The sequence below is a fragment of the Staurois parvus genome, unplaced genomic scaffold (assembly GCF_062004578.1).
Source record: "Staurois parvus isolate SC_StPar_1 unplaced genomic scaffold, SC_StPar_1.0 ptg001805l, whole genome shotgun sequence".
In the NCBI taxonomy this organism is placed as follows: Eukaryota; Metazoa; Chordata; class Amphibia; order Anura; family Ranidae; genus Staurois; species Staurois parvus.
The window spans coordinates 1-1,146,076 of NW_028319601.1; the positions used below are offsets into that span (position 1 = coordinate 1).

The following is a 1,146,076-nucleotide window of genomic DNA, read 5'->3' on the forward strand; positions in this document are numbered from 1 at the left end:
CCCGGCATTCCTACCTGCTGATGTGAGCACTTCCCTATAACGCCTTTAATATCCCCCTCGCCAAAGCTATCGGTGATGCCCATGGTGTTCTGTTGATTGTAATATTTTGCCTTTGTCTACTATTGCCACTGTAATACTCAAGCAGAATTCAATATCCTTGCCTCTGCTGTACAAATAACTCTAAATATTACCTTTAGGTATTTTGTTCTGCTTGTTGAAAGTACTATTAAAATATTCAATAAAGTTTTTGTGAAACAAATATATTATGTTTTGAGCTTCAGTCAGAAAAGAGACAGAATATGCCCTTTAGGATCTGGATTTCAAAAGCCATGCCTTTAAAGCCAGTGATTGAGAAGTGGGTTGGAAAAAGAGAGCCTTATGACTGGTAGTCTGCCCTGTTTTGAAAGAGACCAAGGCTTGTTTGCCAGGAATCTGTGTACCAATTTCTTTTGGGCCCATTTGGGGCAATGAGGATCACCGGGACATGTTCGTCCTCTATCTTGTTGAATAATCAAGGAAGAATCCTCATAGAAGGCAATGCATACACCAGTCTAATTTTAGACCAAGGAATTACCTGGGCTTCCACTCCAGGGATCCAAGGATCCCTGGACCTTGTCGAATACATGTTGAGTTTTTGTTGAGTCTGGAGACTATGTTGTCCACATCTTGTGTTCCCCATTTCTGATAGAGGATTAGGAAGATCTCTGTCTGTAGAGCCCAAGCCTCTGAGTCCCTTAAGGCAAGCAGGCATACCGGTAGGAACTCTAGTGGGTGGGTGTTGCCCCCAGGCTTATACACAATGCTATAGTGCCTAGCCACCACGCCGGGGCAGGTGCAAACTGAACAAGCAAACAGGTACTTGTGGTTGGCAGACAGAGATAACGTGAGTGAGATGAAATTTGCATTATCTTCTCCTGTCTACTTCTCATTCTTCAATATCTTTTTCAAAGAAGTTGGTTCAGACTCCTGAATAGATTCAGGTAGTGGAGAGGCAGAAAAGCACTTCTGAGCCCTGAAGACCACAGGTTCTAGAAGTGCAGAGTCTTCAAATGAAATCCAACATAGCTGCAATGAAATCTACCTTACCCTAGGTTCACACCTAAGTGTTTTCTGCAACATTTTGCAGAAACGCAGAACAGTCCATTTAACATGATTTCCTATAGGACACATTCACATCTCCGCATTTTCACCTGGTGCGTTTTTTGGAAAGGGTCAGGGACTTTTTGAATGCAAAAAGTTGAATTTTTGGTTCTATAGACTTCAATGGAAATGCTGTCGTAAAAAGCATGTGGTGTGTTTTAAATCTGCCTAGCAACAAGGAAAAAAATGCATTAAAAAATGCAGGTGCAAAAACGCAACGCAAATGCAGGAATGGCTCAAACACAAACTGCATAGGTGTGAACCTAGCCTTAGTCAAATAGGTTGTCTGTTAGGCTTTTTAGAGGGAGCTAGAATTAGAGGAACAGAGTTATGTCAGTGTAAGTCCTTGCTCGAATGCCAGGGAAAAAATATTGCCCTGGTGTTTTGCTGCTTTTCCTCAGTGCCGCTTGCTCTGGAGGCACTTGTACATGCTCGTTCCCGAGACCTGCAAATGGGTCTCCAGGGCCTATGTGGCATAGGAATGGACCGTGACCCTGGACCTGTATAATACCCTGAGGCTAACCACACATGTTGCATCACATGGCCTGAACAAATCATTACAGACCAGCCCCGATGCTGTGGGATCCGGGTATGGTTCCCCTGATGTACATTGAAGATAATCAATCCAGAAACTGCCAGGGGGGCCTGAAGCAACAATCAGTTGGATCTTCATAGAAGTATCAGTCAAAGTAGTGAAGAAAAATAAAAAAGAATTGTTTAGAAACTTCTCCATAAGAGAAGAGGTTCATCATCTAAGGACATCTAAAGCAGTTAGTGGGGTTATATATATGACTACATGTCTTGTGTCCTGTAATTTACAATTAAGACATAAAAGATTGCAATTACCATCATTTTAAGCTTCAGGGTCGTGTAGAAAAAATATTGTAAATATAATGCCTAGGTCAGAGTTTACTTTTCACAGCTCAATTTCACTATCCATTTGAAGATAATACCCAAGTCAGCGTTTATTATTACCCCTGGGTGATTTGCCTCTTCCTGTAGGATCCCACCTCAGACACATACACTGTTTTTTCCCCTGTATCCCTCCTCCAGCATACACACACACTTACTGGTCTTGTTCTTGTAATATCTCACCTCCAGGACCTACAAATATTGGTCTTTCCCTTTTAATATCCAACACAAACACATAGGTTCTTCCCCCTGTATCCCTCCTCCAGCACACCCACACATTGATCTTTGCCCTGTAATATCCCACCTCCAGCACACAAAAATTAGTCATTCCCCCATATCCCACCTACAGCAAATGCACAGATTGGTCATTTCCTTGTATCCCTCCTCCAGCGCAGACTTTCTCTACTTTATCCTCCAGAGAGTTCTTAGTCTGCAGTCATAGTCATACCACACAAATTGCATATTGAACACTGTCCATGTCATCCACCACAGACATGCACTGAGCTCAGACACATAATCTGGAGGTTCTACACTCAACTGACTTCAGCATCAGTCTCTGCTCTTCCCCTTCTCTGCAGAAGTAAGTTTCTCAATGCTTCTCAATAAATGTAGATTGTATGAAGTCCAAGATTGTGTGTGTTAGTATACGCATTGGGCTTTCCTCTGTATCCTGCCCCCAGCAAATGCCAATCACACCCAGTATCTATATCAGCAATGAGATGCCCTTTCAATACACAGAGCTCTCTATTCAGTTTCATATCCGAAGAGTACGGGCATTAACCCACTGGTGACCAGTCTGTAGTGTATGTATATTAAATTCTCAGCGATCTGTCTGCAGTGTATGCAGTCATCTTAAGAGCATGTACATCCACCCTCTAGTGCCAAATACAGCACCTTGAAAAAGTATTCATACCCCTTGAAATTTTCCACATTTTGTCATGGTACAACCAATAATGTAAATGTATTTTACTGGGATTTTATGATGATAGACCAACACAGTGGCACATAATTATGAAGTGGAAGGAAAATGATAAATGGTTTTCAAAATATTTTACAAATAAATATCTGAAAAGTGTGGTGTGCATTTGTATTCAACCCCCTTTACTCTGATACCCCTAGCTAAATTTTAGTGGAACCAATTGCCTTCAGAAATCACCTAATTAGTTGATAGAGTCCACCTGTGTGTGATTTAATCTCAATATAAATACAGCTGTTCTGTGAAGCCCTCAGAGGTTTGTTATAGAAAATTAGTGAACAAACAACATCATGAAAGCCAAGCAACACACCAGACAGATCAGGGATAAGGCTGTGGAGAAGTTTAAAACAGGGTGAGGTTATGCAAAAATATCCCAAGCTTTGAACATCTCACAAAGCACTATACTAGATGGTGGTAATAACGTCCAAATATGACGTAGAAAGTGCAGTTGTGACAAATAAAGAAATATATAAATATAAAGTCCAAAATCTGTATAAAGTGAATTCCATGACTCCAGTCACTGGAAGCTAATGTATATTGCACTAACCAGAAAGCGCAATAAATCGCACATTTGAGCATATCAAACCACTCCTGGTCATCTGGATCCGAAAGGATAACTCAGAGGATCATCTGGCACACGTTAGCACATCAGGTGATCAGCAGACTATTACTCTTCAGTTCCAGGAACATCACATCCGATGGTATGGACCAGTCATAGGTATAAAGTGATAGTAGCAAGAATCCACCACCATCACTTAGGCGAAACCTCCTCCTCTTCGTATTCCCTCATCGAGCTCCTGAATGGTAATAGCCAGGTAAACCGTAACCCCAAACACGACAACGTAGATGGTCCACAAAAACAGGCGAATTCGGATGGCTCAGTGAGCCCCACCTGCTTTTGTGGACCATCTACGCCGTCCTGTGCGGGGTTACGGTTTGACAGAGCTTGAGCTCTTTTGCAAAGAAGAATGGGCAAGAATTTCACTCTCTAGATGTGCAAAGCTGGAAAAGACATACCCAAAAAGACTTGCAGCTGTCATTGCAGTGAAGGGTGGTTCTACAAAGTATTGACTCGGGGGCTGAATACAAATGCACAGATATTTATTTGTAAACAATTTTGAAAACCATTTATCATTTTACTTCCACTTCACAATTATGTGCCACTTTGTGTTGGTCTATCACATAGAATCCCAATTAAATATATTTACGTTTTTGATTGTAACATAACAATATGTAGAAAAGTTCAAGAGGTATGAATACTTTTTCAAGACACTGTATTTAGTTTGTGTCATTAAGCCCTCAGTGACCTATCCCCAGCAGAAAAGCATTAACACCTTTACACCCAGTCCCCAGCTCAGGTGTATTAACGCCTCAGTGTTGTGTCCCGGCAATTTATGATAACCCCTCATTACCATTCCTCAACTCTCAATTCCTCAGCACTTATCTTTAGACAGATATTTTTACATAAGCACCCAGCTTATGTAAGTTAACCACTCAGCATCCAATGTGTGTGCTCTAACCTCACAAAACCTGTTCTTTTGCTTATGTGAAGTAATCCCTCAGCTGCCAGTACCCAGTGCATGTGCTCTTACCCCTCAGTTGCCAGTCACAGTACATGAATGGTTATGTGTAATTCCTGGGAGGGAGAAGGCTATAGAGCTGTATACAGCCACCTTCAACCAGAGTGGATCAGCCCATAGTGCAAAAGTCTCTCCAAATAGGGCAATTTTTTTCTCTCAGATATTACATACGCTTTACATTTACATACCTAACTCTGTTCAGGAACAGGTACAATTTTGCTTATATGCAAATACGCCTTTCAGTGAGGGCTTGCCGTGGAAAGCACTAGTGTAATCCAGCGCTATGTCATCCATTGAGTGGGCTGTGTACAGTATGTGTAAAAGCAATCACTGACAGACACACAGTGCTCCATTCTGTGTGATCTCTTTTGTCAATATCAGTACTAGTCTCTGAAGTGGTCCCCGCTGCAACTCCCGAATTAGTCTCCCTTCTAGCCGCGTTGTCAGAGGAGGACACCATCATTCATTTTGGGGAGTCGTGCATTTTATTTAGAGAACAGTGCATGCAACATTTAAACACCCCAGAGTGGGTACACACTGAACTACAAGGTAAACAGGAATACAGTCAGGACCCACAGAAGAAAAATCAATACAGTCAAACTTACTTGAATGCACTGACTTTTTCCTTTAGTTTTTGTGCAGTGACTTCTTCTAACATGAAGAACTTTGAAGTAAAGGCATCAACATGACCTATACAAGAAGGGAAAAACATTCAGGTTTCTAGGTTTAAATAACATCTTACAATGAACGTGCAGGCAATACAAAATGTTGTTGTTTTCAACATCCCTCATATTTCCAAGTGCTTCATCCAGCCTCATATTTATTCTTGAGTGTTGCCAGACTAAACAGTGTATTCAACAATTTCAGCTTCACAAGGCACAGCCCAAGTCACAATGGCTTGCCTTACATGCTGCACCAGAAAGAACCATTAGGGGCTAAAAACACATTTGGCTTTTTTAGCCCTTATTTTAAAATGCTTATTCAACAATTTGTTTTCCCATTTTTATCCGTAAAAGTGGACCTAAACTTAAGTGTAGATTTGCCATGTTATAGAAAGCATTGAGAAATGTTAGTTGTGCCTAAGCAGTACTCTAACAAATGGAACTTTTGTTCACAATTTCTCCTATAAAACAGAAGTGAGCTTCTTAGTATGTGAGGCAGTAGGGCCTCCAAGAATCTGAAGAATGTGGCCAAGTCAACACCTCAAATATACATTCTTCTATTGCTCTGTTATTCAGTCCTGATGCCCACTTTTGGTGGTTTTGGCTGTGCACACAGGTCAGCATGGGCACCCTGACCAGTCTGCAGCTACAGAGCCCCAAACGCAATAAGCTGCAATGACACCTATGGGACTCAGCATTCGCTTTTTCTGCAATTTGGCTACAGTAGCTCTTCTACTGTATTGGACTACACAAACCAGCCTTTGCTCCCCATGTGCATAACTGAGCCTTGGATGCCCAATGACCCTGTTGTGGCTCACTGGTTTTCCTTCCTTGGACCATTTTTGGTAGGTCCTGACCACTGCAGACCGGGAACATTCCACAAACACTCTGAACCATTTGTCTAGCCTTTACAATTTGGTCCTTGTCAAAGTTGCTCCAATCAACTTCAGGGACAACATGATCTTTTGCTGGCTAATATAGCCTGCCCACTTTCAGGTGCCATTGGAATTAGATGTTATTTACTTTACCTCTCAGTGGTCATTATGTCATGGCTCATTGGTGTATGTACAGTGTGAATTTAATGCTGCTTCTGACTGCTATTCTCAAGATATTTGGAGTAAACTTTGGTGATATTACTACTGTGCTTCACAATGTTCTTCTTGCTGGACGGCATTGACATATGGAAGCAAATTCATGTCTTTGCTAAGATGGCTGCCCCCACACAGAGACAGTGCAGAACAAGGCACGGTAAGTCAGTAATGAGAGAATATCAGCTACAAAAAGACCACAGGCAATACTGGAAACTACAGGTTTGTCCTCTACCTGCCCTTTTTGGGAATAGCTTTGAAAGTTCAGTTCCTCTCTAAAGCAGTCAACATTTGCTTCAGTTGCGTATTACTTATAAAAACCCTAAAATGTATTTTTAAATAGTACTGCAATCTCTCTTTATACACTATATTGCCAAAAGTATTGGGACACCTCTCTAAATCATTGGATTCAGGTATTCCAATCACCTTCGTGGCCACAGGTGTAATAAAATCAAGCACCAAGGCAGGCATAATGCTTGGGTCACTCTGAGGAGCTCAGTGAATTCAAACGTGGTACCGTGATAGGTTGCCACCTGTGCACTAAGTCTATCCATAAAATTTCCTTGCTACTAAATATTTCATGGTCAACTGTTAGTGGTATTATAACAAAGTGGGAGCGGGGTCAGCGCATGCTGAAGCGAACACTGCATATAAGTCACCAACTGTCTGCAGAGGCAATAGCTATAGAACCTAGCTATGGTCTTCAGTTTAACACAACAGTGTGTACAGAGCTTCATGGAATGGGTTTCCATGACCGAGCAGCTGCATCCAAACCTTACATTACCAAGTGCAATGCAAAGCGTCGGACGCAGTGGTGTAGAGCAATGACATTTAGAGCAGTGGAGATGTGTTCTCTGGAGTGATGAATCAGGCTTCTCTGTCTGGCAATCTGATGGACGTGTCTGGGTTTGGCGGCTGCCAGGAAAATGGTACTTGCCTAACTGCATTGTGCCAAATGTAAAGTTTGGTGGAGGGGTGGGGTTTTTTGTCAGGCGTTGGTCTTGGCCCCTTAATTCCAGTGAAGGGAGTTCTTAAGACGTCAGCATACCAAGACATTTTGTACAATTTCATGCCCCCAACTGTTTTTTCCAACATGACTGCGCACCAGACCAAAGCAAGGTCCATAAAAACATGGATGAGCAAGTTTGGGGTGGAGGAACTTCACTGGCCTGCACAGAGTCCTGACCTCAACCCAACAGAACACCTTGGGATGAATTAGAGCAGAGACTGCGCACCAGGCCTCCTCGTCTGACATCAGTGCCTGGTCTCACAAATGCGCTTCTGGAAGAATAGTAAAACATTCCCATAGACACACTCCTAAACCTTGTGGACAGCCTTCTCAGAAGAATTGAAGCTGTTATAGCTGCAAAGGGTGGGCCAACTCAATATTGAACCCTACCGACTAAGACCAGGATGCCATTAAAGTTCATGTGCATGTAAAGGCAGGCGTTCCCAATACTTTTGGCAATATAGTGTATCTGCTTCCTGTAATCTCATGTACAGTAGGACTGGGAGAACAATGGGCACCACTGTAATCCTATCAGGCTCTACCCACAGGCATTAACAACCCCCAAAACACATGCCCAGGCAGGGAGAGCCGTAATGCCATTTGTGCTGGCATGCTGCCATTTGTTCTGACAAATTACTAGGCTGTCATTTACAAAATCTGTCCCAAACGCGTCCCTGAAATCATCCATAGAACCCACAACTCACTACTGGGCAGTCACATTCACAGTATCTTCAATTCTTGAAGACTTTTACTGGCAGAGGCCAGGTCCACAGACATCCGAGGAGGGTGAAAAGAGGTAGGTGATAGAAGGGGGTTGTGAATAATTGTTGGGTAAAGGGGTATTAAGGATGCCAGGGGCTCCTGTGGTCTCACAACTCTATATTCAATACATGTCACATAACCGCATGCCACAGCACATGACATTCTCATTCAGTATTCGGTATACTTTCTTGTCTTCTCTCTCCTCTTACGTCATGTGCAGCCTGTGTGGTACTATTAGAGCTAGCATAGCCTGCAAGTTAAGAAAGAGCCCCAGGTGTTCCACCTCTGTACGATAGTCATCCCCTCACTTTCACAGACAACCTCATCATGTATTACAGTACCCAAGTAGTGTTATGTTATAATGTAATTTTTGGTGTCTGAGGACATTGGGGAGCTGTGCAGAAGAAGCTTGCCCACACAGTTACAGCAGGACCCTGAATTCCTAAAGGTACAGGGTTTGTGGCTGATCTGCAGCCTGAAGTTTACGCATTAGGGCCAGTCTGAGTTTTAGGGTTTATGCATTGGGGCTGATCTGAGATTTGACATGCATGCATTGGGGATGGTCAGAGGTCTGAAATGTATGCATTAAGGATGGTCAGAGGACTGAAATGCATGCATTGGGGGTGGTCAGTGGTCTACCGTGCATGCATTGGGGGTGGCCAGAGGTCTACCGTGCATGCATTGGGGGTGGTCAGAGGTCTACCGTGCATGCATTGGGGGTGGTCAGAGGTCTACCGTGCATGCATTGGGGGTGGTCAGAGGTCTACCGTGCATGCATTGGGGGTGGTCAGAGGTCTACCGTGCATGCATTGGGGGTGGTCAGAGGTCTACCGTGCATGCATTGGGGGTGGTCAGAGGTCTACCGTGCATGCATTGGAGGTGGTCAGAGGTCTACCGTGCATGCATTGGAGGTGGTCAGAGGTCTTAAGCGCATGCATTGGGGATGATCAGAGACTGAAGAGCATATATTGGGCCTGAACGTATTTTGTATGTGTATCAATTTTTCCATTCATTGTGCTGCTAATGGCAAGTTAAACTCATTCATTAGTATATAACAATTAATGAGTTTAACTTGCCATTAGCAGTAAAACTATAACTGCAAAAATGTAAAACAACCTAAGACTACAATGTGCTACAATATTTAATGTGAAAAAGGTTGCATAGCCCTACTCCACCACTTTGGACAATCTTGGTAGTCCAGTACAGAGAGCTAGGTGATAAGAACAGAGCACAGAATCTGCTGTTGCTCCTTCACCCTTCAATAACAGACTAGGACAGGCTATTGACAATGTATTTAACTGCACTGAAGAACAGTGGAAGCAATGTCAAGTGGAAAGGATCCATTCCTCCTTAGAACCCAATGACTAGCTAAGTGCTGGGCCTCTGCATCACATGGCACTAGTTGGTTTGTTGATTGAAAAGAAAGAGGTGACAGATCGTGGAAAATGCTTCAAGGTGTAATCTAGGTTTATTTATAGCATTGAAAGGTCTCAGGTATAAGAGGAAAGGAAGGTGGAATTGTTGACCACACTACACAGAAGTGGCAGAGCATGTCTTCGTTTGGAGAGCAACTCTATCTTTAATCTAACAAGCAGGGCCCTGTGATCCTTCCTCTGTTAAATTAAATTGTAATTATACTGTCTGCCCTTATGTCGTAAAGTGCTGCGTAAACTGTTGGTGATACATAAATCCTGTATAATAATAATAATATACAGACAGGGACACAATAAAATGAGCTTTCAGAAAGTGATTCCCCCTTCATCAGCTTGCCCAATACAACAAAACTGACAGCTACTTTGAATTTTCTAGGCCGTCACAAATTGCTGTAAAGAAAACTAATAATGTTTATCCCTGAGATACATTATTTCTTGACAGGACACCCACTTGGGCTGCATCACTACAGAGCATCATAAATAGGTATCGAATGTGGTTTTTACTAGTGTAAAGTCAGTACTTACTGAGTGTAATTTCAGCTATAATCTTACAAACATAACATGTACATTACATGCAGAAAACCAGGCACACCTTCTATAAAAATATCAGGGCAGCACTGCTGGAGGAGTAAAGAGGATGCCAGTGCAGTGTTCAGGAAAGGTGTGGCTTCCTCTCATAAGACCCTGACATTTTCTAAAGACAGGCCCTCAAACACACCTGTACCTCCATGTGAAGAAGGCTATGCGCAAGTTCCCTGGAAAAGTGCAGAATTTATATTATCATTTGTACAAACTTATATAATGATGTATTAAATTGTATTGTTTACAACTTAAATAAACGGATAAAGCTTGGTTTTAGTCCTTACCAAGTAAGTATAACTTTTTACAAATCAGTCACATATTTGCATCTTCATATTGGCATGCTTATGTATTAAAATCTGCTTTTAGCTACATATTAATCACATGTTACAATGGACTTTTTAAAGATTTTATTCTATTCTAAGCAGAAATATTTTTAAGTTTCTACATTGGTCCAGCTTGAACCAATGTACAGTTGTGTTCAAAATAATAGCAGTGTGTTGAAAAAAGTGATTAAAGCTCAAAATCCTTCTAATAGCTTTTATTTCCATACACACAAATGCATTGGGAACACTACACATTCTATTCCAAATCAAAACATGAAGAAAAATATATCAAATGTGTGTTGTTCCTCTAAAAAAATTGGAGAAAAGTGAATATTAGACTGTTCAAAAAAATAGCAGTGTTTGTATTCTTCTTTACAAACTCAAACATTCACTATATAAACTGAAAAATGTTTGAAGATTTTGCTTTCCTTTGAATCACTTAATATTTAGTTGTATAAGCACTGTTTCTGAGAACTGCTGTACATCTGTGTTGCATGGAGTCAACCAACTTCTGGCACCTGTGAACAGGTATTCCAGCCCAGGATGATTGGACTACATTCCACAGTTCTTCTCTATTTCTTGGTTTTGCCTCAAAAACTGCATTTTTGATGTCACCCCACAAGTTTTCTATTGGATTAAAATCCGGGGATTGGGCTGGCCACTCCATAATGTCAATCTTGTTGGTCTGGAACCAAGATGTTGCACGTTTACTGGTGTGTTTGGGGTTGTTGTCTTGTTGGAACACCCATTTCAAGGGCATTTCCTCTTCAGCATAAGGCAGCATGACCTCTTCAAGTATTCTGATGTATTCAAACTGATCCATGATCCCTGGTATGCGATAAATAGGCCCAACACCGTAGTATGAGAAACATCCCCGTATCATGATGCTTGCGCAACCATGCTTCACTGTCTTCACAGTGTATTGTGGCTTGAATTCAGTGTTTGGGGGTCGTCTGACAAACTGTCTCCAGCCACTAGAACCAAAAAGAACAATCTTACTTTCATCAGTCCACGAAATGTTGCGCCATTTCTCTGTAGGCCAGTCAATGTGCTCTTTGGCAAATTGTAACCTCTTCAGCACGTCTTTTTTTCAACATTGGGACTTTGTGGGGGCTTCTTGCAGATAGCTTGGCTTCACATAGGCATCTTCTAATTGTAACAGTACTCACAGGTAACTTTAGACCTTCTTTGATCCTCCTGGAGCTGATTGTTGGCTGAGTCCTTGCCATTTTGGCTATTCTATCCATTTGAATGGTAGTTTTTCGCTTTCTTCCACATCTTTCAGGTTTTGGTTGCCATTTTAAAGCATTTGCGATCATTTTAGCTGAGCAGCATATCATTTTCTGCACTTCTTTATATGTTTTCCCCTCTCCAATCAACTTTTTAATCAAGGTACGCTGTTCTTCTGAACAATTTCTGGAACGACCCATTTTCTTCAGAATTTCAGAGAGAAATGCACTGTAACCAGCATGTACAACATTTGCTGCCTTCCTTCCTTAAATAAGTGCAATAATTGCTACCTGTTTTTCAAAGAATGAATGACCTCACTAATAGAACTCCACACTGCTATTATTTTGAACATGCCTCTTTCAATTAGTGATTCAATGATACAGAATCAGCAGCATGCATGTCATGACTGTTGGGTCTGTTGGATTTCTATTACTCTACTACACCTGCTAGTAAATTATTTGCCATGTAGAAATATAATTTCTACCAAAAACAGTGATTGATCAGGTTAGTGATGTCTGACTGCTATTATTTTGAACACAACTGTAATTATGGATATACCATACTTGTGAGATCATCGAGGAAGTTGTAAATCATTGTAATAGGCACTACTAGTACAGTGATCTCTGCTAGGTTCTGAGTCCTGTGCCAAGTGGCTGCCTTACTGCTTACTGAACATAGGAAGATATTTGCTTGGCACAGGAGGCATTCTAAGAACACGTTGCAATTTCTCAGTGAATGCAATGCATTCTCTAAATGGACCAGGTAGAGATCATAACATCACAACATTGCTTCTCCACCACATCCAATCAGTAAATGCTTTACATTCATTGAGAAAATGCAAAGCACTATCTGAATGGTGCCCATTCCAAGCAAGCAACCTCCAGTGTTCACAGTGCAGCAAGGCACCTGTTTGGCATGGGACATGAAAGCACGTGGAGATCATTGTAGTAGCGGTGCACACTACAGTGATTTCCAGCTTCCAGGGGGATTGACTAGTTATGGTATATGCATTGTTACAGTGCTTTACATTGGACCAATGTAACTAAATAAAAATATGCATACCTGGAATTCATCTTTAAGTACACATTTGTAATATAATTGCAACAACTACTTAACAATTTTGACACGACTCATGTTTTAACTTGTTTGATGTTCTGGTTTTTCATTACTGTATAACTCATACAAATTTGAAAATTGCCCCCTCTAATGATCAGTATATCAGGGAATGTGGTTACAAATCCACTTAAAGCCAAAGAGTCATTAAAGTGTCACTAAACCCCCAACAATAAAACCTTCCAGTACATTCAGTGTTACATGCTTATCATACTCACTCAGGCATTAAATATTTTGTGTTCTGTATTTTGATCCTGCTGCTGCCTGCACTTCCCTCCTGTGTCCCGGATCCAGCTGCAGATTCTGTAAACCGGCTCTTAGCAAGCAAGTGTGCATGCTTTGCTTCCTGTGAGTTTCAACGCAAGGCTTTTCCTCCCTGATCCTATCTGTGCAGGTCAAGTGACTATGCAGTCGCACACGTACACAGAAGATAAATTACAGCCCACTCCCTCCATCCTCCATGCCCACTAAGTAGCAAATTACACTGGGGTGGGATATTAAATCTTGATTGATGGAGGCACCGCCTCCTTGTAAAACAATGTATATTGACATGTGATTTCACATTTATATTAGTTATGATGTTTTAAAACATACCTGTGTTATTAAAGGAGAAGTACAGCCAAAGTTGTACTTCTCCTGTGGATCACAGGAGTGCAGTTCTGCACTCCTTTGACCTGTTTATCGCTCAGCTGGTCCAGGCTGGGAAAAGATGCCGACTTTAAAGTCAGGATGCACTCCTGACTTTAAAGCCTGAGCCAGCCACTCCCTCCCCCTCTACAGCCCAGCACTCCAATAAGCGCGGGGGTGGTGGGGCAGACAGAGGTGACTGACAGTCGCCGCTCTCTGCTTATAGCAGTGGTAAGAGCTCAGCGATCATGTGATCGCTGAGTTCTCTCACTTTGAGCTGGTGGGGGACCGATGCTGCATCCACCTAGGCGAGTATAACTTGGGAAAAAAAAAGAAAATCTCACCTTCTCTTTTAAATGTGTATTTTGATTCAGTATTATGACAGTTGCTTTTCTTTCTTTTGCTTTTTGGTGGCCATGTGATCACCACAGAGCCAATCAGATCTGTGCAGACACAGGGTCATAGATCAGGCCTCCTCTGCTGAAGTATAGAACACGTTACAGAGGATTAGAAGCTCCTTCTAGGATGTTTCCCTGCACTTGACCAAGATAATAGGAAGTGTCACATACGCCGATACAAAAAAGGTACTTAACGGTTTTATTTTTTTTTTAAAACTACAATGGCATACTTAGAATACATAAATTATTAGAATGAATAAAGCAAGTGAAATTGTCTGGATTTAGTATCACTTTAAAGTTTTGGATAGAATTGGGAAGTTTTAAAACCTCTGCAAGGTTTTAAATTATAGCTATATTTATTGTAGATTTCCTTACACTTATGTACTCACATACTGTATGTCACTTGGACAAGAAGCGTGGGGAAGTTGGGACACAAAGTTCTCATATGAAAGATGTTCTTCCCTTCTCCACTCTACTAAAGAAAAATAATGTATGATTTTCTGTCACTGTGTCATAGAGAGTTCCCCAAATTTCCTGCTCTACAGACACAGTAATGATGTGGAGGTAGATAGGAAAAATCACCGTGTGCAGCAGAAGGGGTGGGGTGGGGAGCGTAGTTTTGCACAGAAGTGTCAGCTTTGTGGCCACTTTTTTTTTTTACTTGCCAAGGTTGTTTTCAAAAATGTATATTTATAACTCTAGGTAAGCAAATACTTAACTCACCAAGCATGCCTACAAACTCAATACACTGGGCTAAGGTCAATATTTTGGATTGGCATTTGAAAAAAAAAAAAGATTTCTGAGAAAAGCACAATTCAGCAATCGGAACATCTCTTACAAGCAAGGCGTTTCCCTTTGTTGTAGCTCTATTCTGTCCCTACCGCCCACTCACATGGTTTTCCCTGATGTCATCTTCTCCTAAACTCAATCCCTCAAAGCTAAATTCCAGTTAGGATAATTTCTGACTCAGCACCATCATTAGAATCATTCTGAGCACAAATTATAATACCACAAAGTAGCTGAATATTAAAATCAATATATAATAGACTCCAGCATATTTAATGAGGTAGCACAAAGTGCAACAATAGTGTGCAAGGCGCAGTAACCTATATCTACCACATTTCATTTACTGGATTCAGATCAGTGAAGGAGGAATCTTAATTGTTTACTATAAGCCACCCACCCTGGCATCACTATTCCTTTTTCTAAACAAAAAATGTGTACTCTGTACAGTCACATCAATAAACTTCTAGGATATAACCATTGGAATGCAAGCAAAGGAATGCAGTAATCCAAAGGCATTGCACACTTTAAAATGTTTTGACTACGTAGTAGCGTAGTTATATTCCCTGTGTTGTTTGCCTTACCTTGTAATGATGGGCTCATGTGTTGTGGCTGCATCAGCATCCCTATGTCCATGTATTCATTCACCTAGCCTGTCCCTAGAGTTAAGCAGCTTCGTGCTCCAGGTCACACAGCCTCCAGTGCATGCATGGCCATTTTCTCTTGCATCAGAAATGTGCAAGTGCTAATCGATGAAAAGACATCTCTTCCAGTGTTAAACAAATGTGATGAAAAATCCTCCTGCGCTTAAATGGAGTCCTGCCCTCAAAGCTGCTGACACTAACCTTATACCCAATAAGTGAATGAAACAATTAAATAAACAGTGTAGCACTAACAGAACTAAAAATAAGTGAACAAGTGATTGAAATACATAAATAGACTTAATACATGCTAAACAGTCCCCTTGTTATGCACACCGGGGAGATTTACATAAATAAATCAATAAATAGTGTCATACGTGAATTCCCTCTCATAGGGAATATCCAGTGCACATAGTGAAATAAAACACCATAATTCAATACTGTGAAAAACACACAATAGTGCACATCAACTGTCACCACGTTACCGGAAGTTCCTCCCCGCGTACCGACGCGTTGCGTCACGTTGACCCTCAGGAAGTCACGTGCTAAACGTGACGCAGCGCGTCGGTACGCGGGGAGGAACTTCCGGTAACGTGGTTACATCATTTCCGGCGTGGGGGCCATATTGGATCACCTTATTTCAGATACCCATGCAGTACAGCCATAGCATGTGGTAAAAAAGCTGGAGATAAGACGTTTGAAATGTGAGTGCATTACTTTTTAAATTAAATACTTATTCAATAAACCGGTTACACTATGGAGGGTCTCTGCTTGTATTTTATTATGACCCTGGGAGGAGCTGGCTGCTAGTTTGGTGAAGGCTGGAGACGCTTACCATCAGTGAAGGGAATCCTGAGAGGAGTCTGTTCTTACAGGATCGGTTGATCCCTAAAGCGAGCTGGCCCTGTTGGGGTCTAAGTAAGGCGGTGAGGGGGCATTTCGGATATTGGAGGATGGGCACTTGTGAATCACGTACACAGCACGATTGATTAAGAGAGTGAAGTGGGAGGACCACTATAAGCATCGTGGATTTTGGAATTTTTGAACTAATTATTGGCTCACAGTTGATGTGCACTATTGTGTGTTTTTTCACAGTATTGAATTATGGTGTTTTATTTCACTATGTGCACTGGATATTCTCTATGAGAGGGAATGCAGGTATGACACTATTTATTGATTTATGTAAATCTCCCTGGTGTGCATAACAAGGGGACTGTTTAGCATGTATTAAGTTTATTTATGTATTTCAATCACTTGTTCACTTATTTTTAGTTTTGTTAGCGCTACACTGTTTATTTAATTCTTCCAGTGTTAAGCTCTCCTTAACTGCTCTGCCTGTTTCAAATATAATTATTATTTAGCTCTCAGCTGCAGAGCACTAGACTAAGCGATCTAGGGGTTGAGGGATACATAGTTTCTTCACAGGAAATGTTAATTCTCAGACTACAGACGAAGATCATGTGTTAACCTGTACAATGCCATGCCACACGCCTCATCTTACTAAACAAACAGAAACTTCTGAGACTGGAATGTGAAGATTTTCTCTACTACAGACTGTGTGTACAGGCCATCAAATGACACCATGAAACTACATGATCTGTACAAATCTTATGTAGGTGAAAAACACAAGGTGCAGTTAGAAAGATTTATAATGCCTTTATAAATATGATAAAACCTACTGCGAAGGCCACATATCTATGGATCACAAATATTATTTTTATTTGAAGAGGTTAACATAGGTAAAGATATTGGAGTTGATTTACTAAAGGCAAATATACTGTGCACTGCAAGTGCACGTGCTCCAGAGCTTAGTAAATGAGGTAAAGCTTCACTTTGCATAGAATACCCAATCACATGCAAGGAAAATAGAAAACAGCATTTTTGCTTGCACATGATTGGACGATAGAAGTCAGCAGAGTTTCCCTTCATTTCAGAGCTTCCCCTCAGATCTAGAGCAACTGCATTTGCAGTGCACAGACTATTTGCCTTTAGTAAATTAACCCCATTGTAAGTGTATGGATAAAGCTGTGCATTACAGAGGAAATCTTTGCTAAAAGATGCAATCACACCCTGTGGTTTAATATCTTCTAGAAAGAAGATGACACAAGACATTGTGGTTTCTGCAGTGACATACCAGTTCACAGTACCTTAGAGGATGACACAGTTCAGAGGACAGATAAAGTTCACGGAGTTGCTGTACAAGTCTTCAGCTACTACCTAGCATACTTGGCTAGATTTCTCTCCTTCAGTCTGTGGTCTGAACTACAAAAAAAAAAAAATCAAGATTCCTCCCATCCATGCAGCCGTTGAATACCTGAACATTAACTGCAGCTGCCAGGATACAGTCACTGTTCAGCCAACAGTTTACTTTCCAGCTCAGTCAATTTTTCAATAGAGTTTTGTTGAACCAACAGCGACACCCAAACTTCAAATTAAGCAATTAAGAAATTGGATGAAATTTTAGCAATGTATGGCCAGCTTTACTCTATATTTGCATTGACCCTTTCAAGAGAAAAACAGCAACAGCGCAGCTGTGGATACCAGGGGGATATCCTACACAGCTGCACATGCTGTGGTCTCAGTGACTCAGCTGGAAAAAAAAGGGAACATTACATCAGCCAGATGCACAATGATCAGACACAAAAGTACACCACCATAGGCTCAGTTATCAATATATACACATACAGTGCTTTTATTGACAGTCTCTCTCTTCAGACAATAGGAAGAAGGGTCAGCTGCACACCGGAGGATAGATGAATATAGCATGTATTTATTAATCCATAGGACACACAAAACACCAGGACATGAATACAGGACCTGTTAACAGTCGTGTATTCATGTCGTGGTGTTTTGTGTGTCCTATGGATCAATAAATACACACTATATTCATCTATCCTCTGGTGTGCGGCTGACCCTTTTTCCTATTGCATCATGTGTGGTGGCAAGCCAGAGCCTGCACCTGTTGTGGATTGATCTGAATTGTTTGTCTGAGAGGTATACCTCTGTTTTTTTATTTCTCTCTTCAGACACTCAGGATTTTCGGCAAATGCCACATTTTTTGCAGCTGTTGCAAAAACAGATTAGTTGCTTTTTTATAATTATGCCAAAAAATGTAGTCAATGGACAGAAGTTAAAATAATAAATATAACAAACACAGTCTAACCATAAGGAAACTTAGCAAATATAGCAGAAGGTAAACATTGTAAACGGATATTCTATACTCTTAAATTTTGATATAGATACACTATATTATGTATAGTGAAATCTGCTATTTTATCACGGTTTCTAAACCTGTGTGGCCCAAAGACATGGCTCTATTTTACTTCTTTCTGCTCTCCTAAACAAACAAGAGACACAATCTACCTTTTTGTCTTAATGTGGTATGATTTGTGAATTTTTCAGAAATGTACAGTAAAGCTTTAAACATATCATTTAGATATCATGTAAGTAACATTTTCTGTAAAATTCAGTTATGCTATCCATCTTAGCTAATTAATGTGGTAAAGGCAGCACACACTGCAAATGACAGAACGGACAGCTACGTGAAGGAGCCACAGGGAGGGCCATTTCCATGACAATTTCAAAACAAAACATATACTTCCCTTCAAAAGAGGAAATGAAGTACCCATACAGGATGAGGGAGCGATACACTGACTCACACTGACTACTCCAACATACACATTTTTCTATGTATACTATTTTCCACAGCATATATGTCTTATCACTAAGCAAAGAGGTCAAATATGCTCTGAAGGAGAAATGAAACAAGTGATCCTCACTACACCAGCCTTGCACACCATTACTGCTCCAAAGAAGTCAGCTGCAGATGTTTTCCCTTGTGTGTACACAGTTTGTTTTCAAAATCAGTCTTTCTAAGCTGTGATCTTGGCTCCTAGCCTTGGCACATGACATCCCCTACTGTATCATTACACTTCCTTACACCACACTTACTGTATCATCACACTATAACTAAAGGCAGAACTTTATAGTTTTGGACAGAATGATGATGATTACAAAACGTAATAGGTCTTTAATGCTGTCTGCGCCCCGTTAAGGACATTCACCCTCTTTATTTGTCCTGTTTACCATCATCATCAAAAGTGAAAGTTAAGGAAAATCCCACATTTTGGGCTGTCCCCAGAAAAAGTAATAGAGGGGAAATCTTCCAACGGGGGCCCTTGTTCTTGTAGGGATTCTCTTAATATGCAGGGATTTCGCTCACTTTCTGTTTGGCTATGGGACAGGAAGTGAAGGGAAATCTCCCCAATGGGACACAGATGGCAAAAAAAAAAAATCTGACAGGGGTTAGAACTCTTCCTTATTCTATGTTAAATGAAAAAAAAAAGTTTTTTTTTGCTATAGTTTTATTTTAAATTCCTAGCTATTTCAGATGCTGCTAGTCTGGACTCAAAGTGTGTTCCAGATATGGCACCAAGGACCTGAAAAGTCACGTCACCTACATGCATACGGTGGATTGCATCCAACCCCGAGACTGTCATATGAAATGTCAAAATAGCATGACAGTACAGCCAACTACCAGAAGTTTTATCATGGCACTGAAAGACCTGTCTATTCAGAGCCAGTATAATGGCTACTTAAAGAGAAAGAGGCTCCCTCCTCTGGATGTTGGATGTAGTAAACTGTATGTGTGAATCTGATGATGTGCCTTAGCACGAAAGGCCTTAGGAGGAGCTGACAGCATGTGACGCCTCTCCCGCCGAGGACCACGAGAAGGTCCGGCGGCCATCTTGCCTTAGATCAGTACAGCCACTGTGCTCTTTCTATCATTGGATATTGCACTGTCACTACTGACCAAGTACATTTTTATGATTTACACTAAATAAAGTCCAGGAAATACTACACTATTGGTACTTTCTTCTCTTTGGCCCCAATTTGAGGGGCTGATTCACACTTACAGTTTACTACATCCAACATCCAGAGGAGGGAGCCTCTTGCTCAGGCGGTTTACCCATATCCTAAAGGAGTCCTCTGAGTCCTGCTGATTACTGCTTGATGACAACACCTCCATGAGGGATTCTGCACCCAACATGACTATTGATGGATATTATATGCGCATTTCCTATGCGCAGTCGGTGAGTGCGCATTTCTATCATACCCTCTGTCACAAGCCATTTGGAATATTTACAGCTGTGCAAGCAGCAGTTTGGAGTTGCACACACACACATATATATATATATACATATATATATATATATATATATATATATATAGTCATATATATATTCATTTCTGCACAAACTTCTGTGAACGAACGTTTTTATATGTTGATCCTTTTAGCGCTGCACTTTATTATTTTATTTGTCAAAACGCGAGGCTTTTGCGATTCCCTCTAGTGTTCTAGCTGCTTATACATTTATTTTATGAGCGCTCGCTTTTTCTTATTTAAACCTTCCACTGCAGCAGGGGTTAATAGAAATGAGGGAGCTGTGACAGGCACTCATCCAGAGAGCCTGACTATGCCTGCCCTTTCTGCTCAACTCCTCCATTCATAAAAGCCATACTACAGCGTCTATGAATGAAAAATTATCTGTGATTGGAGGAGGGAGGATCTTTCAATCATCTGAACGTTCTCCATGCATAGATCATGTTTCATTGATAGCAGCTGTAGTACTGCCTGTATGAATAACGGGGCAGGGTGGAAAGGGTGGGCATAGTCAGGCACTCTTGATGACTGCCTATCACAGCTCCCTCAGGTCTATTAATCCCTGCTGCACTGAAAGATTAAGGCAGCAGGGGTAGAGGTTGAGTAGATGGAGGATGATTTCAGGCAATAGAGGAGCAAACAGCACAAGGACACACATTACTTGCAGGCAGCACAGGACATGTCTTGCTAGCTGCAAATTTTTTTTTTTGTTTTGTTTTACTAAACTAATGCTGCCCATAGATAGATTGGAATTCAGCTGGTTCAGCAGGGACCATGACTATGCCCTCTCAAAGGGACTTTTGGAAAACGTTTGTCAATCAGCAGCTTGCAATGGCACAGTGGGAAGGATTTGTCCTTCCAGTTCATATGTGTGGATGGGGGAATCCATTTGGTTTTTTTTAATCAGCCTGCTGGCTCATTGAAAAAAAAAATGAACCATGTTTGGCCAGCCTAAGGCTTCAAAATTATTTTGTACCTTGTACTTAGTGATACAAAACAACAAAAAAGCATTCCACTCATAATTATGTTGAATCTTAAAGTGGAGGTCCACCCAAAAGGGGAAGTTCCACTTTAAGGACTGCTCCCCCGCTCCCCATTAAGGATTGGCACCTTTGGGGGGCGGGGGGAGGGGGGAAGCAGGTATCCGAATTTAAAAGGTACCCGCTCCCACTTCAGGTCCGATCAGCGGAAGGTGTCCTCCCTCCCTCCCTCCCTGTAGTTTTTTGGGACACGTGACAGGTCCCAGAAGACTAGAGGACCATTCATGAAGCGCAGCGCTACTGGGTGCCCACACTAAAGATGCCGGCCTACTGGAATATAGGACGGCCGGTGAAACGGGCTGCGGGGGACACACCGCAAGAGAGAGGGACAGGTTAGTGGCTGTTTTTTAAAAGTCAGCATCTACAGTTTTTGTAGCTGCTGACTTATTTTTTGACAGGGTGAGTGGAACTCCACTTTACGGTTTAACTCCATTACAATGGTACATGAGAACGTATTAAAAAAAAAACAAAACAGTTTTGGGGTACACACATGGATAAAACATAAAATTTACTCAAGGACTATGTCATAAATGACATTGTATCTGCCAATAACACAACATAAATCACAACAGTCTACCACTGCAAAAGTAATATTAATTCATGTGTCAGGCTCCATTAGATACTACATATCCGTGCTCAGGTATGCCAGTGTTCAGGTGGGACATATCTGTGCTGGGCAGCTGTATATGACTTTCCGCACAGGGTTCTTTCCCCAGCCCCATTCAGCTGTCAGCCAGGAGATTACCCAGTGGAAAGCTAAATGTAAACAAAAGGTGTAGACCAGGGGTGTCCACAATCCTTTTACTTTCCTGTGTCATATTAGAAGAAGAGGAAATGTCTTGGGCCACACATAAAAACACATTGACAATAAGGATAGGGAGCTTAAGAAGACACAAGGCCACTCAATGAAACTGGAGAAGTGGTTCAACCTTAAACTGCGTAGGGGGTTCTTTACTGTTCAAGCGGTAAGAATGTGGAACTCCCTCCCACAATCAGTGGTGTCATCAGGAAGTGTCAATAGTTTCAAAAACTCTTAGATGGGCATCTTAGCAAATGCAACACACAGGGATAAAGGAAATGGTACTGGCATAAACACACAAGCACACACACATACACACAACACAGGTTGAATGGGAAGGACCGGTGTGTTTATTAAACCTTACCAACTATGTAACTATGATAGCTGACGAGCAGAAAACAATTGGGCAGATCAGAAGTTAACGATCATTGATATAGATAATGTACCTATCTGAGTAATAAAACTTTTGCCCTTCATGTGCTTCATCCTGAAAAATAGTTGCACACAAATACAGGTGCTAACAAAAACTGATGACATGAATAAGGAGTGATTGTGAAGAGTGGGATTTTTTTCTTTGGGAAGATTAAACTTATCCCCCCTAAAAAATTTTAATTATGTGCACAATTTTGTGTTGGGCTTAATTCATAGCCATTTTGGGCCGCAAGTTGGACACCCCTGGTGTAGGGGATACTGTTCAGCAGCCTGACAGAATTCCCCGCCTTTAATTTTAAGATTGGATATTATTTTTAAATGCATGGTGTGACAGTACGAGGTTCTGTCACTGAGTAAGTGGTCAGCAAAAGAACACAGGGTTTGAACTCAAAAGGACACAGGGTTTGAACTCAAAAGGACACAGGGTTTGAACTCAAAAGGACACAGGGTTTGAACTTTTGCTGAGTGCAGGACTAGGGAGCAGATGTTCTGATTGGAGAAAACTGGTTTTGCAGCTTTCTCCAGGTTTTGGTAGTCCTGGATGGGGCTCCCTACTTTGGAGATTCCATAGTGCCTTGGGCAGGAATCTCCAACCCAGTGTCCGGGTTTTGTGGAGTAACAGCACGGTGTGCCCAGGTGCACACGGCACTTATAATGGAGGTTTAGGAATACCTCAGGGCTCCACCCAAGAGAGAGAGAGAGAAGGTCTCCCACAAGAGTCACAGAGGCTACAGGTGGCAGCCGGAGTATGAATGTCTGCAAGAGACAGTTAACGGCAAGAGGAGCTGTGTGTGTCCAAGTTAATGGCCTGAAGAGCTGTGTGCGTCCAAGTTAACAGCCTGAGGACTTGGCCAGAGGAGTCGTGTGCGTCTGAGAAGCTCTAAGCTGTGCGCCTGAAAGAGCTGGAGGTCAGAAGGACCAGTATCTATAACAGCAGTGCTGCTGAAGAGTAGCCAGGTGGGCTAGTATTTTCATTTGGACTGTATTTTACTGGAGAAAAACCCCTGCATGGGAAACCTTATGTTTGACTTTTGTTTTGCCTTTCCTTTTTAATAAAAGTGGGCTACCAAGCCCTGAAAGTAGTTCCTGACTGATGTGAACTCACTTGAAAACGAATCTACCACGAAGCTAAACATCCCCAAATATTACAATGAAAAAAGGGCAGTTAATCTGATCCCATTTGGAAAAGAAAACAATTGGGACATACTTTCGGAACAGACTTTTAAGTGTCTTAAAGCGGAGCTCCACCCAGAGGGGAAAGTTCCGCTTTAAGGGCTTGTCACCAGCTCCCTGTTAAGGATTGGCATCTTTGGGGAGCGGGTACCCGATTTTGAAAGGTACCCGCTCTCACTTCTGCTCTGACCAGGTAGGTGATCGGAAGCGGAAGCCGCAAGCTGTCACAGCCGGGTGCCCACACTTAAGATGCTGGCGCTGGGGATAGAGGATAGCCATGTTGGGGTGTCTGAGGTCCAATATCTATGACATCGGGTAGGAATTGGGAAGCAAAGACCGGCACTGGCAAAGGTGGAAGCGGTAGCAAATTGGCCCACTCCCCAAACCAAGACTAAGGTCCTTGCCTTCTTAGGCACTGCAGGGTACTACCGTAAATTCATCCCCAACTACAGTGCCATTGCTAAACCCCTAACTGATCTGACCCAGAAGAATCTGCCCCGACAGGTTGTGCGGTCCCCAGAGTGTGAAACGGCTTTCCAAAAGCTCAAACATGATCTGATCCATGCTCCCGCTTTGGCTGCTCCTGACCTTTCCAACCGGTTTTGTGTTCACACCGATGCCTCCACCTTTGGATTGGGCACTGTTCTGAGCCAAATCAGGGACGACAGGAACGACCATCCAGTGGCCTACCTAAGTAGAAAGTTGTTACCCCGGGAGGTGGCCTACGCTGCTGTGGAGTAAGAGTGTCTTGCCTTGGTATGGGCCCTCAAGAAATTGCAGCCCTACCTGTACTCAACCTGCACTGTACTCACCGATCACAACCCCCTGGTATGGCTAAACCAGGTCTCTGGGGTCAATGGTCGTCTGCTGCGGTGGAGGTTGGCCCTCCAACCCTATAACTTTACAATCCAGTACCGATCGGGGAAGCAAAACGCCAACACGGATGGGTTGTCCCAGCAAGCCGAGTTGGAGAAGTAACCCTCTGAACCGACCAGCCCCAAGCGGACCCGTTTGAAGTTCTCGCCGGGTGTTACACAACGGGGGAGCCTTGTAACGAACCGTCCCTTTTTTCATAACATTTTGCCCTTTCTGTTCTGGTTTTATCCCCTTTGTAAAGCAGTATATGTTTCACAGACATTCTACACTGTTTGTTTAGGGAAATGTGACCTTGTAGTCTTTCACTTCTAATAGAGTTCCTACTGTATTGTTGTATTGTAGGGTTTGTTGTGGGTGGGGAAAACCCAGTGCCAGGCTGTCTGGTGAAGGTGGGGGGTGACGTTGTATATACTGAGCTGTGTTTAATAAAGAGTCATTCATTTTCACCCTACACGAAGTTCCGACTCGTGGTTTGGGAGAGCAGGGAAGGGAGTGTTTTTAGCTATAATACCTGCCTTGAGAGAGTGCTGAAAGACTTGCCGGAAAAGGGGACCATTGGGTGAGACGCACTGCTCCACACGAGGAAGCCCAAGCGGAACGGTTCCGCCACATTTACAACCTATAAAGTGTTTTGAAACTTACTGTGCGTAATAATTTGGAACAGTGCATTGTAAGTTTGTTATGTTTAAAAAAATACTGTTATCATTAGGAGGTTTGTTTAATAAAATTTGAATTGTACTCTTAATAGTTGATAACATGAGAATTATGCTGACTGTTATTTACATAAATAATTTAGGTAAATGAGAAAAATATAATTTGCATAATAATTTGGAACAGGGTGTACAAGAGCCCTAACTCAACATTTTTTTAAACAGATCATTTTTATTGTACTTTTGCGGGTTTTGCAATTTGTAACATCCAAGCCCAGACATTCAACACAACCCAGTCAGGTTCTACAAATACGTATCTGATATATCACAGAAAATCAGAAAATGCAAAACAAAGTATGTGACCTGAACTTTCATTAAAAAATTGTACCATGCTAAACAAACTTGGGTGGCCTTTTCATATCACTGACATCAGCTTTCTTTATTTAGCATTTGGGAGGATAACTATCTTCATCTCTGACAATATATATCATGTATTACGTCCTCCATTTATGACAGCAACCTATGTAGCTCAAGGGACAAGTGTCTATAACAGGTTGTATTAAAGGCTAAAGATGTACATCCGTAACATGAACCATGTTTCAGCAGCCTCCCACCCCGCAGATCACTGCACTCATAGATCACTGACACTTTCTCCAGCTTTCTAACTGAAAGCTGGAGGATGTGTCTGCTGGAGCCTGACACTGCACCCATGATCCACAGATTGCAGGTGCAATGCATAGCAGGCTCCTGTGGGGAAAAAATAATAAATGCACATTTGTTTCCTGCAAAAATATGTGCATTATTTTCCCTTAAAGGTGAACTTGGCTTTATCGCCTACAGCAACAGAAGATTATCACTGGGGGTTGGGGAGTGGGGTTTTGGGAGAGCAGGGGACTAAAGGTTTCAACTAAGAGGAGCCACCAGCACAAGGGATATGTCTCATACAACATACGTACTGTCCCTTGTGCTGACTTTAAAAAAAGTAACTAAACTTTGGCTTTAATTAGTCCAGTTACTTGATGTCCAGCTTCCCACCATTAAAAGCAAGTGTTCCAAAACCATGTATAATTGTAAATAGTTTACTCACCCACATAAAGTGTACAATTAGAGTGTACTAGGCTTTCAGTCCACAGCCGGCAGCTCTCGCTATCGGTCAGGGACTCCACCCCATAACAATACTGGTAATCCATCTTGGTGAGCACAAAGACAGGAGTTTGCTAAGAGAGAAACAGAAAACCTAAATCACCAAAAACCTAATGAGGGATTAAAACACAGAATAAAAAGTAGCAGCAAAAAAACTAACAAACGTGTTGCTGTTGGCCATAGCGTATTCTACTTAATTAACATTACAGTGTTAAACCTTCAGACACACTTTAGCACTGGTGACCTAACATTCCCAAACAGAAAAAGGAATAATCCTGAAAAACAAGTTGGATTTGAGTCTATAATTTGTCACAGCTTATATTAAGTTCTCGGTTTTTAAAAGCACTTTCTGCATTTGATTTAATCACTTAAGGAGTATGCAGATTCTTTATATTTTAACCACATGCCGCCCAGCCACTGTAGAAACACGTTGGTAGGGCGGCACGGCTGGGCAAAACCACGTTTTAAAACGTGTATTTGAAAAACAGGTAGGGGGCGTGCGCAAGGCGCGCCACCGCCCTACCTGTCCCGCCGATCATGGCCGCGGATGTCAGTCGCCGGGTCACAGTCGGTCGTTACCAGCTGTGTCCCGCCGATTAGTGGCAATCACTCACAGAGAGCAGGGCTGCAGTAGCTCTGCTCTCTGTCAGTTCCCTATCAGCTCCTGACATGCTGAGCCAGAGAGAAGAGTTTCTCTCTCCCGATCAGCTGTCCCCGTGCAGTACACACCTCCGCCCCCTAGTAAAACACTCCCCTCACACAGTTAACCCTTTCAGTAAATAAAAAAGTTAACCCCTTCCTCCCCAGTGCCATTAGTACAGTGTCAGTGTTTTTTTTTTTTTAACTGATCACTGTATTGGTGTCACTGGGGATGTCAATGACCCCAAGTCAGTTCCCCCCCTCCCGTGTCAGAATGTCCGCCGCAGTCCTGCCATAAGTCGCTGATCGCCGCCATTATTAGTATAAAAAAAAATCCCAGTATTTTTCCTGCCATTTGTAAACGCTATAACGTTCACGTAAACCAATTAATTTACACGTATTGGGTTTTTGTTTAGCAAAGACATGTCGCAGAATACATTTTGGCTGAAATTTATGACGAAATTAGATTTTTTAATTTTTGTAGCAAAAAGTCCAAAATATTGTTTTTTTTTCTCAAAATAATCCTGAAAAACAAGTTGGATTTGAGTCTATAATTTGTCACAGCTTATATTAAGTTCTCGGTTTTTAAAAGCACTTTCTGCATTTGATTTAATCACTTAAGGAGTATGCAGATTCTTTATATTTTAACCACATGCCGCCCAGCCACTGTAGAAACACGTTGGTAGGGCGGCACGGCTGGGCAAAACCACGTTTTAAAACGTGTATTTGAAAAACAGGTAGGGGGCGTGCGCAAGGCGCGCCACCGCCCTACCTGTCCCGCCGATCATGGCCGCGGATGTCAGTCGCCGGGTCACAGTCGGTCGTTACCAGCTGTGTCCCGCCGATTAGTGGCAATCACTCACAGAGAGCAGGGCTGCAGTAGCTCTGCTCTCTGTCAGTTCCCTATCAGCTCCTGACATGCTGAGCCAGAGAGAAGAGTTTCTCTCTCCCGATCAGCTGTCCCCGTGCAGTACACACCTCCGCCCCCTAGTAAAACACTCCCCTCACACAGTTAACCCTTTCAGTAAATAAAAAAGTTAACCCCTTCCTCCCCAGTGCCATTAGTACAGTGTCAGTGTTTTTTTTTTTTTTAACTGATCACTGTATTGGTGTCACTGGGGATGTCAATGACCCCAAGTCAGTTCCCCCCCTCCCGTGTCAGAATGTCCGCCACAGTCCTGCCATAAGTCGCTGATCGCCGCCATTATTAGTATAAAAAAAAATCCCAGTATTTTTCCTGCCATTTGTAAACGCTATAACGTTCACGTAAACCAATTAATTTACACGTATTGGGTTTTTGTTTAGCAAAGACATGTCGCAGAATACATTTTGGCTGAAATTTATGACGAAATTAGATTTTTTAATTTTTGTAGCAAAAAGTCCAAAATATTGTTTTTTTTTCTCAAAATTGTCAGCCTTTTTTTTTTTATAGGGCAAAAAATTAAAAATGCACAGCGATCAAATACCACCGAAAGAAAGCTCTATTTGTGTGGAAAAAAAGGACATAAATTTCATTTATGCACAGTATCGCATGACCGCACAATTGTCCGTTAAACTAGTGCAGCGCTGTATAGCAAAAAAATGGCGTAAATTGCAGTATCTATACCAGGGGTGGGCAAACTTTTTGACTTGAGGGCCGCAATGGGTTCATATATTGGACCCGGGGGCCGGACCAAGAGTAGATGAATGATGTGTATGTGTCATCCATAGTAAGTATAGTAATATTCCCCCATAGTAAGCATAGTAATTAATCCCCCATATAGTAATTCATCCCCCATAGTAATTCATCCCCCATATAGTAATTCGTCCCCCATATAGTAATTCGTCCCCCATATAGTAATTCGTCCCCCATATAGTAATTCGTCCCCCATATAGCAATTCATCCCCCATATAGTAATTCATCCCCCACATAGTAATTCATCCTTCATATTAATTCATCCCCCATATAGTAATTCATCCCCCATATAGTAAGTCCCCCATATAGTAATTCATTCCCCATATAGTAAGTCCCCCATATAGTAAGTCCCCCATATAGTAATTCATTCCCCATATAGTAAGTCCCCCATATAGTAATTCATTCCCCATATAGTAAGTCCCCCATATAGTAATTCATTCCCCATATAGTAAGTCCTCCATATAGTAATTCATTCCCCATATAGTAAGTCCCCCCTATAGTAATTCATCCCCCATATAGTAAGTCCCCCCTATAGTAATTCATCCCCCATATAGTAATTCATCCCCCATATAGTAAGTCCCCCATATAGTAATTCATTCCCCATATAGTAAGTCCCCCATATAGTAATTCATTCCCCATATAGTAAGTCCTCCATATAGTAATTCATTCCCCATATAGTAAGTCCTCCATATAGTAATTCATTCCCCATATAGTAAGTCCCCCATATAGTAATTCATTCCCCATATAGTAATTCATCCCCCATATAGTAAGTCCCCCATATAGTAATTCATTCCCCATATAGTAAGTCCCCCATATAGTAATTCATTCCCCATATAGTAAGTCCCCCATATAGTAAGTCCTCCATATAGTAATTCATTCCCCATATAGTAAGTCCCCCATATAGTAAGTCCCCCATATAGTAAGTCCCCCATATAGTAATTCATTCCCCATATAGTAAGTCCTCCATATAGTAATTCATTCCCCATATAGTAAGTCCCCCATATAGTAAGTCCCCCATATAGTAATTCATTCCCCATATAGTAAGTCCCCCATATAGTAATTCATCCCCCATATAGTAAGTCCCCCATATAGTAAGTCCCCCATATAGTAAGTCCCCCCTGTGTCAATTCACTTACCTTTGCTCCACGCGTTCCTCTCGTATTCCCGCGCCGTTCTGGTCTTCAGGGAGGACTGTGAGAGAAGAGTTCGTCACGCTGCCCCGCCTACATCCAGGCTGCCCCGCCTACATCGTGACAGCTGCAGAGTCCTGACGCCCGAGAGGAGGGAGGGGGCGGCCATCCGAGAGGGGGGGCGGCCATCCGAGAGGAGGGGAGGGGAGAGGAGGAGAAGAGGCCGCCCGCCCGCCCGCCCGAGAGGAGGGAGGGGAGCGGGCGCCCCGCACGCATCTAAGTTTGTAAAGAGCCGCGGCTTGCCGACCACTGGCCTTGCGGGAGCATAGCTCCGCGGGCCGGATTAAAAGGTCCGCCGGGCCGTATACGGCCCGCGGGCCGTAGTTTGCCCATTGCTGATCTATACCATAGTTTGTAGACGCTATAACTTTCACACAAAGCAATCAATATACACTTATTGGGATTTTTTTACCAAAAACATGTAGCAGAATACATTTTTGCCTAAATTTATAACTAACTTTGAGTTTACTATATATTTTTTATAGCTGAAAGTAAAAAATATTGTTTTTCTTCAAAATTTTTGGTCTTTTCTTGTTTATAGCGTGAAAAATAAAAAGCGCACAGGTGATCAAATACCACCGAAAGAAAGCTCTATTTGTGTGAAAAAAAGGACGTAAATTTCGTTTGGGTGCAGAATTGCATGACCGTGCAATTATCAGTTGAATTAGTGCAGCGCCGAGTAGCAAAAAGAGGCCTGGTCATTAAGGGGGGTAAATCCTCAGGAGGGCAAGTGGTTAATTCTTGACTAGGTTCCAGTTTATGTTGGTGCCATGACCGATGCCCAAGGTTTTCTGTTTCACAGTGACTTCTCTTTCAGCAACCTATGGAGCCACCCTTGCATGCAGGGACTATAGTTGTGAACTTATACCAGGGTTTATCAACCTTTTTACCTTGGAGGAACCCTTGGAAAGAAGCGTGAGATCTCAGGGAACCTCTGAAAAATTTTTTTGATCTACAGCTCACAGAACATTGGTATGATTAGCGAGCTGCTGATATAACAATTGTTTTTATAAAGGCTTTAAATACTAGAATATTAAATACTCACATATTAAAACTCACCTTTTTAACCGCTTCCCAACTGCCCAATAGCAGAACTACTGCTACAGGGCGGCAGGGCTGCACAAAATCACGTATATATATATGTGATTTTGTATTTCCAGGTAGGGAGCGTGCACGCTGCCATTCGCAGCTACAGCTGTCGATCACCGGGTCACGGCCAGAGCTTCCCTGCTGGCACCCGGCGATCACCGAGCAACACTGTCAAGGGAGAGGTCTGTATGTAAACAACACAGATCTCTCCCGTCAGCATCAGCATGCTGCTTTGTATTGCTCTGCATAGCAAAGCAATACAAAACAGTGTGCTTACATAGTAAAGCACACACAGACAACATAGTAAAACAACACACAGTTAACCCTTTGATCGCCCCAGATGTTAACCCCTTCCTGGCCAGTGTGATTAGTACAGTGTCAGTGCTTTTTATTAGCATTGATCACTGTATTAGTGTCACTGTGGATGTAGTTGGCAATTAGTCAATTTCCCCCAGCAGTGTCAGAATACCCGCCGCAGTCCCGCTATAAGTCGCTGATCGCTGCCATTACTAGTATAAAAAAAAAAATACATTCCAGTATATATACCGCCATTTGTAGATGCTATAATTTCCATGTAAACCAATTTACACGTATTGGAATATTGTCGGTCTTTTTTTGTTGCACAAAATGGCCTGGTCAGGAAGGGGGGTAAATCCTCTGGAGAGCAAGTGGTTAACATGAAACTTGTGTTTGCTTTTTACTGCACAGAGATCAGCAGGTTACATTACATGGGGGGCACAGCAGGGCACATTACTAAGAAGCAGCGGGGCACACATGGAGGTACAGCAGGTCACACATTACATAGGGGCACACCAGGTCACACATTACATGTGGGACATAGCAGAGCACACTTTAAATGGGGCTACACAGCAGAGCACACTTTAAATGAGGGGCACAGCAGGGCGCACATTACATGAGGGGCACAGCAGGGCGCACATTACATGAGGGGCACAGAAGGGTGCACAATACATGAGGGCACAGCAGGGCACACAATACGTGAGGGGCACAGCAGGGCACACAATACGTGAGGGGCACAGCAGGGCACACAATACGTGAGGGGCACAGCAGGGCGCACAATACGTGAGGGGCACAGCAGGGCGCACAATACATGAGGGGCACAGCAGGGCGCACAATGCATGAGGGGCACAGCAGGGCGCACAATACATGAGGGGCACAGCAGGGCGCACAATACATGAGGGGCACAGCAGGGCGCACAATACATGAGGGGCACACAATACATGAGGGGCACAGCAGGGCGCACAATACATGTGGGACATAGCAGAGCACACTTTAAATGGGGCTGCATAGCAGGGTGCACTTTATATGAGGGGCACAGCAGGGTGCACTTTACATGAGGGGCACAGCAGGGTGCACATTACATGAGGGGCACAGTAGGGCGCACAATACATGAGGGGCACAGCAGGGCGCACAATACATGAGGGGCACAGCAGGGCGCACAATACATGAGGGGCGCACAATACATGAGGGGCACAGCAGGGCGCACAATACGTGAGGGGCACAGCAGGGCGCACAATACGTGAGGGGCACAGCAGGAAGGGGGGTAAATCCTCTGGAGAGCAAGTGGTTAACATGAAACTTGTGTTTGCTTTTTACTGCACAGAGATCAGCAGGTTACATTACATGGGGGGCACAGCAGGGCACATTACTAAGAAGCAGCGGGGCACACATGGAGGTACAGCAGGTCACACATTACATGTGGGACATAGCAGAGCACACTTTAAATGGGGCTACACAGCAGAGCACACTTTAAATGAGGGGCACAGCAGGGCGCACATTACATGAGGGGCACAGCAGGGCGCACATTACATGAGGGGCACAGCAGGGCGCACATTACATGAGGGGCACAGAAGGGTGCACAATACATGAGGGCACAGCAGGGCACACAATACGTGAGGGGCACAGCAGGGCACACAATACGTGAGGGGCACAGCAGGGCACACAATACGTGAGGGGCACAGCAGGGCGCACAATACGTGAGGGGCACAGCAGAGCGCACAATACATGAGGGGCACAGCAGGGCGCACAATACATGAGGGGCACACCAGGTCACACATTACATGTGGGACATAGCAGAGCACACTTTAAATGGGGCTGCACAGCAGGGTGCACAATACATGAGGGGCACAGCAGGGCGCACAATACATGAGGGGCACAGCAGGGTGCACAATACATGAGGGGCACAGCAGGGCGCACAATACATGAGGGGCACAGCAGGGCGCACAATACATGAGGGGCACAGCAGGGCGCACAATACATGAGGGGCACAGCAGGGCGCACAATACATGAGGGGCACAGCAGGGCGCACAATACATGAGGGGCACACAATACATGAGGGGCACACAATACATGAGGGGCACACAATACATGAGGGGCACAGCAGGGCGCACAATACATGTGGGACATAGCAGAGCACACTTTAAATGGGGCTGCATAGCAGGGTGCACTTTATATGAGGGGCACAGCAGGGTGCACTTTACATGAGGGGCACAGCAGGGCGCACAATACATGAGGGGCACAGTAGGGCGCACAATACATGAGGGGCACAGCAGGGCGCACAATACATGAGGGGCACAGCAGGGCGCACAATACATGAGGGGCACAGCAGGGCGCACAATACATGAGGGGCGCACAATACATGAGGGGCACAGCAGGGCGCACAGTACGTGAGGGGCACAGCAGGGCGCACAGTACGTGAGGGGCACAGCAGGGCGCACAGTACGTGAGGGGCACAGCAGGGCGCACAATACGTGAGGGGCACAGCAGTGCGCACAATACGTGAGGGGCACAGCAGGGCGCACAAAACGTGAGGGGCACAGCAGGGCGCACAATACGTGAGGGGCACAGCAGGGCGCACAATACGTGAGGGGCACAGCAGGGCGCACAATACGTGAGGGGCACAGCAGGGCGCACAATACGTGAGGGGCACAGCAGGGCGCACAATACGTGAGGGGCACAGCAGGGCGCACAATACGTGAGGGGCACAGCAGGGCGCACAATACGTGAGGGGCACAGCAGGGCGCACAATACGTGAGGGGCACAGCAGGGCGCACAATACGTGAGGGGCACAGCAGGGCGCACAATACGTGAGGGGCACAACAGGGCGCACAATACGTGAGGGGCACAGCAGGGCGCACAATACGTGAGGGGCACAGCAGGGCGCACAATACGTGAGGGGCACAGCAGGGCGCACAATACGTGAGGGGCACAGCAGGGCGCACAATACGTGAGGGGCACAGCAGGGCGCACAATACGTGAGGGGCACAGCAGGGCTCACAATACATGAGGGGCACAGCAGGGCGCACATTTCATAGGGGTCACAGCAGGGCGCACATTTCATAGGGGTCACAGCAGGGCACACATTACATAGGGGTCACAGCAGGGCACACATTACATAGGGGTCACAGCAGGGCACACATTACATAGGGATCACAGCAGGGCACACATTTCATAGGGGTCACAGCAGGGCACACATTACATAGGGATCACAGCAGGGCACACATTTCATAGGGGTCACAGCAGGGCACACATTACATGAGGGGCACAGCAGGGCGCACAATACATGAGGGGCACAGCAGGGCGCACATTTCATAGGGGTCACAGCAGGGCACACATTACATAGGGGTCACAGCAGGGCACACATTACATAGGGATCACAGCAGGGCACACATTTCATAGGGGTCACAGCAGGGCACACATTACATGAGGGGCACAGCAGGGCGCACAATACATGAGGGGCACAGCAGGGCACACATTACATAGGGGTCACAGCAGGGCACACATTACATAGGGGTCACAGCAGGGCACACATTACATAGGGGTCACAGCAGGGCACACATTACATAGGGATCACAGCAGGGCACACATTTCATAGGGGTCACAGCAGGGCACACATTACATGAGGGGCACAGCAGGGCGCACAATACATGAGGGGCACAGCAGGGCGCACATTTCATAGGGGTCACAGCAGGGCACACATTACATAGGGATCACAGCAGGGCACACATTTCATAGGGGTCACAGCAGGGCACACATTACATGAGGGCACAGCAGGGCACACATTACATGAGGGCACAGCAGGGCAGGCATTACATGGAGGGCGCACATTACATTGGGGTTTCCATCTCATTCAGAGGTGCAGGAGTCCTGTTGTGGTACGCTGTTCCCCGCCCACCCTCAACTCTCGTCCATCCCATGTGATGTCACATACAAGCACCTGGGATAGACAGGAATGGAGAAGGAACAGCAGACAGACTTGCTGCTTCTGTGCAGTTCTGCGTGCAGGGAAAAGAATAGGAATGCATTCGCTAAGTTGGGATGCAATTTACCCATCATATGCCTGCAACTGATGGCTAGATCACACGGAAACCCCTGGGGACTTCTCATGGAACCAACACATATTGAGAAATCCTAATCTATACACTGTGTGCATCAACAGAAACACCTAGGGGTCAGCTCACGAATGTTTAATTGCATGATATATTTGTGTTTTAAACACAATATCTCGTGATACGTAAACTGTGAGTTTATTATCTGTAAATACCTCAAATGCAGTAAAGATCCAAAAAAAAAATTACATTAAAGTGAATTCACTGAAAAAAAAATAGTTTGTTAACTACCTTGTAGTCTATCCACTCACTGTTTATCGAATGCATTAATTAAGAGATGAAACATTTGGCAGCGGTACGCCAACCACTGCTATATGTGATAGTTTCAGGTCAGCAATGCCGACAGGTGCCAGCTCTCTGACAACCAGCACCCCTGAGCTGGAACTTTCAAAATCAGCAGTGGTAGGAATACCACTGCTAGATGTTTCACTTCCCGCGGCAACCAAAACGTCCAGTCTGTAGTAAAATAACATGTAAAATAATGTGTTAAATACCCAAAATAAAAAAATGAATGCATGCGATATTTATCCATTTCCCCTGGGTAGACATTGTATTACGTCCTGGGAAGGAAGTGGTTATATCGGGATGATGCCTGCACTTGTAGGCATCATACTGGTATCAAAATTTTCCACCAGCGTTTCCCTATAAAGCAGAAGTGATTCGACTGGCTGTTCTGTTCTGAGGGTGCGGAAGGGGTTCCCCCCCTCCCGCCACTCTTTCCCAGGCTCTCCCATCCAATCAGGGAGTCTGGGACCACTGTGACCAGTGGCAATGGCTCTACCATACAGAGACAGAGAAACTGATGTTGTTCCTCCCTCTCTGTGACCCCAGAAGCTGGAAACAATATGCAAAATGAACAGAGTTACCCTATTCCCAATGTTAAATATAATCTAAACAATCCCTACCATATCAAATTACTGTAAACATACAGTGGATATAAAAAGTCTACACACCCGTTAAAATGTCAGGACTTTGTGATGTAAAAAAATTAGACAAAGATAAATCATTTCAGAACTTTTTGCACCTTTAATGTGACCTATAAACTGTACAACTCAATTGAAAAACAAATTGAAATCTTTTAGGGGGGGAGTAAACATAAAAAACTAAAATAATGTGGTTGCATAACTGTGCACACGCTCTTATAACTGAGGATGTAGCTGTGTTCAGAATTAAGCAATCACATAAATTATGTTAAATAGGAGTCAGTACACACCTGCCATCAGTTAAAGTGCCTCTGATTCACCCTAAATAAAGTTCAGCTGTTCTAGTAGGCCTTTCCTGACATTTTCTTAGTCACATCCTACAGCAAAAGCCATGGTCCACAGAGAGTTTCCAAAGCATCAGAAGGATCTCATTGTTAAAAGATATCAGTCAGGAGAGGGGTATCAAAGAATTTCCAAGGCATTAGAAATACCACGGAACACAGTGAAGACAGTCATCATCAAGTGAAGAAAATATGGCGCAACAGTGACATTACCAAGAACTGGACCTCACTCCAAAATTGATGAAAAGACGAGAAGAAAACTGGTCTGGGGAGCTGCCAAGAGGCCTACAGTAACATTAAAGGAGATGCAGGAATATCTGGCAAGTACTGGCTGTGTGGCTTCATATGTTTGTGGGGTAGAGTGGCAAGACAGAAGCCTTTTCTAACGAAGAAAAACATCCAAGCCCAGCTAAATTTGGTCTGGTGAAACCAAGGTTGAACTTTTTGGCCATAATTTCAAAAGATATGTTTGGCGCAAACACAACACATCATCAAAAGAACACCATACCCACAGTGAAGCATGGTGGTGGTGAAGCATGCTTTGGGGCTGTTTTTCCTCAGCTGGAACAAGGGCCTTAGTCAAGGTAGAGGGAATTATGAACAGTTCCAAATACCAGTCAATATTGGCACAATACATTCAGGCTTCTGCTAGAAAGCTGAACATGAAGATGAACATCTTTCAGCATGACAATGGCCCAAAGAATACATACAAATCAACAAAGGAATGGCTTCACCAGAAGAGGATTAAAGTTTTGGAATGCCCCAGCCAGAGCTCAGACCTGAATCTAATCAAAAATCTGTGGGGGTCATCTGAAGAGGGTTGTGCACAGGAGATGCCCTCACAATCTGATAGCTTTAGAGTGTTTTTGCAGGGAAGAGTGAGCAAATATTTCCAAGTCAAGATGCACCATGCTGATAGACTCATACCCCCAAAAAGGCTGAGTGCTGTAATAAAATCAAAAGACGCTTCAACAAGGTATTAGTTTAAGGGTGTGCACACTTATGCAACCATATTTTAGTTTTTTATTTTTACTTCTCTCCACCTAAAAGATTTCAGTTTGTTGTTCAACTGAGTTGTACAGTGTATAGGTTACTTTAAAAGGTGGAAAAAGTTCTGAAATGATTTATCTTTGCAGCACAGTGGCTAAATGGTTAGCACTTCCGCCTGGCAGCACTAGGGTCGTTGGTTCGAATCCCAGCCATGGCACCTCCTGCCTGGAGTTTGCATGTGCTCCCTGTGCATATGTGGGTTTCTTCCGGGTACTCCGGTTTCCTCTCACACTCCAAAGACATGCTGGCAGGTGAATTAGCTCCTGTCTAAATTGGCCCTAGTATGTGTATGTATGAATGTGAGTTAGGGACCTTAGATTGTACGCCCCTTGAGGGTTAGGGACTGATGTGAATGTACAATATATATGTAAAGCGTTGTGTAAACTGATGGCGCTAAATAAGTACCTGAAATAAATAATAAATGTTTGTCTTGTTTGTTTACATCACAGAAACTTGACATTTTAACAGGGGTGTATAGACTTTTTATATCCACTGTACATATATCAATATGTGCAAAAAGAAAAAAAAAAATCTAAAAAAATACTTCATGCAATAAAAATACAATAATAAGGTGCCACATGCAATGTGCGAACACACAAATTCATATAAAGTTCATGTAATAATGATCCAGTAATGTGTAATATCTACAAACAAATAAAGAATGTGTACGTGTTTGTAATGTCCACCATAAAAATACATTTATCCATACTTCTTCTTAATGTTCTAGATACTAGATAAACTTACCAGAGCTCAATGCTGGTAATATTATAAACCAGCTAATAGCGTGTTACACTCTGGAAGTAAAGATCTGCAGGTTAACAATCCCCTTCTCAAGAGACCTCTCAGAAAAGATCATTCACTATAGTTCAATAAGAAGAGGGGAGCTCCCATAGCGTAAAACCATTTAAAATCTTTTACTGCGTAAAAACAATTAGAAAACTAACATTTACATTCGTCATTCGACTTCGTGATGGTATAGCAGGGATTGTTTAGCTTACATGTAAGTTTGGGAGTAGGGTAGTGCTTGATGATAGGTCCCTTCCTTTTTTTTTTTTTTTTTTACCTGTTACTCAGTTTCCTGTATAACATTTTCTTTTTTTTCAGAAACTGGAAACAGCTAGGATTTTGTCACCTCCGGTTTTGGCTCTTTGTTTACCTGGCCGTTCGTGGCCAGGAAAGCAGCCGGTCAGACTGATCTGTGTCTAATCGGCTGCATTGGAGGCCAGAGGAAAGATCTGCGGTCTAATAGACCCCAGATCTCTCTATAAAGAGGACATGTCATGGCCCATGCTATCACAAGGTATGTTATTCATCGCTTGTGAAAACAAAAAAGTTGAGAAAAAAAAAAGGAAAACATTTAAAGACACAGTGTAGAAAAAGTTTTATATAAAAAAAAATAAAAACAATAAAAAAGGTCTGACAACTGACACATACCATCACAAGGTCACGGCGTACACAGATGACCTGCTTTTTTATATCACAGATCCAATGACCTCCCTATCAGTCCTATTATTGGAATTACATACCTATGGAGAGCTGTCAAATTTTAAAGTGAATCTGCAAAAATTAAAAGCACTCAATGTCACTCTCGCACCCAGGGCCCTCAATAACCTCAGTGGCAATTTCCCCTTCTACTGGGCCTCTCAAGCCATCCAATACTTGGGTACTAAAATCCCTTCTAATCTTCAACTCCATTTTTCCAATTACACTTCCAGCCGTTAATGTCCACCATAACCACTGATCTAGAGAAATGGCATTACTTGGCTGTCTCCTGCTCTGGCTGGTGGAATTTTCCCAAGATGAATATTGTGCCATGTCTACTATACCTTCTGCAGGCTCTCCCCATTAAAATACCGCAAAAAGTATTTCTGGGCGCTCAGGGCAGCCTTCATTAAATATGTCTGACAAAGAAGATCGTCCAACTCAAAAGATCCAAGCTTCGAGGGGGTGTAGGCCTTCCGGATCCTGCCCTACATTGCACCACAGGGCACATGGCTCATGTAATTGACTGGTGCAAGCGCTCCTCTTACAAGCTCTGGGTCTCCCTGGAACAGGACTTCGTATCTTTCCCTCTGGCCGGACTTCCCTGGTCTAACGCCCTACTTTCCAGCATTCATCACTCACCCCTTGATAGAATCGATGCTACTTGAACTTAGTCGGTACTTTAAATTAGCCTAGTTTTCCCTCCCCACTGACGCCCATTATCGGTCACCTAGATTTTGCTCCAGGGTACACTGACAACGTCTTCCAAGGAGGACAATTGCCGCTTCCGATCACAGTGGAAGTGAGAGGGTGTACATGTCAAAATTGTGTACCCGCTCCCCAAATATGCCAATTTCTCATGAGGAGTGAGGAACCGGTACTTAAAGCCAAACTTCCACTTCTAAGTGGAGCGCCTCTTTAACCCCTATATTATCCTGTCGCTAAAACCACAATCTGTAAGTAGACTTCCTTATGATTAATGATGGTGTGATACACTGTAATAACAAGTTGAATAATTAAATTTCTGTGGGTAGCAGCAGACAGCCCCAGAGATTCTTGTGGAAATATGCTAATGGAAGGTTCATATAGATTAAGCCAATCACTACTGTTTTCCATAAAATAGAGCACGTGCAGAAGAGCATGCATGGCTAGGCCATATTAATTAACATGCCAGTGGAACACACATGTATACAATTTTTAAGTGGTTAGGGCAACCGACTACCTGTGTCTAAAAGTAGCTTTCCCCTGATTTATCAGTGCCAAAAGGTATAACAATGTATTGAATATTAGCTTTGTGCTTTTGTTCTAGCTTTATATATTTCATAGCAGTGAAAAAATACCGGGGTTACTTCTGTCCAGTAAGTAGAGACAACCCACCTTTTTAGTCACTTTTTCAGCATTTCGGCACCTTGCTGTAAGATTAGTATGAACAGTGCTCTGAAGCAGCAGGAGGATGTCATCTAGATTGAAGAGTTTGTATACAAGGTTCTCAGTGGGTTGCACTGTGTACTCATTCTCATTCTCTTTCAACGCCAAGAGATCATTAGACAGCAAAACTAAAAGGAAAAGACTCTTGTTAGATATATATAAAGTAGCATAGCAAATGGGAAAACTGCAAAAGCCAGTTAGGCAGAGACATTAGGAAAAGGTTTATTTGGTCAGATATGGCCATGGAGAAGACCATACATGACAATGTGGATGCTAACTACTTGCACCAGCAGTTACAAAAAAAAAAAAAAAAATGCAAACACACGTGCAAGTTTTAGAGAACTTATATATGTACTGGAACTGAAAGACTCACCTGCCATGGCATATATAACACGGGGCTGCTACTCAATAGAACATTAAGTCCTGGTTCACACAAGTGCATTTTTGGATTTGATAAGTCTGGATTTACATGACAAGTAAAATTGAATGTGTTTCTATTGATCATTCAGATACATGCGGTACAGTCACATTGTGTTTTTGAGAAAGGGTCCTGCATGAGTTTGGCATACTGAAGTCTATAGATTTGAATGGAAACAATCATAATACAATGCATTTGTCATTGCTTTTCCTTGGCACAGGGTTTAGTGTAGTGTGCATAGAGAGTGTAAAATCGTATTAAAAACGCATTGCTGTTCAAACAAAAACACATCTAATTTGCAATGCTCAATCGCACTCCAAATCTCGGCGATTTTAAACCACATATGTGTAAACCTAGGCTAACTAGGCGGAACTAAATCTATCGATTTAACAGTTTAAAAAAAGTTACATTCCGCACATGCTGGGAATGTAACAGTCACACTTGTGCTCTCAACAAAACTGTCAAACCATTAAGTAGATGGTAGCATAACTAGTCATATGTGCAGCATCATGGCAGCTGGAGATCAAATAGAGGCTAAGATGATAGTTTCCTTGGCTGAAAAGGATAGGAGGGTTTATTTCCACTTTAATATAATAATTTCTGTGGCTACTCACACATTTTACAGAATGGCTGTAGAGGTTTACAAACAGCCAGGCCAAAGATTCAAAAAAGTTTATCTCAGTCTCCCCAGTTGTAATCCATGGTGATGGTAGCTGATATAAAGTGGAACTCTAACAGAATTTTTTTCTACTTTTGGTTGGCGTGAGAAAGAGTTAAAAGCTCTGCTGTTTGTGTCCTTGTTTCAGAGTTTCGCTTTTACTTTCTGTCCTGGTGACCATGGCTACTAAAATAGAAAGTGAGAGGAAATCAAAAATTCCACATCTGTCACTGGACCAGGAACTTAGGGAACATCTCCCAATAGAGAGCACCTGCTCAAGTGACAATTGTTAAAATAAAATTTCTTCCCACTTTTTGGGAATTTCCTCCCACTTCTTGAAGTGTTTCTGGGATAGAAAATAAGTTAGAATCAGGAATAAAATAATGACACGGGTTCTAACCTTTCCAATTCAAATGCTGTAAATATAACATCCATATTCTGGCAAGATATTGGTGAAGAAATGAGAAACACAGGGGTGATAAAACCTACATTTTTCATTACTCCTGGAGTGATCAGCAGTTTCATTTCTCTCCTGTGATGAATCAGTAACCAAACTGACTGCAGGCTGGCGGCGTGCTGGGTTTTGAGACAGTTGTTCATTCTTCCCTGCATTTGCTGTGCTTGTGTGCTCCATCTTTTTTGTCCCAGGCTTCAGAAGCTGTGTTTGCATTTTCAGAATCTGCCCCAGTGGGTCAACATCACTTGAAATCTTCCGAGATTTCTTTTTGGGTGGCTGTTGCAGTATTTGTGCAGGTGAGGAAGTGGTAGCCTTGCTCACTAAAGAAGGGCTCTCCCCAATGCTTTTGTTTAAGTCATCATCAATCACAAGTCTGTCCTCGTCAGAATCACTGTAAGTCTCACTGCTGGTGAAGGACTGGATAATTTGTGGTTTACAGCTCGTTTCAGACATGTGCCAGCCGCTCTTTTCTTGTTCAATTCTCTCTGAATCAAGACCTTAAAAAGAAAAAGCATAAGGTCTGATGTATTAATATGTTTTTATCAAGAAACAGAGTCGCTTCCTCAAGTCATCCATCAGACTCAAATCTACACTGAAAGTTTCAAGCTAAATGGCAGCTCTGGGGAAACACACTGATGCTGAGAAATCCATGGTATCATTATTGTATTAGAGACATTGTAAATTAATTATAAAGTTAATAAATCTTGATTACCTAGCTTAACTTGGTGTATGTTTTTTATAGCCTCTTTCTTCTCATCTAGCTGGGAGTAGGTAGGAGGCTGTGTTAAGAAATCTGGAGACTTGTTATCAGACTGCGCAGCATCTGACTTATCAACTTTCATGGATCCAAATGTTTCCAGTTCTGTCACATCGCTCTCAAAATCTACTTCCTTGCTATCATATGCAGGTTTCCTATTTGCATACATTCTGTCAGCCTGAAAGAGTAACAAGAACAAATGTGGTGAATACATAGAGTTCAGCTTCATCTAAACTATTAAAGGACAAGTTCATTTTTAGTGAAAAACAGAATTTCAACAAAATCTTCATTTGTAATACTTTGTACTAAAATCGTAATTTTAGTGTCATTATAAGCAGAACAAATTACAGAATAAAAGGTATACTTTTAATCTACACTAACACAAATTATTTAAAAACAAATTGATCAAAGCAGAAAAATGAGCACAATCTTTTTGGGCATAGAATGCATATAAAATATATTATCACCAAATAAATCCTTGTTTGTCCTAGACAAAAAAAAAAAAAAAGAGTGGAAATGTAAAAAATAATCTAGTCCATAGGAGTATACAGGTGTGAGCATTGAACTGATTCAAGCAGCTTTTCTCAAGCAGGGTGTGTTTATATGTGTACGTACAGTTGTGACCAAAATTATTCAACCCCCACTGAAATTGAGTGTTTTGGCCAGTTTGACATTGCTTTTGATCATTCAGTCATCTTGCTTACATTTACATTAAAGAGGCACTTGTAGGTCAGACAAATATAACATAACAGTTATAATGAAATAACCACAAATGTCTTTTCTGTGCTCACAGCATTATCAGTTTTATTCAACCCCCAAGTGACATTCAATCTTAGTACTTAGTACAGCATCCTTTTACAGTTATAACAGCTTTTAAACGTGAAGCATAGCTTGACACAAGTGTCTTGCAGCGATCTACGGGTATCTTCGCCCATTCTTCATGGGCAAAGGCCTCCAGTTCAGTCACATTCTTAGGCTTGCGCACTGCAACTGCTTTCTTTAAGTCCCACCAGAGGTTCTCAATCGGATTTAAGTCTGGTGACTGCGATGGCCACTCCAAAATGTTCCAGCCTTTCCTCTGCAACCATGCTCTAGTGGACTTGGAGGTATGCTTGGGATCATTGTCCTGTTGAAAGGTCCAACGTCTCCCAAGCCTCAGGTGTGTGACGGACTGCATCACGTTTCCATCCAATATCTCCTGGTACTGAAGAGAATTCATGGTACCTTGCACACGCTGAAGCTTCCCTGTACCTGCAGAAGCAAAACAGCCCCAAAGCATGATTGACCCTCCACCATGCTTCACAGTAGGCAAGGTGTTCTTTTCATCATAGGCCTTGTTCTTCCTCCTCCAAACATAGCGTTGATCCATGGGCCCAAACAGTTCTAATTTTGTTTCATCAGTCCACAGAACACTATCCCACAACTTTTGTGGTTTGTCCACATGGCTTTTGGCATACTGCAGTCGACTCTTCTTATTCTTTGGAGACAGCAAGGGGGTACGCCTGGGAGTTCTGGCACGGAGGCCTTCATTACGCAGTGTGCGTCTTATTGTCTGGGCTGAAACTTCTGTACCCACATCTGACAAATCTTTTCTCAGTTCCTCAGCAGTCACACGGGGACTTCTCTCCACTCTACGCTTCAGGTAGCGCACAGCAGTCGAAGTCAGCATCTTCTTTCTGCCACGACCAGGTAGCGTTTCAACAGTGCCCTTTGCCTTGAATTTGCGAATGATGCTTCCTAAGGTGTCTCTTGGTATGTTTAACATCTTTGCAATCTTCTTATAGCCATTGCCCTTCCTGTGAAGAGAAATCACCTCTTCTCTTGTCTTCCTGGACCATTCTCTTGCCTTCACCATGTTTGTAACCACACCAGTAAATGTCTAGAAGGAGCTGAGTATCACAGTCATTTTAAAGCTGCCTAATTGGTGCTTATTATGCTTGATTGCTGCTCGGTGACATCCACAGGTGTTTTCAATACCTGATGGAAAGCACCTGTATGAACCTCTGTTCTTCAGAGTGGTAGTCTTTAAGGGGTTGAATAATTGTGGCAATGAAGAAACCACATAAGAACCATTTACTACTGTATTACATAAACAATTGATGTCATTTTAGTTGCATTTGGGTAGTTACAACGTCCTTGTAGGATTTGATTCTGAATACAATTCCAAATGTACACTATAGTCCCTAAACCCCTTTACAGCATTGGGGGTTGAATAATTTTGGTCACAACTGTATATATGTATGTGTGTGTTTTTATGCCTGTGTATGTATGTACGCAAGTATGTGAATGTGCATTTATATGTGTATGTTTGTATGCCTATGTATGTGTTTATTTGTGTATGTACGTAGAGTTGTGCCCAAGCGTTTGCATACCCTGGCAGAAATTGTGCAATTTTGAATTTTAAATTGAAAATATGACTGATCATGATAAAAAACTGTCTTTTATTTAAGGATAGTGATCATATGAAACCATTTATTATATTATAGTTGTTTGGCTTCTATTTAAATCATAATGATAACAGAAATCACCCAAATACAGCGAGGAACGGAAGTATTTGAACACCCTGCGATTTTGCAAGTTCTCCCACTTAGAAATCGTGGAGGGGTCTGAAATTCACATTGTAGGTGCATTCCCACTCTGAGAGACAGAATTAAAAAAAAAAAAATTCAGGGAATCATATTGTATGATTTTTAACCACTTCCTGTCTGGACACTTTTACTTCCTTCCTGTCCAGGGCAATTTTCAGCTTTCAGCGCTATCACACTTTGAATGACAATTGCGCAGTCATGCAACACTGTACCCATATGAATTACCATTTTTTTTTAGACAAATAAAGCTTTATTTTGGTGGTATTTATTCACCGCTGGGATTTTAATTTTTTTTGCTATGTAAAATTTTGAAAAAAATTGTTTTTCTTATAAAATTTTGAAAATAAATAATCTTTCATCATAAATCTTGGCCAAAATGTATTCCGTTATCTTTTTAGTAAAGAAAAAAAAAATAAGCCAAAATTAGTTTATAACCAAAAATTATAATTTTTAAACATTTTTTTGTTTTTATATTAGTATTTTTTTTTTTTTTTTTACATACTGTCACCCTAGCAGTACAGTGTCACCATGGTGACACTGTACTACTTGTGAGGGGTGATGAAGATTTTTTTTTTTTTTTACAGTGATTGCTTTTACACCCATATAGGATGTAAAAGCAATCATTTCTCTTTCTCTCTGTCTGCATTCTTGCAGCCATTGAGAACTACTGAGTGAGCTGTGATTGGTCACAGCTTGTCACATGGTACAAGGCTGTTGTAAATAGCCTCGTACCATGTGACCTCTGTGATCATTCACAGAATTCACACATAGTAAGCAATGATGTCACAAGTGACCTCAGGTGCCACAGGTAACCTCAGGAGAAATACAGGCTGCTTTGGAAAAAGGTGTGTTTTTTGTTTTTTAACCACTTCCCGTCCGGCCCATGTATATAAACGGCCGGACAGTGGCAGTGCAGGGGCGGGTGGCAGTTTATAAACAGCCTCCCCGCCCCCTGCTTGTGCGCGCTCCCCGGGAGGGCGCAGCACCGCAGTCCAGTGCCCGCTGTATCCTCCGTACACAGTGGAACACCGATCGTTGTACAGGACCTCTGTGTGAGGTCCCGATCATGTGATCACTAATTGGCCAATCAGTGATGACATGCAGAGTAGTAAGCAAGATGTCACTTGTGAAATCATTGCTTACTATGTGTGAAATCTGTGAATGATCACAGAGGTCACATGGTACAAGGCTATTCACAACAGCCTTGTACCATGTGACAAGCTGTGACCAATCACAGCTCACACAGTATTTCTCAATGGCTGCAAGAATGCAGCCAGAGAGAAGGAGAAACGATTGCTTTTACACCCATAAAGGCTGTAAAAGCAATCAGTGTAAAAAAAAAAATATATCTTCATAACTCCCCACAAGTAGTACAGTGTCATTATGGTGACACTATACTGCTAGGGTGACAGTATGTTAAAAAAAAAAAAAGTAAAACATTTTTTTTAACAATTATAATAATTTTTGGTTATAAACTAATTTGGGTTTTTATTTTTTGCTAAAATGATAACTGAATACATTTTGGCCAAGATTTATGAAGAAAGATTATTTATTTGCAAAATTTTACAAGAAACACTTTTTCAAAATGTTTTTACTTTTTCATTTATATAACAAAAAAACCCAAAATGGTGAATAAATACCACCAAAATAAAGTTTTGTCTAAAAAAAATGCTAAAAAATTCATACGGGTACAGTGTCGCATGACCGCGCAGTTGTCAAAGTGTGATAGTGCTGAAAGCTGAAAATTGGCCTGGACAGGAAGGGGGTAAAAGTGTCCGGCCTTGAAGTGGTTTAGGAGCACAATACAACAAATACTTGAACAAAAATGAACTGTATAGTCAAGTTACCAGAAGCCTTTACTGCGCCATGCCACAAAAAAGCATGGTTACAATATGCCTGACAACACCTTGACACTCCTCACCGGGCTTTTTTGTGGCATTGCACAGACACAGCAGCTCTGGTCACCCCTCCCTTGTTCATTCTCAGAAGTCTTTGCATTCAGTGAATGAGTTCACTCAATACAAAGTGCTCTGGTGTCAACGTTGTCCTTGCCTTAAACTGGCTGTCCTCACTAAACCAAAACCAGCAGGGGGCCTGGGACTCCCCAGTTTTGAACTGTAGCATTGCGTGTCTCTGCCTAACCGAGTGGATGACTGGTTTTACCACAGACCAGATAAAAGATTGAGACAATTCGAGCAGCACCTTTCCCACTTCCTTGGATTCCTTATTTACACTGTCCTCCATTTTCTCTCCTTTTTTAGCTCAACCTCTCTTTTCTCTTTGGGACAGTTTTGTTTTATCATGTGGCCTAACTCATAGACCAGCTCCGTTAAAACCTATGTTTTATAATCCTCTCTTTGGACTGGAAGCTCACACCACTACAATACAAGTTCCGTCCTGAACAGAATGGCCTCAATTATGCCACTTCCTCCCTGACTATACAGTTTATAAGACTCATTCTGCCTTCCAACTGCCTCCTCTCGCAGTTGTCACTGGTTCTCCTGATCCAATTAGCAGCCTTTCTCCAGAAATACCGAATGGATCCTATACAATTTTTTTATGTATTTCCCTAGAAAAGCTCCTCTCCCAGGATACCTCCCCTGACCATACTGTTTCCCAGCTTTACGGCATATTGAGAGAGGGAACCACTGCAAATCCCCTTTTCATCGCAATGTGAAAAAATCTGTTGGGCACTCAACTCTTCATCGACCACTGGAGGAAATGCTTCATTTTTACACATAAGCTTTCAATGTCCTCATATTTTCAGGACAAAAAGTTACAAGATAGTATCTTCATGGTACAGAACCCCAGCAGATATAAATTGCATGTTCCCCTCCACCCCCAACATATGCTGGAGGTGCACAGAGGAAGTGGGTTCCCATTTACACATATGGTGAGGATGTCAGAAAGTTTTTCCCTTGAACACATCAATGTGCATCACTTATATTCAACTGATAGGTTATAAAAAAAAAATATCCCAAGGGTTGAACATCTCATGGAGTACTGTACAATCCATCATCTGAAAATGGAAAGAGTATGGCAGAACTGCAAATCTGCCAAGACATGGCTGCCCACCTAAACGGACAAGCAAGAAGAGCATTAATCAGAGAAGCAGCCAAGAGGCCCATGGTAACTGGAGGAGCTGCAGAGATCCGAAGCTCAGGTGGGAGAATCTATTAGTCGTGCACTCCACAAATCTGGGTTTAGGGAAGGGTGGCAAGAAGAAAGCCATTGTTGAAAGAAAGCCATAAAAAGTCCCGTCTGCAGTTTGCAAGAAGCCATGTGGGGGACACAGCAAACGTGGAAGAAGGTGCTCTGGTCAGGTGAAACCAAATTGAACTTTTTGGTCTAAAAGCAAAATGTTATGTGTGGCGGGAAACGAACACTGCACATCCCCACCGTGAAACATGGTGGTGGCAGCATCATGTTGTGGGTTTGCTTTTCTTCAGCAGGGACAGGGAAGCTGGTCAGAGTTAATGGGAAGCTGGATGGAGCCACATACAGGGCAATCTTAGAAGAAAACCTGTTAAAGTCTGCAAAAGACTTGAGACTGGGGCAGAGGTTCACCTTCCAGCAGAACAACAGCCCTAAACATACAGCCAGAGCTACAATAGAATGGTTTAGATCAAAGCATATTCATGTGTCAGAATGGCTCAGTCAAAGTCCAGACCTAAATCCAATTGAGAATCTGTGGCCAGACTTGAAAATTGCTGTTCACAGATGCTGTCCATCCATTTTGACAGAGCTTGAGTTTTTTTTGCAGAGAAGAATGGGCAAAAATGTTCACTCTCTAGATGTGCAAAGCTGGTAGAGACATACCCAAAAAGTCTTGCACCTGTAATTGCAGCGAAAGGTGGTTCTACAAAGTATTGACTCAGGGGGGCTGAATACAAATGCACGCCACACTTTCCAGATATTTGTATAAAAATTTTGAAAACCATTTATCATTTTCCTTCCACTTCACAATTATGTGCCACTTTGTGTTGGTCTATCACATAAAATACATTTATGTTTTTGGTTGTAACATGACAAAATGTGGAAAATTTCAAGGGGTGTGAATACTCTTTCAAGGAACTGTATTTTGCAATAACTTTTCCAGCTATCAGAACTCCTGATCACTTCTGAGTGTCCTGAAGCCTGTAAAACTCCTGATTCTGATAGAGCTCCCATTTTCTTGAGCTGCTATTTCTGGATTTCTTTAAACCCCTCTCTACCCCTTTTTTCTCTCTTTGTTTTGTTTACAAACGATTTTATTATATGACAGACTGTAAAACAACAGTACATTTACAAATGATATAGTAGAAACCTTTTTTCTCTCTTTCTTGGTATTTTAGGTTAATGTTTTCTTCTGCTCTCTTTCTAAGGCCAAGGCCTTATAGACTGTGGAGGCCCATAACTGCCAGTTAAAAGGGGAGAATGGGGTTTGTTTTTCCCTCCCAAATTATACTTACCTAGGTGGATGCAGTATCGATCTGATCCTGGATCTGTCTCTCGCTGGCTCTAAGGGTGAGAACTCAGCGATGACCACTGATCGCTGAGTTCTCACAGCTGCTCTGAGCAGAGAGGGGTGACTGTCAATCACCACTGTCTGATCTGCCCCCTTGCGCTCACTGGAGTGCTGGAATGTGGTGGGAAAGGGAGTGGCTGGCTCAGGCTCTCAGTGGTTCACCGAGAGGCTGAGCCACATGTTGCTCCCAACTCTGGGGTGGATCCTGACTTCAAAGTCCGGCTGCTTCCACAGCCTGGACCAGCTGAGTGACTTCAGCCCGCTGTCAGCTGAAAATGGTTCACAGGAGTGCAAAGAGCTTTGGCTGAACTTCTGCTTTAAGATATGTTGCTTGTGCTCACAATGTCTCAGAATGTTCTTTATGGTTGTACAATTAACCATTAGCCGCCCGGCCAATGGCCGTTTGGCGGCTTCAAAAATGTCTCTGCACTCCGGGTGCACGCCATTTGGCGTGCTCCCGCACATGCGCAGTTTGCACTAATGCAGAGCGGCGCAGCAGTGCGATCTGTCACCGGCCGTGCACCTCGGACACGGCCGATGACAGATCCGAGTACCGGCTCCCGTTGCTGGTATTATGTGACCTGCTGTGACCAATCACAGCAGGTCACATGACAGTTGTATACAATGGATGGCTTCATTCATGATGCCATCCATTGTAAACTAGTGCCTAGCTGTGAATGGTCACAGCTAATCACATGCACATGTCATGTGATTAGCTGTGACCAAATCACAGCTAAGCACAAAAAAAAAAAAAAGCTGAATAAATCGATTTCATTCAGGTAAATGCTTGCTTATAGCAAAGTAATTCTTTGCTATAAGCAAATTGTGTAAAAAAAAAAAAAAAAAAATACTGATCACTTCCCCAAAGTAGTACAATGTTACTATGGTAACATTGTACTACTTTGGTCATAGTAAAATATGAAAAAAAAATCTTAAAAAAATCAAAAAAAAATGTAATAAAAAATATATATATTTTTTTTTTCCATACTGTCACCAGTCAGTGTCCCTGTTCACCGCCATGCCAGTTATATGACGACGCTGTACTGCACTGGTGACAGTATGTAAAAAAAAAATAGTGAAAATAATTTTTTTAATTTTTTAATTTTCCAAAAAATTATGACAAAAAAATACAACTTCAAAAAACTTGCCATGCCTCTTATGAAGTACGTGTCAGGGCAGGGGCTGAGGAACGGACAGGCAGGCCTAACAATGTAACGCACTGGCTGATGACAACCACCACCCACAGACCGAAGTCCCTCAGGGCGCGGAGTCTAAGTCCCAGGCTGCCCGTCACCAGGGCCCCTGATGGTGGGGATGGACTTGACGCAGCCAGGAACCAGGTCGCGGCCCCCGAGACACCTCAGCTGCGGTAATGGCCGCCGCCAATGGCGTGTAGCTGGTGGAAGAGACAAAAGAGTAGTCAGACAAGCCGGGTCAACAACAACAGGACAAAACAGTACAGGACAGCAGACGAGAATCACAGGTCACGAGCCGGGTTCAGCAACGGAGAGTCAGATCAAAGGAGAATACAAAGAATAGTCGAGTACAGGCCGAATCAGATACCAGGAGAGTCACGAGAGTCAGAACAGAGTAATAGCAACACAAAGACACAAGACACAAGTGCAAAGAGCATGTGCGGGCCACAGGCTTATATGTCATCAGCCACACCCCTCTGGGGGATGGACCACAGAGACCTGAAGGCATAAAAGGATTCCCACCATGCACAGCAGAATCCAAGATGGACGCCAGCACATGGAGTAACATAACCTCAGGGAAAAGGTAGGACCTTGACAGTACCTCCTCCTCAAGGGCCCCTCCCCCTCCGCGGCTCAACAAAAGGCTTCTGAGGAAAGCGGGTATGAAAAGCGCGGAGGAGGGCAGGAGCATGGACATCCGCGGAAGGAACCCAGGAACGCTCCTCGGGGCCATAACCGCGCCAATAAACCAGGAACTGTAATCGACCGCGCACCAATCGAGAGTCCAGGATCCGGCTCACCTCATACTCCTCATGACCGTCAACCCGGACAGGACGGGGCCGAGGCAGAGAGGTAGTGAAGCGATTGCAGACCAGAGGTTTCAACAGGGATACATGAAAGACATTGGAGATCCGCATCCCAGGCGGAAGGGCAAGGGCATAGGCCACTGGATTCACTTTGCGGAGAATGCGGAAAGGACCGACAAAACGGGGAGCTAGTTTGGGTGTGGGCACCCGAAGATTAAGGTTGCGAGTAGACAACCACACCCGATCGCCGACCTGGTATGAAGGAGCGGGCAACCTTCTGCGATCAGCCTGGAACTTCTGGCGCTGAGCTGAGTCCCTCAAGGCCCTCTGGATCTGCCCCCATGAAGAACGCAGGGCAGCAAGATGGTTCTCCACAGCCGGAATGTCCTGTGGTGAGAACCTCTCAGGTAATACCGCAGGTTGGAACCCATAGTTGGCCATGAAGGGAGACATCCCGGAGGAGGAGTTGACCGCCGAGTTCCTGGCAAACTCTGCCCAAGGCAGGAGATCGGCCCAATCGTCCTGATGGTCTGAAATATAACACCGAAGGAATTGTTCTAAGGCCTGATTGGAACGCTCCGCAGCCCCATTGGACTGCGGGTGGTAGGCTGAAGAAAAGGAGAGACTAATACCCAACTGGGAGCAGGAGGCGCACCAGAATCTGGACACGAACTGACTCCCGCGGTCCGAGACAATCACCTTGGGCAACCCATGCAGGCAAAAAATCTCCCTGGAAAAGACCGTGGCCAGTTCTTGCGCTGTGGGTAATTTCCTGAGTGGAATGCAATGGCACATCTTGGAAAACCGATCGACGATCATGAGGATGACCGTATGACCCCGAGACACCGGGAGGTCTACAATGAAGTCCATACACAGATGTGACCAAGGACGCTCCCCATTGGGAATGGGTTGCAGAAGACCCAAAGGGAGATGCCGTGGAGACTTATTCTGGGCACTGATCGAACATGCCGCTACATAAGAGGCAATGTCGGCACGGAGGGTTGGCCACCAGAATAAGCGAGAGACGACCCAACACAGCTGGTTCTTCCCCGGATGCCCGGCAGTTTTGGCGTTATGGTAGGTACGCAGCAGGCGGGTGCGCAATCCCTCGGGTACGAAACATCTACCCTCCGGGAGGAGCATCGGTTTGAGCCGCCAAAATCTGCTCCCCAAGAGGAGAGGTCAGACTGGTGCGAATGGCAGCCAGGATCTGATCTGGAGGTATAAGTGAGATTGGCTCAGAGTCTTCCCTGGACAACTCAGAGTATTGCCGTGATAACGCATCAGCCCTGACATTCTTGGAACCAGGCAAATATGAAACCACATAGTTGAAGCGTGACAAGAACAGAGCCCATCTGGCCTGGCGGGGTGTCAATCTCTTGGCCTCCGAAAGATAAGTCAGGTTCTTGTGATCGGTAAGAATGAGGACCGGAACCGCGGAACCCTCGAGCAGGTGCCTCCATTCCTTGAGAGCCAGAATGATGACCAACAACTCCTGATCTCCAATCTGGTAGTTGCACTCTGCAGAGGAAAGCTTCCTGGAGTAGAACCCGCAGGGAAGTAGGGGTCCATCGGGCGACCGACGCTGAGACAGGAGAGCGCCTACTCCCGTCTCGGAAGCATCAACCTCGAGGACGAAGGGCAACCCAGGATTGGGATGCGAAAGAATCGGAGCCGAAGCAAAGGCGGCTTTCAGAGCCTCGAAAGCTACGATGGCCTCGGATGGCCACTCGTGAGGGTTACTCCCCTTCTTGGTTAGGTCAGAGAGAGGCTTTGCCAATGTGGAGAAGTTCCTGATGAACTTCCGATAGTAGTTGGCAAAACCCAGAAAGCGCTGATTGGGCCGAAGACCATTGGGACGAGGCCACTGCAGAACCGCCGCAACCTTCTGAGGGTCCATGGAAAATCCCTCCGCGGAAATTATGTAGCCCAAAAAGGCAACTTGGGATCGATGGAACTCGCACTTCTCGAGTTTACAAAAGAGTCCGTTCTCACGCAATCGTTGCAGCACCTGCTTGACATCCTGGACATGGGACTCCATGGAGGTAGAGTAAACCAAGATGTCATCCAGGTAAACCACTACGCACTGCTGCAACAAATCACGAAGGACATAGTTTATGAATTCCTGAAAAACCGCGGGCGCGTTACACAATCCGAAGGGCATCACCAGGTATTCGTAGTGCCCGGTTCTGGTGTTAAACGCGGTCTTCCACTCATCCCCCTGTCTGATCCGTACGAGGTTGTACGCCGCCCTAAGGTCGAGTTTGGTAAAGACTGTTGCTCCCTTAAGGCGGTCGAACAACTCAGAAATCAAAGGAATTGGATATGCATTTTTAATGGTAATCCGATTGAGACCCCTATAATCGATGCAGGGCCTCAATTCCCCACCTTTCTTATTTATGAAAAAAAACCTGCTCCTGCTGGAGAAGTAGACTTACGAATGTGCCCCCGGGAAAGCGCATCCACAACGTACTCCTCCATGGCCTTATTCTCCGCAACCGAGAGAGGATACACCCTGCCACGCGGAGGAGTGGCTCCGGGTTGCAAGGATATGGCACAGTCGTAAGAACGATGCGGCGGTAAGGTACCAGCGCGTACCTTATCAAACACGTCCCGGTACTCCCCATAGTCAGTGGGCAACGCAGAGTCCGAGGAGGCACACAATACCTTAACCGGCCCCCGGATGCACCCGGCCCCACACTGTGGAGACCATGAGAGAATCTCGGCTGTTTGCCAATTGAAGGTTGGATTGTGCCTCTGGAGCCAGGGATACCCCAAAACCACCGAATAGTGTGGGGAAGAAATCACCTGAAAACAGGCCAACTCCCTATGAACAGCCCCAATGGCTACCTCTATCGGCAGAGACTCGTGGGTAACCTGTGGCGGTTGCAGGGGCCTGCCATCTATTGCTTCGAGAACCAATGGGGTAGCCCAAGCCTGCAGGGGAATGGAGTGCTGTGCAGCAAACGAGCTGTCCAAGAACAACCCACCGGCCCCAGAGTCTACCAACGCCTGGGCCGTCACCGAGCCCTCCGTCCACGAAAGGACCACGGTGATCAGTGGCTTCTCCTTGCGGAACGCCGGGGACGAGGAAACTCCACCCAAGATCTGTCCCCGACATGATCTCAGGTGCGAGCGTTTCCCGGACGGACCGGACAAGACTGCCGAAAGTGCCCACCGAGGCCACAGTACAGGCAGCGACCCTCCTGACGCCGAGCGGCCCGCTCTCCCTCGGAGAGGCGAGCAAACCCCAGCTGCATGGGTTCCCCACCAGACAAGCTATCCCCAGGAGGCGTGGGAGGAGAGGGAGGAACGGGCGGGACAGAAAACGCAGGTGCCAGTCGATTGGAAGGCCTCCGCAGGCGTTCGTTGAGTGAAGGCCTCTCCCTGAGCCTGGTGTCAATCAGGATCAGGAAAGAGATGAGCTCCTCCAACACCACAGGCAGTTCCTTAGCTGCAATCTCGTCCTTCAATGTGTCAGAAAGACCATGGGAAAACGCAGCCACCAGAGCCTCATTGTTCCAACCGACCTCTGCCGCCAGGGTACGAAACTCTATAGCGTACTCGGCCACGGTCCGTGAACCCTGATGCATGGTCATGAGCAGCTTGGCTGCCGAGGCGGAACGAGCCGGTACTTCGAATACCCTACGGAAGGCATCGACAAAACCGTAAAAATCTTGAATCACCGGGTCGTTCCTCTCCCATAAGAGATTTGCCCAGGCCAAGGCCTTGTCTGAGAGTAGTGAAATTAGGAACCCCACCTTTGACCTCTCAGACGGAAAGGCGTGAGGTATTAATTCAAAATAAATACCCACCTGGTTGAGGAACCCACGACACTGACTTGGCTCACCCCCAAAGCGCTGTGGAAGAGGGGCAGAACCAGTCATACCTCTGGGCGCCGCTGATGCAGCCGTCGAGGTGGTGGACGCAATAGGCGGAGAAGCAGCGGGAGAGACCACCGGAGTGACTACCGGCCTAATAGCACCAGGAGCAAGGTGTGCAGTGCGTGCAAGCAGCGTTTGCAACGCCTGAGCGAACTGATCCAACAGGTGATCCTGTTGATCGAGTCTGGCGACTACCATTGGGAGCAAAAGGCGTGCCTGCACCATCAGGGTTCATGGCACTTGTGTAATGTCAGGGCAGGGGCCGAGGAACGGACAGGCAGGCCTAACAATGTAACGCACTGGCTGACGACAACCACCACCCACAGACCGAAGTCCCTCAGGGCGTGGAGTCTAAGTCCCAGGCTGCCCTTCACCAGGGCCCCTGATGGTGGGGATGGACTTGACGCAGCCAGGAACGAGGTCGCGGCCCCCGAGACACCTCAGCTGCAGTAATGGCCGCCGCCAATGGCGTGTAGCTGGTGGAAGAGACAAAAGAGTAGTCAGACAAGCCGGGTCAACAACAACAGGACAAAACAGTACAGGACAGCAGACGAGAATCACAGGTCACGAGCCGGGTTCAGCAACGGAGAGTCAGATCAAAGGAGAATACAAAGAATAGTCGAGTACAGGCCGAATCAGATACCAGGAGAGTCACGAGAGTCAGAACAGAGTAATAGCAACACAAAGACACAAGAGCAAAGAGCATGTGCGGGCCACAGGCTTATATGTCATCAGCCACACCCCTCTGGGGGATGGACCACAGAGACCTGAAGGCATAAAAGGATTCCCACCATGCACAGCAGAATCCAAGATGGACGCCAGCACATGGAGTAACATAACCTCAGGGAAAAGGTAGGACCTTGACAGTACGTCAGACTGTCTACTCTGCAAAAAGGGGTCATTTGGGGATATCTGTACTATTCTGACATTCTTTGACCTCAAGAAATTAGATTGGCTGTCAGTACTTCAGGATTGATAAATATTCAGATATATACCATAGTTTGTGAACTCTATAACTTTCCTACAAACTAAAAAATACATCCTAATTTGGGTTATTTTCACCAAAGACATGTAGCAGAATACATCTCGGCCTAAATTTATGAAGAACAATTATTTATTTGTAAACTTTTATAACAGAAATAAAGAAAAATGTGTTTTTTTTTTCAAAATTTTTGGTCTTTTTTTGTTAATTTAGCAAAAAATAAAAACCCCAGCGGTGATTAAATACCACCAAAAGAAAGCTCTAGTTGTGTGAAGAAAATGATAAAATTTTAGTTTGGGTACAATGTTGTATGACCACGCAATTGTCATTCAAAGTGTGAGAGCGCTGAAACCTGAAAAATGGCCTGGGCAGGAAGGTGTAAAATTGCCCGGTATTGAAACGGTTAAACCATCTATATATTTTAAACTTAATATTTTATACTTGTTGCAATGCTTACTGTACCTTGGAAATTTTTCTTCCAATTTCCTGAGTAAAGACTTATTGGATCAGACATGCAGAGTTCAGCAAAACTATTTCATTGATAATTATAAGCGCAATACAAAATGTTTAGCTATACTGCAATTTTTTATAATCCTAGATTGTAAGCTCGAAAGAGCAGGGCCCTTGAACCCCTCGTGTACTGTTTTGTTACTGTATTGTCTCATGTTCTGTCCCCAACTATAATGTACAGCGCTGAGCAAACCTTTTGGCGCTATATAAATACTGTATAATAATAATAATAATCATCGCATGACATCCAGGCTGACAGTGCTGCTTCTATATAAAACATGTGCCACCTAGTGGTGTCTAATTGATAAAGCATCACTGGGGTCTGGATGTCCAGCACAAACATGTCTGTTACACTTTGAGGCCTTGTTCACACTGGTATTTAGTTTGTGTTTCCAAGAGAGTAAACAGCTTCAGTATAAACGGTCATTGGTCAGTATGACTGTTTTTGATGAAGTGCAAACCCAAAAATTTACATCCAGCCTTCTGGCTGCAGTATACCATGCCATTCCACTAACTTACAATGCTTCTGCTAGTGCTTCCTTTTACCAAAAAGATCATTTGTAAGCCCACTGAATTGCCATTCCATGTAACTGGAGTGCTGGATGCAAATATATATGCATACAAACTGCAGAAAAATGTGTTTTCTGCAATGTGTTGGGTACAGATTTGTGGTCATAGGGCAAGAACTATTAGAGACAAAGAAGGTTCATACCTTAAAGGGTTAGCTCACCTTTTCAGAAAAAAAAAAAAAAGGTAAACAGTGGAGTTGACCAGAAATAGATGATTCCTACAGCAAAAAGAAACTGACAAAGATTCTAACACTTCACCTTTCTTAATTAAAAAAAGTGTCCACACGGGATAGAATTTCCATAACTTTGTGTCCCTGATTAACCTCTCCTCCATTGACTTTGGACAGGAAGTGTAAGGAAATTTCCTCAGTGAAGAAACAGGCAGGAATATAACCCACACAGAGGTTCTAACTTTTCCGCAGTCCTGAAACTCCCAAAAAAACTTTTGGATAGAGATGGACTTTACTTTGTTCAATCAGCCTGTCTGTGACAAGCACAATCCTTTCCTATAGTGGGACACAATACAAGCTCCTATAGTCCCCTTTACCACCAATGACTGTTAATGCTGTCTTACAAAGAGCACCAGAATTTTTTTTTTGTTGTTGTTTTGAGTGGAGTGGAGAAGGATTAAGAACCGCTGTCAGACTTTATTGTTGCATGTGTCAACAGCAGTTTCCCCCTCTTTCCTTCCCCGGAAACACAACAGTAAAGGGGTTATTTACTACAGATGGAGAGTAAAAAATCTGGTGCAGCTCTTCAAAGAAACCAATCAGCTTTCAGGTTTTATTGTCAAAGCTTAATTGAACAAGCTGAAGTTAGAATATGATTGGTTACCACACACAGCTGCACCAGATTCTGAGTGCTCCAGTTTTGGTAAATCGCCCTCTAAGGGAGCAAAAATGAGATTTGACAGCTGACTCCTGCAACAAGCCTTGGAGCTCAACATATATCGTGTTTATACAAGAAGTGTCACTCACATTTCTCTACAGAAACCCAATGTCATAAGTAAGTGGTCTCCAAACTGCGGTCCATGGGCTGGACGTAGCACTTTTTTTGCTTTTATTTGGCCCTTGGGACACTTTCCCTCCCATTGATAAGAGGCACTATTCCTTCCTCTGACACCAACAACTGGGTATTATGCCTCCCAATGATAGGGCATAGCATCTTCCTCTGACCTCATCGATGGGGCACTATTCCTCCTACTAATACCAATGATGGGGGACTATTCCTCCACCTACTAACTACAGGGATGTTATGAAGCATTATCTACTCCCACTGTCCACAGTCTGGCCCATCTAAAGTCTGAAGGACAGTAAACTGGCCCTGTGCTTAGAAAATCTGGAGAACCTTGTCATAAGTTAGTACAAACTGAAGAGACGTAGAACAGTTATCCGCTATAAGCAGACCTACAGTTTTGTTTACCATCTTGAATTTGCACTCTTTTGCTCCATTAAATAAATATATACACACACATATATATATATATATATATATATATATATATATATATATATATATATATACATACATACATACACACACACATACATACACCTAGTTTGATAAGTGCGATAATATACATGTTGGTCATGTCAGAAATCCTGTCAACTGATTTTCCTGTGCTCCCTGCTTATGCTGCACTCTGTCAATTACTGTACATTGTTCACAGTTCTTGCTGAGAACTACACAGCCCCTTCCCTCTATGTTATGGGGAAAAGGAGAGGGGTAGATTTCTGTAGGAACGGTCTGGATTTCTGTAGTCCTGTCCTAGGGTGTTGTTGTTTCTCCATAGACACATTACAGTGAGTGAGCACTGTCACCCTGGGAGAGGATGCATGTTACTGGCAGGATCGCCAGGAAAAACTCAAAGGAAAAAGCCAGAAAAAGAACACTAATGCAACCACAACATCTAAGAGTTGGTAAGCTGAAACTATATACATTCTCCTGGGTTTAGACAGTCGTTAAATAATTAGTACCAATAAATAAATAATTTGCGCTAGTAAATGTGTATAAAAAGAAATCATCAAATCATAAGTCCAGAAAAAAATATATATATGCCAATACCACAAAAAAAATATAAAAACTTTTAAGTGCAAAAAACTTTTGTGCAAAAAAAGTGTCTAAATATGAGAAATTTCACCAAAAAACCTTGATAATATAATGGCAGATCATCCATAAATATATCTTCAGAAACGGAAACTCTGCAACACACCGATCCTCATCGATCGAAATAACAGGATGAAAAACTTTATGGATGATCTGCCATTATATTATCAAGGTTTTTTGGTGAAATTTCTCATATTTAGACACTTTTTTTGCACAAAAGTTTTTTGCACTTAAAAGTTTTTATATTTTTTTTGTGGTATTGGCATATATATATTTTTTTTCTGGACTTATGATTTGATGATTTCTTTTTATACACATTTACTAGCGCAAATTATTTATTTATTGGTACACTTTATATATGGTGATTTTTTGCAGCTGGTACACTATTAGTAAGTTATATAATTTTGACCATAGGCGCTATTATTAATTTTTCTTATCGTTAAATAATTAGGCCTGATTGGTTGCTATTGGCAATTGTTGGCAAACATTACAAAATTTGTTGCTATATGCACACACATGGAGGTAACAGCACATAGTGTAGTTGTCATTTCAGTCACTGGGATAGCGCAGCACCGTTTATTGTTTGTACGAGGGGCATTGAAGTCAAACCGGGACTTTTCAGTTTATATAATAAAGAACAAATTTCAAGGAGTGAAAACTGCATTTATTTTTTCTACATACTCCCCTGCTACATTTATATACTTATCTCATCGTTTAACTAATGCCTGGAAAGCTTCGGCATAGAAAGATTTGTCAGTATGCCTGAACCATCCTAGGACAGCCTGCTTCACCTTGCCATCATTGTGTTCACTGTTCCCACGGAAAGATTTGTCTCTTGTGAAATTTCATGAAAGGTTATGCATCAATTATCCAGGATTAGGCGCTCCTCGTGCTGAATGTTCACAGGAGTGACTGCTGTGGGCTGGGAACCACCTAGGCTGGAAATGTTACTGATGGACATACGGCCATCTGTGAAATGTTTACACCCTTCAAATGTCTTACTGCAGCTGAACGTCCCATCACTGTACTGTGCTTGAAGTCTTCTGTAGATATCTGCGGGTTTTACGCCTTCGTTCGCAAAAAACTTCATCACCATACGCTGCTCCATGCACACAGAAACACCGTTGTCTGCTATCATGACTAACTTCTTTGGACTGGCCTGTGACATGTGTGCCACCTATTAGTGACAGGGCACACTTACTACTGCGTGTAGTACTGCCAGACTAGCATGTAAGATTAAAAGTCCCGGTTTGACTTGACCACCCCTCAAAGTTTCAGTAGTCATTGTGGGAACACAATAGGTGTTAGCAGTTGCCATGTTTATTTAATATTTTGGGGGTTTTTTTTGGTAGCACACAAGTTAATTTTTTCTTTATTAATTGTTGCACTATTGCGGCAATTTCCACAATTTAACTCCAGCATAAATTATCAGAATAAACAAAGCATACTCACATGCCTTTCCTCCTCCCCCCTGTCCAGAGACACAGCTTCTAAAACCACTTGAGTATTCTTTAACATAAATTGGTCCAAAATGACCTCATGAAATATTTGGCTCTTTTCCCTTGTGCTGAGCACCTTCTTGGGGAGGGGAGAATCCAAATACACCACTCTTGAGGGCTTGTCATCTGATGAGAATGAGAATTGAGAGCAGTTTCATTTCAGAACTCCTGCAGATGTTAAATACACATTTCAGCTTCTGGAATGGATGAAGAGACCTCACTGCACACACTCAGTTTTCATGAATATCCAAAATACTTATCAACAAAACAAGTCCTCATAATTGTACTCCTTCGGAAATATGGCTTTATGCATTTTAACACACTTTTGCAAATATTTCCCTTGATCTTGTAGATATTTGGGCTCAAATTTGTGCCTTAGCGTATTTGTGTGGACTCTATAAAAATTTGTTTATTCAGCAGAAAACTTAGTTAGCCAAAGACTGTCTGACCTCAAAGTGCCATGTCAAAAATGTTCCTGCTTTTCCACTACTATCTGCTGCCATGCATCTGTTGTTATATACTCAAAACGTTCACAGTGGTACTGTGAGGTTCTAGGCAGTTGTACCAGAAAGCTTCAGTATGCTATTTCCTGTTGTATTTATTTGAAACATATTTTCACTAAACAATTTTTCCAATTGTTTCCCAACAGCCCTGAGTTCTATTCTCTGGCATCATTTTCCATTCTCTAGTACTTTAGCCATGTTCTCCTAAGTCCCTAGGTTCTATTATCTGGCAATATTTCCTATTGACCCTCAACTACCCCAGGTTATATTCTCTAGAACGCTTTCCCATGGTTCCTTAAACCATCCCAAGTTCTATTCACTAGCAGTATTACCCATGATCCCCCCATAGCCCCAGGTTCTATTGTCTTCCACTATGTCCTATGGTCTCTCCACAGTCCCAGGTTTTATTCTATGCCAATATTTCCCATGATCCCCAAGGGTTCCAAATTCTATTTTCTTGCTCCATTTTCCATTGTCTTTCAACCACCCCAGATTCTATTTTCTGCCACTATTTCCCATAGTCACCATCAACCCCAGATTCTATTCTCTGCCACGGTTTCCTATGGTGTCCAAAAGAACTGGGTTCTATTCTCGGACTCCTTTTCTTATGGTCTCCCAACCCCCGAGGTTCCGTTCTCTGGCATTATTTCCCATGGTGTCCCACAAATCCCAGGTTTTATTCCCTGGCATTATTTCCTTGTTGTCACCCATCACCCCCAGCTTCTATCCTTTGCCACTAATTCCAATGATTCCTCAAGCTGGGTACAGACTATCAGATTTTTTTCGTTTAATTCAGCAAGCTGAACGAAAAAACAAAAAAAAAAAACCTATAGAACTCAGGAGGAGCTTGCTGTACTATCTGATGTTAGTACAGTGATCTCCCGCTGAGCTATTGGCTGCCAGCACTAATTTGATACCGATCCAATGCTGGTTTCTCTACATGCCCATTCAACAGAAGACAGACGTTTGGCCAACTTCTGTCGCACAGGCAAGTGTACACATGGGTCGAATGTTGGGCGGTTTCTATTGAACCGGAAAAAACATGGAAAATGCACAATCTAGGCTAGTCATCTCACCTATGCTATTAATTGTCTCCACACGAACAGGAATCTCCCACTGTTCACTGTATACAGGTCCATGATTATTAAGCAGAGTGTACAAAGCCTGCACAGTAAGCACAACCTGCGGATAGTACTTTGAAACCAGTTTAGAAATGTTGGGATCTGAGGTCACACCCTGTTGAGGAACAGTAAACAGTTATTAGTATCAGAACCAGTTTTAAATTCACCACAGGTTACAATTTTACGGTAAGATCTACCAACAACTATGTAGTGCAAGAGTCTGCTTGACTGGATACACATTGATTGCATGATTTACGTTGGTCCTAATATTAGAGTTTTGGCAAATCTAACGGAGATTGTGCAGTCATATTGTAACGTTATGGACCAGCTCTCACCACATGCAGTCCCATGCGTTTTTTCTTCTGCATCAAAAACGCATGTAAAATAGGTAAAATAGGGTTTTAATTGCACAGTTCACACCACAGTTTCAGGGTGTTCCAGTTACAGAAAATAGGTAGAATACACCAGACCCCAGTATGGTGAAAAAAAAAAAAACAGGAAAAAAGCATCTGGAACGCATCAAAAACGTGGTAAACACGCAACGGAATACATCAAAAATGCAAATGCAGAAACGCATCTCGAACATATCTGAAATGCGTTTTTGTGGTGTGAACCAGCTTGAAAGGTAATCTTTATAAAAAGAGCTACCTAGAACACTTCAAAATCTACACACATTTGTAGAAAATGTTTGCCCTATACCAAGTGCAGCAATTGTATTTGTAATATTAAAACTAAGCTTTAGTGAACTTTAGTAGAAAAATGTTCACATATTATATTCTTCAATATTCACAAAAAGACATATATCCATTATGGGGAGTAAGGGTGTAGTTTGGATAGGTTGACTAATATACAGTGCGTAGCCAACAAGCTCGGGTTAGATCTTTTGTCCCCCTCTACAGTTTAAGTATGAGTATATATAGTATATTGGGTTCAGAAGTTTATTGACTCTTTTTTTCTTATTATTTCTTGTTTTCTCTTTTTCTTTTCTGAATTTTCTCCTTTTTTCATCCCTTTTTTTTCCTTTATATAGAATTGGTATTTTTTCTGCCCTCACACCACATATTTTTACAATGAATTGGTCCTTCCTCAAGTGAGTGAAAATGGTCAATTTAATAAGGAAAATTTCAGGGATAAAGATAGGACTAGATCCAGAAGTGTGCTTGTTACATAGTACAGAGATACCAGTGAATACATATAAAGATTGGGGTATATGGTACTATGTGAATGCAGCAAAGGGCCTAATACCTAAATTCTGGCACAGTCCAGAGGTGCCGGGAGAAAAGGATTGGGTAGAGAGAGTAAATCAGATCAGTAAGATGGAGAAGTTGTATTATAGCCAAGAAGACAAAATGGAGATCTACATTAGGAGATGGAATGGGAAGAATTTGTACATCAAATGAATATATGTGAAGCAATGGAAAGTGATAAATGAAGTTTCTTTTTTTTTTGATCTTTAGGAAAGGATGTAAGAGAGAAATGCAGAGTGGGAGGGTGGAGGGAGGGTAGGAAATAGGGGTAGAGGGAAGGGAAATAAGGGGGGGAAAATAGAAGGAGATAAGAATTTTATAAGATATATGAGAGTGTTGAAGAAATGTATTATCTTCTTTATTTATTTTTCTCTTTTTATATGTATTTATGAATATGAAAAATTAATAAATATTTGAATTAAAAAAAAAAAAAAGTGAGTGACTGTGGTTCTTCGTTGTTGTGACAGTGGCTATGTTGTGAATTTTGAAAAAACAGATATATATCAGATCACCCTGAGGAAGTAAGCTTTTGACCTGCAAAACACATCAGAACTATTTACATGAAGGAGTTCTATACATTACATTCTCCTTATGACTTTATATGCAATCTTGAAGCTATTTATATCAAGTTTGATGGTTGCATTGTCACAACATGCAATGGTATATGTGTTTTAAGAGAGCCTGTTTTTGTACTACAATCATGTTTTTTTTTAATATTGTACAATAAAGTTATGAAATTTATAACACTTTTATATTTAGTTGTTGGTATGGTACCCAAAAAGTCCAGGTAGCTTTTCTAGTTCGGGCTTTTGCATATTTCAGTGTCTTTATACATGCCTCCTGTGTTTAGACTCAATTTGTTTAGCCAGCTACAATGAGGTCGGCTAGTTCTGAATGGGCATCCATGGACATCCTCCCACAACCACGCCCCCCACCACCTATCAGTGCTCATCAGTGATGCCTGTCAGTGCCGCCTAAATCGGAGCACATCACTGAAGGGAAAAATCACTTAATTTACAAAACTTTATAACAGAAACTAAAAGGAAAACCTTTTTTTTTCTTCAAAATTTTGGGTCTTTTTTTGTTTAGCAAAAAATAAAAACCCTAGTGGTGATTAAATACCACCAAAAGAAAACTATTTGTCACAAAAAAATTATAAAAATTTTGTTTGGGTACAGTGTTGCATGAGCGTTCAATTGTCATTCAAATTGCGACAGTGCGGAAGGCTGAAAATTGTCCTGGGCAAGAAGGGAGTGAAAGTGCCCGGTAGGCAAATGGTTAAAAAAGAATTCAAGTTACTAAGAAAAGAAAAATGTTTTGTTCAAATTATCTCCAAAAGGACCTGACAGCTATTACGTAAAACTAATTTGCAAAATAATTCAAGCCCTATCCGCTGAGTTTAAATTTTAAAGTTTAAAAACAAAAACATTTCCCCTGTATGTAATTTAAGATAATGAATCTATCCATTGCAAATGTCAAAACATTCTACAAGAAAAAAATTAAAATTAAACAAATAAATAAAACATTATCACTAAAATGAAATTGTACCTTATGCAGACGCCCAGCCTTTCTCACTGGGGACACGGTTCGGGAAACTTTTTTGTATGACTTTGAGAGAACAATATCATCTGTTGGAAATTTGACTTTCACAAAGTTTACTGATCCCTGGAAAAAAACAAATGTTTATCAGTCAATAAAACAAGCAAGCATTTTAGTTGCTGGTACCTACATGTAGCTTCAGATTTCTGAATACCTTGCAGCCCAGAGCCCTAGAACTCTTAGCCACGGTTTACGCCAGTGTGACTTGTCAAGCAGTTTCACAGTTTCAAGTCGCACCCTATTGTCGAAAATAGAACCATTCAAATCGGTGGGACTCCAACTTTTGCAGTGCCGCACAGATTTGAAGATAAGAGTCCTGCACCATTTATTGCGATTTCAGGAGCAACTTGAATCTGTGCATGAAGTCTCACAGATGTCTGCCAAGTCACACTGATATGTGACATTGAAATTGTGCAACTTCAAGTGAAGTCGCATGATTTCAAGGTCAGATCCAGTGTGAACCAGGGCTTAAAGTTGCGTTAAAGAGCTCCCCTCCTGCCCCTCACCATTAGTCTCTAAATGTCATACATGAGCACACTGACCACTATTGCAGAGTTGGAAGTGTGTAGTTTTCTGAGCCCTGGGTAATATTTTCTTTTACAATGTTTTTACTGGGATTTCAACAGTGAAATATTACAGATATCCAGTTGGAGAGTCTATCTGGCACAAGAGCATGAAGACAAACATGACACTTTTTAATATTTAAAGGTTAAGTTCACCTTTTGTAACATGTTACATCCAAACTCAAGGTATAACATGTTACAGATGCACTGGCCTCCGATCCCCCATTTTGACAGCTAGCAGGGGATCTTCTACCCCTGGTGGATGTCACAATCTGGATAAAACACAGCGCTGCAGAGCTCTGCCTGCCTGGCCACATCATTCATTCACAATATTCTGGGAATGGGAAAACCACAAGTTCTGACAGTCTTTGCAGCTGTCGGCTTGTAGTTCTCAATGAACTACCAAAGCGCTTTTGATCACTCTAGGTAGTTCACTGAGTTTCCTGTAAGACTGTAACTGCTTGCCCGTATTGGAGGTATGGGCAGACAACTACACAGACCGTCTGCAGGAACGTGGCATTACACCCACAATCTACTGATCGCGAGTGCAATGCTTTACAGGCACCTAACAAAAATATAAAAGCATATTTTTTTACCCTATAAAAATGTGCATTTATTATGCACTTATAAGTTTTTTTATTTTAAGTGATAAAGCATCTGAAGGAGAAATAATAAAGGCCAAGGAATACTAGTGTGGGATTACTCTCAAAAGCATAAAATAGAGGATATATGTATGAAATGTTAACACCAATAGTGTACAAAACCTTTTAAAGAGCTGTGTACCAATCATGGCATTCTCAATACTACATGTGATTATACATGATGCACGATGCCAATCCTTGACGTACCTTATTTGAATAGATTGTAGAGACCTGAACTCATGCAGGGTCTCACGTATACGAAAGAGCATGATATAAAGAACTGATGCTGTGGGGTATGGAATTAGACTGTAAGAGATAATTTCAGAGAGAAGGAGAATAGTGGGGAAAGGGGGCTCAAATAGAAAGTTGAAGGAAAAAAAAAAAAAAGAAGAAAGAAGGAAAGAAGGTTGGGAGGGATAGAACAAAAAAGGGGAAAGTGAATTTGGAGAAGGGAAAAAAATGTAAGATGGGAGGAAAGAAAGGGAGGGGGGAGGAGAGGCGAGGGCAGCAGCACATACATTTTCAAAGGAAGTGCTTCACTAGGTTTTGCGTAATCTATCCATGGGTCCAAACTCTCAAAAACTATTGCGAGATATCAAAATATATATAAAAAAAAAAATTAAACCAACAACTGTGGGATGTATGGTATGGGCTTGTTTAGTAGAGCTTCGCAAGGGTCCTTTTCTAGATTATGACTGAGCACTGAATAATTTAGGTTACAGACCTAGGGCAGGATTATCAGATATGTGGCATTGTGCCTTGACATTGCCTAAAAACAGTTTGAGGAGTAATTAGGAATGTATTTACTTATACAGAATAGAGTAATGTACACCTGAAGAGAATAGGTTAAAATATTTCTAAAGCTAATATGTTGGTGGAGCTTTTGGAAGCGGGTGTGATTCTATTGTTGTGGTCAGACCTGGGGCATGTGAGTATGTGCAGCCTCTATTTTCAAAATTTGTAGGTAAAAGTGGTGTACCACGCTTATTGAGTAAGGAAGAGATAAAGTTGCAAAATTACCTGTAATGAAAGGTAATTGTATTGGGTGCTTTGTGGGTTTCTTAAAAGGATTGAAATATCTTAAATGACAGTAAATGATCAGAGAAACCTATAAATATCCATCTAAAGTTGCTATGGGATTTCATTCCTGTAGGGGGACAATTAGCCACCTGATGATGCCTAGCAAGGGCAGGTAGGATGAAAGAAGCCCTTGAAGTACTAATGCAGGCCATAGATGGGGAGAAAAACTGCAGATTTTTCTTTTAAAAAACGAAAAATCGGTTGTTCAAGTGGCCGACGTTACCATCAATGGTAAAAAAAAAATCGGCCGATTTTCTACCCGTCTAGAGCCGGCAAAAAGTGTCCCTGCAGAGAGCTCTGCTATTTCTTTGACAGTTCTCTGACAGTTCCTTGACATTTATAGAAGTTGCAACAATGTATCTATTTGTTTCCATTTAGGATACAGATGTTTTTATTCGGAAACAAATAGATACAATGTTTCAACCGCTGTAAATGTGAAGGAACTGTCAGAGAACTGTCAGAAATAGCGGAGCTCTCTGCAGACACTTTTTGCTGGACTGGAATTCTTCTTATTTTCATCCTACTTCTTCATCCTCATCCTCCTCTTCTTCTTCTTCATCCTCATCCTCCTCTTCATCCTCCTCATCCTCCTCTTCTTCTTCATCCTCCTCATCCTCTCTTCTTCTTCTTCATCCTCCTCATCCTCTTCTTCATCCTCCTCATCCTCTTCTTCTTCTTCATCCTCCTCATCCTCTTCTTCATCCTCCTCATCCTCTTCTTCATCCTCCTCATCCTCTTCTTCATCCTCCTCATCCTCTTCTTCATCCTCCTCATCCTCTTCTTCTTCTTCATCCTCCTCATCCTCTTCTTCTTCTTCATCCTCCTCTTCTTCTTCATCCTCATCCTCCTCTTCTTCTTCATCCTCATCCTCCTCTTCTTCTTCATCCTCCTCCTCCTCTTCTTCTTCTTCATCCTCATCCTCCTCTTCTTCTTCATCCTCATCCTCCTCTTCTTCTTCATCCTCATCCTCCTCTTCTTCCTCATCCTCCTCTTCTTCCTCATCCTCATCCTCTTCCTCATCCTCCTCTTCTTCCTCATCCTCTTCTTCTTCCTCATCCTCTTCTTCTTCCTCATCCTCTTCTTCTTCCTCATCCTCTTCTTCATCGTCTTCCTCTTCTTCTTTTTCTTCTTTTTGTCTTCCTCTTGCAGGTCACTGCTCATGCGCAGATTTTTTATCGGTAAAAAATCGGCCGATTTGCCCACTAATTGCCGCGAAAATCGGCCGATCGGCAAAATCGGCCGATTTTTTTCCAACTTTACCGAAAAAAAAAAAAACGGCCAAAATACCGAAAAACGGCCGACCAAATCGCCCACTAACGATCCGAAAATCGGCCGATTTTATTTTCGGCCGAAAAATCGGCCGATTTTCGACCCATCTATGGCCTGCATTAGTGTAGCACCAAACTGCTAGGGATTGTTACAGGACAGAGTTTAGTTGAGTGGGTTGCAGACTGGGAGGCAGGAAGGTGCTATATGTACTGCTTTGTAGTAATTTGCTAAGATAGGGATCCCCAAGTCACCTTTAAGTTTATGATGACATAACATAGTTAAAATAACTTTGAGTCCTGAGGGGCCCATTTGCATTGTTTTATATTGAAGACAGCAAGAATGTTAGGATCTGCTACCAGTAATATTCTTTTACAAATAATTTTATTATAGAATAGATAGGAGCAGCGAATCAGTCAAAAACAGATACATTGACGAACAGGAATAAAACATACAAGGTATTCGATGAATATTACAAAATACGTACTGATGGAGAGACATAGAAACAAACAGCATACTTAAGTGCCGAGTACAGAAAGAGGAGAAAAAAAAAAAGAGTGGAGAAAACGATAAGTTGCAAAAATGGGAAACGTTTATAGACCAATGAGAATATAAACTCTAAGGAACAGTTGTCACTATATCAGCATATAGAAAGCGGAGATGATATGAGATGGAACCTCTGAATAAAAATGGGCATTCCACATGCAGGGCTCCCGATGGAGTCCAGAGAGGGAGGGGGGAGAGAGGGAGGGACGGTGGGGGGGAGAGAGGGAGGGTGGGAGAGAGAGAGGGGGAGGGAGGGTGGGAGAGAGAGAGGGGGAGGGAGGGTGGGAGAGAGAGAGGGGGAGGGAGGGTGAGGGGGAGGGAGGGTGGGAGAGAGGGAGGGTGGGGGAAAGAGAGGGAGGGAGGGTGGGGGAGAGAGAGGGAGGGACGGTGGGGGAGAGAGAGGGAGGGAGGGTGGGGGAGAGAGAGGGAGGGAGGGTGGGGGAGAGAGAGGGAGGGAGGGTGGGGGAGAGAGAGGGAGGGAGGGTGGGAGGGAGGGTGGGGGAGAGAGAGGGAGGGAGGGTGGGAGGGAGGGTGGGGGAGAGAGAGGGAGGGAGGGTGGGAGGGAGGGTGGGGGAGGGAGAGGGAGGGAGGGTGGGGGAGGGAGAGGGAGGGAGGGTGGGGGAGGGAGAGGGAGGGAGGGGGGAGGGGAGAGGGGAGGGAGAGGGAGGAAGGGGGGAGGGGGAGAGAGAGGGGAGAGGGGGGAAGGGGAAAGAGAGAGGGGGGGGAGGGGAAAGAGAGAGAGGGGGGAAGGGGAAAGAGAGAGAGGGGGGAAGGGGAAAGAGAGAGAGGGGGGAAGGGGAAAGAGAGAGAGGGGGGAAGGGGAAAGAGAGAGAGGGGGGAAGGGGAAAGAGAGAGAGGGGGGAAGGGGAAAGAGAGAGAGGGGGGAAGGGGAAAGAGAGAGAGGGGGGAAGGGGAAAGAGAGAGGGGGGGGGAAGGGGAAAGAGAGAGAGGGGGGAAGGGGAAAGAGAGAGAGGGGGGAAGGGGAAAGAGAGAGAGGGGGGAAGGGGAAAGAGAGAGAGGGGGGAAGGGGAAAGAGAGAGAGGGGGAAGGGGAAAGAGAGAGAGGGGGAAGGGGAAAGAGAGGGGGAAGGGGAAAGAGAGGGGGGAAGGGGAAAGAGAGGGGGGGGGGAGGAGAGAGAGAGAGAGAGGGGGGAGGGGGAGAGAGAGAGAGGGAAGGGGAAGAAGACAGAGAGAGGGAAGGGGAAGAAGACAGAGAGAGGGTAGGGGGAAGGAAGAGAGAAACAATAAAGAGATAAATGAGAAATAAGAGAGTGAGAATGAGAATGAGAAATAAAAGAATTAGGGAGGGATGGAGAGACAAAGGAGAAGGTAGAGAAAGGTAGAAAGTGTGAGAGAGTAAAGCAAACCACAGACAGATCAAAATTTGGCCCAGTTCAGCAGGAATCGTATGAATTGCGATCCATGTATGAGCAGGCTGGTCACTCAGTTGACTTCAGTACAACCAGCATGTCAGGTTTTGTTTCATTCAATTATTTCCGGCGGCTATAGCGCTTGCAGTGATCATTGTATTCAGACGGCTGGGAAACCTCCCACTGTCAGAATACAAAAACTCTGTGGGAGGGATTCAGTGTTGATAGGGGAATTGAGCAATTTTCTGGGTTGCAGGAAAAAAAAAATTGTTTAATGTATGACCTGCCTAAGGGTTTGTGGCTGCTCATCACTCACAGACATGGCACATCTACACTACAGATCTGCCTAAAAGTGGAACTTCACACTCTCAATCAACATGGACTATTTTTAACCCTTGTGCTGCTAGCATTAGTAAATAGATAGGAAAGTATATTACTTTTTTTAAATTTATTTATTTACATTTCTTTAGTTACTTCCTGGTTTCCATGCCAAGCAAATGATTTCATACATCCCAGCAGTCTTCAAGAGGGGAGGGAGGGTTCTTAGCTCATGCCTCAGCTAAGGGCAGATGAATTTCATGAAGTGATACATGATTCATTGGCCCTTACTCAGGATGGCCACTTCCAGAAATGCCAGGGGGTATTTTTCTAAAGTGATTTCTCAGCAAAACAAAGCATGGAGACATGGATGAGGGAGCTTAGAATATAAGAAAATAATTAAAAAAAGCATTTTTGATTTGTGGTGCCCAGATACAGAGCAATTCCACTTAAACCTGGCCATACATGGTTAGTTGTTTTTTTTATTTTTTTCAGCTAGTGGGTAAAACCATCATATTCTTCCATCCACACAAATCTGCCGGGACAGTGTTTTTTTTCGACAGCGGCTGATTAATTATTTTTCAACAAGCCACTTCAGCAGAAGTGGATTAAACAACCAACTCCTGTCAAGTAGGGGAGCCCAAACACTGACGGAAATTTGGCCAGTCCAGCAGGGATTCAATTATGGCCAGCAACAGGATAACAAGTGTGACAACTTACCAGCAACAAGATCATTATTGCAGGGAATATCACCCATCTACACAGGTTGCTTCCTCACTGGCTGTATAAGAAAGACAGTACTATCTGGCTGGGGAGTCACATTCTACAATGTTTTCTCTTTGCTGCAAAGCAATACTATCATGTCACTGGCGAGTTGTCACAAGCCACATTATTGCAAATATATTGTCCTTACAATGAATGTGCAAGAAAACATTCATCCATACAGGACTGTGAAAGACACACTCTCCACACAACCCTTTCAAAGACACAGCCATTCATTGACATGATACAGTTTACAGCTCTTAATCTAAAGCCACAGGCAGCTCACAGTGAATGAACAAGCTTGTTCTGTGACAGCTTAAGTGATCCTGGTTTGGCAACTCTGATTCCTGGTATACTCCTCTTACTTCCCTGATATGTACTTCTAATACTAGTGTTCCCCTTCCACCCTCCAGATGATAGAGCTCAATCTCCATCCACCTTTTTATGTGACAAGTAAATGTGTAAAAGGAAAGAGCAAAGCAGCGTGAGATACTACATACACAAACACCCAACCATGTTCAGGCACTGTGCTCCTCTGCCGATCTTTCCCAGGACAGTGTTCCATCAGGAAACTTGAAAGGAGTAATAGGATTGAGAGTTCTGTTACCCAGGGAGGGCATAGCATCTGGGAGAAAAGACTCAGCCCTAGTTCACACTGATGCAGTGTGATTTCTATGTGTTTTCAAGTGCGATTTCAGGAGCAGTTGTTGTGCTACTTTGCCTCAATTCTGATGCAATTTCTGTTCCGGCTAATTTTGTGACATTAGAAAAATGTGTCTCTCACACTGAAATCACATTGCATTTGAACACCTATGCGTTTTTACGGCTGTTTCCATTTCAAAAATTTATTGCACCAGACACGCACAGGACCCTTTTGAAAATTGCATTGTGTTTGGAATGCGTAGGTGTGAACAACCTCCATAGAAAGCCATGTTATCTCCCTTGATATGCTAATCTATGCATTCTGGAACACAGAACCGGATCAGATTTGCATCAGTGTGAACCAGGGCTCAAGCTGAAGCTTACTACTGCCTGCAGCTCCAAGGTGCTCTCACATATCTCAGAAGGGAGTGAAGACACACAGAGAGGACCCTGCAACCTTATCTTTACCTCGGTTCAGCCTGACATTCACATGGATTGTACTAGTTGATTGCTGTGAGCTGTAGTAATGTGTTGGTGCTCAGTAGGAAAATGAGTCTTCTTTGAACACAGTCTGCTCCCCAATGTCATCTCAATCATGACATCCTAAGCCAATATTGAATTGGCTTGCTGTTGAATTGCAAATAACCATCTTCAGCCAAATAACTTTTCACCATCTAATTAGATTTAAGGGTAAAAGGCTGTGCAAGATGTTTTTCATCATTACAGGAGTAAGCACTAAATTGAAACCCAAAACCTAAAAAAGAACTGTGTAAGCAGGACACCTGTACAGAAATGTGGGTCTGCAGACCTAAAACATTATTTTTAATTATAAATGAAGTTCCACATAAAATGTCAGAGAATAGACAGGGTTATTTACTTCTGTGGAGGATTGCAATTATCTTGAAGATAGCAATGGTACAAATAATTGCTTACTTTGTGTATGTTGTGCAAAAAAAGCAGTCTGAAAGCAGTGTGAAATGATACAGAAAGAGCTCAGACAAATGAGGTTGGTCTCAGCTGTCCAAGTGCAGCTTGACCGCCTTTGCCAGCACAATTAAAGGCTGGAATCACCTGACAATCAGGAATTAAGGTGTAAAGAGTGTGGCCCTCTAAAGGATTATTCACACAGGTTATGTGTATTTTCTGCATGGAGCACAGTTTTTTGCTGGCAGAGCTAGCTGAAGTTTCTCTATAAAATATGCACCTAAAGTATTCACAATTAGGCACGTTTAGATGGGCACAGCTCAAGACACGTACACATCTTCTGATAGCCTTATTTACATGTATATACACGCTGCTAACACATCTCATATTTTCATTTTTAGACCCAGCTATGTATGGCACCATTGATTCATAAAGTGCTGAATTTTAAATGCATATAAAACTATATGTAAGTAAAATGCAAACTTTAGCTTGTTTGCTCTAGGTTTGGGTGATTGTGTCATTCAAACTGTGTGTATGTGGACATGTACATCAAGTTCCAGGTGTTCTGCTAGCCATTTAGTGGTAATCTCTCACACTTAAAAATATTTAGGGATGAAATGATAGGACTGGTTGTGTTTATTACCATTTTAAGAAGACACTTCTCCAGATTCAGTGACAAGTCAGGAATAAACTTCCCTCCCAGGATGCTTGTCATATCATGGACAACATAGAGTTCAGGGTAATCTTTTACATAAGCTTGGCAGGACCTTATCATTTCCTGAAAATAAGCAAGAATACATTTATGTAAAATCTGTAAACAGCATTACATAATTATAAACTGTAACTAGACACATTGTTCAATTGGTGTCTATGCACTTAAAGTGTTACGAAACACACAATAGTAAAATCAATCTGTATATGCAGTAAAGCATGTTTGTTATACTCACTGTGGTATTTAACGGGTTAATCCTCTGCATTGTGTAAAAAGGCTGTTTGATTCTTTGTTTTCTGATCCTCCCCTTCTTCCACAGTCCCCAATCCATCAGGAGGTACAGAGCCCTAGGAGGGAGTGGGGTTTGCTTTTTTTTGGGGGGGAGTTAGGGTGCATGTGATTGGCACAGAGACAATCAGCGCTGTCCATACAGATGATCAGGGATCCTACAGCCTCATATGACACTCAGAGGATAATTAAAACTACTCCTACAAGCTTTAACCAGTGCTCTACCATACACTAATAGAATCACAAGACTGCTATGTACTGCTAATGAGAAAAGGTATTTAGAAGTTAATATTTACAAAAATAATTGCACTTCCATGTTCTGTGTACTGTGGGAGACCAGATATAGTGAATGGAGGGACCTGAGTTTAGTAACACTTTAGAAATTCAATTTATTCACTTCCTATTAAATTATTAACATAGTATTTCACATGCATTATTTTGTGTCTAGCCAACCTGAACAACATTTATATTTTAAACCAGACAACACAGTTTAAGTCTTTAATATTAATATACATATTACATAATCTAAACAATGTGTATTTATTCACAAGTGTTGTGTTTTTATGACCCATGAGCTCTTTACCCCTTTGTACTCTTTTTTTTTTTTCTCGCTTTGCAGATTAAATTATTGTTTGCATAAGCAGAACTGCAAGCTGCTGGCATCTTTACTTACCTGGCACCAGGTAAGAAAGGATTCCTTATGTGAAAAATTTGCTGGCACCACCAGCAAATGGAGGATAAGTATATGCAGCACAGGTTTTGGAGCAAGTTCAAGTAATTCTGCGCCCAGACTATGCACACTAAAGTATTTACATATTCAGAACAAGAAGTAAAAACAATTTAAAACAAACCCACATCCAACCATGTAGCTACATACATTGTGGCAAAACTAGGCTTCAAATCTCACAACAGAGGCACTGAATCTCTTTTCATAATGCTTTCTTTTGTACCAGAATCAAATCTAAAAAACTGAAATTGAAGCACCACACCACTGGTAAGAGGTCCAGATACAAATGTATTCCAATAAAAGTCAGGGGATAATTCAAATTAGTATCCAACGTGTTTTAGGGGTCCAAGAGCAGTCTCTTCAGACTATACAGCTGCTAAACCAGCTGCTGACAAGGCCTGTGCTTGCAATCATACTGGAAAAAAAAAAAAAAAAAAAACACATAAAAAAGGTCCAGATCACTTCTAGTCTATTCACAATTTTGTTAATCATGCCCAGATGACCCTCAAAACGTGCTGGATACTTTTTGGATTGATCCCTTGCCTTCTACTGGAATAAATATGTATTTGGACCTCCTAGCAATGGTGTAGCACACCAATTTCAGTTTTTGTTACACTACACTAAGTCAAGGAGACTGTGGATATCCTCTGGGGTGTAGACGCTGCCTGTCCAAAAACCAGATCATTTACATCAGCATCACTTTAATCTAATAATACCAGTGAGATAACCCTAAGAGTCCAACGCTTTTTCTTTTTCTTTTCCTCAACAGAGTCTAATCTTGGCAGCCTACTAGCCCTCTAATTTAAAACACATATTAGGTGTTTCTAAGCTGTTAGAAACTGACAGGAAATTAGTCTTTGCTGTGATCTGTCTGAGGACTGCTGAGAACAAATTATTTCACATTACATGCTGCTAGAGGTCAGTGATGGCTTATTTTAAAGCTTTTTATGGCTTAAAGTGGTTCTAAAGGAAAAAGTTTGTTTTTATCTTAATACATTCTCTGCAACAAGCTGAAAAACCTTCCAATGCGTGTTTCCCCACAAACACTTACTTGAAATCATTATCGACCCAGCGCTGTCCCCACCAGCAGCTCTGCTCTCCTTTCTTGCTGCATGCACAGGCTGTACCACTGGCTCCCACTGCTGTCAGTCAAAACCTATGAAGAGGGAGCATGGGGTGGGGCTGAGCAGCACTGTGTGTGTCAATGAACACAGACAGCCCGGCTTGCGATTGAGCCTGCACAATTGCCCCCATAGCAAGCAGCTTGCTATGGGAGAACTCGGAGATAAAGAATAGCAGACAGCACCGGTGGGGGACTGCAGAAAAGGAGGTTCAGGACCGCTAAGTGTAAAACCAAGTGCACTTTTAGAAAACTTGGATGTACAATACACAGGCTTACCTTGAAATGTAAATTATAATTTAAAAAAAAAAAAAACAGCCACGTTGTAGTGTATGTTCAGCCGAAACACTTTTTTAAGTTTAAGATTTGGGAGTTTTAGAGTAGAGTAGAGAAGAGAAGAGTTAGAACCCCTGTCAAACTTTTACTGCTATCCTGGACTCGGTAAGAGAGATTTGCCCTCACTCCATGTCCTGCTGATGTTATACCAGAAGGAAAGTAAGGTAATTCTCTGACAGCGACACAGAAACAGATCTAAAACAAAATGACAAAATTATGAAAATTATGGAGGATGCCAACCTCTTTAGGAAAAAATTGGTTGCCTGGATGTTTGCTGACTTCAAGACTTTGAGTCACCAACTAAGAATAAGTATACAGCAAGGGAAATCGGAGCTCCCCTTTTATATAAACGCTCTGGGTCTGTAACACAATAAGCCTCGATCCTCCTCTTCTGTGCTTAACATCCGGTATTGCGATGGTTAATAGTTCTGCAAGTGAAGCAGAAGCTGCAGTGAACAAGCTTCTGATGGGGACCCACCACCTCCTCCTCCATTGGAAAAAGTTGTTTCCCAGTGTACACTGTATATAACACAATCTCTAAATGGGGGGAGAATCTGATAAGCCACAGGATTCTCTCCACCATTCACAGATTGAGTTACATACAGTGCATAGTATGATACAACTTATCCCAATGAAGGAAGAGGGACAGGCCCCCCATCAGGGCTATTAACCTCCACTGTGCCAATAGTTCAGCAGAAGGAAGAGCACTGGGCATCCCTGCTGAGAAGATTCTACAGGATCCAGCTGCCTGCACAATGTGGGACATACTTCACAACAGGTAAGTTAGGTCACTAAAGCTATAGGGATTTTTTTTTTTTTTTTTAACTTCAGCTTTAAAAAAGTCTTACTTTACGCATGTATTGTTTCAAAAGAAAAACATTTCTTCATACAGTGTATTGTGATGGAGTCTGCTGAGCTGTTCTTTTACAAAAGGTCTAATTTAGATGGAGCTGAATTCTTAAACAGTCAGCAGTTACCTGGGTTACATGTTATTCCTGGGCTGTGTCTATTCAGGTTTTCCTTTTTACTGGATTGGTGAAAAGCAAGCAAGTTAGTAGCAGGGTACTTACCTGAATGTATCTTGTGGCATCTGCGCACAGCACATTGTAATCCTCAGCACAGCTGCGTGCTGCGTTCTGGAGAAATTTCTGGAACTCCATATGTTCACTGCTCAACTTTAATTTCAAGAACTAAATGGAGTGGAAAAGTGAAGGCATGTAAAGAAGAATATATGCATTTCAAAGACTAGATACTATTTTTAAAGAAAGCATTAACAATCAAAATCTGAGTATCCGGCCAAACTAAATTACCGGTAGCTCTCATTCTCAGGTTTACATTTTTTCCTAAGTTTATTTCAAATAATGTATTGATAACTAGAAAGCTACCACAACAATTTATGTGATCTGTGTAAATTCATGTGATACACTGTACCTCAAAATGTTTGTATTCCTTCAGCTGCAATATATTGAGATTATTCTTTTTCTTGTTAATGAATTTAATCATCAGTTTCACATAGGTATCCTGCTCCAGAGTAGTGAGTGAGGAGTAATGAGGGTATGGTACACGTGGTTCTGGAAAGGGTGGAACGCTCTTTGTAGGAGGTGGAGCAACAGAAGACGGGCTATCAGTGACAGGAGACTGAAGAGCTTCTGACATGGAAGGTGTAGGATCAGATTCTGCAGATTTGGGTCTGGAAAAAAATAATAGGAGAAACTAAAAAACAAGTTAAAGCAATGTATTTATACAAGGAAGGTAACAGAATTTCTGTTTGGGATGCACAATATGTTGTCTGTACTTATTAACCCTGGTCTGCCCTGACATATACCCGGTACCTCCACCAGGGTTTAAGCTTTCCCACTTTATACTAAAGAAAAGGAATGTGGCTCGAGTTTTACTTTACAGTTTTGGCAAAGAACAAAAAGCATGTTTTCAATAGAAAACTGGTATGCCACGTCCAACAACAAATATAGCCAGTAGGGAATGTTTTGAGCCAAGATGAGCTCTGTCCTTGCTGGCACACCTAGTGGTTTGTCATGCAAGAAGACCTGGTGGAGCCTTGAGTCACAACGATTATACCCAAATACATTACTCTGGAAACCTTGCAGAGATAACATTTTTTGACAAAATTAATTCCTTTACTCCCCCCCAAAAACCCTAGGTATTGTAAAGAATGTGTTAGAATGGGGTTCCCTTGCTGAATGTTACTATTTTGCTCTTTCAATCATATTATTTATAGTAATTTTATTTTTAAAATGTACAAAATAGGTGAAGTTCACAGTTTAGTACATTGCTTATCTACAGGAAACATCTCTGTCTCCTCACCATCAAGTAATATCACTACTAATGATTTTATAAAGTAAATTACGCACCTCTGATTACTGAATAAAAAGCTGGTGCATTGTATGGGGTCCGAAAAGAGCGTTCAGCAGTTTCCTTTTTTCACAGTAAGACAATGAACAGCTAAAACACTCACAAACAGGGATTCAGAATTATGCTAAGATTTCTCATTATGGCCCACAGTAGCAAAAAGTGAAGTGACTTGAGCCACAAAGAAAGGATAGGACATCAGGAGCACTTTGCACTAGACACTTCACAGCTCTCTTTCTAGATAGGTGGAGATGCCTGTCATAAGGCCAAAGCAGGGAATCTAGCACATTAAATTATCATGGACAATAGAAAGATGCTGACTCAGGGGCTTCAGCTGTAATGAACAGCATACAAAAGACTTACTATTATAGAACGGTGTTTTGAAATAGTAACGGATGTAGAAGGAAATGGACAGCACAGATCACTAAACCTTATATTTAAGAAATCTACATATTATATATTTATATAAACTATTATTCCTGCGCCAACAGATTCCCACAGGTTCTATACTGCTGCTGTGCACTGTGCAAAAAACACAAACCACAATAAATAATGAGCAAACCAGCGCAAACATAGACCTCTACACACCATCAATACATAAAGTGCATCATAATAAAAAAAATAAAGAAAATAATATTAATAAAAATCAATAAAAATTAATAATAAAAGTCCACAGAAAACACCAAAAGATTTTTTTGTCCGTGAAATATATATATATATCAAGTGAAAAAATATCAAGTGAAAAAATATTTATTAATCAAGTGACTTTCTTCTTTTCTCTGTATAGCTGCTGCTATATCCTGAGCTGGGATGTGAGAGTCCTGAGGAGGAAAAAACAGTGTTCATTACTGGTCTGGAAGATGCTGGTTTTAAATAAACATGCCTTTTGAAAGAGAAATAAATGTGAGTGGTAATAATTCTTAGTTTGAATATTGATTTTAAGTGGCAATATTACACTATGTAAGTTTTTTTCTCCCTGGTTGAACGGTGGAGCCTATTTGTATCGTTGAAGATCCCTTTAGAGTGAACAGCAAAGAGGGTATTAGGATCCCTTAAATTCCTAAAAAGTGTCCCATTCACCTAAATCTGGTGAGTGTATTTGATGTTGGTTTCACGGGTGGAAGGTGAAAGTTCTTTTTGGTGTATTTGAAGAGTCTTTGGGAAAGAAGAAAGTCACTTGATTAATAAATATTTTTTCACTTGATATATATATATATATATATATATTTCACAGACAAAAAAATCTTTTTGGTGTTTTCTGTGGACTTTTATTATTAATTTTTTATTGATTTTTATTAATATTAATTTTATTATTTTTTTTTATTATGATGCACTTTATGTATTGATGGTGTGTAGAGGTCTATGTTTGCGCTGGTTTACATATTATATATTTAACTTTGGTGAGCAAGTTCTTGAGCCAGATGGATGATAGTGTCAAGCTGTGATGTAAGAACAATGTATTATGTAACATCCTGGTCAGGTCACCGTATTGGAAAAGTGTTATATAAATCTGACGAAACCTAGTATGTACGTGTAATCTGACATGGGACTGTTATTTACATTCTTAAGTTAAAGTGAACCTGTACCCAGATTATGTACACTTTAGGCTAGGTTCACATATGTGCGCTCTGTGAGCTGCAGTTTGCTCAGGCATGGCAACTCATTCATTTGAATGGGCTGCCGTGCCTCCTGAAACACAGGGAGAAGGTCCCTGCACCATTTTTGGAATCGCAGCCAACACAGGAACTGCAAGTACAGTGCGATTCCCAGTTCATATGTGATTTCCAGTGTGGGCAACGTGCTATTAGGATTAATGGCACCCGCCCGCATACCTTGTGTTTCACTGTGAGGGTGGTTGCAGCTGGGGGAACAAGTGCAGTTCCCGCAGCAGCAATCGCCGACACAGGTGTGGACCTAGCCTAAAGGTTTACATATTTTGAACAAGCGTGAAAAGCCGCATTAAATCCATGTTTACGTGTGCAGCTTTCAGGCTTCAGACAATACTCAATAAGAGGAATCATTATTGTCCTGAGCCTGTTCATGCCTGAGCAATGCACTTCCATTCACTTAGAAAAAGGAGCAAGAGCTTTTTGGTAGTGACATTTTGGCCCCATAAACGTTAATGGGATTGCATGAAAAACATGAAAATGCAGACACACAAGTGTGAATCTAGCCTTATATCTGTACTTATAAGGACTAGTTCACATAGGCACAGAGGCCCATACAGTGAGCAGAAGGGCTACGCTTATGTGCCCAAATGTACTGTAAAGATGCAGGCAGCATGCTGTTAAAAATCAATGACAGGCTGACAGACACAGCAAATTTGAGTGTTTCGTACAGGAACAGATGCACATCCCTGGACAATAACAGCCATGTATCCATGCCTTTATGGATGTAAAAGCTAGCATGTGTAAGGTCTCAGCTGCTGTGTTTGTCAGCCTGTCATTTATTTTGAACAGGCCACTGGCTGTGGCTCTATGCAACACCTACAGTTGTGACCAAAATTATTCAACCCCCACTGAAATTGAGTGTTTTGGCCAGTTTGACATTGCTTTTGATCATTCAGTCATCTTGCTTACATTTACATTAAAGAGGCACTTGTAGGTCAGACAAATATAACATAACAGTTATAATGAAATAACCACAAATGTCTTTTCTGTGCTCACAGCATTATCAGTTTTATTCAACCCCCAAGTGACATTCAATCTTAGTACTTAGTACAGCATCCTTTTACAGTTATAACAGCTTTTAAACGTGAAGCATAGCTTGACACAAGTGTCTTGCAGCGATCTACGGGTATCTTCGCCCATTCTTCATGGGCAAAGGCCTCCAGTTCAGTCACATTCTTAGGCTTGCGCACTGCAACTGCTTTCTTTAAGTCCCACCAGAGGTTCTCAATCGGATTTAAGTCTGGTGACTGCGATGGCCACTCCAAAATGTTCCAGCCTTTCCTCTGCAACCATGCTCTAGTGGACTTGGAGGTATGCTTGGGATCATTGTCCTGTTGAAAGGTCCAACGTCTCCCAAGCCTCAGGTGTGTGACGGACTGCATCACGTTTCCATCCAATATCTCCTGGTACTGAAGAGAATTCATGGTACCTTGCACACGCTGAAGCTTCCCTGTACCTGCAGAAGCAAAACAGCCCCAAAGCATGATTGACCCTCCACCATGCTTCACAGTAGGCAAGGTGTTCTTTTCATCATAGGCCTTGTTCTTCCTCCTCCAAACATAGCGTTGATCCATGGGCCCAAACAGTTCTAATTTTGTTTCATCAGTCCACAGAACACTATCCCACAACTTTTGTGGTTTGTCCACATGGCTTTTGGCATACTGCAGTCGACTCTTCTTATTCTTTGGAGACAGCAAGGGGGTACGCCTGGGAGTTCTGGCACGGAGGCCTTCATTACGCAGTGTGCGTCTTATTGTCTGGGCTGAAACTTCTGTACCCACATCTGACAAATCTTTTCTCAGTTCCTCAGCAGTCACACGGGGACTTCTCTCCACTCTACGCTTCAGGTAGCGCACAGCAGTCGAAGTCAGCATCTTCTTTCTGCCACGACCAGGTAGCGTTTCAACAGTGCCCTTTGCCTTGAATTTGCGAATGATGCTTCCTAAGGTGTCTCTTGGTATGTTTAACATCTTTGCAATCTTCTTATAGCCATTGCCCTTCCTGTGAAGAGAAATCACCTCTTCTCTTGTCTTCCTGGACCATTCTCTTGCCTTCACCATGTTTGTAACCACACCAGTAAATGTCTAGAAGGAGCTGAGTATCACAGTCATTTTAAAGCTGCCTAATTGGTGCTTATTATGCTTGATTGCTGCTCGGTGACATCCACAGGTGTTTTCAATACCTGATGGAAAGCACCTGTATGAACCTCTGTTCTTCAGAGTGGTAGTCTTTAAGGGGTTGAATAATTGTGGCAATGAAGAAACCACATAAGAACCATTTACTACTGTATTACATAAACAATTGATGTCATTTTAGTTGCATTTGGGTAGTTACAACGTCCTTGTAGGATTTGATTCTGAATACAATTCCAAATGTACACTATAGTCCCTAAACCCCTTTACAGCATTGGGGGTTGAATAATTTTGGTCACAACTGTATGCTTCCCAGGCACATAAAACATGTCCCTTGTACGGGACTCTGTTTTTCTGTGAAAGTGTCCTAAGCATTGTTAAACTACATGCACATGGGCACATTTGGTCATACAGCGTAAAGACACTGCATATATCTGGTGCAAGGGATGTCCTTAAGCTGCCCATAGACATGAATGAGGGAAGGCAGCTGTACGCAGCTATGCATCACTATTTGTGTATAGTAGTGCATGTGCACAGACTTAACACACCAAACAAAATCTGCATTCAATGCATTATGTTGGCCAGCTGTACACAGCTCTAGAACATCCCAGGGACCAGAAAAACAAAGCGTCTTCCTTTTCTTTTAGTGGTAGCTCTTCTTTAAAGTGTATCTTAACAAAAAAAAAAATAATATATTGCAGATTACCAATTCTTAAGTGTTGTGGCTGAATTAATTTTCTGTTTTTCCTGGCGATCCAGTTATTAACACACTTCGCACTTCCTGTCTAAAGGTGGTTCGTCTATCTATGGAGGAGCAATGGAAACACCCTTGGACAGCAGCACTGTCTGGAGCAGGTAGTGTTAGATGGACTAACAAATTAAAGGCTTACTTCACCTAACACTTCATTTTAAGGAGTCACAGAAACAGTTTTTCTCCATATGAGATAAATATTTTAACTACATTAATAAAAGCAGACTATTGTAAGACTCCTGTCAATGTTAAATGGTTTGTCTCAAACCTCTGATTTCCACTTTTGCAGCACAGCTTGGTCTCTTAACCGTTTTTTTTTTTTAAACAAGCAAACTCTTTATTAAAGAGAAGAATACATGTAGTCACATCATACATACAATGTAAACGGAGACAAAGTAGTGGCATGCCATGGGCAAGTAAAAGAACACTAACAAAGATCAGCTAACATAGCTCCTCTACCACAGGGACACATATACGTAACAAGGAAAGGGCAAAAAAACAGACTGCAATCACACATCATCCTCCACAACACACGTGGATGTGGAGTCAAGCCACTTCTTCCAAATTTTATGATAGATACTTAACAGGGCATCCTCTATGCATATAAATAACCTTCTTACCCGTGTTTCCCCGAAAAGAAGACACTGTTTTATTTTTTTTTTTGGCTCAAAAAAACACACTAAGTCTTATTTTCAGGATAGATCTTATTTTTTAAATGTCCAGGTGTGGACAGGGGGTGCAGAAGTAGGCTGCAGGCAGTTGTGGATGAGAATTACTATAGAGAGGGCTGACAGTTGTGAGCTGCAGTCAGGTGTTGTAGGGGTGACTTGACAGGTGAGTTTCAGACAGGGTGCAGGGGTGAGTTGCAGACGTAGGATGCAGAGGCGAGCTGTGGCAGGGAGGTGCAGAGGTGAGTTGCAACTCAGCTCACCTCTGCACCCCCCCAGCCGCAGCTCACCTATGCACCCTGTCTTCAACTCACCTGACTCAACTTACCTCTGCAACACCTGACTGCAGCTCACCTTTGCACATCCCCGCCCTCCCCCGCCCTCATATGGTTAGCTAGCTTTGAAAAACACAGCTGTCAGCAGCCGGCCCCTCTCTATAGTAACTCCCGTTTCAGGTCCTATCTTCCCACACAGTGCACCAAGCGCACTTACTCACCGCTCCACCTCTTCCCCACTGGCCGGCGATCACCCCTGGGGCATCGGCTTCCATGCATTAGGCTGCAGGAGGAGATGCCCCACCCCTAAACACGCTGCATACTGCACCCACAGATATCTGTTCCTTCCCTATCCCACAGTGAGTACAGAGGTAGGGAGGTTCTGTGGGAGCGGATGGTGCTGTCACATCAGCCGTGCTTCTGTGTTTATAAGAGACAGTAAATATGGGTGTGTGCAGGGCCAGTGTCGGAGGTGGTGGAATGGCGTTCCACCATGATCCGGATGAAAAAAAAGCCCTGATCACAACTAGGTCTTATTTTTGGTGTAGGTGTTAGACTTTAGCAATTCCCAAAAATAGTACTAGGTCTTATTTTTGGGGTAGGTCTTATTTTAGGGGAAACAGGGTATATGGTAGTGTATTATTTATTGCAGCGATCCACTGTGGAAATATAGGTGGCAGTGCTCGAAGCCAAGTACAGGCAATCAATAATCTGGCCATAAAGAGGGTTTCTTGTAAGAAAATAGTTTGAAATTTGTCGGTTTCTGAACTAAGGAGAAGACCAAGTAAGCATTGCTTAGGGCATAATGTAAGAGGGGAGCCCATTTTATCATGAAGGAACCAAACCACCTGAATCCAGTAACCCTGGATAAGAGGACAAGACCATATGAGATGAAAAAATGTGCCATCGGAAACCCCACATCTAAGACAGAGTAGACTGTATTGGGGTCTGTGTCTAGATAACAAATAGGCATTAAATAGGTTCTATGTAGTATGTATAGCTGGGTGAGGTGATGCGACACTTTCGGAGGCCAATTTGCTTGAGGACAATACCTCTTCCCACAGCTCATCATCCAGCTCCCCAACGTCCACCTACCATCGTGTTTTAAGTCGATATACCAATGTCGATGCAAAGGGCAGAAGAAGGGCATTGTAAAATGCGGATGTAAGTTTTTTGGACTCTGTACCCAGAATCACATCCATAAGGCACATGGAGTCCAGCTGCGGGATGGAGTCACCAAATTGAGCATGGAGCACGTGACGAAGCTGGAGATAGCAGAAGCGCATAAAGTTGGGGAGGTCAAATTCCGACTTAAGATCTTGAAAGGGCTTCATACCAGCACTGGTGAACACCTGAGAAACATACAAAATCCCTCTATTGATCCAGAGATGAAATTCGGGAACGGTAAGCAATTCAGGGAGGTCCAGGTTGTCCCACAATGGGGTGTGGGCATGTATGCAGGGAACCTGCAACTTACTGGAGGCCATCGACCAGCTCTCCCAGTGGTGGTACAGCAATCCTCTGCGGCCACCCATAATTGAGGGGTCCCTCATGCCCTTTAGTAAAAGTTGAAAGGGGTGAGTAGCCCAAGAGAAGGCTGGAACACACATCAAGGCAAGATATCGGTCTTTATCCCCTTTGCCTAAGTGGAAAAAATGAGACAATTGGGCAACTAAGTAATAGAGGCTAAAATCTGGAAGCGCTGCCCCCCCCCCAGGTGCGTGGGATTTATTAAGAGCACGCCAAGACAGTTTATGTCTCATATTGCCTCACGCAATAGAGCTGAACATTGAATCAAGGGATTTAAAAATGCGCAACAATAAATATACCAGTGCATGACAAAAGAATATAAAGAAGTTTAGGTAGGAGCACCATCAAATTAATACGCCCCATAACCCCTAAAGGAAGATGAGCCCAGGCCTGTAATTTGGATTTCAGCACAGGGTACAGAAGTTCCAGGTTAAGTCGAAGATAATCCTTGGCTACGCGAGAAACCACAATCCTAAGATAAGTAATAGTGTTGACTCTAAATAGAGGGAGATAGGCCTGTTCTTCAGTAGGAGCACCAATGTCCAGATGGAGAATCTGGAACTTCCCCCAGTTTATTCTGAGAGCGGAAAAGCATCCAATAGTGGTCTATGAGGTCAAGAGTGGCCCTAAGAGCATATCATCTGTATATACAGTAAGCTCACCATTTTGCTAAGTTGACCAGAGCACAGACCTTGAATATCGGTGTGCATTCAAAGAGCTATGGCTAGGGGTTCCACCACCAGAGCATACAACAAGGGGGAAAGAGGACATCCCTGGTGCGTGCCTCTGGAAAAAGGAAAGGAATCAGACGCCCGCCAACCAGAACCCTGGCTGTAGGAGCATGATAAAGTAATCAGAGCCATTTAAGGAATTTGGGCCCAAATCCAAAACATTCCGAGTCGAAAGCCTTAGCAGCATCAAGTGAAACAACAACTCTGGAACCCATATGGTCATGGGATGCCTGCAGGTTCATAAAGAGCCTCTGTAGATTAAATGTCGTGTTTTTGGCTAGCATGAACCCGACCTGATCCAGGTGTATTAAATGTAAAATTATTTTGTTTAAGGGCAGGGCCAGGGTCTTAGCCAAGATCTTAATATTGAGTTGGAAGAGAGAGATGGGGCGGTATGACTCAGGAAGTAGGGGATCCTTACTGGGTTTAGGTATAAGAACTATTAATGCTTCTCCCATAGATTGAGGAAAAGAGGCTTTATAGATATGTTGGTACAATTTGTGTAGATGAGGGATAAGAGTGTCCTGGAAATAGGTGCAAAACTCCAATGGGAGTCCATCAGAAACTGGTGCTTTAGAGGGGGATAAGTGGGCTATGGCTTCAGTTATATCTTCGATGGAGATGGGGGCTTCCAATTTAGCAGTTTGACAGGGGGTAAGGGGAGGAAAAGGCATGGTTTGTAGAAAATTGAGAAGCTCAGTGTGAGAGCAAGTAACCGTGGAAGAATGAAGTGCAGAAAAGAAGTTGCGAAACTCCCTTGCCACTAGGTCTGTATCAGTGATATGGGTACCAGAGGCATCGAGCAGGGAAATCACAGTAGGGGGCCTAAGATCCAGATGTGCCAAGTATGCCAATAAGCGACCAGCTCATTCCCCACGTTCAAATATTCTCTATCTACTGAAAAAGATGTTTTGTTTGGCCTTCTCAAAAAGCAGGTGATTAACCAGCCGAGCCTGTAGTTTCATTAAGGATGTGGCCTCAGTTGAGGGGTTTTCCTGAAAAAGAGTGTTCTAAGTCTAGCAATCATTCCTCCGCCAGTTGCATAACCAGTCTGGATGTAGTCTTGTACCTAGAGATGTGGGATGCCAAAATGCTGCGGGCATGTGATTTAAAGGAGTCCCATACAATCCTGTAGTCGGCCGCCCCTCGTTATTGGTAAAGAAGAAGTCCCAATTGGTCTGCATGCCCTCCAAATCAGGAAGAACAGTCAACCAAAAGGGGTTCAGTTTCCACATATACATAGATAGGAAAGAGGATTGTCGAAGTGTCAGCCAATATGGGGAGTGGTCAGATAACACCCTAGGGGCAAAACCCGCCGCCTCCAAATTAGGCAAAAGTGATTTGGATACAAATATAAAATCTATGCGGGACATAGTAGAGTGGGAAGTGGAAAAGCAGGAGTAAGCTTTAATTGTGGGGTGCAGGTATCTCCAGGTGTCCACCAGTGCAAATTCTGTCAAAGGTTTACCAAATCTAGTAATTGAGATGGGGTATGGGCAGGGGGGTTGTAGTCCAATCTATCAAGACTGGGGTCTATAATCATATTAAAATCCCCCAATCACATTGTAGGAACTGTGGGGTGCTGTGCAATAAACACCAAGCCTTCAGTTAACACTGCAAACTGAAAGGTGGGGGGGATATAGTAGACCAATATCAACATTTCTATATTATTAAGGATTGCATGTAAAAAAAGAAACCTACCCTGAGGAGTGCAAAGTTAGGAGCTGAAAACAGATTGTCTTAGCAATTAGTATGGCAACACCTCGGGAGTTAGAGGTGTAAGGGGCTTGATAAAGCCACCCAATCCAGGGCTTTTTAAGGGCCAATTGGAGCTGGCCGGTGATATAGGTGTCCACAAGGACTGCCATGTCAACTTTCAGAGATTTTAAATGGGACAATACAGCAGTGCATTTAGGCTGTGCCTTCATGCCACGGACATTCCACGTCAAAAATTTGAGATTAACCATGACGAAATGGAAGACAGAGATGCATGCATACGGATCCACAAGAGCAGGCCACATATTAAAATAATATCACAGTGAAACATATAACCAAGAGGAGCAATCCGTATCCAAAAATCTAGAGCCATTATGGAGTACAATTTATCGCCCGTGAGTGGTAAGAGGAGCCACAAACTTTTCGTATAGAGGAGCTATAAAATTATCAGTGGGCAACATAACATTCTTCTTCTCGAGCTTGCAAACACAATACAATACTAACATGAACAAACTAAACAGGGAACAGAATAAATGATACACTCTGGACCAGCATGGAGATGACAGTAGGAGGTACTGATGACAGACGAAGTGCCACATTCCAGCTGGCCAGGGAAACCTTGCATAAGGTAAAATATAAAAAAAGGAACCCAAACCCATCTAAAAACAGACCTTGCAGAAAAAAACAGCAAAGCTAGGGAAACAGTGAGGGAGGTTCAATTACTAAAGGAGCGAACAACCCGCTGAGAAGTGGGTCACGGCCCAGAGTGTAAGATGCCCAAGTGGAAGGGAAAATAAAATGGAATAAAATTAGTAGAAAAGACAGAAAAGAAGGATAAGCGGAGGGGGGAGGGAGGGAAGGAGAAGGGCAGAAAAGGAGAAGGGACTGTAGAAAAGAATTAAATAAATAACTGAAGAGAAGAGAGCAGGTGAAGAGGATAGTACAGGAAATAAAATCAATGGACATCTGGGTGGGAGAGGCCCGAGACTCACAAGTAGGACAAAATTAAGGGGATTAGGAGCTGAGACCAGGAGGACAAATGGAGAGGAAAAAAATAAGAAAAGAAAATTGCAGGTGCAGCGTGATACACTCATGAGTCCCTGGAGTGGGAAGAAATGGAGCACAGTTCCAATAGATATCCCAGGAGATCAGGCCAGTGCAGGACCCGATGCCGCTCATTGATCCAGCCAGGTCAGTACCGATTCTGGATCTTCAAAAAAGTGGACCTTGTCATCACCCATAACACGAAGTCTGGAAGGGAATAGCATAGCGTGGGAAATATGATGGATCCGTAGTTGTCGGTTGGCTTCCACAAATTGCGTGCAGCATTTTTGCACCTCAGCCGAGAAGTCGGGAAACACCACAATCCTGATACTCTGGAAGGGAATGCTTACCTTTTTCCCTGATGAGGCGAAGGATGGTGTCACGATCACGGTAGTTCAGGAACTTGGCAATAAATGTACGTGGTGGTGCACCTTTTGGCGGAGGCCCAGAGGCCAGTGGTTGGGCCCACTTCACCACAAAGGTGGGGGAGAACGCTGTCTTGCCATAGGTAGTGGTAAGCAGTGATTCCAGGAAAGTAACTGGATCCGAGCCCTCTGCACCCTCGGGTAGACCAACAAATCTTAGATTGCACCTCTGAAGTCTATTTTTCATGTCGTCTTGCTTTTGCAGCACAGCGTGTAATTGGTGTTGCAGGCATTCAGTGGTAACCTGTAATGGCAGCAGGTCATCCTCCACATGGCTAAGGTGCACCCCCGCCTCCATGACCCACTCCCAGAGCTTTTGTAAGTCTTGCCGAATAAGAGATATATCAAACTTTACCTCTTCAATTTTGCAAGTTAGAGTGCTCTGGCCTCCAACACCTTGTTAGTATCAGCATTCACAGGTTCACCTGCAGAGGAAGCAACGGTGCCATCATCCCCCGTATTGTCTCTCTTTATGCGTAGGCAACTTTTTCCGTTGGGGACATGGTACGGGAGGGTAGAAGAGAGGCTAGCGGGCGTAACAGGTATAAGAGAGAGCAGGACATTGTGCAGGATCAGCAGAAACGGACGGAGCTCACAAAAATGCACCCTACGCCATGCTGCTCTAGCCCACGCCCCCCTCTTAACCTGTGTTTGATCGCATAATACATATAACGTCAAAGTGGTCTTTCTTCACCGGCGCCACATATAAGCTCTCTTTTGTACTGAAAGCTGTCACCAAAAGTGACATTTGGGAAATGGCTCCTGATCATGTGATCACTGTGATTAGTAGGGATGCACGAATACCTTTTTTTTTTTCCTTTAAAATCGGCGAGTATGAGTACTGATACATTTGGTGAAGTACTCACTGTTACCAAGTACCAATACTTTTACAAAATGATTGGGTGCAAACCGCACTGCAAAGAATACCATGGAGTGCAATTCCTGTCCAACTCACATGCAGTTTCTCCATAGCTCCTGTGTGAACCCAGGCTTGTCATAGTGATTTCAGCCTGGGTTTACACAGGAAAGGTGGCAGAAACCACATGCAATTCGGACAGGAATCTCACCGCATTCCTCTTCAACTTGCAATGCCTATCTTTGCAGTGCGATTTGCACCCATTCATTTTGTATGGACGCAAATTGCACCGCAAATTATCGGTTTTAGGTATTGGGAGCATTTTCACAAGTATGAGAACCCGAGAGAATACTCAGTATCGGAACCGATACTGGTATGGGTGCATTCCTAGTGATCAGCCCATCACAGTGATTACTACTTTGAAAACCCAAGTTCTATTTCTTCTCTGTGCTCTGTGCAATGGTTTTGCACAGAGCAGCCTTGGTCCTTCTCTTCTTGGGTCCCCCACTGGCGCACCTGGCTCCTCCTCCCTACTGAGTGCCCACCATAGGAAGCTGCTTCCTGTGGGAACTCGTGTGGGCTTGCTTCCGAGCTGCGCTGTTTGCGTCTTCTCAAGACACACAGCCTGGCTCGGCCTTGCCTAGAGATGGGAAAGCCTGGAGAAAAAAAAAAAAATGAAAAACTGGGGGAAGGACACCAGAAACAAAATTGTAGACCTGCACCAGGCTGGGAAAACTGAATTTGCAATAGGCAAGCAGATTGGTGTGAACACATCAACTGTGGGAGCAATAATTAGAAAATGGAAGACATACAAGACCACTGATAATCTCCCTAGATCTGGGGCTCCATGCAAGATCTCACCCCGTGGGGTCAAAATGATCACAAGAACGGTGAGAAAAAATCCCAGGAGCACATAGAAGGACCTAGTGAATGACCTGCAGAGAGCTGGGACCAATGTAACAAAGGCTACCATCGGTAACACACTAAGCCGCCAGGGACTCAGATCCTGCAGTGCCAGACGTGTCCCCCTGCTTAAGCCAGTACATGTCCGGGCCCATCTGAAGTTTGCTAGAGAGCATTTGGATGATCCAGAAGAGGATTGGGAGAATGCCATATGGTCAGATGAAACCAAAATAGAACTGTTTGGTAGAAACACAACTCGTCGTGTTTGGAGGAGAGAGAATGCTGAGTTGCATCCAAAGAACACCATACCTACTGTGAAGCATGAGGGTGGCAATAGCATGCTTTGGGGCTGTTTTCCGCAAAGGGACCAGGACGACTGATCCATGTACAGGACAAAATGAATGGGGCCATGTATCGTGAGATTTTGAGTGCAAACCTCCTTCCATCAGCAAGGGCATTGAAGATGAAACGTGGCTGGGTCTTCCAACATGACAATGATCCCAAACATACCGCCCGGGGAACGAAGGAGTGGCTTTGTAAGAAGCATTTCAAGGTTCTGGAGTGGCCTAGCCAGTCTCCAGATCTCAACCCCATAGAAAACCTTTGGAGGGAGTTGAAAGTCTGTGTTGCCCAGCGACAGCCCCAAAACATCACTGCTCTAGAGGAGATCTGCATGGAGGAATGGGCCAACATACCAGCAACAGTGTGTGCCAACCTTGTGAAGACTTACAGGAAATGTTTGACCTCTGTCATTGCCAACAAAGGATATATAACAAAGTATTGAGATGAACTTTTGATATTGACCAAATACTTATTTTCCACCATAATTTGCAAATAAATTCTTTCCAAATCAGCCAATGTGATTGTCTGGATTTTTTTTCTCATTTTGTCTCTCATAGTTGAGGTCTACCTATGATGCCAATTACAGGCCTCTCTCATCTTTTTAAGTGGGAGAACTTGCACAATTGGTGGCTGACTAAATACTTTTTTTCCCCACTGTATATACACACACATATACACAGTTAGGTCCATATATATTTGGACACAGGCACAATTTTAGTTTTTTTTTCAGGTATTTACCAAAACATATTCAGGCTATAATTATATAATGGATATGGGCTGAAAGTGCACACTCTCAGGTTTAATTTGAGGGTATGTATATCCAAATTGGAGGAAGGGTTTAGGAATTACAGTTCTTAAGAGTAGCCACCCCCCCTTTTTCAAGGGACCAAAAGAATTTGGACAGTTGAATCAAAAGCTGTTTCATGGCCAGGTCAGGGCTACTCCTTCGTTATTTCTTCATAAATTAAGCAGGTAAAAGGTCTGGAGTTGATTCTAAGTGTGGTATTTGCATTTGGAATCTATTGCTGTGAACCTACATCATGCATTCAAAGGAGCTGTTCATGCAAGTGAAACAGGCCATTGTAAGGCTTCAAGTGGCCAAATCAACAGTTTGGTACATTCTGAGGAAAGAAGAACGCACTGATGAGCTCAGCAACATAAAAAGGCATGGACCTCCACAGAAGAAAACAGTGGTAGATGATCACAGGATCCTCTCTATTGTAAAGAAAAAACAATTCACAACATCCAGACAAGTGAAGGACACTCTCCAGGAGGTGGGCATATCATTGTCAAAGTCTACAATTAAGAGAAGACTTCACAAGAGCAAATACAGAGGGTTCACCACAAGGTGCAAACCATTCATAAGCCTGAAGAATAGAAAAGCCAGTATAGACTTTGCCAAAAAACATCTAAAAAAGCCAGACCAGTTCTGGAAAAGCATTCTTTGGACAGATGAAACTAAGAGTAATCTGTACCAGAATGACTGGAAGAAAAAAAATGTGGAAAAGGCTTGGAACAGCTCATGATCCAAAGCACACGTCATCTGTAAAACCTATAAATACCACCAAAATAAAGCTTTATCGGTCTAAAAAAAATGCCAAAAAATTCATATGGGTAGTCTTCCATGACCGCGCAATTGTCATTCAAAGTGCGATAGCGTTGAAAGCTGAAAATTGGCCTGGACAAGAAGGGGGTAAAAGTGTCCGGACTCGAAGTGGTTAAACTAAGTAATGGGTTCTGGGAAGTGGAATAAAAAAAGTTTTGTTTTTTTTTAAACATAAAAGATAAACCTTTTGTTTTGGAGAGGCTGTGGAAGGGTTAGAGACTGCCAGCGTTTATTGTCTGGGTCCCTATGGCCTCCTTCACAAGGGGCAGGAAAAACAAATGAGTACAGATGCGTCCGGTCTAGTTCTGCACACATCTGCATGCAGAATTATTAAACTTAACTGGACCATTCAGACAGGCCATGCAGATCCTGCATTTTTACCACATGTATGCATGCAAGCATCTGTAAATGCATCTAAAAGCATTAAAACGCAATGGATATAACAATGTTTAAACTGATCTGTTTTTATGCCAGCAGGAAAAGCTTGGCCTTGTAGAAACACACATACCTGTGTAAATGAGGCTCATCTTGTCTGCCACAAGGACACAGATAAATAAAAACATCATTTTCGGCAAAGTGGGGAGGTGTTGGAACCTCTGACAATGTTTTTATTTTTTTTTTTATCAGTCACAACTTTAATGCCTGTTTCTTGTACAGGTGACACAGGACAGAAATAAAAACTGAAAGAAATGTTCATTCTTCCCCATTCTATTTTGGTGTTAGGCAATAAAGAGAAGTCTATAAACAGCAGCAAATCACCTGTCCCCAAATGAATTTGCGAATGTGTTTAATTACCTTGTTTTAGGTCAAAGAAGGTCTGGGAAAATTTGCAGAAGCCAGGTAGCCAAATACTGCTAACACACAGAGTGCTTCTAGATTTGTACAATGTACATTAAAGCGGAACTTCACTCTCAATCAACATGGACTATTTCTAATCCTTATACTGCTAGCATTAGTAAATAGATATAAAAACATATTATAGTTACTTGGTTTAACCTTTTTTGTTTGCATTCCTTCATTTACTTACTGGTTTCTATGCCTAGGCAAATGATGTCATATATCCCAGGTGTCTTTAGAAGGGGAGGGAGGATTCTCAGCTCAGCCAACGCCTGGGCTAAGGACATATGAATTCCAGGAAGTAACTGCTACATTAATCATCTGTCCTTACTCAAGATGGCCACTGCCAGAAATGCCAGGAGGTGTTTTTCAAAATGATTTCTCCACAAAATAAAGCATGGAGACATGGATGGGTGGAGGAGTTTGTTTTGAATTGTATATCATTTTTGGTTTGGGATGCAATGGAGTTCCACTTTAAAGTGTATTTATGATCAAAAATGAAAATCATATATTAATTTCTACACTGGATTTCAATTCTTTCCATCCTACTCCTATTTCACCTACTCCGCTTACTTAGTGAAGATCACCATACATTTAATTTTGTGACACATATTTACTATGCCCTGTGAATATGCACTGCCATGTCACACATTTCAGTCTGCCTTTTGAAATAGAGGTGATAATGAAGAGTTTCAGAAGTCAGTACAGGGATCACAGCTTACAAGCAGCAAGGTACGCAATACTTAAAAATGAACCAAAGGAATGAACAAAGAAGGAGCTGCAAAACATGTAGGGAATACAGGAAAGAGATAGCCAGCAGACAGACAGCACTCACAACATGAAAGGAGATTTATCAAGTAAACTTGTCAAAGGTAACTATTGTTTGCATGGTTATTACAATGCTGATGTTATAAAATTAAAGTGTATGCTGTGATTACAGATCTCCTTTAATTTGTCCTCCAATGAAAGTGACACCACAGTTTATTTGAAACTGAAGACAAATAGAATCCACAATGACTAATTAGATATCAATGTTTGTTGATTGGGTTTCTTGTAGTTGTATTGAATTATAAAGTTCATTTACTATACTTCATAGCACTTTACACTACAAACACAGTCTTTTTTATGTTAAAGTGAGCAAAGCAGGAGAGATGGCTGTGACCACTGTATGCACCAAAGATCTGATGGCTGAGACATATACAATACATTATTAAAAGTAATTACAGCAATTAGCTAAACATAAAAAATAATTCAAGGTGGAACTTTACTCAGAAAATTAAGTTCTGCTAGATCACTTCAGGCTGGCCCCTTTCACAGGTATAACTATGTAATAAATTAAAAATAAGTGTATGTCTCACCCTGCTATGCACATGCTCAGTTGCTCTCCATTTTTAGGCACTGCTGAATTTGTAAAGACCGATCTGCTGATAGCCTTAACACGGAATCAAACCCTCCTATTCTTTACAGACAAGGAAGCTGCATCTGTTTGATCTGCAACTGCCATGATGCTGTACATGTGATCAGTTATGACACCAGCCATCTGATGGTATGACAGTTTGGTTGACAGCAATCCTGACATTCCAGGAATTCAACTGTTTTTTGAAAAAATTAAATCAATGGGTTTAGTTCCTTTTTATGAGTTACTGCTGTTCAGGGGCTCTGGGCTTCAGCAAAATGGCAGCCTCCAGCAAGAAGAAGTAGAAAATGATGGAGACAATTTACGACACATACTAATTTGGTAACATAATTTTTAATGTGGAATGTATGTTATTTGCTAAAGAACATTATTATTTATCAAGCTGTTATAGCATATACATGTTATATGCACAGACAAAAAAAAATACTTTACTTGTTACAGAGAAGTAAAAGTTCGGCAACAGTGGGACCAAGAGAATATGTTTCATAAGACTCTCGGGTGAAAAAACTACTTCTGCCATTGCATGGTTCAATATCCCTGTAAAGAGAAAGAAAACATTTCAAACTGATATACAGAAGACTGAAGTCAGACAGTGTGACTAGGAGTGCATTAGCTGTGAGAGTTATTACTGGCAGTCCTAATATTCTACCAGATATGTCAGTGCTATTTTCTTTCACAAATGGTCTCCCATCTTCTGAATCTATGGTGTGTGAAGTATGGCAGTAATTGATCCCTGACAATATAACAAGGGGAAGCCACAGATTATGTGATTTTCTTTCCTTTTACCACGGGTTGCAGGAAAGAAAACGGCTCAATTCCCCTATCAACACAGTCGGCATTGATAGGGGAATCCCTCCTGTAGAGCCATTATGTTTTCCCAGCAAAGTGGGGAAGAACACAGTGATTACTGCTAGAGGCTCTAGCTATAGTATGTAAAAATCTGACATGTTGGTTGTACCCAAGTTGATCGCTGGATCATCTTGGGTACAATTAGCCTTGCCCATAGATGGATTGAACCTCAGCTAGTCCCTGCAGAACTGGCATAGATTTGAACCCTCTATGAATGGCTTACAGGGTCATTCTCAGACAAATAGGTAATAATCTTTCCGAATGAAGTTTCTGCAGTTATAATTAAAGGCTGACTATTAATATTACAGAATGCAGTACATCTGATCATGGCTGGTTCTCCTTAACCACTTTGTGTCCGAGGCAATTTCTGTAATTTTTCACACACAATAAAGTGACAACTAAACAATACCCTTATTCTCCAAATATAATCCATTGACATCTACTACTTAATGGCAATGAAATCTCTTTTTTATATAATTGTGTTTTTCTGCCTCATTGGAACATCCTCTGTAAGCTCCCAAACCTCTTCTTTTCACTTTCACTTCCATATGTTGAAAATAAGCAGTGCACGTTGTTTTCGGTAATGTAATCCCATAGTTCTTATTCCATCTGAGGAGTGGGCAAAAGAGGGTGGCTACCTTCTTACATACAGTGAATCTATGGAGAACGAACATGGCCACCCTCTAAAAGGAAGTGGGACACAGCCCCACTGCATGGGAAAATAAAAGTTTTGACCGGAGTTCTGCTTTAATAAACAATATTAACAATCTACTAAAAGTAGTACATTTCCAGGGGCAATTTTATGAATAAGTTAACCACTTTTACCCCCTTAATGACCAGGGCATTTTTTGCTATTCAGCTACTTTTGTTACTTTAACTGACAATGGTGCAGTTGTGCAGCAATGTACCCAAATGAATTTAAATCATTACTTCACACAAATAGAGTTTTCTTTTGTTGGTATTTAATCACCACTGTGGTTTTTTTTAATATATAAATTAAAAAATAATGAAAATTTTAAAAAAAGACTGTACATGCTTGGAAACGAAAGAATACATTACAATACATCATTTCCAAAGTTGTATTCAATCGTACAAGAATTTGTGTAACTTTAGTAACCTCTTTATTTTAGAAATAAGACTAGCATACAAAAAAACCCAAAACAGACGGCCATTTGTCCGATAGTCTCATTGTGTGTACAGGACATAACACCGCACTAGAGGGAGATAGTTCAGTAAATGAATGCACACAGAAATGTTATGGAACTATGAAAACCTTGTAGTGTGCTTTCATTCACAGAGCCATCTCCCTCTGGTGACATGTTACCATCCCTGAGCTCAGGGCAGAACATTTCCACACGGATACATTGTAGACTTTTATCTTCCTGGTCAGTGCAGAGTTCCCCTCGTTGGTATTTTCTACATTGCTAAAACACAGACTGCCTACTGCCAGGTGATACATACCCAATGTCTGTGTTCTTTAGTGAACTGACTTATGATTTATCTTTTTTTTGCAGTATTTACCTCACATTTGATATTTTACTTTGATGAATTGACTCTTATTATCTCATGTGATGTTTCTGAAAAATGAGCCATGTGACCTTCATATTGCAAGCGGAATCTTCTAGTGAATTGACCCCAAAGTCTGGGGAAAAAACTGAAGCCCTAAGCAGAAGGTTACATCCTCTGCATGCATTTTATACAAGGAGAACTGTATGGATTCCCTTTAACAAACTTCAACTGTACTTACATTTTCTGCTTGATATCCCTGCAATGTCTCACAGATACCTGTGACACCTGACAGTAAATTCCACTTCATACTGCTTCCTGTGATGGGGTGACAACACTGCTCTGAATTCTGAGCACTAATGTCACTCCCAGGTAGGCTGTGCACTACAGTCAGATGAGAAGACACTGTGGGCTCTGGCTATCAACCAGGGGCGGACTGACAACTCATGGGGCCCCTGTGGATATAGGGGATCATGGGGCCCCTGTGTCCTTGCCCAAACTCAAAAAAGCCTATGAAAAAGGTACCAGGGGCATCTCATGGGGCCCCCTACTGACCCCGGGCCCTTGGGCAGTGCCCGAGTTTCTAAATGGTCAGTCCGCCCCTGCTATCAACATGATCAATGATGATTCATAAGACTGTAGCCTGTCAATGAGTACCTGGCCACACCTAGACTTGCCCATTGCTTTCTGGATTAGCAGTACTGTCTCTTTTATTGAAATCCTCCCACTGTGTGCTAAAGTGTCTGGGAGGGGTAGCATGTGAGACACAAATGAAAGAGGATTTGGCTTAGTCAAAGAAGTTTTTTGGTTACATTATATGGCCTATGCATCACACAGTAAATGGATAGGGTAATTGTTTAGACATACAGGGGCCTTTAGTTGTACTTTAACCACAAGCCTACAGGGCACTTATACCCCCTTCCTGCCCAGGCCAATTTCCAGCTTTCAGCGCTGTCACACTTTGGATGACAATTGCGCGGTCATGCAACATTGTACCCATATGAAATTTTTATCATTTTTTTGAGACAGATAGAGCTTTCTTTTGGTGGTATTTAATCACCTCTGGGATTTTTATTTTTTCTTAAACAAACCAAAAACCACTGAAAATTTTGAAAAAAAATGTTTTTTCTTAGTTTTTGTTATACAATTTTGTAAATAAGTGATTTTTCTCCTTCACTGATGTGCGCTAATGAGGCTGCAGTGATAGACACTGATAGGCTGCACTGATGGACACTGATAAGTGGCACTGATGAGGAGGCACTGGTAGGTTGCACTGATGGGCATTGACAGGCATCACTGATGGGCACTGAAAGGAAGCACTGATACATGACACTGATAGGCGGCACTGGCTGGCACGAATGATTGGCATTGATAGGTGGCACTGACTGGCACTGATGGGTGACATTGAAAGGCAGCTCAGAAGGGCACTGATATGTGGCATCGATGTGCACTGGTATGCACTGATATGTGGCATTGATGTGGCACTGATGAGCACTGACTGCTGGCACTGATGGACACTGACAGGTGGCACTTCTGGGGCCACACTGATCATCAGTGCCCTGATGATCAGTGTACATGTCCCCGCGAGGCTCAGGGAGCGTGCAGCGCGGCGAGAATAGAAGGACGTCCTATGACGTCCTATCAGAACGAGAGAACCACCTTGCGCCCGTCATTGTACTATATGGTGGGCGGAAGGTGGTTAAAGTGTTACTAAACCCAGGATCCTGCATTCACTATATCTGGTCTCCCACAGTACACAGAACATGGAAATGCAATTGTTTTAGTAAATATAAACTGCTAAATACCTTTTCTCATCAGCAGTTAGAACAGTCTTGTGACTTCAGCAGAGTACTGGTTAAAGCCTGCAGGAGGAGTTTTGTTTCTGCTTTAGGAGGATGCAAAACCCCTGACCTGTGTCTAGATAGTGATGATTGGCCCTGTGCTGATCACTTGCACTCTCCCAAGAAAACAAAAACAGAGCATGTGAATGTGGCTAAGGGTTCAGTCTATCTTATCAGGAGATAAGACTTGGACATTAGAACAAGAGGAGGATCAGAGAAGACAGGATCAAACAGCATTTTTACACAATGCAGAGGATTAACCCCTTAGGTTCCACAGTGAGTATAACAAGCATGCTTTACTGCATATACAGACTGATTTTACTGTTGTGGGTTTAGTATCACTTTAAGTTTCACATTTGACTGGATTGTATTTTTAACATTATGCTTGCTTTAAAGCAGGGGTGGGCAACTCTGGCCCTCCAGCTGTTGTAGAACTACAAGTCCCATGCGGCATTGAAAAACTGACAGTTACAAGCATGACTCCCAAAGGCAGAGGCATGATGGGACTTGTAGTTCACCAACAGCTGGAGGGCCACAGTTGCCCACCCCTGCTTTAAAGGATAAGTTCACCTTTAAAACAAAAACAATAAATAAATACACATTTTTTGCAAGGTAAAAACGTGTATTTACTATTTTTTTTCAGGAGCCTGGAAAGCATTGCAGCAGCAATCAGCAGATCACTGATGCCATACAGGTCTCCTGCAAACTGTCAGTGTAATCTGTCTGCCTGTACATGGTACAGGCAGGCAGTTGCACACTGACAGGAAGAATCAATGAACTACCAAGGCTCAATGCTTAACAACAGCCGGCAGCTGCAAAAGATGTCGTTACTTTTAGCTGATTGATTCACAGAACTCTGTGAATGAATGATGTGGCCGTGTGGGTGGAGCCCTGCACAGCCATGCTCTGTCCAAAGAGTGACAGTTTGTACGGGGATCTTCTCTCCGTACAGCTGTCTCAGGGGAAATCAGTGAGCGGCTGTAGCAGTGGGAACATGTAACGTTCCCAAAGGTGAACTTATCCTTTAACAACACATAAGAAAATGCCTTAAATTATAGCAAACTTTAAACCTGGGGATTGCCATCCAAAGACAAACGAAACCAGCGCTCAAATCTTCATGCAGACTAAAAGGAATTCAGAATGCCAAACGAAGAGGTGCTGCCCTTCAAAGATCGGGAAATCTGGACACTGATGAACAAAAGCAGACAAGGGCACTCTCATCGTGCATTACCGTGGTACACCACGTATTTATTGTGTAGACAAATAGATGTATACTCACAAACAAAGCTAGCTCTGAGGAAGGGGGTTCGTCTCCCGAAACGTGTCAGTTATCCCTATTAAGGGCACAGCATTATATTGACTGTCCTTGCGGACTACATAGTTTGCTTTTAATTTCCTTTGGTTTGTGAGTGTACATCTATTTGTCTACACAATAAATACGTGGTGTACCACGGTAATGCACGATGAGAGTGCGCCCTTGTCTGCTTTTGTTCATCTGGGATTACCATAGTCATTCAATTCTGATGATGCCAGTTGCCTTACCAGTATGCTGACCCCCGGTTTCAGTAAGTTTGAGCCAATGACCTGAAACAAGCATGCACATCTGTAAACACACACATCATTATTTGCATGCTGGTTCCAAGTAATGAACACAAAGTAATGAAACAAAAGGGTTAAGAAGAAAACTGCCGGTCTGCCTTCACCCTACCGCCCCTGCCTTACGGTGCTGGAGATGAAACTAGGAGGGACCAGGGGAGCTATGGGGAGGTCGGACAAGGGGAAAGACGTCCATGCCCAGAGTTTTTAGCCCAAGGTTTAGATCAAAAGTGGAAGTTTATTCCATAAATGATCAATAGGCAAATGATAGGCCTAAAAAGAGGGGGAGGGGGGTGGGGGGGAGGGGAAACGCTGGGGGGGTGGGTAAGTGGAGAGGAGGGGTATTTTTCCTGCAAAAAAAAAAAAAAAGACATAAAAGCAAGTGAGAAGGGAGAAGAAGGGGAAGAGAAGATTTATGGAAGATGGAAGAGATTCAGTTTATAACATATAACGTAAATGGGTTGAACTCCCCTGGGAAGAGATTTAGACTGTTTAAAGAATTACATCATAGAGCAGCCTCAGTAATATTCTTACAGGAGACACATCTTGAGATAGAATCAAATGTTAGGCTGAGGTCCAGAAATCACCCAACATGGTATTATGCAGATTCCCCGGTCAAGAGAGCGAAGGGTGTTGCAATAGGTATGGCAAAGAATACTAGGTTTGAGCTGGAAGATAGAATGACAGACCCAGAGGGGAGATTTTTGTTCTTAAAGGGAAAACTACAGGAGATCGAATGTACACTGGCCAATATTTATTGTCCTAATAAAAGCCCAGAGATATATCTGAAAAAAGTGCTGAGGAAGTTGATGGACTTCAAAAAAGGTCGTTTGATTCTCGCTGGGGATTTTAATTTCTGTATGGATCCACAAAAGGATGCTACCTCCCATGTACAGAGAGAAGGAAGTAGGGCCCTGAAACTCTTGAAGAAAGAACTACATACAGTCATGGCCGAAATTGTTGGCACCCTTGATATTTTTCCTGAAAATCATGTATTTCTCACGAAACGTATTGCATTAACACATGTTTTGCTATACACATGTTTATTCCCTTTGTGTGTATTGGGACAAAACAAAAAAAGGGAGGAAAGAAAGCAAATTCGACATAATGTCACACAAACCTCCAAAAATGGGCTGGACAAAAGTATTGGCACCCTTTCACAACTGCGGATAAATAAGAATGTTACAAGCATGTGATGCTCCTGTAAACTCACCTGGGGCAAGTAACAGGTGTGGGCAATATAGAAATCACACCTGAAAGCAGATAAAAAGGAGAGACGTTCACTTAACCTTTGCATTGTGTGTCTGTCTGTGCCACACTAAGCATGGACAACAGAAAGAGGAGACGAGAACTGTCTGAGGACCTGAGAACCAAAATTGTGGCAAAATATCAACAATCTCAAGGTTACAAGTCCATCTCCAGAGAACTAGATTTGCCTTTGTCCACAGTGCGCAACATTATCAAGAAGTTTGCAACCCATGGCACTGTAGCTAATCTCCCTGGTCGTGGACGGATGAGGAAAATTGATGAAAGATTGCAACGCAGAATAGTCCGGATGGTGGATAAGCAGCCCCAAACATGTTCCAAAGACATTCAAGCTGTCCTGCAGGCTCAGGGAGCATCAGTGTCAGCGCGAACTATCCGTCGACATTTAAATGAAATGAAACGCTATGGCAGGAGACCCAGGAGGACCCCACTGCTGACACAGAGACATAAAAAAGCAAGACTACAGTTTGCCAAAATGTACTTGAGTAAGCCAAAAGCCTTCTGGGAAAACGTCTTGTGGACAGATGAGACCAAGATAGAGCTTTTCGGTAAAGCACATCATTCTACTGTTTACCGAAAACGGAATGAGGCCTACAAAGAACAAAACACAGTACCTACGGTAAAATATGGTGGAGGTTCAATGATGTTTTGGGGTTGTTTTGCTGCCTCTGGCACTGGGTGCCTTGACTGTGTGCAAGGCATCATGAAATCTGAGGATTACCAAAGGATTTTGGGTCGCACTGTAGGGCCCAGTGTCAGAAAGCTGGGTTTGCGTCCAAGATCCTGGGTCTTCCAGCAGGACAATGACCCCAAACATACGTCAAAAAGCACTCAGAAATGGATGGCAAAGAAGCGCTGGAGAGTTCTGAAGTGGCCAGCAATGAGCCCAGATCTAAATCCCATTGAACACCTGTGGAGAGATCTTAAAATTGCTGTTGGGAAAAGGTGTCCTTCCAATAAGAGAGACCTGGAGCTGTTTGCAAAGGAAGAGTGGTCCAAAATTCCGGGTGAGAGGTGTCAGAAGCTTATTGATGGTTATAGGAAGCGACTGATTTCAGTTATGTTTTCCAAAGGGTGTGCAACCAAATATTAAGTTAAGGGTGCCAATACTTTTGTCCAGCCCATTTTTGGGGTTTTGTGTGACATTATGTCATATTTGCTTTTCTGCCTCTGTTTTATATTTGTTCCAATACATACAAAGGGAATAAACATGTGTATAGCAAAACATGTGTTAATGCAATACCTTTTTTGTGTGAAATACTTGATTTTCAGGAAAAATATCAAGGGTGCCAACAATTTCGGCCATGACTGTATAAGTCAATTGGTAGATGCCTGGAGAATTACACACATGCAAGATAGAGATTATACCTTTTTTTCAAACATGCATAAGAGGTATTCAAGATTAGACCACATATTAATAGAACATCAATTAATTGACCACCTAGTTCAAGTTGAAATAGAGACAATCTCTCTATCGGATCACGCCCCAGTTATAATGAAATTGGAATGGGGGAAGGGGAAAACAGGAGGGCTGGGCTGGAAACTGAATGAGACACTATTAGTAGAAAAGGAAATAGCCCAGAAAATAGGGGAAGAGATTGAACGGTATTTCAAGGAAAACGAGACAGGTGATGTGTCCATAGCTACAGTGTGGGAATCTCATAAGGCATACATAAGAGGAATATTGATAGCGATTGGGGCAAGAAAGAAAAAAGAAAGAAGAGAGAAAATGAGTAGGCTCTTAGAAGAAATAAGTATACTAGAACAACAACACAAGAATAGAATAATAAAAGAAATAGAGTTGAAGTTAAAAAAAAAGAAAGAAGAATTGGAAGGTGTAATAGAAGAGGAGAGGAGAAAAGCATATAACAGGGTTTTGAGCGAGAGATATAGATGGGGAGAAAGATCGGGAAAATATTTGATGAGGGCCCTGAGGAAAAAGAAAAATAGAAATTATATAGAAAAAATAAAAGATGTTAAGGGGAATCTGAAACACTCAAATAGAGAAATCACCAAAGTTTTTATGGAATATTATAGAGATCTGTATAATATAAATCCCCTGCGGGAATCAGAAAATATAGAAAGTGAGAGGAATCAAAAGAGAAAGAAATATCTAGAGAAGGCTGGGTTACAAAAATTAAGCGAAGTCCAATTGAACTCCCTTGATGCAGATATCTCACAAGATGAAATAAAACTAGCTTTGAAGGGCACAGCGTCTGGGAAAAGCCCAGGACCAGATGGTTATACTGTGAGATATTATAAAAAATATAGTGAAATCTTAGTACCAAAACTTAGAAAATATATGAATGCATTAGGTGGAGTGATGGAAGTAAGAAAAGAATCGCTACAAGCTCAAATGGTGCTTATTCAAAAAGAGGGAAAAGATGCTACACAGTGTTCGAACTATAGACCTATTTCATTATTAAACACTGACACTAAGCTATATGCAAAGGTCTTGGCAAATAGATTGAAAGAGCTAATGCCGGAATGGATACATCAGGACCAGGTGGGTTTTGTTCCCGGGAGGGAAGGTAGAGATAATGGGTTACGATCATTGATGCTGATCCAAAAAAGTAAAAAGGGAAAAGAACCGGTGGTACTACTCTCTATAGACGCTGAAAAAGCGTTTGATAGAGTGAACTGGAGTTTCATGATGGATACGTTGGAAGTCATGGGAATTGGGCCCAGGATGAGAGAGTGGATAGGAAAGTTGTATAGATACCCCTCTGCAGTAGTTGTGGTGAACGGGGAGAGGTCAGAACCCATTGAGATGTCAAACGGTACAAGACAAGGATGTCCACTATCCCCATTGTTGTATGTTATATCATTAGAATCACTGCTATCAACAATAAGGTTAAACGGAGATATAAAGGGAATCCAGATAGGGGACACGGAACATAAAGTCGCCGCTTTTGCTGACGACTTGTTGTTCTACGTGGGAAACCCCAGGATAACACTCCCAAACCTAATGAAGATATTAAAGGAATATGGAGAATTGTCAAATTTAAAGATTAATCCAACAAAAACGGAGATTCTAAATATAAATATTTCAAAAAATGAAAAAGAAAAAATACAAAAGGAATTTCCCTTTAAATGGAAAGATAGAGATATAAAATACTTAGGAGTAAATCTCACAGCTTCATATAAACACCTTTATAAATTAAACTATATTTCACTGATTAATGAAATCAGAGAGGAGCTAAAAATATTGCAGGAGGGAACTCCGACATGGATAGGCCGTATTAACCTGGTAAAAATGATAATAGTACCAAAAATCATATATAGATATCAAATGATACCAATTAAACTCCCAGAGATCTTTTTTAAGTTAATTAAGAAACTGATAACAAAATACATATGGAGGAATAAAAAACCAAGATTGTCATATGAGTTGTTGAGTAGGAGGAAAGAAAGAGGTGGTTTAGGGCTTCCAGATTTTAAAAGATACTACAAAGCTGTAGTATTGGCAAGAACTATAGACTGGATACAGAACCATAAAAAAAGTTGGGTGAGAATAGAGAATGAACTTAGTGGAACAGATTTGGGTAAGGTGATATGGGTTCCAACACAGTATAGGGGCCTAAATGATAATGTAAATACATACACTTTGAATGTTTTAAAAATTTGGGATAATTTACACAAAAGTATGAAATGGTCTTTTAATTCAACACTGATTTCACTAAAAAACACTGAGTTTTTCCCCCCTGGTAGAGAAGAAATAGGAGGAAGGTGGTTTAAAAAGGAAGAGGTTCAATTAAGAGATATTTTGGTGGGGGATAAAATAGGATCATTTGGGGAATTGAAAAAAAAAGAGGGTGAGATTTTCACTAAATTAGACAAGTGGCGGTATTTTCAATTGAGGAGTTTTGTTGGAAGTTTACCAAAACCTTTAAGGACAAGAGACAACTGGAACTTGTTTGAAAAGGTTTTGGGTACACAAGGTGATGGGAAACACGGGATTGCTAAGGTATATAAAATACTCACCGAACTAGATATAAACACAAAGCCAACATATATAACAAAATGGGAAATTGATATGGGAAGCGTGATAGATGAGGAGAAGCAGAGGAGAATATATAGATTAACCCACGAAAACATTTCTATGAGAGAAGTAGAGATGAACTATAAGTGTTTGACAAGATGGCACATTACACCAAATGTTGAAAATAAGATGTGTAAAGAGAGTTCACCGTGGTGTTGGAGGGGATGTGGTGAAATAGGTACAACATATCACATATGGTGGGGTTGCCCAAAAATTCAGGTATTCTGGAAGACAATAATCCATTTGATAAGAAAAATAACAGAAATAGACATTGGAGTAGACCCAGAAGTGTGTATTTTGCATAACATGGACATATCAGCCAATAAATATAAAAAATCAGGGATATGGTGCTACATTAATGCTGCAAAAGCTCTGATACCCAGGTTTTGGAAGCAAACAGAGGTACCGAAGGAAGAAGACTGGATAGAAGGGGTTGAGCAGATTAAAAAGATGGAAAGGTTGTGCCATGTCCAGGAAGATAGGATGGAGATTTATAATAGGAAATGGGAGAATTGGGAAAAAGCTAAGTTATATATGAAATATAGGAAAGATTAAAGAAAGTAATAGGAAAACTGCACTTGCTGAGATAAAATGATGTAGAGAAAAGGAAAAGCAGGAAGATGGGATTTGGGTGAGGGTGGAGGAGGGGGGAGGGGGGGATTTTGGAATAAAGTAAATAAAGTAGAAATGATGGATACTATAGTGTATAAATATATATATATGTTTGTATATCATGATGTTGAAAAGTATTTAAAATGAAAATCAATAAATATTTAAATTATAAAAAAAAAAGAAGAAAACTGCCATACTACCAGATGTGTCAGAATGTAGCTTGATTAGAACTGCTCAGAGTTCTGGCATTGTGGTAGCAACTGCAAGCTAACTGTCTTTTTGTGTAAAACAGCTCAGCCAAGGGGTGCCCGTAAATGAACAATACTGTAAAGAAATCTCTTGTTTAACCATTTCAAGTCCGGACACTTTCACCCCCTTCCTGTCCAGGCCAATTTTCAGCTTTCAGTGCTATCACACTTAGAATGACAATTGCGCGGTCATGCAACACTGTACCCATATTAATTTTTTTGTATTTTTTTGAGACAGATAAAACTTTATTTTGGTGGTATTTATTCACCACTTGGATTTTTATATTTTTGTTATATAAATGAAAAGGTCCAAACATTTTGAAAAAAAAAAAAGTGTTTTTCTTAGAAAGTTTTGCAAATAAATAACCTATGTCACCATAATGACACTGTACTACTTGTGGGGGGTGATGAAGATTTTTTTTTTTATATGGATTGCTTTTACACCCATAAAGGCCATAAAAGCAATCATTTCTCCTCTCTGGCTGCATTCTTGCAGCCATTGGGAAATACTGTGAGAGCTGTGATTGGCCACAGCTTGTTACATGGTACAAGGCTGTTGCGAATAGCCTTGTACCATGTGATCTCTATGATCATTCACAGATTTCACAAGTAGTAAGCAATGATGTCAGGAAGTGACATCTTGCTTACTACTATTCATGTGATCACTGATTGGCCAATCAGTGAGCACATGATCAGGACTTCACATAGAGGTACCGTAAAGCGGTCGGCCACAGCGGGCACTGGATAGTGGTGCCGTACGCTCCCAGGGAGCGTGCACAGGCAGTGAATACAGAGGCCATTTATAAATGGCCACCCGCTCCTGCACTGTATGGTAGCATACCGGTCCTCAGATGTGGTGGCTGCATTCGTTTTTCTACTCTTTCTCCTTTACTTTCATCTAGCCAGTAAGTCTATTATTTGGTCTGCCTTCCTTTAACAGACCAAGCTGTCCAGCAAAATTAGAGGGATGATGAAAATAATTTAACACTTGCAGGGGTGCTTACAGTGGCCAGCTTTTATTTAAAGTGTAAACCCAGGACCCTCTATTCACTATATCTGGTCTCCCACAGTACAAAGAACATGGAAATGCAATTATATTAGTCAATATAAACTGCTAAATACCTTTTCTCATCAGCAGTTAGAGCAGTCTTGTGACTTCTATCAGTGTCCAGAAGAGCACTGGTTAAAGCTTGTAGGAGTTTTCTTTCTGCTCTAGGAGGATGTAAAACCCCTAACCTCTGTCTGACCAGTGCTGATTGGCCCTGTGCTGATCACATGCATTCTCCCAAGGAAACAAAAAAAACCTCTCTAGCAATATACACCAAACTGAGCGTATGCAGAGTGTCTCCACGATATGTCTTATCAGGAGACAAGAGAGGGACACTGGAAGAAGGGGAGGATCAGAGAAGTCAGGATCGAACAGCATTTTTAAACAATGCAGAGGATTAACCCCACAGGTTCCACACTGAGTATAATAAGCATGCTTTACTGCATATACAGACTGATTTTATGTTGTGGGTTTATTAAACAAAATAAAACTGTTGCTGTAACTGCTCAAAAAGTGTTACCTGGAGTTTATCCTTTATTTGTTGGTCAAGTCTATTTAAATCTGCTATTAAAATCTGCTAATACATCTAACACTACTTTCTCCCCAGACTGACAATGCTTCTGTCTAATGGTGTCTCTGTTACCCTTCTATCCAAAATAGGAATGCCCCAAGACAGGAAGTGTGTTACTGGCCGGATAACCTAGTGAAAATAAAGGAAATAAAAATAGAGAAAACTAATGCAGATACCACATCAAAGGACTGGTAAGTGGCAATATATTCCGTATTACATACATCATGGTACTTTCCCCGAAAAGTGAAGTCTCGCTGGTTTGCTCCCACCCCCCAGCCTGTAACGGAGTTGCAAATTTTTTTTTTTCTGGGGGGGGGGGGGAGGTAAGTACTGATTTTAACTGGTACCTGCTCTCACTTCTGCAATCCTCACCTAGAAAAGGATTGCACTGCTTGCCCCACCCCCTCCTGAGATACATCACATGTGCAGGACCTTTCACAAAGCACCGCACTAGCTTGCCCATTTGCAGTGGAGAGTCCGATGCGGTTTCTCAGGAAGCCACAGCTGACTACCATAACCAAGATGGCAGCGCCGCAGACCTACAGCAGTAAGAAGAGCCAGCTGTGCTAAGACAGTGCTGGACCCCAGGCACTGGTAAGTACCTGATTTTTAAAAGTCAGCAGCTACAGTATTTGTAAAACTAACATTAAAAGAAAAAAAAAGTTCCTCTATAAATTGCATACCTGTATGCTATATTGGTAGCCCCTAAAGCATGTCCAAAAAAATCCTAATAGCAGCCCCCCCACCACACTTCACAGTTGGGACACTGGCCCAGCACTCAGCATCACATGATCATATCACTGTTCTTAGTCACCTTGCCTACAGACCATGCGTGCACAGGGCCCACTCTCTCCTTAGAGCAGCAGTAGCTGAGCTCAGCATTTGAATAGGATCTCATTCACTCCTGTAATGCTATGGGGTGTGTGTCTGCACATATCTCCCCCCCCCCACCTAATATTTATTTCCAACATTTTATAAGAGAAACTAAGAAAAACATTTTTTTCCAAATTTTTGGTATTTTTTGTTAGATAGCAAAAAATTAAAAACCAGCGCTCATTAAATACCACTAAAAGAAAGCTCTAGTCGTATCAAAATATGCTATAACTTGAATTTGCCTACAGTGTTGCATTGTTGCCAGTTAAAGTAGTGCAGTGCTGAACTGCAAAAAAAAAAAATGTCCTGGTCATGAAGGAGGCAAAGCCATCCGGAGGTCATGTGGTTATATTGTGACTGACCTCCCACCTGATGGTGGCAGTATATTTCTGGGGTCAATGTCTCTTTGCAGAGCCAGCTGCACAGTACCAATGGGGGGGGGGGGATTCTCCTCACTGACCACCAATGTAAGGGGTACAAAAAGTCAGTGTTAGCAGACCTGAAAATGTATTCCAGGTTCCTCTGGGGTGGACAGGTTGGGAAAGGCTGATCTGAGCTGTGGTGAGGGGTCCACTGATTGGAAATAGCAAGGCAGCCTGGCCAGGGTAGTATGAATGGGCCCGAGGGTGCCTCTACATGTCAGGTGAGTGTAGTAAGTAATGCAGAGCCATAACCACCAGCAGTGTGCTCGGTGCAGCCAGAACACACCTCTGACCACGGGCAGCCTTCTCCTCCTCCTGTCTGCTCTGTATTCATTACACTACGAGCCCGGCTCCCGCCATAGTAACCACGACTGCCCACACTTACCACTTCAACTCTCCAGCCTCCTCCATCACTGCTTCCAATGTGCGGCTCACAACACCTACGTCATCACAGCGAGACAACCACCGACAGCTGACACATTCTATTCACTTCCTGGTCTATAGCTGAAGAGCTACAGCGACATCTAGAGCACAAATTGCTAACTGCACATGTGTCCGCTATTCTGGACACCACTACAGTCATCCCTTCATCTAATATATTTCTTTTTATTGCCCTATTTAGTAGTATATTTCTTTTCACCCCTTGACCTAGTATTATATTTCTTTTTATTCCCTGATCTGGTATTATATTCCTCTTTATTCTTTGATCTAGTATAATCTCTCTTTTTATTCCTTGATCTAGTATTACATTTATTTTTATTCCTTGATCTAGTATTATGTTTATTTTTATGCCTTGATCTACTATTATATTTATTTTTATTCCTTGATCTAGTATTATGTTTTTATGTATGCCTTGATCTACTATTATATTTGTTTTTATTCCTTCTTATAGTACTATATTATTATTATTATACAGTATTTATATAGCACCAAAGGGTTTGCTCAGCGCTGTACAATAGCAAGGGGGACAGAACATGAGACAAGACAGTAACAATACAATACATGAGGGCCCTGCTCTTTGGAGCTTACAATCTAGGAGGGAGGGGAAGGTGGCACAGGAGGAGATGGCTGTGGGGGATGTAGTGGCGGGAGGAGTGGAGGAGGTTAGTTGTTAGGTGAGGTCGGGTGTTAGGTGAGGTTGGGGTAGGCATCCCTGAAGAGGAGGGTTTTCAGGGTGCGCCTGAAGGTGAGGAGGGGAGGCGACAGTCTGATGGATTGGGGTAGGGAGTTCCAAAGGATGGGGGAAGTCCTGGAGAAGTCCTGCAATTGGGTGTGGGAGGAGGAGACCAGGGAGCTAGAGAGTAGGAGGTCCTGTGAGGAGCGGAGGGCACGGGTAGGGTAGTATTTGCGTATCAGGTCAGTTATGTAGTTTGGGGCGACGTTGTGAATGGCTTTGTAGGTCAGAGTTAGCAGTTTGAATTTGATGCGTTGGGCAATCAGGAGCCAATGAAGGGATTGGCAGAGGGGAGAGGCAGATGTGGAGCGGTTGGTGAGGTGGATGAGTCTAGCTGCTGAGTTTAGGATCAACTGGAGTGGGGATAGCGTTCATTTGGGTAGGCCAGTGAGAAGGGAATTGCAATAGTCCAGGCGTGAGATGATGAGGGAGTGTACGAGTTGTTTGGTGGTGTCTGGGGTAAAGAATGTGCGTATCTTGGAGATGTTGCAGAGGTGGAGCCTGCAAGATCTAGATAGCAGTTGGATGTGGGGTAGGAAGGAGAGGTGGGAGAGCAGGGTGACACCCAGGACTTTGGCGTGTGGGGTGGGAGAGATGGTGGCGTTGTTAGTAGTGATGGAGAAGATGGGGAGTGGGCACGGGGTGGGGGGAAGACCAGGAGCTCGGTTTATTTTTATTTATTTTATATTTATTTTTATTCCTCAATCTAGTATTATGTTTATTTATATACCTTGATCTACTATTATATTTATTCCTTGTTTTAGTATTATGTTTATTTGTATACCTTGATCTACTATTATAATCTAATAGATTGTAAGCTCGAAAGAGTAGGGCCCTCTTACCCCTTGTGTACTGTTTGATGTTACTGTTCTGTTTCATGTATTGTCCCCCCTCTATTGTACAGCGCTGAGCAAACCCTTTGGCGCTATATAAACTCGATAAATAAATAAATAAATATTTATTTTTATTCCTCAATCTAGTATTATGTTTATTTGTATACCTTGATCTACTATTATATTTATTTTTATTCCTCAATCTAGTATTATGTTTATTTTTATGCCTTGATCTACTATTATATTTATTTTTATGCCTTGATCGATTTATTATATTTATTTTTATTCCTCGATCTAGTATTATGTTTATTTGTATGCCTTGATCTACTATTATATTTATTTTTATTCCTTCTTATAGTATTATGTTTATTTTTATGCCTTGATCTACTATTATATTTATTTTTATTCCTTCTTATAGTATTATGTTTATTTATATGCCTTGATCAACTACTATAATATATTTTTTTATTCCTTGATCTAGTATTATATTTATTTATATTCTAAACAACGAGAACATTTCCTTGAAAAGTGAACAGTCTGTTTGACTTTAGTATATCAGCTCCAAAAGGTCCTGTATAGAAACTAATTTTGTGTTACGTGTAAATTGTAGTTACATTTTATTAGGGAGATTATATCTCTGTGGGGGATTGATACCCTCACAGGATGCGATTACAACATAAATTGGTGTTGTTTAGTAGCAGGGCTATGCTGACTGCTGGGAGCAATTTTTTTAGTTTTCTTTTTTTTTTTATCTAAGGGGGAGGCTGTACCCTTCCCACAGCTAGCTTGAGGATACACTAGTATTGAAATGTTGTATTATATCTTTGTATAGGAAAGATGGTTTATAGAGATGGTCATTCTTAGTAGTGATTTTCGATGAATACACTTTTGACTCATAATCACCTGTTTCTTCAGAACACAATTTATTGTGCACAAGAAGCCTTTTGTTGATCTGACAGATGAAGCTTTATTTAAACCTGTCTGGTTTCTTCAAGAAAACCTGTCATGAGAACAAAATCATGACTTGCATCCCTGATCTGTCCTTCTGAAAATGCTAGTTCCCTGTTTGCCATACTAACACCATGGCTTCAATACTCTTCACTGACCTGAAACAAGAATGCAGATAGGACCTTTCCTGATCTGTATTTACAGTCCGTGTATTGGTCTCTGGTTTACCCTAGATTAGGTTGGCAGCAGGGGTCTGAGGAGGTAAAGTGGTGTCAGTGGTTTGGTGTTAATCTTGTGAGTTGGTTGGGATATGGTGGCAGAATGTGATTACAATGGCATATTCCTGGTATACTTGTTGCATTCACGTTTGTGTTATTAGATTTTTAAACTCTACCCATTTGATAAAGTGCAGTTGTTAAAGTCTTCGGTTCATAAATATACTACATTCATACACATAGGTGGATAAAGAGCTGAGTTAGAAGTTTTTGACCACTAGAAGTTTCATGCCATAAAAATGATATATCTTTCCATTTACATAGGAATGTATGAGGATAACAGTGGAAGCTCATGTGCAATGCAGAGCTTAGCCTATCACTGCTTTCCCATTGCTAGAGGTCCTCAAGACAGATGAGGACTGGAAACCTTTGACCTTGCAAGAGGGGTGAGGAAAGCAAAACTAAGCAGTCCTTCCATGGTAGGGACAGATTTGTTGTGAACTACAGAAGCTGTACCATGGAACACGTCATGATGTCTCACTGACAGGTGGGCATGCTGAAAGGTGCTTGTTCCTAAAGGACAAGGGTAATGACAATTTGCCTTTTTTCACATCTTCTAGCACCAGCTTGACTTGCAGCCCTTGCAGTCATATAACATCTCAGAATTGTGAATGAAGACTTTCCTCTGGTAGATGTTATGTCCGAAGGTCAGAACGGGGAGCAGGTAGCAATATAACAGCCAGCACATATCACAGACTGCAGGTCCCACTCTGATTAACATCTTAATATTGAAGGTTCTCCACCATGGGTCATTAATCCAACATATTAACAGTGGCGGGGGGGGGGGGAGGAATACCCCCATGTTCTTCAACCCAGTCATCACTTGCTTCAAGGTGTAATCACTGTGGAAAAATGTAGTCAGAAGGTCAGAGGGGAATCTATCCAAAAATGTGGCTCTAAATAAAGCATAAAAATAAGAGTGTGTAGTTTTGTCATCTCATATTATAAAAGACCACAACTAGGACACTTGTGCATGCTGACATTTTCAATATACTTGAACTATGGTGCACTTCATGGAGCTTAAATTAGAAGTCATTGGCATAACTGGTGGACTGACAATTTTGTACTTCAACAAGTATTTATTTATTTATTTTATCCAGGCTTTAATTTTTTATGGCCATTATAATGACTTGTATAAGTACTGTAAGGTCAATGATCTCTAATTTGGCATATGACAGACTGTGAACCTCAGTTAAAAACAATGACCTGTGTGCATTTAATTGTCAGTAGCAATCAGTGTTGGGATAATGAAAAACATGAGCAAAATAACCTGTGCACTGATTTAGAATGATACCTCAGCGCACATGCATTGCAACACACTGCAACACACCATAATGCATTACCGTGTATTGTTGGTGCACTGCACCAGAAAAAATTGCTGCATGTCCACTTTTGTGTTTTTTCCTGTGCATTCACAGCTCATTCAAAATGAATGGGCTTCCCACTTGCCCTCCTGAGGATTTACCCCCCCTTCCTGACCAGGCCATTTTTTGAGTTACAGCACTGCGTTACTTTAACTGATAATTGCGCAGTCATGTAATGCTGTACCCAAATGATTCTCACTAATTGAGCTTTCTTTTGGTGGTATTTGATCGCCTGTGTGTTTTTTATTTTTTGCGCTATAAAAAAGAACGACAATTTAAAAAAAAACAAAAAAACCCAATATTTTTGTCTTTTTGCTATTAAACATGTCCAGTAAAAAATTTAAAAAATCTAATTTTGTCATAAATTTAGTCCAAAATGTATTCTGCTACATGTCTTTACTAAAAAAAAAATCCCAATATGTGTAAATTAATTGGTTTACGTGAAAGGTATAGCAGTTACAAATGGCGGTATAGATACTGGAATTTTTTTATTTTTACTAGTAGTGATGGCAATCAGCGACTTATAGCAGGACTGCGGGACTGCGGCAGGCATGCTGACACTGGGGGTGAATTGACTTGGCATCACTGAGATCCCCAGTGACATCAATACAATGATCAGTGCTAAAAAAAAAGCACTGACACTGTACTACTAAGGGCACTGGGCAGGAAGGGGTTAACGAGGGGCGATCAAAGGGTTAACTGTGTGCTGTTTTACTTCTGTCTGTGTCCGTGTGCTTCACTGTAATCACACTGCTTTGGATGGCTGGGCTGTGCACAACCATCCAAAGCAGTGTGTACGAGCTGACAGGGAGGAGAACTGTATTGTTTACATACAGTTCTCCTCCCCACCAGAGATGCTCGGCAATCACCGGCCAGGACCCAGTGATTGACAGCCCGACTGTTGTTCCTGGGGATGGCCAGAGCTGTGAAAGTGAGTGTCTTGCTCTCTTTTGCCAAGGGGGGTTTTAATGGAAGGCTCTTTCGGGTGGCAGGGGTGTTGTTGGTCACTGTCAGGCTCTCTCCGCGGGAAGGGGTCTGGTGTTGGTTGGTGTCAGGCTTTCTCTGTTGGGGAGGGGGGGTGTTCGATTTTTGTGTTGCCTAGGGCAGCGCAAAACATAAATACACCACTGGGTCAAATTAGTAAGTAGCAAGCAAAGGGAAGAGGGGGAGCCCTCAAATTTTAGATTAATACATGTAATTCAATTTAAGAGACGTATGGAATGTCAATTGGAGGATCATGGGCTAGGAGTCTAAGTAGATACCATAGAGTATGTTGAAAGCATTACATGATATAGATTGTTGCGTTTCTACGAAGAAGGTTTGAATTAAATATTCCCAAATGTTGAAGACATTTTAAAACCTATAATTCCTTATGTAGGGAGGCCTCCACCCATTCCATGTTAAGAATAATTTAGTTCTAAATAAATAAATAGTAGGGGGTTCTGGGTAGATCCGTTGATGTAGAATAGTTTTGTGAGCCAGAAGGGATATAATAATAAGCAATTGCTTGCAGCCCCTTGAGATTTTAATGCCTGGGAAATTAATTAGGCCAAAAAGAGCCCATTCGGGAGTTCGGGGTAAGTACTTTACCAGGGATTTGGTAGCATAATGCACTACAGGGTTCCAAAAACATTTACTCTGGGGCACAACCAAAAAGCATGGAACAGGTCCGCATCTAATTGTCCACATTTCAAGCAGCAAGAGAAGGTGCTTAGGCCCATAAGGTAGGAAAGATGCGGAGACATACAGTATACGAGTGATGGAAAAGTCGAAGAATCATTGTGGCTTTGATCGTGCACCGAGACAAACGCAGCAATTTTAGAAGGGCATCAACCGAAAGCTGGGGGAAATTCTTGGTCCATTTGTTAAGATGAGTCATTGAGGGGGAATAGTCCTGTGGCTGTCTGAAAAAATTGTATAGAATGGAAATTACGATATTATTTTAGAAAACAATTCATACAGAACCACTACTTAATGGCTCTGTAATCTTTTTTTCATTAAATTGTTTCTTACTGTGTTTTTCTAGCTCCTTGTAACATCCTCTGTAAGCTCTTGAACCTCTCCTTTTCCTCTCATTTCTGTTTTTTTTTAAACAAACAGTGTGGTTGTTTGCTGCTCCATGCACACTACAGATCCCATAATCCATAGTCTCCAGTTCACCTCGGGATTGAGAAAGACAGGATGGTTATGCTCCTACTTATAGGGGACCATGGGGAACGGATGTTGGAAATACCCATTTGCTGGCATTTCTGGCTTCTGTTGTGTGTTCTAGATCTGCAGCAAACATGCAGCCAGTGAAGTTAGAATTCCTGATCTGGATACTTGTTGCAGGACAGTGACTCAGAATGCAATGATGCCACTGGATCAGCATGACAGCCAAGCAAGGGGCATTTTTAAGAGAGGACAGAAATAGCAGCCTACATATGCAATATGGTGCGGACTTCATTAAGATGTACAAAATGGCATTTTTTATATTGATGTTACTATTAACTGTTGTTCTCTTTTTCTTTTGTATTCACCTTTCATTTGATCACTTCACCTGTTATTATATATAAGTAATGAAGAGGTGGCAAACATCAGAGTTGTAAGAAGTTGCTGATTAGTGTGAGTCTTTATCTGGCCTCCAGATAGTAAAGTGGCTTTAAACCCAAAAAACAAACATATTCTGCAGCTTACCGATTTTTACATGTGGTGTTTGCACTAGTTTTTTTTATTTCTTTCCTTTATTATATCCTGGTGATCCGACCAGCAAGTCTGTTATTTTTCAGCTTCTTTTAACAGACCAAACTGTCCAGAAATATTGACAGAAGGTGGAAACAAACTGACAGGTGTGCTTAAAATTATAATCTTTCAGTCATTTATTTAAAAGCTTTATTCGAAAAGGAAAAAATCCTGTTGTTGTAACTGCTTAAAAAAGTGTTATCTGGAATGCAAACACCCCCCCCCCATACCCACAGTTAATACAGAGGAAGGCAAAACAAAGACCCAATAAAGCATGATTCAATTTGCTCTATTGGGGGGAAAAAATCCTTCCTGATCCCTTAAGAGGCAATTAGATATTCCCTGGATCAACGTTACCTATAAAAATTATAATCCAATTATATTGTGTACATTTAGGAAAGAATCCAGGCCTTTCTTAAAACAATCTACTGAGCTGGCAAGAACCAGCTCGTGAGGGAGTCTATTCCCCATTTTCACAGCTGTTACTGTAAAGAAGCCTTTCCGTATTTGTAATTTAAATCTCTTTTCCTCCAGAAGTAAAGAGTGCCCCGAAGAAGCAAACACATGAGTATTTTCACTGCACATTTTAGCAATTTCTCAACAGCAACATATCTGCCAATGTAGCACAGCCTTACAGTTCACAATTAAGAGAAATTTGCAACTGAATACGGTTATATAACTACTAATAAAAGCCTCATTGTAATAATTAGCAAATTTGTCAAGTGTGAACAGACGGAACTGCTAAATGAAAACATACAAGTTTTGAATTTCTATTTATGCAATCAAATAATTAAAACTAGGCACCAACATAACGTTTGGCAAATGTTGATTATTTCCTTCTGTATGGTTTACCAGAAGGATGAACAAAGCTTGTTGTGTCACAAGGATTGAAGACATTTAATGTATAACTAAAGGCAAACATTTTTTTTTTTTTTTTTAAATTTGGACAGAGTGAAGATGGATTAGAACACTTATTATGTTTTTATTGCTATCTGTGCCCCCATTAAGATTTATCCTCTCTATTTGTCCTCTTTACAGTCATCAGTGAAAGGGAAAACCACATTTTGAGTTGACCTCAGAGAAGTAATAGAGGGGAAATCTTAAAATGGGGACACTAGTTCTGGTGACCTGGGGGGACCAATGAGATTTCCTTAATTTGCGGGGATTTCCCCTCACTTCCTGTTTTGGCTATGAGACAGAAAGAAAAGGTAAATCACTCCCATGGGACACAGATGGAAAAAAAACAAACCAAAAAAAAAAAAAAAACACCTTACAGGGATTATAATCTTCACTTACTCTATCGAAAATGAAAACGTTGCCTATATCAACCAGGGATCTTCAAGAGGTTGAGCAATTTCTACCTTTCAGACAAGTTCCTACTGACACCAATGAATTTTTTTTAGGTATCTGCAAGTGGGTAATTCTTCCCAATGACCACAAGTGTAAGGAACAATTTTTCCCACTGACTATCACACTACTGTATCATGAGTTGCAAATATAGTAATTTTCATCAGGGGTTCATTGAGACCAGAAAGTTATTTCAAGGGTTCCTTTGTGTTGAAAAGGTTGAAAAAGGCTGCTTTAGGCAAAAATAACTGCTGCCCCTAACAATCAACCTGTACAAGAATAGTAAGGACATTTGACTGGTTGCTATGGGTAGAAACTTTTTGTAAATCACTAAAACGTTTGCTCTATAAATAGTCAGGACAAGAGGATTCACTATAAAATAACACGCACACTCAGAGTTCAGATCCTGATTAAATTTATTGCAGAATAATTTACAGTTTGATTGTATTTAGAGAATACCCTGGACTCAGTGTCTGATACAGATACTTGCCAGATAGGTGCAGATTTTCTATATATATATATTTATAAATATATATTTATATGTATATATTCAGCCAAAAATGAACAGACCCAAAAAGCCGGGGTTGTATTTTTGTTCATAAAATATATACTGTAAGCTAGCACCACACAAGAAAAACACAAAGAATTAACAAGATCAGGCTCAATCAAGCCTTAAACAGATAAAATATACTAAAAAGTAATTTTAAACAGCATATAGTGATAATAATACCCCCTTTCATCGTCAAAGATGCCCGCAGTGGTTTGCTAGCATCCTTCGTACAGAGTCAAACAAGTATATAGTGTCACTGAGTAGAAACATATCATTTGTAGATACAAAGAGCCAGCATATAGCCAAGTACAGAATGCACATAGAACCAATAAACGGCATGTCTGATATGCTTTCCAGCAGCTGAGAGATTTGCTTTATGGTATTTAAAATACATATATGTATAATCCTATTATTCTATACAAATTGGCATTTCAATGGTAAAACTGTATATACGGCAATATGCCTTTGTGTACTACAAAAAGGATGCACACAAGTCTGTATCTTGTCATTTGGTCACTTATCTCTTCAGTGGTAAAAGGTCAGGATTAGGCTGGAGCTTAATCCCAATAAATACGAAATCATAAAATTGTTTCTTGAAGAAAATAAATATATTTGTAAAAACCAAATCCTAAATTGTTAAGCCAAAATATGGTCTGTCTTAAATGAATTCAGTATTTCAAACATTGCATCAATCTCAAATGGAGGGTTTTCCCTTCCCGATAAAGTCTAGTGGTCTAGACTACAGTAAAGTTTAGTAGCTTAGTCTTTAAATCTGAACTACTATTGTCTTTGCCTTGTGGATTCCTTCTGTCTATATACTGGTGCTTGCAAAAATCTTACTGGCACAAGTCAACTATACATCAATGTATTTTCCAAGATACATTTTCTCCAAAGATACCAGATCTAGAACATAACAGGTATTCGGTTAATTGTTTTGCCTTTATATTAAATGCCTTTAATCAAGCATTTTAGATCCCTAACTCTCCAACCATTCTAAAATGTACGTCTTGGAATTTGAAAGCCTAGTACCTTAACCAAGGGCCAGTAATTCTCAACTAAAGAAGAGAGTTTCAAGCATTCTAAAGTCTACAAAACAATCATTTTAGAAAAACGTTACATGTTTAATCACTGACAGAGCAGTTATTAAATGAAGATTTTGGTCTATGTCCGTTCTTGTTCATAATGTTTATATTACCAGTCATTCCAAGTATTTTTTTCCTCATTTTAAGATATCAATACCATATATTAAAAAAAGTATTTTAAATGAACACATTATATATGATTTGTGCAATAAAAATTGTTCTGATTGGCTTTTGTCTTTATTGTGTGTCAACCAATAATGTCAATTTTCTTTATCATTTTTCTTGAAGAAAACATATAATAATAGAGGAACAATATATTTTGTATAACTTTACAATAGTTGTTACAAAAGACAAAAGGTGATCTTATACTGATAGAAACAGAAAAAAAGCAGAACAAATTTGAACATGCCATTGTATTTTCAAAAGACAAATGTAGATTTATTGCTTTAACATTCAGTTCTTTATGGCTGGATAACCTCTCAAAGTGGATTATATTAACCATTTTTAAAAGAAGATACATTTTTAGACATGAAATTATTTTGCTTAATAATACAAATGGCAACAAGAAACGTGGAAGGCTGAACAATAAAATTACAATAACACTGGTAATACATCTCAGTGGCCTTTCAGGAGGGTGCTTTATTTAATTCAGAAGGTGGAAACGTGACAAAAAAAATAAAATAAATAAAAATGACAGAAACTGTTATTAGCACAGAGTATTGCCAAACACTGGTGAACTGTCTAAAAGTGAAAGCAGGTTTAATAACTATAATTGAATCATCTTAGATACCTAAGTCACCTAATAACAATACTAAAGCTTTACTGACCTCCCCAGAGTCAGTGAGGTTGATTTAGTAAAGGCAAATAGACTGTGCACTTTGCAAGTGCAGTTGCCCTCTGCAAGGGTATCTGCTTCTGAGTTTAGTAAATGAGGGGAAGCTCCGCTGGCTTCCATCATCCAATCACATGAAAGCAAAAATGCTGTTTGCTTTTTAATTTTCTTTGTACGTGATTGTGTATTCTTTGTAAGGTGAAGCATCACTTTATTTACCAAGCTCTGGAGAAAATGCCCTTGCAGCATGCTACTGCGCTTTTAATGTGCACAGTCTATTTGCCTTTAGTAAATCAACCCCATTATGTCCTACTAAAAATGTGACCAGCAAAGCAGCATGTAGGTAACAATCCAGATATTTATTTAATCAAATAGCTTGTATGAACTTATATTTATTTATTCTGAAAGAACTTGAGATGCTGTGACATTTAAGTGAAGTGCTATGTAGCTTAGTGCAAAAATGACAATAACAAACCTTTGACAATTCCATGCCAATAAAACTGCCACTTGCTATGTACAGAAGGCATCTCCAACTTTCCATAGAGTGCCCCAAAATGTGGAGTTCTCTGGTATACGACCACTTTCCATGGTCTTCCGCCACCTTTCAAGTCTGTAGATTAACGAGACCGCTCATTACCATGACCTGTGGGCCAATGGCAGACATCTCATAGGTGTCTTCTCACCACAAAAAAAAAAAAAAAAAAATAAAAACCTTTAAACATTTTACTTTATTACTTTTATTGAATATACCTAAACCTATAAAAACAGCTACGATGTATGTAAACTATTTAAATGCCCAGTTAGTAACCTTTTTGCTGCTTCCAGACCCTTTAACTGGATCAAAATGTCAGGAGGCAGGCATTCTGATCATGTGTCTTCTGTGATTGGCTGTCACAGCAGTCACATGATTGGAAAGCTCTCGATCGCAATTATACATTGAGAGCTTTCGTTACATGTTAGTTGTGCTGGGAGCCTGCTCTCAGTGCAGTAAAGTTTACAAATAGACGCATATATGCGGTCACTCAGCATTAAAGCCCACTCCATGAGTGTGCCATGTTGGCGGGAAAAGGTTTATGTGACCCTTGCTGGTGATTGGTCAACAATGGGGTTTAAGAGGGCCTTTGGCACAGCTAGCAATCAGGAGTTGGCTACTATTTTCATATTAGAATGCCCCAGATTGCAAGGCTCCAAGGGTGCCCTATATAATAAAGAGGAACTTTAGGCCAAAAATAAAAAGGGCGAACAGGTAGGAATTTGAATTCAGAAGAGACATGTTTTTTCTCTTCTGCAATAAAATTATTTACCTGCCTGTCCGCCCTTGTATAGTGAGCAGCGTGAAGCCAGAAGAGAGCCAGAAGCTGGCCACCCAAAGATGTCAGCGGCCAGGCGAGGAGCTCCAGGATGCAGCATCACTAGAGCCAAGGTGGGTATGGTTCCGCTTTAAGACAAGGTGTGTGGGCACCTGGAGGTTACTGCCCTATACAATTTGCAAATTGCAGTTTTATTGTGTTACAATTGCTGAATGTTACTTTTTAAGCAGTGATGGACAAAGTGCCTCTTTAGGGCACTGCTCATTGAATAGCTCGTCTAACTTTTAGCAACCTTCCTTCACCTATTATATATAGTTCATGTTAATGAGTAGAGAATTCACCAACCACCGAGTCAAATGTGCAAGTCAGCAGGTGCTTTTAAGTAACTTGTGCTTTCACTGATAATGATAGGTCCACTGGCTAAATGCTCATACTTTGGGTACTCTTGAGTATTTTAGTGCATTTTCCAAGCAGGTCAAAATGCATCTATGTAAGAAGATCCATTGTTTTAGGTGGGACACATTACACCAACAATTGCATTGAGGTGCGTATTATAAAAGATTTTGCCAGCTGTAATTATTCTGAAAGCATTTTCCCAGTGGCATTAGTACACTGGGACCCGTTTAACATGCAGTTGCCTAGTGTAAACAATGCCTTATCAAAAATATTTTCCAAAGAACTTTAAAGTGGTCCTTTAACTCAAATTCTAATAAGAGTTCTAGCACAATTAGGTAAAGCCTATCAAGAGTTTATCACGTAGTCTTCAGTCATATGCCCCCCATTCCTGTCCCTATTGCCAAGAAGCAGAGTCTAGGAACAGGAGGAGCAGTAATAACTTGCCACTTCTAATATGGCAGCCTCACAGTCACAATGGATAGCAGATGGATAACAAAGTGAACCTGAGCAAAAGATCAGTTGTAAAATGTCCCATGTTATATAATGCACAAATGACAACTAAGGTTTCCCAAGTCCAGGTCTGCTTCAACGAGACCTGTTAAGATAGAAATACTAGCAATACCATTGTAGATTTAGTTATTTAAGTGAAAGCTTCAGGGTTCTCATCCTGCTCCCTGTTTCACAACCTAGTAAGAACAAGTAAACAGGATAGGGATCCAGACTTTACTGACCTCAAACAAACCTGTAGCTATTGAAGCCTTGTGAGCCAATGATCTGCAGCTTGCATCTTGAAAAGCCAAGTAAATGGCAGCTTCCCTATTACTACTCTCAAAAGCCACCTTTTAATCTGTTTTGTTACTTAACCCTTTTATACATTAACAGTCTCTAATATAGGGCTAATTACATACATGTATTGCCTGTTCTTTACAAAAGTGATTTCTAACAGATTCAGCAGTCTCACCCAGTTTGTTTTGTATATTATTAGGTAAAACAATTACACTCAGTTGTATCTAAAAGTGTCATTTACAGGTCAAACCACTAATGAATTTTTGTCATTATATTGCAGTTTGTCAATACAACTCTGAATGTCCCTATGAATGAACCCATAGCTTTTACATTTTTAAAGGGGACCCAACATCTTTTCATTACCATTTCTACAGTCAGTGAATGCACACACATTACTTACAAGCTTCAGCTGTCTTAGACTTACTGTGTTGATTTACTAAAGGAATGATTTACTCATGGAGGTCAGTGAAGCCGTATGTACTTCCATCATTCAACAACGAGTAAAGAAAATTCAAAATTTCTAAAAAAAAAAAGTTCCTATGCCCCCAAGTCGGGCAACACAAGTTTACCTGGCAAAGTGCAAAATATATATTCTTTTAGAAATTCCCCCACTGACTGACTAGTGAATTCTATTATGATTGGAAACAGGGATTTAGACATAGCAAGGACTGAGTGCCTATAATGTTGAAGGTAGACAGCATGCCTATAATAGCAAATACTGTTAAATCTGCCAGTGTATGGAGACTATACATAACTAAGATACCCAAAAACAAGCGTTATACCAGATCAAGTGGTGATCCCCAACAGAATATAGATGCCCCCAACCAACCTCAGTGATGGGGAACACGAGGACTGACTGATCTGTTCCTCGGACTACTATTTCATCCCACAAAGGCTGCTTGCGTGGTTTCCATTGAGATAGACATGTCAGGGTCTTTAAAAGGGGGAAAAAAAAAAAAAATCTTCCAGCATTTGCACATCTAGACATCATCCAATGTCTAATTACATACACCTTTGTGGAATCCTTTAGCCATATAACCTAGAAAGGTCTTTAAAAATTGTGATACATATGTGTGCCTGTACTTTGGGGAAAAGAGTGAAAATCCATATATATATATATATATATATATATATATATATATATATCTACTGATAATAAAAGAGCTGTGCGCTTCAATACACTCTTTCTTTCCTACCTCTCCTTCCCCTAGAATTTTTAGTAAGCCTACAAACCAGTTCTTTACTGTATGGTTTGCCAGGTGCTGCAAAGTATTTGATTGAAAACTGTAACCCTGCATATGCACTGCGGCCTCCATTCCCTTTTAATAGAAAGCTGACCGATACCCTGACAGATAAGTTCTCTATTGATAGGATTGGAGGGCTTGCCAGACTCTGAAGACATCAGTTAAGGCTGTGTTGCGCCAGACAAGCCAAAAAGTGGGTAGCTCAGGACAGCAGGATCATAGGTAAGCATAATCTATGCTGGCATTGCAGGGGAAGGGGAGGACAAAAAAGGATAAGAGCATTAAATGTAAAAATATCTATTAAGACATGCCTCTCAATAGCTCAACAGTTTATAATAATAGACAGATTATGGCAAATGGAGGAATTACAAGCAGGATGAGCAATTCATACTAAAAAAAAAAGTACCTGCAACAACTGAAGTACCAAAAGGAATTTCTATTTTTTTTAAGGTTTATTTATTTAATTTATTTAACGTCTGAATCAAAGCAAATAACAACCAATTCTATATATTTACACAAGAGACATTGGCAGAGATCACCTATCGGTGAACATGATGTAAAGAATAGTAGTCAATACATAAACAGCCACTTAATCCAGTAGTACCATGGATTGAAGACTGCAGTAAGGAAAAACACTGTATATTACTGGGGTCCCCCAACTTCTCCTTAAGTTCTATTTTATAGGTGAACTTTTGTGTTTAGTTAACATGAATATCTGCCTGCAAAAAAAAAAAAAAAAAGGGGTGGGCTGAATTTGTGAAGACTGCCAGAACAGAACACTAAACCAGACCAGACAATGTCCAGAGTAGAGCGATCAGTGGTCTAACAAAGGATACATGACATATTTCCCTTTGCTGAAAGTTTAATTGCAGGATTCCATGACTGCCCCTTTCTGGCAGCATCTCCAATGTGACAGCCTAACGAGATGGATGAGTAATTCCCTGAGGGAGCAAGGTATATTTATATATTTTACAGATTCTATATACATATTGCACATTAGAAGGAGTGGGGGGAAAGTGCAAACCAAATGGTAATTATTACACAATTACAGAAAGATTCCTGGAATGTTCTAAAGCAATTAGAATTCTAAAAAAAAAACATACAAAATGCTAAATGAACATGCAGCAGCTTATAAGGATGAGATTTCTAAACACATCTGGATGGATGGGATACTGTGTGCAGATACACACCCAGCTCAGAAACAATTTACCTACAAGGGAATAAACCCAAAAAAACACATTCTGGGTCTGGCATTAACCACTGGAATTAAGGTAGAATTCAGTCAACCCATAATGTCCTATAACGGTAGACAAGGTGGAGCTTCCTTTATTAAATCCCTCCTTTATTAAATTTGAAAAGTATTTTTGTATTTTAAAGACTAAAATCAAGCACATGGTGCTTGCATGCAAAAGTGTTTGAATTTGCACATTCATAGATACCCTATGTTTGTTATAATCTGTCTGTTACAGCAGTAGGCACAGTGAAGGGGCTGTGAACCAAACACATAACCTTTTAGCTAGTGAACAATGTCAATCATCATTTGAAAAAAATGTTACCTAAATATTACTTTGTAGTGAAAAGCTGAAGATCTCTGACTACTATAGTAAAGGAAAAAGGAGGAGAAGGCAGAGAGTGCACTGTTTCTCACTGCTACACTATGGGGGAGATCTACTAAAACTGGAGCACTCAGAATCTGGAGCAGCTGTGCATGGTAGCCAATCAGCTTCTAATTTCAGCTTGTTCGATTAAGGTTTGGCAATGAAACCTGGAAGCTGATTGGTTTCTATGAAGAGTTGCACCAGATTTTTGCACTCCAGTTTTAGTAAATAACCCTCAGTGCCACCTCCTCTGTACTACTATTACCTCTTTGCAGTAGTAGTAATACATTTGGGAATGTGGCGATCAAGGCATATAATACTGCCAATAAATGTAGCAAAACAGGGCAATTATCACATAGTGAAGAAGTCCTAATCCCCTTCATATGTATTACACAGGTAGGCTGACTTTAACAGAGGTTGAGACGTTTGCAGTGCAGTGCAGTGCAAGCACAAACAGGTATGTTTGGGTCTATAGGCCATGTAAAAATATTTTATTAACATCCTGTTTAGGTTCTGAAAATTAAGTTTTCTTCTTCAAGCAAGGTTGAAAAATGTGTATGTGTGTGTGTGTGTGCGTGTGCGTGTGCGTGTGCGCGTGTGTGTGTGTGTGTGCGTGCGTGCGTGCGCACACAAAATTAAAACACCATCTACAGCTGGTGCCCCATCCTCTCACTGCTGCATATTCATCCTCGCATTACAACCTAAAAAAAAAAAAAAAAAAAACCTGCAGCTTTACAAATGTCTGTATACAACTAAGATATTTGAGCTATGGCACATTTAAGAAAATGAAACACTTTTTTTTTTTTGCTTTTTTTTTTTTTTTTTACCAGAGACAGAGTTCTTGAAAATACAAAGCTTACCTTTGATTTTTTTTTTGATTCCTTATAAAATTTGTACAATAATCGTTTTGTTTGTAACATTTTTTTCACATTACAAAAATCTGTTTTATCATTGTGACCACTAAACAAATCACATTTTTTTTATTGCAGGAATAGTTCAAGTGCCTTTAAATATTTATATAAGGGATAAAAAAATAGACTTTTTTAATTAATATGCTTTTTAAAGTGGTCCAAACATTGTATTAAATATTGTAATTATATCCATTACCCACTTTAATTATCATTAACACTTAAAGCAGCCAAAAACATACACACAAACACACACCTGTAATAGTTGATTGAACATAGCTATTTGGGATTGTACAACAAAGCAATCAACACAGATGCCATTTATATACTGTGTATATATATATATATATATATATATATATATATATATATATATATATATATATATCCCCGTTTTGTGTGATTGTGTCACCAAGAGAATAAAATTGAATGAACAACTTTTTTAAATTTTTGTTTTGATCAGTCCTGTAATATAGATGTCTAACCAAGGTGAAGCTGTAGCAATATAGCTCCACTGGGACCCAAGAACCAGGGCTCTATACATTTCTACAAAAATCCACTATGTTGATGTCATTTTTAACACAACCGGGGAATACTACTTAACCAGCTTTAGCTTTGTGCAACTGGTGGTTCCCCATCGTATACTAAGTAACAGCACCTATATATTCAGCTCATTATAATATATACAATAGACATGGGGTGCTACGTCTTATACGTTCAGTATAGGCACCTACAGCCAAACCTTCTTCCTCTGCCCAGTCTATTATCTTACAAAACACGAGAACACTTATGGGGGGGGGGGGGGGTACTAGAACAGCAGTCCATGTCAAATCTTCCTCTCTTCCTGCAGGATAGATAGGTGCAAGCAAAATGCAATGCAAATTACATACTTTCAGCTTCCACATTTCAAGTGTCTCGAAAATAAAAAGTCAGCACTATGTCACAATTAGAGGGGAAGATTTACTAAAAATGCATAGAAACCAATCAGTTTCCAGGTTTTATTGTAAACGTTTAAAGGCAAGGTTCAACTTTATGAACATGTAACATGTTCAGCATGCATTCCCCCCCCCCATGACAGCAGGCAGGGGACGCTCTCCCCGCACCAACTGCCACAATAAGAAAATAGCATTGGAGCTCCACCCACACAGCGGCATCATTCATTCAAAGTTTCCTGTGAATGAACAGCCTACAAGTACCATCATTCATTGCGGCAGATGACTTGTAGTTCTCAATGAACTACGAGGGTGCTGGTGATTGTTCTTGTAGTTTATAGATGCAGTGTTAATTTTGATTTCCTTTTTTTGTCATAGTGATGACTAAGATGCCATTTAGTTTCAGACACAATTTTGTCTGAATTGTTTTAGTCTACTTTTAGTTAACTAAATATAGTATGATTTTAGTTGGCTAAATATACAGTAGATTTAGTCAAAGAAAACTGAATGGGTTTAGTTGAAGTGGTTGAAAGGAAAAAAAAAAAAAATAATAAACAACAAATATGCCTATACTTACCTGCTCTGTGCAATAGAATTGATCGGCCCCAATAGAGAGGCCCCAATCCTCCTCTTCTCGGGTCCCCTGTCAACACTCCTGGCTACTCCTCTCTTTCTGGTGCACCCAACAGGAAACCAGTTCCCATGGGGGCACTCATGAGGGCTCACTCCCGAGAGGCTTTAGAACCACTTTAAAGTGTAATACTTTAGTTAAGCAGTTCCCTAGATTTTCCAATCTTATTATATATTCCTGAAGTAAATATCTATTAACCTGTTATTACTTATGCTATTAACCACTTGTTATCCGTCCTATATTAGAAGTACTGCTACAGGGCAGCACAGCTGCACAAAATCACTTATGTATACACACACATGTGATTTGCATTTGCGGGTACCTGCACTGGTATTAGCGGCTGGGGATGTCAATCATCGGCAAAGCTGAGAGGGGAGAGATCTGTGTGTAAACAACACAGGTCTCTCTCCTGTCAGCATGGACATGCTGCTTTGTATCTCTCTGTACAGCAGAAAGATACAAAGCAGCATGTCTCCCATGCAAAACAGCACACAGTTAACCCTTTGATTGCCCCAGATGTTAACCCCTTCCTGCCCAGTGTCATTAGTACAGTGTCAGTGGTTTTTATTAACACTGATCACCGTTTTAGTGTCACTGGGGATTTCAGTGGCAGTTAGTCAGTTCCCACCCAGTGTCAGAATGCCCGCCACAGTCCCGATATAAGTCGCTCATCGCCGCCATTACTAGTATAAAAAAAAAAGTAAACAATTCCAGTATATACACCGCCATTTGTAGACTTTCACGTAAACAAATTAATATACAATTATTGGAATTTTTTTTAGCAAAGACATGGAGCAGAATACATTTTGGCCTAAATTTAATGAAGAAATTACAATTTTTTATTGGACATGTTTTATAGCAAAAAGTCAAAAATATTGTTTGTTTTTTTCAAAATTGTCAGTCTTTTGTTTATAGCGCAAAAAATAAAAACCGCAGAGGTGATCAAATACCACCGAAAGAAAATTTATGTACAGCGTTGCATGACTGCACAACGGTCAGTTAAAGTAATACAGTGTCGAATTGAAAAAAATGGTCTGGTCAGGAAGGGAGATAAAACCTCTATAGGGCAAGTGGTTAAGGTTTGAACAAACAATAGACACAGATTTAAGTCCAAAGAAATTAGTTGTGATTGGATCTCCTCACAATTCTTTCCTCCCTAACATTTTAGTCTAGTTTTAGTCAGTTGACGAAAATGTCAATAGATTTTTGTTACAGTCTTAGTCACCATAACTTATTTTTTCAGTGACTAACACTAGACTAAAACTAAATAAAAACTGTTATTGACTAAAACCAAATGGCAAAAAATTATTAGTTGACTAAATTAACACTTTATTGATCTTCCTGCTGTCAAGTAACTATCTACCTGTACAGGAAGTATGGGCAGACAGCTATCCTGAGAGTCTGCAGGAGCCTGGCATTGCACCTATGATCTGCAGATTGTGAGTGCAATGCTCTGCAGGCTACTTTAAAAAAAAAAAAAAAAAATAGAATTCCTTTTTTTTACCTACAAAACTAAAAATAATTTTTTTTAAATGTACATTTATTATTTTTTTCAAAAGGTGAACCTATCCTTTAGCTGAACAAACTGAAGTTTGAAGCTGATTGGCTACAATGCACAACTGCACCAGATTCTGAGCGCTCCAGTTTAATGCCAGCCATACATGCGTCGTAATTCGACTGATTTTTCGTCCGAAGAATAATCGGCAGATTTTTGCTCTGTTAGTGGATCAATGTCACTGGCCGATTTTCGCGATTCCTCCCCTTTTCGGTGGTCAGGCATATTGGAAAATTTGTGAAAAACTACCGATTTTCAACTCAATGATGGTCAAATCATATGATCGTTTTTCCGAAAAGAATAAGCACATGACCCGAGACCTGGAAGGAACAGAAGTTTCACCTGTTATATGGAGTGAACTTTATGACTTGGTCGGCCGATTTTCGAAATCATTGATGGCACCATTGGATTACCGAGCGAACAACATTTTTGATTTTCGGACGAAAAATCATTCAGAATTCGACCCATGTATGGCCTGCATTACCAAATCTCCTCCAGAGGTTTTTAGGAGTACTGAATTTCCCCTTTAGGAGGGAAGGAGACAGCCACCTGGAAATCCCATAACTTGTAAAGGATGATGAGCAGCATTAGCACAGCATGGCTGCCAAAGGCTGTGGCAATGGTTTCAAGGAAAGTGAGAGAAGTAATATTAAAAAAAACTGCACAAGGCCACAGAACCTTAGGCTGCAATTTTAGAAGGTCAGATATAGCCCCTCAAGGATCGCAGGCCTGGCAGCACTTGCTTCTACAACTCCAGCTGTTACTATAGCAATGAGAAACGACTGCACAGCAGTTCTTTCGAAGATTCGCAGTGATATGATATGTGGCAATTATCACGGGCTAATGCAGGAGGCTTTACTCCAGAGAAGGCAATGAATACCTAAAGACCAGCAAATTGTGTCCCATCATTTTGCTTTTGTTTACCCAACATTTTATATATCTTATGCTTTTGTGCTGCAGCATCTTGGGGCACTATAAGAAGAGTATATAAAAGGTATCTAAAGATTATTACAACAGGACGCAGTATGATGTTGGGGTTGCAGGAGGGACTAAAGCAGACAGCGGAGGACACATTATCTGACACCCCTAGAAGTATCAGATAACAGAAGTGCACAGAGCAATATTTCAACACACCAACTGCCAGAAAGTGGAGTACGCCTCTTCTTTTTCATGTTTCTCTGAGGAAGTGACAAGGTCACTTTAATATTCTGTCACTCAGAATCATCAGCTTAAATTTTAGATGACTTATTTTTGTTACAGTATAATGAGAGAGCCTCCTGGATATAAATTTCAAAGACAAAAGGAACATACAAGAACATGTACTTGTGACAGTAGAAGACCCGATCTAATAAAAGAGTATGATGCTGTAAGACGCCTGGTGACACAATGTGACAAAAGGACAATGGCGAATGTGCTTTGTCTATTCCGCTGCAGTACACCACACACCAATTATTCTTGTATGCCTCCAAACAAGCAGCTGACTTTCTCCGTTCTCATTGACACAGGAGTTATTTTAACCCTGTTCAGTACCAGATTTATGGAAACGGTAAAGCAACTACCTGGACCAACCTCATCCCTCCCCCATCTCTCACAAAACATCAGCAGCAACAACCACCCCGACACCCACTTAATAATCTATTGCTTTTACACTAAGTCTCAAATTCCTGATGTGTACATCAAAATACATTAAAAAACAAACATAAAACACATTTCACTAAACAAATGGAAAAAGAGCAGTAGGAATTAATAAAAAGGTGCAAACAAAAACAAAAAGGTGCCACACGGAAACAGACCAGAATAAGTCTACAGCTGGGCCCTACGCTTTAAACAATATCTCTGTAGCCATATAAAGGTTCATGCCCACGTACCCTGTAATACATATATATTTATATATAAATATTATTTTGCTTGTATTGCTAGAGACATTAGACGTCTCATGGTTAAAATGCAGGTGTGGTTCTTTCTCACCAGCCTGCCCTGCAGTTGGTCCTTAAATTTTCTCCTTTACCTCTTGTAAACAATAACCCTGGGGGGGTGAGAGGTCAAGGACAAATGTCTGTGCATGTCACCACTCTCCTCCTGCACCCAGGTTTGCGTAAAGTGTCTTGGTTCCTCTATCCCATGTATACATGCACACGTGTGCACGGCTGGATTCTTATGAAGCGGTTGCTTGTTCCAGGTATGAACAGTAAAGCAGGCTGTTCTATCCCTCCAGTTGCATGGCTGGCTCATATTCAGAGGTAAAGAGTTCCTTGTAGAGGGGAGGGAAGTGGTGTCTCACAATGTCTGGATATATTGCTTTAAACGCCATGAGTTTCTCCGTGTGACGACTACACAACGCACGTAGCGTGGAGACTTTGCATATTAACTAAAATATAAAAACAAGGACTTGCATTATAAAGTAAATTCAAACAATACAGAGACAGAAACATGAATAGTCCCAGTAATTGTTCAAATAGCTACATATGACCCTATATATGACCAGCTAATGCAGATAGACTAGTGGCCTGGTTATGTGGCAAACCTGATGAATAGCATTTGTGTTGTCAGGTACCTATGTTGGATGAAAAGATTGAAACAAAAACCCTAACCTAAAAAGCTAATGGGGCTTTAAAAGGTACCATACCGTACCAGTACAAATAAAGTAAAACATGAAAGCAGTAGATAAAAATTAAACCCTTTTATTAGGTTAAAAAACCACCCATCGGTGGAAAAGGTTTAGTCAGACATAGATACAAAAGGCACATAGTCAGACATGGACACAGAAAGGCATATCATTAAAATCAGCAAGGTGTGGCTATAGTAGGTGAGGGTTGATGCCCAAGACGTAAGGAACGTCACAGGCATCGGCGAACTACAGCCACTAACTTAGAGCAAGATAGACTCAACTGTACAGATAGTATATGGAATCGTAAATGGTTATCAGATGAAATATATACATATACAGCCAAAAACGCCCAACCATATGTTTTGTGGGATAAAACACACATCTTCAGGGAAGTGGGTTTTATCCCACGAAACGCGTTGGAATCTATAACGCAAAGCATTTTTCATGGTTTCAAGTGGATACTGTATTACCAGTTTCATCAACATCTATTATGTCCTATGGTTGGGCGTTTTTTCTCTGTATATGTATATATTTCCACTGATAACCATTTACCATTCCATATACTATCAGTGGAAATATATACATATGCAGACAAAAAATGCCCAACCATAGGACATAATAGATGTTGATGAAACTGGTAATACAGTATCCACTTGAAACCATGAAAAATGCTTTGCGTTATAGATTCCAATGCGTTTCGTGGGATAAAACCCACTTCTTCAGGGAAAGAGGGCAAAGTTTGCCCTCTTTCCCTGAAGAAGTGGGTTTTATCCCACGAAACGTATGGTTGGGCGTTTTTTGTCTGTATATGTATATATTTCAACTGATAACTATTTACCATTCCATATACTATCTGTACAGTTGAGTCTATCTTGCTCTAAGTTAGTGGCTGTAGTTCGCCAATGCCGATGCCCGTGACGTTCCTTACATCTTGGGCATCGACCCTCGCCTACTATAGCCACACCTTGCTGATTTTAATTATATGCCTTTCTGTGTCTATGTCTGACTATATACCTTTTGTATCTATGTCTGACTAAACTTTTTCCACCGATGGGTGGTTTTTTAACCTAATAAAAAGGGTTTAATTTTTATCTATTGCTTTCATGTTTTTACTTTATTTGTACTGGTACGGTAAGGTACCTTTATAGCCCCATTAGCTTTTTAGGTTAGGGTTTTTGTTTCAATTATTTCACTAGGGGTGTGGTACCAGTAAAACCGTTACACAAGGATTGGGAGAGTTATTTTTTTTCTTCTCCACCTCCCACTTTCCCCTTATCCATTGTTGGATGAAAAGACCTGGGCTGGAGTTAATACAATATGGACACTTTTTGAGAGATAACCTGTACGACTAAGGCTTTTTTTTTCTTTTTTTTTACTTGTGGTCAGGAAGGCAACAAAAATATGAGGATGAGCTGTGGTTTTATTGCCCCGACCAAAAGCAGCCAGATGAAGTTATACACATGCAAATTCCGCAATGCAAAAATTATCCCCCTGTTGCATACTGCTACTGAACATGACCCACTTGGTAATCCCAATCAAAAAGCCTGTTCAATTCTCAAAGAAACAAAACAAATAAAAAAAAAAAAAACGCAGGCATTCAGGAGGAAGCAGTATTTCCTCCTGAATAACTGTCAATGTTTCAGCATATTTAAAGTGTTACTAAACCCCAACAATAAAATCAGTCTGTATATGTAGAAAAGCATGCTTGGTATAACTAATGTGGAACTGAAGGGATTTATCCTCCACGTTGTGTAAAAAGGCGGTTTGATCTTGTCTTCTCTGATCCTCCCCTTTTTCTACTGTCCCCAATCCATTTGCTGATAGAACAGAGCCTTAGGGGCAAGCTGTGCATGCTCAGATTGGCGTGTTTTGCTGTAGTGTTTTTTTTTTTTTCTTGGAAGAGTGCATGTGACCAGCACAGGGCCAATCAGCACTGCCTAGACAGAGGGTCAGGGGTCCTGCAGCCTCATAGGACAATCAGGGGAGAATTAAAACTTCTCCTACAAGCTTTTACCAGTGCTCTGCTTGACATTGATAGAAGTCACAAGACTGCTATATACTGCTGTTGAGAAAAGCAGTTTAAATTATCTAAAATAATTGCATTTCCATGTTCTGTGTACTGTGGGAGACTAGATATAGGGAATGCAGGGTCCTGGGTTTAAAAACACTTTAATAAAAAATATTTCAGGAGGACCGAAGTGCAGTACTTGCAGTACCCACTCTTGTCCCAGTCTGAAGTGAATTCTGTTTAGTTGCTATGGGTTGGTGTTTACTGAATAAGCCTGCTGAAGGATGTGACCTTACCTTGGTTAGAATTCCATCATCACGATGGTTCTTTTGAAGAACATGCTGCAGTGTGAGCTGGATTTTCTGCTGGAGTTTCTCAATCTTCAGTTTCTCCTGTAGCCATGACCGATCTTAGAAAAGTGGGATCATGAAAAAAAAAAGTTAATATTTGGCATAGAGAATGGAATAAAATGTACCACTGTCCAGCCCTCAACCATGTGGCTATGGCAATGACAAGGACAAAAATGTGTTATTCAAGTAATAAACACTTCAAGGTGCCTGTACATTGATTCTCTGTAATGTCCATTTGTAGTCATTTTTTATTTGTCACATTAGGATTAGAAGTGTTAGCACAGACTGAATAAATAGCTGTGACCAAAGAAATCTGCTGCAATTTCTGTAAATCAAGAGTAAGAAGTATGGACAAAGCTTTACTGGCTATACTTCTCATGGGTCACAGGAGTGCACTTACTTTTGTTCTCCTGTTACTCAGAATGAAATAATAGAAAGCCATTGTCCACTATCAGCTGATGTCACAAAGCTGCTCCAGGCTCTGGCAGGATCCCAACCATATTGTCAGGACCCACCCAGCTTCCTGGCTGACAGCTGGCTCCATCTCCAAGTGCATGGCTGAGCATACAGGTAAAATAAATAAAAATTATATATATATATATATATATATATATATATATATATATATATATATATAATTTTTTTTTTGTTAACCCCCAAACTTCTCCTATGAAAGTAGTTTGCTAGGGGCAGCTTGTAAATATAGGAATTGAGCACCTCTTCATGCTCCCTACATTGCATCCACTACAGGCTAGTACTCCATTGTTTCAATGCAATGAATTGTGCTACTTATCATTTTCATCTAATCTGAACATAACATAAACCCATTATCATTTCTGAACGACTGTATTGCACATATGTGCATGAATTAAAAAGCAATGGGCTTTGTGCTTTGCTGGGTAGACAGAGACACTGCATGGCTTACAAAGATGACCTATATTAATAGAGCAGCATGGCACAGACACAATGTTTCTCAAGGTGTGATTCAAGGAACTATTTGGATGTCAGCAGTGCCCTCCAGCTTTAGAGACTTTGGCATAAATGTTAAACAGGTGATACTAAGACATTGGGAAAGACAGAAAACAATTAATTCAGTCCAAACTTTACAGCCAGCAGTTTAGACATCTGAATTTAAAGTGACACTAAACTCTGTTAAAAAAAAAACAAAAACCAACCTTTTTTAAATACACAAATAGATTAGGTTCATTTTATTAAAAAAAAAAAAAAAATGCACATTTTTGACAGGTAAAAAATGTTTTATTTTTTTTTTTTTATTGGCAGCCTGTAAATCATTGCATCTGCAATCAGCAGATCATGGATCCAATGTCAGTCTCTTACAGACTGGCAGTACACAGTCTACCCATACGTCTGATACAGGCAGGCAGTTACTGCAGTCTAGGAAGCTCAATGGACTATGAGAGCGCTCACCATGAACCTCCCAGTTCACTGAGAACTACAAACAATCAGCCACAAAGGCTGACGTTACTTGTAGGCATCCATTAACAGGAAACTGTGAATGAAATCGCTGTGTGGGCGGAGCCCCACACAGCAGAATTTTTTTTTTAAATTGTGACAGCGGGTGTGGGGAGAAGATCCCCACCCACTTTTACAGGAAGGGGGAGGAGGTTGCAGCTGCTGGAACACGTTACATGTTCCATCCTAAAAACAGATAACATGTTTCAAAAGGTGAACTATCCTTTAACTGAAAAAACTGCCTTCTATTGCTTTCAGCCTCCACCAAATTCTCCCCCCCCCCATTCTAATCCAATTTTCCTTTAGAGGTTGGATATGTCCATTCTCCATGAGCCTCCCTCTCTTACAGTGCGCATGACCACTACTAATGACCATTTCTAACAAACAGAAGAGAGGGGAAGAAGGAGAGGTTTGAGAGCTCACAGGGGATTTTACAAGAAGACAGAAAAACACTACAGACTACACGGTCATTAAGCAGTGGATGTGTATGGTTTATTTTTGAAAAAAAATCAATATCTTTTCGTGTCACTATAATGCAGGACATAGACGGTTGGTTTATCGGCCAAATTTTCATACGAAAGAATAATCGGCCGATATTCGCACCGTTAGTTAGCTGATTTTCATGGTTCCTCCTCATTTCTTTTATCGGTCATGCTGGAAAATTTACGAAAAACTGACAATTTTCGTAAGCATTGGTGGCAACAGAACGACCGATTTTTAGTTTTTCGGCCGAAAAACGAACTGTCTATAGCCTGCATAACCCTACTGCTGTCCAAGTTCTATGCACTGTGTTCTGTAAGGTATTAACATCCTCATCCACATCCTCACCTCCTGACATGAGCACAAAGGCAGAAAATAGAGCGATCTCATCCTCCGTCAAATGCAGAGAACACAAGCTTTTACCAAATTCGAATACAAAGCTCATGAAATCTTCACAACCTAAAAAAAAATAGACAACAATAAACACAAATCCACACAAACAAAAAAAACAATATACCAAACAGGGTTGCACTTATGATTTATGCTGTGAACAGATTTAGTATAGGAAAACCTCAAGGCCCCTTGCTTCATAATTTACTGTGACATTTGTGTGCAAGGGGCCAAAAACTGTGTAAACACCAAAGTAATGTCTATATGCGTACATAGGGGAGTAAAGGTGTGTAAGTATTCAGAGAAGTATAGACGAGTAAAACTCTTCTTCATTGCCAGTATTGTGGCCCCTTGCACATGGGCATCACAAGTTTCTGAGTAAACATCAGTAAATTATGACACTTGTGTGCAAGGACCTAAACGAGTAAACACACAAGTAAATGACTGCACTCAAATGTAACATTTTTGATTTTTGTTTTACTTCTCTGTACTCATCGCATTATGACTGATCTTTACTCACCTGCAGTGGCGGACTGACCATTTGGAAACGCGGGCCCGGGGTCAGTAGGGGGCCCCATGAGATGCCCCTGTACCTTTTACATAGGCTTTTTTGAGTTTGGGCAAGGACACAGGGGCCCCATGATCCCCTATTGCCCGGGGGCCCCATGAGTTGTCAGTCTGCCCCTGCTCACCTGTGTGCAATGTCCCATGGACAACAATGCATTTCATTTCAGATCAGTAAAAAAAGTATTTTTACTCCTGTGTGCAACAGGCCTAACAGTAGACCACTCTTATTTGCTAAATTTTGAACTATTAAATAAATATTAAAGTATTTACTACAGTGCCTTGAAAAAGTATTCATACCCCGGAAAATGATCAAAGCTTAGGATATTTTTTTTATACCGTAACCCTGCTTTAAACTTCTCTACAACTTTATCCCTGACCTGTCTGGTGTGTTCCTTGGCCTTCATGATGCTGTTTGCTCACTATTGTTCTCTAACAAACCTCTGTGGACTTCACAAAATAGCTGTATTTATACTGAGATTAAATCACACACAGGTGGATTCTAATTACTAATTAGGTGACTTCTGAAGGCAATTGGTTCCACTAGATTTTAGTTAGGGGTAGCAGAGTAAAGGGAGCTGAATACAAATGCATGCCACTTTATTCAGATATGTATTTGTAAGAAATTTTTAAAACCATTTATCATTTTCCTTCCACTTCACAATTATGTGCCACTTTGTGTTGGTCTATCACATAAAATCCCAATAAAATACATTTACGTTTTTGGTTGTAACATGACAAAATTTGGAAAATTTCAAGGGGTATGAATACTTTGAGGCACTGTATATAAATTTAGGTGCACAAAACTCTGTTGATTCTGTCAGAAATCCTGTGAGCTGATCCAATCCTGTTTTCTCTGACCATACTGACATTAATCAATTAGCACAGTTCCCAGCCTTTTCTGCTACAAAACAATCTCCCCGTGTTAAGGCGACAACTCTGTTCTTTAATAAATACAGCGGTGTGAGTGAGCGTTGTCACCCTAGGACAGGAAGTGTGTTACTGGCAAAATCACGAGGTGAAAAAGGAAGAAAAAAGAGCCTAGAAAGAAAACAAATAGAACCTCAGCTAAATTACCCTCTGTTACCTGGACAGATTGGGAATTTTTTGTCAGAAGTGTACTGCTGTTTTCCCCCCACTGGACAGTCTCCCCCCTCATATCCCGTCCCAGTGTGTATAGTCACCATAACGGGTGGAACATTTCTCCAACAAAATACATTTTTAGTGTGCATGTGGGAGGGGTAGCTCACCTGTCAGAATGTTTATTGGTGCTGGCTTCCTGGCTGGGGCAATTTTCATCAATTCCTGTCTCAGGGATTGTTTGTGAACAGGACAGGAAGTGAGTGGAAATCTCTTTACTGGGGATACATCAGCAAAAATATGAAAAGGCTTCTAAAGCCTTAGGCTACGTTCACACTAGCCTTGTGTGCAGGCGGCAGAGAGGCGTTTGAGAAGCGTTTTTACCGCTTCCCAAACGCCTCTGCCAATTCTGCACATTACAGCAGATGGTGCTGTTCTAACGGGAGCATTTGCGTCGCGTTGCGGCAAAACGGACGCCTCTGGTCGAGTCAGGAGGCTTTGAAGCCTCCTATTCTCGTCTATGGTGCTGCTCCACAAACGCCTGGCCGGCAATTGCTGTGCGGTTGCAACGCGTTTGCGGGGCGTTTGCGGAGCGGTAACACCACTCAAACTGCATTATAGGCATTTGTGGGGCGTTATTAACGCTCGGCAAACGCCTAGCAACCGCCCCTAAACCGCGCATGCGGCGTTTGCGGGGCGTTTGCGGAGCGTTAAAAACGCTCCGCAAACGCCGGACCAACGCTTGCCAAATGCTATAGGGGCGTTTGGCAAGCGTTGGCAAAACAGCCTAGTGTGAACGAGCCCTTAAGGTTTTTTTTTACCTTAATGCCTTCACTGCATGGAGGTAAAAAAACAAAAAACAAAACGTCTGTGTCCAGGATCGGGGGGGGGGGGGGGGGGGGAAACCTAGACATGGAAGTTTTTTTTTTTTTGCTGCTGTCAATCAAATCCTACGACAAGGGAACAGGGGATGAGGCAAAGCTTGGGAGCGAGCCTGCACGAGTACCCCCCCTTAGCAAGTGGCTTGCTTGAGGGGTTACTCGGAAGTAGCAGGAGCCAGGAGCACCAGTGGGGGACCTCAGAAGAGGAGGATCGAAGTTACTCTGTACAAAACCATTGCACAGAGCAGGTAAGTAGAACATGTTTGTTATTTTAACAAAAAAATAAAGGTTTAAAATCACTTTTTAATCATTAATCGTTAATCATTAAAGGTTAAAGGTTAATCATTCCAAGTTCAATCAAAAACAAAGAGAAATTGCTTGGAATTACACTTAAAGAGTTTTAATACCAAAAGTATTTGAAATAAATGTGTGGCCGCAGTCCTTGGCTGTGAGGTTTTTTTTTTACTTCTTACATTGAGAATTTGTTGCATGCTCCATTCTACCTTGAATAGCTAATACAAAGCTGAAAGGCTCACTGGCATACATGACACGGGACATATACCACTGTGCATTATGAAATACTTGCCAAGTGACTTGAAGACTTCTATGCCTGCATATTTGCCATCAAAATATACGGTGTTGTTTTGTGAATCAAAGGCACGACACATTCGGATGAAAACAACTTCTAAGGAACCTGTAGGAGTAGAATACACATGATACACATTGTAATATAGACTGGATTAAAGTGACAACATATTGAATAAACACTTGAAGTCCAGGGCAATTGTTTAATTTTACACGCATGTTAAAATCTACCTAATCTATCCAATCAATTTGTATCCGATCAGGCAGGCCATTGCACTACATAGTTCTGGATAGATTTAAAGGAGGTTGTACAATCAGATGTGATATGTGTGATGAGCGTTAAACTTTAAGCCTTATGAACAGTGCAAGAATTTAAGTGCAGTAACCCATAGCAACCAGTCAGAAATAACTTCACTGTATGCTAGAAGTTCATAAGACCCTTAAACTATTTTCCAAATTACAGTTCATCCACAGATTAAAACAAAAAACCACAAATTAACCTTTGTATTCATTAACACACTGCTAAATGTATTATTAATTTTGACTAGTGTAATTCCCTGATTTTGACTTGGTGTCGGCCTCGTACAATCCACTGTACAGTAAAGCTTAGGCTGGGAAAAATAGCACCTGCAGCCAATTAGTTGTGCTACAGTACTTATGTACTAACAAGGGATAAGTTGATAGGAGTAAAGAGCATAGTGACCGTGAGATGAGCTCAACAGTTTGCTGCTTCTCTTTCACTGTCCAGTTACAGTAAGGGGAGAAGACCTGTAAGGGTTATATACCTTCAGAAGAAAAATCAGGTCTTTTTTCCAGGCAGATAGAGCTTAGCGAATCTCGGGACTGGTTAGATAAACATACAAATCTTTTGGTAGGAAAAGGTGCTCCCTAGATACATTTTATCTTTGGATTTAACCATTTTCTTGGAGATTTAATGCTGTAAATCATTACTTAGCCCTCATGCACACTGGACATTTTGATAACGCTGGTAACATTAGCTGTGTAAAGTCACGTTAAAAATGTGAGTTTTTCAGCTTTGTTTAGCGTTTTTACATTAGCGTTTAGCGGGGTTTTATCGTGTTTAGCGGTTTTTACCCATGTGTGCAGTTCTTAAGGTTTTTTTTGTCAAAACCGTGTTTAGCAGTGTTTTCCCACATGTGTGTTTTTTTAGCCTTTTATTGGTCAAAAAAAGTCCAAAAACGCCGGTTTACTGCGTTTTTCAGCGTTAGAGCATTTTTCTAGCCAAAAAACGTTGATTACAGTCTATGTGTACATGGACACATAGGATAACATGCTGGGGGGGGGGGGGGGTTTACTGGCTGCAGAAAAAAATGTCAAAAGTTAAAAACAGCCGCTGTAAAAACATCCAGTGTGCATGAGGACTAAAACAGTATGCATTTCAAATGTAAACATTCTGTACACTTCAGCTGTTGATTTCACTTTTTAAACTTCATCTTTGTGTTTACCTGCTTTTAGCAACACTATCTGATCATTCTGACAAAGCTCCATGAACCCATCAATGCGTTTGGCAAATTCCACCACATACTGAATGGCCTCTGTTATTTTCACTGCACAAAGCTGCCACATCACTTCTCGTTGCTGTAAAGGAAAAGCAAAAAGAAATTTACAACTCAGAAGTCTTCCCCACAGAGAAGAGTTAGGGTTTCAAACCAGAATGTAATACTTTACTCTAAAAGGGGCAGCAACATTACAATCAAAGCCCAACTCCAGGTACAAGAAAAATGACCCTTGCAGTGGTAATGCCAAGTCTAGGCGTCCAGACTAAAGGAGTAGTACGGACTTCACTCCTCACACCTGTTGACTTCCTCTCTAAAGTGAGCCGGCACGGTTGCTTACCTGCATCCACATACAATGCAAGATTAATTGTCCTGCACTGTACGTGTTGATGTTCAGAGCCCACCCAAAAAGTCAGGACAGAGAAAGGAAAGAGGATGCCACTTGTGCCTGGCGGAGAGAGGAAAAAGTAAAGTTATACTGCCTCTTCCTCCACCTCTTGGACTTGACAAAATGTAACGCTTGCAGTGAGGTGGGGATCCCAACTGAATGGGTTTTTGTTATATCTCCATCCTGCAGTTGGGCTTTAAACTATGGTCTGACAACTGTATATAATCCTGCAAATGACAAGAAAGTAACCAGATTGCTACACATAGATTAACTTTAAAACAATATATTGTAATAGACCATTCAAATGACCTAATTTTGTCAATTCTCCCACACTGGTCAAAAATACAACAACCACCTGACCTAAGGGATTGCCCAGCAAAGCTCCTGCACAGAACAAAGGCTGTAGTTTTAAAGAAACAGTGTTACCTTGCCCAGAGCAAAGTGAAAGTGTCTTAGCGAAGCTCTCCTTTCCCAGATATTTACAGCATTCTCCCAACAGCAGTGCAGCAGCCACTAAAATCCCCAGTGTCGGCTGAGGTGTGGTGATGAGGGAGTAATGACATTCTTCCCTCTGTCATGTGTGTTTGGGCCTTGGGACTGGCTACTAGACCTGACCACTGTCACATTGGGGGGAAACGACATGCTTTCTCCTACCCGAAAATACTAGGTATTGTCGCCAAGTGTGACATAGGTAAAAGACGGCAGGGAATTGCTGGCTGGCAAGGTATTAGTGGGTCAGAAAAGGCCCCTAGTAAGAATATTATCACTTTGCCTAAAGAAAAGAGTCTCTTTAACACCAACACTGCAGCATATGATCCTTTAACTACAGCAGAGCAAATCAAATATTTCATGTGCCTTTGTTTTGGGTGAACTATAGTGGTTTTGGATTGATTTTATTTTAGTTTATACTGTACATTGGAATTTTCTGCACAACCTGTTTTACAATTAATCATTTATATATGAAAAATCTCCCAGAGCACTATGGTGTATCTAAAAACAAACAGTGCAGCTTGCTTTGCAGCCGATTTTGTCTGATAGAAACTTCAAGCTGAACCCTCCTGTAAGGTAGGAGTCATTTTGATGCACTGAGTAGGAGTCACTGTGGATACAAGGTCCATACTACATTCATTTCAACACAAACCTTGTAGAGAGCCATTTCCACTGAGGTGAATAGAGTTCAGGCTATGCATGCACCAGGGACAAGGTGTAGGGTGAGAATATTTTAGGCTGCAATGTGAACATTATTGGTGAGCTGCATTTTAGGAAAGTTTATTCTATTACAAAACCACTGGGGAACACACCCTGAGAATTTTGAGAGCATTAAAATTCCAGGTAACATTTTTTCGAAAGAGTAGCCTTTAATACAAAAATGCAGCTTTGGCCGCAATACTCACCCCTGCAGTAGCTCATTTCCACCAGTAGATCTCAGTCTTCCAGGAGGAATGATGCCTAGAGTCATTCATCTTGGAACGCTGGATATCCTGTGAGTGTAGGGTGTCATGGACACCATGGTGCCCCGTGCTAACAAACAATGATACAGAGTGATGGTGATATCATCACTGCCCTCTGCATCACTGATGTCTGCCCAGTTCTGGGGCAGATCTGAAGAGTGAGAAGCATAACCAGACAGTGTTTAGAACTTGCTCTGAACAGGGACTCATGCAAGCTTCAAACTTTCTGAGCTTTGACAAATGGATGAACATTATGAAATCGGCGAACTTATTCTGCGACCCCATAATTGGGAATGTGGAGAGCCCGACAATTCACTCACTTTCTTTGTTCCTTGCCCTTTTAAAGACAACATACACTATTTAGGGAATTCTGTGGAGATAGAGGCACAGTCATAAAGACCCTCTCTATGTCCTACCAAATACTAATGAGAATACATTCCCAGCAAGAGCCAAGATTTCTGTCCAAATGGGAGAGGGACTTAAATATTACGTTCTCAGATACTCAAAGATTACATTTTATTTTTGTGCACAAAGCCTCAATTAGTAGTAAGTACCAAGATATTACTTATACAATCCTGAGACGGTGGTACAGGACCCTTAACAGACTTTTCGCTCAACAAAGTGGCCATTACTGGAGATGTAAGGCGCACAAAGGTATGCTTTTGCACATATTTTGGTAATTTTCTGCTATCTGCCCATTCTGGTGACAGGTCCTTCAAATAATGTAACAACTTAGAGACATCTCTCTTACTGCCAACCCAACCAGTCCTTTTAAATCTCACAGCTTTTTTCTAGAAAACGCTACCGCAAATGATTACTTGTACATGTCCTAAATTCTGCAAGGGCTCATGTCTTAAGTAGGTGGATACAACAGTTTCCAGCCATACATGGATTGAAATTTGGCATGGCACAATTTGATCCATGTATAGGCAAAACTGATTGTACCCAAGTTGATCCATTGATCAACTCTATATGTAAAAAATCTAACAGGCTGGTTGTACCAATTACTGCCAGTAGCTCTAGCCACTAGCAGTAATCATTGTGTTCTGCCAGCTTGAAAGGCTCCCCGTGACATTCCCTCATCAACACTGACTGTGTTGATAGGGAAATAAAGCAATTTTAAATCAATTCATCTATGGCTTACTTAACAGTGGTTTGCCATATAAATTCTGTATAATAAAAATAATTTACAGTGTTTGAAGAACCTTACAGCTGCCCTGGGGGATAAGTCTTAGGAATACATGGCAAGATAGTTTGTCTAAGGCACTTTCTCAGACACCCTCTTTGATCCCTTCCTTCCTAGCCCCTTTTTAGAACTTTCTTTCCATTTCATTCTTTCCTTCGCCCTCATTATTCCTTCCCTCCATCCCTAGATCTAAGAATATAGAAAATTGGTGAGCTTTGGACTTGTACATGTAGATGATGCTATGTCCCTTCCAGGGGAACAGAATGTGATATTTGATACATTCTATAACATGTTTTAATGTGTACCAATCTATGTTTATTGCATGTTCAGCACTATGAAGATCTACTTTGATAGTCAAGTAAAAATAATTTGTCATTATGTCAAGTCCTGATGTAAACTGAAAAAAAAAAAAAAAAAGCATAAAATGCAGCAAGCCAGGAAAGGGAGGGGGAGAACAGGAACAGGAATTTGGAGGGATGAAATGCTGGGGTTCAACACGGGGGTGCGGAAGAGGGGGCTTGATAGTGAATGAGATATGACCTCAGCTACACAAGGAGTGCCTTGTTCAGTATGTCTACAGACCCACAGACTTGGGGAGGGATAATTGACAATAAATGGGTAGCAGAAAGTGTAGCCTGTGCATGTAAGGCTCAGATATGAGTTCCTCATGTACAGTGTATGTATAATCATACATGGACAACAGAAATTCTAAATGCTCAATACACATTGATAAACATATTATTTCCTTAAGATGATGTCTTTTTTTTTTTTATATGTATATCTAATAAAACATGGAAAATACTGCTCCTACAGACATAAAAAGGCAATGCTTGAAAACATAAGTTCAATGTGGAAATAAAAACCTTTTCTCTGGCAGAATGATATTTCCAGGATGGCACAAACCCTCCTGTATCTACAAAGGATATTCTGAACTGGCACACTACTTGGAAGCCAATACCTCAATCTGACACTACCAGTGTACTCAAGGGGAGTTATTCTAGGTTATAATGAATGCTTTCATTCACTGCTTTCTTTATCTCCCTTCCTCTGCCCTATTCCCTAGCTTCTCTATGTACTGGATTTTCTTTACATGTTTCCATTATGAAAAATGGGAACAAAACTACAGTAAGTATTAATGTGCAGTAATTCAGCATACAACACTATAAAAACCCAACGCATATGTTATATGAAATAGCAAATGCATTACAGATTATCAAAATGATCAGCTTTGTTTCAATCACAAAACAAGCTCATTTGTGTAATAATGCAAAGCAATAATATCTGCCCATTAATATTTAGCTACAATCAGAAGAATAAAATCTCACATCATAAAAAATAAACAGTAAATAGATTTTTGGTTTATTTTTAATTACACCAGAACTCATAAATTCCTGAATGACACAATGATTCGACACCTGTTGCATGTCTGGGATTCAGGTCTGCACAAATGTAGCAGTTATCAGGACAATTTTTACCTTGCTCTGATAGTTTTCAATCTCTTCCTGCAGAAAGGTCTGCCATGTTATCTGCTGGAGCTCTTCACGTAAATACTGGCAGGTTTCCATATGGGATTTGGAGATGTTCTGAGCAAGATGTTCTGTAGATAAGAAATAATAGTAATCAAAATGTCAAACTGCAGACACTGCTTTCTGTAAATGAATGGGTTAAATGCCAAATCAATTAAACTTGCACTTGAACGTGAAAGTCCCAAGGATAACGTAAAAGTCCCAAGGATAAAGTGAACGTGAAAGTCCCAAGGATAACGTGAACGTGAAAGTCCCAAGGATAACGTGAACGTGAAAGTCCCAAGGATAAAGTGAACGTGAAAGTCCCAAGGATAAAGTGAACGTGAAAGTCCCAAGGATAACGTGAACGTGAAAGTCCCAAGGATAACGTGAACGTGAAAGTCCCAAGGATAACGTGAACGTGAAAGTCCCAAGGATAACGTGAACGTGAAAGTCCCAAGGATAAAGTGAACGTGAAAGTCCCAAGGATAAAGTGAACGTGAAAGTCCCAAGGAAAAAGTGAACGTGAAAGTCGCAAGGATAAAGTGAACGTGAAAGTCCCAAGGAAAAAGTGAACGTGAAAGTCCCAAGGATAAAGTGAACGTGAAAGTCGCAAGGAAAAAGTGAACAAGAAAGTCCCAAGGAAAAAGTGAACGTGAAAGTCCCAAGGAAAAAGTGAACGTGAAAGTCCCAAGGAAAAAGTAAACGTGAAAGTCCCAAGGAAAAAGTGAACGTGAAAGTCCCAAGGAAAAAGTGAACGTGAAAGTCGCAAGGATAAAGTGAACGTGAAAGTCGCAAGGATAAAGTGAACGTGAAAGGTCCATGGATAAAGTGAACGTGAAAGGTCCAAGGATAAAGTGAACGTGAAAGGTCCAAGGATAAAGTGATCTTGTACTCCTTTTAAACTTCAGAGTGAACTCCTGCCTAAAGGTCATGTCACTTTGCTGACTCTTTCTACCAAATCATTATGATTTAAAGTGGTTCTAAAGGCAGAAGGTTTTTAACATTAATGCAGTCTCTGCATCAAAGTAATAAACCTTCTGTGATTAGCTCCCAGCCTGCCCACCCCCTCCCCCTCAACCCCCAAATACTTACCTGAGTCCAAACTTGATCCAGCGCTGTGCTTGAGAGCAGCAGCGCACTCTATCTCCTCACTAGACAGTAGGTGTGGGGTAGGGCCGAGCCACGCTGTATGTGTCAAAAGACGCACACATCCCAGCTCAAGATTGAGCCTGCACTAGTGTCCCCATATCAAGCAGCTTGCTATGGGGGCACTTGGAAGGGAGAAAGAGCCAGGAGTGCCACAGGGAGACCCCAGAAGAGAAGGATTGGGGCGGTTCTGTGTAAAACCGCTGCACAAAGCAGGAGAGTATGGAGTCTTATTTTTTTTTAAGTGTACCTTTACAATCACTTTAACTCACGTTATCTTATGATAATGCATTTTTGTTGCATTAGCCATTTGGATATTTCGCTCTATGGTTGCTCTACTGCTAGCAATTACAAGTGCACAGAGTTTCAGCCAATGGGGAAGTGACATTCATTAGGCAAAGTGGCAGCTGTATTTCAATGATTCTGCCCCTGGGAGGTGTAGAGTGACTGGCAGACTGATCACTGTGATATGGCTCTAAGAGCAGACATCCCAAGATGCCTGACATCCAGAAAAGCCGATTCTCTGCCCTTCTCTAATTTGGCTTCACTTGGTTATTGGGCCTGGACTTTCCCGACTTCAATATTAAAGCCTAACTAAAAACTCTCAAAATACCTTCACACCTCCCAGTCCACCAGGCTAGACAGCCACCGTCATCTTCTCCCCGGCCACTTCTGGGTGCCAGGTTTTTGGCCTCTTGATTAGCTGGTAGGTGAATGACGTCATCTTTGCACATGTCAGTCATTCCGGCACAGCCAGAGTGTGCCAGGAATGCATGCTGAGCTGTGCAAGGCTGTGAACAGGCAGGTAAGTGTTTGTTCTTGCAGAAGAGATATAGCACATAAGGAGATGCCTGCTTGCAGTTTTCACTGGTTAAGTTTAGTTCCACTTTAAGCCCTATCAACTGCCATTTTACTTTTTGGAAACATTGCTTCAGTGGCCAGTGAATGCATTAAAATGAAACTAAAAAAACGGGAAAAACAAAAATCTATGAGCACAGACTAGTTATCACAGAAGTGACATGTTATGTCTATTCTGCAATAAAAACTTACTTGCCTGTTTGCTGTCTTCTTTACAATATACACTGAGCTGTGTTTGCAAAAGCCCAGAATACATCCTCAGCATGGTGCCTATGTGGCGGGATAAATTAACTCCTGCACATGCTTTATGTCATCCTGTGCTGGCCACTCAAAACAGCCCAAATCCTGGCACCTCGAAGAAGCCGGGGAGAAGACGCTGGGGAGAGACCTTGTAGTCGTGGAATTGTTGGAGGTATTTGCAGCTTTATTTCTACTATATCACTTCACAGGGGTATAGTGGCTGGTGGGGCAAGACCAGGAAGTAAGGAATATCAGGCCCCAGTAAGTAAAGAGCAATTGAACCACAAAAGATGATTTTCTAGATATTAGCATCAAACACATTGTTCTATCTTCTCTCAGACAGGGGTCTTCCCTTTACACTGTGACTTCATGTGGGACTGTACAAAAATACTGACAGCGCAATGATGATTTTATGGCAAGTATAAGCAAAATGTCATAGATAAGTTTCCAGGCATAAACAGAGGTTTGAAGAATCAAAAGAAAAATCTTGCAAACTCATTTATAATGAAAGAAAAATCTAGCAAACTAATTAAAAAAAAATTGCTGTCGGATCTAAACTGAAGATACTTAATCATACGGTTACAACTTTATGGAAAGCCATGACATTGGTTTTTTTAGTCTTCTGGCCACAACTACATAGATCACTTTTATTCATTTATTTATAATTTGGAACCAGTTGTTGGTGTATTTTATGCCATTGCTAAATGTGACTGATATATCACAGATCAGCCTATTCATCTATCTATCTATAGAAAGGAAAAGTCAACCAAACCTCAGCTGCTCATTCGTGGCTTTTCTCTTTTCTATGTACAGGCAGAATTTATTTTCACATTATTCTTCATAAATGTTCAGTAATATATGTATGAAGGTGAGCTGCCAAATGTCCAGACTCTTGACAATTCTAATCAAACCAATTACAAAAGCAGATAGTGTTCCAGCAATGCTATTTTTTTTTCTTTCACCACATTGTCATCCTAAATATAATTTCCACTCTTGACAGCATCCAAGGCACAAGGCCAATAACAGGGCTAGAGAATACAGTTTAAAACATGATGACATTTCAGATATAGGCATCAATCCAACAGTTATTTTCCATGCAACTTACCAAGTTCTGCCATAGATATAGTTGGGGATGCTTCTCCATTAGTAAATGAGCAGTATGGGAAGAAGGACGAGGCAGGTGTATAGTCTGGTTCAGGTTTGATACCATTGACATCCAACCCAGACTGATCTGGGGATGGCTGGATATCTAGGTAGAAGCTGCTCACCGCTGACTCTGTTTTGCCTTCATCAGGCGTGTGCCCTTCCATATATCCTCCCAGGTCATCTCTCAGATCTGTGAGCCCATTGGGGGTCAGACCATATCCCGCTGGAGTTAGTGGCTCTGCCTCCCCTGGCTGCTGCTGGTGATCCCGCTGCTGCTGCATGCGATGTTTCTGCACTTCCGCATATAAGCTGTCCCTCTGCTTTTTAGACATGCGGCCAAACTTTACAGCTGGAGGGAGGTAAAAAGCAATAAAGATGAGCAAAAAATGGAAAGTTGAGTCTTGAGTAACACACAAAAAGCTTTTAACATTCCTTTTAGAACATTCTTTTTTTACAAAATGCCCACTATTGTATTGATCAACTTCCAGCATCGAAGTATGTACTACAGAAAGTATGCAACATCACCAGTGCATTCTAGTTCTAAAATATTTTCAATATAGTGTTGTCCATTTATTTTCTTTCCTTATCGATTTTATGTCTAAAATACAAAATACTGTAATATTTTTTCTTTTTTAGTTTACAGGCGTACCTCGGTTTACGAACGCCTCAGTTAATGTAATTTTCAGTTTACAAATGAGAATCCATTGAAAATAATGACTCGGTTTACAAAAATTTTTTCTCAATACGAACGGATTAATTGGTTTTCAATGCATTTACAAACTTTTTTTTAATCATGTCCCTGTACAGTATTTATGCCTTTAAAGTGCACTTTATAGTTTTGAACAGCTAAATCTTTTTTGGACTTTTTTCTGACCTCCGGAACAGATTAATTTGTTTTCAATGCATTCCTATGGGAAACCGCATTTCGGTTTTTGAATTTTTTGCAATACTAAAAGTCCCACAGAACGCATTAAATTCATAAACCGAGGTACACCTGTACTTTATTTGCCCCAGAAAAAAAATGGATTAAATACCAAGATTCAACCCTACAGACTTCAACAGAGCTAGGTGAAAAGTTTTGGATTTTTAACATTTTGAGGATATTCCATGACCATGAATCGAACCCGAGGAGATTTCACTAACCCCTCGTTAGAGTATTGCCCTGTCCCTACTAACTGTGGCAAGCAAAGACAAAATGTTACAGAAACTAATTAACACCAATGTAAGGGATCTGGAAAATGATCATATCGCTTACAAAGGTGTATGCATTCACATGAGCTCTGGGCAGTACCGTCTCCTGAACAGAACCTCGGTGAATTGGCCTCGAGAGCGCATTCTTCACAGTAATAGCTTTCTTTAATTACAGACATAGCAAGAACTGTGATGTACTGCTACAGCCTATAACAACCAGTAGAATTGTAGCTGTTAATTGACTGATTATTGCCAGAACAAGAACATTTCTAAAAAGCAGCTACAAGTTGCTGCACATAATTAATCTTCCCACCATGCTTTTAAAACCTTTTACTCTGATGGCAATAAATACAATTTCCAGGAGCAATAAAGATGCTGTGTCTGCTTGGAAGCTCTCAATCAGTACTGGACATATCCCAGTCGCTGTAGTAACATTGGCTGGTTACAGGAAAACAACCTTCCTGCTCGTGTGGATCACACTGTAAACACTGAGAACATTGGGCAGACTACTGTTACAGAACACACTGCCATCTTTGTGCGCCCAATGAAGGGCTGCTTGCAGTAGTGTGTAGTGAGTAACAGAAACTGAAGATAGGACATTAAGGGGATGGAGAGGGAGGAAGCACAGTGGCTAATTGGTTATCACTTCCGCCTGGCAGTACTGGGGTTGTTGGTTCGAATCCCAGCCACGGCACCACCTGTCTGGAGTTTGCATGTTCTCCCTGTGCCTGCGTGGGTTTCCTCCGGGTACTCCGGTTTCCTCACACACTACAAAGACATGCTGGTAGGCGAACTGACTCCTGTCTAAATTGTCCCTAGTATGTGTATGTATGAATGTGAGTTAGGGACTTTAGATTGTAAGCTCCTTGAGGGTCAGGGACTGATGTGAATGTACAATATATGTGTAAAGCACTACGTAAATTGACAGCGCTATAAAAGTACCTGAAATAAATAATCTGGTGCAGGCAAATGCACTGCCTTTGCAACTTTTGTTTGGGGTGTCATTAACTTTGCACTGACAGCACTGCAGATCACATGGGCAGTGTGATTTAAATGCAGTCTGGGAAACAGGCATGGAATGTGAGTTTCCAGCACTGTGTTCTAGTGTGAACGGGCCCTTAAAGACATGGATTTTTTTCATAGTTACATTGATCCAGCTTAGAAGTGTGGATATGAAATAACTTTCAGACCACTGTGGAAGCAAAGAATCAATGTAGTAGTCACCTCCACTACAGTGATCAACACTGTCAGGAAGACAGCAGCAATCACTGTAACATCAGCAACTATTACATTGATTCTCTGCTTCCACAGATGTGTAAATTGACAGCGCAACCTGAATAAAATAAAATAAATAAAGACACATACAATCATGTGGAAGAGGGACAAGTCTAGTAAAATGTGGAGGAAATGAGCCTGGAGTTGTACACGCTGCTAGTCTACTGCAGTCTTTAGCTAATCTTCTAGTAGTTGTAGTAATTGGTCAAGCATACCGTACGAGCCACTGCTGGCAGAACTTGCTGGGATTAAAATTTAAAATATTCTTTAGGAGATTAAAGGCCAAGTTCACCTTTAAGGAAAAAAAATAACAAATGCACATATTTCTGCAATATAAAATATGTGCATTTATTATTTTTCCTACAGGAGACCACAAAGCATTGCACCTGTAATCAGTAGATTGCAGGGGTAATGTCAGACTCCTACACACTCCAACTTTCTGCCTGTACCTCCTTTCAGTTAGGAATCAGCTCACTCGTAGTCCACAGAGATCTAAAGACATCTGCTGCGGTGGCAGATGGGACTTGTAGTTTATTCATTCAGAGCTTTCTTAGAATGAATGACACGGCAATGTGGGTGGCGCTCTGGGGGTGGAAAGCAGGTGATTCGGAACATGTTACATACTCTAGAGATGTAACATGTTCCTAAAAGTGAATGTATCCTTTAAAGTGGGTGTAAAGGCTCAAGGTTTTTAAACTTCATACATCCTATGAAGGGGAGACAGAGGAGGAGGGGCTGAGCCACAGTTCTGCTTGTGAATGGACACACAGAGCAGTAGCTCGAGAGCGACCCTGCTTTGGTGCCCCCATAGCAAGCTGTTTGCTCTGGGGGCAGTCAGAAGGAGGGAGGGGCAGGAGTGCTGTCGGGTGACCCGAGAAGAGGAAGATCAGGGCTGCTCTGTTTAAAACCACTACACAGAGCAGGTAAGTATGACATGTTTGTTATTTTTTCTTAATGCTGTTAACATCACTTTAACGTTTATCGACATGGGCCGGACAGGAGTGCTGCCGAAGCGGGTGGATGTTTCTAAATGTCCCCCCGCATCCATTGCCTATATGCAATCCCTGGGAGCGCGTGGCACTGAGATTGGTGCCCGCTGTGTCCGGAGGAGACACCAGAACACAGATCATTGTACGGGACCTCTGTGTGAGGTCTTGATTCATGTGATCACTGATTGGCCAATCAGTGATCACATGAACAGTAGTAAAGAAGCTGTCACTTCCTGACATCTTTGTTTACTACTTGTGAAATATGTGAATGATCACAGAGGTCACGTGGTACAAGGCTATTCACAACAGCATTGTACCATGTGACAAACTGTGACCAATCACAGCTCACACAGTATTTCTGAATGGCTGCAGGAATGCAGCCAGAGAGAAGGAGAAATGATTGCTTTTACAGTCTTTATGGGTGTAAAAGTAATCAATGTAAAAAAAGAAAAGAAAAAATCTTCATCACCCCCCACAAGTAGTACAGTGTCACAATGGTGACACCGTACTGCTAGGGTAGCAGTATATTAATAAATAAATAATATAAAAAAATAAAAAGTAAAAATGTAAAACGTGTTTTTAAAAATTATAACTTTAGTTTATAAACTAATTTGGGGTTTTTTGTTTTTTTTCTACTAAAAAGATAAATACATTTTGGCCAAGATTTATGAAGAAATATTATTTATTTGCAAACTTTTATAAGAAAAATACTTTTTTTAAAAAAAAATTGAACTTTCATTTATATAGCAAACAAATTAAAAATCCAATGGTGAATAAATACCACCAAAATAAAGTTTTATCTGTCTCAAAAAAATGCGAACACATTTATATGGGTACAGTGTTGCATGACCACGTAATTGTCATTCAAAGTGTGATAGCACTGAAAGCTGAAAATTGGCCTGGACTGGATGGGGGTGAAAGTGTTCCGACTTGAAGTGGTTAAAGAGAAGGTTTTAAGAAGAGAAATTAATAAGCCGCCATTGCCAACCTCCTTCTGAAAATGTTAGTTGCCTGGCTGTCTCTAGCTTGAATACTTTTGTAGTCACCACCTCAATCAAATATGAACCATTAAAGGCAGAGCAAAGACAGAGCTCCTGACTTGATTGTATTTTTCCAAGCCACTAGATTTACTGCCTTCACTGATCAATATGACCGTCAGGCAGCTAAAACTTTTAGAAGAAAGATCAGCAATGGCAGCCTCCATATTTTCAGAATCACAATATACTAGGTAGCAGGACAGAGTGAAATGTAACATAAGTAAATGAGAACACTTGCATCATTGACTATATGCATCGTCCAGACGTGGGCAGCTGAAGACTTACACTGTGTGTGGGATGGCATTATGTATGACATACACTGTGCTGGTGTGTTACAGTGGACAAGCTCCTGAGATTTTCAGTTGATTTAAAAAAGCAAATTGTGCTTCCTTGTATTAGACAGTGAACAGAAGTGACGGCTAGAGCCCCAGGCTGTGCTGTGTGTATAGCTGGTTCTTCCAGTCACTAGACTGGATATGAAGAGTTATGTATTGCTGTGCAAGAGTTGGGTTAGCTACAAACATTAAAATTTCAATAAATCAATAGATTCTCCAATTCAGCGTAGATGGAGGAATGTTCTTGCAGCCACTGCTCCCATGGCTGTCAGAATACCTGACAAAGTGACATGAATGGCTGCAGTCAAAGTCTGTACTTTCCACCAGTCTCCTTAAAATTTCAGACAGCAGTTTTTAAAGCCTAGTCGTGGAAACAGGGCCACTCACTGCTTGTATTTTGGCTGATTCACCAGGAATCAGGAAAAACTGAGCCCTGTATGGCCAGATTTCTCTCCTTTAGTCCTCCATTGAAGCTAAACAGTGTCAATGGATTAATCTCCCCTACTGGCTATTGTACTCAGTCAACCACTGTTTGAATGCCTGAACAGGGACTGCATCTGAGAGGATGCAGTCACTCCTCGACAAACATTTTTCCACCCAGCCCCACCCCCTTTGATTTTTTTTTTTTAATCAAACTGGTCAAACTGATTGATGCCAACAGGGCCACCACAGCTCAAATTGCGAATGATTCAGTAGGAATCAGCTGAAATCTGAACCATGTATTGCCAGTAAAGTAAAGTACAGCCAAAGCTCTTTGAGTATGGATCACAGGAGTGCAGTTCGTTGTGCACTCCTGTAACCTGTTTTCAGCTGACAGCAGGGGTGGGGGGGATCAAAGCAGAGACTTATAGCCACCAGCTCTTTGCTCAAGGAGCACTGAGCGATCAATGGATTTTGATCGCTCAGATTTCGGTCTTAGAGCTGGCAGGGGATGGATGCAGCATTAAAAAAAAAAAAAATTCTGCAACTTCTCTTTTAAAGATGCTGGACCGAGACTCGCTACCTACTGAGTCACTAACCTGGCATACAAGCATTTATCAGTCACACTTACAGGAAATCTTGTTCAGGTAATACCACTTTATATGCTACCAGCTGTCACCCATCCCACACTATCAGTGCCATTCCCTATGGTGAATTTACGCGAGCTTGATGTAACTGCTCTACAGAACAGGCTTTTCAGAGGGAATGTATAAACATCATATCACGTTTATCTGATAGGGGTTATGATAGGGATGGTATATTGCAAGGGTTGAACAGAGCCAGATCTAGGAACAGAAAGGATCTTTTATAATCAAAAATGTGATAAAATTAAATATAATAAAATATATAAATTAACCACAAATAATAGAGCTACCCTTAAACATAAATAAATAAATCCACCACCAAATATGTGCATTAATTATTAAATGGCGTTGTTGCGATCACGTGATCCGGACACATGGGTTGGCGTGCATGGTGACATCACTGGTTAACCACGCCCTAACGCGCTTCGTCATACGACTTCGTCCGGATCACGTGATCGCAACAACTCCATCTTGGTTGCAGGCAGGCTGGTGAGACGCTGCTGATAGAGCTGGATGCTCTTATGTGTTAAAGATTGTAACAAATGCTTGAATTTTCTGACTCAATGTGAGTGCGATTTTATGGGGGGGGTATTTGAATAAAATTTTCTACATACGTTATTGCACTATGGCGAGTATTTTTTATTCTACCTACATGTACTATATGGAGTTGTTTGGATATCTCTAAGCTGGAGCTAAGCTGCGGAGTGTTGGATAAACAAAGATATGCTGGTTATTCACCAGCTTTTGGTGAGTGTGCAATTTGATGGGGTGTTAAAGCACTGGAGTTTGCACTGGTGATGGAAGACTTCATAGCTTCATTTACTGAGGATCATATGCAATATTGATGTGTGGACTTTACTGAATGGACTCTATGAGGACTCTTTATTTCTTTATTTATTATTTAATAATTAATGCACATATTTGGTGGTGGATTTATTTATTTATTTATGTTTAAGGGTAGCGCTATTATTTATGGTTAATTTTTATATTTTATTATATTTAATTTTATCACATTTTTTATTACAATTTACAGCAGGTTGATAGCAGCAGCTCCCATCTTAATATATTATGGTATCTTGTTTGAACCCATAGGCGCGATGATTTGAATCTTGTGGTGTTTGAGAGAGAGCAAGACAGGCACCTTTCAGAATTTTTATATATATATAAAAAGTTTACTAATATTTCCCTAGAAAGGATCTTTTGAATGATACGGTAAAAAAAAAAAGAAGCGTCATCATGATGACAATGGTCTGGTTACTGTCGTCAGCACTTATTTGAAAGAATATCATCGAATAATAAGGATTATTAAAAAGAATTTACCTATCCTATATGCAGATAAGAGTTTGCATACAGTATTACAAAAAGGTTGTCATTTTTCCAGACGACAGACACCAAGTTTAGGAACTCATTTGTCACCTAGCCTTTTTCTTTCTTCCTCTACGAGCTCTCAACCCACCTGAATAACTCACACAGACAATTATCCCGGTAAATAAGAAAACTTGCAGATATTGCCATTTAACTGTAATAGGGAAATCCTTCTCTTCTTTGACATCTGGGGAAGAGTTTCCCATACAACACTATATAAAACTGTGGCACTAGTTTTGTGTATCTATTGCAAACTACAGTATGTAGGGTGTACCACACGTTTCTTATGAACCGGAATTGGAAAGCACTTCTGTGACACTAATAATCTTAATACCAAGCACATTTTGAATGTGTCCAATCATTTTTAGGGATTGTCACGGAGGTGATCTGTCAGATTTCAGGTTCGGAGTCTCAATGTTTCAGAGGGGGAGATAAGGAGAGGAGGCTCCTCAACAGAGAGGCTTGGTGGATTTTTAAAATGACAGACTAGATACCCTCAAGGGTTAAATGTGAGATGGAATCTGGAAATACATTTGCATTAGAGGTTTCTCTGACATTTTGTGGTTATACAAGTTGGTTATTGTTTAAAGCAGAGTTCCACTAACACTGTAAAAAAATAAAAGTCAGCAGCTACAAAAAAACTGTAGCTGCTGACTTTTAAAAGACAGCCACTCACCTGCCCGATGATTCCACGGTGCCCTTCCTGCAGCCCGTTTCACTGGCCGTCCTGTGTTCCAGGCGCCAGCATCTTTAGTGTGGGCACCCAGCTGTGACAGCTTGCGGCTTCGCAGCTGTGTGCCCACTGCGCATGCGCAAAAAGTGCTGCGCTTCCTGAATGGCCCCGTAGCCTTCTGGGATCTGTCACGTGTCCCAGAAGTCTACAGGGAGGGAGGGGGGGAAGAACATCTTCCACTTCTGATCGCCTAGTGGGAACGGTACCTGTCAATTTCGGGTACCCGCTCCCCAAAGATGCCAATCCTTAATGGGGAGCAGGGGACCAATCTTTAAAGCAGAACTTCCCCTTTTGGGTGGAACTTCGCTTAAGGATATTTTTTTCTCCCTCTCTGCCCTCTGAGTTACATATATAATGTAATATTTTCTTTTTTAAATGTATTGATATGTATGAACTTGTTTATTCAATGTCTGCTTATTATGGTGGCTCAGACATGATATGGGCTGTCCATCTCAGCTGTTGCCATTTTCCATCACTATTTGCTTAATTGGCCAATTAGTGGGTGGAGCTTGTCCTACCCACCATATATATGCATTCTCTATGTTACTGTATAGGTTATGACGAAGGCTTGCTAAGCCGAAACGCATCAACCTTTGTACCTGGGATGTTTTTACTGTGGTTGGTTTAATAAAATGAAGATTTTAAATCAGTAGCGGTAGTGCGGATTGATTTCATTCATACAAGCATGCCACCAGTGAATCTGGAAAAAAGTCCCATGCTGCATACTTGTTACAGGGCAATAAACTACTATACTATGGCTACATCTCCTGCATTTGTGAGCTTTCTTGATGGAGCTGTTGTCCATGCCTGGATAGGAGAAGGTGCCTGAGAGGTGACGAAGACTACACACAAGAGGTTTTATTTCTATGACATGCTTGTTTGCTAGGCAGAGGGTAGCATTATTTTATGGTGAGTGTTTAGTGCATTCGGTGGCATTGGCATTTCCACCGAGAAAGGCTAATTTTTCATTTTGGATCTATAGGTGCAGAATTGATTTTCTGCACTGATGTGGACAGACTTTACGGTTTATGGACTTTTGTAAAAATCGATTTATTGTTTCTTATTGTTTATAACATTGTTTGTATATCACATATAGAGGTATTTGTGAGTGTTCTTTTTTTATAATTTTTGTTCTCATGTTGCATTGTATAATTATTTAGTTTTGGGTGCTGCAAATATTTCTTTTTATATATCTGTATGGGGTTTGTATATTTATCTGGTTTTGCAGGGAGCCTGCCCAGACCATAGTGCAGACTTTATACTTACATTGCTTCTTGTTACAGGGCAATGACTGGCTAAGCAGTGACCCAGAATTAGGAAGACGACCCTGCAGCCTGCCCCCACAAATCACGAATGGCAGCTCCCATATGTCTTGCAGGTTCCTTCAAGGTACGTTAGTTAATACTTGGAATGTCATGGGCAACATCTTGTTATAATGTGCACAGTACAGGTATGTGATGTGAATAGATTACGCTTAAAGTGATAGTAAAAGGCTCAGTTTTTTTTTTGTTTTTGTTTTTTTTTTAATTAAATAACAAACATGTACTATTCATCTGCTCTGTGCAATGGTTTGCACAGAGCAGCTCCAATCCCCTTCTTCTCGGGTCCCCTGCCGGCACTCCTGGACCTTCCTCCCCTGCTGAGGGCCCCAAAGCAAGCTGCTTACTATGGAAGCACTTGTGCATGCTCACTCCTGTGGCTCGCTCTGTGTGTCCATTGACACACAGAGAGGGCCACAGCCCCACTCCCCTCCCTTCTCACTGGCTGTGATTGATAGCAGCAGGAGCCAATGGCTCCCAGAAAAACAGCTCCCGATTTTATAGCTAGATTGAGATGGGGTTTAGGTAAGTATATGGGGGTGCTTGGGGAGGGGGTGGGGAGCAGAACACAGGTTTTCTACCTTCATGCATATGAAGGTAACGCATGACGGTAAAAAACCTTCAGCCCTTACAACCACTTTAAGGTAGATATAGTTTGATGCTGAAGTATTAGGAGGGCAGAACATGAACGCTACTTAGAGATGGAACAAGACAAAAGGTCCATGCAATATTTGAGTACCAAGTGTGTCTAGCAATATTTCATGTACTTTAAATATATGCTAATCATTCTGATTATGCTGCTTAGTATACTTACGAGTGCATAGTTGCAAGAGACATAATTGCTCGTTAAAGCGGACCTTCACTTTCTTCCACTACTTCCCTCCACTCTACCCCTCCTCCTCCACTAAGTAAGTATCAAGCCAGGTTTATTTTTTTGTTTTTGTCCAGCCCCACTTTCCCATGCACATCATTCGCCTTAGGCAAATAACATACACACTGCTTGCTGTTCCTCCTGGAATATGCATGTGACATACCCCAGGAGACATAGCCATCCATAGAGAAAAGGAAGAACCAGGAAGAGCTGGCAGGCCTCTCGATGACGTCAGAAAGAACATGTCGGCGCGGACACGGCTGTGATCAGGCGTGAGATGATCTCAGTGGGACAATGCTGGATCCGCTGAATGGGTGAGAATCTGAAATCTGCAGATACCACCTTAAGGTAAAAAAATAAAAACTAAAACAAAAAAAAAAAAAACAAACAAACACAGGGGGTGGGTTGGGTACAGAGCCACTTTTTTTACTTCTATTTTTTGGCTCAGTCTCCTAACTTTCCTGTCTATTTGGTTTTGTAATAGGACACCTCCAGGTATAGATCTCGGGGTTTCATGGGCCACAAATGTGTATTTAGACAGATCAAATATCAACCTTGCACTGATAGTATTGCAGTAAACCTTCATGATGATTTACAATTGAAATCGTATTTTTAGTTTAGATAGCAATGGAACCTATGCTGAGAAAATACAGGGAGGATTAAATTTTGGAGCTGCTTCTAAAAATGCCAGTTGTCTGGCAGCCTTGGGTCTTAAGACTTTTAGTCATGGACCTGGAACAAGCATGCAGACCGGAAGTCAGTGAAGTCAGAACGCTAGATCTGCATATTTATTTCAGGTTAGTAACTCAGAATGGATGGACTTTTGTCTTTTTTCAGCCAGACTAACTATGTAAGAAAGAACTTAAGCTATTTGACCAGCAGGACAGTGAAGGAACTAGAAAAGGGAATCTATGGGAATCAATGGCTGATTCCTTACTTCTTGGTACAAATTTCCAAGCACTTCAGACAAAAGCTATTTGGGGGTTTGACTACAGTTTGATAGGAATCTATGGGAGGCGAGAAGCCTTTGTTACTGGACAGAAGAGCTGCAATCACACAGAGATTTCTGATGGCTCTAATAAAGTTTCAGTTTTCACATCCAACTATGTAAGATGTTTAATTACTGAGGTTGTGGAATAAAGAAGAAACATAAAAGAGTGGTTCTTACCATCACGTGACATGCCCACAGCGAGGCATTTCTGCAGCCGACAGTGCTGACAGCGGTTCCTACTCGTCCTGTCGATCAAACAATTCTTTTGCCGTGGACAGGAATATGTAGCGTTACTCTGCTGGCTGCGTCTGAAGAAACCCTGTGAACAAAGCAGAATGTTAAAAAGTGTACATGCTAAAAAAATTTTAAACTAAAAATATTCACATGCATATTGTTAATACAATTATGATGCTGGGCCTCATGACTGTAAGTGTCTGAAAGGCCTGTTCCCATTACCCATAACATCATTTTCACTTATTCCTCTTTACTGTACCGCAAATATTGGTGGTGCTACTGCTGAATGCTGGAGAAAAAGGAATACGAGTCATCCTCCAGACTGCTTTGACCATGAAAGCCAATGTTTAAAAGGCAGGTTTGCCCTCTGCATTTTTGACAATAAAACCCCTTATTTTACAGGGAATTCCCATTATTTTACAGGGAATTCCAATTATTAAGACAAGTTTTCCCTCTTCTTTTTGGTCCTCCTCAATTTAAAGCAATGGCAGGACTATCACCTGCATCAGGACTAATACCCATTCCCATCAAACGATAATTATTATTTGTTGTTGTTTAAACATGGAAACCTATTTTCAAAGCTTTGCAATGTAGAGCTCCTTCTGAAAATGTGAATTGTCCATCTCTCTTTGGGCTTACCATTTTGGGTCACTTACCTAGAATAAGCACACAAATCAAAAAAGTCAGAATTCCTGATCTGCATACTTATTCCAAGTTGGCAGCTCAAAGTACTGAGGACACAGTGGGGTTTACTTACTAAAGCTGAAGAATGCCAAAATCAGGCTCACTTCTGCATAGAAACCAAATAGCTTCTAACCTCAGCTTGTTCAATTAAGCTTTGGCAATAAAACCTGGAAGTGGATTGGTCTCTATCCAGAAGTGAGCCAGATATTGTGCTCTCCAGCTTTAGTAAATAAACCCCAGTATCAAAAGGACAGGTAACGTATTTGGCATCAGGGCTATATTATTATAAGGCACTGTTCTGTGAGAGGAGCAATAACACACTTCACCACCATCTCTGTCTCCACCCTACCCAGACACTTAAATTCCAATACAACAATTCTAAAATTCCAATACAAGACTAAAAAAAAAAAAAAAAAAAAAAAAAAAAACACACACCACGTGCCATTTACATGTTATCCCCATAAAGTTCCCATATAAGTATTGATCAATGAAGACCGCAGCTGAAGTGTTTAGTAGGATAGAACCATTAAGTTATAACTCCGGGTTATACAAAATATTGTCTTAATACAAGAGGCATGTGTATTTTTACTTAAATCATGGGGTCTATTTATTTAAAATTTGTTGGACAAACATGACAATCATTTGTCCATCCTTGATTAATATGGTCATATTTTTCTTAATACAGTGATTTCCTATGGCCATCAGCTTCATCTAGTTTCCATAATGCAGTATTCATTCTGATGGAGGCATTTAAAAAAAAAAAAAAACACCACTAGATAAAGATGATGAACATAAGGAATCACCTGCCCTGTGCAATGGTTTTGCACAGAGCATCCCCAATCCTCTTCTTTTTGGGTCCCCTGCCATTGGTCCTGGGCCCCTCCTCCCTGCCAAGTGCCCCCCAATAGCAAGCCTCGTGGTTTCGGGGCACTCATTCCCGAGCCACCCTCCTGTGAATGGACATTCTTCATGCACATACAGAGTGCAGTTCAGCCCCACCCCCCACTCTCTCCTCATTGGTTCACTGGCTGTGATTGACAACAGCAGGAATCAATGGATTCCGCTGCTGTGTGAGCCAATGAAGAGAGAGAGGGACCTGAAAGAGACTCCGCTCTCATGCACATTGCTCAATTGAGATGGGGCTCAAGTAAGTATAAGGTGGGGCTGGGGGATGGGGGAGCTGCACCCAGAAGGTTTTTTACCTTAAAGCAGGACTCCAGTCTCTGGTGAAAAAAAATAAAAGTCAGCAGCTACAAAAACAGTAGCTGCAGATTTTTTTAAAAACAGCCACTCACCTATCCTAGAATCTAGCGGTGTAATCACCACAGCCGGGTTCAGTGGCTGTCCTGTGTCCCCAGCACAGTCATCTTAAGTGTGGCCACCTGACTGTGACAGCTTGCGGCTTCATGCGCGACCATAGCTGCACTTTGTGAATGGTCCCGTAGTCCTTCAGCAGCAGAAGTGGGAGCAGGTACCTGTCAAAATCGGGTGCCCGCTCCCCAAAGGTGCCAATCCTTAACAGGGAGTGGGGGACGAGGCCTTAAAGCAGAACTTCCCCTTTTGGGTGGAGCTCCACTTTAATGAAATTTGAACCACATTAGGAAAAATATGTCCAGAATTCATTAAGGATAACTGAAAGCTTGTTATATTCATCCAGCAAACTTTTTTTTTTCTATAACTAGCCTCCTTAGTGTTTGAGTATTTTTCTGGAATTTGTGCAGTAATCTAGAGTGAAACTTGGCCTCTTTGCAGGAGTTTCCTGCCAATCCCTGAGCCCCCTCCTCTAGGTGTTTGCAGGTAGTCTGTATTAGATGGAGTTGCTAGGTCCCTCCCACAGCTCTGCTTTCTGCACAGGTAATGCACAGCACAGTGATGGTATCACTAATACTTACAGTTAAGTCCATACATATTTGGACACGGGCACAATTTTCATACTTTTGGCTCTGTATGCCACCAGAGTGAATTAAAACAAAACAATCCAAATGAATTTGAAGCGCAGACTTTCAGCTTTAATTCAAGGGGTTGAACATAAATATCAAGTACAAATTTTAGGAACTACAACCATTTTTTACACACAGTCCTTCCATTTTCAGGGGCTCAAATGTAATTGGACAATTGAATCGAATCATAAATAAAATGTTCATTTTTAATATTTTGTTGAGAATCCTTTACTGGCAATGACCGCCTGAAGTCTGGAACCCATGGACAGTACCATAGACTGGGTTTCCTCCTTTCTGATGCTTTGCCAGGCTCTAACTGCAGCTGTCTTCAGTTGTTCTTTGTTTGTGGGTCTTTCTGCCTTTAGTTTTGCCTTCAGCAAGTGACATGCATGCTCAATTGAGTTGAGATCAAGTGACTGACTCGGCCATTGCAGAATATTCCACTTCTTTTCCTTCAAAAGCTCCTGGGTTCCTTTTGCAGTGTGTGTTTTGGATCATTATCCATCTGTACTGTGAAGCGCTGTCCAATCAACTCTGCTACATTTGGCTGAATCTGGGCTGACAGTATATCTCTAAACACTGCAGAATTCATCCAGCTGCTTCGGTCTTCTGTTACATCATCAATAAACACCAAAAAAACAGTGCCATTGGAAGTCATGCATGCCCATGCCATCACACTGCCTCCACCATGGTTTACAGATGACGTTGTGTGCTTTGGATCATGAGCTATTCCAAGCCTTCTGCACAATTTTTTCTTCCCATCATTCTGGTACAAATTAATCTTAGTTTCATCCGTCCAAAGAATGATTTTCCAAAATTGGTCTGGCTTTTTAGATGTTTTTTTGGCAAAGTCTATTCTGGCTTTTCTATTCTTCAGGCATATGAATGGTTTGCACCTTGTGGTGAACCCTCTGTATTTGCTCTTGTGAAGTCTTCTCTTGATTGTAGACTTTAACAATGATACGCCCACCTCCTGGAGAGTGTCCTTCACTTGTCTGAATGTTGGGAATGGGTTTTTCTTTATCATAGAGAGGATCCTGCGATCATCCACCACTGCTGTCTTCTGTGGACGTCCATGCCTTTTTATGTTGCTGAGCTCACCAGTACTTTCTTCTTTCCTCAGAATGTACCAAACTGTTGATTTGGCCACTCCTAATGTTGCTGCGATCTCTCTGATGCATTTGTTTTGTTTTTGAAGCCTTACAATGGTCTGTTTCACTTGCACGGACAGCTCCTTTGAGTGCATGATGTAGGTTCACAACAATAGATTCAAAATGCAAATACCACACTTAGAATCAACTCCAGACCTGTTAGCTGCTTAATTGAATAAGATATAATGAAGGAGTAGCCCACACCTGGCCATGAAACAGCTTTTGATTCAATTGTCCAAATACTTTCAGTCCCTTGAAAAAGGGGGGGTGGCTACTATTAAGAGCTGTAATTCAGAAACCTTTCCTCCAATTTGGATGTACATACAAATTAAACCTAAGAGTGTGCACTTTCAGCCCATATCCATTATATAACTATAGCTTTTTATGTTTTGGTAAATACCTGAAAAAACTAAAATTGTGCCTGCATCCAAATATATATGGACCTAACTGAATATAGTCAATATCTGAATTTGTATAAGCTATTGAAGAATATAATGAGATGAAAGTTTTTGTGCCCGGAGTTTAGCTTTAAAAACAGCACTGCACATTTCATACCCAGTGTTACACATCACAGCAAACAGCAATGTCTTTTAATACTTCAAATACTCTAAAATAAACAAAAAATCCTCGTTTAATTGTTGACGCAACAAACCCCCATGCACATAAAATGACCAGTTTCTCTGTACAGCTGGATATTTTACCTAGAATTCTGTCGAGGGTGTCTTTCGAAATGAATTTCTGTAGTCATCCTACCTCCTCCTTCTGTGTGCGTTCAGTCCCACAAACCCAACTGAGAACACAAGGCCTGGATAAATCTGGCCAGTCTGTAGTCTTCTGACAATTCCTGCCTAATGAATAGATTTCCTCAATTCATTACCATACCCATTTTTACTCCTTTATACACATATGTCTTAATTAGCTGCTCATTGGCTGTTTAATTACAAGGAAGCAGCTGCCAGCTGCCAGCCTCCCTGTACCAGCGGCCATGCTGAGAAGACTCCGCTCTGGTGGGTGACAAGGAGACTCTCTGAAAGCTCGGTGATTTATGGCTGGCTGTGGCAGGATCCTCTGGCTCATTAATCTCTCAAATAGGACCAACAATTAAAATGTAGGCCTTTTTCTGACGGGTTTCCTCACTTCGGATGACCACGAGGACTAGGCATGTCCTCGGTGGATACGCACACAGACAAAGTTCAGAATGAGAGACTTCTGAAGGTATAGATCATTCTTGTCAGCCAGAGTGTCCTGTGAATATGTATATGTCAATAATGGATGATGATTAGAGGATAAGCAATTTATTCAGTCAATGAAAACAACTATTCCTGCTGAGAGGCTAGCCAGACTAAGCACGAAAACGGCAACATTTCCCACGAAGGCTTTACATCTGTTGTCAAACACACTAGGAGCCATAACAACTGTCCCAAACATAACAAGGGCATGCTTTCTAAATACTTGATGCTTAATATTAGCAACGTGTCAATGCTGCAAAATAAATAAATGCATCAATACTGATTAATGTATAAAAATGTGCAATAATTTTTTTTTATGAGCCTGCAAAGCATTGAAAACATGACCAGTGGATTTAATGCACAGGCTCCTGTAGACGATTCCACCTGCTCCAAGGTATGAACTTTTGGCTATAAAGCTGGAGGAAGTGACAATGGACTATGAGTGCGTTGATCACTGAAGTTATGTTCCAATGATAGCTACAAGATCCTCTGCCTTGAGGGAAGATGGGACTTGTAGTCTAATTATTCTGTTTCAATGTTTTTATTAAAGCTTAAAATACAAACAGAAAAATACAGCCATAGACCTGTGATGGTAAATCTAGGACTTCAAACGTAGAAGAGCCACAGTTAAGAAAAAACGTCCAGTAGTGGTGCACATGGTATAGCAAACTCTTAAAGGTCAAATTAGACCAGCAAAAAAAAAAAAATTTAACCACCAAAAGAGTGGGCACACCAATTCCAAGGGTGTGGGTCAAGTAAGCTAAAACCTGGTATCTGTTCCATTCTGGTCCAGAGGTTGGCAGATAAAAAGCTAATGGGGTGCTACACGACTCTTCATAAATCATAAAGAGAACACTGTCCTATCAAAAGGGAGAGAAGATAATAAAAAGGGAACAGAAAAAGGAACAGAAAAAGGAAAAGAAAAAGAAGGGGGGTAAAGGGAGTAAGAAAGAAGGAACTAGGAGAGTGGTACAATCCACCCATGCACCAAACCCACCTACCCTAGTACAAATTGATTAAGATGGGGTTTGTATGTAACTAAATCAAGGGTTCCAGAACAACTTTGTAGAGGTATCACGTAAGATGCTAACCATCTTCTCGTTGATCATTATCAACTAGAGTTTACATTTCATCAATGTTAAGTCCACCATTAGGCTTTTCCAGGCAGTCGCAATGGCAATTGTAGCCACTAGGAACATAAAGTATATTAAGGTCTGAGTAGATCTGGAAACTCCATCTATGTGTTCATTAACCTCCTTAGAGGTATTCCCGAGTGTAGCTCGGGGTAAAATTTCTACACCAAAAGCGGTAACCCCGAGCTACACTTGGGCTTACCATGCGGCGTTGCTCTGGGGGTCCCTGCAGCACTTACCTTGTCCTTAGCTCCCACGATGTGTCCCCTGCAGCGTCCCTGGCCATCTCCTCCGGCCGATGCCGGCATCCAGCTTCTGTGTTCCGGTCCCTGTGACGTCGGGACGTACGGGCGCCGGAAACGGCGGGAAATTTGAATTTTTTCAAAAATGTCATTTTTGCTGTCATTGCTATTTCAATGCATTTCACATACATTTTGTCCCTACTGCTTTGTCCTGTGCCCTGCCTGCATTTTGAATGTTCTTTCTGCCTGGAAACTTAGAAAAGTCCATGGCGTCCAAAAAGCGTCCCTTTACATCAAAAACGGTTTTAGAACAGCGATAGTAAATCAGAACCACTTGCAGAATTGAGTGATAACGATTCGTGGGGAAATTCGTCATCAGACACTGAAAACAATTTTGCGACTTTGATCAGCGATGTGCGAATTTGCCTCTGTATTTCAAATTTCAGTGTTTTTGGTTTGATTATATTATTGAATTAAATTTATTATTATATTATTATTTGTTATGATTATTTATTAAATTATAATTTATGATTTCGTGTTTCAAATTTTAACATATCCGGAATGTTTACTAGACACTTGTTCGTACTGATTTCAGTGAGTTATTCCTAAAAATTATAGCCTACAATAAAAAACTACATATTTCCATGCAAAAAAATGGTACCGCTTTCAGCACAAAAAAAAAAATCGGAAAGAATCATACCGCCAAGGAGGTCAAGCAGCGGAACGCTGGGGTTTTTAATAACATTAATCATGGTGACTGTAGAGATCAGGTAGTGAACTAGACTTTGACCATGTTTTATAGACTTTTCTTTTAAACCTGTGTCCAGGACCTTTCAATTTTTACTCGCCCCTACAGAACTCGTTAAAAACTCAACTGATTAAATAATTTGGGGAAAAGCTTATACAAAAAATATAAATCTGAACAGAGGTCTTTCTGTAACAAGTAAATTTTAACACCATTAAAATGGGATAAACTGTATAACCCAGCAGAACTTCACTCTCTCAATCAACATGGACTATTTCTAATCCTTATGCTGCTAGTATTAGAAAATAGATAGAGAAGTATTTCATAACCTTTTTTTGCATTCCTTCATTTACTTCCTGGTTTCTATGCCTAGGCAGATGATGTCATACATCTCAGGAGTCTTCAGGAGGAGGAAAGGGTCTCATTTCAGCCAATGCCTGAGCTAAGAACAGATGGATTTCAGGAAGTAGCTGATACATGAATCATCTGCCCTTATTCAAGATGACCACTGCCAGAAATGCCAGGAGGGTTTTTTTTTAATGATTTCTCAGCAAAATAAAGAATGGAGACATGGATGGATGGATGAGTTTGTTTTGAACTTGAATCGAAAATGAACTATATAGCATTTCTGGTTTGTGGTATTCAGGTGCAGTGTAGTTCCACTTTAACTAGAATCCCTTTTCTGTTTGGGTCTCCTTTGCATTGCAAGTGCCCCCCACACTTAAATGTAGAATTATAAATTTAAACTACTGTCATCTGCTGGTGAAAAATGGAATGGTTGTAAACATGGCAATCTCTACTGTAAGTTTTACCCCAAAATAGCAAAAGTTAACCAAGAAAAGTATTTTTCTTTTGGATGCCAAAGAACTGGAGCAGCAGTCTTGCAAGTACATAATCTTGGTGCTAAGAACGTTCAACACAAAAAAATTACTGTAAGCAATTTACAATTACATTAACCTTGCCACACGCTCACAGTACTTTTACTGCAAGCAGACGGCACAGACAGGCTTGGCAACGTATTGGTACATTGCTGAGTATATGAGCATGGGTGAGGCCCCTGGGGCAAGTAGCAGTGCTATCCCGTGACCGCTGTGTCTGGTGGACACAACAAATCATGGTGCTCAGTACTCAGCCGCTGTGAGCAGCCAGGGTATCGTGTGATCGTTATGACCAATAATTACAATGTAAAGCAGAATCACAGCATTTGAGCGACTTTGACAAGGACCAAATTGTAATGGATAGATGACTGGGTCAGAGCAACTCCAAAAATGCAGCTCTTGTGGAAGGTTCCCAGTCTGCAGTGGTCAGGACCTACCAAAGTGGTCCAAGAAAAGCAAATAGGAGGACACGCAACAGGGTCGTGAGCAACCAAGGCTCACTGATGCACATGTGGAGTGAAGACTGCCCTGTGTAGCCCAATCCAACAGAAGAGCTACTGTAGCTCAATTTGCATAAAACGTTAATGCTGGTTGTGAATGACAGGTGTCAGAACATACAGTGCATCACAGTTTGTTACATACGGGGCTGAGTAGCCACAAATCCTTCAGGATGTCCATGCTGACCCATGTCCACAGCCAAAAGTGCCTACAATGGGCACGTGAGCAGAACACTTCTGCAAGTCTCAATCCAACTGAGCATCTGTAGGGTGTGCTGGAAAACAAATCCAATCCATGGAGGCCAAACAGGACTTAAAAGGATCTGCTACTGATGGCTTAATGCCAGATACCACAGAATACCTTCAGAAGTCTAGTAGCATCCATGCCTCAATAGGCCAGGGCTGCTTTGGTGGCAAAAGAGGACCTACCCAATACTAGGTGTCTGGTTATGTTATAAACAAAATGGCAACCACCCCAAATTGTAACTGGCCTATGCAACAAGGAGCACATGGAAGGGCAATGTGTGTCATACAATAACAAAAATTCCCAGCTCACTTACCAACCAGCCTATAACAAATTATCCCAATGTTTCACATTAAAACAAGGGGTTTTGTTTGCACACATTTGCAAATATAAGTTGCAGAGGCCACTTCACAGCATCCCAGTTTATCTGCAGCCCCAACTCTATACATTCTGAGAGCCTCCAAAGTTGGAACACATATAATAATGTACAGATTGAGTGCAAGCACTTTGGACCCGGTGACATAACCCTCCCCTTTATCCAGAACAAAGATAAAAAGGTTTTGCCATTAGTTCTACTTTAAGTTCAGACAGGGGATTATAGATGGCTTATCCACGGGTTCCTCTTTTTTTCATCCTGTTGGATGCAAGCTAATTTTTCATGGTAGCATCAACATTTGCAAATTATGTACCTACATTTCCACATCTAATGCTAATTATCCAAAACAGATAACTCCCTGTGAGTAATCAGGTAGCTCATGTTCCCCAAGGATTTTATAACCTTGCCTCCTGTTTATTTATTTTTCTAACAGCTCGAACCTATTAAATAATTACAAAATACCGATACCAATGTGTTTGGTCATGAGGTAATATCACAAGCTGTTTATTATCAGCAGCAGCAGCAGAACCATATGAGAATGTGCAGCTCAAAAGAGGAATGCCAATCTAGTCACAATGGAAAAGCCAAAACTGTGGAACAGACTCTCACTAAAGAGAATGAGATTATGCGATTCATTATAAACCAAGACTTCCACCATATGTCCTACAGATGTTCACAGAAAGGGAAGCCTGCTTTCCCTATTACTTGCAATCTATAAAAGGAAAAAGTACCAATTATAATAAGAAAACTGTCATGTAACTTTTTTTTTACATTTACATTTTCATAATTATTTTATTATGAAATGTTTGGTAACTATATTAAGTAAGACTCTCGCATTACACTGATCTGTCTAGTAAGATAACTCCTGTTGCCTCTGTAAGAAACAGTTCTCAAGGTCTATGTCACACTTTCCTTTTCTGCTGTATTAGGTTGCAGAGTCAGTAATATCTAAACAGAGTACTGCTGAAATATCTTCCTACACATCTCCCATGTTTCCATTTGACTGACAGAAGCCTGCTCGGGCTATCAGTATGAAGAAGCCTTCCATAAGTCAAAGCTGCGGTCCCTCTTCTGATGGTAGAATGAGAGGAGTGGGCAGATACAGTGCTCCGAAAACACGTCCGCTTCAGACCACTGCCACAAATTCAACTTTTTAACTTTACTTTTTGAAACTCTTGCATGTGCATTTTTCCATAATGTATGATAATCAAAGGCTGTGAAATAGAACTGTGCACATTATACTTCCTACCTATGTATCTCTGTTTTGTCTTTATGGACTCTTGAAGTACTCCTATGTATCCACTATGAAATATCCAAACATTATCTGCCATAAAATCCATTTGGAAAATGCAAACAGTGATGCCGCTACAGCTGTCGGTAGCAATGTTGGCTCATTCAACTGCGCTTTATGCATGCCACGACACTTAGGCCCCTTTACAAGGGTGGCCTGCACTTACATCCACCTATATCTGGTCAGGTCATTAAAAGAAGACTTGGAAGCAAATATTTTGCATTCAGTCCAATGGACTCGGATGTGGGCACATATAGGCAGATATAAGTCCACTTACATCCAGCTGCACATAGGGATGCATCAAAGTTCGGTTTTGATCTGTGTAAACTTGTGCAGTGATATTATAAAACGAGACTGAAAGGAGCAGGGTGCCACAGAATCAGCACATTTAGGTAACACCTCTCAACATATATAATCTCAATACTGTAGTTTCCCTTTGGGTATTACACATAACCATTATTGCCTTTGTGCTGCAAAAGCCCTGTGTAGATTAAAGACCCAAATATATGATACATGACTGTTCATGTCATCTAAGTAGGTTGTCAAGAGTAAATAAATGTACCACAGTCATGAATACCAACATGTGATATTTTCTGAAACTGTATTAAATTTAAAAAAGTGTGAGTTCTGCTGAGCCCACCAAAGATCAGAGTGATTCACAGTGACAGTGCTGACCAATCAGAATTGAGGAAAGGGAGATGAGCAGGGATTTCAAATCCCTGGACTGCTGGACGGGCTTCGTGGGCACGGACATCTCAGCATCCCCGAAGTCCATTGCAACGGGGGCCAGGTTGGGGCTGGTTGGATTGGGGACTGTGTATGGTGTTGTATTCACAGTTACAGAAATAATTGTAAAGGTGAACTTTCTTTTTAATCAGGAATAAAGTTTATTCAAGCAGAGTCAAAATGTTATAGAACATATACTGTAAGTTATGTGAACTAATAATTTAATATACTTGTGTATGCAAACCAACTTAACTCTACAAGTCAAGTCCTACTGAGACTTATCAAGATACCTGCTAGTGAAAGTAGAAGCTGTGTTGGGCTGTATAATGAGGGGCATCTGCAATTAATAATGTACAAAAGACTATGGGTGATATTTAACAAGCAAATAAATGCCACAAGGAGATCAGGCTGCCTATATTTTAGCAAAGTCTCTGTGGCAGTTTTACAGCATATTTTCGACTCCATCACCTGTAATTCCTAGTAGCCAACTGCATAAGATTTACAAAATTCTGAGACATATTTAGTATTGAAGGCAAGAGAGATCACGACTCTAAGCAGACACATTATTAAGAAGTGATCAGGGTCAGGCTTCATTCTGTCGCACTGCTTCTTTCTTTAGAGCATGGGTGTCAAACTGGCGGCCCTCCAGCTGTGGCCAAGCTACAAGTCCCATGAGGCATTTCAAGATTGACAGTTACAAGCATGACTCCCAAAGACAGCGGCACGATGGGATTTGTAGTTTCGCAATAGCTGGAGGGCCGTCAGTTTGACACCCCTGCTAAAGCAACATAAGAAGGAATTTATGACCAAACTACAACCTTGTAGTAAATCTCACACAATCTGTCTCATCTCTCCTGTTTAGCATTTCTTTGCTGTATGATGAAATTGATAAATGTCCCCCTCTGTGCTTGACAATTGAGTCAACACAAAGTTTTTAATAAACAGAAAATGCCCTTTAGTGACCCATGAGAACACTCACCTTCAGCCAGATTAAAATGCTCCTTAAAGTGGTTGTAAAGTCAGAAGGTTTTTTACCTTCATGCATTCAAAGCATGAAGGTAAAACATCTGAGTGCAGCTTCTTCCCCAGCCCCCACCTTATACTCACCTGAGCCCGATCCCAGTGATGTGCAAAAAAGATGAGACTCTCTCAGCTCTCTCACATCTCATTGGCTTAGAGACCGCAGCAGGAGTCACTGGCTCCCACTGCTGTGAATCATAACCAGTGAGGAGGTAGTGGGGCCAAGCCACGCTCTGTGAGCCTTATGGTGGGTACTCTGTGGGGGGGGGGGGGGGGGGGAGGGTTAGACCAGGCGCACTAGTAAGGAACCCGAGAAGAAGAGGATCGGGGCTGGTCTGTGCAAATCCATTGCACAAGGAGGTATGACAAGTTTTTAATTTTTTTTAAAATTACAAACGAACCTTTAGAATCACTTTAACTGATCTTGATGATTGCTCGTAAGGAGAGGGAATAGGTCACTTAAAGAGTAGCTCCACTTTTGTTTTTAAGAATAAAAAAAAAAATCAATCACCTCTGGGTGATCTATGTACAAGGTAAGGATTTTAAAATATACTTTGTTGCAGATTCCTACCCATTTCTGCTCTGAAGAAAAAGCGGTTAAATTATGTCAATGTGCAAAGTGAATCTAAATGAAAGCTTATATTATTCAACTGATGTACTTTCAGTGTTACAACGAGGAAACTGCAGGGGCTGCATCCCTTTGGAAGTGATTAACCATTTTAGGGAGTATCTCACCTAAAATTTAATTTTTGTGTGAGAGGATACCTAAACCTAATTTAAGGTAGACATTCAGTGAGCCAATCACACAAGCAGGAAATTACATTTCTGGGAAAGTTCTGTACACCAGAACACCTCCAGGTTGAATTAAATGTTTACAGAAAACTACATCACTGCAGACTAAAAAAGGAAAAGCAATTTTAATAACATTATATATATATATATATATATATATATATATATATATATATATATATATATATATATATACACATATACATATATGCATATATATATACATAATTTATTTATTGTTTATTTCTTTTTTTTTTTTAATTTGGTATTTTTTTTTTATTTTCTCAACGACTGTTTTTTATTTAACAAAATGTACATGTTACAACAGACGCATCAGGAATATGGAATGTTGGAGTAACATATTCTTTAATGTCTTATCTGAAATACACTACAACACATGGACAGCTAAAAAAACATCAAACTACTCCCTCAGCTAAAAAAAGAGGCTGATTTTAATCAAAGAGTTAGGAAATGATTAACATCACAGACATCCAACTCCTAGCAGGGAAAAACATCAGCTACTGAAACATTTGTGTTTACCAGACAGGTAATCAGAGCCAGCACAGCCAAGAATCCAAGTTAGAAGAAACAACATACCATAGGTCCTAGAGAGGAGAACCCAGTTGCAATCAAACTAAAATTTCACTCCACCCTATGCCAATTTCAGAGGTTCTTAACAGGAACTACTGACTGGCCTCTTTTATAATGTTAGATTAGGGCATTTGTTTCATACCCATTTCAAGTCCTGCTTTCTCCATTTTGGTGCCTCACCTCTGCTGCTGTAGGTCTCAACCTACCATTGCCATTCTCCAAAATTAAACACTCCAGCAAGGGAAAGTGAGCCCCTGGGCAATGACCATGGAAGCTGCAATATCTAGTCACCAGAACCCCCCAGAAGCGTAAAGAAAAAAAAGTTTTATATACATACACATATATATATAAAAAACATGCTGGATGGTGATGCAATTTTCCATTAAGAAACTGAAACAGTTTTGGTTTGACTAACACAAGAAATGAAAGGTCAGCTACAGGAGTTTATAAAAGACAAATTCTCAAAAGCGGATGCTTTTCGATAATGTCTTCTAATTTTCCATAGCAATCATTTCGACAAACCAAAAAAATTTGACAAATGTAAATTAAGATGTGCAACGTACTCCCATCACAATCCCACCTTAGATTTGCATTAGCTTCTGCTTTTCTAGTTATTTCTACTCCATATTCTTTTCTGTGTAGATTTTAAATTGTTACAAATGAAAGCATTCTAAATTCTTCTGATGGTCTATTCCAGGGGTCTCCAAACAAGGGGCCAGTTTACTGTCCTTGAGACTTTAGGAGGGATGGACTATGGCCAGCTGGAGTAGAAAATGTCCTGATATCAGAGGGATTAAACAGTTCTTCATCTTTGGTGTCAGTGGGAGAAATAGTGCCTCCATCGTTGTGAGGAATAGTGCCCATCATTGGTGTCAGTGGCAGCAACAGTGCCCATCATTGGTGTCAGTGGCAGGAATAGTGCCCCATCATTGATGTCAGTGGGAGAAATAGTGCCTCATTGTTAGTGTCAGTGGCAGGAACTATGACCCACTGTTGCTGACAGTGGGGTGAATAATGGCCCAGGGGCAAAATAAAAGCAAGAAAAGGGCCACATATGGCCCCTGGGCTGCAATTGGAGACCACTGGTCTATTCCATCATGTAAACTAGTTGGCAGAAAAAAAAAAAAAAAACTTGTTCCTCTTCATTAGGGGTCTCCAAATATTCTAAACAAAGGGCCAGTTTACTGTCATTCAAACTTTAGGGGGGCCAGACTATGGCCTGCGGAAGTAGAAAACGTCCTGGTGTCAGTGTCCATAAACAATGCCCCATATTTCGTATTAGTTGGAGGAATAGTGCCCCATCGTTGGTGGCAGTGGGAGGAATAGTGCCCCATCATTGGTGGCAGTGGGAGGAATAGTGCCCCATCATTGGTGGCAGTGGGAGAAATAGTGCCCCATCATTGGTGGCAGTGGGAGGAATAGTGCCCCATCATTGGTGGCAGTGGGAGGAATAGTGCCCCATCACTGGTGGCAGTGGGAGGAATAGTGCCCCATCATTGGTGGCAGTGGGAGGAATAGTGCCCCATCACTGGTGGCAGTGGGAGGAATAGTGCCCCATTATTGGTGCAGTGGGAGGAATAGTGCCCCATTATTGGTGCAGTGGGAGGAATAGTGCCCCATTACTGGTGGCAGTGGGAGGAATAGTGCCCCATTATTGGTGCAGTGGGAGGAATAGTGCCCCATTACTGGCGGCAGTGGGAGGAATAGTGCCCCACTATTGGTGCAGCGGGAGGAACTATGTCTCACTGTTGCTGACAGTAGAGGGGAATAATGTCCCAAGGGCCGGATAAAATCAAGTAAAGGGCTATATCTGCTCCCTGGGCTGCAGTTTGGAAACCACTAATATTCATCATCACATACTTCATCATTACATATTATAATACTGGAGCACAGTGGGAAAGTGCAAAAAATCTGTATGGGTATTAAAATGTATTTTTTCTTTTCCCCTTCTGCTTTTGCAATCATTTACCCCTTACGGACCAGAGCAATTTTTTTTCAATTTATCTATGGGCTAACTGATTTTGCAAAAGTTTGTCATTATGCATAATACATATATTGATATGAGTGATCATATATTAAATTATAACTAAAGGCAAACTTTTTTTAGTTTTGGATAGAGTGGAGATGTTCTACTTTCATATATATAATACAATATAACAATGACATATACTGCATATACATTTTTATTTGGCCAAATAAAGCAAATAAAAACTAAAAAAAAAAAAAAAAAAACACACAAATATTTAAGGATTGGTAAGTTGCAATATATTACATTTTTGTGTAAGATGCAAAATATCACATTTTTGTTTTGGGGGTTTATACCACTTTAATGGGCAAGAAAGAGAAAGGCATCAGGGTGGATCCCAACATTATTGTCAGGATCCTTCCACAGCATTGAATGGCTCTTTGACATCGGCTGTCAGCTCATTCTGGGTCACAGGACAGTACAAGTAAGTGCACTCCTGTGACCCACAAGAGAATTATGGCCAAAAAAGCTTTGACCATACACCTGTCTTAAGGGAATAATTATGGGTTCATAGTAGTAAAACAGTTTAACAGAAAATGTTCCCGAGGATGCCATTGCTTTTGTTTTATTCTGAAAATGATGTCTGTTGGTCATACTGAGCATCTGGCTTTTATAATAAAAGTCCCTAACCAAGAAAAGTACATAAGTCTTATTACAATCCTGAATAATAATAATTACTGTATTCTGAATTTTTTGATATATTTATGTGTGTTCTAAGTCATTGACTTCACAAAAGTGCATTGATCAGTGTTTTAGCACAGTTGTAAAATGCAAATCCACGGAAGGACATCTGAAAAACAATAATTTCCAATGTGTCCTATTCACATCATGACGCTGTACATGCATGTCAACGGACGTCAAAATGTATATCTACGGACATTAATATGTATGTCAACGGACATCAACCCATGTTAAAATGGAACTAAAATGGATGGAAATGTACATCCATCCATTTAGCACAAGTCAGTGTGAATTGGCACTTATTATAATGATGCCACAGGGTAAGCTGAACAGTGAGACAAATAACATTTAAAGAAAATGGTCGGCAATGGCAAAAGACTGTGCACACGTGTTGGTACTCAGGGGGTGATTTACTAAAACTGGAGAGTGCAAAATCTGGTGCAGCTGTAGATGGTAGCCAATCAGCTCTAAACTTCAGCTTGTTCAATTAGGCTTTGACAAATGAGTAGCTCTGCACAGAAACCAACTGGCTTCCAAGCTTACGATTTTGTACTCTCCAGTTTTAGTAAATCAACCCCTCAGAGTCCGCCAGGTCTTGTGAATGGCTTTATGAAATCTAAGTGGGGTGAAAAAAGATGTTACCATAACAAAAAACAGCATAGTAGATTGGAAAACAATTAGTTCTAGAACTCCAGCAAGTCAAACATCACAAACAAGAAGCAAGGTTGGGTTAGCCAAGGATCCCAAACCTAAATTTACCATAGTCATCAACGGGAACACACACAACTAGCAGATGAAAATAGCTGCTCACCTAGAGTCAGAACTTTTTTTTTTTTTTATTGGCAGACTAGAGGGGAGATTAATACACAAAGGTTGATCGGTACTTGAACAGTAAAGATTTGCCATGTTATGCAGAATATCTAGCTTGAGATGATTGTAGCCATCTTAGTGAGCTTGTGCCAGAAACAATTGAGTACTGTCCTTGATACCTTTTTATATGCACCAACATACAATCTTTCAGGACCGGCTTTCAGGGTGTGCCCCCTTCTTTTGAACTAAGAATGATAATTCTATTTGACACAAAAGATAATGGTCTAAATCATAGTTTCTCAACTAGGGTTCCTCCAGAGGTTGCTAGGAATTCTTTGAGCAATGAGCAATTTTTGCCTCTCCGATAAGTTCACACTGATACCATTGATCCCCCCACCCTCCCATGTGAATGTATATCCCCTACTCATTCACCATAAAATTGTAAAAAGTGAGCAAAAAAAAACAAACAAAAAAGAAAAGTTTTTGACCACTCCTTTATTTAAAAAAAAAAAAAAAAAAAGCAAAAAAAAAAAAAACATCCCCCAACATCAATCATGATGAACGCAGCTGACATCGACCCGAAACAAAACAAAACAAAAAAAAAAAAGGACCGCTAGCCTACAGGGCACATATACCCCCTTCCTGCCCAGGCCAATTTCCAGCTTTCAGCGCTGTCACACTTTGAATGACAATTGCGCGGTCATGCATCACTGTACCCATATGAAATTTTTATCATTTTTTTGAGACAGATAGAGCTTTCTTTTGGTGGTATTTAATCACCTCTGGGATTTTTATTTTTTCTTAAACAAACCAAAAACCACTGAAAATTTTGAAAAAAAAAAACATTTTTTTTCCTTCGTTTTTGTTATACAATTTTGTAAATAAGTGATTTTTCTCCTTCACTGATGTGCGCTAATGAGGCTGCAGTGATGGGCACTGATGGACACTGATAGGTGGCACTGGTAGGTTGCACTGATGGGCACTGAAAGGCAGCACTGATACATGACACTGATATATGGCACTGTTAGGCAGCACTGACTGGCACTGATAGGCGGCACTGACTGGCACTGATGGGCGACATTGAAAGGCAGCTCAGATGGGCACTGATATGTGGCATTGATGTGCACTGGTATGCACTGATATGTGGCACTGACTGCTGGCACTTCTGGGGCCAGACTGATCATCAGGGCACACTGATCATCAGTGTCCTGATGATCAGTGTACATGTCCCCTCCGCGGAAAGCCGATTACCGGCTCTCCTCTCGAGCTGTCAGCGTGACAGCTTGGAAGGACGTCATATGACGTCCTATCAGAACGAGAGAACCACCTTGCACCCGTCATTGTACTATACGGCGGGTGGAAGGTGGTTAAATAACAAAGGGGTGGGGGCCACTCGTTGACATTACTGCTGAGGAGATCACCGTTGAATCTGCTTCAGGGTACATTTATTTTTTTGTTTTTTAATAAAAGACTTGTCAAAAACTGGTATGTTTCTCACTTTTTACACTTTTTTGGTGAACGAGCAGGGGTACCCCATACTCCTTCACATGGGGATTGGGGGGGGGGGGCGGGATCTGGGGGCACCCTTGTTAAAAGGAGGCTTCCAGATTCCAATATGCCCTTGGCCCGCAGACCCCCATAACCACCGCCCAGGGTTGTGGGGAGAGTCCCCACCCTAAAGCCCCCCCATGTTGGGAGCATGTGGCCTGGTATGATTCAGGAGGGATCCTTTTCTGATCTGCTGGGCTGCATGATTGGATAAGGGTCTGGTATGGATTTGGGAAGGGGGGGGGGCACACAGTTTAATTTTGGCGTGTGTTTTTTTCCCTTGAAAAAAAAAGACTTACCCTTTAAAGGAGAGGTGATCAATGGCAGCCCCAATACTTTTCTCATGACAAAGTCACTTTAAAAAATGAGCAGGTCTGTGTTGCATAGAAAAACCATGTATGAGAAGCAGATAGCAGCCTATTCAACAAAAGAAACTTGGACATATAAAATTGTTACTACAGACTGTCATCTGCTAAGATGCCTGAATTGAGAATTGCAACATGGTATACAACAGAATATTACAACCGAGTGGGGATAAAGGGAAAAAAAAAAAAAAGATGCAAAATGTCTTTTTTTCATAATGCACCAAATTAGTGAAAAAATATGAAAGGAATGAAAAAAAACTCCAACACCCGCCCCTGAAAACTTGTCCTACTACAAAACTATCATTATCGTCCTCTGGCTATGCTGTCAACAGTGTTTCCCTTGGCGATGAAACTAGATTTCATTGACAGACTGCTGGGTATTAGAAACTGTGTCAAACAAAGCACATATCACCTGCCTTTTACTATGAGATTGCACACCAAAGAGGACATACAAGAATATAAAACCAAGGTAACTGCTGCAGCAGCCATAATCTAAATCCAATATGGAGGACCCTTTACAAATGTCAAGCTAAACCCAGCAACATATGAATGTTTTTCATCCAAATAACATCATGTAAATTTAGTAAGTAAGGAGTCTGCAGACACCTATATACTGAACTTGAATTTCATATGCTGAACTTGTGATAAGCTTTGTTAGATCATCGTGCTTTAATAAGAAGAATGTGATCCCATTTCGCCATATACTGTACCTTGCAACCCTCGCAGGTGATGACCCCGTAATGGATCCCTGATGATTTGTCTCCACAGATTTTGCACGGAATTATTTCGATTTGAGCTGCAGAATGAGAGGAGAGAGCAGAGTTAATTACCTAACATTTTAATAGATGAACAAGATGAACCCATGCTAAATATTCCAGGCAGAGATGCAAACCCGCTCCCCTTAGGGCTCCCATCTAAAATTATAGTTGCTCATTATCTGAAGGCTTTTGGGTAATTAAAATGGGTCAGACAAGGTGCCAAAGATCTAGAACATATATTTGTGCACATACTGTATATCAGGCTTTACTTAGTGATAAAAGATTCTATTTTTGAATGGTATGTAGAGGAAAAGGCAATCGAGATGAGAACGTCACCTTGTCTGACAGCCCTTAAAAGAAAAATAAGGTAGAGCAATTGCAGTACAATTAGTTTTCCTTAATGATATCCAACAGCACCACACCTATCAAGGAAAGCAAACATGATGGGCTATATATGCTGCTACAGAAGAAGTACACAAAATGAACATCCAACCATCATGGAAGGTAGGCTCCAGAAAGAGAAAAGAGTTCATGCCACCTCTCTTTGTGGTGTTAGGTCTTTTGCTAGTCAATTTGCTAGTTGAGAGAGATGAAGGAAGACTGAAGGACGCCTACATTTTTAAAGATTTACAAATCAGAAACAACTGCTTCAATTAGTAAATTCCTACAAACATTTACAACGCTTAAGAGAACAACACGTCCATTGACATAAGTTACATAATTACATCGTATGGTTACATCATTAACTAGGTTGAAGAAGACAAGTCCATCAAGTTCAGCTCAATCAAAATCCAGTTTGGTTCCAGTAGAAGGCAAAGCCAACCCTCTGGGCAACCATGACTAATGTTTCTCCAGAGAGGAGAAAAAATTCCATTCTGACAGATGCAGTCAAAGCAGTTCCCTGAATTGCCCATATCCTAGAGATTTCATATATATATATCAATTATGATTATAGATGCCAGTAGTTGAAAGAAGCCATGACAAACCTAAATATACAGTAGTGATTTCACAGCCTTTCAATACAGATAAATCCTTTGGATATTGATGAGAACATTACCCTTCCTTTTTATGGAATTAAAGCCCAGATGAACGGACAGCTAAATTCATGCCAAGTGCATCAAAACAAGTTTAACATTTTACAGTTCATTTTCATTAGAAAGTAGTAATAACTTGAGTAGAAAAGCCTGTTCCCTGCCAGCACTTTGTAGTGAAGATGCCTTGCTTTGTGTGGAAGCAGTGGTCTCTCTTTTAATCTCAAATTTCCCCTCAGCTAAAGAAGAGCTAAAGCTCTCCAATCTATGAACTTTAGTATAAAAACTTTGCTGATTGCAGAGCTAAAGGTTTGACTAAACAGGGAGCATGTTGGACCTCAGCAGAAACATCACCATTTCCACAGAGAGAACAAGTGTCCTTCTCTACAGCATGCTTACAGGGAACAGGCTTTTCTACTCAGGCTGTGGCTAATTTCTAAAGAAAAGAAATACTCTGAACATTTTTTTTCTTGTTCAATCTATTTATCGATTTTAGACTAGTTATAACAGATGTATAACCACATTTCCATACAATAGGTGTATAGCCAAGGTGACATCCAGACAGCAGTGACATAAAACATATATGTCAGTACACAAAAGGATGCAGTAAAAAGCCATCAGTGGTTCTAAAGATTGATACAGAAACATACAGGATGGCATTGCGCCTCATGAACATAACGAAATAGGCAAAAAATGTAGCAAAAAACACAGTGGTTGCATTCAGAGTAAGAGTGGAATGCATGTAACATTCACACATTAAATTCAGAGATTATATACATGTGGATGGGAGCAGGAAGTAAAACTGAAAAAGGAGGAAAAGAATAGAGAAAAGGATAGAGTGTAAGAAATTGGGGTTCCAATAGGGAGTCGTCGATACCCAGTGAGAGGAAATTATCCACCCACGGTTGCCAAATTTTGAGTTGCTTGGGGATCCTATCCTGAATAGTTTCTTCAATTTTTCTATGTATCATAGCTTGAGTGACTGTTTCTGGTAGAATGCATAATGTCGGGGTCTTCCAAGCCTGTGCAATTGTTTGTTTAGCTGCTGTCATAAGATGGGGTAACAATCGCATCTGAGCTCTAGTGAGATCCATAGTGTTGTGGTTTAGTAATGCAAGGATGTGATCTGGTTCAAGGGGCTTTGAACATTATTTTTTAGCTGCACCCGGAATTTATTTAGTGGATTTAAACTGAAACTTTAGTTGGGATTTAACGTTCCCTTACGTTTTGCAGTCCTTTGACTAAAAATTTTTATTTATCCTGGGATATTTTATTTTTAAGAAGGTCATCTCTAAATGCCCCCATTTTCCAAAATGATTTCTTTTTCTGAGCTTTCACAATAAAACCTAACCTCTTCACGCCTAAGGGTAAAACAAATCTTAAAGCCTAAGTAAATTTTACAACTTTGACATATGCTAATAAAACCGTACATATCATCACAACTACTTTGTACATCCAGGTGGATTATACCTTGCTTTTTTTTTCAGGACAATTTGGGCTTTCATTTGGTGGTAAATGGTTATGGATATCTCCTGATATTTTTTTATTATCAAAGGAAAACTGGCCCAAAATAGTAAAAGAAAAATATATATTTTTTAATTTAGCTGTGTGTTTCTTGTTACTACCATAACCTACCACCAAAGAACAACCCAAAATAAAATTTTCCAGCTCTTGACGATCAGGTTTTTTTTTTTTTAACCTAAAACACACTGACACGAATACCAATTTAAAAAATAAAAAATTTAAAATCCAGACCTTTGACCTTGACCCAAACACTAACCCTGGCACTGAACTAGATCAAACCTTGATCTAGGTATTTTTTCTTTTCTTAATATTTATTTAGTTTTTTTTTCTCTGCAGGAAGATAGAGAGATACAATGTATGCTCCATTCAGAGAGAAAAAAAAAATCCCAAGGGGGGCAGGCTTCACAGTGACTGATCACTCTAATAGCCAATCAGAGGCTATCACATCAATCATGTGACCTGGAATCGAGAGTCCCGGGTCACGATCCTTAGAACGGGACCCAGGGCTCTCAGTGACACCCTGGTCCTTGTGCTAGGAGGGCGCTGTGCGGCGCGCTCCCAGCACAAAGACAGATACACAAATATGCGGCCCCATGGAAAAAAAAGTCCAGTTCTGTGAGGACACATATTAGTGTGATGTTGGCGGGAAGGGGTTAATATCTCTTTAATTCATTTATTTCTACACCTTTGAGAAATCTCCAAATCTCTACTGACCTATTGTAGGAACAATTTGTATGGTGACAGATGTAAGCAGGGTACCCCAGGGTTTTAACCTGGGATCTATTCTACTTGTTCATAAATGATAGAGGTGGAATAAATGGTTTGCTGATGACACAAATCTAAGTAGGGCGATAACTTCACAACAGGATATAGCAGCTTTACAAGAAGACCTAGAGAAAATAGAGTGGTGGGCTGCTAAATGGTAGGTGAGGTTTAATGTTGAAAAATGTAAAGTAATGCTTGTGGGAGCCAAGAATATGAATGCAAGTTACTTGCTACGAGGGAGCCTCTGGGGCAACTGAGAATGGTAGATCACAGACCCAACAATAGCATGCAATGGCAAACTGTTGCAAGTTCTGGTTCAGCCACAGCTTGAGTATGCCATCCAGTTTTGGTCACCGGTCCTCAGGAAGGATTGTCCTTGAACCAGAGATAGTTCAGAGAAAGGCAACAAAGCCAATAAGGGGGATAGAGGACCCTGTACACAAGGCCCGGAAATCATCTGAAACTGATTGGTTTGGCAAGAAGCGGCTGACTTTACAGCGTGTGCAGTTGTTTATTTTGCAGAAGCTGGCATCATGACTGGCTTCTGTAGAACAGGCTTCTGGAAAACTGGTATCCGATCAATGGTTGCAGCCAATACCTTGTTGGGCTCGGAAGTCCCCTCTACACAGAATTAGTTATGAGGAACGACTACAAATACAAAACTTAATCTCCCTGGAGAAGAAATGCTTAAGAGGGGATATGACTGTGATATATCTTTAAATGGGAACTCTATCATTGGGAGGAGAAAATATAACCCTTGAATGAGAAATGGTTCAATCTTAAAGTGTTACTAAACCACAGCAGTAAAATCAGTTTGCATATGCAGTAAAGCATGCTTGTTATACTCGCTGCGGAACCAGAGGGGTTAATTCTCTGCACTGTGTAAAAAGACTGTTTGATACTCTCTTCTCTGATCCTCCCCTTCTTTCATTGTCCCCTAAATATCTCCTGATAGAACATATGTTTGGAGTCACTCTGCACATGCTCAGTTTAGTGTGTATTGCTAGTGAGGTTTTTTTTCTTGAGAGAGTGCATTAGATCAACACAGGGCCAATCAGCACTGTCCAGACAGATGTCAGGGGTCCCGCATCCTCCTAAAGAAGAAAGAAAACTCCTTCTATAAGCTATAACCCAGGAGTACTCAAACTTTTTAAACAGGGGGCCAGGTCACAGACCTTCACACTGTTGGGGGGCCGGACTATAGTTTGAAAAAAAAATACAAACAAATTTATTTAACATATTTAAAATGCACTGTACACTAATACACTGGACACCGCAATGCACTGTACACTAACGCACTGGACACTGCAATGCACGGAACACTGTAACCCACTGGACACCGCAATGCACTGTACACTGTAATGCACTGTACTCTGTAACACACTGGACACTGTAATGCACTGTACTCTGTAACGCACTGGACACCGAAATGCACTGGACACTGCAAAGCACTGTACTGTGATACACTGGACACTGCAATGCACTGTATCTGGTGCGCTCTCCTCCTCTCCTGTTGCTCCTCTGGCTGCAGCAGGTGAAATCCGGGGCTCCCTGGCTGCCACTTGCTGGGTCCTTGCGGCCGAGGACCCAGAGAGCAGCTTAGCTATTTGCCGGCCGGTGCATTTTTGTTTTTTCTGGCGGGCCGGATAAAAGTCTTTGGCAGGCCATATGCGGCCCATAGTAAGAGGACACCTGCTTTAACCAGTGCTCGGATGGACACTGATAGAAGTCACAAGACTGCTCCAGCTGCTGATGAGAAAAGATACTTAGCAGTTTATATTTACTAAAATATTTATATTTCCATCTTCTTTGTACTGTGGGAGACCAGATATAATGAATGCAGGGTCCTGGGTTTAGTAACACTTTAAGTTAAGTAAGGGGTTCTTTAGTGGTACAGGGATGTTGAATTCCCATCTCCTGGGTAAGTAGTTTTTTTTTTTTTTACCTTCAGCCCTGCTGCGGGCAAACAGCAGGGCTCATCTGTCAGGTGGAAGCATTCTGACGGCAGCGCACACAGTGCCAACCTCTCCACCCCCGTGTGAAGCTTCCCCCACCCACTGTCTCCCGAGCTCTGCTTGCCCATGTGCGGGCCTGGGACTGGCTCACCGCCGGCGGTTAGAGGGGAGGGAGGAGAGTGGACACATCCGCTCCCCTCCCCTTCTTGTCCTGACCTGGAAGTGACGTTATGATGTCACTTCCAGGTCCCCGTTGAAAGATTCCCTGCAATTGAGGCCGGGAAAGAATGTAATGCAGTGCGATGTGCACTGCACTACATTCAGGGGAGCACAGGGGAGACATCCAGGGTCTTTCAGACCTTTGATGTTTCAATAAAGAGACCCTGTCACCAAAAAATCATCACGTAGGGGACATTGTCCCCTATGTGTGAAAAAAATAAATAAGTAAAAAAGTTTTTTGGTTTTTTTTAATTGTAAAAAAATGAAAGTTACACCAAAGCACATAACATCCCCCCTCCAAAAAATATTGAGTGCCCCCCCCCCCCACATATACGCACGTACAAACATAAAAGCACACACAGGGGCGCCTACACATGAAAATGTTGATTGCAATACACGTTATATATTGCCGCCCACACCAGAATGAGATCGATAATTCTAGCCCCAGACCTCCTCCGTAACACTATACTGATGACCTAGAAGGGGCTTTAAAAGTGTCACCTATAGAAAATATAGGATACTGAAGTTCTTCGCCATTTCACGAGTGCACGCAAATTTAAAGTTTGACAAGTTGGATATCTATTTACTCGCTGCAACCTCATCTTTTATATTTTACAAAAAATAGGGTAATTTATTGCTTTTTGTGACATAAAATTAACTAACTTGTATTTTTTGCTGAAATTTTGTGGTAATATCATGCGATATAAAAAATTGGAATTGCCACTATTTTATTCTCTAGGGTCTGTGACTTCAGAAAATATATCATGTTTTGGGGTTTTGTGCAACCTTCAGGGCTAAAATGATTTTTTTCACTCTTGTGCATAAAATGCAAAAACAGCTCTGGCAGCGAAAGGGATAAAGGATAAGCCTGACACTCCCCTTTTCTGAATAGCACCCAATCACTGCTCATTACACTGAAAGGTCTCTCCCCACCCTGTTAGACCCCGAGTGCGGTGCTAGAGACAGGCAGGGAGGGAAGGAGGAGATAAACAGCGCAATGTTAAAAATATTAAACGTCGCCATAAAACCCTTTTTGTTTTTAAAACATTATTATTATTATTATTACCTCCTAATATCACCTCCAATTTCAAAACATTTTTTTTTTTATCTGGACAAGTAGATTTTCATGAGGGACAAGTAGATTGGGACACCGATTTAGTCCCTTGGACAACTAGTTTTTTCAAAAATTTCCACACCCCTGTGGGAGGCAGAATAAGGATGTGCAACTCCCTTCCACAATTGGTGGGGTCAGTGGGGAATGTGGATAAATTTAACAAACTATGACAAGTTTCTCAGCAAATACATGTACAAAGTTATTGAAAATGGAAATTACACACAAACACACACACGTTGAACTTGATGGACTGGTGTCTTTCTTCAACCTTACCAACTATGTAACTATATGTAGGCTAAAAGAGCTTGAAAACAATGGCAAAATATTAAGCATGCCTAGAAAGATTATCATTAGGTCAATGACAGAGCATTTAGTACAGATTTAGTGCTATTCCGAATACTATTCTAGAGAGTATAGGAAAGAAATGAAAGAAAATATTTTTTTTTTATTGTTTCAGGTTTACGATCATTTATCATTGGACGGGAACTGCAAAAATCTGCATAAATATAATTTCTCATCATACCTATGGGCTGTTTCCCAGTGGACCCTATTTGCACAAACTCTAATCAGTCTTGACCATGGCTTCATCATCACCAATATGTAATCTGTGATAACAGTGACACTGCTCGCGATGATGGAATCTCCACAGCGATGATGAATGCGCTCTTTACTGTGATGCTGACAATCTGCACACTGATATTAATCACACCGCTCTCTATGATCATACACAGTTACATTGGTAATGAACACAGCCATTTGTATAATGATATGAGCAGCTATAGACACTTTATAAATGAAGATGCTGCAGTATATCAAATTATGGCACAAAGTGTAAGGATAATGAATGTACAAGGATAAAAATAAAGTAATAGTTAATCTTGAGAAGCAGAGAAAAACTCTGAATGATGGAGCTATAGATAGTCATTAAGAATAGTAGTGATGGGTGTATTTAGGTGGATTATGGGGGCCTAGAAACCCCCCCAGGGCTCTCCTCTGCTTCCCTGACTCTCCAATCAACAGTGATAGTGTCACTGAGAATTTAAGCTGAAACATCAACACCAAGCATCTCCACTTCCATAATAAATCTCCCCCCTTTCATCTACAATAATGCATAATAAAAGGGAAAATGGTTTTGCTTTGTGTCAAATGACAGAAGTACAGGGGCCTCAACACTTTCACTCCAAGTAGCACTCTGCAAAGAAAGCAACAGAGTTTCGGTGGACCTTTCTATACTATTCTGCCAATTTCCCCAACGACAAAAGAGGACGCACTTTTTCCTCTAATCAGGTGAATTTGCCCAGTGAGGGGTGGGAGATACTTTTTATACACGCAGAAGGACAGAATGAGATGGGCATCTTACTTATGACAAGTCTCCTTTTCCATGCAAGCCTGTTGACAGAGCTCAGTACCTCAAGATGAAATGTACACATGAATAAGAGCAGTCCAATAACTCACAATGTTCTGGGAACCAAATGTCATTCGTAACAAAAGTTTTAGACATAAACATAGAATGAAAGAAAAGGAAAAGGAAAAACAAAGAAAAAAAAAAAAAAAGGAATGGAGGATACAATATATCAATTTAAAACTTAGAAAAAAAACTAAAATAAAAAAAACTAAAAACAAAACATCTATTAAGGGTCCTTTCACATGGGGTCCGCTCAGCAGGGAGACCATGAACACATTCCTAACATTTTGTACCAATTCAGTTGTTTGCTGCATTTTGACACCTTTCCGGATCCATATGGGAGGCCCGGATGAAAACAGACTTGTGTCTCATTACATCAGGCTACCTCTGATCCATCATGTTAAGTCTGGAAAACTGGAAAGGATGAAGCCCTTTTCCATTTCTTTTTCTGGGTCTGAATGGAGTCGGAGGTAAGTAGCTATAAACAGACGCATGTCCATTTACAGTACATCTGCTTGCCCGTAGACTTACATGGGGCTTCTGATTAGGGTTGTCTGAAAAAAAACAGATCTGATCTGAAAGCTTAAAAGGATCCTAAACTTTTTCCCTTCCAGCTGATGTTTATAATTACTGTATATTGTTTCTTCCAGTGGATTTGTCCATTCTTTAGCAGGTTTCTCTTTCCATTGTAGATGTACTTTGGGCCCCCCATTTCATTCTTTACGTATATTGGTAGATTTCATCAAAAACAATGTCTCTGTAAATGAATTAAGTGTTGGCAACAGTTCCTGATTTTTTTTTTTTTTTTATCCCTCACCTACAAAACTATAAAGAACCTCTCTTTTAGTGATGTTAGATTGTGTTCTTTTTTATTTATGTTTTCGAACTTCAACAGTAAAATTTATAAAGGAGTTTGATGTAAAATACAAAAAAAGTAGATCCATTCCTCACAAGAGAGCACCCTTACCACACTTATACAGGTATATGCACTTGGAACACAATGACAGAACACCAGCCTACCAGAATGTTTTTTTGGATTGGAAGCATGAGACACCTCAAATCTGAAAAAACATATTTTGAATGCTTTGAGGCTTTTTTGTTATCCATTAAACTAACTTGGTGGCATGTTATCAAAACTGGTGCCAAAACCTATAAAACTAATTATTCCATTTTAGGCCTCATGCACACTGCAGCTTAAAAATGCTGCTTCTTTGAGGTTTTGAGCATTTTTCTTCTCTCTGCCTGTGAACACCCCTCCATGTCCATGCACATTATAGGAGGTTTCAGAAGTTTAGTGGCAGGGGAGTTTAAAGGCAGAAAAAAAATGTTCCTTTTTAAAATATTTTTATTTTTTTTTTTACAGGCAGAAAAAAAATTGTGCGTTCAGGAGAGGAGCTTATCAGCAATAAAAAAAATGCTCAAAAATGCCAAAAAAGTGCACTAGCACACACTAGCATTAGGCACATTAACATGCGTTCCCACATTAATGCATTCTAATGGCCAAAATTCTGGCTAAAAGAATGCATTACCATCAGATGCAGGAATGTGCATGCAAAAACACGGCTTTTTATAGCGTTTTTGATGCTGAAAACTCCTATAGGGGGAAAAAACTATTATTAAGCTTTCAGTGTGCATGAGACCTTAAGGAGAAGGGCCAATAAAAAGAATCCCATGTAATAGAATTACCTGGGAAAAGACAGTTATTTCAGTGACAATAACTTTGGCTGGGTCTGATCATAAAAAAAAACCCAAAACACTTTATTAAATGCATTGAATTGCAAATTCACAAAAAATGACTATGTCAAAAATGTCATTTTTATTAAATGCATGAAATAGCAAATTTACAAAAGTATTTTTTATGATCAGACCCAGCCAAAGTTATTGTCACTGAAATAACTGTCTTTTCCCAGGTAATTCTATTACATGGGACTCTTTTTCTTTGTGTTTTGGTTATGGTGACAACACCCATTGGGCGAGTGGCGACATGGATTATTTTCATATTTCTTTAGGCCTTATGCTCTCTGTTCTTCCATCTATGGAGAATAAAGAGGGGGGGGGGGGGTTTGCCGCAATGTTGGTCTTGTCACTGGAAAAAGTCATGTTAGGCTTGTTGATGGGATTAGATATGGATTTTTAAAGAATACATCATTACATACATAAAAGTTCAATAAAACTAAACTCTACAGTTCATAGTATACCTAATTCTGAATTGGAAAGTTGCATCTGTCAGTGATGATATAAGATCTAAAGCATACTTTCAAAGAAACCTCATTACGGACATACACTTAAGCAAATGCTTCAGGAACGTGGTTTAAACAAGGGCATAGTAGTAAGGCACCACCGTTACTACTGCATATATTAAAATAAATTATATATATATATATATATATATATATATATATATATATATATATATATATATATATTTTTTTTTTTTTTTTTATTACGTATACCTCCTTACATTTAAACTCTCATATGAGGAGCTCCATAATATCCACCAGTGATACACTTCTTAGACCTACCCAACTACATGTTAGCTACAGACTTTTAGATCATCCTTACTACACATGAGGAAAATGTCACCCATTCTTTGTAAGCTCTACCCCAAGTTTTTTAGGTAAGGACTTTAGCAAAAAAATAGAGAAGACAATGGACTTACGTAACTATAGCATGCCAATCACCTTCAGATTGCCATTTCAGCAGTACAATGTTCAAAATGAAACAAGGTCTGATTGGTTGAAAAGGCTACAAGAAAATTTCTTGTTAGCACACTTCACATGTAAGCCTATGGTAAGCTTGCCTACAGCAGAAAGGTATGTGTGTGTGGGGGGGGGGGGGGGATTGGGGGTTATACCAAACAAGGACTGCTCATAGGCAGTGATGTGTTCTTTTTCTGCCTAGTGTCCTACTCCTGTAGGTGGCAATATAATCCTATGGTCAAGAACAGTAGAGCTGTGTATGTCAACAAACCTACGGGGTCCTCAGGGTTAGACAGAGAATACATATGATGCAAAGCAAACACATTATAGACATGAAAGAGTAACATACAATTAAAAAGGTCTCTAGCTTTCATTAACACTTTCATCACTAGCCCTTCATTCTCCAAAAAATAGAGATGGCATAAATCTTTACAACTAGGATATTACAAATATATTACAGGGTATTCAAAAAATATGAGAAGGCATAATACATGTCTCAGATAAAGGTGAACATCTGGTGAATGCCATAGATTTTGGTCACTACCTACTGAGAGCAATTAAATATAGGAATAAAACATGGTCACTTAGCAAACGTGAAGGTCAGTAAATAGGATGAAGTTGTGTTTACTCCAATAAATATCCAATGATGTGCTAGAAAAATCCAAAGTAATGCAGGTTCACCTTATTTACCAGCATTTACGCTGCAAAGTGCTATAGGCAATTTACTTTGCTAGGTGAACACCTACAGCCACTTTAGTAAAGCAACCAAAATAGGTGGCATTAGGTAAAAAAATAAGATTTAACGGATTATACCCAGGTTTCTCATCATGCTAATTACAGATTTGAGAGACTTGAGACAATTTATGAGTTAATAAAAAAACTGACTACTAATGAGATCCCCGAGTGTCAGCTCCTGGGTCTGCACATTTGCTGTGGCCATTACAAGGGGGTTCAACTCTTCTTGTAGTACATTTTAGTTTATATTAATGAAAACATATCAGAAGGTGTTGTAATTAGTGGTGCACTGAAATGAAAATTCTTGGACCAAACCTGAAAATTCAGGATGCATTTGGCTGAAAAACAAAACCGAAATGGACAGTTTTTAAAAAGAATATTTTCTTTTATATATAATTGTATTATATACGACTGTTTAATAAATATCATGAATATGAACTTATTTTCAGCACCTTTCGCCAATAGGCTGCTTTCACACGAAGCAGTTTTTGCAGAGCTTTTGCGTTAAAAAAAGAGAAAAAAAGGCACAAGAAAACCTCAAGAAAAATGCATCCCTTTAAATTCAATGTATGTCTTCACACTGGTCAGTTGCACTTCCCTTCCGGTGTTAAAAAATTTTGCTTACTGCATTTTTGGTGCATATATTTGAGGCAAAAAAAAAAAAAACGGAATGCAAAAAGCACTCTAAAAACAGACAAAACACAAACTACAATGATGTGAACCAGGCCAGAAATGTATTCAAAATGCATCGTGTTGCGTTTTTCATGTGTTTTGTGTTTTTAATCTGCCCAGCAAAAACTTGGCCAAAAAAAACAAAAAACAAACGAACATTCAAAAAAAGCAAAGCAAAAAACACGCATGCAAAAAAGCAAAAAACACACTACAAAATGGACAAAATGCAAACTGCACTGGTGTGAACCAGGCCTGAAATGCACTGAAAACCCATGAAAAACTCACACGTGTGGAGTTTTGATGCGTTTTTATGAATCACTATGAAAAAAAGCACCCTACACATGGCAAAATCGTGACAAAATCACGCGTTTTCGGCAGCCATTATCGGCACCTTTTTTCCTATTGGCAGAACGCCAATAACATTATTTGTGGCCGATACATTTTGGCCACTGATATATTTGTGCATCCCTAGCTCTAATGTATGAAGTTGCGTGAAAACAGCCAAAACGCCCAGCTGGATGGGAATACATACAAGAGGGACGTTGCTATTGGTCTATCTAAGATATACAAGAAGCCTAGCTGGCTAGAAGTTTAACTAAAATATCTATTTTGGATAAGCTGACCCTTTAAATGATAACTTTGAAACTATTAGTGACACGTATCAAATTTCCCAAGGTTCAGAAATACTATGAGGAGTACAGCATGTTCACTTTGCAAATTTAAAGCTGAAGTTTAGGTACAGCAATTTTTACATTGGACATACCTGTGGGATTCCCAAAAAAGCTGGAACCTACTATAGATGCACCACTACAGTGGTCTTCAGGGTCCTGTCCCAAGCAGCTGCCTTGCTCACTTGGCATGGCCATCATTCAGGGAACACTTTACACTTTCTCAATGAACGAGGTGCTTGAACTCTCTTCTTCGACAAGGTGGAGGGGATGGGTAGGACATAAAGATCTCCAACTTGTCCAATGAGAAGATGCAAAGGTGTTCCCTGAATGGTGCCTGTGCCGAGTAGGTGACCTCCTGTATTAAATTAGGCAGTAGGACAGCTGCTCAGAATGGAAGCTAGCAGCAATCAGTGCAGTAGCAGTGCCCACTACAATGATTTCCAGCTTTCATGGGAATCCCACAGGTATGGCGCATACATACCTACACTGGTCCAGTATCTTTAGTTGTACAGGATTGGATGGTAGAGGTCAGCAGAGCTTCACACCATTTACTAAGCTAAATGAAAATTTCCTTGTAAAGTGACCGAAACAATTGAGTACTGCCCGTGATACTTTTTTTATTTGCACTAACAAACAATTTTGAGGACACGCTTTCGGGGTATGTCCCCTTCTTTAAAGGTCCCAGCAGTACTATTACAAAGTTTTAGCAGAATGTTAGAAGAGATGTGGGGGATGAGAAAAAAAAAAAAAAAAAAAAAAGCAGAAAGAAACAGCCTAGCAAAAGTAAAGCAAAGCAAAAGCAAAGACTGGGTGGGGGGGAACAACACTCACAGAGGGAGTCATAAAAACATTGGATAATGATTGAGGAATCCCTAGTTCAAGTTAAGGCCCTTATCTCTTGTATCAAATAGAATTATCATTCTTAGTTCAAAAATTTTTCTTTCCTGAATGAATTTGAAATTTCGTTTAAGAACCAAAACACAGAGGTCCTCTACAACGTGATCCGGTTGCGCAAAATGGTGTCCCACAGGTGCGCAAAAGCCATCCTCTCCATGCCCCCCGATGGCACGTCTGCGCAAATCCATCCCCGCCCGCAACCCCCGCCCTGCCTCGCCAACACCAGATCCCCCGCCACTTCCTCCGCACTCACCCCCCCCCCCCCCCCCCCCGTCTTTGCTTTTGCTTTGCTGTGTCTTATCTCTAGTCTAACCCTAGGCTTCTGTTTCTTTCTGCCTTTTTTTTTTTCTCATCCCCCACATCTCTTCTAACATTCTGCTAAAACTTTGTAATAGTACTTCTGGGACCTTGAAGAAAATTGTATGTTAGTGCAAATAAAAAAAGTATCACGGACAGTACTCAATTGTTTCTGTCACAAATGCACTAATACGGCTACAATCACCTTTTGCAAAGTGAAAATTCACTGCAATGTGAACAGCCTATTTGGCCTAGTAAATCAACTCCTATACTGTACATCAATACAGTATTACATGTCTGCACACCGATAACACAGGTGAGGATAAATTAAGTATGTTAAAGAAGTCCACAGTCCTGATATAAATTACAGCACTGCAATAAATCTTCCTTCAAATCCGACCGTGCACGATGGCAAAGTTGGGATGACCTTCCTGTTGTAGAAAAGGTTAAATGATGCTTGTGAAACTATTTGGTACGTGACCGTTTGCAGTTTCAAAACATTTAAAAAGCATACCTGCCTAATTTGTATGGACAGAGAGAAAAAGTGTAGTTGTGGCATCTGTAGTCATGGCATCTTGCAACAATTCCAAAAACAAAAACATGAAAAAGGAAGAGCAATAGATTCACTTTTCCAACGAACCAGCATATATGAACCTGGCTAGCACAAAAAGGCAACAGCCACTATTAGAATTTTTTCTACAAATTGCTGATTACTTCAAGCACACAGAAATGTATAAAACACACACACACACACACACACACACACACACACACACACACACACACACACACACACACACTAGAAAAGAACCCCCCTTTAAAATAATCACATTTTGTTGCTTTGTGGCCTGAAACTAAGACAGACACAGTTTTTGTTTTATCCAACTGTATTTACTCAGTGCAACCTATAACATCCAAGAGAAACATATAACACCAACATGTCAGAAAACTATTTTTAAAAATTCAAAAACGTTATTTGGAAAAAAGGATCACCCCTCCCTCCTAAAAATGACTTGTAAACTCAGTCAGGTGTAGCTCATCACCTACTCAATGGCGCACAAAGTCATTTGACTTTCAACTATGATCAGCTGTGGTCATTTTGATTAGTTCAACATGGAGAGATTTCCTGGAGCATTTCAGTCCCGGTAGTGCAGCTAAAGCAAACAAGCAACTATGGGTGGCAAGGCACTGTCAAAAGATTTCCGAGATAAAAACTGTGGACAGGCACAAGTCAGGAGATGGATATAAAAAATTTTCAAAGGCTTTATCAATGCCTAGAAACACAGTGAAGCCCATTATTAAGAAGTGGAAGGTATCTGGTACAACACAGACCCTCCCTGGATCAGGACGTCGCTGCAAACCAGATGAAAGAGCCAGGAGGAAACTGGTCAGAGATTTTCACTTGGATGTTATACAACTGAAATCAAACAAAAACGGTCTGTCTTCATTTCAGGTTGCAAAGCAACAAAATGTGATTAATTTAAAGGGGGATGATTATTTTCTATACTTACTGTATTATTTATATATACACACTGTATATGTGCCTTATAGATTATTTCTTACAATGATATTAAAGGCTTTGGTTTTTTTTTTTTTAAATAATAAACATGTTATACTTTAAACGTTGTGGTTTTGCACAGATCAGCCCCAATCCTCCTCTTCTTGGTGCTCCAGACAAAGAGCTGCAGCCCCACCCTCTGCTCTCTGCTCATTGTCTGTGATTGACAGCAGTGGGGGGAGAAAGGAGGAGGAGGGAGAGAGAAGAGGAGAAGAGAGGAGGAGGGAGAGAGAGGGGGGAGAGAGAAGGAGAGAGAGGGGGGAGAGAGAAGGAGAGAGAGGGGGGGGAGAGAGAAGGAGAGAGAGAAGGAGAGAGAGAAGGAGAGAGAGAAGGAGAGAGAGAAGGGGAGAGAGAAGGGGAGAGAGAGAGAGAGAAGGAGAGAGAGGGGGGAGAGAGAGAAGGAGAGAGAGGGGGGAGAGAGGAAAGAGAGAGGAAAGAGAGAGGAGAGAGAGGGGAGAGAGAGAGGGGAGAGGGGGGGGAGAGAGAGGAGAGAGGGGGGGAGAGAGAGAGAGGAGAGAGGGGGGGAGAGAGAGAGAGGAGAGAGGGGGGAGAGAGAGAGAGGAGAGAGGGGGGAGAGAGAGAGGAGAGAGGGGGGAGAGAGAGAGAAGGAGAGAGAGAGAGAAGGAGAGAGGGGGGGAGAGAGAGAAGGGGAGAGAGGGGGGGAGAGAGAGAAGGGGAGAGAGGGGGGGGAGAGAGAGAAGGGGAGAGGGGGGGGAGAGAGAGAGAAGGAGAGAGGGGAGAGAGAGAAGGAGAGAGGGGAGAGAGAGAGAAGGAGAGGGGGAGAGAGAGAGAAGGAGAGGGGGAGAGAGAGAGAAGGAGAGGGGGAGAGAGAGAGAAGGAGAGGGGGGAGAGAAGGGGGGGAGAGAGAGAAGGGGAGAGAGAGAGAAGGCGAGAGGGAAGGGGGAGGGAGAGAGGGGGAGAGAGAGAGAGAGAGGAGAGAGAGAGAGAGAGAGAGAGGGGGAGAGAGGAGAGAGAGAGGAGAGAGAGAGGAGAGAGAGAGGAGAGAGAGAGGAGGGAGAGAGGAGAGAGAGAGGAGGGAGAGAGGGCGAGAGAGGGCGAGAGAGGGCGAGAGAGGGCGAGACAGGGCGAGACAGGGCGAGACAGGGCGAGACAGGGCGAGACAGGGCGAGAGAGGGCGAGAGGGAGGGGGAGAGAAGGCGAGAGGGAGAGAGGGAGAGAAGGCGAGAGGGAGAGAGGGAGAGAGGGAGAGCGAGAGAGAAGGCGAGAGGGAGAGAGAGGGAGAGAGAGAGAGCGAGAGAGGGAGAGAGAGCAGAATGGGAGAGAGAGGAGAGAGAGAGGAGCGAGGGAGGAGAGAGAGGGGAGAGAGAGAAGGCGAGAGAGAGAAGGAGAGAAAGAGAGAGAGAGAGAGAGAGAAGGGAGAGAGAGGGGAGAGAGAGAGGGGGGAGAGGGAGAGATTTGCTAGCGCTTAAACATACCCTGTGGTCTGCCCAAACTTCATTCCCAGCTAGAAGATACATTTCTGCAGTCAACGGACCAGGACTGACAACCAACAAAACATTATATGGCAGTAAACACTAGTATTTGTGGACTTTAAAAGGGAGTGCATAGTAATGGTCTTCATATTTTCTTTATTGAGGCCAGGACTAAAATAAATAAAATACATTTTATTTTTTTAGACAGCTATATATGAACTATCGCCCATTAGTTTTCTATCCAGCCAGCAGGTGGAGCTCTAGATTTTCTTTCCCCATATGAAGCAGAGTATTATTCTCAGCTATGATGAAAGTTGCCCATCAAATTAAAGTGAACCTGTGTCCAGATCATACACACTTACGTATTTGCATACTCTGAACAGCTGGTAAAACCACGTACCTTACCCTTTAGCCACCCCCTCCCCAAGTAGATCTACCTTGCCCTTCCCCACCCCCATCACTATACCCATATAGATTGCAGTCTGAGGCCCATGGTATGGTTTACATCCCTCCATAGGCTTCCTGATACATCAGCACCTGCACAGTTTGGCCCCATGTACTTCTATGGGTCTGGTAAATGGATAGGCTGCTATCCAAAAGTGATATTTAAAGGATCAAACAAGTGTGCAGTAGAAGTAGATGGAGAGATGAGGGACGGCCTGGTTTCAAGCTATGTCAGTCTGGGCACAGATGCACTTTCATGACTCATAACAGCAGTGACATATCACTTACCAGGTGACCTACTTCCAGAATTTTAATATCAGACAAATGGGGCTTCAGAAAGCAACCTCTCTGCTGTGCTGTCTCTTCAGCTAACCAATGGTGCCTTCAGAAGCCTTTATTTTTATATTTTGTAAAGTGTTACTATACCCACAACAGTAAAATCAGTCTGTATATGCAGTAAAGCATGCTTGTTATACTTACTGTGGAACTTAAAGGGGGTTATCCTCTGCATTGTGTAAAAAGGCTGTTTGATCCTGTCTTCTTTAATCCACCCCCTTCTTCCACATTCCCCATTTCATCTCCTGACAGAACACAGCCTCGGGGACACTGCACCTGCTCAGTTTGGTGTGTGCTGCTAGGGTTTTTCCTTTTTTTGTGAGAGTACATGTGATCAGTACAGAGCCAATCAGCACTGTCCAGACAGAGGTAAGGGGTTATGTAATCTCATAGGGCAGTGAGAGCAGAATGAAAACACCTCCTATAAGTTTTAACCAGTGCTCTGCTGGACACTAATAGAAGTCTTAAGGCTGCTCTAACTGCTGATGAGAAAAGGTATTTAGAAGTTTATATTTACTAAAATAATTGCACTTATATGTTCTGTGTACTTTGGGAGACCAGATATAGTGAATGCAGGGTCCTGGGTTAAGTAACACTTTAAGAGTTCATAATGTCTACATTCAGCATTTTTATCTAGTAAAAAAGCTTGGTGATGAGAAATCTAATCCCATGTGTTAACACTGTCAGAATAATGTGGTAATATTGCTTGTTACTTGTATTGTAGAAGCAACATCGCAGTCTGAATATTGGCCCTTTGTGGTTTTCTCTAGAATGCTTCAGAACGAACCAATAAAACATACTGCTGCATACAAGGTGCCTTTAGGGCCTATTCACACTAGGTACTGCATGTGAATCGCATGGGAACGCACTGTGTGTTCCTGTTTGATTCACATGCAGTTCTGCAACCCTATCATATGGTAATTTTGTACTATGTGATCTGGGGGGCAGCACAGGGGCTAAAAGGTTAGCACTTTCACCTGGCAGTACTAGGGTCTTTGATTCAAATCCCAGCCACGGCACCTCCTGCCTGGAGTTTGCATGTTCTCCCTGTGCTTGCGTGGGTGTCCTCCGGGTACTCCGGTTTCCTCCCACACTCCAAAGACATGCTGGTAGGTTAACTGGCTCCTGTCTAAATTGGCCCTAGTATGTGTATGTATGATTCTAAGTTAAGGACCTTAGATTGTACACCCCTTGAGGGTTAGGGACTGATGTGAATGTACAATATATGTGTAAAGCGCTACATAAATTGACAGCGCTATATAAGTACCTGAAATAAATAATCTGGTGCAGGCAAATGCACTGCCTTTGCGACTTTTGTTTGGGGTGTCATTAACTTTGCATTGACAGCACTGCAGATCGCAGGGGCAGTGTGATTTAAATGAAGTGTGGGAAACAGGCATGGAATGTGAGTTTCCAGCACCGTGTTCTAGTGTGAATGGGCCCTTAAAGACATGGATTTTTTTCATAGTTACATTGATCCAGCTTAGAAGTGTGGATATGAAATAACTTTGAGACCACTGTGGAAGCAAAGAATCAATGTAGTAGTCACCTCCACTACAGTGATCACCACTGTCAGGAAGACAGCGGCAATCACTGTAACATCAGCAACTATTACATTGATTCTCTGCTTCCACAGCGGTCTAAACGTTACGGCATATGCATACTTCTAAGCTGGATCAATGTAACTATGTAATATTATTATTATTATTATTATACAGTATTTATATAGCGCCAAAGGGTATGCTCAGCGCTGTACAGTAGCAAGGGGGACAGAACATGAGACAAGACAGTAACAAAACAGTACACAAGGGGTTCAAGGGCCCTGCTCTTTCGAGCTTACAATCTAGGAGGGAGGGGAAGGTGATACAGGAGGAGATGGCTGTGGGGGATGGAGTGGTGGGAGGAGTGGAGGAGGTTGTTAGGTGAGGTTGGGGTAGGCTTCCCTGAAGAGGAGGGTTTTCAGGGTGCGCCTGAAGGTGAGGAGGGTGGGTGACAGTCTGATGGATTGGGGTAGGGAGTTCCAGAGGATGGAAGAAGTCCTAGAGAAGTCCTGCAATCGGGCGTGGGAGGAGGAGACCAGGGAGCTAGAGAGTAGGAGGTCCTGAGAGGAGCGGAGGGCATGGGTAGGGTAGTATTTGGGTATCAGGTCAGTTATGTAGTTTGGGGCGGCGTTGGGAATTGCTTTGTAGGTCAGGGTTAGCAGTTTGAATTTGATGCGTTGGGCAATCGGGAGCCAGTGAAGGGATTGGCAGAGGGGGGAGGCAGATGTGGAGCGGTTGGTGAGGTGGATGAGTCTAGCCGCTGAGTTTAGGATCGACTGGAGTGGGGATAGCGTTCGTTTGGGTAGGCCAGTGAGAAGAAAATTGCAATAGTCCAGGAGTGAGATGATGAGGGGGTGTACGAGTTGTTTGGTGGTGTCTGGGGTGAGGAATGTGCGTATCTAGGAAATGCATGCCCTCAGATCAGCTTTAAGGTGCATGCTCTTACCTCTGCACTTGTTCCTGTGCTGCCGGGATCCACTGTCCCCATGTCAGCTTTAATTTCCTTGGACAGTAAACCTGCACAAGGCTAGGTAAGCTTCCATACCCAACTGATGGTAAAACCACTATGGCACGGAGCACAACATTACACCTGGAAATAAAAAGGTCTTTGCAGAACTTGGGCGGCAGATCCCAGCAACAGGGGAGCAATCTGGATATAATAGCAGGCTCCTCAGGGTTCCCATAATGCAGTAGAGCGCTTAGTTTGTCCATCTACCCCCCCCCCCCCACCTACAGGTTTCCTTTAATAGTAGGCATGTTACTGCTTGTACTGGTGTGCATATAATGTGCTTTTACAAAAAATTTCAAGGTTGTGCATGTAAACTTCCCTTCCATGTTACTATATTAAGCACACGCTAAGACAATTTAATGGCAGACAATCTAGTTTATCAAGTAAACCTGGTTTAGTGAATAAATTCATCGCATAACCTGAGTTTTAAAGTGAACTGAACAAAATATTTCCTAACTGAAGTTATTTAAGGACATTACCAACAAGGACCAACAACTGTTCTACACTGTATATCTAAATTATTAGCAACATATTTTGATACCAATATAAAGTATAACAGAAAGCAATCTAAACTAGGCCATTAATCAACCATACATCAATACATCCCAATACTCAACAATTTTAATAAATGCCTGCAGTGTTTTTTTTCCCCCATTCAGCAAACCCTGTATTCCTGACATCCCCAACAAAAAGTACAGTCCCATCCTGAAACGTTTTACAGTCTATACTGCCGTCAGAGTGGTTGTAAATCCCAGTGAAGTGACTGGCCTCAGGGGATACAGAGATGAAACTAATCCTCCTATATAAGTTCTACCTGTCTATCTGTAGTCTTATCTTCTCTACTTCTGTTCAAAGTGCAGAATTTATATAGGGTGTCTGAGAATTCAGAAGAAAGGGGGCAGGAAGCTGAAATTACATACTGGAGAGCTCTGCGAGCTGATTGGAGGGAAGAGACACACCCCCTCCACACAGTCCACAGGAACACAGCTGAGGCTGTCAATCTGCTGGAGGTTCCTCCCCTGTCATCATTTTTCTCTTGGTGTCCCCGAAACGTTTCAGAAGTGACTCATGCTTATAGCAAAGGAACAAGGTAGCAGGCAGTAATGACACTTAAGAGCTCTGGACTGAGACAAGTACACACTATACAGGGATATGCTTTGTTCAGATTGCAAGTTTACAACCACTTCAAAGAACACAAACTGGTCAAGGACCCACCTAAGCCTGCAAATGGACAATAGAAATTGCAGCAGTACACTGATAAGATCATTCCTCTGCTCTACATTCTTGTTTGGTGCTGCAAATCAACAGAACCCTCTGTGGTCCAGAGTGCTTCCCCCAGTCCAAAAGGCTATATACTGTGGTGGTGGGGGGAATTTACTCAAACTGGAGCAGCCAGAATCAGAAGAAGCAGTTCATAGCAACCAATCATCTTCTATCTTTGGTTTGTTCAGTTAAGCTTTGGAAATGAAAGATAGACGTTGACTGGTTGCCCTGCACACCTGTTCCAGATTCTGGCTGCTGCAGTTCTAGTAAAGTCCTCTTACTGTGTAGGAATATATCAAGTCAATAACAAGAGTATCCATGGCAGTTTTATTTAATAATAATAATAAAAAAAAAAGATATATTATTATTATTATTAATATTATTATTAATAATAATAATAATAATAATAATAATATTTTACTGACTGCAAAACGGATTTACATGGCATTTTTTAAAGTTTATAAATACCCAAACTACTGACATTTTACTTAAAGTGGTACTAAAGTGCCGCTGTCACGAATTGAGTAGGCAGGTTCTTTATTACGAAAATTGAAATGCATTGTTTCTTTGGCTATTAAATACACCTCCAGCATGTGAACTGAGCTGTGCATTGCAGGCTCGGCCCCTTTGTTTTAGGACTACTTTTCACGGATCGCAAGATCGCCGCCACCAACATGCGACAATCTCACGATCGCGACGTCCAATATGTCCCGATCGCAACGTCAGACCCAGACCTTCTCACCAAACTCGTGACTGAAGGACTGGCCGATTTAAAACCACTATGTGACGTGCGTAACAATGCCACACCCAGCTGTACCCTGCACAACGATTATCCAGCTAATGGACAACCGATCAATGTGCAGTCAGCCTGAGCGATTGTTACTGGGTCGGGTTAATTACGCAACTAACCCTTTCACACTGCCACCACCTCCTTTTTGATCAGAGAAAGAGGAAACTCGCAATATCGCTATAACACTATAATAATTGAAATAACTGTCCGCATAACCCGGTCATTGACACAGGCCGTTTATACAGAGAGTTAAACAAACAGTAGCGTCTCTTTAAAGGCAGGGATTTGTAAAATTACAATAAAGACTTATAGAAACAGTTGAACACTTTCAGAAAGAGAGATTTATTACTAAAAGGGTCAAACAGGTGCAATAAAAATATTTACAGGGAAGATGTAACTAAGATATATATATATATATATATATATATATATAGATATATATATATATATATAGATATATATATATATATATATATATATATATATATATATACACATATACACACACATATACAGGAAACCGCATAGCCCAGCAAAGAGATAACAGAAAGAAGTTAAAGGGTTAAGTTGCTTGCCAGTAAGCCTTTGATGTAAGCAGATCCAAGTTTTTTTTTTTTTAGAGCAGAATGGTGCTTTGATCTCCCGCTGTTACGATGGAAAAATGGGAGATGTCTCTAACTTAACTACTTAGTTCTGCTAGCCTGTTTTTAAAATGTCCTGGCGGGGGGGGGTGGCTCTGAGTAACTGAACAATACTCTGTTTAGGGAGGGATCGTCAGGTGGAACCCTAAATTGGAACCAACATCTTTCATAATTCATATTCTGGTCTATAACCTCTCAGCTGCACGAGCGACAATCTACCCGCGGGTATATTATTATGCAGACAAGTCTGAGGATTATTTAAATATGAATTATGATGTTATGTGTTTCAGGGTTCACAAGTTCTATGTTTTGGCTCCCCTGATGGTCCGAGAGAATTTGAATGACCCATCAAAACTGTTCGCCTGCTCCTCGCCAATCTGACGGGATGTCTGGTTTTTATGTAAGTCTCTCATATTCCAAGATATGAGACATAGTGGAAAACTAGATTTGAGAAGTGTTTGACTAATTCTGTCAAATACGCTGAGCTAGGTTTTAGGAGGTTAAAAACTCTTTCAATTCCTGGGAGAGCTGCCTTATCTCCTTACGAGGTGTGAGATTACACAGGTTCTTGGACAGAGAGACTCTGGCTCTCTGGGAAAAGCTGCCCTTATCTTGGCTTAGTTGAGAAAGGCTACAACTTCCACAGACCGCTGGGCACCGAACTAGGGATGCCTTGCCCTGCCATTGACCCATAACCAGTACACACACCTCTTTCACTGTGCCTCTCAGGAAGGGAGGGGGGGGGGGGGGGGGAGGATAAGGAGGAAGATGAAGATGCCTACAAAAATGGTTGCACCGCGCCCATCTCTGATGCGCACGTTTGCGACACTGACTAATGCGCATGCGCAGGAGTGACATTGTATTGCCCAGACCAATGAAGATGGCTGAAAACAGGCACCCAGAGGAAGATGTAGACACCCACGAGGGACAGAGACCAATTGTCAGGGAATAGGAAGATCGCTGCAGCGATCGAATCTGCACATGCGTAGAATCCTGACAAAACGTACAGGCAGGAGGGCACTAGGACCCAGGCGCGCCTGTCACAAATGACGGCGCTGGGCAAGCACTAGGACCCAGGAGCGCCTGTCAGTAGTCAGGGGGGCTATTTAAACCCGGCTCTTGCAATGCTCAAGTGCCTTATGGTCTTATCTGTGTTCCTGAGTTCCTGTGAGTAGATTGTTTGTTGCCGACCCTGCCTGATCCTGATTTGCTGTCCGTCTCCTGCTCTGATCCCTGGCTTTGTCTGACCATTCTCCTGCTTAACCCCATACATTCTGACCTCCTGTTGACGAACCCGGCTTGTGACCGGTTTATCTCTCTGCCTGCTGATTCTGTACTACACCGCCACCACTGTTACCGACCCGGCCTGCCCGATGCTGCTTCAGTTACCTCCTCACATCAGACTCTTACCCGCTATACACCTTCAACGGTGCCTCTACCACAGCTGGGTGAACCCAGGGGCCGCAACCTGGTCTCGGCCTGCTCCAAGTCCATCCCCACCATCAAAGGCTCTGGTGAACAAGCAGCGTCTTGGGGGATTCCGGTCTGTGGAGTGCTAGAGGCTACCGCTGCAGGATCCCTGACACCAATGAAGAAAGTTTAGCTCTGCTTTAAGCTTTAGTGTTGACGTAATATTAAGTCAGTCTTCTTAAAAATACAGCTCTCATTAAATACATAGTAACGGGCCTTATTCAAGCATTTCCAGTGACAATGCCTTGTCCCTGTCTTCCTATTGCTCTCCTGTGTTTCCTCCTGGTCCAGTGTAGAATACAACAGCTGCAGGGACAATCGATTACACCGACATGGTGCACCACTGTCACTGTCAGGAAACCTGCCCTAAGTAGTCACATACAGACACTACTGGAGGCACGATGACAGGAAATGGCTAGAGGATATATATAATACAAAACAAGATCAAAATAGGTGGGGAAAAAAAAGAAATAAAACAACACAGACACAGTTACGATACACAGTAGTAAACTAAATATCATCCAGTTTGGCCCAGCTAAATGAGTCTTAAAGTGGTAGTAAACTATAATAAAGCTTTAAATTAATAAATTATACTAAAGATTACCTGTAGGTAAAATGAATGTATGTTAAGCTTGCACCGTTTAGGAGATATTCTGTCTTTTCTTTAGAGCTGGTAAATGCACTCCGATGGACAGGCATACCTGTGCCATGCCTTCAAAGTACTGTGCGTCATGGCCCGGGACTCCCACGCACGCACACATGCACACACACGGGAGTGACATCATCACAGCCCGGCCTGTCAGATGGCCGCAGCTCGCGAACCTGCAAGGAAGACCGGGTGAAGATGGCAGTGACAGTGCGCTGCTGGAGGGCTTCATTTTAAAATAAGTTTTACATAATGTGCTAGTTTGCAATCCATACTAGCACATTAGGATATTACCTTGCAGGGGACCTTTTTTTTTCCTGCGGTTAACTACCGCTTTAATATCTAGGAGTCACTCCTTTTTTTTTTTTTTTTTTTAACTAAAACCCTTAGTTCCTCTTCTCTTCTCTGTTGTCCCTCTTTTTGGTCTAATGTATGATTTACAGGAATAGTGTTACTTATTGCAATAGTTTCTTACACACACACACAAATAAATAAATACAAATATCTTTCTTTTTCTCCCTTTCTTATTATTCATTGTCTGTGCAACTGGGAGTGTGGCAGGGTGTATGTCTTTTACCTGTATGCATTGTACTTGTGCTGAAAAGATGTCCCTCTTTCTCATCTCAGAAAAATTGGAAGGTATGAAAGATGTCACCACAGCCTCAGATGACCTACGTCTCTGCATTTTGATTTGTATAGTCAAGCAGAAGGTGCAATTGCCATGGTCTGTAAAGTCACCACTAAACAATGTTATTTATATTCAGGTAGATTTAAAAAAAAAAAAAAAAAAGACAAAAAAGGAAGCACATTTTGGTGGACCATTTATAACCATGATAACGGATAAATGTAGGGCAGCACAGTGGCTAAATGGTTAGCACTTCTGCCTGGCAGCACTAGGGTCGTTGGTTCGAATCCCAACCACGGCACCACCTGCCTGGAGTTTGCATATTCTCCCTGTGTCTGCGTGGGTTTCCTCCGAGTACTCCGGTTTCCTCCCACACTCCAAAGACCTGCTGGTAGGCGAGTTGGCTCCTATCTAAATTGGCCCTAGTATGTGTATGAATGTGAGTTAGGGACCTTAGATTGAACACCCCTTGAGGGTTAGGGACTGATGTGAATGTACTATATATATGTAAAGTGCTGTGTAAATTGACAGCGCTATATAAGTACTTGTAATAAATAAATGTGGAATAGACTCCCTCAAGAGTTGGTTTTGGCCAGCTCAGTGGTTTGCTTCAAAAAAGGCCTGGATTGTTTCTTAGATACACAGAATATAACTGGATACTAACATTTATAGGTAAAGTTGATCCACGGAATATCCGATTCCCTCTCGGGGGATCAGGAAGGAATTTTTTTCCCAGCAGGAGCAAATTGGATCATGGTTTGCTGGGTTTTTTTTGCCTTCCTCTGGATCAACTGTGGGTATAGGATTATAATTTTTTTTTCTATGGTTGAACTGGATGGACTTTTGTCTTTTTTCAGCCAGACTAAAGATGTAACTATAACATTACATCACATAGGCAATGCATTTTCTTTGGTGACAGAATACCAACATGGCAGATTTCTGCAAATGTCACTTGATGGGAAAGGTGATGTCATTGCTGCAGCAATGATCGAGATATCATTTTGTATTGCTGGCAATTCCCATTAATATAAAAGTAATCCTAGCAGCTAAGAAGCCACTGGATTACTTTTACAGGTGACAGTGTAGATCCCACATGCATAGGTAAACGAAGATCACACCACACATGTGAGGTATCACCACGAACGTCAGAGCAAGGGAAATAATTTTAGCACTGGACCTCCGCTGTAACTCTAAGCTGATAACCTGAGATAAGCTCTTAAAGTGTAGACTACGGAGATTTGCAGTTGCATTTTGCATTGATTTTTTTGTGATTTATAGTTATCCGCAGTGCCACAATAAAAGTGGCTATACTTTTATTGTTGTTGCAATTTTCCTTCTTATGCTTAGTAGAAATTCGTCCCATTTAACTGGACTTGTTCTGGAATGCTTGCTTAGACTTTATTACAGAACAGGTCCAGCTGAATGTAACCAACTACCTCTAGCTACAAAAATGGCAAGAGTTGCTCAAAACTTCAAAGCTGCCTGTGTCAACACAAAGTTGCACTATTACACCTCAATTACAGACTGTGAAGCTGTGTTTGATTAACAAAGGTGTTAGAGCAGACTTGCAATCCTCTCTGCTCTGAACATATGCTTATCGCCGTGTCTGATGAAGTACTGTTGAAAGGAGCCTGAAGTCTAGAGAGGAACAACGCAGGCCAGACTTGGCAGCCTACATAACAATGCCTCCTTTACAGAACAGTAAGACATTAATAAGGTTTGTTGCATTTAAAAAAAAAATAATAACCTACCTGATATTTTGGTATACATAGGCCATCATACAGGACCTTGTGTCAACAGTATGAAAGGTGTGATGCTTTGATTGCATAATGAAGGACGCAAATTGCTGTATAAGAACACTAGGTTCGTATGAATTTATTATGTTGTATGTACTGCACACATAATTATACAGTATGTGTGAAATACAAAACAGGCAGAGAACACCTTACATAACACTGCTATTCCCAGCAACTCACTGCACGCCTGTTACATCACAATCCCGGAGAAAAGAAACCCTCTATGTTGTGTAGTTTAGAAAAGTGAAAACAAAAATGAGATCGGCATGAAACTTTGGCTCGGATCATTCACATGTACCGCAGCACTTGCCTTTCCTTTAAAAAGCCATCTATATTGCCGCCTCACCGCCTGATTAAACCCTGATTTAACCCTGATTAAACCCTGTAAATGCTGCATCACAATCAAGTGCATTAAAAAGGTGCAGCACCATAGATTTGAATGGGTCACATTCAATCACGCCAACCAAATTCAACACATATGGGCAGAAAATCAGCCCGCATTTACATCTGTCTGTGTTTCATCACCGGCTTCTGTCAAACAGGAATGCTAGAAAACCAGCATTTGACCCGCATCCAATCAGCACTAGCAGCCAATGGCTACGAGTGATGATCAGTGTGTTCTGGGAGAAGGGGAAAGGGTGAAGGGGAGTCCCCCTCTCAGAATACAATAGCACAGCAGGGGAGATCGCCACACCACCATTTGTATTAGTACGGTGATCTATCGGTTCTCTTTTTGTTCATTCTGCTGGGTTGAATGAAGAAAAAAAAAATGGATTGTGTGTACCCAGCCTTATACCTTGTTCACACACTCATTTTTTTTTAGTTCAACCCAGAAGAATGAATACTAAATGTTGTTAGTGTAGCAATCTCTCCTGCTGTGCCTTTGTGTTCCGGTAGGGGGACTGCCTGACCCCCCCAAACACATTGATTAGCACTCGCAGCCATCAGCTGTGAGCACTGATCAGATGCCAATTTTCCAGCATGTCCCTTTTGACAGCTCTACACATGGCCTGAATGTTGACCCCTTCCTGCTGAACTGGCTGATATTTGGACCATGTGTTCACAACTTCAGGCTGTGCTGTCTGGCACCTGGGACAAAAAACCTTAACAAATTTTAAAGGAGAAGAACAGCCAAAGCTTGTTTGGCTGTACTTCACCTTTTAATGACAGAAGTGCCATTTGTTCTGTACTCAGCCGGTCAAGGCTAGGGAAAGATCCCGACTTGAAAGTCAGGATCCACCTAGATGCCTGGACTGGCACTTGGCTCTGCCTCCCAATGCTCTGCTGAGAGCCCAAACCAGCCGCTCCCACCCCCACCACAGCTCAGCACTGCAGTAAGTGCGGGGGGGGGGGGGGCGAGGGCAGAGAAGAGAAAAGTGACTGACAGTCACCAGCTCTCTGCTCACGGAGAACTGATCAGCGGTGTTTGATCACTCAGTTCTCAGTCTTGTTGGTGGGGATAGATGCAGCACCAGGCCGATTAAGCATCCACCTAGGCAAGTATGATTTCTAAGAAAAACAAACAAAAAACTTATTTTTTAAAAAAATCCTTTGCCAGGGGAACAGTTTACATACTGTATATATGTAATTGCATAGATAGATATTTGCCTAGAATTAAAATATCACTGTGACAGTCCCCCCCTACTTCATTTTTTTAGTACATTGTCTAATGGAAGACAGCCTGGTAGGGCACTAGTTTTTAAGCTACCAATACATACACCCCACAAGTACCGATCCAAAGAATTCATCATAACAATTGAGAAGCCCATTTAATAAATCAGTGATATGACCATAGCTAGGCTGTTTAAAAAGAAAAAAAAAATTCACATTAGAGCGCTTAAAGCAGTATTAAACACAACAATTTAAAACAACCAATCCTTAAATATGTGGCTGCATTAGTTTTTTAATGCTTTTTTTTTTCTCTTTTATTTCATCTGGTGATCTCCACTTTGGATGGAGCAACAGAGGCACATTTAGACAGCAGTAATGTCAGTTTGGGGAGAGGGTAGTGTAAAGCAGGCCATGTGCGATTTCATTTTTTATTCATTCAACCGGTGGGTTGAACAAAAAAATATAATAACAGATTCCCCCATCCGATGTGGATGGAGGAATCACTTCCACTAGGCTACTGTATTCTGCCAGCAGGGAGCCTTCTCCGTTGGCAGAATACAATGATCAGTGTTACCGGCTATAGCCAGAGGCACTGATCATTTAGAGAAAGCCCAACAGGCTGATTGTACACAAGTCAGATGATACATAGATGGACTACCAGCTAGCTCATGCATGGATCAAATTTTGATCCAGGTATGACCAGCTTTAGATGCACTATTAGGTGGACTTGAGTAACAAATTAAACCCAAACTCCAACGAACACCTAATAAGCAGTTACACAACAGTTTTTTCCCCATTTGGAATAAAAGGTTGTACATTCATAAATAAAAGATGACCACTCTAAGCATCCCTGCTAGTGGTAGACCGAGCCAGCCAAACAATGCAGGGTGGAGCAAACATTTTGCAGGCTGTACATCTATCTATCTATCTAAATGTTAAATCAATGTGATGTGATCTTTAGCTACAACTGAAGAGGAAGTAAGTGGGAAGATTTCAGGATACATTTGATTAAAAGGTTTAGAAAAGTCATCCTTTTTGGTATCATATGTGGTTATAGTATAATGCTCAAAGCCCTCCTTTCGTCATTCAAGTAAAGGTTTGCATTTTTCCCCTTGAGCACAGGGGAGGAGAATTTATCAAAACTGGAGCAGCCAGAATCTAAAGCAGTTGTGAATGGAAACCAATCAGCTAAAAGCTTTAATTTTCAAAGTTTAAGGGAAGCAGCTGAAGACAGAAGCTGATTGGTTGCCAAGCACAGCCGCTGCTTCAGTTTTGATTAATATGCCTCTCCCCCTCTTAAGCCGGCCATATAGGTTTTGAATCTTGTCCTGTTCAGCAGATCTATGGGCAAGCTGATTGTACCCAAGTCGATCCATCGATTTTTACATGCAATTATTGCCAGCAGCTATAGCCGCTAGCAATACTCACTTTGTTTCCCAAAAGGGACAGCTCCACCCGCCAAGAGAACTTAACAGCTCTGCATGAGGGATTCCCCCATCAATACCGACTGTGCTGACGGAGAAATTGAGAGATTCCATCCCGTGGTGGAAGGAAATAAAATTGCATCATCTATAGCCTGCTTTACCCTTTAAATACATGTCATTTTAATTTTTCATGTTTATAAAGGAAAATAAACACCTTAAAAAAAAAAAAAAGTCTATAACTTTCACCCAGGATTTACACAAATTTCCAACTGAATGCAGATGGCAAAAATTTGTGAATCATGGGTGACCAAAATTTTTTTTCATTTAAAAGTCTACAAGGGTGTTGGATTTAATTTATAAAATAGAAAACAAGGCCACTGGTGTCCATTCCCTCCATTGATGGTAATTTATGTGACCAGTGCCCAAGTGTTGGTCGGACTCTCAAGGGAGAGCACTGTACAAATTGCTTTAAAAAATTTATTTTAGCACTTTTTTTCCATTTATTTTTGGAGACGTGTAAGGGTAATTGGAGGGTTCGAAAATGTAAGGGGGTGTTAATAAAAATCGAATTAGTCATATGTAACCTAAAATGTATTCATGATAATATAATCCTTTAAGTTACTGAAACACCAAGAAAAGACTATTCAGCTCCACTATATCGGCTTTCAGGCTGTACTTGAGAGATCTGTTTGGACTATAACCTTATGGGCTGACAAGAAAGATATCTGGTATCAGACTGTACATGAACATCACGTAAGCAACATCAATTTTTACTCTGTATGTAAAAGGATATCAGTTTGCACTAACCATGGATGACACTGAAGAAAAGATTCATAGATGTATGTGAATTATATACATTATCCCCCCACCCCCTTCTTAAACTCTACAAGATCAACCAAGATGTAGCCACACCAGAAAATAGGCATCAATACATTCCAAACTTTTATATAGTTAATTTCCTGTCATCTAGGTCACACATATTGATAACAAAAGACATGTAGGACGTCTCTATGCCTGACTTGTACACATTTTTACACGCCTAGATCTGAGACGGCACTGTCACCAACAACCGCAGGTTTCACACTAATGACTGGGAGCCATTTAGCATGGGTCCCAATCGTGATCATGATAACAGCCAATTGGGTGATCATATAAGGTCTGTTTATAAACAAAGCTGTCCTCTTGGCTCTGGATACTGGCTATGCATGCAGAGAGGCACAATGATAGTTGCATAGTGTGGCATTTTCTTTAAAACATTTAAAGAAGATGCCACACTATGCATTTGTAAGCTTGAAATAAAAAACAGAAGCACGCAGTTTATTAAAATGGTATATCAAATAAAAGCCTTATATGCCTTTATAAAAAACACAAAGTAAATTTATTTTGGAAGGCTAGTTATTGTCACACTAACCAAGATATACCGAATATGTGTTGGCAAATTTAACCTGGTCATCTAGGTTTTAACAACCTCAGGTCATGATAGGACTTGAAAAAAGTATCCTCAGACTCAAATCTATATACCATGAGGGAAACATGGAGGGTTCAATTACTGGGTTCTTTTTGAAGATGCTAGCTACATGGCTTTTATGTTGTCCTTCTTGCTTCTTATAAATTAACTGAACACGTGTAGACATCTGACTTTCCTGATCTGTATAACTGTTCTTGGTCAAAATTACCAGACACCTAGCATTTTTGTGAAACTTCAGCAATGGCAGCTCCTATAGTTTTCTTCTGAAAGGTTCACATTAAATCTGAAGTTTTATATATATATATATATATATATATATATATATATATAAAAATAAAAATACCTACTCATTTAACAGTAATAAAGGATGTCCCATGTTGTGCAGGCAGCTGGATCCTGCCGGCAGCTCTTCTCTGCAGGGATGCCCCGTCCTCTTCCTGTCTCTGAACTTCCAGCACTGCAATGGTTAACAGTTTTGGGTCTTCAGACAGAACAGCAGTATAGATGATCCGAAATGGAAAATCCCTCCCTCCTTCATTGACTTTTGATTGCGTTGTTTGTAACAAGATCGGTGAATGGAGGCAAGAATCCTGTCACTTATCAGATCACCCACTCCATTCACAGTTCGTGTTACAAGCAGTGTAATCAATGAAACATCATTCATCAAATGGAGGAAGATCAGAGAGGAAGGAGAGGGTGTGTCCCCAGCAGACCATATGTATTGGTTTAGATGGAAACAAGTTTAGAGACAGGAAGAGGACGGGGCATCCCTGCAGTGAGGTATTCTCCAGAATTCAGTCTCCTGTGCAATGTGGGATATACTTCAGTTACAAGTGATGTGACTATAGCTATAGAGTTTTTTTTTTCTTTTATTTAGATAAACTTCAGCTTTAGGCTTTGTTTAAACTTGCGGTTGAGCCGCGCTTTTGCAGCCCGACAACTGCCCTGCCTTAAGCTGCAATAGACAGCTGATGGGGATGTTTACATGCCGCAGCCATAATGCTTTGCTTGATGCCCGCGGCAAAGTTCACCCGACATGCAGCAAATGGCGGATGGCAAGCTCACTGAACACACACTCAAGTAAATGAGGAAGCGCTGCAAATGCTCTGAAACCATGTGCAAAATATTCAGTTGTGGCTCCAATGTGAGCAAAAATGGGGTTAAAACAAATGGGTAGGCAGCATCACAATGCTTCCTGATCGCCTGTCAGTAGCCTTTGGAGCGCGATCCAAACATGAATCGGGCTTCAGAGGCAAGGGAGATTTAGATGCATGTCTAAATCTACCCTAAATTAAAACAACCTCAGTTACTACTGTAGTTCAGTGTCAGTGATAATTCTGAAGCTCATGACTGAACCCTGAAGAAAGTATGCATATATTCCAAGTCTGAGTAGATGTGTTAGCCAAGTGCTGACAGCCTAACCTGTAAGCCACAACACTGAGGCTAGCAGCTCTCACTATTGCAAAATGAAACCAGATGACCACAATAAAGTGCAGCTAGCAGGATGCCTGCAAAGATAAAGAGTTAGCAGGAAAATAAACTCAACAACTGAAGTGATTGAGATGCTTGCCAGGGGTCCAAAAATAGGTTTTCTAATAAGTAGACATGAACATCCCACTTCAGCATGATGATGATGATGCTGATGTATGAGCATGAATTACGGTCAATAAAAACCATATCAAAATGATTAGTAGATCTTCAGCTGCAGTTATATGCGGTTCTCAACTGTCCTGTAAAAGTGGAGCTTGGCTCCAAAGCCTCTCTATTGGTCAGTAAGGCTGCCCGTCCAATAAAAGGGTCCATTACATTGGGAGGAAGGAAATGGGAAAGAACAACCTTTAGCGTTACAGAAGAAATCAAGATTTACATAAAGGTTCAACTTCTCAGAGTTATGGATTTACTTACAGTTTTGAATGTGTGCCTCGCTGATGGAAACCTCTTCTCATGCAATTTGTTACTTTATATTCACTTGGAATTGCCTAGGTTTGTGACAGGCAGATCTGAATTATCCACAAGTCATCCTGAGCAGTAGCCTAGGGCCTGACATCAACAGTCATGCTATTGCAGTAAACCAGTGAGAACGCACCTACATATCCAATTGGTGGTTAATGGGGATGACGTGCCAGTATAGATTTCGGTAGCTTCTCTGTGCATTTTGTAATACTTATAAATGTCAATCACTGGGATTAAGGGGGGGGGGGGGTTGCAAAGCTTCTACCTCTCCTAGGGCTCCATTCTAACGTAATCCCTCCCTATCAAAAGGGTTACATTGCCATTAAATGTTTTACAAGTTTCTATTATTTTTAGATCATTCCCAAACCCATGACTCTACTCTAGATTGGCTCCTTTCATACCACATGAACAACCAGGGTACTGGCTATCACCGCTCATCTCCACTCTCCATCAAAAGTATGGAAAATATAAGCTGCACTCTAGAACTCAGCCCTTCTCTCTTTGTTTAATTTGTCAAAAAAAGACTGCATACATTGAGGTCTCCACTCAAAACCAACCTTCCTTGACACGTTTCACCACTGCTGGCTAGTTCACAAGGATAAAAAGGGAGTTTGCGCTTCATTTTGTTACTATAATAGCTAGAGAAGTTTGTAGATTAGCTTATTTGCAAGCTTTTAAAAAGTGTAGATCTACAACAAAGCCAACATTGATTGTAAAATTATATGGATAATAAATGTGATTTCTCTAGCATGTTAGAATCCAATCCAGACATGTGGGGGGAGTTTGAAACTGAAGGGGGTACTTTAGACTGGATCAATGAAGAAGAATACAGAAATAGCCACCACATCATTTGAGAGTCCTAGATGTATACATTTATTTCCTCTTCAAATATAATTCAACATGTTTTGTGGCTTTGAAATGCCCCTTCATCAGGGTTTTAAATGATAAAATGGGGGTGGATAACATAGGACCATCTCTAACTCTGACCTGGAACAAATATGAAGATCAGGAAAGTCAAATAAATCAGGAGGGTCATCCTGACATGATTAATAAAATGTGTATTTTTCATTTAATCTATTTTAAATAATATAAAGGCTGATATAACTATAATACATAATTTTCTGACAAGCATACACCTGCTCTAGCTAGATTTACCTCTCCCTTTTTATCTGAGGGATTTAACTAGGGTGTGTATATAATTTACATATGAATGTCCATGCATATAAACATATATCATTAGAGAAATATGTTCATATTTTATTACTTACATAACTAGAGAGACATAATTTTATTAAGTAACCTTTCTACAACAGTATAAGACAGCCAAAACCCAAAGTACACTGGTTATTATATTTTGATTTACCATCAAAAAATAAATAAATAAATGGAGTAGCAAAACCTTTAGGACCAGTTTATACTGTGTCGTAATACAAGCACTACAACACACTAAAAACGTGTAAACACATAGTCCTAATGTAAAAAAAAATAAATATAAAAAAAAATAATTATATATTATATATATATATATATATATACACATACATACACACAGTATATGTGTGTTCACTTCAGATCACTGCACGGAGGGGCATGATTTATCCTGTCTGGTTTTCTCTCTGTTCTAAAGCACTGTGAGGAATAGTATAATAGTGCACCGTAATGCATTAAAAAGTACATTAAACAAACGAAATGCTGCCACATAGTTGTGAATGGGCCCTAGAATTTAGAGAAGTCACAAACTTGAACAATTCAAACATAGCAAAAAAAGTTAAAAAAACAAAACAAAAAAAACCACATTAACAGAGGTTAATCCATGAAAAGTGCACGATGAAATGATCAGGAGGTTTAGAGACATGTTAGAATATTAACGTTAGGAAAAATATGTAGGCTGCTACCACCTACCTCCTAAAATTTTGGTTTTCAGTATTTAAAATCACTAACATGGAATAAGTTCGCAATAAGCTAAATCAGACTTAAACATGGAAGAAAAGCCTAACTCCTATTTTTAAGCACACTCCAGTCATGTGATCCTGCAGCTCTGGGACCACTGTGTCAGTGAGTGGCTGCTGCAGGGGAGAAGTGTGCAGACTACGTCTGGCCTATGGAAGCCTTTGATAAGATCATGGCTCTGGAAATTCACAGCCATTGTCAAGAGATCCCTTACAGAGCAGATCATGTGAACACTTCACTTTAAAGTAAAGCCAGAGGGTCAACAAGATAGCCAGACAACTAGCATTTGTAGAAAGAAAAAACAGTAGCAACAGCCCGATTGTTCTTTAGGAAAAGATCACTGTGACGGGAATCACTTTTGGTGGGAGGCCCAAGGAACCCAACTCACTTTGGAGAGGTGGGGAGACCCCTGTCTCAGCTCCCCATATCCCTCTTATGTGTAAATCACGCTGTGCCTGTTAGGGGTACAGGGTGATCTGTCCTAATATTGTGTGGGTTTTGTCTCAGATTGTGTAGACATGTTTAGGAGATAGGTGTGGGTTGTTGATTGTTTAATACTATGTGGCTGCATCCCATTGTTCTATTGTTTGTCTGGCTTGGGAGCAAATTATTATGGGATGTATGTGTTTATGTGTTTTAGCGAAGTGGGGGGGGGGGGGGTTCTCCAGCAGCCCTCCCTCCTGATGGGACTGTCTGATGGTGTGAAGTTTGAATACCTGTGTGTCTCTTGTTACTAAATGTAGATTGCCCCACCCTGTGTCATTATGCAGGGAGGGGGGATTGTCCCCTGAGTGTATGTATCTGTGTTCAAATAAGCTAGTCTACCTCCTGGTTTACTTCAAGACTGGTGTCGTCTAGTCTTGTATGGTCGGCTGTGGTGTGCTGTCGGTGTTGGGACGGAGAAGCGGTAGTCTAACAGAAGTACTCATGTGCAGTCTGGGTCGGTTCCATTACAATCAGAATAGGTCATCTGCACACCTGTTCTGGGTCAGTGACTAGACTCACTAGTGACATAGCGGGTCTAGGGTGCTGCAACAGGAGAAGCAGACATTTGTCATACCTGGAAGTATCAGATGCTGAACATTCTTCAGCCAGGGTAACAGCTCTGCAAGGCAGTGAAGCAATCAGCAGTGCAGTGTGCGAGTATTATCTTTTTACAGGGTACTTTTTTTTCCTGCAAGTTAGGCGAGGACCACTGAATCAGCATGCGAGCCAAGGAACTAGCATTTTCTATAAAAAGACCAGAAAGAGCAGCCTTCATGTTTCCTTTAGTACACGTTCCCTATAATGTGCAGGATAAACATTTCAAAAGCCCAATCAACAAGTGAAATCAGTTGGTTAACTCCCAGTGCCATCTAGGAAACGACTATTGTCCTAAAGTCCACCAAATTCACCTTCAATGCCACAAGTTCTTCTAAGCAGTCTGACGCATTTTAAATCAAAAGACATATTACATGGACTTGAGCAATCGCATCGCTTTAATTGTATAAATCACCAATATATAACCTGTATAGGTCCCCAAACTGTTTTGGTTAAAGAAAATCTTTTTTTGCAGCAATATAGAATATTAAAATATTTTCAGCTCCCAGTTCAGCTTATAGCAACACATTTAAAAACTTTTTACACGAGCTGTAATTGTTTTCAGCCCATCAGGTCACCCGGGCACCTCTACCGGAATGCCTGGTTTGTTTGGTGACCCCCCACTGTCATCAAGAAATGCTGCTTCGTCGCCAATTGCCGCCTAGCCTGAAGTTGGCAATAAAGGAGCCACAGCACACCAATAAGCTTGACACTCTGCTTATGTCACCTCTGAAGATGCTTGTTGACAGCACTTTACAATGAGTATGACCCTGGTTGGCTCAGAGTACCATTCTTTTCTTGCCAGTCTGCTGAGCAATGAATTACAAGAGGCTAAAATCTGGATACATCCAAACAGGTGCAGTCACACAAGGAGTGACTTGCTTTTATTAATTTAGCAGACTTTTTGGAGTGGCATATTGAGAAGCAGCAATAAAACAGGCCTAGACAAGTATCACCCAGAACTAGGAGTCCCCTTTAAAAACCTAGGAACCAGCACTACATAGACTGCATACAGGCAAGTTACCACACAGTTTAGTCCTCATGCACACTGGACATTTTTACAGCGGCTGTTTTTGGCTTTTAACATTTTTTTCTACAGCCAGTAAACTCCCCAGCATGTTATCCTATGTGTCCATGCACACATACACTGTAATCAACATTTTTTGGCAGGGACGTTTTTTGGCTGGGAAAAAAAAAACCAGGATTAGTGGGTTTCTAGAGGTTTTTAGCTGTAAACATGCTCTAGTGTTGAGAAACTCAGCTAAACCAGCATTTTTAGACTTTTGACTAAAAAAAAACCCAAAACTTTTTTTGGGTCAAAAAAGACGCAAACGCGAAAAAACTGCTAAATGCAAATACAAAAACGCAAAAACAATTTACACAGCTAACGTTACCAGCGTTATTGAAACGTCCAGTGTGCGTGGAGCCTAAAAAGGTGAACATTTGTTCTGTTAATTTTGAATAGACTTACTAATTACATTAACGATAAAAATACAGAACAGACGATTACTTTGCCAATAGAACAACTTTACATTAGAAAGAACAATAAAATAGAATGTGCCAAATGTTCCCAAGGCTTGCTTGGTTGTACTCGAACTCATCCCTCACAATGCAGACAAGTCAGAGTCTTTAAGAAGGGAGAATGAGTACTTGGGCATAATAATACAGGCATTGCCTAAGTGAAGGCAGGTGCTAAAATGCCAGGATTATTGTCAGGTAAAGCTGGCACTGTCCGAGTACATAGCCACTAAGATGACTGTATTGACAGCGAGTGTTGCATAAGACAGATTGAGCTAAGTCACACACCGGCAGGACTTAGCTCAGACTGTTTCATGTAACACTCACTGTCAATACAGTCATCTTAGTGGCTATGTACTCGCACAGTGCCAGCTTTACTCAATAGCTTTGGCATTTCAAACACCTGCCGCCCCACCAGGGCTGCCATTAGAGATTGCGAGGCCCCATATAGCCTACCTGACAGGCTTGGGCCTGGACTCTTCCCCCTATCCACCTTTGTTTAATTCCAGTTGGGACATTGAGAAAGCAAGTAATGGTAAAAGTAGCTCATGTGGACCGAGGCAAGAATAAAACACTTGTAAGTAGCCTGGAAAAGGGTTAAAGCCTCTGCCAGCCAGAAAATGGAATCCAGAGAAGAATAGAATAAAGCTGCCAGTACAAATATAGGAATAAAAGCATAGGAAGCTGTACAAAACGTAATACTGGAACGGGGTACAATCGTTCACATTTTTTTTTTTTGCGAAACAAAAAAGGAACCTATACCCCTCTTTGATTTATAGAGAAAACCCCTATTCTTCATAAATTAATTTTGTGACCCTAGAGAAGGGACCTATTGTCAAAGGCTAAACCCATTTTTGTAAACTTTTTTCTAAAAACTGGATTTTGTAGCTGGGAGGAAATCTCTTATAAGTAGTATTTGTACTCTTTGGTTGTTTATTTAGTAAATGTTTGTGAAGTATGAGTTGTGCCCCATGGTAAATGGGTAAATGTTGGATATTATGGGAACAGGGGGTTGTCATCACATTGCAAATGTGAATATTTGTGTCTGCAGGCTGTAAGGATTGCAGATGACTACACAAGCCATCATTTTTTTTTCAAAATAGGGGGAAATGTAATGCATACTGCAAAAGAATTTCCTATACAGAGCAAGATATAGCAGAATGAGGAAAGACTGACTTTACAACGGAGAGCTCGCTTGGCGAGTATGAAGAGCAAATGGGGCTGCTACATGGCACTGGTAGCATCTAGACAAGTGTCTCTCAACCTTTAAGTCAAGGCACCCTTCAAAATTATTAACAATCTTGAGGCACCCCATTCTAAAAAAGGTAAAAAAACTACACTTTTAGCTTTACAAATCACAACTGCATCCACCATGTAAGACACCCAACATTAGGGGCAATTTTTTTCCTTCAAAGCAAATACACTTTGTGGCTTTTTGTACAGCAATTTGGATCCACCTGCTGCCTTGTACACAATTTGTGGGCTATTTGTACAATTGTAAGGCCAAGGCATCCCTGAAGAAACCAGAAGGCACCCCACTTGAAAAAGGATGATCTAGACCAGCCTTTCTCAACCAGGGTACCCAGGCACCCTGGGGTGCCTTGACATTTCTTCACTTGTATACAAACCAGTGGGTGGAACAAGACTGCCTTTTAGTTACACAAAACCACAGGTTTTCATTGTGCACCATTACGACCTTCTATCCGCCGGCATTCTGACAACCAATGACATCATCAGTTGATAAGGAGGATGTCAGCTGCCTGCACACCATCCTAGTTTGACCCTCCCCCGCCCCTCTTCATCAGTGCTGGGATCACATTAGCTCAGTGATGGAGAAAAACTGAGGGAGAAGAGAAACATTGGAATACTAGTCAGTACCAATGTGCAAAAGTGTATTTGCTTTGGAAGAATAAATCACCTCTAATGTTGGTTGTCCTACATGTGTGGATGTTGTTGAGTTATATAAAACGATTAGAATAGTTTCTCACATTTTAGACGGAACTGTCCATAATTTTAAAGGGTGCCTTGACGGAAAAAAGGTTGAGAAACACTGGTCTAGACAGCCGCTATGCCACGTCAATTGGAGAATACACAGCAGCCACGCCTTGTGAAACTTTTTCATGCCAACCACAGGCAGCCCCTGTTCTCAATGGCCCCATGGCCAGAGAGTTCTTTTTGTTCATTCACAATGTTGACTGTATATTCTCCAGTCCTGCAATAAGGCAAAACCACTGTGTAGCATTGCAAAGGAGTATGCAGGGCCTCCCCTATAGGTGTGTAGGTTAGCTCACCCCTATAGGCGTGTAGGGCAGCCCATTAACTTCAATGCGTGAGAAACACAAAACAGAAGTCCCCAACCCTTTTCTAAAAAAACAGGCACACCAAGCCATTTAGTGCATGTATTTTCAGATGCATGGGAGTACCATTACAATTAATGGCATTGCCACATGTTTCTCAGCGTGTTGGGAAAACGTGCACATTCCAACAAAGACCTCAACCTAGATTAATATAACCTGTAAAATTACTTAAAACTGGTGACAATGCCCTGCATCAGAAGGGCTCTCATATTCGTTTAGTGTATATTGCTAGAGATGTTTTTGTTTTTTTTCTTGGGAGAGTGCATGTGATCAACACAGGGCCAATCAGCACTGTCCAGACAGAGGTCAGGGGTTTTGCATCCTGCTGGAGCAGAAAGAAAACTCCTCCTACAAGCTTTAACCAGTGCTCTGCTGGACACTGATAGAAGTCACAAGACTGCTCTAACTGCTGATGAGAAAAGATATTTAGTAGTTTCTATTTACTAAAATAATTGCATTTCCATGTTCTGTGTACTGTGGGAGACCAGATATAGTGAATGGAGGGTCCTGGGTTTAATAACACTTTAAGCCTTGCTACTATGTATCGTTTGTATGTATATATGAAAAAGGGGGGGCAGCTATATTTGCTCATTACATCAAAAAAAAAAAAAAAACCTTTGGTAAACTGCTAACCCTGTTACCAACAAGCCACCACATCACAGCCCCAGCTGCCATTTCTTTATATCCGCAAATGCTGCTGATATAACAAGTCTTTCACCTGCAGTACATGAACTGGATAGAGTGCTTCAGAGGGGTTTTATTGATCTTTACATGTGAATCATCAGAGAGTGGGTGTTGTGCTTCAAAACAAGGAATTCTTAAAAGTGGCTGTAAAGGCTGAAGGTTTTATTACTTTCATGCATTTTATGTATGAAGGTAAAAAACCATTCTGTGTGCGGTTCCCCCCCACATACTCTCCTGAGCCTCATCACAATCCAGCGATACATACGGGAGCCTTGGCTGTCCTGGATCTCTCTCTCCTCATTGGATGAAGCCATTGGCTCCCACTGCTGTCAATCGCAGTCAGTACACAAATAAGGAGATAGAGAGTGAGGGAGGCGCTCTGTGCCTTATGGATGCATAGAGTGGGGCTTGGGAGCGAGCGCGCACTAGTGCCCCCATAGCAAACAGCTATTGAGGGAAATCGTCAAGAGGGAGCACTGGCAGAGGGACCATAGAAAACCATTACACAGAGCTGGTATATATATATATATATATATATATATATATACACACATACATATATACATACACACACACACACACACACACACACATACACATATATATATATACACACACACACACACACACACACACATACATATAACAGGTTTGTTATTTGAAAAAAGAAAAAAAAAAAAACACAATACAAACAAAAAACGCAAAGCTTTAATATCACTTTAATGTTTGAACTAAGAACAAAAAAAAAAAAAAAAATCTTAATGACCTTAAATAAAACAATGCCGAAGATGGTAAAATGGTAAACTGTTTAACATTCCCCATACTGATTACTTCCCTTCTTAAAAAGGTCTTCTATAAGTTCTGTCAGTCAACTTGGTAAAATTTTGGTCTGAAAATGCCATGCACAGAAATACAGTACAGAATCTGCAATTTCGGTTTTTACTTCCTAACAAAAGGCAACAATTACATTGAGACCAGATCGGATCTCTTAGGGCCATGTCACACCAGCAACTTTCTAGCAGATAATTGTTGCAGCTAAAGATCGTTGTCCTTATTTTTCCAGCAATTTGTAACTGGTTACAGCGTTGCTGGTGTAGGTGGCTGAAAAACACTGGTCTACACTAGTACAAATCATGAGCATTCCACGATCTCTGGGAGCTGCACTGGATATTATTACTAGAGCTGGTGACTGAACAGATTTTAGCATTTATGTATAACCACAAGGACTGAGATACAAAACACTGGACACTGACACAGAAATCTTCTACTGACTCCATTCAAACCACAAATGCTAGAGAGAACAATTCTTCAAGCAGTATTAAACCCAAAAGCAAACATTTATTGTATTGCAGCTTACCAATTCTTAGAAGGGATGGCTGTACTAGTTTTCTATCATATGCTGGCCTGGCCAGCAAGTCAGTTTTTCAAAAGAACAAATTGTTTTGCAGTTGTAGTTGTTAGAGAGTTGAGACAAACCATTTACCAATGGCAGAGGTTCTTGCAATGATCAGCTTTTATTAATGTAAAACCTTTATCTCAAAAAGAAAAAAAAAAAACCTGTTGCTGTAACCGATTAAAAAGTTTAAGCAGGAGTTTGGCTTCAATTTGTTAGTGCATCTAAATCTGCTAGTACATCTAATGCTCCCCTCCATCCAGACTGACAATACTGCTGTCCAAAAGGTGTCTCAGTTGCACCTTCATCCAGAGTGGGGGCACTTTAGTACAAGAACATTGCTACTGACCAAATCACCAGGTGAAAACAGGAGGGGGGGAAAAAAAAAAAAAAAAAAAAAAAAAAGCAGAAAAAAAAATACTAACGCAGCCAGCAAATCTAATGATAGGTAAGCTGCAATACATTAAATTTTTGTGTTTGGGTTTAACACTTTCAGCTGCTACAAAACGGCTATGACACATTCTTTACTATACAGCCAAATATACTATTTCATAGTATTCGTGAACTACTTATATAAGATGAGGATCACAGGCATGCAGGTAAAACTATAAATTAGGAAAGCACAATGACCATGGTTCCTGGCAAACAACTGCTTAATCACCAGTGTCTTCATACTGAGTAGAAGGTTACATTAACCCAATAAAATTAATTCATTATTCTACAAAAGAACTTGGATGTGATGGATGCAACAAAAGTAACTACAGTACTGCAAGAACCACAGAGCCACAAATTCTATATATGCACGAACTTAAAATCTAAAAACAGCACCTATTTTACAGGCAATTCATTGAGCCCCAGAGATGTGTATCTTGCTTGATAAGACTGATTTCTGAATTCTATACTGTTTATCCCTGAATGTCGAGTTGCCAGCTCATCCCAGAATGACTCAACTGAGCCACAAAACCTGTAAAATTTAGATGTGTCGGAACAGAAGGGATGAGCTGGCAATTCTACTGTAACCCCACGCAAAAACAGATAACGTGGTTAAAAAAAAAAAAAAAAAAAAAAAAAAGAGAAATACACACACTTTTTTTTTTTTTTTTTTTTTTTTTTTTAAACTTATTGTACATTTTATATATGATCATGTTATTGCTTTCAGCAATCTATTCACTGGTCTCATTCACTTTTTCATCCATGTTTCTTGTTTGTGACACATTTTGAACTACAATTACCATTTCTGCAACTGGTGGTCAGAAGGAAATGAAAGGCCCACTATCACAAAACAATGCAAACGAATTATGGAGTGCAGTAAGTACATGATGTGATAGTATTCTGTATTTTCATTCTTTGTTTCATTCTAACTGCATGACTTTTATGTACTAAAATGTTATCATGTGTTCATTTTTTAAAATATATATACACACACACACACACACACACACACACACACACATACATACATACACACACACACACCCCTTTATAGATATCTTAATGCATATTTACATGCAGATCAAGCTGTCCATCAAAAGCAACATTGATAGAGAAAAAAAAAACTGGAGGAATTAACTTGCCATGGTGTACATGATCAGTAGTAGCAACTGTTGGTCAGCATGGTCTGCATATAAATTGTAGAAAATATGCATAGAAGTTATCTGAAATAAGAAAAACAAAACAAACAAAAACACACATATACTGAATAAGATCATTACACATATTGCCCAGGTATGGCTAGCAGAATAGAATATCTTTGTAGCAGTAGTCCTCTGCATGGGGTTCCAGTTTGAAAAGCCAACAGACAGTCCTTGACAGAAGAAAAGTCATGGTTCTACACTGTAACTAGATTAAAATTCTTAGATGCAAAAAAAAAAAAAAAAAAAAAACCCGCATAAAAATCATACACTATTTAAAATGAGCCCACCAAGTCTCTGTACTTAGCATTTAAAAGCAATAAAAGTTGCATAATAAAAACATTATGTAGACATTATGGAAACTTACATTTCTTTTCTTTTCAGTTTATTTTTTTTTTAAGTTTCCATTAGATCAAACATTTAAAACCATATACTGAAATGTATGCGTTCCATCTCAAACTAAAACACATTTTTTTTAAAAATGGAAGGGCTAAGAAACAAGATAATTATCTCTGGTTACTGTTGTCACAAGAATTTATAAAGCTTGGCTGTCATTCTAACTGGGTTTTTTTCATTGACAGCGATTGGGTGGCTGAGCCAAATTTTATATCACTACTTTATACATTCCACCTAAATAAAACCCCTTAAGTGAAAAACTTCTATATGTACTCCTGATTACATAGATGTTTAAATAGGTAGGATTAAAAAAAGGGAAGAGAAGGGGGATTTTGAACTTGAGTTTTATCCATCTATATATCTATCTATCTATCCATCCTTTTTATGCTACCACTGTCGAAGCTTGCAAAGATTCTAACTGCAGTAGGAAATACAGGACAGAGCTATCCCTAGAAATCGAATATAAAATTGTATTGAATGAGATCTAAGAAAAAGCAGAGAAGACTGGGCCATACTATTGGTGCCAAGATTACACAAGATAACCCAACTCTATTTTGCATAGTTCCTGATTGATATGGCAGATCCAGTCTCACAATTCCAAAAAATAGAATTTGAATTGGTGTATAAAGTCTGGAAAGAAAGCACATCACCTAGAACCTGCGCACAAAATAATCCAACTTTGTAATTTTACGCATTTGTGAAGCTCCAAGAAACACTGCAGCCTTTTTACAAAAATACAAAAACAGCATCTACACCATTACTTTTCACCACATGAGCTTACAACCTTACATCACTGCCCCAGTTATATTAACAAACTAGGGTAAAGGTACCCATTTTTTCTGATTGTGGAAAGAACCCATAGCACCCAGGAGGACCCTAAAATGGTTAGGTAATGCCTCTTGTTGGAACCAAAGCCTAGACCTCTGCACAGCATGTTAAGGGTACAAAACGGATTGGCTACAATGAAACCCTACTACTGACACAAAATATTACAGGTTTTTTTTTCTTTTTTTAAAACGTACACTGTATGTTTACTTACCCTGGAAATGTGCATAGCGGTGGACCATTACAAATAGAGACGCAAATTGTGAAAGACAAATCGCATTGAAAAATGTTACATTTTTCAGGCGACTCCTGCCCATAGACAGTCAAATCATTGCACAGCTCGGGGATGTCTGCCTAGTTTAGAAGCTAGGAAGCAAATTCAGGCCTTTTCATGTTATCAATACCCCAACTATGCACACCTACTACAAAATAAAAACATTCACTGAGAACAACAGAACATAAAATGTTGGGTACCCGTTATAACTAGTCACACTGGCCACTTGGCCTCTGGGATTCACCCAGCAAAAGCTAAACTCTCCCAACTGTCTAAACTTTAAAAACTAGTAACCATGAACTAATACCATGAAAGTATATGACGTGGTGGGTCTCACATAACACCAATTATATATTATTTACTTTTATGAAGAAAAAAAAAAACCACAACAACAATAGATAAAATGTGGTAAGTTTATAGAATAAAAATATATGACCGGTGTAATACAGGACTTAGAAAAAGGTTTTGCTAAAAATAAGATAGTGAAGTACTGAAACTGGTAAAACCATTGAAACAAATACAATTTCTAAATGTTGCATTTTTGACAAAGTTGCACTGCCTTTGTAACTAAACCACAAATCCTCTGCTATGCAGGTCTGCCAGACCAAAAATGAATGGCAATGGGATCTGAGCAGTGTAAAAATAAGTTACTTTCCCCAGATTTGTCTCCTAATTGCGTTCTCTCTTTATGGAGTTCTCAAAAGTGTGCTTCAAATATTTGCTTACAGCATCACATCATTTACAGGCTTGTATTTGCGCATTTCGGTCATAATCTTCCAGGTAAGGATATTATTATTTTGTTTCCAATGTCACATCTTAACCCCAAAAATTGTTGCAGTTTTAACTATTATCTAAAATAAAACTTCTATTTAAGGCATTATTTAATGAAAACCATGAACACATTTTGTCTTTATCAAAGTGTTCCAGTTTCATGTACTGGAGGTGTCTTCTTGAATACATGTGAACAAATAGATAGGTCAAGCAGATGCAACAAGTAGCTCTTGCCTGTTGTGAAATGAGTCCCGTTGCTATACCGCAGAGAGCGCAACAAAACACTTACATTGTTGGTTTGAAAAAAAGCCATGTCCATGGAGTTTAGCCAAAAGTCTTCAACAGTATTCCTTATACTAGATCACTTTTACTTTTGCTGTTTAGTTACTTTTCTCCAATGTGGATTGTTGACACTGAATGCAATATTAAAAGCTGTTCTATATATTATTTCTTTCTTTCTGGTACTTATATGGCGCCGTCAATTTACGCAGCGCTTTACATATATATTGTACATTCACATCAGTCCCTAACCCTCAAGGGGCGTACAATCTAAGGTCCCTAATTTACATTCATACATACACATACTAGGGCCAATTTAGATAGGACCCAATTAACCTACCAGCATGTCTTTGGAGTGTGGGAGGAAACCGGAGTACCCGGAGGAAACCCACGCGGGCACAGGGAGAACATGTAAACTCCAGGCAGGTGGTGCCGTGGCTGGGATTTGAACCAACGACCCTAGTACTGCCAGGCGGAAGTGCTAACCATTTAGCCACTGTGCTGCCCATATATATCAAAGCACAATCAAGGCAGTAAAGTCTGGCATATGATTAGGATCATGCATTGTAATTAGTAAAAAAAAAATTAAATTTAAAAAAAAAGGGAATGGGACATAGGGGGAGATTTATTAAAACTGGTACACTCAGAATCTGGTGCTGCTATACATGGTAGCCAAGCAGCTTCTATCTACAGTTTGTTCAATTAAGATTTAGCAAAAAAACCTGGAAGCCGATTGGTTTCCATGCAGAGCTGCACCAGATTTTGCACTCTCCAGTTTTAGTAAATCAATCCCATAGTGTGAAAACTGGACTGTATCCAGTGGTGACGGTGCCATTAAATTAGTAAAAAAAAAAAAAAGAAAAAAAAAAACCCCCACACACCACAACAGGAAAGTTAAATAACGACTAGCAGAGTCAGGAAATGGATTAATTGTTCTAAAATGGAAATTCTTGGCAAAACACAAATACGGCACGCATCTTCTTGGTAACATTGACCTATTGCCATTTTGAATGCTTCTGAAAAGGACAAAACCTCCTAATGCAGTCTTTTAAGTAATGAAATTATCATCGCTCGCACACTCATTTTAAAACACAAAGCTTACAAGCCGTCAGAAGCCACTACGCCTATTGAGGCCTATTTGTAAATGTACTGCTAGATAGTGTGAGCCAGAAGGAAGTCAAAAAGAAAACTAGATATAGTCAATGTAAAGGATATAAAGAAGTGACTGATATATATAAAAAAAAAAAAAGAAAAAAAAAGGGAAGGTCACAGAAACAAAGTAAGCAGCATAAGTTCAAAGAAACATCAAAATATTGGAGAAAAGTCATATGAACTGATGCTTCAGGTTTCTTGCATGACACCGTCTATGGCACACATCATCAATAGTTTCTTTTAGCTTTAACAAGCTCTATACAGGTAAATCTGATTTATTGGGCCACATGTCAAAACTCAGAATTGTACAGGATGCCCTGAACTTGTACAGAGATTGATGGGTTACTTATGTCCAATGCATATAAAAAACACCCGACCTGCAACTTTGACACGAAAAGACTACAACTTGCACTTGTATGTTAAAACAGGAAATCGTATAGAATACTTTTGAGCCACAAATACCAACAAAGTTTTGAATAGAAAAAAAAAACAGAGCGTAAATAATTTCCTTTTTGCTATTTTTTTTGACAGCCGTATTAAAAATCGAATTAAAAAATCCCAGTCATCATCTATGAATGATCAACATTTAAAAAATGCTACTAGTTAGGAGGTGCATGTGGGTGTACAGCCGCAGTCAATTTAGGAAACAATTTTCAAATTTTCTAGATCTGTATGAAGTGATTTTATTTTTTATTTTCAGACCTGAAACATAAGCAATCAGACAATAGAGATTTTTCAGTTTCACTAAGTGCTGAATAATCCCCGTAAGCAAACATGACATATGAAACAACCGTATAGTCACAAATTCGAAGAGCTCCCAGGGGACTTGTACAATCTGATCTCTTTAGCCCTTGCTGTTAAAGGGCCAAAAGAAAAGCAGTAACTTATACAATGAAAAGACTATGAATTAAAGAAAGCGTTTATCATCTATGTACACAGAGTGCAGAAAAGAAGGGTCTGTTACATATGCCATATACTGATCCAAGCTAAGTTCAGCTGTCACTTGATCATACAGTAGAGCCTTAACGTAGCAAGGAAGGATCAGCAGAATGTCATGTATCAGCTTGTTTATATTGCATAATATACTTCCCATATGGTATGCCTGGAATCAAGCATATGCCACTCACTTATCTCCCTAAAAGCTTTCTAGATTTTCTAAATTTAAATGCACCTCCCTGGCGCTGCAACCTGTGCGCTATATATATGATCGCTCTAAAGCAAGACGTTAAAAAACGCAAGTTGGATGTTACAGAGGGCCGTGTAAGAGGTCCTCTTAGACAAGCCTATGGAGGGATGGCCAGTTGTACCTTCCCATCACATCCAGTGGAAATGCTGTCATAACTTTCATTAACTGTGCTTACTGTCAATATCCATTACCAACTCCATCCTCCATGAAAAGGCAACGCATGTCACGTCATATTTATATAACGACCTACTAGCTAACTATAAACCACCGCAGCCTTCCTTCTCTTCAAGGCTGGAATTGTTATGAAAATAAAAGTATTGTTACAACAAGACCAAACATCACAAATAGAAATCGAATATTCTACGACATCCGCTACTTTATACTGCATTGTATTATATACCCTGCTTAGAGGTCCCCCAACAAATAACTCTTTCCAGCAATACACACGGGGCAGGACGCAGACAACCAATATTAGTCTGATCTTCATAAAGGGGGGAAAAAAAAATTGCTAACAGCAGCTAGAGATCAGCACACGGAAAAGATCCTCATTAAGATATGAAGGAATCTATAATTAGCAGGCTTATTGTGGTAATAATGGTGGTGGTGTATAAACACTCAGGCAGACGCATACAACCACAAATATCCTTCACTTGCACGCCGGCCGAGGCCAATGGCCTAAGGAGCACTTCAGTCCTGCGTGGCCTTTAACGCAGCGTCGCTTTACGTCTCACATGAAATTTTTTGCTTTTCTACAGGAACATTGAATTCCACTTCATCAGCAGTTTGAGTTTATCTATGTTAACAATTTTCCTGTGGCTTTGAGGGCTGGCATACGATTTCATCAGAAGACATGATATGTTCATGGCTGGGCCCAGGATTTCAGGCACTTAGAAGACGCATGAGATATGCATGGCTGCCTATGGAGGCAATGTTAATGAGTGAATGAGGGTAAAGCACAATGGAACACCCCAATAAGATAGGGAGGTGTGTGTGTGGATTACTCTACTAGTGGCTCTGGGAGCACTAACATATCACAATGATACATTGTACTATACACGACTAATGGGGAGAGGTCCCCTTTATGCCGCAAGCAGAATATCGCACCTACTGCAATGATATATTGTACTATACACCAATAATGGGGAGAGGTCCCCTTTATGCCGCACGCAGAACATCGCACCTACTGCAATGATACATTGTACTATACACCAATAATGGTAAGAGGTCCCCTTTATGCCAAACGCAGAACCTCGCACCTACTGCAATGATACATTGTACTATACACCAATAATGGGGAGAGGTCCCCTTTATGCCGCACGCAGAACATCGCACCTACTGCAATGATACATTGTACTATACACCAATAATGGTAAGAGGTCCCCTTTATGCCAAACGCAGAACTTCGCACCTACTGCAATGATACATTGTACTATACACCAATAATGGAGAGAGGTCCCCTTCATGCCGCACGCAGAACATCGCACCTACTGCAATGATACATTGTACTATACACCAATAATGGGGAGAGGTCCCCTTTATGCCGCACGCAGAACATCGCACCTACTGCAATGATATATTGTACTATACACCAATAATGCGGAGAGGTCCCCTTTATGCCGCACGCAGAACATCGCACCTACTGCAATGATACATTGTACTATACACGACTAATGGTGAGAGGTCCCCTTTATGCCAAACGCAGAACCTCGCACCTACTGCAATGATACATTGTACTATACACGACTAATGGTGAGAGGTCCCCTTCATGCCGCACGCAGAACATCGCACCTACTGCAATGATAAATTGTACTATACAAGACTAATGGGGAGAGGTCCCCTTTATGCCAAACGCAGAACCTCGCACCTACTGCAATGATACTTTGTACTATACATGACTAATGGTGAGAGGTCCCCTTTATGCCATATTCAGGTCCTCCCGCCTATTGAAATGACACATTGTACTATACATGAATATAAAGTATAAGATCCCTTTTATGCCACAGGCAAAACCTCACACCTACTGCAATGATATATTGTACTATATACAAAGAATGAGAGGTCCCCTTTATGCCGCATGCAGGACCTCACACCTACTGCAATGATACATTGTACTACATACAAATAATAGTATGAGGTCCCCTTTATGCTGCATGGTGGACCTTTCACAGATAGAAATGATATATTGTACAATATACAAAGAATAGTGAGAGGTCCCCTTTATGCTGCATATCTAAGTGTACAAGGCTCTGTAGAACTGTCATCAAACATTCTAAACTTCACACAGACCGATCAGACAAATGATCCCAGACACAACTACCACTCACACCAGAAAGAACTGCCAAGTAGTCAGACAGGAGTCCAATCTACCCACTGTTCTAAGATGTGAGCAGAGAGTAGCATCTAATAACACCCCCACCCCCCCACACACATTATGAATGACCTGCAGAAGGTAGTATATCATAACCCCCCCCCCATGGATGACCTGCAGAAGGTAGTATATAATAATCCCCCCCCCCCCCATGGATGACCTGCAGAAGGTAGTATATAATAATCCCCCCCCCCCCCCATGGATGACCTGCAGAAGGTAGTATATCATACCCCACCACTAGGGATGACAGGTAGTATATCACCCCCCCCCCCCACTAGGGATGACATGCAGTAGGTAGTATATCATAACCCCCCCACTATGGATGACCTGCAGAAGGTAGCATCTAATAACCCCCAACTATGGATGACCTGCAGAGGGTAGCATCTAATAACCCCCCCCCCCACTATGGATGACCTGCAGTAGTAGTATATCATAACCCCCCACTATAGATGACCTGCAGAGGATAGCATCTAATAACCCCCACTATGGATGACCTGCAGTAGGTAGTATATCATAACCCCCCACTATGGATGACCTGCAGAGGGTAGCATCTAATAATCCCCCAACTATAGATGACCTGCAGAAGGTAGTATAGCATACCCCCCCCCCCCATGGATGACCTGCAGAAGGTAGTATAGCATAACCCCCCCCCCCCATGGATGACCTGTAGAAGGTAGTATATCATAACCCCCCCCCCCCCCCCCACACACACACACACACACACACACACACACACACACACACACACACACACACACACACACACACACACACACACACACACACACTATGGATGACCTGCAGGTAACTGGACACAATAAAGGAAACCTTCAGCACATGGAGGCTGCCACTGCTTCTCTCTCCTTCTGGAGAGCATCCCTGTCAGTGTGGTCCAATAGCTGAGTAAGTGGCCTGGAACAAGCATGTACATCATCTGTTCTGGCTTCACTGGCTGCATGCTTGTTCCAGATTCATGACTCAGACAAAGCAATGGCAGCCTCCATATTGCTCAGTGCAGATTTTTCCTTTTAATACACAGTAAGGGCTCATTAAGGACGTTGAAGCACATGTCACCCCTCTGAAAAGTGACCTGTGAATTGATCAGTTTTCATAGAGAGGTTAACAGACAGCAGGGGGAGACAGGTCACCCCTCAGCGCCGGGGTTCACCCTGAAAAGCCCACAACAATGTTTGCAGAACATCCCTATTCACGTGAATGGTTTGGTGGTGGTCCTGTCTGCCAAACACTACACGGGGTAGAATTCTTGCCATTGTGCAGAATGTTGTGGCTTCACCATGTGTACAACCTCCAAGAGTCTTCAGCTCCCCACAGACATCACAATCTGATTGTACAATCGCCTTCTACCAACAATTATGTAATGCAAGGGCCTAAGTGACTGGAGACAGACGGATTGGACAGCTCAGGTAGGTCCTCGGATTTCATAGTTTTAGTAAAACTGACTGTATGGTGAGATTGTAATGAATGGTGATCCCTGAGCTCACCATCCACTATACAATCGGATTGTCCATTTGTTGGTCAATTGTAGATTTAGATCTACCAACAACTATGCCATGTAAGTGACTGGACACCAATTGAATGGATGTCTAGGTAGGTCCTGCTATGACACAGGATTGGTACATTTAAAAGACATTGTATTATCAAACTGTAGTTTGCACAGCCGCTCTTCGTCTGACCATACACCATGCAATCGGATTGTACAATTTCCTTCAGCATTACCAAAACAATGTGATATGAGGACAAACCTACACAATATATTCAACTTGTTTCCAACCACTCAGGCCCTTAAGTTACAGAGCAGTTGGTAGATCTAAAGCAGATAGTACAATCAGATTGTAGTGTGTATGGTCAGCTTTAGATTCACCAAAACGATGTAATATGAAGGTAACTCGAATCCCCCCAATCAATGTGAAAGCAATCAGACAGGCTCCTGTACTGCACAGTTGTTGGTAGATGAGAAGGAGATTGTACGATCGGATTGTACCGTGTGTGACGTGCCATGTATAGAGGGATGACCGGTCCGGGATCACCCACAATCGGTCATTCCTCCCGGAGACTCTTCTCCTCTCCGGGGAGCCATGATCGAACTTCCCGGCACTGATTTCCTTCTTCCCGATCCCGGAGGTCCGCCCTCCACTCCTACCTGCTGTCAGTGTCATGTACCCCGACTCAGCCCGTCCGATCCCCCCGGCTCCTCTCACCTTTCATGGCCGCGATCACATAATACATGGTCGTCCCTCTGTGCCCGATCCCCCCTCACAGTCCTCAGCTCTCCGCTGCCAGCTTCGCTCTGCCGCATCCCCCGCCCGGAGCTGCCATATGAGAGTCCATGTGACCCTTCGCCTGTACGCCCCGAATCTGACAGCGGCCCCGCCCCAGCCAGCCCCCAACGGCCAATCGGAGATGGGGGAGAGGGCGCCGGGACACACCCCTCACAGGCTCATCCCGCCTTACACGTGGCCTCCTTGTGACAGCGGCGAAGATGAAGGGAGGTGGAGGAGAAGGGGGCGGTGCTCCGGGGGGAGGGGCCTGCCACTGACAGATGACACACGCCGCCGATACCTGTGTGTGCCGGAGAGACAGACCGGAGGAGCCTAGACAGCAACAATGGCAACATGCTTAGCAGCGGGAGCGTCTCACCATCCGATCTGGATTCCAGAAGCCCTGCAGCATCCTACTACTACAGTATACACCAGCGGTCTCCAAAGTGCGGCCCGGGGGACAGATGTGGCCCCTTCCTTGCCTTTATCTGGCCCTTGGGCGCTATTCCTCCTACTGACACCAACGATGGGGCACTATTCCTCCCACTGACACCAACGATGGGGCACTATTCCTCCTACTGACACCAACGATGGGGCACTATTCCTCCCACTGACACCAACGATGGGGCACTATTCCTCCTACTGACACAAACGATGAAGCATTCCACCCACTGATACCAATGCTTGCGCACTATTTCCCCCACTGATCCCAACGAGGGGGCACTATTCCTTCCACTGATCCCAGTGATGGGGCACTATTCCTCCCACTGATACCAACAAGCGGGCACTATTCCTTCCACTGATCCCAACGATGGGGCACTATTCCTTCCACTGACACCAACAAGGGGGCACTATTCCTTCCACTGATACCAACAATGGGGCACTATTCCTTCCACTGATCCCAACGATGGGGCACTATTCCTCCCACTGAAACCAATGATCGGGCACTATTCCTCCCACTGACACCAATGATCGGGCCCTATTCCTCCCACTGACACCAATGATGGGGCACTATTCCTCCCCACTGACACCAATGATGGGGCACTATTTCTCCCACTGATACCAACGAGGGGGCACTATTCCTTCCACTGATCCCAGTGATGGGGCACTATTCCTTCCACTGATACCAACAAGCGGGCACTATTCCTTCCACTGATCCCAACGATGGGGCACTATTCCTTCCACTGATACCAACAAGAGGGCACTATTCCTCCCACTAATACCAACGATGGGGCACTATTCCTCCCACTAATACCAACGATGGGGCACTATTCCTCCAACTGACACCAACGATGGGGCACTATTCCTCCCACTGATACCAATGATGGGGCACTATTCCTCTCACTGATACCAATGATGGGGCACTATTCCTCCCACTAATACCAACGATGGGGCACTATTCCTCCCACTAATACCAACGATGGGGCACTATTCCTCCAACTGACACCAACGATGGGGCACTATTCCTCCCACTAATACCAATGATGGGGCACTATTCCTCCCACTAATACCAACGATGGGGCACTATTCCTCCAACTGACACCAACGATGGGGCACTATTCCTTCCACTGATCCAAAGGATGGGGAACTATTCCTTCCACTAATACCAATGACGGGGCACTATTCCTCCCACTGACACCAATGATCGGGCACTATTCCTCCCACTGACGCCAATGTTCGGGCACTATTCCTCCCACTGACGCCAATGATCGGGCACTATTCCTCCCACTGACGCCAATGATCGGGCACTATTCCTCCCACTAATACCAACGATGGGGCACTATTCCTCCCACTAATACCAACGATGGGGCACTATTCCTCCAACTGACACCAACGATGGGGCACTATTCCTCCCACTAATACCAATGATGGGGCACTATTCCTCTCACTGATACCAATGATGGGGCACTATTCCTCCCACTAATACCAACGATGGGGCACTATTCCTCCCACTAATACCAACGATGGGGCACTATTCCTCCAACTGACACCAACGATGGGGCACTATTCCTCCCACTAATGACCTATAAAGCCATTCACAACACTGCCCCTAACTACCTCACCGACCTGATTCCCAGGTACCACCCTACCCGTACCCTTCGCTCTTCACAGGACCTCCTTCTATCTTGCTCCCTGGTCTCCTCCTCCCACGCACGACTGCAAGACTTCTCCAGGTCCTCCCCCATCCTCTGGAACTCACTACCCCAACCCATCAGACTGTCACCTTCCCTCCTCACCTTCAGGCGCTCCCTGAAAACCCACCTCTTCAGGGAAGCCTACCCCACCCTCACCTAACAGCCGCTGCCCTTCCCTCCTCCTTCCACTCCATCCCCCACAGCCATTTCCTCCTGTACCTCTACCCCCTCCCTCCTAGATTGTAAGCTCGAAAGAGTAGGGCCCTCTTACCCCTTGTGTGCTGTTTGATGTTACTGTACTGTTTCATGTATTGTCCCCCCTCTATTGTACAGCGCTGAGCAAACCCTTTGGCGCTATATAAACTCGATAAATAAATAAATAAATAATAACTAATACCAATGATGGGGCACTATTCCTCCCACTAATACCAACGATGGGGCACTATACCTCCAACTGACACCAACGATGGGGCACTATTCCTTCCACTGATCCAAAGGATGGGGAACTATTCCTTCCACTAATACCAATGACGGGGCACTATTCCTCCCACTGACGCCAATGATCGGGCACTATTCCTCCCACTGACGCCAATGATCGGGCACTATTCCTCCCACTGACGCCAATGATCGGGCACTATTCCTCCCACTGACGCCAATGATCGGGCACTATTCCTCCCACTGACGCCAATGATCGGGCACTATTCCTCCCACTGACGCCAATGATCGGGCACTATTCCTCCCACTGACGCCAATGATCGGGCACTATTCCTCCCACTAATACCAATGATGGGGCACTATTCCTCCCACTGATACCAATAATTGGGCACTATTCCTCCCACTGACACTAATGATGGGGCACTATTCCTCCCCACTGACACCAATGATGGGGCACTATTCCTCCCACTGATACCAATAATTGGGCACTATTCCTCCCACTGATACCAATGGTGGGGCATTGTTTGCCTTTTCTACTCACAAGACTGAAGGACAATAAACTGACCCTTTCTTTAGAAAGTTTGGAGACCCCTGGTATACACCACGATGTCCTGATTGGGGTGTTCAGTCCAGGCAGAATCAACTAACACTGTCATCTGCAGACCATGGCCAAGGAAGGAACTCTCACTCTTCCTGCTGCATTCTTACATCAACCGATGAAAAACAACAGTCCATTTAGTTCAACCAATAGAAAAAAGTAAAAATAAATGGAGAATTCTGCCGGCAGAGTGAGACTTCCATAATGGCCAGGAGAAGATCCCATGACAGCCAATGGGAGCATGGCAAAGTGCGCCCCCTAGAGCTGGGACAGAGGACAGGGCTGGGTCGGGACCAGGGATCACCAATACTAGAGATGTACAGAGCTCACTACAGTCTGCTATCTCTCCCATCTATTGTCCCTGCTAAATCATGTCCCGAATACAGAGAAGGCAAAAAGAGTTTGAAACAAACAAAAAAAAACATATTGTTTCTTTATTTTATACAGTGGGGATCGAAAGTTTTGGCACCCCAGCTAAAAATTTGTATTAATGTGCATAAAGAAGCCAAGGAAAGATGGAAAAATCTCCAAAAGGCATCAAATTACAGATTAGACATTCTTATAATACGTCAACAAAAGTTAGATTTTATTTCCATCATTTACACTTTCAAAATAACAGAAAACAAAAAAATGGCGTCTGCAAAAGTTTGGGCACCCTGCAGAGTTAATATCTTGTACTGCCCCCTTTGGCAAGTATCACAGCTTGTAAACGCTTTTTGTAGCCAGCCAAGAGTCTTTCAATTCTTGTTTGAGGTATCTTTGCCCATTCTTCCTTACAAAAGTCTTCCAGTTCTTTGAGATTTCTGGGGTGTCTGTCATGCACTGCTCTTTTAAGGTCTATCCATAGATTTTCAATTATGTTGAGGTCAGGAGATTGTGAAGGCCATGGCAAAACCTTCAGTTTACACCTCTTGATGTAATCCCCCGTGGATTTCGTGGTGTGTTTAGGATCATTATCCATTTGTAGAAGCCATCCTCTCTTTAACTTCAGCTTTTTCACAGATGGCATCAAGTTACCATCCAAAATTTGCTGAAATTTTATTGAATCCGTTTTTCCTTTTACTCGTGAGATGTTCCCTGTGCCACTGGCTGCAACACAACCCCAAAGCATGATTGATCCAACCCCATGCTTAACAGTTGGACAGAGGTTCCTTTCATTAAATTCTGTGCCCCTTCTTCTCTAAACGTACCTTTGCTCATTCCGGCCAAAAGGTTCAATTTTAACCTCATCGGTCCACAGAACTTGTTTCCAAAATGCATCAGGCTTGTCTATATGTTCATTTGCAAAGTTCAAACGATGATTTTTGTGGTGAGGACGTAGAAGAGGTTTTCTTCTGATGACTCTTCCATGAAGACCATATTTGTACAAGTATCTCTTTATAGTGGAATAGTGTACCACAACTCCAGTGTCTGCCAGATCTTTCTGGAGGGATCGTGCAGTCAAACGTGGGTTTTGAATTGTTTTTCTCACAATGCTGCGAGCTGTTCTGTCTGATATTTTTCTTGGTCTTCCAGATCTTACTTTAACTTCCACTGTTCCTGATGACTGCCATTTCTTAATTACATTCCGAACAGAGGATATTGACATCTGAAAATGCTTTGCTATCTTCTTATAGCCTTCTCCAGCTTTGTGAGCGTCAACTATTTTCAGTTTCAGTTTTCTAGACAACTGCTTAGAAGAACCCATGGTGCTGATTGTTGGGGCAAGGTCAGAGTCTGGGCATTTAAAACCTTTGAGATTAACATCACCTGGTCTTCCCAGACGATGATTGAGAACAATCCATGACACTGGCAGGTCTCAGCTTTGCAAAGGGGGCAGTGCATGCTATAAATTCTGCAGGGTGCCCAAACTTTTGCAGACGCCATTTTTTTGTTTTCTGTTATTTTGAAAGTGTAAATGATGGAAATAAAATCTAACTTTTGTTGACATATTATAAGAATTTCTAATCTGTAATTTGATGCCTTTTGGAGATTTTTCCATCTTTCCTTGGCTTCTTTATGCACATTAATACAAATTTTTAGCTGGGGTGCCCAAACTTTCGATCCCCACTGTATATGTGTCATTACACAAACAATTGAACAAAATTAACAAAAACATTCATTTTTCTTGCAGATGTGTTTGTACTGCGCTTAAAAACTGCATCTGGTGTAAATGAGCCCTGATTAACCCTTTCTACTGTTCATGTAAAATTATTATTACAGTGAGCCTAGTGCTTTCCAGGCAGGGGAGGACTGACAATTTGGAAACTCAAGGGCCTGGGGTCAGTAGGGGGCCCCATGAGATGCCCCTGGTACCTTTTTCATAGGCTTTTTTGAGTTTGGGTAAGGACACAGGGGCCCCATGATCCCCTATTGCCCAGGGGCCCCATGAGTTGTCAGTCTGCCCGTTTCCAGGTGCACTAAAAAAAATTAGAGCGGCTGCATTTTTCACACCAGAACACACATGAACATGTGCAAACGCACCGCAAACACGCAGGAATGGACGCAAATTCATGTAAACTCAACTCAGTAAAAATATACATTGCAGAAGATCAGGGGTGTGGAGCTCAATTTCATCGCAGGCCACATCAGCATTATGGTTTCCCTCAAAGGGCCAGTTGTATCTGTAAGACTAGATATCCAGATCACCCCCCCCATTACATCAGATGTCAAGACTCCTCCCTTATATCACAGTGCACCCCCTTACCTTGTACTGCTACTGGGAAGAAGCTGGAAAACAGAAAGTGCAGGGTCTGGAGGAGGACTGGAGTCCACTGCCAGAGTCTGCTGAATGCTGAGACCAGGAGAGGTGGAGATGAGGGGGTGCTGTGGCTGCACGGAGAGGCAAAGGATCTGTAGGAGGAGTTCTGTTCTCTCTGCTGCCAACTGCTGAAATGGAGGAATCGGAGATGAGCTTCTTTGTGGTTGCATGGAGAAGCAAAGAATCTGTAGGAGGAGGTCTGTCCTCCTCTCTGCTGCTGACTGCTGAGATGGGGGAATTAGAGATGAGCTCCTCTGTGGATGCATGGAGAAGCAAAGGATCTGTAGGAGGAGGTCTGTCCTCCTCTCTGCTGCCGACTGCTGAGATGCAGGAAGCAGAGGTGAGCTCCTCCGTGTTTGCATGGAGAAACACAGGATCTGTAGGAGGAGGTCTGTCCTCCTCTCTGCTGCCGATTGCTGAAATGGGGGAATCAGAGATGAGCTCCTCTGTGGTTGCATGCAGAAGCACAGGATCTGTAGGAGGAGGTATCTCCTCCTCTCTGCTGCCAACTGCTGAGACGGGGGAAGCAGAGGTGAGCTCCTCTGTGGTTGCATGGAGAAGCACAGGATCTGTAGGAGGAGTTCTGTCCTCCTTTCTGCTGCTGATTACTGAGATGGGGGAAGCAGAGATGAGCCTCTCCACAGCTGCACAGAGAGGCGCAGGAGCTGTAGAAAGAGGTCTGCCTCCTCTCTGCTTGCAACTGCTAAGACAAGGTTGGGGTGGGGACAAGACAGCTGCAGGAGAGGTGCGAGGGCCACATGAAATAGTTTGAGGGTCCAGATTCGGCTTGCAGTACTTGTGTTTGACACGTGCAAAAATATTTTTAAAATATTTTTCACACAATCAGCGCCACCAGCTATAGCCGACAGAGCTGAGCAGTTTGTTTTGATGGAGGGGAAGCCTCCCTACTGTCAGAATACCTTCTCTCAGCGGGAGGATTCCCCCATCCACATCAAGTTTGTGGATGGGGGAATTGGGTCATTTTTTTCGTTCAACCTGCTGTGCTGTGGTATAAATGAGCCCTGACAGTCATTTATTAGTGAACGCTGTTATAGTAGATTCCAGTAGATTCTAGTGGTCTTTATTCATAAATGAATGCAGAGCAGGACTGAGCTGTCACACTGACCTACAGATGACAGCTCTCCCTGTCTAATCAGTGGAGCTCTGCTGTCTGACAACCAATGTCTGCTCTCTGTTTATCATGAGTGGTGTCAGTGCTCCTGGCAGAGAGTTGGCACCTCTGTCACACTAGCAGCAAATTCCACTGATTAGGCTGCTTTCACACGGATCTGTTTTTTTCTGCTTTTGCATTAAAAAAAGCAGAAGAAAATTGTGTAACCATGTATTCCTATGGAACTCTTCACACTGATCCGTCTGATGCAGTTTTTAAAATCCTGCTTGTTGCATTTTTTGTGCAAGTTTGGTGTATAAATACCGCACCAAAAACACACCTCCCCATTGAAATCAATAAAAAATGCAGCAAAAACGCATCAAATATGCAGCCACGTTGTGTTTTTGGTGTGGTTGTTCAGTTACGACCTGTACAAAACACACCGCATATTCGTTTTTGCCACATTTTTGCTACGGATCAGTGTGAAAATAGCCTTACACTAGAAGTAATTAGGTGTAATCTGCGGGACTGAGCTGTCAGATTGACGTCATCAGGCTCAATTCAAGAGATTGATGGGAAATAAGGAGGCCGAAGAGACTTATGTCCCAGCTATGCCTTCCCTACCCCTCTTTACCAGCATGGCACAATAGGCCATGCTAGTCTCATCCTGGTCCTGGGTAAATAAAACAGACCTTCACTCAAAGATGAAAGTGACACCAATCCTTCCCCCCATCCTCCGTTTTTCCTAACACTTTTTTTTTTATGGGGAATGGGTAAATGTTTTGACAGGTATCAGTTCCCACTTCCTCAACTCTTGCCTAGGTGAGAATGACATCTGCTTGGGACCGCCCCCCTGCCCATGCTCCATCCACACCTTCAGCTTCCTGGGATACATCACATATCCCAAAAGGCTGCACGACCAGTCCCACAGCGCTGCTTTATCCCATGTGGAAAGCCATCTGTAATTCCTCAGGAAGTCTTGAGAACTTGCCGCAAACAGTGGGTTTTAAGATGAACTGGAAGTAATAATATCCAGAATTATAATTACTAAAGGACAAGAGCAATATTTTGATCACTTACACCCCGGTCACACCAAACCCGACTTTGAAATTGTGCGACTTACAGTGAAGTTGCATGATTTCAAAGTCGGATGACATGCCGATTTCAGGTGCGATTTGCAAGACATCTGACACAGATGTCTATGCAAATCGCACCAAAAGTAGTGCATGTACTACTTTAGAAATCGGCGCGGCTCTGACCAAGTCAGAACTGCACCAATATGACCGCTCTAACTGCTGACAATAGGGTGCCACTTGGCATGCGATTTGAAAATCGCATGCCATTTGTCATCCAGTGTGATCGGGGACTTAGGCCCCTTTCACATGTGAGGTCCAATCAGGTCCACCTGTCAGTTTTTCAGGTGGACCTGATTGGAAGCTCTATGTAAGTCCATAGACAGGCAGATGTTACCGCACATGTGTCCATTTACATCCAAGCACCTCTGAGTCCATCCAGGTCAAAAGAAAGGAAAAGGTTTGCATCCTTTCCTGTTTTCTTCTGACCTAAACATAATGGATCAGAGATTGTCTGATGTGAACAGATGCAAGTCCGTTTTTATGTGGATGCCCATGAATCCAATATGGATCCGGAAAGCTCCTGCAGCAAAATACCAAATGTTCATGGATGATGCCAAAGTGACATCCGTTCCATTCTGCTTTGTTTCAGTAGGAGATTTGTTCGGGGACCCCCTGCTAATCAGACCAGACACAGCCCATCTGAAAAGGACCTGATCACTGGGGAAAGAAGGTGGGTTGTGGATCTGAACCCAACACTTGGCTTTTGCTTAATGACCAAAGAGAAAAGCAAAAGTGTCAGGTAGTCAGAAGGCTCCACCACACACTACTTTTATTGAAAGATTCCTAAGTCGGTCACACATGAATCCAAACTAGGCAGGACCAGCCAAGATCTGATCTATGTATTTGTAGGCTGATTGTACCCAAGTCAATCCATCAGTTGACTTGGGTATAACCAGGCTGTTGGATTTCTCTGCATGCGATTACTGCCAGCTGCTATAGCCATTAGCAGTAAACATTGTGTTCTGCTAGCCAGGAAGGCTCCCACGCCCCCCACAGTAGCGTCGTGGGAGGGATTCCCCGAACAACAATTGGCCAAAATTGTTGTTACACACATTTCAGATATAATTCACAAAACATAGGCGTGGGATAACACGTAATTTATTGGTTCATATCAACACTGACTGTGTTGATGGGAGAATTGAGTGATGGAAAGAAAGTAGATTCATCTATGGTTTGCCTTAAAATACAGGAGAAAACATTGTGAAGTTCTGCAGTGTGAAGGTAGCAGTATCTGTTCAGCTTTTCAATAGGGCCCAAAGTCAGATATGAATGGATTACCCCCTAGTAGTGCAAGATCTTCCTCTGCAACAAAGTCTCAGTTCAATGGTAAGCTTGCCAAGCTGTTTCTAAGACTCATGACTCATAGATTAAGGGTCCTTTCACACAGAGCGGACCCGTTTAGCGGATGCACTTGATCAGCGGGGGGATCTCTCTGCTGATCCCCACTGAGCAAGCGGATGACAGCTCTGTGTCTGCTCTGCTGCTGCAGAGCAGACACAGAGCTGCTCGCTCTCCTCAATAGGAGATCGGATGAAAACGAACTGCCTGTTCGTTTTCATCTGACCAGATGGACAGAAGGGGAATTAGATCCCCACATGTCCCTTTTTGGCAGATCGGATGTCGACAGTAAATGGACACATGGAGGTTCTGATCGGGTCTGCTACAGATACTGCTACCTTCACACTGCAGAACTTCACAATGCTTTCTCCTGTATTTTAAGGCAAATCATAGATGAATCTACTTTCTTTCCATCACTCAATTTTCCCATCAACACAGTCAGTGTTCATGTGAACCAATAAAACCGCCTGTCCGTTTTCATCCGACCCGACGGACCGAAGGGGAATTGGATCCCCATCCGTCCCTTTTTGGCAGATCGGATGTCGGCGGGTGTAAATGGACACAAATGTCCATTTACACCCGCCGCTCCATAGAGAAGAATGGCGGTTCTGATCAGGTCCGCCTGAAAAACGGGCAGGCGGACCCGATTAGAGCATCCATGTGAAAAAGTCCTTACTAAAACTGGAGAGTGCAAAATCTGGTATGGCTGTGCATGGTAGCCAATCAGCCAATCAACTTCAGCTTTTTCAGTTAAGCTTTGACAAAAACCTGGAAGCTGATTGGTTTCTATGCAGAGCTGCACCAGATTTTGCACTCTCCAATTTTAGTAAATCAACCCCATGCTGTCCAGTTCACTGTGCAGAGCAGTTTGTAGAACTGTCGTAGGTTGAACTGGTTCCCCTCACATTTTTGAGCCTCTCATGCTGCAATCAGGCACTTCAATGGTGCATTCTGTTGACCTGTAAAGGACCCGCACTGGCAAAAGCTGTCTGATTGTGTTGTGTTCATCTGTCTTGCTGGGGCATTCTGCCAGAGCCGTGTCCTGTGTGTTATTCATTAACAAAGGGCACACATCTTTACATTTACATGTGCAAAGTTTGCCCAGCTACTTGCAGACCTGGTCACCACAGTCATACATGCAGACTGCAGCCTCACGTGGTGGTCATTGGTCAACACTGCTCCTCAAGTTCCCCTATAGTCTTCCTCAAACCACACTTAAAGGGCATGCTCATTTTTTTTCCATCATCCACTGAGTATTCCCATGACTTCAAAATAAATGAAAGGTATAACAGACCAAACTGCACAGTGCATATCAGCCCTCCGAAAGCAATTGCTTTCCTGTGGCCCGATGACGGCCTCCAAAGTCTGACAGTGCCTGACACTGGGGGCCCATCAATTATCATTGCTCTTCCTGTCAGGCCCTCCTGTTGGGGAAACACCTGACAGCTGGGAAGATGGCTGCCTGAATTCATGTTGTTGGATGTACTTTGCCATGGAACATTTGCGTTGTGATATATCGCATGTGATTCGCACAGGAACCGCACCGCATTCCTGTGCAATTCACATGCGAATTGTGTGCGATGCGATTGGAGCCATACATTTTGTATGGCTCTAATCGCACTGCATCCACACCAAAAGCGTGCAGGACCCTTTTTTTGGTCCGCACTAGAATTGGATCGCATAGGTATTCACACCTATGCGATACGATTCTGCACATCGCACCGCATTTTGCGGACCACTTTCGGGGTGTTGTTAACATACACGCCCGCAGCGGTTTGCATGAACAGGGTGCAATTTTGATGCGATACGGAATTCACACAGAAAACGCTGCAAATTCCACACCGCATCAGTGTGAACCAGGGCTCAGAGTTACATGGGACCTCAAACACACAACTAAAATGATTAGAGATTGATTGCTATGAGTAGAAATTGATCACAGCACAGATTGAACAACTGGCTCCTTATGAGGAAAGCCACATAAGTACCATAGAGATAGAGTGACAATCAACTGCACATGATTGGAGCATTATGTGATCATATAAAGATAATTACTAATAAATGTTACCTGTGTAATGTTACTTCCATTGCTAGCAATTTTTGTAGCATGACATGAAACTCCTCAGTGTGGCCCAACACAGCCTACTATTGCATGCAATTCAGTTTATTTACTAACCCACAGATGAGATAAGCTTTAATTATCTAAACGAAAAGCCGCCACACCACTGGGTCATGATCACCAAACCACCATGTCTTGATCACTGCCAAACCAGTGAGTCCTGATCACAGCCATACCACAGGGTCCTGATCACCACCACACCAGCAGCTCCTGATCACTGCCACACCAGTGGGTCCTGATCACCGCCATACCAGCAGGTCCTGATCACCGCCACACCAGCGGGTCCTGATCACCGCCACACCAGCGGGTCCTGATCACCGCCACACCAGCGGGTCCTGATCGCCGCCCCACCAGTGGGTCCTGATCACTGCCACACCAGCAGGTCATGATCACCACCACACCAGCAGGTCCTGATCACCGCCACACCAGCAGGTCCTTATCACCGCCACACCAGCAGGTCCTGATCACCGCCACACCAGCGGGTCCTGATCACCATACCAGTGGTATATACATCATGGTTTGTGGACTTTAAAACGTTCACACAGACTAAACAATATACACTGATTTGGGTTATTACTACCAAAAACATTTTGGCCTAAATTTGTGACGAAAGTATATTTATTTGCAAAATGTAATAACAAAAACTAAGAAAAAAATGTTTTTTTTCAAAAATTTACGTCTTTTTTTGTTTATTTAGCAAAAAAATAAAAAACCCAGTGGTGATTAAATACCACCAAAAGAAAGCTCTATTTGTGTGAAAAGAATGATAAAAATTAGTTTGGATAAAGTGTTGTATGCCTGAGTAATTGTCATTGAAAGTGTGAGAGTGCTGAAAGCTGAAAATTGGCCTGGACTGGAACGGGGTTAAGTATCCAGACTTGAAGTGGTTAATTGAACAAGCTGAAGTTAAAAGCTGATTGGTTACCATGCACAGCTGCACCAGATTCTGAGTGCTCCAGTTTTAGTAAATCTCCCCCCATCCTCCTGTATGGAAGAAGTAGACGGAGTGTGTGACACTAGTTTCCAGCACAGAATGACGACACTCTTCTATTCTATATGCTTATCTCAATGCTTGTAAAATTTGATGAGTGAAAAAAAAGCAATATCGAGGCCTAAACTAGAGAGTTCAGCTTCAAGTCAAGTTTACTGATGTTTAAAATAACGCAAATCATTATCTGAAATTGCAACGTGCTGGCCAGGCAAAGACTGGTGTAAAAGGTAAACTAGTGTATAGCACATTATGATGACAGCACCAGTAGACATACCAGCAAGCATTGGAATGGTACTGTTAAGTTTTAGCAAAAAGTACATTAGTCCACCCTACCCAGTTCTCATCCCAAACTAACCTGGAACCTAGCTGTTTACTCAGAGGCTAAGTACATCTTTTCTAGAAAATATCCGATGCAGTCCATGGACCCCAGTAGATATTAAAAAAAACTGTTCAGCTTTGTAAAATTGGCATTTTATTGTCATACCTAAAGGACATTTGGGCCACTATGGAACTCCAGCTGAAAAAAGCCCAGTTAGCGATCCCCATGTCCTGGATTGTTGCTAGGATGTGAAAACTGATGGATGCTCACTTCCAACATTACAGGAGCAAAAAACAATAGCTTTTACACCCTATCAACAAGGCAGGTTGTGGGGATTGCTAATTTTTTCGGCCAGGCTTCCAAAGGGGTCCAACCGGCCTACAGGTGTGACAATACATATATTGAAGTGTTTTAAAACTTCCCCAGGTTTTTTTTCTATATTAGTTGGAGCCCCTTGACTGCAAAGACTATGTCCTGGAAAAGGTGAACATAGCCTTTAATTCAGCATGACAGCCACATGTTTATCCCCTTGCAGCCAAGATCTTCAGTGGTGCTCGTCTGCTCAGTGAATTCTCACAGACATGAGTATCTCCAGTCTCAGAGGATGGCCATATACAAGTCTATGCAGGGGCGCACTGACAACTCATGGGGCCCCCGGGCAATAGGGGATCATGGGGCCCCTGTGTCCTTGGCCAAACTCAAAAAAGCCTATGAAAAAGGTACCAGGGGCATCTCATGGGGCTCCCTACTGACCCCGGGCCCTCGGGCAGTGCCCGAGTTTCCAAATGGTCAGTCCGCCCCTGAGTCTATGACTATGGGCTCACTGCACAGGTGCTGCAAGTTCTGGTTTGGAGGGGATAAACACACCAGTAGACCTCAATATCACACTCAAGTATGGGGGGGGGGTTCTAGGAAAGCACAGGTTAGCAGACTAGAAAGAATAGACTAGTGCACATTTTCTAAGTTGGTAAGAGTTCACCAACGCTGTTTTCAATATACCCTGAGTTTCTGATGCTCAGATCATGGTCTTCCACTGTTTCAAAAGTAGATTTTTTTTGATTGGCACTCCAGGGAGTTACTTTAAAAGGGGTCCTTCACCATAGTATGTTTAGATGCAACAATTGCACACATTGTAGACTAGAAAAGTGTGTTTTACGGATCACACAATACATTGAATTAAAAAAAGTGGGACCATTTTCACAACTGTACAGTGTCCAGGGGTGTATTTACCACAAGGCAAACAAGGCATTTGTCTAGGGTGGCATTTTTCAGGGGGGGCAGCACCGCCCCTTGGAAAAAGGGACATTTGCAGCATGGGTACTAGGTGGGAGCCAAAAGAAGCTGCGGACTACTTGATGGGGTGTATACAGAGCCTGACTCTCGTTCCCAGGGAAGTCCAGAGATGTGAAGGTGAGTGACTTTTTCTCTGGGGAGGGGGGATGTGTGTGTTAGTGGAAGGCTCTCTCGGGTGGGGGCAGGGATGTTGTTGATCAATGTTAGGCTCTCTCTGCTGGGGGGGGGGGGTCCGATTTTTGTGTTGCCTAGGGCAGCACAAAACGTAAATACACCACAGACAGTGTAATTGAAACCAATTACAGTAAGGCTAGATAAACACAGAATAAATATTGTGAATAATATCAAACAGATGACAAATTATATTAATGTAAAGTAAGTGTAAAGTTTTGTAAGTGTAAAGTATTGCCTTCCAAAATTCTAAATGACTCAGAGGGTTAAAAAATTAGGTTCAGATCCCTAATTGTGTTTTTTTAATGATATTGTGTAGCTGTGAACATGGTATCACTTTTTGATACAATGTATTTTGTGATCCCTAAGTAATTTTTTTATGTAACTTGTTTGAATATAAGGATTTGGTTGGATTTACAGTAACTGCTTGAGAAAAGATCTCCTAACTTCCAACGATATTAAACCATATGATTACATTAAAGAGAAGTACAATGCGCCTTCACAGGAATTTTTTTCGTTACACACAACTTAGGCACTATGTAAATATGCTTCTGTCCAGGCCCAGATTGGGACAAATAATTGGACCAGGCATTTGGTACTGAGAAGCCCTAAGTCCGGGGACCCTTTCCTCAGGAACCGGTCCCAAGAGCGACCTTTGTGACCCTGGTTGTTCTGCCACTAGTGTCAGTAGGTTTTTATTTTTGTTTAATTCTTTACAATTTTTTTTTTTTTACTTTTTTTGTAGAGAGAGAAAGAAGGAGAGAGAGAGAGAGAGAGCGAAAGAAACAAAAGAAAAAGAGAAAGAAAGAAGGAAGGAAAGAAAGAAAAAGAAAGAAAGAAAGAAGAGGGGGGAGAGAAGACACAAGACTGGCGGGGAGTGTGGGCAGGATAGACACAAGAGGAGAGGGCAGAAGGAGGAGGGGCAGAGCCAGCTTACTCTCTCTTCTCCCATCTGTGGTGGTGGTGGTGGGGGGGGACGGGACTGTCAGCACTGGGGACAGAATATGCTGACAGATGCTCCGCAGCAGCTGCAGGGAGGGGGGAACTTGGCGGCAGCGCTGCAGGAGATGAGGGGGCAGCCATGGGGGGAGCATACAGGAGCCCATGGCATGCAGGACAATGGATAGGAGGGGCAGCCAGGCGGTACATAGAGGAACCGGATCGTGCATTTCTCGGTTCCTCTATGTGCCACCCGGCCGGAAAATGCCTGGAGTGCCCTATGGCCAGTCCAGGCCTGCTTCTGTCACACCAGAATACTCCAAAAAATCTTATGTGGTTTGAACAGTAGTCAGTCACTCTCATTCTCCTGGCCTTATTTCTATTTTACATGCCTCTCTAAACTCTTCCAAAATCAGCCAAAAATCAAAATATATATTAAGTTGGGAGGAAGAACTGGGCACTGTCATTTTGGAGAAGGACTGGATGAATATTTGCTATATATTAGCTCTAGGAACATATTAGCCCTGGAAAACCCCTCTTTGTTTTAGGGACTGTAGACAGAAGGGAACAATGGATAGGGAGGCTGGCCATGCGGCACATACAGGAACTGAGAAATGCACGGTCTGTTTCCTCTGTGTGCCACCCGGCCGTCCCTCCTAAACATCGTTCCCTTCTGTTTACAGTCCCTAAAACAAAGAGGAGGTGCCCGTGAACACATTTGGATATGCAGGAGGAGGTTAAGTACCGCTGCATTAATCCTTTATAGGAGTTTTCCAGGGCTAATATGTTCCTAGAGCTAATATATAACAAATATTAATTAAGGCTTAATGCAGTAGTACTTAAACCCCTCCTGCATATCCAAATGTGTTTCCGGGCACCTCCTCTTTGTTTTAGGGACTGTAGACAGAAGGGAACGATGGTACACATATTGTAGACATGTCCAAGAGTACAGAAGCTGTGGATTAGAGCTTACACACTGATAAATGGGGTCCTTCATTGCAATCTATAAAAAGATCCAGTTGAGGTCTTGTTGAAAAACAGTTAAACTAATTGGCTTCATCTTCAGTGCTATCAAACAAGCAAGCACACACTCTTGGAAGTCTCCCTCATTGAACTTTCAGGGAGCCAAGACTCGTTTAGATGGCTCGATGTTTAAAGAAAAATTGACAGCCTCGGTGGAGGATAAACCCTATCTGTTCCTGAAACTTTGGATCCCATGGAGAGATTACTTACAAACTAATCATAGGGTGTTATATCTCTGATTGTTACCTCACAGTTATGGAATGATGGGGGAACAGGTGTTAGGGAAAAGGAAACTAAACCTCCTCCCACTTTGATGTAGCAACCCTAGGGCTCCATTTCCATCTACCTTTCCCTATGTTTCCTTACCGCCACTTCTGTTTCCCCTTCAGCCCCCCCTCCCAGCATTGGATCCAAAAAAAGACCTTGGGACCTTATTTTGTTCACACCCTTCCCTCCTGGGCAATCTTTTTAGTTCAGTAAACATGCATTTTGACAATTTTTTTTCTGTGTGTGAACCTCCACTACTTTTTCCTTTCTTTTTTATGATACATTACATTGAAAACTTATCTAATAGATTTACCATATCCTAACTTCTTCATTGAGAGGCTACCCAGTTAGAATTTCTTGCAATACACATGCATGATCTATTTGACGGGCCTGTACCTTTTTTAACTTTCCCTCTAAAACTATGGGCTTCTGAATTCCATTATGTCATGAATTTTATATATACATGTACTAGTTTACGATTGTAATTTTGTATTGTGAATTTAATAAAAATGTATTGAACTAGAGATAGGATTTTCTAGATTAAAATAGCAATTGCTGCTTATAAACTGTTCTAATAAAGTACTGTTAAAGTATCCCCCTGGAGTGCTGATCAATTTCTACTACTTTAGTATACCTTTTACTGTACGTTTTACAAGAGCTAATATTAATGCTAAAAGTATATCTCAGCATTACACCTTAACCATACATTGGCAATTGCTAGTGAATGCCCACACTAAACTGTTGTATCTCTCAGAGACCATGGTACTGATCCATAGTCCTCCTACTTGGTATGTCTCATTTTCCTTGTTGTATATCACATTACAGAGATTGCAGCAAGAACACCACAGTTAGGACTGAGAATTATCTTGCTGCTGCATGAAGAGTAAGGCTCTGTGGCAGGAAAGCGGTCATAGTGTGAAGCTCCATTGGAACTATACAGTATTTCCACAGGAAAATCCAGTATCTATCTCTAACCAACATATCATTCATATCAGTACAATGTGGACTGTCCCTGTAAAGCAAAAAAAATGTAATTTGACTTCACTTCACCAGGATCTAAATGAGTGTGCCACCTCCGAGCCAGGTTCTTGATCCAAGAAGTAGAGACCTTTGAACCTGGATGATTCCTGAACAGATATGGTGACATTCTTCTGGACAGAAAACCAGATGAAGGCATTTTCGGGGGAAACTGTGAAATTTGTGAGCGGTAATATATACAGTACTCCCAAGTGTCCACTATTAATATTATTAAAATATTAAAAAACTAAAAATTAATAGTTATGTTTTGGGGTAGGTGTTGATGGGTTAAATCAACCACTGAATGTTTATGTTTATTGAGTTCATGGGCATGTTTTTTTTGTATTCCCTTGTGTCCCATTGAGGATATTTCCCTTCACTTCCTGTCCCATAGTAAAAACAAGAAGTGAGAGGAAATCTCTCCAAAGTGAGGGAATCCCACCGGGTCACCAGAATTAGTGTTCACATAGGAGGATTTCTCCACTACTAGTGTTCTGATGTCCCTCTCTACTCTATCCAAAACTAAAAAAAGGCCTTTAGAGACACTTTAAGTGACTGATAATCAGTTGATAAATGTAAACTTTGCTTCTAGTTCTGAATGCTGTGATGCGCTGCCATGCATTTTGCAGCAGATACAAACCAGGGGTGGAAGGATCGAAGGAAACTTGAAACAATTCCACCAGTGCATGGAAGGTTGTGCAGCTCTAGAACAAGGCTGGGGAAGCCTGATTGATATTGTGAAGTGAAGCAAAAAGAAAGAGCGCACCAACCTTGCACATTACCTCAGTAAATCTGTGATTTTATTAAATAAATTATATATACTCACAAACAAGAGCTCTGATGAAGAAGGGTCCCTCTGTAAGGGACCGCCCGGCGGTACTACTAGCACTCCACTGAATAGGCGTCCCCAGCGCACGGAGTCTAAGTCCCAGGGTGCTTGTTCACCAGGGCCCCTGATGGTGGGGATGGACTTGGAGCTCCCTGAGACCAGGTCGTGACTACTGGGTGCGTCCGTCAGTGGTAGTAGTATGCGCAAGGGGCTCCCACGGGGAAGAGTCTGATGTGAGGAGGTCAGAAGACCCCACTGCACGGGATGGATGGATGGATGAGCAAGGTCAGACGGGCCGGGTCGGTAATAGAGAGGGCGGCAAGGTACAAGGCAGCGGGCATAGAATGGTCGGGTCACACGCCAGGTCAGCAACAGCAGGTCAAATCCAATAGGGGGCATTCAGGAGAGAGGTCAGGCAAAGCAAGGGTCAGAATAGGAGAAAACAGCAAGGTCAGGTACAATCCGGGTCAATAACTTACAGGGTACAGGTTCACAGGTTCACAGGATGCAGGAAAGACCAGAAGGCACTGAATGACAGCTCAGGGCCATTTAAATATCCCGCCCTGCGCTGCCATTGGTGCCCAGCGGGCGGCTGCGGCTTCTACTGCGCATGCGCGAACTCGAACGCCGCGGCCGGCCCGGACCTAGTGCCCGTGTCCCTGCACAGGGCGGTGCACTGCGCCTGCGCCGGGACCATCGCGGCAGGGATCGGGGAGATCCCTGACATTGCCCCCCCCCTACGGGCAGCCTCCGGATGCCCACCCGATCTCTCCACCACGGGTGATCGCGAAAGAACCTCCGGACAAGTCTGGGTGCATGGACATTATGGGCTGGTTCCCAAGAATTGTCCTCAGGACCATAGCCCTTCCATTTGATAAGGAATTGGGTCTGGCCTCCCCTCCTTCGACACTTCAGGATTGTTTCAACCTCAAACTCTTCTTCTCCTTCGACCGTTACCGCTTCCGGGGGTCTAGATTCCCGGTCAGGGAAGGCATCTGGGACCACTGGCTTCAGCAGGGACACATGAAAGACCGGGTGGATCTTGAGCGTGTCAGGGAGGGCGAGTTCGTAGGCTACTTCGTTAACCATCCGTTTAATGCAGAAGGGGCCTATAAATTTGGGTCCCAATTTCTTTGACGGGCAAAGCATCTTTAGATTGGACGTCGCCAGCCAAACCTTCTCCCCAGGCCGCAATACCAGATCTCCTCTCCGTTTCCTGTTGAATGCTTTCCTGTAGTCTTCCTGGGCCCGACTGATGGCCACTTGAAGCTTCTTATTGTTTGCAGCGAAGAACGTTACCACATCTCGTGTTGCTGGTACTGGGCATTCCGACACCAAATCCGGGAGGAAGACTGGGTGAAAGCCATAGTTGGCAAAGAACGGGGACTGCCCTGTTGCTGAGTGGCGGGCGTTGTTATACGCAAATTCCGCTAAAGGAAGAAGTGGCAGCCAGTCATCTTGAGTAAACGAGGTATAGCATCTTAAGTATTGCTCCAAGGTCTGATTGGTCCTTTCGGTTTGACCGTTCGTTTGAGGGTGGAACGCAGAGGAGAGAGATAATTTGATGTCCAGGGCTTTGCACAGTGCCCTCCAGAATCTGGACGTGAACTGGACCCCTCGGTCCGAGACAATGTCTTCGGGGACCCCATGCAACCTGACTACCTCACGAATGAAGACTCGCGCGGTCTCGGCCGCCGAGGGGGTTTTCTTCAACGGGATGAAGTGGGCCATCTTGGACAAGCAGTCCATGACTACCAGGATTGCCGTGTGGTCTCGGGATGGCGGAAGCTCGACTATAAAGTCTAGTGAGATCTTTTGCCAAGGCCGTTCAGGAATAGGTAAGGGTCGCAGCAGACCCCAAACCTTGTTTCTTGATGGCTTGTTCTTCTGGCAGGTGACACAGGACCTGACATAGCCCTTACAATCCTTAGCCATGTCTGGCCACCAGAATGAGCGTCGGAGAAGTTCCAGGGTCTTTTCTGGGCCAAAGTGCCCCGCCATTGGGTGGTCGTGGCAATGCCCCAAGACCAAGGTTCGGGCTTCTTCCGGCACCACAATTCGGTCTTCCCTCCATAGGAGTCCCCCCTTGTTCCGGAGCGGCCCTCCGCCTGGGGTAGAGAAGTTTGTGGATGCCTCCATTAGCCTGGAACGAAGGTCCGACTGAAGGACCAAGAAGTTACCCGAGGACAGGATGGTGTCAGGTACTGGGGTCTCCTTGGCGTCTTCGTACATCCGTGATAACGCATCCGGCTTAGTGTTCTTTGATCCCGGCCGGTACGTAATGTGGAAGTTGAATCTCGAAAAGAATAGTGCCCATCTCGCCTGTCGCGGGCGTAGACGCTTGGCGGTTCTCAGATACTCTAGGTTCTTGTGGTCAGTAAATATTAAGATGGGGTGCACCGCACCTTCCAGCAGGTACCTCCATTCCTCTAACGCCGTTTTGATCGCTAGTAGCTCTCGATCACCGATATCATAGTTCCTCTCCGCTGGGGTCAGCTTCCGTGAGAAGAACGCTACAGGGTGGAGCAATTCCTTGGTGCCTTTTCGTTGGGAGAGGATGGAGCCTACCGCATTCTCCGATGCATCTACCTCCAAGATATAGGGCAGAGCGGCGTCTGGGTGACCCAAAATGGGTGCCGAAGTGAACAGCTTCTTTAAGACTTCGAAAGCTCCCTGCGCTTCTGGTGTCCATCTGAATCGGGTTCCCAGCTTGGTTAGCTGAGTAATGGGGGAGACCAGACCCGAGAAGTTCTTGATGAACTTCCGGTAAAAATTTGCAAAGCCGATGAATCGCTGGACGCCTTTCCTGTCTGTGGGTTCAGGCCAATCCAGTATTGCAGCGACCTTCTGGGGATCCATCGCGACCCCCGCGGTGGAGATAATCAGGCCCAAGAAGGCAATGCTGGATTGTTCAAAACAACATTTTTCTGCCTTGGCGTACAACCCATGCTGCCGCAACCGCCCCAATACTTTTGCTACATGTATTCTGTGTTCCCCCAAAGACGGGGAGAAAATCAGAATGTCGTCTAAATAAACGATCACAAAGACATCCAGAAAGTCCCTAAAAATATCATTTACAAAGTGTTGAAAAGTGGCCGGAGCATTGCACAACCCGAACGGCATGACCAGATATTCAAAATGACCGAAGCGGGTGCGGAAGGCCGTCTTCCACTCGTCCCCCTCCCTTATGCGAATCAAGTTGTACGCCCCCCTCAGATCCAGCTTGGTAAAAACCACTGCTGACTTTAAACTTTGGAACAGCTCAGGTACTAACGGTAGTGGGTAACGGTTTTTTATCGTGACCCTGTTCAATTCCCTGTAATCGATACATGGCCTTAAGGTTTTGTCCTTCTTTTCAACAAAGAAGATTCCCGCCCCCGCCGGTGAGGTGGAGTGGCGGATGAACCCCTTCTGGAGGCTGTCCTCGATATATTCCTTTAGGGCCCCCAATTCGGGCTCTGAAAGGGGGAAGATTCGCCCAAAAGGAATTTCTGAGCCGGGTAACAGGTCAATGGGGCAGTCATAAGGGCGGTGGGGGGGTAGAGTATCAGCTCCCCGTTTGCTGAACACATCTAGAAACCCATGGTAGACCGCAGGGATTACTTGTTTTAATTCAGCTTCCCCCTCAGAGCACAGGAGGATTTGGGGGGCCCCCGGGCCCGAAGTGCGGCAGTATATCCGACAGTATGGGGAAGGGAACGTGATTACTCCGGTCTCCCAGTCAATCTGGGGGTTATGGGCCCGTAACCATGGGAGCCCCAGAATGACTGGGAAGAGGGGTGAAGCTATAGCATCCAGGCGGAGGAATTCCTGGTGCTGGCCGGCAATGACAGTGGTGATGGAGGGGGTTTCCTGGTTCACTACCCCCGATTTTATTCGGGAACCGTCGGCCAAATAAATATTGAACCCCTTCTGTTTCAATTGAAGGGGAATACCCTGCTGGTGAGCAAAATTAATATCCACGAAGCAGCTGCATGCCCCAGAGTCAATTATGGCCGATACTTCCACGGTCCTTTCTGGAAGCTGAAAGGAAAGGGGTACCACTAAGTATTGGGATGGACCAACATTGCCAATGGATAAGGAAGAAGAGGTGCACTTACTCAGTTTCTGCGGGCAGGAACGCGCCATATGACCAGCTTCGCCACACTAGAGGCACAGGTTCTGGGATCGTCTGCGCAGATGTTCCTCTGGGGATAGTTTAGGCCGTGCCAGGCCGAGCTGCATGGGTTCGGGGTTGTCTCCAGGTGGCCGGTTTTGGATGATTGGCCTAGGTGTTTGACTGGGACCCTGAAATGATCCCCAGGGATTTCCATGACCCTGGCCGGACCTCTCAAACCTGCGTTCCCGCAGTCTACGGTCAATTTTAATGGTCAGAGCTATTAAGTCCTCTAAAGTCTCAGGTACCTCCACCCGGGCGAGCTCGTCTTTCAGGCCATCTGATAGGCCAATACGGAACTGATGCAGGAGTGCGAACTCGTTCCAGCGAGTATCCCCCATCCACCGCCTAAATTCAGCTGCGTACTCCTCCGCCGCTCGGCGGCCTTGCCGGAGCGTGTACAGAGTAGCTTCAGCAGAAGCTGCCCGCTGCGGGTCATCATAAAGGATGGCCATAGCATCAAAAAAACTGTCAACCGAACTGAGGTGAGGGTCGTTTTTTCCCCGTAATCGATGGGCCCAGCCTTGGGGTTCACCCTGCAGGAGGGAGATGACGAACCCCACCTTCACGGATTCAGTCACGAAGGTTCGGGGTTGTAGCTCAAAATAGAGGAGGCAGGACTCGCGGAATGATCTGAAACGTGTGCGGTCCCCGTGGAAACGTTCCGGTAAGGGTACTCGGGGGTCGGCCGCTGGGAGTGGTGCGGATGCCCCAGACACCAGCACAGGGGCTGCTACAGCTGGAGATGTGGGAACCGCGGCCTGTGGGGCGGCAGCGGATATAGTGCAGGTCTGGAATTGAGTTTCAATCCGCTGACATCTATCCTGCAGGGCCGATACAGTCTGTGTCAAATTGGACAGGTGCCTGCAGATCTCCTCCAGCGGCGAGGGACCTCCTCTAGACTCAGTCATGGCCTTCTGGTACTGTAAGGGACCGCCCGGCGGTACTACTAGCACTCCACTGAATAGGCGTCCCCAGCGCACGGAGTCTAAGTCCCAGGGTGCTTGTTCACCAGGGCCCCTGATGGTGGGGATGGACTTGGAGCTCCCTGAGACCAGGTCGTGACTACTGGGTTCGTCCGTCAGTGGTAGTAGTATGCGCAAGGGGCTCCCACGGGGAAGAGTCTGATGTGAGGAGGTCAGAAGACCCCACTGCACGGGATGGATGGATGGATGAGCAAGGTCAGACGGGCCGGGTCGGTAATAGAGAGGGCGGCAAGGTACAAGGCAGCGGGCATAGAATGGTCGGGTCACACGCCAGGTCAGCAACAGCAGGTCAAATCCAATAGGGGGCATTCAGGAGAGAGGTCAGGCAAAGCAAGGGTCAGAATAGGAGAAAACAGCAAGGTCAGGTACAATCCGGGTCAATAACTTACAGGGTACAGGTTCACAGGTTCACAGGATGCAGGAAAGACCAGAAGGCACTGAATGACAGCTCAGGGCCATTTAAATATCCCGCCCTGCGCTGCCATTGGTGCCCAGCGGGCGGCCGCGGCTTCTACTGCGCATGCGCGAACTCGAACGCCGCGGCCGGCCCGGACCTAGTGCCCGTGTCCCTGCACAGGGCGGTGCACTGTGCCTGCGCCGGGACCATCGCGGCAGGGATCGGGGAGATCCCTGACACCCTCTTTGAAACGCATCAGCCTCACTTTCAGAGTCTACCCTTGTGACATGACTCACACTGGCTCTACACCCCCTAGTTAGTTTGAGGACCTGTAATGCTTGTTATACTTTCTTGTTTGTGAGTATATATAATTTATTTAATAAAATCACAGATTTACTGACGTAATGTGCAAGGTTGGTGCGCTCTTTCTTTTTGCTTCACTTCTCAATGCATTTTGCAGCTACTCTACTGTGTGTTGGGTGACACTGACAATGAAGTTTGAGTGCCATTGACAATGAATGGCAGAGCAATCCATCAAATATATAGGATCGTGTTGATGTGCGTTGGTGTACCATCTACTTGAGTGTTAATCAGTTAATCAATGGGTTCTTCTGGATGGCAGCAGTGCTCACATGACCAGTAAGCCGAGGCCTGCAGCTGGTCTAAGCTTGGGCAGGTATTTCTTATATTGGGTTTGTAATTGGAGGGTTGGTTTAAATCTGCTTTAAAATTATATTAGATACTACCTAAATTGATATTTTACCTTTAGAGTAACTTTACTCTATTTGATGGAATGAGGGTGCAGCTATTGTTGACGGTGGGCTGGTATTCTTTCCTCACCACTTAGTGTACCCCTGACTTCCATAGTCATGCATCTAACAAACATAGGGCACCTAACCTGTATACATGGTAGTGAAGCTTCATTGAGGATGAGAGCTCCAAAGCTTTAAAAGCCAGCATTTTTAGATTGTAATATTAATTATTTAATTTAATTTGACAGTATTGTCAGTTTTAAATATTAGAGGTTTATTATACACATTATGATTTCTACATATTAACTGGCAATCGTATTATCCTGTGATTGGATAGAAATAACATAGATCCTTATGGTCTGTTAAGGTTATGTTTGTTTTACAAATTTTATTGCCTCAATAAAGATATTGATATCTAAAACATGTAAGCAATGGAAGCTCCCATCTTTTTCCTCATAGGTTCCCTTTACCATTTAAAAAATAATTTATAAACATTCACCAATATAAAAAATATTAATTTCAATTTCTTTTAAATACTAGACTATTAAATCACCAGTCTTGCACTTTCTTCCAACTCCACTAGTGTTATGACTGGACCCTGAGTTATTGCACTACATTACTCTTCTACGTCCATGCAAGTATGTAAAGCCATAATTACATGGTAGACTGTATATAGGATCCAGGCAAAGAGAAAATATTCACTGACATCATTTAATTTGGACTTTTTCCTGTCTGTTTTAGTGGAAAATATTTAAGTGTTATAGAAAATGCTGATATCAATGGTAATAAATGACACACTGTGTCTCCAGGATTTTTCCATTTTTTATAGTCTATATTATAGTATTATAGTTTTTTTTACAGTCTACAGCATAAATTAGAGTGGATGCACTCCAATGTAATTTATTACATCTGATATACAGAACCCCACGGTAGGGATGTCTATGGTATGGTAAGAGGTGAAACGCCACAGTCACAGTAGTAAAGATAATGATTACGTTTACCCAAAATGAAAATTAAGTATTGAAAGAACAAAGATGTCTTAAAGCACACAATGTCTGCTTGCAGCTTTGTGGGGCTGTAACTGCAACAATTATGCGATGATATATTGGATACCTATAACCTCAGACAATTTAATTTTTACATTAAAAGCAGTCAAGCTAGCCACACTGAATTTGCTATTCTTTACTAATGCTAATACAAAACAGGCAGTATGGGAACACAAGTCGATAAACTTACACCCTGGAGGTAGTATATTATATTGAATCTCAACCTACACAACACTTCTAGTGTCCAGCCAAACTGTAGATGGATCTAAGCGTATTCTCACAAGATTTAACTATAATTTTCTTCTTTGTCCAGAAGCCCCAGAAACATATGGGGGTTGGTTTACTAAAGGAATAGAGGCTGTTTACCTAACAAAGGGAAAATTCCCTTAGCTTAGTATAAAAGGTTAAAGGAGAAGTTGGGGTACGTAAAAAAATAAACATTTATACTCAGTCCAATTCTGCGTCTGTCCCCTGCCTTTGCACTGAGAACTGAGTGAATAAAAAACAGTCCGCTCCGCTCTGAGCAATTAGCTGTGACTGTCAGTCACCGGCTCTCTGCTCTGCCCCCCCAGTGCTCACTGGAGTGCCAGGCTGTGGAAGGGGTGGGAGCGGCTGGCTCAGGGTCTCAAGAGCTCTCTCAGAAGCTGAGCCATCTGCCAGGCCATGTATCTGGGTAGATCCCGACCATATGGTCAGCATCTTTTCAGAGCCTGGATCAGCTGAGTGACATCAGCTGACAGCGGGCTTTAGCCCGTTGTCGGCTGAAAACGGATGCCCAGGAGAAGTACAACCAAAATAGCTTTAGCTATACTTCTCCATTAACTTCAGCCACCCAGTCATGTGCATAAAGTTTTTTTTATCCTAATCTTCTTTCCTGGCACATAACTGGATATCCACAGTGTATGTAGTTTCATTTTCTTTATTAAATTAGGAAAACATTCACTTTTCAAAGTCAATTTGTACTTTGTTAAAATAGACCTGAACTCAAATAAAAGTTTTGTTTTGGTACAGGGTACATTTAAAAACAGTATTTGTGGCTCAGCCATACCCTGAAAACTATATATTTTGCCTTGAATCCCTGCTGAAAACAGCAGTGTATTTCCTGTGTATAGGCATTCTTGTGCCTACAGACTCACTGCAGTATGCAATATATGCAGTGTCGTATCTTCTAAGACTCTGCTGCCTCTGACTGCTAGTCCCAAGAGATTTGTAGTGAGATTTGGCAATAGTAATAATTTTTTACTAACTGTTCTCCTTGCTAGAGAGGAAGCTGTACCTGAGAATCCTGCAGTGCAAGGATCTCCCTGCTTCTTTTTCATTTATTCTGTGAATTTGTGGTTTTCTCATCCTGCTTGAAAATTATTTCAGCAATCTTTTGATCACCAGTTATTGGCGGGCAGCTCTGATATGAGGAAGCAAAGACCTGCCTCTACCACAATGGCCACCTCAAAGCACAGACACAGTGGGGGTTATTTACTAAAACTGGAGAGTGCTAAATCTAGTGCAACTCTGAGTGCTCCAGTTTTGGTAAATCCCCCCAGTGCAGAACAAGGTATGGTAAGTCAGTAATGAGGAAAAGATCTACTGCATGGAGAATATGGCAATTCTGGTGACTATTCCCTTGTCTTCTGTTTCCCTTTTTCTACCATGCTTTCCCAGTTCAGATCTTCTTTAAGTGAATATTCCCTCACCTTTAATGAGCGCAAGCAGGTGATACAATACAGAATCACCTTGTGTGTCCTCCTCAAGTCCATATAAAGAGTGATTTCAGTAGAAGTATAAAGGTACCAGTGACTGGGCATAATTAATATTTATTCATATATATCATACCATTAAGACTGTTGGTAATATTTGTCATTTGCATATTGGTATTTTATATACATTCTTGTTAACCACAACTGTGCATGTGATTTAAGAACTAGCACCCTTCCAACAAGATGTTTGAACTGCAAAGTGGTAGATGCAAGAAGTTACACAACATTGGGCACTTCATCTCCATGTCTATCAAAGTAAGGCTTCATTAATTCAAACTGTTGTGTTGGGAAAAGCTAGGATAAGATGACAGTGCAATTGAGGCTGATTTCTGACAAAAGCATCAGTTATTTATTTTTAAATTATCTATGTTTCTTGTATGGATAAGTGACAAGAACAGTAGACCTGTTGCCAGGGCTATTAATTCTGGCACATACTGAACATTCATTTTCTCTATTAAAGCCTTGTCAGGTGATACTCCCATGAATCTGTTACAAACTGCCTTTAAAAATGTCTACACTGACCTATTTTGTTAATGATCCCCATGTTTTTTCAATTCAATGAAGTCTTTAGAAACACAAATAGTCAAACTTATTTAAAAATTTTCCCTCTAGCATTCCAAAAGGAGCCAACAGCTTCTCTGGAGACACAATTCTTAGCCAATAGGATCTACCCTACCTAAACGCCCAGAGGCAGTTGGCTTTAAACAGAAATTTTACAAACATTTTGGCACCCTTCTATCTTCTTTAACTTTTTCATTTCAGTCTAGTCAGAATACCCTTTACTTATGTAGCCAGGTGCTGGGATACAACGATATGGAGATGGAGACATTGCCCTTTATTTTTCTCTCCCTCTACTAAGATACTAATGTTATGCTGTAATAATCCTCCTCCAGCCAGCAGGGGGAGAACTAAAGCCAAGCAAGTCCTTAGAACTCTATGCAGAGCACCGAGAATCTTGGGAGCTGTGGCTTCAGATGACAGTACACTGCAGATCCCAATGAGCACTATGCATTAGGAGGAGTGGAGAGAGGATTTTTATTAAACTGCCCGGGAAAGAGCTTCCTCTTGGCACTGAGAGAGTTAGAGTAAGAGCATCTCTGTGTGAATATTTGCCTGCTACCTGGAGACCATAGCAGCAGAGATATAAGCCTGAGACTGGGAGTGCCCACATTTTAGCACCTGCCGGACTCACCCACTCACCCTCTGCTTCCCATTGCTGATCATCAGAGACTACCTTCTAGCATCCCGGAAACTGGCGAGAGAGCTATTATATCACTGCTGATACTGCTAGCAGGGACTGAGCCACTAAGAGCAGGACACCGAGTGTACCCAATCCATACTGAACCCATACTGTATCGCACTTATTCCAAACCTAGACTGCACCTATACCAGCTTTATACTTCCTTATACCAAACCTTTACTGCATCTAAACCACATCTATCTAGCACCTGTGCCGAGACTATACTTCACCTATTCTGTAGCTATACTGCATGCAGGTTAACTGGGATTGTCATTAAGTGCACCAACACTCTTAAAGGGCCCAAATGATAGCTGGCAGAAGAACACTTCAAAGGACTGCCCCTCTCATAATAATTATTCATCAAGCTACCGTCCTCCTTTGCTCCTTTGCTTTTAGACAGTGCATATGCAGTTGGTCTAGGACTAGCATTACTGCCATAAATGCATTCTGGCAGCATAGTGTCAGTATTTGGTAGATTACACTTTACTACTGCTCACTGCCGCACTTGAGGTGGACTTGTTACAGCTTATGCTGATCTGTCATCTTATACCTAGTCCTTACTGTTAATCACTTTGTATGCTAAACTGTGTTACTACCATTGTTAATCCATTTTATGCTTGCCTAATTACCAACCATATTGGGTGACAATATAGTAAGCTTAAAGCTAAAGAAACTGTTCTTGTGTAAAAACTCAAATATGAATAATGTGTAACATAAGTTACAAAAAGCAGCAGCTCTACTATATGATATTTGTCATAGTGAACCTATAATTTTTGTTTCAATTGTTTTTATTACAACATTTTCCAAGAAAAGAGCAAAGCATAATATGTGCATAGGTGTTCAGATTGCACCGTTCACAAAGGTACTGTGGTACATACAAAAAAGAGGCACAAAGACATAGTTGGACACAAGCCCTTACCTCTTCCAGGAGAGAAACCTGGAGATATCTAAATAAATGTAGGAAGAATCAAAGCTCTGAAAACACAATTAGGACTATTCTTAATTACATACAAATCAACAATGAATTAACAGTGAATTAAGAGTTAGCAAAGCAAAGCAAGTGGTCATCCCGTCCAGTCCCAATGAAGCTGTGGACTCACCCAGGTCCCTTCGGGTCAAACCAAGCTATTGATACCATTTGAAACCTCCCCCCATTGAAACCCATGGAGGCCGTGGCACCATCAGACTTAATCATAGAAAAGAGAAAAAAATAACACCACAATGCAATGCTGTGGTTAGCAGGTAACAGTAGGTGTCAAGGAACAGAGCCAATGATCGTCAATAGTCAGAATAATAATTTTCTTGGGGTAATCAAGGCAGCTATGGATAAAGAACATAAAAGGGAGAAGAAAAAAAAAAGAGGAAAGAGGAAAAAGAAAGGGGGAAAAAAAGAGAAATGAGAAGGGGAGGAGGGGATGGGAAGGAAGGGAAGGGGCATGGAACAAACAGAAAAGGGGAAGAAGGAAAAGGGGAGAGGAAGAAGAGTGAAGTCAGAATAAGAAGAAGAAAACCAATCCAGCACACACCAGCCCAGGGGTCAGTCCCATTCTTCGGGACCTGTAGGAAAGTGAACCATGTGGGTCCATATTTTGTCAAATAGGGTTTGTTTGTCCCGCAGAGTGAACCTATAATTTCAATATATCAAGCTGTGCTGAAAAACAATTACCCCCAATTATTTTTTACTGCATTCATATACTTAATAATTATTAATAATTATCATTTTAATAATTATTATTTATTTAATAATTATTTAATAATTATTATTAATAATAATCAAATGTGCATAATAAATATGCATAACAATAAATGTGCATAATAAACATAAATATTAATATTATAAGTTATAAAGAGTCCACATGTTGTGAAATCCACTTTTTTAAGTGCTCATGACAAAGTCACAGCATCAGAGTGAATGTCCATCACTGATGAAAGTAGAAGATCAGTGTATGAAGACTGCCACCTCAATAGTAAAAAATGCAAGCTTACAAGCTGCAAATGACCTTCTACTTAAAGACAGGTCACAAAGGACTCACAAATACCAACTGTATTGGGGATCACCACACAACTGTAAATATTCCCCAAGGGAAACATGTATCCTTTTAACGATACTCTGCATATCACCATCCCATCAATGCTTATATAGAAATATGGGAACAAACGCTCCAATAGTGTAAAACCTTATTACATCATTTATTTAGAATTAAAAATGCACTTGATTTAACATATTAAAAATTGCACAATTCAAATCTCTACTTGTTGGCAAATTACAGCAAACTGCCGGCATTTCCGGGAATGTAGGAACGCAATGACGTCAGCATGCATGCGGCTCCACCCTACGCATTTCATTATATGTGACATCGTCCTGTGGCCTGGATGACATCATGGATGATGAAATGCATATGGTGGAGATGATGTCATCACATTCCCGGAAATGCAGGCGATTTGCTGTAATTTGCCGGCGTGGATTTCACAACTTGTGGACTCTTTACAACGTATGATATTAATATTTATATGTCTATGTATACAGTAAAAAAAATTTGTGACTAATTTTTTTTTCAGCGCAGCTTGATATATTGAAAATATAGTAAGTTTGCCTTTACTGCCTGGTTTGATGCTTGTTTTCTTTGATATTGGCTACTATTGGGTGATTTTCTTGTGATATTGTATGAGGGGCTGAGGTATTTTGGAAGAAGTTGAAACAAAGAACAGAGGTCCCACCCTAATCAGTGATATATATGGGAGCAGCGTTACACTTAGCTAAGTTTTAAAAGCCCCATATTTTTGGCTAAACATAACTACATCCAGGGCTTGTTCTTTCAGAGAATAGTTGCAGCTATGCCCCTCTTCTGAGTCGCACCTTGTCTCCACCCTTACCCACCCCCAAGTACTGTCCCTTGGTTCCACCCCCTACCAACCTTCCAGTACTGCCCATTTTAGAGAATATAGAAACAAGTATCATTTTGTGGTGCTATGTAATTTGTTAATGATAACAAGAAAGGCAGTAAATTAGATTTCCTGCAGCCAGGAACAATAGACCCCTCCCAGCAAAATTAGACCCCTGCAGCAATTTACCCCCACAGCAATAATAGATCTACCCAAGCAACAATAGACCCCTGCCAGCAACAACAAATCTCCCAGTAGCCAGGTTAAAAAGACCCCCGTCTCAACAGTAGATCTCTATCAGCAGCAAAAATAGATCCCCACCAGCATCAACATACCGTATTTGCCGGCGTATAAGACGACTGGGCGTATAAGACGACCCCCCTACTTTTCCTGCTAAAATGTAGTGTTTGGGCTATACTCGCCGTATAAGACTACCCCTCTTCCAATGCACACCAGTGGGAGGAATAGTGCCCCATCATTGATGTCAGTGGGAGGAATAGTGCCCCATCATTGGTATCGGTGGGAGGAATAGTGCCCCATCATTGGTATCAGTGGAAGGAATAGTGCCCCATCATTGGTATCAGTGGGAAGAATAGTGCCCCATCATTGATGTCAGTGGGAGGAATAGTGCCCCATCATTGGTGTCAGTGGCAGGAATAGTGCCCCATCATTGGCATTAGTGGCAGGAATAGTGCCCTATCATTAGTATCAGTGGAGGAATAGTGCTCCATCATTGGTGTCAGTGGGAGGAATAGTGCCCCATCATTGGTATCAGTGGCAGGAATAGTGCCCCATCATTGGTGTCAGTGGGAGGAATAGTGCCCCATCATTGGTGTCAGTGGGAGGAATGGTGTCCCATCATTGGTGTCAGTGAGGGGTGGAATAGTGCCCCATCATTGGTGTCAGTGGGGGGTGGAATAGTGCCCCATCGTTGGTGTCAGTGGGGGGGGGAATAGTGCCCCATCGTTGGTGTCAGTGGGAGGGAGGAATAGTGCCCCATCGTTGGTGTCAGTGGGAGGAATAGTGCCCCATCGTTGGTATCAGTGGGAGGAATAGTGCCCCATCATTGGTATCAGTGACACCAATGATGGGGCACTATTCCTCCCACTGAGACTTGCTGACCCTGTTCTCGTATGGTGCTGCTGCAGCCAGCATATGTGGTTGCAGCAGCACCTCTACACAGAACACTTACCTGCTGCTCCGGCACTCAATTTTTGCGGGGCCGCTGGCTCCGCCCCCTCACCGGTGATTGGCCGCCTGTGTGCCTTTCCTGAGCTACAGTTCTGGCGGCCAATCACCGGTGAGGAGGCGGAGCCGAGCAGCCGCACGAACATCCAGTGGCCGAACTGAAGGAGACGCCGCGCTTCCTGGACCGGATCGTCGTGGGACTGGATCCAGGTAAGAGACATCAGCCCCTGCAAACCCCTGTACTTAATGCCGCAGCCCCCCTAACATGTGTACCGGCGTATAAGACGACCCCCGACTTTTGAGAAGATTTTCAAGGGTCAAAAAGTCGTCTTATACGCCGGCAAATACGGTACCTCCCAGGCAAACAGTAGCCCCCCCCGCTGCAACAATTAATGCTCCCCAATTACAGTAGATCCCCCAGCAGTAAGCATCAGTAGACTCTCCAGTACACCCCAGCACCCCTTGCCATTACATACATTCAGTGCATTCCCACAGAAAAAAAGTCCTGACTACATCTGTTCTAACCTGGATTGTTAGATTCAGCACAGGTACATCTCAGCACATAACAGCTAAAGTGGAACGAAAAGTGGTTGTAATAGCTCAAAGTTATTTTACCTTCATGCATTCTATGCATGAAGGTAAAAAAAACCTTCTGTGTGCAGCAGCCCCTCCTAAAACTTACCTGAGCCCCATCGTAATCCAGGGATGTACAGAAGAGCCTCAACTCTCCGGGGACTCTCCCTCCTCATTAGCTGAGACAGCAGCAGAAGCCATTGGCTCCCGCTGCTGTCAATCACAACCAGTGTGCTAATGAGAATGAGGGGGCGGGGCCGAGCCGTGACTCTGTGTGTGAATGGACATGCAGAGCAGCGGCTTGGGAGTAAGTCTGCTTGGGTGCCTCCATAGCAAGCTGCTTGCTCTGGGGGCACTCGGCAGGAGGGAGAGGCAGGAGCGCCGGCAGGGGACCTGAGAAAAAGAGGATCGGGGCTGCTCTGTGCAAAACCACTTAGATCCCCTGGAGAGGGATGTTTTTGTTTTGTTTTTGTTTTTTTTAATATTGCCTTTATTATCACTTTAAGTCTCTAATTAAAAAAACTGCAAGCAGGTAGGCTCTTTATTGCAGAACATGCAAAAAAATTACCTGTCTGCTTGCAGTCTTCCTTAGAATTTATACTAAGCTGCACATCTCAGTTTAAATTCTTACACAGATCCTGTATGCTGGGATAACTGAGCTAATGAGTATGCGCAGAAGTTACATCATCCTGCATCAGTCAATAAAGATAGTCACATCCCTGCATCCGAAACAAGCCAGGTAGAAGATGCTAGGGCTAGCAAGGGATCTTAGACTGTGGAAAGAGATGTAAGTATTGTGGATTTTAGTTCCACTTTAAGTTTAATCACCAATAATATGGGCAACAATAAAAACATTTAGGAATTAAACAAGCATTAGAGTTGATCCAAAAAAAAAAATCATCACAAGAAATCTTGAGGTATAAATGATTGGCAAAGAGTCAACATAGAGGCACTTATTCATTGATGGTAGTCCAGTTTCATATTAATGCAGCTGATAGTATGTATGATGCTATATTCAGATGAAACCAGCAGCCTTAAGCAGTACTTGTACATCCAAGTGATAACGATGAAAAGAATGCCCATAGGGGTATAAATGAAAATCTTTCACACAACACAGATTAATGTGTACAAATGTTGCATGCATATCACTATGTCCCGATGAGACAAGCAAAACCAGCCGGGATATTTGCATAAATCCTGCGCAAAACTAATACAATAAACTGGAACAATGCAGAGTCAAATGTGTAACTCACTCAAAAACATATACAACTCACTGGGGTTGATTCACTAAAGCCGGAGAGTTGAAAGTCTGGTGCAGCTGTGCATGGTAGCCAATCAGCTTCTAAAGCTGGAATTACATGGGTCGAATTCTGAAAACATTTTCTTTGGAAAATCTTTTCTAAGAATTTTTTGTTTGAATTTCGCACCTTTAATGGTCAACAGAAACGAACGATTTATGTGCAACCATTGAATTTGAGTCATCGGGCATGCTGGAAATTGTTTGAAAAAGGAACAAATTTCTTATCAATGATGGGAGAATCATGCAAGAAATATAATTGACAAAGAAACAAGCATGAGCTGTAACCTGGAAAGAAAAGAAAATTTTGGGCCACGAAAATGCTTTTCTGTAGCAACATGTGAAATTGAAAGCTTGGTTGGTCAAATTTCAAAATCAATGGTGGCACCATTTGTTTACAAAACATACAAAATTTCCTATTTTCTATAGAAAATTTATTCGGAATTTGACACATGTATGCCCTGCATTACTTCAGCTTGTTCAATTAAGCTTTGTTTTTTTTTTCTTATCTCTCCTACCAAAATTCCTTTTATATCTATATTATTCCTTATGGTGACCAGGAGAGATAATACATATAACAATGGAGACAGAAGGCATCCCTGTCTTGTTCCATTCTGCATCTCAATATATTCTGACAATTCCCCATTTACCATAGTTCAATTAAGCTTTGGAAGCAATGGAGGCTGATTGTTTTTTAATGCAGATTTTGCACTCTCCAGTTTTAGTAAATCAACCCCACTGAGTAGTATGTTCTTGAGTGGGTTACTCAGTGTTACTCTTAGGTTCTTTGACTTAGTAATATACCAATCGTGAACAGAAAAATACCTGTTGATCTGTCAGTAAAGTACTCAGCTCCTAAGTCCTGTTGTGGTCTGACAATATACTGAATTTTTGCGGATCAAGTGGTTTCATCTTGCTAAACTACTGAACCACTTCCACTGTTTATATCTAGAGAATAGGACCTGACTTGTAGTTCTAAGATGAGAACTGTGAAGCCCACAAAAAGTATTTGAGGTAACACAAAAATAGCAAATAGCACAAGGCACAGGCCAGTCCTGAATTTCTGTCAAAGCCACCAGGTATTTATTTTGACTTATAAAATTAATCTAACACAATAGGTGAATTTACTAAAACAGGAGCACACAGAATCTGGTGCAGAAGTGCACAGTAAGCAATCAGCTTTAAATTTCAGCTTGTTCGATTAAGTTTTGACAAAAAATCTAGAAGCTGATTGGTTTCTATGCAGAGCTGCAACAGATTCTGTGTGTTCCAGTTTTAGTAAACTTCCCCCAATGTTTTCAATGGTAAATTTATCAGATCAAAAAGGAGCAAGAAAAAATAAGTTAATAGGGTTCATGTACTTTTTTCCACACAAGATTTATCCAATTTTCAACAAAGATTCAAACTTTTTTCATGTGTGAAACCTGGATGAAAGTTGTGCAAATTTTCTGTGTAAATATTTATAAACAGACCCCTAAGTGTTGAGGGTTATTTTTAGGTATAATGCTAAAGTACACAAAAATGCATAAAAAATTGTTAATTAAATGTTTCTCCCTCTTCGCTCTGATCTGCCCTGCATATCATTTTTGATAAATTGCTTTCAAAATATAGTTTGAATTTTTTCTGTTTTTCTATATGGTGCCATGATCAGGAAGCTTTGCTTCTCTGTAATATGAAGGGTTCAACAATGGTGCCGAATCCACTGTAGCTGTGGCATCATCCTGTCAGCATCTATAGTTGCCAGGGTTGTCGAGGAATTGTGGGCCAGGAGAAGAGTTCCTGCCCACCAGCTGCAGGGAGAGAGAGAATGAGCTGGAGTGCTGGAGTCATGTGAGCACATGATTTTTTTAGAAAATGTATACAATCAGATCAAAGGAGAGCATCATTTAAAAGACAAGTTCACCTTTGGAACATGTTACATGTTCCACCTGTATTTAAGGTGGAACATGTAACATGTTTTAGCCCCCTGCCTGCCTCTTCTCCCCATATTCCCCCCCTCCCCATGACAGCGGGAATGAGATTTTTTCCCTGCACCCACTGTCACAATTTAAAAACAGTGCAGCTGTGCAGGGCTCCACCCACATGTCTGTGTCATTCATTCACAGTGTTCAAAGCTTGCAGTTCTCAATGAACTGAGAGGACGCTGGTGAGTGCTCTCATAGTCCATTGATTTTTTAATTCAGTAACTGCCTGCATGTGCAAGGTAGGGGCAGACAATCTTGGCATTGCACCTGTGATCTGCTGCTTGCAGGTGCAATGTTTTATAGGCTGCAATGTAAAAAAAAATAAATACACATTTTTTTTAACCTGCAAAAATGTTACCTGCATTTATTTATTTTTTTCAATAAAAAAAGTGAAAAGTGAACTTATCCTCTAACAAATGAATAATTGTAATGCCTTTTCTTCTACTTTAAGGGATTACATTTTTAGAGTAATTTTCTGATTTTGAAAGAACATTTGCATGAGGATTTGTATGAATATTTGTACATAAATTCTCAATTTATTCAATGACTTGGCGAATGTCATTCATAAGTACTTCAAAATGTTGTTTGTCTTTAACATTCAATTTTGGAATGAATGGACCTTCCCAAAACAAAAACCACATACTCTGTTAGAAATTAATTTCTCTGAATAACAATTTTCCATCCTGCGGCTTTGAAAACGGTTGAAAACGAACTTGGGTGTGACCCCACTAACAATCAGAGGATCAAAGGAATTTTCTTAAAGTGAACGTTTCTGAACAAAATCCTACTAGCGTATGGTCAGCTTTAGATCAGTTTGGCCTTGAAAAAAAAGCCAGAGACAACACCATTTTTCTGTAGATGTTGAAAAAGCATCTGACAAGATAAATTGGATTTTTTTAAGCTATTGTTTACTGCAGATGGCCTAGATTATCCTAAGAGTCCGAACAAAATGTCTGGCCTTACGCATCACTCAACTTCAAAAGTCACCAATAATGACATTCTGTTCCCTAAATTCTAAATGTACAACAGCTCAAGAAAAGGGTTGTTTCCTATATGCACTAACTTGTGTAGTTGATATATCTTATTATTTATTTTTATTTATTTCACGTACTTATATAGCACCATCAAGTTACGCAGCGCTTTACATATATATATTGTATATTCACATCAGTCCCTAACCCTCAAGGGGTGTACAATCTAAGGTCCCTAACTGCCATTCATACATACACATACTAGGGCCAATTTAGACAGGAACCAATTAACCTACCAGCATGTCTTTGGAGTGTGGGAGGAAATTGGAGTACCCAGAGGAAACCCACTAAGGCACAGGGAGAACATGCAAACTCCAGGCAGGTGGTGCTGTGGCTGGGATTCTAACCAATAACCCTAGTACTGCAAGGAGGAAGTGCTAACCATTTAACCTCTATGCTGCCCATTATTATTATGGCTCATCCCAGTAACCTGAGTATAAAATAAAACTCAACAATATTAAATCATAGTGTTTCCTGACCTTTTTTATTCATCTATGCAATCTAACCTTTAAGTGTACATACCATCTGGTACATGGAATAACTTTAGAGTGAATTGCTGTAATAATGCAAATATTGCAAAGCTCAATATTTCACTCTAAGAAACAGAAAGCCACCACAAATCTATGGGAAATGATCATGTTGTTGGTGCTTCCGGCAGTCAAGTATCTGGACACTTACTGTATACACCTTTGAAACTAGTTCTCATTGCATTGTCTCTGTGTATAACTATTACTTCATTTACAGTATTAGCTGTCCACTTTTTCCATCACAGACTAAACCTAAGAACAAAAATCTAATGTACTGCACCTTACCCGACCTTAGATTTGGAGCATGGATTCACTTTTGTTTTTCAAACAAAGTACATATTCTTCAGGTATAGAAATGACCTGTTGATCTTTCCAAAAATCCAAACTTCCAGTAAACCGAATTCTCAAACAATATTATCTGCCTTATAAACTGAAAACTACAAATACCCCTGAATCCCATGTAATGGAGATGAGCAGAGGAGAGCAAGAGAGCAGCCTAAGGTGACAATGCTGCTTCTCCAAAGACACAGTGGGGTGTTGTCACCCTAGGTTAGAAAGTGTGACATTGGCAGGGTCATCAGATGAAAATAAAAGAAAAAAGTCTGAAAAAAAGCATCAACTGCATGTAAAGACTAGCAAGCTGCATTTTACATGAGTTAATCAATTTTATTAAACTTGTACATAGTCAACTATGTCCACTTTCTCTTCCTAATCTCACAGAAATACCAACCTTCAAGACCTCCCATTATTGGAATAACAATTACTCCAAGAGCTCAGGTCAGTTCCACTATGAAAAGCCAAATGATTTATTCAAATTCAAGATAACATTTTCTAACTAAAAATGGTTATACACTTTAAGATTTCTCTTGCTCCCCCTTGCAGGCTGAATCAGAGAAATTTATGAATTTGCCCTTCCATGGTAAGAAGCTTGGATGGAGGAAACTCCACAGTTGGTTATTGTATTTTGATAGCCGTGGCTGTCAGATTACCCAGACAGTAGCTGCATCTGATTGGATGCAGCCGCTGTTCAGCAAACATTTTTCCACTCATTTCTTTGGATTTTCAGATCAAAGGACGCTGGGCAGTAGGGTATATCCAAGGCCATCCACAGCTTGAATTTCAACTTGTTCGAACCAGCTGAAAGTTGGTCTATGTTAGTCCAGCTTAGGTTTCCCATGTATGCCATTGGTTTCAAAAATGTTTTCCTTGAATGGGATGAGGTAGTCACCAAAGTATCTATATTATGCTGATCCCATGATCCCTGGTTTCAATAATCCAGCATATTTACTGATGTATGTTCCTTAAAAATACTTAACTTTGTCATCTGAATGGGTGCTGCAGTGCTATGCATTTGGTTCCTCTTCAGCTCCATCAGGTATGTGACTATTTGTTTAAAAAGTGATATTTCCCAAGCAGAAGATTGCGGTGTATATAGTTCTCTGCGTTTGTGGGACTGTCAGTTGTTGTAGACATGAGAAGAGTGAAGAGTGAAGAGTGAAGAAGTGACTGTTATGTTACTGTCTATCATAATGGATTGATCTTGTGCTTTCTTGGTTTACATTGTCTAGCTGCAGATTGCCTTTTATAGCATGGTGTAGAAATTTCATATTAAACTATCCTAAACTCTTGACAAGTCACTTGCCTATGATTCCTGGAACATACAGTTTTTGTTATCAATAAGAAATTGTTGAGACAATTTCAGGCACAAGAGCTTCTACCCAGGCCACTGGTTCTCCCAGACCATTCCTACCATAGCAGAATTCATTAGCAAGGTAATACGATTATGAAAATGGAAGTTATAATGTTAGACAATTATAACAAACAGGAAGGTTTTTTAAGGTTTTCTAACCTTCACCCCCTTGCTCTTATTTTGCCCATTTCCCTGCCTCTCTCCTTTTGATCTATCATTATAATTCACAGTACCTTTTTCTGCTTTGAGTAACAAAATACTGCTCCTGAGCAGTCTAGCCTAAGTATAAAGCAGAAAAAACTCCCCAAAGGAAGAGTTCCGCTTTAACACTTAACCCCTCCCTGCACCCGGAAAAAGCCAGATGAAGATGACCAAGGACCAATATAGCAATGCGGAACCCACTGTGTGGCAACTGAATAACATATCGCAGTGGAATAATATGGGGTTCACGGCTTTGAAGAGCATTACAGTACTGCAGGTAAGTCGGAAAAAATAGGGGGTGGGGTGAACTGAGTAGCGCTTAGTTCTACTAGGAGAACTAAGGGTGTTCCATACATAAAAAAAGGTTTTTGAAACACTGACAAACAAATGATTAAAAAATGCATGAACAGTGGTTGTCTTCATGTCAAAAGGATCAAGAGATCCAGAGACAGTTTAAAGCTTAACTTGAGGATCCCCCCTTTATGCCCCCACCCCCCATCCCTCGGAGTCCCTTTTTTCTTAAAGTATTCTTGCCAGTCATATGAAATCATCCCCAGCTTTTTCTCCTTCAGCTGGTGGATGGTCATCCTTCCAGCACTGAGTGGCACTCATGTATTGACATGTGAGCTCTGCTAAGAACTGGAGTACTGTGAGCCCAGCCTGGGTGATGATGCAACCCCTAGAGGGGCATGAGCACAACAGGCTGGGCTCATAGCCAATGGGCAGAATGACAGAGTATTTTTCTGCCCTGAAGTGGACTTCTGGCACTAGGCCAAAGAGGAAGTGCCGAAAGCTCTAGATTGTGGAAAGGGTATGTGGACATTGGCAATATTTTTTTGTCATAGGGAGGGAATCTGGGCCCATAAAAAGAAAAATGTGAGGGGAGTTCTACTTTACATTGAATGCCAATCTAGACTTTTCTTATAAAAGTAAAATCTAACCCTTTCCTACCTCCCAAGCTTTCTTATTAGTCAGTGAAGTCACCGAACACATTAAATCAATTATGACCCTCAAGGGGTAGGCCGAGGCAGGCTATGTTTCACTTTATACAGCAAAAGTCAATATTTATATATCACTATTAGTTTATATCACCAACTTCTCAATAGAAATTTCACAGGTATGTACCAGGTTTACTTTAACCACTTCCTGTCCGGCCCATGTAGATAAATGGCCGGACGGGAGCGCTGCTGATGCGGGTGGACGTTTCTAAACAACCTCCCGCATCCATTGCCTCCCTGGGAGCGCGCGGCACTACGATCTGTGTGAGGTCCCGATTCATGTGATCACTGATTGGCCAATCAATGATTACATGATTAGTAGTAAACAAGATGTCACTTCCGGATATCTTTGCTTACTACTTGTGAAATCTATGAATGATCACAGAGGTCACATGGTACAAGGCTATTCACAACAGCCTTGTACCATGTGACAAGCTGTGACCAACCACAGCTCTGACAGTATTTCTCAATGGCTGCAGAAATGCAGCCAGAGAAGAGAAAGTATTGCTTTTACAGCCCTTATGGGTATAAAAGCAATCAGTGTAAAAAAAGAAAAAAAATCTTCAACACCCCCCACAAGTAGTACAGTGTCACTATGGTGACACTCTACTGCTAGTGTTATGGTATGTTAACAAAAAAACATAAATAATAATATAAAAAAATTTGGAACATTTTTTGGGAATTTTTCATTTATATTGCAAAAACATAAAAATCCCAGTGGTGAATAAATACCACCAAAATAAAGTTTTATCTGTCTCAAAAAAATGCTAAAAAATTCATATGGGTACAGTGTTGCATGACCGCGCAATTGTCATTCAAAGTGTGATAGCACTGAAAGCTGAAAATTGGCCCGGACTGGAAGGGGGTGAAAATGCCTGGACTTGAAGTGGTTAAGCTGATATCTTTCACATGTACTGTATATCTAAAAACATAAAGGAAATATAGCTTCTTGACCAAAATCTGAAACCCTACAGTTGCACAACCACATTAACATCGTTATTTAACCTTCTGCATTGTTCTTTTTAAACACTATAACCATAATTATGTGTTTTGTATGTGAATAAAATACATAATTTTTGTTGTATGTTTTAGTTTATTTGAACCTTTATAAATATATATATATATATATATATTGCACGCACACACAGTGAATGCAATGTCCTTAATAAGTGACTGTTGTAGTTCAGTATAGGCCATCATCATTTTTTTTTTTTTTTAATCCAAACTAATAGTATGCTGTTAATTTGCCTCACTATGTCACACTGCTCGTAGGGTAGTTAATTCCGAGGGACTTCTATTTTCTGACTGTGATGCTGTTCCTGAATTGTGTGAAAGACTCCACTGGTCTCCCATTCGGCAGACAAGCTAAAGGACACAGCTTTGGCTGGCAGATAACTGTCCCTGCAGACACACTCACAATACACCTTCGAGCTGGCTGTGTCCTTGTCACAAGGTCACCTATTCCCCCTCTATCTATAATAGCTATTAATCCCTTTACAGCATGCATGCCGTCACCTTTGTAGAGAAGGAAAGAGACCCATGCAGATGTGCCAGCTTCTCCACTGACACCTGTCATCAAGGTGTGACAGAGAAAACAAGGTTAGAAAAGCATCCTTTCCATAGGAAACAAAACAAAACATCTAGCGATGTGTTAATATTAAAGTCTGAGAAATAAATGATGTTCTGGAATCCAGAATCTGGATGTCTGCAGGCAGTATAGTGGTTGATCGCACGTGGACAGTTTGTTTCTCTCTCTCTGATGACTGTGCCCAATACCTTTGTAGATAATAACATAAGTAGAGTTATGGGTATTTAAAGTAGAACTTGGTTGTGTCTGATAAAGTGGAAAAAAAGTTATTTTGCCTGCTTTTATTATTATAAGAATTTCAATCAGATCTCTGATTGTGTCCTGATTGCAGAGATTCCCTTAACTACCTGATTCTGTGATAATGATTACCAGGACAGGAAATGAAGGGAATATTCATAATAGGATTGCAAACAACAATAAAAACACTTCACAGGGTCTAAACCCCAAATCTGTATAAAGCTACAAAAATGTCACTTTAACTACCGTAACGCCAAGAACTGCATAGAGTAAGGAATGTATTATATAACTGTCAGGACTACAGTAATGGAATATTGGAAATAATTACTACTGTCATTATTATTATTATGTACACATTTTACAATGAACATAATACTAACTAGTCTGTAATCATGCATGTTCTTGTAATAAATATATTAATTATATATGTATATATATATATATATATATATATATATATATATATATATATATACACACACACACACTATATTGCCAAAAGTATTGGGACACCCACCTGTGCAATAAGTCCATCCGTGAAATTTCCAGTGAATTGCAAAGCATGTGATGCAGTGGTGTAAAGCACGCCACCACTGGACTCTAGAGAGACGCGTTCTCTAGAGTGACGAATCATGCTTCTCTGTCTGGCAATCCGATGGACATGTCTGGGTTTGCAGTTGCTAGGAGAATGGTACTTGCCTGACTGCATTGTGCCAATTGTAAAGTTTGGTGGAGGGGGGATTACAATGTGGAGTTATTTTTCAAGCGTTGGGCTTGGCCCCTTAGTTCCAGTGAAGGGAACTCTTAAGGCGTCAGCATACCAATACATTTTGCACAATTTCATGCTTCCAACTTTTTGGGAACAGTTTGGGGATGGCCCCTTCCTTTTCCAACATAACTGCGCACCAGTGCACAAAGCAAGGTCCATAAAGATATGGATGAGCGAGTTTGGGGTGGAGGAACTTGACTGGCCTGCACAGAGTCCTGACCTCAACCCAATAGATCACTTTTGGGATGAATTATTTATTTATTATTATTTATTTATTTCAGGTACTTTTGTCAATTTTTGCATATATATTGTACATTCACATCAGTCCCTAACCCTCAAGGGGTGTACAGTCTAAGGTCCTTAACTTACATTCATACATACATACATACATACTAGGGACAACTTAGACAGGAGCCAATTAACCTAGCAGCATGTCTTTGGAGTGTGGGAGGAAACCAGAGCACCCGGAGGAAACCCACGCAGGAGAACATGCAAACTCCAGGCAGCAGGTGCTGTGGCTGGGATTCGAACCAACGACCCTAGTACTGCCAGGCAGAAGTGCTAACCATTTAGTCACTGTGCTGACCGTAATTAGAGCAGAGACTGCGAGCCAGGCCTTCTTATCTGACATCAGTGCCTGACCGCACAAATGCGCTTCTGGAAGAATGGTCAAACATTCCCATAGACACACTCCTAAACCTTGTGGACAGCCTTCCCTGAAGAGTTGAAGCTGTTAGAGCTTCAAAGGGTAGATCACCCCAATATTGAACTCTATGGACTAAGACAGCGATGCCATTAAAGTTCAAGTGCATGAAAAGGCAGGCGTCCCAATACTTTTGGCAATATAGTGTACATATATATATATATATATATATATATATATATATATATATATATATATATGTGTGTGTGACGGGATGACTTTTGGGGGTGGGGGGACCCCTGTATCAGCTCCTCATGTTCCTCTTATGTGTAGGCACCCTGTGCCTGTTAGGGGTGCAGGGTGATCTGTCCTAATATTGTGTGTCTTGGTTTGATGGGGTGTGGGGGTTGTTCATTGTTTAATGCCATGTGGCTGTCCCATTGTTCTATTGTGTGTCTGGCTTGGGAGCAAACTATTATGGGTTTTATGTGTTTGTGTATTGGCTTGGTGGGGGGTGTCTGCTGATGTCTCTGGTTGCTAGATTTGGTTTGCCACGCCCTGCGTCCATATGCAAGGAAGTGGGTTGTTCCCTTGAATGTATATATCTTGTGTTTGTGTTAAAATAAAGCAGTTGACTTCCTGTCTTAAGAAGAGTCTGGTCCTGTCTTATTCCCTGTATGGTCAGGGTGGTGTCCGGGAATCTGTGTTCGGACAGAGAAGCGAGAGTATAACGGAAATACCCAAGTGCGGTCTGGGTTCGGTTCCGTGACATTGGTGGCAGCAGTGGGATTGTGCTTCCAAGCTGTGAACACGTCCAAACCCCCACCGGGATTCAAGATCAGGAAAGGAGATGTCAGTCACCCTAGTGGAGATATGGACCTGGCATCAGAGTTCCCAGGGCTGCTGCAGACTGTTCTTGCAACAAACCCCAGGACTGTGTCTACGGATCAGTACCTGGAGCTCAGGCAGCGGATTTGGGAGGTGCTTTGGAGAGGAGCCCTCCAGACTGCTGGTATGGACAAAGCCAAGTGCTATCCAATGCCAGGGGAAAGGGCCAGGGACCATCGGAAGTTACGGATGCCATTCCTGGGAGAGCGACCCCAGGAGCATTGGGTGACTGAGTTGGACAGGCTGGTCCAGCAGCAGATTCAACTGGACAACAGATATTGGGCTTTGCAATGGTACGCAGAGAAGGAATATTTAGGGGTGTCAACAGAGTGCTATCCTGAGGGACATGACTTTGGTGGGCCTGGATTGCTGTGGGAGAGCCTTACAGATCATTTTGTGTTTGGCGATAAAGGAGAACCTACCCTGGAGGAGTTACGAGAAGGCATAGAGGCTATGTTCTGTCTCACAGGGGTCTCAGTGCTTGAACCAGATGTGGAATACCTGCTGAAGAACGAACTGCATCTGGAAAGGGCATACAGGCAACTGCTAAAACATGTTTGGCAGCATGCCCAAGAATCAGCAATGGAAATTCCAGAGACTGGGGATTTGATAGACTTCTCTGCTGAGGAAGAACCAGCAGAAAAGCTGGCAACAGAGCCAAACATTAATGAACTCTGCCCAGCACTGGTAACATCTTCTGAGTTCCACGGACAGGAGATGGTGAACCCCTATCCCCAGACACCAGTTTCAGAGACTGGGGACTTGATTGACTTTTCTGCTGAGAAGGAACCAGCCGGCACGCCCCCCGCAGAAGAGCTGGCATCAGGGCATGGCGTGGTTGACCTCTGCCCACAACAATCAGCACCGCAGAAGCTACAGGAAGAGGATGCAATCGGCACCTCACAACGGCAGCTTGAGCTGATGTCCGTGGATGGGACTTCGGTCTCCACTGCCACAACCCCAGAAAAGGGTCTGGCATTGGGACAAGAGGATGTCAGCCTTACTTTGCAAACACTGGGGGAGGTCCATCAAGTCAAAGTGGAGGAGACTACAGTCGCCACCTGGATACCCCAGGGATGCTGGGCAGTTGGCCCAGATCCCCAACAGCATGACGGAGTCGGCCCAGCCACCCTGTCTTCTCCCCAGTGGCTGAGAGGACTTCAGGGAGAAGGACCAGTCCGTACTTCTCCCCAGCGGCGGGTATGTTCTACGGGAGAGGCAGAGGTTGGCTGGGTGAGTAATGCGGGACAATTTGGGGTACTGTGTGGGTGCTGGCATTGGGGGAATGGGAGTACAGACTAACTTCCGAGTCCATCCGTCTGGGATTTACTCCTGCGTTAGTCTCCTGCCAAAAGGGGAGATATGTGACGGGAGTAACTTTTGGGGGTGGGGGGACCCCTGTATCAGCTCCTCATGTTCCTCTTATGTGTAGGCACCCTGTGCCTGTTAGGGGTGCAGGGTGATCTGTCCTAATATTGTGTGTCTTGGTTTGGTGGGGTGTGCCAGGTGCCAATCCAGACTCTGAGGTGGATCCTGACATTAAAGTCAGGATTTCCCTAGTCTGGACCAGATGAATGACGTCAGCCGACAGTGGGCTTCAGCCTGCTGTCAGCTGAAAACGATTCAAAAGAGTGCAGAACAAACTGCACTCCTGTGATCCACAAGAGAAGTACAGCCAAAATAGCTTTGGCTGTACTTCTCCTTTAAGGTCATACTTTCTTTGACTTCTTGTACAGAGGCTGGGGCTACTTCCAGACCTTAGCTATCATTTGTTTGGCTGCACACTTTGTTGGTGTTTTGATAGGAAGGAGCCAGTATGTTGAATCAGATGTATATGGCACCATGTTTAAAAATTAAAAGCATTCGATCACACCGATCTTGATATGATAAAATGCTTTTAAGGGCAGAAAAGGGATGTGGGGTCTTATGGACCCCAGATCTCTCCATAAAGAGTACCTGTCACATGCCGATTACTGTCACAAGGGATGTTTGCATTCCTTGTTACAGGAAAAAAAGTGATAAAAAAAAGTAAGCAACACTGTAAAATTTATTATTTTTTTAAATTTATTTATTAAAAAAAAAACATTTAAATTGCCCCTGTTTGCCCGTGCTCGTGAGCAAAAATGCGAACGCATGCATCGGTCCCGTACGCACCCAAACAGCTATCGTCCCAAACATATGAGCTATCACCATGAACGTCAGATCATGGGCAGTAATTCTAGCACCAGACCTCCTCTGTAAATCTAAAGTGGTAACCTGTAAAGGGTTTTAAAGTGTCACCTAGTAAAATTTACATCATTTGTTGCCATTCCACGGGCACATGCAATTTTAAAGAGTGACATGTTTGGTATCTATTTACTCAGTGTGACATCATCTTTTTATACTTTACTGAAAAAAGGTTACGTATTATGTTTTTTTGCATTAAAATTCCAAAAAGTGTACTTTTTCCATAAAATGGCATTTGAAAAGCAGCAGCGCAAATACTGTGTGACATAAAAAATTGCAAAACCCACTAATTTATTCTCTAGAGTTTCTGCTTTAAAAATATATTTTGTTTGGGGGTTCTAAGACGTTTTCTAGCAAAAGTACTGATAATTACATGTACATCCCCTAGATTGTAAGCGCTAACAAGCAGGGCCCTCTGTTTCCTCTTGTACCAAATTGTATTGTAACTGTAATGTCTACCTTCATTTTGTAAAGCGATGCGCAGACTGTTGTCGCTATATAAATCCTGTATAATAATAATAATCATAATAATAATCCCAGCTCTTGTTGCATCAATAGCCACTTGAAGGCCTGGTCTTCAAGTGGCTATTGATGCAACAAGAGCTGGAATCTATGTAACATATTTCCATCCAAACAATAATCAGAAGTGTATATTTATACATTTTTAGTCACTGTATAGTAAACTTTAAATGTTAAAATATAACAAAATTACAGCTCCAATAAAATTCCAGCACAGGTGAAATGTTTATATGTAATTAAACATACAAATAGTGAATGAAGGGCAACAGTCTTTCCTTTTGGACAGTCCAAGTCTTACAGCTTTCATACAATAGAGTGGAATGCTCAGCTGAAAGATTGAACAGAAACACCAAGCACAATGGCATTGTGCAGAACTTCCTTTAATAAAGTGTTAAAATCCAAATAACTGTCTTTACAAACAAATGTGTGAACATTTTCCATATTTGAGCTATGGAACTTTAAATCAAAAGCTTTACAGGTAAACTTTTATGGTAACCTAGCTTCAGCTACTATCTTTAGTAACAGTAATAACAGCAATATATATAAAAAAAAATACACAAATGACAAACAAAACAATTATAAAGAAACATAAAACACCTATAGAACAAAACAACAATTAAAAATATTGTCATTGGGTTTTAGATATTGTTTTATACATTTATTCACTGTTATGTGTATTTATTTACTTTTTGGTTTATTGCCACTATGGGGTTTAATTATTAAAGCTGGAGCGTGCAAAATCAGGCTCACTTCTGCATAGAAACCAATCAGCTTCCATGTTTTACTGCCAAAACTAAATTGAACAAGCTGACGTTAGAAGCTAATTGGTTTCTATGCAGAAATGAGCCTGATTTTGCACTCCCCAGCTTTAGTAAATATACCCCATAGTGGCAATAAACCTAAAAAGTAAATAAATACACATAACAATGAATAAATGTATAAAACAATATTTAAAACCCTATAATATTATTAAATAATTATCTACTATATCATTCAACTTGCTGTAATGATTTTACTGTACATAACTCTAAACTTTCATTTAGACCATTTGGCAAGAAGGTACCTAGCTGAAAGGTCCTAAAGGTTTCTTTATGACACCATTTTTTTTATATCTATCATTGTCGCTTGATATTTGTGAGAGTCTGAATTCCAAACTCTTTTAGGTCTACAATACCCCCTACATAAAACTGCTTAAAAGATGTACAGTAGCCACTGACAACAATAAAAATAAATATTCAGAGTTTGTAAGAGGACAGATTTACAAAAACTGGAAGCAAAAGGATACCTCCCAACTTTCTGAGATGGGAATGAGGGACACCTACTAGCAAAAGTATGTAGGCATATGACACGCACCCTGCCACACCCCCTTAAAGGAGAATTGTAAAAAAAAAATGTTAGGTTAAACCGACAAGTGTATTTTTACCACTACTATTCCTTTATATTGGCTTTTAAAATTTACACATGCAACTGGAAGAAAGGGTTAGCACTGTGAAACACTTTATGATAGCTAAGTAGTGCCTTTTTTATACAGCAATATAGATCAGACGAAAATGAGGTACAAATGAGGAGGAACGGGGGACAAAGAGACTTTGTTCTGAATAAGGGACAGTCCCTCGAAATCAGGGACATTTGAGAGCTATGCAAAACTAATGCAGATTCCTTTGGCCATCCCCAGTATATATGAAAGATTTCAACACGTTCAAATTGAAACATCCTAATAAAACATTACGGCTCCACGCACACTAGCGTTTTTTTAAGCTCCTAGAAGCTGTTATTAGCTTTTTTTTCTGCTCCTAGAAGTTAAATAGTGTTCTCCTATGTGTCCATGCACACTACTTTAGGCTATTAGCATTTTTTGAGTTCCAGCATCTAGGAGCAGAGTTTTATAAGTTTTTGTAGCGTTTTTCCAGCAGAAAAAAAAGCTAAACGCTACTAAGACACTTCTAACAGCTTTTTTTTCCTCTACATGTACTGTAAAAACGCTAATAAAAGCTAATGCTCCTAAACGTTACTAAATGCTTCTGAATGCTACTAAAATGCTACTAAAACCGCTATTGCCAGCGTTTTTTGTCCAGCATTTTTTCCAGTGGTTTTTGAGTTTAAAAAAAATGTTAGTGTGCATGGAGCCTACAAATGTAGAAAATACTTATCACAACAATGAAGATAATTAATCCCGCTTGAGTATTTTGTAAATACATTTTGGTTTTCCTGGGCAGGACAGTTTTAAACCACAGGTATTAGTGAGCAGTCAGATGTACATGCACAATGTCTCCTGGGCCAGATTATAACCTAAAGAGGAGTGCTTATTGCAGTCATTGGAGTGCTGCTGTTTTGGGCAATGAAGCAAGTCAGACTCTCAGCCCCAGCACTTAGAAAACAATAGCGACTGGGCAGAGTTTTTAACCTACCCAATAGCTTTATTCCCTAAGAACACTCATTAGTATTTGAAGTAGATTAGGCTGTCATTGTGTACTGGAATTATTAATACCCTTTACTCTTGAAAGGTCCTTGCTTGGGATGAATGGATATCATTGTTAAGGTGTATATAAACCAGAAAAACAAATGTTTATTATATTGCAGTTTACCAATTCTTAGCTGTAATGGCTGTAATAATTTCCTTTATTTCTACCTGGTGATCCAGTCAGTAGGTGTGTTATTTTTCCACTGCCTTTACCAGATCAAACTGTCTAATAAAAGTGGCAGTTAGAGTATTGAGACAAACCATTTAACACTGCCAGGAGTGTTTACAATGATCGGCTTTTATTCATTTATGTAAAACCTTTCTCCCAAAAGGAAAACAAACTGTTGCTGTAACTGCTTTAAAAAGTGTTAGCTGGAGTTCAGATTTAGTTTGTTGGTCAGGTCAATCCAAATCTGCTAGTACATCTAACACCACACTCTCCCCAGATTGACAATGCTTCTATCCAAAGAAGTCTCCATTGTTCCTCCATCCAGAATGGAGACACCCCTAAGACAAAAAAGTGTTACATCTGTTACATCACCAGGTGAAAATAATTTAAAAGAAAAGTAAAGTAGAAAAAAAAAAGAAAACAAATGCAACTACCGCAATTAAGAATTGGTAAACTGCAATATATTAAAAAAGTAGAGCCAAAGCTTTTCTGACCTTACTTCTATGGATCACAGGAGTGCACTTCATTCTGCACTCCTGTGATCCATTTTCAGAGGACAGCAGGCTAAAGTTCCTTGTCGACTGACATCACTGAGCCAGTCCAGACTCTAGAGAGATTCCGACTTTAATGTCAGGATCCACCCAGATGCCTGAACCGGCAGCTGGCTCAGCCTCTCAGCGAACTGCTGAAAGCCTCATCCAGTTGCTCCCGTCTCCTCCTGCGAGCGCTGAAGGGGCAGAGCAGAGAGCCGAAAGACTGATAGTCACCATCTCTCTGATCACTGAAGACCAAAAACCAAGTAATCTGCGCTCTTTGGTTGGTCTGCTCTCGATTTTAGAGGCAGAAGGGGACAGATGCAACATCAGAGTGATGCAGCATCCACCTTGGTGAGTGTGTATGTTTACTCTTTTAAATTCCCAAACTTCCATTTTAAATTTCTGTATTTGAGTGTAACACTTTGAAGTGTAACTAAAGGCAAACTTTTTTTTCTTAATTTTGGTTAGATTGGGGGAAACACTGGTCAGTTTTTATTGCTGTCTGTGCCCATTAGAGAGATTCACCCTCTCTATTCATCTTTACAGTTATCACTGAAAGTGAAAGCATAAAAATCCCAAATTTTGGGTTGATATAAGAACAGTAATAGAGAGGAAATCTTCCACTGAGGACACTAGTTCGGATGACCCTGGTCACAATCCAGGATTTCATCACTTTGGAGGGATTTCCTCTCACTCCCTGTTTTGGCTATGAGACAGAAAGTAAAGAGAAATCTCACCAATAGGTCATAGATGGCAAAAAATGGAGTTATAACCCTCCCTTGCTCTACCCACAATGGAAAAAAAAAGGTTTTACCTTTAGCTATACATTAAGGTACATACAAATATGTGCTGCCCTACAGATATTATGTTGTCCACCCTCTGGCCCAAAAATATTTTGAAACTGTCATCTAACACCCTAAATACCGTATGTTAGTGTATTGATTTAGGTATAGCTTGTTTAATCATATTATGATATATATATACAGTCATGGCCGAAATTGTTGGCACCCTTGATATTTCTCCAGGAAATCATGTATTTCTCACGAAACGTATTGCATTAACACATGTTTTGCTATACACATGTTTATTCCCTTTGTGTGTATTGGGACAAAACAAAAAAAGGGAGGAAAGAAAGCAAATTCGACATAATGTCACACAAACCTCCAAAAATGGGCTGGACAAAAGTATTGGCACCCTTTCACAACTGCGGATAAATAAGAATGTTACAAGCATGTGATGCTCCTGTAAACTCACCTGGGGCAAGTAACAGGTGTGGGCAATATAGAAATCACACCTGAAAGCAGATAAAAAGGAGAGACGTTCACTTAACCTTTGCATTGTGTGTCTGTCTGTGCCACACTAAGCATGGACAACAGAAAGAGGAGACGAGAACTGTCTGAGGACCTGAGAACCAAAATTGTGGCAAAATATCAACAATCTCAAGGTTACAAGTCCATCTCCAGAGAACTAGATTTGCCTTTGTCCACAGTGCGCAACATTATCAAGAAGTTTGCAACCCATGGCACTGTAGCTAATCTCCCTGGTCGTGGACGGATGAGGAAAATTGATGAAAGATTGCAACGCAGAATAGTCCGGATGGTGGATAAGCAGCCCCAAACATGTTCCAAAGACATTCAAGCTGTCCTGCAGGCTCAGGGAGCATCAGTGTCAGCGCGAACTATCCGTCGACATTTAAATGAAATTAAACGCTATGGCAGGAGACCCAGGAGGACCCCACTGCTGACACAGAGACATAAAAAAGCAAGACTACAGTTTGCCAAAATGTACTTGAGTAAGCCAAAAGCCTTCTGGGAAAACGTCTTGTGGACAGATGAGACCAAGATAGAGCTTTTCGGTAAAGCACATCATTCTACTGTTTACCGAAAACGGAATGAGGCCTACAAAGAACAAAACACAGTACCTACGGTAAAATATGGTGGAGGTTCAATGATGTTTTGGGGTTGTTTTGCTGCCTCTGGCACTGGGTGCCTTGACTGTGTGCAAGGCATCATGAAATCTGAGGATTACCAAAGGATTTTGGGTCGCACTGTAGGGCCCAGTGTCAGAAAGCTGGGTTTGCGTCCAAGATCCTGGGTCTTCCAGCAGGACAATGACCCCAAACATACGTCAAAAAGCACTCAGAAATGGATGGCAAAGAAGCGCTGGAGAGTTCTGAAGTGGCCAGCAATGAGCCCAGATCTAAATCCCATTGAACACCTGTGGAGAGATCTTAAAATTGCTGTTGGGAAAAGGTGTCCTTCCAATAAGAGAGACCTGGAGCTGTTTGCAAAGGAAGAGTGGTCCAAAATTCCGGGTGAGAGGTGTCAGAAGCTTATTGATGGTTATAGGAAGCGACTGATTTCAGTTATGTTTTCCAAAGGGTGTGCAACCAAATATTAAGTTAAGGGTGCCAATACTTTTGTCCAGCCCATTTTTGGGGTTTTGTGTGACATTATGTCATATTTGCTTTTCTGCCTCTGTTTTATATTTGTTCCAATACATACAAAGGGAATAAACATGTGTATAGCAAAACATGTGTTAATGCAATACCTTTTTTGTGTGAAATACTTGATTTTCAGGAAAAATATCAAGGGTGCCAACAATTTCGGCCATGACTGTATATATATATATATATATATATATATATTCCTAAAAATGTTTTTTTTAGGGTAAAAAGACAACAGAAGAGTGTAAGTCTTTGTCAAATAGCCTATTGTTACCTTGAGATGAGCTCCTATGCCAGGGGAATGAAGTGCACAATGAGACACGATTCAATACTAGTTTGTTTGTCCACAAGCCTTGTCCAGGATTACATTATGAAAGATTTATATTTGCCTCCATATCCATGGATTTACTTATTTTGCCTAAGGCTAACCCTTGAGCTAGGGTGCAGGGGTCAGAGGTCCCCTGTAGTCTGCCCTGTCAATTGCTGGACTTTACAAACTCTCCCAGATTCTGAGTGTATGACAGTATGAAAAAGCAGAATTCCGTAGGAGGAATATAAAAACCCTAAAGGGCTCTGCTTTATATTATTGTTGAGCGCATTCAGTGGCTGGGTACAATGTATGAAGTAAGATAGAGTACAGTATGTATTTATACTAGTCTTCATTGAAAATCAAGAAATAAAAAAAGAACAATATAGGAATCTATTTCAACCAAAATAGGACTTGATCATGATTGACATAACCTATTACCACACTTCACAAAAACAGCAGACAAGATATCCCAGCTTCTGGTTTGTATATCCAGCCTGTCCTAAAAGAAACAGATCAGAGTACATTGACTCCAATGTCAGTCCTTCACTGTGCAATCCCCAGGTACATGATTTGTATAATATATACTCCACACTGTTCCACTGTAAACTCCAGTGTAAACTGTGTTATACATAATATACTCCACACTGCTCCACTGGATAAACTGTGCTATACATGATATACTCCACACTGCTCCACTGGATAAACTGTGCTATACATGATACAGTCCACACTGCTCCATTGTATGAACTGTGTTATACATGATATACTCCACATTGCTCCTCTGTGTAAACTGTACTATAGATGATATACTCCACACTGCTACTCTGTATAAACTGTTCTATACATGATATAATCCACACTGCTCCTCTGTGTAAATTGTGCTATACATCATATACTTCACACTGCTCCTCTATATAAACTGTGTTATACATGATATACTCCACATTGCTCCTCTGTGTAAACTGTGCTATACATGATATACTCCACACTGCTCCTCTGTATAAACTGTGCTATTGTCAGGGCAGGAGCCGAGGAACGGACAGGCAGGCCTAACAATGTAACGCACTGGCTGACGACAACCACTACCCACAGACCGGAGTCCCTCAGGGCGCGGAGTCTAAGTCCCAGGCTGCCCTTCACCAGGGCCCCTGATGGTGGGGATGGACTTGACGCAGCCAGGAACCAGGTCGCGGCCCCCGAGACACCTCAGCTGCGGTAATGGCCGCCGCCAATGGCGTGTAGCTGGTGGAAGAAACCAAAGAGTAGTCAGACAAGCCGGGGTCAACAACAACAGGACAAAACAGTACAGGACAGCAGACGAGAATCACAGGTCACAAGCCGGGTTCAGCAACAGAGGATCAGATCAAAGGAGAATACAAAGAATAGTCAAGTCACAAGCCGAATCAGAATACCAGGAGAGTCACGAGAGTCAGAACAGAGTAATAGTAGCACAAAGACACAAGTGCAAAGAGCATGTGCGGGCCACAGGCTTATATGTCATCAGCCATGCCCCTCTGGGGGGTGGACCTCAGAGACCTGAAGGCATAAAAAGGACTCCCATCATGCACAGCAGAATCCAAGATGGACGCCAGCACATGGAGTAACATAACCTCAGGGAAAAGGTAGGACTTTGACAGTACCTCCTCCTCAAGGGCCCCTCCCCCTCCGCGGCTCAACAAAAGGTTTCTGAGGAAAGCGGGTATGAAAAGCGCGGAGGAGGGCAGGAGCATGGACATCCGCGGAAGGAACCCAGGAACGCTCCTCAGGACCATAACCACGCCAATGAACCAGGAACTGTAATCGACCGCGCACCAATCGAGAGTCCAGGATCCGGCTCACCTCATACTCCTCATGACCGTCAACCCGGACAGGACGGGGCCGAGGCAGAGAGGTAGTGAAGCGATTGCAGATCAGAGGTTTCAACAGGGAAACATGAAAGATATTGGAGATCCGCATCCCAGACGGAAGGGCAAGGGCATAGGCCACCGGATTCACTTTGCGGAGAATGCGGAAAGGACCGACAAAACGGGGAGCTAGTTTGGGTGTGGGCACCCGAAGATTGAGGTTGCGAGTAGACAACCACACCCGATCGCCGACCTGGTATGAAGGAGCGGGCAACCGTCTGTGATCAGCCTGTAACTTTTGGCGCTGAGCTGAGTCCCTCAAGGCCCTCTGGATCTGCCCCCATGAAGAACGCAGGGCAGCAAGATGGTTCTCCACAGCCGGAATGTCCTGTGGTGAGAACCTCTCAGGTAATAATGCGGGTTGGAACCCATAGTTGGCCATGAAGGGCGACATCCCGGAGGAGGAGTTGACCGCCGAGTTCCTGGCAAACTCTGCCCAAGGCAGGAGATCGGCCCAATCGTCCTGATGGTCTGAAATATAACATCGAAGGAATTGTTCTAAGGCCTGATTGGAACGCTCCGCAGCCCCATTGGACTGCGGGTGGTAGGCTGAGGAAAAGGAGAGACTAATACCCAACTGGGAGCAGAAGGCGCGCCAGAATCTGGACACAAACTGACTCCCGCGGTCCGAGACAATCACCTTAGGCAACCCATGCAGGCGAAAAATCTCCCTGGAAAAGACCGTGGCCAGTTCTTGCGCTGTGGGTAATTTCCTGAGTGGAATCCAATGGCACATCTTTGAAAACCGATCGACGATCATGAGGATGACCGTATGACCCCGAGACACCGGGAGGTCTACAATAAAGTCCATCCCTAGATGTGCCCAAGGACGCTCCCCATTGGGAATGGGTTGCAGAAGACCCAAAGGGAGATGCCGTGGAGACTTATTCTGGGCACAGATCGAACATGCCGCTACATAAGAGGCAATGTTGGCACGGAGGGCTGGCCACCAGAATAAGCGAGAGATGACCCAACACAGCTGGTTCTTCCCCGGATGCCCGGCAGTTTTGGCGTTATGGTAGGTACGCAGCAGGCGGGTGCGCAATCCCTCGGGTACAAAACATCTACCCTCCGGCCTCCCGGGGGGAGCATCAGATTGGGCCGCCAAAATCTGCTCCCCAAGAGGAGAGGTCAGACTGGTGCGAATGGCAGCCAGGATCTGATCTGGAGGAATAACCGAGATTGGCTCAGAGTCTTCCCTGGACAACTCAGAGTATTGCCGTGATAACGCATCAGCCCTGACATTCTTGGAACCAGGCAAATATGAAACCACATAGTTGAAGCGTGACAAGAACAGAGCCCATCTGGCCTGGCGGGGTGTCAATCTTTTGGCCTCCGAAAGATATGTCAGGTTCTTATGATCGGTAAGAATGAGGACCGGAACCGCGGAGCCCTCGAGCAGGTGCCTCCATTCCTTGAGAGCCAGAATGATTGCCAACAACTCCCGATCTCCAATCTGGTAGTTGCACTCTGCAGAGGAAAGCTTCCTGGAGTAGAACCCACAGGGAAGTAGGGGTCCATCGGGCGACCGACGTTGAGACAGGAGAGCGCCTACTCCCGTCTCGGATGCATCAACCTCAAGGACAAAGGTCAATCCAGGATTGGGATGAGACAGTATCGGAGCCGACGCGAAGGCGGATTTCAGAGCCTCGAACGCTACGATGGCCTCGGGTGGCCACTCGTGAGGATTACTGCCCTTCTTGGTTAGGTCTGAGAGAGGCTTTGCCAGCGTGGAGAAGTTCCGGATGAACTTCCGATAGTAGTTGGCAAAACCCAAAAAGCACTGAATGGGCCGAAGACCATTGGGACGAGGCCACTGCAGAACCGCCGAAACCTTCTGAGGGTCCATGGAGAATCCCTCCGCAGAAATGATGTAGCCTAAAAAGGCAACTTGGGATCGATGGAATTCGCACTTCTCCAGTTTACAAAAAAGTTCGTTCTCACTTAATCGTTGCAGCACCTGCTTGACATCCTGGATATGGGACTCCATGGAGGCAGAGTAAACCAGGATGTCATCCAAGTAAACTACCACGCACTGCTGCAACAAATCACGAAGGACATCGTTTATGAATTCCTGAAAAACTGCGGGCGCGTTACACAACCCGAAGGGCATCACTAGGTATTCGTAGTGACCGGTTCTGGTGTTAAACGCGGTCTTCCACTCATCCCCCTGTTTGATCCGTACGAGTTTGTACGCCGCCCTAAGGTCAAGTTTGGTAAAGACTGTTGCCCCCTTAAGGCGGTCGAATAACTCAGTAATCAAGGGAATCGGGTAGGCATTCTTAGTGGTGATTTGATTAAGACCCCTATAATCGATGCAAGGCCTCAATTCACCACCCTTCTTCTTTACAAAGAAAAAGCCCGCTCCTGCTGGGGAAGTAGACTTACAAATGTGCCCCCGGGAAAGCGCATCCGCAACGTATTCCTCCATGGCCTTATTCTCCGCAACCGAGAGAGGATACACCCTGCCACGCGGAGGAGTGGCACCGGGTTGCAAGGATATAGCGCAGTCGTAAGGACGATGAGCAGGTAAGACACCAGCGCGTACCTTATCAAACACGTCCTGGTACTCCCCATAATCAGAGGGCAACGCAGAGTCCGAGGAGGCACACAACACCTTAACCGGCCCACGGATGCACCCGGCCCCACACTGTGGAGACCACGAGAGAATCTCGGCTGTTTGCCAATTGAAGGTTGGATTGTGCATCTGGAGCCAGGGATACCCCAAAACCACCGAATAGTGCGGAGAAGAAATCACCTGGAAACAGGCCAACTCCCTGTGAACAGCCCCAATAGCTACTTCCACTGGCACAGTCTCGTGGGTAACCTGCGGTGGTTGCAGGGGCCTGCCATCTATCGCCTCGAGAACCAATGGGGTAACTCGAGCCTGCAGGGGAATGGAGTGCTGGGCAGCAAACGAGCTGTCCATAAACAACCCGCTGGCCCCAGAATCTACCAACGCCTGGGCCGTCACCGAGCCCTCCGCCCAAGAGAGGACAACGGTGATCAGTGGCTTATCTCTGTGGAACGCCGGGGACGAGGAGACTCCACCCAAGATCTGTCCCCGACAGGATCTCAGGTGCGAGCGTTTCCCGGACGGACCGGACAGGACTGCCGAAAGTGCCCACCAAGACCACAGTACAGGCAGCGACCCTCCCGACGCCGAGCGGCCCGCTCCCCCTCGGAAAGGCGAGCAAACCCCAGCTGCATGGGCTCACCACCAGACAATCCATCCCCAGGAGGCGTGGGAGGAGAGGGAGGAACGGGTGGGACAGAAAACGCAGGTGCCAGTCGATTGGAAGGCCTCCGCAGGCGTTCCTTGAGTGAAGGCCTCTCCCTGAGCCTGGTGTCAATCAGGATCAGGAAAGAGATGAGCTCCTCCAACACCACAGGCAGTTCCTTGGCTGCAATCTCGTCCTTCAGTGTGTCAGAAAGACCATGGGAAAACGCAGCCACCAGAGCCTCATTGTTCCAACCGACCTCTGCCGCCAGGGTACGAAACTCTATGGCGTACTCGACCACGGTCCGTGAACCCTGATGCATGGTCATGAGCAGCTTGGCCGCCGAGGCGGAACGAGCCGGTACGTCGAATACCCTACGGAAGGCATCGACAAAACCGGAAAAACCTTGAATCACCGGGTCGTTCCTCTCCCATAAGGGATTTGCCCAGGCCAAGGCCTTGTCTGAGAGTAGTGAAATTAGGAACCCAACCTTTGACCTCTCAGACGGGAAGGCGTGGGGTATTAATTCAAAATAAATACCCACCTGGTTGAGGAACCCACGACACTGACTCGGCTCACCCCCAAAGCGCTGTGGAAGAGGGGCAGAGCCAGTCATACCTCTGGGTGCCGCTGATGCAGCCACCGAGGTGGTGGACGCAATAGGCGGAGAAGCAGCGGGAGAGACCACCGGAGTGACTACCGGCCTAATAGCACCAGGAGCAAGCAGAGTTTGCAACGCCTGAGCGAACTGATCCAACAGGTGATCCTGTTGATCGAGTCTGGCGACTAGCGTTGGGAGCGAAGGCGTGCCTGCACCGTCAGGGTTCATGGCACTTGTGTAATGTCAGGGCAGGAGCCGAGGAACGGACAGGCAGGCCTAACAATGTAACGCACTGGCTGACGACAACCACTACCCACAGACCGGAGTCCCTCAGGGCGCGGAGTCTAAGTCCCAGGCTGCCCTTCGCCAGGGCCCCTGATGGTGGGGATGGACTTGACGCAGCCAGGAACCAGGTCGCGGCCCCCGAGACACCTCAGCTGCGGTAATGGCCGCCGCCAATGGCGTGTAGCTGGTGGAAGAAACCAAAGAGTAGTCAGACAAGCCGGGGTCAACAACAACAGGACAAAACAGTACAGGACAGCAGACGAGAATCACAGGTCACAAGCCGGGTTCAGCAACAGAGGGTCAGATCAAAGGAGAATACAAAGAATAGTCAAGTCACAAGCCGAATCAGATACCAGGAGAGTCAGAACAGAGTAATAGTAACACAAAGACACAAGTGCAAAGAGCATGTGCGGGCCACAGGCTTATATGTCATCAGCCACGCCCCTCTGGGGGGTGGACCTCAGAGACCTGAAGGCATAAAAAGGACTCCCATCATGCACAGCAGAATCCAAGATGGGGGCCAGCACATGGAGTAACATAACCTCAGGGAAAAGGTAGGACCTTGACAGCTATACATGATAAACTCCACACTGCTCCTCTATATAAACTGTGCTATACATGATATACTCCACACTGCTCCTCTGTATAAACTGTGCTATACATGATATACTTAACACTGCTCTGCTGTATAAACTGTGCTATACTTGATAACTATATACTCAATACTGCTCTGCTGAATACCTTTCTGTAGATACGAACTTGGCTTTATACGCTCTGCTGTATATTATATATTGTTCAGCTTTACATACTGAAATTTATACATTCCTGACTGCGGTACTGCATTCTGTCCTTGTTCTGTCTCTCCAATCTAAGCATTGATAGTGTGATCTCTGTAACTTACAGTTGTGATGAGATAGCGATAACTTCAACCTCAGTTGGATACCACAGTCAGTGACTCAATCGATAAGACATCTTGTAGATCTTGTGAAGTTTATTCCATAAACTGAGAGAATCTTACAACAATGAACATTCGATAGGTCAAAAGATCATAATGTTTCCTGCTCCATGCCATGAGGCTAGAGCTGCAATGCATTTCTGGGAAAGGGGGAGGGCTATCTATACAGCATTAACTAAACCAAAGGAAAGGGAGGAGCAGAAACAAAATATAGAAACTCTTAAAGGCATATGACAGTCAATATGACAGTCATGAGAAACATGACAGTCCTGTACATAAGAGCTTGGCTGTATACGTTCTTCTGTATGTTATATATTGTTTAGCTGTATACACTGAGCTGAATGTGCTCCACTCTATGCACCATACTGATCAGAAGTATAAGCTACAGCATGTCCAATAGATTTAGAGGGTACTTCTGATTTTTCTAAGTAGTTCATCAAAAGAATTCTACAGTTTAGCACACACCTGATATATGACCTTATACTGTATATTAAATAAAAGGACACATAAAGGGGCAAGACACTTCTTGACTGCTATATTTGAAAGTCCTTCTATATGTCTTTTCCTTTATGCAGCCTATTAGGATGATAGCACTTCAAGATTTGAGTAAGTAAATATATCTCCTATATTCCACATAGTTTTTTTTATAAAAGACAGAAATCATTATGCACAAGGACAAAACTTCTTTGTCAATTCAAAGCGTAGTTTACATCCAGCCTGATCCAAACTCATCTGTGCTGGAAGACATTTTCTTTGTTCTTTATACACTGGAGGTTTGGGTTGCTTCCCTCCTGTATTCATATCACATCAACTATGCAGAAAAACTTCTGACATTAAATTCAGTCCTTTCACTTCTTATAACCTGACCTAAACAAATTAGAGTTCATTTCCATTCTGGGATGAATATGTTTTTTTTTCAGTAAAATATAATCTACTTATTAGGAAAAATAAATACTTGAAGAAGTAGGGCCAACGCTATTTTGGGCCTATTTCTCCTATGGATCACAGGAGTATAGTTCATTCTGCATTCCTGTGACCTGTTTTCAGCCAATAGCAGGCTAAGGTCATGTTGTCACTCAGCCGATCCAGACTCTGGAGGGATCCAGACTTTATAGTCAGGATCCACCCAGATGCCTGGACCGGCAGCTGGCTCAGCCTCTCAGCGAGTCTGATAAAGCTGCTCCCGACCCCTCCACAGCCCAGCACTTCAGTGAGCACTGGAGGGGCAGAGCAGAGAGAGATGGTGACTGAGCATTCAGTGGTGTTTGATTGCTCAGTACTTGGTGTAGAGGTAGTGGGGGATAGCTCAAGCTGGGATCAGTGCTGCAACCATCTAGGTGAGTATAGCTGCTTGTTTTTTTTTCAATTACAATACTTCTCTTTTAATATGTTTCCCTATTCATTAAAGTTGTCATATACTGGCTGACCTTTGTAGAAGCTAGCACTGATTTATGCACTGTTAGGACGACATTTGGCCCATGTGGGGATAACTAGACAGTGGTCACTGTATGACTAGATGCAGATTGTTCCTTGAGCTTTGAGTTATTGAGGCTAATTTACTAAAGGAGCTGAGACTCTTCACTCAATACATTGAGTGAATAGCTAATCAGGAAAAAGGCAAATTCCTGTTCACATTACAACTAGGCAAATACTATTTTCAAAGATACATTTTTGATACCTATACAAATGTTGTAGAGCTGGCACTTCCAGGTGTCTTTCAGGTCTGTTCTTCTGTGGAGCACCCTGGGAACTCAGCATTTTGAGTACACTGATGTGCAGCTTCCATGATCGCCAGCACTGCTTTCACCACATGCACCTTTCTATGACTAATAAGGATGCCCATCAGGGACAGGAATAAGATGCAAAAGGTGAGCGAGCTCTGTGACCACCAGCCACCAATGTCTATCCTCATCACAACTTGCTGCAAACATTGGTTGTATTGCATTCAAATTACTGTGTCCAAAATATGTTGCATCTCACATACTTGTGTGCATAAAGTAACTATTCAGAAAATGGGGCTACTTGGGCTAGGTTAGTATTAGGGTCTGGAATTTTTTTCATTCAACCAGTGGGTTAAACAAAAAAACTGAACCACTTTCCCCATCCCCTTCTTTAAAATACCCAGATCAGCTCTGCAGCCTATAGCCTTCAGTGCTGATTGAGTGGCTTTTTTTCTATCAGTAGATCAACTTCTGTTCAACCACAATGGCCATACATGGATAATAATGTGTCTGGTCCCTGCTCAAACAGCTGAATTTTGATCCATGTATGGCCAGCTTGGGTCAAGGTTATGGTTTTGAAGTGGAGGTTAAAGCCTGGTACACATGGTAAGTTTTTTTTGTTCAACCCAGCAGGCTGCAGGAAAAAAAATGGACAGGTCACCATACTAACTATGAGATGTTAGTGTGGAGAGTCAGCATGCTAGCCAAGCACTGATAAGTCAGCAATGGGATCCTTCACAAATAGGACTTAACCTAAAGCTGGCCATAAGCGGGTCATTTTTTTTCCTGATTCCCCTATCCACACATTCAATGTGAATTTGGGAATCCTCCTCACTGTGTCTTTTCATTCCAACAGGGGTACCCCAAACCATCAGAATACACTGAGCAGAGCTGCAGCCTATTGGCTGCATGTGTCAATCAAGGAAAAATTTACCAACAGGCCAGTTCTTGATACATCAATCAACAGATCAACTTCTCATGAACAGAAATGGTCATACATGGCCTGAAATTTGGCTAGTTTTTGCTGAACAGATTTTAATGTATATAAAGCCAGCTTAATACTTAAAACACTAAAGACTTATAGTTCTGCACTCTACCAGTGCAAAAACCTTGGTGTTAAAAACAGCTATTCTGGCATATCAGATAATAATATACTATATTGCCAAAAGTATTGGGACACCCCTCCAAATCATTGGATTCAGGTGTTCCAATCACCTCCATGGCCACAGGTGTATAAAATCAAGCATCTAGGCATGCAGATTGCTTCTACAAACATTTGTGAAAGAATGGGTCGCTTTCAGGAGCTCAGAGAATTCAAGCGTGACTGGTTGCAACCTGTGCAATAAGTCCATGCGTGAAATTTCCTTGCTTCTAAATATTCCACAATCAACTGATAGTGGTATTAAAACAAAGTGGAAGCAACTGTGAACAACTGCAACTCAGCCATGAAGTGGTAGGTCACTTAAAATGACAAAGCAGAGTCAGCACTTGCTGAAGCACACAGTGTGCAGAAGTCGCCAACTGTCTGCAGAGTCAATAGGTAAAGACCTCCAAACTTCATGTGGCCTTTAGCTTAAGATTAGCACAACAACAGAGAGAGCTTCATAGAATGGGTTTCCATGGCCGAGCAGCTGCATCCAAGCCTTACATCACCAAGTGCAATGCAAAGCTTCGGATTCAGTGGTATAAAGCATGTCGCCACTGGACTCTAGAGCAGTGGAAGACGGTACTTACCTGACTGCACTGTGCCAAGTGTAAGTTTTAGTGGAGGGGGGATTATGGTGTGGGATTGTTTTTGGCCCCTTACTTCCAGTGAAAGGAACTCTTAAAGCATGACTGCACACCAGTGCACAAAGCAAGGTCCATAAAGACATAGATGAGTGAGTTTGGGGAGGAGGAACTTGATTGGTCCTGATCTCAACCCGATGGACATATCTAGGTTTGCAGTTGCTAGGAGAGTGGTACTTGCCTGATTGTGCCAAGTGTAAAGTTTGGTGGAGGGGAGATTATGGTGTGGGGTTCTTTTTCAGGGGTCGGGCTTGGCCCCTTAGTTCCAGTGAGGGAACTCTTAAGGTGTCAGCATACCAAGACATTTTGCACAATTTCATGCTTCCAACTTTGTGGGAAGATTTTGGGGATGGCCCCTTCCTGTTCCAACATGACTGCATACCAGTGCACAAAGCAAGGTCCATAAAGACATGGATGAGTGAGTTTGGGGTGGAGGAACTTGACTGGCCTGCACAGAGTCCTGACCTCAACCCGATAGAATACCTTTGTAATGAATTAGAGCGGAGATTGTGAGCCAGGACTTCTGGTCCGACATCAGTGCCTGACCTCGCAAATGCGCTTCTGAAAGAATGGTCAAACATTCCCATAGACACACTCCTAAACCTTGTGGACAGCTTTCCCAGGAGAGTTGAAGCTGTTATAGCTGCTAAAGCTGGGCCAACTCAATACTGAACCCTATGGACTAAGACTGGGATGCAATTAAAGTTCATGTGCATGGAAAGGCAGGCGTTGCAATACTTTTGGCAATAAAGTGTATTTACCAAAGGAGAATCTGTCAGCGTGGCTATGCAGGGCAAAGAGACAGAGTCTTTGCAAGAGGCATCCCTCTACCCCTAAGTTCACCTTAACTCCGCTCCATTGCAGCTCCTTGCTCCTCCACAGTTGTGTTAGTGAATGGGTGAGTATATAGGGGTCTGGGGTGACCTTGTCTTGTGTATCTTCAGATTAGCAGGGTTTAAAAACAAACTCAGCTAGAATGGTGCTTGCTTTGACTACTTGCAATCACAAATCCTTGTCAATGTTTCATGTTTCGAACTGTATCTCATTTAAAGCTGACCTTGACCATGCAGGGCAAATTTTCTTTGCAAAAGGATATTTACTCACCTTACCTGCACTCCATTGCAGCTAATTGATCCTCCACAGTTGGTGCTAGAATCAGCTGTCAGCGAATGGGAGTATATGGGATTTGGGGATGCCCTTTGTAGAGACAGAGTCATCTTGCCCTGTGTCTCTTTAAGTTAGTGGAATTCAAATAAAAACTGAGCTTGGGAGACCCTTGCTTTGTCTACTGGCATTCACAAATCCTTAATAACTTCTCATCTTTTGAACTGTATCTCATATAAATCTGAATTTAAAGTGTTCCTAAACCCAGGATCCTGCATTCACTATATCTGGTCTCCCCCAGTACGCAGAACATGGAAATGCAATTATTTAAGTAAATATAAACTGCTAAATACCTTTTCTCTACATCAGTTATAGCAGTCTTGTGGCTTCTATCAGTGTCCACCAGGGCACTGGTTAAAGCTTGTCGGAGGAGTTTTCATTCTCTGACTGTCCGGAGGCTGCAAAACCCCTGACCCTCTGTCTGGACAGTGCTGATTGGCCCTGTGCTCATTACATACGCACTCCCAAGAATTAAAACTCTCTAGCCATACAAACCAAACTGAGCATGTGCAGCTTTCCCCCAAGGCTTTGTTCTATCAGTAGATGGATTTGGGACAGTAGAAGGGGAGAATCAGAGCAGGCAGGATCAAACAGCCTTTTTACACAATGTGGAGGATTAACCCCTTAGGTTCCACATTGACTGATTTTACTGTTGTGGGTTTAGTAACACTTTAAAGTTATCTTAGCCCAAGAACAAAAAAAAAAATTTAATTTCATGTCCTGTAAAGGACATATTTTACAAAGAGAAGCCCCATCATATCTCAAACACTGTCTAATTGATCACAAGCCATCTATGGAAAGACCTAAGTACCCCCATTTTACACAGTAAACTGTGAATATATTCACCCCTCTTTGTGTATTACTGTATGTCTTTCAAAAGGAGTAATCATAAAGCCACTTACTGGCCAAATGAATAGATTTTTACTGGCACGTCTTGCCACTTATTCCTGCCAAAATACAGTAGTCTTCCACTGTAATATTTGTCACCAAGATTTTTAATGCATGCAAATTTATCATACAAACAACATCTACTTAATCAAACACCACCAAATCAGCACAGGCCACACTAAAAGATGTGGCATTTCCCACCATAAAGACCACACAAAAATCTACATAATTATAGAAAGCCGGTACCGAGCTTATTACTCTTCAGCCTGGGTGCAGCAGCAGAATAATTCAGTCAGAGCAGCTCATTATTTCAGCAGAAGAAAGGCAGGGACGACCTTTCTGAGCGAGCTGAGAATCCCCCATGGAGGACTGTGGGATCAGTTCGAGCCATGTGTAGGAAGGACCTCCCAGGGAGAATGATCGATGGGGGTTGTCCAACTTTCTCATTTCATATACCTCTGATATTACATTTAGGGCAACTCTGCAGGGCGGCAGATCCAAGGTATCAGTGACATTATAAGTATTCTAAAAACTGAAAGAATAAGTTTCTCCAGACTGATAATAACACACAGCCAAGCTGCTATATGGAGCTTGCAGTTTACAACCTGCTACCCCAATATTGTGCATGTACTGTATGTACAAATTTATAACCAGTTGTCACTTATGTGCTATTTTTAAAAAACATTTTTATAGCTTTTTTATTTGCTTTTTCGGAAGTCCCATGTAATGTAAAAATAAATGTTTTATAATAATGTGGAATTATTATCAACTAACAACTTAAAGCGAAGTTCCGGGCTTTAAAGAAAAAAAAAATCAAAAGTCAGCAGTTACAAATACTGTAGCTGCTGACTTTTAATATTAGGACACATATGCAGGGGACTGACCATTTGGAAACTCGGGCACTGTCCGAGGGCCCAGAGTCAGTAGGGGGCCCCATGAGATGCCCCTGGTACCTTTTTCATAGGCTTTTTTGAGTTTGGGCAAGGACACACGGGCCCCATGATCCCCTATTGCCTGGGGCCCCATGAGTTGTCAGTCCGCCCCTGCTTATATGTATAGGTGTCCAACGATGTCTGCACCTGAGACGATTTCTTTAATCAATTTTGGATGCAGGAGCCGGCATATTAACTAAGGGAACTGGCAGTGAAGGCTTCCGGCTTCACAGACAGTTTTCTACTACGCATGCGCGAGTGGCGCTGTGCTTTGTGATTGGTTCTGCAGTCTTCTGGGAACTGTGATGTGTCCCAGAAGGCTGAGGGGGGGGGGAGGAGGGGCTGGAGATTGCAGTGGTGAATTCAGCCTGTCAAAGCAAGGTACCCACTCCCCCCAAGAAAGTGTCAAATGTGGCAGTTGAGAGGGGGAGGATGCCAACAAGCAGAACTCCCCCTTTTGGGTGGAGTTCCACTTTAAACCTATGGTGACAATCTTGGAGTAGCAGGGCAGGAAAATGTACTATTCTATAATAAAACCCCATCTTGGCTTTCAACTGGGCCCATTGTGTGACCAAAAGGCCAAGAAATTTGGTTACATGATTTGTCATAAAAAGTATTGATCCTCATGTTCAGAGATCATGTGAGCATTTGCCTAGGCTTGTGGTCACATGACTGGCGATGGGACACCAGAAAAGTGTTTAAAGCAATATCAAAATGTAATATATTGCATCTTACCAGTCATTAGATGTGCTGGCTGTATTAGTTTTCTTTTTTAGGCATTTTTCCCTCTGTTTTCACTTGGTGATATGGTCAGTAACACATCTACTGTATTACGATCATGTAACATTGTACCCATATGAAATTTCTATATTTTTTTTAAACAAATACAGCTTTCTTTTGGTGGTATTTACTTGCCACTGGATATTTTCTTTTTTTGCGCTATAAACAAAAAAAGAGCAAAAATTTTGAAAAAAAAAGTTTTTCTTTGTTTCTTTTATAAAATTTTGCAAACAGGTAATTTTTCTCCATCACTGATGTGCATTGATGAGGCTGCACTGATAGGCAGCACTGATGGGCACTGATGAGGTGGTACGGATAGGCAGCACTGATAGGAGGCACTGATAGATGGCATTGATAGGTGGCACTGATGATGCTGCACTGATAGGCAGCACTGATAGGCAGCACTGATGGGCAAAGGTGGGTGGCACTGATGAGGTGGCACGGATAGGCAGCCCTGATAGGAGGCACTGATAGGTGGCATTGATAGGCAGCACTGATGATGCGGCATTGATGGGCAGCACTGATGATGCTGCACTGATGGGCGGCACTGATGGGCACTAATGGATGGCACTGATGGGCAGCACTTCTGGGCGGCACTTCTGGGCAGCACTGATAGGCAGCACTGATGGGCACAGGTGGGTGGCACTGCAGGACACAGGTGGGTGGCACTGATGGGCACATGTGGGTGGCACTGATGGGCACAGGTGGGTGGCACTGATCATCAGGGCACGGACCACCAGTGCCCTAACGATCAGTGCCGATCCCTTCATTGACAATTGCCGGTTCTCGGCAACTGTATTTACCCGGAGATCTGCTATGTCATTGGACACAGCTGATCACGTGGTAAAAGGCCGCCATGATTGGCCGTTTACTGTATCACTGGCAGCACCGGGTGTGTGCCGCTGGGGGTGCGTAGGGGTGTGTGTTCTGGAATGACGTCCATGGATGTTGTCCCAGGATTACACAACCGCGCTGTAGCCGTCTTTCAGCTGGTTAAACTGAGAAACAGTACCAATGTAAAAAAAATGGTAATTTGGAAATTGATGGCAGCAACAGTTTGGACAAGGCAACAAAAAGCTGGCTGGTAAGTGGGTTAATTGGAAAGAGGTCAGTAACATGATTGAGAGTCAGAGGGTCTCAGAAGTAAAGGTGGGCAGAGGTTCACCATTCTGTGAAAAGCTGCATCTAAAAATGGTTGAACAATTTCAGAATAATGTTCCTCAATGTAAAATTGTAAAATATACAGTGTCTACAGTACATAAGATAATCAAAAGATAATCAAAAGAAATTGGAGAAATCTCTGTGCGCAAAGAGACAATGCCGAAGTGCAATATTGCATGCCTGTGATCTTCACTTCCATTAAAAATAAGCATGATTCTGTGATGGACATCATTGCATGGGCACAGGACTACTTCCAAAAATCATTGTCTATGAAAAGTCCGCCGGGCCATCCAATAAGGCAAGGTAAAGCTCTATCATGCAAAGAAGAAGCCATGTCTGAACATGATCCAGAAAAGCTGCCATCTTCTCTGGACCAAAGCTCATTTGGTAGGGTCTGTTGCAAAGCAGAAAACTGTTTTGTAATCAGGCAAATCAAAATTTGACATTCTTTTTGGCAATGATGAGCATTGCATCCTCTGGACTAAAGAGGAGGGAGATCTTCTGGCTTGTGATCGGAGCTCAGTTCAAAAGCCTGCATCTCTGATGGTATGAGGGAACATTAGTGCATATGGAATGGGCAGCTTGCCCACCTAGAAAGGCATCATCAATGCTAAAAGATATATCCAGGTTTTAGTCGCAGTGTAAGCTTCCATCTTCTTTTTCAAGGAAGGCCTTGCATATTTCAGCAGGACAATGCTAAGCCCCATAATGCATCTAGGGCAACAGCATGGCTTTCTAGTCAAAGACCACCAACTGAAAATATTAGGCACCTCTGTAAACAAAACATACAACAAAGAAGACCCAGGGTTGTTGAGCAGTTAGAATCCTATATAAAGCAAGAATGGGACAACTTCCTCCCAAAACTCCAGCAACTGGTCTTCTCAGTTCTCAGACGGTCACAGAGTTAAATGAAGAGGGGATGCTACACTGTGGTAAACTGTCCCAACTTTTTTTTAGACATGTTGCTGCCATCAATTTCAAAATGTCCTTATTTTGTTTCTTATAATTTTCTCAGTTTAAACATTTGATATGTTTTTTGTTTTCTATTGTTATTCAAATATGAATTTATGAGATTTGCAAATCATTGCATTCTGTTTGTATGTAGATTTTACACAGTATCTCAACTTTTTTTGGAATTAGGGTTGTAAAAGCTGATTATTCCACACACCAATGTCAGTAGTAAATTTTTTTTTTAAGGCACAGGTGTCAAAGACAAGGCCCGCGGGCCGAATCCGGCCCTCCAGGCCATTTCATGTGGCCCTTGCACCTCTCCTGCAGATACCCCCTTGTCTCCTCCCCCACCTTGTCTCAGCAGTCAGAAGCAGAGAGGAGAATAGAACTCCTCTGCCAAATCCTGCACCTCTCAGTGCAGCTGCAGCACCCCCTCATCTCTGCCTCCCCTGATCTCAGCATTCAGCAGACTCTGGTAACTGACTCCACTCCTCCTCTGATCCTCCTCCAGACCCTTTCTGACGTCTAGCTCTGCCCCCAAAGGGGGTGCACGGTGATGTTAGGGAGGGTGTGGGATTCTTGACATCTGATATAATGGGGGTTGGGGTGCTCTGGACATTTAGTCTTAAAGATACAACTGGCCCAAGTACAACCATAATGCTGGTTCGGCCCGCAATAAAATGGAGTTTGACACCCCTGTTCTAAGGCCTCATATACACTGCGGCGATTCTAAACGTCTTTCTCCTGGGTAGATTTTTCACGTTTAGGCCTGTTAAGATCCGTTCAGGTGCATCAAACATTTTAACATTAGCAATATTAATTTATTCTGGCCATTGAAATGAATGCTCAATAGCTTTACACGGGTTTAGACGCATCAAGCTTTTTTTGCGTCAATACGTTCCTCTGGCAGATGCAATGTCCTGGGGTTTTTCTGCCTCAAAACACCTAGAAATGCCACGGATACATAGGCTAACACAGAGAAGCATTTAGAGGCAGAAAGAAAAAACATCAAATGCCCTTAAAAGCGACATTTTTAACTCCTAGTGTGCATGAGGCTTCACTGATACATTATTTTTTCAAATTCTTTATTTTTGAAGACAGCAGTTTCCAACCGTAGAATACATGGCAGTAAAGCAAATGTATTACAATCATATTACAAAAGGCATCCACAATTCTGGCTAGCACAGTTAGCTAAACGGTGAGCACATCCACCTTGCAGTAGTAGGGTCGTTGGTTCAAATACCAGCCACAGCACCACCTGCCTGGAGTTTGCATGTTCTCCCTGTGCCTGTGTGGGTTTCCTCCCACACCCCATAGACATGCTGGTAGGTGAATTGTATTCTGTCTAAATTGACCCTAGTATGTGTATGTATGAATGTAAGTTAGGGACCTTAGATTGTACACCCCTTGAGAGTTAGGGACTGATGTGAATGTACAATATATATGTAAAGCAATGTGTAAATTGACGGCACCATATAAGTACCGTACCTGAAATAAATAAATTCTGTAACATAGGTGTAGTCAGACATCCTAGAACTTACAAGAGGACCCTGAAAATATCCAGATTACCCAGAAACTGGGGCTACTGCAGGTTGTAAACATTGCACAGAATAAACACTGTGGAGAATACTGCTGTTCAGGTTTTCTTTTATCTGAGAAGAAGAAGTAAGTTACGTGGGGAGAGGAAAAGGGAGGAAAGAAGAAGAAAAGGGGGGTGGTTGAAGGGTGGTTGGGGGGAGGAAGGGGAGGGTCTTACTGATACATTTACAGGACAGCTTGGTCTGATGAAAATCAACAGAATTACTGGCCAGATCACCAGATGAAAATAAAGGAAAGAAAGCCTAAAATGCAGCCATCACACCTAAGATTTGGAAAGCTGCACTGTACAGTAAGAAATGTTTGCTGTGGGTTTATTACCGCCTTAAGCATTTTTGTTACCTTTAATTTATCTGCCCAATCAATACGAACATTTAAGCATCATTTTTGTGATATACTTGACAGTGCCGGTATTTTTGAAAAAGAAGATGTGTGCAGTACATTTGTGTGTGTTATCCACTTGGAACTACAGTATCCAACGTCCGGTACTGACAGAGCAAACATTACTGTTAATCCTGTGGATCTTTTTATTGACTTATCTGTACAGCTCTAATATTTATTTATTTCTGGTAAATGTTATTAAATGGGATTTTTTTTAGCAAATCCAACAACGCATCACTGGAATAGATGTATATAGACATGAGGTGGCTGCAAAGAGGTTACAGGAGATCAGCAACACTGAGCTGCAAGAAAGGATTAAACATGGGAAAACAAATGTTTTTATGTAAGCAAAACCGATTGTTTATGAGTGACACACAGTGCTTTAGGAAGAAAAGAATCATAGAGTTTACACATACTTTCAGGGTGCCCTCCTGTTTAAAGCCCAGTTGAACTCTGAATTTGAAATCTGCTAAATATATTCCAGGTACATCAAAACAAAGGTATTCAGTGTCTTTCAGACTGTTTTTTTCTAAAGCAGCTATAGACTAAGGCTCCATGTACACGGGACACTTCTGAACGATGGAAACTGACTGCTGGAAAACGTAAGTTAAAAAACGTCTGTTTAGCCGCGTTTGTATACCGTGTTTATGAGCGTTTATGAGCGTTTGCGTTTAGAAGCGTTTTGTACAGATAACCTCAGGAGACCTTCCAAAATGCCCAGAATGCACTGAACAGTCAAAAATTAACTATTTCAGAGAGTTTAAGAAAAATAGAGATTGCAAAAGCAGATAGAACAGTATTTGTTGAGATTAGTTTTGGTGTTTGGATGTGTTCCAGCTCATTTCTGTGCAGAAATTATTGCAGCAGTGTCTAACATATTTTCTTTCATGCGAAACCTCAAAGTATGGTGTACCAGGTCCATTTGAGTACCGGGAAAAAGCTTTGCATGCATTTTTCATGATGAAAAAAGGCTCTGGACAGCATCTGGAAATGGAAGAATTTAAAAAAATTTCCAAATGCAAACTCTTATAAACGCGGCTAGCCACGTTTACACACGTTTACAAGCGTTTGAAACGCAATAAAATCTACTCCTAAACGTGAGTTTTGTGTGTTCAAAAAAACGACTGTAAACTCAACTGCCTGTAAACGACATAGTGTACATGGACACATAGGAAAACATTAAGGAGAGTTCAGGGGCTGCTGAAAAAAAATGCAGAAAAACTCCTAAATGTGAGTTTATCAGCTGCAGTGTACATGAGCCTAGGAAGAAAAGGCTGCCCCTTACCAGCAGCTGGGAGAGGGGCCCATACTCTTTGTGGGGAAGCAGTGGTCTCTCTGTTGCAGTTGAGTGTTAGACCTATACAATGTGAATGGGGCCTAAGACTCTGCACACTTTTTGGTTTTGAATCATCTGGAATGTAGTTAGCTACTTTAGCCCGGGTTCACACTGATGCGGTGCGGAATTTGTAGCGTTTTGTGTGCGAATTCCGCACCGCATCAGAATCACACCCCGTTCATGTGAACCGCGTCGGGTGTGTATGTTAAGTTAGCAACACCCCAAAATCGAACCGCAAAATGCAGAATCGGATCGCATAGGTGTGAATACTTATGCGATCCGATTCTAGTGCGGACCAAAAAAAGGGTCCTGCACTTTATTGGTGCGGCTGCAGTGCGATTTAAGCCATACAAAATGTATGGCTCCAATCGCACTACACAAAATTCACATGCGATTTGCACAGGAATGCGGTGCGGTTCCTGTGCGAATCACATGTGATGTACCGCACTGCATATGTTTGAACCCAGCCTTAAACTGAAGCTTCATACAAAACTATATGTAAGATTACAAAATATTCAAGCATTCAGGCTATTTACTGCAGAAGAGACAAGCAATGTCTTTCTAGCATAAATAAATAAATCTACTGGCCTGCTCGCAATGTTCTGTTTACATCAATGGCAAGGTCCAGGATGACTGTCTTCTGCGCATGTGCAGGAGCTGCGCCATCCTTTGTTGGCAAATCAAGGCGAACAAAGACCTGTACCCAGAAGAAGCCGGGGAGAAGATGCTGTCACTGGCGAGGGACCTGTGGACTTAGTTCACACCTATGGAGTTTGCTTTTTGTCCGTTTTGCAGTGCTTTTCGCAGTTCATTTTGCGTTTTTCTACACATTTTTGATGCGTTCTTACTGCATTTTGTGTTTTGTTCAGCTCTTTTTTTTGTTGTTGTTAAAAGCAGAATTTTTTCTTCTGATGGGCAGAATAAAAGTTTAAAACACGGCAAAAACGCAACAAAAACACACTACCATGTATTTCAGCAGATTCTCCATTGAACTCTTTTGTAGCAAAAACGCTGCTTTTTGCTCTTAAAAAAAGTCCCTGACCCTTTCCAAAAACGCAGCAGCTCAAAAAAGCATAGATGTGAGCATGTTTCATAGGAAACCATGTTAAATGGACTGTAGTGCATTTCTGCAAAAAGCACTAAAAAACGCACTGGTGTCATTGAGGAAGTAGGGATCATGAGTCAGTTCCACTTTAAATCAGGCTTTAAATTACAGCACCTTTCATCTGCTCAGTGTGAAACTTTGGTTTGTGCATGTAACTCTTATTACTTAACTCTGAATATGTTTTTTAGCTATTATTTAGGCTATTTTATAAGTGGCCAAAAATTGGAATGAAGAGTCAGATGACCATTAGCTCAGTGGCATGCACAATAGAGGAAGTCAGATGATGAATGCACCTGTCCTGCCATGTGTACACAATGAGGCTGATTTACTATAAGATATGAGAATGTTCTCGAATCACATTGGGGTAAATTTACTAAAGGCAAATAGGCTTTTCAAAATGTGGCCCTTCGTGAAGGTGGTGCAGTTTCACTTTGCAAAGAATACCCAATAACATGCAAGGAAAAACAAAAAAAAATTTGCACATGATCAGATGATGGAAGTCAGGAGAACTTCACCTCATTTACTAAGCTCTGGGGAAAATTCCCTTACAAAGTGCAACGTCCCTTTCAAAATAAACAGTCTTTTTGCCTTTATCAAATCAGCCCCATTATATGAAGAATCACTTCAATTATTTAGTTACATCCAAATGAAATATGTAAACAGGGATTTGTTTTTTTAATATGATTGGATAATTAAAGCAAACGTTCATACAAACTAATGTGAAAACAGTAATTCCTTCAAATATTTATTTCAGTTGCAGAACTGACCAAACGTTTATAAGACAAACATTTAGGCTAGGTTCACACTATGAAGCGCACAGGAATTTGCACTGCATTCCTGTACAATTCACATGTGATTCAGTGCGGTGCGATTTGAGCCTATTCATTTAAATGGGCTCAAATTCACTGCATCAATGTAGAGCATGTACTACTTTTAGAAATGCACTGCGACTGGATCACATGGTAGTTTTTTACCATGTGATCCAGTGCAGGCAAACACACTGCATCTGCAACCTGTGTTTGTGGTGTTGTTATCATTGCACTGACACCCACTGCAGACCACAAGGGCAGTGTGTTTAAGGCTCCGTTCACACCAATGCGTTTTTTAGTGTTTTTTGCAGAAATGCGCTACAGTCCATTTAACATGGTTTCCTATGCAATATGTTCACATCTATGCTTTTTTGAGCGGCTGCGTTTTTGGAAAGAGTAAGAATGCAAGTGTACAATCCAAAACTCACACGTTTCTGCAATAAAAATGGCTGTGTGTATAAGTGGGTGCTCCAGCGACCATCGGCTGGAAAGGAGCAGAATCAGCAAGGGAGGATATCACCTGCACACTGAGGATCACCAATATGGACCCAAATGTTTTAATGAATGATCACATAGTTACAGCAAGGCAACGTTTCGGAGTCCCGCAGGACCCCTTCATCAGGAATGTGACCGAATGTGCACATGTGCAGGCATAGCATGCCTGATGAAGGAGTCCTGCGAGACTCCGAAACATTGCCTTGCTGTAACTATGACCGTTCATTAAAACATTTGAACCCATATTGATGATCCTCAGTGTGCAGGTGACATTCTCCCTTTGGAAAGGGTCAGGGACTTTTTTAAAAGCAAAAAGCAGCATTTTTGCTACAGTAGAGTTCAATGGAGAATCTGCTGAAATGCATGGTAGTGCGTTTTTGCCATATTTTGCATGTGGCAAAAACATGTGTAGAAAAACGCAAAATGAACTGGCAAAAGCACTGCAAAACAGACAAAAAGCAAACTGCATAGGTGTGAATGGAGCCTTAACCTCTACACGCTGGTGTCTCCAGGCCCTTTAAGGGGTTTCAGATGCCTGGAGGCAGGGTGGGGTTTTAGGGTGATGTTACCACCGTGATTCACTGTCACAGCGGTCATATGGACAGAAAAAGTCCCTGCGCTACTTAATCATAAAGTGAGTGAACCATCAGCATAAAAAACATATAAATAGTGTGCAAAGGGAACAACCCATATAAAATAGCTATACCAGCAAGTGTGAAAGCAACAATAAGTGTAACAAGTGACAACAAGGATAAAATGTGACTGAAAAATGGCAATTAAAATATATGCACTAAAATCATCAAATAAAAAAGTGATCAGTGTATAAATAAGTGCATGAAGAATTGGAAACATATCATTTTTATTACTATTATTATTGTTTATTATTATCCTGTATAAATCCTATATAATAGTATAATGGCAAAAAAAATGTGACATAGTCCCAAAAAAACACAAAAAACTGTGAATCTTCAGCACAAGCCGTGAAACATCAGTGACCCCAACAAACAGGCAATCCTTCACCAGCTAGCGTGTGTGCTCACCTTCCAACTGGGACACGCAAGGGGTCACAAAGCATAAACACAGACCGATGATCTCAGACTGGATGGATCTCAGTGGTGAAACAAACGAGGGCTCCTCTCCATGGCATATACATCAAGCAGTAACACTGATGTCCTTAAAGGTGTAAAACTTCAAATCTCTTCCTCCTCCAATATCCTCACAAGAAAGGATCAGAAAAAGCTCCCATAGTAAGTTAAATACTTTATTAAAGAACACAAAGAAAACCTACTCACATGTATAAAACAGGTCTGCAGACCCAAAAGGCAATAACTGTATCAAACAGTACAGGGTGTATGAGTTTGGGAGTACCAAGATGTTGGCTGCTGTCCGTACCGGAATGACGTCACCACGCTTCTCTTCCCTTTTCAGAAAATATGCGGCCGCTAGCCATCAAGGCCCAGCCCCCAAGAGGACACATATTTGCATATGGTCGGCGTCAAGGGGTTAAACATGGTGGGGAAACAAGCATGGATCACAGGTTTAAAGAACAGTGTCCTAGTGTCAGGGGTGTATTTATCACAAGGCAAACAAGGCATTTGCCTAGGGTGGCATTTTTCAGGGGGGGGGGCAGCACCTCCCCCTGGAAGAAGGGATGGAAGAAGGGACACGCACGCCACAGGAACCAGTTGGGATCTGAGACGGGTTGCTGCTGATTGATGGTGTATGCAGAGCCCGACTCTCGTTCGCTGGGATGTCCGGAGCTGTGAGGGTGTCTTTCTCTCTGTTGCTGGGGGGTGGTAGTGGAAAGGTCTATCGGGTGGAGGGCGGGGGGTGTTGTTGGTCAATGTCTGGCTCTCTCCATAGGAGGAGGAAGAGGGGGGGGGGGTGTTGGTTGGTGTCCGTGGGGGCAGCCAATTTTTGTGTTGCCTAGGGCAGCACAAAACCTAAATACACCCCTGCCTAGTGTGAACCAGGACTTCTGCTTACTATGATGTACTAGAACAGAGGAAACATAATGCGTCATTGTAGAAATCTACATTTTAATGGATTTTCAAAATCCATATATCTGATTCCAGAAGAAGAACCCAACTAGAAATGTGGCTAATAAGGAGGTGGGGACTTACAGAGGCTGGAATGTTTGTATGATTTTATGCCATAAGCGAGGCTGCAGATTGGCATTTAGTATACAGCTGTTTTCTTCTTCTCACTATATGGAGTGAATGTATTTCTATTGTAGCTATGGGTGTAACAAAAACTGTTTTCACAGCACATTCTATTTTTGGTTTATTGGCCCCTTGAGTTGGACAGGAGATTAAATACCTGAGCTGCAGTTTTGGACTCATAGAACATGCTATAATAAAGACTATGGTTTGAATGAATGTGCTGTTGAGTAAGGTACCTTTAAAACCCTTTAACACTGGTGGCTGGGGATGGGGGGGTAAAAACAGGCAGCTGAGCTACAGAATTCTAACATTACAGCCTCACAGGGCTGTACACATGACATGAGTGTCAGGTTTCCATTCGCAAAAAAAGTCCTTCCTGTCGAGGTGATGGTGCACAACATGGGTGAGGTTGGGAAGATTCGGGGTCTTGAGAAGGACAGATGGCGGCCCGGAGCCTGGACAAAGGCGTGGAGGAATGTCGGGTCCCCGTAGCTGCTGGCTGTCAGTCTCTAGGGGCGTGGCTTCTCTTTCTGTCCTCTCACATCCGCTAGATTTTTGTAAAATCAGATTTTTCTGAGGCTGCATGCATGGGATAAATGTTTCATTGTTTCTTAGCCTGAGGGGGTGATTAGGTGACAGACAGGTTTAAGATGTAATATAAAGATAATAATATTATTACACTTTGATTAGTTCTGTTTTGTTTTTTTCCGGCAAAAAAAACGTTTGTTTTCTTTGCTGAAATAAGCTGTTTTTGTTCAATTATATATATTTATATTTTATTTATTCTGTATATATGTAAATATGTTTTTTATTATGTTGTTTGTTTGTAAGATTTTTAATAAACAAAAATTTACCCATGACATGGCTGCAGCAATTTTAACTTTTGACCGCCAGCACAATCTGTCAAACTCACCCACTGAGATCAATAGGAGTGCGCTGCAACTGGAAGCCAAGCGCTTGCCTTGTATTTACAGTGCAGTCCTGCAATACAAAACTGGATTTCGACAAATAAAAAAAAAATATGACGTCAGGAGGCACCTGCTAGCCACTGCTATACTGTCCTTTGAAAAGCGATCCACCACAGATTCCTTTTTTTCATAGGGTGGTAAGCGTTACTGTCTGTCTAAGGGCTCATGTACACTGCAGCTGATAAACTCATGTTTAGGAGCTGTTCAGCATTTTTTTTCAGCAGCCCCTGAACTCACCCTAATGTTTTCCTATGTGGCCATGCACACATCTTCGTTTACAGTCGTTTACAGGCATTTGAGTTTACAATTGTTTTTTTGAACGTACCAAACTTGTGTTCAGCAGTCGATTTAATCAGCGTTTCAAACGCAATATGCTTGTAAACGCGGCAAATCGCGTTTATAAGCTTTTGTGTTTGATTTTTTTTTTTTAACTCTTCCAATTCCCAAATCCTGTCCAGAGCCTTTTTTTATCATGAAAAATGCATGCAAAGCGTTTTCAAGGTGCTCAGATGGACAAAACACTTAACACAGGATGTTCCTATCAAGCTTGTCACACATTGTAATGACCAATTCACACCTCAGACCTCTCCCACCCTTGGAAACAAAAGATATGTTAATGACCATTCACACCTCAAATTCCTCATGAAGACCCCCTGCCAGGTGGCCTTAATAACTCACTCCACCAGACACCTTTCCCACCCTTGGAAACAAAAGAAATGTTAATGAGCAACTCACACCTAATTATCTCAACACATACTGCTGTCTCTGCTTCTACTCTCTGTATTTCTCTGAAACAGTCTGAAATAGTTAATAATTTACCACTTTTCAGTGCATTCTGGGCATTTGGGAGGTTCTCCGGTGCTTATCTTTAAAAAAACACTTCTAAACGCAAACACACAAAAACGCGTTATGCAAACAAAGCTAAACAGACGTTTTTTAACCTACGTTTTCCAGCAGTCAGTTTCCATCATTCAGAAGTGTCCCGTGTACATTAGGCCTAAAAGAGCCCTTACACAATCCCACATTTCCTCAACAACTAGCACCAATGCAGAGTCACCAATGAAAGGTAGGTGTACTAGTAGTAGAAAAACTGGGTCATTAATTTGTGAGTGTCTGTCTGAGAGTGCCTGATTCATTTCTGTGGCACGGATCCAGTACATCTGAATAGAGGAAGGGTGTAGCAGTGTGGAGATCTTACATAAGGCACTCTTACAAAGCTGGCAGCAGAACACAACTTTACATGGGCAGCTTTGCAACCTGCAAATAGTGCCTGCGTGGACTTATTCCTCAGTTGCTGTGCAGAAAATGAAAGGAGGTGATCGCTCTGTATCATGTGTATGGCATGTGGAAACTATTGCAAAACAAATACCAATCGTGAGCATCAATCAAAGCATATTGTTAGTTTCAATATGATCTCTAGATAAGATCACACCGTATATTCCTAAAATGACTATTTGTCCCAGGTTGCAGTTCTGCAGTGTGCATCTTAAGCACTAAAATTTTCCAGCTTACCAATGCTTAAATCTGATGGTGACATCCGTTTTTTTTTTAATCTTTTTATCTTCTTTTTATCTTTTATATTCACCTAGTGATCTGTCCAGTAACACACTTCCTGTCTTACCCTAGGTTCACACCTATGCGTTTTCCGCAGCGTTTTGCATTACAGTTCATTTAACATGATTTCCTATGGGACAGGTTCACATCTCCGCATTTTCACCCGGTGCGTTTTTTGGAAAGGGTCATGGACTTTTTTCAATGCAAAAAGTTGCATTTTTGGTTCTATAGACTTCAATGGAAATGCTGCAGAAAAGCATGTAGTGCGTTTTTGCGTTTTAAATTTGCCTAGCAAGAAGAAGAAAAAAAACACGGCAAAAGCGCATGTGCAAAAAACACAAAACGCACTGCAGAAACGGATCAAACGCAAACTTCATAGGTGTGAACCTAGCCTTAGGGTGTCTCCACTGTGGGAGGAGAAGGTTTGGAGACATCTTTGGACAGAAGCATTGTCAGTCTGGGAAGATGGTAGTGTTAGACAGGCCATAGACGATGCAATTTTCGTTCCTGCAACTATGGGTTGCAGGAAAGAAAATTGCTCGATTCCCCCATCGGCACAGTGAGTGTTGATGGGGGAATCCTTCCCACAGAGCTATTGTGCTCTCCTTGTGGGGGAACTGTCCCTGCTAGGAGAACACAGTGATTATTGCTAGTATTTATAGCTGCTGGCAATAATCGCATGTAAAATCCCACATGCTGGTTTTACCCAAGTTGTAAAACAATCGAATTGGGTACAATCAGTCTGCCCATAGATGGTTTAAACCTCGACTTTCCCTGCTGAACAGACTAAGATTCATACCATCTTTATATGCACTAGCAGTCCTATATGGACTTGACTAGTTAAACCCAAACTCCAGCTAAAGCTTTTTTTAAGAATTTGCATCAACAGTTTTATTCTCCTTTTGGGTTAAAGGTTTTACATAAACGGATAAAAGCTGACAATTGTAAGCACCCCTGTCAGTTTTAAATATTTTGTCTCAGCCCTGAAACTGCCCCTTTTGCTGGACACTGTTACCCTAGGATCAAACTTGTGTTTCCCGCAGAAAAAAAGGGGAATGCACTATTTTCAAAATGCAGCCGCAGTGAAATTGCATGGTGCTTTTGACCATGTAATTTCCCTGCAGTTCCCACACCTGCAAATGCATTGTGGGTTGAGATGCCTGGGAGTGCAATTAAGAATGAATGACAGCCATAATGTACAGTAAAATGTACATAACAGTAAAATCAGTCTGTTTATGCAGTAAAGCATGCTTGTTATGCTCACTGTGGAACTAAGGGGTTAATCCTCTGCATTGTGTAAAAAGGTCATTTGATCCTGGCTGCTCAGTTCCTCCCCTTGTTCAAACGTTCACCTCTTATCTCCTGATAAGACAGACTAAACCGTGGGCATTTTGCACATGTTCAGTTTGGTGTGTATTGCTAGAGAGTTTTTTTTTTTTTTTCTTGGGAGAGTGTATATGATCAACACAGGGCCAATCAGCACTGGTCAGACAGAGGTCAGGGGTTTTGTATCCTCATAGAAGAGAATGAAAACTCCTCCTACAAGCTTTAACCAGTGTTCAGATGGACACTGCTAGAAGTCACAAGACTGCTCTAACTTCTGATGAGAAAAGGTATTTAGCAGTTTATATTTACTAAAATAATTGCATTTCCACATTCTGTGTACTGTGGGAGACCAGATATAGTGAATGCAGGGTCCTGGGTTTAGTAACACTTTAACTGCAGTACAATTTGAAAAACAGACTTACTGGCCGGATCACCAGGTAATAATCAAGGAAAATAGCCCAAAAGAATAAAACTAATGCAGCCACCACATTTGAGGATCATGGTGAAATTCAATACATTTTTGCTTTTGGGTTTAATACCACTTTAACTTTTGCCACACAACTGGTGGCTAGGCAGCTGTCTCCATACAAGAGGGTTCATGGTCTCATACAATACAATTTTATACAGAAGACTTTTATTCATTTATTTTTAATTCCATGAGATATGAATGGTTAATGATGAGTCTGGCAGCAGTAAACTGGTTTCAGAGAAGACGCCCTGTTTGGGGAAGGCTGCAGGATCCCATAGATACATTATTATCATTATCATGACTCAAAATGCTGGATATAAATGTGCCAACTGAAAAATACATAGGAAGACGGTATGTAACCCTCATGTACATATTTGGCTTTTCAAGTGCTCTGTTGTCTTACTACACGCCTGGGACACAATCCATCCTAGCCAAATATTTGTTAAAAAATCTAGGTGAATTGTACAGTTTTTTTATCATCCGCAAAATAAAAAAAATACCAATAAAGGCAAAGTAAGGATATGGTAAAACTACACACAAGGAACAAGATTAGAAAGCTGCGGTACCCATTTTTAGTACATCCCCCTATATACTGTATATATGAGAATTCCTACTAACCTCCATCACCCTCCCAGCCAGGTGCCCACTTCCCTGCTACGGACCTCTATTAAGGCACCCTGATCCCTTTAGCTGAACTCCATCTTATATCCATATAAGAAAAATACAATTTACTTCAGATCATTTGCTTGCAGCAAAAATATAGGATTATAATTGCAAACCACCTCTAGGATTCGCAGGTGACTTTCAATAATAAAGTGATCCTCCTTTACTAATAAATGGCAAGCAACACGCAAAACTAGTTAGGTTTTCTCCAGTTTTTTTAGAGTGATGCTTGAGTATTTATATGGCATTTATCAATAAAATATCACCCACTGGTAGCACTCTAAAGTTAGCTGAATGTGAAGATTCTGTTGATCATTGCTTGCCAGTGACTTCAAGCATGTGAGATTCTCAGAAATTCATAGAAAATTTTGTAGGATTTTTCCAAAAACTATTTTCATGTTTCCTAGAGCTACCTCTCACCTGTCTGTCTCCTATCTCTTGTGCATTGTCTTTGGTCTAAGCCTTGTGGCTACAGACATGCAGGAGGGGTATCCTAATTCAAAGACCACAGCAATTCCTATTGTTGTGTATGGCTGGTCACTTGGCTTTATACAGTCACCGGCCACTTTATTAGGCGCACCTTGCCAGTACCGGGTTGGACCCCCTTTTGCCTTCAGAACTGCCTTCTTCATAGCATAGATTCAACAAGGTGTTGGAAACATTCCTCAGAGATTTTGGTCCATATTGACATGAGTTACTGTTGCCTTTCTATCATCTTGACCCAGTCTGCCCATTCTCCTCTGACCTCTGACATCAGCAAAGCATTTTGTCCACACAACTGCGGCTAAGTGGATATTTTCTCCTTTTCGGACCGTTCTCTGCAAACCCTAGATATGGTTGTGCATGAAAATCCCAGAAGATTCTTAGATTGTAAGCTCCAGGGAGCAGGTCCCTCCTATCCCTCTTGTATTGAACTGTATTGTTGCTGTATTGTCTCCCTTTATATTGTAAAGTGCTGAGCAAACTGTTGGCTCTATATAAATCCTGTATAATAATAATAACTAGAAAAGCTACAATTTCTGGGGAAATTGAGTGAAGTGTTCTTGCCTCCACCAGTAGTCTACAACTCACACTCTAGCTTCTGTCACTCTGCTGTCTGCTCACACACCTGGGTTCCTATGGCAACTCACTCTACAGCAAGGGCAGAGAAGAGCGGTGAAAAACAAACTGCTCCAACTTGCTCACTTCACTGCCATCTTCAAATGGTTGTAGTTTAAAAATTATAAATCCTACACCGAAGAGCTTTATATTGTGAGGATCACAAGACCCAGACCTACATTTTGATGCATAGTATGTCTCCGAAATATGAAAAATGAAGGCACAGTCGCAGTTTAGATATTTCCCTTCAAATTTGAGGTGGCTAGAGTGGAGTTTCAATGAATGTCAATGGGCGGCGTGAGTTGCAAACAAATGGTCATATTGTGAAAACTATCAAGACTATGGCTTAGCCGTGGACATTTTTAGTGGCAGCAGGGATAGCTGAACGTTTTGATATAAGATTTGTGTAGGTGGGCTTGAAAATGACGGAGTGATGGCAGTTTAGAAATCATGTACTGATTTTTCAGCTCACACTCTAGCTTTTGTCAGCTCCCACTCTAGTTTTGAACATTCCACCATTCATTCCTATGGGACCAAATTCACCACAAAAATGCTGATATTTCGTGAACCATTCGGCGTAACGTTCCACAAAGTAACAGCACACCAATCAGGAACAATCCACACATTTATTACTGTCTATGTAGTGTAAAAACTGTGGGAGGAGTTAGGGTGATAAATTTGGCTATAATAATAAGAATATATATGTGAGATAACAGTAAGTGGTCTTGCCATGTAAGAACACTTAATGATAATAATAATAAGAAGAAGAAGATCAGCAGTTTTTGAAATAAAAGACCAGCCCAACTGGCACCAACAACCATGCCACATTCAAAGTCACTTAAAGCCCCTTTCTTTCCCATTCTGATGCTCGGTTTGAAGTTCATCAAGTCATCTTCACCACGTCTAGATGCCTAAATGCATTGGGTTGCTGCCATGTGATTGGCTGATTAGAATTTGTGTTACCAAACAATTGAACAGGTGTACCTAATAAAGTGGCCGGTGAGTGTATGTACTTAGTAAAGAACCAAAGAAGCAGTAAGAAGAGGCTATGTTAAGTTTTTATGATTTAATGAACATTTATTTCAAGTTCAATAAGTGTAAGTTTAGCATTTTCTTTTGCTATTGCATAGAATATTTTGCTTTTGATATTTAAACGTGTTATTAAATTACTCACAGTGGGTAATCAGAAAGAAACATACAATACATGAATGTGAGCAGCTTAAACAACATTGCCGTTGAACCAGGTTTGGTGATATCTGATGTATAGTAAAAAAAAGTAAAAACTATATAAAAGACAATGGTCTCTTTAAAGGAAAGATGTGATGGGAGCTGCCATTACTGACATTTTTCAGAAAATTATAGTTATTATTATTATACAGGATTTATATAGTGCCAACAGTTTGTGCAGTGTTTTACAAAATAAGGGAGACAGTACAATTACAATACTTTTCAGTACAGAAGGAATAGGAGGGCCCTGCTTGTGGAGCTTACAATCTAAAGGAAGGGGGAGGTGATACAAAAGGTGATGATCTGATGGAGGTGGCTCAAGTACAGTTCTTAGGTTTAGGTGGAGGTGGGGTAGGCTTCCATGAATAAGTGAGTTTTCAAAGATTGCCTAAAGGCAGATATGGTGGGGGCTGAGGGTTCCAGAGGATGGGAGAGGCTCTGGAGAAGTCCTGGAGTTGAGCATGGGAGGCGGTGACAAGGGAGCTAGAGAGGAAGATATCATGGGAGGAGCAAAGCGGGCGACTTGGATGATATCTGCAGATGAGGTCAGTGATGTAGCTAAGGGCAGTGTTGTAGATGGCTTTCTATGTTGAGGTTAGTATTTTGAATTTTATATGTTGGGCTAGTGGAAGGCAGTGAAGGGATTGGCAGGGAGGGTCAGCAGTCGCTGATCGGTTGGAAAGGTGTATGAGTCTAGCAGCAGCATTCAGAATACACTGATTGCCTGGCATTCATTCTGATCCCTTGATTTCTGTGCTTTCAGTGTCACTGACCTGGAACATACAGGGGGTTGGACAAAAAAATTGAAACATAATTTGCAGGTGTGAAAGTGACAACATGTTTCACATTGAAAACAAAAGTGATGGAACATGCTTTTCCTTCCGCTGTGTGATGAGACACCTAGCTAACAGGTGGAAAGCCTCACTTTCATCATTCACTGGGTGCGATAATATACTGTATGTCTTTAAAAATACAAATCTACATTTTTGGAATGCATTTACAAATATATATAAAAATATATGTTAAAATGACTTTTTTATATGTTAAAAAAAATCTGAAGAATATATTTAAATATATATATTTTTAAAAATATATATTTTTTTAAATATATTCTTCAGATTTTTTTAACATACAAAATAGTCATTTTAACATTTATTTTTACATATATTTGTAAATGCATTCCAAAAATGTAGATTTGTATTTTTAAAGACATACAGTATATTTGAAATGTATTTTTTAAAATATTTTTTCATATATTTTGTAATAAAAACGCATTTCAACATGCAGTATGTGTATATATATATATATATATATATATTTATTGAAATATATTTTGAAATATATTGAATATGGGCAAAATTGTAGTATTTCAAATATATGGCAATATATTTGGGAAGAATATTTTTAAAACATACCGTATTTTTCGCTCCATAAGACGCACTTTTTTCCCCCCAAAAAAAGGGGGAAAATGTCAGTGCGTCTTATGGAGCGAATATAAATCAGCCAGTCCGGTATTTTTGCGGCCACCATGTCAGAATACCGGGCCGGCCGCTCAGCTGTTCTCTCCTGCAGGGCCTTACCTGTTCCTCACTACAGCGCTGCACAGTCTTCCCGCGCTGGCTTCTGTGACAGCCGGGTGCCCACTGCGCATGTGCTGCGCTGCGCTTTGTGAATGATCCGGTGTCTTCTGGGACACATGAAAGGTCCCAGAAGGCGCCGGGCCATTCACAAAGTGCAGCGCTTCTCGCACATGCGCAGTGGGCACCCGGCTGTCACAGAAGCCGGCCCGGGAAGAAGAGGGAAGGCAACTCCGCGGAAGTGGGAGCGGGTACCTGTCAAATTCAGGTACCCGCTCCCCCTCCCTCCCCAAAGTTCCGCAGTCTGTGGTCATTCCCTTCACTGTCTGCAGTCTCTGGTCATTCCCTTCACTGTCTGCAGTCTCTGGTCATTCCCTGCACTGTCTGCAGTCTCTGGTCATTCCCTGCACTGTCTGCAGTCTCTGGTCATTCCCTACACTGTCCGCAGTCTCTGGTCATCCCCTACACTGTCCGCAGTCTCTGGTCATCCCCTACACTGTCCGCAGTCTCTGGTCATCCCCTGCACTGTCCGCAGTCTCTGGTCATCCCCTGCACTGTGTCCGCAGTCTCTGGTCATCCCCTGCACTGTGTCCGCAGTCTCTGGTCATCTCCTGCACTGTGTCCGCAGTCTCTGGTCATCTCCTGCACTGTGTCCGCAGTCTCTGGTCATCTCCTGCACTGTGTCCACAGTCTCTGGTCATCTCCTGCACTGTGTCCGCAGTCTCTGGTCATCTCCTGTACTGTGTCCGCAGTCTCTGGTCATCCCCTGCACTGTGTCCGCAGTCTCTGGTCATCCCCTGTACTTTGTCCGCAGTCTCTGGTCATCTCCTGCACTGTGTCTGCAGTCTCTGGTCCATCTCCTGTACTATGTCCGCAGTCTCTGGTCATCTCCTGCACTGTGTCCGCAGTCTCTGGTCATCTCCTGCACTGTGTCCGCAGTCTCTGGTCATCTCCTGCACTGTGTCCGCAGTCTCTGGTCATCTCCTGCACTGTGTCCGCAGTCTCTGGTCATCTCCTGCACTGTGTCCGCAGTCTCTGGTCATCTCCTGCACTTTGTCCGCAGTCTCTGGTCATCTCCTGTACTGTGTCCGCAGTCTCTGGTCATCCCCTGTACTGTGTCTGCAGTCCATTGGTTCAGAATATTTTTTTTTTCTTGTTTTTCACGTCTAAAACCTAGGTGCATCTTATGGTCAGGTGCGTCTTATGGAGCGAAAAATACGGTATTTCAAATATATTTTTCTTCCACGTGAGTAACGCTCAAGCACCAAATGCGCCTAGCGTTAAAGCATCTTTACACAAGTTTAAACGCATCGAACATCTTTTCTGCTAACATGCTGCTGCTCCAGGACGCACTGGCAGTGGTTTTGTTCTCTGCCTCTAAACTCCTCGAAATGCTTACGTGTGCATGGACATTAGACATGCAGGGGTGTCAGGGCTCCCAGGTGTGACCAGAGGTGTGTGACTGACGCAGGGAAACGCAGACTTCAGATATGTGATAAACAATATAATTTATTAACACTAACCATACAAACATAAACGCAGTGCAATACTAAAACATAATACAGTGCAAACAAACCAAACCAACCACCCACAGTACATACAAGCAAGCGTCGTCAGGCAGGCCGGGTCAATATCAATAGGGCAGGTAGGTACAGGGGGAGCAAGCGGAGATGGATCGGGGTCACAGGCCAGGTTCAGCAGGTAGCTAGCAGCGTAGTACAGAGGGTCAGGCAGAGGGATGGTCAGGGTCACAAGCCAGGGATCAGAACAGGTAGCAAGTAGCGTGGTACAGAGGGTCAGGCAGAGGGATGGTCAGGAGCGAGCCGGGATCAGAGCAGGAGAAGTCAGCAGCGGTTCAGATCAGGCAGGGTCAGCAAAGGAACAGAAACAGGATGCAGGACAGATACAGGGCCCAGGACAAACACAACACCAAGGCAGAGTCTGCAAGTCTGGCCATCCCTTAAATACACCAGTATCATCAGTTCCAGGTGTTAGCTGGCTGAAAGGTTGAGTCTCTGATTGCTGGTAGCACCCGCTGGCCAGCCCTGGTACTGCAGATCAAAAGGCAGGTGAGTCCCACCATTGCTGGCCAGTCCATTCCTGACAAGGGGTGTTTAGAGGCCAAGAAACAGAAGCATTATAAATGTCCAGTGTATATGCGGCCTTAACCAACTCAATGTGAGAACTACTATTAGAGACAGCTGTCATTAAGCCAGACATGTAGATGTCCTCGTTTTGTGTAACGTGATTACTCATCATCACCTGCATGTAAGTCACAGAGGATGTCATTTTGCATGGGAACCTCCCTGTACTTTATGAAAAGAAAATTCCATATACGGTAACTCATTTTTAATGCTTCCATTCATGGGCTGATTTGATATTGGATATGGGGAAGAAAAACATCCCCTGCAAGATTGATATCCACTATGATACAAAAAAAAAAAGACATGAAAATAAAACTATAAGATGGCTGTATGTTCTGAGATGGCAACTGGCAATTGTTGCTCCTATTGACCCCACATGATCAGCCAATGAGATTATCATCCACGGTCAGGGCCGTGGATAAGTGATGCCACCTGTCCTCCTGTACAGGGCCCAGGTCAGCAAGGGGCCCAGGCAGCTGGGTGAATCAAATGTGGGCAGGGAGGGTGATTGGCACGATGGGGGCAATTACTGGAACCAATCCTCTGTGTGGCTAAAAGCTGGCTTCTTCTATTTTCCCTCCCACTGGCTCTCAGCTGCTGCAGAGGGAACCATACAGGGGATTGGTTCCAATAATTGCCCCCACCCCTGCTGCACCCATCACCCTCCCTGTGCACCATAGGCCCCCCTGTGTGCCCCCACCCCTGCAATGCTACTGGCTTCCCTCCTCTCCAGCAGCTGAAAGCACACAGTAGGATCCTTCAGGATAGAGACTGGGGGAAAGGTCCAGTAAATATGTCACATTTACCAGCCCCTTCCTTTCCTGAATGAACACAATGAGTGATCAGTTCCAATCACTCACTGTGTTCATTTATAACTGAAGCATAGTAAACTGTTTTTTTTGCCCTGTCAGATTGGCTGTATGGGGCCATGTGGTTTCTAACATCAGCCCTGTCCACAGCCAACATGGTTTCTTAGTGATTAGAACTGACGTCTGTTTGGGTCACCAAGAAAACTTTTTACACTTGGTTTGCATTGTTTTCCCCATGGCTTTTCATTTTGGTGCTATGGTTTTCTATCAAAACCACTTGTACTGTAGATCAATTGACCTCATGTATCTCTATGAATGTGATAAGGAGGTAAGCCTGTAAGACCCACTGGGGCAGTGGTTGAATTTTTCCTGTACCTATGTTTATGTGGAAAGCCTTGCAAAATATATTGATGTTATGTTCATTCATGAATGCATAATCCAGCAGGTATGATGTTTGGCCAAGCAGTTCTTGTTCAGTCCTGGCAAATCTAAAGCTGCCCATACATGGATCATTAGTTCATTAGGGCCCATACAAATTTTGATCCATGTTTGGCCACCAATTAACTTTTGTTCAACCACCCTTTTGGTATTTTTTCGCTTGATCAGCAGTGCAGACTACAGTGCCGATTTGTATACACTGACAGTGGGGGAGTCTCCCCACTGTCAGAATACAATGCCACTTTGGAGAGAATTCCTGTATCTATATTGAGTGTGTGGATGGGTGAGTTTTTTGCTCAACCTGCTGGTTGAATTAAAAAAAAAAGACCCATGTATGGCCCACGTAAATATATGTAAACCCAACATCGCATATTCCTCATATGTGCCTGCTGTACCATGTACTTGTATAGAAAAGTATACTGTTCTCTTTGTATTGCTTCCTTTGTGTGAAATCCCTGGTGTTCCTACCAGTTCCTCTACTTTCCTACTAAACTTTGACCATTCTAGGCATGATAGCACAGCATGGTCAGTTTTCTAGCTGTGCTGGGAATTCAGCCCGCTCTCCTTCAATGATCAGATTGGGTGCTGACACCCCCCTCCCCAGCCTTTCATTCAGAAGATCAGTGTACTGCTGTTTCTCCTCCCCTAGCTCTTTTGCAGCTGAGAACAGAGGGAATGTGATCACTTATAAAAACGGGGAAAAAGTATTTATAATGCTTTTTATATATCTATACACAAATGTTTTGTCTTTCATTTCTATTTTAACCTGAATGGGTTGTTTTAGAAGGCGATGTTTTACAATCACTTTAAGACACCTGGATGCATTGCAATCAAGGAAATTGCAAATACTGGGAAAGCCACAGTTGTAATGACCATTTGCAGAATACAAAGCCAGATTTGGTCATCTGAACACATAAGCCACACTCTATTGACTGTTCAGTATGGGAAATGCATCTACTTTCAGCCATTCAACCACACCACGCCACCCCGACAATCCTTATGCAAAGAAAGTAGGGATAAGTCAGTCAGGCTTCTTATTACGTGTCAAAAAAGAGAGTCTGCTCTGGGTCGCCGCGCATGGGTGACATCATCGGAGTGCGACTATCAGGCTGTGAGTGAAGCAGAGCTCTGTCATTCTTTATATCACTACCTAAGGATTTACGACATTTGGATTGATCACCGACCGGTTCAGGGGAGGTCCATTTCAAGGAATGCCCATATAGAGCCCAGTCGCAATGGATGTCATTTGGCTATATATCTAGTGGAAAGTGTTCGCTCTCCAATCTAAGCATTGAAAGTGTGATCTCTGTAACTTACAATTGCGATGAGATAGCAATAACTCCAATCTTAGTTGAATAACACAGGCAGTGACTCAACCCAGATGACACCTTGTAGATCTTGTGAAGTTTATTCCATAAACTGAGAGAATCTTACAACAATGAACATTGGATAGGTCAAAAGATCATAATGTGATCTGCTTCATGACATGAGACTTGAAGCTGAAATGCATTACTGGGAAGGGGGTGGGCTATCTATACAGCATTACTAAACCAAAGGAAAGGGAGGAGCAGAGACAAAATACAAAGAACGCTTAAAGGCATATGACAGTCATGTGAAACATGACAGAAAGGATACATCTCTTGGAGGGATTTCTACAGAGCCTGTTTATTTCTTGCTTCTGGTGAGTGCCTAGTGGTGGAGGACTGTCACAAATGTACCCTTCACAAATGTCACTTCACACCGTTCAGCACCATTGATTCACACATTATTGCTGGACATTGCACTTTTTTCTTTTGACTTCATTTATTAGTTATGATATTAGTTATTAGTTTACATATTTGTTTTGTTCACATAAATCAATATTAGCGCTGCACCTTTGTATATTTGCTTCTTATTATCTCACCTACCTTCCGCAGCATACTCCTGCCACCTCCACCTTACATCGAAACTATATACTGGTGGCAGATGCCGAGATAAGTCATTTGTCTCTAACATTCACATTGTTGTGCTTGCTTACATGAGATTCAAACCTCGCCTTGTCCCAGTGAAGTTTTGTAGAGTGCATTGATGCTATGCAGAACAAGAGGCACCTGTAGGCATGTGAGTATTTTCACACCTCAAACACAAACTATTCCTATTGTGCTGCAAATGCTGGGTATTATTGTTTCCATCAAACAAAAGCCTTGCCATCTATAGATGCATAGTAATATTATTTCTTGCTGGCTTTTGTCTGCACTGTTGGGACATGTCAGTTCAGTAATGCTCCAAACCAAAGTTTTGATACTGCGAAAACACATTGTTTATTTTACTGGGTAAAATAATTACTATGTATAAGAAAAAAAGAGACCCAGCCCTGTGATGTGTATATAAAAACAGTTTCTCTAGAATAGATATTGCTTATATATGTTGTGCCAGCTAGCCAAACAGAACAAATTTGTTTGATTTGTCAAATAGAATTTATTTCAGATACTATGTACCTTGAGCAAATCTTTTACCTATGCTTGTATATTTTGTACAAGAGGATACCCACTATAATGTGCTGTCCTCTCAAAGCAGAATTGCAGAAAAGGCCATTACAAGACTTGTCTAGTAATCTTTTGACTCCGCTCAGAACAATTTCTAGGCGATGATCTTATGATCAGTGTTATTTGTATTTCAGCTGTTGTTTAAAACAGTGTTAACCACTTGCCTACCGGGCACTTATACCCGCTTTGTGCCCAGGACAAGTTTCAGCTTTCAGAACTATTGCACTTTGAATGACAATTGCGCGGTCATGCAACAATGTACCCAAATGAAATTTGTATCTTTTTTCACACAAATAGAGCTTTCTTTTGGTAGTATTTAATCATCGCTGGGTGTTTTATTTTTTGCACTATAACCAAAAAAAGAGCAAAAAATTTGAAAAAAAAAGTTTTCTTTGTTTCTATTATAAAATTTTGCAAACAGGTAATTTTTCTCCTTCACTGATTTGCATTGATGAGGCTGCACTGATAGGCAGCACTGATGGGAACTGATAGGCAGCACTGATGGGCACTGATAGGCGGCACGGATAGGCAGCACTGATGAAGTAGCACGGATAGGCAGCACTGATGGGCACTGATAGGCAGCACTGATGGGCACTGATAGGCGGCACGGATAGGCAGCACTGATGAAGTAGCACGGATAGGCAGCACTGATGGGCACTGATAGGCAGCACTGATGGGCACTGATAGGCGGCACTGATGAGCTGGCACTGATGAGGCAGCGTTGATGATGCTGCACGGATATGCAACAATGATGGGTACTGATAGGCGGCACAGATAGGCGGCACTAATGGGCATATGACACCCTCCCAGGACTGGACAACCGCGCTTTAGCCATCAATCGACTATTACATGGTTGGCAAGTGGTTAAACCCCAAACCAAAAATGTATTATATTGCAGCTTATCAGTTCTTAGATATGGTAGCTGCATTAGTTTTCTTTTTTTGTTTTTTTAGCTCTGTTTTTACCTGGTATTCTGGCCAGTAACACACACTGATGAAGGAGCACAAAGGGCAGCTTTGGACAGCAGCATTGTCTGGGGGGAGGGGAGTGTTAAAGGATAAGTTCACCTTTTGACCAAAAATAATAAATTCCCATTTTCTTGCAAGTTAAAAAAATTGTGTATTTATTATTTTTGTTTGCAAGCGCCTGTAAAGCATTGCAGCAGGAATCAGCAGATCGCTGGTGCCCATATAGGATGTACGGGAAAGCAAATATACTGGGAAAACCACAGTTGTAATAACCATTTGCATAATACACAGCCAGATTTGGTCATCTGACCACAGCATCCACACTCTATTGACTGTTCAGTGTGGGAAATGCATCTACTTGCTCCATTGCACCATCGTAGTTCATTGAGAACTACAACCTGACAGCCTCTAAGGCTGTCGGGACTTGTAGCTCATTCATTCACAGAACACTGTGAATGAATGACGTGGCCGTGTAGGCAGAGTCCTGCACAGATGCTCTGTTTTTGCTTGTACAGGGAACTTCTCCCCATACTTCTGTCACAAGTAGGGGGCAGCAGGCAGCAGCTGCAGCATTGGCAACATGTCACATGTTCCACCCATCCTTTAAATGTACTAGCAGATTTAGATACACTCACACATTGAAGCTAAACTCCAGCTAGTACTGTATAAGCAGTTACAGCAACAGTTTTCTTTTCTTTTGGGACAAAGGTTTTACATAAATGGATATTCCACTGTTTCTTTTCCTACATTACTGCTCTTCACCTGCCATTCTTCTCTTAGTTTCTTGTGGTTTGTGTTCTGGGGGTACGATGGCTTGCACACAACTACATTTTTTCAAGATCAACATGTTTAATTTGAGCTCAAGGTTTTCTTATCATGTTGTACATGATGCTTTTTATGCATGTCAATGCACATTCTCTGTTACATGTGATGGATTCATGTATGTGCTTGTCCATTGTACCCCATGAAAACTGTTTAATAAAACTATATTCTTTCAAAAAAAAATTTTTTTACATATATAAATAAAAGCTGATCATTGTTAACACCATGTCAATGGTAAATGGTTTGTTTCCACACTCTAACTGATACATTTGCAGAGCACCTTGTTCTGTGAAAAAAACATAGACTTACTGGCTGAATTACCAGGTGAAAATAAAGGAAAGAACGCCTACAAAAGAAAACTAATACAGCCACCACATCTAAGAATTGGTAAGCTGCAATATAATAAATGGTTGCTTTTGGGTTTAATACCGCTTTAAATAAAGTACGAAAAAAAGTGCCTGACACACTATGGAAACTTAGAAACTTACAGAGAAGTATAAATATGTTAATGCAAGAGGTATCCACATTAAAAAAAAATAATCAAAAAAGAGAGTCAAAGTACACCAAGCCAAGCCTAAAATTGTTAAGTCAATTTGTGCTTTTTTTTTCATTCAAGCCATATTTAATGGCTTCCATATTGAATGGAATAACATAGGAAAAGTAATTTTGAAAGGCATAAACATTCCTTGTGCTTATGCATCATGACTACCAAACTGGGCCACTGTGGATAGACAATTTAAAACTGGATTAACTGGTTACTGTTTTACAATGCCAAGTTTGTTGTAGAACCAAATTACAGTTGGCTAGGTTTCAGTACTGAAAATGGAAAAAAACACATCTGTGGCGATTGAATTAACCTTTCCCTGTGTAACCTGTGTTTTTTTTTCACTCATCAAAACAGGTCATAGGGACATCACAGAGGGTTTTCTTTCCAATGTTTTTTATTAGATGTCAAAGGTAAAGTACAGAACAAGAGAGCCCAAACAAATACTGATGAGCAGTACACAAGAGTGGGTAACAATCAAATAGGTTAGATTGTGTGATTTGAGCACGGAAATCAGTATGCTTGTAAAAGAAAAAAAAACATATTAGAGACTATATGAAATGATATATTGAACCCAAGTAGCCATAAAAGCTGGAAGCTATTGGTCTGCTATGGCACACACATTCTACTGAATAAGCTAAGATCATACTGGTCCATAGGGGCCATTCCATCCAAGTACACCATAATTTATGCTCTGACTCATTAAAGATATATTTTGTCCATCATAGCATAATGTAGAGTCTGAACTGGTCCAGTCAAACCAACCCCCCTCTAGGGAAAGGTTTCCTATGCCTTTGCTTATCCCGGGAAACAACCCTTTGCTCCATGGGTAGGGGCACAGGAGCTAAGAGTTGCTCTCAAAAAGAGAAGGATAGAAAAGAGAAAGTACAGTGTAAAAAAAGAAGGAATACAAGGGAAACACACAACTGCCAGTCCTCTCCGCTGGTAAATAGAAGACATCATAGAGAAGCATTAGGCCTTCCCCGCAATGTACATGAGCCAGAGCTCCTAAGTCCACTCAAATATTTTCATTTTATAGTTCAAGATTTCAGAGAGTTTCTTGTTAATCATGATCTAGGATAATTTAGCTTTGAGTAAATCAAACAAAATGATAGGGGATAGGTTTTCAGAAATATAATTTTTGTGGTTAAAATACTGCTGCTGGTGGGTTTTTATGAAGTGTTGGAAACCATAGTGGCTCAATAATTTATTTATTTCAGGCTTTACATATATATATTGCATTCACATCAGTGAATGCAATATATACCCTATATACCCTATATACCCTCAAGGGGTGTACAATCTAAGGTCCCTGACTCACATTCATACATACACATACTAATAATCAATAAGCACAGAGCCTTGTTAAGTATCCTCTCTCTGGATAGGTAGTGGAATATGCATTCTGGACTTCATGCAATCCATCAGCACTGCAATAGATATCTGAGTCCATTTTGCAGAATGGCATAAATTACCCCTTACCACCATTATTGAACAAAACACCTTTAGAGAACACTTTCTCAGCTCAGCTCTGTGGTAGTGTTTGGTAATGAAAGTTGAACTATAACTGGGAGCTTACACTCCCCATAGAAACCCCACACTCAATCTCCAAATGCCATGAACCAAAATAACTTAAACAATAAATAGTGCTACATGCAGTCAAACACCAATATGGAAATACTGTTTCTGTGCCACCGAATCTTTCCAAAGTGCTTCACCTCCTGTGTCACCACAATGCACTCACCCAAGATCCATCTTATAGGCCCTCTTATTTAAAAGAAAAGGTCATAAAGCGCTGTTTCCCCAGATGCTCTCCAACTGCTGTTCCTCACTTTTTCTCCAATAATTACTTGTCCTATGTACCCGATGTCTCTCTATCAATGTCACCCAAGGACCACAAAGATAGAATCTCTTATTGTGCAGTATTTAATGAAGACTTGGCAATAAGAAAAACCTGACATTTACAAAATGTGGTACCCAATATCTTGGAACCAATATCTCGGCACAATACACTTAGCGTCTGTGCACCGCCATTCCACTTCCTGGACCTCGGCATACATTCCAAATACCGGAAACTGAAAGTGACGTAGGGATATGGCCAGACATAGCAACTGTAAGCAGGCTCTACATGCTTTGCCATGTGGCATCCTCAGGAAGCATCCTGTTTGGTAACAGTTACTGTTAACCCATCCACCATCCAGAACATGTGAAAACATGGACATCTTTGGGAAGTACCATTTGCATATAGCCCTTTCATTTCCAGTGTTTAGTGCATCATGGATGTCTGAATGTGATTTCACAATATCAAAGTTCTATGAACATGTGAAGTCAACGAGTTAACAGAAATATTCTGTATTGGTCTGGATTACATCATACAATAACAATGGTCCTTCTATGACTTGACATTGAATACTGTATACAACACAAATTCTAGGACTGCAGATGGGGAGGTAAAAAACATGGTTGCAGGGAATGTAAATGCTGTTGTACCCAACACATGTATAGGCTGCCCCTAAAATTGTACAGACAGGCTTCTATGCCAGTTACATCCTATATGTCACAAACAGGATAACACGTTGAGATCTCTTATACCAATTCTCATTACTTTTTTCTTCCAGAGTTGTTGATGGAGGAGTCAGTTTGCTTTTGTCATTCCTCACATTTTTCTGTGTAATATGAAGTACCGGTATATTTGAAGGTCCTTTAATAAAGGAAGGATGTCCTACCTTACTAGTGTATGTAAATGAACCTGAGAAATTTGAGATATAGCTAAGTAGCTATAGGTGAAATATACATGTAGCATTAAGGCCCAGGTGATGGTCATGTCCTTTAAGTAATTACAAGAGGGTGGGACATTAAGTGACAAGCCATTTGGCTAGGTGTATAATAAAATATGGTTGCCCTTGATTTACACATAACACATCAGATAGTTTCCAGGGAGGAATGAGCAGGGGAATTTTAGGAGGTGTGAAAACAAGCAGCAAGATATTCTTAGCTCTTTATGAAACAGTCTAATTTATCTGTTACATAATGTACTTTTCAAACCGGTCCAACCAGATGCAATTAATATGTTTATTGTTACTTTACCAAACTCACCTACCTGCGCCTTTGTTGTTTCATGCAGAAATCCCTGGAGGATTTAAAGGCTTATTTTAAAACATGCCTTCATGTCTACATGACATTCACTTTGCTTGGCTAGTTGGAAATTTCTAAGTGTATATGAAAGCCAACTTCTTGCTGCTGTAGGCTATATCCAATGTATGTTTAGAGCTCAACTGGAGAACCAGAGATTCTGAATTTAGAAGTACTATGCTGTGCATACATACTGCATTATTCCATGTTTACTGGCAGTATTACAGCATTTACCCTACAACATGACATTCATCAAGTGGATCTTATTACTAAAACTTCAGGAGTGCAGCATTGCTGCAACAGGCTATCCTGGCTGTCTAAACAAAAGAACATTGTGAAGATAAAACGCTTTTGATTCTTTTTTGTCACTGCAATTTTTTTTATATGAAAAAACAAAGTTCTTTAGTTTTTCCATAGCTATAAAACATAAAAGAAAGAAGGTAAGTACAGAACAAAAATGCAAGCAAAGTAAAGTGACTTACTGTACATGAAGGAATTTATTACGTGTGGTCATTATGTTGGTTGGCCTAGGTATGTTTAAAGTGGTTCTGAAGTCTAACAGTTTTTTACCTTAATGCATTTCCTGCATTAAGATAAAAAAATCCCCACTAACTGTTACCCCTACGCCCCACCCTCCAAACACTATACATTAGGCTCCTGCTACTGTTAGTCAAATCCTGTGATAAGCGTGACCGAGCCACACTGTGTGTCTATGAATGCACACAGCCTGGCTTGATAGCATACCTGCATGGGTGCCAACAAAAGAACACCGCTTGCTATGGGGGCACCTGCAGGAAGAATGAGCAGTCAGTGCCAGCTGGAGACTTCAAAAGAGGAAGTAATGGACTGCTCTGCACAATAACACTGCGAAAAGCAGGTGCTGCAACTATAACCTTTTTTTTATTTAGAAAAAAAAATGGGCTTTAATATAATTTTAAATATATTTCCATCTTAACCCTGTAGTTTAGGATAGCAATTTGAAGTGTTTTAATATAATTAGAAGGGTACAGTTGGCTTATGAACTCTCAGTCAGCTCTGAGCAAAAGCGGTGACTCCCCATCACCACTCTCTGCTCTGCCCTTCCAGTGCTCACTGGAGCACCAGGCTGGAGAGGGGGTGGGAGCAACTGGCTCAGGCTTTCAGCAGCATGCTGAGAGGTGGAACCAACTGTCAATCAGGCAGCTGAGTGGATCCCAACATTAATATCAAGATCCTTTCAGAGCCTGGAGCAGCTCTATGATGTCAGTTAACAGTGGGCTTTAGTCCGTTGGCTGATTCTGGGTCACAGGAGAGCACAAATAAGTGTACTTCTGTGATCCACAAAAACAAAAAAGCTTTACTTCTCTTTTAACCAATCATGTGCAGTTGTTTAATAGGCATTCAAAATTAGAAATTAAATATTAGTTGTCCACTCTAAAAAGTACTTTCTTCAAGTAACCTGTTCATAACTAAAGCAGGTGGAGCCATGAATAGAATTCACCTTATCTACCCTTAGGCATATTGTGGGAGGTTGTGGAGCCATTGCTGTCCTATTGCTTTCCTGACCTTTAAAGTGTCCTAATTACTAATGATTCCAGGTGGGGACCTTGGAGAAGAAGATATAACATACCTGTGAGACCTATTTTTGGTTTAGGGGAGCAGCAAAGGTAAAAAAACTTGGTTAATGCTATGAAAAACTTCTTGTCAGTAGCTAATCAGCTCAGGGCATCTCCAGACCATATATGCAAATAAGATCCCCCTGTCCTGACATGCATATAAGGCATAGTTGTGATTCCCCCCAGAAAAACTATACATTCTTGAGGAGGTCCAGTAAACTGTTTAGTAGGAATAGCTGTGTGAGTATCAAGAAGAGGGATATTGACATTTCAGGAACCCAGCACTGCTCACCTATCAGCTGTCTTTGTACCTATTTTTCATGATGATGGTAAGAGATTGTAAAACCTGATGAGCACAGTGGTGTGGAGTTTGTAACAAGACCATTTTTTACATTTATGAGTGAGCCTTTGCTGATTGTTAGGAGCATGACATAGCTGAAGATATCTAAAACAGTACATGGAAGGAAGTACTTATTCTGAAGTTACTGAAAGGATTTTAATGTAGCAGCATGATATAATTATAATAAACACCAATACCAGCTTTTTTCATAATGCAAAGACTCTCAGGTCAAGCAGTTCATATGTGTTGTCCCATAGAGGGGTATTTTAATTGAAGCCCTGATAATTATGGATTAGTTTCATATGGGCCCATGTTTTATAATTCAAATTGAGAGTAGGAAGTTGGGTATATTTAAGAAAAACACCAGTTTATAGAGTTGAAATATCAGCCTGTGCATGAATAAGCAATAGGCTTAGTCTTTAATTAGGGTCATACATTTAAGACAATTGCCACCTACCTTACTAACTTCTCAGGTGAAAAGCCATATCCAAAAGGTGTAAATATTCCACATAGTCCCCCAGATAGATCTCCCAGGGAAGATCACACCAGAAGGTTTATTAGTATGTGTGGTCCCAAATTACAATAACCAGCAGGGAAGAGGGTAGTGAGGTGATGAGGAAAAATACTTGACCACAAAGTCATGAATACTGGTTAGTCACCTCAACCAAGTCTCATAAACTTCAAGGTGTTGCACTGGGTTATGAGTGAAGGAAAGTGTACTATAACACAAGTTGCTATGTAGGTCACTGTCACTGCTTGGAAGGATCTTGCTCCTTTGCTGTATAACAAAGCAGAAAGGTAATAGCAGGAAGAAGGTTATTTTTTGAGCCTGCCATGGGATTTTTTCAATGTGATCAAGCCAAGAAAAGCAAGCAGGGGAAAGGTCAAATAATGCATTTCTCTTTTGAGAGACACTCTGGGTTTAGGGGTGCATAGTATTGAGTAGAGAATATGCAAAATCCTCAAAATGCATTTGATATCCAGAAATGTGGCTCTTTATTTATGTACTGTACTTCAGAGAAAAGAAATCAGGAAAGATTAAACATTTTTAGGTATTAATTGTTAGGTGAAGATTATTTTCTGATTAGTCTGGCTAGTCTCAAAATGATATATTTATCTTGGTGGTTGAGCAGTTTAATTAAGACGGGTCTGGGAGGATTTCACAGTAGGAGTGGTCAGCCCAGTACTGGGGGCCTTTTCACCTGCAAACTTCACTCAGAGATGTTCACTATCAAATGTCAATACATCCAGCAGGATATGTACAATCTGCCTGCTCAGGTATAACAATACATCTGAGGTTGATGTGTCTCAAGTCTATTTTCCTGATTTATCATTTTCAAAGCATAGGAATTCATCTTTGGTCTAAGTAGGACTACATCTTGTTGCAATTTGGAAAACATGTTAATACATTAATTGCCCTTGTTGACTGCCAACTCTGCTTCAGCTAGAGTGGAGTCAGTCTGGACAGACTTGGTAGAATGGGCAGGGAAAGTGTCAGGATGTGCAGACTCACTAATAGTACACCCATTCACCCCTTCAGCCTGTTCCTCCCATTCCCAAGGGTCATGTCCAATAGCATTAAGAAAGTGTTTGTAGGGGGTACTCTGGTATTTTTCTAGTCCTTGCTGGAGTTGGACATCAACATTACCAGTAGGTAGGTGGGCAGGTTCATATACAGGCGGAAGCCTGAAGACTGGATCTAAAGTAGCGGTGGCAGATGGAAAAACAGAAGTAACAGCAGGAGCTACAGTCTAAGCACCAGGCTACATAGATGTTTGGCCCCCTGGACAATGACCCTTCTGAAAAAATCATACATAAATATGTGTACATATGCAAAGAGTAAATCAAATCCTCTTTAATTAAATGAGATATACAGTATGAATATAATTATTAATCAAGCACAGTGCAGCACATACACACTAGACCTATGAATTTAAAGTGTTACTGTTGCAAAATTAAAATTGAGAAAAAATAAGATTCCCCAGTAAAGAAGCGACATTATACTTACCTGTCCTGTTACCTGCGCCCCTGATCTTCACTCTCTTCAAGAGCTAAGATAAACATGATGCAAAATCCTCTTTGTTTGACACACTTCCAGGAGTGTCGTTTTTTATGTTCCCCCTGAGTCAGCTCCCTGATTCCTATCATGGCCATATTTAGACATCACGGTGACCTAGGCACACCTGAATAAATAAACCCTATTTAACAATTACTGCCTTCTGTGTTATTAGTTTACTATTTTAGTAAAAACAGCAGCATTGTGTTTGGTTTATATGCAGAACTATTTCTCAGCTGCAACACTACACAGAAGAAAGCAGAGATAGTATCATGCTTATTTAACAATAAACAGCCTTTTACTTCTCAGACAGGGGCAGACTGACAACTCATGGGGCCCCCGGGCAATAGGGGATCATGGGGACCCTGTGTCCTTGCCCAAACTCAAAAAACCCTATGAAAAAGGTACCAGGGGCATCTCATGGGGCCCTCTACTGGCCTCGGGCTCTCTGGCAGTGCCCGAGTTTCCAAATGTTCAGTCCGCCCCGTTCTCAGATTATCCTCTACACCCCCTTTCCCCTACAGTTTTATTACTAAATTTGGGCCAGAAACATTAACAGGTGGGTAGAAATAAGGAAGCTATTTTGGAAAATTGTGCATTTTGAGGCTTGATGCTGTCCCCTCTAATTCTGATGATGAAGGCAATACCGCATGATTGTCATTATAGTAAATACAGTCCTACTTCTTATATGTACTGGATGCTCTAACAGCAAGAGCTGCCTACCATAATTCTTGCCTCTAGTCTGTACATTTTTTAGTTTTTCCTTACCTTTCCATAATGTAGATCTTTCTTTTGCACTTCTTCATAATTGAAGATGAATTAAAAATCCAACATGGAATAAAGCACACTCTTATAATAGCTAGAGTAGATGTGCAAACATGCATAACAGAAACATAGGAGGTGATGTACAAAGTTGGAGATTGTAAAATCTGGTTCAACTCTGCAGAGAAACCAATCAGCTTCCAGGTTTTATTGCCAAAGCTGAAGTTAGAAGCTGACTGGCTACCATGCACATCCACACCGGATTCTAAGTGAACCAGTTTTAGTCAATCTACCCCATAAGGCCTTTTCTAAAGAAATGTGTGTGTGCTGTGACACAAAGCTAGTTGGACAACCAAGGCATACTGTCATAGTATTTACAAGTGCATGCAATGTTCGCAGAGATGTGCACAAATACATTTGCATACATATGGCTAGTTTACTTTCATTATGGACTGTTAAGAAGCACACACTTCAAATTCTCCACCATGCCGAAAAATGTATTGTCATTGTTTATTTCCTAATACTTACCTACCTGGTTATCGCTAGTGAATTATGAATTAGTTGAGTCAATTGGGAATACTCAATACAGTATTCATGCTGGGATATTAGTAGCACAATTACTTATTACCATGTAAAAGAAAAAAAACCGGTGCTATAAAATTACTCTCGTACACAAACTGCAAACTTGACATCACTTACAACTTTCTTTTTCTCTTGTTGCATAATCTTTTGCCAACAATATGCACTTCTATCATCCTTCCTCAGTTATACCCGTTTTTTTCAAAACCAAAGAAATGCAGTATATATATCCTGGAGAGTTGATTTGCTGCATTGAACACTAGGGCATCTAAGTAGGTGTGTTCTCCAAAGGATGATATTGCCCTGAGAAATGGCACACTGCACAGAAATATCAGGAGGCTGGCCTGTGGGCACAGTTAGTATATCGAGTCTATGGGTACCCCAAAGGCAATAAGCAATTAAAAGTTACAGCATGGGACAAGACCCGTTAATACAGATATTGCATTAGGAAATTGTAGCAGGATTTTTTGGCTAAACTGCTCTATAAAACATATTTTATTTGAAAGCAGAGTTAGTGATTTTTGATCAAATATATTTATGAATGTGTTTGCAACACTGGCTGTCTATTTCAGAAGACACACACACATACCTTTAGCAATCCTTCGTTTTTTTTATTTTATCACAGTGGGCAATGTCTCAAGTATCTGGCGTATCCTCCTATAAAGCAGCACATAAGCACTAACAATCAATGAAAATAATATTCACACAGGATGAATTTGAATGGGCATGGGTCACTTTACTTATTCCACTACACTACAGCCCTTGGAGGACATTGTTCTCCCATGGGTTTCTTTCTTTCTTTCTTTCTTTCTTTCTTTCTTTCTTTCAACAATAACTTTCATTTACTCAAGGATATGGTATTAAGACAGGTAGGGGCAGAACTGTCAGCTTCATATTTCATCCAGTATTGTGTTTCTCTATCAGCAACATTTTTATCTTCAGCACCAAATAACCCCAGTAGTACGGTATGTCTACCCAATGTCAATACATTTACATTTAGCTGCATATTTCTCCCCTTACAGTGCTGCAGCATATATGCTGTATTTCCAGGAGAATATGTACCACCCCATTAATACATTTCTTCCCAAGCGGTATGCCCCTATTACTTTCCTCTAGAAATACTCCCATCAACTTACCTCTTTCATCAATAGGGTCCATCTCCTGTACTGTACGGAACTTTGCCATAGGTCCCGCTGTCTGGCCACCACATTAACCAGTCTAAAAAGGGAATATATAATGCATCTTCTAATACTACAGGGATTTAGCTAATTATCTACCTGGAGGGACTCCAAAGGACTCAGGAGCGACACACCATAATGCAAACCTAAGGTGTGCTGTAATGTAATTGTGGCTATTAAATTAAAAAACACTGGTGCACCATGTGGACAGAAGAACAGCATGGGGAAGGGGCAACATTTAGTGCTTGCAATATTCATTTGTCAAATAGAAACCCCTGCACACCCTGATGATCACAAAAGATGCTTGAAATGGTTGAATATCTTGCAAATATCATGCCATACACTGTATACCCAGCAATAAATTACATACTAATGTCTCTGTTTACACTCACTTCATAAGAAAACACCTACTGTAACAAATGTGAGGATCAGCCGTTGATTGACACCTAGTGCCTAAAGTTTATTATGTGTTCAATGGTTTTGCACAACTTTCACTACATTTCATATACTGTGAGGCCGTACCATCTTCCTTATTGACTTTGAGGGTTATAAGTGCCAGGTTTGCCAAATACAGCAACACCAACTACAGTACTTCAATTACAAATCTACTGTATATATAAGTCCAGCTTTCTGAGACCTACTTCCATTCATTCTTAAACAGAAAGCTTCACATAGCAACACATCCAGGACTAAGAGGCCCATACTACTCTAGCAGCCTGTCGCTTGTGTGGTATTAAATAGGAACACTAAGACATTCTTTTATGGTTTTACAGTATTGTGTTTGACTTTATTTAGGGATGAGTGGGGTCACGCAGGAGAGGTGGCAGCAAAAAAAAAGATATGTAGAAAATTACACTACAATTCTGCCAGTATTAGGGTCTACTGAAATAGTTTTGGCTGCTTCAAAATAACAAATGATGTAGCTAACTTCTGGAGAGAAAGGTTGCCTCGGTAATATAAGTGGATTATCTTTTGAACTGTAAAACTGCAAGATAAGAATTCCCATTTTTTCCAACATATTACAATAGAAACTATATAGATAGCATTGACTGTTTTTGAAAAAGTTGGCATTAACTGGTTCCTGAGGAGCAATGAGTTCTTCACTGGAATATACCGAGACTACACTCCCACTCCACATGGTCACCAAAACCTTTGTTCATGGTCTTGTCCTGAGTATTAGGGCAACATTGGTAAACAGGAAGAGAAACTTTGGGTAGGATCAAACCCTGTACTACTTTAACATGCAAATTTCATCAGTTTAAAGTAATAAATGAGAAAGATTTAAAATATTATTTATTTTTCCATAAAATGCTTTCATAAATGTTCCCTGAATTTTTAATAGACTTCTTAGATCAATAGAGGCAGACTGTTTCAGAGGCCTGCCAACAAAATGGCAAGTAAAGTTATTGGGGTGACACTAATATGCTCCTGAAAATTGCTCTTTTTTTGGTGAAATATTCACAATTTCTAGATGCTGTTAAGACGACAAAGCTTGGTGTGCTACAATTTGTGGCAGGGGTAGCTTAAAAATCCGGGTTTTGGAGTAAGTAGCGTGGATTAAGCAGCAACAAAAATGGATTGTGTTTGCAAAATATATTTATCGTAAAATCCTGACAATTTTTTTTACTAAGGTTATTTTTTTTACTAAGTTGGCATTTTTTTTAGAATTAAGGGGTTAATAAAGTACTAGCCCCCTTGTAATAGTGGTACAGAGTATATAGAATGAAGAGAATTCAATATTTCATAAGCATAAAAAAAGGTATAAAATATACGATCCATATCACAGAAGACAATTATAGATCCAATGCTTACCACATTCATCTAAATTGGTTGTACAAACTCACTCCATCATTGCTGGTAAAAGATGGTTCCTTTCCCATCAACCATTTCACAAGGACCAGTGCACGTCCTCAAACAGAAGGATCTCCGACTCTCCTCTAATATAGATTAATATGCCGCGGGATCTGAGCACCTTGGGGAATGTTTACACATATAATGTGATTATTTCTTTTCCCCCATATCACCCAATTTGGCAAATTCCTCCATTCTGCATACTTAAATATTGCAAAAATACAACTCTGTTCATCTGTTCATATTCATGAACACAATAAAAAGGATACATAATGAAAATAAATAATACTAATAAATAGATGTATAAACAGCCTTAACTCAAATATTTTATAATAATATAGAATGTACCAATTAAACCAAATGTGCACAATACTGCAGTAAGACATTGTCCTTGCACTTTGGAACACAAACTCATCTATCTCTTGCACACAATGCTGTCCTCGGAGAACTCGTAATGGAGAGGTAATCGAAGGCCCCTCGGGTTATCATCCTTAATAGGCTGGGAAATTCCAGCCCTCAGGACAGACAATAGATACATATTGTCTTTTGATATTAAATAAATATATTCTTGTTTATAACATAGCTTGTGTACAAATCTACAATATTTAAATTCAGGTTTATAACATTTATACATATTGAATACTAGTCTTATAAAGCACAACAACAATTCAGCAAATATTTAGGTATTTTGTCTTAAACAATAAGATGACCCGACAGCTCACACCAATGTTCTTGATCAGGACATATGGTATATATTAATATACCTTTGATCCCCCCCTTTATCTACATTCTGTATTCTTGACTTGTTTTAATAAAATAATCAATAAAGTCCGATTTAAAAGAAAACACCAGGGAAAGATATCAGTCTTATGACATTCCATCTCCAGGACAACAATTACTGTAATTATTTGAAATAAGTGAATATAATCCTAATAAAAAGTAATACAAATATGAATTTAGCATATCAGTTTACACTATGCCAATTCACTAAATATTTTAACATATACCACTATATATAAATACTTGAGGATTTCCAAAAAAATTGCTACATGCTGTCTAAATCAGACTTTACTGTATAGTCCTGCATTGCCTGTGTGAGTGAGACCCTCATTACACTGTTGCTTTCACTTCGGTGTATTGGCATGAAGTAGGGATCCCACCCACCAAGTTTCCTGGTGGTGGGGTGGAGCCCATGGGCTGTACAAGATGTGTTTGGAGTAAACAGCTATTGGATAATAACAGAATTGTAACTTCTGCACTGTCCGTATGTGCTAGGAAATACTAACATGAATCTTTAAGTGGCTGCTGCTGGCATGGGCATGTGTTCCCACTACTATAAAACAAAGTGTTACTAAACCCAGGACACTGCATTCACTCTATATGATCTCCCACAGTACACACAACATGGAAATGCATTTATTTTAGTAAAAAAAAAAAACTGATAAATAGCTTTTCTAACCAGCAGCTAGCACAGTCTTGTGACTTCTATCAATGCTCAGCAGAGCACTGGTTAAAGCTTGTAGAAGGAGCTTTCTTTCTGCTCTAGGAGGATGCAGAACCCCTGACCTCTGTCTGGACAGTGTTGATTGGTCCTGTGCTGATCACATGCACTCTCCCAAGAAAAAAAACTTCTGAAGCAATACACACCAAACTGAGCATGTGCAGATTGTCTCCACACGATATGTCTTATCAGGAGATAAGAGGGGGACACTGGAAGGGAAGGATCAGAGAAGTCAGGATCAATCAGCCTTTTTACACAATGCAGAGGATTAATACCTTAGATTCCACAGTGAGTATATCAAGCACGCCGCCACTGGACGCTAGTGCAGTGGAGACGTGTTCTCTGGAGTGACAAATCACCCTTCTCTGTCTGACAATCTGATAGATGTGTGGGGGTTTGGCGATTGCTAGCAGAACGGTACTTGCCTGACTGCATTGTGCCAAGTGTGAAGTTTGGTGGAGGGGAGATTATGGTGTGGAGCTTTTTTCAGAGGTTGGGCTTGGCCCCTTAGTTTCAGTGAAGGGAACTATTAAGATGTCAGCATACCAAGATATTTTGGACAATTTCATGACCCCTTCCTGTTCCAACATGACTGCGCACCAGTGCACAAAGCAAGGTCCATAAAGACATGGATGAGCAAGTTTGGGGTGGAGGAACTTGACTGGCTGCACAGAATCCTGACCTCAACCCAATAGAACACCTTTGGGATGAATTAAAGGGGAGACTGCGAGCCAGGCCTTCTTATCCAACATCAGTGTCTGACCTCACAAATGTGTTTCTGGAAAAATGGTCAAACATTCCCATAGACACTAAACCTTGTGGACAGCCTTCCCAGAAGAGTTGAAGCTGTTATAGCTGCAAAGGGTGGGCCAACTCAATATACTGAACCCTACGGACTACGAATGGGATGCCATTAAAGCTTATACAGATGAAACTAAAAAAATTTGAATATCGTGCAAAAGTTCATTTATTTCAGTAATGCAACTTAAAAGGGTGAAACTAATATATGAGATAGACTCATTACATGCAAAGCAAGATAGATCAAGCTGTGATTTGTCATAACTGTGATGTCTATGGCTTGCAGCTCATGAAAACCCCAAATCCACAATCTCAGAAAATTAGAATATTGTGAAAAGGTGCAATATTCTAGGCTCAAAGTGTCCCACTCTAATCAGCTAATTAAGCCATAACACCTGCAAAGGGTTCCTGAGCCTTTAAATGGTCTCTCAGTCTGGTTCAGTAGGAATCACAATCATGGGAAAGACTGCTGACCTGACAGTTGTGCAGAAAACCATCATTGACACCCTCCATAAGGAGGGAAAGCCTCAAAAGGTAATTGCAAAAGAAGTTGGATGTTCCCAAAGTGCTGTATCAAAGCACATTAATAGAAAATTATGTGGAAGGGAAAAGTGTGGAAGACAAAGGTGCATAAGCAGCAGGGATGACCGCAGCCTGGAGAGGATTGTCAGGAAAAGGTCATTCAAAAGTGTTGGGGACTTTCACAAGGAGTGGACTGAGGCTGGAGTCAGTGCATCAAGCGCCACCACACACAGACGGATCCTGGACATGGGCTTCAAATGTTGTATTCCTCTTGTCAAGCCGCTCCTGAACAACAAACAACGTCAGAAGCGTCTTACCTGGGCTAAAGAATAACAGACCTGGTCTGTTGCTCAGTGGTCCAAAGTCCTCTTTTCTGATGAGAGCAACTTTTGCATCTCATTTGGAAACCAAGGACCCAGAGTATGGAGGAAGAATGGAGAGGCACACACTGCAAGATGCTTGAAGTCCAGTGTGAAGTTTCCACAGTCTGCGTTGATTTGGGGAGCCATGTCATCTGCTGGTGTTGGTCCACTGTGCTTCATTAAGTCCAGGGTCAACGCAGCCGTCTACCAGGAGATTTTGGAGCACTTCATGTTTCCTTCCGCAGACGAGCTTTATGGGGATGCTGACTTCATTTTCCAGCAGGACTTGGCACCTGCCCACACTGCCAAATGCACCAAAACCGTGGCAAAATGACCGTGGGATCACTGTGCTTGATTGGCCAGCAAACTCGCCTGACCTGAACCCCATAGACAATCTATGGGGCATTGCCAAGAGAAAGATGAGAGACATGAAACCGAACAATGCAGAAGAGCTGAAGGCCGCTATTGAAGCATCATGGTCTTCCATAACACCTCAGCAGTGCCACAGGCTGATAACTTCCATGCCATGCCGCATTGAGGCAGTAATTGCTGCAAAAGTGGCCCAAACCAAGTACTGAGTACATATGCATGCTTATACTTTTCAGAGGTCCAATATTGTTCTATGTACAATCCTTGTTTTATTGATTGCATGTAATATTCTAATTTTCTGAGATTGTGGATTTGGGATTTTCATGAGCTGTAAACCATAATCATCACAATTATGACAAATCACGGCTTGAACTATCTTGCTTTGCATGTAATGAGTCTATCTCATATATTAGTTTCACCTTTTAAGTTGCATTACTGAAATAAATGAACTTTTGCACGATATTCTAATTTTTCGAGTTTCACCTGTATGTGTGTAAAGGCAGGTGTTCCAATACTTTTTACAATATAGTGTATATGTGCACCTTGTGATGTAAATGATTCTTAACTAATAACATAAGGTGCAGTTGTTCCCTCTACCTACCACTCATCCCGCCATGCTTTTGATTGCCCACCTGGTTTTACTTTGCCACTTTCTCCACATTCAAAAGTTAAGCCCTGTCTATTGATAGCAGTCCCAAATATCACTTTTAATGGCCATTGAACCACTCTCTTGTTGGAGAGGGAGGATTTAGGTGAGTAAATAGGATGGTGTCAGCATATCTAACTGTCCTCAAATGTCATTTAGACACAACTACTGTGTAGCGCTGCAAAGCTGGAATCAGAGCCTACATATAGAAGGAACAAATAAGGCTGCCCCAAGCAAATATACAGTCAGGTCCATAAATATTGGGACATCGACACAATTCTAACATTTTTGGCCCTATATACCACCACAATGGATTTGAAATGAAAAGAACAAGATGTGCTTTAACTGCAGACTGTCAGCTTTAATTTGAGGGTATTTACATCCAAATCAGGTGAACGGTGTAGGAATTACAACAGTTTGCATATGTGCCTCCCACTTATTAAGGAACCAAAAGTAATGGGACAGAATAATAATCATAAATCAAACTTTCACTTTTTAATACTTGGTTGCAAATCCTTTGCAGTCAATTACAGCCTGAAGTCTGGAATGCATAGACATCACCAGACGCTGGGTTTCATCCCTGGTGATGCTCTGCCAGGCCTCTACTGCAACTGTCTTCAGTTCCTGCTTGTTCTTGGGGCATTTTCCCTTAAGTTTTGTCTTCAGCAAGTGAAATGCATGCTCAATCGGATTCACGTCAGGTGATTGACTTGGCCATTGCATAACATTCCACTTCTTTCCCTTAAAAAACTCTTTGGTTGCTTTTGCAGTATGCTTTGGGTCATTGTCCATCTGCACTGTGAAGCGGCGTCCAATGAGTTCTGAAGCATTTGGCTGAATATGAGCAGATAATATTTAGAGATGAGCGAATTATTCAAAAATTCGATTCGGCTGATTTGCCGAATTTGAGGAAGAAATTCGATTCGATGCGAATTAATTCGCTACGAATTTAACTTATTAAAAGGGTTTCTAGGCTTCAGAGAGCCTTTAAATTAGTGCAGAACACTGTACCTTTAATTTAAATGCCCTTGGAGATGAGGAAGGACAAGGAGAAGGATGAGAAGAAGGAGAAGGATGAGAAGAAGGAGAAGGAGAAGGATGAGAAGAAGGAGAAGGAGAAGGATGAGAAGAAGGAGAAGGATGAGAAGAAGGAGAAGGAGAAGGAGAAGGATGAGAAGAAGGAGAAGGATGAGAAGATGGAGAAGGAGAAGGATGAGAAGAAGGAGAAGGAGAAGGATGAGAAGAAGGAGAAGGATGAGAAGAAGGAGAAGGAGAAGGATGAGAAGAAGGAGAAGGATGAGAAGAAGGAGAAGGATGAGAAGAAGGAGAAGGAGAAGGATGAGAAGAAGGAGAAGGATGAGAAGAAGAAGAAGGAGAAGGAGAAGAATGAGAAGAAGGAGAAGGATGAGAAGAAGGAGAAGGATGAGAAGAAGGAGAAGGATGAGAAGAAGGATGAGAAGAAGGATGAGAAGAAGGAGAAGGATGAGAAGAAGAAGGATGAGAAGAAGGAGAAGGATGAGAAGAAGGAGAAGGATGAGAAGAAGAAGGATGAGAAGAAGAAGAAGGATGAGAAGAAGAAGAAGGATGAGAAGAAGGAGAAGGATGAGAAGAAGGAGAAGGATGAGAAGAAGAAGGAGAAGGACGAGAAGAAGGATGAGAAGAAGGAGAAGGATGAGAAGAAGGAGAAGGAGAAGGAGAAGGATGAGAAGATGGAGAAGGATGAGAAGAAGGAGAAGGATGAGAAGAAGGAGAAGGAGAAGGATGAGAAGAAGGAGAAGGATGAGAAGAAGGAGAAGGAGAAGGATGAGAAGAAGGAGAAGGATGAGAAGAAGGAGAAGGATGAGAAGGATGAGAAGAAGGAGAAGGATGAGAAGAAGGAGAAGGATGAGAAGAAGGAGAAGGATGAGAAGAAGGATGAGAAGAAGGAGAAGGATGAGAAGGAGAAGGATGAGAAGAAGGAGAAGGAAACAAATCGATACAATGTTTCAACCGCTGTATGGAGGGAATGTCACAGAACTGTCAGAAATAGCGGAGCTCTGCAGATACACTTAGCGGAGCTCTGCAGATAGATACAGCGGTTGAAACATAGGCTATGTTTCAACCGCTATATGGAGTGAATGTCAGAGAACTGTCAGAAATAGGCTATTTCTGACAGTTCTGTGACATTCCCTCCATACAGCGGTTGAAACATTGTATCTATTTGTTTCCATAAATGGAAACAAATAGATACAATGTTTCAACCGCTGTATGGAGGGAATGTCACAGAACTGTCAGAAATAGCGGAGCTCTGCAGATACACTTAGCGGAGCTCTGCAGATACACTTTTTGCCGGCTTGGAATTCTTCTTATTTTCATCCTACTTCTTCTTCTTCTTCTTCTTCATCCTCATCCTCTTCTTCTTCTTCTGAGGATGAGGATGAAGAAGAAGAAGAAGTAGGATGAAAATAAGAAGAATTCCAAGCCGGCAAAAAGTGTATCTGCAGAGCTCCTCTAAGTGTATCTGCAGAATAGAGGAGCTCTGCAGATACACTTTTTGCCGGCTTGGAATTCTTCTTATTTTCATCCTACTTCTTCTTCTTCTTCATCCTCAGAAGAAGAAGAAGAGGATGAGGATGAAGAGGAAGAAGAAGAAGAAGTAGGATGAAAATAAGAAGAATTCCAAGCCGGCAAAAAGTGTATCTGCAGAGCTCCTCTAAGTGTATCTGCAGAATAGAGGAGCTCTGCAGATACACTTTTTGCCGGCTTGGAATTCTTCTTATTTTCATCCTACTTCTTCTTCTTCTTCTTCATCCTCATCCTCAGAAGAAGAAGAAGAGGATGAGGATGAAGAGGAAGAAGAAGAAGAAGAAGAAGTAGGATGAAAATAAGAAGAATTCCAAGCCGGCAAAAAGTGTATCTGCAGAGCTCCTCTATTCTAGAGATACACTTAGAGGAGCTCTGCAGATACACTTTTTGCCGGCTTGGAATTCTTCTTATTTTCATCCTACTTCTTCTTCTTCTTCATCCTCATCCTCTTCTTCTTCTTCTGAGGATGAGGATGAAGAAGAAGTAGGATGAAAATAAGAATAATTCCAAACCGGCAAAAAGTGTATCTGCAGAGCTCCTCTATTTCTGACAGTTCTCTGACTTTCACATTTACAGCGGTTGAAACATTGTATCTGTTTCCGAATAAAAACATCTGTATCCTAAATGGAAACAAATAGATACAATGTTTCAACCGCTGTACATGTGAAGGAACTATCAGAGAACTGTCAGAAATAGCGGAGCTCTCTGCAGGGACACTTTTGCCGGCTGATCGGGAAAATTTTTTTCCTGAAATTCGAATCGAATTCCACTTCGCCTGGTTCGATTCGCTCATCTCTAATAATATTGCCCGAAACACTTCAGAATTCATCCTGCTGCTTTTGTCAGCAGTCACATCATCAATAAATACAAGAGAACCAGTTCCATTGGCAGCCATACATGCCCACGCCATGACACTACCACCACCATGCTTCACTGATGAGGTGGTATGCTTAGGATCATGAGCAGTTCCTTTCCTTCTCCATACTCTCTCTTCCCATCACTCTGGTACAAGTTGATCTTGGTCTCATCTGTCCATAGAATGTTGTTCCAGAACTGTGAAGGCTTTTTTAGATGTCGTTTGGCAAACTCTAATCTGGCCTTCCTGTTTTTGAGGCTCACCAATGGTTTACATCTTGTGGTGAACCTTCTGTATTCACTCTGGTGAAGTCTTCTCTTGATTATTGACTTTGACACACATACACCTACCTCCTGGAGAGTGTTCTTGATCTGGCCAACTGTTGTGAAGGTTGTTTTCTTCACCAGGGAAAGAATTCTTCGGTCTTCCACCACAGTTGTTTTCCGTGGTCTTTCGGGTCTTTTGGTGTTGCTGAGCTCACCGGTGCGTTCCTTCTTTTTAAGAATGTTCCAAACAGTTGTTTTGGCCACGCCTAATGTTTTTGCTATCTCTCTGATGGGTTTGTTTTGTTTTTTCAGCCTAATGATGGCTTGCTTCACTGATAGTGACAGCTCTTTGGATCTCATCTTGAGAGTTGACAGCAACAGATTCCAAATGCAAATAGCACACTTGAAATGAACTCTGGACCTTTTATCTGCTCATTATAATTGGGATAATGAGGAAATAACACACACCTGGCCATGGAACGGCTGAGAAGCCAATTGTCCCATTACTTTTGGTCCCTTAATAAGTGGGAGGCACATATGCAAACTGTTGTAATTCCTACACCGTTCACCTCATTTGAATGTAAATACCCTCAAATTAAAGCTGACAGTCTGCAGTTAAAGCACATCTTGTTCATTTCATTTCAAATCCATTGTGGTGGTGTATAGAGCCAAAAATGTTAGAATTGTGTCGATGTCCCAATATTTATGGACCTGACTGTATAATTACAAACTATACAAAGAAATAAACTTTTAAAATACATTGATATGATTGTTTGTATTAACATATTAATCTAAAAAAGAAAAAACTAAAAAGCCAGCAGTTTCCCTTTAAAGGTCTCAAAGGAATTTCCTCGCAACATAAAAGCTCAGAAACACAAGCCAAGTGCTAGGCTTTAAATAATGAAACTCCAAGTTGCATTATAAATGATTTATTACAACACGCAAGATGAAGATGGAAACAAGGGGAATTTAAATCTTAGTGTATATGTGTGTGTATATTAAAAGGGTGCACTGGATGTATGATCCTAGTGCTTAGCAAGCAGTCCCTAGATGATCAGACCTAAAAGGTGTTTAGAGGCAAATAACTCCAACACATCCACTGATAGTTCTCAGGTAGACAAATCCACTCAGAAGAGTACTGACAGCTCAACCTGCCTTGGAATAAAAATGCACATGGAGCTCATGTGTACTACATCTTACTGTCTTTCACAATTCTGACTCCTTATGTCACTTTTTTACATTAGACAAAGCTGGAGCCACTAATAATCAAAAACATATTTAAAAAGAAATGACAATTTTACTGCCTAATTGCAGGCTAGTAAATAGTCATTGAGACTACACAAAGAAACAATGTTTTTTTTATTTGATGAGACAGCAGTTGCCCACAAGAACCACGCCTTCTCCTAACCACACAAGTGAAGAGTTGTATCAGTTCATAAGACCTCCATGTAATCAACACACTATGGCTCCACGGGCAGTGAGACAATGGCAGGAAGTGGCCACACACAGGATCTTGCACTATATCACCTACTCACCACAGCTGTCATGCAGCCAATAGGTAAGCTGGAAAGTGTAACCTGTGTTGAAAGCAAAGTGTTTTTCATATGAGATCTAGGTATGCATGCAACAAGTGGACTCCAAAGAGTAATTAATGAGGCACCTAACAAGGACTACAAATAGAGTTTGGCAAGAAAAATGAAAACATTATTTAAAGTTCTGTTGGTTACTTCTCCCTAGCCAAGATATATTAAATCACTCAATAATAGGTTAGCAAGACAAGTAGAGGTGATGAATAAAACTCAACATTAAAACAAGATGCAATCTTCACTAAACAAATACTCCATTATGTAGCGCTTTTATGCAAAAGGAGATCCCTGTGGTGTTTGCAGACAAACCAAGCGATGTAACCTCTACTGCTTTTGCTCAAATATTTACTGTAACTCACCAGAACTTCCAACCTCTATAAATATTATAAAGTCAGTATACCCATAAAACTCCAGGAGATAGGATTAGCCAGGACAATCTTGCACCCTTCATGAACGGAACCACCAGCTTAGCAAGCTGACAAGTCCACCTGTTGGACTGCAATTGTCCTAGGAAGTCACCCCAGTCCTTGCACAGTATGATCTAATTTTATCTTCACAATAAACCGGCCTGGTCTCTCTTTATGAAATTCTGTCGACTAAAGCTGCACACGTGTGTGCATGGAGTCTGTACAATTTTATTCTCTTTTATGAAATAAGATCCTGTAATTTTAATTTCTTGATTAAAAACCTAGCTGGTCTTTCAACTGTGGCATTCTAAAGGGCTTAAATATTGTACATGTAGTCACTACAATATTTTGTTGCCTTTTTCGATGATGATAAATATATTGTGTTACTATTTATTTATCTTAAAATTGCCTCTCTTGTAATGTGGGAAAGTGCATAAATAAATGCTGTGCTGTGCTGACTGGGGTGTGTCTTGTTCAATATGTGGCCTAGCACGAGCGCTTAAAGTCATTGTAATATTTTGGAAATGTTTTTAGTGAAATAAATGCACTCAATTGTTTATTTACTGATTGAAAACTGGCTGGTGGCTGCCTTCTTTAAAAAGCTGTCTACTGTAGTGAAAGTACTTAAGTACTGTACATGTAGTTACTACAATATTTTGGTGGATTTTTCAGTTGAAAAAATACAGTCTAATGTTGATTTTTTTTTTTAAGCTGGCTGGTGTCTCTTCTGTTAAAAATGGGACCTAGTAACACCGCTTAAATACTGTGTATGGAGTCAGTACAATAGTCTGCTTGCTTTTTGGGGCAATAATTACACTGTAACAATGACTTCTTGACTACAACTTGCATGGCATCTCCTTTTCAAAATATAACCAAGTAAAAGTTCCTAAATACTGTGTATGGAATCAGTACAATATTTTGCTGCTTTCCTCCTATAAATCTGCAGCCTTGTAAAAACTGATCTGATAACGTGCATGGAGTCAGTATAATATTTATGGCTACTGTCTTCAAAATATTTTTTTTTCATGATAAACATGCCTGATCTCTCCCTGTTAAATTGCAGCCTCATAAATCTGCTTATGTACTGTGCATTGACTGTACAAAATTACTACAATGTTTCTTTGTAAAATATTGCATTGTAATTTTGATTTATATATGATAAAATTGTTATTTCTTTGTGATAAAACCTGCCTGGCCTTTTCCTCTTAAATTGCATCCTAATAAAGTTACTTACAGTGTTCATTGAGTCTGTACACTATTTCTGGCTCTTTATCTTTGAAATAATACATTCAAATTTGTATTCACAATAAAACTCTCATTGGCTTTCCCTCTTAAACTGTGGCCTAATAACTTTGCTAATGCACTGTGCATCAACTACACAATATTTCCAATTACTGTATTTTCAGTAAAATAATATTCTCTAACTATAATTTATTAAAAAAATATGCCTCATCTTTCCCTTTGAAATAACAGGCTATTAAAGCTGCTAACAAACTGTGCATCAACAGTACAATACTTCTGGCTGTTTTCTGTAAAATACAATTTTTTAACCATGTCAGCCCCAAGTCTATTTGGACACTTCTCATCTACATGTAAAAATCAGCACTTTTACTTAACAAGCCTAACAAGCCTTTTTGCATTGTTACATTTGCTATTTTGGACTTCAGAATCCTTTGTAATACATCTGTGTGCATTTAAAATATCTTGCCTCATATGATAAAGGTCTTTTTTGTATGCCTTTTTGAAACTTTATAAACACAATGAACTACAAAAATCAGCAAATTTGCTAGAAAATTACTTACAACCCCTAAACATTATATATATATTTTTTACACAGAGGCCCTAGAGAATAAAATGGTGGGTGTTACAGGGTATTTGCATAACGGTTTTTAAAATGCAATTTAAGAAAAAAAAATTACTTTCATAAATTGTAATGCACAGAGACACAATATAATTCCCAGTTCTTTGGTAAAATATAAAAGATGTTGCGCTAAATAAAAGGATACCCAACATCATACAGGCACACGCTCATGGAATGGAGACAGACTATGGTACTTAATCTCCATAAGCGACGCTTTAAAAGCCTTTTCAGGTTACCAGTTTAGAGTTACACAGGAGGTTTTGTGCTATAATTATTGCTCTCACTCTGACGTTTGTGGTGATACCTCACATGTTTAGTGTGATCGCCGTTTATGTATGCATGTGGGAGCCTTTGCACACGAGTGAGCACATATTATTTATTTATTTTTACACTGTCTCTTTTTTTTTCTTTTTTTTTAATCACTTCTATTGCAATCACAAGGGATGAACAATATCCCTTGTGATAGCATGTGCAGTGACAGATTCTCTTTAGAGCTGGGGTCTATTAGACTTCAGATCTTTCCTTTGCCCTTAAAAGCATCAGAACAAACCCAGGTCGATTTGATCTGATGCTTTCCCAATACAGTAATGGCTTGCTTACTTCCTGGCAAAATCAGAAGTGACAAAATACTCATTGCTTCCGGATTCTTATACCAAAGAGATTATCGGGGACGTTCCAGTCCTTGATCATTTCTATGGTAAGCCAGCAGAACCACCCCCTCACCTTCAGGCATCATCCTGGTATAACCACTTCGACCTCTTGACATTTTGATACGTCATGGAGGCTGAAGTGGTTAAATTCAATACTTGATCCAAGATTTTAATGTGATGACATCAGTATGAAAAAATATTTTCATCGATCTACTTTTAAATTCTGTTGTATGTGTTAATTATTATTTCCAGTTCTGTTTCATTGGGTTCCAAAAGTTAAACTTGGAACTCCTTTAAAAAGTCAGTGTCCACCTTTTCCATTGTGCTATTAATACCTTCTGAATTTTCAAAAGAGGATGGAAATGCAGTTGAGGCCAAAGGGAAAAGTTGTTTTACATCAGAGGGCCATGTGCAACTAACGCTAAGAGAAATCTTTGCTGCTATCAACGCCTCTGTGAGGCCAGTTTGCTGATGGCCTTATTTTGTCTGGAATCTGTAAAAAAATACATTTTTAAAAGTATATAAATTAAAAAAAATTAAAAGTGATACTTTGGAGCACACCGCTGTTGTGCAGTGTGCAAGTGTGCAGTAAAGTGCTACATTCAAAAGGCAGCTTTGCCTGTTTTAGCAACAAGTATAAAACCAAGGCCACCTTGTGGGAGGGCCAGTCACCATTAGGTGCGGCAAAGAGGTTCTTTGTTGTGCTTGCACAGAGCGGATCAGTGGAACCCCCCATCCATGGAAACCACCATAAAATTTACTTCCCATCACCAGCACCACAACCCTACTCCTCCCACCACTATCCCGAAAGTACTCTTCCTCACCACCAGCACTTCAGCTTTTTTTCTCCTCTGTACAGCCAGCACCCTGACTCTCCTTCCTGTACTCTTTTTCTGCCCCCTTCCACCTCTAACTCACAGGAATGGAGGCTGTAGAGAAAAGATCCTACTGTACCTGTGACAGCAGGAAGTCCTCCTCTTTCTCTTACTGCTGTGCCTTCCTGGTCTGTTACAATTCTGATGGTGTTTCTGTTGGAGCACACACTGTGTAGTGTGTCACCAATAAACGACTTGTTGCAGATTATCATTCTGGGAGCTTCTTCAAATGGTGACAAGATGTTGCATGGGTCCTGAATCAGGAGCCATTGAGGTGGTGAAAAGAACCCCAGATGTCCAGAGCCTGTCCTCATGCCACATTCACACAGATATATATTCATAGCTTGCAGCTTGTGCAGCTACTGCAGTGTGGCCAATGTTGAATTTTGGTGCAAGGGCATATCGCATAGAAGGCGGATGACAGGTAGCTTGTGTTGCCGCAGCATTTCAGCCAGGAAAACGCTAGCTCGGTTTGACTGCCTAAAGTAACTGCACAATCTTCTAGCCTGCCACAGGACATCCTGGAAGCCAAGGTATGCAACCAGAAAACACTGCAACAACAGGTTCAGCACGTCTGGAAAAAAAGAAATTTGATCTCCAAACACAGAAAGGTTTCTTCACAGTAAGAGCTGTGAAAATGTGGAAAAGACTCCCTCAAGAGTTGGTTCTGGCCAGCTCAGTGGATTTTTTTTTTAAAAGGCCTGGATTCTTTCTTGGATACACAGAATATAACTGGTTACTAACATTTATAGGTAAATTTGATCCAGGGAATATCCGATTGCCTCTCGAGGGATCAGGAAGGAATTTTTTCCCCATGCAGGAGCAAATTGGATCATGCTTTGCTGAGTTTTTTGCCTTCCTCTTGATCAACTGTGGGTGCAGGATTATAACTTTTTTTTTTTTTATGGTTGAACTGGATGGACTTTTGTCTTTTTTCTGCCAGACTAACTATGTAACTATGTGCCAGATCCACTGATGGACAAGTAACATAAGATGGACAACATGTCACAAATGACTTGGCTTGATACAAGCTGGATTGGGGTCAGCCACCTCTCAGCTGCAAGTGAAGAACTGCCCTTGTACAATGTGGCTCTTGTCCCCTAGGCATTACGGCTGCAAAACTGTTTTTTTCATTTTGGATAGAGTAAGGGAGGGTTATAATCCCTGTCAGCCCAATTGGGGAGATTTCCCTTTACTTCCTGACTAATAGCCAAAATAGAAGTTGAGAGGAAGTCGAACCAAATTGTGGGAATCCTGGTGTGTCACCAGGGTCACCAGTACTAGTGTCCCATTGAAAGATTTTCCCTTTATTATTGTTTTGATCTAAACCCAAAATTTCAGATTTTCTTTTACTTTCAGTTTCAACGATAATGGTAAAGAGGACAAATAAAGAGGGTGAATCTCCCTAATGGAGGCCTAAACGGCAATAAAACTGAAAGGTGTTCTTTTTCATCAATTGTTTATTAAAACTTTTCAATAAAGTACAAAGCCATGGAAAAAGAAATAGATAGGTGTTCTAATCCCTCTTCATGGTATCCAAAAATGTTGTGCCTTTAGTTATACCTTTAGCTTTTTTTAAGAGTTACATTTCCTATAGCTGTCATTTGTGTTACAGCTTCTACTGCCACCAGTCAATTACCGCTTGTTACAGCTTGATTTAAAAAAATCAGTTGTCACATACAAAACTACCTCAGAAAGCCATTATTTTTCTTATGACACAGATTGGGGTTCTGCTGCTTCTGTTTAAACCAAGCAATAGTTAAAAAGTAAAACAATATATATTATACATGAAAAATACTGTATGTTCTATAAAAACACAAGCAGACTGTGGCGTTTTCCCATGTCATCATTAAAGTCGCATATAGAGGAGGACCCTCTCCCTGCTAAATGGCATATTTTAGAAATGTATTTTTGCATTGGTACGCGTCCTCCTGCCCCCCCCCCCACCACCCTGCCAGGGCAGTGCCCAACTCCTCATATCCGTAGTTTGACAATCTTTTGCAAATAGCCTTGAAAATTGCCAGAGAGTTGATTTTTAACCACTTGCCCTTCTGAGGATTTACCCCCCTTAATGACCAGGCCTCTTTTTTGCTACTCGGCGCTGCACTAATTCAACTGATAATTGTGCGGTCATGCAATGCTGCACCCAAACAAAATTTACGTCCTTTTTTTCACACAAATAGAGCTTTCTTTCGGTGGTATTTGATCACCTGTGCGCTTTTTATTTTTCACGCTATAAACAAAAAAAGACCAAACATTTTGAAGAAAAACAATATTTTTTAATTGCAGCTATAAAAAATATATAGTAAACTCGTAGTTAGTTATAAATTTAGGCCAAAATGTATTCTACTACATGTTTTTGGTAAAAAAAAAAAGTGTATATTGATTGCTTTGTGTGAAAGTTATAGCATCTACAACCCATGTTATAGATACTGCAATTTACGCCATTTTTTTGCTATACAGCGCTGCGCTAGTTTAATGGACAATTGTGCGGTCATGCAATACGGTACATAAATGAAATTTACCTCCTTTTTTTCCCCACAAATTGAGCTTACTTTCAATGGTATTAGATTGCCTGTGCGTTTTTTATTTTTTGCGCTATAACAAAAAAAAGGCTGACAATTTTGAGGAAAAAATACAATATTTTGGACTTTTTGCTATAAAACATGTGCAGTAAAAATAAATTAAAAAATCTAATTTAATCATAAATTTCTGCCAAAATGTATTCTGCGACATGTCTTTGCTAAAAAAAACCCAATACGTGTAAATTAATTGGTTTACGTGAAAGTTATAGCATTTACAAATGGCGGGAAAGATACTGGGATTTTAAATTTTTTTTTATACTAATAATGGCGGCGATCAGCAACTTATGGCGGCAATCAGTGACTTACGGCGGGACTGCGGGACTACGGCGGATATTCTGACACTGGGGGGGAACTGACTTGGGGTCACTGACATCCCCAGTGACACCAATACAGTGATCAGGGCAAGAAAAAAACACTGACACTGTACTAATGGCACTGGGGAGGAAGGGGTTAACTTTATTATTCAGTGAAAGGGTTAACTGTTTGAGGGGAGTGTTTTACTAGGGGGTGGGGGTGTGTACTGCACGGAGACACACTTATCCGGACAGATAAACTCTTCTGTCCCGATCAGCATGTCAGGAGCTGTCAGGGAACTGACAGAAAGCACAGCTACTGCAGCTGTTCTCTCTGTCAGTGATTGCCGCTAATCGCCGGGACACAGCCGGTAACGACCGGCTGTGACCCGGCGACTGACATCCCGGCGACTGACATCCCGCGGCCGTGATCTGCGGGACAGGTAGGGCTTGGTTTTGCCCAGCCGTGCCGCCCTGCCGCCGTATTTCTACAGTGGCTGGGCAGCATGTGGTTAATATTAACCACTTCCTGTCCGGACACTTTTACCCCCTTCCTGTCCAGGCCCATTTTCAGCTTTCGGCGCTCTCACATTGTGAATGACAATTACTCAGGCATACAACACTGTATCTAAATGAAATTATTATCATTTTTTTCAAACAAATAGAGCTTTAATTTGGTGGTATTTAATCATCACTGGGGTTTTTATTTTTTGCTAGAAAAAAGAAAAAAGACTGAAAATTTTGAAAAAAAAACATGTTTTTCTTAGTATTTGATACTAAATTTTGCAAATAAATATACTTTCTTCATAAATTTAGGCCAAAATCCATTGTGCTACATTTTCTTGGTAGACATAACCCAAATCAGTGTGTATTATTTAGTCTTTGTGAAAGTTATAGAGTCCACAGACCACGGTATATATATTTGATATATTTGAAAATGTATCAATCCTGATGCACGGACTACCTATATAATTTCTTGGGGCCCTAAAATGCCAGGACAGTACAAATACCCCCCAAACGACCCCTTTTTGGAAAGTAGACAGTCTGAGGTAATTAATGAGAGGCATGGGGAGTTTTTTGAAGTTGTCATTTTTTGCCAATTTTTTAAGGAAATGATGAAAGTAAAAAAAATTCTTTTTTTTTTTCCCACAAAGTTGTCATTTAACAAGTTCTTTCTCTCACACGGCATAGGCATACTTGCAATTACACCCCAAAACACATTCTGCTACTCATCCTGAGTATGGCGATACCACATGTGTAAAACTTTTTCACAGCCTAACCACATAGAAGGGCCCCACATCCAATAAGCACCCTTAGGCGTTCTAGGGGCAAAAATTACACATCTAATTTCTTGACTGTCTATCACAGTTTTGGAGGTCCTGGAGCACCAGGACAATTGAATTACCCACAAAATGACCCCATTTTCGAAAGAAAACACCTCAAGGTATGTTTTAAGAGGCATGGGGAGTCCTCTGAAGACTTCATTTTTTGCCACGTTTTTGGAAAATGTGAAAAGAAAATGAAAATGTATTTTTTTTTACGCAAAGTTGTCAATCTATGAGATATTTCTATTACACAGCATAGGCATACTTAAAATGATACCTCAAAACGCATTCTTTAACTCCTGCTGAATATGGCGATACCAAATGTGTGAGACTTTTTCACAGTCTGGCCACATAGAGGGGTTCCACATCCAATAAGCACCTGTTAGCGTTCTAAGGGCAAAAATTACACATCTAATTTCTTGACTACCTATTGCCGTTTTGGAGGTCCTGGAGCATCAGGGCAATGGAATTATCCACAAAATGACCCCATTTTGGAAAGCAAACACCCCAAGGTATGTTTTAAGAGGCATGCAGAGTCTTCTGAAGACTTCATTTTTTGCCACAAGTTTTTGGAAAATGCGAAAAGAAAATGAAAATGTATTTTTTTCTACACAAAGTTGTCAATCTATGAGATATTTCTAATACACTGCATAGGCATACTTAAAATTACACCCCAAAACACATTCTCTAACTCTTCCTGAATATGGTGATACCAAATGTGTGAGACTTTTTCACAGTCTGGCCACATAGAGGGGTTCCACATCCAATAAGCACCTGTTAGCGTTCTAAGGGCAAAGATCGCACATCTAATTTCTTAACTACCTATTGCTGTTTTGGAGGTCCTGGAGCATCAGGACAATGGAATTATCCATAAAAAGACCCCATTTTGGAAAGCAAACACCCCAAGGTATGTTTTAAGTTCTCAGTCACTCTCATCTGTCATACTCAGAATTTGAAATGCCTCCTCGCTTGTATATGATCTTTTGGCCATATTTTTGACACTGATCAGGACCCACTGGTATGGCAGTGATCAGGATGGTGTTGCAGTGAGGGACAGATATCTGGCTGCAGTTGGTTCACACTAGTCACTGTTGGGCAAAAATCAGAGATACAGTGAGGTGGCTGGCAATGTTTTGTGAGTGTGTGTAAACTCTGTGCAAAGGCTGAAAATTACTCACAGTTAGCTGTACTGGATCTCTCTCCTCACAGACGATGGCAGTGAACAGGATCCACTGGTGTGGCAGAGATCAGGGACACTTTATGAACAGGCACACTGTAAGGTGATCAGGGACACTGATTGGGCCACTGTATGGTGATCAGGGACACTTCTGGGCCACTGCGGTGATCAGGGACACTGCTGGGCCACTTGTGTGGCGATCAGGGACACTGTGGCAATCAGGGACACTGTGGCGATCAGGGACACTGCTGGACCACTTGTGCGGCGACCATGGACACTGCTGGGCCACTGCGATGATCAGGACACTGCTGGGCCACTTGTGTGGCGATCAGAAACACTGCTGGGCAACTGCGGTGATCAGGGACACTGCGGTGATCAGGGGCACTGCTGGACCACTTGTCCGGCGATCAGGGACACTGCTGGCCACTTGTGTGGTGATCAGGGACACTGCTGGGCCACTTGTGTGTTGATCTGGGCCACTGCGGCAATCAGGGACACTGCGGTGATCAGGGACACTGCTGGACCACTTGTGCAGCAATCGGGGACACTGCGGTGATCAGGGACACTGCTGGGACACTGCGGCGATCAGGGACACTGCTGGGCCACTTGTGTGGTGATCAGGAACACTGCTGGGCCAATGTGGGGATCAGGGACACTGCTGGGCCAATTGTGTGGTGATCAGGAACACTGCTGGGCCAATGCGGTGATCAGGGACACTGCTGGGCCACTTGTGTGGTGATCAGGAACACTGCTGGGCCAATGCAGTGATCAGGGACACTGCTGGGCCACTTGTGTGGTGGTCAGGGACACTGCTGGGCCACTGCGGCAACCAGGGCCACTGCGGCGATCAGGGACACTGCTGGACCACTTGTGCGGCAATCAGGGACACTGCGGTGATCAGGGACACTGCTGGGCCACTGTGGTGATCAGGGACACTGCTGGACCACTTGTGCGGCAATCGGGGACAATGCTGGGTTACTTGTGCGGCGATCAGGGACACTGCTGGGCCACTTGTGTGGCGATCAGGGCCACTGCTGGGCCACTGCGGCAATCAGGGACACTGCGGCAATCAGGGACACTGCTGGACCACTTGTGCGGCAATCAGGGACACTGTGGCGATCAGGAACACTGCTGGACCACTTGTGCGCCAATCAGGGACACTGCGGTGATCAGGGACACTGCTGGGCCACTGCGGCGATCAGGGACACTGCTGGACCACTTGTGCGGCAATCAGGGACACTGCGGTGATCAGGGACACTGCTGGGCCACTGCGGCAATCAGGGACACTTCTGGGCCACTTGTGTGACGATCAGGGACACTGCTTGGCCACTGCGGCGATCAGGGATACTGTGACGATCAGGGACACTGTGGCGATCAGGAACACTGCTGGGCCACTATGTGGTGATCAGGGACACTGACAATCAGGGACACTGCTGGGCCACTTGTTGGGCAATCAGGGCCACTTGTGGGCAATCAGGGCCACTTGTGGGCGATCAGGACCACTTGTGGGTGATCAGGGCCACTTGGGGCAATCAGGGCCACTTGGGGCAATCAGGGACACTTGTGGGGGCGATCAGGGACACTTGTGGGGGCGATCAGGGCCACTTGTTGGGGCAATCAGGGCCACTTGTTGGGGCAATCAGGGCCACTTATTGGGGTGATCAGGGACACGTGGGGCAATCAGGGCCACTTTAGGGGCGATCAGGGCCACTTTAGGGGCGATCAGGGACACTTTAGGGGCGATCAGGTGTCACTGAGGTGGAGAGCAGTTAGGTACAACCCTCTTCTTCGCTGTTTCTCCTCTCACAGACAACTCCGTGAGAGGAGAAGGAGGCGGAAGCCGCACCATGCGGCTTTTGTTTATACTTAAGCTGTGTCCTTATTGGACACAGCTGATCACATGGTACGGGACCGATTTCATTGGTCCCATACCATGTCACATAATCCACCGTGTCCGTCGGACTCGGCGATCATCGGGCTCGCGGGTGCGCGCTCTAGGAGCCGCGCACGAGCCTCAGATACAAGGTGCCGTTTAGAGACGGCAACCCGCTCCTGTAGGTGTCCCGTCCTGCCGTTTATAAACAGCGGCCGGACGGGAAGTGGTTAACCTACCCCCTCCCGCCCATAGACTTCAGTGGGGTTCAGATTTAAGTTTGCAATTATTGGACTTCTAAGGGTTTGATAATGGGCCTGCAAACAGAACCCACGCATATTTGCTTATTCCTAATTCTGGGTGAAGAGCTGGAAAATATACAAGAGTTTGTGTACATGCACACCAATATTTTATATTTCAATATTTTTATTGAGAAATAAACATATTAAAACAAGATGGCTAACAATAAAAGAAAAGAAAAAAAAAAGAAAGGGCCCACCAACAAAATGGAACCAGATTCAGAATCATAAACATAATACTGGTAGGTAAAAAAAAAAAAAAAAAAAAAAAAAAAAAAGAAATTTAGCAGATAATAGCATTACAATGCACATGAAAAAAGTCAAAGCCATCAAAATATACAAGTTTCAAAGATCAATAAACAACAATTATAGCAAAATAGACCAAAAATAACAAAGAAAAATAAAAATGTTTAACAAATAGTAGGAAAAGAGAAAAAAAGAGGAAAAATAGAGAAAGGAGGGGGGGGGGGGGGGGGGTCAGCTGCCAGACACTCACGATACAGTAATATAAGCAATCCAAGGATCCTAAGTCCTCTCAAATCTGGACACATCATCAGAGACGATACTCGTCAGTTTATCATTAACCATTATCCAGTTCAGTTTTTGTTTCACCCTATCCAGCGGGATCAAAGATTGCTTCCAACTCCTAGCTATAGTAATGCGAGCCGCCAATAAGATATATACAATTAGTTTAATCGATCTTTTGGGAACATCAGAGGGTAGTATATTAAACAAGGCTACTTCCGGCGATCTACGGATATTAATTCCTGTCACTGAGTAAAGAAAATTAAATATGCGGATCCAGAACCTACTCACGACTGGGCATTTCCACCAGACATGGAACATAGTACCCTCTTGACCACAGCGTCGGAAACAGGCAGAAGAAACGGAAGGATACATAATGGCTAGGCGAGCAGGGACCAAATACCACCGAAGTAGCGTCTTGTAATTAGATTCAACAAGATCAGTGTTAATCGAAATCTTCGATAAGGCATGGGCCGCCGTCCGCCAGGTATCCAAATCCAATGAACTATTTAAATCCCGTTCCCATAAAGTCATGTAAGACAATTTTGTTAGAGGATCAACCAACAAAGCATAAACAATGGACAAGCGACCCCGCATTACCCCACTCGCCCCACAGGAGACCTCGAGGGAAGTAAGCGCACAAGGTTCTGTGAGTAGTCTAAGTTTGCTATCAATAAAAGAGCGAAGTTGATGGTAACGAAATATCTCTCCACGAGGCATCCCACAAAAATTCACAAAATACTGACGAGACCGAGGGCGAACCCCATCTAAATAATCACCAATACGTAGCAAACCCTTATTAATCCACCATTGGAACCCCGCGAAAGACAAACCCGGAACAAACTCAGGATTACCAAACACCGGAGCCAACGGAGTATGCGGAGAGAAAAAAGGTTTACGAGCTCGCCATCTATCCCACACTGACAATGAATAAGATAGAGTAGGACACAAAATAGGAGGGCGCAATCTATTGGGAAGCCACATGAGAGTACCAATAGCATATGGACGGCACGAAAGAGCCTCAATCCCAACCCATTGGGGGACATATCCCCTGGCCGTAGTACAAGATAATTGTGCTATTTGGGCCGCCTGAAAATATGCGAAAAGATTAGGGAGTCCCAAACCACCATGCCTCTTCAAAGAAAACAAGGTAGATTTGTTCAGCCTAGGGCGCTTTCCCCTCCAAACAAATCTGGAGACTGCAGCCTGCAGGAAGACTAGTTCTCGTTTGGGAATCAAAATTGGTAACGTCCTAAAATAGTATAATAATCTAGGTAGGAAGGTCATTTTAATAGAATTAATTCTACCGAACCAGGAAAGAGAAAGATCCTGCCAGGCTAATAAGTCATTCTTAAGTCGCTTGAAAAGCGGGATATAGTTGGCCTGGTATAGCGTCGATACAGATTTCGTAAGAAGAATCCCCAGATAGGGGAGAGAACCAGGAGCCCACTGAAAAGCAAAGTTTTCCCGGCAGTAGCGAACCTCTGAATCGGGTAAAGAGATATTCAAAGCAACAGTTTTAGAGGAGTTGAGCGTAAGACCGGAGACCTCAGAAAAACGATGAAACAGATGGAAGAAACCAGGTAGAGACGTTCGAGGATCAGATATATACATAAGAACATCATCGGCAAATAGGGCACATTTATGAACCCTTTGACCACAGATAACACCCGATATAGAGGAATCAGCGCGAATAGCAATCGCAAGAGGTTCCATCGCCAATGCAAAGAGCAACGGAGAAAGAGGACATCCCTGTCTAGTTCCTCGCTCTATCGAAAAAGGAACTGATTTATGTCCACGAATGGATACCTGAGCTGACGGGGTAGAATAGAGGGCCCGCAACAACGTCGTAAAATAAGGGCCAAACCCAAACCTGTCCAACGTTTTAAACAAATAATCCCAGGACAGACTGTCGAATGCCTTCTGAATATCCAGTGACAGTAGAAAAACATCCCTTTGCGACGATCCATCCCAATTGGACTGCACAGCTGACAGCAAAGCTATAGTCCGCCTAATTTGGTCCGATGTTTGTCGACCACTTATGAATGCTGATTGGTCATCATGAATGTATAAGGCCAAGAAGTTATGGAGCCGTAAGGCCAGGATTTTAGTAAGAATCTTTAAATCACAATTAATTAAAGAAATAGGCCGGTAATTGGAGACCATAGCGGCATCCTTGAAAGGCTTGGGAATGACACTAATGAATGCCTTATTTTCCTCTGGGAGAACCACACCCCCCTCCCGCAAATAATTAAAGTACAGGGCCATATGGGGTATCAGAATGTCCGGGAAAGCTTTATAGTAAGTATTAGGAAGACCATCCGGTCCCGGGGCCTTGTGAGAGGCCAGGGATTTCACCGCATTCCCAACCTCTTCACAGGAGATAGGTTGTTCCATTAGCTCCCTATGTGCCTCCTGGAGGGGGGAAAAGGAGATAGACTCCAAAAAAGCCTCCAGAGAGGAAGAAGAACAGCCCCCCGTGGGCGAACTATAAAGCTGAGAGTAAAAAGACTGAAATTTGTGGAGGATCTTACCCGGGTCCTGGGATAACGAACCATTGTCCAGTCTGAGCTTGGGGAGGGCCGTCTGGGAGTGTCTAGGAGTCAGCTTGCGTGCCAACAAGGTGCCAGGTCTGTCCCTCCACGTAAAGAATTTATGATTAGACCAACGAAGTTGTTTATCCGCAGTGGTAGTAAGACATAAATTAAGTTCCAGTCGGGCCTGGTCAAGTTTAAGTAACAAATCAGAACTGGGATGATGTTTATGTTGAGCAACCAGGTCAATATATAACTGAGTTTTAGTAGCAAGTAGGTCAGTTCGGGCTTTTTTTAAACGAGAAGAGAGTTGAATAATATAGCCCCTGACTGAGGCCTTATGAGCTGCCCAATTAATCGCCGGGTTCGTGTCCTCTGCTTTATTAAAATCAAAAAACATTTGTAGGTGCGATGAAATTTCCCGACAATGAGATGGATTACCCAAAATAGAGTCATTAAGACGCCAATGAAAAGCCGTCTTACCAAGAGTCTCGGACGAAAAGGTGATAGAAACTGGGTCGTGGTCAGACCAGGGCGTGGAAAAGATTTTAGCAGTGACAAGTTTGGGGAGTGAATATGTATGAAGAAAAATATGGTCAATGCGAGAATAACTATCATGAGCCCTGGAGTAGTGGGAGTAGTCTCGGGAAGTAGGATTAGCCTCCCTCCATGCATCAATAAGATCATAGCGATATAAAAGTTGAGCCAATTTACGGCTCCGTCTAGAAGGAGGTTGAAGCGTGGCGGTTTGGGAACGATCCAGAGTCTGATCCAATGCTAAATTAGAGTCACCAGCTAGAATAACGTCACCCTCAAATTCTCCTACCAGAGTACTTAGCAAAGATTGGAAAAATTCAACCTGATTGGTATTGGGGGTATAATAAATTATAAAAGTGATAAGGTCGCCTCCCAAGTGGCCTTTCACCAAAAGATATCTCCCCTCCTTGTCCCGGATAATTTTAGAGTCAACAAAGGACACTCGACGAGAAAAGCAAAGGGCCACCCCCCGCTTTTTCTCTGTGGCATTAGCAAAAAAGCAGAGAGGGTAATTTTTATGAATATAACGTGGAGAGAAGGAGGGTGGAAAATGAGTCTCCTGTAAGGCAACTATATCCGCCCCAAGGGAGTAGTATGAGCTGAAAGCCTGTATACGTTTGGATGGGGAATTGAACCCCTGAACATTATGAGAAAGGAAGCGAATTTCTCCGCTAGTGGACCGTATGGAAGACATGACAAATAATTATGGAACTAAGCAGAATAAAGACCCCTCGTTCCTTAAAAGTAAGAAGATCCCTATGAGTCCCTAAATGTCGCCAGCTGACCCCCCAAAAAATCAGAAAACAACAAAAAGAAAAAAGACAGAAAAAAACAGAAAAAAGAAAAGAGAACATTCGGATCACAAAAGTCCAAATGCCAAGTGACCGCGGTACACAAAACAGTATCAGAAAATGAAGGAAACAATGTACCAGGAAATACAGAGCAATAGCCCTGCGGTGGAATAGGTCTGCCCAGAGAAACATTCCCGGGGAAGAGTCTTCCAATCAGGGAGAGCGCAAAGACACTCTCCGGCACTAACAGCAGTTACAACCCAATAACAATAAATCAAACGCACAGTGCATTAAACAAAAAAACAAAGCAATTAGAGCCACTGAAATGATATTCAGCAAACAAATGTAATTAACATCCTAAGTCCCACCCCCAGCCCATCCCCCCAAACCAATATAACAACAGCGGCCAATGCTCCGAAGAGCCACAGAAAGGCCGCCATCAACGAACATATTCCAGCGAAAAGTCCCCAAAAGAACACAAAAGTTCAAGAAGTCCACCCGGGCGGATTCCGGGACCCCTTCTTCTTAGACGATGGAGTAGTCCACAAAGGCTGGAGCGGCGGAGGTCGAGAAGCCGATCCCGTGGGAGAATGGGACGTCGGACTGCGAGATATAATACCCAGCTGAAGCAGCAACTCCTCGCCATCCTGGAATGTAGTAAACCCATAGGACTTTCCATTAAGAGTGAACTGCAGACGAAAAGGGTAGGCCCAACGATATTTAATGCCCTTTTGAACCAAGTGAGAAAGAAGTGGCTTGAGGGAGCGCCGCCTCTGGATAGTGGCCGACGAAACATCAGCAAAGATTTGTACCTTGTGCCCTGCAAGCTCTATATCCGGATTCTCCCTGCCAAACCGCATAACCGCTTCCTTAACCTGAAAAAAATGAGGCTTGACGATGATATCTCTAGGAGGCCCCCCTTGCCGGGGGGGGATCAATGCCCGGTGAATGCGATCAATCTCAAGATGAAGATCATCAATCGCAGGCATAGCGGACCGCATGAGGGTATGTGCGCAGCTAGTAAGCTCCTTAACCGACTCAGGAAGACCTCGAATGCGAAAATTGTATCGCCTAGCCCGATTCTCCAGGTCATCAATTTTAGAATACGCCTCCTCCAGGCGATCTTGCAAGTCGGTGATCATGTTAGAATTTTGGGAGATACTTTGGACTGTCGCATCAACTTTAGCCTCAATACAGTCTAAACGGTGGCCCAAGGCCTGAAAATCCTGCTTTAAATCCGCCGCCAATTTTGAGGTAGCTCTGTCTAATTCGCGTTGCAGCAAATCTGCGAATCGAGCTATCAAAGTCGCATCACAAGAGTATAGAGGCGGGTCAGGAGGAATCGTTGGCGAGGAAGCCGGGCTGTCATCAGCGGGATCTGGACCGCTATGCTGGCTTGAAAAAATGGCAGCTATGTCGCTGCTCAAGGGCGAGGATGCAGGGGAGTCACGGCTCAATGGACAGGCCGAAGCCTGGGACTCTAGTGGCACAGGGCTGGAGGATGACTGGGGGGGCTGCAGGAAGTCACTCACCCCACCTAGCGATGCTGCTGTAGTCCTCCCTGGCCCAGCGTGGGACGAGGAGCCCATCTTCTCTCTCCGAGGGAGAGGTGCTGCTGTAGGAGAGGCAGAGGAGACCCCATGAGCCGCGGGCGCCGATCCGGCCGCCATCTTGGTCCTCCCAGTCCCCGCAGGGAGCCGCAGCTGGGAGCCTCCACGGCTCTTAATCGCCGACTTGCCGGGCATATTGACAGGTGCCCGAGATCCGGAGATAGGCAGGGGGGGGCCCCGGGGGTGAAGCGGCACTATGCCCTTTTATGGGCTGCTGTCAGTGCCGGAGATGTGCGGAGCTAATGCCGGGACATCCGATCCCGGCGGCCGCGCATGCGCACTGCACACCAATATTTTAATCTTCATCATCATTTCTAAAAAAATAAACATTGTGCAGATTGAATGTTTTCCATTGAGAACAACAGTTCTTTGTGCAATTTCTGGAAGCAGACAGGAGATACAGTCATGGTCAAAAATATTGGCACTCCTGCATTTCTGTCAGATAATGCACCACTTCACCCAGAAAATTTTTGCAATTACAAATGTTTAGGCATTCTCGTGTTTATTTCTTTTGTTTATATTGTATGACACAAAAAAAGTGGAGAAACAAAAAGCCAAATCTGACACATTCACACAAAACCCCAAAAATGTACTGGACAAAATTACTGACACCCTAAATTTAATATTTGGTAGCACACCCCTTGGAAACAATAACTGGAATCAATCGCTTCCTGTAACCATCAATGAGTTTCTTACACCTCTCTAATGGAATTTTGGAGCACTCTTCTTTTGCCAACTGCACCAGGTCTCTCAGATTATAATATTTCCTTTTCCCAACTGCTGTTTTGAAATCTCTCCACAGGTGCTTTATGGGATTGAGATCTGGACTCATTGCTGGCCAGTTCAGTATTCTCCAGCACTTTGTCTTAAACCATTTCTGGGTGCTTTTTGACATGCGCTTTGAATCATTGTCCTGCTGTAAGACCCATGGCCTTTGACAGAGACCCAACTTTCTGACACTGGGCTCTACATTGCACCCAAGAATTCTTTGGAAGTCTTCAGATTTATAATGCCGTACACATGGTCAAGACATCCGGTGCCTGAGGCAGCAAAGCAACCCAAAAACATCAGTGAACTTCCATCATGTTTGACTGTAGGGACTGTATTCTTTTCTTTAAAGGCCTCATTTTTTTCCCCCTGAAAAAGGGCTTTACCAAAAAGCTGTAATTTTGTTTTCGTCTGTCCACAGCACATTCTCCCAAAAGGATTTTGGGTTCCTCAGGTAAGTTTTGGCTTTTTTATGTTTCTGTGTCAGCAGTGGGGTCCTCCAGGGTCTCCTACCATAGCGTCCCTTTTCATTCAGATTATAACATATAGTGCGAGCTGAAACAGTTTTACCCTGTGCCCGAAGGTCAGCTTGAATTTGTCTGGAAGTTTATCGAGGTTCTTTTTCTACCCGTCGAACAATCCTTTGTTGCAATCTTTTATCAAGTTTTTCTCTTTCGTTTACGTACAGGGAGATTAGCTACAGTGCCTTGGGCTGTAAACTTCTTCACAATGCTGCGCATAGTGGACACAGGAACATTAAGATCTGTTAACTGATACAGGTGAATTTAATTAAAAATTACAGGAGCATCACAAACTTGAAATGCAACTATTTCTTACAATTTTGAGAAGGTACCAATAATTTTGTCCAGTCCATTTTTGTGGTTTTGCATGGAATGTGTCAGATTTGGCTTTTTATTTCTCTACTGTTTTGTGTCATACCAATGCAAACAAGTGTTTCCAAGTAGGGGCCACGCTCGCCCTACCTGCGCCGCCATTCGCATCTATGTGGCTGTCAATCACCGGGTCCCACCCAGTGATTACCGAGGATCTCCAACGGGGAGAAGAGCTGCTTTGTTTACTAACAGACCTCCTCCCTGTCGGCTCGGGCACACTGCTCTGGCCATCCAGAGCAGTGTGCTTACAGTGAAGCACTAACAGACCGCCCCCCAGTAAAACACTTCCAGCACACAGTTAACCCTTTGATCACCCCTCATGTTAACCCTTTCCTGGGCAGTGCCATTAATACGATGTCAGTGCTTTTTTTTAGCACTGATCACTATATTGGTATCACTGGGTTTGTCAGTGACACCAATTCAGTTCCTCCCAGTGTCAAAACGCCTGCCACAGCCCGCTATAAGTCACTGAGTGCCACCATTACTAGTAAAAAAAAATTCCAGTATATATATTGCCATTTGTAAACGCTATAACTTTCATTTAACCAATTAATTTACACATATTGGGATTTTTTTTTAGCAAAGACAAGTAGCAGAAAACATTTTGGCCTAAATTTATGACAAAATTTGCTTTTCTAAATTTTTTACTGGACACGTTTAATAGCAAAAAGTCAAAAATATTGTTTTTTTTCTCAAAATTATAGCGCAAAAAATAAAAAATGCACACGCGATCAAATACCACCGAAAGAAAGCTCAATTCGTGGGAAAAAAAGGATGTAAATTTCAGTTGGGTGCAGTGTTGCATGACAGCGCAATTATCAGTAACTCAGCGTATTAACGCAAAAAATGGCCAGGTCAGGAAGGGGGGTAAATCCTCAGGAGGGAATGTGTTTAATGAACAATGAACAAATTGTAGCATGTATTATAAAATGTTATAGGCCTCATAATGCAAAGGCCAATGTGCCTTGTATCTATGGATAGATAGATAGATAGATAGATAGATAGATAGATAGATAGATAGATAGATTTTTTTTTTGGGGGGGTGGGGGGTTGGATTCCAAACCAACTCCAGCATCCACAGCTTTACCACCTAAGGTCCTAGGTCTGTGCACCTACTGCTTAGCTTATACAGTTGTATTTTTCCTTTATGCTAAGCTGTAGAAATGGGGATATAAGAAATATGTGGGTAATCCAGCCCTCCAGCATCTACCCATAGCTTAAACAGCAGCTTTAGGAGGACTAATGTTTTAAAGAGAAAATACAAGAGCATTCAGTGAGCTTCTATTTAAATTAAATTTGCAGTAATTATCATGAACAACCTTTGATGCGACTTTCACATTTTTACATACATAGACATCCATATTTTTGTTATTACACTAAATACCACTAGAGGAAGTAAATGCCCAATTACAATCCCTTTGACCTCCTTGTTAAAGGAAACCTGTTCTGATTAATTATGGAGACTGTCATTGCAGCCTTCTCGTTCTGGAAATACTAGTAATCCTGTCCCACATGTTCATTAAATATAAAGTATTGGCCTACCACTGCCACTTCTCTATTAAGTCTAGAAGAAAAGAAGAACCAAAATGGTATAATCCCAAAATGGGATTTTGAAGGCACCACACAAGTTCATGATTAAAATCACAAAATGTATTTTATATGCAACGATGTTCTAAAATTCATATCTCTTTACACATTTGTTAAAAGATTTGTCCATCCTCAGGTTGATTTACACAACATTAAAATATTACAGCTGTATTCAACTTATCAGTATGACTGTGTACACAAAAAAAGCAGTCCACAAACTTGACAATGTCCCTCATGTTGATGCACCTAAGTTGTAGACCTGGAACAACTATACACAAGGGGAGATCTGACTTCACTCTTCACTCTGGCTTTCTGCAGCTGCTTACTTGTTCTGGGTCTGAGTTTCTCAAAGTAAAAAAGCCAGGTAACTAGCATTCTGAGAAGCAGATCAGCAATGACAGTTTCCAGATTTCTCTCAGTAAAGGTTTCCCTTAAAGTGATTCAGGTTTGGAATTTTATTAGAGATTTAACCTCCTGTAAACAAAGAAAAGGAAAACAAACCTCTCTGTCAGCACCTGTGGTAGTGAGCCCTTGTAGATACTCAAGTTGAGGTTCCTCAGGGCATGGAGTCTAAGCCCCAGCCTGCTTCTTCACCAGAGCCCCTGTCAGAGCCTGGAATCGAACCTGGGCCTTCTGCGGTGGGAGATGGTGTTTCTTCTCGCTGAGCCACCTGGAATGCTGGACAGCTCACTTGACAATTCTTTGGATGATCCTGCCTTTGCCCTGTTTTGTCTTGAACCTTGAACTCCTTGCTCCTCCCATGAACTTCCTATAAAAGCCATGTCTCTGCACTTCCTGGTTGCCAGATTATTGTGCCTTACTAGCCAATATCCCGCTTACTGTTCCTGCTGCCGTCTTCCTCTACGTTACCGACCTTTCGCTTGCTACGGACTACGATTCTGCCTCATCCTATCTACTACCATTGGTGACCGACCCTTGGCTTGTGACTGACTCCGCTTCTGTTTGATCCCTGAACTGTTTGATCCGCTTTTGGTTTCCAGCCTACTCATTCCCTGGTGGGGTGATCCTGAGATCTGCGACCTGGCATTCACACGCAGCCAAATCCATCTCCACCATTAGGAGCTCTGGGGAAGACCGCTGGATGCTTAGATCCTGCACCTCAGGTGAGCCTGCGTCATTCCCAGGGTGGGCCGCTGGTGTACCAATCCTGCTGGTTTCAGGTAAGCCTTACAACTGCTGTAGCAACTGGTCTCTGAACCTGACCCAGATCGTGACAGCCCCTAATGGTGGGGATGGACTTGCAGCAAGCTGGGACCAGGTCGTGGCCCCCAGGTATGCCCAGCTGAGGATGAGGAAACCGCTCGCAGGAGCAGAGTACAATGGGAGGAGACAAACGGAAATCCGATAGACTAGCCGAGGTCAGGACAGGCGGAAAACTAGCACAGTCAGAGAACGACGCTGGGGTCGGTACCAAAGTAGTCAATGAAGCACGCAGGCAATAGCAACACACAGAAGCTCAGACAACTAGGAAGTTGCTCAGGCAAAGAGGCCTAGACTGAGCATGTCTTATATAGGCAGGCAAACTAGGAGGCGGGCCAGGAAGTGATGTAAGGGAAGGAAATAAAACCCAGAGAACAGCAGACGATGCCCATAGGTGAGCACAGACAAACACACATGAAGGGATCAGGAACAGCATTGCAGCAAGGAGGTAAGAATACACAACCAAGAAACTGCAGGCTAACTTGCGACACTCTCTGGTGGGAGGTAAGTTGAAACTTTGTCACTTATAGAGCTCTGAGCATGACTACTATCTGACACTTCTGGGTGTGTCGGATAGCATGTTCCCCAGCTGGGCACTATGGTTCCTCCCCATGACGCCAACATTTCTACCATGTCCTTGTTTAAAATTAAACAAATATATATTATTATACATTGAAAAGATGATGATTACATCTAAGTGATCTTTTTTCACATACAGCACATATTTGGAAATACTAAAACAATTCTACATTTACATTAAAGCCTACCAGTTCTGTTCTCAGAAAAAAACAGGGGAACATTTATTTGAAGTAGAAAGGAACACACTTTCATCCATAGCTACTCTATTATTTAAAAAATCCCCACTGACCTTTTGGCATCCACTGTTCCAACAATCTAGTCTATACTTGCAAAAAAATATTGTGTACTACTAATCTTGAATTAAATTGAAAAAAGTTCAGTTTACTTTAATATATGCCTCATCTCTGGGCTCGATATGTTTATATCGGTTACGAGTTCTAGTGTAAGACCTTGTACTGGTTCGCGGCATGCTGCTGCACAGTATATATTTTACCTGGTCTCCAGAAGTGAGCATACACCAAAGGTGAGGTCTGCCCAATTATCACAAGAATATGCCATTTCTGTTTAACCTCTCTGTTGCCTGAAGAATTAAGAATCACCTCAAATTGGCACAGCCGCCTGCAAGACTCTGCACTTCCTTCTCAAGGACAACCAAGGGAGAACTTGCAGCTTTATTATAGAATCATTTTTAATAAGCCTTTTTAAAGCCGCTGAGAGAAAGGGAAAGTAATTTGGCAGTTGGAAAAAGCTCCGTGAGGGATCCCAAGGCTGCCCAGTTAAGACATTTATGAAGCAATACTTTTGGGACCTCTACTGCTATTTTCCTGGGCCTCAGGGGGGGATGGAAGAACGAAGCTTAGATTCAGAAAGTACTCTGGAGGGATCTGATTATTTCTGCTTGCTATTAGCCACACTCCATGTGAGCTGAAATTATACGGGCAGGGAATTATTACCCAGCCTGTCTAGCAGTGCCAAATCTAAAATGTAAGAGCAAGCCCAAAATGGCAAAAATAGGAAGGAAGGGAGAGCTTGTTTCTCCTGCTGCGCTGTAAATGGTTTCACAATAAGTTGACTGCAGTGGGGGAACAGTTGAGCCAGCTTGATTTTCTAATCCCTACCTGCTGGAAAACTCAGGTGTATTGTATGAGCTTTTCTTTTTTCACTTTTACCTTAATATATTATGCAATGTGATATGTAACAGAAGGTTATACAATATATGCGAACAAATCAGATCTTATCAAGTACTATGTTCTGCCATCAAGCAAAAACGTGCATTGTTATGCACTCAACTGACTTACAGAGTCAAACCAGAACTAAAATAATAATGTTCAAATAAATAATATCAACAGCTATACTCACAATAATACAAATGCCCCCATGAATAATATGTGTGCTATTCTAGCACTTTAATAAATAGAAAGGTTAGAAATCTACATTTTTTGATTGTGTTTTTAAAGTTAGTGTATATCTCAAAATGTTTTTTTTGTTTTGTATAGAATAGGAAAGGGTTAAAAGCCATTTAAATTTTTTGTTATCTGTGTCCCATCATTCTTTCGTGTTGTTGCAGCAGGAAGTGAGAAAAAATCTCTACTATGTGAGGGGATTCCTCCTCTTAGACCTCATTCACACTTGAGCGTTTTTATCCTCATTTTCCTGACTATGCCTGATGATGCCAAATCCCATTCTTTCTAATTGTGCCTGTTCACAGGCCACCATACGCTCTACCCTCAACAAAGTATATGAGTTTTTTTTGCTTAACATAGTCGGTTTTTGGTGCGATAGAATTCAACAGGAACATTTTGGTGTGCCTGTTTTTGCCTAAAGAATTCCTCTCCTCCTATAGAATTGCTCACTTCACTTAGCCATTCCCAGGATACAAAGTCCTGAAGCTTGATATATGTGTTTAAAACGCTTGCAGTAAAAAACGCCTAAGAAAAAGGTCTCCTGTGCCTTACGGGGGTGAAAAAAGGTTAGGCAGGTGGCCCCATTGGAAGATTCACACTCACCTCCTCCTGGTGGCAAGTGTGAAATTCTGGAATCCCTATTATTTTCTGTCTCAGTGACAATGGTCACCTGGAGAACTAGAGAGACTGAATCTCCCCAATTGTGACAAAAACAGCAATACAAATTTGACAGAGGGTCTAAAGGCTTTGGCTATTCATGCACTTTACCTAGGCAAAGAAAAACTGCTTTTGCAAAAATTTATATAAAAAATCAATCAATTATGTCACAAGTCATTAATTTGTGTTATTAAAAATGACTTCATTCATTTACTATCTGAGGCCAGAAATAATTTTTTTAAACAAAGAAAAACTGAAATGTTGTTTCCTTGGAACCATTTGTACATGGAACAGAATTGTACTCTGTGATTGCTCACTTGATTTTCTTCCTTCTTGTCCTACCTGTTTTACTTTTGTTACAACACTGGGACTGATCATGTAAGTATAAAAGGCAGATGCTCCCGCTTAGACAGGAGGAAGGGATTGGAATACATGGGTCTTTATCCACAAGGCAGGAAATCTGCTATAATCCTTGCAATGTACACTGCTCAAAAAATTAAAGAAACACTTTTTATGCAGAGTAGAGCATCAAGTCAATTAAATTCCTGGGATATTGATCTGGTCAGTTAAGTAGCAGAGGGGGTAGTTAGTCTCAGCTGCTTTGATGTTAATTAAATTAACAACAGGTGCACTAGATGGGCATCAATGAGACAACCACCAAAAACAGGAATGGATTTACAGGTGGAGGCCACTGACATTTTTTTCCCTACTCATGTTTTCTGACTGTTTTTCACTAGTTTTGCATTTGGCTAGGGTCAGTGTCACTACTGGTAGCATGAGGCAATACCTGGACCCTACAGAGTTTGCACAGTCAGTCCAACTCCTCCAGGATGGCATCAGTACATGCCATTTGCAGAAGGTTTGCTGTGTCTCCCAGCACAGTCTCAAGAGCATGGAGGAGATTCCAGGAGACAGGCAGTTACTGTAGGAGAGCTGGGTAGGGCTGTAGAAGGTCCATCAGCAGGAGGAACAGGATGAGCACTGCCAGATCCCTAAAAAATGACCTCCAGCAGGCCACTGGTGTGAATGTCTCTGACCAAAAAAATCAGAAGCAGACTTCATGAGGGTGGCCTGAGGGCCCGACATCCTCTAGTGAGCCCTGTGCTCACTGCCTGGCACCATAGAGATCGACTGACATTTGCCAATGAACACGAGAATTAGCAGGTCCACCACTGGCGCCCTGTGCTTTTCACAGATGAGAGCAAATTCACCCTGAGCACATGTGTCAGACGTGAAAGGATCTGGATAAGCCATGGAGGACGTTATGCTGCCTGTAACATTGTTCAGCATGACCATTTTGGTGGTCAAACTTATTTCTAGGTGGTATAGAGACATTTCCAAAAAAAAAAAAAAAAAAAAAAAAAAAATATATATATATATATATATATATATATATATATATATATATATACACACACACACACACACACACACACACACACAGTTGTGTTCAAAATAATAGCAGTCAGACATCACTAACCTGATCAATCACTGTGTTTGGTAGAAATGATATTTCTACATGGCAAATAATTTACTAGCAGGTGTAGTAGAGTAATAGAAATAAAACAGACCCAACAGTCATGACATGCATGCTGCTGATTATGTGTAATTGAATCACTAATTGAAAGGGGCATGTTCAAAATAATAGCAGTATGGAGTTCTATTAGTGAGGTCATTCATTCTTTAAAAAACAGGTGGCGATTATTGCCCTTATTTAAGGAAGGAAGGCAGCAAATTTTGTACATGCTGGTTACAGTGCATTTCTCTCTGAAATTCTCAGGAAAATGGGTTGTTCCAGACATTGTTCAGAAGAACAGCGTACCTTGATTGAAAAGTTGATTGGAGAGGGGAAAACATATAAAGAAGTGCAGAAAATGATAGGCTGCTCAGCTAAAATGATCGCAAATGCTTTAAAACGGCAACCAAAACCTGAAAGACGTGGAAGAAAGCGAAAAACTACCATTCGAATGGATAGAAGACTAGCCAAAATGGCAAGGACTCCGCCAACAATCAGCTCCAGGAATATCAAAGAAGGTCTAAAGTTACCTGTGAGTACTGTTACAATTAGAAGACACCTATGTGAAGCCAAGCTATCTGCAAGAAGCCCCCGCAAAGTCCCACTGTTGAAAAAAAGACGTGCTGAAGAGGTTACAATTTGCCAAAGAGCACATTGACTGGCCTAAAGAGAAATGGCGCAACATTTTGTGGACTGATGAAAGTAAGATTGTTCTTTTTGGGTCTAGTGGCCAGAGACAGTTTGTCAGACGACCCCCAAACACTGAATTCAACCACAGTACACTGTGAAGACAGTGAAGCATGGTTGCTAAAGCATCATGATATGGGGATGTTTCTCCTACTACGGTGTTGGGCCTATTTATTGCATACCAGGGATCATGGATCAGTTTGAATACATCAGAATACTTGAAGAGGTCATGCTGCCTTATGCTGAAGAGGAAATGCCCTTGAAATGGGTGTTCCAACAAGACAACGACCCCAAACACACCAGTAAACGTGCAACATCTCTGTTCCAGACCAACAAGATTGACATTATGGAGTGGCCAGCCCAATCCCCGGATCTTAATCCAATAGAAAACAGGTATTCCAGCCCAGGATGATTGGACGACATTCCACAGTTCTTCTCTATTTCTTGGTTTTGCCTTAGAAACTGCATTTTTGATGTCACCCCACAAGTGTTCTATTGGATTAAGATCCGGGGATTGGGCTGGCCACTCCATAACGTCAATCTTGTTGGTCTGGAACCAAGATGTTGCACGTTTACTGATGTGTTTGGGGTCGTTGTCTTGTTGGAACACCCATTTCAAGGGCATTTCCTCTTCAGCATAAGGCAGCATGAGCTCTTCAAGTATTCTGATGTATTCAAACTGATCCATGATCCCTGGTATGCGATAAATAGGCCCAACACCATAGTATAAGAAACATCCCAATATCATGATGCTTGCGCAAACATGCTTCACTGTCTTCACAGTGTACTGTGGCTTGAATTCAGTGTTTGGGGGTCGTCTGACAAACTGTCTCCGGCCACTAGACCCAAAAAGAACAATCTCACTTTCATCAGTCCACAAAATGTTGCGCCATTTCTCTTTAGGCCAGTCAATGTGCTCTTTGGCAAATTGTAACCTCTTCAGCACGTCTTTTTTTCAACAGTGGGACTTTGCGGGGGCTTCTTGCAGATAGCTTGGCTTCACATAGGCGTCTTCTAATTGTAACAGTACTCACAGGTAACTTTACACCTTCTTTGATCTTCCTGGAGCTGATTGTTGGCTGAGTCCTTGCCATTTTGGCTATACTTCTATCCATTCGAATGGTAGTTTTTCGCCTTCTTCCACGTCTTTCAGGTTTTGGTTGCCATTTTAAAGCATTTGCGATCATTTTAGCTGAGCAGCCTATCATTTTCTGCACTTCTTTATATGTTTTCCCCTCTCCAATCAACTTTTTAATCAAGGTACGCTGTTCTTCTGAACAATTTCTGGAACGACCCATTTTCCTGAATTTCAGAGAGAAATGCACTGTAACCAGCATGTACAACATTTGCTGCCTTCCTTCCTTAAATAAGGGCAATAATTGCCACCTGTTTTTCAAAGAATGAATGACCTCACTAATAGAACTCCACACTGCTATTATTTTGAACATGCCCCTTTCAATTAGTGATTCAATTACACAGAATCAGCAGCATGCATGTCATGACTGTTGGGTCTGTTGGATTTCTATTACTCTACTACACCTGTTAGTAAATTATTTGCCATGTAGAAATAGCATTTCTACCAAAAACAGTGATTGATCAGGTTAGCGATGTCTGACTACTATTATTTTGAACACAACTGTAGATATATATATATATATATATACATACACAGTATGTTAATGCTAATGTTCATGTACAGTCTAATATACATAGACAAAAAGTGACTGCATTATTCACTAAATATTCACTGCAAGTAAAAATTCTTTGTACGTGTGTTTTAAAGTGGCTTTTCACCCTCCCCCTATTTTTTTTTACCCCTGCTTATCGGGTTGTGGGTTTTGCACAGTTCAGATTTTCACACGCCCAGATGATCCAGCATTGTCCTGCTGAGATCCTCTTCTCTTCTGCCACTGCTTTGGTCCCACACCTCCATGTTTTTGTGTGACGTCATCAGGAGGCTGCTGGCTCTTCTGGGCTCAGCCCAGTGAGCCTCTAGATGACACGCTGTTAGGCCCGCCCCCTTTTGTGAATTATTGCGAATTACAGATTATGCCTCATGGGATATGTAATATGCATATCCCATCAGGGCACAGGCAGCACAGTAGTGGGGTGATGCACAACTCTTTTCTTTAAAAAAAAAGTAAACAAACAAAAAAGTGATATTAGTGGAGTGGAGTGGAGTGGAGAAGGGGTGGAGAGGAGGGAAGATCCACTTCAAATTTTATGAAATTATTAAATACCTGTGAATGTTTGGTAAATTCACTGCTTTATAAAGATTCCAAATCAACAATTGATGCCTTACTGAAAAGCTTGCAGACTAGGTGACTAAACTTTTATAAAATGAACGTTCTGGTGAAAATAGATCATATACTGAAGATGTATAGGCAAAGCCTTATTACTTTCTACTCCATAGCAGGAAAGGCAAATGGTAAGTAATGGTAAGAGGTGTTGGGAATAAATTAGATCAATTCAGAAAGATTATCAAACAGGTTATCACTAGCTGCTGCCTGATGAAAATTATAAAATGTTATTAAGTGTCTATTAAAAGTAGGAAGTGTTATGAGTATGACAATAGTTAAAGCTCAATTTCATGTGAAAATACCAATTCTACATTTATACAAAATTGAAAAGTTGGAATTGAACATTTTCATAAAAAAAATTAAAATGAGGTAAAATAACTCCTGCATCATTTTGAAATGACCCTTTTATACTCTTTATTCCGGATCTAATGAAGTGTGATGAACAGCTCAGACTGGCCTGTGGTATAGACCCAACCAAGAAGGAGATTTTCATATCTGTTTTGCAAAACCAGGTGTTTTATCTGCAAAAACATAATTGTTTTCTTTTTCAAAGTTCTGCCTAAGAATATTTGAAACTAATCTGTTGTAAATGTCCCTACTATGGGACCTGCATATTGATCAAGTATGTTCACAGTGTATAGGTCTGAATTTTACCCACTTTACAAATCTTTAAAAACCTATATTTTAGGTCATATGTGCAGATTACTGTTAATTTAACAGCAGAGACTGAAAATGTAAAGATGGTTAAATACATTTAAAAAAAGCATATTAGTCATAGTATGCATGGTGCTAAAAAGAATAGTAGAGGTTTTTCCATAGTGACCTTTGAACTTTGTGTTAAAGAGAACCCAATGCAAAAACATTTTTGTATAGAATAGGTAATTAATAAAACACCTGTCTCTTTTTGTGCAATCTGTGCCCTACTGGGGAGATTTTAACTTCCTGTCCTGCAGACACATCTGGAAGTGAGATAATATCTCTCCAAATGGCAACCCCTCTTAGACAGTTGGCACAAGTGTTCTGGAACATTGACCCTCTATTCTGTTCCACGGACAATTCAAAACAGTGGATTTTCCTTTCGGTTCCAATGACAATGAAAACCAGGACAAATGGGGAGGGTGAATCATCCTCGAGGACACAGACAACAATTCAAATTCTTAAAGGGGTCCTAACTTCACCCCACTCTATCCAAAACACAAAAATGTTTTGGCTTTAGATAGACTTTGAAAGAGGATTATAAAAAAGCAAAGGGTAACCAAGGCCAAAACTGGGGGCCCCAGGCACCACAGACAGGAGTAGAGACAGCGGCATCGCTACTCCTGTCAGCCCAGTGGTGGGAGCAAAGGGAAGAGAGTCGGGAGGAGGGGCAGGCTTTCCATAGTTGCCTACAGTCCTGCTTGTTTGCTGTTTGTCCCTGGATGTTTTCAACTTGGTCTCCATCCCAGAAATAGAGTGAGCCTCCTTACTTAAATGTACAGTCTGTTATAGCCACTAGCTTCTTCCCCTTTACCTCTGTTCTTCCAGTGGTTGGCTCTGCATGGAGGACACAGCTGCTGGGGAGAGGGGTGGGGAATCTTTCCCTGCAAGGGAGAGAGAAGCATGAGCCTGCAAGGAAGGAAGAGCTGAGATGGCTGCTATCTGGACTGGAACACAATGTAGTTCTGGAGAATCCAGTGTGGTCACAGACTTCTCTACAGGTTTGATCTGATTTCTTGTCAACATGTAAGTGTCTGTAAATGGTAGTGCAGTGATAAAGACTGCAGATATCTGAGTCTGTCATTGAGTCATTAGAACTTTAGGTTTTCTAAGTGAGATGTCATACTTTCATGATGATGTGAATGAAGATGTGAAAAGTCCATATGCACTGTGAATGTGCATTAATATTTATTTATTGGTAATATAAACGTGGATATTTACTTGGGTTCAGTCCATCGTGAATGCTGCTGCCAGACTCATCTACCTTACCAACTGTTCAGTATCTACCCTGTTTCCCCTAAAATAAGACCTACCCTGAAAGTAAGACCTACTGCTATTTTTGGGAATTGCTAAAGTATAAGACCTATCCCGAAAATAAGACCTAGTTTTGATCAGGGATTTTTTTCAGCCGGAACGCCATTCCGCCACTTCCGGCACTGGCCCTGCGCACACCCATATCTACTGTCTCTTATAAACACAGAAGCGTGGCTGAAGTGACAGCACCATCCGCTCCCACAGAACCTCCCTACCTCTGTACTCACTGTGGGATAGGGAAGGAACAGATATCTGTGGGTGCAGTATGCAGCTTGTTTAGGGGTGGGGCATCTCCTCCTGCAGCCTAATGCATGGAAGCCGATGCCCCAGGGGTGATCACAGGCCAGTGGGGAAGAGGCAGAGCGGTGAGTAAGTGCGCTTGGTGCAATGTGTGGGACGATAGGACCCAAAACGGGAGTTACTATAGAGAGGGGCCGGCTGCTGACAGCTGTGTTTTGCAAAGCTAGCTAACCATATGAGGAGGAGGGGGGGATGTGCAAAGGTGAGCTGCAGTCAGGTGTTGCAGAGGTAAATTGAGTCAGGTGAGATGCAGACAGGGTGCATAGGTGAGCTGCGGCTGGAGGGGTGCAGAGGTGAGCTGAGTTGCAACCCACCTTTGCACCCCCCAGCCCTGCTCAGCTCTGCACCCCCTGGCCATGGCCACAGCTCATCTCTGCACCCCCCAGCCACTGCTCACCTCTGCATTCCCCTGTCTGCAACTCACCCCTGCACCCTGTCTGTGGCTCATATCTGCACCCTGTCTGAACCTCACCTGTCAAGTCTCCCCTGCAACACCTGACTGCAGCTCACAACTGTCATCAGCCGACCCTCTCCATAGAGCTCACCTCTGTACCCTCTGTCCACACCTGGACATTTAAAAAATAAGACCTACCCCGAAAATAGGACCTAGTGTGTTTTTTTTAGCCCAAAAAAATATAAGACAGTGTCTTATTTTCGGGGAAACACGGTAATACCCCTCTCTGTCAATCCCTCCACTGGCTTCCACTCACCCAACGAATAACATTCAAAGTACTAACAACAACTTACAAAGCCATCCACAACTCTCCCCCCAGCTACATCACTAACCTGGTCTCAAAATATCAACCAAAGTGCTCTCTTCGGTCCTCCCAAGACCTTCTTCTCTCTAGTTCCCGTGTCATCACCTTCTCCCATGCTCGCCTCCAGGATTTCTCTCGAGTGTCTCCCATCCAGTGAAACTCCCTACCACAATCTGTCCAACTATCTTCTAATCTATCTTCCTTTAGATGATACCTGAAAACCCTTTTCTTAAAGAAGCCTATCCTGCTTCTAAATAATACACTGCGTGTTTACTTTCTCCATCAGCTCATCCCCCACAGCTATTACCATTTGTATCGCTTAACCCTCCCTCTTAGATTGGAAGCTCTAAGGAGCAGGGCCCCCTGATTTCTTTTGTACCAAATTGTATAGTAGCTGTAATGTCTGCTCTCATTTTGTAAAGCGCTGTTGGCACAAACTGTTGGCGCTCTATCCTGTATTATAATAATAATAATAATATAGTTTATAATAGCTATAATCAATTCAAATATCCACATGTTCACATTACCATTAAATAAATATAAAAGCACATTCACAGTGCATATGGACTTTAGCAACTTTCCACATCTTCATATGTATTATGAGGATATCTCCAATAGCAACCTAATGTCCTAATGACAATAATAACACATACATGCACTAGCATGCCCTGAATCCCTGGTGGTTGCCCCAGGTCCTTGGTGCTGCAAGCACCGACACCACAGCAGCATCTCACCCCGCCACTTGCCACCTGTCTCGACAGGCCCTTCCACATGCGGTGGAATCCGCTTTGCTCAGCAGGGGATCTGTCCATGGATCCCCTGCTGTCTGTTTATACAGAGTGGACGCGGACACAGCCCACTCTGCTCTATGGGCAGCTGGGACTAAAAAGTAATAAAAAAATAAAATAATGAAAATAACAAACTACTGACACCGTCCACTGCCCTACTGACACCAACTTCTGGCCTACTGACACTGTCCTCTTTGGGATGGGGGGGGGGGGGGGTGGACGCTGAACTAAGCCTTTGCCTCAGGTGAAAGAATGTCTAACTTCACCACTAGGTAACATTCATGGACAGTGACAGCTGCAAGGCATGGTGGATCTAAAGGCTGGATTGTGATACTAAATAGATCATGGAAGCAGACTGTGCTATTTATTCATAAACACATTACTGGTTTAAGTGTATGCCAATGCAACATATAGGCATCTCTGCAATACTTGCACGATTCTTCTTGTCTTCTTGCTTTATCTCTTTGCACATGTTGCAAATGACTGTCTATAAAACAACTGTTGATGTGCCAAAAATACAGCGTGCTTCTATCACCTTCTTTGACATGAAAACAGAGTGTATTTTAATTTCTGAATTCCAAAGCATGTGGTATCAGTCCTGATTACTTCAATTCTGATAGAATACAAAAACATAGACCTTGTCTCATCCCCTCTCCCTTACGTATCTTTATGACCCCTCCTTGTACATAGGCAGAGAGAACATGAAGTTATTAGCCCATTAGATTTCCAGCAAAATCAACAAGTATTTTTTGTACTTATTAATCATAAACAACAAAACACTTTCAATAATACATTTAGCAAAATAAAATGGAGCACATGAGAGAAGAATATTGTTAGGGTTTACAACTATATGTTTTAAAACTAGAAACTGATAGTTGAAGATCTTACTATACAGATATATAGACCATGAGATGTTTAAATACACAGGCACAAAACAAATTCTATTCCCATAGCAAAGTGCTATAATCCACAGCTGGCATACACCTAAGTAAACTGTTTTATTTTTTATAATAAATAGCAGTTGTGTACAGCCACCCTCCCACTTAGAGTTCTGCCTTCATCCCAAGGGCTTGTCATTGCTACTTACATGTGTGCGTCTTCTTAGTTATGGACAAACCTAGGAGTAAAAAAATGGAAATTTTGATTAAAAAAAACTCTAATATGTTCAAACATATTAAACTTGATATACCATTAGTATAGCAGCTATAGCTGCATGCATTGGTACAGTGGAAATAAGTATTTGATCCCCTGCTGATTTTGAATGTTTGCCAACTCACAAAGAAATGATCAGTCTATAAATTGAATGGTAGGTGTCTTTTATACAGGTAACAAAATGGTGGAAACATTCTGCTTTGGTGGTGTTTTTCTGCTAAGGGACAGGACAACTGCACCGCATCAAAGGGACAATGGACGGGGCAATGTACCATCAAATCTTGGGTGAGAACCTTCTTCCCTCAGCCAGGGTATTGAAAATGGGTCGTGGATGGGTGTTCCAGCATGACAATGACCCAAAACACATGGCCAAGCCAACAAAGGAGTGGCTCAAGAAGAAGCACATTAAGGTCCTGGAATGGCCTAGCCAGTCTCCAGACCTTAATCCGATTGAAAATCTGTGGAGGGAGCTGAAAGTTTGAGTTGCCAAACGTCAGCAACCAAACCTTAATGACTTGGAGAGGATCTGCCAAGAGGAGTGGGCCAGAATCCCTCCTGAGATGTGTACAAACCTGGTGGCCAACTACAGGAAACGTTTGAGCTCTGTGATTGCCAACAGGGGATTTGCCACCAAGTACTAAGTCATGTTTTGTGAAGGGGATCAAATACTTATTTCCCTCATGAACATGCAAATCAGATGCATAATTTGTTAGACATGCATTTCTTTTGAATTTTTTTGTTGCTATTCTGTCTCTCAGTGTTACAATACACCTACCATTAAATTTTTAGACCGATCATTTCTTTTTTGAGTGGGCAAGCATTCAAAATCAGTAGGGGGTCAAATACGTATTTCCTTCACAGTATGGTATGGTATGATATGTATATATATATATATATATATATATATATATACCATGGTTTGTAGATGTTGTAGCTCTCACATATACCAATTATTATATACTTATTGTTTATATAATAAAAAATAAAAACCTCAGTGGTGATCACATACCACCAAAAGAAATCTATTTGTGTAAAAATAGGATATAAATTTAATTTGCGTACAGTGTTGCATGAGCGCGCAATTGCCAGGTAAAGTAGCACAGTGAAGAATTACAAAAAATACTCTAGTCATGAAGGGGGGGACCTTAAATAAAATTTTACTTTCTTCTTCTATTTTTGCTTGAAACTGAGACAGCCACTTATGTTGCCTTATCTACCCATCTCACAAGTCTCTAACGCAAGTACAATTGTTAAGAAGTTTAGCTGTTTAAAAAAAAAGTCTTAACTCTGTTGTATTTTTGGGCTGTAAACCTTGACTGTTCTTATCATCTTAAAAATAGATCTTTAGGCCCAGTTCACACTTATGCAAATCTGATGCGTTTTTGATGCCGTCGATTTGCATGTCAAATGAAAAATAATGGTTTCCTATGAAGGCTGTTTTCATAGATGCAGTGTGATTCTGGTTAAATTTAAAAAAAAGTTCAGTGTGGTGCGGTGCGATTTTAGGCTCTGTGGCTTGTGAGAATTGCATCTGAAAAGCACAAATCGCACTGCACTGGCACTCCAAATCGCATGTTAAAACCTCACATCTGTGTGAACCCAGTGTTACAAGGCATTTCATCCTGCATTAAAAATGTCCTCAAGTATGGTGAAAAAGTCTACAAGTCGCACAACAATCCTTCCCAAAAGAATCAATTGGTTTGGAGTCGGGATGGCTATGCACACAATTCAAAAAGAATAAACGTGCAGTTCCCAGAGAACACAGGATACAAAATGTCAGCAAGGTTTCAATATCAGGATGTATAAACACCGATCTTACACCTCTGTGTAGCAGACAGGGAAGGTCAGCAACTATAGAACCAGAAAGAAAACAAGAACACCTGGACCTGGAATTCCAAAATGTATTATAAAGTGCTAAAATATACTCACAGGGGTGTGAAATAAAAGTGCGTATCTGGCGGCTCAGGTTGGTGAACTCTTTTGTTTTCTTTCACATTTTTAATATGCTTAGTAATACGCAATTGAAAAAAAAGCATGTTTTACCTCCCTGCTAGTGTTGCACATTTCAGTTATTGCTGTTATTGGACAAACATTTAAATAATGGAATGTAAGTGAATTCAGCATAGCTTCTACAGAGTCAGTAATACCTGATGACAAATCTTCTAAGATTGTGTAAATGAGAAGAAGGGGCCAAAAGTAGCTCCAAGGCAGGAGCAGAGTAACTTGGCAGTAGGATGTCCTTGTGTAGGACAATGGCTCCATTAATGATAATCAACGTCTGCTACTTCAAGTGCTTTGTGTAATTTCAGAGTTCGGCTTCTCAAATTGTTAATGGAGTTGTAATGTCCACCAAAAGGCATAAATAACAGGTTGGGGGGCAAGGGCAAGGGATGATCGACACACACATTTTTACCTGTTCAATACACTAGTTTTTGTACTAAGCAGCAAACTACCATTTTAAATCATTCATTGCAATCAAGTTTTACAATTCTAAGTAAATATGCATTTTCTTTTATTTTAATTTAAATGACTGTGTCTACCAGTATTCATTATTTTCAAAACAAAAAATCTTTTTATCCAATATATCTTTTAATATATTTACAAGATACTGTGCTTTAACTCCACATTAAACCAACTAAATGTCTGCTTTTCTCACTAAACATAGCAATTCATTTTATCTATCTATCTATCTATCTATCTATCTATCTATCACTTTTGCACTTGGCATTGTTTACACTGTGATCTTTGTGATTAGTCACAGCAATCGCATGGTACAGGACCAATCACAGCTATCACAGTAGAACTGAATAGCCGGAGAGTATCACAATAGATTGCTTATACAGCCATCATAGCTATTTAAGCGATTGCAGTGTAAAAAAAAAACAATCACCCCCTCCCCAGAGCAGTACAGTGTCACTATGGTGACACTGCACTGCTCTGGTGACAGTATGTAAAGAAAATGATAAAAATTACACCACTGTCATATTATACATATAGTATCACTATGGTGCTGTGGCAGTGATCAAGTACAATGGCTGGCTGCTCTGATACTGCAGGTCAGTGCTGCCAGTAATTGTCTTTGATTACCACCACAGCAGTACAATGTTACCAGGCCGTACCAGTCACAGTGTTTTTAATCACCCCTGTACCATTCACAGTGTCCCTGATCACCGCCATACCAGTCACAGTGTCCCTGGTCACTGCCACACCAGTCCCAGTGTCCCAAATCACCACAACACCAGTCACAGTGTCCCTGATCACCGCCACACCACTCACAGTGTCACTGATCACTGTCAAACCAGTCGCAGCATCCCTGATCACCACCATACCAGTCACAGTGTCACTGATCACTGTCAAACCAGTCGCAGTGTCCCTGATCACCACCATACCAGTCACAGTGTCTCTGATCACCACCATACCACTCAGTGTCTCTGATCACCACCATACCAGTCGCAGTGTCCCTGTCACCACCACACCACTCACAATGTCACTGATCACTGTCACACCAGTCAGTGTCCCTGATCACTGCCATACCATACCAGTCCTAGTGTTTCTGATCACTGCCATACCAGTCCTAGTGTTCCTGATCACTGCCATACTAGTCCTAGTGTTCCTTATCACTGCCATACTAGTTCTAGTGTTCCTGATCACCGCCACACCAGGCATAGTTTCCCCATAAGGAATTATTATTATTATACATTATTTATATAGCGCCAAAAGGTTTGCTCAGCGCTGTACATTATAGTGGGGGACAGTACATGAGACAATACAGTAACAAGACAAAACACGAGGGGTTCGAGGGCCCTACACTTTCGAGCTTACACATGTGATGCTGTCTGAGCATTTGACAGGCATTGAGGAGGTGTTGTATTGCCTCCTCAACACCTGCATTTATGCATTGGACCCCACACAAGCACCCCCATTCACTTGAATGGGTTGAGATTGGCAGGCATACAGTTTGTATAATTCCTGCCACAGCTGCAAATCAAATCATTGCAGCCATCGCATATGTACACACCATATCCTTTCCACATTTTCCTTTCCACATCCTTTCCACATTTTCTAAATCTTGTGGCAAAAAAATTAAGACTTCAAAAGATTCACCATGCCTCCTCAAAAAACACCTTGGAATATTTAATCTTCACAATGTGGTCATTTTGTGAGTGTTTCTACTGCCCTGGTGCTCCAGGGCCTCCAAACATGTGATAGGTAGGAAATTAGATGCATAATTTATGCCCCTGGGAAGCCTGAAGATGCTTCATGGATTTTGGGCCTCCCTATGTGGTTTGGCTGTTAAAGTCTCACATATGTGGTATCGCCACACTCAAGAAAAGTATTGGAATGTGATTTGGGGTGTCAATCTAAGTATGCCTACCATGTGTAGTATCTTATTAATTGACAACTTTGTGTAAAAAATACATTTTTATTTTCATTCTGCATATTCCAAAAATGTTAGGCAAAAAAATGAAGTCTTCAAAAGACTCACCATACCTCTTAGGCAATACCTTGAGGTGTTTGCTTTCCAAACTGTGTCTATTTTGTGGATGTTTCCACTGTTCTGGTGCTTCAAGGCCTCCAAAAATGTGGCAGGTAGTCAAGAAATTAGGTGTGTGTTTTATGCCCCTGGAATGCCTTAACTACCTGCCGACTGCAGATAGTCGAATGACGGTTGCACTGCGGCCGGCCAGTTCTGGGTGGACGTCATATGACGTCCTCCCAGAACGCGCTCTCCTGCGCGCCCCCGGGGGCGCGCACCCGGCGATCTCCGTGATCGCTGTGTCCTACGGACACAGCTGATCACCTGACGTGGTAAAAGGCCAATCACAGTGGCCTTTTACCACGTGATCAGCCGTGTCCAATGACACGCTGATCACCGGGAAATGCAAATGCCGGTCCTCGGCTGCACTTTCCTCACGCTGTCAGAGCGTGAGGAAAGTGCTGCCGAAAACCGGCAGTTGTCGGAGCGGGGATCGGCACCGATCATCAGGATCACTGATCATCAGTGCCCTGATGATCGGTGCCCAGCAGTGCCACACACAAGTTCCGCCCACCTGTGTCCAGCAGTGCGCTCACCTGTGCCCAGCAATGCACCTACCTGTGCCCAGCAGTGCCACCCACCTGTGCCCACCCACCTGTGCCCAGCAGTGCCACCCACCTGTGCCCAGTAGTGCCACCCACCAGTGCCACCCACCTGTGCCCACCAGTGCCACCCACCTGTGCCCACCAGTTCCACCCACCTGTGCCCACCAGTGCCACCCATCAGTGCAGCCCAGCAGTGCTGCCAGTCAGTGCCCAGCGGTTGCGCCAGTCAGTGCCGCCAGTCAGTGCCCAGCAGTGATGTCATTGCCACCTATCAGTGCTGTCTATCAGTACCCATTATCAGTGTCACCTATCAGTGCCACCAATCAGTGCCGCATATCAGTGCCACCTATCCGTGACACCTCATTAGTGCTGCCTATCAGTGCAGCCTATCCGTGCCACCCCATTAGTGCCGCCTATCAGTGCCGCCTATCAGTGCTGCCTATCAGTGCCCATCAGTGCCGCCTATCAGTGCCCATCAGTGCTGCCTCATCAACGCACATCAGTGAAGGAGAAAAATTACCTGTTTGAAAAATTTTATAATAGAAACAAAGAAACTTTTTTTTTTTTTCAAATTTTTTGCACTTTTTTTGCTTATAGCACAAAAAGTAAAGTGCCCAGCAGCGATTAAATACCACCAAAAGAAAGCTCTATTTGTGAGAAAAAAATGATAAAAATTTCATATGGGTACAATCTTGCATGACCGCGCAATTGTCATTCAAAGTGCGACAGCGCTGAAAGCTGAAAATTGGCCTGGTACATAAGGGGGTATAAGTGCCCGGTAGGCAAGTGGTTAAGATGCTCCTTGGATTTTGGGCCACTCTATGTGGCTAGGCTGTGAAAATGTCTCACACATGTGGTATCTCAATCATTAGTAGTGTGTTTGGGGTGTAATTTTAAGTATGCATATTATGTGTGGTAAAAATATCTTATTAACCACTTGCCCTCCAGAGGATTTACCCCCCTTCCTGACCAGGCCATTTTTTGCGATACGGCGCTGAGCTACTTTACCTGACAATTGTGCGGTCATACAACGCTGTACATAAATTAAATTTATGTCCTTTTTTTCCAACAAATGGGGCATTCTTACGGTGATATTTGTTTCTTTTATTTTTTGCACTATAAACAAAAAAAGACCTACAATTTTTTTTTTAATACTAGTAATGGCGGCAATCAGCGACTTATAGTTGGACTTCGGGACTGTGGCGGGCATTCTGACATTGGGGGGAACTGACTGTCACTGACATCCCCACTGACACTAATACAATGATCAGTGTTAATAAAAAATACTGACACTGTACTAATGACACTGGGCTGGAAGGGGTTAACATCTGGGGTGGTCAAAGGGTTAACTGTGTGCTGTTTTACTATTTTGTCTGTGTGTGCTTTACTGTGTAAGCTCACTGTTTTGTATTGCTCTGCTATGCAGAGCAATACAAAGCAGTGTGCTGGTGCTGACAGGGGAAAGATCTTGTTTAAATACAGACCTCTCCTCTGTAAGTGTTCCTTGGAAATCACTGGGTCCTGGTGGGAATCTCCATCCAGGACCTGGTAGTCGACAGCTGTAGCCACCAATGGCGGCATGGGTAGGGAATCATGTGCGCCCCCTACCCAGAAATACAAAATCACGTATATATACCGTCAGGAAGCGGTTAATTGATAATTTATGTTATATATATATATATATTCATTTCCTTTCCTCCATTTTCCAAAAACCTGTAGCAAAAAAATTACAATTTTCAAAAGACTCCCTATGCCTTTCAGAATATACCTTGGGGTGTTCACTTTCCAAAATGAGGTCATTTTGAGGCTGTTTCTCCTGTCCTGGCACTTTAGGGACTTATGAAATATGATAGGTTGTCAGAAATTAAACAAGTAATTTATGCTCCCTGAAAGCCCAAAGGTGCTCCTTGATTTTTGAGCCCCTCCATGCATCTAGACTGTGAAAAAGTCTCACACATGTTGTATTTCCATACACAGGAGGCATAGCAGAATATTTTGGGGTGTAATTGTAAGTATGCTTATGCTGTGTGCAATAAATCTTTTGCAAATCTTTTGAAGAGGCTTCCATCTAGCCACTCTGCCATAAAGCCTAGATCGGTGGAGGGTTGCAGTGATGGTTGTCCTTCTGGAACTTTATCCCATCTCCACACAAGATCTCTGGAGCTCAGTCAGAGTAATCATCAGGTACTTGGTCACCTCTCAGTAATTACTAAGTCCCTTCTCCCTCAATTGCTCACTTTGGTCGGGCGACCAGCGCTTGGAGGAGTCCTGTTGTGTCGAACTTCTTTCATTTGAGAATTATGGAGTCCACTGTGATCTTGGGAACCTTTGGTGCAGCACACAAGTAGCCTTCCCCAGATATATGCCTTGCAAAAATCCTGTTCCTGAGCTCTGCAGGCAGTCCTTTTTGACCTCATGGCTTTTGCTCTGATACAGTATGCATTGTCAGCTTTAAGGCCTTTTATAGAGAGGTGTGTTCCTTTCCAAATCATATCCAACCAATTTATGTTTACCACAGATGGACTCCAATCAAGGTGTAGAAACATCTCAACAATGATAAAGAGAAATGGGGGTACCTGAGCTAAAATTTCAAGTGTTGTTGAAAAGGGTCTGATACTTTGTCCAATGTGATATTTCATTTTTGTATTTTTAATAAATGTGCTAACATTTCTAAAATTTTGTTTTTACTTTGTCATTCACTTTGTCATTTTTGAATTTACCTGCAGCATCAGGTTGCAACATAAAAAGGGGGTCTGAAAACTTCCTGAATGCACTGTACATGCTTGTGCCCCGTCAAAACATTGAAATAAAATCTTCACTGTGCATTCACCTTTCAAAACTCATGAGTGTCGCTCTCTCTTTGGCTATATGTACTACAGGCTTTGTTTCTATTATTCAACATTTCCAGTCTTTTTTCCTTTATACAGCAAAAAGTTAAAAACTCAGTGGTGATTAAATACCGCCAAAAGAATTCTGTCTGAAAAAATGACAGAACATTCATTTGGGTACAATTTTGTATGAGTAAATGTCATTCAAAGTGTGACAGTGCTGAAACCTGAAAAATGGCCTGGACTGGAAGGGGGTGGAATAGGCCAGACTTGAAGTGGGTATTGTTACTATAAATGCCATGTCTCTATGAAAGCAATGTACCACCTGTGTAGATAAACATTTACTTCAGTAGTTGTTGATCATGAAGGGCTGAGTGGATGTAGTTAAATACAGTATATATATTTACCAGGAGGGAACCTACAAATCTGTACATGTAATATGTTTATGAAAGGGTCATATAGCAAGCATATAAGAATATGAAAGTTACAGTAAACATGGCTTTAAAGCACGTATATCACTTTCATTTTGACCATTATTACTGTTAGTAATGTTGTTTAAGCCACAGGAAAACCTAAAACCAGCCTGCTAGAGAAAAGGCACGTAAAGTAGGTACCTAAACCTGGCTACTAGAGACCCGACAACTACAAGCATACACCTGAAAACCTAGCACTTAGAGACCTATCATCTAAAAGAAGACTCCTAAATATCTGAAATTTAAATGTAGCACCTAGAGACGTGACCCTTAGAAGCCTGACACCTAAAAGGATTGCCTGACATTTAAAATTAGGCAACTATGAACCTGCCACCTAAAAGTAGTCAATAAAAGATCTGAAAAAGGCAAATAGAGACCTTGAAATGAAAGCCCTGAAACCTAAAACAAGGCACGTAAAGACCTAAAACCTAAAAGCAAGCACCAAGAGATTTGGCACCTAAAAGAAGACACTTGTTCTGCCCATACTTTAACTTCACATGCACATTGTACACTTTGCCTTGGAAGTTTGCGCTGGCTCAATGTTGCTTTAAAGGGAATGTGTAGCAGTTTTGCATATTTTGTTCTTTATTTATTTATAATGGCCAGGTATAAAACAAATGTTTAAAAATGTTTTATTCAGATAAATATGAAATATTGCATGTACATTTTTCATATTTTATTTTAAGCCAGCAGTTAGAGCTTTTGTTTCCTTTTTGCATGTTAACCTTGAAAACCTACCTACTTTCCTAAAAAATACTTGTTTACCTAGCATAATAACTCAAGTTATTATGTACAAATAAGGGAATTAGTAAGAGCAGAAACCTGTTTCCTTTACTCTTACAGTGTACAGATAGCTCCATCTAAAGTATGTTTTTAGAGAGATAGTCTAAAGGCAACGAGCTTCTCCGGAGCTTCCACTTTATAAAAAATCACAATCCTCTTTGAATCCAGTTTAATTGGTACACACTGCATTAAATTCTGATATTTAGACTATATAATACATAAAAATATAAATCATCAGTTTAAAATTGTATATATGTAAAATTTTTAAAAATAATGGTTTGCCCAAAACTGTTACAGGTTCCTTCTAAATTAAACATTATTAAAATAACTCAAACATTTTACTCGCTGAAAAAAAGGCTGTTTTTTAATTTTATGCTAAATATTTAGAACATTAAACAGCCATAGTATAAATAGTTGTTTCTACACCAAGCAGTTTTCATTGTTACAGAAGATCCATGGGGATTATGATCACCAGGGATCAAGTTGCTGAGCAAGCAAGGAGTTTAGGTAAAGTGCATTGGGTACTGCACAGTGCTTTAGTGAGTATTGAATAGCAATGAGAAAAGTACCTGAAATTTGTATATTTTTGGCTTGGGAGGTATGGTCTGTACATCATTGACCGCTCAGAGTCATCTTACTTGGTTATAGAAAATATGCAGTAATAGACACGCGGCCCCTACCTCACATTGTTGTTACTCAGTAGCTCTATTTTGGCAGTGGAATACAGATACCAGTTTTATAAAAAAAATATTTTAATACAATAGATTATTGCAAAATGCCTATAAAACATTCATAAATAAAAAGGGGCAAAAAGGAGGTTAACATGCAAACCTGTTGTCCTAGGTAACCACCTTTAATTTCCAGACAAATGTGATTCCTCCATACTGCCATCTGAAGTAGAGAGGGGTCAAACATACATGGGGTGCTCTAAAATATCCAGATTAGAACTCTAATTAAATTTTGTACTGTGTGAGGCCATTTTCTCCAATTTGCAGTGTTATGCAGTAACAATGGTAGAATGAAAGTAAGTGAGCATTAACTCTGTAACACTTTTAAGATTTGTTTTATAGAAAGTGGTTTGGAATAATTCAGTCTGAGGACATCCTTGGAATTACACAACATTCTGAAACCGCAGGGTAAATATTATTAAACATTGTTGTCTGACTGTTCCTACTGGGGGTATTTTTCTAATATTTAAAAGCGCTCCTTAGCGAATATGTACTGCAGTCATTCTCTATCTGGCAGAGGTCTTGTTATCATCATAAACTGAGAGGTTTTCCTGTAAGCCATCACTTTATGGCATCTTAACTATGACAGTAAAATATGACCGCTAGCAGCCCTGTCACCCTCCGTATGAGCCACACTCCCCTCCCTCTATGTGACTTTCAGATGCGCAGAATCTCCTTCAGCCATCGCGTTCCACTAATGGGAACAATTCATTTAACCTGTGCTAGATATATAGTTCAACACCATTGTAATGTACAGAGCATTGAAAAAGGTGCAATTAATCGTGTTCTTCTTTCCTGATTGATGCAGAGAAAAGGATCCACAGACATATATATGTATAAAGTAGTTTCCAGACACAGAAAGGTCCTTCCAGTAAATTACCATCATTAAAACAGGCCCATTATCTTAACCCTACACAGACACTAGACTAACATCCTGGCAGACTAAGAGTGGGAAATCAGTCATGCTATACTGCACCTCTCAACTGTTAATTTAATTTAAATTCAGCTATATATGTTCAAGTATGCATAACAATAAACACATCAAACACATTATAACTGGATTTATAATCCAGTGCAATAAAGCTTGACGTAGATATAAGCAATAGTTGGCCAACAAGCGACCTGACTTTTTCAAGATTGTCTATCCTCGTAAATATTCCTACCCATTTGATAGACTTTTCCCTGAGAAGTGTCACCTTCAGATGTGTAAAGTGGTCTAAACATATCAGTGGATATCCCAATTGTCTGCTTATTCTCATTAAATAGTTAGGAATAGTTTATGGACATTGAATGTTTATAGGTATCTTAAATTACAGAAACATTACTAAGTATGCATATCACTGGAATCTCAGTTAGGGAGGTCTTCCCTGCCTCTGTGATGGCTGTGACAGGCCTCACTTGATTGTATGACATGCAATTGCATTACTTGACTCAGGATGCATTCTCTGTCAGGGCCAGCAACATTTACATAGAGCAGCCTTTTTTTTAACACAGAAAACCTCTGAAATAACTTTCAATTCTCGGGGAACCTCTGCCAATAATTACTGTATCTACAGTTCACATTAGTATGGTGGTCAGTAGGAAAAATTCTTATTACACCAATGGTCAGTTGGAAGAATATGTCTTACACTGGAGGTCAGTGGGAAAATTCTTATTACACTGTTGGTCAGTGGGAAGCATGTGTCTTACACTGGTGGTCAGTGGGAAGAATGCTACTCACACTTGTGGTTAGTGGCAAAAATGCTTCTTACACTGGTGGTCAGTGGGAAGATTGCACCCTTACAGATAGTTGAAAAGATCATTGGCATCAGTGGTTTCTTATCTGAGAGGCTGAAAATTGCTCAGTTGCTCATAGCAAGCTCTAAGGCAACCCAGGGGTTCTGGGGACCTAGGTTGAAAAAGGCTAATACAGAGCCTATAGGCACAGAACTGGGTGCCTTAAAATAGAACTAAAGGCAAAACTTTTTTTTTTTTTATTTTGGATAGAGTAATTAGAAGTTATAACTCCTGTCAGTTTTTTCCATCTGTGTAAAATTAGAGAGATTTCAATTTGCTTGCTGTCCCATAGCCAAAACAGGAAATGGAACAAAATCCCTCCAAAGTGAAGGAATCCTTGGATGTCACCATGGTCAGCAGAATTAGTGTTCCCATTATTATTATTATTATACAGTATTTATAAAGCGCCAATAGTTCACTCAGCGCTGTACATTCCATTAGAAGATTTCCCCTAATAGTGTTCTGGAGACAACCAAAACTTTCATCACTAAGCCTTCACAACACAAAATGGAATGACAAAGATGCATTCTATGCCTCCATCATCCCCAAACACAATACAATTCAACCATTATGGCTCTAAATCACCATATATGCAGCTTAATTCCATCTATATCCCAGTAATGAAGGATTAACAACACAGTATGTTACCATGAGATTATATTTTAGCTCACTGTTATAAAGTTCCTCTTTTGTATGGATATATGTGTAAATTCTTCTATGTTCTTTAATTTATCAACATGTGTGGAAACAATTACTAATTACTGTGTGTACATGCAATTGTGTTTCTTTCCTTTCAATAAAAACTGCTGAACAAAAAAGAAATACAATTAGGTGCTGCTGCACACTGTGCACATCTGCACTTACCATTATCTCTTATTCTCCCCGCAAAGTCTGTAAAATACCTGTTGAGCCTCTCAGGGAAGTCCGCCTAATGCAACTTCCTCTGATGGTGTGGTAACAATGCTGCACTGCTCCTGATTTAAGAACACAGCTGCCATTGTGCCTGCTTGCCCTACAGTGGGATTGAAAAATTCTTCAGGTGGTGTAGCTATCAGCATTTTTACTACTGATTCATAAGCCTGTAGCATGTCAATCAATTCCTAGCCACACCTAGTCCTGCTCACTGCTTCTTGATTGACAGCTGTGCGTCTGTCAAAGTATCTTGGAGTAGGAGCATGAAAGACACAAATACAGCAGGATTTGGTGCAGTCATTTAGAAGCCTGCGCATCATAGAGTAAGCAGATTTGTAACCTACGTATACCCTCAGGGGCCTATAGTTGTACTTTAAAGTGTCCAAAATACAAGGTTTTTATCTGATGTAGATCTCCTAGAGAAGTGCCCATTTACGCACTATGGTCAGATTCATGCGCAGACCTCTGTCCTTCCACTTCGCACAATTCCCTACGTGGACAAGCCCAAGGATTATACTTTGCGCAAACAGGCCACACTTGATGCAGCAATGACAGCTGGCAAAGGGATTTGCAATCAGGTGAGAGGCTCTCTACTGTCAGAACATTCATGGAGACAGCAAGGCTGAAGCAAAATAACACTTAACCTGCGCATAAGACCCAGCTACTGTGGAGAATGCCTCCTTGATTACTACTAGAGTACTTGGGCCCTCTAGCTCTTGTGTTTGCACAGGTTTCATTTTTCTGCAATGTATACATGTTTTTTTTGTCATCCTGAACCTGTTTTACCTTATTGCATCTAACTTTGCACTTGTTTAGTAAACTACAAGTTACAGTTACTATTAAATCTATTGATGTTGTCAACTTCACTAGATCCCTTCAGCTAGTTGCTATTGTTTCCCTGAAGATAAGACCAGAGAGTTAAGCCCATTCAGCAGGGACTGACCAAAATTTGATCAATCTATGAGCAGGCTAATTGTACCCAAGTCAATCCATCAATCAGTTTGGGTACAACCAGCCTGTTGTATTTCCAGCATACGATTACTGCCTGGGGCTATAGCCGCTAGCAGTAATCATTGTAGTCCTCCACCGGGACAACACAATGGGGTTGATTTACTAAAGCAAGACAGTGCAACGTCTGGTGCAGCTGTGTATGGTACCCAATTAGCTTCTAACTTCAGCCTGTTCAATTAAGCTTTGACATTCAAACCTGGAAGCTGATTGGCTTCTCTTCAGAACTGCACCAGATTTTGCACTCTCCAGCTAAGACCCATTGCACACGAACATTCCGATTGGGTCCGTCTGTCCATTTTTCAGGTGGACCCAATCAGGACCTCCATTCTCCTGTATGGAGCGGCGGGTGTCACTTACATTCAATCCAATCCAATCCAATCTGCCAAAAACAGACAGATGAAGATCCATGCTCATTCTGTCCAGCAAATCGGATCAGATGGCAGTTGGGTGTAAACGGACAGGCAGTCCATTTACATCCAACTGCCCTTAGAGGAGATTGGGCTGTATTCGTGTCCGTTCTGCATAAGTGGAGTGGACACGGATCTGTTGACCACTGAGGATCCTGCTGAGGTAGTGGATCGCAGGCAGAGTCTGCCCCGTGTGAAAACGACCTCAGTAAATCAAACCCAGAAGATCTGCGGGAGACATTCCTGCGTGTTTACAAAAACGCAGGCAGTAGATAGTTGTGAAGCCAGGCACCGCAGACAAGCCATTGACTATACGATTTTCTTTCCTGCAACCATGGGTTGCAGGAAAGAAAATCGCTCGATTCCCCCATCAACACAGTCAGTGTTGATGGGAGAATCAAGTGATTGTCTTTCCTGCAACCCATGGTTGCAGGAAAGAAAATTGCATAATCTATGTCTTGTCTACAATGCCCGGCTTCACAACTATCTATTGCCTGCGCTGATGTAATAAAGCATGCTTAGGCGATCAAGTAAATGGCTAGTTTTCTTTTCTGTTGTTGAAGCACATTGTTACAATGAACTAGAAAGGGGGGAGAGATGTATATAAACAATTAGATTAATACAAAATAAACAATGCAATCATGTTTAAAAAAAAAATTATATATATATATATATATATATACACACATACACACTATATATATATATATATATATATATATATTTAGATATACATACAGTTGTGTCAAAATAATAGCAGTGTGTTGAAAAAAGTGAATAAAGCTCAAAATCCTTCTAATAGCTTTTATTTCCATACACACAAATGCATTGGGAACACTACACATTCTATTCCAAATCAAAACATGAAGAAAAATATATCAAATTTGTGCTGTTCCTCTAAAACAATTGAAGAAAAGTGAATATTAGACTGTTCGCAAAAATAGCAGTGTTTGTATTCTTCTTTACAAACTCAAACATTCACTATATAAACTGAAAAATGTTTGAAGATTTTGCTTTCCTTTGAATCACTTAATTAATATTTAGTTGTATAAGCACTGTTTCTGAGAACTGCTGTACATCTGTGTTGCATGGAGTCAACCAACTTCTGGCACCTGTGAACAGGTATTCCAGCCCAGGATGATTGGACTACATTCCACAGTTCTTCTCTATTTCTTGGTTTTGCCTCAGAAACGGCATTTTGGATGTCACCCCACAAGTTTTCTATTGGATTAAGATCCGGGGATTGGGCTGGCCACTCCACAACGTCAATCTTGTTGGTCTGGAACCAAGTTGTTGCACGTTTACTGGTGCGTTTGGGGTTGTTGTCTTGTTGGAACACCCATTTCAAGGGCATTTCCTCTTCAGCATAAGGCAGCATGACCTCTTCAAGTATTCTGATGTATTCAAACTGATCCATGATCCCTGGTATGCGATAAATAGGCCCAACACCGTAGTATGAGAAACATCCCCATATCATGATGCTTGCGGAACCATGCTTCACTGTCTTCACAGTGTACTGTGGCTTGAATTCAGTGTTTGGGGGTCGTCTGACAAACTGTATCCGGCCACTAGACCCAAAAAGAACAATCTCACTTTCATCAGTCCACGAAATGTTGCACCATTTCTCTTTAGGCCAGTCAATGTGCTCTTTGGCAAATTGTAACCTCTTCAGCACATGTCTTTTTTTCAACAGTGGGACTTTGTGGGGGCTTCTTGCAGATAGCTTCGCTTCACATAGGCGTCTTCTAATTGTACCAGTACTCACAGGTAACTTTAGACCTTCTTTGATCCTCCTGGAGCTGATTGTTGGCTGAGTCCTTGCCATTTTGGCTATTCTTCTATCCATTTGAATGGTAGTTTTTCACTTTCTTCCACGTCTTTCAGGTTTTGGTTGCCATTTTAAAGCATTTGCAATCATTTTAGCTGAGCAGCATATCATTTTCTGCACTTCTTTATATGTTTTACCCTCTCCAATCAACTTTTTAATCAAGGTACGCTGTTCTTCTGAACAATGTCTGGAACGACCCATTTTCCTCAGAATTTCAGAGAAATGCACTGTAACCAGCATGTACATTTGCTGCCTTCCTTCCTTAAATAAGGGCAATAATTGCCACCTGTTTTTCAAAGAATGAATGACCTCACTAATAGAACTCCACACTGCTATTATTTTGAACATGCCCCTTTCAATTAGTGATTCAATTACAAAGAATCACCAGGAAGCATGCATGTCATGACTGTTGGGTCTGTTGGATTTCTATTACTCTACTACACCTGCTAGTAAATTATTTGCCATGTAGAAATAGCATTTCTACCAAAAACAGTGAGATCAGGTTAGTGATGTCTGACTGCTATTATTTTGAACACAACTTTATATATATATGTGTATATATATATATATATATATATATATAGTGGGAACTAGCATCACGGGTAGAGCTTTTGAAGCACACAGCCACTCACTTTTCTTCTTTTTAATGGCTGTTTTTGCCCAATTTTATTTCAAAGAATGTTCCTCACAATACAGGTATATATATTTGCTCATTATGAGGGACCAGAGTTTACTTAACACTGAAATAAACTGAAGATAAATTACTTGTCACGCATCAGTTTTCCTCCCCAGGAATAGTACTACAGAAGCCCTGATGGTATCACTGGACTAGTCTGTAATGTTCAACCATTGCAATTAGCTCACAGCATGTACAATGTCCCTGTAAAAGAAACAAAGTAGACACTATACTCTGTTGTGCTGATCCTTTAATGTACTCCTCTGTAATACTGCACTTAGATCTTACAAATGGTTTTTTAAGTGGTTTAACACAACAAAAGCATACACATCACAAAGGATTACATATTGAGCATTTACAATATTTTTAGTGTATGAACCCAAACACCAGATACATCATGTTGTACCTCTAATTAATAGTTGCCATTTCACGGAGGCAGAAGTCTTTTTCTTTTATAGCATGGTCCAGATAAAAGATGGTGTTTTAACTTAGAGAAATGACCAGAGCAAAGCTTGAGTTTATGGCTCAGTAAAGCTTCTCTCTTCTGTTTGTTAGTCCTTGTAAACCTTGCCGCATGTGATATAGTGTGGACCAGGGACCATGCAGAGAATGGCCTTTCTCTGTGTATTACACACTGCACACCATTCGATTTTTTTTTCCAGCTCATGCAACATTTTATTTTTTCTTATTATCTATTTACCCAGCGTAATTTGAGAATTTTTCTTTTGATTTGAAAAAGCTATTTACAAACAGGGTGCCAATGTAGCAACACTCTGAAAAGGTGTACTAAAATAGGCTAGGTAGGCTAGATTCTATGTCTACTGAATAAACTTAATGATCAAAGCAAGTCTATCAGGTCTAGCATCTCTTTTCAGTTCCTACACGGAGTGTTACATCACCAACTGTTTTCTCCATAGGCACAAAGCAGTGTCATTTATGCCAAGCTGAAGGAGGGAAGCATAAATGTGGATTCTGAGCACCCTCTGGTGAGATCACAGAGGGCATTTATGAATGCTTATGTGGAGGTTTAACAGGCTCACATTGAATTCAGCCAGACAATAGGCAAGTGCTGTCATAGCCGAGTAGATGCGTTTTGTGCAAAACAAGTTGTACAGTGTCTTTAAATAACGTGCTCTATAGCCTCAATGGAATAAAATCTTCTTTTGCTGTGTGCTCTCCGAAACACATCTGCAATTGTTCAATATTCTTTAACTTCTCAAAGAATAATTATGGACTAATTAAAATCTGTATATTTGTTTTAAAATGAGGAGCTAATGAATTAGCTAAATATAACCAATTAACATGTTGATCTTGCAGATTTCGTGATTTCCATGAGAACCGTATAGTGTATAGTCCACTGCCTGATACGCTCAGTTACATACAGCTAAGATGTGACTCTTGCATCAGGAAAGCTGAACTTTCTTTCTTTGTTCAGGTCTACTCAGTTATGACATCCTGGGAAAGAAGGGTCACACATGAGACCAAAGATTTGCGCTTCTCCATGTTGGCTAGATATTAAAGGGACAGTGTTAGAAGCTAGAACAGTAAGCCACCTAATCATTTCTAATATCACTCAAGCTCTATCACTCAGGAGATATCTGAGCTTCTGTTACTGGGTCTGCAGTTCTTCTGTGGCCCTTGTAAATATGGGTATCACTCTGGATGATGTTTTTGTTAATTTTGTTTAATGGAGAATGCAACAGATGCTGTAACAGAAAAAGGTGGGTAAGAACTCACAAACCCCCAAATGGACAGCAACAGTCAGGAATGATGGCAGGGAGATCTCGCTATTAGAATCTAGGAGATTTAAAAAGCTGAGACTGACTCAGGCACAACAGGATCTACCTAAAACTAAAATCCTATATGGGTGGAGTAATTCTTTAGGGATGTGTCCCTTGATAAATGTGGGTCCCAATCCCTCAACATTGTTTTTATTTTTTTATATTATAGAGAATGCAACAGGACATGCTGGGACATGCAAAGGTGGTCAGGAACTCACAAAACTCTAGATGGACAGTGTTCTGCCTCCAGCGGGGAAATTCAGTGTTGTCCTGACTGTAGTAATAAATGTGGCCACTAGATGGAGCCCAGAATAAATTTACTGTTTTTCAGAAACTAGACACTGTTTAGCCTAATGAAAAAACTCTTTCGCTCTAAGAAAAGGAAGTCACAAAACTCTAGATGGACAGAAAAGGTCAGAAATTATGACGGAGATCTTACTGTTGGAATCATGAAAGACATATAAGAAGCTAGAGCCTAACTCAGGCCCACCAGTGTCTACCGAAACCTAAAACCCTATTTGGGTGGAGAAATCCTTTAAGACATTTAAAGACACAGAAAGGTAATTTGCTTTAAGACAAAACCTCTCAAGATGCAAAATGGCTCCTAGCAGATTTAATTATGAATCAAAGTCATCTGTTTTAAACCCCAAAGTATATACTATGCAGTTTCAATGGTCCTTCTACAAGCTGAGATAAGGATAGAATAAATGTATCATCCCTCCAATGACTAAGGTCTTATCTCATCTTACAAATGTGCTCGAAGCATATGCGAGTGCTTTATTCAAAAATCGGTACATAAATGTGTACAGCCGCTTCCTCTCATTCATGTCAATGGGCGGCTGTACCCTGCAACAGTGGGTTCTGGGAAGACATTACACGGGGTCTACACACTGTATAGTCCCTGTATGGCTGTGTGCATGAAGCCTATAAAAAAAAGCATATCTGAACTAACTGAACTAAAAACACAAAATTAATAATATATATACATGAGTGTATCCACAAATATATAACCACATACATATACACACACTGGGTTGATTTACTAAAGGCAAATAAGCTGTTTAAACTTTGCTGACATTTAGCATCCGATCGTGTGCAAACAAAGCTGCTGTCTTTTTTTGCGTTTTCCTTGCATGTGATTGGATATTACAACATATTTGCAAAATGAATTTTGACCACATACACTTGCAAAGTGAGCAGCCTATTTGCCTTTAGTAAATCAATCTGTTTTCAAAGAGCTATGTCACAGTTAAAATGCTGCTGTGTGCCCCCATGTATCTTGACTTTAATACCTTTCTCTGTGCCCTATTACAAACTCTTCTAACTTACCCACCTCTCTCTCAGTTCAGAATTCTTTTAGTCTCTTTTATTGCTGTCAATTACAAAATTAAACATTCTAACTTCCTAAATTGTCTGTAATTCGGTTTCACCACATATTTCCTTACCCTTTTGCAGATACCTGACCAGTCAGCTCTCTGTACATGCCCCATCTCCTCTACTCTATTCACTTTTTTACATTCTTGCCTTGAAGTGAACCTTTATTTGAAAAATAAAAATGAATGAACAGGCAGACTTTTTATTACAGAAAATACATAATTATGTCTCTTCTTTAATAAAGGATTCTAACCAATCTTAATGAGGGGACCAATGAACCCTTGTGTTGCATTATCCTGGCATAGGCAATCAAAATGGTCAAAGATCGTGATCATAGACGAAGACCGGGCAAGAGGTCAAGAAAGCTGGTAGATGTTGTATCAATGGAGGGGAGGGGAGTATAGTTCCTCAGTTCCTCTTTAAAGACTTTTCTGGAAGTCTTTCCACACGCCTCTAGGTATTCCTGAACACTTCAAATGCAACCCTAAATCTTGACAATCCAGACATGCATATATTTTGGACCCTATATTCCTTTCTGCCACTAACCCACTACTGCATTCTCTTCCACTAACTTACAAGTAAGAGTGAAGGGAATTAGTATCTGTTGACTCACTTCCCAACCATACCAATAACTACTATCCCTCAACTTACTCTTGACACTTAAAGGTACCCACAACTGGATGTGCAGGATCAGTATCTGCAACTTTACTCAAAATTCACTTCAATGCCTTCTTGTTACCAGTTCATTTCACTTTACAATGAGACTGTTATATCGTATTATTGGACCAGTGTAACTTTTATGAGACTACCATGTTACTGAAGACCTCAGGTGGCATTCTGCATGATCTGCAGGTACATGTAAGTTCAACCTGATTTGCAGGCAAAGGAGTGTATTATAGAACAGAAATATTCTCAAACCAGTTGAACCTGGGAACAGGTGAAGCTGGATGTAAAACAAACTCTGAGATGGCACTGATGGTCCCCAAAAAATGGGATAATTTGAACGTTTTACAGCATTTGCAGGATCCGGGATTTTTACATAACCGCAAGTTGCTAACGCTCAGTAAGGATTTAGGCAAAACAGAGCAAAATATCAGTTTTAAAGTGGGTTAGCAAGGTAGCTAGCTCTGCGATGTAATTTTTTTAAAAATCCAGAGACCAAATAGGTGAATAAAGTTTGAAGGAGGGTAAGTCCTTATCAGACATGAGTATTTATAGTGTTATTTTTGTATACGTTTTTAGGACATATTTTACATTTAAATAAAATGTTGTTCTAACTTTATCCAAAAGACTTGGCTGATATCTTATATTCTCATATTAATGAAGAAAGATTACATTAAGATGTAAATGAATGTACTGTATCTATTTATCATGTTTTTCTTGAAGGTGAGGAAGCAGTTATTATGTGGCTACACACTGAAAGTTGCTAAAAACTGCCATGTTACAAGAATCCTCAATGCAACCAGAAGACTCCTGCCATAATGCTGCCATGTTACAAGAAATTGCAATTTAAGGCTTGCACAATAATGGACGGGCAGGATAGCAGCTAACTGGCAACTGATATGCTTCAAGGCATTTAGTGTAGCTATGTCTTCTAACCTGTGTTGTCACCTTCACAACAGACTTCTAGGATTACACTGCTGCCTCAGGGCAGAAGCCATACAAGCCACTTGCCTATGGGCTGCATGTTGGCCTTAGGCAGGCCATTGATGATGCATAGAGCACCTGTAGAGAGATCTCAAAACAGAAGTTGGGAAAAGGAACCCTTCCAATCTGAGAGACCTGGAGAAGTTGGCGAAAGAAGAGTGGTCCAAAATTCCAGTAGACAGATGTAAGAAACTTATTGATGGTTACAGGAAGCAATTGATTTCAATTATTTTTTCCAAGCGGTATGCTACCAAATATTACATTGAGGGTGCCAATAATTTTGTCCAGTCCATTTTTGGGGTTTTGTGTGGAATGTGTCAGATTTAGCTTTTTGTTTCTCCACTTTTTTGTGTCATACCAATACAGACAAAAGAAATAAACATGAGAATGCCTAAATATTTGTAATTGCATAGTTTTCTGGGCAAAGTGGTGCATTATCTAACAAAAATGCAAGGGAGCCAATGACTGTAGATGGATCGAAATCCGTCCCATTCAGCAGGGATTGGCCACATTTCGATCCATCTATGGACGGCTTTAGACACTATGTGGCCCTGACTACCCTTAACAATAACCTTTTCATTTTGATCATGTTGCCCTTAATACTTTGAGTCCCTAACCCAGAACAATAATCACATAAAAGTGTTTTACTTTTTTCTGACCTTCCTTATCTGCATAATTGGTCTGGGTCAATTGAGAAGGTATTCAAGCCAGAGTCATCATAACAGCCAAGTCACTAGCGTTTTCAGAAGGAGAAACTATAGTTTTCTCAGAAAATATTTAAGTTTTCAATTACCTGTGGCTCAAAGCATGTGGCTCACTTTATAAACCAAAGTAACTGTCTTCAATACTGTCCTTTTAATGCATTACTTTCCTTTCAAACAACAGCCACTGGTAGCTAAGAACCCAAAATAAAACTCGACAGGATCCATTATATTTTTAGGTGCCCTCTCTATTTTCTCTACTTTTTACACTACATTAAGCCCATATCACAGGGTGAGAGAATGCTTCACTACTAACTCTCTATGGGGAATTATGAACCTGTGGGTAGATCAGTTATGTCTTGACAGTAATTATAATAATGTAAAACTATATTTTAATTTTAAATGTATGGGTGGAGCCACAGATAATCTTGAAAAAGATGTTTTGATCACCCGTGGGAGTAACATGAAATATTTATTAAAAAAAAAAAAAAAAAAGAACCATTCGGGACACCCTAGTAGTATCCTAAGCAGCTAATGCATGTAATAGATCAATCAAGCCAAATTTGTATAACATAACAGTGAAAGAATGTACAGTGTCTATAGATAGCGTCCCTTAAAGAGATACTGTCATTTAGAGCAGAGTGACAGTAGCTTTTGAAAATCCACACCCCCAGCAGGGTATAATAATCACCAATCCACACTTCCTTGTGATGTACCCACCTTCGAGGTCAACCCTGAGTTAACCTATACAGGTGGATAATGTCAATGCTCCACCCATGTGATAGCGTTGGGGTCTTGTGATTGGCTGCTCAGGCCAGAACACTAGGGCAGGTCACATGCTCCCATATGCCTGGAAGATCACATCTGTTGTAAAAGTGAAGCAGGGCTCCAACAGAAAGAAGGTGAGGGGAAATGAGTATACCTTGCACAGTCTGGCATGGCCACCCTGTGTTTTTAAAGCGAAGCTCCACCCAAAAGGGGACATTGCGCTTTAAGGACTGCTCCCCTGCTCCCCATTAAGGATTGGCAGCTTTGGGGGGCGAATTTGACAGGTACCCGCTACCACTTCCGGTCCGATCACCTAGGCGATCAAAAATGGAGGGTGTCCTCCCTCTCTTCCGGTAGTCTTTTGGAACACGTGACAGGTCCCAGAGGACTACAGGACCATTCATGAAGCGCAGCGCTACTCGCGCATGCGCAGTGGGTGCTCAGCTGTGAAGCCACAAGCTATCACAGCCAAGTGCCCACACTGAACATCCCGGCCTCCTGGAATACAGGACGGCAGGTGAAACGGACTGCAGGGGACACACCACGGAACTGAGGCACAGGTAAGTGGCTTTTAGTTTTTGACAGGGTGAGTGGAACTCCGCTTTAAGCTGGTCACACTCATTGAAATCTGAATCTACAATCTCCTTTAATTAAGTTATATGGAGCAATGGTCTATGTGACTGGACATAAACTGAATAGATTGACAAGGGACATAAACTGAATAGATTGACAAGGGACATAAACTGAATAGATTGACAAGGGACATCACTCTATGTGGTTGTTGGTGAATCTAAAGGAGACTGTGCAATCAGATAGCAACTTGTGCGGAAGGCTTTAGACCATTTATACCAGGGGTGGGCAAACTTTTTGACTTGAGGGCCGCAAAGGGTTCATATATTGGACCCGGGGGCCGGACCAAGAGTAGATGAATGATGTGTATGTGTCATCCATAGTAAGTATAGTAATATTCCCCCATAGTAAGCATAGTAATTAATCCCCCATATAGTAATTCATCCCCCATAGTAATTCATCCCCCATATAGTAATTCATCCCTCATATAGTAATTCACCCCCATATAGTAATTCATCCCCCATAGAAATTCATCCCCCATAGTAATTCATCCCCCATATAGTAATTCATCCCCCATAGTAATTCATCCCCCATAGTAATTCATCCCCCATATAGTAATTCATCCCCCATAGTAATTCATCCCCCCTATAGTAATTCATCCCCATATAGTAATTCATCCCCATATAGTAATTCATCCCCCATATAGTAATTCATCCCCCATAGTAATTCATCCCCCATATAGTAATTCATCCCCCATAGTAATTCATCCCCCATATAGTAATTCATCCCCCCTATAGTAATTCATCCCCCATATTAATTCATCCCCCATATTAAGTCCCCAAGTCCCCCCTGTGTCAATTCACTTACCTTTGCTCCGTGCGTTCCTCTCGCCGTGTTCCCGCGCCGTTCCGGTGTAGCATGAAAATCTGTCTCCTATGAGGATCTGTCCCCCTCGACGTATCTGCGCATGTGCCAGTTTCAGGCATTAGCAGCCGATCGGCGATCTCCGGCACATGCACAGATACGTCGAGGAGGACAGATCCTCATAGGAGACAGATTTTCATGCTACACCGGTCTTCAGGGCGGACTGTGAGAGGAGCCTAGTGGGAGCCTAGCTCCGCGGGCCGGATTAAAAGGTCCGCCGGGCCGTATATGGCCCGTGGGCCGTAGTTTGCCCATTGCTGATTTATACTGTGCCACTCCCTATGACCAAAGATCTTTGTGGCTACAGAACTCTACTTCTTTTTTAAAACTATCCAGCCAGGGGCGGACTGACCATTTGGAAACTTGGGCACTGCCCGAGGGCCCGGGGTCAGTAGGGGGACCCATGAGATGCCCCTGGTACCTTTTTCATAGGCTTTTTTGAGTTTGGGCAAGGACACAGAGGCCCCATGATCCCCTATTGCCAGGGGGCCCCATGAGTTGTCAGTCCGCCCCTGTATCCAGCTAAACATGATCTATTTTAATTTTAAATAAAATACACAGTTATGTATTCTTCCTTGGCACATTAATTTCAGTTCCTAAAAAAATGAACAGAGATAGATGGATTGCTAATTAAACCCACAAATATAGCTTAAACAAAAAAAACAGGGTTAACTGCTAAAAACCCTTCTAAATGGAAACTGTGATACATTAATTGTGTTTCAGTTCATCCCCCAAGGGGATCAGAGAAATTATCGAGGAGGGAACAGAAGGAAATTAAACAGCAGAAAAGCAAGTAAAAGGGCATTTATAAAAAGGGAGCGATCCTCTGTAGTAACACACTAATTATACAGGTAACTTTACTATGAAACTTTTACAGAAACTTCAATGTCTCAGTCACGGGGGATCCGGAAATCTGCCAGGAATGCTGGGTAAAGGAAAGACTCTCTATATGCTGCCTTAACATTTTAAAAAATGCAGGCAGCATTATCATTATAAAAGGAATTTTATTGCGGTACTAATAAACATTACAAAGATTGCATTACAATAAGAAAATCAGTGAAAAGATCATTTCAAGTGAAAACTTTGTTTTTGTAGCAAAAAGAATTCTCCAGGTTGATTACATTAAACTTTACCAAAGTTCTTCAGCTTCTTTTTCTATTGACATCCTTTGGATTCGCTTCACATTTGATGTACTCTTGTAATGCATTTCAATAAAAACGAAAATTTTAGTGCAGGTTATAGCTGGGGGGATGTCTTTATTTTGACCTCAAGCTTTGAACAGACTTCATGGAAAGGCACTGAGACAGATTTAGGAGTGTGGGTTATGAATGCGATGCAATCCAGCATACAGACTCAATACCGCTGCTAAGTTTCCAAAGAAGAAAATCTTCCGACAGTTTTAGAAAATGTTAAGCTGAAACTGAACAATAACTTTTACCAACTTTTGAGGTTTGCTTTAAAATGTTACTTAACCCGGGACTCTGCATCCACTATATCTGGTCTCCCACAGTGCACAGAAATGTAATTATTTTAGTAAATATAAGCTGCTAAATACCTTTTCTCATCAAAAGTTAGAGTAGTCTTGTGGCTTCTATCAGTGTTCAGCCAAGCAGTAGCTAAAGCTTGTAGGAGGAGTTTTCTTTCTGCTGTAGGAGGATGCAAGAACCCTCTGACCTCTGTCTGAGCAGCGCTGATTGGCCCTGTGCTGATCACATGCACTCTAACCAAAAAAAAAAAACATCTCTAGCAATACACACCAAACTGAGAGTGTGAAAAATGCCTATGGTTCAGTCTGTCTTATACGGAGATAAGAGGTGGTCCCTTGAAAAAGGGAAGGAACAGAGAAGAAAGGATCAAATGGCCTTTTCACACAATGCAGAGGATTAACCCCTTAGGTACCACAGTGAGTATAACAAGCATGCTTTACTGCATATACAGACTGCTTTTACTGTTGTGGGTTTATTAACACTTTAATGTTCACTAATCAATAAGCACAAGTTTCCACGCACAAATTAAGATGCCATAGGGTAGCCCAGCTCCAGTCAAACCTGTGTCCAACCAGAGTTGGGAATCTTTATTGGGATATTTTGTTGTCTCTTTCCACTTCGTCTCCCAGGAATGCCTTTATACACATGGGGAGGTCTGTTTAAAAAAGATGCATAGCTATTCGCCCATCAAAACAGCATTTATGTTTTCTGTGTGAATAACCCAGATGCTGTAAGAATGGGGCAAATCTTAGTGTTCTAGGATATTTTCTCTTCTGGTCAAATGTTCTTAGGCTGAGATCACTCAAAGTAAAAATGCCTCATTTTTTTTTAAAACCCCCCATAACGTCTTGCAGGTTCTGCATATTATTATTATTATTTTTATTATACAGGATTTTGTAGCGCCAACAGTTTGCTCAGCACTTTACACTATAACGGGATCCGGTACTGTCCTGCAGAATACCATTCACTTCTGCCAGTCACATGCCATCTTTTTGTGTGATATCATTGGGAGGCTGCCAACTCTTCCGGGCTCAGTCAGCAGGTGTCCCAATACAGTGCCCACCCTTTATCAATGAAGGACTATGCCTCCTGGAATACATGATGTGCATATCCCAGGAGGCACAGGGAGCACAGTGCATGTCATTCACCCAGGCCAGAGATGTGCACAGGAGAAGGGGAGGAGGAAGTGTTTTCACAAAAAAAGTAAAGAAATAAAAATAAGTGCAATATTTCTGTAGAGGAGGGGAGGAGAGGAAGGAACGTAAATCAGAGGGTAAAAATACGCTTTAACATCATTGTACACAAAACTACTGGAAAATCAACACCGTCCCCTTCACCTCTCCTTGATCTCATTAAACCAAGTGGAGTTTATCCCTGGGATAGAGTCCTGGATAACACCTTGAAGGCCTTAAATCTCCAGTAATCTCATGGCATGGACATGGCTTCTACGTTTCATTGGGCACACAGAAGGTGTTCGACAGGGTGACCTGGGACCAGGGCTGCTGTTAGAAACCACGTGGCCACTTACAGCCAACCTGACAGGGCCCCCCCCAAAACCACAGGGCCCCATACAGCCAACCTGACAGGGCCCCCCCAAAACCACAGGGCCCCATACAGCCAACCTAACAGGGCCCCCATCACCACCAAAAAAAACACAGTTTACTATGGTTCAGTTATAAATGAACACAGTGAGTGATCAGTACCGATCACTCCCTGTGTTCATTCAGGAATGGAAGAGCCTGTTAAATTACTGTAACTGATCCCCTGTATGTCTCTCTCTGCAGCAGCTGAAAGCTAGCCGGTGGGGGTGGGGGGTATGAGAAGAACACAGCTTTCAGCTGCTGCAGAGAGAGCCATACAGGGGATTGGTTCCAGTAATTGCTCCGCTCACCCTTCCTGCCCTCATCCAATTCCCCCAGCTGCCTGGTCCCCCTTGCAGGCCTGGGCCCTGTACAGGAGGACTGGTGGTACCCCCTTATCCACGGCTCTGCCTGGGACTATGTGCAGGCAGTTCTCAAATCTATTTGTCTCCAAGCCTAAATGTAGGCGTGAATTTGTGCGCCTGCTGTGGGGGGGGAGGGGCGCTCGGCAGGGGGAAGGAGCCAGGCGAGCTGGTGGGAGACACCAGAATAAGAGGATTGGGGCTACTCTGCACAAAACCTTTACACAGAGTAGGTAAGTATACCATGTTTGTTATTTAAAAAAATATATTTTACAATCACTTTAAAGTCTTGCTGAACGCTTTGTAAATGCTTCCCCTGTATATGATGTAGGAGGGAAGGGCCTTTAAGGGGCCTGCAGTGCCATAGAGACAGACAGACATAGTGATCTATACACTGAAGCTTGCAAGTTATAACCTGTGTGAACAAGGCTTTAAGATTGCTAGCATGGGGTAAAAACAAACCATAAGCCAACTCTGATGGCAGCCTATTCCTTTCTTCTAGTACCCTAAGGGTGGCTGCTTACTCTGTACTATATCTTAAATAGTTCTTTTAGCTCCTGGTTCTGCCAAAATCATAGGCGTCAGTTATCTTATAGTATAAACAAAATGTGAATAAATATCATGTATAGATTCTGATCTATCATTTTAATAAAAAAAAAAAATAAATTTACATAGTAATTTTGCTTCTTTTCCCAGGTTAAACAATAACAGTTCCGTAGCGGGATGGTCTTTAAGAGCATTATTGCACTGCACATGATTCATGACCTTATAATAAAACATGCACATCATCCAGTAAGTGAAAACAGGTAAATGATATCTCCACAAAACCTTTACATTTAAAGCAGATCTAAGCTCAACTGCCAAAACATCATATAAGCTATAAAATGTTCAGGTAACTACACATAGATAATGCTTATAGCAATCCTATCAGGAAGTGTCTTGTTCAGGCACTTCCAGTTAAGGAATGACAACTTTTTTTCAATGGCTCTTCTGTGTTGTCAGCCTCTCACAATCACTACTAGTGCTAACAACAAATGGCCATGGTGACACTCACTGAGCAGGATTGGTACTTGGGCGGTCTTAATACATGTGGCTCTGCCTCTTGACTGCACTTTGCATTGACTCAGCATCCCAAAGGAGTCCAGTGGCCATCTTTTTGGCTTTGTGTTTCATCCATCACATCTGTTTTTTTCTCCTACTAGCGGACAACAAGGCTGCAAGTTTTACAGAAGAGACTCCACATGCCAGAGCCAGCTGCTGACCGTGGTGATATATAAAAAACGCAATTTCTTATATACCCTGTGAGTTGCTAACTTACATGAACCTAATACTGCCTGTAGTTTACTGCACTTCGTCTGGCACCCCCTGGTGTGTCTTCTTGGCTCTACAGGTTGACCATCAGCTCACCAGTGTGTCTGCTTGTATCAAGATGTTCTGCTATGCTGGAGATTACCACCAGGGGCCCTAACTTATTGTTAAGTGACTTCTTTTAACTTTTTGTCTAAGTTGCCAGTTGCCTTCCAATCCAATAAATATGTTTTATATTACACTTAAATTGTGCCCCCTCCTTTCTCTGTCTGTTCACCTAGAGCCACATCAGTCTCTAAGGAGACACTGCTTCACGTGTCTGATGCTAGAAAGAAGTTGCCTTGGATGTTCCAATTGGACTTTTGGACTTTGTTAAACTTATTATATCATCAGTATACATACAACACTCCTTGTGCCAGATACCTCCCATCATCTCATAGTCCCCCTATCCACTACCTTAAGTCCCCCTTTTATATTAGAGTCCCTCTATCACATCAGAGACAGTCGCCATCGCATTAAAGTATGCCCTTCACATTAGAGTCAGCCCTTGTCACATTAGAGTTCACCAACACATCAGTGCCCCTTTCACATCAGAGTCAGCCCCCGTCACATTAGCACCCCTTTTATATCAGAATCCCCCCTTCACCTCAGAGGCACTCTCCATCAAATTATAGCTCCCCCTTCACATCTGAGTCAGCCCCTATCATATTAGAGTCTCCCCCTTTACTTAAAATCCCCCCCACCATCACATCAGAGTAAGGCTGGCCATACATGGGTCGATTTTCGAATGATTTTTCATTCGAAAATCAGACCTAAGAATAATCGGCAGATTTTCGTTTTGTTATTGGGGCAATGGCACCGGACGATTTTTGTGGTTCCTCCTCATTTCGTTTATCGGGCATGCTGGAAAATTCGTGAAAAAGGACTGATTTTCTAAATCATTGGTGGCACCATCGGATTACAGAACGAACAATGTTTTCGATTTTCGATCACAAAAACATTTGGAATTTGACCCATGTATAGCCTGCTTTAGCTTCCATCACATTAAAGCTCTCCTTCACAGCAGAGCCCTCACAGATAGTCCTACTTTTACATGTTTAATGTAGCTGCAACATCATGACAGATTGAGAGAGGCAGAGTAGGTCTAGAAGTCCACCCCGGATCAACATCATCCATTTGCATGGTGTGGACAGGCAGGCCACCAGCACCATGGCAATGAATGATGCCATGCAAACTGGTCGGCCCCTTATTATGGAACCTAATGATGTGGTGCGGTGGATAGGGGCAGGGAACTGAGCAGGCTATACTAACTCAACATTGCCAAGGCTGTGCAGTGCCCCTGGCTCCTCATGTTCCGGATGCTGACCTCACTAGTCCAAAAGGGCAGCATTCTCTTAGGTCTGGCCCTGTCCACAGAACTATTTGATATTGGCATGATGACACCACACGTGTCAACAGCAAAGAGAACACCAGACCCTAGATATCTGAGGTTTAAAGTGGAATTCCAGCCGTTTTTGTGTTTATTGAAAGTCAGCAGCTACAAAAACTATAGCTGCTGACTTTTAATAAACACACACTAACCTGTCCCAGAGTCCATCGATGTGCTCACCTGCGCCATCCATTCTCCTCTTCTCTCCTCCACGCTGTTGGCATCTCTACTGTTAACACCAGACTGTGACAGCTTGCGGCTTCATAACCTGGTGCCCACTGCGCATGCGCAAGTTGCACTGGGCTTCCTAATTGGTCCAGCAGTCTTCTGGGATCTGTGAAAGTTCCCAGGAGACTGAGGGAGAAGGGGGCCAAACTTCTAGCTCACTTCGCCGTGCAAAGTGAGCCGAAAGTGGGAGCAGGTCCCTGTCAAAAAAAGGTAACCGCTCCACTCTCCCCCCTAAAAGGTGCCAAATGTGGCAGTGGAGGGGGAGAGGAGGCAAATAAGTGGAGCTTCCATTTTTCAGTGGAAATAGGATAGCCACCAGCAACTCTCAGATTAGGTGTCGATGATTAGAACCTCCTCAGATTCTAATTTCATCTGTATGAATTGGGGTAAATATAGTAGTGTACTTACTTGACAAGACAAATGTGTATTTTCTCTAATTTAGATCATGAAATCAAAAACGCATGTCAACTTTATGTCATTTGTTCAAATATATCGCTTTTATATGTAGACATTATTTAATACAAAATCTAATGTTTACCTGTTCAAATATTTTTTAAAAAATGCACCAGTTTCCATGGGGTGTACATACTTTTTCTCATGACTACAAGTTGTTAGCTAAACAAAGATAAAAGAAGTTTACAAATGAACATCTGCAGGCACAACTGTATCTTCCCCATGTCACCTCTTCCATCTGGTATCATGTTGTAAAATGATAATAGGCTCTGCAACTCATTGTTCTATAAGAGTTCACGGACCAATAGCTTTCACATTCATGTTTTTTGGGCAATTAGAAGCATTAAAGGTCTACAAAAGCAAAGATAGGCAAGTCTTTGCCAGGTACCAGCTCTTCGCAGGAATACAGGTATCTGCATCTTACCTCACCATGGGTCAAACTTTCTATATCCAAAAGGGAATTGATGATAACTAAGCCTTAAAAACGTAACCAAAGAGCAAAGAGTGAAAAAGGCAGTGCAGACATTAAAGCAGGAGATAGTTAATGCAGACATGTCTGATCCATTTATTTTTCATGAGCATTTTACAGCTCAATATAATACTCTAGCTCTGGAGATTTTTATTATTCCCTTTCATGCTGAATCTCCTGTGAGAAAATTACAAGGATTAACCAGAGGCTGCAATATTGAACACAGTAATCTTCAATGTACTCATATATACAGTACACTGGTTTGCTATGCACACTTCTCTGTTTTGCAAAGTGTTCTATCTTACAGATACTGCTCTGCCAGTAATATACATTGCCTTGTCCAGCTATATAGAAAGGTTTGTCAATCCAAAGAGTCATTTGGAGTTCTCCGCGAATGACTTCTAACAATGGATTCTTCAGCCAAGCCATTTATATAGGTTTAACTTTACTGAAGCAATTGTTGAACGCGGAACTCTCGGTATGGATTCTATTGCATAGTTAACCTGGTCCAGCTTGGACCAATGAAGGCATGCAAGCATATGCCATATCTGTGGGACCACTGTGGAAGTTAAACTAGTTGTAAACCTCTCATGAAATATGAACAAAGCGTATCCCTCTATAGTATGTACTTGTCTCAATCCAGAGCACTAAGGGCTCGTTCACACTTGACTTTATTTCTAACTCTTGCCAAACGCCCCTATAGCATTTGACAGGCGTTAGGGAAGCATTTTTAATGCTCCTCAAACGCTCCCCAAATGCCCTATGCGCGGTTTTGAGGCAGTTGATAGGCGTTTGCCAAGCGTTAAAACCGCACCACAAATGCCTATAATGAAGTTAAATGGTATTAAAGTTCCGCAACTGCCTCGGAACCATGTCGCAAACGCACCGCAAATGCCTGCCAGGCGTTTGAGGAGCAGCACCATAGACTTGAATGGGAGGCTTCAGCTCCTGACTCGACACGAGGCAACAGTTTTGCCTCGACGCAACACAATGCTAACGCTTCAGTGTGAACAGCACTATGTGCTGCCATGTGCAGAATTTTCATAGGTGTTTGAGAAGCGTTAAAAACACTTCCCAAAAGCCTGTCTGACGCCTGCTGACAAAGCTAGTGTGAACGTAGCCTGAGTGTCATTTCTGTCTGCTGCTTCCTTCCTCTGCTATCAGCATGAATCACATTTTTTTATATGTTTTTCTGAGACAAGAGAAAAATGGTGACAGGGAAAGGCATAGCTTGTGATTGACAGTCTCAGCTCTGTTCCTATGTGATGTGGAATGTGTTCCTTTCCTCCAATCAGTTCTCAGAGCTTTACTCACTGATTTAAATTTAGCTCCCCACCCCTTGCTTTTTGCAGCTGCGAGAGTCTATGTAAATTCTGTACTTTGAATGGATGTAGAGGACAGATGGCTGTAAATAAACAGGTACAACCGATGTAGAAATGATTGGATCCAATCATTTCCCCCTGATGAAGTCACGTGACCCTGTGACGCAACGCGTAGGGGAGGGGCTCTGACCTCACGACGTTGCATCGGAGAGGCTCGGTGATTCCAGTGCAGACGGAGGCAGGCAGCGAGACAGAGGCAGAGGCAGAGTATTACTCACTCACTGACTGATATCACCTATGCTGTCCTGGATCACATAAGAGCCATATACCGCTGTGTAATACCGCAACTGGCAGTAATAAATTTCCTTTACACAAAAGGATAAGGCACCATGGTCTTTTTTCTTCTTTCTTTCAATTGACCCACATTCCCCATGCTGGTGAAAGGAGGACCTGAGAAGGAGGTGACCCCAGGAGGGGAATTAGGAGATTCCTAGGGAGCTGGTCAAAATACCCATTTATGAGCAGCTGCACAAGGAGAAAGAGGAGAGTACAGGAGGATCCCTATAGATCCACACCCATCTTTTGGAACATCTTACATAAGAGTATCATCCCATCAATCCTGGAAGGATTAAAAGCTTATTTGCCTGAATTTATTTAGGCAAATACTAAGGTGAGCGCATAGGGAGACCACTAAGCACCCGGCGAGAGGGAATAAGGAATTCACCTGCACATTGCACTTATTTGAAAGACTTTTTATTTTATTTTATGAACTTTATTGATTGCACTTGCACATTTATGTATGCTTTTGCACAATATAGATGGAGTGATCACATTAGATCAGAGTGGCACAGATTTAGGATTTTATTTATCTTAGTTTCATCCTTTTACAGTCACATTTAATTAAGGATTTTTTGATTGATTGATATCAGTCACACAAATGAAGGTTTTTGATTTATTTATATTTAAATTTATCTATTTTTAATTGATTTACCAGTCATAGTGATTCACAATTGATCTATCATTATTTATTATTTATTATTGATTATTTTTATTCACTAGTCACAGTGATTTATGTATTGTTTCAGATATCAATTCATGTACCCCAAGGATTAAGTTATATATATAAGTAAATAGGAGCGCCGGCACTATAAATTTATTTATAATATCAAATTTGTGTTGTTCCTCTAAAAAAGTTGAAGAAAAGTGAATATTAGACTGTTCAAAAAAATAGCAGTGTTTGTATTCAGTGTTTGGGGTCGTTGTCTTGTTGGAACACCCATTTCAAGGGCATTTCCTCTTCAGCATAAGGCAGCATGACCTCTTCAAGTATTCTGATGTATTCAAACTGATCCATGATCCCTGGTATGCGATAAATAGGCCCAACACCATAGTATGAGAAACATCCCCATATCATGATGCTTGCGCAACCATGCTTCACTGTCTTCACAGTGTACTGTGGCTTGATTTCAGTGTTTGAGGGTCGTCTGACAAACTGTCTCCGCCCACTAGACCCAAAAAGAACAATCTTACTTTCATCAGTCCACAAAATGTTGCGCCATTTCTCTTTAGGCCAGTCAATGTGCTCTTTGGCAAATTGTAACCTCTTCGGCACGCCTTTTTTTCAACAGTGGGACTTTGCGGGGGCTTCTTGCAGATAGCTTGGCTTCACATAGGCATCTTCTAATTGTAACAGTACTCACAGGGAACTTTAGACCTTCTTTGATCTTCCTGGAGCTGATTGTTGGCCGAGTCCTTGCCATTTTGGCTATTCTTCTATCCATTCGATTGGTAGTTTTTCGCTTTCTTCCACGTCTTTCAGGTTTTGGTTGCCATTTTAAAGCATTTGCGATCATTTTAGCTGAGCAGCCTATCATTTTCTGCACTTCTTTATATGTTTTCCCCTCTCCAATCAACTTTTTAATCAAGGTACACTGTTCTTCTGAACAATGTCTGGAACGACCCATTTTCCTCAGAATTTCAGAGAGAAATGCACTGTAACCAGCATGTACAACATTTGCTGCCTTCCTTCCTTAAATAAGGGCAATAATTGCCACCTGTTTTTCAAAGAATGAATGACCTCACTAATAGAACTCCACACTGCTATTATTTTGAACATGCCCCTTTCAATTAGTGATTCCATTACACAGAATCAGCAACATGCATGTCATGACTGTTGGGTCTGTTGGATTTTTATTACTCTACTACACCTGCTAGTAAATTATTTGCCATGTAGAAATATAATTTCTAGCAAAAACAGTGACTGATCAGGTTAGTGATGTCTGACTGCTATTATTTTGAACACAACTGTATATATATGTAAAGTTCTGTGTAAATTAACGGCGCTATATAAGTACCTGTAATAAATACATAAATTCCCATCTGTGCAGCCTCATCAACACACATCAATGAAGGAGAAAATATACCTGTTTGCAAAATGTTATAATAGAAACAAAGAAAAACTCTTTTTTTAAATTTTGTGCTCTTTTTTCATTTACAGTATAGTGCAAAAAATAAACCTAATGGCGGTTAAACACTACCAAAAAAAAACTGTATTTGTGTGTAAAAAAATGATAAAAATTTCATATGAGTACAGTGTTGCATGACTGCGCAATTGTCATTCAAAGTGCAACAGCACTGAAAGCTGAATATTGGCCTGGGTAGGAAGGGGGTAAAAGTGCCCAGTAGGCAAGTGGTTAAGGATCACTGTAGAGTTTGTTGCTACTACAGTGATTGCGGCTGTCTTCTGGGTATCGGGCTGCATGCATGATGGGGGTGGGGTGCGTAAGGGGGGTGGGGTGCGGGGGTTGATGACCATTTGCTCTGCATGGGTGGGTATCGGGAGGCTCTGCTACACAGTGACCACAAGGGAAACTTGCTCTGCATCAGAAAGACATAAAATGTCCTGTATGTCCCTGTTCTTGAAATGACTCTTTTGTCAGTGAAGAAGCTCACCAAACAAGGCAATGTGGTGACCTTCCAAGGTGACAGTTGTGCCATCACAAAAGGGGATATCTTACTAGCAAAGGCTAAAATTACAGATGAACTGTATCAGCTGAACTGCAACGAGGCAGTTAATTCTGCTCAGGAGGAAAAAACAATCAAACTATATTCACACATGGCATTGATGACTTAGACACAAAAAGTCCTGACATGATAAAGTTTCCTGTGTCCTGGTTTTATTGATTCCAATAGCTTTTTTAGATATGCATGGCCAAGTATGGACTTATACTGACTATGTTTTTATACATATATTGACTATATCTGCTGGGTGTATACTATAAGGGACTGTCTATATCTTCTGAGTGCCTTCTATAAGGGCCTGTCTTTATCTTCTGTGCGTATAGTATTGAGGACTATGTCTTTTGTGTATATACTACTGTAGAAGCGACTGTCTATAACTTCCAAGTGTATACTATAAGTGACTGCCTTTATCTTCTGTGTGCATACCATAGGGGACTGCTTATATGATCTGTGTGTATACTATAAGGTACTGCTTATATCTTCTGTGTGTATACTATAAGGTACTGCTTATATCTTCTGTGTGTATACCATAGGGGACTGCTTATATCTTCTGTGTGTATACTATAAGGTACTGCTTATATCATCTGTGTGTATACTATAAGGTACTGCTTATATCTTCTGTGTGTATACTATAAGGTACTGCTTATATCATCTGTGTGTATACTATAAGGTACTGCTTATATCATCTGTGTGTATACTATAAGGTACTGCTTATATCTTCTGTGTGTATACTATAAGGTACTGCTTATATCATCTGTGTGTATACTATAAGGTACTGCTTATATCATCTGTGTGTATACTATAAGGTACTGCTTATATCATCTGTGTGTATACTATAAGGTACTGCTTATATCATCTGTGTGTATACTATAAGGTACTGCTTATATCTTCTGTGTGTATACTATAAGGTACTGCTTATATCTTCTGTGTGTATACTATAAGGTACTGCTTATATCTTCTGTGTGTATACCATAGGGGACTGCGTATATTTCCTATGTTTATACCATAGGGGTCTGCCTATATCTTCTGTGTGTATACCATAGGCGACTGCTTACATCTTCTGTGTGTATACTATAAGGGACTGCCTATATCTTCTGTGTGTATACCATAGGGGACTACTTATATCTTCTGTGTGTATACTATAGGGGACTGCCTATATCTTCTGTGTGCATACCATAGGGGACTGCCTATATCATCTGTGTGCATACTATAGGGGACTACTTATATCTTCTGTGTGCATTCCATAGGGGACTGCCTATATCTTCTGTGTGCATACCATAAGGGACTGCTTATATCTTCTGTGTGTATACCATAGGGGACTGCCTATATATTCTGTGTGTATACCATAGGGGACTGCTTATATCTTCTGTGTGTATACTATAGGGGACTAGTTATATCTTCTGTGTGTATACCACAGGGGACTGCTTATATCTTCTGTATGTATACCATAGGGGACTGCTTATATCTTCTGTGTGTATACTATAGGTGACTAGTTATATCTTCTGTGTGTATACTATAGGGGACTGCTTATATCTTCTGTGTGTATACCATAGGGGACTGCCTATATCTTCTGTGTGCATACCATAGGAGACTGCTTATATGTTCTGTGTTTATACCATAGGGGACTGCCTATATATTCTGTGTGTATACTATAGAGGACTGCTTGTATATTCTGTGTGTATACTATAGGGGACTGCTTGTATATTCTGTGTGTATACTATAGGGGACTGCCTATATCTTCTGTGTGCATACCATTGGGGACTGCCTAAATCTTCTGTGTGCATACCATAGGGGACTGCTTATATGTTCTGTGTGTATACCATAGGGGACTGCCTATATATTCTGTGTGTATACCATAGGGGACTGCTTATATATTCTGTGTGTATACTATAGGGGACTGCTTATATCTTCTGTGTGTATACCATAGGGGACTGCTTATATCTTCTGTGTGTATACTATAGGAGACTGCTTATATCTTCTGTGTGTATACTATAGGAGACTGCCTATATCTTCTGTGTGTATACTATGAGTGACTGGCTAAAGCTAGGTACGTTCCAAGCTAATTTTAAGGAAAATTGATTTACCAGGTTATTCACTGTACTTTTGGCCAAATGAAATCATCAGCTTTGGGACTAAAGCACAATTAACTTCTCATGTCATGCTCAGAACACTTACTTTGTTTGCCTAGCACATTTTGATCCAAACCTCATCCTGTAGTCTCAAATATTACAGACAGCAAGAACGGCAAGATCAAGGCTGAACAAGCACATTTCCAACATCTAAGGAACAACAAATCCCAGCTTACAATGCCCAGATGAATGCATTTTTTAGAAGAAACTGGGAATGGTGGTTTTGCCTTAGTTGGAGACGCAGGTTGCTCTGGTCTAGACACTGAGATCACAAATACAGAAGCAGCCAACCATATTGCTCTGGTCAGCAAAGCCACTGACACTCCTATCCAGTGGACCACAGGCTTTCATGGCCAGTCAAGATTTATTTGATTTGGAAGGTTTTTAGAGGGCTCTTAAGCCATTGCAAACATTGTTTAACTTTACTTCAGCTGTGTTTCCATTCAAATCTTCCGATGATAAATGGCTTGGGCTACCAGGAGTAAGACATCTCTTACAAAATCTTCCTTGCGTGAGGCAGAAAAAAAAATCCCATACTTTCTCTTTGCGCATAAGAGAAACAGGTTTCCTGTTGCACAAAAAGAAACCTCAAGCAAAGTTTGTGCTTACCTGGCTCTGGTTTCCTGAGCTCAGGCAAGTGTATCTCTCACTTAACATGTACTGGGGATGTCAAGCTCAACACCATCAAAGGGTCTTACATCACACATCTTTCAAATGCGAACCATGCCTCACACTCTCAGAACTTTTAACTCATTCAGAGCCCTTTAATGGCTTTCTGAAATGCAGGGGCAATATAGAAATTCATCAAATAAATTTATAGAAAATTAAATAAAGGGAAAAAATGTTATAAAAAGTTTCTTAAAATGTAAATCTTCTACAGATCACTTGTTTGACATTGTCAGGGGTTTTTAAAATTTAGATTTTACATAGATAAATACAAACTATTTTACACAGATACTTCGCCTGGCTGCTTTTACTCTCCTTTGTCCACACGTTAAAGCCATTTCATATAGCTGTATCATTTTGGCTCTGACTGTTTTGCTCAGGAATGTCAGTTTTCTGAAGTCACACAAAATACCTGCTAAAAACCAGTGCTAAAGTTGGATCTCTAAATTGGATAATTGATTATTAGTGTCAACCAAATTTAGCTCGGTAGTGGATGTATTTGGTTATATTTTTTTACACTGTCCATTTACTTAGCAATTACTATTGAGTACTATAAGTTCTATTTTTTCCCAATAGGGAATACTTATCCATATAAGAGTAAGTATATGTGTCTGTGCAGGAAATGTGCCACTGCTAACAGTTGTATTGACATCTTCATACACATTGGAAGTCTTCATTTATGCACAAAGATCTCTGCCATTCTCAGCATAACATCCATATCCATACAGAACAAGTTGACTCCCTGTGTGTCTGTGAAGGATATGCGCCATCGCTACTAGCTGTAATGATATCGTCTTGCACACTAAAAGGTTCGACATGTACAACACAATCTCTGCTGTACTCAAAATACTCAATAGAGGAATACATATGATATGTCAAGGGTTCTAGACTTCTAGACTTCCTTTACTACTGTCACAAGGCTTGCATGTCTGGCCCTTTTTGGGACCATCATGTTTTTAGATCCTGACACAGAGATTATGTGGTGTCAAGATCACCTGTCAGAAGTGACTAATGCAGATAGTAGAGGGAGGAAAGGGGAGACAAAAATCAAACCTGATGCTTTGAATTGAGGCTAATACACACTATAGAGGGTTATGCTTTGTTCACTTTTTAAATTTCAGAGGTTTAAAACCAACTTACAAGCTGACCTCAATGCACTGTTTAATTGGGCAAATGTGACAAATTAGGTTTAATATTGATAAATGTAAGGTTATGCATTTGGGGGCTAAGAATATGCATGCATCATACATATTAGGGGGGGGGGGGGGGTACAACTGGGGGAATCAATAGTGAAGAAGGATCTGGGGGTTCTGGTAGATCACAAGCTTAATAATGGCATGCAACGCCAAGCTGTGGTTTCTAAAGTGAGCAAAATCCTCTCTTGTATAAGAAGAGGTATAGACTCCAGAGAGAGAGATATCATATTACCCCGGTACAAATCATTAGTAAGACCTCATCTGGAATATGCAGTTCAGTTTTGGGCACCAATTCACAAAAAGAACATTGGGGAACTGCAGAAAGTACAGAGAAGGGCAACCAAACTGATAAGAGGCATGGAGGAGCTCAGCTATGAGGAAGGATTAGAGGAACTGAATTTATTCTCTCTTGAGAAGAGATTAAGGGGGGATATGATCAACATGTATAAATACATCAGTGGTTCATGTAGTGAACTCGGTGTAGAGTTATTCACCCTGAGGTCATCACAGAGGACAAGGGGGCACACTTTACATCTGGAGGAAAAGAGATTTAATCCCCAAACACAGAAAAGTTTCTTCACAGTAAGAGCTATAAAATTGTGGAATAGACTCCCTCAAGAGTTGGTTCTGGCCAGCTCAGTGGATTGCTTTAAAAAAGGCCTGGGATCTTTCCTAGATACACAGAATATAACTGGATACTAACATTTATAGGTAAAGTTGATCCAGGGAATATCCGATTGCATCTCAGGGGATCAGGAAGGAATTTTTTCCCCTGCAGAAGCAAATTGGGTCATGCTTTGTCAGGTTTTTTTTCCTTCCTCTGGATCAATGGTGGGTATAGGATTATAACTTTTTTTTTTAGGTTGAATTGGATGGACTTTTGTATTTTTTTCAGCTGGACTAACTATGTAACTATGTGAACTACTTTAAAGCGGAGATCCGCTCACGCTGTCAAAAAATAAAAGTCAGCAGCTACAAAATCTGTAGCTGCTGACTTTTAAAAAACAGCCACAGACCCTTTTCACCAGCCATCCTGTATTCCCGGAGGCCGGCATCTTCAGTGTGGGCACCCGGCTGTGATAGATTGCGGCTTCAAAGCCGTGCACCCACTGCGCATGCGCGAGTAGCGCTGCGCTTCATGAATGGTCCTGTAGTCTTCTGGGACCTGTCACGTGTCCCAAAAGACTACAGGGAGGAAGAACAACTTCTGTTTCTGATCAGACCGGAAGTGGGAGCGGGTACCTGTCAAATTTGGGTACCCGTTCCCCCCTGTCCCCAAAGGTGCCAATCCTTAATGGGGAGCAGGGGAACAGTCCTTGCAGAACTTCCCCTTTAAGCTGACCTAAAATGTGCAATATATATTTACCCACAATGCAATTCAACAGTGCTCCTCTAACAGCAAATAAATAAAATAATTTTAGTGTCTTTTGTTAACCCTCAGTTCTTTTCCTAATTACATCTCTGCAAGTGACTGCATAGCAGGTTCCTATCATTCTTGGGAAATCATCAGTTTATTACTCAGTAGCTCCTCTCTTGAATCTATACCAAAATCCTCACTCAATTTTCCATATTACATCAGCCTAAAATGTCTCCCAACATCTAAACAGTCTTCCACCGGCCTCTCCCTTCTCTCTCCTCCCAACCACTAAACCGGAACAAAATTAGCATGACAGAAATTAATAACCGTTTTCCATCCCCACAATCCTCCACACTCAGAACAGTGTGTGTGGATGCCTCATTCTTAGAATTCAGATGCAGCACAAACTGATTACATAATGTCGTCTGCATTATAGGACCAGCAAGGGATCAGATTGAGTTCATACTCCAGCCTCTCCCTCTCCCCTCTTGCTCACTGTGTGTCTTTTCTGAAAGTACTACAAAATTGGGTCACTGGAACAGCGCAAGAGGGGACCTCGCCAGAAAGAACATAACAGAATAATTAACCCATACATGCAAAAAGTAGACAATCGTTTCCTTCAACACTTTTTTTTGCTAGGACAAATTTGTCACAACTGTTAACCTGGCCACACATGAGACCTCAATGTTGTGTGCTTTTGACAAATTCTGTGTTGTCACATGCTTGAATATTAAAATTAAAATGTTTATTAAGTATATGAACCAACTGAATTATTTAACATTTACACTCCTAACCCATATGAAACCAACACATTAAAAAGCCCATGAGCTAACCATACTGTTCACACTGTGCAGAAACATGATATTGTATTTTTCATGTTTCCCAGAGTTTAAAAGAAAAGTGGGCCCATTATTAAAATCCATGCAAATGAATTTCTTGTCATGAATAAAAAATGCTTCCCCTGAGCCTCATCATCTGATCTAAAGCCTAGTAAAAATCATATGTTCGCTAGCTATCAGGAGTACTGTGCGGATTCCACATCATTACATCGAAGAGTCTTTTGTTTTCAGTACCATAGACCATGTCTAGAAGATTTGCAGTGAGATAATATGATTAGCAAGGTTCAAGCATTGTGCAGCACTACAAAGCACATAGTAGAGCCTGTACATATACTGAACAAATATGAGTGCCTAGGTGTGTGTACTGCATATAATTATTATGAACTACAACACACAGAAATGAGGACATTAAAAATGAATACTTGCTATAAAGATTATTTACATTGAGGGCTGGTTCACATCATGCCTGAATCTGAACCGAACAGGACTGCGCTGTGCGTACCTGTGTGATTCAAACCACATGCAAAATGCATTACATTTGCGATCTGCAGCGGGTGTCAATAAAAAGTTAGTGACACCCCAAATGCAGGTCGCAAACATAGTGCGTTTTTCTGTACCGGATCGCATGCTACTTTTGTACCATGTGATCCAGTTGCAGTGCATATTAAAAAGTAGTGCATGTACTACTGTTGGTGCAGTGGCATTTCAGCCCATTCAAAATTAATGGGCTGAAATTGCCCTGCACAGAAGCACATGTGAATCGAACATGAACAAACAGAGCGTTCCTGTGCGATTCAGATGCAGGCATGGTGTGATCTAGCCCTTAAGGCAGGTCCACACCAGGACCGTTGTGTTGTGTTGGGCAGCATTGCCTAATGAAGACACAATGGGGGAGATTTACTAAAACTGGAACACTCAGAATCTGGTGCAGTTTCGCATAGTAGCCAATCAGCTTGTAACTTAAGCTTTGACAATAAAAGCTGGAAGCTGACTGGTCTATGTGCAGAGCTGCACCAGATTTTGTATTCTCCAGTTTAAGTAAATCCCCCCTCAATTTAAAGAAAAGGAAAAACCTTGCTTGAATGGGGCATGTTCTTGCCATTTTGCTGCATTGGTGTGCGCTGTGATAAAATGATGCAGGTATCGCAGTGCATCGCATGTCACCCCAGTTTGTGACACTTCAAATAAAGTTACAAAAAACTGAAGTGTGATGCACTGTAATAACGCATTGCACCACTCCACACTGCCCCCGCACAGAGCACCGCAGCGGCAGCGCCTTGGAGCTTAGTGCAGATGTGAATCAGCAATCTATTTTATGTGTATATCTTAAAGTACTTTAAAAAGATTATAGTTCAAGTGGTTGGGTGAAACAAATAATACATATAGTCCATTACCCAAAATTGTCATTAGAATGGATCAATGTGTTTAAAATATGGGATTGTTTCACATTGCATGAATTTGATGAGCAACTAAAGTAATGAAAGGCTTGCAATTACATGGTTTAGTCTGATCCCAGACTGAGATTTCTAATCCTGGTAAGAAACTAGAAGGTAACACCCAATTAGTTTGTATAGACAGAACCTCTACTCTTCATTTTTTCAGATTTAAATGTTAGCCCCACATATTATAAGTCATGGCAATAAATGTTATCGTCAACCATCCACATGTCTGCAAAACCATCGGACAGCAAATACGACAGATCGCAGCAGATTCTCTACATTTGTCACTACTACACCAGTACTTTTGGTTTGTATACAAATAAAACAATTGTGTAGTCTTCCGTAATGTTATTTTTTTCCTATATTATTTATTTATTTCAGGTACTTATATAGCGCCATCAATTTACGCAGTGCTTTACCTATATATTGTACATTCACATCAGTCCCTAACCCTCAAGAGGCATACAATCTAAGGTATATATAAAAAGGTAATACATTTATTGAACAAAAACTTAGTCTCAACATTCCAGTAAGGAAATGTACACGTTAGCCAACAGATATGACAAAAAAATACCACTGATAAAACACACAAATACTCTTCTATAAATATATATATACTGTATTTACTACATTCCCCCCTCTTAGATTGTAAGCTCTAATGAACAGGGCCTTCCAGTTCCTCTTGCATTGAATTGTAGTGTAACTGTACTGTCTGCCTTTGCTTTGCAAAGTATTGCACAAACTGTTGATGCTATACAAGCCCCGGTTCACATATATGTGAATTGGATGCGTTTTCAACTGCATCCAATTAACATGACATGTAAACCAAAAGGGTTTTCTATGGAGCTGGTTCACATATGTGAGGGTCGGCTAGGGTGCGATTTCTAAGAGAGTCCGGTACGATTTTCCTGGTTGAGGTGCGATTTCTAATGTCATACACTTTAACAATTCGTACCTGAACCACTGAATGAAGTTGCACCGGACAGGGCTTGAAAACGTGCTACAAACCGGCCCCGCACATGTGAATCCATACTAAATCCTATATAATAATAATATTATGAATAATAATTAATATTTTATGGAACAGTTGTAGGCATCAGAAAAATGTAAATTCCCCAGAAAGTTTGTATCTGTAAAAGAAGAGTGCAAAATAATTACCTTTGATCTAACCTGTCACTCCATTCCTGAAGAGTTGTCCTCTGAAGTCAGCTGGGAAACCAACGATTCTGGGAGTGTTGATCTCCTGTGTCCCCAACTCTCATTAGTTTCAATGACCTCCACACAGGATACAGTAGTGCTATGTCGGTTGGTGGGAGAAATCTGTCTCCCGCTGCCTCTGCACTGAGAACTGAGCAATCAAAGACTACTGATCGCTCTGAGCCGTGAATGTCTTCAGTCACCAGCTCTCTGCTCTGCCCCTCCAGCACTCACTGGAGCACTGGGCTGTGGAAGGGGTGGAAGCGGCTGGCTCAGTCTCCCAGCGGCAAAGCTGAGAGCCTGAGCCAGCTGCCAGTCCAGGTATCTGGGTGGATCAGATCTTTCCCCAGCCTAGACCAGCTTTAGCCCATTGTCGGCTGAAAACGGGTCACTGGAATGCAGAACAAACTACACGCCTGTGATCCATAGGAGAAGTATAGCCAAAAAAACTTTGGCCCTACTTATCTTTTAAGAGTTTAAGTTTGGTGAAATTACCCACTCAACCCCAATCACAAACACACGTCATTCCATGTCCGCAGCAGGTCTCTGGGATACAGAAGCCAAAATCAGAGTGTAATCACTCATTCTTTTGTTAGCTGCATTCAAAAATAAAGTGTAGAATAGGTAGGTAAATGGTTAATCCTTTCCTTGTTTTTGGATTTAGGAGACGTTCTCCTTTAAAATAAAGCATTGCATGTTTCGGTATTACATTATACTAACAGATTTGGTTGGGTTTGCTCAAAATTCATTATTCATTTATGAAAAATCTTCTTAATTATTTATTTTATCATTAAGCACATTTGCTAGTTATCTTACTTTTGTAAACATGTTTTTTTTTAAAGGACAAGTCCTGGGTATAGGTAAAAAGTCCCTAGCCCCCTCTCTCTACTAAGCTAACCCCCGCACCCTCACCCAAGGGCTCTCTTCTGTCTGATGGTGGTGGCCCTCTGTGGTGATTATATCCTTTGCTCAAAGCACTACCTTCCCATAGATTTGAATGGGCCATATACCCATACTGTTGGAGCACTGGAGAGAAGTATAGTAACTGGACACTTGGTGTGTGTGTGTATGGTGGGGGGGGGGGGGGGGAGCTGGAGTTTTTTTTTAACTTAACCTGAATTTGTCCTTTAAAGCTTTAGTCAATCTAAAATGTTTTTTTCTCAGCAAATGTGTAAAGTCCGGATGGATACATAGAAATATCTCAAGGCCTCTGGTGGTGATATATCTGAACCAAGAATCCTATCCAATCCCCATGGAATGTGTGGATGTTGATTGTCCAAGAACAGCATGGCAGATGTAAAGGTTGTAGAACCACCCTGTTCTAGTTACCACCAACAATGAGATTATGTAACTAGTACAAAGTAGTTCTACAACTTTCACATCTCTCATCCTGTTTTGGGACAATCAATATCTACACAATCAATAATTATTAAATTAAATGATGTTTAAATTTGCCATAATATTTAGTTACTGCATGTCATTGGTTTTTACAATTTTACAATCATGTAATTGCCATCAGTGGCCTACTAGACAGGAATAGTGGAATCTACCCTATAAATGTGTCAATGTACTTAAGCTAACCAGTTACAAATTGAAGCAATCATAAAACAATGGGAGTAGGGAATTGTGTGCACTTGCCCAGACTGACTGATGATAGACTAAGCTGTAATTATATAGTCACACAGGTCAGCCATATTTGTTCATAACATATGTATTTTTGCTCTGCTACCTTTTTAGTCAGTCTGCTGAGCATAACCCTAAATCGATCTCAAACTGATCGCAAATGCAAGCCAGTTTTATGCTAATGAGGTTACAAAGGGCAGTCCCTCCTTGATCCCTGTAAATGAAAGGAGTGGCAAGGGAGTGAAGGAAAGGTAAGTATGTGCTTCTTAGGAGCAGAGGGGGGGGGGGCATTTAAAAAAAACCTGTACAGGCCAAGTACAAGTTTGGTGTTAGCTTGAACTCAACTTACCCCCCCCCCCCCAAAAAAAAAAATCCTATCTAAACCCAGAACATTTCTTTATGTTTGGATAGGGTAGGAAAAGGGTAGAACCCCTGTTAGGGTTTACTGCCATCCAAGTCTCTGTTAAAGAACGTTCTCCTCACTTGCAGTCCTGGGGACAACGTTTTACCAGACAGAATCAGAAGGAATCTCTCCAATAGAGCCCCCAGTGGCAATAAAACCTGACCGGACTTCTGATCCTTATCCCATCATATCCAAAACTAAGAAAAAAAGGTTGTGATACAGGTTAAAGTAGAAGTCCAGTCAAAAACTAAAATCTAAGCTTTAAACCTATAATCCAACCTTAAACCTGCTCTGACCCCCATTCTGAGCCCTATACTAACTACCCTGTAGTAGAAATATGTCTATATTTACCTATTCCATGGGCGCTCAGGTCACCGACAATGGCTGTCCCTCCTCTACACTGCAGCCAGTGCTGGAAGCCAATCATGTGACTGGACCAAGGAATAGGTAACTATAGGTAATATATAAACTGTGGCCCTTTGGTTGCCTTTATCTGGCCCTTGGAGCATTATTCTTGCTACTGACACCAACAATGGGGCATAATTCCTTCTACTGACAACAAAAATGGGGCACTATTCCTTTCACTGACACCAACTATTTCTCCCCCTAATGCCAAATATAGGGAATTGCTTACACCTAAGGGGCACAGTCCGGCCCCCTCAAAGTCTGAAGGACAGTAAACTGGCCCTCTCTTTAGAAAATTTGGAGACTCCTGCTGTACAGAGTAGTTAGTATGGGGCTTAAATGGGGGTGGGAGCATGTTTAAGCTTAGATTTTGATTGGACATCTACTACCCCAGATGTGTTGAAACTGCATTGAGCAGCCTTTCCCAGCATAGCCCAATGTATAGATAAGGCAAATTTTCTTGCTGTCTATTGTGTCAATTCATGCTAACGCATCACACATCACACTGTCCTTCACGCAGGCCACACCAGAGGCCACACGGTGCAGGTCTTGTACGAACAAGCCCTTAATATTAAAACTTAACCCAATAACCTAACACTGAGCCAACTTTAAACAAAAGCCTAACACTGCACACTAATCCCACATTCCTTCAAAGCTCACCTACCCAACAAGACCTCCGACTCCTCCAACAACTGAAACTCCAAGGTGACAGTGGCAAAAGCTAGTGATCTATATAAAATAGGTAAATTAAGTAACGTGCAGCTATTGCATTCCATCAACCAACATTACTAAACCATTCCTTGGATACAGGAGGCATAGACGGGGCAAGAATGATGGCAAGAAACACATGAAAAAAGGAAGGACATGACAGTCAAAAAGGGCTAAAAATATCAGAAGTGCAAAAATTGCATGCAAAAAAGCATCTTCTATAAATCAAATGTTGGTTATTTTTAGAAGACTGCTATTGACATGGTTTAGGTCAGGTCAAAGAAATCTGAATAACCGTTTACTGTTAAGGGATCTGGAGCTGCTATGAATAGAGAATTATTCCTGTATAAAGCCTGTAATACAAGGGTTAAATGCCCATGTCTTTTCTTTAGCTAAATCCCAGTCTCTGTTTTCCTCTAATTAATCGCCTCACTCCTCATCTTTGAAGAAGCCGTCACAATTACTAGTATATGTGCTTTGTCAGCTATAACCTACACTGGGAATATTCTCTTTCTGACAACCTATGAAACGCAAAGCATGTCACATCTCCCCTCCGCATTCTGCTTCTTCATACCATAGCAAATGTATTTTTTTCTTTTCTGCAAGACTGGCACATTTTGTAGAATAAGCTCAGGCTCTGACCAATACAAGTGCACAATAAACCTGTTGACTTAACTGACGTGAGAAGATGAAAGCAAGCAGAACATGTGTACCAGCTAAATACTAGGCTTAGCATAAAAACTGATAAAGAGTAACACACTAATCCTACACAGCACTTATTTTTCGTTTAAGAAAAGCGAAAGAAGCAAACGCTGTTGCCAAACAAATGCCATGTGTGTTGATAAAAATGTCACAAAATTACTGGCAACATTTGCAAATAATATATATCATTCTGAAAGAATAGGCACCATTTATCTTGCACCTGTTTCAAGCAATAGTTTGGACATATGTGTCATTTATTAGAATTGTCACTCATTTTTTTTAATAGATGTAGTGATCAACTGAAAGGCAAGCAAGGGAAGATGCTGCAGATGAAAATATATAATCTGCATAAAAGAGTAATTACATAAAAGAATACTCACCACAAACATAAAACTAGAGAACTACAGGGCATGAGACAATAATAGCAAGAGGCTGGGGACCTCAAGTCAAATTAACGGGCAGGGATTTGCTGGGGATTTTACCAAGGTTCTGGTGGGAATTGTACCCAATGGCATCCAGTTAAGACTACAGTAAATTTAGTAATTTGTAAAGGATTGAGACTAAGTGCTACTACATACTATTTGTATAACTTATACCAGTGGTCTCTAAACTGTGGCCCTTTGTTTGCTTTTATCTGGCCCTTGGAGCACTATTTCATCAGCTGTCACCAATGATGGAGCACCATTCCCCCTACTGACACCATCAATGGGGCACTATTCTTCTCATTGATATCAACAATGGGGCACTGTTCCTCCCATTAAAACCAATGATGGGCCACTGATGTTGGGGCATTTTCTACTCCCACTGGCCACAGTCCAGCCCCCTAATGAAGGGCCGTAAACTGGCTCTTTGCTTCCAAAGTTTGGAGACCCCTGGCTTATACCATATGGAGACATTTGTTTCATCTCTGCAATGACTGATCACTACACAATGATTAATTGCTAATCATTGCAACAGCCTAACTAGGCTACTAAAAACAAAAATGAGCTGCAACTGTATCCCAAGTCTGTTGCAAATTTTTTTTGGAAAGACTTTAAAGTGCATCAAAAAAAAATGGAGCACAACTCCACAATCAGTGCAGGTTTGCCCATCTTTTATCCCATCCTGCAAGTACAGGACAATTCCTGTTGATCTGCCGTAAATACAGTCAGCTCCTAAATAGTGTTGTGGGCTGGCAACACACAGACCTGCCCAACTTTCTTTTACTAAACTACCGTACTCAGGCTATCCCCCTAGATAAGCCATACACAGGTATATTTTTCCCTTTCAGCCTGAGTCACTTGATTCCTCCATCCTTACTAAACTGCATAGATGGGAGATTCTTCCCTGCTGACTATTGTATTCTGGCTGTCAGAATACCTGAACAGTGACTACATTTGATTGGCTGAAGTCATCATTTTACCAAACATTTTCCACTCACTGCCTTTGATTCTCAGATTGAGGTTTGTCAATCTGTGTGGTGTGGACAGAATCACCCATGGCTTGAATTTCATTTAATTTCAATTCAGAAGAAATTGGCTTTAATTCTAGCCATGTATAGCTAGCACTATCCTTTTCTCCACAACACAGGCACTAATCATTCAGTAGTTCCAAAATAAGAACTAGGAGGACTCTTCTTGAAGATAACAAAGAACGTGTGGACGAGGACAAGGGACAGCTCTGAATATATGACATTATTATTATTCAGGATTTATACAGCACCAACAGTTTGAGCACTGCTTTACAACAGACAGTACAGTTACAATACAATTCAATACAAGAGGAATCAGAGGTCCTGCTCGTTAGAGCTTACAATCTAAAAGATATGTGATCAAAGAAGTGTTTTTTGCACTTATTAAACAGATATAACAACACAATTCAATGGTTTATTTAACACACCAAAAGGAGAAAATAGGAGAAGTTCATTGTTAGGGTTCACATACACCTTATCAAATTTATTTTTGCTTCCAAAGACCCAAGACATTAGGATAGAACATTTTTTTCCCCAAACCTAACTTGATCTCAAATGAATGACTGCCAAGTTAAATACAGATTGTAATATTTAGGGAACTGTCCCTTTCAATCATCTTTGAAATGAGTCAATGATATGATATTACATGAGATTTTTGACAGATAAGCCTAACTGAGATTATATTTTACAAAATTGTGTTTATTCAGCATCTGTGCCTTAGTAAATGTGAGTCCAAATTGCACAATAACTTCTACCTCCCCCAAAACAGCCTAGATACTGGTAATTGTTAATTGACAAGATTTTTCATAATGTATTTTTAGGATGTGTACATTTAACCATACACATTTTTATGATATTACTAGAACAATATCTTTATTGGTTTAATTGTGATTGCTACCATCACACCTTGCATTTGTTGTGTGAATGTGTGCTAATAAAGAAATAAAACTGTACTCAAGATCTTCAGATATCACAAAATGAAATAGTAGTATAACTAAAGGATTAAAATATAAAGTACCATACTGCTATAGAAGTACCGTACTGCATTAGGTGCATGTGTCTCATCCTTTAACATTTAGTTTTAAAAGTCTTGGGAAAATGTTGGATCAATGTTCAATGTACAGCAGCAGAACATTGGCACTTCTCAGTCCAGTGTATAACTACTGCTACTTCTACATGTTTTATAGTTTTGTGGTTGCCTATTTAATGCTGACAGTAGCTCAGCTAGAATTGGCATGCAGCTCAAATGACTTAATGACAGCTCATATTATAAAACTTTCAAAGTGCTTTAAAGTGCCCCTTTCCCTTCTCTAAAAAAAATCCAAGCAGCTGTACCCGTGTCCATCTGCTGGGTGATATGATTCCTCCTGGTGGCCACTACGTCATTGAAAGACTCAAGGGCAGTTTGGGGGAACCATAGTGTCCAGCAGGGGAAACGCTGCCTGGAACACACCTGGACATTTTTGATAGAAGCCATGCTGCTAGCTCTGCAACAGAGTGAAGAATAGACTATTTTTCTGGAATATTATTCATCCTATTTTATTGCAGGGTTCAACTGCCTGGATTTTCTTTAGAGAAGTTAAAGGCGTGCTTTAACACTCTAAAGAAAAAAAAAACAAGCACAGGCTTGTACCTAGAAAATCCAAAGACTTGTTTTTGTTAGTACTGATATGAATTAGATTTTTTTTGCTGACTTTTGAATTCATGGAGCCCCTTCATTACTAAAGTGTGAGACCACAAACACCTCCCATCAGGCATACAGAGCTCATCAACCCTCGCTGGGCTTGTTTCCTTTGGTTAACACACTCCGCTGTCCTATCTATACCAGTAAACACTGATATTGCATAACATGGGGTATTCAAAGGTAGAGTAGAGACCCACTTACTTACACACAAACAAAAAAAAAAAACTTCCTATAAAATAGAACATAACAGAGTTGAAGGGATTGTATCAAATCTTTACCTTGCTTACCTTACCGTATCCGAGAGTGAGTCATTGTAAGGTCAGCACATACTGAGCAACAGTTAATCTAGGGCAGCCAGGCTACTATATAAAAAAAATCTTTAGAACCAAAAAGGTCACAAGTTCCTGGCTGTATCTGTCAGATCACTTATGATACAATCATAGATATGCAAAAAGCCAAAGCATGAAAGGGAAGGTGATAGCAGAGATTTAAAACACACAGGCACAAACAATAAAAAGGCTCTTCGCTTTTCTTCACATAATATGTATTACCCATGCAAACAGGAATTGACAATGAACAGCGTAATCTTGACATTCCAAAAGATATCGAACCATGTGTGTGATTATACACAGCTGTACTATTACTTATCTCAGCCTTTTTCATCCAGGGTGCCTTCTGGGATATTCAGGGGAGCCTTGGCAAATGTCTAACAATTGCCCCAAAATGATGTACAAGGCAGCAGGTGGATCAAGCCTGCTTTTTTTGTTACCCAAAGCCACAAGTTTCATTGTCTAAAAAAACTATTTTAAAATACTGTACATTCCTATAAAGTGACCTGATCACACAAGTAAAAGGTATCAAGTCAGCAAATACTTGTAGAGAAGAAACAAAATACTTACCTGCCTGCACCGCTGAACTCCTGTCCATTGCTGAGAAATGGTCCCCCTAAGTACATTGGGAAACCAACACTTCTGGAAGTGTCAATGTCTTGAGTCTTCCCGGGTTCTAACGTTCTCCTACTTATGACCTCCATATCTCTGTAGCACACATACATTTATTATTTATTTATTATTTACCGAGTTTCTTGTCTTCCCCCCAGCCCGGACACCACCCCCCATTGACTTCTCCATCACATCCAACAACGCCACCATCAAACCTGTCCCGCAGGCCAGAGTACTTGGTGTCATTCTGGACTCCAACCTATCCTTCCAGCCCCAAGTCCAATCTTTAACAAACTCGTGCAGACTCCACCTCCGCAACATCGCCAAAATACGCACATTACTAACCCCAGAAAACACTAAACAGCTCATCCACTCCCTCATCATATCACGACTCGACTACTGCAACTCCCTCCTTACTGGCCTGCCTCGCCGCTGGCTATCCCCGCTTCAGTCGATCCTGAATACGGCTGCCAGACTCATTCACCTTTCCAACCGCTCCGTTTCCGCCACCCCCCTCTGCCAATCCCTCCACTGGCTTCCGATTGCGCAACAGATCAAATTCAAAATCCTAACGCTGACGTACAAAGCTGTCCACCATACTGCCCCGAACTACATCACCGACCTAATATCCAAGTACCGCCCAGCATGCACACTCCGCTCCTCACAAGACCTCCTTCTCTCTAGTTCCCTGGTCTCCTCCTCCCATGCCCGCCTCCAGGACTTCTCCAGGGTGTCACCCATCCTCTGGAACTCCCTGCCCCAACCCATCAGATTATCACCTACTCTCCTCTCCTTTAGGCGCACCCTGAAAACCCATCTCTTTAGGGAAGCCTACCCCACCCCTGCTAACTTGCCGACCTCCTCCACTCTTCCTACCACTCCGTCCCCCGCAGCTATCTCCTCCTGTACCATCATCCCCTCCCTCCTAGATTGTAAGCTCGAAAGAGCATGGCCCTCGATCCACTCATGTTTTGCATTGTATTGGTATTGTTCTGTCACATGTTCTGTCCCCCTTTGTAATGTACAGCGCTGAGCGAACTATTGGCGCTTTATAAATACTGTATAATAATAATTTTATTTATTATAGGTACTTATATAGCACCATCAATTCAGGCAGCGCTTCACATTGTATACATTTACATTAGTCCCTGCCCTGAAGGAGCTAACAATCTAAGGTCCCTGCCTGCTCTCGTCACTCAGCTGGTCCAGACTCTGAAAAGATTCCGATTTTTTAGTCAGGATCCTCCCAGATCTAAGTCTCCTGCCCCCTCCACAGCCAGGCACTCCAGTGAGACAGAGCAGAGAGCTGGGCTTTGATTGCTCAGTTCTCAGTCTTAGAGGTGGTGGTGACAGCTGCAGCTTGGATTGCTTCTGCCCCCTTCTAGGTGAGTATGTGTGTTTGGTTTATTTAATTCCATACTTATTTTTTAAGGCTTCCAGTCTCTGCCAGCGGTAAGTAAGGAACAAGCACATCTAGAGGGATCCGATTATTTTACTGCACCCAATTAGTACTGTTTTTGGGGAAGTATTAAGCAGGGTATACACGTTCATTTTTTTTTTTTGTTCAACCAGCAAGAACTCCCCCCTGCAGAATCCACTGATCAGCGCTTGCAGCCATTGACCAATTAGCATGACCATTCGACAGAAGCCGGTTTGTTAGAAGTTGAAAAGACAGCAGTGCAAATGGACCAAGTTTTTCAGTCCACATATACCGTGCTTTAGGCTAAACAGACTATATATTTGACTACCTTCATTAAGGTCAACAAAAAAAGTTTTGTTCAGTTAGAGTGGACCCTTAAAAACAGTCTGCAACAAGCTCAGTATAAAAAATGTAAGGATGCCATTAATTAAAACATTTTTTAAAGTCTTACCACTGGTTCACATATGTGCGGCTGTGCAGGCCGCGATTTGCGCATGGACTCCCGTGCCCCGAGACTCGCATGGAGGAAGTCCCTGCACTACTTGGGAAATCACAGCCCGCACGGGAACCGAGGTTCCCAGTATGGTTGCGATTTCCAGTTAGAATTAATGGCACCCACCTGCGGGTCCCGCATTCCTCTGTGTGGCGGTGCGGCTGCAGGTGTTTGTGAGGGTCCCGCATTCCTCTGTGTGGGTGATGCGGCTGCAGGTATTTGTGTGGGTCCCGCATTCCTCTGTGTGGGCGGTGCGGCTGCAGGTATTTGTGTGGGTCCCGCAGCGGCACCACCCGCACAGATGTCAACCAAGCCTTATGGTTGCTTCATAGTCTAAAATTAGAGAGTGAGAATGCATATCCTTTCTACTGGTTGCAGCCATCTTACTCTTATCAGAGAGAGAGACTGATTACTCAAGAAGGTTGTATTATTGTATTATGTCCACCTTCACTACAACAAATGACACCTCAGTTATATATAGCATTGGTGTCTACATAATTCTGGGTCCAATGTTACTTGGCAGGACCAGCAACATGGTGCCAATGATCATTTCAGCTTATTGTAAAGGTGAATTTCTGCCTGCCATCCTTCCCACTGACCCCCGTTGGAGTTCCCTGAGACCTGAAAGTTATTTCACAGGTTCCTCTGGGGTACAGAGGTTAAGAAAGGCTGGTCTAGGCCCCTGGGGAATTCTCAGGAAACAGCCACACATGGTAAATTAATGTCCATAAGTGCGCAGAATTTATTCTTTGCACACAACACACAACCTTTGATATACATATATGTATACTGTTGTTCTTAAATGGCCACTCCACCCCAAAACCTATATTTCAGTTTTAGAAGATTCTGTAAAGTTAAATGATTCTTAGATCTCTCAGAGTTCCTTACAAAGACGAAGACACAAAACTTCCAGGAAGACAGGAACAGAGACAGGAATTATGGCAGGGAGCTCTCGTTGTCAAAGTATGCAAGATTTATGTGCAGTCAGGACTGACTCAGCCCACCAGGTTCCACTTATAATGAAAATCTCACTTTTGGGTGAACTGACCCTATAATCCATCTCCTAAAGATAGCAACACAGAACTGGGCTTATGCTCACTGTGACTGATCCTTAGGAGGCACACGACTTTCATCACTGATACATGAGATCTGTTACAGTGTAATGATGATTAGAGAATGCAGATTATTTATGCAGATTAATTATGGAGATCAGTCTCAGATTAGGTTTATCCTTGTAGACAAAGACAAGGAAAAGAGGACAGGTATCACTACATGGTAATGTAAAATATATCCACAAAACAGGCCTGCATTGATTAACTATGAAATAGGAGCCAGTAAAAAATAAGTTTAAATAATATAATAATCATGTTAAAATAATAGAATTAACAAAATATAAAAGGAAAAGTAAGGAAAATATTTTATAGCAAACTTTTTCTACTCTAGGTGAACAAAACGTTTTTTGTTGACCTGGATAAAGGTAGTCAAATATATAGTCACATCACAGTCCCCTTTGATATCAGAGACTCTTATATATATGAGCACCCCCTTACATCAGAGCACCCTTTCACATCAGAGTCTCCCCCTCACATCAGAGCCCCCCTTCACATCAGAGCCTCTCCCTCACATCAGAGCCCCCCTTTATATCAGAGAGCCCCTCACATCAAAGGCCTCCTATTAGACTATACAATTTACTACTAGTAAAGAAAAACTTAGCTAAGGACTAATTGTATCTTAAAATAAAATAAATCATATGTTTTCAAATAAAAAAAAGTATCTACATGTCAGTTTGGCCTCGTTCACACAGTTGGCCTGTGCAGAGCCGTGTTTGCCCACACAGGAATGCATAGATGTTCCGTGCATTCCCAGGCAGGCAGTCCCATTGATGTCTATTGGAATACCGAGGCTGCATGAACACAGCCGCTGTGTCCCAATATGACATCTGTGCGAGTATGTGTTCAGGTGTCCCCAAATGTATTCTGAGTGAATCTGGGAACACATCTGCACCCAAACGGATGTTATATTCAGACAAAAACGCTGTGTCGGTGCAACCACTATGTCCCAATAGAAATCAATAAGAGTGCCTGCACGGAGATACACGAAACATCTGCAGATAAACGCGGCCCTGCTTGGGCCTGTGGTATTGGTTGCTGTGTGTGAACGAGACCTTAGTGTGGAACAATTGGAAGTCGACCTGAATTTAAAAAGGGAAAATGTGTTATGTTATACTAAACATTAGGGATGCACCGATACCATTTTTTATCGGCAATTACGAGTACCAATACGCTCGGTCAAGTACTCGCCGATACCAAGTACTGATGCTTTGCGGTGCGATTTGCGTTAATGGACACAAATTGCACTGCAAAGAATAACATACAATTTGAACAGGAATGTGATTCCTATCAAAATCGCATGCAGTTTCCCCACTGCTCCTGTGTGAACCCAGACTTGTCATAGCCCGAGTTCACACAGGAGCGGTGCGGGGAACCTCCCTGCAGGCATCCCATGCTTAGTGTCAGTGGTAGGAGAGGACAGAAAGTGGTGGGGATTTGAAATCCCCACCGCTTTCATTCCTCTCCTTGCAGTGATGACAGTTTGACAGTGATGACAGTTTGGGCTAGACGTCATCTGATTGGTCTGACCAATCAGATGCCATCTAGCCCAAACTGTCATCACTGCAAGGAGAATAAAGCGATGGGGATTTCAAATCCCTGCCACTTTCTCTCCCCTCCTACCACTGAATGCACAGAACAACCTTCCCTCGCACTGGCATACGCCGTAGTATGCCCATGTGAACGAGGCATAAGGGCTCATTAGAACTGTCCTCTGTGCTGAGCCACCTTTTGCTGTGGATGTCTGTCTTCAGATCTGTGCATCCACTTCTGTCCACATGTCAAATGTTGACATTTCTATGGGCTGCCCTCATGCTGCTCCAAGTTGGATGCACAGGCTGCAAAAGAGGCTCAGCGTAGAGAACGGGTCTCAGATCCCGTCTGAATGAGGCCTACTCCAGACTATAACCAGAAAAATAAATCATTTCCCTTTAGAGGTATAATGATACTTGACTGTCAATTTATTCTCTCCCATTACTAGAAAAGAAGGTTAAACTGCTAATTAGTTATATTTAATAATCCTCATTTTAATTAGATTCATAATAGACTATTTTCCTAACTATGATGGGATTATACTTTCCATCAGTTTACAGCAGTGAGAATAAAGACCGGTTACTATTTGGATGGTGTGGTTTATTGCAGTCTGAACTGCGTAAAATGTCAGTTACAGAATACTTGACCTTACCAGTCACATCTTCAGATTACTTGAACTACAGCACCACTTAAGATCCTCCATCTCAGAACATTAAACTCTGGAAACACTAACAAAAAGCCTACAGCTGGCTATATACAAGAGTTTTGAACATTTGTATGAATATCCGTATGAACATTCTTATGGAAATTCTTTGCACATTCGATGACGGACGATGGGCGAATGTTATTTAAAACAACAGAAATATTTCTTTTGCTTTTAAAGTGATACTAAAGTTTTTTTTTCTCTGTGCAACAATATTGCAAAGAAGGGTCCCTCACCTCCTTTTCTGGCAGTTCCCTGCTGGTGCTGTCTCTTTCTCCCTATTTCTAGAGCCTCCTTAACAAACCGGGTGCTACGAAGGCTATGTGCATCCATAGAAATCCTGATCACCTCCCCAGAGTAGTACAGTGTTAGTGCAATCTGGCACCCGCTGTGTCCACCGTACACAGCAGATGACTGATCAATGTACCGGCCCGCTGCCGCAACCATGTGATCACAGTGACCAATCACAGCAAATCACATGACAAATTTAAACAATGAATGGCTTCAATTCATGCTATTGACTATGTACAATTGTTCTGCTACCTGTGATTGGTCACAGTGATTATTAAGTACAGACAGGGCCAATCACAGCCCATCTGCACCATGTGATTAGCTGCGGCCAATCACAGCTAATCACAACAATATACATCGAATTAACCCATTTCATTCAGTAAAAATGCTTCCTTATAGCAGTGAAATTCACTGCTATAAGCAATCAGTGTGAAAAAAAAATCATGATCACCTCCCCAGAGTAGTACAGTGTTACTATGATAACACTGTATTGCTCTGGGCACAGTATGTTAAAATACAATGAAAAAAAGAAGAAAAGAAAAATATATTTAAAAGAATTGAAAAAAATGAATAACATTTTTTTTTTTAGCATACTATCACCAGTTAGTGTCCTTGCTCACCGCCATACCAGTTATGGCGGTGACAGTATGTAAAAAAAGTTAAAAAAGCACATTTTTAAAATTTATTTTCCAAAAAATTGTGACAAAAAATTACAACTTCAAAAAACTTGCCATGCCTCTTACTAAATACCTTGGACTGTCTACTTTCCAAAAAGGGGTCATTTGGGGAATATTTTACTGTTCTTCCATTTTAGGGCTTCAAGAAATGAGAAAGGCCAACAGTACATCAGGATTGATGGATTTTCAGATACAGTATATACCATAGTTTGTGGACTCTTTATGGACTAAATAATATACACTGATTTGAGTTATTTTCACTAAAGAAATGTAGCAGAATACATTTTGGTGTAAATTTATGAAGAAAGATTATTTATTTGCAAAAGTTTATACCAGAAACATACGAAAATGTGTTTTTGCTTTTCAATGGCTTTTTTTCATTTATTTAGCAAAAAATAAAAATCCCAAAAGAAAGTTTTAACTGTGTGGAAATTTGTTTTTTTTAAATTTCATAAAGGTACAGTGTTGCATGACCAGACAACTGACATTCAAAGTGAGACAGCGCTGAAAGCTGAAAATTGGCCTGGGCAGGAAGGGGGTAAAAGTGCCGGATATTGAAGTGGTTAACATTTGTTTTTGGAATTAACGTATATTCCTGAACGAAAACCACATACTCTGTTAGAAAAATTTTTTGTTCAAGAATGATTTTCCATCCTGTCCCCTGAATTTTTTTAACTGGGCAAATGTTGAAAATGCTTCAAAATTTTGTTTGCTTTCAACAATCAACTTGAACTTGGAATGAATGTAATTTCCTGAACGAAAACCACGTACACTGTTAGAAATTTGTTCATTCAAGAAAAAATATTCCATCCTGCTACATTACTTGGCACTGTACTGTATAGCCAGCTTAAGTATGAATGGACTTTAGAGCTTCTCTTGTTGTTTAGCAACATAAGTAATATCTGGCACATCATTCTGTCTGTGCCCTACAGTCTAAGTCATTGTCACCTTGTCTCAGATTTCACGTGATCAAGAGAGTTTCTTTTATAATGATGAAAACAACACTGCAGAGAAAAGAAAAAATATACAGATAGTGCCATGCAGTAATATATGCAATCAAATTATGTCCCACTCCTAGTGACAATATATAGTGATATCCTCCAGGAAAAATTAAAAAAAATGACATAACCCCCCCCCCCCCCAAAAAAAAAAAATTTGATGTGTGTGCCTTTTTAACAAAATGTAATAAACTGAGTCCCAATTGGAAAATAAAAGTTCATATAATATCCACATAATTCCTGTGGCAGTGTCTTTCAAAATATGTGTTATTCCTAAAGTCTCTCTTCACGTTTTTGTGATTCACCATTCACAGTGCAATCCCACCTCTAATATTCCAATGCTCCCATCTGGTCTTATAACCTAACAGGAATATTATGTCTTATGTGCTTTCCTCTTTAAGGAAGGTTGCCTATACCAGGAGATACTGCAGAGAATAGGTTGGACTCAGGGATGTGATCTTTCTGCAATATCATCCAATTAACATGCTGATCCTACAAAGGAAATCAGCGCTGAGAGAAGAATGACCTCCTTTTGAAAATGATTGTTGCCTGGCTGTCTGTGGCCTCAATGGTTTGAGACACCGACTTTGAAAAAGTATGCTACAACTCCTGATCTGCATACCCGCTTTGGGTCAGTTACTTGGAAGGTACTGAAGAGGCTAAGACAGCATGACAGCCAGGCAACAGGCATTTTTTGAATGTAAAGTTATTCATAGCTCCCAATGGACCCTAATTTCGAGGGACTGTCCCTCATTCAGAACAAAGTCCCTCTGTCCTTCTTTCCTCCTCATTTGTTCCTCATTTTGGCCTGATCGATATAGGTGTATATAAAACGCATTACTTATCTATCAAAAAGTTTTCCCAGTTTTCTAAATTGCTGCATTTGTAAATTCCAAAAGCCAATATAAAGGAACAGTAGTGGTAAAAAAGCACTTGTGGGTTTAACCAATTATTTTTTTTGGACAATTCTCCATTAAGAGGGGCGTGGTAGGTGGTGTGTCTTATACCTACATACTCTTGCCAATAGGTTTCCCTCATTCCCATCTCAGAAAGTTGGGAGGTATGGTTACATTGTAGTTATGTTAGCTCCCATATTTCCTCAATGCAAGTTTCTTTTTAAGTATTTTCAAACCCCAACAATAAACTTCTCTTATTTGCTTACTTTCGGTTTGTTTAATATACTAATAATCATTACAGTAATGATCCCTATGTTTTTTATGGGATATCAGAGCAGTTTTGGTCCATTAGGGCTTATTCACACTTATGTGGTTACCACTATGAAGGGTAATTTATGTACCATGGTGTGTTGTGGTGCCACTCTTTTTAAATTACATCCCAATGCATTAATACCGTAGTGGGCAATGTAAGGGCAATGTATGGACATGGTCTAAGACCATCTTTCTCACCCATTTTACCCTGGAGGAACCACTGAATTACTTCTCAGGACTCAGTAGAATCCCTCTGCTAAAAATTATTATATCCACAGCTCATTGCACATTTTATAATTGGTAGTTGTGATTGGGATAGTGCTTCTCTTAGACTGAGGTCAAGGAAAGTATTACTTTACATTGGTGTCAGTATAAAATATTGGAAATCAAAGGGAAGGTCTGTCTTTAAATTAGTGGTCAGTAGGAGTGTCCCTCTTACAGTGGTGGCCATTGCAAAAGATGTCCTATTACATTGGGGGTCAGGGTTGTCTCCTGCTGAGTGTTGCCAGTACTGGAAGTATTATAAAAGTACCGTTTCGTAGAGGAACATGTGCAATCTTTGGAAGAATTCCAGTGCTCTACAAAACCCTGGTTGAGAAAGCCTCTTCTAATATTTCTTCTAATGTTTGTATTAATATTTTTGAAAACTCATTCTGGCAGGTCCTTTTCTACTCTTACGGTATATCTGTTTTACTACCTATTTTATTTGGAGTACTACACACTGGAACGTAAATACAAAAAAACCTTCAAAATTCTATCACCTTTTCTACACCAATATTATTACTGCTGCTCACACTGTGGGCTTGATTCACTAAAGACAAATGCACACTGTGCACTGCAAGTGCAGTTGCCCCAGAGCTTAGTAAATAGAATATTTGCCTTTAGTAAATCAACCCCTATGTGCTCCCACATATACTGTATTAGTGAACTACAACATTTAAAACCAGTGCTGTGCAGTATTTATGCCTAGCTCATACAGTGCTGCAAATAATAAAATGTAAAAAAAATAGAAACAATAAAAAATAAAATAGTGAGAGATAAATAAATGGATACTATCAGTCTACCAAAATTGTGTTTCAGTGTCCATTATCTTTCAATATGCAATATTCCTCCTATTATTATTAAATACCACAAAAAATTGGTGTCAGTATCCGTTTTTCATCAATATGCAATATTCCTCTTCTTATAATTCCACACACTGTGTCCACTTGATTCTATCCCAACACCAGTTCCACCATACACGGTGTAATCCCATCACCCTCAATCTAATGCTCTCACCTTATTCCATGGCCTAAGAATATTAGGTCTCGTGTGCCTTCCCTTTTAGGTGGGGTGACTACTACAACAACTGGTCTTCCCCTTATGGGCTCCTGGTTCTCTCAATCCATCTCCATCCAGGTATATCCGCAGGTATGAACAAGTAGGTGCTACGCTCAGAGATAATCCCCACGGAGGTGGAATGTTGGTGCTCTGGCTCTGTGTCTTCCCAGCACAGATGAAACTGAATAATGAGGATTGGTTTAACCACCGCTCATCTTCCCAAATAGTAAACTTTATTGAACGAGTAAAATGTGTATTTAACCTCTTGGCGCCGGCCAAACGCAAATGTGCGGCCTCCCGGTGTCTGGGCCTAGACGCCGAGCGGCCACACATTTGCGTTCTATTAAAAAAAAACCATATGTGCTGAGAGCGCGCGCCCTGCTCGCTCCCAGCACACATGTCCGGTACTCACGGAAAGGTCCCGATCTCCTCTTTCGATCGGGAACTTTCCCGATCATGTGACCATCGTGACGGTGTGTCATGGCGGTCACATGACCCTAAACCCCGCCCCACCTCCAGGCTTCTGAAACCCTTAAAGGGCCAGGAGGCGCCGGCGCCAAGGGGTTAAAATGGCTTACTTGTTATAGCTATGACTAAGGCTTATTGCCGAAATGAGTAAGCCATTTTATATGCACATTTTACTCATTCAATAAAGTTTACTATTCAGGAAGACGAGTGGCGACTATACCAATTCTCACTATTCATATCCGCAGGTAAGTGAATACCAGAAGCTCAAATAGAGCAAATATTTGCATAGCTCTCTGCTTCAATATCGCAATTTTATTAAAATCAGTTTACTAAAATCCACTCACATTATAAAGTGCGCTTGTACTGGTGCACTAAAGAATATGCCTATACAGTACATGTATATGTTGCCACCTAAATGAAGGATAACAATAACAGGGATGCAAATCTATAGGTAGCACATAAAGCAGGTCATGCATCCCAGAATGTTTGGGGTCAATCTTCACCATATTCACATGCATCGGGCATTCTACAACACACTATGGATTTGCTGCCATGCATCATCTGGGGGATGGCTCAGAGAACCAAAAAAAGAAAGCCAGCTTCTTGATGATGTCAGAAAAGAAGATGTCTGTACAGGACCCAGAGTGCTGAAAGGGAGCAGAGGAGGACAACAGACAACTGTGGATTCGCTGGTAAGTGTTTTTATTAAAGTGGTAGTAAACTCTCTTCTGCTAGTTTTACCTACAGGTAAGGTTTTAATAAAGCTTACCTGTAGGTAAAATGAATATCTGCTAAACGTGCACCGTGTAGGAGATATTCCAGTGAGCGGCAGCCGGTGACATCACTGGCACATGCGCTTTTAGAATACATCATATTCATGCTGTTAAAAAATGAAATACTTGTGAGCTACTATGGTGTTGTGGTGTTATCACTAATATACAGTGCATAAATAAAATCGATTTTATTGTGGTTCGCTGACACTAGTGCACATACTCATATACTGTGTTAATATACTAATAAATAAAATTTAAATTTGTTTCACGTTCCAAATAATTACTTAAGTGAATTAAAATATATTTAATCATGCTATTTTTTGTGTCATATTTACTATTTGATAATTTGAATATTTTATTTTTTCTTTGTGTTTTTTTGGATCACTAGTATTAACACTGCTAATCATTTTATATGATTAATTTTATATATATATATATATATATATATATATATATATATATATATATAGCATGATTAAATATATTTGAATTCACTTAAGTAATTATTTGGAGCATGATACACATTTTAATTTTATTTATTAGTATACTCATGCCGTTGCTTCAAAGCTCTGTGCCATAGTTGTGACTCCCACGCACATGTGCAGGAGTGACATCATCATGGCTCTGCCTTTCAAGAGGCTGGAGCTCACAAACCTGGAAGGAAAACCTGATGGAGATGGAAGCCCTGTCAGCGGTGACAGCTTCCCACTTGTTTTAAAGTAAGTCTCTTATATTATTTAATACTATACAGGGTTTATATAACAGTTTACACAACACTTTACAACATAAAGGTAGATAATAAAATTGCAACAACATTTAATACAGTAGGAAACAGAGGGCCCTGCTTGTTAAGGCTTACAATCTAAAAGGGAGGGTCAAGAGATAGATAAAGGTAATAACTGTAGGGGATGAGCTGAGAAAATAAAAGTACACTTATTAAGTGGAGGCAGGATAGGCCTCTCTGAAGAAAAGGGTTTTCAGGGATCATCTAAACATGGACAGAGTAGGAGATAGTTGGACAGATTGTGGTAGGAAGTTCCAGAGGATGAGAGAGGCTTAGGAAAAGTACTGGAGGCGATCATGGGAGGAGGTGACAGGGCAGATAGACAGCAGGAGGTCTTGGGAGAAACGAAGAGAACAATTAGGTTGGTATTTTGAGAATAGGTTAGTGATGTAGCTGATGGCAAAGCTATGGATGGCTTTCTAAGTTGTTAATATTTTGAATTTAAATTAATGGGTGAATGGAAGTCAGTGGAGGGATTGGCACAGAGGCGTAACAGACACTGAGCGATTGCTAAGGTGAATGAGCCTGGCAGCAGCATTCATGATGGACTAAAGGGGGGATAGCCTATGTAGAAGTAAGCCAGTGAGGAGGGAGCTACAGTAGTCAAGGCAAGAGATGACCAGGGACTGGACTAGGAGCTTTGTGGTGTCATTGGTTACGAAGGGGCATATTTCAGAGATGTTGCGGAGGTTGAGGCGGCAGGCTTTGGACACTGATTGGATCTGGGCCGAGTTCAGAGTCCAGGATTATACCAAGCACCTTGGCATTCAAGGACGGACTGATAGTTGAGCCGTCGATCTTGACAGAGAAGTCAGGGAAAGGGGCACATATGAGAGGAAATATTAAGAGCTCAGTTTTGGGTAGATTGAATTTGAGGAAGTGATGTGACATCCAGTCCGTTAGTAAATTAGCAATGTGTACAAAGATTGATCGAGTGAGCTGTGGGGTAGAGAGATAGATTTGGGTGTCACCAACGTAGAAATGGTATTGCAAGCCATGGGAGGCTATTAACTGACCCAGGGAGGAGCTGTAGATCGAGAATAGCATAGGTCCACCAGAACCTTGGGGGACCCCGAAAGAGAAAGGAAGAGGAGAAGAGGAAGTAGTGTAGTAAATGACACTGAGGTTGCATGGGGATAGGTAGAATGAGAATCAGCGAAGAGTACAGTCAAGAAGACCAAACAAGGTTTTTTGAGGAGGAGGGAGTGGTCCACCATGTCAAAGGCAGCAGAGAGGTCCAGCAGTAGGAGTACAGAATAATGTCAATATTGTCTTGCAGAGAGATTTTTTTTTTCAATGGGGAAAGTATACAACCATTTAAAGGAAAACTCAGCCATGTATTGTCCCCCCCTATTGTACAGCGCTGAGCAAACCCTTTGGCGCTATATAAACTCGTAGTAATAATAATAATAATAATAAGGTGAGAAGGGTACAAAAAAACAATTTATATGGGGGAGTGAAGTTCCTCTTTAAATTTCAGGTGAATTATTCAGTAATCACAACCAATTCATAATTCTGATTAATGATCATTCTTGTATATGCTAATTTAACGTAAAAATATACACTCGAAGCATCATAAGGAAATGTTCAAAAGTTTCACATATATCAGTGTTTCCTCTTTCAAAAAAATCTATTATTATCAACCAGATTATGTAATAGTTTAAACCCAGCTGTGAGATTCGGTCATAAAGGTGCACGATCTCGGGAATGGTTACAAAGCCACACATACTGCACATGTAATTATTGTCTGACCTTTGCACAGCCGGTATGTGCCGAACCTCCAGAGTGCACCAGAAAAAAGGATGCTCTGATAAGCTGGAAGACAGAGAACTATGCACCACAGAGCCAAGGTGAAAGGTTCACTCTCATGTTTATTAACTCATCTGTGATGGAGATACACAAATGAAAGACTAGACCCTCTGGTACATCACAGCGCTGATGCCCAGGTATGTCAGGGCATTGGGTACATGCATGTAGCTAAATGACGCAATTAAACTGAATTATGATCTTTAACAGCATGTCCTTCTTTTATTAAACTGCAATAGAATGTAAATTTCTGCCCACAGAGAACTTTTCTCTCTATCTAAAATACTTCCAGAAAGGTGATAAAGGCAATTCTCATTCCTACATCTTTCACGTGTTCATTATGGAAGACACAGCTTTTGAGAAAAAAAAGAGGCAGCTTAATGCAGAAAGCCTTACTGTGGTTGATTTGGGTTACAGTCAATGCCAGTGCTCTGAGCCACTGGTAATAAGCCCCCCAAAAATTAAACTTTGAACCTTTCAATCCTTAAATGTGGTGACTGCATTTGTTTCTTTTTTAGACTTACCTTCATCTTGATGATGCAGCCAGTAACACATTTACTCTTAGTCTAGGAGGTTCACACCTATGCGTTTTCTGCTGCATTTTGCAGTCCATTTAACACGATTTCCGATGGCACAGGTTCACATCTCTGCGTTTTCACCCAATGTGTTTTTTGGAAAGGGTCGGGGTCTTTTTAAAATGCAAAACATTGCATTTTTTACTATAGACTTCAATGGAGACGCTGCAGAAAAGCATGTAGTGCGTTTTTATGTGTTCTTGGTGCGTTTTTGCATTTTATTCTGCCGGCAACAAGTTGAAAGAAAAACGCAAAACGCATCAAAAATGCTGCAAAACATAGCAAAAATGCATGTGCAAAAACGCAAAGTGCACCGCAAAAAGCACTTCAGAAATGCATCAAATGCAAACTGCATAGGTGTGACCCTAGCCTTAGGGTGCCTCCACCTTTGTAAGAACTAGCAATGGAGACACTTTTGGACAGCAGCATTGTCAATGTGGTGAGAGGGTAGTGTTAGATGCACAAGCAGATTTAGATAGATTGACTAACAATTTAAAGACAAACTCGTGCTAACACTTTTAGCCACATTCATACTGATGCGGGAAATGCAGCAATTCCTGTGCATTTTCTGCACTGCATAGCAAGTGTTCATGCGATATGCCGCAGGTGTCAATTAAAAGTTAATGACAGGGCAAAAGCAGGTCGCAAAATGCAGTGCATTTGTCTGAAACAGATCACATGGGTATGAACACCCATGCAATTCAGTTCCAGACAAACAAAAAAAAGCTGCCTGCACCTTTTTCATATGGATACAGAGCATTTTGAGCCATTCAAAATGAATAGGCTTAAATGGCACCGTAGAGAACTGCATGTGATTTGCACAGGAATGCAGTGCGAATCCCGTGCAAATCACATGCGGGGTGACAGTGTGAACCATGTGACAGTGTAAACCTAAGCAGTTAAAGTGTTACTAAACCCACAACAGTAAAATCAGTCTGTATATGCAATAAAGCATGTTTGTTATACTCACTGTGGAACCTAAGGGGTTAATCCTCTGCATTGTGTAAAAACACTGTTTAATCCTGACTTCTCTGATCCTCCCCTTCTTCGAGTGTCCCCATCTTATCTCCTGATAAGACATATCGTGTGGAGTCACTCTGCACATGCTCAGTTTGGTGTGTATTGCTAGAGAGGGTTTTTTTTTCTTGGAAGAGTGCATGTGATCAGCACAGGGCCAATCAGCACTGTCCAGACAGAGGTCAGGGGTCCTGCATCCTAGAGCAAAATGAAAACTCCTCCTACAAGCTTTAACCAGTGCTCAGCTGGACACTGATAGAAGTCACTGATAGAAGAGTGCTATAACTGCTGATGAGAAAATAAGATATTTAGCAGTTTATATTTACTAAAATAATTGCATTTCCATGTTGCGTTTACTGTGGGAGTCCAGAAACGCAGGGTCCTGGTTTACTATCACTTTAAAGCAACATGTTTTTTTTTCATTTTGGGATAAAGGTTTTATATAAATGAATAAATGCTGACTATTGTAAGCACTCCTTTCAGTGGTAAATGGTATGTCTCAAAACTCTAACTGCCGCTTTTGCTGGATGGCTTGGTCTGGTAAAGGAAGTAGTAAAATAACAGACTTACTGGCCACATCACCAAGTGAAAATAAAGGAAAAAAGCCTAAAAAGAAGATTAATGCAGCCCCACTTTATGAATTGGTAAACTGCATTAAAAGGCAAATTTTTAAAAAAAATTTTGGATAAAGTGGAGAGGGATTAGAATATTTGTCAGTTATTATTGTTGTCTGTGTCCCTGTTTCACCCTGTATATTTGTCCTGTTTACCATTATCATTGAAAGTAAAAGAAAACCCCAAATTTTGGGTTGTCCTTAGAAAAATAATAGAGGGGAAATCTTCCAATAGGGACACTAGTTCTGGTGACCTGGGGATCCCCAAGGAATTCCCTTAACCACTTTAAGTCTGGACACTTTTACCCCCTTCCTGTCCAGGCCAATTTTCTGCTTTCAGTGCTGTCACACTGTAGCCATATGAATTTTTTAGCATTTTTGTTTTGAGACAGATAAAGCTTTATTTTGGTGGTATTTATTCACCACTGTGATTTTTATTTCATTTTTTTTGCTATATAAATGAAAAAGTCCAAAAATTTTGAAAAAAAGTGTTTTTCTTATAAAATTTAGCAAATACATAATCTTTCTTCATAAGTCTTGGCTAAAATGTATTTAGCTATCTTTTTAGTAATACAAAAACCCAAATTAGTTTATAACCAAAAATTATAATTTTTCTAATTTTTTTTTACATTTTTATTTTAATTTTTTATATTATTAATTATGTTTTTTTGTTTTTTTTGTTACATATTGTCACCCTAGCAGTACAGTGTCACTATAGTGACACTGTACTACTTGTATTGGCTGATGAAAATTTAATTATTTATTTATTTATTTTACACTGATTGCTTTTATACCCATAAAGGCTGTAAAAGCAATTGTTTCTCCTACTCTCTGACTGTATTCTTGCAGCCATTGAGAAATACTGTGAGAGCTGTGATTGGTCACAGCTTGTCACATGGTAGAAGGCTGTTGTGAATAGCCTTGTACCATGTGATCTCTATGATAATTCACAGTTTTCACTAGTAGTAAGGAATGATGTCAGAAGTGACATCTTGTTTGCTGTACGGGACCTCTGTGTGAGGTCCCGATCATGTGGTCACTGATTGGCGAATCAGTGATCACATGAATAGTAGCAATCGGTGTTCCTCTGGACACAGCGGGCACCGGATCGTGGTGCCACACGCTCCCAGGGAGCGTGCACAGGCTGAAAATGCGGTAGCTGTTTTTGAACGCCAACCTGCTCCTGCACTGCTCCCATCCAGCCGTTTATGTACATGGGCCAGGCGGGAAGTGGTTAATTTGCAAGGATTTCCTCTCACTTCCTGTCTGGCTATGAAACAGGAAGTGAATAGAAATCTGTGCAAAGGGCCACAGACGGAGAAAAAAAACAATCTGACTGGGGTTATAACCCTCCCTTACTCTATCCAAAATGAAATGAAAAAAAAAGTCTGTGCCTATAGTCCTACTTTAACACTTCCTTAAATAAAGAGCAATAACACAGGCAGCCCTAATGCTGGATGAGTCTCCAACAAGTAAAAATGCAGTGATTAAAAAGCAGATAACAAAAAGTTATTTACGCAAGAGTCCCAAAGCTGCTACGACAACATATAAGCTTTGACAATATACAACAAGAAAGAAAAGTACAATCACAAAAAGAATCAGTTCACATGGAAATACTTGTTTGGGTCATCAGATTATTTCTTTCTCTTCAACCCGGAGATAATTTTAGCTCACTAGTTCTGTGGAACTGCCCAGTTATGAAGCAATTGAATTAAATGATCAGACTAATTCTGTGAAATAAGTAGGCGATTTGACTTTACTGTGACGTCAGCTGGAGGCCTCAAACTTTCCCAAGTCCATGGATGAGTCAACACGACTGTCATACTGAACCTGTCCAGAGAAGGGGTGAACAGTGACAAACTCTTCATCTCTCACACAGCAACTTCAGCTAACTCCTCAACTGCCAAACAAAAATAAAACTACGTGGTTCTTCGCAGCACGTACCCAGGCAATTTGCCACATCAGTCAGCTTTTAGCTAGCCCCCATAAACACAGGAACTGGTTGTGCACACTGAACAATATTACATTGTTGTGCACACTGCTGGACACCAGTATCAGAATCCCCAATGACAATAAATTGAGTAAAATGAAATAATAATAATGTTACAAAGTAAGGCCAAGAAAAAATAACATTTGCTTTTTGACATGTTCTTTTTTATAAAAAAAAAGAAACAAAAAAAACTAGAGCAAAATTGTAAATTCAATTGCAGCTAAAGATTTAACTTTTTCAAAAATAAACATAGCGGAGGCTATATACAGCACTGTTTTCCGGGTGTGAGCCGAGACCTTCCTGTCTCAGACCTGGAACACAATAGAGTCTGTCTGAGAGCCATATAGCCACTCATAGAAAGAGATGTATTCTATTTATGAATACAAAACTTCCTCTGATTGGCTGAGCCAGAAAACTCAGAGACAGGAAGGTCTCAGCTCGCACCCAGAACACAGTGCTGTTTATCTGCAGTCTTCTCTTCTCTACAGCCATTCAAAGTCCAGAATGTATAAAGCTTGTCTGAGCCTTAAAAAAACATGGGGCGGAGAGCTGAAATTACACACTGCAGAACTCAGTAAGGAGAGCTCTGAGAGCTGATTGGAGAGAAAGGACACATCCTCCTTCACACAGCACTGGGGCTGTCAATCACAGGCACAGTGTACTCATCCTCTCCTCCCCCTTCTCTAACAAAGTTGGTGTTTTTCTTTTTCCTGGGAGCAGGTATCAGCAGGAACAGGAACACACTACCACTTTCACAATTCACGCCTAGGCACCCCACCCCCTGCAACCTCCTGGGACATGTCACATGACACCAGTCTAACAGCACAGAGTGATCTTGTACATGTGCAGTGGGGAGTATCAGGAAGTCACAGCCAGCTCTCACATCCAAGATGGCGTTGGGCATCCAAAGCCAGGCAGGGAATCAGCTCCACTGAAGACAGCACTGGACACCTGGACTGGTAAATACCAGTTTGTCACAAGTCAGCAGCAGTATGTAACTGCTAAGTTTTAATTTTCTTTAAAAAGTTTTGAAATTCCTCTTGAAAGAGGAATTTCACACTCCCTTCTATTTTTCCCCCCCTTATCTTTTTTGCTGAGTTATCTTCAATAAAACATACTCACATCCCAATGAATCCAACGGTGCTCTGTAGGGATCTACCATTCCACTGCTTTTCACCCAGGATCCTGCAGCACCATCTTCATCTTTGATATAATCAGGTGGCAGCTGTCTCTTTTGAAGTCTTGCAGATGATGTGCATGCATTATGGTGAGTCATTGGGGAGGGTGGCCGGAAGGACCACGAAGAGACAGCTGGACCCCAATGACACTCTGTGGAGTATGCAGAGGCCTCCTGGGATGCATGATGTAAGCATGGGTTGCTGATCCGCTTGGGTGAGAATCAAAGAAGTACAGGGATGCATTCCATCAAAAAAATTGAAAAAAATATTTCAAAAATGTAAATTGTGAGATAGTAGGGGGATAAAAGTAAAATACTGGAAAGTGGGTGGGGATAGTGAAGATTCGCTTGGACTTCTTATCCTTTAGACACAACACAAAGCGCGAGGGTATCTCTTTGAATCCCAGCTCTAGGCAAATAAAATAAATATCCCTTGCAGTGGGGCTGTGCCCCCACTGCAAGGGTTAACTGTTCATTTATGTCTAGGGGAACAATAAAAGGAGGTATACTTATCTGTTTCTCAGCTACTCCCCACAGCTAGACTGGTCCTCACAGCTTCTACACCCTCACACTCCACCACTCTAGAGTCCTGATGTCATCAGGATCAGAACAGGGTGCAAAGCCTTGTTCTGGAACTGAGGATGCCAAGGGACAGTCTACCGCTAGACATATCCATATCCTCATCCCTAGACAAAATGAATACGCCTGAAGTTGGACTTTAACGTTAATGAAACATTCTCTTCAATGAATGTCATAGGAGCAAATGTCCCTATTGGAAGTTTCCCCCATCTATTCCTGTTCTCATGACTCAAATTTTTTGATTTTCCACATTTCCAATCTGGGTGTCAATGGTCACCTGGAGAAAAATAGAGGGTGGATCTCCCCAGTGATTACACAGACAGTATTAGAATTTGCATGGCATTCAGAATATATGGCACCGTATTGCACCAACATGTGTTACTGTGCACCATGGTGTGAACAGGTCCATATACAAAGATTGAACAGATACGATCAGTTTTTAAGTAGCATATTATATAATACTCTGCTCTGCACTACTGACTTGCTGGTTTATTACAGCAACACACATATCCGTGATCTATGAACACACATATCCGTGATCTATGAACACACATACAGTATCTACTTTATGAGATAAAAGTAGATGTTGTTGGCTGTCCTCTTAAATGACATTTGTTTTACCCTGAAAGGAATGAATGTGTCACTTCACTGCATTCTGTTCTTTTAGAAGTCATGAATGGTTAAAACATGTAACTACCCTAATTGAGAAATGATTTTTAATAAGCCTGGCACAGCAACATCTTCCCCTCAGTAGAAGGAACAATGGTATCTTGTGGCAGTTCATTACCAATTCCTTTTGTTGCCTCAGTTGTTTTAAGACTGTGAAATTAGTGCTGGCAGAGTGTAGGGAGAGGGACTCCTCAGAGGAATCGCAGCCACTTATGCTCTGCGTAAAACAAATCTTGGCCCAGACATACTAAACGGTGCAGGAGCTTCCCCACATTCTCAGCATGCAGAGTCACAACTGCTAGAAAGATACTTCTCACCAAAAATGTAGTTAGTTAACCTTAATGGGGCTATTTCTTTAACTAATGCCCAAATATTTGACATAAAACGCGGGAAGGATTTGACTCTGTTATATCTAATTATTTTGTGTTAAGGTTATTCCTCCCTCCCCCCTTCTGGCTCATTTGTTCTGCATATCTGACCACATAAAGACCATACATATTTTAATGCTGGAAGTGGGCACCCCTAATAATACATTACACTTTCTGTATATTGGCTAGAGCAAAATGCAATATCCAATTTAACCGATCAGATTAAAATGTACTTTGGTTTCTCCTGGGTGAAGACAATGAGAAGCCAAGTGAGGTTAAACTCTGGGATTCCTTTGCCACTTAATAATTGTTTATTTTAAACACAAATTGGAAATATATACTAAAAAAAGATACAAATAAAGAAAAAATGTAAAAACTTTTAAAACATCTAAAGTGAAACACATTATAGTCTCCCTTGAAGAGTTAGTCCTTTCCGATATACCTGGTTTCTACAGATTTTACAGGACAGCCTCTGATGTCATTGGTCATCTGTCATCATGGTAGTAATGAGGGAGATCTACTAAAACTGAAGCACTCAGAATCTGATGCAGACGTACATGGTAGCCAATTAGCTTCTAACTTCAGCTTGCTCAGTTAAGCTTTGACAATAAAATCTGGAAGATGATTGGTTTCTATGCCGAGCTGCACCAGATTTTGCACTCTCCAGTTTTAGCAAATCTCCCCCATAATGTTGATTATTTTCACTTATTCAGAAAGGATAGGAAATGTGGAAAGTTTCCATGGTATTGCAATCAATTTTTATGCATAGCAAAAATCTTATACAATTTTCTGAATCATTTGTAAATGCTGGGAAAGGAAATATACATTAGCTTAGAACGTGGATACCTCAGAACAGAATGGTCTTACCACAAAAAAAAAACAAAATAAAAGTTATCTATTACTTTGTTACCCAATTTGTTCAATCTGAAGTATAACATGTACGATAATGATATTGCATATATATCTTTAGATCTGTAGAGCAAATTGCATAGTATATATATGGGAGAGGACGCCTAGTTTGCCTGTGCTTCCAGTAGGCAAACTAGGTGGCTGCACAGGGTGCACTGCTACCTAGGGGTGCCTGGGCGAAGCGCAGGCCGGCACTTTCTTTGTGTGGGACACTGCCATGTCATGAATGATCCTTTAGCTGAGAGGAGGGGCAGCAGAAGGGAGGACGAAAGGACAGAGGAAGATGCCAGGTGTCTGGGGCCAGTGTAGCAGCTGAGCTGCCGCTCCTTCAAGTGTTCCTCTCAGACTCAGTCCCTTACAGCAAGCCAGCTGGTGGCTGCTGATCACTGTGGAGTTCCAAACCTTCTCTTCCCATTCATCAGTGGAGGCAGAGCTATACCTGCAGAGGAAGGTAATGTCTGACTCTGATGTCTCATGTCTTTGTGAGTGTGACCTAGCAGGCCGCACATCCATCACATATGCATTGTGTCTGTGAGTGGTGACATAGTCACGATCCCACAGCTTGCTCATCTAGTACCTGCTGGTACTGCTGTGTCAGTGTTGGTGGTTGTGTGGGATCTGTCACTGTGTGGGATTGCTCAGTTCAGCTGCCTGCTGTCACAGTGTTTTATCTCCCCCCACCCCTTGCCCGGGGAATTCCAACTTGGGATCTGTCAGAGTGTGGATCCATCATCCGCCACTGTCACCCTGCCACTGCCAGCCACAGATACAGTCCACCTCTGACACTGATTCTGTCTTTATTATTGGTGCTGGTGGCATTTTATGGCACTTATTTTTGCAAATTAAATGAAATTTAGCTATTTCATGTTTTGTTGATTTAATATTTTCTACTGTTTTAAATTTTTTCTTTTTTTTAGAGGGGGGCAAGTAGCTGGTTTTGCCTAGGGTGCAAAATAGTCTAGCACCGGCCCTGTTTCCACCCCTCATCATTAAGGCAAGGGTTGTCTGCCCTCCATTTCCCTTAGCAATTCCATGAAGGAATAGGGTTTCACATTGAAAAGTATGTCAAAGAATAAAAACTGGTATACTAGGGCTACTAATGTCATAGAATCATGAATATCTTACTGCCTATTAGTGGCACTCTGTGGCTGTATGTAATTAAAATCCATTTTTTAGGTATGGTGGAATAGAACTCGTGGTAAATATAAAACCCACCAATTATTCCAGCTATGTATTAATTAAAAATAAACGTAATTATAAAAGCTCTAAGTATATTTACCTACAATCTAGGTATATTTTAACTTTCAATACCATCTTGCACACTAGAAGTCAGACTAAGAGTGGGAGTGGCAGCAGTGGCAGATGACGAGGGAGCAGAATGGCAGACTTTGGACAGTGGTGTCACCTTTGTAGATTTACAGTACATTTTGATTGGGCTGTATGAATCACATAACTAGAGAATTATGAATATTTTCACAGGTAAAGGAATGTACATATAACTATTTAACTGAAAGTATGCTTTACATTTTTGTTGAAGTAGTGCAGCGACTTCTGTAAGGGTCCATTTTACATATGTTGAAGATATGTAACTCTATAGCTGTTCCATTTGGATCATTTGAATGTAATTCAGCCTTGATTCAGCCTAAGTTACATTACATAAAAAGATTTAGTGAACATCAAAATAGAAAAAAAGAAATTGGCAATAAAAAACTGGAGCCCTGCACTGGATAACCCCTGGGCTGGATTTCCCAACAGGCACTATAGGCATGTGCCTACAGGTGCCCTTCCTAGAGCGGCACCTGTCTGACTGATCATGGGATGATCATGTAGCAACCCTAATCATCTACATGAGCTGGGAAAGGAACGGGTACGAACGAAAGCTGCCTAATAACTATGCACACCTTGACAAAGGATGTTGTTCTCCTTAGGCCACACCCTCCCTCATTACACAAATACACATCACCTGCTTAAATCCAGTAAGCATTCAAGTTTATACAGCTTGGAGTTGGACAATATGCAAAAAAATGATGATTTGGTAAAAAAAACTCACTTAATAATTGTACAAACAGTGTATATCTCGTTGCTTCTGACTCTGTCTGGTTGTCTCTGACAACTTTATGACCTGGCCCTTGCTGTCTGCTAGCCTTAACTTCTAAGTTTCACTGCTTTTCAACATAAAACTCCTATAGAAGAAGTGAAGACCTAGAATCTGGGAAAAGCAGTGGGAAAGGTGATTTCTGGGGACATTGTGCACACCAGCTGTGTACAGTAAACTTCCACTTTGCCATATTGCAAGGAAGTGACATTTGAATTTTTAGACAGTTTTAGAAAACTACAGTGACTGCAAATTGAAATGGAAAGGTCACTTTTAGTGCCATTAAATTAAACAATGGCTTATGTAACAATTATATATATTATTTTTTAGGGAAAGTGGAGTTCACTTTTAGCAACTGTTAAGATATCAAAGATAGGGTGCCAATATAATAGTACTTTCCACTAGGGAGATGGGTGGAGGTAGAACCCCCAGCAATCAAGTACCCAGATAACAGGCAATATGGAAATCCAGGAGAGTTAGCAGACTCACCTTCATCGTGAGAAGGATGAGTAATGCAGTAATATGGTTAGCTCTGCAACGTAAGAAGCTGAGCCTGTATATGTAATATGCAAATAAGAATTTCCCCACTTACAAAACATTTTATAATGATATGCTATAGACTCAAAGTTTGGAAAAACATTAATACAAGTAAAAACACTATCCAAAACCAGGGTGGATTTGATTTAAATCAAACTGATTTAAATCACGATTTAAATCACTAGTCAGTAAGGCTTGATTTAAATCCTAGTTTTCTACATAGACTAATTCTTGCTGGTATAACTTTAATATGCAAGTAGATGAAGATTTTTAGAATAACAACTTTTCATATTAGTTTTTTTATCCCCAGTTTAATAGGTTAATCATTCATATTTGGACAACTTTTCTGTTGTACTTAGGAAGGAGAAAAAAAATCATTACCTTAATAATAACAATTTAAATAGATTTATTCATCTGAAACAATAACATTACAGCATATGTTATTTGCTTAAACAAACATCCATGTTTAACTAATTTGGCTAAACAAAATATATATATTTTAAGAAACTTAGACTGTCAGCCCCTTCCTCCTCACACTTAGCTTCACTTTCTTCTTGTGCAGATCTATTCCACTCCAAACAATCAGAAAAATATTGTTTCTATTCTATTCACTGAACTTCTTGAAACTTAGCACTGAAGGGGTTGATTCTGTATTCATAGGTTTGTAGAAGTTAGGATTAAGGTCTTTTTCTTAACTCTGTTCATGTTATAACATTTTTGCTGTGAAGAAGAGGCATGTGATCTCCACTGAGTCAAATTCAGTTTTGAGAATTGCAAAAGTAAATCAAGCATCTGTGATAATATCTTGTAGGCAGAGAAACTGCCCAATAATCTTACAAAAACCTCTGGAAGAGCATGACATTGTGAATGAATTAATGGAATTTATTTACCAAACAAATTAAACAAATACAGCCTTATTCTACATAATTAAAAAACTAATCTTTATTTCATGATGGAATAACCTTTGGATGGTAATATATTTTCCTCAAAAAGCATTTTATTTAAAGAAATCTGATTTAAATAAAAAAAATCCGATTTATATAAAAATATCCGATTTTTTTGATTTTTTAAAAAAAATCATTGATTTTTATCCACCCTGTCCAAAACTAAGAATACATGTATTTGGGGTTCCGTTAGAGGAAATGGGGGGAACTCTCCATCAACATCACAGGCAAAAATAAAAATGCTTTCCTTTAGTAGAATAAGGGAAAACTAGAACCTATGGCGGATTTTTATTTTTGTATTTTTGTCACTTTCTGTATGTGACGGTAAATCACTCCAAGAGAGCTCTGGATAGCAGTGAAAACCTTACAGGAGTTCTAATCCTGCCCTATTCTATCCTAAAGTAAAAGCATGTAAAAAATAAATATGAAGTGAGTGCAAAGAAGTGAATGAGCAGCTAGCAAAAAGTGGCAAACCCCCTACCTCCACTACATAAACAGAAAAAATAAAATTGCAGTGCTAATAGATAAACAAAAAGCAAATGTGTGAATATTATTCATTATCATAAAGTCCAAAATTGCAGTGTCCAACAGGTTCATTTGTAAGAATGCACACATAGGAGCCCATACTACAGTGGAGGTCATCGGGTCATTTCCCTATTTTCCTGCAGTAGATGGATACATCCTTGGGAGGGATTTCTATAAAGAGACTGTTTGCTTCTTGCTTCTGGTGAGTGCATAGCGGTGCAGGATTGTCTCAGAAGTCACTTTACATCGTTGGTCACTATTGATTCACACAGCATTACTGGACACTTTATATTGCTGGTCACTATTGATGCACACTGTATTGCTGGACACTGCAATATTGGACTTTATGATAGTGAATAATATTCACACATTTGTTTCTAGTTTATCTATTAGCGCTACACTTTTGTTTTTTAAACTAGCATGCTTGATTTACACACTCAATAAATAAAATAAGTTTCATTACATTTCTCTTCTATATGCAGTATATATCTGAAACATCAAGAAGATTAAATACTATTTCTAAGGTTTGGGGCATTACCCTAAATATCTTCATTATTAAAAAGCTACTTAAATATAGGAGTAATATCAGTTAAAGGCTCAAAAATACACTGCTTAGCCATTAAGGTAAGGTAAATACTCATAAACACGCTTCACTATATAATATATAATCCCCATTTCCTTTTTTACTACTGGAAGATTTTTCCACCAGTACCAACTCCTTCTGTTTCTGACCCTCAACTGCTCTTATACACCCAACCACTTCCTCTCCATTGCCAGATATGACTGCTAGCTTAACCTACCATCTCCACCTCTAGACTTGATACCTCCATGCTCCAACTCCCCACTCACACCTTTCCCTCTCCAGCCTCCAACATTGTCCCTCATGTCTTCCCTTTGCTGGATACCTCTACTACAACTCTCACATATGTTCCCCCTCCATCACTGTCACATACTCCTTCTCCTTACTGTCATGGAAATTTTGTATTGTTGGTCGAACTTTAAATGTGTCATATATGAGTGTTATTCATATGTCTCTCGTGTGGCTTAATTAAAGCTCTGAAGGCTGCAATTGGGCCATGCGCATGTACAATGAATGTATTACAGTACTCAGCTCGGTAATGGATGAGATGGCGGATCTGCGCTTATAGACCGGCGTGTATACCACCACGGCATTCGATGCGAATGCCGCTGGCAGTAGACCGCGGGCCTGTATCCACATATCAGCAGCATAGTACCACATGGGCTTCATAACGCAAGGCGCCAAGCGGTGTGAACTCCGCGTGTAGGCTTATGCATATCTTACAACCCATTACTGACCTGAACTGTATCTTGGATGGATGTGTTTTAATAAAGATCGTATCGGGCCCATCCAGGTACAGACTGATATTTCTAGGGGATGCTTTTACAGAGAATGGACATACTGCTAGGAGCTGGGAAATATGACCTCAGATGGCTCATGGGGGGGAAGGGGAGGAAGTCTGCTGACCTCAGAAGGCTCATGGGGGAGGACCAGTGATAGATAATAGGAAAGGCTATGCTCCAATCGGAATGTACATCCTGTGTATAGGCACTCCCCATTGCATTGTTCGGTGGGAGGGGATTGACTTTATTCATGTGGGGGGCATGTGTGTATTTTTAATAAAACCAGGGGCTGAGTCTGAAACCGGCCCTTATGTGAATTGCAACACCATCCTGAGAGTGTCGTTTGATCATTCTAGGGTAACGGAGCTCCATCACCTACATCTCAACAGAAGCTAAAAGTAGTTGGATGGGCAGGAATCGTGTAGTTTAGCTGCAGTCGTGGTAAGCGAGATTCGCACAGCTTTATGGGGGATTTCTGCGCATCCAACTGCGAGTACTCACAGTAAGGAGAAATTCGTTAAAGCGAATTTCCAAGACAGTTTGGCGAGCCTGGTGGATACTAACGCGTATTCTTGCATAGCTAACCAAGTACGAGGGGGGAATAAGTCATCATGAATTAGCAAAAAGTATGCCGGCACATTTCAGGTCTCTCTGCCATTAAGAGGATCGCTTTTTGCACATTCGTGTGGCTGATTTCGCTCTCGGTTAGCTAACAAGAATTACCGCTTAGCAAGGACCTAGTTTTTTGTCCTAAACTCTTGATTTGTGGGTGAAAGACAAGGGTTTGTCTCTGCGGAGAGCAGCAGAGGGGTGGGTTTGGTTGGCTGGATTTGGTCAAGTTTAAAAATCTTCCAACCAAAAATTAAACGGGTATATGTTTTAGTGGGTAAAAGTTGTTGCATGTTTAGGTAAGTATTTGCGGGTTGTAGGTACTGTGGTGATTGCTCTACCCCCCTCCACGTGAGGTCATTATTACAGTGCTGAAAGGTTTAGGTTAATTGTTAACTGCTGTAAGATCTTTGTGTGTATGTAGTCTGTGCAGTGTTTTGTGGTACTACTGCTCCCAGCAAGCATGCAGCAGGGGGTCCTTTCTGTTACATGTGCATGTTAGTGTGATATGTTGGTGTTTTATGTCTGTTCTGTGATTGTGCCAAATTGTGTTGTATGTGTGCTGCATATTGTTGTGTAATTGTCCAGTGTATGTTCTGTCCAAAAGTCTGTTTTATGTAAGAGGTTAGAGGCAATTTTGAGGCTAGTTGATACCATGTGCTTCCCTGTGGGGGGCCATTCTAGTATCTACCATGTGCTCCTCTGTGGGGGGTCATTTTCTTGACTAACCACATGTACTCCTTTTGTTTGGTGGCCATTTTGTTGGCTACCATGTGCTTTCCCTGTTGGTGGCCATTTTGTTGAATACCACATGTGCAGTAATCTCTATGCAATGTGTATGCAGCTTTCTATATGCATTGGACCCATATTGTGTTTTTAATCCAAATTTTTTACAGTTTAAGTTGTTTGCTTTTAGCTTTAAATTTGCGTATTGCCAGCCAATTTAAAGTATGTTAAGCGAGTTTTCCCCTCACGTGTTCCACATTTAGTGAGCGCGGTGAAGTCTGGGTTTTTGCACATAAGATTTCTTGTATAGTGATTATGTTTTTCTTGTGTTTTTCTTGTTAAAAGTAGTTCCTTATTGTAAAGCGGGTTTGTTTTAAAGCTGCTGCGTTGCGTGTTTCGCATCCAGCAGACTTTTTGTGTAAACGGTTTTAGGTGGTTGCAGCGAAGATTGCGTGTGTAGCGCAGATCGTTTAGCGGTGCTGGTATGAGTGATTTTTGCGTCAGCAACAAGGTTACTTTTGGCGCAGTTTTTCGGTTTACCTCTGTGTAATTGTTTTACTGTGAAATGTCCCGTGTTTTTCATAAGGATCCACTTTGTCCTTTTTAACGGTTTTTCAGGTTGAAAAGGGGGTTTTCTGTGTGTATTAGGAAAGTTTCTTCTTTACACAAATTTCCTAAAGGTCAGTTAGCAGGTTTCCGGGCAACCAGTAACCCCTAAGTAACATCCAAGAACCCCTCTTTTTGTTTTGACTTGTGTTAGCTACTGTGTGAAGGGAGAGAAAAGCCACTTTCATCATTGTGCGGTGTGGCCTGCCAAACACAGTGGGTGATGAGAACCACATAAATTGCGCTGTGCGAGTGGGCGGTCCAGGGAAGTATAACACTTAGCCTGGTTACCACAAACACTTCGGGTGGTCAGGATCACATAAATTGCGCTGTGGGAGTGGGAGGTGTGCTCTCAGTCTGACCGCCACTTGATGCGCTTCGGGTGATCGATAAGTATCACATAAATTACGCTGTGCTGGGAAAGTGGTGGAATCAGGCCTCTCGGTAGGATTCCACCGAGTGCTCCAGGGGGTAAACAGGTACCCGGACGCGGGATATATACCAGTGACTAGTCACGATGGGCAGTAGTCAGTCCATGAAGAGAGAGGGGGAACCAGCCCTCTTCAGGGTAAGGACAGCTGCACAACTGATGAAGGTGAGTTTGGGGGGGAAGTCTACAGAACCCCTCAAAAGGTGGAATAAATGGTCGAAGGGTACCAGATGGGAAATTCCCCAGGAAGGTACATTTGACGCATGGAGGTGGGAAAAATTCATCTCTGAATTTGAACCACGGATGCAGGCGTCAGAACTAGAGATCGCACAGCTATGGCTTCACAGGTCAATCCAATTAGGGAAGCAGGGCATACATAAACTGGTGTCTGTCCGGAAGAACCAGGTGATGTATACCTGGCCTCCAGAGGGAATAAAACAGGAGGATCCAGTGTCAGAGGTGGAGGAAGCTCTTTCAGGGCTGACTCTACTAAGGCAGGCAGGATCAGGGTCTGCTGGGGTTCCTGAACAACCAACAGTGGCTGAGATAAGTATAACTGCACCTGTCTCTTCTGTTAGTGGCGTCACTCTTGACGTACCTTCCGTGTCTTCTGTATCTATGCCTCAGCCTCTACCTCTACCTCTCCCTTCTCCCTGCTTCACCCCAGCTCCTTCTGTTTCCAACTATGAAGTCTTCTCAACAACCGATTTGCAGACTATCTGTGAATCAAGGGGAATTGACATCCGGTTAAGAAACAGGGCGGATTGCATCAAAGCGCTACGAACCACTGATCAGACCCCTGCCCCCCAGCTATACCCTGATCTGAGGGACCTCAAACCTGAAGGTGCAGTAAGCGAGGTGGTTAATCTAAGCCCACCGATGAAGCTGGGCCAGCCCTTGCACTCTTCCCGGACCGAGGCCTATCCAGTCAGGGTGCAGCAATTTGAAGGTCCTCCCAATGCACAGGGGGAACGGACTTTAGGGGAACGGGTAGTTTGGCATGTCCCCTTCACCCCGGCAGAGATCCGCACTATTCTGGCTGAGCTCCCGGACTATCGAGTCAATCCGAGAGGATTTGCTCGAATGTTTGGACAAAACCAGTTCAGCTATGGTATGAGTGGGTCAGATTGTGCACAGATCCTGCGGGCGAAGGTGGGCATGGAAGTGGCCAGTACAGTGATTGCAGGGTGCTCTATAACCACGCATGAGGAGATGACTTCAGGGGGCAAAGAGTTCTGTACACAGCTAAAGGCAAAGCTTCCAGAAATGTATGGTGCTACATGATGAAGCTCACCCAGGGTCCTAATGAGGAAAGCGCCTGCTTCTGGCGCCGTCTCAAGCAGACGGCACTGGATGCGGATCTGGAAGTTGGACCTGATGCTCCAACTGAAGGGGTAAAGGTGACCGCGACGCACATTCTGTTGCGAGCCAAATTTTTGGAAGGCATCGATACTAAAATTCGGGAAAGGCTGGTTCTGGCCCGACCCGAATATAATGAGATGTCTATCCCTGCTATCCTTTCCACTCTTGCGGCAATAGAGAGGGAAATGGATAGAAGAAAACAGGACAAGGCCAAAGTTCTTATGTCCCAGACCCCACACGAAAAACCAAGGGATCTGGGTCACAGGAAGGATAGGCCCCCACCCAGGTGCTTCCAGTGCCGCCCTACGGGGCACATGAGGAGGAGCTGTCCCCAATTACCTAAAGGTCGGTGGCAGTTCATTCCTGATGAGTCCTCTGCCCCTGTGACCACCATGGTAAGTAACCCCTATGAATTCTCATAGGAAGTTGACAAATCGGTGTCGGCCCAGATCCACCTTTTTCTAGAGGAATTAAAATATCCCCTCCCTTGCCTCACCGACACCAGTGCAGCAAGAATGGTCTTGCGAAAACAGGACATCCAAGGCAAGGTACCCCTCTCAGGGGAAAGCCCTCCTAACCCCTACTAACCTCACTATCAAACGATGCACTGTTCTTAACCCAGCTTCTCTTCTTCCTGTGTTGGAAGATGAGAAGGGGGGGGGAGGACAGCAACGATAGTGCTGAATTTTGCAACACGACTAACAATACTAACACCTCTTCTGCTAACATGTCTTCTTTGTCCACTACTTCCAAAGGACACGACTGCATTTCTTTGGTGGAACTGGAGTCAGTGGCGACACACCCCATATCACCCCGAGAGTAGCGGTAAGGTTGAACGTCTTCCGATACCCAAAAACCTTGGCCTGAGTGTCCCCCCATTGCCCCCTATTCCATCCGGAATGCCCCTCGGCAACCACATGGGTTGTCACCCTACGAGGTGTTGTTTGGGGGACCTCCCAAAACAGGGTTGTACTTTCCTCAACAGTTGTCGTCTTTGCATTCACAGCTTACAGGTTATGTGCAATCTCTGCAACGGGAGCTGCAGAAGATACACCACTGGGTTCGTAAATCGCTCCCGGATCCAAATGCAATAACAGGTGTTCTTTCTATTGAGCCAGGTGATTGGGTCGTCCTAAAGAAACATCAAAGAACCGGACTCGAGCCACGGTTCACCGGACCATACCAAGTCCAGCTGACGACACCTACCTCACTCAAGCTCGAGGGACGAGACAACTGGGTGCACGCAAGCCACTGCAAGAAGCTTTTCAGCTACACCAGAGAATGAGGGGTGTCATTTTCCTTTTTCTTTTTGTTTGTATGTCTTACATGTGTGTGAACGGAGGAAAAGACGGCAGATATCCCAACCTTTTATTTAAAATGCACCTGCGTTTAGCCAGAACCGCCAACAAAACCAACTGTTGGGTATGCTCTAAGCCCCCACCCAGTCATCACATGTCCGCAATGGCCGCTGTTCATGCCCTATATGACATCCGCGTCGGCATGAAAAAGCAAGGGACCCCTGGTCAGCCCCCACGTAGACATTTGTCGGTAGAACTTAATGACACATTTTTAGCAGGTAACATCAGTTTTAGCATCAATATTAGCTCTAGCTCCTGTAGGACCCTCGTCAGTCCATTATGGGTAACTGGACAGCTAGGCAGCCCTCAGGTGTGCTTTAACATCAGCTTATTATCTTTTAGCCGCCAAAGGGGGGTTCTGTGAGTTCGTCGGAGAGGATTGTTGTACTTGGATAGAAGACACCGATGACAAGGTCCAGGCCCATATGGACAAAGTTAGTGAACTACAGGGAAAAGCTAGAGCTATAGCTAGTGAGGGTTGGAATCCGTTCAAGGGTTTGGGAGGATTGGGAGATTTCCTGTTCTCCATCGGATCTTGGTTGAAGGAAGTGGGAGTGTATGTCCTGATGCTTCTCTTTTTCATCTGCCTTTTATATGCCGCGTTGAGATGTTCCTGTTGCCTCATCGACCGTGTAAGCCAAGCTCGGGCAGACGACCACATCTCCATGCCCGCTCCTGGGATCCCACTCCAACCACTGATCGGAGGAAGACCTCACCAACCAACCACCTTCTCTACAGATTACGTCCTGGCTTCCCTCTAATTTATCTCTCTGAAGACCACATTCTCCAAGACCTTCAAGCAAGCTTCAAGCCTCATCATGGTTTGTGTCTGCGATTTGGAAAACTGTCTGGGTCGAGACCAGCCTTGTGTGGCCCCGTCTGCAGGGGCAATTTGAGAATCTATTGCTGGATCTCCCCAGACCACCGTGGGATCACAAGCCTTATTCATACCACAAGTCTGTTTGTGGTTTTTGCAAGAGCCTTCCTGTAGTGAAGGTTCCAACGCTCTTGAGGATCATTGCTTCAATCAAGCCTGTTTGCGTCGAGTCTGCGTCGGGTCTTGTTGTTTCAGGTACCCCGTGGAGCTTTATTCTCAGGGACAACTACAGGAACTCTTTGAGGTTTGAGACTACACCCATCAAGCTGAAGAAGATCAAGAAGGGACACGAGGAGAATATGATAAAACAGGAGGGAATGTCATGGAAATTTTGTATTGCTGGTCGAACTTTAAATGTGTCATATATGAGTGTTATTCATATGTCTCTCGTGTGGCTTAATTAAAGCTCTGAAGGCTGCAATTGGGCCATGCGCATGTACAATGAATGTATTACAGTACTCAGCTCGGTAATGGATGAGATGGCGGATCTGCGCTTATAGACCGGCGTGTATACCACCACGGCATTCGATGCGAATGCCGCTGGCAGTAGACCGCGGGCCTGTATCCACATATCAGCAGCATAGTACCACATGGGCTTCATAACGCAAGGCGCCAAGCGGTGTGAACTCCGCGTGTAGGCTTATGCATATCTTACAACCCATTACTGACCTGAACTGTATCTTGGATGGATGTGTTTTAATAAAGATCGTATCGGGCCCATCCAGGTACAGACTGATATTTCTAGGGGATGCTTTTACAGAGAATGGACATACTGCTAGGAGCTGGGAAATATGACCTCAGATGGCTCATGGGGGGGAAGGGGAGGAAGTCTGCTGACCTCAGAAGGCTCATGGGGGAGGACCAGTGATAGATAATAGGAAAGGCTATGCTCCAATCGGAATGTACATCCTGTGTATAGGCACTCCCCATTGCATTGTTCGGTGGGAGGGGATTGACTTTATTCATGTGAGGGGCATGTGTGTATTTTTAATAAAACCAGGGGCTGAGTCTGAAACCGGCCCTTATGTGAATTGCAACACCATCCTGAGAGTGTCGTTTGATCATTCTAGGGTAACGGAGCTCCATCACCTACATCTCAACAGAAGCTAAAAGTAGTTGGATGGGCAGGAATCGTGTAGTTTAGCTGCAGTCGTGGTAAGCGAGATTCGCACAGCTTTATGGGGGATTTCTGCGCATCCAACTGCGAGTACTCATGGTAAGGAGAAATTCGTTAAAGCGAATTTCCAAGACATCACATGCCACCTCTACTTCAACTCCATGCTCACATACATCCAAGGGTGCACTGGACAGAGAGGCATTTGATGAGCACAGGGGTACCAAAACAACATTTAGAAGCATTATGGCCCCTAAGATGTTCATCTTCTTGGACAACGTGCTCCTTCACTACTATACATTCCTCCCCAGCCACATTCCCAGCTCCAACATACATCCCTCCTTCCACCGCCATACATCCCTCCCCAGGCACATCGCTCTGTGCTGACCCATTGACTAATGTCGTTCCCTGGCATGCTCAGCTCACCCATTACCCCCACCCCTCACTGCTGTTTTACAACCTATATTAACAACCTCCTAACCAAACACCTCTCCTCAGTAATCTCCAAAATGTATCCCTCACATCTTTACAGCTCACTGGCCTGTTCTGGAATTGGCACACGTTTACTAATTTAAGCATAATGTCACAAAAAAGTTAAAATGAGACATCACTCAATTCTATTCCCATCTCCGATATCAGCAGGTTGGAGTAGGATACAACACCAAGTATTTTACACAATATTTCCACACTTTCTACACTCTGTGGATGGATATCTGTGGACATGCCTTATTAAGTGTTCTTGCATGGCAAGACCACTTACTGTTATCTCACATATATATTCTTATTATTATAGCCAAATTTACCACCCTAACTCCTCCCACAGTTTTTACACTACATAGACAGTAATATACCGAAACGTGCGGATTGTTCCCGATTGGTGTGATATTACTTTGTGGAACGTTTCGCCAAATGGTTCACAAAATATCGGCATTTTTATGGTGAAATTGGTCCCATAGGAATGAATGGTGGAATGTTCAAAACTAGAGTGGGAGCTGACAAAAGCTAGAGTGTGAGCTGAAAAATCAGGACATGATTTCTAAACTGCCATCACTCCCTCATCTTCAAGCCCACCTACACAAATCCTATATCAAAACATTCAGCTATCTCTGCTGCCACTAAAAATGTCCACAGCTAAGCCATAGTCCTGATAGTTTTCACAATATGACCATTTGTTTGCAACTCACGCCACCCATTGACATTCATTGAAACTCCACTCTAGCCACCTCAAATTTGAAGGGCAATTTCTAAACTGCGACTGTGCCTTCATTTTTAATATTTCAGAGACATACTATGCATCAAAATGTAGGTCTGGGTCTTGTGATTCTCACAATATAAAGCTCTTCACTGTAGGATTTACAGTTTTTAAAACTACGCCCATTTGAAGACGCTAGTGAAGTGAGCAATTTGGAGCAGTTTGTTTTTAATCGCTCTTCTCTGCTCTATTTGAAATCTAATTTTTAATTAGTGACAGTTTGGCCGGCTTCTGGTTAAAGGTTTGTAAATAAGTTTTCTACAGTAGAGAGTATTTGTGGTGATAATGCTGCTAATGTTTTTATAAATGTAGGTTTTAATGTAACTGTGAAGCACTTTGGACAACAACATTGCAATTAAATGTGCTATATAAATAATTATATTTGAAATGCATTTCTCACTCTATCAAGCTTGCCATGTGCACTTTTTAAATTTGGTCAATCAATTGGTTAGTGTAATATTTACTATCTTTACTCACTCCAAACACTCCACACAGTTACTCTGCCCACTCCATAAAGTTACTCTGCCCAGTCCAACCTTTTCACAGTTACTCCAGCCACTCCAACCACACAACAGTTACTCCAGCCACTCCAACCACACAACACTTACTCAAGCCACTCCACCCAGTTATTCCACCCACTCCAGTTGTAGGCTACTGGTGGAGGCAAGAATACTTCACACAATTTCCCCAGAAACTGTAGATTTTCAACTTGGAATCCACAATTCTGGTAATCCATATTCGCCTTAAGTAGTGAACACCTGGATATCCTTCCACAAGTGAAGCCATGATTTCCATGAGCACTGAAACTGTATTCAAAGCCTAAACAGCAGGGAATAGTGAGATGCTTAATATTCAAATGACCCACAGTGTGCATCTGTTATCTATCTGCATGTCAATGAGATCTGACAACTCTTGAAAACTGCATTTTCAACAGAAAGAATTTCAGCAAAATATACGGTTATTAAAACACTTTAGCTCCACATCTCTGTGGCTGGGAAACTGGAGAAGATCTGCATGAATATATATAGTCAGCAACCACCTAGTCCAAGCAATTTCAAGGAAGAAAATGAAAATTCAAGTTAAGCCCTGGAATTCAGAATGCTGATTGCACTAGTAGACACTATTGGTCTAGAATGTATTTTACATTTAAAGTACAAAGAAAATTGTTTCCTTTATGTGCATTAAAAGGTATCTAAACACAAGAATGAAAATTTAATATGATGGAGCTTACCATATCTTAGATGTGGTGGCTATAGTCATTTTTTAAAGCTAAGTAGATACTGTATTCTGCAGGTAAAGAAAAATACTTGTAGATACTGCGTGAAATCAAGCTTCCTTGTAAATTCCTATGCAATAAACTGAGACCTCAGACAACATCATAAGCCTTTCCAGTCCTCTACAGAACACCTTCCCCCTATGTAATAGCGATGATATGAGGCTCGAATCTCAGAGTGACAATGCTACTACTCTATAGATAAAATATGCAGAAAATGAGCGTTGTCACCCTAGGACCGAAAGTGTTTTACTGGTAGGATCAACAGATGAAAACTGAATGGAAAAATTCTGAATAAAAGGAAAACTGGTGAGTTACAGTACATTACATTTTTGTTCTTGGGTTTAGATACGTTTTAATAATTTATGTTTAAGTTTTAATAATTTTATGAGAGCACTAGAACCATTAAAAACCAAACCAAAATCCATTAAAAACCAAAACAGAAATGTGTTCCTCAGGTATAAATGAACATTAGGGATGGCCATATGAATGCGCTCAAAGAGATGGTGAGAAGAACAGTTATTTTCATAGTTTGCTCTTATATTTTAATCTTTGTTCATTAAATAGAGAACATGGTTCCACATATTTAAGTGTCCACAAGCTACGCAAGAGCACTAATGATCATTAATACACCAAACAAAATGGGTCTATAGTAACCCGAAACAAGGAATGAAGTGACAAGAATGATACAAGAGTTGAAGAAGAGTATGTGAAAGAGTTCAAAAACACAGTGAGGAAGAAAAAGAGTAGGCATAAGAAGGGGGTATTCAGAACACAGGGAGGATAGAAAAGAGAAAAAAGAACGGACTAAATAAGGAACAGAGCTCCCAGTCTCCTCCAAATCTCCAAATTCCTTTTTTCTTTTTTTTTTTGCTGCTGTGATCGGACTTCCTGTTAGAAGGTGGCTACATTTGTTCTCCATGATCCCACTGTAAGGAATGTAGACACCCTCTCTAAGTCACCTCTGAGGAGGACAAAGGAATATGAACTATGGTCTGTGCACTGCTTGCTGTTAACAAATGGAAGAAAAGAGGGAAAATGAGAGGTTCAAGAGTTCACAAACGACTTTACAAGGAGGCAGGAAAACACAGAAAGTATTTCATGAAAAATAAATTACAGAGCAATTAAGTAGTAAATGTGTATGAATTATTTTTGAAGAATAAGGATATTGTTTAGTGTCTCTTTAAAGTACATAGTGTAAAATGTACGGAACATCTGCAGTTTGCCTAGTAAACATAAATTCTAAACTGAAAATTTAGTTGCAAGGTCTAATGCAAGATTGTGGTTGCTTCACACTCTTAAAGTAGCTCTAAACCTAGCCACTAAACTCCTATCTAAGCTTTAACATGTTAATGTAATTTCACATTTTGTTTAAAATCTATTCAAATCTACAACTATAAGTAAAAGAATATCTGGTGATCCTGCCATGTAAAAAATGCAGTTGTTAATGGCACACAAAATATTGACAAACCAAGGGGTGGATTTACTAAACGCAAATGCACTTGCACTCATTTTTCCCAGAGCTTAGTAAATGTGTAAAGCTCTGATGATGTCTGTCATCCAATCATGTTCAAGCAAAAATTATTTTTTTCCAATTTTCCTTGCACCTGCCTGTGTGCTAACAATTGTCCCTCTTCATCATTTCAGAAAGTTGGGAGGTAAGTATGTTATCACTATACCAAGGTGTGCTGATGAAGATCCTATGAAGATAACTTTTCTGTGATACACAACAATGCCACACAGTGCAACTTCTCCTAGCAATAAAAATGGCTCCTGTTTGCTTAGACCTCAGCTTGGCCCTTTAACTGAGTGCCTTCCTACATCTCCACTCCTTTTTGTACACACAATTACAAATACTGTGGTAGTTTCATTTGTGTGATCAATATCTAGTTATAAACTCAACGTCCTCTCACTCTCACAGTTAATTTCAGGTGGATTAAAAGTGTGTGAAAATATTAGGTTAATGACGTGCACCCCCTTTTATGTGGTCAAACTGGCAATTACCTCATCGTATGAGACACGTACAAAACTAGGGGACAAAGGACAATGTGTTTCCCCAAGTGCTTTTTGGTTGTATCTTTTGTGGGATCACACTTATCAAAGTGACATATGAAAGTAAGATGTGATTTTTTTTTATTTTTACCAATTGCATGTAACAATGAAACAGAAAGTAAAACAGCAAGTCATATGTGATGTATACCAAAACTATGCAGAGAGTCCCAACAAAAACTTATTAAATGCACTGTATCTCTTATAAAAAGAAACGTATCACGTTTAGAAAATCCTCATGTTAAAAGTTAAAGTTAAAAGCAGGCAAATATGAGCTTACAGCTGGAGCTTTGGTACTCACATAAACCCTGCATCAGTCTGTTAGTAAGTTACGTGCATACACTTAAAATGGATGTCTAACTAAAACTTTAGATTTAATTCTGGATAGATTAGAGAAGGGTTAGAAACGATGTCAGGTTTTCAATGCTATCTGGTTCCCCACTGGGAAGATCCACCCTCCCTATTTATCCTGGTAATTATTGTCAAGAGGAAAGCAAGTTATGGAAAAAATCCAAAATTATATGATTGGCAACTGAACAGGAATCAAAGGGAAAGTACGGGGCACCCATTCTGTTGAAAAACTGTAATGTTTTTTATTTACCTAAGTCCCCGGTCACACTGGATGTGAAATGGCATGCGATTTGCATGCCATGCGACTTGCAAATCGCATGCCAAGTCACTCCCTATTGTCCGCAATTACAGTGGTCATATCGGTGCGGCTTGGTTCTGACTTGGTTGGAGCCGCACCAATTTCTAAAGTAGTACATGCACTACTTTTGGTGTGATTTGCATAGATATCTGTCAGATGTCCTGCAAATTGCACCTGAAATCGGCATGTCATCAGGGTTTGGTGTGACCAGGGTGTTAAAGTGTTACTAAACCTACAACAGTAAAATCAGTCTGTATATGCAGTGAAGCATTCTTGTTATACTAACTGTGGAACCCAAGGGGTTAATCCTACGCAAAGTGTAAAAACGCTGTTTGATCCTGGCTTCTCTGATCTTCCCTTCTTCTACTGTGCCCATTTCAGAGCCTTGGGGGCAAGCTGCTCAGTTGATCTGTATTGCTAGAGAGTTTTTTTTTTCTTGGGAAAATGCATGTGATCAGTACAGGGCCAATCAGCAATGTCTAGACAGAGGTCAGGGGTCCTGCATCTTCCTAGAGCAGAATGAAAACTCCTCTTACAAGCACGCGCTGCCCTACCTGCACCACCATTGGCGGCAACAGATGTCAATCACTCTGTCCCAGCCGGAGATTCCTCGCTGGCACCCAGCGATCCCTGATTAACACTGACAGGGGAGAGACCTGTGTGTAAATTTTTTAGTGGATATCTTTTTTAGCAAAAAGTCAAAAATATTGTTTTTTTTCAAAATGGTCAGTCTTTTTTTGTTTATAGTGCAAAAAATAAAAACGCACAGGTGATCAAATACCACCAAAAGAAAGCTCTATTTGTGGGAAAACAAAGACATAAATTTAATTTATGTACAGTGTTGCATAACCGCACAATTGTCAGTTAAAAGTAATGCAGCACCATATTGCAAAAAATGGCCTGGTCAGGAAAGGGGGTAAATCGTCTGGAGGGCAAGTGGTTAAAGTACATATACACTATATTGCCAAAAGTATTGGGACACCCCTCCAAATCATTGGATTCAGGCGTTCCAATCACCTCCATGGCCACAGATGCATAAAATCAAGCACCTAGGCATGCAGACTGCTTCTGCAAACATTTGTGAAAGAATGGGTCGCTCTCAGAAGCTCAGTGAATTCAAGCGTGGTACCATGATAGGTTGCCACCTGTGCAATAAGCCCATCTGTGAAATTTCCTTGCTACTAAATATTCCACAATCAGCTATTAGTGGTATTATAACAAGGTGGAAGCAGCTGAGAACAACAGTAACTCAGCCACGAAACGGTAGGCCGCGTAAAATGACAGAGCGGGGTCAGCGCATGCTGAAGCGCACAGTGTGCAGAAGTCACCAACTGTCTGCAGAGTCAATAGCTAAAGACCTCCAAACTTCGTGTGGCCTTCAGATTAGCACAAGAACAGTGCGTAGAGAGCTTCATGAAATGTATTTCCATGGCTGAGCAGCTGCATCCAAGCCTTACATCACCAAGTGCAATGCAAAGCATCGAATGCAGTGGTGTAAAGCATGCCACCACTGGACTCTAGATAGTGGAGACGTGTTCTCTGGAGTGATGCATCATGCTTCTCTGTCTGGCAATCCGATGGACATGTCTGGATTTGGTGGCTGCCAGGAGAACATACTTGCCTGACTGCATTGTGCCAAGTGTAAAGTTTGGTTGACGGGGGGTTATGGAGTCCGGACCTCTACCCGACAGAATACCTCTGGGATGAATTAGAGCAGAGACTGCACCAGGCCTTCTCGTCCAACATCAGTGCCGGACCTCACAAATGCGCTTCTGGAAGAATGTCTACATTCCCGTAGACACACTCCTAAACCTTGTGGACAGCCTTTCCAGAAGAGCTGAAGCTGTTATAGCTGCAAAGGATGGGCCAACTCAATATTGTACCCTACGGACTAAGACTGGGATGCCATTAAAGTTCATATGTGTGTAAAGGCAGGCAACCCAATACTTTTGGCAATATAGTGTATCTTTGGTTCATAATTTTCCTGAGCACATTTAAACCTCAGTTTCTTTATTTGTACAAGTAGAACCTTGGATTCACAATATCCAGGTTGCACCAGACCGCTGTTCTGCTGAAACATCCCAAGGATGCCCCATTGCAGAGTGCAAGTTAAAAGCTACACCAATATAAGGGCCTGTGTCAACGGGCTTTGTTGGCATTGGATGGGTTTTGCATTCCTATACAAAACTCTATAGGAATGCAAGCCTGCTTGAAGAAGGTCAAATGCAGATTAGACATCTATCTGATGTCAAACTGCCATCAAACACAAGCCCAGGCCCTAAAGTTGGCTGTGCATGTCTAGGACCATCCTTATGGCAATCAGTAAAGCTGAGATTGAAAGCTGAAGTAGCTATTTGACAAAGATGCCTACCACAGAGACTATAACTTTTTCAGTTTTGACATACCAAGCTTTGTTACCAACCCCCATCCCGTGTAGCATTGTTTCTGATTCCCTATCCCAGGAATCCTATGTTGGCATACAGTCATAAAGAAAATTAAAGTCATAGTAAATTGGACAATGATATGGAATAAGCCCCAGGGTATATTAAGCGTTTACCTCTAGTATAACTCTTGCCTGTTAATGGGTTATTAAAGCATTAATGCTTGAAATGGCAGAAATGGGGTTAAATAGCACCACAGCTTTTCTGAAATAAAAATACTAATGACAACAGCCATTTTTTAACAAGCCCCACAAATTGTTTTATTCCATCAATTACTTTCCAAAGCAGAACACGCCAGAGGGTTCCACTGCAAGGTACATGATGAAGGAATAAAATAAAGCTAATTAGTAAAAAGGAAAAAAAAAAGTACATACACAGATATTTTGGTCTCACTGAATGAAGCAGTTCCCTTTCTCTATTATATATTTCCAACCTAGCAAAGATGGATTAGAGGAAATGTCCCCAGCCTGCAGTGTACATCATTACACAGCCGATACAGAGTGAATCCCTACCCCGAGTTCCCCAGGGGAGCATGTAAAAATGGTTCTGCCCTTCCCCCTTCGCCTCTGCTGATTTATACTGTACCAAGGAATGCCGCCCTTTGGAAGAATAATCTTTGGCAGCTGTAATGTGGGTGAAGATATAGACGGAGTGTAAGGGCCTCTCGCACCCTGCTTCTCTGGATATTGATGGACCTCTCACTAAGGAGCGAGGAGCAGGATTCACACTATCTATAACCCAATGCGTGTCATCTCCAGAGAAGGAAGTAAAGCTGTTCGGACTGTCCGGAGATAAATCTGTGCAGAGAACTAGGCTTGGCGCTCCTGGGAGTCACATGTGGAGCAGGAAGACATAGACTTAGAACTAAGAAAGTATTGGCAACAGCTACAGCGGGAACAAGTGCAGGATTCAAGAAGACATATCAAAGACACTAAGCCAAACACAATAAAAAAAAGGCACTCTAATGTCTAAGGGACATAAAATCTGTCTTGAGCCATAACAAAAACTGTAAGACGTCTAAAGCCAACAATGCACCGTGAAAGCGGTTTACTTGCCATTCAAATAACTGCTGCTTAGTTGTCATGATAAACAGGTTTACAGTTTTGTAAACATATGTTGTATATTACTTGTATTTTTTACAAAGCTACAAAATGAAAGTGGTATTAAACCCAAAAACAAACATTTATTATATTGCAGCTTTGATTTCCTTTTTTTTAGGTTTTTTTCCTTTATTTGCACCTGCTGATCCTAACAGTAAGTCTGTTATTTTCTCAAATTCCTGTAACAGACCAAGCTATCTAGCAAAATTGGCAGTTACAGGGTTGAGACAAACCATTTAACTCTTACGAAGATGGTTACATCTCTGCTTAAAAATTGTTAGCTGGAGTTTGGTTTCAGTTTGGTAGTCAAGTTCTAAATCTGCTGGTGCATCTAACACTCCGCTCTCCCCTTAATGACAATATTACTGTCGAAGGGTGGCTCACTTGCTCTTCCATCCATAGTGTAGACACCCTAGAACAGAAATGTGCTTATTTACTAAAGCTGGAGAGTATAAAATCAGGCTCACTTCTGCATATAAACCAATCAGCTTCCAGGTTTTCTTGCCAAAACGTAATTGAACAAGCTGAGGTTAGAAGCCGATTGGTTTCTGTGCAGAAGTAAGACTGATTTTCCACTTTCCAGCTTTAGTATATAAACTCCAAAGTGTCCATCAAATAAAGAAAAAAAGCCTACAAAAGAAAACAAATGGAGCCATCACATTTAAGGATTGGTTAGCTGCAATATATTACTTTTTTGATTTTGTGTTTAATACCACTTTAGGATGCGGTGGGTATCTCACATCTGTCCTCATGAATTAGTAGAGTAAATCATCTACTATAGCAGGTGTCATGCCTGCCTTTCTGACCACTTGTCACATCGTACATTTCTTACAATCAGGAAATCTGTCAAAGGTTGCCTAGTTTACATGATTTTTACTGAATGTCTTCTATGAAAAAAGATTTTCTAAATATTATTGTGTCATACTTAGTGACTTATCAGTTTGCCTCACAGGTTACATCAAGGCTGAACAAATCCGTATTGGTAAATTGTCCTGGAAAAGTATGCTGGCAACCACTGTTTTGAGTCCAGGGCTGGGCGACTGGTATAGCTAATTACTATAAAGCTGTACTGTAGGAAAACAACTAAATACACAGCTGAAATAGATATATAGGAGCTATCTTATCCACCAAAGGATTTGTATTTCAGTTGACCCAGTTCTAATATTTTACACAGCCCTGCCAGACAGCACAGCAAGCCTGGTGTCCTGACTTTTTCCAGCTGATGAACATGATTCATGTCCTCCCTTTCCTGTTGTCCAGGGTGGTCCTCAATTCACATACTCAGTTGCCCAGTGAATCCAGCGCTATGTGCCCTGTCCTGTGCCCCCAGCTCTGTTCCTGCAATCACTGGGTGCCAGGTACCTCTTTCTGTTTCAGGAAGCCGGTCCCCTGATGAAGAGCACAGGGCCTACCCTCTTCCAACTACTGTGAATAGAAAGTGAAGCATCCTGGGATAGGCGACATACTTATTTCAGGGGGCACAGAGGAGATGTCATTCCATTCTCGCCTAGGTGAGAATGGTGGCCAATGGAGGGAGGTGTTGGGGGTCAGGATGACCAAAAAATAAACAAAAAAAGGTAGACCAAGGAAAAAAACAGAATTTTATACAGTATGTGTGTATGGGGTCGAAGCAATGATGCCCAGTGCATTGAGGAGGTGAAGGTCCACTTTAGCAAACCTTCCTGTTCCCAGCCTGTGAGTAGTCAGCGAAGAAGCTGGAACAGACTGATGAGGTCACCTCTCTGCTCTTTTCTCTTGTCACATGTAAATGCATGACACCTGATTTGTACCAAGTGCTGCCCTTCCTTCTCTCAGTCTGAGCACTGCTATGAAGGGGATTAGAAGAGGCTGAAATCTAATTAACTCAGGTATCTATGCATGTTGCATTTGCTGGCAATTGAAAACCCAACCCCAGGAAAAATGTAAATACTGCATTGTGGCTCAGGGATCCTCCTCAGTCTTGATCCCTTCTTCTCCCTCATTTTGGCACAGCTAGCAAGGGATCATCTCCCCTCCGCTAGCAGTCACAATTTTAACAGCTAGCCTACAGAGCACCTTTACCCCCTTCCTGCCCAGGGCAATTTTCAGCGTTCAGCGCTGTCACACTTTGAATGACAATTGCGCGGTCATGCAACACTGTACCCATATGACATTTTTATAAATTTTTTGTGACAGATAGAGCTTTATTTTGGTGGTATTTATTCACCTCTGGGGTTTTTTCCTTAAAAAAAAAACAAAAACCACTGAAAATTTTGAAAAAAAAAAAAGTTTTTTCTTAGTTTTTGGTATAACATTTTGTAAATAAGTGATTTTTCTCCTTCACTGATGTGCGCAAATGAGGCTGCAGTGATGGGTACTGATAGGCTGCACTGATGGACACTGATAGGTGGCACTGATGAGGAGGCACTGGTAGGTGGCACTGATGGGCATTGACATGCATCAATGATGGGAACTGAAAGGCAGCACTCATATATGCCACTGATAGGCAGCACTGACTGGCACTGATAGGCGACACTGAATGGCACTGTTAGGTGGCACTGATAGGTGGCACTGATTGGCAGCACTGATAGGTGGCACTGACTGGCATTGATAGGTGGCACTAATGGGTGACACTGAAAGGCAGCTCAGATGGGCACTGATATGTGGCATTTATGTGCACTGTTAGGCACTGAAATGTGGCACTGGCAGGTGGCATGGATGAGCACTGACAGCTGGCACTGATAGACACTGACAGGTGGCACTGCTGGGGCTACACAGATCATCAGGGCATACTGATCATCAGTGCTCTGATGATCTGTGTACATGTCCCCACCGAGGAATGCCGACTACCGGCTCTCCTCTCCTCACGAGCTGTCAGCGTGACAGCTCGAGAGGAGAGAAATGCCGATAACCGGCATTTCCATGTTTACATGTGATCAGCTGTGATTGGACACAGCTGATCACATGACTGAGCCAACATCTTCGGCTCTTTCCGTGGATCGGTGATCCGCTGTGTCCAAGGGACACAGCGCACCGCCGATCGCCTCGCTGTGCGGTCTTGGAGTTGCGCATGCGTGGTTAGAATGGGAGGATGTCATATGACGTCCTCCCAGAATGAGAGAATGCCTTGTGCCCATCATTGTACTATATGGCGGGCGGGAGGCGGTTAAAAAAACGTGGCCCAGCCGCGTGACTCATTCACAGTATTCTGTGAATGGGAAAACTACACATTCCAACAGCTTTTGTGGTTATCGGCTTGTAGTTCTCAATGAACTACCATCCTACTATGGAGCGCTGTAATAGTTAATTGATTCTTCCTGTCAGAGTGTATCTGCTTGCCAATACGAGGTATGAGCACACAGATACATTGACAGGTCTGCAGGAGTCTAGCATGGCACAGGTGGTCTGCTGATCGCTGGTGCAATGCATTATAGGTTCCCAAGTAAAAAAAAATTGTAAATGCACATTTTTTACCTCCAAAAAATGTGTATTTATTATTTTTTTGTAAAAAGGTGAACTTATAATTTAATAAGCCATCCTGAAGTGTAATGGATCAAAATCACAGTTTCCTCTATGAGCTAATTTCCTGCTCTGGGGACCAGACATTACCACCTGCTGGTTATCTTCTTGGGCACTGGTCCCCTTCCCCGTGAGTTCTGCCTCTGGAACCAATGAGAAAGGACTGGAAATGTTGCATCCACCAATAGGACATATGCACATCATGTAGGCAGTGATGTGGCCACCCAAAGAAGGACCACAGTAAGTAAACAGAAGAAGAGAGGGTCACCATGTGACTGTAAAATGGGCATTTGGACTGCATAGTTTTTTTTCCATACCAGCGGTTGTTTAGAGGGGGGAGGGGGGGGGGGTTGCTAAAGTCCTAGAGTTGGGATTTAAAGGAATGTGTAACTTTGTTGTTTAAAGTTCCACTTTAGGCCTCATGCACACTGGACATTTTTTAAGACGCTGTTAGGGGCATTTAGCATTTTTTAGTCTGCCTCTAAACGGCCCTTCATGTTAGCCATTGGGGTTGATTTACTAAAACTGGAGAGTGCAAAATCTGATGCAGCCCTGCCTAGCAACCAATCAGCTTCTAGCTGTTTTTTTTTTGTCAAAGCTTAATTGAACAAGCTAAAGTGAGAAGCTGACTGCCTACCATGCACGGCTGCACCAGATTTTGCACTCTCCAGTTTTAGTAAATCAACCCGTGTGTCCATGCACACATAGGCATTTAGGGGAGTCTAGAAGCAGGGGAAGAGGCAGAATAAAATCCCACTGCGTGTCCAGGAGTAACAGTTAACAAGCATCGGTGCATTTAGTGCTTGAGCATTAATTCATTTTAATGGCAAGAATAATAACATTCTGGCCAATGAAATGAATTCATGCCCAAGAACTTTGCGTGCCTAAACACATTATGTGCGTTTACAAGCTTCAAGCATTTTTTTCTGCCAAAACACTGCTAACAGGAGAAAAGGAGTCTAGAAGAGATGACCAAATGTCCAATGTGCATGAGGCTTACAGTAATCACAGGCAGGGGTGTATTTACCACAAGGCATTTGCCTAGGGCAGCATTTTTCAGGGGGGCAGCAGCATTTTTCAAAGGGACAGTGCTGTCTCCCGAAAGTAGGAAAGGAAGAAAGGACACATGCATCACAGGGACCAGGTGGGATCTAGAAAGGCTGCGGGCTGCTTGATGGTGTATGCAGAGCCTGACTCTTGTTCCCGGGGATGTTCGGATCTGTGAAGGTGAGTGTCTTATCTCTTGCCAGGGTGGGGGGTTGACAGTGTATGGGGGGCAGTGGTAGTGGAAGGCTCTCTAGGGTGAGGGTGGGTGGGGGCTGGGGTGTTGTTGGTCAATGTCAGGCTCCCTTTGTGGGGTGTTGGTTGGTGTCGGGGTCTCTCTGAGCCAATTTTTGTGTTGCCTAGGGCAGCACAAAATCTAAATACACCACTGATCACAGGGAATAGTCAAGTTACATCTCGGCTGCTATAAACTCCAGGACTTGATCCACTGCTGGATTCTATGGAGGAAGAGAGGGTTCTGCAAATATCAGTGTTGGCAGGAAATGGCCGGATTGCCTTGTACTGTACATTAGGAAGTGCAGGAAGAGGGATCAGAGCAGTGCCCAGGAGGTGAGGGGGATGGGTGACCCCTCAATTAAAGTTTTTCTAAATAAAGATTTTACAAAAAATAATAAATAAGCAAAACATGAGAACAAAAATATGTAAAAAAATTAAAATGACCAAAATCATTAGGTTTTGCTAAAATAAAAATGATCTAGTGGCCAGCGGCCCTGGTATCAGTCAGGTATTTATTTCCTCTCAAAGAGATTTCAGTATTCCTCCTGAAAATGCCTTCATTGGTCTTCTTTCCTTGCAAGGCCAGCGCTTCATGCACATGAGTCTTTTCATGTACATTTAAGCAGAGGTAAACCTAATATAAGTTGAATGCCAGTTAAAGAGATGGGTCACTAACAAGTACTGTAAACACAGAGGGGCAGCTGTACATGGCAACCAATCAGCTTCCATCTTCAGCAGTTAAAAGAGAAGTATGGACATTTCCCCCCCCCAATTATACTTACCTAGGTGGATGCAGTATTGGTCTCATGCCGCATCTGTTCCCCACCGACTCTAACGGTGAGAACTCAGCAATCACAAGACCCTTGATCACTGAGTTCTCACAGCCGCTCTGAGCAGAGAGCGGGACTGTCAGTCACCACTGTCTGCTCTGCCCCCCCCCCCAGAGCTCAAGGGGCGCTGGGCTGTGGAGGGGGAGGGAGCGGCTGGCTCATGCTCTCAGCGGCTCGCTGAGAGGCTAAGCCAGGTGGCGCTCCAGACTCTGGGGTGGATCAGTCGGGATCTTGCCCCAGCCTGGACCGGCTGAGTGACGTCATCCGATAAGCTGAAAACGGGTCACATGAGTGCAGAATGAACTTCACTACTGGGATCCATAGAAGTACAACCAAAAGAGCTTAGACTGTACTTCTCCTTTAAGCATTAAAAATTACAGACACAAGTTAATTGGTTGCTATACACCACTGTTCCAGATTCTGTCTGCTCTGGTTTTGATAAATTCAGCTCAATGGCCTTTACATGGTCAAAGGGACAATACAGGTTAAAAAAAACCTCAATTCAACCTGAACACAGCTTGCATTATTTCTGGTCATGGTCTATAGGGTTTTCTTCTCTGTGGCCATATGGACAGCATGCGATTTTACAATAGACGTTAATGACCCCTCATCTGACATTCAGCTGAGGTTAGACAAGTCTCAGTTAAACTATATACCACAAGTCAGCCACATGGGAAACGCCTTAGAGCACAAGTCCTCAAAAAGCCGTGAAGGTAGTGTGCAATCAAGATTCAGAGGTTTAGAATCAGTGAATGTGGTCCAGGCTCAGCCACACTGTGATAACTGGACAATGGACATCCTGCACAGTGTTAACAGAATACTGACCAGAGGTTTCTACTGAAAACAATGTAGTATCAGATGTACTGATCATAAGGAAAATGCATTGTCTGCTGATATTGCTTTAGTTCTAAGAGCCTGTTCAGATATACTCTGCTCCGTGTTCCCAAGGCAATGGTTTTCACTTACCAGAAGAGAGACAGAGGACACAATCCAGCTACATAGATAACTGCACTGAGTCTTTTCAGATGAGCGGTATATTGGAGCCTGCGTGCAACAGGCCTTGAAGAAGAGTAAAAATCACATTATGCTACACTTTTTCCTGACACTTTTCTGCAGTCCATGTTATGTCATATCATAGCTCATGAGTACAGATCATTCATCAGCACAGAGGGAACTACTAACCCTCCAAGCTGCCCTCCCCTGACCTTAGATGGTCCCTGTTTTGTGAGTAAAAATGCAAAAAAAAAGGGAAAGCTGAGTTCCTCCTTGATTTTCCTTGCTAGTATTTACTTATTGAAGAAAAAGTGTACAAACGGGGGAATTCAATAAAGCACTCCCGACAGTTTTCTGGCGCTCTAAAAGGCCTGCACCAGTTTCAGAAATACCTACCACCCATTTCAGTAGCCTTGCCGACATGTGCAGCAGATTCCTGTATTGCTTAATAGCGCCAATTTTACAAAGTGGGGCTATTAATGCAGCAAATTCAAACATAATTACCTCCAGTTTAACAATAACTAAACTGGAGGTAATTAAGACTAGGCCTAACTTGGAGTACAGAGAGAGGCAGAGTGCCTGTCCCTGTACACAGTTTAGCAGAGCACTATCTTCCTGTCACTGATTGTTAAGAATGCCTCCTAGCAACCAGTGACGCTGCAGCGAGTGGAGTCTGATGGGGGAGCTACTAAATTCTCTCAATCGACGTTAACTATTTTTAACCCTAAGGCCCCATATACATGGGACACTTCTGAATGATGGAAACCGACTGCTGGAAAACATAGGTTAAAAAAGGTCTGTTTAGCCGCGTTTGCATAATGCATTTATGTCTGTTTAAGCACGTTTGCGTTTAGAAGCGTTTTTTAAAGATAAGCGCAAGAGAACCTCCCAAATGCCCAGAATGCACTGAAAAGTGGTAAATTATTAACTATTTCAGACTGTTTCAGAGGAATACAGAGAGTAGAAGCAGAGACAGAAGTATGTGTTGAGATTAGCTTAGGTGTGATTTGCTCATTAACATTTCTTTTGTTTCCAAGGGTGGGACAGGTGTCTGGGGAAGTGAGTCATTAAGGTCACCTGAAAGGGGGTCTTAATGTCCATTCACACCTCAAATTCCTCATGAACATATCTTTTGTTTTCAAGGGTGGGAGAGGTCTAAGGTGTAAATTGGTCATTCCAATGTGTGACAAGCTTGGTAGGAACATCCTGTTTTCAGTGTTTTGTTCATCTGAGTACCTTGAAAATGCTTTGCATGCATTTTTCATGATGAAAAAAGGCTCTGGACAGCATCGGGAACTGCAAGAGTTAAAAAAAATTTCAGACGCAAACGCTTATAAATGCGATTTGCTGCGTTTAGCCACGTTTAGGTGTGTTTTTTTGCGCTTAAAACGCTGAAAAAATCGACTGCTGAATGCAAGTTTTCTTGCGCTTAAAACGCTGAAAAAACGACTGTAAACTCAAATGCCTGTAAACAACTGTAAACGAAGATGTGTACATGGACACATAGGAAAACATTAGGGTGAGTTCAGGGGCTGCTGAAAAAAATGCTGAACAGCTCCCAAACGTGAGTTTATCAGCTGCAGTGTACATGAGCCCTTATGCTGCTAGCATTAGTAAATAGACAGCAAGGTGATTTACTTGTTTTAACGTTTTTTTTACATTTCTTTGGTTGCTTCCTGATTTCTGGCCTAGGCCAAAATGATCCCATACATTCCAGGAGTCTTTATGGGCATTTTATTTTGTTTTTCATCAGAAGGAGGAGGAGCTTTCTCAGATAAGCACACCCACCTGCCTGCATGCCTGAGCTGAGGGCAGATGAATTCCAGGAAGTAAATGTCACATGAATCATCTGCCCTTACTCAAGATGGCTTGTTATCATTCCTTAAAACCCAATAAATACAAAGTCATAACAGAGATAACAATGAAGGAGCATGGGACTGCTGTATGATCCTAGCCAGACATACATAATTACAAGTGAAACCAGAATTTATAAATGTTCAATTGGATGATGTTAGGATGTGCTTATAGCAGCAAAACACTATTGATACTGTAAATGGTATGTGTACAGATGTTTGTTTTATCAAAAAAGGTCTTCCTATCGCACCGCATCAGCATCACACACCGTTTATGCGAACCGCTGCGGGTGTGTATGTTAACAACTCCCCGAAAAGCGGTCTGCAAAACGCAGTGCGATGTGCAGAATCGGATCGCATAGGTGTGAATACCTAAGCGATCCAATTCTAGTGCGGACCCGAAAAAGGGTCCTGCATGGTTTTGGAGCAGGTGCGGTGCAATTAGAGCCATACAAAATGTATGGCTCCAATCACACCGCACACAAATCGCATGAGATTTGCCCAGGAATGTGGTGCGGTTCCTGCAAATCACATGTGATATACCGCACCACATATATGTGAACCCAGGTTCAGGCTGAAAACAGCTGGCAGCTGTCATTTTGAGACTTTCAACGTTCCTATTAAAATAGTATTACGCTCTAAACTTTTTTAGATAAACATATTAAGCACAATAAAGTAAACCTTCCTCATAAAACTGTTAGAACTCTTACATCAGCACTTGCGCTTTACAACATACATTGCTGGTTGCTCCTGCTCACCCAGTGCTGCTTCCCTATATATGTTTAATCTCTCTTAAATATTTTTTTCCCAAAAAATACAGAACAGCATCATAGGAAAGATACACACATTGTAGAATGTCAACTATAGGGTGTTTTTCGAATTGAGAGTAGCTATTCACTATTTATATAGAAGGGGCAGCACTTTACAAAATTCAGAAAGCAGAATTTACATACAGTAAGCACTGCAAGAGCTCATTGCCATTTTAGGTCTAGGAAACTTACTAAAGAAGATTTACTTACCCGGTCCTCTGCTCCTCTGCGCTGCTAGACTGGTCCCTATAGCCTGCACTTCAGCAGACATCATCAACACCAATGCAGGGTTCATAGACCTGAATTAGTAGTAATGACACCAAGGGCCAGTACGCCACCGAAGCAAGGGGGAGCGTCATCTGCCTAGGATGCAGAGGATCTGGTAAGTTCAATTGCTTCTCCTCTCTCCTAGACTAAATGAGCAGCTAACCCCTGCAGTGCTGGCACAGCTCCACTGCAAGAGATCATTTTCAAATTTCCCAGAGTTGGCTTTTAAGAGTGTCTTCTAAATAAATTGTTGTAAAACAGTATGTGTAAGTGTGGTCATCATATGACAAAACTAAAATATATATATAAATGTTAATGTATGAACAAGACAGATCAATTAAAGATGAGTCATCACTATCAAAACCATGTAAGTAGTTACATTGGAATGTTATGTTTGGTACTAATTGATAGTACATTCAGACTTTATCACCTCTCCGCTGAACTTCATATATCAAACACAAGGTGGCACTATGTGCAACACAAAGATGATCTTTTGCAAGTATAAAATGCTTTTTCCACAGATTGCTATTAGAAGTTTAGGGAAGAAAAAAACAAAACCAAAAAACACCACTCATTACACCGTAACCTGCATAAGAACTAAACATGTCAACATCAATACTCTAGGAACTGAGAGGGGTGATGTACAAAGTGTTCTTTAAGAATAATGTATTATAAACGGTGTAGAGCAGAAAGGATCCCTGAGCACACTACAAAAATACAATCAATAAGCTATAAAAAAATGTTAAGTTTAAAATATAAATAAATAAAACAGGTCAAGACTACATAGAAGAGTACAGATATACATCTTTTGGGCATCTGGGAGTTCACTTTATCACTTTCAGCCTTCCGAATTTAGGACGGCTTGTAACCATTCACTATTTATTGTGTTTCCATCACTGACCTTTTCCCTCGGTCAGCACTCTTCCTGATTGGTTCTCACTATCAATTTACACCAGTCTTTATAAGGCATTATTTAGATGTCCCTTTCAGACATCTGGGAGCACATTTACACCTTACGATAATAAGGGAGGTTTTTAATCACATTTCCATTGTACACTATATCACCCTGACCATTTTTCCTGGTCAGTCTGTGTTTTTTTCTTCTTTCTTTTTGTTTCTTTGGTTTTGTAGTACTACATATGTGTGGTTCAATATTTTCACTTGTTTCAACCATTACTGGGTTACACTGTTTATTATGATTCATATATGTGGATGATGTCATAGAATAGAATGGGATAGCACTACACTATTTTGTTTTGAATATACAGTCTTGTCCGGTAATTTTTAGAACTCTCTATATTTATTCTATATTTTGTATAGATTATTGATTAAAAAACTGTTTTTTTAGTTATTTATGCACCATACTGAAATATTCCTTCCTCTTCACTGTACCTTGGGCCATTTGCACAGGGAAGGTTGGAAAGTGCACAAAGTGGTACAAACATTTTAGGGCACTATTTGCCCTGGGATGAACAGAAGCAATCTGCATTCTGAACATTCATTCATGGGCACATATTAGTATCACAGTTTCACAGTTTGGCGCACAGTTTCATCAATTTTCTTGAAAAATCGATGGATAATCAACACACGTGTTATTTCTTCTACTACTTCATAAAGACTGATTCAACTGGTCTGCAACTCAGGCGAGTTAGAACATGTTAGAACATGCTCGAGTGTGAATGGCTATGTGACTTACCATCATAATGCAACTTGGTGCACTGTCCAGCCTTGTTCAGCCGTAGCAGCTTTTAGCCTCTCATACAGTTTATTAGGCTGCCGGCAACGCGCTGGATGGTGAACCTCTGCATTCTGACTGCACGTAAATGTTGAAATCTCATGCACAGGGAATAAAGGCCCAGACCTTATAGCTTGGTTTCTGAGCTGGCGCACGGTTTCATCAATTTTTAGTGAGTGTCTTGTGTAAGAGGTGTGGCAAAAAATATCAAATACCTTTGCATTCTTCAAAAGATCAGCTGAAATTTGAAGACAGCATTTTTTCTGATCTTCTGTCAAGATTGGAGGCACCAGAAATCTTTCTCATTCCCAAATCCTCCATTAGAATCTGTCGCACTGTTTCCCTGTTCATGTGCAACTCTTCTACCATCATCTGCGCATTCAATCTTTGATACGAAATTTCACACTCTGTCCACATTTGCATCCATCCTTTGCATTTTGAGCTGCCAACTTCTTGCATCATCATGAACATCTTCCAGTCCCTCCTTAAACTACCAATGCCATTCAAAAACACTTGATTTCTTCATGGAATGTTCACCATAAACATGAGCTAAAGTTTCACTCGCACTTCTGCCACTTTTCCTGAAAAATTGAAGGATAATCAACACACGTGTTATTTCTACTACCTCATAAAGACTGGTCTGCAACCCAGGAGAGTTAGAACATGTTAGAACACACTCGAGTGTGAATGGCTATATGACTCACCATCATAGTGCTACGCCAAGGGCATTCTGGGAATAAAATTGTCACACCTCGTACATACCATTTATCAATTTTTTACAAACAAATATCTGAAAAGTGTGGCTTACATTTGTATTCCACCCTCCTGAATCAATACTTTGTAGAACTACACAAACCAAAAAAATCACAGTGCTACCCAATCTACCAAATGAGCTAAAATCTTATAAAGTAATACAAAAAATATTTATTTGTTGCTCATATTCACTGCAATGTGTTCCCACACCAATACACTCAACAACTCTAAAAAAGTGCAGAGCAACAAATGTAAATGCAAAATAAATTTGTTGCACTGCACTACTTTGTAGAACCACCTTTCGCTGAAATTACATCTGCAAGACTTTTTGGGTTCGTCTCTACCAGCTTTGCACATCTAGAGAGTTAAATTTTTGCCCATTCGTCTTTGCAAAATAGCTCAAGCTCTGTCAGATTGGATGAAGAGTGTCTGTGAACAGGAATTTTCAAATCTTGCCACAGATTCTCGATTGGATTTAGGTCTGGACTTTGACTGGGCCATTCTAACACATTAATATGCTTTGATCTAAACCATTCCATTGTAGCTCTGGCTGTATGTTTAGGGTCGTAGTCCGGCTGGAAGGTGAACCTCCACCCCAGTCTCAAGTCTTTTGCAGACTCTAACAGGTTTTCTTCAAAGATTGCCCTGTATTTGGCTCCATCCATCTTCCCGTCAACTCTGAGCAGGTTCCCCGTCCCTGCTGAAGAAAAGCATCCCCACAACATGATGCTGCCATGACCATGGTTCACGGTGGAAATGGTGTGTTCAGGGTGATGTGCAGTGTTAGTTTTTTTCACCACACATAGTGCTTTGCTTTTAGGCCAACAAGTTCAATTTTGGTCTCATCTGGCCAGATAAGCTTCCTCCACATGTTTGCTGTGTCCCCACATGGCTTTTCGCAAACTGCAAATGGGACTTATATTTTTCTTTTAACCATGGCTTTCTTCTTGCCAGTCTTCCATAAATGCCAGATTTTTGGAGTGCACGACTAATAGTTGTCCTGTGGACAGATTCTTCTACTTGAGCTATGGATCTCTGCAGCTCCTCCAGAGTTACCATGGGCCTCTTGGCTGCTTCTCTGATTAATGCTCTCCTTGTCCGGCCTGTCAGTTTAGGTGGACGGCCATGTCTTGGTAGGTTTGCAGTTGTGCCATAGGCTTTCTGTTTTCGGATGATGGATTGAACAGTGCTCTGCGAGATGTTCAACACTTGGGATTTTTTTTTTATAACCTAACCCTGCTTTAAACTTCTCCACAACTTTATCCATGACCTGTCTGGTGCATTCCTTGGCCTTCATGATACTGTTTGTTCACTAATGTTCTCTAACAAACCTCTGAGGGCTTCACAGAACAACTGTATTTATACTGAGATTAAATTACACACAGGTGGACTCTCTTTACTAATTAGGTGGAATCTGAAGGCAATTGGTTCCACTAGATTTTTGTTAAGGGTATCAGAGTAAAAGGGGCTGAATACAAATGGACGCCACACTTTTCAGATATTTATTTGTAAACCATTTAACATTTTCCTTCCACTTCACAATTATGTGCCACTTTGTGTTGGTCTACCACATAAAATCCCAATAAATCACATTTACGTTTTTGTTTGTAACATGACAAAATGTGGAAAATTTCAAGGGGTATGAAATCTTTTTCAAGGCACTGCATATCAATCAAGTTATGAAAAGGCCATTAGAGTTAGAATAAAATCTTTTAAATATGGTTCTACTTTTCGATACAGATGCTTTTATATGGCTGTACACTGTTATATATAGCCAAAACATTTTACTGTTTAATCAACAGAATATGCAGTTATGAGGACAACACTTCCCGCAGGCATCTGTAGCACTGGTGCTGCATATGATAATATTTTTATAGTTAACCTACTCTAAGTCCTTATCCACCCCGGAGTGTGAGCATTTTCATGCAATTTTGGAATGTTTTTAATTTTTCTTCAAGCTTTAGGTGATTTTGTTTTGGCCCACGAAAATCAGTATTATCTGTGATATCATGTCATCATCTTGATTGTATCTGCTTCCTGGTCATTCTGGGAGGTGTTGTGGTCTTTTGTGCTATTGGAGCTCTTGAGCCATGTCCGCTTTGCCAATTTCTTCCCAGGCCCTCTGCTGCTTGCCATGGTTCTTGTAATTGGGATCACTGCAGCTGTAGGGATTCTTTTGGACTTTCAGCAGGCATATGAAAATTTCCACATCCAGCATGTGTCCAGGGAATGAAGTCATCCTGCACCAGCCAATCAAGACAGCAGAAGACCCAACCGAAAGAAACTGAGAAGATGCCAGTGTTGGTGAGGGATCTCGTGGGTGTCGTTCTGTTGGAGCAGAGGTGAATACTCTTGCCTTTATTTTACTGCATACTATTGAAGGCAGATCTGAAAACAGAATTGCATCATAAAGGCTGCTAATCAGTTCTACCCAACAAGTTTTAGGTGGCTATCAAAGGGTTACCATGACTCCGAAATATTTGCATATCTTAGAATCACACATATCAGGTAAGGATCTGAAAAAGTCTATAGTCAGCTTTGATTTTTATGAAAGGATAAAGCCTAATCTCATGGAATAATCAGGGATTCTGGAATTGAGACCCATATGCAGAGCAGTCACATCAAGTGGTCATGGTCAGTGCTGCTTTCACCATATTTTTCAAGAAAACACTGTTGTTTTGGGTGGACTTTGAAATCCCAGGGAGCACTGATTACATATAAACCACCTGCTTATTGAAATCCTGTTGCACTTTTAGAGATATAACAGCCCTCTTAGTGTATAAGTAAAGTTTTTGGAGTCCATATAGTTCTAAAAGTTCCTAAGATGCAGAAAGGGTAAAATAAATAACATGCCTGTATGGCTTTCTCAAATCCTAGAAACTTGGCATCCCTTGACTCCCTATAGACGTGAAAGTGATTTGCCACTGCTTGGTGCCGTCCATATAGACAGTACATGATTTTCAGTACTAATGGGAAAATGTAGTCCTTTAGATACTGGATTGACAGAATCCATACTCTTCGTCTCTTCAAAGCTTTCATTTATATGCCAACAAATTATTACATTTGTTGTGGACTTACACCTTGGCAATACAGATCCATTGACATTAATGAGACCACATGACAATCTGACTACAAAGATTTCCAGGTGTCGGGCCTGGCTAAGCCATGTCTCTCTGTGTGTGAGAGGATGAAGGGAGGAATCTCTGTCACTTTGAGCCTACTCAAATATTGAAGCAATAGAATATGCTCATAATATGGAATGCAGACTGTATTGTGGACCATAAACTGCCTAGTCATCTCTATTAATTAATTACTTTAAAGAGACTGTGTAGTTTGTAGTCTTGTAAAGATGAACTATTATATATTAACATATTGCATTCTCTTTTAGAGCCAGCAGGTAGAGCTTTAGACTCCTCTTCACACAATTTTCTCTACCTAATTGTAGCCTTGTCAGGGCTCCGGGTATGACCAGAGGTGTGTGGACTGACACAGGGAAACGCAGGCTTCAGATATGGTATAAACAATATGATTTATTAAGACTAACAATACAAAACGCAGTGCAAAACTAAACATAAACACAGTGCAAACAAACCAAACCACCTACAGATAACAATACATACAATGCAAGAGTCGTCAGGCAGGCCGGGTCAGTAGCAAACGGGCAACCGGAGTACCAGGAACAGGCGGGAGAGTGGTCGGGGTCACAAGCTGGGTTCAGTAACTCACGGACAGCGCGGTGCAGAGGGTCAGGCAGAGAATGGTCAGGGTAACAAGCCAGGGATCAAACAGGAGAAGTCAGCAGAGGTCAGGATCAGGCAGGGTCGGCAACAAGTCAGGCAGAAACAGGAACAGGAACACAGGATACAAGATACAGGGGCCCATGGAAAAACACACACCAAGGCCCTGACTGTGAGTTTGGCCATTCCTTAAATACTACCCCTGCAATCAGCTTCAGGTGTTTGGCTGATTGCAGGGGTGAGTCTCTGATTGCTGAGAGCACTCGCTGGCCAGCCCTGGTACTGCAGCCCACAAGGCAGGTGAGTCCCACCATTATTGGCAAGTCCATTCCTGACAAGCCTGTTGAAAAAAATAAGCTTGTTGCTACCAAGCTCCATAGCTCAAACTGCAGTTTATACACACACAAAGCCACAAGGATATTGCCACTGCTCTGCTGTCATTTTAGCAAATCATTAGCATTTTGGTAATCCCATTCAAGTGCCGTCTGTTCATCTATAAAGCCAAAGAGATATCTTTCCACTCCCAGCCACTTCTGTTCCAATGTCCCACACTCCTTCCACTTCTATTCGAACTCCATGCTCACAAAAATCCAAGTGTGGATTAGGCAGGGAACCATGAGACGACCCAAACCCCCCCCCCCCCCCTTCTATCTGCAGAATTTCAGATTACCATGGACATTGCAGACCTCAAATCAGAGGAACCTGCAGGGACTAACATGTCCTTACATGACCTGCAAGCACTGCATTGAGTAAAGGAGATCCCCACTACTGCCCCCTCTGAAGTACTCTGGAAGACCTGGTGTAATATAGAGCAAACAAAATAAGTCAGTAGTGGGAGCCTCCTCTTCCCTGCACTCTCCTTACATACATCCCTCTCTGGCCACCTTGCCCCCCTTTCTCTGCTGACTTACATCCCTTTTAAGCCACTTCGGTCCCCACCCCCACTGATATACAATCCTCCCCAGCCACCTCACCCCCTCCTCCTTGGCCACTGGCTCCCCCAACAAAATACATCCCTTTCACAGCCACCTCACATCCCCTTTCCCTGTTAACATACATCCATCCTCAGCTACCTCATCCCAATCTCCCCGGTGATATTCATCTCCACACAGCCATTTAACCTTCCCCTACCACCCACAACATACATCCCTTTTTGGCCACCTATACATTCTCTCTCTTCCCCAGCCACCTCCTCTATTGACATGCATGTTTCCCCAGCCACCTTGCCTCCCCTTCCCACTCACCCCTCTGCCCTTATAGCACATGCCTGCCTTCCCCTCCTTGACATTCATCCTCCCTTTACTTCTATAAATGACCCAATCACTGTCCGCCAACCCTAACCTTTATCAACTCTATTTCTCCTTCCATCACAGCTGACCTCCCCCCACCAGTCTGCATTCCCCACCCAATTACAGGCCAATGCTACCTTAATCATGACTCTCTGCACTCTGCCAAGGTATATTCATTCTCCCAGTAACAGCTCACTACTGTACGACAACCTATATTAACCCGCTCCTAACCAAACACCTCTCCTCGGCAACCTTCAACAACTATCCTTTATGTCTTTTAACCCTCTGGCCTGTTATGGAATGGAAGATGCACAACACTGACCACTGTTGAATGTATTAAACCCAAATGGTTATGTGACACAATGGAAGAAAAAGTAATATAAGATATTAACTATGCATGTATTAAAAATCTTGCACCTATATTGGGATGCAACATGCATGTACAGATAAATTATTATTTGCTGCTAAGTAAGCAAAAGCACAGTGTAGAGCTGACATAAACAATCTAGAACCTGCTTTGGCTTTTTTAAACTCATGCTGCCACTGCCAAGCGATCAATGATTTTCTAGGGACTTTTATTTAAATCGTCAACATTAGAGAAGAAAACATCATAATGCTCGAAGCAACCACCCTTGTTCATTTTTGAAATTTGTAACATTATTCTAGACTCTAACAAACTATACCAATCATGACGGTTTAAAGGGCCACTTCATCTAAACTGCTAAATTTATATAAACTGGTTTAAGCAAAAGAAATTTTCGTAACAGTCATTTTGCTTTGGTTTACATTTACGTGTGTATGTACGTATGATATGCTGTATATACACTTGTCCTTAACCCAGTGAGTGTCCAAACACTCTTTATATTGACGGTAGTGCGAATTACTTATTTGAAAGGACACTAGAGGAGGAGCATACTTATTTCCTATGATAGTCTGTACCATCTAGTGGCCATAATGCAGTAATTTCACCATTCTTGCATTCTTAATCTGCAGAACATAGTGTGAGATCATTCAAAATTGCCCCAATTCACACAGAATAAATGTACATACAGTTTTGATGTCTGAACTGCTATTTAGAGTTTTTTAAATATACCCCACAAAGAAAACCTGTCTTTACATTAACATTACTGGACTGATATAGGCACGGAAAAGTAGGCAGCTAGTGTTGTACACAGTTATGCAAATGAAAAATTCAGCTGTAAATGTTGGGGGTCTAGCAAGCCCTTCTCCTCTCTTACTTCTTATAATATTTGTCTGGCATAGGAGGGGGAAGATGGGTTCCATCAAACCCCCTCTCCTAATTATTATCATTGATGCCTTGTATGGGAGGGGAAAGATGGCAGGTTAGATTAGCTTATTTGACTGTCCTGGCTTTGGGGGTTCTTAGAAGCACTGAAAACTCTCTAAAAGGTACATAAAGACATTTCTAGACACTCATTTCTTAGTCCCGTCAGCAGCTTAGTGACATTAAATTTGAAGTCCCTCCCCCCACAAACAATACCTTTACCACCTTAAAGTGTTACTAAACCCAAGACCTTGCATTCACTCTATCTGGTCTCCCACAGTACACACTACAGGGAAATGCAATTATTTTGGCAAATATAAACTGCTAAATACTTTTCTCATCAGCAGTTAGAGCAGTCTTGTGACTTCTATCAGTGTCCAGCTGAGCACTGGTTAAAGTTTGTAGGAGGAGTATTCTTTCTTCTGTAGGAGGATGCAGAACCCCTGACTCCTGTCTGGACAGTGCTGATTGGCCCTGTGCTGATCCCATGCACTCTCCCAAGAAAAAAACCTCTCTAGCAATATACACTAAACCGAGCATGTGCAGAGTCTCCACACGATATGTCTTATCAGGAGATAAGAGGGTAACACTGAAAGAAGGGGAGGATCAGAGAGGACAGGATCAAACAGCCTTTTTACACAATGTGGAGGATTAACCCCTTAGGTTCCACAGTGAGTATATCAAGCATGCTTTACTGCATATACAGACTGATTTTACTGTTCTGGGTTTAGTAACACTTTAAGCTAATCATCACAGCAATTAAAAAAATAATCTAAATGGGTCAAATACTTACCTACATCCATGGGGTTTGCAGAGCAGGAGGGTTCTTCTTTGGGTGTCCACACTGCTGCCTAGTGACATGAACATGTTCCATTGGCTATTTATCAGCAGGGCCCTAACAGGTCCTGAAATGCCAGCAGCAGCATGGTGACAACACAACAATGGATGATAACAAGACAAGACTGGGCAGCTGCAGGCCCGGACTCTGCTGGTGGATTACTGGTCTTCACTTCCAATAGAGAAGCCATTGTGGCTCACATGATGAGTGAGTAAAAGGCCAAAACGTTGTGAATTGTTGGGACTGACTTGGGATGTATTTGCATATGTACGTGGAGAAAACAGAAGCACTTTAAATATACAATGAATATACAAACAATATGCTTTGTGGTGCTCAAGCAGAGAAAATACATATCAAAGGAGAGGGCAATATAATAAAGAAAGAAAATTGATCAAAAAATATTACATACAAACATATGCACATGTGCTTTGTGAAATACAAGGGAGAGATAATCCTGTGACTAGACAGAAATTTGCTGTTACTATGAATGGGTGATGCAGCCGACTCACATAACCTGCTGACTTTTTTGGAAGAGGTGGAGTTTGGTCTTCTGACGCTGGTGGTCTCTTCTCTTTGTGGAGGGTATGCCATCTTTCAGATGGTGGGTTTTCCCTGTCTGTGGCCAGGACACAACTTTGGTATAGTGAGAGACTCTCTGTGCCCTAGATCTATATTTACTGCTCCTCCTATATCTAATTCTATGAGTGTATTTTACACTGGTTTTATTAATAAACGTATGTGATTTACTTCACTATGGAGCATTTTGTGCTGCATTTGTATTTGTACTTTAAACATATGGCCACATCAACATTGAATCCAAATCTTTTACTTATAACAATTCAGAGAATTCCAGCCCTGGTTTTACTAACCGGGTAACATCGAGATCATCTTAAATGGTTTGCCTTTTTTTTTTTTAAATTATAAAACCGTTTTATTGATTTCTTTGATTTTAATTATTAACAGACATTAAAGCCATTTTTTTGCATATGAAAAGAGAGTTCAAATAGTTGCCTTGTTTTTTTGTTTAGAGTCCTGAGCCTGACAGAAGGTAAAAATTTGCCGTGCTGGGTGGGCCGATTGTCCCTTCTGCTGTGGAATGCCATGTTCCGCACATGGAATGTACATAGAGACTCTACGCTTTAAGCACCCCTGTGTCAACATCAGTACTTTTCTCCTGTCCCCCCGGCCTGGAGCTGTCACAGTGCAGGGATGTATAAATCATGTTTAGGTTATTCCCCTGACAATGACACTAAAAAAAGCCTTTTTCGTAAAGTAGTGGGTTACCTGTCAGCTGAACCCAGCAGGTAACATGACAAATTACAGCCAATAAAACAACATTTTTCAAACGCTGACACCAACCTCTAATTTATCTCTTCAATAAATGGGCTGCGCTGCGACGGGGTAACAGATATATCTGCAGGCACTTATTAACAAACTGCAAATGAATTTGCATTATTAATTTTTAATGAAATAACTTCTTTTCGACTTGGCAGTTTCTTTATCAGCAGTCAGGATTCTGCAGCATTATTTATTAAAAATATTCAATTTATTTTTAATGCTGTGTTATAATTGTTTGTTGAACTGGCAAATAAAGAGAGAGGGTAAATCACTTGTTTAAAAGCAGGATACTTAAAGGGAATCTAACCCATTAGCAAATCTTTATATTGTTTTTTGCAATTTTATGGTTTTTTTTTTTATTTTGCTAATATGGGCTATTGTGAGCATTATTGTTACTATTCGAGTGCAAACTGTCAGAAATGACTTCTTGACTGACACAGATATTAGTAAGTTTAAGTAACCAATAAAACAAGAGAAAGATGAGTAGGGAGAAATATCCTTAAAAAATTTAAAAAGAAAGGGTATAAAATTACACAAAACACACCGGCCAAATGATCACCTAGTAATATGCCTACTAATCATATAGAAATACACTTTTATATTGCATGAATGAGAATGTCTGTGCTCTGCAGTCACTCCTGGGACCATTCTCACCCCAATGGAATAATAGTCTATCACTCAGGATAATCAAAAGTAGCTCATAGACGGCTTTCTGAAGCTTGTTACTTTCCTATAGACATCAAACCGGGATTGGATGAGCAGGCAGCATCCAGCTGCCAATAAATATTTTGTACAAAACATCTTTACATAGGTTTGCATGTTCAGATCAGCTGAATGTGCATGTTTTTGCCTATGGAAGGTGGAGAACTGCTAGCCACCCACTGTGTAAAAGTCATAGGTATCCATTGACATAATCAGGGCATTTTTTTCTTAACCATGACCCCCCAAAACCCCCCTTACATATCCACCCTTCAAACTGCATCAAATAGTGAGTGTGGTCAAATTTCACTAACAGTGGAAGGATCTTAAAAGGGTAATTAATACCAGGAGTGGATTAAGCACAGAGTGCAGAGTTAGGGGGGTTCAGGGGTGCACTACATGCAGAATTCGGGGGTGCACTATGTACATAGTACAGAGTTCAGCCTTCTTCCAAAGCTGCTTACCTTTGAATCCCCCAACCACATCTCACTTGCACCCCAGCTCTGACCTCTGCATTCAACCCCCCTCTACTGCCACCATCTTCTCCCACCCCTCCTTATAAGCTCCACCATCTTCCACATGTCCTACTTTTGTTGTATTGAGCTGAAGCAGCCAGCTGGCTCTAGTTCCTCCCCACATACTGTAGGTGGCTCCACCATTCTCACTTGCACGGAAATCATTTAGTGGGGGTGTCGGCAACAGCATTGCCCCCAGGCACCTGCATCTTCCTTGTCCCATTCTGCACTAAGTGGGAGCCGCTCAGGAGATCAGATCTATGGGATATATTGGGAGACAAGCTGTCACTTGTAAACACAGAAGCAGGACTACTGTGTTTACAAATGATAGTGGTGAGCAGTGAGCAACGGGCCTGAGCCAGAGGTGGTGGAGTTCCAGCTGAAAAAAGCCCTGGACATAGTAATCATAACTTTAGTCTATTGTATTTAGTAAGATCAGGCAGCAATTATCTTTTTACAGGTACCTTACAGTATGTCTGAGCTGATCAATTGTACCTACGTATTCAGCAGCGTACTGACCAGTGCAGGATCAACAACATTTGAGAGAGAGAAAAGTTATATTTATAGTTTTCCTCTCAATGAGTTTATGAATAAATGCCTGACATGGCACAATATGAAACAATATTATCATTTTCAGAAAAGCTTTGCCTTTTATTATTAAAAGCCGTTTTAATTGTTACTTGCCATGTAAGTATGACTGGTTCATTAGGTTGACTGGATGCCACAGTTTCATTGGAGTTTTTGTTCACGACCCTTGGGTGTCTATTCTCCCCTCCCTTCCCTTCCACTCTTTGGCCCTGCTCTCTTTTTCCTCTCTCTGATAGTTACTGTTCTCCATCGGGTAGCATTTTATGGAATCATCTTTCTTGCTATTCTGTATATACCTCTATATTGTTATATTGATACTATCTGCTGTGTCCCACCTCTGCAATTGTGATTCTTGAAAACCTTTATTGAATGAGAAAAATGCAGTCTTTGTGCACCAAGAACATGATCTGGCCTAGTCTGGGATGGTGTCATCAGTCTTCTGCAGGCAGGAAGAAGCATTGTCACTTTGTAGCAAATTGAAAGAAAAGACTGCAGAATGACAATTATGAACATAACTAAGAACTGCACAGGCAATGGGATTTACATGACTGCATCATCTCTTAGCCAGCATCTTAGTCCATAGATACTGACCCTGGATGATGCCTGGACAAAGATGGCACCATCCTTTTGGAGCACAAAAGCAAATGAAGGTTTGCCTGGGGGAGCACTGTGAACACTGAGAGTGGTAATAAATTCCCGGATAGTGTTACACTTACACATTACTAAGCATACATGCACTCACCATCAAAAAATACATCTGATGCTAATTCCACTGTAAATGGGTCTTGGTTAAAGTGGTACGGTCAAGGTCATTAATGTTTCCCCAAGTAAAACAAAAAAATCACTAAACGCTGTAACGTGAATGGTTACATTATTAAAATAATCTGCTTAATATTTGTAAAAGTGCCACAAGTGCTGATAAAGTGACTAGTCAAGTTTCTACAACCCCATTACCATCATCACCTGCCAGGTTTCACGCAATAATCAATAATGTTATGTGACTATGTTTCTCCACCACTACAATACTTTCTACTCATTATACATGTAGCTTACAGAAAATGGCCATTAAAATGCTAACTTATTGGCCTGGAAACTGATAGTTTAAAGTATGTGTCCTGCCCAAAAAATTTTAGTCAGTTTTTTATAGAGGAAAGAAGTTAGAGTTCCCGTCAGGTTTGCTCGGAGCTCCAGACATGAAGTGAAGGGTAACTCTCCAACAGCAACACAGACAAATAAATATTCTTCTCTTCAGTAGAGTAGGGGAAGGCTAGAGCCCCTGTCAGATGTTTGTCTGTGTCCATGCCACACTTTATTTCAGGTGAAACCGTTGTAAATCTGTCTGAGACCTCTTTCAGATGTGCGTCCATGAAAAGGTGCCCTATTAAATTGGAGCCGAATGGATGTCACTTTTGTGACATTTGTGTCCATTCATTTTTTTTTTAACACTAGTTTGTGAATAGACACAAATGGACCCATGTCAGGTCTATGGACTGACCACTGATCCATCATATTTATATTCAAATAAAATGGAAAAAGACGCAAATATTTTCCTTTTTTTTTTACCCAGACAGAGTTGGGGGTAATCAGATATAAACGGATGAATTTTTACTTACATCCACCTGCTCAAAGACTAAATTGCGTTTCCAATAAAATCTGCCTTAGAAAAAGGACAGAGCTAAAAAAACACTCGTGTGAAAGTACCCCACAGAGCTCTGGATAGCAGTAAAAACCACAACAAGAGTTCTGAAGCTTCTCCACTCTATTCACATCTAGTAAAGATGGTTTTTTTGGCTTCACATACACCCATGTGCAAAGATGGATAAAATGGTTAGAGGCCAAATAAAAAGTACTTTGGTGCAGATTACACTTGTACCCAGAGATCACCCATTATCTGTGTCTTTAAAATCCAAAGTAGAAAAAAAAGCTGGTTTAGAAAATAAATACTAATGTATTTAACATGTATTAATAAAAATGTCAAAATGAAATAACATTGCAAAACAGCCCAGCTCCATTAAGTTAAAGATTGTAAGTTCACCTTTAGCCAGATTTTCCAAAAATACCCCATTGCTATTCCATATCTTCTGAATAGTACATACCAATCCCATAGGGGAATTTTTGGAAGGTGAACTTACACTTTAAATATTTTTTTACATTTAAATTTTAGTTGAAATAAAACAGTTTTTTTTTTCATTTTATACGATATATACTGCATTAAAAGGACAAGACAGATTTGCCATACTTTGCTTGCCATGGCCAGTGACGATGTGCTGGGCAATTAACTTTGCAATTCACAAATAATTCCATCAGCGAATGATCTAAGAATTATTTGAGTCCCCATGATAATTTTTTTTTAAATAAGGCAAATATGCGAGTGTGATTGCTATGATCTGACTCAACTTGGCTTCAAATTTGGATGATCATATGCACCATATTTGTGCATTACAAAAGAAAAGAAAACATTGAAGAATATTTAACTAAGCTTTGAAAGTTACATGCTTATTGTGGCACATCAAACTGATCAGCTTGCGTCTGGTGACCGTGCTAGCGGATGAAGTGTGTGACTCTAGTGTAGCAACAAACGGCTTGTTCTTGTAATATATACAAGCAGTAGAATATCGCTATGGGATTTTTTTTTTCTGTGGTTTTATCCTGATACGGTGCAGCCTGTCAGCTTCAACACGTAATTGGCTATCCCTATAGAAGAGGAGAAAAGGTTTGTGGTCCCCAAGCTGAATAGACTGAGTGACACAGAATGTAATTATCTGACTGGTTACAGTGCATTTCCATTAAAATCACACACTACTTTTAATGCTGCACACAAACAAAAAGCCTCTAAGTAGAAAAACTGCAGGAACAGTATGCACAACAACAGCAGGACTGGATGGAACTATATAATAGTTCAAAATAGCTCAAAATATTTATACATGATAGATTCATGTCCCATAATCATTATTTTTAGTTCTCTTTGCTGAAAATAATGAAATATGGCTATTAAAGAAAGTTATAGTTAAGTAAATGGGGACTTATAAGTAAGACATTATTTTTCAGCAATTAAGTACAACAATTTTACCTCCTGGAAGTCATAATAGTCACATTTTTCTTGGAATTTGCAGAAGGGTTGGTAACTGACAAAATGTGTGTAGTTTGACCAGCTATGGTTTGTGAGTGATACTAAAGCTGAACTCCAGGAAATCAGGCACTTTCTAAATATATCAGGCAATTCTGGGGGATGAGTGTATAACAAGCACCACATCCAATAAATTGATTTGTACAGGCATTTGAGGCAATAGGACTTTTAACGGTGGTCAAGAATCCACTTCAAACACAAGAATACAATTATACAATTTTGGTATTTAAACCATATTATTATAACCAATGTGCAGTTAAAAACATCACATTTTGTTAATAGGAATACTGACAATCTCTAAATATAGTGTACTATGTTTTTTTTAATTTCTCCTATAGAATTGTTACGCCTCCCTCTCTTCTGAAGAAATGGGTTAGCTCCTGTGAAACACGTAGAGATTTGCAGAACCTCCCCTTGGACACTCCATTAGTATATACATAAATTTAATGTACCATCTACATTGGATTTTAAGATCGACTGTTCTGATTGTATCCTTAAAGTGTGTATACACAACAGTAAGGGTAGATGTAGATGTGCACCTAAATCTCCCTTTCCTCTAAAGCTTGATCTAAGTTTGGATCACATTCAGAGGCTACTGACAGGTGGCAAGCAAGTGATATTCACACAAATGCGGTTGCCCTGACAATAATCATTGCAAAAACTTTTTGTGATAAAGTCGGAAGTGACGAAACGCATCAAGGAAGTGACGTCAGACGTAGACGTAAAAACCGGACGTTGCGGAGCGGCCATCTTGACTGAGATTTTTCATTTACTAATTGACATTTTACAGAGGATTCATTTTTTCCCTATAAAGGAGGAGTAAAAAGTTTTTTCTAAATGTTTTTATTGTAAGCATGACTTTATTAAATCCCTTTGAATGGGATATACTACACCATAAAGATTTTGTTTTGACCCTCATTATGCTACCACATGGAGAGTGAACTGAGCAGGGGTGGTCGGATGAGAAGAGCTTTTTTCACACTTAAGAAAGTGCTTAATCTGCTAAGGTGCATGGTGTGTAAGGTGACGGGGAGTGTATTTCACATTTACACGTGTACCATGAATATTAGGGAAGCACCTTTTTGTATCCAAAAGGATATTGCACTATTATTGGTTTTCTTTGAAGAAATATTAAAGAAAGAAAAAGACGGATTCGAGCACGGTTTTTGGAGTATATGAAATTGAGAGCTAGAGACAAGTTTTGATAGGGAAAGGGTGTTTTATACAGCCATTTAGATTTGGACACTAAGTGGGGTGACACGTCAGTAACCACAGGGTGATTATATGATATTTTGTATATTTGTGTGGGATAATGCACTATATTGAGTTTTCTTTTTTTGAGGTTTTCACGGATTAAAAGAAATATCTTCATGAAGGCGATTAAATCTGGGAGCACGTATATAATTTTTTTTGACGATATCACAGACGCTGAAAGATTATTATACTGAAGCAAGCGATATGATGCCTGTTTTGACTTCATTTTTGCTGAGAAACATGCCACAACCATGCACATTGCATGTGGTTGTGGGTTGTTTGTGGCCCTATTTGCTTGAGTGTGCAGTGTTCAGCAGGCTTACTACCCACCAATCACTACATGTCGGGTAAACCTTTCGGTGGGCACGAAGTGAAGTATTACGACTGTGGCATGTAAAGACCCCTGTTTGCTGCTCACTGCAGCTTAAATGGGGAGTAGTTGACTTGATTTGACTCAACCACACATTTTTTGAAGGGAGATGGTCAGTATTCCTGTTAACAAAATGTGATACCTAGGAAGGTTTTTATCTGCCCATTTCTATTATCATAGTTTAAATTAAAAAATTTTATAATTTTATTGTGTTTGAACTGAACCCTTGAGTACCATTAAAAGTCCCATTGCCTCAAATACCTGTATATTCTCTAAATGTGCTGGCTTACTATGGGTTAAGTACAATTAGGTGCATGCTACTATGTGGACTATCTCTTTAATTTGCAATTTACACTTTTCCTGAGTGCCAAGAGAACAGCTACTCCTATACTTCCAGAACTCTGATGCTGGGCCTTCATGACTCAACTCCTACAGCTACAAAGTCTTGTGAAGGCGATCTGCCCGCTTCTCCCCTCTTCTTGCCCAATCATGAAACACTTTGTATTATGTGAACCCATTCACAAATACTTCTATGAATGGACAGTAGAGGGGACGGGTGGGCAAAGCAGCTGCTGTGTGAGAAAGATGCATTACTCCTGTTAGAGAGCCATGAGTATAGTGATACTCCCGGTGCTCAGTAAAATTGTCAACTGTAAATAAAAAAAATAAGAACACAAGGTTGGATGTACTTCATTGAGCCTAACCCACAGTAAACAAGCATATTTTAGATGTCTGTTTTAAAATGTGTACCTCTAACCTTTGTTAAATCTCTTAATAAAAGTGTGAAAAAAATCACCCTGTAAGGCAAAAATGTTAGACAACATAGTCACTCTGCCTAGGTGAGGGTGAACTCATCCTCCTTCCAGTGTGATCTAGGGATTATGTAAAGGGTAAGGTAAGTGAGCGCAAACAGACAGGGTGAGCAGCTAACATACAGGGTAATCCTCAGTACCTTAAACGTGAAATAATAATGATCTAGGGATTGTAGAGTATCCAAAATCCAGCCCTGTGCTGCAGTGTCTTCTCATAAAATTAGGAGCACTCAATGTTTTCTAGGATCCTTTTGCAGAAGGATGATGCCACCCCCTGCACCACAGAAGTTGAAGAAAAGGTAGTATAATATCAAACTTTTGTGTAGGGGAACACATTTAATAAAGAGACCTTGCATGCAGTGTAAAGCCTGTTTTCAAGCTAATCTCTGAGTATGTACTGTCTAAATACAAGGGTCTGCATTCTTTTTTGAATCTTCATGCGTTTTTTGTGCTTTCATATTTGTGCATTTATTCAATAGATACCTCTGTGCAGGAGCATCCTGTATTAAGACCAGTCACTGCTGCTCTCTCTCCTTCATCAGGATGACTGGACTGTTATTGAGCCCCTGTAGATTTTTTCAGGCAGCCTTTAGTTTGTAGACCTGGTTGGAGTTTAGCTTGAAGTCTAACTATTGAGTGATATATTTATCACTTTTAAAACATTGAAGAGCATTGTTCAGGCAGGCAATAATATAATTGTGGAACACTGCCAACATATATCAACACGTGAGTATAAAAAATCTTGAATAACTGAATGGATTTCCCTTAAAGGGATGAGTCACGCCCTACCACAATCTCATTTCCTTAATAAATCAAGAAAAAATGGGATATTTGTACTTAATGTAAAATCCATTTCTTTGAGATCATTGAAGAACATAGGAATTCAGACTGGCAGGTTATACTCCCTCCTTCAGGAGAATCTGCCAAAAAAAATATTGTGGCCAGCCCAGGATAATTGCTCTTACTCCCAGCATACCTGAGTTTTGTGTTAAAGCAGTACCGAGAGCATAATCATAGACACAAAGGGGTGGGAATTGTGTCCCTTAATGATCTCTAAGAAATGGATTTTATGGTAAGTACAAAAACCCTGTTTTCTTACTCATTAATTGAGGAACACAGGAATTCAGGACATGCAAAAACAGTCCAAGTGAGAGGTCGGCAACCGCAACATTAACACACTGTCCAAAAAAAAAAAACAACAGAATTGAGGACTGCTTGCAGCTAAAAGAACTACCAGAAGAACTCTACACTCACAACTGGCATCTGAATTTCAAAGACCTCAACATCCTCTTGATAAAAAACAGTGTGACTTAACAGGAAAGTGTGGAACCCAATCCTTGAGATCATAAGCTCTGATGATGGTTTGTCTGAGTCAACAAGAAATAGTGGAATAAGAATAAGGTTTCCCTTTACAGGATCCTCAGAAACGACAAAAAGTGAACCAGTCTTTCTAATGGAAGCAGTGGCTGTGAGACTGACATGCACAACACAAACAACATCCAATAATGGAGGAAGATCTCAGAAACTGATGGCAAAAAGAACACAACCCTGTACGTGAGAGAGGAGAGGACAATATCCCTGGTTGGTTTAAAGGGCGGTTTTCAGAGAACCAAGATAACCAAGGTAAGATCCCAATGAGTCACAGGGGAGCATACAGGAGAACCTGCATGGGAGATACCCTGCACAAAAGTCCTGATCAAAAAATCAGAAGCCAGAAGTCTCTGGATCAAGGATGCAAGTGCAATCTTGTTGGTGCTCAAGGCCAAATGCTGATCCAAACACACCTGTTAAAAGGGCAGAATTAGTTCCATAGAAAAATTCCTGGGGTAAAAGATTTTGTCTTGCATCAAGAAAAGCTTTCCTCACATGTGGGTTGATAAACCCTCTGGGAAGTAGATTTCCTAGATTTTAGCATTTTGTCCCTCAATGACAAGAAAAAAAAACAAATACTGCAACTGCAAAGTAGCCCACGGGTGGAAGGAAAAAATACTGATCGATTCCCCCATCAACACAGTCAATGTTGATGGGGGAATCCCTCATGCAGTGCTATTGTGTTCTAGTGGCAGGGAGCCTTCCCTGCTAGCAGAATACAATGATTGCTGCTGGGGCTATAGCCACTGACAGTGATCACGTGAATAAAAAAACTGACAGGCTGGTTGTACTGAAGTCAATCAATGGATCAACGTCTGTACAACCAGCCTGCCCATAGGTGGATTGAATCTCGAGTGGTCCCTGCAGAACTGGCCAAGATCCGAACCATCTATGGCTGGCTTTACTAGCTAAAAAAGAAGACTGTCAGGTGATTGGATGTAAAGTGGTCATGAAACTTTTATTTTTGCAATCACGAAAGTAATAAGGTGCAACAAACTCATTAAAATTTACAGTTTTCTTGTCCAAGAAAAGATAAGCAATGATTATACATAAAGAATAAAATAAGTGAAATGAAAGAAATCTTGATTGCTTTAAAAAAGGGCCAAAAAGAATTTATCCTGAACTCCCTAAAAAAATTGAGCCCATCAGCACCGGGGTGGATATAATTAATGTATAACTTGTGCTAAGTCACATGTCTTCTTTAAAGAGGATAATCTTAACTTAGATACTGTAAATGAAAAAGTGGAAGCATTTGGAAACCATAAATCCTAAACAAGGAACTAAAATTCCTAAGAGAATCAAAACTTGATCTTTCTTCCCCAGTTTCATAAATTGTAAGCCTGCATTTTCAACTATATAAAAATACACATTTTTATTCTCTCATACTCTTTGGAGAAACTTACACATTTCTTTAGATACAAATGTCTGTTTGATGTACAAAGGTGGGCCCACTCGTTTTATCATTGCCCCCAGTCCACTTTTGCCCTAAAGCGGCCCCGAAAGCCACAGTGACTTGAATGGTGAATAAAAACTCTCTTGACCTAAAAATGAATGCATCAAAGCAGGTAAAAAAAAAAACAACTGAAGCTTTAGTGCAACAATGAGGAGTATTATTAAAAAAAGAATGTAGCAAAGAATTGTGAAGTCGTTTTGTAACTGATAGTAGTTTGCCAGGCAAAGCAGAAACAACACTAAGTAATACATGACAGAGATGAAAAAGGGAACAGCAGAAATCAGGTAATAATAGAGAAGCAGCACAAATATACTGATCAATATCAAGAAGTACAATGATTTTGTATTCATACCTGAACTCTTCTATAGAAGGAAATAAGCTGGAAAGGAGATCTCATGAGAGCAGCATAAGATATATGAATATTTGTAAGAATCTGACCTGTGGGAATCTAGCTCCAGAGGGAAAGGATTAAAGTGCTACACTGGCTGTCATGGGGAAACTTACAAGCCGGCCATATAAAAAACATTGCAAAGCCATAGTCCCAATGGGCTTCTCCTATCTAGCTGCACATCACTTAATGATCAAGGAGAAATAAATGTCAGAATAAAACTCTTCTAACTCATTCACAAATGTGCTCTAAGACAATCCTGAGATTTTGTCTCTGTCTCATTACACAAGCATTCCATATACAACTCAGAAAAGGTTGTTCACAAAAATATAAAAAGAGATCTGTCCCCACTCTCCCAACCTGTTTCTGCCTAACTGAGGAAGGATTTCAATTTAGACAGCTGTCAAGTTTTCGAGATTTACCCTTCTGTTCTGACAACCAGGGCCGGTACAAGAGGGTTGACAGGAGGGGTGGCTGCCCCAGGTTCTAGTATAATGTAAGGTGGAAGGGGCACCGCATGGAGAGTTTCTGCAGCTACAAACTGACAGGAGTAGTGACTACAGCATCACTACTCCTGTCATCTCAGCACGGCAAGTCATAAGCCAACCCCAGAGGACAGATGAGAGCCTCTCTCTCCCCTCCAGCTCATCCTCCCGCCGCTGATCGCTCCTGCATCAAAATTGTCAGATTGGGACTGTGCAGGGTAAGCTGACCCTGTAAACTCCCGATCTGAGAGCAGGTATCCCTGAGCCACTCTCCCATACCCCTGCAGGTGTGGCAGGTCAAGCACCTCTGCCCACCAGGAGAAAGTGTTAAAAGTCTGCTGGCCCTAGGCTCCTCCTCAACTCTGGTGTGCCAAGACGAGGAGGAGCCTGGGGGGAAGGGCATCAGACAGCCACTGCCATGCTGAATCTGAGGTCTGTGTGTTTAAAGGAAGGGAGAATTGTACTGTGGACATGATGGGGGGGTGCAAAGTAAGAAACGGGATGAGAGTGTGCTAGGAGGGTAGACAGATATGAGGATTAGTGCTAGGTGGGAAGTTTTGGTGGGTATGAAAATGTGCTAGAGGGGGATCGAGGAGGGGGGAATTTGTGCATGGGGGTGATGGGGGTGCTAGGAAGGGTGATTTGAGGCAATACGTGCTGGGAGGGGGAATGAATTGTGCTAAGAGGGGAAATTTGGGGGGGGGGGGGAGATGTGCTAGGAGGGAAAATTTGCAGAGGGGGATATTTACTGTGAGTAGAAATTTGTTTTTGGGGGGATTTGTGTTGTGGGGAGGATTTATGCTCATGAGAAAATTTGGGGAGGATTACTGCTAGGAGGATATGGAGGGAAGGGGCTTTGTGCTAGGAAGGGAAATTTTTTTGGGGGGAATTTGTATTTGGGAGAGGAGTTTCAGGGGTATTTGTGCTCAGGAGCAGGATTTGCTCATGCAATGCTCATGGGGATATTTGGAGGGGGGTTGTGCTAGGAGGGGGCATGGGGGGAGGGGTGGAAATTTGTGCTGGAAGAGCATTTGTGCTAAGAGAGAAATTTTGAGAGGTAGAGGATTTGTGGTAGGAGGCAGGGGAGTGTTTGTTTAGGGAAAAGTTTGGCTTGCAAAGGGAATATATGCTTAGGGGGTCAGTGTGCAGAGTAGTGCTTTTTTTTTTTAAGAGGGGGGGGTGTTGCTGACACATAATACTCATATATCTTGGGGGGGCGCAGTGTGGCATCTTCGCCCTGGGTGCTAGATAACCTCATCCAGGCACTGCTGACAACTGTAACATTTTAGATTTATTGTATAAGTAGGTAATAGAGCGCTGGGAACATATAAGTGAAGCAGCTAGCATAAAAGGTAACCTTGGGACCCAGATAGAAACATAGAAATAAAATATGCAGCGCTTTTAAAATTGAATATGAACAAGCAGAAAATCAGAACATGAACAGCATAACTGCATGACAAACTCAGTCCATATTGCATGGTGCGATAAAGTGATAGGTGCAATTGTCCCAATAATCCATGTTCAGAGAAATTCGTGACTCTTGTGATCTCGTGATTTGTACAAAAAATGCACTAACCAGATAGCGCAATAAATGCGCATGGAGCAATTAAGACCCGCTCCTGGTGCTCTGGACTTGTAATATTAGGAGGATGTCATCTGCAGGTTTGGCCACCAGATGTCATCAATCCAGGTATATTGGTAAGTCATCCACCAGAGAGATCATCAGCGGGGGAGGGGGTGATCATACATCATTCCCAAATAGGCGTAACCTTCAAAAACGGGCTCCCATACAATAGATGAGACCCAGAGAAGCCTCTGATAGTGTAGTATGTCTTTAATAGGTAAAACTTACACCAAGTACAATTGAAGGAAAAACTTACATCAAAGCAAAGTCTGGCCACCAGGGCGTCAGTCAGGATGTGAGGAAGTGTTTTCACACGAAACGCGTTAGGGAGGTGCCCCTGACCTTTGTATCCATACCACAAGGCCATCCTGACTGACGCCCTGGTGGCCAGACTTTGCTTTGATGTAAGTTTTTCCTTCAATTGTACTTGGTGTAAGTTTTACCTATTAAAGACATACTACACTATCAGAGGCTTCTCTGGGTCTCATCTATTGTATGGGAGCCCGTTTTTGAAGGTTACGCCTATTTGTGAATGATGTATGATCACCCCCTCCCCCGCTGATGATCTCTCTGGTGGATGACTTACCAATATACCTGGATTGATGACATCTGGTGGCCAAACCTGCAGATGACATCCTCCTAATATTACAAGTCCAGAGCACCAGGAGCGGGTCTTAATTGCTCCATGCGCATTTATTGCGCTATCTGGTTAGTGCATTTTTTGTACAAATCACGAGATCACAAGAGTCACGAATTTCTCTGAACATGGATTATTGGGACAATTGCACCTATCACTTTATCGCACCATGCAATATGGACTGAGTTTGTCATGCAGTTATGCTGTTCATGTTCTGATTTTCTGCTTGTTCATATTCAATTTTAAAAGCGCTGCATATTTTACTTCTATATTTTAGATTTATTATTTAGATTTATCCTTAATTACTGTCGACAAAGGTCACAGGACAGAAATACCCCAACTCGGACATACAACAATGAAAAAACTCACCAAAGTTTTAATTCTCTCCAACTCCTAACCAAAACTAGAATTGTTTTTTTTTTTTCTGATCCTCAAATGAAAGGACAATGCTGGCCATATTCCATACACTTTAGAACAGGGTTTCACAACCAGGGTTCCTCCAGAAGTTGCTAGGGGTTCCTTGAGCAACAAGCAATATCCGCCTCTCAGATAGGTTCCCGCTGACACCGTTTTTCTTTTAGCCATCTATAAGGCGGTAATTCATCTCAATGACCACAAGTGGAAGGAACATTTTTCCCACTGACCATCACACGAATGTATCATGAGCTGTAGATACAGTCATTTTTAGCAGGGGTTCCCCGAGATCAAAAAGTCATTTTAAGGTTTCCTCTGTGTTGAAAAGGTTGAGAAAGGCTGCTTTAGAAGATCAATGTTTAATTTCTATAATATCAAAGAATTTAAATTATAACAGTGTAGTGTATGGAGTACAATTCAACAGATAACACCTCCCCAGCGGAAAAAGAACTGTACTCAGTTTTTTTTAAACTTATGGCCACAATTATTCTTGACTGTAAATTAACTGGTAGGTGTAGTGCAACAACTTCCAGTCTACACCTGTTTGTAAGATATAACTGTTTATAAATGTAAGTGGAGATAAAACAATTACTGGATTGGTAAACATCTCAAAATCATCCTATTTGTATAATATTATCTGAGACCATGGACAAAGTCACTGCTAAGCTATATCTTCCAGTTCTGGCTTGGATTTGTATGATTTTAATATTTTCTGCTTTAGAAATGATGCCATAGAACTTTCCAACTGAGCTAACTTCTGGGTGATAATCACAATATAATTAACACACTGGGATGTTCACTTACAGGCCTGACATGCAAATGTGCTATTTCCAGAAGCCCTTGCTCAGGGGGTTTATTTCTATAAATTTACCAAGAAGCATTTCCTGGACTTTCCTTATCTGTATTTTGTACTTTAGTGAAATCATTCCTCGTAGACTTTACACGATGACCAGAACTACCATGCTGTTGAGATCCAGAGGATGAAACACTACTTTCCAAGAGTATGTCTCCTGGATTAGTAAAGTTCACAAGATTGCTTTAAATTACTGGTAAGTGGACAAGACTATTTATTTCCCAGTGAACATTTCCTGACGTCTCCCAATATGTAATATGTAATCGACTAGCAATCTCATGCTAAATATGAGCATTTGATTGTAAGGTAGCTTACAGACGTCATTATCAGAAGGTACCAGGGCAGAAGCAGCCCAGTATCCCAAATAATTTAAAAAAAATGTATTATTCAGTATTAAAATAAACCTGTTATTATATTCATTTATAACTATGGGGGTTGCCATTGTTGAACTCATTCCTATAATGACAATTGCTTGGCTGTTACTCCAAACCACTGGTTCCAATGCTGTCTGAGCCACTGACCAGATACAAGCATGCAGATCTGAAAAGCAGGAAGTCACACATAGTACATACTCTGAGGCTCAGAGGCTTAACATATTGCATACGGGGCTGTCAGAAATAGTTGCCTCTTTGTATCTCAATTACAGATTTCTTTTACCTATCAGTTCTTTAAAATTAAGTCTTTTTTGTTTATTAATTTCTGCAAGTTTACCATAGCTTTAACACAACACAAGCAGAAGAAAAGGGTGCATGCAGGAAACCACCGTCTGAGAACTTGAAATGATGCATTCATTGGGCATGTGTCCAAGTTACTGAAACACATCTTGCTCAGATAAATTTTCTGTTTGGATAATCACTTAGCTGTAGACCACTTTAAGTTGGCAGGAGTAAACTGCACACATGATGGTCTGTGGTAAAATATAAAACACTCAAATATTCAATTTAAGTAATTTAAAATGAAAGGCAATTTATGGTAGTATAGGAGTATTAAGAAAAAAACAAGGCAACAAGATCAGTTAATCCATAACAGGTAATGGTACCCAACAAAGTAAAATTTAAGGTACTATATCTAAAGCCATTTTTTTATTTGGGAAACAGCATGAGAAGTTTAAAACATCTGACAGGTTTGGGGTTTTTTTTTGCCATCTCTGGGTTTGCTTTTCTAAAACTGGAGAGTGAAAAATCTGGCGCAGCTGTGCATGGTAGCCAATCAGCCTTTAACTTCAGCTTGTTCAATTAAACTTTGACAAAAAAAAACTGGAAGCTGATGGGGTTTCTCTGCAGACCTGCACCAGTTTTTGCACTCTCCATTTTTAGTAAATCTCTTCTGTCTCATTAGGGAGACTTTCCTTTACTTTCTGTCCTATAGACCCAACAGAAAATGAGAACATATCTCACTTGCTGTTGACCTCTCTAATCTTGTTCTGACGGAAACTCAAAATTTCGTATTTACCCTAATTTTCATTCCTGTTCACATTATTAATGAATACAGTTAGAGAAACTAAATCTATCTTGCAAGGACACAGACAGCAATAAAAATCGAAATTCTAAAAAAAAAAATTGTCTTTAGTTACTTTAGGGCTTATTCACAGGAGTAAGCTGTTACTGATGTGCTGATCCTGGAGCATCACACTATATATATTTTTTTTTCCTTTTTTTGTTACAAGTGACATTTCTTTCAGTTCTGTTAGTGGCAGTGTGGTGTGAAGCAGTAGACTGTGTCATATCATGTTGAGCTGAAAAAAAAAACCTAATGGTGATGTGCACCAGTCTCATAAGGAAACAAAGTTTTTTGCTCTGTCTTCCAATAGCACTGCAATGGGCAAAACTGTGAGGTAAACAAGCACTTAAACAATTTTTTTTTAAATTCAATACAACCATCTAGGTAGGATTGTAGTCTCTTATCACATAGTTCTACGCCGTAAACCTCCATCTCACTATGTTGTGGTTGACTCAGGAAGAAAGTGGTGCCCAGAACCAGGTAAAACTGGATTAAAGTTTTACAGCCACAAGATTCAGTGCCATCCAGATTACATAAATACTAGAACTATGTGGAAGCCAGGTGCACTAAATGAATGCCAGCTGATAGTTTCACAATGAGTAGAAGTGAAGGGAAGTGGAGGTGTGAGCCACTGTCCTGTATAATTGCACTGCAAATGTTTTGTGCACGTTATTATGGTCTGTGGTGAGAACTCATGACTTGTTTTCTAAGAAAACCAGGTTTACCTTTCAGTCTCACTCCCAACCCTCATGTTTTTTTTTTTCATGAAGTATTTATAAATACTGAAAGACTCGGTGCAATCTGTAGAAAATGGGTTTCTCTGCAGGATTGGTGTTAAGCTGGCCATTTACAAATTCTAAAAAATTGTCATTATGAAATTCTGGAAAATTATTCATCAGAGCATTCCATCTTGCCATCAATGAGCCAACTTATTTCGTCTGAAAGCCCTTTAAAATGAAATCCAGACATGCTACTTGAAAGGACTCTCAGCTGTATTGAACAGGTTTCTTTTGTACCTAGACCATGCGCATTGAAATATGTACAATAAAACCATAGAATTTTGTTTGTGCAAGAAACAACTTCCATCTTGCTCTTTCGAATTTTCTCATCACTACAGTTAAACATGACTGTCAATTTGACCCCACTAACCATTAGAAAATCAAAAAATGAACGTTTTGAAAAATTTATAATTCTACTAGTATATGACCAGCTTTACTCTTTGCGATAGAATTAGGAGTGTGGCAATCAACAAAGAACTTAAGTTTCTAGCCAAGCAAAAGGAAGTCTGGACTGACTCATACCTTCCCTGAGACTCCTACAGCAGTAAGAAAATGCACAGATGATGATGATGGTGATAATAATGACTACTTTTAATTAGACAAATAACAAGTGTGATGCCCCAGGTGATTTACACAATATTTATGGAAGCGAGAACATTTTTAAGTAGTCCTAAATGCACAATTCTTTTCTTTAAATAAAAAAGATGTTATAATTACCTGCAAGGTACCTGAAAGGTATTGCACAGGTACAGTGCTTTCAAAAAGTATTCATACCCCTTGAAACTTTCCACATTTTGTCATGTTACAACCAAAAATGTATTTTATTGGGATTTTATATGATAGACCAACACAAAGTGGCACATAATTGTGAAGTGGAAGGAAAATGATAAATGATTTTCAAACTTTGACAAATGAATATCTGAAAAGTGTGGTGTGCATTTGTATTCAGCCCCCTTTACTCTAATACCCCTAACTAAAATCTAGCAGAACCAATTGCCTTCAGAGGTCACCTAATTAGTAAACAGAGTCCACCTGTGTGTAATTTAATCTCAGTAGAAATACAGCTGTTCTGTGAAGCCCTTAGAGGTTTGTTAGAGAACATTAGTGAAGAAACAGCATCATGAAGGCCAAGGAACACACCAGACAGGTAAGGGATGAAGTTGTGGGGAAGTTTAAAGCAGGGTTAGGTTATAAAAAAATATCCCAAGCTTTGAACATCTCATGGAGCCAATCCCAATAAAATACATTTACATTTTTGGTCGTAACATGACAATAGGTGAAAGATTTCAAGAGGTATGAATACTTTTTCAAGGCACTGTAAGTATTGCATTTTCCTTTCCTCCTCTTCTCTGTGCTAAGCAGGCACCCGTGTGGACATGCTTCTGAGCTGGGCTGTGTGCATTCATGGACATACACAGCGTGACTCGAACACGCCTTCTAGCCCTTCCTCATAGGATTTCACTGACAGCAGTAATGGCTGCTCAAGAGAGAATGCAAGGAATGCATTAAGGAAAAAAATTGAATTTAGAACCACCTTAAATGAACAATAAAACATAAAATAGGATTTTATGTGATAAGTGATAGGTCCAAAAACATTATGAAATCTGGTAAGTATCAAGATGGTTACATCCAATAAAGTACAATAAGAATATACAGTATTTCCCTTCTCAACAATTGCAGTAAACTAGAATTTGACCTACAAGAATATAAATGGAAAGAATGTTTCGTTATTGCTTCAGCAGACATTGCAGGTGAGCTGATCTTCTATCTGGCTCAGATGCTCCCGCAGAGTCCTGGAATATTCTAATTATATCCCAAATGCAGCCTCTTTGTTCGGTACAAGGTGTCTCCTTACTGCATCTCCTTGTCTGGAGAGAACAGACTCGTACAGACAGGACGGTGTGACCTGGCAAGGCTGGTCTCCAAAGTAGATCTGTAACAGCTTGTAAAACTTGGTTCACCTTTATTTCTTTTCCCCTGAAGATACCCAGGTATCGGTCTACAAAGGCACCTTTGGGCTTCTCATACCATGAACACTTATGTTTTCCTTTATTCCTGGGTAGCTGCTGTAGAACTTCTAGGGAAAATCAAAGGTTTAAAACTTGAATTTGTGTAGTTCCCTGCAAACTTCACTAATTCTCAGTACTGGAATGTAAAATCCTATTACTTGCGTTATGCATATATCATTCACAGGTCTGTCTTACCGTCTGAACTACACACATTAATGATGAACTCCAGGAAGATATAAATGGAACAAATGAACCGGGATCTGTATTTATTAACACAATAATAAATACACATTTTTTAAATGCAAGCGGTTTAAGTACCTGATTTTGGCCTGGTGTGAGTCTCTCGCAATCTCCTACACTGCAGAGCCCAGACTTTGAGAGGAAGAGGTCAGTTTTACTGCAGAGCTCATGTGCTAATAAGGGACATGCTGATAGGATGAGAGAGCAGACTGACAAAGAGATGAGCTCATCAGTTTGCTGTTTCTTCTCTCACTGTCCACTAGCTATCTGAGGGTGGTACTTAAAGTGTTACTAAACCCACAACAGTAAAATCAGTCTGTATATGCAGTAAAGCATGCTTGTTATACTCACTGCGGAACCTAAGGGATTAATTCTCTGCATTGTGTAAAATCGCAGTTTGATCCTGACTTCTCTGATCCTCCCCTCCTTCCAGTGTCCTCCTCTTTTCTCCTGATAAGAAATATCATGTGGAGTCACTCTGAAAATGCTGCTTGATGTGTATTGCTAGAGAGTTTTTTTTTATTGGGACAGTGCATGTGATTAGCACAGGGCCAATCAGCACTGTCCAGACAGAGGTCAGGGGTCCTGCAACCTCCAAGAGCAAAATGAAAACTCCTCCTACAAGCTTTAACACGTACTTGGCTGGACACTGATAGAAGTCACAAGACTGCTCTAACTGCTGATGAGAAAAGGTATTTAGAAGTTTATATTTACTAAAATAATTGCATTTCCATGTTCTGTGTACTCTGGGAGGCCAGATATAGTGAATGCAGGATCCTGGGTATAGTAATACTTTAAATGCAGGAGAGAAAAATCATGTTCCTGTCAAATCTCAGAAAAAACTATACATTCCCTTTATAAAAGTATAGTAGTAGTATGAGATTATAAACACATTACAGCTTTCCCTACATCTAATTAGCATCTGTCATTTGATCAAATATTTAAAAGTGCCACGGTGAGCTCATCCATCCATTGGGTACGCTATGTTTGTAGAATTAGAGAGCTGGAAGAAATGCCCATTTTCGTGGACCGCCAGAACTTACAAATAGTATTATACATGTAAAAATAAACGTACTTATTCAAAACCTACACAGAACTGTAGTAAATAAAAAGATCATTTCTCCCTGTTCCTGCTGCTTTTTTAGATCAATTACCCTTATACATACCTTAGATCAAGGAATTTTCTGTCCAGTTCTCCCTGTACCATTGGTAGGTGATCTTCACTAATCCAGACAGTGGGACTGAGGTTATGCCAGAGCTGCTCTCTGTTGTTTTACACTTTGAGCCCAAGCTGACGTGGTGATGCACCCCCAGGGAGTGTGTTCAAGACATTCTGGGCTCACAGGAAACCGGCTGAATGACACTGGCTGTTGAACAAACCCAAAGATAATGGAGTTGGACCTCAGAGCAGGGAATCTGCGGTGGACAATGCCGTAAAAGAATACCGCATTTTTGTTTTCTTGCACAGCTGTGATACATATTGAAAAAAAAAAGTGGAGGCTAGATGAAAGATTGAACTCTAACTACATTCATTTTTTTGGCATAGCTTTACTATTTTTTGGCTCATGTCTCTGCAAATTAAACAGGGGTGGTGAAGCTGGTTCAATGGCCACTAAACAAGTTTTTCTTAGCAGAGAGGGTATATACAACGCTCACTTGCTAAACCACATAGCTGTGCAGTATAGCAGAGATATATATATATACTGTGTATGTAGATATTTGGCTGGAATTCCATTTTATATTTTACTAAAAAATGTTATATTGTACACCAGGCAAAATACAAGCACCTGCCGGCCCCATATATTTTTTAAGCATGCTATACAATTATTTAATACAACCACATTTGTTTATTCTGTTGTGCAATATACTCCACATCATTATATACACTGGGGCCATCTTCTGGCCCCAACACAGCAGAGAAGCAGATGGATATAAAAGCAAGCAGTATGTGGCCTGCTGAGGATCCTCATGTATAAAGTATTTATGGGTTTTGCTCCTAGCAGCTCCTGGAGTAGAAGCTTCCCAGAACAATTCATCACTGAGTGCAGAGTATAACATCAGTGTAAGTTGGATTAGCAGCTGCTCCAATCAGGCCCAGTGTCTGTGCCCTAAAGAAATGTCGAGCTGTCAAGAAAACGCGTTAATGGCCAAATGTTTTTTACAACCCTATGAAATCCCATCCATCACATTTTTTATTCATATATGTTCATCTAAAGTCATTTTAGTTTGATTTAACAGTATAGTAGTTTATCCACTTTACGTTACATTATAAATGTATCTATACTAATGATAAAAATAACATCAACAACAACATTATTTCAGATTTTACCTGAGATTACAAAGGGAAAAAAGAAAGTACAAGTTTCACCATAATAAAAGTATCTTACCCACTGCCCCCTGGGCCCTTTTTACATGTTTGTTAAAAAGTTATTTGTTCTGACTCCCACCAAGGCCAGATAAATGCACTTTAATAACATACCCCAAGTCACTTTCTCTTGCCTTCCTGAGCACAGTTTCAAGATAATATCTATACATTAGCTGAACACATTCCTTAGAAAGAGAGGTACACCACCCTCAAGGGTCTCAAGGGTGTAATTTAGTATATTTTACAAAGTGGGAGAACAAACTATACTGAATGGCTCCATTTACATGTCCACTAGGTATGTCTTCTGGTGGACATGGCCTGAATGTTGTATTCAGTATTTGGGCCACAGCTGCCCACTGATCTGCATCACTAATCTGATCTCAGCCAATAGGAATAAAAATAAAAGAATGCAGTGAAGGTGTCATTATATCCTTGCTATTATTATTATTTTAATTTGAGTTTCTTTCCCAGAGGACCCAAAGCATTTAGGAGGTGAGGCAGCCATCTTGGGCAAACTCAGTTGAGCTAATTAGCCTACCAGCATGTCTTTAGACATGCTGGTAGGTTCATTATTGCTACGTACAAGCTCTGTAGATCAGACTTTTGGAGATAATATTGATTTTTTTAAACATACTTTTCACAGTTCCCATCTAGGGATTGCTAGAGAGCTGTGATATGAGAGATGGAGCAGAAAACAGTTTATAGCAGCCTCTATGGACAGGTAGATAGGGGAAGACGAGGAATGGCATAGTCACTTTTAATCACTGAATAGTTTCTTTTATCTCTCGGGGACTCTTGGTGAGATCTTAGCACTTGAGTTCCTATGTTTGCACACCCGCTCTGTCCATTATCAGACTCCCTGTTGTATATTTTATTTATTTTATATTATGGAGACTATATTAGAAGAGCTGGAACATCCAGAACTTACAGGTTAACAGGAACAGTCAAGAATTATGGCAGGAAGATCCTCCTGTTGGACTATTCAAGATGTATTATTATTATTATTATTATTATAATACAGTATTTATATAGCGCCAAAGGGTATGCTCAGCACTGTACAGTAGCAGGGGGGACAGAACATGAGACAAGACAGTAACAATACAATACACGAGGGGTTTGAGGGCCCTGCTCTTTCGAGCTTACAATCTAGGAGGGAGGGGAAGGTGGTACAGGAGGAAATGGCTGTGGTGGTAGGAGTGGAGGAGGTTAGTTGTTAGGTGAGGTCAGGTGTTAGGTGAGGTTGGGTAGGCGTCTCTGAAGAGGAGGGTTTTCAGGGTGCGCCTGAAGGTGAGGAGGGTAGGTGACAGTCTGATGGATTGGGGGAGGGAGTTCCAGAGGATGGGGGAAGTCCTAGAGAAGTCCTGCAATCGGGCGTGGGAGGAGACCAGCGAGCTAGAGAGTAGGAGGTCCAGTGAGGAGCGGAGGGCACGGGTAGGGTAGTATTTGGGTATCAGGTCAGTTATGTAGTTTGGGGCGGCGTTGTGAATGGCTTTGTAGGTCAGAGTTAGCAGTTTGAATTTGATGCGTTGGGCAATCGAGAGCCAATGAAGGGATTGGCAGAGGGGGGAGGCAGATGTGGAGCGGTTGGTGAGGTGGATGAGTCTAGCCGCGGAGTTTAGGATTGACTGGAGTGGGGATAGCGTTCGTTTGGGTAGGCCAGTGGGAAGGGAATTGTAATAGTCCAGGTGAGATGATGAGGGAGTGTACGAGTTGTTTGGTGGTGTCTGGGGTGAGATGTAAAATCAGTCAGGTTCTGAATGAGCCCAAAAGGCTTCACCTCTATCTAAAGCAGCACATTTTGATAGACTGAAACTTTAAGGCCTTGTTCACACCATACGTGCAGAAAAACTGATGGAAACAAAAGCACAGATTTCACTTGCAGAGACTTCCGTTTTCATCAGTTTTCATGCACGCTTCAATGAGTTTTATACATGTTGCAGATTCCTGCACAGAAAACAACTGCGTGTGATACTAGTAATGTGGTGTGAACAGGGCACATAGAGAACAATTGATTTTGTTGTGCCCTTGCAGACAACGTGCAGAACAAATGATATCTCTGCACCATGGTGTGAATGAGCCTTAAGGCTGCATTCACACCTGAGCGATTTTCGGCTTAAAGCTTGTAGCTCTAAAATGCTCAAAAAGCCAAATCCCCTGTTCACATGAGCGTTCTGTCGCCTGAAGCAAATGCCTGCTGCTCAGAAAAGTACACAAGCTTCTTTTTTTAGCAGATTACAAGCATTTTTAGCTCTACAGACTTCAATAGAAACGCCTGAAAATGTGTGACTTGAGCGTTTTGAAAGCGTTTTGTTGTGCGTTTTCTGCTAAAAAAGCAGCTCTCCACTGCTAATTTCCTCCCCCTCTTTACCCTCTAGTGCTTTCTATTGGCTAAACAAACATGCCTGAAGCTGGAAAACGGTTGTAATACTCTTCTAAAACGCTTGTAATATCCTTCTAACAATGCTCAAAAACTCAAATAAAAATGCCAGTAAATCACTCTGCTCAGGTGTGAATGCAGCCTAAGGGTTAGGTGTAGTATAGCAAAGAGGGTGAAAAGTTATGTTTTTAATGCCCACTGTAGCACACAATGGGGTTGATTTACTAAAACTGGAGAGTGCAAAATCTGGTGCAGCTCTGCATATAAACCAATCAGCTGATTGCCTGCAATGCACATCTGCACCAGATTTTGCACACTCCAGTTTTAGTAAATCAACCCCAATGCTTTCGTATTCTTACAAATTAAATTTGACATATCTTGTGAACAAAGCTATAGCAGACAATCATAATCCGCAAATTTGGAGGTGGAGAGTGGTCCATACTGTGTGCTTTATCCATTACATGCTTTTAAGCTCACTTTGGTTTGTGAGTATTACCTTTGTAATGTACATCTGTTAATAAAGTGTGGAAAGATAATGCGCTAGGAGTGTACGCCTTTTCTGTTTTATGATGTTTTACTTTTGCACTGGACTGCATCTGGTGTGAACCAGCCCTTAATCATTACAGTATTCGTCCAAAAAAATTTGAGTGGCCAAGACCACGCATGCATGGAAACAAAAGAATACATACGAAAACAATTCAATACATTACGTCACTGCCGAAGTTCTGTCATATGAGAATTTTTGTAACTTTAGTAACCTCTTTATTTTCTATAAGAGACTAGCATGCAAATAAAAAAAGGATGATCAGTCATCCGATATTCTCATTATATGCACATAGCTTTAGTGTTATGGGCAAATAAAAGTTAGCGAATTTATTTTGGGGGAGCAGGGTTACCGTAAGTATAATGGCTCATTTTAAATGATGATTAAGTGTTATATTTCATGAGATAGGTGGGTTAGAGTCAGGGGCTGACTGACAACTCATGGGGCCCCCGGGCAATAGGGGATCATGGGGCCCCTGTGTCCTTGCCCAAACTCAAAAAAGCCTATGAAAAAGGTACCAGGGGCATCTCATGGGGCCCCCTACTGACCCCGGGCCCTCGGGCAGTGCCCGAGTTTCCAAATGGTCAGTCCGCCCCTGGTTAGAGTGGTGCTTTAGTGTAGTGAATACTTTTATTATTGCTAGCACTGTTAGCACTGATGAAATGATCACTGCAGGTGGAACCAATTGCTAATACATGGAGTAAGGTTTGGTAAGGAAAAAATGCAAATTAATTATACACGCTAAATCTAAAAAAAAAAAAATTTACTACTACAATACACAATCTAATTTCCATATTCATAGAGATGGCCTTACTACACAGATGTCCAGAACAGATATACATAATTTCCTCCGCAGTGGCCCTCCAAGAAATGATCCCATGTTCAGGATGCCCCAGACAGGCTCGCTGTGATTTGTAATGAGCATCTTGGCAAAAAGAGGTACATATTGTTCTAATTGGTCGGGGAGTTTTTCATCTATGCTGGAAGCCTTTTCTTATGTAAAAGGTTAGCAGAGTGGTGTTGTCAGTCATATGAGATGGCCTGCAGGAGAGGTCCTATCCCCAGGGACATGCCTGTCAAAAAGCAGATACGTCTGTGTTCACAGCGATGCCCCTAAGAGATTGTGTTGAACCTCACCTAGTGACCAATTAATAGAAGATACACGTCACCTCTAGATATCAAGTGCACAACTGGGCATTGTTATTCTGTAAAAGTACAAGTATAACAAAGATGTTATGGAGAAGACAGTGTGCTGTAATTCTGTCACCTCTATCAAAGACTTTTTCTTCTTGTAGAAGAGCTTGCAGTCTAACCTCTAGCTTGTCAGCCTGGCTTTTACACAAACTGCTGCAAGTTAATAAGGATCATCAATCTCTCTGCTCTTCCTCTGAAGCAGCACTACAGGGAAAAGTATCACACAAAAAAGTTCAATAACTAAAACTGCTAGTTAACTCCTATCTTGTACCAGTCTGGCTTCAGCACAGTCAATGCTGATTGGCTGGACTTTGCTACTTGCATTGGTTATGTAATAAGACGGCCAATGATCTGTCTTCCAATTTACTGTGACTGTCCAACAATCACATTAAAAATTTCTAAAAATGTATACGTTATGTTTTCCTATTGTTTTAGGCATGTCTTACTATGTACTATGTATTGTGCTGCATTGCTATATACTGTACAATGGACTCATGATAGTAGCATATTCTTAGGTACTTTGTATATATTCATTTGCATTAAAGTAGAACTAAAGGCAAACCCATTTTGGATTATAACCCCTATCAGTTTTTTGGGGGTTTTTTTGCCATCTGTGTCCCTACTGGAAGATTTCCCCTCATTTGCTGTTCTGGTTTCAACCAAAAATTTGGGATTTTCTTTTACGTTCACTTTTGATAACAGTAAACAGGACAAGCGGAGAGAGTGAATCTCCCTAGTGGGGGCACAGACCGCAATAAAAGCTGATATGTGTTCTAATCCTTCTGCACTCTATCCAAAACTGGCTTTAGTTACACTTTAAGGCTCGGTTCACACTTGGGATCTGCCTTGTGAGACCCCAAGTCGCATGACATATGAAATCCCATGTTAGTCAATGGCAGCTGTCTTAATTAGCACTACCGAAGTCGCTCTGACTTTAGAAAAGGTTCCTGTACTACTTCAACACAACTTCTATGCAACTTCTGCCCATAGACTTTAAAGGAAGTCTGATCCTCATCTAAACTGATGTGATTTGGCTCCAACATTACAGAAAGATTACCCAGGCAAAGTCGCATGGCATACATCAAAGTCGTACTCAAGTCACATCAAGTCACCAGGAAGTCGCCTGTCAAAGTTGCACTGTAAGTCGTTGCAGTAGTGTGAACCAAGCCTAAATGCACATAAAACTTCAGGTGTGCTAGTCCTGCCTCTCTCTGTATTGTAGTTGTTGTGGGGGTGAATGGAGTTGCACCCTCTCAAGGGAACTGTTTAGCACCCTGTATTTCGCTTCTCTGTTCTTTCCTTTTTTGTTATATATGAGGTGTACCAGAGATATTTTCATTCACAGTGATGGAAATACAGCCCTGCCTGAAACAATGACAGATGTGGATGAAGAAAGATAGGATTTTGGGTCTAAAAGAGACAGTCCTTTCAAATAGACAATCAGGAACTATCATACAGGATAAGCTGTGATTTTGTAGGATTGCTGCTGAATGCACTTAGCATTTAGGTCTAAATTAATCTATGCTACTTTATTCCTTCTCCAAAGACCACACAGCAATAAAGGAAAAGGCAACAGTAAAAACCTGACAGATTCTCCAACACGTCCCCACTAAAAACTATAGGCAAAAATACTTCCTTTAGTTCCAATGGTCCGATGCCCACGAGATCTCTCACCAGCACTGGCATCTCCACCTTGATTGGCTGTTTTGGGATGACGTCACTCCGTGTATGTGCAGGAGTGCAGTCATCTTGGTACACAGGCAATGCCGGGATGTAAACTGAGCAGTGCATATGCAGCTACTAAACATTCTAAATGGGATCACAGGCAGGTAAGTGTGTTTTATTGCAGAAGAGACATTATTGCATGTTTCTTCTGCAATAAAGAGCCTACCTGTTCACATTTTTTTGTTATCTAACTTTAGTTCCATTTTAAGTTCTGTTTCATTTTGAGATCCTATACAACACAAAATCTTCTTTTATTGTATTGATAACGCATTCCAATGAGTTTAGTCCAGATTTAAAGAGGAACTTCAACCTTGCTATCAAAAATAAAAATGTTAAATACTAAAACTTGTCCCTGTATAAAAGTAAGAAGAATACATACCTACTACTCCATGCAGTTCAGCGCTGTCTTGTCTGCTGGGAACACTGCTCTTCTCTGCTCCGCCATCTTGAATTGAGACCTGGCACGTACAGACACACTGCAGGGATGTTTGCAAGGTTTGTGGGACCTCGCAGATCTCCATGGCATGGCAGACCCCCTGTGCTTGCAGAGACATGCTGCAGCCCATGATAATAAACTGGCAGAGACCCCCCCCCCCCCAATACTGTTTCTGCACATGTGCAAGATCTTGCAAGCAGATTACTGATGCAGAAAGCTTAGCAGACAGTCCATGAGGCCATGTGCATGCGCAGAAATGCTGCAAAGGATCCTGGAGTGACTCATAGCGTTCCTGTGCATGCGCATTGTCTGGATGAGAATGAAGGACTTGATTTTGGGGGGAAAAAAGTGTTTGCTTCAAATCTTTTTTTTTTTTTTACATTTTTGTATACAATTGTGTTAAAGAGAAAGGAGAGGAAGCAGCAAAGAGGGGAAGGGGCCAAGGTCTGCTTTAAGATGTCAATAAACAGAGAGATTTTGGCTGATTTACTAAAGGCAATAGGCTGTACACTTTGCATGGGAATTTGTATTTCATTTTCCCCAGAGCTTCTCCAGGTAAAACTCCAAATTTCCATCATCCAATCACATGCAAGAAAAAATACAGTTTTTTTTTTATTTCTTGCATGAGCTTGAATATTCTTTGCAAAGTGAAATTTCACCTCAATAACTAAGTTCTGGGGAAAATTCCCTTGAAAGGTGAACAACCTTTTGATAATCTAAGTTTGGAATGAAAATGAATGTAATGACTGACCAATGTCTGCTCAGATATCAAATGGAAGAGACAGAAGCTAAACATTGACTGCCTCAGGGTCATGGCTTTCTTCAAATACACACTGGCCATGTCACAACAGACTGTAAAGTGGGTACTGTACTTCTCTTGACTTTTCACAGATCTTTAGCCCTGGTTCACACTGATACGGTGCAGAATTTGCAGTGTTTTCTGTGCGAATTCTGCACCGCATCAAAATCGCACCCCGTTCCTGCGAACCGCTGCGGGTGTGTATGCTAAGTTAACAACACCCCAAAATCGGTCTGCAAAACATGGTGCGATGTGCAGAATCAGATCGCATAGGTGTGAATACTTATGCGTTCTGATTCTAGTGTGGACCAAAAAAAGGGTCCTGCACGGTTTTGGTGCGGGTGCGATTAGAGGCATACAAAATCTATGGCTCCAATCGCACCGCACACAAATCGCATGTGATTTGCACAGGAATGCAGTGCAGTTCCTGTACAAATCACATGCAATTTACCGTACCGCATATATGTGAACCCAGGCTCACTGTATTGCTTATATAAGTGAGCTCATTAGTGTTTATTCTCTGATGCCAGGGTATTAGGGATTTAAATAACCGCTGAATGAGTTTATAGGGCGGCACAGTGGCTTAGTGGTTAGCACGTCTGCCTTGCAGTAAATGGGTCATGGGTTCGATTCCCGACCATGGCGCCTCCTGCATGGAGTTTGCAAGTTCTCCATTGTGCTGCATTCTGGTTTCCTCCCACACTCCAAAGACATGCTGGTAAGTTAATTGGATCCTGTCTAAATTGGCCCTAATATGTATATGTATGAATGTGAGTTAGGGACCTTAGATTGTACACCCTTTGAGGGTTAGGGACTGATGTGAATGTTCAATATATATATGTGTGTAAAGCGCTGCGTAAATTGACAGCTCTATATAAGTACTTGAAATAAATAAAAATAGAACTGAGAACTGTAACTGTTATTGCTCTGTAGTATTAATACAAAACACTGACCTTTCACCTTTCTGCATGTACAGTGTAATATGGTATTTCAGTGTGATACACTGAGGCCGATTCCCAATGTCCATAGTCACATAAGACTGCTCTTCCTGTAGACATGAGCCTTACATCACATTTTAGGACAAGAGCTCCTCCTTATGGCCAAAGTAATGAAACTATTCTTTTATGAACTACCAGAAGAATGTACAGGCCTATTAACAAACAGAACTTTTTGAAAACAGAGAGAAAACATAAAATCTTTTTTTGTAGATTTTATTCTTAATTTCAACCTTTGCTCTTATTTATAGAATGCAAAACACTTTTTTCTGTTTAATTTCACTACTTCTGTAAAGCCAAACTTTTGTTTTTATTTTAAAGGAGGGAAGTGTTCAAACCCCTATGAAGTTATTTTTGTTGCCTGTGTCCTGCTGGGAAGATTTCCCTTCACATCCTGTTCTAGAGACTTAACAGAAAATTAGAAAAATACATTTGGAATTCCTATCTAACACTGCATTCACTCTTGAGCTAAGTGTGTTTGAACATTTTGCAGGATCTTTTGGATTGCTTATACAGGTGTACTAGGTGAAAGAAGTGTGATATGTGCTTATTCTTCATATGTGTTCCAGCAATTTTCAGGCATTTCCATTGAAGTCTATTGGGCCAAAGAACACTTGAAGCTCAAAAGAAGCTCAAGTACTTTTTCGAGGTACAAGCTTCAAGAGAGACTATGCTCAGGTGTGAACAGGCACAAATGAAAACCATGAGAATTTGGAGGCGGACATTGTGGTGCTACAAAACACACAAGTTTGAAAGGGGCCTTAGAGACCTGTTACAGAAAGAGGTGGCCCCATTGAAGGATTTTTCCTCACCTCTTACCCTGATGACAGCTCAAATAGTTTGTAGATTAAGTGATACCTTTTCTTTATTTTAATTTAACTCAGGTTGCAAGCTTTCAAGACCTTTTAGGTTCCTTTCTCAGGTTTTATACACTTCTGGTTCTGAGATTGACATATTTATACACAGAGTTACATACAACTATTTGTTCTCAACACACTTCAGTAGCAACAGTTATTTTAAAGGTTTAAACTGGCCATACACACATAGGGGTTGATTTACTAAAGCTGGAGAGTGCCAAACCTGGTGCAGCTGTGTATGGTAGCCAGTCAGCTTCTAACTTCAGCTTGTTCAATTAAGCTTTGACAAGAAAACCTGGAAGCCGATTGGTTTCTAGGCAGAGCTGCACCAGACTTGGTACAGTCCAGTTTTAGTAATTAACCCCATAGATTTCTTTTGTTCAGTCATTCAGACTTCTACATCCATGATAAACAGTGTGGATGAAGGAATTTCCGGTGCTGGCTATTGTATTATGACAGCCAGCACCTGCAGCTGAATACCTGAACAGTGACTTCAGCTGATTGGTTGCAGTCATTATTCAACTGACAGTTTTACTGCAGGGCTCCCTCAATCTTTAGGTCGAAGTTTGTCAAGACAGGTGTGCCAGCAGGGACACCCACAGATTTAATGAAATGGCTAACTTTGAGGTATACGGATAGAGATTAGAGCTTAGAAGTGTTGCTGGGGTAAATTACAGGAGATAAGAACTCCATTTCCTCACTTCCTCTTCCTACGATACCCTGTTATTAGAAATGTAAGCAATTTAAACATTGTAGACACACACAAAAAAAAAAAAGACATAGGTTTTAACTCACTCTAACCAAAATTTAAAATGTTTTTCTTGGATTTGAGTGTACTTTTTAATGTTTAGAAATAAACATATGTGATCGATGGAGAAAAGAAAAAAAGATCTAAAAGGGTAGAGTTGAGAAATTAATAATGACTATCCTAAACAGATATTTTCTTAACAAGAAAAGTTGCCGAAAGTTAAATTGTAAAGTTACTTGCCAACATTTCTAAGAATAGCTAAAAATTACATATTTGACTAAATATAGAAAATGTGAATAATTTCTCTATGCTGCAAATTACATAATTACCATTATTTCATTTAGTCCAAAAATGCACTTTGTTTGCCAGCGGTATTTTCTTTAAACTAGTAAAGAATATCTTGGCATGACTTTGGCAAACCAAATGATACAAAGAGGCTCAGTTAAGTGCCATATGACTTTGTCCCCAGATCTTTCTATGCAGAGAAGAACATCTGCTTTCTATTTATCAGGTATTGTTCTTGGCTGTCAGAGTTTCACTGTTCCAATCTGACCTCTCAGCAAATATTTGGACAATGGAACTGTTTTACAGAACAGGTTGGGGGGAGGGGTGTACTTCCAGATCACAGCAGGGCTGCTGATGAAACAGACCAATTTTTGATTTTGGATTTATGGAGATTCAGAACCCTTGACAAAAAAAGGTCCATGTTTTACTGATACGTAGTTCTGATGACTTTCATTTTATTCCATTGAAAGATATTTAATCACTGTTGAGTGGACACAGTGTTGTATTTGGGGTTTGAACACTGTACAATTCATCAGAAGGGACAAAAACCATGAAGGACAATCTGCATTTACAATAAATAATGTTAATCCACATATCTGGTGACTCAATGGCAATAATTTAATTTTTTCCTTAAAATGGAGCTAACATTAACATATATATATATATACAGTTGTGTTCAAAATAATAGCAGTCAGACATCACTAACCTGATCAATCACTGTTTATGGTAGAAATTATATTTCTACATGGAAAAAATTTACTAGCAGGTGTAGTAGAGTAATAGAAATCCAACAGACCCAACAGTCATGACATGCATGCTGCTGATTCTGTATCATTGAATCACTAATTGAAAGGGGCATGTTCAAAATAATAGCAGTGTGGAGTTCTATTAGTGAGGTCATTCATTCTTTGAAAAACAGGTGGCAATTATTGCCCTTATTTAAGGAAGGAAGGCAGCAAATGTTGTACATGCTGGTTACAGTGCATTTCTCTCTGAAATTCTCAGGAAAATGGGTCATTCCAGACATTGTTCAGAAGAACAGCGTACCTTGATTAAAAAGTTGATTGGAAAGGGGAAAACATATAAAGAAGTGCAGAAAATGATAGGCTGCTCAGCTAAATTGATCACAAATGCTTTAAAATGGCAACCAAAACCTGAAAGACGTGGAAGAAAGAGAAAAACTACCATTCGAATGGATAGAAGAATAGCCAAAATGGCAAGGACTTCGCCAACAATCAGCTCCAGGAAGATCAAAGAAGGTGTAAAGTTACCTGTGAGTACTGTTACAATTAGAAGACGCCTATGTGAAGCCAAGCTATCTGCAAGAAGCCCCCGCAAAGTCCCACTGTTGAAAAAAAGACGTGCTGAAGAGGTTACAATTTGCCAAAGAGCACATTGACTGGCCTAAAGAGAAATGGCGCAACATTTTGTGGACTGATGAAAGTAAGATTGTTCTTTTTGGGTCTAGTGGCCGGAGACCGTTTGTCAGACGACCCCAAAACACTGAATTCAAGCCACAGTACACTGTGAAGACAGTAAAGCATGGTTGCACAAGCATCATGATATGGGGATGTTTCTCATACTACGGTGTTGGGCCTATTTATCGCATACCAGGGATCATGGATCAGTTTGAATACATCAGAATACTTGAAGAGGTCATGCTGCCTTATGCCGACGAGGAAATGCCCTTGAAATGGGTGTTCCAACAAGACAACGACCTCAAACACACCAGTAAACGTGCAACATCTTGGTTCCAGACCAACAAGATTGACGTTATGGGGTGGCCAGCCCAATCCCTGGATCTTAATCCAATAGAAAACTTGTGGGGTGATATCAAAATTGCAGTTTCTGAGGCAAAACCAAGAAATAGAGAAGAACTGTGGAATGTTGTCCAATCATCCTGGGCTGGAATACCTGTTCACAGGTGCCAGAAGTTGGATGACTCCATGCAACACAGATGTACAGCAGTTCTCAGAAACAGTGCTTATACAACGAAATATTAATTAAGTGATTCAAAGGAAAGCAAAATCTTCAAACATTTTTCAGTTTATATAGTGAATGTTTGAGTTTGTAAAGAAGAATACAAACACTGCTATTTTTTTGAACAGTCTAATATTCACTTTTCTTCACTTTTTTTAGAGGAACAACACAAATTTGATATATTTTTCTTCATGTTTTGATTTGGAATAGAAAGTGTAGTGTTCCCAATGCATTTGTATGTATGGAAATAAAAGCTATTAGAAGGATTTTGAACTTTATTCACTTTTTTCAACACAATGCTATTATTTTGAACACAACTGTATATATATATATATATATATATATATATATATATATATTTTTTTTTTTTTTTTTTTTTTTTTTTTTTTCATAGTAGGCACATTTTTAGTAAAAGAAAATTATTATTGGGTAACCTGTCTTCTATTAATTGCTTTCGGCTCATTCCCAACCCAATCCTAGCATCTGTCAAATGACAAGAATGAAGATAGATGCCAAGATAATGTAACATCATCAGTAGCTGTCCAATGGGGAAGATGTTGGACCCAAAAGAAGAACAGGAGAAAATGTAAGTGGCCATAGATGGAGTGACAAAGGGGAGTCTGGACCGCATATCTCTGGAGGACAAAACTCTAGAGAGTAAGTGCACCATAAAGTACAAGTATGCCGTACTTGTGGGGATATTTCCTTCCTTCCTCTGTCTGTTACCAGAAAGTGAGGAACATCTTCCCAAATAGTGACCCAGACAGTAATAAATATATGCCATAGGTTTTAATCCTTCCCCACTCTATTCAAACTTAATCCAAAAGGTTAAAAGTAGTTATCAATAGGAACAGGGGTGAACATAGCATTTTGTAGACTGCAGATGCACAATGGCCCTTTGGGACTAAATTGCCCATATCTACTGGACTTGGGTCAGAATGGTGCTGGGAACTCCTCCTACTGTCAAGCAGAACTGCATACTGCTCACTTCTAGGGCAGGCGAAAAACTGCAGTCATTCTTCATGATTCTTATGGTTTGCTATATCGAAGTGGAGTCAGGTAGCAAGCACCTTCATCACTCCATACTTATGGGCACTAAGACATTGCTGACTTCTCCTTCTAAATATGCTAGAACCCTGGTTGTCAGATTGATCCAATGGGTTTTACACTCCCTGAGGCACACACCCTGAATAACTATGCAGATAAAGAGTTTTGAGTTCTTCTGATGATCTAATCTGCATGCATGTTCCAGGTTAGTAACTCAGATGGTTCAGCCAGACACGTATTCTTAAAAGGAGGGTTTCCATATTTCTCTCAATCTCTCTCAACCTTGGTTTCCTTTAAAGGGAATGTAAAGCCTTTTGTATATATTTTTTATTTACTATGGTCAGGGCTAAGAAATAAAATTAAATACGGTATGTACATGAACGAGAGCATCCACCCTTCAGACAGCTCTGTACCACATTTTAATCAGTGACAGACAGTCTGAAAGGAAATAGCTTTTTGGAATTTTGTATCATGGGTGTAAACTGTATTACATTTCTCTTTCTATAGAAAAAGATGTGTGTTTGTAGTAATAAACAATTAACATTTATAAGCTTTGAAAAAAAAAAATAAAATGATCTCAACACCATTTAAATGCAGGCTTCCTCATTTTATCAGTAGGTGCTGAAGCATCTAAGTTGTACCTAGTACAAAATCAGCTGTTGTAGGTTAATTAAATATCATGCAAGTTAATAAAGCAGTTAATATGTTATCAGCAGTTAATGTACATTAATGGAGGCAGAAGATCCATTAGATATACTTGATTTGAAGTATCATACAAAAGCATAAATATGGCAGTAGAGAAAACCCTTCTCTATTCTATCCAAGACAAAGTAAATGCCTTTGCATACACTTTGAGGTATTTTTTAAACCAAATCAATAACATTTCATATAAGATTTAACATGGTAATGTATCTAAAAAGTCATTAAACGAATACCTTGTGGTCCTGCATTCAAGGTCCTGACTTCAAGCACCAATAACATTTGTCCTTCCAGCTTTTATAGTTTAGCTGTAGCTGAATACGAGATTGGATAATGTGTGCACACAGAATTAAAACTGCTCATTGCCTACAAGTGTAATTCACACTGTGTTATTATCTTTCAGGTGGTGTTTTGTACTGTTTAAAGCAGAACTTAACTGTATCTGAGCACCACAAACTGAAAACACTACTTAATTCATGTTTAATATTAAAAGCAAAATCACCGATCTATACATTTCTTCGCGCTTTACTTTGTTGGGAAATCATTTTTCAAAAACACCCTGCTAGCATTTCTAGCCATGGCCACCTTGAGTGAGGGTAGATGATTCAAGCAGCATTTACTTCCTGGAGTCAATCTGCTTTTAGCTCAGACATGAGGTTGTGCTTAGCCAAGAAAGCCAATCCTCCCCTTCTCCAGATGAAAGAAAAAAAAGCATGTATGTCATTAGTTTGGCCTGAGCCAGAAACCAGGAAGCAACTGAAGAATTGTAAAGAAAAAGTTTAAAAACAAGTAAATCTACTATGGGGTTGATTTACTGAAACCATCAAAATCTGCATAGAAACCAATCAGCTTCCAGTTTTTGTTTTTTTTTGTTTTGTCAAAGCTTAATTGAACAAGCTTCACTTAGAAGTGGGTTGTCTACCAAGCATAGTTGCACTAGATTTTGCACTCTCCAGTTTTAGTAAATCCACCCCTATACCTTCCTATCTATTTACTAAGACTAGGCTATGGATTAAAAATACCTAATTTTGATTGAGAGAGCTTAGTTCCACTTTAAAGTCACATTTACATTACTGTACTGCTGAATTTAACATCTGGGGAGCACGAGATACTAAAAAGTGGATCTCTAGCTAAAACATATTGTAACTTACAAAGTACAGTTTAGTTGATATATAAGAAGTACAGCCAGAATAATTTTGTTTAGACTGCCAGATGAATTTGTTTCAGACTGGACAACAGAAGAATGAACCTCTGCAGATGAATGAAAAGAAGGAACACTTGTACTACCTCCTTGGGTTCTAGCAAACAGAAGTATTTTCTACCTGTTCAGTGTTGCGCTCCAACTAAATCTTGTTTCAATAGATTTTTATTGAAAGAATTTTACATAACCAAAGTACAAAGTTTTAGATATACTTCAGTCGCATAAGAATACACATCTTGACATAGGGTGCAGAACAAGGATACAGGTATAAGTGCATCAGGGTCCAACTAACTCTTAAATGGTACACATGTGCTTGGTCCAACCATTGAATAATGGTCATCTTGGCTTCATCTGCTTAGCTTTAGGTGGTGAGAATCATTATTCCGTATATCCGAGCTTGGCACAAGTGTCCCATTTCAGAAGATGCTGAAGCACAACACAGTGCTGGTACTGGGTCACACTTTGGGGGATCACAGTAAATCACCTCACCCCATTCATAACATCCAATGGAGAGAATTCATCTATTGCTCGGCCAAGTAGATCATCTGTGCTGTCACCTTTTGCATTGAGTATCATTCATAAAATGTTCACCCAGAGGCGACAGATACAAAGTGTGACACTGCTCAGCCGTATCTGGCAAAGAACAATTCCTTTCATCCCAAATCAACGACAGAGACACGGGACTTGTTTAATGGCCGCCCACTCCTCTTGGATTTAGATTACAAGGCTTTACATGTAAGAGTTTGAAACGAAACGTATTAACCTTTCACTCAAAGGTTCCCACAGACGGTCTGGAAGAACAGAGTGATCCCTGGAGTGACGCTTCTGCCGCAGAATACTTCAAAGACCTGGATTCGCCGTCTGTCTCCGCCGGTAGGAGAGAAGATGGTCTGATCTTTCAGACAGAAATCAGAGGAGAGAGAGGGGGAGAGCACCCTTCATAATACATGATTTCCATCTCTAACACTGCTTCACTTCCCAGAATCCACTGCATGAATCGCACTTATCACATTAGGTACCACGGTTCACTGAGCCTCTTACTGAGGAACATGCTGGGGGTTTTATGGTATGCAAAAAATAAATGTAATGCAGTCATGTGGCATCTGAACGTTTTTATTGAAGGGAGGATTTAAATGGACCACAACTATAATTGTTCATTTAGTGAAATTAAGGCCAGAAAAGAATAGTATAGAGAAGCAATCGTATTGAATTAGGAGATACTAAAATGTAATCGAGTGTACACTCTGTTTTGATTTCTTGGTTGGGGACAAATTACATTGCAAAAGCTTAGAAACTGATTTCTAAATTTGGCTTGTCAACATTTCTGTGTGTTGTATTCCATTGTGACATAACAGGCTAATCATCCAAAGTCCTTTACTAGGATCCAATAGCTCTACAGGTCTAATCTCTAACATTATAGCCTCTCCATTCAGTACATAGGGTCCATGTACAAAGGAAACAGTTTTCCTGCGAGAAAGTTTTACAATGAAAGTCATTTGTAATTGCTGCAGAAGCAGTATGACACTTTTGAAAACTTAAATGGGCATTCTTCAAAGGATTTCTTTGATTAAGGAAATTGTGTATATCTGCAGTATTGTAATGGAGCACAAAATCATTTTATTCAATAGACTTTTGGAGATTTTTGTTATCTTGAAGGTCAAACATGTTATTCCAAAAATAAACAAATAAATAAATAAAACCTACAAATACTTGTGTAGAGCAGCCGCACACTGGCTTTGCATTTGTAAAATAGATTTATAATTAGGTTTCTCTGCTCCCTAGTGTACAGAAACACATATTTTCCTTAAAAGCAACATGCCGTTAATTAGCAAGTGTTCCTTGGCTGTAACACATTAGGTCCTTGGTAAAAAAGAATCTGTAGTTTTGTGGGTCTCATTTCACTACTCATAGTTATTGGACAAAGAGTAAGCGGAAGCAATTATTGGGAAAAAAAAGAAAAACAATTAATGTTCTTCTAGTCACTGTAGGCTTTTCCGTGCCCGGTTTTCAGAGAGCAATAAACTGCAGTCCCATGATCAATGAATTTGGCAGTTAAAGGAAGTCTTTGTAGAGAGAAACGCTCACTGCAGATGGCCGCTGCTAACCTTACCGGTGGAATATGTCTGGCTGGTGTGCTGACCCCTCTGGATGCAATTGTAGCGCTACCCCCGAAGGAGCCACTGGAAATTGCTCAGGTTCTTTTCCCAGTATATTGGTCTGCAGTGAGGCACACTTTCACAGCCACTTATTGCCTCAAAAAGCAGTCTAGGGGTGTTATTTTTGTTGTTTTTATTTTTGGAGTAACTGGGATAGTTTTGAGGGAAATGAATTGAATCTGCAGGCAAAGACCCCAAAGCTCTGTATTTCAGGGCATATATACCAACTCCCAGCAGCCTTCATGGCCACCCTCCCTGGAGTTGGCCAGGGCAGTATAAATATTCATACTGCTATTTGCATTGCTCCACACCTATGTTTCAGAGGCTGCTACTGCTCTGAAACACTGAGTAGACCTAGCTAATCACACGCAGCTGCACTGATTACAGTGAGCACAACTAAATTTACCTAACACAACAATTACAGCCACAACGAGACAAGATAAATTTGCCTTGCAAACAAAAATACAGTTCCCTGGATCTATTCTGACTTTACTTGATGTTTACTTGTTCCAGGTCAGTGATTAAATGTAGTTTTTTTAACAAATAAAACAAAAACATAGTTCTGGCTGTACAACTGTAAAAGCACAGTATTACTGTCCCGCAGCCTCCCACCTAAAGACTAAACAATAGGCGGAGGAGGCTGTTCACATGCCATGGCTAGATGCTTTATGCCATGGCAAATGTATTGAAAAATAAGGAGTTGACAGGCAAATAGAGAGAGGGATGAGAATGCATATCAGGTTGTTGCTTCTGTCTGTGCTCCCATTAGGGACATTCACCTGCTCTATTTGTCCATTATCAACTAGAGTAAAGGCGAAAAAAATCCAAAATTTTGGGTTGCCACAAAAACAGCAATAGAGGGAAAATGAGGATACTAGTTCTGGTGACCCTTGTGGCAACCAGGGATTCCATCATTTGAGAGGGATTTCCTGTCGCTTCCTGTTTTGACTATGGGACAGGAAGTGAAATCACCCCAATGGGACACAGACGGCGTTCCCCAAGCTCGGTATGAATCTAGGGAGAGGGAGTGGGTGGGTAGGCTTGGTAAATCATGAAAGATTTGGTGACCCACACCCAATTTACCCAACTGTACAAAAAAGTGGCAACCACCCATACCAGCATGCCTGGAAGCACTGGATGCCTTCAGTTGCCATTCTGCTCTTGCTGGGTGTCATGTGTATTCCTATGCCTTTAAGGAGGAGTGGGCTCTCTCTAGGAACACAAGCCCATAATCTATCCACTGCAATATGTGCTCCAATGCGGGAGACTCTGAAATGTCTCGTGTTTGTGATGTGTGTTGCCTTTCCATGTGCATCTTATTGCAAAGGCCATTTATAGGCTGGGGTGGTTGAAACCTTTTTGTACTTTTCCTAACTTACCAAGCCTACCTTCCCACTCCCTCTTCCCAGATGCATAATGAGCTAGATGGGACAGCTGCAGCCTCTACTGTTTGTTAACATGCAGTGTTGAAAGTCTTCAGCGACCTAGCCCAGGCTGCACATTACAGCCCAATAAACATCTATGAAGCCACTTTCCAATTTAATCTATGGGGCTGCAAATGTGCAGGCACAACTAAGATCAAGGGGAAAAAGTAGGCTAGGCACAGAAGGAGAGCTAAAAGGATAAGCGCACTTTGCTCTAAAACCATTAACTCTCGCTTTTCTCTAATGACATTAAATACCCACAATGTTCCTGATAGCAAGTACCCTCAGGATGCCTAGGCTGGGAGCTAGGGAACAGTTTTTAAATATACTTTTTAATTTCAAATAATAATGTGAATTGGTAATGCGAACACATGCCTTATTAATTAATGTAAGTGTGAATGGTAATGAAAAGTCCACTTTATGAACATCTAAGATAAACTTTGTATACCAATATGTAAAAATTGGATTGCTAGCCATTTGGTTTTACAAATCTGGGTAGCAGCACAACACTGCACATATGTGAAATACATCCTTTTGTCTACAATCTTTCACAACAGAATGGGCCCGCAAGGTAGTCCTTCTGGCAGCAATAGGATTAGAGAGGAGGAAGCACAATCCCTATTCCCTGTTTTCACTGATACACAGACAGATTGTTCTGTTTGATTTGATCCTTGCAGTGTCTGGGATACCAGGCTGTTCATTTCCTGCATATGCCTTGTTCAGTGAAACAGCAAAACTGCCAAGAACTGAAAGCCAAGTGAGAAACTCAACTCGCTAATGAGATGGGGCCTGGCGGCAGCACATCCTCTCTTTCTATCGTTCTCATGCAGGTTTTCTCTCTCCAAAACTCACCAATTCTTACAGTTCCTGTCCCCATATATATCTCTGTACTCTCTCCAATTCTCAGCATCTCACTCCTCATGTCAGCCCCTTCTCCGTTCATCCCAACCCTCCTCGTATCTCTTATTAACATGATTCTTATCCTCTTGTGTCAGATAAAGAGAACAAAACTATGTCTGTCCCAAGGGGGACAACAACTGTTAGCCATATGAAAGTCAACATTGATCCACAAAGCAGACACAACAGCCTCCAACTCTCAGTAGGCCTCAATTATCAAACAGATAGATGGACTGCCTTAAAGTGGTTGTAAAGGTTTTTTAACATCATGCATTCTATGCATATAGGTAAAAAATCTTCTGTGTGCAGCAACCCCCCCCCCAGTCCTTTCAATACTTACCTGAGCCTCTTCGCAATCCAGCAATGTGCACAACAGCCTTGGTTTTCACGGGTCTCTGCCTACTCATTGGCTGAGACAGCAAGCAGGAGCCATTGGCTCCCGCTGCTGTCAATCACAGCCAGTCAGCTAATGAGGAAAAAGAGGGGGCGGGTCCGAGCTCCCGCTCCGTGTGTGAATGGACACACGTAGCAGCGGCTCAGGAACACGCCTGCTCAAGTGCTCAACAAGCTGCTTGCTATGGGCGCACCCGACAGAAAGGAGGAGCCAGGAGTGCCGCCAGGGGACCCAAGAAGAGGAGGATCCGGGCTGCTCTTTGCAAAACCACTGAACAAAGCAGGTAAATATAAGGGCTCATGACACTGCAGCTGATAAACTCACGTTTAGGAGCTGTTCAGCGTTTTTTCAGCAGCCCCTGAACTCACCCTAATGTTTTCCTATGTGTCCATGTACACATCTTCGTTTACAGTAGTTTACAGGCATTTGAGTTTAAAGTCGTTTTTTTGAACGCAGAAAACTTGCGTTCAGCAGTCGATTTTATCAGCGTTTCAAATGCAAAACGCTTGTAAACACGGCTAAACACGTTTAAACGTTAATTTTTTTTAACTCTTCCAGTTCCCAATGCTGTCCAGAGCCTTTTTTCATCATGAAAATTGCATGCAAAGCGTTTTCAAGGTACTCAGATGGACAAAACACTGAGCACAGGATGTTCCTACCAAGCTCCTCACACATTGTAATGACCAATTCACACCTCAGACTTCTCCCACCCTTGGAAACAAAAGATATGTTAATGACCATTCACACCTCAAATTCCTCATGAAGACCCCCTGCCAGGTGACCTTAATGACTCACTCCACCAGACACCTTTCCCACCCTTGGAAACAAAAGAAATGTTAATGAGCAACTCACACCTAATTATCTCAACACATACTTCTGTCTCTGCTTCTACTCTCTGTATTTCTCTGAAACAGTCTGAAATATTTAATAATTTACCACTTTTCAGTGCATTCTGGGTATTTGGGAGGTTCTCCTGTGCTTATCTTTAAAAAAACGCTTCTAAGCGCAAAAGCACATAAACACGCATAAATGCGTTATGCAAATGCGGCTAAACAGACGTTTTTTTAACCTGGGTTTTCCAGCAGTCAGTTTCCATCGTTCAGAAGTGTCTCGTGTACATGGAACCTAACATGTCTGTTATTTTACAAAAAAAAAAATTAACCTATAGTATCACTTTAAGCCAGCCATACATGGATCGAAATTCGCCCACTACAGCAGGGACCACCTGAATTTTGATCCATGTATGGGCAGGCTGGTTGTACAGAAGTCAATCTACCAATCGACTTCTGTACAACCAGCCTGTTGGAAAATTTCCACACGATCAACGCCAGCGGCTATAGCCAGCAGTGCTGATCAGTATATTCTTATGATGAGGAATACAATACCTTAGTGACAGTGATTCCCCCATCTACATTGGGTATGTGGATAGGGGAATCGAGTCATTATTTTTCTTTAAACCCGCTGGTTGAATGAAAAAAAAAAAAAGACTAATGTATGGACTGCCTAGCCAGTCTGTGTTGCCCACATCATCCAAAGTCTTCCTTTATTTTTCCAACTGCATTATAGAAAGCTTAAGAAGAATCTGTCCAGTTGCTCTGTAGACACAATGGGGTTGATTTACTAAAGGCAAATAGACTGTGCACTTTGTGAGCTAAAGCTTCACTTTACAAAGAATACCCAATCACATGCAAGGAAAATTGCTTTTTTTGCTTGCACATGATGGGATGATTGAAGTCAGCAAAGCTTCTGCTTCATTTACTAAGCTCTTGGGCAACTGTTCTTGTAGAGTGCAACTGCACTTTGTAAAGTGCACAGTCTATTTGCCTTGCCCCTATGACGTTTGAGACCTTTCTTCCCCAAGAGCCACTGTAATGGATTGCTGTTGTCCTTTATCGGGCAAGAGTCATTGTCATAAATGAGGCTCAGCATTTACAGGCTGCACATGTAAACTGTGCTCTAACTGAGCACATCAAGATTTAGCGTGCTTTCCAAATTAAAGTTCTGATTTATGCTAAACCACTCAGGCCTTGTTCACACAAGCAGCCATGAGGAGTTAAAATCTGGCAGTTGAGCTTTAGTTTTACCACCACCCTGACTGCTCGCTTGAACAAGGGCATACAGCTGCTTAGCAGAGAAATAATAGATAGAATCAGCACTCTGCGGAATTGTGAGCAGCTGGCACTTAAGGTCAATCTGCCAAACCCTTTCAAATATTATATGTAACTAGTGTAGCACTCAAAAATAACTGTGAATAAAGTGAACTGATATACATTACACAGGTAAACCATTAAAAAATCAAAAGTAGCAACATGACATATAACCAAAAGTATTCCAGGGACCAACAAATTTGCAATAATCATTAAGGTGCAAAGTGATGAATTGGTTTAAAAAAAACAACAAAATATAGAAAAGTTCAAATAAATGATTGTTTCTCCTTTAAGAGCATCCAGGTGATAGGTGATCAAAGTATGTTTTTTCTAATTCCCACCGTGAGCACCACCACCAGCACAACGCACTCACCAGAGAGAATGGCTGCGCATATTATAGGCAACTCCACATCTCCATGATATCAGGTAGGAAGATGACCCTCTGCCGATCGGGTCTGATGGACCATTATTATCCAGAGCCAACAGATGGATATTCGTGGCTGTATGGAATAATGTTCACCAGCAGATACCAAATAAAAGTGCATAGTGTAGCGGGGCGGACTGACAACTCATGGGGCCCCCGGGCAAGAGGGGATCATGGGGCCCCTGTGTCCTGGCCCACACCCAAAAAAGCCTATGAAAAAGCCAATGAAAGGTACCAGGGGCATCTCATGGGGCCCCCTACTGACCCTCGGGCAGTGCCCGAGTGCTTAAATGGTCAGTCTGCCCCTGTAGTGTAGTATTTTATTTCATTATGTTTGCACCAGCACAAAGCTACAAATAAAGCATTCAAACAAACTCACAATGATGGACGCCACATCCAGGACCATGCGGCGGTGTGACGTCAGCACTCTCAGCTCCACCCAACATGTTTCGCGCTCTAGCGCATCCTCAAGGATCCTCAGCCACTTAGGGCATCAAAGCTGTGGCATAAATTAAACAGCACATTGCTCTCAGCGGGCGGCACCACTGCTAAACACGACCCATTGAAGTCAATAGAGGTGCACACATTGCAGCCTGGTGGAATTGCAGCATTCTACGGGGTAAGAGGTGGCATATCACCTCCTCACTGTCTGTCAAACACCTCTAGAAAGCAAACCACTGCAGATCATTTTTCAGGGGAGCAGCTATGTTTGTCACTTTTCACCAAGCATTTTATCCTCAAAATGTTGCACCACCGCAATGTAACCGCATGCGCTGCATGCAGCTGCAGGGTGGTTGCGTTGTGGCCCTATTCACTTAAATGAGTCAAGCTCAGTGGTAGTGCCACCTGCTGAAAGCCCTGAGCACCTGCATACGCTTGTTCAGCTGGGTGTCGGTAAAACTGTGGCTCAACCACCTAATTTTACCTCCCTCTAGCTGTTCGTGTGAATGAAGCTTTAGGCACAGATTTAATTTATTTATTACAGGTGCTTATATAGTGCCATCAATTTGCACAGCACTTTACATATATATTGTACATTCACATCAGTACGTAGCACTCAAGGGGTGTACAATCTGAGGTCCCTAACTTATATCCATACATACACATACTAGGGCCGATTTAGACAGGATCCAATTAACCTACCAGCATGTCTTTGGAGTGTCGGAGGAAACCCGGAGTACTCTGAGGGAAAACCACACAGGCACAGGGAGAACATGCAAACTCCAGGCAGGTGGTGCTGCAGTTGGGATTCGAACCAACAACCCTAGTGCTGCCACACGGAAGTGCTAACCATTTAGCCACTGTGCTGCCCAATTTACACAGCCATTTTTACAGAATCATTGCAAATCATCATCTTGTTAACACAATACCGCTTTAACTAAAGTTGAAACTGTTCAATAAAGTTTAATATAACCTTAAAGTGGAAAGACGTCCTCATATGTATGTATTACATACCTAGATGTTGTCAACTTAGCTTCTATTCAAAATTTGCAATTGATGTGGTGTTGCACATGTGAGCAGCTATGACACCAGCATTTCAGAGCTGGAAAGCTCAGCTGAGAGCTGACATAAGCACACTGGCATTAGTGACAATTATCACCAGAGACATGCCTAAAAGCGGTATTATTTTGTAGTTTACCAATCCTTAGATATGATAGCTGGGTTAGTTATTTTAACAGAACAAGCTGTCCAGCAAAAGTAGCGGGAAGTAAGTTAGAATGTTGAGACAAACCATTTACCACTGACAGGGGTGCTTTCAATGCCCAGCTTTTATTCAATTATGTCAGTTTCCATTTGGAGAGGAAAAATACTGTTGCGGTCACTGTTAAAAAAAAAAGTGTTAGCTGAGGTTTGGTTTCAATTTGTTTGTCAAGTCCTTCTAAATCTGCTACTAGATATCACACTCCCCTCTCCCCAGGTGGACAATGCTGCTGCCCAAAGGTGTCTCTGTTGTTCCTCCATGCAGTGTGGAGACCACTTAAAGTGTTACTAAACCCAAGACCCTACATGCACTATATCTGGTTTCCCACAGTACACAAAACTAAAATTACTGCAATTATTTTAGTAAATATAAACTGCTAAATACGTTTTCTCATCGGCAGTATATAGCAGTCTTGTGACTTCTATCAGTGTCCAGCAGAGCACTGGTTAAAGCTTGTAGGAGGAGTTTTCATTTTGCTCTGACTGTCCTATAAGGCTGCATAACCCCTAACCCTCTGTCTCGACAGTGCTAATTGGCCCTGTGCTGATCACATGCACCTTTCCATAGAAAAAAAAAAGACTCTCTAGCAATACACACTAAACTGAGCATGTGCAGAGTGACTCCTTGAACTCTGTACTATTAGCAGATGTATTGGTTGCAGTAGAAAGGGAGGATCAGAGAAGACAGGATCAAACAGCATTTTTACACAATGCGGAGGATTAACCCCTTGGGTTCCACAGTGAGTATAACAAGCATGCTTTACTGCATATACAGATTGATTTTAATGTTGTAGGTTTAGTAACACTTTAAGATAGGAAGTGTGTTAACAGCCAGATCACCAGGTGAAAATAAAGGGAAAAAATAAAACAGATTACACTTAAGATTTTCCTGTTGAATTAAAGCGGAGTTCCTCTCAATAGCGGAAAATCCGCTTATTTGCCTCCTCCCCCTCTCCACTGCCATATTTGGCACCTTTTGGAGGGGAGTGGATACCTGTTTTTGACAGGTACCCGCTCCTACTTCCGGCTCGGTTGGCCGCTGCGAAGTGAGCCAGAAGTTCGTCCCCCTCCTCCCTCCCGTAATTTCTTGGGAACTTTCACAGGTCCCAGAAGACTGCCGGATCAATTAGGAGGCATAGCGCGAGGCACGCATGCGCAGTGGGCACCCGGTTGTAAAGCCCCAAGCTGTCACAGTCTGGTGCCCACAGTTGAGACGCCGGCGCTGTGGAGGAGAGAAGGGGAGAAGGGATGGCGCGGGTGAGAACATCGCTGGACCCTGGGACAGGTGAGTGTGTTTATGAAAAGTCTGCAGCTACAGTTTTTGCAGTTGCTGACTTTTAATAAACACAAAACCGTCTGGAACTCCGCTTTAAACAGAAAGTTTCAACCATCAATATTGTTCTGTGAAAAATATAATTTCTGCATCTGCACCTGTGAAGGAAATAGCTGATATAATATTAAAGGAAAGGTGTATTTAAAGTTACAGAACATTATATTCCCTTTAAGAACCTTCGCCTGTTCTAAATAAACCCTCTTTTGGAATTGGAAATGAGATTAATTCATTATTACTGTTACAAATTTGGCGTCACGAGCAGGATGCGCGAACAGATGCAATCGCCAAGCAGCTCAGAGACACCCTCGGCTTCCAGCCTAAGCTGTCCCCTGCTAATGCCAGCTGGAGTACTAGCACCGCAAATCACGAACTATGATTGTTATGACATAGCACTGAGTGATTGGGCTGAAAGATTGCAGGGCGCAAATTGCGTATACTGTGTGCTGCAGGAGCTTCAGGTGAGATGGCTTTAAATACTCTAACAGCACGAGCACCTGTGTCGCTGATCTTTTATACTGTGACTTTACTGCAGGCTCCATTGGCAGAAGAATGCTTTCAAAAGTTCTACAAATGCATAGATGAAAGGTCTTTTCTCTACATTTTCTAAAAATAATTTTCAGTTACATAGTTAGTCTGGCTGAAAAAAAGACAAAAGTCCATCCAGTTCAACCATATAAAAAATACCCACAGTTGATCCAGAGGAAGGCAAAAAAACCCCAGCAAAGCATGATCTAAATTGCTCCTGCAGGGGAAAAAACTTCCTTCCTGATCCCCCGATAGGCAATCGGATATTCCCTGGATCAACTTTACCTATAAATGTTAGTATCCAGTTATATTCTGTGTATCTAAGAAAGAATCCAGGACTTTTTTAAAGCAATCCACTGAGCTGGCCAGAACCAACTCTTGAGGGAGTCTATTCCACATTGTCACAGCTCTTACTGTGAGGAAACCTTTCCTTGTTTGGAGATTAAATTTCTTTTCCTCCAGACGTAAAGTGTGCCTCCTTGTCCTCTGCGATGACCTCAGGGTGAATAACTCTACACCGAGTTCACTACATGAACCACTGATGTATTTATACATGTTGATCATATCCCCCCTTAATCTCCTCTTCTCAAGAGAGAATACATTCAGTTCCTCTAATCTTTCCTCATAGCTGAGCTCCTCCATGCCTCTTATCAGTTTGGTTGCCCTTCTCTGTACTTTCTCCAGTTCCCCAATGTTCTTTTTGTGAATTGGTGCCCAAAACTGAACTGCATATTCCAGATGAGGTATTACTAATGATTTGTACAGGGGTAATATGATATCTCTCTCTGGAGTCTATACCTCTTTTAATACAAGAGAGGATTTTACTCACTTTAGAAACCGCAGCTTGGCATTGCATGCCATTATTAAGCTTGTGATCTACCAGAACTCCCAGATCCTTCTCCACCATTGATTCCCCCAATTGTACCCCCCCAGTATGTATGATGCATGCATATTCTTAGCCCCCAAGTGCATCACCTTACATTTATCAACATTAAACCTCATTTGCCACATAGTTGCCCAATTAAACAGTGCATTGAGGTGCCTCACTTACTATACTCTCTGGCTACACCTGTATCTCCCAGTCACAATTGTTAGGCCTCATTTACACTTGCAGTTGGGGATAGTAAAACATGCAGCTGAGCTGCATTTTTATCACCACCATATAACTTCCCTTAAGGCCTCATGCACAATGAATATTTATAACATGGCCATTAGGGGTATCTGGCTTTTTTTCTGCCTCTAAATGCCCCTGCATTTTAGCCTATGTGTCCGTGCACAAATAGCAGTTTAAAGGAGTTTAGAAGCAGAACAAAAACGCACAGTCAGAGCATACAGGAGCAGCGACGTTTTAGCAGAAAAAAAACACTTGATGCGTGTAAACTCATCTAAACGCAGATTTAACGCTTGAGCGTGAATTCATTTCAATGGCCAGAAGAAATTTTTATTCTGGCTGGTGAAATAAATGACCACCTACGAGATTGACGTGCCTAAATACGTTACACGTGTTTACAAGTGTCAAGCACTTTTTTTTGCCAAAACGCTGCTCACAGAAAGAAAGGCATTTAGGAGAGATCAGCCAACATCCAGTGTATAAGGCCTTAAAATGATACTGAAGGTTAAGAATTTTTGTTTTAAAAATCACAAGTATGTCATACTTCTGTGCATTGGTTTTGCACCTCTTCTCGGTCACCCACCGATGCTCCTGGCTCCCCCCCCCCCCCGCTGAGTACCCTCGAGAGCACACTGCTTACTCTGGGGGCCCTGCAATTGACAGCAACAGGAGTCAATGACTCCCACTGCTGTGTCTCTCCAATGAGGAGGGAGAGGCCTGGGTGAGCCGCTACTCTGGTGTACACCACTGGATCGAGATCGAGCTAAGTAAAGTATTAGGGGGGCTGGGGGGGAACTGCACACTGCAAGTATTTTACCTTCATGCGTAGAATGCATGAAGGTAAAAAAATCTTCAGCCTTTAGAACAGTGGTTTCCAAACTGTGGCCCAGGGGCCAGATGTGGCCCTTTGCTTGCCTTTATCTGGCCCTTGGTGGACTATTCCACCAAATGACCCCACTGCTGGAGCACCATTTCCCCTACTGACACCATCAATGCGGCACTGTTCTTCACACTGATATCAACAATGGGGCACTATTCCTCCTCTTAAAACCAATGTTGGGGCACTGGTTTCGGGATATGTTTTACTCTCAATGGCTCCCCCTAAAGCTCGAAGGACGGCAAACTGGCCCTTTGCTTAGAAAGTTTCAAGACCCCTGCTTTAGAAGCACCTTAAGCTGCCAAGTCAGTGAATTATAATTCGCTGATCGCTACCATTACTTATACAAAATAAATAAATAAATAAAAATTCCAGTATATATACTGCCATTTATAAACACTATAACTTTCATGCAAACAAATTAATATACACTGGGATTTTTTCACTTCAATCTTGTCACTGCTGCACTTCAATCTTGTCACTGCTGCACTTCAATCTTGTCACTGCTGCACCTGCAGTCTAGTCACTGCTGCACTTCAATCTTGTCACTGCTGCTCTCGCAGTCTAGTCACTGCTGCTCTCGCAGTCTAGTCACTGCTGCACTTCAATCTTGTCACTGCTGCACCTGCAGTCTAGTCACTGCTGCACTTCAATCTTGTCACTTCTGCACCTGCAGCCTAGTCACTGCTGCTCTCGCAGTCTAGTCACTGCTGCTCTCGCAGTCTAGTCACTGCTGCTCTCGCAGTCTAGTCACTGCTGCTCTCGCAGTCTAGTCACTGCTGCTCTCGCAGTCTAGTCACTGCTGCTCTCGCAGTCTAGTCACTGCTGCTCTCGCAGTCTAGTCACTGCTGCTCTCGCAGTCTAGTCACTGCTGCACTTCAATCTTGTCACTGCTGCTCTCGCAGTCTAGTCACTGCTGCTCTCGCAGTCTAGTCACTGCTGCTCTCGCAGTCTAGTCACTGCTGCTCTCGCAGTCTAGTCACTGCTGCACTTCAATCTTGTCACTGCTGCTCTCGCAGTCTAGTCACTGCTGCTCTCGCAGTCTAGTCACTGCTGCACTTCAATCTTGTAACCTCTGCTCCCGCAGTCTAGTCATTGCTGCACCTGCAGTCTAGTCACTGCTGCACTTCAATCTTGTCACTGCTGCACCTGCAGTCTAGTCACTGCTGCACTTCAATCTTGTCACCGCTGCACCCACAGTCTAGTCACTGCTGCACTTCAATCTTGTCACTGCTGCACCCACAGTCTAGTCACTGCTGCACTTAAATCTGGTCACCGCTGCACCCACAGTCTAGTCACTGCTGCACTTCAATCTTGTCTCCTCTGCTCCCGCAGTCTAGTCACTGGTGCACTTGCAACCTATGTCTCTGCAGCAGCCACTGCCTCAGTCTCTGTTGCAGTCTTGAATCTCCACAAGGCCATCTTTGCACCTATGGGTTCCAGCCTCTCTCCTGCTTCCAGCCAATTACCGCTTCATGCCTCTCTCTAGTTCCTTAATACCTGACCCCTTCCTTCACTCACATCACTAAGTATTTGTTGAATTACATGGGGGAAGCCTGCAGCTAAGCCAACACCTTTGTGAGGGGTCTCTGGTGAAACCCCAGCTAACCCTAAGATTCTACTCTCAGAAAAAACAGTCACACAGAAGAGCTGGGCCATCATCTCGGGCTGTGACAACGAAAGATGTGATAACTAAAGATAATTTCAGCCTCTGTCATTTGCTTTAATGACACATTCAGGGGATGGTTTTCACTTCTATATACTTGTTTGAAACAATAAGCTAAGTCATTTTTAGTATTTGTGAATTTACGGTCATGTGGTCAAAAAGGGACATCTAAAGAAAAGCCAAACACAGCATGGCTGTGTGAAGCAAAAGGTTTCTAGACTTCTAACACAAATCTACAAAAAACTAGGGGTTAACTTCTCAATTTAAAATAGTGGAAGGAGTCATGTGAATCATTCTTTTATGTCCCTGTGGGACGTTTACAGGGTCATTTATTTCAACTCAGTAAATTTAGACTGCATACATGCCACATATCCGTGATTCTGTATGCATACTTGAGTGCAAATCAGGGTAAAATGTCGTATTTCCTGTAAAATATTATAATAACAGTAACTTGGACACATGCAATAAAAATTGCATAACTTACATAAAGCTGCTAGCTGTTCCTTTCACACCCAACCAATGGCACACCTATCTAGTTAGTGTTCTTGTTCGTTCTTGCTAAATTGGTGAAATGTATCATTTATTCTGTATGTCATGTTAATGCCTGCAAGATCTTCAATTTAACAGAAAATCAAAACATAATGTACTTTAGATATCATTTCATGGCTTTCATGAAAATGAACATGGATGTAGAATCGAGCATACCAGTTTTGATTTGCTTTGTTTGCTGAACAAGAGGTCACAATTGACCAGTGCTGTATTTCCTGGGAGTTACCGTCATTTTTTTATATCCGTGGGTGCTTCCATTCAGCTACGTATTTACAGAATTTACTTTTTGTTAGTATTTACCAAATATTTTTACAGCTCCATATTCATTTGTTTACTATCAAAATTATTTTATTTCCTGAAGCAAAATAGCACACTGAAAATCTTAGCTTACCCTACTGACCGGTATAGATCTGCCGTCTCGATTGTATTATTTCTTGGGACATCTAGGTGAATATGGGATTTGCCAGTTAGTGGTTTTGTGCTTGTTTACATATAAACACAGAAAATATATCCATTTAGCTGACTGCTGTCTATCGCTATGCAATCCATCTCCAGCCAATGCTTTTTATTTCATTTGAAAGTGGAACTTTCCTCGCCAACATCTAAAGCCCACCAACACCCCTGCATGCAGATCCCTATAGATCAGCAAGTTGTATAATCAAATATTATTTTTTCTTTTATTATTATTATTATTATTATTATTATAATACAGGATTTATATAGCGCCACCAGTTTGCTCAACGCTTTACAATATAACAGGAGACAATACAGCAACAATACAGTTCAATACAAGAGGGTTAGGAGGGCCCTGCTCCTTGGAGCCTACAATCTAAGAGGGAGGGGCTAGTGGTACAAAAGATAATAACTGTGGGGGATGGACTCGTAGGAGGAATAGAAGATTCCATTATTAGCTGAAGGCAGGATAGGCTTCCCTGAAGAGATAGGTTTTCAGAGATCGCCTAAAAGTGAGTAGAGTCGGCGATAGTCTGGTAAATTGGGGTAGAGAGTTCCAGAGGATGGGGGAGGCTCTGGATAGGGATAGCAGGGATAGGTTTGACCATCTGTGGGTTTTTTTGCCGACTCTTTACCCATTGGGATTTCTTCTCACTTCTTTATTTTCTTGGTGTCAATAGGGTCAAATGTATACTTCTTACCCCCTCCCCTACCAAGGCCAGCTGTCTTGTGTTGCCACTGTAATGGTTTACATAAGGCAAAAACATTTTTAAATATTGAACAGGAAAGGGAAAGATCAAGACCCCTGTCAAGTCTACTGCTGTCTGTTTCCCCACTGGGGCGATTCACTCTCTCTATTTGTTCTGAAATCCAAAATTGTACAGTTATCACAGAACAAGAGGTAAGGGTAAATCTTCCAATGGGGATACCAGCTCCCCATTTATGGAAAGATTTCCTCTTACTTCTTGTTACTTCCCTAGGACAGAAATCAAAAAGAAATCTCCCTTTACATCCTGTGGCAGACAGCCGCCCTTGGCCAAAGTCAGCAATGCAGATTCCACTTCTGTGTGTCAGAAGCCACGATTAAAAAATTCCCCAACAAATATACAGATGGCAGTAAACTCACTTTTTCTGGCACAGTAGGTAAGGTTAACACTTTATTTTGCTTTCCTGCCTGGGGTGATTTCCTCCCATATCCTATTGCAGTGATGGATGGCATAGAGAACAGTGGGTAAGAGCAAATTTAACTAAAGGAGAAACAAACAGCAATGCAATCTTTACAGAGGTTTTAGTAATTTCCCAATCTATCCATAACTTCATATAAGTTTTGTTGTTCTTTAAGCACAAGGTCCTGTTAAACAAAGCCTCACAAAATTCAGTTCTGGGAGAAGAAGGGTATGTACGAGGCGTGCATGATGAAAAGTGGTAAACAAAGACTGCAAATGACTCGTATGCAGAAAAAGGAAACATTTCACACCCTGCACAGTTCCCAAGACCTTCCTCCATGCATGATCATGTATCCATTGCCAGTGCAACTCAATGTACAGTGTTAATCCTATAATGACTTCACTAGTAGTGTGCCTCTGCTTGCCTCTATTCTCCACCATTTTTTGCCAAATATTGGCTACATCTACATATTGGTTACACATTGGCACCTCTGTGCCCAACTATGACTACAACTCTCACCATTTTCTCACTTCACCTAAATGTTCGTGCGTAGTACCCTCCTAGTTAGAGGCTGCTAGGTACATTTAGTTTAGTTACTCTGTAAGCAGTGGAGCAGTGGTTGATTGTGTAGGGCTGCTTTTTGACTCACATGCTGCTGCTCTGTTTCTTCCCCTTGTCTTCTTGAGATATCTAGAACACAGTGGGAGAAAGGACAAAGACTGCAACCTGAATATTTGTAAAACTCTAGCCAATCCCTGGGGAGATGTGTCCAGAAGGTGGGGAGAGAGCCCATAAGTAGTCTGAGACCTGAACAGCAGGAGCACTGTTCCTGTGTCCTGTTCTGCAGGAGGAGACCCCTGTTGAGGGGCTCTGCTCCCTGGGGCAAAAGTCTGGGAGGAAGCTTGCCTGAAGACACCAAGGCCCCAGCCCAAGGATCCAGTTGGGTCAGGAGAAAGCTCACAGGTGAGAGCCACTAAGAAGTAGCTATGAGAGAGAGCCTAAGTTGTCCAGAGGTGGTAAGAGTCTACAAATCCCCCACTAGGAAAAGCCCAGTGGATATTGGCAGAAGGGAACCGATGATCCTGTGGCCTATTGAGCACAGGACCCTAATACTGCAAACTGTGACAGTGTGTTGCTTTAAACTCTGGAAGGAGAACAGGTCACAGTGAGCTTAGAGATCCAGTGGGACATTTTTTGTACAAGTACAGCCAGCAGTTTGTGCAAGCAAGGTTAGCAGTTTGTACAGAGCAACCAGAAGTTGAACAGTCCTCAAGTTGTAGAGTTTTACAGTTTCTGGGTATCGCATCCTCCCTATCCCTATGCAAGTTCATTGCTCCCCAATAAAAACACAAGAAGAAACCTCTAGACTGATTTTTGAGAAAGAAGAATGCCGAAAAATGCTGTGTGCCTGGCTGTGTTTGTTCTGAGGGGGAAACAGAACTCAAATTCACCAGCAGCTCTTTTGGGGGTGTACTACACATGTTCCTGTATATTCCCAAGTGCTTCACAATCTTGATTTCAAAGGAGTTTGATAACATGCAAAGAATAGCAACAGTTTGGCAAAGATTCTGGCACTGGAATATTTGCAGTGCAACTCGTATGCTTTCATTTTGTAGTTGTTAATGTAACGGAACCGACCCAGACTGCACTTGAGTACTTCCGTTAAAATACCGCTTCCCCGTCCAAACACAGACAACAGACACCACAGCCGACCATACAAGACTCTTTTATTTGAACATAGATACAAGATATATACACTCAGGGGACAGTCCCCCCTCCCTGTATAATGACACAGGGCGGGGCAATCTACATTTAGTTACAAGAGACACACAGGTATTCAAACTTCACACCAGCAGACAGTCCCATCAGGAGGGAGGGCTGCTGGAGACCCGCCCCCCCACTAAGCTAATACACATAAACAGGGTTATTTACACATAAGAGGGATATGGGGAGCTGAGACAGGGGTCTCCCCACCTCCCCAAAGTGAGCTAGGTTCCATGGGCCCCCACCCAAAGTGACTCCCATCACCGTTAAGGCTGGGTGTACAAGGTTCCATAAGTGGTTGTCTGCCCTGGCAGTACTGGGTTCACTGAAGCTGGAGTGCCTCCCTGCCTACTGCTTATAGGGTGCACTGAAGTATAGAAACAGCAATCTCACTTTTTGCACTTGCTGCTTTGTTGAGTGCAGTAGAACAGCTCCTCAATGGCTGTTCTGTTGAGATTCTTTACACTGTGCTCAGTAAAACAGACATGCACATCCCAACACAAGTGGGGGATATACATTTGGTATAGTAAATCTGATGTACAGTAGCCTATAGAAGTAAACTGCTATGTACAAGGTTGCCACCACATCCCTTTAAAATGCAATCCATACCATGAATTAAACAGAACCTAATTCATATTGTCAGGTTTTAAAGGGATAATGGGGTAAACCTAGCTTTGTAGCAAGTGAAGGGATTCTTTGCAGCTGTGCAAATACAGTAAAGCATACACACATAGACACTACAGGCCTAAAGTTGTGTTAAACCCAAAAACAAAACATTTATTATATTGCAGTTTACCAATTCTTAGATGCGGTGGCTGCGTTAGTTTTCTTTTTTAGGATTCTTTCATCTGGTGATCCTGCAAGAAAATCTGTTATTTTTCAACTTCCTTTAACAGACAAACCCCTGCTAGTTAGAGAGTTGAGACAAACCATTTAACACTCACAGAGGTGCTTACAATGGTGTCAGCTCTTATTCATTTATGTAAAACCTTTATCCCAAAGGGGAAAAAAGAAAGCTGTAACTGCTTATAAACTGTTAGCTGAAGTTTGGCTTTAAAGTGTTACTAAACCCACAACAGTAAAATCAGTCTGTATATGCAGTAAAGCATGCTTGTTATACTCACTGTGGAACCTAAGGGGTTAATCCTCTGCATTAAATAAAAAGGCTGTTTAATCATGTCATATCTAATCTCGACCTTCTTTTACTGTCTCCAATCCATCTGCTGATAACACAGAGCTCACGGAGTTACTCTGCACATGCTCAGTTTGGTGTGTATTTCTAGATAATTTTTTTTTCTTTGGAAGGGTGCATGTGAAGAGCACAGGGCCAATCAGCGCTGTCCAGACAGAGAATAAGGGGTTATACAGCCTCATAGGACAGTCAGAACAGAATGAAAATACCTCCTTCAAGATTAACGAGTGCTCGGCCGGACACTGGTAGAAGTCACAAGACTGCTATATACTGCTGATGAGAAAAGGGATTTAACAGTTTATATTTACTAAAATAATTGCATTTCCATGTTCTGTTTACTGTGGGAGACCGAATATAGTGAATGCAAGATCCTGGGTTTAGTAACACTTTAATTTTTTTGTCAAGTCTATGCAAATCTGCTAGTGCATCTAACACTACCCTCTGCCCAGATTGACATTGCTGCTGTCCAAAGGTGTCTCTGTTGCTCCTCCATCCAGAGTGGAGACACCCTAAGACAAGACGTTTGTTACTGGCTGGATCACCAAGTAAAAATAAAAGTAAAAAAACCTTAAAAAAAACAAAAACGAATGCAGCCACCATAGAATGCTAAGCTGCAGTAAATAACAATTTTATTTCGGGGCTTGATACCAGTTTAAAGCTCAACTCTGGGATGGACAAAAAAAACCCCTCTGGCAGTGGGCTCCCCTGCATTGCAAGGGTTAAGTGCTCATTAAGTCTAAGGGATAGAGAAAGGTGTTATTACTTATCTTAAAGCTTGCCCTGGCAGGCTCCAGTGCTCTCCTCTTCTCCCTGATGCTGGGTGGTCCCTCACGTCATCGTGCAGAATGCAGGGCTATTAACCCTGCATTGAATGTGGAGGCGGATGCATGACTATGGGTCTGGAGGACCTTACAGAGGAGGATGGCGCAGTTGCAAGAATGGAGGAAGCCTACAGGAGCGAGGAGTAAGGTAAGTTTTACTCTTTATTCCCGTATTCCTAAACCTAAGGAGCAGTTAACCCTTGCAGTGCGTATGTGTGGATGGGGGGGGGGGGGGCAAGGGGGCACTGCAAGTGTAATTGTCTTCTTGTTCCAGGAGTTGGGCTTTAGTTCAACAAAAACTTCTTAGGCTCCATGTACACTGCAGCTGATAAACTCACGTTTAGGAGCTTTTCTATGTTTTTTTTCAGCAGCCCCTGAACTCTCCCTAATGTTTTCCTATGTGTCCATGTACACATTGTCGTTTACAGTTGTTTACATGCCGTTGAGTTTACAGTTGTTTACATGCCATTGAGTTTACAGTTGTTTACATGCCGTTGAGTTTACAGTTGTTTTTTTAACGTACCAAACTTGCGTTCAGGAGTAGATTTTATCAGCGTTTCAAACGTCAAATACTTGTAAACGCAGCTAACCATGTTTATAAGCGTTTGGAAATTTTTTTAACTCTTCCATTTCCAGATGCTGTCCAGAGCCTGTTTGCATCATCAAAAATGCATGCAAAGCATTTTCTCGGTACTCAAATGGACCTGGTACACCATACTTTGAGGTTTTGCATGAAAGAAAATATGTTAGACACTGCTGCAATAATTTCTGCACAGAAATGAGCTGGAACACATCCAAACACCACAAAAAAAAAAGACAGCTAATCTCAACAATACTGCTGTCTCTGCTTCTGCTCTCTCTATTTCTCTCAAAATGTCTGAAATAGTTAATTTTTTACTGTTTTTCAGTGCATTTTGGAAGGTCTCCTAAGGTTATCTTTAAAAAAACGCTTCTAAACACAAACACTCATAAACACAGTATGCAAACGCAGCTAAACAGATGTTTTTTAACCTACGTTTTCCAGCAGTCAGTTTATATCATTCAGAAGTGTCCCGTGTACATGGAGCCTTATACTGTATCTAAACCCAAACACTGTTGCTTCACATGCTACTGTAAGGGAACACGTTTCTTTTTCAGTATCCTGCGATTAACTAAATCATGATAGCAAGGTGTATCCTCAGAAACTTCCTGCTCAAGGGTAACAGTGTTAACCCTTTCCTGTGCACTCCTGAGTTGGACTACAAGCGGCCTCAACAACCCAGTACACTGACTGCTTCTACTATAGTCGCTACAGTAAAATTGTGACATTCAGCTGCTTCCTATGTCTACAAGACTGACATATCGCAGGGACAAAATACAAGAACAAAGTAATAAGGAGAGTGTATTCTTTAAAAAAAAATGTATTTTATAGTGAGAGCTTAGTTAAATTGTATTTTCAAATTCCTAAAATTAATCTTAAAGCTGAACTCTGAGCATAAACAATTACAACAGTTTTGTGTGCAATCCCAGCTATTACCGCATGAAAGTAGCTGTGTCATCATCACTGTGCTGTGCATAACTTGTGCAGAAAGAAGAGCTGTGGGAGGGGCCCAGCAGGACCACCCAATGCAGGCTGTCTGCAGAAAACTAGGGGGGCGGATACATGACCGGTCCTCCCACACAAGGGGAGAGAGCAGTAGTGATGGGTCTTTATTACAGGAAGACACAGTTACACACTGGATTATTGCACAGACCTGGAAGAAATACACAAAGCACCCCAATATTTAAGAATACACATGTCACTTGTATTTAGACAATATTTCTTTACCTGGAATTCAGCTTTAAGTGACATTAAACTTAGTAAAGTGCTGCTTTAAGGCACCTCCAGGTCCTACATATCTCTTTAGCTTTCCTATCAGGGTCCAATTCATGGTCACACAATGCCTAGATCAGTGTATTTCTGCAAGTACAGCCAAGTGTTTACGCTCAGCTGTGGCCTCTCATCATCAACAAATCAATTACAGGCTTAGAGACACAGCAGTTGTCCCCATGTATTCACACATGGAGTTATTATTTGTGGTGAGGGACAGAGGAGCGCCCCCAAACACGTGTACAGAGAAGCTCATCTGTCTTTAGCCACATGTGATTGCTCTTTGAGCGCTTACATGTGAACAACTGCAGACAGTGTCAGCCTGTCATTGACTTGTACAGGTTTTCTGTCTGCAGAGGATCTGGCCATACCTATGGCAGATAAACTCTGATTTGGGAGGTGTAAGACCATGTGCAGGAGACCTTAAAGTAAAATTCCAGGCTATGACTATCTACTCGTAGTTCTGCTGCCATATTTCTTCTAAGTCCTATTCTAATTAGTCTGTAGAAGGAAGATACTTATACTTACCTATTCACAGAGCGCTCTGGTTAGATGGGAGCAACTCAATGCATTTAGGCATGTAGAAGTGATGAAGACGACTTGCTGAACTTCAAATTGAGCATTAGAATGAGGAAGAAAGGGGATTTAAGTGACTTTGAACATAGCATAGTTGTTGGTGCCAGACAGGCTGTTCTGAGTATTTCAAAAACTGCTGATCTACTGGGGTTTTCATACACAACCATCTCTAGGGTTTACAGAAAATGTACAGAAAAAGAGAAAATATTCAGTGAGCGGCAGTTGTGTGGGCGAAAATGCCTTGTTGATGTCAGAGGTCAAGGGAGAATGGGCAGACTGGTTTGAGATGATAGAAAGGCAACAGTAATTCAAATAACCAATCAATACAACCATGTTATGCAGAATACCATCTCTGAACGCACAAGTCGAACCTTGAAGCAGATGGGCTATAGCAACAGAAGACCACACTGGGTGCCACTCCTGTCAGCTAAGAACATGAAACAGAGGCTACAATTCGCACCAAAATTGAACAACAGAAGATTAGAAAAATGTTGCCTGGTCTGATGAGTCTCGATTTCAGCTGCGACATTCAGATGGTAGGGTCAGAATTTGGTGTAAACAACATGAAAACATGGATCCATCCTGCTTTGTACCAACGGTTCAGGATGGTGGTGTAATGGTGTGGGGGATATTTTTGTGGCACACTTCGGGCCTCCTAGTACCAATTGACCATTGTTTAAATGCAACAGCCTACCTGAGTATTGTTACTGATCATGTCCATCCCTTTATGACTACAGTGTACCCATCTTCTGATGGCTACTTCCAGCAGGATAATGCACCATGTCACAAATCTCAAATCATCTCAAACTGGTTTCTTGAACATGACAATGAGTACTCCAATGGCCTCCACAGTCACCAGATCTCAATCCAATAGAGCCCCTTTGGGATGTGGTGGAACGGGATATTCACATCATGGAATGCAAATCTGCAGTAACTGCGTGATGCTATCATGTCAATATGGACCAAAATCTCTGAGGAATGTTTCCAACACCTTGTCTAATCTATGCCATGAAGAACTAATGCACTTCTGCAGGCAAAAGGGGGTCCAACCTGGTACTAGCAAGGTGTACCTAATAAAGTGGCCAGTGAGTGTATATTCCATTGTTTACAGACACAAACCAATCAATATACACTTATTGGGGTTTTTTTTTTTTACCAAAAGTGTAAAGCAGAATACATTTTGACCTAAATTTATGAAGAAATTTAATAAAAAATAAATTGAATATGTTTTATAGCAGAAAGTAAAAAATATTCTTTTTTTTCAAAATTGTCTTTTTTTTAGTTTATAGTGCAAAGAGTAACAAAACAAGTGGCGATCACATACATCATACAATAGAACAAAGTTCTATTTGTGAGAAAAAAATTATATAAATTTCAGTACAGTACTGCATGACGGAGCAATTGTCAATTAAAGTAATACAGTGAGGTATAGCAAAAAATGGCCTGGTCAAGAAGAGAGTAAAATCTTCTGGATGGCAAGTGGTTAACCACTTGCCGCCCTGCCACTGTAGAAAAACGGCGGCAGGGCGGCACGGGCAGGCAAAACCACGTTTTAAAACGTGTGTTTTGTAAACAGATAGGGGGCGTGCCGCCACCCTATCTGTCCCGCCGATCACCGCCACGGATGTCAGTCGCCGGGTCACAGCCGGTCTTTACCGGCTGTTTCCCGGCGATTGGCGGCAAACAGTGACAGAGAGCACAGCTGCAGTAGCTGTGCTGTCTGTCACTTCCCTGACAGCTCGAGGACGAGCTGATCGAGAAAGAAGAGTTTCTCTCTCTCGATCAGCGGTGTCCCCTGCAGTACACCCCCCCGCCCCCTAGTAAAACACTCCCCCTCACACAGATAACCCTTCCCTGCAAAATAAAGTTAACCCCTTCCTCCCCAGTGCCATTAGTACAGTGTCAGTGTTTTTTTTTTTTTTGCACTGATCACTGTATTAATGTTTTTGGGGATGTCAGTGACCCCAAGTCAGTACCCCCCAATGTCAGAATGTCCGCCGCAGTCCCGCCATAAGTCGCTGGTCGCTGCCATAAGTCACTGATCACCGCCATAATTCGCTGATCGCCGCCATTATTAGTATAAAAAAAAACCCTAAAAATCCCAGTATCGTTCCCGCCATTTGTAAACGCTATAACTTTCACGTAAACCAATTAATTTACACGTATTTGGTTTTTTTTGTTAGCAAAGACATGTCGCAGAATGCATTTTGGCAGAAATTTATGACTAAATTTGATTTGTGCATTTTTTTTTACTGGACTTGTTTTATAGCAAAAAGTCCAAAATATAGTTTTTTTTTCCTCAAAATTGTCAGGCTTTTTTTTTTATAGCGCAAAAAATAAAAACCGCACAGGCGATCAAATACCACCAAAAGAAAGCTCAATTTGTGGGGAAAAAAAGGATGTATATTTCATTTATGTACCGTATTGCATGACCGCGCAATTGTCCGTTAAACTAGCGCAGTGCTGTATAGCAGAAAAATGGCGTAAATTGCAGTATTTATACCATAGTTTGTAGACACTATAACTTCCACACAAAGCAATCAATATACACTCATTGGGATTTTTTTTACCAAAAACATGTAGCAGAATACATTTTGGTCTAAATTTATAACCAACTTTGAGTTTACTATATATTTTTTATAGCTGAAAGTAAAAAATATCGTTTTTCTTCAAAAGTTTTGGCATTTTTTTGTTTATAGCGTGAAAAATAAAAAGCGCACAGATGATCAAATACCACCAAAAGAAAGCTCTATTTGTGTGAAAAAAAGGACGTAAATTTCGTTTGGGTGCAGCATTGCATGACCGCGCAATTATCAGTTGAATTAGTGCAGCGCCGAGTAGCAAAAAGAGGCCTGGTCATTAAGGGGGGTAAATCCTCAGGAGGGCAAGTGGTTAAAGAAGTGAGACAACCCTCAAAGACTTTCATCCTAAAACCCAAAGAAGGGCCTGCATTCTGGCATCTTTAACACCATTGCTGCATAGAAACCCAACGCTATTAATAATATTCTCTCTCTAACACAAAACCACGTTTTTGTACTGTACAACCAGGCTCCTTTTAAATCCTACTGTATAACCTCTTGAGTCGATCTGTATAACTAATCTTATACTCCGTGAAAGAGCAAGCAAGAACCTTTTTGTAGGATATCTGGAAATTCTGAGTACAGAGCAACTGCAACGTTAATAGCACACTGAGTGATGAAAATGAATCTGCTTTTATCAAAATGCCAGCTGTCTTGACTTTAATATATTCTACCTTAATAAGGGAGCAGTGTCCCCTGCCTACACAGACAGGTACTCACGCTAAAAAAAAAAATTGCCAATTTTAGGAAAAAATAATAGGCACAGCTCCCTGGGAAACTGTATGAGGTTTAACATTTCCATGCTGCAAAACTCTGGAAGCAGACTTTTCTTCAGCGATAAGCTGATAACCTCTGTTTGTGTGAAGTTATGGAAAACGAAAAATTTTTTGCGCACATCCGGACTATAAATTGCTGAATAAACAAAAATTCTTTTTTATAATGCAAGAGAGTCACTGGGGATAAAAACATTCCTGAAGGCAAGAATCATGAATCTAAATGTTTTGTTCTTTAAGCCAGCGAGTGCGATTGTGTTTTCAGGGACATTTTACTGCCGTTCAGCAATTGTTGCGGGAAATGAAGACATAGTAAGGAAACAAAGGATGGGTCATTTAATACCAGTAGATGGGGATGGGACGCTCACGTGCCTAGTAGACACCATGGTATCTGTAATCCTGAAGGTTGCGTCTTGTTAGGGTCTGCTTCCAGACACATCAGTACATCAATCATTGAATGGGTTATTATGGCAGATGGTCTTTGCTCTCATGAGATCCTGACAAGAAGAACTCATGGGAGAATCGGAGCACATGTTTGAAAGTCACCGATGTACAGCGTTGTGAAATATGGGTGTCTGGTTGATAACCATATTAACATAAAACAAGCTCTAACAGGGCATAATTGTATATGAAGCAATACTTCTGGTCCTGAAAGAAAACTGATTTGTGTAATGCATATTTGCCAATGTAACACACATGATTGTTTTGAACAAATTGGAATGTGATATAAATAAGCATGCACTCCTCCAAAATGTGTGCACATCCTACACCATGAAGACATCTGTCCCAAGCAAGACGCCCCCTACAGAAACACATGCGTTCAGATGCATTTAGCCCACAATGTCCAAGCTAAGCACATATTGTCTATACGCAAGAGTCATGTGTATTCTTACTTGAATCTTGGTCCTTACTTATTCCAGATCTATGCAGTAACCCAGGGGTCCTCAAACTTTTTAACAGGGGGCCAGTTCACTGTCCCTCAGACCGTTGGAGGGCCGGACTATAGTTAAAAAAAAAAAACTATGAACAAATGCTGACACAGTACAAGAGATGACCAGAGACTGCGGACATAGTACATGAGATTACCAGAGACTGCGGACATACAACGGCGGCTGGAATACTGGGCCGACCGCTCCATAAGACGCACAGACATTTCCCCCCAAGTGTGTCTTATGGAGCGAAATAGTGCCCCATCATTGGTGTCAGTGGGAGGAATAGGGCCCCATTATTAGTGTCAGTGGAAGGAATAGTGCCCCATCATTAGTGTCAGTGAGAGGAATAGTGCCCCATCATTGGTGTCAGTGGGAAGAAACGTGCACCATCATTGGTGTCAATGGGAAGAAACGTGCACCATCATTGGTGTCAGTGGGAGGATTAGTGCCCCATCATTGGTGTCAGTGGGAGGAATAGTGCCCCATTATTAGTGTCAGTGGGGGGAGGAATAGTGCCCCATCATTGGTGTCAGTGTGGGGGGGGGGATAGTGTCCCGTCATTGGTGTCAGTGGGGGAAGGGGATAGTGTCCCAACATTGGTGTCAGTGGGAGGAATAGTGTCCCATCATTGGTGTCAGTGGGAGGAATAGTGTCCCATCATTGGTGTCAGTGGGAAGAATAGTGCCCCATCTTTGGTGTCAGTGGGAGGAATAGTACGTCATTGGTGTCACTGGGGGGGAATAGTGCCCCGTCATTCACGTCAGTGGGGGGGGGATAGTGTCCCAACATTAGAGTCAGTGGGAGGAATAGTACCCCATCATTGGTGTCAGTGGGGGAAGGAATAGTGTTCCATCGTTAGTGTCAGTGGGGGGAGGAACAGTGCCCCATCATTTGTGTCAGTGGGAGGAATAATGCCCCATCATCAGTGTCAGTGACACCAATGATGGGGCACTATTCCTCCATCTGACACCAATGATACTTAACTTGCTGACCCCTGTTCAAGCATGGTGCTGCTGCAGCCAGCATACCTGGTTGCAGCAGCACCATCTGCACGGCACGCTTACCTGTCAGCTGTCCTTCTTCACTCCGGCCTCTCCCTCACTCGATGTTGGCGGGGCCCCTCGGCTCCGCCTCCTCACAGGTGATTGGCCGCCTGTGTGCCTTTCCTGAGCTACAGTTCTGGTGCCCAATCACCGGTGAGGAGGCGGAGCCGAGCGGCAGCGCAAACATCGAGTGAGGGAGTGGCCGGAGTGAACGAAGGAGCAGCGCTTCCTGGACTGGATCGTCGTGGGACTGGCACACGGAGCCAGGTAAGATACAGCAGCCCCCTGCCCGCCTCTGTACTTAGTGTCCCTTCTTTCGCGGCAAATACGCCCCTGCCGGCGGGCCGGATAGATGTCATCGGCAGGCCGCATGTGGCCCGCGGACCGTAGTTTGAGGACCCCTGCATTAACCTTTAGTGAAACAACTCATTAAGACCGAACTCCAGGAATTATTTATTACAGGCATTTATATAGCGGCAAAAATTTTCAGAGCACTTTATAATATTGCACATTCACATCAGTTGATGCCCTCAAGAAGCTTACAATTTAAGGTCTCTAAGCCCTGGTTTACACTGATGCTATTTTGGATGCATTCCAGGCTACTTGGAATCTCATGACATGTTAAATAGAATGATTTTCTATGGAGGGCGTTCACATACAGTGGGGAAAATAATTATTTGATCTCCTGCATATTTTGTAAGTTTGCCCACTTACAAAAAAAATAAGGGTCTATAATTGTTATAATAGGTGTATTTTAAATGTTCGAGACAGAATATCAACCAAAAATCCAGAAAAACACATGGTACAAATATTATAAATTGAGTTGCAGTTCAGTGAGTAAAATAAGTATTTGATCCCCTACCAACCAGCAATAATTCTGGCTCCCACAAACTGGCTATGTGCTTATGTGGTACACAGATTAGTCCTTTCAGTTTAAGAAGATGCTCCTAACGACAAGTTGTTATGTGTATAAAAGACACCTGTCCACAGAATCTCTTACATTAATTCAAACCTCACCACCATGGGCAAGACTAAAGAGCTGTCAAATGATGTCAGGGACAGGATTGTAGACCTGTACAATGCTGGAATGGGCTACAAGACTATCAGCAAGAAGCTTGGTGAGAGAGAGAGACAGCTGTTGGAGTGATTATTCGCAAATGGAAGAAATACAAAATAACCATCAATTGCCCTCGGTCTGGAGCTCCATGCAAGATTTTGCCTCATGGGGTAAGGATGATCATAAGAAAAGTGAGGGCACAGCCCAGAACTACACAGGAGGAGCATGTGAATGATATCAAGGCAGCTAGAACCACAGTCACCAAACAAACCATTGGTAACACAAAATGCCACCATGGATTGAAATCCTGCAGCAGCTGCAAGGTCCCCCTCCTCAAGAAGGCATATGCACAGGCCCGACTGAGGTTTGCCAATGAACATCTAAATGATTCAGAGAAGGATTGGGAGAAAGTGCTGTGGTCAGATGAGACCAAAATCAAGCTCTTTGTCATTAACTCGACTCGCCATGTGAAAACATCATGCTTTGGGGCTGTTTCTCTGCTAAAGGTACAGGTAGATTTTGCCGCATTGGGGGGCAAATGGACAGGGCCATATATTGTAAAATCTTGGATGAGAACCTTCTTCCCTCAGCCAGAACACTGAAGATGGGTCGTTGATGGGTCTTCCAGCATAACAATGACTCAAAACATACCACCAAGGCAACAAAGCAGTGGCTCAAGAAGAAGCACATTAAGGTCATGGAGTGGCCTAGCCAGTCTCCAAACCTTAACCCTATAGAAAATTTATGGAGTGGGTGCTGAAACTTCAAGTTGCCAAGCAACAGCCAAGAAACCTTAAGGATTTAGAGAAGATCTGTAAAGAAGAGTGGACCAAAATCCCTCCTGAGATGTGAGCAAACCTGGTAACCAACTACAAAAAACGTCCTACCTCTGTACTTGCCAACAAGAGTTTCTCCACCAAATACTAAGTCAGGTTTTGCTTAGGGATCAAATACTTATTTTACTTACTGAACTGCAACTCAATTTATAACTTTTGTATCATGTGTTTTTTTTCTGGAGTTTTGGTTGATATTGTCTCTATCATTTAAAATACACCTATGATAAAAATTATAGACCCTTAATTTCTTTGTAAGTGGGCAAATGTAAAAAATCTGCAGGGGATCAAATAATAATTTCCCCACTGTATATGCAGTTCATACAATTTTAAAAAGGGTTCATGTGTGTTTGGAGTAGTGCGATGTGATGTAGAGCTCCATACAGTAGAAAGTTGTAAACCACATTTGAAATGCTTATCTGTTCAAATACAATGATTCCAGTGCATTTTTTGCAAGTCTCTTCTGTATTAAATCATGATTGCAGGTGTATCCAAATCGCATTAAAAACACATTGCAACCTCAGCTGAACCGCATCTGAATCACACTGGAGGTGTTCTTTGAATCGCACTAGAAAATTGAATAAACTTACACCGCATCAGCAGAGACTTGTACCTAGCCTTACTCACATTCATAAACACACATACCAGGGTCTTTGAAGTGTGGGAGGAAACCAGAGTACTAAAAGGAAACCCAGGCAGGCACAGGGAGAGTATGTAAACTCCAGGCAGGTAGAGCCATGGTTGGGATTCAAACCAATGACCCTAGTGTTGCAAGGTAGCAGAATCAACCACTTAGCCACTGTGCTGCCCATTATCATGTTTGAATACTTATGTAGGTCCAGCCTGGTTCAATAAAGGCAGCAATATATATGATATCCAGAGGGACACTGAAGATGCTGAAAATCACTGTAGCTGTCCACGCTACATAGAGTGATAGCTGAGATCCTCCAGGTAGGCCGCTGCTCCAGCAGCTGCCCCTCTGCACAATGGCCTGCATGGCATTGTATTTTCAATGAATATAAGGTGTTCACTGGACTAATAAACTTCCAGCAGAGGTAGTGAGCCAGTCAACAGTAAATGGCTTCAAATATGCTTGAGACCAACATACATCTATACTCAGAGCAAAAATGTAACAAATATTAAAGAAAAATATAAAAACAAAAAAAGGGGGAGACTCAATGAACCACTCAGACTTTTTTCTGCCATAATTTTTCTGTTTCTATGACTAAGTGGAGATTGTGATGCCATCTGCCCCTCCTCTCTATCTCATCCAGTCAGAAAATGCCTTGTGTATTAAAGTGGCACTATACTCGCCTCCACTTTATAGGTGTCTAGTCGCTCCCTCACCTTGACATATTCTCTCTGGGCTTCTTCTTCCAGGTCTAGATCTTTGGTCGTTTTGCTTGGCTGTCCCGAGATGACACCTGCACAGTAGTTCATTCATCTAGGCAGATGTTGAAATTGTACACTACTCAGTGCATTTTCATTTAATTAAAGTTACTGTATACTTTAAAGAAAATACAAGGTGTTCTCTGAATGGTAGCAGTGCGAAGCGAGCGATTACCTGTGTTCAATGTGCAGAGAAGTCACTGAAGGAGTGCCCATAAGATCAAGGCTATCTCTGTATGTAGCATGAACCACTACAGCAGGGGTGTCCAAACTTTTTTCAAAGAGGGCCAGATTGGATGAAGTGAACATGGTGGAGGGCCGAACATTTTTCCAAACATTCTTTGAACCATTACAATTAAATGCAAATAAATTATTTTATGCCAAGTTACCGTTTTTTTCGCCATATAAGACGCACCTGACCATAAGACGCACCTAGGTTTTAGAGGCAGAAAACAGGAATGGACTGCAGACACAGTACAGGAGATGACCAGAGACTGCGGACAGCACAGGGATGACCAGAGACTGCGGACAGCACAGGGATGACCAGAGACTGCGGACAGCACAGGGATGACCAGAGACTGCGGACAGCACAGGGATGACCAGAGACTGCGGACAGCACAGGGATGACCAGAGACTGCGGACAGCACAGGGATGACCAGAGACTGCGGACAGCACAGGGATGACCAGAGACTGCGGACAGTACAGATGACAGCTGACCTTTGGGGAGGTGGGGAGCGGGTACCTGAATTTGACAGGTACCCGCTCTTACTTCCGCAGTTGTTCTTTGATCTTACCTGTTCCTCGATCCATCCGTGCGCGGTCTTCCCGGCTTCTGTAATGGCGCTCGGCATGACAGCCGGGTGCCCAGTGCGCATGAGCGAGAAGCACTTGCGCTTTGTGATTGGTCCGGCGGCTTCTGGGATCTGTCATGTGTCCCAGGTACCGCCTTACCATTCACAAAAAGCACCGCTTCTTGCGCATGCGCACTTGGCACCCAGCTGTCATGCCCAGCGCCCACACTATAGAAGCCGGGAAGACAGCGCGCCGCTGGATAGAGGAACAGGTAAGGTCCCGCTGCAGAGCTGAGCGGCCGGCCCGGTATTCTGACACGGCCGCGGTGGAAATACCGGACCGGCCGCTCCATATTCGCTCCATAAGACACACTGACATGGAGGGCCGTATTAAACCGACCCTCGGGCCGTAAATGGCCCGCGGGCCGGACTTTGGACATGCCTGCACTACAGTGATTTTCAGCACCCCCAGGGGTCCTTCATTATCAGATGAATACTTACATCCAGCCAGGCTGGACCAATGTAGGTTTGCAAAAAAGATAATACCTGGATTTCCGCTTTAACTGTGCAGAAGCTTCCTGTAATTAAGACCAGTCACTGGTTCTCTGTCCTTGTGCAGGGTGACTAGTCTTGTATTGACCCCCTGCAGTTTTTGCAGACCGCCTGTAGTAAGATGACCTGCTGGGTCCCCTACGCCTCTCTGCTCTCTGAACAGAACATGTGCAGCATAGTGATGATGTTACTGCTACAGAAACTAATATCTGGGTTTGCAAAGACACACAAAAATAATTAAGATTTGTTGTGGCAATAGAAGAATATGCATATTGGAAAATTTTTGTGCCTTACATTTCACTTTCAGGTTGAGATGTCACAATGCATTTGTTAAGTTTTTAAATGTGATACATTTGACTAGTAGTTGTTAGTAATAAATTACATTTGTTTGTCTTCTACTGTATATAAGGTTATTGTGGTATAAACATATAACATACATGCCAAATACATTCCAAATGCTTGATCTGAACCAGCCACAATAAAAAAAAACTGGATAGGACAGTCTACGTTTAGAAGAAAAGCAAAGTCATGCAAAGGAAATGCCACTGAAATCCAAAGTCAAGGCTACCTTGCAAGGTTCAGTTCAAATTTCAGCCATTGTTGTCAAGACCCTTTCTGATTGGAGTACGGTTTATTTATTTATTTTCAATAACATAAGATTGAAGACAAAATACTTTCCGAACACCCATGTATTCAGATCTTCGTGCTTTACATAATGCGTTCCATAAATGCAAACCCTGTAAATGAATAACCCACTGGGGACAACACCGAATAATAAAAGGATCTATCGTTTTTTGAAGGGTAACCTTAACTTACAACACTTATGGTCCAATATTGACACACAGGTAATTCCACACATGTAACCCCCTCATCATCCCCAATCAACTATTAGCAAGGCTTACAGTGGCTAAGTGGTTAGCACTTCTACCTGGCAGCACTAGGGTTGTTGATTTGAATCCCAACCACATTACTACCTCCCTGTGCCTGCATGGGTTGTCTCTGGGTACTCTGGCTTCCTCCCACACTCCAAAGACATGCTGGTGGATTAATTGGCTCCGGTCTAACATGGCCCTAGTATGTGTATGTATGAAAGTTAGTTAGGGACATCAAATTGTATGCTCATTGAGGGTTAGGGACTGATGTGAATGTACAATATAAATGTAAAATGCTGTGTAAATTGACAGCGCTATATAAGTACCTGTAATAAATAAAAATAAAAGCACCTCTGTGGCAGCTCTTGGTACTACAATATTGTTCCCATAAGACACAAGCCTAGCTCTGAAACTAGCCTACAAGAGCTTGAAAACTCATTGCTTTTCAATCTGAAAGTGACTGCTATTGTGAGTTTAGAAAAAGGCAAAACCCCACCAAAAAGTGTGTTCTGGATGGAACTCATAGCACACACTCCTAGCTGAGAAACTTACTGCTTTCCACCAATTTCTGAGAGCAACTGCTATGGTGAGTTGAAAAAAGGCAAAAACCAACAAGATGTGGATTCCCATAGGAAGCCATAGGACACAGGCCTGGCTCGGAAATGTATTGCTTTCAAGCAATATTTGCCAGCAACAGCTATGGTGAGTTGCAAAGAATGCAAAAAGCCACCAAGAGGTGGGTTCCCAGAGGAACCATTAGGAAACGGGCCTGATGCAGAAAATTAACTGCTTTCAACCAATGGCCAAGAACAACAAGGATGAGTTGGGAAAAAGACAAAAACTCCCCAAGAAGTGGGTTTCCATCCATAGGAGCCCGTAGGAAGCAGGCCTAGCTCGGAAACTTATTGCTTTTAACCAGTATCCGATAGTGAAAGCTATGGTGAGTTGAGAATAAGGCAACAGGCCAATAGGTAAAGTGTTTTATTGTTACCTGTCTCTATAACTGGCAAATATTAAAATATACCAAATAAAATTTAGCAATCCAGGTCAGAGTTCAGTGCCCCCCCACCCAGGTCACCTACTGTGCTGTAGCCATGAACACAGAATGCTGCGCCTGTACAGTTCCGTGCATCTTACATAAAATATGCAATCTACGTGATATGAAATATTAATTCCTCACTGTTTCATTCTTGCAGACTTGCACAAGAAAGAAATGTGATAATTTCATGAATAAAGGGGAAGCCTCCTGCCATTCCCTGCCATTTTGCTGATCTGGGATATGGCTCCCTGTAAATCAAAAGAGCATATTGCGAGGCTGGTTTCTAAAAAAAAAAGAGAAGGGCAGAAAATATGTGTGACATGCAAGGTGACCAGTAAGAATTTGGCTGTCATTTTCTAGCACAGTTTAGTGAATTAGCCATCTAATTTGTTGTTATGGGCAACACAGATAAACATTTCCTTCAGAATTAATCCACCAAGCAATACATGAGCTAAAAGGTCGGTTTTGCTAATTGCATGATCCAATGTGTCTTTTGTTCATTTTTAGCTTTATAAAAAATAAATACTAAGACAAAATGAAATGTTTCATATTCAAGCAGATGTAGGATGCAAATGATTATCATAATTAGTGTTACTGCACCTTTACACATCTCCATTCCAATGCTAATAAATTAGAAGCAAGGGAAATAAACATATACAAAAATCTCATTTATTTCTGCAGGTAACTGCCTGAGCAGAGAGATCCAGATTCACTGAGAGCTGCTCTACAGTACATGTGTAACAGGATAGGACGGGACACTTCTATTTTTAGGGTTGTCCTAAGGGGATTTTGGCACCGGGAAAATGACGCTCTGAGCAACTAGTTAAACGTGAGGCTTTTCTGGCGGGCACCTTGGAGGAGAGAGATAATTATACCCACTGCAATTTCTAATAATGGGATTACATAATGGCAGACCAGGTCAAAAACATATATACTTTTTAATAGCTGCTAACCTTTCTCTGTATTTTGAGGGGCACAGAAATGTCACAGTGTGTAATCATCTTTCCTGCACAAACTCCAACTCAATTTAACATAGTTACCTTATTACATTGTGTTTAAATGGCGCCTGCTCATTGCCAGAAATAATGAATTTCACTGGATCATCTTCTAACACAATATAAAACCACAATGGAAAGGTGGCTTTGGGAACTGAGGATGAGGATGATAGCCATAATAAAGTACAAATGGGATGTTAGCAGATTGGGATCCACCCCTTTAAAGACCAGCAGAGCCCTGACAAGTCATACCGCCAATTTTCAATATATTACTGTGTACTGTAACACCCCTAGCATACGCCCCCTGGTTTGAGTTTACCTGTAATTTATACATTTCTAATTACATTCTAACAGAACCGACCCAGTCTGAGCTAGGGTACTTCCATTATAATACCGCTTCCCCATCCGAACACCGACCACAGACACCACAGCCAACCAAACAAGACTAGATGACACCAGTCTGTCTGAACATGGAACTCTTTATTTGAAACTCAAACTAGCTTTTTATACACTCAGGGGAAAATCCCCCCTCCCTGCATAATGACACAGGGCAGGGCAATCTACACTTAGCAACAAGAGACACACAGGTATTCAGACTTCACATCAGCAGACAGTCCCATCACAAGGGAGGGCTGCTGGAGACACCCCCTCCCCCACTAAGCTAATACACATAAACACATACATCCCATAATAGTTTTCTCCCAAGCAAGACACAGAACAGAACAATGGGATGGAACCACATGGCATTAAACAATCAACAACCCACCCACCCCAATATTAGGACAGATCCCCTGTACCTATAACAGGCACAGGGTGACTTACACATAATAGGGATATGGGGAGCTGATACAGGGGTCTCCCCACTTCTCTAAAGTGAGCTGGGTTCCATGGGAGCCCCACCCAAAGTGACTCCCGTCACATACATTATTACCCATTTCCCACAATTTTTATAGGACTCAACATTAACACTATTTAGCCGCTAGTAGTGTACATATATTATGGTGGCAACCTACATCTGTGTAAGACGATGTCATTCCAGTGTCCACTGTGCTTTCAGAACTATTCCAGCTGTGCCCCTATATAATAATGACCACCTACAGCTCTGTTCTCTTTTTTCTAGGTTGTTGGGAGGTGTAGAGGAAATAAGAGTGCAAACTGCAATATGCAAACTGTTGTAATTCCTACACCGTTCACCTGATTTGGATGTAAATACCCTCAAATTAAAGCTGACAGTCTGCAGTTAAAGCACATCTTGTTCATTTCATTTCAAATCTATTGTGGTGGTCTATAGAGCCAAAAATGTTAGAATTGTGTCGATGTTCCAATATTTATGGACCTGACTGTATGTGATTTAGAAACCTTAGATTGTAACCTCGTTGGGGGCAGGGACTGATGTGAAAGAACAACATAAGTAAAGCATTGCCTAAAATGCCAGTGCCATATAAATGCCTGTAAAAATAAAATGGGTAATTGGTTGCGTAGGAGTTATGTGCGTCTAACACCATTCAAACCAGCAGTTTAAGCCCTGATGAATGGGGTACCATATAGCCCCTGGAACATGTTGACTTGTTCTTTCAAATCCTATGATGAAATAAATACATTTGGCCATTAATATTTACTGCAGTGCATTTTTTTGTCAATGGCCCCTTATATTAAAGAGTGAAAATCACTTTCCCCGAACCACTGGAGAAGGAGAACTGCGTGGAGTTAAGCAGCGGATAAACCTAATGCCACTAGACAGCAGAGAATTAGTCAAAGTATTTATAGTGTGTACATGGCTAGGTTCAAGAAGGTGCAGCACTCAACATGCAGAACTGGAAGGAAGAGAATCATCAACATCAGAAACTGTTAAAACATATCAAAACCCATAAACAAAAAATTTATACATTGCAGCTCACCAATTCCTAGATGTAATGGCTGCATTAGTTTTCTTTTTTAGACTTTATTTCCTTTATTTTCATCTGGTGATCTGGCCAGTAGCACACTTCCAGTTTAGGGTGCTTACACTCACTCATACACTTCATCTATGGAGGATCAGCGTAGCCACCTTTGGACAGCAGTCTGTGGAGAGGGAAGTGTAAAGAAGAGCATACATGCTGAGAATTCCCCCGTTTCCTAATGAAACTGCCGAAATTCAGGCCATGATGTTAGCACTCTTCTGACAGCTTTTGATCTGAAAATCAAATTACAAGGCAGATAACTGCAGTACAATCTTGAACTATTTCCAATCTGATGCAGCCACTGTTCAGATATTCTGACAGCCATGTGTTCTGGCTGTCAGAGTACAAACGTCGGCAGGAGGGTGTGTTTTGTTGCTTCTGTCTTCTTAAACTGTTTATAAATTAATAAAAACATTGAAATACAAAAAAAAAAAAAAAGTTGGCAGGAGCGATGCATCTATTCATGCCATTTAGCATGCATGGAGGAATCAATAGATTTCTCTTATTCAGCCTGGGAGGCTGAACAAGCCGAATCCTACAATGTACGGCTAGCTTTAGATGGATCACTGAATTTAGTTTGACTTTACATCTGGCCAGCAATCCACTTCATGTCTTAGGGAGGCTCCTCTATGTATGGATGAACAACAGAGACACCCTTGGACAGCAGCATTTTCTGGAGAGGGTAGTGTTAGATGGACTAGCAGATTTAGATGGACTTTACAAATGTGACTACCAAATTAATGACAAATGTCAGCTAACACTTTATAAGCAGGTACAGAAACAGTTTGTGTTTCCTTTTGGGATAAAGATTTTAATTAAATTACTAAAACCTGACCATTGTACGCACCCTGTCAGTGTTGGAATTAACCCTCTAACTGCCACTTTTGCTGAACAGCTTGGTCTGCTAAATGAAGTATATTTTCAGCTGGAAGAATTGTCAGGAAAAAAGAAAAAGAAACCTAATGCAGCCACCAACATCCCCACTGTGGATGAAGGAGCAATCAAAACACCTCTGCACAGCGGCATAGTCAGTCTGCAGGGAGAGGAGTGTGTTAAATTAAAAGATTTAGATGGATTTGACTAACAAATTAAACCTGAACTCCAGTTAACACTTTTTAAGCAGTTAAAGCAGTATTTTCTCATTTGAGATAAAGGTTTTACATAAATGAATAACAGGTGACCATTGTAAACACTGCTGTCAATAAATGTTTTTTTTCTCAACTTTCTAACTGCCACTTTTGCTGGATAGCTTGCTCTGGTAAAAGAAATTGAAAAATAACAGACTTAATAGCTGGATCACCAGTTGAAAATAAAAGAAAAAACATAAAACAAATACAACAAATGCAGCCATCACATTGCAAGCTGCAAAATAATACTTTTTTTGATTTTGGGTTTAATATTGCTTAAAACACTACCAACACTATACTGTCTCTTTAAAAGAAGTGTCTTCAGGCGATCGACTGTGATTTTTTTCAGCCACCTACAAATTGTGCTTATCAGTGGTTTACAGTGCATCACAAATTATAACTTATGTAATAGAGTAATCAAACAGAAAAAAGGAAAGTGTTTTCATAACTACAGCAGGCAATGACACAGAACAATGAGAAAAGCATCATTTTAGATCCAAACTGCCGAGCACAATTGAGAAGTTTCATAACATGTTCATACCACGCTGGCAATGACGCACAGACCTGCTATCCTTTTACCAATACAGACAAACAGTATTCTCCGATCCCTGCATCCCTTAAACATGTGCTGACCACAGGAGGTCACCATTGTTACATAAACATTACTGGAAGAGTACATTACATTTATCCCTCCATTGAGAAAAGCTTAGCTGTTGTAACAATTGTAATTATACAGTGTTTTCAGTTACAAATTACTCAGATCCCACACTCAGTAAGTCAGTGGAGGCGTGATGTTAACAGCCAACCAAAGTCATTATTTAGGCCTTGCTGCAGAGATGACATTTGTTATATGACTACACACTATAACACAGGAAAACCGAAAAAATGACATTGCCCCCATAATTCCACAGCCAAACAGCCTGTATGTAGTGGTTTATATCTTAGGCAAGTCATCACAAGGCAGCAATCTTGAGGAATCTATGTTTTCTTCATTGTAGATTACATGGCGGCCATATTACAATGGGCAAGTCAGGGATGGTCCTCGATTTAACCTAAAGGTGTCTCTCACATGGACTCACAATGGAGACAGGTCCCTCTCCATGTTGTATATTCCTCATATATATTACAACAAGGCCCGTGTTTTATTTTAATATATTATAAGGCCTTGTTTGCACAGGGCGTTCAATACTGTACGCCGGTGCAAGGCCGTGTTTTCCCACACGGGGTGCACAAGTGTTCCATACATCCCCATGCAGGAAGTCTCTTTGATTCTATTGGTGCACAGCAAATGCACAGACAATACCAATGTATCCCAATATGACATCCATGTAGGTGCAGGTGTGTGCGGGTCTGTGACAGCTTAAAGTAAACCTATAAGCAATACAAATGCCAAGCTAGGCCACAGTTGCAGAGAAGGCACCTCCACTCTTCCACGCTATCATTATAGAGAGTGCTTCTTGCCTTGACCATCATGGCCTTCTTAAAAAATTCTAACTGTACCCCATGCACTTCCCTCAACACCGTGCCCAGAGCAGGTGCCCCTTGCCCTCCCCTCCCTGCCGTGACTGTATTTCTATGTATGGGGCAAATGTGTACATTTCCTCAAAAAATGTAACGAGGTCCCATCACTTGCACATGAAGGGAACTTTTTTATGTCCTATGCAAACACTGACTTTGTGAAAGTCAATATTTGCATGAAATGTTGGGATGTCAAATCTAAACACACAATCTAAAGGTAACATGTATGATTATTGCTGATAAATATGTACACCTATTTTTGGTTATATTTCTATCACCCCATCAGACACATAACTATTATATATTTATGTGAATGTACAGTATAGAAAGTGCTGCGGAAATTGTTGGCAAAGTGTATTCATCTGCAATAAGTAAACAATGGACCTTGTTGATCCCCCCTTTTTTCTTTCACATCTTCTACGCTCTCCCAATCCCTTTCCATAGTTTTACTCTCTGCCTCTACCTTTCTTTCAACCCAGCCACCTTAGTCCTCTCCCCATTCATTTACCCTATGTTCCCTTCCGGATCTAACAAAATCTCCATGCACTGCTTGCAGAGAACCTTTTGGGCATGCTATACTTATAGCCATGCTCGGGTAATCAGAGGCCTTCATGCAAAATCAGAATCAGTGTTAGTACTCTATTGATATGTACCTATTACTGTATGTACCTGAATGCGTTGTTGAGTTCAGGGATTTTGTATTGCTCTTGCAACATGGTCATTGTTGTATATTTAATTATTGGTAAGAGGAGATTAAGGGGGAATATGATCTCCATGTATAAATACATCAGTGGTTCATATAGTGAACTCGGTGTAGAGCTATTCACCCTGAGGTCATCACAGAGGACAAGGGGGCACTCTTTATGTCTGGAGGAAATTTAATCTCCAAACACGGAAAGGTTTCTTCACAGTGAGAGCTGTGAAAATGTGGAATAGACTCTCTCAAGAGTTGGTTCTGGCCAGCTCAGTGGATTGCTTCAAAAAAGGCCTGGATTCTTTCTTAGATACACAGAATATAACTGGATACTAATATTTATAGGTAAGATTGATCCAGGGAATATCTGATTGCCTCTCGGTGGATCAGGAAGGAATTTTTTTCCCAGCAGGAGCAAATTGGATCATGCTTTGCTGGTTTTTTTTGCCTTCCCTTGAATCAACTGTGGATATGGGATTATAAAACTTTTTATTTTTTCTTTATGGTTGAACTGGATGGACTTTTGTCTTTTTTCAGCCAGACTAACTATGTAACTATGTAGCTACCTTGTATGTACCGTGATCATAAATAAAGACTATAATTAGACCTTGTGATAAAATAAAAAATGAGACTCATCATTACGCACCTTAATGGCAACAGAGGAGAAGTCATGCCATTTGAAAAACGGATTGAGCTGTAAGGGACAAAATAGAAATCTACCACCAGTTCTTTCTCCATGTTAAAGTGTGTGCATGGACAATCACTAGGAGTTTGTGTTTTCAGCTCCTCAAGGGTCATCTGACAGTAGAACTACCAGAAATTGGAAAGATGGCCCGAAGGCGCCACTGAAGATAGACAGGTTTTCCTGAATAGTAGCGGCTGCTAGTCACCCAAGCACGGTCTCAATCACACCAACATTTAAGGCTCAGTTTAGGGGATGTCTTTTTAGGGTTTATTGCTGAAGAACTTTAACAGGAGAGGGGTTTAGGGTCGCTGGATACTCCAAGCAATCAGTAATCACAGTAGAAGAACAAACTTCTCTCTAACCTTCCCAAGAACAGTTATTCTGAGGGTAGCAAGGTATGGCTAAGATGTCGTCTGCCCTGCAACAGCAGTCTATAAAGCAACGCCTGGCAACTGGTTCCCCTCTGGCACATGCCCTACTATCAGTTCCAGTGAAGTCTTTACTCACAGGGTCCTGGGAGTTGTCCGCCACCCAGCAGCCTAAGGTTAGTCCTCCGAAGGAAATAAGGATCCCTCTTTCAGTCCAGCACTTGGAGACAGTGCTCTTCAGCAAGGGTACTTCTTTGACAATTCTTTTCAGACCTTAAGACCAACAACTGCCAAGGCCCAAGCAGCAATCTCTTGTCTTTGGCTATCTTCCAGGGGCAAAAGATTGGAACCCTCGCTAATGAGGAAAGAACCATCTACTCTTGCTTCCTGTACATTTATCACCTCTCCAACCACCTTCTGGATACCCCCTTCCAGGCATTGGCTAGGGTATGATAAATTTTCAATTTATCATTTGAATCTCACTCCCTATGCTCTGGCAGCTTCTTCCAGAGGCAGGTAGAAGCAATCAAACTCTCAGCCCAGGAATCCTGACCAGATCCAACTAATTAACAACCACTCCACTCACAACAGTGGAGCCAAAAATTAAATTTACCTAGCAGCCCAACGAGGAGGGCACTACAAAAGTATGCAATGGCAGGCTTTGTATTTATCTCAAGACAGATGTACTTTAAGCTAAACCTATAACAAAATCTATGTTTTCTGTCTAAGGGCTCCTTTACATTTGCAGCCGACATTGCTACCCCTATGAAAAGTGATCCATGATGGTCAATGATGATCATATTTACTATTACATAAAATCATAGATTGTGTACCACTATATGTGGAGCTGTAAAAAAAAGGTATGGACCTTATGTGGAGGACGCATACTCACAAAGTATTTGTACCCTGCAGTGCTTTCTCATAAAACTCATGATATCCCAAGAGTACAGGAAAGCCATAGACACATATGGATTCTTCCAATATAATGGTGAAGCAAGCCAGATGTCAGCAATAGGGACAGTAGTAAAGACTAATTTGCACAATGTGGGAGTTGATTTCACCCTTGTCATTGAATAGGTTACTCTTTGGAGGGAGGGGACGGGGAGGGGGGCTACACTGTTTTTGATCCTAAACAAACCCCCACAAATTAGGATTGCATATCTATGGGGTATATCAAAATTGTTCTCAAAACAAACAGTCTGTGTGCCATAGGTAATGCACTGAAGTGTCCATTGTATATTATCGAATGATCAATAAGCCTCACAAAGTCTAGAAATGTGATGTCAGGAGGTAAAGATCAACGAATAAATGAAAATGTATCTATATCTTTTAGTTCTGAATAGAGTAGGGAAGGATTAGAATTCCTGTCAGGTTTTTATGCCATCAGGCTCCGTCGGAGAGATTTCATCACTTCCTGTTTGATAGGAAGTGGGGGGGAAATTTCTCTAAGGACTCATGTTTCCAGGTGTTCTTTTCAAATGTCTTGAATGGAAAGTGCAGCGCATAAGAAGAAAAGGCTGTATCTGTCCTGCCTTGCCTACAAACGCACTTCAAAAGATATGCTGCGACTAAAGAGAAACAGTGCATCACAAGCAGGTCTCTGAACTGCCATGTGTACTGCTCAGTTAAAGTAAATGTGATTTTTCTGACCTGAATTTGGCGTGCATTCCAAATGCCCAATTACATGAGAGAAAAGTAAAAATGAACCAAAGAGGGCACAACAGCTTAGTGCATTATCCCACAAATGTATTGAAAATTCAATGTAAAAACCACTCACAAGTTAGGAGTAAAAAGCACTCATCAACCAGTCGTCTGTGGCTCAGTACTCATAGACTCAGAAGTCTGCAAAACATAGGGGGGACTTCACCAGGGTCCCTGCAAACTGATGCATTAAAAAAGGAATCTCCTTCAACAATTGAAATCATTTTACTTATCTGATCCTCTGCTTCCTGGCAGATGGCACTCCCTCATGCTCTGGCAATGGACTGTACCATGGCGTCATCACTTCCAATGCAGGGCTATGGATCCTGCTTTGGTCTTGATGATGTCAAGACCCTAGACCGCTAGAGCACGGAAAAGACACCAGGGTGGACCGGTCAGTCTGTGGGGAGGAGTGGAGGATCAGGTAAGTGAATCATCTTTTATTGTTCCCCTAGACATAAATGAGTAATTAAATCTTGCAATCCATGCACAGCCCCATTGTAATTTTTAAGTTGCCTGGAGTTGAGCTTTAAGCAACAGAGTATTAGAACCCTGTAAGCTTTTTATTATTGCCTGTTTCCCTCACTTCCTGTCTGGTAAAAGTTTGTCTCCAGAACAGAATGAGAGTAAATCCCTATTACACAGCCCCAGATACCAGTAAATGTTGAGGGGGGTGTCTAACCTTCTAAACGTAAAAAAAAAGACATTGTGGCTATAGATACTCTTTAACCACCTGCCTTACTGAGCACTTTTACCCCCTTGTTGCTCAGGCCAGTTTTCAGCTTTCAGCACTGTTGCACTATGAATGCAACATTGTATCCAAACAAAGTTGTTATAATTTTTTTGAGACAGATAGAGCTTTCTTTTGTTGGTATTTAATCACCAGTGGGTTTTTTTATTTTTTGCTAAACAAACTAAAAAAAGACTAATAAAAGACTGAAAATTTTGACAAAACAAGTTTCTTAGTTTCTGTTATAAATTTTAGTAAATAGGTAATTTTTCTCATTCACTGATGTGCACTAATGAGGCTGCAGTGATGGGCACTGATAGGCGGCACTGATGAGGAGGCACTGGTAGGTGGCACTGATGGGCATTGACATGCATCATTTGTGGGCATTGACAGGCAACACTGATGGGCACTGAAAGGCAGCACTCATATATGGCACTAATAGGCGGCACTGATTGGAACTGTTAGACAGCACTGATTGGCACTGATAGGCAGCACTGATAGGCGGCACTGACGGGCACTGATAGGCGGCACTGACTTGCACTGATAGGCGGCACTGACTCTCACTGATAGGCGGCACCAGGGGCGGACTGACCAGTCTGTCACTCGGGCACTGCCCAAGAGCCCGGGGTCAGTAGGGGGCCCCATCAAATGCCCCTGGTACCTTTTTTATAGGCTTCTTTTAGTGTGGGCAAGGACACTGGGGCCCCATGATCCCTTATTGCCCGGGGGCCCCATGAGTTGTCAGTCCACCCCTGGTTGGCACTGAAAGGCAGCTCTGATGGGCACTGATATGTGGCATTGATGTGCACTGGTAGACACTTATATATGGCATTGATGTTCACTGATGGGCACTGGTATGTGGCATTGATGGGCACTGACAGGTGGCATTGATGGGGCTGCACTGATCATCAGGGAACTGATGTCCCCTCTGAGGAATACCAATTACCGGCTCTCCTCCCCTCACGCACTGTCAGCGTGGGGAGAGGACTGCCAATAACCGACATTTCCTTGTTTACATGTGATCGCTATGATTGGACACAGCTGATCACATAACAGAGTCAACATCATTGGCTCTTTACTCTGATCGGTGATCCACTGTGTCCAAGGGACACAGCGCACCACCGGCTGCCACGCTGCGCGCCCCCAGGAATGCGCATGCACAGTTAAGAGTGGGAGGACGTCATGCGCAGTTAGACTGGGAGGATGTCATATGATGTCATCCCAGAACGAGAGAACCATCGCCTGTCAATCATTTCCTTATATGGCGGGTAGGAGGCGGTTAAAGGATAAGTTCACCTTTGGAACATGTTACATGTTCCACCCATTTTCCAACCTAAAATTTGAAACCAGCGGGGCCATGTGGGGCTCCGCCCACGCAGCTGCGTCATTCATTCACAGTTTCCTGTGAATGGAGTGATTACAAGTATGGACAGCCATTGCGGCTCAAGACACATAGTTCTTAATGAATTACGAGGGTGCTGGTGAGCACTCTCAAAGCCCACTGATCATCCTGCTCTCACGTAACAGCCGGCCTGTATGAGATATAGGCACACAGCTATCCTGAGAGTTTGCGGGCGCCTGAGAGTGCACCTGTGATCTGCTGATCATAGGTGCAATGCTCTGCAGGCTCCTTAGAAAGAAAATAATAAATGCACATTTTTTACCTGTAAAAAATGTGCATTCATTATTTTTTTCAAAAGGTGAACTTATCTTTTAACCGCTTCCCGACCGCCCTATAGCAGACATACTGCTACAGGGCGGCACAGGTGCGCAAAATCATGTGTATATATACTTGATTTTGCATTTCTGGGTAGGGGGCGCGCGCACGCCCTACTCACGCCACCATTCATGGCTGCGGCTGTCAATCATCAAATCCCAGCCGGTGATTACTCGCCGACACTCGGTGATTGCCAAGCATCTCCAACGGGGAGGAGAACTGTGCGTAAACAAAACAGTTCTCCCTGTCAGCTCCTGTACACTGCTTTGGATGGCTGTGCACACAGCAAATAGTGAAACAGCACACAGTTAACCCTTTGATCGCCCCTCATGTTAACCCCTTCCTGCCTAGTGACATTAGTACAGTGTCAGTGCTTTTTTTTAGCACTGATCACTGTATTGGTATCACTGCGGATGTCAGTGACACCAAGTCAGTTCCCCCCCACTGTCAGAATGTCCCGCAGTCCCGCTATAAGTCATTGATCGCTGCCATTACTAGTAAAAACTTAAAATAATTTTAAAAATCCCAGTATATATACCGAAATTTGTAAATGCTATAACTTTCAAGTAAACCAATTTATTTACACATATTGGGATTTTTTTTAGCAAAGACATGTAGCAGAAAACATGCACAGGTGATCAAATACCACCAAAAGAAACCTAAAAGAAAAGGACATAAATTTCATTTGGGTACAGCATTGCATGACCACACAATTGTCTTGTCAGGTAAAATAACGCAGCGTTTTAACGCAAAAAATGGACTGATCAGGAAGGGGGGTAAATGCTCAGGAGGGCAAGTGGTTAAGAAAATGAATGACTGTCAGCTGTGCAATAGGACAAATTCCCCAATAGAATGTAAGCTAAAAAGTTATGCAAAAGCATTTCAAACTGAAATAATTCCTTTTCCTGATTTTGTCACTGAATACAATAATATATAGTTAACCAAAAGTGGAAAAGTCTTTGGATGTCATCAGTGCGGAAATTAATGAGGCTGCTTTCTTCGCTGCAGCTCCAATGTGTTAATGTTGTTTACTCTTTAGTTTTTTTAATATGTAGTTCTTTTCTTTACATCCATGTGAAATGGTAATGTCAGACATGAATAGAGCACCGGGCTGAGAAGAGAGAAAGGAAGACTGTGTGATTCAGGATGCTAAAAAGAGGAAGGTTTGCTGCTCATAGGACGTTGTGCTTTGACAAGCTGACAGTAGGAATATTTTTTCAGAACCTGTGCTTTCATTTATAATTCATCCTGTTGGAAAGGCTTTAATGTTTTTTCTCACCAACTCACACTGCAGTTTCAGCAAATATAAAGCACTTAGCCATTGTGCACTGTCTCTTTCATTAAATGTACAATCCAGTCAAAGTTGAAAACTAAGCCTTGAAATGCATACAAGGAGAACAACCTACCTGATTTTACACTCAGGTATTGATGAAGTGCCAAATAAGACCCTTCTTCTTGGAGCCTAGAGCCCAGAGGCTACATAATTACCCTCATCTCACATCCTGGCCATCTATAATGCATCTGGTTATTTGTATCGCTCATGGCATGCTCTACCTACCTCCTTGTGAGTATTATCTCTACTACCCTCAGACCCCAGACTCTTCCTGGCACCCATTCACACCCCACTGTACTTCATATGGTGCCTTCCATCATTCAGGGAATACACCCCACAACCCCAGAAGAGTACAGTAGGACAGTAGAATCTTTCTTTGCGTGTAGAGAAACAACTATGGCCATTTTTCTTCAGTACAGTTGCAATGTACGAGGTGGTATCAAAAACTTTCAAGACTAGTTTTGTAACATGCCAACAGATGGCAGCACAAGGCTGCACACACAGTCACAGGGAGCACTGGCCAGTGTGCCAAAAGACATTGTCCTGTGTACCTTGGGAGCTGTGCAGCGGGTTCTATTCTAACCACGCACATTACCACATCTGCTATTTTATTATGGACAGCAAGTTAGAACAAAGAGCAAACATTAAATTCTGCGTGAAACTGGGCAAATGTACGAGGTGGTATCAAAAAGTTTCAAGACTAGTTTTGTAACATGCCAACAGATGGCAGCACAAGGCTGCACACACAGTCACAGGGAGCACCGACCAGTGTGCCAAAAGACATTGTCCTGTGTACATCGGGAGCTGTGCAACGGGTTCTATTCTAACCACGCGCATTACCACATCTGCTATTTTATTATAGACAGAAAAAGAGCAAAGAGCAAACATAAACTTCTGCGTGAAACTGGGCAAATCTGCCACAGAGACGTTTGACATGATTCAGCAAGTTTACAACAATCATGCAATGAGTAGTTCAAGGTGTTTTCAGTGACACCCGTGCTTCAAAAGTGGAAGAACATCACTGGAAGATGACGAGAAATCAGGAAGACCTGTAACGAGCTAAACCCCCCCCCCCCAAATTTCGAAAACCATTCAGCAACTTGTGCATGATGATCGCTTGAGAACAATCCACAACATTGCTGCCATTGTTGGTGTGTCATACGGAACAGTCCAGGCAATCCTCACGTGTGATTTGAACATGCATTGTGTTTCTGCCAAGTTCGTCCCCAGGCTGCTGACCCATGAGCAGAAGGAACTCCATCTGCCAAGAACTCCGTCAGTGTGCTTTGGATGACCCGTCATGTCAAGGATCATTACTGGTGATGAAACTTGGGTGTACAGGTTTCACGCAGAATTTCATGTTTGCTCATTGTGCTAACTTGCTGTCCATGATGAAATAGCAGACAAGGTAATGCATGTAGTCAGAATAGCACCAGTTGCACAGCTCCCGATGTACACAGGATGAGGTCTTTTGGCACACTGACTTATGAAAGTCGTGCTCCCTGTGTCTCTACATGCAGCCTTGTACTGCCATCTGTTGGCGTGTTACAAAACTATCATCAAAACTTTTTTATACCATCTTGTACATTGCATAGCAGCAATTATATTTACTAGTCCAGAGCAGATTTTTCTTTAAAGTGATACTAAATCCATTTTGTTTAAATGTTAGTTCAGGGAGTCCATATTTACGTAAAAAGTATAGTCTTCTTTCTTAAAGTGGTTGTAAACCCTTATTTATACCCAGCTAAGTGACTGTCCTCAGGTTATACACAGAAATTAAACAAATTGTCCTGCATAAGTTGTACCTGTTTATCTTCTTTTCTACAGTTGTTCAAAGTGCAAAAATTATACAGCTTATCTGAGCTTCCAGAAAGCAGGGGGCAGGGATCTGAAGTTACACTCAGTGAGAGCTGATTATAGTGAAGGCACCCCCCCCTCTTCACACAGCAACAGGAACAGAGCTGAGGCTACCCATCACAGGCTGTGTGTTGAAGCAACCTCCACTGTCACCTTTTTTCTCTTGGTGTCAGGAAAACTAGTCAGAAGTGATTCATACAGATAGCCGAGGAATGAGGCAGCAGACAGACATGACACTTAGTGCTCTGGAGTGAGACAACTACACGCTATAAAGGGATACACTTTGTTCATATTGTTTCATTATTCATATCAGAGGTTTGCAACAACTTTAAAGTGACACTAAACAATATGACAATGTCAGAGGTTTACAACCACGAAACGAAAAAAAAAAAAAATCCATACGCATTCACTACAATCTATTTTTCATTAATATGTTTCTGCCTTCTTGTAAATTCCTCTGTGAACATACAAACCCTTGTTTAGGATTTGTAGTGGGCATAGCGTAGTTTCATAGTCCACAGTCCATAGTGCTCAAGAGTGAACAAGCAAGGGTGGCTACATTCCTACATACAGTGGGTCCATAGAGACCAAATGTAGCCACCCTCTAACAGGAAGCCGAATTACAGCAGCAAACATTGAAATGTGGAGATCTGGAGGAGGCTGAGAGCCACAGAAGGTACTTTGTTGAGTTAAAAATACATACTCAAATAGATTTGTTTAGTTTCATTTATGGAATCACCCTTCATGGCTGCCGCGACCCCACTTCCTGTTTGCAGGTGTCTCCTTTTCCTAGCCGGCTGCAAAGGAGACAATACATGTGCGCTTCCTGACCAGGGCTGTGTGTGTCCACGGAAACACAGGGCGCCCAGCAAGCAATGCTCCTGCACCCTTCTCCCGGCTCCTGACAGACAGCTTCAGGAGCCAATCACACACCTACCCTCACCTCTCCTCTTCAACCAAGGAGTTCAGAGAAAAAGTGTAGATCATGGAGGAGCCAGCATCAGTGACAAGGACAGCAGGAAAATGAAGGGGTTTGCACCTATACTAAGGCATTTGTTTTACCTTCACATTGTGAAAGTGTTACAGTAAACAATGCTAAGCCTTTAGTACTAATGTAATGCAAACTGCATGACTTACCTTGAAAATGTGTTCTAAAGAGATGATTTTTTTAACTTGCTAATTAAAAGGTTTGATGCAAAATCATTTTTTTTGGTTCCTCTTCTGTGACGTCTGTTTTTGTGTTACTGCAACACTTGTCTTCACACAGGCATGATACAATGGCATGATACAGGCATGATACAATGGCATGATACAGGCATGATACAATGGCATGATACAGGCATGATACAATGGCATGATACAGGCATGATACAATGGCTGTCATTGCAAAAGGAGACAATGTATACTCTCTATGACAGCAACAGCTGGGCAGAGGACCAGACATTCCATGACGGATGTGCAAACTTACAATAATGTGTCTAATTTTCTGGAAACAACTGAAGAAAAATCGTTTCTGTAAGAAAAGAATCCTGGTGACTGGTAAATATCGTGAGACTTTGCTTTGGGATTCTATTTTCGTTGGGTCAGTTTCAGGGGCGTATTTACCGCAAGGCAAACAAGGCATTTGCCTAGGGTGGCATTTTTCAGGGGGGCAGCGGCATCTTTTAGGAGGGCAGTGCCGCCCCCGAAAGATGGAATGGAAGAAGGGACACACGCAGTGTGGGGACCAGGTGGAATCTGAGAGAGGCTGCAGGCTGCTTGATGGTGCATACAGAGCCTGACTCTTGTTCCCCGGGATGTCAGGAGCTGTGAAGGTGATTGTCTTCTCACTCACCAGGGGAAGGGAGGGTTGCCAGTGTATGGGGGGCGATGGCAGTTGAAGGCTATCTCGGGTGGGGGCCTGTGGTGTTGTTGGTCAATATCAGGCTCTCTTTGTGGGGGAGGGGGGGTGTTGGTCAGTGTCAGGGTCTCTCCATGGGGGAGGGGGGTTGTTGGTTGGTGTCAGGGTCTCTTCATGGTGGAGGGGGGGTGTTGGTCAGTGTCAAGGTCTCTTTGTGGGGGAGGGGGGTGTTGGTCGGTGTCAGGGTCTCTCCATGGGGGAGGGGGGTTGTTGGTCGGTGTCAGGGTCTCTCCATGGTGGAGGGGGGGAGGTGTTGGTCAGTGTCAAGGCCTCTTTGTGGGGGAGGGGGGTGTTAGTCAATGTCAGGGTCTCTCCATGGGGGAGGGGGGTTGTTGGTCAGAGTCAGGGTCTCTCCATGGGGGAGGGGGGTTGTTGGTCGGTGTCAGTGTTTCTCCATGGCGGAAGGGGGGTGTTGGTCAGTGTCAAGGTCTCTCCATGGGGGAGGGGGGTGTTGGTCGGTGTCAGGGTCTCTCCATGGGGGAGAGGGGTTGTTGGTCGGTGTCAGGGTCTCTCCATGGCAGAGGAGGGGTGTTGGTCAGTGTCAAGGTCTCTTTGTGGGGGAGGGGGGTGTTGGTCAATGTCAGGGCCTCTCCATGGGGGAGGGGGGTTGTTGGTTGGTGTCAGGGTCTCTCCATGGCGGAGGGGGGGGGGTGTTGGTCAGTGTCAAGGTCTCTTTGTGGGGGAGGGGGGGTGTTGGTCGGTGTCAGGGCCTATCTGTGGGGGCGGGGGGGAGGCGATTTTTGTGTTGCATAGGGCAGCACGGAACCTAAATACATCACTGGTCAGTATATGTATGAAGTAGGAATACTCATGAAACACAAATACAGTAATGAAAAAAAACCACATTCGGTAACTATAGTTTTTGAACCAACTGACATGCCTGATTTCCCAACCAGCTATATTTTCGATGATAAAGGTGCGATCTACTATTTAGTAATTTCTTGCACCTATATACTCCCTTAATGAATCTTACCAATTTTTACATTTCTGTCTATTGAATTAGTGACAAGCTTGTCATTTATTGGGGGTATTAAACACCAAACCAAAAACTTCACCCACTGATCTGGCCAGTAAGTCAGTTATTTGTCAGCTTTCTTTAACAGACCAATTTGTGAAGCAAAAGTGGCAGTTAGAAGGATGTCTTTTCTTTTTTTAAGCTTTTTTTTTCTTTTTTTCACCTGGTGACCCAGCCAGTAAGTCAGTTATTTGTCAGCTTTCTTTAACAGACCAATTTGTCCAGCAAACGTGGCAGTTAGAAGGATGAGACAAACTATTTAACACTGACAGGGGTGCTTACATTGATTAGTTTTTATTCATTTATGTGAAACATTTATCCCAAAAAGAAAAGAAACTGTTGCAGTAACTGCTTATAATGCTAGCTTTAAAGTGATATTAACCACTTGCCTACTGAGCACTTATACCCCCTTCATGCCCAGGCCAATATTCAGCTTTCAGCACTGTCGCACTATGAATGACAATTGCGCGGTCATGCAACAATGTACCCATATGAAATTTTTAGCATTTTTTTCACACAAACAGAGCTTTCTTTTGGTGATATTTACTCACCGCTGGGAGTTTTATTTTTTGCACTATAAACAAAAAAATGCAAAACGTGAAAAAAAAAGTTTTTCTTTGTTTCTATTATAAACGTTTGCAAACAGGTAATTTTTTTCCTTCACTGCTTCACTGATGTGCATTGATGAGGCTGAACTGATAGGCAGCACTGATAGGTGGCACTGATGAGCTGGCACTGACTGAGGGTGCTGACAGGCGGCACTGCTGGGGACTGATGGGTGGCACTGCTGGGCAGCACTGATGGGTGGCACTGCTGGGTACAGGTGGATGGCACTACTAGGCACAGGTGGTCGGCACTGCTGGGCACTTGTGGGCAGCACTGCTGAGCACAGGTTGGCGCACCTGATCATCAGTGCCCTGATGTTCGGTGCCAATCCGTCCTCTGACAATTGCAGTACTTTCCTCATGCTGTGACAACATGAGGAAAGTGCAGCCAATAACCGGCAACTGCATTTACCCACTGATCTGCTGTGTATTTGGACACAGCTGATCACATGGTAAAAGGCCGCTGTGATTGGCCTTTTACGACATCACGTGATCAGCTGTGTTCGTAGGACACGGCGATCATGGAGATTGCCGGGTGCGTGCGGGAGGGCACGTTCTGGGAGGACATCATATGACGCCCTCCCAGAACTGGACAAACACGCTGTAGCCGTCATTCGGCTATAGCGTGGTCGGCAAGTGGTTAAAGGCAATTAAAAAAAAAATTCTTACTTACCTGTTCTGTCCAGTGGTTTTGCACAGCACAGCCCCAATGCTCCTCTTCTTGGGGTCCCTTCCAGCGCTCCTGGCCCCCTCCCTCCTGCCAAGTGCCTCCAGAGCAAGCAGCATGCTATGGGGGCACCCAAGCAGACTTGCTCCCAAGCCACTGCTCTGCATGTCCATTCACACACAGATCCGTGGCTCTGCCCTGCCCCCTCTCTCTCACCACTGGCTCACTGGCTGTGACTGACAGCACAGAAGAGTCCCCGGAGAGCTGGAGCTCGTGCACACTGATGGATCGCGATGGGGCTCAGGTAAGTATTAGGGAGTCTGGGGGAGCTGCTGCACTAAGTGGGCTTTTTTACCTTCATGCATAGAATGCATAGACTCACCAAATGCTGATTTTATGACTTCAAGCTGGCTCACAATCAGCGCCCCACTGATCGCGCATGAGACCAGGGAGTGGGGGCCAAAGTTCAGTGGAAGTGAAAGTGGGTACCTGCTAGAAACAGGTACTCACACCAAGAAAAAAAATGTTTACATTAATGGCAGAGGAGGGAGGGAAGAGGAAGATGAATGGAATTTCCGATTTTAGGTGAAGTTCTGCTGTAATACATCACTTAATGCATTTTTAAATGCAAGCAGTGTAAGCAGCTAATGCTGACCTGGCTTCGGACTCTTGCAGCCCCTGTACAGCAGGGCTGGACTTGAGAAGAATTAGCAGCTGAAGGAGCCAATCACTGTGCTGCTTCTCTTCTCATTGTCCAGTAACAGGCTGGGATCAATCCACCATGACCAGGACTTAGATGAAGTGGGCTGAATGATCCCTGATAGTCAAACAAAGGCAAACGGCAGAAAAAAAAAGGACTACAGGAATTTCTGAACTGAAGCCTGCTATCAAGCTGGACCTGCATTTAAAGTATTTTCACAGATATTGACTTGGAAAAGGTATGCACATCAGGAGTTCTGTCTAGGTGAGTGACTCAGCAGGAAGCATGTTGGACCTCTGCAGAGAGACCACTGCTTCCACACAGTTTTGTTCAATTTTTTATTCCTTCTGTGTTTAGCACTACTTTTATACATGTTTGCACCTCGTTCACTAAAATACCTGCAGAGTTTTGAGAAAAACTAATTCATAACAATTTATAAAGATGAATAGCTTAAAGCAGAACTCCAGGCAAAAACTTCTTTACACGTTGCTGATTTCCTACTTTCACTGAATATGTCATCCTTCTGGTTCACTCAGTAACTACTGAAAATAGCATATTCATTTTCATATCAAAATGTTAATTTGCTTTGGTTTCCTGTTTGCAAGACCGATGGCTGTTTTGCCTTCTTTTCCCCCAGCCACTGGTCTTGGCATATCCCTTCTGCAGTACTTTCTCCAGGAAGCTGTTCAGCCCACTTGCCGTGGTGTGAGGACCGAGAATCTCAGACACATTCACATGTACAGGCATAGTGTACCCGCCCACATTCAAAGCAATTCCCTGTGGATGATGGGAACTGTAGTTTCCTTTTACTGCAGAGAGAGAGGAGAGGATATGATGTAATCCCTGCTGTTACACCTCCTCCTTGGCAGAGCAGATACTGTTATCTTTTGAATTACAGAGCAGAGATGAGGTTATGAAAATTCAATTAGACTTTTCTCCTAAATTATAAGTCTTTGCAAAATTTTATTAACTGTTCAATGTTTTGTGTAGAGGGGGTGGGGTGTACTAATGGGTGATTTGTTTGCCTATCATGGAGTTCCTTTTTAAGCTCTATTACTCCCAACCCTCATACCTCCCTGCTTGTTCCATACAGAACCATACAGAATTTCAGTTGGGCAGAAACAGCCACAAAAACAACAGCTATTGCTGTGCTCTCTTTACAAAACAAAGATTGCGCTGCAAAACCAGTGGCATGGGTGTAATAAATATTTTTTCTAAAACAAATATTTCATATTGCATGATTCCACAATGGAAACTCAAATCAGTCAGAATTTAAAATCTGCATAGGAATACAATTTTATGGCGCAAATAGCTTGATATGTTTAATTTGTTTACCTGCTCCTCTGATTCACAGATGCCAGAAATGCAGCAATTTTCATATTTAACATGGTCCCACAAAGAACTATTTTCAGAGCAACAGAATTCATATTTATTAGACTGTACAAATGGCTGACCTAGCTGAACAGATCTGTCCATTTCACTTGTACAGAACAGCTGAAATGTGTGCACAAATGTATTCATTTAAAACATGTTTGAAAGCTCCTTTCAGGATCTTTTTTTTTAATTCAAGATTTGATATACAAAAGCTTTTCTGCAGGAACAGTGAAGTAAATAGCTTGAATGGTAGAAAAAAAAAAAAAGAAAAAACACCACTAACAAATCTGTATATGGTATGTACTGAAATATAACATCTGCCCAGCAGAATATTGGGTAATAAAAAGCAAATTAAAAGGTTATGGGAAACTATGACCCATCCCCTCCCTTCACATCCAAGAATTCACCCTAGTCAATAAGTCATAGCAACACCAGTATTGGTCGTATTTAAATGGATTCTCAAAGAATGCTATTCCAAGCCTTTATCAATCAGAAGATCAGGTGAATCCATAGTATCTTCTCAGCTGTGTGACTATTGGTGAAAACTCAGGGACTGGGCTTATCTTGCCAGATTTAGTCATATTAACGCATGGTATACCAAGAAAGTTGACCTTTCTGCTATACTATATGGTGGTCATTGAGTCTCTGTTTCCAACCATCACTGTAGGAGCATCTGATTTAAAGTATTCATAAATAACTAGCAAACAACCCTTTCTAATGTGGAGCACAAAAAAAAAACTTTTTGGATAATAAAAGGTAACATCAATGAGGATCCAGGCAAGCTGAGGTACCTGAGAAAATGACTTCAGGTTGTGCTTTAAAATTAAAGGATGAGTTGCTTCACAGTGCCTGTGCAGAGGTCTTGGAGGGATTACTTTAACCACTTGCCCTCCAGAGGATTTACCCCCCTTCCTGACCAGGCCATTTTTTTGCGATACGGTGCTGCGTTACTTTAACTGACAATTGCACGGTCATTAAATGCTGCACCCAAATGAAGTTTAAGTCCTTTTTTTCCCCACAAATGGAGCTTTCTTTTGGTGATATTTGATTGTTTTTTTATTTTTTGTGCTATAAACAAAAAAACAGACAATTTGGAAAAAAAAAAAAGTATTTTTTACTTTTTTTGCTATGAAACCAGTAAAAAAATGTTTAAAATCTGCATTGTTTATTCTGTACATGTATTCTGCTACATGTCTTTGCTAAAAAATATCACAATACGTGTAAATTAATTGGTTTATGTGAAAGTTATGGTGTCTACAAATGGCGGTATATATACTGGAATTTTTTTTTTATACTAGTAATGGCGGCGATCTGTAACTTATAGTGGGACTGCATTCTGACACAGGAGGGGAGCTGACTAACTGTCACTGACATTCCCAGTGACACTAATACAGTGATCAGTACTAGAAAAAACACTGACACTGTACTAATGACACTGGGCAGGAAGGGTATCACATCTGGGACAATGAAAGGGTTATCTGTGTGCTTTGTGTGTTTTACTGTGTGTGCTGTGTATGTGTTTTACTAGGGAGGCATCCTGTTTTGTATTGCTCTGTCTTTGCACTCTAAAAAATAACTCAAGCGACCTGTTAACACCACTTAATTAAATGTGTATTTCCAAGATAAAAATCCTAATTTATTGGTTTAAATAAACTTTTTCATTTAAAAACCTACTTTCATGAGTTGTGTTGAAATGACAATGTTGGAAATTACATCAACTTAATATTGTGTGTCATGTACAGTTACATTTTTGCATTCATTGTTGTACAATGAAATTTAAGTTAAGGTACCTTAATAAATTTGACTTGGTAACTTAATTTTGCTCTACATTGAGAGCTGCATTGCAAGTCTCCACCCCCATTCACTTAACACAAATCAAGTCTCAGTTGTTTCAGAAACTGTTCCTTGAACTTGATGGACTGAAAGCCAGTGCTAAAGTAATGAGTCTCAAGTACAGTACTCTCTGAAGAATGTATGTGTTCCATAGCACAGTCATACTCAGATGACATTTTTCACTTTTATTTCAGTTCACAAAATGGTTGTCGCAGGGTAATGCGGAAAGAATATAGCAAATTGTAAGAAAGCTCACAAAATATCAACTTTCAATATCCTCCAATAGCTTCACTATATTGCCACAATTTGTTGCACAATATAGCAAAGGTCTTGTAGAGAAACAGTTTCTGCACCAGACAGACAATATTAAAAAAATCTTAATGCAAAGTGCTTACTCATTCATCAGTACAACTTTAAGGATTTGATTTTGGTGTGCAAAAAATGTCAATTGTTTAACAATTGGATTGTTGGTCCTTGGTTCACACAATGAAGTGCATGTGAATCACAAAGGAACTGCAACACATTCCTGTGCAATTCACATGTGGTTCAGTGTAATGCAATTTGAGCCCATTCATTTTGAATGAGCTCAAATCACACCACATCGCACCAAAGACATCCATGCACCAATTTTTGAACCACAGTGCAACCAGATTGCATGTTTTGTTTTGTACCATGCAATCTGGTGCCGGCAAATGCACTGTGTTTGCAACACTGACATCCACTGCAGACTGCAAGGGTAGTGCGATTTGAATGCGGTGTGCGAAATGCAGACAGATTGCGGGGTTTCTGCAACACATTCTAGTGTAAGCCTAAACTGATTAATTCATTTTTGAAAGCTAGTATAAAAAAAACAAAGCTAAAAACTAATACAGAAAATCAATTTGGATCAATTTGATTTTTAACTGCTTTTTAACTTTAAAAAAACTTGCTCATAATTGTAGCAATTAAGTAGACGTGACTTGAAGGTTTCTTATAAAAACTGGAAAAATATTTGAATTAACTTAATATGTTTAAGTACTCAACTTAAAAACATGTGTTTATAATGCCAGTAATTAAGCTGGCGGTAAATAAAAATGCATTCATTTCTATCAGAAAAGCTAATTACCTCAATGCAATGTAGTTTGTTGCTTCAACTTCATTTCACCAGACATTGTCATAACTTAAAAAGCTTGATGCAAACTGTTGCGTTAATTTTTTTTGTTGAGCCAAAACATTATTTTTTAGAGTGTGCAATACAAAGCAGCATGCTGAAGCTGACAGGGGAGAGATCTGTATTGTTTACATACAGACTTCTCCCCAGTCAGTGATACTCGGCGATCACCGGGTGCCAGCAGGGCATCTCTATCCGGGACCCCGTGATTGACAGCTGTAGCCACCAATGGTGGCACAGGTAGGACACATGCGCACCCCCTACCCGGAAATACAAAATCACGTATATATACACGTGATTTTGCACAGCCCTGCCAACCTATAGCGTGTTTGTGCTATACGGTGGCGGGGAAGCGGTTAAAGCATATTTACTACTTGTTATGAGTATATACACAGATTTAAATGTCCATAGCCTAGCCCACACAGTGTCAGCTAGTGTCAGATTGCCCGCACAACTATCACAGTCCTGCTATAATTCGCTGAACACAGCGATTACTAGTATAAATGCATAAATAAATACAAATTCCAGTATATGTACCATAATTTATAGATGCTATAACGTTCACACAAACCAATTATATAGCTTTCTGAATAACTCAGATGTCTTTGCTAGGTTTTACACATTTCTTTAGACATGTATAGAACCTGATAAAGGGATCTGAAAGGGATTTCTTTAAACATGGATAGAACCTGATGAAAGGATCTGACTTATCGCAGAAGCTTGCATCTACAAAAATGAAGTTAGCCAATAAAGGGTATCACCTAAACTTCAAACATTCTGCATCAATTGATGAGTAACACAGTACAACACTCTACTTCTTCAGCAGTAACACGTACAGGTCGTCACTCCTTTAGTCTGTGATTGGATAATAAAGGAGAAGCAGCAGACTGATGAGTGTATCTCTGTCACTTTATTCTATCCTTTTATTAGTATGTTTCTTGCATTGCAGCACAACTGATTGGCTCCTTGAGCTGCTTCTCCCTGAATCCTGAAGTAGGCATCTGTTTTAATGCAACTTATTAAAAAAGTATTTTATTTTGTCTTTTGATTGGGGAGCATGACTATATATCTAAAATGGAAATATAGCCTAAATATATGTTTTGGTACAAATGTTTCCTTTCCCCCTATTCTGCATACAGTTTATTAAACAGAGCAGTGTAAATACCTTTTCTTTAATCCACTTTGGTGTGGTATCAAAATTCCTGGAGTCATGACATCACCCAATGGCTTCCATTGCCCCTCTGTTGATAGCTCTCCCTCCTCCACCCTGCAGAAACCACTCACTGACACAGGACAGGTGCTGCTTCTGGATCACCTGACCACCTTGAAGTGGATTAAAGGAAAGGTATTCACGCTGCCCTCTTTTATAAACAGTAAGCATCACAGGTAGGAGGCAGGGAAAGTCAACGTTTTACTACAGTAAGCATCACAGGTAGGAGGCAGGGAGAGTCAACGTTTTACTGACTGTTCTAGCTGCATGTACTATGAACTAATTAATCCTAAAAGATCACTACAAAAGGCTGTATATTGCTTTCAATATTTTTCTAACAGCTTTTAAGCACCTGCTGTGAGTTTGCTTTAGTGGGCTAGAAAGATTATGCAGCAATATAAAGGGAAAGGAATTAGGATTTCAGTGCCTGTGAACTTTGAAGATGAATTTCTCTACAATGGCTATAGCTTCAGAGATGTATAAGGGTTTTGAAGGATAAGTTCACCTTTTCAACTAAAATAATAAATGCACATTTTTTGCAGGTAAAAAAATGTGCATTTATTATTTTTGTCCAAAGGAGTCTATAAAGCATTGCACCAGCGATCAGTAGATCACTGATGCCACGCAGGTCTCTTGAAGTCCTGTCAGAATATCTGCTAGCCGTATGGGATGTTTGGTCAAGCAGATATTCTGACAGGAAGCTTGAATTAACTACCACGGTGCTCCACATGATAGATCATTGAAAACTACAAGCCGACAGCTGCTAAGGCTTCCGGGACTTGTAGGCACTCCTTCGCAGAACTCTGTGAATGAATGACACTGCCTTCAAATCTGACAGATAGTACAGGAAACTTCTCCCTGTACTATCTGTCAGAGGGAGGGGGCGGTGGGCGCTGCTGCGACTATGGGAACATGTTACATGTTCCACCCTAAAAACGGGTGGAACATGTAACATGTTCCAAAGATGAACTTATCTTTTAAAGTGCTTTACTGCTTGCTTTATCAGAATATACAAATTATATTGTATTTGTAGTCTGGGCACAGATTAATTTTTTAGCACTGTTCCCCTAACCTTAACTGCACATCATTTCTTAAAACTACAGAAAAAGTGGTGTAACAATGGTAAAATGCTTTAATACATGGTTATGCTCTCTCAAGTTGGTAGACAAAATAAAACTTCATTCGTAAGTTGTATTAAAACAGATATCCGATTCAGGAAAACATCCCGTATTTCACATGTAACAAAGCCTATTACAAACTCTATTGCTTCAAATGTCAAAGCACTCAGGTGTCAATGCGCTGAACTTGGAATACAAATTGGCAGCTCGGCTGATTAGCTAAACAGAGAAGACAGAACTGCCTCATTCTATATGCCCAGTATTACATCTAACTGCATTTATTTTGATTTTTCTGTAAAGCAGAGTTTGCATTGTGTAGTTACATAAATATGTAAAGCAATGTATATGAAAAGAGAGCTTTTCAGCTGTATTCTACTTTCTAAACTATAAATAAATTAAACTTGGTCAGAGGTGTTAACACAAACTATTGAAGGCATATAGAAGTATTTCTGTGTCATTGCAGTCAATGTGTTTAAAAAGTAGGCACTTCACATTAAAAAAGACAGAAAATAACTAGCAGCACTACATCATTTGTCTGCTTTGGCAAACTAAAAAGGACCTCTTTAAGACAAGATATTTGGGGGGGAGAACCTTAAATTGCCCAAGTACTATTTTTTTTCTTGAAAACTTAAATCTTATCTTAATGTTTGACTACTGTTTAAAGGCTTGTAAAATTGAATGACAACCTATTTTACATAAACATGGAGTTATAACAGATGTACTTTTCCTTAAGCTGGCCATATACACTGTGCTGAACAAGAGAAATCCATAGATTTTCCCATCCATGCTAAACAGCATGGATAGAGGAATCTCCTGTTGTCGGCTACTGTTTTCTGACAGCCGGCACCAGTGACTTTCTGAATACCTGAACAGTGACTGCAGCAGATTGGATATTGTCATTGGCTCTGCTGACTTTTTTATGCCCGGCTCCTTTGATTTCTCAAATCGGGTGATGTTGGCAGGGCCAAAACCACAATCTGCAGGAATAATCCTGTATTTGAGTCGTGTATGGCCAGCGTCAGACCTCTTCATGTGGGTAAAATGTTGTGACTCTCATTACTTCTTGCTTCAAATTCATACTCAGATTTAATGTATAATTGAGGACTAACACTGTATCATGACCATTCTCTCTAGGATGTAGGCAGTGAAAGTCTCTACCATGTATGAAAATGGTCCACATTTACACATCTCCCAATGTCCTTCATTTAAAGAGAGGCTTCCTCTATTAGACCCATTTTTGTCTCCTTTTATTTTTACAAATGGCCTCCCAATGCATACATCACCCAGCTATACAAAATGTCTATGGGTTTTTCCAAAATGTATGCATGTGGGGTTTGAAAATCCTTGTGTGTTTCTAGTAGGTAGAATCTTGTGCTCATTTTAATGTCTAAATGATGCCCAAAGGAGGGATGTCCTTGCTATTGGTTCAGGTTTTCTCTGCATTAATATTGGAGTCTTGGGTGTTTGCAAGCCTTCTTTTGCAGTCTCAATAATGAAAAAAACACAGCTTGGAGAATGAGACCCCTAGTCCTGTAGAAAGTATGCAGGCCTAAAATTTCAAACAGGGGCATTTCACCATTAGCATCCCTAAAAGATGGAAGATGCTTTAGGTGGTATACACCACCTAAAGCATCTTCAGAATATATCAGAAAATGAAAAATCAATTAATCTTACTAACAATATCAATCGTATATAATAAAATGCAGCGCTAAACATTAAATGTTGTTATTAAGTGCAAAATTGACAATATAAACACATGAACAAAGTTGCCAATAAAGTGTGTAAACAGTAATAAAGTGATACATATATGTCCATCCAATAATAAAGTGGAGTGTAAAAACACTAATGAAGGAAGTGTCCGTGGTACTACAAGGCACAGCAATAACAGTGCTGAATTTCCAAAAAGTGCTCTTAATCCAGTGAGGGAATCCACCACCTCTAATGGCTATGCACTCCCCAGAAGGCTACTGGTAAAGTAGCATTTATACTGATCACATAGGTGAAAATCTCAAGGATCCATGTTTACAATCTTTAGATTCATTGTTTCTTTATACTTATGGTCTTCTTCTTAAAACTGCTATCTGTGTACCATTAGGGAAATTTTCCTTCACTTTCAGTCTCAGAGAGGCAACAGAAAATTAGAAGAACTCCCCCAAATTGAGTGAAATTTACAACAGAACAGGCATCCAATTTACCTCTAATTCCGTTGACAACTTTTTCATTTCCCCCTCACTTTACTTCTCAGTGACAATGGTCACCAATACAAATAGAGGGGGGAATCTTCCCAACAGGGACACAGATAGTAATATAAACTTGACAGAGGAGCTATCCCTTTCCCACTCTACCCCAAACTAAAAATAAAGAGGTTTTGCCTTGAGATACCCCTTAGGTGTAATTGCATCTTTGTACTCTGCCATCCCATTCATCCCTATGGAATATAATCCTTAGCAATTCCATTTATTTTTATAGTCCTTAGGAATGAATGGGATTGAGGAGCACATGTGCGGACCCAGCTGGAAAGATTTATGGTAAGTGAATGGGCAATCTCGACAATGATATATATCTTCCTTGATCGGGGGGGTAGGCGAATATACGAGTGGGAGGGGGTTCTCTGATATAAGTATAACTAAACTTATGTGCAATAAACTTGACTGGAGTTCAAAGACGTCATCAGTGTGTGCCCTCTTCTTTCTACTTGCATATTGTGTGGAGTGAAAAAAAGGGTTCCTGAGACTTTCTGAACCCATCCTGGATTGTAGAATTGAGGAAAAAACTGGCAGCTTTTGGAGCGGGGAGGCATGTCTATATTGATAAACTGTACCACATTTCAGTTACAATTTTGAGATTAATTTACTAAACCTGGAGAGTGCAAAATCTGGTGCAGCTGTGCAAAGAAATTGATCAGTTTACAGTTTTTTTTGTCAAAGTTTAAAGGATAAATTCACCTTTTGTAACAGGAAGTTCTGTGAATAGGAGAACTACAACTACTGTCAGCCACTGAGTTCTCAGTGAACTACCAGTGCGCTGATGAGCACTCTTTCAGTAACTGCTTTCTCATATGAGGCACAGGCAGACAGCTACACTGAGAGTCTGCAGGAGCCTAAGATTGCACCGCAATCTGCTGATCATGGGTGCAATACTTTAAAGGCTTCTAGTAAAAAAAAATAATAAATGCACATTTCTTTTATCTGCAAAAAAAATGCATTTATTATTTTTTTTTCATGAAGCTGAACTTACCCTTTACTTACCCTAGCTGAAATTAGAAGTTAATGCTACCATGCACAGCTGCCACAAAATTTGCACTCTCCAGTTTTAGTAAATAACCCCTTTAAGTGCTAAATTTTCAGTGCTGTAACCCATAGAAACAACTCAAACTCACAATTCAGTAAAATAACTATATGCTGATTAAATCTTCTTTAAGAAAAAGAACCCTATAGAATAAAGTTGTGACATGGGTTTCATTAAAGTATAATTGAATGCAAAACTTTTTTAATTTTGGATTTAGTAGAGAGATTAGAGCAGGGGTCTGCAACCGATTGTTTGCAATCTATTTGTCAACTGCAGGCAAATAACAGGTAGATTTCGAGACTCTGCCCTGCCAACCCATAAGTGCTCCCCCCCACCGATTGGCAGAGCAGTGCAAAAAAGGGGATGAGCTCAGCTGTCTTGTCACCTGAGCTCTCAAGTCAGGAAGCAATCAAAGCCAATTCTTGGCAGAGGCATTCCACGCTCCTCAGTTCATGTGTGGTTGTGGGGCGGGGAATGCCTCTACCCCTGTCCTTTGCCCAGCTGATCCCCTGTCCTTTGCCCTGCTCTCTAACCTGCCTGCTCCTGCTCACCCTTGTCATCTGCCCTGCAGATCTACCCTACCTTCTACTGACCTCTGCACACTGCTCTACATATTACTGACCCCTGCACACTAACCTACCTCCTACTGACCTCTGTACACTGCAATACATCTTACTGACCTCTGTTTACTGCCCTAACTACTACTGACCTCTGTACGCTGCAATACATATTACTGACCTCTGTTTACTGCCCTAACTACTACTGACCTCTGTACACTGCAATACATATTACTGACCTCTGTTTACTGCCCTACCTACTACTGACCTCTGTACACTGCAATACATATTACGGACCTCTGTTTACTGCCCTACCTAATACTGACCTCTGTGCACTGCCCTAACTAATACTGACATCTGTACACTGCCCTACATCCTACTGCCCTCTGTACACTGCCCTACATCCTACTAACCTCTGTACACTGCCCTACCCACTACTGACCTCCTCGGGCTTTCTAGTTAACTAAAAAAAATGCCTCTGCCCCTGTCCTTTGTCCAGCTGATCCCCTGTCCTTTGCCCTGCTTTCTAACCTGCCTGCTCTTGCTCACCCTTGCCCTGCAGATCTCTGTACACTGCTCTGCATATTACTGACCTCTGCACACTGCCCTACATACTACTGACCCCTGCACACTACCCTACCTCCTACTGACCTCTGCACACTGCTCTACATACTACTGACCCCTGCACACTACCCTACCTCCTACTGCCCTCTGCACACTGCTCTACATACTACTGACCCCTGCACACTACCCTACGTCCTACTGACCTCTGCACACTGCAATACGTCTTACTGACCTCTGTTTACTGCCCTAACTACTACTGACCTCTGTACACTGCAATACATATTACTGACCTCTGTTTACTGTCCTACCTACTACTGACCTCTGTACACTGCCCTAACTAATACTGACATCTGTACACTGCCCTACATCCTACTAACCTCTGTACACTGCCCTACATCCTACTAACCTCTGTACACTGCCCTACCCACTACTGACCTCCGCGGGCTTGCTAGTTAACTAAAAAAAAAAAAGAAGCTGTGTCACCCCATTGATCTTTGCTCTCTTCCACATAGTCATGGTAGATCTCCACCCCCTGAATTACAGTATTTATCAGGTTTGTATAGCTGTTTGTGCCCCCATTAGGGATATTCACCCTCTCTATGTGTCCTGTTGACTGTTATCAGTGAAAGTAAAAGAAAATGCCAAATTGTGGGTTGCCACCAGAACAGGAATAATGGTGAAATCTTCCAATGGGGAACTGCTTCTGGTGATTCTGGTGACAACCAGGGATTCTTTCACTTTGGAGGGTTTTCCTCTAACCTCTTGTTTTGGCTATGGGACAGAAAGTGAAGGGAAAACTCCTTAATGGGACACAGATTGCAAAAAAAAAAAAAAAAAGACAGGTGTTATAACCCTTCCTTACTCTATCCAAAATTATAAAAAACTTTTTGCCTTTAGTTACACTTTATATACTCTATTTATAGACTGCTAATGTAACTATGAATAGTATTATGTTCTGTTTCAGGTGAATCATTAAAGTGTGACAGAACTAATGTATTTACAAATGCTCCCTCAGAGCAAGTACAACCTTTAATATGAGTCATATAATAACACATGAGTGGCATTAAAAATGCATAAACGCCTGTAAAATAAATATGCATATATATGAATGAAGAATGTCTCTGTATAATGTCATCATGATCCTGGATTCTCTAATAATTTGTATCACACACACACATGCACATATCATATATGTCACAACGTGTTATGTCACGTATTGCTGTCTGTCGCTTTTTCCCTAGCACATATTCATTAAAAAGCGCAAAATGTGATCCGTTGAAACAATTTGCATTTCTGATCAGCCGTAGGACACTTGTTTAAAAAGAACGTTAATATTTTGTGACAATTTTTCACAGTATGTGCCAAGGAAATCAGTAAGTATTCTACGCACAATAACAGACGTAGTCCTAAAGCAGAAAAGCACAAGATGTGAAGCTGCACTGTCACCAGGCCATCCCACTGTTGATACTTATCTCATTTAAATTCTGATGTTTCAGTATGAAAAGTAGCTGGAGACTAAATGTGAGAGACCTCACAGCCAGCAGTTTCAGAGGGAAGGTCTACAGGAAAAGCATATGGTATGTTAAATTTACAGTCAAGGCAAATTTTTTTTTCATCCTTAACAATCCTTTCTTCCATCTTGCCTTAGCTTTTACTCTACTGCTCTGCAGCCACTTGATATATCGAGCACTAAATCCTGGTCATAATCTGGGTAACAGTTCCATTGGGCTGTAGTGGGGATACCGCAATAAAAAAGAAACAATTCTGAACTTTGGGAAAGACCGCAGCTCAATGTGCACAGGAGATAGAGCCTTTTAGTGACCTCAGCATCCCTAAGTGACAACATAGTGTATACTGTATTTACTAAAACTTGCCATACACAGAGCAAAATTTGGCCAGTTCCTAGAAAACAGTTGAAATTTGCTCAGTGGGTAAGGCCTGTCAACCGCCCCCCACCCAACCTCCCTCAAATAACAAAGCAAAGGAGCTTGGCAGAAAATTGTAGGCTGAACAGTGCCTGTATCCAATCTGATACAGGCACTGTTTGGGTATTTTGAGAACTGTTGGCGTTGGCTGTCAAAATACAATAACCACAGTCAGAGTTTGTCCATCAGCCCTGTGTAGTGTGGGTGGAAGAATCTGTTAGCTTTATATCTATATGTTTACTGCCTGCTTAAGTTTTTCTCAGATCTCTCTCAGTGTCATGTGACTACATCATCTACAATCTACAATATAAAAACATAACTCAGTTCCACAACCTGTGTCCCAGGAAGATGGTCTGTTAAGGAGGGGGTAGAAGAGGGTAGCAGTGGAAGGGAAGTTGCATGCTGAGGTCAGAGCTAAAGAGAGGTGAAAGGGAGATGTGGATGCAGAAGTAAGCACCGGTGGAAGAAGACTGAACTCTGCACTCTGTATAGCGCACCCCTGAACTCTGCACACCATATTCAGTGCACCCCTGAACTCTGCACTCTGCATGTACCGCACCCCCATACTCTGCACCCTGAACTCTGCACTGTGTGTGTAACCCCCCCGGAACTCTGCATTCTCTGCAAAATGCACTCCTGGTTAGGGGCAGACTGACAACTCATGGGGCCCCCGGGCAATAGGGGATCATGGGGCCCCTGTGTCCTTGCCCAAACTCAAAAAAGCCTATGGAAAAGGTACCAGGGGCATCTCATGGGGCCCCCTACTGACCCCGGGTCCGAGTTTCCAAATAGTCAGTCTGACCCTGCTCCTGGTTCTTAATGCCCCTTTAAGACCCTCCCATTGTTAGTGCAATTTCACCACACCCCCTATTTGATGCGATTTGGGGGGGGTGAGGGGGGGGGAGTTGTGGTTGAGTTCCTGCACCTGTTTTCTGAGAAAGAATGCCCTGGCTACTCGCAATGTATTATTTGACAATAGGCCCATCATGCTTCATAGGCAAATGTCTAAGACATCAAACACTAACACTATAACCTGCATAGGCCAAACTAGATATCTTTATCTGCTCCTAAAATTCACTACTTCGTCACTCCAGGCATTCTTTTTCAACCATGCTTCTCTTATAAATTTTATAGATTTACATATTTTATATAATTATGCCACTAGCAGTTGCAAGTAGATCTCTCAGCATCCCTAGCTTGAACTTGGCACACTGGCCTGTCAAGAGTTGACCTACGAAACCTATGCTATACTGTCAGTAAAACCCAGGCTTTTGCACATTTAGAGTCATGCCCCCACAATCTGATTCCAACAAACCACTGAGACACACACCCTTGTATATTTGTACATATAGATGGGTGTGTGTCTCAGTGGTTTGTTGGTTTTCCTCTAAATCTACAAGTTCCTGAAGGAGGCAGGAATGTCTGTTGAAGGGAATATCTTACAATTAAAATAGCACTTGAATATGTAGCAGATCACCAATGGCGGAGACACCTGGGAAGCTAGAGATCATACAAGTTCTGCATGGCACCAGCTGTACTAGGTGAAGCCGTAACAGGAGCCCGAGCGGCCTATGACACACTGCTTTCTACTGTGTATGGCAAAACTGTCACGTGTTAACATACACCCTTGTAGTGCTGCTTGCAGTGTTAACCCTATTAACCCTGAAAACAGTGGGAGGAATGCATGCTCCAGCCCCTGTTCAGGCTAACCCAAGCTCAGCCAGGGGCAAGCAAAGCTTGGATGATCTCCAGTTGCCCATGTATTCCTACTCAAATTAAAGTAAAGTCTCTGCCAAATCTGTGCTCATATTCATGTAAAATGAATTTATTCATGGGTGCAACCATGGTGAATAATTATCTGCAATAGGGCAGTGTTAACAGTTCAAACTCTATGCTATTTCTATGCAGCATTCCTTAGAAATGTCAGGGATTCATGTAAGTAGGTGGCTATACTAGACAGCAAAAAGCATTTGTCAAAAAATCAGGTACCATAAAGTGCAGGTAATAATGCTACATTCATTCCACCCCATCAACTGTCAATTCCAGTTTTCTCAAGTCAGTATAGGAATACCTATATCCCACGTGGACAAAGCTGGACCACAGACAGAAGGTCATTGCTTGCTGAGAAATTTCAGGTGTGAAATGAAGATACTGAGAGTAAAAGCAGCTTATTACCACACTGTAATGTTGCTAGCCTTTTGTGCATATGCCACGCTTTTCTCTTTACTATAGCTACAGCTTTGCTTTCATTAAAAGTGCCAAAATCATTGATTTTTTTTCCATTGATAATCACTCATGATTCACAGCAGGGACTTACAAAGTTCATGCTTTGCATTCTCTTAGGTCATTCTCCAAGACTGCACATTATATGTTACACTATGCAGGGATCACTGCAAAACCATGGGTCAAAGCACAAGTTTATGTTCACCACAGCCAAATCTTGAGAGTCATTTGTGACAGATGGACAAGTAGTAATTGACTCTCTACTTATTCAGGTTTAAGCTCTGACCATATGTATAGCTGCAGTATATGTACAGTTAGGTCCATATATACTGTATTTGAACACAGGCACAATTTTAGTTTTTTCAGGTATTTACCAAAACATGTTCAAGCTATAGTTATATAACGGATATGGGCTGAAAGTGCACACTCTCGGGTTTAATTTGAGGGTATGTACATCCAAATTGGAGGAAGGGTTTAGGAATCATAGCTCTTAAGAGTAGCCACCAACCCCTTTTTTTTAATGTTGCAACATCATTCACTATGTGTAATTCAGTAAAGTATAAGAATGTTATACTTTCAAATACCTACTACATGTAAATCATATGATCAAAACTGCAGGCAAGACAACTCCAACCTGATTAGCATATACAGAGTACAGAAAAGGGACCTGCATCTAGATAGGAAAGGTCTACTCTTCCTGGACATATGTCTTGAGTCAGTCTGCTTGCAAGTGGCCTTAGAGAATATTTTTTACTGAGATAAATTACTTCTTGATAACTATCCCAACAATACCGCAACACTCAAATACAGCATTACCTCTTCGGTTTAGTCACACGCTGTACTAAAAACCCTAAGGGCTTGACTCCTTTTGAAAACCACTGCAGAAGGGATCCATACTCAAAGGGACTAGTAGTAGCTTTCTACAAGTCGCTCACGGATTCCCTGGGCCCCAGTAAACATTCTTATATGGACAGGTGGGAAAAAGATTTGGGCACTGCCCTTGACACACGGTACGAGGACGCAATCTGCCTGGCTTCTTCCTGATGCTCACTAAATGTACTCACCCAAGAGAATGCCTTCAAACTGGTTTCCCGTTGGTATATGACCCCGAATAACCTGTCTAAATTTGTCCCAAACACTCTCAGCCTGGGTTCGCATATATGTGGTGCGGTATATCGCATGTGATTCGCACATGAACCTCACCACATTCCTATGCAAATCACATGAGCTTTGTGTGCGGTGCAATTGGAGTCATACATTTTGTATGGCTCTAATCGCACTGCACTCGCACCAAAAACGTGCAGGACTCTTTTTTTGGTCCGCACTAGAATCAGATTGTATGGGTATTCACATATATGCGATCCGATTCTGCACATCGCACCGTGTTTTGTGGACCGTTTTCGGGGTGTTGTTAACTTAACATACATGCCTGCAGCAGTTCGCATGAACAGGGTGCGATTCTGATGGGGTGTGGAATTCACACAGAAAATGCTGTGAATTCCGGACTGCATTAGTGTGAACCAGGGCTCACATTGCTTTTGGGGTTGCACTGAACGGAGAATATTACTGCACATTTGGTGGAACTGCCCTGTAGCCACCCGATTCTGGATACAGGTTTATAATCTGCTATGCTCAGTCCTACACAGTAATCTCACTCTTAACCGATGGGAAGCCTTACTACAGAAAACTATCCTACACTTACATAAACATCAAATTAGGCTGGTGGGGTTTGTGTTTTTAGCAGCCCAGCAGACCCTAGCCAGATCCTGGAGGCGTCCACCAATAAATTTTGCCGAAGTCAAGCAAAGGCTCTTGGGGACCATGATACATGAAAAGCTAACCTCTATGATTATCAACACCCATGCTACGTACCTCAGGGTCTGGGTCCCATGGCTGAATTATAACAAACTCTTGCACATTGACCACTCTCAACTTTCCCTGTGACAGACTACTATGAACTAGCGAGATACTACCGCCAGCCAGACCTCATGGGATCCCCCCCCCCTTCTCCCCTTTTCTCTTTTAACTTCTCTCCCTCTCTACTTACACTTTCTGATCTACGTTTCTCTAAATATTGCGCCTCTATCGCTTCCACAAATGATCAGATCATTAGCTTCCCTCTTTAGCCAGTGAGATGACTCCTACCTGTTGGTAGACAGAGGAATACTCATGGGCCTACAAACCTCCCATTACTGTTTTGCACTATGCATTGGTGAGCCACCCTACTGGGAAATTTAGCTTACCTCTGCACTTGTGCTCCTCCTGATTTAGAAGGTGGGGAGATCTGCACTGTCTTTTTTCCACTGGCATAATATTCTTTACTGTATATGCTTATGCCTTGTATGTTGGTTCACTGTTTTGTATTTGAAAATTTTTACGAAATCCTTTGTGAAACAAAAAACCCTCATCCCTCACATCAGTCCTTTAGGAGGGAAAATTATTTAGGCAGAAATCCCTACAAAGTATCTTAAAAAAAATTTAAAGGCGGAATCTGTTTCTGATCTCTCGCAAACCGTTACCAAGCTATTCAAATCTCTCCTTCCGGATCGCAGCCCCGGATCCTTTGCCTATGATCGCATCCATAGAGCCCTGCGCCCTAAACCCCCTAGTGATAAACCGCCTAGGGACATTGTTCTGTGTCTAAAGGATTTCCTGACCAAAGAAGACATACTCAGAGCTGCTCGCAACACTCCAACGATCTCCTTTGAAGGCTCGGTTTTACAAATTTTTCCAGATGTTTCTCCGGCTACATTGGAGAAGCGCAGGAAAATGAAGGAGGTTACAACGGCTCTTTTTTCAGCTCGTATCCGTTATAAATGGGGCTTCCCTTTTAAGTTGATAGTTCCACATAATGGGAGCACATATATTGCTACATCCCTTCCTGAGGGCAGAGAGATCCTGACCAAGTTGGGCCTGGCGGATGCCCCATCACCTCGGCGTCCCCCCCCTACACCTCGTGTCTCTCCTATCTGGCACACTCCATCTCCACGGAGGGAAAGGAGGAGGGCCCGACAAGAACTGGGCTGATGGGACCATGCCTTCCTGCCTATTATTACTTGCATCGATGATCCTGGTCAGCGGTTTCCCTTGATTGGGATAGGAGGCAACCCACGGGGTGTCTATTGTTCAGCACCCCCTACACCTTGGGGATATATATATGTGTTTTTGTGGACGCTGTTGAGCTGTTTCTGTGTTTATATAGACTATATATGCTCTCTCGTTGATAACTGGATGTGTTTAAGTCTAACAAGGGTCTTCGGGTCCTCTGAATATCGCCCACTGATTCATGGCCTCACAACTCTTGGACACGTTACCCCACCCTGCCTCCTAACATGACCGGAGGAATCACCGCCCGATTGTGGGGTGACGGCTCCGTTTTTCATGTGTTATGGAGACAGGGTTTGGGCCCGATTGGCCCTTTGATGTTGAAATTTTTTGTTTTTTCAGGTACAGCTAATTGCATACCTGATCCATGTCTCTCAGTTACTCTTTTCATTGTCACAGCTATCATTGCTTCACTTTTACTGTTTTTTGTCTTTTTTTTCCTCAAAAATTTCGTACATGATGTTGACTTGATGCCGGTGTGTGGACATCACGACCCCCATTTTGGGGTCTGGATGTCCCCCAAACTGGTAATGCTACCCGTAAATCTATTTGTTATGGACTTGAAGGTCCTTACTTCTAGCCAAATAATTCGAGTATATGTCTTGTCAATGTGTATTTTTTTGCTGATGGTAATAATTTTTGCATATTATGGCAGTTCAATGTATCTCGCATAATGTCCAGGGTTTCAACTCGCCAAACAAGCGCAAAACAGCCTTTCTCCAGTATAGGCGATTAGGGGCTAAAATTATTTTATTGCAGGAAACACATTTTGCAGCCGCAAAACACCCGACATATTTCCACAAATCCTATAGACAAGGGTATTATACTTTACACTCCTCCAAGAGTAGAGGGGTGGCCATTTTTCTGCATAATTCAATCCCCTTTGAGGTTCAACATGTGTACCGTGAGCCAGACAGTAGGTTTATTATTCTTAAGGGCACCCTTTCAGGCCGAGAACTTACAATAGCAAATGTCTACGCACCGAATTCAGCACAAGCTACCTTTTTCTCAAAATTTTTTGATGTTCTTGATAGATTTTTGTCACCCCATCTATTGGTGGGTGGTGATTTCAACCTGGTAGCAAATCCTCTTTTGGACCGTAGCTCACTCTTGCACTCTTCCCACGCCTTCCCAAAATCACTTACTAAAAGACTAGAGGCCTTCCAGTTAGTAGATGCCTGGAGGGCGCATAATGTAGGAGCTAGAGAATATTCATTTTATTCTCACCCACATGACTCTTATGCTAGATTAGACTATATTTATTGCACCCCTATTTTATTAGCAAATTCTAGGATAGCGAACATCCACTTGAGTCCTTGGTCGGATCACAATATTATAGCCTTGTCTATCACATGTATGGGACTTGCACCCACTCCCTTCTCATGGAGACTCAATGATTCTATGCTTACGGATGTTGACTCCCGCCATGAAGTAGCTGCATCTATTTTGGAATATTTTCAATCTAATTCGACTCCTGATATTTCTCCAGCCACATTATGGGTAGCCCATAAGGCGGTCCTACGAGGCCGCCTTATTTCTATGGCTTCATCCAGAAATAGAAAACGATGGCAGCAAATTCTGCCTCTTACCCGAGAGTTGGAAGCACATTACCGAAGTCATATTGCTAACCCATCTCTTCTTAATAAACAGTTACTATATCAAAAGCGCTTAGAATTGAATACTCTGCTATCCCAAAAAACTGAAAAAGCTCTCCGCTGGTCAAAAGCCACATTTTTGTTACATAGCAACTCGGCTTCCACTATGTTTGCAAGGAAACTGAATCACTCCATGCGCCCCCCACATATTTATAAATTGCGTACTAACTCGGGTGCTATTTCATCTCTGCCTCAGGAGGTTTTGGGCATTTTTGAAAACTTTTATTCTAACCTATTAGCCCCTCCACGGTCGGACTCTGTTTCACCAGCAGCCTCGTGGCTAGATTCTATACCCCTCCCTGCTCTCACACCTTCTCAAGTTGCTTCTCTTAATGCCCCCTGCACTCTGGAGGAGATAACTCGTGCAATTAGCGCCCTGAAAAGCTCTACTGCGCCAGGTCCAGACGGGTTCACTGCTAGTTATTACAAACATTTTGCCTCTACTTTGGCTCCCTATCTGATAACTTTATTTAATGATGTTTTGCAGGGGGGTAGGTTCCCGGAGGAGATGCTGTTGGCTAACATGTCTTTAATACCCAAACCACAGAAAGATCACAGCTTACCACAAAACTATAGACCAATCTCAGTAATGAATAATGATCTGAAAATATTTAGCCGCATCTTGGCGGACAGGTTGGCCCCTATTATCTCCTCTTTGGTCTCTCCGGACCAATCTGGATTTATCCCAGACAGATTTATCACTGATAATATTCGCCTCACGCTCAACGTTATTCAAGATGCTAATTTACATTCTAAAGAGGTCTTGCTGATGAGTCTGGATATAAACAAGGCCTTTGACAGTGTTCTTTGGCCCTATATGTTTTCCTTGCTACGAAAAATGGGCTTCAATAACGAATTTTTAGCCGGTATACACGCCTTATATGACTCTCCGAAGACAAGAATACGGCTCCCTGGCTGCAATTCAGACTTTTTCACATTGGGTAGAGGTACCCGTCAGGGCTGTCCCCTTTCACCCCTTTTATTTGCACTGGTGTTGGAACCCTTGGCAGTAGCGATCAGATCACACCCGGATATTTCAGACTACCCGTTGTTAGTCTCACAATTTAAAATGAGCATGTATGCTGATGATGTTATGCTTTTTCTTACTAACCCGTTGACTTCATTGCCTAATTTATGTGTCATACTGAATGATTTTGCTATAACGTCAGGTCTTACTGTTAATTTTACCAAATCGGTAGTTATGCCGATTAATATTCCTGATTCCCTAATTGCATCTCTCCGCAGCTCCTTTCCATTCCGCTGGTCTACAGACCGGATATCCTATTTAGGTATTAATCTCACTCCCAGTTATTCAGATATATTTGCTGCTAATTATCCACCGTGTATATCACGTCTATCTACTCTACTGAAGATTTGGCATGGTTATCCTATTTCCTTCTTAGGTAGAGTCACGGCTGTTAAAATGAATATTTTGCCTAAACTTCTTTATCTTTTTAGAGCACTTCCAGTTCCAGTCTCAAAAACGTTTCTGAGCCAATTTCAGCGGACCATTAATAATTTTATCTGGGGTAATAAGCGTGCACGTTTTGCCTCAGCGATTTTATACCGCTCACAACGGACTGGAGGCCTCGGTCTTCCCAATTTTTGGATATATTATCTTTCGGCTCGTTTTGCGCAGCTATCACAGTGGGCAACTATTAACTCTCAGATCCCATGGGTCAAATTTGAATCTCAGTCCATACGCCCATTCTACTTACCGAGCATCTTGTGGTCCAGGGTCTCTCCACGTTCACTTACCTTTTATAACTCCATAGTGACCCATTCAATGACACTTTGGTCCACATACAAATTTAAATTAAATTTGGTCTCTCCTATTCCCCCCGGTATTTCATTTTTTGGTGATCCAACTTTTACACCAGCTTTTTCTTCTCCTCAACTGTTTCGTTGGTGGTATGATCAATCTCTTATCAGATTATCTGATTTTCAAAGAGGAGGATCTTACATTACCTTTGATATGCTACGCGCGCTTTTTGATATTCCCCTTCGCGAGTACCATCGTTACCGACAGATTAGACACTTTTTTGAATCACATTCTGGCCTTACACCGTCTTCTCTGGTTTCCTTTTTTGAACGTACCAGCCGTGACTCTCTCAGGGGTAGGGGTCTTATTTCCAATTTTTATCACCAATCTTTACTTTGTCTTTTTCATACGCCTCCGTTGTACCGACAGAGGTGGGAGAAGGATAGTGGTACCACTTTTTCGGATGAGGATTGGGATTCCATGGTGGACAATCTCTGTAAAAGCTCTCGATCTCTTTCGGTTCGTGAAACGGCCCTTAAGGTTTTAACTAGATGGTATTATACCCCATCAAGACTACATAGATTGTACCCACAAACGTCCCCTCTATGTTTTCGAGGCTGTGGTTTTACAGGCACTTTGGTGCATATATTTTGGGATTGCCCGTCCATATCTTTGATTTGGCGCAGGATATCTGAGGTGGCCACCTCACTGGCGGGTACCCCAGTATGCTTATCTATTCAAACTTGCCTATTGGGGGCTCATATCCCAGGGGTCCCTGATGCCATTATGAGATTGATACATACTATTTGTATTGCCACTTTATGGTCTATTGCCTTACACTGGAGATCCAATGCTGTACCTTTGGCCTCCATCCTGCACAGAATTGATGCTGTAATGCTCATGGAACGCATTCATTATACTTTGCTGGATAAGATGCACTTATTTGATAAAAAATGGGAGTCATGGAGGGATTATAGACATTTATTGCATGATTGATAACGTTTTCAGTGAACAATGACTGACAGATGCTGTTGACAGACGTATTATTCAATTTCTCTTATCATTAACGTATTTCATGTACTTGCAATCTACTTTTCTTCTTTTCCTTCTCTTCATTATTATGATATCTTTTTCTGAATTGTACTTTTCCAAAGTGCCTTGTTTTTGCTGTTAATATTTGAAAATGTGCTGTTATTTTATGGTCTACTTATACTCAATAAAATCGTTAGTAAACAAAAAAAAAAAAATTTAAAGGCAACATTTAAAACAAAAATATTAGATAAAATGTGGAAAGTTGTTATTGCTGCACATTTCAATCTACCCATCACCATACCCTTTTTGCCCTATTGGGGGTGAATGGCCAATGGTGATACATAGTATAGTCCATTTAGATAAATAGCAGCATGCTCATCTTTTTTATTGCTGTCTGTTTCGCCTCTAGGTAGATGTACCCTCCATTTGCCCTTGTGACCAGTCACCAAGAAAGAAAGTAAGGGGAACTTTAAAATATTTGGGTTGTCATCAGAACAGAAAATATAAGAAAACCTTATTATGGGGACATCTGTTCTGATGATAATGGTGTAAGAGGGAAACTCCTCCTTCTGTTGCATGTTTAAGACAGGATGTAAAGGGTAATCTCCCTAATGGAACACAGAAATCAAATAACAACCTGATAGAAGATTTAAAATCTCAACTCTATCCAAAACAATACATACACTTTACAGTAAGTACCTAATTTAATTTATGTTTTACAGCACTGTCTTATGTACATCACGACAACACAAATCTTATTCTATTCTATTTGCTACTTTGCAAGACATATTTAGCTGTAACCCTCTGTAACTTTGACAACTCCTACCATCTCTATGCATTTGATTTTTAGATTTTTCTTAAAGTGGATGAAAACACTGAATTTTCCAGTGCCTTTAAACGAACCCATGTTCTGGTAAATCTTACTACTGCCAAACATGAAGAGCTGAAAAGCATGAGCATACCCCGCTATCCCTGAAACCTCAGAATGCTCTATTGTGCTGATCTCCACCAGCTTCTGTGGTCTCCCACCTCCTGATCCACACTTCAATATGGCAAGGGCACCCATTATAGTTATGGACTAGAACTGATACAAAGGATACATTAGGAAGTGGACCCAAGCTCTTCACTTCAGAATCTGGTTAAGATTTGAATAGGTTTTAAATCACTACGAGTGATCTAAACATACATGGCCTTTCTGATAAAAATAACTGCACAGTGTATGAACTACTCCAAACAAATTCAATAGGCCTGATGTAGTAAAGTGTAGAGTGTGAGGTGAAGCACACGGAATAGAAGGAAATCCATGTTCACTTCAAACATAAAATTATATACCGGGAAACTTAAAAATAGAACTTCACATCACTGGATGTATAAGTGAGCAGAGCACTTGGACTCGCTTAACAATTTAGTGCATCAGGCCCAATATGTTGGAGTGCATAGAGGTGAGCAGAAAACCTCAATGTTGATGGACAATGAACAATATGCTTTATTAAAGCAGGACATTGGTATGGGTGGCCATTAAACTGTAAAATACAATTGGAGCTGTTAGTATTGAATGCATAGAGGAGGAAAAAAAAGGTTGAAGGTGCTAGCGTTTAGAATACAATGTAGAAGGGCTACTAAATAGTAAATATTAAACTTAGCTGATTGTCACACTGTAACAACGTAGAAGAAAGGAAACATACACCACAAATAATTATTTTTATTGTTGATTTCTAAACACATACATTGAGGATGTGTCTCAAAACAGTAGTAACCATCAGGACACCTGTGTTCCGAAATATATCAATTCATTTGCAAAAATAATAATAGTAAAAATAATGTGTTATTGCACCAAAATTTTACATTGTCTTACATGTAAAGAAATGGATGGTGCCCACATGCCATTATGTGAGTGTGGCTCAGTCCAAGTGGAATGCTACTGCCACCATTGACAATAAACAGGAAACTCTTGTGACCTCACCAGGCCATTAATCTTGATTAGGACTTGATATGCCCTAGCTATAGAAACACAGATTAAAAAATTATATATGTTGGTATAGTAAGAAGATGTTGAAAGTGGTAGTTAACTGAGGTAATACAAAATTCGCTGACAGGCAGGGCTTTTATAACAGAAGAGACCCTGGAGCGGGCATCACTAAATAGTGGACTACGGTCCGGATCCGGACGGAGCCACCCACAGTCGCTCCATTTAGGAGCCGCTTCTTTTCCCCAGCCTCCACTATTGCTTTTATTATAACAGCAGATCAGAGAGTGGGAGATAGAACATTTCTGGATCAAGTGTGGGAGGCACAGCACTGAATAGGGTATGGGAGCGGGAGCTTCTGGGGTTAACTTATATCTATATAAACATTATTTGCGCTTAGTGTAAGAAAATACAACCAAAAGAATGCTGCTCCCAAAAAAGTTGAATAATAACCTTATATCAATATAAACATACACTTTGCATGCATTTCTTCTTATAACCAGCAGGTGATTGGATGCAGAGCGGTTCTAGCAGCCAGTCACCTGCTGGTTAATACAAATAGTTAACCCCTGCAGCTCCCACTCCTGCACTCTGTTCAGTGCTATGTCTCCCACACTTGGTCCAGAAATGTTCTGCCTCCCGCTCTCCGCTCTAAGGTAGGAGAGTGAAGGGGGCAGAGGACACTACTCTGTGTGTAGGGAATGATATAAAAGGGGGCAGTGCTGTGTGTGTGTGTGTGTGTGGGGGGGGGTGGATGTAAAGAGTACAGAGCACACAATTCTGTTTGTGATGTAAAGGGGGGGGGGTGAATTTGAAGAGTGGAGCGCTGTGGGGGAGGGAGATGATGTAATGGGAGGGGGCAGTGCTGTGGTGGGGTGAAATGCTGCTGGGAGGTTGATGTGAGGAGGGCAGAGCATATTACTGTGGGGGAGAGGGGGTGATGTAAAGGGAGGGGGCAGTGTTGTGAGTGGGGAGTGATGTACAAGGAGACAACACTTTGGGAGGGGGTTGTGATGTGAGAGGATGGCAGTGCTTTGGGGGGGATTTTAAAGGGGGCACAGTTCAGCTGGGGGGTGATGTGAAGGGGAAGAGGGCAGTACTGTTGGGGAGGAATGTGAGGGGGGCAGAAGACAGTACTGTGGGGAGGGTGATAATTTGAAGGGCTTGAGGACTGCTGTAAATAAAAGGGGGGTGTGATGTGAAGGGGTTCAATATACTATTGTAAAGAGGAAGGGGTGAGGGTGATGTGCAGGGGGCCTGAGAACACTACTGTGAAAGGGAAACTAATGTGAATTGGGGGACTGAAGATACTGATGTAAGGGACTGTGATATAAGTGGAGAGGGCTGAAAGAAATGTGGTTTGGACCTCTGCTGGAAGAAAAGCTTACTGGTCAGACCTCTGTGAATTTTAATTCAATACCTCTGCCCTAGGGGTCTCTGCTGTCATAAATTTCCCCCCTGCCTGTTAGCGGATAATGTGATCCAACCAGCACATGTACCGCTCAGACCACATTTAAGGTCCGCTCAGCATGCCACATCGATGTGACTCCTGTATGCATGCGCGGGAATGATATCACCACTGCTTGGCCTTTAAAGTGGCCAAAGCTGGAAGGAAGACCGGGTGAAGATGGAAGCGCTGGGGAGCCATGACATTGCAGTACTGTAGATCTCCGTTAGTAGGTAAGTCTGCCATAATGTACTTGTATGCAGTGCATACTAGTATATTGTGACTTAAACCTGGGGGGGAGGGGAATGGGACTTTCTAAACCCAAGAACAAAAAAAAATTGAGAGAACAAATAAATATAATCCAGCTTACCAACCTTAGATGTGGTGGTCAGGTTGAGAACATTTTCAGCAAGTATAGAAAATACCTGTTGATTCTGTCAAAAATGCAGGGTTCTTGTCACTTAAAGTGAGCTGAATTTAAAGCACAAACAATGCTATCTTCCTTCTATAAACTACTAATTCCCCAGTCCCCTGTAATGGAGATGAAGCCACGTTCAAAGTCCAGCCAGGGTGACAACCATGTATATGGAAGGTGCCTCCATATATACTATATAAGTGAACATAACTGCCTTAAGAAGTACACTCACCAGCCACTTTATTAGGTACACCAGTTCAATTGCTTAGTAACACTTAGTATGCACTTGGGGGCTAGGAATATGCATGCATCATACATACTAGGGGGGGTACAACTAGGGGGATCAATGGTGGAGAAGGATCTGGGAGTTCTGATAGATTACAGGCTTAATAATGGAATGCAATGCCAAGCTGCGGTTTTTAAAGCGAGCAAAATCCTCTCTTGTATTAAAAGAGGTATAGACTCCAGAGAGAGAGATATCATATTACCCCGGTACAAATCATTAGTAATACCTCATCTGGAATATGCAGTTCAATTTTGGGCACCAATTCACAAAAAGAACATTGGGGAACTGGAGAAAGTACAGAGAAGGGCAACCAAACTGATAAGAGGCATGGAGGAGCTCAGCTATGAGGAAGGATTAGAGGAACTGAATGTATTCTCTCTTGAGAAGAGGAGATTAAGGGGGGATATGATCAACATGTATAAATACATCAGTGGTTCATATAGTGAATTCGGTGTAGAGCTATTCACCCTGAGGTCATCACAGAGGACAAGGGGGCACTCTTTACGTCTGGAGAAAAAGAAATTTAATCGCCACATACGGAAAGGGTTTCTTCACAGTAAGAGCTGTGGAAATGTGGAATCGACTCCCTCAAGAGTTGGTTCTGGCCAGCTCAGTGGATTGCTTTAAAAAAGGCCTGGATTCTTTCCTTGATACACAGAATATAACTGGATACTAACATTTATAGGTAAAGTTGATCCAGGGAATATCCAGTTGCCTCTCAGAGATCAGGAAGGAATTTTTTCCCCTGAAAGAGCAAACTGGATCATGCTTTGCTGGGTTTTTTGCCTTCCTCTGGATCAACTGAGGATATAGGATTATAACCGTTTTATTAACTGGATGGACTTTTGTCTTTTTTCAGCCAGACTAACTATGAAACTATGTAACAAAAATTGCTAATCAGCCAATCACATGGCAGCAACGCAATGCATTTAGGTATCTAGACTTGGTGAAAATGACTTGAAGTTGAAACCAAGTATCAGAATGGGTAAGAAAGAGGGGCTGGTCTGAGGTTTTCAAAAACTGCTGATCTACTGGGATTTTCATGCACAACCATCTCTTGGGTTTACAGACAATGGTCTGAAAAAGAGAAAATATCCAGTGAGCGGCAGTTGTGTGGACGAAAATGCCTTGTTGATGTCAGAAGTCAGAGGAGAATGGGCAGACTGGTTCGAGACGATAGAAAGGCAATAGTAACTCATGTCAATATGGACCAAAATCTCTGAGGAATGTTTCCTTGTTGAATCTATGCCACAAAAAATTAAGGCAGTTCTGAAGGCAAAAGGGGGTCAAACCCGGTACTAGCAAGGTGTATCCAATCAAGAGGCCATTGAGTGTATATTACATACAGGATTACTTACAGGAGCAGGTAGGAATAAATTATGAAAACATGAAAAAAAGGAAAACTAATACAGCCACCTATTTTAAAGACTGGTGCACTGCAATATATTACATTTTTATTTTTGAGTTTAGATATGCTTGTTTTTTGGGGTTTAGAGTTCTGTTTCAGTTTTATAGTTAAACTAGTTGAAAGCTCAAACGTTAAGTGGAAGCCTAGATTCTGTATTAAACAACTATTCTTTAGTGAGTTATTATGCCACTCCACAATGTGTATAATATAAGACCTTGTTTTGTGCACTACCTAACAATACAGAGAGACCTTACAGATTTCTCCAATGTGCCTACAGTTCCTTTGTGTCTCTGCTTTGTCAAGGAACAGGGGATAACAAAGTGACATATGTCCTTTATCACGACACACAAAAGAAGCAGCAAGTTGGCTGGATCTTCAGCACTGACAATTCTTCAGCTGAATTTCTAACCGTCTCTGGTAATCACAGCTCCACACGCTTACAGATGGGAATGGCATCAGCCAAACTTCCCCTTAGTGCCAAGGGGTTAAAAAAATCATATAAAGGCTAATACAACTGTAAAAAAAAAAAAACAGAACTAAGAACACCACAAACATGTCTGACTTCCTTGTGACGTTTAGCAAATTAGTTCCAGCAAGCCTTTAATGGCGCTGGAACAGGAACACAGGACATCAACTTCATCTATAAATTAGCAGCAGACAATCCCTCATTTTAAACTAAGAATTTTATTTTATTTTCCTGAATGCTACATTACATATTTCCAATGTGTTGTATCCAACAATGTACTTTTTATGTATTTTAATTTTACCTGTGTTTAATTTTCTTAATACTTCACTACTTGTAAATTTGATTTCATAAAATATTTTGAGCTGTGCAAGAATTCAAGCACCCAGTCAGCACCACTGTGCAAACTTTTTCCAGTCTCTGACACTGTATTTTTGAGGATAGTTGTCTATTCATTTGGCACAACTGAGGATTCACTTTCCAACTCAAATTATTTTTTCCAAATACTGTTTTTCTCATGAGAAAAAAAATCCCAGCATGTTGGATGGCATTTTGACTAATGCTACTAACTTTCAATTCTTCTGAACAATCATTTCTCATTTCTTATTTCACAAGCTAATTAAAAGAAGTGTAGATCGATTGCATTTGCTACAGAGGAAAGTGTGACATTTGGTTATCTTAAAGTTTACAGCAGTGTTTCTCAACCTTTTGTCATGGCACCCTTTAAAAGTAAATCTCGAGGAATGCCAGTCTAAAATCTGAAAACCATAAATGTTACTTGTCATTCGGAAACCTGAGCCTGGGCCAATGCACACATCCAACTTGACGAGTATACTTTCACATCAGAGGTTCCCCCATGACAACAGAGGTCCCCACAACATGTCAGAGGTCTCCACGTGCATCTGAGCCCTCCCTTTCTATGAGAGCCCCTATCACATCAGATTCCCCTAATCACAAAGTGTCCCAATCACACAGCCACTCCATCTCAGAGCCCCCAGTCTTATTTCCCCCATAACACAGCCCCCCCAATCACACAGTCCCGTCATCACAGAGCCCTCATTAACACAATCCCCTCTTCACATCAGAGCCCTACCTATTGGCTCCAGCAGCAAGGCAGAGGGTAGAAGATGTAAAAGTTCTAGATGTCCATCTTCTGTTGAATGCTAGGGTGGCCCTGCATGCTACCTTCCTTGACTCATTGAGTCATGTCTTGCCATGTAGCGAGATGGCCACCATTGCTATAGAAACAAATGACGCTGTGTGTATACTGTGCTTATTAGGATGCTCATCTAAAAGTTTATATAAATGATCCCCACTGACACCACCACCTGTGGAAGGGAGTTCCACATCCTTACTGCTCTGACAATAAAGAACCCCCAATGCAGTTTAAAAATAATCTACTTCTCATCCAATTTCAGGTGGCCATGTGTCCTCTTAAGTGACCTGAGAATGAATAGTTTTCTCCTTATACTTGAATCACCATAGAGATATTTGTATATTGCTATCAGATCCTCTTTTATACGTCTCTTCTCCATGGAGAATACGTTTAATGCTTGTAGTTATTCCTTGCAACAACTACTCCTAGTTCCTCCCCCAGGCCTCTCCAGTTGTTACTTCACTAATGTGTCCTGCAGTGATATAGCAGCCTGGAACCACAGAAATCAGCAGAAGTATCTAATGCATCTGAAAGTGTTGGATGCTAGTGGTGCCCATAGCTTTTCAAGAGAACAAACATTTTACTTACTGCAAGTAGTGGATGTAATTTTAATGGATGCCATATAATGACATGAGTAAGGGTCCCTGCACTTTCCATACATAAGAAGGTAAATGAACTGGCTGGGTCAGAAAATAAATAAAACTTCACACACATAGAGGAGCGTATGTAAATCTGGTACTGAAAAATTCAAAAAACATATTCTCTGAGCTATACCCACTGAAACTGACTTTGATATAAAAACAAATCATCAAAGCCTTTACTCAGGTCCATTTCTTCCTGTGGCTGCAATTAGTGATATCAAGAACAACATAATGACATGATTTACAAATGAAGAAAAGGAGAATATACTGTATGCTGTCTATGCCAATTAGTCACAAAGCAGCTGCCATTTTCTAGTACAGTTAAAAGCCCAACTTGATACAATTGGGAAGGGCAAACACTTTAGTCGAGTTTTTATTGCAGCCTGTGACAGCATTGGGGAGATTGGGAAGTAGAAGAATGTCATGGAGCATAGTTTCGTCACTCCACATGCCAGTTAAGTCTTAGCCCACATCCCGAGCATTCAAGCAAAATACCCCTCAGGATCCCTTCAATTTTAACAGTCCAATACATGCTTTGTTCAATGCCTGATGAAGGGGACCCTTTGAACCCCTGAAACACATTGTCTTTTTATGATACAAGAGTCTGAGTAAAACTAAATCCAGACAGATTTACACAATTAAAATATATTAAATAAAATTTGGACTTTGCGTTCTGCTTTTGGAACTTTCCCAATTGCACACCCAGTAATAATACCCTGACAAAGGTTCTTCCCATTTTACTCAAAAAAACAAGTTTTTTTTATTGCAGTCTATGTCTTGACTTGAGATATTTCCTTTCATTTCCTGTCCTGACAGTTTGTGAGGAAAAATCCCTAGTGGGGCACAAAATGCAAATACAAATCTGACAGAAATTCTAGCCCTTTCCCACTCTGTCAAAAACTAATACCAATAAAAAACTATAATAATAATTTTGTCTGGTATTGCACCTAAATATGTAAAAACCAGCATCTATCTTGGCAGCAATGGGAAACATCTTTGTTTCTCCAGCCCTTCTGTTTTCTACATAGAGTAACATCAACTCAGGGAGTTTCAAATGTAAAGGTTCTTGAAGCTGTTATGAAGGAGAACAGAACAATGCATTGATAAAGAGACACTGTACTTCTTCCCATTCAAACCCTTTCCCAGTTGTATTCACATTACTGGAAATCCAGCCTCCAGTGCCACCAGACAGAAAACTTGGTGCATTGGGGTATGGGGAAGTATGTGACTTCCTCCCATTGACAGTGCACAGTTTTAGCAGCCAATGACTTGGCCCAAGCACTCTCATACAATTGAAGGGGTGTTATTACCACTCCCCCTGGCCTCCTACATATGGCCACCTACATATGGGACACATTGAATTCCAGTGTTGGTGGCATGAGAAGCGGGAGGAACACTGCATCACTGGTAATGTGATTATGAGTGGAGCACGAGGTACACTCTCATTTTGCCCTGACAATGTCTCTCAGAAGGTAATGAATTCAGGAACAAGCCATTCAATTCTAGTAGCATGTTGCTCCCCTGCAATCTGTAAAGATGGCTCACTGATAGTGATAATTTATTAGGCTAATTTAGACACTGGGCTTCTGGGGGATGTCTATCATTTAAAGTCACAATCATTAAAATTGTCAAGTGCTAGCTTATCATACTCAAAGATAACGTCACATCTACCTGGAGGCTCAGGCACAATCATTAAAATTGTCAAGTGCTAGCTTATCATACTCAAAGAATAAAACAGACAGACCCCAAAACACAGGACAGTGCTACTGTCCAGTAATAAACAATATGCCCCTTCTCCAATTTCCTCTGCTGCTTGTCGTTGGGGCTATTGCAAAATACCTTCCGCTGGGAGTGCAGGTAATCTCCTCCCATGATGCAGTGCTCAGGCATGGTGGACAATTGCTAGGCCCAAATACTGTGGGGAAGACTACTGTACGCTTACATATGGTTGACTCCTATCACAACCCCCTGATGAAGCCACGTGATTGGAGGCGTAACGCGTAGGGGAGGGGCTACGTCATCACTCGGAGAGGAGCTGCACAACACGATAGACGGCAGGTGTATGACTCAGAGGCCAGCAGAGGATTTCCAATGGGATATTGCGTTATTTAAACCTGTCTAATGTGAGTTTAATACTTGGATGGTGGGAATAAAAAGTTTTAAAAGGTAAAGCACTATGTCCTCTATTTCTTCCTGCATGCGGAGCAACACAAGGAGAGGATTATTAAGAGGTCTGAGATAACAAAAGGAGTGTGTAATCCCTGAGGGGATAATCAGCCACCAGAGGATACATCCATTACTCCTAAAGGAAGGATCTCCCAATTTTACCAGCAAAAGTATATGTCCAGCAGGTTCCAGGGAAAGTGAACCGAAAGCGTGTATAGCCTAATTGCAGGCATCAAAGGAGGTGAGCGCACATCTTCACTATTTGAAGGATTCACAAAAGTCACAAATTGAAGAACAACAAGCACCAAGTCACTATATACAAACAATTGTTTATTCAATGGGACTATTATTTTGATGATGTTTGGATTCATACTAATCACTACTAGTTATTTATGAGCATTTGGTTATTTTTGTTTATGGGGATCATTTAAATGCGTTTTAGTTGAGTGTTATTAGTTGTTTTTTATTTTTGTTATATTAAATGAGGGTATTATGAATATAAATGAAATTGAGGGTATTAGTAAGTACATCATGTCACTAATGATTTATGAGCACTTGGTAAAATATTTTTTTAGAGGAGTATTTTATGTGGAATTATTTTGATATTTATTTGGAGGAGATTGATTAGTTGAAATTATCTATTTAAATATTTTTTGGTATTTATACACTTTTATTAGTTATTTGTATCATAATTTGAATGAATTCAATGGTAATAATTTAATTATTATTTATTGAGAAGTATTTAGGAGCGCAACATATATTTGTAGATATTTCCAACACAGTTGTAGTTATGTGTTTCATGTTTGCGATCCTCTAGTAATTATCACACCTGTGGCTCGCAAGTCACTCTGATTCATCTATATCTGTGTTTACTTTTATTTGTTTATTTATTTTTACTATGGCCCTTTACCTTGCTACCATTCTGGCCTACGTAAGAATGACATTTCCCAGATCCTGCAGCTTCCTTCCTGGGATACTCACGTCACATCTCCCTGGAGGCTCAGGCACACAGAGCAGCTGGAGAGTGGGTCGGCTGCGTCATCTGGACCTGGCTGCCTGAACCCAGAAAAGGCAGCCAGTTGAAGAAGACCAAAATGGATGCATGAGACCCAAGTTATGTCTTAGTTACATAGTTAGTAAGGTTGAATAAAAATACCAGTCCATCCAGTTCAACCTGTGTGGGTGTGTGTTTATGTCAGTACCATTTCCCATATCCATGTATATTGCGTTTACTAAGATGCTCATCTAAAAGTTTTTTAAATGATCCCCACTCCCCACTTACACCACCACCTGTGGAAGAGAGTTCCACATCCTTACTGCTCTGACAATAAAGAACCCCCTATGCAGTTTAAATTTAATCCACTTCTCATCCACCTTCGAGTGGCCATGTGTCCTCTTAAGTGACCTGAGAATTAATAGTTTTCTCCCTATGCTTGAATCACCATTGAGATATTTGTGCATTGCTATCATATCCTCATTTATATGTCTCTTCTTCAGGGAGAATATGTTTAATGCTTGCAGTCGTTTCTCATAACTGAGGTCCTCTAGTCCCCTTATTAGCTTTGTTGCCTCTATATCATTTACAAATAAATTAAACAAAATTGGTTCCAGGTTTGAGCCCTGAGGTACCCCTGCTCACATCTCTAGACCATTCAGTACACACTATTTACCACCAACCTTTGGATGCACCTCTGTCACCTGTTTTCTGTCCAGGTACATACACTATTGTCCATGCCAACAGACCTCAATTTGTAACTTAAGAGTTTATGGGGAACTGTACCGAATGCTTTTGCAAAATCCAGATACACCATGGCCACAGGTATGCCTCTATAAAGATGACAGCTCACTTCCTCATAAAATGTTAACAGATTGGTCTGGCAAGAACAATCTCTCATAATTCCATGCTGATTACTACTAATGATACTGTTTTCATAAGCAAACTATTGGATTTAGTCCCTTATCATCCCCTTCAATAGGTTACATACTATTGATGATAGGCTGAATGGCATGTAGTTTACGGGTATACTGTGTATCTTGTCCCTTTTTTAAATATTGGTACAACTTTGGCTTCTCACCAATCAGCTGGTACCATTCCAGTCACTAAACTGTCCTTAAAAATTAAGAATAATGATCTGTCTATAACCTGGTTAAGTTCTCTTGGGTGTAATAGTATTTTTTCCTTGCTTGTTCTGAGTCTTCAATTGGATTCTACCAACTTACACAACTTAGATTTAGATATTCCAGTTACATTACAAATATTGCACCCAGTAGCACTCTCTGACCTTCTCTTACTGCCGGCTATGGTTTCCTCTGACACCTCCCCCCACCACCTAGTTTAAAATTTCCTCTAACCTTTTGGCCATCTTCTCTCCCAATAGAGCTGAACCCTTCCCATTTATGTGTGGGCTGTCCCTGTTATAGACCCAGTAACTGACCAAAAAGTCAGCCCAATTCTCCAGGATCCCAAATCCCTCCCTCCTGTACCAGTTCTTCAGCCACTTGTTAAGTGTCTTAAACTCCTGCTGCCTCTCTGATGTGTCTTGTGGTATGTCACCCAAACAGCAGACTGCAGTGGGACCAAAACTGAAATGATACATTCAAGAGATAAATCAATAATTGTTCCCCTTTACAAAACACTGGTACGTACCTCATCCTAAATATGCAACAATAAATCAACAAACACCATACTAGTGTAGAGGACCTCCAGCCAGGACAAAATGAGAACTCAATGACCGTTACCGTGATTAGTCTCTGTAGTACATAAGACAGAAATGATGAGGAGTTAGATGATAACGTAGAAAGCGAGAGAAGGAGAAAATTAGGTGATGGAGTCACTTACAGATCACATTTATATTTATGAAATTGTTATGAGACAATTCTATAATTCATATAGAATGTTCTACAATAATTGCAGTATGCTCCAAATATTACAGAAATGTATTTATGTTTTAATTGCTTTACAGTGCTAATAATACAGTCATACATCCAGCCTGTTTATCCAAATACATTGCAGCAGCTTCATCCTCAGTGGCATTATTTAACATGTGTTCCGTTCCACATTTTTTTCTTCCCCTGACTGTGTGGTATATATTGTTCTCAGTAGGCAGCACATTACATTGTTCCTTCCAATGTGGCCTGTGGATTTATCACTTGCGGCATGTGCTGCATTTATCTATAATCTAGCAAGAGGTCCAGATGGTAATGGAGTTGCAGTTCGTGGCAGCCAATGTAGGAAGCTTCTTGTGCTGTTATAAGTACCTGCTGATCACATGAGTTTACACCACAGGCTGCCTTTACTCATATCATTTTTAAGTTGTGTATCAAATGTGCATGCACAGCATATCTGTAAACACTAGGAATAACTTTCAAAACACAGCTTCACGAGGCTGCTGAATTTACATGCCTTCACATCTGAAGCACTTGGCATCCATGCAAACCAAAAGAAATACGTAACACTGAGACCAAGCCAATTTGGCTAGTATTATCACACAGCAATTCCAAATACTGCATTGTATAAATGATCTGCAAATACAATATTCATTTTCTAAAGTCTAGTCGTTGAAATGAATTGTCTATCTGAAACTGAAATTTTAATTACTGGTTAACTCATGTAGGCTAAGCCAGCCTCAGCAACAGAGGGATGTAACAAATTGCCCCACCAGTCTTGTGTGGACTGATCCTTAAGGTTCACATCTATGCATTTTGTAGTGTGCTTTCAGATTTGCAGAAACGCACAACAGTCCATTTAACATGATTTTCATATGGGTCACTTTCACATCTGTGCATTTTCAACCGGTGCGCTTTTTGGAAAGGGTCAGGGATTGTGGTTTTGGTTCCATAGACTTCAATGGAAACACATGAAAAAAGCATGAAAAAGGCATGTACATGTGTTTTTGGTGCGTATTTGGTGCGTTTCCTGCATAACAACATACACCTCCCCTAGCAACATAACACATCTCTAAAATGCAAAACGCATCAAAAACGCATTAACTGTGCATCAAAAAAGCACGTGGAAAAAAGCAACCTGCGCTGCAAAATGCAAAGGAAAAATGCGTCAACTGCAACGTGCATAGGTGTAATCCTAAAGTGGAACTAAACTAGTGAAAAAACTGCAATCAGGTATCTCTTCTTTAATAACAAGCACTTACCTGCCTATTTGTAGTCTTCTATTGAATATACACTGAGCTGTGCATGCTCAGCTCAGTGCACATTCTCGGCACACTCCAGCTAAGAAAGAATACCTGACTTCTGTACGTATGTGCAGGATGACATCATTATCCCACCAGCCAATCAAGAGGCCGAAAACCTGCCACCCAGAAGTACCAGAGGAGAAGATGATGAGGGATGTAACCACTGCATCTCTGAAAGGTGGAGGTGAGTATTTTTGTGAGTTTAGAGTTTAGCTTTCAAAGCAAAACTCAAGCCAAACTTTTAAATAACTAATTAAAATACACATGTGAATCCAATAAACTATTTGTAATTCTGTTCAACTGCTCTTGCCACACTGAATAGCCAGGGATATGAACCTTTTATTTTTTTTTTCGATTTTTCGATTTTAGCTATCAACTCACTAGACTATAATAGTGATGTCAGAGAGGTGACTCTTCTGCTAGCAATTTGTTGCAATTGCTAGCAGCAGGATCGCTAAGAGTCTGCCTTTCTTTCTCTATGGAATCAGTCTCTCTATAGTTGAGGCAGTGAGATGCCACTCTCATCACTAGCAATCAAGATCTAGCAGAACTTGGACCACTGACATAGTGACCTTACTGCATATGGTACAGAGGAAGCGATTTCAAAGGGAAAGACAGGAAGCCTCTTTAGCGATCCTGCCACTTGTCATTTTGCTCCAGCAGCATAATCGCTTGTCTGATATCAGCCCTAAAGGGAATCATTACACTGCTAAAGTCCCTCTTTTGTTTTATTGCTCCTGTAACATCTCTTAGTACTGCCCTTTCCAGCTCCCAGTGCCTGAAAACACCTATGGCTGATGGCACTGTGCAATGCAGTGCACCTGATTGGGTTACAGTACATATCTTATCCTTCAAGTCATCTTCTGCTATGTATGAAGTTTTGGAAGACAGATCATTGATAGTGAAACTACCAGTAGTTTAAAATACATTTAAATATACATTTTTTTTAATGAATACATAATTTAATTCAAGCTTGTTGACTGTACTTGTAGTTCAGCTCACATATCTTCACAACAAAGATCTTGGGTCAAAGCTGACCATTAATTTTCTTTGAATAGTGAATACACCAAAATTGACAAATGCAGTTTTTTTTCTTTTTGGTTGCTTGCATTTGTGCATTATTTTAAATAATACATTTTCAAATGGCCTGAGCAATCATTATGTAGGAGTCAGAGATGCTTCTTTAAAAATAGCAACTGAGTTGCAAAAGGCTCTAACAAAAATCAATAAGACACACCTCAGCCTAATCTCAGCCACTGCAGGGTAGATTTCCAAGTGTAAAATGAAGGCAATGACACCTATTCAATCAAACCACAGGTAAGTCTTCCGCTTTTTTTTTTCTGCTGATCATTGCAAGACCCAATTCACCATGCATTTCTCAATTCATAACTTCCTTGACTTGAGTTCCTCAAGACATACAGAGGCTTCTTTGTGCAAAGGGAGCGTTCTCACTTGAAGGATAACTATACTTTTCTAAGCTGCTTACAATTTTTTTAATTGTGACATGTTGCATTGCATAATGAAGGACATAACTCCTTACCTTTCAAAACAGAAAATCCAAATCTTAAAGTGGTTGCAAACTTCCTAAATGAAAAATGAACAAAACATATCCCTCTATACCCATATGAAAGAAAAATATATTTGAAATATATTTAAAAAATTTTTGTTCTCAAACATACTAACATACAGTTGTGACCAAAATTATTCAACCCCCACTGAAATTGAGTGTTTTGGCCAGTTTGACATTGCTTTTGATCATTCAGTCATCTTGCTTACATTTACATTAAAGAGGCACTTGTAGGTCAGACAAATATAACATAACAGTTATAATGAAATAACCACAAATGTCTTTTCTGTGCTCACAGCATTATCAGTTTTATTCAACCCCCAAGTGACATTCAATCTTAGTACTTAGTACAGCATCCTTTTACAGTTATAACAGCTTTTAAACGTGAAGCATAGCTTGACACAAGTGTCTTGCAGCGATCTACGGGTATCTTCGCCCATTCTTCATGGGCAAAGGCCTCCAGTTCAGTCACATTCTTAGGCTTGCGCACTGCAACTGCTTTCTTTAAGTCCCACCAGAGGTTCTCAATCGGATTTAAGTCTGGTGACTGCGATGGCCACTCCAAAATGTTCCAGCCTTTCCTCTGCAACCATGCTCTAGTGGACTTGGAGGTATGCTTGGGATCATTGTCCTGTTGAAAGGTCCAACGTCTCCCAAGCCTCAGGTGTGTGACGGACTGCATCACGTTTCCATCCAATATCTCCTGGTACTGAAGAGAATTCATGGTACCTTGCACACGCTGAAGCTTCCCTGTACCTGCAGAAGCAAAACAGCCCCAAAGCATGATTGACCCTCCACCATGCTTCACAGTAGGCAAGGTGTTCTTTTCATCATAGGCCTTGTTCTTCCTCCTCCAAACATAGCGTTGATCCATGGGCCCAAACAGTTCTAATTTTGTTTCATCAGTCCACAGAACACTATCCCACAACTTTTGTGGTTTGTCCACATGGCTTTTGGCATACTGCAGTCGACTCTTCTTATTCTTTGGAGACAGCAAGGGGGTACGCCTGGGAGTTCTGGCACGGAGGCCTTCATTACGCAGTGTGCGTCTTATTGTCTGGGCTGAAACTTCTGTACCCACATCTGACAAATCTTTTCTCAGTTCCTCAGCAGTCACACGGGGACTTCTCTCCACTCTACGCTTCAGGTAGCGCACAGCAGTCGAAGTCAGCATCTTCTTTCTGCCACGACCAGGTAGCGTTTCAACAGTGCCCTTTGCCTTGAATTTGCGAATGATGCTTCCTAAGGTGTCTCTTGGTATGTTTAACATCTTTGCAATCTTCTTATAGCCATTGCCCTTCCTGTGAAGAGAAATCACCTCTTCTCTTGTCTTCCTGGACCATTCTCTTGCCTTCACCATGTTTGTAACCACACCAGTAAATGTCTAGAAGGAGCTGAGTATCACAGTCATTTTAAAGCTGCCTAATTGGTGCTTATTATGCTTGATTGCTGCTCGGTGACATCCACAGGTGTTTTCAATACCTGATGGAAAGCACCTGTATGAACCTCTGTTCTTCAGAGTGGTAGTCTTTAAGGGGTTGAATAATTGTGGCAATGAAGAAACCACATAAGAACCATTTACTACTGTATTACATAAACAATTGATGTCATTTTAGTTGCATTTGGGTAGTTACAACGTCCTTGTAGGATTTGATTCTGAATACAATTCCAAATGTACACTATAGTCCCTAAACCCCTTTACAGCATTGGGGGTTGAATAATTTTGGTCACAACTGTATATTTGAAATGCTACAATTTTGGCCATATATATATATATATATATATATATATATATTGCATGTTTTTAACATATATTTTTACATATATTTGTAATTGCATTCCAAAAATGTAAAAATTTTAAATGTATTTTTAAAAATATTTTTCATATATTTTGTAATAAAAACGTATTTCAACATGCAGTATATATATATATATATATATATATATATATATATATATTTATTGAAATATATTTTGAAATATATTGAATATGGCGAAAATTGTAGCATTTCAAATATATGTCAATACATTTGGGAAGAATATTTTTAAAATATATATATATATATATAGCCTCATTACAAAATCAGTTAGAGTCATCTCTCTCTGCTGCCTCCTTCCTCTGCTATCTGTATAAGAGACTTCTAATAGATTAAGCTGATACCACAGAATCTCGGAAGATTCTACCCCACCCCCCCCCCCCTTCAGCCCACAGCAGGTGACTGACAGCCTCAACTCTGTATGTTTCTCTATGAGCCTGTGTGGAGTGAGATGTGTACATTCCCTCCACTCAGGTCTCAGATTACACTGACCTCTGTGCTCTAGCTGTACAGTGTGTGACATCAGATCCCATCCCCCTGCCTCCTACTGCTCAGAAATTTCCTTTATATCCGTGTACTTTGACTGCAGATAAACAGTTACAGTTTATGTAGCAGGATGTGTTTGATCTCTGAATATCACCTGAGGCTAGTCACTTTAGTGAATATATGTAGAGGTTTAAAACCACTTTAATGCTTAGCTAGTTCCAGGGCCCTGGCTTCACGGGCATTCAAGAGTGGGTGTCTGATGGGTCCAGCCAGGCTACATGCATGGGGGTATGCATGTTCACCAGGTTGCAGGCGTTAGCCATGTTTGAATATGTACCAGGGTCTGGGCATTTAAAAGAGAAGTATGGGATTAAAAAAAAAAAAAATCAGTTCAATGCTGCATCTGTCCACTGCTGCCTATAAGACCGAGAACTGAGTGGTCAAAAACCGCTGATCACTCAGTTCTCAGTCTTCAGTGAGCACAGAGCTGGTGCTCTCTTCTTTTCCCTCCAGCACTCACTGGAATGCCAGCCTGTGGAGTGGGTGGGAGCAGCTGGCTCAGGCTCTCACTGCAACACCAAGAGAATGAGCCAGCTGCCAGTCCAGGCATCTAGTTGGATTCCGATTTAAAGTCAGGATCTCTCCAGAACCTGGACCGGCTCTGTGACGTCAGCCGACAGCAGACTTTAGCTTGCTGTTGACTGAAAATGAGTCACAGGAGTGCAGAATGAAGTGTATTCCTGTGATCCCCAGGAGAAGTAGGACCAAAAGAGCTTTAAAACAGGTGACAGAAAAGGGGCTAAATTTGCAAGACATCATGTCAATAAATCAGACAGGATAAATGCTTAGAAAATTAAACATATCCTTAAATCAAGGAAAATTGAAGTGAAAATGGCAACCTGCACACTCAGATGCAGGAGCTGAACCATCCTCCTAAAACTGTGAAGGAACAATGAATTTATTTTATAGTGGCATTAGGCATCTATAAAAGGTTGCTAACATTTGCAGCACTGAGTTCAATTGCCAGCCTGCTCTATTATTACTGAACAGCCCACCACTTAGACACAGTACTAGAAACATGGACTCAAATCTGCAGTTTTCCTATAAAACATATATATTACACACAACAGGAGTTCCTGTACTTATTGTATATGTATAAAATAGTGTATTAATGTAGCTCACGTGGCAATAGATCAGCCTATGGTTATGCAGTCTGCCTGACAATCAGTAAGGTAGTGATCATTCAAGTTAGATGAGCTACATACTGCCTTCAGTTAAGGTTGTAATCTCAACAGCTGCTGCTCTTGCAGTGTGCAGGTCCAAATGGACCGTTTGGGTTTAATTATCCTTTAATACAAATATTGTGCAAAAAGTAATTTATCTAGATAAATCTGTACTGAAAAAAAATAGAGGCTATCACTGCTGACCTCCCCTTCATAAAATGCTTGGTGCCAGGCTGCATGCTAAACCAATGGGTAAGAACAGAAACATACTTAGATACAAACCACAGTCCAGCAGGTGTTAATGAAGATAGGTAGATAGCTTGCACCATAGTGTAATAGTACAAAACCATCAATTTGGTGAAGTAAACTGGATAGAGAATATGGTAAATAGAAAGCTTCACTCCAAAACAGAGGGCCATAACTCTATGGACAAACAAGCAGATATATTGTTGTTGATCTTATAACTGTTAACACGTTTCAGTGAAATTAAAGTGTCCTATTTATCAGGGATGTATGTAACACCAATGGCTTTCATGATTTCTGAGTTATTACTGACAACCAGAATACAGATATCTAACTTTAATCATACTTTCTCATCTCTATGCTTATTCTGGGTCATTGATTTAGAATGCATCAACCAGAGGTCAGCAATGGCAACTTGCACATCTCCTTCAATACAGGTTTCAATTAAGAAGGTGTACATTTAAAATTTCAATCTTTCTTATAACATTTTTTGATTATTCGGAGATCAACAATTCAAGTACAAACAAAATCTTTCAAACATAAAAAGCAGCAACAAAATTTAAACCAGTATAACTACAAAGGTGTTGAACCAATTCTCCACCAGGCATACGTTCCCTCTTGTCGTAGGGAGTTTAGGTGGATTTATAAGCACACAATTGTTAATATTAATCATACTAGTGAAAATAGTGGAAGATTTACTTCTTAATGTGGTTCTGAGTAGGCACAGTTAGCATCCACATCAGAAATAAAAAGGGGAGCCTTGTTGGCCTAGTCGGGATATGTAAGAGCATAGCATAAAAAACAAGTAAACTTAAAAAAGAGAAACTGTTGCCAACATCAGCAAAGAAAGTGAGGAGGGCCACCCCAGGATTCCTTAGTCCATTGATATATCTGATTCATGGATCCCACATCTTGTCAAGTTTCATGGTGTTGTTTTGGAGGATACAGGCAAGTTTATCCTTAACCATAATCCAGTTAAGCTTCCATTTGATGTATTCAAGCGGTACCACAGGCTGCTTCCAGTGTTTCACAATAGTTATCCTGGCTGCTAAAGTCATAAACAAGATCAACCGTTTAGAGTTCTTTGGGACCTCAGGAGGTAGAGATTCTGATCCAGAATCTGAATATTTTGGGGCATTGTCACCAAATATGGTATATGATCCTAAGTTGGACACGGTGCCTAAAACAGGCAGGTAAGGCCGTCAGGTGCTTTTCTGCAATTCTTGTGGGTACTAAGTACCATCTTAATAGTGTTTTGTAATTGAATTCTATCAGTGTTGTGTTGATTGATATTTTGGACAGATCATTCAATGGCAATTCCTGCCATTCCTTAATTCAAAAGAGATGTTCATGTCTTTTTCCCATAGAGTCATATAGGAAATCAGTTCGGGTCTGTCATCCTTTTGTCAGGTCTCTGGACTGACAGGATGAAGTTGTACATTTTAAAATAAATGGACTTACCGGTACCTTTCCTACAAGTCTTGTGTACCATAGTATAGGATCATTATTATTATTATACAGGATTTTTTTTTAGGTTATCCAGCATTTTATACAATAGGAAGAGACAGTACAGTTACAACACAATTCAAAATAAAAGGGATCAAAGGGCCCTGCACATAACAGCTTACAATCTAAAAGGAAGGGTCAAGTAATACCTGTTAGGTTTAGAGAAAGTAAAAGTACAGTTTATTAGTTAAAGGATAGGCCTCCCTGAAGAGCTGGGCTTTCAGGGATCATCTAATGGTAGACAGAGTAGGATATTTTTGGAGCTATTGGGGTAAGATGTTCCAAATGATGGGAGAAGCTCTGGAGAAGTCCTGGAGGTCAGCATGGTAGGCGGTGACAGGGGTGATCATTGTCCATTCCTGGCATACTACTTGCAAGATGGCTCTAAGCTGGTAACAGAACTAACTAGATCTTCTGACACCGTCTACAATGTTCCAATATGATATGATTCTACTGACAACCCGTAAAAATGACTTTGCAGCCAAAGAGCTCAGGGAAATTCAGCATGAGTGTTATCATTATTGCACCACAGTCCACAAAGCTCTAGTTCAATCTCTGCTGCAAACTGCAATACAGAAAATGCTTACATTACACTTTATCAGCAGACGAGATAAAAATGCACACAGCGCTGACAAAGGTGATGTGATCTGCATGTACAACATGAATGTATGGCAGTGCTGTGTCTGCCTGGCCGCTAAGGGGTTAATTGGCATCAGGCGGCGTCTGCGAAGTCTGTGCTCCTGCATCCCTCGAGGGGGTTTGTACCAAACTGGCTCTCTCAATCTATTTTTAATCTGCTGGCTCTCTGCGAGCTGATATTTTGAGGAAGCCATGTGCAAAGCTAGACTTGGATTGTGCAGGGTCTTTATGGCACATTTAATGGGTCATTACCATGTAGTAACCTCATGACTTTGTCTTGTTTAATGGGTTAAAGGTCAGCCATTCAAACAGACCTAAAGACAGTGATGGATTTATTGAGTAGACGTGTCTTCATTACAGCTCACCTAACATAATGAAAGTCACTCATCGATAGGGTTAATGTGACAACACAGCAGATCAGAATGAGAAAGCATGGGTAGTGATATCCTGGCAGACATTTTTTAAGCCCACCAGGATTTTTGAAGGGCATTTCGTCCAAACCCAGCATCTCCCTGACAGAGATAAACTACCTCTTGGTAAACCGCAGGGACCCACAGCCTCCGTATCACAACACAAAGCCAAGAGCTATTAATTAACAGTTAAAGACAGCAAACTCATTTCAAACAACAACAGAAATATCAAAGTGTTTCTGATTTTAGGGGCCAGAGTCCGGGAACTTTTAATGGAGACCTTTCCGGCATTGATAAATGAAGAGCCAAGAACAATGGACGAATAAATTCACATTTAAAGCCTTTACAAAGGAGAGTTGTTGGAATTTTGACAGCTGTGAAAAATGTGTGTATCGTCCATTCGAGACACATTTCTGACCTTTACAATGTTTTATTTTCTAACTCAACTGGAGTCAAACTTGAGGACATCTCTAATAAAGTGCTATATTACAAAATGTAACACAGATAAAGGTAAAGACTTAATGGTCTGCTACACTAAGCTAGAGACATACCTAAGGTTAAGGGCAAAAAAAGTTAGACATCTATAGAATTCAAAATATACAAAAATACCAATCCAATCTCTAATTAAATTAACGTATAATTTGCTATATTTTACAGAAAGACTGTAGTTATACCTTTTTAATTGCTAACTTAATTAAGTTATTATTGATGCAATCTTTCAGGACCTGTTAGATCCCTTCCTTGGGTTTTTAACATTTGCTATATTTTGTAATTCTGTGCTCCTCCACCATACAGAAATACTTTAGATTAAAAACACAACTAGGAAACCCATGTGACAGTTGGCACTTAAAACTTTTTAAGTTATTGAAAAGTTTATAATTTTTTTTTAATAACAAACATGTTATACTTACCTGCTTTGTGCAATGATATTGCACAGAGTGGCCCCAATCTTCCTCTTCTGGGGTCCCCTGCCAGTGCTCCCTCCTCCTCTTCTTGGTGTGCCACCATACAAAGCTGCTTCCTTTGGTGGTGCACCTGCAGGCTCAATCCTGAGCCAAGCTGTCGGCATCCATGACCATAGCCACAGACAGTGTGGTTTGGCCCCGTCCCCAGGGTTTAACTGACAGCAGCAGGAGCCAATGGCTCCCACTGCCTCAGCAAAGCCAGTGAGAGTGGGGAGTACAAGGGGAAGGGGGTAGGTGGGTTGAGGGGGCTATACTGATACCTAAACATGCTTTACCTTAATGCAGGGAATACATTAAGGTAAACATTTTTAGTCTTTATAACCACTTGGAACACGCAGCAGTTCCCCAGACAAATCTATGAGGAGCTATTCACACTTGCATACAATGGAACTGCAACAGTTTCATGACACCTTCCATAGTGCGCTAAGGAAAGGCATGTGTGCTCTATGTTCTTTGAAGAAGGTACAAGATTCAGCCAGATCTTCCATAAGGCAAGCCAGGCAGGAGCCCAGGGTCCTGTGTGGATGTCCAGGCTGTCTTAACTACAACTTTAATGCTCGTACAGTAAACCCGGGGGATAATGCAATTGGTCAAAGCTGTGCACCTGCCTGTCACTGCTCTGTGCCTATCCTTACCAATGTCCATTGAAGGAATTGGGGGAGGAGCAGAAAAGTTGCATACACGCCTAGGGCTTCATTCTTCCATAAAGCCCATCTCCAGGAAAAGTAAATATCCTCCCTTGTGGTGGGGCTGCATCTGCTTTGCAAGGGTTAAATGTTAATTTCTGTCTAGAGGACAGGAAAAGCAGTTTTACTTACTTGGTCCTCCGCTCCTCTTGCAGACGACACTACCCAATGCTCCAGGGGTGGACTGTTCCTTGGCATCCTCATTTCCAGTGCAGGACTATCAGCTCTCCATTGGTCTTCATGACATCAGAGGGCATCTTATCGCTGAAGTGTAGGGGACAAGAGGCTGCCATAACCAGTCTAGCAGCATGTAGGAGACTGCAGGAGTGAAGGTTCAGGTAAACAAAACTACTTTACTTGGTCCTCTAGACAGAAATGGTCATTTAACCCCTGCAGTGCGAGGACAGCCTAACTTCAAGGCAAAATTTTTACTTCCATGGAGTTCAGCTTTAATCAATCTTTGTCTAGAAGCAGTGGAATTCATAGATATACTGAAAGTGGTTCTAAAGGCTCAATTTTTTAAAATCTTAATGCATTCTCTGCATCAAGGTAAAAAAACCTTCTGTGGAACAGGATCCCCCCAGCCCTCCTATACTTACCTGAGCCCGATCTCAAGCCAGTGCTGTGCCTGAGAGCAGCAGCTCTACCTCCTCACAGGGCACATTGGAGCTAATGGCATTAAAATGAGATGAGAGAGTGGAGAGTGGAGCTAAGCCATGCTGTCTGTGTCTACAGATACATGCAGAGTGGCTCGGGATCAAGCCCACATGAGTGCCCACATAGGAAGCGGTTTGCTATGGGGGCACTCGCCGAAGAGAAGTAGCCAGGAGTACCAGTGCGGGACCCCAAAGGAGGAGGGTTTGGGTGGCTCTGTGCAAAACCATTGCGCAGAGGAAGTAAGTATAACATGTTTATTGTTTTTTAAAACATTAAGGCTTACAATCACTTGAAGTCATACAAGTTACATTGCATAAAAAATACACCTTGAGTCTGTGGTCATGTTTAAAAGTACCAAAAAGTAGGATTTGTTTAACATGACAAACCTAAGTGGATTAATGTGAACAGCATTAATTTCATTCATGCAGATATGCTTTGTTGTTTTAAGAGCATCAAAGTGCACAGGTGTAAATAGGCCATTAGTGTCCCAATCAAAGCTAAACTCTTCAGCTATAAAAAGCCACAATTTAATCCAGTTATATAATAATTTTTAGTAGCATTAAGCCCTCTTCTTTTTTTATTGTAAAGTGTCCGCTTACACCAAGGCAATCTACAGCACAAACTATTTTGGGAGAATATTTCCCCATTCTCTCGCTCCTTATACTTCAATATTTCCATCACTGAACTTATGGTTGGGGAGCGTACAGAACACTCACATCAGCAGCACTACATCTTATTGTGCCTGGGGTATGCACACCTCTGTCCCAGACCTGACCACTTCACCTTAACATGCACACAAGGGTAGCTCCTGTAAAGCAGCTGAGCCACTGTCAAAATAGAACTGGAAACGAGGCAGAAATTCACTGACAGGTGAACCTGACCTGCTGATGACCTGTTCTAGCTGCTTTTGTATTCCCATTGATGTTTGGGGAGCGAAGCAGTTCTGACATGAACAAAAGCCCTTTAACACACGATTTTAGGCATTTAGGTCCCTGTCGCTTACAGGTATTATACTAACAGGCATGTGACAAAAGAAGCTGCAAATTCGTGCAAAGTGACAAAACCTAATATACTGTGTTGCAGGGGTCTTCTAATGGGTAAAAGAGTTCACATGCATGTCTAACGATACAATAAGCTGTCTGCCTAGTGTCTATTTTAATGCATACCTGACTTTGCAGCCGCAGTATTCCAGGGACACAATTCAATGGTAATTACTTTTTATCTACTACCTCTGCTGCATATAATGTTCCTAGGACTGCTAACGGACATTAGAACATGATCTGATACAATCCTTTTTCTATTTCCAGATACTCCTGTGCAATATTTTGAAATTATGGAAATCTGTAGGCCTTTACTTCATCTACAAGTGTGTAGTAGAGTGTTGTAGGATGTTAGTCATCAATTATTACAGAAAGTTTGGAATTTAAAGGGGAATTCATGGTATGGGCATTTTACATAGGTATATTGGTCCAGCCTCTGCTCCCCTATGATCAGATGCCTTCTGACATCATGAAGACTAATGAAGAGCCAATAGTCCTGCATTGGGCATGAGGATTCCAAGGAACAGTCCACCCCTGGAACAGAGGGGAACATCGCCTGCTGGAAGAGCGGAGGACCAGGCACGTAAAACTGGTTGTTTTCTTGCTTCATCACCTCACCTCCCAGAACCTCTCCACCTTGTCCAGTGAAAGAACACTTTGCATTAATTCATAATTTGCTAAGCATTCTCTGATAGACACCCATACTGACCGTCTGACAACTCTTTGTTCAAAATGCAGCAGGGCAATCACTTGAAGCAGGACCTGGAAGTAAGTGGAGATCACTGGAGTAGTGGTGTCTACTACTACTTGAAAAAGTATTCATATCCCTTAAAATTTTCCACATTTTGCTATGTTACAACCAAAAACATAAATGTATTTTATTGGGATTTTATGTGATAGACCAGTGGTCTCCAAATGCGGCCCTTTGTTTGCTTTTACCTGGCCCTTGGGGCACTATTTCATCCACTGAAACCATCAATAAGACATAATTCCCCCCCCCTTACTGACACCAACCTAATGGGCACAATTCCTTCCAAAGACACCAACTATGGGCCACAATTCCTCTCTATAACATCAACGATGGGGCACAGTTCCTCCCACTGATACAAACAATGGGTCGCAATTCTTCCCACTGACACCAAAAATAGGGCACTATCCCTCCCACTGTCACCAAAGATGGGGCATTGTCTATTGTCTGCAATTACAGCTTCAAGTCTTTTTGGGGATGTCTCTACCAGCTTTGCACATCTAGAGAGTGAAATTTTTGCCCATTCTTCTTTGCAAAATAGCTCAAGCTCTGTCAGACTGGATGGAGAGCATCTGTGAACAGCAATTTTCAAGTCTTGCCACATATTCTCAATTGGATTTTGGTCTGGGCTTTGCCTGAGCCATTCTAACACATGAATATGCTGTGATCTAAATCATTCCATTGTAGCTCTGGCTGTATGTTTAGGGTCGTTGTCCTGCTGGAAGGTGAACCTGCACTCCAGTCTCAAGTCTTTTGCAGACTCTAACAGGTTTTTTTCTACGATTGCCCTATATTTGGCTCCATCCATCTTCCCATCAACTATGACCAGCTTTCTTATCCCTGCTCTATAAAAGCATCCCCACAACATGATGCTACCACCACCATGTTTCACGGTGGGGATGGTGTGTTCAGGCTGTGTTAGTTTTCTGCCACACATAGCGTTTTGCTTTTAGGCCAAAAAGTTCAATTTTGGTATCATCTGACCAGAGCATCTTCTTCCACGTTTGCTGTGTCCCTCACATGGCTTCTCACAAAACTGCAAATGGGACTTCTTATGGCTTTCTTTCAACAATGGCTTTCTTCTTGCCACTCTTCCATAAAGGCCAGATTTGTGGAGTGCACAACTAATAGTTGTCCTGTGGACAGATTCTCCCACCTGAGCTGTGGATCTTTGCAGCTCCTCCAGAGTTACCATGGGCCTCTTTGCTGCTTCTCTGATTAATGCTTTCCTTGCCCGGCCTGTCAGTTTAGGTGTACGGCCATGTCTTGATAGGTTTGCAGTTGTGTCATACTCTCCATTTTCGGATGATGGATTGAAAAATGCTCCGTGAGATGTTCAACGGTTGTGATATTTTGTTTATAACCTAACCCTGCTTTAAACTTCCCCGAAACTTTATCCCTGACCTGTCTGGTGTGTTTTAGTTAGTGGTATCAGAGTAAAGGGGGCTAAATACAAATGCATGACACACTTTTCAGACTTTTCAGATATTTGTAAAAAATGTTGAAAACCGTTTATCATTTTCCTTCCACTTCATAATTATGTGCCACTTTGTGTTGGTCTATCACATAAAATCCAAATAAAACACATTTACATTTTTGGTTGTAACATGACAAAATGTGGAAAATTTCAAGGGGTAGGAAATACTTTTTCAAGGCCCTGTACAGCCAAGGCTCGGTCCCGTCCCCGCTCTCTCCTCATTGGCTTACTGGCTGTGATTGACAGCAGCGGGAGCCAATGGGAAAGTTTGGGGAAGAGTCCCTAGACAGCAGAGGCTGTTGAGAACGTCGCTGGATTGGAGGGGACTCAGGTAAAGACTGGGGGTGGGGCTGGGGGGGCCTCTGCACACAGAAGGTTTTTTACCTTCATGCATAGAACACATGGAGGTAAAAAACCTTGAGCCTTTACAACCACTTTAAGTGGTTATATTGCAGCACACCAATTCTTAGATATAGTGGCTGCATTAGTTTTCTTTTTTCCCTTTATTTTCCCTTGATCCAAACAGTAAGTCTGCTATTTTTTAACTTCCTTTAACTGTCAAGCAAAAGTAGCAGCTAGAGGGTGCAGATAAACCATTTAAAGCCAATGGGGGGGCTTACAATTCATTTGTTTACAATCTTTATCAAAAAAAGGAAAAAAATGTTGCTGGAATTACTCAAAAAGTATGAGCTTTAACTGTTCAGCTTTAATTTGTTAGTCAAGTCCATCTACATCTGCTAGGGCATCTAAACTACACTCTCCCCAGACTGATAATGCTGCTGTCCAAAGGTGTCTCCCTTGCTCCTCCATCCAGAGTAAAGACACCCTAACACAGGAAGTGTGTTACTGGCTGGATCAGCAGGTGAAAATAAAGGGAAAAAATACTATAATTAGAAAACTAATGCAGCCACCACACTTATAGATTCTTAAGCTGCAATATAAAAATTGTGTGTTTTTGATTGTAACACTGATTTAAGTTAGTAAAGACGCAGGCTTTCATAATGCAGACCCATTTGTCAGGTTTTACACATTGTGTGTACATATATCATACTAACAACGAATAACCTAAGAAATACGCACTGCACATGCTGTCACAACCAGGTTATTAACTTTGAGAGAAGGAAGGGACTCTAAGGTTTCAAGAACATATGGTGATATTATGAAACAGATCTTAGCAATTCCAGCAATCAGTGTTGGCTGAACAAAGCTTCAAAGCCTGTCCTGCCTGCAGCCGACAATTGCCACTCCTCTCTGTGTTCAGCAGAGATCAGGCTTGTCAGGACTTAATAAACTAGACATTAGCATACAGGCTTGTGGAGGTACAGAGACAACGTGTCCCACAATACAACCCAGTCACCTCTAAACCCTCCAGTGCTTTGCTTATAATTTGGTCTATATTCATGAGACAAATGTCCTATCACTGATCAGCTCAGATTGAAAACAAATGTTCGGTACAATGCAACAGTTCACAAGAAATGATCTGAAAGAATCCTGACTCCTCTTAATGAACAGATTTGCTCCCCTGCAACTAGTAAGCAGTCCAGGAGCCAAATAATGGCAGCTCCCTCCTACAGCTCCTTGTGCATTAACCTTGTGCCACCCTTGTAATGCATATGTATGGTGGGGAAGAGGGTGGGCTCTAACACCCACACGTCACACATATGCTTCCCTGGGCAGCAGAGCTTTCTGTACTGAAAGTGTGCTCTCTGTGCAGTGATCGAGTGATCAAAGACACCTCTTGGTCCATGCTAATGATCGGGAGCCATCAGGACCAACTCCATGTGACTACTGTGACAGCCAATCACAGTGTGACTGGACGATCCATCCTGCCACCTGGCCGTAGACAGAAAATTTAAAGAGAATTAGGCACCAAGGGGCATTTGTAATAATCTGAATGTCCCCTCTTGAACTGTAATAGCAGATAGTGTAGCTTTACCTATCATCAGGGCTTTTATCAGCTGGAACTTGGTGGAATTCAGTTCTACTACCTCTGGCTCAGGTCCCCTGCCCCCTACTCACCGCTATCATTTGTAAACACAGAGGTCTGGTTTCTGTGTTTACAAGTGATAGCTTGTTTAACCCACACGGCAGAACTGATCTGCTAAGCAGATCTCACTGAGTGCAGAACAGGGACAAGGGAGATGCAAGTTTCCTGGGGTACTGTGCAGTCATGGGTTTGCATGGTAGGCTGCACCCTCCTTGATCTCCTTTCCTTTTCCACTGGTGCCCGAGTTCCAATGCCCTGAACCCTGCAATTTGTGTGTAGGACATCCCTGAACTTTGCAATCTGTATGTGGCGCACCCCTGAACTCTGCACTCTGTGTGTAGCGTACACCTGAACTCTGCACTCTGTGTGTAGCATACACCTGAACTCTGCACTCTGTGTGTGAGGCACCCCTGAACTCTGTACTCTGTATGTGGCGCACCCCTGAACTCTGCACTCGGAGTGTAGCATACCCCTGAACTCTGCACTCGGTGTGTGGGGCCCTCCTGAACTCTGCACTCTTTGTGTGGGGCACCCCTGAACTTGGTGTGTAGCGTACCCCTGAACTCTGCATGTAGCGTACTCCTGAACTCTGCACTCTGTATGTAGCATACTCCTGAACTCTGCAGTCTGAACACACTGCGCACCCCTGCACTCTGTGTGTGGGACCCCCCGAACTCTGCACTCTGTATGTAGCATACTCCTGAACTCTGCACTCTGTGTGTGGTGTACCCCCGGACTCTGCACTCTGTATGTAGCGTACTACTGAACTCTGCGCTCTGTATGTAGCATACTCCTGAACTCTGCACTCTGAACAGAGAATGTACTCCTGGTATTTAATGCCCCTTTAAGAATCTCCCACTCCCATCTCCTTATTTTTCTTGGTCCCAATTTACACGTCTTTATCAGCACACAATATTATGTCTGAATGTGGACTGCTCTGGAGATCGAAGTGTTGAGGGGCTTCCAAGCCACATCATACAAACAGAGTGAACCTGAAGACAGTTCTGTTTTTGCATGTTGAGTCTGGAAGGCTAAACCTTTGTAAACAGCGGATTCAAACGGAGGACCGGAGTACTCTTTGTGGTTGTATGCCGGTGCTCTTTGGATAAAGCAGGCGTTAAGGAGCCTATCTACATACAGCTGTATTTGACTACTTGTTAAACAGAGGGCCAAACCTTTCTGATAAACCCCCCTCCTTCTCTTTACATGGAGCGGTGTGCACTAGTGAATTCCAGTGTGATACCTAGCACATGACTAAGAGTGTGATTACTATTTCATTTCTGGAGTGGAGACTTTCTCTTTATAAACATTTTATCGACACAAGTGCATAGAATTTATGTCTATTATTCACAAAACAAATATTGCATAATATTATTACTGTATGTATTATGACCCAGATAGGGTAATATTTGGTCTTATGTTTGTGTACACAATGGTTGTTTTTTTGTTTGTTTATACTATATTGCACGTTGATATTGAGTATTGGATACACTAATATACTTTGATCAGGTAATATCTGGCTTTGCATTCACACATAAAATTGCTGTTTTACATATAGGATACATTACTGTTGGGTAATATTTCACAATTTCATGATGATGTTTTGTCTGTCACAATATTTATAGGTATGCACTGCACTTTTTGAATAACTGTTGGCACATCTGGTATCAGGGTATTGTGCTAGCTGCTATACATTATATTAGGAATTAGCACATATTTTTCCCATTTATATATTTGCCTTTTCATAACAGTTTAAGAATGTAGAGTAAGATTATTACAAATGCCCATTCTCTTTAAAGTTATGCTTTCACATAACAAGAATGAATAAAACGTTTGTTAGTATTACAAAATCACAATTATACATAAAAGAAAAAGTAAATGAGCCCCTTGAAATAAACTCATTTTCATTATTTTGCCCAAAAATATAATCTGATCTATATTGAACAGCTGTCCATTATGGGTGTGGTAGGGGGCGGTGTAGTGCACGATTCAGTGCATAACATGGCTCCAGTTTTTTTTTTTGTTCACTGAACTTTATTTGAAGTGTACAAAAGTACACTTTATGTCACTGTACAGCAGTGCGAAGCGCCATGCTGCTGTACAGGAATATGCGATCCTGTACAGTGCACTGTGATAAAATGCAGAATATCTGCATTTTATTGCAGCTTGCTTCAGCACAGCTCTGGGCTGCATTGGAGTGTGAATGGGACACACAGAAAACAATTGTTTTCTGTGTGTCCTTGCACTGACTGGCTTTTTACAATGCAGAAAACGCCTGTCACCGCACATAGTGTGAATTCAGCTTTATGAGAGCATTGCTCCCAACTATTCCTCTTTGGTAGCCAGATTTCTCTGTTCTCCATTACTGTCCTTCTTGGTCTGTAGTATAGCCCTCTATAAAATATGTATTATATATATGTAATAATATAACAATATTATAAATATAAAATAATAATAAAAGTACATGTACTATATAACTATCAAATGTGTGATATTTTACTAATCTTTTCATCTGACCTCTAAACCCTACTATAAATAAAGAGTAGCAAAAAAGCATGGGTTTATCCAGTTTTTGCAGCAAGAATTCATCATACTTGTAAATCAGGATATGGTACTTACATGTTTTTTGCCTTTAATTAAAAGGTGTCTCCTCTCCCATTTCACAAGCTTTCCTTCTATCTTTTTTCAGCTCTACTTTTACGGATGGAAAAAGGACAGTAATGTATTCCAATGGGCATGCAGATGTACAGTTGTGTTCAAAATAATAGCAGTGTGTTGAAAAAAGTGAATAAAGCTCAAAATCCTTCTAATAGCTTTTATTTCCATACACACAAATGCATTGGGAACACTACACATTCTATTCCAAATCAAAACATGAAGAAAAATATATCAAATTTGTGTTGTTCCTCTAAAAAAATTGAAGAAAAGTGAATATTAGACTGTTCAAAAAAATAGCAGTGTTTGTATTCTTCTTTACAAACTCAAACATTCACTATATAAACTGAAAAATGTTTGAAGATTTTGCTTTCCTTTGAATCACTTAATTAATATTTAGTTGTATAAGCACTGTTTCTGAGAACTGCTGTACATCTGTGTTGCATGGAGTCAACCAACTTCTGGCACCTGTGAACAGGTATTCCAGCCCAGGATGATTGGACTACATTCCACAGTTCTCTATTTCTTGGTTTTGCCTCAAAAACTGGATTTCTGATGTCACCCCACAAGTTTTCTATTGGATTAAGATCCGGGGATTGGGCTGGTCACTCCATAACGTCAATCTTGTTGGTCTGGAACCAAGATGTTGCACGTTTACTGGTGTGTTTGGGGTCGTTGTCTTGTTGGAACACCCATTTCAAGGGCATTTCCTCTTCAGCATAAGGCAGCATGACCTCTTTAAGTATTCTGATGTATTCAAACTGATCCATGATCCCTGGTATGCGATAAATAGGCCCAACACCGTAGTATGAGAAACATCCCCATATCATGATGCTTGCGCAACCATATTTCACTGTCTTCATAGTGTACTGTGGCTTGAATTCAGTGTTTGGGGGTCGTCTGACAAACTGTCTCCGGCCACTAGACCCAAAAAAGAACAATCTTACTTTCATCAGTCCACAAAATGTTGCGCCATTTCTCTTTAGGCCAGTCAATGTGCTCTTTGGCAAATTGTAACCTCTTCAGCACGTCTTTTTTTCAACAGTGGGACTTTGCGGGGGCTTCTTGCAGATAGCTTGGCTTCACATAGGCGTCTTCTAATTGTAACAGTACTCACAGGTAACTTTAGACCTTCTTTGATCTTCCTGGGGCTGATTGTTGGCTGAGTCCTTGCCATTTTGGCTATTCTTCTATCCATTCGAATGGTAGTTTTTTGCTTTCTTCCACGTCTTTCAGGTTTTGGTCGCAATTTTAAAGCATTTGCGATCATTTTAGCTGTCATTTTAGCCTATCATTTCTGCACTTCTTTATATGTTTTCCCCTCTCCAATCAACTTTTTAATCAAGGTACGCTGTTCTTCTGAACAATGTGTGGAACGACCCATTTTCCTCAGAATTTCAGAGAGAAATGCACCGTAATCAGCATGTACAACATTTGCTGCCTTCCTTCCTTAACCACCTCCCACCCACCATATAGTCCAATGACGGGCGCAAGGTGGTTCTCTCGTTCTAAGACGACGCCATATGACGTCCTCCCATTCTCACACGCATGCACGGCTCAGGGAGCGCGCGGCGCAGAGATCGGCGGTTCGCTGTGTCCTTCAGACACAGGGGATCACCGATCACGGAAAGAGCCGAAGATGTCGGCTCATTCATGTTATCAGCTGTATCCAATCACAGCTGATCACATGTAAACACGGAAATGCCGGTTATCGGCATTTCTCTCCTCACGAGCTGTCACGCTGACAGCTCAAGAGGAGAGGAGAGGCGGTAATCGGCTTTCCGCGTAGGGGACATGTACACTGATCATCAGGGCACTGATGATCATTGTGCCCTGATGATCAGTGTAGCCCCAGCAGTGCCACCTGTCAAAGTCCATCAGTGCCAGCTGTCAGTGCTGATCAGTGCCACATCAATGCCACATAGTGCATACCAGTGCACATCAATGCCACATATGTGCCCATCTGAGCTGCCTTTCAGTGTCATCCATAGGTGCCAGTCAGTGCCACCTATCAATGCCAATCAGTGCCATCTATCAGTGCTGCCAATCAGTGCCACCTACCAGTGCCAGTCAGTGCCGCCTATCAGTGCCAGTCAGTGCCGTCTATCAGTGTGCATCAGTGCCACCTATCAGTGCCAGTCAGTGCCGCCTAACAGTGCCATATATCAGTGCCATGTATCAGTGCTGCCTTTCAGTGCCCATCAGTGATGCCTGTCAATGCCCATCAGTGCCACCTACCAGTGCCTCCTCATCAGTGCCCATCAGTGCCACCTATCAGTGTCCATCAGTGCAGCCTATCAGTGCCCATCACTGCAGCCTCATTTTTTTTTTCAAAATTTTCAGTGGTTTTTGGTTTGTTTAAGAAAAAGTAAAAAACCCCGAGGTGATTAAATACCACCAAAAGAAAGCTCTATCTGTCACAAAAAATGATAAAAATTTCATAAGGGTACAGAGTTGCATGACCGCGCAATTGTCATTCAAAGTGTGACAGCGCTGAAAGCTGGAAATTGGCCTGGGCAGGAAGGGGGTAAAGTGCCCAGTAGGCTAGTGCTTAAATAAGGGCAATAATTGCCACCTGTTTTTCAAAGAATAAATGACCTCACTAATAGAACGCCACACTGCTATTATTTTGAACATGCCCCTTTCAATTAGTGATTCAATTACACAGAATCAGCAGCATGCATGTCATGACTGTTGGGTCTGTTGGATTTCTATTACTCTACCACACCTGCTAGTAAATTATTTGCCATGTAGAAATAGCATTTCTACCAAAAACAGTGATTGATCCGGTTAGTGATGTCTGACTGCTATTATTTTGAACACAACTGTATATGGATGACCATCAGTATATCTCAGTATACATCCATGTCTTTGCAAGCTTGCCAAAGTTTTTTGCAGGCTTACCAATGTCAACTGATGTAAATGGATGGGTCCTGGACGGATGCTATGTGGCCCTAATATTCAAGTTGTTGTCCCTTTAAGGGGGATAGGATGGTGTACTCAAGGGTCTAGCCCGTGCAGGGTGAAGAATTCCAGGACAGTTGTACAAGGAGACTTGCAGTTCTCTCTGTGATTGTAATTGCTTATTTGGGACCTAGAACGTTGGAGGTTCAGAGTGATATTTGGCTGGGAAAAGAACCTCTGCCCCAGACTACGGGGACGCCGGTCCCTGCAAGGTTAAGCAGCACATAAAACAGGTAATTCATAGTGTTAGGTGTGGTGGAGTAGGAGTTTGAAAGAGAGACCTGTCTGAGTGCTGCACATGTGCTGGAAGCTGCCAAACAACCAGAGTTGGACTGTGCTAACCTTGTGGTAAATCCCATATATCAGGTATATGGAATTATAATTCATGGAGGTCCAGTCATTAAATTTTCATCCAGCAGATATCCGAGTCTCATGTTTGTGCTATGACTTGGATGCTTCGTATAACAGCCCCCCCCCTCCCCTTACATTACAGTTTCCCTTTACATCACAACCCTCTTCACATCACAGTCCCCCCTTTATACCACAGCTCCCCTTTTTACATTGCAAAACCCCCTCTTTACATCACAGTCCCCCCTTTATACCACAGCTCCCCTTTTTACATTGCAAAACCCCCTCTTTACATCACAGTCCCCCCTTTATACCACAGCTTCCCCTTTTACATTGCAAAACCCCCTCTTTACATCACGCCCCCCTTTATACCACAGCTTCCCCTTTTACATTGCAAAACCCCCTCTTTACACCACAGTCCCCCCTTTATACCACAGCTTCCCCTTTTACATTGCAAAACCCCCTCTTTACATCACAGCCCCCCCTTTATACCACAGCTTCCCCTTTTACATTGCAAAACCCCCTCTTTACATCACAGTCCCCCCTTTATACCACAGCTTCCCCTTTTACATTGCAAAACCCCCTCTTTACATCACAGCCCCCCCTTTATACCACAGCTTCCCCTTTTACATTGCAAAACCCCCTCTTTACATCCCAGTCCCCCCTTTATACCACAGCTTCCCCTTTTACATTGCAAAACTCCCTCTTTACATCACAGCATCCCCCTTTATAATACTTCTTTACATTACAGTGCCTGCTTTACATCACAGCCCCCCTTTGCATTCACGTCCTCCCTTCACACCACAGCCCCCCACCCTTTACATCAGTGTTTTCAGCCCCCCCCCCCTCACATCACAGTCCCACTCCCCTTCACATCAGTGTCCTCTGTCACCCGTTCACATCACAGCCCCCCTTCCTTGCATCCCAGTCCCCTTCAAAGCCTCCTATGTTTGAATCCCAGTCCCCATCACAGCCCCCCTTTTTTGCACCCCAGTACCCTTTACAGCCACACCTTTCCTTGCATCTCAGTCCCTTTCATAGCCCCCCCTTACTTGCACCCCAGTCCCCTTTACAACCCCCCTTCCTTCGACCCCAGTTCACCTCACAGTCCTCCCCTTTACTTGCACCCCAGTCCCCTTTACAACCCCCCTTCCTTGCACCCAGTCCATTTCATAGTCTCCCCTTACTTGCACCCCAGTCCCCTTTACAACCCCCCTTCCTTCAACCCCAGTTCACCTCACAGTCCTCCCCTTTACTTGCACCCCAGTCCCCTTTACAACCCCCCTTCCTTGCACCCAGTCCATTTCATAGTCTCCCCTTACTTGCACCCCATTCACCTTTACAACCCCCCCCCTTCCTTACACCCCAGTCCACTTCAAACCCCCCTTTCATGCACCCCAGCTTCTTCACAGCCCCCCTTCCTTGCACCTCAGTCCCCTTCACAGCCCACTTTCCTTGCAACCCCTTCCTCTTCATATGAAATGAATACCCCCCTTTACATTGCCCCCTGCCAATCACAACCCTCCTCTAATCGTTTTGATCCTACCTTACACAGCAGGTAGAAGGCAGAAGGCTTGGCACGTCTGGACAGATTGCAGGACACGGGGGACATACTTTTCATGTTAACAGGCATGTGATAGGTTGCTAGAAACTCCTAGCAACCAATCACCGGCGTGTTAACTTGAAAAGCTGGCCAGCTCCCGCCCTCTGTCTGGACATGCCATGCCTCCTACCTGCTGTATGGATGAATGCTGTGGCGGTGGCAGCGGACGCGGTGGGGGTGGGGGGGTGGAGGAAGACATCCAGGCTGCTAAGTGGCAGAGCCGCGGCCTGTATAGGACTATCATTCGCTCCATTTGTGGGCCATGGTCTGCCATTTAGTGATGTGAATGTGATGGTTCCTGATGTTTCTTTTATGATGTTTGGGTTGCAGATAAGCAAACTTTTGTGTTACGTTTTCTGGAATTAAGTCAACTCTGTGTTGCTGCTGAAAGTGCTGATTTGTTTTCTTAAAAGGAATAAAAAATACCTTTATGGTTAAGATAAACGGCATTGCACGTGATCCTGAGGTGCAATACCAGGGGCGTCCCTAGGCAGGCGCGGGGGGTGCGTGCCGCTCCGGGTGAAACCTACTGCATGGGGTGACACCGGACCTGCTCTACGAAAAGGTAAGTTGTAAAGCAAGCCGACGATCCCCGCAGGATGGATCGGATCTGCGGATTGAGCATAATGGATTGGAGTCCATTATGCTCCCCAATCCGCAGATCGGAGTCCGATCCATTATGCTCAATCTGCAGATCCGATCCATTCTGCGGGGATCGTCGGAGGGGGTGTCACCAAGTGTTATCGCCCCGGGTGACACCAACCCTAGGGACACCCCTGTGCTATACCCGTGAACTTTACACTGCCTTCTGCACAGTACTGTATATATGTATAGGGTCTGGAATTTATTAGTAGATGAATATTACATAAAAATACGTAGTATTGCATAAATTCTAACAATACATCAAGCTCAGCAAAAGGACTGGCGAGTGGAAAGTAGTCTAGATGTAAAACAGCAATGTAAAGCCTGTTACATCTAAACTGGGAAGGCAACGACAATGTAGGTTGAACCACTTTTTCTGGGCAATGTGCCTTTAATGAGCTCTTCTTCTTCTCCTCCTCCCAGTCTGCCCTGCCTTGCCTTTTCTACGAGCGCCACATGAAAGACAGTAACTACTGTTATGTAACGCCAGCTCTCTGATCCAAAAGGCTGCAGGTTAGAAGCACAGCCGGCTCCAGCAGCCAAGTAAGAATGCTTGCAATTGTGGACCGAAGCTTGCTAAGTAGCGCTAAGTGGTCCTGATATGCATGGCTGTATGAATGCCAGTTTTCGGTGTCAATCCTACCTGAGAACAAATGAGTTAATCACTAGCTCAGTCACTGTGAATGAGTCACCTGTGCCGTAGCAGAACACAACAGATCCTGGCCAACAAATCACAGACGCTTTTGGTCCCATTATGTGTAAACATGACGTATCCGGAAAAAACGGCTGAGCAATTCATTACTAGAAAAAAGTGTTTTCTGAAAACCCCTACAGGTTTACAATCTAAAATATTCTACAGTTAAAAAGAGTAAGATCTCTGATGTCTGATTACAGATCATGAGACAGCGAGGTCCCGTGGCAAAACCGGCAGCTACTACTTTTTGTGACTCCGCTGTTGTACTGTTGAATAGTTAGGACTCTAATGTCAAAACCGACAAGAGTCAGTACATCAAGAATTTCAGTGTTTCAGGGCAGGGAAGGATCTTCAGAAGCCATTAGTAAAGGCAGGCAGGGACATTTTCTAAGCAGAGATTAATGGGCGGAAGTGTACGGGATTTCTACCAGAAAAGCATGAAATGGTCAGTTCAGGTCATGATATCATTTTAAGGGATTGTCCTTGTATAAACCACAACAAGGAAATGGGGAGAAGTTTTTTCACTGCCTTTTCTTTTAACACTACTATAGCTGCTAGTAGAAAGGAGGAAGACAGAGAGCAAAACAAAAACCTGGCATATCTAATCTCTGTCCTTTAATGTGAAATTTGCTTATTTAATATATTTTCTACATTTTAATAAATATTTTTTGCAGCATGATAAACAAAAATTCTAACATGGGTATAGAAATATTTTCTGCAAAATGCACTGGTAATTTTTTTTGGCAGGCATAAGAATACCAGAAGCAGGCAACATTTTCGGCCAGCATTTTCCTGAAGCCCTCTGGGGACTTGTAAGTACAAAGAAGTCGGAAAAGTTCAGTGTGTTCCTGAAACCAACATGCATAGCAATAGAAAAAGCACTTGCTTTGCTCCATGGTGCATTTAACTGATTGTAAGATTAAAGTGACACTAAACAATATTCTTAGTCTCCAAAAATAATCCACTGTTTAAAGGATAAGTTTACCTTGAAAAGAAGTAATAACTGCACATCTTTTTTGCAGGTATAAAAATGTGAATTTATTATTATTTTTTTTATAATTTGGAGCCTGCAGAGCATTGCACCAGCGATCAGCAGATGCAGGGCTCCTGCAGACTGTCAGTGTAAGCTGTCTGCTTGTACCTAGTAAGGGCAGGCAGTTATACAATGACAGCAAGAATCAATGAACTACCTAGAGTGCTCACCAGCGCCCTGGTAGTTCATTAAGAACTACAAGCCATCAGTTGCAAAGGCTGATGGTAGTTGCAGTGCGCCCATTCACAGAACAGGTCTCGTTTTCAAAAATTATTATTATTTCAAAAATTATATTATATAATTACTGCAAGTCTGGGGAGAAGATCCTGACCAGCTATCATGGGGAAGGGGTGGGGGGGGGTGGAGATTGGTGGCTGAGAGCTGCAGGAGCAAGTTACATGTCCCACCCTTAAAATGGTTATGATGGGTGGAACATGTAACATTCTAACCACGCATGTGCGGCTCCCGAAGCACGCAGCGTGGCGATCGGCGGTGCGCTGTGTCCCTCGGACACAGCGGATCACCGATCCATGGAAAGACCTGAAGATGTTGGCTTGGTCATGTGATCAGCTGTGTCCAACCACAGCTGATCACATGTAAACAGGGAAATGCCGGTTATCAGCATTTCTCTCCCCACGAGCTGTCACGCTGACAGCTCGAGAGGAGAGACGGTAATCGGCTTTCCGCGGAGGGGACATGTACACAGATCATCAGAGCACTGATGACCAGTGTGCCCTGATGATCTGTGTAGCCCCAGCAGCGCCACCTGTCAGTGTCCATCAGTGCCATATGTCAGTGCTCATCCATGCCACCTACCAGTGCCCATCAGTGCCACATTTCAGTGCCCATCAGTGCCACATCAATGCCACATATCAGTGCCCATCTGAGCTGCCTTTCAGTGTCACCCATCAGTGCCAGTCAGTGCCACCTATCAATGCCAGTCAGTGCCACCTATCAGTGCTGCCAATCAGTGTCACCTATCAGTGCCAGTCAGTGCCGCCTATCAGTGTGCATCAGTGCCACCTATCAGTGCCCGTCAGTCCTGCCTATCAGTGCCAGTCAGTGCCACCTAACAGTGCCAGTCAGTGCTGCCTATCAGTGCCAGTCAGTGCCACCTATCAGTGCCGCCTATCAGTGCCACCTATCAGTGCCATATATGATTGCTGCCTTTCAGTGCCCATCAGTGATGCCTTTCAATGCCCATCAGTGCCACCTACCAGTGCCTCCCCATCAGTGCCACCTATCAGTGTCCATCAGTGCAGCCTATCAGTGCCCATCACTACAGCCTCATTAGCGTACATCAGTGAAGGAGAAAAATCACATATTTACAAAATTTTATAACAAAAACTAAGAAAAAACATTTTTTTTTTCAAAATTTTCAGTGGTTTTTGGTTTGTTTCTGAAAAAAATAAAAAACCCAGAGATGATTAAATACCACCAAAATAAAGCTCTGTCACAAAAAAATGCTAACATTTTCATATGGGTACAGTGTTGCATGGCTGCGCAATTGTCATTCAAAGTGCAACAGCGCTGAAAGCTGGAAATTGGCCTGGGCAGGAAGGGGGTATAAGTGCCCTGTAGGCAAGCGGTTAAACTGTTTCTTACTGTGTTTTTCTGCATCCTTGTAAAGCTCTTAATGATTTCCCGAACCTCTCCTTTTATCCCTAACTTCCATCTGATTGGAAAGAGAAGAGCATAATAGTGGTCACGTTCCTACATATGGTGAGACCATAGAGAACAAATGTAGCCAACAGACCACCAGGAAGATGAATTGCAGTAGCAAGACAAAAAAAGAATTTAGAGATTTGGAGGAGGCTGAGAGCAACAGAAAGTACTTATAAGAGTTATGAATACATACTTAAAGTGTTACGTAACGTAAAGTGATACTAACCCCAGGTCCCTGCATTCTCTATATCCGGTCTCCCACAGTACACAGAACATGGAAATGCAAATATTTTAGTAAATGTAAACTACTAAATACCTTTTCTCATCAGCAGTTAGAGAAGTCTTGTGGCTTCTATCAGTGTCCAGCCCAGCACTAGCTAAAGCTTGTAGGAGGAGTTTTCTTTCTGCTCTAGGAAGATGGAAATTCCCTGACCCTCTGTCTGGACAGTGCTGATTGACCCTGTGCTGATCACATGCACTCTCCCAAGGAAAAAAAAACCTCTCGAGCAATATAAACCAAACTGAGCATATGCATGCCTACGGTTCACTCTGGAGATAAGAGGTGGTTGCTTGAAAAAGGGGAGGAACAGAGAAGAAAGGAGCAAACAGCCTTTTTACACAATGCAGAGGATTAACCCCTTAAGTTCCACAGTGAGTATAACAAGAATGCCTCACTGCATACACAGATTGATTTTACTGTTGTGGGTTTAGTAATACTTTAAGTCCATTTTTTTAAACCAAAGTTTAGTGTCACTTTAACATTTAACATACACCTGAACATTTGTGTGTATTTCACTTGAAGCTCAACTGTGTAGCACGGTTTTGGCTCCACAGACTTTATTGGAAGCACCTGTCAATGCGCTACACAAGCATTTTTGTGTATCCTCACACCTGAACAACTGTCTCTGCCCTCCTCCCTAAAGCAAAAATGCCTTAGGTTAAAAATATAGAAATATAGAAAAGTGAGGGCAGAAAAAAGACCAAGTGGTCCATTGAGTCTGCCCTTTTTTTTCTTTTTAATTTATACATGTTTTTGTAATTTTTTTATTTTTTTGGTTAACTTTTTTGTCTGAGTATAGGTCTATGTTTGTTCCAAGCATGTTTCAAGCCACTTACCATTGACTGACTCACGGGATGAGATTTACTAAGACTGGAGAGTGCAAAATTTGGTACAGCTCTGCATAGAAACCAATCACCTGAAAAATGCTCAGTTCAGGTGTAAATGGAGGCTACTTGTGTTGACACTGCAACCTGTATCTGTTAAAGAGTTGTAAGTGAAAAAACAATATAAAGAAGAGGCTACAGTGTAGACCCGCACAGACATCCTCCCAATGTTCTCCTGCAGTTGGAGCCACCACCAGATTTCCTCTATATGTTTTGACTTTTCAAAAACTGAAGATTGCACAGGGCTAAGCAATGACTCCAATTTTCACCCAGTGATTAGCATGTATAGAATGCCATGCATGCTCAATACACAGGTTCACTTTAAACTTAATGTCATCAACGTGTATGGCCCAGTCCCTCAGCAGAAGGTTCAGCATTCAAGCCAAATACATGGAATATGTGTAGAAGTATAGGGTTAGGGTTGTTAAGAAGAGTAACAAAGAAAAGTGAAACTAAAATAATGATTTGGTAATTTGGTAATTGTGACATGTACTCTACTACAATAAGGTGTCCATTTTATTGTGAAATAGCCGCAAGCCTTGCATCCTTTACACTGTTGGCCATTTCCCGACTTTGTCCATTGTCGATGTTGTAGATACCTATTCCTGATATTTACAATAATTGCTCTTTGTTTCTCTCTCTAATCCTTGATTAAAGGCTTTCCTTCTATAGCTAGAGTTTTTCAGCTACATTTCTCAAGCTATCTTTTGCTTGGTCTAAGTATTTATAAAGAGGGGGCCAGCACCACTGAGAACCCCAAAGTGTTGAGTGGAAATTAAATTCTGCTACACAAGTAGCATATTTTATTGTATCTAAAAAAGATAACGCTTCACTTTGGCTGCCAAAACTCCCACCCTTTTCCCAAGCCCTTTACTCTAATCTAACCTGAAACTCCCTACACCACACACCCAGGCACATACTTACCTCTGCGTGGCAGATGTAGTCTCCCATGGTGCTTATATTCTTGGACAAATCTCCTGTGTAATTCCTGCACAGTAACTTCCCATAGATATGAAAAGGACTATACTCCTACAGAAGAGATGTTAGCAATATGGCGCAAATCAAGGAATTACTGTACATGTGCCGACAGCCAGGCTACTAGAAATTTCGGAAAGGTCAGCAATGTCTTTTCAGATGTTTCTCTGTCACTTTGTCCATTCAGGGCAAACTAACTGAATCTCATTAAATCCCTTTAAAAACATTGTAGTTAAATGATTAAGCACTCCAGATATACAATGCATAATATACATTAGCTACGTATCTTCATAGCACTGTTACTCTGTATCTGGAAACAACTACTTTGATATGAAACTATGGGGCTGATTTACAAAAGGCTATTCACATTGCAAGGGACTTTTCACTTGGCTTAGTGAATGTGGTGAAAATTCACCAAAGACTACCCAATCATGTGCAAGGAAAATTAATACCAGTATTTTTGCTTACATATGACTGGATTACGGGAGTCAGCAGAGCTTTACCACATTTCTAAACTAAGGGAAAATTATCTTGCAATAGCTTATTTGCCTGCAGCAGTGGTTTCCAATTTGCAATCCACAGGACAAATGTGGTCCTTTGTTTGCCTCTACCCAGCCCTTGGGACACTATTTCTCCCACTGACACCAACAACGGGACACAATCCCTTCCACTGATATCAACGTCAAGGGACTATTCCTTCCACTGATACCAACGACAGGGCACTATTTCTTCCACGGACAACAAGGATGAAGAACTATTCCTGCCATTAATAGCAATGATGGAGCACCATTCCCTCCTTTGACATCAAAAATGGGTACTACTTCTCCCCCTACTGACCACAGGAGCTATGTAATTATGTTTACTCCCTATGGCACCAGGGCATTTTCTGCTCCCATTGGCCACATTTCAGGGCCCCCTAAAGTCTTAAAGACAGAAAACTGGCCCTTTGTATAAAAAGTTAAAGAACCCTGGCCTATAGTAAAGCAACCCCTATAAATCTCTACACCCCCTTCACTGACAGCCACACAAATCTAAGGATATTCCAGCAATGGAAACCGCACTAACTCCAGTAGGTTGATATCCAGAAAATAAATGTATATGTACTTTATATGTATTTTTATGTGTATGTGTGTGATTATGATTGTTTACTGCTACAAATAGCCATTATGTACTGTCATAACAGCATATGCTATGTGGGAGGTGTTAGCGTCCTCATATCTAGCTAGATACTGTTATATCTACTTAATTTTACAATACAGGTTTTAACTATGGCAGTCGAATATCAAAAATAGAAAAAACATAAGGAGCCAGTTATATGTCATACTGTTAACTATTACAAGCTTCATGACAGTATATGTCAGAAGTTGATATTAAATATAGTCTGTTACTTGGTGTTGGAGCAGCTTTACACAGCCAGAAAAGTCTGTATAATAAGAATCATCCTGGCTCAGGTCGATCGCTACATAATACAATGCACTTATGTGAATTACCCACCAATATAATGTAGTGTTTGCTATAACCAGAGCAACTCAATTATACTGTCATACATCTGGTCTGTGTATGAATCCACCAGAACAGGCAAAGAATGTCTGAGGATCAAATCCACATGACTGAGAGTCAGAATCTGTCAGCTCACTCAAAAAGCACCACTTCTTAAAATAGCAACCTGCTACAGAGGAATGAATGATGGACAGCGTTTCGAGAGGCACTAGAGTGCCATAGGCTTCTTCAATAAGGCATTGCAAGGATCACTGATGATGCTCAATGTAATGAAGCCCATAGTAGCCATTAGGTTCTAGATGGCTGTTCTACGATCTATGAATTCGCTGTAGGTGACTGCACTGCACATCCATACTGATTATTGCAGTACCTTATTGTATGAGAATGCATAGACATGTTGGATGACAGTCTCATGAGGGCAGAAAGGGATCTGACAGGTTAGGAAACCTTGCTTATTATTATTATTATAATACAGTATTTATATAGCGCCAACGGTTTGCTCAGCGCTGTACATTATAATGGGAGACAGTACACGAGACAGTACAGTAACAATACAATACAATACACGAGTGGTTCGAGGGCCCTGCTCCTTGGAGCTTGCAATCTAGGAGGGGAGAGTGGTACAGGAGGAAATAGCTGTGGGGGATTGAGTGGGTGGAAGAGCGGAGGGTATCAGCAAATAGGTGAGGGCGGGGTAGGCTTCTCTGAAGAGATGGGTTTTCAGGGTGCGCCTAAAGGTGAGGAGGGAAGGTGACAGTCTGATGGATTGGGGTAGTGAGTTCCAGAGGATGGAGGAAGCCCTAGAGAAGTCCTGGAGACAGGATTACTACCATTTTCCCTAAGAAAATCCAATTCCTGGACAACTGTTTTCTGCTCTCCTCCAAAACAAAAATGCCTTGGCCTGCATACATGTACAAAAACTTCATGTGTTCCACTGTGGATTGCTTTACAGTCCCTATGTTGTTTCCTCACTGCCTGTTTTGGGCCTCCTTCTCATGGACATACTGATCTGTACACCTGCATTACATGCACAGGTGTTTCATGCAGACCCATGCAAGCAGCCTGTTCATATCAATGGCTGCAGTTTCTAATGCACACTGTGGGAAGTTCACAGTGTGCAGTGAAATCAGAGTAAGCAATTTCAGTACAGGAAAGGAGCTTGTCCAGCTGTGCAGGCCTGAAGGTAAAGCAGCAGTTCAGCGTTAAGCTCCTTGGCCCATTAATGGGTGAACATTTAATTTTGAATATATTGTTTCATAAGGTATGTTTAGATATGCTTATTAAATGCTGATGAAGCCCAGTTGGGAAAAACATTTATGTGCCTGTAATCATTTAATTACACCCGTATTTTCTTACATCAGGTACTGCTTCTATATACAGCATGTCACCGTTTAGACTTATGCCATTTGAAATATATTTTTACCTGGATATTAAGCCTTTTTATCAGGATAATATTTCTGAGCACAATTTTTGTACCATATGCGATTATTTCTTGCATGTACCCACATGTTGCGAGCATCATCATCTCACTCTGGGCTTGCTTTCTGGATCATGGAAATGCAGTGGATCCCTTTCCCTATAATGCAGTTTTACATTTACATTCCGGCAAATCTCCATACTATGTACAGTGGAGAAGACAAATTCATCCTGTGCAGTGGGCTAAATAAAAGGTTTACAGGCATAAGTACTGCAAGATTGTCCCAGCTTTTATAAATATTAAATGACTCTTTACCTGTCAGCTTTAGGTTCTTGAAGAAGGTGATTCCATACAATGTTGGTTGCCTTATGCACCACTGTTTCTAACTGTTAATACGAACGTTCCCTGTTGATCAAGTTAAAGCTAATGGTATAATGTAAAAACAAGAAACAAAAACCCCCAGCACTCAAAGGATTTATGCATCTACATGGTCCCAACTGTATAGATCTGCAGCCAGAATGCTTCGTCGGCACAGCCCCGCTCGGACTGGGGAATCTTAACAAGCAACTGTAAAGAAAGCAAACAGGAGGGCACAAAAGTCTAGTGCATTACGAACGTTTTTAAGATACACACAAATGCCAATTTCATACTCACACAGGAGAGTGTCACCTGGTCCAATGCACCACTCAGTTGGCAGGAGAACGCATTTTGGGGGATGCACTCCCCTTACTTAGAAGCTATGCCAAACAAGGGGATGTGAGCTTTGTTTGGCATAGCTCTGAGGCGAATGCACCCTCCTGTTGCTTTCTTTACAGTTAGTTGTTTAATGTCTACTGATAAATCATTTGCTAAATTATTTTATTGCATGGTGTGCTTGTGTTGAGAAACACACATACTTGCCCATGAATAGGCAGACCGCTAAGGACTATGGGAAAGTTGCATGTCACAGTAAGACTACCTGACCTTCTAGAATCCACAAAACATGTCTCCCTAGTTAGCCAAACTTCAGCATTTCACAAACATTCAATGGACCACTTGTTTGCAAGATTTTCCAAAATGTTAAATTTCTATACAAAGAGCACATCCAATGTTTGGAAACACTCATTATCACATTGGCAAGGCCCAATGGACTTGAAGCCTAATTAGGGGAAGAGTTAGAACCTCTGCTTGGTTTCTGACGGTGTCTCTGTTCCCATTGCAGATTTCCTTTTACAGGCAGTCCCCGGGTTATGAACAAAAGTTGAATTTGTACGTAAGTTGGAACAGGTAAATTTTTTAAGTGTAACTCCAGCCAAAAAATTATTTACACATTTTGGATAGCATAGGGAAGGCCATACAGAGATGTGGGATTGCTGACAGGTCCGCTCGACATTAGGTGGCAGCATGTGGTGAGCAGCAAGATGGCCGCCTCGAGGTTCCGGGACCGGCGTGACGTCATGCTGCCTCTGTTCTAAAAGTGGAGCTCCACCCAAAAGGGGAAGTTTCGCTTTAAAGACTGGACCACCACTCCCCATTAAGGATTGGCACCTTTGGGGAGTGGGTTCCCGAAATTGACAGGTACCCGATCCCAATTCTGCTGCGATCACCTAGGCGATCAGAAGCGGAAATTTTCCTCCTACCCTTCCTCCCCGTAGTCTTCTGAGACACATGACAGGTCCCAGAAGACTGCGGGACCATTCAGAAAGCGCAGCGCTACTCGCGCATGCGCAGTGGGCACCGGGCTGTGAAGCCACAAGCTGTCATAGCCGGGTGCCCACACTGAAGATGACGGCACCTGGAGCACCAGATGGCTGGTGAAATGGGCTGCGGGATCGAGGGACAGGTAAGTGGCTGTTTTTTAAAAGTCAGCAGCTATAGTTTTTGTAGCTGCTGACTTTTATTATTTTACAGTGTGAGTGGAACTCCACTTTAAGTATGAGTCGAATGTAAGTAGGATGTTTGTAACTCAGGGACTGTCTGTACTGCCTATCCATTTTACAAAAGGATGATAAATCTCTACAAAGTAGACAGCTTTAAAAAATGCCTCTATATTTGGGGAAAGTTTAGTACCATGAGTGTATGGCTATCCTAACAGAGACATTCTGGTCACCCTCATGATCAACTATCTGCAGGGTACTCCATGAATCTATAAATTTGACTTGGATGAGCATACAAATTTATGCCAATCAGCTTGGAGAGGACAGATTTAGGATGCTGGTGATCATGGGGAGAACTAATTTGTTTCCAAGTGACTTTTTTCTGTTCCGGTCTAATGTTTTTCTTAATAACATTTGAATAGATGGATGGACTTATGAGTGAATGAAACCCTGTTTCCTACTTCTCCATCTTTGCACCATCCTAGTACCTCCTATTCCATACAGGTATCATCTATTTGTTACGGCTTGACAGAATCCGATGATAACTAAACTATGACACTCTTGATATCTTGTTTTAGAGTCTATAGGTTTTGAGCCATGGCGCTCTGCTTATCACTGGTCCAGCAGAACATTGGGGCATCAGCTGAGTATTCAAAATGCCAAATCATACTTCTGTCATATTCGCTGCAGAAATTGCAAGTACTGAACAACAGATATTTATATGATTTATGATGATGAGTGATGATTCAGAAAAAAGGTAAAGGAGATGCCATAACCGAAGATGCAATGATGCTGGAATGTAGACATGATGTTGCATTGGTGAGTGCTTTTCTCTAGGCCCGTAATGCGAGTTTAAATCCAGCTTTCCCTCCTAATCTTCTTAGCAGCCAGCAGAGACAGGCTGTGTAATTTTGCAGCATGAAGATAAGAAATATCCCCCTGCCCGTCAGATTAATGCGGGAGGCGTGCTAAGGATGGATATAATGAACTACAGGCTAATAGAAAGCACTCACACATACAACATTAAGATACAGAAGTATATTGCAAACAGTGCAAAGTCAATACTTCAGTTGAGATGACAATCCAGTCTGAAGGAGTGTACAAAAACTCATAATCACAGTATGTTGAATTTTGCTGAAAAACCAGTGATATGGTCTAGGTGTTCAGTACAGGCACAAGTTAAAGGGGTTTCCAATGCCTTCCTATGTACAGCACTGGCAGTCAACTGGAGTCTTTTCCTTGGAGTGCAACTCACTTTTGTCATTAAGCCTTTTCAAGCACTACCATATCATGTTTGGAATAAAGCTAGCCATACGTGTTTAAGATTTCTCTTCTACGGCCCCATGGACTGAAGAAGAAAAATCAGTTGATTCTCTCATCCTTAACAGCGTGGATGGAGGAATCTCCCCTGACAGCTGTTGTATTCAGACAGCCCCAGCACTTGCGTCTGTCTGAATACAAGAACAGTGACTGCATCTGATTGGATTCATTGTTTGGCTGTCAATATTCTACCTGACTCCTTTAATTTTTCACTAGACGTTTGCTGAGCAAGGGGATGTCAGGACCACCCACAGCTCGTATTTTGGCTGTTTCAGCAGTAATTGCACTGACTTTCTATGTGCACCACTGGTCTAATGCTCTACATAGAAACCTGTAGTTTGCACACTGCACAGTTAGGCAAGTAGCAAATTTATTTACAGCAGGCTTTCTCAGTCAAGGTTCCAGGAAAATGTAGTATTCCTCCAGAGTTCCTTGAGCAATGATCAGTGTCAGACTGAACAACTATCTACAATGACCACCAATGTAAGGGGCAATTTCCCATTGACATCCATTATAAATGGTAATTTCTACACTAATCACCAGTGCAATGGGCTTTTCTCCACTGATCACCAAAGTAAGGGAGAATGTTTCCATAAACCACTAATGTAGGGAGTCACCTTTCTACTGACAACTAGTTTCTGGCCATTATTATTTGTTTCATTTTATTATTGCTGTTTACAGCAAGAGATTTGTTTCATTGTGGAAAGAATGCCTCCAACTTCCTATTGTGTCTATAGAGCAGGAAGTGACAGCAGATTTCCCCAATGGGATGGACAGGAAAAAAAAATATAACCATTCCTATTGTATTCAAAATAAAAAATGTTTTGGCTTTGGATACACTGTAAGGCAGGCCATAGATTATGTGATTTTCTTTCCTGCAACCACATGAAATCATAGTTTGCTCCATCAACACAGTCAGTGTTGATGTTAGGGAATCCCTCCCACGGAGCTGTTGTCTTCTCCTGATCAGGAGGTGGGGACGCAGGTAGCCGTCCCTGCCGGAAGAACACAATGATTACTGCTAGTGGCTATAGTCGCTGGCAATAATCGCATATTAAAAATCTAACATGCTGGTTGTACCCAAGTCAATCAATGGATCGACTTGTAAAATCAGTCTGGCCATAGATGAATCAAATCTCAGTCTCTCCCTGCTGAACCGGCCAAGATTCGATCCATCTATGGCCAGCTTAAGAACAGGCAAAAGAAATACCATCTATCTATCTATCTATCTATCTATCTATCTATCTATCTATCTATCTATCTATCTATCTATCTGTCTATCTATCTGTCTGTCTATCTGTCTGTCTATCTGTCTGTCTATCTGTCTGTCTATCTGTCTGTCTATCTGTCTGTCTATCTGTCTGTCTATCTGTCTGTCTGTCTATCTGTCTGTCTATCTGTCTGTCTATCTGTCTGTCTGTCTGTCTGTCTGTCTGTCTGTCTGTCTATCGCAGAAAACACATTTGCTGAATGAAGTAGAAACAACTAATTTTAGGGATATTTGGTGCAGGGTTAATGGTGATACAGTATGTACACATCATAAACCTAAGAATACATATCACTTTCAAAGACATTTTTCTTTTAAGAAGCAGAAAAATCTTTAAAAGATTGGGCTGTCCACGAGAATAACACATATTAGCATGAACTGTACTTAAGAGTAGAGATCTTAGTTGGCTTGCAAACTCCAGGCACCACAGATAGATAGTGTGCCTCCCCGCAATCATACTTGCAGCCTCAGGCAACGATTTACTGAGGCTCCATTTGCCTGAGGCACAGAAAGGTGGAGAATTACCCAGCAAATAAGGCTTCAAAGAAATATGGTTCAGCAAGTGTGATGATGAAATTGATTCTGTTACTAAACCAAAGGGAAGAATACAAAGTTACACTTAGATTTGACTGTGCGTATCATGAAAAACTGATATATCAATAAACTGGAAATCTATTTTGGAACTGCCCTGACCTGCATTTCAGTGATACGCATGCAAGTTGTTCTCCCACTTTACAGAGCAGTCTAATTGGGAGTCAACCTTACTATGCTTAGCTACTTCAAACCTTGGCTGCTGCATTATCCTCCGACATCACAGCGACTTTAAACTTGGTTCAAACTGGGCAGTGCAAATCTGCTTAATCTGCACCTCATTTATTAAAGTTTAAGGAGTTTGAAATGTCTGTATTCCTACATAGCTGTCAATCAAAAGAAAAAACTGTACTGGAAAACAGGAGTTGGTGAAAGAATTTGACTGGATGCAACATAGCTGCCCCATTTCAGATACTGATAAAAAAGGGCCTTTGAATCTATTCTGGTATAGCTGTAGGATAGGAGGAGTCAACATTTGGGATATCGGTAGAAAATTTGGACATTTGAAGGGCTCAGCTTTTTTATATCTTTCTAATTGTGCATGCATACTACATGATTATTTGGTTCAAGGATTTTTTACATGAGAAATGTTTAAAGGTTTAGGGCTCATAAAAATGCCTCATCTGTCTTGACCATTTCACTGTCTCCGTAGCATCATCTACATAATTTTCCTGCAATACAGCAAAAAGTTAAAAAAAAAAAACAGTCAAAACTTATTAAAAATAACATTTAAAATCTTACAGGTTTTATTGCAAATGTTACAAATGCTAATTACATTCTGCTGCATATTGCTTTGAAATAACTTATGATTCTACCCCAGAAAACAAGACTTGCAGGAGCTATCACTGTTTAGAAGTGCTAGATTAGAATTCCTGAGCCTTTATAACTACACTAATCTGTATGGAAAAAAAAAAAACATTTCAGCACATGTTTTACAGGTTAAGTGGGCGCCTATAAACACACTGAGCTCCATTCACTAAAGCAGATCACATGTGGTATTTAGGTGTCTGGACACATTTTCACTAAATATAGCATGCAATCCTGAAATTGTCAATTCGCCATGCCATTTTGCGGTATTTACTAGAAAATGCTCGAAATGCTCTGTAAATACCATATAAAAAAGGGTTAAAGTCAATTCACAGAAGGATATAAATAATGAAATGTATGCAGTAATTAGGTAGTGTTCCAGGCATACAGTATTTAAGAAATGTAAGAATATAATAACCAATTTTGAGTAGTCTCTGCCTTTTTGGATCAGTTCTGTCAACAGTAATGCATAGAAACCTAAATATGGAAATCATTGGGGATGATTTACTTAAAGTATAACTAAAGGAATTTTTTTTGTTTTAGATAGAGTAGAGGTGGATTAGAACACCTGTCAGGTTTTTTTTTGCTGTTTGTGCACCCATTAGGTATATCCATCCTCTCTATTTGGCCTGTTTATAATTATCATCTAAAGTGAAAGTAAAATAAAATCCCAAATGTTGAGTTGTTCCCAGAACAGTAATAGAGGGGACATTTTCAAAGGAGGACACTGGTTCTAGTGACCTGCGGCCCCAAGGGATTCCTTTAATTTGCAGGGTTTTCTTTTCACTTCCTGTTTTGGCTATGGGACGGGAAGTGAAGGTAAATCTCCCCAATGGGACAAAAAAAACTTACAGGGGTTATAACACTGCCTAACTATATCCAAAATGAAAAAATAAATTTGCCTATAGCTCTACTTTAGAGCAAATAGACTGTGCACTTTGCGGGTTGCTCCAGAGCTTAGTAAATGAGGGAAAGCTTCACTTTACAAAGAATACCCAATCACATGCAAGGAAAAAAAAAACATTTTTACTTGTATATGATTGGATGTTGGAAGTCAGCAGAGCTACCCCTCATTTACTTAACTCTGGAGCAACTCCACTTACAAAGTGTGCCTTTAATAAATCCACCCCATTACATTTAGAAAATCCAGCCTATTACATGTAGTAAAATCTATCTATTTTCTCCTATCATTTCGCCAGATTTTCAGAGACTTTGAGTATCTACCAGCATGTATGTTATTTGCGTAAAAAAGAAAACTCCCAATCACTCCAAACATAAGACAATGTGCTTACATATCACAATGGTCTAATCCCTTGTTAGAACATATATGTCATATATAGTAGGGATACTTTGCTTTTTCACAATTATTTTTAGAGATATCGTCCCACTGACATGTTTCCACTGACATCATTGATCTTTTTAGCTGTCTATAAGGGGACAATTCTTCTCAGTGACCACAAGTGTAAGGATCATTCTTCCCACTGACCATCACATTAATATATCATGAGTAATACATATAATAATTTTTAGCAGGGTTTTCCGGAGACTGGAAAGTTGTTTCAAGGGTTCCTCTGTTTTGCAAAGATTGAAAAAGTCTGGTTAAAAGTGCAACTAAAGGCAAAACTTTCTTTTCCATTTTGGACAGAATAATGGAGAGTTAGAACCCCTGTCAGTTTTTTTTTTTTGCTATCTGTGTCCCATTGGAAGATTTACCTTCACTTCCTGCCAAAACAGTTCAAGTGAAAAAAAAATAAATAAATAAAAGTCAGCAGCTACAAAAACTGTAGCTGTTGACTTTTAAAAAACGGGCACTTACCTGTCCCTCAATCCCATGGTGTCCCCACGCCATGCAGCCTGTTTCACCAGCCACCCTGTGTTCCCGGCGCCAGCATCTTCAGTGTGGGTACCCGGCTGTGGAGCCAGCTCACTGCGCATGCGCTAGTAATGCTGTGCTTTGTGAATGGTCCTGTAGGCTTCTGCCACCTGTCCCAGAAAACTATAGGGAGGGAGGGGCAGGGGGGACAAATTCTACTTCTGATCGCCTAGGCGATCACAGCGGAAGTGGCAGCGGGTACCTGTCCATTTCGGGTACCCGCTCCTCAAAGGTGCCAATCCTTAACGGGGAACGGGGGACCAGTCCTTAAAGCGGAACTTTCCCTATTGGGTGGAGCTCCGCTTTAAGTAAAAACAAGCATATTAAAAATGTCAAATGTACTGATGAAAATAGTATAAAAAAGCATACACATATATAAATACCCTTCTTCTACAACGTTGTCTTATTTAATGGTGGAAGAAGCGTATTTATGTGTGTGATATTCTCATTCAATATTTATGTATTTACTTAATTTAACATAGTTGTTTTTGATACACCGCGTGTGTCCTGTGAAAGCAGCTTCCCTTTCACTGGTATTTCAGTCAATTTTTTTCTTTTGTATTTATACATATGCTGCAGGGAGCGCACAAACTTAGCGAGTTGGCATATTTCTATGATCTAAACCATTTTACTTCTTTATTAGCAATAAAAACTGATAGGGGTTCTAATTTTTCATCTCTGTATCCATCCCACTGGATATCACATGAGTTAACTGTATGGTTTCATGAAATACTGCATATTTTGGAAAAATATTGCATGCAGTATTTTAGAAGCGTTTTTTTTTTATGAATGACCAAAAACCTTCTGAAAAACACCAAGCGATACTTTACCGCATTTCTGCATGAATGGAACCCACTATTTTAAACATGCTTCTAACCAAAATTATATACTTGCATGTTTATACTGAATAGTATATACAGTCATGTGAAAAAGTATGTCCACCCCATGGATCTGTTGATGTTTTTACATATTTATACAGGCAAATATTGAATCTTGATTCAAATGCTGCCTACATATAAATGTGATATATTTGAACAAACACCACATAAACTCTAGGTATTAATTTTTATGATCCTAATAAACCAAAATGCAAATTTGTTATATTTAAAACGTAAGTATACCATTACATTTACTACCACTTCAAATCCATGAAATTAGAATCTGATGTTTCAGATTAGGTGCCAGAACCTCTTTCACATGGGCAGTCCGTTTGTTTGTTTTTCATCCATCCATTGAGGGATGATAAACGGACATACAGTAAATGTATGTCTATAGCAAAAACGGATGTAAACGGATGATCATCTGTTTACATCCACATCCGCCCAACATTTGTTTTTTGAAACAGATCAAAGCCATATTTTTGTTCTGTTAAAACACGAAAATGGAACGGATGTAAAATGGAGGTAAACGGGCAAGCGATCCGTTTTTGTATCTGTTTTTGCATAAGTAGTGGATGTAAAAAATGGATGTAAAGACTGATGAAAAACTGATATAATCTGTTTTTTCTTTGAAAAAATGTGATTGGCCTGATGAAACAAACTGAACGCCCGTGTAAAAGGACTCTAAGGGAGTGTGCATTATTTAGGCTACATTCACATGGGGGATTAGTGCTGGTACGAATGCTGCGGATGCTAGCTGCGGCTGCTGAGCACTATACACTTCAGTGACAGGTTGGCAATAGCCACAGCTATCCATGGTTGCCCACCTAGCCAGTGATTACCTGTGGGGATCACTGCTGGAAGCACACAAAGTTGTTTAAATGATTAGCTGCAGCTGCTGCCAACCTGTCATTGAAGTGTACAGGGCTCGGCAGCCACAGCTAGCTGCTCACAGGTGGCTGAAACAGCTGCAGGAATCAGCAGATTCCTGCTGATGTCATTTGCACCGGCCTTGGGTCCATGCGAATGTAGCCATGAACCTCGGACATCTAGGTCCTGGTGTTTTCTTTGGTATTGACAGAAAAATCACCAAAATTATTTGAAATCATTCATTCAGCTGTGAAAAAAAATGTACAAGTGGCCTAGATTTCAAACAACTACTAATTTGCCCAGGATGGCTGGCCCAGAAAATTCAACCTAGGTCATTTGATGTTAAAAGAACTCTCCAAACACCCCAAAAAAGAGGGCAATACCAGCTTCAATGCCAATGGTGTACTTACTTCTTCACAGTGCACCATTACATCTATTAATATTTTTGTTGAATAAATGATTCAAAAGGAAATTATTCTTTTTCAAGTATGTCAACTTTATCTGTAGGCATTATTGTATGAATAAAGATTTAATGTTTCCCTGTTCAAAAATATTGAAAAAGTTGACACTTTCCATGTGGTCACCTGAATTTTTCATATGATTGTATTTAGCGATTTTCTTGATTCAAACTCTTCAGTCTAGCATTAGTGTTTTTAAGGACAAGTGCAGTGGATGATGCTTACCCTACTGGCTCATCCTCAGCCTAAAGTATGATTAATACACAGTAATCTTACTTCAACATTGGGTTACACACCCTGGCCAATGACACATTTCAGGATAAGCCAGAAGTGTAGGCTGGCCTGGGCAATGGTTTGTCCTAAAGATGTGAGCTGCATGACAGGGTGGCTGTCATCATTTGTTCTCTGATACCCAACTAGCTAAATGTAATTCCTTTAATTTTTAAATTTTAATAAAGTACATTTAATTTAATTAAATGTACAGGACCTAAAACACTTATTGGCATATATATATATATATATATATATATATATATATATATATATATATATATGTATATAGGGTGCTAGCGAGGCAATACTACACACAATAGTAAGTGTCAAGTGCATCCTATTTTGCTAATAGGCGGCGCACATGTCATGGACAAGTCCAGAGACCGTTAATCAAGATGGCAGACAACAGAGTTAGTGCATGCATGAAACAGTGTGTGGTGATGAAGTTTCTTGGCGGGAGGTGTAAAACCCGCTCAAATCCATAGAAGAGTTTAAGCACAGTACAGTGATGAGATGCCACAGTAAGACATTTGAATGGTGTAAACTTTTCAAAAATGGCCACACGTCCATCAGTGACGATCCCGGCCACGGTGGTTCCCAGCCCACAACAGTCATTCCTGTGAACATACAGTGCACTGAACGCCTGATCCTGGATAATAAACACCTAACCTGTCAAGAAGAGATAAATCTTTCTGTGGGAATAGTGAACACAATAATGACGAAGTGAAGCAGACTATCCTAGGATGGTTCAGGAGTACTGACAAATCTTTATATGCCGAAGATTTCCAGGCATTAGTTAAAAGCTGGGATAAGTGTATAAATGTAGCAGGGGAGTATGTTGAAAAACAAATGCAGTTTCTACTCCTTCAGGTTTGTTCTTTTATTATATAAACTCAAAAGACCTGGTTTGACTTGAATGCCCAGTATATACCGTATTTTTCGCTCCATAAGACGCACCTGACCATAAGACGCACCTAGGTTTTAGAGGCAGAAAACAGGAAAAAAAAATTCTGAACTAATGGACTGCAGACATAGTACAGGAGATGACCAGAAACTGCGGACACAGTACAGGAGATGACCAGAGACTGCGGACATAGTACAGGAGATGACCAGTGACTGCAGACACAGTACAGGGGATGACCAGAGACTGCGGACACAGTACAGGGGATGACCAGAGACTGCGGACACAGTACAGGGGATGACCAGAGACTGCGGACACAGTACAGGAGATGACCAGAGACTGCGGACACAGTACAGGAGATGACCAGAGACTGCGGACACAGTACAGGAGATGACCAGAGACTGCGGACACAGTACAGGGGATGACCAGAGACTGCGGACACAGTACAGGGGATGACCAGAGACTGCAGACATAGTACAGGAGATGTCCAGAGACTGCGGACACAGTGCAGGGGATGACCAGAGACTGCGGACACAGTACAGGGATGACCAGAGACTGCGGACACAGTACAGGGATGACCAGAGACTGCGGACACAGTACAGGGATGACCAGAGACTGCAGACAGCACAGGGATGACCAGAGACTGCGGACACAGTACAGGGATGACCAGAGACTGCAGACAGCACAGGGATGACCAGAGACTGCGGACAAAGTACAGGAGATGACCAGAGACTGCGGACACAGTACAGGGATGACCAGAGACTGCGGACACAGTACAGGGATGACCAGAGACTGCAGACACAGTACAGGGATGACCAGAGACTGCGGACAGCACAGGGATGACCAGAGACTGCGGACAGCACAGGGATGACCAGAGACTGCGGACAGCACAGGGATGACCAGAGACTGTGGATAGTACAGGGGATGACTGCTGACCTTTGGGGAGGGGGGGGGAGCGGGTACCTGAATTTGACAGATACCCGCTCCCACTTCCGCGGAGTTGTTCTTTCATCTTACCTGTTCCTCTATCCAGCCGCGCGCTGTCTTCCCGGCTTCTGTAATGGCGCTCGGCATGACAGCCGGGTGCCCAGTGCGCATGAGCGAGAAGCACTTGCGCTTTGTTATTGGTCCGGCGGCTTCTGGGATCTGTCATGTGTCCCAGGTGCCGCCTTACCTTTCACAAAAAACACTGCTTCCTGCGCATGCGCACTTGGCACCCGGCTGTCATGCCCACACTACAGAAGCCGGGAAGACCGCGCCGCTGGATAGAGGAACGGGTAAGATGAAAGAACAACTCCACGGAAGTGGGAGCGGGTACCTGTCAAATTCAGGTACCCGCTCCCCCCCCCTCCCCAAAGGTCAGCAGTCATCTCTATAAGGTCCCGCTGTAGAGCTGAGCGGCCGGCCCGGTATTCTGACACGGCGGCGGTGGAAATACCGGACCGGCCGCTCCATATTCGCTCCATAAGACGCACTGACATTTTCCCCCCTTTTTTGGGGGGAAAAAAGTGCGTCTTATGGTGCGAAAAATACGGTATATATATACTGCTCAAACAAATTAAAGGAACACTTTTTAATCAGAGTATAGCATCAAGTCAATTAAACTCTTGGGATATTGATCTAGTCAGGTAAGTAGCAGAGGGGGTTGTTAATCATTTTCAGCTGCTTTGATGTTAATGAAATTAACAACAGGTGCACTAGATGAGCAACAATGAGAAGACCCCCAAAACAGGCATGGTTTTACAGGTGGAGGCCACTGGCATTTTTTTTCCTACTCATCTTTTTGACTGTTTTTCACTAGTTTTGCATTTGGCTAGGGTCAGTGTCACTAATGGTAGCATAAGGTGATACCTGGACCCTACAGAGGTTGCACGGGCAGTCCAACTCCTCCAGGATGGCACATCAATACGTGCCATTGCCAGAAGGTTTGCTATGTCTCCCAGCACAGTCTCAATAGCATGGAGTAGATTCCAGAAAACAGGCAGTTACTCTAAGAGAGCTGGTTAGGGCCATAGAAGGTCCTTAACCCATCAGCAGGACCAGTATCTTTTCCTTTGTGCAAGGAGGAACAGGATGAGCACTGCCAGAGCCCTACAAAAGTACCTCCAACAGGCCACTGGTGTGAATGTCTTTGACCAATCAATCAGAAACTGACTTCATGAGGGTGGCCTGAGGGCCCAACGTTCTCTAGTGGGCCCTGTGCTCACTACCTGGCACCATAGAGCTCGATTGACATTTCCCATTGAACACCAGAATTGGCAGGTCTGCCACTGGCGCCCTGTGCTTTTCACAGATGAGAGCAGGTTCACCCTGAGCACATGTGACAGACGTGAAAGGGTCTGGAGAAGTCGTGGAGAACATTATTCTGCCTGTAACATCATTCATCATGACCGTTTTGGTGGTGGGTCAGAGATGGATTGGGGAGGCAGGTCCATGGAGGGACGCACAGACCTCTACAGGCTAGACAATGGCACCTTGAATGCCATTAGGTATCGGAATGAAGTCCTTGGACCCATTGTCAGACCCTATGCTGGTGCAGTGGGTCCTGGGTTCCTCCTGGTGTACGACAATGCCTGGCCTCATGTGGCAAGAGTATGCAGGCAGTTCCTGGAGGATGAAGGAATTGATACCATTGAATGGCCCCCACGCTCGGCTGACCTAAATCTAATAGAACACCTCTGGGACATCATGTTTCAGTCCAACCGACGCCGCCAGGTTGCACCTCAGACTGTCCAGGAGCTCAGTGATGCCATGGTTCAGATCTGGGAGGAAATACCCCAGGACACCATCCGTCGTCTCTTTAGGAGCATGCCCCGATGTCAGGCATGCATACAAGCACATGGGGGCCATACAAACTACTGAGTACCATTTTGAGTTGCTGCAATGAAATTTCAGCAAAATGGACTAGCCTGCGGCATAATTTTTACACTTTTATTTTCGGGTTGTCTTTGAATTCAGTCCTCTTTAGGTTGATAATCTTCATGGGACATGCTTATGTTCCTAACACAATACCCAAGTCCATATCAGTATAGATATCCAGCATGATATTTTTCCCCAGTGAGATTTGATGTGTTTTCAAAGTGTTCCTTTAATTTTTTTGAGCAGTGTATATATACACAGACACACACAATGTCTGCCACTGTAGTGATGCGGTAGATGACAGATGACAATGGAAGGGACCCTAAGAGCCTGAGAGATCAGATAGACTGATTGGAGACAAGGTGGGTCTTTCCCACAAATGGAAAAGTTTCCGAACAGTCAGGACTCCTGGTTGTGGGCACATGGAGAGCATGTGTCCAGGTCTGGAGATGGAGAAGGACCAAAGGTAGCCCCGATCTGAAAGACATGCGTGTTTAAAGATGGCCATTCACATATACATTTCTTTTGTTCAGTCTAGACAGATGAATCATCCTTGCTATTGTATTGTGAAAACCCGAACAGGGCCTGCATCTGATTGGATGCTTGAGCTGGTCTAAGATAGTTTTCTCACTGGCTCCAAATGCAGACTGAACACATTTGAATGGAACAGTGCTGGCAGCTTCAAGTAGTGTATGGTCAGCTTACAATAAGCAAGCTGCAGTCTTTGTGTAAGCAGACTAGTGGTCCAGTTTATGAAACAAAAAGTAGAGGGCACAGATACCTTATATACTTGTGTATATATATATATATATATATATATATATATATATATATATATATATATAAACCTTACCTTCTATTTTAAGAGAGTACAACTGGGTTTCACACTGATAAAATTAGAGGATTTTGGCTCCTTCTAACCAACCTGTACAGTTGTGTTGGTCCAAAAGCTCTACTCCATAGAAGGCATGGTTTCCATACTCTACACTGATGATGCTCAACTAGCCGGAAACATCTACATATATGCAGGGACGGACTGACAACTCATGGGACCCCCGAGCAATAGGGGATCATGGGGCCTCTATGTCCTTGCCCACACCCAAAAAAGCCTATGAAAAAGCCAATGAAAGGTACCAGGGGCCCCCTACTGACCCCAGGCCCTCGGGCAGTGCCCGAGTGCTCCAATGGTCAGTCCACCCCTGCATATATGCAGTTTGGAATAAATTACTCTATAATATTAGGTTGAATCTGTAGCATTAACCAGCAGTTCTGTATGTACAGTACATTTGGAACCAGTTCCATAAAAGAATCCTCTGCATGCCCTGCCATATCCTAAAAAGAACAATATATCCTTTATCTGTGATGGAATGGAGACATGAATATACGTTCTGCTTTTAAAGGATCCACTGTGTGTTGTTGTCAACAAGAACACAGAATCTCTGGTTCCTTGACATGTGTTCCTACTGGATTCTAAACTGGATCAACTAGCTCAAGAATTCTACAACAATTTGTGAACCCCATCCTATAAACATACACTGTGAGACAATTTTGATAACATTGCATTGGATAGTAAGAAAAAGAAGATGCTTTAGTAGCTACAAATACTTTTTAGCAGTACAATACAAAAGAGTTTTATACTCATAATTGTGTTTGCTTCTAAACGTTCTGCACTGGAACTTACTCAAATAAGATTTGAGCAGATCAGCGTGGCCTTGTACATGCAACAATGTTCCTAATTAACCCCCTAGTGAATTTTTCAGATTGCTTATAGTTTATTTTTCTGCAATTCTCTACAAAATGAGTATAATTTTGTATAAAATTAAGTTTACAGGAAATAATAAAGTTTAATTAAGTAATAAGGGTGGGGGCATTGAAAACAGACAATAGTCTGGTGTTGCCAATAGGTGCATCCTCATAGTCACCCATAAATGCAGGAGCCATTACTACCGAGCATTACCAAAAACGAACTCTGCGTGTATACAAGTGTATATAAAGAGGACAAACAGAAGCAGTGAAGCATGAATAAAAAACAGTTGCATGCATCTTTTTTCCAATTAATTAAATTAGGCTTTGTGTCCTGGGATCACAAGTCTAGTCGTCTTTTCATGCACAGCCACGAAAGACTGTCTACAGCATTGCAAGGGGTGTATGAGAGGTCACTATTGGAGCTATATCCTGCTGTATAACGACTGAGACAAGTTCTGCATGGTCTTCCTCCTGCATTATGCAGCCAACAAGGTTTAACGAGGAGTAAGAAGAATTTGTCTGCATATTTGCTGGGGTACATGCTGGTTAAATGTATACTAAACTGTACTCCTCTGCAAGGCTAACACATTAGACATAATAAATTTGCACCTAGCCCGACACCGTTTAGCTTCCAACATCATGACTTCTGTTGAGCAAGGCTTTAGTCGTGAAGACCAACCTGGTCAATCAATAAGTGATAGTAAAATAAATAGCCAATTACCTTCTTCATCCCAGAATTAGATCTGATGTGCTATAATGCATTTAGATGCGCCGTAATGCCTTGCATTATTTATTTTAATGTTTCCATAGATTCTAACAGGTTAAATGTAATTTCCTGTGACAATTTATTCATTTCTTTCCTTTAAAAGTGATAAAAAACTGTTGTTGTTTTAATTCTGTACCATCCTTTTAGAATAACAAAGTATTCTTCCTTATAACAATGTGTATTCGAATGCATATAAAAGAATACACTATAAAATGTTCAATTACATTGTCTCTGTTCTGTAAAAATAAGTAAAGCACAGCCATATATTGTAACAATAGGACGATGAGTTGTCATCATGTGTAAAAATAACTGTACACATGCTTCTCTACTAATGTTCTACGAATGTGAACTTCAACAATAGGATCAAGCTTGAAACAATCCTGTGGAGTGGTATAATGATGTTAAGCTGGCTGCTGGTCTGTATGGTAAGCTCCTCCAAGGGCCTGCCATGGATTTTCATCTTCAATGCAGGACTCCCAAGTAGCCCTAAATGCCAGGCTTCTCTACAGAGAAAATTGCAACCAAAGGCTACATAATCCCTATGAGGTTCTGCTCCACTTTGTTGCCTGAAATTTCCCATTGGCCAAATGCAGCCAACCATCATATTGTTAGCCAATAGCAAAGCATGGACTGGTGGACAGCAGGAAGATGTGTGGTAGCAACCAGGGGCAGACGGACAACTCATGGGGCCCCCAGGCAATAGGGGATCATGGGGCCCCTGTGTCCTTGCCCAAACTCAACAAAGCCTATGGAAAAGGTACCAGGGGCATCTCATGGGGCCCCCTACTGATCCCGGGGCCTTGGGCAGTGCCCGAGCTTCCAAATGGTCAGTCTGCCCCTGGTAGCAACCATGAAGGCTGTGAGTGATATTCACATTACAGACACTCTTGGACTACAAACTACTGAGATGTGCTGCAAAAAAGTTAAAACAAGAGTGCAGGCATCTGGCTTGCTATATAGACCAGAACAGTGCTTGCTATTGTTAAACCTCCCAACATGGAAGGGGATTTTCTTAGAAAGGAGGTGGGAGGCAAAGGCATGACCTCACCAATACACCTTCATTCAGTGGATGGGGAGGTGACGAAACTGAATTGTTTATTAATATTTGTGACCCTCTGGGATTACTTTCACTTGCTATGGAAGCCTCAACTACTCGGTTTGGGACATAAGATCCCAACAACCAATGAGAAATTTACTGCAAAATACATGCCAGATACTTGCCCCTAGTGGGGCCTGTAACCTACAGGCTCATGAGCTGCTATACAACATGGCAGCTCTTCACTTAATAGGTATGACAAGGAAGACAAGCAAATGGCTGTGTTGCTAGGGATGGGAAGGTAATGAAGGTAGAGCTCAAAATGGGCATTTGTGGAAGTGTAACTAGTTCCTGCTCTTTGCTGTTTCATATACAACAAGAACTATAGGCAGGTAAGTGTTCAGTTTGTAGACAACATAATTGCTGAAGGCATATCTGTGTTTCTTGCCCAAACAATACATGATGAATGAATGTAGCAAGAACATGAGGTACACCCTGAGTGATGGTGGCTGTGAAGCTGACGTTGTGGAGTCATCTTTGTTTCAGCTTGTTTCTGTCTATCAAGAACAATAACTATAGACACTTAGCAAGACAAGTGGTTGATGGCATTTAGCCCAATATTATAACATAACCTTTAGCCCTGGTTCACACTGATGTGCTGTGGAATTTGCAGCGTTTTCTGTGCGAATTCCACACTGCATCAGAATTGCACCCCGTTCATGCGAACCGCTGTGGGTGTTTATGTTAAGTTACCAAAACCCTCGAAAGCGGTCCGCAAAATGCGGTGGGATGTGCAGAATCAGATCGCATAGGTGAGAATACCCATGCGATCCGATTCTAGTGCGGACCAAAAAAAGGGTCCTGTACATAGTAGTCTGTCACAGGGAAAGTAGAGAGTGGTCAGTGTTCAAGAGTTCGTTATAATTCAGCCATGGGACCCAGACCCTGAGGTACGTAGTGTGGGTGTTGATAAGGTTAGCTTTTCATGTATCATGGTCCCCAAGAACCTTTGCTTGACTTTGGCAAAATGTATTGATGGACCCCTCCAGGCTCTGGCTAGGGTCTGCCGGGCTTCTAAAAACACAAACCCCACCAGCTTCCTCTGATGTTTATGTAAGTGTGGGATAGGTTTCTGTAGTAAGACTTCCCATCGGTTAAGAGTGAGATTGTTGTGTAGGACTGAGCATAGCAGATTATAAACCTGTATCCAGAATCGGGTGGCTACAGGGCAGGTCCACCAAATGTGCAGTAATATTCCCCGTTCAGTGCAACCCCAAAAGCAGTGTGAGCCCTGGTTCACACTGATGCGGTCCAGAATTTGCAGCATTTTCTGTGTGAATTCAGCAATGCATCAGAATCGCACCCTGTTCATGTGAACCGCTGCGGGTGTGTATGTTAACAACACCCCGAAAGCTGTCCGGAAAACGCGGTGCGATGTACAGAATCGGATTGCATATGTGTGAATACCCATGCAATCCGATTCTAGTGCGGACCAAAAAAAAGGGTCCTGCACATTTCTGGTGCGGTGCAATTAGATCCATACAAAATGTATGGTTGCAATCGCACCGCACACAAATCGAATGTGATTTTCAGAGGAATGCGGTGTAGTTCCTGTGCTAATCACATGCGATATACTGCACCGCATATATGTGAGCCCAGCCTAAATCTGTTCTCAGAAAGGGCAGGCAGACACAGGAGAAAGTACAAGGGAATTTCAACAAAAAAACAAGCTGCAGTCAGTGGTCTTGCCTAGGCAAAGATGATGTCATCAGTCTTCTGCAGGCAGCACAAGATGAGAGAATACAGCCATGAATTGCACAGGCAACAGGATTTACTTATCTGTGTAATCTCTGAACAGGCATTTCAATTTAGAAAGAAGAAACTGACTTTGAATGATGGCTAAATAAAGAAGGCACTGTCCTTCTGGAGAGAAAGCAGATGATAGCATTGAGGAAGTACCTCTGTGAGATGTAATAAATGCCTGTATTGCACTCTCACATTACTTAGCAAGCAAGCATTTAACATGTAAATATACAGCTGATTCTATGTCCACTTTAAAGTACAGTATATCTGAAAGCATATCTAAAGGTATTTTTTAAAATTTTCTATAGAGTGGAGAGGGATTAGAACACCCGTCAGGATTTATTGGCTGTCTGTGTCCCCATTAGGGAGATTCACCCTCTCTATTTGTCCTTTTTATCACTATAACTGAAAGTGAAAGTAAAAGAAAACCTCAAATATTGGGCTATCCCCAGAAAAGTAATAGAGGGGAAATCATTCAATGGGGACACTAGTTCTGGTGACCTGGGGGTGATGGTAGTGGTGGGGGGGGGTCCCTTAATTTGCAAGGATTTCCTCTCATTTCCTGTTTTGGCTATGGGACAGGAAGTGAAGGTGAATCTCCCCAAAGGGACACAGATGGCAAAAAAACTGGCAGGGGTTCTAACCCTTCATTACTCTATCCAAAATGTAAAAAAAAGTTTTGCCTATAGTTCTACTTTAAATAAAAGCTTTTTTTCATGAATAGAAATGGTTAAAACATCTGCTTGTTTTTTTTTTTTTATCTGGTTGTAATAGTGAGATTTCCCTTCATTTGCTATCTTTACACACAAGTAGTGGGTGGAAATTTGGGAAGAGATGGATATGTACAGCTGTCACCAGAACAAGTCTTCCTAATAGTAGATTTCCCCTCTATTGTATTTCTGGTGAGAACCAGAATTTTCTTTTTGCATACCTCTTTCAAGGAAATATTCTTGCACTTCCTACATTGTTGCCTAGACAAGAATGAAATATTTGTTGCCCTCAACCTCCTGGGATATCCATGTCAGAAGGCTCCCAGTAGGCCTCGGGTCACTCTACAGTGCAAGCACTGCGTCATCAGGTGGCTGGCTGTCTCTTCCTGGTTCTTGCAGTCGCTTCTCCAACCCATGCCGCAAAAACCCCAGAAGAAACATCCAACTTCCTGATGACATCAGAGAAGAAGACGGTGGCACAGGACTGGGTGTGCAATGGCTAAATGGCGGATCCTACAAAACACTAGTGCATTGCTGGACATATGAGTATATACAGGTGAAACTCGAGAAATTAGAATATCGTGCAAAAGTTCATTTATTTCAGTAATGCAACTTAAAAGGTGAAACTAATATATGAGATAGACTCATTACATACAAAGTAAGATAGTTCAACCCGTGATTTGTCATAATTGTGATGATTATGGCTTACAGCTCATGAAAACCCCAAATCCACAATCTCAGTAAATTAGAATATTGTGAAAAGGTGCAATATTCTAGGCTCAAAGTGTCCCACTCAAATCAGCTAATTAAGCCATAACACCTGAGCCTTTAAATGGTCTCTCAGTCTGGTTCAGTAGGAATCACAATCATGGGAAAGACTGCTGACCTGACAGTTGTGTAGAAAACCAGCATTGACACCCTCCATAAGGAGGGAAAGCCTCAAAAGGTAATTGCAAAAGAAGTTGGATGTTCCCAAAGTGCTGTATCAAAGCACATTAATAGAAAGTTATGTGGAAGGGAAAAGTGTGGAAGAAAGGTGCAAAAGCAGCAGAAATGACCGCAGCCTGGAGAGGATTGTCAGGAAAAGGCCATTCAAAAGTGTTGGGGACTTTCACAAGGAGTGGACTGAGGCTGGAGTAAATGCATCAAGAGCCACCACACACAGACGGATCCTGGACATGGGCTTCAAATGTCATATTCCTCTTGTCCAGCCTCTTCTGAACAATAAACAATGTCAGAAGTGTCTTACCTGGGCTAAAGAAAAACAGACCTGGTCTGTTGCTCAGTGGTCCAAAGTCCTCTTTTCTGATGAGAGCAACTTTTGCATCTCATTTGGAAACCAATGACCCAGAGTATGGAGGAAGAATAGAGAGGCACACACTGCAAGATGCTTGAAGTCCAGTGTGAAGTTTCCACAGTCTGTGTTGATTTGGGGAGCCATGTCATCGGCTGGTGTTGGTCCACTGCGCTTCATTAAGTCCATGGTCAACGCAGCCGTCTACCAGGAGATTTTGGAGCACTTCATGCTTCCTTCCGCAGACGAGCTTTATGGGGATGCTGACTTCATTTTCCAGCAGGACTTGGCACCTGCCCACACTGCCAAAAGCACCAAAACCTGGTTCAATGACCGTGGGATTACTGTGCTTGATTGGCTAGCAAACTCGCCTGACCTGAACCCCATAGAGAATCTATGGGGCATTGCCAAGAGAAAGATGAGTGACATGAGACAGAACAATGCAGAAGAGCTGAAGGCCGCTATTGAAGCATCCTGGTCTTCCATAACACCTCAGCTTCCATGCCACGCTGCATTGAGGCAGTAATTGCTGCAAAAGGGGCCCAAACCAAGTACTGAGTACATATGCATGCTTATACTTTTCAGAGGTCCGATATTGTTCTATGTACAATCCTTGTTTTATTGATTGCATGTAATATTCTAATTTTCTGAGATTGTGGATTTGGGGTTTTCATGAGCTGTAAGCCATAATCATCACAGTTATGACAAATCACGGCTTGAACTATCTTGCTTTGCATGTAATGAGTCTATCTCATATATTAGTTTCACCTTTTAAGTTGCATTACTGAAATAAATGAACTTTTGCACGATATTCTAATTTTTCGAGTTTCACCTGTATATTTTTTGTTTTGCATAACCCAGTGAAAAAGGTAAGGAAGGGGGGATAAACAGAAGTAAATTTCTCTTTAATACTAAACATAACTCTGTAGAGAAAAAATATATTTAATATGCTTACCTTTCCTTTGGCTTCCTCACGTGGCACCTAGGCAAGGGTTACCATCCTTATTTCAAGATCCTAGGACAGCTTTTCTCAACCAGGGTGCCTAGGCACCCTGGGGTGCCTTGAGGTTTCTTCAGGGGTGCCTTGGCATAATGTCTACAAATTGCCCAAAACTTGTATACCAGCCAGAGGGTGGAACAAGCCTTTTAGTTACACAAAGCCACAGGCTTTCATTGTGCACCATTACGACCTTCAAATCTCCGGCGTCCTGACAACCAATGACATCATCAGTTGATAAGGAGGATGTCAGCTGCCTGCACACCATCCTAGTTTGACCCTCCCCCGCCCCTCTCCACCAGTGCTGGGGTCACATTAGCTCGGTGATGGTGAAAACATGAGGGAGAAGAGAAACACTGGAATACTAGTCAGTACCAATGTGCAAAAGTGTATTTGCTTTGGAAGAATAAAACACCTCTAATATTGGGTGTACTACATGTGTGGATGTTGCTGCGTTATATAATAAACAGTTTTTCACATTTTAGAATGGGATGCCTCGGGACTGTCCATAATTTTAAAGGGTGCCTTGACTGAAAAAAAGTTGAGAAACACTGTCCTAGGAAAATGCTGAATATCACAAATTCTGAAAGACCTTATGCTGCTATAAAATTGTATCCAAGCCCCCATAACCACTTGCCCTCCAGAGGATTTACCCCCTTTCTTGACCAGGCCATTTTTTGCGTTACAGCGCTGCATTGCTGTATAATTGCGCGGTCATGAAATGCTGCACCCTAATCATATTAACGTCCTTTTTTTCACACAAATAGAGCTTTATTTTGGTGGTATTTGATCGCCTGTGCGTTTTTAACTTTTTGCACTATAAAAAAAAAAGTCTGACAATTTTGAGAAAAAAAAACACTATTTTTGACTTTTTGCTATTAACCTCCCTGGCGGTATGATTATTTCAGATTTTTGGTGCTGAAAGCGGTACCATTTTTTTGCATGGAAATATGTATTTTTTTTATTGTAGGCTGTAATTTTTAGGAAAAACTCACTGAAATCTGTCCGAACAAGAGTCTAGTAAACATCCCGGGTATGATAAAATTTGAAACACAAAATCATAAATTATAATTTAATAAATAATCATAAAAATAATATAAAAATAATAAAAAATTTAATTCAATAATATAATCAAACCAAAAACACTGAAATGTGAAATAGAGCGCCAAGTTCGCACATTGCTGAGCTCAGTCGCAAAATCGTTTTCAGTTTCTGATGACGAATTTCCCCCACGAATCATTATCACTCAATTCTGTAAGTGGTTCTGATTTACTATCGCTGTTCTCTAGCTGATCTAAACCCGCTTTTGACCTAAAGGGACACTTTTTGGACGCCATGGACATTTCTCAGTTTCCAGGCAGAAAGAATAGACAAAATGCAGGCAGGGCGCAGGACAAAGCACTAGGGACAATATGTATGTGAAATAGGTTGAAACAGCAATGTTTTACTGTGTAAAATGTAAAAAAAAAAAAATGACATTTTTTAAAATTTTTAAATTTCCCGCCGGCGGCGGCGCCCGTACGTCCCGACGTCACAGGGACAGGACACAGAAGCCGGATGCCGGCATCGGCCGGAGGAGATGGCCGGGGACGCTGCAGGGGACACATCGTGGGAGCGCAGGGTAAGGTAAGTGAAGACAACTTGCCGGAGCAGTGCCGCAGGGTAAGCCCGAGTGTAGCTCGGGGTTACCGCTTTTGGTACTGAAATGTTACCCCGAGCTACACTCGGGAATACCGTCAGGGAGGTTAAACATGTCCAGTAAAAAAAAATTTAAAATTCAAACTTTGTCATAAATTTAGGCCAAAATGTATTCTGCTACATGTCTTTGCTAAAAATAAAATCCCAATACATGTAAATTAATTGGTTTACGTGAAATTTATAGCATTTACAAATGGCAGTATAGATACTGGAATTTTATTTCATTTTTTTAAAATGGCGTAATGGCATCGATCAGCGACTTATAGCGGGATTGCAGGACTGCGGCGGGCATTCTGACACTGGGGGGAACGGACTTGGTGTCCCTGACATTCCCAGTGACACCAATACAGTGATCAGCGCTAATAAAAAGCATTGACACTGTACTAATGGCACTGAGCAGGAAGGGATTAACATCTGGGGCGATCAAAGGGTTAACTGTGTGCTGTGTCTCATTATGTGAGGTGTGTGTGCTTCATTGTAAGCACACTGCTTTGTATCGCTCTGCTTTGCAGAGCCATATAAAGTAGTGTGCAGGAGCTGACAGGATAGAGAACTATATTGTTTACATACCTAGGCATTGACAGCCAAGGCCTTGAATGGCAGTGTGGTTGGGCACGCGCGCCCCCTACCCGGAACTGCAAAATCACGTACATATAAGTGATTTTGCGCACCCGTGTCACCCTGTAGTAGTATTTCTGCTATAGGGTGGATGGCAAGCGGTTAATGAAAGCTATTAGAGTTATAAACTAAATATACTGTACATTTATTATTAATATTCATAATTCTTATACACTTTTTTCACATGGCACTTTTAAGGTGTAGTGCTGCATATATGATCCTTGGTTATTTTTTACAGTGATGCTGCTATCATTAATAAGGTAGCCCTAAGCCTTAATACTGTATTATTAAGCAGACTTTGCATTTTTACCTCAAGGACAGCTTTAATTTGTGTTTTTAACTATAAAAACTATAAAAAAAACAAAAAAAAAATGGATAAAGAAATAAACTCCATTGTTTGCATGAACATAAACTGTACGTATGTTTCCGGGATTCTGGAACCATGTAGGAAAAAGTCATAAGGCTTTTTTCTTTCCAAAAGGCTTTTCTGCTGCCTGTATGTTGCATACTACAAGAATCTCTTCATGAATACTCACTAATTTACACCAATTTACTAAAATACATTCAATAGGTTTAATTAAAAGAAGAATGTACCTTCTCTCTCTTCCTTCCTTTCATCTCTCAAACTCAAGTTTTTGATGTCCTCAGACTTCTTGTTGTAGGGTGGCTGCTTTTGTTCTCCATGATCCCCTTGTGTGTGAATGTAGCCACCTTTCCTGCTCTTCACAGAGATGGACTACATGTGGAAACTTCCAGTGCCAGCAGGTAGCATCCACTAGGAGGAATGTAGCAGTACTCACATTTTAGATTGAGCTAAGGCTCTGTTCACACCAATGCGTTTATTAGTGCTTTTTGCAGAAATGCATTATAGTCCATTTAACATGGTTTCCTATGGAACATATTCACAACTATGCTTTTTTGAGCTGCTGTGTTTTTGTAAAGTGTCAGGGACTTTTTTAAAAGCAAAAAGAAGCATTTCTGCTACTATAAAGTTCAATGGAGAAGCTGCTGGATTGCATGGTAGTGCGTTTTTGCCGCATTTTGCATTTTTTTCTGCCTAGCAACAAAAGAAATGACACTAAAGAAAAAAAGCTGAACAAAACATGGTAAAAACGCATGTAGAAAACACAACATGAACTGTAAAAAGCACTGCAAAACGGACAAAAAGCAAACTGCATACGAGTGAACGGAGCCTTAGGGGAGGAGTAGTGTGGGAGGAGCCGGCATTTGTCAGTGATACTTCAGCACGTGTACTTATGTAGTACAGTTCCTAGACTTCTTAGGGCTTGCGCAAGGTCAAGAATTATAGGAACTGTGCTATGCATAGAGTGGAGCAAGTGACCAGAAATAACAGGTGCTGTTTGCTCTACACTTAGCCCCGGTTCACATATATGCGGCCATGCGGGCCACTTTTTGCGCGGGCACGAGAGCCCATTCATTTGAATGGACTCCCGTGCACCGTGAGACGCAGAGAAGAAGTCCCTGCACTTCTTCTGAAATCGCAACCCGCACGGGAATATGGTTGCATTTTCCAGTGCGAGTGGCGTGCCATTAGACGTAATGGCAGCCGCATGCGGGTCCGCATTGCTCTGTGCAGGTGGTGCGGCTGCACGGATTTTCTTCCGCACAAATGTGAACCTAGCCTAACAGTGGTGAGGTGCTTCAGTGGAGGATTGAGATCACACATAGGACGCAATAAGGCCTTATATACACTATGCTATTATGAAGAGAAAAGTAGTATTAAAAACGTGCCAAAAGCCATGATTTTTAAATGCGTTTAGACGCGTTCAAGCATGTCAAGCGTTTGGGCCAGAATAATATTTTATCCTAGCCACTGAAATGAATGAACGCTCCAAATCTAACCAAGCCTAGCGTGTAGGGGCATTTACATGTATTTGGATGCCTTTGGGCATTTTTTTTGCCCAAATACTACACCCCTGAACATGATTTTGGTGCGTTCAGATTTCTGCCCCTAAACACCCCTGCCTGTAAATGCCTATGTGTGCTTGGACACATAGGCTAACATATTGGGGCATTTAACCCTGGTTCACACCGGTGGGACTTGTCATGTAATTTGACAGCTTCAAATCGCATGACAAGTCGCACCCTGTTGTCGGCAATGGAAGTAATCAAATCGGTGCGACTTTGCAATGCTGCACCAATTTGAAAGAAAGTTTCCTGCACTATTTTTTGCAACTTCAGGTGTGACTGGCATAGAGTTCTGTGCTTGATGTCAGCAAACTCTCACTGACATGCGGTTTTGAAATCGTGCAACTTCAAGTGAAGTCACAATTTCAAAGTCAGATTCAGCCAGGGTTCATACTGATGTTGTGAGGAATTTGCAACGGTTTCTGTGATCACAATCGCACCCCGTTCATGCGAACCGCTGCGGGTCTGTATGTTACGGTAACAACAACCCAAAATCGTTTTGCAAAACGCGGTGCAATGTGCAGAATCGGATCGGATGGGTGTGAATACCCATGCGATCTGATTCTAGCGCAGACCAAAAAAAGGGTCCTGCACCTTTTTGGTGCGAATGCGGTGCGACTTGAACCATACAAAATGTACGGCTCAAATCGCACTGCACACAATTCGCATGTGATTTGCACAGGATTGCAGTTCGGTTCCTGTGTGAATCAAATGTGATATGCCGCACCGCACAAGTGTGAACCCAGGCTTAGTGTGAACTTTAATTTCCAGAAGAAAATAAATATGTAAAATGATTTCTCATAATCCATCAGGAAGAAGTGACTTAGACAAGTGGAAAACAAAGTAAAATTACATTTAGTCTACCAATCGCTATATATTGTAGCTAACTAACTCAGCAACCTTTTTCGAACTTTTATCAGGTTCACTGAATGTGTCACCAGTCTATGCCAGTGGTGGGAAATAGTAGATTTTAATTGTAGCTGCTACTAGCGGGGAGTTGTGCTTGATCCCAGACTAGTACTGCCTTTCTGGCAGCTGCAAGTAGGGAACATATGAGCTGTACAGGTTGATAGCTGTATACTGTAATCCTTTTTATATCCTGCTACATCTATAGCTTGACTTTTTACAGATACAGGATTAAGGCAAAGACATTTTGCCTATCATCCCCCAATTTAAAGAAGCAGCAGATATGCACACAAATGGCTCATGCAATAGAACAGCTAAAGTTATTTAAGGCAATCACATGATGCAATGTGATACATAGAGACGGCTCCGAAAGCATGAATGTATAGTGCAGGGTGGATGGAGAGACCAAAGCAATTATGTTTGCTGTTTAGCCAGCTCAGATTTACAAGAAGAAGAAAGTCATTATTTGAACCTGTTAAATGTGTGTGACTTTTCTGTATGATCTGTGCTTAATTCTTAAGGTGGCCAGAGGCCATGCAGACACAATCCTGCCATCGGAGGACGTTGTTTTCAGTAGCTTTGGGTCACCAAAGCAAGCATGTATCTGCCTATGGAACAGGGAGGAGGAAGCACAGCTTGACATCTCAATTGTTAACTTAGTGGAAACATTGTAACCTGTCCAGCTGATCTTTACTCCCAAGATCACTCGGCCAGGGGTGCCCACAGACACAAGATTATTTCCCGATCTGATCATCTCAAGCGTATGGCTTGAGGAAGTATGTACAGATGTATACACAACAGATATATATTCCACAGAAGGCCGTTAAGGCGTATTCATATATCGAAAAATACTTTCAATGTAGATTTATTTATGTATCAGTCTATGCGCTTCTTTTCTCCCTCCTCTCTCGCTGTCTTCCTCATTCCCTCCCTTTTTCCTCCTCTCCCCCTCCCTTCTCTATCTCTCCTGCTTTCTCTCTCCTCCTGTCTCTCTCTCCCCTCCTGAACCTGGTTACATAACAGACCAGCTTTTCCAAATCCTGCATTTCAGTCACCCAAATCCCTCTGGCTTAAATTCTCCCCCTGCAGAAAGAGAATCAGCCAGGAATCTCAGCAGACTGCTGCTTGCTGAATTCCCTCTCTAGCGCTGCCCATATTAAATCTCTTCTTTAAAGCCATCTATAGCCCCTCTCACACCATCAGCCATCTTTTAATCTGCCGTTAATAGGGCAATGTTGACTGTACAGGTGGATCATACTGTTAGATGCTTCAATTTAACCTCTGACAGTCCTCAGTCGTTATGTTATACATTGTCTCTAAAGAGTTCTGGGAAATGCACTTCTGAAAATGATTAAACGCATGCACTATCTCCATGCAATAACATCAAAAACAATAGAATATTTAACAAAAGGAAGCAACGCTTTTCTTTTCTGGTATCATATTTTACATGCGTTTTATACAGATTTAATGGAGTTTCCATGCCAAGCTGGTGCTGACAATGTATTCTTTGGTAGCTAAGCAGAATCTGCCTTACCCCATCAAAAAGGCTTTGATATTCAGTGGTTTGTTATTTAGATGCAATTAAAAAAAGCAGTCACTGCTAATGTAAATTTAAAAATGAAGTATGACCAAAGCCTTTTTGGCCTTACTTGTGCATTCCTGGGAACCCAGAATCAGCCAACAGTGAGCTAAAGCCAGTTCTCAGTTGACGTCACAGAGCTGATCCCGGCTCTGGAAGGATCCTGATCATATTGTCAGGATCCACCCACAGCCTTTGCCCTTCCACTGGAGCGCTAGGATAGAGAGGGAGCGATGCAGCTAGCTTTGGCTTGTATCTTTCAGCACGCGGCTGAGAGCTGAAGCCAGCTGCACCCCCCACTCTCTAGCCTGGCGGAGGGGTAGGGCAGGGAACAGTGACTGACAATCACTACTTTCTTCTCCAGGAAGGTCAAGAACTGAGTAATCAGTGGTCATGTGATCGCTCAGTTCTTGGTCCTTTTGCCAGCGAGGGACAGCTGAAGCAAAAGACCAAAGCTGCAGCATGGAAGTGAGTATGGTAGTTTGTTTTTTTAATTACCCCAAATTTCTCTTTTAAAGTCAGTGCAAGCATCTACACTTTGGATTATTATAGATTCCACCAAGGCCGGAGTTGTTTACTCCATGCAGATCAATGGTATGGTGGCAAAATATAATTTTCGGTAATTAAAATCACTTTTCATACGGTTTCAGTTGATATTCTGCAACACTATGATCTAAAGCTGCATAGCAAAGAATCACTTCACACTAAAATGTATAGCGAATAAAAAGTGCTACCAACTTTAAATGGCAAAAAAAGCAAATACACCTTGTGAGGTGCTAAAGGGTCCTCCTAAAGCCGGTCATACACTGTTAAAATGTTTTCATTCAGACTGCAGACTTAAAAAATTCTAATAGATTCCTCCATCCACACTATAAAGAATGGATGGCCAAATCTCCCTGCTGGGCTTTTGTATTCAGAATATGCGAACAGTATCTGGATCGACTGGATGAAGTGACTGTTTGGCCGACAATTTCCCACCTGGCTCTATCGATTATTTAATCGAATGTTGTCAAGAGCGCCAACAGAGTCACCTGTGAAGCAAATTTCAGCTGGCTCATTGGGAACCAGCCAACATTCAAACAGCGCCAGCTGTTTCATGGCCAGCTTAACCCCCTTGTCTTGAATTATATTGTACACTGCCTTCAAAAAGTATTCATACACCTTGAAATTTTCCACATTTTGTCATGTTACATCCAAAAACATAAATGTATTTTATTGGGATTTATTTATTGGGCGCGGGTACCCAAAATTGACAGGTACCTGCTCCCACTTCCGCTGTGATCACCTAGGCGATCGGAAGCAGAAGTTGCCCTCCTACCCTCCCTGAATGGCCCCGTAGTCTTCTGGGACCTATCATGTGTCCCAGAAGACTACGGGGCCATTCAGGAAGCACCACGCTACTTGCGCATGCGCAGTGGGCACCCGGCTGTGAAGCCACAAGCTGTCACAGCCAGGTGCCCACACTGAAGATGCTGGCGCCTGGAACACCAGATGGCTGGTGAAACGGGCTGTGGGGAGGACACCACGGGATCGAGGGACAGGTGAATGGCTGTTTTTTAAACGTCTGCAGCTACAGTTTTTGTGGCTGCTGACTTTTATTTTTTACATTGTGAGTGGAACTCCACTACAAGGTAAAAGTTTTTTAAAGTTTTAGATATAAGTCCTCATGCACACTGGACGTGTTTACAGGGCTGTTTTTGGCTTTTGATGTTTTATTCTACAGCCAGTAAACCCCCCAGCATGTTCTCCTATGTGTCCATGTACACACAGACTGTAATCAATGTTTTTTGGCAGGGATGTTTTTTGGCTGGAAAAAAACTCCAGGACTAGTGGGTTACTAGAGGAGTTTTTAGCTGTACAAACGCTCTAATGCTGAAAAATGCAGCAAAACGCGGTAAATCACAGTAAAACACCGCAAAGCGGCATTTTTGGATTTTTTTTGACCAAAAAAAATTATTTTTTTTGGTAAAAAAAATACTAAAAAACGCAAACGTGGAAAAACGCAGCTAAAAAAATGGTGAAAAACTCACGTTTTTAACGTGACTTTACACAGCTAATGTTACCAGAGTTATCAAAACACCCCGTGTGCATGGAGCCTAAAGGGGATGCACGAGATCCTCCCATTTGGGAGATAATCCTTCACTTGATGGGTGTCAGGCAGAACTTGAAGTGAAGGAAAATTTCCCTGACAGGGGCATGGACAGCAATAAAAATAATTTTCTAATAAAGCAGTGAAGCAGTAGAACCTCTGTCAGGATTGTTTTGCTGCCTGTGTTCCCATTGATGCAAGTGATACGTAGGTATCAGACAGAATAGGAAGATAGGGGAAATCTCTTCAGTGGGAACACAGACAGCATTTAAAAACTGACAGAACATCTCATCTACAAGAACATAAGCAGCACTTGAAAATCTGTAAAAAAATAAAAAAAATGACTGGAGATAGGGTTTTATCTATATTTTTCAACCAGTTTTTGGTTTACTTTGGTAGCCGAACTCAGGAAGCATTATAAAACCTTTAAAAATGTTGCCTCAATCTAAAAACTTAAATGATTAAAAAAAAAAAATCAAAAACATTCCCTCTTTGTGGAAAAAGGAAGGAGACGTCATTGCTGTGTTTCCTACATATGACAATATTTCTTGTTAGTCATGTGTCTGTCCATTTCATGGTCACATAGCAAGGACTGCTTGCAGTTGTAACCCACTAAAAGATTAGGACAAGGTCTCATTTCCACTTCTGCAAAGTTCAACCTTTAGGGTTTCTTGTCAAACACTACTTGAATGTAAATGCATACATATGACATGCGTATGGCAAATGCAGCATCTGGCAAGAAAAAGCTGTATTTAAAGTGTTACTAAACCCACAACAGTAAAATCAGAATGTATATGCAGTAAAGTATACTCACTGTGGAACCTAAGGGGTTAATCCTCTGCATTATGTAAAAATGCTATTTGATCCTGACTTCTCTGATCCTCCCCTTCTTCCAGTGTCACCCTCTTATCTCCTGATAAGACATATTGTGTGGAGTAATTCTGCACATGCTCAGTATGGTGTGTATTGCTAGAGGTTTTTTTTTTCTTGGGAGAGTGCATGTGATCAGCACAGGACCAATCAGCACTATGCAGACAGAGGTCAGGGGTTCTGCACCCCCCTAGAGCAGAAAGAAAACTCCTTCTATAAGCTTTAACCAGTGCTCTGCTGAACACTGATAGAAGTCACAAGACTGCTTTAACTTCTGATAAGAAAATGTATTTAGCAGTTTATATTTACTAAAATAATTGCATTTCCATGTAGTATGTACTGTGGAAGACCAGACAGAGTGAATGCAGGATCCTGGGTTTAGTAGCACTTTGACCTGGATTGCATTTAGTTCAAAAGCACCTTCCAAAGAAACACAGCATAAAGTAAGTCAAAAGCAGCCTATGAACTGACATGAGTGCGGCTCAACTGGGATTTTCAGGATTTATCTTTCATGTATGGCCTACGGCCATATCACCCTGAATGCACCCGATCTTGTCTGATCTCAGAGGCTAAACAGGGTCAGGCCTGGTTAGGACTTGGATGGGAGACCGCCTGGGAATACCAGGTGCTGTAGGCTATCATCTGGAATATGCAGTTCAGTTTTGGGCACAAAAAAGAACATTGGGGAACTGGAGAAAGTACAGAGAAGGCAACCAAACTGATAAGAGGCATGGAGGAGCTCAGCTATGAGGAAAGATTAGAGGAACTGAATTTATTCTCTCTTGAGAAGAGGAGATTAAGGGGGGATATAATCAACATGTATAAATACATCAGTGGTTCATATAGTGAACTCGGTGTAGAGCTATTCACCCTGAGGTCATCACAGAGGACAAGGGGGCACTCTTTACGTCTGGAGGAAAAGAAATGTAATCTCCAAACACGGAAAGGTTTCTTCACAGTGAGAGCTGTGAAAATGTGGAATAGACGCCCTCAAGAGTTGGTTTTGGCCAGCTCAGTGGATTGCTTTAAAAAAGGCCTGGATTCTTTCTTAGACACACAGAATATAACTGGATACTAACATTTATAGGTAAAGTTGATCCAGGTAATATCCAACTGCCTCTCAGGGGATCAGGAAGGAATTTTTTTCCCTGCAGGAGCAAATTGGTCCATGTTTTGTTGGGGTTTTTTGCTTTCCTCCGGATCAACTGTGGGTACAGGATTTTAACTTTTTATGGTTGAACTAGATGGACTTTTGTCTTTTGTCAGCCAGACTAACTATGTAACTATGTATGTTTGATAAACAGGAAGACACATAAGCCCTTTTTGTCAGTTTATTTTTTGCTGTCTCTATCCTGTGGGGTAAATTTCCCTTCATTCCTCTGCCAGGGATGCAGCAGGAAGTGATAGGAAGGCTCTACAAGTACTGTCACTGTAATTGGTGTCCCTAATGGAAGATTTACCTTCAACCCTTATTCTATGACAACTGTAAAATTTTGCATTTCTGATCCTTTACTGATCACAAAAACAAATTGAGAGTGGCAAAACTGATAGCAATACATATTTGCAGCAGTTTTTTTTTTCAGAGCATAGGTGCTGGAACAGACCCTTTCCATGCCACTCCTTGTCTCCACCTCCTACCCACCTCTAAGCACCGTTCCTTCGTTCCACCCCCTACCCACCTCCCAGTACCAGAATGTAAAACCAAGTATAATTTTCTGGTGCTAAGTAATTTGTATGGAAATTGTTAATGGTGACAAGAAATCAGTAAAATAGATCTCCTGCGGCCAACAACAGAGACCCCTCAGTGACAATAGATCCCCCATCAACAATGGATCACTTGTAAAAAATACCCACTCAGAAACAATAGACCCCCGGCAGCAACAACAGATCTCCCCACAGCCAGCATCAGTAGACTCTCCAGCACCCAGCAACAGTAGACCCTGTCCTCAACAGTAGATCCTTCCCAGTAACAATTTGCCCTCTCAGCAATATAAGATCCACCCCATCAACCATAGACCCCAGCAGAAGCAACAGATCTCCCCACAGCCAGTATCAGTAGACCCTCCAGCATCCAGCAACAGCAGACCCTACCCTCAACAGTAGATCCTTCCCAGTAACAATTTGCCTTCTCAGCAATATAAGATTCACCCCATCAACAGTAGATCCCCCACCAGCCAGTGTCAATTGACCCTCCAGCACACCCCAGCACTCCTTGCCATTACATACATTCAGTGCTGAAGGTGCCGGAACTGCGTTCCCCCATGCTCCCGCTGTCAGAGGTTCTAATTCTTGCCTACCCAATTCAAAAGTGAAAAAATGTCTACACAATCAATCTCAAAACACCTTCCTCAGTCTATCTTTTTCACACCCTTGAGGTCACTAGCTATGCAGTTCCACTGTTTTCAGGTCATGCAAATACAAAATACCTACAGGAGGTGAAGCCCCAACAGAACACAAAACTGGATTCAGAAAACAATAGCACAGATCACAACATCAACAAAAGTAAAAGGTTATTGGTACAGTGCTGAAATGTGTTTGTACCTGCGCTGCCCCTCATGGGTATCAATATTTCTGTACCCTTGCCTGTATGTTTTCCCTGAACACCCAAGAGCAGTGTGATATGCGGACCCATCACTAGTGCTGAGATGCAATAGTTGCAAAAATAATATAGGTCATCATAGAAAATCGCTAAACTTTCCAAATGCGGCCCTATGATACTTGTGTGGCTCTTGGATTCTAGCAGTCTGGATTGGGAGAAGGAACATTTTTGTATAAAGGGGTGTTAGCAATCATGACTACTAGCCTCATATAACATATCCCTAGTCTCTAATTGTCTTCTGCAGCATGTCTACAGTCTCTAATCAAACCTGTAATCTGTCCACATTCTTCAACCATCATTTCCACTAGTACTTCTACAGTCTATGACTTTCCTCTCTAACTTTACATATACTAATCATTATGTATTTGTTTATGCCAAGGGTTGCATTTGAAGCCCCATAAACCTCATATGGTTGACCACCTCATAGTGGTTGACGACAACAGAACTAACCTGTCGCAGGAAATCTGATTGTAAAACCAGGTTTACAAAGTAAAGGTAATGCATTTTGCCATTGAACAGAGAACTCCTTTAACCTTTCCACTTATTTATTTATTTATTTTATTGTGATAATACCATTAACAAGAACATTGGCCGCAACATTTGGCCAACAAGTCAAATCAAGAAAGACAATATACAGAGAGATCTATCAGTGCTGGGACTGTTGGTGTATATTAAGAAAGATTTAAATGGATGCTAGTCGGACTAGTAGTTAGTAAGTAAAAAGAAAAGGGGTTGGCCTCAATTTGAAGATTAAAGTGATTATAAAGGCTTTTTTTTTTTAAATAACAAACATATCTATACTTACCTGCTATGTACAGTGGTTTTGCACAGATCAGCCGGATCTTCCTCTTCTCGGGTCCCCCTGCTGGTGCTCCTTGCCCCTCCCTCCTGTTGGGTGCCCCCAGAGCAAGCAACTTGCTATGGGGGCACCAGCTGCTCCCTGTATCTATTTATACACAGAGCCGTGGCTCGGTCCTGCCCCCTCTCTTCTCATTGGCTCACTGGCTGCGATTGACAGCAGTGGGAGCCAATGGCTCCAGCTTCTGTCTCAGCCAATGAGGAGAGGGTGTCCTGGGATAGCTAAGACTCCAGTGCACATTGCTGGGGCTTAGGTGAGCATTAGAGGGGCGAGGGATGCTGCACACAGAAGGTTTTTTACTTTCAAGCATAGAATGCATGAAGTTAAAAAACCTTGAGCCTTTAGAACCACTATAATAATTGCAATTCAGTGTAAGAGGGGTGTGGAATGTCAATTGGAGGATCATTGGTTAAGAGTCTGAGTAGATACCATTGAGTATACTGAGATCATTGCATTATAGATTGTTGAGTTTCTACGAGCAAGATTTGAAGGAAGGATTTCCAAATGTTGAGCTTTCCACTTTATTTTAAATTTCTAGTTCTGTGTATGAAACCATTTGAATGCTCAAGGCTTGTACACACAAAAATAGTGTATTGACAAGCTACCTTAGTACATAGAACACAGTTCTTCTAGATTGGCTTTCATGCAGCAATAGTGACTACTGAGGAGTATAAATGATGGCCTAATGTTTGAAGGGGTTAAAAGGCACTGAAGCCCAATGGTGAAAGCGGACCATACAGTTGCCTACTTCATAGAAGAAGTGTAAAAACACAAAGCATTACCTATTAAAAACATGGATGGTGGGAATAGTACATGCAGCTAGTATAAGTTATGCACTGTAACATTTCTTTGAACACAACAAAGACACTGTAGAAAATGCCTACCAAGTTCTTTCTGTGAATATTTTCCCAGTGCCACCCAGCAATTAAAAAAAGGAGTCGCTGCATATTATTTTGCAGCGGACTATTAAATAACACTTAGCCTTCCATGGCATTCTAGTAAAGCTCTGCATTTTACACCTCAATAGTGGCTATTCCACTAAGTCCATGGATGTATATGCAATGTGAGTGGCACTGTACTTTTACCATAACCACTCTCACTGTTAATACAGTGCAGGATGAATGGGTTAAGCATCATTTTTTTCCCTTTGCCACGAGAAGACAAGCGTTCTCTGAAAGCTGGAGCTGATTTATACATTATTTATAAGAATAATTAAACTTGCAGGCTTATTTTCCCACTATGCATGGCATATCCCTTCAACTATTCTTTCTACACTGGGAAGACATCTCTGAAACAACAGAAAGGAAAGGGTATACTTCTAGATTAGAGTATGCCGCAAAGCAAAACACGTCATGTGTAAGATAGGAGACACATATTTATTAGAGAATGGAGTCTCATTATTCCTTTTGTATGTATGAGTGGAGCTAATAGTGTGCAGAGCCTAAGAACTGCTTTGCTCACCAGGTCAGCCCCACTTTAATCTTCTATAAGCAAGACTCTTTTCCTCAGACGGTCTTTACAGTGGCTCTGCAAAATTATAATGCCTTACCAATTTAGCTGCAGAGATGTAGGACTTTCTAAGTATGACAGTGGTGTCAAACCCATCATCCATCAATGAGCTGCATCAAAGGAAAAGCAATTTGCATCGAAAACAGTTCAAGTCACAGGTACGGTTAGTACGATGTGGGTGCATATTTGATTAAAACGTTGATGTAAAGGTTAGAGTAAGTGGTATTTGCTGTAATTACCACTTTGCTGTAAAGCTTTCCCACATAAATTAATAGTAACTTATTACTTATCCTCAGTTCGAATCATCCCTTGGGGATGCTATACAGACAGTTACAAGCTGCAAATGAAGACACAGCCTAGTCTATGTCCACTCATCAAGTTATAAAGTATTCATGACGGCTTACAACTCACTGCCATCAACAATTACATTTGAGGAATATATCCCATCCAATAAATGTAAGAAGGTATTTTTTTGATGGCTGAAAACAATTTAAAAATCAGGCACTGCAAAATATCTATCATCTCCCACTCACTAATAAGAACACTTCCAAAGAACAACAAAATGCAAGGAAGCCCCACATGAAGTAAAATGCAAGAGCCAGTCAGCTCAATTCAAACCCAGGAGGGCATTTTAAGGAGGCAGAAAGCATATAATTCCATAGGCAACAACTAAAAACTGTAGATGCCAGCTGTACCTTTCTGGGTGTATTGAATACGAGGGTTCTGGTATAATGGAAGCTATCAGCTGGGACTCTTGGCACTTTCTACAATATTGGTCATGCCTAAAATATACCTTGCTGAAACTTTGTCCAGGCATTTCTCCCAAGTAACTCCAGGAAAGTGGGAATTTTATCCTCATAAAACTAGACTATCCAATACAGAACATTCTGTGGACCAATACTGTGAAGTACATCCCCACAAGACAAATATACCTGGTGTACAATAGTTTTTACAATAGCCAGTGTATGCCTGGGTGGGGGAAGATGGAGTTTGCAATGAAAGTTGGGTTGCTTGTAGTACTGTACACCAGCAATGTGTTCACATCCGAAAAATTAAAGTAGTTACAGTGGGGATCGAAAGTTTGGGCACCCCAGCTAAAAATTTGTATTAATGTGCATAAAGAAGCCAAGGAAAGATGGAAAAATCTCCTAAAGACATCAAATTACAGATTAGACATTCTTATAATATGTCAACAAAAGTTAGATTTTATTTCCATCATTTACACTTTCAAAATAACAGAAAACAAAAAAATGGCGTCTGCAAAAGTTTGGGCACCCTGCAGATTTTATAGCATGCACTGCCCCCTTTGCAAAGCTGGGACCTGCCAGTGTCATGGATTGTTCTCAATCATCGTCTGGGAAGACCAGGTGATGTCAATCTCAAAGGTTTTAAATGCCCAGACTCATCTGACCTTGCCCCAACAATCAGCACCATGGGTTCTTCTAAGCAGTTGTCTAGAAACCTGAAACTGAAAATAGTTGACGCTCACAAAGCGAAGGCTATAAGAAGATAGCAAAGCGTTTTCAGATGTCAATATCCTCTGTTCGGAATGTAATTAAGAAATGGCAGTCATCAGGAACAGTGGAAGTTAAAGCAAGATCTGGAAGACCAAGAAAAATATCAGACAGAACAGCTCGCAGGATTGTAAGAAAAACAATTCAAAACCCACGTTTGACTGCACGATCCCTCCAGAAAGATCTGGCAGACACTGGAGTTGTGGTACACTATTCCACTATAAAGAGATACTTGTACAAATATGGTCTTCATGGAAGAGTCATCAGAAGAAAACCTCTTCTACGTCCTCACCACAAAAATCATCGTTTGAACTTTGCAAATGAACATATAGACAAGCCTGATGCATTTTGGAAACAAGTTCTGTGGACCAATGAGGTTAAAATTGAACTTTTGGCCGGAATGAGCAAAGGTACGTTTGGAGAAGAAGGGGCACAGAATTTAATGAAAAGAACCTCTGTCCAACTGTTAAGCATGGGGTTGGATCAATCATGCTTTGGGGTTGTGTTGCAGCCAGTGGCACAGGGAACATCTCACGAGTAGAAGGAAAAATGGATTCAATAAAATTTCAGCAAATTGTGGATGGTAACTTGATGCCATCTGTGAAAAAGCTGAACTTAAAGAGAGGATGGCTTCTACAAATGGATAATGATCCTAAACACACCTCTAAATCCACGGGGGATTACATCAAGAGGCGTAAACTGAAGGTTTTGCCATGGCCTTCACAATCTCCTGACCTCAACATAATTGAAAATCTATGGATAGACCTTAAAAGAGCCGTACGTGACAGACAGCCCAGAAATCTCAAAGAACTGGAAGACTTTTGTAAGGAAGAATGGGCAAAGATACCTCAAACAAGAATTGAAAGACTCTTGGCTGGCTACAAAAAGCGTTTACAAGCTGTGATACTTGCCAAAGGGGGCAGTACAAGATATTAACTCTGCAGGGTGCCCAAACTTTTGCAGACGCCATTTTTTGGTTTTCTGTTATTTTGAAAGTGTAAATGATGGAAATAAGATCTAACTTTTGTTGACATTTATAAGAATGTATAATCTGTAATTTGATGCCTTTTGGAGATTTTTCCATCTTTCCTTGGCTTCTTTATGCACATTAATACAATTTTTTAGCTGGGGTGCCCAAACTTTCGATCCCCACTGTATAAGTGTTCAACTAAAGTATAATCATGGATCTGACTCTCTTTCCTCAAAATTTCTATATGCAGTACTGATATCGCTGAAACAGTAAGGCCCTGTCATCCTTTCAGCGATGGCCATCATCTACAAAGCAAGAGTGACTGGAGGAAAAGCCATATCCATCCCTTTCCCTTGTTTCACCCTGCCAGCTGTCTTTTGAACCAAATTCCTTTGTTCTTCTACCTCAATTTTAAAAAGAAAAGAATAACCTAGATCACTATAATAGGCAACAACTTTTAAAGTATAACTAAAGTCAAACCGTTTATTTTAGTTTTGGATAGATTGGAGAGAGATTAGAATGTTTGTCAGTTTTTATTTTTGTCTGTGCCCCCTGTTAAGCACATTCACCCTCTTTATTTGTCCTGTTTACCATTATCATTGAATGTGAATGTAAAAGAAAATCCTAAGTTTTGGGTTGTCCCCAGACAAGTAGTAGAGGGAAATCTTCCAATGGGGACACTAGTTCTGGGCACTTGGGGGGGCCCCCAAAGAATTGCCTTAATTTGCAGGTATTTCTTCTCAATTCCTGTTTGGCTATGAGGCAGGATGCAAAGGGAAATCTCCCCAATGGATCACAGCGAAAAAACCAATCTGACAGAGACTCTACTCTATCCAAAGTGAAAATATATTCTGAAAAGTCCTCACAGACAGGAAAAGAGAAAACTCTTGGTCTTCACCTAGCTCTACAGAAAGAAACTGGATCTTTCGGCAGACAAGTGAAAACTTTGAACGTTCTGTATAGGAACAACATAAGGATTAGTGAAAAAAATAAACACAGTAGACCGGTAAATAGTATAAATTAGAAACATTTTGACAAATTTTAATCCAGATTCATGCCTGCTCTAAACAAATCGCTATAATAACTAAATCTTACCATGCCCTTTCTCAGTCTGACTACCTTCACTGTAACCACTTGTGCAGTGTTAGTTTTGTAACAACAACAGGACCAGACTTGGCATCCCTTCAGAAGTCAGGAATCTAACTAGAAAAAATTAAACTCCTCTAGTAGAGGATGCCTCTTCAATTTCTGTGCAGATCTTAGGGAAAAGCAGAGAACCAATCACATAAATAGAGTATTAGATCTCTTATTCAAGAATCTGAATATTCAGACACTTGGGTATCAATGATCAGAGGCCATCTTAAAGGTAATGAAAATGCGACTTGTCCATATCAAGCAAGCACAGAGAGCACTTTAATCCCTTCATACTCACCTTTCCTTAAGGCTTCTTTCACACGGCTGATGTTATTACACATGTGTTTTCTAGGAGAAAAGAATGCAAGTGCACAATCCAAATGCACGCATTCCTGCGTTAAAAATGGCTGTGTGTATAAGTGGGTGCTGCAGCGACTGTCGGTTGGAACCGAACAGAATCAGCAAGGGAGGATGTCACCAGCACACCGAGGATCACCAATATGGGTCCAAAAGTTTTAATGAACAATTACACAGTTACAGCAAGGCAACATTTTGGAGTCTCGCAGGACCCCTTCATCAGGAATGTGACCAGGTCATATGCCTGATGAAGGGGTCCTGCGAGACTCCGAAACGTTGCCTTGCTGTAACTATGTAATTGTTCATTAAAACTTTTGGACCCATGTTGGTGATCCTCGGTGTGCTGGTGACATCCTCCCTTTCTAGGAGAAAAGTTCCCGCATAGTGATCAGTAAATTACAGTAGATGTGCTTAAATGCATAAAGACATGAAAAGAGGCATAAGGTGCATGTGTACATAATGATAATGTGTGTTTCCCCTTTGTTTACACTTAATTTAAGTGCTTACAAATGCATATACATGCTCCTATATGTGTAAGCACTTAAAGTGCATATTCTTAGATACAGATGTTTGGATTCTGTGTTACAGATCTGAACGCAGTGCATATTTATACACTGCTTTGAATTGCTCCATTGCAAACAATGCAGCTATGTTCAGATATGAAATGAAAAAGCACTTTTATATGTGTTTCTTTATGGCTGCATGAAGGAAGCCTTACTGCCCTGTGTAAACTACGACTGACTCAAATAAAAGATTATACATTGATATGGAATCTGCTCATGTTGCAGCGTTGGTGCTTGGTTATTGGCCCAACGCTGTCATATGGAGTGAGAAATATTTTCCCCAATAGCTGTATAGCCAGCTATAGATGGATCGCATCTTGGCTGGTTCAGCAGGGATTGGCCGAGATTCGATTTATGTATGGGCAGGCTGGTTCTACTGAAGTCGATCAATAAACCAGCCGGTCAGATGTTTTGCATGTGAATACTGCCGACAGCTATAGCCACCAGCAGTAATCATTGTGTTCTGCTGGCAGTGAAATGAACACAATAGCGCTGCAGGATTCCCCCATCAACACTGACTAACTGGGTATTTTTTTGCTCTTGGCAGCTGATCAGAGCAGAGCAAGGACAAAGTAAATGTGAGTTTGTAATGATGGGTGTGGAAGGGGTGATGGTGAGTTTCTCTCATTATCTCTGGGTTTGAGGGGGGGGGGGGGTTGTGGTAGTGTGCGGGGGGGTTGAGGGGGCCATGGTGTGCGGGGAGTCACAGGTGGGAGAGCTGGTGGGCGGAGCGGGGAGTGTGCTCTGATTGTTTGTGCTCCAGCACAAATTCTAAATACACTCCTGGTTGCAGGCCTAACATTTTTATTCTATACTACCCATGTATCTCTTATAATCAGAATATAGAATTCATTCAATTTATGTAACCCACCAATGTGTTGTTACTGAATGATGTGCAAAGCTGGAGAATATAAGCTTACTACCAAATACAGAAATAAGTTCCAGTCTAAGAACAGAACTGGGCTGAATAAAGACATACAACTGGAATCAATTAGTTTTTAAAAGCCCCAAGTTATATTGATTATTATGCAATTTCAAAACACTCATAAAGCAACAGTAACATTTTACAAATGCAACTTATTTGTTGGTAAAAGTTACAAAATTCCTTACTATGTGCTACATGGAGCAATCTGAGTCTTTCCTAATGTACATTTGTACTGTGACGTTGCCAGCTTTACTTGAAACTCACACTGAACATCCTTCTAGACACAATAACCTAGGACCAGGGGTGGATTGGCAACTCATGGGGCCCCCAGGCAATAGTGGATCATGGGGCCCCTGTGTCCTTGCCCAAATTCAAAAAATCCTATGAAAAAGGTAACAGGGGCATCTCATGGGGCCCCCTACTGTCCCCGGTCCCTCGGGCAGTGCCTGAGTTTCCAAATGGTCAGTCCGCCCCTGCCTAGGACCTCAATTTATTGTAATGATCATCAATAGGACTCTTTAAAATCATTATTAATAATGCTAAGTCCCAAAAAGTTTGTTTTTTGTACCATCTACAGGGTATACAGTGCCTTGAAAAAGTATTCATACCCCTTGAAATTTTCCACATTTTGTCATGTTAAGACCAAAAACATAAATGTATTCTATTGGGATTTTATATAACACAAAGTGGCATATAATTGTGAAGTGGAAAGAAAATGATAAATGGTTTTCAAAATTTTTTTTTACAAATTAATATCTGAAAAGTGTGGCATGCATTTGTATTCAGCCCCCTTTATGCTGGTACCCCTAACTAAAATCTAGTGGAACCAATTGCCTTCAGAACTCACCTAATTAGTAAACAGAGTGCACGTGTGTGTAATTTAATCTCAGTATAAATACAGCTGTTCTGTGAAGCCCTCAGAGGTTTGTTAGAGAACATTAGTGAACAAACAACATAATGAAGGTCAAGGAACACACCAGACAGGTCAGGGATAAAGTTGTAGAGAAGTTTAAAGCAGGGTTAAGTTATAAAAAAATATCCCAAACTTTGAACATCTCATGCAGCACTGTTTAATCCATCATCCGAAAATGGAAAGAGTATGGCACAACTGCGAACCTACCAAGACATGGCTGTCCACCTAAACCAACAGGCCGGACAAGGAGATCATTAATCAGAGAAGCAGCCAAAAGGCCCATGGTAACTCTGGAGGAGTTTCAGAGATCCACAGCTCAGGTGGGAGAATCTGTCCACAGGACAACTATTAGTCGTGTACTCCACAAATCTGGCTTTTACGGATGAGTGGCAAGAAGAAAGTCATTGTTAAAAGAAAGCCATAAGAAGTCCCATTTGCAGTTTACGAAAAGCCATGTCGAGGACACAAAATTTTAAGTTTTGGCCTAAAAGCAAAACGCTGTGCGGCGAAAAACTAACACCGTACATCACCCTGAACACACCATCCCCACCGTGAAACATGGTAGCAGCAGCATCATGTTGTGGGGATGCTGTTCTTCAGCAGGGACAAGAAAGCTGCTCAAAATTGATGGGAAGATGGATGGCAATCTTAGAAGAAAACCTCCTAGAGTCTGCAAAAGACTTGAGACTGGGGCGGAGGCTCACTTTCCAGCAGGACTACAACCTAAACATACAGCCAGAGCTACAATGGAATGGTTTAGATCAAAACAAATGAAAGTGTTAGAATGGCCCAGTCAAAGTCCAGACCTAAATCCAATTGAGAATCTGTGGCAAGACTTAAAAATTGCTCTCCATCCAATCTGACAGAGCTTGAGCTATTTTGCAAAGAAGAACGGGCAAAAACTTCACTCTAGATGTGCAAAGCTGGTAGACAAATCCCCAAAAAGACTTGCAGCTGTAATTGCAGTGAAAGGTGGTTCTACAAAGTATTGACTCAGGAGGCTGAATACAAATGAACGCTGCACTATTCACATATTTACTTGTAAAACATTTTGAAAACCATTTAGCATTTTCCTTCCACTTCACAATTATGTGCCAATTTGTTTTGGTCTATCACATAAAATACGAATAAAATACATTTACATTTTTGGTTGTAACATGACAAAATGTGGAAAATTTCAAGGGGTATGAATACTATTTCAAGCCACTGTATTTTCCACTGAAACCTGTACTTGCCAAAACTCTTGTAGCATTAAAGTGAAAGTCAATGCAATTTTTTTTCTGTGGCAATCCTTAAAGAAATAAAAATTACAAATAATGTTCTTCATGCTACCAATACAAATAATTATATAATCAATAATGATAAACAAACAACAATACAAATACAACCTGCCACTTTTTTTGCAGCTAAAACACTGTCATGTGTTCCCACATCCTACAAATCTATGTTTAACCTCCCTAGCAGTCTGATTATGTCAGTATTTCTGTACTCAAAGCAGTACATTTTTTTGCATGGAAATATGTTTTTTTTTCATTGTAGGCCTATAATTTTTAGGAATAACTCACTGAAATCTGTCCGAACAAGAGTCTAGTAAACATCCCGGTTATGTTAAAATTTGAAACACGAAATCATAAATTATAATTTAATAAATAATCATAAAAAATAAAAATATAATAATAAATTTAATCCAATAATGTAATCAAACCAAAAACACCGAAATTTGAAATATAGCGCCAAGTTCGCACATCACTGAGCAAAGTCGCAAAATCGGTTTCAGTGTCTGATGATGAATTTCCCCACGAATCATTATCACTCAATTCTGCAAGTAGTTTTGATTTACTATCGCTGTTCTCTAGCTGGTCTAAAACTGATTTTGACCTAAAGGGACGCTTTTTGGATGCCATGGACATTTCTCAGTTTCCAGGCAGAAAGAACAGTAAAAATGCAGGCAGGGCACAGGACAAAGCACTCGGGACAAAATGTATGTGAAATGGTTTGATACAGTAATGTTTTACTATGTGATTTTAGTGTATTTAGTGAATGTCACTTTTTGTCATTTTCAAATTTCCCACCGTTCCGTCCCCTGTACGTCCCGACGTCGCAGGGGACGGAACCCAGATGACAGATGCCGGCATCGGCCGGAGGACATTGCCGGGGACACTGCAGGAGGGACATCGCGGGAGTGAAGGACAAGGTAAGAGAAGAACAGATCCCAGAGCAGCGCCGCATGGTAAGCTCGAGTGTAGCTCGGGGTTACCGCTTTTGGTACTGAAACTTTACCCCGAGCTACACTCGGGAATACCGCTAGGGAGGTTAAAAAAGTGCAGAGCAGCAAAACATATCCAACCTAGGTGTATTATACAGAACTCATTTACAACACGTGTGTGGTATATCTCCAATGATAAACAGGCTCCAGCCAATATACAGTATATTCATATAAATCTGTGGATCTAATTATGGCTATACCAGTCAAAAATCAAATTCATTGATCTTCTGCCTTGTGTCCATCAGTGATTTGCAGTGCAAAGATAAAGTCTGTTACTCCTTCAATCATTGTCTGTGTGATATTATTTCTGTGATCACCATCCACACAAACTGCTTACCTAGAAAAAGACCTACAATTAAGTTGGGGCAAAAAGTGCTTTGCCTCTAATGCGAGCCATACATGGGTCAAATTACAAACGATTTTTCGTTCGAAAATCGAAAACGTTGTTCACTCGGTAATCCGATGGTGCCATCAATAATTTCCAAAATGGGCCGACCAAGTCATAAAGTTCACCCCATATAAAAGGCAAAACTTCTGCTCCTTCCAGGTCATGCGCATATTCTTTTCGGAAAAATAATCGTACGATTTGACCATCATTAAGTCGAAAAGTTTTTGACGAATTTTCCAACATGCCCGATCACCGAAAAGGGAAGGAAGCACGAAAATCAGCCGGTGCCATTGACCCACTAACAGAGCGAAAATCGGCCGATTATTCTTAGGTCCAATTTTCGGAAGAAAAAAAATCGGTCGAATTTCAACCCATGTATGACCGGCCTTAGCCTAGGTTCACATTTAGGCGGTGGGGATGCAGTGCGATTTTGACGGCTGGATGTGGTGTGATGTTGTTCAAGTGGTGTAGGTGCGATTCTGGAGCGAATTGTTAAACTGTATCAGGCTGAAAATCACACCCGCAGCACACTGAAAATTGCACAGGACCCTTTTCAAAATTGCACTGTGGCTGGAGCGCATATATGTGAATGTTAAACATAGAATACTATGTTATTTGACCTGTCATGCAATTCAATACGTTCACTCACATAGCTCCACCCCTTCCGACTTAAAAAAAGTGAAAGCAGACAGTCAGACAACCAGAATGCCAGCAAGAACCAAAGCAATTTATCATGTAGGTAGTGGTTTGCTAATCTTTTCTCAGTGTCATGAGACTACATTAAAGGAGCTTTCACTTGTGGTGGAGTGTGATGCCCTGTGAAGACTGATCTGCATTTGGATCTCTCTTCAGAGTGCATATAGTAGGCACTGTTATATCAGCTCTTCACCACCTGATTTAACCCTGTAATGCAGCACAACTCCACTTCTATCACATGTATTGCACATGGTTGCAGCATGTGTACAGCCCTGTTCTGCTGTATTGTGACAGTTCACATGGGCAGTGAAACCACGGCTCATCCCCCTGTGTTTACCCCCCCTTTCCCAGTTGCCCCTCTGAAAGAGCCCTAATGTTATCAACCACAGCCTCTGCAACAATCCCTCTTCCTAAACTGTAAATTATGAAATAAGAAGCATGTGATCCCATTTTAGAAGACAATTTTCTGCTACTTTTACAGTTTATTTTTATAAATAAAGGCTTTTAATACATGCACCAGGGCTTTCTTTGCTGCTGAATTTGTCTTTATTCTGCTGCCTTAAATTCTGGTTTGAGTGCCAGTCATGTGCTGTTGTCTGTTATATTGCAGAACCTAACTGAAACTACAAGAAACTTTTACAAAAGTAAGTTTTGACAGAACTGTAATGTGACAGAAAGTTCACCCAGTGATATAATGGCTGCCATCAGCGAGGTGACATTAAAGGCAGGATGACACCAAAGAACAGAAACTGGACAGATTAGACTGAGAAGTCAGACAACTCTCAGGACTGGTTCACACAGATGCAGTCCAGTGCATTTTTATTCTGCTTCAAAAAGGCATGGACAGTAGTTGACATGGATTCCAATGGCCCTAGTTCACACCCGTGCAGTGCATTCCAGTGCAGCCAGCAAAAGTAGAACATGCATTTTTTCTGTATGGAACGCATCTGGAACACAGCAAAATGCATCAAAATGCACATGTTCTTAATTGAGATAAAAAAAAGAAGGGAAAAAACACACTGGAATGCATCAAAATCGTGCATTCAGAAACTCATCCGAAATGCAGAAACTGTGGTATGAACCAGCCCTTAAAGTACAACTATAGGCAAAACATTGTTTTCATTTTAGATAGAGCAAGGAAGGGTTATAACCCGTCAGATTTTTTTTTCACCATCTGTGTCCCATTGCAGAGATTTTCCTTCACTTCCTGCCCTATAGCCAAACAGGAAGTGAGAGCAAATCCCTGCAAATTAAGGGAATTCCTTGGGCCCCCAAGTCACCAGAACTAGCATCCCCATTGGAAGATTTCCCTTCTATTACTTTTTTGGGGACAACCCAAAATTTTGGTTTTTCTTTTACTTTCACTTTCAATGATGACAGTAAACAGGACACACAGAGAGGGTGACTCTCCCTAATGAGGACACAGGCAGCAATAAAAACCTGATAGGTGTTCGAATCCCTCTCCTCGCTATCCAAAACTAAAAAAAAAGTTTTGCCTTTAGCCATACTTTAATGCAGGTATACCATACGAAACAGTTCAGAAGGGGTAAAAAGGTCTAAAAAGTAGAGACTCATATAGGAACATACTTATAATTTATGTTATTTAGAGACATAATGAGAAAATGTTCCTTTACAAAAAACATGGAATGATTAACATTATTGCCTATCTGTGACATTCCTCCTTTAACCACTTCCGGACCACCCTATAGCAGAAATATTGCTACAGGGCAGCACGGGTGCGTAAAATCACTTATATACTGTATGCGTGATTTTGCATCCCTGGGTAGGGGGTGCGTATGAGCCATGCGAGCGTCCTACCCGTGCCGCCTTTCAATCGCCGGGTCCCCGTACAGCAGAGCTTTCTTTTGGTGGTATTTGATCACCTGTGCATTTTTTTTTTTTGTGCTATAAGCAAAAATAAACCCAACAATTTTGAAAAAAAAAAAACAATATTTTTGACTTTTTGCTATTAAACACATCCAATAAAAAAATTTAAAAAATCAAATTTTGGAATAAATTTAGGCCAAAATGTATTCTGCTACATGTCTTTGCTAAAAAATAATCCCAATACGAGTAAATTAATTGGTTTCTTGAAAGTTATAGCGTTTACAAATGGTGGTATATATACTGGGATTTTTTAATTTTACTAGTAATGGCAGCGATCAGCGACTTATAGCGGGACTGCGGCAGGCACTGACACTGGGGGGAACTGACTTCGTGTCACTGACATCCCCAGTGAAACCAATACAGTGATCAGCGCTAATAAAATTCACTGGGCAGGAAGGGGTTAATCTGGGGCAATCAAATGGTTAACTGTGTTTTACTAAGTGTGCTGTTTTTGTGCGTTTTACTAAGTGTGCTGTTTTACTAGGGAAACTAGCTGCTTTGTATCGCTCTGCTGTGCAGAGCGATACAAAGCAGCTTGTTCGTGCTGATAGGGGACAGATCTTTATTGTTTACATACAGACCTTTCCCGTCAGCTCCGCCGACGATCATGGAGTCCTGGCCAAGAACATGCTGAGGAGCCAATAGTGGCGTGGGCAGGAAGCATGCGTGAGCCCCCTACCATACCACATATATATGTGATTTTGCGCATCCCTGCCGCCCTGTAGCATAGGGCAGTCGGGAAGCAGTTAGAGATTTTTCCTCACTTTTTGCTGCTTGGACAATGGTTTAGCAGACAGGAAGTGAGGGGAACTCTCTAACAGAGAAACAGACAACAGTAAAATGTAGACTGGGGTTCTATAATTCCATAATAAAGGGGTTGTAAACCCTCTCATATACCCAGTGAAGTCACTGACCTCAGGTGATACAGAGATGAAACAAATCCTCCTACGTATGTTGTACCTGTCCATCAGCAGTCTTCTCTACATGCATTCAAAGTGCAGAATTTATAAAGCTTGTCTGCAAGTTCCAAAAAAGGAGAGCTGAAGTTACACTCTGCAGAGCTTAGTGAGGAGAGCTCTGAGAGCTGATTGGCGGGAAGAGACACACCCCCTCCACACAGCATACAGGAACAGAGCTGAGGCTGTGAATCGCAGCCTGTGACCTCCACTGTCACCATTTTTCTTGGTGTCAGGAAATCTTGTCAGAAAGGACTCATGCTGATGGCAGAGGAAGGAAGCAGCAGACAGAAATCACACTCAGTGCTCTGGATTAAGACAAGTACACACTATAGAGGGATATGGTTTGTTCATATTTCATGTCTGAGGTTTACAACCTCTTTAACTGAAAGTGGAAGTCAAAACCTCACTAAGCTTATATCTACTCACACCGCTATTCTAAGCCTATTCTATCTATCCTGAAAAAAGGTAGAAAGTTTATACTTACCTATTCTGAAATCACCCTGGTCTGATCACATGAGCTCTCCAGTCCAGTTTTGGTGAAAAGGATAGCCTGCCAACAATGGCTGCAGACCTTGCGCCATGACGTCGTTCATAGGCTTAATGTGTGGCATTCCATTGTCGGCTGTCCTTCCTCTACACTGAAGCCTGCGCTGGGACCTGATCATGTGACCGGACCGGCGCACCCTCAGCGTAGGTAAGTATAAACATCTTTCCTTTTATAGGGTAGGGAGAATAAGTTTAGAATGGGGGTGAGAGTAGGTATAAGCTTGGTTAGGTTTTGACTTACCTTCTACTTTAAAGGGTATCTATGGTCAAAATGGAAAATCATTTCCAGATAATATTTCAATTATTCCAAGTCTATTTCTATTAATCTGAGCAATCTTGTAAATTTACTTTCTGAAGATCCCCACACATTTACTTCCTATTCTATGACACGTAGGTACTGCTGTGTCACACATTTCACAGAGCCTGCCTTCTAACCTACAGAGGTGCTGAGAGGAAGAGTTTCAGGAGACGGAGTCAGTACAGGAATCACAGTTTGTAGGCCGCAAGGTAATATGGGATATGTAGTCCTTATAAATGGAATGCTGACTTTTAAAAAGTGGATACTCACCTGTCCCTCGATCCCATGGTCTCCTCACACCAGCCGGGTTGACCGACCGTCCTGTGTCCTCAGCACCTGTGGCATCTTCATTGTGGGCACCCGGCTGTGACAGCCTCACAGCCGGGTGCCCACTGCACATGCGCGAGTAGCGCTGTGCTTTGCGAATGGTTCCGTAGTCTTCTGGAACCTGTCACGTGTCCCAGAAGACTACAGGGGAGAGAGGGGGGGGGGGGAGGACAACCTCCGCTTCCAATCGCCTAAGCAAACGCAGTGGGAGCGGGTACCCGTCAAATTCGGTTACTCACTCCCCCCCCGTTCCTCAAAGGTGCCAGTCCTTAACAGGGCGCGGGAGACAAAGCCTTAAAGCAGAACTACCTTTATTAGTCATGCTTGTAACTGTCAATCTTGCAATGTCTCATGGGACTTGTAGTTTGGCAACAGCTGGAGGGCCGCCAGTTTGACACCCATGCTCTAGAGCAACTGCACTTGCACAGTGTATTTGCCACCCCAATAGGTGACATTTAGGCAGAGCCAGCCAATCTCACCTGTTGCCCACCCCAACGGGTGACATTTAGGTACAGCCAGCCAATCTCACCTGTTGCCCACCCCAACGGGTGACATTTAGGTGGAGCCAGCCAATCTCACCTGTTGCCCACCCCAACAGGTGACATTTAGGTAGAGCCAGCCAATCTCACCTGTTTCCCACCCCAACAGGTGACAAATAGGTAGAGCCAGCCAATCGCACCTGTTTCCCACCCCAACAGGTGACATTTAGGTAGAGCCAGCCAATCTCACCTGTTGCCCACCCCAATGGGTGACATTTAGGTACAGCCAGCCAATCTCACCTGTTGCCCACCCCAACAGGTGACATTTAGGTAGAGCCAGCCAATCTCACCTGTTGCCCACCCCAATTGGTGACATTTAGGCAGAGCCAGCCAATCTCACCTGTTGCCCACTCCAATAGGTGACATTTAGGTAGAGCCAGCCAATCTCACCTTTTGGCAGCAGCCACGTGTACCATTTACTGTCCTCAGATACTGGAGCAGCTGACAGGTAAGAATGGCACAACTTATCTTAGCAAAAAAAAGTACTTCATAAAGATAGCCATACAACCATATCTGACATTAACTAAGGTCCCTACTGCATAGTAGGCATCATAAGGTAACAGATTGAGCCTTTCGTTGTAAAATAAGCATCTTCACATTTCTACTGGATACCTGAATGTTCAGTATATTTGAGATATTAAAGTGATACCAAAGGCATTTTCAAAAATACATACCTGCTCTGTACAATGATATTGCACAGGAAGGTCACTTACCTTCTCTTCTGGCAGTCTACACCAGCTCCTGCCTCCTTTGGGTGCCTCCTGTAGCAAACTGGATGCTAAGGAGGCACCTGTTCATGCACACTCCCACTGGGTCCAGGGTCAGGCTGTGCACATCCATAGACACACACAGCTCCGGGAAGCCACACCCTTGTTCACTCCACCCACAGGAGTTTGATTGATAGCATCAGGAGCCTATGGTTTCACTGCCATTCCCCTTTGAAAGCAGGAAGTGAGGGAAGCATGCTGGATCTGGACACATCGCTGGATCAGTGACAAGAGTCAAAGAAGTGTTTAGGGCCAAAGGGGGTAGGACAGTTAGTGGGGCATTTTTTACCTAAAAAGCTGTGTTAAACCCAAAACTTAATATATTTCAGCTTACCAATCCTTAGATGTGGTGGCTGCATTTGTTTTCTTTTTTAGGCTTTTTCCCCTCTGTTTTCACCTGGTGATCTGGCCAGTAACACACCTCCTGTATTAGGCCCCTTTCAGATGGGGCAGAGCAGGGGATCTGTCTGCTGATCACAGCAGGCGGATGACAGATCCACGTCCACTCAGTTTATACAGAGCGGAGACGAACACAGCCCGCTCTACTCTATGGGCAATCAGGTTTAATCATTTACACCCGACTGCCCTCCGATCCGATCCACCTAGTCGGAGGGGAATGGATCCCCTTCTGTTTCTTTTAACAAACTGGACCGGATTGGAGGTAGGTGGGTGTAAAAACACACAAGTCCGTTTACACTCGCTGGTCCATAGGGACACATGGACCATCCGTTCATATCTGCCTGAAAAACTGACAGGCAGACCTGATCAGATTGCCTGTGTAAAAGGGGCCTTAGAGTGTCCCCACCTGAATGAAGGAGTAGAAAGGCACCTTTGGACAGCAGCATTGTCAGTCTGGGGAAGAGGAGTGTTAGATGCACTAGCAGATTTAGATACATTAACACATTAAAGACAAACTCCAGTGCACACTGCAGTTAGAGATCTGTACCAGCAACATTTTTTTTTTCTTTAGGGATAAAGGATTTATATGAATACATAAAAGCTGATAACTGTAAGCACCTCTGTCAGTGGTAAACGGTTTGTCTTTTCCCTCTATGTGCAAGACAACTTGTTCTTTTGAAAAACAACAGACTTACTGGCCAGATCACCAGTGAAAATAAAAGAAAAAAAGCCTAAAAAAGAAAACGAATGCAGCCACCACATCTAAGAATTGGTAAGCTGCAATATAATAAATGTTTGCCTTTGGTTTAATACCGCTTTAATGCACAGAATGCATTCAGGTAAAAAACAAAGATTTTCAAACTACTTTAAGAGAGAAGGTGACCCTACCACATTCAACAGTGTATCTGCCTTAACTTATCATCAGGCACAATAAATGTTACATATGCGATGGGAGGCAACACTTATTTATATATTCAAGAAAGTTGGTATTTGGAAGAGGCAGGCCCATACTTATGCAAATAATGAGTTTTGGAAAGCAGCTTTTCGAAAAGGTACTTTAGGGGGTTGGGGCAGAACTGTGCGCATGCTTATTATAAGGTCTGACCTAGTGGTTGATTGTGCTTGATCTTACTTTTTGACATTATCCGCTACAGATTTATTTAAAAAAAAAAAACATATAATGCTTTTGTATATATTTTTAATTTCTAAGTACCTAAAAATGTTTCAGAATAATTCTGTTTTTTTTGTAAAGTAAAAAGGAATTATTATGTATGCATATTTCATATTTACTGTTTCCAGCTCTAGGCTTGGTTTCACGTTTACCAGGCTAATCTTATCTGTCAGAGATGTTACACTAACTACCCCCTTTCCCTATATTTTATGGTTGAATTGGATGGACTTTTGTCTTTTTTCATCCAGACTATGTAGCTATATGCTGTACAACTCTATATGACATTTCAATTAGAGAGATGCAGTCAAAAAGGGAGAAGTTTCTGCTGAGCCATCTCTTTAAGAACCCAGAATGCTCTGCAAATCTAGTGTCACTGATAGATCCTGTAGTAAATGCGTACTTGTAAAGAAAAATAAATATGTTCAATAACTAATAAAAAACACTATAGAAAAGATCAGTTTACAATGATTAATAGACAAGAGCTGATTATTGCCTGATCTGGCTGATTGCAGTCAGATGGGAAATGAACATATGTCTGCCAGCAGTCTGCAACCTCTGCAGAAAACTCCTGGCCAACCAATCTTGAGGGAAGGATTAGTTGGCCAACACGAAGTATGAAGACACAGCCAACTTGAGGATATATATTAATGTCACAACCATTCAAAAGCCGTATTTTTGTCAACTCCAGGGCTCACTTTCACACAGATCCTTCATCTCCCAAAGATGACTTAATCTGTGACAATAAATTAGTCATTTCTACATCTGTTCTCACTGGGGAAAAGCCTGAAAACATGACCTGCTGAGGCTACCTGGGGGCATGATTTGTGAAACATTTTACAAAAGAACAATTATTCTAGTCCACCTCCTAACATCTAAAGGTAGCTTTATAGTCTATTTCCAGGAAAAGCTCTCCCTCCATCTATCCTATTCACTGGTCATTACAAAAATCAATATCTTCTAAAGCCTTTACGATACTCACCTATCTTTGCTACTTATGCCTTCCACCAGCTTCCAGGAGTGCAGACCACTAGATCCAGCACTGCAGTCTGTGCCCACTCCAGCTGATCATTTCTTGAAGTCTTCGGGATCCTAAGAGGACCCCACAGCTGGACAGCCAATATGAAGCATCAGCCAGGCAGTGATATGGACACATGAAAAAGGCCCATCTCCTCTGCAGGAAAGAAGAGAGAAGATGTAGAACTCGATGTGTCATGTGGCCACACATATTGGTGAAGGTGGGGCACTTCGAATTATTATTTTTATTAATTCAATAATTAGTTTGGGAAGTGTTTGGCTTAACCCTTTGAGGACCATAAGATTACGGAACGCCAAAAGAATCAATTTTTTGTTTTTAAAGTTCGTACACTTCAGTTGCTGTAACTAAGCCATTTCATGAAATAACTGGCAAAAAGCTAGATCCATTTGTTGTTTGTTGATAAGAACTGATATTTTGACTCAAACCAAAAAAAAAAGAAAGAGTTTTAAGTTCTTAATCAGATGATACAGGCAATTAAAAACATGGGACAAATACGTCCCTTGGTCCTCAAAGGGTTAAGGGCTCATCAACAAGGGAGCGTGGCATGTTTTCATGTCCAGGAGACACAGCTGTACTGTACAGCCCTCTCATAGTAATGAATGGCTGCATGCAAGCTGTACAAGTGTATACGCTGCACTTGGGCGTAAATTCCTGAAGGCACACAAGCCACATCCAGGAATGTAAACATGTATCTACACAAGTATGGCCTACAATATACCTGCGTACAGCTATTCATTACTGTGGTTGGCTGTACTCTGCAGCTGTGCCTCCTTGTCAAGGAAATCTGCCCACAATTTTTACTGTTGCAGCCAAATTGGGATAACACCTACTTTATATTTGTGTAAACATTGCTTACTTTTTTGATTTGTCTTTTCTCTGCATATAAACCATACTTAGCTGTCCTCTAATGAGGGGGCTAGGAAGTTATGTTTACCATAAATAACAGTGTTTGTACTGTGCTGGCACATCTCATTAGCAGTTGTATAATAGATATGCATACTGTCTGTCTTAACAAAGGTTAAGCCCTGGTTCACATATATGTGGTTTTCCCGTGACTGTGTTGCTCATGCACAACAGCCCATTCATTTGATTCCACCAAAAATGCAGGGAAAATGTCCACGCACCTTTTCAAAAAAACGCGGTCGCAGGGAAACCACATAGTGCAATGCGGGAAACCGTGCTGCGGTTTTCAATGCGTGGGGGTGCTATTAGGATTAATGGTACCCCATGCATCTCCTGAGTGGAAGTGTTTTTTTCTGTGTGGGTGATTGTGACTGCGGAAACAGGTGCAGTGCCGCAGCGTCAACCCCCTGCATAAGTGCAGCCTTATAGATCTCAAGGCTTATATTATTATTATTATACAGGATTTATATAGCGCCAACAGTTGCTCAGCGCTTTACAATATAACAGGAGACAATACAGCAACAATACAGTTCAATACAAGAGGGCTAGGAGGGCCCTGCTCCTTGGAGCTTACAATATAGGAGGTCTGTTAATACACTTTTTAAAAAGAAACTATCCCAACATTTGCCCCCCCCCCCGTTGCACATTGCAAGCTATTCTGAACAATTTTCCCGCCCGAAAGAAACAACTAGAAATACAAGAATGATAGATACTTTTTAAAAATTATTTTAGGCTGCGTGAATGTAAGTTAGGGTATGCACGCACCAGCCGCTCAATGATTAATAGTGCCTTGCATTTTATAACTCAAAGGCATTGTTTACTTTTTTTAAATTTTTTATTTTGTTGAAAGCTTATAAAGTGTACACTCCATCACCTGTGGTGCAATCCAGTGCATTGTGGAAAAATGCAGCACATCTGCATTTGTTTACACTGAACATCACATCAGCATTGTGATGTGATCAGTGGACATAGAAAATTATTTTTCTATGTATCATAGTGGTTGCATTGACCCATTATGGAAAGATGCAGGTCACTGCGGTATGTCTGAATGAGACTTTAGTGGTCCTGGTATGGCCTACAAAGCCAAAACAAATTTTTAGATGTGTGTTAGCCCCGGTTCACATATATGCAGCCGTGTGGGCCGCGTTTTGCGCGGGCATGAGAGCCCATTAATTTGAATGGACTCCCGTGCTCCATGACACGCAGGGAAGAAGTCCCTGCACTTCATTGGAAACTGCAGCCCGCACGGGAACCTCGATTCCCAGTACGGTTGCGATTTCCAGTGCGGGCAGCGTGCCATTAGAATTAATGGCACCCCCCGAGGGTCCGCATTCTTCTGTGCGGGTGGTGCGGCTGCACAAATTTTTGTGTGGATCTGCAGTGGCACCACCCGCACAGATGTGAACCAAGCCTTAAGGCTAGTATTTTCTGATGATAGCAGTCCCCCAGACACTTGTGATGGGTTACACTTCCAAAAACTGAAAATAAGTCATCCAGTCCTTTGCTGCTAGGGCTTGTTCAGATGTGTGTCTAGGTGGCAGTAAAAGCCAACATTTAAGCCATGGATTTACCACCCCCTACGACTGGCTACCAAAACAAGGGAATGCAGCTGCTCAGGGCAAAAATTAAATGCATGGCACATTTGGCAGGTAGTACCACCAGCAAACGTGACCCATTCAAATGAATCTGGCCACGCTGCAACTGCCCTGCAATGTGCATGGTTATGGAGTGATGGCATTTAAACTGTTGTTTGCAAATGTATTTCTCCACCTTTCATAAACACATCTACATGAGGGTATCCCGACATGAGAGTTCTCCAGGTTTTACAAGGTATAGCACTCCTGAAGAACTACTACAAGTTTTGCTGGGAAAATAATCTATTTGAATATATCAATTTTTCAATAGGTTTTTATTGGGTTTTTACAATACATATATCACATGGTACACGGTCAAGCACAATAAAAGGTCAGTCTCCAGTTATACATTCTTAACATATAAAAATAAGTGCGCATGCACTGCATCCCTGGTCACAGGCATGCAGACTACAGCACATAGCTAACCTTGAATTGTACCCGGGTTTATCTGGTCATTAGAAAGACTAAAACCTAGGACTAAAAAAGATAAGAAAGATGGAAGTGGGGAGGGTATGAAATATTGCCCCTGAACTACCAAGGCAGTACAAAACTCCTCACATATATGTAGGAGACATTTGTCAAAGGTAGAGGGGTAGAAATGTTTAATCCAAGGGATCCATATCTTGTCAAAGGTAGCTGTTCTGTCTAAGGGTTTATTCACACAGGCAGCCAGGGGGCAATGAAAGTAGGTGGTTGAGCCACAGTTTTACCACCTCCTGTCCGCCCACCTAAGCAACATGCGGAAGGACAGCACACATGCTGCAAAATTAAACTCCCTGTCGTTATCAGCGGGCTGTACCACCGCTGAACATGACCCATTTAATTTAATGGGGCCATGATATAATGCCCTGCAGCATGGTAGTACAGCCTTTTGATTTTTAAAACAGGTGGCAAGGAGGATGCATATCACACAGGCAGCCAGGGGGCGGTAAAAGTAGGTGGCTGAGCCACAGTTTTACCACCTCCTGTCCGCCCACCTAAGCAACATGTGAAAGGACTGCACACATGCTGCAAAATTAAACTCCCTGTCGTTATCAGCGGGCTGTTCCGCCGCTGAACATGACCCATTTAATTTAATGGGGCCATGATATAATGCCCTGCAGCATGGTAGTACAGCCTTTTGATTTTTAAAACAGGTTGCAAGGAGGATGCATATCACACTCCAGCCAGCCACTTCACAATAGTTCAGGACCAGAAATCTCCATGCCTTGGCAATAGCATGTTTAGTGGCCGTAAAGATGAAGACCAATAACGTAAAATGGAATGAAACCCTCTTATCTTTTACAGCCAGGAAGCTGCCGTCTTAGCTTCTGTTTCATCTACAGTTACCATGGGGCTGCACATGTGGTCAGCTATGAAGCCAGCCAATTGATAGTTTGACAGTTCTGCAGAGAACTAACATAGACATCCTAGTAACTGTCTCAGTTCTCTTTCAGACATTCCTTGATTATAACTGTTCTTGGGGACTGTTAACTTGATGGGTTTAATTCTGTTTTACATTGATGGAAAGTAATGGCAGTTGGTTTTGATTGAGTAGATCAGGGGTTTCTCAACCAGGATTCCATGGAACCCTATGGTTCCTCTAGAGTTTGCTAAGGTTTCCTTGGGCAATGAGCAGTTTCTGCCTCTCAGATAGGTTCCCACTGACACCAATGAGCATTTTAGCTATTTTTTCCCAATGACCAGGAGTGTAAGGAGCATTCTTCTCACTCACCATCACATTCACATATCATAAGTTGTAAATATAGTCATTTTTAACAGGGGTTGCCTGAGACCAGAAAGATATTGGAAAGTTATTAGGAAATTGTGCTGGAGCCAGAGAAAGTGCTGGAGCGGTGACATGAACCCAGCTTAGTGTTTGGGACAGAGAGGGTAGGACAGATAGTGGGGCGTTCCTTCCTTAAAATGGTTTTAAACCCTTACCTACACCCAGTAAAGTGACTGGCCTCAGATGATACACAGAGATGAAACAAACCCTCCTAAATAAGTTGTAACTGTTTATCTGCAGCCATTTGTCCTCTACATCCTTGTAGAACTTAGAGATCAAAATAATTTTTCACAGACTCACAAAGCAGGGGGCGGGCAGCTGCAGTTACACACTGTACAAGAGCTCTGAGAGCTGATTGGAGGGAAGGGACATAACCCTTCACACAGGAACAGAGCGGAGGCTGTCAATCAGCTATAGCTCCTTTCCCTGTCACCATTTTCCCCTTGGTGTCAGGAAAACGTGTCATAGCAGAACTAGACAGCAAAGAGAAATGACATTTGGTGCTTTAGAGAGAGACAAGTAAACACTATAGAAATGTCTGCTTTGTTCAGATTTCATTATTTATTTATTTCAGGTACTTATATAGTCTGAAGTTTACAACCACTTTAATGCATTAAAGGGAAAAAAAATGTTTAGACTTTAGAAGTACACTAACCAGGTGGCCTAGAATGATGGATATGTGCCTATAGACCTGGGCCATTGGACACTGCCACCAAACGTACATGACAGTGTCAGAGTCCAGACATACACAAAAGCACGTAGCGGAGGACCCCGGGCAAAATTTCACGACTCTTGCTAGGACTAAGCACCATCAGTTTAAATTTAGATTTCATACTAACAAGAACATTTGATGACAACCTATAAGGTAGTATTGATGTAATCAGAAAACTACATTAGGATGCATTAAAATGTTGTGCTGTCACATAAAGTTCATTAACTGACAAACACCATGTTAGAACACATCTCATTGACCCTACAATCCGTCTCCTGACAGTGGCCAGAACTCCGGACTATTGTATGGTAGGTGTATGTGACAAGCGGGTGGCCTCCAGGCCAGTGGTCAGGCCAGCTTTAGGCTTCCCTGTACAGTAGGAGGAAGGCCACCACGGCCCGCGCATTGTTCCACCTGTGTGTACTAAACTATTCATAAGGCCTCTGAGGGCTCCTGAGGACAGCAGCTGGAATATTTGAAAATAAACGCACACAAAACGATATAAACTCCGTTTTAAAATACTGAGCATTCCCATCTTCAAAATATTTTAGGAATGATCTTGAAAATGTTTATAGAAGAACGATGTGGTTTATAAAACATGTAAAAAGCAGTTTTGAAAGTGTAACATTCTCAGCTTCCAGTGTACAGCATCATGTATGAAACGTCTTGCACTGCTTCTTACAGTCCCACAATTTGCAGAGCTTTGAGCTAGTCATACACTATACAATTTCATTGTAAAATCTCCTCTAAAGTGGTCATACACAGAACAAGTTCATATACGATCATATTGTCGAACAATGTACTGTCCAGGACAAAAATACAATCAGATTTGTTTGCTTCCATGCACTTAGTATCGATATATCTATTTTTCATACCAAACCGATCAGAACATTACTCAAAATCAATCAACAGTACATGTTTTTCATTTGTTTATAGATTTTATCATTTTATCCAATTTTGTGAAGATTTGTTTGATCAGATTGTTACGTGTATGGCCACCATTACCTTTACCAATAAATATAATAGAATATTATAATATAAAGTGAATACAAACCTAAACAATTCTTTTACTTAGTATCAAATCAGGCAGGCCCTTATGGTACATAGTTGATGGTAGATCCAAAGGAGATTGTACAATCAGATTGTAGAGTGTATGGTTAGCTTTATAACTCTGTGCCCAACTCTATAGTCACATTATTTGAGTTTAAAACAGCCTAAAAATGGGACATTATTGTACAAAATAGCTGCTATAGCTCTGCCTGCAATGAAATCCTGCATGTATATTTCACATATACTGTATATTATATTTTATTCCATCATTATTACTACTGTGCATGAAATGTAGCTGTTTATGAGTGATTAAAGTGTATCTAAACTCGACAAAACCAAACAAAAAATATTGAACTGGACATTACTACATAGCAGTCAAAGGTACTTCTAGCATATCTAAAATGCAATATATTGCAGATTACCAATTCTTAGATGTAATGGTTGCATTCATTTTTTTGGTATTTTTACCTTTATTTTCACCTGCTGATCTAGTCAGTAGGTCTGTTACTTGTCAACTTACTAACAGACCAAGCTGTCCACCAAAAGTGACAGTTAGAAGGATGAGACAAACCATGTAACAACAATAGGTGGTCAAATTGTATATATATATATATATATATATATATACAGTATATAATATGTATGCCAGTTAGAAGGATGAGACAAACCATGTAACAACAATATGTGGTCAGATTTTACATATTTATATATATACACACATACACACACACACATATATATATATATATAGTATTTAATATATTTGCCAAAACGGTTGCTGTAACTGCTTATAAAGTGTCAGTTGGAGTTTGCCTTTAATTTATCAGTCAAATCCATGTAAGTTTGCTATGTATCTAACTAGGTTGTCAGTGCTGCTGTCCAAGGGTGTCTCTGTTGCTCCTCCATCTACCATGGAGCCACCCTATAACAGGAAGTGTGTTACTGGCTGGAAAACAGGTGAAAATAAAAAACAGCCTAAAAAAAAAAAAAAAAACTAATGCAGTCACCACATTTAAAGATTGGTAAGCGGAAATATATTATATATTTGTTTTGGGGTTTAGATCCACTTTAAGCACCTTTTAACTGCCATGAGGTCACGCGGTAGTTTGTCGCATTCTGTAACCTTGAAGACGTTTCGCAGCTCATCCAAGTTGCTTCCTCGGTTTCAATAAACGTCTTCCACATTACAGAACAAGTTGATTTCAATGTGGCTAACTACTACTGACCTGGATAAAGGGGAACATTGACAGACATGTAGTAATGCCCTTCTGTGATGTAATCTGCTCAACGCCAAACTTATAATTAACATATTTAATTGAATTACATAACAGGAGGGATCTCCAGGATAAATATAAACAGTGCACTCACTAGTGCTGTCAAACACGTAGAGCAGCAATGTGGTTAATCCTTAACCCTTGCATGGGAGAGCGGGAGAGACTTAACCGAAAGCCACGCAAACAAAGAAGATGGCAGGACACGGTTTAACACTAAGTGCACATCCCCCGTGACAGCTTAATATGTGTTCTCACCCTCCTGGGAGCTGTGCAATGCCATGTGTAGCCCTCTGGCATTTAAGGGGTTACTCCGGCAGCCAAGCTGACAACTGGCACTGAAAGTAGTTGTAGTGTACCTGTCCCCAGTGCAGCTTTGTAAGCACTTTTTTGTCTGTAGAGGGCTACAACATGATGCAGGAATCAGGAGGAGTGGTACCCAGGTCAAACCAGCCCCTGCTAACATTATTGCATCTGTCACTGCAAATCATTTCAATGCAAACTTTTGCACCAGGTCACCTAATGCTGATCATGTACCCAGCAAGCGGGCAAAGCCTTTCAGACTGTTGCTGAGCTTGCAGGGGTTAATCAGCCCCCCTCCTCCCCACCAAAAAAAAAAAAAAAAAGCTGTCAAAGTTTTTCCAAGGCTGCTCTGCTGTCCTCTGCTATCCTCCCATCCCTGCTTCTATCTCCCTCCATGAATGTCTAATAGAAAGCCCCAGATTGCCTCTCCCACAGCTCGCTCCCTGTCTAGACCCCCAGCATGTTGGTGATGGTACCTCTGTTGGTGGTGGTGATAGGGTAGCTGTGTCTTCCTGCAGCTCCTGTGTGATCCCCTCTTCTTGCAGGTTCCTGGGGGTCCCTTGGCTGGGGGGCTGGCTTGTTGATCTCTGTTTCCAAAGCTGGATCAGGGCTTGCAGGAGAACAAGGATCCATTATTCCCCCAGAAGAAATGATGTTGTAGGGTCTTGAGGATTAGGATCCCCCCCCAATGTAAGATCTTGCTGGGAGGAGGCTCATAGACTCCCTCTGTCTCTGTGTCAATGCAACTCTATGGTAAGGAAAGGAAGGAGGGAGAGACACAGAGGGAAAGTGTGTGATATAAGAGCAGTTACCCCGAATGGCCACTGACAGCGCTAGAGGGAAGGCAGGAGAAGTGCTGGGATTTATAAGGAGGACACAGGCTTCAATGTGTGTGTCAGTGTATCAATGTGTGTGTCAGTGTATCAATGTGTGTGTCAGTCAGTGTATCAATGTGTGTGTCAGTGTATCAGTGTGTGTCAGTGTATCAATGTGTGTGTCAGTGTATGTCAGTGTATCAATGTGTGTGTCAGTCAGTGTATCAATGTGTGTGTCAGTGTATTAGTGCCAGTGTGTCAGTGTATTAGTGCCAGTGTATCAGTGTCAGTGTGTATGTATGTGTGTATCAGTGTCAGTGTGTATCAGTGGGTGTCTATGTGTGTATGTATGTGTCAGTGTATGTCTATGTGTCAGTGTATCAATGTCAGTGTATCAATGTGTGTGTCAGTGTATCAATGTGTGTGTCAGTGTATCAATGTGTGTATGTCAGCCAGTGTATCAGTGTGTGTGTGTCAGTGTATCAATGTGTGTGTCAGTGTATCAGTGTCAGTGTATCAATGTGTGTGTCAGCCAGTGTATCAATGTGTGTGTCAGTGTATCAGTGTGTGTGTCAGTGTATCAGTGTCAGTGTATCAATGTGTGTGTCAGTGTATCAATGTGTGTGTCAGTGTATCAGTGCCAGTGTGTGTGTGTCAGTGTATGTCAGTGTATTAGTGCCAGTGTGTGTGTCAGTGTGTATGTATGTGTGTATCAGTGTCAGTGTATCAGTGTCAGTCTATGTATCAGTGTCAGTGGGTGTCTATGTGTGTGTCAGTGTATCAGTGTCAGTCTATGTGTCAGTGTATCAGTGTCAGTGTGTGTCTATGTGTCAGTGTATGTGTGTGTCAGTGTATGTCTATGTGTCAGTGTATCAGTGTCAGTGGGTGTCTATGTGTGTGTCAGTGTGTATGTATGTATCAGTGTGTGTCTATGTGTCAGTGTATCAGTGTCAGTGTGTGTATGTATGTATCAGTGTGTGTCAGTGTATCAGTGTCAGTCTATCAGTGTCAGTGTGTGTCTATGTGTGTATGTATCTATGTGTCAGTGTATCAGTGTGTGTCTATGTGTCAGTGTCAGTGTGTATGTATGGGTGTGTCATCAGTGTATCAGTGTGTGTCTATGTGTCAGTGTGTGTATGTATGTATCAGTGTGTGTCAGTGTATCAGTGTCAGTCTATCAGTGTCAGTGTGTGTCTATGTGTGTATGTATGTGTGTGTCTATGTGTCAGTGTATCAGTGTGTGTCTATGTGTCAGTGTCAGTGTGTATGTATGGGTGTGTCATCAGTGTATCAGTGTGTGTCTATGTGTCAGTGTCAGTGTGTGTCTATGTGTCAGTGTATCAGTGTCAGTGTATCAGTGTGTGTCTGTCAGTGTAAGCGTGTGTCTATGTGTCAGTGTGTGTCTGTGTCAGTGTATCAGTGTGTGCCTATGTGTGTGTCAGTGTGTGTCTATGTGTCAATATATCAGTGTCAGTGTGTGTCTATGTGTCAGTGTCAGTGTATCAGTGTGTATGTATGTGTATCAGTGTCAATATGTATGTATGTGTGTGTCAGTGTGTATGTATGTGTGTGTCAGTGTGTATGTATGTGTGTGTCAGTGTGTATGTATGTGTCAGTGTGTATGTATGTGTCAGTGTGTGTGTATGTATGTGTCAGTGTATCAGTGTCAGTATGTATGTACAGTGGGGCAAAAAAGTATTTAGTCAGCCACCAATTGTGCAAGTTCTCCCACTTAAAAAGATGAGAGAGGCCTGTAATTGGCATCATAGGTAGACCTCAATTATGAGAGACAAAATGAGAAAACAAATCCAGACAATCACATTGGCTGATTTGGAAAGAATTTATTTGCAAATTATGGTGGAAAATAAGTATTTGGTCACCTACAAACAAGCAAGATTTCTGGCTGTCACAGACCTGTACCTTCTTCTTTAAGAGGCTCCTCTGTCCTGCACTCATTACCTGTATCAATGGCACCTGTTTGAGGTTGTGGACAGGTGTCTTTTATACTGATAACAAGTTCAATGGTGGAAAATAAGTATTTGGTCAATATCAAAAGTTCATCTCAATACTTTGTTATATATCCTTTGTTGGCAATGACAGAGGTCAAACGTTTCCTGTAAGTCTTCACAAGGTTGGCACACACTGTTGCTGGTATGTTGGCCCATTCCTCCATGCAGATCTCCTCTAGAGCAGTAATGTTTTGGGGCTGTCGCTGGGCAACACGAACTTTCAACTCCCTCCAAAGGTTTTCTATGGGGTTGAGATCTGGAGACTGGCTAGGCCACTCCAGGTCCTTGAAATGCTTCTTACGAAGCCACTCCTTTGTTGCCCGGGCGGTATGTTTGGGATCATTGTCATGTTGGAAGACCCAGCCACGTTTCATCTTCAATGCCCTTGCTGATGGAAGGAGGTTTACACTCAAAATCTCACAATACATGGCCCCATTCATTCTGTCCTGTACATGTATCAGTCATCCTGGTCCCTTTGTGGAGAAACAGCCCCAAAGCATGATGTTGCCACCCCCATGCTTCACAGTAGGTATGGTGTTCTTTGGATGCAACTCCGCATTCTCTCTCCTCCAAACACGACGAGTTGTGTTTCTACCAAACAGTTCTATTTTGGTTTCATCTGACCATATGACATTCTCCCAATCCTCTTCTGGATCATCCAAATGCTCTCTAGCAAACTTCAGACGGGCCTGGAGATGTACTGGCTTAAGCAGGGGAACACGTCTGGCACTGCAGGATCTGAGTCCCTGGCGGCGTAATGTGTTACTGATGGTAGCCTTTGTTACGTTGGTCTCAGCTCTCTGCAGGTCATTCAATAGGTCCCCCCGTGTGGTCCTGGGATTTTTGCTCACCATTCTTGTGATCATTTTGACCCCACTGGGTGAGATCTTGCGTGGAGCCCCAGATCGAGGGAGATTATCAGTGGTCTTGTATGTCTTCCATTTTCTAATTATTGCTCACACAGTTGATTTGTTCACACCAAGCTGATTGCCTATTGCAGATTCAGTCTTCCCAGCCTGGTGCAGGTCTACAATTTTGTTTCTGGTGTCCTTTGACAACTCTTTGGTCTTCACCATAGTGGAGTTTGGAGTGTGACTGTTTGAGGTTGTGGACAGATGTCTTTTATACTGATAACAAGTTCAAACAGGTGCCATTGATACAGGTAATGAGTGCAGCACAGAGGAGCCTCTTAAAGAAGAAGGTACAGGTCTGTGACAGCCAGAAATCTTGCTTGTTTGTAGGTGACCAAATACTTATTTTCCACCATAATTTGCAAATAAATTCTTTCCAAATCAGCCAATGTGATTGTCTGGATTTTTTTTCTCATTTTGTGTCTCATAGTTGAGGTCTACCTATGATGCCAATTACAGGCCTCTCTCATCTCTTTAAGTGGGAGAACTTGCACAATTGGTGGCTGACTAAATACTTTTTTGCCCCACTGTATGTATATGTCAGTGTGTGTGTCAGTGTATCAGTGTCAGTATGTATGTGTGTCAGTGTATATGTATGTGTCAGTGTATCAGTGTGTATGTCAGTGTATCGGTGTCAGTGTGTATGTATGTTTCAGTGTCAGTGTGTATGTATGTGTGTGTCAGTGTATCAGTGTGTGTCAGTGTGTCAATGTCAGTGTGTATGTGTGTGTCAGTGTATCAGTGTCAGTGTGTGACAGTGTATCAGTATGTATGTGTGTCAGTATGTGTGTGTCAGTCAGTGTGTTTGTCTCTGTGTGTGTGTGTGTCAGTGTATCAGTGTCAGTATGTATGTATGTGTCAGTATGTGTCAGTGTGTATGTGTCAGTGTATCAGTGTATGTGTGTGTCAGTATGTGTGTATCAGTGTGTGTGTGTATCAGAGTGTGTGTCAGTGTGTATGTATGTGTGTGTGTCAGTGTTTGTATCAGTTTGTGTATGTCAGTGTGTGTGTCAGTGTGTATGTCAGTGTCAGTATCAGTGTGTGTGTCCAGTGTGTATGTATGTGTGTATCAGCGTGTATGTATGTGTGTTTGTCAGTGTATATGTATGTGTGTCAGTGTGTGTATCAGTGTCAGTGTGTGTATCAGAGTCAGTGTGTGTTTCATTATGTATGTATGTGTGTATCAGTGTCAGTGTGTGTCAGTGTATGTGTGTGTCAGTGTGTATGTGTGTGTGTGTCAGTGTTTGTATCCGTTTATGTCAGTGTGTGTGTGTGTCAGTGTGTATGTATGTGTGTGACAGTGTGTATGTATGTGTGTATGTCAGTGTGTGTATCAGCGTGTATGTATGTGTGTTTGTCAGTGTATATGTATGTGTGTCAGTGTGTGTATCAGTGTGTGTTTCATTGTGTATGTATGTGTGTATCAGTGTCAGTGTGTGTATCAGTGTCAGTGTGTGTCAGTGTATGTGTGTGTCAGTGTGTATGTATGTGTGTGTCAGTGTTTGTATTCGTTTGTTTATGTCAGTGTGTATGTATGTGTGTGACAGTGTGTGTATCTATGTCAGTGTGTGTATCAGTGTGTATGTATGTGTGTCAGTATGTGTGTCAGTGTGTGTATCAGTGTCAGTGTGTGTATCAGTGTGTATGTATGTGTGTATCCGTGTCAGTGTGTGTATCAGTGTTATTGTTTTTGTCAGTGTGCGTGTGTCAGTGTTTGTATCACTTTGTGTACGTCAGTGTGTGTGTATCAGTGTTCGTGTCAGAGTGTGTGTGTGTCAGTGTTTGTGTCAGAGTGTGCGTGTCAGTGTTTGTGTGTGATGGGAGGATGCGCCAATACATAGGTCATGTGTACTAAACTTTACCAATCACAGCTAGCTCTGTACTGGCCAGATAGGACAAAGCTATACCTATCATAATCTCATAATAGCAATTCATGATGTAACCCCGCACGGTGGAATATACCAGTACAGTACTCTTTCCTAGTGTCTCCTATAAAACATACATAATTGGATCTATTTCATTAAAAAAAAAAGAGATTTTCCTAAGACCCATACGTGATCATGATAGCTGTAGTTCCTTGAATAGTGAATGTGCTCCTTGTAATTTGTAACATATTTACATGCAGTGGTTTAAGATCCCATTCACACCTGAACGTCTCATGAACACATGCAAAATTGCCAGTTTTTGCTCGCATTTATGAAAACGTGTCGTTCTTGCGGTTCCATTAATTATTAAAGCATTATTGAATAAAAAATAATAATATTGCAGCTTACCAATCATAAAATGTGATGGCTGCATTCATTTTCTTTTTTTTAGGCTTCTTTCACTGGTGTTTTTACCTGGTGATCTGGCCAGTGACACACCTCCTTTATTATACAGAATCCACTCTGGATGAAGGAGCACAGGGGCAGATTTGGACAGCAGCATAGCCAGTCTAGTGGGAGTGCTAGATTTCAGTACACTGACAAATTGAAGCCAGACTCCAGCTGACACTGCAGTTACACAAGCAGTTATGGCAAGAGATTTTTTTGCTTTTGGGATAAAGGTCTAACCTGAATTAAAGTGATCCTAAACTATGACAAACATGTCATACTTACCTGCTCTGTAGAGTGGTTTTGCACATAGCAGCCCAGATCCTCCTCTTCTTGGGCCCCCCCCCCAGCGCTACTGGCCCCTCCCCCACTGAGCAGCTTGCTCTGGGAGCACTTGTGCTTGCCTGCTCTCACCTTTATGCATTTATGAGGCACACAGAGTGCGGATTGGCCCCACCCCCACTCCCTCCTCTGTGGCTGTGGCCAATGGCTTCCACTGCAATGTCCTATCCAATGAGGATGGAGAGACCCAGGAGAGCTGCCTCTCTTGTGCACAACGCTGGATAGCGACAAGGCTCAGTGATGTATAGCGGGGGGGGGGGGGGCTGAGGGGGAAGCTGCACACTGCAGGTTTTTTACTTTCATGCATAGAATGCATGAAGGTATAAAAACCTTCAGACTTTACAACCACTTTAATAAAAATTGATCATTGTAAGCACCACTGCCAGTTGTAAATGGTTTGCCTCATTCTAGCTGTTACATCTGCAGCACAGCTTGTTCTGTTAAATAACAACAGTCTTAGGCTGGCCATACACTATACAATTTTCTGTTCAATTTCTGCCTAATTTCCTTTAGATTTACCTTCAACTATGTAGTGCAAGGGCCTGCCTAATTGGATACAATTGAAAGTGTCGTTTAGGTTTGACCTCATATTATATGGTTTTTGGTAAATCTAAACCAAAAATCTCAAGAAAATTGTATAATATATGGCCAGACTTACTAGCCAAATCACCAGGTGAAGATAAAGGAAAGAAAGCCTAAAAACACAAATATAGCCATCACATCTAAGAATTGGTAAGCTGCAATGTTTGCTTTTGGGTTTAATACCCCTTTAATGGTACCCCAAACGTAGCAAGCAGACACATTTCTTTCTGCGCTGCAAAAAAAGCTACAGTTTCAAACAATGCAGTTAAAGGACGTGCAAAGCTTAATGCTCCAAGAGCTGCATCAGCTGCTTTTGCATGTTAGTAGAAACATAGGGCAGCCCATTGAAATTAATATATACAGTGAGGAACAGACGTATTTGAACACCCTGCAATTTTGCAAGTTCTCCCACTTAGAAATCATGGAGGGGTCTGAAATTCACATTGTAAGTGCATTCCCACTCTGAGAGACAAAAAAAAAAAAATTCAGGAAATCACATTGTATGATTTTTAAAGAATTTATTTGTCTTGCACTGCTGAACATAAGTATTTGAACACCTGAGAAACAGCAAGAATTCTGGCTCTCAAAGACCTGTTACTGTGCCTTTAAAAAGTCCACCTCTACTCCACTCATTAATCTAACTTAGTAGCACCTGTCTGAGCTCTTTAAAGACACCTGTCCACTCCACAGTAAGTCAGACGCCAAAAGCTACCATGGGCAAGACCAAAGAGCTGTCAAAAGAGACCAGAGACAAAATTGTGGACCTCCACAAGGCTGGAAAGGGCTACGGGGCAATTGCCAAGCAACTTGGTGAAAATAGATCAACTGTTGGAGCAATTTTTAGAAAATGGAAGAGGCTAAAGATGACTGTCAGTCTCCCTCGTACTGGGGCTCCATGCAAGATCTCACCTCCTGGGGTATCACTGATAAGAAAGGTGAGGAATCAGCCCAGAACTACAAGGGAGGAGCTGGTCAATGACATGAAGAGATCTGGGACCACAGTTTCAAAGGTCACTGTTGGTAGAACACTACGCCGTCATGGTTTCAAATCATGCATTGCACGGAAGGTTCCCCTGCTTAAGTCATCACATGTCCAGGCCCGTCTGAAGTTTGCCAATGACCATCTGGATGATCCAGAGGAGGCATGGGAGAAAATCATGTGGTCAGATGAGGCCAAAGTAGAACTTTTTGGTCTAAACTTCACTCGTGTTTGGAGGAAAAAGAAGGATGAGTTGCATCCCAAGAACAACATCCCTACTGTGAAGCATGGGGGTGGTAACATCATGCTTTGGGGGTGCTTTTCTGCAAAGGGGACAGGACGACTGCACTGTATTAAGGAGAGGATGAATGGGGCCATTTATTGTGAGATTTTGAGCAACAACTTCCTTCCCTCAGTCAGAGCATTGAAGATGGGTCGTGGCTTGGTCTTCCAACATGACAACGACCCAAAGCACACAGCCAGGATAACCCAGGAGTGGCTCCGTAAGAAGCATATCAAGGTTCTGGAGTGGCCTAGCCAGTCTCCAGACCTAAATCCAATAGAACATCTTTGGAGGGAGCTGAAACTCCGTGTTGCTCAGCGACAGTCCCGAAACCTGACAGATCTAGAGGAGATCTGTGTGGAGGAATGGGCCAAAATCCCTGTTGCAGTATGTGCAAACCTGGTCAAGAACTACAGGAAACGTTTGACCTCTGTAATTGCAAACAAAGGCTTCTGTACCAAATATTAACACTGATTTTCTCAGGTGTTCAAATACTTACGTTCAGCAGTGCAAGACAAATAAATTCTTTAAAAATCATACAATGTGATTTCCTGAATTTTTTTTAAATTCTGTCTCTCAGAGTGGGAATGCACCTACAATGTGAATTTCAGACCCCTCCATGATTTCTAAGTGGGAGAACTTGCAAAATCGCAGGGTGTTCGAATACTTCTGTTCCTCACTGTATGTAGCACAAAAATGCACACAAAATGTGCATAAACGCAATGTCTGCTGTCATATGTAATAGTATGAATGGGTTCTAAAGCCCCAATCAGGGCAAAAAAATATGTTTTTTACAGCACCCCCCTACCACCCACCCCACCAACCTATCGTGATAACTCTTTTTACCCCTCTTACCTGATGAAGGCAGAAATACCTAACTACCCTGTCCAGGTCCCTCACTTCTGCCAATTCTGGTGCGGAGGAGCACCGATCCAGTGCTGCGATGGCACCCAAGATCTCTGGTCCCGTGCCGCCCCCCTGTGAGGACATTGTATCATCCAGGAAATACACAGAGGAGAAGAAGACTTGTGCAGACCATAGACGGTTCATTTATCGGCCGAATTTCCGTCCGAAAGAATAATCAGCTGTTATTCACACCGTTAGTAGGGCAATGTCGTCGGCCAATTTTTGCGGTTCCTCCTCGTTTCTTTTATCGGTCATGCTGGAAAATTTAAGAAAAACGTCCGATTTTTGTAAGCATCGGCGACAACAGAACAACCAATTTTTCATTTTTCGGCCAAAAATTTGGCCGATAAACGAACCGTCTATGGCCGGCATTAGGCAAGTGATGTCACGTGATTGCGGATTCATGTAACTTAAAAAGGGGATTTAGCTATTTTTTTTTTAACTAAGGGATCAGTTAGCTATCTCAAAATGGAGATTTAAAGCTGAACACCACACATTCAATATTACAATCTTACATAGTTACATAGTTAGTCTGGCTGAAAAAGATAAAAGTACATCTAGTTCAACCGTTTAAAAAGAAAAAAAAAAGTTATATTCCTATACCCACAGTTGATCCATAGGAAGGCAACCCCCCCCCCCCTTCCCAGCAAAGCATGATCCAATTTGCTCCTGGAGGAGAAAAAAATCCTTCCCGATCCCCCGAGAGGCAATTGGATATTCCCTGGATCAACTTTACCTATAAATGATAGTATTCAGTTATATTCTGTGTATCTAATAACAAAATCCAGGACTTTTTTAAAGCAATTCACTGAGCTGTCCAGAACCAACTTTTGAGGGAGTCTATTCCACATTTTCACAGCTCTCACTGTGAAGAAACCTTTCCGTGTTTGGAGATTAAACTTCTTTTCCTCCAGATGTAGAGTGCCCCCTTGTCCTCTGTGATGACCTCAGGGTGAATAACTCTACACCGAGTTCACTATATGAACCACTGATGTATTTATACATGTTGATTATATCCCCCCTTAATCTCCTCTTCTCAGGAGAGAATAAATTCAGTTCCTCTAATCTTTCCTCATAGCTGATCTCCTCCATGCCTCTTATCAGTTTGGTTGCCCTTCTCTGTACTTTCTCCAGTTCCCCAATGTTCTTTTTGTGAATTGGTGCCCAAAACTGAACTGCATATTCCAGATGAGGTCTTACTAATGATTTGTACCGGGGTAATATGATATCTCTCTCTCTGGAGTCTATACCTCTTTTAATACAAGAGAGGATTTTGCTCACTTTAGAAACTGCAGCTTGGCATTGCATGTCATTATTAAGCTTGTGATCTACCAGAACTCCCAGATCCTTCTCCACCATTGATTCCCCCAGTTGTACTCCCCCTAGTATGTATGATACAATCTGATTGTACAATTTCCTTTAGATCTAAAAAAAAAATGCAGTATAAAACCTAGTACACACAAGAATATCTGACAAATGATTGGCCATATTGTTTTGCATGGTAGCCTCCATATCGAAAATGAAGAGGTTATTCAACTTATGAAAGTTCTTGTAAAAGAAAATTGAATTTCGGAAGTGATGTAATGTATTGTATTTTTTTATACTGTATTTTTGGATGACTACTGTACTGATTAAATGAAAATCATACAATCTGGTATTGTACAAGAAACATTTTTCCATTTGTCCCTTTGAATTTTGTCACATGAAATGTCTTGATCGGCTCTTGAAAGCTGTATACTAGTGATCAGATTATCGGACGATCGCTCCCGTACAAAAATTATCATACAATTTACTTATCGTGTGTATGGACCTTAAGGCCTTGATTCACTAAGATGTGAGTGTATTAGCAGAGACTGACCATTCAGGCAGACTCCGGTCAATCAATCAGTCGTCTGACCAGCGTCTAGCAAGCTCATTAACGAGCGTCTACTGACTACTTTGCCATTAGTGAATGTGGTATCCCATCTGGCACATTTTTAGGTGCAATACCGGATATATTCGCTAGATGGCGCACAAGCGCGGGCTTTATTAACATTGGCGTTTTTCTGATAGAAAATTCTAATACAGCTGTACTATTACATTCTGAAAATTCTCTTTTGCTATTTTTTTTTTTTGGCTGTTTCTCCAAAATGATCAGGAAAGTATTGCATTTACTAATGAATGTCATACATTTTATTTTCAAATTTTTCACACTTATATCTCAAATAATTTATATACTTCTAATTTCCCAATATAGTTATATATCTTCATTCTCTTTAATCACATAACTATTCTATGTTAAAGACAAGTGCAGCGCTATAAATGCATGTGATCAATAATGAACGCATGTAAAAACCAAAAAGTGCAAAGAATTGCAATAATGATGTAAACTGGTAAATCGTGCTAAAATAAGTTCATAGAATCATTCCTGAATAATGGAATGTCCTTCGTGTGAGAGTACCAACTCAGAGAGTGCCTATGAATGGCACGTGTGGTCTCTCCGTGACGGACAGTAGTGCATGAACTCGTGAAAGGTAAACCACCCTTGGGACTGGTCTACACTCACCAGAACAAAAGTATTAATGTGCATGGGTTATACACATCGCACATCTGGGGGTGCAGCGGTATGCTGGCAGCTATGGGTTAGTCATCCAGCTCCATCCATCCATCCATCAGGGTGGGTGCCCAAATAGTCCTGGGGAGGAATTAGCTCAGCCACAGGAGCCAGAAAGGTGCTCAATAGTGTAGTACACTGTCACAGGGGTGGATGACCTTTCACGAGTTCATGCACTACTGTTCGTGGTTATATTTATCTTGTGTAATACCATTTTACTAGTCTATATAATTTGACCAGCGCTCGCTTTATCATTTTTAAACAATGTAACTATTCTACATTATAACTCAAACTGTGTTTCCCACAGTGGTTTAGTGGTTAGAGCTCAGAACTTACAGCACTTGGGTCATGGGTTCTAATCCCAGTCTTGGCAACATCCCAAAAAAATGGAGATCAATTTTCTGGGTTGTGGCAGGAATATTGATCAATCAATTATGATTTTGCCTAATGACTAGAAAGTGGATGAATGTTACTTGCGTACTGTTCTTCTGCCAATTAGGTCATGTGCAAGTTTCATGCCGTGTATATTTCATTGTAACTTTTTTCTCTTTTAAATCTGTCTCCTTATACAACTTGACCCCCTCCCCCACCCCATCATCACCTGTCCCATATGCAAATCTATGGATCACCGCCCCACTCTTTAACTATCTATTTACTGATCAAGTGAATGTGTCTCATTTTCTATCAGCTACAGCTCAGATCTCACATTATTATACAATTGCTGATTGTATCTCACCACTAGTCTGATTGAATTCACAATTCCTGGTCAGTCCTGTTCCCTGACCTCTAATAACCTTTAGGGCCAGTTCACACTACATGTGTTTCAGTTGCTTTTTCAGCATCACAAACGCACAGAAAGAAGGTTATATGGTTGTCAATGTCATAGTTCACATCAGCGCTTGCATTTTCAATGCATTGCAGGTGCTGTAAACAAAGTTGACCACGCTGCATTGTTTCTGCACAGAACTGTACTGGAACACATTGAAACGTCCTTGAATGTACTAAAACGCACATGTCCCTAACTACATTGAATACAAAGAAAATAGAAAAAAATAAGTGGAAGGGATACAAAAATGCAATGTAAACATGTCCAAAACGCATCCAAAATGTACTGGAACACACTAAACATGCATGCCAAAAGGGCATGAAAAAAACCCATCAGGAACACATCTAGACTGTTTCTATAGTGTGAACCAGCCCTTAGGACTTGTTCACACCATTGGTGGTGCAGAAACGCATGCAAGAACACACATTTTCCAGCACAGCAAAGAAATGCAATGCCCTATGTAGATGTGCGCAGGTACCATGATGAAAATGTTGTTGCACCTACACACGTCTATTAAAAACAGCCCCATTCACAGCCACAAATACGCATGGCACCACACTACTGTGCGGTTAGGTGCGACACACTTGGAAAATAACATAAAAATAAGCCAACATGGCTAAAACATATCTTGAAAATATGGGGACTCTGATATCCGGCGACAGTCCGTTCACGAACGAGAAGCAATTCTGCACCCTAAAACCAACATAGAGGAAAGGGATGGTCAAATTGCTGTGCTGCTTCCAAACCACCTCTGGCATGCCAGGGTCATTATGCAGGTCCTCGATGCCAGTTCTTGCCTGCGGCCACAAAATATCCACTGGCCACAAGTGAAGGTGAGTGGAGGACGTGAAGGTGGATTTCTACCAGCTTCAACCGCAAGCAGTACCACTCCTGAAAAATGAGAGCAAATAATCATTGACACGTCATCATGACAGTCAATTCTCAGTGCAGGCTGTCTAGAGTGTCTTTCCTTTTTAACCATTTCAAGAGTTCAAGGAAACATTCTTGGAGCATCTACTGTGTTTGGAAAGGCCAAAGGTCCCCCCCTCCCCCAGGCACACTAATGCTTATGCAGGCCATAGACGGGGAGAAAAACAGCCGATTTTTCTTTTAAAAAATGAAAAATCGGTTGTTCAAGCGGCCGACGTTACCAGCAATGGTAAAAAAAAAATCGGCCGATTTTCATCCCGTCTACAGCCGGCAAAAAGTGTCCCTGCAGAGAGCTCCGCTATTTCTTTGACAGTTCTTTGACATTTATAGCGGTTGCAACAATGTATTTGTATCCATTTCGGATACAGATGTTTTTATTCGGAAACAAATAGATACAATGTTGCAACCGCTGTAAATGTCAAGGAACTGTCAAAGAAATAGCGGAGCTCTCTGCAGGGACACTTTTTGCCATACTGGAATTCCTCTCATTTTTCATCCTTCTTCCTCTTCTTCTTCCTCTTCTTCTTCATCATCATCCTCTTCTTCCTCTTCATCATCTTCTTCTTCATCATCATCATCATCATCCTCTTCTTCTTTTTCTTCTTTTTGTCTTCCTCTTGCAGGTCACTGCTCATGTGCAGATTTTTTATCAGTAAAAAAATCGGCCGATTTGCCCATCATTGCCGCGAAAATCGGCCGATCGGCAAATTCGGCCGTTTTTTTCCAACTTTACCGAAAAAAAAAATCTGCCAAAATACCGAAAAACGGCCGAACAAATAGCCCACTAACGATCCGAAAATCGGCCAATTTTATTTTCGGCCGAAAAATCGGCCGATTTTCGACCCATCTATGGCCTGCATAAGATATGGTGTGGCCCTAGGGTCAATGTGTGTTTAGAATACTTCCAAAATGCACATACAAAAACACTCCATCCAAATGCATGTTGCATTTCTATAGCATGTTAAACAGAAGAAAAATGCACTTACATAATGTTAACATGCGCAAGTAAAAATAGACAAAATCCACATCCTTTTATTCTGGCTTCACATACATGCATTGTGGTCTAACACCGCACTCCTGGGCAAATCACATGCAATTTGTGTGCGTTGCAATTAGAGACAAACATTTTTCACACCTCAAATTGCACCGCATCCGGGCCAAAAATGTGCAGGACCCTTTTTCAGGGTATGCACATGGGTGTGAATAGGCATGCCATCCACTTTGGCAAATCGCAATATGCTTTGTGTACCAATATTGGTGTGTTGGTAACTTCACCTAGAAAGCCGCAGCAGGTGGCATGAAGGGGTTGCGGTTGTGATGCGGTGCAGCCCTTGCACAGAAAACACTGCAAATTTCACATCGCATCTGTGTGACACCAGAATGTGCCAATATGTGGCTTGACAAAGCACAGTGGTCAGTGCAGATTATTTTCAATCCATGTTTTTTTACACTTTTCATTCACTGGTTTAACTCAGGTGATCATTAATCACAATTATCTCCGGAGATCACATGCAGCCCCTCAACCATCTACACATATCTCTGGAAATCTATACAGATCTCCTTGAAAAAATGTCTCCTCTCCTCTTCGGAAAACAATTGTCCTCCACCTCATAAACAGGAGGACAGAGAAGACTTCTCCTTGATAACTAAAATCAGATGAATTATCTGTGCTTAATAAACATACACCAATACTGCAAATGCATTGTACTGTCCAAGGCATTGCACACTAACGCATTGCACACTAGAAATGTCAAATGCGTTAGTGTGTACAGTGCATGAGTGTAAAATGCTTTAGTGCACACTGCAGTGTACAACGCATTGCACACTGTAATACTCTGTACAAAGTAATACCGTGTACACCCACACATTGTAGACTGTAATGCACTGTACTCTGTCATGCAGGATGGAGCAACGCATTGCACACTGTGATACCGTGTACACCCACACATTGTAGACTGTAATGCACTGTACTCTGTCATGCAGGATGGAGCAACGCATTGCACACTGTGATACCGTGTACACCCACACATTGTAGACTGTAATGCACTGTACACTGTCATGCAGGCTGGAGCTACGCATTGCACACTGTGATACGCTGTCCACTGTCATGCAGAATCCAGCAACGCATTGCACACTGTAATACCATGTACACCAACACATTGTAGAATGTAATGCATTATACGCAGTATACATGTCCAGATATTCAAAGATTAGCCATGAAGGCCTAGCTGGTTACCTATTTGGCGACCGCAGATAGCCGAATAACGCTACACTGCATCCAGGCAGCTCTGGGAGGGTGTCATATGACATCCTGGCAGAACGCGCTCTCCGTGATTGCTGTGTCCTAAGGACACAGCTGATCACGTGATGTGGTAAAGACCAATTACAGCGACTTTTTACCATGTGATCAGCCATGTCCAATGACACGCTGATCACCGGGAAATGCATTTGCCGGGTCTTGGCTGCACTTTCATCACGCTGTCAGAATGTGTGGAAAGTACTGCCGAGAACCAGCAGTTATCAAAGCAGGGGTCGGCCCCAATGATCAGTGCCCACCAGTGCCACCCAACAGTTCCGCCCACCTGTGGCCAGCAGTGCCGCCTCATCAACGCACATCAGTGTTGCTAAATTACCAGTTTACCAAATGTTATAATATAAACAGACTTTTATTCATTATGAGCTATTTTGTGGTTTATCGAGCAAAAAGTAAAACTCACAGCAGCAAGTCAATACCACCCAAAGAAAGCTCTATTTGTCTGAAAAAACTGATACAAATTTAAGATGGGTACAATGTGGCATGACCGCACAATTGTCATTCAAAGGGTAACAGTGCAGAAAGATGAAAATTGGCCAGGACAGGAAGGGGGTATGAGTACCCAGTAGGCAAGTGGTTAATATCATTGACCCATCAATACCCAGGAGCTAATGTACAGATAAGTAGCATGTGCACCAAGTGAGATTCTGCTAGGCCCCACCCACAAAATTACAATTACCTGTCCCTCACATGTTATAAACATATTTGCAATGGCCACAGTTACTGTACATATAAGGATCATCTCCTCAGTTGAGAACTGTGCTCTCGCCATGTCCAAATGCCAATAAAGTTATCAAAATTTTCAACCAACACAAAACCTCCAACCACTTCTCATCCACTTACACTCCCCACAACCACTTCCGGGTGCGTGCGCACCAGATGACGGACTTCCAGGAGGATAGCTGCTCGTGCGCCATGGGGGACACCTGTTTGGCGTTTATTTGTGCACGATCGCGCATATCTATGCACGATCGCTCATTTCTATGCACGGCTATGATAGCTTTCGCGAATGTGTGTTTTAGTGATTTTTTTCTTTTTAAACCTTGGCTAATATATATTTGTTGCCAAAGGCCAAAAATCAACATACAGTGGGGACTATTTTATTACTGTAAATCAAATTGTAGAAAACCTGTAGCTGGCTGCACAGTGAATGTGACATATTCATTAGTACATAATATTGTGGTGCAAGCAGGTTTTTTATTTTTTTGTTTGGTTTTGAAAAAGCCAGTTTGCACACACTTGCATATTCACACTCTTACAAGCTACATTTGAGCAGATTATATAAGTATACAAAGTAACTATTAAGGTTGTTCATATATTGAACATAAAATAAACACAAAAACATCGGTGAAACATTTATTGATCAAATATATCTTCATTTATTTGGTCAGCAGGAACAAGTAGGTACAGTCAATATCTTGGTGAGTCACAAAAATAGGATTGATGTGGCAAAAATAAAACACTCCTGCTCATAAGAGCTTACAATCTAAAGATACTTCTAATGAACTGTGTGTGCTCAGGTTATAGCAGGAAACAAAGGGGAAGATAAATCAAGTAACATTTTCGTGCACATAAGGTTTACTTACACAATCGTTTAGTATAAAGATCCATTCACAAAAAAAGTCTACACATCAAAATATCAAGAAAACAAGACATATGTGAAAAACCCCTCCCACCTCTACAAATCCCCTACACATACATTTGTCAGCAGGTTTGTAAGAAAAATGCATTGGAGTCTAAATAAGCAAACAAAATTAAAACAAGAGCAGATTTTAAACAAAACGATTGACATGTGTGAGGCTTTCAATGCAAAGAGAAAAAACACAATCATTGTGCAATAACACACAAACACACTTTACAAGGCCAAAAATACGCAAACATTTCCAGCCCACTTCCAAACACAGCCTGAGTGGTGTCTGGGGCAATTCAGCACAAAATCTCTTCCTCCCCCAAACCACTACTTTTTTTTTTTTTTTTTTTTTGCCGTCAGACTGAATCATAAACCCGGGCTGTACACACCCAACCACTAGTTCACGTTCCTTGCATCATACTGGCAAAGCGTAGTATCAAAACACACACATTAAAAACATTACATATATACACTACTATCCAACCCCCCCCCCCACATTCCAAATCCCATCAGCCCCCCAAACCACTACAAGCAAGGACTTAGTCACAAACCACCCGGCCTAGTAACAGGCCAAATCACTCCCTACTGCACATCTTTATATAAGCTAGGTTGTGTTTGGAGCAGCCAAACAAGGCCCCACACCCAATGAAGCCACACCCACCACTGACCTTAGTTTGGTCAGTGAAAGTGTTTTCACCTGATGAATCCGCTTCCTACCTGCATTAACCCTTGGTATACAGGCCCCACAAATCAGAAAGATATATACAGTGAAATGTACGTGTGCAGCATACAACAGAACATTGAGCAGGGATGTGAAAGGGAACCCCAATTGGAACCGTTATTGCTACTATGGTCACAATTCCCTCCAGATTCTCGCATGAGTTAAGACAGTCACATGACCACATCTTGTATGCAATACTGAAAATGACAAATCGATTTGACTAGTATGGTGAATTTCCCATCAATTGGTAAAACACTCCAGAAATCAAACATCACCAAACATTACACTCTGGGCAAAGCTGATTTACAAATCATGCAACTTACAGTAAAGTTGACCATTTCAATGCAATTTTCAAGACATCTGACACAGATCTCTATGCAAATTGCCACTAAAGTAGTACATGTACTACTATAAAAATCAGTGTTTGAAACGCACCCATGTGGTCACTCTAATAGCAGACAATAGGGTGCGACTTTGCAGACGATTTACAGCTTGCATGTTGTGCAAATCACATGCCAAGTCCCACTCAATGAGCACGCTATTGGAGCGTCCATATTGTTGTGGTTCAAACTTGGTTGGAGCCGCAAGTAATAATAGAGTAATGAATACACTACTTTTCATGCAATTTGCTGAGAGATCGATGTCGAATGTCTTGCAAATTGCACTTGAAATCACCATGTACCCCGACTTTGAAATCATGCAACTTCTATGCAAGTCACATGATGTGACTGTGGTGTCAATAACACCACTTAGAAATCTGCTTTAATGTGACCGGGTAGCCCCCAGTAACATTGTTTGCGATTGCCATGCAATTGGCATGACAGGCGACTTGCAAATCGTAGACCAAGTCGCACCCTATTGGCCACTGTAGGCTCTGTTCACATCCAATTGGATTGTGAACTCGTGCAACTTCACTGTAAGTTGGACAATTGCCGCATCGGATTAGATGTGACAGTGGTGTTGGCCCCCAGTAACATTGGGTGCAATTTGCCATGCAAAGAGCAAGCTGCTGGCCATGCCAATCACATGACAAGTCACATCCAGGGTGTGCATTTTCAGGTGCGATTTGTGCATTGACATCGTACCTGATATTGGATATAATGAATGTGAGTGTATTAACATACACCATTTGTTGCAGCGAGAGTTCAAAGGTATTTGAGAAATGTGGCCATTTATTAGCAATTTAACATCTAGACTCAAATAGAAATCGCAATGCTACACACAATTGAAAACACAACTAGTTAGTAATTCTCTAGAAAACACAGTAAAATTGATTGGCAACTTAAAGAGTAATTTTCAATTGCATATAGTGTGAGCGAAGCAGGAAAATCAACAAAGGAAATAAATCTTTGAAGGCGTGCGGTACCTGCCTGCTGGGATAAGGGTCTGCTATGCATTTGGGGGAAAAATGCACGCCAGGATTTGTGACAAGTTTGATGTGTGGATTCACCAACCAAGTCTTTTCTCTCTCGTTCACTCTTCTGAACGTCTCTCTTTATCACTCTTCAGTATGTATCTCTTGCTCACTCTTCTTTGTCTCACTGGCTCGCTCTTCTCTCTCGCTCACTCTTCTGAATGTCTCTCTTTATCACTCTTCATATGTATCTCTCGCTCACTCTTCTTCGTCTCACTCTTCTCTCTCTCTGTCAGCTCTTTGCTTGCCAAATCCTTCACAAAAGTGGGTGGAGTGTAAACCATCATTATCAAATCTATTAGTGATTCAGGCCCTTATCTTATCCCATTGTATGACATTCACATAAGGTGCAGCTTTGAAGGTGTTTCAACAGACAAGGCCTCATTCTAATTCACATTTTAGGGATCATTTAGACAGAAAGCAAAGATGTTGCCAGAATATGTATGTGAAGACAGCCACACACGGAGATCATGCTACTACCTCGCCGGGGTTGGGATTCAAACCTACAACCCTAGAGTTGTGAGGCAGTAGTGCTAACCACTAATCCACGGAGCTACATTGCTAACCCAGCCTGTATTTCTGTGCTGTGAATCAATCCTAGGTCCCTGGGTATGGTCAGTATAACTAGCCAGATATCTCCAATGTGACACAAATGTTGTGCTATGTTGCCAATTCAGATGTATGTTGGTTCTATGTATCCCAATACAAAGGATTGCAATACTAATACAGGCGTACCTCGGTTTACCAATGCCTCAGGGAACGTCATATTTGGGGTACAAATGTCAAACCATTTCAGTTAATTGGTCTGTTTACAAATGTTTGAATAATTTGGTATTGGCATGTGGCCTGGTATGGTTCAGGAGAGGGGGAGGCGCTCGCTCGTCGTCGTCCCCCCCTTTCCTGACCTGCCGGGCTGCATGCTCGGATAAGTATGTGTTATGGATTTAGGGGGGTACCCCATGCTGTTTTTTATTTAATTTCAGCGTGGAGTTACCCCTTAACATCCATACGAGACCCGAAGGGCTTAGTATGGATGGGAGGGGGGACCCCACGCCAGTTATTTAAAGAACTGTTTATAAATCACTGCAATACTTTGACATTCAACTGTCAGTGGGGAAATCCGCCGACAGCTGAAACATGAGCGCTGCATTGGTTTTCATTACTAAAATGCTGCATGAGTTGATAACATAACTCATGCGGGATTGTAGGAGCGACAGCCATGAGTTAATGTTTCAACTGTCAGCGGGGTTCCCCACTGACAGCTGAATGTAAAATAATTCCCTTTATTGCATAAATAATAAAAAAAAAAGCGTGGGGTCCCCCCTCCCATCTGTACCAAGCCCTTCGGATCTGGTATGGATATTAAGGGGGAACTCCACGCTGGAATTAAAAAAAAAACCAGCGTGGGTCCCCCTCAATATCCATACCAGACCCTTATCCGAGCATGCAGCCCGGCAGGTCAGGAAAGGGGGGGGACGAGCGAGCGCCCCCCCCCTCCTGAACCATACCAGGCAACATGCCCTCAACATGGGGGGGGTGCTTTGGGGCAGGGGGGGCTCCCCCCCCAAAGCACCTTGTCCCCATGTTGATGAGGACAAGGGCCTCTTCCCCACAACCCTGGCCGGTGGTTGTGGGGGTCTGCGGGCGGGGGGCTTATCAGAATCTGGAAGCCCCCTTTAACAAGGGGGCCCCCAGATCCCGGTCCCCCCCCCTACGTGAATGATTCTGCGGTACACGGTCCGCAGACTCATTCACAAAAAAACTAAGTGTGGTGTAAAAAAAACACAGTACAGGGTCTTTGACAAGTCCTTTATTAAAACAATGTCCCCCGAAGTAGATCCAACGTCAATCGCGGCGGCGGCGGCAGGGACCCGAAAAAAAAAAAAGTTCCTCTCCCGTCCGAGGCTTCCAGCCTTGTGAAGAAGAGGCTAGCTGGCATTTCTTATATAGGTATGGGGCGGGGCCAGCCGGGGACATCATCTGAGTGACCCGCCCCATGTCACATGCTTGCTCTTCCCGGCTGGCCCCGCCCCATACCTATATAAGAAATGTCAGACTGTCTCCTGCATTCAGCTAGTTAGCCTCAGTGGAGAGACAGGGTGACATTTCTCAAATAGGTAAGGGGCGGGGATGATGTCCCCGGCTGGCCCCGCCCCATACCTATATAAGAAATGTCAGCTAGCCTCTTCTTCACTAGGCTGGAAGCCTCGGACGGGAGCGGAACCTTTTTTTTTTTTCTTTTTTCGGGTCCCTGCCGCCGCCGCCGTGATTGACGTTGGATCTACTTCGGGGGACATTGCTCTAATAAAGGACTTGTCAAAGACCCTGTACTGTGTTTTTTTTACACCACACTTAGTTTTTTTGTGAATGAGTCTGCGGACCGTGTACCGCAGAATCATTCACGTAGGGGGGGGGGGGCGGGATCTGGGGGCCCCCTTGGTAAAGGGGGCTTCCAGATTCTGATAAGCGCCCCGCCCGCAGACCCCCACAACCACCGGCCAGGGTTGTGGGGAAGAGGCCCTTGTCCTCATCAACATGGGGACAAGGTGCTTTGGGGGGGGGAGCCCCCCCTGCCCCAAAGCACCCCCCCCATGTTGAGGGCATGTGGCCTGGTATGGTTCAGGAGGGGGGGGGGTGCTCGCTCGTCCCCCCCCCCCTTCCCTGACCTGCCGGGCTGCATGCTCGGATAAGGGTCTGGTATGGATATTGAGGGGACCCACGCTGTTTTTTTTTTTTAAATTTCGATGTGGAGTTCCCCCTTAATATCCATACCAGATCCGAAGGGCTTGGTATGGATGGGAGGGGGGACCCCACGCTTTTTTTATTATTATTTATGCTATAAAGGGAATTATTTTACATTCAGCTGTCAGTGGGAAACCCCGCTGACAGCTGAAACATTAACACATGGCTGTCGCTTCTAAAATCCCGCATGAGTTATGTTATCAACTCATGCGGCGTTTTAGTAGTGAAAACCAATGCAGCGCTCATGTTTCAGCTGTCGGCGGAGTTCCCCACTGACAGTTGAATGTCAAAGTATTGCGGGGAATTAGAAACTGTTTTTTAAATAACTGGCGTGGGGTCCCCCCTCCCATCTGTACCAAGCCCTTCGGATCTGGTATGGATATTAAGAGGGAACTCCACGCTGAAATTAAAAATAAAAACAGCGTGGGTCCCCCCTCTCATCCATACCAAGCCCTTCGGATCTGGTATGGATATTAAGGGGGAACTCCACGCTGAAATTAAAAATAAAAACAGCGTGGGTCCCCTCAATATCCATACCGACCCTTATCCGAGCATGCAGCCCGGCAGGTCAGGAAAGGGGGGGGGACCGGGATCTGGGGGCCCCCTTGTTAAAGGGGGCTTCCAGATTCTGATAAGCCCCCCGCCCGCAGACCCCCACAACCACCGGCCAGGGTTGTGGGGAAGAGGCCCTTGTCCTCATCAACATGGGGACAAGGTGCTTTGGGGGGGGAGCCCCCCTGCCCCAAAGCACCCCCCCATGTTGAGGGCATGTGGCCTGGTATGGTTCAGGAGGGGGGGGCGCTCGCTCGTCCCCCCCCCCTTTCCTGACCTGCCGGGCTGCATGCTCGGATAAAGGTCTGGTATGGATACTGAGGGGGACTCACGCTGTTTTTTTTTTAAATTTCAGCATGGAGTTCCCCCTTAATATCCATACCAGACCTGAAGGGCTCAGCGGACCCACGCTGTTTTTTTTTTTTTTTTTTTTATTGCGGACCTTTATTTTTACATTCAGCTTTCAAAATAAATATTATCTAGACCTTCAAAATAAGTAAAATCATAACAGAAATAATTATAAAGGATAAGAAACAAAAATAGAATCACTAGAACTAAGGAAATCTAATCAGATTACATGAAGATATGCCGAGTGCTGTTTATTAAACACAGTAGTCGCGACCGAGTGCCGGCTGTCAGAGGAATCCACAATCAGATTCACTATTAGTCAGTGGCTAAAAAGCAAACGCCCATGGCAGAAGTCTAAAATGTGTTCTGCACATGCTCAGTTCTATCTGCCAAAGACACTGCACGGGCGTCTAGATTTTTACTGTGTCGATTTCCTTGAAAAAAACGATTTTTAACACATTCTTAATTTTTTTGGAAATAGCAGATATTGTTTAAAGTGAAGTCCTGATATTTGGCAAAGCAAATTTCTAAGTGAACATGTCTCTACAGTGATTTTTCATGGTGTTAGACGTGCTTCTTAGCAAGTCTGCTTTTGTGAGTCTGATTCCGGGCGTGTGTCTTTTTGTGAATTAGATTGGGCGTCTGCTTATGGGCTCTGGTCAATAGTGAATTAGGTTGCAGGGTCAAAAATGGACGGACGCCCATGAAAATTGGGCTTAAGCCCATAAATATGCGCCCACGCCCAATAGTGAATCAAGGCCTAAGAGTCTGCCAGATTGAATTCAAATTGATTAGTTAAATTAGGGAAAGTAAATAGTTTTGGTAAATCTAAAGTTGATTGTACATGTTATCTCCACATTGGAACATGTAAGTTGATCCTAGGTATGGAATTTTATTGCATAGTTATATTGGTCCAGCTTGGCACAATTTAAGTATACATATCTCATACTTGAATGGCCACTAGGGAAGCTGGCAGTTGTTGTAGTAGTCAGCGCTACGACGGTGATAGCTACGATCTTTTGTGTCCAGGTTTGCTCGCTTTGCACCTCATTGACATTGACAGAACTCCTTGTATTTTATTGTTAACTCATGAAAAGCATACTCTGGTTGGATAAGGTGGAGAAGTGGACAGAAGCATCATGCTCTCCACCTCGTCTAATCAGAGAACGCCATGAATTGATTGAACAAAAATTTCCCTGTAGTCAGTATGCAGAGGGGAAGCCGCTCGACACAGGACCCAGAAGATCGCTGCTATCACTGTAGTAGTGCTGACTACTACAGGGATTGTCAGCGTCCACAGTGTTTGCTCATGTATGAGATATGCAAGCCTTGCCACCCCTACTGAAAAGTGATCCCCGGTTGATTACTTTTCGGAGGCGTATGATTTAAATGCTGCACCACCGTGGTGCAATCTTGTGACTACCTGCCGGTTGTGTGCTAAATCGATTACATATAGTTTGTAGAACACTGTGTACACCTTTTTAAATAAAATTTGTTTTTTAAATTTGTATTATCCTTTGTTGCACCTCTTTGCTGATGATCACCTTCAGCCTCTTTTGGCTATTTCCAACTCACTCCAGTGTCACAACACATCACCAGTTGTTCTTTTGTTTTAAATTCTTAATTTTGAAGAATAAAATGACAATTCAAAAATACATATAACAACATAGGGTACAATAAGTGAGACACTGCATGACAATTCACATAAACATAAAAATGGAAAGAAAACAATTGCAAACATAAGTGAGGTGGCCATGCAGGGTATCCCATCAATGAACAAAGTCATACCGATCCTCCCTTTTTATTTACTTATTTTATGGGGGGGGGGCAGAAGAGAAGGCCGTAGGGTAGTAGAAAAAAAAGGGGGGGACGAGAAAAGTGGTAGGGAAGAGGGAGGTAAAACAAACCCTCCCAAACCCCCCCCCCCGGGCTCTTATTCCCAGTTATAGTTTCAAGAGAACCAACCTATTGTTGAGAAGCAAGAAGTGTTTGGTGTTTGTAGAAAAGTATGGAGTCCAGATTTTAAAATTTTTCTCTTCCTGCTCTTTTAGTGTCATAGTTCAATTCACTGAAACTGGGTTGAGCCATTGTGCCTTGTTAGGTGGGTTAGGGCTCCTCCACAGTGCAGGAACTAATGCCTTTTCTGCATTGAAGAATTGTTTAAGTAGCAAATTTTTGTGTTGCTTGTTATAAAGCGGTGTGTCATGCAGTAGAAAAGCCGCTGGGTTTCCCCCAAGACACAATCCCGTGATAATTTTGATCGTCTGCTCCACCATAGTCCAGAACTCTTTCAATTTGGAACACTCCCAAAAAATAAGAAGCAGGGTCCCCTCAGATTCCGGACACTGCCAAAAGAAGCTTGAAACCTGGGGGAACATATGGAGTAGCACCATTGGCATTCAGTACCAACATTTGTGGATCTTGTATCCTCCTTCCTGATGTTTACTGGCAAGACAGGTCTTGTGGGCAAAGACTAAGATTTTTTCTTTCTGCTTTTTGGAGAAAAAGTTATGTACAGGTCCACTGGTGTAAGAAAGGGAGCTCTTGTAGGGCACTAAGGCCAGTCAGAGAAGCATTAAAATGTGACATCAGGTGTCGGATAGGTTCACCATCTAAGCAAGCTTAGGTCCTCAGAGAGGGTAGAGAGATCACTGGAGAAGTCACCAAGAAGATCAAATCATCCGCATATGTAGCAACTTTATGAGTAATTTTTTCCTCTAATATCAGGGTGAGCACGAAGTGTTCGTAGGAACTGCTCTAGTGTCAACATTTAAATAAGAGGAGACAGAAGACACCCTTGCCTATTCCCATTGCTTTTGGGAAATGGATATGAAAGTACCTCATTGGCTTTAACACGAGCTGAGGAGTTAGAGTAAAATGCAGAAATCCATTGCGTCATCCTGGAATCCAAACCAAATATGAACCATAGTGGTGTGCAGAAAAGGCCACTCTGTCAAAGGCTTTCTCATTGTCAGCTGAGAGAAGCACCAAAGGCATATGATGTGTTTGAGAGTAATAAATAGCATTCAGGACTCGTTGCATATTGTCTCAGCATTCCGAATCAGAAGTGAGCCCTGATGGATAAAGGATGTGTCAAGCTTGGAAGGTATTTCAGTAGACTAGAACCCAATATCATCGTAAAGATTTTATATCTAAATTTAGCAGCAAAATGGGTCCATAGCTAGGGAAGAGAGTAGGGTATTTCCCATTCTTGGGGAGGACTATTAAAACGGTTTTGAGAACCAATCGGGTTCAGGGTTGGATGTCTGCTGCTATTCCTAATTTTGAGAAATGGATTGCACGTGCACGCCGGAAATAATCACACTGACACCTGTTCAGTTCGACTACTTCCTCATTTCTGTTTATTGCAGGGCGGTGCTTAACCTTTTATACACAGAGAACAATAGGGTATACGTCACTATTGTGTAAATGTGGTCATAGTCTAAAAGGAACATCTTGATTGGCTGAAATATGGAAAGAAGGCAGGAACTTGATGCTTGAGGCTTGCTTGTCGCTCGTTATCTCTTTTTACTCCCTCACATGTCCAGGGCGTAATTACAAGATCTTCACAGTTCGACGGGAGGGGTTGAGAACATTGCTGAACAGACATTTTCTGAGTTAAGGAGAACTACAAAGCCCAGCAGACAAAAGATATACACACAACACATATATTTAGAAATATGAAAAAGTATAAAAGCAGATATGTATAAAATGTATAGAAAAATGTATATGTTCAACAGAAAGCCAAATAGGCATTTTACCAAATCCATCACAGTCCCCCCTTAAAATGACTATTTTACTCTGTCCCTATAAAACCTAGCTCATCTGTCCTTATGTACCTTGGAACTCTTTTATGCTGTACGTTAGACAGGTGATGACTATTTCATCACCCCCCTCGCTACAGACTTTGTACATAAGGAAGTCAGATGCTATACCTACAAAATTGTGAAATTGTTGTTGGCGGGGAGGGACCGTAGAGTGGTGAAGGGTTTATCCTCTTCCATCATAAGGTAGGTCCTCCTCTTCTTGATAGAGAAATGTAGGTGTGCTGTTGTCTACAACCTTACTTATTAACTTCTTTACAAATGGTAGAATACAGCATACAATCAGAGCTAAAAGAACTAGAATTATTAATACCGTTACACCGATTTGGGCGAGCACCTTTTGCCACCCACTCATCCAGCTAAAATATTGATCCCACGGGTCTGTGATACCTGAGTTCTTCTCCAGCTCCACTGAGAGATCTTCCAATTTCTTTATAGCCAGAGTAACTTTACCATTTGGGCCGGTATTGTCAGGAATGTAGGTGCAACAGATTCCCGTTCTTTTTATCATTTTACAGACACCTCCTTTCTCAGCTAACACCATGTCTAAGGCCACCCGGTTCTGGAATGCCATATAGGAGGTGGGGGCTAATTGGTCAGCAATTCCCTGGAGGGCATCCCTGGTGTAATTCACAAACCTCTGTTGGTTATAGTATATGTAGTTAATCCAGTCTACATTCTTGTTAACAGTTATTATGGGGATTAAAGACTCAAAACCAGCTTTTACCTGGTCCCTGGCTTTGAATTCATCAGGGACCCCCCTTGGGACCCCTATGGCATCTATGTACACATGAGGGTCAAAACTTCCGGAGGGAGCTGTCCGCTTCCTCCTGTGACTAGGTGCTGCGTCAGTGTGTATGTCAGAAATATCTTCTGTTAGAATATGGAGAGGCATAATGACCTTTGCAAGGGCACATTCACCGGTCCAGGTTCCCTCTAACCTGGTCCTGATTTTTAGGTCCCCGCAGATCCAGTATATATCACCAAGGGACTGAGTTTGGTTTTGTATTAACTTCCCTGAGACACTACTGTAGGTAGAGCAGTATCCTTTGGTGAAGTTACCCAGGAACCTTCCCTTACCCTGGTAATTAGAATAACAGGTGTAGTTCCCAGGATATATAGTGATGCCCTCTCCAGGCTTTGGGATTTTGGTAACTATAGGATACTCCTTTTCCACATTTTGCACGCAGAGTGATTGGTGGATGTATTAGTTAACAGGCTGAGGAAACATTCCTCACTGTCTTGTGGGATCTGGAGAGGGACTGTCCCTAAATGTGTCCTGGCACTACCACAGACATAGCAGTTACTTCTGTTATATTGGTTGGCACTGAATCTCATCCACTCAAGCCACAGGTTAGTGTCTGAGAACCCGGTTTCAGCCGCCATTGTCTCTTCAAAAGTAGGGTTCGCTATTGCCACCATGTCATCTAAGGTACGGATGGAGGGTCTAAGAGGGTTGACCACCGGCTGGGCTGGTTGCCAATTTGGCGAATTATACATATTTTTTAGTTGAAATTTTCCTCTTGAGTGGTCTGACCCTCCCCACACCCACATTCCCAGGACATAGACGCCAGCATCCCCGGGACTGGGATTTTCTATAGTCAGGGTGAGTGGGATTATCCCCTCACTCTTTCTTTGTTTTATTATTCCCTCATCCCTTGTCTCCTTCCTGGGTGAACACCTTCTCGGTGGTGTGCACAGGGTCATCCGGCTGATCAGGGATCACCCATTCCTATCTTTTCTCTCTAGCGCACTCTGTGGCTTGTACACCCAGTCTGTTGCTGTATTCCACCCCACTGATCCCCAATAGTTACAATTCTGTCCCCAGTAACTATCTGTGACACATATGTATGGATCTCTAGAGTCAGGGATGTCCTTAGACCACATGCACTGCCATCTCGGGCCTGGGCACGGGCTTACATCACAGTAATCAAATGAGAAGGTAGCCACATGTGTGTTGGATGAATTGTACCAAAATGTGGTGATGCCATTCATCCTAGTGATGGCCACCTGTTGAGCACCTGTTTTGGTGATAGCCACCTGCTGAGCTTCTATCAAACTCATTAGGAAAAGGATATACAACACAATCATCGTGGTGCAGGCAGGGTCTTGTCTTCAGGAGATAGGGCTTTCTTGCAGTGGGAGGTGTGTATCCAGGTGTTCTTCCCCTCCAGCTTTACAGAAGTGGCTGTCGTCAACAGGACTTGGAATGGTCCTTCGAATCGGGGATCAAGTGAATTTTTCCTCGTGAATTTCTGCACCAACACCAAGTCTCCTGGCTGAAGACTGTGGGTTCCCGAGTCTGTCTCTGGATCTAGAATGGAGGAAAACACTCGAGAATGGATACTTGTTAATTCTCTAGACAGACGTGTGACATAGCTAGTTAACACATCAGATTTTAACTTGAACTGCTGTGGGAAATAACAGCCAAGTCTGGGGGCTAAACCAAATAAAATTTCATAAGGGGACAGGGCATGTTTCCCCCAGGGGGTGTGTCTGACACTGAACAGGGCAATGGGCAAACTGTCTGGCCAACTCATGTTAGTCTCTTGGGCCATCTTTAGCATCCTGTTTTTTAAAGTCCCATTCATCTTTTCTACTTTCCCACTGCTTTGAGGGTGGTATGGGGTGTGTAGGGCCAACTGAACCCCCAGTGCTGTCCAAATCTCTTTTGTAAGGGTTGCTATGAAGGCTGGACCCTGATCACTCTCAATCACCTCTGGGACCCCAAATCTACAGACTACCTCACTCAGTAGTTTCTTAGCCGTGGTCTTGGCTGTCATGTTTGTAACAGCATAGGCTTCAGGCCAACTAGAGAACATATCCACCACCACTAGGGCATATTCATATCGGCCACTTTTTGGCATCTGTATATGATCAATCTGTACCCTCTGGAATGGATAGAGGGGTTTTTCCAGATGTTTCTGCTGTGTCTTTTCTGTCCTCCCCGGGTTGCATTTTTCACATACTACACATGAAGCGCAGTAATTTCTGGTTAAGGTGGTTATCTCTGGAGCCCAGTTATACTTTCTGATCAGTGAGTTCATTAAGTTCTTAGAGAGATGTGCATGTCCATGCGCCCATTGGACAACTGCTGGGTACATATATTTTGGTAAGCATGTTTTTCCATTAATCGAATACAGCTCTCCATCATAGTCTGCTCCTTTATCGATCCATTCCAACCTTTCTTCTGTGTAAGCAGCCATTTGCATAGACTGTAGGTATTGCTTGTCGGATGGCACATGCACCGCCAAAGGCATCTGTGCTGAGGTCTCACTCTCCTTTTCGGCCACCTTGGTAATTTTTCGTTGGTTTTTCGCTGCTTCTATGGCAGCTATATCCGCCAAGTGGTTCCCTCTGGCCTCTTGAGAATTCAGTTTGCTATGTGCTTTAACCTTCAAAACAGCCACTTGGTCAGGCAGGAGCAGTGCATCCATTAAATCCTTGATGGCTGCGCCGTGTTTCACCAGTGTTCCAGTTGCTGTCAGAAACCCTTTGGCTGTCCTGATGATACCGAAGTCATGAGCTACTCCAAAGGCATACCTTGAGTCTGTGTAAATGTTGGCTCTTTTACCTTCTGTCATCTTACATGCTGTAGTGAGGGCTTGAAGCTCTGCTTCCTGGGCAGATACAGTTGGTGATAATGCTCCTTGTATGGGTAACGTGACCTTTGCAAGGGGTCCCCCAGTCCCGTTCGAGGACACTGCCATAAGGGGTGACACAGGTTTGCCCATTTCCTAGCTAGAGTTGGGGCGTGGTTGTTGATGTTCGCGTTGCCCTTCCCGGAGTCCCTGTCTTGTCTGGGATGTCTTGGGGCTCTGCATTCTCTTCTAAAGTGTCCACGTTTTCCACAGTTATAACAGGTGATCCTTTCCCGGATATTGGGCAGTGGTGGTGGATGAGTGTAGGTGGGATCTTCATCATTGACCACCATGAGGGGCGCTGGTTTTTTCCCTTTTTGGTTTTCTATGCCTCTGGCCACCAACAGTAAATGTGTGTGGCTTTTCATAGTGAGAGAAGCCCAGATCATCAAAAGCCTGTCTGAGTCTGGCATGATACTTCTCCACAGACTCCCTTTATTTTGGGTGATGTCTTGGATCGTGGTAGTCTGCTCTGCCAATTTCTCCTTTGCCCAGTCATGGAGCTGGGTACAGAACTCCATGCCTGAAGAATAGGGAATAGCACTTGTCAGGCAGGCATCATTGAAGGCCGTCTGCATAACCGGCCAGAAAACGTGTCCTGCTTTAATTTGGCATAGGCTGATCAAATCTCTCCAGGCGGCTGAGTAAGTTTCTTGTATCTGCAATACCCTGCAGTAGATGGGCATTGACTGTTTCTCTGGGTCAGGCAGACTCGTCACTAAGGCCGCTGCTTGTGATGGGGTAAAAACGACATACATTACCGGTGCCCCTTCCGGTAATCTTGGGTGTCGGGGCTGTCCTGTGTACTGTTCCTGTTTAGGTTGTACTCCACTGTGCGTGGGTTTGGGAGTCAAATCTATCGGCGCCCTTGTCGCTTGCAGCTGTCGATCACTCCATTCAGATACATCGTCATTCAATTGGACGTCTGGCAACGGTTTGGGAGTCATACCTATCGGCGTCCTTGCCGCTTGCGGCTGTTGATCATCCGACTTGAATGCATTGTCATTCATATGTCCGGCTTCTACTGTAGGGAATACGGGAATGTGGTATGAACCATCCTGGTTTAGAACAGGAAGAACTGGGTATACTCCTTGGTTGGGCCTTCCGGGTGTACCAAGATGGCCGCCGGGTGGAAGTGCACTGGGCTGGGCAGGAAATGACAATACAGGTGCAGCAAGATGGCTGCTACCAGGAAGTGTACTGGGCTGGTGGGTTGTGCTTGGGCTGGGGTGGTGGGAATAAAGTGGGCGTTAGAAGAAGGGCAGGGCTGTCCCTCCCCTTCTTTGTCCCAAATTCTGTTGTAGGGTGGTGGTGCTGGCACACTTCCATTTTCAACCTTGTGATACACACACAATGTACAATCGCCATTTTTCTGTGTCTCTGCTATCCATCCTTCTTTATGTAACGCTTTTGCAGTTCTATACCAAGCTTCTGCCACATGCAGCAAACCTTTATCACATAAAACCCCTCTCTGTTCCTTCAATAATATATGCCACTCCTCCGGCTGCAATCGGGCAGCGGCAACCTTCAGCTCACAAACTTTTGCTACTTTAGAAAACTTTTTAACTGCTTCACTGCCTTCTCTCCTCTTCACAATATCACACGCTAGCAGTCCTTTTTCTGGCTTGGCTGTCTTCTGACCCATCTTCCCCTCCTCTCTGGGTCACCCAACTTGTATCCAAGCTCTTCTCGCTCTGTTCTGTTCTTTCGCTAATGGCTTCATGGGGCATTGCGGACAACTAATGGGTTAATATCCCTCCTCCGCTGCTTTATGTTTTATCTCCCCTGTACGTTTAATCTCAGAACATACACTCTTGTGTATGTTAAACAATAATCCACAAATACACTCAGAACAAGACATTACCCCTGCCGCCCCTCAGTGCCGCGAAGCCTCAGCAGCTGAGCTAACCCTCAGGGGTCTCCCACACCGTCAACCCCGAGTCACAGTCCGTAGACGCTTGTTGCAAGGTTCCGTCTTCTCAGGGGCCAGCAGCTCACCTCAGTCAGGACACTTAATTGCAACTATTCTTTCAGTCTCCTGAGCCGCAGTCCCTCAGGACGACAAACACTGAACAAATAATACACAGTCAGCAGAGATCCAGTGGCAGGTTCGTTAAACAGCCCCAGGTGAGGAATATGGGTTACCTGCCTCTAGATGACCTCCGGAAGCCGACAAGACCGGCAGCCAGAGCGGACAGAAACAAGTCATACAGTGGTAAGAGTAAAAGTACCTACCGTACTCTTGGGGCCCCCTTGGTCTGTCCCCGCCAGCCGCACAGTCCCTCGTGCGGTCTCCCATCAGTCAGAACCTGGGGCCCCACGTTGGGCACCAGCTAAAACGGTTTTGAGAACCAATCGAGTTCAGGGTTGGATGTCTGCTGCTATTCCTAATTTTGAGAAATGGATTGCACGTGCACGCTGGAAATAATCACACTGACACCTGTTCAGTTCGACTACTTCCTCATTTCTGTTTATTGCAGGGCAGTGCTTAACCTTTTATACACAGAGAACAATAGGGTATACGTCACTATTGTGTAAATGTGGTCATAGTCTAAAAGGCACATCTTGATTGGCTGAAATATAGAAAGAAGGCAGGAACTTGATGCTTGAGGCTTGCTTGACGCTCGTTCTCTTTTTACTCCCTTACATGTCCAGGGCGTAATTACAAGATTTTCACAGTTCGACGGGAGGGGTTGAGAACATCGCTGAACAGACATTTTCTGAGTTAAGGAGAACTACAAAGCCCAGCAGGCAAAAGATATACACACAACACATATATTTAGAAATATGAAAATGTATAAAAGTAGATATGTATAAAATGTATAGAAAAATGTATATGTTCAACAGAAAGCCAAATAGGCATTTTACCAAATCCATCACAGTATGATACCAGTTGTTCTTTTAAGGAAAACAAAATATTTAAAAAGATTGAAAACCACTTTTGGAATTACATTACCATTTTAACTCTTATACAGGCACCACCGTAAGGTTTACAGCGGTGGCAGTGAGGGGTTTTACACACATTCCCAGTGGCCGCAGCCATTGGGAGCGTGTGTACACTCCACAAGCCGACCGTTGGTTTTCTAATGAAGTGATCGGGCAGCTGTACAGTTGCCCAATTGCTTTCTGTGATCCCTGGAGTGTGCAACCCCTCGGGCAACCCTCCCCTAGCATGCTTGTCAGGCTCCGCTGTAAAACCTGTGGCCTCAGACTTGCCTGGAAAGTGTCACTGGGTGGAGGAGAGTCCAGCAAACATCCGTTTGCTGATCTTCCCTTGCTAGAATTAACTTTTGGCCAGGAAAAGAAGGTAGTGGAGTACTATATGCACTCTTCCATGGAAGGCAGGTGAGACATCAGGGGTCATCAGGTGTTTTGTATAATCTTTATTTGAAGTGTACAAAACATACACATCATTCATGACAATGTACGGCAGCACGATGCACTGTGCTGTGGTACATTGCCATGCAATATGGTATGGTGCACTGCAATAAAAAATCCAGCATGGCTACATTTTACTGCAGCATGCCACAGTGCAGCTATAAGCTGCGTTGAGGTGTGAATGGGACACATAAGAAACAATTGATTCCCGTGTGTCCTTGTGATGACAGATGTTTTACGATACATTAAAACATCAAAACGTCTGTCACCACACATAGTATGATGTAGCCCTATAGAGAACCTGTCCTAAAAATATTATTTCACATAGGGAACCTTTTTGTCCCTAAATACAGTTTTAGTGAAAGAAAGAAAAAGTAAAAAAAATAAAGCTACATCCAAATTGGTTGAATCAGGTGAGGATTTCCTATTTTTGCGGTGTCTGCAGATGGGTGGACCTGTAGGGGGATGTTGCAAGCAAAGTCTGTAGGCACTGTTAGGGTGGTAGCTACTGAAACCCCATAGCCACCAAAACACACACAATTCACTGAATGATCATTAAAAAAAGACACAAATGAATGGATTTTACATTTAAAGCAGACCTTTACCGTCATCTTTCACTTTCCACAACTTTCGTCCTCCCAGTCCTCCATTACACAACTGGATTTTATTTTTCTGGTTGGGGGGGTGAAGAATTTGTCCAACAGGTTCCACCTGGCCACTTCTGGCTTTCTAGCTAGGGTGAAAGTGAAGTACCCCCTCAAAAACCTCCTTGGATACTGACATCCTGTATCCCAGAAGACTACGGGTCAGTTTCTATCACACTGCACATTAGCCACCACACATCATCAGAGGGCCAGCTCAAAGAACCTGGAAATGACAGCTGGCCTCCTGATAACGTCAGAAGAGATGATGGTGGTGTGAGGCAGAGTGTTGAGATGCTAGAGTAGCCTACACAAAAAAACTTTGGATTCACTGAGTGGGTGAGTGCATTTTTTGAGGACAACTTAGCTATCAAGGTAAGAGCGAAACATTTTAAAAGGGGGGTTTGACGTTCCTCAGTAAAGCAGTATCTGTGTGAGCAATCAAGAATATTATGGATTGCTCACACAGATACTGCTGCCCAGTAACTCTCCTGATCCAATAATTAACTTCACTGAACAGATTCACACAGGAAAGCTCTATTTTGAGTCAATTCAAGGTTCTTATTTTAACTGAAGCCCTGATGAAGGGGGGGGGGGTTTCTCTGACTCCCAAAACATGTTGGCTGTTTTTTTAGTACAAAGTAATACATTAACGTGGACTCTTTTATCCTTTGGTTTGACACTCCTTCCAGTTGTGCATGTTTTTTTTTTCTGGTAACCTGCTGGGGTACCCACTGGAACATAGCCTTGTCTGGTGTGAGCAGCCTAACCTGAGCCAGTGAGCTCTTTAAATGTTTTTGCCTTCTCAGTACTTTGTATGAACTCACATCAAAGTCCCAGCACCTCCTGGATGCTTTTTTACAAACATGTTTAAATATAATTACTGTTGACTGAGTCACTATGTCCGCTGGAAGCCTATTCCAAGCATCAAGCACCCTTTGTGTAAAATTATACTTTTTGAGATTAGTTTTGAGCTTTCCTCCTGCTCGCTTGAGCTCATGTCCCTGTGTTCTTGATCTTAACTTCATATTGAATATACTGCCCTCTTGAACCTTATTTATACCCTTAATGTATTAAAGGTTTCATGTCTCCCATTTGCATTCTTCCATCCAGATCAGAGGTTTCCAAACTGTGGCCCAGGAGCCAGATGTGGCTTTTTCCTTGCCTTTATCTGGCCCTTAAGGCACTATTCCTCCCACTGACATTAACAATGGGACATAATTCCTGACAATAATGCCAACAGTGGGGCACTATTCCTCCCACTGACACCAACAATGGGGCAATATTCCTCCCACGGACACTAATAATGGGGCACTATTCCTCTCACTGACACCAACAATGGGGCACTATTCCTTTTATGTACACCAATCAAGGGACACTGTTCCTCTCATGGATACCAAGGATGGGGCAATATTCCTCTCATGGTCACCAATAATGGGGTACTATTCCCAGGACCGGTGCTAGATTATTTTGCGCTCTAGGCAAGACCAACTACTTGAGCCCCCCCCCCCCCCCAAAGAAGAAAATTTAAATGAAAAAAAACAGTAGAAAATATTAAATCAACAAAACATGAAACTGCTAAATTTCTTTTAATTTGCAAAAATAAGTGTCATAAGTAGAGATGAGCGAAGAAATGAAAAATTCGATTCGACTGATTCGGCGAATTCGTGGACAATATTCGATTCGAGTCGAATAAATTCGCTGTGAATTTAACTTAAAAAAGGGTGTTTCTAGGCTTCAGAGAGACTTAATATTAGTGCAGAACACTGTACCTTTAATTTAAATGCCCTTGGAGTCTGCTGGGGAAGAGAAATAATACTGTCAGTCAGTATGACATGCAGATGAGTGCCGTCGATCTTAGAATCACCGCACACTTCACTCATTTGGGCAGTCACGGGGCCAAAACCAGAGTGTGGAGCCACAGTGTGGCGGTGGAGGCAGCAGCAATGGGAGGCCATACAGCACCCTATGACAAAAATGGAAACCACCAGCAGTGTGAGGAGACCTGAAAGTGGCACATGGCAGAGTGTGGCGATAGAGACAGCAGCAATGGGAGGCCGTACAGGGACCCATGACACACTCTGGACCTGGCAGCAGCATGAGGAGGCGGTACAGGGGCCCATGACAGATTACGGGCCTGGCAGCAGCATGAGGAGTCGGTACAGGGGCCCATGGCAGATTACGGGCCTGGCAGCAGCAATGGGAGGCCGTACAGGGACCCATGACACACTCTGGACCTGGCAGCAGCATGGGGAGGCGGTACAGGGGCCCATGACAGATTACGGGCCTGGCAGCAGCATGAGGAGTCGTTACGGGGGCCCATGACACACTCTGGACCTGGCAGCAGCATGAGGAGGCGGTACAGGGGCGCATGACAGATTACGAGCCTGGCAGCAGCAACTTGGACAGGAGGACGTTCAGCTTCTGCACCGTCGGGTGCGTGCTCGCAAACTGTTGTCTCTTGGAAACGGATTCCAAGAAAGACTGCTGACGGAATCCGTGAAGAGGAGTAGCAGGAGAAGGAGCATCTGAACGAGCGGAATATGCCAACAAGCGACAACAGTGGCCCATGACAGATTACGGGCCTGGCAGCAGCATGAGGAGTCGGTACGGGGGCCCATGGCAGATTACGGGCCTGGCAGCAGCTATGGGAGGCCCGTAATCTGCCAGCACCCTATGACAAAAAATGGAACCCACCAGCAGTGTGAGGAGACCTGAAAGTGGCACATGGCAGAGTGTGGCGATGGAGACAGCAGCAATGGGAGGCCGTACAGGGACCCATGAGAGACTCTGGACCTGGCAGCAGCATGAGGAGGCGGTATAGGGGCCCATGGCAGATTAGGGGCCTGGCAGCAGCTATGGGAGGCCCGTAATCTGCCAGCACCCTATGACAAAAAATGGAACACACCAGCAGTGTGAGGAGACCTGAAAGTGGCACATGGCAGAGTGTGGCGATGGAGGCAGCAGCAATGGGAGGCCGTACAGGGACCCATGAGAGACTCTGGACTTGGCAGCAGCATGAGGAGGCGGTATAGGGGCCCATGGCAGATTAGGGGCCTGGCAGCAGCTATGGGAGGCCCGTAATCTGCCAGCACCCTATGACAAAAAATGGAACACACCAGCAGTGTGAGGAGACCTGAAAGTGGCACATGTTTGGGGCATGATTCATGGCGGATTTAGTCAGTTGTGTCAGGAACTGGTGGTTTGAAATCCAGACTAATCCACGCCTGATTCATTTTCACAAACGTGAGTCTCTCCACACTTTGGGTGGACAGTCGTGTCCTCCGCGGAGTTGCAATACCTCCTGCCGCACTAAACACGCGCTCCGATGCCACGCTACTGGCCGGGCATGACAGCCTTTCAAGGGCAAATTCAGCTAGTTGGGGCCAAAGGTCAAGTTTCGTTGCCCAGTAGTCAAGGGGATTGTCTACCTCGGTTGGCAGGGTGCTGTCCAAGTAGGCCTAAGCCTGTTGTTTGAGGTCCTGCTCCAGGTCCACCTGATGCTGCTGCTGCTGCTGCGGCTGGTTAGTAGTTTCCTCACTGCGCTGGTGAAGAAAGCTACTCATCATCGACTGCAGACTGAGGCAGCCGCTGCTGGTGGAGCTGCCACTGCTCCTACCACCCCACCCCTCCCCTGCTGCCATGGCAGCGGAACACGAGCGCACAGGGCCCACAGTGTCTGAGGATGGACGTTGGCGCAGACAGGCAGAGACCAGCTGACTACATAGGTGTTTTTTATAGTACGTTATTTTGGCCTCCCTCTCAGCAGGTGTGAAAAAGGCCACCATTTTTGAACGGTAGCGAGGGTCCAACAAGGTGGACAGCCAAAAGTCATCCCTCTGTCTGATGGTTATTATTCGGCTGTCGCTACGCAAGCAACCGAGCATGCTATGGGCCATTTGTGCCAAGGAATGCGAGGGACTCCCTGCCTCCATCTCCACAGCATACTGCCACGGTGCGTCTAGGTCCTCTGTCTCCTCTTCCTCCTCCTCTACCAGATGCTCCTGCTCCTCCACTCCTGTCCGCTGAGTGGAAAAACCACCCATTTCACTCAATAATTCCTGAGCACCAATGTCCTCCTCTACCTCCTCCTCTTCTTCCAGTCCTGCCCCCACAGGGGCCATGTGGCGTTGAGATCTGTGCGCCACGTCTACCGCACCCTGACCAGCCATTGTTAACAGCATTTGTTCCAGGACGTGCAACAGAGGAATGACGTCGTTCATCCCATAGTCCTGCCGACTCACGAATAGCGTGGCCTCCTCAAAGGGCCTGAGCAAGCGCAGGTGTCACGCATGAGCTGCCAATGGCTGACATCTAAGTTACACAGGGAGTACCTTTATCTGCTTTTAACATCAGGAAATCTGTGATGGCCTTTTGCTGTTCGTAAAGGCGGTCTAACATATGTAGGGTTGAATTCCACCTTGTTGCAACGTCACAGCATGAGGAGTCGGTATAGGGGCCCATGGCAGATTAGGGGCCTGGCAGCAGTTATGGGAGGCCCATAATCTGCCAGCACCCTATGACAAAAAATGGAACACACCAGCAGTGTGAGGAGACCTGAAAGTGGCACATGGCAGAGTGTGGCGATGGAGACAGCAGCAATGGGAGGCCGTACAGGGACCCATGAGAGACTCTGGACCTGGCAGCAGCATGAGGAGGCGGTATATAGGGGCCTACGGCAGATTAGGGGCCTGGCAGCAGCTATAGGAGGCCCGTAATCTGCCAGCACCCTATGTCAAAAAATTCAACACACCAGCAGTGTGTGAGGAGACCTGAAAGTGGCACATGGCAGAGTGTGGCGATGGAGACAGCAGCAATGGGAGGCCGTACAGGGACCCATGACAGACTCTGGACTTGGCAGCAGCATGAGGAGGCGGTATATAGGGGCTTATGGCAGATTAGGGGCCTGGCAGCAGCTATAGGAGGCCCGTAATCTGCCAGCACCCTATGTCAAAAAATTCAACACACCAGCAGTGTGAGGAGACCTGAAAGTGGCACATGGCAGAGTGTGGCGATGGAGACAGCAGCAATGGGAGGCCGTACAGGGACCCATGACAGACTCTGAACTTGGCAGCAGCATGAGGAGGCGGTATATAGGGGCCCATGGCAGATTAGGGGCCTGGCAGCAGCTATAGGAGGCCCGTAATCTGCCAGCACCCTATGTCAAAAAATTCAACACACCAGCAGTGTGAGGAGACCTGAAAGTGGCACATGGCAGAGTGTGGCGATGGAGACAGCAGCAATGGGAGGCCGTACAGGGACCATGACAGACTCTGGACTTGGCAGCAGCATGAGGAGGCGGTATATAGGGGCCCATGGCAGATTAGGGGCCTGGCAGCAGCTATGTGAGGCCCGTAATCTGCCTGCACCCTATGTCAAAAAATTTAACACACCAGCAGTGTGAAGAGACCTGAAAGTGGCACATGGCAGCAGAGTGTGGCGATGGAGACAGCAGCAATGGGAGGCCGTACAGGGACCATGACAGACTCTGGACTTGGCAGCAGCATGAGGAGGCGGTATATAGGGGCCCATGGCAGATTAGGGGCCTGGCAGCAGCTATGTGAGGCCCGTAATCTGCCTGCACCCTATGTCAAAAAATTAAACACACCAGCAGTGTGAAGAGACCTGAAAGTGGCACATGGCAGCAGAGTGTGGCGATGGAGACAGCAGCAATGGGAGGCCGTACAGGGACCCATGAGAGACTCTAGACTTGGCAGCAGCATGAGGAGGCGGTATATAGGGGCCCATGGCAGATTAGGGGCCTGGCAGCAGCTATGTGAGGCCCGTAATCTGCCTGCACCCTATGTCAAAAAATTTAACACACCAGCAGTGTGAAGAGACCTGAAAGTGGCACATGGCAGCAGAGTGTGGCGATGGAGACAGCAGCAATGGGAGGCCGTACAGGGACCCATGAGAGACTCTAGACTTGGCAGCAGCATGAGGAGGCGGTATATAGGGGCCCATGGCAGATTAGGGGCCTGGCAGCAGCTATGTGAGGCCCGTAATCTGCCTGCACCCTATGTCAAAAAATTAAACACACCAGCAGTGTGAAGAGACCTGAAAGTGGCACATGGCAGCAGAGTGTGGCAATGGAGACAGCAGCAATGGGAGGCCGTACAGGGACCATGAGAGACTCTGGACTTGGCAGCAGCATGAGGAGGCGGTATATAGGGGCCCATGGCAGATTAGGGGCCTGGCAGCAGCTATGTGAGGCCCGTAATCTGCCTGCACCCTATGTCAAAAAATTTAACACACCAGCAGTGTGAAGAGACCTGAAAGTGGCACATGGCAGCAGAGTGTGGCGATGGAGACAGCAGCAATGGGAGGCCGTACAGGGACCATGACAGACTCTGGACTTGGCAGCAGCATGAGGAGGCGGTATATAGGGGCCCATGGCAGATTAGGGGCCTGGCAGCAGCTATGTGAGGCCCGTAATCTGCCTGCACCCTATGTCAAAAAATTAAACACACCAGCAGTGTGAAGAGACCTGAAAGTGGCACATGGCAGCAGAGTGTGGCGATGGAGACAGCAGCAATGGGAGGCCGTACAGGGACCCATGAGAGACTCTAGACTTGGCAGCAGCATGAGGAGGCGGTATATAGGGGCCCATGGCAGATTAGGGGCCTGGCAGCAGCTATGTGAGGCCCGTAATCTGCCTGCACCCTATGTCAAAAAATTTAACACACCAGCAGTGTGAAGAGACCTGAAAGTGGCACATGGCAGCAGAGTGTGGCGATGGAGACAGCAGCAATGGGAGGCCGTACAGGGACCCATGAGAGACTCTAGACTTGGCAGCAGCATGAGGAGGCGGTATATAGGGGCCCATGGCAGATTAGGGGCCTGGCAGCAGCTATGTGAGGCCCGTAATCTGCCTGCACCCTATGTCAAAAAATTAAACACACCAGCAGTGTGAAGAGACCTGAAAGTGGCACATGGCAGCAGAGTGTGGCAATGGAGACAGCAGCAATGGGAGGCCGTACAGGGACCATGAGAGACTCTGGACTTGGCAGCAGCATGAGGAGGCGGTATATAGGGGCCCATGGCAGATTAGGGGCCTGGCAGCAGCTATGTGAGGCCCGTAATCTGCCTGCACCCTATGTCAAAAAATTTAACACACCAGCAGTGTGAAGAGACCTGAAAGTGGCACATGGCAGCAGAGTGTGGCGATGGAGACAGCAGCAATGGGAGGCCGTACAGGGACCATGACAGACTCTGGACTTGGCAGCAGCATGAGGAGGCGGTATATAGGGGCCCATGGCAGATTAGGGGCCTGGCAGCAGCTATGTGAGGCCCGTAATCTGCCTGCACCCTATGTCAAAAAATTAAACACACCAGCAGTGTGAAGAGACCTGAAAGTGGCACATGGCAGCAGAGTGTGGCGATGGAGACAGCAGCAATGGGAGGCCGTACAGGGACCCATGAGAGACTCTAGACTTGGCAGCAGCATGAGGAGGCGGTATATAGGGGCCCATGGCAGATTAGGGGCCTGGCAGCAGCTATGTGAGGCCCGTAATCTGCCTGCACCCTATGTCAAAAAATTAAACACACCAGCAGTGTGAAGAGACCTGAAAGTGGCACATGGCAGCAGAGTGTGGCGATGGAGACAGCAGCAATGGGAGGCCGTACAGGGACCATGAGAGACTCTGGACTTGGCAGCAGCATGAGGAGGCGGTATATAGGGGCCCATGGCAGATTAGGGGCCTGGCAGCAGCTATGTGAGGCCCGTAATCTGCCTGCACCCTATGTCAAAAAATTTAACACACCAGCAGTGTGAAGAGACCTGAAAGTGGCACATGGCAGCAGAGTGTGGCGATGGAGACAGCAGCAATGGGAGGCCGTACAGGGACCATGACAGACTCTGGACTTGGCAGCAGCATGAGGAGGCGGTATATAGGGGCCCATGGCAGATTAGGGGCCTGGCAGCAGCTATGTGAGGCCCGTAATCTGCCAGCACCCTATGTCAAAAAATTCAACACACCAGCAGTGTGTGAGGAGACCTGAAAGTGGCACATGGCAGAGTGTGGCGATGGAGAAAGCAGCAATGGGAGGCCGTACAGGGACCCATGAGAGACTCTGGACCTGGCAGCAGCATGAGGAGGCGGTATATAGGGGCCCATGGCAGATTAGGGGCCTGGCAGCAGCTATGTGAGGCCCGTAATCTGCCTGCACCCTATGTCAAAAAATTAAACACACCAGCAGTGTGAAGAGACCTGAAAGTGGCACATGGCAGCAGAGTGTGGCGATGGAGACAGCAGCAATGGGAGGCCGTACAGGGACCATGACAGACTCTGGACTTGGCAGCAGCATGAGGAGGCGGTATATAGGGGCCCATGGCAGATTAGGGGCCTGGCAGCAGCTATGTGAGGCCCGTAATCTGCCAGCACCCTATGTCAAAAAATTCAACACACCAGCAGTGTGTGAGGAGACCTGAAAGTGGCACATGGCAGAGTGTGGCGATGGAGAAAGCAGCAATGGGAGGCCGTACAGGGACCCATGAGAGACTCTGGACCTGGCAGCAGCATGAGGAGGCGGTATATAGGGGCCCATGGCAGATTAGGGGCCTGGCAGCAGCTATGTGAGGCCCGTAATCTGCCTGCACCCTATGTCAAAAAATTAAACACACCAGCAGTGTGAAGAGACCTGAAAGTGGCACATGGCAGCAGAGTGTGGCGATGGAGACAGCAGCAATGGGAGGCCGTACAGGGACCCATGAGAGACTCTAGACTTGGCAGCAGCATGAGGAGGCGGTATATAGGGGCCCATGGCAGATTAGGGGCCTGGCAGCAGCTATGTGAGGCCCGTAATCTGCCTGCACCCTATGTCAAAAAATTAAACACACCAGCAGTGTGAAGAGACCTGAAAGTGGCACATGGCAGCAGAGTGTGGCGATGGAGACAGCAGCAATGGGAGGCCGTACAGGGACCATGACAGACTCTGGACTTGGCAGCAGCATGAGGAGGCGGTATATAGGGGCCCATGGCAGATTAGGGGCCTGGCAGCAGCTATGTGAGGCCCGTAATCTGCCTGCACCCTATGTCAAAAAATTTAACACACCAGCAGTGTGAAGAGACCTGAAAGTGGCACATGGCAGCAGAGTGTGGCGATGGAGACAGCAGCAATGGGAGGCCGTACAGGGACCATGACAGACTCTGGACTTGGCAGCAGCATGAGGAGGCGGTATATAGGGGCCCATGGCAGATTAGGGGCCTGGCAGCAGCTATGTGAGGCCCGTAATCTGCCTGCACCCTATGTCAAAAAATTAAACACACCAGCAGTGTGAAGAGACCTGAAAGTGGCACATGGCAGCAGAGTGTGGCGATGGAGACAGCAGCAATGGGAGGCCGTACAGGGACCCATGAGAGACTCTAGACTTGGCAGCAGCATGAGGAGGCGGTATATAGGGGCCCATGGCAGATTAGGGGCCTGGCAGCAGCTATGTGAGGCCCGTAATCTGCCTGCACCCTATGTCAAAAAATTAAACACACCAGCAGTGTGAAGAGACCTGAAAGTGGCACATGGCAGCAGAGTGTGGCGATGGAGACAGCAGCAATGGGAGGCCGTACAGGGACCATGAGAGACTCTGGACTTGGCAGCAGCATGAGGAGGCGGTATATAGGGGCCCATGGCAGATTAGGGGCCTGGCAGCAGCTATGTGAGGCCCGTAATCTGCCTGCACCCTATGTCAAAAAATTTAACACACCAGCAGTGTGAAGAGACCTGAAAGTGGCACATGGCAGCAGAGTGTGGCGATGGAGACAGCAGCAATGGGAGGCCGTACAGGGACCATGACAGACTCTGGACTTGGCAGCAGCATGAGGAGGCGGTATATAGGGGCCCATGGCAGATTAGGGGCCTGGCAGCAGCTATGTGAGGCCCGTAATCTGCCAGCACCCTATGTCAAAAAATTCAACACACCAGCAGTGTGTGAGGAGACCTGAAAGTGGCACATGGCAGAGTGTGGCGATGGAGAAAGCAGCAATGGGAGGCCGTACAGGGACCCATGAGAGACTCTGGACCTGGCAGCAGCATGAGGAGGCGGTATATAGGGGCCCATGGCAGATTAGGGGCCTGGCAGCAGCTATGTGAGGCCCGTAATCTGCCTGCACCCTATGTCAAAAAATTAAACACACCAGCAGTGTGAAGAGACCTGAAAGTGGCACATGGCAGCAGAGTGTGGCGATGGAGACAGCAGCAATGGGAGGCCGTACAGGGACCATGACAGACTCTGGACTTGGCAGCAGCATGAGGAGGCGGTATATAGGGGCCCATGGCAGATTAGGGGCCTGGCAGCAGCTATGTGAGGCCCGTAATCTGCCTGCACCCTATGTCAAAAAATTTAACACACCAGCAGTGTGAAGAGACCTGAAAGTGGCACATGGCAGCAGAGTGTGGCGATGGAGACAGCAGCAATGGGAGGCCGTACAGGGACCATGAGAGACTCTGGACTTGGCAGCAGCATGAGGAGGCGGTATATAGGGGCCCATGGCAGATTAGGGGCCTGGCAGCAGCTATGTGAGGCCCGTAATCTGCCTGCACCCTATGTCAAAAAATTTAACACACCAGCAGTGTGAAGAGACCTGAAAGTGGCACATGGCAGCAGAGTGTGGCGATGGAGACAGCAGCAATGGGAGGCCGTACAGGGACCATGACAGACTCTGGACTTGGCAGCAGCATGAGGAGGCGGTATATAGGGGCCCATGGCAGATTAGGGGCCTGGCAGCAGCTATGTGAGGCCCGTAATCTGCCAGCACCCTATGTCAAAAAATTCAACACACCAGCAGTGTGTGAGGAGACCTGAAAGTGGCACATGGCAGAGTGTGGCGATGGAGAAAGCAGCAATGGGAGGCCGTACAGGGACCCATGAGAGACTCTGGACCTGGCAGCAGCATGAGGAGGCGGTATATAGGGGCCCATGGCAGATTAGGGGCCTGGCAGCAGCTATGTGAGGCCCGTAATCTGCCTGCACCCTATGTCAAAAAATTAAACACACCAGCAGTGTGAAGAGACCTGAAAGTGGCACATGGCAGCAGAGTGTGGCGATGGAGACAGCAGCAATGGGAGGCCGTACAGGGACCCATGAGAGACTCTAGACTTGGCAGCAGCATGAGGAGGCGGTATATAGGGGCCCATGGCAGATTAGGGGCCTGGCAGCAGCTATGTGAGGCCCGTAATCTGCCTGCACCCTATGTCAAAAAATTAAACACACCAGCAGTGTGAAGAGACCTGAAAGTGGCACATGGCAGCAGAGTGTGGCGATGGAGACAGCAGCAATGGGAGGCCGTACAGGGACCATGACAGACTCTGGACTTGGCAGCAGCATGAGGAGGCGGTATATAGGGGCCCATGGCAGATTAGGGGCCTGGCAGCAGCTATGTGAGGCCCGTAATCTGCCTGCACCCTATGTCAAAAAATTTAACACACCAGCAGTGTGAAGAGACCTGAAAGTGGCACATGGCAGCAGAGTGTGGCGATGGAGACAGCAGCAATGGGAGGCCGTACAGGGACCATGACAGACTCTGGACTTGGCAGCAGCATGAGGAGGCGGTATATAGGGGCCCATGGCAGATTAGGGGCCTGGCAGCAGCTATGTGAGGCCCGTAATCTGCCTGCACCCTATGTCAAAAAATTAAACACACCAGCAGTGTGAAGAGACCTGAAAGTGGCACATGGCAGCAGAGTGTGGCGATGGAGACAGCAGCAATGGGAGGCCGTACAGGGACCCATGAGAGACTCTAGACTTGGCAGCAGCATGAGGAGGCGGTATATAGGGGCCCATGGCAGATTAGGGGCCTGGCAGCAGCTATGTGAGGCCCGTAATCTGCCTGCACCCTATGTCAAAAAATTTAACACACCAGCAGTGTGAAGAGACCTGAAAGTGGCACATGGCAGCAGAGTGTGGCGATGGAGACAGCAGCAATGGGAGGCCGTACAGGGACCCATGAGAGACTCTAGACTTGGCAGCAGCATGAGGAGGCGGTATATAGGGGCCCATGGCAGATTAGGGGCCTGGCAGCAGCTATGTGAGGCCCGTAATCTGCCTGCACCCTATGTCAAAAAATTAAACACACCAGCAGTGTGAAGAGACCTGAAAGTGGCACATGGCAGCAGAGTGTGGCGATGGAGACAGCAGCAATGGGAGGCCGTACAGGGACCCATGAGAGACTCTAGACTTGGCAGCAGCATGAGGAGGCGGTATATAGGGGCCCATGGCAGATTAGGGGCCTGGCAGCAGCTATGTGAGGCCCGTAATCTGCCTGCACCCTATGTCAAAAAATTTAACACACCAGCAGTGTGAAGAGACCTGAAAGTGGCACATGGCAGCAGAGTGTGGCGATGGAGACAGCAGCAATGGGAGGCCGTACAGGGACCCATGAGAGACTCTAGACTTGGCAGCAGCATGAGGAGGCGGTATATAGGGGCCCATGGCAGATTAGGGGCCTGGCAGCAGCTATGTGAGGCCCGTAATCTGCCAGCACCCTATGTCAAAAAATTTAACACACCAGCAGTGTGAAGAGACCTGAAAGTGGCACATGGCATGAGAGACTCTGGACCTGGCAGCAGCAGGAGGAGGCGGTATAGGGGCCCATGGCTGATTAGGGGCCTGGCAGCAGCTATGTGAGGCCCGTTATCTTGCAGCACCCTATGTCAAAAAATTAACACACCAGCAGTGTGAAGAGACCTGAAAGTGGCACATGGCAGCAGAGTGTGGCGATGGAGACAGCAGCAATGGGAGGCCGTACAGGGACCCATGAGAGACTCTGGACCTGGCAGCAGCAGGAGGAGGTGGTATATAGGGGCCCATGGCAGATTAGGGGCCTGGCAGCAGCTATGTGAGGCCCGTAATCTGCCTGCACCCTATGTCAAAAAATTTAACACACCAGCAGTGTGAAGAGACCTGAAAGTGGCACATGGCAGCAGAGTGTGGCGATGGAGACAGCAGCAATGGGAGGCCGTACAGGGACCCATGAGAGACTCTGGACCTGGCAGCAGCAGGAGGAGGTGGTATATAGGGGCCTATGGCAGATTAGGGGCCTGGCAGCAGCTATAGGAGGCCCGTAATCTGCCAGCACCCTATGTCAAAAAATTCAACACACCAGCAGTGTGAGGAGACCTGAAAGTGGCACATGTTTGAGGCATGATTCATGGCGGATTTAGTCAGTTGTGTCAGGAACTGGTGGTTTGAAATCCAGACTAATCCACGCCTGATTCATTTTCACAAACGTGAGTCTCTCCACACTTTGGGTGGACAGTCGTGTCCTCCGCGGAGTTACAATACCTCCTGCCGCACTAAACACGCGCTCCGATGCCACGCTACTGGCCGGGCATGACAGCCTTTCAAGGGCAAATTCAGCTAGTTGGGGCCAAAGGTCAAGTTTCGTTGCCCAGTAGTCAAGGGGATTGTCTACCTCGGTTGGCAGGGTGCTGTCCAAGTAGGCCCAAGCCTGTTGTTTGAGCTCCTGCTCCAGGTCCACCTGATGCTGCTGCTGCTGCTGCGGCTGGTTAGTAGTTTCCTCACTGCGCTGGTGAAGAAAGCTACTCATCATCGACTGCAGACTGAGGCAGCCGCTGCTGGTGGAGCTGCCACTGCTCCTACCACCCCACCCCTCCCCTGCTGCCATGCCAGCGGAACGCGAGCGCACAGGGCCCACAGTGTCTGAGGATGGACGATGGCGCACAAAGGCAGAGACCAACTGACTACATAGGTGGTTTTTATAGTACGTAATTTTGGCCTCCCTCTCAGCAGGTGTGAAAAAGGCCACCATTTTGGACCGGTAGCGAGGGTCCAACAAGGTGGACAGCCAAAAGTCATCCCTCTGTCTGATGGTTATTATTCGGCTGTCGCTACGCAAGCAACCGAGCATGCTATGGGCCATTTGTGCCAAGGAATGCGAGGGACTCCCTGCCTCCATCTCCACAGCATACTGCCACGGTGCGTCTGGGTCCTCTGTCTCCTCCTCCTCCTCCTCTACCAGATGCTCCTGCTCCTCCACTCCTGTCCGCTGAGTGGAAAAACCACCCATTTCACTCAATAATTCCTGAGCACAAATGTCCTCCTCTACCTCCTCCTCTTCTTCCTGTCCTGCCCCCACAGGGGTCATGTGGCGTTGAGATCTGTGCGCCACGTCTACCGCACCCTGACCAGCCATTGTTAACAGCATTTGTTCCAGGACGTGCAACAGAGGAATGACGTCGTTCATCCCATAGTCCTGCCGACTCACGAATAGCGTGGCCTCCTCAAAGGGCCTGAGCAAGCGGCAGGTGTCACGCATGAGCTGCCAATGGCTGACATCTAAGTTACACAGGGGAGTACCTTTATCCGCTTGTAACATCAGGAAATCGGTGATGGCCTTTCGCTGCTCGTAAAGGCGGTCTAACATGTGTAGGGTTGAATTCCACCTTGTTGCAACGTCGCAGATCAGGCGATGCTGTGGAATTCCGTTCTGCCGCTGCAGCTCAATGAGGGTGTTCTTTGCGGTGTAGGAATGGCTGAAATGCATGCACAGTTTACGTGACATTTTAAGGATGTCTTGCAGTGGGATGGTGGATTTTAGGAACCGCTTGACAACCAGATTGAACACGTGAGCCATGCATGGCGCATGGCACAACCTTCCTTGACGCAGAGCAGACACCATGTTCTTTCCGTTGTCAGTCAACATGGTTCCGATTTTTAGTTTGCGCGGAGACAGCCATCTGTCGATTTCTCTGTTCATTACACTCAGCAGTTCCTCCCCTGTGTGACTACGTTCGCCAAGGCATACCAGGTGCAGCACAGCGTGACACCGTTGCGCCCTGCACATGTGATATGCCGGTCGGGTAATGGGACTTGGCACGGGGGTGGCGGCTGAGGACACGGCGGAAAAAGAGGTGGTAGAGGCGGACATGCTTGCTGGACCAAGGACGTGCAAACGTGGAGGCAAAAGCGTCGTGACCTGTCCAAGTTGCTGGTGCGGCTGTGCCGGCACCACGTTCACCCAGTGGGCCGTAAATGACATGTACTGTCCCTGACCGTAGTTACAGCTCCACACGTCGGCGCTGCCGTGCACTTTGGCAGAGACCGACATGCTCAAAGACTGGCCCACCATCTCTTCTACATGTGAATGCAGGGCTGGCACTGCCTTTTGGGCAAAGAAATGACGGCTTGGCACTCTCCACCGCGGCGCGGCACAAGCCATCATTTCTCGGAAAGGTGCTGAGTCCACCAGTTGGAAAGGGAGGGACTGCAGCACCAGCAACTTGGACAGGAGGACGTTCAGCTTTTGCACCGTCGGGTGCGTGCTCGCAAACTGTTGTCTCTTGGATACGGATTCCAAGAAAGACTGTTGACGGAATCCGAGAAGAGGAGTAGCAGGAGAAGGAGCATCTGAACGAGCGGAAGATGCCAATGAGCGACAACTCCCCTCAGCAGAGGTGTTGGAGCCTTGACTGGCTGATAGAGGGCGATTGACGACGTCGGGTGACGGAGCAAGTAACGGAGCGGGTGATGGAGCGGGGGCTGGGGCAGGCAGAACCGCCGTATGTTTATCACGGTTTTCCCAGGCCACCGAATGGTGACGCTGCATATGCTGACGCAACGCTGTAGTCCCAACATGGGCCCCCTGGCCACGCTTGCATTTCTGGCCACATAGTCGACATACGGCTACGTTTACTTCCTCGGGCGGCTTGAGGAAAAATTGCCACACCACCGAGTAGGAAACTTTGCCCCCGCTACTCTTCACTGGCTGACTGCTACTTCCTCCGTGCGCACCGGCACCACTACTGGCCGTGGTGGTAGGCTGCAGTGGAGCTGGTGCTCTACTCCGTGGACGTTTGGCTCCACTGACACTGATGCGACCCTGCTGCTGTCTCCTGGGCAACCCACCGACTGTTTTGCTCGCTGCCAAGCTGCCACCCTCTTCTCCTGATGATGCGGAAGAAATTGCCTGATGACGACGAGGCTGCCAAGTGCGATCAACCTCCTCATCATCAAGTAGGGTCTCCGCCTCACTACTAGCCCCCTCGGCTGCGTCTGGGTCAGGAGACAGACCTGTCTCTAGACCGGCTACCGAGCCACTCTCCTCGCCAGTACTTGTTCGCTTGGCTGCTGAAAAGGCCGATGTCTCCCCCCGTTCCTGACCGCCCTCTGTTAGCTCTTCCTCACTGTACAGTGGGGCTGAGCCCACAGCATGCGATACTTCGCTTGGTGAGGGAACAGCAAAGGACAGGGGCAGGTAGAGGACACGTGATTTCAGTGGGCTTGGTCCCGGGCCATGCCAACTAACGGTTGTGTCTGACGTACCCACCGACCGTTGGCTGTAGGTGTCAGAGGTGACCTGGGAAGAGGAAGACGACCGAGCCAACCAATCAATGACGGCAGGGTTGTCGGTGGAGACACGACCGCTGGATGACACCGGGAGCACTGGCCTCTGGCTGCGAATACTGCTGCCTCGACCCCTTCCTCTGCTGCCACGTCTGCTCGCTCCTAAAACATTGCCTCCTCTGCCACTCCTCTGCATGTTGTCTGACATACTATTTAATTCAACGATTAGGTGTCCCTGAGTAACAATTCTCTGGCACGCAGTAACAATTCTGTCTGTCCCTGAGTATGAATTCTGTGGCCCTGAGTAACAATTCTGTGTCTGTGCGAGTAACAATTCTGTGTCTGTGCGAGTAACAATTCTGTGTCTGTGCAAGTAACAATTTTGTGTCTGTGCGAGTAACAATTCTCTGGCACTCAGTAACAATTCTGTCTGTCCCTGAGTAACAATTCTCTGGCACTCAGTAACAATTCTGTCTGTCCCTGAGTAACAATTCTCTGGCACTCAGTAACAATTCTGTCTGTCCCTGAGTAACAATTCTCTGGCACTCAGTAACAATTCTGTCTGTCCCTGAGTAACAATTCTCTGGCACTCAGTAACAATTCTGTCTGTCCCTGAGTAACAATTCTCTGGCACTCAGTAACAATTCTGTCTGTCCCTGAGTAACAATTCTCTGGCACTCAGTAACAATTCTGTCTGTCCCTGAGTATGAATTCTGTGGCCCTGAGTAACAATTCTGTGTCTGCGCGAGTAACAATTCTGTGTCTGTGCAAGTAACAATTTTGTGTCTGTGCGAGTAACAATTCTCTGGCACTCAGTAACAATTCTGTCTGTCCCTGAGTATGAATTCTGTGGCCCTGAGTAACAATTCTGTCTCTGTGCGAGTAACAATTCTGTGTCTGTGCAAGTAACAATTTTGTGTCTGTGAGAGTAACAATTCTCTGGCACTCAGTAACAATTCTGTCTGTCCCTGAGTAAGAATTCTCTGGCACTCAGTAACAATTCTGTCTGTCCCTGAGTATGAATTCTGTGGCCCTGAGTAACAATTCTGTCTCTGTGCGAGTAACAATTCTGTGTCTGTGCAAGTAACAATTTTGTGTCTGTGAGAGTAACAATTCTCTGGCACTCAGTAACAATTCTGTCTGTCCCTGAGTAAGAATTCTCTGGCACTCAGTAACAATTCTGTCTGTCCCTGAGTAACAATTCTCTGGCACTCAGTAACAATTCTGTCTGTCCCTGAGTAACAATTCTGTCTGTCCCTGAGTATGAATTCTGTGGCCCTGAGTAAGAATTCTCTGGCACTCAGTAACAATTCTGTCTGTCCCTGAGTATGAATTCTGTGGCCCTGAGTAACAATTGTGTGTCTGTGCAAGTAACAATTCTGTGTCTGTGCAAGTAACAATTTTGTGTCTGTGAGAGTAACAATTCTCTGGCACTCAGTAACAATTCTGTCTGTCCCTGAGTAACAATTCTCTGGCACTCAGTAACAATTCTGTCTGTCCCTGAGTATGAATTCTGTGGCCCTGAGTAACAATTCTGTCTCTGTGCGAGTAACAATTCTGTGTCTGTGCAAGTAACAATTTTGTGTCTGTGAGAGTAACAATTCTCTGGCACTCAGTAACAATTCTGTCTGTCCCTGAGTAAGAATTCTCTGGCACTCAGTAACAATTCTGTCTGTCCCTGAGTAACAATTCTCTGGCACTCAGTAACAATTCTGTCTGTCCCTGAGTAACAATTCTGTCTGTCCCTGAGTATGAATTCTGTGGCCCTGAGTAAGAATTCTCTGGCACTCAGTAACAATTCTGTCTGTCCCTGAGTATGAATTCTGTGGCCCTGAGTAACAATTGTGTGTCTGTGCAAGTAACAATTCTGTGTCTGTGCAAGTAACAATTTTGTGTCTGTGAGAGTAACAATTCTCTGGCACTCAGTAACAATTCTGTCTGTCCCTGAGTAACAATTCTCTGGCACTCAGTAACAATTCTGTCTGTCCCTGAGTATGAATTCTGTGGCCCTGAGTAACAATTCTGTCTCTGTGCGAGTAACAATTCTGTGTCTGTGCAAGTAACAATTTTGTGTCTGTGAGAGTAACAATTCTCTGGCACTCAGTAACAATTCTGTCTGTCCCTGAGTAAGAATTCTCTGGCACTCAGTAACAATTCTGTCTGTCCCTGAGTAACAATTCTCTGGCACTCAGTAACAATTCTGTCTGTCCCTGAGTATGAATTCTGTGGCCCTGAGTAACAATTCTGTGTCTGTGCGAGTAACAATTCTGTGTCTGTGCAAGTAACAATTTTGTGTCTGTGCGAGTAACAATTCTCTGGCACTCAGTAACAATTCTGTCTGTCCCTGAGTAACAATTCTCTGGCACTCAGTAACAATTCTGTCTGTCCCTGAGTAACAATTCTCTGGCACTCAGTAACAATTCTGTCTGTCCCTGAGTAACAATTCTCTGGCACTCAGTAACAATTCTGTCTGTCCCTGAGTAACAATTCTCTGGCACTCAGTAACAATTCTGTCTGTCCCTGAGTAACAATTCTCTGGCACTCAGTAACAATTCTGTCTGTCCCTGAGTAACAATTCTGTCTGTCCCTGAGAATGAATTCTGTGGCCCTGAGTAAGAATTCTCTGGCACTCAGTAACAATTCTGTCTGTCCCTGAGTAACAATTCTCTGGCACTCAGTAACAATTCTGTCTGTCCCTGAGTAAAAATTCTGTGGCCCTAATAACGTTTCTGTGGCCCTAAGTAACAATTCTCTGGCACTGAGTAACAATTCTGTCTGTCCCTGAGTATGAATTCTGTGGCCCTAACTAGCGTTTCTTTGTCCCTAAATAACGATTCTGTGGCCCTCATTAACAAGTCTGTGTCCCTGAGTAATGGTTCTCTGTCCCTAAGTAACTTCTCTCTGTCCCCAATTCTCGTTTCTGTGGCCCTAACTCTGTCCCTGTCCCTAGTACAGAGCGGTCTGCCTCTGTTCAATGACTGCAGGCAAATGAAGATTTCCAAAATGGCCGCTATATATACCTCGACCATTACACAGTGCTGGCTGGCTGGCTGCTGATTGGCTGATGCGATCACATGTCGTTGAGGAATGCATTATGGGGCAGCGCGCCTTGTCTGCGCGCCTTCCCCGACATCCCCGCTCCGTCGCCGCACATGTCAGCCGCCATTTTCTGAAAAATTTCGATTCGCGCGTCCGAATTAGGCTGTTTTTCGGATTCGGCACGAATCGAAATTTTTCCGATATTCGACTCGAATTCCACTTCGGATACTTCGATTCGCTCATCTCTAGTCATAAGAAGATGCCACCAGCACCAATATTAAAGACAAAATCAGTGTCACGGGCAAGCTGTATCTTTGGCTGGCAGTGGCAGGGTGGCAGTTGCAGTGAGTGGAGGATGATGGATCCACACTCTGACAGATCCCAGGCTGGAATTCCCCAGGCAATGGGGGGTGATAAAACACTGTGACAGCAGGCAGCCCAACCCAGCCCCCCCCCCAACTCACACACTGAACACCTGAACTGGGTGATCCAACACAATAACAGATCTGACACAACACCACCAAAACTGACACAGATCAGAAGGCCCAGCAGGCACTGGAAGAGCAAGCTGTGGGATCGTGATGATGTCATCACTCACTGACACATTGCATATGTGATGGATGGCGGCTGGGTCACTCTCCCACAGACACGAGACATCAGAGACAGACATTACCTTCCTCCGCAGGCGCAGCTCCGCATCCGCTAATGAATGAGAAGAAAAGGGCTGGAACTCCACAGTGATCAGCAGCTGCCAGCTGGCTTGCAGTAAGGGACTGAGTCTGAGAGGAACATTGGAAGGAGCTCAGCTGCCACACTGGCCACAGGCACCCTGCATCTTCCTCTTTCCTTTCTTCCTCCCCTCTGCCACCTCTCCCCTCAACTGAAGGATCATGCACAGAGAGAGTGCCAGCCTGTGCTGCGCCCAGGCGCCATTAGGTGGCTAGTTTGCCTAGTGGAAGCATCAGCCCTGACTATTCCTCTCATGGACACGAATGATGGGTAACTATTCTTCTCCCTGACACCAATGATGGTGCACTATTCCTCTCACTGACACCAATGATGGGGCATTGTTACAGACTCCAGGACATTTCCTACTTCTACTGGCCACAGTCTAGCCCCTCTAAAGTCTGAAGAATAATAAACTGCCTCTTTGTTTAGAAAGTGTGAAGTCTCTTCTAATATATTTTTTACCTCAGATCTTTCACAATTTTATTGCCTATCTATGGACTCTTTCTATCTTATCAACATCTTTTTGTAAGTAAGGTCTCCAGAAATGGGCTAGTATTCTCAATAAAGACTAAATAAAGATCTATAGGGGAAATCAGGACCTCTTTCATACTGCTGGTGATCCCTCTAGAGATAAATACAATGTAAATATCTATACAGAAGAATTAGGGCCTCCTTCCTCCTGCTAGTGATCCCTCTAGTGATAACTAAAGATATCTACACAGCACCTTTATTCATGATAACAATTTGATTGCATGATCTTTAGGAGTAAAGCACAACATTTTGTTTGTATTTGACAATGGTGCATTGTACACTGGTTTTTATGTTTTGTAATTTTATGCAAAACTCAAAAATGTAATTCAGAAAAAAAGATCTATACAGGGAATCAGGACCTCCTCCCTCCTGCAGGTGATCCTTCTAGTGATACACTGTAGAATTCTGTTCACTTTTCCCACTACCTGGCCACACTGTTTGCACATTTTTCAATCATCTTAAATAAGTGCCCCCAATTTTTTTCCCTTTGTAGTTCTGGCCACCACTGTTCCAATATTGTACATTGGATTATTTTTCCCTAGGTGCATTATTTTACACTTAAATGCTTTGAACTTTCCACTGCTTTTACCAACTTTTCAGCAATGCCAAATCACATTCCATGTTACTGGCACCTCCAGGAATATAAAACCTACTGCACACCTTTGTGTCATCAGCAAAAGGATAATCCTTATCCACTAAACATATATATAATTTACAAATAGATTAAATATTACATGACCTAGTACAGAGCCTTGTGGTACACTATTATTGACTAGTCTCTGTTCTGAATGAACCCTGTTTACCTGACCTTGGCATGGTATCAAGAGATCCCTGAACTTTCCACTTCTTAATAGGTGATTTAACAGTACTGATTGGCCTATTCAATGCTTTGGGCATCTTTTTATTTCCTTTTCCATCTTTATAAAGTTCCATTACCTTGTTACGCAGGACTTTTGACAGTTCTTTTCTGATCCCCATGGCTCAGTATCTAGCCTAGTAAGTACTTCCACGTAAGAGCCAACAAACTCATTGACTATTTATACACTGACACGAATTGCAATTTAAAAAGCCACAGATGTGGGACATTAACCTCTAATTGGTATTTTAACCCGTGTGTCATCTTGTGTGTCTATACCAAGACCAAATATTCCAGGGTATGCAAACTTTGATCAGGGCCATTTGGGTGATTTCTGTTATCATTATGATTTAAAAAGGAGCCAAACAACTTTTTGATAATAAACGGCTTCATATGATCATCATCCTTCAAAAAAAGAGCATTTTTGGCATGATCAGTCATATTTTCAATATCAATGCCAAAATTTCACAATTTCTGCCAGGGTATGCAAACTTTTGAGCAGGGGCGGACTGACAACTCATGGGGCCCCCGAGCAATATGGTATCATGGGGCCCCTGTGTCCTTGCCTAAACTCAAAAAAGCCTATGAAAAAGGTACTAGGGGCATCTCATGGGGCCCCCTACTGACCCCCGAGTTTCCAAATGGTCAGTCCACCCCTGCTTTTGAGCACAACTGTATGTGTATTAAAGGGACAGGTAAGGCAACCTAATCCAAATATAAATACTCAACATGAAAAAAAATATACCTGTATTTATGATGTCAGAGTGGTTCTGGTTGGTTAGCCTTGGAAAATTGGGCAATGCAATGTTGCATGAAATTTGGCTGTGCGACACACATGCATGCCAGTTCCAAAAAGCATACGCATATTACTACTAAGACAACTGATGTATACAAGTGAAACTATGTATTTCTAATTTTGATCCCAACTAGTATTTGAATTCTGATAGAGTCCCATCTAGTGTCCCATCTAATTCTCATTGACTGCTCTCTGTGACAGTTGTCTGATCACTGTAGCTATCTTCTGAATTAGCATGCACTGACTACTTCCTCTGTAAAGATTCATCTATTACCTCTAGTGGGTACCAATAGCTATATAAGGTGCCAGGTCTTAGAGTGGGTAGTGGGTAGTGCAAGTAAATCATTGTGGTACTGTGGTGATGTGATAGTGTTCTCTAACACAAGTGTAATTTACACAAATAGGTGCAAACAATCTTGCACAAAGTTCAAAGTTTGCAAAATAATGCACGGTAATATTTCTTGGCAACGTCTATTTATGAAAGGGTATGCTGAATTCATACAGTGCATCCAGAATTTTTCACAGCATTTAACTTTTGCCACATTTTGTTATGTTACAGCCTTATTGCAAAATGATTTTAATTCATTTTTTACCTCAACATTCTACACACAATACCCCATAATGACAACGTGAAAGAAGCTCATTTTGAAATCTTTGCAATTTATTAACAATAAAAAACAAAAAAAACCAACATGTACATAAGTATTCACAGCCTTTGCCATGACACTCAAAATTGAGCTCTGGTGCATGCTGTTCCCACTGATCATCCTTGAGATGTTTTCACAACTTGATTGGAGTCCACCTGTGGGGAATTCAGTTGATTGGACATAATTAGGAAAGGTATAAACCTGTCTATATAAGATCCCACAGTTAACAGTGCATGTCAGAGCACAAACCAAGCCATGAAGTCCAAGGAATTGTCTATAGACCTCCGAGACAGGATTGTATCAAGGCATAGATCTGGGGAAGGGTACAGAAAAATTTCTGCAACATTGAATGTCCCAATGAGCACAATGGCCTCCATCATTTCTAAATGGAAGAAGTTTGGAACCTCCAGGAATCTTCCTAGAGCGGGCCGAAGGAGAAGGGCCTTAGCAAGGGAGGTAACCAAGCACCCGATGGTCACTCTGAAAGAGCTCCAGTGATTCTCTGTGGAGAGAGGAGAACCTTCCAGAAGAACAACCATCTCTGCAGCACTCCACCAATCAGACCTGTATGGTAGAGTGGCCAGATGGAAGCCACTCCTCAGTAAAGGGTAAATGGCGGCCCACCTAGAGTTTGCCAAAAGGTACCTGAAGGACTCTTAGACAATGAGATAATAAAACAAAGATTGAACTCTTTGGCCTGAATGCCAATCGAGGAAACCAGGCACCGCTCACCACATGGCCAATACCATCCCTACAGTGAAGCATGGTGGTGGCAGCATCATGCTGTGGGGATGTCTTTCAGTGGCAGGAATTGGGAGACTAGTCAGAATTGAAGAAAAGATGAATGCCGCAATATATAGAGACATCCTTGATGAAAACCTGTTCCAGAGCGCTCTGGACCTTAGACTGGGGCAATGGTTAATCTTTCAACATAACAACGACACTAAACACACAGCCCACATAACAAAGGAGTGGCTATGGGCCAACTCTGTGAATGTCCTGGAGTGGCACAGCCGGAGCCCAGACTTGAACCTGATTGGACATCTCTGGAGAGATCTGAAAATGGCTGTGCACGGATGCTCCCCATCCAACCTAATGGAGCTTGAGAGATACTGCAAAGAAGAATGGGAGAAATTGCCCAAAAATAGGTGTGCCAAGCTTGTAGCATCATACTCAAAACGACTCAAGGCTGTAATTGGTGCTAAAGGTACTTCAACAAAGTATTGAGCAAAGGCTGTGAATACTTATATACATGTGTTTTTTTTTCCATTTTTTAATTTTTATTAAATTGCAAAGATTTCAAAATGAAATTCGTTCGTGTTGCCATTAACTTGAACTCCCCACGTATATTCAGGTACCTGAATGTCACACCTCTCTCAGGCAGTACGTAGTTTTCCCACCTAGCTATATTTTAGGTGCACAGAACTGAAACAGAATTTGCATTACTCATTTTTGTCACATATTTAAGAAAGAACAGCTGTTATCATTTGAATCCTTGCAAACTAGATTCAATAAAAACAGTGGAAACCTCTATCAAAGAAAACAATGGGATTGATTGACTAAAGGCAAACAGACTGTGCACTTTACAAAAGATGTTTTTTTTTGTTTCATGTGATTGGGTACACTTTGCAAAGGGAAGTTTTACCTCATTTACTAAGTTCTGGAGCAACTGCAAAGTGCAGTCTATTTGCCTTTAGTAAATCAGCACCAATGTTTCACTGTGCAATTTCCAGAAGGTAAATTCCCCTTCTTGAGGACATCATATCTTATCATAGGAATACCTAAACATGAAGTCACGCAAGCAATGCTATCTTTTTTATATACTCTGAAATTCATGCTATGGTAGATCAACAATTTGATAGCACTAAGCATAGGTGACAGATGCATAAGTTATATATGGAAGAGGCAGGATGGTGAGAGTCACATGTAAAATATCATTGTCTGCTAGAAACAAATCAATACTGTTTTTAATTTTTCACAAACAATATCTTAGCCAGGCTACATGTTTAGAAAGTTGTGTCCAGAGATATAAAGTAAATGAAGTGTTTTGGCATTTAATGAGGGGTTGTCCTAACATTATGTAGAATGCTACTGCACTACAAAGTTTTAGTTGAGTAGACGCTTTCCATTTGGAATCTCCAATGTTATTTTGGGATTTTAGGGTAATTTTTCCGAATCTTCCCAAATCATGAGTTTTTGTGGAATTGATGTGGACAATCAGTTGTGTACTAATTCTGTCAGTGCCAGGACAAGGTCAAAAACAGAAGGAAAAAGTCCACCTTTTTTTTAGTTTCCCTGCCTAAAAGGCCTTAGATCTGCTTTGTTCAACATTTACACAACAGATATGATAGCATCTTTGTCTCTAAGCAGAAGGCAGCCAATTTTTTTTCTAAAGATTCACTTAAAGTAGAACTTTTTTTTATTTTGGATAGAGGAAGTTAGGGTTATGTAACCCAGACTGCAGCTGATAACTGCTCATTCTTCTTGTTGCTGCTGTATTATCCTTATGCAGTGTGGACAGGGTTAAACTGAATATTTATTAATCCAGAATGCAGTAATCATCTATAAGAGACCACTTTGCAATGCTCGTCTATGGAGTGTCTCCAGTTGAGCGAGTAGCCATTTTGGTTGGATCTGATTAAATCCTGTGGGTGATTGACTGATGCCACAGAGCAACGCGACCAAGCTGCAGGTTGATGGGAGGAAAGAGGAGTAAAACTGCTTTTAAGCAAGAAGTTGAGTGGAGAAAAGACTGCACTGAGCTGCTGACTGAATAGAAACCTGCCATAGCTGACCGCAATGGGGTTGGACCTGAGAAAAGCAATAAAAAAAAAGACTGATATTCTTGCAGGACCTTGCTTCAGAGCCTGGGAACTATCTCCCTGGAAGGGCGTGTGATCAGAGCACTTCCACCACTTGTAGGGAAGGAAAAGAGGAAGTGTCTTAGCAGGATTGAAAGAGTGAGATCACAGCAACTCCTATCCCACTCTGACATTAATTGCACTGTTACTGAAAGAGAGCATGTGTCCAGAGAACCAGAAGAGAGTACCCTGGGTCAGGGTAAGAGAATAACATTGTACAAGTAAATCTGTTTTCTGCTGGGAAATGTGCTTTCTTCAAGGGCCCCGTCTTTGCTGGCCAAAAATTTTTCATCAATCACTAGCTAGTGGGATAAAACTCTGACCATTATAATAAGTTAGGACTGTCTGTACTTATCTCTCAGAGTAACACTATTGATTGAATATTGATTGTTTATTTTAGTACACTTGATAATTCTCTCCCCGTTCAGGCCATGATTGGCCTAATAAATTCTTTGAAATACCTCAAGGTGTACTATTAAGTGCTGGGTGGGTTTGGTGTGTCATCTTCAGGTGTGCAGAGAAATCACAAAACAATTCTGCAGCTCCTGTGGGGGTAGTACTAGTTATAACCCCGTCATTTTTTTTTGGCACTGAATGATACCTCATTGGGTAGATATCCCTACACTTCCTGCCTCATAGCCAAAACAGGAAGTGGGAGGAAATCCCTCCGAAGTGTGGGAATCTCTGGTTATCACCAAGGTCACCAGAAGTAGTAATCCCAGTTGAAGATTTGCCCTTTATTCCCGTTCTGTGGACAACCCAAAATTTGGAATCTTCTTTTACTTTCACTTTTAATAATAACAATAAAATGAACAGATAAATAAGATGAATCTCCCTAACGGGGGCATGGAGAACAATAAAAACCTGACAAGTGCAATATTTCCCTTTCCACTGTATCTAAAACTAAAAAAAAAAAGTTGCTTTTGAAGCAGAACTAAACCCACCAATTAAATAATTTTCCAGAACAGTTACATTTAAGGCATGCTGTGAATGATAACTGTCAGAGTTACTAGTGTGCTACTGTTAGCCCTCAATGAAATGTTAAGCCTTCAAATGGCTGATATCAGGTGGTTCTAAAATGTTATGGATCGTTCACACATATTGGAGTGTTTTTCCTCACTGAATGAACACCAGTCACCACTAAGGCATATAGTAAACATGTGCCCTGTTCTCACTACAATGCAGCCCAAAGGTACAGTGCAGTGACCTGTGAGAAAATGCAGACATGCTGCACAGGTAAGCACCACAAGCCACTGCACAGAAGCACAACACACTTCGCTGCTGTACAGTGACATAAAGGAAGTCTCACTCTGTGCAAAGTTGACCAAAAAAGAAAAAAGGAAACTGTGTGATGCACTAAAACACGCATCATACCACCCCTGCCACTTCTCATAGCAGCCCAAAACTGACAGCTGTCCGCATGCTAAAATGCTGCATTTAGCATGTGGGCAGCGTGAGTGGGACCTTAGAAACCAACTGAAACACAACTTAGAAATCTTTCTTGTGATCTTCCAGGATCTAGACAATAAATTACTTCACAGAACAAACAGCTAGAGGGGTCAGTGGTGGCTTGTTTTAAAGCTCTTTTATTGCTTTTAAACACAATAATTAATGTCACAAGTATAGGCATAGGTGCACTTTAAAGTGATACTTGTGACGGGAGTGACTTTTGGGGGTGGGGGACCCCTGTAGCATCTTCCCAAATTCCTATGTTTAACCCACCCTGTGCCTGTTAAGGGGTACAGGGTGGGAATGTCTATTGTGTATTGGTGTGTTGTCTTTTGTTCTCTGCCACGTGGTGGGTGTCCATTGTCCTCTGCCATGTTCTGAATCCCATTGTTCTGTGTCTTGGTTGGGTGGGGGGGTGTTTCCTGTAGCCCTTCCCAGTGATGGGGCAGGCTGATGATGTGTTTCCTGTTCCTGGTTGTTTTTCCCCACCCTATGTATATATCTTGTGTTTGTGGAAAAATAAAGGAGTTGACTTCCTGTTTTAAGAAGAGTCTGGTGCTGTATTATTTCCTGCATGATCAGCGGGTGGTGTCTGGGGATTTATGTTCGGACAGGGAAGCTGCAGTCTAACGGAAATACCCAAGTGTGGTCTGGGGTCCGGTTCCGTTATAATACTAAAGTCTTGTTTTTTTTTTTTTAAATAACAAACATGTCTTACTTGCCTGCTCTGTCCAGTGGTTTTGCACAGAGTAGCCCAGATCCTCCTCTTCTCGGGGTCCCTCCCTCCTGGCGAGTGCCCCCACAGCAAGCAGCTTGCTATGGGGGCACCCAAGCAGGTGTGCTCCAGAGCCAAGGCTCTGTGTGTCCAAGCACACACAGAGCTGTGGCTCGCCCCCACCCCCTTCCTCTCCTGATTGGTTCATTGGCTGTGATTGACAGCAGCGGGAGCCAATGCCTCAGCCAATCAGCAATAAGAGTCCCGGAGAACTGAGGCTCTCGTAGACATCTCTGGATCGGGATGGGGCTCAGGTAAGTGTTAGGAGGGGCTACTACACACAGAAGGTTTTTTATCTTCATGTATAGAATGAATGACGGTAAAAATCCTTGAGCCTTTACAACCTTTTTAAGGACTCATTCATACTAGAAAGCTGAATACACAGCTGCTGGTGTGCACTGGGAGGCATAGTGTCAATGAAATGAAACCTTATTGAAATGTTACATTTCATTCATTTCTACTTACTGCAGTGGCGACGCAGTAGTTTGTGCGAAACAATTTGCCTTTTTGCTTTGCTATTGCATAAATACTGCACAGCCAAATACAAATGATGTGAATGAGCCCTTAGATAAAGAAGCATCTAGCCTTTGACTTTTTTTTCCAGAACATGGAGTCCTTTTTGCCCAATGGAAATTGTTTCAAGGGATTTTGGAAGCAAATGCTGACAGAGCAGGGATAGGTAATTTACTTGATAGTTATGCCTTGCTAGCTACATCTCTTAAGCTGGCCTGATCACTGATCAAAATTTGTTTGGTTCAGCAGGGACTTACTGAACTTCAGTCAGTGTGTAGCCTTCCCTGCTCGACAGATGTCTGGTGCATTGTCCTGTTAATACAAGTCAGGAGGAATGCTAAAATACGCTTCTTCAAACCCTTACCTCTTCTTCAATTCCGTACCTCTTACCTCACTGGTCTAGTAACAGTGGCATACTTGTTTGAAGTACATAATCTGACTGAGGCTGTGATCCTAGAACAGGGGTCTCCAAACTATGGCCCTCCAGCTGTTGAAGTACTACAAGTCCCATCATGGCAATGCCTCTGAGGGTCTTGCATGTGGCTGTCAGTCTTGCAAGGCCTCATGGGAATTGCAGTTCCTCAACACCTGGAGGGCCAAAGTTTGGAGACCGCTGGCTAGAATATCAAACTGACCTTGTCTATGATATATCAGTTGGTGGTCTAAATGATCATCGGAAGTTTCTAGCCTATAAGGGATCATGTACACTGCAGCTGATAAACTGACATTCAGGAGTTTTTCTGCATTTTTTTCAGCAGCCCCTGAACTCTCTCTAATGTTTTCCTATGTGTCCATGTACCCTATGTTGTTTACAGGCAGTTGAGTTTACAGTCGTTTTTTTGAACGCACCAAACTTGCATTTAGGAGTAGATTTTATCAGCATTTCAAACGCCAAACGCTTGTAAGCGCATGTAAACGAGGCTAACCACGTTTATAAGCATTTGCGTTTAGAAGCATTTTTTAACTGTTCCATATCCAAATGCTGTCCAGAGCCCCTTTTTATCATCAGAAATGCATGCAAAGCATTTTCCATGTATTCAAATGGATCTAGCACACCAGCACAGTCAGTTCCAGGTTTCGCGTGAAGGATAAAATGGTAGTATGTGCCGCATTATGCTCATGATGGGATCCATAGTGAATACAACCAGAAAAGACAGGTAATCTCCACACATACTGCTCTCTATGCTTCTGCTCTCTCTATTTCTCTCAAAATGTCTGCAATAGTTAATTTTTTTTTACTGTTTTTCAGTGCATTCTGGGAATTTTGGAAGGTCTCCTGAGGTTATCTTAAAAAAATGCTTCCAAACGCTCATAAACGCGCAGAAACGTGGTATGAAAACGCGGCTAAACAGACGTTTTTATCCTATGTTTTCCAGCAGTCAGTTTCCATCATTCAGAAGTGTTTTCCAAACGTCTCATGTACATGGAGCCTAACAAGGAAACTTTCCTGTAGACACTTCATCTGGCCTACGTACAATGCATATATATACTGTATATACAGTTGCAAGAAAAAGTATGTGAACCCCTTGGGATTACGTGGAGTTTGCATGAATTGGGCATAAAATGTGCTCTGAACGTCATCTAAGTCACAACAATAGAAGAACACAGTCTGCTGAACATAATACTACACAAACATTAGATGTTGCCATGGTTTAATTGCACATAACATGTAAACATTCACAGTGCAGGGAGGAAAAAGTATGTGAACCTTTGGACTTAATAACTGGTTGACCCTCCTTTGGCAGCAATAACCTCAACCAAACGTTTCCTATAGTTGCAGATCAGACCTGCACAACGATCTGGAGTAATTTTGGACCACTCCTCTTCACAAAACTGTTTCAGTGTAGCAATATTCTTGGGATGTCTGGTGTGAAACGCTGTCTTAAGGTCATGCCACAGCATTTCAATCGGGTTGAGGTCAGGACTCTGACTGGGCCACTCCAGAAGGCATATTCTGTGCTGTTGCAGCCATTGTTTTGTTGAATTACTTGTATGCTTTGGGTCATTGTCCTGTTGCATCACCCATCCTCTGCGCAGCTTTAGTTGGCGGACAGATGGTCGTACGTTTTTCTGCAAAATGTCTTGATAAACTCTGGAATTCATTTTCCCATCAATGACAACAATCCGTCCAGGCCCTGAGGCAGCAAAGCAGCCCCAAACCATGATGCTCCCTCCGTCATGTTTTACAGTGGGGATGAGGTTTTGATGTTGGTGTGCTGTGCCTTTTTTTCTCCACACATAATGTTGTGTGTTCTTCCCAAACAACTCAATCTTGGTTTCATCTCTCCACAGTATATTTTGCCAGTAGTGCTGTGGAACATTCAGGTGCTCTTTTGCAAACTTCAAACGTGCTGCAATATTCTTTTTGGACAGCAATGGCTTCCTCCGTGGTGTCCTCCCATGTACTCCATTCTTGTTTAATATTTTCCTTATTGTAGATGTGTCAAGAAAAATGTTAGCATGTGCCAGAGATTTCTGTAGGTCTTTAGCTGACACTCTGGGATTCTTCTTTATCTCATGCAGCATTCTGCGCTGTGCTCTTGCAGTCATTTTTACAGGACGACCACGCCTAGGGAGAGAAGCAACAGTGCTAAACTTTCTCCATTTGTAGACAGTCTGTCTTACCGTGGACACATGAACATCAAGGCTTTTGGAGATACTTTTGTAACCCTTTCCAGCTTCATGCAAGTCAACAATTCTTGATCGTAGGTCTTCTGAGAGCTCTTTTCTTCGAGGCATGGTTCACATGAGACAGTGCTTCTTGAAACCAGTAAACCCAAAACAGGTGTGTGTATTTAAGGGCAGGACAGCTGTCAGCAACACATCCAATATCATCACACTGATTGGAGTCAAGGTTGCTCACTCCTGGCTCCAATTAGCTCTGGGAGAAGTCATTAAGCTAGGGCCTCACATACTTTTTCCTCCCTGCACTGTGAATGTTTACATGTTATGTGCAATTAAACCATGCCAACATCTAATGTTTGTGTAGTATTATGTTCAGCAGACTGTGTTCTTCTATTGTTGTGACTTAGATGACGTTCAGAGCACATTTTATGCCCAATTCATGCAAAACTCCACATAATCCCAAGGGGTTCACATACTTTTTCTTGCAACTGTAGGTATGGTCAACAGCTGCAATGACCCTCCAGCTCTGTTGTGGAAGTCAAATCACATGCTTCAAGCCATGTAGTACAATATTCAGACACTAAATAAAAAGTGGGGGAAAGAAGGAGCTACTTTACATCCTACATCTCCAGCTATCAAGACATTTGGCCCACATAGCTCAATGTAGGCAATGTGGAGGTTCCTTGCATGACAGCAACTGTAAAAGGAAGAAAAAAATAAATTAAAACATTGATACTGCATTCTATAGTTCTTAAAGGAGAAGTATAGCCAAAGCTTTTTTGGCCGTATTTCTCCTATGGATCGCAGGAGTGCACTGACCTGTTTTCAGCTGACAATGGGCTGAAGATGACATCACAGAGCCAGTTCATGCTCTGAAATGATCCCAACCACATGGTCGGGATCCACCCAGAACCCTGGACTGATATCTGGCTCAGTCTTTCAGCGATACATTGAGAGTCTGAGCCAGCACCTCCCATCCCCTCCACATCTCCAGTGAGTGCTGGAGGGGCAGAGCAGAGAGCCGAAGACTGACAGTCACGGCCCTCAGCTCAGAGCGGAGGGGGAGAACTGAGTGATCATGGTGTTTGATCTCTCAGTTCTCTATGCAGAGCTGGTGGGGGACAGATGCAGCATTGGATTGATCTTGCATCAGTCTGTGTGAATATAATATAATTTTTTTTTTTACAGCAGCCTATACTTCTCTTTTAAAGAAGAATAAGGACATGAGAGATTATTGTGGAAGGGGAAACTTTAACCTCTCAGATTCTTTAGGCTCTGGAGATTTCTTTAAGAACATAACATTTAAAAGTCCATAGATGTTATAGATCTCTCTATAGCTTTTATTGAAACACTCTCTTGCAAATTCTTTTACATGTTGTGACTCTTGATTGATAAAGACATGCCTTGATCCACACCAAGAGAGATGCATTTGCATGAAATCACATAACAAAAGGAAATGATTTGTCTGAGAAAGAAAGGACTAAATATATATCTACCTGATTTTGAGGGCTGTCTGCACTCTTTGAAGGTTTTGTGTTAAGAAAATGGCAGTTATACGACTGAATTCTTGTATATCCTTCTGTTGTATGACTAGGTATAAGGAAATATTAGAGCTGCAAAGCTATTTATCTGAAAAATTTACATTCTGTATAACAGTCTCTTTCCTCTTAAGATGTCCCTTTCAGCAAACATTAAAGTGGTTGTGAAGCCTTACATATACCAACTGAAGTGACTGGCCTCAGGTGATACACAGAGATAAAGCAAATTCTTCTACATAAGTTTTACTTGTTTATCTGCAGCCCTCTCTTCTCTACAGGTGTTCAAAGCATATAGTTTACACATCATTTATCAGGCCCAATAGGCTGGGAGCTGGGATCTGATGTCATAAGATGCACATCAAGAGCAGGGAGCTGAGTGTAATCTGAGACCTGAGTGAAGGGAAAAGACACACTCCCCTCTACAAAGTCTCATAAAGAAATATGCACATCTGAGGCTGTCAATCGCCTGCTGTTTACTGCATGGGGGTTGGGGCCATCTCCCAGGATTGTCTAGCGTTGGCATAGACTGTCAGAAGTGACTCATACAGGAATGACAGCAGACAGAAATAACACTAGGTGCTCAGGATCAAGGCAAGTACACACTATAGAAAGATATGCTTTCTTCATTTTTAATTTCAGAGGTTTACAACCACTTTAATTAAGACTGGTAGACATGTTGACTGATGCAGCTGAAGATGGCTTAGTAGCAAGTTTTACAGTGGCATAATGGCTACTAAAATGACAATAAAAACCGTTTTAATTAATAGTTTAAGGTACAACTAAAGGCCCCTGTATGACAATTTAAGCAAGTGCCAAATCCAGTTATGTAATACACAAGCCTCATAAATTAACCAAAACTTTCCCTTACTTCCTCTGTCCTCCTCCATCTCAGACACTGCAGCGCAGCACACAGTGGGAGAGTTTCAGCAATAAAGGCAGTGCCGTCATTTTAGAAAGCAGTGGGCAGGACTAGGTGTGGTCAGGTGGTGAATGACAATCTACAAGCCTGTGAATCAACAGTGACCAAGCTGATAGCCACACTCCTTTACAGACCTGGATCACCTGCTGGTGGCACAGTGGTTCCCAGATTATAGGGGTATAGTTCCAGTGGCCACCAGCAGGTGTCTCCCTATCATCAGTCTCCACCTGATGCTGGCTGCTGGAAAGATATATAACCCTTTCCCTAATGTCCTTCACTGGTTCAGTATTTAGCATGTGTTCTTCCTACCTAATAATTAATGCACTGTTCCTGACTATGATCCTGAATTCTATTGTCATTCTGTTCCAGTACATGCATTCTATGCCCTGCTCTCTGCTCCCTTTGTTCCTGATCCCAGTTCTGGCCTTCGTCCCGATCCTTCTCCTTGCAGCTCCTTACCCTGTTTATCCGTGTTCCCCATTTTGTATATATTGTATTATAGTTAGGTTGCTAGTTAGGTGTTTTGTCTCCTGGTTTCTGGTTCATGTATATCTTTACTGTTGCTGTGTATTCTGTTTATTGGTGTTTGATGTGTTTTGATTCATAATTAATAAATCTTACTTTATTCATACACAGTCTGGTTTCAGTTGCCTAAGTACAGCTACACTGAACTGGTCACCTTTAATGATGCTGTAAACCCTAACTGAATGACATTACGAACCAGTGCTAAGTGGCTTTTGTTTGCTGCAGAACTGCATCTCTCCTCATACCAGTCTAAGGGCTTGTTCACACTTGCTTTGGTCTCTAAAGAGCAATCTGCATTCAATTCACTTTTTAGAGAGCAGTTGACAGCTGGTGAGGAGGTGTTGAGTTGCCTCCTCACCGCCTGCTTTAACTCCTTGAACACTGCACTTGTGTGCTGCAACTGTGTGCATTACAAGGGACAGGGGGTTAATTCCTGCTGTGGCCATGAAGTAACTGCGAGGTTTCACCTCCCCTCAACAACTAGTGTGAACGAGCCCTAAGGGAATGGAAGAGCAGTTTGAAGCACAACTACTGCAAATCAAACACATCTGCAATAAATTCTGAAAGATCTCAGAAGCATCTCAAAGTGGTGTCAAAAGCATGCTGACTCGACACTTGAAGTCTGTAGACAATGACCCTTAGTTTGCTAAAGCACTGTGTACCATAATATATACAATGAAAAATCATGCACAATCAAAGAGTAATAAAGCAATGATACTAACATATATACCTGTATCTCAGCTGCCACCTACAATATCAAGTGTTCCACACACCTCCAATCGTAAAAATTATAATAATATATTACAGCGCTGCCCCAAGTCTCAGGAATTATATCACTGTTAATACGACCTCCAATCATTCAGAAATTCTCCTGCATGCAGGAAAATCTATATGCCATTCCAATCAATAACCCATAAACCTAAAAGAAGTTTTCTACATTACATTAAATGTGACATACTGTATACAATATCACGATATGTGATAGGAAAGTCCAGCTACAAATAACAATATTTTTGTGCTTCACACTATCCATAAAATATATGATCTCCCGTGTGTCCTTTCACCTTCCACACCTTTCTTTTTTACCTGCAATTGCTAGTCCCTTAAACGTTGTGCCACTGTCACACGGCTTACTCAGAGGGTCTTCTGAGTTAAAAATGCCATGGCCACAGCATGAGTGCATTCTTGTCAGGCTGTAATGTTAGAATTTAGGTGTGATGCTAAGGGGCGGTAAAACTGCCTCTCAGTCTCCTGTTTTTGCCACCTGTGTGAAAGCACCCTAACTGCTTTAACCTCCCTAGTGGTCTGATTATGTCAGTATTTCTGTGCTCAAAGTGGTACATTTTTTTGCATGGAAATATGTAGTTTTTTTATTGTAGGCCTGTAATTTTTAGGAATAACTCATTGAAATCTGTCTGAACAAGAGTGTAGTAAACATCCCGGGTATGTTAACATTTGAAACATGAAATTATAAATTATAATTTAATAAATAATCATAAAAAATAATAATATAATAATACATTTAATTCAATAATATAATCAAACCAAAAACACTGAAATTTGAAATATAGCGCCAAGTTCGCACATCACTGAGCAAAGTCACAAAATCGTTTTCAGTGTCTGATGACGAATTTCCCCACAAATCATTATCACTCAATTCTGCAAGTGGTTCTGATTTACTATCGCTGTTCTCTAGCTAGTCTAAAACCACTTTTGACCTAAAGGGATGCTTTTTGGTTGCCATGGACTTTTCTCAGTTTCCAGGCAGAAAGAACAGTAAAAATGCAGGCAGGGCACAGGACAAAGCATTCGGGACAAAATGTATGTGAAATGGTTTGATAAAGTAATGTTATACTATGTGATTTTAGTGTATTTAGTGAATGTAAATTTTTGACATTTTTAAATTTCCCGCCAGTTCTGTCCCCGTACATCCTGACGTCACAGGGAACGGAACCCGGAAGACAGATGCTGGCATCGGCCGGAGGACATTGCCGGGGACGCTGAAGGGGGGACATCGCAGGACAAGGTAAGTGAAGAAGAGATCCCAGAGCAGCGCTGCAAGGTATTCCCGACTGTAGCTCGGGGTTACCGCTTGTGGTACTAAAACTTTACCCCGAGCTACACTCGGAATACCTCCAGGGAGGTTAAAAAGTGTTAGCTGGAGTACAACTTTAATTTGTTAGTCAGATCCATCTAAATCTGCTAGCGTATTCAACACTACCCTTTCCTCAGATTGACAATGCTTCTATCCAGAGGTGACTCCATTGTTTCTCCATCCAGAGTGGAGACACCCTAAGGCAGGCCACACATGATTACTTTTCTGTTGTTCAACCAGCAGGTTGAACAAAGGAAAATTACTCGGTTAACCCATCCATACATTTATGGATGGGGGAATCTCTGCTGCGGAGCTATTGTATTCTGACAGCGGGGCGGCTTCCCTACCCTCACAGTACACTTATCAACACTGCTGGCTATAGCCGGGCACTGATCGAGCAAACATTTTCCAGCAGACTGGTTGTATAGAAGTACGATAGATTGATTTCTGTACAACCAACCTGCCCATAGATGGATCATAATTTCATACGAACTGGCCTAACTTAGATCCATTGATGGCCAGCTTAAGGCAGAAATTGTGTTACTGGCCACATCACCAGTTAGAGTTAATACTTTAAATGATATTGTATTCTAACAATTATTGGAGATTTGAGTTTGACATGACTACGCAGAACTAATATAAATAAATAGGTCCAGCATACAATTAGTGAGTGCACCAATTCTAGGGTATATACATTGGGAATCACCAAAATAGTATCATGCAGCAAATATGTATATATAACATTACAAGATAACTGATGCAGGCAGGTCAAAGCAGACAAATGCTGTAACTTGTATTTAAAGCGGAGCTCCACCCAAAAGGGAAAGTTCTGCTTTAAGGACTGCTCCCCGCTCCCCATTAAGGATTGACACCTTTGAGGGGTGGGGGGGGGGAGCAGGTACCCGAATTTGACAGGTACCAGCTCCCACTTCGGGTCCGATTGCCTAGTGGAAGGTGCCCTCCCTTCCTCCCTCCCTGTAGTCTTTTGGGACACGTCACAGGTCCCAGAAGATTACAGGACCATTCATGAAGAGCAGCGCTACTCGCGCATGCACAGTGGGTACCTGGCCGTGAAGCCGCAAGCTATCACAGCACTGAAGATGCCGGTCTCCTGGAATACAGGACGGCCAAGGAAACGAGCTGCAGGGGACACACCGCAGGATCGAGGGACGGGTAAGTGGCTGTTTTTTAAAAGTCAGCAGCTACAGTTTTTGTAGCTGCTGACTTTTATTTTTTAACAGCATGAGTGGAACTCTGCTTTAACATTATAAAGTCATTTATTTATTTATTTCAGCTGTGTTCACTGAAACCATAGAAAATCATTTTAGCATAAAAATACCTTAAACAATACTGAACTGCACAATGTTAACACTGTATTAGAGTGGAAGCAATGGTATTTCTTTAAAAAAATACAGCGAAATGTGTAATATAGTACAAGTTTTTATAATGATATACCTCTAGAAAATAATGATGCTAAGTGTCCTAAATTATCATTCAGGGACCATTTAAAAGAAAGTAATTTCTTGCTGAGTACATGATATCTTTTTAGAAGGAGGCTTTGACCACTAGAGGATAGTCTAGTCTTTCAATAGAAAGATGAACAGCATATAACAGCAGAGAGTAATATTGTGTAAGAGTGAAAGGATTGATGTTGCCTGACTAAATGCATGTGTGGCAGGAAATTATCAGTTTGCAAATATGTCTTGCTGCAGGAAAAGTGTGCTGTTAATGCAATTTTAGTCATTCAGATTTGAATGATCTGGCAGTAATCATGGTAAATGCGAGTAAATTAAGTTAAACGTTTGATGTCACATATTGAAAAAAAGGTACCTCAGTGTATCAGATGTTTACATATATGATTTTGGGTGCATGTTTTTGCTGCTTTTTAAACATTGTATTTTGTGCTGTGCAAATGTCTTCAATCTATATGTGATTCTTCAATATTCAAAAATGTTAACCTCTGTATATACATGTATTTCATTGTGTAGGCGTTGTCCATTGCAGCCAACGTCCTTGGTATTATACTCTTCTGCCATGTATTCATATTCCTAAAACCCTGATAAGAAACCAGCCCACCTATGTGTTGCTTCAGTACAGTTGTAAAAGTAATGTGATATGTAATGTATGTTTGTAATAATATATAAGCATGTTTATTAAAGAAAAACTCAAATGTGCCGAATAAACAGAACAATTATTTGGAATGATGTTGAGTATATCTTTACGTGTCTGTTTCGTATTGCAGTAGTTATTATTAATTTGGAACCACTGATCAGTATTAGGATAGGAGTTGCCCATCAACTGTATCAAATTTTGAAGACAGATACAATGTGCAGGATACTTGACCGTTATGTTCCCTAAACACAAGATTCATGGCAAGAATGTGAATTTATGTGATGAGGGGATGTCTGGTGCACTACAGTAATTATTAATTTTGGATGGAGTGGATCTGCAAACTGGTCATGCAACTGCTGTAATATATGGACAATTTGGTTGCAGTAGTTTTACAACCTCAGGATGAAAGAGGCACATATTATTGCAACAAGAAACGGGCATTGCCATTATGTAGATTCTACTAGAGTCTAAACAAATCTGTTTTGGCTTCTGTCCTATTTTTCTTCTTTAAATTTACATCTTTATTTTTGTGAATTTTTTGGAGTTTTTCCATTTCTCTGTATTTAATAAGCAGTGAACTGTATCATTCTGGACCTGGAGTAAGACCCTGTGCACAGGAGAGAGGCAGTAGGGTTTAGGGGGCAGAAGAATCGCATTCAGGAGAGGAACGTTTTGGGCAACAAAGCCAAATGCTGCAAAAACGCATGTAAACGCGCCCAATTGCTAAACACGGTGCTGCGTTTACATACATTTTTGCCGCACTTATCGTTTTTCTGCTGCCAGTAGAGTTAATATCTATGGCAGTACCAGTGTACATGTAGCCTATGTCTCCCTATGTTAGCTACCAGTCATCAATGGCATAACTTACTCAAAAGTTTCCCTATGTGATTTAATTGATGCCAGCTGAAGTCATATGGAGTAAGAAGCATGCTTCTCCATTCCTGAAAGTACCAGGTATTTTCTATACTCCTGACAGCTCAACTGGGAGGCAGAGTGCAAGAAAAGTGAATATCTGGTGAGGAGTAGTAATTTAAGTAAATCAGTTTGTTTTGCCATGCATGGGCAAAGCACAGATTTGCTTTAAAGGATAGCTCCAGTTTCCAAAAAGTTGGGCCCAACTACCACCATTGTTTTCCCCATGCCATAGATATCCTCCTCCATTACTGCCCTCAGCCAGATACCTTCTATGCTGGCATGAACAGCTCAAGTGCTTTTGAGTGAGATGATTGGTGTTATGATACTACACATATCATTACAGAAAAGCTGTGTACTTGAAAGCCTATAGGGGTGTGTTTTCCATTGGGCCTATGGAGACAAGACCACACATAAAGCGTATCAGGCCACACACCTGTAAGCTCAGTAAAGAAGACAGGAACCACTTGAACTATTGCTGGTTTCGGCTGGTGGTGGAAGTTGCATATATATATATATATATATATATATATATATGCAGTATATATAAGATTGAATGACAAAAACAATTGAAAGCATGCTTTTAAAGGAAAACTGACGCCTTTCAGGACACCATGAAAATGTGAGATAATCTAAAAAATGCGTGTTAATTCTACAAACGTCAAAGACATTTAGCTTGAATCTCTTTTAATGCTATTTCTGTTTCACAGTTTTATAAATCAGGAGAAAAATGGCTGGAAAAAAGGTTAAGAACTCAGAAAACATAGAAGTTCCAAAAAGAATTCTTTTCATGACTATTTTATGAATAGGCACCATAAAATGGAGCAGAGATAAACTAATGTTATACAGTATAGTCTTAAAGGTGGTAATGGGAGATCAGCAAACAAGCGCAGGATGATGGAAAAAATCACGCAAGTGTCTAACTAAACCCCTGTTTTTAAACGCATGTTTCTAGATAGGTTAATTTGGTCTTTGATAGTTGGCCAACTGGCTGGCAGATTGAACTGGCTTTTCTTATCCCCCTCTGTTGATAAGTTATACATATCCATGTTCCTTGCCGACAATAGCCATGATTAGACTGGGGTAGGCTGGCAAGTTGAACTGCATAGTTCTATTTTTTGAATCTTTCACATAGTGACGCCCTCCATGTTCACTGTTTAAAAAGCGAGTTATAGACCTGGGCAGGTGATCAGTTTTTTGTCTATGGTGCATGGCCTGCTTCATATTACTCAGATGCATCATTTAAAGCGTATCTAAACCTAAAAACTAAAGGAAATATACTGCAGCTTATGAGTCCTTATATGGGGTGGCCACAATAATGTTTTTGGCTTTTTATCTTTATTTTCACCTGCTATTCCAGCCAGGAACACTTTTCCTTTCTCAGAGTGGCTATACTCATTCCTCCACTATATCTATGGAGGAGCAAAATGATCCCCTTGGAAAAAAATGTTGTCAAGATGTGGAGAGGGTAGAGATAGAAGGACTAGTAGATTTAAGCTAGCCTTAAACCTGTAGAATTTGTTTAGAAAATTGTTTTCAGAATATTCATTCTGTTATCTGAATATTAAACGGTATGATTTGACAATTATTTTCAATCAAAGAAAATTTAAAGGCAAGGATGGAAAACTTTGTTACATCAAATGGGAATAAACAAATTTCAAAACATTGAATTCGCTCCTGGTTGAGATAAATCATATCAAGTCTTTTGCCTATAAACTTTTCAAATTTAAAGTTTTTTTTAATTTAATTAAAATAATAAACATATTATACTTACCTGCTCTGTGCAATGGGGGTTCCCTACCATTGATATCCATTCTTCTGTGTCTGCCCCCCCTAGCAAGTCACTTTTTTTCCTTTAGAATAAATTTTTTAATCACATTAATAAAACCTGACCATTGTAAGCACTCCTGTATGTGTTAAATTCTTTGTCTCAACCCTCAAATTGCCACTTTTGCTGGACAGCTTGGTCTGGTAAAGGAAGTTAAACGTTCTGATTTAAGTCTACAAAGCTTCTATGGAATCACAAAAACATACAATGCTTGTAAAACTACATTTACAAACAAATGAAAAATTAACATGCCAATATACACTATATTGCCAAAAGTATTGGGACACTCCTCCAAATCATTGGATTCAGGTGTTCCTTCCATGGGCACAGATGTAAAAAATAAAGCACCCAGGCATGCAGACTGCTTCTACAAACATTTGTGAAAGAATGGGTCGCTCTCAGGAGCTCAGTGAATTCAAGTGTGGTACCGTGATAGGTTGCCACCTGTGCAATAAGTCCATCCGTGAAATTTCCTTGCTATTAAATATTCCATGGTCAACTGTTAGTGGTATTATAAAAAAGTGGAAGCAACTGGGAACAACAGCAACTCCGCCACCAAGTGGTAGGCCACGTAAAAGGAAAGAGCAGGGTCAGCGATGCTGAAGCGCACAGTGCGCAGAAGTCGCCAAGTGTCTGCAGAGTCAATAGCTAAAGACCTCCAAACTTTGTGTGGCCTTCAGATTAGCACAACAACAGTGCATAGAGAGCTTCATGGAATGGGTTTCCATGGCTGAGCAGCTGCATCCAAGCCTTACATCACCAAGTGCAATGTCAAGCGCTGGATGCAGTGACGTAAAGCACGCCGCCACTGGACTCTAGAGCCATATAGAGAAGTGCTCTCTGGAGTGACATATCACGCTTCTCTGCCTGGCAATCCGATGGACGTGTCTGGATTTGGCTGTTGCCAGGAAAACGGTACTTGCCTGACTGCATCGTGCCAAGTGTAAAGTTTGGGGGAGGGGGGATTATAATGTGGAGTTTATTTTCAGGGGTATTAAGATGTCAGCATACCAAGATATTTTGGACAATTTCATACTCACAACTTTGTGGGAAGAGTTTGGGGATGGCCCCTTCCTGTTTCAACATGACTGCACACCAGTGCACAAAGCAAGGCCCATAAAAACATGGATGAGCAAGTTTGGGGTGGAGGAACTTGACTGGCTGCACAGAGTCCTGACCTCAACCCAATAGAACACCTTAGGATGAATTAGAGAGCATGACTGTGAGCCAGGCCTTCTCGTCCGACATCAGTGCCTGACCTCACAAATGTGTTTCTGGAAGAAACATTCCCATAGACACACTCCTAAACCTTGTGGACAGCCTTCCCAGAAGAGTTGAAGCTGTTATAGCTGCAAAGGGTGGGCCAACTCAATACTGAACCCTACGGACTAAGACTGGGATTCCATTAAAGTTAATTTGCGTATAAAGGCAGGCCGACCAATACTTTTGAAAATATAGTGTATATATCACAAAATCAGGAGGAAATTACTTTTTGTACCAACAATCTAAATCCTGTTTATAAGGCAAATAATTCCTCTATTTCCCTGATCTACAATGTTATCTCACCAGTATGATAAATACGGCAGCTGCCGACCAGATTAAGATTACACCTTTAGAAAAAAAATCCAACTGTTGTATTTTCTTGCACTTATTTTTTCTTAAACATACAAGTAATCCACATGGGTAAATGCTACATGATTCTCACTCTCTTTGGTAGTAGTGATGGATGGATAACGTGAAAGAACAGCCGAGAGTAGGAGTGTGAAGAAAAAAATGTAGTTTAGTTTTACAAGCCGTTTAGGAGTATAGAGTATTAGAGAAAAAGGGACCAGAGGGAGTCTGAACAACATCCAACCTCTATCATGTATAAAACCCTACCAGAAGTGTTTTACTATTGCCAAGGTAACAGCAGTGTATAATAGTTTGTACTTAATTTCTTTATTAAAGTCAGAACTATTAAAAAAAAAAAAAAATAAAAGTATACATTTTAATGTTTATTTATTTTATTATTTATTACATGTATTTATATAGTGCCGTCAATTTATGCAGCGTTTTACATATATACAGTACATATATGTATATATTGTACATTCACATCAGCCCCTAACCCTCAAGGAGCTTACAATCTAAGTCACTAACTCACTTTCTTACATATACCGTATTTTTCGCTCCATAAGACGCACCTGACCATAAGACGCACCTAGGTTTTAGAGGCAAAAAACAAGAAAAAAAAATATTCTGAACCAATGGACTGCAGACACAGTACAGGGGATGACCAGAGACTGCAGACACAATACAGGAGATGACCAGAGACTGCAGGCATAGTACAGGAGACGGACACAGTACAGGAGATGACCAGAGACTGCGGACACAGTGCAGGAGATGACCAGAGACTGCGGACACAGTGCAGGAGATGACCAGAGACTGCGGACACAGTGCAGGGAATGACTAGAGACTGCAGACAGTGCAGGGAATGACCAGAGACTGCAGACAGTGCAGGGAATGACCAGAGACTGCAGACAGTGCAGGGAATGACCAGAGACTGCAGACAGTGCAGGGGATGACCAGAGACTGCGGACACAGTGCAGGGGATGACCAGAGACTGTAGACAGTGCAGGGGATGACCAGAGACTGCAGACAGTGCAGGGAATGACCAGAGACTGCAGACAGTGCAGGGAATGACCAGAGACTGCAGACAGTGCAGGGGATGACCAGAGACTGCAGACAGTGCAGGGGATGACCAGAGACTGCAGACAGTGCAGGGGATGACCAGAGACTGCAGACAGTGCAGGGGATGACCAGAGACTGCAGACAGTGCAGGGAATGACCAGAGACTGCAGACAGTGCAGGGAATGACCAGAGACTGCTGACCTTTGGGGAGGGAGGGGGAGCGGGTACCTGAATTTGACAGGTACCCGCTCCCACTTCCGCGGAGTTGTCCTTCCCTCTTCTTCCCGGGCCGGCTTCTGTGACAGCCGGGTGCCCACTGCGCATGCGCGAGAAGCGCTGCGCTTTGTGAATGGCCCGGCGCCTTCTGGGACCTGTCATGTGTCCCAGAAGACACCGGATCATTCACAAAGCGCAGCACATGCGCAGTGGGCACCCGGCTGTCACAGAAGCCAGCGTGGGAAGACTGTGCAGCTCTGGAGCGAGGAACAGGTGAGGCCCTGCAGGAGAGAACAGCTGAGCGGCCGGCCCGGTATTCTGACATGGTGGCGGCAGAAATACCGGACCGGTCGCTTTATATTCGCTCCATAAGACACACTGACATTTTCCCCCCTTTTTTGGGGGGAAAAAATTGCGTCTTATGGAGCGAAAAATACGGTACATACTAGGGCAAATTTAGATAGGAGCCGATTAACCTACCAGCATGTCTTTGGAGTATGGGAGGAAACCGAAGTAGCCAGAGGAAACCCAAGCAAAAAACAGGGAGAACATGCAAAACTCCAGGCAGGTGGTGCCGGAGTTGAATTTCAAACTGATGAGCCTAGTGCCAGCAGGCAGAAGTACCAACCATTTAGCCACTGTGCTGCCCAAAATAAGGTTATAAGGTTATTGGGAAATACTGCTCTTTTTACATTCTCTTTTTGAGTCAGCAGAATGTACTTTAGACTTGTTTTCATGTTTTCCAGGATTTCTGTTTGCTTCTTTCATGTAAGAAGACCGTCATTAGCTGATGTTTACACACAGAGATGAAGTGCTCATCCCAGAACAAGGAAAAAGACTGCTGTTCTCCGGGTATATCACAAACATCCTCATTCACTGTAGGAATCATCCATGAACATGGCAATGGCAGTCCCCCACCCTAGGACCCCGATACGTTTCACCCAATCTCTACGACTAAGCCCTGCCTGGGTGCAATGTGTCAGAGGGAGGTCCTAGAGCAGGGACTGTCATTGCTATGATCATGGGTGATTTATACAGTAAATGAGGATGTTTGTGATATACCCGGAGTGCAGAAGCTTTTTTCCTTGTTCTAGTTAGTGAGCGTGGATGGCTCAGTTTACCACTATCATCCTGGGTTTGAGTGGCAGCTGAAGGAAACTGCCTGGAGCAACGCTGTTCTTAGTTTGATGCAATGACTCATCCCAGTCATTCTTTATTAAAAGTAATCTAAATTATAAAGATTTGTACCTTAATGCATTGTCTATCTGTCCTACCCACCCCATTGCCTAAACACTTACCTGGCTCCTTTCATTGCTCCAGTGCAGTTTCCAGCTCCAGCAACACTCCCCTCACTTTCTGCTTTCCCAGGAGAAACTGAGGGTGGTGGAACTATAGTCAACATCCCCCCCAGTGGTGTACCCTCCTAACTACCGCTAATGGTGTACCCTCCTGACCCCCACCCAGTGGTGTAACCTCCTGACCCCCACCTAGAGGTATATCCTCCTGATACCCCCTTTAATGGTGTACCCCCCTGACCCCCCACCAGTGTTGTACCCTCCTGACCCCCCCACCAGTGTTCTACCCTCCTGACCCCCTCACCAGTGTTCTACCCTCCTGACCCCCTCACCAGTATTCTATCCTCCTGACCCCAAACAAGTGTTCTACCCTCCTAACATCCCCCCAGTGGAAAAGCTCCTGACCCCCTTCAGTGGTGTACCCTCCTGACCCCCCTCTTCCTGTCTTGTGCCCTCCTGACCCCCCCCAGTGGTTTGCCCCCTGACCCTCCTGTACCGTGTCACCCTGACCCCCCTGTTCCATGTCACCCTGACCCCCCCCGTACTGTGCACTCCTGAAGCCACCCAGTGGTGTGCCCTCCTGAGCCCCCAGTACCGTGCCCTCCTAACCCTCTGTGTAGTGCCTTGCTGACCCTGCTCTCCCCTGTCCACTCCCCTACTTTTACCTGTACACTGTCCTACTTACTACTGACTGCTGTACATCCTGCTGACTCCTGTACATTGCTGTACACCCTGCTGACCTCTATACACTGTCCTACATACTACTTATCTGGCCAAAACTCGGAGCAGACAACAAGGATAGCAAGGCCTGAACCTAGTCGAGCAAGTCTGCCTGCAGTTCTAATGATTCTTCCTTCATGATGGACTCCTGTATCAGACATGTGAGTGTCACTAAAGCTAATTTTTAAGGTAGGTTAAGTTTATAATTTTACAGTGACGTTAGTTTCATTGTATTTTTCAAACTTTTCTTTGTGCCCTCCTTGCCCCTACTTTTTATTGGGTCTTGCTAGTTAATTCCTTAAAAAAAAATGACGCCGCACCCAGGTGATCTTTGATTTCTACCATGTTGTCCAGGTAGATCTCTACCTCTCTAATGTTGCCTACCCCTGTTCTAGACAGATAGCAAAAAAAATTAAACAACAGTTTTAAAACGGAAAAAAACTAAACAAAAACTATATTCTCAAACTGAGTATCGGTTTCATTGTGCTATATGAGAGTGGACATTTCTGTCTGTGGTGTAAGAACAAATCTGGCTGATTACCAATGGCTAACCACAGTGATTGATGGTTAAAACAGTACAAAACTGCTAGTTTTCCTTTGAGAAACACTACTATTCTAAGATTTAGAGCTGCCATATTAAAAAACAGAGTTTCTTTTTAACAGAAGTCTTTTATAATTCTTCATGCATGTCATGTGAAAGATTTATGTCACAAATAACTTTCATTCTACAGACTGCTGATGTTACAGGATAGTGCTGGGGTTTGCAGTCATATCATAGAAGATTCAGAGATTGTTGCCATGTTTTAACATGTTTTTATAATGAGCACAAGGCAAGGGTGGCCACATTATCTACATGTTAAAGGGAATTTGTCATGAAAGGAGTACAAGGGCTGCCATTGCTAATCTCATTTTGAAAATACTTGTCCACTGGCTGTCATGGCGCATCTATGCTGTCATTGTTTTCCGTGTCACTGACCAGAAAAGGCATGTAGATTAGAAGTTCTGATTTCATTTCTAGACACTTTGAGCTCTAGGACTCAAGTACTGAGGCCCTACTCAACTCAGATATTTACACAACATGTACAGTATTTCTCTCTCTACAATATACAGAGGTATCCAGAGAGAAATGTTACAGAAGTCATATAGCTAAAGGTAACTTCTTTTACTATAAATGTAACTATTGGGGCATTTTTCTGGTCTGAATTTACATTTAGTTATATAGTTTCTTGCCATGGGATCCTATACTACCTGATTTGTATTTATACAGTATGCTTACTTCCTGTGGCATCTGAATAATACAGATGTAGCACCCTCTTAGTTAGGCTGCTAGCTAGCCTAGGTAAATATAGTTATTTTAGCTCTACTCTGATCAGTTGAGCAGCTTGTGGTTTTTGTAGTTCTTTGTCTCACTGGTTGAAAATTTCACTGTTCCCCCCTGCCTCCTGGATAGTTCTAGAATGTAAGGGATTGAGAGAGTCAAATAGGCAGACTGATTATTTATGAGGTTCCAGCCAATCTCTGGGGAAGGTTGCCCAGATGGTGGCTGGGAGTGACCATAAATATTTTGAGGCCTAGGGCAGAGGGGTTCTTGTCCAGGAGGAGGAGATCCCAGCATGAAAGGTTGCTGTCCTTCTGGGCAGTCCAGCTGTGCTTCTTCGTTGTTCCTCAAGGTCCCAGCTGTGCTAGCTGTTGGGGCCTATTCTACTGAACGCTGCTGGAGCTAATTGAGGGACCTGTCTGGGGATCTGGTCTGAAGAAACTACAGGAGACATGTCTGGTGGATATTGGAAGGAGGCATCCAAATATCCAAGGACATTTGTGAGTACAGACTACACTATCCCTCTTGCATCAGAGCCAGCCTGTGATTAAAAGTGGACATTTCTAGTGGTGTTCCTCTGTAGTTCAATCTATCATTTGCTGCTGCAAGGACTGTGTTATAAGCTTAAAGCGGAGTTCCACCCAAAAAGTGGAGTTCCACCCTCCACTTTTCTGCCTCCTTCCCCCCTCCGCTTCCACTTTTGGGAGGGATCGGGTACTTGGTTTTGACAGGTACCTGCTCCCACTTTTGGCCCAGTTCACCTTGGCAAACTGACTCGGAAGTTTACACCCCCCCCAGCGCTCTGGGACACTTCCAAGGTCCCAGAAGACTTTGCACATGTGCAGTAGAAAACTGGTGGGGAAGCCGCAAGGTTTCACTGCCTGTTTCCCTTAGTCAAGATGGTGGCACCAGCACCCGACAGCCGATTGAAGAATCAGCTCGGGATGAGGACACCACTGGATGCCTGGATAGGTAAGTGCCCTAATTTTAAAAATCAGCAGCTACAGTATTTGTTTATGCTATCTTTTAATTTTTTTTTGGGAGGTGGCGGGGGCAGGAACTTCACTTTAAGAAGGAGGCAAGTGTTCTCAAATTACTACTTAACATTGCTGGAGTATTCCCCAGTTACCCATCCAAGTTCAAGTTTAATAAAGCATCAGAAAAAGTATACCCCTAGACATATGTACTGGGCCAGAAGAGTGACTGGTGCTGCCTGGCTGTGAATATTCTAGTTGGGAAAGAACCTTGGGACTATTCAGTGGGCCCTTTTGGGGGTGAGCGCTACACAATCAAAGGTAAATACCAAAGTAATGAGACAGACTATTTCTATTTAATCTGCAAAAAGCTATAGGATTATTGGAAATCATTGTTCTGTTTCACATGTCACTTTATGCAAAAGATATATCTCCTGAGACCCAGTCTGTGCAGATAGTATGGCAGGTTGCTAATTCAACATGAACCTCAAGCAATGTCAAATCACCAAAAAGACAGAATGAATCGAATGTATTTTATCCCAGACTTGTACAAAAGATGTTTTCTTGGACATTTTTGCAGGTGATAAAGCATTTTGGATCACAAGCCTTGTGACTCTCTAAAAGACCTCTTACTAAACGAGGGCAAAATGAAAGTAACTGGAAAACATGGTATGGCTGTGAGTGTGAGTAAGGGCTGCAGTGCAAAACAGGAGAGGGAAACCAGGGAACATACCAAGGGCACAAAACATAAACATTAAGCAGGCTGCTGTGCCAGCACGATCATCAACCCCTTCCTTATTCCTCTGGAAAAAAAGAACACGCAATATAAATGTTTCTTTTCCATTACATAAGATCACAATAATGGTCAGAAATGGTTCTTTACTCTGAACCTCATGTAATCCATTGTTGTCATTTGTGTAGAGCTGGGATTTCTAGAAAAAGAAATGAAACTATTTCACAGCTTTATAAAAAGGCACCTTTAATCCACTTCTTTTGAGGCATTTGAATGAATTTTCATACATTTACAAATAACTTAAAAATGAAGCCCCCTCAAAAAATGAAAGGCTATGGGGATCTGCTGATGCTTTATAAACTGGACACAAAAATATGTCAAATTAGTTAATCATATTAAAGAGTAACTCCACTTTTGTTAAGAAAAAAACATTCCCCCTTGTGTGATGTACAGTGCAGGGATTCCTACCTTTTGTTATTCTGACGAAATAGCTGTTTGCCTGTGTCCATTTACAGAGTGAATCTGTATAGGAGTGATTTTATAATTATCAATCAGCTGCTGCAACTTCAGGTTTCTAATGAGGAAAGTGACAGTGTATACATAACATTAGACGTGATTTCCCTTTGGGAGTATCTTACCAAAAATGACATTTTTGTTGCAGGGAAGTTCAAAATCTGACCTACATCTTAGTGCACATGTCTGGGAAAATCAGTGATCCAATCACACAAGCAGGAAATGACTTTCAGGCGAGTGTTCTGTACACAATCTGTGTACAGAATACCTCCAGGTTGCCATATTACAATTGCATGTTACCAAAAATTACAATGCTGGAGATTTCAAAGGAAAGGTAATTTTTAATAACATTCAAATACAATATGACTAGTGTAGCAATTGTACACACTATGTTATTTTTTTATTTGCTATTTTTTTTCCCACTGAAGTGGAGTTACCCTGTAAGGTTTAGTTACTACAAAGTTACTTTATTTTCCTTGTCCCTTGCTAGAAATCCTATGCAAAAAATTGGAAGATAAAGACGGTCGAATTTGATCTTGAACAGGCGACATACAGTCTTCAACAACAAATTCACTGTTTTCCTAGCCCAGTCCACACTTTAATTTTCTATTATTTCGGTCCAGATGAAGGGAGATCCCTGTAGCCTCCGAAGCGCGTTGCCACTTTTCATTGAACACAAATAAAGCCTGTTCTGAACTTATACCACTGGAGTTGTACCAGTTTATTTCCACAATTCTACAGGGGCCCTGGGACTAAAAAAAGTGCTCATGTACTATACTGTACTTATGGAAGAGCAGCACTGTCATCCTAGGACAGACCTACAGAAAATGTTATCTTTTCTTTATAACATGAGGAGAAAAGTTCTGAAGTCCACAAAGAGAACTGGAAACAACTTAACTGATAAACATTTCTGGGGATAAACCTAGGTCCCATTCACACTGGCACTGACATACATGCGTATATCAATGCATGTACTGTTTTTAAATGGGATAATTCACATTGTGTGTTTACCTGCATTTAGGTGCAGTCAGTTTAGCTGTGTTTAGAGAAAATAGAGTTCTATGTGTTCAGGGGCAGATTGGATTCGGAATGTCTCTAAATGCAAAAAACATTAAAGCGGTGGAGAACTTAACCTCTTGTTGTCCAATGCATATGTGTGGCAGCAGAGAAGGTGGACTTTAATGCCTGTTTTCCGCATATATGTATCCATAGACAGTCATGTGTCCATAGGCAGACAAGTTTTCTGTTCTGTTAGTGTGCTCACTGCATGCTCCCAGCATAATGACCAAGCTGTCATAGCTCTCAGTCTCTAGTTACAATCTGGAGCCTGCAGGATGGTACAATGTGCATGAACTGCATTTAGAGGCATGATAAAATTGGAAACATGACACAAACGCATAATTTTTTTCTAACTGTATGCATAAGACCCAGATGTACTTGTGTGTTTAATGCCCCTTTCACAAGGAGGGTCCAATCAGGTCCACCTATCAGTTTTTCAGGCAGACCTAATCGGACAGTCCATTCACCTTTATGGACCAGCGGGTGTAAATAGACTAGTGTATCTGCCTGCCTTCGGTTTGATCTGGTCCGCTAAAAAAAAAAAAGGAAGGGGATCCATCCTCATCTGTCTAAGCAGATTGGAGGGCAGTCAGAAAAAAAAGTCTCTTTGCTCCCGGCCACCCATAGAGCAGAGGGGGCTATACTGAGCAAACAGGGATGCATTATCCAACCAGGCCCAGTGCTTCCACTAGGCCAACTAGGCAGCCACTTAGGACGCACTGCCACCTAGGGGTGCCTGGGTGCAGCACAGGCCAGCACTCTCTCTGTGTGGGATGCCGCCACGTCATAAATGATCCTTCAACTGAGGGGAGGGAGGAAGAAAGAACAGAGGAAGATGACAGGTGTCTGGGGCCAATGTAGCAGCTGAGCTCCTTCCAGTGTTCCTCTCAGACTCAGTCCTTTACTGCAAGCCGTGGCTACTGATCACCGTGGAGTTCCAGCCCTTCTCTTCCCATTCATCAGTAGAAGTGGAGCTGTGCCTGTGGAGGAAGGTAATGTCTGAATATGATGTCTCATGTCTGTTTGAGTGTGACCTGGTCAGCTGGACATCCATCACATGTGCAATGTGTCAATGAGTGATGGCATAATCACGATCCCACAGCCTGCTCTCTTAGTACCTGCTGATCTGTGTAAGTGTTGGTGGTGTTGTGTCTGATCTGTCACTGTGTTGGATTGCTCAGTCCAGATGTTCTCTGTGTGTGTGTGTGGGCTTGGCTGCCTGCTGTCACAGCATTTTATGTCCCCCCATTGCCTTGGAAATTCCAGCCTGGGATCTGTCAGAGTGTGGATCCATCATCCTCCACTCACTGCAACTGTCACCCTGCCACTGGCAGCCACAGATACAGTCTGTCCATGACACTGATTTTGTCTTTAATATTGGTGCTGGTGGCATCTTATGGCGCTTCTTTTTGCAAATGAAAGAAATTTTGCAGTTTCTTGTTTTGTTGATTTAATATTTTCTACCGTTTTAAAATTGTTTTTACTTATTTATCTATTTTTTTGGGGGGGGGGCACAAGTATCTGGTCTTGCCTAGAGCGCAAAATAGCATTGGCCCTGCATCCACGCGCTCTGCTCTGATCAGCAGGGAATCAGAGAATAGATCCCATGTTTATCCCTTCCCATGTGAAAGGGGCCTAACTGCAGAAAAACAAGCATGGGAGTGCAAAATTCTTGTTTGTGTAAATGCTGCTAAACTAAATGCTCCTAGAAGCAGGTGAATGTCTAGGTGAGAAATCACAGCAGAGGATTACATGCTTCCAGATGTATTTAGAAATGAACTATATAGACGCATGTATTTTAATGCTCCCGTGCATGGGGACTAAACAAACTAAACCCAAGAGCCTCCCAGGAATGTAGCAGGAAGCATGAGACAGTGCCTGGAAGTCCCAGCCATGCATGGGAATATGTAGCTAGTATGAAAGCACCTTATGTCACCAATAGAACTACAGTGTTTGCATAAATGACAACAAAGAAGCCGAAACATTCTAATTTCTGTCGCATACAGAAGATGAGTCACTCCGCCAACAGAAAGCACTGCACTGAAAAAGGGTACAGAGCTTCACTAAATGGGAATGACAGGCAAAACACATCTACAGTCACCAGAAGCAGTGGCGTTCAATTACCAAAGGGCAAATAGGCTGTTTGTTTTGTGAAGGAAATTGCACTTTGCGAAGGATTTTTGCCCAGAGCTTAGTGAAAGCGGTGAAAGTTCACCTTGAAAAGAATACACAATCACATAAAAAAAAAAAATAGTATTTTTGATGGCACCTGATAAACTAAACTCTATGGAAAATTCCCCTGCAAAGGCATTTGGTAAAGAACCACCAGAGAATGCCATACCTCAGATATGTCAACGTGGCTCACAAAAAAAAACATAAGACAGCTAGAAAAGTAACATTTATAGTTAATCTGGTACTGGGTTGTACTCATTACAGGTTTTCTGTAGCCTCCCTGGCGGTATTCCCGAGTGTAGCTCGGGGTAAAGTTTCAGTACCACAAGCGGTAACCCCGAGCTACACTCGGGCTTACCATGCGGCGCTGCTCCGGGATCTCTTCTTCTCTTACCTTGTCCTGCGCTCCCGCGATGTCCCTCCTGCAGCGTCCCCTGTAATGTCCTCCGGCCGATGCCGGCATCTGTCTTCTGGGTTCCGTCCCTTGCGACGTCAGGATGTACGGGGACGGAACGGAGGGAAATTTGAAAATGACAAAAAGTGACATTCAATAAATTCACTAAAATAACATAGTAAAACATTACTGTATCAAACCATTTCACATACATGTTGTCCCAAGTGCTTTGTCCTGTGCCCTGCCTGCATTTTTACTGTTCTTTCTGCCTGGAAACTGAAAAACGTCCAAAAAGTGTCCCTTTCGGTCAAAATCGGTTTTAGACCAGCTAGAGAACAGTGATAGTAAATTAGAACTACTTGCAGAATTGAGTGATAATGATTCGTGGGGAAAATCATCATCAGACACTGAAAACGATTTTGCGACTTTGCTCAGTGATGTGCGAACTTGGCGCTATATTTCAAATTTCAGTGTTTTTGGTTTGATTATATTATTTAATTAAATTTATTATTATATTATTTTTTATGATTATTTATTAAATTATAATTTATGATTTCGTGTTTCAAATTTTAACATACCTGGGATGTTTACTAGACTCTTGTTCGGGCAGATTTCAGTGAGTTATTCCTAAAAATTACAGGCCTACAATGAAAAAAATACATATTTCCATGCAAAAAAATGTACCGCTTTGAGCACAGAAATATGGACATAATCAGACCGCTAGGGAGGTTAAAATGCTAATATGTAGCCCCAGCTTTGCGCTGCTGCTGCAAGTGTTTCCCATCATACCAACAAATGTCAATTCATAAATTCTTGCACTGTTGCTGATGTCTTGGTTAATGCAAAGAGCACCGTTTAGTATGAAATCTTGAAATCTGCTCCAGAGAAACTTATTTGGCAGACTTTCCTTTAGGTTCAGCATTTATTATCCATACATTTGTCATTTGAATGAGCATTGCTGTATTACATTTGCCACCTAGTGGTCATATTAGATTACACAGTCCCTGACTGCATACACACTGTGCCCATAGAAAGTTTTAACGCCAGGGGAAGTTTTCAGGTTTTATAGGTTATCATCTGTCAAACAGACATTAAATCACAATGGATTTAATTTTTTTTTCACTTAGTTGTTGCAATGATTATACAATGTTTCTTGCAATGATCAACAGAAAAAAATATTTCAATTTTGTTTATTGAAAATTGAATTGTCAACAAAATTGAATGTATACAAGTAATGGCAATAACTTGGTACAAACTAGGCATTATATAGAGCATATGGTACAGATGTGTTGAAGTAAAGTTGCATTCACATAGTCTGATCTTTCCTAAAATAGTAAAATAGTATAATTTCCAAAATAAAGTATTTTCCTAAAAAAAAACCCACAATTTTTCTTGTAGTTCCTTTTTTTTTTAACAGTTGAAATCGTACAAAGGTATATCAAGGCAAGGTACATAATCTTGTGGTTCCTTACATGTCTTTTAGGGGTTTTGGCTTCTGGTGCCACATCACAAATATCCTAGTGGAAGGAGGAAATATAGGATTAGGAGTTGTTTAATGGTATCAATTCATGGTGGGGGGCAGAGGAAATGCGTTCCTATTGAACCCTATATTAACCTTTGAAGCATGAGGAAAGTCTAAGAGGCCTTAATTAACTCTTCCCCTACTCCCCTTAGCTATTATTTTTCTGGGGGGGTTTGTTTCTATTTTTCTTTTATAACGATTAATATTTAGGCATTTTTTATGTTTATATACTTTTTTGGTTAATTTTTTAGGGTCACAAACAATGTGCAAAATTTCCAAAAAACACCTTCTTACAAGACAATAACACCAAAAGAAAGTCTATGGGACCTGCATTGTACTTGATGATGTCAGAGGACCTGCGACTGCCAGGGCATAGGGGAGATGAGGCTGAGGGTGCCAGTCTCACAGCCTGGAAGGAACCTGCAGGAGCAGGGGATCAGGTATGTAAAACTGCTTTTTCTGGAACCCTAGACATAAAAAAATATTTAATGCTTGCAGTGCTGGGGCAGTCTCACTGCAAATGAAGAAATGTTGCTTTAAACTGAATTCAGTTTTAAATAAAGGCAAAATTTATTGTGGAATAAACAGGGCCATTGCAGAAATGTAACAATTGCTTTGTTTTATAAGGGGTATATGGGTGAAAAATCTGAAATCATAAATGCCAAACTTTGGGCTTGGCCCCACACCCCAATAACTGCCCTCGGTCCCTACTGGAGGCCCCCTATTGTGTGTGTTATCTCTATAAATATATTTTTGATACTGACCTTTTTAATAAGTCTTCAGACTAGTTGAGTGATGAAACAGGGTCTTTTTCTTGGTGTTTTCACTGTCCCAATGCGGCCCACTGTTGGGGTAGGACCATAATTACAATCCTTCATAGGATGCCCTCAGTCTTCTGATTGCATGATACTGGGCTGAGGATACCCTTTTGCAAAACAAAAGTACTGCGGGTATAGCTCTAGAAAACACATAAGTATTGCAGGATAAGCTGCTTTTTATTATTTAAATTGCCAGGTGGGGGGGCATTTTAATTTTAAAACTTTGAACCCCTGAAGAAGCCTATTCGGCAAAAAGCATTGATAGAACACCATTATACTTTCCTGTTTCTACCCATCGACATTTAATATAATGAATCTATGTTATATACATCAACATGTATGAAGGAAGGTGTATTTGGGGCTCACTGTACTGAGGGGTCTATGCCATTAATTGTTTTTATGGGAGGGTTCTGTTCTTCATCTATATTTTATATTTTAAAATAAAATTTTATATTTTTATACATATTTGTGTAACTACATTAGTTTCCTGGGGGTACAAAAACACCTTAAAAGTCCCACATTTTTTTCTACTATTCTTCTCTTGATCAGGTATAAAAAGAATCAAATTCATTGTGACTTATTGTTCAATGACAACAAAACATAAAAACTTCTCTAGGGCTTGAATACGTTTTACTAACTAATCAAAATAAATGTTTATCATATGTGTTTTTCATGCATATGTTATAGCATAATGAAAGTTGTTAGCACCAGGATCTTAACCCAGGACCTCTGCTGCATCTGGCAGTAGCACTTTTTGCAGAGCCACCTGAGATGCTGGTTAGAGTTCTTCCTGATTACTTATACAAACTTATATATCTCTACCCTTTTGAGAGCCGCTGCTTTTGGGTCCCTCTATTTTCCTGCACAGCCAGGCAACATGCATTTTCTACTCTTTCATCCAATGTCAGTAAAAAGTCCATGAGCTTAGTTTTGTTATTTTATTAGGGGGTTACACAACTTGGATGGAGTCTAGAGGTAAATGGGATACCCAATGGACCTGAAACAACTTGGAAGACAAACCTCTTATGTACGAAAAAAATAGCTGGATCAGCACACAGTCTGTTCTAGGAGCACTTAGTCTCCTTTAAATGAACCTTCTTCAGATGCCAAATGAAAATCTCCTCATCCACCTGGCTGTTGTGAAGAGTATCCCAGGACAAGGGATTCTGAGACAAATAAGTATAATGTCCTAGGGAGAACTAGTTGGGTATTGTAACCGATTGCCCTCTCCTTTGTAGGACTAGGGGTTGTAGAAGTACTCACACTGACCTGCTCCTGTAGCTTTAAAAAGGTGAAGCTGCTTTCAGGCCGTACGCTGGGTTGACTTCTTCCCCTGCTGACAGGCTGTCCTTTCCTGTAGACTGTAGAACAGTGGAGGTCCCTCTTTCCAGCTCCCAGCCTGTAGGTAGACCCCCCCCCCCTGGGGCCCCCTCCCAGGCTCCACACTAGCAGCACTTCCTCACTACATCTTCCACCAACTCCCTGTTTCCAGGGTCTCTCATATTTATGGGCTGATCTCCCACACTGCCAGGCCTCATGCCTGGGATTGGTCATTCCCATAAATATGCAGATCAGCCCCTCCTCACCTTCGTCCACTGGCTTCTAGAAACTTCTCCAAGTCTCTAGAGCAGGGGGAGGTACCAGAGGACAGACCTGTAGAGCCCTCCAGCCCTAACCTGAAGTAACCTTGCTGACTCACTCCCAGGCTGACTCACATCCAGGCTTCTAGCAAGCCTCTAGCTATACACAAAAAACGAACTGCACTAGAGGACATTACACTTACTTTATATCTTGTTTCAGGTGAACCTTGAACCCTTTTCTGCTACCACAAATTTCTTATTTAATCAATGCAGTTCCTGTTTGCCAGATTCTTGTGCTCTTCTCCAGACTACACTTCCACTTGATCCCAACCTACAACTGTTTGTTACCAACCTTTGGCTTGTTCTTTGACTACACTTCTGCTTGATCTCTACCTGCTATATCTGCTACTGCACCCCAGCCTGCTCACCTCCTGGTGGGGCAATTCTGAGAACCACGACCTGGTACTAGCATGTAGTGAAATGTATCTCCATCATCAGGAACTCTGGTGAAGACCGGTTAGTGCATAAACCCCGCACCTCAGATGAGCCCGCATCACCCACCAGGGGAACCTGTTTATGTATTTGTCTTGCTAGTTTCTGTGTGAGCCTTTCCACGGCTATAGCTAGTGGCCTCCAAGCCTGACCCCTGATCATGACATTATAAAGATCCATTTGGAAGTAGAATTCCAAGAACACTTCTAAATACAGAGTTGAAATACATATAATGTATGTTACTGTTTCATGTGCTAGAGAATATTTTAATGCTGTACAGATGGTTTTGTGGTTTACAGTGCACAGCCAGATAAATTCAGATTAATCTACTAATTTCCTGGTTCACAAATTCAGATCTGTTTGTTAGGTGAATGAAGAAGTAACTAAATGTGTCTTAAATGTGTAAATCAAAAGACTGGCTGAACAAAATTATACATCATTTTGCATGTATATCAGTAAACATATACAGTTTGTATTGGCTCAAGTTACTGTATAATAAGAGGAATCCCCCAGAAAAAAATATATTTCGTGATAAACTGATGTTCAAGCACTATTTATAAATAATGCTACAACAAAATAAATTAAGAGGCTCTCCCAAGAAGATATTTTCTTGTGAAATAGTATTCAAACTGTGGAAAAATAGAGTGTTGAATGTCTTCTCTGTAAAAAAGATGTGATCAGCCTGCCACTGGTCCTTCACCAATCAGAGTTAATATAATGTACTGTTTTACTTAAAACTGTTTTAGTCTAGGTTCACCTATGCGTTTTCCATTGTGTTTTGCAGAAACGCACAGCAGTCCATTTAACATGATTTCCTGTAGGACAGGTTGACATCTCTGCATTTTCACCTGTTTTTGTTTTTTTTTTATTTGGAAAGGGTCAGGCACTTTTTTAAATGCAAAACGTTGCATTTTTGGTTCAATAGACTTTAATGGAGACGTTGTAGAAAGGCATGTAGTGCATTTTTGATGCGTTTTTGGCTCGTTTTGCGTTTTAATCTGCCCAGAAACAAGTTAAACCCCCCCCAAGAACACAGCAAAAATGCGTATAAAATGCTTAAAATATGCATCTGCAAAAATGCAAAAGGCACTTCAGAAACAGATTGAACCCAAACTGCATAGTTGTGAACCTAGCCTAAATCTAGTACTGTAATTAAACTAGTACTGTAATTGCATAAATAAAGATCAAACGTTTTTAATGTATACAGCACATCCGTATGTATACAGTGCCGCAAAAGTCCTAACATTTTCTATGTGTGTTAGATTCCTTCTGAGTATAAATAACTGCTGACAGCTCTCTCTCAAGTGTCAGTTGCACAAAGCAGAGAGTGTGAGAGCAGTCCAACTAAGCACCTGCATGAGATGTACAGGATGGTTACAATGTCATCTATGCATGCTGCCCATCACTGTGGCGCTGGAGTACAGACGCAGCTCTAGGCAAATAGGATGTAAACCATTCCCTCAGCTGGCTTGCTTACAAATACTGCATGAAGTGCAGACATGTTAGACACTGGAAATGTGATTGATATAACTAGAAAACTTAAATTTAATTTTCATAAGTCTTATTTTAGGTGGCCTTTCCATAAAATTCACTTTAACCTCCTTGGCGGTATTCCCGAGTGTAGCTCGGGGTAACATTTCAGTACCAAAAGCGGTAATCCAGGACCTCTGCTGCATCTGGCAGTAGCACTTTTTGCAGAGCCACCTGAGATGCTGGTTAGAGTTCTTCCTGATTACTTATACAAACTTATATATTTGTATAAGTAATTGCATAAAATCGGGAATACCATGCGGCACTGCTCCGGCATGTGTTCTTCACTTACCTTACCCTGCGCTCCCATGATGTGTCCCCTGCAGCGTCCCCGGCCATCTCCTCCGGCCGATGCCGGCATCCGGCTTCTGTGTCCTGTCCCTGTGACGTTGGGACGTACGGGCGCCGCCGCCGGCGGCGGCGGGAAATTTAAAAATTTTAAAAAATGTCATTTTTTTTTTTTTTCATTTTACACAGTAAAACATTGCTGTTTCAACCTATTTCACATACATATTGTCCCTAGTGCTTTGTCCTGCGCCCTGCCTGCATTTTGTCTGTTCTTTCTGCCTGGAAACTGAGAAATGTCCATGGCGTCCAAAAAGTGTCCCTTTAGGTCAAAAGCGGTTTAGATCAGCTAGAGAACAGCGATAGTAAATCAGAACCACTTACAGAATTGAGTGATAATGATTCGTGGGGGAAATTCGTCATCAGAAACTGAAAACGATTTTGCGACTGAGCTCAGCAATGTGCGAACTTGGCGCTCTATTTCACATTTCAGTGTTTTTGGTTTGATTATATTATTGAATTAAATTTTTTATTATTTTTATATTATTTTTATGATTATTTATTAAATTATAATTTATGATTTTGTGTTTCAAATTTTATCATACCCGGGATGTTTACTAGACTCTTGTTCGGACAGATTTCAATGAGTTTTTCCTAAAAATTACAGCCTACAATAAAAAAAATACATATTTCCATGCAAAAAAATGGTACCGCTTTCAGCACCAAAAATCTGAAATAATCATACCGCCAGGGAGGTTAAGCAAAGTATGCATAGAGAACCCAATCATTTAGGAAGACCAAATTGTCTGAAATTACAAACCTTTGGTGGTCTGCACACTTTTTGCTTAATTTGCAAAAACCTTTGGTGGTCTGCACACTTTTTGCTTCATTTTCATTTTAGGGGCCTTGCAGCCCTCCCAGCCTTTGCTGTGCCTTTTTGACCCTGTCCTGTAGGATCTGCTGTCTGCTTGCACCCCAGGTTTCTGTAGCTTTACCCCCTTAGGGGTCGCTAAGAGATTTGGGTCCCCCTATAGTCCTGCACAGCTCAAAATCACACACTTCCACAAAAGCTTGCATCCAGTGTCAGAAATCAGTCCTTGAGCTTTGGTTTTGTTATTTTATTTAGGGGATTTGGACTAGGAGAGGGTTAGGCTAAGTTCACACTAGCTTTGTTAGCAGGCATTAGACAGGCGTTTGGGAAGTGTTTTTAATGCTCCTCAAATGCCTATGAAAATTGTACACATGGCAGCACACAGCACTGTTCACAATGAAGCGTTAGCATCTCGTTGCGGCAAAATTGATGCCTCATGTCGAGTCAGGAGGAGTTAAAGCCTCCCATTCAAGTCTATGGTGATGCTCCTCAAATGCCTGGCAGGCATTTGCGAGATGCTTGCGAGGCGTTTGCGGAGCGTTAATACCATTAAACTTCATTATAGGGGTTTGTGGTGCGGCTTTAACGCTTGGCAAACGCCTATCAAAGCCTCAAAAACATGCATAGGGTGTTTGGGGAGCGTTTGAAGAGCGTTAAAAATGCCTCCCAAACGCCTGTCTAAGGTTTGTCAAATGCTATAGGGGCGTTTGGCAAGAGTTAGAAATTAGTCAAGTGTGAACGAGCCTTTAGGAGTGTACAGGATGCTGAAGGGCACTGATGAGCTGAGGACAACTTCCTGGAACTATTTACAAGCTTTCTCTGTAGCACATTCTTTGTAGGAGAGCTAGCTTAGTGTACCACCCCAGACCCTAAATTAACTTCTCCTCTTCACCCAGCAACCTGGAGGTATCCATGAGCAGGTAAACAGTCACTGGTAGGTGGCTAATCTGGTTTTCCACTGCAGTGCTCCTTCCCATATCCACCCAGGGGGTGTAATTGTACTCACTCAGATCCTCTTCTGTACTGCTTGTGAGTTGGTGGCTGCTGCCAGGCCTATCAGCTGGGCCACTCCTTCCTTGCCATACAGGTGGTCCTCTCTCAGGGGGCCAGTGAGCTTCAAGCTCTCCTCCTGTCCAGCTGCAGATGGGACCCATCCCACTGGGTTTCCTCTCAGCCTCCTTCCTCAGCCTCACATCTTCCTCTCTATCTTCCACCCTAACTCTCCTGCTACTGAGCAGGCTCCAACACTTTTAAGGTTGTCCAGCCCCCTGCCAACCTCTTGTTGAGGATTGCCAAGGATTCCTCAAAAGTGCAGCTAGTCACTCCTCAGATCCACCCACTGCCTCTAGGGTCTTCCTCCAAAAATCCCAGAGCAGGGGGAAATTCCAGAGGGGGTGGTCTGCAGAGCCTTTTAGCCTTGACCTTCTGGCTATTACACCCAGGCTTCTACTCAGCCTTCCTCACTGACAATCAGAACTCTAGCTCCCTCTAGCAAAATTAGGAGGATGCTACATTGCTAATATTTGTGTCCTGAAAAAAACTATCACGTACCTGGTGATGGAGGCCAATGGAGAGAGGGCTTCCCTTGCGGCTAAGTTCTGGACTCCCCTGAGAGTGGGACAGTGGAAGTAAGGCACAAAGTTGCACAGGTCACCTGTAGGAGTGCTAGTTGGTGGTCCACTCAGAAGCACAGCTGATAAACGGAGATAGGTCTGCAGACAGGAGGCGCCTGTGCGAGGTATGCAAGCCCTTCCGGGATTTGGATGTTTACTGGATAGTCAGTTCAAGCCAAGGTCAGGTACCAGGTGGGAATCAGAGCAGATGTAGTCAGATGGGATAGCCGAGGTCATACACAGAGGAGCGAGAGAGAGAGAGTGTCCGTAAGCCAAGCCGAGGTCAGATCAGGGGTAAATCAGAGTAGACAGGTCCAGGAGCAAGCCAAGTCGGTAACAGGAAATCACAAGTCAGAATCACAGGAAACAGGAACAGGGCACGGGGAGCTAGAGATCATCCAGCAACCAAAGGAAGTGATGAGCCTCCTTATAAAGGCCGTGTGGCACCAGACTGAGGCTGATGTGTACTTCTGCGGCCATGTACAATATTGGCAGAAATGCCAGATCTTCCAGAACTCCTGCCATGGACAGGACCCTGACAAAAACCCTTATTTGTTAGATTTATTGCTTAAGCTGATATTTTATACCCTTATTTTCATTCTGATCATCATCAATTTTCCCATCAATCTCTTGCAGCAGCAGTTCAATTCACAATTCTTACTTTGTTTCATAATTATGTTCAGCACATCAGCAGTGTTCTTTAGCCTTTTTGGCAGTATCATGCTATTGCTAATCAACTGCCAATGTTAGCTTTTACTTATCCGACTTGATTTTCGCCCTTTGGTCTTGTAAAGTGACCACTGACTAGCCTCAACACATGTGTTTAGTTTGCTCTTATTGCCTATGTTGTATTGTATTGTGTTATTCCACAAACACTTAAGACTGCAGAGTATAGATTATTATCTTGGTAATGCTGGGCATAAAATAATGGCTGTAGAATTTTTTTTGCATTCCGTGTTTATATTTTTTCAATAATCTGGGACAGTACAACAAGCTGACTTTTCAGTGAAAGGCTATTAGAAAGTACAATGTTTAACATAGTCTTCCACATGTTGACAACCAAGAGGACAGTCATATAATACCATCATAAGCATTATAAAACCACTTCAAGTTCAGAGACTTTCACCCCCTTCCAGTCCAGGCCAATTTTCAGCTTTCTGAGCTGTCACACTTTGAGTGACAATTACTCAGTCATGAAACACTGTTCCCATATGAACATTTTATAATTTTTTCACACAAATAGAGCTTTCTTTTGATGGTATTTGACTACCACTGGGTTTTTCATTTTCTGTGATATAAATTAAAAAATACCAAAAATTGTGAAAAGAAAAATCATTTTTTGCTCAGTTGATGTTATAAAATTTTGCAAATAGATAATCTTTCTTCATAAATTTAGGCCAAAATGTATTCTGCTCCATTTTTGGGTAAAAATAATCAAAACAGTGTATATTATTTAGTCTATGTTAAAGTTTTAGAGGATTAAAACTATGGGATATATATCTGAAAACTGATCAGATGGGATCCTAAAATACTGGACGTTGGTATAAAGTATGGGGGTGATCAGGATGCTGGTATGGGGTATGGCGGTGATCAGGACGCTGGTATGATGCTGATCAGGATGCTGGTATGGGGTATGGCGGTGATCAGAAATGCTGGTATGGGTATGGCCATGACCAGGACGTTGGTATGGGGTATGGCCATGATCAGGATGCTGGTATGACCTACGGGGTGAATGCTAGTATAGGGTATGGTGGTGATCAGGATGCTAGCATTGGCTAAGGCGGTGATCAGGATGCTGGTATGGTATATAGGGCGATCAGAACGCCGGTATGGGGTATGGCGGTGATCAGGATGCTGGTATGGGGTATGGCGGTGATCACAATACTGGTATGGTGGTGATCAGGATGCTGGTATGGTGTATGCCGGTGATCAGGGCACTGGTATGGTGTATGATGGAAATCAAGGCACTGTTATGGCATATGGCGGTGATCAGGGCGCTGGTATGTTGTATGGCAGTGATCAGGGTGCTGGTATGGGGTATGGCGGTGATCATGGCGCTGATATGACATTTGGCAGTGATCAGGACACTGGTATGGTGTATGGCAGTGTTATTGTGAGCACTGGGACAGGTGACAGGTGCTTGCTGCATTTTATTATTAGGACTACACGGGGGCAGTGATCAGGGACACTGGGAGGGCTGGCACTGCAGTCTGGAGTGGTCCCAGGAGATGCCAAACCTTAACAGGGAGTGGGGGACGAGGTCTTAAAGTGGAACTTCCCCTTTTGGATGGAGCTTTGCTTTAAATTGTAACATAGGCAAGGATTAAAAGATAAAGAAGCTGCGTACTTAACATCACTTTAAAGAAAACAAGCCGTCTCAACACATAACCAACATATAACCAAAAATACAATGGAATAATTGCTACTTCTAAAGAGGGTTGTGTTTAGTGAAAGGAGCTAGAGCTGCATGAAGAGTACATATTAGTAAATCACAGCTTAAAGTGGATGTAAAGGTTCAAAGTTTTTACCTTCATGCTTTCTATTGGCTTGGGAGCGAGTCTGCCTAGGTGCCCCGATAGCAAGCTGCTTGCTATGAGGGCACTAGGCAGAAGGGAGGGGCCAGGAGAAGAGGCGGATCAGGGCTGCTTTGTGCAAAATCAGTACACAGAGCAGGTAAGTATAACATGCTTGTTTTTTAATTCAATGCTAACAATGAATTAATAACTCAATATTAACCTGTTCCTGACCATGCTATAGCCGAAAGATGGCTACAGTGCAGTCGGCTAGTTCTGGGAGGGTGTCCATGGGGTGCGCACTGCACGCAATCTCTGATCGCTGTGTCCTTCGGACACAGCTGATCACATGGCTACGAAATGGGCCAATCACAGCCACTATTACCATGTGACCAGCTGTGTCCAATCACAGCTGATCACCGGGTAAATAGGAAATGCCGGTTATCGGCAGTCCTCTCCTCATGCTGACGGGGCGTGAGGAGAGGAGAGTCGGTAAGCGCCATTTCACAGGGGGGCATCTAAACTGATCATCAGGGTCCTGGTGATCAGTGTAGCCCCATCAGTGCGGCCAATAGTGCCCATCAGTGCCCATCTATGCTGGCCATCAGTGTTGGTAATCAGTGCCCATCAGTTAATCAGTGCCGCTCATCAGTGCTGCCCATCAATGCCACCTAACAGTACCCATCAGTTCCGCCTAACAGTGCCCTTCAGTGCCACCTATCAATGCCCATCAGTGCCACCTAACAGTGCCCATCAGTACCGCATAACAGTGCCCATCAGTACCACCTAATGGGGCTGATCAGTGCCACCTAACAGTGCTCATCAGTGCCACTTAACAGTGCCCATCAGTGCTGCACATCAGTGCCGCCTAACTGTGCCCATCAGTGCCACTCATCAGTGTCACCTAACAGTGCCCATCAGTGCTGCCCATCAGTGCCACCTAACAGTGCCCATCAGTGCCACCTATCAGTGCAGCCTCATCAGTGCCCATCAGTGCAGCCTCATCAGTGCCCATCAGTATCTCCTCATCAGTGCCCATCAGTGCAGCCTATCAGTGTCCATCAGTGAAGGAGAAAATTACTTATTTACAAAACTTTATAACAGAAACTAAGAAAAACTTTTCTGATTATCTACAATGCTCTTTTTCCCAGATGGAAACCTGGACCTCTCCGGCCCCCTGTGAGAGGACCATCTGTGGAGCTATCCCAGCAGAAGGCCTGAAAGCAGCTACTGACCTGCAGCCTACAGAAGAGGGACAGTGAGTAATTTTTCACCCCCTGGATAGGAATAGGGGAGAGGCATTTGGGTGGGAAACCTGATTAGCCCCAGCTGGACTGTGCTTTTTAAAGAGTCAGACTCTAGATCTCCTTGTCCAGGGAATTCTACACCCGGAGAGGCTGGCTAGCTCTACAAAAAGAGAAGAGAACCCTTCTGAGCACTTGTATATAGTTCCAAGACGTTGTCCTCAGTTAAACAGTTCCTTGGGCATCCAATCCCTATCCAAGCTTAATAAAATCCCCCCTAATAAAATCCAAAACAGAAGTTCAAAGACTGTTTACTGTCTCTGGAGTGTACAGATAGAAGGAAATGTGTGTTGCCTGGCTATGCAGGACCCAAATCTCTAGTGATTCGTAAGGGGGCAGTGCTGCAGACAGAATGCACCTTCAGTTCCTAATTTGATCTGCAATGTTCCTTTAAAGTGGAATTTCACCTGCAGATGTTCAACTGTTTCTACAAGTATTGCAGAGCTGTCAACAACTACACTCTGCATCTTAGCAGCAAAGCAGAAAGCATAGGATGCTTTGAGCCTAGCCCGGTGCAGCTGGAAGGAGAGAGGTTTTCCTGCCAGACATAGAGTAACAAACTGCACTTTCTCAAATCCTTCATTGGAATCCTTTACATGCAATATGATAAGAACATGACAGTTCCAAGACAGGGCAGAGGAGCAGTAGACGTGTTTCACACGAACATGTGCTTAGTCATGTGCACAGCCATCCAGAGCAGTGTGCCTGAGCCGACACGGAGGAGGACTGTTAGTAAACAAATCAGCCCTCCTCCCCATCGGAAATCCTCAGTGATCACTGGGCGCCGGCGCGTAATCACCAGCCTGGACCCGGTGATTGACAGCTGCAGCGGCTAACGGTTGCGCGGGTAGGGGGTACACGCGCCCCCTACCTGGAAATACAGAATCACATATATATATATACGTGATTTTGTGCACCCTTGCTGTCTGTACCAGTATACCTGCTATAGGGTGGTGGGGATGTGGTTAAGGAAAAGAGCAGTCTCCCAGAGTCCAGCTCTGAATACTCCGCCAAGAGATCGAGTCCAACACTTGTAGTTGAATATATCTGCTCTCCCAGAATCCTTCTGGTTCGCCAGCTCCCTGGAATGTGTAGTTCAGCCAGCACTCAGGAATACAATATGCATTGGCTGTAGGACTACAGGTCTTTCTGCTGCGCAGGAGAATTGGCTCTACTCTGCTAATAGGAAGTGTGACGGGAGTGACTTTTGGGGGTGGGGGGACCTCTGTATCATCTTCCCAAATTCCCATTATGTTTAAGGCACCCTGTGCCTGTTAAGGGGTACAGGGTGTGTATTTGAATGTCTGAGTCTTGTGTATAGTGTGTGTTCCTTTGTTCTCGGCCACATGGCTGTCCATTGTCTGTTTGCCATGTGCTACCCCCCATTGTGCTGTGTCTTCCTGTCCAGCCAACTATTATGGGATGTACTGTGTGTGTATTGGTGTGGGGGTTGGTAAATGTCCTTTGCCATGTGTTTCATCCCATTGTTCTGTGTCTTGGTGGGATGGGGAGGGGTGATGATGTATTTCCTGTTCTTGGTTGGTTTCCCCGCCCTCTGTATATATCCTGTGTGTTGAGTTAAAATAAACAGAGTTGGCTTCCTGTTTTAAGAAGACCTGGGTGCTGTCTTTTTCCTGAGGGATTTCAAGGGTGTGGTCCGTGGATGGTGTTTGGACAGGGGAAGTTGTGGTATAACGGAAAAAGTCAGTACGGTCTGGGTTCCGGTTCCGTTACAGGAAGTGATGTAGCTTTCCCAGTACTGGGCACTAGGGGGAAAAAGGCTCAATCATAGTCCCGCCTGTAAGTGTTTCTGAACTGTATAGTGATATAGCCAGCACTTGGCTACATATGAATAAAACATGGGGTGAGAATGGACCTTTTAATCATCATCCACCCGTACTCCATTCATTGATTATATTTCATTTATAGAAGCTGTAACCCTATGAATGAAGGGGCTGGGTGGAAAGGTTGGGCAGTGGCATAGCTGGGCACTCTTGATGAGAGCCTGTGACAGCTCCTCAGAAGATTATGGCAGCAGGGGTGGAAGGGGGCACCAGGGAAGGAAGATTATTACTGAACTAGAAGACTGAAGCACAAGGAACATATCACATTGAAAGTAAGTAATGTCTTGACGAGCAGCCACAGGATAAGGGGAACAAAGTCCTGAAAGGTATTTTTACATTTCTGTTGAACAAATAGTGGACTTGTCTGTGTGATCTCTAGAAGACACTCTGATTATTTTCTGTGGTGTAGGCTTACTTAGTCAATTGATGGTTCTTTCTTAGATTTTTTATGTAAATTAAGTATATGAGTGTGTGTGTTTTTCTGTCTATTTACATACGTGAGGGTTTTTGCCCAACTATCCAAAGTTAGTACACCATGATGCTTCCAGTGGAGTAGCAACATTCTGTCAATCAACATTTGACTACAACGTAGTGTTTGTCTTAATGCTCTCTGCAAAATAACTCAACATTGGTATTGGCACCAACAGGCATATTGAAGCTGGAATGTGACATAGATTGCTGAGTAGTCTTTAGCTACTTTCTGATTTATCTGTGACCTGACCTGTTAAGTTTGCCTTTACAAACCGGCTTGCTATTGGCCTGTCTCTGGATTCTTGTCTGTCTATTGTGACCTCGGCCTATGTTTTGTACTCTGCATCTTGCCTTCTGATTCTGTACCTCATTATCTGGCTGGTAATGAACCTTGGCCAGACACTGCCTCTGCCTTAAAATCCTGCACCTTTCTGTCTGGCTGTTGCTGACCTCGGCCTGTTTCCTGACTCTGTTCTTACCATCTAATTTAGTATTCTGTATTGATAAACTTTGGCTTGTTATTAATCAAAAGGTTGCACTCACCCTATATTAGTTAAGATTATGGTGCAAATCTAAGCAACAATAAATTCATCATCATATAAACAACCAGAATTCAAATATCTTTTAAAGTGTCCTTGTAAATCCAAAATGAAAGTGCCCAACAGGATCCATCAGGATCAAGGGGCATGTTACAGAAACCTAGTAGACCCAGGAAGAGACGATGGAAGGGGGAAAAAAAGGAAAAGAAAAGGATAGGGGGAGGCATTTTTAACCTGACTGATATTACATTTACAAAGGAGGAACTACAGGTATTGGATTTAGGGCTAAAGTATGCACCGGATAAGATGCTTGACAAACTTGAAACTTATATAGATTTGTAAAGATTTGTGCATAGAATAAATGCTAAGAAACATTTTGCAATGCAACAAGTAACAACACAGTAAACATCCACAAGATTCCAGCGAAGTGGTTTAAAAATAAGTCGGTATTTAAGCCAGAAACTTAAGGGGCATTAGCTGTTCTGTCCCCACATGAAGGCGAATAAAGGTATAACTGATAATGGCTGTGTAACTTCCTACCTTCGTATCCAAGCAGTGGAGCAGACCGGACCGGCAGATGCTCAGGTTAGACGGATCCAAACGTATACACGGGAATGAAATCAGCGTGGGTTTATTTGGTCCAAATACAGCGACAAACAGTGATACAATACTGTAATGTAGTAGAGGTATTGATGCTGTCCTGTTATATTTTTCCTGAGGCTAACTGCTGGTCAAAAACTGATGCCTTCACAAGCCCAGGGTATTGAATGTCCTGTCACACAGCTATAAAGCACATAAAAATGGCTGCAGGAAGTGACCAGAACCAAGGCTTGCCTAAAACCACGCCCAGCAGAGAAAACACTTACTAGCTATAACAAAGGCATGCAGCATGCAAATTCTGGCCAGCAGATGGCAGCAACAGATCAAGACATAGAAACAAACATGGTGAAATAAGAATTGGTGATGCAATGCACAGTTAAATAACAAATATGAGGGGAACAGCACACTCCCCATCTGAAATTCCATAAGGGATTTCACTATGACGAATGTCCATAAAATATAAAACAACCTGTAACAAAGAACATGTTAGAATGCAATAAACATAACAATATAGTAGATTCCGAGTTGGAATAGAGAAGAACCACAAAGTTCAAGTTCAGGAGAGTTCATCCAGCAGGAATGTTCTCAATGGGTAGTATCAAAATGAGTTCGTTAATTGGCCTTGCGAACATTTTAAGCTCACCCTTTCTGAAGATCTTCAACTCCACTTTACGGACCTTGCCATCCTTGCTAGGAAGAACCTTTGTAATTAGTCCCATAGGCCAGTCAATCCGCACGGTTTGTTGCTCCTTCATCAACACGAGGTCACCTTCTTTTAGGTTTGGTTTGTGGTGTTGCCACTTTCTTCTTCCTTGAAGAATATTGAGATACTCCTTTCGCCACCTGTTCCAGAAGTAATCAGCTAGGTATTGTACACGTTTCCAGTGTTTTTGGTAGATATTCGCATGAGTAAATTCTCCACTAGGCATTAGTGTAATCTCAGCTTTTTGGGTAAGTAGGATAGCTGGAGTCAGTACAGCTGGTGTTTCAGGATCCATAGATACTGGCACGAGGGGTCTAGAATTGATGATGGCTGAAACTTCAGCCAGAAGGGTGACTAGAGTCTCATGTGTGAGTCTTGAAGAGTTTACATCCATCAACATAGAATTCAAGATGTTGCGTGAGATTCCGATCATTCTCTCCCAGGAGCCCCCCATGTGGGAACTATGAGGAGGATTGAAAATCCAGGTGCAACCCTTTTCCGCCAAGTGATCTTGAATGGATTTGGTGTCTATGTTCAGTTCTCTACAGGCTCCAATGAAGTTGCTTCCACTGTTTCACTGGTCCTCTGATTGCGAAGAACCGTCTTAAGGCATTAACAAGGCTGGATGTGTCCATGGATTCTATGACCTCTAAGTGAACGGCTCGCACACTCATGCAAGTAAATAGTACAGCCCAACGCTTACTGTTTGCGTGACCGCCACGGGTCCTGCGTGCGGACACCATCCATGGCCCGAAGACATCTAGGCCAATGTAGGTGAAAGGCGGCTCTGTACATAGTCTGTCCGCAGGCAAATCAGCCATTTGTTAGTGTAGTTGTTTTCCTCTAGCTTTGCGACAGTGAACACAGTCATGCAATACTTGGGCCACACGTCTTTTCATACCTATAATCCAAAGGCCAGCAGACCGTAATTTGCCCTCAGTGATTTGCCTGCCCTGGTGTTCAGTCTTTTTGTGGTAGTGTCGGATCAGCAAGACGGTGATATGGTGTTTGCTGGGAATGATGAGAGGATTTTGTTCTGCAACTCCTAGGTGGGCTTGATTCAAACGACCACCTACTCTGAGCAAGCCAAAACTGTCAATAACTGGATTTAAGTTGGCAAAAGGGCTTTTTATTGGAATCTGCTGTTTGTTATACAAGCACTTCCATTCTACATTGAATTCCCCTTGTTGGACGTGACATATTATGAGGGACTCACTATGAGAGATGTTCTCCGCAGAGAAGGGTTTATGGCAGACATGCCAACCGTGACAATCCTTATCTTTGTGAGTATTGTGATAACATTTCGCAATGTGCACTAACCTTGCGATAGTCCTGACGAGTCTCATCCAACTGGAGAAACGTTCAAAGCGCTGGAGGTTTGCTTTGTTCCAGTGACCAATACACTAACTTCAGCGCGGATTTCTGGATCATTATCCGGATCCTGGATGCTGAAAACTTCCTGTACACATTCGTCCGCCTGTCTTAGCAGAAACTCCGGACCTGTAAGCCAAGTAGAGTTAGTAAAGGAACCTACAGACATACGTCTAGTGGCTTGATATACTCCGAATGAAGGCAAGTACCAGCACTTGTCATCCTTCCTTAAGGATGAAGCTGGTTCTGCATGGTTGTTACGGAATATTTTATCCATAAAGGCAACAATGTGTTCTCTCATTTCAGGCTTGCTGTTCATGGTACGCTGAAGAGAGTTAAATCTAGACAGAGCTTGTTCCCGGTTGTTCGGGAGTCTTACCCTGGTAGCTCGGAAGGGTAATGGAGAAACCCAGTGATTGGTTTCGTCTTTAAAGAACTCACTGTCCATTATCTCGACAAATTCTCTGTCCTCTACTGACAAGGCTACTTTATCGTCGTCCTTGGTTGTATGAAGGACTGATCTCCCCAAGTTGTCGGCAAAGAGGGGAGTAATGACATCAGGTAGTTGTACGAGGCCTGGAGACTTCTCTTTCACCTCATAGTGATGAGGACACGACTTAATGCAAGTTGTGCGTCCATCTGCACGCACGTACGTTTTGAAGGAGTTGATTTTTGGTTGATCTAAGCATACATTTCCTATGATTACCCATCCCAAGTCCAGTCTCTGGGCGTATGGTGCATAGTCAGGACCATTACACTGTTGACGCACCTTGTGTACCCTTAGATTGTCTCTGCCGAGCAGGAGTAGAATCTCGGCGTTGATGTCCATAGGTGGGATAACGTTGGCTAGGTGCCTTAGGTGAGGTTGGTGAAATGCAGCTTCTGGGGTAGGAATCTCATCCCTATGGTTGGGTATTTGATCACATTCGATCAGCGTCGGTAAGGGTATTTCCGTATCCTCACTGACAGGAGAAGCGATGAATCCTTGTGCCCTTCTGCCGCTAGTCTCTATGCGGCCCGAGCAGGTGTTTAAGGTATAGGGTTCGGATGGTCCCTTTATTCCAAAGGCTTCAAAGAATTTAGGACCTGCTAGGGACCGGTTGCTTTGGTCATCAATGATGGCATACATTTTTACTGCCTTTTCTGGTAGTCCCTCTGGGTAGACCTTGATCAGGCATATTCTGGCACAACATTTCTCGCACTGGCCCTCCCCACATACATCCAAGCATGAGCAGGAAACAGCAGTCGCTGCATTAGCGTAATTTTGGGACTCCCCGCCATGACTTGGAGCAGGACTGGTGGTGACAGCAGTGGGTGAATCTCTGGAGAGTGGGATTGGGTGCATAGCTGAGGCATGTCTTTCACTATGACACTCCTCACACTTGATGACAGATTTACAGTCCTTAGCCATGTGCTCCAATGAAGCGCAGCATCTGAAACATACCCCGAGTTCGGTGAGGATTTTCTTGCGCTCCAGTATGGTTTTGGATCTAAACCCTCTACATTTGTTCAGAGAGTGTGGTTTTTTATGAATGGGACATTCACGATTGAAGGTCTTATCTCCTGATGAGGTAGTGTACTGTTTACCCGTGGGTACTGCAGGAGATGGTAGGTTAGTCTTTCTAATACTCACGCTGCTTTTGAAGTCTCTGTGTTTATGCATGACGCTTTCATACCTTGGTGATGATGTCGCTGAAGCTGTAGTGTTGAACTCCAGGAAGTCGAGGCTGGGGTCATTCCTCATCTGGGACTGTTCATCGATAAATCTACAGAAGTGAATAAATGGGGGAAAGGTGATGTCATGCTCTCTTTTGTACCTTGAGACTGATGCCGCCCACTTTTCTTGTAGACTGTATGGTAGCTTCACGACAATTGGGTTCACTCCATGAGCTGTATCCAGGTAGCACAGCCCGGACAGACGAGGGTCACCCTTGGCAAGCTCCAGTTCCATGAGCAGATCACTTAAATCCTGAAGCTTCTGGACATCCTTGAGATTGATCCTTGGAACGTTCTGCAGTCTCTTGAATAGGGCCTTCTCTATTGCTTCTGCACTGCCGAAGGTACGTTCGAGCCTCTGCCAGGCGGCAGCGAGACCTGATTCTGCTTGTCCCACGTAGACAGTTCTGAGGCTCTTGACATGATTTGTGGAGCCTGGGCCCAGCCATTTGATCAAGAGGTCAAACTCCTGCTCTGCGGTTAGGTTGAGGTTAGCGATGGCGGCCTTGAAGGTTGCCTTCCAAGCTCTGTAGCTCTCAGCACGGTCATCAAATTTTGAGAGACTGGTGTTGATTAGCTCTCTGCTCACCATAAACCTGGCAAACTCAGACATATCTGATTTCTCACTGCTTGTTGCCATGACAACTCGTGATGCCCCTGGGGCGTATGGGCTGCCTGGCGTGAAAGGGTGAGATGCTTCCGGGTAGAATGATGTAGCTGCAGGGTTAAGCTTTCGTTTAGCCTCTGTATATTGTGATGACTGCTGCTTGAGCTGTGGAGGTAGGCCAGAAAACGCCTGATAGCGATCTTTCTGTAATAACCGTCCTTGAGAGGGCACTTCTGGGTAACGGTTATTAGGTTGCTCGGGTGCTGTGGGTGGCACTGGTACCGCAGGTAGAGCTGACTTGGAGGTTTCAGTGTTGTCGGCTTGGACGGTACTGCAAACTGGGGGTGGCGCAGATACCTGATTCAGTACATAGTCACTGGTGCGGTCAACTGGATCATCTATCTCCTGTGGTAGCGAGCAGACTGGATCAAGACCTTGGCTCAATGCTTGCTCAAGTAGTCTTACTTTAGCTAACGCAATTTCCTCCTGCGTCTCTGATTCGAAAATCTTTATTCGAGCCTCTGCTTCCACTTCTGCCTTCTTGGCCTCTGCCTCTGCCTCTGCCCTCTTGGCCTCTGCCTCTGCTTCCGCTTCTGCCCTCTTGGCCTCTGCCTCTGCCCTTGCAAGAGCTTCTTTTTCTGTGAAGGAGCGTCTCGCTTTGGATTGCTCTGCGTTTATGCGGGCCTCTAGTAATCTGTCGCTCAAGGCTGAGCTTCTTGAGCACGATGATTTGTATGACCGAGAGGAATGTTTAGATGAATTTGATCTGTGTGATCTAGTTTCTTGCAAATGCGAGATACGGAGTTCCGCTTTACCTTTAACATCCAGCACCATGACGTCTCTTTGTCTGGCTATTGATTCTGCCTTGCTCAGTTCTGATAGGGCTTCATCGATATTAGAGTCTTTTAGAAAGGTTATATACCTTGTGGACAGTCTCTTGTATCTTTCTTGAGCTGTGTCCAGCCGCCCGACGGCAACTTGTAAGCTTGTGGCATCACCTGAGGAGGATTTAAGTCCGGACATGAGGGAGGAAACTCGTTCCCATTGCTCCTCCAGGTTATCACATAGCTCATCTTTCGTGGTGTGATAATTTTCAATGACCTTTACTGTCGGTTTGAGAGAGCGTCTTGGTCGCACGACTTGTTCTGCTGGAAGTGTGGATTCTGTTCTCTGCCCTTCATAATGATCAGTATCAGGTTGCGTTTGCTTTATTTCATCACTGGGGAACTGTGCAAAGTCCTTTTCGGCCATTTTGACTTAAGGTGCGCTGTCTCTTTAAGAAAATGAACTTTTGAATTGGGCGCTGAAAATCGCAGCACAGCTCCGATAGGGCACTTTGATAAAATTTCTAATATGCTTAGAGTGAATTGCGGGGTTTTGGCGCGGCCACAACAATGTAAGGAGCGTGCATAAACAGTACTTCTATTATGCGAGTAAAGGTTAATATAGGATGTAAAGAGTGGCTTGGCGAGTTGTGGAGGACTTCCAGGCGAGAGTATAGATACTGCGTATGTGCAGTGCTTCCGCATAGGCTTGTGGAACATGCACTGTAGCCGGGCAGATTTGCTGCAAGTGGGCCTGTTGCTAGGGAGATTCCTGAGTGTGGTACTGGACTCTGAGGGAATATGTAGCGGGGTATGGACTTTAAGGCAGTTTTTGACTGTTCTGTCCCCACATGAAGGCGAATGAAGGTATAACTGATAATGGCTGTGTAACTTCCTACCTTCGTATCCAAGCAGTGGAGCAGACCGGACCGGCAGATGCTCAGGTTAGACGGATCCAAACGTATACACGGAAATGAAATCAGCGTGGGTTTATTTGGTCCAAATACAGCGACAAACAGTGATACAATACTGTAATGTAGTAGAGGTATTGATGCTGTCCTGTTATATGTTTCCTGAGGCTAACTGCTGGTCAAAAACTGATGCCTTCACAAGCCCAGGGTATTGAATGTCCTGTCACACAGCTATAAAGCACATAAAAATGGCTGCAGGAAGTGACCAGAACCAAGGCTTGCCTAAAACCACGCCCAGCAGAGAAAACACTTACTAGCTATAACAAAGGCATGCAGCATGCAAATTTTGGCCAGCAGATGGCAGCAACAGATCAAGACATAGAAACAAACATGGTGAAATAAGAATTGGTGATACAATGCACAGTTAAATAACAAATATGAGGGGAACAGCACATTAGCATGTGGATGTCTTTAAAAGTATGGTGAAACAGGACATTAGGAAACTAGAAATAAAGAAGTCCCGGGACAACAGAAACAGAAAAAGGTGTAAAACCGTTGGTAGACACCTATAAAAAATTGAAAGGAGATCCAAGTAATGAAATTAAAAGAAAAGTTGATTGATTTAGTAAAAAAAGAGGAAAACAGTATGGTGTTGAAAATAAAGAAGCTAGGTATGTTGTTCCAGAGGCCCCCAAAATACCCACTATATACCAGGTTCCTAAAGTCCATAAAAATAAACAAAAACCCCCAAGGAGACCCATCATGAGTGAAATTAACTCCCTGTACACTAAGTTAAGAGAATACATTGATACATATTTGCAACCTTTGATAAAAAACAGTCCCTCCTTTAAATAATGATGATATAGTGGTAACTGTAGATACTCCAAAGGACATGCTCGTAGGTTAATTGGATCCTGTCTAAATTGGCCCTAATGTGTGTATGTATGAATGTGAGTTAGGGACCTTAGATTGTACACCCCTTGAGGGTTAGGAACTGATGTGAATGTTCAATATATATGTGTAAAGCGCTGCGTAAATTGACAGCGCTATATAAGTACCTGAAATAAATTAAAAAAAAATATTGAATCATTGTATACCAATATAAAACAAGAAGAGGATTTGTCGGCAATAAAATGGGGTTTGAAGGAACAAACAGAACTAGATAGGGTACTAACAAAGTTTATGCTAAAGATAGTTATTAAGAGGTTGTTGAATAAATTATCGTGTCACCCAATATTTGGTCTCCATTCAGTAGCCAAAAGAGGCATACAAAAAGGGGGATTTGTGAAAAGAGATTCACAGAAAAGCGGCTACATAGTGAACAGAACGTGACACTCAGAAAAATTTCCAAAAATTATGCTTTATTACACATATATAAATATGACATATGGGCATTCGCCCTGGTTTACCATCACCTCAGTATGAGACAATACACACAGACCTAAACCCATATAAAATGACACCAAAACCGGTCTGAATGCATGTGCAGCAGAAAAAATGACTACAAGAGTCTAATGTCCCTGTAGCACAGACACATAGGTGAACACTTCCAAAAGGAGGTGTATCCAAAAATTATACCATAGGCATACCATAATATGAAATATAATAGATTAAGCTATTACCATGATGGTAAATCCCAATCAGGGAATCCAAAAATTATACTATGGATATGAATATCACATGTATGCAATGCAGCAAGCACAATATGCGTCAAAAAGAGAACATCAAGCCTCAGGCCTGTATGAAGGAAGACATAAATGTCAAAAATATAATGCAATACATTCCTGTGCCGGCACAAGTGGTTGGGGCCCATTCATCTGTAATATAAACAGCTGTTTCCTAGAGCTCTTGAATGAGAATATGCCCCATTAATTCCCAGGATGGAAGAAAAGATGCACAAAGCAGCACTCTGCTTGAAATGGTTTCTTCACCACTGTATGTGTACTACACACCCCTTTTCGTAGGAACAACAAGACACATCCCAATAGATCTTCTGCCTGTTGAAATATATGTGGTATATCTTGTTTCCTATACAAAGCACCATGATGTCCCCATCCTGTAGTGAAACAAACAATATGTGGGAAGTCACTGACAGAGCTTACACTCTATATAGGATATATAGGTCATGTAGATCACAGAGGACCATATATCTAATGTCCTGTAACAGTCCACTCACCACCTGTGCTGTGGATAATAGGAATGAAAGAGAAGTCCTTCATAGGTACTGCCATACAGGGCCAAAGAGGCCAAGGAACCACCGCTGACATCCGCCGATATACCGCGGGTTCCAGCCCCTTCTTGGCGCTTGTGCTGCTTAAGCTTGCCTCATGGCATGTGAAGATGGCTTCCTCCTTATGGGTCAGCGTGCGTTCCACCTAGTGCGCATGACCGGAAGTGACGTATCTGACGTATGACGTCAACGCGTTTCGCCGATGGGCGTATCTCACTCAGCTTCGTCAGGACCAATGAAACAACTGCATTTCAATTTCCTATTTATAGTGGGTAAAGACCCACTCATTTATGCAAAAAACCAGCCTGCAGTTATTCCTAATGGAAGAAAAAAAGGGGGCTAAATACTTAGCACAGCTGCTGGTCATTATTGAATATAATTAAAAAGACAGACGGCTGGAGACATCAGAGAGGGGAGAGGCTTAGCAATTTTAACAATGCATATATTGATCAAAGGATCATGAATTAAATATACTAGTCAATTGAAGCATTTATCACATTCTAACCAGAAGATGGCGATATTAATCAGAGAATCAACAAGTCCATTTACTGAGTCAAGTTTTTTAGAAGACAATGTAAATTACCATGAAACACCACAAGATGGCAATATAACCTGAGAACTTGATACATTGTACCCTAAGGGGTTAAATGTGGAATGTGATCTCCAAGTATTTCTGGAAAAATAGTTTTATATAGCTATGTACCTGTGTGTATTGTCTCATACTGAGGTGATGGTAAACCAGGGCGAATGCCCATATGTCATATTTATATATGTGTAATAAAGCATAATTTTTGGAAATTTTTCTGAGTGTCACGTTCTGTTCACTATGTAGCCGCTTTTCTGTGAATCTCTTTTCACAAATCCCCCTTTTTGTATACTAACAAAGTTTATCCTGGAAGCCCTGTAAATGATTACGGGTACTAATATCTTTTGGTGCAGCAACGCCTTTTTTAACCAGATAAAAGCCCTTGCTATGGGTGCCAAATATACCCCGAGTGTGGCTAATATATTTTTTAAAAAATGAGAAAAAGAGGATATTTTCAATGGGAACTGGCCACAGCTGAAGGTATTTAAGAAGTTTATCTTAATAATATGGGGATTACCATAGAAGAGTTGGAAAAATTTATCATGTACATGAATGGGAATAAATATGAAATTTGTTTCATGGCCAATAAAGATTATAAACAAGTCAATTACTTGGACTCAACCATTTTTGTAGATGAGGGTAAACTATGCATGAAAACTAATTTTTAGGACACTGACAGTAATGGCTATATCCCAACCAATAGCTGATACCACACAAAATGGGTGAAGGGTGTATCCAAGGGACAATATACCAGGATAAAACTTAATTGTTCATGCATAGAGGGCTAAAATGCCCAAAGTGACATTCTTAACAGAAAGATTTTCGGCTAAAGGCTATAAGAAGTAACCCTGAAGGATATAAAGAAACAAGTAGGTGAGTTGGATAGGGATCTGATACTGGATGGCAGCAAAGAGAAGTTGCAAAACTTTGATCTGGCATTTGTTACCGGGTTTAATAGACAACATACGGCAATAAAAAAATATTTTAAAAAGCATTGGCTAATTTTAATGAGGGATAATATATTACAGAGCATACTACCTAAACACCCACAATTTATTTATAGGAGGGTCCCTGGGCAGTGTACCAGGGTAATGAAAAATATCCCGGTTCCCCCAAAAAACAACATTACAGTCCTAGACAGAAAAGGCTTTTATAAATGTGGAAAAAGTGAACCATGTCATATGAGTAAAGATAATAGAAATAAAGATTTCAATTACGTGGGTAAAAAATATGATGTGAATAAGTCAATGTCAGCACAGTGGCTAAATGGTTAGCACTTCCGCCTGTTGGTCATTGGTTCGAATCCCAACCACGGCACCACCTGCTTGGAGTTTGCATGTTCTCCATGTGCCTGCATGAGTTTCCTCCGGGTACTCTGGTTTCCTTCTACATTCCAAAGACATGCTGTAGGTTATTTGGCTCCTGTTCAGGGGCGGACTGACAACTCATGGGGCCCCTGTGTCCTCGCCCACACTTAAAGCACACCCAAAAAACCTATGAAAAAGGTGCCAGGGGCATTTCATGGGGCCCCCTACTGATCCCGGGCCCTTGGGCAGTGCCCAAGTGCTCGAATGGTCAGTCCACCCCTGCTCCTGTCTATATTGGCCCTAGTAAGTGTATGTATGAATGTAAGTTAGGGATATTAGATTGTACACCCCTTAAAGTTTAGGGACTGATGTACAATGCACAATGTATAATGCGTGAATTGACGGTGCTATATAAGTACCTGTAATAAATTAAATAAATAAATACAGTATGTCCTGTGACAGCACATATATTACATATGTGCTGGAATGTCCATGCTGGATTCAATGTGTAGGCAGAACAAGTAGGAAACTTACAGTAATAATTCAGGAACATTAAGAAGTGATATCAGCGACATATCATTTACTGGGCTTCCAGGATAAACTTTCTTAGTACCCTATCTAGACACATTTGGGCTGTTCATGATAGAGATCCAAGCCTGCTTACCTTTTATGACATAGATAGGGTTAATAAACATTGGAGGGGGTCGAACTTAAGAAAGGATATTTCACAAAATGAAACGAGATGGATATTTGAATTAGACACTTTGACCCCCATTGTATGAATATGAACATAGACTTGAATTGTTTTATTACAGACTTTTAATACTTTAGTCCTATAACAATAAGTATATCCTTTTTATATATTTTATTTATTTATTTTAATTTATTTTATTTATGTTGTAATTGATTGAACAGTTTTAGTGTGTATATAAATTGGCACCACAAGATGGTAATACAGTTAATTTAAGATAGAAGATGTTATTGTATATTTAGACCACTAGATGGAGCCAAGGAATATTGGAAGAGTTTTTTTTAATATTAATTTATTAAAATTGCTGATTTTAAGAATTTCTATATAAGATTGTTTACTGTATGTAAAAACCATCTGTTGATAGCATTGGAGTATTGTAATTTGAAAAAATTAGAGAGCAAAGTTTCCACCAATGGTGTATATATACAGCGGTAGGCATGGCGGAGGCCACTCCTGATGATGTCTCAGATGTGACGAAACATGTAGGGTCAGGAACTTCAGGTCACGCAACTTCAACTGTTTTGAATGCACATCGTCTCCAGGCTGTATGGAGGAGCAGCGTTCCCACAGAAAGCTTTGGGCCGAGCGTTCTGGGCATCAGATAGGACACCGAAATATGTGAGTGTAGTACTTTTATTCTTTGAAATTTTAATTAAATTAAAAAAAAAGTTTTTACTGGCTTCCTCTCTATTTACAAGAGTTACCTGGCTATAAGGAGAAGGATACTATACACAGTGGGATTGTGTAAAAGCTTATATTGACCTTTCCTTGATGTATATTTAGGGGGTCAACAACCCCTGGTGAGTTCAGTCCCTGTAGGTGATATGGATGAAGGTTGGAGGAGTGGAGTTTATTTGCATGGAGCACAGATCACTTTATTTGGAAGAAGATTTATGGTACATATGTTTGCACTTTAATGTGGTACTGTTATTGCACTGGCACTTTCATTCTGGATGTACAATGACACTTTAAAAGATACTGTAGTTGAATTCTGATTGTTTATATGATGATGAATTTATTGTTGTTGGGATTTGCACCATAATCTTAACTCATTTAGGGTGAGTGCAGCCTTTTGAGTAATAACATCTAGTGTATGGTACACAAGGAACATATACCATTAGGGCAGCAGCTACCCTATCTATATAATTTTACACATACAGTAGATAGTTTTATTACATACACTTTTTGTACTACAAACATTGCACATGTACCTTTAAAATACAACCTTTGGCTTGGGTCCTGGCTTCTTTCTTGTCTACTGATCGAATGCTGCCATGCTTCTGCCCCTGGTCCTTACCTGGTGTGCCCACAATCATTTGTCCTGAGACCCAACAGCTGGCGCTGCCTGCAACATCGGTCCTTGTGCCAGTCTGTGTCTTCGTACCTCCTGTCACCTTTACCAGGGGTGTTGGACAGGAGGTGCAAAAGAAACCCCCCTCTTCAGCTCTATTTCCACATGACAGGGCCCCCCTGACTTGAAGGCTGAACTCCAAATGACAGGACCTCTATGACTTCAAGACTTAAATCCAAATTTTGATTTCAGAACAATAGAGAAAATCCATATTTGAAGCTGCATTAGGGCCCATTCACACCAGATGTGATGGGACTGCATGGGCTCGCTATTTTAGCGCTTTCCCAGCGCATGACAAGAAAAAATGCCTTATCTCTTTATCTGGCAGGTGTTCAGGAGAATAAGTTACTTGCTACATTTCTTAGCTGAAATATTGAGGATTTGACAACAGCTATCAATTGCTGCCTTGGTACAGTATGAAATTTGAAAGTTCACCATTGTGAAATTTAGCTTCAAGGATCGAATCAGGTCTACCCACAGTGGGCTTTTTGCCCATTTGTATTTATCTAAACAAAGCTGGACATTCAGAGTGGAGGTGGATAGAAAAATCCCCACCTCTGGGACATTGTATTATGACAGCGGCACCTGCTGCTGTCAGAATACAGCGATCAGTGGCTGCACCTGATTGGCTGCATCGAGGAAAATTTTCCAACATGTCACTTTGAGAGTTCATCAAACAATTGACTTCTGTCAAGTGGACATGGCCACCTACTGCTCAACTGGCTAAATTGAGATCAGTGTACATCTTGCTTAACAAAGTGGGGGAGAATTACTAAAACTGGCTCATTCAGAATCTGGTGCACCTGTGCATGGTAGCCAATTAGCTTCTAACCTCAGCTTGTTCAATTGAAACCTGGAAGCTGATTGGTCTCTATGCAGAAGTGCACCTGATTTTGCACTCTCCACCTTTAGTAAATAAACCCCAGTGTTCTCCCCATGCACCACAACATACACAAATGTTTTTCAGCCTCCTGTCTATTTTGTCTGTCAACTCTGTCTTTTCCTCCTGATGACAAAGCTGCCCATGTCTCTGCTTCTCTGCTCAAGTGGCTTTGTCAGTCATCAGACTGGACCTGTTGTCAGCTCACATACATACTGTTACTTGCGTATCTCTGACAAACCATTCTGTCTAGATGGGGACTACTTCTGTCCCGTCACATCTTCAACTCTCAAACATCAGTTTGACATGGTGACCTGTCAATTTAGGCCAGTCAGGCATGGACACATGCTCTGCACATGAGAAAACTTGACTTGAGAATACTTTTTTGTGGGCAATTACCCACTTGTCTCCTCTAAGTCTTATATCTGTTCAGGGACCGTTTCCCTGCTGAAACAGACACTATATGCATCTTTTCTCAGTTAATAGACTGCCCAACTGTCACACCCTTTATTAATGATACCATGTAATTTCTCTCTTAGGGGCAAATACAGGAGATTCACCGCTGGATTTTGAGTTCATTACCAAAAAAAATCTCTTCTGAAGTTTCTATGTCAAGTTTGTGTCAAAGTCCCTGTTGTCGAAATAGCAGTTAAAAAAAAAGCATGTAGAGAGAATGGAAACTCTGGGCTCCCCTGGAGGCTTCTTCTTTGCCTGTGCTAGACAGATCAGTCATCAATGGGGAAGAAAAATATGTGAGTGGGTGGATTGTAACCCTAATTAACAAGCAATGTACGGCACTTAATATATGCAGGTTGGAAGCAAAAAATGGAAGCAGAGTTTTCCTTCTTCTGCCTTTTTGTTTTTTTGAACTTTCTTAAGCAAAGAAGACTTTAATTTTAAAAATAACAAGTATGTACGTCAGAGATACCCAAAATAGTCAATATTGACTGCCCAATGTGCATTCAGTAGGTGATTGATAAATGATGGCAGGTCCACTGGAGGTCAATTAATCCTTTGAGATCTTTTATAGCTTTGTGCCACTCTTTCATTCTGAAGGTAATGTGGTTAGTGGTGAAACAGTACTACCTCCAAAGACATGCTGGTAGGATAATTGGATCCCGTCTATATTGGCCCTAGTATGTGTATGAATGTAAGTTAGGGACTTTAGATTGTACACCCCTTGAGGGATAGGGACTGATGTGACTATACAATATATATGTAAAGCGCTGCGTAAATTGATGGACCTATATAAGTACCTGTAATAAATAAATAAATACCTAGTATTAGATGGTCAGCCACCAATAAGAGCAGCTTCCCCACCTCAAAAACTGTTGGAGAGCCAGTGAGTACATTCAAAAAGAAAAAATTGGAAAAATTCAGCAAAAACAAATTACTAAAAAATCTGAATTTTAATGTCCAAAAATGGCAGCTGCCGATACCAGAAGGAAGGGTTGACAGCATTAACAAGAATATTATTATTCATATTACTATTATTGAAAGAAGTATTGATTCAATTAGTTTCGAAAAACAAGTGTTTGGGTGTTGAACAAACTGAATATTCATGAATGGGTCAAAGAGCTGAAGAGTTTGGGAACTCCTGTTCTAGATGCATTGGTCTTGAGGCCAGGTTCACATATGTGCAGCCATGTGGGCCGCGTTTTTGTGTGGGCATGAGAGCCCATTCATTTGAATGGACTCTCGTGCTCTGGGACACGCAGGGAAGAAGTCCTTGCACTTCTTCGGAAATCGCAGCCTGCACGGGAACCGTGGTTCCCAGTATGGTTGCCATTTATAGTTCAAATGGCGTGCCATTAGAATTAATGGCACCTGCCCGCAGGTCCCGTATTCCTGTGTGGGTGGTTGCAGGTATTTGTGCGGGTCCTGCGGTGGCACCACCCACACATATGTGAACCAAGCCTAAAAGTGTAGATTCAAACAATCAGATGCAAATGTACAAATTCATGTACACTATCTGCAAGCTGGGTGCAGACTATTTTGTCATAATAGACACCAACTTCCTTTAGCAGCCACTCTTACCATTTCAAAAGTAACACATTAGTGGTGATCTTGTAAATAATAACAGGTCTACTATGTGTTTTGTACCTGAAGCTATTATTTTATGAGTTTCCAGATGTTTACCTATGAGTGGGTTGTCATACTGAATCAATGATATGTATTTTATGAAATTCACACCATCTTCCTTCTCTCGATGTAGTCTGCTCGCTGTAAAATACTTTCTAATTCTTCTCAAGGATTTCACTCTCCACCTGCCACTTTGCTACATGTGTGATATGAAAAGCCCAGACAGGATTAGGTCAGCCCTATCAGTTTAGATAATGGGAAGTGGATCTTACATGTGTAACCTTTTCTTGTCTGGATAATATATTTAACGTCTTTGAAATGATTTTATCTAGTTTTCAGAGGCTAGCCCAAAACCTTATCTCAAAAGAATTAAATATGCTGCCCAAAAATTTAAATTAAGATTCTAGGATGTCCATCAACTTTAGCAGTATACAGTTAGGTCCATATATATTTGGACACAGGCACAATTTTAGTTTTATTCAGTTATTTACCATAACATATTCAAGCTACAGTTATATAATAGATATGGGCTGAAAGTGCACACTCTCAGGTTTAATTTGAGGGTATGTACATCGAAATTGGAGGAAGGGTTTAGGAATTACAGCACTTGAGCATAGCCATACCCCCTTTTTCAAGGGACCAAAACTAACTGGACAATTGAATCAAAAGCTGTTTCATGGCCATGGTGTGGGCTACTCCTTCATAATTTCTTCATCAATTAAGCAGGTAAAAGGTCTGGAGTTAATTCTAAGCATGGTATTTGCATTTGGTATCTGTTGCTGTGAACCTACATCATGTGTTCAAAGGAAACAGGCCATTGTAAGGCTTCAAAAATGAAACAAATCCATCAGAGAGATAGCAACATTAGGAGTGGCCAAATCAACAATTTGGTGCATTCTGAGGAAAGAAGAATGCACTGGTGAGCTCAGCAACATAAAAAGGCATGGACGTCCACGGAGGACAACAGTGGTGGCTGATTGCAGGATCCTCTCTATGGTAAAGAAAACCCCATTCACAACATCCAGACAAGTGAAGGACACTCTCCAGGAGGTGGGCATATCATTGTTAAAGTCTAAAATCAAGAGAAGACTTCAGGAGAGCAAATGCAGAGGGTTCATCACAAGGTGCAAATCATTCATAAGGCTGAAGAATAGAAAAGCCAGATTAGACTTTGCAAAAAAAATCTAAAAAAGACAGACCAGTTCTGGAAAAGCATTCTTTGGATGGATGAAACTAAAAGTAATCTGTACCAGAATGACGGGAAGAAAAAAGTGCGGAGAAGGCTTGGAACAGCTCATGATCCAAAGTACACAACGTCATCTGTAAAACATGGTGGAGGCAGTGTGATGCCATTGGCATGCATGGTTTCCAGTGGAACTGGGTCATTGGTGTTTATTGATGATGTGACAGAAGACAGAAGCAGCCAGATGAATTGTGTTTATAGATATACTGTGAGCCCAGATTCAGCCAAATGCAGCAAAGTTGATTGGATGGCGCTTCACAGTACAGATGGACAATGATCCAAGACATACTGCAAAAGCAACCCAGGAGCTTTTGAAGGAAAAGAAGTGGAATATTATGCAATGGCCGAGTCAATTACCTGATCTCAACCCAATTGAGCATGCATTTCACTTGCTGAAGGCAAAACTAAAGGCGGAAAGACCCACTGAAGAGAGCTGCAGTTGGAGCCTGACAAAGCATCAGAAAGGAGGAAACCCAGTCTTTGGTAATGTCCATGGGTTCCGGACTTCAGGCAGTGATTGCCAGTAAAGGATTCTCAACATACTATTAAAAATTAACATTTTATTTCTGATTATATTCATTTGTCCAATTACATTTCAGCCCCTGAAAATGGAGCGACTGGGTATAAAAATGGTTGCAGTTCCTAAAATTTGTTCTTGATATTTATGTTCAACCCCTGGAATTGAAGCTGAAAGTCTGCACTTCAAATTCATTTGGATTGTTTTGTTTTAATTTATTCTGGTGGCATACAGAGCCAAAAGTCTGAAAATTGTGCCCGTGTCCAAATATATATGGACCTAACTGTATAAAATAAGATAACAGGGCATATGTTGTGTATATATTTTTCAAGGTTTTATGATTCTTTACACTCTGTAAACTCTGTTTGGTCACTTGTACTTACAGGTAAGAGTATATCAAAGCTTACCTGTAGGTAAAAAGAATATTTCCTAAATGTGCACCGTTTAGGAGATATTGACAACTTCAACAGTTGGTGATGTCACTAGCACATGTGCATGCTGAATGTACTGTCAATCCAGAGCATTATGCCATGCTCATGCACATAAGTGACCTCATCACGGCTCAGCCATTCAAACAGCCAGAGACCATGAACCAGGAAGGAAGACCAGGTGAAGATGGAAGCTCTGGCAGCAGTGACAGTACGCTGCTGGAGGGATCTGTTTACAGGTACAGTAAGTCTGTCATTACGGGCTAGTATGCAGTGCATACTAGCGGATTATGCTATTAAATTGCAGGGGGGTGTTGGTACTTTTTTTTTAAGACTTCATTAACGCTTTAAGATACTATAGTAGTTGCAGTAGCATTTATGTGGTCTACTATAAATTATTGTGCATTATTAGCAGTCAGCATGTCTGAATGTATTAATGTTAGCTATAGTATCAGAGATGTAGTAATCAAGGTCAGAAACCCCACATCACCAATACATAGCAAGCTCAAGTGTTTGTACAATCCTCTGTGTTTTCCTTATGATCAGTTACTGTATGTACTATACTGTATATTTCGAATGGGCTCAAAAATATCCTTTTATAGCTACAAAAATAATTCAACACTTTCTGTAAAGAACGTTTCTTATTTAGAGAAATTGATAAAGACAATCTACAAAGATTACAACACAAGTAGTATATCACCAATTTTTAAAGGTTTCTTAATAAAGACCAAAGTATATATGATGGTTATGTGTCAGGGACTGGAACTGAAACTGGGACCTCTGCAGTGTCTACCTGTGGTTCTTTTGGCTGGGGCACCTGAGATTCTGGACAGCTCCCTGCCAGATTCCTTGGACAACCCTACTTTGTATCTTGTATTTCTGATGAACCTTGAACTGTTTGTTCCTCCCATGAACTTCCTATTTCAGCCATGTCTCTGCACTTCCTGTTAGCCAAATTATTATGCTTTCTTCAGCTGATATCTTGCTCCTTTACATACCTGCTGCTGTCCTTATCTTTGCTACCACTCGTTACCAGCCTTTGTCCTATTCATCAACTATGCTCTGGCCTGATTCCATCCAGCTACTACTCATTACTGACCTTTTGGCTTGTTCATTCATTACACTTTCACTTGATCTCATCTAGCTTCTACTCATTACTGACTTATTGGCTTGTTTGTCAACTATGCTTCTACCTGATCCCATCCAGCTACTGCTTGTTACTGACATTTTGGCTTGTTTATTGCTTATGCTTCTGCATGTTCCCTCTCTGCCTCATCTGCTACCTGACCCCCGCATGCGACTTGGCATTAACTTGGCATTTACAAGCAGTGAAACCCATCTCCACCATCAGGAGCTCTGGTGAAGACAAGTTAATGCTTAGACCCTGCTCCTCTGGTTAGTCGTCATATCATCTACAAGGGGGATCTGTATATGTATTCATCCAGCTGACTACTGAACCTCTGTACTGCCACACCCATTGGCCCCTGAGCCTGATCCCAGACCATTACAGTATGTCTATAAGTAGCTTTATGAGAAAATACAGCCTGCAGTTTTAGAACACCCAGTAGGATGAGGTCAAATCATTCTTGCACATGATGAGCTGGTTATTAAGGGAGAATCTGAGAATGGTAGCCTAAACAATACCAGTTTCAGGCCAGCCAGGAAATAGGCTTGTCACTTCCCAGACTCAAAAGAAGGCCCAGGTATGGCATGGTGTCTTTCACATAGTGCTAAGTCATGACCTGATCTACAGCCTCTAAAACGTCTGAAGTAGGGTTGGTAGTACATAATACTGTATACAGTTCTGATAACACTTTGACGTTAAAGAGAACTACATATTATTGAGCTAATAAAAGCATTTGATATTTAATCTAAAATGTTAATGTTAGGAGCATGTAACACTCCTGTTCCATGGTAGCTGCTGGTCTCATTCCTGCATACTGATTTTGGCTGAGCTGCACTCTACCTATCTGACTGTCCACCTGCAGGGAGATTGATGTAGACATGACCTCTGTGTAGAGACCAACCTGTTTTAAGACTGCCAAGCCCTTAATGTCATGCTTGTGATAGTGTTTGCAACACATGCTCCAAGCTCCCTGCTTGCCTGTTTTGTTCTCATGCCTTGGCCTTTTCCTTTGCTTGATCCCCGCCCTGAAAGCTAGTTTGCATTTTCTTGTTATCTACCTCGGATTGAACTTTGGACTTCTCTCTGAACTCTACCTGCCTTTTGACCACAGATTTCACTACTCTGAACAATGCCTGTCCTGAACATGGACTGCCATTGGACTATTCTGCCTGTCTGCCAACTGCAAGTGCCTGTTTGCTGTGCTTAGATCAGGCCTGCCTCAGCATGGTTGCTAGGCACTATAGCATTGTGTATAAGACCTGGGAGCAACCGAGTACCGGTTGGCCTGCTTGCCTTAAGGTCAAGGGGGCTGCTATAGGTGAAGAACACAGAGCCAACTATAGTGCCTGACCACCAATGCTAGGGGTAGGCATGACATTATATTGTAAGTAATTGGTTTTGTATGTAGCACAACCGCCTTAGGAGCCACTAAGTTTTTGGGTCCCCCTATATTCCTGCACAGCCAAGAAACACACATTTTTCTTCCACAATTGCACTCAGTCAATAAACAGTCCTTGAGCTTAGTATTATGTTTTATTAAGGGGTTTGAATTTGGATGGGGTTGAGGGGTGTATGGGATGCCCAAAGAACTGGAGAAATTTGAGGACAAACTCCTTAGAAGCTATGTACAAGTCCATAGACAATCAATCTCTCATTGAAGAGCTCTCCAGCCCTTCTAGTGTATCTCTTTAGACCCCAGATGAAATCTTCTTCTTCACCCAGCTGCCTAAGGGAATCCCTGAGCAAGGGGACTCAGAAACTGCCACTATAGTAAACCAGCCAAGGATGAGGAGCTAGTTGGGTTTGCCGTCTGACTGCCCTCTCCCCTTATCTGGCCCAGAGGGTGCAGGATTACTCACTCGGTCCTCTCCTGTAAGCTTGTTGGGTTGGTGGCTGCCTTCAGGCCTTACGCTGGGCTGGCTCCTTTCCTGCTTTCCAGGCTGTCCTCTCTCAGGGGACAGTTGAGACTGAAAGATCCTCCTTTACAGTTTCTACCTGAAGTTAGGCCCCTACCTGGGACCCCCTCCCAGTCTCCACACTCCAGTCTTCTCACATCATCTTCCACCTGACACTGACCACTTCCTGATCAGTCTCTCCTTTATTTAAGGTGTGTCTTGACCCCATGCCAAGCTTCTTGCTTGATCAGCCGCTCCTCACCCCTACCCACTGCCTTCTAGAAACCTCTCAAGTTTCATAAGCAGGGGAGGTATCAAGGAACTGACCTGTAGAGTCCTCAGCACTGACCTAAAGTGAACCTGTCTAATTCATCTCCAGGCTAACTCATACCAGGCTACTATCCAGCCTCTAACTAAAACCCTAGTTTGCTCCCCCTGGCTAACTAGAGGAGCGCTACAAGTAGAAGATAACAATTAAATAAATAAAATTGTGATATTCCACAAATATGGAAATGAGACAAGTGGAGATGCCTTCAGGTTGATTTGCATACCTTGCAGAGTACCCACAAACCTGTACACACTGTTATTTAAATAGCCACTTCATATGATGTAAACGCTCTGACCCACACATTTCCACTCACCACTATTGGCCCAACAGTATGATGTGCAGCCTCACAGACTAATATTAGGGGTGGGATGAGCAGTAATATTTGGAAAAAAAGATCATCACAGGTTTTAAAACGTATATGAAACTACTTGCAGATGTCTAAGCACCAGCTGTCCGTGCGTGCTGCCAGTTTTTACTGCTGCTACTTTACCGATTTTCTTTTTGCGACAACCAGTTTGCATTAAATTTCTTTGTCATATATCTTACACCTTCACATAGGTTTTACATTTAGATGTAATTTAGCAGCTGTATAATTTATTTGGTTACAAACACAGACCTCTTTCCATAAGAGAAACAGAGAGTTTGGACACAAATGTATGTTAAAGTGTAACTAAACTCAAAACTTTTTTGATAGAGTAAGGGCAGGTTATAACTCCTGTCAGTTGGTTTTTTTTTTTTGCCATTTGTGTACCATTTCCCTTCATTTCCTGTCACATAGTCAAAACAGGACAAACCAAATTTTGGGATTTTCTTTTATTTTCGCTTTGGATGATAATAGTAAACAGGACAAATAGAGAGAATTAATCATTCCACAACGGGGGGCATTAAAAACTGACAGGTGTTCTGATCCTTCTCCACTCTATCCAGGACTAAAAAAAAATGCTTTTAGTTACATGTAAAGAGTTCTGCTTTGACATGCTAAACATAATGCTAGCCATATTAGTGCACTTACAGTTAGATTTTAGGACAAGCTTTTCGGCTGTTACCTTCTTTTCACTTCCAGCAGTACTAATGCACAAAAATTTACATGTTGGAAACAAACAAGAGAAGGTGGCTACATTCCTACATACAATGGGACCATGGCAAATGACTTTAAGAACTGCTGAGGCCTAAGACCCTAGTTAGGAGCATTGTTATAACCAACTGACTTTCCAGCAGTCCTATTTCACCAGACAGTGGCTACCTCTTTAGACTGCACTATGTTTAAAGGTGGACTGAATGGTTAATCAAAAAGGAATCAAGAGCTACAGTATGTGTCCATGTGGTTGAAGCTGTGGTCTAATTAAATTGTCTTCCTGAAAGCATTTGTCCCTCAACAGGTAAGACTGGCCATATACAGCTTCACCACTTGTGTGCTAGCCGGTGTATACCTCTTAATTACCAGTCTATTCTCAGTGCTATGATTGTTTGGCTGACAATTACTCCACCAAGCAATAGGGTACCCTAAATGAATTTAACCACTTGCCGACCGCAGATAGCCAAATGACGGCTTCACCACGGCTGGCAAGTTCTGGGAGGAGGTCATATGATGGCAATTGTTAGAGGATGGATCGGCACCACTCATCAGGACACTGATCATCAGTGCCCTGATGATCAGTGCCCAGCAGAGCCACCCAGCAGTGCCGCCCACATGTGCCCAGCTGTGCCACCCACAAGTGCCCAGCAGTGCCACCCACCTGTGCCCATCAGTGCCCAGCAGTGCCACCCACCTGTGCCCAGCAGTGCCACCAGTCAGTGGCCACCAGTGCTGCCAGTCAGTGCCGTCATTCAGTGCCACCCATCAGTGCTGCCCTTCAGTGCCACCTATCAGTGCCCATAATTGTTGCATACCAGTGTCAGCTCATCAGTGCCCATCAATGTTGCATATCAGTGCCAGTTCATCAGTGCCACCTATGAGTGCTGCCTATCAGTGCCCATCAGTGCTGTCTATCCATGCCACCTCATCAGTCTCATCAGTGCCATCTATCAGTGCCCACCAGTGCCGCCTACCAGTACCCATCAGTGCCACCTATTAGTGCCCATCAGTGCTGCCTATCAGTGCAGTCTCATCAACGCACATCAGTGAAGGAGAAAAATTACCTGTTTGCAAAATTTTATTTTATTTATTTTTTCAAAATGTTTGCTCTTTTTTTGTTTATAGCGCAAAAAATATAACATCCAGCAGTGAGTAAATAAATACCACAAAAAGAAAGCTCTATTTGTGTGGAAAAAAATGATAAAAATGTTATATGGGTACAGTGTTGCATGACTGCGCAATTGTCATTCAAAGTGCAACAGCGCTCAAAGCTGAAAACTGGTCTGGGCAGGAAGGGGGTAAAAGTGCCCGGTAGACAAGTGGGTAATACTGTATCATTGTTTTGAAAAACAGATTGAGCTTTCTTTATTTTAGGTACTTATATAGCGCTGTTAATTTACGCAGCACTTTACACATATATATTGTACATTCACATCAGTCCCTAACCCTCAAGGGGTGTACAATCTAGGGTCTCTAACTTACATTCATACACATATTAGGGCCAAACTAGACAGGATCCAATTAACCTACCAGCATGTCTTTGGAGTGTAGGAGGAAACCTAAGTACCCGGAGGAAACCCACGCAGGCACAGGGAGAACATGCAAACTCCAGGCAGGTGGTGCCATGGCTGGGATTCGAACCAACGACCCTAGTACTGCCAGGTGGAAGTGCTAACCATTTAGCCACTGTGCTGCCCTTTCTTTATTTTTAACTTTATAAAAGATATATAAGGATAAAAAAAATCAACGTTTCTTGAACAGTGAAAGCAATATTTCTAGGGCCATTATTCGCGGTTGACTTGAAAATGATTTAAGGGCTTTTAAATCATGGGCATTAAAAAATTGCAGTTACCACCATTTATTCTCCAGGGTTTCTGTTATTTTGCGCTCAAAACCCAATCATTGGTGGTCAATGGTACTTTAAACCCCCTCACCTTTAAAAAATGATCTCACAGTCATTGGTGGTTGGTACACTTTAACATCTTCTACTTTGAATGTGCCTGTTCCAATCCTTTCCTTTTTGTAATCTTCCTTTCTTACCCTCCTTCATTGTGAAAGGAAGGGTAGGCCTGAATGTTTGTAAACACAGGCAGTGTTTAAACTTGTAACCGCTGTGATTGGCATAAAGTGATCAAAAGGTACTGTACAGAGCCACCCTGACTGGCTCAGTATATTTTTCTGTCTAATGACATTTCAATCACAGACATTCAGGGGGTGCACTGGCTGTCTGGGCCTGTTTTCTGCAGCTTCATTTATAAATAGCACTCCAGAAAATTGAGTCTAACTACTGGCTGTTTTTAAAATTGCATAGTAGTAAAGTAGTTAAATTATACCTATACACAACAGTTTTTTAGTTTTGAAAGTTAAAACCTCAAGCTTTACTGTCATCTGGGGCTCCATTAGATTTCCCCTCACTTTTTGTTTTGGGGGAACCCTTTTACCAGACAGTAAATGAAAGCAAAGACAACAAAAAAAGCTGAGTTTCTAGCATTTCATTACTTAATTTAAAAAAAATACTTTTGCCTGTGTTATCCCTATTGAGATGTCCCCTCGCTACCAGACAGGAAGTGAAGGAAACTCTCTAATGGAGCTTCTATTGGCAGTAATACATGATCGGAGAATAACTTCTTTCCCACTCTGTCAAAAACTAAAAAAAAGTGTTTCCTATAGATACAGTATACTTTAATAAAAGCAAGTGACATATAGATTATAACTAGAGATGAGCGAATCGAACTTGGCGAAGTGGAATTCGTTTCGAATATTAGAAAAAATTAGATTCGCGCAATCGAAATTTTTCCAAAAATGGCGGCGACATGTGTGGCGACGGAGCGGGGATCTCTGGGAAGGCGCGCAGACAAGGCGCGCTGACCCATAATGCATTCATTCATGACATGTCATCGCATTAGCCAATCAGCAGCCAGCCAGCCAGCACTGTGTAATGGTGGAGCTATAAATTGCGGCCATCTTACAATTCTCCATTTGCCTCCGGTCATTCAAGAGAGACAGACCTCTCTGTATTAGAGACAGAGTTAGGGCCACAGACACTTTAGGGACACAGAATCGTTACTTAGGGACACAGAATTGTTACTCAGGGACACAGAACTGTTACTCAGGGACACAGAACTGTTACTCAGGGACAGACACAGAATTGTTACTGAGGGACACAGAATTGTTACTGAGGGACACAGAATTGTTACTCAGGGACAGACACAGAATTGTTACTGAGGGACACAGAATTGTTACTGAGGGACACAGAATTGTTACTGAGGGACACAGAATTGATACTCAGGGACAGACACAGAATTGTTACTGAGGGACACAGAATTGTTACTGAGGGACACAGAATTGTTACTGAGGGACACAGAATTGTTACTCAGGGACAGACACAGAATTGTTACTGAGGGACACAGAATTGTTACTGAGGGACACAGAATTGTTACTCAGGGACAGACACAGAATTGTTACTGAGGGACAAAGAACTGTTACTCAGGGACACAGAACTGTTACTCAGGGACACAGAATTGTTACTCAGGGACAGACACAGAATTGTTACTGAGGGACACAGAATTGTTACTCAGGGACAGACACAGAATTGTTACTGAGGGTCACAGAATTGTTACTGAGGGACACAGAATTGTTACTGAGGGACACAGAATTGTTACTCAGGGACACAGAACTGTTACTCAGGGACACAGAACTGTTACTCAGGGACATAGAATTGTTACTCAGGGACACAGAACTGTTACTCAGGGACACAGAATTGTTACTCAGGGACAGACACAGAATTGTTACTGAGGGACACAGAATTGTTACTGAGGGACACAGAATTGTTACTGAGGGACACAGAATTGTTACTCAGGGACAGACACAGAATTGTTACTGAGGGACACAGAGTTGTTACTGAGGGACACAGAATTGTTACTCAGGGACAGACACAGAATTGTTACTGAGGGACACAGAATTGTTACTGAGGGACACAGAATTGTTACTGAGGGACACAGAATTGTTACTCAGGGACAGACACAGAATTGTTACTGAGGGACACAGAATTGTTACTGAGGGACACAGAATTGTTATTCAGGGACACAGAATTGTTACTCAGGGACACAGAATTGTTACTCAGGGACAGACACAGAATTGTTACTGAGGGACACAGAATTGTTACTGAGGGACACAGAACTGTTACTCAGGGACACAGAATCGTTACTCAGGGACACAGAATCGTTGAATTAAAGAGTATGTCAGACAACACGCAGAGGAGTGTCAGAGGAGGCCATGTTTTAGGAGCGAGCAGACGTGGCAGCAGAGGAAGGGGTCGAGGCAGCACTAGTCGCAGCCAGAGGCCAGTGCTCCCGGTGTCATCCAGCGGTCGTGTCTCCACCGACAACCCTGCCGTCATCGATTGGTTGGCTCGGTCGTCTTCCTCTTCCCAGGTCACCTCTGACACCTACAGCCAACGGTCGGTGGGTACGTCAGACACAACCGTTAGTTGGCATGGCCCGGGAGCAAGCCCACTGAAATCACGTGTCCTCTACCTGCCCCTGTCCTTTGGTGTTCCCTCACCAAGCGAAGTATCGCATGCTGTGGGCTCAGCCCCACTGTACAGTGAGGAAGAGCTAACAGAGGGCGGTCAGGAACGGGGGGAGACATCCGCCTCTTCAGCAGCCAGGCGAACAAGTACTGGCGAGGAGAGTGGCTCGGTAGCCGGTCTAGAGACAGGTCTGTCTCCTGACCCACACGCAGCCGAGGGGGCTAGTAGTGAGGCGGAGACCCTAATTGATGATGATGAGGCTGATCGCACTTGGCAGCCTCGTCGTCATCAGGCTATTGCTTCCGCATCATCAGGAGAAGAGGGTGCCAGCTTGGCAGCGAGCAAAACAGTCGGTGGGTTGCCCAGGAGGCAGCAGGGTCCCAGCAGTGTCAGTGGAGGCAAACGGCCACGGAGTAGAGCACCAGCTCCACTGCAGCCTACCACCACGGCCAGTAGTGGTGCCGGTGTGCACGGAGGAAGTAGCAGTCAGCCAGTGAGGAGTAGCGGGGGCAAAGTTTCCTACTTGGCGGTGTGGCAATTTTTCGTCAAGCCGCTCGAGGAAGTAAACGTAGCCGTATGTTGACTATGTGGCCAGAAAGTCAAGCGTGGTCAGGGGGCCCATGTCTCCATCGCCACACTCTGCCATGTGCCACTTTCAGGTCTCCTCACACTGCTGGTGGGTTCCATTTTGTCATAGGGTGCTGGCAGATTACGGGCCTCCCATTGCTGCTGCCAGGCCCGTAATCTGCCATGGGCCCCTGTACCGCCTCCTCATGCTGCTGCCAGGCCCGTAATCTGTCATGGGTCCCTGTACCGCCTCCTCATGCTGCTGCCAGGTCCAGAGTCTCTCATGGGTCCCTGTACGGCCTCCCATTGCTGCTGTCTCCATCGCCACACTCTGCCATGTGCCACTTTCAGGTCTCCTCACACTGCTGGCGTGTTCCATTTTGTCATAGGGTGCTGGCAGATTACGGGCCTCCCATTGCTGCTGCCAGACCCGTAATCTGTCATGGGCCCCTGTACCGCCTCCTCATGCTGCTGCCAGGTCCAGAGTCTCTCATGGGTCCCTGTACGGCCTCCCATTGCTGCTGTCTCCATCGCCACACTCTGCCATGTGCCACTTTCAGGTCTCCTCACACTGCTGGTGGGTTCCATTTTGTCATAGGGTGCTGGCAGATTACGGGCCTCCCATTGCTGCTGCCAGACCCGTAATCTGTCATGGGCCCCTGTACCGCCTCCTCATGCTGCTGCCAGGTCCAGAGTGTCTCATGGGTCCCTGTACGGCCTCCCATTGCTGCTGTCTCCATCGCCACACTCTGCCATGTGCCACTTTCAGGTCTCCTCACACTGCTGGTGGGTTCCATTTTGTCATAGGGTGCTGGCAGATTACGGGCCTCCCATTGCTGCTGTCAGGCCCGTAATCTGCCATGGGCCCCTGTACCGCCTCCTCATGCTGCTGCCAGGCCCGTAATCTGTCATGGGTCCCTGTACCGCCTCCTCATGCTGCTGCCAGGTCCAGAGTCTCTCATGGGTCCCTGTACGGCCTCCCATTGCTGCTGTCTCCATCGCCACACTCTGCCATGTGCCACTTTCAGGTCTCCTCACACTGCTGGCGTGTTCCATTTTGTCATAGGGTGCTGGCAGATTACGGGCCTCCCATTGCTGCTGCCAGACCCGTAATCTGTCATGGGCCCCTGTACCGCCTCCTCATGCTGCTGCCAGGTCCAGAGTCTCTCATGGGTCCCTGTACAGCCTCCCATTGCTGCTGTCTCCATCGCCACACTCTGCCATGTGCCACTTTCAGGTCTCCTCACACTGCTGGTGTGTTCCATTTTGTCATAGGGTGCTGGCAGATTACGGGCCTCCCATTGCTGCTGCCAGACCCGTAATCTGTCATGGGCCCCTGTACCGCCTCCTCATGCTGCTGCCAGGTCCAGAGTGTCTCATGGGTCCCTGTACGGCCTCCCATTGCTGCTGTCTCCATCGCCACACTCTGCCATGTGCCACTTTCAGGTCTCCTCACACTGCTGGTGGGTTCCATTTTGTCATAGGGTGCTGGCAGATTACGGGCCTCCCATTGCTGCTGCCAGGCCCGTAATCTGTCATGGGCCCCTGTACCGCCTCCTCATGCTGCTGCCAGGTCCAGAGTCTCTCATGGGTCCCTGTACGGCCTCCCATTGCTGCTGTCTCCATCGCCACACTCTGACATGTGCCACTTTCAGGTCTCCTCACACTGCTGGTGTGTTCCATTTTGTCATAGGGTGCTGGCAGATTACGGGCCTCCCATTGCTGCTGCCAGGCCCGTAATCTGCCATGGGCCCCTGTACCGCCTCCTCATGCTGCTGCCAGGTCCAGAGTCTCTCATGGGTCCCTGTACGGCCTCCCATTGCTGCTGTCTCCATCGCCACACTCTGCCATGTGCCACTTTCAGGTCTCCTCACACTGCTGGTGTGTTCCATTTTGTCATAGGGTGCTGGCAGATTACGGGCCTCCCATTGCTGCTGCCAGGCCCGTAATCTGCCATGGGCCCCCGTACCGCCTCTTCATGCTGCTGCCAGGTCCAGAGTCTCTCATGGGTCCCTGTACGGCCTCCCATTGCTGCTGTCTCCATCGCCACACTCTGCCATGTGCCACTTTCAGGTCTCCTCACACTGCTGGTGTGTTCCATTTTGTCATAGGGTGCTGGCAGATTACGGGCCTCCCATTGCTGCTGCCAGGCCCGTAATCTGCCATGGGCCCCCGTACCGCCTCCTCATGCTGCTGCCAGGTCCAGAGTCTCTCATGGGTCCCTGTACGGCCTCCCATTGCTGCTGTCTCCATCGCCACACTCTGCCATGTGCCACTTTCAGGTCTCCTCACACTGCTGGTGGGTTCCATTTTGTCATAGGGTGCTGGCAGATTACGGGCCTCCCATTGCTGCTGCCAGGCCCGTAATCTGCCATGGGCCCCCGTACCGCCTCCTCATGCTGCTGCCAGGTCCAGAGTGTCTCATGGGTCCCTGTACGGCCTCCCATTGCTGCTGTCTCCATCGCCACACTCTGCCATGTGCCACTTTCAGGTCTCCTCACACTGCTGGTGGGTTCCATTTTGTCATAGGGTGCTGGCAGATTACGGGCCTCCCATTGCTGCTGCCAGGCCCGTAATCTGCCATGAGCCCCCGTACCGCCTCCTCATGCTGCTGCCAGGTCCAGAGTCTCTCATGGGTCCCTGTACGGCCTCCCATTGCTGCTGTCTCCATCGCCACACTCTGCCATGTGCCACTTTCAGGTCTCCTCACACTGCTGGTGTGTTCCATTTTGTCATAGGGTGCTGGCAGATTACGGGCCTCCCATTACTGCTGCCAAGCCCGTAATCTGTCATGGGCCCCTGTACCGCCTCCTCATGCTGCTGCCAGGTCCAGAGTCTCTCATGGGTCCCTGTATGGCCTCCCATTGCTGCTGTCTCCATCGCCACACTCTGCCATGTGCCACTTTCAGGTCTCCTCACACTGCTGGTGTGTTCCATTTTGTCATAGGGTGCTGGCAGATTACGGGCCTCCCATTGCTGCTGCCAGGCCCGTAATATGTCATGGGCCCCTGTACCGCCTCCTCATGCTGCTGCCAGGCCCGTAATCTTTCATGGGTCCCTGTACGGCCTCCCATTGCTGCTGTCTCCATCGCCACACTCTGCCATGTGCCACTTTCAGGTCTCCTCACACTGCTGGTGGGTTCCATTTTGTCATAGGGTGCTGGCAGATTACGGGCCTCCCATTGCTGCTGCCAGGCCCGTAATCTGTCATGGGCCCCTGTACCGCCTCCTCATGCTGCTGCCAGGCCCGTAATCTGTCATGGGTCCCTGTACGGCTTCCCATTGCTGCTGTCTCCATCGCCACACTCTGCCATGTGCCATTTTCAGTTCTCCTCACACTGCTGGTGTGTTCCATTTTGTAATAGGGTGCTGGCAGATTACGGGCCTCCCATTGCTGCTGCCAGGCCCGTAATCTGCCATGGGCCCCTGTACCGCCTCCTCATGCTGCTGCCAGGTCCAGAGTCTCTCATGGGTCCCTGTACGGCCTCCCATTGCTGCTGTCTCCATCGCCACACTCTGCCATGTGCCACTTTCAGGTCTCCTCACACTGCTGGTGGGTTCCATTTTGTCATAGGGTGCTGGCAGATTACGGGCCTCCCATTGCTGCTGCCAGGCCCGTAATCTGCCATGGGTCCCCGTACCGCCTCCTCATGCTGCTGCCAGGTCCAGAGTCTCTCATGGGTCCCTGTACGGCCTCCCATTGCTGCTGTCTCCATCGCCACACTCTGCCATGTGCCACTTTCAGGTCTCCTCACACTGCTGGTGTGTTCCATTTTGTCATAGGGTGCTGGCAGATTACGGGCCTCCCATTGCTGCTGCCAGGCCCGTAATCTGCCATGGGCCCCCGTACCGCCTCCTCATGCTGCTGCCAGGTCCAGAGTGTCTCATGGGTCCCTGTACGGCCTCCCATTGCTGCTGTCTCCATCGCCACACTCTGCCATGTGCCACTTTCAGGTCTCCTCACACTGCTGGTGGGTTCCATTTTGTCATAGGGTGCTGGCAGATTACGGGCCTCCCATTGCTGCTGCCAGGCCCGTAATCTGTCATGGGCCCCTGTACCGCCTCCCCATGCTGCTGCCAGGTCCAGAGTCTCTCATGGGTCCCTGTACGGCCTCCCATTGCTGCTGTCTCCATCGCCACACTCTGCCATGTGCCACTTTCAGGTCTCCTCACACTGCTGGCGGGTTCCATTTTGTCATAGGGTGCTGGCAGATTACGGGCCTCCCATTGCTGCTGCCAGGCCCGTAATCTGCCATGGGCCCCCGTACCGCCTCCTCATGCTGCTGCCAGGTACAGAGTCTCTCATGGGTCCCTGTACGGCCTCCCATTGCTGCTGTCTCCATCGCCACACTCTGCCATGTGCCACTTTCAGGTCTCCTCACACTGCTGGTGGGTTCCATTTTGTCATAGGGTGCTGGCAGATTACGGGCCTCCCATTGCTGCTGCCAGGCCCGTAATCTGCCATGGGCCCCCGTACCGCCTCCTCATGCTGCTGCCAGGTCCAGAGTCTCTCATGGGTCCCTGTATGGCCTCCCATTGCTGCTGTCTCCATCGCCACACTCTGCCATGTGCCACTTTCAGGTCTCCTCACACTGCTGGTGGGTTCCATTTTGTCATAGGGTGCTGGCAGATTACGGGCCTCCCATTGCTGCTGCCAGGCCCGTAATCTGTCATGGGCCCCTGTACCGCCTCCTCATGCTGCTGCCAGGCCCGTAATCTGTCATGGGTCCCTGTACGGCCTCCCATTGCTGCTGTCTCCATCGCCCCACTCTGCCATGTGCCACTTTCAGGTCTCCTCACACTGCTGGTGTGTTCCATTTTGTCATAGGGTACTGGCAGATTACGGGCCTCCCATTGCTGCTGCCAGGCCCGTAATCTGTCATGGGCCCCTGTACCGCTTCCTCATGCTGCTGCCAAGTCCAGAGTCTCTCATGGGTCCCTGTACGGCCTCCCATTGCTGCTGTCTCCATCGGCACACTCTGCCATGTGCCACTTTCAGGTCTCCTCACACTGCTGGTGGGTTCCATTTTGTCATAGGGTGCTGGCAGATTACGGGCCTCCCATTGCTGCTGCCAGGCCCGTAATCTGTCATGGGCCCCTGTACCGCCTCCTCATGCTGCTGCCAGGTCCAGAGTCTCTCATGGGTCCCTGTACGGCCTCCCATTGCTGCTGTCTCCATCGCCACACTCTGCCATGTGCCACTTTCAGGTCTCCTCACACTGCTGGTGGGTTCCATTTTGTCATAGGGTGCTGGCAGATTACGGGCCTCCCATTGCTGCTGCCAGGCCCGTAATCTGCCATGGGCCCCGTACCGCCTCCTCATGCTGCTGCCAGGTCCAGAGTCTCTCATGGGTCCCTGTATGGCCTCCCATTGCTGCTGTCTCCATCGCCACACTCTGCCATGTGCCACTTTCAGGTCTCCTCACACTGCTGGTGGGTTCCATTTTGTCATAGGGTGCTGGCAGATTACGGGCCTCCCATTGCTGCTGCCAGGCCCGTAATCTGTCATGGGCCCCTGTACCGCCTCCTCATGCTGCTGCCAGGCCCGTAATCTGTCATGGGTCCCTGTACGGCCTCCCATTGCTGCTGTCTCCATCGCCCCACTCTGCCATGTGCCACTTTCAGGTCTCCTCACACTGCTGGTGTGTTCCATTTTGTCATAGGGTACTGGCAGATTACGGGCCTCCCATTGCTGCTGCCAGGCCCGTAATCTGTCATGGGCCCCTGTACCGCTTCCTCATGCTGCTGCCAAGTCCAGAGTCTCTCATGGGTCCCTGTACGGCCTCCCATTGCTGCTGTCTCCATCGGCACACTCTGCCATGTGCCACTTTCAGGTCTCCTCACACTGCTGGTGGGTTCCATTTTGTCATAGGGTGCTGGCAGATTACGGGCCTCCCATTGCTGCTGCCAGGCCCGTAATCTGTCATGGGCCCCTGTACCGCCTCCTCATGCTGCTGCCAGGTCCAGAGTCTCTCATGGGTCCCTGTACGGCCTCCCATTGCTGCTGTCTCCATCGCCACACTCTGCCATGTGCCACTTTCAGGTCTCCTCACACTGCTGGTGGGTTCCATTTTGTCATAGGGTGCTGGCAGATTACGGGCCTCCCATTGCTGCTGCCAGGCCCGTAATCTGTCATGGGCCCCTGTACCGCCTCCTCATGCTGCTGCCAGGTCCAGAGTCTCTCATGGGTCCCTGTACGGCCTCCCATTGCTGCTGTCTCCATCGCCACACTCTGCCATGTACCACTTTCATGTCTCCTCACACTGCTGGTGGGTTCCATTTTGTCATAGGGTGCTGGCAGATTACGGGCCTCCCATTGCTGCTGCCAGGCCCGTAATCTGCCATGGGCCCCTGTACCGCCTCAACATGCTGCTGCCAGGTCCAGAGTGTCTCATGGGTCCCTGTACGGCCTCCCATTGCTGCTGTCTCCATCGCCACACTCTGCCATGTGCCACTTTCAGGTCTCCTCACACTGCTGGTGGGTTCCATTTTGTCATAGGGTGCTGGCAGATTACGGGCCTCCCATTGCTGCTGCCAGGCCCGTAATCTGTCATGGGCCCCTGTACCGACTCCTCATGCTGCTGCCAGGCCCGTAATCTGTCATGGGCCCCTGTACCGCCTCCTCATGCTGCTGCCAGGTCCAGAGTGTGTCATGGGTCCCTGTACGGCCTCCCATTGCTGCTGTCTCCATCGCCACACTCTGCCATGTGCCATTTTCAGGTCTCCTCACACTGCTGGTGGGTTCCATTTTGTCATAGGGTGCTGGCAGATTACGGCCTCCCATTGCTGCTGCCAGGCCCGTAATCTGCCATGGGCCCCCGTACCGACTCCTCATGCTGCTGCCAGGCCCGTAATCTGTCATGGGCCCCTGTACCGCCTCCTCATGGTGCTGCCAGGTCCAGAGTGTGTCATGGGTCCCTGTACGGCCTCCCATTGCTGCTGTCTCCATCGCCACACTCTGCCATGTGCCACTTTCAGGTCTCCTTACACTGCTGGTGGGTTCCATTTTGTCATAGGGTGCTGGCAGATTACGGGCCTCCCATTGCTGCTGCCAGGCCCGTAATCTGCCATGGGCCCCCGTACCGCCTCCTCATGCTGCTGCCAGGTCCAGAGTGTCTCATGGGTCCCTGTACGGCCTCCCATTGCTGCTGTCTCCATCGCCACACTCTGCCATGTGCCACTTTCAGGTCTCCTCACACTGCTGGTGGGTTCCATTTTGTCATAGGGTGCTGGCAGATTATGGCCTCCCATTGCTGCTGCCAGGCCCGTAATCTGCCATGGGCCCCCGTACCGCCTCCTCATGCTGCTGCCAGGTCCAGAGTCTCTCATGGGTCCCTGTACGGCCTCCCATTGCTGCTGTCTCCATCGCCACACTCTGCCATGTGCCACTTTCAGGTCTCCTCACACTGCTGGTGTGTTCCATTTTGTCATAGGGTGCTGGCAGATTACGGGCCTCCCATTGCTGCTGCCAGGCCCGTAATCTGCCATGGGCCCCTGTACCGCCTCCTCATGCTGCTGCCAGGTCCAGAGTCTCTCATGGGTCCCTGTACGGCCTCCCATTGCTGCTGTCTCCATCGCCACACTCTGCCATGTGCCACTTTCAGGTCTCCTCACACTGCTGGTGTGTTCCAATTTGTCATAGGGTGCTGGCAGATTACGGGCCTCCCATTACTGCTGCCAGGCCCGTAATCTGTCATGGGCCCCTGTACCGCCTCCTCATGCTGCTGCCAGGTCCAGAGTGTCTCATGGGTCCCTGTACGGCCTCCCATTGCTGCTGTCTCCATCGCCACACTCTGCCATGTGCCACTTTCAGGTCTCCTCACACTGCTGGTGTGTTCCATTTTGGCATAGGGTGCTGGCAGATTACGGGCCTCCCATTGCTGCTGCCAGGCCCGTAATCTGTCATGGGTCCCTGTACGGCCTCCCATTGCTGCTGTCTCCATCGCCACACTCTGCCATGTGCCACTTTCAGGTCTCCTCACACTGCTGGTGTGTTCCATTTTGTCATAGGGTGCTGGCAGATTACGGGCCTCCCATTGCTGCTGCCAGGCCCGTAATCTGTCATGGGCCCCTGTACCGCCTCCTCATGCTGCTGCCAGGCCCGTAATCTGTCATGGGTCCCTGTACGGCCTCCCATTGCTGCTGTCTCCATCGCCACACTCTGCCATGTGCCACTTTCAGGTCTCCTCACACTGCTGGTGTGTTCCATTTTGTCATAGGGTGCTGGCAGATTACGGGCCTCCCTTTGCTGCTGCCAGGCCCGTAATCTGCCATGGGCCCCCGTACCGCCTCCTCATGCTGCTTCCAGGTCCAGAGTCTCTCATGGGTCCCTGTACGGCCTCCCATTGCTGCTGTCTCCATCGCCACACTCTGCCATGTGCCACTTTCAGGTCTCCTCACACTGCTGGTGTGTTCCATTTTGTCATAGGGTGCTGGCAGATTACGGGCCTCCCATTGCTGCTGCCAGGCCCGTAATCTGCCATGGGCCCCCGTACCGCCTCCTCATGCTGCTGCCAGGTCCAGAGTCTCTCATGGGTCCCTGTACGGCCTCCCATTGCTGCTGTCTCCATCGCCACACTCTGCCATGTGCCACTTTCAGGTCTCCTCACACTGCTGGTGGGTTCCATTTTGTCATAGGGTGCTGGCAGATTACGGGCCTCCCATTGCTGCTGCCAGGCCCGTAATCTGCCATGGGCCCCCGTACCGCCTCCTCATGCTGCTGCCAGGTCCAGAGTCTCTCATGGGTCCCTGTACGGCCTCCCATTGCTGCTGTCTCCATCGCCACACTCTGCCATGTGCCACTTTCAGGTCTCCTCACACTGCTGGTGGGTTCCATTTTGTCATAGGGTGCTGGCAGATTACGGGCCTCCCATTGCTGCTGCCAGGCCCGTAATCTGTCATGGGCCCCTGTACCGCCTCCTCATGCTGTTGCCAGGTCCAGAGTCTCTCATGGGTCCCTGTACGGCCTCCCATTGCTGCTGTCTCCATCGCCACACTCTGCCATGTGCCACTTTCAGGTCTCCTCACACTGCTGGTGGGTTCCATTTTGTCATAGGGTGCTGGCAGATTACGGGCCTCCCATTGCTGCTGCCAGGCCCGTAATCTGTCATGGGCCCCTGTACCGCCTCCTCATGCTGCTGCCAGGTCCAGAGTCTCTCATGGGTCCCTGTACGGCCTCCCATTGCTGCTGTCTCCATCGCCACACTCTGCCATGTGCCACTTTCAGGTCTCCTCACACTGCTGGTGGGTTCCATTTTGTCATAGGGTGCTGGCAGATTACGGGCCTCCCATTGCTGCTGCCAGGCCCGTAATCTGCCATGGGCCCCTGTACCGCCTCCTCATGCTGCTGCCAGGTCCAGAGTGTCTCATGGGTCCCTGTACGGCCTCCCATTGCTGCTGTCTCCATCGCCACACTCTGCCATGTGCCATTTTCAGGTCTCCTCACACTGCTGGTGGGTTCCATTTTGTCATAGGGTGCTGGCAGATTATGGCCTCCCATTGCTGCTGCCAGGCCCGTAATCTGCCATGGGCCCCCGTACCGACTCCTCATGCTGCTGCCAGGCCCGTAATCTGTCATGGGCCCCTGTACCGCCTCCTCATGCTGCTGCCAGGTCCAGAGTGTGTCATGGGTCCCTGTACGGCCTCCCATTGCTGCTGTCTCCATCGCCACACTCTGCCATGTGCCACTTTTAGGTCTCCTCACACTGCTGGTGGGTTCCATTTTGTCATAGGGTGCTGTATGGCCTCCCATTGCTGCTGCCTCCACCGCCACACTGTGGCTCCACACTCTGGTTTTGGCCCCGTGACTGCCCAAATGAGTGAAGTGTGCGGTGATTCTAAGATTGACGGCACTCATCTGCATGTCATACTGACTGACAGTATTTTTTCTCTTCCCCAGCAGACTCCAAGGGCATTTAAATTAAGGGTACAGTGTTCTGCACTAATATAAAGGCTCTCTGAAGCCTAGAAACACCCTTTTTATAAGTTAAATTCGCAGCGAATATATTCGCATCGAATCGAATTTATTCCTCGAATTCGCCGAATCAGCCGAATCGAATTTTTGAATACTTCGCTCATCTCTAATTATAACTTGCAATTAACTTACAATGCTCATGTGACAATGGGCAGATAGCTTCCCATCCAACATGTTAAGACAGATACAGTATCTTCTGATCTATGGCCAGCTTAAAATGGCAAATTTAAGAAAACTGTGCAGTAGCATGTTCCTAATTATACAGGCTAGAAAGCCCTGACAAATTGTTTTTAATTTTTATTAATTAAATTGCTTGTGCATAATTGACCAGGCCATCCAAAGATTTTTCTAATTAACGATCTTTCTACAGACATGCACAGAGATCATGATGAACATCAGCCAGGGCTCTGAAAACATGCAATTGTGATACAATCAAAACATAAACTGCTCGACAGGTCACACACCTTGTGCACCAACTTTGTGCATTACTTCAATGGTGATTTTTTTTAATAATGAAAAGAATAGATGTACTCACAAAGAACACAAATGAAAAGGCATATCAAACTCCACAATGAACGTGAGAATGTCTGATCTCCTAGACGGATCCCAATGCATGAAGACCTTCCAACAAGGCTGATGCATTTCAAGGGGTGACCCCCTCTTCATCAGAGCCAATTTGTTATGCTGCATAACAGGTCTTTAAGTAATACCTGAATAAGGTCACATAAACAAACCTCCAAACCCCTTCCATCTGTGGGAGGGTGTATAAAATATGTACCAAGCCTTTCTTTTTGTTTGTAGACAGATACATAGTTCAAAGACCTGGTATGCAGCATCCAAAATTGGCTTTGATGAAGAAGGGATTGCCCCTCGAAACGTGTAAGCCTTTTTGGAAGGTCTTCATGCATTGGGATTCATCTAGGAGATCAGACGTTCTTGTGGAGTTTGAAATGCCTTTTCATTTGTGTTGTTTATGAGTATACATCTACTCTTTTCGTTATTAATAAAATCACCACTGAAGTAATGTGCTAGGTTGGTGCGCCCTCTGTTTCTTGTTTTTCAGTTCATTCTTTTGGCTTCCCTGGCCTGTTGAGAGGACAGCACTTAAATAATTGAAGAACACCTATTTGTCTGCCAGTCAGTGCAGTTCTCTCCAGTGCAGGGAATCATTCTTTCTTCACACATTTTCTAATAACTAAAGGCACCTAAGTGAATACTCCAAAGCATGGCTTTTTTTCTCAGAGAATAGGTGCAGAGACTCAACCATGCCCCCATTCCCCCCAAAACAACTCCCCCCCCCCACATGTACATCAGCCAAGCAGCATCAAATAGCAGGTGTGCCTGAATTTCACTAACAGTGGGAGGGTCTTAAAGGGACATTAAATTCCAAGGATGCATTATGTCCAGAGTGCAGAATTCAGGGGTGTGCACTGCGTTCACATTGCAGAGTTCAGGAGTGTGCTACATACAGAGTGCAGAGTTCAGGGGTACAATACATGCAGAGTTCAGGGGTACACTACATACAGAGTGCAGAGTTCAGGCGTACACTACATGCTGTGTGCAAAGTTCAGGGGTGTGCTACACACAGACTGCAGAGTTCAGGGTATGCTAGATACAGAGTGCAGAGTTTTGGGTGCACTGCGTACAGAGTGTAGAGTTCATTGGTGCACTACACAGAGTGCAGAGTTTAGCCCCCTTTCAGAGTTGTTTACCTGTGTCCTCCATTGACATGTCATCTTCGCCCCTCTTCAGCTCTGACCTCTACACAGAACCTCCCTCCCTCCACTCCCCTCATCTTCTCCTGCCACATTAAAAGCTTCATCATCTTACTTTTTTTGCTGTATTAAGCTGAAGCACCTAGATGGCTAGTACCTCTCCACACACTGCAGGCGGCTTCACCTCTCTCGCTTGCAGGGAGATCATTCAGTGAGGGCATCTGCATCTGGGGAACAGGGAAAAAAATGAGACTACAGAGGGTGCAGCCTACCACTCAACCAGGGGCAGACTGACAACTCATGGGGCCCCCGGGCAATAGAGTATCACGGGGCCCCTGTGTCCCCTGTGCCCTTGCCCTACTGACCTGGCAGTGCCCGAGTTTCCAAATGGTCAGTCCACCCCTGCACTCAACACCCCCCCCATAACTGCACTGCACCCGGACTGCTCCCTGCATTTCCCTTGTCCTGTCCTGCACTCAGTGTGGGATCTGCTCAGGAGATTCGTTCTGTGAGAGCTGTGTAGGAGATAAGCTATCACTGGTAAAACAGAAGCCGGAAATCTGTGTGTAGCACCCTCTAGTGTGCTACTAGAATAGTGTAGTGTATTGTAGGTAAAATTATTGGGTATGCCTCATGGTAGCTGTGTGAGTCTGTGATTGAGGTCGGGTTATTGCAGGTCAGCTGGATGACTTAACAGGTTGTGGCTCTATCGCCTCCTTTCAGAAGCCCGTTAGCAGTAAGTGGTGGAGACCTAATCTGCAGGTTTATAGGCGTCTGACCTATCCCAGGTTTGGAGGCTCTGGTAGACTGGCACATAAATATGGAAGAGTTAGGCTAACAGAGGAGTTGGGTGGAAGATGGAGTGCTGAGGAGACTGTCGATGCCTGAGAGAGGTCCCTAGGGAGGGGGCGGCCTCCAGGCTGGGATCGGGATGGCTCAGGAGGATACATTCAGCAATGAGGTGTGAATAGGATCGAGACCTGGAGCAGCAAGGAGCAAAGAGGACAGAGTGAGTATAGCAGCACTGTCTGGAATCTACAAGGGGAAAGACTGCCACATGTAGCAGGCTTCCGAGCAGCCAGGAGGGTTGGTAGTGTCGGAAGGCTGTGGAGCTGGGAGCAGCTCTGCAGGGGGAGAGAAGATATCTCTGCATGTAGTTACGAGAAGCTAAGCTGATTTTTGAGGGTCTGCTAGTTCCTTACCCATAAGGGGCTGTTGCTACTGATCCGTAACGATTGATGGCTTTCAAGAAAAGAACAGTCCATGATCTGTCTTTACACATGGGAAGGAAATTGTCCCCCCTTCATTGATTCAAGCCAAGTCAAGCCTATCCAAGTTATTTCCCTTAATAAAATAGCAAAAACCCACGAACTGGTTACTGTCTCTTGGATGCAAGTCTGTGTGGGAAATACCAGTTGTCTGGTTGTGCAGAGAGAGCTTAGGGGTAACCACAACACAAAGGCCCTCATGAGGGTAGTGCTACATGTGTTTACAAGTGATAACTGTGTGCAGGGAGCAGAGGGCCTGAGCCAGAGGTGGTGGAATTAAGTTCCAACTGAAAAAAGCCCTGCCCCAAAGTTAGATGACAACTTCTATACCTAATGCTGTGTTTGACTTTTTTCTCCTCTAGGTTCTTTTAACAGCTCAGCATCTTTTGAAAACTATACTGTTTTAAATATGTAATGAGTTTTTTTAACCAGTTATTATTGTGCTAGAAAGGGTAAGCATATAGTTTCCTGGCTCAGTTTTCATTTTGGATACAGTAAAGGAGGGTTATAACAGCTGTCAGGTTTTTTTGCCATCTGTGTCCCATTGGGGAAATTTTCCTTCACTTTTTGCCCCATAGCCAGAACAGAAAGTGAGAGGAAATCCCTCCAAAGTGTAGGAAATTCCTGGTAGTCATCAGCTCCCCGAGACTTGTCTCCCCATTGGAAGATTTCTCCTCTATTTCTCTTCTGGTGACCACTTAAAATTTGGGATTTTCTTTCACTTTGAGTGATAATGGACTCCAGGACAAATGGGGTGAATTTCCCTAATGGGGACACTGACAGCAATAAAACATGGCAGTTGCTCTAATTCCTCTCCACTCCATCCAAAATGAAGAGAAAATGCCTTTAGTTGTACTTACTCAAAGGTTCCTTATGTGAATTGTAGACTGCCCCAGTAAAGTAAATTTCTGCCATTCTGCTGTTGTATTCTGCGTCCATTTTTTTTGGAAACTACTCAGTCTCAGAAGATGTGTACTCTCGATCTTTTCTACTTGCTAACTTCAATATACTATACTATATATACAGCCAACTTTACACAAAAATATTAGGAACGGCCATTCCTTTAAAGTGGAAGATAACACTAATACTAACTGTTCTAAAAAACATTCCTCCCCCCCTCCATCTATCCTGCATACCCATGAAAATAGATCTATGTACTTACCTATTTGAAAACCCACTATTGTCTGGTCAGATGATCTGGCAGTTCTGGCTCCCCTCTGTCAGTGAGCAACTGCTGCAGGGGAGAGGAGGGAGTTCCAACAATGGCTGGGCAACAAGAACCTATGAGTGATGTCACAGCTCTAGGAATTCACAGCCATTGTTGAGGGGAGCTGGAGCTGTAGCATCATGTATAAAAATAGGTAAATTCACAGATCTTTTTTTATAAAATGTATGCAGGATACGTATGAGGACGGGGGAGGGAACATGTTTAAGAATAATTAGCATCAGCCTTTACTATCACTTTATTATTCTTTTGCTGTTTTTGGAGATCATTTTACTCTATTGCTTATTGTATCAGATTATCTGTAGCAATACTAATGTTTCACTAAACAAACCATAGACCATGGTAAAAATATTTCTTTACTAAAGTGATCCTATGCCATGGGATCAAACCCCGATTTTCCTAAAAGATAAATGTGAAGACCATGTTACATGCTTCCCTTTGAAATTATATCAAATAGAAATGCACCAATGCAGCACATTCAAGATGGAGACGATTGTTTTCATTGTTTACATTTGTTTTACTTTTCTGCATTCTAAAAATAAGGTATTATTATCGATACTAAACTTCCTAGCAGAGTTAAAGGGAACACAAATATTCTATATCATTCAGACTAGAAGGAGTTCTACTCTATGTAAAGTAGCTGTTATTAACCATATCAATCAAACATACCCTCCCTGTCACCGATTGCGGCACAAAAGCTTCCTTTTTATACCACCATAAATACCAATTCCAAATAACACGCTGCTAACACAATTAATTCACTGCCATTAATAACGTTAAGACCCCACAGCGCAACATTTCAAAACCACGCTCCGCAGGGAATCTACGAAATTGTCTGGAGATGGATGAACTTACGGAGATACAAGTCACGTGTTTAATAAGGAGATGGAAAAGAGTATTTTTCAGGGCAAATTGCTGCTAACAAGCAAGCTTATAAAATCCAGGAAAGGTTCTTCGATATTCTCAGAATAAATTCCTAAGGAAAAAAAGTCATTTCTAAATGAATGTGACTTTTATTAAAATCCTTTAAATGCCAAGGTAAGAATTTAAAGGGTGTTTACACTTTGGTACACAATCTACTCTAATTTTTTCTTCAGGATCTGCTTATGATTGAAGTCTCTTTCCTGATATTGGATCCACTTTCTCCACAATTCTCTGTAAAGTCGGTACTTTGAATGTCAGAACAGCCTGGCACTCTGCTGTGTCCAAAGGCCTTTTAGAACTGCTGCAGGTATGTGCAGGTACCTCTGCATGCGTACAGTGTATACCCGCAGCAGATTTTCAGATTTGTAAAATAATCTTGTAAATTTATTAGTTATCTTCCATGTTCTCATGCTGACAGATTTCATCTTAGGTCATTTCAAGCTTTCTACCATAATATCATTATTTATTTTATCATACAGAAGGCAGCCAGTGGCTGAAGTCAATCAACTAGGCCTGGAAACTCTGATGAGCTCCAGCTTCTCAGGATGGCTGCTTACCACATTTCTTTGAAGGCATAGTGCCTGAATTTCTTTTTTTGCAAAAACCAAACAATGTTGTTAGAGGGCCAGGGCTGAATAAGGATTTGGTTTCTTTTCCTAGAATTGTATTATTGCTTCTCAAAACAGGTTCGTTTTTTACAGATCCACTATGGATTGACAAAGACCATGCAATGTCTTCACTGTCAGCAGCTGTTAGAGTAGACTTTGATGTAACTTGAGCCATTGGGTTAATAGTTTCAAAGGTATACAGTACCTCAGAAAAAATCTTAAAGTTGAACTAAAAGTAGCACTTTTCCATCCTGGATATAGATGGTTACAACCCCTATCAGTTGTTTTGTTGCTGTGTGTGTTCCATTGGGGAGATTTCCCTTCACTTCCTGTCCCATAACCAAAAAAAAAACCAAAAAAGAAGTGAGAGGAAAGTGAGAGAAGAGAGAAGTGAGAGAATCCCTGGTTGTCACCAGAACTAATGTCCCCATTGGAAGATTGCCCCTCTATTCCTGTTCTGATGAGAACCCAAAATTAACCACTTGTATACTATCCTGTAATTCCCCCTTCTTTACCAACTATTTTTTCGCTTTCAGCACTTTGATAGTTTGATAGTTACTCCGTCATGCAACACTGTACCCAAAATCATTTTGTGAGACAGACAGAGCTTTCCTTTGGTGATATTTATAAATTGCTGAGATTTTTATTCTTTATTATAAAAAGGAAAAAAGACCACAAATTTTGAAAGAAAACCCAGTTTCCATTACTTTCTGTTAAAAGAAAAAATATCCCAGAATAGTATGAAAACAACCAAAATGACAATTTTGTGGAAAGTAGACACCACAAGGTGATCTCATTTTTTCTCTCAGTTAAAAAAAAAACAATCCCTGTGCTACAGAAACAGAATAAATGAATCTGCAGCTGCTGATCCCTTCATTCTGTCTCCATTTATAACTACACAATCTCGTTTCTTCCCTTGTTGTAAGGGGAAGGGGAGGGATCAGCACACGAAACAGTACAATGTGATCGCTGTGATGACCAATCACAGCGATTGCACGGTACCCCCCCCCCTTGGATTGGGTGGGTACAGTGTCTCTGTACCCAGCTGTCTAATGACAGGTGGATGCACAGTGATTACCTGGCAGATTGGCTGCTTGGCGGCTACTTATTCAGTGCTGTTTATAAATGGCACTGGGTAAATAAAGGGCCACCAATCCACCACTGATAGATGTACAGCGGTACAAGAGGTGTTGAGCTAATATTTGCAAAGTTAATGTAGGATGCAAACTTTCTGAATTTTATTACCATAAAGAAGCCTTTTTTGTTCCTGAAGCAGGGGCGGACTGACCATTCGGAAACTCGGGAACTGCCCGAGGGCCCGGGGTCAGTAGGGGGCCCCATAAGATGCCCCTGGTACCTTTTTCATAGGCTTTTTTGAGTTTGGGCAAGGACACAGGGGCCCCATGATCCCCTATTGCTCGGGGGCCCCATGAGTTGTCAGTCCGCCCCTGTCCTGAAGTTACAGAAATCGGGCAGATGCTGTTAGTTCTGCAGCTGCCCTAAGAACTGTACATTTTACTTTTGTTATTTCACTTTCCCGGAGTACACAGGTTAAACAGCAGGTTAATCTATTGGCTTAAGTATATGTAAGTACCTTAACTACATCCAGGCCACCTGCCAACTTTCTTTTTTTAAACTTGTTATTTTAGTCTGATAACAGTGGTCCCACAGCATGCATTTGTGCTAGGCTGTCTTGTTGGATGCAGTGCAAAGCATGTCAGTGGAACATGTGCTTTACAGATGCTTTGCACAGCAATTGGTCAGGAGTCAAGTGTCAAGAGCACTGCCTGAAGGGTTCATTAAAACCAATAGGAAGAAGTGGGGAGTATAGCCAGCATCAGAAAGGGCTTGGGCGGCCTCTTAAATGGCCATTTAAATGTGTCCTTAAGGTTTTGTGTATAATGGTGTTGAAGCAATGCAATGCAACACAAGAGCATGCTTTGCTCCAGGCTTGGAGTACTTTTGTCAAACTTTGAGATCCACTCCACCAAAGCTGGAATAAATGCATGCTTATGTGCTGTGTTGTTTTGTTATATGCTTCTTTAATATTCAAAATCTGTGTATGAAAAATATCATTATGTTACCTTTTTATAGTGTGATTACCAGTTGAAAAAAAAATCATTAAAAGCAAAAGTAAAGCTACAATGTAGTGCCCATGAACATTTCAGACCATGCTACCCACTAATAAAAGCAGACATTTTAAAAGGATTTTATGGAAGACCTCAATATTTTAGTTCTTAAAGGACATTTCAAAACTATCCAGGAAGGGAAAACTTTTGAACTAAGAATGATAATGTAATGTACAGCGCTGAGCGAACTATTGGCGCTTTATAAATACTGTATAATAATAATAATAATAATATTTCTATTTGATACAAGAGATAACGGCCTTAATTTAATAATAACATAGGATTCCTCACTCATTATCCAACAGTTTTACGACCCCCTCTGTGAGTGTTGCCCCCCAGTCTTTGCTTTTGCTCTGTTTTATCTCTAGTCTAATCCTAGGTTTATAACCATTGCTGTGTACATTTGTTTGTGTGTGTTTTTTTCTGTTTTTTTTTTCTATTCTCCCCCTTTTTACATTTCTTTTAACATTCTGCTAAAACTTTGTGAAGTAGTACTGCTTGGACCTTGAAGAAAGGGGCATACCCCAAAAGACTGTCCTCAAAATTGTATCTTAGTGCAATTAAAAAAAAGTATCACGGACAGTACTCAATTGTTTCTGTCGCAAGTGCACTAATACGGCTACAATCACCTCAAGCTAAATTTCTCCAAAGTGCTACAGAGAGATGTAGTTTTGACAGTTTGTCGTTGTCTAACCAATGGTTGTATTATCTTATTTTTATTGCAGCTTATTTCACTTTTGCTTTTGTATTTTTTGGTTTGTCAGGGGTCTGGTCTCCTGTCTCAGATATAGGACCCCCCATTCTGTGGTACTATACTCATGCTATTTCAGAGCCCGGTATCCTGTGAAATAATGTACATACTGTACATGTACAGGCCTTATCTTCTTATGTACACTTTGAACAGAGTTTCTAATGTGGGGTTCACTCACTGTTAAGTATATGAAGGTGACCTTCATAAATTTGACAACTGTCTATCACTGAATGTATGCTACTGCTTTCTCTACGTACATATGGCTGTATTGTCTGTTTATAGTGCCTGTCAGATTTGGTACCTGAACCTATTATTTTGCTACTTTGATAGTTTGTTTTTTATTTTATATGTTTAGTATTGTTTTCTGAAAATTCAATTAATACTGATTATACAAAAAAAAAAAGATTTAGTGAAAGAAAATAGACTGTGCACTCTGCAAGAGCAGTTGCTCCAAAGCTTAGTAAATTATTATTATTATTATTATACAGTATTTATAAAGCGCCAATAGTTCGCTCAGCACTGTACATTACAAAGGGGGACAGAACATGTGACAGAACAATACCAATACAATGCAAAACATGAGGGGATCGAGGGCCCTGCTCTTTCGAGCTTACAATCTAGGAGGGAGGGGGTGGTGGCACAGGAGGAGATAGCTGTGGGGGATGGAGTGGTAGGAGTGAGTGGAGGAGGTCGGCAAGTTAGCAGGGGGTGGGGTAGGCTTCCCTGAAGAGATGGGTTTTCAGGGTGCGCCTAAAGGAGAGGAGAGTAGGTGATAATCTGATGGGTTGGGGCAGGGAGTTCCAGAGGATGGGTGACACCCTGGAGAAGTCCTGGAGGCGGGCATGGGAGGAGGAGACCAGGGAACTAGAGAGAAGGAGGTCTTGTGAGGAGCAGAGTGTGCGTGCTGGGCGGTACTTGGGTATTAGGTTAGTGATGTAGTTCGGGGCAGTATGGTGGACGGCTTTGTACGTCAGCGTTAGGATTTTGAATTTGATCCGTTGCGCAATCGGAAGCCAGTGGAGGGATTGGCAGAGGGGGGGTGGCGGAGACAGAGCGGTTGGAAAGGTGAATGAGTCTGGCAGCCGTATTCAGGATGGACTGAAGCGGGGATAGCCAGCGGCGAGGCAGGCCAGTGAGGAGGGAGTTGCAGTAGTCGAGTCGTGATATGATGAGGGAGTAAATAAAGGGAAGCTCTGTTGACTTCATCAAATCATGTGTAAGCAAAAATGCAGTTTTTCTATTTTATTTTCCTTGCATGTTATTTGGGTATTCTTGGCAAAGTAAAGCTTCATCTCTGGAACAACTGCACTTGCAGAGGGCACAGTCTATTTGTATTTAGTAAATTCGACCCATTGCTACCTTATGTGAATAAGAAAAAAATACACACATATATATACTGTATATATATAAAAGAAAATTGGATTGCTGCACATAAAAAACTTTTATTGTTGAAAAATCACCATACAAAATGGACGAAGCCATACATCATAGTCCATTTTTTTGTATCACACTGTTGTATGGTGATTTTTCAACAATAAAAGTCTTTTATGTGCAGCAATCCAATTTTCTTTTTTCTATATATGGCCTTTGGGAGGGCCTGGTTGCTATATGCACTGTGCTTTATCATCGTTGTGCACTCCACCCATATTACTGCTATATATACAGTATATATATATATATATATATATATATATATATACCAGAAATATAAATAATTACTAATGAAGAATAATGATGTCACAAGTAATATATTTCTAATATATGGTAAATAGTGAGCGTACGTGTGTCACACGATTGGTTAAATGTTCCTTAATGAAATGTGTTTAACCATGTGAAAATCTATGGAAGATACACAAGAGAAACTAATACTGTCTTTTGTTTCCTAATACCTCTCACTTGTTTACATTCTTTCCCCCCCCCCACTTGTCATTTTGTGACATTTATATCTCTCCCACCTGTCATTCTTCTCCTTTTCTGGTTCCTGTTGTTTAACCCCTCCCACCTGTCAAACCTCACTCCTCCCATTTATCACTCAGTCACAACAAATCTATCCACATAGCAATTATTATTTCCCCACTTATTATTCTTTCATCCTCTCCTTCTGTCTGTTCAGCCTGATGACTTTTTGTTTGAAATAGTGGCATGCTCACTGTCATTTAGCTCCATACTGCAAAAGCTGTAAGGAACTAAGAGCGTTAGATGTAAGTGGTCTTAGTCATTTTCCATTATTTAGCGTTACCATTCATTTTTTTACATTGCAGATACAATGTTATATATTTGTATCCTTTTTTATACCTCCTTCAGAATTGTTATTTTATATCCAATGGAGTCCAGCTATTAAGATCATACATGACCTAAGCGGCTTTTCCCTTTTTTCTGGTTTGTTTTGGTATTACTTTTTAGGGGGGGGGGGGGTTAGTAATATTGTGTAATAATAGTTGTTTTTTTATGGAAAATTGGTTATTTTAGTACCTAACTGTGTTCTTATGTTAATGGCACCATTAGTCAAATGGTTATACCAATAATATTTTATATTCGCTTTTAAGTGATTTTTGGCTAATTTAAATCTAAACCATGTTGTTATTTGGCACTATTGGTCACAGAACACCACTGACAGTAACATCCAGCATAAAAACAAAGATTTTACCTAATATCTAACAATCATCTGGACCTAGGATAACCATCAGTAGAGATAACATATTTGTAGACACAGCCAAATTAAAAAAAATGTTGTCTCTGAAGTTCCATTTTAAGACACCATCGAAGTTACAAACTTAGAGCATGCCCTGACTTTAGCATCTCCAGGTGGGATTCACATCAAAGCTACTGCAGATACAGTATATCTTTAAAAACAGTCCATATGGCCCGCGCCTCCCCCGCCGACCTCTCCATCACGACCAACAATGCCACCTTCAGCCCCACCCCGCAAGCCAGAGTACTAGGTGTCATTCTAGACTCCAATCTGTCTTTCCAGCCCCAGATCCAATCGCTGACAAACTCATGCAGACTCCATCTCCGCAACATCTCCAAAATACGCACATTCCTAACTCCAGAAACTACAAAGCAACTCATTCACTCCCTTATCATATCACGACTCGACTACTGTAACTCTCTCTTTGCCAGCCTACCCCAACACAGGCTATCTCCACCTCAGTCTATCCTGAATTCTGCGGCCAGACTCATCCACCTTACCAACCGCACCATATCCACCACCCCCCTCTGCCAATCCCTCCACTGGCTTCTGATTGCCCAACGCATAAAAAATCAAAATATTAACATTGACGTACAAAGCTGTTCATAACACTGCCCCAAACTGCATCACTGACCTGATATCCATCTACCACCCAAAACCCACTCTCCGCTCCTCACAAGACCTCCTACTCTCCAGTTCCCTGGTCTCCTCCTCCCATGCCCGTCTCCAGGACTTCTCCAGGGCTTCCCCCATCCTCTGGAACTCACTACCCCAATCCATCAGACTGTCACCTACCCTCCTCACCTTTAGGCGCACCCTGAAAACCCATCTCTTCAGAGAAGCCTACCCCACCCTCACCTAATTGCCGATCTCCTCCGCTCTTCCCACCACTCCATCCCCCACAGCTATTTCCTCCTGTACCACTCTCCCCAGCCTCCTAGATTGTAAGCTCCAAGGAGCAGGGCCCTTGAACCCCTCGTATATTGTATTGTTACTGTACTGTCTTGTGTACTGTCTCCCATCATAATGTAAAGCGCTGAGCAAACTGTTGGCGCTATATAAATACTGTATAATAATAATAATGTCCACTTTTCAATGGCCACACTCACTCTTCACCATGGAGCTCCACATTCAGCCACTTTAAGCGGTGTCCTCAAATGTTGGCACAATTGCAAAGTGCTCAGAGAAAATGGAGTGTTCTGTTTACTTCAGTGATAGGCAAGGAGAAATTCATGCCTGCACTCTCCTAAAAGATGAGAACTGCTGGGACATATAGTTCTGCACCTGCATACGCTGCAAAATTGGGACTACTTACATTTCCAGTTCCTTATTAGCTGTAAGCTGCTACCTTTTGTGGAAAGCAAACAAAAATCAAATCCATCATTAAAAACAGTTCATGTCCATAAGTTGATTAAACCACAAATTCTTAGTCCAGGCATTGGGATCATCAAGAATAATACATCACCTTTTGCTGCCTTTGGTGCTGCTGCTCACAAGATTGGGGTAATCTACAAATGACATATAAACAAACAAGAAGAACGCGCACTAAGTGAAGTAGATTTAAAGGCTTTAATATTAAAATCAAAAGCAAATTGGCTACTCACAAAATTAAAATTGAAAGAAGATGTACTCAACACTCCCAGCATGGGCGCCTCTCAATATTGTAGTCCTGGATAGCAGTGCTGTCAGATGAAATATTTAATTGTCACAAAATAAGATTTCATTCAGTGCCATGCACATTGCAACATGCTGTGGTGACATGTAGTGAGGTGTGCTGAGCTGTGTGTAAAAATGCAGAAATGGTGCATTTTAATGCAGCGTTCTGCAACACACCTACAGTGAAGGAAATAAGTATTTGATCCCCTGCTGATTTTGAATGTTTGCCCACTCACAAAGAAATGATCAGTCTAAAAATCGAATGGTAGGTGTATTGTAACACAGAGACAGAATAGCAACAAAAAATTCTAAAGAAATGCATGTCTAACAAATTACACACTGATTTGTATGTTCATGAGGGAAATAAGTATTTGATCCCCTTCACAAAACATGACTTAGTACTTGGTGGCAAATCCCTTGTTGGCAATCGAAGAGGTCAGACGTTTCCTGTAGTTGGCCACCAGGTTTGCACACATTTCAGGAGGGATTTTGGCCCACTCCTCTTGGCAGATCCTCTCCAAGTCATTAAGGTTTGGTGGCTGACATTTGGCAATATACTTCACTGTATATACTTGCCTTGCCACTGTATATACTTGCCTTTAAGGGTTCCTAAACCCATGACCCTGCATTCTCCCACAGTACACATAACATGGAAATGCATTTATTATAGTAAATATAAACTGCTAAATACCATTTCTCATCAGCAGTTAGAGCAGTCTTGTGACTTCTATCAGTGTCCAGCTGAACACTGGTTAAGGCTTGAAGGAGGAGTTTTCATTCTCCTCTGACTGTCCTATGAGGCTGCATAACCCCTGTCTGGACAGGGCTGATTCATCCTGTGCTGATCACATGCACTCTCCCAAGAAAGAAAAAACTCTCTAGCGATACCTACCAAACTGAGCATGTGCTGCTTGACCCCAAGGCTCTGTACTATCAGCAGATGCATTTGGGACAGTAGAAGAAGGGGAGGATCAGAGAAGACATGATCAAACATCCTATTTACACAATGCAGAGGATTAACCCCTTAGGTTCCACAGTGAGTATAGCAAGCATGCTTTACTGCATATACCGACTGATTTTACTGTCGTGAGTTTAGTAACACTTTAATCGATGCAGATAAAAACATTCTAAGGAGCCTCAAGGCTGGATTCACACTCTTCCATGTGCATGCAGTATGTGTGGTAATGCACATGTGTAGGTCTGAATTAGCCCAAAGAGTTTTCTTTTGTTTTTAGCACTACACTGCAGTGCATGGATGTGAACCAGCCATGTGGGAAATAATGGGATTTCCAAATGCATTTTCATGTTGCACCAAAACAGACAATTGTGAATAGGCCCTAACTCTTTCCAACACAATCCAAAACTTAAAAAAAAAAAACAGTTGAGTTTTAAGTAAATCTGAGATGGAAAGTTTCTTTAATGACATGTCACATTCCATTCAATATATACGTACCCCGTATCTTCCCCAGAACACAAAGGAATAAACACAATAAGCAGAGTTAAATTGATACAGAATAGGATTAATCTCATGCATCCCACTGCTCAGTGGAAGACAATGCTGCTTAATCTTTCATCCCTAACTACCAGTCAGGGGGGGAACATGGGTCTGATTTGTGTGCGTTGTGTTTTCATTCTGGTCCTAGGCATCATCTGTCTTCCCTTCCCTTCCACCCTGTCTGTGTGCTGGAGCTGCAGGCGTTCTCCGCTCCTCCTCCTGCCTGACATTTACTGAATGTCTGGGAAAGATCAGTGTATAATGCAGATGGCAGCTAGGAAGCCTGACAACTACTTGCACTGCGATGATTTAAATCTGCAGAGGACATGATGAATGGATGTCAGGAGGTTCGTTGTGGTACCTGTACCTGACTGAGATTTGACTATGCATTCATACCATTACATTCTATTAAAACAAAATGCTTAAAAATAACCTAGAATCTTTTGAAGTTGTTAAAATAGATAACAATGAAGTGTTAAAGCATAACTAAAGCCAACATTTTTTTTTTTTTTTTTAGTTCTGGAGAGGGATTAGAACGCGGTGTTTACTGTTGTCTGTACCCTTGTTGGGCGGATTCACCCTCTCACGGAACAACAAAGAGAACACGTTCTACCACAAATTACCTGGGATACTGGAAACCAGTGCTCCAGCCAAGATGCCTTTAATGGAACCGACCCAGACTGCGCTTGGGTACTTCCGTTGAAATACCACCTCCCCATCCGAACACCAACCACAGACACCACAGCCGACCATACAAGACTAGTTTATTTGAACACAGATACAAGATATATACTCAGGGGACAGTCCCCCCTCCCTGCATAATGACACAGGGCAGAGCAATCAACATTTAGTAACAAGAGACACATAGGTATCACAGGTATTCAAACTTCCCACCAACAGACAGTCCCATCAGGAGGGAGGGCTGCTGGAGACCCCCCCCCCCCCCACACTAAGCTAATACACATAAACACATACATCCCATAATAGTTTGCTCCAAAACAATAGAACAATGGGATACAGCCACATAACATTAAACAATAATCAAAAAACCCTCACCCCAATATTAGGACAGATCACCTTGTACCCCTAACAGGCACAGGGTGATTTACACATAAGAGGGATATGGGAAGCTGAGACAGGGGTCTCCCCACCTCTCCAAAGTGAGCTGAGTTCCATGGCTCCCCCACCCAAAGTGACTCCTCTAGTGACACTAGAACTTCTCTGCCAAATCCTGCACCTCTCAGTGTAGCTACAGCACCCCCTCATCTCTGCCTCCCCTGGTCTCAGCATTCAGCAGACTCTGGTAACTGACTCCATTCCTCCTCTGGTCCTTCTCAAGACCCTCCACTTTCTGCTTTCCAGCTCTGTCCCTAAAGGGGTTGCACAGTGATATTAGGGAGGGTGTGGGATTCTTGACATCTGATGTAATGGAGGGTGGGGTGCTCTGGACATCTAGTTTTACAGATACAACCTGCCCTTTGAGGGCAACAATAATGCTGATATGGCCCACAATGAAATGGAGCTTGACATCCCTGCTCTAATACAATGAAGCTGGCTACTCTAACAGAGTAGCTGGCTTCATTGTATTAAAATATTCACCCTCTCTACTTGCCCTTTATACCACTATCACCAAGAGTGAAATCCCAAAATCTCAAATTTTGGCTCCAGAACAGGAATTATGGGAAATTTTCCAGCGGGGACATGAGTTCTGTTGCCTGCCAAGGATTTGCTTTCACTTTCTGTATTGGCTATGGAACAGGAAGTTAAGGGAAATATCCCCAATGAGACACAGAGGGCAAAATAAATTGACAGGGGTTATAACCATCCCTTACTCCACCCAAAAAAAAGGTTGCCTTAAGTTACGCTTTAAAGAACAACAAAGCCCAATAACATAAATGTAGCGCTATACCCTAGAGGGCTGCTGGCTTTTTGGGTCCCCCTATTCCTGCACAGCCAGGCAACATGCATTTCCAACTTGCATCCACAATCAATGACCAGTCCATGGGCTTATATTTGTTATTTTATTGAAGGGAAAACAACTTGGATGGGGATAAGGGAATATGGGATGCCCAACTTGACTTAGTAGAATAATCTGAGGACAAACTTCCTTCTCAATGTACACAAAAATGCAGATCCTGTACTGTACCCCCTCTGGATAACATCAGTCTCTAAAAGATCAATAGCAAAGGTTCCTCTTTTAGGACCTCTATGTCCCCTGGATGAAACTCACAAAGCCCCGATACTTTGCAGAACATACCAGCCCACTTGTCTGCCTTGTAAAGTGTCCCAGAGCAAGGGATTTAGTTAGCTGTGAAACTGTCCCAGCATGCTGGTCATTGCATCTGGCAACCTCCTTCCTTGTAGGCCTTGGAGGTGTAGAAGTACTCGCACTGTCTTTTGCATCGTGCTGCTATGGAAAGACTGCTGTTCAGGCCTTCTGCTGTGCTAGTCTTCCCAAACTAGACAGGGTGTCTCTTGAATCAGACTGTAGGGTATTAAAGATGCCTTTCTCCAGCTTCATCTCTTCCTTTCTCAGCTCCAACCTGGAGGCAAAGCCCCCTTCCCTGGGGTCCCCTCCCAGGCCTCACGATCCTCAGCACTCCTTCCTCCGCCTGACCACAAACTAGACTAACTCATTGGCCAGGCTCTTCAATATTTATGGGCCCATCTTACCACCCTTCCAGGCCTTCTGCCTGGGGATTGGTCAAACTCCATGAATATTCAGATTTCTACCTCTGTACTTCCTCCCACTAGCTTCTAGAAGTTTCTGTGGACCTCCAGAATGAGGGGGAGGTGATAGAGGCCTGATATACAGATGTTCCAGCCTAATCTTAAGCTGAACCCACAGCAATTATCCAGATTCACATGACTACTGTGAGTCAGTATAAATTTACCTACCCTAACTGTACACTAGAGGGTGCTACATAAGTGTAATATGTTGCAGCTTACAGCAAAGCTCCACCAAAAAGGGGAAGTTCCGCTTTATGCCTTTGTTCCCCGCTCCCCATTAAGGATTGGCACCTTTGGGGAACAGGTACCCGAATTTGACAGGTACCCGCTCCCACTTCTGCTGCGATCGCCTAGGCAATCGGAAGTGGAAGTTGTCCTCCCTCTCCGTAGTCTTCTGGGACATGTGACAGGTCTCAGAAGACTATAGGTCCATTCACAAAGGTAGAATGTTTGTGAATGGACCTAGTGGGATGTGTGAAATTATATCAGGAGGCTGAGTACAGGCGGGGGGTGGGGGTCCCGAGGTGGTGAAATCCTTATCTAGGCATGGAAAAAGGAAATGGAAGCAAATACCACCAAAAAAGGTACTAAGTTTACTATTGGAACTAAGTGGAAATTGAGGAGTAACATCTTATTCTTTCATTTCCAATAATTTTTATTAAATATTTCAAAGAAGTACAAAAGCCAATGAGAAAACATGTGGCAAAAGAGGTATACCAATCAATCTCTGGATACATTCTATCGTGCGACAGCACAATAAACAATGTCAAGACATTGTAGTATCCACTAATTGTGGAGCCATCTGTAATACAATACAATTAGCTTCAAGGATTAACTATATAAAAGGCAATCCAATTAAAGTTGTTCTAAACGCTCAAGGCTTTTTACCTTCATGCATTCTGTGCATGAAGGTAAAAAACCTTCTGTGTGTAGCAGCCCCCCCCCCCAACACTTACCTGAGCCCCATCCTGATCCAGTGATGTCCACAAGAGCCTCGGTTCTCTGGGGGCTCTCACTTTTGTATCAATTACACTTCACTCCTGTTTTTCAACTTTTTTGTGTCATAGCAATACAAACAAAAGGAATAAACTTGAGAATGCCTAAATAAGCATTTGTAATAGCAACAATTTTCTGGGTGAAGTGGTACATTATCTAACAGAAATGCAGGGGTGCAAATATTTTTGGCCGTGACTGTAGTTGAGCAAAACGAGGCTTTGACAGCATGTTATCACACACAGGAGTTGCTCATAAAAACAACCTGTGGACCTTGTAATCCCTGGGGTGTTTGGTATTAAAACAACTGTAGACTAAAGCTGGCTATACAGTTACATTTTTAGGTTCAGCCTGTAGGCTAAAGATTCCTCCATCCATGCTACATGGATGGACAAATCTCCTGCTGTGGCAATAATATTTTGGCAATTGGCACCAACAGCTGTCACAATACCTGAACAGTGTCTGTGTCTGTTTTCCATCCCGCTCTGTTTCACTGTTCAACAAATTTTTATTTTTTGCCAGTTTTGGAAACAAAAGGATCCATTTCTTAATGAATTTCACATTCTGAGTTCAAATATAACAATGAAATTTGTCAATTGGCTCTAGTTTTTCTGTAAACGGAAAGTTTTCTACTATAGGCGTAATGACTACATAATGCACAATAATTATATAGATAGATGTCTTTCCACAAATATAAAGCAAGTGATATTGACTACATAACAAAGCCTAAATGGCATAATATATTGCATAGGATTACCAAGAAAAATTATAGCCATAAGCTAAGTTGAATCATTTTAATACTTAGGATTCTCACTAGTTTTGTCTTCAGTTTGTGTCGGTTTTGCTTCTCTTGGCTTTTCTCTTCTATTCGAGGAAAGGGCTATCTCTTACAACTGCACGTGACTACACGCTTCAGGTTCTTCCTCACTTGACTCAACCATGAAGGATTCTGGTGCTTTAGGAATTGGTAGCCCCTCTCCATGAGGAACTGGACGTATTGCCGATGGAATATTTGGATAGTGCACAGATAACTTTTTCTTCTTATTTAGCCCTTTTACAATTGGAGGCACCATACAAAAGTAACAATTACTAACATGATCTGTTGGCTCTCTCCAAATCATTGGCACAGCGAAAGGCATAGATGCCTTTTTTCCATTCAACCATTGCTCTAGTGCCGTCCCACAAGAATTGCAGCATATATGTGGTGCCCAGCTCTTGTCCTGGTCTCCTATCTTGCAGCCAAAATACAAGTTGTAGGCTTTCTTAATCATTCCTGTTATCCTCCTTTTTTGTGAGATAAAAGTTATTTCACCGCAGATATAGCAGCAATTATCTGCTTTATTCACACAAGTTCGAGACATTACTGAGTAGCCTATATAAGCATAAAACGAAATGTAAAGACGCTGTCGAACTACAATCAGCTACAGATACTGCAGCTTTTATGCAGTGAAGTGATGCAATTAAAGGCTAATATTGCATCATCTCAGTATACATGCAATTTTCTATTGGTCACCAGTATCAATTGCGCAATATGCAGCTGAAGTTGCATCATAATTTTGAATGGCTTACGTCATTAGATGGGTGAATATATCATGGAAACTAGAGCCAATCAACATTTTTTAGGGTCATTTTCGTTTTCAGCACCCCAAAATTATGTAAGATTAGCTAATTTTATGCCCAAAACTTTTTACCTGTTGAACAGTGTTTCAATCACAGGCTGTCAGACGGGAGAATGGTAACAAGACCACCCACTGAGCAAGTTTCGTCCATTGCATCAGGAACTAGCTGAAATTGGCACAGTGTATGGCCAGTTTGAGAGGTGTAGTGGTCTTACTTTGTATCCCTTCCTCTCTAAGCTGACACACGATAAAGTGCAAAATAAACTGCAAACATTTCATGAAATGACAGCAATCAGCACATTTGTAATACAATTTTATTGGTTTGCTTGAAAAACATTCAGGTTCTTAAATACGTCTCAGTAGTTTCCTGTTCAGGATTGCACACAATAATATTTTCTCCTTTATTGAAATTATACTGTACTTGTACTGTTAAAAATGCAGCAGTTTAGTTGCACTGTGATAACTTTATAAGATTAATTGGCTTCACGGAGTATAAAGGCCTGGTAATTAATCACATCTGGGCAAGATCTCTGTTTGTTTTTCTGCTTTCATGTGATTAATCTGACCAGATTAATCAGTGTTATACTAAAACACGTGATTCTGCCCCTTCGCGAATGTTTCTGGTATTTGTCCACCTTTTGCTCTGAAATGAACTGCGGTACTTAGCCATACCTTATGGACAATGATCAGCTGTCATCTGGTTCAATTTACAGATATTGGGTGATGAGAATTTTTAATAAAACAGACACGTAGAAAGGACTTCATTGAATTTACCAGCAAACAGGATTCCATTACTGAATTCTCAGCCCTCAGGCAAATGTACCTTTGTGATTTGTTCTGATTCCAGTTACAGTGTACAGGGCCACTGATAGTGGGCACAACCAGCCCTTCTGGACCATGCCTGCGTCAGCCTGTGTTGTGCGGGTATGGTGGCCTAGTTACAGAGGGGCTGGACCACAGGAGGTTGCCCCACATCATATCTATCCAATGGGAGTCTGCAGTAGCAATAGGGATACCCAAGGTGCCTCCATTCAATAAAAAAACAGGTAGATGCCACGTTGGAAAAGAAAAAGTGCCATCCAAACTGGTACGATAATCGTATCTTAATAGTATCTCTGACTCACTTATTATAAAAGTGTGGATTATAAATAGAGATGAGCGAATTATTCAAAAATTCGATTCGGCTGATTCGCCGAATTTGCGGAAGAAATTCGATTCGATGCGAATTTATTCGCTGCGAATTTAACTTATTTAAAGGGTTTCTAGGCTTCAGAGAGCCTTTATATTAGTGCAGAACACTGTACCTTTAATTTAAATGCCCTTGGAGTCTGCTGGGGAAGAGAAATAATACTGTCAGTCAGTATGACATGCAGATGAGTGACGTCGATCTTAGAATCACCGCACACTTCACTCATTTGGGCAGTCACGGGGCACGACGAAGAAGAAGAAGAAGAAGAAGAAGAAGAAGAAGAATGAAAAGAAGAAGAAGAAGAATGAAAAGAAGAAGAATGAAAAGAAGAAGAAGAAGAATGAAAAGAAGAATGAAAAGAAGAATGAGAAGAAGAATGAAAAGAAGAAGAAGAAGAATGAAAAGAAGAATGAAAAGAAGAAGAAGAAGAAGAATGAAAAGAAGAAGAAGAAGAATGAAAAGAAGAATGAAAAGAAGAAGAAGAAGAATGAAAAGAAGAATGAGAAGAAGAATGAAAAGAAGAATGAGAAGAATGAAAAGAAGAATGAAAAGAAGAAGAAGAAGAAGAATGAAAAGAAGAAGAAGAAGAATGAAAAGAAGAATGAAAAGAAGAAGAAGAAGAATGAAAAGAAGAATGAGAAGAAGAATGAAAAGAAGAATGAGAAGAATGAAAAGAAGAATGAAAAGAAGAAGAAGAAGAATGAAAAGAAGAAGAAGAAGAATGAAAAGAAGAAGAAGAAGAATGAAAAGAAGAAGAATGAAAAGAAGAATGAGAAGAAGAATGAAAAGAAGAATGAAAAGAATGAAAAGAAGAATGAAAAGAAGAAGAAGAAGAAGAATGAAAAGAAGAAGAAGAAGAATGAAAAGAAGAATGAAAAGAAGAAGAATGAAAAGAAGAATGAGAAGAAGAATGAAAAGAAGAATGAGAAGAATGAAAAGAAGAATGAAAAGAAGAAGAAGAAGAATGAAAAGAAGAAGAAGAAGAATGAAAAGAAGAATGAAAAGAAGAAGAAGAAGAATGAAAAGAAGAAGAAGAAGAATGAAAAGAAGAATGAAAAGAAGAATGAAAAGAAGAAGAAGAAGAATGAAAAGAAGAAGAAGAATGAAAAGAAGAAGAAGAAGAATGAAAAGAAGAAGAAGAAGAATGAAAAGAAGAATGAGAAGAAGAATGAAAAGAAGAATGAAAAGAAGAAGAAGAATGAAAAGAAGAAGAAGAAGAATGAAAAGAAGAATGAGAAGAAGAATGAAAAGAAGAATGAGAAGAATGAAAAGAAGAATGAAAAGAAGAAGAAGAATGAAAAGAAGAAGAAGAAGAATGAAAATAAGAATGAAAAGAAGAAGAAGAATGAAAAGAAGAAGAATGAAAAGAAGAATGAAAAGAAGAAGAAGAAGAATGAAAAGAAGAAGAAGAAGAATAAAAAGAAGAATGAAAAGAAGAAGAAGAATGAAAAGAAGAAGAAGAAGAATGAAAAGAAGAAGAAGAAGAATGAAAAGAATAAGAAGAATGAAAAGAAGAAGAAGAAGAAGAATGAAAAGAAGAAGAAGAATGAAAAGAAGAAGAATTCCAGTACAGCAAAAAGTGTATCTGCAGAGAGCTCCGCTATTTCTGACAGTTCTCTGACAGTTCCTTCACATTTACAGCGGTTGAAACATTGTATCTATTTGTTTCCGAATAAAAACATCTGTATCCTAAATGGAAACAAATAGATACAATGTTTCAACCGCTGTAAATGTGAAGGAACTGTCAGAGAACTGTCAGAAATAGCGGAGCTCTCTGCAGGGACACTTTTTGCCGGCTGTAGAAGGGATGAAAATCGGCCGATCGGGAAAAATTTGATTCGCGCATCCGAAGTTTGCTAATATTCAGATTCGGTGCGAAACGAATTTTTCCTAATATTCGAAACGAATTCCACTTCGCCAAGTTCGATTCGCTCATCTCTAATTATAAACCTAAAAATAATAGAACGTGCAAAAAAATGGCAGTTGACTAGTGCAAAACCACCTGGAAAGTGGTTAATCAAATCCTATGAGGAGTAATATTACTACAAATGTAAATGCGATATTGTATTTATTCGATCACTTAGATCATGAAAAAGGTTGACATTGACAGAGTGAACATGTTGCAATCACATTAAAATCAAAGAATTAAAATAAAGAACCGTTCAACGTCTTCAAAAACGGCCGTATAGGCAAAAAATGACTAATATGAGGCAATGGAGTTTCCTTTCTGTATTCATCTGCAGTGAAGTTCCATAAATAGTAGCCTAGTGGAATCGTTTCCTTCTTTAAATGTTCCTTCATGAACACCACAGTAAAAATGAATGAACTCTTAGGAATTAAATAATGGATAATGATGAATACAAAGGAGACAGGGGATGATAATCTTGACATCAGCCTAATAGGATGCACATATTCAGATTAATTGAGTATACAGTATATCTCTCTTTACCTTCTCAATGACTGTGCCATACTGTGTGCATAGTGGGTATAGATCCTTCATGGATAGCCAACACAGTAAGAAGTGACTCTAAAAGTGAATAAATATTAAATAATGAGAAGTAAATACTGTGACGATTGCGGCGTCAGACCCCAGCCCTGCTCACAAAACTTGTGACCGAAGGACTAGCCAATCTAAAACAGCGCTGTCATGTACGTAACAATGTCACGCCCAGCTGCACCCTGCACAAAGATTTTCCAGCTAATGGACCACAATCTGTGTACTTGCAGCCTGGGAGCGATTGTTACTGGGTCAGGTTAATTACGCAATTAACCCATCACACTGCCACCACCTTCTTTTTGTACAGAGAAAGAGGAAACTCGGCAATATTAGCAATAACACTATGATGTTGAATAATCGTCTGTATACCACTGTCACTGCAGGCAGGCTATACAGAGGTTTAAACACACACAGTAGCGCTCTTCAGAGACAGGGGTTCTTAGTTTGCATTAAAGAGCTTTAGAAACAGTTCAACACTTTCAGAAAGTAAGATTTATTACTAAAAGGTCAAAAGGGTGCAATAAAAATATTTACAGAAAAAGATGTAGCCAATATATATATATAAATATACAGAGAGCAATAACACAGCAAAGAGATAACAGAAAGAAATTTAGATAGATAAAGTGCTTGCCAAAAGCCTTGGTTTAAGCAGCTTTCAAGTTTCAGAGCAAAAGGGCAGTCTCCCAAAGTTAGTTCCGATGTTAAAAGGGAGAATCTTCTACTTAACTCAACTGATGATAATCTTGACATCAGCCTAATAGGATGCACATATTCAGATTAATTGAGTATACAGTATATCTCTCTTTACCTTCTCCATGACTGTGCCATACTGTGTGCATAGTGGGTATAGACCTTCATGGATAGCCAACATAGGTGGAAATGAATCCACAGTAAGAAGTGACTCTAAAAGTCTTCACTGTAGATGTGAAAAAACATTGGTGTATTGGTAAAGGAGTATCAGTCCAGAGTGGTTAATATGGATATTTAAATAGAAGGCCTTCAAACATCAATGGTTCCTTTAATAAATGCCCCTCTAGGGGTTCCAGAAATTACTCTTTTTTGCAGAGTTGGTGCGGTTCCTATAAGAATGCGTAAGACAGATGTTCCATATCGCTAGTTGTGTAACACACGGTATATAGTATATATCTAGTAAGTCCAAAAATACACCAATGTTTTTTCACATCTACAGTGAAGAGAATTTTTTCTGAACTTCCTCATGGTAATTCACATTAACTTATCTCATGGCACATTGGTATTTGTAGCAATCGTGCACACAGGGATGGACGCGGTCATCCATTTTGCTCCAAACCCTCCATCTTGTATCTCTCTCTCCCTCTTCGCTCATCCCCCCTCCCTCTCTGTTGAGTGACACGTGGTCCCTGGATGCATTCTAAAAGGCATCAAGGCCCAGCAGGAGAGCTCATGGCTATAAACCCCAATTAGCCTGGCCCCCAGATGTCTGCGAGACTCTGCTTGGAGAAGGATTGTAAAACCATAAACCAGTCCTTCGCTGAGCCTCAAAGACATTCCAGAAAAGCCATAAAGCAGACATCACATTCAACATCCATTTTCCCCTATGATTACATATTTTGGAATATGAAAGCGTTACATAAAAACCAGGAATAATTTCAGATCGGCCACTTTAATACAAGCCGCCTGATATATTACACCCCCTGGCTGACATCTACAGGAGAGCAGAAAATGATATCTCCTTAACCGTCCCAGCAGGTATGTCATATTTCATATCTAGACGTTCAGCAGATGTGTCTGCATATTAATCTACTAGTGGCAAGGCTGCTAAATGCACCAGGAGTAAGTTATGAACCATGACATCAACTGCGAGGATTTTTGGCTCTAGCTTGGGTCTCCGCCCCAACACCCCTCCCCAAATGAGGCGATTGGTTCTCTGTTGTAAGGAGACACCCTGCTGAGTTCTTAGAAAAAGGCTGTTATGTTTAGCTAAGCTGAGTTGAGTTAAGTAGAAGATTCTCCCTTTTAACATCGGAACACTTCTGCAAAATCCAAGTATACCACGTCCAAAGCCATGCCTTTGTCCAAGGTTTTTCTCACCTCCTCAAAAAAAGAAATCAGGTTTGTTTGACAATGCTGTCTGTTGCTTAAAATATTTTTTTCCAGCAAGAACTCATCTATGTGGTCTTTAGTTACTTGGTAAAGACTTTGACCCCTTTTTAAATATAGGCACCACATTGGCCTTACACCAATAATATTATATACATTTGTTTTGTGTATTCAATCTATTATCCTCAGAGGGGCCATCTGTGGAGTGTATTGCGGTCTCCCATCTGTGTCTAGCCTGCTGGAGCCCCCGAATTGGATCTCTGGACATTGGGCTCACCTCCTATATTTTATCTTTCTACTTCTGACCTCAGCAGTAGTGTACTGGGTGGCATCCATCAGCTCAGGTTAAGCACCCCTTTGGGTCATTCCTGTAAATGTATGAGGTGTCCTCTTGTATGACACATGAATATATTGAGTATATTGAATACACTATTTATGTTTTCTTTTTGTGTGTGTGTACATTATTTGTATATTATTATATTATTTTTTCAGCAACCACAGTCACTTGCACCCCTTGAACCACTGAACCACTGAAGAAGCTTTTTTGTGAAATATGTTGGGACAACATCTACCTCTTAACCCCACCCCCTTCTTCTTATGTCTTTGATTATATTGTATTTTGTAACATCGTATAGTTCATACTGTGGGGAGGAGATGATGTTGGTGGAGGTGGCTACTTTTTCTACAAGTGTGTATGTGTTTTTAGGGGATTTTACCTTGAGACATTTTAATGAATGTTGTAATTAGAGATGAGCGAAGAAATGAAAAATTCGATTCGACTGATTCGGCGAATTCGTGGACAATATTCGATTCGAGTCGAATAAATTCGCTGTGAATTTAACTTAAAAAAGGGTGTTTCTAGGCTTCAGAGAGACTTAATATTAGTGCAGAACACTGTACCTTTAATTTAAATGCCCTTGGAGTCTGCTGGGGAAGAGAAATAATACTGTCAGTCAGTATGACATGCAGATGAGTGCCGTCGATCTTAGAATCACCGCACACTTCACTCATTTGGGCAGTCACGGGGCCAAAACCAGAGTGTGGAGCCACAGTGTGGCGGTGGAGGCAGCAGCAATGGGAGGCCATACAGCACCCTATGACAAAAATGGAAACCACCAGCAGTGTGAGGAGACCTGAAAGTGGCACATGGCAGAGTGTGGCGATAGAGACAGCAGCAATGGGAGGCCGTACAGGGACCCATGACACACTCTGGACCTGGCAGCAGCATGAGGAGGCGGTACAGGGGCCCATGACAGATTACGGGCCTGGCAGCAGCATGAGGAGTCGGTACAGGGGCCCATGGCAGATTACGGGCCTGGCAGCAGCAATGGGAGGCCGTACAGGGACCCATGACACACTCTGGACCTGGCAGCAGCATGGGGAGGCGGTACAGGGGCCCATGACAGATTACGGGCCTGGCAGCAGCATGAGGAGTCGGTACGGGGGCCCATGACACACTCTGGACCTGGCAGCAGCATGAGGAGGCGGTACAGGGGCGCATGACAGATTACGAGCCTGGCAGCAGCAACTTGGACAGGAGGACGTTCAGCTTCTGCACCGTCGGGTGCGTGCTCGCAAACTGTTGTCTCTTGGAAACGGATTCCAAGAAAGACTGCTGACGGAATCCGTGAAGAGGAGTAGCAGGAGAAGGAGCATCTGAACGAGCGGAATATGCCAACAAGCGACAACAGTGGCCCATGACAGATTACGGGCCTGGCAGCAGCATGAGGAGTCGGTACGGGGGCCCATGGCAGATTACGGGCCTGGCAGCAGCTATGGGAGGCCCGTAATCTGCCAGCACCCTATGACAAAAAATGGAACCCACCAGCAGTGTGAGGAGACCTGAAAGTGGCACATGGCAGAGTGTGGCGATGGAGACAGCAGCAATGGGAGGCCGTACAGGGACCCATGAGAGACTCTGGACCTGGCAGCAGCATGAGGAGGCGGTATAGGGGCCCATGGCAGATTAGGGGCCTGGCAGCAGCTATGGGAGGCCCGTAATCTGCCAGCACCCTATGACAAAAAATGGAACACACCAGCAGTGTGAGGAGACCTGAAAGTGGCACATGGCAGAGTGTGGCGATGGAGGCAGCAGCAATGGGAGGCCGTACAGGGACCCATGAGAGACTCTGGACTTGGCAGCAGCATGAGGAGGCGGTATAGGGGCCCATGGCAGATTAGGGGCCTGGCAGCAGCTATGGGAGGCCCGTAATCTGCCAGCACCCTATGACAAAAAATGGAACACACCAGCAGTGTGAGGAGACCTGAAAGTGGCACATGTTTGGGGCATGATTCATGGCGGATTTAGTCAGTTGTGTCAGGAACTGGTGGTTTGAAATCCAGACTAATCCACGCCTGATTCATTTTCACAAACGTGAGTCTCTCCACACTTTGGGTGGACAGTCGTGTCCTCCGCGGAGTTGCAATACCTCCTGCCGCACTAAACACGCGCTCCGATGCCACGCTACTGGCCGGGCATGACAGCCTTTCAAGGGCAAATTCAGCTAGTTGGGGCCAAAGGTCAAGTTTCGTTGCCCAGTAGTCAAGGGGATTGTCTACCTCGGTTGGCAGGGTGCTGTCCAAGTAGGCCTAAGCCTGTTGTTTGAGGTCCTGCTCCAGGTCCACCTGATGCTGCTGCTGCTGCTGCGGCTGGTTAGTAGTTTCCTCACTGCGCTGGTGAAGAAAGCTACTCATCATCGACTGCAGACTGAGGCAGCCGCTGCTGGTGGAGCTGCCACTGCTCCTACCACCCCACCCCTCCCCTGCTGCCATGGCAGCGGAACACGAGCGCACAGGGCCCACAGTGTCTGAGGATGGACGTTGGCGCAGACAGGCAGAGACCAGCTGACTACATAGGTGTTTTTTATAGTACGTTATTTTGGCCTCCCTCTCAGCAGGTGTGAAAAAGGCCACCATTTTTGAACGGTAGCGAGGGTCCAACAAGGTGGACAGCCAAAAGTCATCCCTCTGTCTGATGGTTATTATTCGGCTGTCGCTACGCAAGCAAGCGAGCATGCTATGGGCCATTTGTGCCAAGGAATGCGAGGGACTCCCTGCCTCCATCTCCACAGCATACTGCCACGGTGCGTCTGGGTCCTCTGTCTCCTCTTCCTCCTCCTCTACCAGATGCTCCTGCTCCTCCACTCCTGTCCGCTGAGTGGAAAAACCACCCATTTCACTCAATAATTCCTGAGCACCAATGTCCTCCTCTACCTCCTCCTCTTCTTCCAGTCCTGCCCCCACAGGGGCCATGTGGCGTTGAGATCTGTGCGCCACGTCTACCGCACCCTGACCAGCCATTGTTAACAGCATTTGTTCCAGGACGTGCAACAGAGGAATGACGTCGTTCATCCCATAGTCCTGCCGACTCACGAATAGCGTGGCCTCCTCAAAGGGCCTGAGCAAGCGCAGGTGTCACGCATGAGCTGCCAATGGCTGACATCTAAGTTACACAGGGAGTACCTTTATCTGCTTTTAACATCAGGAAATCTGTGATGGCCTTTTGCTGTTCGTAAAGGCGGTCTAACATATGTAGGGTTGAATTCCACGTTGTTGCAACGTCACAGCATGAGGAGTCGGTATAGGGGCCCATGGCAGATTAGGGGCCTGGCAGCAGTTATGGGAGGCCCATAATCTGCCAGCACCCTATGACAAAAAATGGAACACACCAGCAGTGTGAGGAGACCTGAAAGTGGCACATGGCAGAGTGTGGCGATGGAGACAGCAGCAATGGGAGGCCGTACAGGGACCCATGAGAGACTCTGGACCTGGCAGCAGCATGAGGAGGCGGTATATAGGGGCCTACGGCAGATTAGGGGCCTGGCAGCAGCTATAGGAGGCCCGTAATCTGCCAGCACCCTATGTCAAAAAATTCAACACACCAGCAGTGTGTGAGGAGACCTGAAAGTGGCACATGGCAGAGTGTGGCGATGGAGACAGCAGCAATGGGAGGCCGTACAGGGACCCATGACAGACTCTGGACTTGGCAGCAGCATGAGGAGGCGGTATATAGGGGCTTATGGCAGATTAGGGGCCTGGCAGCAGCTATAGGAGGCCCGTAATCTGCCAGCACCCTATGTCAAAAAATTCAACACACCAGCAGTGTGAGGAGACCTGAAAGTGGCACATGGCAGAGTGTGGCGATGGAGACAGCAGCAATGGGAGGCCGTACAGGGACCCATGACAGACTCTGAACTTGGCAGCAGCATGAGGAGGCGGTATATAGGGGCCCATGGCAGATTAGGGGCCTGGCAGCAGCTATAGGAGGCCCGTAATCTGCCAGCACCCTATGTCAAAAAATTTAACACACCAGCAGTGTGAAGAGACCTGAAAGTGGCACATGGCAGCAGAGTGTGGCGATGGAGACAGCAGCAATGGGAGGCCGTACAGGGACCCATGAGAGACTCTAGACTTGGCAGCAGCATGAGGAGGCGGTATATAGGGGCCCATGGCAGATTAGGGGCCTGGCAGCAGCTATGTGAGGCCCGTAATCTGCCTGCACCCTATGTCAAAAAATTAAACACACCAGCAGTGTGAAGAGACCTGAAAGTGGCACATGGCATGAGAGACTCTGGACCTGGCAGCAGCAGGAGGAGGCGGTATAGGGGCCCATGGCTGATTAGGGGCCTGGCAGCAGCTATGTGAGGCCCGTTATCTTGCAGCACCCTATGTCAAAAAATTTAACACACCAGCAGTGTGAAGAGACCTGAAAGTGGCACATGGCAGCAGAGTGTGGCGATGGAGACAGCAGCAATGGGAGGCCGTACAGGGACCCATGAGAGACTCTAGACTTGGCAGCAGCATGAGGAGGCGGTATATAGGGGCCCATGGCAGATTAGGGGCCTGGCAGCAGCTATGTGAGGCCCGTAATCTGCCTGCACCCTATGTCAAAAAATTTAACACACCAGCAGTGTGAAGAGACCTGAAAGTGGCACATGGCAGCAGAGTGTGGCGATGGAGACAGCAGCAATGGGAGGCCGTACAGGGACCCATGAGAGACTCTAGACTTGGCAGCAGCATGAGGAGGCGGTATATAGGGGCCCATGGCAGATTAGGGGCCTGGCAGCAGCTATGTGAGGCCCGTAATCTGCCTGCACCCTATGTCAAAAAATTTAACACACCAGCAGTGTGAAGAGACCTGAAAGTGGCACATGGCAGCAGAGTGTGGCGATGGAGACAGCAGCAATGGGAGGCCGTACAGGGACCATGACAGACTCTGGACTTGGCAGCAGCATGAGGAGGCGGTATATAGGGGCCCATGGCAGATTAGGGGCCTGGCAGCAGCTATGTGAGGCCCGTAATCTGCCTGCACCCTATGTCAAAAAATTTAACACACCAGCAGTGTGAAGAGACCTGAAAGTGGCACATGGCAGCAGAGTGTGGCGATGGAGACAGCAGCAATGGGAGGCCGTACAGGGACCATGACAGACTCTGGACTTGGCAGCAGCATGAGGAGGCGGTATATAGGGGCCCATGGCAGATTAGGGGCCTGGCAGCAGCTATGTGAGGCCCGTAATCTGCCTGCACCCTATGTCAAAAAATTTAACACACCAGCAGTGTGAAGAGACCTGAAAGTGGCACATGGCAGCAGAGTGTGGCGATGGAGACAGCAGCAATGGGAGGCCGTACAGGGACCATGACAGACTCTGGACTTGGCAGCAGCATGAGGAGGCGGTATATAGGGGCCCATGGCAGATTAGGGGCCTGGCAGCAGCTATGTGAGGCCCGTAATCTGCCTGCACCCTATGTCAAAAAATTTAACACACCAGCAGTGTGAAGAGACCTGAAAGTGGCACATGGCAGCAGAGTGTGGCGATGGAGACAGCAGCAATGGGAGGCCGTACAGGGACCCATGAGAGACTCTAGACTTGGCAGCAGCATGAGGAGGCGGTATATAGGGGCCCATGGCAGATTAGGGGCCTGGCAGCAGCTATGTGAGGCCCGTAATCTGCCTGCACCCTATGTCAAAAAATTTAACACACCAGCAGTGTGAAGAGACCTGAAAGTGGCACATGGCAGCAGAGTGTGGCGATGGAGACAGCAGCAATGGGAGGCCGTACAGGGACCCATGAGAGACTCTAGACTTGGCAGCAGCATGAGGAGGCGGTATATAGGGGCCCATGGCAGATTAGGGGCCTGGCAGCAGCTATGTGAGGCCCGTAATCTGCCTGCACCCTATGTCAAAAAATTTAACACACCAGCAGTGTGAAGAGACCTGAAAGTGGCACATGGCAGCAGAGTGTGGCGATGGAGACAGCAGCAATGGGAGGCCGTACAGGGACCATGACAGACTCTGGACTTGGCAGCAGCATGAGGAGGCGGTATATAGGGGCCCATGGCAGATTAGGGGCCTGGCAGCAGCTATGTGAGGCCCGTAATCTGCCTGCACCCTATGTCAAAAAATTTAACACACCAGCAGTGTGAAGAGACCTGAAAGTGGCACATGGCAGCAGAGTGTGGCGATGGAGACAGCAGCAATGGGAGGCCGTACAGGGACCATGACAGACTCTGGACTTGGCAGCAGCATGAGGAGGCGGTATATAGGGGCCCATGGCAGATTAGGGGCCTGGCAGCAGCTATGTGAGGCCCGTAATCTGCCTGCACCCTATGTCAAAAAATTTAACACACCAGCAGTGTGAAGAGACCTGAAAGTGGCACATGGCAGCAGAGTGTGGCGATGGAGACAGCAGCAATGGGAGGCCGTACAGGGACCCATGAGAGACTCTAGACTTGGCAGCAGCATGAGGAGGCGGTATATAGGGGCCCATGGCAGATTAGGGGCCTGGCAGCAGCTATGTGAGGCCCGTAATCTGCCTGCACCCTATGTCAAAAAATTTAACACACCAGCAGTGTGAAGAGACCTGAAAGTGGCACATGGCAGCAGAGTGTGGCGATGGAGACAGCAGCAATGGGAGGCCGTACAGGGACCCATGAGAGACTCTAGACTTGGCAGCAGCATGAGGAGGCGGTATATAGGGGCCCATGGCAGATTAGGGGCCTGGCAGCAGCTATGTGAGGCCCGTAATCTGCCTGCACCCTATGTCAAAAAATTTAACACACCAGCAGTGTGAAGAGACCTGAAAGTGGCACATGGCAGCAGAGTGTGGCGATGGAGACAGCAGCAATGGGAGGCCGTACAGGGACCATGACAGACTCTGGACTTGGCAGCAGCATGAGGAGGCGGTATATAGGGGCCCATGGCAGATTAGGGGCCTGGCAGCAGCTATGTGAGGCCCGTAATCTGCCTGCACCCTATGTCAAAAAATTCAACACACCAGCAGTGTGAGGAGACCTGAAAGTGGCACATGGCAGAGTGTGGCGATGGAGACAGCAGCAATGGGAGGCCGTACAGGGACCCATGACAGACTCTGAACTTGGCAGCAGCATGAGGAGGCGGTATATAGGGGCCCATGGCAGATTAGGGGCCTGGCAGCAGCTATAGGAGGCCCGTAATCTGCCAGCACCCTATGTCAAAAAATTTAACACACCAGCAGTGTGAAGAGACCTGAAAGTGGCACATGGCAGCAGAGTGTGGCGATGGAGACAGCAGCAATGGGAGGCCGTACAGGGACCCATGAGAGACTCTAGACTTGGCAGCAGCATGAGGAGGCGGTATATAGGGGCCCATGGCAGATTAGGGGCCTGGCAGCAGCTATGTGAGGCCCGTAATCTGCCTGCACCCTATGTCAAAAAATTTAACACACCAGCAGTGTGAAGAGACCTGAAAGTGGCACATGGCAGCAGAGTGTGGCGATGGAGACAGCAGCAATGGGAGGCCGTACAGGGACCCATGAGAGACTCTAGACTTGGCAGCAGCATGAGGAGGCGGTATATAGGGGCCCATGGCAGATTAGGGGCCTGGCAGCAGCTATGTGAGGCCCGTAATCTGCCTGCACCCTATGTCAAAAAATTTAACACACCAGCAGTGTGAAGAGACCTGAAAGTGGCACATGGCAGCAGAGTGTGGCGATGGAGACAGCAGCAATGGGAGGCCGTACAGGGACCATGACAGACTCTGGACTTGGCAGCAGCATGAGGAGGCGGTATATAGGGGCCCATGGCAGATTAGGGGCCTGGCAGCAGCTATGTGAGGCCCGTAATCTGCCTGCACCCTATGTCAAAAAATTTAACACACCAGCAGTGTGAAGAGACCTGAAAGTGGCACATGGCAGCAGAGTGTGGCGATGGAGACAGCAGCAATGGGAGGCCGTACAGGGACCATGACAGACTCTGGACTTGGCAGCAGCATGAGGAGGCGGTATATAGGGGCCCATGGCAGATTAGGGGCCTGGCAGCAGCTATGTGAGGCCCGTAATCTGCCTGCACCCTATGTCAAAAAATTTAACACACCAGCAGTGTGAAGAGACCTGAAAGTGGCACATGGCAGCAGAGTGTGGCGATGGAGACAGCAGCAATGGGAGGCCGTACAGGGACCCATGAGAGACTCTAGACTTGGCAGCAGCATGAGGAGGCGGTATATAGGGGCCCATGGCAGATTAGGGGCCTGGCAGCAGCTATGTGAGGCCCGTAATCTGCCTGCACCCTATGTCAAAAAATTTAACACACCAGCAGTGTGAAGAGACCTGAAAGTGGCACATGGCAGCAGAGTGTGGCGATGGAGACAGCAGCAATGGGAGGCCGTACAGGGACCCATGAGAGACTCTAGACTTGGCAGCAGCATGAGGAGGCGGTATATAGGGGCCCATGGCAGATTAGGGGCCTGGCAGCAGCTATGTGAGGCCCGTAATCTGCCTGCACCCTATGTCAAAAAATTTAACACACCAGCAGTGTGAAGAGACCTGAAAGTGGCACATGGCAGCAGAGTGTGGCGATGGAGACAGCAGCAATGGGAGGCCGTACAGGGACCATGACAGACTCTGGACTTGGCAGCAGCATGAGGAGGCGGTATATAGGGGCCCATGGCAGATTAGGGGCCTGGCAGCAGCTATGTGAGGCCCGTAATCTGCCTGCACCCTATGTCAAAAAATTCAACACACCAGCAGTGTGAGGAGACCTGAAAGTGGCACATGGCAGAGTGTGGCGATGGAGACAGCAGCAATGGGAGGCCGTACAGGGACCCATGACAGACTCTGAACTTGGCAGCAGCATGAGGAGGCGGTATATAGGGGCCCATGGCAGATTAGGGGCCTGGCAGCAGCTATAGGAGGCCCGTAATCTGCCAGCACCCTATGTCAAAAAATTTAACACACCAGCAGTGTGAAGAGACCTGAAAGTGGCACATGGCAGCAGAGTGTGGCGATGGAGACAGCAGCAATGGGAGGCCGTACAGGGACCCATGAGAGACTCTAGACTTGGCAGCAGCATGAGGAGGCGGTATATAGGGGCCCATGGCAGATTAGGGGCCTGGCAGCAGCTATGTGAGGCCCGTAATCTGCCTGCACCCTATGTCAAAAAATTTAACACACCAGCAGTGTGAAGAGACCTGAAAGTGGCACATGGCAGCAGAGTGTGGCGATGGAGACAGCAGCAATGGGAGGCCGTACAGGGACCCATGAGAGACTCTAGACTTGGCAGCAGCATGAGGAGGCGGTATATAGGGGCCCATGGCAGATTAGGGGCCTGGCAGCAGCTATGTGAGGCCCGTAATCTGCCTGCACCCTATGTCAAAAAATTTAACACACCAGCAGTGTGAAGAGACCTGAAAGTGGCACATGGCAGCAGAGTGTGGCGATGGAGACAGCAGCAATGGGAGGCCGTACAGGGACCCATGAGAGACTCTAGACTTGGCAGCAGCATGAGGAGGCGGTATATAGGGGCCCATGGCAGATTAGGGGCCTGGCAGCAGCTATGTGAGGCCCGTAATCTGCCTGCACCCTATGTCAAAAAATTTAACACACCAGCAGTGTGAAGAGACCTGAAAGTGGCACATGGCAGCAGAGTGTGGCGATGGAGACAGCAGCAATGGGAGGCCGTACAGGGACCATGACAGACTCTGGACTTGGCAGCAGCATGAGGAGGCGGTATATAGGGGCCCATGGCAGATTAGGGGCCTGGCAGCAGCTATGTGAGGCCCGTAATCTGCCTGCACCCTATGTCAAAAAATTTAACACACCAGCAGTGTGAAGAGACCTGAAAGTGGCACATGGCAGCAGAGTGTGGCGATGGAGACAGCAGCAATGGGAGGCCGTACAGGGACCATGACAGACTCTGGACTTGGCAGCAGCATGAGGAGGCGGTATATAGGGGCCCATGGCAGATTAGGGGCCTGGCAGCAGCTATGTGAGGCCCGTAATCTGCCTGCACCCTATGTCAAAAAATTTAACACACCAGCAGTGTGAAGAGACCTGAAAGTGGCACATGGCAGCAGAGTGTGGCGATGGAGACAGCAGCAATGGGAGGCCGTACAGGGACCCATGAGAGACTCTAGACTTGGCAGCAGCATGAGGAGGCGGTATATAGGGGCCCATGGCAGATTAGGGGCCTGGCAGCAGCTATGTGAGGCCCGTAATCTGCCTGCACCCTATGTCAAAAAATTTAACACACCAGCAGTGTGAAGAGACCTGAAAGTGGCACATGGCAGCAGAGTGTGGCGATGGAGACAGCAGCAATGGGAGGCCGTACAGGGACCCATGAGAGACTCTAGACTTGGCAGCAGCATGAGGAGGCGGTATATAGGGGCCCATGGCAGATTAGGGGCCTGGCAGCAGCTATGTGAGGCCCGTAATCTGCCTGCACCCTATGTCAAAAAATTTAACACACCAGCAGTGTGAAGAGACCTGAAAGTGGCACATGGCAGCAGAGTGTGGCGATGGAGACAGCAGCAATGGGAGGCCGTACAGGGACCATGACAGACTCTGGACTTGGCAGCAGCATGAGGAGGCGGTATATAGGGGCCCATGGCAGATTAGGGGCCTGGCAGCAGCTATGTGAGGCCCGTAATCTGCCTGCACCCTATGTCAAAAAATTCAACACACCAGCAGTGTGAGGAGACCTGAAAGTGGCACATGGCAGAGTGTGGCGATGGAGACAGCAGCAATGGGAGGCCGTACAGGGACCCATGACAGACTCTGAACTTGGCAGCAGCATGAGGAGGCGGTATATAGGGGCCCATGGCAGATTAGGGGCCTGGCAGCAGCTATAGGAGGCCCGTAATCTGCCAGCACCCTATGTCAAAAAATTTAACACACCAGCAGTGTGAAGAGACCTGAAAGTGGCACATGGCAGCAGAGTGTGGCGATGGAGACAGCAGCAATGGGAGGCCGTACAGGGACCCATGAGAGACTCTAGACTTGGCAGCAGCATGAGGAGGCGGTATATAGGGGCCCATGGCAGATTAGGGGCCTGGCAGCAGCTATGTGAGGCCCGTAATCTGCCTGCACCCTATGTCAAAAAATTAAACACACCAGCAGTGTGAAGAGACCTGAAAGTGGCACATGGCATGAGAGACTCTGGACCTGGCAGCAGCAGGAGGAGGCGGTATAGGGGCCCATGGCTGATTAGGGGCCTGGCAGCAGCTATGTGAGGCCCGTTATCTTGCAGCACCCTATGTCAAAAAATTTAACACACCAGCAGTGTGAAGAGACCTGAAAGTGGCACATGGCAGCAGAGTGTGGCGATGGAGACAGCAGCAATGGGAGGCCGTACAGGGACCCATGAGAGACTCTAGACTTGGCAGCAGCATGAGGAGGCGGTATATAGGGGCCCATGGCAGATTAGGGGCCTGGCAGCAGCTATGTGAGGCCCGTAATCTGCCTGCACCCTATGTCAAAAAATTTAACACACCAGCAGTGTGAAGAGACCTGAAAGTGGCACATGGCAGCAGAGTGTGGCGATGGAGACAGCAGCAATGGGAGGCCGTACAGGGACCATGACAGACTCTGGACTTGGCAGCAGCATGAGGAGGCGGTATATAGGGGCCCATGGCAGATTAGGGGCCTGGCAGCAGCTATGTGAGGCCCGTAATCTGCCTGCACCCTATGTCAAAAAATTCAACACACCAGCAGTGTGAGGAGACCTGAAAGTGGCACATGGCAGAGTGTGGCGATGGAGACAGCAGCAATGGGAGGCCGTACAGGGACCCATGACAGACTCTGAACTTGGCAGCAGCATGAGGAGGCGGTATATAGGGGCCCATGGCAGATTAGGGGCCTGGCAGCAGCTATAGGAGGCCCGTAATCTGCCAGCACCCTATGTCAAAAAATTTAACACACCAGCAGTGTGAAGAGACCTGAAAGTGGCACATGGCAGCAGAGTGTGGCGATGGAGACAGCAGCAATGGGAGGCCGTACAGGGACCCATGAGAGACTCTAGACTTGGCAGCAGCATGAGGAGGCGGTATATAGGGGCCCATGGCAGATTAGGGGCCTGGCAGCAGCTATGTGAGGCCCGTAATCTGCCTGCACCCTATGTCAAAAAATTAAACACACCAGCAGTGTGAAGAGACCTGAAAGTGGCACATGGCATGAGAGACTCTGGACCTGGCAGCAGCAGGAGGAGGCGGTATAGGGGCCCATGGCTGATTAGGGGCCTGGCAGCAGCTATGTGAGGCCCGTTATCTTGCAGCACCCTATGTCAAAAAATTTAACACACCAGCAGTGTGAAGAGACCTGAAAGTGGCACATGGCAGCAGAGTGTGGCGATGGAGACAGCAGCAATGGGAGGCCGTACAGGGACCCATGAGAGACTCTAGACTTGGCAGCAGCATGAGGAGGCGGTATATAGGGGCCCATGGCAGATTAGGGGCCTGGCAGCAGCTATGTGAGGCCCGTAATCTGCCTGCACCCTATGTCAAAAAATTTAACACACCAGCAGTGTGAAGAGACCTGAAAGTGGCACATGGCAGCAGAGTGTGGCGATGGAGACAGCAGCAATGGGAGGCCGTACAGGGACCCATGAGAGACTCTAGACTTGGCAGCAGCATGAGGAGGCGGTATATAGGGGCCCATGGCAGATTAGGGGCCTGGCAGCAGCTATGTGAGGCCCGTAATCTGCCTGCACCCTATGTCAAAAAATTTAACACACCAGCAGTGTGAAGAGACCTGAAAGTGGCACATGGCAGCAGAGTGTGGCGATGGAGACAGCAGCAATGGGAGGCCGTACAGGGACCCATGAGAGACTCTAGACTTGGCAGCAGCATGAGGAGGCGGTATATAGGGGCCCATGGCAGATTAGGGGCCTGGCAGCAGCTATGTGAGGCCCGTAATCTGCCTGCACCCTATGTCAAAAAATTTAACACACCAGCAGTGTGAAGAGACCTGAAAGTGGCACATGGCAGCAGAGTGTGGCGATGGAGACAGCAGCAATGGGAGGCCGTACAGGGACCCATGAGAGACTCTAGACTTGGCAGCAGCATGAGGAGGCGGTATATAGGGGCCCATGGCAGATTAGGGGCCTGGCAGCAGCTATGTGAGGCCCGTTATCTGGCAGCACCCTATGTCAAAAAATTAAACACACCAGCAGTGTGAAGAGACCTGAAAGTGGCACATGGCAGCAGAGTGTGGTGATGGAGACAGCAGCAATGGGAGGCCGTACAGGGACCCATGAGAGACTCTGGACCTGGCAGCAGCAGGAGGAGGTGGTATATAGGGGCCCATGGCAGATTAGGGGCCTGGCAGCAGCTATGTGAGGCCCGTAATCTGCCTGCACCCTATGTCAAAAAATTTAACACACCAGCAGTGTGAAGAGACCTGAAAGTGGCACATGGCAGCAGAGTGTGGCGATGGAGACAGCAGCAATGGGAGGCCGTACAGGGACCCATGAGAGACTCTGGACTTGGCAGCAGCATGAGGAGGCGGTATATAGGGGCCCATGGCAGATTAGGGGCCTGGCAGCAGCTATGTGAGGCCCGTTATCTTGCAGCACCCTATGTCAAAAAATTTAACACACCAGCAGTGTGAAGAGACCTGAAAGTGGCACATGGCAGCAGAGTGTGGCGATGGAGACAGCAGCAATGGGAGGCCGTACAGGGACCCATGAGAGACTCTGGACCTGGCAGCAGCAGGAGGAGGTGGTATATAGGGGCCTATGGCAGATTAGGGGCCTGGCAGCAGCTATAGGAGGCCCGTAATCTGCCAGCACCCTATGTCAAAAAATTCAACACACCAGCAGTGTGTGAGGAGACCTGAAAGTGGCACATGTTTGAGGCATGATTCATGGCGGATTTAGTCAGTTGTGTCAGGAACTGGTGGTTTGAAATCCAGACTAATCCACGCCTGATTCATTTTCACAAACGTGAGTCTCTCCACACTTTGGGTGGACAGTCGTGTCCTCCGCGGAGTTACAATACCTCCTGCCGCACTAAACACGCGCTCCGATGCCACGCTACTGGCCGGGCATGACAGCCTTTCAAGGGCAAATTCAGCTAGTTGGGGCCAAAGGTCAAGTTTCGTTGCCCAGTAGTCAAGGGGATTGTCTACCTCGGTTGGCAGGGTGCTGTCCAAGTAGGCCCAAGCCTGTTGTTTGAGCTCCTGCTCCAGGTCCACCTGATGCTGCTGCTGCTGCTGCGGCTGGTTAGTAGTTTCCTCACTGCGCTGGTGAAGAAAGCTACTCATCATCGACTGCAGACTGAGGCAGCCGCTGCTGGTGGAGCTGCCACTGCTCCTACCACCCCACCCCTCCCCTGCTGCCATGCCAGCGGAACGCGAGCGCACAGGGCCCACAGTGTCTGAGGATGGACGATGGCGCACAAAGGCAGAGACCAACTGACTACATAGGTGGTTTTTATAGTACGTAATTTTGGCCTCCCTCTCAGCAGGTGTGAAAAAGGCCACCATTTTGGACCGGTAGCGAGGGTCCAACAAGGTGGACAGCCAAAAGTCATCCCTCTGTCTGATGGTTATTATTCGGCTGTCGCTACGCAAGCAACCGAGCATGCTATGGGCCATTTGTGCCAAGGAATGCGAGGGACTCCCTGCCTCCATCTCCACAGCATACTGCCACGGTGCGTCTGGGTCCTCTGTCTCCTCCTCCTCCTCCTCTACCAGATGCTCCTGCTCCTCCACTCCTGTCCGCTGAGTGGAAAAACCACCCATTTCACTCAATAATTCCTGAGCACAAATGTCCTCCTCTACCTCCTCCTCTTCTTCCTGTCCTGCCCCCACAGGGGTCATGTGGCGTTGAGATCTGTGCGCCACGTCTACCGCACCCTGACCAGCCATTGTTAACAGCATTTGTTCCAGGACGTGCAACAGAGGAATGACGTCGTTCATCCCATAGTCCTGCCGACTCACGAATAGCGTGGCCTCCTCAAAGGGCCTGAGCAAGCGGCAGGTGTCACGCATGAGCTGCCAATGGCTGACATCTAAGTTACACAGGGGAGTACCTTTATCCGCTTGTAACATCAGGAAATCGGTGATGGCCTTTCGCTGCTCGTAAAGGCGGTCTAACATGTGTAGGGTTGAATTCCACCTTGTTGCAACGTCGCAGATCAGGCGATGCTGTGGAATTCCGTTCTGCCGCTGCAGCTCAATGAGGGTGTTCTTTGCGGTGTAGGAATGGCTGAAATGCATGCACAGTTTACGTGACATTTTAAGGATGTCTTGCAGTGGGATGGTGGATTTTAGGAACCGCTTGACAACCAGATTGAACACGTGAGCCATGCATGGCGCATGGCACAACCTTCCTTGACGCAGAGCAGACACCATGTTCTTTCCGTTGTCAGTCAACATGGTTCCGATTTTTAGTTTGCGCGGAGACAGCCATCTGTCGATTTCTCTGTTCATTACACTCAGCAGTTCCTCCCCTGTGTGACTACGTTCGCCAAGGCATACCAGGTGCAGCACAGCGTGACACCGTTGCGCCCTGCACATGTGATATGCCGGTCGGGTAATGGGACTTGGCACGGGGGTGGCGGCTGAGGACACGGCGGAAAAAGAGGTGGTAGAGGCGGACATGCTTGCTGGACCAAGGACGTGCAAACGTGGAGGCAAAAGCGTCGTGACCTGTCCAAGTTGCTGGTGCGGCTGTGCCGGCACCACGTTCACCCAGTGGGCCGTAAATGACATGTACTGTCCCTGACCGTAGTTACAGCTCCACACGTCGGCGCTGCCGTGCACTTTGGCAGAGACCGACATGCTCAAAGACTGGCCCACCATCTCTTCTACATGTGAATGCAGGGCTGGCACTGCCTTTTGGGCAAAGAAATGACGGCTTGGCACTCTCCACCGCGGCGCGGCACAAGCCATCATTTCTCGGAAAGGTGCTGAGTCCACCAGTTGGAAAGGGAGGGACTGCAGCACCAGCAACTTGGACAGGAGGACGTTCAGCTTTTGCACCGTCGGGTGCGTGCTCGCAAACTGTTGTCTCTTGGATACGGATTCCAAGAAAGACTGTTGACGGAATCCGAGAAGAGGAGTAGCAGGAGAAGGAGCATCTGAACGAGCGGAAGATGCCAATGAGCGACAACTCCCCTCAGCAGAGGTGTTGGAGCCTTGACTGGCTGATAGAGGGCGATTGACGACGTCGGGTGACGGAGCAAGTAACGGAGCGGGTGATGGAGCGGGGGCTGGGGCAGGCAGAACCGCCGTATGTTTATCACGGTTTTCCCAGGCTACCGAATGGTGACGCTGCATATGCTGACGCAACGCTGTAGTCCCAACATGGGCCCCCTGGCCACGCTTGCATTTCTGGCCACATAGTCGACATACGGCTACGTTTACTTCCTCGGGCGGCTTGAGGAAAAATTGCCACACCACCGAGTAGGAAACTTTGCCCCCGCTACTCTTCACTGGCTGACTGCTACTTCCTCCGTGCGCACCGGCACCACTACTGGCCGTGGTGGTAGGCTGCAGTGGAGCTGGTGCTCTACTCCGTGGACGTTTGGCTCCACTGACACTGATGCGACCCTGCTGCTGTCTCCTGGGCAACCCACCGACTGTTTTGCTCGCTGCCAAGCTGCCACCCTCTTCTCCTGATGATGCGGAAGAAATTGCCTGATGACGACGAGGCTGCCAAGTGCGATCAACCTCCTCATCATCAAGTAGGGTCTCCGCCTCACTACTAGCCCCCTCGGCTGCGTCTGGGTCAGGAGACAGACCTGTCTCTAGACCGGCTACCGAGCCACTCTCCTCGCCAGTACTTGTTCGCTTGGCTGCTGAAAAGGCCGATGTCTCCCCCCGTTCCTGACCGCCCTCTGTTAGCTCTTCCTCACTGTACAGTGGGGCTGAGCCCACAGCATGCGATACTTCGCTTGGTGAGGGAACAGCAAAGGACAGGGGCAGGTAGAGGACACGTGATTTCAGTGGGCTTGGTCCCGGGCCATGCCAACTAACGGTTGTGTCTGACGTACCCACCGACCGTTGGCTGTAGGTGTCAGAGGTGACCTGGGAAGAGGAAGACGACCGAGCCAACCAATCAATGACGGCAGGGTTGTCGGTGGAGACACGACCGCTGGATGACACCGGGAGCACTGGCCTCTGGCTGCGAATACTGCTGCCTCGACCCCTTCCTCTGCTGCCACGTCTGCTCGCTCCTAAAACATTGCCTCCTCTGCCACTCCTCTGCATGTTGTCTGACATACTATTTAATTCAACGATTAGGTGTCCCTGAGTAACAATTCTCTGGCACTCAGTAACAATTCTGTCTGTCCCTGAGTATGAATTCTGTGGCCCTGAGTAACAATTGTGTGTCTGTGCAAGTAACAATTCTGTGTCTGTGCAAGTAACAATTTTGTGTCTGTGAGAGTAACAATTCTCTGGCACTCAGTAACAATTCTGTCTGTCCCTGAGTAACAATTCTCTGGCACTCAGTAACAATTCTGTCTGTCCCTGAGTATGAATTCTGTGGCCCTGAGTAACAATTCTGTCTCTGTGCGAGTAACAATTCTGTGTCTGTGCAAGTAACAATTTTGTGTCTGTGAGAGTAACAATTCTCTGGCACTCAGTAACAATTCTGTCTGTCCCTGAGTAACAATTCTCTGGCACTCAGTAACAATTCTGTCTGTCCCTGAGTAACAATTCTCTGGCACTCAGTAACAATTCTGTCTGTCCCTGAGTAACAATTCTCTGGCACTCAGTAACAATTGTGTGTCTGTGCAAGTAACAATTCTGTGTCTGTGCAAGTAACAATTTTGTGTCTGTGAGAGTAACAATTCTCTGGCACTCAGTAACAATTCTGTCTGTCCCTGAGTAACAATTCTCTGGCACTCAGTAACAATTCTGTCTGTCCCTGAGTATGAATTCTGTGGCCCTGAGTAACAATTCTGTCTCTGTGCGAGTAACAATTCTGTGTCTGTGCAAGTAACAATTTTGTGTCTGTGAGAGTAACAATTCTCTGGCACTCAGTAACAATTCTGTCTGTCCCTGAGTAACAATTCTATGGCACTCAGTAACAATTCTGTCTTCCCTGAGTAACAATTCTCTGGCACTCAGTAACAATTCTGTCTGTCCCTGAGTATGAATTCTGTGGCCCTGAGTAACAATTCTGTCTCTGTGCGAGTAACAATTCTGTGTCTGTGCAAGTAACAATTTTGTGTCTGTGAGAGTAACAATTCTCTGGCACTCAGTAACAATTCTGTCTGTCCCTGAGTAACAATTCTCTGGCACTCAGTAACAATTCTGTCTGTCCCTGAGTATGAATTCTGTGGCCCTGAGTAACAATTGTGTGTCTGTGCAAGTAACAATTCTGTGTCTGTGCAAGTAACAATTTTGTGTCTGTGAGAGTAACAATTCTCTGGCACTCAGTAACAATTCTGTCTGTCCCTGAGTAACAATTCTATGGCACTCAGTAACAATTCTGTCTTCCCTGAGTAACAATTCTCTGGCACTCAGTAACAATTCTGTCTGTCCCTGAGTATGAATTCTGTGGCCCTGAGTAACAATTCTGTCTCTGTGCGAGTAACAATTCTGTGTCTGTGCAAGTAACAATTTTGTGTCTGTGAGAGTAACAATTCTCTGGCACTCAGTAACAATTCTGTCTGTCCCTGAGTAACAATTCTCTGGCACTCAGTAACAATTCTGTCTGTCCCTGAGTATGAATTCTGTGGCCCTGAGTAACAATTGTGTGTCTGTGCAAGTAACAATTCTGTGTCTGTGCAAGTAACAATTTTGTGTCTGTGAGAGTAACAATTCTCTGGCACTCAGTAACAATTCTGTCTGTCCCTGAGTAACAATTCTCTGGCACTCAGTAACAATTCTGTCTGTCCCTGAGTATGAATTCTGTGGCCCTGAGTAACAATTCTGTCTCTGTGCGAGTAACAATTCTGTGTCTGTGCAAGTAACAATTTTGTGTCTGTGAGAGTAACAATTCTCTGGCACTCAGTAACAATTCTGTCTGTCCCTGAGTAACAATTCTCTGGCACTCAGTAACAATTCTGTCTGTCCCTGAGTAACAATTCTCTGGCACTCAGTAACAATTCTGTCTGTCCCTGAGTAACAATTCTCTGGCACTCAGTAACAATTGTGTGTCTGTGCAAGTAACAATTCTGTGTCTGTGCAAGTAACAATTTTGTGTCTGTGAGAGTAACAATTCTCTGGCACTCAGTAACAATTCTGTCTGTCCCTGAGTAACAATTCTCTGGCACTCAGTAACAATTCTGTCTGTCCCTGAGTATGAATTCTGTGGCCCTGAGTAACAATTCTGTCTCTGTGCGAGTAACAATTCTGTGTCTGTGCAAGTAACAATTTTGTGTCTGTGAGAGTAACAATTCTCTGGCACTCAGTAACAATTCTGTCTGTCCCTGAGTAACAATTCTCTGGCACTCAGTAACAATTCTGTCTGTCCCTGAGTAACAATTCTCTGGCACTCAGTAACAATTCTGTCTGTCCCTGAGTAACAATTCTCTGGCACTCAGTAACAATTGTGTGTCTGTGCAAGTAACAATTCTGTGTCTGTGCAAGTAACAATTTTGTGTCTGTGAGAGTAACAATTCTCTGGCACTCAGTAACAATTCTGTCTGTCCCTGAGTAACAATTCTCTGGCACTCAGTAACAATTCTGTCTGTCCCTGAGTATGAATTCTGTGGCCCTGAGTAACAATTCTGTCTCTGTGCGAGTAACAATTCTGTGTCTGTGCAAGTAACAATTTTGTGTCTGTGAGAGTAACAATTCTCTGGCACTCAGTAACAATTCTGTCTGTCCCTGAGTAACAATTCTATGGCACTCAGTAACAATTCTGTCTTCCCTGAGTAACAATTCTCTGGCACTCAGTAACAATTCTGTCTGTCCCTGAGTATGAATTCTGTGGCCCTGAGTAACAATTCTGTCTCTGTGCGAGTAACAATTCTGTGTCTGTGCAAGTAACAATTTTGTGTCTGTGAGAGTAACAATTCTCTGGCACTCAGTAACAATTCTGTCTGTCCCTGAGTAACAATTCTCTGGCACTCAGTAACAATTCTGTCTGTCCCTGAGTATGAATTCTGTGGCCCTGAGTAACAATTGTGTGTCTGTGCAAGTAACAATTCTGTGTCTGTGCAAGTAACAATTTTGTGTCTGTGAGAGTAACAATTCTCTGGCACTCAGTAACAATTCTGTCTGTCCCTGAGTAACAATTCTCTGGCACTCAGTAACAATTCTGTCTGTCCCTGAGTAACAATTCTGTCTGTCCCTGAGTATGAATTCTGTGGCCCTGAGTAAGAATTCTCTGGCACTCAGTAACAATTCTGTCTGTCCCTGAGTATGAATTCTGTGGCCCTGAGTAACAATTGTGTGTCTGTGCAAGTAACAATTCTGTGTCTGTGCAAGTAACAATTTTGTGTCTGTGAGAGTAACAATTCTCTGGCACTCAGTAACAATTCTGTCTGTCCCTGAGTAACAATTCTCTGGCACTCAGTAACAATTCTGTCTGTCCCTGAGTATGAATTCTGTGGCCCTGAGTAAGAATTCTCTGGCACTCAGTAACAATTCTGTCTGTCCCTGAGTATGAATTCTGTGGCCCTGAGTAACAATTGTGTGTCTGTGCAAGTAACAATTCTGTGTCTGTGCAAGTAACAATTTTGTGTCTGTGAGAGTAACAATTCTCTGGCACTCAGTAACAATTCTGTCTGTCCCTGAGTAACAATTCTCTGGCACTCAGTAACAATTCTGTCTGTCCCTGAGTAACAATTCTCTGGCACTCAGTAACAATTCTGTCTGTCCCTGAGTAACAATTCTCTGGCACTCAGTAACAATTCTGTCTGTCCCTGAGTAACAATTCTGTCTGTCCCTGAGAATGAATTCTGTGGCCCTGAGTAAGAATTCTCTGGCACTCAGTAACAATTCTGTCTGTCCCTGAGTAACAATTCTCTGGCACTCAGTAACAATTCTGTCTGTCCCTGAGTAAAAATTCTGTGGCCCTAATAACGTTTCTGTGGCCCTAAGTAACAATTCTCTGGCACTGAGTAACAATTCTGTCTGTCCCTGAGTATGAATTCTGTGGCCCTAACTAGCGTTTCTTTGTCCCTAAATAACGATTCTGTGGCCCTCATTAACAAGTCTGTGTCCCTGAGTAATGGTTCTCTGTCCCTAAGTAACTTCTCTCTGTCCCCAATTCTCGTTTCTGTGGCCCTAACTCTGTCCCTGTCCCTAGTACAGAGCGGTCTGCCTCTGTTCAATGACTGCAGGCAAATGAAGATTTCCAAAATGGCCGCTATATATACCTCGACCATTACACAGTGCTGGCTGGCTGGCTGCTGATTGGCTGATGCGATCACATGTCGTTGAGGAATGCATTATGGGGCAGCGCGCCTTGTCTGCGCGCCTTCCCCGACATCCCCGCTCCGTCGCCGCACATGTCAGCCGCCATTTTCGGAAAAATTTCGATTCGCGCGTCCGAATTAGGCTGTTTTTCGGATTCGGCACGAATCGAAATTTTTCCGAAATTCGACTCGAATTCCACTTCGGATACTTCGATTCGCTCATCTCTAGTTGTAATAAAAGGTCTTTTATGAAAAGGTTTTTAGGAGTCTTTTCTGAGGGGAGGTTTTCAGCACCATTTAAAATCCCATTACTCTTCTTTTGGTTTATACTATCCAGGACTGATTTATTTTTACAAAGGCTTTCTTTTAATATCTGCAAAAGATAGTTGTGTATGTTAGGATCACAATACGGGTTAGTATGTTGTATGTTGAAAACCCTTTCAAATAAGACATTTGAGGTTGAGCAAGCAAGCACATGGATAGCATACTGGTTCAGTCCAGGCCATTGGTCCCATCTTAAAATCCAATTGTTTATGGGGTAACAGCTTAATTCATCAAAGACTAGGGTGACGTCCAGGTACAATGTGTCTATCTCTTAAGATATTGCTATTGAAATTGCATTTGATACTATTGCTGCTTTTGCTTTGCCAATTTTTGAAGATGTGAAGTTAGCAGAAACAGTTGGAGTGAAGGGGACAGGAGGAGGAGACTCATTATAAGAACCTGGACTATGAGCTGTCAGTTTGCAAAAGATTCTCGTTCCAGAGCATAGAATGGTAATCACTTTCATAGCTACCATGTAGTCATCCTTCAGTTTAATAACAATGGACACTTTGAAAAAAAGAAAGTGTACATGGTTGCTAGCTTGTCTGAATATAAGGCCACAGTTGCTTCATTAATCATCCCCTAGAGGGATTTTAATTATCATTTCATCATAAAGGTCATCAATGATCTTCGTTCCTCCAAAGACGATATAGCTTGCCTACAGGAGACTCACCTGACTTCCTCTTATGCGCTTTTTAGATGGTCGTTATGCACTGGTCTTTTTCACCTCGGCCCAGTCAAGAAGCGGGTGGTCCTCTTGGCGATTCACAACTCCTTGCCTTTTCAAGAGCACAAAGTAGTTGCGAACCCCCAGGGCCATTATTTGATAGTTGTAGGAATTCTACAGGATGTGGAGGTTACGATCTGTGTGTACTATGCGCCCAATCAGAGACAGACCCATTTTTTTGCGCATCTTTTGTCGGTTTTTCAGGCTCATCAGAAAGGCCATCTTATGCTTTCAGGCGACTCTAATTTAGTCCTCAATCCTAAATTAGATAAATCTCCTGCGGGCTCAGCGGCCTCTTCTCTGCTGTCTGTGGAGTTTGATCATATTCTCAAGTCCCATAACTTGGTCGATGCCTGGCGGGAATTTCATCCCATTTCTAGAGATTACACCTTTTTCTCTAATCCTAATTCTAGCCATTCTCATATTGATCACGTCTTTGTGGCCCCTTCTTTCCTTCCTCATTTACTCTCGATTATGATTCCTACGGTGCCTTGGTCTTACCATGAACCTATCATTACGCAGTGTTCAGTTCAGATCCATTCCTTGGATTACTTTTGGAATAATTTGGGTACAGTTTCCTCATCTGTTACCCTTTGGGAAGCTTATAAAGCGGTTATTAGAGGCCATATCATACAATTAGCTTTGCGGTAGGCTTTGGAACGTGAGCTTGAGCAGGTTACAGTGCTGTTTAAGAGGTCCCCAATGGCTCAGCTCCGCTGCCAGGTGGATCGTCTTCGTACAGATCTAAATCTTTGTTTGACTGATGAGGCGGAGTGCCATTTGCGCTGGTCTCATCAGAAATTTTATGTGAATAGCAACAAAATGTGTTGCCAATAAATTATGATCGTTCGCTCCTCGACAACATCATTATACCCTGAAAACTAGGAGGTGTTTGAGAACCTCTAACCTTAGGCAGATAGTGGATGAATTTTCTCATCATCTTTCGAAACTTTATGCCGGCTCGGGGGATGCCCCGGCAGATGTCATTGATACGTTCCTTCGAGAGACTCCTTTACCTCACATAACAAACGTTCAAAGGGACATGTCAGGCGCTGATATTATGCAGGACGAACTTCGGCAAACAATTCATTCTTTGAAGGTGCGTAAGTGTGCCGGCCCAGATGGTTTTACAGCTCTTTTTTCTAAAAAATTTAGCAAAGTTGTAGTCCCTGTTTTGACCCAGGTATTCAATCAGCTTAAGCGAGATGGTCAGCTGACTTTAGAAATGCTGAAGGCTCAGATAGTGATGATTCCTAATCCGGCAAAAAAACAGCAATCATGGTCGAACTACCGCTCTGTTTCTCTGTTAAACGTGGACATAAAAAGCCTGACTAAAACTCTGGCCAATAGACTGAACGTGGTAATCCCTACCTTGATTGATAAAGATCAAGTAGGTTTCATGCTTTGACGCCAGGCGGCTGATAATATCCGACGCTCTATTTTGTGACCTTATGTTTTTGTCTTTGGATATGGCTAAAGCCTTTGATACTCTTTCCTGGATTTATTCGCAGAGGGCCTTGCAGAGATGGGGTGTAGGAGATTATTTTCTTCAGTGGATTTATAGACTTTATAGTACTACGTCCACTACGGTCTGCTATCATGGGTTTGAATCCTCTCGGTTTCTAATTAGGTCAGGGTTGCCCCATGTCACCTCTTCTCTTCATCATGGTCCTAGAACCCCTTGCTGTTTGCATTCGACTTCATCCAGACATTTTGGGTCTTGAGTTGGCGGGATTGCACCATAAGATTGCCCTTTTTGCAGACGATATCATGATGTATCTCTCATCTCCATTTGTTTCTCTTCTTAGTCTCCTGCCGCTTCTGACCAGGGGCGGACTGACCATTTGGAAACTTGGGCGCTGCTCGAGGGCCCGGGATCAGTAGGGGGCCCCATGAGATGCCCCTGGTACCTTTTTCATAGGCTTTTTTGAGTTTTGTCAAGGACACAAGGGCCCCATGATCCCCTATTGCCCGGGGGCCCCATGAGTTGTCAGTCCGCCCCTGCTTCTGACTGATTTTGCTCATCTCTCGGGTTTACATGTGAATCCTACTAAGTCAGTGCCTATGAATATCACCCTTTCCCAATCGCTTGTGACACACCTTCGATTCCAATTTCCGTTTCAAAGGACCTCTTCTCTTCCTTATTTGGAAGTTAAACTTACACCTTCTTATGATGTGTTGTATCAGGCAAATATTCCTCCTCTGCTTTCTTAGCTAACCCAGTTGATCTCTTCTTGGCAATTTATGACCTTATCCTGGTTTGGTAGGGCTCAAGCGATTAAAATGACCTACCTTCCCAAACTACTTTATCCTTTTCAAGTGCTCCCTGTTCAGATTCCACCTCATATACTCCGTATTTTACAATGCCAAGTTTTGCGGTTTTTATGGGCTTCAGGACGTCCCCGTTTGTCTAAACAGTTTCTTTACCGCCCACGTGGTAAGGGTGGTCTTGGTCTCCCGAACGTCCATCACTACTATATTGTGGCCCAAGTTACTCCTCTTATTCAGCTTTTCTCTGTCAGAGACTTGCCCTTGTGGGCTTTGATAGACACTTTAGACACACATCCCCTTTTGCCTTCTGCCTTGCCCTGGCTTCCTCCGTCCTCGTGGCCTAAACTGTTGAATCCTGTCCTGGCTCATTCTTTGAAAATTTGGGACTCATGTAAGTACTTGGCAGGTCTACTCTCCCCGCATTTACCTCTTTTACAATTATTCAGCTGTCTGCTTTTTCCCCCAGGGGACTCTGATGAGATGGCCTTTTGTTGGTAGATAACCCCTGGTTATACGACTGTTCACTCGTTAATCGCGGGTCCGGGTATGCTTACGGTCACGCAGATTCCAGAGAGTCATGCTATTCCTCCCTCAGTTATTTCGTTTTTTGCAATATCGTCATTTTGTTGCACCTTTGATTCGTAGACGGGATTCCCCCCGCACCTTCTCTGGTTTTGAATCGCTTTGTAAGGTGTCAGCTTCCACTAAAGGTGCCCTCTCTCATGTTTATTTATCAATCCAAAATCATATGGCTGGACCTCTACCTGCTTATTGTGTGCAATGGAATGTGGAGCTAAAGACGGAAATTTCTGCTGAGGATTGGGGGCCTATATGGCAAGCGGTTTCTCGATGCTCTCGTAACATACCGGCATTAGAGAACTCCTAAAAAAGTAATTTCAAGATGGTATTTTACCCCATCTTGATTAGCTAAATTTATACCAGATTATGATTCTTGTGTTTTCATGGCTGCTCTCTAGAGGGTACAATGCTCCACATTTGGTGGACCTGTCCAGTGGCCTGCCGCTTGTGGACTAGGATTTATAATCTTATTTATTCAGTTACGTCCAATAACCTTAAAAAAGACCCTATTGAAGCCTTACTTTTTAAGCCACTTCGTGGCCTACCCTGCAGACCCCGCTCACTGGTCAATTTTTTTTTTATGGCTTCTAAGCAGACTATTGCCAGCTCTTGGAAGTCCCCCACTTTACAATTTGAGGAGGTCATGTTCAGGATCCAAGGCTTCAATATCAATGAAAAATTTACAGCAGTGTTGGAGGATAAGCATGATAAGTTTCTCTCACTTTGGCAACCTTGGGTGGACTACCATCCGGTTTCTCGTTTTACCACGAAGCTCACTAATCTTTGATGTGTTGAGATTTTCCTCTTCAATCCCCTTGTGTGGGGATTGTGTCTCCCGGCTCTCCCTCTAGGTGAACTTCTTTTCTTTGCTGGTCTGTTTCTTTCTTCTCTCCGTTCTCTCCCTCCTTTTTTGTTTTTCTGTCTTTTTTGGATTGGGGGGGTCTGGGGTTCTTGACCCTTTGGCTCTCTCGACCCCTTTTTTTTTTCTCTCTCTCTCCCCTCACATGGTTTGTTTACATTAGACCAATTGCTTATCATTTATTGTTGTTATCTCACAATTCTATGATTCTCAGGGATAATATTTCCTCAAGAGGACGAGGCTCTCTTTGTGTTTTTTTTTTTTGCAGCCTTTCTTGAATGTAGCTTTTATATTTCAGGATGTGATTGTTGGCTTCGCAGCCCTCTGTTTTTCACAGTGTTATCTGTGTGGGCCTCATATGTGTATTTCTGTGTTTTTGTATGATGTTCCCCTGTCCTCCATTGTCTGCTGTCGCCTTGTACCATACGATTTGTCATGGTTTGTATGTTTCTTTAACCATGTTTAATAAAACCTTTGGTAAAAGAAAGTATTAGTATAATTATCATGTGGCCTGACACACAAGAGGCCCCTGCACTGTGCTGGATTTCCCTAAATGTTGGATATTAGACATTCACCAAGATCTTGCCAGAAGGGTGACAATGTCATACTCTGAGGTAAGAAAGCCAGGGACAAGGCAAGTATACGTAAGTTTTTCCCTACAGTTTTCCTTTATTTTAAAACTGCTATTTAATGGGGCTCTAATAATTAATATATATATATATATATATATATATATATATATATATTGTAGTATAGATAGCACTATCCCCTTGAGGGCCGCTGAGTTGTTTTTGGGTTCCCTATCTCCCTGAGCCTGCTTTGGAAGCCCAACCCCTGCTAACGCCACCTTAAATCTTTGGCCCGAGAGAACCCTCTGACATTTTACCATAAAAGAGACACACAAGTTAGAGTTCACTAACACTTTGATTATTTTTCTTGAGTTCAGATGGTTAGCACAGTAAAATTAAGCACATTAAGATGACAAGAAGGTACATGAAAAAGAATGACAGTTACCACTCTTAACTAACTTAAACAAAGGGTTGAAACATAGCACACTCAAATCAGTTCTTTTATATGTCCTGCAATTCAGAATTCAGACAGTTCCCTCAGGCCCTGAGACGTTTCCTCCCAAGTGAGCAGAGTGAGAAGCAATCAGATTGACGGACTAGCTCACTTCGGGCCCTCAGGTACTGGTGGCTGGGTTCAATTTTGAAAGAGGAAGAGCTCTGTAAAAGGATGGTTCAGTGTCCTTTTAAACTGCAATGTTCGATCCTCTGTGTGCTTGATGGGCCCTGATTGTTGTACATAAAGATTCAAATCTCTCTTGATACAAGGGTTCTCCAAACAAAGTCAACATAACGCAAGAGAAGCTGTTCCCTTAAGTGATGCTGATTTCCACTCCTGGGGTGGAACATATAATTAGGCTGAGATTAAGAAAAGGAGGGGGGGGGGGCAGAACACACTTCTGTAGTGGAATGGAAAGGTTCCCTGGTAAATGGTGGAAGTTAGGTCTGAGGCACCACGGCAGCTTGACCTGCAGGGTGCAGATATTGTAGGCTCTTGTGATTCAGTATGCTGAGAGCGTGAAATGATTAGTAGGCTGTAAATCTAGATGGACCAAACAATCTAGGCCGTAACACTTGCAACTTGTAGAATTGAGAATAGTAAGCAGAGAAAAGAGTAACTGAGTTTAGCAAAGTCGTTTGTAGCTTAGATAGTTTGAAGTATGGAGCTCTCTCACCCAATCCATGGCTGTGGCCAGGTAGCAAATCATCTCTCTGCAGATGGGGGGGCCCCCTCTTCTCTTGATTCCTCTGTCCCAGATCACTCCAGATGACAGCACTCCATTTCATCTGCTCTCAGGATTTTCAGCGGTGTCAACGGTCAGCAATTCCTCTTTACTTCTTCACTCTCTGCGGCCTTGACTGATCCGGACCTCTGGTGTCCTGCATAGCTGTCCCCTCACACCTGCTCTCCAGCTCTCACCATCCACTTCCTGTCCTTTGGTTCCTGGGCATATGTATTTATCTGCCTCTGCCCATTAGCTAGTTCTCCTGGGAAATGTAGTCTGTTAGCTCATTATTAAACAAGGAAGTCCTGCTATCAGCCTACAAGTCCAACAAAGCTTTTCTTCAATAGAGTATACATAACTGAGCTGCAGAACACTGCCATCTTGTGTCCATTTAACATCCTGCAGCCATTATTTCTGCAGAGCGTTACTCATATATAATGGACCTTGCTTTTTACAGTAAGGTTCACTTTATTGTTTGATAGTGATTGATAACACCTCTTTAGCCATTTCTAGTCCGGACACTTTCACCCCCTTCCAGTCTAGGCCAATTTTCAGTTTTTAGCACTCTCACACTTTGAATACTAACTACTCAGGCATGCAACACTGTACTCAAATTAAAATTATTATCAATTTTTTGAGACAGATAGAGATTTCTTTTGGTGGTATTTGATCACCACATGTTTTTTTATTTCTTCCAATATAAATTAAAAAAAAAATTTTTTGAAAAAAAAACTTGTTCTTATAAAATTTTGCAAATAAATAATCTTTCTTCATACATCTAGTCCAAAATGTATTCTACTTTTTTGGTAAAAGTGACTCAAATCAATATATAGCAAAAAAATATTTTTTTGGAAAAAAAATCACATGGCACTGGGGCCACCCACAGCAGCCTGAAACACTGATCTGTGTTCTGCTGTGTCCAGTGGGCGTACCACGGATGGTGGACACAGGGGGGAGAAATGTTTAGAAACATCTACCTGCATCAGCGCTGCTCCCTTCCGGCCTTATACAGGTGAAACTCGAAAAATTAGAATATCGTGCAAAAGTTCATTTATTTCAGTAATGCAACTTAAAAGGTGAAACTAATATATGAGACAGACTCATTACATGCAAAGCAAGATAGTTCAAGCCGTGATTTGTCATAATTGTGATGATTATGGCTTACAGCTCATGAAAACCCCAAATCCACAATCTCAGAAAATGAGAATATTGTGAAAAGGTGCAATATTCTAGGCTCAAAGTGTCCCACTCTAATCAGCTAATTAAGCCATAACACCTGCAAAGGGTTCCTGAGCCTTTAAATGGTCTCTCAGTCTGGTTCAGTAGGAATCACAATCATGGGAAAGACTGCTGATCTGACAGTTGTACAGAAAACCATCATTGACACCCTCCATAAGGAGGGAAAGCCTCAAAAGGTAATTGCTTAGAGGCACTTCACCCTTTAAAACAGACACTGTCAGTAACGTTACCACCCGCCTGGGTGTTTGTAACATTCTCATTCTGTTTAACACACGTTCCAAGTTATACGGCAACCAAATTCTGTGTATTTAGTGCCCGCTCCATGCTGCACCTCCCCACAAGTCTGTATCTGTAACGATGTAATATGAGCACAATGTGCTTTGGTTGGAGTGTGTGCACTTTCCAAAAATTTGCTACCATAAAATTCCCCCCCCCCCTTCCCATGTCACAAGTTTGAAGCTATATGATACAATAACTCAGAACTACATACCACATTTACACCTAAAAGATATATTATTGGTAGATGCTGGTCACTGAGCAGAACTCAAAGCACTGAATTATGGGTGTCCTACATTATGGTGAACTCAGTGATACTTACATTTATATTTTTTAATCCCATACGAATCTTTCACAGGGTCCCAATAAACCTGGCTGGAGATACTGGATCAGGTAATGTTTAGGATGGTCCATCTGTTATTTATTAGTCTCCTAATGGGATCTGTCATAGAGCAATGAGGCAGAACGTCCAGGTAGAGGACATGATATGCTAACTGTAGCCTCCAGTACCAAATATCATTAAGGTCACCTCTTGTGTCCTTCAGCCTAAAATTGGATGAAACCAATTGTGTGCAGGAGAGAGAAAAGTGATGTTAATGAGATTTTTAGGTGAGAACTTAACCTGACTGAACCTTATTCATGGATACGGGAAATGAGTGATTATTCCAAGAACAGTAATGTACTGTAAGGGGAAGTTGTGCTAGTTTTACAATACCTTGTTTTTTTCTTAGGGAAGGTGACTTTCTTTTACCATAGTCCAGAGGGCCACATCAATGGAGATTTGTAGCAGATACAACGCTTCCATTATTTATTATGTCAGTTTATACAAGGTATAGTACAGGCTATAGTACATCTTTGCAGCTACACGTTTCTGGTTATTGTAGCTCGCTGCATTAAATAACATGAATAGTTAACAAATCTGATGATCTTCTAGGGACTTCAAGTGACTCAACTTTACAACTAAAATTTCTTTAGAAAAGAAAAAAAGAAGAAAACCTTTCTAATTCTGGCCAGAGCGCTGATCGAGAAAAATGAATGGATTTTCCCATCCATACAAGCCAGGTGGTTGGAGGAATCCTCCTCACTGTGCTTTTGTATTCTGACAGCGGGTACGCCTCACTATCAGAATATGCTGATCAGCGCTGCAGTCTATTGGCTGCAGTCTCTGATCATAGGAAATTTTTCCAACAGTCAAGTCAAGTTGGAACAGCCACAGCTGGATTGAAGTTTGGCTGATCCTTGCTGAACCAGCCAAATTTTGATCCATCTATGGACAAGTTAACTCTCCCGTACTATACTGGATATGGTGGCGATCCCTTTACCCATGTTGATAACTCAAGGGGTTGCCCCACATACCCTCATACAATCAGAGCTCAAGAGTACTGGTTTACCTATCTTCTTTAGGCCTCCTTCACATGGGCAGTTGAAGGACGGCAAAAACAGGCAGTTGAGCATTATCAAATTTGCCATCTATGTCAGGTCTTCAAGTGACACTAAGTCCTGGTTCACACTACTGCTACCCGAACGTCATGTGACTTGCAGTGCGACTTTGCCAGGCAACTTGAACTTTGAAGCAACTTTCAGGAAATACCTGGGTAAGCTTCCTGTAATGTTGGATCCAAATCACATCAATATAGATGAAGATCCGACTTGGAGGCGACTTCCATTAAAGTATATGGGAACAAGTTGAATAGACATCTCCTTGAAGTAGTACAGGAACCTTTTCTAAAGTCAGAGCAACTTCAGTAGTGCTAATTAAGACAGCTCTCATTGAATAACATGGGATTTCACATGGAGGGCTTTGCTTGACTGGTAAATCTGCCATAATGTGCTAATACGTGGTGCATAAGCTCCTGGGGGTTCAATTAATTTAAAAATTATATGTACTAGGGTTTCATTTTTTTTTAAACTTGAGTTTAGTGTTACATTAATTACTGCCAGTTTCTTAAAGTGAAACTAAAGACATTTTTAGATTGTGATCAGGAAGACTATTATCACAGAAGAGCCGTGCAGTGCCTCTTCTGCAATACAATATACCTACCTGCCTGCTTAGAGTCTTTTGCAGTATTGAACCTGAACTGTGCATGCAGAGATCAGCTTACATGGTCCGACTTCTACGCATACACAGGAGTTACGTCATCCTGTGCTGGCCAATGGTGATGCTCAAAGACCAGCATCCTGGGAGTAGATGCTGGCACTGGTGAGGGACCATTAGAGAGGAGGTAAAGATAATGCCTTTAGTTTAATCTGCCAACTGGTCCCTGCTATAGCAACAGTTTCTTAAAGTGCATGTGTCAATAACATTACTGAAACTGGTGTAGATACTTACCTGAATTAGGTGCAGATAGTTCTAAAGCAGTGGTTCTCAACTTTTCTAATGCCGCGACCCCTTAATACAGTTCCTCATGTTGTGGTGACCCCCAACCAAAAAATTATTTTCATTGCTACTTCATAACTGTAATTTTGCAGTGGGAGGAGTAGTGCCATGTCATTGGTGTCAGTGGAAGGAGTAGTGCCCCATCACTGATGTCAGTGGGAGGAATAGTGCCCCATTGTTGGTATCAGTGGGAGGAATAGTGTCCCATCATTGGTGTCAGTGGGAGGAATAGTGCCCCATCATTGGTGTCAGTGGGAGGAATAGTGCCCCATCATTGGTGTCAGTGGAAGGAGTAGTGCCCCATCACTGATGTCAGTGGGAGGAATAGTGCCCCATCGTTGGTATCAGTGGGAGGAATAGTGCCCCATCACTGATGTCAGTGGGATGCATAGTGCCCCATCACTGATGTCAGTGGGATGCATAGTGCCCCATCGTTGGTGTCAGTGGGAGGAATAGTGCCCCATCACTGATGTCAGTGGGATGAATACTGCCCCATCACTGGTGTCAGTGGGAGGAATAGTGCCCCATCGTTGGTGTCAGTGGGAGGAATAGTGCCCCATCGTTGGTGTCAGTGGGAGGAATAGTGCCCCATCGTTGGTGTCAGTGGGAGGAATAGTGCCCCATCGTTGGTGTCAGTGGGAGGAATAGTGCCCCATCGTTGGTGTCAGTGGGAGGAATAGTGCCCCATCGTTGGTGTCAGTGGGAGGAATAGTGCCCCATCGTTGGTGTCAGTGGGAGGAATAGTGCCCCATCGTTGGTGTCAGTGGGAGGAATAGTGCCCCATCGTTGGTGTCAGTGGGAGGAATAGTGCCCCATCGTTGGTGTCAGTGGGAGGAATAGTGCCCCATCGTTGGTGTCAGTGGGAGGAGTAGTGCCCCATCGTTGGTGTCAGTGGGAGGAGTAGTGCCCCATCGTTGGTGTCAGTGGGAGGAATAGTGCCCCATCGTTGGTATCAGTGGGAGGAGTAGTGCCCCATCATTGGTGTCAGTGGGAGGAGTAATGCCCCATCGTTGGTGTCAGTGGGAGGAATAGTGCCCCATCGTTGGTATCAGTGGGAGGAGTAGTGCCCCATCGTTGGTGTCAGTGGGAGGAGTAGTGCCCCATTGTTGGTGTCAGTGGGAGGAGTAGTGCCCCATCATTGGTGTCAGTGGGGGGAGTAGTGCCCCATCACTGGTGTCAGTGGGGGGAGTAGTGCTCCATCACTGGTGTCAGTGGGGGGAGTAGTGCCCCATCACTGGTGTCAGTGGGAGGAGTAGTGCTCCATCACTGGTGTCAGTGGGAGGAGTAGTGCCACATCATTGGTGTCAGTGGGAGGAGTAGTGCCCCATCATTGGTGTCAGTGGGAGGAGTAGTGCCCCATCATCGGTGTCAGTGGGAGGAGTAGTGCCCCATCATTGGTGTCAGTGGGAGGAGTAGTGCCCCATCATTGGTGTCAGTGGGGGGAGTAGTGCCCCATCACTGGTGTCAGTGGGGGGAGTAGTGCCCCATCACTGGTGTCAGTGGGGGGAGTAGTGCTCCATCACTGGTGTCAGTGGGAGGAATAGTGCCACATCATTGGTGTCAGTGGGAGGAATAGTGCCCCATCATTGGTGTCAGTGGGGGGAGTAGTGCCCCATCATTGGTGTCAGTGGGGGGAGTAGTGCCCCATCATTGGTGTCAGTGGGGGGAGTAGTGCCCCATCACTGGTGTCAGTGGGGGGAGTAGTGCCCCATCGTTGGTGTCAGTGGGAGGAATAGTGCCCCATCGTTGGTGTCAGTGGGAGGAATAGTGCCCCATCGTTGGTGTCAGTGGGAGGAATAGTGCCCCATCGTTGGTGTCAGTGGGAGGAATAGTGCCCCATCGTTGGTATCAGTGGGAGGAGTAGTGCCCCATCGTTGGTGTCAGTGGGAGGAGTAGTGCCCCATCGTTGGTGTCAGTGGGAGGAGTAGTGCCCCATCATTGGTGTCAGTGGGGGGAGTAGTGCCCCATCACTGGTGTCAGTGGGGGGAGTAGTGCTCCATCACTGGTGTCAGTGGGGGGAGTAGTGCCCCATCACTGGTGTCAGTGGGAGGAGTAGTGCTCCATCACTGGTGTCAGTGGGAGGAGTAGTGCCACATCATTGGTGTCAGTGGGAGGAGTAGTGCCCCATCATTGGTGTCAGTGGGAGGAGTAGTGCCCCATCATCGGTGTCAGTGGGAGGAGTAGTGCCCCATCATTGGTGTCAGTGGGAGGAGTAGTGCCCCATCATTGGTGTCAGTGGGGGGAGTAGTGCCCCATCATTGGTGTCAGTGGGGGGAGTAGTGCCCCATCATTGGTGTCAGTGGGGGGAGTAGTGCCCCATCATTGGTGTCAGTGGGGGGAGTAGTGCCCCATCACTGGTGTCAGTGGGGGGAGTAGTGCCCCATCACTGGTGTCAGTGGGGGGAGTAGTGCTCCATCACTGGTGTCAGTGGGAGGAATAGTGCCACATCATTGGTGTCAGTGGGAGGAATAGTGCCCCATCATTGGTGTCAGTGGGGGGAGTAGTGCCCCATCATTGGTGTCAGTGGGGGGAGTAGTGCCCCATCATTGGTGTCAGTGGGAGGAATAGTGCCCCATCACTGGTGTCAGTGGGGGGAGTAGTGCCCCATCACTGGTGTCAGTGGGAGTAGTGCCCCATCACTGGTGTCAGTGGGAGGAATAGTGCCACATCATTGGTGTCAGTGGGAGGAATAGTGCCCCATCATTGGTGTCAGTGGGAGGAATAGTGCCCCATCATTGATGTCAGTGTGGTGGAGGGGAGAATAGTGCCCCATCATTGGGGTCAGGGGGGGGGGGGAAATAGTGCCCCATCGTTGGTGTCAGTGGGGGGAGGAATAGTGCCCCATCGTTGGTGTCAGTGGGGGGAGGAATAGTGCCCCATCGTTGGTGTCAGTGGGGGGAGGAATAGTGCCCCATCGTTGGTGTCAGTGGGGGGAGGAATAGTGCCCCATCGTTGGTGTCAGTGGGGGGAGGAATAGTGCCCCATCGTTGGTGTCAGTGGGGGGAGGAATAGTGCCCCATCGTTGGTATTAGTGACACAAATGATGGGGCACTATTCCTCCCACTGACACCAATGATACTTACCTTGCTGACCCCTGCTCCAGCCTGGGCTCACTCTCTCACTTACCTGTCAGCTGTCTTCCTTCTCTGGCCGCTCTCCTCTTCACTCGCTCCGGCAGCTCCCTCGGTCTTCTTTGATGTACGCGCGCTGCCGCTCGGCTCCTCCTCTCCAAGCTCCACCTCCTCGCCGGTGATTGGCCGCCTGTGTGCCTCTCCTGAGCTACAGTTCCGGTGGCCAATCAGCGGCGAGGAGGCGGAGCTGCTGAGCGATCCCGGAGGTGTGGCCAGGTGACAGCAGCGTATCATCCCGCCCACACATCGCCGGAGACTGCAGCGGTGTCTCGGTTCCTAAGACCATCAGAAATATGTGTTTTCCGATGGTCTTAGGCGACCCCTGGGAAATGGTCGTTCGACCTCCAAAGGGGTCGCGACCCCCAGGTTGAGAACCGCTGTTCTAAAGGGACCTACCTCCAGAAAAGCATCATTAAGCCGATCATGAATTCCCCAGTGAACAAGCGGACCTTAATGTTTTACTAAACCCATGACCCTTCATTCACTATATCTGGTCTCCCACAGTACTCAGAACATGGAAATGCAATTTTTTTGGTAAATATAAATTGCTTAATACCTTTTCTCCTCAGCAGTATGTAGCAGTCTTGTGACTTCTATCAGTGTCCGGCCGAGCACTGGCTAATCTTGTAGGAGGAATTTCCATTCTCCTCTGACTGTCCTATGAGGTTGCATGACTCCTGACCAGGGGCGGACTGACCATTTGAGCACTTGGGCACTGTCCGAGGACCCGGGGTCAGTAGGGAGCCCCATGAGATGTCCCTGGTACCTTTCATTGGCTTTTTCATAGGCTTTTTTGGGTGTGGGCGAGGACACAGCGGCCCCATGATCCCCTATTGCCCAGGGGCCCCATGAGTTGTCAGTCTGCCCCTGCCCCTGACCATCTGTCTGTACAGCGCTCATTGACCCTGTGCTGATCACATGCACCCTCCCCCCCAAAAAAACTCTCTAGCAATACACACCAAATAGAACATGTGCAGGCTTGCCACTGCTGCTCTGTACTATGGCAGACGGATTGGGGACAGTAGAAAAAGGGGAGGATCAGAGAAGACAAGATCATACAGCCTTTTAACACAATGCAGGGGATTAACCCTTTAGGTTCCACATTAAGTATAACAAACATGCTTTACTTCATATACAGACTGATTTTACTGATGTGGGTTTAGTAACACTTTGATTTTAGTGATTTTTTTACTTAAAACATAACATGTCACTAGCAACTACACAAAAGTAGGAGAGTGAAGACGTAATCCTCCAGCATGATAAAAGGAGGTATACCCCTGCCACTTGAAACTAAACAACAAACCATACCAGCAATATTAGATCTACCTGTTGAACTTCCACGGGAGTCCTGATTGTGGAGCAGGGGCGGACTGACCATTTGGAAACTCAGGCACTGCCTGTGGGCCCAGGGTTAGTAGGGGGCCCCATGAGATGCCCCTGGTACCTTTTTCATAGGCTTTTTTGAGTTTGGGCAAGGACACAGGGGCCCCATGATCCCCTATTGCCCGGGTCCCCATGAGTTGTCAGTCCGCCCCTGATGTGGAGTACCAATGTGCATCCAGTGAGGCTCCATGTTCTATTTTTCCTGCCTTCTGTATGTGGATTTTGTGATAATCTTTGATCTTGGTTTACTAATTCATTGGTCTTTAATTGTCTGCCATTTTTGCAAATTATTATGTTTTATTTTCTCTCTTCATATACTTCACTTTTGTACTCAGTTTATTTCCTTGTCTATACTTGACTAGTGCATTTATTGTACTATTCATCAGAAAACTTGTATGCTTTATTTTTGTTGGTCAGTGATCTTGTTTGTGACTGTTTCTCTGATGTTGTCTATTCTATAATAAAATCCTTTGTAAAAGAAATTAAACAACAAACCTATAGTACTTTGAGCTAGTCCAATGTCAGCATGTCATGATGCAAATGGCACATAACAAAGAAACTGTATTAGTATTGCAGATTTATTGCAGTATACGTTCTACTAACAGTGCAGGCATAAGTCTGTGCCACATTTCATTACTTATAACTTTGTTCCTAAAATCACTGAACTGTGCATGAGTGGAGACCTTACCAGGAATGTTATCATTTCTAAGGGATTTGTTGTGAAGAGGCAGCTCTATTAAAAATGTTTCATGAAATTGAAAAAAAAATATAAACAATTCAATATACTGTATATTGAAACAAAAAGTATATTTTTGTTTTAAAGTGTTGCTAAACCCACAAGAGTAAAATCAGTCTGTATATGCAGTAAAGCATGCTTGTTATACTCACTGTGGAACTTAAGGGGTTAATCCTCTGCATTGCATAAAAATGCTGTTTGATTCTGACTTCTCTGATCCTCCACTTCTTCCAGTGTCCTCCTCTTATCTCCTGATCGACATATCATGTTGAGTCACTCTGCACATGCTCAGTTTGGTGTGTATTGCTAGAGAGACTTTTTTTTTCTTGGGAGAGTGCATGTGATCAGCACAGGACCAATCAGCACAATCCAGACAGAGGTCAGGGGTTCTGCATCCTCCTAGACCAAAATGAAAACTCCTCGTACAAGCTTTAACCAGTGCACGGCTGTACACTGATAGAAGTCATAAGACTGCTCTAACTGCTGATGAGAGAAGGTATTTAGCAGTTTATATTTACTAAAACAATTGCATTTCCATGTTCTGTGCACTGTGGGAGGCCAGATAGAGTGAATGCAGGGTCCTGGGTTTTGTAACACTTTAAGGCAGGGGTCTCCAAACTTTCTAAACAAAGGGCAAGTTTACTGTCTTTCAGACTTTTGGCGGGCCAGACTGTGGCCATTGGGAGTAGAAAAGGTCCTGACGTCAGCTGGAAAAAACAACGTCCAATCGTTCGTGTCATTGGGAGGAATTGTGCCTTGTCATTGGGACCCATTACTGCTGTCATCGGGAGCAATTGCACCCCGTCCTTGGTGTCATTGGGAGGAATCGCACCCTTCATTGGTGTCAGTGGGGGGAATTATGCCTCATTGTTGGTATCAGTGGATTAAATAGTGTCTCAAGGGCCAGATAAAAGAAAGCAAAGGGCTGCATTTGGCCCCCAGGCAGCAGTTTGGAGACCAATGCTTTAGGGTGTAAGAAAAATTATTGCAGCCTACCAACCCTTAGATGTGGCAGCTTGTAGGGAGGTGTTAGTATAATTTCCTGTTTGGCCAGGCTCTCTCCCCTAATAGATTTATAGTGAGTGAGTAACAAGGTGATGGAGTTCTGGTTGAGAAGCAGAGTGGATCTAATAAGGAGCCCTAGTTACCTGCTTGTAGTACACCCAGTGATTGGTATTTCCTGGCTGGGAAATACTTGGAAATACCATGGTGCTATTGATAGTATGGAGTCTTTAAACAGGACATAGATGACCCACGAAAGTGCCGACCACCATTGCCATATTGGTGGGAAGCTGTATGCTCTGAAGTTGTATACCTAGAAATTGCCCACCTTGAAGTTATGCAAGTAAAGCTTTGAAAATTGATTAGACTCACTTCTTCTTACTGCTATAGGCATATCCTAGGAATTTATACCTGGTTCTACTGGGAAGAATTGTGGTGATGAGTTGCCCATGGTAATGTACTTGGTCCTGAGATATGAACATTAATTAGCTCCCTCTGGGAGGGAGGACACTGGAGCAGAGCAAAGGCATGAGGCTTGTTAGTAGTACCAACAAAGGAAATGTATGCCCATATAAATTTCTCCATGCCTACAGGCTGCATTAGTTTTCCTTTTTCAGGCCTTTTTTCCTTTGTTTTTACCTTGTTATCCTGCAAATAACAGGCCTCCTGTCCCTTTGTGGCTACTGTCTACTATATCTATGTGGGCAGCACAGTGGCTAAAAGGGTTAGCATTTCCGCCTGGCAGTACCAGGGTCATTGGTTCAAATCCCAACCACAGCACCACCTGCCTGGAGTTTGCATGTTCTCCTTATGCCTGTGTGGGTTTCCTCTAGGCACTCCAGTTTCCTCCCACATTCCAAAGACATGTTGGTAGGTTCATTGGATCCTGTCTAAATTGACCCTAGTATGTGTAGGTATGAATGTAAGTTAGGGACCTTAGATTGTACGCCCCTTGAGGGTTAGGGACTGATGTGAATGTACTATATATATATATATATATATATATATATATATTTAGCACTGTATAAATTGACAGAGCTATATAAGTACCTGAAATAAATAAATAAGTAGGAAGCCATGGTTGTCACACAGCCTGAACTTCAAATATGTCTGCCTTTGCTCATCTTCATTACATGGTAGTTGATGAGATTAGTAGTTTATACAAGAAAGATAATATTTCTTTTCCCAATTTTCAGTTCACATGCAGTGACGGTAAGAACGCTACATTCATGACAATGAGTATTTGTTTGTACTTGTTAAAAATGTTTTTCACCCAAAAAATTTAAGTTTAACAGCTAATGAAACCAGAACATCTAGGGACCAGTAAACTGCAATATGTTATATTTTTGCTTTTGGGTTTAGATAAACTTTAAAAAGTGACACTGAGTTCTGGTTTAAAATGAAAAAAATATATTCAAGTACAAAAAAAAGTACTTTTTATAGTTCTCAGCTTCCTCCAGATCTCCCAATTCCATTTCTTGCTGCTTTGATCTGATTTTCTGATAGAGGGAAGTTATGTGTTGTTTTCTGTGGTCCCACTATAAGGAGGAATGTAGTCATCCTTTCCTGCTTGCTGCTATGATGTTCTATGGACTATGGGATTTGTAGTGTGCACATGACCACAACTAACGTGGAAGAGAGGGTGAAATGTAGAAGTTCAGGGGCTCACGGAGGATGTTACAAGCAGCAAAAAAACACAGTAAGAAACTATTTGAAAAATAGATTACAGGGCAATTAAATAGTGGATGTGTGTAGATTATTTTTTGAGAATAAAGACACTGTTAATGTCACTAATGTGTCAGATTTGTGGATATTCACTTTCCCTGTCTGTAGTGGTGATAATTGCCACTAGACCAAAAAGTAGGGGAATATCCAAAATTTTACAGTTGTCACTGGAAAAGGAGGTGAGGGAAAATCTTTCACTGGGGAGACATATTTTATTCCCAACTGTCAAAGGTGACATTTCCTAACACTTTCAGTTAGGTCTCTGGGATATTAATGAGGTAAAATCTCCCCAATCAGCACAGCCACAGCAATCTGAGATTCCAACCCATCCCTACTCCGCTCAGGACAGAAATATTTTTTTCTCCTGCAGTGACACAGAAAAACTATGCAATGATGTGCAGAACTGTGTGTTTTGTGTAGGGTTTCTTAACACCCCAGCGATGCTGCTTAAAGCAGATCTTCACCTTCACTTCACTCCAATTCACTGATGAATAAAAACAAACAAGGGCGCACTCTAATCGTGCATTACCGTGGTATAACACGTAATTTATTAAATAAAAAGGATGTATACTCACAAACCAACGTGATATGGGCAGTATAGGTGATCCACAAAAACAGTCACAATGCATCTGTGTCTAATGATGCAGATAACTGACGCGTTTCGGGAACTGAACCCCCTTCCTCAGAGCTAGCTTATTGTTATTTAATAAATTACGTGTTATTATTATTTAATAAATTACGTGTTATACCACGGTAATGCACGATTAGAGTGCGCCCTTGTTTGTTTTTATTCATCACTGGTCAGATTTCCCGATCTCAGAAGGGCAGCACCTCTTCGGTTGGCATTTGACAATTCCTTGGTTTGCATGAAGATTGGAGTGCTGGTTTCATTTGTTTTTCACTCCAATTCACCCCTCCTTCCTTCTGCTCCTGGAATATGCATGCCACATAACTCAGGAGGCATAGCTTTTCCTTCAGAAAGGAGGAGGGGAGCATGCTTCGTGCTGCATCATTGGGAGGTGCGCTGACTGAGCCCAGAAGAGCTGGTGGACCTCTTGATGATATCACAAGCAGCATGGCGGCCTCGGACCAAATGGTGGCAGAAGACAAGAGGATCAATGCTGGATCCTCTGGGTGGGTGAGTTTCTAACATGTGAACAACATGTAAGCAAGGGTTAAAAAAAATGGTGGTGGGGGGGAAAGATCCATTTTAAAATTCTATGCCCAGCTCTACATATTTCTCTTTTGACAGATGTGCTTTAAAGGAGAAGTACAGCCAAAGCTCTTTTGGCTGTACTTCTCCTATGGATCACAGGAGTGCAGTTCATTCTGCACTCCTGTGACCCATTTTCAGCCGACAGCAGGCTTCAGCTCGCTGTCAGCTGACGTCACCCAGCCAGTCCAGGCTGGGGAAAGATCCTGACTTCAAACTCAGGATCCACCTCAGAGTCTGGAGCGGCACTTGGCTAGCCACTGAGAGCCTGAGCCAGCCGCTCCCTCCCCCTTCACAACCCAGCTGGGGGGGCAGAGCAGAGAGCGGTGACTGACAGTTACCGCTCTCTGCTCAGAGCTGCTGTGAGAACTCAGTGATCAACGGTCATGTGATCACTGAATTCTCACACTTAGAGCCAGCGGGGGACAGATGCAGCATCGGCCCGATGCTGCATCCACCTATGTAAGTAAATTTGGGGAGAAAAAAATAAGTCCACACTTCTCCTTTAAAGCTGAACTCCAGGCACAAAACTTTCACTTAAATATATTCCTCAGTAGGCACAAAGGATATAAATCCACTCTGTGCGCACCAAGTGCCTTTGCAAACTTGGTTGCAGTCTTGCAAAAGTAGCAGTGAAACCATCAGAGAGCAGAGTTGTGGGAGTGACTCTGCCAACTCCACCCATGACAGGCTGCCTGTTAAAAACTACAAGTGGGGGCGGAGACAAGACCAGTTACCGTGCACAAGTAGAGAGAGCAGCAGTGACTGGTCTTTGTTACAGCAAGCTCCTGCACAGAGGCAAAGTTTCATGCCTCTTTTCTGCACAGATCTGGAAGAAATGCACAAAGTACACCAAGATTCCAGTAAGAATACTGTATTCCTCTTCTATTTAGACAACATTTGCCCATTTCAGCATTAAGGTAATTTTCCCACTCAAAATACCATTCCTAAAATATTGGGCTTCTGTGATTTTTTTTTATAGGTGGCCCATAGTAAAAAGTTCCAGGTTATGTATCTGTTATATTTTGCCATTCTTATTATAGAGGTTTCTGTATGTTAGTTCTATTCATGCCAGTTCCGCATGAAATTTCATTAACTTCTGCAAGGTTTTCGGTATTATTATCCAGGCCTCCCTAGAGAAAGAGAGACTGAGGCTCTGATGATGTCTTCATGTGCATAGCTTCCATCTTCATTTATTAGACACATCTTCTCCAGTATATAGATCACATACTTGTCTCTTAACCCAACACATGTGATCTCCATCCCCGCTGGAGAGTAATCTGCTTCATCTATCCACATGTAGGAGGGCAGGAGATGAATCTGTCCCCATCTCTACAAATAGGAGTTAGCAACGCACCTGCTGCATTGAAATGTAACTCCCGGTGCCCCCAGCATGAAATATAGTTTGCTATTTTGGAAGCCACTGGCAAGTGCAGGAGAGTTTCATGAAGCCCCAAGCTCGTTAATCTTAAGTCAGGCTGAGAAAATAAGTGTCAGAGAAAGTAGTGTTTGGTGGGAGAAGGCAAAGGCCTGAGACAGGGAATAAAACAGACAAGAAAGGAAGAATGAGATCTGTCATCCTGCAAAGGAACACCCTCTTCACTAATGATACAGTCAGGACGTTATTAAATGCTGGATTTATAAATCCCTCTCCATTAAAGTAGCTTTTAGTAATGAATCTTTATGCCTTTATATTTTATTTCCACTAGAGAAAATATTTCTTCTGATGTCCAATACTGGTGGAAGTGTGATTTGCAGAATCTGTGTACAGTAACCAAAGTTCCAGACTAGATGGAATACCCTAATTATAAATAATGTGTCTTGTCAAATAACCTGGGAACATTTATATGATTTTTTGTTTATTTCAGAATTCCAATTATATGACTTTGGTCATTATTTATGTGAAAATCATTGTTTTCTATACTGTTTTTTTTACAGTCCCATGCTGTGGTCATTTCATGTTGAAAATGTTGTCACTGATTTGCTGTCTGCAATTTGTACTATTTTCTCAGATTTTTAGGTCATAGATGACCTAACATGGTCCAAATTATTTATTTATTTCCGGTACTTATATAGCGCCGTCAATTTATGCAGCGCTTTACATATATATTGTACATTCACACTAGTCCCTAACCCTCAAGGGGTGTACAATCTAAGGTCCCTAACTTACATTCATACATACACATACTGGGGACAATTTAGACAGGATCCAATGAACCTACCAGCATGTCTTTTGGAGTGTGGGAGGAAACCAGAGTACCTGGAGGAAACCCATGCACGCAAACTCCAGGCAGGTGGAGCCGTGGCTGGGATTCGAACCAGCGACCCTAGTAATGCCAGGCGGAAGTGCTAACCATTTAGCCACTGTGCTGCCCAATTTAGCCACTCTGCTGGTCCAAATGTCTTAATATTGGCAAAGCATCTACAAAATTCACTGTGACATTTCAAGTGACCATTCTTTATCATTCATTGTTAGCATTTGTATTTTATATGCAACATACAGCACAACCCCCAAATAAATACATTATTTTAAAAAATATATATATTTGCCTATCAAGTTTTATTTATTATCATTCAGATATTTATATACAGCAGCTTGAGTTGAGTGGGTTTAGGGTTAGTGCAGATATTTTTGTTTTTTCTTTCTGAATATCATTTGGTTTACATCTTCATCTCAGATTTTGTGCTTTAAACCCCCCTTCCATTCTCTTACCACTACTACTGCCACAACTCCCCCCCACCCTCATCTCTTCCCAACCACCACCACATCACCTGCCAGCAAGTCTGCTCTGGCTGCCACATCACTGACACATACTTCTACACTTACAGTCACAACACCAATGCTCACCAATGCTCACGCCAGCACCTAAAATGGTTGTAAACCTCATGAAATATAAACAAAGCATATCCCTCTATAGTGTGTACTTGTCTCAATCAAGAGCACTGTCATTTCTGTCTGCTGCCTTGTTCCTCTATATGTATGATTCACTCTGACAAGTTTTCCAGACACCAAGAGGTAAAAAAGTGACAGGTGAGGGAGCTCCAGCACACAACCTGTGATTGACAGCCTCAGCTTTGTTCCTATGTGCTGTGTGAAGGGGGGTGTGTCCCTTCCCTCCAATTGGCTCTCACTGAGCTCGGTAGAGTGTAACTTCAGCTCCCTGCCCCAGCTTTCTGAAGCTCAGACAAGCTGTATAAAGTTTGTAGAGAAGAGAGGGGAGTTTGTTTCAGCCCTGTGTATCACCTGAGGGTACTCACTTCACTGGGTATATGTCATTTACAAACACTTTAATGCAACTTTTAATTTCCCAATCGCAACACTTCTCTTGCCTCCATATGACTCACCACTGCACCCAACACACTATTTGAGACTTGCTGACACTCTATTAGTGCAACCTTTTGTATTCCACCCATTCAATGATTGGGAACACTGTGGCTAGTATGATATAAAGCATTGAAAATAGTGCTGACAAAATGCCATGGGGTTGGAATATGAAGGTTTGGTAGAAATGCTAAGATGGAAACTTCTCTAGTTTTCTACTTCCTCTCAAAGTTGGAACACCAATGATTTGAAAATTGCCAGAGGGCTTGCTATGCAGGAGCATTATACCTTTCTAAGTATTCTTTCATAGGAAAGTGGTACATGGTAAAATAATGAAGATGACAACAGTATTTTTCTTTCCTCAATGTAGAGTTTTTATCAATTCTCTTACATTTCCTGGGAACTCATGAATCTGTTAGAGAGCAGACTTGTGTGCTCTTTCATTTCGGATGAGTGACAGGTAATGTCTAAGTTAACTGTCTTCAAGTGACATGAGAGTGAAGCCAGTCTAAAACAGAGTATTTTTGGCTATAGCAAGATGAAAGGTATGTATAAGCCCACAGCAGATACATTTATTCACATATATGGTCTAGGAACGTTTATTGGAAGTCTTAGGGCTCATGTACACTGCAGCTGCTAAACTGATGTTTAGGAGCATTTGAGCGTTATTTTCAGCAGCCCCTGAACTCTTCTATATGTTTTCCTATGTGTCCATGTACACGTAGCCGTTTACAGGCAGTTGAGTTTACAGGCATTTTCTTGAAAGCACAAAAATCGCATTCAGGAGTAGAGTTTACCGGTGTTTCAAATGCCAAACGCTTGTAAACGCGTGTAAATGCCTTTATGCGTGTTTGCTTTTAGACACATTTTTTGGCTGGTCCGTATCCAGATGCTAAACTTCCAAAAAATAGGTTGCGCTTAAATACATACAAAATTGTAACAAAAAATAAGTAACAAAACAATAAGAAACAATATTTTAAATCAAAATAAAATCCAGCAAAAACAAAAAAGTCCAAAAGTTCACGGATCCGCTCCGTGAGGACGTCGATGACGAAAAGCTTAGGGCGGTGCCTTTGGATGTGAGGTACAGAATACTCCTGGTTTGTCTGCATGTAGCATGTGCATGTTTTGGCTGGGTCTGAGTCGCATGTATTTATTACACATGCTGTCTATACTGGTGTCAGTCTGGACACCTTGCTTGTAAGTGCATTTCTTCATTAAAGTTTGATGCTTTTTAAAACATACTGCACCATGATTGTTCGCTTTTTTCTTTTGAGTGACGGTCTGATCATCTCTCAGTTTGGATACTAAATCACCTTTGGAGTGGATTTTCAACTTTGCAGCACATCATCTGTTGGAGTTCATCCCTCATTTCTTCAGTGTTGTTGTCACCATATTATTCATTTCTCCCAGAATAACAAGTACTATATGCTGGTTTTTCAACAATCAGCATATTACTCTGGTGAGTTCTATTTAATCATTTTTGGTGGTGGATTTACTTGGTGATGAATTATTTTGAACATTATTATTTGAACTTTTGGACTTTTTCGTTTTTGCTGGATTTTATTTTGATTTAAAATATTGTTTCTTATTGTTTTGTTATTTATTTTTTTGTTACACTTTTGTATGTATTTAAGCGCAACCTATTTTTTTAAAGTTTTGTATATCCTATAAGTTTATAGGCTAGGTTTTGCAGCTTACTGTTTTATATAATTTCCGTGGCGCTGGTTCTTTATTTATATATACGTATCCAGATGCTGTCCGGTGTCTTTTTTCTTCATCAAAAATGCATGCACAGCGTTTTCCATGTATTCAAATGGACCTAGTACACCAGTGCAGTCAGTTCCAGGTTTTGCATGAAGGAAAAAATGGTAGAACGTGCTGCATTATGCTCATGATGGGATCCATAGTGAATACAACCAGAAAAGATAGGTCATCTCAAAACATACTGCTCTCTCTGCTTCTTCTCTATTTCTCACAAAATGTCTGAAATAGTTAATTATTTACTATTTTTCAGTGCATTCTGGGCATATGGGAGTGTCTCCTGAGGTTATCTTTTAAAAACGTTTCTAAACTGCACATAAACACAGTAGGTAAACACGGCTAAACTGACATTTTTAACCTACGTTTTCTAGCAGTCAGTTTCCAGCAGTCAGAAGAGTTTTTTAAATGCCCCGTGTACATGAGCCCTAATACAGACAGTATCCATGCATCCTGCTAATGAAATGCAAATTAGTATTGTCTGAGGATCTTTATCATCTGCGTTGATGAATTTTCTAATAGTATCCAGAAATGGACAAGTAAGCCAAACATAAAAGAAAACAAGGTGAGAACAAGCTGTAATATAGTGAATTAGTGTTGTTCCTTCTTACCCTGCTTACCCTTAGTAAAGACGTACAAGTTTGCTGAAGAGGTTGTTGGTTCCTGGCATTCACTGTTAATTCAAGAAATGGTAGATTCCTCAGAACAAGTGACAGATCTGCTTGTGTGTGTTCAGTTCTAGGAGACATCACATGAACCAAGCATCCATTGTTAGGATCTGGGTAGTGTTAAAGTGACACTAAACTCTGGCTCAATTAAAAAGAAAACTATGAAATATGTGATTTGTAGTGTGCATAAAGCAGTGCACATGACCGCAACTAATCTGCACCGCTTGTTTCAAACACACTGAAAATGAAGGGTGAAGAAGCAGAGGTTCGAAAACTACAAGAGGATTTCACAGAGGCAGAAAATCATTAAGAAAATGAAAAATATATTACAGGGCCATTAAGTAGTGGATGTGTATGAATTGTTTTTGAAGAATAAGGATATTATTAAGTGTCACTTTAGGGATCATCCTTAACCTACAAGTGACTTAAGGTGGAACTTCACTCTCTCAATCAACATTGACTATTTTTAATCCTTATGGTACTTACATCAGTAAATAGATAGGAAATTATATCATATTTATTTGTTTTAAGGCAAATGATGTCATACATCCCAGCAGTCTTCAGGAGGGGAAGGTTCTCAGCTCAGCCAATGCCTGAGCTAAGGGCAGATGGATTCCAGGAAGTAAATGCTACATGAATCATCTACCCTTACTCAAGATGGCAACTGCCAGAAATGCCAGGGGGTATTTTTCTGGTACAATAATGTTTATTATTTTTTTCCGTTTTTCTTGTTTGAAAAAATAAGGTACAAACATTTAGAAAATAAGGTCCCTCACAGGGGACCAATTGGCAGACATACAATACAATCAGAGACATTTAGACAGATTAGCCTTGAACAAAAAAGTGCCCTAACTAGAGCAAAATGAACCTGAGAAAAATACCCAGCAGAGGTAAATCGTGGCAGAGGGCCGTGGAGAAGTAGGTGTGGGGGAGGGGGGATGACATAGCATAAGATCAAGAAGGAGAGAAGTATTGTTAGAAAAAAGAGTTAAGAAGAAAGGATCAGAGAGAAGAGAACCTGAGGGAAAGGGCCATCCTTAAAAGAGGTACGAACCCAAACTGTATTCAGGAAGTGAGGGGTGAGCATAGGACCACCAAGGGTTCAAAATTTTCAGGAACCGAGGATGAGAATCATTAAGGATACTCGATATTTTCTCATGAATCATGAGGGTGATCATAGTATTCCTGACTTCCACCACCTGAACAGTTGGTTTCTTCCAGGCCCTAGCAATGGCCCTTTTAGCTGCTATGAAAAGATAGGTAGCCAATCTCTGCTGATGGGACAAGAGGTCAGGAAGTGGACAATGGAGAAGCGCATGACGGGAGTCTCTACGGAAAGTAGAGTAAAAAAGGGTCCACAAAAGACCATAGACTCTGGACCAAAAGCCCACTAATCACGGGCACGTCCACCATACATGTACAGTCAGGTCCATAAATATTGAGATATCGACACAATTCTAACATTTTTGGCTCTATAAACCACCACAATGGATTTGAAATGAAACGAACAAGATGTGCTTTAACTGCAGACTGTCAGCTTTAATTTGAGGGTATTTATATCCAAATCAGGTGAACAGTGTAGGAATTACAACAGTTTGCAAATGTGCCTCTCACTTGTTAAGGGACCAAATGTAATGGGACAGAATAATAATCATAAATCAAACTTTCACCAATGGTTTACATCTTGTGGTGAACCCTCTGTATTCACTCTGGTGAAGTCCTCTCTTGATTGTTGACTTTGACACACATACACCTACCTCCTGGAGAGTGTTCTTGATCTGGCCAACTGTTGTGAAGTGTGTTTTCTTCACCAGGGAAAGAATTCTTCGGTCATCCACCACAGTTGTTTTCCGTGGTCTTCCGGGTCTTTTAGTGTTGCTGAGCTCACCGGTGCGTTCCTTCTTTTTAAGAATGTTCCAAACAGTTGTTTTGGCCACACCTAATGTTTTTGCTATCTCTCTGATGGGTTTGTTTTGTTTTTTCAGCCTAATGATGGCTTGCTTCACTGATAGTGACAGCTCTTTGGATCTCATCTTGAGAGTTGACAGCAACAGATTCCAAATGCAAATAGCACACTTGAAATGAACTCTGGACCTTTTATCTGCTCATTGTAATTGGGATAATGAGGGAATAACACACACCTGGCCATGGAACAGCTGAGAAGCCAATTGTCCCATTACTTTTGGTCCCTTAACAAGTGGGAGGCACATATGCAAACTGTTGTAATTCCTACACCGTTCACCTGATTTGGATGTAAATACCCTCAAATTAAAGCTGACAGTCTGCAGTTAAAGCACATCTTGTTTGTTTCATTTCAAATCTATTGTGGTGGTGTATAGAGCCAAAAATGTTAGAATTGTGTTGATGTCCCAATATTTATGGACCTGACTGTAGCTCATCTCCACAGATTCCGCATCCTCTAAAACATCGATCACCACAGGACGGGTTTGCATGGGCTATCCATGCCTGGGCCCGGTACCATCAGAGAAGAACCTTATAGGCCGCCTCCATAGTGGTGGTGTTAAAAGAACATTTGGCCACAGCCGACCAGGCACTACTCCAAACCTCCACCAGGGGGTGTTTTTCAAATTTATTTCTCAGCAAAATAAAGCATGGAGACATGGATGGATGGGTGAGTTTGCTTTGAATTTTAACAATGAATTAAATAGCATTTTAGATTTGTGGTGCTCAGATACAGCGCAGTTCCACTTTAAGGAAAAATGGCCCTATAAACTACAGACTATGGATTTCAATACTCCATAGTAAAATTGTATGGCTTTTCAAACTGGCAAACATTTTGACTTTTGTACACACTCCAAAAAAATTAGAAATTGATATTTTCAAGAAAAAACTTTCCTTAATGTTGTGTCTTGCTGTCAGTTTCTGTAAGATGACCGATCAAATGCTCACTACTCCATCCCTACTTACAAGCAGATATTCAATTGGTTGTTAACACATTGGGGTTGATTTACAGAGCTTAGTAAATGAGGTGAAGCTTCACTTTGGAATAAATACCCAATCACATACAAGGAAAAAAACAGCAGATTTGCTTGCACATGATTGGTGATGGAAGTCAGCAGAGCTTCCCCTCATTCACTAAGCTCTGGAGCAACAGTACTTTCAAAGTGCTACTGCACTTGCGAAGAGCACAGTTTATTTGCCTTTAGTACATCAACCCCAATGTAAAAATATATTTCAGGGCACAATTGTCACAACATTGTTAGTTTTTATTGTTGAAACAGAATTAAAGTGGGTATAAACTCCAGATATGAAATCTGAACAAACAGGGGCGTCCCTAGGGTAGATGTCACCTGGTGCCGATGATCCACGCAGGATGGACCGGATCTGCAGATTGAGCATAATGGATTGGAGTCCGATCCATTATCCTCCCCAATCCGCAGATCTGATCCATCCTGCTGGGATCATTGGCTTGCTTTAAAACTGACCTTTTTGTGGAGAGGGTCCGGTGTCACCCCGTGCAATAGGTGTCACCGGTGCGGCGCACACCCCCCACACCTGCCTAGGGACGCCCCTGTGAACAAAGCACATCTTTCTCTAGTGTTTACTTGCCTCTATCCAAAGCACCAAGTGTTATTTCTGTCTGCTCCCTCGTACCTCTGTTATCAGCATGAGTCACCTCTGACAAGTTTTCCTGACACCGAGAGCTAAAAAAGGTGACAGGGAGGGACCTCTAGCACACCACCTGTGATTGACAGTCTCAGCTCTGTTTCTGTATGCTGTGTAAAGGGGCGTGTGTTCCCTCCAATTATCTCTCAGAGCTCTTATACAGTGTGTAACTGCATCTCCCCACCCCTGCTTTTTTGAGTCTGTAAAAAATCGTTTTCATCTCTGAGTTTTACAAGGATGTACAGGACAAATTGCTGCAGATAAACAGGTACAACTTATGTAGGAGGATTTGTTTCACCTCTCTGTATCCCCTGAAGCCAGTCACTCGATTGGGTATAAGTAAGGGTTTACAACCACTTTAAAGCTGACCTTCAGCTTTAGTGAATTTTAAATAGTTTGCTTGGACCAGCTTGGTCCAAACAACCTGTGTAAATTCCACTAAATGATGGAGACCAGCTTTAAAGCATTGAATAGAGATGAAAATATCTATAGGATGGAGGAGCTATACCACATGGAGGAGGATAAAATGGAAAAATTTAGGAAAATGTGGTGTAGTTGGTTGAAAATTAAAACCTCTGAAAGATACACGGAACTGGTCGGAGTTGAGGGGGAAGTTAGAAGTCAGGAGAGAGCCTTAATGGAGAATGAGAGAGAGAGAGCAGTATCAGATATAGATAGATAATTATGAGAGAAGATATAAATTAAGAAGGAGGACATGGAGAGGGAAAATGGGTTGGAGGGAGAGTGGATGGGTGGGTGGGGTTAATATTGGGGTAAATGGAAATATGTATATGTGAAATATTTTTGCAACTGAGTTGTTGTTCTTTTTGTATTGGAAAATCAAATAAAAGTTTAAATTAAAAAAAAAAAAAAAAAGCAGCTCACATTGTAAAAAGTCAAGGTAAATAAAAACAACAAAAAACTGCTGTATAAAGTACATAAGACTAGGGGTGTTGCACCAAAAGCAGCATCCAGAACTCTGCTGTATGGCTGAAACTTTTTACCAGACAGGAGGTGAGAAAAAATCCCCAGAAATAAAAATCTGATGGGGGTTCTAGTCTTCCCCTACTCTACTAAAAAGAAGTATTTTTTAATTTTTATGTGTTGCTGCTGCAGATTTCCCCTCACTTCCTGTCTGGTGAATCCATTGTCAACAGGGCAGGACATAAGGTAAAGTCTCACTAATGAACCTCAGATAGCAGTAAAAACCCCACTGTGGTTCTAAGCAGGGGCGGACTGACAACTCATGGGGCCCCCGGGCAATAGGGGATCATGGGGCCCCTGTGTCCTTTCCCAAACTCAAAAAAGCCTATGAAAAAGGTACCAGGGGCATCTCATGGGGCCCCCTACTGACTCCAGGCCCTAGGACAGTGCCCAAGTTTCCAAATGGTCAGTCCGCCCCTGGTTCTAAGCCTTCCTTGCTCTATCATAAAACCTTTTATCTTGGCATACACTTTATACATGCAGCTTTTTGTTTTCTCTGACAATTTCTGTTATACAACTTTAACCAATCTCTAAATGTATCCCTTTAAATAGTCATTTTCTAAAACAATGCAATGTCAGCATAGAAGACTGCTTAGCTTACACCCAAGTCGCACGCGAATCTGCCAAGTATTATTTGACAGTATGGCACTAAATAGCATTGAAACTCAGTTCTTGGCTACTCTTCTCTTAAAAATGGCAATAATTATGAGCCATCTGTTACCTGTTTAATTTTTTAACTGTCTCTCGGTTTTAGTTCTTACTTTAGTCCTTAAGAAGTGACTTCCACTGAGATGAGCCATCTGCCCTTTCTTGTCTACTCCAACTAATGCTGGTGAAATGGTCATCGTTTAAGATTCACAATTATCAAAATTTTGTTTATTATCTGCAAAAGAAAGTCACCAACCTTCTACTAAGTATGGAAGGAAAAAGTGGTTTACTTCTACTGAAACATCCAAGTTTCAGATATGTTTATGAATTCAGTAATGTCTTCTGGTAATTAAAGTGTTACTAAACCCAGGACCCTGCATTCATTATATCTGGTCTCCCACAGTACACACAACATGGAAATGCAATTATTTTAGTAAATATAAACTGCTAAATACCTTTTCTCATCAGCAGTCAGAGCAGTCTTGTGACTTCTATATGTGTCCAGCAGAGCACTGGTTAAAGCTTGCAAGAGGCGTTTGCTTTCTGTTCTAGGAGGATGCAGAACCCCTGACCTCTGTATTGACAGTGCTGATTGGTCCTGTGCTGATCACATGCACTTTACCAAGAAAATAAAAACACCTCTCTAGTGATACACACCAAACTGAGCATGTGCAGTGTATCTCCATATGATATGTCTTATCAGGAGATAAGAGGGGGGGCACTGGAAGAAGGGGAGGATCAGAGAAGTCAGGATCAAACAGCATTTATACATACTGCAGAGGATTAACCCATTAGGTTCTACAGTAAGTATAACAAGCCTGCTTTGCTGCATACACAGACTGTTTACTGTTGTGGGTTTAGTAACAAATTAAAACTCCATAAAGTATTTCACGTATACTTTTATATAACATGATACAATTATGACAACAGTTTATGGCACCAAAAATAGAAAAATGACCCTCACACTATCCTTAGCCTTACTCTTGGAATGACCCTAAGACTTACGTCTTAAAATGTAAAGCTGACCTCTGAGTGCAACCCCTCCCCCTAATCCTCCACTTATCTCTGAGTTTAAAGATAAAAACTAAGCTTCAACCCTGTCCGTGATCGTGTGACAGACTAGGTTCTTCTTATTCTTCTATCTTCTTCTATCCCTACAGAGGAAAAGGGGTCCTCTCCAGGTGTCTATGTCACTCCTTCATTGACATGAACGCTTCCTATTGGCTGTCCAGTGCTGGGGTCTTCTCAGGGTCCAGAAGGCTGCAGTGGAATGGTAACTGGTCTGTGTAGCATAGTATGACATGCGGGTTTGGTTTTTCAGAACGAGCAAACCACAGGATACACTTCATATTTCAGAAATAGATGTTCTACATGTTTTATTCTGTGTTATAATTCCACTTTGAAGCAAACCTGCATTGGTGTGCAAATGTGGCAAACTGGTACTGTATTCTGTTGCATGCAGGCTGGTAAAGTTCTGTCTTGGAGCATGTCGGAGGCTCTTCAAACCAGCATGTTCTGCTTCTCCTAAGGAGCCCCACTCTTCACACGCCAGGGACTTCCTGTTGGCCCATCATTGTCATGGGTGGCTTTGTTGGACAACAGAAAAGCACAGCAGATGTAAGGTACTGGTCCAAATGCTGCCTTCCTTACGTAGGTGAAATTTGCATAAAAGGAAGACCAAGAAGAAACTGAACCTTCCTGCAGGTATCTGGAGATGACTACTACTGCAGGACGATGCATGTATGAGAATCTTTGATCATATGAGGAATGTTTTATGGTTTATGTTCAGAATTATATTCTGCTGGATTCTTTAAAAGACTTTGCATGAAAGTAAAGTTCCGATCTATAGATAAAATGTCCATTCTTTGATTTTCTCATCACTGCAGTTGAAAATATTCATGGTTGACAATGCCAACGATTAGAAAATTGAGAGATTGTTCTAAGTACAAAAATCGTTGAACAAAATTCTACTATTGTACAGCCAGCTCATGTGTGCTTAATGTATGTAAAGACACAAAAGTGCTCTGTATACAGTGCTGTATATACATATTATTGTATTCTGTTCTTGTTGCAAAGTTACAGCTGGCCTTACCCTAGATTCAAATTTTCTTTGATGAAATGTTCAGCAGAGCATTCTTGATTGCCATCACTGAGTCAACTCATTTTATTTGAAAGCCTTTAAAATTTTCTGTAGACCTGCTAATTGAATGGAATCCCAAAATTATTAAACAGATTTCATTACAATATGTAAGATTTTTGCCAAACCACATTCACAGTCTGAATTTTGATTTGGAAAATTTTCCATCCTATTCCTTCAAATTTCCTGATCACTACTGTTGAAAATAAACTTCAAGTTGACCAAATGTAACCATTAGAAAATCAAAAGAACGTTCCAAAAATGAAAATGTTTGAAGAAAATTCTGATGGCGTGCGGCCAGTTTAGGATTTTCATATTGCTAATGTCACTGCATTGGTTGAGTTGTTCATCTTTCTCTTTTGTTGTTTTAAATTAAATTCTTGGTTTTCATAATAGCCGTTTCTCACCCTTTAAAACGCCCACTAACAGTTTGCTTCAAATTAAAATGTGAAAATTGTTTGGAAAAGAACTGAATATTATTTTTACCTTTGGGCATAAGATGTCCGATCATGATGTGGGCACAGGTGCATGGATCTACTGTCCAGGTTAGCATGAAGAAGCAGGAATTTATTCTCTACATGGGTAGAAAAAGCCTAAGGAAAAAAGGACGGCAGGACCAGACTGTTCTCAAGGCAGTGAAGCAGCTGCTGCTTATGATTTGGATAGGTTGTTGAAGAAAGTTTATTAAGAATAGTCACAGAGCCATCTCCTGGACAGTCCTGGTAGATATTCTAGATATTCTGATTTTACATTCAGATAGAAGATTAAAGCTTGTGTTTCTTATTAAAAAAAACATGCCATATTTTGTTTGGAATTTTCTATAGGAAAAGGATCTCTGCGACTTTCGTATTACTTTGTTTTAATCTGTAATCTGTGTGACTGCTTTAAATTGTACAATGCTTGCCAAAAGTAATATTATTATTATTATTATTATTAATAATAATAAACAGTATTTATATAGCGCCAACAGTTCGCTCAGCGCTGTACATTACAATTGGAGACAATACACGAGACAGAACAGTAACAATACAATGCGATACACGAGGGGTTTGAGGGCCCTGCTCCTTTGAGCTTCCAATCTAGGAGGGAGGGGATAGTGGTACGGGAGGGATAGCTGTGGGGGATGGAGTGGTAGGAAGAGTGGAGGAGATCGGCAATTAGCTGAGGGCAGGATAGACTTCCCTGAAGAGGTGGGTTTTCAGGGTGCGCCTAAAGGAGAGGAGAGTAGGTGAAAGTCTGATGGATTGGGTTAGGGAGTTCCAGAGGATGGGGGAAGCCCTGGAGAAGTCCTGGAGGTGGGCATGGGAGGAGGAGACCAGGGAAGTAGAGGGAAGGAGGTCTTGTGAGGAGCGGAGAGTGCGTTTTGGGTGATAGATGGATATCAGGTCGGTGATGTAGTTTGGGGCAGTGTTATGGACAGCTTTGTATGTCAATGTTAGTGTTTTGAATTTGATCCGTTGGGCAATCGGAAGCCAGTGGAGGGATTGGCAGAAGGGGGTGGCAGATACGGAGTGGTTGGTAAGCGGATGAGTCTGGCCGCAGTATTCAGGATCGACTGAAGCGGGGATAGCCTGTGGTGAGGCAGGCCGGTGAGGAGGGAGTTACAGTAGTCAAGTCGTGATATGATAAGGGAGTAAATGAGTTGCTTAGTAGTTTCCGGTGTTAGGAACGGACGTATTTTGGAGATGTTGCGGAGGTGGAGTCTACATGAGTTTGTCAGCGATTGGACCTGGGGCTGGAAGGACAGATTGGAGTCTAGGATGACACCAAGTACTCTGGCATGTGGGGTGGTACTGATGGTGGCACTGTTGGTCGTGATGGAGAAGTCGGGGGGGCGTGAGCTGGTGGGAAAACTAGGAGCTCGATTTTGGAAAGGTTCAGTTTGAGGAAGTGGAGTGACATCCAATCCGATATGTCATTCAGTAGGCTAGTGATTTGGGCGAGAGAGTGTATTAGTTGGCCAAGGGAGGAGGTGTAGAGGCATGATTTATTACACTGTAGTTTACATGAGTCCTGCTGCCCATTCATGGGGCAATGTGATTTTCTAGCACATATTTGATGCATTTTTATGCTTCATACATTTTTTGTAGAAATCAGTGATTGATAGTTAAACACATAACCCTTTCACAAACACACCAAAAATTCATGTTCATACATATTGCATGTGTTCCCTTGATGTCTTTAGGGCCAAAAATACACTATGCTGCACCAAAACATAGCCCCTGCACCTTCTCAATAATCACGCTGCACCATGTTGCACTGATGTGAATGCACATTTTAGAGAATAGTGTATTTCAGCACGACATCGGACACAGGAGAAATCACAGTAATAGTGTGAACGAGGCTTTGTTTCAGATGCATTTGGGACTCATTCACACAATCAGTGGTGACCTGTGTTTTTCCTCACTGGGTAAAATTCAGGTCACTGCTAGGGAACATATAAAACAATTGTTTTCTATGTGCCCAATTCACAGTGCAACACTAGCATGATGTGAGCTGCAGAAAAAAAATGCAGCATGTCTACATTTTTTGCAGTGTGCTGGATGGCAACACATGGCGAGTCTTGTGGCGACACTTCAAATAATGTTATAAAAACAAAACAAAACAGTAATTTGTGAAATGTGCTGAAATGTCGGAGCTGGAACTGTCAGTAGCCCACACAGTAAAATGCTGCATGCTACCAAAGGACTCATTAACATTATCATGTAGCATGAACAAGCATTCTGGCTACACGATTTAGGCATGTGATTTTAACGCGATTCTGTGTATGGCATAGGGAGCCCATTCACTTGAATGAACTGCCCTCTGCACTTTTGTCACCTGAAATGAAGCTTCTGCTTCTTATCAGGCGATAAGCTTCACTCGATTTGTGAATGCACGATTTGTCGTGATGGCCATGCGATCCTGTCAAAGATACGATTGTGGCAGAATCTCATCGTGTTTGGGATGCCATTTAAGGATAATGACACCAGGATAATATCACCCAAATGTGTGCAGCTAATTGTGCTGTGATTGCCACTCGATTTGGGATCGCTGTGATCCTGCTGGTGATCCCAAATCTCAAGATGTCAATGGGGCCTTACACACTAGTGTGAACACAGCCTTAGATGAACTGTTTCCAAACATACTTCAGGGGTTAGGCTACTTTCACACTGAGGAGTTTTGGAAGCGTTTTTGCATTAAAAAAAAGGGCCTGAAAAGCTCAAGCAAAATGCTTCCCTGTGTATGTGAATGTATATCTATGTATGTTTTCACACTGATGCGTTGCGTTTGCAGTGCGGTGTAAAAACTCCTGCTTGCAGCATCTTTGGGGCATGTTTGGTGAATTAAAAAAAAACGCTCCAGAAATGCCTCTTCCGATTGAAATCAGTGAAAAACGCTTGAAAAGCGCCTCAAAAAATGCCTCTGGGAAGCATTTTTGGTGCAGTTTTTAAGTTACATGTCCTTTAAAAATGCTAAGAAAGCTCAGCAAAAGCGCGGTAAATGCATTTTTCTGGTGGATCAGTGTGAAAGTAGCCTAAATCTTCAACTTCTTTATCTTCACTATTCAAATGCACATTAAAAATATATTATGGGCTGCTGCCAAGCTGTATTATGGTTTAAAACGGGATGTCAGGAAGTATACCTGCACATAGAAATACATAAGAACAGACTTCCTAACTATAAAGCTAATTGCACACTAGATGTTTAGCCGATGTGCGCCAAATCCGGGCGTTTTAGTGTCTGCAGGGGGCACAGGCAGGGCTGCTGTTAGAACCCACGGGACCCCATACAACCAACCTGACAGGGCCCCCCACAAAAAGACACAGGTTACTATGCTTTACTTATGAATGAACACAGTGAGTGATCAGTACTGATCACTCATTGTGGTCATTCAGTAAGGAAAGGGGCTGGTTAATGTGACATATTTACCAGACCCTTCCCACATTCTCCATGCTGAAGGAGCCTACTGTGTGCTTGCAGCTGCCAATGGGAAGGAGAGGAGGGAAGACGGCTGTTTTGCGGGTGGGGGGCACACAGGGCAGCTTGGGCATAAGGGGGAAACATATGGTGAACAGGGAGGGTAATGGGTGCGGGGGGGGCAATTAGTGGAACGGACCCCCTGTATGGCTTTCTATGCAGCAGCTGAAAGCTAGCTGGAAGGAAAGGAGATGAGAAGAAGTCAGCTTTGAGCTGCTGCAGAAAGACATACAGAGGGTCGGTTCCTGTAATTGCCCCCCTGCCTTGCCAATCATCTCCCTGCCCAAATCTGATTCACCTAGCTGCCTCGGCCCCCCTGCTGGCTTGGGCCCATACAGGAGGGCTGGTGGTACTCCCTTATCCACAGTCCTGGGCACAGGTACTGCAAAGTTTATTGCAGGCTGAAATGCGCTGCGGATGGATGGAGCTGAATGCTGTACCAGGAGGTACTCACATTTAGTACTGTATGCATTTAGGGACGTATGCCTGGAACTCTGGTGTTCTGTATTCCTAGCATATGTCCATGAATGCATAGGACCCTATATATGAATACCATTCGATACAGCATCTAGTCCTATCCAGTCACAGCATATTTCAGCGCTCCATAGACTTTAACAGGCAGCAGGTAGGTGGGGAGTGGACACTGCACCTGTGCCTCCAGGGCACAATAAAATGCAGGGATTAGATGCATACAAACGAAACGCCTAGCATGCAAGTAGCCTAATAAGGTGTAATGTAATTCTACTTTCCATGTGTTAAAACATGTACTAACTGCAGACAAAGCGCAATGGTGTGAATAAGGTGTGTACAGCAAAACAGACAGCTAAGGTGCCATTCACACCTGCAGACAGACTAATCCTAGATTTCTAGTTGAAATAAAGCTAATAATGTATGGTTTGCACATTTGAAAATGCCATTTTTTTGCAATACTAATATTAACCTGCCTTGAAATTACATGAAAATAGCTGAAACACTTTCCTAATACTTAACACTTTCATGTGTAAATAATTGATCAGCACCAAATCTGCAAAAAGTGCAAGCAAATGTTCATGAAAGATAGATATTAGCGGAGCTTTCCAAGTAAGTTCTCTGCAATTTCTTCCAAGCAAGTGGCAGATGGCAGTACAAGTTTATCTGCTCTGTAATTCTCTCTCATTGAATAATTTACCTTTGGCTGCTGCAAGGGGCTGGACCACATGAGGTTAACTCTTCCGTCTGCATCGGCAACTACGGAATAGTTCATCCAAGTGATATTTACCCTCCGCAGGAAACATTTCAATTGTGCAAAGTAAAGTTTATTAATAGACGGTAAAGTGTGCAATCTTTGTATTCTACCAATACCACGAAACTAAAGTGAAAAGGGAAGTATGGCCAAAGCTTTTTTTTGGTCCTACTTCTCTTCTGGGTATCAGGGTCGTTCCTAGGGTTGGTGTCATGCGGTGCGGTAACACTTGGTGTCACCCCTCCAACGATCCCCGCGGTTTGGATCGGATCTGCGGATTGAGCATAATGGATTGAAGTCCAATCCATTATGCTCCCCAATACGCAGATCCAATCCATCCTGTGGGGATCGTTGGCTTGCAACCTATACAAGATTAACTGATCTCTCCACAAGCTCCACGAAAAGGAAAGTTTTAAAGCAAGCCGACAATCCCCACAGGATGGATTGGATCTGCGGATTGGGGAGCATAATGGATCGGACTCAGTCCGCAGATCCGATCCATCTTGCAAGGATCGTCAGCTTGCTTTAAAACTTTCCTTTTTATGGAGCTCATGGAGAAGGTCCGGTGTCACCCAGTGCGGCGCGCACCCCCCACACCTGCCTAGGGACGCCACTGACGGGAATACACTTACTTTTGCACTCCTGTGACCCAGAGTCAGCTGATGTCGCAGAGCCATATTGTGCATATTGTCGGGATCCACCCAGCTTCCTGATTGACAGCTAGCTCTGCACGGCTGAGAGCCAAAGCCAGGTGCACCTGCCCCATCTCCAACCTGAAACTCCACTGAGCTCTGGAGGAGAGCGTTGATTGACAGTCACTGCTCTCTGCCCTGAGAAGACCAGAATGTGAGTGATTAGTGCTCATGTGATCACTCAGGTCTCAGTCTTAGCCTGGGTTCACACTTGTGCGGTGCGGCATATTGCATGTGATTTGCACAGGAACTGCACCACATAGCTGTGCAAATCACATGCAAATTCTGTGCGGTGTGATTTGAGCCATACATTTTGTATGACTTAAATCGCACCGCATCCGCACCAAAAAGGTTCAGGACCCTTTTTTTGGTCCGCACTAGAATCGAATCGCATGGGTATTCACACCTATGAGATCCGATTCTGCACATCGCACCGCATTTTGTGGACCGATTTTGGGGGTGTTGTTAACTTAACATACACACCCGCAGTGGTTCGCATGAATGGGGTGCGATTGTGATGCGGTGTGGAATTCGCACAGAAACCGCTGAGAATTCCACACAGCATCAGTGTGAACCCGGGCTTAGAGTTGGTGTGGGACAACTGTAGCATTAAATCGACACTGTAGCATATACAGTCAGGTCCATAAATATTGGGACATGGACACAATTCTAACATTTTTGGCTCTATACACTACCACAATGGATTTGAAATGAAACGAACAAGATGTGCTTTAACTGCAGACTGTCAGCTTTAATTTGAGGTTATTTACATCCAAATCAGGTGAACGGTGTAGGAATTACAACAGTTTGCATATGTGCCTCCCACTTGTTAAGGGACCAAAAGTAATGGGACAGAATAATAATCATAAATCAAACTTTCACTTTTTAATGCTTGGTTGCAAATCCTTTGCAGTCAATTACAGCCTGAAGTCTGGAACGCATAGACATCACCAGATGCTGGGTTTCATCCCTGGTGATGCTCTGCCAGGACTCTACTGCAACTGTCTTCAGTTCCTGCTTGTTGTTGGGGCATTTTCCCTTCAGTTTTGTCTTCAGCAAGTGAAATGCATGCTCAATCGGATTCAGGTCAAGTGATTGACTTGGCCATTGTATAACATTCCACTTCTTTCCCTTAAAAAACTCTTTGGTTGCTTTTGCAGTGTGCTTTGGGTCATTGTCCATCTGCGCTGTGAAGCGGCGTCCAATGAGTTGTGAAGCATTTGGCTGAATATGAGCAGATAATATTGCCCGAAACACTTCAGAATTCATCCTGCTGCTTTTGTCAGCAGTCACATCATCAATAAATACAAGAGAACCAGTTCCATTGGCAGCCATACATGCCCACGCCATGACACTACCACCACCATGCTTCACTGATGAGGTGGTATGCTTAGGATCATGAGCAGTTCCTTTCCTTCTCCATACTCTTCTCTTCCCATCACTCTGGTACAAGTTGATCTTGGTCTCATCTGTCCATAGGATGTTGTTCCAGAACTGTGAAGGCTTTTTTAGATGTCGTTTGGCAAACTCTAATCTGGCCTTCCTGTTTTTGAGGCTCACCAATGGTTTACATCTTGTGGTGAACCCTCTGTATTCACTCTGGTGAATTTGACACACATACACCTACCTCCTGGAGAGTGTTCTTGATCTGGCCAACTGTTGTGAAGGGTGTTTTCTTCATCAGGGAAAGAATTCTTCGGTCATCCACCACAGTTGTTTTCCGTGGTCTTCTGGGTCTTTTGGTGTTGCTGAGCTCATCGGTGCGTTCCTTCTTTTTAAGAATGTTCCAAACAGTTGTTTTGGCCACGCCTAATATTTTTGCTATCTCTCTGATGGGTTTGTTTTGTTTTTTCAGCCTAATGATGGCTTGCTTCACTGATAGTGACAGCTCTTTGGATCTCATCTTGAGAGTTGACAGCAACAGATTCCAAATGCAAATAGCACACTTGAAATGAACTCTGGACCTTTTATCTGCTCCTTGTAGTTGGGATAATGAGGGAATAACACACACCTGGCCATGGAACAGCTGAGAAGCCAATTGTCCCATTACTTTTGGTCCCTTAACAAGTGGGAGGCACATATGCAAACTGTTGTAATTCCTACACAGTTCACCTGATTTGGATGTTAATACCCTCAAATAAAGCTAACAGTCTGCAGTTAAAGCACATCTTGTTAGTTTCATTTCAAATCCATTGTGGTGGTGTATAGAGCCAAAAATGTTAAAATTGTGTCGATGTCCCAATATTTATGGATCTGACTCTATGTGAGTATGTTAGCTAGGTTTTTTTTGTTTTTTTATTCCCATATATACATGTCCTTTAACCACCTTCCGCCCGCCCTATAGTACAATGACGAGCACAAGGTGGTTCTCTAGTTCTGATAGGACGCCATATGACGTCCTACCATTCTCATTGCGCATGCGCAGCTCAGGGAGCGCGCAGCGCGGTGATCGCCGGTCCGCTGTGTCCCTCGGACACAGCGGATCATGGAAAGAGCCGAAGATGTCGGCTCAGTCATGTGATCAGCTGTGTCCAATCACAGCTGATCACATGTAAACACAGAAATGCCGGTTATCGGCATTTCTCTCCTCTCGAGCTGTCACGCTGACAGCTCGAGAGGAGAGGAGAGCCGGTAATCGGCTTTCTGCGGAGAAGAAATGTACACTGATCATCAGGGCACTGATGATCAGTGTGCCCTGATGATCAGTTTGGCCCCAGAAGTGCCACCTGTCAGTGCTCATCAGTGCCAGTGCCCATCAGTGCCACGTGCCAGTGCTCATCAGTGCCACATCAATGCCACATATCAGTGCATACCAGTGCACATCAATGCCACATATCAGTCCCCATCTGAGCTGCCTTTCAATGTCACCCATCTGTGCCAATCAGTGCCACCTATCAGTGCTGAAAATCAGTGCCACCTATCAGTGCCAGTCATTGTCGCCTATCAGTGCCAGTCAGTGTCAGTCAGTGCCGCCTATCAGTGCCAGTCAGTGCTGCCTATCAGTGCCAGTCAGTGCCGCCTATCAGTGCCAGTCAGTGCTGCCTAACAGTGCTAGTCAGTGCCGCCTATCAGTGCCAGTCAGTGCTGCCTATCAGTGCCACCTATCAGTGTTATGTATCAGTGTTATGTATCAGTGCTGCCTTTCAGTGCCCATCAGTGATGCCTGTCAATGCCCATCAGTGCAACCTACCAGTGCCTCCTCATCAGTGCCCATCAGTGCCACCTATCAGTGTCCATCAGTGCAACCTATCAGTGCCCATCACTGCAGCCTCATTAGCGCACATCAGTGAAGGAGAAAAATCACTTATTTACAAAACTGTATAACAAAAGCTAAGAAAAAACATTTTTTTTCAAAATGTTCAGTGGTTTTTGGTTTGTTTAAGAAAAAATAAAAATCCCAGAGGTGATTAAATACCACCAAAAGAAAGCTCTATCTGTCTCAAAAAAATGATAAAAATTTCATATGGGTACAGTGTTGCATGACCGCACAATTGTCATTCAAAGTGTGACAGCGCTGAAAGCTGGAAATTGGCCTGGGCAGGAAGGGGGTATAAGTGCCCTGTAGGCTAGTGGTTAATCTGCTTATTGCAAGCAAAGTCATTGAATTTACCCTATATTTAGACAATAAGGCTGCTATTGCTCACCTCACTTTCTGAAAATGATAGTTACCTGGCTGTCCACCTAATTCAATAACTTTTATATATTCTGAAGCCCAGATCTAGAACTATAGTAGTATGCCAATTAGGAGTTCAGATTTAGCTCTGACTTTCTCATCTGCATGCTCTTCATATTAAAGCCCATCTCAATGCAAAGCTTAAATCCCTTCCCACACCATCCTCACACCCTCTCCCACCCCTGTAGCATTTTTAAAAATAGAAAGTGAAGCACATTGATACTCACCTAAAGTGATACTAAATGTTCTTTTTTTTTTTATAACACATTTGTCATACTTACCTGCTCTGTGCAGTTGTTCTGCACAAAGCAGTCCCGATCTTCCTCTTCTCGGGTCCCCCGTCAGCACTCCTGGCTCCACCCCCTTGACCAGTGCCCCCAATAGCAAGCCACTTGCTTTGGGGGCACTGGTGTGTGCTTGCTCCTGAGCCACTGCTCTATGTGTCAATAAGACACATAGAGCCGTGGCTCAGTCCTATCCCTGCTCTCACCTCACTGGCTATGATTGACAGCAGTGGGAGCCAATGGCTCCTGCTGCTGTGTCTCAGCCAATGAAGGGAGGGAGACCCAAGGCTCCTGTGCACATTGTTAGAACAAGAGTGGGCTCAGGTAAGGATTAGGGTGGTCTGTGGGGGCAGAAGCCCAGAGAAAGTTTTTTACCTTCATGCATGGAATTTGCTCCATCTGTGTCCCTCACCAACGTCATTTCCAGGATCAAGGGATTGGTAATCCAGCTTTGCAGTTGTGCCTGCTGGTCCCTAGTGCTAACATCATCACTTCAGTGTGTCTTTTGTATCCTGAGAGGATTCCGCTGCTGGACAGCCAATAGGAAGAGTTAAAAAACACTCAAGGGGTGATGAGTACACTCAAAGAAGGACCCTGCCTCCTGTGCACAGAAGAGAGAAGTCTCAAGACTGGAATACTCCGCCTCCTGAAACTCCTCCTCTTAGCTCCTCTGTAGGTCAGAAGGCAGGCTCTGTGAAATGTGTGACCCATCAGTGATTACCCACAGGGAATAGTGAATACGTGTCACAGAGTAAAGGTAATAAATATGTGGGGATCTTCACAAAGTAAGTTTACAAACTTCAGGATCATTCAGAATAATAGGAGTAGGCTGGAAATAATTGAAATTATATATATAGATATATATATATGACAGAAATATGCACTAATTGTACAAATAAATAAATACATGCAAGATTAATTAGTTTACTTCTTATTCTCATTTTACTTTAATACACTTACCAGCCACTTTATTAGGTACACCTTGCTAGTGCCAAGAAAATGTCCCCCCCACACCATTACACCACCACCAGCCTGAACCATTGATACAAAGCAGGATGGATCCATGCTTTCATGCTGCTACTCCAAACTCTGACCCTACCATCTGAATGTCGCAGCAACCAGTCTGCCCATTCTCCTCTGACATCAACAAGGCATTTTTGTCCGCACAACTGCCGCTCACTGGAAGATGGTTGTGCATGAAAATCCCAGCAGATCAGCAGTTCTTTAAATACTCAGACCAGCCCGTCTGGCGCCAAAAACCATGCCTTGTTCAAAGTCACTTAAATCTCCTTTCTTCCTCATTCTGATGCAAGTTGTCTTCACCACGTCTAGGTGCCTAAATGTATTAGGTTGCTGCCATGTGATTGGCTGATTAGCAATTTTTGTTACCAAGCTAATGAACAGGTGTACCTAATAAAGTGGCCAGTGAGTGTATGTTACTAATACAAAAAACGTGTTCTTAAATGTGGACTAAAAGTTGTGCAAAACCATATACCTAACTAAGTACAATGCAGTGTTTTTGAAGCCTGTGTTCTCAGTGAAGGATACTGCATGAAGAACAATGGAAACACAATAAGGCTCCGTTCACACCAATGCGTTTTTTAGTGCTTTTTGCAGAAACGCACTACAGTCCATTTAACATGGTTTCCTATGGAACATGTTCACATTTATGCTTTGAGCTGCTGCATTTTTGGAAAGGGTCAGGGACTTTTTTAAAAGCAAAAAGCAGCATTTTTGCTGCAATAGAGTTCAATGGAGAATCTGCTGAAATGCATGGTAGTGTGTTTTTTTCCGTGTTTTGCATTTTTATTATGCCCAGAAAGAAAAAAATTCCACTTAAAAAAAAAAAAAAAAGTTGAACAAAATGCAAAACGAGGTAAAAACGCATCAAAAACACATGTAGAAAAACGCAAAACAAACTGAGAAAAGCACTGGAAAAGGACAAAAAGCAAACTGCATAGGTGTGAACGAGCAAAAAAAAAACCTTTACCTCTGTCCAATACACCATAATACTGTATGAAAAGAAAGTTTGAATAATAAAAGTACATTTCTACATAGTGAGATACTCTGCAGACATCTATGGACCCTGCCCACCATTGACACAGCTCTGATCCCTGTTTCTACCCCAAAGATAAGTAGCATTTTAGGGAAAGTATTAAAAGCCTAAGGGAAACCAAAATTAGCAAAAAAAAATGGCACAAGGGACATGATTTACAGTCAGTAGAATGTGTCCCTTGTGCTAATTCTGTTAGTGAAAATCTAAATCCATCCTTCCCACACCCATGCCACTGTAAGCTTCTGGTGCTGTGGTGGTTAACGAAAAGAATAGCCTGTCACTGGCTGTCATCAAGAGTGCCTGGCGATGCCCACATGACTATGCCCACCTTTTTCCGCTCAGTAGCTCCATTCATAGAAGCCGTACTACAGTTTCTATGAATGTAATCTGCGACTGGAGGGGCGGTGATTCATACTCCTGCCTACTCCGTTCATAGATCGCTTTTCATTCATAGAAACTGTAGTATGGCTCCTATGAGCGGAGCAGCTGGGCAGAAAGGGTAGGCATGGTCAGGTGGCATAATCTAGTACCCAACTGTTTGTTTTTACATCACAAAAAGCTAAGGACCCATCCCCACCCAAGGATCCTGAGATGATAAATGCTAGCCTTACTCTTTTGGGGGCCATCCTTTACTGCCCAGGAGGGGGTTGGTACCATTCACTCACTGTGTTCATTCAGAATAGGAAGTGACCAGTAAATGACATATTTACCCCCTCAGCAGCTGGTGGGAGAAGATAGGTGGGGAAGCCAGCTGTGCTGCAAGGGGGGCGGGGGACCAGGGAAGCACACAGGTGGCCCATGCAGCAGAAGGATGGGGAACCTGGACAGGAGGGGTGGCAGGAACCACATTTACAGGAACTGATCACCTGTATTTTCCCCCTGCAGCAATGTCAGAAGGAATGAGAGGATGAGAAATACTTGTAGGCTTTTAGCTGCTGCAGGAGGAAAATACAGGGATTGCTTCCAGTAAATGCTGTCGCTGATACTGTCCAGGTTTCAGGGATCAGCAAGGAAGGGATGTGATCTACCTGTTACCTGCCCATGATCAGTGGGTAGATTGCAACCAACGGGTTGCCAATTCCCCGCTCTAGGGTAAAAAGGTTGAGATAGTTTGCTCAGGGGTCTCCAAACTTCCTAAACAAAGGGCCAGTTTACTGTCCTTCAAACTTTAGGGGGGATGGGCTGTGGCAAGTGGGAGAAGTCAATGTCCTGGCATCAGCATGAATAAATAATGCCCCATAATTGGTAGGAGGAATAGTGTCTCTTCAATGGTGTTAGTGGGAGGAATAGTATCCCATTGTCAGTGTCAGTAACTATGCCTCATTGTTGCTGACAGTGGGGGGAATAATGCCCCAACCCACATGGAAGAAAAATATATTTGAAATATATTTTAAAAATATTCTTCCCAAATATATTGACATATATTTTAAAAATATATATTTTTTAAATACATTCTTCAGATTTTTTTTAACATATAAAAAAAGTAATTTTAACATATATTTTTACATATATTTGTAAATGCATTCCAAAAATGTATACTTGTATTTTCAAAGACATACAGTATATTTGAAATGTATTTAAAAAAATATTTTTTATATATTTTGTAATAAAAACACATTTCAACATGCAGTATATATATATATATATATATATATATATATAAATATATTGAATATGGCCAAAATTGTAGCATTTCAAATATATGGCAATATATTTGGGAAGAATATTTTTAAAATATATTTCAAATATATTTTTCTTCCATATGGGAAGGGCCGCATATAAGCAAGCAAAGGGCCACATCTGGCCCCTGGGCCACAGTTTTGAGACAACTGCTCTAAATAAATGAAAAACATTCAACCAGGACATAAAATAGCCTAATAACATTTGTTTTTGCCCCCATTCGCATATAACAAATGTACTTATAGTTTCACAGACTAGCTCTACAATTTTTGTTCTTAAATATACCTGTTAATATTTAGGAAAATTATGGACAGTACTTTAATTATTAATTCTTCATTAAGCTTTGTTGTCCAGTATGTGGGATGTTAAATGCAAGACATTCTGAAAAGAGGCCCTGAGGGTTATAGCACAGCCATACAAAGCAGTGTGCTTACAGTTGAAAGCACACACAGCACATAATGTGAAACAGCACACAACACACTGCTGAACCCTTTGATCGCCCCAGATGTTAACTCCTTCCTTCCCAGTGTCATTAGTACAGTGTCAGTGCTTTTTATTAGCACTGATCACTGTATTAGTGCCATTGTGGATGTCAATGACAGTTAGTCAGTTCCCCCCTGTGTCAGAATGCCCGCCGCAGTCCCGCTATAAGTCGCTGATCACCGATATTACTAGTATAAAAAAAAAATTCCAGTATATATTCCGCCATTTGAAGACACTATAACATTCATGTAAACCAATTAAATTACACGTATTAGGATTTTTTTTAGCAAAGACATGTATCAGAATACATTTTGGCATACATTTATGATGAAATTTGTTTTTTTTTAATTTTTTTAATTGGATATGTTTTATAGCAAAAATTCTAAAATATTGGGGTTTATTTTCAAAATTGACGGGGTTTTTTGTTTATAGCGCAAAGAATAAAAAATTCACTGGTGATCAAATACCACCAAAAGAAAGCTCTATTTGTGTGAAAAAAAGGACATAAATTTCATTTGGGTGCAGCATTGCATGACCGCGCAATTGTCAGTTAAAGTAACGCAGTGTTGTATCGCAAAAAATGTCCTGGTCAGGAAGGGGGGTAAATCCTCCGGAGGGCAAGTGGTTAATATTTGTTAAAAACGTCTTTCTATAGCATATTTATATGTATGTGGGGAAGCCATTACCTCTGCTTGGCAATGTTGGAAAATGGTTGTGACTGTAGTATCCTATCATCTCCTTGAAATCCTTGTAGACAAGTCAGTCTAATTAAAAACAGACTCTCTGCAGTCTCTAATGACTGATAGCCAAAGACCATGTGACCTATACTTTGGTTTTGGGTCATATTAGGTGCTGCTTTTTACATACATGCAGGGCTTTTTTTTCAGCGGGAAGGCAGGGGAACGCAATTCCAGCACCTCCAGCACTGAATGTATGTAATGGCAAGGAGTGCTGGGGTGTGCTGGAGAGCCTATTGATGCTGGTTGCTGGGGGATCTATTGTTGATGGGGGTCTTTTGAGCGAAGGGTCTATTGTTGCTGAAGGGTGAATTGTTGCAGGGAGGGAACTACTGTTGAGGAAGGGGTCTATTGTTGCTGACTTCTGAGAGATCTATGTTGCTGGGGGTTCTTTTGTTGCTGGCAGCAGGGTATCTTATTACTGCCTTTTATGTTTTCTTTAGTAAATTCCATACAAATTACTTAACACCACAAAATGATACTTGATTCTGTATTCACTAAAAGCTGTGACACTGGAAGATGGGTAGGCAGTGGAAGTAAAGTGCTCATAGGTAGGTAGGGGTGGGAGTCAAGGGGTGACTCGGAAGAGGGGAGTTCCTGCAACTATTTTCTGAGAAAAAAGACCTGTATACATGACAAAAAATGAACTTTTTGGCTAAAAACAAATGTGCTTACACATGCCCTTTTGTTCATGTAAAATGAGAACTTGTACTGTACACAACTCTTGGTTTTCCAGAAGCAGAATTATGAACATCATCTGCTACTCTCCTATGTATATAGTTATGATCCTCTAAGGATATTCACATATCCTATTTATTTTACGCTGATTCCATACTGATGTATCTGTTTCATCTCACAGCAATTACAACAATTTAGAAAGTAATTTATTTTTACAGATTAGCAGCATTCCCATACTTTCATGATAACCAAGCACTGTAAATGTTCCTTTTCATAAATGACTTGTATTTCTGCCTTATTTCATTGCTGTTTTCACCATATTGGTTTCTTCCTTCAATATCTGTTCTTGCAAGGTATACACTTGCAGCAGAACATGAAATAATCCATTCCCTTTCCATGATTTGGTCTGACAGGATGCTATCAGTCTGTAAGCTCTAAAGCTTCTCAGAGCTGATTAAATGTTACCTCTCTAAATTTTCTGGCTAAAAGAGAATTTAAGCGAAAGGGCAGAGAAGACATATAGCAATATCATAAGATAGATATCTGGCACATCCATAGCATTACCACATACTGTGTATCACATCAAGTACTTTCATTCTAACCTTCTTGTGAAGAAAAAATAGAAATAACACTTTTAGTTAATTTTTTAATAATGAAACCACAGCAAAATTTTGGCTATTCTTAAACTAGAAACGTTACCAAAAAAACCCAAAAATAATAGTTTATTTATAAATTAAAATCATAGAATATTATAAAACTAAAAGCACACATGCATTACTCTATTTGACCCAGAGGGGGCACTATTGCCCTTTTAAGATGTAAAAGATTACGATAGGAAGCTGATACAAGTTTCAGACTTAGATTGTGATGCCCTTATATAAAGCATTGTCCAAGACAATCCAAATAATTAACACATGCCAAATGGAATATTATTTAGATTCCCCGCCCCCCACCCCCCCAATGTTTGTTTTTTTTTACATTTATGCATAATGGCAAAGGACAGGTTTGGTTTTGATGTTCCCATTTGTGTATACTCTTAAGAGATTATACTTAAAAATTGTGGTTTATGCAAGTGTGTAGTGTTTTCATCGCTAACAGAAGAGGTAGGGCAGGTTGGACTGCCACGGCCTCTGATTGTGCAGTTGCTCACTGATCAAGTTGACCACATATTTACATACATATCTACATATTTATTCCAGGTCAGTGACTCGGTAGGTAGTGAGGCCAGTATTGATGTGACAGCCCCATAACCTACACTTATAAACAAAGCCAGCAATGACAACTCCCAAATGTACATCCTTATCAGTTTCCTTTAAAAGCCTGTAATAGAAAAGCGGATTACCTAGAAGTCCTTTCTCCTTTTAAAAAACTATTTTCAAAAATATTAACAGTATTAGAGTTGTAGGAGCTAAAGTGCTTAGAAACCGTAAATGTGATCTACTATTAACTGCTCCTCTCACCATATAGATTCTGTTATGACATCCTTTATACATTATATTGTAAACTACACTGGAATTTCCATAATAACCCAAAACTTTGTATGTTGTTAGCATAAATGTGAAGAAATAACTGTTGATCCTAACAACACTCTTTACTTCCTTCTTCAGGATGACAATATTAATGCCGATACGGTTCCTGTGGCAGCGTATCGGCCCACTGTGCACACTCCCACAAGCTGACTACAGAACAACGTGTTAATGTACAGCACTCCTGTAGCATAGCATAGTCTTGATTTGATATCACAGAGATCACATACACTCCTTCTGGCCTGTCTGAGCTCTTTGATTGACAGTGGCTCTTCTAGGTGGTACCCCTGTCAACACTGAGGAATAGGGAAATTTTAGCTCTGAGCCCCTGTACACCATACAGAGAAAATAGTTACATGGCTGCTATTAAATTAAACAAAGTGTATGTACCGTATTTTTTTAAGTAACTAACTTGGCAATGATTTTGTAAGTTTGCCCACTTACAAAGAAATGAAGGGTCTATAATTTTTATCATTGGTGTATTTTAAATGATAAAGACAGAATATCAACCAAAAATCTAGAAAAAAACACGATACTAATGTTAAAAATTGAGTTGCAGTTCAGTGAGTAAAATAAATATTTGATCCCCTACCAACCAACAATAATTCTGGCTCCCACAGATTGGCTATGTGCTCTTGTGGTACATAGATTAGTCCTGTCAATTTAAGAAGGTGCTCCTAAGGACAACTCATTATGTGTATAAAAGACATCTTTTCACATAATCTTTTTCTTCTATTCAAACCTCACCATCATTATGAGCAAGACCAAAGAGCAATTATTTGCAAATAGAAGAAGCACAAAATAACCATTAATATCTCTCGGTCTGGAGCTCCATGCAAGATTTCGCATCATAGGGTAAGAATAGTCATGAGAAAAGTGAGGGATGAGCCCAGAGCTACACGGGAGGAGCTTGTGAATGTTCTCAAGGCAGTTGGGACCACAGTCACCAAACAAACCACTGGTAACACAGTACGCCACTGTGGATTAAAATCTTGCAGCACCTGCAAGGTCCCTCTCAAGAAGGCACATGTACAGGCCAGTCTGAAGTTTGCCAATGAACATCTAAATGATTCAGAGAAGAATTGTGAGAAAGTGCTGTAGTCAGATGAGACCAAACTTAAGCTCTTTGGTATTAACTTGACTCGCCATGTTCAAAAGAAGAAAAATGCTGACTATGACCCAAAGAACACCATCTCTACAGTCAAGCACGTTGGTGGAAACATTATGTTCTTGGGCTGTTTCTCTGCTAAAGGTACATGCTGACTTTGCTGCACCGAGAGGCCAATGGACAGGGCCATGTATTGTAAAATCTTGGATGAGAACCTTCTTCCCTCAGTCAGAACACTGAAGACAGGTCATGGATGGGTCTTCCAGCATGACAATGACCCAAAACATACCGCCAAGGCAACAAAGGAGTGGGTCAAGAAGAAGCACATTAAGGTCATGGAGTGGCCTAGCCAGTCTCCAAACCTTTATCCTATAGAAAATTTATGGAGTGAGCTGAAACTTTGAGTTGCCTAGCAAAAGGATTTAGAGAAGATCTGTAAAGAAGAGTGGACCAAAATCCCTCCTGAGATATGAGCAAACCTGGTAACCAACTACAAGATACGTCTTTCCTCTGTGCTTGCCAGCAATGGTTTCTCCACCAAGTACTAAGTCATGTTTTGCTTGGGGATCAAATACTTATTTTACTCACTGAACTGCAATTCAATTTATAACATTGTATCATGTGTTTTTTCTGGATTTTGGTTGATATGCTCTATACAGGAGCGGACTGACCATTTGGAAACTCGGGCACTGCCCGAGGGCCCTGGGTCAGTAGGGGGCCCCATGAGATGCCCCTGGTACCTTTTTCATAGGCTCTTTTGAGTTTGGGCAAGGACACATGGGCCCCATGATCCCCTATTGCCCGGGGGCCCCATGAGTTGTCAGTCCGCCTCTGGCTTTATCATTTAAAATACACCTATGATAAAAAATTATAGACCCTTCATTTCTTTGTAAGTTGGCTAATGTACAATATCTGCAGGGGATCAAATAATTATTTCCCCCCTGTATGTTGAAGGGCACATTATGAGTAAGTGCGTGGTTTACAGAAGCCTTAAAACAGAGCAGGATAAACAAAATGGATGGAAAGAGAATAAGCAGATCAGGAGAAAGAATGCGGGATAAGTGAATCAGGAAGGAGTGTGAGATCGGCAGGTCAGGAAGAAGAAGTGCAGGGTGAGCAGACCAGGAAGAAGTGCAGGGTAAGCAGACCAAAAAGAAGGAGTGCAGGGTGAGCAAACCAGGAAGAAGGAATGCAGGGTGAGCAGACCAGGAAGAAGGAGTGCATGGTGAGCAGACCAGGAAGAGGGAGTGCAGTAAACATGTGCAAAATGAAAAAATGTGTTTTGTTTCATTTTGTTTTGATCTGTTATTTGACTAATTTCATTTGATTTGTTAAATTTGTTTGCTTTATTTTCGGAATTTCGTTTCGTTCATTCGAATTCAACCAAATTTAATATTCCGAAAGGATTCGAAAATAATTCTAATAGATTTGAAAATAATTTCAACGTTACAATTTATAGTCCACAATCCAAATCCATTTCAGCAAAATTTTCAGTGCCTTTGTTGATCACTACTCACGTCACCATAACACAGCAGGTCAAGAAGGAGTGCAGGGTGAGCAGACCAGGAAGAAGGAATGCTGGGTGAGCAGACCAATAAGAAGGAGTGCAGGGTGAGCAGACCAGGAAGGAGTGTAGTGTGAGTAGATTAGGAAGAAGGCATGCAGGTTGAGCAGACCAGAAAGAAGGAGTGCAGGGTGAGCAGATCAAGAAGGAGTGCTGGGTGAGCAGACCAGGAAGGAGTGCAGAGTGAGCAGACCAGGAAGAAGGCGTGCAGGGTGAGCAGACCAGGAAGAAGGCGTGCAGACCAGGAAGAAGGCGTGCAGGGTGAGCAGACCAGGAAGAAGGCGTGCAGACCAGGAAGAAGGCGTGCAGGGTGAGCAGACCAGGAAGAAGGAGTGCAGGGTGAGAAGACCAGGAAGAAGGCGTGCAGGGTGAGCAGACCAGGAAGAAGGCGTGCAGGGTGAGCAGACCAAGAAGAAGGAGTGCAGGGTGAGCAGACCAGTAAGGAGTGCAGGGTGAGCAGACCAGGAAGGAGTGCAGGGTGAGCAGACCAAGAAGAAGGAGTGCAGGGTGAGCAGACCAGGAAGAAGGCGTGCAGGGTGAGCAGACCAAGAAGAAGGAGTGCAGGGTGAGCAGACCAGGAAGGAGTGCAGGGTGAGCAGACCAGGAAGGAGTGCAGGGTGAGCAGACCAAGAAGAAGGAGTGCAGGGTGAGCAGACCAGGAAGAAGGCGTGCAGGGTGAGCAGACCAAGAAGAAGGAGTGCAGAGTGAGCAGACCAGGAAGAAGGCGTGCAGGGTGAGCAGACCAAGAAGAAGGAGTGCAGAGTGAACAGACCAGGAAGAATGCGTGCAGGGTGAGCAGACCAGGAAGAAGGCGTGCAGGGTGAGCAGACCAGGAAGGAGTGCAGGGTGAGCAGACCAGGAAGGAGTGCAGGGTGAGCAGACCAGGAAGAAGGAGTGCATGGTGAGCAGGTCAAGAAGAAGGAGTGCAGGGTGAGCAGACCAGGAAAAGGAGTCCAGGGTGAGCAGACCAAGAAGAAGGAGTGCAAGGTGAGCAGACCAGGAACAAGGAGTATAGAGTGAGCAGACCAGGAAGAAGGCGTTCAGGATGAGCAGATCAAGAAGAAGGAATGCAGGGTGAGCAGACCAGGAAGAAAGAGTGCAGGGTGAGCAGACCAGGAAGAAAGAGTGCAGGGTGAGCAGACCAGGAAAAGGAGTGCAGGGTGAGCAGACAAGTAAAAGGAGTGCAGTGTGAGCAGACCAGGAAGGACTGCATGGTAAGCAGGTCAGGAAGAAGGAGTGCAGGTTGAGCAGACCAGGAAGGAGTGCAGGTTGAGCAGACCAGGAAGGAGTGCAGAGTGAGCAGACCAGGAAGAAAGAGTGCAGGGTGAGCAGACCAGGAAAAGGAGTGCAGGGTGAGTAGACCAAGAAGAAGGAGTGCAAGGTGAGCAGACCAGGAACAAGGAGTATAGAGTAAGCAGATCAGGAAGAAAGAGTGCAAGTTGAGCAGACCAAGAATAAGGAGTATAGAGTGAGCTGACCAGGAAGAAGGAGTGCAGGGTGAGCAGACCAGGAAGAAGGAGTGCAGGGTGAGCAGACCAGGAAGAAGTAGTATAGGGTGAGTGCAGGCTTAGCAGTTCTGGAAGAAGGAGTGCAGTTTAAGGATAAGGAGGGAGTGATGAGCAGATCAGGAAGAAAGTGGGAACAAATTAGGAAGGAGTGTAGGCTGATCAGGTCTAGAAGAAGGAATGCAGGTTGAAGAGACTGCGGATAAGAAGCGAGTGATGAGCAGATCACGGAGTAGGAGAGAAGTGTGAGATAATCTACGAGAAAGAGGGAATGATGAGTAGATCAGAAAGAAGTAGGTAATGAGGTAAGAACACAGAATGGGAAAAAGGAGGGAAGGATGATCAGGCTGAAGAGTAAAAGAGCTGGGTGAGCAGATCAAGAAGAAAGCATGCAAAGTGAGCAGATCAGGGAGACAGTCTGAGAGGAGGGAAGGATGGGCAGGACGGGGACAACCAGATCAGAGAGGAGAAAAGGATATGCATAGAAAGGAGAAGATGGTAAGGATGAGAAATTTATATAGAAAAAGGGAAAGAAAAACAGGTCAGGGAGAAAACAAAATACAATATAAGCAGATTGGGAAGTAGGAGGGAAACCTTTGACATGGTCAAAGAGAGTGGAAAGGTTACCAAAGATTATGCCGAGACCAGGAGCAGAGACATTTGGGTCATGCACAAACTTTTCTCCCTTTCTCATGTAGGAACTGACAGTTCCTACTCCTTTCCTAATTTGTGAAAGGGAGATGCACTAGCCATAATATACAGAACGAAAGAGGCAAAGTTTACTGTGGAACTTTCCAGGAACTGAACTTGGTGCTGGGCACCCTGTAAAATTGTGCCTTCCCGTGTTATGATTAAGCACTCTCTAGCGTAAACGCATTAATGCCTGTACCTGTCTTTATGGAGCTGTGAATATATTGTTATCAGGGGCTGACTGACCATTTGGAAACTCGGGCACTGCCTGAGGGCCAGGGTCAGTAGGGGGCCCCATGAGATGCCCCTGGTACCTTTTTCATAGGCTTTTTTGAGTTTGGGCAAGGACACAGGGGCCCCATGATCCCCTATTGCCCGGGGGCCCCATGAGTTGTCAGTCCGCCCCTGATTGTTATGATCGATTTTCTAAGTAAAGTTTGGATCTTAAGCAAGTTGGAGTATGGTCATACATCCTCTTTCACTAGTTCTTGGGCTGTGAACCAGCACCTACAGCTGGTAATAAGTTTGGGCTAATGTGAATGGACCAGCCTGGAGTGGTGGCATACTTTGAAGATTCTGGCTTTACTCTGAATTATTTACATGAGTGAAGTGTCCTATGAAATCATATTCTTATGTCTTCATCAGCTTGTCAGAGGAGGGTGGTTCTAGGGAAGGAGACAAGACTGGAGAGAAAAAAGCAGAAGAAGGCAGGAACACCTGGGCCAGGGCAGAGAGCATGCTTTGTTTTGGTTACAGCCAATGGAAGTGCAGGTACTGCTGGGCAGATTGATATCGCCCCCTCAACAGTTCCTTCATGGTTCTGCTGTTGACATAATTCAGCTTAACCAGTGGCACTGGTGCAACAGATGGAGGCTTTGTTTCTCATAGGTAAGAAATGCCATTTATACATTGATGGCCAGTGGGAGGAAAAATGCCTCCTACGCTAATTACCAATGTTAGGCGTAGGTGGGAAAATGCTGCAATCCCCTGCAGACTTGGTGGTCAGTGAGCAGGCTACAGTATGTCCTCTACATTGGTCCTTTACGATTAATGTAAAGAACATTTTCCCCCACTTACTGCCAAAAATTTCCACTGACCATATGGCTTTGTTCGCACTATCAGGGCACCAGATATTGTCAACATTATTGTCATAAAATGCTGTGATGACTACATACTTTCAGCCTCACAATATACAAAGTTTTTTCAGCTCATGGGGCAACAATATATTCACCAGTGTAATGAGAATGACCATCACTGGGGCAGTAGTTAATCATTTGCAAACACAGGACAGCTGCCACCACATGTTTTAATAGCAACATGCATTGTTTCCAGCATCCATTGTTGCAATTCTGACCTTTAAAAATGTCTGTAATACTTCGCTGTCGCACCCAGAAAAGAATGTAACAGATTTCCAAGCATGTAGGCACTTTACAAAATAATCTAGAGTGGGTGACTGGGGACAAAGAGAAGGCAAATTTATTAAATACCTTCTTCAGCTCTGTGTATACAAAGGGGCATGGGGGAGCTCTTGTCCATAATGGGCATGGTATTGATACAGCACCAGATGATCCACATTGGCTCACAACTGATAGGATCCAGAAATATTTAGACAGAAAAAGGCGAATAAAGCACCTGGACTGGATGGCATGCACCCACAGGTCCTTAAATAATTGAGCCCTGTCATTTCAAAGCCATTGTTTCTCTTTAATGAACCACTGGATTGGTGTAAGGCCAATGTGGTGCCTACATTTAAAAAGGGATCAAAATCTTTACCAAGTAATTATAGACCTGTTAGTTTAACTATAGTTGGGAAGATACTGGAGAGTTTAATAAAAGGCCACATAGATTAGTTCTTGCTGGAAAAAAATATTTTAAGCAACAGACAGCATGGATTCATGAAAGACAGAAGTTGTCAAAGAAATCTGATTTCTTTTTATGAAGAGGTGAGCAAAACCTAAACAGAGGGGTGGCAGTGGATGTGGTACACTTGGATTTTGCAAAAGCGTTTGACACAGTTCCCTACACATGGCTAATGTGTGAGGTAAAGTCTACCAGCTTGGAAAATCAGTATGTAAACGGATGGAAAACTTACTAAAGGATCGTATTCAGAAAGTAGTGGTTAATGATTCATACTCTGAATGGTTTAGGGTTGTCAGTGGTGTACCCCAAGGTTCAGTGTTGGGACCCTTACTTTTTAATATATTTTTAAATGTTATAGGGTCTGGGATTAAAAATACCATTTCAGTCTTTGCAGATGACACCAAGCTGTGCAGTGGAATAACGTCCTTGCAGGATATCTCCAACATACAAGCCAACCTCAATGCTCTGTTTAATTGGCAACTATGTGACAAATTAGGTTTAATGTTGATAAATGTAAGGTTATGCACTCTGGGGCTAAGCATATGCATGCATCATACATACTAGGGGGGGTACAACTGGGGGAATCAATGGTGGAGAAGGATCTGGGGTTCTGGTAGATCACAAGCTTAATAATGGCATGCAATGCCAAGCTCCGGGTTCTAAAGCGAGCAAAATCCCCTCTTGTATTAAAAGAGGTATAGACTCCAGAGAGAGATATCATATTACCCCGGTACAAATCATTAGTAAGACCTCATCTGGAATATGCAGTTCAGTTTTGGGCACCAATTCACAAAAATAACATTGGGGAACAGGAGAAAATACAGAGAAGGGCAACCAAACTGATAAGAGGCATGGAGGAGCTCAGCTATGAGGAAAGATTAGAGGAACTGAATTTATTCTCTCTTGAGAAGAGGAGATTAAGGGTGGATATGATCAACATGTATAAATACATCAGTGGTTCATATAGTGAACTCTGTGTAGAGCTATTCACCCTGAGGTCATCACAGAGGACAAGGGGGCACTCTTTATGTCTGGAGGATAAGAGATTTAATCTCCAAATACGGAAATGTATCTTCACAGTAAGAGATGTGAGAATGTGGAATAGACGCCCTCAAGAGTTGGTTCTGGACAGCTCAGTGGATTGCTTTAAAAAAGTCCTGGATTCTTTCTTGGATACACAGAATATAACTGGATACTAACATTTATAGGTAAAGTTGATCCAGGGAATATCCAATTGCCTCTTGGGAGATCAGGAAGGAATTTTTTCCCCCGCAAGAGCAAATTGGATCATGTTTTGCTGGGTTTTTTGCCTCCCTCTGGATCAACTGTGAGTGTAGGATTATAAATTTTTGTTTTTTTTTTAATGGTTGAACTAGATGGACTTTTGTCTTTTTTCAGCCAGACTAACTATGACCCTGAAGAAGTCACGTGACCTGTTATGAAACATGTTGGGTTGATTCTAGTGAAGTCACTTCCAGTCATGCCCAAACCGGCACGAGTGATGTGAGGAACCATTTTGATTGATGGCTGTGATATGCTTTTGATTCATTACTTTTGTGAGTGCATTTTTTATTTGAATAAAGTGTTCATATTTTATGGGGTTGCACTATGATCTATTCCCTTTATTTTTGATTATATACATCTTACTTCTACTGTATATCCGAGAGCATGTTCCCTTAAAGGTGCCAATGAATAATGAAGTAGCTACTAAGGATCAGCAGTGGATAAGCAAAATTTGGTTTCATCCCTAAGCGTGTATGACCAATCTGTTAGGTCAGGGAAGAAGGTGAGTGCATGGTGCACCTACCCGGTAATGGGAAACACCACAATATAGTTGGCACGGTGGAGTAATGCATATATGTTCACCATGTTTCGGTGTCACATATAATTTGTTTAATGTGAGTGGATACTGTAACACGTTTAATTTTTGGTTATATAAAACGGTATTGCACTATGGTTTATCTTTGTTTTAATTTGCACAGATCTGGAGTTTAAAGAAGCACAATATGTGGAAGGAACACGTCACGGATCAGTAATCTGGAGACACGTTTTCCTTATAAAGTGTGTTTTTGGCCTATTATAATCTATAGGTCAATGGTCAAGGTGAGCAGGGAGTGGGGCCAAAAGTCAAGCACGGTGTTGAATATTGCTGGATGATAACACAGCATACACTGGATTGGACACTTATTATCTGAAAAAAAAATTTCTTGTACTGTCACTTTATGTTTCTAAAGCTTATGGTTCTATTTATGCTGAGATAGCGTACCACATTTTTTCCTTTTCTTTTCTTTTCTTTTAAGCGTGAGTACACCAGAGTAGTGAGTGCAGCAATCTTCTTCCCTGATATCATTACTATAGTTGGAACATAGCAGTGCATAGGTCTTTACCATTTGAATTACTTAATCATGCAACACTGTACCCAAATTGATTTTATATATATATTTTTGAGACAGACAGTTTTTTGATGGTATTTAATTACCACTGTTTTTTATGTTTTGCTGTATAAAAATGACCATTTCTTTTTAGAATTTTTTTTTAAGTTTCTGATATAAAATTTTTCATATACAGGGGTTAGACCAAAAAAATAGAAACATTTGAAATCATGAAAACTACATGATTTTCAGATGTGAAAGTGATGACATGTTTAGCATTGAAGGCCGAAGTGATGTAACATTCTTTTGTTTCCGCTGTGTGATGAGACACCTTGCTAACAGTTGGGAAACCTCACTTTCATCATTCACTGTGTGCCCTGCTAGTAATACAGAGTCATATCAAAGCTTACTGAGCTTCAAAGGGGGCAAATTGTTTGTGCCCACTTAGCTGATGCCTCTGTGACTGAAGTTGCCAATTTATTTTCCGTGTGGAGAGACACAGTATCAAAGGTTATGACGGCATATACAGTTCCCAGGAAACCATTGTCTAATAAGCCCAAGTGTGGTCGACATGGTCAACTGACCGAAAGAGACAATGTATATTTTTTAGTCTGTGTGAAAGCTATAGGATATACAAACTATGGCATATATACTGTATTGAAAATTGATCAGTCCTGGTGGGCTGACTACCTACCTCATTTTGTAAGACCCAAACAAGTAAGTTCGGTACAAATAACCCCAAAAATGACCCCTTTTTGAATGTAGACAGTCCAAGGTATTTAGTAAGAGGCATGGTGAGTTTTTTGAAGTTGTAATTTTTTGCCAAAATTATCTGGAAAATTATGAATGCAAATACAATTTTTCACACAGCAGTAATTTTAACAAGTTAAATGTCACACACAGTATGAGCATACTTATAATTACACACATTCTGCTACTGCTCCCAAATATGATGATACCATGTGTGAGACTACAGTATTTCACAGTCTAGCCATACAGAGGGGCAAAAATCCAAAGAGCACCTTAAAGCTTTCTAGAGCCATAAATTACACATTTCATTTTCTATCACAATTTTGGAGGCCCTGGAGCACCAGGACAGTGGAAATCCCCACAAAATGACCACATTTCAGAAAGAAAACACCCCAACATATTTTCTAAGAGGCATAGTGAGTATTTTGGAAATGCCATTTTTAATATAAGTTTTTGGAAAATGTGGAAAGAAACTGAAAATGTATTTTTACAGAAATTCGTCAAATAATACACAGCATAGACATACTTAAAATTACACCTCAAAACACATTCTGCTACTCCTTCTGAAGTCTTACACACAATGTTTGTACTGATTATGTTCCCAACTTTGCATCTTTTGTATTACAGAAATCAACGCTGCTTAGGAAACAATGTACTGTAACGCCTATGAGTGGTCAGGGAATATAGTTTAGTATAGCATCACCTACAGCTGTCCCTGTTTGATAAACAGACTGGGGTCAGTTGAAGTGGAAGACAAAGATGTGGTCGGTATGCAGGTATAGGATCAGTCGAGGCAGCATGCAGGAATTTGGTCAATTAACAGGCCAGGGTCTGTTCAGGCAGAAGGCAAAGACATGATCAGCATGTAGTTTATTATTCTGGGGGTATTGCTCAAGTGTAGAGGCCTGCTGGTAAGATTCCATTACTACAGTTGCAAGGCACTGTCACAGCAGACAAAAGGATCAGTCCAGGCAGCAGGAAAAAAAATGGTCAATTAATAGGCTGAGGTAAGTTCAGAAGGCAGGCAGAGATGTGGTCAATATGCAGGCAGAAGATTAGTTCAGGTTGAAGGCAGAGATGTGGTTGATAAACTGGCCAAGGTCAGGTCAGGCAGCAGGCAGAGGCATGATCAGTATGCAGGCAAATGATTGGTCCAGGCAGCAGGCATAAACGTGGTTGGAAAAACAGGCAAATGGTTAGTTTACAGGACATAGATAAAGGTACTCAGACATAAGAGGAACACCTTCACCATACCTTCAATAAAAATGTTGTGAGGTATGGTAGCGGTGGAAGCAGTTTTTTATACAGAGGCCAGGTTGTAAGTGACAGTCAGGACAATAATACCGTGTGCCACACCTTATTCTATCTCTGAAGCATACACAGCATTTCACAGAGGGTTTCGGCCTGTTTCAGTAGATGGGAATATATTGGGGAAGAGTCTCTCGTGCAGCCTGCTGACTGCGTCAGAATGAATGTTTTTAGGTGCAGGGTCCTGCTGGTAAATAAGGGCTGTTACAACTTGTTCATGGTAGTTTAGGATGGAGCCAGGTCTTCCTGTGGCCCTGTAGATGATGGAGGCTTTGTACATGGCCAATTAGAATAGGTAGATAAACACTTTGGGATATCATCATTTAGTCATTTAAATCTACACCTCCCATGAATTGACTGTAGTCATGTATGCAATAAGGTTTTTTTACCTTGCCTTCCTTGGGTTTCCACTCAGTTGTCTTCGTGAATGGAAGGACTTACACATCTTATCCTTTCAATTAAGGGCCAAAATTTCTTCATTCCGCAAACTTGCTGACTCCCCCTTTTTAGCTTGGTCACCAGTCTTTGTAGAAATCCCTTGTGATATGCTTGTACTGGCAGAAAGGTGGCCAGCTGGTATACAAATTGCCCACATAGAGGTGGTATCCCTGATGGAATAGGGATGACATAAGTTCCCACACAATTTTTCCACTGCTACTCATATAACCTGGGCAGCCAGGGGGTTCCAGGTGGCTGCCTTTCCCTTCATAAATGGGAAAGTCTTTTGTGTACCCTGTGACCCTCTGTCAAGGTTTATATAATTTTACCCTTATCTGGCATGTATCTGGCATGTTTATTTGGGATAAATTGTTTGATGCCTGACCTGCCTGTAAAACAGATGAGGGACTAATCAGTGCAGTGATGTTTGTCAGCAATAAAAATTTCTGATTTTTTTTTAGTTAAATAATTGATAAGTGGCCTAAGTTTATAAAGCCTGTTGTATTCGGGGTCACTTTGGGGAAGGCACAGGGAATTGTCATTAAAATACAAATATTTCATAATTATTATATGGTATGTACTGGTCATTATGGAGAAATAAAGTGGCATATTGTAAATGGGGTGTGTAGACCAATAGTACCACAGTTAATTTTTTTGAGCAACTCATATTTAGTGTAAGGTCAAGAAAGATTTTATATTCTTGGACTGTGACAGGCTACCACTCAAATGGATGGGCATAAACAGAAGTGAGATTATTGGTGATGTACTGCTGGGCATACAGACTACATTGGCCCACAATTGAATTGAAAATCTTCTGGGAACAACAAATAAAAAACTGAATGGGCGTAAAATTTTTGGTTTCTGCCTGTATGTCTGGTTGCACTGTAAATGGGGGATGATAGGTGTTGCTGAATTAGAAGGTAGCCATAAAGCATTTGAAAGTGCCTCTGGGATACTAATATGGGCCCTAAACCTTTGTGGCTGATGTGACACCCCACTACTTGTATTTGGCCTTTCATCTGGGTGTACAGTGCTGCTGGTGGTTTCCTGTTGATGTTCAGAACAATTCTTTTTGTTGGGACCTTTTCCTCCTCTGCATGAGTTAATGAACCACTGTTCTCCACGGGTTCATATTCAGAAACCAAATAAGACAGTGAGAACTCCTTGCTACCCTCATCTGTCATGCTCAGAATCTGAAGTGCTTCTTTGCTTGTGTACCTTTTTTTAGGACATGGCTTTCAGATTCTGATGACCCTATACTGGTCTGGTGATGATTAGAATACTGTTGCTGGTTTGAATGACTCTGCTGGTACTGGCATGATTTCACTAATTCTATTGACACTAGCACTGGTGTGGCGGTGATCAAGACACTGGTGCTGACGTATACTGGTCTGGCATCACTGCAATCAAGGACACTGGCACTAATGTGGTGGTCAGGACACTGGCGCTGGTGTAATCCTTTCTGACATCATTGCAATCAGGGATAATAGCACTGGTGTGGTAGTGATCAGCACACTGGTGCTGGCATATACTGTTCTGATGTCACTGCATTTGGGGGCACTGCCTGGTAGCACTGGTCTTGTGATACTGACTGGTAATGATAGCGATAAGGTACACTGTTCCTAGCAGCACTGGTGACTCTAGCACAGCTGCAACAGATGACAGGTTGATGGCTACAGTTTATTCACACTACACAGTTTGGCTAATGATCAGGGGTATTATAAGCTGGTTGCACTGTGTTTTGTGCATGAAAAACTGTGTAACAGGCTGATAACACTCTTTGTACCACTGTAACAGCTCTCTCTTCTCTCACAGGCGGTCTTTGTATGAGGAAAAACAACCGATAGCTGCACCATGCAGCCTTTGTTTACATGTTGTGATCGCTGTGATTGGTCACAGCGATTACATGGCATAAGACCAATTTCATTGGTCCTGTACCCAGTCATGTGATCTGTTTTGTCTAAGGAAACAAGAGATCCCTGTGCTCAAATCCCAATAGCTAGTAAATGCATTTATCCATCAGGTGCTAAAGGGGTGTAATCACATATTAACTCTAGAAATTCTGAAGAACCCTCTGCACACTGGTATTTACCCTTTCCAGCAGACTCTGCAATAAATAGGGATATTTAGTTCACAGATATTGCAATACATGCTTAAGCTGGCCAACTGCGTCAAAGTAATCCCTCTATGGCCAGTCCTACTCTGCTCTGCCTACGCAAATGCTACTGTGGACACAATGCCAACATAGGGGAAAAGACAAAGTGGGGGAGAGCTACCAGGTTCAGGTCTGGCCACTGACGCACAATACAACAAACAAGAGATCCCTGTGCTCAAATCCCAATAGCTAGTACATGCATTTATCCATCAGGTGCTAAAGGGGTGTAACCACATATTAACACTAGAAATTCAGAAAGGTCCTTGCATGTATTGCAATATGTGTGAACTAAATATCCCTATTTAATGCATAGTCTGCTTGAAAGGATATATACCAGTGTGCAGAGGGCCCTTCAGAACTTCTACTGTTTTGTCTAGGGGGCACAGCGATCACTTGGTGCGCCTGGGCATGTTGTTGGAGCCACACTTGAGCCGCTGATGCAGAAGATGTACGGGTGCGTCCAACCACCTTGGCAAAGGTCCTTCTTAGATGTTTATGTGCATGGGCTGGACAGGAGGTAGTTAAAGACCATGGCTAGTTGAGGTTTATGATATTGCTACATTCCTTCCAGATGAACTGTGTTTGTCAAGTGTGTCACTTTCTATGACTGACTAGCGTAGATAGAAGATTTTGATCTGACGTTTTTTTTCCACTTACTTTTGAATTTTGAGGAAAATCAATGTGACATTGAATTCAGTACTCCTTCACTATTCTCTCTGCACAGTTTGGGGTTTGTCAAGCCTCGGTATTATCACAGATGTGTATTGTTATGACTGCCTTTTTGCCCTAAACAGTGTATTGCATGGAATAATATCATATTATTTTTTGTAGTATGTCACTTTCAATAACTTTTTCTTTATTTGCTGATTTGGAACTAAGACCTGGTTTGATGTACAAACTAAACCTGGCTCACAAAACATATACTCCCCTGTGTACCCATGCTAATTCTGATAAGGACAGGTCTAAGAATGGAATGAGGAGGACTGGCTGAGTAAACCCATTCTAACATAGATTTTTGGAGCTGTAACGAAACTAACAATATCCATGGGGTCTCCAGGCCTATTTGGCACTTAGCAAGGATGTGAGGAAGCCAGCTAGTCTTGGCTTCATATTAAAACAGTGTATTGTGTGTTTTGCAGGTTTGTATTTGCTTGATATAGAAGTATAATGAAAGTGTCTGCTGTTTTTATACACAAGTACATTTTGTAAAAAAGGCTAGATCCTCCTGCGCTCTTATGTAGGCAGAAACAATGTATAAATATATAATGTAAATTAAATGAAATTAAATAAGACAGCAGCTAGCATCCTATCCTATACCATATAGGTCTAAAATCATAAACACACATAGATGATGCAGCGCTAATCCAAGTATAGAGAACAATATTGGGTATAAAATAGGTATATAGGTCTAAATAAAAAAAAGTCTAACAAGTAGAACAACCAATAATCACACAACACATGTGCCCCCAATCCACATGGGGATATAATAAATAGTGACCCCCAGGCATCCTATTAGGGACACAATGAAAATACAAATGTGAGTCCCTGCTATGGGATCAGAAAAAAACACCATGTGAAACACATATCATATAAACATATAAAGTGTAAAACAAGTCCATAAATGGTGTGGTGATCTTCTTATTCATGCATGATGTGGATGTCCAAGCACCCTCCTTGTGAACCCAAAAGGAATGGCTGCAATGGCCTCTCACCTCCACATCATGACCCTGCAGGGCCACCTCTGGATCCTCAAGGCACCCCTTTAATAACCAGACGATGTCACAGGTAATAGGTCATCATCACTCCACCGGACCGGTCACCAGGCAGCTTAGCACTCATATAGGTACCATAGATCATATGCCCATAGAACAGAGAAAGAACACAATCCCATAGTGTAATACTGTTTAATGGCATATAATAAAGAACCAGAAGTGCACTCACATAAATGTAGCTTGAATCTTTCAAGGTTGAATCCAATGAGCAAGGTGTATAGCTGTAGTCAAGGTAGAATCCAATGTGCAAGGTATACTGCATAAAGAAAAAGCGCTGATAGAATTCAAAAATGGCGCCACGCCAGAAGTGCATCACACACGAATGCCGTCGACGCGTTGCGTCACGTGATCTCGTGACTTCATCGGGACATTTTGTGCTTCTGGCAAAAAACTGAATTGCTTCTGATTAAATTGAGTGCCAGTTATTGAGTTGCTTTATGTATATACTAGTGGGACAAGCCACAAAAAAAAAACCCAACACTTAGATAGGAAACCTGGTAAAATGTCAACTAGAAAACAATAAACAACTGAGCAAAATCTGCCACAGACCAACCCCAAGATTTAAGAGAATAGCCTTTCTCAACCAGGGTTCTGTGGAATCCTAGGGATCCTCCAGAGATTGCCAGAGGTTCTTTGAGCTGTGGCTAACTGACCTTCCATATGATGGTGCCTGCATAGTTCCAGGTCCAACACCACTTGGCAGAGCCAGGGGCATAATTTAATGGATGGCATTCTGACCAACACTGTAAGGGAACCACACTTACTACAGACCATCACTAATGTAAGGAGCATTTTTCCAATGACCACCAATGAACTAATCTTAGCAGGGGTTTCCTTAGACTGGAAAATTATTGCAAAGTTTCCTTTGTGGTAAAAAGGTTGAGAAAGTCTAATTTTAAAGAGTGTCCATATCACACTAAATTGTACCTAAACTCAAGAACAATAATATAATGTATTTCAGTTTACCAGTCCTTGGATGTGGTGGTTTTATTAGTTTTCTTAGGCTTGTGGATTTGAGGAGAACTTTCAGTTCTCTTCATATCCATAACAATGGGAGATGTTCAGTAGTTCAGAGGTAACCTGAACAAGTCTGGTATGACTCCCTGGGGTTTCAGTGTAGCAGACGCACTCTGTTGACTGCTCACTACAAGGAGTTCAATGCTCACTGCAATGAGTTCTGGCATGATCAACTAGTATTTTTTGTATTTATCGAACAAATATAAAACAAATCACTTTTACTGGTACATTTAACAGACCACAAAGCAGCAAATTGGAGTAGTTCATTGTCAGGGTTTACATATAATTTAATTATTTTGCTAAAAAATGGCAATAATCATTTGACCTTAATGTTTTTTTGACATTTATGAAAATGATTCCATACAGTAAATGCTACAGGGTGAAGGCCAGAGTTTAACAGCCCTGTGTCTTTTTAAACCTTTTCAACTGCATCTGTTCCTGGGTACTTCATTTTTCCACAGTTGCTGAGAGGTTTTCTAGCTCAAGCAGAAATTGACTATACACTGTCTTTTTTAAGCTTGTGCTTTTAAGCACTGTGATTTTAAAGGATGTGTTCACCCTTTGACAAATTTTTTTTGTGTTGCAGGAGCCTGTAAAGCACTGCACCAGTGATCAGCAGATCACTGGTGCCATGCAGAGCTCCTGCAGACCTACTAGTATATCTGATTGCCAGTACGGCAAGCAGATATACTGACAGGAAGAATAAATGACCTACCACAACACTCCACAGTGCTGTGGTAGTTCATTGAAAACTACAAGCCAACAGCTGCTAAGGCTGTCGGGACTTGTAGTTCATTCATTCACAGAACTATGTGAATGAATGATGTGGCTGTGTGGGTGGAGCCCTGCACGGCCACGCTGTTTTTAAAAAGTGACAGCTTGTACGGGGAACAGCATGGCTGCAGCATTGGGAACGTGATACATGTTCTATCCTAAAAACGGGTGGAGCATATAACATGTTCCCAAAGGTGAACTTATCCTATATGCTTTACCTTCACCTGTTACATCAAGAGGAGGGTGCACTGCCACCTGTGATACTGGTAAAAATCCAAAGTCAAAAATGGCCAGCACACCAGAGTGAAGGACCTCAAATCTTTACTAAGGTCTTAATGGCAATAACAACGAAGACCTTAGCAAACATTTAACCCCTTGTCTATATTTATTATTGTTCTAGTATTCAAGGGATAAAGTAAGCTCACGGCTGCTGTTGGTTAAACTAATAACCTGTAAAAGCTTTTAAATTGTTGCCTGTGAAGAATTTTAGGTACCATAGTTTTTGTGATTCTATGGCCATGCACAATTGATTGAATCAAGACTTGACATGTTTGGCTTCTATTTACTTGACCCAACCCTATCTTTTTTATTTTATCAATAAAATTGGTAAAATATTGTATTTATTTCCATTGTAATGTATTGTAGTTTATTTTCTCCAGAAAATATACATTTAATAAACAGCCGCCCAATTATTGTGCCACTTGAAAAATTGCAACTGCTAATATTTTATTCTCCAGGGTCTCTGCTTTTATAAAATGTATAATTGTTTTGGGATTTAACATAATACTTTGCACAGAGCAAGTAAGTATACCATGTTTGTCATTTTAGAAAAAAAAAAGAAGTCTTTACAATCACTTTAACTGCTGGAAGAGTGGCCTTTTGAGGATGCTAAATGTTAAAGAAGTTTTGGTTTAAGATATTTTTTCGTTGGTTTAGATCAGGGGTCCTCAAACTACGGCCCACTGGCCACATGCGGCCCGCCGAGCACATTCATCTGGCCCGCCGGCAGGGGACACTAAGTACAGGGGCGGCCAGGGGGCTGCTGTCTCTTACCTGGCTCTGGTCCCAGTCCCACGACGATCCAGTCCAGGATGCGCAGCTCCTTCACTCCGGCCGCTCCCGCACTCGATGTCTGCGCTGCCGCTCGGCTCCGCCTCCTCACCGGTGATTGGGCACCAGTACTGCAGCTCAGGAAAGGCACACAGGCGGCCAATCACCGGCGAGGAGGCGGAGCCGAGTGGCCCCGCGAAAATCAAGGGAGGGGAAGGCCGAAGTGAAGGAAGGAGGACAGCTGACCACCCGGTAAGTGTGCCATGCAGATGGTACTGCTGCAACCAGGTTTGCTGGCTGCAGCAGCACCATGCTGGAACAGGGGTCAGCTAGTTTAGTGTCTTTGCTTTCAGTGGGAGGAATAGTGCCCCATCATTGGTATCACTGATAATAATGATGGGGCATTATTCCTCCCACTGACACCAACGATGGGGCACTATTCCTCCCCCCACTGACACCAACGATGGGGCACTATTCCTCCCCCCACTGACACCAATGATGGGGCACTATTCCCCCCTCCCACTGGCACCAATGATGTACTATTCCTCCCACTGACACCAATGATGGGGCATGATTCCTCCCACTGATACCAATGATGAGGCACTATTCCTTCCACTGACACCAATGATGGGGCACGATTCTTCCCACTGACACCAATGATGAGGCACAATTCCTCCCACTGACACCAATGATGAGGCACTATTCCTCCCACTGACACCAATGATGGGGCACGATTCTTCCCACTGACACCAATGATGGGGCACGATTCTTCCCACTGACACCAATGATGGGGCACTATTCCTCCCACTGACACCAATGATGTGGCACTATTCCTCCCACTGACACCAATGATGGGACACTATTCCTCCCACTGACACCAATGATGGGGCACTATTCCTTGCACTGACACCAATGATGGGGCACTATTCCTCCCACTGACACCAATGATGGGGCACTATTCCTCCCACTGACATCAATGATGGGGCACTATTCCTCCCACTGACACCAATGATGGGGCACTATTCCTCCCACTGACACCAATGATGGGGCACAATTCCTCCCACTGACACCAATGATGGGGCACTATTCCTCCCACTGACACCAATGATGGGGCACTATTCCTCCCACTGACACCAATGATGTGGCACTATTCTTCCCACTGACACCAATGGTGGGGCACTATTCCTCCCACTGACACTAATGATGGGACACTATTCCTCCCACTGACACCAATGATGGGACACTATTTCGCTCCATAAGACACACTTGGGGGGAAATGTCTGTGCATCTTATAGAGCAGCCAGCCCAGTATTCCCACCGCTGTTGTATGTCCGCAGTCTCTGAACAAATGCGGACACAGTACAGGAGATGACCATAGTTTTTTTTTTTTTAAACTATAGTCCGGCCCTCCAACGATCTGAGGGACAGTGAACTGGCCCCCTGTTTAAAAAGTTTGAGGACCCCTGGTTTAGATGGTATGTGTGTGTTGGTTTAGGGGTCTGTATAACCAGTTGTGTAGAATAGTACCAATCTGAGCTGCACTGCTTTCAGTATTTGACTCATGTAGCAGGAGGGTGTTTTTAGCAACTGCGGTAGATGGCACCCTGCAAAACCAGAGTAAAAAGATCAAGAGTCAACAGCATTCCAATGAAATTTTCACACATTCATTAGATAAACACAGTACCAGGTTAGGTTCATCCAGCGCCCAGGGCAAGGATGCAGAACTGCACCCCCCAATGCATGCCAGAGAATTGGTAAACCAGCTTGTGCCCATTCTTTGCCCCCCTTTGCTCCAACTGCTCATGGTTGGCATGGAGTGTGTGCTGCCCCTGCATGGCCAATCGCTTGCTTTCTTGTGGCTAGAAGATAGCTGCATATGCACGGTGTGTATTTGTATAAGCTGTGGGCGGATAGGGTGGAGAGCCACTATGTTGGAACATGGCATGACAGCAATAGCTGTCAGAGCAGTTATGAAACAGCAGCCTCTGGTTGCTAGCCACTGATCTTGAGCTTGTGAGTGGTGAGGGGCCACCTTCCCCTACCACTGCACCCTGGGTGGCTGTCCCTTTCGCCCACCCCTTGTTCCAGGCCTGGCTGAATGTCACATTTGCTAAGTAGAGTCAATGTTTTGATGCCTTGCAGGGTCCCTTCCTCAAAACAACATAGTGTCATAATCACTATGTCGGCTTTATTTATTTATTTCAGGTACTTATGTAGTGCTGTCAATTTACACAACGCTTTACATATATATTGTACCTTCACATCAGTCCCTAACCCTCAAGGGGTGTACAATCTAAGGTCCCTAACTTACATACATACACATGCTAGGGCCAATTTAGACAGGAGTAGGGGTGGACTGACCATTTGGAAACTTGGGCACTGCCTGAGGGCCCGGATCAGTAGGGGGCCCCAGGAGATGCCCCTGGTACCTTTTTCATAGGCTCTTTTGATTTTGGGCAAGGACACAGGAGCCCCATGATCCCCTATTGCCCAGGGGCCCCATGAGTTGTCAGTCCGCCCCTGGACAGGAGCCAATTCACCTACCAGCGTGTCTTTGCAGTGTGGGAGGAAACTAGAGTACCTGGAAGAAACCCATGCAGGCACAAGGAGAACATGCAAAGTCCAGGCAGGTGGTGCCATTGTTGGGATTCGAACCAACAACCCTAGCACTGCCAGGTGGAAGTGCTAACCATTTTGCCACTGTGCTGCCCATTTGACAAAAGTAATGTTCGACCAATAAATGTATGAAAATTTCACTGGAGTGCTGCTGACTTTTCATCATTTTAACAAGTGGTGGACTCCAAGCATGCTAAACCCTCCTAGAAAAGTTTCATTGAAGTACACAAGGCGTATTCAGTATGCTTTATCATTCTGCCCTGCTGCCACTCCCCTGTCCCATTGGGAGTTGCTGTGGAAATACAGTAGCTGTAATCATCGCTGCTGTGAAAAAATAGAATGTCTGATACAGTGTTTAAAAACAATGTTCAGGCACAAGATAGAAACATTTTGTATTTACTTTGTTTCATTCATCTGCCAATCAAAGGGATGAGCTTCAATCTGCATATTGTATCAGTTAAAGTCAGCCCTAATTAAGGTGGAATTGCAGTCAATAGCTAACTATGGCTATGTCTACTCCCACCCCCATTCTAAAGCTATTATATGTAACCTTGTAAGGAAAAGATCCTTATACTTACCTATTCTGTAGCTGCTGCAGTCCAGTCTCTAGCAGTGACTGCTATGTGCAGGAGAAAGCTGACAATGGCTGGGAAATGCCTGGGAGATGACTTCTCCCATAGACTTACTATTGGGCATCCATTGTTGGCTGCTCCAACTGCACACAGAAGCAGCTGCTGACAGCTCAGCCTGTGACTGGACTGGAGCAGCTTCAAATAGTTAAGTATGCAAATCTTTTCTTTCCAGGGTTAGGTAGAATAGCTTTAGAATGGGGGTGGGAGTAGCTTTAGCCTTAGTTAGCCATTGCCTAGAATTTCACTTTAACTCCCACAGAAATGATCATTACTGTATGTGTACTACTTTGCATTTATCTTAAAATGTATCTGAATTCAAAAGCAATACTTTTTTATCTTGCAGTTTGCCAATCCTTAACTGTGGTGACTGCATTTGTTTTTTTTCCCTTAATTTCACCTGGTGATCTGGCCTGTAACCTGTGTTATTTGGTGGATATCCAGGTGAAAATCAAGGGGAAAAAAAAGAAATTAAATGAATGCAGCCACCACATTTAAGGAATCGGTATGCTTCAGTATATTATTTTTTTATTCTTTAGGTACACTTTTGAAGTGATACTAAACACACACTGTTTAATTTACATTGTCCCTTCTATTTCTGTATATGGACGATGGCAATATAATTATTTAAAAAATAAAAAAACATCAAAGTACCTTTTTCTTAATCGATATACAGCTGTCACATGACCAAACTACCCTCTTTGCAGGGAAACCTAAGCAGGAGGAGCTTCTACTGTGCTGCTGCTGGTCACATGTTCAAAACAAAAACCAGCCTTTGGAATACAGAATAAAAATAAATAATTAATATAAATAAACTGTTTACAAATGTAATACCAATATATATTTGAAGTCAAATCTTTATTATTTTTGCCAATAACAAGGCATTGGAGGATTTTTTGCTGTGTCAAGCCCCCTTCAGCCAGTGTCTTAGAATAGGAGGGAGGTAAAGCCCCTCTAAATCTACATGTCAAATCCCACCCTTATTGTGTTTAGCTGGTTAGTGAGCATGGAGGAAGAGGGAGGGAGTGGCCTGTCATTGTCCACTGTGTATATGCCCACATGTGTGACTCTATAGCCTCATGGCCTGCTCAGATGTCATAGGGAGGAAATGCACAGCATAGAAACTCACTGCAAACTGAGCATGTGCAAAGCTGCCAACACTGCTCTGCAAAATCCCTAGCTGCATTTGGGACTTGAACAGAAGGAGGACATGGAGAACAGCAGGATTAACCAAGGTTTTTGCAGAATACATAAAACAAATCTCATAGTAACTGACTGACTATAAACAGTATGTAATACAGCATTTACTGATAGTTTTTTATTATGTGGGTTTAGTGACCCTTTAAGGCTAGGTTTAGATGTGCAGCAAAATTTGAGATCTACATATGGATCCCTTTTTAGGGACATTTGACAGGAGGTGAGGAGGCGTTATGACATCTGTTTTAACGTGCAAATGCCACACCACTTGCCTGCAGGGAGGTTAATTTTTGCCATGAAGTGAAGCACCCCTGTCTCCAGTTGAAAGGCAGACATTTAAAAATTGCTCTGGACCATGGGAGGGGTGAAAGTGTGAGAGCTGAACTGGCTGTGTGTTGTTAGGGTACAGACACAGAGCTTTCAAAACCTCTGCCATCTGGTGAGTTCCCTAACCCCCCCTCCCTCTTTCTAATAGGTTGTCACTGTTTTATCGGTGGCTGGAATCTTCCCAGCATTTGTACAGTTGTCATGATTAATGCCCTGAAAGTGTTACTAAACCCACAACAGTAAAATCAATCTGTATATGCAGTAAAGCATGCTTGTTATACTCACTGTGGAAACTAAGGGGTTAATCCTCTGCATTGTGTAGTAAGGCTGTTTGATCCTGACTTCTCTGATCCTCCCCTTCTTACAGTGCCCCCCTCTTATCTCCTGATAAGACATATTGGTGTGGAGACACTCTGCACATGCTCAGTTTGGTGTGTATTGCTAGAGATGTTTTTTTTCTTGGGAAAGTGCATGTGATCAGCACTGGGCCACTCAGCACTGTCCAGACAGAAGTCAGGGGTTCTGCATCCTCTTAGAGCAGAAAGAAAACTCCTACAAGCTCTAGCTAGTGCTTGGGTCATTTAGATTGCCTAGTTGATCCGAACAAAGGTTGGAGTGGGTACCTGTCAAAACCAGGTACCCGCTTTTCTCCCCTTCCCCTAAAAAAGTGCCATTTCATAAAGAGGAGGGGGTAAAGACGCCTTAAAGTAAGACCTCCCTTTTGGGTGGAGCTTTGCTTTAAATAGTGATTTGGCTTACAGTAATGGCATTTGTTGATAAAGCTGTGGCCCTAACCTTTTGCTATTGAATTTGTTTCCATGTCATTATTTGGGTAAGGCTGCAGTTGTTACAGGATACAGAGTCTATATGATACTCAGCAGTCTTGGGGTATTTATATGAATGGTTGCCAATCACAATCAACTAGATATTTCCACATCTTTCCTAATTCGAATTTCTATACTTATTTGCTTACAGTAGAACCTTATCATTCTGTTTATTAAAAGATAATAGAAGAACTAATTACCTTTACTGTGTTGACGTCAGTAATACTAAGATTAATTACCCATAATGTGCTGAGGTTAGTATTATAGACCATAACAATCTCAAAGTGGCAACTGCAATGTTGTGCCCCCTGGGACATTGCACTTGTTTCATACACAGTTATAAGTCTTAATTCTTGCCTACCGAAAAAATACATTCTCAGACATGTCACTGGATATTATGAAAGCCATTAATCATATAAATGTGATCGCTCACTGTGCAATCATTCCATCAATGTGTCTGGCACATAAAGAGTTATACTATGCTGCTCCGAATAAGTGCTATAGAAAAAAGCAATCATGATGCAGTGAAGTGGTTAAGCACTATCTGACAGCGTTGTATGTTGTCCTCGAGCTACAGATCTGACAGCTTAATGAATAGCTCTGGATGGTAATTAGCAATAGAGATGCTAATAATGAAATCTATTACAAGCGCAACTGCAGAGAGAGGGAGCATGCCAGGGGAAAGAAGGTGGGGGAATGATGAGGGTTTGAACACAACCCTGTAAAAAGCAAAAGAGGACTGCCAGAATTGTATGTAGAGTATACAATACAAGACAACCAAGAAGAAAATCACTATAACAAGGAATATAGATACAGTATATAATTGGAAAATAAGGTAACATAAGAATGAAAATGAAAAAAAAAATGTGGATCAATCCAAAAATAAGGAAGAGGAGTGCTCTTCATTTGTGTGTAGCGCTACTCCTGCAGGGGCTGCTGAATTTTACTAGAATTTTACTAGTTCCTTTTACAGAGGCCGCCAGCTACTTAGGCAGCAGTCTATTCACTCCGGCTCCAAATTAACAGTCTAGGGGTTGTCTTTTTGTATTTTATTGCTAGAAGAATTGCAAACAGGAGGGGGTTGGGATATGGGATACTCCAAAAACGCTCAGCACAATAAGTAGAGGACCCTCTTCTCTCAGTAAAGGTAATACAGTTTAGTTCTCACAGCTGGGAACCATGATATCTCTTCAAATTAAAGTCTTATACCAGGAGACCATAAGATAGCTTCAGATTAGTTTAGGGTCTCATAGCTGGGGGCCATCAGCTTTAGGAACAGTCAGAAGAGTCATAGCTAGGAACCATGAGGCAAATCTCTGTGGCATCTAGAAGTAGCAAAAGGTATGATTTTAGGGTGCTTTACAGTTGCAGGTAGTCAGTCAGGACTCCAAAAATGACTACATCTGCAGACTTGATCTACTGGTAGAGTTGTCCAGGACTCAGATTCAGGATTATCCCAGGCCTCCAGCCCAGCAACATCCAAGGCCAAGCAGAACAGCTACTCACTACAAAAGCGACTCAGGGCATGCAGCCCCTGAAGCTCAAGGAACCATCCCTGATGGGGAAAAAACAGTCTCCTCCAGGCTTCTGGCTATATACCACCATCCAGACCACCTTCTTGGCACACCTCCTCAGGGATTGGCCAGGTCATAGTAAATATTCAGGCCAGTCATTTGAATTTTCCTCTTCTATGCTCTGGAAGCTTCTCTCAGAGACAGGGGGAAACAATCAAATCCTCAGCCTGTGAAACCATGAGCAGACTAAAACAATTGATCACTTCTCCTCTGATTATAGAGTGAACCAAACTAAGTTTACCAAGCCTCCTATACAAGGAGGGTGCTACATGTGTAGAAGATATGTGACAACATCATGGCTTTAGTGCTCTGTTTTTCTCTGCAAAGTCCTTTCAAAATTGACTACAGTGGACTATAGCTAACCATACAATAATATAAGGGTAAAATATTTACCCTTCCTAGAGAAACTGTTTCCTTACATCTTGACCACATGTTTGAAAGCCAAGGCACTTAGTCATGTGATCTCTGTGGAAGGGGAAGATGAAAGTTTTTTGTAGATTTGCGCATCCCCTACAACCCCTGATGCATACACCATGGGCTTAGGGTTTAGATATATGGCCAGGGAGCCCAGAGCAGGACTTTCTGCAGGAAAGGTAAGCATTTTTACTCATATCATACTCTATATTTATCCATCCAAACAAGACATTTTTACCTTGCAGTAGAGGTCCATTTTAAATTCAGCTCAAGCAGTGAGACCTCTGTTCTGTCCACCTGCCATGACCAGGACAAAATGGTTTTATCTTGTGTTAAGCCAAGTGATATAGAGTACATGGGCTTAGTCAGTAATGGCAACCTCCATTTTTCTCTTACAATAGCCTTCTTTTGACTTTGTTTTTGGCAGGCAGCCTATGACCTTTTTGATAAAGTAGACTTTGGCAAATTAGTATGAGCATCTTCATTTACATTAAAGTTAACGTTTCTAACAAATAGCATGGATTTTAGAATAATTTACAAATCAAAAGCATCAGCTGAATCAGGCATATATTCTTGTTTCCTATTTATTTATTTATTTTTGTTTGCTGTGGAACTGCTGAAAAAGGAAAAGGAGAAAAAAAAAATCCCATTTTCATACACGTCTAAATTTGATGCACATATTTGCAATGTTGAATCTAGATAAAGATTACCTTCCTGCTGCTGCTGACATGAAGAAAAACAGACTGTGAGAGTTGAATAGAGGTGCTTAGTATTTAAGGATACTACATGCATAAATTAATTTATGCTCTTGCTATTTCTCATTGCCTACGGGATTTTATTCTGTTGTTTGTGGTCTTTTTTGTTCCAAGTGAATTCACCGCAGCTGTTGCAATGTACATCTGTTGTACCCAGGGGCAAAAAAAAGACAAACATAATCACTGGGGACTCTCAATAGTGTAAGGTTTGTAGATATTCCTATGCTGGCATCACTGAAATAACATATGTCTCCTTATGGGGCAGAATAGCCTAACATAGAATGTTGATGTCTGGGGTATTTCAATGCAGAATTTTTGTCTGCAGAAAATGACTCAAAAGTGCAAAGAGCACAGCATGATAGAATATATTTGGAAACTGATGGGTTGAATTTATGTATTTATAAAGTGGAGCTGTTGTCCCCAGCATCCAGTGAAATTTTAGTTGTCATTGGTATAGTGGTAGATAATGCTATTAAATGATGTGGAATATGTTGACACCTTACAAATGACAATAATAATAGCACTAATGATAATTACAATGTTATGAAAGAATATATCTGATTGGTTGCCATGGTAATAGCCCTAGTAGAGACAGGAACATTTTTTATGTTCCTGTCTCAGTATACCTTTTATCATTTATTCAAATGTGCACCTGTTTGTCTGTTCATCTTATTATATATCAGGCCCAGAGGGGCGATCTATTTATTAAATCAGGGTGCCTTGCCTTGGAATATATGTAGGCCGATGTATGCTCTTGTATTCATTATGTCTTAATTTAAGAAAACAATGCATGAATAATCTTTGTGTTAACTTTATCATTGATGTCTGGCTGCCAAACAGTAAGGGGAATGATCAGACTTATTGTACTACTGTATTCTGGGGAAGGAATCTTTTGCCATGTATAAGTCATGTCTGTTTGCTGTCCTACATAACAACCCATGGTTTGAAAGTCATACCTGTGTGCTGTACTCAGGACCGGGACAGGTTAGTCTAGCACCCAGGGCAAGGATGTGGAACTGCACAGCTCCCCCCACTATTAATGCATGCCATAGAATGGGTTTACTGCTCTGTGTCCATTCTCTGCCCCCTTATTCTGCTGTTCCCAGGGCAGCTTCCCCTCCTTCCCACCCCTTTTCCCAGCCCTGGTTGTCCTACATAACAAGTCACAATTTACTGAAACAGGAGTTAAGAAAACTGCACCAAAATTGGAGCCCCTATCTTTGGCAACCAAGTTATAGTGAAACATGATGGGTTGCCAACTATTCAACCTTTGCAACAGTTCTATTAGTCTCAGCGGGGAAAGAGAGAGAAAAATGAGAAAGAGAGAGGGAGACAGAGACAAAGAGAAGAAGAGACTGTGGAAAGGGAACAATACTGGAGAAGATGGAAAAAGAGGGAGTAGTTATAGAAATGGGGAGAGTACCTGCATTTGCAGCCAATCATAACGGATTAGAAAGTTGCTTCTGTTCTTCATTTAAGTGGACCTGAACTCAAAAAGTGAAGATTTGCTATCTTATAGGGAACATCCAGAGATGTTAACTGTGCCTACATGGTACCTTGAAAAATCTATCCTGTGTTCCTGAAAAACTTCAGTGCACTTCCTGTGCTTAGGCACTCCTGTGCCTCCAGACTCATAGCTTCATGCAGCATGAGAATATCTAAGGCACTGCTGCCTGTGTTTGCTAGCTTCATGATATTTGTAAAGAGATTTGGTGATGTCACTGTTGTACTGCTCTCTGTTCTCCTTGCTGGAAAGGAAGATGTACCTGAAGACCTGCACTTCAAACATTTACCTGCTTCTACTTCATTCTGTGGATCTGTAATTTATGCACCCCTCAGGCTGCTTCTTGATTTTTCTTCCATCAGTCATCAGATCACTAATTATCAGAGAGGCAGCTCTGACACTTGAAAGCAAAGTATTGCCTCTTTCAAGATGGCCACCTCCACATAGAGGCACAGTGTAGAACAAAGCATAGTGAGTATGTAGGCAGACTGAAATCAGCTGCCTACAAGGAGAATGTATAATGTTAGTGAGCCAGCTAGTCTACACAGGTTAGGGAAGGATTACCGCTATCTCTCTTGCTTGCAGGCTTTTTTCAGGGCTCTGCCCTCCTCCCTGTATCTTATAAAAAGGAGGAAGGCTCTGCCCAGATGAGTCTTTCCACATGGGAAGAAGCAAGAGGCACATAGAGTAAGTTGTAACCCTTTATTGCCAGTAAGCACCTGCCTGGATGGAGAGAGCAGCCTGCATGGAAAGCTACTGCTGGGCTGCTGCACCTTCTAGTCCCACAAGAGACTGGAGCACTGCCAAGTATGAACTTCCACCAGTTAATGGACTTTCTCCTCTCACAGGTATGCTTAGTCAGCCATTAAGCAGACAGTAAGTCAGGGTTAAGATGTTCCGGACTTTGCTTGCACTTTAATATTTTACTCTGCAAGATTTTCAGTAAAGCTTATTAATGGTGCTGAGCCTGGTCTGAAGTTACTAAAAGGTGCATGAGTGTCATATGGCAGATATGCTAAACCACTTTGGGCCTGGAAAGCAATAGAAGGGTATGAAGTATGTCACACTACAGTAACAAACAAGCATGCTAAATGAGAGCAAGGCTGTTGCTAAGGGTAACTAAGTATACGTTCAAGACACAAGGCAACCAGTTGAGGCATGGTACCTCTGGTAGTGAGGGAGTTTCTACTTGGGCTAGCTTTTTTGGTTTTTAAAGCGAAACCCGATTCCGCTATACTTGCCTCTTCTCCAGTGAAGTGAGTTCCCACTGGCACTTTGGACCTTGCTACATCTTATTCTGGCTTAAGCATTTTTTGGCATCTTTATTTTCCAACCTTGGATAACATAAACTTTGCGCATACCCACTTGATGGAATTTATCCCAGCACCAAGTCATGCTGACAATGTACACTCAGCTGCAAATCTTGGAGAAACATTGCTGACAGGCATAAGAGCTTTTATTGCAGAAATGGCATTCAGAGTCTCTTCTGCAATAAAAGCCTTACTGCCAACAATATTTCAATAAAAGGTTATAGTTCTATTTTAACTTGTCACAGTTCTTTCAGCAAGTACAGCATGAATCAGAACCTTGTTCTTGGGAACTAATAGCACCTAACTGAGGAGTTATATTATGATGGGCTGTTAAAGGGAAAATACTATGGAACACACATAAACCATGTGTCATCTGTCTATAGACCCTTGTCAACACAGCTAGTTCAATGCTGAGCTTTGCAAGATCCTCTTCTTCACTCACATAGCATTTTGCATATCTTAATGTAACTTGAGATTGCAGTCCTTAAATAGCACCGAAGGCGTGCAACTAGCATTGGCATGAACTAAAATCTAAAAGAAGAGCAAAAATCATTATAGTTTGTACTGCAATAATTTACTGTCTTTTGTCATGGATCTAAGTGCTTGTTTCAAAGCTTGTATGCTGTAGATCGTTTGTCCAAACCATTAGTTGAAGAATGGTATGGGTTTGTTATTGCATGAAAACTGATCCTTGCAGTGGGGTCCCCCAATCTGCAATGGTTATATGTAAACCTTGTCTATTGGAAGAGCGATAAGCACTTTTACGTTTACATTTTGCTTCCCTGGCCACCAACATTCTCCTTCGCTTTGTGATGTGGGCAGATTCTCCTGCCTTGTGCGTGATAAAGTCAGGATGTCTCCGACTGGTGGTGCATCAAAGGAAAACAGGTTTGGGAAACCACTTATACAGCGTGCACAAAGCACAAAGTAACAATGTCTACTTATTCCTTTACCCCTAGACAAAATGAGCATTAACCCGTACCGTGAGGAGGGCCCCCGCTTCGATGATTCTTTTTTCACTTAACTGGGAGTTCAGCATGACAGGCTGACAACACTGCTGCTATTTAACAGGCAGTGGCCTAAAGCTCATAACTTGCAGCATTAAGCACTGTTAATGGCAGGATCTCCAGGTAAGAAACTTTGTAACAGATTCATAAAAAACTATTTGCTTAAGAAAACTGTAGACAATAAGGCATAATTCCAAACACACTTGTAGGATTCTTGTATGTGAGCAATATGTTCAATCATTTAAGGTGGAATCACAATTTTGTCATTAGCAGATCAACAAATGTTTTATAACACTTCAATTTCCCTTATCTAGCTAAGCGATTTGTAATATAAGTCCCAAAACTGTCCATTGTTGAGCTCACATGTCTGCATAGGGACCCTGAGTGACTGTGCTGTATCGGATTTCTTTTAAAGCCAACAAAGTAGCCACTGATGTACTTTTTCTTTAAAACTGAAATCCAGTTACAAAAACCTTAATTTAATATGTTCCTCAGTAGCCACAAGTGATATAAATCCTAGTTGTGTGCATCAAATGCCTTACCAAACACAAATAAAACTTTGTAAATCTAGTGCTTACCCCAGAGGGGCCACTGGATCTCCCTTACCTGTTCAGAGAATGCCATGCCCAGGTACCTGTTGCAAAATACACTGAAAAAACACAGGCTCAGTCTGTGTCTTTTCAAAGTTTTATTTGTGGTGCTTGAACAAAGAGAGGGATGAAGGTGCAGGATACGTCAAAACACCAGCAGGTATAGCAGGATAGATTCCCAAGAAACATCCTTCACTTTTGTATTTCAATGGTTTTTATTAACTTTTGTAAACAATTTAACAAGAAGGATTAGAGCAAAAGACACACCCACGCAGGGGCTATCAATGGTACTTAAAAAATAAAGAAATCAGTACTGTAACTCCAACAATGCAAGAGGCACGTCCACTTAGGGGCTATCAATAGCACGTAAAATACAGAAACAGTGATATAACACAAAAATTTCCTGCCAAAGGCAAATTTCTATTGCCTTACATAATCAAACAAAAAAAAGAGAGGAAAAAAGAGTAAAGAAGGAAGAAGAAAACAAGACCAGAAGCAGGGATCCAGGAAGACCAATACTATACAGCGTCATAAACCCAGACTAGCCGGGGGGAGCGTGGGAAAAGCATATGTCAACAAAGGCTCCCATATTTTCAAAAATTTTCATTGGGAGTCATTATGGATACTCGACATCTGTTCATTGAGCATCAGAGTGGTCATACGGTCCTGCACCCCATGAAGAGGGACAGACAGGCTCTTCCATGCCTGGGCAATTGTTCTAGTGACCAAGAGAAACAGATACAAGCCAACTTTTACTGATGAGCCAACAGGCCTGGTATGGGACAATGGAGCAAAGCACACCGAGCCTCTCAGCATATGGAGAGATGGACCAAGTTGTAAAGAAGGCCAAAAATGAAGCAACCTCGGGCATGACCACCATATATGCAACACATCTCCACGATGGCTGCAACTCCGAAAGCAGCGATCACTATAGACAGGGTTTGCCTGGGCTATACAAGCCGGGACCCAATACCAACAAAACAGTACTTTGTATGCCGCCTCCAGCGTGGCTGTATTAGGTTAACATTTAGCTACAAAGGACCAGGCTTTATTCCAGTCCTCCAGATCCACAACCGTCCCCCACTGGTCACGCTCCCACTGGACAACATATGATAGAGAATTACGCATTGGGCACCTATTCAAGGATGCATAGAGTAGAGAAACAAGACCCGGGGTGCCTGGATGCTGTTGGCAAAGCTGTTCAAAGGCTGATTTCTGATATGGAAAGGCGGAAGTGTCACGCAGAGAGGTCAACCAGTCCCGCAATTGAAGGTAACGGAGAAATTCTGCCTGAGGGATATCCCATGATTCCTGAAGAGAGTTCCAGGTGGGGAAGGATCATGAGGTCAAAAAGTGTCGCACTTGCGAAAAACCATTGTCCACCCACCAAGAGAACGCCCCTGACTGCTCCAAACCGGGCGGAAAATTATTGATAATCAGAAGCAAGGGCAAAAAGGGCATTCCGAATCCCACACTCATAGGCCATGGAGCAAAATGGGACTCAATGTCCTCAGGCGTTGGGCTGGGGGGAGCCATAAATGCGTTGATGTCACAATGGGGGCACAGTTAGCAGTTCCAAAAGGACCCAGAGAGGAACATTAGAGAAAGCGTGCAACATAGACAGGGGGTAAATCTGGATCCTTTATGATTAATTCTAATTTACGAAACATGTCAAAGGGAAGTGATGTCAGACGCACAGCTGAACTCGAAGTGATCGAGCGGCCATTTTGGATCCTGGAAATCTCTATTTGAGACACAGGAGAGGATCTGCTGAGGATTTCCGGAGGTCTGGCTGGGCTGATTTCTTGTTTGATGGCAATTTTAAAGATGAAGATATATGTAAGCACATAAATAAAGTATATTCTGTTTAAGTTTTTACGGAATTACACTATTGTGGTTTCATTTATGGTGGGCATCATTTGGAGACTGATGTGGAGAGGAGTATAATACTGTGGCTGTGACGATCCCTCTGGAAGAACTTATTATATATCAGTACCCTGCCTGGAGGATTACTAAGCTTGTGTTTATATATTTTTTTGGTAAGGGTATCTATTTTGCACACTCTAGAAGTGGACACGTTTTTCACAGTTTTTTATCACTAGATTGTTTCACGGCACGTGTTTACATATCTATTCACTTTACCATATAGTGATCACAAGTGTTTTTGTGTGAATCACATGCTTTATGGAATGAATAATTCAAGTTGTTAAGGATAATACACTATGTGCGTTTTCCTTTCTTTTTTTTTTTTGAGGTTTTTTTGGTTTCATAAATTACTTTGGAGGCTGTCTTCACCTGGAGGTTGATTTTGAGATTTTGAATGACTTTGATATTTTGAAGGACTAATTTATTATTTTGGGACTTGTGTGTTTTTTTTTTGTTTTGAGCACTTATTATATCTGTATTTATACTTGGGATACTAAGCATATTTCATAAGATTATCACACTTTTTGGGGTTTAAAGTGTTTATATGCGTTTTGGGGAAGTTTGGGAATAAGGGAAGGGTACACTGTATTTAATTGTCAATAGGTGAATTTGATAATAATGTCTCTTGGAGGACCCTCCAGCCATTTGGGACCCAATGCACAGTGTATGTGGTCAAATTTGAGACGGTCATTGGGAATGGCGGGGGTCAGCTCCTGAAACAGGGCAGTAGCGGTTGAGGTGAAATCCATGACGGATTCCGGAATACCCCATAAGCGTAAGTTGCTGCGGCGGGAGCTGTTCTCATAATATTCAAGCCAGAGCAGCGTGTCCGCCAATTCTTTCTTAAGGTCACACAGATCCTGCTCATGGCTTTCAATGAAAGTGGGCACAGCGTCCATTTTATCCTCGAGATCATTTGTCCAGTTGCCCAGCTCCCTACTTTCTTGTGAGAGGCATGGAAGTAGTGGAGGACAACTCGGTCTGCAGCATCAACTTGAAGCGATCCAGGAGCTCCGCATCTCGCAGGGTCGGTGCAGGGGATTGTAGGGGTGCCCTTAACTCAGTGCCCATCACATCCGCGGGATCCAGTGTATTCACGGGCGGCGGCGGATGAGGACCCAAAATCGAGACCAGGGATCCAGTTGCGGCTTCAAGTGGGTAGGCTGCAAATTCCAGCGCAGATTGCTGAGCGTGGGGGCGCGGGCGGCCCCTGTTTTCTTCCCCAACAGAGCGGCTGGGGAGGCAGCGATCAGGGAGGGTCAATGGCAGTTGGCTGACCCCCTTGAGAGCCGTCAAATTGGCCGATGTTCTCGGTGGACGAGGAGCTCATCTATCAAGCTGCCATCATGGGTGCTGCTCACGAGCGCCCCCCCCATGTCCTTCACTTTTAAGTAGTGCTAGCAGTAGAGGGGACAGCTCATCTAAGACTCTGTAGGAGCAGTCACAGTCCATCTCTGGGGGTCTAACAATGCACAAGCACTTCTGAAGCTCTAGGCAAAAGTCCAGAGAAAGCCCACCTACAACACTCTTTAGTGAAAGAGGTCCTTCTCCAGCCCAGCTTCCTAGGATAGTGTCCTCCAGCAAATGTCTTTAAATCCAGGTTCCTCCAGGGAGTGGGGAGTAGCTGGATCAAATTTTTAGTGGCTCACTGAGAGGCTGAGCCAGCTGTCGGTCAGGCATCTGGGTGGATCCTGACTTTAAAGTCAGGATCTTCCCAGAGCCTGGACCAGCTCAGTGTCATCAGTGCACTTCTGTCATCTGTAGGAGAAGGCCAAAAGAAATCTCTTCCCAGACTCTACTGTAAAGCTATTGTTTGTATGTATCCTCTGGATGTAGCAGTAGCGCAATATGTCTTATCACTCTAGCTTCCAACGGCATAAACGAAGAGTCAGATATGTTCATTTTGTATTGTAACAGAGTGATGCAATTCTAAAAATCTGAGAGACAGCCATTGCTGCAAGAGGAACATCTTCAAAGAGACAGTCTGGCACATACAATGCAGCAGTCATGCTATATCATTTTATTCAGACAGAAGTAACTGGTGGAATCTGAAGACAGGACTCCAACTGGAAGTTCCACCAGGATTTCTCCCTGAAGTCTCTCTAAGCTATCTTCTCCCAGAATGCTCTCTTGTTGATCTCATCCTTCACAGGACATTCTTGCCTCTGATGTCACACACTCTCTGGGCTGGCACATGTGTCTCCCTATTCAGTAGACATCCCATAGGGGTACACTTTAGGATAGTCTGAAATCCATTGCTGGCAAGGCATTAGGAAAAGATTGGGCTCTTAGTGGCAGAAAACAGTCTGTGTTAAATGATAAACACTTTTGCCCATAACAGGTGAATATGTCAGCATTAAAAATACTGTATACAGTTCTGCGGTACACATACACAACAGATACCATAGCTGCACAAACAGCTAGAAAAACCTAACAGAGGATCTAACCCTTCTTAAACATACAGTATTTAAAGCTGAAACAGACTAAGTTGGACTTTAATCCATTGTTCTTCACGCACAACTGACATCTGTTAGACATAAATTGGGCCCCTTGATCACTGAAAGCCTGTTCATATATTCCAGCTAATGCATTCAAATTCCTCCTTTTTTTATAGTGGTAGAAGTACTAGCAGACTTCATGCAGAAATATTTTAGAAGGAGAATCTACAATTGCTTAGAAAAACAGTCTCAGAAATGGTCAAGCAAAATCAATACGTACACATTGCCATTGAAGAGATGACCTTTTCCAAAGATGGGCTGGAGCTGGATGAGGCATACAGTATATATATATGCTTTCATGCATGACACTTAGGCCTCATTCACATGGACTCTGAGACCTGTAGTCCATGAATGGGGCCATTGTGTTTGGTTAGTTCATGAAAGCTTGAGCAGTATGGTTTGCAAGGTTTTTTATACTTCCAGACTTTTAAAACTGTTCCTAAGTAGAATACTTCTTGGTTTCCATCTCAGTCATTTGAAAAGTCAAATAAAGACAGTCTGATGTACACTGACATATTTAAAAGTCTTTGTAGATATGTCTTTAGCTTGTAATTAAAGACACAACAGGCTACCTGCATGTATGTGTGCTGCTTTACATCTATGCTCTAGTCTATATCATAATCATAGCCAACAAGAAATAATGTCCAGCTTCGCATCTGAGCAGCAACTGCACCTTTTTTTACTTAAATTACTACAAGGGTGAACTTCCTGCCATACAGAAATTAATTAAATCTTTTCACCCTGACACAAGGCTCAGGAATTTCTTTTAATTTCTTTAAATTGCATTTAATAGTGGCAACAGATCTTAGCCTGTTACATCTGTTGTGAAGAACATGAGATATCAGTGCTTTGACTCTATAGGTAAAAGTGCTCTATCCTATTTTGACTGGCATGAAATGTGACCAGTCATTAGCTTAATTGAATGCTCTAATCTATTTTTATATTTTTATAAATGCATAGCTTTATATCGCTTGTTTGTTTGTAAACCATGTACTTGTAGATGTGGTAAGACTCTTTTAGGTTTTCCAAATGTTCTGTGTCATTTGCCCCAGTTACAGTTATACTTGTAGACAGAACCTCATTGCAGGTACCCCCTTGGGAAGAATCCAAGTCACACAACAGCTCTTGATAACCAGAACGTTATAGACACGAGTGGCAATGGAGCAGAAGCACATACAGTTCAAGACACTCAGTAAGACTATACAGTTTATCACAGCCCCTGTATTAGGTTTGAGATAGATGTTACCAGAAGACAGCTTCTTCTGGAGAGATTGGGGAACAGGACAATTCCCACTGTAATCGTCACTAAAGAGATCCTGGAAGGTTCTGCAACATCAGACAGTGTCCCTTATGCTGTCCCTACTCACTAGGAACCTTTGCCTGTACTGAGTCCATCCTTATCCTTGTTCCTCTCCTGAATGGGGAAGGGGGAGCAGTTGAGGAGCCAAGGATGGACTTCAGTTTTAATATATTCCCCATTAGTCCTTTTAGGGACTTTTGAAGTGACACCTGATTTTCACAAATTGTCCAAATTGTTGTCCCTCTTTGACCAAATACTGTAATATTTCCTTTAATCATTTTAAAGCACAGGGGGGAAGTCAGTATAGCTGCCGTGCCATTTTTCTGGCATTAATTACTCTTGTTAATGTGTTACGCCTAATTCAAAAAGCGTCTGCGACAGTTTTAATTCTGACAGCGACTTGTGCACCAGATTCAGGTAGTTCTAATTTGCTCCACGTCTACATACAGACAGTTTGAATCTTACGAAAATGGAGTTAATAAGACCAATGTTCTTTTGGTGGACAGAGACATATTTTTCAAAAGGGTCTTGCATGCATTCTAAATGTATTAAATTCAAATACAAGTTCTAGACAGGTACATGAATTTGGAGCACGCTGTGCCACTTGTAGAATGCATGTGAGACATTTTCACAAAATCTATCTGTACCAGTCTTTATGAGCTTCAGGGACTGAGTGTAACATTTTGATTGTCTTTGGTATAACTGCTCTCAGGCCAATGAAGCAGGAGCACCTGTCAAGTACAGCAGGTATTTGGAATTATTATATTCAATCACTATCTGCACTACACCAAGTGTTATTATGTTCTGTGCAATGTATTCTTCAGTACTAGATTTGTGTAGTGGCACATAGTGTAATTAACAATTTTATGTTCAGGGGTCAATAAAGTCTAGATCCCCAGGTCAAATATAGTACCTTGAGTATGTGTTGAATAAAAAACAAATCTTCCTAGTGTACAGTTTTAAATTACTGGGAATGATTAACCACCTGTGAAGGTTTGGTGAATGATATAGTGACTTCTTTACAAATATGCTCCACGACTAACATGACTAACTAAATAATTGGTTTGAAACATATAAGGCTTTTATGTGGTACACTATTTAAATAAAAACCCTGCCATTTTTTATTATACACTGTCAAAGGAAAAAACATATAGAAAGTAATTTTTTAAAATTTTGACATGAATTTATTATTTCATTAATCATTATATATATGCATTATTTTATTTTTTATTAATGTAATTATATCTGAAAATTACATTATTAAACAGAGGCGCTCTGCCAATTTCAGGCTGCAGTAGCATGTACTAGTTGAAAGCTGTTTTTCTGAATGAAACCTCCAGCCTGCGTGTTTCATAATCAATATTGCTGATGCCATGTCTGGTTCCATTTTAAATGGACCCCCCGTTAGTGAAAAATACATCTGCTCTTTATTTCAGTACGTTGAAGCATTGTGGAAAACTATTTCACACCTAGAGCAGGTTTCTGATTATTTTCTACATTATTTCCGCCTGAGTACACTTCAATTTTACTACCGTCCTGTAATTCTAAGGTGTCTTCAGCAGCAGTATACCATTGCTATTGCAATTTCAATTGCTTGTTGTCAGCATCCTCTTTTTGTATGTTATTACTGCATAGACCACACACAAATCTATCCCTCAAAGTGGCGTTCAGTCCATCTTTAAAATCACAACGTTCATCAATCTTTCTTGAACTCTGCTGCAACTCCAGAAATTTGCAGTCTCTCTAAAGCTTTTGGAAGATATTACTCCACTGCTAACTTCGAGACTTAAAGTGGTTGTAAATCCTTAGGTTGCACACTCTGGTGTGCTAAAATAGTGTAGTGTATTGTAGGTAAAATCATTGTGTATGACTCATAGTAGTTGTGTGAGTCTGTGATTGAGGTTGAGTTATTGCAGTTCAGCTGGATAACTCAGCAGGTTGTGGCTCTATTGCCTCCTCCTGACTCTGGAGGACCATAGAACCTTCCAGAAGTCGGTAAGCAGGAAGGGGTGGAGACCTACACTGCATATTCATGGAAGTCCGGCCAAACCAAGGTTTGGAGGCCCTGGTAGAATGGTGGACTGGCCCATAAATATGGAACAGTCAGGCTGACAGAGGAGAAGGGTGGAAGATAGAGTGTTGAGGAGACTGTATGAGAGTGGTCCCCTAGGTCAGGGGGGAGGAGCCAGCCTCCAGGCTGGGCTCAAGCTAGCTCAGGAGGATACATTCAGCAGTGAGGTGTAAATGGGATTGAGATCTGGAGCAGCAGGGAACAAAAAGGACAGAGTGAGTACAGCAGCACTCTCTGGGATCTGCTGAGAAAGATTGCCACACATAGCAAGCTTTCTAAGGACAGCGCTGAGCTCAAACCATTGTCCTTGTCCTGGTAGATCTTTCAAGAAGCCAGGAGGAACGGTAGTGCTTGCAGGCTGTGGATCTGGGAGCAGCTCTGCAGGGGGAGAGAAGATATCGCTGCATGTAGCTATGAGAAGTTAACCTGACTTTTGAGGGGCTGCTAGTTTCTCACTCACAAAGGGCTGTTGCTACTGATCTGCAATGACTTACAGCTTTCAAGGAAAGAACAGTCCAGGATCTTCCTTTGTACATAGGAAGGAAGTGTCCCCCTTTTATTGATTCAAGCCAACTGGGCATCCCATAATCCCTATTTCCCTATCCAAGTTGGTTTCCCTTACTAAAACAGCAAAACCAAGCCCATGGACTGGTTACTGTCTCTTGAATGTAAGTCTGTGTGAGAAATACCTGTTGCCTGGCTGTGCAGAGAGAAGCTTAGGGGTACCCACAACACAGCGGTCCTCACGGGGGTAGCACTACACTTACATATGCCCAACGAAGTGACTAGCCTCAGGTGATACACATATATTAAATAAATCCTCCTGTACAAGTTGTACCTGTTTATTTGCAGCTTTCTCTCCTCTACATCCAATCAAAGTGAAGAATTTAGACAGCATTCTGAACTTCAAAAGCAGGGGGCTGATTTTATACACTGCACAGCAAAAAGCAGAGAGCTGAGTTTAGTCTGATACCTGAGTAGAGGGAATGGGGGCACAGCATCACCTGCTGCGTGCTGGAAGGGGGGCAGGCTGTCGCCTGGAATTGTCTGGTATTGGCATAGAAGACAGGAGTGACTTATACAGATAACAGAAGAATGAGAGAGCAGGCCGAAAACACACTAGGTGCTATGGATAGAGGCAAGTATATACTATAGAAGGATATGCTTTGTTCATTTTTCATTTCAGAGGTTTATGTCTACTTTAAAGAATGTTTGTTTTCTGCTATTGTTATTTGGCAGCTTTCAAATTTTCCAGGAGTCACCAGATTCTCCTAGCTTCCATACAGCTTTGTCAGTTGTTATCTTTAACAAATCATTAGGACTCACACACAAGCCACATGTCTTCAATCAAGTTGTGTTACAGCAGAAAGCACAAAACCATAGATGTGTATGCAAATATAGAAACTAATTAGACCACAACAGTTTGGCACATAAAACTGCAGTAAGCACAGCATCAAATATATATTTATTTAGTATTCAACAGAGTGTATTGCATTAGGCTCCAGGGTTGTTTTTTAAAAACAGCAGAGCTGTGTGGGACTCCACTCACACAGTCCTGTCATTCATTCACAGATTCCTGTGAATGAATAAACTACAAGTACTGTCTGCCACAGTCAGACTTCAATGGACTGCGTGGCACTGATGAGCAGTCTCATAGTCCACTGACATGTCCTCCAGCTTTCAAATAGAGGTACAGGCTGAAAGCCGAAGAACATGTCCACAGGAGTCCACTTTGCACGCGTGATCTACTGATCGAGAGTGCAATGCTTTCCAGGCTCCTGCAGGAAAAAATAATACTTTTTTTTCAGCAAAAAATTGTGCATTTATTTTTTTTTTCTATAAAGGTGAACTTAGCCTTTAAATAGACAAAGTATAAGTAACACATTTACTGCTCTGAGGAAGAGCGGTTTGAGGTAAGTGCATTTCTGTATTCTTATTTCAAAAATCCTTACTATCTTTGTTTGAACCTAGGCATTCATAGTTTTAATTCAGTCAGTTTCATGGCTACTTATACTTCACGGCTGAACAGATCAAAGGCGGCAAGATAGCCAATGTTCTTAACATTTGCAAGATGTAGCTTTTTTTATCTTTTATTTAAACATGTTCTCTGAATTCTTAATTTGTTTTGTGGCTTTTACATGGGTTTGAGCTCCTGAATGCTATGGGAATTTGTTAAAAATTGTTCTTTTTACCGTTCAGTGAAGACTTCAAGGAGTTGATTTACTAAAGACAAATAGTCAGTTCACATTAGGCAATTTTCCCTACAAATTGAATATTGTGAAGTTTCACTTTGCAAAGAATACCCAAATTATGTGTAAGTAAAATTTAAAAGAATAATCATTTTTGCTGACACATGATTGGTGATGGAAATCAACAGAGCTTCACCTGATTCACTAAGCTTGGGGAAAATTTCCTTTCAAAGTGCAACATCCCTTGAAGTGAACAGCCTACAGTATTTGCCTTTAGCAAATGAACACCTAAGTCTTTGAGATATGCACTTTTCTTCTAAATCTCAGCTGGGTGTTTTATTTTTATTTACCAATCTAGAATGTGGCTACTATTGGTGTAAAACCATTCAGAAGAGGCTTTCATGGTTATCTGCTCAAAAGAAACAGCTTTTAAGGAGCTTCTCTACATAGTTAAAGCAGAGAGAAGTTATAGAAGGCCCAAATACTTCATGCATTGCCATTCACATTGCTTGCATGTTTTTCGAAACATAAAATACTATTTGTATGTCTTTATAAGAGAACATGGTCTTATTTTGAAACTGCCACTCTTAGGAAGTTTCTGTCTTTTTTATTTCCATTCCTAACTTGACCTTTCTTCAACAGCATTTTTCTATGAAATAATGAGCCTTTCCACCACTGCTGATTTTTCATAGCAGGAGATATTCTGGTTAAACAACAAAATACATCTCAGTATGACATCTTGAAGCTATGGCATGTCACAGTCTGCGTACACAGTCTCAGAGCAGTTCTGACATAATAATAAATTGACTTCCTCTGGGCCAGGACATGCAGAATTGCTGGGCTGTATCAATTGTGCTGATACAGAAAGCCAAATAGGAAGTAAGTGTCCTTGAGTAAAAAAACATGAAAAAGAGACACAAGAAGAGAGAGAGCCCAGGTTTTTATGGAACCTCTATAAAATAGTGTTGTTATTTTATTATATACTTATATACCCAGGATATAGATGTTGGAATGCTGTGAGCTAAAACATCACAGAAGGGTTAACATGTTAATGTCATTATGAAATTTGTTTCCCACCTTATTAAAATATTCAACTCCTTTTATATATACAGTAGCTAATGACCTGCCATGATGGTCCTTGGGGAGGCACTTTCCATTATGGGTGACAGCTGTCTCTCAGTTGTGTTCCTTCACTGTCATCCTGTCACGTGCAACCTTGGTGGCAACTTCAAGTAGCCATGCCGACACACATTACACAGATATAGATCACTGTTGTCTCTATCAGTGAGCTGGTCTGGGAATTATTTGCAAGAGATTAAGTCCATGTAGACAGGAATTCACTGAAAGAGGCTAGAGGAGATCAGCAATATTGAATGGCAAAAATGGTAATTTAGGGAAAAAATATGGCAATTGTCTATGATACATAGGGGTTGATTTTCTACACCTGGAGAGTGCAAAGTCTGGTGCAAATCTGCAGAGAAACCAATCAGCTTTCATTTTTTTTTTTAATCAAAGCTTAATTGAACAAGCTGATTTGCTACCATGCACATCTGCACCAGATTCTGAGTGCTCCAGTTTTAATAAATCAACCCCATAGTGATTCAGGAAATTTAATGTCATCCAGTCAGGGCGAGGTCTACTTTAAAGAGGAGCTATACTCACCTCCACTCAAGCAGTACAGTGTGCAGGAGCTCTCTAACAGCCACTGACATCTTCTGCTTGTCTTCTTTCGGGTTTCGATCTTTGGCTGTTTTGAGTGGCTGGGCCAAGCTGACATCAATCCTGTTCATGCCTGGGAGATCATCTCAGGACATGACAAAGTTGTACACTGAGCTATGCATGCGCAGAAAAAATGAGAACAGGTACTTTGTTATAGGCATTTTGTTATATTAAGGAGACACAGTTGGTTCTCTGGAGTCTGTCATGCGACTTCAAGTCTTACCGGAAGAGGCTTCTCAAGTGTAAGTGGTTACTTTTGTCAAATACTTGGGCATATTCGTTACTGGAAATATTGGTGACTATATTTAACTGAACCTTAAACCCCTCTTGCACAAATTTAAACACAAATGCACTAGTTGGTGCAAGTTACCGCTCTCTGTAACTCGGAGAGTTAATCTTATTAAAATGGTGTGGGCTCCCCAGTTACTATCCATATTACATAACTCCCCAGTTTGGGTACCATAATACTTGTTCAATCGTATAGACTCAATATCGTGCACTAATTTGGAGGAATAGTGTAGTTTAAATTATATTGGCAACATTAAAACTACCTAAGGATCAGAGTGACATGGTTGTCCCTCACTCCTAGACATATTTACTAGCTGCTCAGCTTCAACACCTAACAGGATGGGACATGCTTTCCACACCTGATCCCTCCCAGGGCCTGCTAGTTAATTCCCTTGCAGATTTACCTGCTTTATCTCAATTGGAAATGGGTCTTTGCACGGCCCCATCCCATTGCCCTACAATCCGCTTGCTCCCTCCTCCTGAAAACTGCAATTTGTAGCTGTAAGTTTTAACGAACTTCAAAAGAGCCTCTTATCCTAATTAAAACACAATAGACACCAGAGCCTAGGCCTGGATGCCAGCTGTAAACAGATAATTAGTCTTGGCAGGATGTCTGTTTCCACTAACCATGGAAAACCTTTTCCTCTGCCCTATTGTAAAACAATAATAACTAAGTCAAGCAATCACACATGACCTGTAAGGCCATTAAGGCTTTAGGAATGCAGAGTATGCCATAAAATGTATATTCCACATGTAATAATTACACATACAATTCATAGAATTCAACAGGAACAGGGCACATTAATATTAGGTATATATTTGAATAGGGAATATCATACCGAACAAATCAAGGTCATAAATGACTATGTTAGCACATAGGAAAGGGTAGATAGCAGTCTCTTCCCTCCTGGGTGACAAAGGCACGCTGTGTTTGGTATCCCTGGTTTCTAAATATAATTCTGAGTAATAATCTGCCAGTTGCTAGAATACCACCTGCACTATAAAAGTTTTAAAACTATCTTTAAGGCTTTCAATGCAAACTAAAGAATCCCTGTCTCTTAAAGAGTGCTACTGTAGATAATAATCCTCTGAATATACTTGTCTGTGGTGACAGTGTGTGTTACAGACGTTTATTGTTCACATTTGTTCTTGCTAACATTGTGAAGGGTTGATAGTTCCAAAGCTATTTGGTGGCACTTTGGAGTTTGAAGGGTTAATTGTGTAATTAATTAACCCAGTGACAATCGCTCTCAGGCTGCTGGCACATAGATTGTGGTCCTAGGAGCTAGAAAATCTTTGTGCAGGCACAGCTGAGAGTGGCATTGTTACGCAAGTGACAGCGTGGTGTGAGATTGGCTGGTCCTTTGTCAGGAGTTGGTGAGAAGGGCAGGGGTCGGGCACCGTGTTCATCACAACACCCATCTAGCGTTACTGATTTTATAGTGAGGTTGAGAAACTCTCTTACTATTCCCTATGGATTATGGCTGGGGTCAAATACCTTTAACAGTTGTCTGAAGGATCCGAGGTAAAAACTTTCAGTCAATTACAGGCAGAATTCCCCCTACCGCGTCAATGCTATTGTCAATATTTACAATTTCGCCACACTCTCCGAATCCAGGGGAGGCACTCTCTCTTGCAAATTGCTGACTCTGAATTCTTTAACTCCCTTTTGCATGAAAATGATAAAAAGGATATTATTTCCTTGTTATACACACAACTACTGGCCCATATCCAAGCACCTGATCTCTTGCCATGCGTGGGAAATGGGAAGCAGACATTGGACCAATTGATGGAGAATGCTAGGAGCAGGTACTTACAGCTGGACCTTTGGTGTCGGTATCAGCAGCTCAAAAATGATCACACTTGTTTATACTTCATCGCGCCTATAGGACACCGCTACAATTTCATGCTTGGGGTAGGCGGGACTGCCTTATATGCCCTAAGTGTCAGGCTCACCATTGTCATCTACTGCATATGCTGTGGAAATGCCCTAAATTAATGTGTTATTGGACTAATGTGGTCCAGGTCATTAATCAAGTATAATAAGTACAATTGAACTTGCCTACTTGGCGGTTTAGAAGAGGAACTATATCCTACTCCAACGTATGTGGCCCTCATTAGACTATTGTACTTGGCCAGGAAACTGATAGCTTGGTATTGATTGTCTTCTCAGGCGCCGACCTGCCAACAATGGATTCAACAGGTTAATCTGATCCTTATTCGGGAGAAAAACACATATTATCATAGAAATGATAATGATATGAAATGATAACACCTTACCAAAAGGTGTTGAGCTTCTAAAATTGAGCGATCAAAAGTCTTTTAACCACTTTCCCTCCAGAGGATTTACCCCCCTTCCTGACCTGGCCATTTTTTGCGATACGGCACTGTGTTATTTTAACTGACAATTGCGCGGACATGCAACACTGCACCCAAATGAAATGTATGTCCTCTTTTTCCCACAAATAGAGCTTTCTTTTGGTGGTATTTAATAGCCTGTGTGTTTTTAATTTTTTGCGCTATAAACAAAAAAATACGGACAGTTTTGAAAAAAAAAACAATATTTTTGACTTTTTGCTATTAAACATATCCAATAAAAAAATGTAAAAAATCAAATTTCCTCATAAATTTAGACCAAAATGTATTCTGCGACATGTCTTTGCTAAACAAAATCCCAATATGTGTAAATTAATTGGTTTACATGAAAGTTATAGCGTCTACAAATGGCAGGATATATACTGGATTTATTTTTTTTTTTAGTGATGGCGGCAATCAGCGACTTATAGCGGAACTGTGGTGGGCATTCTGACACTGGGGGGAATTGACTAACTGCCACTGACATCCCCAGTGACACCAATAGAGTGATCAGTGCTAATAAAAAGATCAATGGCACTGGGCAGGAAGGGGTTAAGATGTGGGGCTATCAAAGGGTTAACTGTGTGCTGTGTTTGTGTCACTGTAAGCATGCTGCTATGCAGAGCCATACAAAGCAGTGTGCAGGAGCTGCCGGGAAATATCTGTATTGTTTACATACAGGTCTCTTCCCCGGAATTCCTCGGAGATTGCCGTGTGCCGGTGGGGAATCACCAGCTTTGACCCAGTGATTGACAGCCGAGGCCGCGAATGTTCCCTACCCGGAACTGCAAAATCACATATATATGTGATTTTGCGCACCCGTGCTGCCCTGTAGCAGTATTTCTGCTATAGGACGACGTGGAAGTGGTTAAACAACCATCAATGGAACCTTCTGTACTAGATGCCTGGCAGTCTGTTTATGGTACTCTCATAGTAAGCATGACAAAAAGCCGTTTCTCAGTATCAGTTAGGAGAAGGGTACAAAAGAATTTCCAAGGCATTAGAGTGGAGAAAATATGGCACAACAGTGACATTACCAATGACGTCCCTCCAAAATTGATGAAAAGACGAGACGTAAACTGGTCTGGGAAGCTGCCAAGAGGCCTACAGCAACATTAAAGGAGCTGCAGGAATATCTGGCAGGTACTGGCTGTGTGGTACATGTGACAACAATCTGCCGTGTTCTTCATATGTCTGGGCTATGGTGTAGAATGGCAATATGGAAGCCTTTTCTTACGAAGAAAAACATCCAAGCCCGGCTAAATTTCGCAAAAACACATCAGAAGTCTTCCAAAAGCATGTGGGAAAATGTGTTATGGTCTGATGAAACCAAGGTTTGAACTTTTTGGCCATTATTCCAAAAGATATGTTTGGCACAGAAACAACACTGCACATCACCAAAAGAACACCATACCCACAGTGAAGCATGGTGGTGGCAGCATCATGCTTTTGGGCTGTTTTTCTTCAGCTGGAACTGGGGCCTTACTCAAGGTAGAGAGAATTATTCCAAATATCAGTCAATCTTGGCATAAAACCTTCAGGCTTTTGCTAGAAAGCTGAACATGAAGAGGAATTTCATCTTTCAGCATGACAATGACCCAAAGCATATATCTAAATCAAAAAAGGAATGGATTCACCAGAAGAAGATTAAAGTTTTGGAATGGCCCAGCCAGAGCCCAGACCTGAATCCAATCGAAAATCTGTGGGGTGATCTGAAGAGTGCTGTGCAGAGGAGATGTCCTCAAAATCTGACAGATTTGGAGTATTTTTGCAAGGAAGAGTGGTCAAATATTGCCAAGTCAAGATGTGCCATGCTGATAGACTCATACCTAAAAAGACTGAGTGCTGGAATAAAATCAAAAGGTGCTTCAACAAAGTATTAGTTTAAGGGTGTGCACACTTATGCAGTCATATTATTTTAGTTTTTTATTTTTACTTTCCTCCACCTAAAAGATTTCAGTTTGTTGTTCAACTGAGTTGTACAGTTTATAGGTTACATTAAAGGTGGAAAAAGTTCTGAAATGATTTATCTTTGTCTAATTTTTTTTACATCACAGAAACCTGACATTTTAACAGAGGTGTAGACTTTTTATATACACTGTAAGTAAAAAAAAAAATAGAAGAAAATGTAACATATTTTTTCATCTTCTATTCTGCATCTATGGGTATAGTATATTTCACTTAGATATACACAGCATGCAAAAGAAAAAGAAATCCTACAATCATGATCAGAGTAGTTCGCAACAGAAAGAGTAATTTTCCTAAAGAAGGAAAGCTATACAGAACTGATGAAAACTAAAGTTTTTTTTCCTACATTTTCAAAATAATAATTTGTACAAATATTGCACAACATAGTAAACAACTAAAACAGTAAAACAATGAAAATTTACATTATACAGATCACACCAAAATATATTTGGTACAACATAACCCATCACTTAAAGACCAAAACTATATATATATATATATACTAATATACTTAGCAAATCAATATTTACTTGTACAATCAGCAATCACCACATTTATGTCTGTTTCCATAATAATAGCTTAACAGCCAAATGAAATGCAAAACAGGCATACAAATAACAAACATAATTCACTACAGCATTATCACCCAAAACACAGGATGAATAATATATGACGTCAAAAAATATGCTCAGCAAGATAACTTGGCTTTGCTTAAGGCCCCAGGATCTAACTGGATGGTTATTGGTCTGAAGATGCAGAGGAAGGTTAACCTCCTCGGCGGTATGATTATTTCAGATTTTTGGTGCTGAAAGCGGTACATTTTTTTGCATGGAAATATGTATTTTTTTTTATTGTAGGCCTGTAATTTAGGAATAACTCACGGAAATCTGTCCGAACAAGAGTCTAGTAAACATCTCAGGTATGATAAAACTTGAAACACAAAATCATAAATTATAATTTAATAAATAATCATAAAAAATAATAATAATAAATGTAATTAAATAATATAATCAAACCAAAAACAGTGAAATTTGAAATATAGCTCCAAGTTCACACATCATAGAGCAAAGTCGCAGAATCGTTTTCAGTGTCTGATGACGAATTTCCCCCACAAATCATTATCACTCAATTCTGCAAGTGGTTCTGATTTACTATCGCTATTGCGGCTCTAGCCGGTCTAAAACCGCTTTTGAGCTAAAGGGACACTTTTTGGACACCGTGGACGTTTCTCAGTTTCCAGGCAGAAAGAACAGTAAAAATGCAGGCAGGGCGCAGGACAAAGCACTCGGGACAAAATGTATGTGAAATGGTTTGAAACAGCAATGTTTTACTATGTAGTAATCATTTAAAAAAAAATGACATTTTAAAAAAATGACAAATTTGCCGCCGGTTCCGGCGCCCGTATGTCCCGACGTCACGGGGACCAGAACACGGAAGCCGGATGCCGGCATCGGCCGGAGGAGAGGGCCGGGGACGCTGCAGGGGATGCATCGCGGGAGCGAAGGACAAGGTAAGCGCTGCAGGGAATCCCTGAGCAACGCCGCATGGTAAGCCCGAGTGTAACTCGGGGTTACCGCTTTTGGTACTGAAACTTTACCCCGAGCTACACTCGGGAATACCGCCAGGGAGGTTACTAAATCTCTCAGATGCAGCTTTATATCTCTAAAAAGAAGAAAAAACATTTTTAGACCTCAAATATATGCATATTTTAGTTATCTTCATATTACTGTCACTATGTTCCTCTGCGCTATCTCATCCTATTCATGATAAAGATATAAGGGAGTGAAGAAAGAGGGAAGGTAAGGAAGGAAAGAGAAGGAAGAAAATTGAAGAAGGGAAAAATAAAATGCAAGAGAAAGGAGGAATGCAGAGGAGAGGTAAGGGAAGGCGTAACAGGGTGGAAAGAGAGTTAGGGGAATATTGGGAAGAAAGGATGAAAGGGAGAAAGAAACAACAGAGAAAAAGAAGGAATAAAGGCAGAAAGAATGCAAAGAGAGGCAATTCATAGATGGAGAGAAATAAAGGAAGATAAAACCACGGAATTATGAAAGACAAGGATAGAACAGAGAAAAGTAATGAAAAATAGGAGTTGGATGGAAAGAAAGGGTTGGATGAAGGGAAGATGAAAGGAGGGATGAAACGAATAATGGAATGGAATGAGGTAAGGAAAGAAAAAAGGGAGTGGACTGGGAAAGGAGGGAAGGGAGAGAGAAAAAAAATCTTGGCCATTTTCAAAACTAATAGACAGGGTGATGAACGAGTGAAAATAACCTTCAGTACAGCATGAAGATGGGCTTCATTTTAATGTGATTTTGAGGGCAAAGTGGTGAAAACACCAATCCCTTCAATTACATGCCTTTAACCACTTGCCTACCGGGCACTTATACCCCCTTATGTACCAGGCCAATTTTCAACTTTCAGCGCTGTCGCACTTTGAATGACAATTGCGCGGTCATGCAAGATTGTACCCATATGAAATTTTTATAATTTTTTTCTCACAAATAGAGCTTTCTTTTGGTGGTATTTAATCGCTGCTGGGCACTTTACTTTTTGTGCTATAAGCAAAAAAAGTGCAAAAAAATTTGAAAAAAAAAAAGTTTCTTTGTTTCTATTATAAAATTTTTCAAACAGGTAATTTTTCTCCTTCACTGATGTGCGTTGATGAGGCAGCACTGATGGGCACTGATAGGCGGCACTGATAGGCGGCACTGATAGGCAGCACTAATGAGGTGGCACGGATAGGCTGCACTGATAGGCAGCACTAATGAGGTGTTACGGATAGGTGGCACTGATATGCGGCACTGATTGGTGGCACTGATAGGTGACACTGATAATGGGTACTGATAGACAGCACTGATAGGTGGCACTGACATCACTGCTGGGCACTGACTGGCGGCACTGACTGGCACAACCGCTGGGCACTGACTAGTGGCACTGACTGGCAGCACTGCTGGGCTGCACTGATGGGTGGCACTGGTGGGCACAGGTGGGTGGAACTGGTGGGCACAGGTGGGTGGCACTGGTGGGCACAGGTGGGTGGCACTGGTGGGCACAGGTGGGTGGGCAAGGTGGGTGGCACTACTGGGCACAGGTGGGTGGGCACAGGTGGGTGGCACTGCTGGGCACAGGTGGGTGGGCACAGGTGGGTGGCACTGCTGGGCACAGGTGGGTGCATTGCTGGGCACAGGTGAGCGCACTGCTGGGCACAGGTGGGCGGAACTTGTGTGTGGCACTGCTGGGCACCGATCATCAGGGCACTGATGATCAGTGATCTTGATGATCGGTGCCGATCCCCGCTCTGACAACTGCCGGTTTTCGGCAGCACTTTCCTCACGCTCTGACAGCGTGAGGAAAGTGCAGCCGAGAACCGGCATTTGCATTTCCCGGTGATCAGCGTGTCATTGGACACGGCTGATCACGTGGTAAAAGGCCGCTGTGATTGACCTTTTACCACGTCACGTGATCAGCTGTGTCCGTAGGACACAGCGATCACGGAGATCGCCGGGTGCGCGCCCCCGGGGGCGCGCAGGAGAGCGCGTTCTGGGAGGACGTCATATGACTTCCACCCAGAACTGGCTGGCCGCAGTGCAACCGTCATTCGGCTATCTGCGGTCGGCAGGTAGTTAAGCTGTACACTTACAGTACAATTTTCATACAGAGCATGGGCAACACTATATTGTAGCATAATATATTTTTAATCTGTAATTGGTTTTTAAAGTGGTTGTAAACCCTTACCTATACCCACTGAAGTGACTGGCCTCAGATGATACACAGAGTTGAAACAAATCCTCCCACATAAGTTGCACTTGTTTATCTGCAGCCATTTGTCCTGTATATCCTTGTAAAACTCAGAGCTTAAAAGGATTTTTCACAGTCTCACAGAGCAGGGGGCGGGAAGCTGCAGTTACACACTGTATAAGAGCTCTGAGAGATGATCGCAGGGAGGGCACGCACCCCCCCAGCCCTCTTCATACAGCACACAGAAACAGAGCTGAGGCTGTCAGTCACAGTCTGCTGTAGCTCCTTCCCCTGACTCCTTTTTACCTCTTGGTGTCAGGAAACGTGTCAGAAGTGACTCTGTAGATAGCAGAGGAGAATGGCAGCAGAGAGAAATAACACTTAGTGCTTTGAAGAGAGGCAACTAAACACTATAAAAATATAAAAATATGTGCTTTGTTCAGGTTTCATGTCTGAGGTTTCCAACCACTTTAATGTTTACATTATTGCTTGGCGTAAAGTGTTACTAAACTCACAACAATAAAATCAGTCTGTATATGCAGTAAAGCATGCCTATTATACTCACTGTGGAAAATAAGGGGTTAATCCTCTGTATTGTGTAAAAACACTGTTTGATCCTGATTTCTCTGATCCTCCCCTTCTTCCAGTGTCCCACTCTTATCTCCTGATAAGACATATCATGGGGAGTCACTCTGCACATGCTCAGTTTTATATGTATTGCTAGAGAGTTTTTTTTTTTCTTAGGAGAGTGCATGTGATCAGCACAGGGCCAATCAGCAATGTCCAGACAGAGGTCAGGGGTTCTGCATCCTCCTAGATCAGAATGAAAACTCCTCCAACAAGCTTTAACCAGTGCTCAGCTGGACACTGATAGAAGTTACAATACTGCTCCAACTGCTGATGAGAAAAGGTATTTAGTAGTTTATATTTACTAAAATAATTGCATTTCCATGTTCTGTGTACCTTGGGTCCTGGGTTTAGTAACACTTTAAATACAGTAATATCATCCTCAGTCAGATTCATTACAAATGATTAGGAATATGTAGCTGTGACATCTGATTTTATTCCAGTAATAGGCCTGAATACATCAATGGAAGTGGCGGTCACAACAAATCTAAAAGCTATAGGAAAGTTTCCTGTTACTAAAAGCTAAAAACTCAACTTTGTACAAATTAGCCAGTGGTAAAAATTTAATTGTATAGTTTTTTTCACGTTCATCAGAGTACCACACTGCATCACCTTAAATGTTTAAATAATCTGTCAAATCAAAGTATTTATACAAAAACACTTCAAAGCCACAATCCCACATTTCCCATCTGCCCCATATTCCCAAGTATTCTAAAAAAAAAATTCTAAATGTAGACTTCACTTTTGTGTTTAGTAGAAATTGTATAGCATCAGTACAGTAGCCAGCAAAGTGAAAGATACAAAGCAAGTTCTATCTTCCAATAAATATTTAGAGGGTATTATGTGAGAGACAATAGCCATATATATTTTTCCGGGGCTTGGCAGTATGTAAACATCTTGGTTAGGCCATTATATAAGAGGGAGAGACAAGGTAGGTTTATCCTGAATAAAACATTTTAGTGTATTACTTCAGAAACAATAGCTACAAATATTGTACAGTAGCCGGGCAGAATGTAAGCAACTTAGTTAGGCCACAATGTAAGAGGAAAAGATGAGACAGGTTTTATTCTGAAACAAAAATGAGTGTGTATTATGTGAGACACAATAGCCACAAATCTTTTTGAGCATCAGAGCACATGAATAAGTCACAAACTTTGATTTAGACAACAAGATTTATCTTGCAGCAAACATTACAGATTTGTCCTCTGCAACCTCCCCCTGGACAAAATCACACCTTGCTGCTGTTCTGCCTCTCCCTCACTTTCCTTCTTTCCAACTGCTGGCACCCATGTATGATCTGCCAAGTTAACATGCCATGTCAACATTACTGGAGCCCATTTGGCAGTAAGCATCAGCTGCAGAAATATCACTGGCTGTTGCTGCTCCTTGCCTGATTTCCCCTTCCACTAGGTTCCCGACATTCTCTTCCTCATCCTTAACATCTGAAATTAAAAATTCTTGTGCATGACTAAGATCCCGTAGCACCTCATCATGTGATAAAATAATTGTGTGGACTCCTCTTTGCCAGTTTGCAGGGCCATGGTGGGTTTAGTAGAATTGGACGATGAGGAAGAAGTGTGCACATTAGCAGCAGTTGCAGACAACTAGCTGCTCTGCACCTGAAAGAAGAAAGAAAAAAGCTTTGTCAACCATACAACTTCTTTGTTCGTGACCTCAGAAGGAAAAGGCAGACATATCCTACTTCTAGGTGGTTTGGTCTGACTGCTGATCTGTTCTGCATAACCTGCTTGCCCCCTACAACCTCTGTGCGCAGGACCTCTGTCTGTTCAACAAAAATAACCACAACATTGAAACCATGTAAGCAGGTGCTTACAGTGTGTCTGTGTATATTGTAAGCCCTGTTTGCACTGCAGAGTTCCTGTGTTAGTGTTATTACCCACATGAAAGAAAAATATATTTTAAATATATTTTAAAAATATTCTTCCAAAATATATTGACATATATTTGAAATACTACAATATTGGTTGTTTCAATAAATAAATAAATAAATATATATACACTGTATGTTGAAATGTGTTTTTATTACAAAATATATGAAAAATATTTTTAAAAATACATTTTCATATATACTGTATGTCTTTAAAAATACATTTAATTTACATTTTTGGAATGTATTTACAAATATATGTAAAAATATATATAAAAAAATCTGAAGAATATATTTAAAAAAAATATATTATGAAAAATATTTTTCAGATATTTATATAAAAACTGCATTTCAACATATGTGAATATATTTGGGTAGAATATTTTTAAAAATATATTTCAAATATATATTTCTTCCATGTGGATACTGTGATTGCACTAAGCAGTTAGGCTGTCCAGGTGGGAAGAGCTTAAGTCAGGGTCTGCATTTTCCCTGGCTTTCTTGGCTCTGCCCCTTCCCTGTGCTGCTAATAAAAAGGAGGAGGGCTCTACTCAGGGGCAGAGAGCCATGGCCTGCATAGGAAGAGAGGAGAGGCATAGTAGAAAGCTGTAACCATCTGCAACATTCTGAGCACCTTTTGGGAAATTCCCCTGGAACCAGGACTCTTCCACACTATGAACCCTTGCCTTGGAAGCAATGGGCAGCCTATGTTTAGTTAGCTAGGGAAAGACTGTTGTTGCACTTCTGGACTCTACTGTTGAGAATGTTCAGTAAAGTTCCATTATCCAGTTCATGCCTGGTCTGAAATTACTGCAAAGAAAAGAGTCTGTTACACACACATGGGGTGAAGAGGAGGACACGTATTTTCTAACAGCAACCAACACAAGGGAATGAAAGTCAGAAAAGCAGGAATATGGTACCGGCAAGGGTGATGGGTTCTCTGCATAGTGAGAGGAGCGGTGTGCTATTTCCCCTTCCGAGCAGACGGTGCCTCAGCTAACTGGGCCCACATCTGCTTGGCTGAGACCTCAAGGACCTAGCCACAGCTACAGATGTAGTAAACCAAGTTAAGCTGCGCACGCAGAAGCTTCACACAGGTATATGGTGGAAACTGTACTCTATCACTGGAAGCAAGATGATAGAAGAGCTGAATTGGTGGACCGGGACATTGCAACCTGATGTCTCCTTCAAAATGTCACATTCCGAGCACAGGTTTATGTGACTTAGGACAGTGTGAGGTACATTGGGTGTGCCGCTCATTTCTAATTCTGGGTGAGAGTGAGTAAAAGCCCCATGTGCATGGGCGAATTGGCGGGATTAGAGGTGTTACTAAATGGACAAAAGTGGCTTTAACTCTATCAGTTATTGCGCAAAAATAATTTTATTTAAAAAATTTAGCAAGATATAACTATTCAATAACCTTTCACTTTTTACCTTTCAAGAAAATGCTTCTTCCTTTAGGCCTGCGGACAATTTGAAGGGGGTTGCCTAACTTTTATGGCACTAGGGGAAATGAAGATGGGGCACTTTGTGCACTAAAGATGTGGTGGTTTGCAGTTATGTGCTGCAAACAAAGGCAGCTTTGCCTGTAACAGGTGTACACTGTGGATCTTGAAATAAAAGAAAAAATGTGAAAAATCCAACCAAGAATAAATATATAAAATAACCAATACCTTGCCTAAACAAAATCAACCATAAACACTAAACCCCAACCTTTTTTAACTAGGTGAAAGTAAAAAAAAATTTAAAATTACAGAAAATAATAAAAACCATATTTAAAGCCTAAAAATGAAGGTGTTTGTGTGAGAAGAGAAGAGAGAATAGGAGAAAAGGGAAGAGAACAGAAAAATAAATTCTAACAGAGGTGAAGGAAAGAAGGTAAGAGAGAGAAAAATCATGAATTCAAAGGAAATTTACATCCAACTGCTAGTCTCACTGTGTTTCTCAATGCTCTCCTTGCTGGAGAGAAAGCTGCAGGGCAAGCATCTCTTTGTTTCCACTTCATTCATTTTATGCTTCATGTACCTAGTTCACCAGTCATCAGGGGAGAAGCTCTGTCAAGAGAAAGCAAAGCAAAGTTCTGTGCCTCTGCCCAGATGACTACCTCCATACAAAGACACACTGCTAAACAAGACAAGGTAAATAAGTAATGAGGAAAGGAGAAGCTGCAGGGCCAGTCTAAAGGCAAATGCTGGCTACTGGCCCTCTGACTTTGCCCTCTGCTTGCCAATAGGAAAGATGTCTTTTTGGTTGCAACCATTTAACATGCAATTAAATACCAATTATATCAGATAATTTCCATCTATTGAAACCTCTGTGGTTTTTTCATTTAGGCCAGAGACGTTTGACCCTCTAAGACACTGACAGCTGCAGAATCTTGAATAAAACCTTAGATTCAAATGTGAAACGGAATATTTGAGAATGTAAAAATGATTTCCCATTCTTTAATTAAATTTTAATAGTGCAGCTTGAGACCAAGCGTTCATTTCATGAGAGATGTGTCCATAAAAGGAGAGAGAGCAAACCAGTCCAGGAATGGTTGGGTCCATCAACAAGGCATTTCCATAGCGAACCAGGCCACTCTACTTGTACAGATGTTCTAGGTGTTTGTAATCTGTTGTGCTGGGAACACCAATTGGTCACCTATGCCAAAATACCAGTTAAGAATTCCTGCCTGCTGTATGCTCTATAACAAAAACAGGCCAACCCATGGGCACAAGAGGCAGCCCCTCAGATGCAGCATGCTAAAGGGGGAGGTGAGGAGGGCATAATAACAACCCCACTGTAGTGCTGCCACTGCCCACTTCAGCTGGATTCTTGGGCAGTGCAGATGTTAGAAAAAAGAAAAGCCCTGAAATCAGAGTATGAACCTGGTGCCTGGTGCCTGGTGCCACTGACCATCACACCTTGTACTGTGAGGTGTAATTATAGTTAAATATGAGCAGAGGTACCCTGGAGCCAAAAAGCTATATCAAGAGTTCCTCAATAATAAAAATGTTGAGAAAGGTTGATATATATGTTATATTCACATGAACGAGGAAGGAACTGTGTACAGATTTATATAACTCCATTGGGTGTAGATAATGCAAGCTGTAATGTTGGGATATAAAAATGAAGCACAGCTCTATTTCTATATCACTTCCTTTGCAAGTCTTTAACTGTCTCATAGGGGAAAAATTTCTTCCACTGACACTATTGATGGAGCACTGTTCCTCCCACTGAAATTAATTATGGGGCACTATTTCTCCCATTAACACCAACAATGAGGTTCTACTCTTGCCACTGACACCAACAACAATGCACCAATCCTCTCACTGATGCAAAAGATGGGGCATTATTCCTCCCATCGAAACCAGTTATGGGACAAAACCACTTCCATTTACACCAAAGATGGGGCACTATTCCTCCCACTAACACAAACCACAGTGCACTATTCCCCCAACACCAGTGTTGGGAGCCTGCTCCTCCCACTCACACACGTGATGGGATATTATTCCTCCTATTGATGGAGCACCATTCTTCTCACTGACACCAACTATGGGGCACCATTTTTCTCACTGACACCCAGAATGGGGCACTCTTCCTCCTACTGACACTAATGATGACTCTATTCCTCCCCCCGCCACCAACAATTTGGCGCTATTCATCGCATTGCCACCAGCAACGCAGCACTATTTCTGCTACTACCAAGAATGACAGCACTATTCCTCCTACTAACACCAATGATGGGACAGAATTCCTCTCTTTCACACGATACTATTCCTGCCATTAATACCAAAAATAGGACATTATTCCTTATCCCTCTGACCACAAATCCTAAGGCATTTGTTACTCCTACTCACCAATGAGCCAAAGGGGTTGTTTGCTCTTACTAAACAATGATGCCAGGACATAAACACCTATCAGCCATAACATAATGACTACCTACCATACCATTGTGACCAACCATCATTGCAATATGACTATCCACAAAATATTAAGTAGGTCTCCATTTTGCTGCTAAAACAGCCCTTACCCGTCGAGGCATAAACTCCACTAGACAAAGCATTGCACTGCCTCCAGCAGCTTGCTTTCGTCCCATTGTGCATCTTAGTGCCATCTCTTGCCCAGGTAGCAATGAACACATCAAGCCATCCACATCATGTAAAAGATAACGTGATTCCTCAGACCCAGCCACCTTCCATTGCTCCCTGGACCAAAGTCTGACTAGTCTGCAGCTATGCAGCTCTATACACAACAAAATGTACTGCACGTTCTGACACCTTTCTATCAGAACCAACCTTAACTTTTTTTTAGCAATTTTAACTACAGTAGCTCTCTATTGGATTGGAATATGCAGGCCAGTCTTTGCTCTCCACATGCATCAATATGCCTTGTCTGCCAATGGCCCTGTTGCAGGTACACTGGTTTTCCTTCCTTGGATCGCGTTTGGTAGGTCCTGACTACTGCAGACTGGGAACATGCCACACAAGAAATGCAGTTTTGGAATTGCTCTGACCCAGTAGTCTGGCCATTACAATTTGGCCCTTGCCAAAATTGCCCATATCCTTATGTTTGCCCTTAATTTTTATTGAAAAAGATAGGCAAAGTAAACATAGAGCCAGTATGCATTGGGTTTGGGTGTAAAGTACAGTCAATGTAAATGAACATTATAACAACAACATACCAAATAAGCCTAATCATAACAGAATCTACTCTCCAGTGTAGTTGACCAAGAGCCATGGAGGCAGGCAACTGAAAGTAAACAGCCCACTGGACAATAAGGGCCAACATGATCACAGTGATCCTAAAATGCTACAACCCATAGAAACTGATAGAATAATATCACAAGGAAAGCCATGGGCATATTAGCAAATAAAGCTATAATATATCGCAAAACCGATTTGTAAATTATGCATGACTAGGAGAACATAACCAATTGCTTGTGATCACCTGCAAATGAGTAGAAATAAGGAAAGTTGAGGAGGAAAAAAGGCCTGCCAGTATGGCAGAGGAGTCCTCAATAATAAACCAAAAAAGAAAAAGGAATGTAAGAAAAAGAGGGGGAAATAGGAAAAAAAAGTGAAGGGGGTAAAGAGAGAAACCCCAGAGGCCTGTGCTAGCTGCTGCATAAGGAATAGCATATAATCGAATAAAGCATGCAGTCCATTGCAAGGGTGGGAAATAATGGAGTAAAGGCTGCCAGGTACATAAGAATTTGGTGTGGGTATCGCTGAGAATCACCGTAAGCCTTTCATTAATCATTGTACTTTGTATATGGTGTTTTACCTCCATAGCGTATACCTGTATCCACAATCTCCTAACTTTAGGACTTGTCCACCAGATGTGTTTCATGTCTCCTAATTCCTGACAGCCTCAAAAACAAGGGGAGGGATAAGTTGGAAGGCAATGTGCTATCCTGGCAGGAGTGTAATAACATTGAGCCATAACTTTGGAATTCTCCAAAGACAGGATGTTGCATGAGGATTTAAATAGGGCATCCCACATTTTATTCCAGGTTTCAGGAGGCAACGTTGTGTCAATGTTGTGCTCCCAGCATGTATAATATACACTCACTGGCCAGGCGGCCACTTTATTAGGTACACCTGTTCAATTGCTTGGTAACACAAATTGCTAATCAATCACATGGCGGCAACTCAATGCTTTTAGGCATCTAGACGTGGTGAAGATAATTTGCTGAAGCTCAAACCAAGCATCAGAAAGGGGAAGAAAGGGGATTTAAGTGACTTTGAATGTGGCATGGTTGTTGGTGGCAGATAGGCTTGTCTGAGCATTTCAAAAGCTGCTGATCTACTGGAATTTTCACGCATAACCATCTCTAGAGTTTACAGATAATGGTCTGAAAAAGAGAAACTATCCAGTGAGGGGCAGTTGTGTGGAGGAAAATGCCTTGCTGATGTCAGAGTTCAGAGAAGAAAGAGCAGATTGGTTCGAGATTATAGAAAGGCAACAGTATCTCAAATAACCAACCAAGGTACGCAGAATACCATCTCTGAACACACAACACGTCGAACTTGGAAGCAGATGGGCTACAGCAGCAGAAGACCACACCAGGTGCCACTCCTGTCAAATGAGAACAGGAAACGGAGGCTACAATTCGCACAGGCTCACCAAACTTGGACAATAGAAGATTGGAAAAATGTTGCCTGGTCTGATGAGCCTCGATTTCAGCTGCGACCTTCAGAAGGTAGGGTCAGAATTTGGCGTAAACAACGTGAAAGCATGGATCCATCCTGCCTTGTATCAATGATTCAGGCTTATGGTGGTGGTATAATGGTGTTGGTGATGTTTTCTTGGCACACTTTGGGCCTCCTAGTACCAACTGAGCATCAGTTAAATACCACCGCCTACCTGAGTATTGTTGCTGATCATGTCCATCCCTTTATGACTACAGTGTACCCATCTTCTGATGGCTACTTCCAGCAGGATAATGCACCATGTCACAAATCTCAAATCATCTCAAACTGGTTTCTTGAACATGACAATGAGTTACTGTAATCCAATGGCCTCCACGGTCATCAGATCTCAATCCAAAAGAGCACCTTTGGAATGTAGTGGAACGGGAGATTCGCATCATGGATGTGCAGCCAACAAATCTGCAGCAACTGCATGATGCTGTCATTTCAATATGGACCAAAATCTCTGAGAAATATTTCCAACACCTTGTTGAATCTATAGCACAAACAATTAAGGCAGTTCTGAATGCAAAAGGGGGTCCAACCCAGTACTAGCAAGATGTACCTAATAAAGTGGATGCTGAGTGTATTGGGGCCTGGATGCCAATATTACCCTTAATAACGGAGCCTATTGTTTCTGCTTTCAACACATCAGCTTCAGGGACAGCATGTTCACTTACTATCCCACCCACTTTCGGATGCCATTGTAAAGAGATAATCAATGCTATTTATGTTACCTGTCAGTGGTCATAATTTTGTGGTCGATCTGTGTTTTTACCCCTATTGACCACAGTCTAGCATACTAAAGTCAGAAGGACTGTGAACTGGCCTGTTATTTAGAACGTTTGAGTTCCTCTGGGTTAAGCTGATCCATTGCATATAGGCGGGATATATAAAGTGTGTGTAAAGCCATGCTTTTTTGTTTTTAATTTGGATAGAATGTGCAAGGGTTAGAACTTCTCTCATGTTTTTATTGTTGACTGTGGTGTCCGTTTATGACACACAGAATAGCTGAGATTCAGAGGATCACAGCTATTCTCTGGTCATTCACAGTTTATAACACCCAGGAGAATATGTTCAGCCCTTCTCTGGAGATCTGTGTTCTCTCTCCAGATTCTCCAGCCCAGAGCTGGAGAATCGAAGGGACTGAAAACTAAGCAGAGATAATTTACCTCTGCTTAGTAAACTGATCTTTTACTGTAATCTCGCGAGATTATAGTAAAATCAGCCGTTTTCCAGAGTTTGTAGACCGTTCTCCAGCGTTTGGAGATCGTTCTCCCTTCGTTTGGAGAACTGCTTCATAAACTGCATTCACAGGAGAACTGTGTTCTCCGAGAATGCCGGAGAACTGAGCAGCGATCTATTACCGCTGGTTCATAAATGGACACCTGTGTCCCAGCTGGAGAGATTCACCCTAACTGTATAGAATTTGGGAGAGATAGAACCTTTGTCAAGTTTTGATTGCTGTCTGTGTTTCTACTGGGGAAATTTACCCTAACACCCCGGTCACATCAAGCCCGACTTTGAAATCGTGTGACTTACAGTGAAATTGCACGATTTCAAAGTGGACAGGCCAATTTCAAGTGCAATTTGCAAGACATCTGACACAGATGTCTATGCAAATCACACCAAAAGTAGTACATGTACTACTTTAGAAATCAGTGCGGCTCCGACCAAGTTGGAACCGCACTGATGAGACCGCTGTAATTGCAGACAGTAGGGTGTGACTTGGCAAGCGATTTGCAAGTCTCAGCATGCAAATCGTATGCCAAGTTGCACCCGATGTGACCGAGGTGTTACTGTTGGTTCTGGAGACCATTGTTACCAGTAAAAAAAAAATAGATGGAAAATGCAAAGCAGTTTTGGCTCTGGTAATTGAACTAATTGGCACTAATTATTTAAAGGAAATAAGCATACACCAGCACATCAATCATGCCACACATCCAAATCGTATAATGTTTACTATGTGCCAGCAATGCTCTTGTATGTCAGTATAGAGGTTACAGCACCTGCATGTGGCATTTACCAACAAGTAGCATCCAAATGTGTGCTGGCTAAGCCATGGCATGACTAAAATGCTATTCTTTATTGTTCTTGGGTCTATTCGGTCATTGTAATATTTTGAGCTATTGTACTGACCATACATGAATCTTTGTGTGTATGCGCAGAGGTTCACATATCGGTTACTGTACAAGAGTCTATACTCTGCTCCTTAGAATTTTAATGAATAATACCCATACACAATCTGTCTTTTTTCTCCAATAGTACAGTAGCTTTGATCACCACTTGCAGATTTCATGGTTTAATGGGCTGGTCACGAGTTTTTCTTTTCATTTACAGGTAAAATGTGGATATACACTTGGCCTAGAGCAAATTATCAGAACAAAGAGCTAAAAAAGCAGCATTATTTGAATGTTTTATGCAAAGCAAACTATGTACCGGAGAGGAAATTAATATTAAAAAGTAAACTTTTTGGTGTCTGAACTGTTGCAATGAATCTTAAACAGAATTAAATGTTCACTAACTGATTTGATTTTCTCCCTCGATTTTCTTTTTAAATTAGACTTAGGCTGACCACAGGCAGGACAGTTTTCATCCAATCCAACAAAACATTTAATTGAGTCATTATTTTCCAGAAAAGCAATCTTTAACAACTCAGCAAATGTAGCACAAGCTGATTTTCTAGTATGATGGAAAATGATTATCAGTAATCGGTCATTAATAAGAGATGTCAGCAATGTAAATTATCACACAGTGTTGGATTGTGCAATTGCTGTGACATCTGTGTAAAATCCACATCTACAGTACATTACATACAACATATGATCAAAACAACGAAAGCATTCCAGAAAAAAAATACTCAGTTTTAGAATTGTGAGCAGTTGAATTTTTAGTGTCATTGCAGTGTTCATTTAGTCCACTTTTGGTTCTGTGGCCACCCTTAGTCCATCATACCATAACATGAGAAGAATCATATTTTGTACAATTTTAATACAGCATTTTATTTCTTTGTTATTCCGTATGTAGTGAAAAATGAGTGAATTAATTCAAATCCAAAGAAAAGCTGCAAAGCTTTCAAGATATGTGGTGCAAGGGCTCAAGCACAAGTGGCAGCGGGAAGCCATTCATGGCTAGGGATAGCCAGAAACAGTCGAAAGCAGGTTGAACGTACACTTTTATTCAGCAGGGTAGTAACCAAACACAGTTTAATGCAGGGGAGTTTTGTACAGCAAGTGCATAGCAAAAAACAAACAAAACGTTTGCTTGTCAGTTCCTGACTAACAGGGTGCCCCATAATGGTTTTCCCAAAATGAACAGGCAACATGTGTACCTTTTTAGCATTCTGTCAGCAGTGAGCCTTTTCACCCAACAGCAGACTCTCATAGCAGAAAGAGTGAGCGAGGGACCCTAGCATAAGTTAGCTCAGATATAAAAAGGCCCATGGACAGCTGAAGTTAATGATGAAGCTTGACTAACAGGTAAAACGTGGACCTAGGACCAGGACCGTCTTTAAAGAGGGGCAAAAAGAGCAGCTGCCCTGGGCTCAGTTCTTGTTGTGGGGCTCAAAGCAGCTTCACACAGGTATATGGTGGAAACTGTACTCTATCACTGGAAGCGAGATGATAGAAGAGCTGAATTGGTGGACAGGGACATTGCATGTGATGTCTCCAAGGGCGGACTGACCATTTGGAAACTCGGGCACTGCCCGAGGGCCCGGGGTCAGTAGGGGGCCCCATGAGATGCCCCTGGTACCTTTTTCATAGGCTTTTTTGCGTTTGGGCAAGGACACAGGGGCCCCATGATCCCCTATTGCCCAGGGGCCCCATGAGTTGTCAGTCCGCCCTTGCATGTACAGAGAACTCACCTGTGCAGACCATGTCAGCATTCACATGTAAATAACAGCAGCATTCATATGTAAATAGTGGCAGCAATGTGGCATTTATATATAAATAGTAGCGACATTCATATGTATATTATGCCCCCCCAAGTTTCCAGCCACCAACACCTTTGCTGGTGGTCAGTGTAAATTCCCCCTTACATTGGTGGCCAGTGTAGAAATTTATTGGTTGTTGGTGTAAAATCCCCCATTACATTGGATGTCAGTGCAAATTTTTAATTATATTGGTGGTCAGTGCAAATTCCCCATTACATTGGTCATCAGATTTAATTCCCCTTAACATTGGTGGTTGGTGTAGAAATGTCACCTCCCATCCCCATCCAGCACTGCCACTGATCCCATCCACCCCAAGCACTGCCATTGATCCCATACCCCCAAATACTGCCACTGATCCCAGCACCTCGTCAGCACCGTCATCACCCATTTCCCCAGCACTGCCACCTATCCCATCCTCCCCACTACTGCCACTGATCCCATCACCCCTCCCCCCAGCACTGCCACTGATCACCCCCCCCCCCAGCACTGCCCATGATCCCAGAAGTCCTAGAACTTTTCTGTCTATTGGTGGGTCCCCTAACCTTTTCAGTCCATGGTGTGCAAGCAGTGAGGAGATGATGTGCTATAACCTTCAGCAACCAATCAGTGAGACATAATTAAGTGCTGTAACCTCTAGTAACCAATCAGTGAGTGGTAAGGATGTGCAGTAACCTCTAGCAACCAACCAGAGACCAGTAATGATGTGCAGTAGCCTCTAGCAACCAATTAGTGAGCAGTAAGGATGTGCAGAGACCTCTAGCAACCAATCAGTGAGCAGTAAGGATGTGCAGTAACCTCTAGCAACCAATCAGCAAGCATAAATCATGTGCAGTAACCTCTAGCAACCAATCAGCGAGCTGTAATGTGTGCTGTAACCTCTATCAACCAATCAGTGAGCGGTAATGATATGCTGTAACCTCTGGCAATCAATTGCAATTGCTGCCTGATCTGCTGGAGTACACTGATTTTGAATTTAGCTGCTATTTATTGTACGTCTCAGTGCAGGTGGAGAGTGAAATTTTATGGGGGGCCCAAGAAAATGTTTGCCCAGGGTCCTATCAATATTAAAGACGGCACTGCCTAGGACTGGAGGTGTATACTACCTAAAGCTTTAGAAAGCTTCTGGGCTTCAGGACCTAGACTAGAACTTAATAAAATCTGGGAAAACGATAAAGTTTGTTTCCTCCACAGCAGACACACCCCCTAGAGTCATTTCCCATGTGTAGGTGAGAAACCTAGGTGAATGATTTTTTTTTTTCTAATTAACAGCCTGTTTCAATCTTGTCCATCAGTATCATGCTTGCCCTTATCGCAGGTGGTCAGACACTTGAACTAGCTTCTGTGTTCTTCAACTATAGCAGCCCCTTTCCCATACGTCAAGCAGGCCTACTGGTACTCGGTTGCCCCCAGGACTTGTACACAACGCTATAGTGCCTGGCCACAAAGCTGGGGCAGGCGTGAACAGAGCACAGCAAACAGGTACTTGCAGTTGGCACACAGGCAGAGTAGTTCAATGACAGTCCAGGTCAAAAGGTAGGCAGAGTACAGAGAATAGTTGATATCCGATCTGAGGTCATCAACAAGGGAACCCAGACAGCAGAGTAGGACAGACAAACAGGGAGCTGGGACACATGTAACCAGCACTATCACAAGCATGAGACTGCAGGCTTGGCTGGCTTAAATCAGGTTTGGTCTCTACCCAGACTCTGGCCACATCAATCACCTTGCAGGTGGATGGACAGACAGAGAGAGTACATCATAGCCAAAACCAGGAAGCTGGAATGAGACCAGCAGTTGTGATGGATTAGGAGCACTAGACGCTCCTGACACAGAGGCTGCCCAATGCTGTAGCCCAAATGCTGGGCTTTTTCTAGGCCACAATTCCATCACAATTTTTGGAGATTGGCTTTTTACCTGGCCTTACGGATGGAATCTAAAACTGCCTGGTCCTTCATGACATCAACGGAAGAAGGCTGGGGCTCTATGTAGGCCAAAAGGGAGAACTACATGCTGATATAGCCCATCCACTTTCACAAAAGCTGCTTTTTTCTTTATTTGCTTTGTCTATTAAACGAAACTACCAATACCTCCTAGGAAGTTTAAGGGCAGTAATGTACTTAGGGGGGACCAAGCTTCTCTGTCAATTCATCCATCTGGGGCATGGAAAAAGCATGACATTTGGATATTTAATTTAGTTTACTGAGTTAATTGCAGAACATCAGGCTGCCTGTTTAGTGAAAAAAACGATGTGATCGGACCACTCGTTGTTAGACTCTGTTACAACTCAAGGAGTAAACCAATTTTGTACCTCCTCTGCAATTGCTTTTCCCTAAGTTTCAAGAAGTACCTGATAAAGTTTTAACTTTACCTTGGTGTGAGGCTCTGTCATAATGTCATGGTAAATTATCAGGTAATTCTAAAACACCTCTTGATTATTGTGCAAGAACTCCCTCACTGCCCCAAGGAGTTTCTAAGATTCCTACCTCAAGTATACTTTTTGCTAGTAAAACTTTAGGAATGCTTTCTGCAGAAAGAACCTCCCAATATTTCCAGGGTTTTATTATGTTAATATGGAATATTTAGAAAGGCTTTATCTTTTCGGACTGTTATAACTGGCAGGTGATATCGCTGTTTTTCCCTCTGATCTCAGAGGGACCCTTCCACTTTGACAAAAAAATGACATTCTACAGTGGTTGACAGAACTAAGACTCCCTCTGCCATGTTAAAGGTTCTGATTTTAATAGAGTTGTTAAAAACTCTGGCCTAATCCGTTTGGGCTTGCTGCTTATGTTACCACACTGTGGGCATGATTGCCACTTTCTTATCATGCATCTGAGTAATATGACAGACTACACATTTCTGAGATGTGGCATTTTGCTTCCATGCCTCCCAGGCTAAATCCAGGAGTTCACAGTGACATTTACCGCACAAAGATCAAAACAGGGAAAATGCTGCAGGGGACTGTGAAACTTCCCTGATTAGGAACTTTAAGTATAGCAACAGGAAGTCCCAGTTATTTCAATCCTTACCATCCACTTTTTTAGCATACCTTTCAAGGTTCTGTTGAACCATTCTACCAGTCCATCAGTTTGTAGGTGTTACACTGAGGATCGTCATTGAAAAAAAGACGTGATGCACCTTTCTGATCTCCCAAAGCACAGATATAAGAACTGCATGCTGTTAAATGTGATGAAGGCCTGTATACCGGCATTATGGAAGCAGCAATCACTTCCTACACTCTTGATGTGACTAACCAAAATGGCTGATATTCATTCAATGGAAAAAAACACTGCTACCCTGAGAGGCAAGGGTATAGAAACTTAGAAGGAATTGATTTTATTGGTCTTTTTGTACATGTTCCAGGGAGAACGGCTCTACTCTTACAGCAGAGGGGTGAGGTTCTACTTCCTCTCCCTTATGTGCTCATTATTCTCACCCTCCCCCCTTTTATTTTTTACCCCCTTTCTCTCTCCCATCCCCCTTTTCTATGTTTTTCCTCTTTGCGACCCTAAACGTGAGGCTGTACCTCTTCTCTTTGTGTTGTATGTGATAAAAAAGTTCAGACAGCGTGGTATCAGCTACATTTTGATGTTCAGTTTGGCATGCATTTAGAATTCTTGGCTGTTTGTTCCCTATCATTTTCACTGTGTGGTGGCAATTGTGTGCTGCTTTTCTATGTCAACTCTGTTACAACGTTACCTCACTCCTTTCTATGTGAAACATCTACAAATAAAGAATAAAAAAAAGAAAAATAGATGTGAAAGTGGTTCCTTAATCTTTCAAAATGTTCTTCAGAATATCTGTACAGGAAAAGACATGGAAGAGCTCTTTTGCTATAACATTAACATTAAAAGACTTGTTTCTGAGAGGGATTGTTTCTGGGTGAAGGGTGGCATATTAAAGGACTACCAATATGTACTGGTGTCCCCTAGCAGGTTTCAGCAGTGCCCTGACTAGATTCATAGCTAACCTCAATTATAAGCAAGGATACCAAGAGACTTTAAAGATTTGGTTGGCATGCATTAAATTGGCATTCAGGGCATGATTTGTTGGGACAGCAAAAAAAAACAGTTACATTTACTCTTTTGTTTTTTCAACCTCTAAATGACCATTCCACTTATAAAAATGGGCCAGATTCATAGCCATCCTTGAATGAGACTGAGGCACTATCATCTATCCCACAGCTTGCTCCTGTTCATTCTGTACATGATATTATAAGTCATGGGAAACTGCAAAATGAGGGAATACCAGGCTAACTTCTGGTTCTTTATTACCTATACAGTTTTGCATGCTTGTGCCAGATTGGGATGCAGCAACTGTGCAGTCCCAAAAACTTCCTTGGCCACAGGTACATACAGGTGAAACTCGAAAAAATTTGAATACCGTGCTAAAGTTCATTTATTGCAGTAATGCCACTTAAAAGGTGAAACTAATATATGAGATAGACTCATTACATGCAAAGCAAGATAGTTCAAGCTGTGATTTGTCATAATTGTGATGATTATGGCTTACAGCTCATGAAAACCCCAAATCCACAATCTCAGAAAATTAGAATATTACATGCAATCAATAAAACAAGGATTGTACATAGAACAATATCGGACCTCTGAAAAGTATAAGCATGCATATGTACTCAGTACTTGGTTTGGGCTCCTTTTGCAGCAATTACTGCCTCAATGCGATGTGGCATGGAAGCTATCAGCCTGTGGCACTGCTGAGGTGTTATGGAAGACCAGGATGTTTCAATAGCGGCCTTCAGCTCTTCTGCATTGTTCGGTCTCATGTCTCTCATCTTTCTCTTGGCAATGCCCCATAGATTCTCTATGGGGTTCAGGTCAGGCAAGTTTGCTGGCCAATCAAACACAGAAATCCCACGATCATTGAACCAGGTTTTGGTGCTTTTGGCAGTGTGGTCAGGTGCCAAGTCCTGCTAGAAAATGAAGTCAGCATCCCCATAAAGCTTGTCTGCGGAAGGAAGCATGAAGTGCTCCAAAATCTCTTGGTAGACGGCTGCGTTGACCCTTTACTTAATGAAGCACAGTGGACCAACACCAGCAGATGACATGGCTCCCCAAATCAACACAGACTGTGGAAACTTCACACTGGACTTCAAGCATCTTGCAGTGTGTGCCTCTCCATTCTTCCTCCATACTCTGGGTCCTTGGTTTCCAAATGAGATGCAATAGTTGCTCTCATCAGAAAAGAGGACTTTTGACCACTGAGCAACAGACCAGGTCTGTTTTTCTTTAGCCCAGGTAAGACGCTTCTGTCCAGGATCCGTCTGTGTGTGGTGGCTCTTGATGCACTGACTTCAGCCTCAGTCTACTCCTTGTGAAAGTCCCCAACACTTTTGAATGGCCTTTTCCTGACAATCCTCTCCAGGCTGCGGTCATCCCTGCTGCTTGTGCACCTTTTTCTTCCACACTTTTTTCCCTTCCACATAACTTTCTATTAATGTGCTTTGATACAGCACTTTGGGAACATCCAACTTCTTGCAGCTCCAATTTCCTGTTGGGCGGAGTTACAGCAAGGTGTGTGTGGTGAGAGAGTGCTCTCTAGAGCTCCAGCAGGTCTCATTTGGGGCCTGGGGCTCAATTTTGGGCTTTAGCCCGCTTTACCATGGTCGAGCCTGGCTGTGATCCGGATGGTGGACCCCTGCGTAGGGCGCCTAGTACCGGTCCTAGGACATCCGTGGAGGACCTGGGAAAGGGCCCTAAGGCTGGAGAGACCTATGCCGACTACTGGGGAAGAGTGGTGACCCAGGTGAAGAAAATTGAGAGAGAGGAGGAAAAGCTAGTCCAGATGAGGATGGACTTAAAGCGTTTCAAAGCAACTTACGACCGAGTCTGGAGTACCAAATGGCAGGCCATGTGGCCAGAGTTGGAAGGTATGGAGAAAGCTGTTTGCTTGCAAGTGGACCTTATGGCTACACTGAAGGCGGCGAGTGGTGCATTGAAAGAGAAATACGCAAACGAGGAGAGGTTCAAGCAAGCAAGAGATAAGTCAGTAGCAGTGATGAGGGGCCATGATGGTGGTGTTATTTCTTCAGAAGATTCGTCTGATCCTGCTGGAGGGGGCTCTGCAGCAGGGAGCAAGCAAGATGGCGGAGCTATGGCCACTGAAAATGTGGTAGGAGAGTCTGTTCCCATCCCTCCCAGGCAGCCTGAGCAAGACTGGGCGGCTCAGGTGGTGCAAAGTGAGGAGGAGGGGGCTATGGAGTTCATTACTGAACTGGAGTCTCCACTACAGGGAAGGAAGTTTGCATTTACTTCAGATGACACTGACCCAGAAATGTCCCAAACCCATGAGGCCAAAAAGAAGGGAGAAAGCGGTGTATGTCCGGCTGGAGAGGATGTCCAGTGAAATGGAAAGGGCTGCCGACTTAGGGACTGTGAGAGGAGTTGCGGTAAAGCCTCACGACTTACACAAACCTGGGACTGTGAGTAACATGGACGGTTCTGAGGGAATGATTGTCAGTATGTCTGATAGTGCAGCTGCTGTCATGGCAGTGTCTGCAGTCTCTGATCATGTGTGTGGGTCCAGCTTGGCTGAAGCTGAGCTCATGGCTGCCTCTGTGTCCATCCCTGCTCCTTCCATCCTAGGTCACGTCTCTATTCCAATCAGTGGTCCTGCCTCTATACCTGTCTCTGCACCCGCCCTTGGTCCCGCCCCTAGTCCCATCCCGGCTCCCCGCTCTGCACCCTTCCCTGTTTCCACCTCTACTCTAGTTTCAGCTCCTGGTTCAGTGCCCGCCTATGGCCCTGCTCCACCCCCTGGCTCGGTAACCGGTCCGGGTGTAGGCTTTGCTCCCGTGTCAGGTGCCATCTCTGCAACCGCTCACGATCGCGTCAATACCTCTGTCCCGCCCCTTGGTGCAGTGTCCGTGCTTAGTGCGGTCTCTACTCCTGTTTTGAGTGACGTTTCTGCACCCTCCCATGGCCGCGTCATTGCCCCGCCTCCTAGCTCAGTGTCTGACTCCAAAGCAGTCTCGGACCCTGTCTGAGATGCTGCCCCTGCACCTGCCCATGGTCACATCATTGCCCTGCCTCCCGGCCCTGTGTCTGGCCTGAATACAATGTCTGCTCCCATGGGGGATACCTCCCAAGCAACCACCCATAGTAATGTTAATACTTCTGCCCTGCCTCCTGTTTCAGCGTCCGTCCTTAATGTAATCCCTGCTTCTGCCTTGGATGCCGCCCCTACACCTGCCATTGGTCCAGGCTCTGAGACTGCTCAGGGTCCCGCCTCCACTCCAGTCCCGGCTCAGAAGCTGGTGCTCAGCTATTCAGCTGCCCTGAGGGGCGGTCAGAGTATGACAAGACCATCTGAAGTGCAGGCTGGAGGGTTAGGGACCGTGGTAAAATGTAGGAACGTGGTTTAAATCAGGTAGAGAGGGGGAAGCTCGCCCCCCAGTAGGCGAGAAGTTATTGATAGGTTACTAGAGATGGGCTTTAAAGCCCAAGACATATTTGCCTTCATAGCGCCTGTTGGTACAGGGGAATTCAATGTTTCATTTGTGAAGCCAGAGAGCCTGGATCTCTTCTGGCAGAGATATGAGGGGGGGTGGAAGGATACTCCCAGGTGGGAGGGGATGAGCCCAAGGTAGTCTCCAGGCAGTCCCGGATTAAAAATATAACTATCCTTGTCAGAAATGAGTCTATACCTGCTGCTGACCTGATGATTTGGCTGAGCCGGTTTGGGGATGTGATGGGTCCCTATGAGGAAGCAGCTAGATGACAGGGGAATATGGACGGGTGGTTGGTCCACAATGGTGAGGCTGAAAGTGGTGCGGAATGTCATCAGCCATATCCCATCATCAGCCTTCCTAGGTAAGGATAGGCTGGTGATATTTTATGCTGGGCAGCCCAAGCTGTGTCACAAGTGTGGCAGCAAAGGGCATTTTGCATCAGGTTTTAGTGTTTTAAAATGCTCATTGTGTCAGGAGATTGGTCATGTGGCCAGAGACTGCAACCAAATCAGATGCAATCTCTGCCAGGAGCTTGGCCATTCTTACACTAGTTGTCCAGAGGCCCTGCACAACATGCCTGGGATAGTGGAGGAATTGGCCAGAATGGAGGCTGAGGATGCCAGTGAGGCAATTGCAAGGCAAGTTTCTGTTGAATCGGTGGCTGCTCCAGTTTCAGCGACACCTAGTGCGTCCCCTGATAGGGGGGGAGGACAAGGGATATGGGTGGTCTGTTGTGGGGAAGGGGGGTAGGAACAAGCCTGTGCTCTCCCCTGCCTCATCTTCCTCCTCATTGGAGGTGGAGGAGGTTCCTTTGTCTAACAAGTTTGGGACCTTGTCGGGGGAAGATGGGGACATAGGTGAGTCCCTTTCCCTGTTGGTGAGGAACAAGGGGGCTCTCTCAAGAGGGTGAGGCCCCCTTCTAAGGTTGGGAAAACAAAGGTTAAGAAACGACCATCTCAAGCATCTTAATGGCAGTTCCCGCTCCGGTAAAGGTGGCAACCATTAATGTTGCCAGCATCAATTCTGTAAGAGCTCGTAGTACAGCTTTATTTTTGCTCAGCGGGATTGGAGCTCATGTTTTGTTTTTGCAGGAGACCTGGCTTAATTGCCTGGCCAATTTACATCTGGCAAAAAGAGAGTGGAGGTGTGGCCCCTCTTTTTGGTCTCTTGTGGCTGAGCCTTACAGCGGAGTTGCGGTACTTTTTTCCGGCATGGTAACATGCCGGCGGGTTCTTGAGGTGGAGATTGGAAGGTGTTTGGTCGTGGACATCCTTGTGAAAGGGCAAGAACTGCGTATAATTAATGTATACGGTCCCCAGTCAAAGTGGGACAGGAAATGCCTTTTTACAAAGATTAAGCCATTTCTTTTTACGTCCCGGCAGGTTGTCTTTGGAGGTGATTTTAACACCATCACTAGGCCCAAAGACAGGAAAGGTCTAACGACAGGCTGGGATATGACGTTTTCCTAAATGCGATAGTTAGGGAAGCAGGTCTAGAGGACGCCTTAATTAAGTGCAGCCCGGACAGCACGGGGTTCACATATAAGAGAGGTAGAAGTGAGAACAGGATAGATAGGTTTTTTTTGAAGGGGGACTCCGCCTTCTCGGCACCTGAGTGTCAGGTGGTGGAGTTTTCCGACCACCTTTTATTAACTGTGACTTTGAATGCCTCAGATACGCTGCTGAGGGGAAGGGGTGTCTGGAGGATGAATTCGGCTCTGCTAGAGGACAAAGAGGTGAGACGATCCTTTGAGGATTTTCTTCAGGCTCAGGAGACCATCTTGGATTTTTGTGGCAGTAAGTCGGAGTGGTGGGAGCTTACCAAAGTGCGGATCGGCAGGTTTTTCAAGGCCCTAGGTAAAAGAAAACAACTTGAGAGATATATTGCCTATCGGCAGTTACTGAGGAAGCTTGACTGCCTTGTCTCTGAGGGTGGAGATTCTGGGGCAATCTCAGAGGTTAAGCTGCTTTTAAAGAAGCATCAGTATGATTGGCATGCTTCTTTGCTTCTGGAGAGGGATTACGGGAAATATCACTCGCCCAACCCTTACCAGAGCTGCAAACAGAGCATAGCGGTTAAAACGATCAGCGGTCTGAGAGATAGTACAGGTTCCTTGACGAAATCCAGGTCGGGGATCCTGGAGGTCTCAAGGGCTTTTTTTGAGGATCTTTTGAGAGAGAAGCACCTTGATGTCAAGCTTCCTGGATTCTACACCAGGTTTGGAAAATAACACTCTGCCTACAAGTTTGACAGGTAAGATCATGGCTGAAGAGGTTGCCAAAGCGATAGATAGTTTGGCCATTAAGAAGACGCCAGGGCCAGACGGTTTAACAACTGAATTTTGTAAGACCTTTTAATCCTGCTTGGCACCTCACCTAGCGGAGGTTTTTAATTGCTGTTTAAAGGAGGGTTCGCTTCCTCCCTCCATGAGGAAATCAGCCATGATTTTGCTGTCAAAAGGTAAGGACTCTTCGATGATTGAGAATTGGCGCCCCATTAGCCTGCTCAATGTCGATAGAAAGATTCTGGCCAAGATTCTTTTCTGGCGCCTGTCGTCAGTGGCAGATGGTCTACTTTCGCAGCAGCAGCACTGTTCGGTCCAGGGCAGGAGCACCTTTTCAGCGATGTTAGCTTTCCGGGAGGCTTCAGAGTGGTGCAGGGCTGATGGTTTTAGGAAGTACTTGCTGGCGTTGGATCAGGCTAAGGCTTTTGACCGGGTTGATCATGAGTACCTCTGGCATCTCCTTGGCAGGTATGGCCTGGAGGGGAGGTTCATTGGATGGCTGCAGACACTGTATAAAGGGGCTGAGAGCTTCATGTTGGGTTGGGCGGCCCTTTGGGGTTGCCTCGGGGGTGCGCCAGGGATGTCCGCTGAGCCCTTTGCTTTATGCCTTTGCCATCGATTCCTTCGTCAGGAGGCTAGATGGTGGGGTGTTGGGCGGGGTGTTGGGGGGCACTACTGGTGAGTCACCTCTGAGGGTCGTGGCCTATGCTGATGATGTGTCTGTCTTCATCTCTGGGACTAGTGAAGCTCAGGAGGTGGTCTCGGTGATGGAGCAGTATGCGGAGGCATCAGGCTCCAAGATTAATCACAAAAAATGTGAAGTTTTCTGGATGGGCAGGGAAGGTGAGGGTTTCGAGCTCCCGGATGCCTTCCCAGAGCCCCGTCAGAAGATCAAAGTGCTAGGCATCGAATTTGGACCTGATGATTACAGTAAAACAAGTTGGGAATCCAGGTTGTCGGATGCCGATGTCAAAGTGAGATGCTGGAAGGGTTGGCAGTTGTCCCTAAGGGAAAGGGTCGACCTAATTAAAACCTACTTAGTCCCCATTTTCTTGTACATCAGTTTCGTCGGTCTCTTGCCAGAGTCTCTCTATATGAGAGTTTACAGTTGTTTCTTCCAGCTGTTATGGGGGAACAGACTGAACCTTGTGAAGCGGAATGTGACTTACCGATCCAGGCGGGAGGGTGGCCTAGGTATGGTCAACCCGATTGTTTTTTTCTCTTTGATGTTTATAAAGCACAATATTGGTAGTATGCTAAAAGAGAACCCGCCTGCATGGGTAAGTCTTTTCCAAGTTTGGTTTAGACCTTTTCTGGGCTGCTGGGAGAGTGGCGGGCCAATGGGAAGCTTGCGGGTCAAGCATGGTAAGCTCCCGACTTATGTCGCCCCGTGTCTGAAGATTCATAGGCGGTGGTGTGTGACTGCGGAGGAGGTCAGGTCGCTCCTTGGGAGGCTCCTAAGCGAGAGGATTGTGGCCTCTGCGTTTCATGCATCGCTGGCCTTGAAGGATTGCCCGGGCCATATCTTGAGGGAGGGTCTGCGTTTATTAAATATGGAAAGGGTTCCCTTAAAATTTAGGGACCAGGCCTGGCTTGCGTTGCACAGCAGGCTCTACGTGAGGGGACACTTGAAGCACCGTTCTCTGGATGACCGTGGTTGTGTGGGGGTGAAGTGGACAGAATGGACCACTTCTTGCTTCAGTGTTCCTTCAATGTAGAGGTGTACAAAGAGGTGGGGAGGGCTCTAGACATCCCCTTCCTGCACTGCATAACTTATGCAGAGTGGGTATATGGGGCATTAGAAAGTCATACTGGGTATGATTTAAATACACTTTTTCTAGTTTGTCTATTACACGTGGAATGCACGGTGTCAGGTCTCCTTGCGGCAGAAGGTCCTTCCTGTCCTGGTGGTGGCGCGTGACATCCTTGGTGAGGTTAGGAAAATTCGGGGTCTTGAGAAAGACAGGCTGCGGCGAAGGGTCTGGATAAAGGTGTGGAGGATCATTGGACCTGTAGCGGCAGTCTGTTGATCTCTTGGTCAGGTTGCTGTTCTGTGTTTTCTCCTTTTTCACCCCCTATGGATTTTTGTCTGTAGGTTACTTTTTGAAAGATGGCTACACATACCTGATGGTCTAGGTTTCTTAACCTTCGTTGGGTAATGTATTAGGTTTTTTGTTATGTTTTTTAAAAGCCGTAGAGGCTAATTTATAATGTATAAGGCTTCCCCTGGAGAGGGGTAAGTTGCGGGTATAGGTTGGTAGGCCAGAAAGGCCGGTATGCTTGAAACAAGTGTGTCTTCCCCTGTAAAGGGCTAAAAGCTGCGGAAAGCATGTATAGAAGGATAATAGGTAGGCTGTTAAAGCCTTCTTTTGTTGTCTTGTTTACTTTTTCCTGTAAAAATTGAGGTTTATAAAGACAAGATCCTTAAGTAGGTAAAAATGATATGTCCTGGTCCTAATGATCAGGTTTTTCTTTGTCTGTTATGGGTATTATTATAGGAGGGTAATCCTTTTTTTTCCTTTGTTTGTTACCAAGTAGGATGTTTACGTTATTTATTCTTTTGATATTTTTTGTATAAAAAATTGTTGCTGGTTGCAAGTTTTTTTTTCAAATAAAAAATTTCCAACTTCTTTTGCAATTACCTTTTGAGGCTTTCCCTCCTTGTTGAGGGTGTCATTGATGGTTTTATGCACAACTGTCAGGTCAGCAGTCTTTCCCATGATTGTGATTCCTACTGAACCAGATTGAGAGACCATTTTTAAAGGCTCAGGAACCCTTTGCAGGTGTTATGGCTTAATTAGCTGATTAGAGTGGGACACTTTGAGCCGAGAATATTGCACCTTTTCACAATATTCTAATTTTATGAGATTGTGGATTTGGGGTTTTCATGAGCTGTAAGCCATAATCATCACAGTTATGACAAATCACAGCTTGAACTATCTTGCTTTGCATGTAATGAGTCTATCTCATATATTAGTTTCACCTTTTAAGTTGCATTACTGAAATAAATGAACGTTTGCATGATATTCTAATTTTTCGAGTTTCACCTGTATATACAGTATCTCACGGAAGTGAGTACATCCCTCACATTTTTGTAAACATTTTATTATATCTTTTCATGTGACAACACTGAAGAAATGACACTTTGCAACAATGTAAAGTAGTGAGTATACAGCTTGTATAACAGTGTAAATTTGCTTTCCTGCTAACTCAACACACAGCCATTAATGTTCTAACTGCTGGCAACAAAAGTGAGTACACCCCTAAGTGAAAATGTCCAAATTGGGCCCAAAGTGTCAATATTTTGTGTGGAAACCATTATTTTCCAGCACTGCCTTAACCCTCTTGGCCATGGAGCTTCACAGGTTGCCACTGGAGTCCTCTTCCACTCCTCCATGAGGAGCTGGTGGATGTTAGAGACCTTGCGCTCTTCCACCTTCCATTTGAGGATGCTCCACAGATGCTCAATAGGGTTTAGGTATGGAGACATGCTTGGCTAGTCCATCACCTTTACCCTCAGCTTCTTTAGCAAGGCAATGGTCACCTTGGAGGTGTGTTTGGGGTCATTATCATGTTGGAATACTGCCCTGGGACCCAGTCTCCAAAGGAAGAGGATCATGCTCTGCTTCAGTATGTCACAGTACATGTTGGCATTCACGGTTCCCTCAATGAACTGTAGCTTCCCAGTGTTGGCAGCACTCATGCAGCCACAGACCATGACACTCCCACCACCATGCTTGACTGTAGGCAAGACACACTTGTACTCCTCACCTGGTTGCCGCCGCACACGCTTGACACCATCTGAACCAATTACGTTTATCTTGGTCTCATCAGATCACAGGACATGGTTCCAGTAATCCATGTCCTTAGTCTGCTTGTCTTCAGCAAACTGTTTGCGGGCTTCTTGTGCAACATCTTTAGAAGAGGCTTCCCTCTGGGATGACAGCCATACAGACCAATTTGATGCAGTGTGCGGCGTATGGTCTGAGCACTGACAGGCTGACCCCCCACCCCTTCAACCTCTGCAGCAATGCTGGCAGCACTCATACGTCTTTTTCCCAAAGAGAGCCTCTGGATATAACGCTGAGCACATGCACTCAACTTCTTTAGTCAACCATAGCGAGGCCTGTTCTGGGTGGAACCTGTCCTGTTAAACTGCTCTATGGTCTTGGCCACCATGCTGCAGCTGAGTTTCAGGGTCTTGGCAATCTTCTTATAGCCTAGGCCATCTTTATGTAGAGCAGCAATTCTTTTTTTCAGATCCTCAGAAAGTTCTTTGCCAGGAGGTGCCATGTTGAACTTCCAGTGACAAGTATTAGCGAGTGAGAGCGATAACAACAAATTTAACACACCTGCTCCCCATTCACACCTGAGACCTTGTAACACTAACGATGACACCAGGGAAGGAAAATGGCTAATTGTGCCCAAATTGGACATTTTCACTTAGGGGTGTACTCACTTTTGTTGCCAGTGGTTCAGACATTAATGGCTGCGTGTTGCGTTATTTTGAGGGGAACTTTAATGGCATCGCAGTCTTAGTCTGTAGGGTTCAATATTGAGTTGTCCCACCCTTTGCAGTTATATCAGCTTCAACTCTTCTGGGAAGGCTGTCCACAAGGTTTAGGAGTGTGTCTATGGGAAGAAGTGCATTTGTGAGGCCGGACACTGATGTTGGACGAGAAGGCCTGGCTCACAGTCTCCGCTCTAATTTATCCAAAAGATGATCCTTCGGATCCAGCTCCGGACTCTATGCAGGCCAGTCAAGTTCCTCCACCCCAAACTCGCTTATCCATGTCTTTATGGACCTTGCTTTGTACACTGGTGTGCAGTCATGTTGGAACAGGAAGGGGCCAACCCCAAACTGTTCTCACAAAGTTGGGAGCATGAAATTGTCCAAAATGTCTTGGTATGCTGATGCCTTAAGAGTTCCCTTCACTGGAACAAAAGGGCCAGTGAAGGCTAATCCCTGAAAATCAACCCCACACCATAATCCCCACTCCACCAAACTTTACACTTGGCACAATGCAGTCAGCAACTACCGATCTTCTGGCAACCACCAAACCCAGAGTGTGCTTCAGCATGCCTTGACCCCACTCTGTCATTTTAGGTGGCCTACCACCTCACGGCTGAGTTGCTGTTGTTCCCAGTTGCTTCCACTTTTTTATAATACCACTAACAGTTGAGCGTGGAATATTTAGTAGCAAGGAAATTTCACGGATGGACTTATTGCACAAGTGGCAACCTATCACGGAACCATGCTTGAATTCACTGTGCTCCTGAGAGCGACCCATTCTTTCACAAATGTTTGTAGAAGCAGTCTGCATGTCTTATGATTTGGAGGGGTGTCCCGATACTTTTGGCAATATAATATACATATATATATATATATATATATAGTAACCACATGACCTCTGTTCTCATCTGCATAAGGGGCTTAGAGATCTGAGGGAGAAGAGACAGCAGGCCACTAACTGTGCCAGTAAATAGCCGTGAAGTTGGGGGTGTCAGCACAAGTTTGATCATTGGAGGACAGACAGGCTTTGCTCCCAGCACAGCCAGAAAATTGACCACACTGGGAAAGATGTGCTTCTATGCCTAGCATGGATAGTTTGAAATAGGAAAGCAGAAGGACTTGCAGCAACACCAGGTATTTCAAACAAAGAAACAATACAAAGAGATAGTTTGTAACATGATACAATATAATACAACAAACACATATAAGGAATATGACATGTTGGGGTAACATATTGTTTAAGATCTGAGAAAACAGCAAAGTTTGTTTGCTCCATGTTAGACACAAACCCTTGGGTCCCCCACCTTGGTTAGGTCAGAAACCTTGGTGACACATATACACTACCCACCAACCTGCCAGCCAATGCCTCACAGTGAATGAAGGGACTGCATATCCTATGCACATAGAGAACAGTCAGCTGTGAAATGAAACAGTGGATTTAAGAAAAAGCAGGTTCGGGAATGTAAAATAGGCAGACGAGCATGCTGAAAAGGAGGTAAGAGCGAAAATGCAACTTAGACAAGATGATTATAAAGCTCAGCTAAGCCTGTCTATAGGCTATGGGTATAATTACAGATAATAATCTCTCAGCTTTTCCATTCCACTAGCAAAGTGGTTGAATTGAAGTAACAGCCCTGGTGCTTCTTTCCTTTGCAGCCAGTGTTGAGAAAAGAGTATGGGTGAAAGAAGGAGGAGGAGGGCTTCTCACTAAGTGCATCTGACACAGCAGTGTGGTTCAGAACAGGCAACGCAGGCACAGAACTGACAGTAGCTCTCACTCGCTGATAAGGCTAGCACACACCAGGATGGCCAGAATTCCGCTTCAGCTTTGTAGAAATAAAACTCCTCTTTTTAGATAGGACTTGATGAAAAGAGGCATTCAGAAGTCTTTATGGAAAAGGACAAGTTAACAGATAGAAGACAGCATCACTCTAAATCCTTGAATATCCCTGGGGCAACTTTCCATAAAGTCATTCTTCTTCAATGTAGTCGCAATTCAATGGAGGATGCATTGTGAAGAGTGCTTGTCTCTAGGTCATTAAGACTCAAAAGAAACAAGTAAGTATTCGTGCAACTTGCTTATCATTGATTTGCTGCTCTGCAGCTCTAAGGCAGCTTGTTTATTCCGAAACTCATTTTTTTAATTGCGTAAATGTTCCATCCATACAATGTTTTCAGGTAGAGTTAGTTAATACATTATTCATGGATTCATATAATGTTTTTAAATATTTGTTAGCATTGCAGGACTAAATTTCAATATGGTTGATTTACTAAAACTGGAGAGTGCAAAATCTGGTGCAGCTCTGCATAGAAACCGATAAGCTTCCAGGTTTTTTGGTAGAGGCTTAACCGAACAAGCTGAAGTTAGAAGCTGATTGGCCACCATGACAGATTTTGCACTTTCCAGTTTCAGTAAATAAGCCCCAATATCTGTAATGTTCATGTATCAAATTCATCAAAGTAATACTAATGTTTCATTCTTGTCTAGATTTTTCATGCAGTTATTTATATCCTATTTTACCACCTAGTTAAAATTGACAACATCTTACCCAACGTGCCACATGCACTGCTGTTTGTTTAAATATTATTATAATTCAATGCAAGTGGTCACGAATGTGTTGTAGAGTTCATATTCCCACTGAGCTGTTTAGCAGCTGTCATTTATCTTCTAGCTGAGCTGGCTATTTAGCCAAAAGGTGACCTCTTTGTTTTAAAACAGTTTATTTTAGCTCTGGCTCATTTCATTTTGTCCTAAGGCTGAGACTTAAAAACACATCCTGCTTCCTCCTCCACAATGGAGAATCTCCGCCGGGTACGAGTTCTGGATGAAGATGATGGAAAACCTTTGCCTTTCAAGGATCTTCATCCACAGGTGGCACACATGAGAGTAAAAGAAGGCAGTAAAATACGCAATTTGGTGGGATATGCTTTGCCATATATGAAGTCAGAAGACACAAAGCAGATTGTGTTTAGTGCCTATGGTCGGGCTGTTACTAAAGCTATCACCTGTGTAGAAATATTGAAGAGACAATTAGGTGGACTTTACCAGATCACAAAAGTGCAGTACAAAAGCCTGCAGGAAGTATGGGAGCCAAAGGGACCTGAAATCAAGAATCCTACACCCAGTTTAACAGTTTACAAAAACTGTCCTTCTATTTATATACTTCTGTCTAAAGAACCCTTAGATCCACAAGAAAATGGATATCAAGGCCCTCAGTCATTTCCTACCAGAGAACACAGAAAAAGAACACATGACTCTTTGGTTTTACCAATTTCAGATAAGGCATGTGAAAGCACACAAGAAGGAGAATGATGATGATGACCTACATGGGGTGCATCTCAATGGTATTATCTGAGGAGGGACCATGGTGTAGGCAGATTATAAGGCAATATCCATTAGGCAGCCTTCTATCATTCAGGACTTTGACCTGCATAGCAAGGATTAACTAAGATCTATCTTTTTCTGATTACTGCAGCCAAACACACAGTACACAAAAGCTTGAGTCATAAATTGTAGTGTTCATATCTCTCAAATCCAATCTCATATTGGAAAGATGGCATCCAGATGTCATTCACTTTAATGTTTTGTTCTATCTTTGCTTTTGCCTTGTGGCATCCAAACGAAGGGTAATATTCTCATAGGAAATGTCCTTCTTTCAATTAAATATTACAGTTAAGAAGCTTTAGATTCGAGACATACAGTCAAAGGGCATATACAAATGCTTAATATGTGGGATACATATAGTGTGTGTGTATATATATATATATACACACACACGTAAAATATTCTGTTAATGCGTGCATATTTTCATCTTAGCTCAATCACCCCGTGGCAATTTTAGACATGGACTGGGACCTACTGCAAAAAAAAGTTGGGCTACATTTACAAAAATGTTTGGGCACACTCAAAGACATTATTTTGCTCATAACACCTGTTGAGTGTTCGAGCTTGAGTGGGGTGAGGTGATGGTGCTCATACAAATATTAAATAGTAATACTGATAATTACATATATTTCATAAATATATTTGTTTCAGGTGAAAAATCAAGAGCAATTCATTAGCCATTGTTGTTACAATTACTTTTATAATACGGCTTGCCTACACCTGGAGAAAAAAGTATTTTGCAAGTCTACAACCCACAGATGAGAAAATACCTTCAATTACAATGTAGCAACTAAAACAGGCCTCAACTCGAATGTTATCTCAAAGATTTTGCCAATCTTGCTCAGATGATTAAATAAAAAGAAAATGTGGCCCCAGGCTCTCTCCAGTCTTGGTTATATGACAAAATGCCTAGACGTTTGGTCAAACGATCTCTGCTGAAGGGGTGAATTGACATTGTCAAAGGCCAAGGCCTGTTCTAGTAAACAGTACTGTATGCATCTTAAAGCAGTATTTACATCAGTAAAGGAATATCACTTTTTATTTATGCATCATAATACTAAAAAGTAAACCATAAATTGGGCGTAAACCAGTAGAATTAAATTTTTTTTATATTCGACTTGTCAGTGGGGTCAAACTGACGTTTGTTTTGGACCGTAGTGATCAGAAAGTTTATAAAAGCAGGATTGGACACATTTCTAACTTTGAACAAAAAAATCGTACATATTTTAACAAAACCTGTTCTATATGCCTGGGATTCCATTCAAATAGCAGAACTGGATGACATTTTAAAGTGGTTTTGAACAAAATTAGTTGACGCGATAATAGCAGGAAAGAATGTTCTGATGAACGATTTTTCTACGAGGGATCGAAAGAAAATCTAACCATGTACCAGATTTATCCTCCCTTGAATGCTTGGAGGGAGTTGTTTTCTTCCTGCAGACTTTTGTTTATTTATTTTATTTTGTTTATTGACCTGTTCATCCCGCCTGTAAGGGACTTTCTATCCTAGGGTGACAACCCTGACAGAACCTATGCTTCTAGAGGAGCAGCATTGTCATCTTAGGATAGGAAGTTCCTTGATGGCATCTGGGTGTCTCTGCACAGGCAAGTGTGTGAAAGCAACCTATGGCATGTCTTCCAGCTTCTGTTCTGTCCTTTGTATGAGCATGCATGGTATATAGCTTTCTTTTACAAATAATGTAACTTTAAGCAAACATAAAAACATACAGAAATGTACATTTTCTGAATATAGTGTATTAATATGCATTGCTTTTAAAGGTTTAGGTATGTTTTAGTGAACATTTCAGTGCAGGTCTAATTTAATGTAATAAATACATAATGCACTGAATACATTTTTGGGCTCCATGCACACTGGCTTGAAAAAAATGCTCCTGCTAGAGGAGTATAGCATCTTGCCTGTAGAAAGACGCTAATGTTATCCATGCACATTAGGTAGTCTAGAGGTGTTTTTTAAGCTCAGCCTTTAGAGGCAAAAAAAACCCCCTTCTGTTTCGTGTTTTTTTAGAGCATTTTTCTTACAGAAAAAAAGCTAAATGCTCCTATGCGCTAGTATAAACAAATTTCACAATTAGTGTTTTTTTCTGCCTAGAGCACTGGCGTTTTTTTAAGCCAGTGTGCATGGAGCCTTAATGATACACATTTACCCCAATATTTTGCAGCTCTACAAAACACTGAACCTATCGTGTCAAAGCAGCAGATAGTCTAACGTTCCTACTTCAGTTCACTAATACACCAATATTTTTTGAATTGCAAACCCAGTGTGTACACTTGGCAGGGCATTAAAGCAGTATTAAACCCAAAGCAAAAAACATAATATATTGCAGCTTACCAATCATTATATGTGTCGGCTGCATTAATTTTCTCTTTTTAGGCTTCTTCCCTCTGTTTTCACCTGGTGATCTGGCCAGTATTAGAGTGCCTACACTCTGGATTAAGGAGCACAGGGACACAGCAGACAGAACTGCTGTCATTCTGGGGGGGGGGGGGAGCAGGGATAGTATTAAATGCACTAGCGGATTTAAAGAATAATTCCAAGAATTTAGCATTTTAAAAAATGTGCATTTATTATTTTTGTCTGCCTGGAAAGCATTGCACCAGCAATCAGTAGATCACTGATGCCATGCAGGTCTCCTGCAGACCTGTCAGAATATCTGCTGGCCATACGGGATATACGGTAAAGCAGATATACTGATAGGAAGCTTCAATGAACTATCACGGCGTTCCACAGCACCATGATAGTTCATTGAAAAACTACAAACCAACAGCTACTAAGGCTGCCAGGACTTGTAGGCACTCATTCACAGAACACTGTGAATGAGTGATGTGGCCATATGGGCGGAGCACTGTTTTCAAATCTGACAGATAGTACAGGGAAATTTCTCCCTGTACTATCTGTCAGAGGAAGGGGGGGACGTTGGGCATGGCTGCAGCTATGGGAGCATGTTACATGTTCCACGCTACAAATGGGTGGAACATGTAACATATTCCCAAAAGTGAATTTATTCTATTAACTGCTCATTTTTGTCTGAGGGGTGAGGAGAGCAGAGGTATACTTACCTAATCCTCCGATCCACCAAGTGCAAGACCAGTCCCTGCCGCTCTTGCCCCCCTGCATGCTAGCAGTCGTGTGCATGGACTGTTCTTGATGTGATCACATCCATAGACCAGCTTTGCACGTGATGACGGCAGGGACAGTCCACCGATGGACATGGGGAACACTGCTTTCTGGAGGATTGAAGAACAGGGTAAGTATAGCCTTTCCGTGCGCACCTGGACAAAGCAAGCAGTTAACCCATGCAGTGTGTGCACAGCCCCACTACATGGAAAAAAAATCATGGAGTTCTGCTTTAAATACACTAACAAATTTAAAGGGTTGTTTCAGCTGAAAAAAAAAAAGAAGTCAGCAGCTACAAAAACTGTAGCTGCTGACTTCTAAAATACAGCCACTTACCTGTCCCTCGGTCCAGCGGTGTCCTCACCACCGCTGGTTTCACCGGCCGTCCTCTTTCCCGCGAGAAGAGAGGGAGGACAACTTCCACATCCGATTGCCTAGGCGATCTCAGCGGAAGTGGGAGCGTGTACCTGTCAAATTCGGGTACCCGCTCACCCAAAGGTGCCAATCCTTAATGGGGAGCGGGGCACAAAGCATTAAAACGGAACTTCCCCTTTTGGGTGGAGCTCCGCTTGAAGCCAAACTCCAGCTCATAATCAGCTACAGCAAACATTTTTTTTATATATAAATATTTTCCATAAATGAACAAAAGCTGATCATTGTAAGCACCCCTGTTCATGCTAAATGGTTTTTCTCATCCCTGTAAACTGATACATCTGCAGGAGAGCTTGATCTTTTGAAAAACAACAGACTTACCAGCTGGATTTAGTAGAAAAAGGATTTTGCACGACAGTAGTTGCTCTTTTGATTTGCATTTATTGAAAGACCACAGTGTATAAGTTGCAAATACAAAAAAGTTGATGCGTTTCAACCTACACAGCTTTAGTCATAAAGTTACGAATAAAGCCGTGTTGGCTGAAATGCGTCAACTTTTACACCGTGGTCATTCAATAAATGCAAGAAACAAAAGAGCAACTATGGTTGTGCAGATCCTTTTTCTACTAAGTATTGTACAATTCTGAGCATCTGTGGATCGGGCACCCGCGGTCTCCCTGGATTCAAGAGTAGAGTAGTAGGGTAGTAGCACTATTATTGTATTTGTTTCTTTACCAGCTAGATCACCTGATAAAAATAGAAGAAAGCCTACAAAAGAGAAAAAATTAAATGATTGCTTTTAGATCTAATACTGCTTTAGTTAACCTAGGAACCTAGCAGTACAGAGCAAGTGCGCTAATCATGTTGTTTCCCTAATTCTGTTTTAACAGCCATGTAATGGAATGGATGACAGGGGAGGTTAGGGTGTTTACTCTTCCAGATGCCACTCAGTGTTTCTTGTCAGCAAAGTGTCAGTGGGCTTTACTCACCAAGCCAAATTATGGAAAAACAAAACAAAAAAACACTGTATAAAACACCTGACTACCAAGGGTCAAATAAATCAATAGATATGAGCAGAAAATGGTATCAACTGGGCAACTGCTAAAAACGAAAAACTAAATACTATGCATGCCTGACCTTCTTTTTTCAGTTGCTGAAAAGGTTTTATTCTTTTTCTTGGCTTAAAAGTACTTTTTAGTCTTCGATCATTACAACTGTGTAAGGAATTAGACGCTTGAGTTCACTAAAAGCCTGTGGCCTGCAGTACTTCATTACTGTAGCAGTGACTCCTAGCTCAGTGACAGAACTGCTGTCACTGTTATTGATGACGGTGTCAGCTGGGCCCTGTCTCACAGATTTCCTCCACTAAACTTGCCCTCTGGCTACCGGCAACATTTACAGTTAACCCTATCAATTGTGCTTCCTACATACAGCTATATTCCCAAATAACAAGGCGTCTGAGCACAGAAATCAGCTTGTTTTGTTTGTTTAAAGAAAAACTGTATCTTGGTCACACAAAAGCAAAGTGACAACAAACCTGCATAGCAGGACCTGCTGATGCCACACAGCACCTGCCCATGGCCCCAACACTACAAGCTCCAACTTCCAGATATGGGGCAACTGAATACAATCCCATTCATATCCCATATGGAGTCCCTGAACAACCTACGGCCAAACCTGAGCACTGACAGTTGGGCAGGGGGTTGGATATGGCATACCTAACAAATGCAAACATTGACTTTTAAAAAAATTGATATTTGCATAGCATCTTTGGGGACTGCATCATAAGATCAGCAGTGCTTTTTTATGTTACTGTCTATTTGGATTGTGTGACTCTGCAGCAGGAGTAGTTCAAGGATGAATAGAGAAAAACAAACAGAGAGTGCACCGGCCTAGTGCATTACCTTAAAAATGTTTAACCACTTCCTGTCCGGACACTTTTACCCCCTTCCTGTCCAGGGCAATTTTCAGCTTTCAGCGCTATCACACTTTGAATGACAATTGCGCGGTCATGCAATACTGTACCCATATTAATTTTTTAACATTTTTTTGAGACAGATAAAGCTTTATTTTGGTGGTATTTATTCACCGCTGGGATTTTTATTTTTTTTACTATGTAAATGAAAAAGTCCAAAAATTTTGAAAAAAAGTGTTTTTTTTTAATAACATTTTGCAAATAAATAATATTTCATCATAAATCTTGGCCAAAATTTATTCCGTTATTTTTTTAGTAAAAAAAAAAAATCCAAATTAGTTTATAACCAAAAATTATAATTTTTAAACTTTTTTTTTACATTTTTATTTTATTTTTTTTATATTATTATTTTTTATTTATTTATTTTTACATACTGTCATCCTAGCAGTACAGTGTCACCATGGTGACACTGTACTACTTGTTGGGGGTGATGAAGATTTTTTTTTATTTTTTTACACTGATTGCTTTTACACCCATATAGGATGTAAAAGCAATCATTTCTCTTTCTCTCTGTCTGCATTCTTGCAGTCATTGAGAAGTACTGAGTGAGCTGTGATTGGTCACAGCTTGTCACATGGTACAAGGCTGTTGTGAATAGCCTTGTACCATGTGACCTCTGTGATCATTCACAGATTTCACACGTAGTAAGCAATGATGTCACAAGTGACATCTTGCTTACTACTTTGCATGTGATCACTGATTGGCCAATCAGTGATCACATGATCGGGACCTCGTACAGAGGTCCCGTCCGACGATCGGTGTTTCACTGTGTCGGGAGGACACAGCAGGCACCGGATCGCGGTGCTGCGCACCCCCAGGGAGCGCGCACAGCTAGAAAAGGCGGTGCCGTTTATGAACAGCAACCCGCCCCTGGACTGCCACCGCCCTGCCGTTTATAAACAGCAGGCGGACGGCAAGTGGTTAATGAATGTAAATAATAAGTGTTATACTCACAAATGATCAATGAATAAAAGGCACATCATCAAGAAACAGCTCTGTACAATTCACACTGTGTGTCTATCTGTAGTGAGAACTCTGGACATCCATAAGTCTGACGCGTTTCGAGGACTAGCCTCTTCCTCAGAGTCCTGTCAGCCTTTTGGATGTCCAGAGTTCTCACTACAGATAGACACGCAGTGTGAATTGGACAGAGCTGTTTCTTCATGATGTGCCTTTTATTTATTGATCATTTGTGAGTATAATACTTATTATTTACATTCATTAAACATTTTTAAGGTAATGCACTAGGCCGGTGCGCCCTCTGTTTGTTTTTCTCTATTCGGTACTTTGGACTCAACGGTTCTTTGAGGGCAGCAAGGAGTGCATATCCCAAGTATTTCCATATGTGGTCTTAATGACATTGAGTCCATCCCCAAGGGAAAGAGTGACTGGGTTTTCCACTTTTTCACAGTAGTTCAAGACTGTTGGAAGGAACTTAACTGAAGGAGTTGAGCTAAGATGCTAATATACTCACTAGTTCTCTAAACTAGACATGTGCCGTTCATTTCATTACAAATCAAAATTCATGTGAAATGTGCGTTATGTGCGAATCACAATAGTAATGAATTTCAACTAATCATACATAACAATTATGACAAAAACAACTAATTTATTCATATTCATTAGTTTCATTAAGATGAGATGATGCAATAGTTTGGGCCTTTTGGTAATATTTGAAGCATCCGAAATAACGGAATGACATAACGAATGATTCAAACTTATTTGGATCCATTTGTTTTTATTCTAGTAAGTGTAGCATGAATATTCTAATATGATTTTTTTTGCACTGGGGTTGAACTTGAAAGACAATTTGTTTAATTTGTATGTGAGCGGCCCAACAAAGTCAGCTGGGAATAGGGAACGGAATTCAACTTAATAACATAATGAATGAATATGTATCAATTAAAGCGGAGCTCCAGCCATTTTTGTGTTTATTAAAAGTCAGCAGCTACAAATCTGTAGCTGCTGACTTTTAGTAAACAGACACTCACCTGTACCACAGTCCAGCATTGTGCTCACCCAAGCTGTCTCTTTCCTCCATATGCTGTCCCCAGAGCTGGCATCTCAGCTGAGGGCACCCGGCTGTGACAGCTTGCGGCTTTACAGCCAGGTGCCCACTGCGCATGCGTGAGCTGCGTTGTGCATTGTGAATAGTCCTGCAGTCTTCTGGGACCTGTTCCAGAAGACTGCAGGGAGGGGGGAGGAGCAGGGGCATCCCTAGGGTTGGTGTCACCCGGTGCTGGAACACTTGGTGACACCCCCTTAGACAATCCCTGCAGGACGGATAGGATCTGTGGATTGAGCATAATAGATCGGAGTCCGATCCATTATCCTCCTCAATCCGCAGATCCAATCCATCCTGCGGGGTTCATCGGCTTGCAACCTATACGGGGTTAACTGATCTCTCCACGAGCTCCATGAAAAGGTAAGTTTTAAACCAAGCCAACGATCCCCGCAAGATAGATCGGTTCTGCGGATTGGCGAGCATAATGGATCGGACTCAAATTACAGACTTGCATTGTGAAAAGGAGCCATAAACTACAAGCATTACAGTACTGCAAAGCAAGAACGCACAGCCTTTGTGTATAATGAGCGAATACGGCTGCCCCTGTGTACATATATTATTACAAACTATACAAACAAAAAAGGATTTGAAGACGTTAATGCACAATGATACGAATTTTGACAAGCTGAACTTTTGCATGTCTAAAAAAAATAGTTACAAAACTCTATAAAGTCCCTTTATCAAAGAGTACGTGCTATATTCTTTTATTCCTACTTCTCTTTATAGAGTAAATAGCTTAAACAGTTATGGTGGCTGATGGGAAAGTACGTGAGCCATAAGCAGTAATAAGTAAATAGCAGAAACTTTTTCAATGAAAAAATGCTTTAGTAACACCTTCTGTAATTGCTGATCAGACCCACATAGCACTTGTATTTTAACCACATATTTTAATTGACTGTAATACTTAGTTGAGAAGTACAGCCAAAAGAGTTTGTTCTGCACTCCTGTGACCTGTTGACAGTGGACTGTCAGCTGATGTCACTAAGCCGGTCCAGGCTGGGGAAAGATCCCGACCTTAAAGTCGGGATCCACCCCAGAGTCTGGAGCTGCACCTGGATCAGTCTCTCAGCAAGTTGTTGAGAGTCTGAGCCAGCAGCTCCCTCCCCCTCCACAGCCCAGTGCTCCAGTGAGCAATGAGGGGGCAAAACAGTCACCGCTCTCTGCTCAGAGTGGAAAGGAGAACTCAGCGATCAAGTGATTGCTGAGTTCTCACCCTTAGAGCTAGTGGGGGACAGATGCAGCATCGGACCCATGCTGCATCCACCTAGGTATGTATATCTGGGGGGTAAAAAAGCCATATTTCTCTTTTAATTTGTATTAAATTTCTCTTTTAATTTGTATTAAGTGATAGTAAACTGCAAAAAAAAAGAAAAAATATCTTCTACATGGAAGTTAAGAGCATAACGTGCTAGGATGCATTTCATACTAGCACATTATGAAAGACATACCTAAAAATGAAGCCCTCCAGCAGTGCACTGTCACTGCTGACAAGGGTTCCATCTTCATCCAATATTCCTTCCAGGTTCGTGGACTGTGGCCATTTGAAGGGCCGTGCCACAATGACGTCACTCCCGTGGCACAGCTCTCTTAAAGGACGGCATACTAGAGCACATGCTTTAGCACTGCTAAAGTAAATATATCACAAACAGTGCATGTTTAGGGGATATTTACTGTACCTACAGGTAGGCCTTAATATAGCCTTACCTGTAGGTATAAGTCATTAAAAGGCCTTTACTACCACTTTAACTTGAATGTAGTATACTACAATAAGTACATTTTAGGAGAGAAATCACACTTCCTCAGGCATGAAGTGTCATACTGACTTTGCCAAAGGATTTATCAAACATTTCTACTTAGTTCTGTGCTGAAGATAACAGAAAAGGTTTCTATTTCATCTGTTAAATTTACTTCAAATGTGTAAATTGTAGAAAGTATACACCCCAAGGCTGCAAAAGCCCTATCCCCAGCATTCCTCTCTAAAGTTACCGTACTGCACCTTTCCTTTATCTTTACAGTACAGCCTCCAGTGCAGTGTATCTTTTTTAATTATCCTAACCTCCCAAGGTAGTTAAACAGAATTAGTGTAGTTTTATTAGAAACATCTGCTTATTCTACATTATGGAGAATAAATCAGTGAAGTGTGACACCAACATTTGGCTTTGTAATGGCCTTTGATGTTAATCTGAATTAGGAATCTCTAGGCACTGAAGACCATGATAGAACTAAGGAGACAGTGGGGTTGATTTACTTGAAAAGAGAAGGTTGTTCACCCAGCAAAGTGAATACTCAATTTACAAAGTGTATGTTCATAAGGTGAATGCTTTTAATGCCCAGCACTTTAATACTCAATTATGTGCAACGGTGTTGCTAAACAGTCTCTACTCCTATAGTAAATCAATCAAACAATGTCATTGAACATTCTAACAACAATACTTTTGAATGAGGTTGGCATTTTAATATAGCCAAAATTTCAAATTGGTTTGCCTAGGACGTATATTAGTGGTGATGTCAGCATAAAAGAAGCAAGGGAATATTTCTATATTTAGTTTCTACATTTTTAGCGGCATATGAAAAATGAATCATTATATAGAAAAAAAAAATGACAGTTAAAACATCAACAGTACTGTTTTAGGGAAGTTTTACTACATTGTTATTTTGAATTTTAAATTATACTTATCAGTACTGTAAAGCAAACCATTGAAATGCAATGAACTGGTTAAACAAAAGTGAACCTATACATAAATGTTAATGTGGAATTAAACCCATCGATATAACAGTTTTAAAAATCCGTTAAATTTAAGGCATGCCGGGAATGTTTTTTCAACAATACGTAAAGCGCTGAACAAACTATTGGCGCTATATAAATCCTGTATAATATTAATATAATAACTATACAAGGGGGTCACCAGAATTTTCCACATGCAAAAGTGCCATGTTAATAAAGCCCTGCCCTATACTTTTCTCAACACCTAGATCTAAAAAAACAGACCCCCCCCATATGGATCCTACTATTCCAATAGCTATCAAACCCACAAATCTTATTTTTTGTTTAAACTGGTACTGTCTTGCTTAGCAGAGTACAGTGCCTATGCTTGTAAACTGCACTGAATTCAATGGACTGACTTCAAACAATCCATGTGCTAATGTGCCCAAAAATATATATACAGTATAGCTCACTGCACAGGTCCATTACTTCACTCAACAAAGGAGGTCATTCACTTCTTGCTTTCTCTGCCAAACTCTGCATTAGATGTCAGCCCAGCAGAAGAAGTGAAAGACCTCCTGAAAATGAAAACATTGCACCCAGGGCAGATGTTCCCCACCCACTTCCCCCTCGTTCCAGTACTACTGGAGGTGCCATTACTGAGTACAGGGGGATTTGGGCAAAAAAGCCCCACACCCAGCTAATAAAGAACTATTGTAAACTATACAGGAACACTGACAGTCTGCTGGCTGTTGGAACAGATGGTCTTATCTGAGGTCTGATTTTTTTTAAATTAACTTTGATGTTGGGGAGGTTGTGAGGGCCTTCTAAATGATGTCAGCACACTGAATTGTTGAGGATGTCACTTAAGGTTCAAGGACCTAGAGACAGAGGCATCCCTAGGGTTGGTGTCACCCGGTGTGGTAACACTTGGTGACACCCCCTCCGACGATCCCCGCAGAATGGATTGGATCTGCGGATTGAGCATAATGGATCGGACTCCGATCCATTATCCTCATCCGCAGATCGATCCATCCTGCGGGGATCGTTGGCTTTCTTTACAACTTACCTTTTCTTGAAGCGGGTCCGGGACAACTGCGCATGCCCCGGTTTCAGGCACGATCAATCGATGATAGCAGTAGTTCTATTATCGATTGATCATGCTTTAAATCGGGACATGCGCAGTTGCTTCAGGGGGACATATCTACATGGGAGACACATCTTGCCGATACCCCGGTGTCACCCCACTGGATCGTCTGCATGCAACCTATATGGGGTGACACCAGACCCGCTCCAAGAAAAGGCAAGTTGTAAAGAATGATCGTCGGCTTGCTTTACAACTTACCTTTTTGTGGAGCAGGTCCGGTGTCACCCCCCTGCGGTCGGTGTCACCCAGTGTGGACCGCACCCCCCGGACCTGCCTCGGCACGCCACTACCTAGAGAACATACAGTCTGGTGGCTACTGTGACACTTGCAGTGCAGAGTTGCTGCAAACATATTAAAGCAGTATTAAACCTTAAATCAAAATGTAATACATTGAAACTTACCAATTCTTAGATGTGATTTTTGCATTTGTTTACTTTCTTTTGGGATTTTTTTCTTTGATTTTTACCTGATGATCCTGCCAGTAAGTCTGTTATTTTTCAACACTCCAAGCTATCAGGATAAAATGTGGCAGCTGTAGGATTTAGATAAACCATTTAACACTCACAGGATGTTTACAAGAGTCAGTTTGTATTCATTTATGTAACACCTTCATCCCAAAAGGGAACCTGTTTTTGTAACTGCTTATAAAGTTTACCTAAAACTGTGAGTGCATCTAACACTATCCTCTTCCAAAATTGACAATGCTGCTGCATCTCCAAAGGTCTCTGCTCTTCCATTCAGGCTGGAGACACTCTAATGCCTAATACACACAATCAGAAAATCAGACGAAAAATATCGCTTTCGAAGTAATCTCACGATAATCTGATTGTTAGTACACAGATATCTAGAGCCGATCATGACAGTTCATGCAAAATTATCTGAAGAGACAAACACGAACATTTTTCTTGTACAATATCAAAATGAATGATTTTATTTTAAACAGTACAGTAGTTGTCCAAATAAAAGTGGAAGACCAAGACTACACATGCTCAGAAATAAAAGAATACATTACAATACAATGCGATACAATACTTAACATCACTTCCAAAGTCGTGTTCTGTCACATGAGAATTTTTGCAACTTTAGTAACCTCTTCATTTTTGATATGAGACCAGCATGCAAAAAAAAAAGGGATGATCATTCTACCAAAATTCTATTTGTGTGTATGAGGCTTAAGACAGGAAGCATGTTAGTTGATGGATAACCAATATACTACATTTTTGTTTTTTTTAATACCATTTTATCCTCACTAATAATATTTTTCATTATATTTATATATACACTATATTGCCAAAAGTATTGGGACGCCTGCCTTTACACACACATGAACTTTAATGGCATCCCAGTCTTAGTCCGTAGGGTTCAATATTGAGTTGTCCCACCCTTTGCAGCTATAACAGCTTCAACTCTTCTGGGAAGGTTGTCCACAAGATTTAGGAGTGTGTCTATGGGAATGTTTGATCATTCTTCCAGAAGCTCATTAGTGAGGTGAGGCACTGATGTTGGACAAGAAGGCCTGGCTCGCAGTCTCCACTCTAATTCATCCCTAGGGTGTTCTATCAGGTTGAGGTCAGGACTCTGTGCAGGTCAGTCAAGTTCCTCCACCCCAAACTAGCTCATCCATGTCTTTATCGATCTTGCTTTGTGCACTGGTGCGCCGTCATGTTGAAACAGGAAGGGGCCATCCCCAAACTATTCCCACAAAGTTGGGAGCATGAAATTTTCCAAAATGTCTTGGTATGCTGACGCCTTAAGAGTTCCCTTCACTGGAACTAAAGGACCAAGCTCAACCCCTAAAAAACAACCCCACACCTTAATTCCCCCCAGCTTTAAACTTGGCACAATGTAGTCAGGCAAGTACCGTTCTCCTGGCAACTGCCAAACCCAGAAACGTTGATCAGATTGTCAGACAGAGAAGCTGGATTTGTCACTCCAGAGAACACATCTCCCCTGTGCTAGAGTCCAGTGGTGGCATGCTTTACACCACTGCGTCCGATACTTTGCATTGCACTTGGTGATGTAAGGCTTGGATGCAGCTGCTCGACCATGTAAACCCATTCCATGAAGCTCTCTGCGCACTGTTGTTGTGCTAATCTGAAGGCCACATGACGTTTGGAGGTCTTTAGCTATTGACTCTGCAGACAGTTGGCGACTTCTGCACACTGTGCACTTCAGCATGCGCTAACCGCACTCTGTCATTTTACGTAACCTACCAGTTCGTGGCCGAGTTGCTGTTGTTCCACTTATAATACCACTAGCAGTTGACCGTGGAATATTAAATAGCAAGGAAATTTCACGGATGGACTTATTGCACAGGTGACAACCTATCACAGCGACCCATTCTTTTGCAAATATTTGTAGAAGCAGTCTGAATGCCTAGGTGGTAGACTTTATACACCTGTGGCAATGGAGGTGATTGGAACACCTGAATCCAATGACTTGGATAGGCGTTCCAATACTTTTGGCAATATAGTGTGTGTATATATATATATATATATATATATATATATATATATGTATATATATATATATATATATATTTATTTATGTCTTTTTTATTTAAAAATTGTCAATGATGCACCTGCACTAGCCACAGGCTGAGGTACAGCTAAATCCAATGACTAAGATAAAAGTGAAAGGGGATTTTTTTGTAAATATAACAGCAGGAACTTTACATTCTCTCGTATTTCTTTTCTGTTTTCCTAAAATAAATCTTTCTGATTTTATTTCCTGTCTAACATAAAACTATGGGCTGTGCATTTCTCAGGAAACACAGATAAGAGATTACTAGAATAGGATGAGCTTTCCGATTATTAGACCAGAAGACAATCGCTTATTGGAAAATGCTTCCCAGTTCACAGCTGCAATAGAGAGATAGGAGGATAGAGGATTTAATCCGAGTCCTGATCAGCCCCCATGTTTTATTGTGCGCCAAGCCCTAGAGGACAATGCAGCCATACAATACCTCAATGTCTTTGAAGAATGAAGATAGCAGTAGCTGCATAATTCAGGTTATATTGGAATTCCTTTAGGTCCTCCAATAATTATGGACCGAATGCTTCAGGATTAAATTAAGCTTCTAATTTGTCGATTGACAGTGCCCTCTGATATACTATAGTCACAATTTAATGCAGAGGAATTACCCATGCGTATGCTATTTCTGTGCCAGTGATGTTTTTCTCGTGCAGTATGTTTTAAGCATGTAGCAATAATATGTCTTTTTTTGTATGTACCATAATTACCTGAATAAATAAAATATGTATAAATAAACACAGTTATAAATATATCTATCTTGGTTATATACAGATTTCCTGTCAGGATATGTTTTAAAGAAAAATTCATAGTCAAAAATTATGATATAGCAATGAATACTTATTAAACATGACAAAGGATTCCCAGAGACAGAGTACACTGAATGTTCTAGAAAAAAGAAGAGCATTACTTAATCTATCTCGCTTCAGGCAATGTCTTTGACTGAAACCTCAGACACAGCTCTCAATGGAGTGAAAGGGAGGGAAGAGGATGAGAAACTGTAAACTTTAGTTTTAAAGTGTTACTAAACCCATGTAGTGGCCCCCTGACTCTCCCAAAGACAGATATGGTACCTCCAAAGGGCAGGGAGTGAGCTAGCGTGTACCCCAGGACTGAGTCCATGGCTATTAAAGGGAGATAAGAAGAAAAATTGGGCACCAGTCACTTTAGGTCTTTTCATAGCTTTAATGTTGAACTTGAAAGGAGGTGGAAGGAAAGGGTTAGGGGTTTCAGATGCCATGCAAATCACTCTTTAGATCAAGAACAAAGTCCAGCTTCACAGTGTCAGAAACTTTAAGCTGACCTGGCAACACTGCAAACACATTTTCATAATCTAGTGCGCCCTCCAAGCAAGTCACCAGGTCCTTTAGAGAGACCAGCCTTCATCCTGGCTCTATCCAGCAAGGGGCCTCCCCTGGATCTTCTCACATTGACTCAGCTTCCTCAACCCTGGGCAGGACAGCCTCAGGACCATTTAAATGTGGGTAGGTCCAGACAGGCTTCTGGGCCTAACACAGAGCTCTCATCTGCAGCACCGCCTCAATCCACGGCCTGAGGCAAGAGAATGGGCAAGGGGTCCACTCCAGATGTTTATATCCTCTCTCAGCATGCACCAGTGGCATAGAACCTCCTACTGGGCTGCCTGAAAGAAATATGAATATTAACAACTCCAACTCCATTTGTGCAATCTTATGACCTGTGGTACCAGTGACACCTACTGGCGACATTGAGAGATGCATGGCCCAACTGAGATTAGGGGAAAGCCAAATAAAGAAACTGTATAATCAGTCTGTGCTAACTACAGCCCAGTCAAAAACTAAATTTGCATAATAACCCCAGTTTAGGACCAGGGGACTACACCCACAACATTAAATTCAGTCTGTATATGCAGTAAAAACATGCTTATTATACTCACTGTGGAACCTAAAGGTTGTTTGCTCCTGTCTCTGATCCTCCCATTCTTCCACAGTTCCCAATCCATCTGCTGATAGTACAGAGCCATAGGAGGCACTCTGCACATGCTCAGTTTGGTGTGTATTAATAGAGAGTTTTTTTGGGAGGTTGAAACCCTTACATACTCACATTCATATGAAATATTTTCAATTTACCTGAATTAAAAACAGAGAATGTATTAATTTTTTTATTGCATTTTTTGTCTCTGGCTATAAAATAAAATCTGTACAAGCACAAAAGCATTGTGCGTTCACTTTAATAACAAAATTGGGCAATTGTTTTTATATTTGTACTGTATAGTTGCTGAAGGCTGAAAGGATTGATTAATGGGGCCACTTGCATCCAAAAACAATTCAATTTGTCCAAAATACCAAAAAAGGCTAATAAAAGGCTAAGATAATATATATTTCTCCTTTCAGACTAATGACAGTAGACTTTACATGGGTGGTTATCCAGTGCTCAACAGGAACAGAACATTACCAACAAAAGGCCACTAACATAAAAGTATTTATTAAAGGTGCAAATATAAAATCACATAGCTTTCAGCATCACTTTATCATCTCTCCAGTTGCTGTTTTTAACTATACATATTTATTCAGTATTGACAGGATTATGTTCCGGCTGAGCAATACAGAATAGTGTATATAAACTACTTGGTGGAAAGCTCAAAAGCGATTGAAAAGTTGAGAGGAGAAGCAGAGAACTGGATTGGGCAGAGAACATAAATAGCACTGTATGACCCACATATTTGATAAGTGCACAGTTTGTTGAGTGCATTGGAGAAAGAACAAGCTGTGAAAAGATGGCTGTCTATGACTTGGGCTTGATGCAGCACATAGCTGACAGAATACGATTTAGATTTTTTTTTTAAGCTTTTCCAAAAAATAGCCTATGCAGTCAAGGGGTCCCAGTAGATGTTCAAAAACTATGCAGCTTTGTAAAAATTTTAATTCATTATATTGTCATACCATATGCCATTGGGTCCTTTCAGAAGCCTGTTTGAAAAACTCCACGTTAGAAACCCCCATGTACTAACTTGTTGCTACTACGTGAAAAACTTTGAATGCTGACACTCTGCAGGAGTGAAAACCAATGGTTTGTGCTCCTAGCAACAAGCCAGAACATTGGGGTTGCTAACTTTAAGTTTTGTAAATGGGCTTCTGGAAGAACCCAAAAGGCCTACAGGTATAACAATAAATAAACATTTTTACAAAGCTGCAATTTTTTAACATCTACTGGGGTCCCTTAAATATATAGGCTATTTCCTGGAAAAAGGTGAACTTAGCCTGTGAAAAAGCGTCTGTTACTTCTTGTCAAAATTTTGGGAAGGTTGCTGATTTGTTTTATGATTATGATTAGTCATGTTCTCTGGAACGTTCTACCGACTTCTACTGGTCACCTTTCATCTTCCTGTCTGGTTTCCACTTCTGAACCATTGATCCTAGTTATGGTTGAGCTTGGATTCCTAAAAACTGCTATTTGTCTGCTGCCTGTCCATCTGCCAGGCTCTTCAACTATGCCTGTCTGCCACCTAACCAGACCTCAGGCCTGTATTTATCTACACCTCGTTATGGTATATGAAGTATATTGCTACTTTGCAATGTCTTGTTCAACAATCAACAGTCTCTAGAGCAGTGATGGCGAACCCGTGGCACGCGTGCCACAGCCGGCACGCCTAGCCCTATCTGTGGGCACGCCAGGAGAATCCAGCGGCGCGCTGTCTTCCCGGCTGTAGTGTGCGTGACAGCCGGGTCCCAAGTGCGCATGCACAAGAAGCAGTGCTCTTTGTGAATGGTAAGGCGGTACCTGGGACACATGACAGATCCCAGAAGCCGCCGGACCAATCACAAAGCGCAGCGCTTCTCGCGCATGCGCACTGGGCATCCGGCTGTCCGACGAGCGCCCACACTACAGAAGCCGGGAAGACAACGCGCGGCTGGATAAAGGAACAGGTAAGATAAAAAAAAAAACTCTGCGGAAGTAAGAGCGGGTACCTGTCAAATTCAGGTACCCACTCCCCCTCCCTCCCCAAAGGTCAGCAGTCATCCCTGTGCTGTCCGCAGTCTCTGGTCATCCCTGTGCTGTCCGCAGTCTCTGGTCATCCCTGTGCTGTCCGCAGTCTCTGGTCATCCCTGTGCTGTCCGCAGTCTCTGGTCATCCCTGTGCTGTCCGCAGTCTCTGGTCATCCCTGTGCTGTCCGCAGTCTCTGGTCATCCCTGTGCTGTCCGCAGTCTCTGGTCATCCCTGTGCTGTCCGCAGTCTCTGGTCATCCCTGTACTGTCCGCAGTCTCTGGTCATCCCTGTGCTGTCCGCAGTCTCTGGTCATCCCTGTGCTGTCCGCAGTCTCTGGTCATCCCTGTACTGTGTCCGCAGTCTCTGGTCATCTCCTGTACTGTCCGCAGTCTCTGGTCATCCCTGTGCTGTCCGCAGTCTCTGGTCATCCCTGTACTGTGTCTGCAGTCTCTGGTCATCCCTGTGCTGTCCGCAGTCTCTGGTCATCTCCTGTACTGTGTCCGCAGTCTCTGGTCATCTCTGTACTGTGTCCGCAGTCTCTGGTCATCTCCTGTACTGTGTCCGCAGTCTCTGGTCATCCCTGTACTGTGTCCGCAGTCTCTGGTCATCCCTGTACTGTGTCCGCAGTCTCTGGTCATCCCTGTACTGTCCGCAGTCTCTGGTCATCCCTGTACTGTGTCCGCAGTCTCTGGTCATCCCTGTACTGTCCGCAGTCTCTGGTCATCTCCTGTACTGTGTCCGCAGTCTCTGGTCATCCCTGTACTGTGTCCGCAGTCTCTGGTCATCCCTGTACTGTCCGCAGTCTCTGGTCATCCCTGTACTGTGTCTGCAGTCTCTGGTCATCCCTGTACTGTGTCTGCAGTCTCTGGTCATCTCCTGTACTTTCCGCAGTCTCTGGTCATCCCTGTACTGTCCGCAGTCACTGGTCATCCCTGTACTGTGTCCGCAGTCTCTGGGCATCCCTGTACTGTGTCCGCAGTCTCTGGTCATCCCTGTACTGTCCACAGTCTCTGGTCATCCCTATACTGTCCGCAGTCTCTGGTCATCCCTGTACTGTGTCCGCAGTCTCTGGTCATCCCTGTACTGTGTCCGCAGTCTCTGGTCATCCCTGTACTGTGTCCGCAGTCTCTGGTCATCCCTGTACTGTGTCCGCAGTCTCTGGTCATCCCTGTACTGTTAATTAGTTTGCACTACTGTACGAGTTGTTTTTTCTAAACCAAAAGCTCGATATTCAGGTTTCATTGCAGTGTTGGCACTTTGAAAGAAATAAGTTGGTTTTGGGTTGCAGTTTGGGCACTCGGGCTCAAAAAGGTTCGCCATCACTGCTCTAGAGGGTTGTCCTGTGTTGTGTAAACTGGGAGCTGCTAGGCAGTCAATTCCTTCCCAATCATATGGGGCTTTGGAGTAGACTGGGTGATTCTTAGGTTCTGCACAATGGTGAGTGCCAACGTCTACTCCTGGCAACACAGAGGATCCACCTACTGCATACTAACAACAGGAGACCTACAGGTGCTAGCTAATGGGGTTTAAGTATCCTCACATGACTGCTTTTCATTATAGCACGGGTGTCAAACTGGTGGCCCTCCAGCTGTTGCCAAACTACAAGTCCCATGAGGCATTGCAAGATTGACAGTTACAAGCATGACTCCCAAAGGCAGAGGCATGATGGGACTTGTAGTTTCGCAACAGCTGGAGGGCCGCCAGTTTGACACCCCTGCATTTGTTTCACTTAGCTGGCCAAATAGTTTTGCTACCATACACTATTCACAAGTGTTTCAAACAGATGTCTGTTACAATCAGCATGCTACACTTTGATTTGAATTCTTAAACAATATGGATCTCTTGGATCTTTAAGGCCCGTGAGGTGTGCACTCTTGTATGCTGTACTACATTTTCTAGTTAAGGTATATCTAAAGCCAGAATCCTAGTTTTAGATAGAGTAGACTTAGCTGGTTGTCACTAGAACAGGTGTTCCCATTGAAAGATTTCCCTCTATTCCTGTTCTTGTAACAATTTTAAAGTTTGGGTATTCCAGATCTTTCTGTCCCAGTTTCAGTATAGTCAAATGGTCACCATAACACCATGACTGATAGGGGGGAATCTCCTCCAAGGGGGACACAGACTACAATAAAAGTCTGACATAAGTTGTAAGCCTTCGATAGGATACCTAACACTATAAAAAGTGTTCTGGTTTTGTGTATAAAATTACTTAAACAAAAGAAATCCAAAGTGCATTATCATCATGACTATATTTAAAAATGCTCAAACAATTGCGACATGAATGTCTCCTGCAAAAATGAAGCAATCTGTGTATGACATAAAGCAATGCCAGCAGTTAGTAATCTTTGAGGTATTAAAGAAATGTAGCCATAGGTGGATAGAAGGATTCTGGCAGTCTTAGCATGATTCTCTGCTGATGGCCAAGCTTGCCAATTGTCATCTTAGGTATTTTATAGTTTCCTTATAACCCCATTAATACACAAAGATTTATCTTTAACCACCTTCCGCCTGCCCTATAGTACAATGACGGGCGCAAGGTGGTTCTCTCGTTCTGATAGGACGTCATATGACGTCCTACCATTCTCACTGCGCATGCGCGGCTCAGGGAGCGCGCTGCGCGGCGATCGCCAGTGCACTGTGTTCCTTGGACACAGCAGATCACGGAAAGAGCCGAAGATGTTGGCTCGGTCATGTGATCAGCTGTGTCCAATCACAGCTGATCACATGTAAACACGGAAATGCCGGTTATCGGCATTTCTCTCCTCTCGAGCTGTCACGCTGACAGCTTGAGAGGAGAGGAGAGCCGGTAATCGGTTTTCCGCGGAGGGGACATGTACACTGATCATCAAGGCACTGATGATCAAGTGTGGCCACAGAAGTGCCACCTGTCAGTGCCCATCAGTGCCATGTGCCAGTGCCCATCAGTGCCACATCAATTTCACATATCAGTGCATACCAGTGCACATCAATGCCACATATCAGTGCCCATCTCAGCTGCCTTTCAATGTCACCCATCAGTGCCAGTCAGTGCCACCTATCAATGCCAATCAGTGCCACCTATCAGTGCCAGTCAGTGCTGCCTATCAGTGCCAGTCAGTGCCACCTATCAGTGCCAGTCAGTGCTGCCTAACAGTGCCAGTCAGTGCCGCCTATCAGTGCCACTCAGTGCCGCCTATCAGTGCCAGTCAGTGCTGCCTATCAGTGCTGCCTATCAGTGCCATATATCAGTGTCATGTATGAATGTCATGTATCAGTGCTGCCTTTCAGTGCCCATCAGTGATGCCTGTCAATGCCCATCAGTGCAACCTACCAGTGCCTCCTCATCAGTGCCCATCAGTGCCACCTATCAGTGTCCATCAGTGCAGCCTATCAGTGCCCATCACTGCAGCCTCATTAGCGCACATCAGTGAAGGCGAAAAATCACTTATTTACAAAATTGTATAACAAAAACTAAGAAAAAACTTTTTTTTTTCAAAATTTTCAGTGGTTTTTGGTTTGCTTAAGAAAAAAATAAAAATTCCAGAGGTGATTAAATACCACCAAAGAGAAAGCTCTATCTGTCTCAAAAAAATGATAAAAATTTCATATGGGTACAGTGTTGCATGACAGCACAATTGACATTCAAAGTGTGACAGCGCTGAAAGCTGGAAATTAGCCTGGGCAGGAAGGGGGTATAAGTGCCCTGTAGGCTAGTGGTTAAAATGTAGAAAGGTAGTTGATACTAACGGTTACTCAAACATTGGGTTAACCTTATTTGGTAGTGGAAAATTGATATATACACTAATACCTGGATATATGAAGACAGACAATTAATCATCTTTTCGGATCCATCTCCCTGATCTGTATCAGTATGTTCAGTTACATGATTCCTCCAGGCAGGTATGCAGTCAGGCTTCCTGTTTCATGCCATGTCCTGAACTCCAAGAGCCAGAGTTTTGAAAAAAACAGAAACTTGACCTGCTGACAGAATATGATTACACCATCCACCATCACCATTTCATTTCTGAATAAGTGACCATCAAAAGCTGTCAGCAGAAAACTGTGAAGCTCTTGAAGATCTACCTGAATATTTTTACTGATTACATTTTTTCAGTTTGTGAAAGGGGGGAGTTAAACATTAAATCACCTTGTAAGTGACATTAACATTTACAGGATTTTAACCATCTACTACAGAATAGGTTGTCAACTTTGTATTTCTCTCTGTGGCCCTTCACTTCCTATTCTGGTGACCTCTTAGAAAATGGGATCATAGACAGGAAAAAACTAACAAAGAATCAAACCCTTCCTTGTGCTAGCAATGCTTTTACAGTTGTCTGTGTCTCCATTGGACAGATTTACTTTACTTCCTGCCCCAGTGACCAGAATTAAGGATAATTGCTCCCAATGGGGATACAAGCAACAATAAGCAAATTGATAGAATATTAAAAGCCTTCATCCCTCCACCAAGATACAGTTCCTTGGAAAAGTATTCATACTCCTTGAAATTTTCTGCATTTTGTTATGTTACAACCAAAAATGTAAATATTTTTTATTAGGATTTTATGTGATAGACCAACACAAAGTGGTACATAATTGTGAAGTGGAAGGAAAATGATAAATGGTGTTCAAAATTTTTTACAAATAAATATGTGAAAAGTGTGGCGTGCATTTGTATTCAGCCCCCCGAGTCAATACTTTGTAGAACCACCTTTTTGTTACAATTACAGCTGCAAGTCTTTTTGGGGATGTCTCTACCAGTTTGCACATCTAAAGAGTTACATTTTTGCCCATTCTTCTTTGCAAAATAGCTCAAGCTCTTCTTAAATGCTTTTCTTGCTGTTTTGTCCTCATTTAACAGATTCTGCTCTCTTCATGCCCAGGTAACCACAGAGAAAGTCCCCACTAAGGACACAGACAGCAAGAAAAAAAAGTTCCTTAAATCCTTCCCACACAATCCAAAATGGAAAAACAGTTGAAATCCCATTTAAAATCAGAAACAAGAAAATATAAACTGACAGGTTATGGCAAAGTTGTCTTAAAACAGAAGGCATTTACTGTACCTGTCATCACTTCCTAAAAATAAGGGCCTCCCCCTATTTCAGAGCTAACTTGCAAAAGAACGATAAAAAGTGAAAAATGTAAAAATCTCATATTAACAATGTAGTGGATATATGTCTGTAGTCCTCTTTTGGGGGTTTATGAGAAATGGCCCTCCCCAAATAGGCTATTGTACTAAACCTGTAGGTAAATTAGAGAACGAGAACCTTGCTGTAAGAGTGGATTTGACAATAAGGTTGGCAGTGCCTCCACCACGGACAGGGCCTCTGTGAACAGAGGGGATTCCCTTCTTACGAAATTACCAGTAGTCTAATCAGAGTAATTGGGAGAAGAAGAACTACAGCAGAAAACTGTGAAGCAGCCAGCATATAACAATAATTGTAAGTATATAGATGCACACCAGTATTGAATTAATACAAGCTTTATATAATATTAATAATAGTACATACATCCAATGGAGAAACAGGTATTATCAACAATAGGCCCAACAAGAGTCCTTCTGGAATTGAGCACATACTGTATGCCTTGGTATATATAGTTATTACTTAAGATTAATGTTGTAGCAATATTCAATTTTAGGGTTCTCTGAGGATGATCATGGTGTCGGGGACCTGAAATCAAGATCTGCGATGATAGAGAGACCCTCCAGTTGTTGTTCAACCAGCCTGAAAAGCAGCTTTTCACCAGCATAAACCATGGTGGGGCAATGGAACTTATAGTCCACCTACTGTATCTACTCTGTGTCTTAGTAGCTTCTAATCTGTCATGCAACCAGACCTCTAACTACCAAGTGGCTGTCGGATGCCAAACCTGGCTCTAGCCTATGTTGGTTATTGAGCCGTGAGCTAAAATTAGCTATAGAATCCCAGACCAGAAGGAACAGGGTTAACTAAAATAACAAGAGCTGCATACAAACTCTATTGCAATAAACAGGTTCACCTACTAACACACAACTAGGTGACCACTACACACGCACACTGTATCACAGACTTAGCTATCTGCTATAGTGCATGTAGAATAGCATCAAGGGGACAGATATACTTTTGTCACCAGACATTAGACTTGTGCCGGTTTCTATACAGAGATACACCCAGAAGCTTTGGACAGCAATATTTAACTATTAAACATAAGAGCGCTTGCCTAATAATCCTTGCTTCTGGTCTGGTTTCAGCAGCAGCTCTTCCATGTGGACATATGGTCTCAAAAATGAATAACAATAAAGTGTAGCACAACAAACTAATATCTCTATAAAAATCAATAAAAAAATACTTTTTCCCATGAAAAGGTCACTTATAACAATACTGTGCAATGTGTATAAAATAAATCTCTCTTCTTCAGTGTTTTAGGGGAAAAATCTGCTCACCTTAATTTATGACCTCATCAATAGGTCATTATGCCCTCAACATATAGACACACTTGTGTACACCCTCTCTGGTCTTCCTTCAGCTCCTCTTCCGGCACTGCCACAGTATACACTCCTCTAGCTGACGCTCTCATATAATATGTGTTATGGAAAACATAAAAGTGGAACCACAGTGCTCTCTATTTACAAAATGACTTATTAGCGCCCAGATTCAAAACACAAAATGTGTGCTTCCCTGGAAAACAAATAAAGTGCATTGCACTTGCAACTGTTAATAGATCCAAGGGGATCTCTTCTCCCCATTCTTCCTCCTCACATGGGGCCTCGAACAGCAGAAGGAGCTATTGGCTCCTGCTGCTGTCCATCAAATTTAGTGAGGAGGAAGTGAGGGGCAAGGCTAAATCCCGCTCTCTGTGTCTATGGAGTGCGGCTCCATAAGCACACAGTTTAGGATTGAGCGGATACCTTATACCCACATAGCAAACGGCTTTCTATGGGGACACATGAAAAAGAGGAGGAGCCATGATTGCCACTGGGAGACCCAAGAAGAAGAGGATTGGGTCTGCTCTGTGCAATACCTCTGCACAGAGCAGGTGAGTAGAACAAGTTTGTTATTTTAATTTTAAAAAAATAGACTATATTAACACTTTAATGACACCCCAAATGTGGCCAGCAAACACATGTAAAAATGTAAAAAAAGCATGCAAAGCTCAACGCCCAAAATGGTGTGGGAGCTTCTTCTGATGTGTTTGCCTCATTTAGTGAATGGGCTGTGTCATGGAAGAACATGCAAAACATATGCAATGAAATGCACATTCACGTGACGCACATGTGAACGGAGCCTTAATGGCACTGCTACAGGTCTGTACAGCGCATTTCTCTTTGTGTCAGGAAAGCATGTGATTTAGTGTGCATTCCCGGCACACGGGTCAGTTCACTAAAGGATTTTGCATGTGATATGAAGATCACGTTATGCTTTTTTAAAATGTTGCATGAGATAATCAAAGTAAAATATTAGATGTGAGGTAAATACTGCACATTTGTTAACCACTTCAACACCGGGCACTTTCACCCCCTTCCTGCCCAGGCCAATTTCCAGCTTTCAGTGCTGTGGCAATTTGAATGACAATTGCGCAGTCATGCAACACTGTACCCATGTGAAATTGTGATCATTATTTTTAGGCAGACAGAGCTTTCTTTTGGTGGTATTTAATCACCATTGGGTTTTAAAATTTGCTAAACAAATGAAAAAAGACTGTAAATTTTGAAAAAAAAATGTTTTTCTTTGTTTCTGTTATGAAATTCTCACTGATATGCACTTATGGGGCTGCACTGGTGGGCACTGATAGGCTGCACTGATGGGCACTGATGAGGCTACACTTAGGGGCTGATGAGGCAGTACTGATAAGCTGCACTTATGGGCACTGATATGCTGCACTGGTGGACATTGATGAGGCTGCACTTAGGGGCACTGATGAGGCAGTACTGATAAGGTGCACTTATGGACACTGATATGCTGCACTGATGGGCACTGATGATAAAGCACTGATGAGACTTCACTGATGGGCACTGATATGCTACACTGATGGGCACTGATGATAAAGCACTGATGAGGCTGCACTTACAGTATGGGCACTGATATGCTGCACTGATGAAGCTGCACTGATGCGGGTGCACTGATGGGCACTGATATGCTGCACTGATGGGCACTGATAATAAAGCACTGATGAGGCTGCACTTACAGTATGGGCACTGATATGCTGTACTAATGGGCACTGATGAAACTGCACTGATGAGGCTGCACTTATGGGCACTGATATGCTGCACTGGTGGACATTGATGAGGCTGCACTTAGGGGCACTGATGAGGCGGTACTGATAAGGTGCACTTATGGGCACTGATATGCTGCACTGTTGGGCACTGATGATAAAGCACTGATGAGGCTGCACTTACAGTATGGACACTGATATGCTGCACTAATGGGCACTGATGAAGCTGCACTGATGAGGCTGCATGGATGGGCACTGATATGCTGCACTGATGATAAAGCACTGATGAGGCTGCATTTATATGCTGCACTAATGGGCACTGATGAGACTGCACTGATGGCCACTGATATGCTGCACTGATGGTCCCTGATAATAAAGCACTGCCCAAATTATCAGTTTAAATGTGTCCTGACACAGGATTGCTGGTTATCGGCTTTCCTTTCCTCAAATAGTGACAGCGCTGAAGAAAGGAAAAGCCGATAACTGGGATTTATTTACATGTGATTCGCTGTGATTGGCCCTCTACCTCGATCTGTGATCAGCTGTGTCAAAGGTACAGGACCCTTTTTTGGTCCACACTAGAATCGGATTGCATGAGTATTTACACCCATGTGATCCGATTCTGCATAACTTAACATACACACCCGCAGCAGTTTGCATGAACAGGGTTTGATTGTGATGCGGTGCAGAATTTGCACAGAGACTGGTGCGAATTCCGCACTGCATCAGTGTGAACCCGGGCTAAAGGACACAGAGATCACTGAGCGTGCCTGATGTGCGCCCCGGGGATGTGCAGGGGGGTTGATAGACGCCCTCCCAAGAACTAGATGACCGTGTTGTAGCTGTTTTTCGGCTATAGCTTGGTCATCAAGTGGTTAACAATGTGAGATAAATACAGCAAAAAAAAAAGAGAAATAAATGATTAAAGTCAATTCACTCAATTACAGACATTGGGTATGTATCACCTGGCAGTAGGCAGTCTGAGTTTTAGCAATGTAGAAAATACCAATGAGGGGAACTCTGCACTGACCAGGAAGATAAAAGTCTACAATGTATCCGTGTGGAAATGTTCTGCCCTGAGCTCAGGGATGGTAACATGTCACCAGAGGGAGATGGCTCTGTGAATGAAAGCACACTACAAGGTTTTCATAGTTCCATGACATTTCTGTGTGCATTCATTTACTGAACTATCTCCCTCTAGTGCGGTGTTATGTCCTGTATAAAAATGGGAATATTAAGAAGCCAAATGTAACACTAAATTTAAATTAGAAACAAAAATCTAACGCATTCAGTAAATAACACGTGTTTTAGTGAATGGACTACTTTTCAGATAAATACCTCATGAGTTAATTTACCTCAAAAACTCAGTGTGTATTTGTCTCTTAGTGAATTGACCCCGCAGAGGTCTGAACCCAGCCTTAGGCCTCAGTCACAGCACAGGCCGTGTTATCCAGCAGACACGGGTGTGTGTCATGAAGTGAGCTGTGCTAACGGAACATAAATAAAGCATCACACTGTTTACTTTTGTTTCAACTCCATGAACCGCTTCCTGACCGCCCTATAGCAGAAATACTGCTACAGGGCGGCAGCTATGCGCAAAATCATGTATATATATGTGATGTAGCATTTCCGGGAAGGGGGCGCACGAAAGCAGTGCGTGCGCCCAACCCACACCACCATTCGCGGCTGTCAATCACCAGGTCCTAGGCCGGTGATTACTGGCCGGCGCCCGGTGATTGCTGAACATCTCCAAAGGGGGGGGAGAACTGTTTGTAAACAAAACAGTTCTCTCCCCTGTCAGCTCCTGCACACTGCTTTGCATGACTGTACATAGCAGAGCCATACAAAGCAGTGTGCTTACAGTGAAGCACACACACAGCACACTTAGTAAAACGGCACACAGCACACAGTTAACCCTTTGATCGCACCAGATGTTAACCCCTTCCTGTCCAGTGCCATTAGTACAGTGTCAGTGCTTTTTATTAGCACTGATCATTGTTTTAGTGTCCCTGGAATGTCAGTGACACCAAGTCGGCCCCCCCCCAAGTGTCAGAATATCCGCCGCAGTCCCGCTATAAGTTGCTGATCGCCATTATTAGTAAAAAATAAAATATAAAAAAAAGCCCAAAATATATACCGCCATTTGTAAATGCTATTGCTTTCACGTAAACCAATTAATTTACATGTATTGGGATTTATTTTTAGGAAAGACACAGGTATCACAATATATTTTGGCCTAAATTTACAACAAAATTTAATTTTTAAAATTGTTTTACTGGACATGTTTAATAACAAAAAGTCAGAAATATTATTTTTTTTTCTCAAAATTGACGGTCTTTTTTTTTTATAGCGAAAAAATTAAAAACCGCACAGGCTATCAAATACTGCTCTATTTGTGGGGAAAAAGGGGCATACATTTAATTTGGGTGCAGCGTTGAATGACCGCGCAAGTAATGCAAAAAATGGCCTGGTCAGAGGAAGGGAGGTAAATCCTCAGGAGGGCAAGTGGTTAAAATGTCATGTTTAACATGTCATGTCATCTAGTGAGCAGCAGCAACTCCTATGGTGAACTCTTCATGTCCTCAGTGACTTTCCCCCACACTGAGAACACATGAAGCCGGCCGCAGTTGACTGGTTGGCCATTAGGTGGTGCTGTTTCTGGTGCCAGCCTATGTCAATGTCTATGGTAAGGTGACGGAAAAGGCCACGCCCCCCTTTACCCTTGTGTGTCCGTGTTCCCTGTGCCGGCGCCTAGTGGAGGTGTGTGGTACGCGTGCCTCGTTCTTCCGGTCCGGATCCTCGGTGTGCTCGGTGTCCAGCGCTCAGCTCAGCCATGTTCGGGGCCTCTCTTCTCCGGCTTTGTGTGTCCTCCGGTGTACGCAGCCTGGCCCGCTGCCGCCCGCATCCTCAGCTCGCCGCTTCCCAAGGTGAGAGCCCGGAGCGTTCATTTCATTGTGTCCTTGACTGGGGAGGACGGAGGCCGCGGTGGTGGGTGATGAGAATAAGGCTTCCCGTCCTCTCCCATCCTCCCGGGTGTGGTGGGACCGGAGTGGTGTCCGGGGAGCCCCGGCTGTGAGGTAGGGGTGGGGGCTGTGTTCCTGGAGTGAGCTCTCCGCCACCTCCGGTGTGCCCGGTACTGTCCCGGGGCAGTGTCCTTGTAATGACCCGGCTCAGGCTGAGCGCCTGGCCTGCTCTCTGCAGCGTACAGGAGGAGGAGGAGCCGATCACTGCCCGGCCTGGCCGATCCACACCGGGTATCCTCCTGTCTGTACTCCGGAATGGGGGGGATCCGGGGGAGGGGGCGGCCTAGACACCGATCATCATTCATTAAGCTCTGCGCGCCTTCACTGAGCGCCCTTCCCCATCTGTGACCGTACACTGCACGGGGCTCCATTCCCCATCTGTGACTGCACACTGCACGGGGCTCCATTCCCCATCTGTGACCGTACACTGCACGGGGCTCCATTCCCCATCTGTGACCGTACACTGCACGGGGCTCCATTCCCCATCTGTGACCGTGCACTGCACGGGGCTCCGTTCCCCATCTATGACCGTACACTGCGCGGGGCTCCGTTCCCCATCTGTGACCGTACGCTGCACGGGGCTCCGTTCCCCATCTGTGACCGTACGCTGCACGGGGCTCCGTTCCCCATCTGTGACCGTACGCTGCACGGGGCTCCGTTCCCCATCTGTGACCGTACGCTGCACGGGGCTCCGTTCCCCATCTGTGACCGTACGCTGCACGGGGCTCCGTTCCCCATCTGTGACCGTACGCTGCACGGGGCTCCGTTCCCCATCTGTGACCGTACGCTGCACGGGGCTCCGTTCCCCATCTGTGACCGTACGCTGCACGGGGCTCCGTTCCCCATCTGTGACCGTACGCTGCACGGGGCTCCGTTCCCCATCTGTGACCGTACGCTGCACGGGGCTCCGTTCCCCATCTGTGACCGTACGCTGCACGGGGCTCCGTTCCCCATCTGTGACCGTACGCTGCACGGGGCTCCGTTCCCCATCTGTGACCGTACGCTGCACGGGGCTCCGTTCCCCATCTGTGACCGTACGCTGCACGGGGCTCCGTTCCCCATCTGTGACCGTACGCTGCACGGGGCTCCGTTCCCCATCTGTGACCGTACGCTGCACGGGGCTCCGTTCCCCATCTGTGACCGCGCGCTGCGCCGGGCTCCGTTCCCCATCTGTGACCGCGCGCTGCGCGGGGCTCCGTTCCCCATCTGTGACCGCGCGCTGCGCGGGGCTCCGTTCCCCATCTGTGACCGCGCGCTGCGCGGGGCTCCGTTCCCCATCTGTGACCGCGCGCTGCGCGGGGCTCCGTTCCCCATCTGTGACCGCGCGCTGCGCGGGGCTCCGTTCCCCATCTGTGACCGCGCGCTGCGCGGGGCTCCGTTCCCCATCTGTGACCGCGCGCTGTTCCCCATCTGTGACCGCGCGCTGTTCCCCATCTGTGACCGCGCGCTGTTCCCCATCTGTGACCGCGCGCTGTTCCCCATCTGTGACCGCGCGCTGTTCCCCATCTGTGACCGCGCGCTGTTCCCCATCTGTGACCGCGCGCTGTTCCCCATCTGTGACCGCGCGCTGTTCCCCATCTGTGACCGCGCGCTGTTCCCCATCTGTGACCGCGCGCTGCACCATCTGATCATACAATCCCCTCACATCTGTCAGCTATGTAAGGGTCTGCCTGGCTGCAGATTGAATGGATTGTTTAGATCTCATATTTGTTGATAAATCTTACAGTGACCATACACGGTGTGATAAACTGAACAATTGATGTCAGATTTGACAGATCGAGCGAGACAAACATGTCATGAATGAGTAATGAGTGGCAGCTTCCATTGACCCCAGTTGACTGGTTGCGCTAGAAAACAAAATGACCATATAGGGTCAATCAGTGGCTTTTATTTACCTGTAAGACCACATTCACACCTTCACATTCCCAGGAAACAGGCCCAGAACTGCACCAAAAGGCATATTGCTCTTGCTGGGCCATTTCTTCCTAATGGCACTCCAGATGTTCAAGGCTGACAGGCGCAGGAACTACTTTGGCACATTTGTCATGATTCGGGTTGCCCTATGCTGTCGCACAGAAAATTCACAAACAATGCGACACATCGCACACGTGTGAATGGGGAGTTATCGATTCTCGCATTTCATCATTTTGATTGCTCAGGAGCACCAGTGGAGGCCTGTACATTCATTCAGTGTGATACTGTCGATTTATGCACAAAATCTATCAATTCAGGGGACCTTGATGAAATAGTGTGCTGTCATTTTTAGCTCAATTTATGTGGTTGATCGTTTCATGGGTCGCCAGAAGGCTGCATTCACATCTGTATGCTCCTAGAAATGCCTAAAGATGCGCACCACAAATATGTTGCAAAGAATACTAAAACGCACCAAGCTCTACACCCAAAAAAAAGGTCCAGGAGTGTCTTGGCACACGTAGGACAGCCCATTCAAATAAATGGCTGCCTTATGAATGTCACATGAAGATGCTCAAAAAACACATCGACACAATGCAGCGGTAAACTAACCGCAGCTTAATTAAAAAAAGAAAAATCCCGCAAAGTAATTTTGTAATGTTCTGGTATGCATCGCATACTATTATGTTATGAAGGACTTGCCTTAAAGCGAAGCCCTCGAGTGGCACACTGTCACCGCTGCAGAGGCTTCCACCTTCGCCCGGTCTTCCTTCTGCAATCTGCAGTGCACGTTTAGCAGACATTCATTTTACCTACAGGTACGATTTATGTTACCAAATAAAAGTGTAAAAAAGAGGTTACTAACACTTTAAGGAGATTGTACCCTCTGATTGTACAGTGTATTGTCAGGTTAAGGTTGATCAGTGCTCCTTTATCCTCCCATTCAGATCCTGCACATTGCAGCATCTCTAAGAGCTGGCACTTCTACCTTTTTATAAAGACCTTAGAAGGTTTGTAGTAAATCAGGATTGTGGTAAATGTACACAGGGCAAAGTCACTTAGATTTCCTCCTTCACCCATCTGACCTTCGTAACCTGAAATCTCACTGCAGCAGATAACCTCTCTCTGTGTGTGGTGGCCTCACTTTGTTTTATTGAATAGAACTGTCACAGTCTAAGCAGTAACTGGGAATTCCAGGCCTGGTGACCCCGGTGATATGATTGCAGTGTGTGATTTTTCTTCTCCCCCTGCAGTGGTGTCACCTGGAAGCAGTGAGGACGTGAGTTGATGAGAGCAGCTGATGGGGCGGGCGATGTGTGGAGATCCCGGAAGGTCACTTTCAGTGCTGTGTGTGATGTGAAGGAGAAGCTGATGAACTTCCTGCTCTGGCAGTCAGCATGTACAGTGCACACTGCTCTTTGTTTGACTTCTTTGAAAAAATTCAATTTTTAAGTTGAAAACCTAAAGAATGGTAACAGTTACAGCTAGGAATGTGACTTGCATTCGTCATCAATAGGGACTTTACTCTGTCAAGGTCTTCGGATGTCATATTTCTTCTGGCCTTATACATTTTTTTTTCTTAACTGCCACTCTTTGTTTAGTAAAGCTCCTTTCACACTAGCATCAATGTTTGCCGTCTCTAGAAAACCTATCTGCAGTGGACTGCTTTGTGGAGGACAGTTAGTGGAGGTTTGCAGGTGCTCTGTGTGTGTGTGGTATTTTTTTTTTTTTGTTAAATGATGGGCAGGGCAGATGCATTGTGGGACTATACCATTGTCTCATTGTTCACTTCCATGGGAGAGTTTGACAGGTGGTGCAGCACTTGCACTAAAATTGCTGCACTGCAATGCAAAGCATCATACCCTTGGTAATATGTACTCATCTGAGTTGCACTGTCACTTGTGTGGTTGTGGGGGCCAGTAAAAACAGGGATCAGCTGCCTGTTTGTACTGTCCCCTAGCTGCCTGTGTATTTAGTTTTGAGCGGGTTTTTTTTTTTTGCGCAAATTGAAAGCTTAAACTTAATTTTCATGCGCTCTCATTGAAGTCTGTGGGGCCACAAATACCCTAACTTGCTTCAAAGGTAGCTCATTTAACTTTTTGCGCTTTAGATGGGGACCTATTTCTCTATGAACAGGCACGGTTTAAAAGCATAGGGGGTTTAGTTGTTTTGGTCATTTGGAGCTTTAAAGGGTTAATAAATGCTCTTATTCATTAATTTAACATGTTCTACTTGCCTGCTCTGTGTATGGTAAAGAGCTGCCCCAAATCTCCTCTTCTCAGGTGCCTCACCAGCTCTGTATGCTCCTCTTTTTCAGTGCCTTCCCTCATAACAAGTGCTTGCTATAGTTGCAGATGTGCACACTTGATACCAAGCCAGGCTCTGTGTATCCATAGACACGCATGGCGCAGCTCATGCCCCCTCCCACCTCACTGGGTTTTATTGATGGCAGCAGGAGTCACAGGCACAGCACTGTATTGAGATTGGGCTCAGGTAAGTATTTAGGTGAGCTGGGGGAAAGTGAATCTTGGCTTAATGCAAAGAATGCATTAGGGTAAAAAAAACCTTCAGCCTTTACAACCACTTTGAGCTATAAAATGTTCAGGTGTGAACCAGGGTTCATTGCACATGCACTGTTAAGATGTATATAAATCCAGGGTGATGTTTAACCACCTCCCACCGCCATATGAGGAAATGACGGACGCAATGCAGTTTTCTTGTTCTGAGAGGACATCATATGACGTCCTCCCACTCTAACCGCGCGTGTGCGACTCCGGGGGGTGCGCAGCATGGTGATCGGTGGTGCGCTGTTTCCCTCGGTGGATCACCGATCAACGGAAAGAGCCGAAGATGTCGGCTCGGTCATGTGATCAGCTGTGTCCAATCACAGCTGATCGCATGTAAATAGGGAAATGCCGGTTATCAGCATTTCTCTCCTCACAAGCTGTCATGCTGACAGCTTGTGAGGAGAGCTGGGTAATCGGCATCCCTCAGAGGGGACATGTACACTGATCATCAGGGCACTGATGATCAGTGTAGCCTCAGCACTGCGACCTGTCAGTGTCCATCAATGCCACCTACCAGTGCACATCAGTGATGCCTGTCAATGCCCATCACTGCAGGCTCATTAGCGCACATCAGTGAAAGAGAAAAATCACTTTATTTACAAAATTTCCAAAATTTTCACTTGTTTTTGGTTTGTTTAGCAAAAAATAAAAAATCCAGAGGTGATTAAATACCACAAAGAAAGTTCTATCTGTCTCAAAAAAAATTAGAAAGATTTCATATGGGTACATAGTTGCATGACCGCGCAGTTGTCATTCAAAGTGCAACAGCGCTGAAAATTGGCCTGGGCAGGAAGTGGGTATAAGTGCCCTGTAGGCAAGTGGTTAATATAAGTATTATGTATGTCTCATAATTGCATCTACGTATTTAAAAATAGTTTTTTAAATTCGAACTCCATGCAAATTTTGTTCACCATGCAGTGGGACTGTGCCTGCGCTGTGTGGGTTCATTGCTTGTATTGTTTAGTGCTGAATGCAGAGCCTATACTCACCCTTTCCTGCCATCCTCACATTCAGAGCTGGTCTATGGGGTGAATGACATCAGGAACAGTCCACCCCACACAAGATCTCTACTACACTGGGGATTAGGAGCCGGTCTTGCACTGGGACGATTGGCAGATTAGGTGAGTATATTTCAGCTATCCAATCTTCTAGACCAGGGGTCTCCAAACTATGGCCCTCCAAGTGTCGAGGAACTGCAAGTCCCATGAGGCCTTGCAAGACTCTTGACAACTATAGGCAAGACTCGCAGAGACATGATGGGACTTGTAGTATTTCAAAAGCTGGAGGGCCATAGCTTGGAGACCCCTGCTCTGGACAAAAATGAGAAGTTAACCCATGCAGTGAGGGCACAGCTCCACTGCATGGGGAAAAAAAAGTCCTGAAGTAGTTCTTTAGATTTTTTTGGTTTGGTTACTTTTAGTTAGCTCTCATGTGACCATGTGTCAATTTTTTTATTTACTGTAAGTTGGCGGGATGTTTGTGAGGTCAAAAATAGCATGGAAGTAGTTTTCCCATTTGTACATGTTGGGCTCCAGAAGCGTGGCACATCTGGGTTCCAGGTTGTTAGTGACATCATATGCAGTAGGGAAATGCTCTCCCTATCTCTGTACATTGCATTTTGACAGCTAGACTTTGGCTGGGAGCCGCTGTTAATCAGCCTAGCAGCAGAGGTCTGTAAAACTAATTGCAGAGATACAGGCACAACCAGATTTTGATGCTTTCCTGTAACAAGGAAAAGATTGAGACAAACTGACCACACCAGCACAGATCTGCTTCTCTGCTTGGTATGGTCAGTTTGGAAAAGTAAATGAGGAACTGGCAGGATCAACCATATAGGTTGCACAGGTAGTCCAACTCTTCCAGGATGGCACATCAATACGTGCCATTGCCAGGTTTCCTGTGTCTACCAGCACAGTCTCAAGAGCATGGAGGAGATTCCAGGAAACAGGCAGTTACTCTGAGAGCTGGACAGGGCCGTAGAAGGTTCTTAACCCATCAGCAGGACCGGTATCTGTTCCTTTGTGCAAGGAGGAACAGGATGAGCATTGAAGAGCCCTACAAAATGACCTCCAGCAGGTCAGTGGTGTGCTTGCCTCTGACCAAACAATCAAACAGATTTAATTTGGGTGGCCTGAGGGCCCGACTGTCCTCTAGTGGGCCCTGTGCTTACTGCCTGGCACCATAGAGCTCGATTGGCATTTGCCATTAAACACCAGAATTGGCAGGTCCACCACTGGCACCCTGTGCTTTTCACAGAGTAGGTTCACTCTGAGCACATGTGTCACACGTAAAAGGGTCTGGAGAAGCCATGGAAAAGTTATGCTGCCTGTAACATTGTTCAGCATGACTGTTTTGGTGGTGGGTCGGTGATGTTCTGGGGAGGCATATCCATGGAGGGACGCACAGACCTCTACAGGCTAAACAATGGCACCCTGACTGCCATTCGGTATCGGGATAAAATACTTGGACCCATTGTTAGACCCTACGCTGGTGAAGTGGGTCCGGGCTGCCCGGCCTCATGTGGTAAGAGTATGCAGGCAGTTCCTGGAGGATTATTATTATTATACAGTATTTATATGGCGCTAAAAGGTTTGCTCAGTGCTGTACATTATAGTGGGGGACAGAACATGAGACAGTACAGTAACAAAACAGAACACGAGGGATTCAAGGGCCCTGCCCTTTCGAGCTTACAATCTAGGAGGGAGGGGATAGTGGTACAGGAGGAAGTGGCTGTGGGGGATGGAGTGGTGGGAGGAGTGGAGGAGATCGGTTGTTAGGTGAGGGCGGGGTAGGCTTCCCTGAAGAGATGGGTTTTCAGGGTGCACCTAAAGGTGAGGAGGGTAGGTGACAGTCTGATGGATTGGAGTAGTGAGTTCCAGAGGATGGGGGAAGTCCTGGAGAAGTCCTGCAGTCGGATGTGGGAGGTGGAGACCAGGGAGCTAGAAAGTAGGAGGTCTTGTGAGGAGTGAAGAGTACGGGTTGGGTGGTATTTGGGTATCAGGTCGGTGAGGTAGTTTGGGGCAGCGTTATGAATGGCTTTGTATGTCTGTGTTAGAAGTTTGAATTTAATGCGTTGGGCAATGGGGAGCCAGTGGAGGGAATGACAGAGGGGGGTGGCAGAAGCGGAGCGGTTGGTAAGGTGGATGAGTCTGGCCGCTGAGTTCAGGATAGACTGAAGCGGGGATAGTCTGCGATGAGGTAGGCCAGTGAGAAGGGAGTTGCAGTAGTCCAGACGTGAGATAATAAGGGAGTGAACGAGTAGTTTAGTAGTGTCTGGGGTGAAGGAATTGATACCATTGGCTCCCACGCTCGCCTGAACTAAATCCAATAGATCACCTCTAGGATATCCTGTTTCGGTCCATCAGACACTGCCAGGTTGCACCTCACTGTCCAGGAGCTCAGTGATGCCCTGGTCCAGATCTGGGAGGAAATACCCCAGGACACCATCCGTCGTCTCATTAGGACATGCCCCAATGTTGTCAGGCATGCATACGTACACATGGGGGGTCATACAAACTACTGCGTAACATTTTGAGTTGCTGCAATGAAATTTCAGCAAAATCGACCAGCCTCTTGCATTTTTTCACCTTGATTTTCGGGGTGTCTTTGAATTCAGTCCTCTGTAGGTTGATTTTTATTTCCATCAAATGATGGGGCGTCCTTCCATTTCTGTCACATTGCCCAGTCCATATCAGTATAGATATCCAGCACAATATTTTTCCCCATTGAGATCTGATGTGTTTTTAAAGTGTTCCTATATTTTTTTGAGCAGTGTACAATCTCTGTATTTCTCATCTGTGAAGGCAAGAAACAGGCTTTGATGAGAAAGATGTATCTTTTCTTTCTCCCTAGAAAAGTTTGTAGCAAAAAAGTCTATTGGAAAGGAAAACAAAAGTTCCGTGCCTGATCTAATATAGTGAGTGTTATGCAGGCCATAGATGGGGAGAAAAACGGCAGATTTTCAGCCGATTAACGAACTATCGGTCGGTCTAAAAAACTTACCTGACCACCAATTATTACGAAAATCGGCCGATTAATGAGTAACCTATAACGGGAAATGATGTCATTTTGTGGCCTTTGTGATCCTTTTTCGGAAAATGATCGTTCGTTTTTGACCATCAATGAGGATAAAGTCGGGCGTTTTTCGAAAATTTTCCAACATCACCGATAATCTGAAAGTCCAAAATACACGAAAAACGGCCGACAAAATCGTCCACTAACGATAAGATAATCGGCCGGTTTTATTTTCGGACGAAAAATCGGCCGTTTTTCTCCCCATCTATGGCCTGCATTAGTCCTCATGCACACTGGACATTTTTACAGCTGCTGTTTTTGGCTTTTGACCTTTTTTTTTTTTTTTTTTTTCCTACAGCCAGTAAACTCCCCAGCATGTTATCCTATGTGTCCATGCACACACAGACTGGAATCAACATTTTTTTGGCAGGGGCTGTTTTTGGCTGGAAAAAAAACCGCTGAAAAATGCTGAAAATCGCAGCAAACCATCGCTTTTGGATGTTTTTGACCAAAAAAAATGCAAAAAAACCCCTCTAAAAATGTTGCTAAAAGCTAATACAAAAACGCTGAAAAACTCACGTTTTTAACGTGACTTTACACTGCTAACGTTACCCGCGTTATTAAAACGCCCCGTGTGCATGGAACCTTAGGGTCAATGTGCTTCAGGTAAGGAAAAAAAAGTTTTATTCTTTTACGTTCATTCACAGGACAAACAAACCATGTGTACTATTGTTTTTTTTACCCTATTGAGAGTGCAAAAAAGCATATAAGACTATATACGAGGTGTGACAATTTAATGCTCAGATTTCCTGTGGTGTAGCACTATGGTGGTAAGTTGCACAGCCATTTGCACTCGGGTGTGTTCTTACATGCTCGGACTTGCACTCACCTGGGTCGCAGATCAGTTGGCTCAGTGTTTACAGAGTAGTAGAAGAAATGGCGTGTGTGTTAGTGGAAAATGAGTGACCGGAATCTTGAGCAGTGGATTAACACCAAATTTTGCATGAAATTTACAAAGGAGAAAAGGGAAACTAGCTCTGATACAACAGGCTTATGGTGAACATTTCATGAAGAAATAAAGGTGTTTCTGAATGGAATAGGCAGTTTGAGGGGGAGTGGGCAGATGTCCATGATGATGCAAGTGGGCAGCCAAAAACATAAGGGATGATTGCAGATATGGACAGAGCGCAAAGTTTTTGTATGTTCAGATCGAAGATTGAGTGTGCAAATATTGGCAGAAGAATTGAATGTGAATGGGGAAACCGTGAGGCAGATTCTAATTGAGGATTTTGGAAGGAGATTTTTGCAAAGATGGTGCCTCAAATCTTGACAGAAGGTCAGAAAGATCTCTCCCCTGTCAGTTCCAGCACACTGCTTTGTATCGCTCTGCATAGCAGAGCGATACAAAGCAGTGTGCTTCCATAGTAAATCACACAGTCAACCCTTTGATCGCCCTAGATGTTAAAGTAACTCAGCACTGTATCCACGTTTCATTACCTTGTTATGCAGGACTTTTGACAGTTCTTTTCTGATCCCCATGGCTCACTATCTAGCCTAGTCAGTGCTTCCACGTGAGAGCTAACAAACTCATTGACTAGTTATACACTGACACTAATTGCAATTTAAAAAGCCACAGATGTGGGACATTAACCTCTAATTGGCATTTTAACCCGTGTGTGTCACCTTGTTTGTACCAAGGCCAAACATTCCAGGGTATGTAAACTTTTGATCAGGGCCATTTGGGTGATTTCGGTTGTTATGATTTTAAAAAGGAGCTAAACAACTATTTGATAATAAATGACTTCATATGATCATCATCCTTCAATAAAAGAGCATTTTTTGGCATGATCAGTCATATTTTCAATATCAATGGCAAAATTTCGCAATTTCTGCCAGGGTATGCAAACTTTTGAGCACAACTGTAGGATATACAGCTCTTAAGAGTAGCCATCCCTCCTTTTTCAAAGGACCAAAAGTAATTAGACAAATGAATATAATCATAAATAATGTTCATTTTTAATATTTTGTTGAGAATCCTTTACTGGCAATGACTGCTTGAAGTCTGGAACCCATGGACATTACCAAAGACTGGGGTTCCTCCTTTCTGATGCTTTGCCAGGCTCTAACTGCAGTTGTCTTCAGTTGTTCTTTGTTTGTGGGTCTTTCTGCCTTTAGTTTTGCCTTCGGTAAGTGAAATGCATGCTCAATTGGGTTGAGATCAGGTGATTGACTCGGCCATTGCAGAATATTCCAACTCTTTTCCTTCAAAAGCTCCTGGGTTGCTTTTGCAGTGTGTTTTGGATCAATGTCCATCTATACTGTGAAGCGCCGTCCAATTAACTTTGCTGCATTTGGCTGAATCTGGGCTGACAGTGTATCTCTAAACACAATTCATCTGGCTGCTTCTGTTTTCTGTCACATCAATAAACACCAATGACTCAGTGCCACAGGAAGCCATGCATGCCCATGCCATCACACTGCCTCCACCATGGTTTACAGATGACGTTGTGTGCTCTCGATCATGAGCTGTTCAAAGCCGCCTCCCTCACTTTTTTTTGCTTCCCGTCATTCTGGTACAGATTCATTTTAGTTTCATCTGTCCAAAGAATGCTTTTCCAGGACTGGTCTGGCTATTTTAGATTTTTTTTTTTTTTTTGCAAAGTCTAATCTGGCTGTTCTATTCTTCAGGCTTATGAATGGTTTGCAACTTGTGGTGAACCCTCTGTATTTGCTCTTGTGAAGTCTTCTCTTTATTGTAGACTTTGACAATGATACGCCCACCTCTTGGAGAGTGTCCTTCACTTGTCTGGATGTTGTGAAATGGGTTTTTCTTTACCATAGAGAGGATCCTGCGATCATCCACCACTGTTGTCTTCTGTGGACGTCTATGCCTTTTTATGTTGCTGAGCTCACCAGTGCGTTCTTTCCTCAAACTGTTGATTTGGCCACTCCTAATGTTGCTGCTATCTCTCTGATGGATTTGTTTAATTTTTGAAGCCATACAATGGCCTGTTTCGCTTGCATGGACCGCTCCTTTGAACGCATGATGTAGGTTCACAGCAATAGATTCCAAATGCAAATACGACACTTAGGGCTCGTTCACGCTTGGCTGTTTTACCAACGCTTGCCAAACGCCCCTATAGCGTTTGACAAGCGTTGGTCCAGCGTTTGCGGAGTGTTTTTTAACGCTCCGCAAATGCCGCATGCGAGGTTTAGCGGCGGTTGCTAGGCGTTTGCCGAGCGTTTAATAACGCCCCACAAACGTCTATAATGCAGTTTGAGTGGTGTTACCGCTCCGCAAACGCCGGCCAGGAGCGGCACCATAGACGAGAATAGGAGGCTTCAAAGCCTCCTGACTCGACCAGAGGAGTCCGTTTTGCCGCGACGCAAACGCTCCCGTTAGAACAGCACCATGTGCTGTAATGTGCAGAATTGGCAGAGGTGTTTGGGAAGCGGTAAAAACGCTTCCCAAACGCCTCTCTGCCGTCTGCACACAACGCTAGTGTGAACGTAGCCTTAGAATCAACTCCAGACCTTTTACCTGCTTAATTGATGAAGAAATAACAAAGGAGTAGCCCACACCTGACCGTGAAACCGCTTTTGATTCAATTGTCCGATTACTTTTGGTCCCTTCAAAAAAGGGGGGATTGCTAATTTTAAGAGCTGTAATTACTAAACCTTTCCTCCAATTTGGATGTACATACCCTCAAATTAAACCTGAGAGTGTGCACTTTCAGCCCATATCCATTATATAACTATAGCTTGAATATGTTTTGTCAAATACCTGAAAAAAATCTAAAATTGTGCCTGTGTCCAAATATATATGGACCTAACTGTATACAAGTCCTCAATCGAATGTCCTTCAGTGCAAAAAGTGCTCCATAGTATTAAAACTGCACCCACAATTATTATGAATCAGTCTTCGAGTGAAGTGACATCCTAATGTGGAAAAGACATCCGTGAAATCCTCTACCACTATGCTGTCACCAGAACTAAAGTAACCATTTGCCCTCCTGAGGGTTTACCCCCCCCCCCCCTTCCTGACCCGGCCATTTTTTTCGATATGGCGCTGCGTTAATTTAACTGACCATTGCGCTGTCGTGCAATGCTGTACCCAAATTAAATTTGCATGCATTTTCCCCCCACGAATAGAGCTTTCTTTCGGTGGTATTTAATCGACTGCGGTGGTTATTTTTTGCGCAATTTAAAAAAACGACAATTTTGAGAAAAACACAATTTTGCTATTAAACATGTCCAGTAAAAAAATTTAAAATCAAATTTCTTCATAAATTTAGGCCAAAATGTATTCTGCTACATGTCTTTGCTAAAAAAAAAAAATCCCAATACATGTCAATTAATTATATATATATATATTTATTGGGTATTTAAGTGTATATATATATATATAGGATATATTAAATATATATACTGGGATTTTTAAAAAAAAATTTCTATCGGTAATGGTGGCGATCAGCGACTTATAGTGGGACTGTGGTGGGCATTCCAACACTGGGGGGAACTGACTTGCTGTCACTGACATCCCCAGTGACACCAATACAGTGATCAGTGCTAATTAAAAGCACTGACACTGTACTAATGGCACTGGGCAGGAAGGAGTAAACATGAGGGGCAATCAAAGGGTTAACTATGTGCTGTTTCACTATGTCCTGTGTCCATGTGCTTCGCTGTAATCACACTGCTCTGCATGGCTGTGCTGTTCGCAGCCATCCAAAGCAGTGTGCACAAGCTGACTGGGAGAACTATTTTGTTTACATACAGTTTTCCTTCCTGTCGGAGATCCTCGGCAATCACCGGGCACCGGTGACTTAGCACTGGCTGGGACCCGGTGATTGAGGGCCGTGAATGGTGGCGCGGATAGGGCCCTACCTGAAATGCAAAATCGTGTATATGTGTGTATATATATTATTTATATATATATATATATATATATATATATATATATATAAAAATATGTGTACGTATGTGTGATTTTGCGCTCCTGTGCCGCCCTGTAACAGTGTTTCTGCTTTAGGGCGATCAGGGAAGCCATTAAACCAGGCTTGTAGCAGAAAACCCTTCAAGGTAAGTATTTCTCCTTCACAGAAAGGCAAGTATGTGATCCTTCAATGATGTGTCCTGAAAAGGATAGCTTGCTGCTGGCCCCCCATACCACGGAGCTCTTCAGACTCGCCTCCACATGGAGGATTTTCTGCTACAAGCACTCTGACTGCGACTCATACTAATTGTGGGTGAAGTTTTAATACTATGGAGCACTTTTTGCACTGAAGGACATTTGATTGAGGACTTTTATATACATTTTTGCAGCATGTTCTGTGCGAATTCCGCACCACATCAGAATCGCACCCCGTTCATGCGAACCTTTGCAGGTGTGTATGTTAACACCCCGAAATTGGTCTGCAAAACGCAGTGCAATGTGCAGAATCGGATCAGATTCTAGTGCAGACCAAAAAAATGGTCCTGCACCTTTTTGATGCAGTTCGATTTGAGCCGTACAAAATGTATGGCTCCAATCTCGCCACACAAAATTTGCATGTGATTTGCACAGGAGTGCGAATCGCATGCAATATACCGTACCACATATGTGTGAACCCAGCCTTAAAGTATTGTTAATTTATTACATTTTTCATGTTTGCACATTTATATTTTGATGTGTAACAACACAGTGTTTGCAAAGTATATCAGATTGCATATGAATTGTATGATTTTTAGTCACATAGTGCAGCATTTTTTTTTTATTTTGTTGTGTTATGGAGTGGGTTCACCATTTTTCGCAAGCTTTTTATGAATTTTTTTTTTCCTTCGCGTTCACTTGATTTTTGTTCACTTTAAAACTTCTAACAAAGGCAATGTAATTCATAAAACCATATAATATGAGACTAAACATTTATACCTAAACACTTTCAATTTGTATGCAATCAGGCAGGCCCTTCACTGTATAGTAAAGGAAATTGCATAAGAAAATTGCATAATGTATGGCCAGCCTAAATCTACCTGGTTTACTATCTAAATGTGCGCAGTATCTTAATGCAATTTTTTTCTTGGTAAGATTGAGGATATCTGAGAATATCCTCTGTCCTGACAGAACATCACTGCACTTTGGTATGTGCATCATGAGCTATTTTCATGCATGCTGCTGTGTAAACTTCTCTGCCTACATTTTAGATTGTATGTACCAGAGAGGTAATTGCAGGCCCACAGTGAAATTTTAGATTGTCGGTGGCCTTTGTGTTTAGTGTGATAACACATCACGTGGTTTGTGTACAATGCACGGGACCCCTTTGTAAAGTTCAAATTTTAAAGTATTGTTGCTGACAAGTCATCCGCTCTTTTCTCTGGTGAAATTGTGTCTTGAACATTGACTCCGATCTGATCTGCTTAAATATCAGCAAGACTAGGGCTGAAACGACTAACCAACATAATTGATTATAATCGCTAAAAAAATTAGTTGTCAACTGTTTTCGTGATCGATTTAGTTACATTCTGCATACAGAATGCATTATTTGCTTACATGTCAGTATACACAGTGCAGCACACTTGCTGTTCAGTACAAGTCCATACATGTCAGTAAGTGCCTGAGAACTGAAAGTGCCTGCATCAGAATGTCAGGAGTAATACCTCATGGGACATGTAGTCCTGGGCAGGCAGGGATTTAAAGTGATTCTAAAGGCAGAAGATATTTTACCTTAATGCATTAAAGCGGAGCTCCACCCAAAAGGGGAGGTTCCACTTTAAGCCTTTGTCCCCCGCTCCCCAATAAGGATTGGCACCTTTGGGGAGCTGGGGGGGTACCCGAATTTGACAGGTACCCACTTCGGAAGCTGAAATGAAGTCTGTTTTTGTTTTATCCAGCTATATGACATCCAAGTGAGAGATATAACCCCAACATGTCAGAAAAAAACAATCAAAAACCGCAACACTGAGTTGGGGAAAAAATATGACTTGACTCAATTAGGTATAGGTGATGACCTTCTCAATGGCACACAGCCATTTATCTTTCAACTGTGATCAGCTGTTGTCATTTTGGTTAGCTCAGCAAGAAAAGAGCTTTCCTGGAGCATTTGTCCTGTGCAGTGCAATTGAAGCAAAAAATCAACTATGGGTGGCAAGGCACTGTCAAAGGATCTCTGGGATAAATTTGTGGACTGGCAAAAGTTAGGAGATTGATACAAAAAAAGTCAAAAAGCTTCATCAATGCCTAGAAGCTGAGTGAAATCTATTAAGACGTGGAAAGTATTTTGGTACAACCCAGACCTTCCCTAGATCAGGATGGCGCTCCAAACTGGATGACAGAGCCAGGAGGAAAGTGGTCAGAGAGGCTACCGAGAGGCCAACAGCAACTCTGAAGCAGTTGCAGGAATTTATGACAGAGTGGTCATTGTGTGCATGTGACAATAATATCACAAATTGTCGACAAATGTGGCTTGTATGGGAGGGTAGCAAGAAAAAAGCCACTCAAAAACCACCTGCAGTCATGCTTTGCCAAAACGCACCTTGAAGATTTTGAGGCCACATGGAAAAAGTGTTCTGGTCAGATGAGACTAAAATTGAATTATTTGGCCTCAACACCAATGGTATGTCTGGTGCAAATCCAATACAGCTCACCATCCAATTAACACCATCCCTACAGTAAGGCTTCGTTCACACTAGCATTGTCAGACAGGCATTTGGGAAGTGTTTTTAACGCTTCTCAAACACCTATGAAAATTCTGCACATGGCAGCACACAGTGCTGTTCACACTGAAGCGTTCGCGTCGCGGCAAAACTAACTCCTTGTGTCAAGTCAGGAGGAGTTGAAGCCTCCCATTCAAATCTATAGTGACGCTCCGCACGCCAGGCAGGCGGTTGCGGAGCGTTAATACCATTTAACTTCATTATAGGCATTTGTGGTGTGGTTTTAACGCTTGGCAAATGCCTGTCAACCACCTCAAAACCGCGCACAGGGCGTTTTGGGAGCGTTTGAGGAGTGTTAAAAACTCTTCCCAAATGCCTGTCTAACGCTATAGGGGTATTTGGCAAGAGTTAGAAATAAAGTCAATGTGAACGAGCCCTAAAGCATGGAGGTGGTAATATCCTGTTATATCTCTGCAGCAGGGACTGGAGCACTTGTCAGGATAGGAGGAAAAATGGATGGGGCAAAATACCGTCAAATTCTTGAGGTAAATCTGCTACTCTCTGCCAGAAAGTTGTCAGTGGGAAGAAGGTGTTTTTTTTTTTTTTTTTTTGTTTTGTTTTTTTTTTCCCCCTTCTGACAGGTTCATGTTTTTTAATCTTTCACTTGAATGTAATAAGTTGCCCTGAGTAAATACAGCTGGATAAAACAAAACAGTCTAACCTAATTTCCAGCTGCTAAGCAACAAAATGTGATTTATATATTTTTTTTAAAGGTGGAACATGTGTGTTACCTGTATTTAGCATGAACATGTAACATATTCCAGCTCCTATTCCCCCGCACCCAGTAACTGCAGTTGGGGGTTATTCTCCCTGCACCCACTGTCTCTTTTTAAAAAACAAAACTGCGTAGCTGTGTGGGGCTCCATCCACACAGCTGCCTCATTCATTCATATTCCTGAAAATGAATAAACTACAAATACCATCTGACACCTTCACAAAGGAATAGAGCACAAGCTGTTCCCTCCCCTGTCACTTTTTTTTCCCTTGGTGTCAAAAGAAAACTCATCAGAAGTGACTTATGCTGATAGCAGAGGAACAAGGCAGCAGACAGAAATGTCACTTGATGCTCTGGTTTACTACCACTTTAACGTAGTCCACCAATTACTGCATCGATTCTCTTTCCCACAGATATGAAACTGGTACACTTATATTGGTCCAAGCTCTTCTAATGTAACCATGTAATAAAAACCATACCTTATTTTCCTTTCCTGGTGCATTCTAGTGCAGGATACCTTTTATAAGGCTACCCGCTGACATCTTAGGGTGGCCAGCTTCCGGGTCTCCATTGCTGGCCACTTTCACTGGCTAGGTGAGTATATCGACACTCCCGCACATGTGCAGGAGTGCAGTCTGCTTCTGCATTGCCAAATTTGTACAGTGAGCTGCACAGCAGAATGCAGATCCCGGCGAATGGGACCCAGTGATCATGTGATCACAATGTTAGTAAAGCTGTTATGAAACAATCTGGTTTTATAAACACACAAACACACCCCACCCACCCCTTACAGCAGAATCAACCAGAGGGAAGCCATCATTCTGTGCAGCCTACTGTACATTTCCCCTGGAAAGTGTATGCAATGCAGTGACCTAGTTACCTTCTAACGCCTTTCTGTTCCATTACACAATTAACCGAACATTATTTATTACACTGCAGTTTGTCAGAAGCATGTTCCTCTAATCTGCCTCTTAGAAATGTGCTGCATTCAACCTCCTAGTTCTAGCTTACTGCTTGCTATAGCTCATGAGCAAGCACCAGGAGTTTGTATACCTGTTTGTTTCCTTGGTGCATCGGCATGTAAGCACACAACTTGCTAACCATCTTGTAGCTAGAAATGCTAAAGCAGAACTTTAGGCTACCAAATAAAAATGTGCAAATAGGCAGGATTTTTAATGCAGAAGAGACCTGCTTTGTCTCTGCTGTATTAAAGGTTCTGTTTTTAAGAAGGGGAAAAAAAAAAAACTTTCTTCCCCTTAATTCTGTAGGCTTTTTGAAAGATCATTGCCAGCCACCAGGAACATTTCTAGCTTATTGGCATATCTGCTTTAACGGCTCGAAGTGTGAGAACTAAGTAGAGTGGTGACTGTCAGTCAACGCCCTCTGCTCTGCCGCTCTGTCTGGTGTCCCTGCAGACTCTGGTGTGGTTCCCAACTTTGAAGTCGGGATTTTTGCCCAGCCTGGACTAGCTGAGTGATGTCAGCCGACAGCGGGCTTCAGCTGAAAACGGGGAACGAACTGCACTCCTGTGATCCGCATTGAGAAGTACAACCAAAAGCGCTTTGGCTGTACTTCTCCAAGTCTGGCAACAGTGGATTTTATAGAAGATGCATGTAGTTTATTGCAGGTTTTCACAGCGCAAGTACACAAATTCATTTATTTTGTTGCATGGAAATAGTTTTTAAATATAATAAAATAACATTGAATACATTTTATAGTTGCAATAACTCTACCTTTTTCCAAGTAATCACAGAGCTTGGATAGAGATTGACCATAACTGAGCTTTAGGAAATGCAGTGGGACTTCTGTTTTTGCAGTGTGCTGTGGGTTTTTTTTTTTTTTTTTTTTTCTTTCTACTTTTTTCTTGTATAGGACTTGTCTCACATTTGTTTGCTTATTACTAATAACCTATGTATGAAAGTACTCAAACTGGTGCAGGATTGGCAGTATTTGACATATATATTTATATAACTTTTGTATCCTTTGTGTAAGATGCAATAGGAGGGGCTGGCAGAATTTTTTTTTTTTTTTGTTATTGGTAATATATATTTTATGCCACATACATAAAATGTTAAAGCATGATGACTTTTCATCTTCATTTGTTTTTCTCTCTCACAGTTGCAATAGCTGCTCGGTGCTATTCTCATGCCAAACATGAATCAGATGAGGAATTTGATGCACGCTGGGTGACATACTTCAACAAGCCAGACATTGATTCATGGGAACTGAGGAAAGGTAAGACATTGTCCGGGTATATTCCAGGTTTTGTATTTTTACAATAGTCCACAAGGGTATAAAGTGTTGACTATAATGATCATAAGCTGTCTTCTTCCAGAGCTGGTTAGAAACCAAGCATGTTTAGTTAAATTGGATAACTTTTTGCGCTTGTCCATTCACTTTAGGTTGTATTGACAAAATTTAATTTTGTTCATGCAGGATAAATCCACCTATGGTTTAAATCTTTGGGATTCCTGTTATACATACCTAAAAAGTCAAGCACATAGATCTCAACTGCAGTAGTTCTCTTCCTTTTTGGATTAATTATAGTTCCTAGGTCTCATTCACATGGTGCTGAGGACATGGACATAAGTGCACATTCTAATTTGACAGGTATGCAGGTGAGGGGCCCTAAATGTAGACAGTGTGTTCTGGGCCACCCCCCAAACTCCTGTAAAATTAGGATTAGCGGCTGTCTCTGTGCAGCACCTGGCTGCTCCAGTTGCATAAAGAAATGGCCCATTCACAGGGAGAGGGCCTCAACACCATGTGAATGAGGCCATACTGTGGAGAATGCAGTAGGAGCACTGGGAACTTCAATTGTTGAAAACAGAGCTAGGAATTATTATTGAGAGGGTTCTTGTGTTTTTTGTTTTTTTTGTTTTTTTTTTTCTATTTTCTTGGCAATATTTACCTCACTGCTGTTTCCTACTTACAGGTATAAACACACTCAATGGTTATGATGTAGTTCCTGAACCAAAAATCGTTGATGCTGCCTTGCGTGCTTGCAGAAGGTTAAATGACTTTGCAAGTACTGTCCGTATTTTGGAAGCCGTGAAGGTAAGTGAGCAAGCATCTCTGACTTGCCAAGGAGAACACACAGAAATTGAAATTCTTAACCTGTGGTTTTTAAAACGAGAGGCCATCCATATATCAACCAACCCTGCTTAAGAGTTTTTGCTTGTGTACAAGCATAAGGGATCATTCATGTTATGTGTGATGACTGATGGGTTTTTTTTCTCACTAGGTGAGCAGCGGACATAGAAAACAATTCTTATCTGACAATTGCACGGTCATGCAACGCTGCACCCAAATTGAAATTTATGTCCTCTTCCCCCCCCCCCCCAAAATAGAGCTTTCTTTCAGTGGTATTTGACCGCCTGTGTGGGTTTTCAAATTTTTTGCGCTATAAAGCACGAGCTGACGGGAGAGATTTGCTTACATACAGGTCTCTCCCCCATCAGAAATCCTCGGAGATTGGCGGGGAATCACTGGCCAAAACCCGGTGATTGACAACAGAGGCCACAAATGGCAGCGCTGATGGGGCTCGCTTGTGCCCCTTACCTGGTACTGCAAAATCATGTGTGTGTACCTATATATATATATTTGTGATTTTGCATACTCGGGCCACCCTGTAGCAGTATTTCTGCTATAGAGTGACACGGAAGCAGTTAATAGGTGTTAGCACCCATGCCCACACAACAGCTCCACTGTAGTATATAGAGGATGAGATGTAATGTTGAAATTTCAATAATGGTTTGTGTTTAAAACACAAAAAAAGGTGCCTAGTGTTGCAAAAACACAAATGATGCTACAGATTTTTGACCTAGTAGCAGGGTGGATAAAAATCGATTGTTTTTTTTTTTTGTTTTTTTTTAAATTCAGATTTTTATTTTTATCAAATTTATTTTACTTTTTGGAGATAACTAAAGATAATGTATCTTAAATCGAAAACTAATTTAGTTTATTCAGCATGACATGGAGCTTAGTTATATAGCATGAAGCTGTGTATTCTGCAATATTTTTAAATTTTTTGGTAAACTTCATTCAATGAATCCAAGCTCTGCAAGCTGAGATATGCACTGCATTGATGCATTCACACAATTTCACAGTAACCATGAGAAAAAACATGAAATAAAAGAATTTGAGTAGTTCTCCAGCTATGTGTGATTTAACCTATTAACCTAAAATTGGTTCTGATATCTCTGTTTTACTAACTTGACAGCTTTTTATTTTTATTCTAAAAAGGAAACCATTTGGTTTGCAAATATTAAAGATTTTAACTACCAGCAAGAATGAGTCGGATTCCTTACATAAAGAGCACCTGTGATTTTAGATCTATCATGGCAGCGGCTGTTAGCGGGCATCCACTCACCTGCTGCCGCCACGTCCCTCACTTTGTTGTGTCACTGCCGCATCACCAGCCGTCCCAATAAAGTGAATGGGACTGTCGGTGAGTCAACAGCAGGTTTGAGGAGGAGCCGCTGTGGGACAGAGATGACCATTGCTCTTTAAAAATTATTTAAATCGTGCCTTTCACTAGTGATTTTCAATCAAATCCACCCTATCTGCTAGTCATAGGGATAATTTTAGTTTTTGTGATTTCAAAAAAATAATTTTTTTGCTTTTTTCAGGACAAGGCTGGACCTCACAAGGAAATTTACCCCTATGTCATCCAAGAGCTTAGACCGACATTAAATGAGCTTGGTATCTCTACCCCAGAAGAGCTGGGCCTGGACAAGGCATGAGCATTACAGGTGAAAATTCGTAGAGTTTTTTTTTTTTTTTTTTTCAGGGTTTGAAACCTCAATCTGTGGAGTAGGGCCAGAAGATCGCCAGCTGTTTTGTAACTAACTATATCGGCCTACTACTCCCTGGCAGATGCCTAGTTCCATAATGCTTAAACACCTACTGGTTTATCACCATTGTTGGATGTCTGGGAAGGCATGGGAATTGCCATTACAGATCTGTATTACACATGTGGCGATTCACAGTAATAGAATTCAAACGCAACTCCCATTGTCGAATTTTGAAGGAGCTTACCTTGCCGTTTGTATGACTGACATGGAGAAAGTATTGAGTCAAGAGTCAGCTTTGCCTCGTATGGCTCATTAAAGAACTCTCACAAAAACTGAAACTTTTAATCCTACAGTGTACCATATGGCACATGGTCCAGTTTTGATTGGTGGTCTTATTGTCACTTAAAAGCATCTCTTTAGCTGGCTGTAGCTTCACCCCATTCTGAAGCAAAATTTGTGGGTTTCTGTTGGGGGAGGTATAGGCAGTACTAAGGCCTGCCCTCTCTAAGCTGGCTTCTTTTACTCTTATGAATGAACAATCTGCTGCTTGTTTATAGTAAAATATCATCAGCACTGCAGGGCTGTGTTATCTGTCTGCTGGAGCTGTATATGTTTGCAAGTAGTTGCTGATAAATCGCACAACAATGCAGTGCTGAAATACGATTTGAAGGAACAAGCAGTGCTGGTTGCTCATTCAAAATAGTTAAATATCACCCTGTGCTGCTGGACTGTGTGAACTATGTACAGCTGTCTGTAAACATACACACCCCTGGCAGATGCATCACAGTGGCTCTTTTTTGACTGAATCATTGGCACTGTCGGGATTGGTGCCATTTATGCTCTGCCTTTTGATTCATAATGGTAAAAGATCACTTAGTGCTGTGGGGCGTGTCAATTCAAGCTGCCACATATAGATGACACTGGCTGGATTATCTTTTGTCAGTGCCAGTGCTGGTCTGCAGAGCAGCCCCAGCTGCCATAGACCAGTGTTGCCATTCAAAATGCCATCTCCTTTCTCATAGTGTGGTTGGACAGCAGGAGGCAAAAGCTATCTGATCATGCTGCTTAGCAGCACACTAGAACGGATCCAAACATGACCAAGTGCTACATGCATTTGGTGTACTAAGGGATTAAATTTTTTTTAAAAAAAGTGAGATTTCTTCTTTAACCACTTCAAGTCTGGACACTTTTACCCCCTTCCTGTCCAGGCCAATTTTCAGCTTTCAGTGCTATCACACTTTGAATGACAATTGCGCAGTCATGCAACACTGTACCCATGAAAGTTTTAGCATTTTTTTTTTGAGACAGATAAAGCTTTATTTTGGTATTTATTCACCACTGGGATTTTTATTTTTTTTGCTATGTAAATGAAAGTCCAAAAATCCATTGAAAACTACTGTGAGCTGTGATTGGTCACAGCTTGTCACATGGTGTACAAGGCTGTTGTGAATAGCCTTGTACCATGTGACCTCTGTGATCATTCACAGATTTCAAACGTAAGTAATGTCAGAAGTGACAGCTTGCTTACTACTCTGCATGTGATCACTGATTGGCCAATCAGTGATCACATGATCGGGACCTCGCACAGAGCTCACGTATGACGATCGGTGTTCCACTGTGTCCGGAGGACACAGCGGGCATCAGATCGAGGTGCTGCGAGCTCCGAGGGAGCGCGCACAAGCAGGGGGCAGAGAGGCCGTTTATAAACGGCCACCCGCCCCTGCACTGCGACCGTCTGGCCGTTTTTATATACAATGGCCGGATGGGAGGTGGTTAACCACCTCCAGTCCAGGCCAGTTCTGACATCTCTCTTACATAGAATAGAAAAATCTGCTATCTTATTTCTAGAAAATTACTTGAACCTCCCAAAACTTATATTATTTATAAGCAGAGGCCCTGGAAAAAAGAAATATTGCAATTTTTTTATGTCGCACAGTATTTGCTCAGCAGTTTATCATTATGAAGTTTTTCAGGAAAAAAATACGCTTTTATTGAATTTTAGTACATGCAAACACAATATAATGATTTTTCTGTAAAATAGGATGATGTTATGCTGAATAAATGGCAACCTAACATGTCACGCTTTAAAGTTGCATATGCCTTTGGAATAGTGACCAACTATGGTACATTAAATTATCCATAGGTGACTATGCTTTAAAAGCCTTTACAGTTTTTCAGTTTAGAGTTAAATAGGTTGTTTGGTGCTAGAATTATTGCTCTCTCTGTGTTCACAAAATCTCACGTATGGTACAAACAAGTCCTAGGTGCACATTCGCATTTCTGCGTGAGCACAGGGGGATGGGGGCACAACAACATCCCCTGTTTATAGCATGGACAGTGACAGGTCCTCTGTATGTAGAGCTCTGGGGTCTATTACACCGCAAATTTCCTCTGCCCTTCAGATTGGCTGGTCAAACCAAGATCTGTTTGATTGGCTGCTTTAGAAGTCGGTAACTGCTTTTGTATTTCAATGGTTTTTGTTTACTTTTTTAAAACAATTTAACAAAGAAGGACTAGAGCAAAAGAGATGCCCACACAGGGGCGATCAATGGCACATGAAGAATAGAGAACAGTGCTGTAACACCAGCAGTGCAAAAGGCATGCCCACGTAGGGGCTATCAATGGCACATAAAATAGAAAAACCGCAATAGAACACCAACAAAAATTCCAGCCAAAGGCAAGTATCTACCACCTCTCAGAATCAAACCGGAAATAAAGAAGGAAGAAGAAAATAAGACCAAAAGCAGAGATCCTGGAACGCTAATACTGCATCATAAACCCAGACAAGCCAGGGGGAGCTTGGGAAAAACATATGTCAACCACTGCTCCAATATTTTCAAAAATTGTCGTTGGGAGTCATTACGGATATTTGACATCTGTTCATTGAGCATCAGAGTGGTCATACGGTCCTGCACCCCCTAAGAGGGACAGACGGGCCTTTCCAGGCCCGAGCAATTGTTCTAGTGGCCGACCAAAAACAAATAGGAAGCCAACTTTTGCTGATGAGCCAACAGGCCCGGTATGGGACAATGAAGCAAAACACACCGAGCCTCTCTGCGTATGGAGAGATAAAACAAGGTGTAAAGAAGGCCAAATACACAAGACTAAAACGAACCAGTCTCGGGCATGACCACGATATATGCAACACATCTCCATGATGGCCACAACCCCGAAAGCAGCGATCACTATAGGCAGGGTTCGTCTGGGCTATATGAGTCGGGACCCAATACCAACAAAACAGTACTTTGTATGCCTCCTCCAGGGTGGCTGTATTAAATGAACACTTAGCTATAAATGATCAGGCCATATTCCAGTCCTCCAGATCCACGACCACCCCCAAGTCACACTCCCACTGGGCAGCATATGATCGAGAAGTATGTATTGAGCGCCTATTCAAGGATGCATAAAGTAGGGAAACAAGACTGGGGTGCCCGGACACTGTTGGTAAAGCTGTTCAAAGGCAGATTTCTGATATGGAATGGCGGAAGTGCCACGCAGTGAGGTCAACCAGTTGTGCAATTGAAGGTAACGGAAATATTCCGCCTGAGGGGCAGCCTTTGATTCCTGAAGAGTTCCAGGTGGGGAAGGATCTAGAGGTCAAAAAGTGTTGCACCTGCGAAAAACCATTGGCCACCCACCAAGAGAACACCCTTGGCTGATCTAAACCCGGCGGAAAGAGGATTAACCATGGGGAGCAAGGGTACAAAGGGCGACATCAAGCCACTAGAATAGCATACCAAATCCCTCACTTGTAGGCCATGGAGCAGAATGGGACTCAATGTCCTCAGGTGTTGGGCGGGGGGGGGGGGGGAAACCATAAAAGCATCAATGTCGCAATGGGGGCACAGTTAGGGTAGTTCCAAAAGGACCCAGAGTGGGACATCAGAGGAAGCGTGTAACATAGACGGGGGGCAAGCTGTCTCGCCTGGTAATACTTGGCTACATTAGGTACCCCAAGACCTTCCTGCAGTCTATGGGCAAAAAGTGTGTTTCTGGGGCGTCTTGTCAGCCCATATAAATCGCATAATCTTTGCCTGAATCAACCGGAGAAAATGAGGAGGAACCCGCACTGGGAGGGTGCAAAAAAAAAAATACAACAATTTAGGCAGGATAGTAATTCTCACCGAATTAAACCATTCTATCCAGGACAGGTGCGGGAATTGCCAAGACTGCATAAGCGAGGACACAGAGCGAAGCAATGGATGATAATTCACAGCAAACAAAGAGCCATATGTGGGGGTCAGGCAAATGCCCAAGTATTCCAGTGAAGAGGAAGCCCATTTGTAAGGGAAGTGGGATTGCAGGCGCAAAACCAAATCCGAGGACAGAGTAATATTGAGAGGGACAGTCTTATCCAAATTAATACGGAGACCCGACATCAATGAAAACCGTGCAAGAACCTGTTGTAAGTTTGGGAGCGTCGTCAACAGATTAGTGAGATTGAAGAGGGCATTGTCCCCAAAGAGATTCAACTTAAATTCCTGTTCCGCGTAAGGGACACCCAATGTATTACAATCAGCCCGGAACGGCAAAGCCAGCGGCTCAAGCACCAGGACAAAGAGCGCCAGAGACAAGAGGCATCCCTGTCTCGTCCCTCGCCAAATGGGAATGGGATCTGAGAGAGACCCTGCATGCTTAACCGAAGGGGGAAGAATACAAGGCCTGGATCCAAAAAAGTATAGAAGCTCCAACGGGACAGCACTGACCGTAGATATTCCCAGGATAGGGAATCGAAAACTTTGTATATATCTAAAGACTGTAAAAATCCTTGAAATTTTGCACTGTTTCAGAAAGTGTATAAGATGAACTACTTTACGAACATGATCACCCGACTGCTTCCCAGGGACGAAACCTACTTGGTCCCTGTGAACCAGACTCGGCAAATATTTATTGATCTGAAGACTGAGAATCTTGCCCAATATCTTCAGATCCTCATTAAGAAGAGAAATGGGCCAAAAAACTTGCGGATCCTGGATGTCTTCTGTAGTCTTGGGAATCACTGAGAGATGAGCTCTAAGCACGCCTGGAGAGGGCACAAAACTGTTGCAATTCATTAAAATAACCAGCTAAAAAGGGCGGCAACAGGGTTGCAAATTTCTTATAATAGAGACCTGAAAAGCTGTCAAGACCCGGGGCCGCGGTGGACCGTAAAGATTTTATGGCTTGAAGTACTTCTAATACAGTTACAGATGCATTAAGGGCCATGATGTTCAATTGTGAAAATCAAATTCCTGTTTACTTATTTAACCACTTTTCCTCCGCCCTATAGCGGTTTTACTGCTACAGGGCAGTATTTCTGTCCAAAATCATGTAAATAACCGTCAATTTGCACTTCCGCCACATGGGTGCGTGCACGCTTCAGGAGGAAATCTTCAGCTGTGAGCTGTCTCGGCACAAAACTATCTGCAAGCCCCAGCAAGCAGTTGCTTACCTGCACCTGCAGGTTGTCGGTCAGGGAGGAAGAACAGAGCTATGGCTATGTTTAAATAGCCAAAGCACTGTTGTGACGGGAAAATCATGAATCTTTTGTCTGCAGATCTGAGAACACGATCCATCACTTACCTCAGTAAAAGCACCACCTAGTGTACACCAAGCACATAGCTAGGCACACACTTAAACCTTTGATCACCCTAGATGTTAACCCTTTCCCAGCCAGTGTCATTAGTACAGTGTCTGTGCATATTTTTAGCCCTGATCACTGTAATAGTGTCACTGGTTCCCACATTGTGTCATTGTAAAAATGTCCGCCGCAATATCGCAGTCCCGCTATAAGTCACTGATCGATGCCATTACTAGTATAAAAAAAAAAATTCCAGTATATGTACCATAGTTTGTAGACGCTGTAACTTTTTCGCAAACTAATCAGTATACAATTGGGATTTTTTTTTACAAAATATGTAGCAGAATACATTTTGGTCAAAATATCTACAGAAATTTTAGTTTTTTTTTCTTCAAAAAATGCTATTGGATGTGTTATGGCAGGAGATAGATATAGTTTTATAATGCACAAAGTAAAAACCGCAGAGGTGAATGCCACCAAAGAAAGCTCTATTTGTGGGGAAAAAAGGACATAAATTTCATTAATGTACAGCATTGCATGACCGCGCAATTTTCACTTAAAGTAACGCAGCGCTGTATCGCACAAAGTGACCTGGTCAGGAAGGAGGTAAATCTTCTGGAGGGCAAGTGGTTAATCTGCACTTGATTGGATAACTGAAGTGAATACTCACACAATTTGTGTGAAGATTTCCCAGCTTCTTTGGTAAATGAGGCAAACTGTATGGAAAAGGCATGGTAAGTTAGCTGGAAAGATCAGTTTCCAGGAGTCAATACCACTGACTAGTCCTTTGTCTTCTTTGCCCTCTTTGTGTCACAGGTTTCACAGTTCAGTTCCCTTTACTGAATCACCTGCTTTAACTGTATAATGTATGCTTTTTTATTTAATTTTTTTTGTACTACATGTTTTATGTTGTCTTTCTTTTTTTCCAACAGGTTATCCATCCAAAAGTTTTATGGACATCTACTTGATTGTAAAGAGCCATCCACAAATACAAAGATGTTAACATATTACCTTTATTTGAAAAAATTGCAACCAAGTGTTCTTTTATTGAGTCCCAATGTGTGTAATATTATGTCGGACCTAATAAAGGGATATTGTTTAATCTAATGGAATATTTCAGTTCTTTATGGTTTATATTGTGGCTCTGTTTATGTGCATGCTTGCTTTATCTGGAAAGCTTAAGCCCCGTACACAGGTGGAATATAAGGGCAGTATTGGCTGATTCAACAGGAACCAGTCAACATTTGGGCTGTGTGTACCGCAGCCGGTCCAAAAGAAGTCTGTTTGTCCAGCTTCTGTTGAAGGGGCATGACTGAAAAAGGTCTGCCAATCGGCTTCTGATCAGCGCTCTCAGCTAATGGCTGAGAGCGCTGACCAGTGTGTTCTGGTGGGGAGGAAGTAAAAAAAAAATGCCAAATTTTGAGTTGTTTCCAGGAAAGTAATAGAGCGGGAAATCTTCCAATGGGGACACCAGTTCTGTTGACCTGGGGGTCAAGGATTCTGTTAATTTTGTAGGGATTTTTTCTCGCTTCCTGATTTGGCTATTGGGCCAGGAAATGAGGGGAAATCCCCCCGATGGAACACAGATGGCAAAAAATTAAGCTGATGGGGGTATTAACCCTCCCTTGCTCTATCCAAAATGAAGAAAAAAGTTTTGCCAGTAGTTCTACTTTAACATAAAGCAAGGGTATGCATTCTGAGATGGATGAAGACTGGGGGGAGGGGGAATTTTCTCAATGCTGTCCTCTAGTTCTATATATTTAGAGGTATCCAAATTGCAATTGCTGGAGATATTGATCACGCCACCTGTGCGTGTTAAAGCAGAACCATACTCACCTGTGCTCTCCAGCACTGTGATCCCCAGAGCTCCCAATCAGCTGCTGACATCTTCATTCTGACTGCTTCCCCGATCTCTGGCTGTTTCCATTGATGGGGCCAAGATGACAGACCAAATATGTTTCACTGATAAATAGAAGCTAGACCTCTAAGGTTCTCAACCTGTATGTGTAATCCAAGAGGTCAATCGAATTCAAAAGTTAGGCTTTGCTTGGAACAAATGCATACACAATTGGAGGGTACTGACAATGAATGTAAAATAAACTGACCTATGCTGACACATTGGTTGCTTTACTAAAGTAATAAGGACTGTTTGCTTGGTAAAGTGAATGTAAATGAGGAGACTGTTTATTGTAAGCAACTAATGTATTCAGAAAATTGTGAATCTGCATGGCTGCACTTTAGTAATTCACCTTTATTGAGATATAGCAAAATAACATGGCATACAGAAACAGAGCCCAGTGGGGGACTGAAGGCCAGTGCATTTCCCACTTGTCTCAGCGCTTTTAGTGTTGATAGAATTCTCCATTTCTTGTATTTTTAGACTGATCATTTCTTTGTGAGTGGGCAAACATTCAAAATCAGCAGGGGATCAAATACTTATTTCCTTCACTGTACATGTGTCTCTGTGCTGGGCTGGCTGTGTAGGAGGTTATGTAGTAGTGGACTAACCTGGTGCAGTCTCTTTAAAACCCCATTTGTATTGTTGGGGAATTAGAATTCTCCACAGGTGATGTTGAGCCTCTGTTTTATTAGAACTGAAATCAAAAGAATGAAAGGGGTGGGCCCGGGAAAGTAAGACTGGGAAGAAAAGCGCAAGATATGTAGGAAGCCCTCCAGACCAGAAATGAAATGGTTACCTAACTTGCTTGTAGCCAAATGATTGATTTATTTATTACAGGTACTTGTATAGCACCGTCAATTTTTATGCAGCGCTTTACATTCACATCAGTCCCTGCCCTCAAGAAGCTTACAATCCTAAGGTCCCTAACTCGCATGCATACATAGTAGAGCCAATTTAGACAGGAGACAATTAATTTGGATTAGGAGGAAACCGGTATATCCGGAGGAAATCCACACAAACGGAGAATATGCAAACTTCAGGCCGGTAGCGACATAGTTGGGATTCAGACTGGTGTCACTGTAGCAAGCCATCCCAGCACAGCAGAGGAGCCTGTACAACTGACAGGATAGAGGATTTTGCTAACATGTCAAAGCTTATATAGGAATTTAGTGATTGTGTTTAGAGCAGATCTAAACCCTAGCTTTCAACCAAGCTGCAGCATCGTTTTCATGTCTTATTCCCGTCATTTTAATGCGATTTATAATGGTAAAAATTTGATTCTTGATATATGGCTTTTCTGCTTATCTAGAGCAGAGGTCTCCAAATTTTGACCTGCTACAAGATTTTATCCATCTTGCAGCTTGGATGAGTGGTGCATTTTTAATTTTAAAAACTGAAGATTCAGGTCAGCGGAGGCTGCCTGTGGTTTGTGCTTCAACTTCCCCCAATGTAAGGGGGAGCTCTGACAGTGACCCTGAAGCAAGGGAGGACCCTGATGTAAAGGGGTATCTGAGGAGACTGATCCACAAGATTTATTGGGTTTTGAAATAGTATACAGCTCACACTGGCACAATAAGAGGGTGCAAGTAGATTAAACAAAAATCGTAAGGAATATCCAGTTAACTGAGGAAACTCTGATGTAAACGTGGTGATAGCAAACCTGATGTGAGAGAAACTTTGATGGGAACCCTGAGTTAAGGGGGACTCTGGTCGGGACTCAGTGGATTTTTTTTTTTTTTTTTCTGCCTGTAATTCCTTGTAAAATATGATGTGGCTTTTGTACTGTAAAGTTTGAAGACCCATGATCTAGAGTTAGAGAAGGTTGCGAGTTCCTTAGAGTGAAAGAGCTAAAATAAATTAAAAATGTTGAAAAGAAAAATGAGTGTCTGGTTGGAAAAAATATTTCATTCTTTTCAGCAGACAAGGCAAATGAACTCACGCCTTAATAGGAACATTTCATCTTCTTTCTAAAATCAGCATTTGCCATTTTGAATAAGGAACAAAAAATGTTTAAATTATCGAAGGGAATCTAAGAGAAATCCGGGAAAGAACATTTTCTGTTAATACAGAACTTGTTAACTACAATATTGTGTGCAGACTTAACAATGCTGCTGAAGTTCAGCACAAAGTTCTTTGATGATCCTTAAATGAATTTCTGTTTCCAGTGAAGCCTAGTATTTCAGCACCAACCCGCTATTTAAACTGATACAATCAAGGTTACAACACCTGAGCTGTCAGTGCTGATGTTTTTGAAGGTTTGAGGGTCCCAGGCTTTTCACTTAGGGGTGTTCTCACTCTTGTTACCACTATTGGAACCTTTTTGTTTCTGCTAGAAACGGGTACTTCTTTCTGGCAGGTATGCACTCCTGCTTGCCTAGGAGAGCTGAGTGGAAGTTGGCCCCCCAGCTTCCCACACTCAAAATGGCGGTGTCAGGGAACCAAAGACTGGCAAAGAATTGGCCTTGTTGATGACCGCGCTAAGGATATCATTTAGTGTTACTTTAAACCCTCAATTTATAGGTAATTCCCAATGCTAATTTATTAATGTAGTTTGAGGCTTCCTTTTCACCTTTCTGTCTTAGTTTAAGCTGGTGCTATGACCCTATCCCAGGCTTTCTGGTGGCTCCTTTCTCTTGTAGCATCCTATAGGAGTCACTTGCATGCAGGAACTACTGTACAGCTGTACCTCCCTCTACTATGTGCATCAATAGAAACACACAGCCCCATAGTCTAGGATGGCAAGGCACTCCATTGCTCCCTTCCTCCCTTCCTATTCCAAACTAATAGACTGGCTGGAGACTACATTGCCCAGTGTTACTATTTGCTGGAAAGACTGGAAGTTCAGGGAAACAGCACGGAGAGAACAGGAGCCAGCAGCATTGAAAGCTGTAAAACTGCAAGTGCTGGAGTAAGAATTTTCAACAAATCATTTACTGGGGATGTCTATTTTTTTGTGCTCAATGTGTTAAACGAGAAAAAACTCTGAGGGTATAATACTTCTTTAAAGCCAAACTTTGGCCATAAACAATATAAAAATAAATTACCACAAATGAAGCAAGTGTCGTGTATAGCTTGCAGCATTCTGTAAATCACTTACAATGTTGTACAGAGTGAATTAAAGTATGTGTCGAACCTCCAATGCTGAGACTCACACTGCCGTCTGGAGTACAGCTCTTGTAGCAGGTCACTTGCTCTGCAGCTCATCCATTCAGAAAAAAAACTTGCACTCTATTCAAAGAATGCAAGCAATTCTGTGGTTGAGGTGTGGATGAATGTCACAATCTCTCCTCCAATCACAGAATGCCTTGCATTCTGGAAAAAGAATGCAAGAAGTTACTCACTGGACAAGCTGCAGAGCAAGCAACCTGTTGGAGCTGATGGCAGTCAGATGTGCAAGTCTGCTAAAAATGTAAGTTTTTAGCTTAAAAAATTTGCTACAGCTTTAGTCACATCACTGATCTGTAATAAAAGGATGTCCCATGTTGTGAAGTCAGCTGGAGTCTTGAGAAATCTTCACTGAACTTCCAGTACAGACAGCCTGATGGGGACCTGTCTCCTTCCTCTTCCACTGAGAAGTTCTTTCATTGATTACACGGATTGTAACATCATCAGTGAATGGGGGAGAGTCTCCTGTGACTGATTAGACTCCCCCATTCACAGATTGTGTTGCAGGCAGTGTAATCAATTGTAGAATGTTTCTGAGTAGGGCTGCATTTACACTTGAGTGTTTTGTAGCTTGAAGTTGGAAGCTACAAAAAAGCTCAGACTAAAAAAAAAAATCAATTGTTCTCTTTGGTGCCTGTTCACACCTGATCGCGTGAACAGGCACCATAGAGAACTATTGATTTTTTAATTTTGAGCTGTTTTGAAGCTTCAAGCTAAAAAACGCCCAAGCATGAATGCAGCTTGAAGGAGGGGGTGTGCCCCCATTGGATCATCTTTAGTGCAGCTGAGCCTGAGCCTACAGAACCAGAAGTTCAGCAGCAGGAAGAGGATGGGGCAGCCCTGCTGTGAAGATTTCTATAGAATCCAGCAGCTTGCACAGCATCGGCATCCTTTATTCCAGGTAATTAAGACTGAGGATCTTTTTAAACTAAACTTTAGCTTTAAGGTATAATTAATGGCAATGTTTTTTCAATCCATTTGACCTGCAGAAGATTTACTCCCCTTCATGACCAGGGCATTTTTTTTCTATACAGTGCTGTTACTTTAACTGACAATTGCGCAGTCATACTGCGCTGTACATACATTTTTCCCCCACAAATAGAGCTTTATTTGGGTGGTGTTTGATCATCACTGGGTTTTTTATTTTTTATATATATATATATATATATATATATATATATATATATATATATATATATATATATATAATTTTTTATTTTTTTTTTACATTCTGCTATAAAACCTATCCAATAAAAAATATTTAAATCTAATTTCTTCATAAATTTAGGCCATAATGTAGTCTGCTACATATTTTTTAGTTAAAAAAAAAAATCCCATTACGTGTATAATTGGTTTGCGCAAAAGGTATAGCATCTACAAACTATGGCTAATGCACTGGAATTTTTTTTTTATACTAGTACTAATACTAGTAATGGCGGTGATCAGTGACATAGCAGGACTGCGATATTGCGGCAGACAGTCTTCACTAACACTTTGTGGGAACCAGTGACACTAATACAGTTATCAGTGCTAAAAGTACACTGTCACTGTATTAATGACACTGGCTGAGACAGGGTTAAACTAGGGTGATCAAAGGGTTAACTGTGTGTCTAGCTATGTGTTTTGTGTACACAGTGTGCTGTTTTTACTAGGCAATCTAGCAGATTAATGCTGACAGGATCTCCCTTGTTTACATAGGCAGAGCTGTGTCCTGTCACTCCTCCACAATCATCGGGTGCCAGCGCTCACATATTGGCTGGCACCTGTTGATCAGCTTCTGCTGTGTATAATCACAGCAGAAGGGGCGCTCCAGCGGAGCACCAGCCCACTACAGCGGAAGTGCGAAATCATGTTTATATATGTGATTTTGCACAGTAAATCTGCTATAGGGTGGATGGAAAGTGGTTAGCGTTCTGGATAAAGTGGAAAGGATTTGAAGATCTGTTAGGTTTTGATTGCTGTCTGTGCTTCTGTTAGGGAGATTCATCCTCTTTATTTGTCCTGTGTACTGTTATCACTGAGAGTGAAAGTGACAGAAAAATCCTACATTTTGGGTTGTCACCAAAACAGAACAGAGCCCAAAAACAAGCAACAAAAATACCTTTTTGATGAGGATGATGTATTTTGAGACCGTATCAAATCCAGATGTCTCAGCATGTAGTATGACAACCAGGTCATAAGACCTTACAAATGGGTGATTTTCTTTGAGCTGGATCATGTACAAGCTCACCAGCAGAGGTCCCCACTGGACAAAAGGAAACTGCTGTTTGTGCAGAGGTCACCATCCATAGAAGAGGAAGGTGTGTGTCCCTATAAATCACTAAGCTGTGTAACCTGAGATCCTGATATTTAGTTCTCTGGTTACATTTTAGTAGTATTGACGCGCAAATACGTCAAAATCTAACCCTAGTATTTTAAATGAAGAAAAAGACCAGCTATTTTCTGGCAAATAGCATATTTGTTGAAGCAGTAGTCTCTCTGCAGAGGCCCTGCTGAGTCAGTCCTACTCCCTGCTCTATAGAGAGTTCCAGCTCTTACTGTGAGTGCAGGGCATTGTGGTGACACTCGAGTGAGGACATCTTGTGGTGGAGAAGAGGTACAGCAGGCAATAGTGCCAGAGAGGAGGTGAGTCACAGCCAGAGCTATTTTTTTTTTTAAGTACCTGCTGGGGGGACATTTTTTTTTTTTTTTGCAGAAACAATTATGCCAGAGTTGGTCTCTAAATACTTTCATTCTATGCTATTTTATTATTTTATCTATTTCAGGTACTTATATGGCACCGTCAATTTACTCAGCACTTTACACACATACAGTCAGGTCCATAAATATTGGGACATGGACACAATTCTAACATTTTTGGCTCTATACACCACCACAATGGATTTGAAATGAAACAAACAAGATGTGCTTTAACTGCAAACTGTCAGTTTTAATTTGAGGGTATTTACATCCAAATCAGGTGAACGGTGTAGGAATTACAACAGTTTGCATATGTGCCTCCCACTTGTTAGGGGACCAAAAGTAATGGGACAGAATAATAATCATAAATCAAACTTTCACTTTTTAATACTTGGTTGCAAATCCTTTGCAGTCAATTACAGCCTGAAGTCTGGAACGCATAGACATCACCAGACGCTGGGTTTCATCCCTGGAGATGCTCTGCCAGGCCTCTACTGCAACTGTCTTCAGTTCCTGCTTGTTCTTGGGGCATTTTCCCTTCAGTTTTGTCTTCAGCAAGTGAAATGCATGCTCAATCGGATTCAGGTCAAGTGATTGACTTGGCCATTGCATAACATTCCACTTCTTTCCCTTAAACTCTTTGGTTGCTTTTGCAGTATGCTTTGGGTCATTGTCCATCTGCACTGTGAAGTGGCGTCCAATGAGTTCTGAAGCATTTGGCTGAATATGAGCAGATAATATTGCCGAAACACTTCAGAATTCATCCTGCTGCTTTTGTCAGCAGTCACATCATCAATAAATACAAGAGAACCAGTTCCATTGGCAGCCATACATGCCCACGCCATGACACTACCACCACCATACTTCACTGATGAGGTGGTATGCTTAGGATCATGAGCAGTTCCTTTCCTTCTCCATACTCTTCTCTTCCCATCACTCTGGTACAAGTTGATCTTGGTCTCATCTGTACATAGGATGTTGTTCCAGAACTGTGAAGGCTTTTTTAGATGTCATTTGGCAAACTCTAATCTGGCCTTCCTGTTTTTGAGGCTCACCAATGGTTTACATCTTGTGGTGAACCCTCTGTATTCACTCTGGTGAAGTCTTCTCTTGATTGTTGACTTTGACACACATACACCTACCTCTTGGGGAGTGTTCTTGATCTGGCCAACTGTTGTGAAGGGTGTTTTCTTCACCAGGGAAAGAATTCTTCGGTCATCCACCACAGTTGTTTTCCGTGGTCTTCCGGGCCTTTTGGTGTTGCTGAGCTCACCGGTGCGTTCCTTCTTTTTAAGAATGTTCCAAACAGTTGTTTTGGCCACGCCTAATGTTTTTGCCATCTCTCTGATGGGTTTGTTTTGTTTTTTCAGCCTAATGATGGCTTGCTTCACTGATAGTGGCAGCTCTTTGGATCTCATCTTGAGAGTTGACAGCAACAGATTCCAAATGCAAATAGCACACTTGAAATGAACTCTGGACCTTTTATCTGCTCATTGTAATTGGGATAATGAGGGAATAACACACACCTGGCCATGGAACAGCTGAGAAGCCAATTGTCCCATTACTTTTGGTCCCTTAACAAATGGGAGGCACATATGCAAACTGTTGTAATTCCTACACCGTTCACCTGATTTGGATGTAAATACCCTCAAATTAAACCTGACAGTCTGCAGTTAAAGCACATCTTGTTCGTTTCATTTCAAATCCATTTTGGTGGTGTATAGAGCCAAAAATGTTAGAATTGTGTCCATGTCCCAATATTTATGGACCTCACTGTATATATATATATATATATTGTACATTCACATCAGTCCCTAACCCTCAAGGGGCGTATAATCTAAGGTCCCTAACTCACATTCATACTTACACATACTAGGGCCAATTTAGACAGGAGTCAATTAACCTACCAGCATGTCTTTGGAGTGTGGGAGGAAACCAGAGTACCCGGAGGAAACCCACACAGGCACAGGGAGAACATGCAAACTCCAGGCAGGTGGTGCCATGGCTGGGATTAGAACCAACGACCCTAGTACTGCCAGGCGGAAATGCTAACCATTTAGCCACTGTGCTACCCCAACTATTTTGCTTTAGCACCAAGAGTCTCTAACTCTGAACAAGAATGCTTAAAACTACTTCTGACTGTGCTCTAGCTTTCCTAAGCTGCATTCTGGTTTTGGGTCAGTGACTTTCAAAGTATTGAAGCCCAAGGCTTACAACAACAGCCAGACAACTAGTCTTCCCAGCCTAGACAAGGAAACATATTTAACGGCTTATGCAACTATTCTTTTTTTAATCAATAAAAAATATATTCAGTTTAGATATGTTTGGGGTTTGGAAATCCTGTATGATAAAATTACCTCTGAGGCTGAATTCTGCAAGAAACTCTTTCTGAAGAATCAGTAAGAAGAGATTATTCCTCAGTATGCAGTGTAGGCATATGCAGGAGTTATGGAACCGCTCAGAATATAACAGTGGGCATGGTTGTATGGTCATGCCTATCCTGATCAGATTGTATGTGGTCATTTTATCTCCTGGGACTGGTCTGGGCCACTGTAACTAGCTCTGAAGGACTGAAATGAAAGGAATGAAAGTGAAATGTGTTGCTATCCTCCATAAGGCCAGAGAATGCGAACAACCCTAATCCTCCCCCTCCCTCGTTTGTGTTAGAGGATTAAATTAATGAAAGAGTCCCTGGCCCTCAATCACTATTCTACTGGGCATCATGGCTGGATCTAGGAGGGAGCTGGGGAGGGTTATGCCCCCCTCCCAATTTTAGTTATGCCCCCCAAAGCCAACAACCTGCCACCATACTGCCCTGTGCATTGTGTGAGAGAAGGAGCTGTGCCTGTCGTTTGCCCTAACAGCATTGACCCCTGTTGACCTCTGATCCTCTGTACCCCTGACATTTTTTATTGCACCCCCACATTGGGCAGGCTAGGTTCGGCCCTGCCGGGCACTGTTACTCCTCCTTGCCCAGGCCAATTTTCAGCTTTCAGTGCTGTCACACTTTAAATGACTATTACGCAGTCATACAACACTGTACACATGACATTTTTATATTTTTTTTAGATATATAGTGCTTTCTTTTGGTGGTATTTAATCACCACTGTGTTTTTATGTTTTGCTAAACAAGCAAAAAATTACCATAAATTAAGAAAAAAAATATATTTTCTTAGTTTCTGTTTATAAAAGTTTGTAAACAGGTAATTTTTCTCCTTCACTGATGTGCGCTGATGAGGCTGCACTGATAGGCGGCACTGACAGACAATGAGTGGCAGCACTGATGATCATTTACTGCTGGCATTGATGGACACTGGCAGCACTAATGGACACTGATGGACACTGTTGGGCTGTCACAGCGTGAGGAAAGTGCAGCCGATAATCAGCAAATGCATTTACATTGTGATCATGTGGTAAAAGGGTGCTGTGATTGGCCCTTTACCATGCAGGGGTGGACTGACAACTCATGGGGCCCCCGGGCAATAGGGGATCATGGGGCCCCTGTGTCCTTGCCCAAACTCAAAAAAGCCTATGAAAAAGGTACCAGGGGCATCTCATGGGGCCCCCGACTGACCCCGGGCCCTCGGGCAGTGCCCGAGTTTCCAAATGGTCAGTCCACCCGTTACCATGTCATGCAATCAGCTGTGTCTGACGGACACAGCAATCACAGAGCTTGCCCCAGTGAGCGTAGGAAGATCGGTTCTGGAGGATGTCATATGGCGCCCTCCCATAACTAGACAACTGTGCTGTAGCCATCATTCGGCTATAGCCCAGTTATCAAGTGGTTTAGCAGGAGTTGATGACTATTAGAGGAGTTCTGTGGTCACATCATGTGCTTTTATTCTATAATATCAACATTGCAATAATACAAACAATAGTTATTTTTGACAATTCAATATAAGTTTACTTGATAAATCACCTTTCATGTTGTGAGTGCTATCTGTCTGCTGGCCATCTCTTTCCTCAACTTCCTGGATTCCCACAATGCTTTGCAGCTTCTCCTCTGCTGTTTACATTCCTAAGGACTGCATATCCCATGCTACCTTGCTGTCTGCAAGCAGTGATTGCTGTACTAACTCCGCCTTCTGAAACTCCTCCTCTTAGCTCCTCTGTAGGTCAGAAGGCAGGCTCTGTGAAATGTGTGACCCAGCAGTGCCTACTCACAGGACATAGTGACTACGTGTCAAAGAATGTGAAAGTAAATGTGTGGAGGTCTTCACAAAGTAAGTGTACAAACTTCAAGATTATTCAGAATAATAGGAGTAGGCTGTAAATAATTGAAATACAATGTGGGGATGAAAATATGATTATACATTTTTGATCAAAGATATGTTTTAAACAGGAATTCACCCAGTTATTCAATGAGAACACTTCCCTATGAAGGAACCATGCCACTGGTCAGAGGTGTTGGCTTTATGGCTGCCCCGGTCATTTCCATCAGAATTGTAGAGAGTTTACTTGAATTTAGATTCACTTTAAAGCAGAATTAAAGATAAAAAATACCTTAGTACCAATGATGTCTGCAAAGTCCCTTTCCAAAGCTGCCATCCTCTCACCAGCTTCTTTTGGATGCTGGTCTTTGACCGCCTTGATTGGCTGGCACAGAATGATGTCACTCCTTTCGCATGTGCAGACACCCTGGCACACAGGCAATGTCCCATAATGTAAACTGAGCTGCACATGTACAGTTTAGTATACATCCTAAAGAAGACATTGGATGCACACAGGTTGGCTTGGGAGTGTGCCCTCATGTGTACCTCCATAGTAAGTAGCTGGTTATGGGGGCACGTGCAGGAGAGGACTGCCCCTATTTATTAATGAGCACTGAGTGACCTATCAAGGACTCATGTCAGCAAGCTAAGTGCCTTGAAAAGCATCTCACAGGGTATACATATCAGCAATTACAACACAATGCATATATTTCCTCTTTCACTTTCTGTACATTCAAAAGACTTTGTAAGCAGTTCAGAATATGGCCTTGCTAGATAAATTATCTTCAGCTAAAAATAAAGGTACCAGCTACAGACTTCACAGGAAATAAGGGAGGGGGGAAGTGAGCTGATGACCTTGCAAACAGATGCTGTTAGAAATGTTAAAGTTTAAGGATGAACTCTGCAATATTTGGGTGATGCCACAGAATGGATGTGTCCAGGTAAGTACTGTACTCTGCAAATTAGTTGGGACAAGCATGCAAACACTGTTTCAAGACTCTATATTATTATTATTATACAGTATTTATATAGTGCTAAAAGGTTTGCTCAGCGCTGAACATTATAGTGGGGGACAGAACATGAGACAATACAGTAACAAAACAAAACACGAGGGGGTCAAGGGCCCTGCTCTTTTGAGCTTACAATCTATATTGGGCCTAAGCAAGTTTAAACTTGTTGCAGATTGTTTTCTGTATGTCTAAACTTGTTTGAGAAGGTGTTCTCCTGTTTTTCTCTCTTTTACTTCAGTCTGAATTGATATTTCCTGCAGTGAGGACGTGATTGAAGTTTGCTCACTATATTCATTAATATATTGTTATTTTTATATAGATGTGTAAAAGGATATCACTCCCCAAAAGTGATAAAAAATAATTGCTTTGAGAGAAAATGCTGAATTAACGGTGCAAGAGATAGCAAATGCAGTTTTTGTGGGGAAATCAAGTGTTTCAAGGATTGTGAACCTGTATCAAGAGACAGGGTTTGTGGACACTTCTTGAAAAGTCGTTGTGGAAGAAAGACTACAGCAAGGTATGATGGTTTAATCAAAATTAGCATCATAACCCCAAAAAAGGCTAGTGGAGACATCAAGAGTAAGCTTGCATCTCATGGAGTTAATGAGGACGCTTTCACTGGGCATCACCAACTCCTCCAGTGTGGTCACAGAGTTAAGCACCCAGTTAAGAAGCAGCTCTACACCCACTATGAAGAAGGAGCGGTTGTTATTGGCAAAGTAGCATAGAGATTGGACTTTGGAGAAGTGGAAGAAAGTAATATTGTCAGACAAAATGGTTTTATGTTCATGAATGCAGGTCAAAATTCATTCGGCGCTTGTCTTTGAAATGACCACATCCAGCAAGCTCCTAAACACCCATTTAAAGTCATGTTTTTGGAATGCCTTAATGCTTTTGAACCAGAAACACTTCACCCCATTAAAGGCGTGATGGACGGTAACAAGTACGTAGGTGTTCTGATGACAAAACTGATCCTGATACTAAAGAGGCGGTTTCCTGATGGAGACAGAATGTCCACGCAAGACCTAGCTCCATACTACAATTCCAAGCAAACCAAAAACTTTTTTTTCCCGACAAAAATAAAAAGTATTGGAGTGGCCAGAAAATTCACCAGACTTAAACCCAATAGAAAACCTGTGGCCCATTGGGAAGGCTCGCAAAAAAGAAAGATGGATTGTACAAAAAACATTTAGGGACCCTGAAGTAAGGGATTTGTGTGAAAGATTAGTGGCAACAATGCCTAAAAGGGTAAGGGAGGTAATTAAAGCTAAGGTTAGCCTACTAACGGTTAGCCGACAGCTAGCTAACAAAACTGAGAGAAGCAGCATTGTGTTTCATTGCAAAACTGGATTTACTTCTGTGAATAGTTCAGTAAGCTGCAATACAATCACATAAACTGAAATTACAATATGCTTGTATACATATCTCTGTATTAAAGCGGAGTTCCACTCAACCTATCAAAAAATAAAAGTCAGCAGCTACAAAAACTGTAGCTGCTGACTTTTAAAAAACAGCCACTTATCTGTCCCTCAGTCCCGTGGTTTGTCCCTCGCAGCTCGTTTCACCGGTCCGCCGGTATTCCAGGAGGCTGGCATCTTCAGTGTGGGCACCTGGCTGTAATAGCTTGCGGCTTCACAGCCAGGCACCCACTGTGCATGCGCAAGTAGCACTGCACTTCGTGAATGGTCCTGTAGTCTTCTGGGACCTGTCACGCTTCCCAAAGGTGCCAATCCTTAATGGGGAGCGGGGGAGCACTCCTTAAAGCGGAACTTCCCCTTTTGGGTGGAGCTCCGCTTTAAATACATTGAAATGCAATCTAGCTATGTATGTGACTTTTACAAACACAATGAAAGAACTTACAGGCATATGTGTATCACAGGGAGAATGGAGGAGACCTTCACTGGGGTTCTTCTGGTAGCTAAAAAAGGCTGCAGTGGTTTATGGAAAATCTTTGTTTTTAACAAATATGAGGCACTTCCTGTTCTTTAGTGATAAGGGTGCAATTGCAGTGAATACCCAACAGATGGCTCCCTACTCAACACACTGATAATATACAGCAGGGGTCTCCAAACATTCTCAATAAAGAGCCAGTTTACTGTTCCTCAGACTTTAAGAGGGCTGGACTATTCCCAGTGAGAGTAGACTTGGACTTGGTGGTCAGTAGGAGTAAGAATAATGACCCATCACTTGTATTAGTTGGAGTCATTATTATTATACAGGATTTATATAGCGTCAACAGTTTGCTCAGCGCTTTACAATATAATGGGAGACAATACAATAACAATACAGTTCAATACAAGAGGGATTTGAGGGCCCTGCTCCTTGGAGCTTACAATCTAGGAGGGAGGGGCTAGTGGTATAAAAGGTAGTAACTGTGGGATATGGACTGGTTGGAAGAGTAGAAGATTCCAGTATTAGCTGAGGGCAGGATAGGCTTCCCTGAAGAGAGAGGTTTTCAGAGATAGCCTAAAAGTGAGCAGAGTAGGCGATAGTCTGATAAATTGGGGTAGAGAGTTCCAGAGGATGGGGGAAGCTCTGGAGAAGTCCTGGAGAAGAGCATGGGAGGAGGAGACAAGGGAGCTAGAGAGTAGGAGGTCTTGCGAGGAGAGGAGAGTACGGTTTGGGTGATATTTGGAGACAAGATTGGTGATGTAATTTGGGGCAGAGTTATAAATGGCTTTATACGTTATTGTTAGTGTTTTGAATTTTATCCGTTGGGCAACGGGCAGCCAGTGGAGGGATTGGCAGAGAGGGGTGGCAGATACAGAACAGTTAGTAAGGTGGATGAGTCTGGCAGCAGCATTCATGATAGACTGAAGAGGGGATAGCCTGCGATGAGGTAGGCCAATGAGGAGGGAGTTACAATAGTCAAGGCGAGATATAACAAAGGAGTGAATAAGTTGCTTAGTGGTTTCCAAGGTTAGGAACGGTCGTATCTTGGAGATGTTGCGGAGGTGAAGTCTACATAATTTGGACAACGATTGGATTTGGGGCTGAAAGGACAGATGGGAGTCTAGGATTACACCTAGTACCCTGGCATGAGGGGAGGGACTGATGATTGTGTTATTGATCTTGATGGGGAAGTCAGGGGAGGGGGCACGGGCTGGAGGGAATACTAAGAGCTCAGTTTTGGAAAGATTGAGTTTGAGGAAGTGGAGTGACATCCATGCCGATATGTCACTTAGTAGGTTAGTAATGCGAGAGGAGACTGAAGGGGTGAGGTGAGGGGTAGAAAGATAGATTTGTGTGTCATCAGCATAGAGATGGTACTTAAAGCCATGGGAGTTTATCAAGTGACCAAAGGAGGAGGTGTAGATGGAGAAGAGAAGGGTCCAAGGACAGAACATTGAGGGACCCCTACATAAAGAGGGAGTGAAGAGGAGGAGCCAGAGTTATAGGTAACGCTGAAGGAGCGCTGCGATAGGTAGGAGGAGAACCAGGAGAGAGCAGAGTCTCTGAGGCCAGGAGAGTGGAGTTTTTTGAGGAGGAGGGGATGGACAACCGTATCAAAACCCGCAGAGAGGTCAAGTAGTAAGAGTACGGAGTAGTGGCCATTGGTTTTAGCAGTTAGTAAATCATTAGTGAGTTTTAGTAGGGCAGTTTCAGTGGAGTGTAGAGAGTGAAAGCCAGACTGTAAAGGGTCAAGAAGGTTGTTGTTGGTGAGGTCATAGCGCCCAACCGTTTATATAAGTGAGAAGAATTATGTCCTACTGTTAGTATCAGTGGGAAGAATAATGCCTCATATCAGTGATAGGAAAAGTGCCCCAGGGACCTGATAAAGGTAAGCAAAGGGGTGCATCTGGCCCACGGGCTGCAGTTTGGAGACCAGTGGTCTAGGCCAAACGTTCTAAACAAAGGGCCAATTTACTGTCCTTCAAACTGTAGGAGGACCAGACTGTGGCCAGCAGGAGTAGAAAATATCTTGGTGTCAGTGGGAGTAAATAGTGTCCTATTTTTGGTATTAGGGGGGGAATAGTGCCCCATTGTTTGTGTCAGTGAGAGGAATAATGCCCCATCCTTGGTGTCAGAGAGAGAAATAATGCCCCATTGTAGGTGTTAAGGGCAGGAACTATGCTCCATTGTTGCTGACAGCGGGGCAAAAGTGGCCCAAGGGCCAGGAAAAAGCAAGCAAAGGGCCGCAGTTTGGAGACCACTGATATACAGCATACTAAGGGAGGCCATATCACTTACTGACGGATAGTAAATAAATCAGTTCTGTAAACCTGAAGTTGTCTCGTAATATTCTGTTTGTCCCAACTAATTTGCACAGCACTGTATAACATCTTTTTTATTTTAAGACAAAAAAATGATCCTTTAATATCACTTTCCCTTTAGTTCTTCTGTAATTGGCTGCATTCTTGCTCCAGGTCAGAGACTCCATACATAAAAATCGGCTGAAACAAACTTTACCTTACCTGGAGCTCAGCCAATCAGCTTTAAAGGATAAGTTCACCTGTTGTACCATGTTACATCCGCTCGGCCGCAACACTCATTCACAGAGTTCTGTGAATGAGAAAACTTCAAGTCCCAGCAGCCTTTGCGGCTGTCGGCTTGTAGTGCTCAATGAACTACCATGGCACTGATGTGAGCACTGTGGTAGTTCATTGAGTCTTCCTGTCAGTGAGCCTCTCCGTATGAGGTGTGAGCACACAGATGCGCACTGTCAGGGCTGCAGGAAACCTGCATGACACCAATGAGATCTGCTGATTGCTGGTGCAATGCTTTACAGGCTCCCAAAACCAAAAATAAATGTGCATTTGCCTGTAAAAAAATGTGCATTTAGTCACCGATCACACCTCTGCGATTTAAAACCGTGAAATTTGTGTGCAATTTTAGTGCGATTTCTGAAGACTATTGCTATTTGTGAAAATTTTCAACAATTTCTTGTAATTTGCAGTGCGATTTCCATTATATTCTGTGTGTGAAATCGCAACAAAACAACAGAAAAAGTAATACGAGAACTACTTTAGAAATTGTGCTACAGCAAAATTCATTAGCTGTGATTTCAGGTGCGATTTCAATTCCCACATGGCACCGGAATGCCCAGGCACTTATTGTTTTGTTTTTTTTTTTGTTGATAGTGAATTTATCGTTTAACAATTGTTTTTCTAAGCTGTGTGAAAAACATGATAGAAGCTGATTGGCTGCCATGGGTTGGGGTAGAACTTGTTGCAGATACTCATTATTATGCATAAAACAGTGCAGCGCTAAGGTTATGATTCAAAACAAAAGAAAGTATTGATCGATATACTGGTAATAAAAGTTCGATACAAATAACAGTCTATGTGACTATAAAGTGCCAGGTGACTGTTTAAAACTTGATGGTGGTGCTCCGTGGAAAAATGGCAGAATTACGCACTCACCAGATGCGTAATACTTATACACATTAACTATCACATCCAAAGGTTTCCTCATCAGATATAGGTCTGGTCAAGGCTTAAGTGTTCCTCCCTCCGGGTAGTAGTCAGCAAATGCCCAGATGACAAATTACTCGGATCCAGGTAACCAGAGGTCCCCTTAAGGGATAGGTAGAAGAGGCTGCCTGCTTACAGGATAACTTCCTTCTCTGGGTAAGACAACTCACAAAACCTCAAAAGGAGTCAGGGAAGGATGCCCATAGTGTAGTCATCAAAGTATGATATTTATTAGGAAAAACAAATGTTTGCAAACAGTAGAAGCAAATAAAACAACATCAGGACTGCAGAGATGAACTAACCCTCCAGAGTCAAAGATGGCCGCCGGGCCTCCACGTGGCTCCGGCAGCATAGCATCACGACGTCCTGGCTCCTCCTTTTGCGTTACGTGCGCACGCACTTCATCAGAGAAAGATACCCAGAGAAGGAAGTTATCCTGTAAGCAGGCAGCCTCTTCTACCTATCCCTTAAAGGGACCTCTGGTTACCTGGATTCGAGTAATTTGTCATCTGGGTATTTGCTGACTACTACCCGGAGGGAGGAACACCTAAGCCTTGACCAGACCTATATCTGATGAGGAAACCTTTGGATGTGATACTTAATGCGTATAACTATTACGCATCTGGTGAGTGCGTAATTCTGCCATTTTTCCACGGACCACCATCAAGTTTTAAACAGTCACCTGGCACTTTATAGTCACATAGACTGTTATTTATATTGAACTTTTATTACCAGTATATCGTTCAATACTTTCTTCTGTTTTGAATCATAACCTTAGCGCTGCACTGTTTTATGCATTCTATTGTAAGGTTTATGTTGGTTACCTTGAGTGCTTAGCTGCTGATTGGATAGCGCTCGCTTTTACTATTTCATTTTTAGATACTCATTATTAACCACTTCCCCAGAAATACTGCTACAGGGTGGCACGGGTGCGCAAAATCACGTATATATATATATATATATATACAGTACATGTGATTTTGCATTTCCGGGTAGGGGGCTCTGCCATTCTTGACCGCCAATCACTGGGTCCCGGCCGGTGATTACTCACCGGTGCCCGATGATTGCTGAGCATCTCTGACGGGGAGAACTGTTTGTAAACAAAACAGTTCTCCCTGTCAGCTCCTGCACACTGCTTTGCATGGTTGTGCAGAGCAGTGTGCTTACAGTGAAGCACACAGACACAGCTCATAGTAAAACAGCGCACAGTTAACCCTTTGATTGCCCCACATGTTAACCCCTTCCTGCCCAGTGCCATTAATACAGTGTCAGTGCTTCTTTTTTTTTTTTTAGCACTGATCACTGTATTGGTGTCATTGGGGATGTCAGTGACACCAAGTCAGTTCCCTCCAGTGTCAGAATGCCCACCGCAGTCCTGATATAAGTCGCTGATCGCTGCCATTACTAGTAAAAATAAAACAAATTCCAGTATCTATACCGCCATTTGCAAACTCTATAACTTTCATGTAAACCAATTAATTTACATGTATTGGGATTTTTTTTTTTTTTTTTTAGCAAAGACATGTCGCAGAATACGTTTTGGCCTAAATATATGACAAAATTAGATTTTTTTAATTTTTTTTTTACTGGACATGTTTAATAGTAAAAAGTCTAAAATATTGTTTTTCAAAATTGTCACTTTTTTTTTTATAGTGCCAAAAAATAAAAAATGCAAAGGGAATCAAATACCCCCGAAAGAAAGCTGAATTTGTGGGGGAAAAAGGACATAAATTTCATTTTGGTGCAGCGTTGCATGACCGCGCAATTGTCAAAGTAACCCAGCACCGTAATGCAAAAAAACGGCCTGGTCAGGAAGGGGGGTAAATCCTCTGGAAGGTAAGTGGTTGATTCCCCCCAATGTAGTCCCATAAAAAATAGGAGCATTGCTGCCGGCAAATGGTCATCTCCAGAGGAAGCTCTGCACAGTTCACCTCCTCTGCCCAGAGTCCTCCCTTACCACACTCAACATGGCTACTGCTCTCTCCATCCAAATAGGGACTTCCAGGTCACATGAGCAAACCGACATTTCCTGATTCGATAGCAGAAAGGACGTGGGCGGGGTTATGTCCCGGCCTGATAAAGGCAGATGGAGCCTGAGAACCGGAGTGACAGCGGGCAGCGCACCTTGCCAGCGGAGAACGGACAGGCAGGGGTGAGTACAGCGGGCTCCGGTCTAATGATCGGGGGGTACGGAGCGGGGAATGCTCTGTCTTGTGATTGGTTATTACTGACAGACTGAAAGTTCTTGTGAGTCCGGTGATCGTGGTGTATATATATATATATATATACTGTATATATGTGTGATCTATAACATTGCACACCCCACACTTCCCATATCTACCCATCCCTCTTCTTCTTCCTCCACGATCAGTGTCGTCCCCCCCCCCCCCCCCAATAACAGATCTGTGTGATTGGACGTGTGTGTGTTCTGGAGATCGGACACATAGACACCCAATAGGTGTATAGGGGAGCATGGACATGGGGCTGATCTGCGAACATCACATTCCTGGTGGAAATTTTCTCCGTAAAATCGCAAAACTGAGCGTTGTAATAAATGCCTGTACGAGTAGTAATATATATATATATATACACAGTGCTCAGTATAAATGAGTGCACCTCCTTTTGAAAAGTAAGCTTTTTAACCACTTGCCCTCCAGAGGATTTAACCCCCCCCCCCCTCCTGACCAGGCCATTTTTTTTGCGTTATGGCGCTGCGTTACTTTTAACTAACAATTGCGCGGTCATGCAACGCTGCACCCAAATTAAATTTATGTCCTTCTCCCCACAAATAGAGCTTTCTTTGGTTGTATTTGATCACCTGTGTGGTTTTTAATTTTATTTTTTGTGCTAGAACAAACAAAAAAAGACCAACACAATATTTTTGACATTTTGCTATTAAACATGTCCAGTACAAATATTTAAAACAAATTTCTTCATAAATTTAGTCCAAAATGTATTCCGCGCCATGTTTTTGCTAAAAAAAAAAAAAAATCCAATACGTGTAAATTAGTTGGTTTACGTCAAAGTTATAGCATCTACAAATGGTGGCATATATACTGGAATTTTTTATACTAGTAATGGCGGCGATCAGCGACTTATAGTGGGACTGCGGCGGACATTCTGGCACTGGGGGGGGGGGGGGGGTGAACTACCTAACTGCCACTGACTTTTTCAGAGACACTAATACGTTGATTAGTGCTAATAAAAAACACTGACACTGGGCAGGAAGGGGATAACATCTGGAGTGATCAAAGGGTTAACTGTGTGCTGTTTTACTTGGGAGACATGCTGCTTTGTATTTCCCTGTTGTGCAGATATACAGAGCAGCATGTCCATGCTGACAGGAGAGAGAGCTATGTTGTTTACACACAGATCTCTCAACCCTGCCGACGATCACCGATTCCCAGCTGGGACCCAGTGATTGACATCCCTAGCAGGAAATAGCGGCGCAGGTAGGGTGGCGTGCGGGCACGTTATCCAGAAATGCATATCACGTGTATACATAAGTGATTTTGTGCAGCCGTGCCGCCCTGGTTCAGTACTTCTGCTATAGGGTGGAGGGCAAGTGGTTAATTAATATCTCAATGAACTTAAGAACAATTTCCAACATTTTGACAAAACTCAGATTTATAGAACATTTATTTTGCTCATTACATGAAAGTAAGGTTAATATTCTAACTTCGATTACAAAATCTTCAGTTTTTTACTCAAATTAGTTGATGCAAAAATGAGTACACCCCACAACAAAAACTTCATCATCTAGAATTTTGTATGACCTCCATGATTTGTAAGGACCGCACCAAGTCTTCTAGGCATGGAATGAACAAGTTGGCGACATATTGCAACATCGATATTTTTTTCCATTCTTCAAGAACAACCTCTTTTAGAGCCTGGATGCTGGATGGAGAGTGATACTCTACTTGTCTCTTCAGAATTCCCCATAGGTGTTCGATTGGGTTCAGATCAGGAGACATACTTGGCCACTGAATCACTTTCACCCTGTTCTTCCTCAGAAATGCAATATTGGCCTTATATGTGTGTTTTGGATAATTGTCATGTTGGAAAAGTGCACGATGACCAAGGCCACGGAGTGATGGTATCATCTTCTCTTTCAATATAGAGCAGTACATCTGTGGATTCATGTTACCATCATTGAAATGCAGCTCCCCGACACCAGCAGCACTCATGCAGCCCCAAAGGAGGACACTGCCACCACCATGTTTCACTGTAGGCACCATGCATTTTTCTTTGTAGTCCTCACCTTTGTGACACCATACAGTTTTGAAGCCATCAGTTCCAAAAACATTTCTTGGTCTCATCACTCCAGAGTACAGCGTCCCAGTAGTCTTCTTTTTCTAGGCTGGCTTTTTTTGTCCATGGGCTTTAGGAGAGACTTCCTTTGTGGACAACACCCATGCATGCCATTGTGCAGTGTACGCCGTATTGTGTCACAGGAAACAATCACCCTAGTTTGGCTTCCTACTTCTATAGCTAACTGCAGTGAATTTGCCTGGCGATTTTCTTCAACCCTTCTCATCAGAAGACGCTCCTTTTGAGGTGTTAACCTCAGTGGATGGCCTGGACGTCTCTGTGAGATGGTTGCAGTTCCATCATTTTGTTACATTTTTGTATCACTTTTGCTGCAGTATTCTGACTGATCAGTATAGCTTTGCTGATCTTGTAGCCTTCACCTTTCTTATGTAAAGAAATTATTTTCTTTCTCAGGCCTTGTGACATTTCTCTTCCATGTGGTACCATTGCTAACAGCATGAAATGGAAAGGGATTTTCTTTAAGTAACGCCCTTTTATAATCCACTTTTGCTGGACACCCGTTTACTTAATAATTAGACGCACCTGTAGTTGAATTCTTGTTAATTAGGATGTTGTCTAAAATTTAGCTTTGATCTTATGCCTGGGTTCACGCTTGTGCAGTGCGGCATATCACATGTGATTCCCACAGGAACCGCACTGCATTCCTGTGCAAATCACATGCAAATTCTGTGCGGTGCGATTTGAGCCATACATTTTGTTTGGCTCAAATCTCACCGCATCCGTACCAAGGCAGGACCCTTTTTTTTTTTTTTTTTTTTTTTTTTTTTTTTTTTTTTTTTTTTTTTTTTGGGTCCGCAATAGAATCAGATTGCATGATGGTATTCACCCATGCCATCCAATTCTGCACAGCGCACGGTGGTTTGCAAACCAATTTCGGGGTGTTGTTAACGTACAAACCCGCAGCGGTTTGCATGAACAGGTTGCAATTGTGATGCGGGGTGGAATTCACACAGAAACCGCTGTGAATTTTGCCCCGCATCAGTGTGAACCTAGGCTAAGACTTTCATTGGGGTGTATTAATTTTTGCAACAAAGTCTTGAATGAATTTGTTAGGAAAAATACTTTTTTGTGCGTGCAAATTAACAAATCTTGTTTGCAATCAATGGCCCATATTTGTGGAAGTATTTTGTAGTATAGTGTACTATAGAAAATGTTTGTTCTGAAAGGAAAGAAAAGGTTTTCCGACAAATCTGTTGGGGTGTACTCATTTATGCTGAGCTGTGTGTGTTGGCCAAAAAATGGAAACTCTACATGATTTACAGGTGTGAGCCCTGGTTCACACTGATGCGGTGCGGAATTTGCAGCGTTTTCAGTACGAATACTTTATCACAATCACAACCCATTCATGTGAACCGTTGTGGGTGTGTATGTTAAGTTAACAACTCCCTGAAAGCGATCCACAAAACACGGAGCAATGTGCAGAATCGGATCGCATAGGTGTGAATACCCATGCGCTCCGGTTCTAGTGTGAAGCCAAAAAAGGGTCCTGCATGTTTTTGGCACAGTGCGATTAGAGCCATACATAATGTACGGCTCCAGTCGCACCGCACACAAATCACATGTGAGTTGCACAGGAATGCAGTGCGGTTCTTATGCGAATCACATGTGATATACCGCAAGGCACATTTGTGAACCCAGGCTGTAAGTGACTACATGTTTTGCGTTTAAAGTGGAAGTGATCCAACATCTAGCTAACAGGTGGGAAGCCTCACTTTCGTCATTCCCTGCGTGCGCTGCTAGTAATATGGAGTCATGTCAGAGCTTACTGAGCGTCGAAGAGGGCAAATTGTTGGTGCCACTTAGCTGGTGGCTCTGTGACTGAAGTTGCCAATATATTTGCCATGTCGCGAGGTACAGTATCAAAGGTTATGACGACATATAAAATTTCTGGGAAAACATCGTCTGATAGGCATAAGTGCGATAGACATGGTCAGGTGACCAAAAGAGATGAAAGGACATTGTGACCCGGCACAGCTGCTGCAACAGACTGCAGAGCTCAATCTCAGTCCCGTGAAGACTTTGGGCTCGTTCACACTAGGCTGTTTTGCCAACGCTTGCCAAACGCCCCTATAGCTTTTGGCAAGCGTTGGTCCGGCGTTTGTGGGGCGTTATTAACGCTCCGCAAACGCCGCATGCGCGGTTTAGCGGCGGTTGCTAGGCGTTTGCCGAGCGTTAATAACGCCCCACAAACGCCTATAATTCAGTTTGAGTGGTGTTACTGCTCCGCAACCGCGTCGCAACCGCACCGCAAACGCCGGCCGGGCATTTGCGGAGCGGCACCATAGACGAGAATAGGAAGCTTCAAAGCCTCCTGACTCGTCCAGAGGCGTCCGTTTTGCCGCGACGCGACGCAAACGCTCCCGTTAGAACAGCACCATGTGCTGTAATGTGCAGAATTGGCAGAGGCTATTGGGAAGCGGTAAAAACGCTTCCCAAACGCCTCTCTGCCGCCTGCACACAAGGCTAGTGTGAACATAGCCTAAGATTGAGCCCTGCAGTCACTTTTGCAATGGTTTTTATTCTGGGTCCCCTGCCCTACAGGACCTGAAAGACTGCAGTGATCTCTGTAGTAGTAGTGCTGACTTGTGCAGTGATTGTCAGCTTTCCCAGGTATGAGATATGTAGAGTATACTTACATTGTGTCAAGCTGGGCCAATGCAATATAAATGAGTCTTGGTGTAATCGGTAAAAATTCAAGCCCTGTGTATGGCCAGCTTTAAACAGTTTTACATGTGATTGATAATAATCTGTCTTTCTGTAGGATGCTCGTGAGGTCATATAGTAACCCCGTGTCCGCACTGTGCCATCATTGTACAGCTTCCATTGTTGCTGCACAGACTGGTATTCATAGGGGAACATGTATGTCTGCCATTAAACTGCGCATCAGTTTGCACATCACTAAATTGATTTAAAGACACAGCAGGAAGAGTTTATCTGATGATGGGCAAACCATCATTTTGCTTTGAATTTAGATGAGATTATGTGTTAATGATCTGCCATTGTTTTTCAAATATTCACATTTGTATAACACTGAACACACCCTTCAATTGATCTCAGCTGGGTTAGATTTATTTCAGTGATTACTAGTCCAAATATTTACTTTGTGTTTTTTTTTTTGCTTCTGTAACAGGGATGGACAATGGAGTCCAAGGGGCCCACTTTAGAGAAGAAAGGCCCATATCTGATGGGCAAAGGTCCAACACTCCAGGCCAAGCTGCGTAAGTTATTCGGTTCCTGCAAATAATCCTCAGTGGGTTACAAGTAATGCTCTTCTTATGGATTAGTAGGCTAAAGTAATCAATTCCCGGTGATATGGGAAACTAATGGGTGTACTATTCCAGCCTTTCTCTATGTTCCAGATAATTACTATCTCTACAGCTCTCAGTACAGTAGTGTGATGGTCAGTGGGACATTTGTGGTTAGTAGGATGAAGGCCTCCCGCTTTACAGGGGTGTCGGGGGTTATTTATTGGAGAGACAGAAATTTCTCATTGCACAAGGAACCCCTAACAACCTTTGGAGGAACCCTAGGGTTCCATAGAATCCTGGCTGAGGAGCAATGTACTAATAGTGTGCCTGAACCCAAGAACAAAAATGTAATATATTGTCATTGTGGTTAGGCCTTCATAATCCAGGGGTGTTGCCCCAGGTTTGCCTATTTGTAGTTTTCCTCTTCCTGGATGTGATATATATGCTTGGTAGGTTAAGGTTGCATATAAGGACCACGGAGTCCAGATTTTTAGTAATCATAAAATTACCAAACCAGGCCATACACTAAGATTTCTTCTGCTTGGCCCTTTTTGGCTGTTTCCCTCATCCACATCAAACAGTGGATGGGCAAATCTTGCCTGCCAACTATTGTATGCTTCAGCCACTGCTCCTGCGGCTGTCAGGATAACCAAACATTGGCAGCATCTTGATCCTATTTCCCCCCCCCCCCTTTGTTTTTCAGATTGTAAATGGGAGAATGCCAACAGAACCATACATGGCTCAAATTTCACCTGGTTCATCAGGAACTGACCATAAGTTGCTCAGTGTACAGCTAAAGGGCCTGTTAACCACTTCCTTACCACTCTATACCCGAATGACGGCTACAGCCCTGTCGTCCAGTTCTGGGAAGGAGTCATATGACATCCTCCCAGAACGCGCCCCCAGCACTGTGCACCCGGCGCTGTCTGTGATCACTGTGTCCTTTTGGACACAGCTAATCACATTACATGGTAAAAGGCCAATCACAGCGGCCTTTTGCCACGTGATCAGTTGTGTCCAATTACAGCTGACCACCATGTAAATACACTTGCCGGTTATCGGCAGTGCTTTCCGATAACTGGCAGCTGTCAAAGCAGACCTCTACATTGATAACCAGGGCAGACATCTACATTGATAACCAGGGCAGACATCTACATTGATAACCAGGGCAGACATCTACATTGATAACCAGTGCTGCCCCAAAAATGCCAAGCAGTGCTGCCCATTGGTTCCCAATAGTACTGCCAATCAGTACCCATCAGTGCAGCCTCATCAACGCACATCATTGAAGGAGAAAAAAATGACCTGTTTGCAAAATTGTATAATAGAAACAAAGAGAACTTTTTTTCTTTTTTTTTTTTCGCTTTTTTATTTTAGTGCAAAAAATAACCCCAGTGGTGATTAAATACCCCCACAGAAAGCTCTATTGGTATGAAAAAAAATATCAAAGTGCGACAGCACTGAAAGCTGAAAATTGGCCTGGGCAGGAAGGGGGAAAAAGTGCCCAGGAGGCGAGTGGTTAATGAGTGTTCCATTCATACACTGTATATGCACTGGTGTGCTGCAGTGCCATGCATTTTAAGGTGTTGGGGGGGCGGGGGGACGCTTGTTGCCCCTAGATGAGCGCTTGAGCATTCATGTGTTCATTCCAATAGGTATCAAAAAATTAATATTCTGGGCAATTGAATCCATTTAATGCTCAAATGCTTTACACGTTTAAATGAATGTGCAAAACGTGACTGTAGGCACATTTCTTAAACCACTTTTCTCCTGCCAGGAGAAAAGGCATTTAGGGAAGCTGCACAAAGGCTTAGTGTGCATGAAGCCTAAATGGCACCACAGCACTCCAAAACTCACGTTGTGCGTGCAGTTTTGGGGTACCGCACATAAAATGTGCCGGCATTTTTCCCGGAATATAAGTTTGATTTAATATTACATTTGGACTGGAATGTGTTTCACCCCCTCCCCTTTAGTTCCTCAGTAATCATGCTTCACATTGCACACCAGATCCCCATAGCTGAAAGCGACTATTTAATAGCAGGTTCATACAAGGCTTACATTAGCAATCCCTTATTAAACATGTCGGTTGGTCCAATTCTTTGTGCCATTTTGTACTGTAGTCTCCGAAGGCTTAAAAAACAAGTTCTGCAGGTAAAACCTCCAAGTTTTACAGAGAAATGTGGGATTGCTGTGTGTAATGTACATGATAGTCACCATAGGGGTGAACAGGATATGTGATGGCTGGGTCTCTTTGGATTTTGATAGTACACAGGGTGGCGTCCTTTCATTCTCAACCATCTCCAAGCAGGTTTGTTGGTGCAGACAAAATATTCTAGGTGATGGCTACAGATTCATAACCTTCCAGGCTATAGAAACAGACTAAATTGCAAGCGTTCTATTTATATGCCATTCTGTAGAAAAAAATGTTCTTCAAATGTTTTATTGTTGCTTGACTCCTTCATATTTTGCATTATTGGAAGCTGGTAAATTTTTCAGCTGTGCATATTCCCATCTTGCAGGCAGATGGTCAGGCTGCACCTTCCTTCACTGGCTCATGTTTCTGGAAGGACATTGGAGATGCTTGGGTTAGCTAAATTGCCAATAAGGAAATATACACCAATCAGCCATAAAGTTTTGATCACCTACCTAATAATGAGTAGGTTCTCTTTTTGCTGTCAAACTAGCTTGACCTGGTCGAGGCATGGCCACCACTAGACTTCTGAAGGTATGCTGTTTTATCTGACACCTAGCTGTCCGTGGCAGATTCTTTAAGTCCTGTAAGTTGTGAGGTGAGGCCTCCATGGATCGGACTTGTTTTTTTACCAGCATATCTCACAGATGATTGATTGGTTTGAGACCTGGAGAATTGGGAGAACAAGTCAACATCGTTCCCCCAACCATTCTTGAACCATTTTGGCTGTGGACACTGGTCAGCATGGTCACCCTGTGTCATCTGCAGCTACACAGCACCATATACTATAAACTGCGATGTTTATTTATTTTTTTTTCTGCTTTCAACACATCAGCTACAGGTAGATCATGTTTACTTACTGCTTATATATCCCACCAATTTTCAGATGCCATTTGTTACGAGATATTCAATGCTATTCACTTTACTTGTTGATAGTCATAATGTTTGGTCAGATTGGTGTATGGTTGATCATTGAATCTGTTTCAAATGATTATTTAGGCAAATGCAAAATTGGATAGGGCAGTGGTGGGCAACCTTTTTTTTTTCAACTGAGCCAAATCTCGCCAAAACCATGATTGAAATTTATTTTGAGAGCCACATTTTTAAAACTGAAAATACATCTCCCATATAGTAATTCATCCCCCATAGTAATTCATCCCCCATATAGTAATTCATCCCCCATAGTGTAATTCATCCCCCATATAGTAATTCATCCCCCATATAGTAATTCATCCCCCATATAGTAATTCATCCCCCATATAGTAATTCATCCCCCATATAGTAATTCATCCCCCATATAGTAATTCATCCCCCATATAGTAATTCATCCCCCATATAGTAATTCATCCCCCATATAGTAATTCATCCCCCATATAGTAATTCATCCCCCATATAGTAATTCATCCCCCATAGCAATTCATCCCCCGTATAGTATTTCATCCCTCATATAGTATTTCATCCCCCCATATAGTATTTCATCCCCCCATATAGTATTTCATCCCCCCATATAGTATTTCATCCCCCCATATAGTATTTCATCCCCTCATATAGTATTTCATCCCCTCATATAGTATTTCATCCCCTCATATAGTATTTCATCCCTCATATAGTATTTCATCCCTCATATAGTATTTCATCCCTCATATAGCATTTCATCCCCCACAGTACTATTCCCCCCCCCCTTCTAGTAAGCCAAGTCCCCCGTGTCAATTCACTTACCTTTTGCGTTCCTCTCGCTGTCTTCCCGCGCCGTTCGGGTCTTCAGGGCGGACTGTGAGAGGAGCCTAGCTCCCCTCACGTTCGGCACGCTGCCCCGCCTACACACATCCTGACAGCCACATCCGCGGGCCGGATTAAAAGGTCCGCGCGGACTTTTGGGGCTGCCAACCGAGAGGAGGCAGGGGAGCGGCCGACCGAGAGGAGGGAGGGGAGCAGGCGCCCGGCACACAGAAGAGCCGCATTAGAGTGGGTAAAGAGCCGCATGTGGCTCGCGAGCCGCGGCTTGCCGTCCACTGGGATAGGGAATATGTATATTGAATTGTATAAAATATATACAGTTGTGTTAAAATAATAGCAGTCAGACATCACTAACCTGATCAATCACTGTTTTTGGTAGAAATAATATTTCTACATGGCAAATAATTTTCTAGCAGGTGTAGTAGAGTAATAGAAATCCAACAGACCCAACAGTCATGATATGCATGTTGCTGATTCTGTGTAATTGAATCACTAATTGAAAGGGGCATGTTCAAAATAATAGCAGTGTGGAGTTCTATTAGTGAGGTCATTCATTCTTTGAAAAACAGGTGGCAATTACTGCCCTTATTTAAGGAAGGAAGGCAGCAAATGTTGTACATGCTGGTTACAGTGCATTTCTCTGAAATTCTGAGGAAAATGGGTCGTTCCAGACATTTTTCAGTAGAACAGCGTACCTTGATTAAAAAGTTGATTGGAGAGGGGAAAACATATAAAGAAGTGCAGAAAATGATAGGCTGCTCAGCTAAAATGATCGCAAATGCTTTAAAATGGCAACCAAAACCTGAAAGACGTGAAAGAAAGTGAAAAACTACCATTCGAATGGATAGAAGAATAGTCAAAATGACAAGGGCTCAGCCAACAATCAGCTCCAGGAAGATCAAAGAAGGTGTAAAGTTACCTGTGAGTACTGTTACAATTAGAAGACGCCTATGTGAGGCCAAGCTATCTGCAAGAAGCCCCCGCAAAGTCCCACTGTTGAAAAAAAGACGTGCTGAAGAGGTTACAATTTGCCAAAGAGCACATTGACTGGCCTAAAGAGAAATGGCGCAAAATTTTGTGGACTGATGAAAGTAAGATTGTTCTTTTTGGGTCTAGTGGCCGGAGACAGTTTGTCAGATGACCCCCAAACACTGAATTCAAGCCACAGTACACTGTGAAGACAGTGAAGCATGGTGGTGCAAGCATCATGATATGGGGATGTTTCTCATACTACGGTGTTGGGCCTATTTATCGCATATCATGGATCAGTTTGAATACATCAGAATACTTGAAGAGGTCATGCTGCCTTATGCTGAAGAGGAAATGCCCTTGAAATGGTGTTCCAACAAGACAACGACCCCAAACACACCAGTAAACGTGCAACATCTTGGTTCCAGACCAACAAGATTGACGTTATGGAGTGGCCAGCCCAATCCCCGGATCTTAATCCAATAGAAAACTTGTGGGGTGACATCACAAATGCAGTTTCTGAGGCAAAACCAAGAAATAGAGAAGAACTGTGGCATGTAGTCCAATCATCCTGGGCTGGAATACCTGTTCACAGGTGCCAGAAGTTGGTTGACTCCATGCAACACAGATGTACAGCAGTTCTCAGAAACAGTGCTTATACAACTAAATATTAAGTGATTCAAAGGAAAGCAAAATCTTCAAACATTTTTCAGTTTATATAGTGAATGTTTGAGTTTGTAAAGAAGAATACAAACACTGCTATTTTTTTGAACAGTCTAATATTCACGTTTTCTTCAATTTTTTTTCTAGAGGGAACAACACAAATTTGATATATTTTTCTTCATGTTTTGATTTGGAATAGAATGTGTAGTGTTCCCAATGCATTTGTGTGTATGGAAATAAAAGCTATTAGAAGGATTTTGAGCTTTATTCACTTTTTTCAAGTGTGTGTGTTTTCCTGAATGAACTTGCTTCAGTTATATACTGGAACTGCCATTATGGACCCAGCCCTCTCAGACTGGTTTGTGAACTGGATTTTCTGGCACTGCATTCTTTAACCTTTGACAGTGCTGCTTGTTTATAGATGAACAGGGGAAGCAGGCTTCACAGGCCAATCCCTACAATAAAATGAATATTGCAGTTTATTACAAGTACTCGCCATCATTCTTGCAGGAAAGAAGTAAAAATAACTTTTTTTTTAACTTTGTAGAAAGACAACGAGATCTGGCACGAGCAGCACTTAGGAAAAAAGGCATGCTGGGAGGAGTAGCAAAAGTCAAGTCTGCATCTAAAAGGTAGGGCTCGGTGAGCTACAAGGCTGAAAAAAATGAGCCATATATCTAAAATGACATATTTCTTTGTCTCCTTTAGCAGGTCAGTAAAGTTTAACAAAGGATATGCAGCCCTGAGCCAGGCATCTGATGAAACGTTGGTTTCTCTGGATTCAGACAGGTTTGCCATTTTTCTGTTTACCATACTTTCAAAGCCATGACCAACCATGTAGCTCTCTACAGAGCACATAGAACCCTTTACATCAGTCCCTGTTTCACAGTCTAATGTCCCTACCACACTTGGGCTTCCAGGTGACACCCTTTTGCCTGGGAGTTAAAGGGGGTGTCAGAAGTATGGGGCGCAATACACAGTGACTTTGATGATTTAATACACACTGTGATTAGGATGGATTTTAACCACTTCCTGACTGCCCTATAGCAGAACTACTTCTACAGGGTAGCAGGGCTGCGCAAAATCGTGTGCGTGTGTGTGTGTGTGTGTGTGTGTGTGTGCGCGCGCGCACATTGCCCTACCCGCGGCGCTAGCTGGCGGCTACAGCTGTCGATCACCAGGTCCTGGCTGGAGATTCCCTGCCGGCACCCGGAAATCACTGAGGAACAGTGACCAGGGAGAGGTCTGTGTGTAAACAATACAGATCTCTCCCCTGTCAGCACGAACAGGGTGCTTTGTATTGCCCTGCACAGCAGAGCAATACAAAGCAGCTTGTCTTCCTAGTAACACACATAGTAAAACACAGCACGCAGTTAACCCTTTGATCACCCCAGATGTTAACCCCTTCATGCCCAGTGTCATTAGTACAGTGTCAGTACTTTTTATAGAATACATTTTGGCCTAAATTTAATATTTTTACTGGATCTGTGTTTATAGCAAAAAGTCAAATATTTTTTTTTGTTTTTTTTCAAAATTGACAGCCTTTTTTTGTTTTATAGCGCAAAAAATTAACGCAGAGGCGATCAAATGCCAAAAAAGGACATACATTTAATTGGGTGCAGCATTGCATGACCACGCAGTTCTCCGTTAAAGTAATGCAGCGCCGTATCGCAAAAAATGGCCTGGTCAGGAAGGGGGGTAAATTCTCTGGAGGGCAAGTGGTTAAACTCAAACTGGAAACGCAAATAATGCCAACCATTCCACCTCCATTGTTATGATGTTCACCATGCTGCCCATCATAAGAATAGTAAATTGATTTTGTGTTTTTTACCTTTTTGCTTGTAACTTAAAAAGTTTCATCTTTGAGGCCTTTACAGACCTGTATCCATGGGTACTTAGCGCACATTCGTGGTGCCCTCTAAATATGTGAGGACTCAAGAGTCAGTGCATTCTCTAGAGCCAAATTGTTAACCACACATAGTTGATGAGGCTCTGGCTTTGTGCTGCGTTCAGGGGCATTCATATGGCGATGAATAAGTCTAAACCTGGTGCTGTGAAATGATCAGAGGTAACCTTTAATCACACTGTAAATGCACTGTTGTGAGCCAAGTGATAAGGCTCTAGCTTACATGCGCTTAGAACAAATGCAGACCCATGTTGAATATAATACTTTAAAGTGTCATTAAACCCAAATCATTAAAAGCTGTCAATGCATGCTATATTATATTGTGTTCATACTTACTTTGGAACTAGAGTATTTGTTTTGATTTTAAAATTCCTGATTGATCCTGTTGTTCACTGTTCCTCTCTTCTTGTGGGTGACCCCATTGCAGGCTGAGATTGTGTAGACCACATCTATTGACACATCTCCTCCAGTTTCAGTTATCTTCTAAACTGTTCATTTCCTCCCATTTTTTTTTTCTTTTCTTAATGTGTGCAGCCCACATCACAAATGTATGTGTATACACAGTGGTAAATGACAATCCCCTCCAGCCTCCTATTGCTAAATACTATGGTGTAAACGCTAATCTTGTGTCTTTTTTTTAATTTTACCTTCAGGTAAGCTTATAACAAAGCTTACCTGTAGGTAAAATGAATATCTCCTAAACGTGTACGGTTTAGAAGGTGTTCTCTATTTCCTAAAGCTGCCGCTTGTGCTCTAAAGGAACGGCATACCTATGCCATTCTTTCAGAGCTGTGTGCCGTGGCCTGGGACCTCCCGCGCGCATGCGTGGCCCAGGCCAGTCAGACGGCCAGAAATCGCGAACCTGGAAGAAGGACCGGTTTACTACTGCTTTTAAATACAATGGCATGATCGTTATACATAAATAGAAGAGAAGATAGCAATTAAATGCATGTTAAGTATCACTTTTAATGAGTAAATATAAACCTCTAAAAGAGTGTTATAAAAAGATTTCTACATCTCTTTTCTGAGATAGTCTATTACTTTGTACAGTGCTGTCAGTCTTACATTGGGAACAAACTTACTGGAGGAGAGGGCACAAGGATGATCCCACTAATATGCTGTTTTTCCTTCATTGTTGCAGAAGGAGGGGGGAGAGGCAACCAAGGAAGCTGAATGCAGCCATCCTTCTATTCCCTTAAGTTGGCCATAGATAGATCAAAATTTGTCTGGAATTCAACCAATCCCTGCTGAACCAGTCAATGAATGGGGAAGGCTTGTTGTAGTGAAGATGATTCATCACTCAACTTCTGTCATGGTGGGTGTGTGGGGTGTTTTTTTTTTTTTTTTTTTTTTTTTTTTTTTTTTTTTTTTTTTGTTTCTCCCCCCCCCCTTTCTTGCAACCCGTAGTTGCAGGACACAAAATTACTTAATGTATGGCTTGCTTTAGTAGATGCAAGTCCTTATCCTGATGTTGGTGGGAGCCCATTTTGCTTCCTTGTACAGAAGTCTATAATTGACAATGAGATTCTAATATTTTTTTTTTTTTTTTGCCTTTTTTCATTTGTGCTGCTCCTCTTTGTAAATGCTATTAATTTTTTGGCTAATCCCCTGACAGTTAGTGCTGTGGCATAAACCTTGGCTTTGACATGTTTTATGTTCTCTGTTTTCTGATTTTCCTGTTCTTTTTTTTTTTTTGTAGTGACGCTGAATTGGAGTCTAGATGTTCCTCTGGATATTCCTCAGCAGAGGTTAGAAATGGTTTCTATATTATTTGTAAACCATGTAATTGCCTGTACTTTCTCATTCATGATGCATGTGTTTGATTAATCTACAGCAGGTCTCACAAGATCTTAACAGACAGCTTCTCCAGGATGGGTATCGTTTAGATGAAATTCCAGATGATGAGGATCTGGATTTAATACCTCCAAAGCCTGATCGCTCTTTGTCTTGTTCATGTTGCTACGGGGAGTCTTGGTCCTGCTGCATTCAGTGAACTGGCATGGCTAGGGGTGCACTAAACCTGATGACAATCTCTAGCTGCGTCCTCCACATTATCAGATCAGAGGAGGTTTCTGGCCAGACAGTGCATTGTTGAGCTTGGAGATGACGTGGGATGTTTGCTGTGCTCCTCAACAATTCTACAAACCTTTCCAAAGAAGATATGTTACATGCACCCAAGAACACAGATTGTGATCTATGGAACTATTTACATTCTCTTATGACATTCTTGGCTTTGTTACTTTCTTTGGAAGCACTTGGTCCACATGGCTGAAGCTGTTTTTTCTTCAACTTGTATGGAAAGGTTTTCGAATGTTACAAGGAGGATGTCTTCACACACCTACATTTCCTGAAAGAGGCTTAGGGAATGGCTTTTGGTTGCCTAAAGGGTCATGTGCCTTCATCAATCAATATGTCCTTTTTTTATTTGTCTGTAACTGGCTGTTTATTAATTTGGTTACCATCCTGTTACATAGGGTGCATGGCATGACCTGCAGCTCTTAAGTCTCTCTTCTGTTAACGTGTTACCTTGCTAATCCAGTTTCCGCTGAGTTACATTTACTGCCTGTAGTCATTGTAATGATACTGACAGAAGTAGCAAAACTGCTTGACATCTATAAACTTTTTAAACCTTTTTTTTTTTTTTCCCTTATTTTTAATTTGTTCAGAAGATGGGAAAATGTTAAATTTACACTAAAGTGGAAGCTCTGAAAAGTGCTTAAAGTGCATTTTGTGAATGTTGAAAGACATGAGTCAGTGAACATCAGTATTGAGTAATGACACAGCTAGCGGAGTATACTAAACATAAGCTGACAGTTATTGACAGTTACATTTGTTATAAGCCAAGCTGACGTACCTGGTGTATTGCATAGCAAAATATACTGTACAAAATGGAAACCAAGACAGGAAACCAACCTTCCTGTAAGTAGTCTACACTTGCAAAGTGTTAGCGGATAAACTCCTTTTCCTTCAGTTATATGTTCAATCAGAAAATCATTTTAGAATGTAATACTATAATGACCATAAATACTGTATAAACTTACCATATTTGCCTGCACACAAAAATTCAGGTTAGAACTAGAATTGCCAGTACTGTTGGCCAGTCACAGGTTGCAGTAGCAAGTGTTACATAGTTAGTCTGGCTGAAAAAAAACAAGTCCATCCAGTTCAACCATTTAAAAAGAAAAAAAAAGTTATAATCCTATACCCACAGTTGATCCAGAGGAAGGCAAAAATAACCCAGCAAAGCATGATCCAATTTGCTTCTGCAGAGAAATTTCTTCCTCATCCCCCGAGAGGCAATCGGATATTCCCTGGATCAACTCTACCTAATAAATGCTAGTAACCAGTTATATATCTAGGAAATAATCCAGGCCTTTTATTTTATTTTTTTTTTAAAAGCAATCCACTGAGCTGGCCAGAACCAACTCTTGAGGGAGTCTATTCTACATTTTCACAGCTCTTACTGTGAAGAAACCTTTCCGTGTTTGGAGATTTAACTTTTATTTTCCTCCAGATGTAAAGATTGCCCCCTTGTCCTCTGTGATGACCTCAGGGTGAAAAAGTGGCAGTTTAAAGGACTATGCAGTCCATCTAACATGTTTCAGGTATTTGGGAGGTGGAGAAGATATGTAGGAAAGGTGGAAAGCACAGGAAGACCCTCACCAGTGTGGTGCTAGTCATAGTCCAGTGAGCAGAGGGAAGGTGACACAGGTAGCTATAATACTGAAAAGCGGTGTGACCCTCAGACTACAAAGTGTGTTGAGTGCATGAATTTCAAGAGGCACAGAATTGGGGCTGGTATACTTGGACATTTGGAGTGTGTTTACCATATGTTTGTCTATCATTTTTAATTGATTTTTAAAGAGAAATCAGTGGGGGGGGGTAGTTTAAGGTGATATGTTTACAGCTATATTGTTGTTTTGGGTGTGCTTTTTTTTGCATAGTTGGGGGTTCCGCTTGACCCACTGTAAGTATACATATATCATGCGTGTGGGACAACTGGAAGCAGAGCATCACTGCAGTTGCTGCTACTTCTACAGTGATTGCCGCTGTCTTCAGGGTCTCATGCCATTCACAGATGCCCTGCATCTTTCTCAGCATGACATCATGAGATCCAAGCAGAGAATGCCTTACATTCATTGAGCAAAAATGCAAGGTGTTCTTGAAATGGTGTCCAAGCCAAGCTAGCAACTCCCTGTGTTCACTATGCAGCAAGCCAGCTGCTTGGCACGGGACCCAGAAGACCGCAGCAGTCGCTGTAGTAGTGGTGACTACTACAGTGATTATCTGATTCCAGAGCAGTCCAACAGATATAGTGTATGCATGCTTACATTGGTCCAAGCTGGACTAATGTAAACTTGCAAAACAATTCATACCTTGAATTTACCTTTTAATCTTTATCTTTGTGAGGATTTAAAAGTCTAATTTCACTTTAATAACAAAATAAATGTTCTCCAATTCCCAATGCTCATACTTTGTGCTCAGTGGAGTAGTTGTAACCATTCAACAAAAAAGTGTCAGCTGGCGATAGAATGCTGCTCTTAGAGATTATTGGCATGGGAAGTAGGAAAGGTAATATATACTTACTAGAGGGATATCCTTTTAAAAAAAAAAAGCAAACCTGTGCTTCATCTATGTAGGGTGACGCAATAGGTACAGTATAGAGCAGCAATGGGCAAACTACGGCCCGGCGGACCTTTTAATCCGGCCCGCGGAGCGTGATCCAAAAAAAAAAACAGCCAGGGCAGGCAAACATTGGCTGTCAGGATGTGTGTAGGCGGGGCAGCGTGACGAACGTGAGGGGAGCTAGGCTCCTCTCACAGTCCGCCCTGAAGACCGGAACGGCGCGGGAACACGGCGAGAGAAACGCGCGGAGCAAAGGTAAGGAAATTGACACAGGGGGGACTTGGCTTACTACTTGGGGGGGGGAATAGTACTATGGGGGATGAAATACTATATGAGGGATGAATTAATATGGGGAATGAATTACTATATGGGGGATGAATTACTATATGGGGGATGAATTACTATGGGGGATTAATTACTATGCTTACTATGGGGGAATATTACTATACTTACTATGGATGGCATGGTAGTGGCTGGGCCGGCCAGCAGCTAGTGGGGGGCGGGGCTCATTCATCTACTCTTGGTCCGGCCCCCGGGTCCAATATATGAACCCATTGCGGCCCTCGAGTCAAAAAGTTTGCCCACCCCTGGTATAGAGCAAAACCGTTACCAAAAAAAAAACTTGTACTTTTTCACTTGTTGGGTTTAGCAAGTGTATTATCACCAACAAAAGTTTATAAAGTGAAGTCCTATTTCTTCACCTAAAGCAGGGTAAATAGAAATCAGTTGGTTAACTTCCTGAAAGATTAAAAAATAGGAGTTTTGTTGCATAGATCACCCCCTATTCTGTGTGGGAAATAATGGTTACACTGAAATGTTACTAAAATGCCATTTCCTCCTGTACTGTGCAATCCACATAAATATCTGGAATTGTATTGTTCAGGAAATGGGATCATATTATTTCATTGGAGGATCAAGTCAACTTAAAGGATAACTTTGCTTTTTGTAAAGGTCATTTAAATGACTGTCCCCTTGGTCTCTTCATTCCCCTTTTCCCCAAGACGTGTACTTACCTGTCCACAATCCTGGCGGATCCATAATGTGTCGTATGGGGAATTGCACAGCTGCTGCTAGAAACTCCTGTCTGGTTTAAAGTCTTCTGTGTGGACTTAGCTTTTCTATAGAAATGAATGGAATTATCAGTTGTTGGGTCACATGATTGATAGCCAATGGGATTCTGTCTCTGCATGTGCAGAAGAGTTCAGAACCAGCCAGGAAATTTCCATCAGTGACTATTTTTTGCTTGTGGGCTGCAATGTGGATCTGCCAGGATCATTGGCAGCTGAGAACTTTTTGACCTGGAGGGGGTTGTTCATTCATTACAGTTCTCCTTTTTAAAGCATAACCGTAAGCTAAATTTGTCTGCCTATGATTAAAAAGAATTCTAGGCATGGTATATTTTTACATGGTTACACTGGTCCAGCTTGGCCCAATATAGCTATGAGTATAGCATACCTGGCCAATGCCCCCTGGAAGCTGGAAATTACTGACGTATACTCTGCTACTCCAGTGGTGTCCACTTGCTTCTGGGTCCTGTACTGTGTGACGATACAAGAGGGTTAGGAGGGCCCTGCTCCTTGGAGCTTATAATCTAAGAGGCGTTGTGAATACAGAGGTCAGCCGCTTAACATGTATGCCATTCAGTGAATGCTTTGCATTTTCTGAATGGATGGAAAGTGTTCGCTGGTTGGATGAGGTGAACAGAGTGACATCACCCTGCCTCATACAATCAGATTGCCTTGCATTCATTCAGAAAATGTAAAGCGCTCTCTGGTACCCGTGCTGAGCAGCCGACTTGCTATGTTTGCGGGACTTGGAAGCAAGTGGAGATCACTGAAGTAGTGGTAACTACTTTTGTGATTTTTCAGCTTCCAGGGGCATGGCCAAGTATGGTGTATACATAGTTGTGTTGGTCTGAGCTGGACCAGTGTAACTCTGTAAAAAAAAAATATATACCATGCCTGGAATTTTTATCTTTAAGACACTAAAATATTTTTATATTCTGAGTAGATAATGTACCAAAGTGTGTGTGTGTTTTTTATATTTATGTACTAATGCCTGTGCACTCATACTGTCTCTTGCAATATGTTGTAATCACAACAGTGTCTACTCTTGCTGTCATTCTTTTCCTATCTGTTAAACATTTGTTATTGGCAATGAAGTCTTCAACGTTTTCAGTTGTGTTGCAATTTATAAAAAAATTGTTCCACTAGCTTTCCTTTTATATGTATTTAATAGATTCTAGAAAATGTTAACAGCTAAAAAGTAAAGTATTCTTTTATTATACATTATTGCTCTATATACTTGACCTGGATTTCTGAACTCTGTCTTTTTTTTTTTTTTTTAAGGATACATTTATATGCTTGGGTGAAGATGGAGAATAATGCAATGGCAGACTGCCACTGTTCTGTGTGCAGCAGGTCATATCCCTGTCCTGGCGTTTTTATGTCACAGCCCTGGCATAGCCACCAGGCACGGTGCTTTGAGTTTGAGTAGCATGGAATGCAAGCTGCTGCTAAAAGCTGTACGGTATCAACAATAGAATATAAGTCTTCTGGGAAGGTTGTTCTTGAGGTCTGGAAAAAGTTAATTTATCCTTTTTAAAAGGGTTCTTCAGGAAAACAATCCTGCCACCTGGTACAGACCCATCTATGTAGTAATGTGGTAGTGAGGAGTGCTCATAGAAAAGGTTTATGGGGTTTTTGGAACTGCAGTTGAATGTTGTCTAACCTTTCAGAGATGGTAGGGGTCCATTATTGTGACCACATAGACATCTGTAGTAATGCAGACAAATGCGGGTCCAGCAGATTCAGTGAGTTGAATTCAGTCCTGCTTACGAAGGGGAGAGTTCTGAAGCAGGGGTATCCAGACACCATTGCAAGGGCCACATTGTATATTTTTGTGGGCTGAAAAAAATCAGTTTTAGAACACCTGGCTCCTCCATCAGAGTTCCCCCCTCAACAGTGTAAGCTGAAAGAATGACTGTAGCAGTACTAGAACAAGGAGGTGCAGCAGGTCTGGTTGGAGGATGATCCATCCTCTTATAAATGCTGGGGCAAGCACAGCATTGGTTGTTTGTGGGCTGCTGCTCACCTGTAGTGAGACTTGCATGTGAGCACCGTGCGCCCACATTGAGGATATACCACTGACCCTAGTTGTGGACCGGATAAAATCTTGATGTTGATGATCATAGCAATAGGGATGATGAGAGTGTGGTGGTGGGGACCTGTGCTGGAGACTGTGGATGGGACAGAGGTTAAGAAGTGAAGATTGTAGACAGCTTCTGCTGACCTGCATCTTCAAGCTGTTCACATTTGATGATTTGCCACTGACCCTATCTGCAGGCTGAATAAAATCTTGTAAAGGGCCAAATCTGGCCCACTGTCTGCAGTTCGAAGATTCCTGGTCTAGAGTACAGTGGGGAAACTAATTTTTTGATCCCTTGCAGTTTTTGTAAGTTTGACCACTTACAAAGAAATGAAGGTTCTATAATTTTTATCATAGGTGTTGTTTTTTTTAAATGATAGAGACAGAATATCAACCAAAAATCCATAAAAAAAAAAATGATACAAATGTTATAAATCGAGTTGCAGTTCAGTGAGTAAAATAAGTATTTAATCCCCTACCAACCAACAATAACTCTGGTTCCCACAGACTGGCTATGTGCTCATGTAGTACACAGATTAGTCTTGTCAATTTTAAGACGGTGCTCCTAACGACAACTCGTGTATAAAAGACACCTGTCCACAGAATTTTTTTCTTGGGCGCCACCACGTCAGGACTCCAGGGACAAGATTGTAGACCTGCATAAGGCTGGAATGGGCTACAAGACCATCAGCAAAAAGCTTGGTGAGAAGGAGATAACTGTTGGAGCGATTATTCACAAATGGAAGAAATACAAAATAACCATCAATCGCTCTTGGTCTGGAGCTCCATGCAAATATCTCATCATGGGGTAAGGATGATCATGAGAAAACTACACGGAAGGAGCTTGTGAATGATCTCAAGGCAGTTGGGACCACAGTCTCCTAACAAACCATTGGTAACACAATATGCCGTCATGGATTAAAATCCTGCAGTGCCTGCAAGGTCCCCCTCCTCAAGAAGGCATATGCTTAGGCCAGGCTGTAGTTATCCAATGAACATCTAAATGATTCAGAGAAGGATTGGGAGAGAGTGCTGTGGTCAGATGAGACCAAAATTGAGCTCTTTAGCATTAACTTAACTCATCGTGTTTGGAGGAAGAAAAATGCTGACTATGACCCTAAAAACACCATCGCTACAGCCAAGCACAGAGGTGGAAACATTATGCTTTAGGCTGTTTCTCTGCTTGAGGTACAGGCTGACTTTGCCGCATTGAAGGGCCAGTGGACAGAGCCATGTATTGTAAAATCTTGGATGAAATCATACCGCCAAGGCAACAAAGGAGTGGCTCAAGAAGAAGCTCATTAGGGTCAGGGACTGGCCTGGCCAATCTCCAGACCTTAATCCTATGGAAAATTTATGGAGAGAGCTGAAACATTGAGTTGCCAGTCGACAGCTTAGAAACTTTAGGGATTTAGAGAAGATCTGTAAAGAAAAGTGGACCAAAATCCCTCTTGAGATGTGTGCAAACCTGGTAACCAACTACAAGAAACGTCTTACCTTTTGTGCTTGCCAACAAGGGAGGGTTTCTCCACCAAGTACTAACTCGTGTTTTGCTTGGGGATACAAATACTTATTTTATTCACTGAACTGCAACTCAATTTTATAACATTTTGTAGTGGTCTTCCCTTTTTTTTTTTTTTTGTTCATAATCTTTATCATTTAAAATACACCTATGATAAAAAAATTATAGACCCTTCATTTCTTTGTAAGTGGAGACAAACTTGCAAAATCTGCAAGGGATGAAATGGTTATTTTTACCCACTGTATTTAGTAAAGTTAATTTTGGGATTATTTATTACAGGTACTTATATGGCGCTGTCAATTTACGCAGCGCTTTACACATATATTGTACATTCACATCAGTCCCTAACCCTCAAGGGGCATACAATCTAAGGTCCCTAACTCACATTCATACATACACATACTAGGGCCAATTTAGACAGGATCCAATTAACCTACCAGCATGTCTTTGGAGTGTGGGAGGAAACCGGAGTAAACTCACGCAAGCACAGGAAGAACATGCAAACTCCAGGCAGGTGGTGCTGTAGTTGGGACTTAAACAAATGACCCGAGTACTGCCAGGTGAAAGTGCTAACCATTTAGCCACTGTGCTGCTGGGATTAGTATGCATTTGAAATTTAGCAACAAAGTATGCTGCTAAAAACTCATTCTGTATGCAGCCTAATGCCTTGATCAAACAGGATCACACATGTTTTAATCCATGACCTGCACAGTGTTGCTGGCAGTCTCATTCCTGTCAATTGGCATGCAACATGTGCACGGACACAGCCGATGCTTCCAGTGTGTCATTTGTTTAGGTGCACAGCCCCACAGAGATGTCACATTGGTAGCACCCACAATAGACAGCAATGGGACTGCTACCACTAGGGATGCATGCACCACTTGTGTATCCCAGGGCTGATAAACATGGCCCTGCATGGGGCATGAATTAAATCTCCCTGTGTGAACGTGGTCTAAATATCTACAGTTAATCATACTAAAGTTTTAAGTGGCTGTAAAAGTTAGTTAACATTTTAATATTACTAAGAAAATCCTCCTTTTTAATTATCAGAATTCATTTTTATGGTCTCTAACCTGTCTGCTTCCACTCTGTTTCACATATTGGTCATATATACATCTGCTGCTGTCCAGGTGTTCAATGCTCTCCCCAGGTACAGTCCAGGACCTTGAGCATTAGCTCCCACATTTCATTTTTTTTTTTTTTGCCACACAATATCAAGCAAATATTTCACTGAGAATGTAGTGAAGTGTTTGTCTATGGGCTGACACATTTTAAGCTGTCTATAGCATTCAGTCCAAATGACACTGCATTTCTAGTCAGTTAAATGCTCTGTACCTTTTAAATAGTTTGTATTCATTTTAGTGCAGAGGAGAGAAAAAAGTGTTCCATATATATCAGTGGGTTTTTTGTGGTGGTTAGCAGCGGCAACAAGAGGGTGGCTGGATGTTTTATCCTCCAGTGATGCAACTTTCATGCTCACTCTTGTTACCTCTATCATCTCCTGGTCTTCTCTACGGGCTGGCGATGGTCAAGATAAGCCCCATGCAAGTGCATTGGAATTGCTTTATCTTGGAACATGATTCTTAGACCCCAGTCGCATCGGGTGTGACTTTGCATGCCATACGAGTTGCAAATCGCATGGCAAGTTGCACCCTATTTTCCTCAACTACAGCGGTCATATCGGTGCGGTTACGACTCGGGAGAAGCCGCACCAATTTCTAAAGTAGTGCAAGCTTGATGCGATTTGCATAGACATCTGTGTCAGGTGTCTTGCAAATCACACCTCAAATCGGCATGTCATCTGACTTTGAAATCGTGCTACTTCACTGTAAGTTGCACGATTTCAAAGTCAGGATCAGTTTGACTGCGGTGTTACTCTGAGCATCTCCCAGATGCTGGGTTTTATATGCTGAGTTGCACATGTGCAGCTATCACTGTACAGTAAGAAAACTTATTAACAGCCAGCACAGAGTAAGGTTTCAAGGCAGAGGGGTTCTACAGCGTCTTCTCTCATAAAATACCTGCTTAAAGTGTGTGTATATGTATATACAGTATCTCACAGAAGTGAGTACACTCCTCACAGTTTTGTAAATATTTTATTCTATCTTTTCATATGACAACACTGAAGAAATGATATTTTGCTACAATATAAAGCAGTGAGCGTACAGCTTGTATAACAGTGTAAATTTGCTGTCCCCTCAAACTAACTCAACACACAGCCATTAATGTCTAAACCGCTGGCAACAAAAGTGAGTACACCTCTAAGTGACAATGTCCAAATTGGGCCCAAAGTGTCAATATTTTGTGTGGCCACCATTATTTTCCAGCACTGCCATTAACCCTCTTTGGTATGAAGTTCACCAGA

The 1,146,076-nt window shown here is 42.5% G+C and overlaps 5 protein-coding genes, 1 long non-coding RNA gene and 2 pseudogenes across 7 annotated transcripts; 5 read left to right on the forward strand and 3 right to left on the reverse strand.

Annotated features, from left to right (window-relative positions):
* Positions 1-574: 574 nt before the first annotated feature.
* On the reverse strand, positions 575-112,053 carry ICE2 (interactor of little elongation complex ELL subunit 2; the record flags this gene model as incomplete). Its single annotated transcript, XM_089663923.1, has 14 exons — positions 111,990-112,053; positions 97,163-97,267; positions 78,892-79,150; positions 78,531-78,650; positions 74,921-75,055; positions 66,116-66,232; positions 63,276-63,435; positions 61,650-61,822; positions 43,005-43,227; positions 42,325-42,789; positions 40,709-40,887; positions 26,481-26,610; positions 5,214-5,298; positions 575-733 (listed from the first exon to the last, which is right to left on the reverse strand). Coding segments are annotated over exons 1-14 (2,336 nt in total), but the record flags the coding sequence as incomplete, so codon positions are not given.
* A 17,274-nt stretch (positions 112,054-129,327) lies between these two features.
* RORA (RAR related orphan receptor A) lies at positions 129,328-726,169 on the reverse strand. Its single transcript, XM_089663931.1, has 11 exons — positions 725,989-726,169; positions 387,376-387,405; positions 183,033-183,118; positions 163,297-163,438; positions 151,909-152,298; positions 148,527-148,648; positions 143,976-144,108; positions 142,511-142,618; positions 139,358-139,468; positions 137,003-137,115; positions 129,328-134,458 (listed from the first exon to the last, which is right to left on the reverse strand). Exons 1-11 carry the CDS (start codon positions 726,143-726,145, stop codon positions 134,294-134,296), a joined length of 1,557 nt encoding a protein of 518 aa, XP_089520057.1. The 5' UTR covers positions 726,146-726,169; the 3' UTR covers positions 129,328-134,293.
* LOC149434191 (uncharacterized) lies at positions 511,812-522,585 on the forward strand. Its single transcript, XR_016308792.1, has 3 exons — positions 511,812-512,390; positions 518,057-518,188; positions 522,465-522,585. It is a non-coding gene; the product is annotated as an uncharacterized LOC149434191 (long non-coding RNA).
* Positions 695,768-695,886, forward strand: LOC149434192 (5S ribosomal RNA; annotated as a pseudogene).
* Positions 726,170-752,055: 25,886 nt separating the features above from the next.
* LOC149434193 (endogenous retrovirus group 3 member 1 Env polyprotein-like) lies at positions 752,056-754,599 on the reverse strand (annotated as a pseudogene).
* A 288,340-nt stretch (positions 754,600-1,042,939) lies between these two features.
* RPP25 (ribonuclease P/MRP subunit p25) lies at positions 1,042,940-1,046,384 on the forward strand. Its single transcript, XM_089663927.1, has 2 exons — positions 1,042,940-1,043,320; positions 1,044,019-1,046,384. Exon 2 carries the CDS (start codon positions 1,044,057-1,044,059, stop codon positions 1,044,573-1,044,575), a length of 519 nt encoding a protein of 172 aa, XP_089520053.1. The 5' UTR covers positions 1,042,940-1,043,320; positions 1,044,019-1,044,056; the 3' UTR covers positions 1,044,576-1,046,384.
* Positions 1,046,385-1,073,418: 27,034 nt separating this feature from the next.
* COX5A (cytochrome c oxidase subunit 5A) lies at positions 1,073,419-1,102,098 on the forward strand. The gene is made up of 5 exons (XM_089663932.1): positions 1,073,419-1,073,640; positions 1,092,754-1,092,870; positions 1,093,571-1,093,692; positions 1,095,267-1,095,389; positions 1,101,924-1,102,098. Exons 1-4 carry the CDS (start codon positions 1,073,547-1,073,549, stop codon positions 1,095,378-1,095,380), a joined length of 447 nt encoding a protein of 148 aa, XP_089520058.1. The 5' UTR covers positions 1,073,419-1,073,546; the 3' UTR covers positions 1,095,381-1,095,389; positions 1,101,924-1,102,098.
* A 19,317-nt stretch (positions 1,102,099-1,121,415) lies between these two features.
* On the forward strand, positions 1,121,416-1,141,328 carry FAM219B (family with sequence similarity 219 member B). Of its 2 annotated transcripts, none has more exons than XM_089663933.1 (6): positions 1,121,416-1,121,522; positions 1,126,833-1,126,920; positions 1,133,058-1,133,142; positions 1,133,219-1,133,299; positions 1,136,116-1,136,164; positions 1,136,251-1,141,328. In XM_089663933.1, exons 1-6 carry the CDS (start codon positions 1,121,457-1,121,459, stop codon positions 1,136,407-1,136,409), a joined length of 528 nt encoding a protein of 175 aa, XP_089520059.1. In that variant the 5' UTR covers positions 1,121,416-1,121,456; the 3' UTR covers positions 1,136,410-1,141,328. The 2 variants fall into 2 exon arrangements, with proteins under 2 accessions (XP_089520059.1, XP_089520060.1); XM_089663934.1 differs by having other exon boundaries at positions 1,133,222-1,133,299.
* Positions 1,141,329-1,146,076: the final 4,748 nt, after the last annotated feature.

What these genes read in the sequence shown, in the direction of transcription:
- RORA (XM_089663931.1), bottom strand. Translation starts at nt 726,145, where the DNA reads ATGGATCCTTGTTCTCCTGCAAGCCCTGATCCAGCTTTGGAAACAGAG. An exon ending in TATCACCACCACCAACAGAG is followed by an intron (nt 387,406 to 725,988) that starts GTACCATCACCA and finishes TTTTACTCCTAG; the next exon opens with GTTTGTCCATAACTAAGAAG. An exon ending in TTGAAAACTATCAGAGCAAG is followed by an intron (nt 144,109 to 148,526) that starts GTAAAAATTGTC and finishes TTTCCTTTACAG; the next exon opens with CAACGAGAAGTGATGTGGCA.
- RPP25 (XM_089663927.1), top strand. Translation starts at nt 1,044,057, where the DNA reads ATGGAGAATCTCCGCCGGGTACGAGTTCTGGATGAAGATGATGGAAAA.
- COX5A (XM_089663932.1), top strand. Translation starts at nt 1,073,547, where the DNA reads ATGTTCGGGGCCTCTCTTCTCCGGCTTTGTGTGTCCTCCGGTGTACGC. An exon ending in TCAGCTCGCCGCTTCCCAAG is followed by an intron (nt 1,073,641 to 1,092,753) that starts GTGAGAGCCCGG and finishes TCTCTCTCACAG; the next exon opens with TTGCAATAGCTGCTCGGTGC. An exon ending in TTCATGGGAACTGAGGAAAG is followed by an intron (nt 1,092,871 to 1,093,570) that starts GTAAGACATTGT and finishes TCCTACTTACAG; the next exon opens with GTATAAACACACTCAATGGT.
- FAM219B (XM_089663933.1), top strand. Translation starts at nt 1,121,457, where the DNA reads ATGGAGCCTGAGAACCGGAGTGACAGCGGGCAGCGCACCTTGCCAGCG. An exon ending in CGGAGAACGGACAGGCAGGG is followed by an intron (nt 1,121,523 to 1,126,832) that starts GTGAGTACAGCG and finishes CTTCTGTAACAG; the next exon opens with GGATGGACAATGGAGTCCAA. An exon ending in GTCAAGTCTGCATCTAAAAG is followed by an intron (nt 1,133,143 to 1,133,218) that starts GTAGGGCTCGGT and finishes TGTCTCCTTTAG; the next exon opens with CAGGTCAGTAAAGTTTAACA.